Genomic DNA, 1153433 nt, shown 5'->3' with positions numbered 1-1153433 from the left:
TCAGACACACACATAACTTTTAACAATTAATTAATTAAAGAATATATATGATCAACCCTATCTGCAAGTTCTACGCCCTTACATCTAATCAACTTTGGATCAAATTTGTTTGCATATGTACAGAACACAAACAGACTCTTCGTTCTTGTCATTCCTAGACAGTGCAGTATTGACGCTGTGTGACACAAGTGACCTACAGATGCTGTGTGTACATGGTTTCTATGCAAGGGACTTGAGCATCTACAGATGTTGGTGTCCATTTGGTATAAGGAACTGACTCTTAGCCCGCTGGTCCCATACACAAATTTAAAACCCACTACTCTGTAGTTTGGTTGTAGCTAAATTGATACATTTATTGCATAGAGAAATTAATTATGTTTATGTCCTGAGTGTAGACTGTTAGTGAGACTTGTCACTGTGCCAAATACAAATACTGTGAGAAACCACGTAAAGAAAAGGGCTGTTCTTTCGTTGTTGTTGTTTGTTTTGTTTTGTTTTGATTCTACTGTACTTGTTGATATTATTGTTTGCTGTTTTGCTAATAGCACCAGGGGTTTCGATCTGTGGTTTATTGGCTCTATTACTTTGGCCTCAATATAGGATAAAATATAGCAGCAGGAGCTGTTCAGAACAGAAGGTTCAGCCTCAGTTCTAGCAGGCATCCCTTTCCCCCTTTTATTTCAAAGTCATTCCTGTTCATTGGATTGTGCGTCCCACCTTAAAGGTGCTTCTTCCACCCGTTAGGCGATTGTCTCTGGTAAGTCTTCACTGAGTTCTCAGACCTTGCGAATGGTCAACCCAACCATCCTGGACCATTTGCTAAAACAATGGACAACAGCAGGATCGTACGTCTGCCATGTTCAGTCCACAGGCATCGGGGTCACGGCAGAGTGGAAGGTGAAGCTAAATGTCTCACCCTCTGTCTCAGTCAATGGCTCAAGGGTTCATCCCTTCTCAAGCACCCAAAACAAGCAGAAAACCTCACATCCTCCATTAAACATTCATGAACCTTCTTTAGAATGTCTGTGTTGTACATTTCTTTTTCTGTAATCTTTTAAGTGATTGCCCTTGAGGAATAAAAAGGTTTTCTGGGTGTGGTGGTACATGCCTTTAATCTGCACTTGGGGGACAGAGACAAGTGTGTGTCTGTGGGTTTGAGGCCAGCCTGGTCTACATTGTGAGTTCTGAAATAGCCAGGGCTACATAAAGAGACCTGTCTCAAAAACAGTAAAGAAGAGGGAGAGGGAAGTGAAAAAAAAAAAAAAAGAGTTTGTCCTGATTCACATCTAGTACCCAATGCAACATCTGACCCTCATTTGCTGCTTCCCACAGAACATCCGTGGAACATGTCTATTGTCATACAGTTGTTCTGCTGACTGCCCTCCAGGAATGAAAAGTGCGTATCTGCGTGAAGCCAAAGAAGCCTTTGAGATTGGCCTCCTCACCAAGAAAGACGGCGAGCTGGTTAGTGGAAAGCAGGAGCTACACAGCTTCATCAAAGCTGCCTTTGGCCTCGCCACGGTGCACTGCAGGCTCCATGGGGAGACAGATGCAGTCCGTGCAGCAAAGCAGCAGTGCAGCGCAGCTATGGGCAAGCTCTACACCTTCAGCACTTCCCTCTCGAGCCAGGACAGAGAAGTCCTGTCTCGGGAAATCATGTCCCTCATCAGCCAGGTGAAGGGACATCTACACGTTCAAAGCTTCCCAAATGCAGATGATAGATCTTATGTCCCAGAGAGTTTCACGTGTGGTTTAGATAGGCCCATCTTGCATGGGCACGTGGATTTCCAACAGCTTCTCGAAACCTACTCCCAGCACCATACTTCAGTGTGCGAGGTATTTGAAAGCACGTGTAGGAACAGCAGAGGCCACCAGAGAGACGCAAAGGCAGAGGTCTGTATCACCACTCTGAAGACGGAAACAAGCACTATAGATACTGTGGGGGTTACTCTAGAGAAAGTGTGCTCCCAAGACAGCGGGAGTACAGCTTATTCCAAGATGTCTGAGAAAGATTGGGAGAAGCTCCAAAGAGTAAGGAGGAGAAACTGGACCCATTCCGAGGCGTTTCGAGTCTCCCTGGATCAAGATACGGGGACGGAGACTGAGCTACCAAACCACAGCAATGGCAGGGCAGATGTCTCCAGCAAGCCTCTGAGAGACAGCTCTAGCTCGAGTTCTTGGAGCAGACTGTCAGGGCTCAGCTCTTCCGCAAGCTGGGAGGAAGTGAACGGTGCTGTTCAGGATACAGAAAGGAAAGAGTCTAGCCAAGAGGAACATCTTGTGGACACTCAATGCTCCACAGCAGTGTCTGAGGAACCCGAGGGGGACAGACGTATATGTAGAGAGACGTATTTGCTGTTTTCCAAGCTCCACGGTGTCTCTCTTCAGACGACCGAAGATCACAATGCAGAGTCTTCACAAAGTCAGTTACACACACCCGCCCTTCCTCTCAACTCGACGACCACTTGTTTGGCCTCAGATGCAGGGCTCTTAGAACCCCCTGAAGGATCCAACACTACTTCTCTTCAGTCCAGTCCTTCATGTGGTTCTGATGCCTGGTCCTTGGCTAGTTTGGGCAGGTTCACAGCTGTGACCACATATCCTTCAGTTCAGGAAGAAGAAACTTCTGGAATAATTGGTGATTTCCCAGAATCCAAGTATGACTTCAAAGACTGGAGTGGAGAAAAGAATGAGGGAAAACTCACTGAAATATGCACGGGGCCTGAATTAACGTTTGCCTCCTCCTCGGTAGACCCAGAAGGAGACACGGCAGAAAGCACAGATGATGGCCCATCACACTCTCTGGTAGTCCCAGGAGGTTTACAAGGCAGCCATTCAATGTCTACGCATCGGACTTCCTTTTCAGATTGGTCTGTTCAAAATGCTGACTCAGCAAAGATTGGCTGCTCCGTCAAAGACGAAGCTGTGGACCCTGATGCTTCTACGGTGGATGAGGAGGGCCAAATGCTTGACAGCACAGAGGTCTACTCCATTGGCCAAGATGGCGCTCACAGACCACGTGCTTTAAGGTCCGGTCAGAGTGATGAGAGTCCAAAGTCCTTTGTAAATGGCCACGGTCCCTCCCCTATCTTCGATGAGGACTTCAGCACCACAGAGGAAGGAGAGGAACTTGGGAGCATGCTGAAGAGTAGCCAGAACTCCAGCTCATGCTCGCCGTGGTGGCTAAAATCACCCGCCTTTTCCCGCAGTTCGTCTGAGGGGGAAAGCTCCTGGTCTCTGCTGAACTCTAGCCGAAGTTCCTTTGGCTCACTGACAGGACAGACCAGCCAAGAGATCCTTGAGGCTCGCACCCTGCAGCCTGATGACCTTGAAAAGCTTCTAGCAGGGGTGAGGCATGATTGGCTGCTTCAGAGACTGGAGAATACAGGAGTTTTGAAGTCCAATCAACTCCAACAAGCACACAGTGAGTACAACCCTCTTAGTCTCTAGCTCCAGGCCTTAGGAGGTATCTGCCAGAAGCCTTGGGAAGAGCTTGCTGGGTACTGATCGTAAAGGATGAACTTTGTGAATTGCTGGGAAAATTACTTTTCTTGTCATGGAATTTCCTGCCCGTGAGAGGCGAGATTTCAGGACCACATTTTTTAAGAGATAGGCTATTTCCCAGTTGTCATTTTTTTTTTACTAATTTGAATAAAAAGTCAAGGGATGGAATTGGATCAAAGTTTCAGAATATGTTCTTCTTCCAATCTCTCTTGATTCATCACCTCTGATCCTTCCGTCACTGAATGTGAACAGATAGTTCACCTTCTCTTTTAGCCCAGTCATCCAACTCCACTAGCCGGAAGTCACTCCTTCCCCACACTTCTGTGCATACCCCAACACTGCACACCCCAGCACTGCACACCCCAGCACTGCACACCCCAGCGCTGCACACCCCAGCACTGCATACCCCAGCACTGCACACCCCAGCACTGCACACCCCAACACTGCATACCTCAGCACTGCATACCCCAACACTGCACACCCCAGCACTGCACACCCCAGCACTGCATACCCCAGCACTGCACACCCCAACACTGCATACCCCAGCACTGCACACCCCAGCACTGCACACCCCAGCACTGCACACCCCAACACTGCATACCCCAGCACTGCACACCCCAGCGCTGCATACCCCAGCACTGCATACCCCAGCGCTGCATACCCCAGCGCTGCATACCCCAGCGCTGCATACCCCAGCACTGCATACCCCAGCACTGCACACCCCAGCACTGCACACCCCAGCGCTGCATACCCCAGCGCTGCACACCCCAGCGCTGCATACCCCAGCACTGCATACCCCAACACTGCATACCCCAGCACTGCATATCCCAACACTGCATACCCCAGCACTGCATACCCCAACACTGCACACCCCAGCACTGCATACCCCAACACTGCATACCCCAGCACTGCATACCCCAACACTGCATACCCCAACACTGCATACCCCAGCACTGCATACCCCAGCACTGCATACCCCAGCGCTGCATACCCCAGCGCTGCATATCCCAGCGCTGCATACCCCAGCACTGCATACCCCAACACTGCATACCCCAACACTGCATATCCCAGCACTGCATACCCCAGCACTGCATACCCCAGGACTGCATACCCCAGCACTGCACACCCCAGCACTGCACACCCCAGCACTGCATACCCCAGCACTGCATACCCCAGCACTGCACACCCCAGCACTGCACACCCCAGCACTGCACACCCCAGCACTGCACACCCCAGCACTGCACACCCCAGCACTGCACACCCCAGCACTGCACACCCCAGCACTGCATACCCCAGCACTGCATACCCCAACACTGCACACCCCAGCGCTGCACACCCCAGCGCTGCACACCCCAGCGCTGCACACCCCAGCGCTGCACACCCCAGCGCTGCATACCCCAGCGCTGCACACCCCAGCACTGCACACCCCAGCACTGCATACCCCAGCACTGCACACCCCAGCACTGCATACCCCAGCACTGCATATCCCAGCACTGCATATCCCAACACTGCATACCCCAGCACTGCATACCCCAGCGCTGCATATCCCAGCGCTGCATACCCCAGCACTGCATACCCCAACACTGCATACCCCAACACTGCATACCCCAGCACTGCATATCCCAGCACTGCATATCCCAACACTGCATACCCCAGCACTGCATATCCCAGCGCTGTCTGCGGAGCATCTAGAAGCCTTCGTTTTCTATCTACTTTCATGCAGAAGCTTGTCTTAACTTCATCTCTTGCCATATTTAACCAAACAAGAATCAAAAGCAATTCTTTATGGACACTTATAAAGTGTCACATTTTCATTGAATTGCTTTAATGGGAGTTATTTAAATATGAGGGAATATAATAAGCGGGACATTTCCGATGGGGCAGTTATGACTTTTGTTCATTCAGAATTACCCACGATACTGGTTTGAATTCCTGGAGTTGCCAGGACCCTACAGTGAGTGTGCAAAGTGTGCTTCCTGGTTGCCAAACCCTGTTCAAAATCCATTAAAGAAGTCTTACCTTTTGTTTTCCCCCCAGGTGCCCTCCTGCTAAAATATTCCAAAAAGTCTGAGTTGTGGACGGCCCAGGAAACGGTGGTATATCTGGGAGACTACCTGAAAGTGAAGAAGAAGGGCAAGCAGAGAAATGCATTCTGGGTCCACTATCTCCATCAAGAGGAAACCCTGGGGAGGTATTACTGGAAAGCATGTGTGTCGTCAGCATAAGTCAAGCTAATTTTTTTTCAATGAAGTAGTCACTCATGAGATTTTTGAAAGGGTTGAAATGTGGCCCAATGTATGACTTTAGATATTGACTTCTCTTCCCCATCATTAGTCAATTGACAACAGTTCCTACACATCACAGAATTATCCCAGATGGTGTATATACATGAACTCAGGCCCACCAGGGTAACATTTTTAAACCCATTGGATAGACAAGAAATTGAGATACCTCAGCCATGTGGTTGATTGCCATACTATTTGTGTCTTTTGAAACCCATGAAATGGCTCCAGCTGCATATGTAGCAGAGGATGGCCTTGCTGGGCATCAATGGGAGGAGAAGCCCTTGGTCCTGCCAAGGCTGGACCCCTCCAGTGTAGGGGGATGTCAGGGGGAAGTGGGAAGGGGATGTTTGGGGAGGGGAAACACCCTTATAGAAGAAGGGGAGGGGGATGGGATAGGGGGCTTATGGCCAGGAAACCGGGAAAGGGAATAACATTTGAAATATAAATAAAAATATCCAATAATAAAAAAATAAATAAAATAAAAAGTAGAGATCTGAAAAGTGGAAAAGAGGGAATAAAATTATCATGATTTAAAAAAAAGGTGGTTTACAAAAAAAAAGAAAGAAAGAAAGAAAAGAAATCCATGAAAAATAATGGATATGCCCAAACTTTTAAAGTTAACCCTGTTCGCCATCTAAAGCCTAATGATGTATGAAATCAGGAGAAAAAAATAGAGAAATTGGGTAAATCCAAGTAGTTCTTAAACAGTTGAAGGTTACACTAATATACCTCAGGCTCTGTTTGAAACGGTTTATACTAATTCAGCCAATCCTCAAACACCCTGTAAAGTAGGTGTTCCTGTTTGTCTTGAGTTTTACAGAGATGGAAATTAAGCCACAGTCTGTTAAGAGCTTGCCCAGAGTCATACATAAACGGTAGAATGAGATGTTCCGAATAGAATTGTGTCACCTCAAATCCCTATGTGGGTGCTTCAGTATTCATATTGGGGTAATGAGAGCCGCTCCAACTGTAGTTATGACAAATTCATACTGGAGTAAGGTGAACCACATCCCGGTACAGCCAGGTCTTAGTCACTGTTCATCGGTGTGATGTCAACTATAACCAGGGCAACTTACACAAAAGAAAACATTTCATTGAGGGTTTGCTTATAGTTTCAGAGCGTTAGTCTGTTATAGCAGGAAGCATGGCAGCCTGCAGGTAGGCATGGTCCTGGAGCTGAGAGCTCTACACCCTGATTCACAAGCAGAGGGTGTGTGTGACTAGCATAGGCTCTTGAAAATTCAAAGCCTACCCACAGTGACATACTCTACACTCCATAATCCTTCTAATTCTCTCAAATAGCTCTACTCCCCTACAACTACGAATTCAAGTATATGAGCTTACGAAGGTCATTCTTATTCAAGGGTCATTGTTGCCCTTTAGAAAAAAGAAACTTGGAGGCAGGCCTGCACACAGTGAGAACAGTGAGAACGCATGTGAAGATTACAGGTATGCTGAAGCAAGGCTAGGAAATCCCACAAAGCAGAAGCAAGGCCTGGGGCAGGTCTTTCCTTGCTGCATTTAGAGAAAACAGCGCCCCGTTGACTTTTGAGTTGGGACATCCAGGCTTCAGAACTGTGAGAGACTCTGATTCCCATGTGAGCTTCTTTGTGGAGGCTAATGCCCCACGGTATCTCAGGATGTTCTAAGATGAGACATATGGGATTTAAGAAACATACAGACTGGAATGAGGGTGTCTAAGACACATCTGATTGGAGGAATACAACGGAGAAGAGAGAGCAGTTATTTTCCGGAATTGCCAAAAACAAAAATCAGATTGGATTCAAATGGGCTATAAAGGGAAAAAAAAGAAACAGAAAGGAAGGAAGCAAAAGGGAAGGGAGAGACTTCAGACTTCCTGAAACAACAATCTTAAGTCTTACAGGCAATCAAAACAGCAAAGCAAAACTATCCCCATATAAAGAAATGTCACTTAGATGGATTTCCCAGTAGCGGAAATAACGATGATACACAATGAAAGTATCTAATAGAAGACACGATGAAGACATTTGCCTATTAACATAAAGGTGGCCACAGGGACCGATGCTCCATAATCTAAGGCTAAGGAAAAGGGGCATAAAATGAAAGAAGATGTGTCTTCTTAGTCACAGGATGACAGTCCATTATTCCAGAAGAATGTTCCAGAAATGCTTCAGCCCTGGCACCCTACATGGGTAACCAACCCTTTCGTGCACACTTCTGGCCTCAGTCGATAAATGAAAAAGCTTTAGATCAGTTTGAGCCCTCTGCAAACCTGCGCTCCGTGTGTACTGAGATGTCACTCTCCTTCTCTCTGGGATGCTCTCTGATAGCACAGAGGCTCCGCCTTGTGTGCCCCTCTCACTGTCCTTGCTCTCTTCCTCGGGAGTCTGAATGGCCAGATCTGTAGCCTTCTTGAGAATATTAGATTCAGAGATTTCTGATGCGGGTCTATGATGCTGACCCCTCCCACTGATTTTGTAGGCCCCTTCAAGCACATGTGGCACTACTAATAAATTCATACTAACTCACAGCACGTATAAAATACTACAGTGACATGTAGTACTGGAATTATGTGTTATTCGATTACTTACTGCCTTGTATAGTCTCTGTCCAATTATCCTGTGAGCCCTTGAAAGTTATGTATCTAATAGCTCACACTTTCCTTAACAGCCTCAGAACTGGCACGTTAGTGTGCCCATAGTAGGTCTTGGTAAAGTCGGTACTCACAGAATGAATTAGTCACACAAGGGAGGAATAGAGGAGACTCCGTACTGACTAATTGACACATTTAAGGCCATACTGCAGATGAGAACGTCAGGCTTCAAGAGTCCGGCCACACTCCAGTACACCGTGATGACCCATGGTTTGCACACAGGTGTGAAGAGCTACCACATTGTCTGGACAGTTTCCCTCCACACTCCATGTCATTTCAGGCCAGCTAGCACGAGCCGTGCTCTGTTGTAGACGTGGCTGTTATAAAATTGTTTAGATCTGAAGTTAACACAATTGATAATGATTAGATAAGGATTAGAAATTATCTTTTTTTTTTTTGAAAAAAAGATTTATTTATTTTATTTTTGTGAGTACACTGTCGCGGTCTTCAGACACAGCAGGAGAGGGTTTCGGATCCCATTCCAGACGGCTGTGAGGCACCATGTGGTTATGGGGAATTGAGCTCAGGACCTCTGGAAGAGCAGTCAGTGATCTTAACCGCTGAGCCATCTCACCAGTCCCTGGAATTACCTTTTAAACTGCATATTTCTCCCTTTTTTCCATTAATTTATTTATTTACTTTACATGCTGATTGCAGACTCCCTCTCCTCCTGGTCCCCCATGCACACACAGTTTCTCCCCCATCCTTCCTCCCTGTCTCCTCTGAGAAGAGGGAGCCCCACCCGCCATCCCGCATAGCAACCCACCATGGCACATCAAGTCACTGCAGGACTAGGAGAATCCTCTCCCACTGAGGCCAGACAAGGCAGTCAGTTAGGAGAAGAGGACCCACAGGCAGGCTGCAGACTCAGGGACGGATCCTGCTCCAGTTGTGGGGGACCCACACGAAGAACAAGCTGAACATCTGCTACATATGTGTGGGGTCCTAGGTTCCAGGCTTGCTCTTTGTTTGGTGGTTCAGTCTCTGGGAGCCCCCCCAAGGTCCAGGCTAGTTGATTCTGTTGGTCTTCCTGTGGGTCCCCCATCCTTATTTAGCCAATAGGAAAGAGCGGCTTCCCGTGTTGCTATGTGGGTTCTGTCCATCTGCAGATACGTTGGGAAAGAATATAAAGAGCGGAAGGGGCTCCGGTACCACCTCACAGATGTGGAGCGGCAGATGACAGCGCAGCACTACGTGACAGAGTTTAACAAGAGACTCTACGAGCAAAAGATCCCAACGCAGATATTCTACATCCCGTCCACAATATTGCTGGTAAAGCATGAGTTTGGGTAATTAAACAAGCCTGCACCTAGATATTAGTTTAGATTTCTGTTTCAAGTCTACTTCTAACATGGTCCGGAAAGATCTCACACACGGAGTTCCTAGGCTCCTTCCTCTGCGTCATCAACTTCATCCTATTAAAAAAAAAAAAACACATGGAAAGATTGACCGTCTGCCCCATCCGGCACATTCATTGGGGCTGCCTGGGTGACGTCAGAGTGACTGTTGATCCTAGCATCCGGTTAAGTCAGCCTTCTTATTGGATGTTTCTCTGTGTCTTGTCTCTCTACAAAAGGGCCTTCAAGTTTGTATTTTGTACAAATTATTCCCTCAGCATGAAACGTAAAGCCCTCGTTTTGCATTTCCTTCTCTCCATGTTTGCAACCAAGCGATAAGAAGCTGTACCTTAAACGTGTTTATCATGGAACAACCATAAGTAACTTCACTTCCAAAGAATTGTAGTAGTCAGGCCCCAGTTTGTCTTCTTAGATTCAGCCCAACCTGCCTTCTTCCATCGTGGATGTCAGAGACATTGAAACCAATCTCTCTTCACTAAACATCAAGTTAGAGAGAGAAAGGCAAACCTCTCTCCTGTTCTCTCTTTTTTGGATCAAGAGTACCCTGTTTCCCCAGATAGGTTGGATCCTCCCTGCATTTATATCTGCAATTTTTTATTGACTAGAGATATTCTGACTCATTTTTAAGGTATTCATATTATAGGTATCATCCAGTTTGTATCTTCATGTCAGAAAGTAGGCAAGCACCTTACAGGCACTGATACTAACCTCTAAGTCAACGTCACCATACAGAAATGCATGAGTTAATAATCAGCCTCTAGTCCCAAGGCATGATCCATTCACACGCTCTGGCAAACCAGCCTGAGACCAGGTCATTGTGCTCTAATTTTTTTATGTGCATTAATATTTTGTCTGCATTGTTTGTCTGTGCACCACTATGTGCTTTGCGCCTGCAGAAGCCAGAAGAGGGTGTTGGATCACTTGGGACTGAATCTATAGATGTGAGCCAATGAATGAGTGTTGGGAATTGAACTCTGGCCCTCTAGAAGAGCAGCAGCAAGTGCTCTTAACCACCAAGCCATCTGTCTAGCCCTTGTGACCTAATTTTTTTGAGCGAGCAGATTAGTCTAGAAACATTAATTACTGTAGATTCTGTTTTACACTATGGGTAACACTAGGTGCTTTGTATTTGTCTTATCATTTAAACCTTTTGACAAAAGTAAAGAGCAGTTATTATTCCTCTTAGACCTAGCTCTGAGAAAATTAAGTCTAGAGTAGCAAATCTCCACGGCAGAACCTCAGTGCACACAGAGATCTACCCCTCTGCAGAGACCGTGGTGCTCACCGTCGTGAATACTACCTCCCATCTCTGTTACAGATTTTGGAAGGCAGGACTATAAAGGGGTGCATCAGTGTGGAGCCTTACATCCTGGGAGAATTCGTCAAGTTATCAAATAACACCAAAGTCGTCAAGACCGAGTACAAAGCTACAGAATACGGCTTGGCCTACGGCCATTTTTCTTACGAGTTTTCTAACCACAGACATGTTGTGGTTGATTTACAAGGTAGGTAAAACAAGGGGTCATTTTTTAACTCTCACTATTCCAACTGATTTCACTAATCATGAGTCATATATCATAGGCCATGCTATGTGCAGGTTACTGTTTAGAATTTAGGTCATTGATTTCGCTGCATACAGCAAATGGTTTCCCAAGAAGTGACTTAGGCACCTCCTTATCCATGAGCCTGTGGTTTCTTGGGCTCAGTTGCAGAGCGGTCCCTACAATCTTCCGCTCACTTGAGTGGATGAGAGTGGAATAAGTTTCTTACTACTGAATTTCACTTCAAAATTCTCTTAATTTCTTCCACAGGGCTGGAGGATGGCTCAGTGGTTAAGAGCCCTCGCTGTCCTTATATAAGACCCAGGTTCAATCCCAGTGCCCACGTGGCTCACTGCTCACAACTGTGACTCTAGTTCTAAGTTATCCAACACTCCTTCTGGCCTCCACAGGCAAATTAATAATAATTAATTAATTGAATTTAAAATCATCCCTGCTTTTTCTTTAGCCCTTTTTGCATCTTGAAAGCTGAAAATTGAGTTTCATATTTAGAATCATGAAACAGGAAGTTGTGTGTACTTAAATTTGAGGTTTCTTAAAATCCACATTAATATTAGTGATCTTTTTTCAGTTTGTTTTGTTATTGTAGTTGTGATAATTCATGTCAGAGACTATTCTAGCAAGAGACCCTCAATCCTCAGTCTCTCTTCCACGGCAGTTATAGCTGTCATAGTGTCTTTTACATGTCCATTGTTTATTATCTGTCTCTCTCCATGAGAATGTTTGCTCAATTGGAACAAGGATCTTTGTTTCTCTCACTCACTACTGTGCACTCAGTATCTAAAAATGTACAGTTCCTGAACTCAATACCTAAATGTGGGGTAGGCCGGCAAATACAGGACTAAGTGAATAAGGCATAAAGAAACCTCAAAATCAAGACAAGTGTTCAAAATTGAGATTTTAGCAATTCTAAAGAACGTTATGCTTTACAAATCTGTGATTATTCAGTATCTCAGAATGTCATACTTATGTTACAACGTAGTATTCAGTTCTCTTTCTTAAATTAGTAATTAGGATATGCATCTCAAATGCCTTGGCAGAAAAATATACTAAACGTAAATCACGGTTTGATCAAGTTTTAAACATATCTCTTTAAGCGTGCATGTGTGTATGTGTGTTTATGTGTGTGTATGCATGTATGAACATGCATGTGTGTGCATGTGCTTGTGCATATGTGTGAGTATGTGCATGTGAGCATGTTTGCACATGTTTGTGTGTATGCCTATGTGTGCATGCATGTGCGTGTGCATGAGTGTTGAAGTATATGGTGCTCAGATGTATTTGTTCTCTTTCAGGTTGGGTGACTGGTAATGGAAAAGGCCTCATCTATCTCACAGATCCTCAGATTCACTCTGTAGATCAGAGAGACGTCACTACAAACTTTGGAAAGCGGGGCATATTTTACTTCTTTAATAACCAACATGCAAGCTGTAATGAAATATGCCATCGTCTTTCTCTGACGAGACCTTCACTAGAGCAAACAAGTAAGATATAGGCAGTGGGTTGGGAGCCTAGCATCAAATCTGCCTCCTTCCAGGAATACAAAGCGAGGCAAGTGTTGACGTATTGATCAGTTGGGCCAATGGATGATTCCAGCTATTGACTTATGAGAGGAATACACAAGTGTTGATTTCAGGCCTACACTTGCTTGCCAGGACAAGATCCTGTAGACCTGTTCCCTCTGACACAGGGGCATGTCTGGAGGCTGTCCTAGGCCTCACAGTTGTATATGATGTTCAGGGTCCTGAGTTGCATGAGGACAACATGGAAAAGGTCTCCAACCAACCCACAATGGATGCAAACTTGAGCTGGAAACAAACTGCTGTCATTAAGCCATTGTGATTTCTGTTTGTTTTGTTGTTGCTTTGTGGGTTGGTTCTGGTTGGGTTGGGTTTTTGGTCTGTTTGGAGAGTTTTGTTTTTTTTTTTTAATCTGTTAAAACTGATACTGTTGCTGCTTTCTTATTAACCAAAGAGTTCTTTGTAAATTTAAAACATCCAGGCTCCTGAAAAGATTTCAATTGTCGTTTCCCTTTTAATATTTGCCATTTTGTAAAACTGTTGTCCATACAGACTGTTCTTTTGACTGAGATGACTTCTTCACCTTTATTTCATGCTTGTGTGTGATACCAGATATTTCTGTGTTCTGGGTTTCTTTCTGGTTCTCCCATGTTTTCTTCTAGTATTTCTATCTATGAAAGGTGCGATGGAAGAGTGGTCACATACCACAGGGTCACCACAGCCTATTGCTTTCCCCATACATCTTCTTCACACAAGATTGGTAATTCCTTCTGCTGAAAGAATTGTATTAATGCTCAGTGGTACCACCACATTTAAGGTGTGTCGCCTCACCTGGGTTAACACAATGTAGGAATTCCCTCATATACAGGCTTGGAGCTTTGTCTCCTAGATATTTCTATGTCTTGTCAAACTGACTATCAATACCCACCATCACGTACTGTGCTAAGGAAGTCCAGGATAAGGGGTGGTCATCAAGGGTTGCAATGGAGTTTGTGTAGAAGGATGGACAGAGAATTGTATATCCTAGAATGAAGACGAAGCAGAGGAAGCAAGAGTGACAGACTGGAGGGATGTGACAGCCAAAAATGCCGAGGAAGGGAGAGTGAACAAGTGGAAAAAGGAAAATGGACAGCCACTAAGAAAAGAGAAGCATTGGATGACATCACAGGGCAGGGAGGGTGAGAAGGTCGCACACCAAAACTACAACCCTTATTGGAACAGAAAAACAGCTGCCAGCAGAATGGGCAGGGCCCCAGGGCTGGAAGTGCTCCCAAGGGCTCTGAGTATATCACTTTCTAGGATCCCGGGGCCCCACTCCTTCCTCACTGGGCCTGGGCCAGGTTATCTTCCCTTGCATGAGAAGACTTTGCATCAGCTGCAACGCCTTGGGTCCTGAGGGGTGTACATGTGGAGAGCAGCTCTGGGAGCACCAAGCAGCCCCTTTCAATTTACAATTGAATTCCTCTAAGCCCTTTCTCAAGAGCAACCTCCCATCCCATCCATTTTATTGCTGGATAATATTCCAAACTTCTAAAATCAATGTCTTCACTAAAAGTGTGACTATAACTCCGGCCTGAAATAGCATTCTGAGGACATTTAGGACCTTTGAATACAGACTGAGCTTTAGATGAAGTCACCAAGTCATGAAGTCCAAGCCAAGGAGAGCGAAACAGTGAGGGAGGGCACAGAGCATCATCTTTCCCTTGCATCTGCGCGGAGCCGGATGAGGGCACATGGGTTAGATTATAACACTCCGTGTACTTCCTCACAGATTCCTAATTTCCATACTTTTTCATAAATGTGAGGTAATTGAAAGGAGTGCCAAATCAAATGAAGAGCGAACAGAGAGAGATGAGGGTGATCAAGATTTTTGGCAAACTAATCAAAAAGAAGTACAAGAAAGAGTAGCCAACGGCGTAAAATCCTACAGAAAAAAAAATCAAGAAAAAATACAATATGTACTTACTTAATGAGGGAGTGGGGACAGTACGAAGTGATTGTGACAACAAGAAAGGCCATTAACTGACAGAGAGGTGTTAAATATCATAGAACTGAGGTCAGTAATCCTGAGTCCATGCCCATGAGTCAAACCTACTGTGAAAGTCATTGGTCGTTAGAACAGTTTTTTTCAATGCTATTCTCTCTGAAGAGGTGGAGAAGAACTGCTGACCTGTGAACTCAGATTCACCCTCAAACCCCCCAAATCAGGGGAAAGTGTAGGCCAAGGAAATCTACTTACCCTGCCTGTGGGATCTGGGCCTGGTTAAAAGTGTACTTGACTTAGCAAACCTCCATATGAACAGCTCCTTCTAGAATAAAATGTGCTACTTTCTCCTCTGGTTTCCAAATCCCTTGTCTGTAGGCCAGCAGAGCCATCAGATGATGGTGGTACCCAGAAATCCCTCAATCAGCATCCTGGGGACTCATTCTGGGAAGCAGGTGGATCCTCTGTTCAGGGTGCATAGCCAGGGACCATGCTGATGTGGGCCAGTCCTATCCCAATCCACTGCAGCTCCACTTCCTGTTCCCCTCTTGCTGGGACCAGCATGGGTGTTTGTTGTACTCAAGCTATGCCCTTCTCTGAGTCACTCCATATTTTGTAAAACCATGATTTTTCATTTTTCAGGCTTGCTCAGATAGATTCTGTCTTAGAAACAACCTTTGGCTCCAGGTCAAGGTAGGGGGATGACCACGTCCCTGGGCAGATAAGTAAACACCATCTGTCTGGCACCACCCACACAGCACAGGCTAATAAATGGCATTCCTTGGAGTAGACAGGGTGAATTTACTGGGATGAATTGAGGCTGTACGGGCACACAGGTGTAATTAAAATCATACCAGGAAAACAAAATGTTCTAGGCACTTCTCTGTTGCTGTGTTAAAACACCACAGCCGAGGCAACTTAGAGAAGTTTATTTGGGCTTATGGTTGTGGAAGGATAAGAGTCTATGATGGTGGAATATGTCAAAAAGCAGCCAAGCATGAAGCAGACAACTGAGAACTCCAACTGGGTAGTGGTGGTGCAAAGCTTTGATCCCTGAACTCAGGAGGCAGAGGCCAGTGGATCTCTGTGAGTTTGAGGCAAGCCTGGTCCACAGAGCAAGTTTCATGATAGTCTATACAAAGAATCTCTTGTCTCAAAACAACAAGAAAGGAAGAAGGAGAGAGAGAGAGGTAGAGAGAGAGAGAGAGAAGAGAGAAGAAAGAGAAGGAAAGTAACTCACATTTTGAACCTCAAAACTGAATCAAAGAAAATATACTAGAAATGACATGAGGAATTTAATCTCAATACCAAACCTCCAGCAATATACTCCCTCCAAAACGTTCGCATCACCTGACCACCTCCACCTCCACCGCCAAACAGCACCATTAACTACACCAAGTGTTCAAATACCCAAACTATAGGAATAGTCCCATTTCAGCCACCACATCATACTCAGTGTCCCCGTAGGCTCCTGGTCATATAATACAAAATGCATTTCACCAAGCCTCAAAGGTCCTCACAGTCTTTCACAGTGTCTACTGTTTCAAAGTCCAAAGTCGCTTCTAAGACTCAATAAAAAGCTAATTACATACTTCTAATACATGATGGCACAGAATATTCATTACCTTCTCCAAAGAGAGGAATTGGGGTAGAGTAAGGAAATACCTAGACCAAAACAAGACAGAAACCAGTAGGGGCAAGCATTGGATTCTATAGTTCCAGATCTCGTGTCTGAACATTCATTTCACAGGGCTTAGATGTCTCAACCCCTGCAGCTTTGCTGACTTCATCACTCATCTCTCTCTTGGGCTGGTTCCACTTCCAGTAAGCTGCCCTCCTTGTCAGATACCTCACAGCTCTGCCATCGTCAACACCTTGTGGTCCTTTAGTAGTTTGAATGAGGATCGTCTACCATAGTCTTGAGCAGTTGTACACTGGGTCCCCTGTTGGTGGTACTGTTTGGGAAGGATTATGAGGTGTGGCTTTGTTGGGGGAAAGTGTTGTTGGAAGTGGACATTGAGAGTTTTTAAAATCTCATGCCATTTCAAGTTTTCTGTCTCTGCTTTCAACTTTGTGTTTGAAGATGTGAGTTCCCACCTTCTGTTCCAGGCATCGTACCTGCTGTTTGCTACATGTCTTCCTGCCATGGCGGAATCATCCCTCTGGAACTATAAGCCCAAATAAACTGTCTCTTCTATTAATAGTGTTGGTCTTGATGTTTATCACAATAATAAAAAAGTAACCAATACAGGTCTCCATTGCAGCCTTCTTTCACTTTCACACTGCCATACAACAGCCTCTGGGGACTTTCAGGCAGGGACTCCCCTGCCATGCACTGCCTGCCCTCAGCAGCTCTCTGAAACCAGAGAAGGAATTCACAATCCCTTTCCACCTGCATCCTTCATGATTCTATAGCCAATAGCACTCGGACCACACTGCCAAGGTCCGTGGCCGCTTTGGAATGAGCTCTGACCCCTTGAGCCCACTGCTAGAGATGAGGTGCAAATTTCTGGTTTCTTTAACAACTGGGTTCTGTCACATGATGTTTTCCTGGAAGCTGTCTTGTAAGAGGGCGTGTGATGTTTTGCTGAGAGAGGGCACACGATGTTTAGAAAGAACATAAATAGAACCCTACAAGCAGTGAGAGGACACTCTTGTATCGCTATGCCCTGTAAGGCTGGGCTGGTCTTCGCTGGGCTGGCTTCTTTGCCGGTTTTTGCTGGTCTCCCCTGGTCTTCACTTCATAGAGAGAAACTTGCCAAAGAACTTCTCATGGCTGTTTTCTGGCTGCTTCGAGCTGCTTTTGCTGACTCATGCCGATTTGGTGGAGCCTTGCTGTTTCTGTAGGCTCATGCCCCTGGCATTGCTTCACTGGTATTGATTCGGGTTTAGTGTCTGTTATTGAACGGACTGTTGGTTTCCTGACAATGAAGAGTGGAATCACCCAAGGAACTCCCTTAACGTTCTTTTTCTTCTGCCTCCCGTCAGTAGGCTAAAAGGGAGGTTGAAGTGTCTAAGAACCCTAAACGATGCAGATTTTTAAAGGCCAAACCTACGTAGCAGCTCTTGTTTGAAATTGCCCTCCAGCAGCAGAAAAGCCCTTAAGCTGGAAGCTCACCTGGGTGGGTCCTGCCCTGAGAGCATCCATGTCTTTATTCCAAGGCCGAGAGGGGAGGCCTCTCCTAGCAGCAGTAACGGTCTATCTCTCTCAACAGCCTTTAAGTTCAGTAATGTTCTTTTTGTCTTCAAACTATACATTTTGTGTTCCCGCCTCACCTGCCCTTTTTCATTATAGATCTGCATAACGTTCATTAGTAATAACTATGCCGGGGGGACTGGAAAGATGGCTCAGCAATTAAGAACACTGGCTGCTTTTCCAGAGGACCCAGGTTCTAATTCCCCGAACCCACGAGGCAGCCCACAACCACCTGTATCTCCAGTCCCAAGGGACTGATTCAATTCCTTCTTCTGGCCACTGAGAACACCAAATATGTATGTGGTAGACACACATACCTGTAGACAAAATACTTATACACATAGACTTAATTAAAATAATAATAATAGTAATAACAATAATAATAATACCCATGGCATAGATTTGTTATGCTGCCCTGAAATAATAAAGCAATAGTAACAATAACAACAACAACAACAATAATAATGATGATGGTAATAACCATGCCATAGATTTAATGTTATGTTGCCTCCACCAAATAAATTAGTCGATTAGTTTTTAATTTCGCCTCACACAAGTTCTTAGGAAAGGGGAAGAAAGCAGTCAGGTTCTTTGACAACATATCTCAGGAACAGTTTCCAGAGAAGTTGCTAATACCGTTTTATGCTGAAACTTCATGAGCTGGCCTTCCACAGTCTACAGTGCTCTCAGCACTGCTGCCTTCCAAGCCCCTACTAGAATGGCCTGTCCACTCATGGACAAGGACACAGAACTGACGCTTCTTTTGTCCTTTCGTCATGGCCCCTAGGAAAGTCTTGGGTCAACCTGTCTCCAAGCACACCCTGCCCCCAGTTTCCCAAGTGGTAGGATAATCCACCATGTCCACCTTCAGATCACTTCATATTATTTTGGGCTAGGACGTTTACATGCTTATTGCAGAACTTTTTTAAAACTATGACTCTTAAAGTATCCTCAGCAATCCAATGGAAGAAAATACTATTGGACTCCAATATGCTATTTATTATGCTCTCTACTTTGAGGAATTTGAGGAGAAACTGACAAGCTTAGAAATGGATTCTCCCCTGGTTATGCTGCAGATAGGCGAGAACCCAGTCTGGTCACTTCCTTGAGCCCTGTGAGACACTGAGCTAAGGACAAGCCACCCTGTGTCCAGTATGCTGCCCTACAAGAACCATGAGACAACCAGCCCATGGTATTTCAAGCTGCCACATCTGGGAGATGGAGCAATGGCATGAAGGGGTTGGGGAGTTAGGACTCTTCCGAGATCAGACGAGATCGAGCTCGTTCAGGGTGGTATGGCCGTAGACTGGAGTTAGGACTCTTTAAGGTTTTCTCAGAGGCCCTGATGCAAGGACAAAGGGAATATCAGTGCTGTGTCCTTGCCCAGGCACAGACTTGGCAAGGTTCAGTCTAGGGCCAAGACTAGGATATTAACAGAGTCAAGGCTGTGGCTTCTGGGAACCCAAGTGTCCCCACTGATGTGGTCATCAAACTTAAGTCAACTATGTCTAAGGAATCATGTATTCTCCTTGCCAACACTTCGTAGTTCGCTTTCTGCTGACTCTGTCCCATTTTCCCCGACAAACAGTATCTATATTAGGGGCTGCCCTTCTTAATGAGCTCGCTTAGCACAACCACCAGCTTTTGAAAAATCTCCTAGCCCCAGATTTCTGTCTCCTTCTATTTTCTCATCCCTAGTCCTCTTCCTCAAACCTCTTATTCTTGCAGGTTCAGGTCACTCATCAGCCAGTCAGCTCTAACCATATCGATAAGGTCAAGGTTCAGTGTGAGACTCTGTATAAAAAAATAATAAAACATGGGGAAGCCTAACGTGGTTGTGCAACGCCTTTAACCCCAGTACTCAGGAGGCAGAGGCAGGAGGGTCTCGGATTTGGTGGCCAGCCTGTTCTACAAATCAAGTCCAGGACAGTCAGGGCTATCACAGAGAAACCCTGTCTCAAAAACAAACAAACATTCCAAAAACAAAAAACAAAACAAAAAGGATGAGGTATGAGAAGAAGATTCATGATTAAACCTCTGGCCTTCATACATATAAAAACATGAACACACACAGGTGCACGCACATACACACACATGCACATACATACATACACTCATGCACACATACACATGCACACATACACACACATGCACATACACACACATGCACATACATACACACATGCACACATGCACACACCTGCACATACATACACACATGCACATATTTACATACATACACAATGTAAGTATGTCATTGCAGGAAATTTAAGCAAAATAAGCTGACTCAGACAAATTTGTCATGCCGTCTCCATATGCAAGGCTCGGAAGGTAAACAAACTTACAGTGTTTGGAAGTTTTAAAACTTAAATATTCACCAGGTCTCCTTCCCAGGGTTACAGAAGCATTTAAAATTGCTGGAGATCTCTGACCAGACTGAAAGAGCTTTCAGAGAGCTAGCTCTAAGGGTACAGCCATCACTCATGACAAGGTAGGCTTTTTGGTAGCTGGCTTGAGTTAGCCGTGTTCCCAGTAAACTCACATAAAGCTGGATTTGAGTGGGGTAATGGCTTTGCTTAGTAGATGGTGCTATGTCTGGGGGTGAATAGACATCTGTTTACATCTCCCTGGGAAAGTCACAATGAAGTGACTAAGGTAACCCCATCTTGTTCTGACTTGGTTTCATGTTTGCTTAGCCCTCTCCTTAGCTCTCTGCCTCAGACAGTCGTATCTGCCTTGGCAACACATTTGAGATTCCCGTCACGTTGGCCATGGTCCCGATGTACTAACCAAACTAATTAATTCAAACTAACTGAAGAAGGTATGGGTAAAAGTAATAGTCATGGAATGCCTGAAGTAATTACTATGTCCTAGCAGAACCAAGACCCTCATCCAACTTTGCTGTGAGCTATGATGTTTGTGAGTTTGGCTTTAAAACACTGTATCTCTGAGCTTCAACCGCAGGAGACTTCGATGCATGAGCCCATCTTGGTCACCAGCTAGGAAAGGACTCATACTCTTTTTTTTTTAAGATTTATTTATTTATATTATTTATGTAAGTACACTGTCCCTCTCTTCAGACATACCAGAAGAGGGCACCGGATCCCATTATAGATGGTTGTGAGCCACCATGTGGTTGCTGGGAATTGAACTCAGGACCTCTGGAAGAGCAGTCAGTGTCCTTAACCACTGAGCCATCTCTCCAGCCCAGGACTCATACTCTTAATTGGCTAAATTAGCACGTCTATCTGTTTCTTTCTGTTGTGCATTCTTACAACACAAAAGTAATGAAGGGGAGAAGAACAAAGCTTCTGGAGGAAACCGCCTTCCCTAAGAGCCTTGGTTCTCCCAGGCCCAAGCACAGCCTACAGAAGCCTCTTTAAGCTCCAAAACTAACCGCACAGCCACCGCTGTTCAGCCAACATCAATGCTAATCTAAGATTGGACCAAATTATCCGTACTGCATCTGATTTCTAAATGCCTTTCTGTTATCTGATGCTATGACTAACACAAATAATATTTTCAAATTACAAAGGCCACCAAACTACCTTGCTGTTTGCAGAGATCGGAAACTGGGATTGGCTTAGGAGGTAGTTCTGACTTAGGGGGTCTGCTAGGTGACACTCAGGATGTCAGTGGGACTGTAGTCATCAGAGAGCTTGGAAAACTGGCGTCTACTGTCTCACACAACCGTTGGTAGTAGGATTCTCTCTTGCTGGCAGAGTGGATCAGAACTCTTGGTTCCTCCTCCTCCATAGGACCTGACAGTTTGCTTCAGGCTGAGTGAGAAATCCCAGGCCAGATAGACAGAAACTATAGCATGTAACACCCCTAGAACATCCTAGCGCATGTAACATCCTAGAAGTTACACCATCACCCCCACATTGTGCTGTTCATACAGACACAACCTGGACCAGTATGGGAAGGGGAAAGGGATGGGATGGGACCATTGGGGGCCTTAGGGACATGGCTGAACGTCTCGCCAGGCTATACTGGGCCTAAATATGAGGATGAAAAACTCAAGAAAGGAGGAGCCTGGTGGCATTTCGAGGCGGCTCTCCTGTTCATTGAGTGCCCACTGCTCCGTCCTCTTGCTACAAAGGCAAGAAGCAATCAGAAAGGAAGCCAGTGGCGTTGAGAAAATTACTCTGCAGCCAGGTGGTGGAACGAAGTGAAACTTCAGAATGTCCTCAATCCAACCTTTAGTTTCTACCGGAAACTTCGTTTGCCAGAGTATTAGAAGCTTTCGAACCTCCTTCCCCGTCCTTTACCATGAGACAGACATTGAGAACCCAGGGAAGTCTTCAGGACACTCCACTGTCATTTTCTCCAATGTGAACTAACTTCGACTTTACTCTCTCACTTTTTTTGCATATGTAGAATTTCCTTTTACAAAGCTGAGTCCCGGGAGTTAAGTTCAACTTAAGAAGATCTCATCTTTACTGCTTCTGAGATCAGAAACACCAGGCTAGCATCACTGACTTTAGCATTACTGACTTTAACGGGGCTATTGTTCCGAGAACGTGTCCATTCTGTATTGTCTGGATATACAGGCGTCCCCAGCCTGAACCGTTCCGTAGAAACTAGGTGTAACACGTAAGAAACGAGAGAATGAGAGAGAAAAGAAATCTCTTTATTATGGTGCATAAGCCTTCAGTGTGCTGGAGCTCTGCAGCTGCATGGGAGAAAAAATGCATTCAGAAATATAATGCGAGTGTGAATAATCCTCTCCCGGACTGCGGCCTGCAGACCGCCCCGGCTTTGTCAGGTGAACTTGAACCGGGCCGTCGGCTTTGCACTGGTTCCCACTGCACCCTCTTGTCTATCACCCCAGGGCATTCACCATCTTGACTGTTGTTTAAAAGGAACAAGCAATTCATCATTGAGCCAGGGAGTCACTTTCTCATAGAAAAGTAAAATCAGCATGTGACACTACTCAGCCCTAGTGTTTTACAGATTAAAATGATACATGGCGACTCACGTGTTACTAGGAAGATTAAGTCGGTTATCTTGTTCCAAAGCCCAGACAAAAGAAACCCCCCCCCCCCCCCCCCGCCTCAAGCAGTTAAGTGGCAGTTTCATAGAAGCTGGAAACCCTCGGCTCGACTAGGTGGTAAGGCCGGGAATGTGCGAAGGAAACAGAAAAAAGAACATTATTTCACAGCGAAGCGCCACTTTTATTCCCCCGCACGGGCTAGCACAAAGAGAAGCCCGGCTTGAAAGGGGAGCTGTGAAATCTTTGTACAAGTCTCTGCTGTTGAAGATGCCAACTTGATTACCAGAGATGGGCGCACGATTTATGGTCAGATCGCCTCCACGATTGATTTAAATTTGCTGAGATAAATGAGCAGCCGTTGGCCCCCAGGCACTGGGCTTCATCTGAGGAAGTTGCAGATCTGTCAGGCACACAGGGTCCAGTTATCAAGGCTGCTGTTCTATTGTCCTAGTCGCACACTAATCACATTTTCTATAAATCTCCTATAGACGTGAGCTCGCAGTGAGACACACGCTGTAGCCTTTATTTCCCGAGGCAGAGGCAAATAACCAAGTTACACCAAGTATTACTTTTACGTAATCAAATATGTAACAGCTACTCTTGCTCTTAGGAGGAATGTCCAAAAGCCAGAAGACAAGTTAAATATCAGAGTGTTCCCTGTCAAAGAAATAATTATATCAGTTAAATAATTATAGCAGTTAAAGTTTACAATGCAAGAAGAGGCCTTTGCTTTCTGATGAATTTTTTTTTAACTAAAAAGATTTCCTGGGTTTAATTTGAATCTTACATGTAAACCTTACCAGAAATAACACTGATTAAAAATAATTCTGTGTCTTCTTTAGATTCCGTTATATTAGGCAACACCACTAAAAAATTTTTTTCATTATGTTTTTAAAGTAGTTTTTATTTTCGTAGGGATTTTAAGTCAAAGAATATCCTAATTTGTGATTTTTTTGAGTAATTTTTATTCTCTATAATGTAAAACATGTACAGGCTATACAAACATACAACATATTTTATATGACCCCGTGTTTAAGTACACAGTATCATTAAGAGTCAGCCTTGGACTTCATAGGTTTTTCTCTGTTAAAGACAGTCATAAGATTTAAACTCTTCCCCTACACAAATCACCAAAAATGAAAGGGGCTGTTTAAAGACTTTTGTTAGACATTCGCCATGGTCTTTTCCACATAACAGAGGAACACACAGCGACTGGCTTTGAGAGGCCATGTTCCCAACATGATTTCAATAGGGGACATTCTCTCTGGACTGAGCACCTGGATCGTGGGCTGTGTTCCCTTGGGCTGGGCAGCAGTCACTGAGCCACCTGCAGCAGAGAGAGTGGAAGAGGAGGGCCAGGAGCCTCTGGCCAGCTGTACCCTTCCCCAGCCTCCAGGGCACATCCATGCAAAAAGCTAGGCTGGACCCACACACCAGCATCGACGTGCCAGCCTCAGATTCAACCTAGACAAGTTAACCAGACCTGACAATGGGGATGCATAAAAGTTCAGAACGGTAAAGCCTTGGAGGTTTTTGAAAGACTCGAAACTACAATTGTCCTGACCAAAGCAGTTGCAAATGCTTAGAACTTACAGACAAGTACCACTGAGGATAAACTAAGATAGTGTCGGACAGTCAAAACTACACACTTCAGCTCATTGGCAACATGGGCTCTGAGAGAGACCTGAGCCCATGCCCCGCCTTCTGTCTTCTCTCCACACCAAAGTGCCCTTCATCTCTGGCTGAGCTGGGATACATGGAATCAACAAAGAGTCCTTCCTGAGCATCTTTCCACATAACTATGTACGAGGACAAATTACTCTACAGTCTGCAGGAGGAACTTTTCCTGTACTGCACTCTTGGTTCATGAACGGAGAGGAAATAGGCAGGTGACCAGAAAGACTGTCGTTTAAGATCCAACTTATTTAGGTCTACAACTGTTTTAACTAGAGTGGCTAAATTATAGTTGATGACCAGGGACAGACAATTCTAAATTGTCCAAGACATCAAAAGACTGTCATTCATGTTTTTAAAAGTTTGATTAAAGCTGGGCCCACACCTTTGACACCAGCACTCAGGAGGCAGGGGAATGTGTGTGTGTGTGTGTGTGTGTGTGTGTGTGTGTGTGTACATATATGTGTGTGTATACATATATATACATATATGATTAAAATGAAACTTGGAATGAAGTCATTGGTCTTTTTGGTATGTATTAACCTTTATCTATTTGATCGTCTTTTGAAGATTTGTCCAAAAGGATCCAATTACAAACATTTTCTAACCAGCATGCATCTTAACTGTTTGAAAGACGAAATTGAAAAATACGTAAAAGGAAAGTTAATGTCTTTACAGTCACTGATCTTAATAGACATTTCAGGATTCAAGAAAATGATGCTTTCTGGAAATATTATTCTGGCTTGGTCATGCAATTGCCAAAAGGGAGATGGACTGCTTATTTATTGTGGTGTCTTCTATTGGAAAGACGAATTACATACTCCTCCCTGCTGGAGCATTTCTCTTATGCCCCTGCAAAATCTTGTGCTCCTTAGCCACATCATGCCAAAACCGTATTTACCAAAAGCACTGTCTCAGAGAACCAGAGAAGCCCAAGTCTAGGTTCAAACTGATAAGAATTGTTTTGAATGTTGGTTATTTCTCATTTAATGATGCATGTGTTGGGAGGTGAGTATGGGCAGGTGAATTCAAGTGCCCAGTGAGTTCAGAAGAGAATGTCAGATACCCGGGAGCTGGAGTCACAGGTGGTTGTAAACCACCCAACGTGGGTGCTCAGACTCAAACTCCAAAGCTGTAATTGCTTTTGCCTAAACTTTTTGTTTTGTTTTGTTTTTCAGTCTGTTTTAAAATGCTGACTGTGGATAGGTGCTTCTCAGTTAGGGGCGTTTCTCTTAAGTGCATTTTCTTCAGTGTTAAGGAGAGGTGAGCCTTGCCATCGATCTCAGCAGATGGGATTTAAAAAATAAAGCAAAAAGCCACACCCAAAAGATGGTTTCTAGAATGGACTGCTAGGATAACCGAGGAGATACTGAGCTCACGGCCTTCCCAGAACTCCTGACGCATTGCTCTTAATGGGTGCTGTAACACTTGTCAGGCTGGGTTGGGGATTTAGCTCAGTGGTAGAGCGCTTGCCTAGCAATCGCAAGGCCCTGGGTTCGGTCCCCAGCTCGGAAAAATAGAAAAGAAAAAAAAAAACACTTGTCAGGCTTAGCAACTGCAGGGTCTCAACCTCTCTAAAGGAATGGCAGCATCTCCTCAACATAGGAAGCCTAGGAAAACGCTCTTACTGACTTGTTTCAAATTTCCACAGATTAAACTCTAGACTACATATTCCTTGCTGTGTATGTTTTCTAAGGGAGTAAATTGATGAAGATATGATGACCACAGAACTCTCCCTCTTGATACACACCCAGCTGACAGAGACATCACTAAGCACAATGTTTTGCTCCTGTCACAATAAAAAAAGGGCTTAACTAGAGAGGCAGCTGGTTCCTCTGCATGGGAGCTATGGAACAGCACCCTCACCTCACAATTTCAGCTCCATGTCCAGCTTCTATAATTTATCTTCTTTCTCCTTCTCCAAGTCTAAAAATTTAAAAAGAAATTGGTAAACAAACACTTGCTCTCTGAAATGATTCCTGGAATTTCGTGTCCTTTCTAGTCCTTCCCCATTTGGGCCGTGGCCAGTAAACTTCAGTTGGTGATCAGGTACATTTTTACTGCTTACACACACTTTCAGACCTCTGTGTCTAGGAAATTAGACAGAAATGCATCTAAATCTGCCACTCTCTAGCAAACTGGTCCCAGTTAAGTCCTCTTGGCCACTTGGAGCCTTGGCATTTCCACAAATAAAAAGTTAAGAAGCAAAAAAAAAAAAAAAACAAAACAAAAAAAAAACAAAAAGACTCACCATACAATTTAAAAATAATGTCTGTGAAGGACTTTACACAGTTTTGGTAGGTGTTCGAAAAAGATTTGGTGCAACTTCTTTTGGACATGAACTTAGAACTTGGCATATGCCAAGCAAACACTCTACCACTGACTTACACCCTAAGCCTTAAGAGTAGCATTCTGTTGCATTACTCTACCTCCTTTCCCAATGTAGTTTTGTTAAGTTCACTTCCCCAAGCCCACACTCCCAAGATTAGACAACTCTTTAGGGATGATACTGCACAGCTGGAGTCGCAGATACTCTGGACTGAGGCAGGAGAATCAAAATACGAAGAACAGCTACAACAGTTCTGAACAACAAAAGAACTGGTGGGCATATCTGCATTCCAGAGAGTTTAGGTTATATTACAGAGCTGTAGTAATGAAAACGGCATAGCAGATGCATTTATGAGGGGAAAAAAGACACTGATTATTATTGGAAAAGAATTGAGGGTCAGGCCATAAATCTATGCACCTACAGATATCTGATGCTTGACCAAGAGACCAAAATTAAACACTGGAGAAAAGATGGCCTCTTCAACAAATGGTACTGATAGAACTTTAGAGCAACATGTAAAAGACAAAGAAACTAGATCCCTGTCTTTCATTATGTATAAAACTCAGTTGCAAATGGATTAAGGACCTCAATTAACACCCAATGTCCGGACTCTGAAAGAAGAGAAATTAGGGAATAAGCTTGAACTCTTTGACACAGGAAAGGCCTTTCTGAACAAAACCCGGTAGCCCATGAAGGCCAAAAATTGACAAATGAGACTACATCAAACTCAAAATATTTAGTTCAGCAAAGGACACCATAAGTCAAATGTAGAGACAGCCTATAGAATGGAGGGACAATCTTTACCAGCTATACATCTAACTGAGTTAGTATCCTGAATACACAAAGAACTCTAGAAAGTCAAGATCAAAAACAAACAAACAACCCAAATGCCCCACTGAAAAATAGGACTTGGGATTGCTGGAGAGATATCTCAGCGATTCAGAGAGCACTGGTTACTCTGCAGAAACCAGATTTGATTTCTACCCCAACATGGAGGCTCTCAACTACCTGTAACTCCTGTTCCATTGGTACATGGTTCATACACATACTGGCAGGCAAAACATAAGATAAAATAAACATTTTTTTTAAAAAAGCACAAGGCATGGAATTAAGCAGATGTTTCTCAGAAGAGGAAACACAAATGACTGGGAAACACTTTCAATATTTTTCAATATCCTTACTCATCGGAGGAATCTAAATTAAAGCTTCTTTGACATTTCTTACCCAAACAGAACGGCCAAAATAAAAACAAAACAAAACAACAACAACAATAGATAGCAGAGGCTGTCAGTGCTTCGGAGGAAAAGCAACACTTATTCACACTACTGGTGGGAGTGCAAACTGGAGCAGCCCCTATGGAAATCAATGTGGGAGCTCCTGCAAAAATCTGAAAACAGATCTTCTACCGTAGAATCCAGCTACAGCACGCTGGGGCACATTCTCAAATGACTCTATATCTTATTACAGAGGTACCTACCCATTCATGTTTGTTGCTGGTCCATTCACATTAGCCAGGAAATGCAAATGTCCTAAATTTTTATCAACAGATAAATGGATAATGAAAAACAATGTCACACTTAAACAATGGAATATTATTTATACAACTGCTATGCAAAACTAAAATTTGAAAGTAAATGCATGGAACCAGAAATAATCATCCCAACTGAGATAAGCCAGATTCAAAAACAGGCAAACATCATACATTTTCTCTTATGTGGATGTTAGCATTTTTAGCTCTAGATGTGTGCATTTCCTTTGAAATAGCCACAGAAGTTAGGCAACTACTAAGTGACCAAGAGATATGAAGGATCTTTCAAGGAATGAGAAATAGAATAACATGTTTAAAAAATGAGTAGGAAAGAATTAAGTTGTTTGTGGGGGTGGAAGGGAAGGGAAGAAGAAGAAATATGGAGAAGAATAACATGCTAAAGGCCTTTTGGAAAACAGCATGGAAACCTACTACTATTGAAGCTTATGTATACAACATCATATATATATATATATGTGTGTGTGTGTGTGTGTGTGTGTGTGTGTGTGTGTGTGTGTATAATATTATATACAAAATATAAACACTATATATTGTATATAATATATCATATGCATATGTATGTATATATGTTTAAGTGTGGTTATCCTATAATAGAGGACAATACCCCAACTAGACATCACATAATCACAACTAAATAAAAACCCCAGTACCAGGTGTCTTAGGGTTTCATTGCTGTAAAGAGACACCATGACCAAGGCAACTCTTATAAGGCACAGCATTTAACTGGGGCTGGCTTACAGTTTCAGAGGTTTAGTCCATTAGCGTCGAGGCAGGAAGCATGGCAGTGACCAGACAGACATGGTGCTGGAGAAGTTGCTGAGAGATCCACATCTTGATCTGACTGCAGCCAGAAGACGGGCTCCCATGTGGCTAGGAGGAGTCTAGAAGCCCACCCCAACAGTGACACACTTCCTCCAACAAGGTCACACTTCCTCCAACAAGGCAACACCTCATAACAGTGCCACTCCCTAGGCCAAACATATAAAACTACGACATCAGGAATGGGTTACTTTTGCTTGAGTTTCTGATAAGTAGGGTTCCATAGACCCACAAACATTGCAGTCCATTGCCAATGGCCTTGATTACCTTTTAAAACTTAACAGTAAGATCTTATTTCTGAACAAACCACATAGTTAAATGTAGTGAAAATTTTGCAATTTGGAATTTTTAAAAATAACACAGAAATATTATAAGAATATGTCTTCATTTTAATTCCAGATATGTGACTGCTTCAGACTGTCTACATCAGCTGACTATGATTTGCCTCATGCTCTAGCAGGGGTGTAACTTTGCCAGGTGGAGATAGTGTCTGCAACTGTATAACATTTGTAATTCTAAGGACTTTTCTGAGCATATAAAAATGCTAGAGCCTAGGACTGGAGAGATGGCTCATTGGTTAAGAGCGTTGGCTGCTCTTCCAGAGGTCCTGAGTTCAATTCCCAGCAATCACATTGTGGCTTACAACCATCTGTAATGGAATCTGACTCACTGTTTTGTGTGTCTGAGGAGAGCAACAGTGTACTCATACATAAAATAAGTAAATCTTTTTTTTTTTAATGCTAGAGTACCAAGAGGTGTGTTGTTTGTTGGTTGTCATTGGTCTTGGTTTGTTAAGTAGTTATATGCAAAAAAGAAATTAGATATCTGTCCCACGCGCGACCTCACCAGCAAGAAAACATGCGGGGACATACGAATCCTTGTGGCAGCCAAAACCTTTTATTAAAATCTTATGGAGAGCCCCACGCGCCCGCATGACGCAGCTTATATACACCCTAGCGCGGCGCATCCACACCTGATTGGTCGCTTACCCATGATCTCATTAGGCACGCCCCGGAGTGGGCAAAGACCTGGCACGAAGGCACTCTTGCACATGCACACACAGTTAACTTCCTGAAAGGAAGTCGGCTGGCGCGGCGGAGGCCAGCACCATCTTGTAATGGCGGAAGCTATCCTGGCCTTCCACGTGGGGCGCAGTGGAAGCCAGCGCCATCTTGTGGTGGCGAATGTTAAAGCGGCCCTCTACAGATATCCTAACAATGAAGATCAACTTGCCCAAAGGAACTTGATGTCCCTAATCAGAAGACAGTTGTCTAATGATAACATTACCCTCTTTCTGGCTCCTGACTTTATTCAGGGATCTCTTTCCTTTCCCCTCTATCCTTTTTCCTCTTCTACCTAGTATTAGGGGATTGAAAGGGTAGGAAAGGGGTAAAGAAGGATTGAAGAAAGAAGAACCCACAAAGTAGCAAAGATCAGATACACGTGAGTCATAGAACATGGAGAAATCAAGCTAGACCTTACTTGACAGCTTCATCCCACTGGCTAATGGTCACAATACTAGGAGGTGGAATGCATGATGACAGAGAAAATCCATCAATATCACCCAACTATGACTTCTTGGAGCTATAATAGCAACCAGCATGGCAGAATAGCCTCATGGATGCAGTAGTGGCCCAGTTATGGAGTAACCAATCACTTTTTAAAATTGGACTGAAGGCTCACTCCACAAGATGAAACCAATAATTGACACCGTCAATTAAACCAAGAACCTGAGGCTAGATAGGGTATGGGCCCTATGGGAAAAACCAATAATATTATTCTGCTAAACGACTCCTCATGACTAATTATTATACATATAGAACAGTGCATCTTCAAACGCTCATCAGAGAAGCTTCTTCATGCAGTAGATAGTAATGAACACAGAGGCCCACAACTGGACAACATGCAGAGAGTAAGAATCGTAGAAATGCCCAGGTTGATACTACACCCCTATCCTCAAGGCTCAGGAACCCATGAAATGACTTCAAGGAAATGGTGTCTTCCAGACACAACAGGGAAGATGCTAATATGAACTCATGGTGATTGTGACTGCATGCATCAGACCTGTGCAAACTCAAGCCAGACAGAATCCCTGCATGGAAGAGGAAAGCAGATAGGAACTCCCACCCCTAGCTGAGGAGCAGTTAGCATTTTAAAGCTGCTGGGAGAGTCATTTTTCCTTAGTGATCTGACTATACTCCAAGTCAGTCCCCATGTCCCAGAGTAGTCAGACAACACAAGCTGGATAGGATGGGACTTACTGGTTTTGTTTTGTTTTTCTTAAAGTGACAGAAAAGAGAGTAAAGAATGAACCTGGGTGGGTATGGACATAAGGAAGGACCTGGGAAGAGTTAGGAGAGGGGAATGAATACAGCTAAAATACATTGTATGAAACCCTCACAGAATTAGTAAGAGCATTCTTTAAAGCTATTCTAATATCAGGAGGTACACATGGATCTCAAACATGATTCTGTCTTTCCATGGCTCTCCAGCTTGAACTCCAGGAAGAATCCCGTCCTCCCAGCTCCCAGGCAAGCAGATCTGCTCTCTCAGAACTGTTTCCCTGTGTCTCCCTGTGCTTGGAAAAGGGTCTTGGAAAAGCCACCTTTTGTGGCTCCCCTAGGCACAATTTTCCCTAGTAAATCTCTTCTCTCTCTCTCTCTCTCTCTCTCTCTCTCTCTCTCTCTCTCTCTCTCTCTCTCAGTCTGTCTTTTTGTCTCCCTCCTTCCTCCTCTTCCTCCTTTTCTCCCTCCTTTAAGCCACTGCAGACCTTTCTGATGGGACTTAAATTGCACAATAATTAGTCACTTGTCTCCATCCCCCTGCCCCCAACACACACATACAACCTTAGATTATGAGCACATGAAACCAAAGGCCATGAGTTCATTTTGGCAACCCCTGTGCCTACTCTGGCACTTCCTCATTAATAAAGCCTCACTGAAGGAAAGAATTAAATCGTTAAAAATCACAAGATTAATTAAGAGTATGAGTTTATGATTGGTCCATTGTGGGCCAACTCTCAGTGTAGCCAGTATTTAGCATTGTGCCCGGAACACAGCACGTGCTTCAAGAATGTTTGTGAGATGAATGCATAAAAGATGACAGGTGAAAATCTCTTAATTAGATCCAGAGGGCCCTCTTTATTTGTAAATCCGAATAAGAAAGGCATTCTCAGAGCCTGCAAAAGCAATGTCCAAGCCCACATCTTTGTTTTAGAAAGGACTCATCTGAATGATAATGAGTGTGGAAAAGGGATTGGCTCCTGGGGAGACAGGGGCTTTTTTGTTTGTTTGTTTGTTGGGTTTTGCCTGGGCTTTTTAAAAGGAAAAAAAAAACTTGTGCCCATGGGCCGTAGCTTGCCGAGACTTGTCTCCCTCTTGGGGTCTGTGGGAGTTTCTAGTGCTTATTTCACTGAAATTAAGTCATCCCTGGCACCTATATCAAAACTGGGGAAGTAACGATTGCTAGTGTTGTGCCTCTGTGGGTTTATGTCATTGTTTATATATCTGCAAGCCACTCACCCAGGAGACTTGAGGACCATCTGTTCTGCCGCTGTGAAGATGTGACGTCATTGTTTCTAGGAGTACTCTACTGCTGTGTAGCCAAAATGTACTAAGCTCCAATTTTCTAGGACAATTAACCTGGTCTGCTAAACTGTATTCTATGTATTCTTATGTGCCATGCTGCCAATCACACACACACACACACACACACACACACACACACACACACACACACACACTGGCAAGGGAGAGACAGGTTCTCATTGTATATCCTGGCTGGACTGAAACTTTCCATGTATACAAGGCTGGTCTTGAATTCATAGAGATTCACCTGCCTCAGCCTCCTGAGTGCTGAGATTAATAACACCCTAGTAGTGTTTTTTATTCATTCTATGTGTATATGCACTTGTGGCATGTGTCTATGTACCTGTCTTTAAATGCATAAGTGCACACATATGTATTGTACACATGCCTTGTGTTGGCATGTAAGTGTGCATGTGTACAGGTGCATGTGCATGTGTGTGGAAGGGCATATGGAAGCCAATGCTCACACTAGATGTACCAGAACTCATTGATTCAGCAAGTCCAGCAAACCAGCTTACCATAGCAATCTCCTGTCTCTGTCTGTGTGCTAGGACTATAGACAGGTCAGTAAGCCTGCTCCGGATCAAACCCAGGTCCCCGTATTTGCAAAGCACGTGTCCAAGCATGGATAATTTTTAAAATATTTAGTGACCATCAAGTCTAGCTTTCTTCAGGCTTCATGAGTTAAAGAATGTAACTCCCCCTTAATATGCAAAGCATCTAAAGACCAAGAATTCATAATGAAGCTGAAAAGGGTGCTCAAACTTTCTATGCCAAAATGGTGTTCTTATCTCGTCTATCTTTCCTGATTAGCTCGGGATTATTCTTCACGCCCAGTGCCCATTGGCTAAGGAGATCAAGTGTAAGAATCAGAAAAAGCACATAGAAGTTGCTAGAATACTGCCTAGACCAGAATGTGGTCTGGAGAACAATTTACAATGACTGTGTTTGAATGATTGAGTTTGTTAAACACACAGCAAACCAAAAGAATCAGTGTGTGTGTGTGTGTGTGTGTGTGTGTGTGTGTGTGTGTGTGTACAGGGATGTATCATAGCATGCAAGTGGAGGTCAGAAGGTTCCAGGGATCAACCTCAGGAAGTCAAGTTTGGAGGCAGACACCTTTACCAACTGAGTCATCTCACTGGTGAATAATCTTGAAAATATTAACTAAGTGAAAGAAGCAGGACACACACATACAAAGCAGGATACAATTTCCACTCCTGTAAGCTCCCTAAAGTGGGCAACTTTGTGGAGAAAGCAGGTGTTTGTTTCCAGGAGGCAGCAGTGGTGTGGGACTGTTGCTTGGTGGGCACAAACTCTCTGAGATGCTAAACAAGTTTGGGACTGTGCAGCAGTGCGGACTGCTCTGCCTCATGAATGCAGCTAATTCTGCTTAACTGCTATTAAAAACACTCAAAATAGGAGGCTAGAGAGTTGGCTCCGTGGTTAAGAACACTGTCTGCTCTTTCAGAGGACCCGGGTTCAATTCCCAGCACCCACACTGTGGCTTACAGTTATCTGTAACCTCAGTTCTAGGAGATCTGATACTATCTTCTGGTCCCAAATGTCACCAGTCATACATGGGGTACATAGGCATACACCCATACACATAAAATAATAAAATAATAACTTAAAATACTTACAATAAACTTTGTGTTAAGTTTATTTCATCACAACACAAGAGCAGTCTGTGTTTAGAGCTGCAAAGTACCAATCGATAGCTACTAATTTTAAAACAGCTATGGTCCAGCCCCTATAATGACTACTATTACTATTTAAAGGTCAGTGCCTTCCTCTAAGAAAATGTCTATATCTGAGGATTGGCATGAGGCTTTTTAATTAACAAAAAGCATGTACATGAAGTATCATTGACTTTAAGTAGCTATCGTTAGGACGTAGGGAGTTTTCAGGTGTTATACACACCTTGAGACAGGATCTGACTATGTAGTTCTGGGTAACTTGGAACTCACTCTGTAGACCAGGCTGGCCTTGAACTCACAGGGATCCCCCTGCCTCTGTTTCCCAAGCACTGAGATTTGAAGGTGTGAACCACCAAAGCCAGGTCCTCTATTACAATCCTATGGAACTACTGTCATAAGTATGGTCTATGTTTGGTCCAATAATGCTATACAATGTAGGGTTATTCTCCATAGCAAATCCAACTGTGATCATGGTCCAATTCACCTCAGGAAAAAATGACAGCAGAGAAACAAAAGGAACAAAATGCTTGTCAAGAAAGTGGCCATGGTGGGGTTCATTTAGGGAAGTAGATACAGGTAAAATGCAAGTAGAGAAGGGGATTCTTAAGTGGGGAGGAACATGGGAAGTTGGGGGTGGGGTAGGGGAGGAAAGTCATATGGAAACCACCATTTCACAACCCAACTAAAAAATATAATCGGAGACCTCCCAAAGTCACAGGCTAAATTGTGTTCTTGGTCGCCAACGTAAGACGGTACTACATAGACACTACTACAGAACGTAATCAACCTGTCTCAAACCACCAGGAAACCTCTTTCTCGCTGACTAGCTTTTACAGTTCTGGAAGGTATCATGCAGGCTGCTGGAGGGGAAGACATCACTGATCTTACCAAAGAGCTGGACACTGCACACTAACCTGCCGGGGAAGATGGGCCCTCCGATGCAATAGCTCGAATGACTATGATAGGGTAACAATCACTTTCTGATTGCATCTGAGACCTGTTTCACCGAGGAAACTCATTCTTAGTACTGCAAAGCTAGTCAAAAGCCCATGGCTGGAAAGGCCCTAGGGTAGAAGTTACTGGTACTATTTTTCTAAATATTGATGTTTTCAAACTACCTTCTAAGTATTGATGCTTATACCCATAGACGTGGGGGGCTGCTAACCTGTACCAGAAAAGCTTCTTTTTGGCAGTGGGCAGTAGCCAATGGAGAGATTCCTAACTGGTCACAGTGCTGAGAGTGGCTTTAAATGCTCAGCTTTAAGTGGGACATCTCTCTCTCTCTCTCTCTCTCTCTCTCTCTCTCTCTCTCTCTCTCTGTGTGTCTCTCTTTCTCTCTCTCTCTCTCTCTCTCTCTCTCTCTCTCTCACACACACACACACACACACACACACACACACAGCTGAGGCTCAGGGAACGGCAAGGAAGAACAAGTGGAAAGTGTAAACGCTGAAAAGGGGGGAGGGGTGCTGAAATGCATTCCTTGACATGGCACTGCTATTGCGTTAGTGAATGCTTGCACAAGTGGGTGCTTGCACAAGGCCTGCACGAGATCAAGAAGGCCAAATTTCCAGCATCAACAGGGGAGGTGCTCCTCAGACCTCATCATCACTGAAGAGTTACTGGTGATTGACAGCTAGTAGGGAGGAGAGAATTTTTTTTTTTTTTGAGGCATAGACACTGGAAAGTTGCCCATACTCCTATGGGCGGCCCCATACCCATACATGTGGGCAGCACTAATTGAACCTAGTGTCTGAGTAGATTATTTGAAAGAAGAAAAGTCAAAGGAGCAAGAGGAGAGAAGAGGACGGGAAGTTGGACAGGGAAGGCTGTTGGCTGATACCCAGAAGGAGAAATTCAAGTTGGGTATGATCATATTTTATGTTGTGTGAGATTTATATATTGTACAAATTTCAAGGAATAAACTTTTTGAAAAGAGAAGAAGTAAACAAGTAAGATTAGTTTGTTTGTTTGGTTGGTTGGTTCGTTGGTTTGTTGGTTGGTTGGTTTTTATTGAGACAGGATTTCTCTGCCTAAGAGTCCTGGCTGTCCTGGACTCACTTTGTAGACCAGGCTGAATTGAACTCAGAGATCTGCCTGCCTCTGCCTCCTGAGTGCTGAAATTAAGTAAAACCATGGAATTAACACACGTGAGATGGGAACCTGAGCTGATAGACTAAGCTTGGACACTTCAGAGTACTGAAATGCCACTTGTCTGTTTGATCATGATAGCACAATGCAGCCCAGGCTCAAATATATTGCAGTGAAGACCAGAGGACATTCCAATTTCCCCTTAGCCCTTAGTACTCAAGCAATTGTGTTTGTATATGCTATACTCTGAACTCCGAATTGGTTACCTTACAGAATTACTGAGAGGCTTCTCAACCTCTGAGGGTGGGTGAGGTTTTCACCTTGGAAAGGTGAACTGCTATGTAAGTCAGGGAAAATAAAGGCTTCGGTAGATGTACTACGATGCCTTCCTGTATTACAAACTGAATGAAGGCAATGCTTGAGTTATGTGCTTCATAGAAAAAAAGCAAAGTCCACTGATAGCTCAACTCTTATGTGTACAGATAGGGAAGTAAAACTAAATTCTCGGTGAAATGTTTCTTCGTTTGTCGACATTAACTCAAATCTGAGTTCTTTTCGTTTTAAAACACCTTTAGTGTTTTTGTCTATTTTGAGTTAGTTTCCAACGTGTGGCCTCCGATCATCTTCACACTTCAGCCTCCAGTGTAGCTGGGACTTCAGGGAAGAGTCACCATGACCAGCTCTAACACAGGTTTCTTGAACCCCTACTCTATGGGGATGCTTACGTCCATGCTGGACTAGCACCTTTAAACAATGCACACGTGGGTAAACACAAACTTGTCCTCCTGAAGACTTTACATTTAATGAGGGAAGGTAATGCAAACTAAGTAAGAGAGCATGCCTGCTGCTAATAATATATGGGGAAGAAAGGTAACCAGTTATGGCAGAAACCTCAGATGTGGGGGCAGGATAAAAACTGAATATACTCTATACATTGCCTCTCACTAAATTAACGTCTTTTAGGAGAACCGTGAAAAAGGCAAGCTTCCCTAATGGAAGGCTAATATTTTCACAATGTATAGTGTAGTTGGGTGGAAGGTGGCACACTTTGTCGGCTCCTAAGTCTAAGGCACCTCGGTGAAGGAAAAGGCTGGGTCTTACAGATTTCATGGCCTCTCCCCTGCTCTCCACCCTCGGCTCAGAGGCCACCCTTTCCCCTCTTCAGCATAGCAGCCTGTCATGTTAATAAGAGCTGATCTGTAAATAGCGTCCCCTCACCCCATCTCCGCCCCACCCCCGCTTGGCCGGGCTCCTACTTTTGGGCTCAATGGCACAGATGCGGCTTTGAGATGACGGGGACCAGGCAGCTATTAGCGACAAATCCAGTGAGGGAAATTAATGAAGGGGCTAACTAATAAAAGACAGCTCAGGACAGCCAGACTAACTTGCTCGGAGCAGTAATTAACTTTCTTTCCCCTTTTAGCTCATGAAGGTAAATACGCCGTCGGCACTTGTCCAGTCTAGCTCTTCCTTATTAAAAAAGAGCAGAGCTATTCATGAAGAGACTTAATCTGCGCGCACCCCACCCCACCCCAAGAAGAGCAATTTTATATGACTGTGTGATGGGCTTCCAGATCCACGCTGCCTAAATCAAGAAACACCTGTGAAGATCAGGGAGCCAGGGAGTGAGGCAGCAGGCTGAGGGAGGTAAGTCTCTGAGGGAGGAAAGAAACCGTCAACCTGGACCTGAATCAGCTTAAAGAGACACCTCCCCTCCCCAGCCCGCAACCACAATAAAAATATTTGGCTTCTCTTCAGAGATAAGTGGTACACAGCAAGTTGGTGACAAAGCTTCACACATCTTGAAGGACACTTGCGGTTGCCTTCCTCCAGCTTTTATCTTCCCTTTTTGTGACATTTGTATTTATTGTTATTATTAGCACTCCGAAGCATGTGTGTACAGAAACTTTGTAGCAAAACCTTCTCTCTTTCTAGCTTTCTGTGGATTCCAGGGATTGAACTCAGTCTCCAGGCTAGAGCCTTGGCCTGCTAAGCCATCTCTCCAGTCCCTAGCTTTCACTGGGTTAAGCCATAAAAAGTTTAAGGAGGTAATGTAAGGTGGTACACGTTTTTAATCCCAGCACTCCAGGAGAAACAGTTATATCTAAGCTTTTGAGGCCAGCCTGTTCACCAGCATGGGTTCTTTGAAAACTAAAAGCTTTCTGAAAATAGAGGCTGGGGTTGTAGCTCAGTGGTACAGCCTTGTGCTTAGCATGTACTTAGCATGTGCTTAGCATGTACTTGGCATATGCTTAGCATGGCTTAGCATGGGCTTAGCATGTGCAGGTGGCTGAGTTCAATCTGCAAACATGCACACACACTCAAATCTTTCTGAAAATAAATTAAAACGTTGGGGTTTTGTTCAGCAAAACTTCTCTGATTTGTGAAAACATTGACAAGTTCCTGGATTAAATCTTTGGAAACTTTATTCCCATCGTAAATATTTACTGCAATCTTGGATCTAGCAGCCACATGGCTACTCAGTAACAGGAAAGACTGTGAAGTGGGCCTCTTGAGTTCATGAACTCTGGCTTCCCAAAAATGGAAAACAAAACAAACAGCTGAAACAAAAGAAAGGAAAAAAAAAAGAAAAGAACGAAAGAAAAGAAAGCCTTATCAGATACTCTAAGCTTCTGAACCCCCATTATAATGCTTCAGTTTAATGTGTGAGTTAAGCACACTGCCCACCCCAATTATCTCAGTGAATTTATACATGGGTCCCAGGGAGCAATCTATTTACTTCATACTGCCCTCCAGCCCTATAGAACTGCCTTGGGCCCGTCCTAAAGCAAGTTAGACAAAGCCATAACTACCTACTCTCTTTCAGGAGTAGATGCTGTCATTAAGAAGGGACAAGGGCTCGGACAATGGGAGAACTTTTCCAAAGTTGCCCTTGGTGCACCACTGTGCAAAGGGGAGAATGTCTCCATGCTATCGATCAGAAGAACTGGACATGGGGAGGGGTCGGGGAGGGGTGGGATCGTATGTGTACCTCCTCATTGGTGTTGTGAAAATGTAAAGTTTAGTAAAACGAGCAAGAGATTGGGAGCAGAACCTTTCATGCTTGGAAAATAAAATCGATTTCGTTATATGAAAGATGTTACCTCATCAAACTCATAGGGGCATAAAGCAGAGTAACAGTTGCCAGGAGCTGGGTGGGAGGGAGAAACGGGGAGTTACCATTCAGTGGGTATAGAGTTCCAGACATCTGTTATGCAAAAATGCAATGCGGGTAGCAGTAGTGAAATACACTGTGGGCTCAGAAATCATTGATTTGTTTTTTGTTCTTTGGGGTTTTTTTTTGTTTGTTTGTTTGTTTTATTGTCTGGGTATGAGTGCTTGTCTACAAGTGTGTGTGTGTGTGTGTGTGTGTGTGTGTGTGTGTGTGTGTGTGTGTTCTACATTAGTGCCTAGTCCTCACAGAAGCCAGAAGAGGGAGTTAGAAGCCCTGGGGCTGGAGTTACAAACCGCCAGGAACAGAATCTGGGTCTTCTGCAAAAGCAGCATGTACTCTTAACCACTGACCCAAATCTCCAGCCCAGTAGATCAATGGGCCAGCAAGAGGGCTCAGTGGGTAAAGGGTGCTTGCCACACAAACCTGATGACCTGAGTTTGAACCCCTGGTACCCACCCAGGAGTAGAAAGTAAAAAACAAATCCAAAAGTTGGCCACCACACATGCACTGTGGTACATGTGCCACACATACACAAGGATGTCTACAGACGCACGACCATGGTAATAATCATAATTTTTGACTACATGGAAGGAAACTAGGTGAGTCTTTGTACGCTAAAGATTCTATGAGGCTCGGAAACATCTGAGGAGAATACACCACTTGTTTAATGATACTTCATCTTGTTGGGGCATAGTTCTTCTAAGATAGGTCCTCACCCAAGCCCAGGCTGGCCTTGAAAGCAATATTTTTCTGCCCATGTTGGGATTATAGCTGTGTACCATGCCACCAGACAGAAAGAAAATGCTCCTAACCTCCCATCACCACCTTCACCCTTGGATTTGAGAAAAAAAAACTCTCTAGAATTTGAAGGTGCATTCCAAATAAAAGAGTGTGAAGCTCAAGAAACAGACATTCACCGAAGACTTGGAAGCATCGAGGTTGAAATGTCCCTGGGCAGGGTTTCACTCATTTGGCTGAGATAAGAAAAGGACGTGTTCAGGAAGGAAGAAATTGGAGGTATATAGGAGCTAAGGAAGAAAGAAAGGAAAAAAGAAAGAAAGAAAGAAAGAAAGAAAGAAAGAAAGAAAGAAAGAAAGAAAGGGAGAAAGGGAGAAAGAAAGAAAGAAAGAAAGAAAGAAAGAAAGAAAGGAAGGAAGGAAGGAAGGAAGGAAGAAAGAAAGAAAGAAAGAGAGGAAAGAGAGAGAGAAAGAAAGAAAGAAAGAAAGGAGAGAGAGAAAGAAAGAAAGAAAGAAGAAAGAAAGGAAGAAAGAAAGGAGAAAGAAAGGAAGAAGGAGAAAGAAAGAAAGAAAGAAAGAAAGAAGAAAGAAAGGAAGAAGAAGAAAGGAAGGAAGGAAGGAAGGGACACATTTGACAGAAGAAACTATTATGATGTCTATTTGGAAAGATAAAAACTGACATGTACCTAACAGACTATGACTAGCAGTTTTGCACCAGCAGGCTTCTCCAGGTCTGTGGTCATTGCCTTCTTAACGGGCAATATCCACAAAAGGCTGTGGACCGTGCCGACCAGCAGTCACTACTGCCAGGTGCCCTGTGCAGCCCAGCTGCTCTTGCTGTAGCACAACACAATTGTACCCTGAAAAAAATAAATTGGATCCTGGGCATCTAGAAAAGAATTCCTCCACAACGCTGCAGAGCATGGGAGTCTAAAGTAACCGAGAATGCAGCCAACCAACACCAAAAACCCTTTTCAAGTTATCTTTGTACAAAATAATCAAAGTAGGTTTTCTGGTAGCCAAAGATGCCTGTCTGGTGAAGCATTCTACTTCCATTGAAAATGTTGACTCTGCATTGCAGATCCTGTCAAGGGCTCCACTGGACATCCTTGCCGGTGCACGTGCCCATTGTTACCCAGACATAGTCTAAAGTCACCCCCTCCTAAATCAAGAGACACTGGTTTTGAAGGGAGGATCTTGTAGGAGCATTACGGTTTCATCAATACAATGTTTCTTTCTTATTTGTCCCTTGTAATGTGCAGAGTAGGAAGAATAGGAGTAATTTAGATCAGTCTGATTTTAAAAACACATTTGTGGACATGTTCTAGGTACTTTGGCACAGGAAAAGCACAAACGAATTAATGCAGCGTTCCTCTCAACTTAGTGCTTAGCCACCGGCTACAAAGCTTCCTAGGCATGTTTAAAACTTTACCACACTTGATGTTTTTTTCCAAAATGATTAGTAAAGTAAAGCAAGAAGTAAATGAGTTGTTACCCTTCCATTTTGTCCGTCTTTGTGTATTTGTTTGCATGGGTGCTTCTGTAAATGCAATAGGCTGTAGAAAACACAAAAAATAATTCCTTATTTCTTAAATTGCTTTAATGCATAGTGAGACTTATGTATTATAGGGGGAAAACAATGTCAAGCTATAGGGTCCCTCCTTTGTCACCGTGGCACTGGTTTGTCTTCTTTCTGCTATTCTTATACCAAGGAGGCAATAAACCCCCTGAGAGTCACAGAGACGCCTGCAGAGCCCCTGTCAGGGCACACAAGCTTTTATGCCAAAATACAATACACAAAAGGATCATAAACACGTTTGAAAAGGAAGATGACCTCTTTGTCACATGGAATTAAGCTTTACCGCAAGCTGCTGCCATGGAAACCAGCTCTCCCTTCTCCCTTTTAGGACTCCCGCTTCCATTTCCTAGGGGTTTCACTCTTTCGTTTGTTTCTACATCAAATGCAATCGAGAGATCGGGGCTCTTTACTGTTTAACGTCTCCAGGCATGCTTCCAGGTAGGGGACAAAGGGAACTGAAATGGAAAGGACTAGGTGTGCCTGCAAAGTTGCAAGAGGGAGGGGCAAATGGGAGGTGTTAGCTTCATTAGAAACGGAGGGGAGTTGTGGACTACTGGGTGATTGAATCCATCAGATATCTCCTTTCAGATGCCACCTACAGTTGGAACAGCTTCCTTCCAGAAGTGTCTTCAGGAATAGTTTTAACTCTTTGGTCTTCATTTCTAGAGTTGGTGAATTGTGTGCGGTGTGTACCAGCATCCTCAATACCCTAGGTCCGACCTTGAGGATAAGCGTCCACCCAGAACTGAGGAGCCCTGTCTTTCTCTGATGACATGTATTGACTTTGTTCTCTTTCTGTCTTCCTTTCTGTCTCTGTGTACCTCTGGCTATCCTGGAACTTAGCAGATTAGGCTGGCTTCGAACTCAGAGCTCCACCTGCCTCTGTCCCCCACCCCGTCCGTCCCTCCCCTCCCAGTGCCGGGATTAAAAGCTTGTGCCACATTAGAAAGAAATCCGAAGCTGTTGGGCCACCTGAAGAATGATGACCCAGGCGGTGAGAAAAGGGCTGGGAGCAACACAGCCCTGGCGTAAGTGGTCCCAGCGTCTGGCTGCTTCCCGGCATCCATTTGCGCTCGGTGAGAGCCAGTGGTCATACGAAGGCCGAGCTGGGCTGGGCCTAGGAGCGCCCCATTAGTGATCCAAGCCATCATTCTCCCCCCTCTTGCTCTGAGGAACTGGATACACCGAGAAAGTAAGAGCAGGCAGATCGGTCCCTACCTCCCCAGCCCCGGACCTTGGTAGCTGGAGCAGGAAAAGTCATTTATTACAGCGCATGCACCATCAGGAAACTTTCCCACACGGCCTTCCAACTCCACGCCACCTTGCAGTGAGAATGACAAGAGCTCGACACACCGGTTTGGGCGCTCTGCTTCCCGGATAACTGAGTCTCTCCTGTCCCAGGAAGGGCACCCTCTAAAACTGCCCCCAAGCTAAGTCTTCAGGGAACTCCGCGCCCCCCCCCCCGTCCCCCAGACTGCACCCTGGAACTGAATCTTTACTCTGATCAGGATCCTCCATTAAATCAGTCCTTGGCTGCATAAACCAAATTGGATAAACAAAACGTGGGGGAGAGGGGAATAAGAAAGATTCACTACCGTAGACCTTGTTTCTTCTGGTCCCTGTGGGGACCCTCTCCAAGCCACGTGGGGCGCCTTGAATCCAGGAGCACCCCGCCCCCACTTCAAGAGCCTTGGAAAACAAACTCCCGAGGACAATGAACTCCATAGGGAGAAGGCTCCGTAGAGGAGTGAGAACGTTCATCTCTCGCACACGCACACACTTTGGACATTCCTTAAGTTTAATCATTAAAGTAGATCCTTTTAAAAGAGAGGCAGAGGCTTAACGTTGCTGTTAGTGACGGTCTACCCCACACACTCTCAGAGAAGTAAAGAAAGATCTGGGTCTAGCTTTGTTGCTTCATTCCCAATAGCGGACTGGGGGGGGACACCAAACCTCTGTTTTCTGGCCACATCAAAGCGCTGATTATGCAAATACCCATTTTTAGTAAGAATAAAAGAAAACGGAGGGGGAATTATTTATCACACAATGAACCCCCTGCCAGGGCTGGAAACAATAGCTCAGACCAGATAGCCCTTCTAGCCCCAGGCTTGGGGAGCGGGAAGGGAGGGGTGTTGCAGCCCTCACGTTTTATTGGCCTAACCTAATTTCACTAATTCTCTTTTCACACATTTCTTTTGCTGATTCGCAGGCCAGGACTTTCACGCTCCTGGGAGCTCTCACCACTGGCCCGATTCAAGGGCAGGCTGCTTTATTTAATTAATACATTCAAAGCTTGCCTGGGAGCCCTAGGCGGGTTGGGGGGAGGCCCTGGACCAGCGTGAGAAGGAGCTTTTAACGGGTTCCAGGTGTCGGTGCCCAGAAGTCACCACCCGCCTAGGGCTGTGGGATGCAGGAGATGCTCCCGGACTGAGGGGCGCCACAGCTCTTAGCCAGGCCCTTCCGCAGCCCCAACACCTGCGACCGCCCGGTGGCGCTGCGGGGACCGGCGTGGGCATGAAGGCCTCCAAGCTATCCCGCCGACCAAGCCCTAGAGGCCAAGGCCACCGACGACCCTATCCTCCAGAGCCTAGAACCTCCCAGAAGCTCTGACCTCTCCTCTGAAATCAGGCTCACTTCTGGACCAGGACCTGCTCTTTCTAACCCTTCTCAGCCTCAGATAGTTTTATACTTTAGACAAATATTGCATCCAGTGTCGGGCCCCCTGCTGTCCCGCGACGAGGGCTCCAATCTAAGCTAAGCCTCTTTGCTAGAAAGATCTAGCAACAGCGGTGCAGTGTACTGTCTATTGAAGAGCATATTCCTAGCGCTATTTGATATCTGACTTCATTAGAGCCTGCCGAGATAAAATAGCATGCTCCCAGATCAGTGAGAACACTGCAGTGAGCTCACCCGGACCTCACTGAGCGACAGAGTAAGCGAGCCTCTTTCGTGCCAACAGCAGATGCCTCAGTGACTTCAATCCTGCGCCTATGTTCATTCTTACAAAGATCTGGGAGGACTGAGCCTGAGCCCACTCGCTTAGGCAGTGACAGTGACTTGTGAACTCCCGGGGCTAAGTGAGCCAGGAAGAATAGCAGTTTGCGTGTGTGCATGCATGGTATGTAAGTGTGTGTGTGAGATCGTGTGTGTGTGTGGTGTGTGTGTGTGTGTGTGTGTGTGTGTGTGTGTAGGACAGAAATCAACATTAAGACTCTTCCTCCTCACTTCTTGCCTACTGTTGCTTTGTTTCAAATTGAGGCTGTGGGTAGCGTTGAGGCCTCATTTGCTGTTCTCCATCCAGTCTGGTATGTTCAACGACGTCATATTTGTTCGGCTGGAATCTGGGCGATCATGTTGGTGACACTTTATGGGTGTAGAGAGCACACCAATCAGTTGTGCAGTGCCAAGTTGTCAGCACTGGAAACATACATACATACATACATACATACATACATACATACATACATACATACATACACACACACATACACACACAGGAAGCATCATACAGACTGAACAGGTTATACTTAGGAATATATGTGTGTTGAATATATACACATGTGTGCAACAACAATTAGTCTTTTGAAGAGACCGTGAATTTGGAGGAGAACAGGGAAGAGTATGTGGGAGGGTTTGGGGAGAGGCAAAGGAAGGGAGATACGTTGTAATTAAATTATGATCTCGAGGCCTTGTAGTGGTGGTATACACCTTTAATCCCAGCATGCAGGAGGCAGAGACAGGAGGATCTCTGTGAGTTCAAAGCTAGCCTAATCTCAAAGCGCTCTCTCTCTCTCTCTCTCTCTCTCTCTCTCTCTCTCTCTCTCTCTCTCTGTGTGTGTGTGTGTGTGTGTGTGTGTGTGTGTGTGTGTGTGTGTGTGTGCTCAAAAGAAAAACAAGGCTGAACCTGAGCTCACAGATTGGATTTTGCTGGTCAGCCAGTAAAGCCCTGGAATCTGCTTTTCTCTGCCTCTCCCGCACTGAGATTGCAGCAGGACTGCCAGCCACACTTGGCTTTTTTAAACTTGGGTGCTAGGGATCATATGCAGGTCCTACTATACAGCAAGCATGTTCTGTCCTGAGCCATCAGCACTGCCTGAGATAGCATTTTTTTCACTATTAAAGATGAATTGACACCACAAAAACAACAGCACCCAATTCGGTGTATGATAATCTGGAATGAAATGGGAGGGGAGCGCTAGAAGAGGGTTCCAGGTGTTAAGCAAAAATGCCAGGCGTGGCATTATGTGTGGACAACATAAGCTTGCACCTTCAGATAGTGGGCGAACCTCTGGGGCTGGAGAACTGGTAGAGATGAGACTGCCTGGGGTTGCCATTACTCCAAGCTTTAGTGGCTGAACCTAAGCCTTTAGGACTATGGCATCCTCTTAACTGCTATTTCTTCAGGCAGTTTCCAAAGAAAGCTTATGGCTATAACCACCATCAACAGACCTGCACATTTGTTTTCAAACTTTCACACTACCACTCCTCTGCTTGCTGATTAGATTTTCAATTGCTCAAAGCACAGACAGGAACAAGAAAACTATCCACTTTGTATCCATCACATATCAACACAGCCTGAAGAGAAGGAGCTGGTTTTGAGGGGTAAAGCACTCACTGGTAGAGCGCTTGCCTGGCATCTATGACACACTGGGTTCAGTTCCTAGCATCTCACAAGAAGGGGGTGGGTCAAACAGGCCCTCTTTTGTCCCGGATGGAACAATATCTTTGGGTTGAACCTTCCTTTGATTGAGGAAAATGTAGTTATTAAGATATTAAATACTGGAGTTGGAAAGATGACTTTTAAGAGCACTGGTTGTTCTTCCAGATGATATAGATTCGATTTCCCGCAACCACGTGGTGGTAACTCTCTCTTCTGGCACTGCACACACCTGGCGCACAGATGCACATGCAGGCACAACACCATATTATAAAATAAATATTTAACAAATTAAAGGTATTAAATGTTTAAAAAAATCCCTATGAGTGTGGGGCGTTTCAGACCTTGAAAGAAGCAGTAATTTCTCTATGCAAAGAAACAGCGCATTTGGCTCAAGGCAAAAACAGATATGACATCTGTAGGAAAAAAATACATCGATCAGCTAACTTTCTTAATTGCTTGATTTTCTTTTTGCATCTGTTCACCTAGGGCTTAATTCTTGAATGTGGTCAAATTTTACTCAGTCACTTTTCAACCACTGAAGTGTTTGGAGAATGGGGTGTCACAGTGATTTTTTGCCTTCAAAAACTTTAACAAAGTTTAGAAAACAGAGCTATTTCTTTCGGTGTGTTCTTTGAATTTGAACCGACTCTGAGTGTCTCCTTCTCTCTAGACCTTTGCCCTTTGAATTCAACTAGCTTTTTAAAGTGCCCGACACAAAAAAGTAACCACCCATAATAAACTAAACAGGAAAAAAATGTTTTATTACACAAGTTAGAGCTGGAAGAGGGTGTCCTTAGAGATCAATATAAAATTCCTTCCATTTAAAAATGGTCATAAAGGCAAACCAGGCATTCAGGAGGCAGAAGCAGGCAGATCTCTGTGAGTTCCAGGACAGCTCGCTCTACAAATTGAGTTCCAGGACAGCCAGGACAGAAAGTCTCTCAAAAAACAAAACAACAAAAGAAAGGTGAAGCCAAAAGAAGTTAACTGCAAGAAACAAACTTGCACACACTATCAAGAAATTTCCTCTCTCTCTCTCTCTCTCTCTCTCTCTCTCTCTCTCTCTCCCTACCTCCCTCCATCCCCCTCCCCCTCTCCCCATCTCCCTCCCCCTCTCTCTTTCTCTCTCAACAGATATGCAGCATCTGTCTCTCTACATAACTCTGGTTGGGTCCAGGAATTCACTGTGTAGACCAGGCTAGCCTCCAACTCATAAAGATTCACCTGCCTCTGCCTCCCAAGTGCTGGCATTAAAGGCTTGCACCACTACAGCCGGCCCAGCCAACCACTATTCAAATCAAGACTTTTCTGAACCCTGGAGCCTGTTGTGACATAATTATTATTTAAGATCCCCACTTTTGCTCTTCTTCATTGCCTAGGCATGTATGTATGTATGTATGTATGTATGTATGTATGTATGTATGTATACTTATTTAAACACCCAGAGCTTTGGTATTCTGAGCAAGTTCTCTACCACTGAACTTTGTCCCCAACTCAGTAAGTCTATTTATTTATTTAGAGACAAAGTCTCACTGTATAGCCCCGACTGGCCTGGAATTCACTACGTAGACTAGGCCTGAACTCATGGAGAGCTGCTTGCCTTTAAGAAGTGATTTCTTAAGAGTGCAGTGTGGGTTTGTGATGGATTTGAGTATTGGTGTTTCAGATATGATCCCATTTTTTTGTAATTTCTTAGTGAAATTGCATACCAAACATTACCCAAAAATACAAATATACTCAATTCGACATGCGAGGACTTTAGTAAAATACCAACCATCCTGCATTAAAAGCCAAACCTCAATACAAACTTAGGAAAATTAGATACTTTATTTATAGCTTAATCACAGAACAATTTCCTTGTTCTTTGAGATGTCAATACATACTAGAATAAACTCTGTAGAATATACAAAAAAATACATACTTTTCCCATGAAATTTTTCTTCAAAATAAATAGAAGGAAACACGTGTGTGGCTGATCCTGGTAATGCCCCGTGTCTGCTTAGGTTTTCAGACTGTTGATTTATTTTTAATCTCTTGAAAGGATGGGGGAGTTCCTTCTCCCCCAAAAGGTCGAGATAAATAATGCATGAAGCGATCCTCCCTCCTGATTTTTCCCTTTCCCTTCACATTTTTTCTTTTGATAGAGAATTCAGCCTAAATTTCCACGCTTGCATTCAATCCTTACAAAAGCCTACAAATTATACAATGACTTCTAACCTGGCCCTCTAACAAAACAAGTTTTTCCCCTTATAAATCATAAGAGACAGATGGCAAAATGGAGAGAAAAGGAAAGAGAAGGGCGGGACAATAGGCATTGTGACGAATCTGGGAAAAAAAACAAAGTGCACATCAGAGAGGGAAAGTTTGGTTTGACAGGTGAAATTCCCACAGCCTGCGAACAGCAATGGGAATAGAGCAGATGCCAGCCATTGCAAATGTGTGGATAATATTATTACGGGTAAATTCATTCAGATGCTAAGATACATTTCTTTCGATTGACATTAACATCTCTATATAAAAATGAAGGTGAAAAGATCACAGGGACCAGTTGCATTCCCTCTGAGAGATTCACACGAACTGCTGGCCGGAGCTCTCCAGCAGCAGCTTCCAGAGAGGGGAAGATCGTCAGTCTGCTCTGCACACTCGTTAGTTATGGTACTTTTCCTCAGTCTCTTTATAGTCTCACGAAGTCCACCCCCCTCCCAGCCCCAACTCCCACCGCAACCCCGCACGCCATAATCCTTTGACCATAAATCCTCACATCTTCAATAAATCAAAGCGGGTCTCCACACCCGAATGCACCAGCAGCCGAGGGGATAGCAAAGGCCACCTCTGCTCTGTGAAGTGGAGTGCGGGGCACGGAGGCTGGGGGACAGGAGAAAGGTGGGAAGAGGGCCAGGTAGAGGACGAAAGAGGGAGACCCGGCTGCTCTAGATACAGTCCCTGGCGAGGGGCAGGTGAGGTGCATAACGGTGCTTCTCCGGAGGTGGGGGCTGCCAGTAGTCCACGTCTGACCCGGGGCTAGCGGGTGATAAAGTGCAGCTGTATGGGGACGTGGAGTTGGAGGAGGACGCGGGGCTGTTGGTGCAGCTCCAGGAGGAGGATGGCGAAGGGCTGTCCCCGCTGGCGCCGAGCGCCGCTCCGGGGCTCAGCAGCACCGCCTCGGAGAAGAGCGCCCCCTGGAGGCTGCCACCGCCCGCGCAGTGGTCCGCCAGGCGGAGGGTCTCGGTGAGCGCCCAGATGTAATTGTGGGCGAAGCGGAGCGTCTCGATCTTCGTGAGCTTGGCGTCCTCGGGGAAGGTGGGCAGCACCTCGCGCAGCGCGTCCAGCGCGGCGTTCAGGTTGTGCATGCGGTTGCGCTCGCGGTTGTTGGCTTTGAGCCTGCGGGTCTTCTTGATGCGCTGCACCGTCTCCGCAGTCTTGGCGCCTCGGGAGACGGCCCGTGCGCGCGACGGGCGACGCTTGCACTCGTGCACCAGGCCCAGCAGCCTCCCTGGCCGGCAACCCCCGGCACCCGACGCCGAACTGCCCTGCACCCCCTGCCCGGCTTCCGCCCCGCGCTGCCCACGCGCGGCGCCTGGCCGGCGCAGCTCCTCGTCCTCCTCCTCGTCCGCGCTGGAGGACATCGGAGTCAGGGTCGCCGAGGCTGGGGAAGCCGAACCCAGCAGCATCAGTACCTCCTCTTCCTCCTTCAACTCCAGAGTCTCGGACTTGACGAACATCCTGCGAAAGAAGAGGGGGCAGATAAAATTTACTACAGGAACTGGGCGAAGTGTCGCCCCAACAACTCCCTTCCCCCAAGGTGCATCCACGAAGGTGGGGAAAGAAGAGCTGGAGAGGAGCGCCCCTGGCTCGAGCCACCTTCTGAACGGTCACTTTGGGTCACAGAAGCCACTGCGTCCAGAGCGATGGAGTTAGCATGGGCGGCGTGGGCCTGCGTGGGGACACTGCCTGCGAAGTTGAGAGCCGCGGCGTGCACACTTACCTACCCGGCTCCAGATGTGTCGCGGTGCAGCTGCTGCTCTGGTGTGTGTGGGGTGTGTGTGTGTGTGTGTGTGTGTGTGTGTGTGTGTGTGCGCGCGCGCGCGCGTGTGTGTGTGTGTGTGTCTGGGAATGTCCCCGCAGCCCGGAACGGAGCACGGTGTCCTCCGCGCCGCCGGCTTGGCGCTTCCTCGGCGCACCTCTGCGGGGGGCCTTTCTGCTGGGCGACTTTGCCAAGAGCCCGGGCGACCGCGGCAGCCCGCCTGGGTCTCGTGTGTTGTGCTCGTGCGTGTCCGTCTGTCAGTCAGTCCCTGGCCGTGCGGCTGCTGGCACGCGACTCCCAAGCACTCCAGTTAAAGCCGAGCTGCTTGTGGTTCAGTGGCTGCGTGTCTGGCACACGACTCTCCTTAAAACCCCTTATATACCACCAAGAAAACAATCAGATCTGCCCCGGGGCCCCCTCCTCACCTACCCTCCCCCCGCCCTCTCCTCCTCCGCCTGTCCTGCACCTCCTCCAGTCCCCCGCTCTCCCCCTCCAGCTTATTCTTTTCATCGTATTATCATCATTCATTTCTTTCCCTTTCTTTAGTCCCTCTCCCCCTCCCTTGGCCCGGCCATCCATCCTCCTCCTCCATCACCCCCGCCCCTCCGTCCCCCCTTTATCTAATCAGCATAAAATGGTTCTAAAGCTCCTGTTGGCGCTCCAGGCTGCAGCCCAAGCTACCGGAGCCGCGGCGGCGGCGGCGGCGGCGGCGGCAGTGGCTCAAGCTGCGGCTGTTGTCGCCGCCGCTGTCTATTGTGATTGGTGGCTCGCGCTCGGCTGGAGCGTGCCGCTAATTTATTAATGAAAGGAGGTCGCGAGGCGCAGCTGGCCAATCAGTGTTCCCGAGACTCCGGGAGGCCTGCGAGCCACGCGCACCGGAGCCCGCTCCCTTTCAGCAGCTCATTAGGGGCCCGAGCGCTGGGGGCCCATGGCGGGGGAGGGGGCACCCCAACTACTGCTCCCGCCCTGGTCTTCGAGGCAGCAGGGGCTGCCCCTGCCCGGATGCTAGCATACAAGTCCCACCGGTCTCAGCCCGGCCTCACCCACGACCCGAGCCTCCTCGGAATTAGTGAGAGTCAGAATCCCGGAGAAGGCAGCCGGGTGGTGTTGCCAGCCATCTCTAGGCAAAGTCTCTTTGGGGCTGTATTAAATAGAAAATGGTTTTTAAAACGCCTGAGTCTGATTAGGAAAGGGAAGGGATATGTTCATGAGCCAGGCAGTAGACACTTGAGAGTGCTTGAGTTCCAGAGAAACTAGTGTATGCCTGGCTGGGGAACCTTAGGAGTTCACAGAGACGTCCCCTAAAAGGGGAAATCGGTCGGAGAGCAATAGATGGGCATTAAAAATAATAATAAACACACTCACATGACACACCCATTTTACCTGAGACACAGCGAGGCTTCACGCATTGATGTAATTTGGGGGGCTTCTGGTGCGGAAGGAGTTGGGTATCAACAACAGGTTAATACAGCCAAATGATATTTTGAGGTGGCTTCCTGTGGGGGTGGCAAATTCAAGAGGGCTGCTGCTCCTAGGAGCGAGTGGGCCACACTGACACTTGACCTTTGCTCCGCTCTGGGGGGCGTTGTTGAGACATGGGGCCGGTCCTCCAATTCTGCTTTTTCAGTGAGGAAAACAAAACAAAACAAAACAAAACAAAACAAAACCGAGCGGTAGCTCCCTGCTGGAGTTGAGAGGAAACTTGTTCTGATTTGTTCCTCCCCCTTAGCACCCTTTCCACTGAACCAGAGTCCCAGAAGTGAGTCCTGGGCCGAGTGTCATCTGGGACTGGGACCGGTCGCTCGACTCCATCCCTTAGGATCTTTTTTTTTTTTTTGAGGATGAAAGGAGAGTCTTGGGAGGGGCTTCAGCAGTGCACCAGAGCCAAAGAAAGAGATTATCCGCGGGTCTCTGTCTCCTTAGTTTGTAAGGACTGAAAATAAGTTGAATCTCAGACAAGAGTTCAGCCAGTTGGCAAGGTTTGCGTGCGTTTAGTTCCCCCCAGAGCGCTACCGAGCAGGACGGGAGAGTGCGGCGTGAAGAAAAGCAAGTTCAGCATTCAGGGGAATGAGCTGCATCTTTGCAGCGCCCCAAACAACCTCCAGTGTTTTCTGTCAAATTGAAATGATTTTCAATTTGCTTTTTGACACCTGTTTTCGTTTCTTCCCCCTTTAAAAGCCAATTTGCTAACTTTAAAGGCATGATTTCGTCTAATTCCCGCTAGATCCTCTCGGAGCAGTTTGACTGAAATAATGGAAAGACAGAGGAGACACACTGCATGCCCTCAACACTATAGCGTCTGGCCCTCTCAGAGACTCTTCTTTTGAGTCTCTAGCTCTGTCTGGAAACTCGAGGGAAGCAGAACATTCTGGAAGGCAAAATGTAGATTTGGAGTGAGCACTGTAGGATAGCCCACATGGTTGCAGGTACACCCGACCGACCGTATTTTATAAGTAGTTACCATTGAGACCAAACACTTAACCACTCTTCAAATTCCTCCTAAATGAAACCCCACTAAGGGTCTGTTTGGCCTTGGCTGGACGGGTGGGGATTGAAGGAACATGTGGGAGTGGATGCGAGTTTGTGTTTGTTCGTAAACTTGAATAGAATAAAGGATGGGAACAGTAGGGTCTGATGAAATGATCAAAGACCATTAAAAACAAATACCAGAATGATGAGAGGAACCTGCTGGGTCAGCCTCGGGGATAGCTCCACCTCTCCACAGGGGCTGCCTGCAAGGGAAGACAAACCGGTAAATTAATGCAATCGAAAACAAAGGACGGCTTATTTGGGTATCAGTAGAACTCTATCTCTTTGGGCAAGTTGCTTTTTTCTTTTTTTCTTTTTTTGCTTAGCCAGGCAGTACTGGGTGACTTAATGGCAAAATATTGGCAGAGGAACATAATCATAATTCAGTTAGAGCTTTAAAGGGAACTTACAGGAGCCCGTGTAGCCTCAGCTAACAATGATGTCAAGTCGAGTCTAACACTTAGTGCCATTGAAGCACACACAATCGAATCCTTTCATTGCTCCTTAGCAGTACCGAGGTGTCTCAGTCCCCACTTTTTCCTGTCCCCCTGGCATTTTACGGTGTTATGATCCCCTGAGCATGCATATGGCTTCCTTTGACAAACCCACACCTAAAGGGCTGGAGAGATGGCTCAGCATTTCACAGTACTTGTTGCTCTTTCGGAGGACCTGGGTTCAAGTCCCAGCACGACATGGTGGCCCACGACCATCCAGAACACCAGTTCAGGGGTTCTGACACATTCTTCTGGCCTTTCCCCTTCACTTCTGGCCTCCATAAACATCAGCACATATGTAGCAGATACGCATACATGCAGGCAACACACTCAAACATATAAAATAGAACAAATAGATTTTTTTAAAGGACAAATCCACCCTTGTCTGTGGTTTATGGAAATAATGTAAACAGAATTGACTGAGCAGATGCTGACAAATGGCGAGATAGCGTTAGGATTAGCTGCCCATTTCTTTGTGTGGATTTTGTTTTGTTTTGTTTTGGAGAGTCACAATGCATTCCCAAGCTATTGAGAAACTTAGCATTGTGTACATGTTCAGATACTGGTATTATCAGTCTCTATATCATTTAAATATCAAGATGTCATGGGCTCATAGTTTTCCGATTTTTGAGTAAGAACCTCCTTGTTTGCTTTAGGCAATGAGTTTGTGTGAGGTCACTGTGTGAAGGAACAGTAACTGCTCTCTCTGTGTCTCTGTCCAAGACTCTCTTTCTAACTTTGAGACAGGGTCTCCCCCACATAACTTTGACTGGTCTAGAACCCACTTTGTAGACCAGGCCAGCTTTAAACGCTCAAAGATCCACCTGCCTCTGCCTGCTGGATTCTGGGATTAAAGTCCTGGGTTACAAACTCCAGCCCTCTGCTATCTCTTAATACCAGAACACTTTTATACAGGTTTCTTACTATAAGAGTATTATTCAAAAGAAGAAGAAAGAAAGAAGTCCAAAGACGGGGCGGAGAGATGGCTCAATGGTTAAGAGCACTGACTGCTCTTCCAGAGGTCCTGAGTTCAATTCCCAGCAACCACCTGGTGGCTCACAACCATCTGTAATGGGATCCGATGACCTCTTCTGGTGTGTCTGAAGACAGCTACAGTGTACTCATATACATTAAATAAATAAATCTTTAAAAAAGAAAAGAAAAGAAAAGAAAGGAAAAGGAAAAGAAGTCCAAAGACAGGCTAACAATATTGTGCAACCCAGAGCCAACCAACCGGTCATGCTCTGATTGGATAGCGGAATTGTTCAACATTCTGCTGTTTTGCTGCAAAAACGAAGAGGCAATTTCGGTTTGTAGTCAGCTTTGTGAAAACGTGACCGACGCCAAACATCTGAGCTAGACCTTTCCAGCACTCTTTTAACTTAAATAAATTCAAGAGGCACTTGTGTGGTCTGAAAGTTTGTGTAGATGAAACCTGGCTGAAATGCTATGCGAAGGGGGTGGGGAGCGCGTGAATAGACCCGGCGAGAATGGCGACCCAGGGCCGCGCCTGTCCAGAGCGTGAACTGTCCTAAAGGGTCAAACTGTTCATCTTCAGTCCCTCTTTCAGTGGGCAATCCTACTTTAAGAGAACAAAAGCTCAAAGCGGGCTGTTATCAAGAAATGGGAGCCTAGTGATTTAAAATCATCCCCAAGTCTTAGAAAGAAAGGAGGCCTAGTGCGTGTAGCTAGAGAAAAAGTTGAAGTAAGGGGAGGGGTGAAGGGGTGGAGACCTTTAGAAAACCTTTGTTCCTTCTAAGAAGCTTGAACTTTGTGATGGCCCAAAGCCCTAAAGTTTAGGGTAGGTGTCTCTGTGGGGAGGTCAGCACTTCGACCTCACAAGTGGCGACAGAGGACAAATGGTCCAGACTTTCGACAGATGACTACCGGGGCGTGAAGAAGGGAGCCCTTCCTCCAGGGTACTCGTGGCTATTCCGCGACGACGCCAGGAGGGCGCGTGTCTACACTCTGAAGAAACAAACTGCCAAGCTAGCTGCGCAGCCTGAATCCTAACCCTCCGTCCGAGTGAGCTGTCCCAAAGGAGGAAAGATGGCGAGAAAGTCAAGTTAGCAAACCCAGAGTATCTTTTATCTGGAGGGCGTCTTAGGCTTCCCTGAGGGTTAGAGATACAGTTTCCAGAGTTGGAGACACTAGCCTGGGAACAATTAGTTTTTTCTGTAAAATAATCCTGCGACTTGAGGTTAGTTATGCCGGTGGAGGCAGGAGAGAGTTCATAATAGAGAGTAGCATAAACTCAAACCCTCTGTGTCCTGGTCCCCCACCATCGCTCCTGCTTGGGATTCTCTTCCTACGTAAGCTCCGGTGAGGGGAGGGTGCGGCTTCCATCGAGTCCTGGAGGGACCCCCACTGAATGGCTGCGCTAACTCATCCCAGTGCCAGCCCCTCTTTCTGTGTCGGAGGTAAGACAACCGAGGTCAGAGGAGACTTTCTCCCAGGCCTGAGACCACTGCCCCAAGCCTCGCAGTGTACTCCGGGTGCCCCCACATTTACACGGGTGACCCGGTTCGCCTTACCAGGCTGGTAAATGCGGGGAAGCCCCAGTCTAGGTCCTCCGCTCACCTTCCCCCAGTAGGCCCTGGGAAAAGCAGAGCCTGAAGTCTCATCCCTTATCCCCCCCCCCAACCCCCTCTCGCTCTGTTCCCTGAGGGAGATGCTGCCAGTTCTGACTAACTCCATGATTGTTTTACTCAGGTAAAGGGAAAAGAACAGCCTGAATGTGAAGTTGGGGGACCTTCCAGGGAGAGAAGGCCTCCTCAAGCCTGTGTGCCTGCAAAAGGGACATTGGCTATCCAGAGAAAGTGCAAGAAAGAGCACTAATCGCTGAACCAGGAGACAAACGCGATTACCAGCCCCGAGCCCTGAGTCAGAAAGTCTCATAGACTTTAAGATGTTAATCCCCGGCATAATCCTTCCTTTGGCGTGTAGGAATAGTGCAGCCACAAGAGTTGTTTTGTTATTTATATTGGCGTTTAATAAAACTCAGCCAGTGCTGAATGGGCTGCCCACTCTCCAATGGTAATTAATTCCCTATTTCAGTGACCCAATTGTCCTGGGACAGAGCAGTGGGCCCGTCCTGGTGCCCCGTCCCCCTTTGTGCGGATACACTGCCCTCGCGCTTCAACAGCTATGGAAACTCATTCTTTTGATGTCATTCAAGGACTTTCCTTGGGCATCTTCTAAACTTCAAGGACCCTTTTCTTTCTCCGTTTCATGAAAAGCAGAGCTAGCTTGACCACCTCTGTAGAATGCAGTGATTTGGTGAAAGGGCCCTTTCGGTTTGTGTTAGGAGATAGAGAGAAAGGAAATTTGGCAGCCTGCTGCCTTCAGGAACTGTCCCCAACCTGGGAAACACAAAACATACTCAGAGATGTGGATGAAGATCTTGAAAGCCGATTCTCCTCCATCATTTTCCCACCAAGAAAAACAAAAACCTAAAAACTTTCGTAAAAATAGTGTTATTCCTTGCTGGTATCTGTTACAGTGAGGCTGGGGTAAGTGAGTTTGGGTTTCAGCAGACAAGGTTTCTTAAACTACACTCTGGGGAAATAAGATGCGCATTTAATTTATTCATTGCCTCCTCCCCACTTCCTACATTCAAGGATACACTAAAGAGCGCCTGAGACAAGCCAAGGACTAGGCCAGCCTAGGGAACCCCGGGGGTGTACAACATGGGCACCGTTCCATAGCTTACGTTCAAACAAACGATTTTGTTTAAACTATAGATGCCTGGAATTAGTATCTACTATGAAGACAGTGCAAACGAATAATGGAATACATTTGTCAAGAGGAAGGGGGATAATTAATTTTCAGATAGCCAAAGAGATATTTACACCCCCATCAATTCTATATATATATATATAGAATTGAATATATATATATATGACTTGTTCATTCGTTCATTCTCTTTAGTGTTACTCCTGCACGTTCTGTGTGCCAAGTCAAGAGAGAGGCGCCAGGTCTGCACCTGCAGCGAACCACGCTGCTGCCCGCTCTGCAGTTGGTCACAATATTGAGATAATGCTTCTGTTGGTGCAGGCCTGGGCGGAGCTGGCTCTCCCGGCCGGGAGGGGGCGGCCGCGGCGCGCCGGGCAGCGCTCCCCGCACAAGTAGCTCTCCTACCTCTTTATATGCACTTCCAAAAAAACTTCGCAAGTCACAGAAACAATTCAGAATTCAACTAAGAAAATACAGAGTGAACCATATGGCCTGGGTGGCTCGAGTCGGCTGCATTTTCCTCCAGACAAAGAGGGGATTGAGAGTTGAAGGAAAGGAGAAAAAAAACCAACTTTCCGGCTGATGAAGCTGTTGTCTGGAGGCAATGATCCCAAATCTGAAGGCTTTATTCCGGCTCCGACGGAGACGTGATATGTCATATGATTAGCATCTCTCATATTTACAAGAGAGGTATGGGCTGCCAGTCTTGAGAAAAAGGCGAGAGAAAGAAGGGGCATATGCTGAAATGGATTTAGCATTTGAAAGAGAGAAAGGAGATCGGATAAATACACTTAAACGAGGATTTAGTTTTACTCCTGTTGAGTTCTAATGGATTGTTGATTGAGATTTTAGGGGCCTGGAACCGAGGTGTCAGCAGTAATTTAAAGGAGGTATTCAGTCCGCCAGCGCCTCTTTTCTCCGGCTCCCCCGCGCGCCCCTCCCACCCCTCACTCATTCACGCCTAGGAGCAGTGCCGGGCGGAGAAGGCTTTTACAACACAACACCCGGCCTTCCTCCAGCGCCCAGCGGTGGGGAAGGGGCTCCTGCAGCCCGGGGCGATGGCACTGGCGCGGCCTTCGGGCCACACCTGAGCCTCGACAGCTCGCGACCGCAGCAGGAGCGCGCGGCAGGCAGGCGAGATCACGGCTCCCCCTGGCGGCACTTGGCAGTACGACGGCGCCCAGGGCCTCCGGGGAAACTTGAGGTCCAGCAGCTCCACCCAGATCCACGGCGACCTCCCCCCAGGTCCCTCATCTCCCGTCCTTTCAGTCTCCACCTGCTGCTTCCGGCGTGTGCTTCAGGCATCATCCCTTGGGTCCAGATACTCAGATTCCTATTTCGGCCCCCCATTTCAGCTCTTTTCCAATTAAAATTACCTGTCCTTAATGTTAACAGACATTATTACAAAAAAACTACAAATTATTGTGTTTTCTCAGAGGTCAAAGACAACGTTAAAACCTGTTTTACGTCTCTCACCTGTGGATTGGAATGGTAAAGTTTAAGAAGTTTGATCGGCGGTAGAGACAGACCAATAGGAAGAGAGACAGGAGCAATTGTTAGCAAATCTACTTTAGCATAATTAACACAATAACAAAATATCAGAGTTTAAAATCAAGTTTTGATAAACACTTATTTTTTAAAAATTTCAGAATGTCTCCAACGACTGCAGGTGGCATCTCTATTTGGACAATGGCCCAGGCCATAAGCACATAAACAGTAGAGGAAAAGTCATTGCATGTGTCTTTTGCCACTGAGTGACTTAGAATTTAACTTTCCAATTTTCTAAGCCAACACTGGGACCATTATAATCAGAAATGATGGTCTTATGGAACTGTGGGAGAGGCTTGTTTGGGTTTTGTTTCCTTTGAATACTTATCAAAAACAACAGAAGGAACATTCAGGTCCTTGGGGTGAGTTGCAACAGAACTCACCCACAGTTAAACTCGAGGCCTTGGCATCTGGACCGCTGTGGAACACTCCTGACGACTCTGGGACATCCTGCCTTGGCTATATCGACTTCTGTGTCACTTCACTGTTCTGGTTAGGTTTTGGTTCTCATGTTATCTACGTAATCAGTTCTTAAAGTTCTCTTACTGGATTTCTTAGCTCGGGCTATAAATTCCTAATCAGAACTGGTGGATTTGGTTTGAATTAGGCAGCTTTACTTGGTTCTGATATAAATCGTTTTGTGGCATTTGATCTTAAGAGTATCCACGCTCAGTGAGCGAAGGGTGCTTTGTCTGTGTAACCAATACAAACAGCCGTTTCTCATTCAGGGTTGTAGGACAAAGCAAAGGCAGTCATGAACTGAAAGTGAGGCCCACAGATAGCCTATTTCCCCCACCACATGTCCTCCCCCAAGTCAGCTGTTCCCAGTCGACTCTTAGTATCTTCCTCCTGGTTTTGAAAGCACGGCTTTGGTCCTAGCAGGAGAATTCAAGGGCAGCTGAGACCATATAACAAGATCCTGTCTCAAAACCAAGCAAACGACATATAGAGAAGAAAATGTAATAAAGTGGGTGGCTTTTTTTTTTTTTAAAGCAAACAATCTGTCCGGTCAGCAATGAGAATTGAACCCAAAGCCTTGGACATGTGGATAAGTGCTCTACTACAGAACCCTGGCCCTGCCCTTAACACTACTTGGAGGATAGGATTTACTGCTCACCCATTAAATTACAAATGTGAAGCACAGTCTGAAAGCCATTGGCATTGAAGCTGTTTGCATCAGTTCCCTGTCCACTCAGTCTGTTTCATCCTTGGTACGTAATTCAGTTGGCTTCTTATTCCACACACATAAGAGCAAGTACCATCTCCAACAATTGCTGAGATCAGCTCCCTAGCCTGCTTGCTGTACCTTACAGTTTTGCTTATGCCCTGATTCTGTAACTATTCCATGCCACCATGCCGCTGCTTAGAAAGATTTGTTATCACTCATTCAAAATACCAGATGGGTCCTATAATACGTAAAAGGAGGCACATACTGAGAGAGGCCATTCAATCCCACTCTCACACACAGACACACTTTCAAAAGACAATGATTTTACTATATATGGGTGTTTTGCCTGCCTGTATGTCTGTGCCCCATGCACACATGTGCTAACCACGAAGACCAGAAGAGGGTGTCAGAAACTTTAGAACTGGAGTTATAAAAGGTTGCAAGCTGCCATATGAGTGCTGGGAATTGAGCCCAGGTCCTCTGGAAAAGCAGCCAGTGCTCTTAACTTCTGAGTCATCTCTCCAGGCCCCAGGCGGTATATATTAAAGGAAGAGGAGGAGTAACGGCAGCAGCAGCAGCAGGAGGAGGAGGAGGAGGAAGAGAGGAGGAAGAGGAAGAAGAGGAGGAAGAGGAGGAAGAGGAGGAAGAGGAGGAAGAGGAGGAGGAGAGAAGGGGAAGGAGGCAGAGGAGGAGGAAGAGGAAAGAAGGGCACATTGCAAGAGAGTGGACAGAGCCCAGTGTTTGTGCCTCCAGAATGCTCATAAATTTCTCTGTAAGGGAGAGTATTGTCTTTCCCTGAGGAACTGAGGTTTGAGTGGTATGTCACTAGTCCTTCATTCCTTGCCAAGGCTGACCCATAAAACAAGCTGCACACATGTGTCGTGGAGGTTTGAAGTAAACTATTCTATTGCTCAACTTCCTAATTTTTTTGACACATGTGCAACACACACAGCCAAACTCATACACTCATTTATCCCCATTCAGATTTGTCTAATTAAAGAGTAGAAAATTAAGGAAAACCAATAGCTTACAAACTAATAGGAAAGGTTTAGTTTTTGGGGTTTTTGTTTGTTTGTTTTTAATTTTATCAAAGTAACTTTTGTCTCTGGGTAGAAAGGAGGGAGGCTTAGGGAGAGCTGGTCAGTAGTTTTCCTTGACTGTATAATCAAGTCATGTTAATGCAACTTGGACCAAACTCACTCTCTGTTCATGAACAATCACAAAGCAGGCATTTCAAATCAGTACAGAGCTAACATTTTTAGAGCAATTATTTAATTTTCAAAGCCCAATTATCTGTCAAGTAAATCACCAATTTCCAGTTCATTCTTATTTAATATAAAAAAATCTAATTAGTGTAAAGCTCCTTCACAGCTGCCTTGAAATTAAACCGTAGTGGAGAGCACGCAGCCTCGGAGGCTTGCCCTGACATTCTCAAACCAAACGTGTTTGCTTAAATGTGAGATGCCGAAAGTAACTTTTTATTTTGAAGTTTAAAGTCAGGCTTCCTAGCTTCAGAAGTTAACTTGCAATATATGCCTCCAAAGACGGGACTGGCTGTGGAGGAGATTATCAAACAACATACATGTTGTCTTTAAGACACTTTTGATTATCAAATCATGAGAACTGTAAGGATTGACAGCTTGGCTACCAATGCGTCTCAGTTAAGCATCATTCTTTCTTGCTTTAAGTAGTACGGAAGGCCTTTTTTCTTTTCAGACTTTTTTTAAAACAGACTTCCTTTTATCCTATTACGTTTTCTCTATTAATTTCTGTTTGTATACAAAGTACAGGGCTTTTCTTAGGACATCTTCATACATACTTATCACTGTACTCAGATTCACTTTGCCCATTACCCCTTTGCTTCTGTGGTCCCTTCTCCCCAAATGAACTCCCTTCTGCTTCCTTACCAGACAGATAGAGCTCTGCTTCAAATAAAATGTGCATTATTTCTCTTTCCTCATTACCCTTAATTGTTCCCCCTCCTGTCTCCCCTTAGAAGCCTTCTCTTACCTACATAGACCCCTTCGACTCTCATGAAATACACTTTAAAATCTGTATTTTGCAGATAGTAGAAAAATGGTTGTCTTTCTGGGTCTGGCTTATTTCGTTTAACATGGTGATCTCCAGTCTTCTCATTTTTCTGGGAATGTCATAATTTTACTTTCTTTTTTTTTTTTTACTGTTGAATAAAGTGTGTGTGTGTGTGTGTGTGTGTGTGTGTGTGTGTGTGTGTGTGTTTATCCATTGACACATTGATTGGCATCTAGGCTGACTCCGTATTTTGTTCACTGTGAATTATGATGCAATAAACACAAGTTCCCAAGTATCCCTGCCGTGTTGACTGCTCAGGATGGCTGCAGCTGGATCCTGTCATAGATCAGCTAATCTGGCTGTATTTGTTTACAGTATCACCAGAAGTGTACAGGGGCTCTACTGGGGAGTTGTGGCGCACTCCTTTAATCCCAGCATTAGGGAGGCAGAGGCAAGCAGATCTTTGTGAGTTCAAGGCCAGCTTGGTCTACAGAGAACAAGTTCCAGGACAGCCAGTGCTACATAAAGAAACCCATCCCACCTCAAAAAAGAAAAAAAAGCAAAGAATACTACACAGGCTCTTTCTCTTCAGCACTTGTTATGAGGTTTTGTTTGTTTTGTTTTTTTGTTTTTTTGGGTTTTTTTTTTTGGTTTGGTTTTGCTTTTTGATGATAGACAATAACTGGAGGAAGTTAAACTCTAAATGTTATTTTATTCTGCATTTTTCTCATGTCTAAGGATTCTGAACATTTTGAAATTTATTTACTGGTCACTTATTCTTCCTTTGAAGAATAAATAATTTTCCAATTTATTTGTTCATTTAGTGAGCTGGACATTTGTGAGTGCTATTAGGTTGCATTTGTTTTGGGAGGGGAATGGGTGCCTGGCGTGCATGTAGAGGTCAGAGGTCAGTTTGTGAGAGTTGGTTCGCTCCCTTCTCCTGGTGGGTCCCAGAGGCTGAACTTATGTTTGAAGCTAGATGGCAGGCACCTTACCCACTGAGTCACTTTGCTGGCTTGTCTTTTATATATAGATTCTGCATATTAACCTCCTACCAGAGGAGAGGCTGGCGGGTTTTCTCCTACTCTGTGGGCTGTCTCTTCACTCTGTTAATTGTTTTCTTTGCCATGAGTAAGCATTTTAATTTCAGAACTCACATTGCCAGTTCTTGTAATTATCTCTATGTAAATTGGGGTCATTTTCAGAGAGTCCTTCCTATATTATGACTTTCTGATATTTCCCTTAAGTGGTTTCAGGTCTTACACATACATATTTGATCCATTAAAATGATTTGTTTGTTTGTTTATTATATATAAGTACACCGTAGCTGTCTTCAGACACACCAGAAAAGGGCATCTGATCAAATTATAGATGATTGAGAGCCACCATGTGGTTGCTGGGAATTGAACTTGGGACGTCTGAAAGAACAGTCAGAGATCTTAACCGCTGAGCCATCTCTCCAACCCAGATCCATTTTTTATTGAGTATAGGGTGAGAGATATGAATCTAGTTTTATTCTTCTACAGATCAATATCCACTTTTCCCTGAACATTAAATGAGCAAACTCTTTCTGCTGATTATATTTTTGACACCTTTGTTATTTCTGGGTCCTCTACAGAAATCCACTGATTTCCATGTCTGGCTCTTTGCTCTATACTGCTGTTACTGTGGTCTTTGGTACTTTAAAATCAGACACCACAGTACAAAAGACGGTTTTGACTTTTTGTCGTTGTTACTGCTGTGGTTGTTGTCTTTCTTGTGGTCTTACTTTGATTCTAGGATTGCTTTTCCAGGTTCTCTGAGGAATGTCACTGGAATTTTTATGAGGATCGCATTGACAGGCCTTTTCATAATGTTGACTCTGCCACCCCATCAGCATAGGGTCATCCTCCCATCTTCTTGAGTCTTCACATTCTTTCCTCCGTGTTGTAAAGTTTTCATTGCAATGTTATACCCTTAAGTTTATTTCTAGAAACTTTATGGTTTACTTTTTTAAGATTTATGTGCGACTGCTTTGTCTGTGCACCACAGGCATGCCTGATGCCCGAGGTGGTGATGAGCCTCCACGTGGGCGATAGGAACTCGAACCCTAGGGACTTGGCAGGAACAAGTGCTCTTAAGAACTGAAACAACACTCTAGCCCGATATTTTATGTTTTCGAAGCTATTGTGAATGTGATTAAAAAAAAAAAAACAAACCCTGACTTCTTTCTCATCAAGTTTTTTTTTAAAAGATTTATTTTATTTATATGAATACACTGTAGCTGTCTTCAGACAAACCGGAAGAAGGATGGTTGTGAGTCACCATGTGGTTGCTGGGAATTGAACTCAGGACCTCTGGAAGAGCAGTCAGTGCTCTTAACCTCTGAGCCACCTCTCCAGCCCTCTCATCAAGTTTTATTGTTGATATAGAAAAATTAGTACGCTTTCAGCATTGACTTGTATTCTGCTACTTTGCTGAAAGCATTGTTCAGATCAAAGTGTTTTCTGGTGGAGTTTTTAGTTGTTTTAAGTTTAGTATTGTATTGGCTGCAAAAAGGAAAAATTGTCTTCTTTTATGGTTTTTATCTTTCATGTCCTTTTCTTGGATTACTGTTCAACTAAAACTTCAAGCATTATAGTGGATCAGAGTGGGAAAAAGTAGACATCTTTATCTCCTGGTTTTAGTGGAAAGGCTCTCAGTTTTTTCTCCTATTTACTATAATGTAACTCCTCCGTATGTAGGTTAGGCTGGGTTTGAATTTACAGAGATCTGCTCATCTTGGTCTTCAGGGTGTTAACTAGAATTAAAGGCATATGTGGCACCACAACTGGCTGATAGAACCTTTTGCAGATCAGATTAAATTTGACAATTACACACACACACACACACACACACACACACACACACACACACCTACCTTCTGATTGCTGTTACCACCTTATCTCCACCCCATCCCTAGTTCCTACCTGCCTTTTCTCTTTTCCCTACAAGTCTTTTTATTGAAGTATCTCCCTCCTGTTCTCACTTATGTTTATCACACAGGGATATTGAATTTTTTCAAAGTCCCTGTCTCTATTGACATGATCATGTGGTTTCTGTCAGTGAGTGAGTTCTATGTATTGATTTGTGTTGAATCATCCTTACATTTTGAGGATGAAACAAATTGATGTATGATGCTTTTTTCTTTTTATGAGTACCCTTTAGCTGTCTTCAGACACACCAGAAGAGGGCATCCCATTACAGATGGTTGTGAGCCACCATGTGGTTGCTGGGAATTGAACTCAGGACCTCTGGAAGAGCAGTCAGTGCTCCTAACCGCTGAGCCATCTCTCCAGCCCTTGTATAATGTTCTTAAGCACAATTTACAAAAACTGTATTGGGAATTTATGTCCATGCTTATTAGGAAAAATGTGGATTTCTTTGGTTTTCATGTTATGTCTATAATGGGGGTAGTAAAGTTGCCTGTTCTTACTGCATCTGGACAGATCGCCTTTTTAGATCCAGTAGTTGTTAAAATTTTGTGAAATTGAGTACGCCAAAACATGGTGCACATAAGATTGTTATATCTTCATAATGAATTGCTCCTGTCAGTAAAATGTAGTAACATTGTTTTTTATTATGAATTTTGGTTAAGGTCTACCTTACCAAAGTTACATACAGCTTTGACTTGTTGTATGTGGTGGTTTGAATAAGTTTGACCCCCATAGAACCATGTGTTTGAATGCTTGGCCATAGGGAGTGGTACTATTAGGAGATGTGGCCTTATTGAAGGAGGGATGGCTTTGTTGGAGGAAGTGTGTCACTGTGTAGGTGGGCTTTGAGGTCCTAAGCTCAGGTTCTGCCCAGTGCAGAAGACAGTAGATCAAGATGTAAAGCTTTTGGCTCCAAAAGCACTGTCTACTTGCAGGATGCCCTGCTTCTCACCATAATGGACTGAACCTCTGAAACTGTAAGCCAGTCCCAGTTAAACGTTTGCTTTATAAAACCCAAACTAAAACAATGGAGTAGCTCCTATCATTTGAGGTGTCTTTCTTACAGACAACAAAATATCTTGTTTAGCAATAGTTTTCTTAATGATAGTTTACCGTTTGAGTTATTACGAGATTTGCTTGTTTTTATAATTTTGTGGGTTTCTCCCTGTTTGGTTCAATTATTGTTGTCCTTTTATTGTCTCTTCCTGTTTGAGCCACAGTTTTCTGAGTTGAACACAGCTGATTCATCTTGAGTTCTTTGGTTCATCTGTCTACACTCTCATGACTAAGACTTTCTTCCTCTGTGTAGGATCCCTTTAATACCTTCTGCAATGCCAACTGGGCATGTTTGTGTCTATCTTGAAATGCTTTCTAATATGTCCCCTTTAGAGATAAATTTTGCTAGCTACTTGACTGGCAATTATTTTCATTCAGAGCTCATCCCATTCTTTCTCATTCTTCAGTCTCTACAAAAGGTCTTGTATTGATGGGCTACCCTCTGTGAGTTAGTGCTTTTCCTACAGCTTTCAATATTGTTTGTCTTATAGTCTTGATTTTAGTGGTATTCAGACATACATGAAAGCAAGAAAATCATGTACATAATAAACAATTCTGGAAAACTAAGAGACAGGTAGATCTCTTGAGTTTGATGCTAGCCTGGTCTATAGAGTGAATTCTAGGACAGCCAAGGCTACAAAGAAACTCTGTCTCAAAAAAACCAAAACAAAACCAAAAAAAAAAAAAAAGAAAAAAAGAAAAGAGGTACGCTAGGCTCCTGCCTGCAAGCGTAACAGGGTATTACTAATAGTGTCAGGGGTTGGTGCTTGCCCATGGGATGGGTTTCAAGTTGGGCCGGCCGCTGGTTGGCCACCCCTCCGTCTGCTCCGTCTTTGTCCCTCTACTTCTTGTAGGCAGGGCACATTTTGAGTTGAAGATTGCGTGTGTGTGTGTGTGTGTGTGTGTGTGTGTGTGTGTGTGTGTGTGTCCTTACCCCTCCACTGGGGGTCCTGCCTGACTACAGGTTCCATACCACCCACGCACTGTCAGGAGTCTGTTAGAGTCACTCCCATAGACTCCTGGATCTCAGGTCTCTGGTATGTCCTAGAGATGCCCCAACCCCAGCCCTGGGCTGTCAATTTCCATTTATTCTCCTGGTCCTCTCTCCTCATCTCTCCCCACACCTGATCCTCTGAGGCTCCACCTAGCATCTAAATGAAACAGATGCGGAGACCCACAGTCAAACATTGGACAGAGCTCATGGAGTCTTAGGAAAAGTTAGGGAAAGGATTGAGGGGGCTGGAGGGGGTAGGAACTCCACAGAAAGACCAACAGTCATCCAACCCAAATCCTGGGGCCTCCCAGAGACTGACCACGAACCAGAGCAGACATGGTCTTTACTCCCTCCAGGCATACAGCAGATGTGCAGCTTGGTCTTCACACAGATCCCCCACACCTGAGCAGGACTCTCATTGAAGCTGTTGCCTGCCCGTGGGTCCCATTCCCCTGACCGAGCCACCGTGTTTGGCCTTGGCAGGAGAGGACGCAGCTAGTCCTACAGTGACTTGATGTGCTACAGTTGGGTGATACCAGGGTGCCCCTTCCCCTTCTCAGAGGAGGTAGGGGAAGGGGATGTGAAGGGGGGATCGAGAGGAGGGCGCTGAGATTGGGATGTAAAGTGAATAAATAAATTAATGAAGAATCACTTGAAATTTGCTCTAGCTAGGCAAGAAAAGATCCAAATTAAGAAATAAAGAACATGGACGGTTTGTTCAGCAAGGCCTGGAGCCCAGTTTAGATATTTGTTGCTGTTATATTACACTGCACACAGGCAAAGCACAGCTCTACAGCACTTGCTGTCACCTGCCCCACTCACACAAGTACACACACACACACACACACACACACACACACACACACACCACACACACACACACAACCACTGCTCTACAAGTGTGGTTGGATTTACCTTTTCTTTCACACAGGAATTCCACAGGGACAGTTGTCATATGTTTTAATATAATAAATAACCATTATAACCACAGATAACATCAATAAATCATCATTTAGATACTAACTTAGCGTGTGTGAGGGGTGGCCCATGAGCCACAGAATGGACGTGCTCTGAGGAGAACCTGCGAGAATCTCCCTGCTGTGGACCATGTGGGGGATCCAGGACTGAGCTCAGGCTGTCAGGCTTGGTAGCAAAGTAACTGTGTTTACCTCACCATCCTGACAGTCAGAGACTGGGAAGTTTTTATTACAAGGAAATTTAAGGAAACAATTTTCCATACTCTTAAAATAAATCTAAAATATTCTCAGAATAAATACTTAATGACTTGGGTTGTCCCTACATGTTTTCCTTGCTAAAAATCATACCAAATTATGATTAAGACTGACATTTTCCCACCTGGATATAAATATATTCCTTTATTAACAATACCTAAGAATCATGTAGACTCGAGTGGCTCAAAACTTACATTTATAGAGAGAACACACAAAAAAAGAGTGAATATGTTAATAATTATCTCAATAGTGGATTTCTAAGTAATTTTGGTTTCTTTTATATAGTTTCTGTATTTTGTACATTTTTCTATAAGAACATGTTAACTTTAAAATAAAAAAGGCTTTACCCGGGGCTGGGGATTTAGCTCAGTGGTAGAGCGCTTACCTAGGAAGCGCAAGGCCCTGGGTTCGGTCCCCAGCTCCGAAAAAAAGAACCAAAAAAAAAAAAAAAAAAAAAAAAGGCTTTACCCATTTATTATACATATGTACTGGTAAGTTCTGTACGGGGGAAAAGAGGTGAAGAAAACCTGACTTATGGAGCACCAGTGTGAAGGACACTGCGGTGTTCTGCCTTTCCTTTTGTACCTTTTTATTTAAGTTCTTACTGTGAATAGTTTTATGTAACTGGTGGGGAATGCATGTGTCCCACCGTGTCCAGCTCAGAAGACTACACTCGTGGGCCTGCCTGGCACTGTATTTAAGCACACAGGCTTTGAGACAGTTGTGTGTTTTTGTGCATACGGATATTCTCAGGAATGGTTTCCTGCCTCATGTAAAAACTGTTCCTTTCACAAACAAGACACCTGCCTGTCTAATATATACACACCTTAAAAAGCAAATTTTCAGCACATTATTTTAAGTGATGGAACTTGTCTGCATCAGGGGTTTTAGAATAAAGAAAGACATTAAAAATGTAGGTGTAAAAAGATTCTGAATTTACATCAAACGCCCTTGCCCAGGTTCCTTTTTGTTGTTGTTAATGAGATTTATCCTTTAATTTCTCTTTCTCTGTTTTCTTCTGCTTTTCTTCTGCTTGTTTTTCTAAATACTCTTTCAGAAGACGGTCCAGCTGTGGTTCACACTGGCTTGCATGCTGCAGTCCGTCTTCCCTTCCTGAGAGAGACAGAAAATAGGAATCATTCTTTACCTTTCGGGGCTTTCCACATTACTGTCCCTTCTGGCGTCTCCCAAGGGGCCATGGGCCCAGCTATTCCTCACAAACCACCCAGGATTAGCCCCACAGAACCAGTTTTAATTTAAAATGCTTGAAATAGGTTCGTTTTTCTTTTACCTTTACAGTGTTGGATCACGCGCCCCCATAGTTGATTTTTCCTCAAACAAGACAAACTTCCTATAATCAACAAATGTCTCCTTCCTCTGGTCAATGCAACGTTCATTCGTTTTTCTGAATCAATGAACCCTACTTGTCTTGTCCTCACGCAGGACAGAATAATGATTTCCTTTTCTGCACCCTGAAAGGCGTCCACTGTGGACACCTCCACAGCTTTAACATCTGGATGGTCAACGTCCACAGCACTGAGTAAACTGCAAATCTGTAGATAAAGAAATAGGCTCATAACACAGAAACTAGACGAACTCGCTCTCTAAACTGGTCAGTTCAACCATTTGGTAGTAAATACAGGAATAGTTTTTTCTTTCTTCCTTATGACTCACATGAATTTAGGTAGAAAGTATCTAAAATTGAAAATGACAATATTATTTGTGAATAATTAAAAGTGATTAACCCATTGCAGGGATTTTATTATACATGCTAATTTGAGCAGATAAGTATCTAACAATGAAAAATAAAAACTACTAAGAAAGTCTGTAAGGACGACTGAGCACAGCTGGCTTTCTGCACATGGATCCCTGTCGTCCATCCTTCACACTCACTGGTGAGATGTGATCACACAGAACATTCTGAGAAACGGTCTCAATCCCATCTGTCCCCGGACACAAAGCATACACCACATTTCCTCCTCTAATCTGTTTATTTGCATTCTTCCCAAAAGCTGTATACTGAATTTAATTAAACCTTGTTAGGTCTGCATTGAGTTATGCAGAAAAAATCCAGGCCAGAAAAATACATCAGAATGTCCCTTTGTGAGTAAGTACGGGGATGAAGTCTCAAAGATTTCTGCACCAAGTGAAGTACTGCCAGTGTAAAACCAGATATTATAACATAGAACATGATGTTTAATATGCGATAAACATCATCATATACTGCACACACCTTATACATCTGCGATTTGTATAATGTTATCACCCCAATCATGGAGCCCTCTAGTCCACTTGCAATCAGTGATCGGATTAGCTTGAGGGTAAAAGCAGCTTCTGCCACATTCACAAAGCTGTTCTCTCTTTCAACCTGGAGCAAGAAACAGATCCAAAATTATCTTCCCAGAAAGGCTATGGGAAGACTGAATGAGACCATATAAACAACAACAATAAAATTAAACCAAGAAATTAAGTAGTGATTCCCATCAACACTGATGTCACTCACCTGCTCTGTTCCTGTGACGTTATAGAAACACAGCGTGGGCAGCCACTCCAGTACAGGACTTCTCTCTCTCTCTGAAATGCCGTTCACCAGGTTTCCTTCATAAAACAGATCATTAGCTATGGCACTGATCACAGGGTGACAACGGTATTGGGTTCTCAACTGAATGGGTTTGTGACCCTAAGAGATTTAAATGGAGAAAAACAAAAAATTAAAACAGCTTTCTCTTTTATTCCTAGAGAAAGAGAAAGTCTATTTAAAATGTTTCAGTGTTACATTATGTTCTTAGATAAATTACAAGAGAAAAAAACTGCAGATAAATATTTTAAAAGAAATTATAAAGCTGGGTGGCAGTGCACACATACCTTTAATCTCAGAACTCTGGAGACAGAGGCAAGGGGATCTCTGAGCTTGAGGCCAGTCTGGTCTACAGAGAAAGTTCCAGGACAGCCAGAGCTATAGAGAAACCCTATCTCAAACCAAACAGAACAAAACAAAACAGCAGGGAAAAAAACCCTAAATATGTGTTCATAAACTATAAAACCACAAAATAGAGAGTAAGCCAAATCTTAATGTTCAGCGCTCCCCCACATTATGCTTTTATAATCTATGTGGAGTTAGGCCTAAGAATTAAGGTCTCTGGACATTAGGCTGGCTGGATGTACCTGCCCGTGAGCCCAGCTCTGGTGAGGCTCAGGCAGGCAGATCCCAAGGGAAGCTTGTTCTGGACTAGTCAAGAAGCTCAAGGTCAACTTAGTGAGACACTGTCTCAAGGTTCCAAGTGACAAGAAAGCCATGCTTGCTGTGTAGCACACCAGGCCCTAGTCCAACGCCTGCCACTATAGTTTATTTAGCTTCTTCCTCAGAAAAAGTCACCATTTCTTTCAGAACCTTCAAAGCAGCCCCAGCTCTCACAACTGCACCCTAGCATCCAGGTCTCACCATTCCAGTGGATAGAAAAGTCACACTCAAACTATTTTTTTTCATGTTAACAAAAAATAAATAAAAATTATAGAAAAAAAATTTTTTTTTTAATTTGGGGGTGGGGAGGGGAAAACCCTTAGAAATACGTAGTGGTTGCTAGGTACCTGACTGTATAAAATGCCACATCACTGTCCACCTTGGACACTCCTGGATAACAGAGGGTGACGTACACAGAGACACAATGAGAAACAGTTTTAAGGCGTATTAGAACAGAGAGATTCCATTCGTCTTTAAGAAGAGTACTTTCTAAAGAACTCCCATTATAAACTACTTAAGAACAAGGATAAGGTACCATATCTTTATCCTTTATGCACCCACACAGTATACACTTAGTGGTAACTCAAAGTATTTAGAAGCACGTGCCATTAAGCAAAGTCGGTCAAAAAGAGTTTGTTCCAGTCCATTTCCATGAGCTGCATCAGAACCCTGAATTGTAGGGGGCAGCTGTTTGGGGTCTCCAACAAGAATTAGCTTTTCACACTCAAACCTACAAAGAAACAATTCAGAAAATTAATCTAAGCGAAGAGAAAAGATATACAGATACCACTCATTGTACTTTCCAAAATGTATTCTTAGAATTCCAAGACAGGAAACATTGTTAAGACCTAGCAATCTCAGTGGGGCTCAGTAGCATGTTGAAGGCTTTGAAATGTTACCTCCAAGAGTCTTTGGGTTAGGAAGATGGCTCAGTGATTAAAGTACCTTGAAGAGCTGAGCTCAAATCCCTCACACTCACACAGAAGCCAGGCACAGTGGCGGCAGCACAAATCCCTAATTCCAGTGCTAGGAGCTTAGAGACAGGAGGACTACAGAGGCTCGCTGGCCAGTCTGGCAGAGACAGTGAGCTCTAGACTGACTCAGTGAGACCCATCTCCATCCATAAGGTGAAGACAGCTGGAAAGAGGGCTCCGTGGTTAAAGCACTTGTTCTTGCAAAGGACCCAGGTTCAATGCCAGGAGGGCAACTCACAGTAGTCCATAACTCCACTCCAACTCTAGGGTGCACATGACACAGACACGAGCAAAATATTCAAACACAGAAAAAAAATCAACACATTTTAAAAATAAAAAAATAAGAAAGAAAAGAATGTGAAGCGGCCAGAAGGAATGCACTGGACGTTTCCCTGTGTCCCGCACATGCACACCCAGCTATGAGCACACGTGGGTGAGCACTGGCACATACATGCCCATGAGGTCGCGCATGCTTTCACTTAACTTAGTTTTCCACGTAAAATATATTAGGCATCCCTTGCCTCTGTGTAGAGTCAGTGCTTCCCAGAACACATTTGAGAAACAGTGATCTTAAGACCTCAGAAACTCTGAAGCTGTCTTGGAATTCCTTGGCTTAAAGTCTGTTTTAGGGATTGAGATAAGAAAGGCCTTCGGGATGAGCTGTCTTTCTAAATAGCAATAAGACAGTGTGGGGAAGTCTTAGTTTCACAGACAAATCTATCCCCAGATCTCAAAATCTATCCTGTCTGTGGCTCTCCTGCTCCTCACTCTTTCAGTAACCTAGAGGCAGTGACTCTGTGCATGGCTGTCATGAGGATCAAATGAAGGCCAGTGTGCTCAGAACACAGCAGAACTGCATTACCCCTGTACTGCACCCAGGGCCTCAGTGCTCCTGCAAACCTGGCTGCTGGGAAGTTACCAGGTCGCCCTGACTGCCCAGCATCGTTTCAGTAAAAGCTGAACCAGGGTCCCAGGCAAACCCTGACAACTGGCGCCCTATGGACACATGGGCGGCGGATGAGCAAGGCCTCCTGAATCTCACTGTGGTGGATGGACTCTTCCTTAACACATGCTTTATTTTATTTTCCATGGTACTGGGGATTAAACTCAGATAACACACATTAAACATGTTTTATCCACTGAACTACATCTCAGCCCTCACAGATGCTTTGAAAGCACAATTCTCTAATGGCTGTTATCAGCTTAGGTTTCCCTCTCCAGTTTCTGGGGACAAATTTTCATTGTCAACTTGGTTTTTAATATATAACCTCATAAACTAAAAAAAAATATTTTCAGAAGCTAAACCACTCAAATCATACAAAAGAAAGGACACTGAATGACATTACCCAGTGGAGTTCGGAACCATTAATGCAGCTGACAAATAAGGGAAGTCCTATAATGTCCCAGCAGTAGTGCTCTAAGGACTATGTCGTAAAGACTGTGAGGTTAAGTCCAATGGCTAAACTATACAAAACTTTGATATATTCACTTCAAAAAGCTTCTATTATTTATAAAATTAATGTTAGTAACTGAATTGCTAAAAATTCCGACAAGTGTTTGTGGAGTCTGACCTCAGGAAATGTTTGAAATAATTGACTCATGAGTACTCTTGGGAAGGGAGTCGTTCAGGTTACCTTGCGATAGGAAGGAGTGAGGCTGGCTCTGTCATTTGACTGCACTCATCCAGCACAACCACAGGGAACTTAAGGTCATTCATACACGGGAATGGGCAGGCCGCACAGGTGATGCCAACAACGCGAGCCTTCATTAGAAAGAAGAAAGGGTTCTGAGACAATATCCCACTCTGTACCCGTGCTTAGCCTCACTCTCCCCGCTGAGCTTGGGGATTATAGCTGTGGGTCACCTTGCCCGGCCAAGCAAAAATATCACTAACCAACGACTATTAAAAGAAAGTCAAGAATTTAACAGAGAACATGAAGGCTAAACCAAATGTATCTTGGCTCCTGCTACTCATAAGTCGACTGTTGGCTTATGGCTACCTTTTCCTCACTCCCACATGTACAGCGGATGCTGCAAACACGAGCTGCTCGGAGGTCACTAGCAAGAGCCTGTCACTGCGGTATTACAGCAGAAGGGACGTACTAGTGCACTAGTACAGAAAGCGTCAAGGGTGACGTGTCTTCCTTTCTCCTCTACAGGTGAGCCTGAATGAACGGAACCGTTTTATCAACACTGACCTAAGTTTCCCAGGAAGAACATGCTAAGAAGCCATCTTTTGCTTAACCCCTGAACACTGTGGCTCTGTGATTGCTTAAGAACCTGTCCAAAGTAGGGCATGTCTATAACTCCAGGACTTGGGAGCTTGAGGCAAGAGGATCAGGAATTCCAGGGCAATGTGAGCTACACAGTGAGTCCCTAATGCCAATAAAATAGAATTTCAAATGTACTTTTATGCTTTAGTGTATTTGAATTGTTCAAACCTTAAGTAATATATTAAAATATCATTGTGTTCAAGGCATAAAGCTTGAAAGGCCAATGTTTAATTATTATATAAATATACATAATAGAAAAATCTATGAATTTTAAGGCTTAGGTATGGTGACTGGTCTAGTATCTTGAGCTACACACATGTATACCATATCAATGATATGTTTATATATATATAGTCATGTCCCTTCCTAACCTGCAGCATAATGACACCTGACAGTAAGACCATATGAACAGATGGTCTCTCTTTTTTTAAAGATTATTTCTATTAAGGCTAGAGAGGTGGCTCAGCAGTTAGGAGCACTGGCTGTTTGTTCTTCTGGAGATTCAATTCCCAACACATACATGGTAATTCACAACCATCTATAACTATAGTCCCATGGGATCCTATGTCCTCTTCTGGTGTCCAGACATACATGCAGACAAAACACCCATATACATGAAATATATAAATAAATCTTTTTTTTTCTTTTTTTTTCTTTTTTTTTCGGAGCTGGGGACCGAACCCAGGGCCTTGCGATTGCTAGGCAAGCGCTCTACCGCTGAGCTAAATCCCCAACCGCATAAATAAATCTTTAAAAGAATTTTTTTATATAATTACATCATTACCCCTCCTGTTCCTTCTTCCAAGCCTGTCATGTCATGTACCTGTCCTTGTTCTCTTTCAACTTCACAGCCTTCTTTTCCATTCACTGTTATTGCTTTGTTGTTGCTGATAGTGGTGGGGTATGTGTGTGTGCATGTGTGTGTGTGTATGTGTGTATGCATGTATGTGTGTATTCTTTTTTTTTTTTTTTTCGGAGCTGGGGACCGAACCCAGGACCTTGCGCTTCCTAGGTAAGCGCTCTACCACTGAGCTAAATCCCCAGCTCGTATGTGTGTATTCTTAAATACACAAGGACAACCTGCTCAGTATGTATGTTATTGTATGCATGCGTTCAGAATATTCAACACCAAATGATTTTTTCAACAAGCCCAAATGACAAAACCAGGACTCTCGACTGTCTCTTTCACCACAGAGCCCAAGGAAATTATAAGCATTATTTTCTTAACATTCATCATGTACAGTGGCTCTCTGTCAGTTAGGCTTCCATTCTTTTATTAAACTATCACCGGAGTGTACTCACAACCAACATGGAGGAAGGAGAGAGCCACTGCAAGCTGTCTTCTGACCTCTACACACACACACACACACACGCACACACACACACACGCACACACACACACGCACGCACACACACGCACACACACGCACACAACACACACATGCACACACACACGCACACACACGCGCGCGCGCGCACACACACACACGCACACACACACACACACGCACACACACGCGCGCACACACACACACGCACGCGCACACACACACACACGCACACAACACACACACATGCACACACACGCACGCACACACACGCACGCACACACGCACACAGACACACACACGACTTTAAAAAAGACCAGATGTGTTAGCACGCCTTTAATCCCTTCACTTAGGCAAAAGCGGGTGAATCTCTGTGAATTTGAGGCCAACCTGGTCTACACAGCAAGTTCCAGGGTTACATAGAGAAAGCCTGTCTATAAAATGAAAAAAAAAAAAAAGGAAAAAATGTGACTTTAAAAGAGAGATCCGGGAGCTGGAATGGCTCTAGGCACCTGCAGTTTCTCCTGAGGACCTGAGCTCAGTTCCCTGACCCACACTGGGGGCTAACAAACTCCTGGGCCTCCAGCTCCGAGGGTCAACTCTCCTCTGTTCTCTGCAGGCATCCACATATCCACAGTCACCACCCACACATAGAAACTGAAAAAGAAAATTGTTTTAGCTGAAAGCCACTTACTTTGTCTTGAAAATCCCAAAAAGGGTTGAACTTTTGGGGGTTGAACTTGAAGCATTTAGTTATTTAAAAGTAGATCCTAATCCTTATAGCTTATCTCTTAGTTCATATCTCTTAGTACAACTCTTAAATAGCATTTATTCTTTTATTTCTGGAAACTATATCTGATAAAAGCAATTTTAGAAGGAAAATCTTAAATTTATAAATCAATAAGCATTTTTTAAAAATTAAAGGATAAAGTTTTTCCATTAAAGAATTATATTAGTTTTAGCTTTTTATTGTTGTTTGGGACACAGTCTGTCTGCCTCAATTGGATATTTTCTTTTTTATTTATTTATTTATTTATTTATTTATTTATTTATTTATTTATTATATATAAGTCACTGTCTTCGGACACACCAGAAGAGGGCATCCGATCTCATTACAGATGGTTGTGAGCCACCATGTGGTTGCTGGGATTTGAACTCGGGACCCCTAGAAGAGCAGTCAGTGCTCGTAACCGCTGAGCCATCTCTCCAGCCCATAGAGCCATCTCTCCAGCCCGGATATTTTCTTTACTTACATTTCCTGCTTTCCCCTCTGGAGTTTCCCATCTCTTTCTCCCTCCCCTTGCCTCTATGAGAGTATTCCCACCGACTCCCCCCCATCTTCCTGCCCTGGCATTCCCCTACACTGGGGCATCCAGCATTCACAGGGCCAAGGGCCTCTCCTCTCATTGACACCTGACAAGGCCATCCTCTGCTACATATGTAGATGGAGCCATGGGTCTGTCCATGTGTATTCTTTGGTTGGTGGTTTAGTCTCTGGGAGCTCTGCTTGATTGATATTACTGTTCTTCCTATGGGGTTGCAAACCCTTCAGTTCCTTTAGTCCTTTCTCTAACTCCTCCATTGGGGACCCCGTTCTTAGTCCGATGGTTGGCTGTGAGCATCCACATCTGTATTTGTAAGGCTTTGGCAGAGCCTCTCAGGAGACTCTCTATGTAGCTCTGACTGTACTAGTCTCAGTCTGTTGACCAGGCTGGGCTTGAAATTACAGAGATTCACCAGACTCTGCCTCCCATGTAAGGCATTGCTAACATGACCAACTATTTTTACCTTTTAATTCTTTATTATACTGCTGAGAGTCAAATAATAGAAGATATTTTATTATTTATTGACTAGGAAGCAGTAACTATAAACCATTTTTAAAAGTTTATTGTAAAGTCTGGACACTGAGGAAAATTTAAAAAGTATTATTAAAAGTAAATTTAAAAATTTTTAAAAGTATTTTTTTCCTGTTAATATATTTTTATTTGTTGATAGGTAATGTTTATTGGAACTGGGTTCTGATTAAAAATAGTCAAAAATATCAGCAGCTATTCTTATATATTATTATAGCAGGTTGAGTAGTTTACATAAATGGCATTGGTATTTGTTGAAAACAACCGAATTCGGCCCTTAGTTGAGGAGGGGCAGCCCAGAGCAAGCTTTACAACTCTGATCCTAGAAAGTTAGTCTCAAGGGCTCTGAGGACTTCTAGCTGAGCATTTTTAACCAATGTCATTCAACCCAGCACTATGGAAGCAGAGAGACAAGTGATTTCTGTGAGTTCCAGGTCAGCCAGGGCGACAAAGTAAGACTCTATAACAAAACAAAAACAGTATCTCGAGGTCTTCTAGAATGTAAATCATCACATACTCGTCATTAGGTTTCCTTTCCCTGTAAAGTTTGTCTGACTATCCACCCGACTTGCAACGTGACTTTACAGTGCTTACCACCAGAGGCAGGTGGAGAATGTCTCCTTGCCTCATGAATGTGGGCTTGGCCACATACCTGATGAGTCAGAGCAAAGGGAATCTTAGGGGGCAGAGCATGAACTTTAAAGGTCTAGCCTGCCCTCCTGTGTTCAAGTATTCTGAGTATGTGGTGGGTGGGTGCCCTGAGACCAGACTGGCTTACAGTCTACGCTGAGCAACAGCTGCTGACAGTCAGAGGCTGCCCTGAGCGTCTGTACTCAGTAGCCTCATTTCAGCAACAGCTGACCAGGACAAGGTCTCACGCAAGCCGGCTTCCCAAAATACCTGCAGAAACTGACCAGTGTCCGTGCAGTCCAAGGGAGCCCGTGACTCTTCTTCCTTCACTACTGTTCCTTTGCATAAGACAAAGCTTCTGAATTGTCCCCTTCACCAAGGGACAGTACTTCCTATTACCATCTGGGCACCTAGCACCCAGTGCCAGGAGGGAGTGGAGCGCTGCCTGTATTCTTGGGCGCAGACAGACGCTGAGACACCTGGCTTTCTACAGCAGCACCAAAGACAAATTTTCACTCTGATATTTCACCCAAAATAAAAACTTTTTCTCTTTCTTTCTCTTAGAATCCAACTAATTTTACGGGTTTTACCAAGAATCTATTCAAAGTTCTCCATTTTCTTCTTCGAGCCTCTATGTAAAGGGAGAAGAAAGAAGGCTGCAGGCATGGTAATAAAATGTGTCCATCACTGTCGGGACACAGTCAAAAGAATGACCATGGTGAGCAATGCCTTGGGGAACAGTGACAGAGGTTCCAGGAAAAAAAAGAGAGGGTCTTTTACCTCAGGTGCATTGTTCCCAGAATTGTTCTTGGATGTAATTTCATGCCTCCTGTGACACTTACATTCAATTTATAAGATATGTTTACTATTGGATGTCAGAATACAGCTATAGAACTCAGTCTGATACCCACACCCTCACTCTAGATAAGGCTTCTGCCTTGCTTACATGTTTTTCCACATAGAATCTACAGTTCATGTCAGGCAGTTGTGTTTAAATTTGTCTGTCCTAAGAACGTTCTGGTAAAGGGCTGCTCTGTTAATTTTATATGTGTTTACTGGTGTTTGTGTACATGTTTTTCTAATCATGCTTTTTCTGAACTCAAACAGCCTTCCTTGGATCACCGCTTTCGTTCGTAAATACAGGTACACTGAGACTGAAGCAAGACTATTAGACTCTAGTCCGCCCATTCTCTCAGGTCCTCAGATCCCAGGTCCTGCAAACAAGATCTGCACAGGCTGATGAAAGCCAACAGCCACAACTTGAAGAATGTTTGCAGCAAATATAATACGCAGTGGGTAGAGTTGGTAAGGATGCACGTTGAAGTCTCAGCTCATCCATCACCACAGACGAAGAGCATCTGAACAGAACATACACACCGGGAAGGAACTGGTGTGATTTCACCTCACCTGCTTTAGCAGGACTCTGTTGGTCCCCAGTTTATGCTGCTCAATACTTTTCCTGACATAAACTCTTTCTATTGGAGTCAGTTCTTCCCTCATCAGTGCGTGGAGTTCCTTTAATTGTTCGCTTTCATTGTCTGAGCTAGCATGTAAGCTGAAATTGAGCAACAAGAAAGAATATTCCTTGTTAATTTCATATGCACAACGAACAAAATGGATTAGACTTTTGTTGTTGTTTGCTTGTTTTTCTTTTTCTAAGTCAAGGTCTCACTGTCTCATCCTGGCTCTCCTGGAATTAGCCATGGAAATGAGTCTGGCCTTAAACTCAGAGACCTACTTGCTCCTGCCTCCCAAGGACCAGGGTTAAAGACCTGGGCCATTACATGTGCTTTGGATTACTCGTTCTAAGATAGAATTTCTATATAGGTTTCCTAATTTAACTAAAAACTAAGGCTATCTCTTTCTCAAAGGCCAAATTTAAGATAAAACCCATAAAACGTTGATACTTCTCAGACTCTTGTGTAACTGTTAGGATTTAGCAGTCTTACCTGTAAGGTAAAACTGGCTTGGCAATCTTCCTAACACTCCCGACTCGGATGAACTTTTCAAATCCAAGACTGAGAAGCCTTTAAAAAAACAAGAGAAATCAGATTGTCCTTACTTACAAACAGTATAAAACACAGTTTCACGTATTATTACATTAATGTGAGCTTTTCTTTAAAGACAGTGTGCAGTCTGTAGCCCAGACTTTCCTTAAACTCCCAATGCTCTTCCTCGGCCTACTGATGCTCGACACACATGTATGCACATACATGTTTAGGGCATATTATTATCATAATTATTTTGCATAGGACTGTACTGTAGAGTTATATGATTTGATATGAACTATTTAAACTCAAAGTAAAAGCAAGGAAGTTGAAAATTTCCCCCTGGAACATACTGAGAAAGGAAGATTATCTTCCTTTCTTGGTAGGAGCTTAAAGCCAAGACTGTATGTGCGCTGTACAGTCATTCTACTACTGAGCTACCTTCTCAGCACTCTGCAGAAAACTCAGGTAGATTTATTTTATATAAGTTACTTTTCTATTGCTGTGATAAAACATTGTGACTAAAACAACCTACAGAAAAGGGGTTTATTTGGGGTGGAGTGGAGAGGACAGGCAGCTGAGAGCTCACATCTCAATTCCCAACCACAAGCAGAGAAGGCTCCTGAAACCTCAAGGCCTCGACACACCTCCAGTGACATACTTCCTCCAGCAAGGATACACCTCCTAATCCTCCTCAAATAGCCACCAACTAGGAACTAAGCATTCAAATCTGTACAGTACTTATAAAATGCCAGTGTTGAGAATGATTAGAAATAAAATGCCCTAAAAACATAATACGGAAAGCAATAAATACTATATATTTTCCATTAAGAGCCTTTTCAGGATGTTACTATAATGATGCACACTAGCCCATCAAAGAGGAGGACACTGAAGCTCAGGTGAGATAACTTAGTTAAGCCTACATCATTAACGAGTTGATGGGGCTGGAGAGATGGGTCAGAGGTTAGGAGCACTGGCTGCTCTTACACAGGACCCAGGCTCAATTCCCAGCACCCACACAGGCTTACAACAATCTGTTAACTCCAGTTCCGAGGGACCCAATGTCTTCTGGCCTGTGTGGACACTGCACACTCATGGTGCACAGACATAAATGCAGGCACAATACCCATACATATAACATTAAACAAACAAACAACAAACGAACAAGCAGAGCCAGTCAAGCCTAGAACTCAGGCTACATTGCTGACTTGCAGAGACGAGATACAGAGAACTCTACAGACAGTTCCTAAGCCCTGGGAATAGGGACTTGAGCAGAAGGAGGAACTGTTCCCCTCCCTCTTGTATCCTACACTCTAGCTTTATACTCGCTCAGAGGTGCAGCTCAATGAGCCACAGGTCCTCTAAACACCTGCACCACCTTGGAAACAGGGATTTAAAGAGAACTAAAGCAAACTCAGTTTCCCAGATCGATGACGGAAACCCACTGTTAGAACATAAAATGATTCCTGTTTTAAATCTTCCAGTCTGACAAGACCTAGAATCAGGCTGGAGGTAAGCTCTGGTAAGTTACAACGGTAAAGGGTTTCTAGACTGAAAGGGTAAGTCCCAACAGTGGGTGGCGGGAAGCCATAGGTCCCACATTAAGTGAATGCAGACAGACAGAAAGGCACCAGCACCTGTCTCATCTGCTTCCTGAGAGTGGATGGACCAGCTACCTCATGCTTCAGCCACCATGGCTTCCACAGCATGAGGCCTTGTACTGCGGATATGAAGCGTGATGACATTTCCCACCTTCAGTTATTTTGTCAGGCTGAGATGAGAAGTAACCAATGAACTTCAATTTAGAGAAAAGTGAGATACTTCTCCATCGGAAATAGCTAGTGCTTGTTTTTCAGTGCAAGTTTATATTACATCAGTAACACGGTAGGGGCAGTATTCTCAGAGCACTGATGCTATAGGGGTCTGGGTATTATTTGTATCCCATTTTTTTCATTTTTTTTCCCTAAAAAAAATTGTCTTATTCTGTCTTAGGGTTTCATTTCCTACATAAACATCATGACCAAGAAGCAAGTTGGGGAGGAAAGGGTTTATTCAGCTTACACTTCCACATTGCTGTTCATCACCAAAGGAAGTCAGGACTGAACTCAAGCAGGTCAGGGAGCAGGAGCTGATGCAGAGGCCATGGAGGGATGATACTTACTGGCTTGCTTCCCCTGACTTGCTCAGCAGCCTCTCTTATAAAACCCAAGACCACTAGACCAGGGATGGCACCACCCACAATGGGCTGGGTCCTCTCTCCTTGATCACTGAGAAAAATGCCTTACAGCTGGATCTCATGGAGGCATTTCCTCTAGGGAGGCTCCTTTCTCTGTGATAGCTCCAGATTGTGTCAAGTTGATACACAAAACTAGACAGTACCTACTCTGAGCATCACAACAGACATTGTCTATTCCGATGCACAAGAAGGTATTCTACTCTGAAGAAAGGGAAAATGCAGTCTATCTGCAGTCGAAGCATCTATCTTACTTACAGATTCATACTTCTCAGGTCCTTTTCAGAGAGTCAAGCATTAAACAGCCTTCTAAAACAGCTGTGGGTAGATCCTAGTGGTAGAACACCGGTTTAGCACGCACAAAATCCCAGGTTCAATCCCTAGCCCTACTCACTCACACTCTCTCTCTCTCTCTCTCTCTCTCTCTCTCTCTCTCTCTCTCATACATGCATACATCTGTTCCAGGACATTTGATCATACTGTGAACCCCAAGATTGTACATTTACTGAAAATACCTATTTCTAGCTGTGGTGTGGCCCAGCCCTTAGCACACACCTTTAATCCCAAACAATGAAGGTAAACTTGATTTGTAGAAGGAAGCACTCATATTTGAAAGTGATGTCTTATCACTTTCTTCACAAACTGACAAAATCAGAAAAAGATTTGACAGAATAGAATATGCCCAACTCTCATGAAGATAGAGAAAAGAGAAGCTATTAAGGAGGGAGAGAGAGAGAGAGAGAGCGAGCAATTTTACTAGGACAGTTGTACAGAGACAGGTTGCAGAGAAAGAACAAGCTAGACACAGGTGAAGACAAAACAAGCCAGGGAACAAGGAGACAGAGGATTAAAACAGATTGTCAGAGTTAGTTTGAGGCCAAGCAGAGCAAAAAGTCAGAAGCCAAGAGACAAGCAAGATTGAATCAGTCAGCTTGGAGAAGAGCTTGAGTCAGAACAGCTGAGTTGAAGCAGCCAGCCAGAGTTCAGAAAGAACCAGAAAAGGTGAGCTTATTCAGCAGTAAGTCTCAAAGGCTGAAAACATTCTAGGCCTAGATAAGATTGTGTGAAGGCTGCAAGCTTCCAGGACTAGGTCTCAGTTAGCAGACTGAGGCAGTGAGCCTCAGAGATGACAGTTACTACAGGAAAATAAAAGCTACTTTTATACAATGCGCGCGTGCACACACACACACACACACACACACAGAGAGAGAGAGAGAGAGAGAGAGAGAGAGAGAGAGAGAGAGAGAGAGAGACTAGACTTATAAATCATGGATTTTTAAAAATAAAGCTGTTACTTAGGTGGAAATTCAGATAAATACTGAATTATTGGTAAATATTCAGTATTTTCTTGTCATTTAAAAAATATACTTACACCAATTTGGGCACACATGAGCCTCCATTCCCCAGGCTTGGCAGCAAATGCCTTTACCTGTTGATCCATGTCAGTAGTCTTTATTTGCAATTAAAAAAGAAAAAGACCTATACAGTCAAAAAAAACCTGGTGCTAGAGATGGATCAGTAAGAGCACTTGCAATTCAAGCACAAGTCCAGAGTTCAAATCCCTAGCACCTACATTAGAAAACAAAAAACTACTAGTCATGCAGTCATCTGTAATCTAGCACTGAGGGACAGAGGCTAGATCCAGGGTCAGAGGGAGACTGTGTCTCCAAGTAAAAGGCAGACTGATAATGTAGCACATGATATTCTTCTCTGACCTCTACACATGTAAAGGCGTGCACTTCTGCCATACACACATACATACACAGAGTAAATTAAAATTTCTTTTTGTATTTACTTAGAATTGATTGCTCTTGTCTTCTTTGTATCCTCTTATTAAACACAGACATGACTTACATTGTTCAGCTGTGTTGTTTACACAGGGCATGAGCAAGGGGATGGCATATAGTTGCCATTCTGAGTGACAATTTCTGGTATTTGTGTTTAGCCTACTGCTATGATAATAAATTCAAACCTCGGAGTCAGAGGCATAGGATCACTACCTGTGAGAAGAAATAGCCTAAGGCCCACGGTGCATGAGTCCTCTGCAGAGCCCCTGAGCTGCACCCTGGACGAGCAGCAGTCCCAACTGTATGTATAGCAAGGAGCGATGAGGTTGGAAGTCTACTACTTTCGATGGCAAGCAGCAGGCAAGCCTCCTTTCCGTTCCCAAGGAAGATGGTATCCCCTCAGTCTAAGCTGCAACCCCGAGAAATGCCTTTCAAAGGAATGCTCAGAGCTCCCAGATTCCCCACTCCCTGCAGGAACACACTGCCGGTCCCAACATGTTCTTGGCCAAACTTGTATTTTACAGGGTTATTCTATCGTTATCCAAACTGTCAGATAGGTGAACAGTCACGAGTTAAAAAGTCAGACTGACTACATCGTAGCTCTTGGGTCAGAAATGACAGCTTTGCACTCTCTCCAGGCAGCAAGCTTATGAGACAGGGTTATTTACGTCCACTTGTCACACTTACCCAAGAAGCACTCTGTCAACAGCTACGTTAGTGGAAGAAGAAATGAGGAGTTTCCATGGCCTTGCCCTGCCAACTGCTTCAGAATCACACTTTTCAAACAGCTCTACCAAGAACAGAATCACCACAGCCAGCAAGTAGCTTTTGCCTGCTCCAAAAACACCTAAGACACCATAAAAACTTTTATGAATATACAAGCAATATTTTCTCTATCTCACCCACCTTTAATTAGTTAATATACTCAAAAATAAGAGTGTCCATCCACTATGTTCAGCACAAGAGAATAAACAGACAACACTACAGTCAACAGGATAAATCATAGGTAAAGAGATAAGGTAACAGGGTAGCACTGCTATGAGAGCAGAGAAGACTATTGTGGCCTTGGTAGATGGGAAGGCTTTCTGTAAAGAAAGAAGTAGCAAGCTGGGTGGGAGTGGTACATGCATTTAATCCTAGCAGTCAGGAGGCAGAGGCAGGCAGATCTCTAAGAGTTCAAGGCCAGCCTACCAAGGCTGCACAGAGAACCGGTCTCAAAAAATCAACACAAACCCTACACATATAAAGTAGATATGCAGTTTGCTCTTCATGTGAGTCTGCTAACAACTGGAGCAGGGGCTGTCCCTCACTCAGCCTTTGGATCCCTTTCCCCTAGTTAGGCTGCCCTGTCTGGCCTCAGTGGAGGATGATGGACTTAGTCCTGATTCAACTTAATACATCAGGGCAGGTTGGGGTGGGAGTAGTGGGGGAAGAGAAGAGAGATGGGAAGGTGGGACTGAGAGGGCAGAAGGGAGGGGGGTTTTCATCAGGATGTAAAGTGAACAAATAAATTATTAAACCCTCCCGAAAGAAAGAAAGGAGAGAGGGAAGGAAGGAAGGGAAGAAGGAAGGAAGGAAGTAGCAGAACTAAGTCTCCCAGAATCACATACCCAACGATCTAGAGAAAGTCAGCTAAGCGTGTTGAAAGCACTTTCAGAACTTTCCACAAGTATACAGCCGGAAGGCAAAAAGGGAGGCTCCGGGGAGGCAAAGGGGCAAATCACAAGAGGACAAACCAGCCTTCAGGAGGCAGAGGTATGTGGATTTTTGGAAGTTCAAGACCAATATGGTCTACAAAGTGAGTTCCAGGACAGCCAGGCTTACACTGTCTCAAAAAAGGATAAATCGGACCTCTACTATAGCTAAAATTTTTTATTTCTCCTGAAGTTGGCAAGCAGACACTGAAGGATTTTAAGCACCTGGACTGACTTGTCAGAGTATGTCTTAGAAAATGACATGGTCTATATGAGAAAGGTGAAGGGAAGACAGAGCACCTAGCATAATCAACTCACACATTCCTGAGGTATGTGCTGTGCGCTCCTCTAAGCATTCTACTTACTCTGAATCATTTACACATCCAACCACATGAGGTGTATGCTTCTTTTAATGCACATTTTACAGAAGTCAAAGCTATGAAGTAAGCCACCTACCAAGATCACACAGCTAGTGAGTGATGGAACCAGGATGTGACAGCAGAGTTCTGATTCAGGATGCTACCTCCTGACCTCTAGAAAACCTGCCGAAGAGCAGAGTAACGTATAAACACTCACATCCTCTACAACGTCTCTCACCATGAATGACTGTGATAGGCAGGGAATGGCTGAAGGGCTCCAGTGCATCTTCATCGCTGCCTCGGGATGCCATCATCTGAGCTATCTGCATTAGTGCTGAAGCTTGGTCGTTGTTCAACCGGTGCACGTTAATCAACTCTCTGGCCAACTGCAAGGTTGCTCCCAAGTGGAGGAGTTCAAATTTTGTTTTAATGCTTGTAATGGCTGGTGGGATAAATTTTCTTTTACTGACATTTTTACTGCTAACTGTAGCTGACTGAGACCTAGTAAAAAGAACATTAGAAACAGTTAGGACTTTTGAAATGTGTGAGTGGTCTTATTTATAACTTAGCTCTCATTTCACAATCCTCAGAAAACAAAATTGGAGGTAACAAATGGATAGGCTTTACTCTGGAGGGTGCAAGTGAACTAATATTTACAAAATACCCACTGTCTGCTGCCATGAGTTTAAGTAGTTTACACATTAATTTATATACTCTTTACACCAAAAAAGAGTTACCCCAAATAGAGATATATAAATATTGAAATGTGCCCACAAATTCATGGTACTAATAGGTAGTAATCTTTAGATAATTAACATAGCTTATACTTCAGGCAAACCTACAATAGGCAAATGGATTTTATTGTTATTTAAAATATATAAAAATGAAGCTACAAGGCTTAAAAAACCCCTAGGGTTTTGTTGTGGCAAAGAAAAGGGTAATGCTGCAAGATAGAGATCCAAAGTGGAAGGGAGGAGCCGGGAAGATAGCTCAGTGGTGGAACACTTGTTTAGCATGAATGGAGTTCAATGTCCAGTGCAAGGAAGCATGCTTTTCTCATTTTAATATATTAAGTATAAATTCACTTCCCAGTTATTTTAATTCATTCATTCAGACAACATGTCTCATGTATGCCAGGTTAACCTGGAACTTTCTAAGTAGCTGAAGATGAATTAAAAGTCATGATTCTCGGGGTTGGGGATTTAGCTCAGTGATAGAGCGCAAGGCCCTGGGTTCAGTCCCCAGCTCCAAAAAAAAAAGAAAAAAAAAAAAGAAAAAAGAAAAGAAGTCATGATTCTCCTCTCCATCTCTGAAGTGTTGAGACTACAGGTGTATATTACCACAGGAGGTTAGTGTGGTAATGGAGATGTAATCTAGGGCCTCGTGGATGTGACAGAATGAGCTGTAGCCTAGCCCCATTTCTCACTTTTTTAAAAAGAGCTTTGGTGTTAGAAAAATTTAAAAATGAGATATAGGTAATAAGAATAAATATAGTGTCAACATGGACATCATAAAATCATTCTTTTGAATGTTAAGTGATGTGCAGCATTAAGATACAGATAAGGGGCTAGAGAGAAGGCAGGTAAAAGTACTGGCTGTTCTTCCGAAGCACCCAGACTCTATTCCCAGAGCCCACATAGCAGCTCACAACTGACTGCAGCAACACTTCCAGAGATCCAGTATCCTTGCTGGCCTCCCCAGATGCCAGACACACAAATGACGAACAGTCATACATGCAGGCTGAACACCCACACAGGAAAAAACATACAGATGAATGAAATGTTGCACAATGAGGCTGGAGAGATGGCTCAGCAATTAAGAGCACTGGCTGCTCTTCCAGAGGTCTTGAGTTCAATTCCCAGTAATTACAGAGTGGTTCATGATCATCTATAGAGGAATCTGATGCCCTCTTCTGGCATGCAGTAGCACATGCAGACAGAGCACTTACACATTAAAAAACAACAATGACAAAAGATTTAAAAAAAGGTACTATAATGATCTTTTAAAAGTCCTCAATAAAAGGAATTAATTTCAGAACTGGCCTGAATGGTAACAAATAAACCGATGAAAAGGAAGTAATGCATATATATTTTTTCTTTCCTTTTATAAATGTCATTTATTTATTTATCTTTGGTGCTGGAGATCAAACCAGAGCCTCACACATGCTCACAGCATTCTACCATTGAGCCACATCTGTTTTATGCTTAACTTCTAATATACAAATATAATCTCCAAATGTAAAAGATAATTAAAATTTTGTTGGTAAAAATATATTTAATATTCTGTTATTGCACTTTCAGTTAACATTTGAGCTGATAAATTTTTTGTTAGCTTGATACAAGTTAGCATCTGAGAAGAGGGAACCTCAATTAAGAAAATGTCTTGGGGGCTGGAGAGAGAGCTCAGTGGTTAAGAGCACTGACTGCTCTTGGGGTTGGGGATTTAGCTCAGTGGTAGAGCGCTTGCCTAGGAAGCGCAAGGCCCTGGGTTCGGTCCCCAGCTCCCAAAAAAAAGAACCAAAAAAAAAAAAAAAAAAAAAGAGCACTGACTGCTCTTCCAGAGGTCCTGAGTTCAATTCCTGGCAACCACATGGTGGCTCACAACCATCTGTAATGAGATCTGATGCCCTCTTCTGGTGTGTCTGAAGACAGCTACAGTGTACTTATATATAATAAATAAATGAATCTTTAAAAAAAAATGTCTCTATCACATTGGTCCATAGAAAGTCTATGGGGCACTTTCTTGATTAATTATTGATATGGGAGGGTCCAGCCTACTGTAGGTGGTACAAACCCTAGGCAAGGGGTTCTAGTTTGCATAAAGAAGCAGACTGAGCAAGCCAGTAAGCAGTGTTCCTCCATGGTCTGTGCTTCAGTTCTTACCTCCAAGTTTCTGTACCAAGTTCCCTTTGAGATAAGACTCTATCTAAGCTGTAAGGTGAAACAAACCTTTTCCTCCCAAGTTGTTTCTGATTATAGTCTTTATCAAACAATAGAAAGGAACTAGGCCGCCATAATATCAATACTGCAAAGGTAAAAGACTTACATTGCTAACAGGTATGGCATTAGTGGAAGAGTCGCTGGGTTAAAGTAGTCCTGAATGTTTTGCAGCATTGTCAGCTCTGTGCTGACATTACAAACCAATAATGCATGGACCGTTACTACAGAGACAAGGCAGAAAGTGAATATTAGATGTAAGTAAAACCAACACAAACTGATCAAACGTCCTTATAACTCAGGTTACCGTCTGAACTAGTCAGATGACAGAAAACAATTTGTTAGGACATGCAAGGTCTTTAAACATCTCTCTGTTTATATTGCTATGCTCTCTACTCCTTCATTTTGTGTGTGAACTGCATACCCTAAGTCACCCTTGAACTCTGCAGTGAGTACAGAACAGTGCCAGTGCAGGGCACTGCTTGGCAGCAGCAATTCTCCTTAATCAGCATAGAGCTTGTGCTGTAGAGAGAGGCGCTTATGTAGTTAAACTTTCTTGTATTTCTTCCCTCAATATTTATTAAAACATGGAAAATAGAAAACTAGAATGCTAACATTGCTAAGAAAGCATCTGTAACAAACACAAAAATGTCCATATGAAAAATGGCTGTCAATTGGTCTCTAGTCAGATTCATACTGATTGACTAAGCTCATTCATTGAAAAAATCAAAAGATCAGTTGAGCATAGTGGACACACCTCTAATCCTAGCACTCGGTAGACAAAGGCAGATGGATCTCTGTGAGTAGGCGGCCAGCCAGGCTCACCAAACAAATAAAGAAAAATAAAGAAAAAAAAAAAAAAAAAAGAGCAAGCCATGCATGCCTACAATCCTAGCACTCCAGAAGTGGAGGCAGGGACATTTCTGTGGGTTTGTGATTAGCCTGGTCTCCACAGCAAGACTGCCTCTCAACAAAAACAAACAAGGCTGGAGGGAATGGGAGAGTAAAGGAGACTAAAACCACGAAATTCTAAAAACTAGGGTCATTAAATTCTGTATCTTTAGTTCATGATGGATCAAATTCAACCATCAGAAATAGAGACTGGGTACTGGAGAGATGGGTCAGTGGTTAAGAGCACTGGCTGTTCTTCCAGAGGTCCTGAGTTCAAGTCCCAGTAACTATATGGTGTCTCACAACCATCTGTAATGGGATCTGATACTCTCTTCTTTCATACAGGCATGCATGCAAATAGAGCTCTCATACACATAAAATACATAAATAAGTAAATCTTAGGAAGAAAGAAAGAGACTGACATGTATGGCGAAGTCTCCAGATATCTCAAGATTCATAGAAATAGATGGAAGTAAATTTACTAAAGTTTCTCAGAACCTTAAATGTCAGCAAAATTTGTAACTTTCTGTTAGAGACAAGTCTTACATATTCCAGGCTGGCTAAAATTTCTTTACTAAAAAACATAAGGTGGTTAATCTGTCTTCATAAAAATTTCTCAAGAGAGGCTGGAGGGCAGCTCAGTTGAGTATTTGTTTCTTTTCCAGAGAGCCAAGGCTGGGTTCCCAGCACCCACCACCATCTGTGAACTCTAGTCTCAGGGCTCCTGATGCCCTGTTCTTACCTCTGTGGACCGGGCATTCATGTGTGGCGCAGAAATACATGCAGGTAAAAACACTCAGACACATAAAAATACATATATCTAAAAAGAGAACTCAAAAGAGTTTGGGTACTCTCAAAATAAAAATCATATTCTTCTGAATCTCAAGTCTCTAAGGACTTCACAATGTAATGACAAACTGTTTACTAAATATACTTTCAAAGACCAAAAAAATTAGAATTCATGAAAAATAGAACATTATGAAAAATTCAATTTTAACCAAATACTAAATGATAGTTCAAGATTTCTTTTTTGGTAAAGATTTAGTTTTTTATGTGTAAGTGTTTTTTTCTGCATGCATGTATATGTATACTACATGTGTGCCAAGTATCCTTGAAGATCAGAAGAGGGCTAGATCCTCATAGCTGCTATTACTGTGAGCCATCATGTGGGTGCTGGGACTAAACTTGGGCCTCTGCAAGAGCAACAACTGATCCATCTCTCCAGCCCCTTAAGATTTCATTATATTGTTAGTCCCATAGGACTTGAACTGTAGAAATATTTACAAATTCAATCTTCATACATGTGTTAGTTTTATGACAACTTGACACAAGCTAGAAAGAGGGAACTTCAAATAAGAGAATGTTAATACTGCCATTGGAATATACTGTAGGCTGTGGGGGCATTTCTTGGATTTATGTGAAGTGGAAGGGCCCAGCCCATTAGGGCAATGCTACCTCTGGGCAAGCAATCCTGGTTGTATAGCAAAGCAGGCTGAACAAGCCATGGACAGCAAGCCAGGAAACAGTGTACCTCCATGACTTCTGCTTTACTTCCTGCCTCCATGTTCCTGTTGTGAACACCTGCCATGGCTTCCCTGGACGATGGTCTAAAACTAGTAAGCCAAACTAGACCCTTTTCTCCCCCCGCATTGCTTTTGGTCAATGGTCTGTCACAGCAACAGAGAAACAATACATATTTTCAGGTCACACTGCACACAACATTAGAAACTGGAGATGGGTGCTTTTCATTGGCTTTAGTAAACAATTCCACACACATCGTTCTTACTCTTACTGCCTCCTGCGTCTGTTGTTCTGTTTAAATAGAAATGAGGGTGGGCGTGGTGGTACTTACTGTTGGTGGGCCAGTTAGAAGGGAAGTAGCCTTTCAAAGGCAGCAGTTCTACTTCGTTGACAGAAGATGGCCCAAAGAAGGCACTGCATGCAATGAAAGTATCTAGTTCAAAGTCTAGGGTTTTTGAAATAACCCAGAGATCACCTGGAAGGACAAACACTTTTAAATTCCAGCTTTCCTGAGGAAAGCTTGAGCAAAACAAACAACTCTAGTCAGGATGTTTAACATGGCACTTGGGATGGTAGCAGAAATTGAACCTAGTGCCTTGTGCATGTTATGTACCCATCCTACCACTGTACGACAATTCCAGCCACAACGAATTTGACCTATCTTGTATGATGATATCCACAACCAAGCTGATTAATATCCATCTCCTGACATGGTTACTTCTATATGTGTGGTAGGAACCCTTAAAGAGCTCCGTCTTTTGCAGACTCCAAGTACACAGACTATTAGACCACTAAAACAGAATGCCCATATTCTCATACAGTTACTCACATAGAATAAAAATACATCCTACAATATGTGTAGATTGTGTACATGCTCATTTATATATGTGAAGCCAAGTGAGTGTGCATACACTGTATGTATGGAAGTCAGGGAACCAGGTGAGTGTGCACACACTTTATGTGTGGAAGTCAGGAATGACCCTGGGTGCTGGTCTTGCTTTCCACCATGTTTGAGACAGAATCTCCTTAGTATTTTCCCACCAGGTTATCTGGCCTAAGCTTCTGGCAATTCTCCTGTCTCTATCTTCCATCTCCTCATGGTGGCCATCCAGACCTTATGTAATACTTTTAATAATTACAAAATAAATAAACACAAAGTACTTCCTCTGATCTGTAACAGACTACTGGTGGTCTCATGTCAGCAACTCAAAAAGTAGCTTTTGCAGCATTTTTAAATCCAGCTTTTCAGACAATAGACCTTCAACCTATTCTTTCAACCTGTCAACATAATGTTCCTTCATTCAGAAAGTCTTGCAACAACTAAAACTACCAATAACTCAAGGTCAGTTCAATGACACTGCAACAACAGCAACACCTCGCTTGTCTTTGAGCATGACTTTCCTGAACACTGTACCTTAAGTATATTGATGGAGGCAGTTAGGAGACAGTGAGGAACAGAGTCTGGGCAAGTGGGTAAGGCATATGTTTGCTTTCTAATTATTTCAATTACCCATTTTTAGAGGTAGAACAGAATTTAAAAGAGCATAGAAAGGAGACAAGGGGACGAAGAGATGGTTCAGGAGGTAAAAGTGGTTACAAAGCAAACTCTTGCTGGGCACGGTGGCATACACCTTCTTCCCAGCAGCCCTCGGGAAACAAGGCAGCAGGACCTCTGGGTCCAAGACCAGTCTACTCTATAGAGCTGGTTCCAAAACACCCAGAGTTACACAAAGAAGCCCCATGGCCTGAGTATGTCATTAGAGCTCACCCACTTAAAAAAGCTAGATGAGGTGGATTGTCTGTAATCCTAGAATTCCTAAGGGGTAAGATTCTGGGTAGCAGGGACAGGAGAATAGGTTAAAAGCTCACATATACAGCACAGCAGCAGAAACAAAAGACTCCTCAAAAGAAGGTGGGGGGGACTTAAAAGTTGTCCCCTGATGTTCATAAAGGTACCACAGCATGTGTGTGCCTGCCTCATATACACACAAAAATAAATTAGTCAAATCATTTTATTAAAAAGGGTGGGATGAAGAGATGGCTAAGACGTTAAGAGCACTGGCCACTCACCCAGGTGGCCCAGTTCAATCTCCAGCATCCACATATTAAAACAACCCCAAACAAAAAAAGTTTTAACTGTTATAATTAAAGAGAGGGAGGGGCATAGGAAAGCATGGCAGTGCACACCTTGAATACCAGTACTCCAGAGACAGAGCCCAGTGGATCTGTAGATCAACATCAGCTTGGTTTACATAGCAAGTTCTAGGCTAACCAAGAGTATATAGTAAAACCCTGTCTCAAAAGCAAATAAAATAGAAAAAGCATAAGAAAAAGTAAAATAAAAATACAAGTTTATCAATCATAATAAATCTAATTATTGAGCTTAATTTATTTTTTTTTCCAGAGCTGGGGACCGAACCCAGGGCCTTAAGCGCTCTACCACTGAGCCAAATCCCCAACCCGAGCTTAACCTATTTATAAGTAACATTTTTACAACAGAAGAAACAAAGTTATAAAAACAAATAGAACATGTTGAAAAGTAAGTTATCAAGTAAATATTTGTAACAATAAACCTGATACATCTATATTGATAATACATTTTAAGTAAAGGGTATTATAGTTGGAGAATCTCTATATAATAAAAATGTTTTAATTTACCAAGAAGATAATAACTTAAAACATGTTTTTATTTGATGAAACTGCCTTAATCTGTAAAATTCAGCAAATGAGAAAAAAAAGTGTGCCATAATAAAAGAACTCAACTCATATTCCTTGATTGCCCACAGCTAACTAACGTCTAGGCAGACAATACTAGATGTGATCTAGTGTTTAAAGAACTCTGCAACCAACAGCTAGAACAATAGATATTTCTCATGCACTAAACCATTAAGAGAATCTTGAATGTCTGGATGGGGTGGTGCAGGCCTGTAATCCCAGGACTAGAAGGCTAAACAAGGAACACTGTGTGCTCAATGTATAGCAAGATCCTGTCTTAAAACAAAAACAAGGGGCTGGGGATTTAGCTCAGTGGTAGAGCGCTTACCTAGGAAGCGCAAGGCCCTGGGTTCGGTCCCCAGCTCCGAAAAAAAGAACCAAAAAAAAAAAACCAAAACAAAACAAAAAAAAAAAAAAAAAAAAACAAGAACAAGGGCTGGAGAGATGGCTCAGCGGTTAAGAGCACTGACTGCTCTTCCAGAAGTCATGAATTCAATTCCCAGCAACCATATGGTGGCTCACAACCATCTGTAATGAGATCTGGTATCCTCTTCTGGCCTGCAGTCACATATGCAGGCAGAATGCTATATATAAAATAAATAAGTGAATCTTTAAAACAAAAACAAAGACTCTTACTCAAACTATAATCTTTGCCATAAAACAACAAAGCCAGCAATTAGTAGTAAAAGTGTAAAACGTAAGTTCCTAAATGTTTGAATACCAAAGCATGTAATAACTACAGGTTGAAGATGAAATCCAATCGATGTTTAAAACAATTATGTGGGGATAATCTCTTGGGTACTATGTGGGAGCATCAATTGTCAATAAAAAGCTGAGGCAGGATTGGAAGGTGGGACATTTTGCAGAGAGAAAGGAACTCTAGGGAAGAGAGGCAGAAAGATTCACCCCCCGACTTGAAAGAAGTTGGACATATGAAACTGAGGAGAGGTAACCAAATACACAGCAGGCATAGAATAGTATAAACGGATTGAGTTACACACTAGTTAGGAACAAGCATAGCTTAAGGCTAGGAATTTCTTAATAAAGTATAAGCCTTCTAGCTGTTATTTGGGAACTGGAGTACAGGTACAAAATCCCAAATTATAATGAAAAAAAGTTATTCAATGAAAGTAGGCTGATACTTGAAGAAGGTTTAGACCCTAATAAGAATAGTAAAGGAAAAACTGAAAAATCTTCAAGCCAAATATCTGCCTCAAGATATGTGAAAAGGAATGGTGTAATATATCCTGCAGAAGCAAAGAGATCCAAAGAAAACACATCAGTAACAACAAAAGTAAACAGAAACAAACATAAAACAAAATGCAACCTTCAATCCTAAAGCAGTCATCACATCATATCAAAGGTGTGCTCTCTTCAGAGGTGCGAAGACTCTGAGAGCTCACAGCAGCCTCAAGGGAGAGCAAGTGAGTGGCCTTCCCAACCTGGGTCTCCATTGTGAAACTGACAGATGTAGTCAATTTCTTTTTTTAAAAAATTAAGTAAAAAAAAAAAAATCAAAGACAATTTGCTGATATTTGGATCAATGAAGATAAGAGATGATTCACAAAACTAACAAAAGAGACAACCTTCAGGCAAAACAGATCAAGAGAACAAAAAATACAAACCACATATGTTTTAGAAAATGTAAAGTATGAAGACACTGAACAAGTGATTTCTACAGGGATTTGCAACACTTCATTATAGATCCTGTCCCCCCCCCCAAAAAATGAAAGTCTTTAGTAAGGTTTATTTATGGAGCTCAGAGATAACAAAACAGTATTTAAAAGATGCCATTCTCTGAGGCTGGCAAGGTGGCTGAGTAGATAAAGGCACTTGCTATCCTGGAGCCCACACGGTGAAAGGAGAAAGCCACCTCATTTAGCTATCCCCATTTCCACGTGCATACTGAGACCAGTGTGAACTTGATTAAGAGATACAACTTCCATCAAAAATCCAATAGGTTATCTAAAACAAAAAAGCTTTATCAGATGTCTTGAAAATGAACATGGAAATACAAAGTGTCAATAATAACTTCTGGAAGTGAAAGAAACTCTGTCTAGTCTGATTATTTGGCCTTAGGACGCTGCAGTAATTTAAGCAGTAGGTGTGGAGTTAGAACAAACATACATAACTGACTCACAGAAGCCCATCCCGGAAGTTCCCGCCATTAACCCCAGCACCTGTGGGTGGCTGAGGCAGGAGTAACTGTGAGTTTAAAACACAAGGACACTGTCTCAAAAAACCAAAAATTAAAAAAGGAAAGAAAGAAGCTTGGTGGTAGAGTGCATTCCTAACACATGCAAGATCTTGGGTTTGATTTCTCCCACTTAACTATAAAAGAAGTCTAGAAAAGTCTTTGAATAAAAATATTTGCTACATAAGCAGATAGTCACAGTATAAATGATCAATGAAGGGATAACATGAATACATGAGCATCTTTGTAAAAAGGATTGCTAAAAACCTACTAAACAGTATAGTAGGCGAGGAACACAGCTAACAAACACATGGAGCACTCATTCTGACATCACAGAAGACTACAACTACACCCACTTGTTCTAGGACTAAACACGATGAAACCAGTATGGACATCAATTCAGAACTCTAAGATAAAGATGTATGTAACATTTTCATGGCCTATTATGTAACATTTCTGCTATAAGAATTATATCCAGAAGGAACTCTTACGTCTATGTACAAGAAAATACAAAGATCCTTACAGTATACCAAGTCACATGAGGACTAGAGATAAAACTAGGTCACGGAAACAAGGACAATGTCTAATCTACTTCACTCACCTAAAGGCCTTTTAGAAATGTATTTTTAAAAGGAGTTTACTTCAAACTATAAAAGTTGGGATCCAGTGCTGGACAGACAATAAAAGAAGCAATGACAAACTCATCACATTTTCAATTTATTTTCAATATTAGGTCAAAGTAGAGTTAAATATGATATACGATACCAAGAGTTTAGTGTAACTTTTTCAATAAAGTGGCTTCTGGAATAATTTTTTTAAACTTTAAATTTTTAAGTATGATTTTTAGAGACAATCTATAACACTACAACTTTCATGGTATAACACTATTAAATGATACTCTGGAACTCTTCTTAATATGAGATTTGTAGAGCTACATCTTAACCATACAGAACTTAATTGTGAACTTGGTCTAAGCTACCAACCTTTACTATAAACCGAAGAGCTCTCCTTCCGACTCAGCTTAAGATAAAGTTTACTTTTTGTTTCACTGTAAAATTCAGGATTTACAGTTGCAAGTTTTTTTAGTTTACCATGCTGTTTTTTCTGAAAATCAAATCCTTTCCTGAAAAATTAAAAAAAGAACAAAAAATAAAAATGAATTTGAGGGCCTAAGAGACTAAGAGACTGTTCTTCAGGTTAAGAACACTTCCTGCTCTTTCAGAGGACCAAAGTTCAGTTCCCACAACCAAGCTGGCAGTTCACAAATCCAATGGATGAATAACCTCTTCTGGCCTCTACAAGTACAACGTGTACATACATACACACTGACATACACCATATGCATAAATAATTTTTAAAAATATTTTAAAAAATGAATTTGAATGTTAAGGACAAAAATTTAACATTTAACACACATGTAAAGGAAAAAATTGTTGTGTGCATGTTTATTTACTTTCATAGATGTTGTAAACCATAAACATTTTCTATCAAAGGAAGAGAATAATTCACAGATCTGTCACCAGCTTTAACAATAATCAAAACATAAAAACTATTTAGAAGCTAGACTATGTAAATTTATATGGCCATATAGAGAGGAATTTTAATCCAGCAACATGGCCGCTCTGATCATATCCAAAGACCTTCTAGATCTGTTTGATAGGGCTGGAAATAGACATACCCTTAGTACATATCTTTAATGCCTCTGGCTGGAATCCTTTGGTACATACCTTTAGTCCTAAACAAGGACATTTAGTTGAGGGGCAGACAAGGTGACGAATCAGAGAAAGATTTGACAGAATAAGTCAGAAATAGGATACGCCCAACTCTCAGAAGAAAAGCTAGCTATACAAGAGCAGGGCAGGGAGAGTCAGCTGTCTGTGAGTTAGGGCCGAGTCAGGTGGGAGTCAGGGCAGGGAGTAGAGTTCAATCCTGAGTTCATGCAGTTCAGTTCCATTCAGCAGTGAAGCCAGAGAATAAGAAGGAGCCAGAAGATTAGAAGCCAAACTGAATCAGTCAGGGTGGGAAGGAGTTTGAGGCAGAACAGCTGAGTTGAACCAGCCAGCCAGTTTAGAAAGAGCTAGAAAGAGTGAGCATATTCAGCAGTAAGCCTCCAAGATGATGATTACATCAGGCAAAGAAAGTTACATTTACAGCTGTAAAATTAGAATAATAATCTTAGTTTTTTTCTATATATTATTGTTATGAGGAAATAATATACACAAGTCTTTAGAATGACCCTGGCATCTATATGCTTTCAGTAAGTTATTAAATGCCTATGCAAACTATCACTATTTCTTTAATGAGCCCATTTTCATAAAGTTTGGCTTCTAAAACATGGCACTCTATTATCCTATCAACTCTTAATTTAAGCCTGGGAATGACTTTTCCTGCACTGCTAAAGAGTTGTTACTGTACCTGCATTTGTGAATGGGGTTCCCTTAGGTTTGTGAAAGAGAGGGAGGGAGGGAGGAAGGGAGGACAAAAGAAACCAAAACAAACCACCTTTTGTCAGCTGTCCGAACATTGTTGATAGCACTTCATGTTTAGAGAGGATCAAAGAAACTTTAAAGCTTTACTTTCATTTAAAATCATAGGACTGGAAGTTGTCTCCTTGATGCTTTCTTCATCTCAATTTCTTTCAAAACCACCGTCAGCAGGTGCAAGACTCTGGGATTGACCCCAGGGTTGTTGTTCTCTGATATAACTACAGGAAATGTTATGATACCATAAAACATACCTCAGCAAAAGCTGGCATTCTTCATAGACTGCTATCTTCTGACTTCTTAAATACGAGCCAATACTCTTAATATCATTAAAAATCATGTTGGGCTGAGACTCATTCTGTGATAACTGTTCTGGAGTCACATCCTCAAGCCATTTGAAAAATTTACATTGATTACCTTTTGGCTTATCACATGTGTAAAATAGACGGCCCTAAGCAGGAAGAGGGTATAAAGAATTAAGGGTTCAGTAGTATAGTGCTTGCCTAGTATGCATGTTAAAACTTAGTAGAAAAAAACCTATTTCTATTTGTTACTGTTTTCTGCACTACATTTGTAAAGCATTTTATAAAGTCTGCCTGCCTGCTATTAATATATTCTAAGAAATAAACCTTCTTATTAATTTAAACATGTATAAAAATTATAAACTATTACTTTCCTATCTATTTTTTCTTCATCAAGAGCATATTATTCTGAGACCAAAACTTATTCAACACGTTAGGGAGCTGGCTCAGCACTAAGAGTACTTGCTGCTTCTGCAGAGGATTCAGATTCAGTGTCCAGAAACCACGAGGCAGCTCATAATCACCTGTAATTCCAGTTCTAGAGGATCCAGCACTCTCTCCTGGCCTCTAGGGGCTCCAGGCATGCATGAGGTGAACACATATATATGCAGACATTCATACATATACATTAAATAAAATAAAAAATTACTTTTAAAATATATTGAAGAGGCTAGAAAGATGGCTCAGTGATTAAGAGAACCTGGATTCAATTCCCAGCATCCACATGGCAACTCATAACTGTCTGGAACGTCAGTTCCAGTGGATTTGCCACCCTCACACAGACACACATGCAGACAAAACACTAGTGTGCGGTTTTAAAAAAATGTATTTGAAAATTAGCAATAAATTGTAATTTATTGTTTCCTATTTAAGTGTTCACTAGACAACTTGAAATCTACCAGAAACTACTAGCAATATCTGTATATTTCTTTCTACATAATCATACACACACATAGACACACAGACACAGACACATACACACACAGAGGTTTTCTTAAAACAAAGCTCACCAGCTGATGTATTTTATACTCTGTGACCTAACCCTTTTAACAAACAGCATAGCATGAACATGCAAACATGCCATCAAATGATCTTGAAAACAACAAGAGATGGTGTGGCCACTTCCTTCCATCTATGGCCATGCTATTATTTATGAATACTTGCTTTTGACTTTTTAAGGTCAAATTTATATATTCAACTAATGATGCATACAAATAGTGAATTATTTTATTGCTATTATAGGCAAGAGCAGTTGTGCAAATGAGTCAAAGCTACCGACATATTACTAACCCTCTTTGTGATACTAGATACACATTAGGTCCGCATGATTTTCTATGTGCGTGGCTTTGTCTAGTGCTGGTACAGGAGCTTTCAACCTTTAGTTCTTTCGGTCTCATTTCAGCATTTTCTAGACCCTCCCGCAGAAGACCCCATTTCTCAGTGCTGACACTGTAGCTCAAACACGTCCTTCCTACTGTATATATGTAATTTTCTTCACTATCTGTTTCCGTCAACTACTGTGCTGTAAGTTCCTAAAAAGTTTGAAGGCTAACTTTAATTCATATTTTTGCATCCTGGAACACAGATCATTTATTTCATTAAAAAGTACTGATTACTGTGTTTACGATTATTATGTTTATGTTATTATTATGATCATTATGTTTATGATTATTAACACCACAAAGAAAATTCGCGTGTCAGTGTCCAAGTACCTAAACTGTGTATAAGGTAGTGTGGGAGGGGCAGAAGCAGTACCTTATTTGGTCCTTCTTTTTTAACCATGACAAGTTTGGCAGGTTGATTATGGTGGCAGGATGGTGAATTATTTTTTCCACTTTTCATCATCTCTCCTTTTGACGATGTATAAAAGGATATGTCAACTTTGGAAAGTGCTTTGTACAGCCTTTGTGCCAATCCAAACAACAATATATTCAGATGCTCTACAAAAAAAAAAAAAAAAAAAAAGCTGAAAATTCAAGACAAAATCATTTTAATTTGTATCAAAAGCTGTTTATTAGCCAATTAGAAAATAGCCATTTAGCAGTCAACTGTAACATAATACTATAACATCCATTAATTTAAAGATTGATTTTACTTTATGCTTGTGAGTGCCTGCATGTATGTAAGCACACTGAATATGTGCAGTGGCACTGAGATCAAAGCCATTCACTGGATCCCCTGGAGCCGGAGCTACAGATGGTTGTGAATCCATGTGGGTGTCAGTAATTGAACCTGGGCCCTCTTAACTACTGAGTCAGCACTCCAACTCCCTAACCTCCCTTCTGTACCTTAACATTGTCTCAATTTTGCCAATTGGAACAAAAATAAGACAAAACAAAACAAGCCAGCTTCACAGCCATCCAAATAATGCATCCAAGGCATTAAGTCCCTATCTACCAGACTCTGTTATACTCCCTCAAAGTCATCCACGCTTTTTATTATTATTGAGTTTCAACTATATGCATTTTTTTATTTTTAATTATGTTCATATATGTGTATCCATGTGTAGATTTGTGCACATGATTGCACAAGGAGGTCAAAAGAGTGTTGGGTCCCCTAGAGTCAAAGTTACTGGTAGATGTAAGCCATTTGATTGTAGGTGTGTGGAATGGAAGTCAGATCCTCTGGAAGAGCGTGAAGCACATCCGATAGCTAAGCCATCTCTGTAGCCCCTCACTGCAGTATTTCAATACATGCAAATATTATGCCTTTAACAACCACAGCATGTATTCATTTACCACATTTTATTCTAGTTTGGAGACAGGTTTACTATGTCTTAAACTCTTAATCTCCTGCAGCCTCCAATGAGCTAGGGTAACAGGCAGGCAACACCACAACTTATAACAATGTTTGGCAAGCTTTGTTCTTACCCTCAGAACATTCATTCAGACCTAATCATGCATCATATTTAAAGTTTCCATTTAAGTGTAATGGGCTCATTTGCTTCTATTTTAATAAATAAAAGTCAGAATTTAAAAAATTTTCCATTTTCCTTCTTTTAAAGCTCAATTTGATATGACCTTAGAATAAAGTTACTGGTACGTCCTTGAGTGAACATATGCTACATAAATCGAGGTGACTTTACTATGAAAATCCACAATGCATTATGCATTTTTGTAGTTCTAATATCACACAGGTAGTCTCAGAATAAAGTCATAATAGTCATACCGATGATGGAAGACGTAAAGATCTGCCGATAGTGAGCAGGAGACTGGAAAACAGCTGGTATGTGAACTTGCCTTTGAGGAAGGTAAGCCGATAGTATTTTCTGCCCATTTGGGAAGCATAGATCAGAATTATTTATTTCCTGAAATAGAATGGTTTGACCTATTATAACTCAAAGGAAAAAAAAATCACTGTTTAACCAATAAATTGTTTTTCAAATACATTGAAAAAATACTAATTACTTTTGATTTTTAGAATCCACTATCTAGAATAAAAAACCAAATAGAGTCTGAATGACAAGCCTGAATGACAAGCTTGAATGACAAGCTTGAATGACATGACACGGCACTTTTAACTCTTTTCATCGGCCTCTTAATATGATTTTAAATATGTTTTACTCTAAGTGGATCACATTATAGTTCTATTTCTGTCACTAATATAATAATGATTCATGGCAAATTGATGTATGTGCCTTCTCCTTAATAATTCAATCAGCAGGACTGATTTGATAGTCAACAGTGAAAACAATCACAGTGAGATCAGAGAAATAAGAGCCAACATGTATTAAGTACTTTTTATATGGCAGTACTGCCCTAGAGACTTTCAAATACACAAGTCAGTCTTCATAACTCCTGGGAAAGGTGTGAAAACAACTGTCCAATCAGAAAGTCAGCTGTTTCCAAGCTATCCTGCTAGCCTTTGTTGGCACCCACAGGGCCTCAGGGTGAAAATGCACCATGAGAAAACCTCACCTGTCCATCCCTGACTCTGCAATTACTGCTGGCAGAGCTTCCTAACGCAGTCCGAAGTTCCCCAGTCCTGGAGGTCTGATTTAAATTCAGAGAGAGAGCTTTCTGTCTGGAAACCAAATCTTGACTGGTAAAATCCTGCTGCTGTTGATAGAGCATGCCTTTTATCATCTGCAAGTGCACAGGGTCTACAGAACTCTCACTCTCACTTGTGTGGCTAAAATGCAAGCCAGAGACAGCCTCAGCAGAGAGATCCTCTGTCACTTCACTGGCAATTCTGTTCAGAGCAGCTGAGTTGCAGTGGGATGGGTTTTGATATTTCAGCCACTTGCTTTGAGTAGAACTCTTAGGAAGCAGTAAGACATCTCGTGGAATCCCATCCTGGTCCTCAAGTCCAAGGTCAAATGAAAGACCTGATTCTTCACACAGGTTCAACCTGGAAGAACCAGAAGGCTCTCGTGTGTCATCATCGATCATAAATGAACAAGAATCTAAGACTGCTGGTCCATCATCTGGTGGCAAAGTGACAAAGGGAACTGAGGCTCCACTTAAAAATGGAAACCTTTGGAAGTTCTTATTGTCCTGAAAACCAATGTTTTTCAATCCTGAAAGAAAACATAATGCTGATTTACTACAAATGTTCAACCAATCATCACCAGACTCTAGAAAACAGTGGGTACAGGCAAGAGCAGAAGATTCTGACTTTCTGTGTAAGACAGAAAATAATGTAAGTCTCGTGCTCCCTCATGAACTAAATGCTTTAATATCAAGATCTAAAGATTCAAAATGTAATTTACAAAATTGAAGACTTGCAAATCTAACAAATATATGTCCTTCTCTTTCCTTCTACTGCGCTAAGCATCTTTAATTTAACTACTCATTATATTTATAGAGCATCTAAGTTTTCAAGGCGTTTAAATCTGAGGAAAGCTATAGCATCCTTATCTTATAGATGAGGTAACCAAGATCCAAGTGCAGTATGTACCAAGTGGCAGTCAAAGAAAACACGGAGTGAGTTCATATCTATTCTCATGCCTTCTGCAAAGTTCATAGTTCACTTAATACCATGTGATTGCAACTATCTTTATTATGTATTTATGCATTATACCTTTCACAACAAAAAGATCTTTAGCTTTATTTGTAAAATTAGCACATAGATAGGATAGTGAGCTTTTGTCTAAATAAGTTTTATAATTCCTTCTTTCTATCAGCAACTATTGGAACAGAGAAATTGCTGAAAAAGTAAAAAGCAGTAAGTATTTATTGAATATATTAATGAATCGGCAAAACTGCCTAGGAATTATATATTATTAAATTATTATGTTTTATCTAAAAAAATTATAGATTTTTTACTTATTTGACTTAGTCTATTTTATGGAAATAAATTTTGATAATCATCTGGAGAGTATAGCAGTGAGCGAAAGAATATTTTTTGGTGAAGTGTTCAGTTAGAATCCAAAACTGAATCAAGAAACAGTGACAGAAATAAAACTATTACAGAGCTAAGACTCAGAGCTGTGGAAGCCCCCTCCACTCCACTGCCACCTGACTATGTTCAGAGGAGGCGATTCTCCCATGCACTCCCCTCCTTTGCCCCAAGTAGTCCAGGCCTTCAAGTACTGATCCTCCTGCCTTGTCTCTTGAGTGCTGGGATTACAAGAATATCACCTCATGCCCACCCTGTTCACATCTCCTCCTACCCCGACCTTTTTCTTTTTTTGCCTTCAACCAGACACAACCACGAATCCATCCCTAGCTCAACTACTGATTCACATTAAATTATCTTTTTTTTTTATTAATCATACACTCACAAGCAAGAAAACATCAACCACCAAACCTAACTTCAGATTAAGAAAAAATACACATTAATGAAATTTTCAGAAAACAGAAGTTAGTGGGAAGAGCTCCTATTGAATAAAATACTTTTCAAGAAGCAGAAAAGTCAAACTGGCCTGAGCGCAGTGCTGGAAGAGAACAGTCACTGAGGAGGTCCTGACACTGACAGCAGCCCAAAGCAGAGAGGAAGAGGCTATGCTGAGGTCACAAGTGGCGCTGATGAGACATCTGCTATGGGTCACTTCACTGCAGGACAGAAAGGGGAGCCAAGTGTTGACATTTCAGCTGCAAGAAGTGCTAACAGTGCATGGTGGGTAGGGACACTTTGAGAGGGAGTGAAGAGACAGCGGAGAAGGAAGCAAGAGCTAGAGAGGGAGTGCACTTGGAACAGCATCCACGACAGAACAAGTGCAGGGGAAGAGACTTGGTTCCCTGACATTCATAGCCCAGTACACTCTCACAGATAATGGCTGAGAAAATGAAGGTCACCAGGGAAAGTTCTTGTTTTCAGAGACTCTTCAGAGAATTCAAGCTCAGAGTCTTCACTTCTTGTGTTGAAAGAAAAAGTAGGTGCAGGGCTGAATGCAGAGATCTTTTCTGGAGAAATCACCTGTCCAGAAAAAAGAAAATCACTAACTAAAATGTTCTTATGCTTCTTTTTCTATTAGTTTGAATTCTAGTAACCTCCAGAGGTAACTATCTAAACACACTGGGAGCAAAGAACTGTAAAATTTTCACAGAAAAGGAGAGGAAGGAAAAAACTTACTAAAATAAACAACACTTTTATGTACAGAAGATAAAAACAGGGATCTATTGTGAAATGGAGGGTATTCTGATTTGCACTGATTCCATTACAAGAATTTAGTTCTCAAGGTAAATTTCCATTCTAAGGGGTTCAATCCAAGTCCCATCTCATGTGGAACCTGTGCAAACTATATCCCAGCATACTCAAGGTCTCAACAGTCTCCTCTTACGCTTTGGACTCAGGGTTACTCATAGCTGACATACACATTTCACAAGATGTTTCTTCCAAGTCCAGGACTTTTAACATTTACTCAGATCTGAACAACCACATAGTTAATTCTCACTACAACAGTATTTAAGTCATGCTGCAGCTTTCCCCCGAAATCCAAACCTGGTGACAGTCACACTCAATACTGTTCTAATTTGCCTTTTGTTGCTAAACACCATGACCAAAGGCAACTTAGGAGAGGAAATGATTTATTTCAGCTTACACTTCCAGATCACAGTTCATTCCTGATAGAATTTGGGTCAGGAACTCAAAGAACAGGACCAGAAACCATGAAGGAACAATCCTTACTGGCTTCCTGGCCCTTACACACGTTAGGGTGGCTTGCTCAGGGATGGCACCACCCATATCAATCAACAATCTCATCTGAGTAATTTCTCAATTGAGTTCCCTCTTTCCAGATGACTCTAGGTTTTGTCAAGTCCACAATAAAGAAATCAGGTGTGGTGTCACATGCCCTTAATCTTAGCATTCTGGAGACAGAGGTAGGCAGATCTCTGTGACTTCATGTCAACCTGGTCAACACAGTAAGTACCAGGCCAGACAGCTACACAGAGACCCTGATTCAAAAAACAAAACAAGGGGCTGGAGGTAGCTTTGCAACTAAAAGCTGTGTCTTCTTCAGCTCCTAGCATTGAGGTGGCAGCTCACGTCTGTACCTCTGGTTTCAGGGGATCCAATGCTCTCTTCTAGCTTCCCTGGGCACCAGACATGCAAGTAATGCAGACATACATGCAGACAAATACCCATACACATGAAATTAAAAACTAAGGAAGAAGAAGAAATACTTAACTATTGTACCCATTCTTCTAGTACATTCTCCACAACTGGCCAACGTTGTTTCACTGATCCAAACCCTCTAACCACCCGTTTTTTTTTCCATGACAGCTGTGTGATATTGTACATGGCCCTGCCTGCCCAGGCCTCTTGTCTGCTCTCTGACCTCACTGCTGTCACTTCCCTTGGACCTCACTCACTACAAACCGGCCAATGGTCTCTTGCCACAAACTCCTTTCCCCTAGGTACTGGCATGGCATTTTCATCTCTACTCAAGTGTCACATTATCAGAGAAGGCTGACTTCACCGATACAGAACTTGTAGACTAGCCCACTGCACTGCCACCTCACATAGCTATATGCTTACTGAGGCCACCTGAGCCTTCTGAGTACTATGTATTAATGTGTTTGTTGTGTCTCACTTCATTAGCGTATAAGTTCTGTAAGGTCAAGAATTTGCCTCTTTTATTCAGTCCTATTTTGATATACAATAGGCAGTAGGTTGTTGCTAGTGAAAAGTCTCTTAGTGGGGAAAAGAGAAAAGAAGAGTATCTGTTTACAGCCTGGGGATACAACTCAGTGGTAGGGCACTTGCCCAGTGTGAAGTCCTGATTTGATTAACATCCCTGTGTGGAGGTTGGCATGGGGCAGGGGTAGATAATTCAAAGGACACTTTTAGGAGTGTTTAATCAAATACATACTTTCTAGGAGTTAGTTATAGATCTACTTTCCTACCTCTCATTCGTTATTTAATTCACTCTGAACTGGCTCCTACACATACTATTCCATTGCAACTGCTCTTGCCAAGGTCACCAGTGATCTCCAAGTAACTGATGAAATAGGATATATTTTCATATTCCTTTTATTGGGGGGCTGAGTAATAACTGAGTCCATTCTGGAGAAGATATGACATAAAAGCAAGGGGCAATAAAAAATTAGTAAAAGGCGTTCTAAGAAACTAAGAACTTTCTGCATAGAAAAAGAAACCAACAGAGACCACAGACAGACTAGGCAAAGTATTCATCTGACAAGAGACAGTAAGATAAAAGTTAGACAGTCCAGCACCCAAATGATTGGATTGTCAAGCAACAACTGGGGCTGGGGGTACAACTTGGTGTTAGGGAGTTTGCCTAGCGCGTGCAAAGCAAGGGTTCAATTTCAACACCACAACTGAAACAACATAAACGGTAAATGGTCACGTGGGCCTGCTTCCCTGCCTTTGTTCCTTCTCTCCCTACCTCTCTTCCTCCGAGAATCTGTTCCCCATGAACACTGCCATGCAAATCCCAATTTTGTCTTTTGTATGATAATGTCTCTCTCTGGCCTGAAACTTATTTAGCCAGACTAGCCTTAAACTCTAAACATAGATTTCTATAAATAATATACAAATGTTGTATATTGAATAACAAATGGCTAACAGATATAGAAAATGAGATTCACCATCACTTGTCAACAGAAAACATAAATCAAACCATAATGAAAAATTATCCTACTCCAATAAGAATAGCCTGCCTGTAAAATATCTTTAAATTACAGTTAGAAATTAGAGCTGTGCATGTTAGTTCAGTCATGCCTGTAATCCCAGCAGTCTGCAGAATGAAGCAAGAGAATTAATTATTAAATGTTTCAGGCCAGCTTGGACTATATGTAAATTCCAGGCCAACCTGGTTACTACTACACTGCCTCAAAAATCAAAAAACAAGCTGAAGAGATGGCTCAATGGTTAAGAGTACTTGCTCTATAAGGGTGTGGACCAAAGTTCAGATTTCAGGATCCATGTAATTAGAACAACCTACAAACAACTATAACTACAGCTTTGAAAAACCTAAAGCCTGCTTCTTGCCTCTCTACAAGCACCAGCATACTTACACACATGTAAATATACACATGTGCACACACACAACCTTAGAAAACAAAACAACCCAAAGATAAGAAGACAGAACAGGGATTATGAGAGCATGGGAAGGGTATTGGGAGGTATGCAGATAGGCACAAAAGATAACATCTAATGTTCTGTGGCAATTCAGACAACTATGATTAACAACATTTAATTTAATATTTCAAGACATCTAGCAAAATGTCAGGTGTGGGAATGCACACCTTAATTCCAGTCCTCAAGAAGTTTAGGTAGACAGGTCTCTGTGAGTTTAAGACCAGCCCTGTCTATATAGTTTCAGTCCAGCCAATCCATGCCTCAAAAATGAATGAATGAATGAAGATAATGAAAGAATGGATACTGGATGCTCCCAACAGAAATAACTGCAAATGTCTGAGGTGATTGCTGATCTCATCAGGATATACTACACACATGTAATGAAATGTCACACTGATCCTCACAGTATATACACTCATTACGCCAATTAAGAATAAGACAGAAGCTTACTCTAGTAACAGTGACACATGCCTTTAATCCCAGCACTCAGGAGGCAAAGGCAGGTGGATCTCTGAAACATGATTTTTAATGATGATGGTGATGACACAGGGGCTGGAGAGATAACTTAGTGAAGAGCAGAGGCTGCCCTTGCAGAGGACCTGTTTCAATTTCTTTGCACACACATGGTGGGGGACAAACATTTGTGACTTCAGATCCAAGGGATCTGTCACCTTTTTCTAGCCTGCTTTGGCACTGTGTGCATGTGATGCACAGAAATACATACACACAAGCAAACAAGCGCACACGCGCATGCACACACACACACACACACACAAACTAAAAGATACATTTTAAAAAGATACATTTTAAAATGAAAGTACATTTTAAAAAATAAATTATATCTGGGCCTGGAAACGCAGGTCTCTAATCTCAGAACTCAGGAGGCTAAGACAGAGCAGAACGTGAGGGCCTCTGTGAAGCAGAATGAGTTCAAGTCAGCTAGGCAACTTACAAAGGAAGCCCTGTCTCAAAATAAGAACTAAACAGGGACAGGATTCAGCTCTGAGTAGAGATCTTGCCTAAGCCCTATAAGGCTCTAGGTTCAGTCCCCAGTACCACCAGAGAGAAAATTAAGAAAAAGTTCAAATGAAGTTAAAACAGCTTGGGCAGACTGTTTCAAAGCACTGCAGATGCAATCAGTGCTGTAGGTCATATAATTAAAAAAGGTAAATATTGGGGCTGGAGAGATGGCTCAGCGGTTAAGTGCACTGACTGCTCTTCCAGAGGTCCCAAGTTCAATTCCCAACAACCACATGATGGTCCACAACCATGTGTAATGGGATCTGATGCCCTCTTCTGGTGTGTCTGAAGACAGCTGCAGTGTACTCATATATATATATAACAAATTTTTTTAAATGTAATGATATACTATGTTTGCCTCAATTTTTTTAAAGATCTTTATTTTGTGTTTTGTCTGCATGCATACATGCATGCCTGGTAACCACAGAGATTAGAAAAGGGCATCAGATTCAATGAAACTCGAGCTCTGGATGTTAAGCCACCATGTAAGCTCTGAGGAACAGGTCCAGGTCCTCTACAAGAGCAACCAGTGCTCTTAATTGCTGAGCTGTCTCTCTCGCTCCCACAATAAAAGTTTTAATCTTTCTCCAGTTTAACTGATTAAGGGTTGTGTAATGTTTTATTCACTGTTTTCCTTTCTGGTATCAACAAAATAATGCTTCTTACATCCTAGAACTTGATGAAATACAGAACACACATTAAAGTTCAGAGAACATCATGTATTAGGAATACTGTACATTTATGGGAGACATTTTCTATCTTTGGAGGCCTAGTCATGTCATCTATACCCTATGATCATAACTAACATAGAACAATGATTAGAGATACAACAATGAACGTGAGAACATGAATCTCTTCTCCATTTCCCCCTCCTCTTTTCCTTAACTGCCTAGAACTCTGTACACAGCCCAAGGAGGCCTCAATCTTAAGTGTTACTACTTCAACTTCTGAAGTGCTGGGATTGAGAGCCAGCACACAACAGCAAGATTCTTTTTCAATAAATCAAACAGTGGCGGCCATAATTTACAATATAATGTTATGAAGAGTAGGAAGTAGCATAGACTTGGCAACGCAGAGGAAATGCAAGCTACAGTACCTACTAGAGGAAAGACCAATAATACGTAAGCTGATTTAAGCCTCAAGACAACTTGCATGCACTGGAAAGCAGCTGGCCTTGAGTAGTCTGAGTACAGCTACGATGGTTCCTGCTGATCTACCCTTGGCTGCTCTTGTACAAGGATTTAGGACTGACCTAAGAAAATGACTTGGGATTTTTCCAGCCCACAACTCTGCCTGCCTTCCTGGAGGCCATATGGGCAGTAGGGATCCTAGACAGGAGCCTAGAACTGTTATCAGAGGTTTCCCTCAGCAGCTGATGGAAACAGATACAGAGACCCACAGTCAAACATTAGGCAGAGCTTGGGTAATCCTGTGGAAGGGAAGGGTTTTTAAGAGCCAGAGGGGTCAAAGACACCACAAGAAAAACCTATAGAATCAACTAACGACCTCAGAGGGGTCCAGAGACTGAACCACCACTAGGGAGCATGCGTGGGACTGACCTAGATCCTCTACACATAGCTAACAGCTGTCTGTTACACATGAACAGGCCTTCATGTGGGACTCCTGACGGCGGGAGCAGGGACTGTCTTTCACTCTGTTGCTTGCCTTTGTACTCTCCCTACTGGGCTGCCTCTTCTAACCTCAGTAGAAGATGCACCCGGACTTACTGCAACTTGATGCCAAGGCTGGGTGATACCCATGGGAGAGGAGAGGAGAGGATGAAAACTATAGTAAGGATAGGAGGTTAATTAACTAATTAATTTTAAAAAAGGGAAAAAGAAAATGACTTGGAAGGACTGGAGAGATGGCTCAGTGGTTAAGAGCACTGGCTGCAGCTGGCTGGTGGTGGCACACACCTTTAATTCCAGCACTAGGGAGGCAGAAGCAGGTGGATCTCTGAGTTCAAGGACAGAATGGTCTACAGAGAGAGTTCCAGGACAGCCATGCCTCCGTAGAGAAACCCTCTCTCTAAAAACAAAACAAAACAAAAAACAACAAATAACAAAAAAAGCATGGCTGCTCTTCCAGAGGTCCAGAGTTTAATTCCTAGCAAATACATGGTGGCTCACAACCATTTGTAATGGGATCCAATACCCTCTTCTAGTGTGCATAAAGAGAGGGCACTCATAAACATAAAATACATGAATAAAAAAAAAAGAACTGACTTCTGATCTCTATATGTGTGACGAACATGGCACATATGTACACATACACACCACATAAATGTACATAAAAATAAACAAACACAGAAAAGTTTAAAAAAAAAAAGAAAAATAAAAAAAGAAAGAAATGACCTAGTGAAATGCAAGTATAAAAATGACTTTTACCTGCAAGAAGTCTGACTGCACACAAGTGCTAGGCAACTCTGGTGTCCAAACACAAGGATCGGTCAGGAAGCTGTCATATTCAATGCTATCTGGAAACTGACTGCATCCTAGCTGTAAGCTGTGTCCTCTGACCATTACACCACTAGTAGCAGATCCTTTCACCTGATGTCCTTGAAACTCAACAGGCTATAGGTAAATTGTTAAAAATTAGAACATTATAAGTATATGACATATATATCATAATGTATATGTAGAAAACTTTTACTTATTGTATACTAATGTATTGTAAGCCCCTGGAGTGCACAGACCTTTTCACTGCATCTAAGCATCACCAACATTTAATACTGTCACACAGAAAGCAATGAATAAACACAAAATGAAACCGCGAGAAGAGAAGAAATGAAGCAGGACTTTGCCTGAGGTCTGCATTCAGACCTCATTCACTGTGGTGTAGAGTGTGAGGTCTCTGCAGCACTGTCCCCAGGTCCCCTGCTCTGCAGAGTCTGACGGCTACTCTCCTTCTCCCTCCCTGGTCTGCTTTCAGGTTTCAAATGGCTTTCTCTGCTGCCCCCTTGAGGATCTTAGCATTTTTTAAAAGACATTTATTTTATACATGTGAATACACGGTTGCTGTCTTCAGACACCAGAAGAGGGCATCGGATCCCATTACAGATGGCTGTGAGCCACCATGTGGTTGCTGGGATTTGAACTCAGGACCTCTGGAAGAGCAGCCAGTGCTCTTAACTGCTGAGCCATCTCTCCAGCCCGGATTTTAGCATTTTTACTCCACACAGGGCAACAATGCCCACCCAAGATACAGAAAAAAATAGTTGATAGCCAAGGGAAACTCATGAAGGATTGACTGCTAACGGATGAACTGACAAAGGACAACTATCCATACTCTCTATCTTGTTACTGATCATAAAGTTCATCTGAAAAGAAAATTAAACTTAAGTGCTTTTTTATACACAATTTCAATTGAAACAAATATTTTGTATTGCTGGGGACAGAAACCAGATATTTATACAAGCAAGGAAAGTTCTCTGCCACTTAGCCATGACCCCAGCCTGAAATTGTTCTTCTAAATTTGAAAACATGCATTTCAATAAAAATAAACCTTGACTGTAGTATATTCCCTACATTTGCTTTACTGAAGGGACCTTCGAACGTGCCTTAGTCTGTGCTAACACGCAGTTCTCTCCCAGTGGGAGAGTGGGGATTTCAGGAACACAACGACTATTTACAAACTCAATCATATACGTGCTGTAAGTTTTTTTCAAACGTTATTTTGTATATGATGTTCACCTGCATGCATGTCTGTGTACTACATGTGTACAAGGCCCTTAGAAGCCAGAAGACAGTCAGATCTCCTGGAACGAGAACTACAGGTGACTTTTAGCGACTAGCACTCCAACCTGGGTCCTCTGAAAGCACAGCCCATGCTCTAAACTGCTGAGCCTCCCTCAGCCCCTTGTCGGCCATCTTGGTGTAGAGTAGGAAGCACTACTTGAGTATTTCTATATATTTAGTCAGAAACAGAGCAGTGTAGAAGTGGCAGAGCAAAACACGTGGTGAAGCCATGACGTGAACTCAAGTGAACTCGTTTGTTCACTACAGAGCATGTGTTTCCTATACTCTCTCTGGCTTTGTGGCTGGCCTCTAGAGTCTATTTACATATTATTAAAGTGGACCAGTAACATGGGAAATAAGATGAAACGGGGACAAATGAAGCATTCTTTTCTCTCAAAGTTATGTGCTAGAAAGGAAGTGCCGTGAGAACTGTCCCACTGACAAGGCTAAGAGTCTCCACTGACAAACACTAATCTGATGATTTAGTTAAGAACTTCAACTCAAGTGTTGTTACATCTGCAGCTGGCTTGTTCATCTGACTCAGGACTGCAACCAGCAACAAGAACAGAATGCTACACTTGTGGTCAATTTGGGCACATCCAGAAAGACTGTACCCAAATGAAGTGCTACAGTTGTGGTGAGAATGGCCACATGGCAGTGAACTGCAGCAAGGTAAGCAGCGGTGAGTCTGGACATCTAGCCCAGGAATGCCCCATCAAGGCTACCGCTTTTTTCTTTCTTTCTTTTTTTTTTTTTAATAATGTAACACCTTTATTTGTTTAATGTTTCTTTTTTGAGACAGGGTTTCTCTCTTTTTTAAAATTTATTTATTTATTTATTTTTCATGTATAAGAGTACACTGTAGCTGTCTTCAGACACACCAGAAGAGGGCATCAGATCTCACTCTAGATGGTTGTGAGCCACCATGTAGTTGCTGGGATTTGAACTCAGGACCTTTGGAAGAGCAGTCAGTGCTCTTAACCACTGAGCCATCTCTCCAGCCCCGAGGCTACCGCTTAAAACAACCCTCCCCTAAACCGTCTCCTTTACTACTTAGCTACGCTGTTTATAACATCTCTGTACTAACCAAAAGGGAGACAGATGGAAGCTATACCTATACCACCATAATAACTATCTTAAAACAGGAAAAGACTTTGGGGAGGGCATCAAAAATATTATAATTGATGTGCTGTTCGGTTGCCAAGAGGAAATTCAGATAGGGCACAGCCATTTTGAATGGGACACAACTGGTAGGTCCTTTGACTATGTTTCGTTTTGACACATTAAATTAGAAATTGATAGTGAAAAATCAGAACAAGTTTGGAATATCACCTTTGAATTCACTAACAAATAATATATAATGTGTGTGTCAGATAGAGATAAACTGCCTTGAAGCAAAAGAATACCGACTAAAATGATAAGAAGAGAAACTACTTCCTTGGTGGTGGGGGCAAGAGCATTTTGAGAAAATAACATTTCTTCAAAGACTTTTAGAGCAGATAAAAGTATTTCTGAAAATATTGATGACTTTGATAAGTTTTTATATTTAATTTTATTATATTGATAACTTTTAGAATATTTGATTGTCAGCTTTTGGGTTGGTTGGTTTTATTTTAAGGGATGTTTTGGTGTTTTGTTTTTGTTTTTTAATCAGGAGCTCATGCTATCTCAGATTTGACTCCCAAATATACATCTCTCCTTCTGCCTTAGTGCTGAGATTACAGGTGTGAACCACCACCCCAGCTCTGATCTTGTTAACTTTAAACAATATTGAAAGACATTTTAGGCCAGTGAAATGAAACTGGCGCACTCAGCAGGTAAAGGTGCTGCTACATGGTGTACATGGTGATGCAAGCTTGACCACTTGTTTGGTTCCTGAAACCTACATGAATTCCACAAAATTATCTTCTTACAGGCATGTGCACGCACCACACACATACAAGCTATTGGTAATAGAAATGAAAATTATACTACTACTAAGAACTTCATCTCATCTTAATTAGTACAATTATTTCTGAAATTGCTATCATTGTTCCCAAAGTGACAAAGTTCTCTAGAATGCTGTGGTAAAGTTACAGAAGGCTCCACAGAACAAAACAGCAGCACACAACATCTCTGGATACCGAAGTAACTCAGGGGCAATTTCAACATCTGACCCATTATCTTCTTTCAATGACATCATGCCTCTCATTGTTTTGAGATTTTTAATTTTTAAAAACTATATAATTTCATGTATATAGGTGCTTTGTCTGCATGTATGTCTATATGGCACATGTGTGCCTGATCCCTTTGGAGGCCAGGAGAGAGCATGGGCTCCTCCTGGAACTGGAGTTACATCCAGCTGTGAGACACATGGGGACTCTGAAGAACCACTGTTCTGAGCCATCTCTTCAGCCTACTTTTAAAGTTTTGGGACCCAGCAATGGCTGCCCTAACTCACTATGTAGATAATAAATTGCTAAGTTACTAGGACACACATATTTACTATCACTCAATGCTAGTATTTGACAAATGGAATATTATACATTTCTTTGGGCCAAGAAATGAAATTAAAAAAAAAAATAACTCAGCCTGGTCTACAGCGTTCCAGGAAAGCCAAGGCTACACACAGAAATACCTATCTTGACAAACAAAAAACAAAAAACAAAAAACAAAAAAAACAACAACAACAAAAAAAAATATATATATATATCACCCCAAAACAAAACCAACCATGCTGAGTATGCTATGAGGAACAAGCCAGTAAGCATCTCTCCTCCGTGGTCTCTGCATCAGCTCCTGCTTCCAGGTTCCTGCCCTGTTCCAGTTCTAATCCTGACTTCCTTCAATGATTGACTATGATATCGAAGGGGAAAAGAGATCTGGCTGTAATGGGGGAGGACTGTGGGTGGCACCACCCAGGTCTGGTAGTCCTGGGATCTATAAGAAAGCAGACTGAGCAAGTTGTGAGGAGCAAGTCAGTAAGCAGCACCCTCCCTCCATGGTCTCTGCATCAGCTTCTGCTTCTAGGTTCCTGCTCTATTGCCTGATGTGAGCTCCTGCCTTGACTTCCCCAGTAACAGATTGTTACCTGGAAATGTAAGCTAAAATAAGCACTTTCATCTGAAGTTGCTTTTGGTCATGGTGTTTCATCGTTGCAATAGTAACCCTAAGACTTACCAAGTAAGTTGGTAACTCTTATCAACTATATGACATGAATGATGCCTACATGAATAAATACCAGAATGGGGGCAGAAGAGGAGATAGTAGTGAGAAAGTATAATCAAAGTATATGCTATACACATATAAAACTCATCTTCTCCACAAGAAAACCACAGCAGTTAGAGATGGATACGTATGTACCTGCTGAGATGCCCGATGCTCGTGAGGACAGTCTAGCAGGGCATGTGACACTACTGTGGCAGGTGATCTCCTGGCTGCAATGAAAGAACAAACAGCCTTACTTATCATATGCATCATAGTATTTTGCAATAATACATTTCCTTCTAAAACTGAAGTAATATACTTTAAAAAGTAATGTCTTATAATCATTTAATCTGGAGCAGGAGTAAAGCTTTGGTGTACTATTCTGTATAGACACGTACATTCTTAAGGCAAAAATTCAATATATTTAAAATTTAAAAATTACTGGTTTCTTTTTTAAAATAACATTAAGACCATGTTTGGGTGCATGCCTTTAATCCCAGTACTCAGAAATCGGAGGTAGATTATAGATTCAAGGCCAGCCTAGTTAACAGTGAGTTCCACAACAGCCAGGGCTACATGGTGAGACCCTGTCTCAAGTAGACACACTAGACAGATTTATTTTTCATGAATATTTGTCTACACACACATATATGCACTATGTGTATGTTGGGCGCCTACAAAGGCAAGAAGGGGATTCTTGGACCCAAATCTGGATCCTCTGCATAAGCAGTAAGTTCAGTTCCCTCACTGGTCACTATGCCTTAATTGGGATATGTTTTTGGATTTTTTAGCAAGCTATTTTTAAAAATATATATTTTAAACCAATAATCACCTATAATACAAATGTCAAAAATGAAGCACTGCCCAATGGTTGAGAACAAGAAAGCTAATAAAACTATTACACTATCGCCATACACCACAGCGGGGGGGGGGGGGGGGGGGGGGGGGAGTAAGGGGAGTACGAGGAGCCAGAGTCTATCCAAACCTATCTTAAATCCATCTGACCTACAACACACTATGTAAACCAAAGATGTCCTGCCCAGAGTATTGGAATTAATCACTGGGGACAGAGCAGTGAAAAGGGAGAGACAAAGAAGACAACCACACAATTACACCAGATAAACTCAGAGTACATTAGGAAAAGGTATCGTACAGGAAGGTGATGAAATGCAATACAGGAGTTCTAGAAAGGTCACTCGTAGGAAGTAACCCTGAACTGAGACCTAATGCATAACTAAAAGCAAGCAGGGTATGAGGCTGACAAGATGGCAGACCAGCAGCGGAGCACATTCCCAACAAGACAGACAACACTCGGCCTTACTGCATGCTGTACATAGTCATACCTTTTCAATTTAGTACCAAAATGTTCGTATTTTGATTTTAATGATGATTTCACTATTTAAAGTCCCCTAGCGTTAGTGCTATCTTGTATTCTTAAGTGTGAGAGTTGTGATGTCTGCTACAGAGAAAACACATAGGGATCGTTTTCATCAGCACCATTGACTGTGAGCTCAATGTTAATAGACTAAAAAATTTGAAGGGCATAATTATGTGCTGCTGCGCAAATGAAAATGTGCAAGAAGTCAGTGTTGCATGTCTCATGTGACCCATGATTCTACAGTTGGTGCTGAGCTCATCACAGAACATAAAGATCTCAGCACTGTGCAGCTACTGTACTTTCCCCTCCAATTTGATGAATCATTTTCTCAAAACAAAATGCTGTATTTTCCAAATCTTCATATTATAATTTTATGTACTTATTTTGGTTTATGAACCAGTTACATCCATTCATTTTTATTATTAGGATTTTCATTTCATTTTTTTAGAAAACAAACTCCTGGGCTGGAGAGATGGCTCAGTGGTTAAGAGCACCAGCTACTCTTCCAGAGGTCCCGAGTTCAACTCCCAGCAACCACATGGTGGCTCACAACCATCTATGAGATCTGATGCCCTCTTCTGGTGTACAAGTGTACACACAGATATATACTAAATAAATAAATCTTTAAAAAAACTTAATCACATTTCAAAGAATTTTAGAATGTATAGGAATTTACTCATACTTTTAGCAAAAATGACTTGAGATATTCAAGTAAGAATTTAATCCTAACAATGGATTATCACAGTGTTGTTCATTTACTTTCATATACTACAGATCAGTAGGAACCATGCTATAGGGTACACAGCCATAGAGTAAGATGCTGCCTCAACAGACACACACACACACACACACACACACACACACACACACACACCAGGCAGAGGTACATAACTTTTTTATTATTTTATGTATATGAGTGTTTTGCCTTGTGTGTCTGTGCACCAAACATGCTGGTGCGACAGGAGGTGATGAGCCCCTCTCTATGTGTGCTAAGAATTGAACCCAGGTCCTTTGCAACAACAAATGCTCTGACCAACTGAGCCAACTCTCCAGGCTGTGGCACACACACACACCTTTAATCCCAGTACGTAGGAGGCAGAGGCAGTCAGATCTCTGATTTTAAGCCAGCCTGGTCTACAGAGCAAGTTCTAGAATAGCCCAGGCTACACAGAGAAAACTTATGTTAAAAAATAAACAGACATATGCAGCAGATATCATAAAGGATTAATATTATCAATACATAAGAAAATGATTATAAGTCAAGAATAAAAAGACCAACACCCATTTTAAAAATAGAGAAACAGGGGTTGGGGATTTAGCTCAGTGGTAGAGTGCTTGCCTAGAAAGCGCAAGGCCCTGGGTTTGGTCCTCAGCTCCGAAAAAAAGAAAGAAAAAAAAATAGAGAAATAGTTGACGAGTTCATGAAATCATGGAAATGGCAGAGTTATAAAATCTAAGAGAGGCTCAATTTCATTTACTAAAGTGACTTAGGAAGGACTTGGGAACTTTACAAAGTTGATAAATCTTGGTGGGCAGTAGCATTGCTGTGATAATTTGGCAATGATCTGTTATGCACTGTGAGATTTTAGGAGTAAAATATACTGACATGTTGAGTCAGGGCCCTTTCACACTGAGAATAAAGAAATATTACAGAATGGAGCAGAAGGCACTCTTGTACCACTCAGGATGGAGATGTAGTCATGTGAAGGGAAAGCACTACAGTTTTGATTAGTATGCTTAAACTGAACATATCCTTGCTTATACCTGTCAATCTGTGTTCTGCACATGCACAGGGCATTTCAGGAAAGATGCTGTAGAGACTGGTTAATGTTAAGTAGACTGAGGAATGATGATAGGAAGACTTAATTAGTCTTCACTCTATAATCCTCTATTAGAGTTGTCATTACACCATGTAATCTCCAGCCCCATTTATTGAAGGGAGGGTCTCACATACCCAGGTTGGACTGAAACTAAGGAGAGGTGCAGTTAATTTTGAATTCTAATACTTCCAAAGTGCTGAGGTCACAGGCATAACCCACCACATATGTAAATCTCTGTACAGCAGACAGCAGGAGTCTTCCCTTCCTTTGAGCTACAAAGGGAACAACCAAGTGACTCTAACCTTTAGGACTGACATCTGGGCCTCGACTGTGCTGAACTTCATGCGGAAAGACATGCTTTTCTTTCACTACTGCCAAGTTTTCTAAAGCTGTGCCATGCTCAGGCCGTGACTTTAAAAAGGATATGTTATTTATTACTTCTAAAAGTTCTGAAGAATTTTTATAAGTAGCCCAGGATTGCTCATTTCTCTGTGTAGTTTCCACTTTAAAATGATTGCACGACAAACTTCTAATCCTTCCTAATTCTTTGGACTCAGAAATATCTTCTTCACTGTCTCTGTAAATAGGATGTTTTATTCCCACAGGGTAAAATAAAGAACTAGAAACTTGAGTGTTGAATTCATCTAGTTCATGATGCTCAGAGTGATCCTGAGTGGTACTCAAGAGCTGGCCACTAATGTCACTGCTAGAGATTGGTGATAAGACCCACTCGTCATTTCTGTCTATGTGACTTTGCAAAACAGAAGGAGGAGTACCTTCTGAGATCAGGTCGCTGTTTTCAGGAGTTGGATTAGCAATTGTGTTTAAAAGGTAAGGAATATGTAAGCTTGTATTTATACCTTCCAGTTTATTTGAGGGTGAAACACTACCATAATTAATTGCATTTCCTTGGATAGATTCACTAGCATCTTCTTTGCTGTCCCCTGGCACTTCCTCACTCCACCCCAGAGACGAGTCCAAACTGCTCCCTGTGTCTCCGTAGCACTGCCCCTCTAGTGCTTTGCCAGTGTTTGCATCTTCATGGGGTCCTGAATTAAAACCTACACAGGTTCTATCACAGAATTCTGACAACAGAGTCACAGTAGCAGTGAGGGCCTCTTTAGGCTTGCCATCGGCAGACGACAGGAGTGGCAAGTGCTTTCCTGCAATTTCTCGGCAGCCTATATCCCCAGAGCTCTTCTGAACACAGGAATCATCTATAAGCACAACCTCCTTCTCCCACCTCTCTGAATCCTGGGAAAGTCTGCTGTCTTCTTGTGACATCTCATCAGTGTCACTGGCCTCAAAGTTGCTCAGATTAAAAGAAACTTCCAAGAATGGCTGTGCAGCTTTCTGAACAGTATCCAGATTTTCTCTCTCAGCACTGCTTTTAGAAACCATGTCTACAATGTCATCAGAGATTCTAGAGCTGGTACTTAGAGAAGACTCAACTTCAATTTGTTTATGTTCTATTTCTGACAGTGGTGACAGTGGTCTATACTCCGGTTCCAATGTATCTGCATCTGCCCCCTGAATACCTTGAGTGGAAAGTGACCCTTGTATACACACCTTCTCATTTTGATTAAAAGGCACTTTGCTACTGTACTGAGTGTCAGATTCTGACAATAAGTCGACACTTTCTTTACTGCTGCAGCTAACCCATACGCTGCTGTTCTTACAGAATGAAGGTGCTAAGCTTTCTTCCGGACTCCAGGACTGGCAATCATCTATCGGTTTGTCCTCACTGTATAATTCTCCCTTTTCAATACATGTTTCAAAGAGCTCTGACTTTTGTTGTACCAAAAGTTCAGACAAGTTAAAAATGTTCACATCTTCTTGGGCTTCCGGTTTGTCCTGTGTATCATTTTCATCTCTAGCAGAACAGGGAGATGACCTCTGGGAGGGTAAATACCTGGCCCACCGGCTTGTACTTCTTGTAGGATTTTCTGACTGCTGCTCACAGTGTAAATTCCCTGTGCTCTGTGTTTCAGCACAGTCTTCCTTTGGCTTAGAAGTAATCTTCAAACAGCCATGTGGTTGTATCTTAGGAACGTGTCCTGTACTCTCATCAGGCAGATCCTTCCTGGTAGTTGAGCTGGACTTCAGAAGAGCTAATATCTGGGCTTTGCTTCTGATGGTTTGTGAAACTCCAGGACAGAAAGAGTCCAAGCCATTTCTTCTCATGGGTTCACTGGCCAATAAAGAGTCTGAATATTTGGTTTCAGAACTTACAGGAAAGCAAAGTTTGTCCTCTTTACCTAGTGTGTCTGTGTTAATCGTGAAGGATGAAGAAAGAGATGATAGAGACATGTCACTTCTCTCTGTGTTCCTGAACGTGACAGGACTCTCGTTGTCTGCTGACGTAGTCGTCACATCTTTATGACCAACAGTGGAAAACAAAGGAAGTGTGTTGGAGAACGTGGGAAGAAATCTTGGGCCAGGCAAGCCAGAGTTCCCATCGCCAAGCGAGGCAGCTGGTCCACTGTTTTCAGTAACAGCCACTTTCTTTGGCATCTTATATGGTCTTTGAAAACCCTAAATAGATTAAAACAATTATCAGCTATACCATTATTTCTAAGGAAAATGTGAAATTCATTTGCTAAAAAGAATAACAAAGAACATGTATGTTTTGCCTAAGGTAAATAATATTTTAAATACGCTAAATTAAAATATAAACATGTATTAGTAAGACTTTTCTAACGTGGATTTACTTTTGTGTTAACCTAAGTAAACAATGGAGCACCATTTTAACAGCAACCTATGATAAAAAATGTACTAGTTTTAAAAATACCTTTTAATTATACATTGACATATTAGTTCCCACATAGAAACGTACAGTAGCCTTCCTTTTTAAGCCAGATGGCTGACACCCAAGAGACCGGCTGGAGGATACAAGGGTCCTTGGGCCTGACTCCAGGGCTTCTCTAGGGCCATCCGGTTCAACAGCTCTGCTTCCAGCAGCCTTAGCCTCCTCAACTGTGATTAAATACCGGTCAGTTTCCAAGTCATCTCCAGGTTTCACCTACGTTTTAAAAAATAAACATCCAAATTGCATAATTGGGTAATTTTATATATACCAGCAGGTTCCCCAGCAATGAACAAGATGCAGTGAACATTCAAGTACGTTGCTAAAGTAATCAATCAGCAAATCCTTCAACTATTGATTATCATGCACAAGTTATAATCAAAAACATATACAAGGAAATAAAACGATGAAAATGTCACTAATTGTTCATTCAGCAGTGCACACTGTGGGCTCCTGAGGTCCTTTGACACATGCTAAGAACAAAGACAAGCAGAAAGCTTCCTTTCACTTAGAACCCATACAACTAGTCAAAGCCATTAGTCATCAACTCTGTATTTTTATAAATGTTTATAGATTAGAACTTTATAATTATCCCAAATACTAAGTTCAGTTACATACATGTAATCACATTCCTAACAGAGCATTATTTAGTCATTTTATTAATTGCTTCCAATTCTAGAGTAAAACACTAAGATTATCAACTTAGAAAATACATCTTTATCATATTAAATGTTTACTAATGAAACTACTTAGGATAAAATAACGTTAGCTGCATTAATTAAACATCTACTAAGAAAATGCCTCTCCTAGTCTCTCGTCATAAATCTTAAAGAACAGCCACTATTAATGATACAAGATCTCATGACTCAGCATCCACATAGTAATAGTATAGTATTGGAATGGATTTTAGCACATGCTGTTATTAGAGAATTTCTAATTTTCAGAACAACACTGATCTGTTCTAGTTGAAGTGTGGACACAGGTCATGGGCTGCATAGGAAGTGTTTCAGGGTCTTAAAGGAGCCAGAGCATTTCTAATGCCTTCAGTCCTTTCCTTCTTCAAACACAAGAAAAACGCAGAATGTGTATTTGAGGAAATATTTAAATGGGAATAATTCCACAAAGACTATCAAACCACTGTATGAAGGCTGAGAGAGAATTCAGCAGTGGAGCATACACCTTACAGGAATGAAGCTGTCAGTTCCATCCCCAGCACAACAAAATCTCACCTAATAGAGGCCGATTCTAGAGTCACATCCTGGGTTTGATTATGAACTGCAACCACCATTCTATGTGCACAAACACACTACTAAACCTTTCTGTGCTGCACTCCTAATGTAAAAACATTATAGCACTGTCATAAAAATTAAAATGAAATGACTAAAGGCTGACAGCATAAGGTACAGCTATAATAAACAAAATATCAGCTATACCTATCAGCATCAGTACTCCGACTACACTATTAAGAATATTCACACAGGAGTATCTATTTAAGGTTTTAAATTTCAAGGAAGTGAGGTGAAGACATTAAAATACCTCAAGGCACTTAAGAAACAGGCTTTCCAAACATGTTCCTTTGTCATCATATAAAATTGCCTGTTAGAAAACAAGAGAGAAAAGTTAAAAAATTTTCAAAAGGGAAATCAAAATTTGTCATATAAGGAAATCATAACTATATATGCTCTGTAACTTGCATTTGAAAGTACATCTACTTCAAATGTTACTGCATCCACTGAGCATGGGAGCTGAGGTACAGTGTAGGAAATGCAAGGACTCAGGTGCTAAAGAGATGGCTGTGAGCAAAGCATCTATGGACAAGCAAAAGGACCTGGAGTCAGTTCCCAACACCAACGTAAAATCTCAGTATGAGCCTATGTCCACAGCAGAAGTGAGGGAGACGGAGCTAGGAGAGGCCAGTCTAGCACACTGCTGAGCTCTGGGGTCAGTGAAAGACCCAGTCTCAAATAATCAGAAGACATACGATGTGGACCTCTTAAATAGGCAAAAAATAAATAATAAAGTTACATAAATTGAACTTACAGACCTAAGGCAAAACTAGTTTTTATTTTAACAAACTAAATATTCTTTAAAACTAAAGTAAATAGGGCTGTGAGATGGCTCAGTGGCTAAGAACACTGGCTACTCTTCCAGAGGTCCTGAGTTCAATTCCCAGCCTCCACATGGAGACTCACAACCATGTGTACAGGGATCTGTTGCCCTCTCCTGGCACACAGGTGTACATGCAGAGCACTCCTACATTTAAACAACTAGAGACATCATTTTCAAAAGTACAGTAAATAATCACTTCCCTACTGAAAAGCCTCCCTCAGTGATAGGTTTACAATAGTGAGTCTCAATCTGTGGGTCATGACCCCACTGGCAAACTTCTATTATAACAGTAGCAAATGTTATAAAGTAGCAATGAAATAACTTTATGGCTGGGGGGTCACACAACATGAGCTACATTAAAAGGTCATAGCATTAGGAAGGTGGAGAACCACTGCTTTACAATGACAAAGAAACAGAATAAAAACAGAATGTGAAGAGACTTAATACCTTCACTTAAGAGCACGTATTTGATCTGAAGGACATGACAGTCATTAGTACGTGCATGATATCAACTCACAGCCTAGTTTCTGTAGTAAATGCTCAAAAAGATTTAGTGGCTGGAGAGATGGCTCAGAGGTTAAGAGCACTGGATGGTCTCCCAGAGGTCCTGAGTTCAATTCCCAGCAACCACATAGTGGCTCACAACATGAGAACTGGTGCCCTCTTCTGGTGTGCAAGTATACATGCAGGCAGAACATAGTGTTCATAATAAATAAATAAATCTTAAAAAAAAAAAAAGATTTAGCTAGAGCTGGGTGATTGGGGCACACACCTTTAATCCCAGCTCTTGGGAGGCAGAGGCAGGGGGATCTCTGAATTTAGGTCAGTCTGATCTACACAGTTCCAGGACAACCAAGGCTACACAAAGACCATGTCTCAAAAAACTTAGCTAGAAAATGGGTCCTGGAGTCAAGTCTAAGCTCATGAATGACTCCAGCACTTTCATCTGGGAACGAGAGTGGGTAAGATACTTCATCTGTACCCTCAGTAAAATAAAGACAAAATGCTTACCCTGTAGGAGAGTCGTGCAAATGAAATTAACATGCTGAAAGCATCACGACCAGCTCATAGTAAAATTTTTAACTCAAAACAAATTGAAAAATGTTTACTTACTGAACTTTCACAATGTGCAAAAACACATTATGAAAATGTCTTTTTCACATCATGGTAATGTGTGGCCATAACTGACACTTTATTATCAACAGAGTTTTCTTAATGCTCGATCAAAAGGCAAGAAGACATCTGTTACAGGTCGTAGTCAGCTGCTTGGCACTTACCTTGCTGCCTAACTGAGTGGTCTTCAAAACTCCATCTTGCCACACTTTGGACTTCTTCATCTTTTGATGAGTATATAGGACCTTATTTCCAAAAGTAAGGAGACATCATTGCCACTTGCACACATTTAATATCATATAGCTTACAGGGCATATAAAAATAAACATGCTCTTAATCAAAATAATAGGACATGTATCATCACAATAACAATATCAGTGAAGAGCTGTGGCTCAACTATAAACTGCAGGCTTAGCATCATGAGACCCTGAGTTTAACACCCAGCATAAAAAAATGGGGGGAAAACAATTTTAAGGACAGGAAGACAACTGACTAGCTGGGTAGTACTAAAAGGTAAGAAAAAATGGCAAGTAGAAGTCTTTAAGTTAAGCGAGCATCAAAAATCATTTTAAACTGCCACATCGTCAGTGGGAAGGAACCACAGCTACAGGTTACCTACACGTCTTATTCAGAGCTCTCTGAGTACAGCCCAAAGCTCACAGCTTCCTCAACTGTCACAGCTTGTGAGGTCAGAACAACTTCACACTGCTCTTAACTTTAGATTCCGCCTCCATCAGTGGAAGAACGGAGTTCCCAACCGTTACATATGGTGCTAGATTCAATGACAGATTGAATCCAGAAACAAGTGTGAAAATCCAGCTATTACTGCATCAAATGCTAAAAAAATGTAAGGGAAAAAATTGTCTAGCAATGCATGGGCTGGAGAATTAAATTAGCTCAGCTGGAAATTGTCTTCCTCACAGGCATGAGGACCTGACTTTGAGCCCCAGAATCTGCATAAAAGGCCAGACATGGTAATGCATCCTAAGTGGATACAGGGTGCCTAGGATCTGCAGTCAATCTAACCTCACTGGTAAGCTCCAGGCCAAAGAGAGACCTTGTCTCAAAGGAGCTGGATGGCATTTCTGAGGATGGCACATACACACACATACATACACACACATTAGTAATCTTCAGAAAATATCTAACAATGTTACTCTGGCAAATGTTTTCTCCTAGTGTAGTTATTACTTGGAAATTTTATTTACTTATCATTAAAAATGCAATTTACATTAAAATGTACTTTTTTTTAGTATTTTTAAATGTTTTATGTCTAGTATAAATAATAAGATAGAAGCTCTACACACCAATGTTATTTAGGGTCTTTGATATTTTTTTTTTCTTTTTTTCGGATCTGAGGACCGAACCCAGGGCCTTGCGCTTGCTAGGCAAGCACTCTACCACTGAGCTAAATCCCCAATCCCGATATTTTTTTATTGTACAAAAAAGTCTTAAGACCAAATAATGTGTTGCTATAGACGGAAGTGCCATTGACAGGTCTTGAAGTGAAAAAGATTGTTTCCAATGAAGTTTTAACAAATGACTTCTATAGAATATACAGATAATAAGTAGGAATTAGGTTTCCCAGATAAACCTCAGTACCATATCTGGGACACAATTATACTAGAAAACTAATCATTATCTGATGTTCGAACTTAATTTTATACCCTGTTTTTTCTTGTTTTGAAGATTCTGGTAATGCTAACAAGATACTTGAAAGGGACAGGAAGAAATAAAAGGAGAGGAAGGAAAAAAATTTTAAAAATTAGTCAGACTTAGGGGCTGGGGATGCAGCTCAATTAGTACGGTGTTTGACCAATTGTGTCTTCACGAGACTGGTTTTGGTCTCTAGCACCACATACACAGGATGTGGTGGTTTAAGCCTGTGATCCCAGCACTTGGGAGAAAAAGGCATGAGGATCTGAAATTCAAGGTAATCCTCAACTTCATTTAAGGCCAGTATGAGATACATAAAATCCTGTCTCTTATCCCTCTCCCACAAAAAGGAAAATTATTAAGACTTACAATAAATTCTTGACATTCCATTGTTTCTTCTGAGATTATAAAATAGTCAGGTCCAGAAAATAATCAGTTTTTATTCAACATTTATAGCTTCTAAAATGAAAAACAGCAGAGAATTATCAATCAACCCTGATAAAAAGAATAAGTATCAAATACAAAGTTCTTCAATAAATCTTGACTAGAAACAGAAACCAAAGAATTCCAAGACTATCAAGCCATCAAGAGAAACAAAAGTGTATCGGTCATGGAGGACACAACTTTGAGACACCACACAATGGAAAATATAGGTAAAACTAAGTAAAATTGACAAAGTTACTAATATTCTGTACACACCTCTCCAGGTGCCTTTGCTATATATCAGAAAATGGATTGTTTTTTCCTTCAATATGTATTGCTCCTTAGAACCCAATTTCAATTTATTTTCCTAAATCATACTTACCACAAGATGGCCCCCTTGTGTTTTAAATTTTTTCTGTTAGAGTAATCCTTATGTATACAAGAACTGGTTTCAGGACCACAAATATCAACATCTGGAACCTTCCACTTGCATTCACACATAAAATGTCAGGTTTTTTTAGCATATAATATAGGAGCGTGTACACATTCTCTAACATAAATTAAGTCATCTCTAGATTATTTATACCTAGTGAGTTGTAAATGATATGCGAATAGTGATTAAACTGTATTATTTAAGTAGGCATGGTGGCATGCCTGACTTAGTGGAACACACCTTTGATTCCAGTACACAGGAGGCATAGTCAAGTGGATCTCTGTGACTTCAAGGTCAGCCTGGTTGCCTGGTCTATCTACCTACAGGGCTCCAGGATAGTCAGGGATAACTACAGAAGAAACGAAGAAGAAAAAAATGATAACTAAAAAAAAAAATCTGGGGCTGGTAAGATCCTGAGTTCAATTCCCAGCAACCACATGGTGATTCACAACCATCTGTAATAGGATCTGATGCCCTCTTCTGGTGTGTCTGAAGACAGCTACCATGTACTTATATATAATAAATAAATCTTTTAAAAAAATCTGTATGCACAGTACTAACAGGTTTTTTTTTCTATTTTCCATCTGAACACAGATACAGAAATTACAGATATAGAGGGCTAACTATACCTTAGTCAGTACAGCAAAGTATCCTAGGACCAAATATACATACGATTCCTCTGCAAGGAATTTTTCTTTCGTTTACCCAGTGCTAAGGGCTGACGACAAGGCCTTACGTAAATTAGGTAATAGTGCTTACACGTGTCCAGTCTTTGTGTGTGTTTAAAATAGGATCTGGCCAAGTTGCACAGTCCTGCTCTGGCCTCTGGAATAGCTGGACTATTACAAGCAATACTCCAGCACACCCAGGAAGAGAAATCTCTTAGACAGTGGTGCTGCACCTACTTTAACTATCCTGATAACTGGTTAAAAATATAAGGTCAAATTTTGAAATCTTGAAATCATCGATGGTGAACTGAAAATCGATGCCAAAGCAACACACACATGAGCACACATATCTACAAGTGGTTCCAGGGACATGACGTGACAACTAGCTATTACTAACTGGTAACATTTCAGGTCCAATTCTTAATCTATTACATTAGAAAGTCTGGCTCTGGAGCCCAACACACTGTTCTCACAAGTACTCACCAGTGAAGGGTGGCTCCCAACCCGGAAACAGTATGCGCAGAGGCCTGATCCTTAAGCAGCATAGAAAAGGGAAAGCACTAGAGAATGAGGATGAGGCAGGAGTCATCAGTAATCGGATGTATATGATCTTCTGTTATGCTGAGGAGAGCTTTCCATGAAAACAGCAGGAAGCCGTGGCATAACCTTGCTTTTAAAGAAAAGCTGACACAGTAGCTCAGAACAGCACGGCCCAAACCAGTAAAATTTCCAAACCACAAATAACAGTACAACTACCTAAAAGAAACATAGCTTTACTTGCCAGGACTTGACAAATCAAGGTTTTGTGTCACTAAATAATAATGGACCCTTGGTCCTTTATCAGCCCCAAAAACAACCACAACCGGGATGGGCCTCGACAGTGACCGCCTCACCCTGCATTCTAACGGCGTCTCGTGGGCGGTTTCTGTGGAGGCGAAGTCAGCGTCCAGTGCTCTCCCAACCGCGCCAAGTCGCCCAGTCTATTAACCCTTCATTGCCTAGAACACCAGAAAGTATCCATTTCACCTGCTCGATGACATGAACTCCACTTTCGAATTTCTCCCGCGAACTTGAGAGACGTCATCAAGCAGGGACGTTGCGGCTGAGGCCCCACCGCCACCGTTCGCAAACTACCAATGGAATTCCGCATCCGAGCGCAGTCAACGCGCTTCCCACACCCCCCCAGGTCCCGCCCCCGAGATGCGTCGCCTGTGACGTCAGTGACGGACACAGAGCCTCGGACCCGGCCTTCTGTAGTGGGCTGAGAGAAGCGCGTCGCTGGTCGGATGACGCAAATTTCCGCCGCCTGCTAGGGTCGGGAGACGGAAAGCGTGGAAGAACGCAATCGCTGACCGTGGATCTGAGGACGTGCACGGAGTAAGTCACAAGTGGCCTGTAGATCCTCTCAGACCGGGTGAGGTGGAAGCTCCTCTCAGTCTGGTATCCTGAGGTCCATCCTACATCTGTGGTCGGGTTCACCCCGCCCCCCTCGCCACTGTTCCGTTGGTTCGGCTACGTACTCTGTGCGCACGCGCAGTTCCCTGGCGGCCCTTGCAATTCGGATTGTAGTACGGAGGGGGCGGGCCGATCTTGGTGTTGGGGTGTTTGGGGCACGCCCGGCTTCTGGAAGAGTCTGCGGAAGTAGGGTTGCTCAGGGGATCTGTGGGTGGTAGACAGGTTGTCTGCCCAAGGACATCAGCTGTGAGAACTTGCATTTTAGAATTAAGTCTTTTGCTAGTCTTTCACCCTGTCGGCCCTCTACAGAAAATGCCTGAGGATAAATGATGAATTAAAGTTCTGAGTACATTTATGAGAAACTAAGGGAAAATATGAGTGGAGATTTCATTGAAAATGGAAGTCCTCAGGAAGTAAGACTACCTTTTATTAGTCTTTAGAAGCTGGGCGGTGGTGGGAAATCGAATGGCTTGCTAAAACATTCACACTAAAAGATTCATTTGAAGCAAAGTTGCAGGCCACTAAGGGGTTTGCTGTGACTACAACTTTGGCTCTCAATCTTTTGGGTACACTTCTTTTTCTTCATATCCTGAAAAATGTTATCGTCGAGTTCCTTTGGAAATTTTACATGTATTAATGGAAAGATTTTGTTTGTGACTTTACAAGCAAAACCTATGATTTTAAAATTTTTTGAATTTTTTATTACATGTAGCATAGCTTACATCCAGATTATGACATTCACTGTCTTTGAGCAATGTTACAACTTTTAACTTGTTGAAAACATAAAGATGAAAAACCATGTTTGCCCAAGTATGTCATTCCCTGACCAGTATATATTAACATTCATTTCAACTTTCTATTGTATATTGATCTGGTCTTTCTCCTTTAAACGGATTTGTCCTACTTAAGTTCATTCGCCATAGTCATTTATATTTGTGAAAGCATGGTTTTTGCCTTTTCTTTAAAAATCTGTCTTATAACATTTCATGGATTCCTAAGGTTTCTTTAAACTCCCAGAAGTGTCAGGGATTTCAGATTAAGAATTCCTGGGTCAGAATATACTGTGGATGGTGACAAGGTGGGGAAGCTTCTACTAAAAGGTAGACAGTGTAAGAGAAACATCAATGCTTGCTTACCTACCTAGCTTTCACTAAAGTATATAACCTTTCAGGCTCCCTTAAAAAGTTGAAAGAAGGGCTGGACAGATGGCTCAGTGGTTAAGAGCCCCAACTGCTCTTCCAGACGTCCTGAATTCAATTCCCAGCAACCACATGGTGGCTCACAACCATCTGTTACGGGATCTGATCCCCTATTCTGGTGTGTCTGAAGACAGCTACAGTGCATTTATATTTAATAATAAATCTTTTTTTTAAAAAAAAAAAAGTTGAAAGAAACTACCAAGTAATCAAGATTTAAACCATGTATGTGAATAGCTGGCATTGCTACACAGTAAGTTCCTTGTTCCGAGACCGTGGGTTTTGTGGATGGATTTTGCTTGTTTGTTTGATTGTTTGGAGGCAGGGTTTCTCTAGCTCTGGCTCTCCTGAGCTCTGTAACTCACTCTGTAGACCAGGCCAGCCTCAGACTCAAAGATCCACCTGCCTCTGCCTCCCGAGTGCTGCTGGTATTAAAGTTGTGTGACATCACACCCATTTAACAGTATATTATACACCAGACCCCCCCCCCTAAAAAAAAAGATAAGGAATTACTAATGTTGCAAATTAAGGAATAACCTTCACGGGCTGGAAAGATGGCTTAGCCATTAAAAGCTAGGCTCATTACCAAAAATAAGAAATAACCTTCACAAACCACATCAGTGTTATGGACAGGTAACACCTGTATCCTTCTGGAAAGGATAGGTGACTTCTGGTGCATATTATAAACTCATTATGTTGTAATAGCAGTTGTAGAAAACATTAAATGTGGATAAGAACCATTTTGAAGATCAGATTGATAGGATTTAGTGACTGGTGAAAAAATAACACAGCATCATGCTTTCCACAGCAAGCCCCCCCCCCCCCTTTTTTTAAGATTTATTTATTTTGTTTATGAGTACATTGCAGCTGTCTTCTGATACCAGAAGAGGGCATCAGAGATCCCATTACAGATGCTTGTAAGCCAGCCTGTAGTTGCTGGGAATTAAACTCAGGACCTGTGGAAGAGCATCAGTGCTCTTAACTGCTGAGCCGTCTCTCCAGCCTGAGAGTCTTTTTTTTTTTTTTTTAACTTATGTAATATATGTGTGTATGTCTGTCTGTGCACCATATGCCCACAGAAGTCAGAAGAATGCTTTGGACCCCCCCCCTTGGACCCAGAGTTACAGGAGGTTGTGAGCTTTGACGTCAGTGCTAGGAACTGAACGTGTGTCCAGGGCAAGAGCAATAAGTGTTCTTAACCGCATCTCTGCAGACTTCTCCACAGCTGCATTTTCTAAAGTGCTTAAATTACATTTTTTTATTTCATCTTCACAGCAACTATTATATAGATAAGATTTGTGTCTACATTTTCTGGAACACAATAATGAGAAAACTTGGTCCAAATACATACAGACATGGCTTGTGGTCAACTTGGTTGATCATAGTGTTAGCATTAGTGATGATAAATAGTTTTTGGTCGCAAAGAATACATTTCCTTTGTAATGTGTGGGATGGCAATATAATTATTCATTACTACAGGACCTTGGGAAAGTACAAACAGGGTTGGGAATATAGCAAGGGCTGAGGAATAGTTCAGTGGTAGGATACTTGCCTAGGATGTGGAAAGCCATGGGTCTAATCCCTGTTCCCAGCATCAAGGAGAAAGACAGACAGACAGACAGATAGAAAGGTTAAAGATGAGGGAGCTCTGTAACCAAAGTATAGCCATGTAAGTAACTGGTTTTCTTTAGGCCTGGAGTAGGGAAGCTGAATTGTTCCATCGTTTGTGTGACTTTGTTTGGTCTATAACTTTTTCTAAATTGAATGTGTATTTAACCATCCTGAACTGGAATATGCTAAGCTACAAAAGTAATCCTTAAGAGAAACAGGAAGGATGGCCTCTGGGTTAAGATAGTGGAGTGATAACTTGAATGTCTTTGTTTTTGCAGTTCTGTCTGCACTGCTTTAGATCTGGTAGCTGAAGAGGCGTGTACTGTAGATTCCACTATGCCTTAGATCAGAGGCTCTCAGCCTTCCTAACGCTGTGACCCTTTAATACAATTCCTCATGTAGTACTGACCCCCAAGCATAAAATCATCCTGTTGCTGCTTCCTGACTGTAATTTTGTTGTTATAAATAGTAATGTAAATATCTGATATGCAGCATATCTGATATGTATGCCCCAAAGGTATCTGACCTACAGGTTGAGAACCACTGCCTTAGATGGTGGGCTTTGACTGGGAAAAGAACTCGAAAACTGGAGGTCTGCCCTTTATAGTTAACAGCTAGCAGTGGAGCCTGCTCTGATCATTGTAGTTTGTATTTATATTTGTTTATACTTTACCACGTTAGAAAAGAAGTGAAATGCTTCGTACCGACATTCAGAGTACTGCCATTGAGTGCCTCATGAGTGCTAGGGTTTAGGTGCGTGCCACCATGCCTCGCTACAGGTACTTTTAAATATGTGTAACTACCTCACAAATATGTACTGATCTGCCTCTGCCTCTATATATTTGTATTATAGTGAGGTAGATAGATAACAAAACTCTTAATTCTAGATAGCGGTGAGCATAGAACGAAAAGTTTGGAGATAGTTCAGATTAGGATCAATGGGACTGTTTTAGCTTGGATGAAAGAAAAGGCCTCTCTTACACAGTACATTCATTCACAGACATTCACAGACATTTCACAGACATTCACAGATCTGGGTAAATAACTAAAGCATACAGGAGTATTAGGGGAAGACACAGCAGGAAATGGATTGTAAGAAAATAGAGTAAAAGCAAGCTTACTATTAGGGAAGGTCTTGGAATAGTTCAAGTGAGACGTGATAATAACTTGGACCAAGTAAGTTTTTAGAAATAAGTGTTAATGTTCAGGATGTATTTAAAGCCAGTGCTAGTCTGACTGCTGGTGAATTAACTGTAGAGTATGAGGGAAGGAGCTGAGACTGCTTTCTGATCTCAGGGTTTTATAGTTGGTATTATTTTGCAAAGGGTAAAAATCTTCAATTTCTGGTGGATCCAGGAAAAGAAAACTTAAAGCCGGATGAAGAGGTTAGGTAGTAAGCGTTGGGATTAGGCAGACACAGAGCTCGTTGATAGGAATAAAAGCCTGACAGGATAGAATGAGGCCTCTGGTTATACAGCATTCACCTTTCTTTTAAAGTACTTATCAGGTACTTGTATACTTTCAAAATTTGCACTTGCCGTACCAGCTTTGACTCGATAAAAACTAGCATGTAGTTATGAGACTTGAGATGCATCACAAGGACTTAATGATCTCCTCTGCAGCACGAAGGCTCAGGTGACAGGGGCGTAGTTACAATAAGCTGCTGCAGAAACCTCATCTGATTGTTTTACTCTTTCAGAATGGAAACTGAAAACCAAAAAACCATGGAAGAAAGCACTGAGAAGAGAAAAGAAGAAAAAAAGAAGCGATCACGGGTTAAGCAGGTGCTTGCAGATATCGCTAAGCAGGTGGACTTCTGGTTTGGAGATGCAAACCTTCACAAGGACAGGTTTCTGCGAGAGCAAATTGAAAAATCTAGAGATGGATGTAAGTTTCTAATTTAAGTCCCTGTAATCTTATTGTCCTAATTCATATAAAAATTTCCAACTCAGGTTTGCATGGGGCTGGGGCATGTATGTCTATATATAAGATGCATACACAAAGAGAACCTGTGTATGCACTTACATGCACACATACTCTATTACCTTTTTTTTTGCATAAACTAGATGTGGACATTTCCCTTCTGGTGTCTTTTAACAAAATGAAGAAGCTGACAACTGATGGGAAGCTAATAGCCAGAGCACTGAAGAGCTCATCTGTTGTAGAGGTAAGTAAGCCCCATTTCATTACACACCAACCACATCCAACTGACTACCAACTTTATTCAGCTTTTTCCTTTTTTATAAAGTTGGACTTAGAAGGGACCAGAATCAGGAGGAAAAAACCCCTAGGAGAGAGACCAAAGGACGAGGAAGAACGCACGGTATATGTGGTAAGAAACGACACAGACACAAGTTTTAATTCTAGTTTTCCACTTTATTGGTAAAATGTAGGAACTTTATTCATAGGATGTCTGATTTATTATAGGAGTTGCTCCCAAAAAACGTTACTCACAGTTGGATTGAGAGAGTATTTGGGAAATGTGGCAATGTTGTTTACATAAGTATTCCACATTACAAGTCTACTGGGGATCCTAAGGGATTTGCCTTTGTGGAGTTTGAAACAAAAGAGCAAGCAGCAAAAGCCATTGAGGTATGTACTTCTCTCTGTGGGACCTGAAAAGTAAGAAAGACACAAGATTAGCAAGAATAACTTAAAATTTTTGCAATTGTTCTCAGTTTCTGAACAACCCACCAGAAGAAGCACCCAGAAAGCCTGGCATATTCCCCAAGACGGTGAAAAACAAGCCCATCCCTTCCTTACGAGTAGCTGGTGAGTGCTTACTTGGCCAAAATAAGTAAATAGTAAATAAGTAATAAATAATAAACTATGGCTGTAAATAGAAATGACGTTGTTGCAGAAGAGAAGAAAAAGAAGAAAAAGAAAAAAGGCAGAATAAAGAAGGAAGAGAGTGTGCAGGCTAAGGAGCTGGTTGTGGACAGCAGCAGCTCGGGTGTGAGTAAAGCCACGAAGAGACCTAGGACAGCCTCTGAGGGCTCTGAGGCGGAAACCCCAGAAGCTCCAAAGCAACCTGCAAAGAAGAAGAAGAAGCGGGACAAGGTGGAAACCGGCGGCTTACCTGAGTCAAAGGCAGGGAAGCGGGAGAGAAGCAGTGCTGAGGACGAAGACTGCCTCCCACCAAGGCCAAAGCTAAAGAAGAGGGCTCAGAAGGATGGGGGTGGCCCAGCTGCTTCTGAGGTCTCCAAGGAGCACAGAGGTAGGTACCCTCCCTCACTGGACTACACAAATGCTTCAGCTGCTTCACAACAGCGGTCTTACGGAAATCTTTCTTTTTAGACTTGGAATTCTGCTCTACGGAAGAAGAGAAGGAGCCGGGAGACAGGAAAGGCGACTCGCTCTCCAAGGGGAAGAGGAAGCATAAGAAGAAGCATAAGGAGAGGCATAAGATGGGCGAGGAGGTGATACCGCTGCGAGTGCTGTCCAAGTAAGTGCCCGTTCCTTCTCCGTGCCACCGACACACTCCATCACCATTGCTAAAGTGCAATTCCAGTGTGTGCTCAACAGAGTTGCAGATTAGCAGCAGTGACGGCCTTGGTCCTCATGCCGCCCAGGGAGTAAGCAGGAGCCACCACACTCAAACCTGGAAGCACTTATTTTAAAGGCACAGCGAGGGCCTCCATGTTAAAGTGAAGGAGGCCCCTTACGCAGACTCCAGTGAGGTTCTTAAAGGCGTGAGGATAAAGGAAAACTTACCATCACCCAAACATGGAAGCACTTACTTTCTTCGTTCCAAAGCAAGGACAACCACGTTTAAGTGGTGGGAAGCCCAGTCTTTATACTTACGAAGTTGCCAGGCTCTTGACTGCAGCATTTTAAAGAGAATGGTGAAGAGTTTGAAGACACCCCCACTGAAACATGGAGGCAGGTAATCCCATGTTAAAGCAGAGGGGACTCCCACCAGACGCCAAGGTGTTCACTCCTCCAGGGAACCTTGAGTTCACTTCTACTAAAACATGGCAGCACTTACTCTTCAATGTGACAGAAAGCATTCCCATGTTAAAGTGGAAGGGAGCCCGCCCGCCCGGCAGCTTCTTAGAGGAGCGCTGGCTCGGAGCCGTGAAGGGACCAGGCTGCAGACTCACCTTACCTTGGTGACCTGCTTCCTCGCTCTCCTCGGAGGGTGGAAGACGGCGACTTTAGACCTGGTATTTATACGACTCCCAGCTCCTGCAGTCCTTGGGCTTTCTATGTGGAGAATCGGTTCAGGGCCTTTGTTATTTTAATGTATCAGCTCCCAGGGAAAGTAGATCCTGGGGCTCCAGGGTAGGTCTGGGTTTTTTTTCTTCCCCTTTTTTGAAGTAAACAGATGTCAATGTTAACTGTTAAAACCATTACCACAAGATATCCTCCTCTTTAAAAAAAATCCCCTATCTGCCTGTTTGATGGCACAGATTAGGGTAACAATGAGCACCCCCACAGAGCCCGGGAGGCTTTGTGCTTCTCTGGGGGAGCCCTGGCTGCCTGAAGACACATCTACATGTTAAATGTATGTAAATAAATAAACTGCTGTCACGGGCTGTTTTTTTCTTCTCAGAAATTCCTTTTGAATTAAGTAAATCCTAAGGAATGTTATCTCTCAAATTGGAAGCAATTTGAGAAATCTTTGAATCTCAGTCTCTTACCTTTTCCGCAAGTTGCCTGATTTAGTAATTGTTACTTCAGGGAAGTGACTCAAAAGTGATTTTACAATTGAATATTAGAAACAACTAGGAAACTCCTCAAGCATTTTCCTTGAGTATTAAGGAAGAGAAACTTCCTTTGTGTGTTTGCAAGATAGATTTATGGCTTAACAAATGATGTAAATGTGTGCCTTAAAAAAGGAAAGTGGGAAAGACTTGGAGTTACTGTGAGCATTATGTCTAGTCAACCTCAGGTTTCTGACTGGGTCGTCTTGTCACTATAGTAGTTCAATTTTTGTTTTACAGGACTGAATGGATGGATTTGAAAAAAGAGTATTTGGCACTGCAAAAAGCTAGCATGGCTTCTCTAAAAAAAACAATATCTCAAATAAAATTGGAGTCGGAAATGGAGACAGAGTCCAAAGCGCCTCGTAAGTCTGCAGTGGGGACTGAAAGGGTGAAGCTCATGCAGTGTCATTTGGCTATTTACACCAAAGAGCAGGCTTTAGTCTATAAATGTTTTCAAGGGTGGCTTCATAGCAGTGATAGAGTGCTTCCCCAGTTTAAGCTGAACCATTACCAAAGAAATTTTTTAAGAAAAGACAAAAATGTGAAGGTTTATATTACCGAGTAAGTTTTAACAGCCTGCCTACTCTTTCCCTACATCCCCTGTGAGCTCACTCCAGAGTGCCTAGAGGGAGGAAGAGCGACTGCAGGTCTACTGGGCGATGTGCACCAAGTGGGAACATATTAAAGCATATTCTCACTTGCTGTAGTATTGGTAAAGATGTTAAGTTCTTATAAATTATACAAATACAAATTCTCGCATTTGAGTAGTGTGCTTTGATTATTCTTATGTTTATATTGGCATATATCTATTCAACTTTTAGTCTTTGGTTTAGATGTATAATGCGTTTTATTCCATATTGATTCCAATGAGCAATGTGATTCCTTAATACTAATTTCCAGTTGCACGAGTTCTCAGTTCCTTAAGTTAGCCTGAGAAGTCTCTGCTGTTGGAGGATGGTGCTTCTCATGTGAAATGTGAGGGGTGAGGAAGTTACCTGTGCCTCTTTCCTCTCACAGCAGCAGGCAGTGGTCAGCAGTGCTCCACCCAGGAGAAGGTCAGTGCACAGGGCCCGCAGTTCGTGACTGGAGTGATCGTGAAGATCCTGAGCGAAGACCCTCTCCCAGGCAGGAAACAAGTCAAGGTAATACTTATGAACCCCATGTGACATGTTTTCAAAATAGTATGGAAACAAAACAACTCTAGTCAGAATTTGTACCTCTCTGTAAACTGCTAAGAGAGTCCAGGGTAACTCTGACAACTCTTAGCTTTACTCTGAATACCAAAATTCCTCAGGATAGAAGCCTGAACGCCTGCCTTTCTTGTTTCCCTAATGGTTGGTGACTGTACTTCCGTGGAAAATGATAGTGATTTGACCTTGGAGTTGTTGAGATATGTATTCAGTGTTAAGCCTTGAAGAGCTTTTCATCGATAAAGATATTTGATGGCATGTTTTGTTTGTTGGTTGGCAGGATTTTTCAAGACAGGCTTTCTCTGTATTCCTGGCTGTCCTTGCACTCACTCTGTAGACCAAGCTGTATTTGCCAACCCCAGGTTCTATTAGCTTACATCTGAAAACATGGTAACAATACAGAATGTAGCTTAATAACCTGACAGTAAGCAAATGCTGTGCAAGCATGGAGGCCTGGACTCAGTCCCAAGCACACAAAGGAGAATTTGGTAATGCAACAGTTGAAAGTCCTGTTGTAATTACTTAGTTGTTCTGAAACAAAAACTGAGCTCTGTTGCTGTCACTGATTACCAGATTAATTTGTCATTATATGGGTTTTTAATTAGGATATTAGCCTGACTTTATAATGGATAAATTGTAAATGCCTTTTGAACTGTGGTACTCTAAACTATCTGAAAAACTGATTATAAAACTCTCACCACGAATAGGAAACCCATTACAGTTTCATCAACTCAGTGCAGACTGGTCTCTTGCTGTGTCTTACGTAGTAATGATTAACTGGGTAACAACATTGGAAGGCTCTCAGGTCTCATTCTCTCTCTCTCTCTCTCTCTTTTTTTTTTTCCTTGATTGATGAAGGAAACATTTTTCAGTATGGAAGTTCCTGTCTTACAGAGCATGTGTTAAGGGTGAGCTTCTGTCTTCTAGGCCTGCAGTTCTCTTGTCCGTCACAGTTAAAGGATACACTCTTTTATCCTACAATAGCTAAAGTCTCAATTTTTTTTCTAAAACATTTTAAAAGAATTTGAGTTATTGTGCCTAGAAAATTCTATTCTATACTAAACAGTTTCTTTATTTCTTTAGTTTTAATGAGTGACATTTAACAATAAGATTACTGTAACATTCCTGCATAAATGCAGTGTGTTCTGTGGAGAACCTGGTGTGAGGAAAAAAACTTGATTAAGAATGCAGGAATCTCCTTAATTAGAGCTCACAGCAGGTGTTATAGGTAAAACTCTTCCTTGCTGGGTGACCTCAGCTTGCTTAGAAAAGGTTACTAAGGTATTTTATCTAAAACTGAGAGCTGTTGGGCTGTGTTCCAGTAAACCTCCCCAAGAGCCTTCAGTTTCTGTCCGTTATTGTACAATGTTGAGAGCTGGTTCTCTGTGTTCATTCACACGTGGTGTTGTGTAGGTGAGTGCGACTCAGCTTCTCCAAGCCTCTCCTCCTTGTATTTTCCTCTTCTTCGTACTAACCTCCTTCCAGCTTGCTGAGCGATGGGCCATTTCTGTTCAACTGTACAAGAGTTCCCTCAGCTGATCCCCTTGTCAGTTCATATTTTAAAGTCACATTCAAGAGGATGAGCTACAGTAATTTGCCATACGTTGTTAAATTGCTTCTCATTTATGTGTAAATGTATTTGAAGAGTAGTTCTGTATATTTTAGAAATATTTTATATATTTACCCATCAACTAGAGAGTAGCTTGATAGAATGCATTTTGTAACCTCTGGTTACATTCGTTTATTGTCAGACATTGTTAAGGTGATTTTTAAGTTTTCATGTTTCTTTCCTGTATAGGATATTTTGGCCACAATCTCAGAAGTTGTTTACATTGATTTGCTAGAAGGAGATACTGAATGCCATGCCCGATTCAAAACCCCAGAGGATGCTCAGGCAGTAATGAATGCACAGACTGAAATTAAAAAGAAGCACAGTTGGAACCTCGAGATCCTTTCTGGTAAAACCCAATTGTGTTTCTGGTGAACACTTATTATTGTAGGGGATTCTTTTACTTGTTCTGCACTGGGCTAATGAACCTCTTCCCCCAAACACTCGAGCTGGTGGTCAGAGCTTTTGCTTCTTTTTAAGGTGATCATGAGCAGAGGTACTGGCAGAAGATTTTGGTAGATAGACAAGCCAAACTTAATCAACCTCGGGAAAAGAAAAGAGGCACAGAAAAGGTAAGGAGTCGTATGCATCTTCTGATGGTAATAAATGAGGATGAGTTCACTTGTATTTCCTCTTAGAGAGTACTGCTTCAGACTGAAAAAGAATGCAGATTTCTCCTGCTTTTGGAGTAGATGGAGTTAAGATGCTTTCTCACAAGGATCCATAACTGTGATTGCATTTTAAGTGGACCCAGTCCTGATTCAGAGCTGCTAGGCTTTGTAGGTTGCGGATAAGTGCCTGTAGAAAGATTTTCTTCTGTACAGGCTTGACACATGTGAAGTTTCTGATGGCCACGTTTTTTATGATAAGTGGCACCAGCAAACTGAAATAATTAAAACAAACTGATTCATTCAACAGTTTTATTTCTATGATAATTAATGTAATATGTTGCTCACTGAGAATGACATTTATTCTATGAAAGCAGATGATTGTTCTTTTAAATATTGTTGTAGTAGAAGGGCTTAGAATAGACTGTTAAGAACTTTGAAAGCCATGGTGCAGATTTCCTATGCATATTGGCTTGGTGTGTTTTTTCATTTTCCTCCTTTGGCATTGATGATGATTGACAGGACACTTGCCACTGTTAGGTTTTGTCAAGTTTTTTTCTTGAGTGGAGACAGGGAGGCCTCCTTCCTTGAGGCTCTTTCTTCTTGAAGGTGTGAATTTCAAAACTAGTTCAGATGGCAATGTAGTAATCCAGAACAGATAGGTAATATTTATTCTGCTAATTAGTGTGAGGGTTTGTTTGAATTGGCTATATTTTTTTGAACTAGTCATTAAAACATTTTATTTTTAATCTTAAAACCTTTTTATTTTATGTATATGTGTACACTGTCACTGTTCTGGTGTGTCCAGAAGAGGGCATCAGATCCCATTACAAATGAGCCACCATGTGGTTGCAAGGAGTTGAACTCAGGACCTCTGGAAGAACAGTCAGTGCTCTTAACCATTTCTCCAGCCCTATTTTTAATTTTTAAATTCTTTATTAATCACTTTAGTCTCAAGCAAAGAAGTGCTTTACCTAGCATTTTGTAAAGTTAAACTGGGATAACAACAAAGCAGTTACTCTTTATGAGTTAACATGCTTCATTATCAGGGATGTTGGCGTGATCTAGATAGGAACAACTGAAGCTAGCTGCCTTCACAGTTTGAAATTCAATGGAGCTGCCACCCAGCTAGAAGAAAGGGAACCACAGCTAACCATTTGCTAATCTCACTTGTTTTCTGGTGCTGGAGATTGAACTCAGCTCCCTGAGGGTGTTAAGGAGTGCTTCCTCTACCTCTGGACTACCTGCCACAGCTGATGCTCTCTGTGCTCCTGCAAACAGAGCAGTAGGCGTGGATAACGCATTCCTGTTCTCCCTTAGCTTGCTTCTAAGCAGTGCCAGTGTGGCACAGAAGATTAAACCAGGCCGCTGTCAGATCCACTTAAAAATTCAGAAGTGCAACATTTTAGGCTAAAGTAATGGGAATTATTAAGTACATAGAGAACAATGACAAAATTTCAGTGATTATGACATAATTCCTTCCTTATATGACAGCTCATTGATTCCATGAGTTAAGGACAAAAAAAAAAAGAAAACAAACAAACAAAAAAACGCAAGCAGATCAACAGAAAGTGTGTTTACTCTCTGCACAGATGTTTGCATATGGCAATCAGGCAAATGTAAATGAACTCAGGATTACGAACATAGGAAACTATGACTTGATTTTCTGCCCCAGGTCTTGGTGGGATGTGCTTTAATTTTCACTTCTTGGAAGCCAGGAATCAGCCAAGGCTCAAGGCTTTGCGGTGCTGGGTGAGGGTTTTTTTATTTCTTCACTTCAGCTGTTTAAATATTCTTTAATACTTTTAATTAATTATTTTTACATTTCATGTAGATGTGCCTGTGCCACAGCATGGAAGTTAAAGGGCAGCTTCTCCTCTTGTCATGTGGGTCCCAAGGATGGAACTCCTGTTGTCAGGCTTTGAAGGAAGTGCCCTATCCCAGAGGCATCTCCCACATTTTTTAGATGTTTGACTTTGTTTTTAATCAAAATGGACTTTTATTGGAATTACTGCTGGATATTACCCAGCTAAAGACAGAATTCCTGTTTGGAAACACATCATTAGTGTGTTAGGCTAGCCAGAATTTTTATTCTTGCCATTTGTAAACAGTGTTTTAATTGAATCCTGTTATGGCCTCCTATCAACAGGTATGACATTAGATTTGATTAATGGATTGAGTGATTGAGACAGGGTTCCTGGCATCACACACTGACCTCAAGCTCACTCAAGCCGAGAAAAGCCTTGCACTTCTGATCCCCTAAAACTAAGCTATAACTTTTTTCTGCTAAGGAAACATTTTGCTGACTGTCTACACCTACAGTCCCAGCTACTCAGGTTTTAGAAGGTGTAATTGGCACAAAAGAATTGTAAAATTAGGTAGGTGTCTTAAGGTCAGCCTGATCTCCATTGTGAGTTCCAGAACAGCCAAGGCTACAGGGAGAAATCCTGTTTGAACAAAACAAAACAGCAAAGAATCACATCATATAAGAGGTAGAGTGAAAGAAAACAAGCCTGGTATGATGGTACCCACCTTTAAAGTAGACAGATACGTGGTATCACATACTTTCTATCCTAGTACTCTAGACACAGAGGCAGGCAGATCTCTTAAGTTCAAGGCCATTGTCTGCAGAGCAAGTTCCAGAACAGCCAGGGATATACAAAGAAACCCTATCTCAAAAAAACCAAAATAGGAACTGGAGAAATGGCTCAGTGATTAAGAGCACTGACTGCTCTTCCAGGGGTCCTAAGTTCAGTTCCCAGCAACCACATGGTGGCTTACAACCATCTGTAATGGGGTCCGGTGCCCTCTCCTGTTGTGTCTGAAGACAGCCGCAGTGTACTCTTATACATAAAATAAACAAATCTTCTCTTTCTCTCTCTTCCTCTCTCTCTCTCTCTCTCTCTCTCTCTTCCTCTCTTCCTCTTCTGCCTTGACACGATAAAAAAAAAATAAATAAATAAATAAACAAATCTTTTAATAATCATAATAAAGTGTACATAATTGTTGAGCACTATAGTCCGTCCCACACTGAATTATCCTTCCAGTAAACGGTTTGTTGTTTGGGTTTTTTGGGGTGGTTTTTTTTGTTTGTTTTTTTTGTTTGTTTGGTTTTCTTTCTGAGAACTGTGTGGCTTAGGCCAGCCTTGAACTCAAAGGGATCCTTCTGCCACTGGAGTGCTGGGATTAAAGATATGTCAGTCACCATGCCTTGCCAATAAACAGTTTGTAAAGCAAACTTGAGAAGTATACAGCCTAGAATCATGACATCCCATTCAAATAATGTATAAATCTTTAATCACAGTGTAATTAAGGGTCTCATAGCATTTAGTCATAGCAATTACTATCCAGGGGGCGGGGGAGGGGGATTCAAAATAATGCTAAGTTGTGGCTCATCATGAGAAGGTAAACGACAGTGAGGAGTGAGTGACGTTCTGTGGAAGCTTTTGAGTAATGAACCGGAATTGGAGGTTTCTAAAAGTTAAGGTCTATTTCATAAAATTCTCCCAGTTCTCTGTAAATTGATTTGATCAAAACGTAATGATCTCATTCGTCTTTGCACCCCAGCTTTTAAAAGTGTTCCTCAGCCTGATAGTTGTAAGGCTTCCAGAGTGATGCTTGTTTGATTTTGGAATTCCCAAGACGTTCTCATTTCTCCCTTCTCTCTAGCTAATCACCAAAGCTGAGAAGATTAGACTGGCTAAGACCCAGCAAGCCAGTCAGCACATTCGATTCTCCGAGTATGACTGAGAAGACTATGACTTTTGGGCTCCCTTGCTGAAGTATTCTTAGTGCTGGGGCTGCTTGATGGATGTTGTGCCGAGATCTGCATTAGAAAAGACAAGGAAAGACCTTGGCTCCTCAGTGTGTCAATAAGACTTTTCTAATGACAGGTGCATTGTGTGTCAGAATTTTTTCAATGAATGCCCTTACTTGTTGAAATTATGTAAGTCAACTTCAAATGATTTCATAAATAAATGTGTTTTGAATATAATTTTGTTTTTATTTACAAAATAATTGCAAAAATAAAAATGCATGTTTGTCAGATGCAAACTAACTGTAACATGCTCTTCTATTTTTTCTCATATTTCCTTCCTTCCTTTAAGCAGCAGACTGCACCAAATGTTGCTTATTAAGATGTTGAATTTTGAAAGCATTGAGTTTGTTTTTCATAAATAGACATTTTAATCTGATGATGTGCCTTCTGTGAGCTTCCAGGGAGTCTGAGAATCGACCTTAGAGAAAACTGAATTCTTTTTTTTTTTTTAAGATTTATTCATTTATTATATATAAGTACACTGTAGCTGTCTTCATACACACCAGAAGAGGGCATCAGATCTCTTTACAGATGGCTGTGAGCCACCATGTGGTTGCTGGGAATTGAACTCAGGGCCTCTGGATGAGCAGTTGGGGCTTTTAACCGCTGAGCCATCTCTCCAGCCCCTGAATTCTTATTTTTAATTAGCAAAACTCAAGTAATTAAGTTGTTTCCCGAAGCATATGTACAGAAACTATGAAGAACTGACATCCTGGACTTCATCAGAATCTCCTGAAGTGTTCTATGGTTGTCTCTGAAGCAGTGTACTATTACTGCTTCCACTGGCTTTGTCCCGTTGCCTGCAGGAGTGGCAATTTCTGTGCACTGTGTTAGACCTGTGGTCAGGCATCTTCTATGACTGACGCACAAGGAGGGTCACTGGCTAGGGAACAACGACTCATCACTTCCAAATATAGTACCCTGGCAAGTTGCCAATCCCCTCTCTTTCCTCCATGGGGTGATTTTATTTATATATAGATATAGATATATAACAGTTGTTTCTAGGTTATACTCTCAGGCTTATAACTGAAGCTCCAATAAATAAAGGATTGACCACTTAGGGCTGGAGGTTACAGAAGCAGAGGCTAGTGGATCTCTGTAGGTTCAAGGCCAGCCTAGTCAGAGATCTAGGACAGCTGGGGTTACATAGAGACTGTCTCAAAAGAGAATTGAACATTTACTGTGGAGTATCTTTAGATGTTGCTATAGCACTTGGGAAACACTAACAGAGCAAGGTTTTTTATTTCTCATGAAACCTGTATTATATATAAAGACAAAGTTTTCAAAATGAAAGCTTGCTAGAAAGTATCTTTCTGGGAACTTGGCAGGCTGGTTCAGTGGGTTAAAAAAAAAAAAAAAAAACCAACACAACAAAAAAACTTGTTGCAGGGCCTGATCTTAGTTCAGTCCCTGAAACCCATATGATGGAGAGCCCCATTCCTACATACATGTACTTCCCCTACCACATACAAAAAATACTTTCAAGGGGGCTGGAGAGATGGCTCAGCGGTTAAGAGCACTGACTGCTCTTCCAGAGGTCCTGAGTTCAATTCCCAGCAACCACATGGTGGCTCACAACCATCTGTAATGAGATCTGATTCCCTCTTCTGGTGTGTCTGAAGACAGCTACACTGTACTCATATAAATAAAAAAAATAATAAAAAATTAAAATAAAAAACTTTCAAAAAGGAACCAGTCACACATAGGCATGCAAAACATGCGCATAAAAATAAGCTGTATACTATGTCCAGAAATCTTTTTAGATGTCATTTTAAGAGAGCTGGGCTTGGTGTTAACACACCTTTAATCTCAACTCTCAGGGAGCAGAGACAAGTGCATTTCTGTGAGTTAGAGTAGCCTCCTCTCCATAGCAAGTTCTAGGCCAACCGAGCTTACACAGTGAGACCCTGTCTAAACCCGTCTAGTGTGCCAATAGATCAGGCAGAGGTTTAATTAAATGATATTTTATTTTTAATTATGTATGTACATTTCTTTGACTTTTTCTTGCTATAGACCCCTGGTGGACCTTGAGATTGCAGTGATCCGTCTGCCCCTGCCTCTGCCTCCCAAGTGCTAGAATGACACTTATATGCTCCCATGCCCAACTTCATATTAGATTATGATTGGGTAACATTGATTCAGAGGAAATGTGTGTGTGTCACACACACACACACACACACACACACAACTGGAATTGATATCAGTATTGACTTTATCTGATTATATTGACAATTACTGAATCAAATGAGAATATCTAAAACTAAAAGGCTTCATGGAGTTGCAGGGAGCTATTTTGTGCTGAGATTCCATTGATTACCTTCCTTCATTTGTTCTGTCGTTAGCATGTACATCTGAATGCACACACATGAGCTTGTGAAGATCAGAGGACAACTTTTCAGCATCTGTTCTCTTACCTACCATGGTTTTGGGGGTCAGGCTTGAACAGCAAGTACTCCTGCTAAGCCAGCTTACCAGCCCTTAGGGTTTTGACACTATCTTTTGACCTGCAGTTGATTTGGGCATGAATGTCCATACACCTTGACTACAGAAGTCATCTTGATACATGGCTGGGATGGAGCTCTGTCAGAGAGTGCTTACTTGATGTGGACCAGGCTGATTTCTAAAAATACAAAGATTTGAGTAATTTATTGTGCAGAGTAACTTAGAAATAAGCATGGGGGCCCTAAAGAGATGACTGCAGTGTTTAAGAGTTCCTACTGATCTCTCAAAAGACCTGAGTGGGGTTTCCAGCACCCAGATTGGGCAGCTGAGAAGCTGTTCCTCCAGCTTCAAGAAAACCCCATGCCTCTGGTTTCCAAGGGTACCTGGACTCTCATGAGCACACACACACACACACACACACACACACACACACACACACACACACACATGAACAAACAGAATTAAATATTGACTTATATTCCTATCTAATCCTTATTTTAATATAAAAAAGATATGTAATAAAATTGGATGAGCATTTCAAACTTAATCATCAAAGTAGATGAGCCAGCCAAAGAAGTCAGGATGTAGTCACTTAATGAGATTTTAAATGTAAATGTGAATGACTGGTCAAATAATTTTCATTTTATTGATCTTTACCTAAAGTATTAAAAAATCTTAACTTTCTTCTCCATTCAAATCTCAGATTACAAAATAAAATATAAAAGTACTATAACTTAACCCAACAATCTTTCTTGCACTGGAGAAGCAAAGACAGGAAAATTAGTCCTAGATATCCAGCAGGCTGAGACACCATAAAGTATACAAAATTCTATCTCAAAGGAAACAACAAAACAAATCGGAAGATAAGGAAAAGAGGAGAAAAAGGAGGAGAACGAGAAGATATAAGCTTATATACAATTTTATTTTCAAGTCAGATGTGGTAAAATGCCTTTTATCCCAGCATTATGGAGGGAGAAGCGGGTGATCTATATGAGTTCTAGACTAGTCTGTTCTATACAGTAAGTTCTAGGGTAGTCAGGGATATATATGAGACCCTGTCTCAAAAATGTTTCTTTTATAATTCAACTTTATTTTCTATAATGCTAATTAACTACTTCCATTAAACCCACAAAGATTTATAATGTCACACTGATTTTAAATCTCATTAATCTGAGAGTAAAGTAAAACATTTAAAATTAGAGGCTTATTTAATAACACATTGGGGACCTTGAGTCAACTGTCTGAGAAGTCCGTTCTTCAGCTTTGCCCCAAATCTAAATCCATCCCAGTTGCTCTGCACCAAAGTTCTCAAAACCATTTCTGAAACATGCTCAGAGCACAAAAGAATGGGAGTAACACTGCTCTGTCCAGCTTCCGAAGTCGACCTTGGAAGGTTCTTGGCTCCATTCTTTTCACCCTGCCAAGTCAAAGCAGAGAAAGATTAATGTGGGACACAGCCATTTACAAAATTGAGTATGCAAGAACAGACCGGCAAAATGGCTTAGTAGACAAAGATGCCTCCAGATAAACCAGAGGACCTGTGTTCAATCTCTCCGGGACCTCCCTGCTAGGAGAGAACCAACTCCCCTCTAAGTTGTCTTTAGACTTTCTCATGTGCGCCCTGGCACGGGAACACCCCCTCTACCCACACACACATGTTCATTCACACACACACACACACACACACACACACACACACACACAGAGAGAGAGAGAGAGAGAGAGAGAGAGAGAGAGAGAGAGAGAGAAATAAAGGTTAAATTGCTCTCTAAATATCTAAGAGCGGGTAAAACTAAATTGTATTATTTATGGTATCTTTGACTACAAGAAGCAGAAAGAACACTACACCAAAGGGGGGAAAAAGATTATCATGCGAATTCACAGTAGACGTTATGTAATCGAAGGAAAACCAGATCAAGGATTTAATGCTGTGTTCCCTAGGGAAGCGCAGGAGCCTCGACCACTGGAGATGGCTCAATGGTACCAGCTGCTCCAGGACCCAGAAAACAGTGTGTGCTCACACTCAAAAATTGGGTTCCCAGGTCCCGGAGTGGCAATGACACAGTTCCGTATTCCACAGTAGAGCAATTACACATCACACAGGCTGTGTGACACTCGGGGTTTGATCATGAACCATTCTGAATAGCCTAAATTCATCCAGTCTTGTCTTCGCCTAACAAGGCAGTTGGTTTCAAAGCACAAAACAAATAGTTAAAAGAACAAAACGTCAGTAGAACTGTCTCATGGAAACCTAAGGAAGTCGTTGGACATTGCAAAAAAAAATCCTAACCAAAAAAAAAAAAAAATCCTGATACTTTCATTGGCTTGGAACATGGCAATGGATAATTAACAGAATGTTTGTGGTCCTTAAGGATGTTATAGAGTAGACAGTGGTGGGGGTGATGCACACCTTTAATCCCAGCACTTGGGAGTTAAAGGCAGGCATATCTCTTGAGTGCAAGGCGAGGCAGGTCTACAAAGTGAACTCCAGGACAGCCAGGGCTACACATGGAAACCTTGTCTCGACAAAATGATGATGATGGTGGTGATGGTGATGGTGGTGATGGTGATAATGGTGATGGTGATGATGGTGATGATGGTGGTGATGATGGTGATGATGATGGTGATGGTGATGATGGTGGTGATGATGGTGACGACGATGGAGTATGATGATGATGATAATGGAGTATGATGATGATGATGATGACGGGGTATTATGATGAGAGTTGATTAATAGTGCCAGATAATCAGACATGATGGTACAATCTGTTATCTTGGCACACAGGAAGAAGCCCAAGGCATGAGGAGAACCTCAAGTTGGAGGCCAATGTATGCCTCAATTAACACAACACACACAACACAACATAACACAAACCACAAAAGGCAACTCATAGTCCCAATTACACTCGTAGATTCACTTACAAAATTTTTGCTTTATTTTATTTGGATAGTCTCATGTATCCCAGGCTGTCCTGGAACTTGTTAGGAAGCCAAGGCCAACCTTGAACTTCTGATCTTCCTGCCTCCACTTCCTGAGCACTAGGATTGCAGGTGTGCACATCTGCACCTGGTTTTAAATGTTACTCGGGGTCAACACAGGGCTTTATCCATGCTAAGCCAGTGCTCAACTAACTGGGCTAATTTCAGCCATTACTTTAGAAAATTTTAATATGTATAAGTTCATGATATTAAATATCTTTCATATTTTAAACTTCCTTTTGTGTTTTTTTATTTTTTTATTTTTTTTCTGATCCAATTGATAAGATATAATTTGCCCACCTAAACATACAAAGCCCTGTACACATCCACCCCTTAAGAATATTCATAACAACCTGTAAATATACAGAGTGGAATCTTTTTTTTTTTTTGCTTTTTTTTTTTTACTTTTTTTTTTTTATTAACTTGAGTATTTCTTATATACATTTCGAGTATTATTCCCTTTCCCGGTTTCTGGGCAAACATCCCCCTCCCCCCTCCCCTTCCTTATGGGTGTTCCCCTCCCCACCCTCCCCCCATTGCCGCCCTCCACCCCACAGTCTAGGTCACTGGGGGTTCAGTCTTAGCAGGACCCAGGGCTTCCCCTTCCACTGGTGCTCTTACTAGGATATTCATTGCTACCTATGAGGTCAGAGTCCAAGGTCAGTCCATGTATAGTCTTTAGGTAGTGGCTTAGTCCCTAGAAGCTCTGGTTGCTTGGTATTGTTGTACATATGGGGTCTCGAGCCCCTTCAAGCTCTTCCAGTTCTTTCTCTGATTCCTTCAACAGGGGTCCTATTCTCAGTTCAGTGGTTTGCTGCCTCTGTATTTGCTGTATTCTGGATGTGTCTCTCAGGACCGATCTACATCCGGCTCCTGTCAGCCTGCACTTCTTTGCTTCATCCATCTTGTCTATTTGGGTGGCTGTATATGTATGGGCCATATGTGGGGCAGGCTCTGAAGGTGTTCCTTCAGTCTCTGTTTTAATCTTTGCCTCTCTATTCCCTGCCAAGGATATTGTTGTTCCCCTTTTAAAGAAGGAGTGAAGCATTCACATTTTGATCATCCGTCTTGAGTTTCATTTGTTCTAGGCATCTAGGGTAATTTAAGCACTTGGGCTAATAGCCACTTATCAATGAGTGCATACCATGTTTGTCTTTCTGTGATTGGGTTAGCTCACTCAGGATGATATTTTCCAGTTCCAACCATTTGCCTACGAATTTCATAAAGTCATTGTTTTTGATAGCTGAGTAATATTCCATTGTGTAGATGTACCACATTTTCTGTATCCATTCCTCTGTTGAAGGGCATCTGGGTTCTTTCCAGCTTCTGGCTATTATAAATAAGGCTGCGATGAACATAGTGGAGCACGTGTCTTTTTTATATGTTGGGGCATCTTTTGGGTATATGCCCAAGAGAGGTATAGCTGGATCCTCAGGCAGTTCAATGTCCAATTTTCTGAGGAACCTCCAGACTGATTTCCAGAATGGTTGTATCAGTCTGCAACCCCACCAACAATGAAGGAGTGTTCCTCTTTCTCCACATCCTCGCCAGCATCTGCTGTCACCTGAGTTTTTGATCTTAGCCATTCTCACTGGTGTGAGGTGAAATCTCAGGGTTGTTTTGATTTGCATTTCCCTTATGACTAAAGATGTTGAACATTTCTTTAGGTGTTTCTCAGCCATTCGGCATTCCTCAGCTGTGAATTCTTTGTTTAGCTCTGAACCCCATTTTTTAAAGGGTTATTTGTCTCCCTGCGGTCTAACTTCTTGAGTTCTTTGTATATTTTGGATATAAGGCCTCTATCTGTTGTAGGATTGGTAAAGATCTTTTCCCAATCTGTTGGTTCCCGTTTTGTCCTAACCACAGTGTCCTTTGCCTTACAGAAGCTTTGCAGTTTTATGAGATCCCATTTGTCAATTCTTGATCTTAGAGCACAAGCCATTGGTGTTTTGTTCAGGAAATTTTTTCCAGTGCCCATGTGTTCCAGATGCTTCCCTAGTTTTTCTTCTATTAGTTTGAGTGTGTCTGGTTTGATGTGGAGGCCCTTGATCCACTTGGACTTAAGCTTTGTACAGGGTGATAAGCATGGATCGATCTGTATTCTTCTACATGTTGACCTCCAGTTGAACCAGCACCATTTGCTGAAAATGCTATCTTTTTTCCATTGTATGGTTTTGGCTCCTTTGTCAAAAATCAAGTGACCATAGGTGTGTGGGTTCATTTCTTGGTCTTCAATTCTATTCCATTGGTCTATCTGTCTGTCTCTGTACCAATACTATGCAGTTTTTATCACTATTGCTCTGTAATACTGCTTGAGTTCAGGGATAGTGATTCCCCCAGAAGTCCTTTTATTGTTGAGGATAGTTTTAGCTATCCTGGGTTTTTTGTTATTCCAGATGAATTTGCAAATTGTTCTGTCTAACTCTTTGAAGAATTGGATTGGTATTTTAATGGGGATTGCATTGAATCTGTAGATCGCTTTTGGTAAAATGGCCATTTTTACCATATTAATCCTGCCAATCCATGAGCATGGGAGATCTTTCCATCTTCTGAGGTCTTCTTCAATTTCTTTCTTCAGTGTCTTGAAGTTCTTATTGTACAAATCTTTTACTTGCTTGGTTAAAGTCACACCGAGGTACTTTATATTATTTGGGTCTATTATGAAGGGTGTCGTTTCCCTAATTTCTTTCTCGGCTTGTTTCTCTTTTGTGTAGAGGAAGGCTACTGATTTATTTGAGTTAATTTTATACCCAGCCACTTTGCTGAAGTTGTTTATCAGCTTTAGTAGTTCTCTGGTAGAACTTTTGGGATCACTTAAATATACTATCATATCATCTGCAAATAGTGATATTTTGACTTCTTCTTTTCCGATCTGTATCCCCTTGACCTCCTTTTGTTGTCTGATTGCTCTGGCTAGAACTTCAAGAACTATATTGAATAAGTAGGGAGAGAGTGGGCAGCCTTGTCTAGTCCCTGATTTTAGTGGGATTGCTTCAAGTTTCTCTCCATTTAGTTTAATGTTAGCAACTGGTTTGCTGTATATGGCTTTTACTATGTTTAGGTATGGGCCTTGAATTCCTATTCTTTCCAGCACTTTTATCATGAAGGGGTGTTCAATTTTGTCCAATGCTTTCTCAGCATCTAATGAAATGATCATGTGGTTTTGTTCTTTCAGTTTGTTTATATAATGGATCACCTTGATGGTTTTCCGTATATTAAACCATCCCTGCATGCCTGGGATGAAGCCTACTTGATCATGGTGGATGATTGTTTTGATGTGCTCTTGGATTCGGTTTGCCAGAATTTTATTGAGTATTTTTGCGTCGATATTCATAAGGGAAATTGGTCTGAAGTTCTCTTTCTTTGTTGGGTCTTTGTGTGGTTTAGGTATAAGAGTAATTGTGGCTTCATAGAAGGAATTCGGTAGTGATCCATCTGTTTCAATTTTGTGGAATAGTTTGGATAGTATTGGTATGAGGTCTTCTATGAAGGTTTGATAGAATTCTGCACTAAACCCATCTGGACCTGGGCTCTTTTTGGTTGGGAGACCTTTAATGACTGCTTCTATTTCCTTAGGAGTTATGGGGTTGTTTAACTGGTTTATCTGTTCCTGATTTAACTTCGGTACCTGGTATCTGTCTAGGAAATTGTCCATTTCCTGTAGATTTTCAAGTTTTGTTGAATATAGGCTTTTATAGTAAGTTCTGATGATTTTTTGAATTTCCTCTGAATCTGTAGTTATGTCTCCCTTTTCATTTCTGATTTTGTTAATTTGGACACACTCTCTGGGTCCTCTCGTTAGTCTGGCTAAGGGTTTATCTATCTTGTTGATTTTCTCAAAGAACCAACTTTTGGTTCTGTTGATTCTTTCTGTGGTCCTTTTTGTTTCTACTTGGTTGATTTCAGCTCTGAGTTTGATTATTTCCTGCCTTCTACTCCTCCTGAGTGTATTTGCTTCTTTTTGTTCTAGAGCTTTTAGGTGTGCTGTCAAGCTGCTGACATATGCTCTTTCCTGTTTCTTTCTGCAGGCACTCAGCGCTATGAGTTTTCCTCTTAGCACAGCTTTCATTGTGTCCCATAAGTTTGGGTATGTTGTACCTTCATTTTCATTAAATTCTAAAAAGTTTTTAATTTCTTTCTTTTTTTCTTCCTTGACCAGGTTATCATTGAGTAGAGCATTGTTCAATTTCCACGTGTATGTTGGCATTCTTCCCTTATTGTTATTGAAGACCAGTTTTAGGCCGTGGTGGTCCGATAGCACGCATGGGATTATTTCTATCTTTCTGTACCTGTTGAGGCCCGTTTTTTGACCAATTATATGGTCAATTTTGGAGAAAGTACCATGAGGAGCTGAGAAGAAGGTATATCCTTTTGCTTTAGGATAGAATGTTCTATAAATATCCGTTAAGTCCATTTGGCTCATGACTTCTCTTAGTCTGTCTACGTCTCTGTTTAATTTCTGTTTCCATGATCTGTCCATTGATGAGAGTGGGGTGTTGAAATCTCCTACTATTATTGTGTGAGGGGCAATGTGTGTTTTGAGCTTTAGTAAGGTTTCTTTTATGTATGTAGGTGCCCTTGTATTTGGGGCATAGATATTTAGGACTGAGAGTTCATCTTGGTGGATTTTTCCTTTGATGAATATGAAGTGTCCTTCCTTATCTTTTTTGATGACTTTTAGTTGAAAATTGATTTTATTTGATATTAGAATGGCTACTCCAGCTTGCTTCTTCCAACCATTTGCTTGGAAAGTTGTTTTCCAGCCTTTCACTCTGAGGTAGTGTCTGTCTTTGTCTCTGAGGTGTGTTTCCTGTAGGCAGCAGAATGCAGGGTCCTCGTTGCGTATCCAGTTTGTTAATCTATGTCTTTTTATTGGGGAGTTGAGGCCATTGATGTTGAGAGATATTAAGGAATAGTGATTATTGCTTCCTGTTATATTCATATTTGGATGTGAGGTTATGTTTGTGTGCTTTTCTTCTCTTTGTTTTGTTGCCAAGACGATTAGTTTCTTGCTTCTTCTAGGGTATAGCTTGTCTCCTTATGTTGGGCTTTACCATTTATTATCCTTTGTAGTGCTGGATTTGTAGAAAGATATTGTGTAAATTTGGTTTTGTCATGGAATATCTTGGTTTCTCCATCTATGTTAATTGAGAGTTTTGCAGGATACAGTAACCTGGGCTGGCATTTGTGTTCTCTTAGGGTCTGTATGACATCAGTCCAGGATCTTCTGGCCTTCATAGTTTCTGGCGAAAAGTCTGGTGTGATTCTGATAGGTCTGCCTTTATATGTTACTTGACCTTTTTGCCTTACTGCTTTTAATATTCTTTCTTTATTTTGTGCGTTTGGTGTTTTGACTATTATGTGACGGGAGGTGTTTCTTTTCTGGTCCAATCTATTTGGAGTTCTGTAGGCTTCTTGTATGCCTATGGGTACCTCTTTTTTTAGGTTAGGGAAGTTTTCTTCTATGATTTTGTTGAAGATATTTACTGGTCCTTTGAGCTGGGAGTCTTCACTCTCTTCTATACCTATTATCCTTAGGTTTGATCTTCTCATTGAGTCCTGGATTTCCTGTATGTTTTGGACCAGTAGCCTTTTCTGCTTTACATTATCTTGACAGTTGAGTTAATGATTTCTATGGAATCTTCTGCTCCTGAGATTCTCTCTTCCATCTCTTGTATTCTGTTGGTGAAGCTCGTGTCTACAGCTCCTTGTCTCTTCTTTTGGTTTTCTATATCCAGGGTTGTTTCCATGTGTTCTTTCTTGATTGCTTCTATTTCCATTTTTAATTCCTTCAACTGTTTGATTGTGTTTTCCTGGAATTCTTTCAGGGATTTTTGTGTCTCCTCTCTATGGGCTTCTACTTGTTTATTTATGTTTTCCTGGAATTCTTTCAGGGATTTTTGTGTCTTCTCTCTATGGGCTTCTACTTGTTTATTTATGTTTTCCTGGAATTCTTTCAGGCATTTTTGCGATTCCTCTCTGTAGGCTTCTACTTGTTCTCTAAGGGAGTTCTTCACGTCTTTCTTGAAGTCCTCCAGCATCATGATCAAATATGATTTTGAAACTAGATCTTGCTTTTCTGGTGTGTTTGGATATTCCATGTTTGTTTTGGTGGGAGAATTGGGCTCCGATGGTGCCATGAAGTCTTGGTTTCTGTTGCTTGGGTTCCTGCGCTTGCCTCTCGCCATCAGATTATCTCTAGTGTTACTTTGTTCTGCTATTTCTGACAGTGGCTAGACTGCCCTATAAGCCTGTGTGTCAGGAGTGCTGTAGACCTGTTTTCCTGTTTTCTTTCAGCCCTTTATGGGGACAGAGTGTTCTGCTTTCGGGCGTGTAGTTTTTCCTCTCTACAGGTCTTCAGCTGTTCCTGTGGGCCTGTGTCTTGAGTTCACCAGGCAGGTCACTTGCAGCAGAAAAGTTGGTCTTACCTGTGTTCCCGAGGCTCAAGTTCACTCGCGGGGTGCTGCCCATGAGCTCTCTGCGGCGGCAGCAACCAGGGAGATCTGCGCCGCCGTTTCCGCGAGCTTCAGTGCACCAGGGTTCCAGATGGCGTTTGGTGTTTTCCTCTGGCGTCCGAGATGTGTGTGCAGAGTGCAGTCTCTTCTGGTTTCCCAGGCGTGTCTGCTTCTCTGAAGGTTTAGCTCTCCCTCCCACGGGATTTGGGTGCAGAGAGCCAGAGTGGAATCTTAACATTAGTGTTCATGTTCTCTCCGAGGCTTCTTCCTTTTGTGTTTTAAATAACAAATTAAAAGTAGGCTAAATGGGCTTAATCTGTCTCTCTGTCTCTGTCTCTCGCTGTCTCTGTTTGTCTCTCTGCCTCTGTCTCTGTCTCTGGCACAGAGTCTTGCTAGCCAGGCTGACTCTGAACATGAAAATTTCCTGCTCCGGCCTCCCACCACACAGACATGAGACCCACCATACCAGCTGAAAAGATTAATTCTTTAAGTCCAACAGAGACGATTTCTCACCATTATTAGAAACACAATTTTCTGTTCCTAAAGCTGGACACCAATGTATAAAAGGTCAAGTCATGAAAAATGTGTATATTCAAATCCACAGTTTCACTCCGGAGGACCTCGATGTTCACACTCGGAGATGATGCCGGAAATGAAAAAAAAAAAAAAAGAGCGTTTTCACTTCTCCACCAGGTAGACTATTTCTGATGCCAACTAAACTGTGAGCCTTTTCCTCATCCCTCCTGTGTCTCCACTGTCCTCCCTTCTGCTCTGCCTTTGTGAGCACCGTGATGCTTGTCAGTTAAAGTCAGTGTGTACGCTCTGGGACTCCATCGTAGTGTTTGGTCCACTTGGCCACAGGAGTCTGGCATTGGTGAGAACAGAGATGAAATGCAGACAAGTAAGTGTCCCTAGGGAAGAAACTAAGTCACTGTCTTTGGCTTTATCTAAACTTTATACTTCTCTCTCCGTTTCAGTCACTCGCTCTCCAGCCTTATCTCAGTGCTTAGCACTTTGTCCCCAGAACGACAGGCAGGTTGCACTGAACACATGGACTCTGCATTTTAGGACCTTGCTGTCTCCAGCTCTGGTCCATGGCAGGTTTAGTACTCACTCCCTGGGCTGTCAGGACAGCGCAGAATTCCTTCAGGGATTTGCTATCCATCAGCTTTGTCCTTGGTTTCAATTCCCTCTTGGATTCCTGGGCTACTTGGCCCTGTAATTAATTATAGGTCATTATAACGGCTTCTTACAGTTGTCAATTTTTTTCTTTGCTTGTTTCTCAACTTGGGAAATGTTAAAAATGAAAAAGAAAAGATAAAGAGTACAGGGTTGGCACCTCACAGCATGTCACCTCATTTCCTCTGGTGCGTATCAAGATCTTTAGAGCTGTTTCGGCTTGGTCATGCTGTAGGTAAAGATCATGCAGCTTAGGAGCTGGAGGGAGAGTTCCGTAGTCCAGAGCGACTGTGCTCCTGCGGGTGGATCCCAGCACTTACATCAGGCTGCCCACAGCCACCCGTACCCTACGTCTGTAAGGTGTGACACCCCCTTCTGACCTCTGTGGGGTGGGCATCCACGTGTGTGTGTGTGTGTGTGTGTGTGTGTGTAGATGTATATATATATGTATATATATATATGTGTGTGTGTGTGTGTATAGATGTATGTGTGTGGACATGTACATATGTGTGTTTATGTATATATATATTGTGTTTATGTATATATTGTGTTTATCTTTGAGTATATATATTCATATCTTATGAGAATATATAATATATTTTATATATATAGTACTCAAGCATAAACACACACATACATAATTTTTAAGAACGAGAATGCCATGTGATTGTAGATGCAGTTGTCATCTTGCAGCTCAGGGACCATGAGAAAAGCTGTAAGAGGCCCAGGCTTCTCCAGTTGGACGGAGCCTGAGAGAAACAGTTTACATCTCAGTACAAACTGAACAGGAAGTTACTTCCCATCAACATAAGAGTCTTTTCAAGAAAGGCTAAGCTAACTCTATGGCAAGAGTTACTTTCTAGCATAAATAATTTACATTAGAACCATTTCCCACTGTGATGTTGAGGTAAATAGGGCAGAGCTATGGCAGCGCACTGAGTAGAAAACACAGCAGAAGAAGGACATAATAGTACAAAAAAATTGCATCTTTTTCATTAAAAAAGAAAAGTTGGCCAGGTTTGGTGGTGCATGCCTTTATTCCCAGCCCTTGGGAGGCAGACCCAAGTGGACTTCTGTGAATTTGAGGCCAGCCTGGTTTACATATCAAGTTCCAGGCCAGCCTTGGCTACATAGAGAAAGACCCCATCTCAAAACAAACAAATAAATACAAAATGAGATATTTACTTTTATCCAATGTGTCTCTGTGTGTGAACATGTCCACCATGTACATTGGGTATGCAAGTGCCCACAACAGAGGCTAGAATAGTGTTGGATCCCCAGAATTACAGGAGATTTGTGAGCCTCTATGTATGTGTGTGTGTGTGTGTGTGTGTGTGTGTGTGTGTGTGTGTGTGTGGTGGGAACAGAACCCAGCTTCTCTGCAAAAACAGCTCTCACTCTGATTTGCTGAACAATCTCTTCAGCTCCTATATATTTGTTCATAAAAATTTTGCTTCAGGCTTGAGCACAGTGGTTCACACCTCCAGTCCCAGCACTTTAGAGGCAGAGGCAATTGGATCTGCGTTCCAGGTCAGCCTGGTCTAAAGAGTGAGTTCGAGGACAGCCAGGGATACACAGAGAAAACCTGTTTGTCTCAAACAGCAAAACAAAAGCTCATGGTGATGATGGTGGTGGTGGTGATAACAATGATAATTATTAATAATCAATAATGTTGATTTATGTAAATATTAATTAAAAATATTTAATCCTATTAATAAATAATCCTGTTTCAAATGGTTTGTTTCACCAATTACCCAGTAACAGTATTTACTTGGTGTCAACTGGTTTTACAGGAGACTGTGGTTTGCAGGATCCCATTGCTCCTTTGTGAATGCACTGAGATCCCTTGTTTACTAGTGGCTGTATTTCTGGGTTTAGCGTTCTGGGCTTGCTGTCAACCTCATTTTTGTTATGCCCTAACATGACCTTCTTCTCCGGCCAAGTTAATTGGCAGATAGCACCCAGCACATGACTTGCTAGTTCCTCTCCTTGGAGCTTAGAAAGGCCATTCTCTAAACCTGGAATGCCTTCTCCACTCTTTGCCAGAGTGTCCTCAGCCATTGCTTGGCCTGTGTTGATCAAAACTTCCTTTTCTTCTGAGAGCCTTCCCTTTGTCTTCCACTCCATCATTTCCCATCCCCTCACCACCAAAGCTCTGCCTAGCTTCTCACAGTGGGCCTTGGGAGTTTCCTAAGTAACCTCTGAGTGACTATCGTCCCTGCAGAACCGAGCATCAATCCTTTGTTTCTTTCTTATTGGAGCTGAATTTCCTGAATTTCTCTCGATGAGGCCTTTAAGAACAGTTTCAAACATTATTATCTGTGCTTGTCTTATAAAGTCATAATTTAGTCATTTTATTAAAAAAGACACTAGGAAATTATAAACCAGAAAAATAACAAAAATATGGACTAAATTAATACATGCAATACATGAAATAACCTTAAATATTATAGATAAAAGACAAGCAGAAGATTCTACATACATGTGTGACATACACAAACACACGAGTGTGTGACTTATACACACACAGATATACACCCACAGACACACACATACAGACACACACATCAGTCAGTGGTAGAATATGTTCTTAATAGCCACAAGGCCTTAGGTTTAATTCCTATCAACACAGAATTTAAAAATATCACGCCACATATCCAGGAACAATACATAACAGTACATTCATCTTAAACCTGAGAAATGTCTAGTAGGCACAACTATTTGATGCAATGTAAATGGTGCTATAATTGCAATTTTTTACTGTGAATTTTCTGTATTATACAAACGGGTACATAATAGTTGACGGGCCATGATGTCTGGCTTTCTTTTTTTTTTAAGATTTATTTATTTATTATATAAGTACACTGTAGCTGTCTTCAGACACACCAGAAGAGGGTATCCGATCCCATTACAGATGGTTGTGAACCACCATGTGGTTGCTGGGAATTGAACTCATGACCTCTGGAAGAGCAGTCAGTGCTCTTAACCACTGAGCCATCTCTCCAGCCCGATGTCTGGCTTTCTATGTCTGCTCCTACTTCCTGTCCACAGGAACTAGTGCTGCATCCATTCCATACAGGGCATCAGAGGGGGGCTCTGGTACCAGGTGAGTCCCTTTTGATAGTGTCTTTAGTTCTGGATATTGAATCCAGGACCCTTTGCATACAAGGCAAGTGTTAGATCGCGAGCCCTGCTGAATTCTGCCCACATAGCGGTGTGGTCCACCAGGTCTGCAGTGGACCTGAGACTTCCTCTCTTCAATAAGATCTCAGATCCTGGCACCGCGCTGTGACCATCGGTTTTCTAATGTTAACTATGGAGAATGTTTATTTAAAAAAACATAAACAAAAACAAAAACACCACTTGCGGCCCTGTCATGTCCTAACGGTGCAGGCCTGTCGTAGAACAAGTTATTCCATATCATTTGGCCTCTTCTGCTTGTGTTAGCTCTGCGTCATATTCACTGGCGAACAAACCTGTTCTCTTCTTCCAATGCGCTCCTCGCTGCGTGCAGTTTCCCGTCTCCTACAGCATCTATGCCAAAAAGGTACCTCCGGTCCTCTAAGACAGGACCTCTCCCCTCATTCCTTCCTGGCCAAGAGCAAGAGAAAAAGCTGTATACTCAAACAAAGCCGCTCTGCTTTGATGTGGCTACAACTGTTTCACTTGTTATAAAGATGGTGGGCAAGCTTGGAGTTGGGAGTCCCTGCGTCTGCCTGAAGAAGTGTTTGGTTTTGCCATCCTTCTGGCCTCACACCACATAGTATTGACCTTCCATCTCTACTGATTACATACTTCGGAACGATCGGAAACAGTACAGTTAAGCTTGTCTTCGTGCTCTGCTTCCAACGTGCGCTTGAAAACGCTGCTCTGAGATCCAGCTATCAGCAGCAAGGCAGATTCCATTAGCGCACAAGTGTCCCAGCAGCAGCTGGGAAGGAAGGTGGCGGCTTCCAGGCTGATACAGTGTATTTTTGTCTGCAGTCACATAGTTCCTGCCTTTAAATATCCAGGTTGCACTTTGAAAGGACAGTCCGAATGCCAGGACATTTGAAATCCTGGAGCCGGAGTGTGGCTCAGCAGCTGAGAAGCTTGTCCAACATGCACGAGACCCTGAACCCAATCCTGCAAAATTCTAATTATTATATAAAACAGAGGTAGAGGGCTGAAACTACTAATTTTTAGCCTTTCTTGCATCAAGGTTGAAGCGAAGAACAACAGAATGTGTTCCTTGTTGATGGGCACCAGCCTTGGCAGGCTTTACATAGTTGGTGCTTTTTACAGTACCACGTGGCTATATTTAGCTACTTGTTCTCTTTGAGGCCCTTGAAATGATTTCCTTTGGCTCTACTGCCCTGAGAGGAAAAGGAGAGCTCTACTAACATGAATGAGAAATGATTGTGACAGGGTTTTTGGGAAGGCAATAGAATTTCTGAGGTTTAAGTTTTCCTGAATTACCGGGATCTGAGATTTATTGTTGGTGAATACACTGAAAAGGGCTAACCTGCAGCAAAATTAATAGCAGGAATTATTCGGCCTTCAGATACCCTCAGGAGTCCTCTTTCCTCCTAGAGATATCCTCTACCTGTTTCTCATGCTCTGTGAGTGACTGTACTTCCATTAAAGTATTTTCCTAAATCACCATTGACGAATAAGGTGATGGGCTAGCATGGGGCTCGGCAGTGCTTGCCTAGCATGCAGGACGACCTAGCATACAGGAAGCCCCAGGCATCCCTAGCATTGGAGTCACCGGGTGTGGTGGCACAGGCCTGTCACCTCAGCACTTTGAGATGGAACCAGAAGTTTAAGGTCATCTTTGGCTGCAAGAGTGCATTTGGGATCGACTTGGGATACATGAGACCTTGTCTCCAAATCCAAAAAAACAAAACAAAACAAAAAAACCCAACAACAACAAAAAACAAAAACAACAACAAAAAAAACCCAACCAAGAACAGCAGCAACAACAAAACAAAAACAAACAAAAACAAAAAACAGGGGCAGACAATGAAGGCTCAGCGAGTAAAGGCACTTGCTTCTAGCCGGACAACCAGAGTTCATTCCTCAAGACCCACATGGTGGAAGGGGAGATTTGGAGCCCGCAGGCTAATCTTCTGACTTCCCATACACATACACATTCATAGAAATAAATAAATAAATCTAATTTAAAAAACCAATAACCTGAAACTAACAACTAACCAGCAAACAAAGCCCCACAGTAGTTGCGCCATTCACTCATTCTCCTTAATTACTTCGCATTAGTCCTGCAGCTACCAAGGGCTAAACATCAGTAACAAAATAACAAATCTTCTCCGGTCATTGAGGCTGTACTGCAGTGTAAGCTGATAGCACCACATAGGAGGCTATTTGCATATTCTCGGTGCGATGATGACACACACTACAAAGGCAGGAAGAATAATGGGGAGCCCAAGGAAGCCGCGGGGAGGGATGCTGAAACTTTGTTTTCTCTGTTTCCTTTTAGACAGTCTCTGTGTTGCTCAGGCTGCCTGGATCTTCCTCTTGGGCAAGAGATGTTCTTCTTTGAGTGTCTTTGGAGCTATAGGACAGGGGCCGGCTGAGATGTCCCAGTTTTCACAAGGCTAGGTTCCCTGAGAGAGCAGAAACTTTTCAGCAAGAAATCAGAAGGTGAGAAGTTGAGGCTAGAGGAGAATCGGTCATGCCCAATGACTCAAGCGTGAGGGCCCTTAGTTTGGGAGCATGCCTCTGGTACTGAGGTGAAGTTCAAATGCCAGTTTGGCTGGTACTGGACGAACAAGGGCATGTGTAGCAGGAGACAGGCCAGAAAGCTGCAAGCCAGAAGCACAAGGTCTTGTGAGGCAGAAGTAAAAATGTTACATCTTCATTCTGAAGCAGTGGAGAGACCTTTGGAAACTGCTGTTTGCTTTTTTTGGGGGGGGTGTTTTGTTTTGTTTTATTGAGACAAGGTCTCCTTACTTAACCCAGATAACCTCAAACTCACAGACCTCCTGCCTCAGCCATTTAAGTGATAGGATTTTAGGCCAGTACCACCATGATTGGGGAAAACAATTTAAACAGAGCCATATGGTTTTAAAAAGCCTAGAAATGGGGTTGGGGATTTAGCTCAGTGGTAGAGCGCTTGCCTAGGAAGCGCAAGGCCCTGGGTTTGGTTCCCAGCTCCAAAAAAAAGAACCAAAAAAAAAAAAAAAAAGGCCTAGAAATACTGTCCCTTTCTGACTTGCACATTTGTAAAGAGAAAATAAACGAATGATTATCTGTAATATTGAACGTGATAGGGTGGCAACTCCAAGCCATTGTGTTTAGAAGAGGTGCTGTGCACGAGCACCATCACAAGCATTTTACAGAGGGATTCTGTCCCAGTTTCAGGAAAAGATGGATCTTTTTATGCAGGGAACCTATTATCCTGAAATCACCCCATTCTCACTTCACTTACACGTGGGCAAGACAGGCTGGGTGCTACTCTTAATTTTGTGGGTGATGTGAGAATGAGATTAGTTTTCAAAGAAAAGAAGTGAAATAAGAAACATGGAGAGATGTTTCAGCTCACATTGTCATCCTTACCGGGAAGGGATATATGCACATATAACCACGACAGGCTACGGATGAACTTCATTAGGGTGTGTGTGTGTGTGTGTGTGTGTGTGTGTGTGTATTGGCACATATATGTGCTTATGTGTATGATTGTAGAATGCAGCCCAGGAGTTTTTGAATGCTAAACCAATGATCAATTACTTAGCTGTCATGTAACCCCAGTGACATGACATTTTAATTGTGTCCTAGCACATTAGGTCAAGTGTGGAATTTCTACCTTTGGCATGATGTAAGAGAACGCCCCAAAAGTTCGTGATCTGGGGCATTTCAAACTTTCAAGGTTTGGATTCAAGATACCTTTGATATTAGTTCAACAGTGTTGGCTCTGTGACGTCATTTTGCAAATGTGTACGGTCTGAGTACTGTTGACTGCTCTCATCCCTCTTGTGACATTCACTGACTGAGATTCTATAACCCAGGCTATGCTCAAGTAAATGGCAGCCTGGAGTCATATTGTGCTGTACTGAAGGGGCCCCAAGTCAGCGAGAGGGTGGTGGTGCACTCTTTTTAATCTCAGTACTAGGGAGGTGAAGTAAATTTCTGAGTTTGAGGCAAGCCTGGCTATAAAAGGAGTTCCAGGACAGCCAGGGCTAAATAGAGAAACCTTGCATCAAAAAGTTAAAAGTAACAGAGGGGTTGGAGGGAGGAAGGAAGGAAGGGGGAAGGGGAAGGGGAAAAAGAAAGAAAGAAAAGAAAAGAAAGAGTCACCAAGCTTTTTCTCTTCTTTGCAAAAGTTCTCAGATGCATGTGGTGACACGGAATTGGAGTCGTGTTTATATTGAGCTCATTTATTTAGTTCACTAGCCACAGACATGGAACAGGTATCATTTGAGAACTGATAAGAAAATATTTCTAAAAATTTACCTAGTTTTGCATAATTTTTCAATGCATTTTATATTTACATTGCAGTCAGACAATGTGAGCCCCATTCTGCCTAAGGAACGAGAAGCAGAGAAATAAAAACAGTTGGCGTTCCTAACACCAGTGAGTGACCAAGCCAGGCAGAAGAGTTCAAGTTCATCTGACAGGAAAGGCCAGCACAGATGGAAATGTGTTTTCGAAACAAGGCGTAATCATCCAGAATATTTTGTAGTTTCATTATTCTCTGAGATATTGCACATAGAATATCCTCAGTGTGTATTCTTGGGGTGAGCAATGCTTTTGATCTTACATTCAGATGAAAATGTTGCCCACACACAAGGCATTCCCCTGAGACGATGTTGGCTGTGGGAACCACAGGCATTACTTTGCCTAACCAGAGTATCCTGAGACTTCTGTTGTAGGGAGAGGACTGAACAGTAAGAACAGGGCCTGCGTGTGTGTCCACGGCAGGATACAGGCGGGAGGTAAGGAGGAGGCTCTTGGCGTTGGGCTACAGGCCAAGTGCAAACTGAGAAGCCACAGCTGTTGAGGACCCAGCAGAAGGAGTGGTGGGTCCTCCCCACACCGCCCTTCTTCCTCCCTCTCTGACCTTGACTCATTAGTTCCACATTACTCTGCTTCCAACGTCAAGGCCTCTCTCTGTGTGTCACTTCCCAGAATAGGTAAACCTTCCTGTGTCCTTGAGAAAAACATTAAATTAAGAAACTTTGGTCAAAAGATGCTACAGATTTTTTTTCAAGATGGAGAGGTAGATTTTTCTCTATCATTGAAGATTTTTAAAAGAATTATGGGAAACAGGGCAGTGATAACACAGGCCTTTAATCCCAGCTAATCCCAGCCCTCAAGAGGCGGAGGCAGGGGGATCTCTGAGTTAAAGACCAGCCTGGAGAGCAAATTCCAGGACAGGAAAAAAAAAAAAGAAAAAAAATGGAAGAAAGAAGACAAGTTCAAGTGAAATTTAATTCGAATTCATTTATTTATTTTTAGTTAAGACACAGGGTCTTGCTATGTTATCCAGGTCAGCCTTGAACTCCTGGATGCAAATGGTCCTCTTGCCTCAGACTCCCAAGTAGCTGAGACACATTATGAAACTTGATTCAATCTTTTTCCAAATGCTCAGGGTTAGACTGCTATAACAGGTTAAGGAACTTGCCAAGAATCCTGGCAACCTAAATTCAATCCTCAGGACCCAGATTAAGTTAGAAGGAGAGGACCAACACCCCAATGTTGCCCACTAACCCCACAACATAAATAAATATATGTTTTAAAAGAAACTTACAACTTAATAGTCTCTGTGATGTATATCAGTAATCTTATCACTGGCTAAGAAAAAGCAAATGAGTCAATGGTAAGACACTGTCTCAAAGAAGACAAAACAGAAACAATTCCTGAGGCAAGAGGAATCACTCTAAGAACAAGTTTGGGTACTGGAGGGATGACTGAGGTTAAGAGCACTGGATATTCTAGAGGACTCAGGTTAAATTCCGAACACCCACAGGAGAGCTCACAACAGTCTCTAACTCCAGGTCCAGGAGACTCAATGCCCTCACATAGACATACATACAGGAAAAACACCAGTCCAGACAAGTCATTACAGAGAAGAAAAAAAAAAAAAAGGAACAAGTTTTAAGGACAGTAGTGGAGTCGGCCAGTGTTGGCACACACCTCTCATCCCAGCACGTGGAAGCAGATGGATCTCCATGAGTCTGAGGCCAGCCTGGTCTACAGAGTGAGTCTGAGGCTATCTTGGTTTACAGAATGAGTTCTAGAACAGCCAGGGTTATACAGAGAATTATTGTCTTGAAAAGCAACAAAACAAAACAATAAAAACCAACAACAAACAAAAACCCAATCTGAGAATAGAGCTCTATCTCAGTTGGGAGGGTGTTTGCCTGGCACGCTTAAAGTCCTGGGTTCAGATCCCTAGTAGGGCATTAAACTGGACATAACACCGCAGACTGTAATCCCAGCACTCAGAAAACAGAAGATCAGGGTCATCCTCAACTACTAGCAAGTCTGGGGCAGCCTAGACAACATGTGATCCTGTCTCAACAAACAAGCTGTGACCAGTAGCAAATGACGGGGGTGAGAAGCCCGCTCTGCTATGTAAGACTGTGCATTCCTCGTCACCTTCAGGTCCTGGTGTCTCATCTGCCAAAAGAAGTGATGGCAACAGCAAAAACAGTGTTCTACAGGTAGCTAACTTGGCAATGGAGCTGGGCAGTGGTGGTGTCCACCTTTGATGCCAGCATTTAGGAAGGAGACTGCAGTCAGATCTCTGAGTTGGAGGCCAGCCTGGTCTGCGGACCAAGTTCTAGGATATCCAGAGCTACTCAAAGAAGCTCTGTCTAAAAACAAAACAAAACAAAACAAAAACCAAACAAACAAACAAACAAAAACCAAAAAGCAAAACAACAGCAAAAACCTTCTTTTCTTTGTTTTCTTGCCACTGTGCAGAGATGGGATAAAGCCACAGCCCTTGGACCACCATGACTGCTGCATCCCCCTTTGTCATATTTCTAGTCCATCCTCAGAGTTTTGTCTGCCTTAGTGACATAACAAACACAAAGAACTTTCGTCATTTCCTGCACTGACACCATCAGGTCAATAGGCGTTCATATCCCAACCGGCCCATTTCCATAGCATCTTTCCCAGTCCCTTCTTGGATCTTACACCCTATCCTCCATAAAGCCAGCCTTGATTCTGAAGTTGACCTTCAATCAATGTGAAGTGTGAAGCCCAGGAGCTGTGCTGTTACTCCGCCTTGTGTGAACACCTCCCCCTCCCCCCACAACCCCCCACCGCCGCCTCCCTCTGGCTCCATGTCTTACCCTTCTCCACTCCACTCTGCCTTAGGTCCTTTGCACCTGCTTGCCTTTGCCTGGAATGCTCGTCCCCAAAATAACTTCATGTCTGGCTCAACTGCCTCATTTATATCGCCGTACAAATGTCAGCGTATCCGAGAAGCCGGCTCAGATCCTACTATTAGAAATTCCAGCTTCTGCCTCCATCACCATCTTGTGATTTCCCCCTCTCACTCTATGTTCATTTCCCCATGGAATCTCTTACTTCAACAGGATAGATTTGATGGATGTCTGTCTACCCTCCCAAACCTGTGACTGGATGTCAGTTCCACGGGAGTGAGCATTTTTCCTATCCCCCAACCCCTCCTGATGTACACAAAATTAACTCCTCACAAAACTAAATTTTGTTATTGTTTCGAGGAAAGGTATCATATAGCCCAGCTGGCTTTGAACTTGCTTTGTAGCTAAGGCTGGCCTTGGACTCTGGATCTTTCTACCTCCACGACCCAAGTTCCAAGGCGTGAACCACCTAAACTTGCTTTCATGTTGCGGTGAACAAATCCAGGAGCCAGGGCCTTGTGTGTGTTAGACAGGCTAGCTATGTCTCTTAATCCTAAAACTGGCTTTGTTTTAATGAAAACACGAGCACTGTCAAAGATTATAATGTTTTTAAAAATGTTTATAAGGGGGCTGGGGATTTAGCTCAGTGGTAGAGCGCTTACCTAGGAAGCGCAAAGCCCTGGGTTCGGTCCCCAGCTCAAAAAAAAAAAATGTTTATAAGGCCCAGTCAATAGGAAGGAAATCATTCCTGATACCTAGCCAAATACTACAGAACAAAACAAACCAACCAAACAAACAAACAAAAAAGTCAAAACACCAATGGACACAATGCAGAGATGGAAGGGTTGTGAGGAGTCTAGCTCTGATAGATTTATCTACAGCACAGCTCCTGCATCCCGAGCTCTGGGAACACTGAGGAAGCACAGGCAGAAAGACCGCAAGAGGTAGAATATCAGGCAGCCTGCTGTGTGATAGCCTCTCTTAGAAAGGGCTGTGTAAAGACCCGGACAATGGCAATATTGATAGGCAAGCTATCAAGAAAGGCGAAAAATACCCTTGGGTCCTACCCTAGAGAACTAAAAAGAGAAAAAAGGGGGGGGCGTGGAGTTAAGTGGGGGGAAAGGTGGGGGGGGGAGAGTTGAGAGAGAAAAAAGAATGATCAGAATATATTGTACAAAATTTCATTTCAATAAAAAAGCCATAAGGGAAAAAAAAAGCAGTAAGTCCAGAAAAGAAAAAAGAAAAAGAAGCTACCCAATTTGAGAAGTGGGGGATATTCGGGAGGGGTTGAAGGAAGGAAAGGCAAGAGGAGAAGTGATATAATTATATTTTAATTTAAAATGTAAAATAATTAATAAAAAGATGTCTAATGCTTATTTATGAGGTGAGCGGAGGCACGCACGGGATGGTTGGGGCATAGCTTGTTGGGAATTGGTTCTTTCCTTCTGTGTAGGCCCTGGGAACAGAACCAAGGCTATCAGCCTGGGTGGCAAGCACCTTTACCCACTGAGCCATCTTGCTGGCACAATGGCGTACTCATCAATCTGAAGCATCTCAGATACTTAGAGTAGGGATACACTACATTCATTTCCTTTTAAACCTCGCCTTTAAACCCACAGTTTCCAAGTAATACAATGTGGTAAGCTTGGCTGTGCTACAGGAATCACCGTCACGTTCAGATGCTCTAAGAGACGTCTCAGTGCACACGACGAGACAAATTATGGAGATGTTGGTTGATTGTGTTTTGGTTGGTTGCGTTGTTAAGATCTCTTAATTACTAGCTAGCATTAATTTGTGATACAGATATTCGGTGGCCACTTGGCTTTCATCCTGCTTCTGACACTAGTCAGGTGACCTGAAGCACCTTGATAAACAAATTCCTCCAACCCACAGAAGCATAGTATGGGACATAGTTCATTGGCTAGGAGTGTTTGGGTCCCTAGACCCCTGACTTGGGCCAGCAAAGGAAAGAAGAAAGCTACCATAAGGAAGGCAGGCGTGAAGCAATCAGGAGCCTCGGCACATTCACTATGTACAGCCGGGGTGGGGGTGGGGGTTAGCCAGACTCAGTTGGAGGTGTCTGCAGATAGCGAGCGGTTTCAGGCTGTGAACGCCTGGGTGGGAAAACTGTACTTGCTGGGTTTTGCACAATGCACTGGCTGCTTTTATGCTAACTTGACACAAGCTAGAGTCATGAAGATGGGGCCTCAATTGAATGAGATCCTTTTCCTTATCAGTGATAATTGCTGGAGGGCCCAGTCCACTGTGGGTTGAGGTCTGGCCTTGGATCCTATAAGAAAGCAGACTGAGTAATATGAAGTAAGTTACTGTTGTCTTTTTTGTTTGTTTGTTTGGTTGGTTGGTTTTTTTTCTTCTTCTTTTTTTTCAGAGCTGGGGACTGAACCCAGGGCCTTGCGCTTGCTAGGCAAGTGCTCTACCACTGAGCTAAATCCCCAACCCCAAGTTACTGTTGTTAACACCCCTCTATGGCCTCCACATCAGCTCCTGCCTCCAGAACCCTGGCCTGCCTTTGTCTTGACTTCCTTTGGTGAACTGCAATGTGGAAGTGTAAGCTGAGCAAACCCTTTCCTCCCCAACTTGCTTTTGGGTCGTGGTGTTTTCGTTGTAGCAGTAGGAACCCTGACTGAGACACAAACCAGGAAAACATTCCCACGTGGATCAGAGAAAGGATTTGCCGTGCCCCTGAGCCTCACTCTAGGCTTAGTCATTCCTGTGGGTCTTAGGGATGAGTCCTTGATGTGGCCATGCCCAAGTCAGTTTTACACATTCACTAGGGAGTTTCTTGACTCCCTACACATATAGGAGTTTAAATTCTCGAGTAGTCAGGTTAAAGAACACTAAAGCAAACCGGTGAGGTTTGAGGTGTAGGTCAGAAGCACAACCCTTGTCGGCACCGGAAAAAGCAAAGGGAGGAAACAGGAGGCTGCATTGCAGTTAGGTCGATATATCAAAAATATTCCAAATATATATAAGAAATACTCAAGTTAATTAAAAAAAAAAAGAAAAAAAATATTCCGACATGTAATTAATGTAAGCCAATACTAATGAGGTCATTTATCCTCTTCTTTGTACCGTCTTATGGTGAGTTTTACACTGTGGTCTCAACTTGGATTCATTTCAGGCACTCAGTTGCCACATGTGCTGTTGTTGCCCAAGATATTGCACAGTGCAGACTTCAACTTTCACTCCGGTTTTCGCCGTCAAGTGTGCTTGATGCGAACCAATATCTATCTCATCTGATTAAGTTCAGGAGCATAGACGCACAGTCTAAGCTGCAAAACTGGGTTAAGGCACTGAATAAAATGAGCTCACTGGTCAAAGGCTGGGGCTCCCTTCACACACACACACACACACACACACACACACACACACACACACACACACACACACAAACTTTCTCAATCCATAATGTTACTGATATACACAAGACTTCAGGGTAGACCCATTAGCGGTGGACATTGGGGGTTGGGGGGTTTCCCCAGGGAAGCCTATTTCTCTTTTTCTCTCGCTATTACCTGCAGTTCTTAGCCTAGAACTACGGTTGAAGCTTGAGAGTTTCTGTGTTAGTATGTCCTTTGGTTGTTCAGGTTTTGTTTTGGCAGCCCTGTTGATGAGGTACCATGGGTATAGCCTCTCTCAAGTTTCTAGGAGACAGTCTTATACCAAACCCCCTGTTCCTCTCAATCTTTCTGCTCCCTCTTCTGTCATGATCCTGAGTTTTAGGTTGCAGGAGTTGTACTGTAGATGTATCTGGTGGGACTAGGGATCACAGGACCTCTTGTCCTCTGAATTTTGATTGGTTGTGATTTCTTTAATGGTCTCCCATCTGTGGCAAAGAAAAGTTCCCTTGACGAGTGGTTATGTATTTATTTATGTATTTATTTATTTACTTTCATGTGAGTCTATTTGTGTGGTCATATGCACGCCCTGGTGGGAGTGTGGAAGTCAGAGATAACTTTCAGGGGCTTCTCCATTCATCATGTGAGCCTCAAGGATAAAACTTAGATGGTCGTCTGTCTTAGAAGCAAGCACCTTCTCTAGATGAGTCATTTGTATAAAATATTCATTCTAGAGAACCCTGAATAATACAAGGTTGCAATTACTCTATATTTAAAGAATATTCCAAGCCCAGCAATATTTACTAAAAGCCTTCCATGTCCCCAGAATTACACTCTACTAACCCTACTGTATCTGGGCATGTACTCCCCACTAGAACTTAAGCTCTTAGATATTGGATTTAATTTAAATGTAGTAGATGAGTGAATTACCAACTGGTTGGGGATAATATCTAACTTTGTACTGTAGAAGTTCCAAAATATTTTAAGATTAATCTTTTTGTGTAAAAAAAAAAGCTAAGATATGCAATAGCTTTTCTGCCTTATATAAAGTATTAAGACTATGTGACCCTCTTAAGTGACTATTGTTTGTGTCTGTATCTAGGGCCAAGTTTATGCAAGAACACTGAACTATATACCCTCGACCTCTTTCCCTTTCTTTACTTTGGAGTGATTCAGTATTCCTTCTGATCCTTTCTGTGCCCTTCTTATTTGCTGGAAGTCACTTGTCACTCTCTGTTGTTAGTCTGCCACCTGGAAGTGCTGACATTGCTTTAACATTATTTGGTCTGCTTCAAGTCTGGAAGTCGCATGCTGACATCTGCTGAAATTATATTGAAAACAGGAGCACACCAATTCTCAGTGAAGTCATGGAGTTTGTCTGTGGCTTTGAGCTCAGTGGTTACTAACGGTCCTGTTCTCTAGGATCCTGTACTTTCTGACAATTATTTTCCTATTCGGAATACTTCTGTACTGCATGATTTTGTTTGGGACAGGGCTCAAGACAAGTGTGTTCCTATGTATAGAATACTTACTATCATTGCAAAGCTGAGATCTACAAAAATTAGGGTCAGAGGACTAACTCCCTGGTAGATTGCTTGACCGGAATGAACAAGGCTCTTGGTTTAGTGCTGGCACCATAAAATAAATAAAATTTGCAACACCACCCCCCATTGTATACATTATGTAGTCCCAGCTAGCCTTGAACTCACTATAAAGACCATCTGGATTTGAACTCAGAAAGAGCTGCCTGCCTCTGCCTCTGCCTCTGCCTCTGCCTCTGCCTCTGCCTCTGCCTCTGCCTCTGCCTCTGCCTCTGCCTCTGCCTCTGCCTCTGCCTCTGCCTCTGCCTCTGCCTCTGTAGAAGTAGGATTATAATGTAAGCATGTACCAGTGTACCAGACCCTGTACATGACTCTTTCCTCTCATTTTGCTCTCTTAGCATTACTGTTCTTTACGTTCTCCTTTTCAGATGAGAGAGAAAAGAAGAAAGAAACTCAGGGACACAAGCTGATAGTTTGTCTGTGTTCAATGGAAGAAAACATTGAGGTAATTATCTTTAAAGTAAACATGTAAGGCATTTCTTAGCAAAAAATAAAATCTTTGTTTCCCTTCTGAGGTCTAGATATTTTTTCTTTGTCTCCGAAATGCATTTCTGTCACTTCTCCCCTTGTTCCCTGTAGTCTATTTTTGCAAAGTCGTATTTACGCACCATCTGCAAACCGACGATTTGCTATTCAAATTTTTCCTAGTTGTATCTGAATATTCTGCTTCTATTTACAGACCCTTGGTTCCCGTTTTAATTGATTAAAACCCACACAGGGTCAAGTGTATGTTTTCCCACCTATACATTCTGTACATCCAGAACTCCTTTGCCGTGCTCCCCCCATGACTTCGCCAGGGGAAACCTCATCACTTGGCAGAACTCTTTCAGAAGCACGCCTCCTGCAGAGTACTACGCATTTTCCGAAGGACTTTATGGTGTCCCCTGGGCAGTGGTGAGGCCCAACGCCATCTGAACTGATAGTGTTCCTCAACCTTCTTTTCCTTCACCGCTTCTTAGAGGCTCCTCAGGAGTGGAACTTTCTGGTCCTCAGTATGAAGCTGCCTAAACAGCAGCTCGGGCTCCTACAGTGCCACTTCATCCTGCTCTTGTTTTCACCTCGGCTGCTCCTCCACCAGGCATGCTGCCCTGTGAGCCCTGGAAGGCATCCCAGTGGAGAAGAAGGTTAGAAGCTACTGCTGGAGGCTTCACTTAGTCTAAGATTACTACCCTCCGCCCTCAAGGTCAAAGCAAATCATTCCGACCAACGTGAAGCCTGTACTGACTTCATGACACCCCTTCACCGGGCGGAGGCGAGGGGATATCACATGTGTTTAGGTTCTTAAAATGGATTGCAGAGGAACACGCTCTGTGGTCTGGTATTAAGACCACAACTTTCACTTGTCCACCACAACAACATCGACAAAAAGAGTGAAGTTTTAATGCGTGCGTCAATGTGGATGAATCTTCAGAGAATTTCACTGAGCAAAAGAAGCTAGCCCCAAAAGATTATATAGACTAATATCCCATTCACAGACACTTTTAGAAATGGGTAGCATTTTAGAAATGGAGGACAAACTGGAGTTAAGGAAGAGGTGTTTATAAAATGGACAGGTCAAAGAGACTGTTGAAAGTCCTATTTGTGGTTGTAGATACGTGAGTCTATGAAGATTTGAGAGGCTCTTGCCTTACCTTCCCAAGTAGCTAGGCCTACAGGTACCTGTCACCATGCTTCTCTGCACACACACATACACACACACACACACACACACACACACACACACACACACACACACACGGGGGGGTGGGGAGTCTAACAACAAGGGGACATTTGGAAAAGTGGATTGTAACATGTCTTATATATTATGGTTACATTATACTTTATCTTTTTTTAAATATTATAATAGGAGAAGTTGGGGATACACACAAGAACTCTGTAGTTTTTTACAACTATGTGACAATCTACAATGATCTTAATTTAAAAATTTTAATTTAAACCTAAAAGGTAACATTAAGAATTTTATGATCATTACTGGAAAGATGGCCCAGCAGCTAAGAATACTGACTATTTTAGAGGATGCGGGTTCAATTTCCAGGACCCACATGGCAGCTGACAACTGTTTGTATCTCTAGTTCTAGGGGGAATCGAACACCCTCACGGAGACAAATGTGCAGGCTAGATACATACAGTAAAAAAGAGAGAGGATTTATGAAGGTTGGGGGAGATAGCTCAGTCACTTGTAGAATATGAGGACTTATGTTTGGTCTGGAGCACCACTGCACAAGCTTGGCTCGGTTAAAGTCTCTAAGCCATGCTGGGGAGCCAGAAACAGGAGGGTCCCTAGGGCTTAATGGGCAGCCAGTGTAGCTACAACAGTGAGCTCCAGGTTCAGAGAGAGACCCGGCCTCCAAAGAGAAGGTGGACAGACCAACATTAGACATCGTCTCTGACTCCTATGTAGATTACGCCACAAGCATGGCACCTGTGCACACACATGCACACACATGAATAGACTCACCTTTCAAATAATCCGGGTGTGGCGGTTCAAGTGTGTCACATGGCTCTTGAGTGTCAGAGGTGGATGTGTGAGGCCAGTTTGTGTGTGACAATAGCAAGCTCTTGTCACAAATCCGGAAACGACACTAAAAGAATGTATACTTTCTTTCTTTTTTTTTTTTCTTTTCTTTTTTTCGGAGCTGGGGACCGACCCAGGGCCTTGTGCTTGCTAGGCCAGCGCTCTACCACTGAGCTAAATCCCCAACCCCGAATGTATACTTTCATACTGTCCACATAAGCAGTGGTGTGACACACCTCTAGCCCCAGCACTCAGGAGGTAGAGGCAGGAGGATCTCAGAGTTCGAGGCCAGCCTGGTCTCCAGAGTGAGTTCCAGCACAGACAGGGATACAGAGAAACCCTGTCTTAAAAACTCAAATAACGACAACAACATAATACTTTATAGTTTTAATCTTTAATTTTTGCAAGATTTATCTAATTACTATTTACATGCATATGCATATGACTTTGTAAGTTTGTGTACACCACGGGCTTGCAAGTAGGCTTGTGAGCTGCCTGATGTGGGGCATGAAAACTCAATTCAGGCTTCTGGAACAGCAATAAGTGTTTTTAACCATGAATCATCTCGACAGATCCCAATCTTCTCTTCTCTTCTCTTCTCTTCTCTTCTCTTCTCTTCTCTTCTCTTCTCTTCTCTCCTCTCCTCTCCTCTCCTCCTCTCCTCTTCCCTTCCCTTCCCTTCCTTCCCCTTCCCTTCCCTTCCCCCCACCTCTCTCTCTCTCTCTGACTCTGTCTCTGTCTCTCTGTCCCTCTGTCCCTGTCTCTGTCTCTCTGTCTCTCTCTCTCTGACTCTGTCTCTGTCTCTGTCTCTCTGTCCCTCTGTCCCTGTCTCTGTCTCTCTGTCTCTGTCTCTCTGTCTCTGTCTCTCTCTCTGTCTCTGTCTCTCTCTCTGTCTCTCTGTCTCTCTCTCTCTCTCTCTCTCTCTCTCTCTCTCTCTCTCTCTCTCTCTCTCTCTCTCCAGGCCCTGGCTGTCCTGGTCCTTGGGCTACTTGGTATGTAGACCAGACTAGCATAGAACTCACAGAGATCCATCTGCATCAGCCTTCTGAGTTCTGACTACACAGTATTAATTTTTTAAAAAGAGGCAATGGAGATTAGAAGATTGGGATTTTTTAAAAATAAATAGTGTACCTGCATATCTGTATGTGTATATCTACTGTTTAAGGTATGTCATAGCATATATGTTAAGGTCAGAGGACAACCTTTGGGAATTGGTTCCCTCCTCCCACCTTGGGCACTGGGGTCTGAACTGAGGTCATTGGACTCAGGCAACGAGAATCATCTTTAACCCTCTGAACCGCTTCACCAGTTGTCATGAATGCCAGATGTCATGAAGACACTACATCCGAAACATAGACCAATATGCTTGTGTCTTTCACAGTGTCAAAATTTATCGACTAATTGTAAATTTACATGGTCTAGTGGCCTCGATGACAGCAACTATTGTTAAACTCCTCCTATTTTGGTAGCCTGGTCAAAGTGAATGCAGGTTCATTTATTTTGATTTTAATTACTAGTACTAACTCTCATGTCTCACATAGTAAATATACCTATCTATCTCTTATCTCTCTATCTATCTATCTATCTATCTATCTATCTATCATCTATCTCATCCATTTATCTATCATTTATCTTATCCATCTATCTATCATCTATCTATCTCTTATCTATCTATCTATCATCTGTCTATCTTCTATCTATCATCCATCCATTTATCTATTTATTATCTATCTATCTATCTATCTATCTATCTATCTATCTAATTATTGATTACTGGATGCTGCAGCAGAGTTCTAAAGGGGTTAGAAGTGGGCTGAGAAGAGCTGTATTAACACGTTAATAAGCCAGACCAATGCCTTGATGGAGCAGCTACGGCAGCTGCTGGAGTCAGCTGTGAGGTTAAAGGCTGGACTGGGGGCTGAGGGCAGGAAACAGGCCAGGAACTGGGGACTAACAGCTCATGTCCAAATGGGCAAAAGGGGTGGGTGAGCAGGTCATCAAATAGGTAGTCAACATAGGTACACCAAGCTGAGGTCAAGCTCCAGGGCAGGTTGGGGGAGTGCTTGATCCTTGAAGCACATACTGGGTATCAGATGATAGGCTGAAACAGCACCATGCCTCCACAATGTCAGCTGTCTATCATCTGAGGGAATCCAGGCAAAGGAGCTATAACTTTTCCTTGGTCGGGCATGTCTGATAGATTCTTGGGCCTGTTTTTCCCTGATATGATTTTAATTGGGCACATGTGTGATACAGTTGCACCACAATAAACTTGTAGGGCATCTCCCTTTGTCTTCCCTGGAGTGACTCATCTATCAGCTTGCATTTGATGAGAGGTACCAGGCAGATGGTGCAGTGTCTAAGCCCACTCAGGGGCTACAGTCATTTTTCTCCCTCAGAACAGACTCAAAAGCTGTTTGTAAAATGGAGTCTCCTAGGGCAATGTACAGCCGGAAAAGCCACCGTTTTATACACTATGGAGGGACTCCGATTAGAAGAGAGCCTGATTTCAGCACAGGTCCTCGAATTCTTGCAGGGTTGAACTGATCGGTTTCCTGGCTGCATTTCCAGGCCCCACTCCCTGGACCCATTCCCTGACCCCATTTCTCTGGGACCCTTTCTCATCTTTCTCCTAGAATTGGAACATTTTCAAAGAACATTTTCATATGAGTTACACTTGCAAACATGAAGGGTGGTAGATACATTTCTAAAGATTTATTTTTACTTATTTATTTTGTCTGCGCACGTATTCGCAGGTACCTGCTTCCCTCAAGACCTGAGAGGGCTTTGGATGCCCTGGAGCTGGAGTTAGGGTAGTTGTGAGCTGTCCAACACAGGAGCTGGGAATAAAACTCAGGTCTTCTGTAAATGCTGAGCTGTCTCTCCTCTCCCCTCCCCACCACGAGGAGTCAATACTAATATTTAATATCAATTTCTACAATATGGTGTCAGTAATCCATCCCTCAAATAACTAGTGATTGTTATTTGTATTTTAATAGGATCTTGCTGTGTATCCCAGGCTACTCAAACCTGTGATCCTCCTGTCTCAGTTCACCTAATTCTGGAATTATGGGCATGTACTTCCATGCCCTACATTTTCTTTTAAAAGTTCTTCTGAACAAAATGCCCATTCCTAGTGATTTTTCCATTTCTGACGAGTTCCTCTAATAATCAAGTCATCTTATCTTATTTATACTATTTGTAGAACACATGCTGAGGGAATAACTCTATGATACAATCCTTGTCTTTAAAAAGTCAATAACGCAGCTATTGAGAAATAGGACGTGAAGAGAAAAATAAGTAACCATATGATACAGGATAATATTATGTGGATTGTGTTAGTCACATATAAATTCTAACTTAGCATATGATCACTATTGCAGACAGTAAAGACTAAGAATAATCAGAGGACAAGGTAATTCCAGAAGTCTAGGGAAATCCAATAATGCCTTTGCTTAGAGAAATAAGTTCGGTATTCTATTTAAGACTGAGTAGACTGATTTAGCTGCATAAAAGGTTTCTGTAAAGAAAAAATAAAAATATTGGAGGGGAATGAAATAAGTTTTAATGTGATGTCTCTTAATTTCAGTCTCCTGATGTTCAGTCTATATTCAAAAGTGAACAAAACTTGGCTGGAGATCCAGGTAAGCCAGAATACTGCATTTCAAGCTATTGGCTCAGTAGATGTGGCTGCAAAGCCCCTGGATTGATGAGTTTTCAGATTGCTTTGGGCCTGATGCGTTTGGGCACATGCCCACGTCTCCGTGGGGATTGATTACCCCTCTCACTTTTGTCTGGAAGCTGTAGTGTGCAGCATGTATTAAATCTTAGTTAGGATGTAAGATAGAACAAGGGCTACGGCCTGTAGACTACAACTCCCACCTGAAATGGTAACTCCATGGAGACCGTCTTGGGATAAGAAGGGTCTTTAGCCTATCTCCTGGCTAAGGAGGTAGAGGAGATAGCACCCACAAGGTAAGTTCCAGCGATGACGTCAGGCCACACGCCAAAGGTAATGAAACTTGGCAGCTGTGTGCTAGGGCCACTTAGCATTTCCAGTGTGCTGTCACTATGCTCTCTCTATTCAAGTGCAAACACTAGGGGTTCGAGGGATGCATCTTAGTGGTAGATCTCCAGCTTTCTCCAAGTAAATTCTGCAGTTTATGCTTCTGCTGCTGTAACAAATTGAAATGTTCGTGTTTTTCATGGTCGTTGATGCGTATTTGGGTCTAAATGAATAGCTGTAGGTTCCAGTAGTCATGGGGAAGAGTCTCTGGTATTACAGACCAAAACCTATCTGTCTGCAGAAACTGGGGCCTTGGTCTCTTTGAAGCTTGGCTGAAATGTCATTCAATATATTAAACACACACACACACACACACACACACACACACACACAGAGACACACACACAAACATACTGGCTTTGGGTTTTTTTCCACAGGGTCTAACCATATAGCCCTGGCTAACCTGGAACTCATTATGTAAAGCAGGCTGGCCTCAAATGCAAAGAGCCGTCTGTCTCTGCCTTCCAATCTCTGGAATTAAAGACATGCACCACCACTCCTGGCACACCATACATATATTAAGTCATATCCATAACACAAATTCATCATGGTTTATACAAATATTTGATGAATGTGGTATATTTAAGAACATATTAAGAACATATACAGTATATCTGTTACTCTAAAAATCTTAGAATCTTTTTTGATCAATGCTCTGAGAAGCATTGACTGAATTTTATTTTATTTTATTTATTTTTTAAATATTTATTTTATTTATACTGTACCTCTATTCAGACACACCAGAAAAGGGCATCAGATCCATTTACAGATGGTTGTGAGCCACCATGTGGTTGCTGGGAATTGAAGTTAGGACCTCTGGAAGACCAGCCAGTGCTCTTAATCGCTGAGCCATCTCTCTGGCCCTATTTTGTTTATTTTTAAGATTTATTTTTTATTTGTATGTATGTGTATGAGACTGCATGAGCTTATGCTAACCATATACATGCAAGAGTGTATACAGAGCACAGAAGAGTGTGTTGGATCTACTGGAACTGGAGTTACAAGCAGCTGTGAGCACATGGGTGCTGGGAACCAAATTCAAGTCCTCTGCAAGAACAATGAATGCTCTTAATAACTGAGACTGCTGTTTTAGTTGCTGTTGTACTGTTTTAGAGGGACACCAAGGCCAAGGCAACTCATGAAAATAAATTAATTGGAGGCCTGCTTACAGTTTTAGAGGGCCAAAGCATGATCATCATGGTGCAAATCAGAAAGTTACTGGAGCAGTAACTGAGAGCTTTACATCCTGATCTGGAGAGAGAGAGAGAGAGAGAGAGAGAGAGAGAGAGAGAGAGAGAGAGATTGGGCTTGATGTGAGCTTTTGAAATCTAAAAACCCACCCCCAGTTACACACCATAACTCCAAAATAACTCCAAAACCTTCGCAAACAGGTATACTAACTAGAGTCCGAAACTTAAAATATGAGTCGACAGAGGCCATTTTCATTCAAATTATCACACCATCTATTCTGTCCCTTGACTGAATTTGAGAATTCTCTGAAACGTGTGTTACGTTTCTTTGCTCCAAAGTTCGGACAATGGCCTCTACAAATTGTGTATACACTCACACACATTCATATGTTTTTTTAACCTACACACTGTGGTGGAAGCTTGATGCTGGCAACTAGTTGAGGGTCCGTATTACTCCAAGTTGTACTTCTTCATTTGTTAAATGTCAAGAACTGTCACACACCTTTGGAAGTCACTAAATAATTGCTCCCAATCAGGTTGGGGAAGTCGTGTGGTCTGATGGGTGTGGCTCAGTTGGTAGACTGATTGCATAGCCCCATGGCATTCCTGGATTTGATTCTCAATATCACATAAACCAAGCACGATGGTAAATGCTCGGGATCCAAACACTGGAAGACAGGAACTTCAGCAACGTAGTGAGTCTGAGGTCAGCCTAGGCTACATGAGACGCTCTCTCAAAAACCAACAAGATAGCAGGCAGAATGGGTCAGTCAGTTTAATGTGCCTGTCACCATGCCTGATGACATAGTTTGATCCCAGAGATCTACATGGTCAAACTAGAGAACAATGGAATCAACTCCCTTCTGATTTCCATACAGCCTCTGGGGCATGAGTGTAGGATGTGTATACATACATACACGTACACACACACACACACACACACACACACACACACACACACACACACACACACGTGCATACATACAAATATAGTAAATAAAGAAAATAAAACATACACAAATGAGTGGAAGGTTTGTGACTGCCTTGGTAACCCATTCCCTCCACTTGAGGCCTTCCTGGTTACAGAAATTGGTCCTGTCTGCAGGGTGGCTGCATAATCATCGTCAAAGAGAACAGAGAGACTTCATCCGGCAAGTGATGGGAGCAGATGCAGAGTCCCACAGCCAAACATTAGGTGGACCTTGGGGAGTCATATATGGAGGAGGAAGGAGCAGAGGAATGAGGGGGTTCAAGGATACCACAAGAACAGGGCCCACAGAATCAACCGAGCTATAGAGGTCTTCTGCATATACATTTTAGTTATAGCTTGCTGTTCTTGTGGGACTCCTAACAGTGACTATGGGGTCTGTCTCTGCCTCTTTTGCCTGCTGTGGAACTCTTTTCCTCGTACTTTGCTGCCTTGTCTAGCCTTGATGTGAGGGTATGTGCTGGGTCTTATTGTAGTTTGTTGAATTTGGTTGGGAGACCTGTTCTCAGTTGAGGTGGAGGGGCAGGGTGGACCTGGGGGAGAGGAGAGGTGTTGGAGGGAAACTAGGGAACAAGAAGGAGGAGGGGAAACTACAATTGGGTTGCAAATATATGAGAACAGAATAAATTTTTTAAAATTAAATGAAAAAAAAAATAAATGGGGTCGGGCTGGAGAGATGGCTCGGTGGTTAAGAGCACTGGTTGCTCTTCCAGAGGTCCTGAGTTCAATTCCCAGCAGCCACATGGTGGCTCACAACCATTTGTAGTATGATCTGATGCCCTCTTCTGGTGTGTCTGAAGACAGCTACAGTGTACTTACATATAATAAATAAATAAATCTTTTTTAAAAAGAAAAAAAATGGATAAGTAAATAAAATAGGAAAATAAAATGGAATAAGAAAAAATTGGCCTATGGCCAAAGAAGACAAACCAGGGCTTATGAAGCCCTGTTCTCTGTCAACTGGGCTACATCGCTGGTCTTAGGGTAAATGCTAATCTGTAGGCGGTTTACTTTTTATTCTAAAATAATATTTTTTCTATCATTTCTTTAGAGATGTTAGTCTTGTAATAATATCCCTTAGTTCCCTTAACACCAAAACCATATAACTACTGAGAAGGGCTTTTATTTCAAAGCACAGAGGTGCAGTGTGAAGACACCGAAGCTTTTTAAGTGGGAGTTTATTTATTTATTTTGTGGAAGGTACTCTGGATAAATTATGCAGGATGTTCCAGGATTGGAAGTGCTTCGGAGGGAAATCGGAGTATACGGAGAGTAGCTGAAAGCCTCGATGAGAGCTTTCAACATCAAGAAGAGATACCGAGAGAGCAGATACCAGGCTCACAGTTTCAGGGGACTCTGCCGGGTCCGCCCGAGGGCAGGGAGGGTGTGACAGAGTCATGGCAGCTGACGTCATGGCAGCTGGGAACTAAGAGAGAGAGAACGCTGGGCTGGTGAGCTTTGTCACTGTCTCCCTTTATTCCATTATAGCAATCACCAAGGTAGGATGGAGACCTGGAAGTCAAGTGAGGAGAAACAGACAGCTGACCAAATTCACCAAACGACAGGAGCCCACGGCAGTGAGTGGCCACCATGACAGTATTAGGGAAATGTTAAGAAAAAAACCCTAAGATGGTGGCTTACAGAGATTTCAGGGGCCAGGGATTGAAGGTGGCAAGTACAGTGTGGACAGCTTTCCAGAGGAGGTTTTCTGCTAGTATATCATGGGAGTATACTGGGTGTGGGATGACTGAGGAAAGAGGGTAAGTGCATGGGGCTGGGGGTACAAAATGAAGAGGGCGGGGGAAGGAGTTTTCCACAAGAAGGATGTCTGAAGTATACGATCATGTATTCTCAAACGCCCAAATGGAGGGCTTGACATTACATGAGAACATGCTTAATTCATCAGCATAAGGGGATAAGAGATGCCATTCAACATCTTGGAGGTCTGATAGAAATGATGGGGGTTGGGGATTTAGCTCAGTGGTAGAGCGCTTGCCTAGGAAGCGCAAGGCCCTGGGTTCGGTCCCCAGCTCCGAAAAAAAGGAAAAAAAAGAAAAAAGAAAAAAAAAGAAATGATGATGGGGCTTTTTTGTTCCTTGTGAGATCAGGGAAATAAGGCCAATAGTTGAGAATGAAAAAGCTGAGGACAGAGAAGCTGCTAACGATCGCCTTGGCACGTGGGAGAATGAGTTTGAGTCATGAGCATAACAGGATTGCCGTACTCTACCAAGGATGTTCTTGAAAAGAATGACCACCATGAGTGGAGATCTCCATGAATGACCACCGAGAGCAGAGATCTCATTTTCCTCCTGGCACACAGGGCATGCGTGGTTACGGTCTTAGAGTAGACAGAACTTTCCATTTAGTTAAGATGCGTGCCAACTGCTGAGGGTGCTGGGAGTTGAACTGGACTCTTCTGTAAGAGCAGTGTGTGCTCATAACCAGCCCCTCAATTAAGATACATTGCTGCCATGTGATTATGATATAGGCTGACAGGGGCAAGGTGAAGTTTATACCCAGTGGTGACTACAACAGTGTAACAGTACAGGGAATCACATTGACTTAGGAAGAAATGGAGGACACGCAACAGAGACAGCATGAAGGAAGTAGGACCTAGAAGAGGTTTCAGTAGGACTGAGGAAGTGAAGCTGGGTATAGTGCTGCACACGTAATCCCAGCACTCTCAGGCAGAGTTAGGCAGAGCTCTGTGAGTTCGAGGCCAACCTGGTCTACTGAGTGAATTCTGAGACAACCAGGGCTACACAGAGAAACCCTGTCTTTAGTCCCCCACCTCCTAAAAATTAATTCTTGGTGGTAGGGCCTTGGTGGTAGGCAAGGCCAGCTAGAAAGCTGGTAAATAATAGTAGAGAATGGAATGCTTAAATGCTGAGGTCAGAGACGGTGAGAATGTAGTCATCAGTAGACCTCGGCTAACATCACAGAAGAGGATAATGGCTGTCGAGGGTGGGCTGGAGGCCAAGACCACTGGGCCTCATAATGCTTATAGAGATTTTACTTCTCTCTTTGAGATAGAGTTTCCTGTCTCCCAGGCTGACCTCGGACATTGGGGGTGACCTTGATTTGCCTCTACTTCTTGAGTGTGTTTGTGTACGCGGAGGGGGTGATTTAAATGTGTATGCCACCAACCCTAGGTGAGGGCTTGAGCTTATTTTAATGGAGAGGGAGACAGAAGCAGTCCTAAGGACAAACCTGAGCTACATCCTAGCACTGTGTCCATTAACATTTCTTTTTTTTTTTTCTTTTTTCTTTTTCCGGAGCTGAGGACCGAACCCAGGGCCTTGCCCTTCTCTACCACTGAACTAAATCCCCAACCCCCTTCATTAACATTTCTAATGTCATAGTTGAACGGGATAAGGCATACAAACTGCTTCAAATGGAACACTGGTCCGTGGTCTCTGTGAGTCCACGCACACTACACAGCGTTGGGGGCTGGAGAAGAACTCTGAGAGCTCACCCCATTCCCTTAATTCTCTCATGGAATAAATGGCACCCATCTTTCCATCCATCCATTCATCCATCCATCCATCCATCCATCCATCCATTCATCCATCCATCTGTCCATCCATCCGTCCATCCATCTGTCCATCTATCTATCTATTTTAGAGAAATGTCATTAATGGTAATCTCAGCACGCTCCAGCACCAACATTGTCATGGAGCCAAAGCGTGTGACGGCTGGGTGACCCCATAGACCCTCACATGCACAGAGGATGAGGAAGGTGACCATCAAACATGGGTCCCATGACCTCAGATGGGCCAAACCCAGAATGGCATGGGAGAAGACCTGCTGCTTGAGAGATGGGCTCCTGGCATAGCCAATAAGCAAGTTACCAAACACTGTGCCAATGCCAGACCCTGATCCAGCCACACCAACTGCTGTGTCCAAGAAAACACCACCAGTCTGGAGTCCTCAGCTGGCCACCTGGGGGCTGCTAGAGGAAGGCTGTTTAGATGGGACCTCTGGTCTACTCAGGAGGGAGGCAGACACAGGCCTGATTAGAGCCCCGGTACAGTAGCAGATCAGAACTAGAAAAATGAGAGTGACTTGGTGGTCTGCATTTTTCTTTTTTTATTTATTATTATTTTTAAAATTTTCTATGCACTGTTGTTTGGTCTGCATGTATGTCTGTATGAGGGTGTCCAATACTCTGGAACTGGAGATACGGAAGGTTGAGAGCTGCCATGTGGGCGCTGGGAATTGATGCCAGGTCCTTTGGAAGAACAGCCAGTGCTCATACTTGCTGAGCCATCTTTCCCGCTCCAAGTGGTCTGCATTTTTTCAACCTCCCAGCTTTAGCCCTTGGACTTGGTGTTCCACTGTTATTTATTTATTTATTTATTTATTTATTTATTTATTTATTTTTAAGCACCTTTATCTCTGGTCTCTTATTTTCAGGTGAATGCTATCCCATAAACAGTAATGCCTCCTTTCTTGAGTATTGACACAGAAGGCTGAAAGTGTTTATGTGCACATTTCATTTACTAATCATAGCAACTTTGTATAAAGTACGTGCTATTGTTACTTCTATTTTGCAAACAAGGAAAAAATAGAGAGCTGTAAAGTATGGGGATCTCAGAGTTAGGGGCTGACCTCAGTTTGTGGTACTAACCATTTAACCTTGCAAATGAATGCTCACACTGGGGCTGGGTGTGGCTCAGTTGGTAGAGCTTCAGGGGACCCTCAGTTGGGTCTCCAGTACCACGTAAACAGGACAAAACACTTGGGAGAAGTGCAAGGTTGTTTTCAGCTACATACTACAGCAGAGGTTAGCCCAGGCCAGCCTGGGCTATGTGTGTTGCAAAACAACACACACATACAAGCAAGCAAGTCAGTCCTGTTGGGCGAGATGAAGATTGATTTGGGATAATAAAACCAGTTTTTATGATGCAGCGCCATGATTTTTTTCATGCTTAAACATGAATATACCTTATTCTTTAGAATGAATGTATTTTTTTAAATATCTGTGATTCTTTTATTCAAATCTTGGGCCTACACATTCTAGGCAAGCACAATTGAGCTCTGCCCCTAACCCCAGATATGTATAATTTCTAATGGGCACTTGAGAAACTGTAACATGCAGAAAAAAGTTTGTTTTTTAAAGTTATCATCTAGAAGTAAAAGCATGGCTTTCAACCTTCCAAATAACCGTCAAAAGGATTCTGGATACTATTATTATTATTATTATTATTATTATTATTATTATTATTATTATAGATATGGATATTCAAGGTACTTGGCCATATTCTCATAGACTCCACCTTCAAGTGCTAGATGGGCCTCAAAGAATAATCAAGCAAATCAATATCCCATCGGCTGGGGCAGGGTCTACAGAATGCAATAAGGAAGCAGGAAGGGGCGGATAGGCTGTCGTGTCCTGGAGTGAGTTTGTCTTTCTAGATCTGTTTCAAGGTGTGTGGAGCACAGGCACGATCACATTTTTGTACTGTGGCTATTAGAACATTGAGCCACGATGGTGGTTTGAATGAGAAGAAAATTCCGATGTGACTGAACTGTAAAATCAATAAGGTCTATAGATGATCAAGTTTGAGAGCTTGAGAGCATCAAAAGTTAATGACATTTCTGAGGATTTGTCCATCCTCGTGGCAGGACCATTTCTGTCTTCTCCTGGTAACCAGCCTGTCCCTTAATTCCTGTGTGCAAGGATGCTCTTGGCTCAGTCTACCAGTGTGGGACTCCAGGCATGGGCCACGGAGCTTGGCTCTGTTTTGTTGTAGTTGAAGATATATTTGTGTGGAAATTCATAGGAAAAGGAGTCAGGAGAGAGGACAACCAGTTTCCTACAAGCCATTTTGCTTGACTGTATTTATTTGTTTGTTTGTTCATAGATGATCTCATGTGCCAGAAGCTGGCCTCGAACTCACTGTAGAGTCAAAGGTGACCTTGAACTCCTGACTCCTCTGTCTCTACCTGCCGAGTACTGGGATTCCAGACACAGCCACGCCTGGTTTATCCATTGCTGGGGATCACACCCAAGGCTTCATTCATAGCAGGCAAATAGGTAATCTACTGAGCTACATTCCAGCTCTCCCTGCTATTAAAAACAAACAAGGGGTTGGGGATTTAGCTCAGCGGTAGAGCGCTTGCCTAAGAAGCGCAAGGCCCTGGGTTCGGTCCCCAGCTCCGAAAAAAAGAACCAAAAAAAAAAAAAAAACAAAAACAAAACAAACAAACAAACAAACAAAAAAACCAACCAAACAAACAAAATTTCCACCTCAGTGGGACATCACTAAAGAGAGATGATCCGGTCTTGGATGGTTTATTTTCCTACTAGTGGTAGTTCCAGCTTTACTCCAGGGACTCAGCAATGCAAACTAGGCCAGCCATCCTGCAGTATGCGTGACTGTGCCCCTGCTTAAGCTCTCCCAAGATCTATGAAAGTGCTCAGGGTACCTTGGAGAAGATGCGGCCAAGTCATCACCTAGAAGGGTAGCTGGAAGGCTCTTTCTCACAGAGGAAAAGGTGGAAAAGAGGAAACGCCCAAAGCGTAAAAGATACACAGGGTGTGACATTTCACCATCCTCAGTCTGCATTTGACAGGAGCTAAGGTCACAGTGGTATTCCCCATTCTGGTCACTTCAAATAAATGACTTGTTCCTCATCAAGAGGGAGTGGTTGGAAGGACAAAGAATGCGTGCGCTAGAGGTGGGTGGGTGGCTCGCCCACGCGGACAGGAGATCTGGCGTGAAGCGGGCGTGAGAGTGAATGGGAGCCGAACGGGCCCGCGCGGGGCAGGGAGGAGCAGCAGCCGGGCCTCCCGGGGGACGTCTCCCGGGCTGCGGGAGAGCCGCCGAGCTTCTTATCCCCACCCACCTCTCTAGCTCCAGCAGGCAGTGGTGCATATAGACATATTTCTGGGAGCTGTCCATGAGCTCATCGCTCTCCCGGCGCGCGGCGAGGGAAGGAGCCCTCCTCTTTCTCCCCGCGCCACCAGCAGCAGTCGCTTAGCGCGTGTCGCCGGCCCAGCCCGCAGCCTACCCGGGGTGCCATGGCCCTGCGGCACCCCGCGCGAAGGTAGGTGGGCTTGGGCAGCAGTCCCCCACAGGCGACCGCAATCACGGTCCACCTTCTGCGGTCGCCTAGGAGCACCGGGGTCCCTGGCTGAGCCCGAACGCCGCAGGCCCGGAGCGGAAGAGACGAGGACACGCGGGACGGCTGGACTTGACCGAGGGAAGGAATTCTGAGACCGTGGACATGGCTTCTCCCACCTCCCCTGGCCCGGAGGGAGGGGCTTGCACCCAGCAGAACCCACCGCGGATCCGTCAGGTGGGTACTGGGTACAGGGGGTGCGCCACCCACGTCCTCGCCTCCCCAACCTCCCCCAAGGACTGGGACATCGACTCAGGGGACAGGGGCTGACCCCACTAGGGACCCATTCACATGAGCCTGGGCACTTCGCCTAGCCCAGGAGTATTCTTGAGACCTCTTTTTCACGGTCCACTTTGCACTCACGCCCCCTCACCCCTCCCCTCTACGCGCGCGCCTTTCTAAGCCAGGCGTGTAACTTCTGTCCGTACACACTCGGGCACACCCGCAAACTGATCTCTCTGCGCAGCACGGAGGCACACACCCAGTTGTCACATGACCCACTGCAGAGCTATACCGTTAGAAGCCACCTAGGGTGCTAGCTAGGATGGGGCTGTACCCCTGAATGGAGCTCCCTTAGGACTTTTGCCAGGCATGGCTGCAAACGTTGGCTTCTCACCCACAAGAGAGAAGGGACTTCAACTTTCAACACGGCTACCCCAACAATTGCAGCCATGTAGTTCATGCTCGCCCTACATCTATACTCACGCGGTTTGCCAGCACTCTAGCACCACAAGAAGGGCTTGCTTACTTGTCTGGCTGATTGAATAAGTCCTATTTTCTGTCTCTGTTATGTATATGTTAATAATTTTAAAAGGGAGTAGTGGTCCCGCGTGGCGGCCCACGGACTCCAGGGGATGAGGCTGGAGAATGCATTTGAGTTCGAGTTCAGCCTGGTCTACAAAGCAAATTCCAGGACAACTGGGGCTCCAGTCTCTAAAAATAAGGTGTGGTGGGGGCTGACGGGGGTGGGAGTGGGGTGGGAACATAGTACCCCATTCACTACTAATCTGATATTTCATAGTAGGCTTTTTCTCTGCACCTGCTGCCACAGGCAGGACCTCCACCCTTACTTAACCCTTAGATCCTCACAATGGTAGATTGGCCTCCTGCCTGTTCAGATGTGACGAATTGTTCTGAGATGTGATTTGCTAATGGCCAGGAAGGAACTTCTTTACCTAAGAGAACTGGATTCTTATGTAGGAACAGAGTACATCTATGGTTACTCTTTGGGCAGAAAGGCGATTCCCAGCAGAAGGGAATGGTGTCTTTCCTTGCAGAGTGAACTTTTTGAAGATCACTCAGAACTCCATAATTTATGAATGGATGATAGTAAATTTTGGTTAACAATTAACAAGGTCTTTGTCTCTTTTGACCCCTAACATCTCTAGGTAGATGTATTGTGGTATGTTCTTTTAATGGGGATTTTTTAATACAATACCTAAAAATTAATGAGAATTTCCTTTTCTGGCAGTCTGTTTCCAAAGGAATTGCTAGGGTTTGAAATCTTTATGGGGCCAGGATTCCAGTTTTATGACAGTATTTTTTTTTTTTTTGGTTCTTTTTTTCGGAGCTGGGGACCGAACCCAGGGCCTTGCGCTTCCTAGGTAAGCTCTCTACCACTGAGCTAAATCCCCAGCCCCATGACAGTATATTTTTAATTGCAGTTGAAGTTTTTTTTTTTCCTTCAGAATTGTGAGAACAAGTATTAAATCTGGGTTAGAAATATTTATGCATGTAAGGATGAATAGGATGCTACTGTCTGCCGTGTAAGAGAAATTGAACGCTAAGCAAAAAATCATTTTTATAACTGTATTGGCTAAATTTGTTACTATGTGTGTGTAGCACTTGGACACAAATATTTAGGAGGCAAAAATCTTAAATGTGCTAATTTAAATACGATATAAGCATACACAGACATTTCTGTGAAGCCTAATTCTATATTTAGAACACTTTTACTGACCTTCGATATACTAGGGATGAAAATAGTTACTTGGAAAAATTTGCCAGAAAGGTCATTGCTGTTTCGTAAAGGGGATACTTTACTGGGAAGACCTCATTAGGAGCTACAGATGACAGAATGCTGTAACATCGAAATTACCAACTGATGTCCTCTGTGCAGGGTTTCATTTTTTTTTTTTTTTTGACCTTCCAGTACTCTTCTTCGGTGATTGGTGCATTAATTTGCATAGGATGTAGCAATGGGTTGCCCAGACTGGTCATTGTCCTCTATCTGACTTATCAGTGAGGTAGTACAGAAATACTGAAACCTCTGGTTGCAGAGTGGAATCTCCTCTCTGTCTGCAAGCGATATTAAACAAATTAGAAATAGCAAACCGGAAGCTACAACATGATGATCCAGCTACATGGCGAGCTGAGCTGTCATACACCCCTGTCACGCTGTGTTGTAACTGTGTCACGGTCTCCAGGACATATTTTATGTCCTTTATTCTTTTTCCTGTGGATTCTGGGTTTAATTGGCTCAAAATATGAACCTTCTCCCTCTTTCTGAACTATGTTGGGGGAAAAGTATAATTAAAAACACAGAAGTCCAAAGGAGTGAGAATTGTAATTGAGCACATTAAATGGCTTTTAGCAATAAACTCAATAATCATAATCTTAATATGTAATGAAAATTCAGAAATAAAAATATTTTAGAAACGATCTGATGAGTATATATTAAATGTAATTGGTAAATTAGTATATCTCATCAGTAATTTGAGTGAATCTATGCTGCGTTGCCCAACAATGGTGCTTGCCTTTAATCCCAGCTCTCGGGAGGCAGAGGCAGGTAGATCTCTTGAGTTTAAGGGCCTACAAATCAAATTCCAGAATAGCCAGAAAGGTTTTCTACACAAAGAATAACTGCACAAAACAAACAAATAAAAAAAGGGGAAGAAAGAAAGAAACAAAGAAGATGTGCTACATTAAAATTCACTTACTATATACTCATTCATAAGTTTTCCTCAATTTTTAAGATAGATAAATTCTTATGCTGTCTTTTGAGCATATTCCCCAGGCTCCATTCTATTCTCTTTGGTTTTGTTAAGGATAGCATTTCAGAGCCCAGGTGGCCTCCAACTTGCTATATAATGGAGGATGAACTTGAACTCCAGATGCTCCTGATTCCAGGGGTGAGTTACCAAGCAGGATGCAAAATAATGTTTGCATCCTAAGCTAGGCGGACAGGAAAAAGAGTGGGGATGGGTACACACCTGGAATCCTATCCCCTAGAGGACTAGTCAAGAAGGTCTCCTTGAGTTCAAGGTCAACCGTGGGAGAGAGCAAGGCCTTACCCAAAAAGAAAAAGACAAAAGAAAGAAAGCAGAGAAGACAAAACCATTTCTTATAAGTAAATACAGATTTTAAAATTTTAGGGGTTGGAGATTTAGCTCAGTGGTAGAGCGCTTGCCTAGGAAGCGCAAGGCCCTGGGTTCGGTCCCCAGCTCCGAAAAAAAGAACCAAAAAAAAAAAAAAATTTACAATGAAAGCATCCTCACTGGAACATTGAACTGTCTATGGAGTCCTCTTCAAATTTCGACAACATGGATATTTTTCAGTATTTTGTTTTGATCCTTTCTCTAGTAATGAGCTTAAATAATACCTATGTTTGCATAGGTATAAATGCCAGTGTATGACTGAATTCACTTTTTTATCACTTGCTATATTTATGCTCTTGTTTAACTATTCGATATATGGTTGGACTTTTTAGCAAATGCTATTTTTACAACTTGACCTTTGGAGTAAGAGATCACATTATTATTGATGTGTGGTGTGTGTGTGTGTGTGTGTGTGTGTGTGTGTGTGTTTGTGTGGTATGTGTGTGTATGTGTGTGTTTATGCCTGTGCATATACACATAGTGTAAGTGTGGGCACACATGTCATGGTGTACATGTGTAGAGTCAGTTGCGAGGATTGAACTCAGGTCACCAGGATTACAAAGCGAGTGCGTATGCTAGCATAAGCTGAACAACTGCACAGCTTTGGACCGAAGTGTTTTTTGTTTTGTTCTTTAGAACTTTTAGAACATGATACAACATGTTCATGATGCAGCCAAGTATCTTTATATGAAGTGGTTAAAAATGAGAGTCAAGGAAAGGTGGCCTTTGACTTCATTTTTGTCCTTACTGAATGCCCCTTAGAAGAGAGAAAACCAAAACCAAAAAAACATATCAATATGCTGTATTATCCTGCCAGTAAGAAAGTAGATGTAACAGTAACAAAAGGAGGAGGGTACTTAAGGTATAACCAGTGAGGATACCTTCTGGCTTCCAAGTTTAGACTTTCCATTTAAACACACGCACACACACACACACACACACACACACACACACACACACACAAACAAGCAAAAAAATGCTCACATTTTATTTTCATAATAAAGTTCAGAAGTATTCTTTGCTCCTTTGAAATTCATAAGTCAAACCAGGAAGACATATATCCTCCGTGTCAGCTTGTGTTCCCTTGTGAGTTTCTTTGTGTGTGTTCATTTCCTTATGGTACGGAGGACGGACACCATGGCCTGGCCCTGCTAAGCCACACTGTACCAGTGAGCTACACTCCCACCCCTACCCCATGCTTTTTGTTCAGACAGGGTCTGGTGTATCCCAGGCCAGCTTTACACTCGCTTTCCAGCTGAAAATGATCTTGAGTTTCTCTTCTTGCTGTCTCTACTCCCAGGGCTGGGATTCTAGGGATGTGTCACCATGTCATCGAGTTACCATGTCACCACACCTGATTTTATGAGATGAACAAACCCAAAACTCTGTGTTTGTGGTAGGCAAGCATTTTATTAACCTCTAAGCACCCCCACCCCCACCCCCATGATTTTAAGATAGGATCTGGTTGTCTAGGCTGGCTTTGAACTTGCAATCCTTCTGCTTCAGCCTCCTAAAGACTTGGTACAAGGAACACATTATGAGCCTTGCATTTTATTTTTCATCCATTTTCTAACCTCATAAAAGAATGGGTTAAGAAATGGTAGTTTAGGTTAGGCCTTTAATTCCAGCATTTGGGAAGCAGAGGCAGGCAGATCTCTTAGTTTGAGGCCAGCCTGGTCTATAGAATGAGTTTCAGAATAGCCAGGGCTGCACAGAGAAACAAAAACAAACAAACAAACAAAAGATAGTTTTACAACTGAATTATCTTTACACACCATATATGCTAAGAGACCCTACGGGCTGATGGTTCTTTTTTTTTTTCTTTTTTTGGTTCTTTTCTTTCGGAGCTGGGGACCGAACCTAGGGCTTTGCGCTTCCTAGGCAAGCGCTCTACCACTGAGCTAAATCCCCAGCCCTGCTGATGGTTCTTTTATGGTACTGAGGCTGCAAGTCTTTGAGGCCCAATGGGATGATCTTATTCTTTGAGCCAAAAATGTAATGACACTGCTTCCTTGGTGATCAGTAGTTTTCCAGGGCCTCTGGGTATAGCTGTCATTTCATTCATGGAAACAAAAGTGTTCTTTTTGTGTGTCCTGTGGTAATTTAGAGACCTCTCATGTGGCAGTAATAAAACGTTTACGAGAAGCCAGCCATGGTACTCAGCTTCGTGGTACTCCCAGAAATCCTGGGAGGAGATATCCTTATTCCCATTTCGAGGTGACACCGTACGAATTTAGGAAGACTACTGTGGTTGAAGTTCACAGACAGAGTTTCAACCTGGGGATCTAAAATGGGTCTTGGTGGCTCCGGTCACAGTCGCTGTTCACCGTCTTGCTCGTCTGAGCTGAGGATCATGACTACTGTGGAGCTCCTCCAAGCCCTCTGGTGCGCCTAGCTTACTGCAATTATTCTCGTGGAATTCTCTTTTGAGCTGCCTTAACTTGACTGTGGGTTTTAAGCAGAAGTGAAATTACTCGAGTCCGTCAAGTGAGAATAAGCTGAATTCTCTCTCCATGTCCATGATCTCTAAAAGAGAATTTTGCCAGCATCCAGGTTGCTGAAAGCAGAGACTGACTCACTTAGATTTTGTTTCTTCTGGGGGCTACACAATTATTTCCTGCTATCTGTTCACACTCCTGAAAAATGTCAGGTTTTGAATAATTCGAGCTAATGGGGAATCTCCCTGAACAGGTCCTCCCTGTACCCTAAAATATTTCCAATGTCAAAAATTTCTATTTCTGGGGTTGGGGATTTAGCTCAGTGGTAGAGCGCTTGCCTAGCAAGCACAAGGCCCTGGGTTCGGTCCCCAGCTCCGAAAAAAAGAAAAAAAGAAAAAAAATTTTCTATTTCTTGTATCAATTCTATTCTTTGTATAGACATGTCAAGTTGTTAGGGATACACTTTATGGATGTGTATATATCTCTCTGCACACACACACACACACACACACACACTTATATATAATTACATCTTATATAAAGTCCTGTGTTTGGTCCCATCACTGAACAAAAAAATGCTATTTTAAATTTTCATGCCGTATAAAGTGTTGGGGTCTTGGGAGAGTACAGTTGAATTTGGACAGTGAAAGGATGGGAGAAAGAGGCAGTAAATTAATATGGCAGTGTATGACCATTTAAATTTATGTTTCAAATGTAAACTTTTGTTTGTATTTATTGTTTTTTAGATACAGGGCCTCCTTTAGCCCAGGGTGGTCTAGAACTTGCTTTGTAGATTAGGATGGTCATGGATTACTGATCTTCCTGCCTCTCCTTTCATATTGCTGGAATCACAGGCCTGTGTTTCCATGCCAGGCTTTACATTTTGCTTTTAATTTGTGTACAGTAAAATTCTCTTTTATATAGTTTAACAAGTTTTGATAAATGTTCAAGGTATAATGGTCACCATCCAGCTACAGTATAGTTTTACTACTTTGTAACATTCTATCTGCCAATCCTGTGGTCCAGCATTCACCTGCATGTGACGCCTGCTAGCCAGGGTTCTATTCTCTGTCTCTATTTCTGTGTGTGTGTGTGTGTGTGTGTGTGTGTGTGTGTGTGTGTGTGTGTGTGTGTGGTGTGTGTGTGTGTGTATGGTGTGTGTGTGTGGTGTGTGTGTGTGGTGTGTGATGTGTGTGTGTGGTGTGTGTGTATGTGGTGTGTGATGTGTGTGTGTGTGGTATGTGGTGAGTGTATATGGTGTGTGATGTGTGTATGGTATGTGTGTGGTGTGTGGTGTGTGACGTGTGTATGGTGTGTGATGTGTGTATGGTATGTGTGGTGTGTGTGTGTGTGTGGTGTGTGGTGTGTGTGTATGTGTGCTGTGTGCTGTGTGTGTGTGTGGTGTGTGATGTGTGTATGGTGTGTGTGTTGTGTGTAGTGTGTGTGTATGTGGTGTGTGTGTATGTGTGCTGTGTGGTGTGTGTGTGTGGTGTGTGATGTGTGTATGGTGTGTGTGTTGTGTGTAGTGTGTGTGTATGTGGTGTGTGATGTGTGTGTGTGCGGTGTGTGGTGTGTGTATATGGTGTGTGATGTGTGTGTGTGTGGTGTGTGGTGTGTGTATATGGTGTGTGATGTGTGTGTGTGTGGTGTGTGATGTGTGTATGGTATGTGTGTGGTGTGTGGTGTGTGATGTGTGTATGGTGTGTGTGTTGTGTGTAGTGTGTGTGTGTGTATGGTGCGTGTGTGGTGTGTGTGTGTGGTGTGTGGTGTGTGTGTATGTGTGTGGTGTGTGTGTATGTGTGGTGTGTGTGTGTGTAGTGTGTGTGGTCAGTGTGTAGTGTGGTGTGTGTGTGTAGTGTGTGTGGTGTGTGTATGTGTGGTGTGTGGTGTGTGTGTGTGGTGTGTGTGGTGTGTGTGGTGTGTGTATGTGTGGTGTGTGGTGTGTGTGTGTGGTGTGTGTGGTGTGTGGTGTGTGTGTATGTGTGGTGTATGTGTGTGGTATGTGTGTGTGTGTGGTATGTGTGTGTGTGGTGTGTGCGGTATGTGTGTGTGGTGTGGTGTGTGTGTGGTGTGGTGTGTGTGTGGTGTGGTGTGTGTGTGGTGTGTGTGTGTGTGTGGTGTGTGTGTGGTGTGTGTGGTGTGTGTGTAGTGTGTGTGGTGTGTGTATGTGTGGTGTGTGGTGTGTGTGTAGTGTGTGTGGTGTGTGGTGTGTGTGTGTATGTGTGGTGTATGTGTGTGGTATGTGTGTGTGTGTGGTATGTGTGTGTGTGGTGTGTGCGGTGTGTGTGTGTGGTGTGTGCGGTATGTGTGTGTGGTGTGGTGTGTGTGGTGTGGTGTGTGTGGTGTGGTGTGTGTGTGGTATATATGTGTGTGTGTGTGTGGTATGTGTGTGTGTGGTGTGTGGTGTGTGTGTATGTGTGGTGTGTGTGTATGTGTGGTGTGTGGTGTGTGTGTATGTGTGGTGTGTGTGTATGTGTGGTGTGTGTATGTGTGGTTGTGTGTGTGTGTGTGTGTGTGTGTGTGTGTGTGTATGTGTGTGTATTTACTAGTGCTGGATATTGAACACAGGATCTGATATATGCTAGGCAAGGGCTCAGCCACTGAGCTATATGCCAAGCCCCAGTCCCGGACCTTTTCGCCTTTCTCAGAATGTCAGATAAATAGCATTACCTGGAATACATCCAGTTGAAATCGATTTTTCTTCCACTCAGCCTGCAAAGCCCATCTAAGTTATTGCGTGTGTCAACATTTTATTCCTTGCTGTTGCTGAGTTGTATCTATTGTGTGGTCTAACGTGCCTGGCCATTCACTAGATGAATATTTTGGGTTGTGTCCAGGTTAGGGTAATTATGAATGAAGTTGCTATTAAATATTTGTATATAGGTTTTTGTGTGAGTATAAGATTGTGTTTCTCTTGGATATGTTTCTGTCTAGGAATAGGATTGCTGGATCATATGTGTGCTGGATAGTTTTATGTCAACTAAAGTTATTTGAGAAGAGGAAACTTCAATTAAGAAAACCCCTCCATGGGGTTGGGGACTTAGCTCAGTGGTAGAGTGGGGCCCTGGGTTTGGTCCTGAGGATCATGGGGGTGGGATGGGGGACAAAACAACAAAAAGAAAATGCCTCCATAAGATTGGGCTTTAGGCAAGCCTGTAGGGCATTTTCTTAATTAGTGATTGGTAAGGAAGGCTCAGTCCATAGTGGGTGGGAGGCTGGTATTCTGGGTTCTATAAGAAAGTAAGCTGAACAAACCACAAGGAGCAAGCCAGTAAGCAGCACTCCTCCATGACCACTACATCAGCTCCTGTGTACAGGCTCCCTCCCTGTGTGAGTTCCTGCCCTGACTTCCCACAGTGTCGGACTAAGATGTGGAAGTATAAGCCAGATAATCCCTCCAACCAGCACCCCCCCCCCCACACACACACACTTGATTTTGGTCATGGTGTTTCATCACAGCAATAGTAACCCTCAGTACAAGATTGTGGGTGCATGTTTAGATTAATAAGGAGCTTCAAACCAGGCAGCGGTGAAGCCTGCCTTTAATGCCAGCACTTGGGAGACAGAGGCAGGCAGATCTCTGTGTTTGAGGCCAGCCTGGTCTGCAGAGCAAGTTCCAGGATAGATAGAGCGACACAGAGAAACCCTGTGTTGGAAACAAAAACAAACACAAACCACAAAACCAACAAGCCAAAACAGGGATTAGTTTTGTTCTATACAAGACTAAATCAACACGATGCATACATAGTACTAAATGTCCTAAGATGTTAAGAAGTAATGGGAAAAATTATAGGCATTTTATACAATGTAAAAATGCTAGCCTAGCACGTTGGGAGCTTGGGAGAGAAAAATAAACATCCAAGTCAGTTTTGCCAAATATTAATGCGAAATAAGGAGGGGCTTCAGTCTTCATTCGCTGTGAACTATAAAGATTAGTGGTTTATGTTTTTATAAGTAGTTATCATATGACCAGATTATGCTATATCGAGGAACTAATTACCTACGTCCAGTGATCTGTAGCGGCCTCCAGTTCAGTAGTCTGTTGTGGTAACTTTTAAAGTAGTTTTCTCGATCAATTCCTGAGTGACAAATCACTGAGAACACGGGAGCATCACAGAGCAGCAGTCATGAGTTTTGCTCATGGACCTGCAGTTTGGTTAGACTGAGGGGGAATCAGCTAGATGACTCCTCAGGCGGGGCAGGAACCGTCTAAGCTGAGAGCTGCTAACATATCCGGTGCTGAATGGGGTGCACAGCCAAGCCTGTGCATAGACACTGCAGGAAGGGAAGGATGACCATTACCACAATGGCGCTGATCCTGACTGGGCACCAGCTACACAGTAGCACTGCTCTGAGCACTTCCTGTTTAACCACCTCATCGGATGGAAACGGCAGGTACAATTACAGTCCCCGTTACTGACGGGAGGAAGGAGACACAAGCAGATTAAACAGTCGGCTTATGTCATGCAAGCAAATGACAAGAGCCAAGCACTCAGACCCAGGCAGCCGGGTGGCAGGAGCCTCCTCTCCTATCTCCAAGAGCAACAGGATGTCGACTGGTCGTGCCAGGTCCAGGGACAAAACAAGTAAGTAACTGAGGTACATAGTACCATAGTGTCTAAGTAAAAATGAGTTTTTACACACCTACAGTGAGCAAAATAATTGTCTTTTAAATACAGACTGTAGCCCCAGACTTGTTCATTCCGGTTTTATTCAGTCTTCCATACCATGACCAGGAGTCAGACCAACTCCCGCCCAGCTCCTCACTGCATGCACTGGATGAATCTTCTCTACATTGGCACGTAGCTCCCAGAGCACGGCGGCAGAGGAAGTGTAGAAGTGAAAGGTCTCTTCACGATGTAGTTCTGGAACCTCCCGAGGTCCCTTCGCTGAATTCTATTGGTCAAGGTGGTCCAGGTTCACCCGAATCCAAGGAGGAGAAGCCAGAGATGAGCTTTTGAGACACACCAGGGTTGGAGAGTAGCACCACATCAGAAGAACAGCGTGCGGGATGGTGTGTGAGCCTTCTCTGGAAGTACGCCCTGCTACAGAGAGCGGGTGCTAAGCTGACAGGAAGTAAGCCGGTGTCAAACCAGACTGAGCCTGGTATTTGCCGTCGTGATAAGAACTAGTCGAAAATTATTTTATGGGAGGTAATTTGTCACAGCTTCATGAATCACTGTATCGAGCACTACACTTGATTTGTACCGTCTCCTTAATAGGCCAGAGAACCTAGATGTGGGTCTGCTTGTAAGTTTCTGACAGTGTTAGGCTGCACCACCCTTAAAGCCAATAGACATCCGTACCTACAGCCATTCACTGTGGGGTGTGTGTGTGTGTGTGTGTGTGTGTGTGTGTGTGTGTCTGACCACTCCCTTTCCTACTGAGTGAGGAGTGCCTGGAGACGGGAGACTCAGACACAAATCATCTACTCTCAACTGTTTCCTGGAAGTCAGGACATGGGATTCTTGTCACACTGATCTCAAAGGGCTGCTAATTCGCACCTGTTTGTAGTGGGCAGCCTATAAGGCCAGTATGCACACCCTGAAACCCATTGATGTCCATTTATTTGCTGGGTTTAGAGGCTGAGAGTAAAGGCTGTGGTATACTTCACTTTGGAAGTAGAGGTCAAACTGTTACCCACTGGATACAATTTGTTTAAGGTTTAAATAATATACTTTTCATATGCATTTAGCTTAATACCTGTTCCTTGTAAATACTCTTTTTTATTGTTATATAATGAATGCTCAATAAATATCCACTTCCTCACTTTCCCAAGGACCACAGGAGGAGAGACAGATGTTCTCCTGCATGGTAGACACATCTGGCATTAGGTTGTAAGATTCCCCTGTCGCTGCCTGAGTTAGTCTCAGTAGATCATAAGCATTCATTTTGTAATCTAATAATTAATCTTAGGGATCAATTGTTAAACCAAATAGAATTAAGCTTGTAGCTCAGTTGTGGACTGCTTACCAATCCCTATCATATGGTACATACAGCCGTGGCTTTATGTACCCCCAGCACTGCCAAAAAAATTCTACCAAAAATTCAAAACAAAGCATGAAAGCAAACACATAAAAATTTGGGTGATACAGAATTGTATAAAGACGTAGCAATTGTAAAACATGACAGGCTGGAAATGGAGCTCAATAAGTAGACTGCTTGCCTGTTATGACTGGAGCCCTGGCTTCCGTCTCTAGCACTTAAATCAGGAATGGTAGAACATGTCTGTAACACCAGCACTTTCAACGTGGAGGCAGAAGGGTCAAAAGCTTAAAGTCAAGGCTGGAGAGCCCCCTTGGTGGTTAAGAGCACTGGATGCTCTTCCAGAGGACCTGGGTTCAATTCCCAGCACCCCACTGGCAGTTTACTGCTCTCTTTAACTCCAGTTCTAGGGATCCCACACCCTCACACAGACACCAGTGCAGACAAAACACCAAATCACATGTAATATAAATAAATATCTAAAATAATTTAAAGTCATCCTTCGGAGCATAGAGTTGAATACCAGCCTGGAATACATGAGAACTTATCTTCAGAATAAAAGATAGATAGATAGATAGATAGATAGATAGATAGATAGATAGATAGATAGATAGATAGATAGATACACACACATGTTTATGTTGTGAAAAAAAAACATAATTTTAACTTGAATCTCCCGATTCCTACATTTCGGTTAGCCAATTGTCATTCACTATACTACAAGTTTTAAAACAACGTTATCATGCTTTCTTTTTTGTTTATTTTGGTGTTTTGAGACAAGGATTTTCTGTATAGCCCTGGCTATCCTAGAACTCATTCTGTAGACCAGGTTGGACTTGAACTCAGGGATCTGCCTGCCTCTGCCTCCCACGTCCTGGGGCTGAGGTGTACATTTCCACACCCACCTTATTGTGCTTTTTTTTAAGTTGAAGGAGTTATTGAAGGATGTTCACAAATGTTTGCATAGGAAGAGCAAATGACTCCAATTTAGCCTCTACAATCCTCTAAGTCAGTGGTTCTCACCTTTTCTAATTCTGCAACCCTTTGATGCAGTTTCTCATGTTGTGGTAGCCGCCCCCCCCCCAACTATAAGAATTATTTCATTGCTACCTCATAACTGTAATTTTGCTACTGTTATGAATCACAACATAATATCTGATATTTCCAGCAGTCTTAGGCGACCCCTGTGACAGGGGCAATCAATCCCTAAGGTTGAGAACCACCTTAGACTGTGCTTTTGAAATAAAAAATGTATTCTAAAGCTGTGTGTGATGGTGCATAGCTTAAATCCCAGCACTCAGGAGGCAGAGCAGGTAGATCTGCCTGAGTTCAGGACCAGCCTGGTGTACAAAGTGAGATCTTGTCTCAAAACAAAACAGTGAAGTAAAAGAAAAGCAAAAAGAACAGTGTGTGTGTATAGAGTATAGATAACTCTTTCAAAGAGTCACGAGGTAGATAATTCTTGGGAGTACCATTGTTCCATCAAAGGCTGCTTTTTACTCATTCCTATCTGAGTTCCGCAATGTGGAAAACTCAAGGTGATAAAAGCAATAATGACTTTTGACCTTTGGTATGCAATTTCCAGTAAAGCTTTTTTATTATTATATTCTGCTAATTCTTTGTTTCCTTTTTAATGTTGCCTGCTTGTCTGGGGGACTATAACAGAGTGATAATCCCCGAGTTCAGTTTCTAAAACTAAAATTAGGTCAGAAGATGACTTAGTGGAGTGGTTGTTCTCTCTTCTGCCCTGTTCTCAGGAATGAACTCAGATGGCCAGCTTGCACGGTGAGGCCCTGTGGGCATCCACTGAGTGTCCACGGAGCCATCTCATTGGCCCCAGGTAGTTTTGATTTGTTTAGTTTTTTCTTGGAAAAGCTGGAACTGGATTTACAAATGGTTGTGAGTGCCATGCGGATGCTGGGAAAGGAACGGGGGTCCACTGGTTGAGTGGTTGAGGCTCTTAACCTTGGCGTCATCTCTCCAGCCCCCCAGATATCTTTTTATAACAATGCTAAGGAAGATGTTTTCCATTCAAAACTTTTACCATGCTAATAAGAGAATTAATAGGGAATGGCACAGCCATAGTAGAATGGGTTTGGTCACTAAGTTCTGAGCCATTCATTAGCGAGACTCAAATCCCATATTGTTATTTCTCAGCAGTGCCTTTGCTGAGGTTTGTAAACTCCCTTGTCTTAGGACCGTTATCGTCTACTATTATCTTTATGTCAGCCATTTTTATCTTTTTCTTTTCTCAGTGCTGGGAATTGAACCCATAGCAAACGATGTCAATCATCACTTGACTACATCATCGGCCGTATTCGTTAATCCTATTCGTGTTCTCGAGGTTACGTTATCCTTTGATTCCTGAGGTGTTTTCCTTCTGTCAATTTCCTAGGAAAATCTTCTGTTATATATCTGCTTGACAAGCTGACAGTAATGTGAGTCTAACCAGCCTCTTCATATTTTTTTTTCTATTTATTATTTGTAATGCTGAGGATTGAACTTGGGGCTTCTTGTATTCTTTTGTCTTGAACTTAGATGTACTTGGTCTTGGTGGTTGGTAAGCTATGGCTGGGGTCGACAGTATATAGATTCTTTTGTTTGTTTCTTTTGGGTTTTTTGAGACACAGTTTCTCTGTGTAGCCCTGTCTGTCTTGGAACTCACTCTGGGCCTGGAACCCAGAAATGTTCTTGCCTTTACCTCCTGAGTGCTGGGGTCAAAGGTGTGGATCACCACTGCCCGGCTTAGATGTTCTAAACGATATCTTTGAGGATGGTCTCTGGATCCTTTTCAGGCTGCAAACACAACTGTCTGGGTTGGGGTTCAGACTAGTTGCTCTTCTGTGAGAGAGAACTAGAAGCAGCTTGAGGATGTGCCCCAGTTCAGGGCTGGAGGGACAGAAGAGTGTCCCAGTCAGGGCTTGTCATAATCCAGTGCATGGTATCTCACAGCCGGAAGAAGTTGGAAGCGGTTTCCTGACCTACATTACTGGAATTTACTTTTCCTTTTAATGAACTTAAGCAAGCATTTTTGTTTTGTTTTGTTTTGTTTTGTTTTATTTGAGCAGGATTGAACAGTTTAAATTCTTCCTAGTTTTTTTTTTTTTATTTTTAATTAGCATAGAAAGTAATGCACTTTCTTTTGGCATTTTCCAGTTACTTTGTTTTTCTTGATTGTCCTTGAAAAGGTTTTTGTTTGTTTGGTTGGTTGGTTGGTTGGATTTTTTTACTTTTTTCCTTCAATGAGATACTGAGAATTGAATACCTGTCCCCATGGTGCTATGCAGATTCTCCCCTCACCCTCGAGCTATATCTCTAGTTGTTCCTTGAATCTCTATTTTGAGACATTGTTTTACAAATGTGCCCAGGCTTGAACTAACTCCATAGCTCTGGAACCTTCTTTGCTCTCCACCCCTGACTTCTGTCTCCTGGGCTCAGGGATAGAGAGGTCTGAGGAATGCTGAGGGCAGTAGAGTGTAAGGCAGTGGGGAGGGAAAATGTGTGAAATACCCACCCTCACAAAGCCTTACCTAAAGGTGTCCTAATCTTTTTAAAAAGCCATTAAAAGATTTTTTTTTAAAAAATCATCTATTTCACTAAAGAAGAAGTGAATCTCTGGGAATCTTCCACAGCATCTTCCCCACAAGCTGTTTGTTCACCTCCGTTTTTCCTATATAATGCATGGCTCGTTGCCAGGCACTTGGCATTAAAAGCCAGACTCCTGGAAATGCAATTTTTCAAACCCATTAACCTTTATTAAACTCTTATGAAGAAGAATCGCCATTTTCTCCTGCAGCGTATGATCCGGTATGAGTTGGATTTGACTGACATTTGACCCCCAAGTCTGTCCGAAGACGGGCTCATAAAACTCAGATCTTTTTAGAGGCTTTTATGGAAACTGAGTTTCTCTTCTGCTGTTCATATCATCAGGCAACTTCTCCCTCGTTCTGGAAATGGCTTCTCGGTAAGAGCAGCCATGACGTGAGGGAAGATGATAAATGCATGGTTTCATGCTATCACCTCCCATTGTGAACGTGATCCAGGCCCAGGGACTGGCTTGTAGTTGCCAGCACTCTACAAGTAAAGTGAGAGGATGCTGGGAATCTGCCTGGGTAACACTGCAGGAAGACGACTTCTCAAACCTAAATCAGTGATGGAACTGGAGAGCTGACTCAGCAGTTAGGAACACTTGCTGTTTGGTTTCCAAAGCCCATGTCTGTCTCACATAGCTTCTTATTCTAGCCCCAGGGTGATGTGACACCCCTTTCTAGCATCTGACGCAACCCCATACACATGCCACACACGTACAGGCACGCCGAGAAATACAAGTAGAGTAAATCTTTTGAGAGCTGAGTACACGCACGTACATTTCTAACGTCATGAGCACTAATCGCTGTCACAATGCTAACTGTGCTGCGCGCTCTCCTCCTTCACATGCTGGGACTTTGCTCAGCAGCGGCCTTTTCCTTTCTACCCCCATCCATTGCGCTTCTCTGCTTGTAGAGACTGGACCAAAGCTGTACCTGACAGCAAGGTGAAACCAACTAACTCACCCATTGTGGCCAGAGGGATGCTTTTGCTCGAACGTTTTGCAAATGTCCTGAATCTTACAAGGCTTTTTACCAACCAGTTTTGACTTTTCGAGCCCTTTTGACTTCCGGAAGTTGTTCTCAATGAGGCTGAAGAGCAGATATTCAGATACTCAGATAAGGCCAATGTGAGTTTGGGATGTGAGTTTCGGCTGTAGATACCATTCATCATCCAGCAAGTATATCCGCTTCCTCTGAAGTCCGGATGCTCGGACTTCCTTAGAGGGCGGGTATCTGAGCCTCTGTGGCTAACACTTCAAGTGTTCTATCTCCTCACTCTCGAATCTGATAGTGATCACAGGTGAGAGATAAAGAGGTCATGGGTGGTGGAGCATGCTTGGAATGCCAGCACTTAGGAGGCTGATCCACTCGGGTTGCCAGCAGTTCAAGTCCTGTCTGAACAAGAGCCTGTCTTGAGCAGAGCGAGAACTGGGTGGGCCTGGTGGCATACACTTTTAATCTCAGCACTCTGGAGGCAGAGACATGTGGATCTTTGAGTTCAAGGCCAGCCCGGTCTACAGAGCAAGTTTTGGGACAGCCAGGACTACTTGCATCAGTAACAAAACAAAACAAACAAAAACCAACCAACCAACCAACCAACCCAATCGACAAATATATGGAAACCAATATAAAACAACCTAGAACTAGGAAAGCCAGGACTGTCTTTTCATACCTGTCATTCCAGCTCTTAAGAGAGAGGCAGATTGATCTTACATTTGAGGACAGCCTAGGCTACATAGTAAGATCCTAATTCAAAAAAGTAATAAGGCCTGGTGATGTCGCTCACCCGTTAGAACACTTGTTTATGCATGGCCCTGGGTTTGAGCCCCAGCGATGGAGAAAAAAAAGAGAGAAAAAAAAAAGAAAGAAAAAAGAGACTCAGACTTAGCAGATTTCTCAAGATCAAAGACAAGTAAAAGACAGAATAAGGGATCCAAGCCCACATTCGTGAGACACGGAAGCCTGCAGCCTTAAATAGCACACGGAATGCCACCGCCTTATGGCAGCTGTCAGGCTGGAGCCTGGAAACACGGACGCAAATACTCTCAACAGGGGGACAACCAACCAAAGAATACACTGTGATCATCTCAGCGGTTGGAGTTTCACGTTCCCATGCAACAAGGACCTTTGTTCGCTTGGTGAATTCAGAAGTCACAGAGAGGCTGGAGCTTAAGGATTACTAAGGGCTTGAAGCATGGTGAAGACCAGGAGGGACCTTGTCAAGGAACGGCTGTAGGAGAGGGGACAGAGCATAAGGAGTGTGTTTGTCACCGTGACTGGTTCGTGGTTCTCCTAGCACATAGTCACTTTTCCTCATGCCAGTCACTCATCCCTGCAGCGTCTATTATCACGACAGGCTTCTGTCGCTTCAGTGGCACACCTCTTATTATTCCAGGTTTTTATCTGCCCGATTACCCATCAGCTCCTGCAGAGTGGACTGGGCTCCTCCATAGCTCTTGCTCTCTGTGATCTACTCCAGCTGCCCTCTTTGCCCCCTATCGTGGGTGGGACCCTCCCGGCAGTCCTGTTTCTGAGCTGGAACCCTTGAACTACCTTTGATTTCTCTCTTCCTTCCTCTCACTTTCACTGACCAGGTTCAGGCCTACACGGTGCCCTTTCCAGCCAGATTGTGACATTTCCCAGTTGACTTCACTCTGCTCTGCCTTCTTCTATACGTCGGGTTCTGCAGTCACACCATTTGAGCCTTTCAAATTTGAGCTTCAGGCTTTGGCATTCTAAATTGCCTCCAGGCTAACAGGGTCGGCTCTGGCAAAGGCCACAATATAGTTGTGGTTTACTCTTTGATGGTGTGTCTTCATTTCTCTTCTGGCATATCCTTGCTTCTGCCTCCAAACTGTATGACAGCTACTCATTTCTCTGTTAATTTTTCCAAAACACAGATTTGCAGGTCTGCACACACAAGTGCCCAGTGTATACTTGTATACACACATACACACAGTAGTTAAGGTTTCCATAAACTGGCCTTAAATTTTAGGACTTTCCTGACTATGCCTGGGAGAGTTGATTCAGTAGCTCTCCCAGGTCCTCAGTGGTGCAAACATCTCTAACCCTTCTACACTGCAACCCTTAGCTGACAGCTAAGTCACAAGAAGGCTGCCTCCCTTCCAAGTATCTTGTTTTCTTGCAATGACTCCCAAAGAAGCAAGGACTAGGGGTCCAAAGCTCTTTCTCACAAGTTTGGGATGCAGTCCAGTGCCAGAGGATGCTACCCTTCCCTCTAGCTTTGGAAATGGTATCTCTTGTCGCTCAGGATGGCTTCAAACTTCCTATGTAGCTGAGAATGCCCTTGACCTCCAGGTCTCTAGAGTGCTGGGATTCCAGGCAGGAGCTACTGTTTCCGGTTTACGTGTTGCTGGAGACTAACTCTGCAGATTCTTGTGTGCTAGGTGGACGCTGCTAATTGAGTTGCGTTCAGCAGATGCTTTCCTATGTGTGAAACCCCGGGTTCACTCTTCCTCCAAGGTCTTTCTCTGGGGCAGAGAGATGGCTTAGAGTGTTAAAGTGCTTTTGCACAAGGCCGGCAAACCGAGTTAAATCTCTGGAGCCTACAGAAAAATGGAAAAAGCAGCCAGGTGGTGGTGGTGCACACCTTTGCTCCCAGCACTTTGGAGGCAGAGACAGGTGAATCTCTGTGAGTTCAAGGACAGCCTGCTCTATAGGATGAGTTCCAGGACAGCCAGGGCTACATGGCGAAACTGCCTCAACTCCAACTTTCCCAAAAAAAGTGGAAAAGCAAACCAGCTCTACAGTCTTGTCCTCTGACCTCTATACATACATGTGGGACATGAACACCACACGGTCATGCACATACACACACACAGATAAATAAAGTCTTCCATGTTCACATCTCCGCCCAGGGAGTAAGTTTGCCTAGAAGTCATCTTGCAAATGCCTTCTGCTACGTTGGTGGTAGAATTGGATCCTGTGCCCCTCCACTTCTAAAAAATCCGAAACTGAATTTTGTTGGGGAACATTAGAGAAAGGATTAGTGACCCAACCCACAACAGCTGCTGTTACCTACAGAAAGCACTATTTAATACGAAGACTTGTAACCCTGGAATCAACTTACTGTAACTATGCCTCTCGCCCCTGTTATGTTGAAGGATGGAGTCCTCTATATTCAGTTTACCTAGCTCAATGGAAGGAAAAGCAATTTTCCGTTTCTGTTAGCTGTTGCTACAAGGGTTTGATAGAAACATCCTGGTTAATGTTGCCATGGTGATCAAAGCTGTACCACCTAAAAGATTGCTTTGAGCATTTCTTTAGAGCATCTGACAGTGAGGGACACAGGTGACCTTAGAAACAAACACAACATCGTCCTTGACTGCTGCTTTGAATGTGCTTGAAAGGCATTTATTTATTCTTCAGACTTCATTAAATATGAAATAATTCAGAGACTAGCTATGGTATACAATTCATATAATGATTAAGATATGTGATGGGCTGGAGAGATGGCTCAATGGTTAAGAACACTGAGTGCTCTTTCAGAGGTCCCAAGTTCAAATCCCAGCAACCACATGGTGGCTCACAACCATCTGTAATGACATCTGATGCCCTCTTCTGGTGGGTCTGAAGACAGTTACAGTGTATTCATATAAAATAAATAAATCTTTAAAAAAAGAAAGATAGTGTGATGATTTGTATATGCTTGGTCCAGGAAGTGGCACTAGTAGGAGGTGTGGCCTTGTTGGAGTAGGTGTGTCACTAGGGTGTGGGTTTTGAGACCCTCATCCTAGCTGCCTGGAAGCCAGTCTTTTCCTAGCCTTCAGAACAAGATGTGGAACTCTCTGCTCCTCCAGGCCCGTGTCTGCCTGGATGCTGCTCAAGTCACAGGTTAGACACACCTGAAGAGTCTTTCCTTCTACAATCTTTGAAGTGACTGGTAGTTGGAGGAAGTTGCTGAGGAAGTGAAGAACTGAGTTAAGGGCATGTAAAGGCAATTGAAGACAAGTTAGCACCCTCAGACACTTGTATTCCCAACTCTTCTTCATAGCAGACATGGGCCTCTCACCATTTTTTAGGGTCTTTTTAAATAAAAGATAGTATGTATAAATGTACTGTAACTGTCTTCAGAGGGCATCATATCCCATTATAGATGGTTGTGAGCCACCAGGTGGTTGCTGGGAACTGAACTCAGGACTTCTGGAAGAGCAGTCAGTGCTCTTAACCACTGAGCCATCTCTCCAGCCCTAGGGTCTTAAAAAATAGTTTTCTTGTGCAGTGTCACTGATAATAGTTGTAATTTGTTTTATGTTTTCACATTATTAAATTATTTATATACAATATTTTGCCTGCATATAGATTTGCACACCATATATGTGCCTCAGGCAATGAGAAGAGGACATCTGAACTAGAACTGGAGTTACAGACAGATGTGAGCTGCCTTGTGGGTACTGGGAACTTGGATCCTCTGGAAGAGCAGCCAGTGAGCCATTTCTCCAGCTCCCTATTCTAATTTTAAAAACAGAAATAAACAGTGATACAATGTGAGAAAGCCTCCTATTGTTTTACACCCCTCTCCTTAATTGTAAGACAGTCGCTTCCATAGTTACAGTACTTTGTTGGAGTGTGTGGGAAATCATCTGGGCAGTGTGCCCAGCTTGTTTAATTTGTGTTTATTTCTGAAGTGTCGTCGATTTTGTTACATTTATTAGATTATTACTGTTATTAGTGGTTACTAATGATATATCATAATGTCTTCTTATCTATCTAGCACTGAAGTAACAGTATTCTCTCCAGAGAGCAATCTCATACACTGCTTCAGTCTGAAGAAAGGATCACTTGTGGTGGGATTCTACAAAGAATCCATTCCCTGACCCGTGTCTTTAAGCATTTTTTTCTTTGCGTATTCTGCTTGTCGCAGAGACAGTATCCCTCCCTCTTCCCGGACACTGTGGCCTTTTCTACCTCTGCAGCTTTGCTCATTTCGTCCTTTCTCAGCTGTCTGTCAAAACTCCGGTCATCTTCGAGACTTGACACTGGTATTTTTGTGTATGGACGCTTTCCTAGTCACATAGACCTCATTCACAGTGGATAGTAGTGGGTCTCCCATCAAGTCCCTGAGTCACTGACCTAAGTACAGGCTGTATCATTGACACCATATTTATTTCTGTTTATTTATTGTGGAAGTGTTACAGGTGTGTGTGTGTGTGTGTGTGTGTGTGTGTGTGTGTGAGTGTGTGTGTGTGTGTGTGTGTGTGTCTATGTGTGTGCATGTGTAGATGCCAGAGGTCAACTTTAGGTTCTGTTTGCCAGAAGCCATTTGCTTTATTTTGAAACACTGTCTCTGAGTAGCTAAGGGTTACTGATAAGGTTAGTGAGCAACAGGAATCTACCCGTCCCGTCCTTGCCAGCACTGGGATTATAAGTGTGCACCACCATGCCTGGCTCTTTTGTCTCCCCTGGGTATCGAACTTGGGTCTTCATGCTTGCACAGCAAACATTTTAGTCACTGAGTTATCTTCTCGGCCACTCTGTTTTCTTCAACTGTGACAAAAATACATAAAGGAAGCAAAATTGACCAACTCGGTCACTTCTAAGTGTCTGAGTATCTGATGTTAGTATAAACTCACCAGTATGCCACGATCTTACAAACATCTTCATCCTGTAAAACTGAAACTTGGGCCAGTGAGATGGCTCAGCAGGTAAAGGTACTTGCTACCAAGCCTGGTGGCCCAAGTCCCATATGGCGGAAAGAGAGAGAACTAACTTCCACAATTTGTCCTCTGGTGACTGAATTATCCCACCCCTGCATGCTGACAAGGCCCCCTTGCACTCATCTCACCAGTAGACTCCCTAAGCCTGGGGCCGGCGCCGCTCGAAGTGGAAAGAAAACATGTAACAATGAAAGAAGAGTAATAGCAGCTCTCTCATGTTTTTCTTTCAACTAGTTTCTGACCTTTACTTTTATTTTAGGTGTATAGGTGTCTATGTCATATGCGTGTAGTACCCATAGAGGCCAGAAATGGTGTTGGGGCCCCTAGGGCAGGAGTTAGAGACCATTATAAGCTACCATGTGGGTGCTGGGAATTGAACCCAGGTTCTCTTGAGGTCCAACCGATGCTCTTATAGCTCTAGGCATCCCTTCCTTAAGAAACTCTAGCCTGTAGCATTGGTGGTCACTGGGGCTTCTTTCTTTAGAAAGTCACTCTGCTTCTCAAAACCCTGGCTTGGGCTGGGGTGTGCCTCCATGCTGCTGTGTTTGTTTAGCATGTATGACTCCCAGTTCTGTATAAACCGGGTGTGCTGGCCCAGGGCTATCATCCCCAGCCCTTGGGAGGTAGAGGCAGGACGATCTGAAAAGTCCAAAACCGTTCTCAAGCTACCTGATGAGTTCAAGACCAGCCAGCTTGGGATATATGAATAAATGAGACTGACTAAATAATAAACAAATAAATAAAAGATTCTGTTTTCTGAGGATTAATGGTCTGGGTTTAGTCCCCTGCATTTTGCTCGGCCTCTGACGTCATTGGTCACCGTGTTCCGAATTCTGCTTCCTTGTTTGTAAGTTAAAAAGGGTCCTGTGTAAACACAGAAGCCTTGTGAAAACATTGTATTTTTTTTTTTTTTACATTTTTTTATAGTGTCTGTGTATGGGTATACAGACACGGGGCACATGCTTGTCACAGGACATGAATGGAAGTCAGAGGACAGCCTCCACGAGACAGTTCTCTCCTGTTCTGTGGGTCCTGGGGCTTGACCTCGGATCACCAGGTTCGACAGAAGGCTCCTTCCCTGGCTAAGCCAGCTCTTTGGTCCTATTGTAAGAATTCTATGATGCTGCAAAATCAGTGCTACAGGGTAGGCAGTTCATACGGGGGCTGAGGGATGGCTCAGTTGGTGAAGGCCTGAGGATCTGAGTGTGTCACTTAACATGAGTGAAAAATGCCAGGATCTGTGATTCCAGTAGTGGAGAGGAGGATACCAGAGGTTCCTTGCAGCTCACTGGTCAGTCAACCTACCTGAACCAGTGAGCTTGGACTCGCTGAGAGACTCTGGCTCCAAAACTAGATGCAATAGTGATCGACAAAGACATTAGGTATCAGTCTTCAGTCTCCATTCGTGTATGCACACACACATATGTCATACTGATACATACTGATATAGTACAAAATGTTTCATCATTATTAGCTTATATTTGTTTGTTTGTTTAGTTGGTTGGTTTTCTCCAAGACAGGGTTTCTCTGTGTAGCCTTGGCTGTCCTGGAACTCACTCTGTAGACCAGGCTGGCCCCAAACACACAAAGATCCCCCTACCTCTGCTCCTGAATGTTAGAATTAAAGGCATATGTGAACACCAACCAGCCATTAGTTCATTTTTCATAGCAAGGAGAAAAAATGGATGGCTGTAAGTTCAAGGCCAGCCTGGTCTACAAAATGAGATTCTGTCCTGGGTAGGGGGAGAGACAGAGGGTGTCAGAGAGAGAGAGAGAGAGAGAGAGAGAGAGAGAGAGAGAGAGAATAGAACTTGAGCTCTGGTTGTGATGCACATGGCTTTGATCTCAGCACTGAGTTCCAGGCAAATCAGGACTACACAGCAAGACCCTTCCTCAAAAATCCCAAAGAACAAGCAAACAAGAGAACAAAACCGAACAAAACCAAAACAAACTGAGAGAGGTGGTGGAAGGCAAACCCTTCATAATGCTTAATCAAACAAAATCAAACTACGTTTCATAAAATATGCACACTGTCTCGTGTTCATTACACTGATGTTTTTGAGCATAGAACTGTCCTCCTGTATCTGAAGATCCAAACAACAAAGGATGAAGGAAGGGATGGGGGTAGGGAGGCTGCTGAGATGGCTCTGAAGTTAAGAGCACTTGCTGCTCTTGCAGAGTTTAGTACCCACACGAAGGCCCTCAACTATCTGTAACCCTGGATACAGGGATCTGACACTCTCTTCATGCCTCTGGCAGCGGCGGCAGCAGCTCATGTGTGATATACGCACAAACGTGCAGGCAGAACACTCACGCTTATAAACCAATGAAAAACTAGTGAAGTTTGGTTTAAATTACAGCTGTATTAAAGTGATTTTTCTTGCCACTGTTCTGAAAACTATACAGTATATAGCACTTGCTTATTTTTGTACAAAGAATACTCAATCTGGAGATGATTTAAAGCTTATATGGGGGTTCTGCACAACAGAGTGCTTGACTGTCATGCATGGGGTCTGAGCTTGGTCCCTGGCACTGCAGAATAAGTAAGTCGGTGCATGCATATGTGAGGGGGTGTGGATAGGCTCAGGGGCCTGAGCGTCAGCAGATTTGAGTATCTTTGGGGTATTTTGGGACCAATCTTCTATAGATGTTAAGAAGCAATTGTTTACCCAAAGATTTCCTGCAAAATAAAAATTTAAAAATATCAACAAATTTACAGAGATGCCATCTACTTCTCTCTCCTCTCCCTCTGTAAGCAAGTGCTGCTTAGCGAACCATTTAAATAGTTATGGTTTGGGCTGGAGAGATGGCTCAGTGGTTAAGAGCATTGTCTGCTCTTCCAGAGGTCCTGAGTTCAAATCCCAGCAACCACATGGTGGCTCACAACCACCTGTAATGGGATCTGATGTTCTCTACTGGTGTGTCTGAGGACAGCAACAGTGTGCTTACATATAAATAAATAAATCTTTTAAAAAATAGTTATGGTTTAAAATAATAGTAACCATTAGTAACTGTTCTATATGTCATGCAAGGGTGCAGCTTACCTCATCTGGACTCCACACTGCAGCAGCTGAGGCAGCTGGAGTGGCCACTTCCAAGGGTGGCCCCTTCTCATTGCCGTCACGTTGGCACCAGCTCCTAACCGCTAGTTTGATCCAGGTGTCCATTCAGTTCCTGCTCAGCTGACTTCCTCTGCTTTTGCTGTCAGCTCGGCTCTCTGTTATCTCCCACGTGGTCTTACAGTAGTGATAACTCGGGCTTTCTCCTAGCCTGGTGACTCCCAGGTAGATAACCTAAATGACTACAGCTAGGAAATGCTATTTCCAAAGGTCATTAAACATAAATCCATTGCCAGGTCTGAAGTAGTTCCTGATGAGTTGCTAGTCAGGGAAAAAAACCAAACAATGCAGGCACCAGCCATTCCTCTTGACTGCTCAACAGAACCAGTGCATAAGATCCCATCCCGTTGCTGAAGATACCACACACCTTCACTACTAGATGTAGAGAATTCAAGCTGGAACTGACCTGGGAGTCTCCTCCCTGCTGGTCAGCTATCTGACTGGAAGGTGCTGTGCACACTCCTGGCTTTAATGCTCCCTGAACCATCTCTCCCAGCTGTAATGCACCCTACCAGGAAAGATGCGGTATAATAGTGGCATGACTCCTGTGCGCATAACTGTCGGTCTCTGACTGCATTTGGGTCTTGCATCACAGAAGGAAATCCATACTTGTTACCATAAACCCAATCAAAAAAGCCCATAGCCAAGTATGTTGGTCATCACGGGGACACTTAACTGCTGTGTAACTAAACTGGCATGGCTCCAAACTTCTTTCTAACTAATTATGTTTGTACCTACAGAAAAAGGCTACTCCCAGTCCTGATCAGAGCAGTTTTTCTTTGCAATGAACCCTGGTGGATGCAGGTATTCATGGCTGCTCTGGGTGTTGTAATAACAACTGAGTGAATGCATGGTACTACACAGGGCATTGATACCCTGCCATCTAAGGATCAGGGATATCATAGAAGAGGTGATGGAAAGAGTGTAAAAACCATCCATCAGGGGCTGGAGAGATGGCTCAGTGGTTAAGAGCACTGACTGCTCTTCCAGAGGTCCTGAGTTCAAATCCCAGCAACCACATGGTGGCTTGCAACCATCTATAAATAAAATAAATAAATCTTAAAAAAAAAAAACCATCCATCAGGTAGTCTGAGAAATGTCTTCTGCGCCTGACGGAGCCATTAAAGGGATGAGCTCATAGTAGCCGAGGTTTACCCGCACCAACTAGACCTGTCATAAATCAGCGATGAACTGGGGAGAGGCTCTCGAGATCCAACCCTTTTCTGCTAAACTACCAGCCATTGGTGGATTCTGGGAGAGGAGCTGTCGTTGTTTTTAGTTATGTACCTGACAGGCGAGCCCAACAGCCTCCAGTGCACAGTTCCACACCCATCCAAGGTCACAAATCCAGTGAGTCACGAAACAAAACACAAGGAGGTGGATGTGAGAAACGAACTTGTAGAGAAGCCTCTGCTTCTCCAGTGCTGGGATTGCATGTGCGCAGTACAGCATCCATCTTTAAACTCACTTCTTTCATATGTGTGTTTTTATTCTATATATTTATATATAAAATTCTATATTTATATTACTATAATAAGCAATTGCTCCATTATTTATAAAGAGCCATTTTTAGTAGCAAGCATTGTACCTACAGCCTTGTCCATGCCAGGAAAAGTGGCAGGTGGGAGGGATATAGGAGACGCTAAGGGTGAGAGTAATCACTAGGAATATGTGTGTGTGTGTGTGTGTGTGTGTGTGTGTGCAAATATAATAAAAATACTTAAAAAAAAGACTTCCATCCTTGAAAAAACAAAATGAAACAAATAAAAGCCCCTTAAGCTACCACCCCATAGAATCATAGCATCTAAGAATACGGGTCTGGACGTCATAGAACATGCTCAGATCACCTTCGATATTGGTTTCCTGTCTGATTATCATTTGGAGAAAGCGCCTCATTGCCAGAAACAAAGTCAAAAAGGCACTGGAGTTTATGACCCGTGAAGACTCCTGGAGGTCAAATCCTTCTCAGATCTGTTGTAAAGTAAGGTACTGGGATGAAGACAGAACTGAGACAGGAAAACAGGAAGGGAAGGGCACGCACTCTCACGGGAAGGCAACTGCGCCTCCACAGCGTTATCCTGATGAACAAAGGGACTCTGTCAAGATGGAGAAATTCGGAAGAGTTGGTTGCTAGCTGTCAGCCATCGTGTTAATAGATAGGACACACAAAGTGATGTCATCGGCATTATGTTCTTAAAAATGAGTAAGGCGCTGGCTGATGTCTAGGGATGAGATGCAAATGAACAGAGTGCTGGCAAGAATTCTCTCCCTCAGACACAGTGGGGACTTACGGCACCATCAGTGGAGAGGGAGGAACGTGGTTTTGTACAGAGGGAATTGAGGTGTCATTGACCTGGTTAGGTATGGTGAGAAGCTAAGGACGGTTAAAAAGTTATGCTTGTTATATTTCCCCCAATACTTTCTGTGTTTCCTGAAAGGTCACCATGCCTTAATAATAGACAATGTGGACCAATATAAATACTTCATTCTTTGGTGGCATGCTCCTATAATCTTAGCATGCTGTGGGCAGAGGCCGGAGGATCTCTATTTAGTTCCTGGCTAGCCTGGGCTATTTTGGAGATCAGGAGTGTTTGCATGAGGTCCTTAGTTGAATTCATAGTTTGTGGATAGGGAGGGAAGGAAGGAGGAAGGGATTGAGAGAAGAGAGAGAAAGAGAGAGAGGGAAAGAGAGACAGAGAAAGAGACAGAGAGAGACAGAGAGGCAGAGACAGAGAGACAGAATTCAGTTTATACGTTTAGAAGTATGTAAATGTCTGTACAGTTAGACATTATACTGGGGCCCAGGAGATGGCTCAGCATGGAAAGGTCTTTTCACCACAAGTCGTATAGCCTGAGTTTTATCCCTGGAACTGACACAGAAATGGAAGGAGAAGACTGACTCTACCAAGCTGTCACCCTGCACACCTTGGCACGAAAACAAAAAAATAATATCAAATAGAATACGTTTACACTGCAGCCAGGCATGGTAGAACACTGGAGGCCGAGGCAGAAAGATCTTGCGTTCCAGCCCAGCATGGCCTACCTAGGGACACCTTGTCTTAACAAACAAACAAAAACAAAACAAAACCACCCAAACAAGAGCTGGTACAGGACTGAGTGGCATAGCACACAAGTGGAGTGAAGTCCTGAGTTTAATTCCCAGGTACCAGAGCAAAACAACAACAAACATCCCAAAGTCTTCAAACAAGAAAAGCTGTATCAATGAGGGATACATTAAAATGATTTATTTATGGGAGGTTGGATTGGAACCTTCCACCTTTGAAATCCAGTCATTTTCCACAGTATGAATAGTATGAAGGACGTCATCTTAGATGAAATATTCCAGGCACACAAAGACACGTGACTCTGGGAAAAAAAAAACAAAACAAAACCGAAAAGGCAGATCATAGACAAGGAGAGAGCAGAATGGAGTTTGTATGAGGCTGGGAAGCCGCTGGAGAGGAAGGGACAGAGGCCGATAGGATGAGGGCTCCCCAAATAAGGTTTGACAGAATAAATTAGTTTTGGGGTGCAACAGCATCCTAAGGTGGCTTTTACATTTTGTAAAGGACTGGAAGAGAAGAGACAGCTCTGGTTTCCCTCAGTGTGGACGCAAGCAAGCAAACAGGGACGGGAAGATTGGTGCCTGACAGTTCTCCACGCAGATAAATGCGATTGTTCTTCTCAATGCATCTCAGGACCCACCCTTCTGTGGAGCTTTTCCTGAATCTCACAGCTTGGATCCATGTGCTATGCTGCCTCTGCCTTTAGAGATGTTTTTCACTAAGGGCAACCGCTTGACGGCTTCTGCTTCTCTAGTGCCGGGTTACACATGTGTAGCACAGCATCGGTCTGTAAGCTCACTTTTAAAATATCTATATTGCTTATTTATGTTGCTAATGGAATAAGCAATTGCTTCATTACTTACAAAATGCCATTTTCAGTAGCAAGCGTTGCACCTACAACCTTGTCCACGCCAGGAAAACGTTCTGCTATATCCCCAGCTTACCTGTAACATTTTGTAGGACATGGGTCACATTCTATTCTATTCTTCTTATCTACAGTGTCTAACACAGTACCTGGTACGTAGAAGGCATAAGATGCATTATCTAAATTGTTAAATGAATGAGGTGTGGTGTGTGTGTGTGTGTGTGTGTGTGTGTGTGTGTGTGTGTAACACTTTCAAACACATAAAAATCTTGGTTACACGCTGGTTCTTTTAGTATATTTTTATTTCTCAAATTCTTACCACCAACCTGCTGCTTTTAAATGTGTTTAGCCGTCAGTGTTTGTAGTCAGGGCTCTGTTCTGGTGAAAAGAAAAAAAAAGCAAAAGAACAAAAGCAAAACCCAGAGACAAACAGCTATCATCAAAGCGTAAAATCATTATTCTCTTAAGGTGTCTACGTGTGACTAAGACTTTCTTCCTAGCAACTACCATTTGTCACGTGCCTCTGTTTCTAGAGATTCGGCTCTGGCTTACCCATCCTGTCAAAATGCAGGGAACGAGCTACACGTTCCTTCAGTGAGTCACTATTTCTCCCATGTTTTTCTCCAGCTAGCAGGCTTTCTTTTCAGCAACCCTGTCATCTACACACTCAGACCTTCTCAGTGAGCTTCTTCTTGGCCATCTTGACAAAATCTGAAAGGTGCATAATCTCTCTTGGACCTGGAACTGGGCAGTGTGCCTAGGATGTGTAGGATTCATTTCAGCCCTCAGGAGGCACATCTGTTTGTCACATCCAGCATACCACTGCTGGCTCTCTCTCGGCTGAATCATTTAAATACGTGGTAAAAGCAGTCAGCCTAGTTTTGTTATATAATGTGATCATTATATGCCACTCAGTCTATATTATCCTTCCTTTGACATATGTTGTAAGATGTTCAGATTGGCATTTAAGTTACGAGTGGTGGCAAACACCTGTAATCCCAGCACTTGGGTGGTAACAGGATCAGTTCAAGGTTGCCCTGGGCTACATAGTGATTTAAGAAGCATCAAAAACCAATCAGTGTTGTTTTTAAAATCCTTCTGAAGCATTCTGGTTTGCTGTTAGCTATGATCTAGTATCACTTCAAATCTAGATGTTGAATACATAGCTATTTTACATAGGTTGTGGTCAGAGCCCAGAATATGTGCTTATAAGATAAATGCTACACATTTATGTGTGTGTGTGTGTGTGTGTGTGTGTGTGTGTCGTATTGGTGTTGTGTGGTATGTGGTCCGGTGTGTATTTAGAATGGAATGAAGGAGACCCTTGATAAGGCTGGTTTAGGTTGGTTGGGGGCCAGAGTGTTAAGGGCCTTCTTTGCCTTGATAAGCAGGAGTTTGGTCATTATCCCTGAGACAATAGTTACTTATGGCGGATTTGCAAGAGGAAGGAGGCTCTTGTTTACTCTTAGGATTAAGCTAAAAGTGAAGAACAAACTCTCCAAGTAGACTGCCAAAGCCAAACTCCACAGGTAGGTTCTGGAAGGTTTCTATGACAACCGCTCTCATGCAGAGTTGGACAGGTTATTATACTGTGTACCTCAGAGATCAGTGTAAGCCACCGCATCAGGTTAAAGCCACGTGCTTACCTTGCTCCTTGGCATAAAAAAAATAAATGGGATTCTATCTTCTAAGTTAGAAAGGCAAATCTGTCTCATATCAGCTTGTTCATGGTGGAGTCGATGACATTGTTAAACTAGGGAAATGGCTCCTTTCTTTTTTTTTTTTTTTTTTTTGGTTCTTTTTTTTTTGGAGCTGGGGACCGAACCCAGGGCCTTGTGCTTCCTAGGCAAGTGCTCTACCACTGAGCTAAATCCCCAACCCCAAGTCTCAGTATTCTAAAGGGGTTTTATGACCTTTGCTTTCTACCTGGGACAATAGTATGAAAGTGTGAACATTTCCCTTGACTGGCAAAAACCATTACGGTAGAACTCTGTATAAGTAGTTTAATTATTATTTATTCCGTGTAAGAAACTATTATTATTTACATATTTTCTTTCAATTTTACATATTTTTTGTTGTTTGGGGTTTTGAGATGGTGTCTTATGTAATCTGGCCTTGAACCTCTAATTTTCCTGACTGTTTCTCAGGTGCTGGGATTCTAGGCATATACCACCACATTTGGCTTACATTTGGTCTTTTATTTTTTAAAAATGCATATTTTCTGGGGCTAAAGATGTAGCTTAGTAGCAGAGTGAGTGTTTACCAAAACACGTGTGTGTCCCTGGATTTGATTCTCTGTTCCAAGAGGAAAGGAGAGGGTTTGGTTTACTTGTTTGTTTTGTCTTACCTTGTGGCCCTGGCTGATAGGGAGCTCACTGTATAAACCAGGACAGCTTTGAACTCACAGACATCTGCCTGCCTCTACCTAGCCAGGGCTGTTATTAAAAGCCTACACTGGGAAAGCAATTTTACATAAACATTGAGCACTGGAAATGTATTAAGAGAACAACGTGCAGCCCTAGATGTGACTCAGCAGTTCAGAGCACTGGCTGCCCTTCTAGAGGAGCCAGAAAAGAAAAGGAAAAGTGCAAGACTCCCATTTCTCTTCTCTAGCTCCCTTGCTATGACCTGTTCAGCTTTTTGAAACCAAGTAACCTATTGAGTAACCAAGACCTGTGGTCTCGTATTAATTAAGACAGCAAAGAGAGATTTACCTAAGGGCCACAGAGTATTCTTTTGTTCTATTCTTTTTTTGTTTGTTTTGCTTCTGTTTGGTTTTTCGAGATGGGGTTTCTCTGTGTAGCCCTGTCTGTCCTGGAATTTGCTCAGAAGTCCAGGCAGGTCTCAAATTGAACTCAGAGATGTGAATATCTCAGTCTTCCAAGTCCTGGGATTAAAGGATGTGCCAAAACTGTTTGGCTAATATTTCTATTCTTTAAGATGTTTGCAGGGTTTTTAGTCTTCCATGTTCTCTGTAGTATTTACTTTTTTAATACTTTAAAACATGTTGTTTTATTTTTAATTATAGGTGTGTATACATATGTGTGTCGGTGTGTGGGTCTATATGTACATGTTGAGTACAGGAGTCCAAATAAAGGTATCAGACCACTGAAGCAGTTGTGAGCCGCCCAAGGAAACTCTGCTCTCAGCCATGGCTTCAGCACTCACAGGCATTGGTGTGTTGTTTTAGTTTGGTTTTTTGAAACGGAGTCTCCTGGAGCCCAGGCTGGCCTCTGACCAGCTGTGTAGTCAAGACTGACTGATCTAATCCCCCTGCCTCATCTCCCATGTGGCTGGCTTGCAAGCCTTTGCCAATGTGTACCTACATATATACAGTTAGCCAGCTTGTTCTTCGTTGGATAAAATCCTGTAGGAATAATTTCTGGATCAGATTATGAGAGTTTTGGTTTTCCGTGTATACTCCCAAATTACCTTTTGCCCAAATTAATTCTGACCCAGATTTAGACTTCTTTTTTTTTATAAGATGTATTTATTTTATGCATGTGAGTACACTGTCACTCTCTTCAGACACACCAGAAGAGGGCATCAGATCCCATCACAGATGGTTGTGAGCCACCATGTGGTTGCTGGGAATTGAACTCAGGACCTCTGGAAGAGCAGCCAGTGCTCTTAACCACTGAGCCATCTCTCCAGCCCCCAAGATTTAGACTTCTTTTTTTTTTTTTTTGGTTCTTTTTTCCGGAGCTGGGGACCGAACCCAGGGCCTTGTGCTTCCTAGGCAAGCGCTCTACCACTGAGCTAAATCCCCAACCCCAGATTTAGACTTCTTAAAGAGCACGCACACCTGTTTCTACAAATGCTTGCTAAATGTTATATATATATATATATATATATATATATATATATATATATATATATATTTTCTTTTCTGTTTTATATTTGTCAATCTGACATTCGAATACCTTTCAGGGTTAGAGATGTGTTTCCATCATGAAAAGGTGGCTTAGAATGCAAAGGCCCTGGACTGGAGTCTCAATATTGCCCACAACAACAAGAACTACTACAAAAAAAATGAGTACATTAAATTAAATTGAGAAAAAGGAGAAGAACCCTCTAATTCCAGCACTGGGGAGGCTGAGGCATAGTTTTTGAAGCTCAAGGCCAGCTTGGACTTCACAATAATAAAGTCTCAAATTCAAAGCAAAGATAAAGGAGAAGACAGGATCCTTTCCCTGGGTGACCGTGCAGCGCCTGGCTTAGCTGGTTAAACGCTTGTGTAAGTTTAGCCATCCTCGCTGTTTGGATATTTCTGAGCCTCATGTCTCAGCCTTTGCCATTCCCTTTGTGTTTTGTCGTTATTGACATGAGAAATTTTTTCCCCCTCACACAGGGTTGAACGGTTTTTCTCAGCTGCAACCCATGGTTTCTGCAGTCATATTTTCTTTTTTATTAGATGAGTAAACACAGGATCACTTCATTGTTTTTTTCTGTATCATTAACTTCTACCCTGTTTAATTCTTTCTTTGAAATACCGTATTTTATCATGTAATTTTTCATGTATGCGTGTTTTGTCTAAATGTATGTCTATGCACATGTGTGTCTGGTGCCTTAGAAGTCAGAAGAGGATGTCAGATCCCCTAGAACTGGAGTTACAGATGGCTGGGAGCCTCCATGTGGGTATGGGAACCATACCTGCGTCATCTGCAAGAGAAGCCAGTGCTCTTAATCACTGGGCCATCTCTCCAGCACCTTTTACCCCTGCCTTTCTTTTAATTAAATATTTTTTGTGGGGACAAGGTTTTGTTGTGTGGCAAAGGCTGGCCTGGACTTTGTGAGCCTCTTGCCTCAGGCTTTCCATTTGAGGAGTGAAAGGCCTACTTATTGCAAGGGTGCAATCCACACACATCAAACTCCACCTTACACACAGAAATTGTGATTATTTTCAAAATGGTTAAAATAGGATTTGTAGTTATGTGTATGTCCGTACATCAATTTCTGGCTATATACATAGCCAGGTACCAGGCAGGCCAGAGCACAAGATTCCCTTAGAGCTGGAATTACAGACTCCACCAAGAGTGCATCCAGGAAACAAGACCTGGGTCTTCTGTAAGAGCAGACTACACTCCAAGCTGCTGAGTCATCTCTCCAGGCCTCTGAATTTCTTCCTTCCCTTCCCTTCCCTTCCCTTCCCTTCCCTTCCCTTCCCTTCCCCTCCCTTTCCTTCCCCTCCCCTCCCTTCCCTTCCCTTTCCATTCCTTTACCTATCATCTCCTCCCCTCTTCTCCCTCCCTCTTCTCTCTCTCTCTTCTTTCTTTCCTTTCTACCTTCCTTTTTTCCTTCCTTCTTCCTTTCTTTCTTTTGTATAGTTTTAATTCTGCCCTGTCAACCGCCTAGCACAGCTCATACCTCACGTTAGCCTTTTCAAGGAATCCACTGTGTTTTCAATGTATATACTAATTCTTAAACAGAGATTTACAGATTCTTCTCATTACACCTATGTTTAATGACAAGGTTGCCTAGATGTATGCCTGGCTTTAAGAATTAGAACAATTGTATAATTGTTGGGAATTGCGGGGTTTAAGGTATAGCGTGTAGTGCTGGCAAAGTAGATAGAGCCCAGTCTTCAGTATCAAAAAGAGGAGGCAACAAAATTAAGGCTGCTTTTTAAAGCCATCACCTACAGAAGTCAAGCAAGCTACAGAAGTCTCTAGGTTGTTTGAGGTGGTGGGGACAGAGGGTGCCATGGGGCATAGAAAATGCCTTTCTGACATTCTCCATGCTGAGGGCAACACAGAAGGCATGTGGCTCGCTCCTAGTACACAAGCTTTAATGTCCAATAATATTTAACATCACTCGGAGGTTTGTAAAAAAGGACGGATACCTCAAATATTAATCCGAGGAAGATTTCTGGTATTTAGTAATAATTATTATTTAATTTAAACGTGCTAGTTTAAATTTTAATTATACGTAACCATGAAAACAATAGGGAGCTTCACTAAATGACTCTTTGACTTAATTCTTGGGAAAAGTGACATTCTTTTTTTTATTTCCTATAAATACTTTCAATAAACACAGATGTTGAACTTTGAGCAGACTTGAAGGCTAAGGCTGTAGCGTACCTTTGCACAATCTCTAAAACAATTGCAGGTTGTATTGTTTGAGGAGCTGAGGCCGGTTGACAATGGTCCGAGATTCCCAGCAGCGGACCATCTTCACATTCCCCAGGAGAAGGGGAGCAGGCCTGGCGCAGCTTTGAAGGCTGAGGAATTCCCAACAGGCTAAATTATGGAAGCGCATCAACACCCGAGGCGGCACATTCTTCACCCCCAAACTCCATGGGGATTTTGCAAAGTGAGAAATTCTTTTGTATCTTTGAAACCAGGCAAATCAAAGGAATCTCCTTTAATCTGATTTAGGGCCAAGCCAGTGAGTGGTACTCATAAGGAACAAACACATTAGCGCCAAAAGGAAATTATAATTAGAAACGAAATCTTAATCCGAAGCCCACTGGCTGAGATCCCTAAAGCTTAGCCACTGGATTTTAAATGTAAAAATCATTCAAATGTGCCGGGGGCTAACTCGAGGTGTATTTGCATGTGAAAATGGGTGGTGTGCGTGCATAATTGGTGAGCTGAATACCTTTTGTTGGGGGGTGGGGTGGGGTTCTTGGGGACTGTTGCTTTGGGGAGGGAAGCAAACTTTCAGGCAAAAGCACTAAAACTGATGTGCAGATTTATTTCCAAATTGAACGTTAAGTGTTAGCAGTCTGTAACTAAGCCCAGTGCTTCTGATGAGGAAGGATTTGTTTAAATGGTGGTCCGTAAATGTCTGCGTCTATTTCTTGGAATCTAACTTCCTTCTTGATGCTGAGAATTAAGAATAAAGTACGGAAGAAGCAGAAGAGGTTAAATCAGGCTTTAACCCTCTGGTGTCCTTTGGGTGGAAAGTTAGAAATGGAGCCCAAAGCTTCCGAGGAGTTCCTTCGGTTGGCATAATCAGAAATTTCTGTGCACAGCTGCTTAACAAGCTATCTTATGGACAGTTACTCTTTTAATTTCACTGAAAAGATCTGGCAAACCTACAAAGTTGGGTTCTACGTCCCCTGTTGATGTAGGCAAGTCTCCTTCCTACATCTGCGTTTCTTACATACGTGTTTCTTACATGATTCTTTAATACGTGTTTGTGAGCCGTCCTCTGCCTGACTCAACAAGGCTGGTAGCAATCAAGAACATACCATGCTGTGTAATGTACACTACTGAAAATCCCACTTTAAATCCAAACTATTTTAATCTTCTCAAACTTGTATCCAGGACTGACTTCAGTTAACAAGCTGGTTTTCTTGGGTGTGGGATGACACTAGGGTTCCCCTAAGAACTGTTTTTGCTGTCTTTCCTCCGAGTTTCTACAATTTACAAGGTGTATGTACCCTAGGAAAACACCAGGGTTTTCATCTGAAGGGAAACACCACCAAATTTGTCTCCTAAAGAAGCATTCTGAACACATAATTACCATTACACAGCAGATTTAAATTGTCATTGGGGTGTAAACTCTAGCTCCAGAAGTTCTGACACCCACAGATGTGAAACACACAGACATATACATAAATAAAAAAGTATACATTTAAAACAACAACAACGCAGCCTGGGAGGGGTGATGCGAAGCTTTAATCCCAATATTCTGGAGGCAGAGGCAGGAGATTCTCTGTGTTTGAGGCCAGCCTGGTCTATAGAACAAGTTCCAGGACAGCCAGGACTATATAGAAACCTTGTCCTGAAAAAAACAAAACAAAAATCCAAAACAGAACAAAACCCAAACCCTTAGAGATTAAAATTTTCTTTTAAATAAATCTCATCATGAATTTTAGAGTGGCACAAATTAGAAAACAAATTCAAGGTTGTTTAGCAGTGCTGGATCTAATTCAGACTTGGTATACTTGGCCATGCTAAGGAGATGGGAAAACGCTCTCCTGACAAGCATGGTGTATTGCCCTTCCCCCATAGCTGTAGCTAGTGCCCAGGGCCTTGTAAATGCTAGGCCATGCTCTACCACCTCAGCACTCCCAAGCCCAACATATTTCTTCTCAGAATGAGTCCTCAGTCCCTGAAGAGGGGTCCCTCACACTGTAAAATCCTCTTTGCTGAAATCACTTACCTCAGAACTTGCTTCACGTTTGTCTTAATAACACCATGTTAATTTGATGTATAGATAATTTTTATATATTTATTCTTTATTTTTACACTCCAGATTTTCAACTGTTCCACATACCATGCCTCCCCCCTGCCTCCCCCGTCTCCACGAGGAGGATGTCCCCACCCCACCCACCCTAGATAATATTTTTATTTTACCTCATTTCCCATCTCCTGCAGATGGTACAACTTAAGTTTCTTGCAACATACTTTTGTTCCGGATATTTTCTGAGAATTGATGAGCCCACTTAAAATATATTTTATTGTGTGACAAACAATAAAACCTCTCAAAGGCTCACAGACTTTTGAAATGTTCTGTTCTTTAAAAATGTTTTTTAAAAATTAAAAAAAAATTTTGTGTGTGTATTTTGAGTCTTTTTGTATGTTGCCTAAACTGAATTCTATTTTGGGATCCTCCGGAGAAGCTTGGATTATTAGCGTGCATCACCACAACAAGTTTAAGTACTTTCCTTGCTGGTAATTAATTGATTGAATATCCAGTGGCTGAAGACACAGGCGGTCATTTAAAATGACGTGATTGTGGCTGCTGTGTGGTTCCTTGGTGTAGGAACCTGCCTAGCATTCTCAAGGCCCTGGGTTTAAATTACAGACCACAAGAACCAAAACGACTCTTTCTGTTTCTTTGCTTTAGAAATTAAGGAGAAATCTCCCAAAATCCAAATTTAAAGTTACTCAGTGTTTAGGAATGAGCAAAGTTCAGTAGGATGGGGGGGGGGCGTTTAAAAAGCAAGCAGGCGAGCAAACAAAAGCCTTAAACCCTTGTTTGTTTCCGAAGTTGGGATTTGTTTCATTAGTAGCTCTTAAAGGAAGCAAGTCTCAGGTAAACTGAAGAATCTTCTTAGGATGGATCAGGTCCTGGAGGAAGTTGTAGACCCCCTGCCTTTCTCCATTGTGTTTTTGACTGAGCGCAGCAAAAGTTAAAAAACAAAACAAAACAAAAGCCCTGGAACATCTTAAGCAGATTCTCTCTAAGTAAGAAATACCCACTAGCCACCTTTCAGATATCATGCCCTCAAACCTGATGGATTAATCTCAGCATGTGCATTTGACCAGATTCCTTATTTATTACACTTTAGATGCATATGCTTACACACACACACACACACACACACACACACACACACACATACACACACACACACACACACACACACACACACACACACCGGATCCATGCTGCCCAACTCTGTTATCCACAGCTCTGTGTACACCGGTTGGCACACCCCTTTCACATCAGCACAGGAAGCAAGTTCTTCTCTGTATCCAGGCAAAGCAGCTTGGTGAGCCGTGGCTTTGAAAGGGACTGATGCGTTCTAAGCAGTAGGCTTAAAGCTGGAGAAAGGCCAGTTAGGATAGAGACCTTCAAGAGCAGGAGGCAGCTTGCTATGAGATTTCCTGCAATAGAACTGGCATTCAATCTTTGAAGGGCAACAATGGAGATAAATTGTAACCAGGCTTGAAGAGTGGATGAGAAAGGTCCTGTCTCTGTGTTCTCTAACATCTAACATCCGGGCTCAAAGAAAAAGCCCTCATTGCTTACTGTTTGATGACATAGAAAGCACGTGTTGTCCCCTTTCCCCCTCTTCTCATTCCTATCTAGACCTAATGTTTTGGAATAAATTAGTACTTGCTGGGTGAACGTGTCCTTGCACATCTTCTCGGGGAGGTTGGTGAGGTGACTACAGAGTGACCTGAAGACAAGGAACAGAAAGAGGGTCCTGACACATTTTGCCATGTATAGAATAAAAGCTCAGAGGACTGACTGGTGGTCAAAATGCTGGCTTCTTCTTTCCTCTTAGAAATTTCTAATTTGCCAGGCAGTGGGGGTGCGTGCTTTAATCACAGTATTTGGGAGGTAGAGGCAGATGGATCTTTGGGTTTGAGGGCAGCCTGATCTACATAGTGAGTTCCAGGACAGCCAGCCGGACTACACAGAGAAACCCTATTATTGGAAAAACAAAGAAACTTCAATCCCTTGGAAGGGGATCAGGGGGACCAGGGAACCTGATGTGCCCTGTATTACTCTGGTTTGACTCTTTGACTCTCTCTCTCTCTATGTATGTATGTATGTATGTATGTATGTATGTATGTATGTATGTATGTATGTATGTATTTGTTTAGCTAAATGTTGGAATCTAGAAGGCCATGGATTCTATCCCCAGTTCTTGAAAGAAGATAGAGGAAGAGAGAGACAGAGAGACACACACAGAGAGAATGTCTCTGGCTTTAGTGGCATTTATCTTTCATCCCAAGAAGTAACAAAAACTTTGTATTATACTAAATATATTAAAACTAACTAAAGTTGCAGTCTGTCTCATGTGGGCTTCCCAACCTTTTTGTAACACTCGGCAGGAGTCATTCCACATCCCCCATTAGCAAAGACTCCCCCAGCTCCCAACACCTCTGCTAAGACTCCTTATGCAGATGGCCTTGACTTCCTACCTTAAAGATAAGATCGCAGCCATCTGGTGTGAACCCCCTCCACCCTTAGCATATCTCTGGGTGCATTCTTGTCCCTTGGGAGTCTGTTCCTTTTACCCCCCACTACTTAATCCTTCCCATCCTTTGGTGCCTGACTTAATCCTGGCCCCACAGACTTTTCACTAACAGTTCCTGGCCATACTGTGCTATCTTCCGTCTTTGTGATTAGTGAGGCCAGCCCTAAAGAGTCCTAGAATCACCAAGCTGGCAGCACCATTAGCCCTTTCTAGTCTGAGCTTTTCCGTTTGCATAAGGAGCTCATGTTTTAACTCATATCTCTGATTCAGGACCAGGAAACAATGTTTTGCATTCTTATGACAAAGGGCTTGGTCTGGTGGCCAGCTCAGAGGTAGAGTGATTTATAGCCAGGGCCTGGTTTTAGTCACAAATGTCAGCCTTTCTTCATTCATTGCCAGATGTTAGAATATGCCTTCCTCGGTGCTTACTGGTTGCCTTCCAGTGGTTTTTTTGCTGTTTGTTTTGTTTTGTTTTTTTTTTTTGTTTTGTTATTGTTTTGTGGTTTTTGCTGTTGTCCAGTCCAGGTTTCTTTGTGTAGCCCTGGAAGTCCTGGAACTTGCTTTGTAGATCAGTCTGGCCTTGAACTCACAGAGATCCTCTTGCCTCTGTCTCCTGAGTGTTGGGACTAAAGGTGTGAGCCACCAACACCTGTCCAAGACTTTATCTAATTTATTTACATGTTATTATTTTATTTGTGTAGTTACTACAGTGCTGGGAATTGTACTCAGCGCCTCCCAATTGCTTTTTTTTTTTTTTTTTTTTCTTTTCAGAGCTGGGGACCGAACCCAGGGCCTTGCGCTTGCTAGGCAAGTGCTCTACCACTGAGCTAAATCCCCAACCCCTCACAGTTGCTTTTTATCAGTGAGCTAAACTCCACTCTTTGTCCATATTTCAAGCCTTTGTACTTACTGTGGCCACAGTTCCAGAAGGAGGGGCTGGCCTTGTCCCAGGTAGTAGGGACAGAATCCAGGCAGTGCAGTACAGCACTTTGAACTCAGGGATGGAGAACAGGAGACCCATGTTATGATGAAAGACCTATAGGGCTGCCCGGGTATTGCCGGCTGTCTTCCTCGTTCTATTTCTGCCCTCAGTCCAGTCTTCATTCTTGTGTGGGTGTAGTTCAGAGTGCATGTGCAATGGTCACCGGTTCTCTGTTCCCTTAAAAGCGACCCACCTCTGCCTGGAACAGTAACTACACCCTACTTAGCATGGTTTCCTTGCCCCACAGCCTCAGTCTCTCTGTGGCCCATTTATTCGTTACCGTAAAATAATTGCGTCTGAGGTTGGGGATTTAGCTCAGTGGTTAGAGCGCTTGCCTAGGAATCGCAAGGCCCTGGGTTCGATCCCCAGCTCAGAAAGAAAGAACCAAAAAAAAAAAATTGCGTCTGATAATTACTAAAACCTTGCCTGGTTCAAAATTTCTCCAGCCTGTGTAAAACTTCTTGCAAGTCAAGAGCAGAAACAGATGACGTACAGTCAGTCGGCAGATCCAGGTCTTTTTTTCTTGTTTTGGGGCATTCTTTATTTGGAGGGAGAAGCATGGCGTTAGTTTTATGTAAAAGTATGAATTTCTAGCTTCAGCCAGGAAAAAAAAAATGCTACTCTGCGAGCCCACTTTCTTTGGAGAAACTTCCCTCCACTCACCTATTCATTGTTGCCCTTCAAGGGTCACAAGACCTATTCACTTCAGCTCCTTCGCCCCAGGTCTTGTGACCCTTGCCACAGTGCACTGAGTTTACAACCCTTGCCCTGAAGGTACCCGGCTCCCTAACTGGCTAGAGGGGGACCTGGTATAAGAGAGAGATAACCGGAGAGATGAAATAGATACAGTGATAAATCAGTGGCGCCAAGAAACAGAGCCAAGAAGCAGGAAGGAGGAAGACTCTCGGAATTTATAATCTGGAAAGAGAGAAAAAGCAGTCCCCTTTTCTTATCCAGCACATCATAAAAGAGCCAATATATTCAGCCACAGTTTAACGCCATGCCAGAGACTTCAGGAATGAAGGTTCAAAGACCGGGGGAAGCCCTTTTATTTTTTGCACTTCGCATGGTGAGGAAGAATGACACAGGGGTAGGAAGACGGTTGGAAGAGGTGGGAATCTGGCCCCATGGCCTTAAGTGGTGGTAATGCAGTAAGACCTGTCTGTTTAGATTCTTTTCCTCTTTGACTCATTCCTCCCCTGGGAAATCGGCAGCCACATTTCTCAAGAGGATTTTCTTTAGAGAAAGCCACTTCTTTTTCTTTTTTCGCTCTGCTGTAGTTTTTATTGTGCTTCAGTTCAAAACACTCAAGGTGCCAAGACTTAGGCGAGCATGTCCTGTGCACCATCAAATGAATACTGAAGATGAGCTGGGCATTGGGGTAATCCTAGTTTTTGGAAGGCCAAGGCAGGAAGAGTGCCATGGATTTGAGGCCAGATGTGCTACAACGTAATTCCCAGCCAAGTCTGGGTTACAGAGTGAGTCTCTGTCTCCTCCAGCAAAACAAAGCACAACAGAACAGAAAAGAACAAAACAAAACAAAACAAAATAAGCTAAATCCACCAAGCACCTAATAAACGACAGTGCTGTGCACTCCACAGGGTAGAATTGGAAAGTTTCTTTCTCACGTCAATCCTATGCAGGATACAGAATTATTGTCCCCATTCCACACGGATGAAAATAGAACGAGGGTGGAAAGACGCTAAAGCGTTTGACAAAGGGCCTTGTAGTAAAAAAAGAACGGGGACTTTTACTTGAGCACTCTGACTCCAAAGCCCGTTATTTAATAGACTAACTTACTTTGTGAATGGAAAAGCTGAGGATTAGAGGTGAGGACTGGTTCACTCAAGATCACCACTGGGGATCAGAGGGGCGGGGTCAGGCCCAGGCCTGCCTGATAGGAAAGCCTAGTGGGGAGTACATGGCGATCCAGCGAGAACACCGCAGGACGCAAAATGCTACTCAATTAATTCATTTATTTTCAGAAACGTCTGTGTATTATTGCGTGTGTGCTCTCGTCACGGGCACGTGTGGGGGTCAGCACACAACTCTGTGTAACCCTTTCCTTCTGTGTTCATGTGAGTTGTGGGTTTGTACTGCAGGTTTCTTTACCGCTGAGACAGCCAATCGGCCCTACTTATGCTCTTAAAAACAGATTTATTGGGGTTGGGGATTTAGCTCAGTGGTAGAGCGCTTGCCTAGGAAGCGCAAGGCCCTGGGTTCGGTCCCCAGCTCCGAAAGAAAAACAAAAAAAAAAAAAAACAAAAAAAAAAAAGCTTGAAAAAAAAAACAGATTTATTTTTGAACTTTGTGTTATGTGTGTACATGGGAGCCCATGGAACCGGAAACCCTGGGGCTGGAGTTGAAGGCAGTCGTGAACTGAGTGTTGGGGCAGACGCTTAAGCCCTGTGCAAGGGCAGTACATACTCTTGGCTGCAGAGCCATATCTCTCTAGCCCCCATACTTATGTTTTTGATACAAGTTTTTTTGGTTGGTTGTTTGTTTTTAGGATTTATTTATTTTATGTATCTGAGCGCTCTATCTGTATGTACACCTACAGGCCAGAAGAGGGCATCAGATCCCATTATAGATGGTTGCGAGCCATCAGGTAGAATTGAACTCAGAACCTCTGGAAGAGCAGCCAGTGCTCTTAACCACTGAGCCATCTCTTCAGCCCAGGATACGAGGTTTTATGTAGCCCAGGATGTCCTTGACTTCTCTATAGAGCTGAGGAGGCCTGAGGTGGTGGGCTTATAAGAATGTCAACTGCGGGGGCTGGAGAGATGGCTCAGTGGTTAAGAGCACCAACTGCTCTTCCTGAGGTCCTGAGTTCAGATCCCAGCAACCACATGGTGGCTCACAACCATCTGTAATGAGATCTGATGCCCTCTTCTGGTGTGTCTGAGGGCAGCTACAGTGTACTCATACAATAAAATAAAATCTTAAAAAATAAATTTATAAAAAAAATAAAAAGAATGTCAACTGCGATGGAGACCAGTTTGTTTGTTTGTTTTCTATCTGAACCACATCCCTAACCACAGGAGGTGGCATGTGTATAGGAAAAACAGGGACCGGGAAGGGAGGCAAACATCTTTCATTTCAGCACTTGGACAGGATGCAGAGACAAGTGGATCTCTGTGAGTTTGAGGTCAACCTGGTCTACACAGTAACCTCTAGGACAGTCATAACTACGTTGTGACACTCTATCCTTTTACACTGTAATCTTTCCAAGGACACATTATTTTAAGTATATGGTTCAATGTAAATTTGCGCTCACATGTAAATATTATCATTATGTTAGAAATACAGTGTTTTTCTCTAGTTAAAGTCAAAAGCAGGACATGTGACACAGTGTGCAAACATCTAGAAGTCAATGTGTTCTGTAAATAATATGGAGCAGTTAATGCCAGAGATGGACCTTTGTTGTCCTATCAAGTTTTATTTGTAGGACATATGAGTGTCAGGCATCCCCCAGCCCCATCTCCGGTCTGGTCCAGTTCCTTAGCCAGTCTGTCACAGCAGCAAGCCAGCACACAGGCGAGCGTGCTCCATGAGCACAATTCTAGTGAGAATTTCAAACTGCAGCTGTATATGTATGGGCCATATGTGGGGCAGGTTCTGAATGGGTGTTCCTTCTGCCTCTGTTCTAAACTTTGCCTCCCTATCCCCTCCTATAGGTATTTTTGTTCCTCTTTTAAAGAAGGAGTGAAGCATCTGCATTTTGGTCATCCTTCTTGAGTTTCATGTGTTCTGTGCATCTAGGGTAATTCGAGCACTTGGGCTAATATCCACTTATCAATGAGTGCATACCATGTGTGTTTTTCTGTGATTGGGTTATCTAACTCGGGATGATATTTTCTAGTTCCATACATTTGCCTACGAATTTCATGAAGTCATTGTTTTTGATAGCCGAGTAGTACTCCACTGTGTAGATGTACCACATTTTCTGTATCCATTCCTCTGTTGAAGGGCATCTGGGATCTTTTCAGCTTCTGGCTATTATAAATAAGGCTGCTATGAACATAGTGGAACATGTGCCCTTGTTGTATGTTGGAGCATCTTTTGGGTATATGCCCAAGAGAGGTATAGCTGGATCCTCAGGTAGTGCAATGTCCAATTTTCTGAGGAACCTCCAGACTGATTTCCAGAATGGTTGTACCATCAGACTAAGATATTAAAGGAAGAAGTCAGACCACTTCTTTGGCTACCAATCCCTCTTCACAATCTGGAGACTGGGGTGCGTGCGTGTGTGTGTGTGTGTGTGTGTGTATTAGTTTGTGAAAGGCAGTCCACTTTCTTCTCTTCCCAGATTTTCCTCTTGATCTGACACTCCTCTGCCATCTGGAACTCTATTTCATCACTGATGATTACAAGCTTGATACACTACACACAGAAGAATTTATGCTATTCAAAGGACTTCCGTATCCATGATATTTTTTCTTATGCATTTTTTCTTCTTTTTAAAGGCAGTACTGGGATTCAAACCCAGGACCTTCTTATGCCCTGTACCAGTGCTCTGTCACTGACCTCCACCCCCAGTGTCCCTGCCTTTTTGCCATCATGTTCAATTTCCTACCAGCTCTGTATTTTATAGTCACTTGCTTTTTTCACAGCAAGGAGCAGGACTGAAAGATCCTTAGGTACCGCTTAACGTAAGATCCCCACCTCATAATCGAGGAGACTGAGGTCTGGGGAGGTTTGCTAAGATTATAGATTTCCACTCCACCGTGGTGGCTCCCCTACCATCACTGCTTCCCAACCTACAAATCAACCTTGGATAGCTAAGAGCTACATTTCCTCACCTTAACTTTATTTTATCCAGTGTAGGCTTGAGAACAAACCATGTTCCTGAACCCTTTGGGCTGGGGTTGAGGGTGGAATATTTGCTGAGCTTATGTAAGGCCTTGGTGTTGATCCCTACAAACAAACAAACAAACAAACAAACAAACAAAACCAGGTTCTCTTCTCTAGGGTCACATCTTATTCTAGGATGCCTTAAACCAAAGTGTTTTCGGTGGGTTTCTTATGTAGACTCTTTCCCTCTTCGGTCAAGCTGGAGAGCCAATGGAGGGCCGCACATGCTGGGTAAGCATCCACCACTGAGCTGCCACACACCCCAGCCCACAGCCTCTCCGGTCCAAAGTACTTTCAAAAAGGTGTATTTATTCTTATGTATGTGAGTACACTGTCACTGTCTTCAGACACAGCAGAAGAGGGCATCAGATCCCATTACAGATGGTTGTGAGCCACCATGTGGTTGCTGGGATTTGAACTCAGGACCTCTGGAAGAGCAGTCAGTGCTCTTAACTGCTGAGCCATCTCTCCAGACCCCAGTGTACTTTTTAAATGAACTAAATGCATTCTTTGGTATTGTTATTTTTCCTCCCCTCTCCTCTCCTTTCCTCTCCTCCGTTCTTTCCTTTAAAAACATTGTCTCACTATTTAAAATAGCCTGGTTAGTGTGGAACTCCAATTGTAAAAAGACCTTGAACTCAGACATCCTCCTGCTTCCACCTAACTATGCATCTCAGGGTGACTTATAATAGCCTGTTTCTTTAGAGTTCAATTTATTACTTACATAAATCTGTTCTCTTCTCTTCCTCCGCTACTTCTTCCTCTGCACACAGCAGCGGGTATGTGTCAAATCCAGTTTTCCATGCCCCAAACTCCACTACTGAGCTATACCCAGCTTAAAAGATATTTATCCTATCAGTGCAAAGAAGTATGTTGTACACATTTGCACAAGTTTTTGACAGTGGTAAAGTTTGCAAATAAGTTTATAAAAACATTTATTGGAAAAGAAATTAGGTAGCATGAAAGCAGTTCTTAATTTTCATCATCATCATCATCATCACCATCACCACCACCACCATCATCACCACCACCACTACTAGCATCATCATCATCATCACCACCACCACTACTACCAGCAGCAGCAGCAGCAGCAGCAGCAGCAGCAGCAGCAGCAGCAGCAGCAGCAGCATTTGACACAGGGTCTCAAAGCAACCCAGGCTAGCCTCAAAATCAGTATGTAGCTGAGGTTAACTTGAATTGCTGACCCTCCTGTCCCCACCTCCCCAGTGGACACTGTGATTACAGGAACGCTGCACCATACCCAGCCCAGTTCTAAATATCTTTTGACATTAACTTGCACTTAAGATTTTGTAAAAATTAGTTTTTTTTTTCTTTTTCTTTTTTTCGGAGCTGGGGACCGAACCCAGGACCTTGCGCTTGCTAGGCAAGCGCTCTACCACTGAGCTAAATCCCCAACCCCAAAAATTAGTTTTTAAACAAAATGCTTTTGACTTTCTAGTGCCATCTTGTGGCCGGAATTTGCTGTTAAAACTGAAGTTTGTTTTGCAAATGCTTAATTGCTTGATAGTTTAAGTCTATGCATATTCAATGTCTCATTAGAGGGAATTAACCTTGCAAATTATAGAAAGGAAGTGCTAAATCGGCCTTGAATAATGACTTGTGGAATCATTTTGTAACGTCGATGACTGTCAGTCCACTTAAGAAAACGCATTAAAAAGGAAAGACTACTGGAGAAGTATCATCCAGCTGAACGTGTTTAAAGGCTAGACTCTATCTAGCTCAAGGTCAGTCTGTGAATTTGTCAGGAAGAATTCTATCTGGCTGTGGCTCTATGCAGGCCATACTCATTCCTACTGTGGCAAATGTCTAGTTAAAACACTTGCTAAATGCACTGGAACTCTCTCTGTAGACCAGACTTGGCGACTGGCTTTGAACTCACAGAATTCCTCCTCCTTTTGCATCTGGAGTTCTGGGATTGAAGGTGGGCATTACCATGCCCAGGAGTTGCTAATTTTAGAGGTTGAAAGCAATTTACAGTGGCTGTTTAAACTGAATTTTGGGCAACTGCTTAGCTGTTTCAGAAGTTTAACTGGCCGGGACTATGCATTATGTGAGGAGGCAGTAGACTGGTCCACAGTCCAATTTCTCAAAGCAAAGGGGCTTCCCAGCCCCTCTGTCCATGGTTGTCTCTTCAGTAGTCTCCTTTTGACTCTCACGGGGCCATAGAACACTTCTATTTACCTCTGTGAATCGTTGCCAAAGCACAGTTTACAGAGATCGTCTCGTTCCCCAAGTTTATACAGGATCTGACTTCCTACCTAGCTGGACTCCTGGGAGGAAACACAGTCGGTAGCTTATAGTCCTCCAGGCCCTCAGAGCACAGGTCGGCACACATTTGAGCTGAGCCTACAACTTCACCCAGATTTATCTCCCGACAAACAGGAGATTCTTCTGCGAAGAAATCATTCCCTCCAGGCTCACAGACTTAATCTCGAGGGATTTCCTGTATTTCTCCTTCAATCTTCCTGACTCCCATCTCCTTGGCTCCCTTTAATGCCACTTATAGAAAACCTGTGCACGGCAGTGGCAGAGGCTCAGCTGGGGCTCAGAAGCCAGTACAGGATCTGCTGTGTCTCAATATTAAGGGAACTGGGGCTGGAAAGATGGCTCAGGGGTTAAGAACATTTACCACTCTGAGGATTTGAGTTCAGTATCTAGCAACACATAGTAGCAGGTCACAACCACTCCAGTTCCAGGGGATGCGATGCCCTCTTCTGGTCTTTGAGAGTATTTGGCATCCACATACCCATCCACACGCATCTGAACATGCGTGTACACATGAATAAAAAGGAAAGTATTCTTAAAGGGAAAACATCTCATTTAGCTCATGGCAGTTGTAACCACACGGGGGGGGGGGCAAGGCTGAAATTTAAATACACTGTTGCTTCTTATTTTGTTGGACATTATGTTTCTTTTGACTCCTGGTATTTCATAGCCAGTCTCTACACTGGAAATGCCGGAGACTCGGTTCTGCTTTCTTATTTGGGACAGAGTTCCCATTTCAGCTCTAAATTAAAGAAGTGACTAGAGACCAGGCTGTAGAAACCGGGTGTAGTGTCCACATCTGGGCAGTGTGTGCTCTTCTGATAGCACTTGGGTAGTGAGGGACCAGGATGGAGACCCAGGATTCAGAGTCATAGTGCCTCTGAGGCCAGGCTGCATTACACAAGACCCCATCTCTACTCAACCCTCCCCAACAAGTTTTATCAATAAAACATTTAAAGAATGTGTGAGTGGGGCTGGAGAGATGGCTCAGTGAGAAGTGCTCGCCGGGCACACACAGCACACTGAGTTTCTCCCCCAGCATTGCAAAAACAGACTGGCACACAAGTTAGGTGTACTGAGGACCGTAGGTTCGTGCTGGGGGAAGACAGCCAGCCCGCTGTAGTGCAGTCTGATTGCGTTAGGTGGATGCTCACAGGAGTTAGAACACCTCTGGTCCTGAACTTACAAAGTAACAGTGAAGACTAAGGAAGGGAGGCCAGCTTAACAAAGCCAAGAAACTGAAACGGTGAATTAGACTTGGTATGTACACCTTTTATTACAGCATATAAAGCATATTTAGAGCCGTGGGTCCTGCCTGGGAGGTAGCAGACAGTCCTCATAGGCCATGATAGAGTGACTTCTGGCATGGTCTGTTGGACACTACCTAGGGTGTATCAGATTCTTGGAATTCCATATTTTCTTCCTCTACATTTTGCCAAAAGCCAGGACATCAAATTCCCTTCTTCTTGAAGAGTTAGATCTCCTAGGATAATTCCCAAAGCGGGTTTGGAGGGTAGTGTTTATTAGGGCTTCGTGGATCCTGGGAATTTGTAGTGTGGAATGAAGACTCTCTACTTGATCTCACTTTCAGGTGCATAGAGCTTCAGGCAGCAGGAGCAGGGGTGGTGCTGCCTCCTAGAGGAAGTCATGGAAATGAGTGACACTTCGAGTTGTCCTGTCTCTGGATTTGGGTTAGAACGTACACTTTTGGCTTTCCTGGATTTCCAGCTTGCCAATGAAAATTTCTGAGGCATAGGCTTCATGGTCCCACCATCCCATTCCTGTTTCTTCACATGTACAGCCATGTATGCATTTCCTGTTCCTGGATGGCTACAGCAGTGTTTATACCTGGTCTTTCTTCTCCTTTTCTGTCAGTGCTGTATGAAGTAACAACAGGTAGTCCCTCCCTCCCTCCCTCCCCCTCTCCCTCCCCCTCCCTCTCCCTCCTCCTCTCCCTCCCTCCCTCCCTCCCCCTCTCCCTCCCTCTCCTCCCCCTCTCCCTTCCTCCCTCTCCTCCTCCTCTCCCTCTCTCCCTCTCTCCCCTTCCTTCTTTTCTCTCTGTCTCTTTGCCTTCCCACCACCCCCAATCTGATTCAGCCCCTCCGACTCGTGCAGACAGAAGGTTGGGTGTGTGCTCTTTGTCCCTTTACCAATGGGAAGAGAATTAGAAATCACTCAAACTGCCTTCACTCCATTCTCCATATCCCTGGTGAGTAGGTGATACTGAGGGGGAGTCCCAGGGAATAGTGGGGTCACCGATCTGGAGGTCTGGAGGGTCCAGGACTGGGAGCAGATGGTGGAGAGCTATCCTGGGTTATTGAAATGTCACTGGAGAGAGATTGTCTCATGTCTTGTGCTTGCTTTGGAGTTTCTCTTTGCTGATGCCACACGAAGCTTCCTGTAGGACAGCAGCATGTGGCATGAACCTTGGGTAGCCTATTGTTCTCGCTCCATTTTGGTGGTGTTAGTCCAAGGCTCATCGTGGTAGAGAGAGCAGGTGACTCATCCAATTGCAGACTCATCCAATCTTCTCCTAGCAATTATCTTTTTATGAGTGCATTTTAATTGCGTGGAAAATGAGCTTTCTGCCCATTGCTTTCTTTTGTCTGTGGCTCTGAGATACAGGGATGCATGTCAATGTGTCCTCTTAGACATTACAGGGCAGGATGATTGGAAAGTGGTTTGTGCCAGCAGAGGGCTAAGCTGAGAGGAACATGGAGGGGGGACACTGAGAGCAGAGACTGCCTCACTGGCATTGTGTTCTGGAAGGCTATATATACCCACAACAAGCCAGGGGCTCGATACATTGCGGGTGCCCATAACTGTTTGATTTCGTTTTATTCTCTGGCGTTTGATTTATACTCTTGGAGCTATTTTCTAGACCACAGGTCTCTCTGGTTAGCCCTGGCTGTCCCAGAATGCACTGTGTAGACCAGGTTGGCTTTGAATCACAGAGATCCACCTGCCTCTGCATCCGGAGTCCCCGGATTAAAGCTGTGCACCACCACAGCTGGCCACAGAACACAGTTTCACATGTCGCCTCAAGAAGCCACCTTTCATTACCTTTACTGTTGTCTTTCAAACTGTTGGGTGACTTTTCCTGGAAAGATTTAAAGAAATGTCTGTTCCTCCGAGGCAGAGAGGACACTGACAGAACTGACAGACAAAGAAAGGATTCTAGGGGCTGGAGAGATGGCTCAGCGGTTAAGAGCACTGACTGCTCTTCCAGAAGTCCTGAGTTCAAATCCCAGCAACCACACGGTGGCTCACAACCATCTGTAATGAGATCTGATGCCCTCTTCTGGTGTGTCTGACAACAGCGACAGGGTACTTATAATAAATAAGTAAATAAGTAAATAAATAAATAAATAAATCTAGAAAGAAAGGAAGGAAGGAAGGGAGGAAAGAAGGAGGGAAGGAAGGAAGGATTCTGTCCAGGGCCAGCCGAGCGGAGCAATGAGTTGAGTGGAGTTACTCACAGAGCACGGGTGACTCAGACAAGCTCCACCTCACCACCTCAGCTGCTGCTTTTCTCTTATTTGGTGGCCTTTGAAACCTTGAATCTGGGATCTCGATAAGCATCTCATTGTCCTGTGAGCCTTGAGTCTTGTGACTCACCCATCTCTCCCTACCAGGAAGTACGGAAAGCCCTGACCTCCTGAGCATCTTGTATGGGTCATCACAGCAGCTCTCTTTCAAGATGGTAATGATCATGTGCAACTCAAAGAAGTGGCTACAGCTTGTCGTGCATTGGAATCACCCGGAGGGGTTGATAAAACAGACTCCCGAGCCCCCCACCCCCTCCATGATCTCTCTTTGAGACGGCGTTTCTTCACGTAGCCCTGGCTGTTTGGAAATTCATCAGTAATGGCAAAACCTTCACACGAGCTGAGATGTCACCATGTGTGAGGGTGCATGCATGGAGGCCAGAGAGGACATTGAGCATTCTGCTTTTTCATGGTTCTTTTTTTTTAAATTAAGATTTATTATATATGAATACACTGTAACTGTCTTCAGCCACACCAGGAGAGGGCATCAGATCCCATTACAGATGGTTGTGAGCCACCATGTGGTTGCTGGGAATTGAACTCAGGACCTCTGGAAGAGCAGTCAGTGCTCTTAACCACTGAGCCATCTCTTCAGCCCTTTTTTCGTGGTTCTTATTACTGTGAGGCAGGGACTCTCACAAATCCTGGTGCTAAGCTGACGGCCAGCAAGTCTCAGTAATCTGCTTGTCTCTTTCCCAAGTGCCAAGGCCAGTAGGCGCTTCTGCTTATGTGTGTGGGTTCGGGGATACAAACCCGGATCATCACACTTGTGTACCAAGTACTCTTACTAGGGGGCATCTCTCCAACCCTTGCGCTGAGATTTTAAAAGACTATTATCTTATGTATAGGGTACTTTGCCCGCACATGTGTCTGTGTACTATGCGAGTGTCTGCTGTCCTTAGAGGTCGGAAGAGTCAGATCTCTGGAACTGGAGTAATAGCTGGTTGTGATCCACCACGTGGTACTAGAAATCAAACCCAGGTTCCCTGGGAGAACAGCCAGTGCCCTTAACCGCTGAGCTAACACTCTGTGCCTGTAAATGAAGTGCTATCCCTCTAGCCCCTCACACGGAGGGTTGGAGGAGCCATTCAAGTCGGCAGACACTAGCTACCCTCTTTTCTGCAGTTGCAGAAATTTGAAAGGTCAACCCAAATATGGTATGGGGGAAAGCTCAATACATGGAGTGTTCCACAATTTGAGACGTTCGTTTGCAACCTACTTCAATGTCTTTAATAAAGTTTCCTGGGCTAGAGAGATGGCTCAGTGGTTAAGAACACTGACTGCTCTTCCTGAGGTCCTGAGTTCAACTCCCAGTAACCACACGGTGGCTCACAACCATCTGTAATGGGATCCGATGCCCTCTTCTGGTGTGTCTGAAGACAGCTACAGTGTACTCATATACATAAAATAAATCTTAAAAAAAAGAATTTCCTGGTTTGTTTTTGTAAGTCAGACTAATAACAACCCTTCTAGCACTCAAGATATGGTTACAAAAAGAATTAGCTGTGTGTAAGAAAAGGAAAATACGGGGCTGGGGATTTAGCTCAGTGGTAGAGCGCTTACCTAGGAAGCGCAAGGCCCTGGGTTCGGTCCCCAGCTCCGAAAAAAAAAGAACCAAAAAAAAAAAAAAAAGAAAAAAAAAGAAAAGGAAAATACAATACATGGTTCCATAAATGTTCATTAGACTGTGCCAGCTAGCACCCGGGTACTGCAGCAGCTAGCTCCATAAAACTACTGAAGTAGAACTCACAATCCTCAGTGACAGACGTCTGTGGATGACACAAGATCACATACACTGAAGTCTGGAAGGCAGCACACTGATTATTTCCTTATAAAGTATGCCATGCCTGGCTCCCCTGAAGCAGGTAGACAGACATTGGTGCTTTGACTTTCTTCTTGGAATAAGTGCCAGGGAACCTTTGTTTGTTCATTTGTTTTTTTCAAGACAGTGTTTCTCTGTGTAGCTGGCTGTCCTGGAACTCACTCTGTACACAGGGCTGGCCTTCAACTCACAGAGATCCATCCTCCTGCTTCTGCCTCCCGAGTGCTGGTATTAAAGGCATACACCACCACAGTAGCAAACCAATTCTTTAAAAAAAAATATCTTGGGCTGGAGAGATGGCTTAGTGGTTAAGAGCACTGACTGCTCTTCCAGAGGTCATGAGTTCAAATCCCAGCAACCACATGGTGGCTCACAACCATTTGTAAAGAGATCCGGTGCCCTCTTCTGGTGTGTCTGAAGATAGTGACAGTGTACTTGTCATATATAAAATGAATAAATAAAATCTTTTAAAAAATTAAAAAAAATATCTTTGATCATTTTTTTACAGTTCAGGTGGTGTCCCCTCTAGATCTGCTCTCTAAAAAAAGTTCTTCATCCCATTCCTTCCTTCCCTGTCTCTAAGAGGATCCCCTTCCCCGCCTCTCACTACCTTCCCCACTCCCTGGAGCCTCAGGTCTCTGGAGGGTTAGGTCATCTTCTCTCACTGAGGCCAGGCCCAGCAGTCCTCTGCCGTGTATGTGTTGGGGGCCTCAGACCAGCTGGTGTATGCTGCCTGGTTGGTGGCTCAGTGTCTGAGAGAGCTCAGGGGGTCGAGGTAGGAAACCGACGTTTAATAGATAAAAGTGTGTCAGCTAGGTTATTTGTATGCCTGTTTAGGGGCTAGTGTGCCATGCAGGGGTGCCTCTCAAATAGCCACCCAGTGCGTTGTGGCCTGGGATTATACTGGTTTGGGGTGTGTGTGTGTGCATGTGTGCATGTGTGTGTGTGCATGTGTGCATGTGTGCATGTGTGTGTGAGTGTGTGCATGTGTGTGTGTGTGTGTGTGTGTGAAATTGGGTGCATGATATCTTCTCATAATAATATCTACTTATCATTTGCAGAAATTCTGGCACTTACTGCTTTCTGGCCTGCTTGGGAAGCGCCAAAGCAATCAACTTTGTACCGAAGTATTCAGAACTCAGAGTCCGCTCCTAGGGGTGCTTATTCCAGTGCCAACAGCCCAGGGGATGTCCAGTCCCCACTCATCAACACTGCAGTTAGACTGTGGGGAGCCTCCTCATGAGCCGGAGTGTCCACAGCTATGCATGCCTCACAATACCAATAAGAAACAAGTGATTTGGTGGACAGATGTTTTAAAAAATTATTTGTTCATTTTTTTTAAAGAATTATTTATTTATTTTATGTATGTGAGTACACTGTCACTGTCTTCAGACACACCAGAAGAGGGCATCAGATCCCATTACAGATGATTGTGAGCCACCATGTGGTTGCTGGGAATTGAACTCAGGACCTCTAGGAAGAACACTCAGTGCTCTTAACCACTGAGCCATCTCTCCAGCCCCTTATTTGTTCATTTTATGTATATGAGCACTCTATCTGCATGCACACCTGCGTGCCAGATTAGAGCATCAGATCCCATTACAGATGGTTGTAAGCCACCAGGTGGCTGCTGGGATTGAACTCAGGACCTCGGGAAGAGCAGCCAGTGCTCTTAACCACTAAGCCATCTCTCCAGCTGGATGGATAGATATTTTTTTAAGATCAATTTTTATTATATTTTTGTACATGTTTTGTGCCTATGCATCTGCCATGTGTGTACAGGTGCCCACTGAGGCTAGAGTAGGTGTCCAATTCCCTGGAGCCGCAGTTTGCAGGTTCTCTGATATGGGTGCTTGGGAACTGAACTCTGGTCCTTTGATTCTCTGGACGAGCAGTCACTGTACTTAACTGGTGGGCTGTTTCTTTTTCCTGATAGTTTTCATATGTGTTTATTTGTGTTTTTTTGAGACAGGGTTTCTCTGTGTGGCCTTGACTGTCCTAGAACCCACTCTGTAAACCAGGCTGGCCTCCTACTCAAATATTCACTCGCCTCGACTTCCTGAGTGCTGGGATTAAAGGTGTGCCCTACCACGTGTTGTTTAAAAGTGCTTGTTGCTCTTCTAAAGGACCTGGTTCAACTCCTAGCACCCACATGGTGGCTGACAACTGCCTGTGATTCCCGTCCAGAAGACCTATTTCCTTTTCTGGCGTTTGTGGTTGGTTACCAGGTACATACCTGGTTCACAGACATACATGCAGGCACAACATCATATACATAAAGTAAAATGTACATAAATAAACAAACAAAAAAACAAAATTAAAACAATTTTGTTGACAGTGAAGTTTAATAATATGCAGATTTTTCATTTACTTACAGAATCAATCCAACTTTAGAAATGTAAGAGAGATCCTTTGATTCATTTTTATTTTATATGTATGAGTGTTTTGCTTGTGTATACGTATGCACACCGTGTGTATGTCTGGTGCCTACAGAGGCCAAAGGGTGTCAGGTTCCTAGGAACTGGAGTTACGGCTGGAGTTGTGGATGCGGGGGACAGAGCCTGAGGCAGCTGCAGCAAGTTCTGTCAACCCCTGAGTCATCTCCCTGCCTCTGAGACTCACAGAACTTGAACTGGGATTTAGCGTTCTCTTCCTAGTTCTGGAATGTGAGGAATTTCCAATTGTTTATTACATACATTTTTATTTTAGATCAGTTTCCAACGATCAGGTCTTTTACTTGCCTTCAGATGAGCAACCCAATTCTAAAACAGGAGGGAAACGAGAGTCACATCTCAGGGTGGTTTTCCCAGAACCAGATCACTGCAGTGGTCTTTCAATGTTTCCTTCCTCCCAGGAACTCTGCCAGAAGATGGCGTTGTGCTCTCAGAGCACACCCTCTGCAGTGGAGTCCTTAGACGTCGATGGTAACTGCAGGCAGAAGTGCATTAGCAGGGGATACTGACAGGAAATGAGTTTGCTTGGGCATCCACTCAAGGGCAGGCCATTACGGTCTGCAAAATTGCAATATCACAGACTAAAGACTTTTAAATCCCACTGCTGGCACACCAGTACAACTCTTTCATTTCAGTTTAGACTCAAGGCTGGGAAACCTAAGTAACGCAGGCACTGTAGTTAAGGGAGAAGAGAGTTATAATTATGAACGAAGCAGGGGAATTCTAAGAGGAATCAATATGTTGGGTTTGCTGTTCAGTGGCTGAATACAAAGGGTGACGATAGTATTGGGTATTCACAGAATTCAAAGAACACACACTTACATAACTAGCATACTTCAATGATCAATTCAACCCATTTTCAGCATTCAATGTTTTTCCTTTTTTTAAAAAAAGACTTATTTGTTCTATTTATGTGATTGGGCATTTCCCCTGCTTATATGTCTGTGAAACAGGCATGCAATGTCCAAGGAGAACAGAATAGTATGACAGATCCCCCTGGGCCTGGGTGTGCCTAGTGTAGTTGGAGGCCAGAAGAAAGTGCTAGATTGTCTGGCACTGCAGTTAACAGATAGTTGAGAGCTACCATGTGGATGCTGGGAAATGAACTCCAGAACAAGTGCTATTAACCACGGAGCCCATCCCTCTGCTCTGAAAGGAGATGAATTTATTAACAGCTCCCGCTGATGGTCACATGTGCCCTTTGCAATCTTCTGTTATGACAGACAGTGCTCCTATGTACACGGCATGCCTCTGTGAGTGTGTTGACAGCACACTGTCTTATCGAGACAGCAACTTAGGAATGAAAATGTGTCCTAGTCACTCTTCTATTGCTGTGAAGAGACACCATGACCTTAGCAACTCTTAAAAAAGAAAACTTTTAATGGGGTCTTGTTTGCGGTTTCAGAGGGTCAGCCCGTAATTATGGTAGGGAGTATGACAGCATGCATGGCAATGGAATAGGAGGGTGGAGAGGAAGGGAGGGAGGGAGAGACAGACAGAGACAGAGACAGAGAGGCACAGAGATTGGTCCTGGCATGGGCTTTTGAAACATTAAAGCCTACTCCCAGGGACACACTTTCTCCAACAAGGAACCACATCTCTAAAATGGTTCTCATCCTTCTCAAATATATGATCCTAGGGGAGCCATTCTTACTCAAAGCCCCACAAAGTGAATGGCTAAAAGACTGAAACAACCTTATTTTCCTTTTAGAATATATCAGATTGGTTTTCATTTGATAGCCCTGCCCTGCCTCCCGACAAATATTCAAGTAATTCTCATTGATTCTTATGACAGTCTCTAGTTCACGTTGTCTTTCTGGAAAAGCTAGCTCCCCTCAGGACAACTGGAAAGATACAGAGTGTAGGCAGACAGTGAGCTGAGAAGCGTTTCCTCCATTTGACATTGGAGCCAGCAAAGTCAAACAAGAGAAAACCAACCAGAAGGGTAGGAAGGGAGGGACTCTTGAAACTTACAAGCTCTCTCATAAAGTGAATGATTTCAATGTAACTGGTGAAACAGATGGACATTTTATGGGCCAAGGATGTGAATGACAGGAGGGTTTGTGCATGGGCACTGCTGGAAATATTTAGACCTATTTTTTTTTAATGTTCACCCATTGCTATCGATATTTTCTCTTTCTTTCTCTCTCTCTGATCTCTGGAGCCCTGTCTTGCTTTTATGATGAACCCCCAGTCCTCCTGGCTTTATTCTTTTTCTTTTCTTTTATATTAGCATACCAAAGTTAAGTTTTGATAGGACATTTTTTTCAAAAACTGTTTTTTTTTGGTACCTTCTTACACCATCAGCCCTCTCTCCACTATCTTGATACATTGGTCTATGGCACCCTCCTACCCCCTGCCTTTCTCGGCATCTCTATTCTCTTCTCATAGTCTCCTCCCTCATCTCAGAGAGTCTCATCTCTCATCTCACAGCCTGTCACATACAAACATATATTACAAGCTAGGATCTATATACCAGCAAGAGCACATTGTTTCTATTTTTCTGAGACTAGGCCAATTTGTTTAATATAATACTTTCCAGAGCTACCTGTTTTTCACCAATTTCTACAATTTCAACTTTGTTCAGAGCTGGGTAAAGTTCTATTGTGTGTGTGTGGTGTGTATATGTGTGCGCGTGCACATGCGTGTGTGACACATACATGTATGCACGCACACACATATGCTATATTTTGTCACCTACTCTTCTCCAGATGGGCATCTAGGTTAGTTCAATTCCTATGCTACTGTGAGTACTCTAAAGGAACGTGGATGTGCAGGTATCTCTATTATGTGACTCTGGCTGTCCTGAAGCTCTCTCAGTGGACCAGGTTGATCTTGAATTCACAGAGATCCACCTGCTTCTGCCTCCTGAGTGTTGGATTAAAGTTGTTTGCCACCATGCCCTGAATATATTAATTTATTGATAATCACACACGAATATAATAAATTCTGGTCATTTTCACACTGTATTTTTGCTTGTATTCCCTCCCATTTCTGCTGGAACCCCCCCCCCCTCTGGTGACCATTTGAGCTCATTGTGGATTCCTTGAGTGAGCACGGATGAGAGAGTATGTACTGGGATGTAGGCAACTTGTCAGTGGCTCCCCCAGTGTAGGAAACAGCAACTTCCCCCAGCAATAATTAACTGACAACTGTTCTTTAGAGAAGTGGGGCCTCTTGAGCCCCTCATGACAAAACGTTGACTGGTGTGTGTGTGTGTGTGTGTGTGTGTGTGTGTGTGTGTGTGTGTGTGTGTGTTATGTTTTGAGACAGGGTCTCTGTATATAACACTGGTTCTTTTGGAATTCACTGTGTAGACCAAGCTGGTTTCAGACTCACAGAGATCCATTTGCCTTGGCTGCTTGGGTGCTGGAGTTAGAGGAGTGGGCCACCATGACTGGCCTTGACTGCATATCTTGTGCAGGTAACTGGAGCTGTGGTGAGGTCTTAGATGCAGAGTCCGGTCATGCCCAGAAGACACTGTTTTTAGGACTTCTACTGTCCTCCATCTCTTACGTTCTATTTCCTCTTCTATGAGCCATTGAGGGGGTGATGTTTCCTTTAGGGCTGAACACTCAACAGTCATTTACTTCAGCACCCCTTGTCAGTCTCTGTATTGACTCTGTTCACTGGGGGGTGAGAAAAGCTTCTCCAATGGAGACTGAGAGCAGCATCAATCTACGGATGTAATCATGACTATTTAAAGGCAGCTTGACATCATATTCATTTAACAGAACAATAGTTAGTTTTCCTCTGTGGCCTATCTTCTCTCTAACCATATGGTCTAGACTAGGGTTTATAGTGCCAGATATGAATTCCTTCCTATGGAGTGGGCCTCAAATCCAATCAGAAAGTGGTGGGTTGGCCCCATAAAAGTCTTGCCACCAGTACACAGTAGGGGCATTTTGCCTGGCATTGTTCTTGTAGCGCACAGGGTCCACAGCAAGGTAAGCTGCAGATGGCTTTTCTCTCTCAGTGGCTTGAATGGCATCTCAGGAACTATGAAAGCTAGCCAATAGACCAAGAGAGCCTCGGTTCAGTTCAGTTCTCTACATCCTGTGAGCACAGTGGGCAGTGTTGTCAGCACTAGGGTCTTGCCATCCATCCTATTCTGGGGGGCAGTAAAAAGTAGTGGCAATATCCTGAATCACTTGGGGTTGGGCTCCAAAGCTTCCTTAACTGAGAGCTCACACGGGAAGATCTCATGCCTGTTGTTGGGATTTTGATTCAATAACCCCTGTCTTCTGGGGGAGTCTTATTCATGGTAGGTCCGTTCAAACTCTTTTTTTTTTTTTTTTGAGCTGAGGACCGAACCCAGGGCCTTGCGATTACTAGGCAAGCGCTCTACCACTGAGCTAAATCCCCAACCCCCGTTCAAACTCTTAAACAATTATTAGTGAGGTTCTGAAACAGTAGCTTTCTATATGGTTTTCCCCATATATTCTTAGTTTTATAGCCCAACCCCTTCCCTCTTTATCACATTGATCTATGCTTCTGCCTCCTGAGTGCTGGGATTAAAGGCCTGTTCTACTCTGTCTCATTCATTTTCTTAATTATAGCCCTTTAGACTGAGGTGAGGTGGATCTTTTCCCTTCTCTCCCCTCCTCCCTTGCCTACTTAAAAGAGACACTAAATCTCTTTTAAAAGAGTCTAACTATTCTGTGTGTGTGTGTGTGTGTGTGTGTGTGTGTGTGTGTGTGTGTGTGTGTGTGTGTATCCACAGTGTCAGGGAGACATCATAGATTCCCTTAAGCTGGAGTTATAGGCAATTGTGAGTCACCTGATGCAGGTCCCTCTCCTTCCCTTTTCTTTCCTCAAGGACTTCTCTCGCCTCCACCCTCCTCCTCCTCTTTTTTTTTATATGGGGACCCCTCCATATAGCTCAGGCTAGCCACACATTCATGATCCGCACTCCTGCTTCAGTCCCTCAAGGAGCTAATCCTATCACACGCCACTGTGCCTGACTCATTGCGATTCCTAATGTCTTTCCCTTAGCCTGGGCTGTCAGCAACTTTTCCTTCAATTCCAGTGGTCTTCAGTGGTTGATGTGAGCTCCAGGTTCAGTGAGAGACCCTGTCTCAAAATACGATGGCATCAGGTGCTGCGGCACACATCTTTAATGTCAGCATTTGGAGGACAGAGGCTGATGGATCTCTGTGAGTTTAAGGCCAGTGTGGTCTATATAATAAGTTCCAGGCTAGCTAAGACGACGTAGTCTGACTCTGTCTCAAAAACAGCAGAATAAAACAAAAGACAGACAGATAGACAGACAAAGAAACAAAAAACCCAAAATATACAATGTTTGAAGATACTAAATCTCTTTTAAAAGATTCTTCTGGGTTGGAGAGAGTGGTTAAGAGCACTGACTGATCTTCCAGAGGTCCTGAGTTTAATTCCCAGCAACCACATGGTGGCTCACAACCATCTGTAATGAGATCCAATGCCCTCTTCTTTTTTTTTCTCTCCATCTTCATTAAATTGGGTATTTCTTATTCACATTTCAATTGTTATTACCTTTCCTGGTTTCCAGGCCAACATCCCCCTAACTCCTCCCCCTCCCCTTCTACATGGGTGTTCCCCTCCCCATCCTCCCCTCATTACCGCCCTCCCCCCAACAATCACGTTCACTGGGAGTTCAGTGCTGGCATTCGCCTATGTATTTGCCATATTCTGGCTGTGTCTCTCAGGAGAGATTTACATCCGGTTCCTTTTAAAAAAGATCTCTCTCTCTCTCTCTCTCTCTCTCTCTCTCTCTCTCTCTCTCTCTCTGTGTGTGTGTGTGTGTGTGTGTGTGTGTGCTGTGTTCACAGTGTCAGGGAGACATCATAGATTCCCTTAGTCTGGAGTTATTGGCAGCTATGAGCCACCTGATGCAGGTCCTGGAAAGCAAATCCCAGAACTCTGGGAGAGCAAGCAGCAAGCACTCTTAACCACTGGGCCATCTCCTCAGTCCCCTGCTACAAGCCAACCAAAAAGACAAACAGGACCTGGTGAGGTGGCTCATTGCAGCACAGCACTTAACCCACAAATCTAACAACTTAAGTTCAGTCTACACGACCCATGTGAAGGAGGAAGGAGAGGACCAACTCAAAAACGTTTGCTTCTGACCTCTACGCACATACCAGGGCACGCGCCTTACCCACTGTAGCAACAGATAAATTAATGAAATAAAGTCCAGACAAATACGGCCTGACTTCACTTACATTTGACTAAAGCAGTCAAATTTGTCTTATTTTATGTGTATGAATATTTAGCTTGCATGTATGTACACACACCACACGCATGTCTGTTGCCCATGGAAGTCAGATGTGGGCATACCGTTCTCTAGAACTGGAGTTATAGATGTCTTGAGCCACCGTGTAGTGCTGAGAACAGACCCAAACTGGCCCTCTGCAAGAGCAGCTGGTGCTTTTAACCACTGACCCATCTTCCTAGTCCCCAGAGAAGTCAACTTGAAGACATAGGAAGCATGCAGGGCACCCAGAGCTACATTTAACAAAATGTGCATAAACCAGAGACTAACAGAAAGTAGATAAGAAGTAGATTGTCATTATGGTGAGAGGTGGGATTGAATTCTGTTTCATAAAGAGGGTGAGATTGGACACTGCTGAACTGTGCACAGTTGATGCTTTTCTTTCTATAGTGTCATGATGGTGTGCGTGAATGTCCTGGAGAGAGAGAGAAAGAGAGAGAGAGAGAGAGAGAGAGAGAGAGAGAGAGAGAGAGAGAGAGGAAGGAGGAGGAGGAGGAAGGGGAGGAGGAGGAAGAGGAGGAGGAAGAGGAGGAGGAAGAAGAGGAGGAGGAGGAGGGAGACAGGAGGAGAGACAGAAAGACAGAGACAGAGAGCCATTTAGACATTTTGAAGAGATGAGGAAAATTATAAAATACTGAATTAGCTTTTTACTCCCAAGAAGAAGTTGTTGGACTCTTCATTAACAGTGACACCAGTGTTTCCCTGGTGGTCTCCATGCAGTGTCAGGTTTCCACCTGGGTCTCAGGTCATCTGTGGAGACTTCTGAGTCACACAACTAGGTTTCCAGTGGACCGAGCACCGGGAAGTTCTTTTGTGAAGACAAATGGTGCCAATTAGCTGTCTCTTCCTGAAGGGTTTCAAGGATGGGCTCAGCATGTCTGTTTTAATCGATGCACTGGTTTAAATCAGGGTCGAGTGCATAGGGTGGGGGGATACAATTTTCTGGCACACGGGCAGCTAACACATGGCTTACACCAGTGAAGAACATGGCATCCCCTCTTCTGGTAGCCAGCAACTATCAGTGGCTTCTTAGGGAGGGCTCAGGCCTCCCAAGCTTACCCACACTAGGGGTTGGCATCTCTGGGGGGTAGACATTTGTGAAGAAGGATTTGACCTTATTTTGGAAGTTTTTTTGGGACAAGTGCATGGATGCACGGATGATGGAAAATCACAATCCAATCGTGAGGAGGGGAAACCAGCCTTTAGTTCCCCAAGACATCTACCCTTGTTTAGATCTGAGAGTAATGGGTTGAAATCTACTGAGGAGGGGTTTCCAAATGACCTCCATGAGTAACAGAAATGACAAGAACACACACACACACACACACACACACACACACACACACACACACACACACACTCGGCTCTTTAAAAGGTGGACCTGGGATCGTGTTACAGGCGTGCAGTGTAATGAATACACACCGATAAGTGCTTTTAGGAAGCATGGACTCTTCTTCCTGAAAAAGTTGGCAGTGACAAAAAAGTTTTGCATTAGGCAGGATATCAGAACTGGACGGAAGTACAACCAAACATTTGAAAGATGGAAAGTACCCTTAATAATATACAGGTTAGGATCACTACAAGGTTTACCATTTCCTATTAATGAGGACCGAGAGCTTAGAACGACCAGCGTTGTGGGCCGCTGACAGCAGTCGATGGCGGTAGGTTTGGCGTAGAACCCTGAGTCCCACTGAAACCCAGACCTGTGGCTGCTTGTCTGCAGTGTTTCTCGTTTATCATGCAGCAGCTCTGGGTTCAATCTCTGTGCACCACACACAAGACAAACGAACACATACATGTGTGGTGGTGACTACGGCAGGACAGATGCTTTGCCAAAGTGTGTAAGGAGGTGATTTGGTATCTGGAGCAACACGCCAGACTTTCCTCTCTGCTTTTGCTGCTTAGTTGGTCTGCACACTGTAGCTTTTCTACGTTTCTGCTTAGTTCGGTTGTTTCTACTTCATCTTATTATTTCTTTTAAAAAGATATTTACCTTTTAATTTTTAATACTTTTAGGTTTGTTTTATTTTACTACTTTATGTACTTGAGCATTTTGCCTGCATGGATGTCTGTTGCCCCACATGCATGCCTCTTGCTTATTGAGGTCAGAAGAGAGCATCAGATCCCTGGGAATTAGAGTTAGGAACGATCACGGGTTCTGGGAATTGAACCGGAATCTTTGCACGAGTACCGAACCTCTGAACCGTCTCTCCAGCCCCTTGTTTCTCTTTTAGACAGACGGAAAAACACAGAGCAGGAGTGAGCAGAGAAGTGGAGGAGTTTTCCCTTCATAGGAAGGAGGACAGGGATTTAATTAGCACCGCTTTCTATTGCTTCTATTGCTCCATTATAAAACTGATACATGCTTATTATAGAGTGTTTCAAATCACTACCTTATTTTTAAGCTCCCATCTGTTACTTCTTAACTAGATTTCTTTGTTCTCTTTGGGATAATAGCAGCTCATGATTCCTTTTGAACCACAATTTAAAACAGGACAACTTCACTTTGGCTTTTAAAAACTTGGAAGCGGTGGCACACACCTTTCATCTCAGCACTCGGGAGGTGGAATCAGGTGAATTTCTGTGAGTTTGAGGCCAACCTAGTCTACATAGCAAGTTCTAGAACAGCCAGAGCTAGGAGAGCCCTCACCCCTCCATATATATATATATATATATATATACACATACATATATATATCACACATATATATATACATGTGTATATATATATAGATCAAAGTGTTAAGATTTCAAAAATTAAACTTACATGTATTTTTTAAAGATTTATTCGTTTATTATAATAAGTACACTGTAGCTGTCTTCAGACACACCAGAAGAGGGCATCGGATCTCTTTACAGATGGTTATGAGCCACCATGTGGTTGCTGGGAATTGAACTCAGGACCTCTGGAAGAGCAGACAGTGCTCTTAACCACCGAGTCATCTCTCTATCTCATGTTTTTATTTGTTAAACTTTCTTTTGCCCTATCAATTAAAAAAAGTGGTGAGTAAAAATTAAACTTGAAAAGAAAGGCAGCCTAGCACCATGAAATGCTGGGATAATAATAATCACTTATTCAAATAACTCAATTATATTAAAGGCATATTAGTTATTAAGTAATAATTCAGGAAAGTAATCTGAGAGGGCTGACACATGCCTGAAGTTCCAGGACTCTGGATCAGAGGATTTTGAAGTCAGCCTGGGCTACATGAGATCCTACCTTAGCTTACCCCTGATAAAAAATTTTCTTTTTTAAAATCAAAGTACTTTTGCCATTTTATCATTTTATTTATCTTGAAAATACCATAAGATATCTCTCTCTCTCTCTCTCTCTCTCTCTCTCTCTCATTATATCATTACTTGTTAAACTTAGAAACTATTTTATTCTATTCTATTTTGTTTTGAGGTAGACTTTTTAAAACTAGTTTAAATTTTAAAAAAGGTTTATTTGTTCATTCATCAGTTTTTTATTTTATGAGCATTGGTGTTTTGTTTGTACGTGTGTCTGTATGAGGGTGTTGGATCCCTTGGAACTGGAGTTCCAGACAGTTGTGAGCTGCCATGTGGGTTCTGAGATTTGAACTCAGGACCTATGGAAGAACAGCCAATGCTCTTAACAGCTGAATCATCTCTCCAGCTTGAGGCAGACTTTTTGAAAGTTATTTTTTAAAAGATCTGTCTGTCTGTCTATCTATCTATCTATCTATCTATCTATCTATCTATCTATCTATCTATCTATCGTATATGAGTGCTGTATCTGCATGTATACCTGCTTGCCAGAAGAGGGCATCAGAACTTATTACAGATGGTTGTGAATCACCAGGTGGTTGCTGGGAATTGAACTTAGGACCTCTGGAAGAGCACCTCTGCTGTGCCATCTCAAAGTCTCCTATGAGGTAGACTTTTTGTTAGTGAGAGAATTTTATCTCAAAAGTGTCCCCTTGAGCTGAAAAGATGTCTGTTAAACATAATTATATGTCCCAAAGGATGGGGGATGGAGGGTTACTGTATTGTGTCAAAAGAGAAGCCTTGTTGAGACAGAATCTTAGGCAGCCCAGGCTGGTCTTACCCTCCTTGTGTAGTAGAAGATGGCCATGGACTTCTGATCTCCCTGCTTCCGTCTTCCCACTGCTGAGGTTACGGTGGTGAGCCTCCTTACCTGGTTTTCTGGCCCATTGGAAATCAAATCCAGGGCCTTGTGGAACCCTGTGCTGTGGGAACCCTGTGCCAGCTAAGCTATAACCCTTTAGCTACATTCCCAGCCACCTTTCTTTTTTTTCTAATTTTTTTTGTTAATCATTCTAGTCATTACATCTCAAATGATAGCCCACTTCCTGGTTACCTCTCCACAACCCCCCCCCCCCATCCCACATCTGCCCTCTCCTCCCCCTTTGTCTCTATGAGGGTTCTCTTCTGCCCACCCATCGTCTCCCACCCCACCGCTCCAGCATCCCTCTACACTGGGGCATCAAACTTCCACAGGATCAAGGGCCTCCCCTCCTACTGATGTCAGACAAGGCCATCCTCTGCTACAGATGTACCTGGAGGCATGTATTTCTCCTTGTACACTCCTCGGTTAGTGGTTTAGTTCCTGGGAGCACTGGGTGGACTGGCCAACCAATGTTGTTCTTCCTATGAGCCACCTTCCCCTCTCTCTCTCTCTCTCTCTCTCTCTCTCTCTCTCTCTCTCGCTCGCTCTCTCCCTCTCCCCCTTTCTCTCTTTCTCTTGTTCTTTTTTCTTGTTCTCTCTCTCTCTCTCTCTCTCTCTCTCTCTCTCTCTCTGTGTGTGTGTGTGTGTGTGTGTGTGTGTGTGCGTGTGGGTGTGTACATGCTGTAGCACACATGTGGAGGCCAGAGGACACATTTATCTTGCAGGGTCTCTGTCAGTGTGTGTACATCCTCCAGACTACCTGGCTAGTGAGCTTCTGGAAGGCTTAGTTCTTTTTGCCTCCCATCTCACAGTGGAGTGCTAGGACGTCAGACGCACACCACCTGTTTAGCTTTCCATGTGTGTTCTGGGGGTCGAACCAACTGACGTCATCAGGATTACGTGGGTACTATTTATCCATTTAGCCATCTTTTAGTCTCATTCATTTATATACTTTTGAGGCATGGGTCTCATGTAGTCCAGGCTGGCCTGGAATTCATCATGTTTTCAAGGTTGGCCTTAAACTTGTAATCTTCCTGTCTCTTCCTCCCAAGTCTGGGGTTACTGATACTTTTCCCTAGGTCCATCTTAGAAATGAATTCATATTTTGAGGAAAAACAAGCCAGAAGCTCAAAGACTGAAATATATTAGAAATTTTTCTCTTAGAGATTCATCTATCTAAGAAGCCCAGGATGAAAGAGAAATGAAATCATTTCTTGTGCTGAACAGTAGCATCCTCTATCCCCTGCCTCATTACACTTCATTTGTACAGCTTGAAGTAACTAATTTCTGAACATTCCTCCCTTCTATTGTGTTGAAAGATACATGTAACAATGCAAACACAGTCTAGTTTGCATTAATAGTCAACTTTACTCACACTACAACCACTTGGGATAACAAGAGAGAATCATTGTCTTTATCTTGGGTCTGTCGGGGCATTGTGTTGATTATTAATTGATGTAGAAGGGCCCAGTCCACTGTGGGTGGCACCATCCCCAGGCAGGTGCTGGAGTCCTCCATAGTTCCTGCCTGGAGTTCCTGCCCTGGCTTCCCAGTGATGAGGTGTAGCCTGTAAAATAATGAATAAACCCTTTCTTTCTCTCAGTTGATTTGGTCAGGGCTATTTTATTACAGCCACGAAAAGAAAACCAGAAAAAGGGCAAATGTGAACTCTTTCTGAGACAGGCTATTCAATGTGAAAATGCTTTTAAGTGGTTCTATTCAAGCAATAGTTTATTTGATTTCTAATTAGAGTACCTTCTTGTCTCATCTCTTTTGTTTTGTTTCTTTTCTTTTCTTTCTTTCTTTCTTTCTTCTTTTTTTTTTGTGGTGCTGAAGATGAAATTCAGGGCCTTGCATATGAAAGGCAAAACCAGGACCACTGAGTTCTAACCCCAGCCCTTTCATTTAAGAATCGTATAAAATAAGTTGATTATCTATTATGATTTTTATATGTAAGAATATTATGTACTTAATAGAGTATTTTGTTAGAAAAGTCTCCTTGGTGTCTGGAAGAACTGGGTCCTTTTTGTTAGAAGAGATCTCACTGATTGGATGATTTATAGGCGGAGACCATATAGTTACCTTTTGTCTATTGTCTATTTGTCTGCTCCTAGACAAAAGAGTCAAATGAATCCTATAACAAACACTCCTGGGAAGAAGTATCACTAAGTTTGCTGTACACTGAGTGCTGCCATCCCTAGGTTTCATCCCTTTCGTGTTTCTGTCTGAGCCACGGAGGTGCTGAGTGGAGAGGAGATGCGCACTTTCCTTCCTTCCGGTCCTCCACGTCCTTCCACTTTAAAGTGCTTTCATCCAGTAATCAGTTTGCTGCCAAGCGTCTCGTTTGTCTGCCAAGACAGGAGTCTGGGCATAGATTTTTAATTTCAGGGCAACAGCTCTTTCCAAGGAGGAGGGGGGACGGACATCAAGTCTACAGGCAACCGTGAGATGTACCAGAACAGTAGGGTGAGACTGGGTTACACAGTACAAAAAAAGTAGGTTTGAATCCTAGCCCCAGTCCTCGCAAGCCATATGGATTTGGGAAGTACTATTGCTCCGAGCCTTAGCTCGACTCCCTGTGAAATGAAGGTAATGCATGTTCATTAAGAGAAGCAGAGGGGTTGGGTTTTAGCTCAGTGGTTAGAGCGCTTGCCTAGCAAGCACAAGGCCCTGGGTTCGGTCCTCAGCTCCGAAAAGAAACAAACAAACAAAAAAACCAAAATAAGAGAAGCCGATGAGAGCTTGGTAGGATGAGCATACGGTGTGTTTCAAATCCCCCTTCTGTGTTTTACGAGTCTACGTTTTCTCCCTTTGGAGACTAACAGTCAGACAGTGGGAGCATGGGGCTCCTTCAGAAGCCATCTGGTCTTTACCCTCCAATGAGTATGGGGGAGGAGCGAGATTTCTGTTTTCCACGGTGGCCCAGCTGCAATCGCCTCTCCTTCACTCTATCCATCCTCTCTCTCCTTCCCACCTCCTCTCTTTCCCCCCTCCCTTCCTTCTTCCCTTCACAGAGCTGTATGAGCCCCAAACTACACGACAGCTAGGCAGTTGCTCTGTCCCCGACCTCCATCCACTTCACATCCTTCTCCACTCCCTGAGCATCTCTGCTCTAGCTATCTCCATACCGGTTTCATGCTTTGCTGAATGGCTTAATCAGCACATGCCTTTAAGTCTCATCCGTATGTAGCTTTTGTGAGAACTTCTTTTTCCCGGCTAACTAATATTCCGGCATGTATATTTAAAAGTTCTTTCTGATTTATCTATTTTTTAAGTGCATATACGTGTTTTGCCTGTATGTAAGCACACCATGTGAATTCGGTGCCTGTGGAGGGGCTCAGATCCCTGGATCTGGACCGACAGAAGGTCGTGTGTCATTATGTGGGTGGTGGGATCTGAACTGGAGTCCTCTGCAAGAGCAGCAAGTGCTCCTTAGCCACCGAGCTTCCTCTCCAGCCCCAGCACGTGAAATTTTCATCTGTGCAATAGCAGTTGAATTGCTTCGTTCATAGCTTGTTTTGCATAATGCCACTGTGGGCATGGGAGGATGTGTGCGTTTGGATCCCTACCTACAGTTCTTTAGAGTGTATACCTAGTGAACTGTTAGGTCATATGACATGGTCACTTTTAATTGTATGAGTGCTCTACCTACATGTACACCAAAATGCCAGAAGAGGGCGTCAGATCACGCTATAGATGGTTGTGAGCCACCATGTGGTTGCTGGGAATTGAACTCAGGACCTCTGGAAGAGCAGCCAGTGCTCTTAACCGCTGAGCCATCTCTCTCCAGCCCCTGATTTTAGTTTTCAGACTAGGACCGTCTATACCCCAGCTTGGAACTCACTACAGTGTCCAGCTTGACCTCAGTCTCATGACAATCTACCGGCCTCTGGTGTGTACCTGAAGACTGTGTGAGCCACTGCTCCTCACTCACTGCTCCTCACTCACTGCTCCTCACTTTAGGGTTTTTTTTTTCTGAACATAATTCTTTTTTGAAATCTTGGAAATTGAGTCCAAGTTGCAGTTTCTTTCCGCCCTCCTCACTAACAGTGGTCATTTTGCTGTGTGAGACTTCCTTTCCACAGTGCCTACCCTAATGTGTTAAAGCTGTGAATAATTCTAAAGAACACATAATGTGGCATCTGGCAGAGCCCTGTCTCAGCGGCTGGACTAGCACATATAGTGGTTGGTTCCTGTCTAATGAGTGGATGATGTACTCTGTAGGACAAGTCCAGTGGTTTGAGCTCCTAGTGTTCTTGTAGAGGCCCTGAGTTCAGTTTCTAGCACCAATAGTGCCCACAAGCATATGTAACCCCAGTGTCAGGGGATCACAGCATATGTATCCCCAGTGTCAGGGGATCACACCACATGTAACCCCAGTGTCAGGCCTTGTGCTGGCTAGTTTTATACCACCTTAACACAAGTTAGAGTCATTAAAGAGGAAGAAGCTTCTATTGAAAAAAAAAATCCTCCATCAGCTCAGGTGCAGGCAAGAGTACTGGAGATTTTCTTGATTAGTGGTTGGTCGGGGAAGGCCTGGCCCAATGTGAGTGGAGCTGTCTCTGGTGTGGTAGTCCTGGGTTCTATAAAAAAGCAGACAGAACAAGCCAGTAAGCAGCACCGCTCCATGATCTCTGGATCAGCTCTCGTATCCAGGTTCCTGCCCGGGTTGAGTTCCAGTCCTGGTGGACTGTGATGTGGAAGTGTAAACCAAATAAACCCTTTCCTCCTTACCTTGTTTTTGGTCATGGTGTCTCATCACAGCCATAGTAACCCTAGATCGGACAGGCCCTTTCTGCCTGTTGTGAGTACTAGGTACTCCTGAAGTGCACACATACACATGCAGACAAAACCCTCATAGATATAAAATTATATATCTATCTATCTATCTATCTATCTATCTATCTATCTATCTATCTATCTAAATTCATGGGTTGGGTGGTGGTGGCTCATGCCTTTAAAACCACCACTCTAAAGCCAGAGGCAGGCAGATCTCTGAGTTCTAGGCCACCTGGTCTATAGAGCTAGTTCCAAGACAGTCAGGGGTACACAAAGAAACCCTGTCTTGAAACACCATCTCTCACAAGCAAGCAAGCAAGCAAGCAAGCAAGCAAGCAAGCAAGCAAGCAAGCAAGCAAGCAAGCAAGCAAGCAAACAACCCCATGTACCAATGTCCTTAATTCCAAAGCTCTTGGGAGGCAGAGGCAGGGGAATGTCTGTGAAGTCAAGGCCACATTGATCCATATATTGAGTTCCAGGTTAGCCAGGGTTATACAGTGAAATCACATCTCTTTCTCACACAAACACACATATGTATTTATGTATATTCTCTCTCTCTCTCTCTCTCTCTCTCTCTCTCTCTCTGTCTCTCTCTCTCTCTCTCTGTTTCTCTCTCTCTCTCTCTCTCTCTCTCACACACACACACACACACACACATACATGTTCAAAAAGAGAAAGGTGCTGGAGAGATGACTCGGTAATGAAGAGCACTGGATACTCTTCTAGAGGATCTGATTTCAATTGCTAGCACCCACATGGCAACTTAGAACTGTTTGTAATTTCAGCCCCAGGGGATCTGATGCCCTCTTCTGGCCTCCTTTGGCATCAGGCATGCATATGGTGCATAGACATACATGTAGGCAAAACACCCACAAGCTTATAAATAAATAAAACTTAAAAAAGAAAGGAATAAGCCATCACATTTTGCAATTATCAAAAAGAAAGGAACTGGCTGAAGAGATGGCTTAAAGGTTAAAAGCACTGTCTGCTCATCCGGAGGTCCTAAGTTCAATTCCAGCAACCACATGGTGGCTCCCAGCCATCTGTAATGAGATTTGATGCCCTCTTCTGGCCTGCAGGCATACATTCAGACAGAATACTCTGTGTGTGTGTGTGTGTGTGTGTGTGTGTGTGTGTGTGTGTGTGTGTGTGTGTAATTCTTGCTAAATAAGTAAATACATCTTATTTACTTGATAAATAAGTAAATCTTGAGAGAGCGAGAGAGAGAGAGAGAGAGAGAGAGAGAGAGAGAAAGTGAAAATAACAGGCTAGAACTAACTAATGCATTTCCTCTGTCAATCTGTGGTGAATTGGAGCATGTGCCAGGGGTGAGGTTAATTATTAGGAGTCAAGCTAAACATAGTCTGTTCTGCCAGTCAGTTCAGTCCGAGCTCAAAAGAGGAAGTCTGGACCAGGAGGATATGGTAGCTCAGGTCAAGTGTCCTTTAAATCTGTGAAGCTCACAGTTTTTAATGCGGGCGACAGGTTGCAGTGAGGAGGGGTTCTGGTTTTACTGGTGTTTGTGTGGGTGGCCACATGTTCTAGAGAGGGCATGTGTGTGTCTCACAGGAGTTTACTGATGGTCTGGGGGTGGAGTAGCCCCATGGCTCTAATGCATGTACTGTCAGTAACGAAATGGTGTTAGTTACCTGGCGTCCTGGGGGAACTGAGAAATGCTCGCTTAAATTTTTTCTTTTTCTTTTTCTTTTCTTTTCTTTTCTTTTTTGTATTCTGTGACCAGATGACAGACTGCCATAGAGAATAGAGAGTCAGTATTGCTAACTTCTCACCTTTGAACAAAATAATAAAACCGAGTGCTTTGAACTTGCAAAGCTGAGGACCATTTTGGCAGAGGTCTTGACAGAAACACGTAGGACAGGTACAGTGACCTTACTGCTTTGTGTACAGATTTAGAATGAGGGCCACATACACTTACCACTGAACCATAACCTGGTCTTTCCTTGTAGAATCTGTGCATATTTTTCTATGGGATTCCTGCGTTTAAAATGCAGATCAGTCTTTAATGGTCAGCAAGTGCTTCAGATAATGATGCTGTTGTGCTGTTCACGACATTTAAACCCTATACTGAACCTTGCTCTCGAGCATAAATGTATACTACCATGTTACTCAGATCTACGTTAAACAAGACTGAGTTAGCAATTATTTATCGGGATCCTATGATGTCTCCAGGACTCTACTGGGTCCAGATAGTGAGATGGTGAATGGATCCTGAGTTAGCCCCTCACCCTTGCCCCTGAGGCATCTAGCATCTCGCTAAGTATTATAACAACAGAAGAAACAGAAGGCTGTGTTGGTCTGTAGAAGAGACCATTCACACTAGGAGGATAAGGGGAGGCATTGCAAAAGAACTGGTAAGTTAAGTCTTAGAGTTGAGGACTGATGGAAGAAAGGAAACCCATTCTCAGTAGGAGGCGAGTTCTGACACAGGATGCAGTGTTCAGGGAATCAAAAATACCTGTGATATGAGGTTGGAAAGGCTGGAGGGGGAGGGGAGAGGTGGCCGGAGAGAGAGACAGCAGGAGCTCTCTGTGGCATATTCTAGGCCTTCCTTGGGTTGTGTGAGACTAATGGAGACTCCGTAAAGAGTTTGGATAAAGGGTATATGTATCGTGATGAAGCTGGAGCTCTGTAAGGATAAATGTGGAAGCAGAGTGGGGTGGGGTGGCTTCAAGGCAGAAGCCCAGAAGATCACATCCTAGTTCTTCTAGGAACCGGGAGACGTTTGTATGTATTTTAGATCATTAAAACTCAGGGTCCTGGGTGACCAATGTGTGAACCAAGGAAGCTGATGGGGTGGAGACTTAAGGAGAGCTTAGAGGAAGTTGTGGATGTACTGTCTTAGTGTTCTATTGCTGTGAAGAGACACCATGACCATGGCAAATCTTTTTTTATTTTTATTTTTTTTTATGTATGTGAGTACACTGTCACTGTCTTCAGACACACCAGAAGAGGGCATCCGACCCTATTCCAGATGGTTGTGAGCCACCATGTGCTGCTGGGTCTTGAACTCAGGTTCTCTGGAAGAGCAGCTAGTGCTCTTAACCTCTGACAGGTGGGCGTCTCAAATTCATAGAGATCCACCTGCCTCTGCACCCACAATGGCGGGATTAAAGAAATTCTCTACTTTTTGTTTTATTTTTTTTGAGAATATTTTAGTGATTTATGTGCATCTGTGTTTTACCCGCGTGTATGTCTGTGTAAGGGTGTCAGGGGACTGGAGTTACAGTCAGGTGTGAGCTGCTATGTGGTTGCTGGGAATTGAACCCAGGACCTCTGGAAGAGCAGCCAGTGTTCTCAACCACTGAGCCACCTTTCCAGCTCCGAGGATGGCTTAATTGCCACTCATTTTGTCTTCATCTTCAGGTTCTGGTATATACCACCATACCTGGTCCAGTAAGGAAATAAATAAAGAATAATAAAAAAAACCCAAAAAAGTTTAGCGTACAAAGGGGGGTTCAGACATTTCCTATGTATGTCTTTGTGCTCTGCTCTTTACTCCCTTTTCTGCCACACTGTCCCCTCACACGGTCACTTCCTCCCAGCAAATAAACTTCTTTAGGCAGTTGGGAACCGGAAGGGCAGTGCAGCCCATGTGGAACCGCAAGCAGGCTCAGGGTCAAGGGTCCGTGACTGCCGCAGTAGTCCCCAGTCCTCAGTGGCGTAGGGGAGTCACATGCCTGTACTTTCCTCCATCCTGTAGCTGCCTCTTGTTTGTCTCAGCGAGTCCCTGAGGTTACACAGCCAGTCCCTGAGGTTAAACCGGTTCTCTTTGGTGTGGGCTGGAGGGGTTGTTAGAGCGGCATCTTCCCGTGCTCTGCTCTCCGACTTCCTGTGTCTCTGTTCTGTCAGTGCGGGGTGTAAGCTCCTGACCACGGATCTAGGAGCCCTTTCTTGACACCTGCCCTCCTGTTACTTCCTGTCCAGCTGCACGCCAGCTCCAACTTTGCTTCTCTCAAACTTTCTAGTACATTTTTTTTTTCTAGCACCACAGCAGGCTTAAAAATGTCCACAATGCTTTCAGACCCTAATTCCTGGGAATACATAGTGACTTTGTAAAAGGGGTCTTTGTAGATGAGTTAAGGATCTTAGGATGGGGAAATTATATTAGATTATGGTGGGCTCTTAAGAGACAAATGCCTTATAAAATCGGTGAGAGGGAGATCTGACTTAAACAGGAGGGAAAGATATAAATAAGGATTGATTAATGCAGACTTGAAGATACTGTCTTCATTTTTGTTGTTGTTTTGTTCTATTTCGTTTGGTTTCGTTTTTAGACTAAAATGATGTGGTTAAAAGCTTTAGAATGCTGGCTGCTCCTGGAGGAACTGCAGGTGTTATGGTGCTTTCCATCCAGTGAAACTCTTGCCGTTCCTCTGCCCTGCTTAAATGTATGAGAGTAAATACCTTAAGCATTATATTCCTTGATGAAGATGTAGTATCTGATATTTATCTGAAAATCAAACTTAATAGGGCAAGGCTCTTAGAGAGCAGCTTCTAACCATCTCTGTATTATTATTTAGCATGGTGTTTAGTAATGAATACTGGTGTTTTAGTTAGGGTTTCCATTACTGTAAAGAGACACCATGACCAAGGCAACTCTTATAAAGAACATCATTTAATTGGGGCTGGATTATAAGTTTAAAGGTTCAGTCCATTATCATCAGGGCAGGACGCATGGCAGTGTCCAGAAAGGTATGGCGCTGGAGAAGGAGCTGAGAGTTCTACATCTTGTTCTAAAGGCCAACAGGAGAAAACTGCTTTCTTCCAGGCAGCTAGGGGAAGGGTCTCAAAGCCCACCCCCACAGTGACACACTTTCTCCAACAAGGCCACACCTACTCCAACAAGGCCACACCTACTCCAACAAGGCCACACCTACTCCAACAAGGCCCCACCTACTCCAACAAGGCCACACCTACTCCAACAAGGCCACACCCACTCCAACAAGGCCACACCTCCTAATGGTGCCAGTCCCTGGGCCAACCATATTCAAACCATTACACTTGGTGAATAAATAAGTTACATGATATTTTCTTTATTATTTTTATGTAATATGTGTGTGAGCTTGTGTGTGCTTGTGTGTGTTTCTGTGCACCTGGTGGCATTCAAGAGCCTGAAGAAGCCAGAAGGTGGTTTAGGATCCCTTGGAACTGAAGTTGCAGTTGGTTTGTGAGCTGCTCTGTGGGTGCTGAGAACCAAACCCAGGTCCTCTGCGAGAGCAACAAGTGGTTTTTAACTGCTGAGTCATGCCTTCAGCTTTAATCTTTTTTAAATTTATTTTTTTTCAGAATATCGTGTGTAAACATTGCAACTACAACACTAGCATACCTCCCCTCCCTTATACTTCTTCTGTGTCCTCCTTTCCAAATTCATGGTCGCCTTATTAGTGCTACTTTTTTCATTAATTGTTGTTGTTGTTTTGTTGTTGTTGTTGTTGGTGTGTGTGTGTGTGTGTGTGTGTGTGTGTGTGTGTGTTCATGCATGCATCACACTGGATCCATTTAAAACATTGCTTGTATATTGTCCAGGACTGACCACCCAGGATTAGAAGAAATTAATTCTTCCATTTGCGGTATCCATTGACCACCTGTAGCTCTTCATGTAGGGTGGGTCCGTGTGCAATGTCCCCTGCCCGCAGCAAATGCCAGCCTTGTTTAGGTAGCCGCATTGTTGAGATTTCGTAGCTGCTTTTTCACTGTCGAGTCTAAGGGACATGATGTAGAGGCAGGTGTCCTGGTCTCTTACAATCTTTCTGTCCCATCATCCATGATTTTTCTCCCTGACACATGGATGTAAGCATTGTGTTACCGATGTAGTAGTTGGAGTTGGGCAACATATAGTCCCCTGTTCCCTGAGTGTTAACCAGTTGTGGATTTCTGTAATAATCTCCATCTGTTGCAAGAGGGGTCTTCTTTGCTAAGTGGTGAGACCCACACTTACCTGTGGGTAGAAAGATAAGTTTTAATAAATACTAAGGATACAGTTAGACACTATATTGGCTTAGGGAGATGACAGAATCTCATGGTAAGTTTATAAACCCTGATACCCCCAACTGTATTCAGCAGTTGAGAATTGAGCACAGTGCCCATGTATTCATCTCCTATGCCCATCTTGTAGCTCCTACAGCTACAGTTTTAAAACAGCGCTCTGCTTAAGAGTCCACCTTTGGTGGTACTGTCCTGGGATCTGTTGCCGACGCCTGGGATGTGTGTGCAGAGTGTCAGAGTGCTGTCCTTCGAGATGCTACATCTTTCCACAGGAGTCGAGGGACTGAAGAGAGATGGGACAGTTCCACGTGGATTAAAGCAGAGGCAAACAAGACTCGCATCCAGGGAGCCTGGTGAAGACCTGGAGTGACAGAGGACCTCAAGGATGACGCTTACAGAATTCGTATTTTCCCCATGGAAGATGAAGTGTAAATTCTCACTGTCCCGTTTGATGAAAACGGAGAGTTCCCATGAGCTCTGGACAGGGTTTGCTGCCAGTTTCTGCTCTCGGAATCACGACGAGGCCATCAGAAGAACACCCCGTAGAAGGCAGCATTCAATCTCACCGCTAAGGTGACGTTTGATCTCACATCACAGAGATTGGCCCTTTACTCTGTGTCCATTCTTATGGGTGAGGCCCAAGAGGGATGCGATTATTAAATGTGTGGATGACTACGTTTTAATTGCCCTTGGAATAGAATTGGAGTAAGAATCAGACAAGCCTTTCATGAGGATCCGGAGAGCCAAACATGTATGTGGAAGAGATAAGGTTCAGCACTTAAATGCCCATTTTTTCCCTTGAGAAATCAAAGGACTGTTTAAGAGTGAACCTGGTGATTTCGGTGACTGCAGATTCGGAGTGACCAGAGGCGCTGAGTGCTGCCAAGGCAAGCGGAGACGGACGTAGACTGCAGTAGCAGGAACTGAGCATCCAGAAGAAGGAAATAATAATTTGAGGGATTTTTTTTTCTTGTTATTTTTTTGGGTCTGGGACCACACACACACACATCCATTTGAAAAGTAAATGGAGAAAATGGAGCCCATTTGGAAGTGGTGAATGGGATAATAAAGGGAGGCCCGGTCAGTGGGAAGTACCAGCAGGAACCCTGGCCGTGAAATTGCTCCCTTCTGTCTTGTGTAGGAGAAGGAGTACACAACTTCTTGTCACATAGGACAGCAGGAAGAACACCAGTGGGACTGGGGGATTTGAAAGGACCAAACTGCAACCCACGATAAAGAGAAAATAAAGACCAGGCTTTCAGGATCGCAGAGACGATGCTCCCCCAATTTTGTTTTAACAACAACAGCTAAAAACAAGGAAGGAAGGAAGGGCTATGTGATTTTGAGGGGACATCGGGGAGGCTCCAAATATTACTTAGGAAATAAATAGCTAATGATGGCTTTGAAAACTGAAGTGGACTCTGACACATGAATAATTTAAGAAGGGCTAGCAAGGGGAAAACAGAGGGATTATTTAATAAATTGCCTAGACAACTGGTGAGAGGGAAAATAACTTCAGAACTATTCCAAGTCACTAAATCATCATCATCATCATCATCATCATCATCATCATCATCATCATCATCTTCTTCTTCTTCTTCTTCTTCTTCTTCTTCTTCTTCTTCTTCTTCTTCTTCTTCTTCTTCTTCCTCTTCTCTTTCTCCTCCTCCTCTCCCTCCTCCTCCTCCTCTCCCTCCTCCTCTTCATCCTCCTCGTCCTCTTCCTTCTTCCTTTTTTTTTTTTTGAGATAGGATTTCTCTGTGTAGCCCTGGCTGTCCTGGAACTCTATTTGTAGACTAGGCTGTCCTCAAACTCTTGAGATCCACCTGCCTTTGCCTCCCAAATGCTAGAATTAAAGGTCTTGCCCTTAATATTTATTTTTATTTTATGTAAATTGTTGTTTTACCTGCATGTATGTCTATATGAAGGTGTTGGATCTTCTAGGGTGGGAATGATAGTTGTGAGTTGTCCCGTGGATGCTGGGAATTGAACCTGGTCCTTTTAATTATTAAGCCATTGCTTCAAATTTTATTTTAAAGTTAAGCCATAATAATTAGAAAGAAAATTAGGAGTGCATATTTAGGGAAATATAAATTTGGGGATAATGTTTTGTTCATTGTATAGAACATTCAGCTATGAAAACAGCTTAATATTCAGGTGCCTATAGAGTCTATATGTAGTTTGGCAATTATTAGCATATTGCCATATTCCCTTTCTCCTTCAATCCCTTTCTTTCTCTTGGTTTGCTTTTTGGGAAAGGATTTACTAATTATGTATCCCAGGGTAGACTTGAACTTAAACTCATGATGTAGCCCATGCTAGCACTTTCCCACCTCACCTGGGTAAGCATCACTGTATTGACTGGTTTTGTGTGTTAGCCATCAGAGAGGAAGGAGCCTCAGTTGAGAAAATGCCTCCTTGAGAGCCAGCTGTAGGGCATTTTCCCAATTAGTGATCGATGTGGGAGGTCTCAGTCCATGCTTGGGTGGTGTCATCCCAGGGCTGGTGGTCCTGGGTTCTATAGGAAGACAGGCTGAGCAAATCATGAGGAACAAGCCAGCGAGTAGCACCCCTCCATGGCCTCTGCATCAGATCCTGCCTCTGGGTTCCTGCCCTGTGTGAGTTTCTGTCCTGACTTCCTTCAGTGATGTGCAGCAGTACAGAAATGTAAGATGAATAAACCCTTTCCTCCCCAGCTTACTTTTTGGTCATCACAGTGATAGAAATCCTAACTAGGACAATCTCTCTGCCCAACTTCCTATTTTCTTTTGAAGGTATCTTGGGAGTAAATTACAGTCATGCTATTCTTCCTGCATTCTTTACCTCTTCCCTTGAATCTCTACAATGAGGCTGTTTCTCTCATTAAGCTTACCACTGTTATCATTATTCCCTCAGACAATTGCACATCTCTGATACCTTCTAATATGCAGCAGACATTCAGATTTTCTCAGCTGTTTTCAAATTGTGGTTTTTAAACAAAGTTGCTCAAACTAGGATCCGTTAAGTGACTCCTATTCCCAAACTTCATCTCACTGAGAAACTTTGGTTTTTGATGTTCCCCCTTCCTTCCCTCCCTCTCCCCCTCCTTCCCATGTTTCCTCTCCCTCCTTCCTTCTTTCTCTCCCACCCTCCCTCCCTCCCTCCTACCATCTCCCACTCTCCCTCCTTCCCTCTCTCCCTCCCTTCCTCCCACTCTTCCTCCCACCCACTGTCTCTCTCCTCCACTCTTTCTTTCCCACCCCTCCCTCTCTCCCTCCCATTGTCCCTCTATCCTTACCACTGTCCCTCCCTCCCACTCTCCCTCCCTCCCATTCACTATCCCTCCCTCCATCCCACTTTCTCTTTTTTTCTTCCCTCCTTTTGTCTATCCTAATTTTTGTTGAAGAGACTGGGCCCGTTTTCTGGTAGACTTCTGCCTTCTAGATTTATGATTGATTGCTGCTTCTGGCTGTCATTTAAATTTAGTTAACTTCATACCATATTTCTTGTAGAATAGAATTTTTTTTAAAGATTTATTCATTTATTATATATAAGTACACTGTAGCTGTCTTCAGATACACCAGAAGAGGGCACCAGATCTCTTTACAGATGGTTGTGAGCCACCATGTGGTTGCTGGGAATTGAACTCAGGACCTCTGGAAGAGCAGTCAGAGCTCTTAACCACTGAGCCATCTCTCCAGCCCAGAATAGAATTTTTGATCCAAAATTATGACCAAATCATGTCAAAATATTCTCCTTAAGAATGTCATAGGTGGGACTGAAGAGAAAGCTTAGCCATTAAGAGCCCTGGCTGCTCTTCAAGAAGACTTGGGTTTGGTTATATTATCCACATGGTGGCTCACAAACACCTATAACTTCAGTTCCAGTGAATCCAGTGCTCTCTTCTGGCCCCTGAGATCATTCTACACATGTGGTGCACATACATACACAGAAGCAAAACACATAAAGTCAAAATAAATAATCTTTAAAAAAAGGAAAGTCATGGGTGAAGCTATATGTGGTGGTGCATACTTACAATTCCACACATGGAGTTAGGCATGGCATTGCATGCCTTTAATACCAGCACTCAGGAGGCAGAGGTAGGTGGCTATCTGAGAGTTGGAGGTCAATCTGGTCTGTGTACTGAGTTCTAGGACAGCCAGCACCACACAGTTAATCCCTGTCTCAAAATCCCTGCTTTGAAACAAACAATCGCACATATGGGAGGTAGAGGCAGAAGGACCAGGAGTTCAAGGTTATCTTCAGTTGTATAGTGAGTTTGAGGTCATCCTGAGCTAAATAAGACTCTGTCTCAAAGAACCAGAATCAAGGGAAAACTGCACAGATGCAATCGTGAGGACTCACGTTTGGGTTTCCAGTGCTCATGTAGAAGATATGTGTGGCAGCACATACCTATAATCCTAGTGCTTAGGGATGGGAGAGACAGGAGGATTTCTGGGGATTCTTGCCAGCCCAGCTAGTGGGAGCAATGACCTCCAGGTTAAATGTTTCCAAAAAAAAAGAGGGGGGGTAGACTGATGTTGACCTATGACCTCCCAGACATGCACAGACGCATTCCCTACAGATGTGCATACACATGAATATGTATATACACAGACCATTCCCCTTCCCCAAAGGAATTTGCAAACAGTGCTGTGACTATCATGTTCTAGCATATAAGGAGGTGTGCAATATGAGTTGTGGTATTTTTATAATATAATACTGAGGCTGGCCCTTGGAATGGCGATAGCTGTCTATTATAAAGTTATGACGTTTCTTCTTTATTCAGATCAGTCTTCTCTTGACTTACTAACCTTCCGTTCTATTCTTTTGTTACTATGCTGATTCTTTTTTAAAAAAATATTTATTTATTTTATGTATATGAGTACATTGTAGCTGTCTTCAGACACACTGGAAGAGGGCATCAGGTCCTATTACAATCCCCATGTGGTTGCTGAGGATTGAACTTGGGACCTCTGGAAGAGCAGTCAGTGCTCTTAACCACTGAGCCATCTCTCCAGCCCACCATTGCTGACTCTTATCTGTAGTAATTCTTTCATGATGAGTTGTAGTTGTTGATTGTTTTCCTTGATTTTTCCGGACATTTTGCTTTCATTGGCTAGGATTCCCTGCTAGAATTCCCCTCATAACCTGGAGTTATTTGCTGCTCTGAAATGGCGTTCTCAGGAGACAACTAGACTAAATACTAATCTCTTTCTTTTACTAGTTTTTTTGAGTAAAGAGTTGGTATGATAGTCACCTGCGTTAGTGGGCTCTATGGGTTTTGTTCCCTCTGTATTGATTATCATTAAAATTCTTCTGTACTTTAGCAAGACAATCAGTTATAATTTCTTTGTGCTGCTGTGACAGATTGCATTTGGCAAAGCAGACTGCATCAATATGTATGTCCCATATGTTCCTATGCTGTAACATCGACACTTTCCCCATCCCTTCTTACAGACGCCCTCTTGGGAGCAGGCTTTTTGTGAAACCCAACCACTAACGCCATTGTGGTGGAAGAGAGTATATGGAGCCAGCACTGATCTTCAGAGAAATGGCTATGTATCATCCTCTACATCTTCTAGCCTCTGCTAGGGCTGGGGAGATGGTGTAGTTGGTAAGGTGCAAGGGGTGAAAGCTTGGTGACCTGAGTTTGATTTCCAGCACATGGAAATGTCAGCCCAGCAGCTCGCCATCTGGCTGGCTCAGGGCTGAGGAGGCTGAGACTGGAGGTTGCTTGAGCTTGAAGTAGCTGAATTAGAAAACTCTAGGTTCAGGGAGATACTGTCTCAAAAAACAAAAAGAGTGACCGAGGAAGACATCTAATGTTGCCTTCTGTATAGGTGCACACACATAGCTCTACGCCTACATAGGCACATGTGTTTGTGAACGCACATACATGTACACCTGCTCTGAGGTACCTAATTGATAGCCAGTTGAAATCAGCTTACCTTCTGAGCCATGCTCTGACTACAGGCCTGGCAGAGAAGAAAATGCTATTTTAATTTGTTTTGTGTGGCCTTTTGAAGGACTTCACAGTACCTGCATCAGATGCTGTGATAAAGCTGACTTTGGGGACCTTTCTAAGGTGATACTTTTGACCTTTGCCCTCCCCTCAGTGCTCTGGATGATTTCCTTGCTTTTTGGTAGAAAACATCAGCTAAGCTTGTCTTATAGAGACTGTGTCTTGGATCTGAAGCCAGCCTTTCCCTAAAGAGCCCTAGTTATTTTTAGTAAAGAGTGGTATTTTGAGTTTAAAATCTGAGCTCCCGGACAGTTTTTAGTAGAAGAACTTACACTGTAAAGATTACAGCTGATAATAATAAGATATTTCAACACTCTTTTCTAAAAGGAAAGATTGACAGATTCAACAGACTAGACAAGAAATGTGTTAAAAATCCAATAAAAATAAAAATATAAACAATTGTCATAGGATGGCCTATCATTTGTGATGGTTTGTATATGCTCGGCCCAGGGAGTGTGTGGCCTTTTTTGAGTAGATGTGTCACAGTGGGCATGGGCTATAATAGCCTAGACCCAGCTGCCTGGAAATCAGTATTCTGCTAGCAGCCTTCAGATGAAGATGTAGAATTCTCACCTCCTCCTGCACCGTGCCTGCCTGGATGATAATGGACTGAACCTCTGAACCTGTAAGGCAGCCCCCATTAAATGTTGTCCTTGCAAGAGTTGCCTTAGTCAACTTAGCAGTAAAACCCTAACTAAGACACCAATCAATAAGAAGAATGACAAGAAAATGGAACTATCTTTCCTTTATGAAGTTAGATTTTCTTTGAAAGCAAAGAAGCATGCCTCAGCACTAAGAAGAGGCAGTGAATTGATCGCACATACACAGGTCCCAATGCCTCTTAGAGATGGCTGCCCACTGCTGAGAGAACAGATCTCATACACACAGGTACCTAATGATGCTTGATGCCCAGGGCTGACAGAATGGGCCAATCCTCTCTTGCACCCATTAAAGCAAGAGCTACTCTATGATATTTCTCTTTCTTGGATCCGATGAAGTTAGGGGGCACAAGCTCAAGGCTCTAGTACTGGGTGACACGGAGCACGAACAAAACACTAACAAAGGCGTTCTGAAATAGTGTCGTTAAAAGCCCCCCAGTTATATGTTCCTGATGCAGCAGTCTGAGGCAGGGGTTCATGTTGGAAGGGTGACTCTGCTTTGTTGTCCGTTCGGGGTGCAGTACTAAATGTAGGTGATTGGAACTTGTCTCAGGCAAGTCTGTGATGTAGCTTGTATGCAGGAAAAGAAAGACACCTAAAGCAATGTGGTGGCTTGAATGAGAATGGCTTATTAATATATTCAAATATTCGAATGCTTAGTTATCAGGGAGTGGCACTCCTTGAGAAGAACTAGGGGGTGTGGCCTTGTTGGAGGAAGTGTGTCACTGGGGGTGGGCTTCGAGGTTTCAAAAGGCCCAGTCTCTCTTCCTGCTGCCTGAGGACCCAGTAGAACTCTCAGAAGTTTCTTCAGCACCATGTCTGCCTGTGTGCCGTGTGTTCCCCATCACGATGATAATGGACTAAACCTTGAAACTGTAAGCCAGCCCTCAATAAAATGCTTTCTCTCGTAAGAATTACCTTGGCGTCTGTTCACAGCAGTAGAACGCTGACTAGGACAGACAAGCTTCTATTAGGTAAAAGAGAATTCTGCTCACAAGGCCATACCTTTCAAGGAAGGCTGGGAGGGTAAGTCCCAGGCAGTTCTGTCACCTTCCCCGACACTAATTTATTTGAATAAGATTTTTTCTTTGATTACACAACTCAAATTTCTGATAATCTATCCCAATGAACTGTATTCTAATTAACTAATTATAACAAAATCAAGTATCAGGGGCTGGCTCAGAAGATAAGAGAGCTTACTGCTACTGCAGAAGATGGGAGTTGGGTTCCTAGCACCCAAGTGGGTCAGCTTACCATCTCCTGTAATTCCAGCCTCAAGAGATCCAGCGCCCTCTTCTGGACACCTCTGGTACACACACACACACACACACACACACACACACACACACACACACACACACACACACACACCTGCCCCAATACATATTTTTTAACAAATGACTTAGTCACTAAATGGGGATAACTCAGGCTGATGGGACGAGCCAGCAGGTGAAGCAGTTGCCATGCTAACCTGATGACCTAAGTTTGATTCCGGGAATCCACAGTGGGAAGAAGCCACTGCAGAAAGTTGTCTTCTGACCTCCACATGTGCACTGCTGCTCACCCACGCACGCGAGCATGCACGAGCTTGCGCTCCCTTGCTCACTAGCTCGTAAACGCACGTGTGCGCGTGCATAGACAGACAGAGACAGACAGACAGACACACCTCGACAACAACCAACCAGTAACTCAGTAAAGAGAATAAGGTTAAGCCCATTGCTTTCTGAAGAAGGAAGCTCCCTGGGAAACAACTGCACAGGGTTAACTGACAGAGTTTAAGCACCTCAGCAGGGGATTAAATGAGAAAGGAAACCTTAGCAGGATCTCAGGAGGGAGAGCCTACATTTTGTTGCTGTATGGAGAGCAAGAGGAAGCAGTCACCGGAGGCCAGATGACAGTGGTCACAGCATGAATTAGGGCTATTGAGTAGCAATAATAATTAGGCTTTTGAGTATTAAACATTTGTAAACTCTACTTTTTAAAAACCTTTTTATTGATTCTTTGTGAATTTCATATCATGCGCTCCAATAGTGTTCTGGATGAGCGTTCTGTGTGTGTGGAACTAATTTCCCACGTGACTTAGCTCATTTGAAGTATGTCAAAAGATCACTGAATCAGGATGATACCTAAAAAAGATTGTTTTTAAACATCCAAAATTAACTAAATTTATAAGATTAACGTTTATCAAAATCCCAAGAAATTCAAACCAAAGACACTTCTCATGCACAAATATGCAGTTTAAATGGTTTTAAATATTAGCTCAATAATTAGCCTTTCTCCAGAACAATTATGAATATGCAAACCCTTGGTTTTTTATTACTCTGTCTTTGTTCATTGCAGTTAAAGTGAGGGGGTGAGGCTGGAGAGATGGTTCAGTGAGCTAGAGCACTGACTGCATTTACCGAAGTCCCAGGTTTGATTCCCAGCACCCACACAGCCTCCAATAACTGTCTATAACTCCAGTTCTAGGTGGTCCAATGGGATCTTCTGGTGTTCTCAGACACTGTATACATTTGATGCACATGCAGATGTGAAGACAAAACACTATATACATAAAATAAAAGTGGATAAAAAAATCAAGCTAAAGGGCAGCTGAGCTATGTGTAACTCAGTGACGAAGTTTTGCCGAGCACACATGAGACACCTTCAGTCCCCAATACCACAAAAGAGTGAAGTGTGGTATAATATATCGAGTCAAAGTTATGATATACATATTTAAATAACATTTATTCATATGACTTATATAATAGAAGTAGAAATTTAAATGTAATTATCAGCATAATTGATTTCTTATCATATTTAATTTATATATATATAAATATTACATACATGTAATATTTTGGCATATTGTATATATGTAATACTTAAGCCATTGATTTGGATGGTACCAAGCATGTAGTATTTTCTCCTAAGAAGATAATAAGATGCCTTTGACTGTGGAATTCACCATAAGGTTCCTTGGGACACCTAATTTCCATCCGATCGGTACTGGAGATTAGCCGCATAGAGAAGAAACTGTGTGAGCCTCCTACAGCTGTGATTGATTTCTGTCCACACAGCACCTCTGGGCTTTCCATACCAAGAACGTCTCCATCTCTCTGCAGGTTCCCACTGGCTGTCTGAATGTTTAATTCAGCTATAACACTAACTATGCACAGTTAATGCCGGCACCAGAGGTTAAGAGCTCAGCCCTTCAAAGTTGCCCTCAATTCCATAAGCCAGTCACAAGTAATGGGTCTCCAGGCTACCCACACTTCTGTGCAGTTTGGCTCTAAACTGGGGTTCCCTTCATTTGCTAATTTGTTGCAGCAGCTCTCAGAGCCCAAGGAAGTACTTTAGCCACCATTACTGGCCTGTTATAAAGAGTATTAGGGGAGCTGGGGCGCTGGCTCAGTCGGTCACGTGCTCGCCTGTAAAACCTGAGGACCGGAGCTCAGATCCAGAGGGCCCAGGTGGAAGCCAGGTTTTGGGACATACCTGTAACCCCAAATCTGGGGAAGCAGAGTGAAGAGGCTTTTTGGGGCTTGTTGTTCAGCGACTTTAGCTGACCTGGCAAAGTTTGCGATAGGCTGGCTCTGTCTCAAACTATAAAGCCGAGTGGGGCTGGTGAGATGGCTCGGTGGGTAAGGGTGCGGGCCGCAAGCCGGACAACCGGAGTTTGATCTCTGGAACCCACGTGATAGAAGGAGAGAACCAACTCCGGTTCTCTTTGACCCCCCCCCCCCAACACATGCTATGGCAAGTATTCAGGAGCAGTCACATACCACACCACACCCAAACAAATAAAGTAAAAACATAAGCAAGTAGAAAACTAATGGGCAAGATATCAATGTTCACACATACACACACACACACACACACACACACACACACACACACGCACACACACACACACACAGAGAGAGAGAGAGAGAGAGAGAGAGAGAGAGAGAGAGAGAGAGAGAGAGAGAGAGAGAGAAAGATCACAAATAAAACCTAAATGGAGAGTTTGTAATTTGAGGTAAGGAAGAATCTTTAGTCCAGGGCTTCCCTCTTGTGGAATATGAATATTTCTGTCAGCTCAGAAGCCCCTGATTGTGCACTTTACAGTTATTTGGTTTTTGTTTTTGTTTGGTTTGGTTTTTGTTTTGAGAAAGGGTCTCTGTAGCCCAGGGCCCCTTTCAGTTTACTATTTAGCCTATGGTGGCTTCAAATTGCAGAAAGCCTCCTGCTTTAGCCTTCCATGGCTGGGATTATGGGTATGAGCCACTGGGACCATCTCCTTGAGGTTTTCAGGAGACTTGTAACATCGAGTGACTGACGAAACCACCGGTCATCTGTGGGTTAGTCAGGCTCCAGCTCCTCTCGACTCCCAGGAGACGAGAGGAGTCCAGCGTCAATCATGTGTCCTTGCCTCTCAACCTGCAGCTGTGTGTGGTTGTCTCTCGCCTTCCAGTCAGCCCGTTAGCATGAACTCAGGGTTGTGTGAAAGGGCCTTATGAGGAGGAACAGAATGCTGGCTTCACTTCATCACCTGGGAAACTGCAAGACTTGGAGGCACTCTGTGCTGGAGGTGAGGTCTAGACTATGGCCGCACAGTTCTTTTTCAATTTAAAGGTATTTTTAAAAAATTTAAAATCAGCATATGTGGCATTAGACATCATTATGGAATTTTCTGTCAAAGACTCTTCCCGCCTCACCTCACTCAGCCCCGACTGGTCCTCACTGGTGACCTTTGCCCAATGTCTTCCTTCCTTTCTTGCCCCCTTCCTCTGTTTCTATGTCCCATGTGTTTTTTTTTGCTCACTTCTCATCTCCATCACCCATTTTTACCTTCTCTTGGTCTCCTTTCCTTACACCTCCCCACCCCCACTCCTACACACACACACACACACACACACACACACACACACACACACACACACACACACAGAGTACAGGCTAAGATTTGCATATGAGAGAGGACACACTGTATTTGTTTTTCGAGAGTTTCTGAATCTGGGTCTCCTTGCTTAATACTGTATTTCAAGTCCGTTCTCTTTCCGAAACATTTTAGTTTTCTTCACAGCTGAGTAAAATTTCCTTGTGCATACATCTTACTTTTTCATTATCCACTCATCTCTGTTAAATATCTAGGCTGGTCCAACTTCCTTGATGTTATGCACAAAGTATCAAAAACTATGTAGCGCCTCTGAGGGTGTGGGGTTTAAGTCAGTAAAAATGATACCAGGGTGCTTGGTATTCAAATGCTTTTGAACGGTTTCCACCTATAGGCCTGAACTGCATTAGGAGACCTAATGCATAGGAAGTTACAATAAAGAGGGCAATTTTTTTCTGCTAGGATTTTTTTCCTGGCCTCCAGCAGCCATGACAGATGAGGCTTGGCCACCCATCCCCATATTTCATTTAAAGAGAGGAACAGCATAATGGTGGTGAAAAGCAGACGAAGGGAGATTTACCTGATGCAGCCACATTGGGGAGAGGAAGACGTAAAGACATCTAGGGACCCCCCCCAATTCTAAGTTTAGGGTGCTGATGTGAGGATTAGGTTTTTAAAGACAGCTATGCTTACTGAAGCAGTCCTGGGCGGTGTGTGGTCCCCCACGTCACTGCAGCACTGGTCCAGCAGGTGTTCTGAAGAAATCTCTACCTGAGGGGGCAGGTGGCTCTCAGGGGATGGCCACCTTTGCTGCAGGTGTGGCCTCACCAGGATATCTGCCCCCACGTGGAGGGTACGTGTCTTGTCAGGTTTTGTCCGAGAATCCAACAGCAATGATGGCCTTAGGATGACGAGTTAATCTGTGTCTTCAGCTAAATGAGAGGGAATAGAAATAAAATGAAGGCTTGCCGTTATTACCTGTGGCCCCAAATGGTCTTTAACAGAAGCAGTTTCGAAGTATCTGCTGCAGATCCATTTTTGATTACTTCTGCCTGTTTGCTTTATGATTTTTGCTTTATTAAAACCTTAATGATGGCTTGGTGGTTGTGGCACACTCGGGAGGTAGAGGCAGGTAGATCTCTGTGAGTTTGAGGCCAGCCTCATATACAGAGTGAGTTCCAAGACAACCAAGGCTACACAGAGAGACCCTGTCTTGCAAACAAACAAACAAACAAACAAACAACAACAAAAAGCCCTTAGTGACTTTGAATTTTCTTACCTTAAATTTTGTATTCATTTCAATGTGCCGTAATGAAATCAGGATAAAGCACTGTTTGGTTAATAGCCTTCCACTTGAAACCCCGGTAAAACGAAGATCGAGGCACAGAGGTTGCTGTGAGTTGAGGACCTGCCCGGGCTACATGGTAAAACCTTGTCTCAAAGAAACTAAGATTAGAAGGAACTGAGGAGATGGCTCCGTGGGAAGGCTTTTGCTGTGCAAGACGAATGCCTTAGTTCTGGTCTCCAGCACCCATATCAAATGTGGGTGTGGCAGCCTGTCTCTGTGACCTCAGCGCAGGGGCAGGGAGAGGAAGAGCCTTGAAAACCCCATTACCTTCTTTTCTTATCACAGGAGTAGAAACAGAAGCATCCATGCCCCCTTCCTGTTCTGATGGGCTCCTTTTCTGTCCGGTGATGTATAAGGCGATAAGTAAATGGTTCTGCACGAATGCATTCATCGCAAATAGGCTTTCTTGTTTTCCCCCATGACCATTTGTCTGTGTGGGTCTGTAAGTGTATTTTGCTTGGACGAGAGATGAGGTCTCTCAGGATGAGAACTTCACCCTGCACCAAGTCTAATGGTTATGTCCCTAAGGCCTTCCATGACCCATACTGCATACTGTGATGACTAGCTCAAAGCACGCATTGCACATGCGCGTGTGCACACATGCACGCACACACACACACACACACACACACACACACACACACACACACCCCTCTCCAGATCTTGTGCATAAACTTCTTTACAGAAGATGGATGATGTGTTGCAAGGTGGTTTGGGCAGTGGCGGTGGCTTTTGCAGATGAGGTCACTCCCACAGCACTGGCATCCTGACTCATTACGGCCCTTCTCTGAGCCCTGAGTGTGGGCCTCCAGTTACTGGCATGCTTCTACATACGGATTGTGAACAAATCCAAAAGCAGTGTATGCTGCTTTCCCCCTTCTGTTAGAAACAGAAAGAACCAGACCACCAAAAAAATATTTTCTAAGAAAACAACAGTTCTGACTCCGTACCACCTGCTTCAATGCAATCCAGGGCTCCGGAGTGATGCAACCCACAAGCGTGGAAGGGGCTGGCGGATGGGCTGGGCTGTCTCGGGTTGATCTGATGTCAGAGCAGATCATGTGGTGCTCTGTAGGCAGCTGGGACTGGCCCGCGGGAAGCACATGGATTACAGTCTGAGGCTGTGATGGGAAAGTCGGTCCCTGGGCTGCTGTCTCATACACATCAGCAGGCAGGGAAGCTGGGGACTCGGAATCGCCCTGCTCCGGGCCCCTCCTGCTGCGTGGTCACAGGCAATCGCAGAGAGAAGCTGCTGCTCCAGTAAGTGCTTCAAGAAGGTCTTTGTTCCGAGCGTTTGGGAAGCGGGGAGGAAGTGTTGGTGTGGAAGAGGGGGATGTTGGAAGCCCTTTGTAAATCGCTCTGGGGATCTGGGTTGGGCAGCATGGCTTTACATCGGGAGGTCAAAAAGCAGCGTCCGACGTTCAGAGGGTCCCCAGCCCCGATTTCGGTTTGTTCTTCATGTGATGTGTTTTTCTGATGTGCAGTTTCGGGTTTCTTTTTTCTTTTTCTTTTGGTAGTCGCAGGCAGATTTTTCTTTAAGACCCCATTAAAGTGAATTGATTTCAGATTCTCTAACCCAGTGTGGACTTGTTTTCTCTGTGGCAAGCGAGGGGCGCAGAGAGGGTGGGAACTCCTTCGCTCAACATCACTGCTTCTTCAGATTCAGATTGTGTCTGTGCCAAAGGACCACCCTTCCCTGCTCTGGGGCGGAGTAGGTGATAAGAGGAGAAGCAGGGTGAAGCGATAGATTGCCCCCCACCCCCTGTAATGGTTAAATTTTGCACTAGGTACCGTCAGCTGGCAGAACATAGACAGCGGAGGAAAAATGATGGAGTTCTCACTCTTTTTCCCAGCAAGCGAATTATCTGTTCTGCGTCCAAAGCCCAACCAAGGTGCAGCAGAGTGAGAAGATTTCTAAGCACCGCTGTTTTGCTGTTTTGTTTTAAGGATGACAGGAGTGCAGAGCTCCACTCATGCCTCAGGCGTGAGCCTCAGCTCTCCCGCATCTTAGGTGTGGCCTTTTTGGAGCACAAGAACAGAGATGGAATGCCATCTTACTGTTCCTCCCCACGTATTATACCCTGCCTCTTTGGGAGGCTGGAAATAAATATGTGTGCTTGGAAGGCAATGGTAGGGAGATTTAGGAGAACAGATTTGTTTATTTTATCTTCCCTGTGAACTCTCTATAGAGTTTTAGGTCCAGGTGTGTGATATTGACTTGAAAGACACTACGCCCATAATTATGCCCTGTTTTTAAGCAATGATGCCCCCTCCCCCTTTTAGAAAAATAATGAGATAACCTGTGATAAGCAATAGACATTGAGGCTTTGGGGCCAAAGACTGATTCCAGAAGTATTTAGGCATCGAAGAAACTTTTAGGGTGGGAAAAATGTTGGAATGGAAGCAAAGGTCTGCTTAGATGTGGTCTGTTCTCCTCTACGGCTTTTCTCAATCCATGGTTTAAGTCACGGAACACCAAACAACAGGCAGGAGATTGCCCCACCCATCGAGCTGTGAACATGGATTCCTCACTTCCCATTTCGTCCCCCCTGAATTGCATAAGCTAACGCAGAAACAGGGCTAGGATTCCTTTTCTCCATCCTGTGTGCTACAGGTATAAGCCGTGTGAAACAAATCAAGACTAAAAGGAAGATTTTCCCTGCTTCCAAGCAATGGAGGGATGGTGGACTCACTCTGGAAAGGTCTGGTCCTTGTGAACCACTTCACTTAGGGGAGCCCAATATGAAGACTGCTTTTGGGGGAGGTCTTCTAAGCCAGCTTTTCCTGCCTCCTCAGGCTGCATGGAACAACCCTCCTCTTTTTTGATCCCATGCCAAGACAGCCTCTCCAAATGTGGGGGACCTGATAACATGATGCCCACACTTGAACACGTTAATGCCCTATATGTGAGGCTGAGGAGCTCTTCTTTGACAACACTACTGGTTTCTCAGGGTTGAAGCTCACTTATGGGCGTTTTAGATATTCAGATCTCTTTAAGAATTGTTAGCTGGGTGTGGTATGAGAGTGCATAGCTTCGATCTCAGGATTTGGGAGGCAAGGGCAGCCCACTCAACTGTGAGTCTGAAGCCAGCTTGATCTTCCCAGTAAATTTCAGACCAGCCAGGGTTACTTAGTGAGAGCCTGTCTCAAAATTTAAAAAAAATTATATTAATATGTAAAAAATGGGAGAAAGTTACCAATTTTTCCAGTCCCCATAAGGTTTGGTTAACAGCTATCTTACTTATGAAATTCATCAGAGTATAATTGAGAGGGAGGGGCCAGGGACACTACACTCTACTTTTCAGGGAAGGCACTTGGACTGGACGAGCGTTCAGCTCCCTATTTATAGGGAGGAAGATTGACTAGTGAACTGAAGAAGAGCGTAATTCAGGTTTGGCACCCAGAACACGTGACTCCAGCTTAGGGCAGCTTCTGTATAACCTCAGCCCAAGGGGAGAGTGTGTCCCTAAAAACAAGTGGTTTTTCTATTTTAGATTATTTTCCAGTTTACTGAAGTATCCTATTACTGGGATAGTAAAATCATCATAGATTCATCTTTCTTCCCAAATGTCTTAGAAAGGATCACAAAAGTGCTATAAAGAAAATCAGGTGGCCAGGCATAGTAATGCACACCTTTAATCCCAGTTCTGGGGAAGCAGCAGATATCTGTGAGTTCATCTACAAAGTGAGTGCAGGACAGCCAGGACGATCACAAAGAGAAACCTGTCTAATAAAACCAAAAACCAACCGGACCAACAAAAAGGAAAACAAGAAGAAGAGAAGAAAGAAGAAAGAAAACGGGACTCTGCTTTTCCTTAGGTGTCTCTCCTGGTCTGGTGGTGAGATTATAAGGACCTGTCCTTAGGGTTTTCTGATCCTGTCTCTGTGGGATTATGACTGCCCTTATTTATTAAGGAGCTAATATACCTTTGCTCAGTTACTGCAAATGCCACACCCACCAACATTCAAGGCCTCCCATCTGGATAGCTTCCTGAGTTGTACAGCATTCTTTGTTTAATACAGGTCTGTCAAGATGACTATTTAAAACTGTTTAAATGATGTTTAATTTACTATGAAGTTTCAGACTAATTTTTCTCTTTTTAAACTCATGCTAGGCATAAACGGGGTTGAAAACGTACTTGTTGATTGACTAAGGAAACAAATGCATACAGTGTTGCAATGCCTGCTTTGTGTGCCGTTTATGTTTCTCTGATTCACTTGGATGCTGGGGATTGAACCCAGGGGCTTGTGTATGCTCTGGGGAACTCTACCACTGAGCCAGGTGCTCATCTCTACTGATATTTTAAAGGTAAACCAACTGGCCATGTGTGGAGGCACAGGCCTTTACAGGCTGATCTTTGTGAATTTGAGGACAGCCTGCTCTACGAAGTCAGTTCCTGGCCAGCCAGCGCTACATAGTGAGACTCTGGCTCTCAGGGGGAAAAAAAAGTAATCCAATTAAATGTTGTTCCATGATGCTATTAGACTGCCCATCTGTTAAATATGCAGTCTAATTTTAGCCAGAGTGAAATTCATTTATTGACGTGCAATCAGTATAAATATGAATCAGTGTCACATGTAATCCATCTATGTGCACATAAAACAACAAAAAGCAAAATTAAGTTATACGTTATTCAATTACCCTTTTTAGGAACCTCAATTTCAATACAGAGGTCCTCTGATGATCTGTTTGTTGTGTAAATACCAACTTTTACTGCTTCGGTGAGGGACTCCTTTCCGTTCTAGACATTAAGCTAAGCGATATGTTGGGAGAAATTTCATTCTCCTGGCTTTGAGTAGTCCTAACAAGAATAATTGGCACACTGTTCTAAACAGTCTGCACGCTCTAGCTCAGAAACAAAGGGCTGGATGTGTGACATTTCTAAATGGTGACATCGTTAAGGACCAAATGATAACATATAGCAAGCCTTGGATTACAGCAGAGGGGAGCCGGGGAAGAGAACGCACGAGTCCCACAGTGTGGACAGAGATATCCCAGAAGAAGACCACTTATTTCAAGGAGGGATAGCTAAGGGGAAATCCACCCTCGCCTCCCCCAGAAAGTTCATTTGGGGCCCAAAGCTGTGACTAGCAGCCGTACCAGTTGCGAGTTCCATTGTTGGAGGTCTTAGGTTCTTTATCCGATCCATTTAGGCAGAAAGTGCAAGCAAATATCTCTTGTTACTAACAAAGAAACAGCTTTAAGTTCATGCTAATGTGTTCACAGCCAGAGCCAAAAGCTTTTCGGGGTTATTACAGCTCCCTGGGCTCTGAGCCCATCCATCCAAGGGTCTGAAGTAGACTGAAGTTATGGACCAGCCCATTGTCTCAGCATCCCACGTGAGAGCCTGATGCTCCTGTTCCCTGTGCCGTGACTTCCCCAGATTCAACCCGAAACCTGAGATTAACATCTGGGATCAGCGCGACTTACAGTTGACTTTTCTTCTCTTTCTTTAAAAAAAAAAGATTAATTCTGGCTTTGCTTTTTTTACAGTTTCTTAAATTTCATGTCCACCCAACTGTCTAAATTGTTTAAGTGGAGACCTTCCCTGTAAAACTGTCAACTGTGTTTTGAACTTTAGGTGTCACATAAGTCTTCAGCCTACTTTTTGCCCCTTTGTCTTGAGTATGGAGAAGCAGGCATAGGAACCTTTTGAGAATGTAGATACAGCACAGCCTTTGAGATGACTGTGTGGAAAAACATTTCCGTGCATATGACTTAGAGAAATAGCCACTGTCCTCCGCTGGAAAGAAAATTCCATCCTTGGAGACCCGGTACTGAACGTGTTGACATTATTTAGATTCCCTCTTCCTACATTCTAGTCAATCAACTTACACCATGTGTATCAGACTGAGCCGTCGTTCATGGAAGCATCATGGGCGTGGCTTCCTCTACTTGTCACTAAGCTCATAGACCAACAAGGGAACTGCTTAAACCCAATTTATAATTTATATAGTGATCAAGGAGTGCTCGAAATAATGTAACATGTTGATCAAATACTTATTTCTGTAGATCTAGAGAAGTGCAATGTAGTACTTATTATATGTCCCTTCTTCACATTTTGCCCGTGTCCCTGAGCTCCAGTACTTTCTTGCCCACTTGCCCTTGGCGTCTCTAAGCCTCTGGAGAGAAGGACCAAATGTTATCCTTTTCCCAGAGTATTTGGGCCAGGATGTTGGTTGTTTGCAAAGCCAGCACCACCGAGACTCCAGCGTAGGAGTCCTCCCCATGTTAAAATAGACTATAAAACTTGAGTGATTTGAACCATACTGCTTGTGTTTTATTTTTTTTTTTACCAAGTCTGTTTTTGAAGTCCATTGCTCACTTTGTTGGGGTCTTGTTTTAAAGACTCTTGGAGCCGGGCATGGTGGTGCACACATTTAATCCCAGCCCTTGGGAGGCATAGGCAGGGGGATCCCAGAGTCGAGGCCAGCTTGGTTTAAATAGTAAGTTCCAGGACAGCCAGCACTACACAGAGAAACTGTGTCTTAAAACAAAACAAAACAAAACAAAACAGCTAACAAACAAACATACTGCAAAAAGTACTCTTGGCATTAGGTCTGGGACATGAGAGAGGAAGGAGAACCTTGATTTCAAGTCTAGCCGTGTGTGTGTGTGTGTGTGTGTGTGTGTGTGTGTGTGTAAGTGTAACTACGGGACTCAAGTGCTAAGGAGAAAAGTAGGCTGTAGAAATTGGACACCAGTGTCCGTCCCCACTTGGTGCTGGAGCGCTGATGCTGTAGTTGGTGCTTTTCCCTTTGGGGCTTGACATATTGGCTTTCCATAACAAATGGGACGTTAAACCCTCCATACTAGAACTGTGAACTAGGGAAACATCAAACCATCCCCGACAGAGAACAAGCGGACTTGAAACATAGATTTCCCACCTTTTATTAGTGACGAACTATTTTACTTTGCTCAGAGAAAGACCATAAGTGTTCCACATTCTGTCCTCACTGAAACTTAGTTGACAAGTATGATAGTATATTAATTCTAATTCTAGAGGTATTTGCAGACTAGGACTGCGGTTTTTGTGTGTTTCATCCTGGTATTGCATAGTATCCAATTTCAGAACAAACCAAGTCCAGCGAGAACATTTGGCCCAGATGTTACTAAAAATAATTGTTGCTGTAAAATTTCACACAGAGAATAACATTCCAGCCCTTGTGTTTGTTATGCAGGCTTGCTTCATTTTCCATTTGGGATTGAAAAGAAAAATTTCAGACAAAAATATTGTTAAAGGATGGGTATTGTATAACCACCATTATGTTGCTTCAGTTCTATCTATTTTTTTAAATATATAAGTAGATGGTGTATGTTTTCATGTACTTTAGGTGTTCAAAATTTAAGTTGGATAAAGGGTAATATCTCCTTCAAGTCAGCGAGCAGCGACTGCAGGCTCCTCTGTCCTTTGCTGAGTACAAGTAGGCTGTAGGGACACAAAGTGATCCCTAGTGTCTAGGTCGGTGAGACAAGCCGCATTTAGATGTAGGCCTTTGAAGGTGGTCTTAGTTTCTGTTCAAGACACTAGGAAAACAAACAGAGAGTGGCTTTGCCGTTCCCACCGATGAAAGTTCCCTGCAGTTTTTCTAAGGAGAGTCTTGGGGGTCTAGAAATATAAAAAGTTTAAATCAGAATAAATGAGACATGAGGCAGAGGGTGGGGTAAGGGGAAAACACAGGTACCCCAAATGTCAGTCTTTAGGCCCTGATCCTTTGAAAAGCTGGCACACTAGAATACAGGCCAGGACAGATGGCTGGGGGTTTCTGCTTTATCGATGCCAGAGCAATTTGTAATGTAAGTAGAACAAGACACCAAAGGAGCTTCGTGTAAGAAGTGAGTAGTGATCAATTACTGCTGCTCAATTAGTTAATGATCAGTTCTGATGATGCCTGATGCTCCCGGGTGGCTGGATTCCATGCCTGTTATGAATAATTTATGTTTTAGAACACATAAGAGAGTGTCTCAAATGCAAGATTATTAAGTTTTGTTTCTTCCTCAGATGATGGCTGCTCCCAGTGCTATGTTGCTGTGTCCCACTTCCACACATATGCATAACCATCATCGTCTGTGTGTTTGATTTTCAAGAAGTTTCTATATATTTATTTCTGTATTTCTGTATTTCTGTATTTCTGTATGTATGTATGTATTTCTGTATGTATGTATGTATGTATGTATGTATGTATGTGTGTGTGTTTGTGTATGTGCGTGTGTATAAGTGTGTGTGTGTGTGTGTGTGCGCGCGCGCGCGCGCGCGCGTCACTGTTGGCATAGTAGAGGTCAGAGGGCAAGTTTGGAAATTTGTTCTTTCCTTCCTCCATACGGGTTCTGAGTATTGAACTCAAGTCACCAGGCTTTTGTGGCGATTACCTTTACCTGATGAGCCATCTTGCTGGCCCTAATTTTGATTTTTTTTTTTTTTTGAGACTGAGACTCATGTAGCCTAGCACATGTTATCGTTGACAGCGATTGTTGTAGGGTTTCCATCTCTATGAAGAGACTCCATGACCAAAGCAACTCCTATAAAAGACAACATTTAATTGGGGCTGGCTTAATAATTTCAGAGGTTCAGTCCACTATCATGGCAGGGAGCATGGGAGCCTGTAGGCAGACATGGTTCAGGAGCAGACGAGAATTTTACATCTGAATCAGAAGGCAGCCAAAAGGAGACTCCCTTCTGCAGGCAGCCAGAAGGAGGGTCTCATCCCACACCGAGAAGAGTTTGAGTCTAGGAAGAGACCTCAAAACCTATCCCCACAGTGACATGGTGACTATTTCTAACAAGGCCATACCTCCTAACAGTGCCAGTTCCCATGGCCCAAGCGTATTCAAAGCCCTGCAGTGTTCTGGCTGGTTATCCCGCCTCTACCACTGAAGTACTGAGGCTATTGGTGTGCGCCCCCACACTTGGGTTACAGCTGCCTTTTTATGTAGACATTTTCTATTTATATTTAAAAGCTTTATTAATTTATTTACTGAGATACGGTCTCGCTATGTACCTGTGGGTGGCCTGGAGTTTACAAGGTAGACCAGGCTGGCCTAGGATTAGCAAGAGAGATCCACTTGCCTCTGCCTCTCCCAAGTACTGGGATTAAAGGTGAGTGCTTCCAAACCTGGCTTTTATTTATTAGAATTTTTAATTTGTGTGTGTGTGTGTGTGTGTGTGTGTGTGTGTGTGTGTGTGCATTACAGTAGACGTAGAGTCCAGATGAAAACACTCAGGTGTCAGTTCCCTCCTTCCACCATGTGAGTCTTGGGAGTGGAACTCAGGTTGTGATGAGCAGCAGCCGGTACTGTTATTTGGGGACGTTTTCCTGGAGTATTTAAGAATGAATACTATTGAAGGCCAGGATTGGCTCCTTAGCATAAAGACAACAAAAGCTTCAAGCATCTCAGATGTGCGAGTAATTCTATCTATAAAATTCAGCATGGACTTTTGAGGAAGGAGGATTTAAAAAAGAAATTACTATGTTGCCATCATAACCGAGAAAGTCAGCACTCACTCTTAACACAGCTCAACGTCGCTTCAGTTTTTCAACTCCCCAACTTTCTCAGAATATCTGTGGCTTGACTTAGCCATTGGATCGGATCGGCACAGGACATCTGTTGGTCTCTTTTTTTTTTTAATTTATTTATTTATTATATATAAGTACACACTGTAGCTGTCTTCAGATACACCAGAAGAGGGCATCGGATCTCTTTACAGATGGTTGTGAGCCACCATGTGGTTGCTGGGAATTGAACTCATAACCTCTGGAAGAGCAGTCGGGTGCTCTTAACCGCTGAGCCATCTCTCCAGCCCCTGTTGGTCTCTTTTTATCTTTAATTCTTTCCCTTTAGGAAGGAGCCATCCAGTTGCTTGAGGAACTATGATGCTTGCCTTGTAAAAGCCTCTCTTTTTGAGTTTGGCAATTGTTCCCCAGGGGTACATGTGGTTCCCCTGGCCCTTGCTTTTGCGGCTTGGTCAGACCCAGGGTCGATATTTTTGGCCAGTGTCCTCCATAGGTGGTCCTCACTGTGTTCTTGGCACTGAGGGCATCAGGTTTGGGTGCTGTTGGCCTGGTTGCCCATCAAGAAGTTCCCATCAGTATTTTCACAATGGTTTTGGCACCCAGTGATGGTCATGGTTCTAAGTGCAGCTTTCCTGTAAGTCCTAAGTAATTATTTTCTTATGTTCCTTTTTCTTCCATTTCCTGACACTGCTTGATAAGTTGCTTGTAACAATTGCTATTTTCTTTTAAAGATTTATTTATCGTATGCATGTGAGTACACTATTGCTGTCTTTAGACACACTAGAGGAGGGAATTGGATCCCATTACAGATGGTTGTGAGCCACCATGTGGTTGCTGGGAATTGAACTCAGGACCTCTGGGAGAGCAGTCAGTGCTCTTAACCACTGAGCCACCTCTCCAGCCCTCTTAACAATTATTTGGTTCATCTGAGTAGTTAATGTCTTAAAATAGTGTACCATGTTTTCCAGACTTATTGAAAAGTTCTTTACCTCTGGGCACTGGCAATGTTGTTGTCATTGTTGTTTTTCCTTTTGGTTACTTTTTAGTTTATTTAAATATTCTCCATACTGCATTTCCTTGTATATTTAAGTACTCACAATGAATAGTAAACTATGAGATTTAAATAGTTATATTTAGGTAGAGAACAATTATCAGATTTCTCTTACTCTGTGGATGTGAATTTGGTATAATCATCAGTGTTAGAATGATACCTATACTTAACCTCTTATTAGTTACTATTAATCCTATGACTTTAGGCAAATTATTCATCCTTTTGTTTTTTAATACATTCTTTCTGTCTTTATTTATACAATGGGAATAATGATGTTTCTGGGATTATGTTAATGAATAAATTAAATTCCCCACCAGAATGCTCCATTGTAGGGTACTCTTAGCACACGTAGGCCCATTCCTTAGTTCCCAGCATCCTCACTGACCATTGCAATCTGTGTTAACTGCCAATATTAGAGTAAGTATTCAGTGGATTATATTTTGATATCATTTGAGAACTAATCAACTATCACAGAAGAAGCAGAGAGAGCATTGTTACTATTCTTGCAGAAGACCCAGGATCAAATCCCAGCACTACAACATGTGGCTTACAGCTACCAGGAACTCCAGTCCCAGAGGATCTGATACCCTCTGGCCTTGATGGTATATGCATGCATATGGTACGTATAAACACACTAAGGCATACACACATATACATAGAAAAACCACTTACAATAGCAAAAGTCCACTGTACTGGACTTTGCCATATTGCATAATGGCCCCATCCACCTCTTTCCTTTCTCTTTCAAAATTTTATTTTTAACCATGTGTATGTAACGTGGGCTTGTGTGTGTGTGAGTGCAGTTGCCTGATGAGGTCAGGAGAGGGCATGGGATCCTCCAAAGCTGGAGGGACAAGCAGTTGTGAGCAGTCTAAGGTGGGTGCTGGGAACTGAACTGGGTACTCTGTCAGAGCGGTTAAGTGTTCTTAACCACTGAGCCATTTCTCCAGCCCCTTCTGTATTTGTCCAGGAAGCGGCAGGAAGTTCTGCCCTCCTCTTTGGAGAACGTTGCCTATGCTAGCGATAAAGCCGGCCCTTTGCAGTTTTACTTCATTTCTTTGCCCCAGGTGCCTAGTTAATAGACGAGAAGCACTGGGCTTCCATTCCAAGATGGCGGGGTTGCAGATACAAAGCATTCAGAAAGATTAAGGGATTGAAAAGGACGTGATGAAGATAACCTAGAGTTGGCCCTGGGGACTGGGAGAGAGGAGGTGGCTCCTGCCACCCAAGATCAAGCTGGGCTTCGAGTTGCCTGCTTCAGGATCACACGCACATATTTTAGGAACAGCCTGGAAGACAAGTGCTCTGGTTGGATCACTCCGGCATGTGCCTTCTGTGTGTTTTGACGTGAGGTTATCTTAGATGAGTGCTGACACTTTAACGGGTGGTTGGTGCTAAATATTTTGACAAATGTGAATGCTGTCCTGCAGTACTGAAGTGTGGCTTGGTAAAGATGAATGCCAGGCAGCATATTGGTGGAGACATGGGACACCACAAACTCACCGAATGGCACCGCTTCTTAATAGAAATTAAATTGTAGATGACAGAGTGCCAAGGGTACGGCTGAATGGCAGAGAGGCTTGCTTAGCATGCTCAACGTCCTAGGTTCAATCTCCAGTACTGCAGAAGAAAGAGGAAAGATCCAAGGACAAAGAGGTAGTTTGTTTATTTATTTATTTCTTCATTTATTTTTTTTTCAAGACAGGGTATCCGTATGTGGGTGCTGGGAACTGAACTTGCATCCTCCGTAAGAGCAGTAAGTGTTCTCAACACCTGAGCCATCTCTCCAGTCCCTTCATTATTTGTTCCCAGTCTGAGTATGGATAAAAATCATCATGACACTTTGGAGGCTGAGGCGGGAAGATACCATAAGTTCAAGGCCAGCCTGAGCCGTTAGCGAGGGACCATATTCCAAAAACCTTCCAACTAAGACAAGAGCCCTAACTAATAAAGGCTGTGTTTGTGACTGTTTCTGCTAAGGTTCTACTTCTTCATATGTGAAACAATGGATCAGTGTTCCCACCTGTGGAGAACAAATGTTTTCCCTTCACTCAACAATAGTTGATTTATTTTTAACTAAAACACAATGAATACAAATGAATAAAAGCATAAACACAATGTGTTGAATCTGTTCAGTGTTACTCGTGTGTATGTTTTTAATGCTGACCACTTGGTCCTGGACAACCATTTTGGGGGCTTGTTCCTAAGGGAGACTGACGCTCCCTTTCTTACCTAGCAACCACTGTGCTTTGTGCTGTAGGGACATGGTCCTGGTCCTTGTCTGTCCGCTGTCAGCTGGCACTAGGGTGAATATCTACCAGGATGGGCAGGGTTCCCTGGGTGCAGTTTCTAAACCAGCTGCAGGGAATCTCCACGAGTCCAATTAGCACTGAGATCTGAGTTGGGCTCCGGGGTTTCCCAGTTCATGTGGTGATTTCTGTACATGGGCCAACAACGTGGCGAAGTGAAGTAGGTATCAGAGAGTTGTGGACGAACATTCGGCGTGCATAGGACAATCCTTAAGGGCAGTGGCTGTCAATTATCCTGATGCTGTGACCCTTTAATACAGTTACTCTCAAACACAAAATGATTTTCCTTGCTACTTCGTAACCATGATTTTGCTACAGCTATGAATCCGATAATGTAAATATCAGATATGCAGGACGGTCTTAGGCGACCCACAGTTTGAGAACCACTGACTCACAGGGGGCTCTCATGCAGCTTTATTTCTTCCAGGCTCCTGAGGATAGGAACTCTTGGCTCAGCTCGGTGGGGGAAGGTGGGGGTGTTGTGTGGATCAGGAGATGGTGTGAGTGCTGGATGAGGACGGGTTCTGGGTTAATGGAGAGTAGTAGGTAGAGCAGTAAAAGCCCACCAGTGTTTGTGTCTGTGTCTCTAGAAACTTTATAACATAATTCTGGGGCGTTCGAATACAGCTGAAACGGAATATTTTCAGAATACATTTAGGAAGGGAAAAAATGCACAGTTAAAACAGGGGCTAACAAGCACGTATATGATGTGTGGTGATGCTGAGCGGAGCAGTTAAGGGTTCTGCGTCATCCTTCTTTAAGGATTAGGAAACAGGGAGGTAAAGAATTTGCTTAAAGTCAGCGAGCAGAGCTAGATTCCAGCCAGGTTGTGTGGTGCTGTGTAAAGTCATCACACCATCTCTGTATTCAACCACCTATCAGAAAAACAACATTTAAAGGCGTAGGAGCAGAAGTTCAGTGGGATTTTAAGCTCATGCGTTTCCTGATGGTGCATTGAATACAGATTTCTTTTTAACTTTGGTCAGCATGGTGTCCTCTCTCCTCTATGGATATATAAAAAACAGGTCTGGAAGCCCCAAAAATTGCCCTTGTAAATTCCCTTAGGGCTTGTTTCTTCTGTTTCAGAGAAGAAATTATATATCTCCCTTTGCTCTTACCTTATAATCTAGACAGCAGGCAAACACTCACTGTTGCAGATCTGGTCCTTTGTTGACTGACGTGAAGACGGGATACACCATATTTAGCAAGTGCACACACTACAAAGAAACCAGTGCACAGTTACAGAGCTAAACAATTTTTCAATTGTTTTAAAAACGTTAGTTTCACATTAGGCGTCTAAAGACATCGATATGGTGTAGTCAGTAAGTGTGAGTCACTAACAGCATATGTGCAAAGACTAGCAAAGAGAGATGTATATCAGAGCAGAATCTAATTCCTGGTGTGAAGTTATTTGACTTGAGTTCTCTTTCGGGTTCTGTGTAATCTTTTCACGTATGATCCCAGATGGCAGACACTTGGCTTGAAGGAGATCTCAGTGTGCCCTGAGATGTGGGTGAGTTCTGCGAGTGCTATTTATATTAGGTAGGATTCGCTAGGGGGAACAGATTAGATAGAATTTATATATGTCATTTTAAAGGGTATTCCTGGGATGGCTTAAACAACAGTTGCTGGGGTAATTCAACTGTGGCTGTCTGCCTTCCGGAGAAGCAGCAAACTGGGTGACTGCTCAGTACAGGAAGCTGGATTCTCAGCAGTTTCAATGCTGTGTTGTGGGCCAGAAGCTTCCTCGAGAAAATCACTGCTGTTCAGCAGACATCGTAAAGCAGAAGAAGGTGGATCGATGTCAGAAAAGGGTGTCGTGACGGCGGCCGGCATGAACTCAGGAGGAAGCAGAGGCAGACAGGCAGTTCTGCATTTTTTTTCCCCTCAGAAAGCTTTTTAAATCAATTTTTACCTTTAACTATTTAAGATTTGGAGTAGGCATGTCACTGCGAGCATGGGCTTAAGACCCTCACCCTAGCTGTCTGGAAGTCAGTCCTCCACTAGCAGCCTTCAGATGAAGATGTAGAACTCTCAGCTCCTCCTGCACCATGCCTGCCTGGATGCTGCCATGTTCCCACCCTGATGACAATGAACTGAACCTCTGAACCTGTAAGCCAGTCCCAATTAAACGTTGTTCTTATAAGAGTTGCCTTGGTCACGGTGTCTGTTCACAGCAATAAAACCCTAACTAAGACTATAGCACTGGGGGTTGGGGATTTGGCTCAGTGGTAGAGCGGTTGCCTAGCAAGCGCAAGGCCCTGAGTTCGGTCCTCAGTTCTGGGGGAAAAAATCTAGAAAGACAATAGCATTGGCTAGGCTGAAACTTGTTATGTAGATTAGGCTGTCCTCAGACTCAGAGGTCCACAAGTTCTGCCTTCTGGACATTGAGATTAAAGGCTTGTACCACCATTCCCAGACCAAGAAGTTGATTTTTCAGTATGCATAAAATTATGATTCCACTTGATTATATGAAATAGTTGCTTCTAGAATCGGGAACATGAATTCACCTTATAGGACAGCAGAAGGAATTTACTATGTAATATAAGGACAAATATATCTAACTCTTCTTTACACGGAACACAATCATGTGTTTTAGAAAGGCCTTTTGCCAGTTCCTGTCCCCACGATCCTGATATATATACCCAAATAAGAACTGCTGCTGTAGGAAGAGGTAAGGTGACTCATCAAATCCCATCATGCTAACAAAATAACAAAAGAGCTACCAAACATTCTGGCAAGATGTTCACTTGACAAAGAAACGGAGAAATGCATTTCCAGTAATAGATTAGTAATGCAACATGTGTTGCCAAATTAGATTAAATGATGGTCTATGATAATTTATTTTCTGAAAGTTGGACTCAAAAACTAACATTATTTACTTAGGTGCATTTCTGCCTATTCTCTGTAAATATCATTACAGGACGCAGCAAGTAACACTAGGTAGTAAATGGCAGGAATGAAGTTAGTTAAACAGAGAATATAATTGCTCCTTTGGTTTGCAACATAAGCACCTTTTCAATGAAAGGAAACTGACTCTAGCAAGAATTTATAGGTACCAATTACCTCAGAAAATGATGACTTAAGAGGAAGGTGTGGGCATAGAAACCAATTAGAGAAAGGTCTGCACCTGGAGCCCTCCCTTGGGGCTGGGCAAGTTGGATAGGAGTGCTGTAACTCAGGGATATGATCGATGGAGTCTGTTTGTCATCTGGGAAATTAGTCACCTCTCCCTTTTGTCCCAGTCTTGAATTTTATGTTGCCAGTGTGTACGAGAGTTATCACTAATGCCAGTGTGGGAATGTCTGTCGAAAGTTTACTGGGGGAGTATAAAAATGCGGATTTATAAAAATTACTTTTAAGTGTTGGGGCTTTTTTTTGCGGGGCGGGGGTGGTTGTTGTCTCAGGGTTGGAGGTTTTGGGCTTGGAATCAAAGCTGCAGTGGAGGGTGGTGAATAGAGGTGAGGTAGAGGGCTTCCCTAGCTGTGAATGTCCCTAGGTGAATTCTCCAGCAGGGCTAACTACACAAAAACAAAAGCAAGAACAGACAGTGTGCCTCTGTGCTTTGGGGTGCCCGGCCAGACCCAGGCAGGAAACAGCCCCTTAGACTGGTTTATCCTTTATCCTTTGATCCATTTGACTTTCCTTCACGTTTAGGACTTAGGATGCATTGAACCTATTTCTTCTCCAGCTATTTCCTCTTTACTTCTTGAAATGGCAGGATTCCCCAAAGGAAAATACTATATTTGGTATTTTCCTTCAGAGTTAAAAGCAGAAAAACTTTTCGGACCAGACTCTTGCTGTACTGGCTGGTTTTGTGTGTCAACTTGACACAAGCTAGAGTCACCACAGAGAAAGGAGCCTCAGCTGAGGAAATGCCTCCGTGAGATCCAGCTGCAGGGCATTTTCTCAACTGTGGGTGATGGAGTCCCTGGGCGGTTGGCCCTGGGTTCCATAAGAGAGCAAGCTGATCGAACCAGGGGAAGCAAGTTGGTAAGTAACATCCCTCCACGCCTCTGCATCAGCTGCTGCCTCCAGGTTCCTGCCCTGCTTGAGTTCCTGCCCTGTCCTGTTCCTCCAATGATGGCTTGTGATGTGGAAGTGTAAGCCAAATAAACCCTTTCTCTCCAACCTGCTTTTTGGTCATGGTGCTTCATCGTAGTAATAAAACCCTGACTAAGACACTTGTTATGTAGCCCAGGCTGCCCTCAACCTCCCGAGCGCTAGAATATGTGCCACCATACTTGTCCAGCTCCAAATGCACTGTGTTTCGGCCTTATTATTATGGCAACGTTGCCGTGGAAAAAGTCATCGAGCTCATAACTATTGTTCATTCTCTTGTTCATTCTCTCTCTCCATACTGTGGATGGAACATCCGGGACTGTGTGCACGTCGTCTGTCTACCAGTCTTCCCCTAAATTTTCTTCCCTTATTATTGCCCTCGTGTTTCCATTCTAGACCGATGACCTGTGTATTGGTCAGACTCAGGTTAAGCTGAACAAAGAGATCAGTTAATAGGTCATTTGTATGGTGAGGTCATCAAAGAATCCTCACCTCTCCCAAAACCCCTGTCTAATTCCCCAAGGTGTTGTCCTTTGTTTGTCTTTTTCAAATGCAGGTTCTTGATACATAACTCAGGCTCCTGATCCTCTTGCTTCTGCACATTGAATGCTAGGATTCTGGGCATGCGCCACCAAGTAAGGCTCTAAGGTGTGTGCTTTCTGTTTTTGAGGCAGAGTCTCACATAACCCAAGCTCATTTCAAACTCACTAGCTAAGGGTAGCCTTGAACTAATCCTTCTGCTTGTACCTTTAGTATTGCAGGCATGTACTACCATGGACGGTTCTAAAAGTTCCTAAACTCTGTGTGTGTGTGTGTGTGGGGGGGGTATTGGGGATTGGACCTAGAATCTCGCATATGCTAAGCACGTCCTCTACAATTGAGCTACCACTCTGGAGGTATTCCTGTGTGCACATCCCAAAGTCAGTCTACAGCACTGTGCCTGTGCCTTAAAGACGTGTCCTAGGAAGTAAAACGTCAAGGCCTCCCATCCAAGGAGTAGTAAAGAAGTTGTGGAGAGGCATTCTGTTCACACCGCAGAGGAAGATGTGGACAGAGACGGAGTCTCCAGGTGGCTGGGAAGAAGTGACACTGTGCAGAAACTGATGTTACTAACGGAAAGGAAGACAGAAACGGACACAGCGACTGACTCTCTGATGCTCCACACCCATGCATCTGGCTGCTTTGCGAGGCCTTGTTCCGTGGATCCTGCAGACACCACCCCCATTCAGTGTCAGGACACATGAAAATGGAACTGATCGTCACCTGTTCGCTCTTCCTACACGGTGCATGTGTAGGTCAGAGGACAGCTTCGTGGAGTTGGGCCTCTCCTTCACCTTTACATGGATTCTGAGAGCTCAACTCAGAGGGCCACTCTTGCCTAGTGAGTGCTTTTACCCACAGAACCTTCTGGCTGGTCCTTGCTTTTATTTATTTATTTTCCTAGGCCCCAGAATATGGTAGGTGATTGTTCCCCTGGGGGGGCCTCACATCCCATGGCTCTGTGGTGGTACACCTACGTCTCTTGGCTCTAACAAGTGTTGCCTTGTGCCATTTCAGAGGCCACCTATCTGCTCTGCACCAAGCTGTCTCCTTTCATAGCTTATCTTTTACACAGTGGCTGTGTGTAATCTATCTATCTATCTATCTATATCTATCTATCTATCTATCTATCTATTATCGTGTATACATTATACAGCTTTCTGCCTGCGTGTATGCCTGAAGGCCAGAAGAGGGCATCGGATCTCAATACAGATGGTTGTGAGCCACCATGTGGTTGCTGAGATTTGAACTCAGGACCTCTTAACCACTGAGCCTTAACCTGCCTTGAGCTCCTGGAGTGTCATCAAGACATGTAAATCACAAACTTCCCCAAGTTCCTTTCGGTGTATCCATCACAGCAATGGAGAAGAAATTAAGGCATTATTGTTATTACTGGCATGCCGTTAGGATTATTATATTTTATTTGTTGAATGAATGAATGAATGAATGAATGAATGAATGCTGCTTTATTTCAAATACTTACTCTTGTTCCATCTTGTAGCCATTATTATCAATGGCAGCTTCCAATCCCAAAGCTTGGAATCTTATGAATTAAGAAATAGTATCACTAGATGTGGTAACACACACCTTTATCCCATCACTCAAGGAGGCAGAGGTGAATTTTTATGAGTTCAAGGCTAGCCTAGTCTAGTGAGATCCTGTCTCAAAAGACTGGTTGAAAAAAAAAAGAAAGGAAGGAAGAAGGGACGGAGGAGTAGGGTGGAGAGGGAGAAGGAGGAACAAGGGAGGGAGGGAGAGAGGGAGAGAGAGAGAGAGAGAGAGAGAGAGAAAGATTGATTGATTTACCCAGTTTCTCCTAGATATTTCCTTATTCTAAAACATCTAAACTACTAATAAAGATGAGGCAGTCTATTGATTATTTGACTTGTAATGACTAATTTTTAAGTACTGAAGTTAAAGAACAATCATGGGTAGGAAGCCAAGTACTTTCAAGTTGTTATGTTTTATAAAGAGAAAACTGTCATGTAGGTGTGGGTAATATTAAAGGCTTCTTATTTAAAGACAAATTTTGAAGAGAAGTTTGTAGGGTTTTGTTAGTTTCATTCTTAGAAAACTAAAGTGTTCTAGTTATTTCTAGATTTCTGAGGACTTTTTCTTTCTATGCTTTACACACAATCATTTCAAATTTGTATATATGTGTCATATATATATATATATATATATATATATGACAAATTGAGGTATTCTAAATAAATAACTTATTTCCTAAGATGAGGGTCCATCCACAAAATGGCTTTAAATATTACAAATGTTTTGCTTTTAAAAATCAATGAACCCAGATGACAATCTGTCTGTTTTCCGAATTCCTGCCTAATTTCTCCCAATGCTTTTTTGATGAAGTCCATGTGTTATCTTGAGAGCATTTTCTTTTCTGTCAACATTCCACTCTAATTTTCTCTATTGGGATTTAACAAAGAAAAGGTTCTTATTATCCAACAGAAATGCATTAGGATTTTTAAATAGGACACATGTAAACATCTACTCATTTCTAGAAATTCCAAACTAAAAAATATGGGGAAAATTTTTGTTATTGTCTTTTCTAAAAACATTCATATCTTAGTCTAGAAGTTTAACTTGGAGCATATTAAATTACTCACATTGTTCTAATGTTCTCTGATAACCAATTCATAGTCTATTTACTTAGCCTACATCAAACACGTTAGGGAAAAGAGGACAGATGTATAAAGACTAAAATTCCTCCTGGATTTAATATATTAGTTGGAAATATTTTTAAACATGGATGATGTGGTAAAAAAATAAGTTCTGTTCTGGTTTTTGTTATTGTTGTTTCGTTTTGTTTTTTGAGATGGGGTCTCTCTATGTCTCCCTGACTATCCTGGAATTCACTGTGTAGACCACTCTGGCCTCAAACTCACAGAGATCTGTCTGCTTCTGCCCTCCAAGTGTTGAAATTAAAGGCATGGACTACTACATTCAGCCTAAAAACTAAGATCTTAAATTTAAACAATGATTTTTCTTTTTAATGTAATCACAGAAATGTGAACAGGGGGCTCATCCATCTCTGGGAAGACATAACCATAAAATAGGAAATAGAACATGAAGGGCCACAGTTTGTTTTTCTGGTAAAACAAGGGCAACAACAACACACCTAGGGGCATGTAACACACACACAATTACACCTCCATTATGTCCTCCAAGTGATGACATCACACAGAGATGCTGATTTAGTAAGCAGCACCAGAGTTGAAGGCAAATTCCCTTTAGTGAACATGGGGAACAGAATGCTGACAGCGGGCAGTGGCTCTCAACCTTCCTAACGCTGCGACCCGTAGTTCCTTACGTTGTGGTGACCCCAACCAATAACATTGTTTTTGTTGCTACTTCACAACTGGAATTTTGTGCTGTTATGCATCATAATGTAAACATCTGATATGCAGGACATCTGATTTGCAACTCCCAAAGGAGTTGTGACCCATAAGTTGAGAACCACTGCACTAATGCTTTCCAGTGGATCTCAGGGGAACAGACCCACAAGCAGAAGCCAAAGACAGAAAACTGGGGGAGACCCCAGGGGAAAAACCACCTCTTCATTGGTCAAGGTTCTCCAGAGAAACAGAGTCACAGGATAGACATATGGACAGAGGACCTGTATGAGGAGAAATGTATTATGGGAAATGACTCACAGGTTTCTGACAGAGTCCCATGCTGATGTCATCTGCATGCATGAAGTTGGAAAGCTATCAGTCTAGAAGCTAGACAACCCAGAATGTTGATAGGTTGGTTCCCAATATGGAGTCAAACAGCTTAAGAATGGGAATGAGAGGGTGCTGTCATCTTAACCTTGGACACCAAAGCCTCAATAACAAGGGGCTTTAAGGCCCAAGAGCAGAAAAAATATGGATGGCCAGCTCAAGGGGAGCGAATCCTTCCTTCTCTTGTTTGCCCCACCCAGCTCTGAGCAGTTAGCCATTGACCAACATACTGATCAAAGCAAATGCTCTTCATTCACTCAGACGGCTCAAACCCTTTCTTCTTCCAGAAATTGCTCTTTGCCAGCAGTTTGGATGTCCCTGAGTCTGTTCAAGTGGGAATGTAGAATTATCACTCACAACCCTATCGGATCAAGTTTGTGTAGGGGGGGGGGGGATTTAAGGGATAAAGGAAGAGGGTGCAACTGGAAGCAAGTGTGGGTCTCAGAGGAACTTGGACATTTCTAATTGACAACAGAGAACTTCTATTCTGAGCAGACCAGTGAGTGAGCATACACAGAAAGCACAAACTAGAGGCAACATATTACCCCAGTCTCAGAGCAGCATATGACCCAATCTAGAGGTAGCATATTACCTAGTCTGAAAGAGCACTAGATATCAAATAAGGAAATGCAGAAATCCAGCCACATTAGCAGAGAGAGAGGGGAGGAGAGAGGGAGAAGGAAGGGGAGGGGAGGGGACGGAGAGGGAGAGATGGGGAGATTTGAGAATTAGTTGGGTTTAGGCAATTTCAAGGAAGAAGCAAAGTGAAAAGCCCAATTTCAAGGTCTTGAATTTGGATAAGACAAGAACGGTGATGTCATGAAAAAGAATAAAGAAGTTACTTGGAGGATTTTGTTGGGGACAGGGAGTTGGTGTCGAGCCTGGTTTTGTCACACGGATACATACTCTGTGCTGGGTGCCAAAAAGGTCCTCTCTAAAAACAGCAGATTGTGCTGTTGACTCTGAGAGCTTGAATACATCAATTTGTCTTACATGTCATGTTTTTGGGACAGTGCCCCACTTTAGCTTTGGCGTCCACGCAGATGCTCCTGGAAATCCCTCCCATGGTTCAGTAAACACGGACTATGAAATGACATTCTATCCCACTGATGCCAACACAAAGCACCTCAGGGAAAAAAAACGCCGTTTTGCAGATTATTTCACAGGCCAGCAGTTGCCATCTCATGCTCAGAATCAGGAGACTGCTCCTTTTATTACAGAGCACCCCATGCACAACCATCAAACGCTCATTCCACTCTTGATACGGAGGGCAAGGGGCGAGGCAGAGCCAAGGAAAGTGGCTGGCCTTTATTGTTTCAAGTTTAAATCTATTTCATTTTAATTCCGTTTGATACATCAGACCTCAAAAATAATTTTGTTGTGTTCCTATGTTGTTTTTTTTTTTTTTTTGGTCAGGCACTGAAAACCCAAGGTGAGTTAAGTCAAAAAGTCTTCCTTCACAGAGGCTCAAAGTCTTCGAGGCGAGACAATCACCTTATATACATGAATAGAACATTAAAACTGATAGCTCAGATTGTAGCTTAGTGGTAGAGCACTTACCATAATGGGTGTGGTCCCCAGCACTACCAGAAACAAAATAAAATGACATAATAGTACATTATAAAATCCCAGACTTGGGGGGGCAGGGAGTCAAGTACTTCCTGCAGTACTCAAAAAAAAAAAATAAATAAATGTACAAGAACAGGCCTAGTGATGAGTAATCTCAGCCTTTAAGAGGTACAAGCAGGTGGGTCTCTATGAAAACCAGCCTGGTCTACAGAGTAAGTTCTAAGATAGCCAGAGATGCATGGAAAGGCCCAGGTTCAAAAAAAACCAAACCAAAACAAAACAAAAAAAAATGTTACAGACTAGAGTAACCTTTGAGAACAGGGAAAGGTCTCCCATTCTGAGGTTCAGCCCTGACCAGGGTCCTTTATGAAGATCCTCTTCCAAATTCCAAACTCTTTCCTTTTTAGACCAGGTTTCACTCTGTACCCAAGGCTGGCCGTGAACTTACAATCAATCTTCTGGCTTTAACCTTCTTCACATTTATTACTTGTGAATAATGTCTTTGTTCACTTACTTACTTTGTGTATGCCTGTGTGGGAAAGTGTGGGAGCACACACGGTGACATACCAAAGGACAATTTGCAGGAGTTCAGTCCTCCCTTCTAGCATGGGGAGTTTGGAGACTGAACTAGGGTGGTCAGACTTGACAGTAAGCACCTTTAGCTTCTGAGCTATCTCGCTGGTCCTGGCTTGCTGTTTTGCCGAGGAAACTAAGTCTCAGATGAGCTCCTATCAGATCTTCCAAGCTCCAGACCCCATGTGCTTTTATCCTTGTAATCATAAGCCCAGTGGACAGTAGACAGTCACCAGCTGTGGTTGAGGGGACAGGAACAAACACAGACCCATGCCTGGCTAGAACAGAGAAAGCATGGGATGCTAGTGATTCTGTTTGGAGCAGTTAGCAAAGACCAGGTTGGAATGGCTATTTAAGCACAGTGGGCAGTCTGACTTAAAATCCCAGAGGCCGGTGATTTTAAAGCCATGCTAAGAGGACAATGACCACCCAAGCAAAGCTGCATTTATTTAACTTTTAGAGACTGCAAGGATTTGAGTAGGATTTATTTTAGTAATAAAAATGTCCCACTTCCAAAAATAATATCTAAAAAATATCTACAGTAACAAAGGAGAGGTTGTTACAGATTCATGTGAATGAAATATGAAGCCCAGGGCTCTCACTCAGTGGTGGAGCATTTGCCTACCAAGAGAGAAAGACTTGAATAGAGGACTGGATGGCAGCATTGCATAGGTACCTTAGGAAGACACACATTTTATGGAGTTATTTTCCCAGCTGAGTTCCCTAGTCCCAGGTATGTCTAGGTTTGCATCAACTTGACAAAAAGCTAACCAACATGGCTGGGCACAAGAGATACTGAAGTGATTTTAGACAGAGGCTGGACCCCGGAGAGGTGGCTGTATGTGTAAATGTAGCTGAGTGTGAGGGTTCACACCTTCAATTCCAGCACCCAGGAGGCAGAGGCAAGCGCATCTCACTTTGAGGCCAGCCTGGTCTACAAAGTGAGTTTGAGGTCAGCCAGGGCTACACCGAGAAATCCTATCTTGAAAAACCAAAAGAGAAAAGAAAGAAAAGAACAATGAAACAAAACAAACCTTGGAACAAGCAAGCGATGTAGCAGCATCTGTATTAGAAATCTATGATGAACTGGGTCTCGAAGGAAGTAATGGATACTTCTACAGAGGAACTGGGTGGGTTAGAAAAGCACCACGGAGGAGGAGTGGCCTTCCAAACAGACTCTTGTACGTAGGTGCACAGTAGGAAGTAGGTAAGTGGAAGGGTAATGCGCATGAGGAGATAAAAGTTATGGAAGGCATCTCTGGCAACAGTAGACACGGTGTAGGGAGGCACAGAAACAAGCTAGGAGGTGATGGTGGCCTCCAGGGAAGAAATGACAAGGCTCAGTTTTGTGAGAATTGGAAGATGTTAGGTCCACAGGATTCAGTGATTAAGTGAGGGGGCTGAATGAAGGAGAAAAGTGTTTGGTAGTATAAACATGTCATCTCAGCATATGTCAGGCTAAGCTGGAGGCTCTCAACCTCAAGGCAAGCCTTACAGTCGGAGGGACGGGAAAGTAGGGGAAGAAGAAGGAGAAGGAAAATATCTTAGTCCAGTGACTGACAGGTAATTAATATATCAGTTCAGAAATGACAAGTGATTGATGTTGGTGCTATGGAAGAGAGATTGATGTTTGGCGCAAAGTATTATGGTAAATTCCCAATGGGCATGTGCTTGTGCATTTGACTGAGAGATACCAGTCCATCCATGGGAGCCGTGGGGTTGGGAAAAGGAATAGGGGGACCACTGTCTGTCCTAGGCAAAGGACTCAACACAGGAGACAGAAGATGCAATAGAGACATAGTGGTATAATTTAATTTTGGTTATTTATTATGTTTTTCTGTTTGGGGCTAAGAAAACTAGACACATAGTTAGACCATAAAAATAACCTTAGTGTTTTCAAATCTTAAATTCTTTTTTTTTCTTTTCTTTTCTTTTTTTTGGAGCTGGGGACCGAACCCAGGGCCTTGTGCTTGTTAGGCAAACGCTCTACCACTGAGCTAAATCCCCAACCCCCAAATCTTAAATTCTTAATGACACGACTATTAAGACTTTTTTTAGTTTCTTTCTTTTTCTTTTTTTTTCAAGAGTTGGGAATTCAGACTCAGAACATCCCACACACCAGGCAAGTGCTGGCTCCACTTTACTTTCTTTGTCCTTCAAGTGGATTGATTGACAGGCCGTTAACTCTGGGCAAGAGCCATGAACTTGAACTCTGCCTGGATATATAATGTTGGGCAAGTCTGTTGTTTTTTTTCCTTAGTGCCATCCTTTTTAAATGGAAGACTAATATATTTGCCTTTTCCTCATGAATCATGTCTTAATTACCATTGATATGGGACTAAGGCAGATAGATGCTAAAATACTGACTGTGACCCTAGATGAGAGGAGGTGCTTTGGACATGTGGAAACAAGTTCCTGAATTTTGTTTTGCCAATGTAAAAAGCATCTAGATCAGTGATCTCAACCTGTGGGTCGCAAAACCTTTGTGGGGGTCACATATCAGATATCCTGCATATCAGACATTTACGTTACGATCCACGACATTAGCAAAGTCACTACTGTGGAGTAGCAACAGAAATAATGTTATGGTTGGGGTCACCACAACATAGGGAACTAAATTAAACAACTAAATTAAACTAACATGGAGTCCCAGCATTAGGAAGGTTGAGAATCACTAATCTAGTAGATAAATTACACTGCAGAAACACACCTCTTTATTCTTCTTCTGTTCTATTTTTTTTTTTTTTTGAGACATGGTCTTGCCAGTCTGGAGCTTACTTTGTTGCTCAGGATGACCTAGAAATTCCCATGCCCATTCCTTAGCCTACTCAGTGCTGGCATTACAGATGTGTGTCACCGTACCTAGCTTACAAAATCCTTTTTGTTAGGGTTTCATTGCAGTGAAGTGACACCACGGCCAAGGTAACTTTTGTAAAGGACAACATTTAATTGGGGCTGGCTTACAGTGTCAGAGGATCAGCCCATTGTCATCATGAAAGGAAGCATGGCAGTGTGCAGGCAGGCATGGTGCTGGAGGAGCGGAGAGTTCTACATGCCGATCCGAAGGCGGCCAGGCAGAGACTGGCTTCTGCAGGCAGCCATGAGGAGGGTCTCTCCTATACGGGGTAGAGCTTGAGCACTAAGGCCTCAAAGTTCTCCTTCACAGTAACACACTTCCTTCAACAAGGCCAAACCTAATCCAGCAAGGCCATACCACCGAATAGTGCCACTTCCCAGGGGCCAAGCATATTCAAACCACCATAGTGTTATTTTATGGAAAAGATGTAACAGGACCAATACCTGGAGCCACATTCCTTGGTAGGCCAATCAGGAACTCGGACAGTGTAGCATCTTGTAAGGTGTCTTTGCCTCCTGGGGTCACCTTAAAATAGCCCATTGTGCTCTGAACACCCACTAGTCTGCTTATCCTGGAGGATTACCAATTCCCACTCTGTTGCCTTCATTAATTTCAAATGTGCTGAGGTAGCTTATTGGTGGTAAATTACCTTCTGGCAGTCTTTTTCGGAGCTGGGGACCGAACCCAGGGCCTTGCGCTTCCTAGGCAAGCGCTCTACCACTGAGCTAAATCCCCAACCGACCTTCTGGCAGTCTTAACCTATACCATGTATATAGACTTTCGGAGTGCATGGGCCACAGACTGCATAGGATTTGAGAGACACTTCTCTTCCTCTTCCTCTCTCATTCCTCTTTTGGATGTGTGTGTGTGTGTGTGTGTGTGTGTGTGTGTGTGTGTGTGTGTGTTTATGTGTATGCGTATATATGCTTATGTATAATCAAATATATTTAAATTTATTGTGTATATGTCTTATGAGCGTGTGCACATGAGTACAGGTGCTCTTGGAAGAAGAAAAGACCCCTAAAACTGGAGTTACAGCAGACAAGCTGCCATGTAAGTGCTGGGAACTGAACCTAGGTTCTCTTTAAGAGCATTATGTACTCTTAACCTCTGAAGTCTGTAGAATTCTTCTCTCAGAAGGTATCTATCATAGTGGAATACATACCTTTGAAGATTAGTAATGTTTTTCTAATAGTCACGATATGTAAGGTGCTGTCACAAATGGGTTATACATGGTAATTCACAACATAATGACATCAGAGAGAAGGGACATTATAGTTAAGAAGAGGAGAGATACAGCATGATTGAAGAAGCTACCGAAGGTTCAAAGAGTGACAGATCCGGGTCTCTGGCCCTGGAGTCCTTAAAGTTAACCACGGTGTCACCTACCTCTTCAATGAAAGAGCAGTTGGAGAGCAACAGTGGGAAAGATGAAGGTCACCGGAAGGTCCCTTCTTCACAATCCACCTTCGCCACGTTGACTGAAACACAGGGGAAGTAAGGAGCGGAGCTCGCTGGCCACGGCTCTGAGCAGCACCTTTGAGGACACGGGTCACCTAGAGATCATTCCACTTTCCTCGTCCGTTTTTCTCTTGACACCCTTCACATTGTAGGCAGGTAATCCTCTTTTCCCCTCTCCCATGTTAGAAAGTTCAGGAGCAGTGTGGTCATTAACAACCGTCAGATTTTTTGGATATCGGCTTAGTTTCTCATGGCCTTGACCTAGAGGCCATGGCCCTTTCCATAAGGGCCCAACAGAACGATGAAGGTAAAGTCCCAGGCCAAGTTCTGCTGTATTGACAAATACACGTCACAGCTTGTTCTTCCAGACTTACTACAGTATGTGAGAAGAACCGAGACACCAGACAATAGAACACTAATAGGTGGTTTAAGGCTAGTGAGATACTTAGTGGGTAGGGTAGGTTGGATCCCTGGAACCCATGAAGTAGAAGGAGGACCAATTCCTATGAGCTGATCTCTGACCTCTTTATGTGAAACCTGATATTCACCTCCCAACACACACACACACACACACACACACACACACACACACACATACACACACAGACACAGACACACACACACACAGACACAGACACACACACACACAGACACAGACACACACACACACACACTCAGACACAGACACACACACACACACACACACACACACAAATGTAATTTTTTTTTGAGACAGGGTTTCTCTGTGTAGCCTTGTCCTAGAACTTGCTTTGTGGATTAGGCTGGCCTCAAACTCATAGTGATCTGCCTGCCTCTGTCTCCCAGGTGCTGGGATTAAAGGTGTGTGACACCACTTCCTAGCTCTAAATATGATTTTAAAATGTGGTTCAACTTCCCTCAGGGGTAGATTACAGACAGCATGTAACCCCTGATGATGCTAACACCTTTTGAAGTCCATTGACTTCTTGAGCCACATGTTAGGGGTGGGTTGTAGGCAATAGGCAGCCCCCAATAATGCTAACATCTGGTGAAGACGACAGGCAGCATATCCAGTCAAAGTTTACGCAGTCTTTCCTTGACAGACAATAATGCACTACAGGGAAAGAAAGAGCAGTTAGCTTTTTTTCTTAGTTGTACACCCTTAAAGAATTACGGTTTCACACAATATATCAATCTCAATTTTTGAATGCTAAAATGCCACATCCCAATGTCCTTATTTGATGCTTCTTTCCACAGCTGGGATGGGATGAGCAGAGTTATGTCCACTGAGCCATGGTGGCCTGGCCTCTGTAGGCCAGCACACTCTGCAGAGCTGACTACCCCTAAGCTCTTCCTGTCACTGGAAGGCAGAAGAACACACTCTACTGCCTAAAGTGTCTAAGAAAGTCTTTGTTTCAGTCTGGAGAGATGGCTCAGTGGTTAAGAGCACTGACTGCTCTTCCAGAGGTCCCTGAGTTCAATTCCCAGCAACCACATGGTGGCTCACAACCATCTGTAATGGGACCTGATGTCCTCTTCTAGTGTGTGTCTGAAGATGAAGTGTATTCATATAAATAAAAATAAATACATCTTTTAAAAAAAAGTCTACATTTCAGGAGTAAGTCGGTGCCATCTGTGTGGGTCCAGGATGCATGTTAACTTTCCTGAGCCAGTGCCGAGTCCCTTCCCAAGGCTTTCTCGTGTTATCTGATTTGGCATTGGATTGAGAGGACTGGATCATTGAGATTAACTTCCTGATTTGATGACCTTGCTACCCAGGAGACATGAATAAAAAGACGAAGTTTCATTTGCTGGCTAAATTTATCTTGGTCTGCGTGATGTTTGTTGGCAGTCTGGTGGACGCAAACACACAGTCATCGCTCATCTGTCAACAGCACTGGGATGCGATCCGTGCTAACAGAACGATGGATGCCATTTTGTGGGCGGAGAAAAATGGCTCCACTCTGTGTGGAAAACAGCTCTGGTGGACTATGGCTGTGCTGTGCCACTCAGGGAACGAAACGTGTTTGGTTAAGAGTTATTCCTTCCTTAGGCACGTTCTCATCCACACAGCCACTTTGAGGCAGAATTTCCATTTAATGGGACTCAAGTCGTCCCCCCAAACCCCCCAATCCTCTCCTTTTAAAACAGTTTTTACTTGAACACTAGGAAATAACTAAGAGGATTGTTTAGCTGGACCCACCCTGCTGCTAAGTGGAAAAAGACACTTGAACCCTCTGGGCCTTAAATTAAGTATCTGGAAAAATGAAGTGGTCGGAAAAATGATGTCTAATATCTATCCTTAGATCTAAAAACTGTGTCACCTTATATTGTAGAAGAGACAGTCACTGCTCAATGTGACTGCCGTGAGTTTGACGTGCGCCAGGAGCGTACAGAGAAAGCTAACATTTAACGTGGAAAGATATTGATAGTCGAGGGCCTCAGTCTTGCTCTTCAAGGTTGGGTGACTGGGGCTATTGTGACTTGGAGTCCTTAACCATGAGGGCTGCCAAACGGCACAAAAGAATGCTTCACTGTTAATTTCACTGGACGTTTCTAAGGGCAAACAAGTTTCCTTTCCCAAGTTTCCAAAGCTGTGCTTTTCTCAGGGAAGGTAGCTGAAGCTAAAAGGAGCAGAGCTTTGGATTTGATTCAGTGGGTGAACATGAAAGCCAGGCATAAATCTTACAAGAACTATGTTTTGCTGGGAGGCAGAGAATCGTGGCTCCCCTCTATGTAGGGGTATGCAAGGGGAGCCAGGAGCTCCCTACTAGGGTACAAACCAATTAAGGGAAAGTCTTGAACTGAAACAGCTTTTTATCATCTGGGTGAGAAGCCACAGGCTTGAGAAAAGGGCTATTGTATAGCAAAGAGCTAATTAGCTGGGCTGTACTGAAGCCGCTCCTGCTTGTGTCTTATGGAGAAAGGGAAAGTCGAAGTTGCCCATGGACCACTTTTGTGTTGGAATTCCAAGAAACTGGGCTCATCTCATTTCATTTCTGGTGAATAGGAAATTCTCTTGAAAGCTAGGTAAATCTAATTGGGACTTAAATGGAACATTGCTTCCTCTGACATACCGAAGGGTTTCCACGATGCCATCTTTGATACTGGTTTGTTAGCATGTTTTCATGCTGTTGTGGAAAACAGATTCCGGAGTAAATCATCTGTGTGTTTTTAACTCAGCTGTATCAAAGCTCAGATGTGTACTGAGTGGATATTTATTCTGAGGCAAGTTCTTTGAGTTTGTGAATAAGAGGAAATATGTGTGGGATGTTGAGGACTAGATTAAATTTACTGATATTGTTAATGCCACAGAGAACTGAAGGGCTCCTAACCTGAACATGACACAGTTTACTGCTTTAAACCATGGCTCTTACAGCAGGGTAGCATTTTATGATAAACATGAACTGAGTTAATTCTTTGTTAAAAGCAAACATGCGAGCAAATTGAAAATTGGTTAGGTGGGTGGTCTATGCCCAGCGCAAGGGAATTAGGACTATGATTCATATGGGAAAACATGACTAAGAATTTTACATATATATATAAATTTTACATATATATATATATATATATATATATATAATTTTTTTAAGGGCCTCAAGAGTTGGCACCATTTCCAAGGCTCACTGATTGACTGCTGGAGAGTGTGTCACTTTCTGAGTGATGGGTACCTTCAGAAGTTTGTGGTTTTCATCTAAAAATTCTTCAGATGATAAAGCTCTGAGGTGGTTGTGAACATGGAAGGAAAGAAAGATGTTAAAATAGTTTAAGTAGCATGTATGCAGTGTCTGGAAAAGGTTACGACTTTCAGTGCCTCCTGTCCTACTGTTAGAGCACACACACACACACACACACACACACACACACACACACACACACAGAGAGAGAGAGAGAGAGAGACAGAGACAGAGAGACAGAGACAGAGACAGACAGAGACAGAGACACAGAGAAAGGGAGACACACAGAGAGAGACACAGAGAGAGACACAGAGAGAGGGAGACACACAGAGAGAGAGACACAGAGAGAGACACACAGAGAGAGACAGAGAGACACAGAGAGAGAGAGACACACACAGAGAGAGACACAGAGAGAGAGAGACACACAGAGACACACACACACATACACACAGAGAGAGAGAGAGAGAACATTATATGTTGTTCTTCAGATGCTGTCCAGCTTTTAAATGTTTAAATAGAACATTTTTAATTTTCTCTTTATTTTTTGAAAAATTCTTGTATCTATACAATGTATCTTGGTCATTTTCACTTTTTTTTTTTTTTTTTGAGACAGGGTTTCTGTCTATGTGAAGCCTTGGCTGCCCTGGAACTGGCTCTGTAGACCAGGCTGGCCTCAAACTCACAGAGATCGACTTGCCTCTGCTTCCGGAGAGCCAAGATTAAAGTCGTACGCCACCATCTGGCTGTTCTTTCTCTTACTGAGTTCAATTAATGCTACTGACATGCTAATGGGTGTGGGGCTATCCCCTGGGGCATTGGCACCTACCAATGGCCGCTTGACCGTCCCTCCCTCAGCAGCTGCTAGCTGCCCAGCTAGGGGGTGGAGCATCAGGAACCCATCCCCCTGCGCGATGGAATTACTAACTAGGTTGATTTGTGCAGCTAACCCCAGCTGTAAATTCATGTGTGTGATGGTCACGGCGTGTTCAGAGGCCAGTATTTCTCCCCATCCTCTGACCTTGACATTCTCTATGACATCTCCTCTGAGGTATTTTCTGAACCTTGGAGGCGTGAGTATTGTTGGTACGTGTTCCATCTGTAGATGAGTGCCCACAATCCCTTGTTTTCAATACCGAGAGTTACGAGTCTGTATTAACTACGACCCTGTATTAACTATTAACCCTGACCAAGGCTGACGTCAGCAGACATCTTTGGACCTAATAATATATTGTTAGAATGCAGTTTGGAGATGTGACTATTTAGCAAAACAACACCAATAGATTCTTCCCTAGGGTCTACGACTCCCCTAGGCATGCATTTTGACCATGGTAATAGCACCAGTCATGAATTCCCTCCTGGGGAGCAGGACTCTAATCAAGACAGAGATTGTTAACCCATAACTAGCCTTGACACTACTGTCCATCAGGTTAATACTCTAGCATGCAGGGTCCAGTGTTGAGTCAGGCCACTGATGCACATTATCACTGAGCATTCTGGGTAGCACCTTCCAGCACTTTGAAAGCTAGTTATCAGTGTGGGAGTTCCCTGGTTAGTGCAGGATTGCTTTCTGAGTGTTCTGTACCCAAAAGGAGTAGAGTTTGCATCCACAGGGTCTACATTGCCTATAGTCTAAAGTCGGAGTGGGCAACCAAGAATGATAGCGTGTGTGTGTGTGTGTGTGTGTGTGTGTGTGTGTGTGTGACATTATGACACTTGTTTGTGTGGTTCTGGGCACCTCGGGGCCTCCTTGACCAGTAGTTGTAGGAAGGCAAACTGAGCCTGGCACTGGGATTCTCATTAAATCACGGGTGCCTTCTGAGAACAACATTGTTCATCCATGTACTTTTATCTTACAAACTAGTTCGGTCACCTGCCTTCCCTGTTCCCACCCTGTTCTTTCACAGTACATACAATTACTGTTTATATCCACCTCATGGTTGCGAAAGTTCTTAATGATAATGTTTACAGTCTAATTCAGGTTAAAATGCATTTTGGGGGTGGGGGAGTTGAGGCAGGGTTTCATTGGGTAGCCCTGGCTGAGCTGTAACCCACTACAAGGACAGGGCGGGCCTCAAACACACAGAGATCCACCTGCGTTTGCTTCTCAAGTGCTAGGATCAAAGTCATGCATTACCATGGCCAATTTTAAAAAGTATTTAAAAAAAGAAGACCACCACGTCCTGGCTAGCTGTGGTAGCACATGCCCACCATCCCAGCATTGGGTGATGGAGGAGGCAGGGGTATCAGGGGTTCAAGGTCATCCTTGGCTAAGTAAGGAACATTTGGCCTAGCCCGAGTTACTTGGGGCCCTATCACCAAACCAAGATACAACTAGAAAGATTTCTAGCTGCCTGCAAAGCTCTGCACGATCCTACGAGATGGCTACATTTTGATTCAGGATTTTTACTCTACTTGTTACCAGTTTATGCATGGAAAGAAAGGAACAAATTACTCACAAAATAGAGTCAAGCCAGACACCGTGTGGAGGCGTCAGACCCATTTTTTTTTTTTTTTTTGCTGCAGTTGGAGTTTGTAATGGGCCCTCCACATAGTAATCTTAGAATAATAACCCGAGAGGGCATTTGGGTAAAACTACACAATGACAGTAAAAGGCTGAGGGACCGAAAACATTTGTAACAAAATGCCATTAATATGAGCATTCTCCAGGCACCTCATACGGTCATATTTACACTCCCCCCCCCCCCCCTCCTCCTCCTCCTCCTCCTCCTCCTCCTCCTCTTCCTCCTCTTCCTCTTCTTCCTCTTCTTCCTCCTCCTCTTTTATTGGATATTTTTCTTTAAATGTTATTGCCTTTCCTGGTTTCCCTCCAATCCCCTTCTCTGAGCTTCTATGAGGGTGTTCCCCCACCCACCCACCCAATTCCCTCCTGCCTCCCCGCCCTGATATTCCCCTACCCTGAGGCATCAAGCCTTGACAGGACCAAGGGCCTCTCCTCCCATTGGTTCGCATCAAGGTCATCCTCTGCTACATATGCGGTTGGGGCCGTGATGCTTGGTTATCATAGAAAAGCAATAAAACATTAACAGAACAAAGAAAATGAAGATAAGAAAGTTGACTTATTAGTTAACCACTCAGAAATTAATTTAGGGTTAATAATTTATCAATTAACATAGCTTTTTGTAATCCTTCCTTCCTTCCTTCCTTCCTTCCTTTCTTTTTTGAGGGTGGTGGTAATGTTTTGCTGAGGTCTTAATGCTAAATTTTAGCTGTTTTCTTTTTAAAGAGTTAGTGAGTGTGTGTTTGTGTATCTGTGTGTTTGTGTAGGGACACACAGAGACCACAGAGGAGCTGAAGTTACGGTTAGTTGTGAGCTGGCTGATGTCAGTTCTAGCACTTGAGCTCAGGTCTCTATAAGAGCTGCTAGTGCTCTTGGCCATGGAGCCATCACTCCATCTCCCTCTCATATCCGTTGAAAGCATTTCTTTATCTTAAGCATTTGTATATATTCCTTGTTATTTTATAAAGACAACAGCTTAAATTATTTTTTCAGTGTTTCATATATCACTAAAGAAGTGCTCTACCACTTAATTATATTCCCTGATCTTCATCTAAAAAGAGAAAAGAAAAGAGGAAATTGTAGGTGGGATCTATCTCCCTCTTCTGGCCTCTGTGAGCACAGTACTCACATGCACATATACACTCAAATATGCAGTTACGATAAATTTGAACACATTACATGAAGATATTTTTTCAGAACTGGATAGTTGTGAGAGTGGGCTTTTTGAGTTTATCTCTGTTTTTAATTTTAAGATTTATTTATTTATTTAGTATGTATATGGTGTTCTGCCTACATGCATGCCTGCACACCAGAAGAGAGCACCAAATCCCATTATAGATGGTTGTGAGCCACCATGTGATTGCTGGGAATTGAACTCAGGACCTCTGGAAGAGCAGCCAGTGAGCCACCTCTCCAGCTTTCAAGTTCATTTTTAAACATTACATTTATTTATTTATTTATTCATTCATTGATTCAAAAAATTATTTTTAATTATATATATAAATAATTAAAAATAACTATATAATGCCTGTGTGCATGCGTGTGTAGGTGTGTGTGTGTAGGTGTGTGTGTGTAGGGGTGTGTGTGTAGGTGTGTGTGTGTGTGTAGGGGTGTGTGTGTAGGTGTGTGTGTGTAGGTGTGTGTGTGTAGGGGTGTGTGTGTAGGGGTGTGTGTGTAGGTGTGTGTGTGTGTGTGTGTGTGTGTGTGTGTGTATGTGTGTGTATAGGTGCTGGTGGAGCTAAGAAACAGCTTCCTGGTGTCTCACACCTGTCTATAGCCCTAGTTCCAGAGGCTCTGTCATCCCTTCTGAGTTCTGAGGGTACTGCATGCGTGTGAGGTGCAGACATACACGTAGACCAAATGCCCATACACAAAAACATTACAAAAAGGTTTTGTAGTTTTTTCTTACATAAGATTTATTTCAATTTAATAAATAATTCTGGTGGTTTTTAAGCTGCTAAGTGAAGTAATATTCATTTGGATTTTTCGTGGCTTGTGGGTGGAACTGTGACTGATACTCTGTAATGAATAATCTTGTACCCTGAAACCTGGCTGCAGCCATTAACTTTAATGGTTTTTATTTCATTTAAAGCAGATTCTTTAGTACAACAGCCAAAGGTACACGGAGGAACCTGTCTCGCAAAGTAAAATAAAAACCAAAAAGTACACTCTAGGAATTTTTATCTGTGAGATTTGTCAGTTGTCAGGTGTGGTGGAGCATACGTGCAGTCCCGGAGCTTAGGACGTGGAGACAGAAGGATTGCTTTGAGTTTTCAGCTAGCCCAGGCTACAGAGCGGGGTTGTCTCAAACAAGCAGGCAAACGAGAAAAGTAAAGCACAGGAGGCAGAGGCAAGCGGATCTCTGTGAGTTTGAGGTCAGCCCAGTCTATAGAGTGAGTTCTAGGACAGCCAGGGATACAGAGAAAAACCATGTGGTTATTTATGTCCAAAAAAAAAAAAAAAAAATCAAACCCCCCAAACCAGACCAGACCAGACCAGACCAGACCAGACCAAACCAACCGACCAAACAAAGCAAAAACAACCCAAACCCAAACCAAACCAAACCAAATCAAAACAATAAACCAAAACAAAAACACCCCAAAAGATGGTTTTTATTTTCTCCCAATCCGGATACTTTTTCTTTCTGTATCTGTCCAAATTGCTCTTGCTAGGCCTACAGTATAATATTATAAAAGAGTTATAACTCTTTTCACCTCTGCCTTTGATATCAGTTCTGGGTTTTTCATAGAGTCTGTTCATCAAGCTTAGAAGCTTCCTATCCATATCTGTATTTTTTTATTATGAAAAGTATAAAATTTTTATGAAAGGTATACAATTTTAAGTAATTTCTATGTATTAAGATGGTTGTGTAGTTTATTCTTTAAATATCGATATGACATTATTTTGATTGATTTCTAGATCGAAAGCTCTATTTACATTCCAGGGATAAGTTCCACATAGTCACAGTGTACAATTTTTTATGACTTGGGGACCAGTGTAGTTAGTTGTGAACATGTGATAGTTTTTCTATTTTATAATGATATGAAAACAGTATACATTCATTAGAAATACACTTTTTTTTTTGAGCCAGAAATGTCTGTTCTCTCTTGGTCAGCCACGTGATTATGAAGGCAAGCCACAAATCGTCTATGATGTCCCATGTTGCTAGACTCTGAGGTTTGGAAGGTTATATGAATTAATATATTTTTGCCTTGCAATATTCTGAACTGTGATAAATTTGTTGGCTACAACCATACTTCTGAGGAGTCGTGAGTCTGTGTCCTTCTCAGGTTTGGCTCTTTTTCCTGTACTCTTTATTCTAGCTTTGCGCTCAAGGACATGCAGAACTCACAGAGCAGACTTGGTGATGTTTCTTTCCTCTTCTATTTGTTGGAAGAGTTTCTGAAGATTTGTTTTTATGTCCTCAGTAAACATTTGGCAGAACTAACCAGGGAAGCCATCTGGCTGCACTGTCATGGGGTGAAGTTTTCGATACCATCATTTGTTTCTTTAGTTGTTTCTATTTCTTCTGGAGTCGTTTTTATAGTTGCTGTCTTTCTCAGGACTTTCCTATTTTTAACTAGGTTGCTTCAGTTCTTAGAATAATGAAACTTTTCACTGTGTTCCTTCATAGTCCATTTTTATTCTGAGAGATGACAGCAATCTCTCCTTTTAAATTTGTTTTAAGTACTGGGACTTTTCTGTTTTGTTTTTATTTTTCCAAGCAACAAACTTTTGTTGATTTTAAAAATTCTGGTTTTTTGAATTTCTGCCTCAATTTTTATGGTTTACTGACCTTTGTTTTAAGCTAAGGTTTTTCATGGTTCTTTTTCTTTTCATTCTCTCTCTCTCTCTCTCTCTCTCTCTCTCTCTCTCTCTCTCTCTCCCCCTCTCTCTCCCTTTCTGTGAAACTTTTGATTTTAGTGTACTTTCAGTTACTATAACAAAATGGGACCATCAACTCATTAACTCAAGAAAAAGCAAAGGTTTTAGAGGTTTCCAGACATGCTTGGTTGACTCCACTGTTTTTGCATCTGTGGAAACATATTCATAATGGGGATACATCATGCTTGGAGTTGATCATGCTAGGACTTAAGAAATAACATCTTTTAAAGTTCCCAGTTTTAATATTGAATAGTTGAACAGTGTGAGGTATGGTCCACTGAGCAGAAACTTGGGCACGGTGGGCTCCGTGAGGCTTAGGAGTGTGGATAGGACATGAACGTGGTCACATATAACTAAGATCTGAGCCAAGTAGGGTCAGGAAAATCATACGTTTAAAGCAGCCTAGGCTCCATAGTGAGAACTGTGTCCCAAACAAAATAGGTACTAAGACGAAAATTTTGTTTTGTTTTGAGACAACCTCATGATATAGCTCTGCCTAGCCTGAAGCTCTCTGTGTAGACCAGGCTGGTCTAAAATTCAGAGACCCGCTTGCCTCTGCCTCCGGAGTGCTAGGATTAAAGGCAAGTGCTAACTCAGCCAGATAACATGGAGATATTTGGTTGAAATTCTGCTTAGGCACCTGACTCAGATAATGACCCGTAATGGTTGCTTTGACCGTGCCTATGGAGTGTAACTAATCAGCAAGAAGACTGGAAGTTTTAGGAGAAATAGCTAATTATATTATCTGCTGCATTTACAGGGGACAGAGCAATTATTATACTTAATAATTCAACAGACACTTATTTGCTGGAAGCCACCCTAGAGTGGGATAGAAGGGCTGAAAGAAGCAGAGAGACCGGTTTGATTTAGACTCCAAGGTTGACCGTGACCTTACTATGTAGATGAAGGTGACATTCAACTCCTTACTTCCCTGCCTCCACACCCCAAGGGCTGGCTACAGACCTTACTGCACACCTGGCTCTAGAACTTTCTGTGCCTCACGGCAGTTTACTTCCTTGAATACGTGTAATTAGGAGTGTTTTGCAGATAAGATTGTAGTTTGAAAAAACTAAAAGGCGGTTTATACACTAAGCACCGAGCAGCTTCCTGGGACTTACCGCGGAGATAATCACTGTGTCTCTTCCGTGAAATTGGGAGTCCTGCTTGGGATTTCTATGAGCTTTGAAACATGTTAATTTAGAACAGTGTGAGATTGTGGCTATCCTGGGGGGCCATTATGAGACTATACAATGTTTCAATCAAGACTCTAACAGGAAGTTGCTGGCAGACTCAACGTACATTAGGAAGGCTCAATTTCATTTTTATTTTTTTTTTAAGGTTTATTTGGGTCCCCGTGTGTGAGTGTGTGTGGGTGCACGTGCCCGAGTGTATACATACCATGTTTATCTTGGTGTCCATCGGTCCCCTGGAGCTGGAGTTACAGAAGGTTTTGAGCTCTGAAAACACAACTCAGGTCTCCTAGAAGAGCAGCGAATGTTCTTACCCACCGAGCTCTTTTTCCAGCCTTCTATTTTTTTTAAAAGAAACTTTCCCTTATTTATTTTATTATTTCACATGCATGCACCCTTTTCCCACTATTCTCCCCCTTCCTTCCTCCAGCTCCTCTTGTGCCCCTCCCACCCCTCGAGTTCTTGGCCTCTTGTTCTTTAGTTCTAATTGTTACATATATCATATAGTTTATAATACAACCTGCTGAGATCGCTTGGTATTGCTCATGTGTATTTGGGGCTGCCCTCTTGGGACTGGCTAACCTCTCAGGGGACTTATCTCTGGATGCTCATCTCCCTCTCTTGGCAACCATTTTTAGTTTTAAAATATAATTTTGATTTAATGTGATCCTGTGTGACATTATAATGTGGCATTTCTACACATGCATACCACATGCAGTTATTAGATTAGGATAATTGGCATAGTCAACATCTCAGACACTTTGTTGTTGTTGTTAATTACTATTACTACTACTACTACTACTACTACTACTACTATCATTATTTATTTTGTGTTGAGAATATTCATGAAGCACACTGTTGCCCAGGCTGGCCCGGAACTCATACCTAGCCCATGCTGACCTAAAATTCACAACTGTCTTTCCACTTCATTCTCTTGAATGTTAGGATTACAGGTATGAGCCACAATGCTGGGTCTGATATTGACATTCTTGGTGGTTCTCCTATCCCTCCTCTCCTCTAATGGGGCTGACTGGCTTGTGGAATCTCCAGACATCACAGAAATAAAGCAGTTTGATTTCTAATGTTAGTCACAAAGGTCACCTTGGACTTCTCCCCCAGGCAAGCCTTTGGGTATTGTAGTCCCAGCCTCTTTCATGATTACGAGTTCCTCAGAGACTCCACTGTGCCAAGCCAGGCTCGAACTCTTGCTTCATAGGGAATGGGGAAAAAAATCAAACCGAAAAACCCGAATGGCGTTCTAAGCCGTTAAATCTGTGGCTCCTGCTCATGCAGCAGCAACAACTAACTAACGCAGAGAGAGCCTTCTATGTGTTTGAATTTTTGAGCCATAAGAGCTTTAGGTACAACAAAGAAAACTCTGAAAATAGAATCTTTGCCTGAATTTCCCAATGGCTTCTCATTACACTCTTGTATTTGTTGAGTAGAAATTCCTGACTCTTACACTTGCCTCCTCCTTCTGTCTCCAGTCAGGAGACATTCAGTACTGCTGTATCCTGACTGCCATCTTGTTGCGACACTTCTAAGTTCCAGAGTAGATAAAGGTTCAGTAAAACTCCAGTCTCCATAGCGTCTATCTCCTATAGTTTAAGCATGAGGCCCTCGCTGTGCACACATGCATACATATATGCACACACACAGCTTTATAGACTACGATTAATGTAAAGTAAACAGCACATAGTTAAAAACATGCACTCCAAAAAATTAAAAATAAACCTTGCCACCATCAATGTGTTCAACATATCTTTTATCCCCGAAAGTTCTCTCTTATAATCTCTCCTCTTTCACCTCCTGCCTCTCACCTCAGAGCACTTATCTAGAGCAATTGCGGAACAATTTCCATCATAACGGACGGACGCTCTTGTTGGAAAGGGCTTGAATCATTACTGTGAAGAATTCCCCATTTTGTTTCATTGTGGTTAATATACCAGTATTTCACAAAGTCAAGAAGCACCAGGGCTTCATAGGACAGGGAAACAACTCTTTTTATTGGTTATCATGAATTAAGTAGCTCTTGGGTTTTTCAGAGACCTTTCTGGTGGGTCAGCCAGAAGTATCTCTTCTTGACAGTCAAATTTTAGCAGACTGCAAGGTAAAGTTCCTGGTGTTGTATAGGGTGTGATGTACAAATAGAAAACCAGGTCTTTCTCCAGGAAACTAGCTCCCCTAGTTTAATTAGAGAAACTAGTTAATGTAGGTCGAGGGAGGGACTTGTCTCTGGTTGAGAGAGCAGGGGTTAGGGGCTGGAGGGGGTGGGGAGAAACAAGGCAAAGAGGACTTTTTTCCCATGGAATCAGCAGATACCAGTTAGCCAAGGCCACACTTGATCAGAATCCTCTAACCCTTTTTAGTTTCCCCCTTCCCAGTTATTCAGACCAGGAACTGGTGACTTCGTTGTAAGTATCTAAGAACTTAACGGGTCTACAGAGGTTCCTTCAGATCCCTTAGTGTCATGGTCAGGTACAGTGGGGCAACCGGTATTCTTTTTCCTAGAGGACACTTCCAACTCCTGTTTTCCGATTTCAGGAGTTTATTGATTAAAAACCGAGGCACAGATACAATCAAGGTAAACAAAACTTTCTATTTTAGTATACTGCATTTACTTTTCTACTTAATAAAAACGGAATCAAGGTCTGGCGAGATGGCTCAGTGGCCAGGAGCGAGCAGTTGCTGTGCTTGCAGAGGGGCAGGCTAATTTCCTAGCAGCCACGTGGCAGCTCACAGCTGCCTGTCACTCCAACCCAGAAGAACCAGACTCCCTCTTCTGATGTCCCCATGTTCATGCATTCATGTGGTATATGTGCACACACTCGGGCACACACTTACACACATAGAATAAATGCAAAACTTGGTTTAAAAAGGAAATAATCCATGTTTTAGGTTGCATGTAGGTAAGGGACAGCTTACACTGTGTGTGAACATATTAAATGTCTGTCATTTTAAACATGTGGTGGACTGTTTACTGTTGTCAATGAGTATTTATCTATGTCAGGAGCTGTGAGAAGAACATTTCTTTCCCAATTTTCTCACTCATGAATTTCTTTTTTTCCCCCAGAGATAGTTCCAGGAGAGCCTGGAACTCACTCAGTACATCAGGCTGGCCTCAAGCTGCATGTGTTACAGTGCCTGGCTTCACTTTCTCATCATTTTCTTTAGATAGGATCTTTTTTGTCTTTAAAAGTTTTATATATATTTGTATATCTATATATAGATATACATATGTGTATATATATATAGTTGGTGCATGTGTGTGTTGGTGCACATGTATCATGGTAAGCTTGTGGTAGTCAGAAGACAACTTTTGGGAGTCAGTTCTCACTTTCAGTCATGGGATTTGGAAATTAGTCTCGGGTCACTGGAACTATGTAGCAAGCACACTTGTGAACTGAGTCACCCGGCAGGCCTGAGAACATGTTAATATGATGACATTAAACATGTCATCATACTCCACAGCTAGATGAATCCTCGAGATCATCTAATGACCAGAAGTGGTGTAAACACACTGCAGAAACTTAAAGGGAGTGATTAAAACTCAGAATATCCTGATTTTTTTTATACTAATGAAGATGTACTTTTCATGCAAATAATATAATGAAACTTTTAGAATCTGAAAACAGAGTTTGTATTTTAACATAATAGTCAACATCAAAATATCTCTCCTGGACAGTCAGGTTTTAACAGACTGAATAGCTTAAAACCGCTCTCAACTATTTTAGATTTTTTCTTTTAGCTTCACACACACGGAAGCCGTATCCATCCTCTAGTTTTCTCTTTCCCTTTCTGTTCCCAACGAAATGAGCCAGCTTGTGATGAGAGGAAAGCCAGCTTTTGTTTCACTAAGTCCTGTCCAGCTTGTGCTGGCACCACCACGGTCTGGGCTGATTTTAGTCAATCCAATGCCCACATTATGCCAAATTTTTGGTCCAAGTTGAATGGCAAAGTCTTTTCAAAACAAGAAGAGGCATAACGGTCTGTCTCTGTGGTACTGACGTGTACCATGTGAGGACAGCCAAGGAAGACCAAGGGTGACCCAGAGCAATGACCCCGAGGACTGTGGTGCGTCAACTCTGGTGGGGGTTCCAGAAGGTTTACTAAGGTGATGGAAAAGAAGTCAGAGCCTAAGCCACACACAAATTTGTCACTTTTATCCTATGTCTCATAAAACCGTGAGTTACAGTCTCAGGCTTCCGTGTAGAGAATCCTTTCCATTACAAATTTCAATTTGTGAGGGTTTCTTTAAAACAAGTTTACAGTCAGATTTTAAAGCTAATTTGAGAGAAACTAGACCACTTATAATTCCCAGATTCTGTGAGGCTCTTGCTTTTGAAGTTACTCATTAAAAAATATGAGTCTTAAATTCCCACGAGCACAGTGCTTACGATTAGTCATCACCCGAGGGAAACGCTACACTGTATCCTCTTTTGGGATAGGGACGCTGTTTCCCCTTTCGCTTTTGTTTGTTTTTTTACAGTCAGTGCAATGAATTTTAGCTATTTTCCCTTTGTTACCCTGTCTTATCCCTCTCCTCTCCCACTGACGCTGCTCTTTGACTCTCCTGTCTTTTTGTGGGACCCACTAAGTGGGATTGCAGTTGCTTGCATGACAATGGGTGGGCAGGTTATTTACTGGAGTGTAGGCAACTTCGCAGTGGCTATACCACTGGAAAAAAAAGACCCGTTCTCCCAGCAACCATTCACTGCCTATAGACCCTCAGAGTAAGATGGGGCCTCATAAGCTCCTCCCCTCATCCATGATGAGATAGATATTGACAGGCACAATCTTGTTCAGGGCTTGTGCACATGACAACAGCTGCAGTGACTTTATGAGTGTGTGTGGTGTCCAGCAGATGTCTGTGTGCAGTCTTCCCATCCCCTGGCTCTAACATTCTTTCCACCCCCTTCTTCCATGATTTCTCTGTGTCTTGGGGAAGGGGATGATATAGATGTCCTATTAAAAACTGAGTACTGTACTAGTACTTATACACTGCTTCATTCAGTGGGAGTTTCTAAACCTATAAGAAACTCCTCTGATGCTCACTTTCAGTTGCCTTGTTGTCTGTTCTACTTCTTGCAGACTTCTTTTTGAAACAGGGTTTCTCTGTGAAGCCCAGGCTGCCCTGGAATTCACTCTGTAGCCCTGACTGGTCTCAAACTCACAGAGATCCATCTGCCTCTGCCTCCCGAGTGCTGGGGTTAAAGACATGATTCTCCCGTCTCAGCTCGCAAGTTTAGATTACAGGTATGCAACTTTATGCCCGTCCACAGTTTCCTTTTTGTCTTCTCACCCAGAATCTCTTTCTCCTCTAATTTTCTGATTTTTTCTAAGTTTAAAAAGGTGACTATCTTTACTTTACAAAACTATATGAGAAGTGAAAGCAAAACTCGATGCTGTCTTCTCAGTAGAGCATGTCATGATCCGATAGGCTCGTGTTTTAGTTTATCCTTGGAAAGAACTGAGTTTATGGCCTTCCTTTTGCGTCCCAGCTGTTTGGGAATTGCTAAATCCATGGGGAGTTGTGTAAGTTATGTAATTGGCAGGGATTCTTTGAGTTTGAGGAAGCACACTTACCCCGTATGTTAGCCAGAGCTGAATGGAGCCTCCTTCTTCAAGGATGGAGGGTTGCAGACCCCGTGTGAAACTGTGGTTTAGCTGAGTGCAGATGTAAACTTATTTATCCCTTGTGCAGTTTTTGAGAAAGAATACATTGCTCTTCAGTGATTGCCTCATTACTGCCTCACCGAGATACTGGAGGAAGAGATTAACAATAGATGAAACCAACACTCCAATGGGCTTAGCAAATATTAAAGTAATACTGCTTATGGTTTGTAATTCCTTCAACCCCCATTCATTCTCTTTCACCTCCTTTTCGTCCTTCAAACGCAAGACTTACAAACTCCAAACTGTTTTGTTCTTTCACAGCGGGAGAGAGGGAAAATGCTTCCTTTATGGTGCCTCATTGATCTGGGATTTCCTTCCTATTCCCTCAAGATGAATCATGAAACTTGACTCCTCAGTCTTTGAAGTTCCGGATTCTGGAATGAAAATAAATATCGAAGGCTGTGTTGACTTTCTACTATGTGAGCCAATGTGTGAGGCCACCTACGGTCTGCATGGGCTATAGAATCTTGCAAGGGGATTGTGAGATGGATTTATATTATGTATAGTCCCCCTTGGTGTGGCACTAAAGAATAACACTGTGGCAGGAACTGATACACATTTCCATTGACTCTGTAATATCGTATGACTATTGAAATGATGCTTAAGCCCCCAAGAGTTTATGTTCACTAAAACAGAAAGTGGCAGAGAGGTACAAGAAACCTGTGCTCCAACTAATAATAAGCAGCGATCTTTTGACAATTCATCATGTTCCAGATACAAAGGTGCTGCTTGAGGCATGGTTCTTGGGTTGTACCTGGAGCTCCCAGCAGGACAGCTAGATGGGAAGTGAGGGCTCCAGACAGCCCAGGGGTAGTGAAACTTAACCTTTGAGGTGGAACTGGAGGAAGCCACTGACCTAATGCTGTTTTCACAAAGCTACCAGGGTACTGCACACTAGAAGAGGGGCCTCACTAGCCGTGACATGAGAGGAAAGCTTGGTCTTTGGAGTTAGACAACTTTTATTAATCATGGTAAACCTGTTGAATAAGTGGCTTTAGTTGCTTCCTTGGTGACCTAGAATGGGTTCTTTCTTTCTTTTCCTTTCCCTGTCTCTGTCTCTCTCTCCCCCCTTTCTTTCCCTCCTCCTCTGGTGCTGCTATTGGCAGAACCTGTGGCCATGTGTATGATAGTCCAGTGCTTGACTTCTGAACTGTTTCCCCATTCTGTCTATAGTTAGCTTTAAGGCTGGTCTAGTGGTTAGAATGAAACATGTATGGACATGTGTGTATACATGTATATTAATTCCTTACTTTAGAAACAACAAACGGTAACTCATAATTATTGAGGATCTAGCCAGGCATGGTGTTGCACGCTTTTATTTATTTATTTTTAAAGATTTATTTATTATATATAAGCACACTGTAGCTGTCTTCAGACACACCAGAAGAGGACATCCGATCCCATTACAGATGGTTGTGAGCCACCATGTGGTTGCTGGGAATTGAACTAAGGGACCTCTGGAAGAGCAGTCAGTGCTCTTAACTGCTGAGCCATCCCTCCAGCTTGGTACATGCTTTTAATCCCAGGACTTGGGAGGCAGAGACAGGTAGATGCAGACATAGGTGGATCTCTATGAGTTCAAGGTGAGGCTATGTCTACATGGTGAGTTTCAAGACAGCCAGAGATACATAAGGAGACCTTGCCTTTAAAAAAAAAGGATCTAGCCATACTGGACTCAGAACCTTGTGAAAGGTTGGGTTTGGATGCTCCCAGTGCTCTGGCTACATGCCCAGACCTCGAGTGTACTGAGGCTAGAAAACAGCAGTGGTCTCTTGTTCCAGCTAGTGTGGCTAAGACGCAGAGACAAGGTCGTCGCCGACATGCTGTGCTAAGAGAGTATTGAAGTTAATTCGCAAAGCATAATTCTTCTCTTTCTGCTTATGTTGGTTTATCCTTTTGAGTCCTGGACTCATAGCATAGGGGATAGTTCAATAGTTTTACCAATAACAATGATTTCCACAAAGCCGACCCAACTCCATATAGTTCTCTAATATTAGTTGCTGCACAAGTGTTGTTTAGACTGGGGATATTTGCAAATCTTCATACATTTACACATTAAAAAGATACCTTCCGTAATGTGTATAAAAACACCATAACGAAACCCATCACTCCGTAAGTAATTAATAATTAATAAAACTTTAAAATGTTATCTATATTCTAGTGAACTTATTATTATAAATAAGATTATCCTAACTAGCCCTGCCCCGTGCCTCCGGGCTCCTTTCACTGAGTTCGTCACTCCTAGCGGAAGTGCCGCCAGCATGTCCGATAAACTGCCTTACAGAGTCTCGGACTTCGGACTGGCTGCCTGGGAACAAAAGGCCCTGGAGGTAGCTGAGAATGAGATGCCAGGTTTGATGTGCATGCGGGAGATGAACTCAGTCTCCAAGCCACTGAAGGGCGCTCACATTGCCAGCTGCCTGCACGTGACTGTGGAGACTGCTGTCCTCATTGAGACTCTCGTGGCCCTGGGTGCTGAGGTGCGGTGCTCCAGCTGCAACATCTTCTCCACTCAGGACCATGCAGTGGCTGCCATTGCCAAGGCTGGTGTTCCAGTGTTTGCCTGAAAGGGCGAGACAGATCAGTAGTACTTGGGGTGCACTGTGCAGATGTTGCACTTTGAGGATGTTCAACATGATTCTGGATGATGGTGGTGACCTTACTAACCTCATTTACACCAAATACCCACAACTTCTGTCAGGCACCCGAGGTATCTCTGAGGAGACCATGAGTGGGGCCCACAACCTCTACAAGATGATGGCCAATGAGATACTGAAGGTGCCTGCCATCAATGTCAATGATTCTGTCGCCAAGAACAAGTTTGACAACCTCTATGGCTGCCGGGAGTCCCTCGTAGATGGCATCAAACAAGCCACAGATGTGATGGTCTCGGGTAAGGTGGCAGCGTTAGCAGGCTATGGTGATGTGGGCAAGGTTGTGCCCAGGCCCTGAGGGGTTTCGGCGCCCGAGTCATCATCGCTGAGACCATTACCCCATCAATGCACTGCAAACTTCCAAGGTAACCACCATGGGCGATGCCTGTAAGGAGGGCAACATCTTTGTCACCACCACAGGCTGTGTTGATATCGTCTTTGGCCTGCACTTTGAACAGATGAAGGATGATGCCATTGTCTGTGGCTCAATGAGAACGCTGTGCATATGGTGAACATCAAGTCCCAGGTGGGCCACTATTGGCTAAAGAGTAGACACTGTATCATCTTGCTGGCTGAAGGCCATCTGGTCAACCTGCCCTCCCCCGCAGCTTCATGATGAGCAACTCCTTCACAAGCCAGGTGGTGGCACAGATTGAGCTGTGGACCCACCCAGATAAATATCCGGTTGGGGTTCACTCCCCAAGAAGCTGGATGAGGCAGTGGCTGAAGCTCACCTGGGCAAGCAGAATGTGAAGCTGACCAAGTTAACTGAGAAGCAGGCCCAGTACCTGGGCATGCCCGTTAACAGTCCCTTCAAGCCTGAACACTACCGTTACTGAGACTACCCTTCACCTTCCAGCTGCCATCCATGTTCTGGGCCCCACCTCTCATTCCCAAGAGCAAATGTTACCAACTTTGCAGTTGCTTCGCCAGTATTCCACCCCTCTCCTGGCCCTCACCCCAACTGTGGCTACTCTTTCTGTGTTTGGCTTCTGCTGTACCCCTCATACTGTTCCCTGTGTGGCAGGGGGAACAGAGAGGTACCCGGGAGGCATCCGCAGGGGACGTGAGCTCAAGTCTTGGAAGTCCCGAGGCTGGATGTTACTGGTGGTCACAAACCCATGCACCTTACTATCCAGACTCTCACTTGGTCTTTAGATCTGTGTGCTTGGTTTACAGACCCGATGGTTTCTCAGCCCAGGACCTGAGAAGGAGCTCTACCACAGGGTAGGAAGGACCAGAGTTTGAAGGTTCCTGAGAGTTTGGCCTTTTTACTGTTGGGACGTCTCTTAAACCTCCTAATACTGAGTTGGTACTTTTGGCTCCTATTTCACAAGGGTTAGGACAGATTAACCAAGAAAGGACAGATGACAGAGACTGAAAGGGGCTAGAAAAACAAATAGGAAAAGGCCTGTCACTGCTGTATAACTGATGGTTCCTATCACAAACCTGGGTCACAAACAGATCAATCTGTTCTATAATGTTTATATATTGTTTAGAATGTTAACACAGGTAGGTGGATAAAATACAGTTTCTAGTGCCTAAAGAATTTTGGCCCTTTATTAAATTTTGAGTGTATGGGAAAAAAAGATGATCCTAACTATATATTTGGCTTTCTTAAAAAAATCAATTGCTTTTATATTCTCATAAAAACCCATTGTGATATCTTAACTTTATCTTGGGCCTGTGAACTGAAGCTCAGGGGTCCTTGCCTTGCCCTTGGCAGGGTATGAAGTGGCAGGGCTCAATTTTCTAGGGCTGTAAAATGAAACAAAAGGTATACCGATTTTTAACTATAATCTTAGAAGCAGCTATAAGAATGCTGACTTCAGCTTTCTCGTGTATAACGGAGATGTTCCTTCTTCTTATGGCTGACTGACAGGATTAATATGATAAAGTTGACAGACCACTGAGCAAAGCCCACTACACCAATGGGTCTGAGTGTCCTTATGATCATAAGTGCATAGCATCCAATTTTTCCACAGAGACTCTCAAGGGCAGGAATGTAGCTCAGTGAGCAGAGTGACTGCTTAGTGGGCATGCAGTGAGATGCTGCCTCATAGCAACAGGCTCAGAGTGATGAGGATGCTCAGTGAGGTCCCGCCTCATAGCAACAGGCTCAGAGTGATGAGGATGCTCAGTGAGGTCCCGCCTCATAGCAACAGGCTCAGAGTGATGAGGATGCTCAGTGAGGTCCCGCCTCATAGCAACAGGCTCAGAGTGATGAGGATACTTGGTGTCATTTTCTGGCCTCTGTATGTGCACACACTCTCTCACACAGACACATACAAACACAAATAAATACATACATATTTAAATATTTATGAATGTAAACAAATGTTTAAAACCAAATACAAACAATTTAAGTGGTCAATAACTTTAATCTTCCTAAAAAGAGAAGTCAGAGTGGTACCTTCCATATTTATGAATACACGGAGTCCCCGTCCCCAACAGAAATTGTAATTCTTTTTTTTTCTTTTACTTTTCTAATACTTTTAAAATCCTGTCACATAGTAAATGCTCAAGAAACAATGAAGTATCAAGAAAGAATATTCTTGGAAGTGGTAAACTAGAGCATACAGCGTAGGCTATCACAGAGCTCAGAGACAGGCGTGACCATGGTATGGTGGAACGCGCACAAGGTTGGAGGTCAGTAACTCTTGCATTCTGATCTTGTCATTTTATGTGTATGTGACACTAAGCTAGCAAGAGACTCTTGCAATGTCGTCACAGAGCATGGTCGTGAAGTCGAGTTCAGTAGACTAGGCTCTTTCTGCTTTGTGTTCAAGACGGGTTTTTATGCATTCTAGACCAGTCCCAACTCATTATTTACCCACGAGTGATCTTAAACTTCTCATTCTCTTCTTGCTTCCCCCTCTTCCCCAGTGCTGAGATTTATAATCAGTGCTACCATGTCCAATATAATAGATGGTCAAGTTCAAAGCCAGAACGCCCTGAACCTGGGAACCTTCTTCTCAGCTAGGATAAGAGCTAGCAGGTTCCAGAGATCATCTTGTTTAGGATCCCTTGGAGCTGAGGTTACGGGCATGTGCCAGACACAAAGGTTGAGATCTGACATCCAGTCCCCATGATTGATCAGCACAGGGTCTTCACCACCGAATCACTTCTCTAACACTTGTGGTCTTTTTTTTTTAAATGTATATTCATGTATTCCATTAGTAAGTGTGATTATCCTGTACTTTCAAAGAACTGCCTACTTTGAGGAAGCTATATAATTGGCAATACCTTGAGGAGTTGAACATTTTGTAGGGTGCATACTATAGAACGTTCCATCATTTCCCAATAGAGGGGTGTGGAAAACACAGTAAAATTCAAGGATTCTTAAGGCATGATATCCCTTTGGATTAAGTCACTCCTGGATTTTCTACCGTCCTCAGTTCTTCCGGCTCGATTCCACAGGACCGGAGCAACGATGGAAGGTTTATGCTCGCATTTCAGCTATTCTTTCTTTGAAGCACATCAAGGGAGTGCCGTGAAACAGCAGCCCTCATAGACATAATGCGGCTGCAAGATCAGAGAGCCAAGCCTGGGTCCTGTGTCCCTTTGGTCACCAACAAGAATTTCCATTAATTCCCTGAGTGCCCAGGAGGGTCAATGAACAAAGATCATTGATGACATCAGGACGCTGGTGCATTTTGTGCTGGGGCTTTGTGCGTCCTGTCCCAAAGGAGACCCTTAGACATAACGCATGAACACCCCAGCTAATGATCTAAGTGTAGTTTTGCTATCCTTAATGCTCTTAAACATATTTTCCTAGTGGAGATTTTTATCAAAACAAGCACCGAAGCACTTAGCACTGTTTCCCATATTCCATTTGTTTGAGTAAAATACAGATAGCACGAAAGCAGGCATCTTGAGCTAATACCACCGGATGACGTCAATAGAGTACTTAGCGAGAACTTGATACACTCTCCATAAAGCCTTTTAGTTGTCTTCCACAGACTCTGGAGCAGACAAATCAATTTTCAAATTATATGAAAAAAAGTCACTCAAAGTGGGATTTTCAGAACTTTCATTTATTACTGACAATCGGTGTTAACACTCCCCACAAAGTTTACGATCTGTTAGGAATAGAGTGCTCTCTCCCTCTCTGGAGAGAGGTAGAAGACTGTGGCTGTCGACTCTCTGGAGTTACAGAGCTAGTTTTCCCCGCTCTCGCAAGGTCCCAGATTTCTGTGATGCTCATGTCAGCAGTCAGCTCCCAGGCGCTGACACATCTGTATCATCTCTGGCAAAGCACACATCAACGCAGACTCCGAAGGAACCTTTCTAACGCCCAGACACCTCGGTTCCCTAGCTTGCTTACTTTGACATTCTAGCCACGGTCCTGCAAAGCCTGTCCCTAAACCGATGAGCTTGTTCACTCTCCTGAGCCATTTATAATCTCCAAAATCAAGATATAAACAAAAGCAGCTTCTGAGGGCCAGCGAGATGGCTCAGCTTGGATTGTCTCCAAGCCTGGCAATTCAAGTTCCAACTCTGGAACCCACAAGGTAGAGGTGAGAACCGACTTCACAAGCTGTCCTGTGGTCTCTGCACTTATCAAGGCACATATGCCCACCCGCATGAATGAATGAATGAATGAATGAATGAAGAAACTGTTAATAAGAAAAAATAAGTAATATCCTTGGCTGAAGGTAATTTGAGAAAAACCATTCAACTCCGAGAGCATATATAAAAGAGAAAGTGTTCAAACTGTCCGTGGTTCAGTGACTGCACACGGGACCCTCGCAGCCTTGCAAATGTGTTGCATTAGTGAATCAAACTCATTTTGTTTCAGAAAGCTCCACAAAGGAAGTATTTGTTCTCAGTGTCTCATCACCCATCATCCGTCACCCCACTGTCTGTCTCACTTGCAAGCCTCTCTGTCCAACCTCCTCCAGGAGAAAGGAACCCACCCTGGAGTGCCTGGATGGATTAGCAGTCTGGCTGGACCCAGAACACAGCTCATTTAACTCATTGAATTTATGTCCTTTGGCTCTTCAGAGTGCTGTTCCTGTGTTTCAGGCCATGAAGGAGGAGCTGCAATTCAATGTCAAATTTTGTCTGTTTGTTTGTTTTACTGGTTATGATGTAGGTTGTGGATTGCTGTAGGTTTTGTTGAGAGCAAAGCCATTTATTCTCTAGCGGCCCATGCTCAATTGTGAACACAAATTTCTGCTACATTGAGCCTGTTGTTTAGGCCTTTTCTTTGTTAAAGCGAGTCAGAAGTCCAAGAGATATTGGGAAAAAAGCGCAAACCATTTTCAGCAGAACTAAACACGGAGAGGAGTAGAGGCAAGGAGCAGAGGCTTAAAACTTTGCAGTGCATCGAGAGCTCTCACTGAGGGAAAGATAATGGAAGTCTTGATGCAGGGACAGCTTTTCTCCAAGTGGAGAAAGGTATGCTTCTGAGGTTGTACTTACAACTTCTCAGACGTAGAGAAAGGGGGTTCAAGAGCTTTTGACCAAGACTCTCAGAGTCTCCCAAGTTTTCAGTTATTTCTGGGTTCACTAATCCAAGGCACTTCTTTGTTCAGCCTTGGTCTTGTGGTCATGGTCACTCATGCTCCAAGCACAGCCTCTCCCTTGTCTGTCAGACTGCTCTTCACCCAGAACAGACTACTTCTTCACTCCTGAGAGAGAAAGCACAGTGTAACTTACTAACCACACCCAGATGTGCAAGTAAGACTGCACATACAAGTCAGACTGCATTACAGGGGAAAGCTCTTTCTCAGCCACACCTCTGGTTCACACTAGAAATAGATTAACACGGAAAGCTGTGTGTGCACTATCCAAAGACTGCCGAGCGAGTCTTCTTTGACTTACAGTGAGCCTATAGTGCTCTTCCCAAGTTCTCAGACCTGACACTGAGGAAATGGCTGATTTTATAAACGCACATCTAAGCAAAACTAAAACTCTGTTTCCAAAATCCCTATATGGCCTTCGCTCTTGGTCTCGGGGATAATCCTCCCCGTTTCTGGCTTTATTGTGTGCATATGCGCATTGCCCACATCCACCATTTCTGTCTTTCTTTATTCAATGTTAATGGTTTGGACCTTTGCCCCTGTTAATTTTGTCTTTCCACCTCTCTCCTTGTCCATAATAAGAATTTGTACTGGCTGGTTTCATGGTCAACTTGATGCAAGATAAAGTCATCTGAGAGGAGGGAACCTCAGTTAACAAGACTGGGTTGTAGGCAAGCCTGTATAGCACATTTTCTTAATTAGTTATTGCTGTGGGAGGGACCAGTCCACAGCTGGTGATGCCACCCCTGAGCTGGTGGTCCTGGGTGCTCTAAGAGAGCAGGCTGAGCCAGCCAGAGTGAGATGGCTAATAAGCAGTACTCCTCCGTTGTCTCCACATCAGCCCCTGCCTCCAGGTTTCTGCCCAGTTCCTGTCCTGACTTGCTGTGAGTCACTGTGTTTCACTACAGCAGTAGTAACACTAACTCAAGGAGAATTTAAATGGACGGGATAATCTCTCTCCAGCAAACAGTTTGGATAATGTGATTTTAAAAAGAACCTGGCTTTCTAATATCTCAAGATACCGTATCTTGTATTTTTACACATTATCAACATGGTTAGATGCTTTTCAGGGATGCAAGTGCTACTAAAATTCCCTTCTCTCAGGAAACAAAGGAATTGAAGCAATGACCTCTGTGGGGTTTCTCTAGCACTATAAATGTGCACACATGGATGACCTTTTCTTTCCTTGGACAAGGGGAGGCCAGATGGAAGCCTGTCTTGCCACAGTGTGCATTTTCTTAGTCAGTGGTTGAACATCTGCTTGGGGTCTCTGAGAACAATGCACCACAATTCCCAGAGCACCCTCTTTTAGCTAGGAGCAGCAAAACGTCTCCCTAGCAGGTATCCCAGCTCAGGTCTCGGCATTAGTTTAGGATTCCCTTCATGTCTTAGAGCAATCTATCAGCTAATTTCTTCTGCATTTTCTTTTGGAAGCTGGGAAGTGTATTTAGGGGTGATGGAGAGAGTATGTGTATTCCTCTCAAGTGTCATGAATGAATGGAAATTCAATACCTAATCATAGTATTAATTTGCTATATGTCAATATGCAAATTTAAAAGCTGAGAAGTACTTTTATTTATTTCATGGAGGGAGAGGCCAACTATTTTTCTTTTATTCTGTTCTGTTTCAAAACAGTTGAGTGTTTATGGAAAGGTTGAGCAGGCAGGAAGAGTATTTTCGAGTGCTGGTTAGTTTTTGTCACTTGACATAAACTATAGTCACCTAGGAGGAGGGGACCAGCAACTGAGGAATGGCTTTCATCAGACTGGCTTGTGGGCATGTTAGAGGGGCCTTGTCTTGATCGATCATTGTGTAGGAGGGTCCAGTCCACTGTGAGCGGTGTCACCCTTACACAGGTGGTTCCAGATTGTATAGAAAGCTGGCTGAGTAGGAGGGGAAGCAAGCTGGAAAGCAAGCCAGGAAACAGCCTTCCTCTCTTGTCTCTGCTTCAGTTCTCCGGACTTCCCTGATGATGGACCCTGATCTGGAAGCATAAGCCAAATAAACCCTTTTCTCCCCAAGTTGCTGTTGGTCAGTGTCGAATCATAACAACAGAGAAACAAACTTGAGCATCTATCATTACCTCTTCTGTCAGTTGCTTCAATCAATAACGTCTCACATTAATCTGGTACATATATTATAGCTGGTATACACTATTATTAATTATATTTATTAGTTTTATTGGGATGATTAAGGTGCCTAGTTAATTGAGGTTATTATTTTTAAAATTTTTTTTAAAAAATACTTGTTACTATGTAGGTATGTGTACATGATTTGTGGTGCACATGCCATGACCCTAGTCTTCTCGCTAGCCTCCTTTTTTTTTTTTTTTTTGGTTCTTTTTTTCGGAGCTGGGGACCGAACCCAGGGCCTTGCGCTTCCTAGGTAAGCGCTCTACCACTGAGCTAAATCCCCAGCCCCACTAGCCTCCATTTTTATGTGGGTTCTGAGGATAAAACTCAGGTTGTCAAGCTTACCTGTCCCTGGGGGTTGATCCAAAAGTCTCTCTCTTCTGTCCGGATGCTTCGGTGCTATTTTCTCAGCATCTTCTGTGTTGGGACAGTGTACTTCTTTCCCTAGCTTCAGTGACTTCAACAGTTTGAGGAGGGCTGAGGCGCTGAGGTCATTACGGGATACCCGCTGCTGGAATCTGTGGAGTGCATTTTCTTCTCATATAATTAGACTGCACTATGCTTTGGGGAAAATGATCCCAGAGTAAAGAGCCATGTCCATCACGTCTCATTAGAGATAACTTCACTGATCTGACTCATCCCTGTGGACGGGAGCCTGGCTGTTTGGCTGACATACTGTCTGTGAGGGTTTTCCAGTGGACTCAACCATTCTGAAACTGTTATTGACTATTCTTCCAAACAAAGATGCTAGATTCCAGAGGTAGAAGTTAATTTGGAAATTTATGCATAAATCATCTTGATAATAAGGAAGATGAAGGAAGTACTACTGTCTCATCCCGTTTTCTGGATGAAGAACACAGGCCTCCATTAGTCAAGCTCCTGACTCCCCTCCCACTACTCTCCAAGGAGGTCAGCTTCCCTGGTCACAGTCAGCACAGCAGGAAGCTGAAGGGGAGGTGACATTTTCCTATGGGATGTGTCAGCTCCATGAGGGATTGGCTGCCCTGTGGACACTGACCTAGGTCTGTCAGTTCAAATATTTCATTCTGGGCTGAGATATCTGATGTAGCACGATGGATGGGCATTTTCAGCCTTTCTAATGCCTTGCTCAGAAAGGAAAAGGCGTTTCCTAACTCCTGTTGGCCTCTTTCTAGTTAGACTCAACCCAGGCTCATGAGGCTGTGAAGCGTGGCCAGTGGGCACAGTGTCATTATTTTTATTTAAAACAAAGGAACAACCCTAGGATGTGCACAGTGGTGGGATGCTGGCATAGGGCATGCAAAAGCCTGGGCTCTTTCTCTAGCAATGCAAACCCAAACCAAAACAACCAAAATGAGTGAAAGAACATGGAAAAGTACATTTTTAAAGAACGGGGGCAGGGGGATAGCTCAGGGGTTAAAGCACTTGACAGCACTGTGGTCTTTGGTGTTCTGTCTCCGTAAAACTGTCCCAGTAAAACAGTCCTACACAAACACTACCCACCACACCTCCACACCTTTTCTCTCTCACTGTTTTTTAATGGCCTCTCTTCCTCTGCTCTTCTCCTGGGAGTTGGGAGTATCCTATCTTTGATTCCTCTGACAAATCTTTCTCTTATTTATTACTTTGTCTGCCTCTCAATTTCAATTAGACATCACTCTTAAACATGGTTGCTTCCTTTTATAAACCAACCTTACCTTCATTTTTATGGATTAAAGGTATGTGCTAAGTGTGTGTCTGTAGTCCAGCCAGATCATACTGTAATCCAGGGCGAGTCTGCATTCTGGCTGGATTATATCTATGGATGTTGATCCCTTGCCAGAACAGTTATGTTGTTGGAATAAAATTCCTCTACATATTGTTATTAATAACTATACTTTTATTGAGTTGTGAAATTTCTATCTATTCTGAAACACAAAGAAAACCTATACGTTATTAATACCGTATGCCTTTTTGATGGGAATCAAGGAAGGGAGAGAGCTAAGATGTTGCTTTTATCTCCTGTGGTCCCTAAAAGTCATCTAAATGTTCATCCATTTGGTCAGATATGAGGTGGTTGTTGACCCCGGGGTCATGAACCTACTAGGTAAGCACTTACCCACTGAGTTACATCCTTAGCTCTTAGATGTGGTTTTTAACAGTTGTGGCTGGACTACCATAAGGTGTGAGTGGAAGCCAGGGAAAGAGGGTCAGCAACTGTGCCTGTTGTTACTATTTGGATTTCTGCTAAGAGTAATGGGGATGGGGAAAGCTAGATTAAAATAGTGATTCTTCATTTTTCAGTGGGAGGTGGGCTCATTTGTTTTTTTTTTCTAAGTTTTTTTATTGCTGTTGTTTGTTTTGTTTTGCTAAGGGTGAGAGGAGATACTGAGAAAACTGATGCTGATAGCGAAAGGGTTTGTCTAGTTAATATTTCGTCGGTGGCAAGCGGTTTTCAGTGTCTCATCTTGGCCAAATTCATAGCAAAACCTCTGGTGAGGAAGAATGAAAAGGAAGAGGCACGAAATAGTTTACTATGGAATCCTAATTCCCAGTGAGAGGCTGGGAGAATGGAGCTGAATAGTGAATCTGAAAGAGGTGAAGGAAGCTTTTTAAGTGGAGCTAAATGGAAGCCATCATTAACAGGGAGAGAGCTACAGCCTCACCGCAGAGAGGGAAGCGGTCAACTGCTGAGTCTCTCTTCTCCCTCAGAGAAGAGGGAACCTGCATGAAAGGCCAGGACCGAGTTTTTCAGTTGCAGAAGGAATAATGCTCATTCTGTCAGTGGCAACGGAGTCTTCAAAGGCTCCACAGAGTGGCTCAATGGAGCCAAAGGCAAGAGTTTCGGGCAGTGGCTCTGTGTCTTTGTCAGTCTCTGGAAACTGGGGCTAAAATTAAAAGTAGTTCAAGAGCTCTAAATGTCAGACGGAATGCTTTGCTCAGCACACAGCATACAGTGCTGACTTTCCTCTTGTGCTCTGGGCTATTGTGTGAGATGTTGGATCCAGCCCCGTTAGCACTTCACTGATATAAGAGTCCAGAGAACAACTTGGTCCACAATTACTGTTCTGCCATGTGACGTCATTAACCCTATGCCTGGGACTTTAATTAAGCAAGTTTTTTTTTTTTTTTTTTTTGTGAACTTGTTTTATTCCTCTGTCGTTACCTCCCCCTCCCGTGGAAAGTTCTTGTGAATGCCTAAGTATTAGATTTCCTAAATTGGTACTAGAACACACAGAGGGTTATTGACCACACATGAAGTGAACTATGGAAAGATTTTGTAGAAAAAAACATTAGAATAGCCATCTGAGATTCATGGTCACACACACAATTCCAGGAAATTCATTAACAGTGGTTGTGATCGAAGTCTCTGAATACTTGTTTGTAATTTTGATGACTCCTAGTGAGGCTTTGTGAATATGGTCATTACATCTGTTGAGATAGTGATCTTAATTTAGATAAAACAGACCAAGAAAGAGAAGTGGTGGGCATGCTTGTTGGTGCTCAGAGAGAAGCCACGGAGACTGGAGAGTGACCAGGCCTTGACTCCATGACAGCTTTTGATGGTCTTTATGGAAGTGAATAGGACAAAGAATTGGGAAAGTGCTTTGTGGAATGTTCCAGAATTTCATTGGATGGCTCATTAAGACATGGAGCACTGGATTCAATTTGAGAATTTCTAATTCAAGAGGTGGAGCTGGGCCAAGAACTCGCACGTCTAAGTTCCTAGGTGATATTGCTGCTAATCTTGCAGGCTCAGAGACCCTTGGAATAAGAATTATTCTCATGATTCATTATGAAGAACAATCATCGTGGATAGCCCAGAAAATCTCCAAGGACAGCATATGATGGGACTTAAGAAACAGCGATCTAAATTTTTTAAAATTTTTATTTTTGAGATTATAATATAATTACATGGTTTTTCCTTCCTTTTCCTCTCTCTAAACCCTCCCATCTTGGTTTCTTTAAAATTCATGACCCCTTTCCATGAATTGTTATTACATGCATATACGCATATATATATGTATTCCTAAATGTACCCTGCTTAGCCGTGTAAAGTTGCTTGGATATATGTTTTCAGGGCTGATCATATGGTACTGGATAATTAATTAGTTGGCATTTTCCCCACTCTCAGCATTCCTTAGTTGCCTGTGTTTCTCTATGTAGTTTCTTTATTTTAAGGGCCTCATGGGCTCTCGTCCACTTTGGCATGTTTACTAGAAAGCCCTGTGGTGATTCTAGTACTTCAGGTTCCAGAACACTGATCCGAAGACTAAGTCACAGGCACTTCTTCATCTCGTTGGATTTTTGACTTCTTCATTTTTTCATAGTTATCATGGTAGGGTTCTAACCTTCTGGTTTTTTGTTTGTTTTTTTGTTTTTGTTTTTGTTTTTAGATTTATTTATTTATTTATAAGTACATTGTAGCTGTCTTCAGACACACCAGAAGACAGCATCAGATTCCATTATAGATGGTTGTGAGCCACCATGTGGTTGCTGGGATTTGAACTCAGGACCTCTGGAAGAGCAGTTGGTGCTCTTAACCACTGAGCCATCTCTCCAGCCTTCTAACATTCTTTAAAAATAAGTGAGAATCAAGTGGAAATATTATAATAATTTAATGGTTTAATCATAATTATACCATAGGCTAAATTACATCTCATGTAATGTGATGTACTCTGATATAATATGATGAATAGTTAGCAGAATCTGAGATCACCTGCTCTCAAGTAAACCAAATCCTTTTAAAGGAGACAGTAAAATACAATGGGGAAAAGAACAGACTTGAGATTGATAGATTCTGACTTTCCTACTTAGACTGTTTGGGCAAGTTGTGATGATTGTTTTTTGTTTTTTGTTTTTTTTTCTTGTGAAAAAAATAGCAATTCTTGAGGCATATTGGAAAGATTATATATAATAGGTATCAGATGTATATTATAGTTTCTGATGTATTGTAAATAAATGGCAGTCATTAAAAAAAAGAAGAGGAGTGTAAAGTGAATAGGTTCAAATACATTGTATGCATGTATGAAGTTCTCAAAGAATTTATAAAACCATTGTTTTAGTCACTTTCATATTGCTGTGATAAAATACCATTACCAAGGCAACTTGTAAAAATAACATTTAATCGGGCCTATGGTTTTAAAGGCCCGATTAAATGAAGCAGAGAGCAGGCACACTGGGAATAGTATCGGTCTTTTGAAACCTCAAAGCCATCCTCAGTGTTACACCTCTTAAACAACGTCATACTTCCTAATCCTTTCCAAACAGTTCCTCTAACTGGGAACCACAATTCAAAGACGTACACCTATGGGGCCAATCTCATCCAAGCCATCACAAATATTATGGTAAAGGATGCAATGGTGACCACATGTGTCTCTCTTTTCTTAGTTTATCCCACCGGCTATCAGGTGAAGACGGCTGTCCAACTTCAGTCTCCTCAGCTAGTAATTTCAGCACAAGCTTTTGAATGGATTTAGATTGAGTCTAAAAGTAAACATCATTGCTTGAGAGTCTTTCATGTAAGATTTATGAGTTCTTCTGAAGATAATACATTAAAGAAAATTTAAAACAAACTTTTTGATGTCGTGCAGTGGGAAGTATTTATTTGCTGTGATTAAATGGGAATGAATAAATTTCTGGAGTGCTAATGAGATATTTGAAAAAAATGAGTTGTGTTTGTATATTGGCTTGACCTATCTCTTCAAGAATGATAAAAACCAGTTCTAAATATATATGTTGTTTTAAAGATGATAATTATATGAATGTATGATTTCTTGTCAAGCTTGATAACTCCAAGGAGTATCTTCATACACCCCTCCACCCCCTTTCCCCTTACTGAAGAAGAACAGATAGACACATTCAGGATTGCTGAAGAAACTTCAATGAACACACGAGTCAGCCAAATTATAGAAACCCATAAGGTGTGTCCTCCGTTACCATAGGATAGCTATCACCTCTCCTAGGCAAGACATGGAGGACCACAGTAAAGGGAAGTGTGCTACTGGAGAATGGATGGGGGAGGGGGATGGTGATCAGATAGAAGCTGTGGTGAGAGCTGTTGCTATTGTCATGGTCATGTTAGAGCAGAAGGGAACAGATGAATGAATATCTTCTTGTCCCTCCTCTTCCATCTAGGATTATGCTGTCTAGTCATCCCACTGGAGAAACCCAATGGAGTCCAGTGGGTAGGGAACTCGTGTGATAATGTTTGTAGGGGTGCCATCACAGTACGAAAAACGGGTCAGACGAGGAAAAGTCCACAGATGTGAAGGTTGTGTGTTTGGGTGGGAACCAGGATGCAAGCAATATGTGCTATGATTTCTCTTGTCAGAAAGAAGTTGTTTTGAGATGAATCAAGAGCACAGAAAAATAAAAATAGGATTAGCTGTCTGCTTGTATAGAAAGATCTTATGTCTGGGTGTACGATGAATGAAATTATGTTGGAAAGATGTTCAGATGCATGGTTTCCAGAGGCAGTTTTAAGATAATAGATGTGGTAGGTTGAATAGCTTGGCCTAGAGAGTGGCCCTTATTAGGAGGTGTGGTCTTGTTGGAGTAGGTGTGGTTTTGTTGAAGGAAGTATGTCATTGTGGGTGTGGCTTTCAGACCCTCATCCTACCTGCCGGGAAGTCAGTCTGCTCCTGGCTTCCTTCGGATGAAATGAAGAATGCTCAGCTCCTCCTGTGCCTTGTCTGCCTGGAATTTGCCATGCCCCACCTTGATGATAATGGACTGAACCTCTGAACCTGTAAGCCATGTTGTCCTTTGTAAGAGTTGCCTTGGACATGGTATCTGTTCACAGCAGTAAAACCCCTAACCAAGACAGATATTGTTCACTAGATCTAAAAGTGAATGGAAAGAGTCTTTTCTAGCCACATTGAATGACAAGAAAATCTTAACGTGAAAGGCTGAATCTTACTGGGGAAAAGGGATGGAGACCAGAGACAAGAAGTAACCATGAGAGAACACTGGCTTAGAATTGTAGAAGCGGCTGTCGTCTGGGCCTGCGTTCTCAGTGTGGTAGAAGCTGAGTCGCCCCCCATCAATGAGATGTGTGCCATTCCACATGGCCATTGTGAGATTAAAGTAGTTGATGTATGTAAAAGGCTTTGGATTGGGTCTAGACACAGCCTGTTGTCAATCAATCTAACAATCTTGTAATAAATAACTGAAGCCAAATTTATGCCAGGCATGTCTGTAATATTAACATCTGTAATTCTTTAAGTAGACTCATCTCAGGGAGACATTGGAGGCTCTGAACTCAGCAATTTGTACAAGGCCCACAGTTAGCAAGAGGCCATGCCAGTCCTGAAGCCAGGCCAATTATATCCCAATGCCAGCCTCTTCCTGGTAAACCTCAGCCCACAGTCTTTGTCCCTTTTCTCTCACAAGGCAACTGCTTTTGAAATCCCTTTCTCTGAAGTTAAATGATACTGTGTAGTGAGTTTTCTTGGAAATTCAGTCCAGGAAAAGCACTGAAGTTGATAAATACAAGCTCCTATAAAACATTTGAATATAATGGGCCATGCAGCACAATTTCCAAATGGATGCACACACTGAAACCCAAGCTTGCTTCTGTATTGTCCTCAGTGAGTCATCTGCACTCCTCACTGCTGTCAGCATCAGAACGATCCGGTTTGGTCCTTCTTCATATCCTAGTCTGCCCGCCTCATTATGAGAACTCACATAGAGGAATCCCACGAAGAATTTTTGCATTTTTAAAGATTGTTTTTTAAATTAATTACTCAATAAAATGACAAAATATAAAAGAATCTATGAACATTCTAAAGAAAATAAACCCAAAGTAAAGAGGCAGCGCCTAATGTATCGGTTTATGTAATCAGAATAATGAGAAAGTTTACTGGCAATTGAAGAGGAGTTAAATACTTAATAAGCTATAGAGCAGAGCCTCGGTATGGATTATAGATGATGTTTTGGAAAGCGGAAGATGAAGAGCCCAGTAAAAAAATGGGGTGGGTGGACATACACGCAGATAAAGCACCCATACATATAAAACAAAACTTCAAAAATTAAAAAAAGGAATAAGGGCATATATTTGGCCAGACAAAGGAACATACTTTAATCAGCATGTAAATCAGTGGTTCTCAACTTGTGGGTCACAACCCCCTGGGAGTTTCAAATAATCCTTTCACAGGGGCCACCAAAGACTTTGTAAAAGACAGACATTTACATTATAATTCCTAAGAGTAGCAAAGTTACAGCTCAGTGTAGCAATGGAAGTAATTGTATGGTCGGGGAGGGGAGAGTCTGTGCAACACGTGGAACCATATTAATTTGCATCGGGAAGGTTGAGACGCTGATCTAAATGATCACTAGGAAGATAGTGGCTAAATAAATTCTTCAGTAGCGGCTTAGTATACAGATTTACGTCCATTAAAATGGGATGCATGTGGTGGAGGAGATGCTCAGTAAGTAAGGGCGTTTGCTCTGTAAGCGTGTGGACCTGGCGTGAGAATCCTTAGCGTTCAGTATAGCCAGATGTGGCTGTCGGTGCTTGAAGCTCAGAACTGGGTGACGGTTCGTGATTCCTTGTGCTCCAGGGCATGGCCTCCAAACCATGCACACATTTGCAGCACTAAGTGGATTATCAAGAATAAAATAAAATAAAACGAAAAAGGAAAGGCGTGAAGTTAAAGAGGGGAGGTGTCGGATGATTTAAGGGAGACTGAGAGGGGGCAAGTGGGATGGGTGGTATATCTGATCATATTCCATTGTGTATACGTGTGGGATTCTCAAGGAATGAAAAGCTCGAGGGATAAGGTAGTTTACCCGAGGCTCCCGGGCAGCAAGCCTCTCCGAAGTGGAGACTTATCTCAAGGCACTAAGACAAGAGAAGAGTAGGGGAAGGTACCTAGTGTTCTACTCTGGCCACCGCATGAGCCTGCAAGGGCGTGTGCACACACATATATGTACACACGCCTTTATGTGCACACACATTTATGTGCATGCACCACCCATATGTACCATATGCCACGCAATACACACATGCAAATAACAATGTGACATGGAGGTATGTGGAGTATGGGATGGTGTTGACAGCCTGCTGTGTGTAGGATTGTGTGCTGTGTACATAAATGAACACGGAACGAGCATGAGCGAGAGAAAGCAGTGTTGGATTTCATAGTGGACTAAGAGACGTTAATTGCTCTAAAATTCACTTTTTTGGGTGTTTCAATGATAGATTTTTTTGTGGTTTTTTTTTTTTTGTCTTGTTTTTTGTTTTTTTGTACTACACTCTAAAATGGGCCAGGAGCATGGCGGTAACAGAAGTGCCTACCTAATAGCTTCTATATAAGCTGTACTAATATAACTTTTGGTGTACAGAAGTCATCAAAATGTCAATCAAAGTACATAGCTCCATATTGCTTGCTACACTAAATTTGAACCAAGAAAACAATCTGTGCGAGTGAACACAAATATTCCACAGTTCGGAGTCCCCCAAACGTCCTCCTAATGATTTCCATGATATTGGAAATCCTTGTAAGATCTGACCCGTGCCTCCTGCACATTATATGCTGTTTTTATATTCTGCTTTGTCTGCTTTTCGAGCACTCAAAATAATGTTTTTGTTTTACTCTTTTGCATTAAAAAGCGTTGTGTCAGAGTGCACTACAAACTTACTTTTCGTTCAAATCTAACTGGTGTCAACTACATTACGATTACAAACACTTAATGCTTTCTGTCTCTCTCTTTTTCCCCTTTAGGTAAGTAACTGATCAGGGACATGAAGAGCTGCTATTTCAAATGACAACCATGTTGCAAAAGGTACTTTTGGTATTTTAATGCTATTTTGAAAAAATTTTATCAAAAACAGGGGGTAGAATGTAGCTGATTACTACTTTGCTTAAAAACCTTGCTTAAAAACTCGGATATGAAGGCATCGTAGCATTAACATTTTAAATTATGAAGAAAGTATAATGACCCTTTTCTCTGTGTCTAAGCAGTTATTAACAGTATGATTGTAGTATTGTGTGGGAATGGAAAGAGAAATCGTCTTCTCCTCAGGTTCATTTCTGGAAGAAGAATAATGGGGGAAGCCGTTTGACTGTAATAGGTAGAAGAGACATCCTGGGATTCATTCAGCTTCCAGTTTTGTTCTTAGAGTTTATTTTCTGGGGCCACACTATCCTCAGAAGTACTTATAATATTCCCTGATTTAAGCTTGCTGACAAGAGTATTTGATTCTGGGTAATTAAATTAGACTGCATCCATGTGCAGAATTTTCTGGGAAAAAGAAATACATCTGTAGGAATTGTTTTTTGATGAAGAATAATAGAAGAAATCAGGGAAATTATTATACAGAATTATATAGAGGAATAGCAGAGGGTATAGAATTATATAGAGGAATAGCAGAGGATGCAGAATTATATAGAGGAATAGCAGAGGGTACAGAACTACATAGAGGAATAGCAGAGGGTGCAGAATTATATAGAGGGATAGCAGAGGGTACAGAATTATATAGAGGAATAGCAGAGGGTACAGAATTATATAGAGGAATAGCAAAGGGTGCAGAACTATATAGAGGAATAGCAGAGGGTGCAGAATTATATAGAGGAATAGCAGAGGGTACAGAATTATATAGAGGAATAGCAGAGGGTGCAGAACTATATAGAGGAATAGCAGAGGGTACAGAATTATATAGAGGAATAACAGAGGGTGCAACTCCTTAGTGTGGTGCATCACACTTGATGTTTGGAATTTTGTTCATTTTTTTTAAAAAATAGTTCTTCTCTCTAGAATTAATCTCCAAAATATTATGGGAACCACCCCAATCTCATTACAGAGAACATATATTAGGCCAGCTGTGTGTGTGATGTCACAGCATTTTTTTTTACCTTACTATTAACTTTTTTTCATCTTTATTAAATTGGGTATTTCTTATTTACATTTCAAATGTTATTCCCTTTTCCGGTTTCAAGGCCAACATCCCCCTAGCCCCTCCCCCTCCCCTTCTCTATGGGTGTTCCCCTCCCCATCCTCCCCCCATTACCGCCCTCCCCCAACAATCACGTTCACTGGGGGTCCAGCCTTGGCAGGACCAAGGGCTTCCCCTTCCACTGGTGCTCTTACCAGGCTATTCATTGCTACCTATGAGGTTGGAGCCCAGGGTCAGTTCATGTATAGTCATTGGGTAGTGGCTTAGTCCCTGGAAGCTCTGGTTGGTTGGCATTGTTGTACATATGGGGTCTCAAGCCCCTTCAAGCTCTTCCAGTCCTTTCTCTGATTCCTTCAACGGGGGTCCTATTCTCAGTTCAGCGGATTGCTGCTTGCATTCACCTTTGTATTTGCTGTATTCTGGCTGTGTCTCTCAGGAGACATCTATATCCGGTTCCTGTCGGCCTGCACTTCTTTGCTTCATCCATCTTATCTAGTTTGGTGGCTGTATATGTATGGGCCACATGTGGGGCAGGCTCTGAATGGGTGTTCCTTCAGCCTCTGTTCTAAATTTTGCTTCCCTATCCCCTCCTAAGGGTATTCTTGTTCCCCTTTTAAAGAAGGAGAGAAGCATCCACATTTTGGTCATCCTTCTTGAGTTTCATGTGTTCTGACGTCACAGCATTTGTAACGGCGCAAAATACCACTGTGTTTTGGATGTCATGAGTCATGTGCTGTCCCGTCACACAGGATGACTAGCTAAGGACAGATGATTTGGAGATGTAGGGGAATACAGAAGAGGAGAAATGATCCGTTTTCTTATAGAAATATCATTTAAAAAAACTCCCAGTTTTGCTGAAAAATTTCCTTGTAAAACTTTGGGCAGGTGCCACTAGGGAGGTTTTATTTGAGGAGATGTTTAAAAAGTGTTTAGGAAACAACTTCACTCTAAAACATGTGGGCTCTTTGAATGACGAATATTTAACTAGAATAAATTCCTAGACTTTATGGGCATTGCTTTATTAACATCGTTCTCGAGAAGTTTATGATTGTTGCTTAATAAGAGAGCACTACTCCACCTGGGCTATTTTAAGGGCAGGTAGCTATTCACTCTGTCTTGTCTTATGATTAATATTATCTGCATAATCATGTAATGATACTGTTTGATCCACCTGAAGTGCCAGAGAGGTTTCCAGTGCGAATGGCAGGTTGGACCTGGAGAGCATCCCAGCTGGGCAGTGGAGAGATGTGTGGTAGATCTGGGAATGACTGTCTCATAACTGCCTGATAATTTTTTTTCATGACAAATTCTCGAGCAGAGAAACAGCTTTAGAAGGCCGACCTGCTGATTAGGGGGGCTTAATCCTTCCCCGCTATGATTCCCTCTCCAGAGAAGTCTCTCAGTTCTGGTTTGCTTCCTTACCTCAGTTTAGGGGCATGCCCCTGATTTTCACTTTAGAATCTCTGTTTAGCGGTGTGTGTAGTCTTAACTAGATATGCAGAAGTAGGTAGCAAAAGGAACCGAGAATAGTTTAAAAGGTTCTGTGTGAAACCGTATGGTCTAGATATAACATCTGTGGACTTTAGGTGTCTTGTTTTCAAGGCCTGTTCATCATGCAAGAACTAGAAGAAAATATCAAAGACTAAGTTTTCCTGGTACTAGGGAGTTAGTATATTCTGCATTGACATGGTCACTGATATACATATTTTCATTTGCATGACATAACCAACAAACTCATGTACAAGTAGAGATGCCTGTTTATATTTTTGCCTGCAAATTAGATATAATCCTTGGGCCATTTCCTGAAGCAATGGGACATTGACCTTTCATTCTACCCATTAATAATCTAATTGAAACTTAGGCACCTATGTTTTGCAAATTGTGCATTTTATATCATTATTTTTCTCCCGAAGTACATACACCATTGCTAACAATGACAGAATTAGATTTGTCTGTCTTGATTGATTTAAGTGTCTCTAACCAACACATCCAATTGGAGCTTTCTAGTTTCTCCACTCAATATAATTAGATGTGGCATCTCTAGGTCACTGCAATTGTATTTAAGTGCAGTTTTTGTGACTAGAGAAAATAATACTTTTGTTTTGTACTTTTTTCCTGCTGTTTGGGGTTAAAGACATTCACAGTCTTCATTAAAACCCATTCTTTTTTGTGAAAAAGAAAGGTAAATTGGTAAGGTAAAGGTTACTACTACTTTTTTTTAACAAGTGGGAAAAGAATAGGATCTTTTGAGAAAGGTGTTAATTCTAGGATGAGTTTTTGTGTGTTGGATCTGGGACCCCAACTCTTTGTTATCAGCCTGTGTTTTATGGAGAATTCGGGGAGAACAGGGACTGGCATGGGAACTCGGTCGGCAGAGTGGCTGTCTGTCGTGCATGCATGAAGACATCATCATCGCCACCACCAGCAGGACAACAACCAACAAAAGAAGATATCAGAGTCTGACAAAGGAAACAAGGTTTTGATGCGTTAATCAATTACTTTTCCCAAAGCAGAGGTCATTTCTGTGGCCCACATCTTTTTTAACTCCTGTCTGTTAGGTAGTCTGACAGGAACTAGTAATGAGTTCCTAGGTTGGTCTTACGGTCAAGCAAGGCACAATGGCGAGATTTGTGTCACTCGCCAACCAAATTCTTCACTGACTCTGCAAACAAATAGTCAAATATGCTAGTTTTTGGGGGGCACCTTAGAAGCACTCCCCCTACCCCCAGACATATACGAATCACAGCGGTCTCCGAGACCTGAGGTCACACACTTAGGGCAAAACATGGGAAGAAAGTGTGACCTAAACCTGATCAGAGGATGGAAAGCGGAAGTGCAGCTCTCACCAAGAGACCACACCCTCCTCGGCGGGCGAGCATCTTGGTTTTGCCTTTTCAGTTTGCTCCCACCAATGGTGTAACAAAAACATTAGCAAATGCTAACGGCTTCCAGCAGTTTTAAGCCCCTCAAATGATGGTGAGGGTTGCAAATCTTATAGAAAGGGCTCAGCTCAGGAAAGCTTTATCCAGCTCCACTTCACAGGGTGAACTCCAGTTCCCAAGAACATCTCTCATGTGAGACTCTAAAGGAGGGGATACTCATTGTGGTCAGGGGACAAGTGCATGTTTCAGGGGTCTGTGGGAGTCAGCAGAGGAAGAGTGGAATTTTGCAGACTGATAAAAAGGAACTTTAAATAATCTGACTTAGCTTTCTGGCAAGGATCCAGTACACATGGGATTCTCCAGCGAAATAGGTTGAACTTCCCATATTAGTAAATGCATACATTTCTGTCCAGTACATAGCCAAATACTGACGCTTGAGAGGGAACCAATTACCTTTTGTCTTCCTCACCTCGGGAAGGGAATAATGTATGACGGACAATATTCTCCTGAAAGATCTTAGAGGCAATGTTTGAAAGCTGCTTAAAGACAAACCTACTGTGCCTCCCTTTAAAGAGAGTTGTAAACACTGTTTGCACTCCTAAGATAATTTATCATAACTTACAGATACCCAAGCCAAATTCTTTGTAATTTGACGAGCTTGGCTTATTACTTACCGTTGGCTTTTTAAGTATAAATACCTAGAGGGTAATTTACACAACTTTTTTTTTTCGCCAATTTTGTGCACAAAATGAAGCTTCATGATGCAGAATTTCCCACTTGTGCCATCAAACCAGAACTAACTGCAAACCTTGGATTTTGGGGCACTTCCAAATCATAGGTTTGGGGGCCAAAGGTGATTGATCAAGGAGCCCTTAATGCTCAGGATGAACTCACAGTCCTCCCGAGAGTCTCGGGCTCCACCCTGACCACTGTGCTCTCTGCTCGCCAGTGCTTTGACTGTCCTCTCGCTCATATTTTATTTCTATTTCTGCTGGGCCAAATCTACAAAGAAAAAAAAATCAAACTAGCTGAGTTATACTTCATCAATGAGGTGGAAATGTCAAACAAATAAAATTTTATTAGCAGAAGATAAAATACTATTGATTTTATTAATATAGTACAACATAGTTTTAAATTTTCATACTCAGTGTTTTGTATGTGTGTGGAGAGTAAGGGTATATGCATCAGATATGTGGGGAACTGAGAAGCAGGGGTAAGATTCTTACTTTAGTCCACAGACTAAGATTGTATTGATTACACAGGCTAAATTACTCAGGTTTCGAGATCCGTTACAGTCTGTGTGGTTCTAGATGTGTCCCCTTTCCTCAATGGATACTTGTATGACATATATTTGGGGCCAGATTTGAGTGATTAATGTTAAGCGTCTTTTCAATAAGTCAAATGTGAACAGCTTCTTCCTTATAGTCTTTTCAGTTAAAGAACTGTACAAAATACCCAGACCTGAGAGGACATAGATCACCACACACACGGAAGACATGCTATGTTTATCATAAATCCTTATCATATGACTTCTGCACATAAAGTCAATGTTTTCAGACAGGGTCTCTCTGTATAACTTAGGCTGGCTTTGACCTCTACCACCAGCCTCTTAGGTGCTGTGCTGGGATTCAATGTTGTACTATCATGTTGGCTCAGTTCCATGTGTGTACCACCATGCTGGATCAATATAGCTTTTTATTGTGATAAAACATGTTATATAGTCAATATGCTTCAAAAGTGTCACAATGTCATTTTTCCATTATGCGGCCAGTGGCACCAGGTTGAAGCTCTAGGTGGCTCTGCCAGCTCATTCAGGTTAAAATTCAGGAAAAATGGTACAAGAGCCAAACCCCTAGGGGACTATTTAAAACAGGAAAGTAGTTTAAGCTTCTGAAGCGAGTGAGCTAACCGTGCTTCTGTTTAGTTGGCTATTGTGTGAATCACTGTATCCTTGATTGGGAAGCATGGGTATGACACCTGAGGGATTGAAAACAGAAAACGCTTTTAGTTCAAATTACTTTTCTCCTTGTTGATGAATACCTTTTTCGAAAACCGGGAAACCCACAATGGGGCTCCTTCAAACATAATTGCTTTTGGTAAACAGGTAAGTCAAGCCTCGAATGGCTGAACACAGGCTTGCTTTAGGAGTCCTTCATTTCCGCCGAAGAGATCTCAAAAAGAGTCTACTCCTGCATCGCTCCCACGGAGAGACAGTCTGGAGGGATGCACACAGCCCACATGACATTAATATCAGCCCAGTCTCACCTGCCTTTACCTGAGTCAGTTACAGTTACAGGCAGGACCAGAGGCAGCAAGTGGATATTTCATGATTGGGGCTTAACAATTTAATTGCTGGCACATGACTTTGCTTAGTGTCACTACTAAGACTAAATCTACTTGGTGTAATGTCTGCCTATCATCACGACGAAATTTTATGCCTACAGCATAAAAAGTAAATATGACTTTTTTTCTTTCTTTCCTGTACCCATTTCAGTGTTGTCTAAAATTCTATGAAGAAGGAAGGCAGTAAATACGTTTCAGTAAGATAGAAAGTTAGTACTAAACTACCTGGTAAATAGATTTATTGTAGAGGTCAAATAGCGCTTTTCTTTTCTTTTTTTTTTTGGAGCTGGGGACCGAACCCAGGGCCTTGCGCTTTCTACCACTGAGCTAAATCCCCAACCCCCAAATAGCGCTTTTCGACTCTGGTTCCAAACGCTGGGATTCCTCGGCAACCTAATCGCACAAATCACATCTGTTTTGATGTGGCTTGAGAGAGAAAATGAGCTACTGGGAGGGAGATGATCCAACCTTTCTGTCAGGTACGAACAAACACTAGTGCTATATGACACCTTAATTGCCCACCAGCTCTGTGAACCCAGTGAGAGCAAACAGTGGAATGTAGTGTTGTCAGTCAAAATCGTCGGCGATGCTCATCATGGCTCTACACCTGCAAGTGTTCCGAAGCAGAGGAGAATGCCCAACGGAGCTCCCCTGTGGAACAGAAATACAGCTTTGCGGAGACCCAAGGGATCTAGATACAGAAGACTCCATAATGACCAGCCTCATTTACTTAATTAAAAACTTATTTTTAAAGTAGCCAGAAATTACAAGCGCACACTTGTAATCCCAGCAGTCAGGAAGCTGAGGCAAGTAGATTTTAAATTCAAAGCCGGATGGGACTACATAGAGAGACTGTGACTCAAAAAATTAATTAAATTAAAAAAGCATGCAAGCCACTATCATTAGGAACGTAATATTTTAAAATACAGTTATTTTTTTAAAATACTCTTAGGGTGAGCGCCAGATTTTACATTGCCCTTGGTGTGTTAACTGCTACCCTGGGTTTTCTTTTTCTTTTTCTTTTTCTTTTTCTTTTTCACTGCCTCATAATTTCGCACTGTAATCCTCTCATGACTCAACCTTCTCTGTGCTGGAATTATAAGTGTGAGCCACCACTGTTTCTCTACCCTTCATTTCTAGTGTTAAGGGACTCAGGCCAATTTTCTTCTTAGCAATTGTCTTAGTTAGGGTTTTATTGCTGTGACGAGACACCGTGGCCAAGGCAACTCTTAATAAAGGCAAACATTGAATTGGGACTGGCTTATAGGTTCGGAGGTTCAGTCCATTATCATCATGTCAGGAAGCACGGCAGCTGTGCGGCAGAAGAAGCTGAGAGAGTTCCACATCTTGGTTGGAAGGCAGGCAGGAGACTGTCTCCCACAGGCAGCCGGGAGGGGACTCTCAGGCCTATAAAGAGGAGCGTGAGCATAGGAGGAGACCTCCAAGCCCGCCCACACAATGACGCACTTCCTCTAACGAGGCCACACCTCCTCCAATAAGGCCACATCTACTAATAGTGCTACTGCCCGTGGGCCATGCGTATTCAAACCAGCACATCAATGTTGATAAGGGCATAATGCTTTACCCACAACTACCAGGATGGTGTCAGCCACAGCTGTGATCACAGGACGTTTGAATAGGAAATGTCAACCTAATAGTACAGCCTTCTCATAGCCAAGTACGGCAGGTTCTCTATTGAAAGCGCTTCGTTAAAATACTAATGTTTCCAAATTACACACACAACAGAAAGGGAGCGGAGTGCTAAAGAACAATATGCATTTCGTTTTGATAAAGAGCTCTCCTTTTAAAACCAAGCTATGACAAGTTTAAATGGATCCTTAATAGCACCAAGCATCCTTATTCTCGGCCGTACAAAAAGAACTTGAACATCACTGTGTAAAAACCCCCTGGATTTCTAAAGACGTTTCTGTAGGACTTACGAGCAATGTGTAGATTAGCACAAAGCTCATTAGCTTATTCCCCCTGCAGTGGGGGCGTCTTGCCCAGGTGCATTGCTGTGGCCTTTCTGCAGGTCTTTAGTTCCTGTTGCACACACATCTCTGAGTATCAAGGATGCTCTCTTCTGCCCCACCTCCCACCTCCTGTTTAATATTATGTTAAATTTCAAGTATTAAATAATTAAAATTCATATATAAAAATCAGGGATTTCTGGGAAGTAATTATTCTGAGAATAATAGTTATTTACACATATGCTATCAGCATGAGGTTTTATTGGTTATTAAACCCAAGTGAATTCTGTATATAATCATCCTATGGAACATTTTTTTCAGCAGTAAGTTCTCTCTCTCTCTCTCTCTCTATATATATATATATATATATATATTTATAGTTATGTAACCTGTTATTGTAGAGAGGTCATTTTGCAGTTTATGAGACAAGGGCTTGTTAGTATAGCGTGGCCTTGAACTCACTACGTACTGGCAGAGGCTGGCCTTGACATCTAATCTTCCTTACTCAATGGCTGGGTTCATGAGTGCTTCGCTTCAGCCATCTCAGTGCTTACACATTTTGAAAAGATTGTAAACCGCAGTTCTTTCTTATTTCCACATCCTCTATTTGTACCTATGCTTAAATGTTTGTTACCATGACAGCAAAGAAAAAGGTATCTGCTTTTCATTGCTAAAGGTCACATAGCATGATCTTCTACACATAGCACTTAGAATTTGCAGCAATCCAGCCACAGCGTATTTGTCCTTGGATGTATTCGCCTGGGAACTATTGTCTGACTGGCAGCAGAGCAGGGGGAACTGTCTAGAAATCACAAGTTGGCTACCCCCATCAGCTCCAGTGCTGGTTGGTTCTGTGGTCTTGGACAATCACAAGCAGCCTGGACTCAGTTTCTTGAATTGATAAATAAAGAAGCAGGAACCGATGGCTTTGAAGGTTCTAAAGTTCCTTTTAATTAAATACTGCAGGTGATGAAATTGCAGGATTTCTCTGACTGACCTTGGTTCTGTACCTGCCCTGAGGACTTCTACTCCCCTTAAATGGAAGCTTCAAGGACAAGCTGGTTCTTTGTCTGGGAGGGTTTGAGGAAGGCAGTGATGTTTGAGTAGACCTATATACCAACACACTTGTACCAGCTCCTGCAATGCTCATACACGATTGGTCAGCTCTCTTTTTAAGTAGCTTGATGTCTATTCATGATGCCTTCCTTGGTTAGGGTTACTATTGCTGTGTCAACCAAAGCCACGTGGAAAGGAAAGGGTTTATTTGGCTTTCACTTCCATGTCACTGTTCATCATCATGGGAGGAAGTTAGGGCAGGAACTCAAACAGGGCAGTGATGCTGGCTGAGACTTTGGAGGGATGCTGCTTACTGGCTTGCCCCCTCTGGCTTGCTTTGCTAACTTTCTTATAAAACCCAGGACTAGTAGCCTAGGATGACCTCATCCACAATGGGCTGGGCCTTCTCACATCAATCACTAATTAAGAAAATTCCATTCAGATAGGGAGGCAAAGTTTAGAGCAGAGACTGAAGGAACAGCCATTCAGAGCCTGCCCCACATGTGGCATATATATATATATATATATATATATATATATATATATATATGTACATACAGCCACCAAAACCAGAAAAGATTGATGAAGCTAAGAAGTGCAGGCTGACAGGAACTGGATATAGATCTCTCCTGAGAGACACAGCCAGATCATGTCAAATACAGAGGCGAACGCTTGCAGCAAACCACTGAAGAGAACGGGACCCCTGTTGGAGGAATTAGAGAAAGGATTGAAAGAGCTGAAGAGACTTGCAACCCCATATGAACAACAATGCCAACCAACCAGAGCTTCCAGGGACTAAACCATTACCCAAAGAATATATGGACTGACCCATGTTTCCAGTTGCATATGTAGCAGAGGATGGCCTTGTTGGGCATCAGTGGAAGGAGAAGCCCTTGGTCCTGCCAAAGTTGGACCCCCAGTGCAGGGGAATGTTGGGGTGGTGGTGGTAAGTGGGGTGGATAGGGGAGGAATACTCTTATGGGGGAAGGGGAAGGGGAGGGGGAATGGGATAGGGGGCTTATGGACAGGAAACCAGGAAAGGGAATAATATTTGAAATGTAAATAAATATATAAAAAACTTAAAAAAATTCCATTCAGGCTTGGGTGGTTTCCCAACTGGGGTTCCCTCCTCTCAGTGTGCAACCTGGTCACTTACTTCCTGCATGAACTCTGCTTAACATACTATGAGAAGGACTGAAAAGGGTTATGTGAGTTAGCCCAGCTAGGCAGTAAATTGGACGACTTTCACCAGTGCGCTTAGTACTCTCTAGTAAAGTTGGACTTTAAAATACATTTCATTGCTAGTTCCTCTGTTTGTGCCTATGCTTAAATGTTTACCATGGCAGCTAAGAAAAATGTAGAGCCTTTTCATTGCCAACAGCTAAATGGCATTATTATTTGTTATCTTTTGTTCAAGTCAAGATTTAAAAGTACCAGTGTGCAAATCAAATAATTAGGTTTTTCTGAGTAATGTTTGAGGAAGTTACAAAATTATTGGTAGTGGCATGACAGCTAGAAACAGGATAAGTTAGATATTTAAAATTATCTCTATCTATCTATCTATCTATCTATCTATCTATCTATCTATCATCTATCTATCTATCTATCTATCAATTTACTATCTGTATATGGTATATATGTATTAGGCTGCTGAACATATATGCTTTGGAGGTCAGAGCACAACTTCGTTGAATTGGCTTTTTCCTTCCACCTTTATCTGGGTTCTGTGGATTGATCTCAGATTGTCAGGCTTGTGTGTCTAGTGGCTTTATCCCCTGAGTCTTCTCACCAGCCTAAGTATGTTGTTTGGAGTAAAAGTTCTGTGAAGAGCCTACTTGATTATGAAAAGGAAGTCCGAGGTTGACCTACTTCTCTGTGAATCAGGTCAGACTGTTCAATATCCATGTTGACGGTAAGTATTAACGAAACTGTAAAAATGGTTGAAGACGGGACAGACCAGTGGATAAGCATACGCTTGCCATGCATGAAGGCCTGTGTTCATTCTCAGCACCTCCCAAAGGTCAAATTCACCCCAGAAAAACATCAGCAATTTAGAATGACCGACACCAACGTAGCCAAACCTGAAATGGAGCAGGAAGAGAGAATACGTTCTAATTTTAGGTTGTAGCTTGTTTTTGTTTCCCTGGTATTATAAAAGCCAAGTCGTTTTTTAGTAATCTTTAAAAAGAAAAAAAAACAACAAAACAAACAAACAACGACAACAACAAAAAAATCCAGGGTGTAGAGATAAGGCTTAGATAGTAAGAGCCTGGTGTTTCTCTGTAGGACCTAACTTGTGCTCTCAGCATCTACACTGGGCAACTCATTACTGCTTATGACTCAAGCTCTTGGGGCTCTAATGCCTTCTTCTGGTTTCCATGGTTCTGGTTACACACACAACAACAACAACAAATATTATTATTAATATAAACGATGGCGACAGAATTAGTTGTTTTTATTTTGTTTTGTTTTTAAGAGTCCTCTTTGTATGTCAGGCTGGCCTATGTCCAATTCGAGGCAATCCTCCTGTCTCAGACATTCAAGTGTTGGGATTACAGGTGTGTGTTTGCCATAGTTGTTCTGTGAAATATTTTACATACTATAGAGACAGTTTTTCTTAACTACAAGGAAAACAGGGTCCATATTTATTATCAGAGTATGTAGTTAAGCATCACACGAGGTTGCCTTTCAAGCCTGAGGTGCTGTTTGGCCAGTCAACTCGCTATAGTAAGCCTATCATCTCCCTTCTACCATATGTGTTTGATTTTAGCATTTTAGGGCAATAGATTCAAAGCCAATCCCATTCAACGTGGAGCAATTTTAAAAGTAATCATTTGGGGCTGGAGAGATGGCTCAGTGGTTAAGAGCACTGACTGCTCTTCTCAAGGTCCTGAGTTCAAATCCCAGCAACCACATGGTGGCTCACAACCATCTGTGATGGGATCTGATGCCCTCTTCTGGTGTGTCTGAACAGCTACAGTGTAGTTACATATAATAAATATTAAAAAAAATAAATAAAAGTAATCATTTTTACTTTTTTGAGTAAGTGTGTGTGTTTATTCATGTGTGTGGTGCGTGTCTCTCAGTGGCCTGAGAAGGCATTACACACCTAGAGCTGGAGTTTTTCTGCTCATCTGACACAGTTGTTGGGCATCCAACTTGGGTCTCCTAGATGAGCAACGCATGTTCTTAACTGCTGTGCTACCATTTCCAACCCAACACATAGAATTTAACTAGCTGTCAGTCAACTAAAACACGTTTATATTACAATACTGTCCTCAGTGCTCCAAGGATAATATTAAAGCTATTAGGAAAATGTCTTCCATTTTGGTGCTTTACTTTTTTTCTGAGAAAATGCTAAATAATCAAACAAACAGACAAATAAAATTGCACTATGCTATGATACCCAATCTGCTATCTTTTTATTTGTTTACGTTTGAGACAGGGTCCTCACTGTCCAGGCTAGCCTTTGACCTTTTTGTCACAATCTGCTGAGTATTGGGATGACAGATGTGGGCCACCAACCAACCATGTCTAGATTATGGAGTAGTTTCCTAGATGAAACTGGCAATAAAGCTACCCACCCGCAGGGGCTGGGCTTACGGTCAGTTGGAGAAATGGCTGCCCAACGCTCACAAAGCTGTAGATTCACATAAGCCAGGCATAGGGGCTCAGGCTATAATCCTTATACTCTGGGCTAGAGGCAGCAGGATCTGAAGTCCAACGACATCCTCCTTGGCCACATAGCAAGTTTGGGGAGAGCCTGGGATACGTGAGACCCTTTCTTCGTAAATAAAGGCTCGTTTTAATATTCCGCAGCTGAGCACCTGCCTAAGGAAATGCCACTACCTACAAAGGTTGAGTAATAATTTAGAGGGCTAGGGTGAGGTTGGCGTGGGTTGCTTGGCTACCCTGTTCAATTCATAGCACCTGGGAGGAGGAGGAGGGTCATTAACCTGGGTAAAAATAACATGTTATAGACACTGACTTTTGCAAATCAGAAGTTAGAGCTTCACAAACACTTTAATATTAGACTGTCCATTTTTAGATACCCCCACAGAGCCATGTGCTAGAATTTGAACAGTAAAGCGAATAGAATAGGAACTAAAATATGAGCATTAATTAATGTCATGAGTAAAGCTGTAGGAAGAGTATTATTGGTCACTTCTCGCAGTTTGGTTAAGTTTTAGATAGTGAAATAAGAAAGGACGAGGAATTTGGAAAGCAAGGCAGTGAAACACCCACGCTCTTGGAAATTGATTCAAGCCAGCAGGATCTCTATGACAGTCGGCATAGGTTTCAGATTGATCCTTCCCACCGAGAAGTCTTTTAATCACATCCCTGCTTTACGGGTTCAAAAGATAGTACTACTCTCGAGAGTTGGTGTGAAAAGTGAAACGGTGATGTGTGAAATGAATTTTTAAATCAAGTTTTAAAAAGTGGTGTTACTTTTGTGTAACAGCATTTTAGAGCTTCTGAAACATCGAAATATTTGAGTTGCGCATCTGTGGCTAACATTTCACGTTAGATAACTCGTGCACATTCCAGCTATTCCTCGGTGAGGAAACAGGCTTGCAGAAGCTGACTGACGAATGAAAAGCACCTGCCAGGAAAGCCTGACCTCAGTCCTGGGAATTCATGGTGGCTGGAGAGACTGACTCGATACAGCTGGGCCTGACCTCCATGTGTACCCTCCGTGTTCTCCAGAGCAGGGCCAGGTCTTGTTAGTACATCTATGAGAGGATAACGGATTTCCCTTATCACCGAAGCACAGCAATCAGTATCTCAGAGAACAGCAGCCGTCCATTTCCCGCCTAACCATGATAAGCGGTGTTGCGTCTTCAAGAGTATATAGCTTTGTTTTAGTATTAAGACAGAAGGTACATCTGCCACCTGCCTTCTGTAGATCCCATTAACTGTGAGTTATGTTCTAGAGGGAAAAATCACTTAAAGAAAATAATTAACTAGCTTGGCAGGTTTCTGATAATATGAAACTCAGTGTTCTGGTCAGCTTTAACTGTCAACTTGATGCATCCTAAAGTCATCTGAGGAGGGAGTCTTAATTGAGAGGTTATCTAGATCAAATTGGCCTGTGGGCTTGTCTGTAGGGGATTTTCTTGATTCTTTATTGATGCAGACAGACAGCGCCGTGCCCGGGGCAGACAGCACAAAGAAGCTGGCCTTTGCATTGTTCTATGGTTTCTGCTTCAAGTTCTTGCCCTGACCTTTCTTGGTGATGGTCTGTAAGTTGGAAGCTGAAACAAAACCCTTTATTCCTCTAAGTAGCCTACACGGTACTTGTAACAGTAACAGAGCAAGACTAAAACACATGGACTAGTTCTGTGGGGGACAGAAGCAAGTCCCTCAATGGAATTTCTAGTTAGAAAAATCAGGAGTATTTGAGTGAAGCAAACTTGAAGAGTCAGAGAGATTGACTGGAAGAGTTGGCTGGCACAGAGCATAATGAGCAATTTAATTAAAATTCTAGAGTAAGAAATCAGTCTCCTTCCTGGCTCATGACAAACCCACTCATCCATGTTTTGATGGAGCTTTGGTCAGCTAAGGGAGAAAGGGTGGAGTTATCATAAAAAGAAAAGGGAATGATATTTTGCTTTAAATATTGTACAAAATCGATCACTAGAGTATGTTTTGAGCCACTCCCCAGGTGCAAACTTTGGAAATAACTTCCTTGGATCCTTTCTCTTCAGTCCACAGTGTGTGTCCCCTTAGGCTCAGCATGGGTCAGCATCATTATAAAAGCTCAGAGCTTTGGCTGCTGCTCCCCGGAGACAGTGAGGTAGGAGTTTCCCGTGCTGTCAGAATGACAATAGTTAAAGAACCCAAGGCAAAGCAAGTCAGATCCCCTCCCTGGTCGTGTTGATGTGCAGCCCAAGTTGAGGATGACTGAGGCTGCTTTCTGACCACCAAGGATACAAAGAAATAGTGTAATAGGTCAGCCCTTAAATTCTTCACTTTAGAAGGATGAAGAGTGTATATTCTTTAAATTAGAAATACTAATTTCTTAGAATACAAAGTATCTTTGTTCGTCTTCATACCTCCTGACGATTTTATATCTGTCCGGTGAGGCTGAGCTATGTCAAGAATATATGGAGAAGGAACAGGCTGATGGATTGATTTCATTCTTCCAGGATACGCTGACATGGCAGACGCTGTTACAAGCTATCTGTGCACTAATAACAGGCCTCCAGCAGTTATTTGAGTCTCTTTCTGGGTTGTATTTGGACCACCTAGATGGAGATGCTCCTTGATAGAGAACTGGTGGTGAGAAAGGCACACATTTCCTCAGAAGCGCTAATAAATGTTTCCTAATAATTGATGCAGCTAATAAATGTTTCCTAATAATTGATGCAGCTAATAAATGTTTCCTAATAATTGATGCACAGTTAGCGTCTGCCCTGAGAGAAGGAAAAACCTAAACACTTCATTGGCTTACCAAACTCAGTATCAAACTGTTTTGCTTATATTAGCAAAATCAGTCTGGAACTTGGCCCTGATGGTCATTTGTATTTAAACCGACTCTTCACACCATCTTTTGAGTCAGTTTCCCTCCTGCAGGAAACGGAGCCCAGAACAGCACACAGTACGAGGCCAATGCTCTACCACTGAGCTCCATTCCTAGCCTCCCTTTGAGTGAATTTTCACATTTTATTGATCCTCTCATTAGTCAGTTAGCTACTTGAAATCTTGGACTTGTCTTATGCTGGTGCGATAGTCATGGATTTTCTATTTTGGGATGATGCTTTGATTTATACATTCAAGGCTTTGGCTTGCTCTGGGGATAGGTTTCTTTTTTACAGGAGGACTCTTTCTGTGCCTGCTGTTCTTTAAGACGGGGATCGGGGGATCGCTTTTCACTCATTACCACATGCGGCTGGACCTGGAGGTGTGATTCCTGTATGCTTTCCAGCTTAAGCCAAGGTTGCATTCCAATAAAGCAGTGGTTCTCAGCCTTCCTAATGCTGCGACCTTTTATTTATTTATTTATTTATTTATTTATTTATTTTTAAATTAATTTATTTATTTTCTGTATACGAGTACACTGTAGCTGTCTTCAGACACACCAGATCCCATTACAGATGGTTATGAGCCACCATGTGGTTGCTGGGAGTTGAACTCAGGACCTCTGGAAGAGCAGTCGGTGCTCTAAACCGCTGAGCCATCTCTCCAGCCCAAAATGTATTCCCCCCCAACCCCCCCAACTGGGGACCAAACCAAGGGCCTTGAGCTTGCTAGGCAAGCGCTCTACCACTGAACTAAATCCCCAACCCCGCTTCGACCTTTTAATAGATAAGTAATATATTGTTGCTGTAAAATTATAAAAAAAAATGCTGTCTTTTGCCCCACACTAGGTCCAGCACCACAGTGCCCCAAGATATCTGATGGATATCTTCATCTCAGTCAGCAAAGCCTCTCACCCGCTTTGCTCTACCGCATATAACACTGCTGATGGCATCTCTCTGAGCCTGGCAACAATCCCACCCAGTTCCCAAAGCAGGCTGCCACCATGCCAGAAATATACATCTCAATTCTGTGTCGGCCCAGTGTCTCCACCACCACAAACTCTCTTAAACTTAAATCACCACATGAAAGAACACACAACACAATTACCTCTGATCCAATTGATAAGATATAATTGCCCTCCTAAACATACAAAACCCTGTACACATCCATCCCTTAAGAACATTTGTAACAACCTGTAATGGTGTAGAGTGAAGTCTTAACATCAGCCTCCATGTTCTCTCTGCGACTTCCCTTCTCCTGTCTCCTTCCTGTCTCCTCCTCTTCGTTCAAACTTTTCTCCGGCCCATCCTTCCTTCTCATCCAATGACAGACCTCGTTCTATCTCGTACCTGCCTTCACCCGTATGACATCCCATAATATATAAATGTGGATGGTGCTGACCCCCAACCATAAAATTATTTTCCTTGAAGCTTCGTAACTGCGACTTTGCTACTGCATCATAATGTAAAATATTTGTATTGTCTATGATCTTAGGTGACAAAGGGGTCGTTACACCCCCAAAAGGGGTCGCAGCCCCACAGGTTGAGAACCACTGCAATAAACTCATCACATGGCAGAAAAGGAGAAAAAGTCCTAAGGGTGTTTGTCAGCCGCACTATATGTTGCTGTCACAAAATACCTGATGGAGGCTGTTTAAGGAAGGAAACGCTTATTTGGGCTCAGAGTTTCAGAGAAACTCAGTCCTTGTGGGAAAAGAAGGGCGGAGTTCATGGCTGTAGGAGCTGTGTCCAGAAGTCCTCCAGTCTAGACTGAGAAGGAAGCAAACAGAGCAGAGGCAGAGCAGAGACATTCAGATGTTCAACCCTCGTGAGCCACTTCTGCTCGCAAGCCCCTCCTCCCGCAAGGCTCCACTGCTTTCAAACTCATGCTGTGAACCAGGGCCTGAGGTTCAAAGCATGAGTCTATGGGAAACAGTTTAGATTCAGGCCATAACTGTTGGAAACACATTTGATACATTTTAAAGCATTTACTTACACTTTTCAAACACTATAGCCTAGCAAGCCTACCTTTATAAACAGAACACTCACATTAGCTTAGAGTTGAGTGAAATCACCTAATTTTAATAAAGTGGTTTTCTAAATACTATACAGAAAATGAGAAACACACTGGCTAAATAATTACAATGTCACACTGTTGCAGAGTCCAACCATCACTTACAGGAAGTCATGCCGTGCTGGGCACTTTTGACAGAGCCTCCTTGACCAGCCTGCTTCTTTCAGAAACTGAGGATGCTCTGCGAGGTCAATCTGTTATCACATCATGGAAAACCAGAACAAAATTGTAAATTACACACCATGTCTATTGAAGATTTGTTGACAAAAGTCAAGTATATTTCAGATATGGACTGTGTCAGTCATGCTGCTTTTGATTGTATCGGAGTCACCCTGCTATCTATTGATCCCATCATAGCTATGCTGACAGGGATCTATGGCAATATAGTTACACTGACACCTTTTGCTCAGCTACAGTCAGAAGCCCCATTGCATTCTTTCTAGAAACATCCCTCTCCACAATGGCAGACTCTGTCACACTTATGTGTAACTTGTGATGATGATGATGATGGTGGTGGTGGTGGTGGTGGTTGTGATGATGATGGTGGTGGTGGTGGAGGTGGTGGTGATGGTGGTGATGATGATGGTGGTGGTGGTGGTGGAGGTGGTGGTGATGGTGGTGATAATGATGGTGATGGTGGTGATGATGATGGTGGTGGTGGTGGTGGTAGAGGTGGTGGTGATGGTGGTGATAATGATGGTGATGGTGGTGATGATGATGGTGGTGGTGGTGGAGGTGGTGGTGATGGTGGTGATAATGATGGTGATGGTGGTGATGATGATGGTGGTGGTGGTGGAGGTGGTGGTAGTGGTAATGAAGGTTATGATGATGATGGTGGTGGTGGTGGTGAGTGGTGATGATGATGATGATGATGATGATGATGATGATGATGATGATGATGATTTACTGGCTGTGTAAGTGTATGGCTTTTTTCTTGAGGTCATTCAAACACATCCTCACTTGTTTTCCAGGCCAAAAAACTTTCTCATAGCAAAGAACCAGAGCAAGACAAGGCTGTCTCCAGACACTCTTTCATTTAATTAAGAAGGTCCCTGCTGAGCCATTACCCTATAAAGTTTATTGGCATTCTCTGATTTTTCCAATGGCCCATTATGCTTACCTTGTTTTAAAAATGTGAAAAAGAAGAAAATGACATGTATCTTTTTTGAAAGCATTGGGAAAAAATAGAACATTTTCAATGAGTGGAATCATCTGCGTTCACTTATTTATGGTGGTTTGAAACACTGATTATGGGTTGGTAAGATGGCTCAGCCAGGAAAAGTGCTTGACACACATGCACAGCCACCTGAGATTGACCCCAGAACCCACAGTGGAAGGAGAGAACAGATCCCTTTTCTTCCGGAATTTTCTGATTTCCACACAAGTACATCTACAGTTACACATACATGAAACACACATCCATATACACACAAACGTACTACTACTACTACTACTACTACTAATAATAATTATAATAGCTAAAATATTCAAAGGTCTCCCCCAAATAATGATTGCAATAACATTTTAAAAAAATACCGTAAATAGAGAGAAAAAGAGTATTACTTTGTATGAAACCTTATAACAGTTGTTTCTTTTTATATATGTATTTAAACTTTATCTTATGGTTTTGAGAATTGGACATGTAAGTTTCTTCTTTTTAAATTATGATTTAAAGTAATCATGAATTTTGCAAAATCTTCTTGTTCCAGATCTTTGTTTTTGCCTTTTGTTTTCTTGAGACAAGGTCTCACATAGCATAGACTGGCTGTGAGTTTACTATGTGGCTGAGGCTGGCCGTGAACTTCTGATCCTCTATCTTTCCAGTGCTTTATTTGTAAGTGTTATCACACCCAGATGAAGTACTAATTGCTCAAACAAGCCCCTTTTATTTTCTTGTTGATTCAATTAGGAAATTCTGTAAATACAAAAACAGTATGTTCTTATTTCATTAGCACTAGTTATTAAATGAACACACACAGAGATAGCTATAAATTTCCATTTCTCATGCATAAATGCACATTTGTCTTGAGAGATGGAACTTTCTAGACATAGCAATTGTTAGGGGTTGTATCGGTTTCTTCCTGAGATTAATATGTTTGAGTCTTAGTTGCTGGTGTGTCAGAGGGCAAGAGTACTTAGGGATGGCTCTTTTAGAAGGTATTAAATAAACAAGATCTTCAGGGTCAGCCCTGATCCCGTATGATTGGTGTCTTTATATGAAGTAGACTTGGGACTCAGATACTGGAAGACAGAGACATGCACAAACATGGAGGAGAGGGGAGGGGAGGGGAGGGGAGGGGAGGAGAGGGGAGGGGAAGGGAGGAGAGGAGAGGAGAGGGGAGGAGAAGAGAGGAGAGGAAAGAGAGGAGAGGAGAGGGGAGGGGAAGGGAGGAGAGGAGAGGGGAGGGGAGGAGAAGAGAGGAGAGGAGAGGAGAGGAAAGAGAGGAGAGGAGAGGGGAGGGGAGGGGAGGGGAGGTGAGAAGAGGAGAGGGGAGGGGAAGAGAAGAGAGGAGCGGAGAGGAAAGAGAGGAGAGGGGAGGAGAAGAGAGGAGAGGAAAGAGAGGAGAGGAGAGGGAGGGGAGGGGGAAGGGAGGAGAGGAGAGGGGAGGGGAGGAGAAGAGAGGAGAGGAGAGGAGAGGGGAGGAGAAGAGAGGAGAGGAAAGAGAGGAGAGGAGAGGGGAGGGGAAGGGAGGAGAGGAGAGGGGAGGGGAGGAGAAGAGAGGAGAGGAGAGGAGAAGGGAGGGGAGGAGAGGAAAGAGAGGAGAGGAGAGGGGAGGAGAAGAGAGGAGAGGAGAGGAGAGGGGAGGGGAGGGGAGGGGAGGAGGGAGAGAAGAGAAGACCACATGGGTAGGGAGACAACAGGTAAGCCAAAGGGAGAGGCCTTGGTAGAAGCCAATCTCACCAGCATCGATCGTGCTCCTCAACTTTGAGCCTCCAGGATAGCGAGAAAACAAATGTCTGTTGTTTAAAGCATCTAGCTTTAGCGTTTCTTTCTTTCTAAGGACATGAATGATAGGACAAGCACATAGGCTGACATCTATAAATAGGTTAATTTTTTTCATCCTGGCCAAATTTACTTGGCCCCCTCCTTCAAAGTCCTCTGTTTCCAGGAAGTCTCTAATTTGTGCTATTATGGCCAGTTTAAGGCTGACTCACGTCGCATTTGCTACTTATCCACAAATGTATTCTGTGCAGGCTTGCTAAGGAGAGCATACGAGGCCTTCAAGACTGTGAAAAGGGGAGGAACAGAAAGAGTGGCAGGGATACTCCTGAGCTGTAACAAATGTTCGCCCTCTTCTGGGGATCCATTTTGCTGTCTTGTTCACGTGCCATCAGGACATTAGTCTTTCCTTGGCGTCTGTCATGGCCAATATGGGCTCTAGCCAGCCACCCGTGCTAATTGTTTCCTAAGAAGTTGTCTCTCTCTTGACCTCAAGCGACTGGTCTTCAGGTGAATGCAGAGACAAGAGCAGTCTGGATTACAGCGGGCAACTGTTCTCGCTGTCCTTGTTAGAGCTTTCTGTGGTTGTTCTAGACCAAACAGTCCTGTCTCTTTGAGGAGCATAGACTGAACCATATTCCTCTATGAGGTGTGTGTGGGCTGTTCTGGTAGCCTTGCTCGCACTAAGTGGTGAGCTTTCCAAATGCTCGGATGTCATTTCTGTGCCAAGTGCACGGCAAGTAGTGGTTGCCCAGTGAGGAAACAGGTGGGTCCCTGACTTTTAGACTTTGAAGGACCATCTTGGTTTTTGATTAGTTATCGCTAGTCTCATGTAAAAGAGTTGGTGAGTCGGACTTGGTAAAGTGCAGAGGATTTAGAAAGGTGTAAGGTTCTGTTAGAAATGAGAGATCCTTCCTTACAGTCCCCCTCCTGCTTGCTGAAAAACACAGCGTACTGTCTGGGAGTAATTGCAGATAGGTGAGTCAGAGCATCACTGAAAGGAATAGCCCGGAGACCGAGGATGCAATCAAGCCTGAGTGGCAAGATAAAGTAAAATAAAAGAAAAAGAAAACCAATGAAATAATTCATAATATTATTCTGCTATACTCATAGGTTTGTGCCTAGCCCAGTCAGCACTGGAGAAGCTTCATCCATTAACAGATTGAAACAGATGCAGAGACCCCCAGCCAAGCATTATTGGAGCTCATGCATTCCTGTGGAAGAGTGGGAGGGAAGACTGTAGGAGGCAGAGGGGTCAAAGACACAGCAGGAACACCCACAGAATCAACTAAGCAGTGCTCATGGGGGCTCCCAGCGACTGAACTGACAACCAGGGAGCACGCGTGGGACTGACCCAGGCCCCAGGCATGAATGTTACAGTTGTGTGGCTTGGTCTTCTTGGGAGAATCCTAATGGTGGAAGCAGGGGCTCTCTGACTCTTTGGGCCAGCTTTTGGGATCCCTTTCCTCATACTGAGTTGTCATGCGTCCAGCTTTAATACAGGGGGAGGTGCCTAGTCTTACTGTACCTTGATCAGTCGTGTTGGGCTGATATCCATGTGAGGCCTGCCCTTTTTTGAAGAGAAGGTGGGAGGGGAGGGTTGGAGGGGAGAGGGACTAGGAGGAGAGGAGGAAGGGAAAATTTCAGTCAAGATCATATACATATACATCATATACATATGCATATACACACGCACATGTGCACACACACGTACACATATATAAAAGGTCAGGGAGAGATAATCAGTTTGGACTACAATCGTGTGTGTGTGTGTGTGTGTGTGTGCATGTGCAAGAATATATGTAAGGACAGCAGACAGGAGTAACAAAACAGCCAAGGACTGAGAAAGCTACCAAGATTTGACCAACCTTACATGGAAGAGGACACAGCTGTCTCAAGGCTTCCAAGGTGTAGGCTACAGGAAACCTGCTCTGTGTAGCAGAGCTTCTCCTCCTTTAGAAGTGATTTAAAAACCAGGTAAATTGTTCACTCCTCCTGCCCTTAATCCTGGTGCTGACCAGGCAGAGGTAGCCAGGTCTTTGTGAGGTCAATGCCAGCCTGGTCTACAAATGGAGTTCAGAGAACGCTTGTCTCAAACCACTCCCTACCTCCACAAAAAAAAAAAAAAAAAAAAAAAAAAAAAAAAAAAAAAAAAAAAAAAAATCGAATCTGAAGGCTAGTTCCCGTGGAAACAAAGACGTTACTTTTATTCTAAGTGGTGAAATAGTGCCCCCTAGTGGATTTCCTCCAGATAGCAGTGATAATAAAAATCGGGTGGCATAAAATGAAAGGGAATGCAGGCTGCTCTTGGGTGAACTGTCACAGGAGGGGACGGTTCTGTTTGCTGCTGATTTCTAGGAACTCATTAGTTTATGAATGAATTAACCATTAAACTGATTACTAATTTCTTCTTTCTGGAGAATATTCTATAGTTCACATATGAGAAAATGTTCTCAAATCTAGGCATTTTAGAGTTTTGCACCTAGCTCCTGTTGTAAAGTGAGTGAGCTCAGACTTCTTGGGAATAAAAGTATTAAAAATCCCATTCTGATGGTTGGTGGAATCAGTTTCATGGCCATTTTGCTAACTCTACTTTTCTGAATTGAGAAGTTGGACCTACAGGGTGAGGCCCATCTGTAGTCCCAGCCTTGGGAACACGAGCTCCTGCTTCAAAGAAAGAAAGGAAAGAAAAACAAAAAAAAATTCATAAGAGACCACAGATTTTTTTAATCACCAGGGAAGAATCCATTTAACAAAATTAAAGTTCTAATTTTAAATAATTCATTAAAACTCTAAAGGTACAAAAAGATCCTCTCTGAGAATTCTCCCTGCCTGTTTTGTTCCCCTCCAGGTTACCCATGCACTGATGTTGTATCCCCATTTGCCCCTCTGGGAACTTCTTAGGTGTTTTCTTTTCTTTGAATAGAAGGAATTCTACACGTTTTACCTATCATTTTATGAATAGATTCTGATGGAAAACGTAGTTATTTTAAATATCATAATATACTTTTAGTTCATAGCAGAAATGGCAACACTTTCCCATGGTGGGTGGATCTCTTTGGCATGTTGAAATGGTAGTTTTTATTGGAGCTCTGTCAGTTCTAATGGACTGATTGATTTACTTGTGTATTTTGTGGCACAGGACTTTGCCTTTGTCTGTGGCCCAGGCCCGTCTCTATAATTACTCTGCCTCAGCCTTTCCCCTGCTTGGATTATGGCCACATGATGTACTTGGCTGTCAACTTCTTCTCTCTTTAAAAAAGTGACTTAAACTTTTGTTTTTATATTTATGCAGTGTGTATGTGTGTGTTTTATATGTTTTCAGTGTATATGTGTGTTCACATGTGTGTGCACACGTGATTAGTGTGTGTGTTTATGCTGCTGTGCACTTGTGGGGGTCAGAGGACTACGTGTGGAAGTTGGTTCTCGTCTTCCACTATGTGGTTTCTGGCGATTGACCTCAGGTCATCAAGTTTGGCAGGCAGCAAAACCCTTACCCACTGAGCCATCCTGCTGGCCTGTGGCTGTCAACTTCCAATTAAACAATGCATTTATGTTTGCACGGTAAGTTATTACCGCACGTTCCCATTTTGTGGTCTGTTGGTTTTATGAGGCTGTAACCTTCCTGGTCTTGTTTCCAGTGCCTTAGTAACTGCCACCGCCATAGCAGCAAACACAGGACACAGTTACAGGCATCTGACATGTGCAACAAATGTTTATTGGAGAACAGAACAGTCTTCGGCACAGGAGATATTTTGCGTGTTCTTTTACATTAAAAAAAGACCCAAATGTTTATCTGCCCATTACTGAGATCATTTTTGATTAATTTCTTTATTTTCCTTTTGGGAAAATGATAAATTGGAGCAATATAGTTAGTAACTCATAGGTTATTTAACAAGACTCTTATGAAGCAGAAACAGTGGTGGGGATGAGAGAGAACAGCCAATTGCCTAGAACGCTGGTGGCACAAAGTCTACCGAGGAGTTGGTGACCTTTCAAGGTTGATTCTACCAGAACATATACTAGGGAGATAAAATTATTTTCCAAATATTTCTAGCATAGACTCCTTTTAGCATTGTTTATAATGCAATTTGATTAGGTTTCCGAGGCTTTCCAGATGCCCGAAGCTCCACTCGGTAAGTCAGGTCTCCACATGGACTGAGAGGTGGAACAACATTTGACATAAGGACTTCTAGACCACAACTAAGAAACCTACTCAGGATTTACCTTTCAACGAGAAGAACCCCAAAGAGAAAGCTCCTATTGCAGTCTTTGAACACATTCTCTTCATGGACAAACAATATTTTTGTGGTCAGACATCATAAAGTGTATTGCTTTGTCTTCGAGACGCAATTCAGTCTTGGGGCTTAGTCAAGCAGGGACTGGCTCACCCGGGTATGATTTACTCACGTGTGGAGCAGTTGCTGCTGTATTTCCATTAAGACTCTAAGATCCAGGGGAGGAAGAAATAGAGAACCCCTCGTGTCGGCAGTACGATTTTGGCAATATTTTAAAGGTTGGGAAAGCACTCTGCGACTGGTAGAAGAGTTTGGCTACTTCGGCATAAAGGTTGTTAAATGTGTCTTTAAGATGTTTAAGTTTTTCACTGGTGGTCGCACGTGCCTTTAAATCTCAGCACTTAGGAGGCAGAGGCATGCAGCTCTCTGTAAATGTAAGGCCAGCCTGGTCTATAGGTTAAGTTCCAGGACAACCAGGGCTACACAGGAAAAACCTTGTCTCAAAACAAAACAAAGCGGTGTCTAAGTGTTTCATTCATACTATTCTAAAGTCACGTGATAGGAAATAGGATGCGACCGACAGCCTCAATAGACACCGAGGGGAGAAATTTCACAGAGCCCCATTACTGGGCAAAGATATAGACCAGTAAGGGCTGACGAGAGTGGGACAGTCAGTCTTCTTCAGGGCTGGGCCCCCTAAGTGGTTATCCAGTGTCAAGTGCTGAGCTCTGAAACCACATACACACAAGCAGCACTACACAAACATCAGGTTGTGTGTGTGCATGTGTGTGTGTGCATGTGTGTATGTTCATGTGTGTGCATGTGTATGTGTGTGTATGCATACACATATGTATGTAACAGTAACAACTAAAAAGTGGCTCTGAATTTGAGAGGGAGTGAAGGGAACACGGGAGAGGTTGGAGGAAGAAAAGGAAAGGGAGAAATGATGTAATGGAGCTTTAATTAAAAATAAATTAATTAGGGGCTGGAGAGATGGCTCAACTGCTAAGAGCAATGACTGCGATTCCAGGCATCCTAAGTTCAAGTCCCAGCAACCACATGGTGGCTCACAACCATGTGTAATGGGATCTGATGCCCTCTTCTGGTGGGTCTGAAGGCAGCTATAGTGTACTCGCATAAATACATGAATAAATAAATAAATAAATAAATAAGTCTTTAAAAATAAATTAATTAAAAAATTATATGGCTGAAGAAGATTTTGTAAAATGGAGAAATGTTTGTATTTTATGAACCCAACTAATTGAAAAGAAAGAGCAGATAATTAAATTACGTAGGAAAAGTTGGAAAGTTAGACATGTTTTTTGTTTGACACGGGGTTTCTGCGTATAGCCCTGGCTGTCCTGGAAGTAGGTTGGTAGACCAGGCTGGCCTGGAACTCACTGATATACATACACCAGCCTCTGCTATTAAAGTGTTGGGATTAAAGGTATATACCACCACCACCTGGCTTAGACATACATTATTTTTTTAGGCTTCTCTAAGTATCAACTCTTACATTTAAAAAAAATGAGAGGAAGGACTATGTTTTCCTTTTAAACTTTTAAAAAGATTTATTTATTTGTTTGTTTATTTATTTATTTTGAGTGCTCTATCTTCATGTACACCTACGGGCCAAAAGAGGGCATCAGATCCCATTATAGATGGTTGTGAGACACCATGTGGCTGCTGGGAATTGGACTCAGGACCTCTGGGAGTGCAGCCAGTGCTATTAACCACTGAGCCACCTCTCCAGTCTCCAGAACCTACTTTTTAGGCATATTTTTAAAAAAGTAAATAAAGTCAGATGCAGTGACCGATGCCTTTAATCACAGCACTTGGGAGGCAAAGGCAGTTGTATCTATGAGTTCGAGTCTAGCCTGGTCTACATAGTGAGTTCCAGGATAGCCAGAGCTACATTGTGGGATCCTGTCTCAACATCCCCAAAGTAAACAAAACATTTAGGCATGGTGGTTTAAACAGGTAACCCCAGCACTTGAGAAGTGGAAGCAGGAGGATTCTAAGTTTGAGGCCCATCTGGTCTACACAGCAAGATTGTCTCTAAGAACAACAAACAATAATATTAATAAAATGTTTAGAAGAGTGGCTGGCACAAATGGCCACTTGTTTGGGGGGGGAGGTTGTTTATGGTTTTTGGTTTTGTTTTGTTTTTGTTGTTTTGAGACAGGGTCTCTCTTTGTGTAACAGTCCTGACTGTCCTGGAACTTCCTTATGTAGAATAGACTGGTTTCCAACTCAGAGATCTGCCTGCCTGGACTTCAGTGCTGGGATTAAAGCTGTGGGCCACCACTCATGGCTAATAGCTCTTCAATGACTAGCATAATATTTCAAAGATAATTTGTTTCTTTTGAGGCCAAGTTTTGTGTAGCCCAGGTCCAACCTAGGCTACTTAGTGGCCAAAGATGACTTTAAACCCCTGATCTTTTGCTTCTCACCCCCACTGTGCGGCCGTCACAGGCGCACTGCTATGTCTGGTTTTATCCACTCCTGGATTCCATTTCTGTGGAATCCTGGCTGCTCATAGGCAAACCCAGGGTTGTAGGTATTCTAAGGTGCTCTCAGCATTAAATTCTTCTAGATGTCTTCTGTATCTTGGGGCTTGGGTGTGTTGCGTAGACGAGTGACAATTGTGATTAATGAAATTCCACAAAACGGAGTGAAAACGGAGTCCATGCTTTTCCCTTCTTTCTCCTATACCCCGTTTTATTATAAACATGTAGACGATGGGGTATGGGTGGTGGGGAGGAGATGGCCGAGGGAATATAATTTAATTTCTCTTCTGGCACTCTCGGGCAATGGGCTTTAATTAGGAGCTCAGATTGGTATTTAGTTACAAGGCTTATGGATCAAAGCTAATTTGTATGTCAGATGTAATTTAGATGACTTCAGACTGTGCACGGGAAACAAGGATAGAGTCTAGTGGCCTTGATTAGAGACGCCTGTGGTTATTTTCTGGTCCATTGCACCATAATACTTATATCTAACGGGAGCCAAGGATCACATATGTAAGGGTTATCTCTACAGAAATCAGTTGTCTCTTCTGGCCAGATAAGTCTTCCCACCAGTTGTTCTGGAAAGGCCTAGGACTCATCTCTCTATTTTCCTAATTAATGGGAGATGATATATTGAATTAGCCGGTTTCTCCATTCTCGTGTGTCTTTATTCACCATGATCTCACCCACAGACTACTGCCCAATTATTTTATTTGCAGTTAATAGACCAAGGAAATGATTTTTGGGAGCTGATAGGTCTGTCAGACAATATTTTTCTTTAGCTTGGGTTAATTCAACTCTCTATTCATCAGGAATTTTTTAAAAAGTCCATCAGCTGGGTCTGGTGATACATATCTTTAACCCCAGAGGTTGAGGAAGGAGGATCAAGGGTTCGAGATCATTTTGGGGTTTATGTCATATTTGAGGTCAGTTAGGGCTACCCATGACCTCGTCTCATAAATATCATTTCTCCGTGATAAGGTAAGGATAATAGGAAGTGGTTATTGATAAGGAGTGTGTTTAGAGAATGTTTGGTAAAAGGCACCCACAGTCAGGAGTCTCTGAACTACAAGCCTGAATGGATAAGTCCCCAAGGAGGGTAGTTACTTTTTACACAACAGCTCCAAGGTTAGAGATTTAGCATAGAAAAAAGAGAGAGAGAGAGATTTAAAAGCTTCGCTAGTCTGTGGACAGCTGAGACCGAGAGTGTCAACATAGAAGACATAAGATCGACAGGTGGGGTGACGCAGCTGTCCTTGGCCTGGAGAGGAGGACCTCTCACATGTGAGGGAAACTGTAAGACTTATAGCAACAGCTGCCACGGCTGATTACCCCTCCCCCAGGAGCACGCTAATTAAAATGTATACCGGCTATTACACACTGTTGAAGCAGCTGAGAGAGAGTCAGATGAGCAGTGAGAACGAGTCAGATGCTGCTGCTCTAACAACCACAAACTTACCAGCTTCAAGTTCTCCAATGGGTGCACCTTGGACTGGCAGGCTCTAGTTTATACTGCCATCTGGTATGTTACGCCATACTGGCACAGCCCCCACATCTGAAGTGCTGAAACTCCTCGCTGCGGTGGGGAGGAGCATGGGGCAAGTGTTTAATCTGAAAGTCTTCTCTCAGGGAGTGACCAACGTTTCCTTCTTCACATTTCATTCGCCAAGGCAAGTGTAGGAGAGGGCGGTCCAAGTTATACCAAGACAGAAAACTCCATCAGTGACAACCAAAAAGTAAATTCTATTTCCAACCACTAGTTAATGTCAGGGTCTTAACAAATCAAGAGGTCAAGTGAGGGAGCATCGACAGTTAATAACCACAGAAAGTGGTTGTTATGCATGCTGGCGTGGCCTTCCTTTCTGAGGAAGTCTATTTAAGGAGTTATCCATGAGCGTCTGATGCCCTAGAACCCAAAATGGACATTTCCTGAAAATATCTATAAATTGTATATTATCACTAGAAAGGGAAAATTATTTCCTTTGCAAGTGAGTTAATGTATTCAGAGTGAGTATATACAATGCAGACATATGAACCACTTCCCTAAGAACTTAGTCTGACCCCAGTTTAAGAAACACAGTCCTGGGCTGGCAAGATGGTTCAGTCGTTAAGAGCACTGATTATTCTTCCAGAGGTCCTGAGTTCAGTTCCCAGCAACCACATGGTGGCTCACAACCATCTGTAATGGGATCCGATGCCCTCTTCTGGTGTGTCTGAAGACAGCTACAGTGTACTCATATAAATTAAATTTTAAAAAAAGTTAAAAAAAAAAAAGAAAAAGAAACACAGTCCTTACGATGCCTGCTAGACATGTTATGATGCTGTTTTACAGAGAGGCAGCTAAAGTTGGTAGGTCCCTATTCTCACTGCATGAGTCAGAAGCAGCCGAGATTTGCCCAGAAGCCCCATGGGCATGCTGTTATCCCCTCTCTGTTCCCTGATAACAGCATGGGACATGTGGAGAGACTGCACCCTATGTGGTTCAGGAGACAACTGGGAGAAAGTGAAGCAGCTCGCCAGCTAGACTAGGGAAGGAGTCTCAGACCTGGCATCTGTCGTAATCTTGAGTATAGTCGTAGCAGAGGGAGCAAATGCGTTGTTAATGGCTTTCTGAACTTTGGCTTTCGAAGCCCAGAGATCCTTGTTTTTCCTGGCTTTGTCAAAAGCAGGAGCTGAGAGTTATCCAGAAGACACCCGAGACCTTCTGGGTAGGTCCCAGCAGAGCTGTCTTTGCCTGGATGTAGAGTGTGCATCAGCTTTTATAAGTCCAAGCCCTGGGGAAGCTCACAGGCCCGTGGTGTTAGCCTGCATTGCCCTAAGTGCTAATGGGCCCTAAAGGAGTTCTTAAGCCGATGACAGTTGGAGGGTGGGACTTCAGACAAACAGAAGGCAGACTTTCACTCAGAGATGAAGCTGCTTTTATTCACTGTTTTTAAGTTATAAATAAATGAGGTCCATCTAGCCCACTAGGAATAGTATCGGGTCAACTAATTTTGGGGCACATGACAGTAAAACTCTAAATTTCTTTAAAAATGACTACTAAACCACGCCAGACACCTCGCTGAGCACTCCTCCAGACTGTGACATCAAGTGCTCTCTGCTGCGTTGGGGGCTGAGTGTCATTATCCCAATTAGAGGTAGGCAGACTGAACTCCAGGGAGATTACCTCTTTTCCCTAAATGATGGAGCTGGAAGACAGCAGTGTTCTGTGTTGGACGTCTGTTTCCTTTTGAAATACTCTTCATGAGTGATTTACTCAGTCGATAGGCTCGTTGCAAGTCAAGAAGCAACAACCTTAAGTCTCCACTCAGTGCTCCCTCTTCAGGCCACCTTTCCAGTTAGTACTGGTTTGATTTGGTGCAGAAAGAACCCAACACTCCTTCTCCTCCTCTGCATTCTATCTGTTTTTTTTCAAGACCACGTTTCTCTGTGTAGTCCTAGTTGTCCTGGAATTCCCTCTGTAGTCCAGGCTGGCCTCTAACTCAGAAATCTGCCTGCCTCTGCCCCCCAAGTGCTGGGACTAAAGGTGTGCATTGCCCTACCTGGCCATCATTATTCTTTTTATGAGTGGCTATAGGCTCGTCAAGCATATAATGCTGTCACATAATATTTTAATGCTCTGTGAGGGTAGAGACCATAACTAAACCTTTGCCTACCACCTATCATTCCTGATGTGTCACCTTTCAATTAAGGACTGATTTTATGGAGTGTACCTATTTTATGGTTAGCTATTTTATTTTGCTCATTATGAGATGACGTATGCTTTAAATTTTAATGGAAATCTTTGTTTCACAAGCATGTTATCACATAAGGTGCTTACAGTTCACTCTGAGTCATGCCACAAAATGTCTAGAGTTATTTAACTATATTTTCATACCCTTAAAATATGGGAAGATGAAGCCTGCAGACAACAGGAACAAAGAGCTACCACCAACTAGAACCTGTGATATTAGATGCTTGAAATTTAGCTATTTCCAGATAGCTAGAAGTCGCATGTTATAAAATGAAGACGTTTTTATAAAATGAAAATGAGTAGGTGCAACGTATAGTGACCACAGAGTCAACAAGGGGAAAGTGATGAGGCACATGGGACGGAGTTGTCAAGTAGACATGGTCCTCACGCAGGATATCTCACAGGTAACTACATTCAGCACCTCACGTCATCATTTAGAAACATCCAAATAGTGCATGAAGTTTGTACTTCCTAGTTTGTAATGTCTCATCTTCTCAGGATGAAATGTATGCTAATAGTGAGACCTAGTGCAGTAGGGATTGCTATTCTCATCATGACCAATGCCCTTGAACTAGACCTGAGGTCTTCTTAAGTCAGGAGACTTACTTCAGACTGGAGGCATGGCTGAATGTGGAGGGTTGGCCTGGCATGTGATATTCTGGTTAAATCTTCAGGATTTCAAAAAGCCAAACCTAACACAGATGTTATATTTTCCTTATTTCTGCAAAACATACTGTGACAAGTATAAGAAGTAAAATTCCACAAAACATATTGTGATGAATACTGGAAGTACAATTAACAAGTGTTAGGAAGTTCCCGAAGTGTACAAGATTTACATGGCTCCTCCAACTATATAAAAAGAGTAACACTGTGTGAGGAAAGGAGATTCCTCAGTAGAGCTGTCCCAAAACTGTGCATGAAGCTCCAGGGACGCAACTTTCAAGAGTTATCACCCTTGGTGAGGTGAGCTTTTTCGGTGATGTAACTTCCTGCTCCTGTAATCCCTAGCGGTTCACTAAATCAGATCCAGGCCCACTGTGGTTCCCTGTCTAGAATAAGTAGAGGCTTGTTCACATGGTCCCAGGAAAAGTCACAGAACATGGTTTTTGAACCTGGGGCCGAATGCATGCAAGGCAAGTATTCTACTTATAAGAGCCATCCCCAGCCCAACCCTTATAATTTATAACACATATTCCTAATATATACATGCATATACATACTGAACACTTTTGTCTTCACATCTAAGGTTAGGGAAGATAGGCAATGGAAGATGGAAACAAACTACTTTTAGGTTGAGGCCATTGGAATAGCTAGTCATGTAAGAGCACACACATGTAATATGTGGCTATGGGTGGTTTAGACGACTGTTTAGGATAGCTGCTCTTGCTTATCTTCAAACTAGCATCTTGAAAAACCATATATAGGGCTGGAGAGATGGCTCAGCGGTTAAGAGCACCCGACTGCTCTTCCAGAGGTCATGAGTTCAATTCCCAGCAACCACATGGTGGCTCACAACCATCTGTAAAGAGATCTGATGCCCTCTTCTGGTGTATCTGAAGACAGCTACAGTGTACTTATATATAATAAATAAATAAATCTTAAAAAAAAGAAAAACCATATATATATATATATGTATATATATATAATGTACGTATATAGTGCATATATAAATATATCTTGAAAATTTGAACATATCTATGATCCATCTTCCTACTTTAAAATTAATGACACCACACAAAAACTTAGTTTGGGTTAAAGTTTACCATTTTATTTCTTTTTGTCTTTGAACAATGAAACCTTAGCAGTGATTTTTAATTAATACTGTGTGGGCCTGGTGAAGGAAGAGGCAGATTTATAAACCAGAATAGAATTCAGAAAGAAATCAAATTATCTGATAAATGAGTAACCGTCTGGATTTAATGAAGAGATGAAACACAGGAAACAGCTTTGATTACCTCTCAATATTTAATTAAAATAAATTCTGTCATCTCTCTTTGCTTGCCTTGGATATTTTCTCAAGTAATCTTCTACCTATCTGGTCACTTGAATGGGCTGGCATGGTCTCATTTATAAATGTCAGAAGTCTTGACCAAGTATGGAAAGCCTTTATGGTAATATCTAATTTAAAAGCTCTGTCTTTCCCTACTTCAGAACTGACCTGTAGTTGACCGCGGCATCATTCAGACTGAGAAGAGCTTCGGTTACATTTTCTTTCATTTTTCTTGCCCATCCTCTTGCTTTAAGGTCTTTTTTTGGGCTCAGAAAGATCGTGAATAGAGAAACAGAGCTAGCTAAAGCATCTTTTCCTGTCCGTTTTCTGAGGCTGCTAGACTCGAGCGAAGGTGTTTCTGGGACTTTTCAGAGTCACGAGTCCTGGTATCCTTTTCCCCTCTGCTGCGATGCTACGCTTGCCCTTGAGCAGGTAACGGCTTCTGAGACCGGAGCATCAAGCTCATGTGACCTGTGTCCAGCTAACTAATCAAAGCTTTGTTGGTTTCGTCTTAAAAGAAATTAGATTATTCCCAGCTGGGAAAACCTACAGACATCTCCAAAGGCATTCTCTTAGTCCTCTTTGTCCCACATGGCTTGCTTTGTGAAGAGTACCCCACGGCATCCTCTACCTAAAATGCAATTCAGAAGAAACAGTCTCTGTAGAGATTCAGTAAGCTAGTTCTTACAACTCCTCACACGATGGGTTTCTACTCTGATCACTGGCTGAGGCCATGGCTTAAATCCCAAACGAACAGAATTCTATTCTACATTCTTATTCAAATGTAATAACCAGACAGATTGGAAAAAGCTTTTTGAAAATTGTATTTTGATATTAGGCTAAACATATGGAAAAAAAGAATTTACCTCTACTGTGATAGCATATTCAAAAACATACCTGAGATGGGTTAAAGGTTAAAATGCAAAAGAAAATGGACAGAAATGCAAGAAAGCCACAATGCTGTCAGCTTTCTTCCAATCAAGCCTTTCTAATACGATGCGGATGCTAAGAAACTATCAAGGGAAAGGAACCATCAGCTGGGGTCTGTAAAAATGAAATAATTCCACATGACAGGCATTGTTAACTTTGAAGATGAATCACACATTGTGAAAGTAATGGACAGAAAGGACTTAATAGCATTCAGTATATAACGAGATCATTAAGCAGGATGTGGATATGGCAGAGATGAGCAAGGGATAGAAATAGACATCTCAAAAAAGAAGATACACACACACACACACACACACGCACGCACGCACGCACGCACGCACGCACGAACGCACGCACGCACGCACGCACGCACGCACCTGTAATTGAGAGTTCTACCACACAAAATAACCTGAGTGTGTATGACCTGTTCTCCCTCCCCCCTCAGTCTTAAGCTCTGTCACTCTCTGGCTCGTTTTGGACTTCCTCCCTGGGGTCTAATCTCTGTTTTGTTCCCTGATGTTTATACAATGTAAGATGGTCCACAATGGGTGTTCATGTGTTTGTGGGATGATTGTATAAACGAATGAAAGAATTCACAGAAAGTAAATTGAAATATTTACAGGAAAATTCACCTTCCATGCTGAATATTAAAAACAGCAAATACCAACATGGGTGAAGCAGTGTATTCTCATTCTTGAAGGGTGAAGGCACACCATCTTGGTTAAATGATTTCATGTTTAGAAATGTATCCTGAGACAGGCGAGAGAGTTGGCTCATGGTTAACAGCACTGATCGCTCCTGCAGAGGACTACGGTTCAATTTTCAGCACACACGTGATTGTGCACAACTGTCTGTTATAGTTCCAGGGATCTGATACCCTTTTCTGGCCTCCTGGGCATTGTGTGAACATTGTACTCAGACATATGCAGACAAAATAAAGTAAAATATTAAAAAATAAATTTATCCTAAGAAAATTATTATACAAGTGTACAAAGACACATTTGACCATTTAATACTATATTTTTAAGGGAAAATTATTATTCAGTGAAATACCTGTTAATAAATTAGAAATCGACAGTTATGACAATCAAACAAGCAAGCATTACTTAATCATTAAAAATGACTTTACAGACCTGTATTTATTGACTCTGTGTTTACATCAAAGATATTTGCATAGTCAGATATAGTGGCACCTGTCTATAACCCCAGCATGTGGAAAGTAGTGGCAGGAGTTCTAGGAGTTCAAGGTCATCCTCAGTTAATTTGAAAGCAACATGGGCTACATGAGACCAGGTCTCAAAACTCAGTATATAGTTTAATTCTGCTTTTGCAAGATGCTTGCAAGGTTGGCTGCCAAAATGTTGGACACAGTTTACTTGAGTCATTTGAGTGGTCATGGATAATAGGCCCATTTTCACAGCCTGGGCATTTTCTAGGAGGCGTAGAAATGGAATAAACAGCTAGTGTGAATAGATCTTTTAAAAAGTGATTTAATTCAGTGTGTGTGTGTGTGTGTGTGTGTGTGTGTGTGTGTGTGTGCGTGCGCGCGCGCGCACACACACACACTGCATACACATGGAGTCCCGAGGACAACTTTCGGTTGTCAGTTTTCTTCTCCTGTACATTCTAGGGATCAAACTCCACTCATCAGTCTTGGGCAGCCAGCGCCTGTACTCCCTGAGCTGTCTCACTGGCCCCTCAACAGAGTTTTCTTTAAAGGTCATTATCTCCTTTTAAAGAATTTCTTAATTAATTAAAAAAAAAGAATACGGATGTATCAATTGATTTTTTTTGTTGTTGTTGTTGTGTTTTGGTTTTTTTTCCCCTTCTAGTTTGTGATGATTTTCTTATTTATTGTTACTGCCACCTAGTGGGCGAAGATTCATTTACTATTTTATTATTTGAGATGATAGCTTGTTTTTTTTTCCCTTTCTACACATGGCTCTTTCAGAGGTGAAAAAAACAAAACAAAACAAAACAGCAAAACAAAGCAAGCAAACAGACAAGCCTGGTTTGTTTACATTATTAGACACCTAACAGTCATTATCCAAAAGAAATAATTCCAAAATTTATTCGTAAATTCGTAAAAGTTCCCTTTAGAAACATACTCAATTTATAAGTGATGAAATAACACTGTGCCTTAAAATTGCATGTGGTTAATTTTTCCCAAGGTGTTTTCATCTTTTTTAGTTTGTTTTTGTAGACAGGGTTTCTTTGCGTAGCCCCTGCTGTCCTGGAATTGGCTCTGTTGATTAGGCGGGCCTCAAACTCAGGGAGATGGGCGTGGCTCTGCCTCCTGCGTGCTGGCGTTCAAAGGCATGTGCTGCCGCCACCCAGTGCTTTCATAGATTTTATGAACTTTGGTGACTGTTAGCAAGCTGTGCTCAATTGTGACTGACAGTCATTACATCCAGGACACTAAACATCCTTTCCCTATTACGGCGATTGTCTTTAGGTCTGATATGTCAGTATTTGATTGTTTCTCATCATTCTACAAGTTTTATGTTACCCACAAGTTGCATTCAGCGTTAGCACTAAGTGAAGCTGCTGTGAGTAGCCATTAGAAGCCTTGACGCCATGGGTGACTCAGGCTCGCTGGCCAGGGCTTGCTCTGAGCTGCACACCAGATCAGTAAGTTTCTATTACATGGATGGTCCCGCCATGGTTGCTTCTGGCTTCACTGTAAAAGCGGAAAGCTGGGTTTGGGCCCGCGGGCATCCGGCACGACATTGTGCAGTATTTTAGATCTGTGCCGGAGATCGCTGATAACCTCGAAAGCAGAGATTGTAGTAAAATACAGCAGACACAGCAAAACCAATAGGGAGTGGGGTATCTGAAAGATATATTAATTTGTTTGAGATATAATTTAATTATAACTCTATATATCTTAATTATCAAACAACAGCACTGTAGTATCCTTCGAAATTTAACACACTGCTTTCCCAAACTTTCCTGAGCAAAACCCATAACCTGAACATGGTTTCAGCCTTTGCTTTCAGATTTGTCTCTATTTTTCCGGAACAACTGCAGAACCATGAAAGAGAGCTAGTCTCTGAGTTTCTAGCCTGTACCTAAGAAGGATATGCTTTGTTGTTACCTACGAAGATGCAGGTTAAGGGTGTGAAAAGGCTTTCAATGTTCTGTTCTGTTTGTTTGTTTTGAAAGGAGAAAGTATAAAAGGTACACTTAAAACTCTAAACTATGGAATAAAATTATCACTATCTAGTCATTAGAACAGAATCAGTCCCTGGATCTGGATGTGGCTCAGTGATCTAGAACGTACCCATCACACACAAGGCCCTGGGTGTGACCCCAGCACTACAAACCAATCAATGAATGAAGAAAGAAAGAACCCAATCAGCTCCAGCCTTTGAGGAGGCCATGATCGCCCAAAGTAGGTTGAATTCAATTGAAATCTAGGTTTAAATAAATTCAATAATAAACAAACACCATTTCCTTACATTTAAAAAGTTTGCTTTTTTTTATAAAACAGTCTCTCATGACGCAGCCTCAAACTTGCTCTGTCAGAGGAGGACCTTGAACTCCTGACTCCCCTGACTCTATTTCTGAGTGAGGGCCTGACAGACAAGACACAGAGCCTTGTACATGCTAAATAAACACTCTATCAATCAAACTGCACCCCCAGCCCATACCTTGTGAAGATTTATTCTTTAAATAATAAAATAGTGTTAATTTTAAACTCAAACATCTCATTTGTTATTGTTTGCTATTGTTTCAGAGTAACAAAACAGTTGATTTTGATACTGGTTCGCCACATTTGTTTCCCTACATGCCTTGCACCTTTCAACCTCCACAATGTCCCCGGGAGGGTGTTTAGTTCATCATCTTACTCCTCCACAAAAGGACTTCTAGATTGTGTGTGCTCCCTGCCACACACAATGCTCGTGCAAATAACACTACGTGTAAGGACTGTGTACTACTCTGCTTCTGGTCAGTCTCGCATTACCTTGTTGTCTTCTAAGGCCTGTCATAATTATGCCCATAAAACTCTTATTTTTAATAGGGAGCCTAATGGCGATGAATGAGCTGCAGACAAGATCCCATTACAAGAATCCCTCTGCAAAGGAAAGCTCTGGATGGAAGCTAGTTCCTTCTTGGGCAGAGAGCCTGGGGCAAGTGTTTGTCTTGTGTAGTGACAGGGGATTCTGTGTGAAGAGAATCAAGGGCTTCCCCGGATGACACAAGTCAACTCGACAATAACAACTGGGCAGTGGGCACCAGTTCATCTTACGTAGGAGGATTAGAACTCACCTGAGGTGTGGTTCTTCAGGGGGAACAGAGTAATAGACATTGCGAGCTTCCTTGCTTCAGATTCATCAGAACTAAACTATGAATGCCCAGATTCTGGAGCCCTTAGGAAGGTAAGAAACAGCATGGTTCCAGTTCATTTCAGTTCACTCACAGCAGGTCTCGTGGGCCAGGGGTTGAGACTCCCAATGGCTCTTCAGCACTCCGTGGTCAGTCGCAACCGGATGGAACAGCTGAGTCTTCGTGTTTCAGACCGTCCCACCCTGTGTCTAGGGTCAAGTTTCCTGAATAATTTTCTCTCCCTTTAGTTTACTGTAATGGATCATGCAACTCATCTAAAATTGCTAGGATAATTATAATATCCAAACCTCACTGGGTAGACTTCGAAAAGTCAGAATAAGCCGTGGTTTGCAATCAAGTCTGCCTGTTAAATAATGAGGCTCTTTTAAATAGAATAACACTCGAACCCCACACCCCAAAGATCCTAATTGAATTTGTACAATATGGGGACTGGGCCCATATATTATTTCTTTCTAGAGCTTCTAATGTATTTACAGTGTGCATCCAGCATTAAGAACCCCAAATCTACAACACCCAGTACCAGAAAACACATGACTTGTTGTAGCTTCTAGGTGGGGAATGACATGGGCAGTGGTGTTTTGTTTTGTTTTGAGACAGGGTTTCATGTAGCCCAGATTGGCCTCAACCTCACTATGGAGGTGAGGATGACCTTGAACTCCCAACTCACCTGCCTCTACCTCCCAAGTGCTGAGATGACAGGTGTGCACCACCAAGTCCAGTTTATGTGCTGTGGGAATTGAATCCAGGACTGTATGCTAAGCTAACACTCTGCCATCTGAGCCAATCCCCAGCCCCACCAAGTTTTCTTATGGAATAGATTTTCGTATGGGGTCACTGAGGGATAGAGAAGCAGATTATTTCCTACAGGATTCTCTGGTTAGTTCTTGCTAATCATTTTGATGATAAAGTATTCATTCAACATCCTATGTTTTACACTAATAGGTGAATATTTTCTCATTATCTCCTTGCCTCTCATTACTAAGTCAGCAGTGCGCTAGCAGAAACGTTCTGTGTGCTGGTGTGTTTGCAGAGTTTGCTAGCTCTGCCTCTGTTCTCTTGGACTGACTCACATTTCCCCGGGAAGCCCTTCCCGAAGGCTCCTGGAGAATGCTTTGAGACTTCATCTTTTCTCTTTCAAAGACATGTGTGTGTTTCAAATAGACAGTACTGTGTTCATTGTTTTATTTGGTTGTTTGTTTTTGAGGCTGAGTCTTGTGTAGGACAGAGTGACCTTGCCTAGATCTCCTACTGTCGCCTCATGCTCCCCAGGGCTACCATGCCCGGCAATGTTTAACAATCTCGATGTACTAAATCCACTTCTACTATTATAGCTGTGCTTGTGTAAGGCAAACAGGTTCTTCTTACGAGAGCGTAGATCTGTTTCGTGTATCTGTTATCACCTGCTGACTTTGACTGTTCGTAATGTCACAGGACCAAAGGTCGTCAGTACTGTCAGGGTGAGTGGGCCATTGTGAGATCTCAAGTCATATTCTGAATGACTGCGGTATTGCTGCTATGTATACGGGGAACTCTGGTGAGATGGTTCAGTGGGTAAAGAGCTTGCAACAAAAACCTGCTGACCTAAATCCAATCCTCAGAATTTACATAAAAGGGAGTAAGAGAGCAAGCTCCACAAAGTTGTCTTTTGACCTCCATATATACACCCTGAAACACTACCCCCAACTGATAAATAAAACTTAAAAGCATATATCTCTCTATCTTTATCTCTATTTATTTATATCTATCTATCTATCTATCTATCCATCTATCTATCTATCTATCTATCTATCTATCTATCTATCTATCTCTCCAGTTCAGAGGGACTAGAATTCTGTTTTGCTGTGTTTTAGGGAGACATGACATTCATAACGCGTACCAGCCATGACTTTAGCCATGTAGATATTCTACCAAATGTGGCACACCAGCCTCATGACGCCATTTTATAAATATTTAATACCGCTCAGCCTGTGGTATTTGAGGCGTAAATCCTGGCAAACATTTATTGGATGAAGTGTTCCTCCTGACCCTGTGCTCCTGGGCTGCCACATTTCATTTGCAGCCTGACTGAGCACAGCTGATACGTGAAAGGACCCTTAGTGGGGACCTTGAGGCAGGGGGCCAGACCAAACTGCTGGCTTTCTGGTGTACGAGCCATTTGGGAGGCCATTAAAATATATTAAATAATTCTAAGAGGTAGGAGGAAATAGACTCTCCAAAGAGAATTCAGAAGCCTCTTAATTGAATCCCTCATGAAATAAGTGCCTATTGATGTTAAATACTGGCAAGGACTGGTACTGTCCTGAGGTCCAATCGAGGGAGTTAATGTAGTGGATTGCTTTCCAAGGAAGAGGCTAATATGTGAGTTGGAGTTATGGCCCTGGTTCTTTCTGGTGAAATCAGGACTTCTTTCCTGATTTCCATCTTTCTTCTTCTAAGTGAGTAGTGAGAACCTAAAGACTTGAAGTAATTTCCTCACATTGCCAAGATGCTAGAGCTGAACTATTTGGACATTCGGTAATAAGGACTCTGAGGGCCCCTCCTTTGATGCACAAGTAGGATCCAAGATGACCAAAGTTTCCCATTAACATCACGTCCTTTGTTATCTGTGGAGAAGCCTATGCTTCCAAAGGCATGGGACACTGTAGTAAGTACAAAAATGTTAAGTGATTTAATCTCTCTCTCTCTCTCTCTCTCTCTCTCTCTCTCTCTCTCTCCCAAGAAAATCTGTCAAATCTGTATATCTTTTGATTTTAAAATTTTTAACATCAGTACCGGTGTTATTTTAGTTACAACCTTCACTTTTATCTCTAACAGATATTATATCCAAAATCTTGGAGTGAGTGGCAGAAGCAGCATCTTGCTTATTTTAATATTCAATCATTTCCCCTGTCAGCTTGAAGCGAACAGACAAAGGAGCTTGTGATGATAGCCAGGAAATTGTGGAATCCGCTCTTGTTTTGATGTTAGGGGGATATGCCTGTGGAATGTGCAAATTGAAAAGCATCAACCATTCTATCAGAGATGATCCTTTGAGGAACTTCCTTACGAACCATTAGCTCTTGAACTGAGATGTGCATCACGGGACGGGCTCAAAGACATAGTGAGGCAGCTGAACACCAGAACACCAAGGCTCCCGGCCACAGGCTGCTTTCAGAGTGATCTGATTGCAGGTTCTGTCAGCTCATCCCGGACAAGGTTCCTTAGATTAGGCTGGTGATGAGCCGCAGTGAGAGCTTGTTCTTCCACATCTGTGACTGACAAGGGAGGCCATCAGTGAGGAAAGAGGGGCTTTGGTTGAAGAACCGTGATCTTCGGTGCACATGAAGTCCTGGGCCAGATTTTTTTCCTCTACGTATTTTTGGCAAAATTATCCCAACACCCCAATTAAGAAAGGGGTGGGAGTATGGAAAAATTTGCAACAACAAATTCCCCAGTAGAGTCATCACATGTGACTGTGGTTGCTATAACAACCACCATTATAAGTCACAGCAGTATTACTACAGAGTAAGGGGACCTAAAGTTAGAAAGTATGTGTCTTTTCTATACAGTAACACAACCCTCCATGATTTAATTAGCTTAGCATAGGATTAAAGCCTTAAACACTCTGTTCTAGAGTGTATAATTGTGTGTGTGTGTGTGTGTGTGTGTGTGTGTGTGTACCTGTATGTGCATGTGTTCACGCTAGTACATGTATGTAAGCTGATGCATGTGGCCTGTGTGCAAGTACATGTGAAGGCCAAAGGTCACCTCACATGTAGTTCTTCAGGATCCACCTACCTGTTTATTTGAGTCAGGATCTCAGTGACCTGGAGCTAAGTAGTCTGGGCTGACTAGATAGTGAGCCCCAGAATCTGTTTGTCTCCACCTCTCCAGTTGTGGAATGGCACTTTGCCATGAAGTAGAGTTGCCTGGGAGGAAGGAACCCCGGTTGAAGAACCGCCTTGATCAGGTTGGTCTGTGAGTCTGTCTGTGGGAAATTTTCTTTTTTTTTCTTTTCTTTCTTTTTTTTCTTTTTTTCGGAGCTGGGGACCCAACCCAGGGCCTTGCGGTTGCTAGGCAAGCGCTCTACCACTGAGCTAAATCCCCAACCCCGGGAAATTTTCTTGATGGCGAGTTGAGCCCCCTGTGGCTCATGCATCCCTTGGCAGTGGGCCTGGGCTAGGGAAGAAAGCTAGCTACTTTAAGTTCTGCTCAAACTCCAGTTATGACTTCCCTCAGGGGTGAGCTGTGACCTCAAGGGGAAGGTGAAATACATCTTTTCCTGCCCACCTTGCTTTTGGTCAAGTAGTTTCTCACAGCGACAGAAAAGCAAACGTGGATTCTGGGGGGTCAGAAACAGGTCACCAGGCTTGTGCAGTGAGCACTTTACTGACCAAGCCACCTCCCCATTCCTTTAATGGCTTGGTTTATAACAAATTTTAGGGCAAAACCCTGGACTCCAGCAGTCCCAGAGAGCCAGGCTTCGCTGCCCATCCCATGAGTTAAAGATTTGTGAAAAAGAGCAAAGCAGAGTGAGACTTGGTCCCTGTGGCTGCTTTAGGAAGCAGAGCAGATTAAAGGGTCCAGTGACCCCCACCCCATCACTGGGTACCGACCTGAACTTTAGGTTCAAGGACAAGAAGTGGACCAAAGGGCAAGTAGTATGTGTATTCAATCGGTCTGGGTCAAGGTGTGGTCCCACGCACCATTGTCTCAGGTTGGATTCTGCCAGGGAGTTAGAAGAAGTTCTTTCCAGGCGTTCTCATGGCCTGGTTGTCTCCATTAGGGCGCAGCCTCACCACCACAGACAACTGTTTCATCTGAGTGCCTGAAGGGGCAAGGTATCAAAGGAAATGGAAGGCCTATTGCTCTGCCCCCACCCAAGTAGGAGACCCACGGAGACGCTAGGCTTTTGCTCGGATTTTAGGTTGCCTTGGTCCTAAGTGAGGACCGAGTGGACTTCTACAAAAGTTGTTTCTAAGCTGTTCTCCATGAGCATCCATCTCTCCTGACTGCTGCGGCCACTCTAACCTGCTCACAGGGTCACTGGAACAGCAGAGCTCACTGCGCCTGTCACTGCGAAGGTCAAAGGGTAGAGACAGGAAGTGAAAGGGTAGAGACAGGAAGTGAATCTGTATGTTGCACTGGACTTGGGGAGTCCGTGATCTGAGAAGGCAGCGGGTTAGCCAGACACGTGAGCAACATCTCTCCAACCAGCACTTCACAAAGGGGTGGGAGGAGGGAGCAGAGGCTCACTCCAGAGCTCAGCTGTCTCTCTGGTCAGGGGGCCAGCCACATTTCTGAGCTTCTCTCGTTATCATTCCTGCCGCTCTCCTATTCTGTGGACGTCTGAAGTCAGGAGGAACAGGCACAGAGCAAGCACCTGCAAAGACGTCCTCTAATGCCTCTTAAAGGGTCCAGGTTCCTGTGTCCCACCACAAAGAACAGGAGCAGGAACTCATGGTAGAAGTATAGACGGTTCGTTAAGAAAGAGAAAGCAACCCCGAGAATGGGAGCGGGTTAGTGAGCCTCTGAGGGTAAAGCCCCCAAAATATTAGGCGTGACCCTTTATAGACCATTTACAGAGCACCTGCCTTTCCCACGATTACACAGCACAGGCCTTTACTCTGCCAACTGGCTTCTTTCATATGTTAATTTGGTGCCCTCCCCCCACCATCCCCATCCCCCAGTCTTTACTCTTCCACTATGCAGTCACTTCTTGAAATGCCCAGGCTAGTTTGCATCTGATGGTATCGACCTTTTACACCAGGGGTATTTGAGGTACAGGGCTTGCGGATTAACTCAGAACAAACCAACCATTAATGGTATGAACATCCATTAATGGTGTGAACATGTTAAGCTAATAACAGCATGCATTGGAAATTCCTTTTTTTTTTTTTTTTTTTTTACAATATGGAATACAAAAGTGTTGGTTACGAATAAAGACTAAGAAAGTTTTTGATTCATCCCTTTTCCCCTGGGGAAGAGGTTGTTCATTCCTGAGTAGCCCTGAATAGACATTGGTCTAGGTGGGCTATATCCCAATTCTTCCAAATCTGTCTTGTAAGAAAAATCTTTACCTTTTCAAACTTAAAAAAGACGTGTTCATTGACGGTTTGGTCAACTGCCTCAGAGTCTAGCTATGTAGCCCAGGCTAGCTTCTTAAATGGGTTGGATTTGTGCAGGACTTCGATATTTACCCATTATCCTGTTCTAAGTCAGAGGCTTCAGGGAAAGTTTGAAGTTAAAGGAGACACAAGGAAGGAGCTAGAGGGGGAAGAAAAGAGGAAGGAGCGGGCTGTGTTCTCCAAGTCAATGCTTTGAACAGCAGAATTTCAACTGACGAGGAAAACTTGGGCAGGTCTAATCTGACTGGCTTTTCAAAAGCAGCATAGCTTGCTTGAGAGTGCTGTTGTTACATGCGACCCAAGTTTGCCTTTAAAAGGAGATAATACTCTCTCTCTCTCTCTCTCTCTCTCTCTCTCTCTCTCTCTCTCTTTTTGCTCCTGGTACATAGGACAGCTAGAACAGCTGTTCCTTCAGTAAGCTCTCCTTTCCTTAACCACAGGGCTGGGATTAAACCCAGGGCACCGGCAAGCATCCATCGCTGCGCTGCATCCTCAGCCCATGAGCTCCCTTTTATATTTGATGGATATTATGTTTCTTATATCGAATATATCTTATATATTGTTGTGCTTCAGACACCACACTTGAACACAGCTAAAAGGCAGAGGAGTGACTTGTAGCATGTCTGCAGAGCCTCTCAAGTTATGAGCGGGTTGTCTCCCAATTCTAATACTGGTTGATGCAAGCCCCGCTATAGTGTTTAACTACGTTGCTAAACTATAGGACGTAAACGAGAGCAGCATATCTGTATGATACTATTAAAAATACAGAGATTCACCTGCCCATATACAGATTTCATCTCATTTTAATTTATTATCATTTGACTTCTTTCCACAAACGATTCGGGACAACTTTTAAGAAACACACGTAAGTTGCATATAATACAGGCATTGAAAGTCAGGCATAGCAGTGCACACCTTTAATTCCGGCATTTGGGAGGCAGAGACAAGTGGATCTCTATGAGTGAGAGGCCAGACAGGTCTACCTAGAGAGTTTCTGGACAGCCAGGACTATGTAGAGACAAAAACAGACAAGCAAGCAAACAAACAAAAAAGCAGACTTTGGGGAGATTTTGTTGAAAGGTACAAAATTACAACTAAAAGAAACAAGTTCAAGAGAATATTCAGGCTGGAGGGACGGATGATCCAGGGATTAGGAGCTCTGCCTGCTCTTTCTTCTAGGGAACCTGGGTTCAAGCCTCAGAACCTACCAGGCGGCTCACAGCCATCAGTCACGACAGTTCTACGCATCCAGCATCCTCTTCTGGCACTGCACACACATGGCACAAAGACATATATTCAGGCAAAGCATCCATACACACAAAATAAAAAAATAAAAATCTCAAAAAGAGACATTGCATATAACTTGGTAACTGCAGTTCAAACAATGCTTTTTACATCTGAGGGTGACTGAGGAGGTATGCCTTGAGTTTTCTCACTCCAAAGGAAACAAAAAGAGCTTGAGATAATATATTTGTTAGTATGTTGTTAACATATATTAATAAATTTTTCTCAATGGATAACATGTCAAAAATCTATGTACAACAACCCCTATATGTTCCGGACCGCGGGAACATCAACAGAAACCCTGGAGAGGGGAGTGGGGTGGATGGGACAAGAGGCCCAAGAAATGGAGACAAGACAGTATTCTGATCAAGTCTCATTTAATCAAGCAAAAAGCACTTGCTTATAAGCAGAAAAAGAATCACACAACACAAACTGGTAGTCAGGGTAACGATAAACATACATCACACCAGAAACCAATGGCATTAAGTTTTGATTTCCCAGAAACTTCTTACCTACAATAAGTTTCAATATCCTGAAATCTCTAACTAACAACAGAGTGAAACTCGTTCTTGTGTAGAAGTAAGCTAGCAGAAAGTCTCCTGTAGTCTTGACCGTTGGTAACCCCCATGTATGCTACCTGGAAACAAGGGTCCATGAAGTGGAAAACACCTAGCTCAGTCAAAGAAAGGCATAAGCAGGCTGGGTGGCCTCTGACACACATGTACAGCTTTTGTCAACTTAAATATAAAGTATTATATGACAATTAAACAATACAGAGTATTACCAAATAAGAACATAAAAGTTAAACATACAGTTTAAAGCGTAATGTTAAGAGTGAAAAATTTCACCTCATGACGATTTCAAATGAACAAACGCGAGGAATTTCTTCTACTTGATTAATTGATGAAGAGACCAATAAAATGTTAACATCTGATCCTAAGGGTATTAACTTATTTTTAATTGGCACATACTATTTAGATGTGTTTATACGAGCTATGTCATATTTTGACACCTGCACACAATTTGTAACCATTACATTTGGATAATTAGCAAATCCATCACCTCAAACATATATCATTTTTTAATGTGAAAAAGATGCAAAAATCTTTGTTTCCAGCTATTTTGAAATATGCAGTGTGTTATATTATGGGCACCCTACTGGGCTATGAAACACGGTAATTTGTTTCTCCTGTCTGGGTTTTTATTCTCAACAACTGATCTCCCTGAGTCTTCCTTTCCAATGCTTCTGTTTTAGTTAAGGTTATCATGACTAAGGCCACTTGGAAAGGAGAGAGTTTATTTTGTTTACAGTTCCACATCCCTGTTAATCATTGAAAGAAGTCAGGACAGGAACCTGGAGGCAGGGGCTGATGCAGAGCCCATGGAAGATTGCTGCTTACTGTGTTGCTCTTCAAGACTTGCCCAGCCTGCTTTCTTATAGAACCTAGGACCACCAGCCTAGGGATGGTACCACCCACAGTGGGCTGGGCCATCTTATATCAACGACTAATTAAGAAAATGTAGGGAGATAGTAGCAAAAAGATCTAGTTCAATTCCCAGAACCCATGTATGGCCCATAAGTAGTTGACCAACAGAAAAAGAACTCAATGGTATTTTGAGGCTGCATGGTGGAGTGGGCATTTAATTCAAACTCAGGAGGCAGAGGCAGGTGGATTTATGCCCTCTACAGGCCAATATTAGGCTATACAGAGAAAGACTGTCTTGAATAACCCCCAAAAGAAAGAGGAAAGACAGACAGACAGACGGACAGATGGATAGACAGACAGTGCTCTACAGGCTTGTCTCCAGCACCAATCTTAGGGAGGCATTTTGTTCCTTGAGATTCCTTCCCATCTTGCACCAAGTTGATTAGAATCGTGCAGGAAAATAGGGGGAAAAAAAGAACGTATTTATAATTGTTAGTAAAAACTGGCAAGAAGTGGGCAGAAACTCTGAGCTTGTCTCTGTCAAGCTCACAGCAGAATCACGACTTAGAAAGACATAGAAACAAAAGCCAGGGATTACACTTATAGAGACAGTCTCCTGGTGGCCAGGTGACCAAAGGTTTTAGGATAAACTGAGGCAGGCTTGCTTTGGATACCCATTCACAGTACATCCAGTCCATAAGAGGAGCGATGGAGAAAGCAAGGCGGGTGTTTACTCAGTGTGGTCACATTTGAGAAAACAGACACGGATGTCTAGCGACACCAGGTCCACCAATGTGGTGCTGACATGAGCTTTAGGCTTAAACAGAGGAAGGACTGAGGCGGAGACATGGGGTCTTTCTGCGTAGTTCATTGGCCCAGATGTGGGGTATCTCAGTTCTCATTCTGGAAGATAGCCCCAAAGTCCCGCTAACCCGACTCTTACAAGATGCTCACCTCTGTGTTCAGGCGCAGTCCCAGCCACTGTAGATAACGGCCTTTGTCTGGGTATGTGTGGGAGGGCTGTGCAATAAGGTGTCTGTCCTGCTGCTCTGGGAATCTAAGGTGACTAGAGAAAGGTTAAGGACAAGGGCTTGTCTCTGTGCCTGTAGCCTAAGAAAAGAAGATGGAGCAAAGGCGGAAACAGTGTTTTATTCACGGGAGTCCATGCATTTTAGCAAAAGGAACCTTTTATCTGGGTACCTGTTTCAATGGAGGTCTTGTGGGGTGGTTCATCTTCGTATCCCTCATAGGGTTTTACTGGAGGCATTCGAGTTCTCAAGACCTGTTACACTCCAGAAACGACAAAATGCTCTCTCCCTTCCTCACCCTCTTCCTCCCCCTCCCTCCCTCTTTCTTTCCCTCTTTTCCTCCCCCTTTTCTTTTCTTGACAAAGAACATTTGAATCTTATTATTTTTACTGCAACTTAATGCTGCCCATTTAGAACAAAAGTGGCCATCTTAGTGCCATAAACCACAAGCTTTGGGTCCCTTGGGTGGGCTTCATTTGCACACCAAGTCTACCAGCCAAGTCTAAGAGTCACCCCCTTTCGGAGTGACTGAGTTTTCAGTATCTCTGAGACAGACAGCTGAGTGCAGCCCCCGCTCCTCACAGAAAGCACGCCTACTCAGCACGTTTGTCGTCTCTGGAGCTTCAGCTCATTCTGTTGTCTAAGGAATAACAGAAAAGTGGTTCCAGAAACGAAGATCAAGGTCAGGGATGTAAAGGGAATGGTCAACGTGTGACCATTGCTGTAAGACACCGCAAGAAGAGCGAGTGTGCGTTCGTGTGTATCTGTATGAAACAGCTTTGCTGTAAGACACTACAAGAAAATTGTGTGTTAAGTATGTGTGTGTGTCTGTCTGTATATAAGAAAAAATTGCTGTAAGGTACTGCAATAGTGTGTGTGTGTGTGTGTGTGTGTGTGTGTGTGTCTGTATACAAGAAACAGTATTCTACAAATATAATTTCTCCACAAGACTTCTCAAAAAGTAACTTCAACCACAGACAGTTTCTCTGGATTTTACACAGTTGGTGATTTTATTTTTAAAACGAGGGTAGAGGATCTGGGGAGATGGATGTCAGCAAAGTGCTTGCTGTGTCAACATGAGACCCTGAATTCAGACTCCCAACACCTGCGTAAAGGTAGGGTGTGCACATCTGTATCACCAGCCCTGAAGGCAGGGCACAGAGAAAGGAACATAACTGGAACTCGTTGGCCAGCTATGTCTAGACAATAGATGAGCTCTAGGGTCAGTGAGGGACCCTGCCTTCAGGAGCTATTATTGAGAGAAACTATTGGAGAAAATTTCTTTAACTCACCTAAAGCACTTCTCCATGTGATCATAAATTTGGTTTATTGTGATTAGAAAAAAATAATAAGAAGAGAAATAGAGGACATCTAATGTTGATTCCATGTGCACGAATGGGGACACACACAATGCCACAAAGATGAATGCAGTTTGATTTTTACCGGACTCTAGTCAGTGATTGGGGCTGGGCGTGAGCACTGTCTTCACAGCCGGAAAACTAAGATGTCCTGAGACATAAAAGCAAAGTGATGTGTTTTGTGCAGAGGGCAGTGGGTACAGCTAAGCCTTGGTCTTGGAGCTCCTGACTGGTTCAGTTCTTTTCCAAGGCATCTTCCCTTTCTTGTGATGCTGGCTTTGTTGGCTTCATTGCTTTTGACAAAGGATCCATCTGGATGTGGCCACAGTGGGTTGATTCCTGTTTTTTCCGAGCTGTCCTTGCTCCCTCCAGACAGCTTCTCATGTAAACTTAATGAGTGTGCTCCATGTGGCATCCCCAAGGACGCTGATTAAAACGTTCAATAGTGCAGAACCAGGGCCACTGATGACCATTGTCCCTTCAGTCCAAATAGTTATGGCTTGGGTGATGAGTTGTGTAATGGTGGTTAGTTCTCCGTTAAGGAACTGGATTGAAAGTAGAACCTTATTTCTTTCGGGCCACTGCACTATTGTTAGGGGTCAGCCACGGTCCCTCTGACTACAGGGAGAAGTGAAGTGAGAAGAAACTCCCCTGTAGGCCTAGGAACCCCCAAACAGCTCACACCACCAGCCACTGTACTCTGACGGTCCGTTAAGAGGCAGAATAACACGTGTCTTGCCTTATCCCAACATGTCACTTGAATCTCTGGGACAGAAAAAAAATTATTTGCAGGTTTCAGTCAGCCTCTGATTAGTGATGTCTGAAAAACAATTCAAATCACGTACTGGAAAGAGGCCAGGAGCCCCATCTGCCAAGAGTTTGTCTTTCTAAATTGGGTGCAGTGGGTAGCTCAGAAGGAGAATGACACACCTCTCATGAATATTTTCATGAACCCTCTCAGTCTCGGGAGAATCCGCCCATGCACTGTTAAATTGTGTCATTTGTGGGAACACAATGGCAAGGGCTTAAATTGGAAAGCAATACAAATTTAGCAAGAAAAACGTTTTCCATTAAAAGGTGGCCTGCTGCTTTCCTGTGTCCAATTTAAAGACCTGGAGGGACGTGAGAAACAGCCACATCAAATGCTAGTCTAAACTTGGCATGCTACTTCAGTGTGCAGTGGAATTGCAGAATGTCTGGGAGCGAGGGAAACACATAAGGCAAGGAGGAGAGGACTCAGAGGGCTCTGGACATATCCCTCTCTCAGCTCTGCCTAGGATGCTCATCAGTAGAGCTGATTGGAGCTTTGCAGAGGTATCAGGAACTGTAGGCACATCCTCCTCCTGGACCTTAGGAAAGTCTTATTTTCAATTTTGAGGTGAAGGCTGTGGGGTACAGAGTGATTAATAAGTTGATTTGTTATCTAATGGAGAACTCATTCTCTGTATAAATCATTTCTTTCATTTCTCTTACATTTCAGTTTGGCTCCCATTATAGCCTTGAGGAAAGTAGAGACAGGAAAAGGGAAGTTAAGAGGAGGTGTGCCTTTGCGTGTTCTGAGGAACAGAAACAATTATTGAAAGACAGAGGAGAATACCATGAGGAGGATCAATAATTTATATTTGGCTAGAATAACTGTAGTTTCAGTGCTAAGTGTGGTGGCCCACATTGTAATCCCAGCACTTGGCATGCTAAGGCAAGAGGAGTACCATGCATTACGTGCCAGTTTGGGGGTACAGAGTGAATTCTTAGGGCCTGAGGGTACCTAATAAGTTCAGGGATACGTGGTAGCCCTGGCTTTAAAATCAACCAACAACAAACAACCAACAACCAACCAACCAACCAACCAACCAAAGAACTAATCAACTACACACCCACCCAAGCAACTAATTAACCAATCAAGCAACCAACCAACCAACCAACCAACCAATTAACCAGCCAACCAAGCAACCAATTAACCAACCAACCAACCAACCAAACAACCAACCAACCAACCAACCAGCCAATCAAAGAACTAATCAACTACACACCCACCCAAGCAACTAATTAAGCAACCAACCAACCAATTAACCAACCAACCAACCAACCAAAGAACTAATTAACCACACCCACCCAAGCAACTAATTAAGCAACCAACCAACCAATTAACCAACCAACCAACCAAACAACCAACCAAAGAAATAATCAACCACACACCCGTCCAAGCAACTAATTAAGCAAGCAAGCAACCAACCAACTAACCAACCAGCAAACCAGCCAGCCAAATAATAGTTTGAAGATAATCAAGTAAGACATTTAGGTAGAGGGGTACTTGAACCAGAAACTAGTATCCGTTACTTTTTCTTTCATGTACACCACCCTTCTTCATCTCCAGCCAAGATGGTGTCCTATTCCCAGCTAAGGAAAGCCTGTTTGTCTGAGGTTCTTGCCCATATGGCATCATCTTTTGTAAAGGCAGGCAGATCTGGCTAGGGTCTGTGCGCCATGAGCATAGACTGCTGGTGCATGTGTACACTCAGCAGAGTTCATGGTGTCTCTGAGTTCATGGTTCTTTGTTTCTTCGCTTCTTTCTTTTTTTAATTGGATATTTTATGTATTTACAATTTCAAATGTTATCCCCCTTTCCCAGCTCCTCCCTCTCCCATCGCCCTCTCCCTGCTTCTATGAGGATGCTCCTACTCCTACCCGCCCATTTCCACCTTAACACCCTGGCATTCCACTATACTGGGGAAACAAGCCTTCATAGGACCAAGGGCTTCTTCTCCTATTGATGCCAGACAATGCCATCCTCTGCTACATATGCGGCTGGAGCCATGGGTCCCTCCATGTGTATTTTAATGCACTTTACATCCCTCTCACTGCCCCCTCCTGCTCACCTCTTCCCTCAATCCCTCCTCCTCTTCTACTCTGGGTGGGTGGCCCCCTTGGTTATCCCCTGACCCTGGCACATGAAGTCTCTGTGAGATTAAGTGCCCCCTCTTCAACTGAGATCAGACAAGGCAGCCCAGCTAGAAGGACACATCCCATGGAGAGGCAACGGCTTTTGGGACAGCTCCTACTACAGTTGTTTGGAACCCACATGAAGACCAAGCTGCACATCTGCTGCATATGTGCAGGGAAGTCTAGGTCCAGCCCATGTATGTTCTTTGATTGGCAGTTCAGTCTCTGAGAGCCCCAGTGGTTCAGGTTAGTTGAGTCTGTTTTTCTTCCTATGGAGTTCCTATCCTGTTCTGGGGATAGTCTTTTCTTATAACTTTGTTTGTTTTGCAAGAGTGAACTGGAAAATGCCATTGCTCCTTCAAAGAAATGATAAGAGTAATGATTTTCAGATCTTTAAGCAGAACTGAGGCAAATATATACTTGAAATTAAAAAAAAATACTAGATTTGGAAAATGTTATATAAAACTTTAAATGATGCATTGATTGTTACATTTAATGTAACAGAAAAGGTTTTAATTAAATTGGAGGAAGTGAGGAGAGACCTGGGGATCTTATTCCATGTACTGTGATTTATAAAGGAATCAGCATCCTCCACTCTGTCATAGTCCCTCTGTGAATCAGATGTAACACAGTGGAAACAAACAGGTCCATCTCTATTGGTAATTGTCAAGTGGCCAGAGACTGCCTCTGTCTGCACCCCAATTGTGAGGTGTCATAGCCCAGGGACTGTCTTTGTCTGTATCCCAATTGTGAGGTGTCATAGCCCAGGGACTGCCTCTGTCTGCACTCCAATTGTGAGGTGTCATAGCCCAGGGACTGCCTCTGTCTGCACCCCAATTGTGAGGTGTCATAGCCCAGGGACTGCCTCTGTCTGCACCCCAACCGCTGGGTATTTCATTACAAACACCTGCCTATTAGATCTGAGTGTCAATTATTTACCTTCCAGTGAATTCTCCCAGAGGAAGATCGCTACCCTGGCTGATGACAAGACTGTATGTGACTTCACTTAACTCGCAGTTTAACTTAACTGCAGCTGTAAATATTTTTCAATCTGAAAAGTTGATATTCAACATTTTCTTCCCCTCACATGCTTAATATTTTGGTAATTATTTATTTACTTGATGTGGGTTCCAAGGACTGAACTCATGTTAAGCTTGGCAGCAAGGGCCTTTACCCACTGGGCTGTTTTCCCCATGGCTTCTCCTTCCCCACCCTGCAATCCACTTCTTCCTTTCTCCCTCCTTCTCCCTTTTATTTTTGTCTTGACACAAGGTCTCACTATGTAGCCTTGACTCGTTATGTAGGCTAGTGCCTCCTGTCTGTGAGGTTGATATGAAGGAGCTTCAGATTAAGTTTATAAATGAGCCTAAGAATTAAGCAATTGTACTGTAACCTGCCTTGGGAGTTACTGCATTGTTTTGAGACATCCGAGGGATGTGTCCCTCATCTTCAGTAAGTAAGTTAAGGAAGAAAGGATTTATTTTGGCTCACAGTCCCAGAGGGATACAGACCATTAGGGCGGGGGCAGAGGGGGACATACACAGCAGTGGGAAGGTGAGGCCTGCATGGCGGTCAAAACGCAGAACACAGAGCAATTACATTAGACACAGGAAGCAGAGAGAAAGACCAGGGGTTGGGGACAGGCTACAAACCCCAAAGTACACCCCCTGGTGACAAACTTCTTCCACCAAAGCTGTACCCCCTAAAGATTCCAGAACCTTCCCAGACAGCATGGCCAGCTGGGAATCAAGTGTTCAAGCTCATGAGCCTATGTATGAAATTTCACACTGAAACCATAATAGCCATGGAAACCAGCCAGCAAGGTAGGGAGAGAAGAGGAGGGAGAGGGAGGGAGAGGCAGAATGTCTCCACCCATCCTTGTCAACCTTGCCTTTTGAGAATATGTGTCTCTCTCTTTCAAGCTGAGCTTGCCAGCTTGACTGGACTGGCTGGAGAGTGAGTCCTGGGACCTTTGTGTCCCTGCTGTCTGCAGTCTTAAGGCTAAAAGATAAACCATCTCACCAGGCTTTTTGCTTGCATGGTAGGGACCTGGAAATACCGGTTTCATTTTTTATAACTAGTATGCAATCCACTGTGATATCTCCCGTCCTCTCTGTCCCCATAGCAACCATTTATCCCCCACCTCTGCAGAGAAGCAAGCACCCCCTTGGACTAAACCTTTGAACTATATTATTAGCAGACCACTCCCTTCCACAAATCCCAAAGTGCAGAAAGTTATCACATGGCCTCTGAAACCTAAAGTGGAATTATGCCCCATTTTCCCGTAAGCCAGTCAGCTACGGTTCCCACCAATATATTTGGGAAATGCATTATTTATGACGGCTCCTTTGTTCTGTGATTATAAAAATTCATATGGCTACTTCCTTAGTGAAGCATGTCACGTGGGAGCAACCTGAATTAACATTTCTGGGACATGGTGACTCAATTTTGGCTCACGATAAACTACCTCTTGTTCCCTTTGGAGCGAGAGCTGTGTTTTGGGTCAACAGCTTCATTGTGACATTACTGTTCTTTTTAATCTGTTTTTGTTGTTAAATCTACCTCTAAGAGTCTGTCCATAGCGCAGAGACAAATCTAGATACAGCGGCCCTTTCCCCTGTACTCGGTTTCTTGAAAGTGGAGGAGAAAGGAGAGGGAGAGGGAGGTGGGAGAGGGAAAGGGAGGGAGGGAAGAAGGGAGCGAGCGAGCGAGCGAGCGAGCGAGAGAGAGAGAGAGAGAGAGAGAGAGAGTCTGTCTTAGACATCTTCTATCATTAGAGTAGTGGTACTCAACCTACCTAATATTGTGACCTTTTAATACAATTCTTTATGTTGTGGTGACCCCCAGCCATAAAATTATTTTCATTGCTACTTCATAACTGTAATTTTTCTACTGTAATGAGTTGTAATGTAAATATCTGCTATGTAGATGGTCTTGGACCACTCCCATGTAAAGATCATTTTGCCCGCAAAGGGTTTAAAGCTTCAGGTTGAGCACAGCTACCTTGGGGCTTGTGTTGGGCATGGTCACACACATGCTCCTGCGAGTTCTTGTTGAATTGTGTTTAATTCAGAAGAGCAGGAAGCAGGCATTTCATTTCTTTTCAAGCAGTTGGTCTTCCTACCTTAAATAGTCCGTAGAGCCACCCTTTTTAAAGAATAGTTCATGGTCGGCAAAATAGTTTCTGACTTTTAAGAAAGGAATAAGTAACAGGAATTAAATAAAAATATACCTTTCTTTCATCTTTATTAAAATATTTGAAGAGTCAACCAGCCAATAATATAATACTTTACATTTCTTAGCACAGAACATATTTTTCAATTATTTATCATGAACAATTTTTCTATCTTCTTAAAGGATGGTGTTGGAAACAGTAACAGCAAAGTTCAGCCAAGTACGAAACAGACAACATGTTGAGAAATTCAGCTAAAAAAGTTTAACTGTAATTTTGAAATAGAATTTGAAATATGAATTTGAGGGCTGGGGAGGGGAGCCTATTGGTTGAGTGAGTGCTTGTCTGGTGTGCGCGCATGTGTGTGTGTGTGTGTGTGTGTGTGTGTGCGCGCGTGTCTGGGTTCTATGGGAAAGAAAGAGTTAAGTTTGACTCATGGAGTACAGTGTGATTATCTACAGCATCTGTGTTTAGATTCTGTTCCTCTTTAAATAGTTAATAAACACAGGTGCATTGATTTTATTCATAAGATTGTCAAACAAGGTAGAAAATGAGAGTCAACTCATCAAAGTTGTCCTGACCTCCACACATGCACCTGTGTGCACATGGAAACACACACACACAGACACACACAGACACACACACACACAGAGACACACACACACACAGACACACACACAGACACACAGACACACACACACAGAGACACACACACACAGAGACACACACACACAAACTGTTCTAAGGGTTATAAAAATCTACTGAGTATGTTATTTAGTATTTACACGAATTATATGAAATCGCAATGACGGTCTTGGTTTTCTCCTCTCTGGAAGACTGATCGAGAGGCTTGACGAGTGTGTAAGCTAAATGCAGCAAAGATCTGAGTCAGGATTCATAGCCCAAGCCATCCTTACTCAGCCCCTGACTCTCTTTGTAAAGAATAAAGAAGATTGGGTGTGGAGTGTCAGACATTCAGTCAGGAAATTACATATTGATTTCATTCATTGGTTTGTTTTGTTTGTTTGCTTGTTTGCTTGTTTTTAGTGCAGGAAATTCACTCCAGAACCCCACATGTGCAAAGTACATTCTACCACTGGATTCACCGTCAGTCTTGTTAATTTTATTTTGTTTATAGATATTTAGGGGCACCTCGTGATCATTTAATATGTGTATGTGGCACGCAATGATCAAATCAAGGTCGTTTGTGTAATTAGACTAGTAATTGCGTGCGTTTGGGAGACGCAGCGTGTTGTCTTGACATGCACGTTCTTTCTGCGCTGATCAAAGCTGAGTAACTCGCATTCCCATCTTCTTGTCTTTGCTCCGGGTCAGGGCTCTAGCGTTCCCTTTTAGCTCTTCACAGACTACACACATACATTCTTATGAACCGCAGGTCGTCTCCGTCCCTCCCACATTTTGTAGAGTACTGCAGCTTCCTACTTCTGTCACCTGCGTGTGGGTTACGTGATGTTTGCGGATAATGTGAGCTGCGGCCTCCAGCCTGAGTAGAACATGTGGGCCACCTGAATCTGGGCTCAGCGCTGCCGCTAGTGTGAGGCGTAGATGTATGTAGATGATAAACTGAGCTCAGTGACTCACCCTGCTATACAGCCTGAGCTTCCTTCTCTTCAGCCCCGCAACAATTCTGTTGTGAATGTCAATATGGAAAAGCAAAAACAATCGTGCAGGGAGTATTCAAATATCCACCACCCAGGATTTGGAATTAAACTGTAAAAAAAAAAAACCCTTTGTTTTGATTTCACTAGTATCCATAGACAACGGTTCTGCTTCTAATATCTGTATGTGTACCATGTGTGTCCCCAGTGCTTGTAGAAGCCAGAAGAGAGTTTCAGATCCCCTGGACTTAGAGTTACAGGTGGCAGTGAGTCACCATGTGGGTACTGGGGACAGAACCCAGGTCCCCTGTTAGAGCAGCCAGTGCTTTTACCTGTGGAGCCATTTCTCCAGCCCCTAGAAGTATGCTGCCATGTGGCTTGCTTATAGAAATAATAATGATGTCACTGGCCAAACCAGATTGTGTTGCAGTAACCACTGCTATGGAGATGGCAGCACCTGTATTCTAGCCTATCTACTATACTATTTAAGGTCGTCTTTAAAGTGTACCTTAAAAAGGTTTTTCCCTCCTTAAACCACTCTAGCTGAAACACTCTTTTAGGTATTAATCATTTGAATGCGTCAGCAAACGTGTGTTTGATTCTAACAGATCGGATATTCGCGTTTCAATCGTATTACCCCACAGCACCCACGCCCGCCATCGTATTAAATATGGTCCCCCAGTGTGTTTTCTCTTCCCTGTTTCTCTCAAGTCAATATCCGGTGGGAGAAAAATAGATTCTAAGAGCAGGAAGACTCCCAGGCAATTTGCTTTCGCAGGACTGGTTCACTTCCTTGTCTTTCCAGAAAGGTGGGGCCTTAAGTTTTGATTGGACAGAGTCTTTATTAGGTGTATCCATGAAGTGGTTCTCATCTGAAGACCTACGAGGTCAGGGGCCATTGTTACACCACAGGGACCTGGCTGCTTTAGAAGCATTTCCTTGATGGTAATGGTTTCAAAGGACAATATCCATATTTTAATTTGGCCGTCTGGGTGTCGACCTTAGCATCAGCATCTCAGAGACTGTCAGGTCAAGCACCACATTGAAAATCAGGGAGAAGAGGCTCTGACTACAGAAATGCCCACTGGTCCAGGATGATAGGAGCAGAAGGGGTCAAGATTCGTGAGAGGTCTGCCCCAATCCTACCTTCTCTGAATGACTGAACTGAATGCTACGTTTAGAAAAATGTGACTTACAGTCAGTTGTTGCAGTGGGGAATGTCATTTCTGTATAGATAATTTCAGTGCATGTGAGGGTGTAAAACATGCAGCATTCATTTGCAAAAATGGAAATGTTCAGAACCTGAAGGGGATGAAATAGTTTCTGTAAAGACTCCCCCCGCCCCACCCCACCTCTGACACACAGTTATGAGACTGGTCAATTGCACACAGTCCGCAGAATGGTGGCAAACTGAGGCTTTCCCTTCAAGTTTCCCCAGAGAGGGATCTTGGTTGAGGGACGAGGTGCCCGGAAGTGACTTGACTCTGGCGAAGCACTCTCTTGTCGCTTCCGTTCAGAGAGCCATCAGCGCATCTCAGGTGGCCTTCGTTCCGTGTGATGGAAGGCAGATGGGTTGCTGGAGACTTTTTTTGTGGAAGACACCGTCAGAGTTTTGGAGGAGTTTCACTGCGGCACATTACCTGCATTTCAGATTTTTGAAGTATCAAAGAGAAAAAAAAATCACTAGAATAGGGTACGGGGTGGGAATCACAGGTTTGAGTGATAGTTGCTTATGGAGAAGACTGTGTTGCATTCGGCCTTCTAAGTTTGCTCTTCCCTTGACCTGTCCTGTGGCACACTGCAGGACTCTGGTACACACAGTCTCACCACTTCCACCCCTGTTAGCAACAGCAAGGTTTCTAGGTGCGGCAGTCCATGGCCGGATCCTGGTTTTGATAACACTAGGCTGGCATTTGGGGCAGGCTTCAGATTTTCTGGCTGAAACTTCCTCTATCTCAGAACTTCCTCAGTGGGAGTAGGCAGGGAGTAGGGACAGACTGAGGGTACTGAGCTGTGCTCTGCCTGGCTGAGAGGCGAGGGGAAGGTCAACAGTAGCCCTTTGGCTTTGGGTACAGCGAGATCCAGGCTAGAAGCTGACTTTCCTACTATAGGTACTTGGGGGCAGCAGGGCACTGGGAAGAGGGGGTGCTTGGTCACTCCCATGGAGTCACTGTGATGGCACAAGGAAAGGACTTAGTGAGCCCTACGTTGTAATCTCTAGGTGCCAGGGAGGAGTGGCACCCATCAGCAGGCTTGCATGGTTCTGAGGACAGTCCAGAAAGAATATTAATTCAGGAGATTTATTTTTTTCTTGTTTAAAATTGAAAATAGAGTTTTGAAAATATAATATATTCTGAGAACAGTTTCTCCTCCCTGAACTCTTCTCGGATCCTTTTCAACACCCCTCAACCAAATCCACATGCTTTCTTTCTCTCATTAGAATACCAACGGGCATCTAAAAATTAATTATGCAATAAAATAAAACAAGACAAAATAAAAACAAGTAAAACAGAATAGGAGGACATAGCATAGAAATCTATAGGAGAAAAGAGCTAAAGGGAAAAAAAAGTAAGAAACATATAAACAGAAATACACACTTCCACACTCAAAAATCCCATAAAAACACACCAGAACCATTGTGTGTGTGTGTGTGTGTGTGTGTGTGTATGTGTGTTTGTGTGTGTGTGCGCACATGTGCATGTATGTGTACAGGAGACCTTTAAGAAAAAATTAAAAAATAAAAATGGTGTCACATATTATGAGACAATAACCCTCTAAAAATGGCTTTAAGTTCATTTTGTGTTGGCCATGTGCTGCTGGGAAATGTGTCTGTCCTTAAGTTGATTATTATACCCAGTGAGACTCCCTAGACAAGGACTAATTTTTCCTTTGTTATCAACTGGAGATAGCTTCTGTGCTAGGGATGGGAGGGGTCTTTCACCCACTTCCTGCCTCAGTGCTGGGACCCCATCTGGTCTAGAACTATGTAGGCTCTGTACTTTTATGTGTATGAGGGTTTTGTCTGTGTGCATATATGTGGCCCACATCTGTGCCTAGTAGCCATGGAGTCTCGAAGAGGACATTGGATCCCCCAAAGTTACAGATGGGTGAGCTGCCATGTGGGTGCTGAGAACTACACCCAGGTCCTTTGCAAGAGCGACCAGAGATGCTTAACCCAGAGACATCTCTCCGGGCCCAGATCAAAATAATTTTCATTTATCTTAAGCAATTATAATATGGTTGTCTATTGTCCAACTTTTAAGCATGAAGCATTTTACCATGTTTTCAGAAATGTATTATGTTCCAAATAGGTTATTTACTATAATTTGCTCCAACACCAGGAAGTGAGAGTATTTATAAATGAAACTGGAGGTGCCTCAGATTCCAGATCAGAGCTAGAATATGAAGGAAGAGGCTCAATTCCAGGATAAAGTTTGGGTCATGGCCCTACCCTTTTCCGAGACCTTAGTGAAACCAACTGGCCACTAACAGCTGCAAGAACGAGGGTGTTCTGTGAAAATAAAAAACCCTTAGTGATTGAACTCTTAAAACAGTGTAGCTCACAGATCCTCTCACTGTTCAACAACTATCACATCTGTGCTGGGCACAGTCTCAACAACGGGGGCTTAAACAAAGCAGGAAAGCCCTTTGCTTTATCCACACCAAGACCGTGGGATCAGGTGGCCTCCTCTGACCTTTGAGCTTCTTCTGGTGATCCTGTGGATCTCTTATGGATGATGGCAGATTCACGTCTTACTTACGCAGGTTGGCATCCCATGTTCTGCTCAGCCTTTGCTCACGTAGATTCTGAGACAGGAGCAAGGGTCTAAGAAGTTGGTGGGAAGAGGAAAGGACTGGGTTGAGAGTTCTGGCCTACCTGGATTTATAACACTTTCTAACTGGATCATTCAGATTGTTGCTATCTCTAGTTTCCAAACTAAAGGGTGGAAATAGGTCAAAAGTACCTGAATATACAGTATTTGACTGACCGGGGCTTTGTCTTCCTGTGGGGAAGCAGCAGCTAACATTGTAACACGTGCCTTGTAATAATGTAATAACGTAACAAGTACCTTGCCTCGTGACTCAGTCTTCTTTCATATGTCTTAATTTATTGGAATCTCATTAGGATCTGTCTTAGTTTGTTTTGTGTTCTGACAAGAACCCCAGGGACCCAGTGATTTATAATGAACAAGAATTTATTGGCTTATGTCTCTGGAGGGCCGGAAGCTTGAGTTCAATTGAATTTCAGCATGAGTTTAAAAGGGGACATTCAATACACAGCACAATTATTTAGGTAAACAGGAGCAGTGCTATTTGCACAAGTGTGTGTGTGTGTGTGTGTGTGTGTGTGTGTGCGCGCGCGCGCGCACGTGCATACGTGTGTGCTAAGGTTAGATTTTGTACAAGCAATGGTTTTTCACCAGAAATTAGCACAAAAATTTGCTGAGTAAGCAAAAATGAAAAATGAAACAATTCTGATGGGAGAGAAAAGGTTTGGTTTCACAATAGCTGGAAGGGAAGGATGAGTTTTCCAAGTTTCCCAAGCTAACAAGTATGACTGTGCTCTCTCTATGAGGAGACAAACAATATTTTATGTATACATGTATTTATAATGTCTTCCTTTTTGAGACGAATTAAAGATGATTCCAAACTTACTCATATCCATAGATAACCATGAACCTTGGATCCTCCTGTCTCCACCTCCTAAGGGCTGGGATTCCAGGAGTGTGCCACTATATCTGGTTTTTGCAGCACTGGAGAAGGAGCCCAAGGCTTAGTGAATGTTAGACAAACACTCTACGAACTGAGCCATATTCCCAGCTCTAACCCATACTTCTCTGGAGGCAGACGGAAACCAGCACTATGGGTATAGGTAACCAAACTTAAGGCATGGCGGTGGCTACCTAAGTTAGAAAGTCCTATAGTTTTAGTAGAAATGCCTAAAGAAACTTTACTGTGACACTTTAGGTTACAGAGTTGATGAAAATAAGGCCCGTAGAAAGAAGCATATGACAAATCTTGTGGTCTAACCGATTCATTGACTCCTCGGAGCCGTAATAGTTATGTATCCAATCTCCTTTTATTTGTATCAATGTTTCCTATTAGTTTCATACTTAACTGATGCTGGGGATAAAGGCAGGCCCCCAGCAGCCTTGTGCAGTATTTTCACTTTATAGTTATAGAAGGTAAGTGTCGGGAAATGGAGCAGATTTTACATGACAATTAACAATTTCTGAAAATATCCTCAAGTCTTTACTGCAGTCAACTCCCTAAGGTGGTAGAAACACATGAGTGGTCTTATAAGGAATCCAGTTCAAAGATTTATTTTTAATCATTTTCCCCAAATTATTATTCAGAAAATAATTTTTATTTCCAAAAATATTATTTTCTTATTAATTCCCAAATATATGTGTATCTGTGTAGGGCTAGGCACAAGTGAGTGCACTTCCCTGTGGAGGCCAGAAGAGGGCAGTAGAGTGATGACCTTCTAAAAGTCCTGGAGCCAGAGGTTCAAGTTTTGAACCACTAAAACCACTTGCTGCTATGGGAGCTAAGAATCAAATTCAAGTCTTCTGCAAGTGCAGTGTACTCTTCCAATCACTGAGTCATCTCTCTAGCCTCAGACTATAATTTAGAAAGGAGTTATGTTCCTCTAATTCCATTGCTCTGGAGGCTGAGGCAGGAGGAGCATATTGCTTTTGAGGGCTGTACAGTGAGTTCAAGGTCAGCCAGACTGAGTGACTGGGTAAGACCTTGTTTTCAGAGAAATAACCAAACAATGATAATAAATAAAACAGAAGGTTATGGTGGGAGGGTGGGCATTCTGAGGGAAGATAAATGACAAGTTAGCATTTAGCTTGGTTTTTCTCTGGGGAAGCAAGGGCATTTAAACTGACAGATCATAAAGAGAAATGCACTTTGATTTAGGCTAATTCATTACAATAACAGCTCAGTAACAGGGTCTTACTGGCAAGTTCTAGTGAGCATCCAGGAGGAAAGGCAGTATCCTGTACTCTTGTTGGAATTTCCAGAACAACCTGCCCAGTAACTTAGGGGAGGGGAGGCACTGGGCTTTTGATTTGACAACCTATGACTTCTGGAAACCTTTGCCTGGTATCCATATATATGGGTATTTATATATAAATGTTACGGAATAATTCCCATAACATCCTTAGTGTTAGTTATCCCTCCTCATTTTCTCCTCTGTCTTAGACACACTTAAACCCTCAAACCTTTGTTTCCCTTTCCTTGTCATGTCACCTATGTTCTACCATCCCACCTTCCCTTAAGATCTTTCTTCCCACCAGTTATGACAGCACATGCCTTTAATCCCAGCACTCTGGAGGTAGAGGCAGGTGGATTACTGTGAGTCTGAGGCCAGCTTGATGTACAAAGTGACAAGACAGTCAGGACTGTCACTCAAAGAAACCCTATCTTGAAACACCACACACACACACACACACACACACACACACACACACACACACACACACACACACTTCCCTGCCTCAATGCCCCTCTTCTAGTCCTGGCTTCTACAGGTACTCCAAGTTAAACACACAGACTTAAAGTTTTGTTGCCGGGATCCATGTATGCATGGGAACATGTAGCATTTGTCTTCTTGGGTCCGGACAACCTCACTCCTCAGTCTAACTGGTTCCAGGTCTGTCTGTCCACTTACCTACAGATGTCTTCATTTATTTAAAGCTGAAAGCTGTTCCTTGTGTATATGTGCTAGATCTTTCTGATGCCCTCATCAGTTGGTAGAGGTCTAGGCTGACGCCACTTCCTGGCTATTGTGAATAGAGCAGCAGTGGACAAGGCCGGGCACACATCTCTGCAGTAGGAAACAGAATCCTTTGGATCCATTTCCAGGGCGCTATAGGAGGTCATGTGGTAGACTTATTTGTAGCTTTTGAAAGAACCTATTTCCATGAAAGTTGTACCAGTTTGCACATCAGTGAATGGCACCTCGATTTCATAGGGCCTCAGCAGTATCTGCTGTCACATATTTTCTTAATCATAGCGATTTTGACTTGAGTAAGGTGAAATTTCAGTGTAGATTTTGCATTTCCAAGATGGCTAAGGGTGTTGAACGTTTCTCAAAATGTTCATCCGCCTTTTGAGTTTCCCCTTCTGAGAACTCTGCCCTCTTTCATAGACCATTTTAAAGTTGTGTTGCTTGTTTTCTTGTTGTTTAGGTCTTTTAGTTCTTTATATATTCAAGATACTTTTTCTCTGTCCGACGTACTGCAGGCAAAGACTTTGTCCTTTGTGTGGGCTGACACTTGAGTCAATTAACAGTTTCCTTTGCTGTGCAGAAGCTTTAAATTTCATGAAGCCTGGTCTGTTGACTGTTGGCGCTCATTCCTTTGCAACCAGGGTCCTATTCAGAAGTTCCTTATCTGGGCCTGTACCCTGAAGCGAGTTCCCTACTCCCTCCTCTGAAGTTTCAGAGTTTCAGTTTTAACACTGGTTTTCCGTCTAACCAGAATGGAGTTTTGTGTAGTGTGAGGTGTAAGGATAAAGTTTTTCTTCTTTTGTAGATACTGAGTTGAGGAAGAGGGGTTGCAAAGATTGTAAGGACCAGAGATTGATGGAGACTGAGGTAAAACAGTATCTTCTGGGCATAACAGGAGCTGCACTCTCGATCTTACAGCAGCTGTGTTAGCCTGTGTAAGACCAGTGCAAGGTCAAGGCAGTCAACCTTCCAACCTGGGTGTGGAGGAGCTCACCATCCTCCTTCCCTCACTGAGAAGTTATTAACAGTTTGTGGTTGTTGGAATATGCTTGGCCCAGGGATGGCATTATTAGGAGATGTGGCCTTGTTGGAGGAAGTGTGTCACTGTGAAGGTGGGCAATGAGACCCTCCTGCTGACCACATGGGAGTCAGTCTTCTGCTAGCAGCCTTCAGATGAAGATGTGGAACTCTCAGCTCCTCCTGTACCATGCCTGCCTGGATGCTGCCATGCTCCCACCTTGATGATAATGGACTGAACCTCTGAACCTGTAAGCCAGCCCCAATTAAATGTCCTTATAGGAGTTGCCTTGGTCATGGTGCCTGTTCACATCAGGAAACCTTAATTAATTAAGACACATTTGATGGCTACTTGGGGAAGGAGAGTCGATTTTCTTCAAAAGGGTGGTCCCTGGTGGGTTGACCATGCTCTGCTCTAGGTCCTAAACCCATGAGAATGTGAGCAACACAAATCAGACTCAGTGCTCATTTAAAAAAAAAACAAACAAGTTCTTAGGAGGAGGTTGAAGAGGGTGGTGGTGTGAATCCAGGAGGAGTTGGGGGAGGAATGGGAATGTGTGAGACTATGATCAAAATATATTGTATGCATGCACGAAATTCTCAAGAGCATTAATAAAATTTGTATACTAAAGATAAAATTGAAAATCCAGTAGCTCAATCAGTGTTACTAAAGTCATATCACAGCAAGCTCTATCATTTTCTAAAATACTACAGGTGTGAAACCAAAACTGAAGTTTTAAGCCCACTAGTGTGATTGACATGATGTAATCCTCTCACTTACAGAGCTTAAAAGTCCCTCTCTCAGGTGATTAAGGCCAGAGGTATCTTTATTCTCTTATGTCATGATGCTTGAGTGATTGTGCATTTAAGAATTATTTGTGTTCGGTCCCCAGCTCCGAAAAAAAGAAAAAGAAAAAAAAAAAGAATTATTTGTGTATAGGTTTGCTTCAGAAGCAGACATTCTTTCCTCTCCCTCTCTCTTTCCTTCCCTCCCTCCCTCTCACATCCCCCTCCCTCCCTCTCACCCTCCCCTCCTTCCCTCTCACCCTCTCCTCCCTCCCTCTCACCCTCCCCTCCCTCCCTCTCACCCTCCTCTCCCTCTTTTAATCCTTCTTCTCCCACCCTTCCCTTTTCATTCTTTATTAACTCTTTTCCTCTCTCTGTCTCTGTCTCTGTCTCTGTCTCTGTCTCTGTTTCTCTCTCTCTCTCTCTCTCTCTCTCATTTTTTTTTTAAATTTTTGGTTCTTTTTTTTTTTTTCCCCTTCGGAGCTGGGGACCGAACCCAGGGCCTTGCGCTTCCTAGGCAAGCGCTCTACCACTGAGCTAAATCCCCAACCCCTCTCTCATTTTTTTTAACCAAAGAAAAGTTCTCACATAACTCAGCCTGACCTCAAACCTACTTGATCCCCAAGTCTTCCTCTGTGTTCATAAATGCTGGGTTTCAGGCATGTGCCTCTCCCACCTCTAACCAGAGAGAGGAGCTTTGATTGTCATCTCTAATCCGCCCCCGCCTGGAGATCAGCATTGCATGCCTCCAATGATAGAAACCTACAAGAGAGACCCCACTCTGAGGTGGGCATGGTAGATACAGAAGGGATTTCTCTGCTCATCCCAGGGCAGAACGCACTTGGGGCAGCAGCTTCCCCTCCCAGTGTGTGGCCGGGACAGTTGATGATGTGTACCTCATCCAGTCAAACTTTCAGCACTTGGTAGGTGGCATAAAGACCAGAATCTACTTTAGTAAGAGACATTATCTGATATAGTGTAGGGCGGCCCAATATCACCAGTGGATGGGCTGAGGGTCCCGATGGCAGCAGCTTCTCCAGCCTCTATCCCAAGCCTTTCAGCCGCCTTTCTTGGTCGGTGGCCATGGGCTTGAGTGTCCACAGAACTCTATCCATTACTAGTCTGACCAAGATCTCTTACTGTAACCCATGCCCAGCTGCTAACCCTGTCTGGAGTGCTCTTGTTTAGGGAATACCAGAGGGATTGGTGGGTTTGGGGAATGCCAATTTAACAGGATAGAAGTTTCAGGCTTCCTCGTACCTGAATTCAACTAATTTAGCTTTATTCCCTTTTATATCTTCTGTTCCCCTCCCCTTCCCTCCCCTCCCTTCTCCTCCCCTCTTTGCCCTACTCGTTTGAAATAAGAACTTTCTCAGCTGCTCAAGCTGGCCTTGAACTTATGATCCCTCTACCTTGGCCTCCTAGTGCTGGTATTATTACAGAATGCCTCCCCTCCCATGCCTGGGTACATCTATTCTCACCACAGTTAATTTTCCCTAGATTATTGACTATTAACCATTGCTCAGAAGAACAGAAATTCCAACTGTTTTACCCTGCTTTGCACCACAGTGTCTGCCTAGGATTAAGGATGAAACTGTATTTTATTGACCAGATGTGAGTCAATATGAACTCAAGGTTTCTGCATTTGTTCTCTAACCATATCATTGTCTTAAACTATACACACTCCATAACCCTAAATGTATTGAATGTAAGTGGTTTTCTTTGCTTCTCAAATGTGAGGATATATACTATTAGTTTAAATATTCCTCTTAGATGCTTATAATATTCTCCTCTTAGGTACAGTGGTCACATGAAAGACCGACCCCTGTTTCCTTGTAAATTTTTCATTATTTCTTGTTCTTTTAATTTTTCATGTAGCCTGGTCCCTCTGTCTAGCGATTGAATTCAGGTCATCAGGTTTGTCACTGACTGAGCCATCTCACCAGCCCCCCTTTAAGTTTGTTTCTTTGGTTTTATGAGACAAGGTCTTGCCCTTTTGTGTCGGCTGGCTTTGAACTTAAAGTAGTCCTCCTGTCTCAGCCAGTCTAGGATTGTAGCGGTGTGCCATCATACATGCATGTTTCTTTATTTTCCCTATGCTTTTTAATGGATGCCTAGCAACAAGTTAAGGACGTGTGACTCAATGTCCTCTGTCTTTTGCTATGTCTTTCCTTGTTCACTTGGTTACCCGGGAGCGAACCTGCTGACAGACTAGCAGAAGCCTTGTGAGCGCTTGAATAGATGTTCCTGTGGCCCAGCAAGGTTTCTAAGTGATTTCTGTACCATCTCTGCAGGAAGAGAGAGAGACAACTTTGTCCATTTGCTGCAATCCTCCTGCTTCAGCCTATCATGTGCTGGACTTGGAAGTGAATGCTATGCTCTACCTGGTTTGCCCAGAGTACTGCTTCTGGGCATTTGAGGACAGTTGCATGGCGGCTCTAGCCTGCCTCCAGAGACGATGATCTAGGTGTATTCTGCGGTACTCCACCTCCCATTGTTTGGATTCAGGGCTCAGTGCCACTATTTGTCTGTAATTTGTTCTTTCTCTTTTCTTTCCTTCTTTTTCTAAAACCAAGTTGGACATACACTTACCCTAACCAGTCATCCCTTTATAAAGAAATGAAAGTATGAATCTAGATGTGCAAATGTCTTCCAGCTGGTGAATGGATAGACGGGAAAGGGTAAATTATTGATGTATACAGGAATATATATATATATATATATATATATATATATATATATATCCGGAAACACTTAAGGCTACGTGAAAATAGAGAATGATCATAAACTTATAGAACGTGCACACCTATGCATAGTGACAGGAAGCAGGTCTCTGAGTGTCTGTGGACAGGGAGAGGATTAGACAGGGGCAGGTTACAAAGGGGGTTTGGGAAACTTGGGATCATGATGGATGTGATCGTTATCCTCACTGTGGTGAAGGCTTCTGAGCATATACAGATATTAAGACTCATCATATTGGGCTGGAGAGATGGCTCAGTGGTTAAGAGCACCCGACTACTCTTCCAGAGGTCATGAGTTCAATTCCCAGCAACCACATGGTGGCTCACAACCATCAGTAGGGGGATCTGGTGCCTTCTTCTGGTGTGTCTGAAGACAGCTACAGTGTACTTATATATAATAAATGAATAAATCTTTAAAAAAAGACTCATCATATTATACACTGAGTACACTCGAGTTATTGCATATCAATTGTATTTCAATAAAGTTACAGAAAGAAAAGAGTGACATATATATTAATTTTGCATATGAAATCCTAAGACTTGAAGTAGCATTCGTCCTGTGTCTCTCAAAGCCATGATTCCAGGGGTTTCGTCTATTGCTTTCCCATACTCTGAGTCTTTCTCAGTCATGATTATGTTGAAATTAGTTTCCCTGCAGTCAGACTATACAAAAATGTTCAAACTTAATTCACATGTTTTTGGAGACTTTCGCTGTCTCTATTTTTTTTTTAAATTAACAAGTGAAAATTCTGCTTATGGCACAAATCATGGTATTTTGGAGTGGTCTGCACTATGGTACAACCAAATACCTATTTGATGCCCAGACTGCTTCATGTTCTTCTACTTTATGGCATGAGCACCCAAGTCTACTCTCAGCTCTCAAGTCTATCTTTTTATCTTTGTTCTTGCTGTTGCTTTAAGGGAGGAAACCCAGGGCTTCCCACTTGCTAGTGGATTGCTTTGCACCATGCCACACCTTTAGTCCCTACCCTACAGCAATTGTTCCTACCCTACAGCAATTGTCCCTACCCTACAGCAATTGTCCTCAGCACCTTATAGAATACATTTCTTGAATCTGTGGAATTTCTCTTTCCTTTCTTTCTTCCCTTGACTTTCTACAACATTCTGCTGGGTGTGAAACTGCAGGTCTGCAGGTGTGCTGGGCGAGGGCTCTACCCTCCAGCAGTGTCTTGTCCGGCATTTGTGGACTTTCCAACTGACAAATCTATGTACTTCACGTTCCTTCCCCTTTTCAATCTTCCTTCTCTCTCACTTGGAGGTCCTGGCACATGGTTTAGGTCTCCTTTGGCTCCAGTCATTTTGCATGTAGATGTCATACCTGCATTACATCTCAGGGCTTTGCACCGTGGGAACCTTGTTTCAGGTCAAATACTTTAAAAGACTGGACCGAACTCTTCTGGCATTGGAGAAATGAACATTGAGTCTTTTCTCACAAAAGTTTTGGCCATATTTTATTCACTTAGCTTAAATGGTCAAGTGAAACCATGCTTTGACAATAAGATTCTCTGACACATGGACACATAACGACTTCTGACTCTTATTTTTAGATGGTGGAGTTAGTTTCCACAAAATTTTCACATCACTGGCAATTTTTTTATAATTTCACAGGCATAGGGAACACTGTAACATAGTCAAATGTCATCTTTTGAGTATGTCTTCTTTGATAAGATGGACTTAATTCCTCACAGTTTTTGTCCTCAAAAGCCACCGAAATAATAAAACACGCATAATAATAAAGTTTAATTTTTATACGGAATACAACACACTACGTTTTTAATGAATTGTAGATAATCCAATGCCAATAAATAATTGCCATTTTCAAGGGACATTTGGCTGTTTTGCCAAAGGCAAGCCGGCTCTCACACCGATGTCAATTATGCCTGCCTCTTGTCAACGTGATTTTTCCCCTACACTGACTGGGCCCTTAGGGTGCAATCCAAAAGAGATTTCATGTCTAAAATGAGTGATGGTCTTTGTGACTGCAATCACTCCATGCCATTTGCCAGATATGTCCCTGCCCTCTCACTCAACCTCAGGCACACATCAACATTGATTCCGCTGAGTTTGCCAGAGTTTCCAGGAGAACCATTGGGTAGGAAAATTGGGTAGTGAGGCAAAACACGAGCAGAAAGGTAGTTTACAGTCAGCTCTGGTATCTCACCTTCTAAGAACTGCTGCATTTTTAACCCATCAGTCGCATTTCCCTCAAACTGTTATGCAGACACCAGTGGTTCATGAGATATTCAAAGATGGGCCATCCAACCTTGGACTGCCAGGCTTAAATAAGTCTGGAGAGCAGTGTGCTACAGGGCAGTGGGCTGCTTTGCTTCTGGGTATCTCAGAACCTTTCAAATACTGTGATTTTTTTCTTGATTATCCAAGATACACATAATACATGGTATTATGTAAAGATATGTCATCGTGGCACTTTGGTTTCTTAGTTTAAAAAAATGCCCAATTTTTACTTTTTTTTAGAAATGGAAAATAGTCCTAAATAAATTTGGAGAATTTTTGCTACGTGCTCTTTTTGTATATATTTTAGTTACAAGTTAAAATGGGAAATATCCAAACATTAATTATAAAGTTAGTTAGATTATTCCCATCTTCATTCATATATATATATATATATGTATATATAAATGGGTAAAGAACATACATTATGGAATATAGCAATGCATGTATTACACAAAGTGCTATCTGTGTATAATGCATGCCCCTTTAATCATTAGACACTCAGTGTCTGATCATACTTCATTCTTCTCCCAACTTCCTCTATGATGCAACTGGCTGCAGAGAATTCATTGATGTGACAGTTATTTGAAGACCAGACAGGCCCTTCATGATCTCTTTTCTCGTTGAAGAATGGGGCACAGAGTGACTGAAGGACTCTGAAGATCACACAGCTTTACAGTCACTAGTGAGCCAGGTCTGCTATTCTGACTATCATCCGACAACAGGGAAGGGACAAATGTATGTTTAAAATCTTTTTTTTTCTTTTTTTTTTTTTTTTTCGGAGCTGGGGACCGAACCCAGGGCCTTGTGCTTGCTAGGCAAGCGCTCTACCACTGAGCTAAATCCCCAACCCCGTTTAAAATCTTTATAGGGCTGAATGCTGGAGGTTGAGGCAGGAAGATCACGAGTCCCAAAATATCCCTTGCTGATAGAGTGAGTTGGAAATCAGCCTTGGCTACAGGAAACCCTGTCTCTCAACCAAGAAACCAAACAACAAATATAAACAAAACAAAACACAGACAAACAGCCAGTACCTTCCGTATTCAGAATGCCACCTTCAGAACCTCTTGGAAATTCTCTCTGATTTGACAGCATCTTGGCCCAGAGAAATGAAGGAAGGTATTCAATGACAGACTGACCTTTGGGGAATTGTGAGTGGCAGGGAGAAAGTGTCCCCCCTACCCTCTTGGGTTCATTGGTTAGGAACCTGCAGACCTAACTGACAAGAGTCAGCAGAAGAAAAGATACATTTCTTTTTATGAGCTTAAGAAAGTCTAGGCCAAAGAGGTTAAACTCAGGAATGGATGTAGTCACTAACAAACTAATGGGGTGGCTTTGAGTGATGTTACAGTGGGAGAGAGGAAATAAAGTCCGGAAGGGAAGTGGAAAGATTTTAGCGAAGGTTATATATGCATACATCTCTGGGTGACTCTTTTTCTTGTGATAAGAGTCTCTGTCCTCTTCTGGGAAACCTGCGTAAACTTCACAGAAGTGTACTTACGTTCTGTCTATGGTGGGATGATAGGACCAAGAATTCTTCCTGCATCCATTGCTTTCCAGCAGCCTCCAGCTCAAGGTAATTCACAGGATAGTGAATAAGGGCTGTGTCCCGATCTCTAGTGTAGAATTCTGTGTGTCTCAATTCACTGGCCAATATTTTTCTCATCCTCAGAAATATATATACTGGACAAGGTTTATTAGATAATCTAATAAGTGAGGTGTGAGGTTTCCAGGGACATAGACTATTATGAAAAAAGTCATGAAAACAGAAGTTGGGAACAGCTGACGATAGTGGCTAGAACCGTCCCGAGCACACCAGGAATACTGGATCTGAGGACCGTACAGGGAAAGGCGCGAAGGTTTTTACCAGAAACTCTATGTGCCTTGATGTGGCTCCTTATCACAGTTTCACCACTGACAATGACATTAAGGTTGCTGATGTCTTCTTCCTACTCAAGTCATTGTCCCTGAACATGAGAAGATAACACTTTATAGGTTTGTTAACAGAGGGCGTGGCGATGGTTTGTCTGGAATTCTGAATTAGTGTCCGAAATAGTCAAGATATCAGACATATCACGGAATACTGTCTTCTCATTGTATTTCATCACTTCCCCCTTTTCTTTGCCCTTAAAAGCATCGAACTTTTATATTAACAAGAATATCTTTATCAGGAAGAAAGACAAAAAAATATGAAGGAAAACCATCTCACGGGGTAAATGCAACCTAAAGGTTATATCCTCAACATTCTGCAAATGCTTTAGATTAGCAACCAGTTCCAGCTGGGACTTACTGTCCCACACTTCCAAGTGGAGAGCACTCCAGTGTCCTCCTGCTTCAGATTATGTGACAAAACAATCACTTGAATCTCATTTCACCTTTATCTCTGGTCACCATTCGTTCTGTGTGAAGGTGGCCCTCTACCTGGGATACAGAATAAATTCCACTTCCGGCCATCAGCCTAGCAAGGCAAGTGGAGGCAAGGATAAACACCAGTGGTACTGAGGCAGAACGAGGATGGCTCCCATCTTGGGGAAGACATACGTGCATGCTTCCCTAAATACCATCTAGCAAGCCTGGTTTGTATAGACTGAAACCGGGAGAGAAATAGTGCAAGCAAGCCAGATGCTGCTGTCGCGTTGGCTGACCAAGGCAGCAGGAGACCGTCACTGGTGGCCCTTAGGTCACTTACATTTGAGCTAAGGGGGAAGATGATAAGTAAAGGCTTTTTACTAAGGTTACTACCTGTGTGGCGTCAGGGAGTCTGCAGAAGCCTGCCCTGACAGGTCCAAAGGGTGAGGCCTTCTCATGCTTGATGTCTCCCTTCACTAAATCATTTTGTGACCTTTTTTGTCTTCATGGCTTTAGTGACCTCAGTCCTTCTTAGGTTCCTTTCCATCTGACCCTGAGAGTTTGAGGAGCCCCAGATTTGTGTTCTCAGGTTTCTCTCCTGTCAGTCATGTCCTGGAATGAATGAGATAAACCACACCTCCGCCCGAGTGTCAGGCTTGGCTGTTACACTGTGTCTTAACTCCCTGCAAATGTATGTCTCCATGTTGTGACGTCTCCAGTTGCAGCCGATCATATGCTCAAGTCAAAAAGCTGCGGCCCTCCCTCTTGGCTGGTAAATCTGAAAGATTCAAATTTCTGAGAACTCTGTCCTTTTCATCCATACTGCAGACTGAAGCAACTTCCTACCTGTTAGTTGAAAGGCGACTTGTTCCCTGAACTGAACCAGCATGGTTCCCACCAAAGAGGTCCTTTACTGAAGGGTGGTGAAGAAGTGAGGAAGTGAGAGAGAGAGATGGGTTCGGGTCTCTGTCTTTTATCCGGGCCCTGACGTAGGTTACCCAGGTAATGACCTGCACAGGTGATGAAAGAAGTACGTTCAGGGAATGTGAGGTGGTTGCCATGGCAACGGATGCAGGAGGAGCCTTCTCACCTAGGGATGACATCATCGCTGGATTCGGAGGCTAACTGTAAATCGCTTCTGATGCTAATACTACCTTGAAAATTAATCTAATCTCCCATTTTTTATTTTCAAAGACCCTCTCTGTATGTGGGAGGCATTTAGAACTTACCTTTTTGTAATCTTTCAATACTTACAAAGTACAAGGTCTTGATGGGGCCTGTGACTGGGACCTTGCTATCGTTAATCTTTACTGGCATCTTGGCCAGATTTAGAATCACCATTGAAAATCACCTCTGAGGAGTGTCTATAAGGTGTTTCCACCTGGAAGTCACAAGCCCATGCTTCTGGATTGTGTGGTCGACTTCCGTGGTACACAGATGACACATATCACATATTCTAATTGTTTTGTTAAGGATGTTTGAACTCTGTGCTTGTAATTCACAATTTTAAGGGCAACACAAAGCACTCAAGTATAACAAAACAGAACAAAGTGAATACTTGAACCTCACTTCTGACGACCGTGGAAGGACTATGCCGTAATGATTACTGACTGTGCCCCCAGTGATGTACCCACAGATCTTTGTGTAAGAAATGGGAATCATGTTGTAGACCTGAGGTAGCTGAATAGCTCATAGAAGAGGGAGCTTGTAAATAAGCATCCGGCCTCATTTTAAAATTCACCGAGGGTTAGAGATGTAGCTCAGTGGTAGAGCGCTTGCTTAGCATGCTTGAGGCCCTGGGATTGGTCCCCAGTATTGCATAGAGAGGAAGAAGTAGCTAGTTAGATAAAAATCACTGTCAGTATACATGGCTTTGTCCAGCCAGGAAGCTGATTCGGGACCTAGAGACTCACCATTAGGCAAATGCCTGAATGGTGGGCAGCCACAAGAGCTGTGTACCACAGGAAGGCTCCAGAGTTCTTACGTTCTTATGTGTGGTTTGAGATGCAGTTCCCAGTAACCAGGGGACAGACCAAGTTGAGATCATTGATTTGCTATCTTGGACAAACTCCTCCAGGCAATGGGGGCCAGACTGCTGGGCGCAGAGGGCGCAGAGGGCGCTGAAGAGGTAGTGACGGTTACAGGGCTGAATCAAGAAGCCTAGCTTTCTTCTGTTTTGATCATCTGTACAATGCTGTGAGGCTAAAATAAAATAAAATGAAAACTTGTGATGATTCACTTTAAAATGCACGTTTTAGGAAAAAATTATCTTTAATATTTTTTAAAGTTCAGTCTTTAATCCACCCCACCCCTCAACCCAGGTCTGCCTTCTGATAGTTCTTCATCCCATTCCTCCTCCCCAACCCCTAGTCTCCAAAAGGATTTCCCCACCCCCACCCTGTCAGGCCTCTCCACTCCCTGGGGCCTCAACTCTCTGGAGGTTAGGGGCAACCTGGCATCCTCTGTTGTATATGTGTTGGGGCCTCATATCAGCTGGTTGGCCAACACTTATAGTTGGGGGGGTGTGTGGAACCCCCACGTGACTACAATCCGTTTACTTCTTGCAAGGGTTGCTTTAAGATGTAGTTCTGGCATTCAGATATTCCAATAGCAATATTATTTTAGAGGCTGGTGAGATGGCCTAGCAGGTTAAGGTAGTCATTTGCACAAGCCCATGGAACTGAGTTCAGTGCCCCCAGAAGCCTTAAAGATGTTAGGAGAGAATTCATATCACACAGTTATTTTCTGACACACACACACACACACACACACACACACACACACACACACACACACACAGTGATAATAAATGAGAAAATAATATAGTTTTAGATTAGTAAATTACATATTGAATTACATATTAAGAGTATTTGTGACTCCCAGACTATAGGCTACTTATTAGACTGAAGTTCTGAAATTTACCTATTTCAAATTAAAGTTGGGTAAGTGGAAACAAATGTTTCAGTTTAATTTATGCCTTGCTTAGCCTCGGTGGCCGTTGCTGAAACACACCTTTGACATTTCAGCGTGAATGAAAAGAAAGGAGGTGTTTGCTTTGCAGAAACCTAGAGCATGTACACATCCAGATTCGAAGATCACAGCCAGGTGCACATTTCAATCTGATCGCGGCAGTGGGCTTCATTAGAACGCAACATCGCAGACGCTGCATCTCCCAAAGCCCGGTTCTTGCTGACTGGGGGCCCTCAGCGACTGGGCCGTTCTGCTGTCAGTGTCTTGGAGGTGACTGGGGATGGTTCTGTGCAGCTGCCCCACAGATGCAGGCTGTTCATTAGGGAAAGGCCTCAGTGACTAGAGCTAACAAAAGGCAAGCTGGGGACAGAAATCCCCAGAGTCTGCAGCTGCTGATCTGCAGAAGCCTCACTCCCGGCTAAGCAGGGTGGTTCGAATGACAAAGCCACACACCAGCTCAGGGAAGTGAAATGGAAAGGCTTTCTGGAAGTGGCTCTCTGCCGCTCCTAAACCAAGAGCATTCTTTTGTTCGTTAGACTTTTTCTTCTTGAAGTAAATTTGTTCTTTCACAGTTTCATAATGTACACTAAAGTATTTTGTCTCTTTCCCCCACCGGATCCTGTTTTCTCCCATCTCTTATCCCTCCCACCCTCTACTTCATCCCTAAGAATCTCTTTTCCCTAGTTTTCTATTTGGGGTTTTGTTTAGTGTCCCACAGAATTTCATCAGGACTGTGTGTGTGATCCTGAGTTTGGGACTAACCAACAGAGCCTGGTAGGCTCTCCGATGATGAGTAGGTAGATAGCTTGCCTCCTGGACTGTCAGCTGCCAACATCAGTGCCACAGAACCAAGAGTTTTTTGTTTTCGATTTAGCTTTTGAGACAAGGTTTCTCTCTGTAGTCCTGACTGGTCTGCAATATTCTATGTAGACCAGGCTAGCCCTTCTGAGTGTTCTGACTGAAGGCTCAGCATAAGCAATTAGGCTGGTGAGTTTAAGTTACAAGCAAACAGATAAAGGGGAACAATATTTTCTTTAATTTTTTTCTTGATTATTTTCGAGATGCTTCTGGAGTTACAGAATGGACTGTGTAGGATGGGTGTGGTGCCAAGCAGGTTCCTCAAAATTGCATCCCTGCTATCCTTTGGTTTAAGTACGGAGTGCCTAAAACACCTAAAAAACTGTTGATTTTATGTTGCAGATATTTTTTGCCCTTTATATTTTTAATTAATTAATTAATTCACTTTACATCTTGATCACAGCCCATCTCTTAGTCCTCTTCTCCTCTCCCATCACCCCACCCTAGCACATCAAGTCACTGCAGGACTAAGCAGGACCTCTCTCACTGAGGCCACACAAGGCAGCCCAGTCAGGGGAAGGGGATCCAGAGGCAGGCAACGGATTCAGGGACAGTGGTTGGGGGACCCCCATGAAGATCAAGTTGCACATCTGCTGTATTGCACTTGCGTATGTGGGCAGGCATAGGTCCAGCCCATGTTTGCTGTTGATGATGCTGAAGCTTCAGGTCTGAGATGGTCTGAGAGAAGGCTTCTTAACCCCGTGAGCGCTAACTGCTCCCAAGAGGTGGCCTGGGGTGGTGGTGGTGCATTTATTTGCTTGTTTTTTGTTTGTTTGTTTGTTTGACTGTGTGTTTTGGAGGTGTGAGAAATAAATTTTACAAATTGTATACTTTAAAATGTTTGATCTTCGAGAAGGAGATATGTTCTTTTAGCCCTCTCCCCCAACCTCACACAACTGAGCTCAGGGTTATATGTGTTTGCTAATTTATTATTGCTCCATTTGTTTATTTATCGGAGGGTCTCTCGGATTCACGTTTAGTCTCGAACTTGCTATGTAAGGGAAGATGACTTTGCCTTGATGATGCTTGGATGACAGCTGTACACCACACCTGGTTATCCTGCTGGGGAGTGAGAGCAGGGCTTCTCAAATGCTAGGCACGCATGATGCCAACTACAGCCATGATCCTTCAAAGTTGGTAGACTGTTTTCCAGTACCCCAAGACACACCACCTTGCTTTCTTTCAGATTTATTCATTTTTTTATTTTTATGTGTATTAGTGCTCTGCCTGCCATGTATATATGTGCACACATGCATGCCTGGTGCCCATGGATGTCAGAAGAGGTCACAGGTCCCGTAGAACTGGAGTTACAGACACCTATAAACTGCCATGTGGATGCTGGGAATGAACGGAGGTCCTCTGGAAGGGCTGTCAGAACCTTCAACCAATCTCTCCATCACCTGGTTTCTTTTTTAATGGAACTGAACTTGAAGGCTGTATTTTTGTAATATGTCTCTGAGGGAAAGGAAGTATATGCTGTCCCATGAATCAACTTAATTATGTGTGCAGCCTACTTAACATTGATCAACTACAAAACTGATTTATTTCCCCCAAACTTCCATTCTCCAGTGACTACTATTATTTTTCCATTCATTTTGGAGATACGTGATAGCTATGTAGCCCAGGATAGCCTCAGTTGTCCCAGCACAGGGATTACAGGTGTGCTGTATCTCTCCCTGCCCCTTTCACCAATGTTTCAGCAGTGGCTTTAAAACTTGCTTAAAGTCGGTAAGATTGCAAAATTTGCCTTCTCACTTGGTCATTTATTCATGCCAAACTATGTACCTGGGCTTCTGTTAAATGCTGAGAACTTGACTGAGCAAGAAAAGTAAGGCCCGTGCCCCTCCCAGAGCTGGGGAAGACGATTGCTAGATACGCAAAGAACTTAAGAGGTTGAGGACCGTCCATGAGTTCAAGGCCAACTTGGGCTACAGTAGTAGTCTCAATCTCAAAAATCAAACCAAACCAAAGAATTTATCAGAGTCTGAAAACAGGACAAAGGGCTCAGTCTATGGTAGTTTATCATGGAGTGGAAGTTAAAGGTGTAGTTTAGTGAGCATTGTTTGTAGAAATTTAGGGGGTAGGGACACTGACTTCCTGTCCATAAGAAATCTACTATGCTTCTGGTATGGAAAGGGTACCATCTGGGGGATGGTGATGCCCTATTAATATGAATTTAAAATGGAGTTTAGAAAGCCCTGCTATTTTTAAAAGCTTATTTAATTGTCTAGATTATTATTATTATTATTATTATTATTATTATTATTATTATTGTTGTTGTTGTTGTTGTTGTTGTTTTGATTAGGGTCTAACTATGCTGGCCCTGCTGGCCCTAGAACTCCTGGGGACTCTCGGGGTATCCTAGCCCCTGGAGTAGCCTAGATTACTGGTGTGTACCACTAAACCTTGTTCACCTATGAGTTTTAAGTGCCTTTAGCTCAAAATGATGTTTATACCTTTTTGTTTATTTGTTTGTTTGAAACTGGGTCTTATTACGTAGCTCTGGCTGTTGTGGAAATTGCTATGTAGACCAGGCTGACCTTGAACTCACAGAGTTTGGATTAAAGGTGTGCGTCACCATGCCCAGCTAAGGTGACCTGTTTTGTGGTATCATATTCTTTCGTCCCTCACAGTCGATTTTTACAATGTTTTTTAAAAGTATTTATATTAATTTTCAATTATGCATGTCTGGGCATGTGAGTGCAGTACCCACAGAGGCCAGAAGAGTGTGCCAGATCCCCTGGAACTGGAGTTCTAGGAGGTTTGCGAGCCACCATGTGGTTCCTGGGACCTGAACTTGGGTGTACTATAAGAGCTCCTCTCTACTCCCTCAAGAGACAGTTTTTATTTAAGGGATGTGCACACATTTTTGTTGAGGATTCCTTAAATGGAATTTGGTAGTTTAGAGTAATTTATTACAAATGGAAACATTTCAAAGGGCTTACTAAATCTTTAGTTTAGCTGAAGGTAGTTATTTTCATGGTATTGTATTCGTAGCTCAAAATATATAAGCCTTAAAAACAACAAAATATAACCTTTGGTTCTTATTTTCCGTTTTAGTCCTTTCTTACTTCTCTCTTCTACTTCTAACAGAGGCTTCCCCTACAAAGAAATTGGATTTCCTTTTCCATCAAAGCATAATGATTTTGGGATCTAAATTTGCAGAAAACATCTTTTATTTAATGATGGAATGGAGTCACACTGACCTATTGCTGGGTATCTCTTCTCACACTTTGGAGGTTTGACCTTGCCTTTGACCTTCCTGATGGAGGTCTCTGGCCAGTTCCCGAATCTAATCTTCAAAGCTCATTTTGTTTATAATATAATGTGTCTGCCCTGGCATCAGCTACCTTAAACATGTTTGAGGCCATATTTCTCTTTTACATCCTCATTGAACACAACATGCACCTTCGCTTGTGGTTAGCACCTTTGGGATCCCAAGGGAGATGACGGTTTTGATCCAAGTGTTACCATCGGAAAGTCAAATCATTGTTCGTGACTAATGCAATTTTCCCCCTCCACTGTTTCTGGGAGATCAGTAGACAAGAATATGTAGTTTGTTTGAGAAGCATGCAAAACTGTTTTGCATGCAATCGGAAATCAAAGATTCTGGCGTTATTTACATATACCTCAAGAGCCACATGGAAACCTTCACTTTCTAGCTGTAAAAGTATGCTTTTGCTTGTGTTTATTGGATGTGTATACATGACAGAGTCAGGGCCAGGAGGCAATGTTTGCTGCCACATCGTTCCACTGGCTCTCTCAGGCCTCTCGTCTGTGGATGTCTATCACTGAGATCTGTGTATTTTAGAAATTGGAATGTCAACATTATTCTTCTTGGAATAAATGAAGGAACTCTGTGGGCGTGAGTTGTGGCTGGTTGCTAAGAATATCTAATCAGGTTGCATTGCTATAGCAACAGTGTTGCTAGGACCTTAAAGCTTCCCGGCAATCAGTTAGAATTCATAAGTGAGAGACACTGTTTATCTGGATGGTATTTTTAACGTGATTCTCTCTAGCACAAGGCAGGACTCTTATACTTTGAAGAGGATCCGAGAACCACTAATTAAGTACTCATTTTGTTTAGAATGCGATATAAATTAAATACCTTAGTTTACCATTACTTAAGTACTTATTATCTACAGTATCAGTGTCTTGATTTTCTAGGCTTCACTTAGTTCAGTGTTATTTCCAAGGCTCTCCAAGGGCTTATAAAATTGTGAGATGGTCAGTTACCAGTTATCAATTATTTAAGAGAAAGTACAATTTCATATGTATGTCACAGAGCAGAAAACTTGGGGAACCAAAACTCTTTATTTGTGTTGGTATTTATTCCTTTTATGAAATAAAATTGCTTCACCTTTCTACTTCTAGATGTCAGGTCTCAAACTCAGGACAAATGGCTAATTCGGGTGCCTATTTAATGTGACGAAGTGAATGCAGGCAGACAGTCTCTCTCAGCACTTCTCACCCCTCTCCGACTGATCTTCCAGCTACTGGGCTTTGCTTCTCTTCTCTTCTCTTCTCTTCTCTTCTCTTCTCTTCTCTTCTCTTCTCTTCTCTTCTCTTCTCTTCTCTTCTCTTCTCTTCTCTCCTCTCCTCTCCTCTCCTCTCCTCTCCTCTCCTCTCCTCCCCTCCCCTCCCCTCCTCCCCTCCCCTCCCCTCCCCTCCTCTCCTCCCCTCCCCTCCCCCCCTTTTCTTCCCTTCCCTTCCATTCCCTTCCCTTCTCTACTTTTTTCTTCTCTCCTTTTCTCTTGGTTTCTTGGGCTCTGGCTTCCCAGGCACTCCCTCTGAGCCCTCTCACTTCTCTTCCTCTCTTGCTCCTAAGATATCCGCTAATGGAGGTTCAATCTGGAACATTCCATGCTTCTGGCTGTACTCTCCCTCATATCTACAGTAAAATGCTCTCCTCCACTACACCTAGGAGCAGCCATGTCCTCATTTTCCCCCATTCAATAGTACTATTTCATACTCACCCAGAATCCAGCCATTTAGAAAGCATGGAGCAGATAGTTAAAAAAAAAACAACTCTTGAGTTACTACTTTTAACATTTTGTAAAACTATATATGTCTATAGTTTCTAAATACACACACTGCCATTTTACAGAGACATCAGATATCATAAAATCTAGACTGCTCCATTGTGCGAATTTTCTATGAACATTGTGTTCACGTATTCCTTTTATTCAGGGGCCCAACTCAGGTCCTGTGCCAAGTGGTCTAGCCAGCTGAGGTACATCCCTGCCCTGAACATGCTTAAGACAGGATCTCACTATATAGCGTAGGCTGGCTTGAACTTGAATCCTCCTGCCACAGCCTACTGAGTGCTGGGATCACAGGGAGGCACCCATATACCTACTCATTTCATGATGTGTCCTCATTCATGTCCTAGATGCTTTTAGGCAATTCAGTATAAAGGGTCTTTGACGAACAGCATCTAGCACACATGGCCACACAAGGATGAAGGGAGATTGTCTTTAGACGTCAATACCGTCTCAGCCACAGCCGCACGATGTTTCTCAGAACAAAAAAGAAGCAAGAACTTTCAAGAGACTCAGAGAAATTGCCCATTGCACCCCAACCCCCAATCCTATTACAGGGCAAGTTTCCTGTGTGTCATTGGAAGTAAATGGGCAGAGGCTTGGAGACCTTAGAGAACTGGTGGCTCATCTGAACTGCTGAAGAAGTGTGTGTGTGTGTGTGTGTGTGTGTGTGTGTGTGTGTGTGTGTGTGTGTAAAAGTATGTATGTCTGTGTGTGCAGGCCTTGGGTGTTGCTCCTATGGACCTATCCACACACACACCCCTTTTTTGAGGCGAAGTCTGTCACTGGGACCAAGGCTCACTGATTGTGCTAGGCTGTGTGGCCAGCAATCTCCAGTGATCTGTTTGTCTCTACTTCCTTCATGCTGGGATTACAAGGGCACCTTACCAAGTCCAGCGTTTGATGTAGCTGCTGGGTAACCAGTTCACATCCTCAAGATAGTGTGGCAAGGAGGTCACCTTTCTTTCCTCCTTTCTTTCCTCTTCTTCCTTATTCCTTTCCTCCCTCCCTCCATCCCACCATCCTGGTTTTCTTTCTCTCTCCTCTCCTCTCCTCTCCTCTCCTCTCCTCTTCTCTTCTCTTCTCTCTCTCTCTCTCTCTCTCTCTCTCTCTCTCTCTCTCTTTCCTGTAAGTCCTAGAAATTGGACTTAGGTCCTCAGGGTTGGCAGCAAGCACCTTTAAGTATTGAGCCATCTGGCCTTCCCAGTGATAAAAATCTTCTCTCATCTATCTCAGATATTTCTACCTCTACCGTCAAGTGCTAGGATTACAGGAAGGCCTCACTACCCCCAGCTTGCAAACATTCTTTACTGAAAAATAGGGTTCAGTCTTGGCAGGACCAAGGGCTTCCCCTTCCACTCGTGCCCTTACTAGACTATTCATTGCTATCTATGAGGGGAACACCCATGTAGGAGGGGAGGGGGAGGGGTTAGAGGGATGTTGGCCTGGAAACAGGGAAAGATAATAACAATCGAAATGTAAATAAGAAACACCCAATTTAATAAAGATGGAGAAAAAAAGAAATAGTAATAATAATATAAATTCAAACAAATAAACAACAGCAACAACAAAAGGCGAATCTCAGAATAATGCACACATAGTTTCGTGACCTTTGGTGAACAAATTCTGTCAGGTGAAGGGATAACCTACGCTGTCGTAAGAAGAGAAGACTAAAGCAACATTGAGAAATTCGGGTTGGAATTCTTTTTTTCCAGTCTGTAACTGAGTTAACCCGCTCTTCTGATACATGCAGCGTGTGTGAATCTCTGGAGACCGAAGCTATTTGGTTTCCATCCAAATGTTGGATTTGCACCTCTCATTAACATGCAGGCTTTCATATGGTTTTTAATGCACCACTTGTCCCAAGCGCACTGGAAGGTGCATGGGGCGAACTTGGCTCGCGAAGGGGGAGCGTTCACCGCAGCCTTCCATTTTCATGGCTTTTGATGGCCACCTTGAAGCTGATGGTGTGTGATGTCGTGGGACCCCCTCCCAGTTGCTCTGAGCTTTTTCCTCCGCTGTTATCTTAGTGTCAGGTGACCCATCAGACCCGATCCTCTGGTATTGAGGACACTCATTCTCTGAATAATTGGATGTGGTGGGTGGAAGAGCAAAGGGCTGCCGAGACGTTCTTTCTCCTGTGGATGTAAGGGGATGGAAAAAAAAAAAAAAGGAAAGTTCTGCGTTTGGTGTGAGAACAATGGGAATTGGTCACAATTCGCAATTATTTCTCCCTCGAAAGAAACAAGCTGAAATGTTCAAGGCATTCGATTTTTTTAAGGAGCTGTGGGTGCCAGTCACACTGGACGCCCTGTTCAGACTGACAAGACCAATGTGCTGTAGCCTAAGGCAAGTGGCTGAAATTAATGATAAAAAACCCTGGCTGCTTGACAGAAAGTCATTTCCTGGATCTAGTGGTCGTGACTAGGAGGAAATTTGAAATGAAGTCTCTTTTAGAGTGAGGACCATACGTGAAAGATATCACTGGCTGAGCGTGAATCAAAACATCAGCTTACAATTAAAATGCCTAGTTTTACTCAGAAGAAAGATCTCTAAGGGACCATTATGTTAGAAATCAATGTCATAGGAGTTGGGCATGCTCTTTTAAGAGAAGAGCGATGTAAAGGGAAGATATTAAGTCACTCTTTACTATTTGACAGCTTGTCAGTCCAGAAATTTTGACTTCAGACTTGAACCTTTTTCCTTTTCTAAGACTCAGGTGTAAGGTGATTTTCGGGGTCATGGCCAGAACTAACTCAAACCAAAGCTCTAACAATCATGGTTCAAGGTACCCACATAGTCCCCTGCCTGACATTCTGAGAGGCAGAGGACCTTGAGAGGCATCGAAGATGTTTCTCCAGTCATCCCTCACAGGGTTTCAGCTAAGGGTTGCAATTATATTTCCATCCCTGCTCCTGATGGACAGACTCATGGAGGGCACCATTCTTTCATATTCTCCAGGTCACTGGGTAGAAATACATGGACTAGGATAACTGATTTTGAAAGGCTGTTGGTTTTTACAACAATTTCATTCATTATTTCTTTGCTCTTCTGCAACCCTCCATTATAGTTATAATTCTAAGTTTTTCATCTAAGGTTATACTTTTGACACATGTATAAAGTGAAGCTGGATCTTACGTTATGAGAACCAGGCTCAAATTAAGTCACGGAAGAGGACAACTGTGCATTATATTTCCCTTCAGCATTTAAGATAAGACTTCAGAGCTTTTAAATTTAATATTTAAGGCCTTTGCATATTCTTACATTTAAAGATCTATCTATAGACAAGTTCTATATTTGGAGGAACTGACTAGCATCTACTTCAAGCCTTTTCTTATTTTAACATATTATATGAACATAGTATTTCTCAAAAACACTAGATCAAAACTTCTTATAATTCTCCATTACTATATTACAGAGTGAAATAGATACACAGAAAACACTTGAAATAAAACAACACATGTAAATGAAGTTGGTAATATATCTCTTTTTTCATTTAAAATTAGCCTACAGATATAAAAGTCGGTTTTTCCAAACAACAATATTTTCAGTTAATAGCACTATTTACGTTTTCCATTAAGTGATATCTTTTATCTTTCAAAGATAAATAAATCAGACAACACATTAGGCAAATATAGTCAGTTTTTTGTTTTTTTTTTTGCTCATATCAGTTTTAAAATTGGTTTGAAAGAATAAATTCACTCTCAAAAATGAACTAGGAGGTAAGTTATTTATGAACACAGATCAAAGATTATTTTGAGCATAAAAGGCCATCTGTGCATGGAAAAATTTTAATGGTATTCAACACGATGTCAGTGCCTGCTAGGATTTGACACCGGGTCTTCCTTATGTCAGAGAGAGAAGAAGAGGGAGAGGGAGAGGGAGAGGGAGAGGGAGAGGGAGAGGGAGAGGGAGAGGGAGAGGGAGAGGGAGAGGGAGAGGGAGAGGGAGAGGGAGAGGGAGAGGGAGAGGGAGAGGGAGAGGGAGAGGGAGAGGGAGAGGGAGAGGAGGGAGAGAGAGGGAGAGGGAGAGGGAGAGGAGGGAGAGGGAGAGGGAGAGGGAGAGGGAGAGGAGGGAGAGAGAGGGAGAGGGAGAGGGAGAGGAGGGAGAGAGAGAGAGAGAGAGACTCGCTCTTTCTTTTTTTTCTTTTTCTTTTTCTTTTTCTTTTTTACCTCTATTAGATCTAAAATATTCTATGGTTCAACCAGTAAAGGCCCTTGCACCTAGACCAACAACCTGAATTTGATCCCCAGTACCAACCTTGTGGAAAGAGAGAATTCCCGTGAGTTGTCTCCTGGCTGGCACGTGAATTGATTGCGCATGCGCACGCGCATTCTTAAACCAAAAGCCATACATAAATCATTAGCTTATAACATTTGTGATTCTATGTTTCTAGTGAGAATTTGTAAGTATGCCTGAATGTGTGTGTTGGTGGGTTTGCCTCTGATTCGTCATAGACTACTGAGGTGTTCCTTACTCTGGAGTCCGTGTATTGACACCGGATGCTGCCCAGCAAGGGAAAGGTGCTAGCCTTGAGGTTCAGAAATGCGAGTACGATTTGGTGTTTGGAATGACACACGCGGCGCAGAAATAGCTTTGAGTGTGTATGACTTTGAATTCCATATTAAGAGACATCCTATATTTAGCATTTTATAATGTAAAAAATAATGTTTTTATCTGAGAATGTCATCCGAAGTACTTGCTTCTCTTAACTCCTCGCAGCTTCACTCGCCCGTTTTGTACTTTTTTGTTTATATATTTTAATTAACTTGAGTCAAAGAAGATGGTTCATTTTTAGTAGTTCTTAAATTATTTCATTTTAATTTAATTTTTCTCAGCACTGGGAATTTAGTTGATCTCCACTTCCCCTCCATCTCCCTCCCCCATTTTGTGTGTGTGTGTGTGTGTGTGTGTGTGTGTGTGTGTGTGTGCCTGTGCGTGCATATGCTCGTGTGACCGCCTGTGCATGTACAGAGGTCAGAGGACTTGTGTAGTCTTTTCTCTTGCTCTACCTTTACATAGGATGTGGGGATCCAACTCAGGTCAATAGGTGTGTGCCGGTAGTGCAGAGCCATCTAGTCAGCACTGAGAGGAGTTTTAATGGCTAAATTTGTATGGACTATGTTCCATTAGAACAAGCAAGACTCTTAATGGATTCCTTTGAAGAATGAGGGGAATGAGGAAAAGTTCACTTGCCGGGCAGGAATACAAAACCAGGATGTTGTATGGGGAAATTAGAAATTCTTCTTCCTTTTACCCCTGTTTTATTTTTTGGGGTTTTGTTTTTTGCAAGTTTTTATTGGAAGGTGGAGCTCCAGCACAGGCCGATAGTTCACAGTGGTGGGCAGCATTTTCTCTGGAATGCAGAGGGGCCCAGGGTAGAGCAGCTGTTTCTGCTGAACGCTTGGAATGTGAGAGGCTATGATGTAAGGAGAGCAGAGGCTTGCGTTGTTTCCTTTCTCTAAGCCTGGATGAAAAGAGTCCTTTGTAGGCAGGAGCCATTCAGAGTGGCTCTGCATTTCTTCCCCTGGGCGGCTTTCATTCCTGGGTCCTTAGTGTGAGTAGTTTCACAGCTTTCTGATAGCACATGGCTATTTAATCTGTTACTCCACAAACCACTCGGAACCAGAGCCCTCTAAGGTCAAATAGGGTGAAGGTCCTGTTTCCAGTGTCTCTTCAGGGGAGAGGATGGAGAGCAATGCGATGTGGAGAAAATTTGGGCATAGCTAGTGGGGAGCGGACTCTAGGGCTTTAAGAGTCTTCCTGAAACTCTCAGCTCTGACCCTGGCCAAGCTACGTAGCATCTCTATAGCTCAGACTTTATTGATGGCATATGAACAATGGAACTGGCTTCATAGCATCACTAATATATTGTAGCAAAAGGATTTATTGGGGCGAAAAGTGTTTGGTCTTTGGTAAGCACTGGACATGTGGTAGTTATTTTTATGTTTTGTTCTAATACACTCTGTAAAAGGTTGGTGTGCAGAATGAGACATGCTATTAAATAGTTTTTGTTTAAAAAATGGACTAGGATGGGGTTAAAGATCTAACTCTGGTGCAGGCATGGCAGCCCTTTCTGTAATCCCAGCAGTTGGGAGGTGGAGCATTGAAGGCCAGGAGTTCAAGCTCATCCTCAACTACAAAACCACTATGAGGCAAACCCCAAATTACACGAAATTCGATGTATCATTCCTTAAGTGCCAGAATCCAAGTCTGACTAGATGCTGGCCAGCTCTTACCAAACACTTGTGGTGTGACTTAGTTAATTTTTAGTTAACTTCCCTTGTTTTCATGTGGTGAATGGGCCAATGGTGGCATTGATTCCCCACTAGCTGTGTGCCTGGAGCTGCAGGCTGGACATTGGTCTCAGGGCTTCTTGTGCCTCAGTTGCTCAAACTCTCCGGCCTTAATGAGAGGAACTATTATATCTTACAGTGTAGGAAACAAGCACAGAGAAGAATCGGGTCCTGTTCATTTAAAACGTACCCACTGAGTGCCTTGTACACTGAGGTAGAGCTTGAACCGCACCGAATTCCTGTCTTTCTGGCTCTCTGTGGTGATAGGGAACAGGAATGAACAGAAATGATTAAAAATAAAATACATTGTATAGTGCCATGGCAAATCCTAAGAAGGACAAGAAAAATAACACCGCAGAGCGCATGGAATAATTTTCCACACAGTCACCGGGTGACAATTTCAGAAATAACTGTAAAAGACATCAGTGTCCCAGGAGAAGAGCAAGGTGTTTGTGGCTTTCGGTCCAACTCTATGCTGGGGCTGTCACTTGCTTACCTCGTGGGACTCTTGAGAGAAGCTAGTGAAGTGGTTTCAATAAACCTTGTTTGTCAGAGGAGGGAGACACTTAAGAAAATTTAGTCTCTGGTCTGCTAGGTGTCTCCTGCTTCTGCTTTCTGCTTCTTTTGTTCTCCAAAGCTACAATTAAAACATGTTCTAGTATAAAATACTTGAAGCCATTCCTCCAAGGTAACTCCCAATGGAAAAGATGTCTCACTGTGCAGTTCCTGCTGGTATATGTTCATCATGGGATTTGATAGCTCCTGGAACTATGGCTGATCAGCTACCGGGCTAACATGGAGACCAGATGTACCTTATGAAACACCTATTGATTTCTCAACTGAAGGCCATTTGTTTTTGTTTTTTGTTTTTTGTTTTTATCCTGAAACTCTTGCTAATACTGACATCAAATCATGCAGCTCTTTGAAAGTTAATTTCACTTCTTCTTTAACCAAATCACAGGTTACTAGGCTGCCCATAGAATTCAGGCTCAATACATCCTGAAATGGTTGCAGGTTACAGTCAACAACTTTTCCTGCTGCTGAGATCAGGTGCTCCATGGGACCGACCCCTCCCTCTAGTGACGGAGTCCTGTAGATATGTCTGTTCAGTTTCTATTTCCATGTCAAGACAACGTGGCTTTGAAGACGATTTTTACTGATGTGTTAATGTAAGTCAAAGACTTTTCAAAACAAAGAGACCCATGGATGAAGTCAAAGGACCAAAGGTTTTGTTTGTTTGTTGTTTATTTTTTTCCAGCAGAGGTGCAAGTCGATTGTGGAGTTTACAAGGATTACTAGGTCTTGATTCTAATCTCCATTAAGTGACAACTGATAGCCAGGCAGTCACCTTTAATCTCAGCACTCAGGAGGCAGAAGCAGGCAGATATCTTGAGTTCGAGGCCAGTTTAGTCTACAGAATGAATTCCAGGACAGCTAGGATAGAGAAACCCTGTTTCGGTTGTGTGTGCATGTCTGTGTGTGTGTGTGTGTGAGACAAATGGCAACATGTACCACCCCGTGTGCGTCTTTATGCCTCATTTCTTTTGGCTCCTCCCCTCCCCCTCCAGACAGGGTGTCCTGCAGTCTAGATTAGCCTTGAACTCTCTATGTTGCCGAAGATGACTTTCAGCTCCTCCTTCTCTGCCCTCAACCCCTGCATGCTAGCATGCTGCTATTATAGATTAGTCACCATGCCTGGATTAAACAAGTATCTAAAACGAAAAATAAACCCAACTTTGTGAAACTTGTACCCACTCCGAGTGAAATATTTCCTTACTTACAATAGAGGGGATAATCCCGTGTCTCTGTGATGGCCCCTGGTTGTAAAAGTGAACTCCTGGCAACTATTCTGGTGCTGCAGGCTGTCACCTACCTGGAAGGCTGAGGCAGGAGGATGGACAGTTCAAGGTTAATCTTAGCTGAGTGAGATCCGTCTCAAAATACAAACAGTAAAGAGGAGGTTTTAGGGATGTAGGTGGATGGCAGTTAGTGGTTGACTAGCAACTGTGGGCCCCAGGGCCACCACTCACTACCAGACGAACCACTAGCGTGTCATGGCAAAGGTGCAGGGGTAATGCAGGTGGTGGGTGCCCCAGGGTGGGGGGAGGCACAAATGCCTTGTCATTTTTTACTTAGACGTTGTATCACGTCTAATTTTCTTCTTCATATATACCCCATGTAAGGTGGTTGAATAAAAATGGTGCCCACGGGACTGTGTTTGAATGCTTGGTCATTAGGGAATGGTGCTACTTGAGAGGGATTAGGAGGTGTGGCCTTGTTGGAGTGGGTGTGGCCTTGTTGGAGGAAGTGTGTAATTGGGGATGGGCTTTAAGGTTTCCCAATCCAGGCCCAGTCTCAGTCTCTGTCTCTGTCTCTGTCTCTCTGTCTCTCTCTGTCTCTCTCTCCTGGCTGCCTTCAGACCTGGATGTAGATCTCTCAGCTACCATATCTTTCTGCTTGCTGTCATGCATGCCACCATGAGGATAGTAGACTATAACCCTCTGAAACTGTAAGCCAGCCCCAATTAAATGCTTTCTTTTTGTAAGAGTTTCCATGGTCATGGTGTCTCTTCATAGCAATAGAACGTGGAGTAACCATGCTACAACAGAAAGCTAGGCACACACACACACACACACACACACACACACACACACACACACGCCAGACTGCCATTAAGCCATAGCCCCAGCTCTGTTTTTGTGTGTGTTAATTTTTACAGATACCAAGAAAATCATCTCAGAAAACATCTTTGCTCTTATGGTGATGACAACAGCCTTTCTTACCTTCACAGCCAATATCCTGTAACAATAGGGACCAGTGTAAAAAATTTACTTACTCCACATTTTATATGCTGTGGGGCTTTCAGAAATGAAGACCCAAGGGCTGGGAAAGAGCTGTGTGCTTTTGTGATTTGGTTCCAAAGTCAGCTCTGTAAAAATGAGATGAATGGAGTCTCTGACAGAGATGGGAAACCCATAGGGCCTGGGTGTCAGATGCTCTGTGATCTCTAGACTCTCTCTAGAATGGATCTCCAGGAACCCAGAAAGGACTGCTCTAGAACCTACAGTTTGCATTAAGTAGTTCTGGCTTTTACAGAAGAAGAAATCTGGATTTGTCATGTATTTTATCGGAGTAGGGGGCAGGATATTGAGAAGAAGCCAGGAAGACCATTCTGCATGCCTTCCAATCTCCTTTTGTGCAAAATCATCAGCTTAAAACATTAGCCATGCTCCAGGGCATCAAGGGTTAATTCAGTCTGAAGTTGTATAAGGGCAGGACTTCATGGAATATACATAAAATATTTGTAATTCACTGAGTGAGACCACTTATTCTGTATTAATAAATTCTTTGCTGGCCGTGGTTGTTTCTACAAGTGTGTGTGTGTGTGTGTGTGTGTGTGTGTGTGTGTGTTTTCCCCAAGAAAGGAAAAGAAGATAAACATATCTTATTTATCAGCACAATGTTACTGGTTATGCATTTTTAAAATACAAACATGTTTATAAATTTGCAGTTTTTTCAAATTCTGCAACATTCTTTCTACTATGTTTGAAATGTATGTTTTACCAGATTGCAAAGGAAGAGCTAAAGAATACTTTCTCTTTAAGCCTGTTGTTTGCCATTGCTAGTCTGTACAATTTTTGCGATGTGTGATAGCTTCAGGGTAATAGTGCTTGCTACCTGTTAGGGACTTTAGTTCAAAGGCTTCACTATGCACAGCGTAGCCACCCTCACCCAGAACATTGATTTCAGTGCCTCACTGGTAGAGGGCCTGGAGTCTGGGTCACCTCCTGCAGACATCTGGCATTGCCTGCAGCCAGCACTGAGTGTATATAGAAATTTAGGGCATGTTTTGTTCTTTGGAATGAGCAATCATAGAGAAATTTAAAACTCAAGATAAAGTTTCTAACTCACCGGTCTGGTCCCTCTGGATGATACTCTAATTCTCTTAACCTTGAGATATTAGAGAGTAGATTTGGTGTAATAAAAATCATGCCTATTTTGGGGAGATATCATATCACTTTCATTTGGCTGACCGATGCAAGGCTGCTTCCGGAGAATTTAGGCAGGATCTCATTGTAGTATTTTTCCATCCTGTGGGAGTGTGTTGCTGCAGGACTAGAGACTATCCCAATCAACACTATGAAACTACAGTGAGAGGGAAGGCTTCTCCTTCTGTTACGTCAACTTTAATATAAGTAATAAATGTTAGGATTGAAATTTTCAAAGTATACACCTGTGTTTCTAGGAATGTCCATCTAACTTACTGTTCTATTGCTCGGAAGAGAGACTATGGCCGAGGCAACTCTTATAAAAGAAAGCATATAATTGGGGGTTTGCTTACAGTTTCGGAGGGTTATTCATGATCGCCATGGAGGGAAGAAGACAGACATGACCCTAGAGCAGTAGCTGAGAGCTTTACGTCCTGATCCACAGTCAGCATGTGGTGGTGGGGGTGAGACAGACAGACACACACCTACGGAGAGACAGACAGACAGACAAAGACAGACAGAGAGACAGAGATAGACTGACATACACTGGGCCTGGTGTGGTCTTTTGAAACCTCAAAGCTCACTGCCAATGACATGCCATCCCTTCTCCAACAAAGCCATACCTCGTAATCCTTTCCAAATAGTCAACTGAGGACAACATATATGCAAATATAGAAGCCTGTGGAGGCCACTGTTATTCAAATAATCATAATATCTGTTATTAAAAATATTTAGAACATGACCAGAAAGGTGAAGAGGAGCTAGCAGCTTCATAAATATAAACAAAATATTAATAGGCCATCATGGAGAAATCAGGCCAGTTCTTAAATTTCACTGCTTTTATTTATGCTTAAACATGAAATCTCTGCCTCCATTCATGATCTCCCTAAACATAATCCAATCCAGCAGGGTGAGCTGGTCCTGCACAGGCAATCCCAGCTCTGTTGGTTATGGTCACTGTCAGTGTCCATACTCCAGCCTATTTGTCTAAGCCTCCTCCCGGATGATGCTCAAGGGTCTTACACATGCGCACAGTACCATAGAGAGGCCCTGACATACAAGTCTCTCTTGCATATGTGGAACATTCCCCTTTGCCTAGAAACTCTCTACGAATATGCTGGTGATTGACTCAACTCCTTTCAGGTCCCTGAACAAACACAACTTCTCAGGTATGTGTCTGAGCGTTACGTCTGAAATAACATGGCCACCTCATCTTGTGGTGTTGTATCACCAGCAGGCATATTCCACCTTCTTTTATTTAACTGAGGTTTCTGTCTCCGTGTCCCTGCAAATGCCAGACACAACATTGAAAGGGTCTTTGTTCATTGCTACAGCTCAAGCTCCTGGATCAGTTTCTGGCACTCCAGCTGGTGGTCAGAATCAATCAGAAAAAGTTCAGTGGCCTGCGTTCGTGAGAAGGAATTTGGGACTGGAGCAGTTAATGAAGCAGAAGAAGCCCCCTTTTCCATGGGACTGAAATTTGTTTGTTTGTTTTTATCAAGTTCAGTTCGAATCTCCCATTGTACTGACGTCATGCATGCTCTAGTTCATTACCTCAGAGTGGCTCCTCAAAGCATCCAGTACAGCATCCTCCTCCATTGCAGAGACAGGAATTAGTTCCAAACAGTGTCGTCAATCAGGTTTTTTCTTATTAAAAATGATTAACATAATAGATACTCTCTCAGATAGGCACAGTGAGGCACTTCATTGAATTTGAGCATATTAGATTTCCCTCATTAAAGTTTTCCAACGTGCCCCATAGCGAAGAAGCTCAACAGGACATTCAACTTTTCCTTGATCTACAAAAAGCGAAACACTGAGAGGGGGAAAACCCCAAGGCTCCAGGACTTAGTTAACACAACCAAACTACTGTTGCTCTTTCCATAACTAAGCTACGGCCATGTGGCTTGTGGTCATCCTGATAATCCTGAACTGACTGAAGACAACCTCTTCTCTCCTGTCTTTGAAGGACCTTGTAGCTTGTTTCTTTCCTTCCTTCCTCCCTTTCTTTTTTCCTTCCTTTCTTTTTTCCTTCCTTCCTTCCTTTTTCCTTCCTTCCTTCCTTCCTTCCTTTCTTTCTTTCTTTCTTTCTTTCTTTCTTTCTTTCTTTCTTTCTTTCTTTCTTTCCTTCTTTCTCTTTTTGTGAACAGGAAGTGAGGTCAAGCCTCAAGCCTGCCACACTTCTTTTTTAATTGAATATTTTCTTGATTTACATTTCAAATGTCATCCCCTTTCCTGATTTCCCCTCTAGAAACCCCCTATCCCATTTCCCCCGCTGCTTCTATGAAGGTGTTCCCCCACTTACCCATCCATTCCCTCCAGCCTTCCCACCTCCCTGCCCTGGCATTCCCCTACACTGGGACATCCAGCCTTCACAGGACCAAGGGCTTCTCCCATTGATGCCCAACAAGGCCATCCTCTGCTACATATGCAGCTGGAGTCATGGGTCCCACCATGTGTACTCTTTCGTTGGTGGTTTAGTCCCTGGGAGCTCTTGGGGGATCTGGTTGGTTGATAATGTTGTTCTTCCTATGGGGTTGCAAACCCCTTCAGTTCCTTCAGTCCTTTCTCTACCTCCTCCATTGGGGACGCTGTTCTCAGTCCAGTGGTTGGCTTCAAGAGAGTCTGAGTTGTTTTAATGAGAAATGTCTCCGTAGACTCCTTCATTTGGATACTTGGTCCCTGGTGATGTTTTGGGTGGTTATGTGGAAGTCTTTGCTTGCTGGAGAATTATGTCACTAGGGGCAGACTTTGAGACTCTCTAGTCTTGCCCCATTTCCAGTTCTCCCTCTCTGCTTAGTGTTTGTGGTTGAGGATGTGATAACTCATCTTCTTGCTTTCACCACCTGCTCCATGCTGCCCTCTCCCGCTCCTCACCACGGAGGGCTCACCCTCTGGAACTGTAAGCTAAAATAAAATCTCTCTGCTCTAAGATGTCTTGGTCATGGTATTTTATCACAGCAACAGTAAAGTTATCAATACAGACTTCAGTCACGTTATCAGATTTACATGCAGCTTTGCCACTCAGCATTGCCAGCATCCAGTGGCTAAGAAGACAGCATAATTTGTTATTTGTTCTAAGTGTTCGTTAGCCACACAATCTCAGGCATGGCGACAGTGCCGGAAACTGTCTGGGGGTGGGGTGGGGTGGTGCTTTCTTTACAGTGTCACAGATTTATCTTTTTCAAAAGTCTGGGTTTTAAAAAATGTTTTGAACTAAAAAAAACTATGTTAACATTAAATTGTCTGTTGGAGAATTTGAAATACATTACATTTGATTTAGATATAATTTCTGGAGCATACAACAGATTTTTAAAAATACTATCATCATATAAAACCCCAAATTCTTTAATCTTTCCACCCTAATTCTTAAATTGATAATCCTTATGCAAAGTAGTTGTATTAATCTTTCCTGTGCTGCTTGCCTTGATTTATCTTAATCACAAAGGGAACGAGTGTTTGACTGTTACTTTAATCACGTTTCTCTCCCCTTTCATTTCTTTTTTTCCCAGCAAGCTAACGAAGTGGCCGACTCTGCCAACTGTCCCACCCCTCCCCTCTTGTCATAGCTGTAAGATTCCTCCTGGGAGGAAGGTCTGCATATGTGAATATTAGGGATCTCCCTGGTCACACATTTGTTTTTTTCTCTTTTGTTTGTTCCTTGACTTTGTACAGAGACACACGTGTAGCCCAGGTTAGCCTAACACTTGCTGGGTAGTGGAGGATGACCTTGAACTTCTGATTCACCTGATTCGCCTCCAGACTGAGGGCACCACAGTGATAAGACACCACTTCATCTTCTCGAGCACCCTTAACTACTGTTTCACTCCTACACTGGCTAAGCACCCTTTTCTTAACTGTGTTTTACTCTTTGTGCTTTATGCACATAACATTCTTCTATTCAAAACCTTGCTGGAAATTAATCTCTGCGATGCTTTCTAAGGCTTCCCCTTCCATCACGTCGTTAGTCTTTCAAAGCGAATGCAGCTACATACTCTGCTGCAGTGGTTGGCTCTGCATATTATGTTTCTTGGCTTCTTGTGAATAGTTGTGAATACCTTTGGCTTTCTCCATGGAACTTATAATTATAAATTGTCATGGAGATCCAAGGGCTGGAGGGAAGGGCTACTACTCTTACATCAGGCACCGTTAGGTACAAGAGCAGCATTTAGCCAGACAGGGTGGCTTATCTGTAATTGCAGTAGCTGGGAGAGAGAGGCAGGGGAATTGGGAGTTGGAGACCAGCCTGGCTACATAATGAATTCTAGGCCAATCTGGAGTATATAGAAAGACTCCCCCAAGCCCAAGATATGAGCTTCCAAAAAAAGAAAAGGAAGGAAAGAAAGAGAGCAGCTTTTGAAATATGTGGAGTTGTAGAGGGATGGATGTTACAACTGCTGTGGGGTCACAGGGGCCCTTCCTGAGAGCTAGGTGGCTTTGAGGAAGAGACATGATGAGTAATATACAGGAGTTTACCTTTACATGTGCTAATTTCCTAAAATGTAAACTTGAAAACAGATATATTTGGTTCAGTTAAATAAGTGAAGCTCCCTTTGGATTTAGAAGAATCACTGTCTTCTTTGTTATTTTGGACTTCACATGTGATAGAGTTCCTCTACTTGTTAACTCTGTCATAAAAAAAAACACAAATAAAACAAAAAACCAAAACCCAAGAGCTTGAATGCCAGGATGAATGGCCACTGACTTCAGGGACCTGATATGGAAGCAACTGCCCCATCTAAAGGGGCCTCTATAGCTCTGTGGCTCCTATTGCCTAGACTAAATCTTTAGAAGCAGTAAAACACCTGAAATAAAATCTCATTTTTAATGTAAATTCTAACAGAACCAAAACAAGTGTGAGAATCAGACTACATGCAATGAAGCCACACAGTCAAGCTGCAGCCAACTCAAGGACCCCTACGACGTGCATCCTGGTGACCAGGTCAGTTAAAGACCCTCTCGCATTGGGGAGCTATGCTTTGAAGTTGTCAGACAGCAGGAGCCATGCGTTAACTTCCCTCCCTTGTTATTGTAGATTATCAACGGATGGACATTTTTAACCACATCAGCACTTTGATTGGACTGCCCTACTGCAGGAAATTTTCAGTTACAATAGTTTCAGTGGGTAGAGAGACTATGAGGATGGTCATTTATAAGGGAGGCTAAAGTATTAAGCTGTGGAAAGAGTAAGTCAGGCCAGTAACAACTTAACTGCATGCGACAGGAAACAGCCATGAAGGGCAGGCTTCTGTCTGGAAATATAGGCTGATGAAGAACCAGGGAGGAGGAACTATTCCCAATCCGGGCTGTGCTGAATGGCTTTCTGAAGGGAAGAGGTACAACTGCTAGTTCAGGGAAGACATGGTCTGATTTAGCTGAGTGCTGGTTATTGGAAACCTTGGACAGGGTGGCTCTTTGCCATGGTTGGGATACAGCCAGATTGGAGAAGATGAGTTAGAGGTGAGAAAGTGAACATCTCAGAGCTACGCTACTTTCCCAAGGCCCTGCACAGGAAGCAAAGGCAGCCAGGGTGAGATGGGAGGAGCCATCTGTTTTAGGGAGGGAAAGGAATGGTGTGCTGATATGGGGAGCATTTGTACCTGTTTGAAGTGGGGTGGTGATGTGACATCCTCGTGGTCACTGCTTCCTTGGAAAGTAAGTGATTCTTGCCTTTTGACTGGACTCTCTGGCGATGTATGTGAACCCTTTTGTGGTTGGAATAGCTGGAGCACAGCCCTTCTTGGGAGCGTCTCTGTGGGGTAATTAGTAAAGCTATGGAGTTTTATCTCTGGGTGCTTGGAGTTCAGTGCTATCATTACCTCAGCAGTTACAGGAAAATATGATGCCTGCATCTGAAAGTCACTCCTGTCTGTAACTCTCTCCAGGGCCATGGAACTTCCTTAAAGGTGGCCTATCCTTGAATAATACCGTGGGTTCAGTCTGTGCCCTCAGCAGAGGCTGTGGCTTTCGCTGATTTTGCAGAACTTGATCTCTATCAGCTTGCATGCCCTTCTGCTTAACTCGCTGGTGCCTGTCCGCTTCTTGGGGCTACCATTACCAGTGCAAAACAGCAGGCTCCTGCCTCTGGACCTCCAGAATGATATCAGGTTTCCTAGAACTAAAGACGAGCCCCTCTTCCCTGGGTCTGACAGCTGTTTTCTTTCCTCTCTGTCGAATGGCATGAAACATTTCTACTTTAAAAAAACTTAAAAATTCCACTAAGTCTCTGGAAAATGACATTGAGTACCTGGTGAAACATGTATAGAGACTGAATAGAAGTCTTTTTGTTGAAATCTCCTTAAAAAGGACACAGAAATATCTCATAGGGGAATTAAATAGATTACAGGACCCACTTGGAAGTGGATGAAATAGTTGATATCTTTGTTTGCCATGTAACAATCGTATCATTTGTGGTATCCAAATTTGGTTGAAGTTAAACATGAAACTATGAAGCTGTATGATGTATGTTCCCTGACTTGTGTCCGTTTGCTTATGTCTGTCGTTCTTCTATACTACCAATGCAGTGACTGATGGCCATCCATTAACACATTTTTATTTAGCTCTTTCTATAGATATTCTTACTTCCTGTTAATGGCTGGCAGTTTGCTTAGACCCAGCAGGGTACAAGGCAACCTAGCAATTGCAATAGAATGAGATAAGGGTCATACTAGAGGAATGCAAAATACTCTGCTAGTAGGTAAATGACTATCTTAACAGGACAGAGGTTTCTTAAAGGACATGTCTTGAAGGTTAAGACTTGAAGGAGGCCTGGAAAGCAGCTGAACGATGAGGAGGAAGGACAGAAGGGAAGGCAAGGGGACATCCCAGAAACCAGTCAGGGCCTAACAAGTTCAGCGAGCAGGCAGAACATTTGTTAACCTGTATTCATCCAGCAGACATATGTATCAAACACCTATTTTGTATAAGGTACTGAGTGTGGTGATAGACATTGGGAGCTATAAAATGGAGAGGGATTTTAGCATGATACTTACTACTAAGGAACAAGAAGTTGACACAATAATATAGGAAGGTGTATACATATTATTATATCAATTATATTATATTAATTATAGATATTATATTTATTATATATTTAAGTATATTTAAACAATGAAATAGGAAGAAGCAGGAGGATATTGAGTTCAAGGTCAGCCTGAGCTACAAAGTGAATTCTAGGCCAACTGGGCTACCTAGAGAGACCTTGTCTCAAATACAGCAAAACAGACAGAACTGAACCAAAACACATATTCAAATGAGCACACCGGTCTGGTTCAGTTTTTTAGCGGACCTGTGGTGCTTAAAAGACCACAGTGTTCAGCTGGTCTGAAGCTCACTGACCTCTGATTGGTTGGAGTAGCTTTCTTAGTCACAGACAAAGCCTGGCCACGCCCTTCTCCTATATTATTTTCTCTGAATGTCAGCAATGAAGAATGACCTGTTTAACTGGACAACAAAGACAGACAGACAGACAAAAAGCATTGTCTAAAATATCCTGGTAGGCTAAGAAGTATAGATATATCTGTTCACTTGTCCTCAAATTACAAGTGAGAAACAGTAGCACATTTGAGCCTTCCTACTTGACACGCACACGTTTACATGTTCTTCTCACTCGTCTATTTGGAGTTGAAATGTATACTCTGACTTACTTTCTGGAATGCCTGCTATCAGGGCAGAGCTTTTCATGCGAGAAGTTAACACTTAATATTTATTATCTAAAATAAAATACAAACCAAGAAGTGTACAGTACTACATGATTTATAAATATCATCAAAAGACAATAGGTAATATTGAACATAGACTATGTATCTCAGATTAAAATAAAGCTGAAAGGGAGCACATCTTTTATACAACAGTAACAAGAATCGCATGAAGAAAGGGATGCTTAGCCATCCAGTCTTCTATTTTGTTTACTTGCTATTTCCCAGTGAATTTGTCGCTTCCGGCTTGACTGAACTGCTTAGAGAAGAGTTTGTTGAAGCATGAAATGAATGGATGAAGTAGGTCTAGTCCCTCCTTGTGGGACACCGAACACAGCACCTGCTTTGGGTCCACCCAGTTTAATAGCATTCTGGTAAAAACCTATCTAGCACATGTCTGTCAGATTTTTACTTGATGTTCCAATTAGGCAAGACTCCAAGAACACAAATTGGGCCTGGTAGGTCCATAAAGGGAGCAAATGCAGGATTAGACTTGGTACAATAAACAGGGAAAGCACAAGAAAAAGTCTATTACAAGCAATATATGAATCAACAATTCACTGCCACTGTTTGAAAAGTGCCTGTACCAGACTGAGTGTGGCTTCTATTGTTTACGTGTGGGTCTCAATGGTCTGTGAATGTTAAGAACCATAAAGAAAAACTGGAGAGCCTTCGATGGTAATCCAAATGACAATAAAGAAGAGATTAGGGGCTGGGGTGATGCTCACTGGATGAAGGACTTGGTATGTAAACATGAGGAACGGTGTTTGGATACCTATCGTTCACTTGAAGGCATGGTGAGCTTGACTACCTATAATCTACCGGCTCAACAAGAGGCCTGCTTCAGTGAATAAAGTGGAAGGCGTATGGGGAATAGCCAACCTCAATCTATGGCTTTCATGTGCCTGTGTATGTGTGCTCACACAAGAGAGTACACACACACACACACACACACACACACACACACACAGAGATACACAAACAAACACACACAAACACATACACACACAGATACACACAAACACACACACAAACACATACAAACAGACAGATACACACAAACACACACACAGAGACAGATACACACAAACACACACACACACACACACACACACACACACACACACACACACATCTGCGAACCCATGCATACACATTCTAAAAAAAGAAGAAAGCATTCAGGTTTGAAAATTTAGGGTGGATCAAGCAGAAAAACCTAAGTTGAAAGGTGGCAAGTATAAATGTTTCTAAGCACAGAAAGAGATTTTGTAATGAGATGGATCTTAGTCTTTTCTGTATAGAGACAGGAGGGAAGTGGGTCTGTGAGAACAGACATTTTTAGTGGACTGTAAGGGCGATAAATATTAGGAAAGCCAAAGACAATAGTGGAAAACTTGACAGAGACACTCTTATTTTCTCCTTATGACTCAGGAGATCCATTTGCTTGAAAAATAATTAGTTGATGGCTCATGTTGTCTGCCATCTTTGTGACTATAATTCAAAATTTAGCCAAAAAGGCTTCGAAATTTCATTTGGAATAATTGCAAAGAAGAGCTATACAACGTTATTATTTATGAGACATGTACAAGAGATGTAGTAGAAAAATTAATTTTATTATTGCTTCATTAATAGGCCCAAAGTTTCTTTGTAGTTAGTTCCTCGCTTTCCGTGATATTCATCATTCATCTTGCCTGGGGTTTAGTCAGGGTAAGAGATGCCTTGGGGACTGTTGCAGGATAATGGGCAGACGGGCTGATCGCTTGCTTATTGGTTAGCCGTGACAATGTGACTTTAAAGTTCATCCTAAGGGACTGCAGCCACATCTAATGAGGTTTACTTGGTCACCAAAATGTAATTAAAAAATAAAGATATTCTTTCACCTTCCATTCTCCTGTAGTATTTCCATTTTATTTGTATTCCAGTTACGTATTCTGACTGTTATGCCTGATGTAACCTTAAGGAGATGGGGGTTTGCTCTTTTGTTCTTTTGTTATCAGTATGGGACAGATGTAACTGCAGCTTTGAGCAGGAGGCAGCTAGGGGAAGCCTCTCATTACAGAAGAGCAGGAAATCCCACTGGAGCAGCCCTCTGCTCTCACTCAGCAAATGTGAGACACAGGATGAACAAGCAGTGTGTTGTAACATCAAATGCAGGGCTTGGTGGGTCCTACCATCGAATGCAGGGCTCTGCAAACAGCGTGTCTTTTTGTGCTTCTTTCTTTCTTCTCTAAGACAGTATATTTGTATTTATTCAAGCTAAGTCAAGTGTGTTTTGAGGCAGTGACAATGACATGGAATGGCCAAGTTGTAGCTTAACACCTCTACGAACTCAGTAACGTACCTTACAACTGAGACCTCCTGAAGCCAAAGCAACCCCAAATCCGCTGCAGGAATGCTAACGCTGGGCGCTGCAGGGGAAAGCATTAGCAGGACTCCATTGAATAGCTCTGCTTAGCGAACTTCAGCTACACACACTGCCAGATGTACAATGTGAATCATGTTTATTTTTTAGAGGGAGAAAAACCTGAAGTACTTTTTTTTAGGTGTTTTAAATCGTTCCTACATATAGAAAATATCTTGCCAGATAGGTTTGGTCTAGGCACGGGGACAAAGTGTACTAAAAGTCAAGGGTATGCGTTGAACACAGGAAATTCGAAACGAGTGTGGGAGTGGGACATGTGGTTGCAGACCATTCTGTTGCTTGCTCACTGAGGCCTTGGCTAGTTGTTTGTGAGCAAGATGCCACAGATGACTTTCTATAGAGGGCTATGGTGAGAGTTGAGGTCAATGACCTAGATAAAGACGTCTGTGAATGTCAAGTGTACGACCCAATATAGTACCAGTTTGTCTCCTCATTGGGAAATTGAATTCTGGTTTCCCAGAGGGTTTAAAATGGATTCTAGAGTAATGAAATATCAATTCTCTTTGTCTCTTGAGTCCTTTTCCGTAGTCTTCATTCTCACATTTGCTCCTTTAAGTGTTAGTCTGAAGGAACTCCATGCCCACAGTGTAGACTCTTAAATTCTCCATTAATGGTATTGGGCTCTCAAAATAGTCTGTACGGTATTTGTCTAGGCCCCAGATTTCTCAGGCAGGCTGTAATATGTCTAGCAAATATTGCTCCGAAGTGGCTCCTTTTGGGTCAGTGTTACCAGTGGAAGATTTAAAATTCTTTGAAGGAGAAGGAAGGTACTCTTTTCCAGTTAAATGGTTCTTATTTGTTTATATTACCCAAGCATCTCACAGGGTGTTTTCTTCAGCTGTTACAGTCTCAAATCCATACAAACAAACAGTTATCGTCTGAAACTATCTGTTAACATCTTTCATTCGAAACATTCTCACAGTTCTGTCAGAGGAATTGAAGTTTGGAGGTACTGAGGTTTTGAAGAGCCTTCCCGTTGACATTTGATACCTCACAAAACAATTTCTAGTCACATGGAAAGCATTGTCTCATTCCCAGGATCATTATGTCTCGGTGGACAGGAGCTCAGACTGCTGGTGGAGAGGATCTGAGACCAGTTTTCAGCATCCATATCTGACGGTTCATAACCCTCTTTAATTCCAGCTCTAGGGGATCTGACACCCTTGGTCTCTATGGGGAGCTCCACATGTCTCCCCCACATACACGAACTATAAGACAAGTCTTTAGAAAAACAGATCACTAATGTGTTAGTGATAAACAGGGGCTCAAGGAACGCCCTGAAGCCCCTAGTAAGACAGGATTCATCTAGTCTTGAATTATGTGAGGAAATGTGTGCTCTGCTAGGCTGAGCATATGTTTGGGCCAGAACCCTAGAAAGCACAGGTAGAGTTTAAACAATTTTCTTAGAAAGAAGACACTGATTTGGCCATGGTCACTATCTCAGTTAGTGATGCATCTAGGAAAGGCGTTGTTGTGTGCTTAGTAATGCATCCTGTGGAGCAAACCCTGAGCTTGGGGTCTCTAGTGGCATAGCAAGGAAAAAGAGCTCTCCAAGGTATGAGATAAGAGACATCTAGGACTTACAATGAAGCTTCTCATTTACCATCGGATGCTAACAGTGCTATCATCACGTGCCTCCTCATTATTCTGAAGAAGGGAGCTTTCTTTCATAATAATGGCCGACAGCCTAAGACAGAAGTTTCTGTGTCCAGTTTCACATCTGGTAAGATAGAAGTCATCCTCATTAGGACCCTTACTGAACATTATCAATAATTCCGCCAAACGATGCAACAGGGACTGTTAAAAATCCAATCGATGTAGGTTTTGTTGTTGGGGGGTGGTTTCTCAGAGAGTTAAAGAGTCTCTCACTACTCCTTTGATACTAGCTTGCTATCGACAGCCTCCTGCTGTCATTGGCCTGATTTTCTCTTCTCTCTTTCCTTGCCACTGCTCCAGGGATACTCTGGGTTCCAAATGACACAGTCCTTGTCAGGGTTCCCTGGCTTGCTGGATGAGTGTCTGCAGTGTCTGCCAGGGCTATGGTTAAAGTGAGTGGATCTGGTACTGTCCACTTATCTTTATGTCCCATTCATTTCATTTTCATGTGACTAGTCAAGCTTCATTAGCTAACAGAATGGAATGAATAATTTGCTGTGAATATTTTTTTAATGAGAGGGGGGAGTGCTCTAACTCAAACAGAAGACTCAGCTTGTGTGCCAGAATAGGAAGACCCTGAAAGTGGGTTGAATTTGAGGATGAAAATTACAGGAAGAGACAGGGAAATCTAGGCAAAGGTTCTTGTATCTTAAATGTCCCTTGGTCTAGCCAAGAAGAAGAACCTGCTGTTTGCATCTCTCAGAGGTAGTAGCCAGTTGGACTTTACCAATTAAACAAATAGTAGCCAAGTAAGTTTGATTTGTCTGCAATCTACTCAACTGGTCAGGAAACACACATCGCTTGCCATTTGGCCAGAGTTGTCATTAAGAAAAATATCAATGAGGAAAGCTTGGCCAATAGAAATGACCCTCTCTAGAGGCCGCTTTAACTGTCCTAGGTTAAAGTGAAATAGGAATGGAAATTTTCAATGAGAAGAGGTTATCTCTTCCTATAAGTCCTTGAAGGCAAGTATTGAATTTTCATTATCTTTGTATCTCCAGAGTGGAGAACAGAGCCTGGTTCTCAGCATTGCACAGAGGTATTTGCTGAAGGTACATCAACCTGTTTCTAAGCACATGTTGGAAAATGAGAATGTTACTTGATTCATTTTGCCCACTGACATCCGTTTTCTTTTTTCTTTTAGCCCAGTTCTGACTTAAGATGGTATATTAGAGAAGTTGTTTGGGCATCTCTCCTGGATTATGAAGTTCACTTTCTTACATAAATATTTAAAATGTTAACAACATCTCTGAGAGTCATGCGGAGAGGTGCAAAGGTTTTCTGTGGGTTATCCAAGAACTAATATGAAATATCTCACAGACTAAATGTTCCAAGCTTTCAAAACTCAACCTAAATTCTAAGTTAGGTTGATATTAATTTTTAAAAAACAGACTTTTTTTTTCTATCATTGTAGAGGCTATAAGTTAGTGGAAGGGGAAAAAAGAAACCAAAAACCAGGCTCAGATGTGTGGGCACTACTGAGACTGCAGGGCAGGAGAGACCACCAATTCTGCCCATTTTTGCCCACAACCCTGGCCCAAGAGGAAACTGTTTAGGACCTCTGGGAACAGGAAGATAGGGGCATTCAAGCTGCAGGAGCCCTGTGGTCCAGACTGGGCCCGGATCTGAAGGGACCCGGTCAAACAGCTCCCCGCACCCAAATCCCGTGGGAGGGAGAGCTAGACCTTCAGAGGGACAGCCATACACACCTGGGAAACCAGAGGAGACTACTCTCTGCCCACATTTCTGACTCTAGAGGAAAACACCTAGCGCGATCAGGGCCCCCTGTACACAAGGACCCAGAAGTAGGGGCAGGCCCTTATGGTTGCTCACCTCACGGAGAGCTGAAACCCAGGCCTGAGAAGCGACTTCAGGCCTGAGATCAGAGGTAAGACCAACTTTTCTGCTCCAAGCGACCTGCCTGGTGGACTCAGGACACACACCCACAGGAACAACTGAATACCAGTAGACAGGAATGACTACATGCCTGAAAGCAGAACACTGCTGAAAGAAAACAGGAAAACAGGTCTACAACATTCCTAACAGACAGGCCTATAGGATGGTCAAGCCACTGCCAGAAATAGCAGAACAAAGGAACAACAGAGACAAACTGATGGCAAGAGGCAAGCACAGGAACCCAAGCAACAGAAACCAAGACTACATGGCATCATCGGAGCCCAATTCTCCCACCAAAGCAAACACTGAATATGCAAACACACCAGAAAAGCAGGATCTAGATTTAAAATCACATTTGATCATGATGATGGAGGACTTTAAGAAAGACATAAAGAACTCCTTTAGAGAAATGCAGGAAAACACAAGTAAACAAGTAGAAGCCCTTAGAGAGGAAACACAAAAATCCCTGAAAGAATTACAGGAAAACACAATCAAACAGGTGAAGGAATTGAAAATGGAAATAGAAACAATAAAGAAAGCACAAAGGAAGACAACCCTGGATATAGAAAGCCAAAGGAAGAGACAAGGAGCCATAGATACAAGCATCAAAAACAGAATACAAGAGATAGAAGAGAGAATCTCAGGAGCAGAAGATTCCATAGAAATGATTGACACCTGTCAAAGATAATGGAAAATGGAAAAAGCTACTGGCTCAAAACATACAAGAAATCCAGGACACAATGAGAAGAGCAAACATAAGGACAATAGGTATAGAAGAGAGTGAAGACTCCCAACTCAAAGGACCAGTAAATATCTTCAACACAATCATAGAAGAAAACTTCCCTAACCTAAAGAAAGAGATGCCCATAAACATACAAGAAGCCTACAAAACTCCAAATAGATTGGACCAGAAAAGAAACTCCTCCCGTCACATAATAGTCAAAACACCAAATGCACAAAACAAAAAAAGAATATTAAAAGCAGTAAGGGGGAAAAGGTCAAGTAACATATAAAGGCAGACCTATCAGAATTACACCAGACTTCTCACCAGAGACTATGAAAGTCAGAAGATCCTGGACAGATGTCATACAGACCCTAAGAGAACACAAATGCCAGCCCAGGTTACTGTATCCATCGAAACTCTCAATTAACATAGATGGAGAAACCAAGATATTCCATCACAAAACCAAATTTACACAATATCTTTCTACAAATCCAGCCCTACAAAGGATAATAAATGGTAAAGCCCAACACAAGGAGGCAAGCTACACCCTAGAAAAAGCAAGAAACTAATCATCTTGGCAACAAAACAAAGAGAAGACAAGCACACAAACATAATCTCACCTCCAAATACGAAGAAAACAGGAAGCAATAATCACTATTCCTTAATATCTCTCAACATCAATGGACTCAATTCCCCAATAAAAAGACACAGATTAACAAACTGAATACATAATGAGGACCCAGCATTTTGTTGCCTACACAAAACACACCTCAGAGACAAAAATAGACACTACCTCAGAATAAAAGGCTGGAAAACAACTTTCCAAGCAAATGGTCAGAAGAAGCAAGCTGGAGTAGCCATTCCAATATCTAATAAAATCGATTTTCAACCAAAAGTCATCAAAAAAGATAATGAAGGACACTTCATATTCATCAAGGGAAAAATCCACCAAGATGAACTCTCAATCCCAAATATCTATGCTCCAAATACAAGTGCACCTAAATACATAAAAGAAACCTGACTAAAGCTCAAAGCACACATTGCACCTCACACAATAAGAGTAGGAGATTTCAATACCCCACTCTCAACAATGGAGAGATCATGGAAACAGAAATTAAACAGACACATAGACAGACTAACAGAAGTCATGAACCAAATAGACTTAACAGATATTTATAGAACATTCAATCCTAAAACAAAAGGATATACCTTCTTCTCACCACCTCATGGTACTTTCTCCAAAATTGACCATATAATGGGGCACAAAACAGGCCTCAACAGGTACAGAAAGATAGAAATAATCCCATGCATCCTATCAGACCATTACGGGCTAAAGCTGGTCTTCAATAACAATAAGGAAAGAACGCCCACATATACATGGAAGTTGAACAATGCTCTACTCAGTGATAACCGGGCCAAGGATGAAATAAAGAAAGAAATTAAAGACTTCTTAGAATTTATTGAAAACGAAGGTACAACATATCCAAACTTATGGGACACAATGAAAGCTGTGCTAAGAGGAAAACTCATAGCTCTGAGTGCCTACAGAAAGAAACAGGAGACAGCATATATCAGCAGCTTGACAGCACACCTAAAAGCTCTAGAACAAAAAGAAGCAAATACACCCAGGAGGAGTAGAAGGCAGGAAATAATCAAACTCAGAGCTGAAATCAACCAAGTAGAAACAAAAAGGACTATACAAAGAATCAACAGAACCAAAAGTTGGCTCTTTGAGAAAATCAACAAGATAGATAAACCCTTAGCCAGACTTACTAGAGGACACAGAGAGTGTGTCCAAATTAACAAAATCAGAAATGAAAAGGGAGACATAACAACAGAATCAGAGGAGATTCAAAAAATCATCAGATCCCAATACAAAAGCCTATATTCAACAAAACTTGAAAATCTGGAGGAAATGGACAATTTCCTAGACAGATACTAGGTACTGAAGTTAAATCAGGAACAGATAAACCATTTTAACAACCCCATAACTCCTAAAGAAATAGAAGCAGTCATTAAAAGTCTCTCAACCAAAAAGAGCCCAGGTCCAGATGGGTTCAGTGCAGAATTCTATCAGACCTTAATAGAAGACCTAATACCAATACTATGCAAACTATTCCACAAAATTGAAACAGACGGAGCACTATCGAATTCCTTCTATGAAGCCACAATTACTCTTATACCTAAGCCACACAAAGATCCAACAAAGAAAGAGAACTTCAGACCAATTTCCCTTATGAATATCGACGCAAAAATACTCAATAAAATTCTTGCAAACCGAATCCAAGAACACATCAAAACAATCATCCATCATGATCAAGTAGGCTTCATCCCAGGTATGCAGGGATGGTTTAATATAAGGATAACCATCAATGTAATCCACTATATAAACAAACTGAAAGATTAAAAACCACATGATCATTTCATTAGATGTTGAGAAAACATTTGATAGAATTCAACACCCCTTAGTGATAAAAGTCCTGGAAAGAACAGGAATTCAAGGCCCATACCTAAACATAGTAAAAGTCATATATAGCAAACCAGTAGCTAACATTAAACTAAATGGAGAGAAACTTGAAGTAATCTCACTAAAATCAAGGACTAGACAAGTCTGCCCACTCTCTCCCTACTTATTCAATACAGTTCTCAAAGTCCTAGCCAGAGCAATCAGACAAGAAGAGATCAAAGGGATACAGATTGCAAAGGAAGAAGTCAAAATATCACTATTTGCAGATGATATGATAATATATTTAAGTGATCCCAAAAGTTCCACCAGAGAACTACTAAACCTGATAAACACCTTCAGCAAAGTGGCTGGGTATAAAATTAACTCAACTAAATCAGTAGCCTTCCTCTACACAAAAGAGAAACAAGCAGAGAAAGAAATTAGGGAAGCAACACCCTTCAGTGTAGTCCCAAATAATATAAAATACCTCGGTGTGACTTTAACCAAGCAAGTGAAAGATCTGTGTAATAAGAACTTCAAGCCCCTGAAGAAAGAAATTGAAGAAGATCTCAGAAGAGGGAAAGATCTCCCATGCTCATGGATTGCCAGGATTAATATTGTAAAAATGGTTATTTTACCAAAAGCGATCTACAGATTCAGTGCAATCCCCATTAAAATTCCAATCCAATTCTTCATAGAGTTAGACAGAACAATTTGCAAATTCATCTGGAATAACAAAAAACCCAGGATAGCTAAAACTATCCTCAACAATAAAAGGACTTCTGGGAGAATCACCATCCCTGACCTCAAGCAGTATTACAGAGCAATAGTGATAAAAACTGCATGTATTGCTACAGAGACAGGCGGATAGACCTGTGGAATAGAAATGAAGACCCAGGAATGAACCTACATACCTATGGTCACTTGATTTTTGACAAAGGAGCCAAAACCATTCAATGGAAAAAAGACAGCATTTTCAGCAAATGGTGCTGGTTCAACTGGAGGTCAGCATGTAGAAGAATGCAGATCAATCCATTCTTATCACACTATACAAAGCTTAAGTCCAAGTGGATCAAGGACCTCCGCATCAAACCAGATACACTCCAACTAATAGAAGAAAAAGTGGGTAATAATCTCAAACACATGGGCACTGGAGAAAATTTCCTGAACAAAACACCAACGGCTTGTGCTCTAAGATCAAGAATTGACAAATGGGATCTCATAAAACTACAAAGCTTCTGTAAGGCAAAGGACACTGTTATTAGGACAAAATGGCAACCAACAGATTGGGAAAAGATCTTTACCAACCCTACAACAGATAGAGGCCTTATATCCAAAATATACAAAGAACACACGAAGTTAGACTGCAGGGAGACAAATAACCCTATTAAAAAATGGAGTTCAGAGCTAAACAAAGAATTCACAGCTGAAGAGTGCTGAATGGCTGAGAAGCACCTAAAGAAATGTTTGACATCTTTAGTCATCAGGGAAGTGCAAATCAAAACAACCCTGAGATTTCACTTCACACCAGTCAGAATGGCTAAGATCAAAAACTTCGGTGACAGCAGATGCTGGCTAGGATGTGGAGAAAGAGGAACACTCCTATATTGTTGGTGGGACTGCAGACTGGTGCAACCATTATGGAAATCAGTCTGGAGGTTCCTCAGAAAATTGGGCATTGCACTGAGGACCCAGCTATACCTCTCTTGGGCATATACCCAAAAGATTCTCCAACATATAACAAAGATACATGCTCCACTATGTTCATAGCATTTTTATTTATAATAACCAGAAGCTGGAAAGAACCCAGATGCCCTTCAACAGAGGAATGGATACAGAAAATGTGGTACATCTACACAATGGAATATTACTCAGCTATCAAAAACAATGACTTCATGAAATTCGTAGGCAAATGGATGGAACTGGAAAATATCATCCTGAGTGAGGTAACCCAATCACAGAAAAACACACATGGCATGCAGTCATTAATAAGTGGATATTAACCCAAATGCTCGAATTACCCTAGATCCACAGACCACATGAAACTCAAAAGGGAGGACCAAAATCCAGATGCTTCACTCCTTCTTTAAAAGTGGAACCAGAATACTCTTTGGAGGGGATATTGAGGCAAAGTTTAGAACAGAGGCTGAAGGAACACCCATTCTGAGCCTGCCCCACATGTGGTCCATACATGTACAGCCACCAAACTAGATAAGATGGATGAAGCAAAGAAGTGCGGGCCGACAGGTACCGGATGTAGATCTTTCCTGAGAGACACAGCCAGAATATGGCAAATACATAGGTGATTGCTAGCAGCAAACCACTGAACTGAGAATGGGACCCACGTTGAAGGAATCAGAGAAAGGACTGAAAGAGCTGAAGGGACTTGAGATCCCATATGAACAACAATGCTAACCAACCAGAGCTTCCAGGGACTAAGCCACTACCCAAAGACTGTACATGGACTGACCCTGGGCTCCAACCTCATAGGTAGCAATGAATAGCCTAGTAAGAGCTCCAGTGGAAGGGGAAGCCCTTGGTCCTGACAAGACTGAATCCCCAGTGAACGTGATTGTTGGGGGGCGGGCGGAAATGGGGAGAGGATGGGGAGGGGAACACCTATATAGAATGGGAAAGGGAGAGATTAGGGGGATGTTGGCATGGAAATCGGAAAATGGAATAACATTTGAAATGTAAATAAGAAATACCCAATTTGGGGTTGGGGATTTAGCTCAGTGGTAGAGCGCTTGCCTAGCAAGCACAAGGCCCTGGGTTCGGTCCCCAGTTCCGGAAAAAAAAAATACCCAATTTAATAAAGATGGAAAAAAAGAAACCAAAAACCAACCAAGAAAAAAACCAAAACCTAAAACACCCCAAAACCAAAAAAAAAAAAAAGGTAGAAAAGATAGTTATTAGAGTTAGGGGTTAACAAGGGGTATAATACTTGCGTAACATAGAAGAAGTCTTGATTTTGATCTTATTTTTGAAGAAAACAAAACTTATTACCAAAGGGGCAGATTTTCTTCGGTGTCTTTCTGGAGAATATGTTATCCTAAATTTATCTAAAAGGAAAGAAAAGATAGATATATATTAGGTAAGTACTAACTTGTCCTTTGACCTTTATATACACTCCATAGCATTGTGCCAGGTAATATTAAATACATTTAAACATTAGGAAAGAAAAATCTTCACTCATACTTAAAAGGATCAGGTCAGTTTAAAGACCCAAGGGTGGTAGATTGTAGGGAGAATAAAGAGAAGAGGAAGTGATTGTTTATATCTTGGGAGTTTTCTCTGGCCTACTGAATTAGGATGTGACACTTCTCCTAGAAGCTCTGGTGTCCTTTTTCTCTTAACAGAAATGTAATCTTATGTATTTTGAAGCCAGCTGTCACAGAGGCATGCAATTACCATGGAGTCACTAAACAGAGAGAAGCACAGGCCATGTGGAGAAGGACTGAGGAGTGATCTGACATTCAAGGAAAGGGTAATGAGGAATCAGGGAGTTGATAAAGATCCACGGTAGAGGCAGGCCCAACCTGCATGTGAATCACAAGGACCGAGACAGTAGATCCAGGCCTGAATCCCTGACCCACTAACTTGTGTGCAAAATGAAAGCGTTAATTAAGCCAGTAAGTTTATGACATAGTGTGTAACAGTAGTGGCTAAATGCATTAGTGTCAGTCTTGACTGATGGGAGGTAGAAATTAGATAGTAAACTAACTTCATTTTGACCAAATCTTAAACAGGAATGAGAGTAGTGGCCCATCATTAGTGTGGTAAGCTTGAATGAAAATGGCCCCCATGGGCTCACTGGGAGTGGCATTATTTGAAAGGATCAGGGGGTGTGGCCTTATTGGAGGAAGTGTGGATGTTAAGGTTTCAGAAACTCAAACCAGGTTCAAGTGTCACTCTCTCTTCCTGCTGCCTGTGGATCCAGATGTAGGACTCTCAGCTCCTTCTCTAGCACCATGTCTGCCTACATGCCACCATGTTTCCTACCATGATGATAATGAACTAAACCTCTGAACTGTAAGCCAGCCTCAATTAAATGCTTTCTAAGAGTTGTGGTGGTCATGGCATCTCTTCACAGTAAAAAAGAATCTTAAGTAAGACAGTTAGTTATTCATTCAGAGGGGTAAACATCGCCAACTGATTTTCTTTACTACCCGATGTTTGTTTTATTTGAACTATTTGTTTAAAGACTGAGGCTGTATGTTTATCATGGAAAGGATAATAATGTAAAAATAGTAGCTTACCTCCACATCAATTCCCTTTGACATCGTCTGCTCTGGATCACCACTTCAGTAATCTCTTACCTAAGCTTCCAGTATTTTGCAGCTTTGGAGGGAACATTGTCCTACTAGCTTCCTGTTTCTGTCTTCTTTTTAATTTTTATTTGCATCTATTCACTTATTTATTTTTGAAGAAAGAACTCTTGTAGCCCAGGCTAGCCTAGAACCCACTGTGTAGATGAGCACGACCTTGAATGTCTGATAGTTTCTTTCTCAGCCTCTGGAGTGCTTGGATTATGGGCAGGAACCACCATGCATACTCAGGATGGAAGCCAGAGCTTTGTGCCTGCTTGGGAAGTACTGTCCCAGCTGAGCCACACTCCTAGCCTTCTACTCAGTGTTTCTAATGTCCACAGCATCCTTCCTTGGCCTTTTGCTTAAGGTCAAGTGAAATTTCTAAAACATTTCTACCCGGGTCTTAGTGACTTACACATTTTTTTTCTTAGCCTGAACATATCTGAACAATTTCAGGGCTTCAGTGTGCTGCATTCAGAGAATTCCAAAGCCCATTTTAACACCATGATACCTACCAGAGGACATGGACACTGGAGTCACACGAGAAAACTAATGATGTGCAACCTTGAATCAGTAACCTTACCCAGTGGATTCCATTTTACTGCATGTTGAACAGGGAATAGTTATTGGGCTTGACGGTCTGCACTGGGTTTTTCTTGTTTGTTCGTTTGATGTCACGCTTGCTGTGTTCTCATGCATCTATTAAAATATGATTTGTGCTTATATAGGAATTAAATGTGGAGGCTATCGGCTGTGTGGGTGTGCATCAACGGACACTGTGTCTCTCTTGATAGGTTAGAGGAAAAAGATTTCCATCACATAGCAAAACCCGCTTAAGATTACAAATATTTACAGGGATAGTTAAGTCACCCTGGAATAATGTCTGTCAAGGACACAGCCTGCTTTGGAGTCCCACTCCTTTGCACCTACAGGGAAACCCAATTAGAGCATCTATTTTCAAGGATTCATATCACCAGAGACTGAAGAGACACTGGAGTAGGCAGGTAACAGCACGCCCTAAAAAACTGACCTAGCCAGGAAAGTGCACATGGAGAGCTCACCCACATTCTGCTCCTCTGTGAGCGTCTACATCTGACCTAAAGCAGTCTGGCTAATATTTACATAAAGGGAGACTCAACTGACTTCAGTAATTATGGTCTTGCAGGCGAGCTGGCATGCTCAGATTCTATGGCGTGGGCCCCAAAGGCTTTCTTTTTAGATCTAAAAGGTTCAGATTTGAAGTCAAATACCTGTTTGGTAAATCTTCTGTCTAAGTGGAATAACATGAAAACAAGCTCCTAACTGTTACTGATACCGCTTTAAATCCATATTGCTAGACTTGGTGATTCACGCCTGTCATGCCAGTATGGTGGACATATTGTGGCAGGAAGATCAAAACTCTGAGGCTCACTGGTTTTGTTATCTTGGGAGTAGCAAATGTTTCAGAGTCCCGTTCTCTCCTTTCTTTTCTTTTCTTTTCTTTCTTTTTTTTTTTTTTTGGTTCTTTTTTTCGGAGCTGGGGACCGAACCCAGGGCCTTGTGCTTCCTAGGTAAGCGCTCTACCACTGAGCTAAATCCCCAGCCCCCGTTCTCTCCTTTCTTAAATGAAATGGATTTCAAAGATGTCCCCTTGAAGGTCTCTCTTGTTCTCCAGGCAGCAGATAAGATATTCTCTCTCTCTCTCTCTCTCTCTCTCTCTCTCTCTCTCTCTCTCTCTCCTCTTTTGAATGGAGACTGACTGTGTAGCACCTTTAATGGTGACAGAGTAATGAATGCAACCGTCCACTCCATCACTGTGTTTTAGTGAGCGTGTGTCTAGGAAAGCAACAGCATCAGCATCAATCTACCCAGTGACCCAGTTTCTGACCCTGCTCCCATCAGCGTAGGGCACACTTCATAAGTGTATCAGAAGCAAAGGTTTATATTCTTTCCATTATCCAAGAGGAGTTGGTCATTCCCTCTACTCACTTAAGAAAGAATAAAAGGCTCCTTGATTTCCAAATAGTCATGAGTAAAGATAGACTCAGCCTTTATCCATATGAAGATGGCCATGATCAGGCTCCTCTGGCAGCAGTGTGAGTCTCTGACTTAGTTTTTCAACTGCTCATTGGTTTTGGTATCTAGAGAGTAGCAAACGTTTCGGAGTCCCGTTCTCTCCTTTCTTAAATGAAATGGATTTCAAAGACGTCCCTTTGGAGGCCTCTCTTGTTCTCCAGGCGCATTGCCTCTCTCTCTTGCTTCTCACTTCCTTTCGAATGGTGACGGTGACTATAGCACCTTTAATGGTGACAGACTAATGAATGCATCTGTCCACTCCATCACTGTCATCTCTCCCAGGGTGCTGTTATAGACTCAGGCACAGCTATTCACACCCTTCAGCTCAGCTCACATTCAGTAGCTACCGCTACACACAATTTCCACACACAATTCGTTTCTTCCCTAGACCGTTAAAGAGCTGCACGTGGCTTTTCTGGCTATTTTCTTGTTACTGTGAGCAAATGCCTGTTAAGAAGTAACTTAAGGAAGGAAATGACTTATTATGGGTCCAGGTTCAAGAAGACAAAGGTCATCATGGTGGTAGGGAATGCATAATGGCAGAAGTGGCCCTAGGCTGACATTGTAACTTCCTCACACCTGAGGATCAGAAATTAGAGAGTCCTGGGCCAAGGTGTAAAGTTTGAGACCCACTTTCTCCTTTGAGTCTCTACATCCTAAAGATTCCAGAATATTCCAACCTCCATAAGCTAACAAGGCTGTGCTGCCTCCTGGGTCACAAGGTGTAAACTTTAAGGTATCGTGTGTGGACATTGTGTTAGTTTGGGCTACTATGAAAAAGTGTCACAGACAGGATAGTGTACATAAGTTATATAAGATATATACCCTAATATATATCTCCAAAGGCATTAGATCTCACCGCACTGATGTTTCCAATGTTTCAAGTCGGAGGATCTCCAACATTCAGGCATAAGAGATAGCTACATTGGCCAGCAGTGGGAAGGAGACAGTCGATATGTAGTCACATATAGTGATGACTGAAGGCCAAGGATTTGGTCATTAGAGGTCACACACCCAAACTGCTCATCTGAGACGATCACTCTTCCCAACGTCCATCACTCACATTGTTCTTCATGTGGAGATGCCAGGACTTTTGATTCAGTTGTCAGGAGTTCTTCTAGGGAAAAGATGGTTTAATTCATGCCAGGACCCTAACACTGTACAGATCTCAGCATTTGATACCCTTCCCACAGCAAGTACCTGTTGAATAGCTAAAGGAGTAAGTAAAGGGTGTTGAGTGTCAGACACGGGTGAGAGGAATTAATCAAGGGAGAGAGAGGGGAACTACCTCATACTGGTGTTGATGGTGAAACTGCAATGAGTCAAAAAATCACAGAAACTCTCCTGCCTGGTCCATCAGCTTCCAGGTAGATAGGCTAGTGTGTAGAGTTCAGATCATCTCTAAAAGAGGAACAGTACAGAACAGGGTGAAGTAAGAGCAGCAGGAAATTCAGGAAAAGCCCTGGAGGTGGGCAGCTCTGGGGCTAGAAGCACTGCAGACACCAGGGGCTTTGTCAGTGTGAATTTTGAGAAGGTGAAGTTTCTCTTCATTCACTGTGGTTCCTTTTGCTAACTTTCTCCCATTGAAAACAAAACCTCAAACCATAAGTCTTAGCACCTTGAAAAAGACATGCCTTAGAAGCAAATTAGTGACTTCTCTTGTGAAAAACTACCAGAGAAGCAACCTGAGGAGTGAAGGGTTTCTTGGGGGCTCACAGCTTGAGGACACGGCTCATGATGGCAGGGAGGATGCTGCGCTGAGGGTAGATGTAGCTGTGGCAGCAGGGATGTGAGGCAGCTGCTTACATTGTCCACTAGTCAGGAAGCAGAAAGAGATCAAGATTCCAGACCATAGATGGCGCCACTCACATTCAGGGTAAGTGTTTCTACGTCAAGCAATATGCTCTAGAAACACCTTCATAGACTTGTCCAGAAGTTTGACTCAGGTTAATTCTAACTCCTGTCAAGGGACTGGGGTGATGATCAGTGAGTAAGAATGCTTGCTCTAGAAGCGTGAGGACCTGAGTTCAAACCCCCAGTACTGAGGCCAGATAGGCTTGTGCGTGCCTCGCACTGAGGGAGTAAATCCTGAGAGTTCACGGGTCAGCCGGCCTAGTCAAAGTGATGACCCTCTAGCTCACTGAGACCCCTTCTCAAGACGGTAAGGCAGAGAATGAGAGGAAGCCACTCCACAAATTCCTCTGGCCTTTGCATACTCACGGATGGCCACCCTTGCCTTGGAATTTTTCACATGGAAACACACTGTACTCTCTCTCTCTCTCTCTCTCTCTCTCTCTCTCTCTCTCTCTCTCTCTCACACACACACACACACACACACACACACACACACACAAACATACACAACATGCACACATACCATCAAACTGACAATCAAGATAAAACATCAGAGATATGCATTCTAAATTTGTCTTCTCTGTATGCCAAGAAGAGTTCACAACAATCAGTCCATCGACTTCCAGCAGCAGAAAGAAAAATGGCCAAGAATTTATCCAGGAAGAGGGCCAGGAGGAAAAGGAGCATGGACAGGAGTTGATCTGAGAACATGATGCCATAAATGTACGAGGCCCCTTCCTCATACCTCTAGTCAGCGGTGTTTCTCTCTGTGCCTCCTCCGACTGTCCTTTAATTCCTCTCTTTCTAATCAGGCCAATGGCCTAAGTCCAGGAAATAAGATCCACTTCTCACTGCTCCGAACTTGGATGTAAACTGAGAGTGTCATTCGCGTAACGTTCTAAAGAGAACAGATGCGGTTGGCTGCCATTGACTGGCTTTGGTTAAAGGCGGCTTCACAATTTCCATGCCTAACACTCTGGAGAAATAGTTTTCCATGCCACGTGATATCAGCAATGGAAGATTTGGCTCCAACCTGCCTGTGCCTTTTTCAGTCTCTGGCTCATAGGTGAGCGCTTCCTCTGTGTTCAGCAGCAAATGGGTAATGGGAACAGAAAACCATTATGGGTGGGCTTTGCTAGCAAGCCCTGAAGTGACAAGCAAGTCTCCTTGCACTGTACAGGGTTGAGTCAAATCTCACAACTGCAGCCAGTCCCAGTGAGACAGGAGACTGTGGTTGCAGTGGCTATGTAGGGTGGTCACAGCAAAGCAGACAAAACTGTATGACACAGAGTAGTAGGACCTTATAATAACTCTTCTCACAGCTATAAAAGCTGGAGTCCAAAATCAAGGAGTCATCCGGGAGGGGTGGGGTCTGAGGACATAGCAGTGCTAGAGTCCTGGCCTAGCCCTGCATAAGACTGGGTGTTTTAATCCTAGCACTCAAGATATAGAGGCAAAAGGATCAGCAAGAAACTCGAGGTAATTCTTGGTTAGAAATCGAATTTGGAGGCATTCTGAGCTGAGAGAGAGAGAGAGAGAGAGAGAGAGAGAGAGAGAGAGAGAGAGAGAGAGACAGAGACAGACAGGGAGAGACAGAGACAGAGACACAAAGACAGACAGACAGAGACAGCCAGACAGACAGACAGAGAGACAGAGAGACAGAGAGACAGAGAAGAGACTGGGATGGAGGGGAGGAAGGAAGGAGGGAGGGAGGGAAAGACAGAGTGGGAAGGATAATAATTAAGTCATCTTCCTGAAGCTTTGAAGGACACTCTCCACCTGCTCCGAGTTCTGTGGCTGCTGACATTTCTTGACATTCCTTTCCTTGCAGCTGAGTTCCTTCTGCCTCTGTCCCTACATGCCTCCTTACCCACGTGTCTCTGTGTCTCTGTGTAGTTCTCTCTTCTTCAAGGACACAGTCTTCACGGTAACCTGTAATAGGTTAGGACTCACTCTGAATCGTTATGGACTCATCTAAGGGTGACTGGAACTGTAAAGACCCAGTTTCCAAATCCAGTCACATCCACACATATGTCGATTGAGGGACTGAAGACATTGATTGAGGGACAGCTTCATTCAAGTAGTGGTGACCTGCATGGCACGACGCCGCAGAAGAGAAATGGGCTGGTGAACTCCTCCCAATTTTTGCTAAGTTGTTAAGATTTTTAGGCCCCGCCCACTCCACCCCAGGGCAAAGTGTACTGAGAACTTCACAGGACTGAACCTTTTGAACGTTGTTTCTGTAAAAATGCATTTGTAACCTCAGACAGCTGTGGCTCACAAATGAACTTTGGAAGCTGATCTGTCTCAGAGGTATAACTGCTTGCTCTCCAAAGGGCTTTGCTCCACTCAGGAAAAAAAAATCAGAGTTAGATTTTTAAAATACCGTTATTACTAAGGGTTTAATAAAACAGAGCAGGCATAACTAAAATTAAAATAAGCACCTATAACTCTCCGTGCCTTTGAAAGTGAACGTGGCATAAAACCAATCAAGACCTCATCCTTTCCCTGTATGGGTTGCTGACATGTGACTGGCGTCTGCTCCTGGCGTTTTCTATCTTAGCCTCTGCCTGCCTCCTTCACCGTATAAAGTGACTGCTTTTCATTGAAGGCAGACATAATTTAATAAAAGCATAGTGGATTTGGACCAGAGGAATGTCATCTTTACATTGTATTGACTTTGTTACCTTGGGCAAATCACCCCGACTGCTTGTGCCCTGGTTTTCTTATCATATTGGAATTAAAATGAGTCTTCTCCCTTTGTGGTTCTAAGAGTCCCATAAAAATCACAGAACAGTTATTGTGTGCATGGCTATGGAGTCTTAGGTGCAGAAAAGGAAGAATAGAGAACCCTGTGCTCCTGGAGCTTCTATTGGAAGAAAAAAAAAAAGGAATCAGTAAATTATAAACTGTTATAGATTTAAGGTGTTATCACCTTTGCTATTCCGAATTCACGAGCTCCAACTTACAAATATGCTTTAAAATTTTATTTGAAAAGTTTTACAGCTTCTAGATAACAAGAACATGAATGAAAGACACGCAAAAACCCCTAAGATTTGAAAACATCTACCCTGTAGCAATTTTGCTATGAGCTAAAACTCCTAGTAAATATTGAAAATGTCTTTTTCTCCTTTTTCTTTTCTTTCTTTTTCAGGTAGAGTTTCACTGTATAGCCTTGGCTGTCCTAGAACTCATTTTGTAGCCCAGGCTAGCCTGGCAGCATACACTGCTACCACCACGGGTCTCTCTCTCTTCCTCTCTCTCTCTCTCTCTTTCTCACTCTCACTCTCGCTCTCTCCCCCCTCCCTGTGTGTGTGTGTGTGTACGTGTGTCTGTCTGTCTGTCTGTCTGTCTGTCTCATAGCTCAGGCTGCCCTTGAACTCCTGATCCTTCTACCTCCACTTTCCAACTGCTCTGAATATAGGAATATACCCTCATACCCCTTCCTTACCCTTTTGAAGGCAGGTCTCACACTGTAGCCCAGGCTGACCCTGATACTGGACCGATCCTTCGTTCCAGCTATCTGCTCACTGCAACTACATTCGTACCACCACATTTGGCTCAGTACTGAGCATATCTCTCTATTGTATTTAAAAATCATTCCGACCTCTACAAGATACTGAACACTGTTCGTGTGGCATGTCAAGCTAGAGATAAACCCTGTCTTCAAGGAGTTAGAGTCCATTCAGACTGCATGCTCACCTCATATAATTAGGACAGAAATGCAAGACTTCCCCGAAGAGAAGTCACAGGCTGAAATCCCCAGAGGTTGAAAGAACAGCTACTTAGACATTTGGACGATCTCCTTTGGGGAAGATATTTATTATAGGTTAATATAGATGTTTACCTTTGTAGGGAGCTGGCATTGGATTAGTGTAGTTCTTTCATTCTGAAAAACAGGCATGTGTAAGATTTTTCTGTTTTAGAACAACACTGTTATGCATTGGATTTCTGTGCCTTCTCCAGAATTCATGCTGAAATGTCATGCCCTGTGTGGTCACCTTGTGGGAGGAAGGTCTTGATGAGGTAATTGAATCACGAGGGTGGAGTTTTGAATAGGGTCAGGGACCTTACAAAGGGGCCCCAGATGGACCTTCTCAGTTTGCCCTTCTCTTTGTTCCATAATGTGTGCTCAGTAGAAAACATGCAGGGACTGTCTTGGAAGGGAACACCAGGCCCTCACCTGAGACAAACGTGCTGTGACATGATCTTGTATTTCATCGTCTCTAGAGCTGTGAGGTGTTCATTTGTATTATTTGTGAATTATCTAGTCTCAGACATTTAACGGTAGGAGGATTAGGACTCCAGCAGTTTTCACAGATTATCCAAGGTAGAGAGGCCTGAACTACCTCAACAGCTATTTAATGCTGTGCCTCACCTATGTGGAAAGCTTGCCGCAGGAGATTGGTGGAAGAGAATGGAAAGTTACCAGTTCATAAAGTGTTCTCAGGTGAAGTAGGTTTGTTTCCAGTTTTTAAAGAGACAAACAATTACTATTCTAATTGTCTACCAGCTCTACTGATTGAAAAGCTGATTCTGACTTCCAAGAACGATCCTTATACATAATGTCTCTCTGGTAGATCTAATTACTATAAACAACCTCCTCTTCTTCCTGCTCCTCCTCCTCTTCTTCCTCCTCTTCCTCCTCCTGCTGGTCCCATTTTTTTTTTTTACTGTGATTGATAAGAGACTTGTTTCTGAAGACCTTTCAGTAGCCATTGACAGTCTCCTTGACTGTCATATTTTCCCTTCAGATTTCTGGGAGCATGCCCACGTGCCCAGACACCTTATATAAAACCTCATCTGTCTCTCATCACTCTGTGTCCTACTTTCTCACATATTGTCTACAACTAATAGTTTTGTTCCTCATCTGATTCCCCTGTTAGAATATAAACACTCTAGCGACAAACATTTTTCCTGTTTCCTTCCTTCCCCATGGGTCTGGCGGAATCACACAAGTGTTCCTGATTCTTAGTTCTTGTATGTGTTAGACATTTGATACATATATATCGAGTCGTGGTTCATATTTCCAGGCTAAGATTGCTTGAGAAAAGTCAAGTAGGGAAATTTTTCTAGAGAAGGGGAGGGGATAAAGAGAGATGGGAGAGGGGCTGGGGGAGAGGCATGGGACATCACAGGAATTTTGGGGTGCACTCTGATAACAATGGATGTTACTTCTGGGAGCTTCTTATAGATGTTCTTGTAGGGCTTTGTAACAGAACAAAGGAAGCCCAGAGTCTTTGCCCTGTCTGTGGGACCCGGGTGTCAGCAAGGCATAGTATTCGTGGGATGGATTTGCTGTAACAGAAGCAAGGGGAGAGAGGGAGGCAGCAAGGTGGGGTTGACCCGGATGTGCCGGCATCTCTGGACAGTGGAGCAGAGAGAAAGGACAGTGAGAAAATAACGAGGTGCTTGTGGGAAGGCGAGTTCGTTTCCATCTTTAAGGAAGACATTTCTGAGTTGGAAACATCACCTTTGTCATGAGGGTGGGATTCCTAGTACCTAGTAGAAATGCAGGGACGCTTCCCGTCTTCTAAGCATACTCACACACATTGTCTCTCTGTTTTAATTCTCGCTCCGTTTTTACACTTCAGTGTTCTGCATGTTGAACTTTGAGTTTTCTAGGAATAAAGATGAGTAGTTAGCATGTGTGCTTGCACAAAATATATCTGGCTCTGCCTGCACCCACAGTCTAACATTAAATATAGAAATAGCCACCTTGATCCAACAGATGAAATTAGGCTTCTTGTTATATAAGCAAACCACATAGTCTTATCAAGATTTATTCTGGAAAAAAAAATCATCTGAAACGGTCCCTGAGATTAGAGCTTATGTTTTATTCATCAGTAGACAGCCTTGTGCTCAGAAATCTTCTGTAATAGGTGTAACATGTTTTGCCTCTGTGACAGATTTGCCTTACATATTTAACAGACCTGGGTTAACTGCCGTTAAGGAAAACCATTGTGTTGGTACTGAGAAAAATCGGTGCTCTCCCTTCCTTCCTATTATCTCTGGGCTGTCACGTGGTAAGTGGGTGGAGCAGCGGTGTGGTGTTACAGGTGCTGTCAGAGCTTGCCTGGCAGGGAGGCCCAGGAGGGAGTGGTCAGGTTGCCTGATGGCTGTTCTGAAGCTTTAGGACAGAAGTCATCCTTAAGCTGGATTTTAAAAGGCTATAGCCTTGAATCAGGTTAATAGCATGGTAAAAATATAACTTTCTTATAATTAATTACTCTAGGATCTTAATAGCCTCCGTTTTCCTCATCCGGACCCTCTACGATGCACCCTTTCGGGTTCAGACAGTCAAATGTCATCATTTCCTTGGTGCGCATTGTATCCGTTCCACCGAAGTACCTAGAGGAAGAAAATGAAGCGTAGGTCTTATGCGTGACAGGCATAGATGCAGTAATGGGTGTGTCAAAAGCCAAGCAGCAGGGCTCCCCAAATTGCGCCTGTCCCAGGCATTCTTTTTTTCCGCGGTGTTCTTCATTGTAGCCTATTCCTGGATGGTAATTGGTTGAATCTGATTTAACAATGCAGTCAGATAAACAGTTGTGGCAGCTGCTGCCATGGCAACGTCACCATCCTCTCCCTCCCAGCGCGCGCCCCTTCCCCACCCCTCCTTCTGCTCCCGCCTGCCTCCTGCAAGTGCACGCTCGTTAGTGGTCTGCTCCTGCGGCCGGGGTTTGATGGCACAGCTATTTTCTTCCCCAACTGTTCAAAATGATGAACGAAGATGCAGCTCAGAAAAGCGACAGTGGAGAGAAGTTTAACGGCAGTAGTCAAAGAAGAAAAAGACCCAAGAAGGTGCATTGGAGGCTCCAGAACGTCTGTATATAAATGTGTGTGTGTGTGTGTGTGTGTGTGTGTGTGTACACGCGCGCGCGTGTGCATGTATGTGGGGTGTGGGGGTGTGTGATTGTGTATGTGCATGCCACTACAAGGGTGGGGACACCGTGGGGGCTTTGGAGTAACTAGCTATAGACAGTGGCCGTGCCAAGCCTTGCTTTGGAGAGGCAGGTGCAAACGCCCGCTTTCTGGGATTCGGAATGCAGCCTAGGGTTCAGTATGGACCCGTGATTGGAGCACGGAGAAGTGAGCAGGAATAAGGTGTGATTATTCCTCTGATAGATGTGTTGGGTGTTCACCGGCTACAAGTCGTCTATTTAATTTTTTATTTGAATGACTGACTTTAAAATCCAGAGTGTGTAGGTAGCAAGGCGGCTTGGGAAGCACAGGGCAGATTTTTGGCCAGCTGTGTTTGCTGGCTGAGGATCTTGAGATGGCTAGACAGGGGATGTCTTTTTGGTCCCACCCTTAGTGTGTTCTTCCTAATGAAAAGACTGTTGTGACAGGAATCGTAGCATTCCCGGCCTGCTATTTCTTTGCTCTCTTAGATCTTCTACAGATTCCTCTGTCATTAGCTTGATAGCTCTTTTAAAGATTAAGATAAACAGCTATAGATATTACTGGCTGGGGGGAGGGGTTGGGCACACAAAGCAGTGGGTAGGTTTTCTTACCCTGATACATCCCCACAGCCTTGATTTTCGTGGAGAAGACACCGGTGTGGTGTGTGTGTGTGTGTGTGTTTGGGGGGTGGTTGTTGCAAACTAAGCAGCCCCACCCAAAGTCAGCACTTCTTTATGGCCTGACTCCCTGTGAACTGTATCCTTGCAGGGCTCTTGAGCCTCACCTCTAAAAGAGATGCTTTCCAGAGTAAATTCTCCTAAGATCCCTTCATGTCCTGGATAGAAAATATGGGCGGGGTATCCCATCAGATTTTCACGGAAATGGTTCTCCTTGATGCCTTTGGATCTTGAATGAGTAGATTACGAAAACAGCAGTCGTAAACACATGAATGTTTCTTATTTGGCTAATGTTGGAGGTGCATGGAGTTTCCAAACTGCCACTCTGTAGTATAATAAATGTTTCCCAACAAAAGTCTAAATAATTTGAAATCTCTGATGTTTAAAAGATACAGCTAACAAGAGAGTGGTGCATTTGTTGTATAGTGTCATGTGGTCATGTAATCCCCACAGAAACAAGCGTGCTCACACATGACAATCTTTTAATAATAGCATGAAGACAGTGATGGCTGATAAGAGGCAAATAGATAACTCAGGGAGACGTGAGCGCAGAATCCATAAGCAGCTGAGGGTTCTGGATATCCCACCACTGCAGGGTGTTTTTTATGAAGTCTTAGCTAATTGAGGTGGGGAGGGGTACGGATCTGCTGTACCTCATAGAGCCCTTTCAAAATTCCCCCAGGCCCCAGGCTTTCTCTGAAGTCTCTGTGCTATGCTGTGAGCAGTGTCCTCAGGATTGCTAAAGGTGTGGGAAATGTATCTCAGGGAGATTATAAGCTTTCAAAGATGACAGTAAATCCATGGGACCAAAGCTCTCTCAAAGTATTACAGGGCACTGAGACACTAAAACCTCCGTGTGAAAACATAATGAATAAAAATGTTTAATACAAATCTATTTACATAATTATACTTTTAATTATATATTTATAGTATACATATTTATATATAGGTTTCATTTTTCTCAGTTGATTTTAAGACCTTCGTTTTGCCAAATTTATAGCTAAAACAGTAATTAGTAGCAAGTTTTGTATATATATGTTTGTGCATGCACTGGAACATTGAATTATTGAATGTTGAAGGCCATCTCACCTAAAAAGAATCACTCTTGAAAACACAGTACATGATGGAGAGGACATGTGTGCACACACCCTGATGAAAGTGGGTTGAATCCCAGTGCCTATCACCCGTGCCATTTGGAGCATACATCAGTACTCATCTGTGAAAAGAGAGTAATTGTACACATGCTTGGGTATCTTGTGAGGATTCGGGAATAACAGATACAAAACAGTTTGCACACTATGGAACACAAAGTTGATAACAGTTCGTGTTAGTCCTGTTTTCTTAATGGGTGTTTATTGTAGTAAGCCTTTCAGAAGGAATGTCTGTTATGCTTTTGAAAGAAGTAGAAATGACAGAATGTAACATTAGGGCTTAAAGGTTTCCCAGTCTTCAAACAGCTGAAAGTTATATAGTCCAATTTGAAATTATTTAAAAAGTGTACAAACCGGGACTGGGGATTTAGCTCAGTGGTAGAGCACTTACCTAGGAAGCGCAAGGCCCTGGGTTTGGTCCCCAGCTCCGAAAAAAAGAACCAAAAAAAAGTGTACAAACCTCTGAGGCGTGTGTAAATGCACGATGGGGCTGGTTATTAGTTCATGTCATTTTGCACTGCAGGTTACAAGTGTCTCCATCCCTTACTCCCCCTCCTCTTTCTCTGTTTTATTTTTTTAATTTACTTATTCACTTTACAACCCAATATCAGCCCTTCCTCTCCTCCCAGTACCCCTCACGCAAGTCCTGCCCCCATTCCACCTTCCCCTTTTCTTTTGAGAAGGGAAGCTCCCCTGTGGGTGTCTCCCTCCTCCTCCCCCTCCCCCTCCCCCTCCCTCGACACACACACACACACACACACACACACACACACACACACACACACACAGAGTCTCTAAGGGACTAGGTGTAAGCTAGACCCAGACCAAGCTGCTCCTCTGCTACATATGTGCAGGTGACCTAGGTCCAGCCTGTGCTTGCCCTTTGGTTGGTGGTTCAGTCTCTGGGCCAAGGGCCGGTTAGTTGGTCTTTCTGTGGAGTCCCTGTCTCTTTGGTTCCTCAATCCCTTTCCAAACTTTTCCCTTAAGTCTTTTTTTTTAATTGTGTGTGTGTGTGTGTGTGTGTGTGTGTGTGTGCGTGTGTGCGCACGCACGCGCATGTGCACGCATACATGTGCACATAGGGAGTCTAGAGATGAGTCTGTGATATGCTTAGGAAGACTATCTATTTATTTTAAAGGATATTTCATTAACCTGGTGCTTCTAAATTAGGCTAGACTTACTGATCAGTAATTCCCAGGAGTACTCCTATCCCTGCCTCCCCAGTTCTGGGATTACAATTACACGCCCACAATTGTAAAAGTCTGTGTCATTTTCATGTGAGGATTCAATGCAGGTCCTTACGTATTCAGGGAGCACTTATTGACTGAGTCATCCCCACCTCCCCAGCCTGTCTTTGTTGCTGTGGCAGTGGTAGCAAGTGGGCCTTGTCTGTTGTAGGAAAGCTCTCCATGGCTAGATAGCAACCTTTTAAATTTTCCTATATAAAAACTAGACCATTAGATGGCCTTTGGGTGGGAAATACCAAGCAAGAGGTAAGCATCTGGCAAGGACATTGAGGCTGAGAAAAGCAAGAGTTGAAGCCAAGGTTGTCTTCTTTGACTGTGGGTTTCTGTTAGAGGTTCCCGGTGACCTGGTGGGGAATTCTGAGTATCCAGGATGATCAGCCACCAGCCTGCCTTGGCGTGGGTGGAGAACCATCTCCCCATCAAGTTCTTTGCAAACAAGCCTCTGCTCCAGTAAATGGAGAACAGATGGGCCATGACTTCTTTATATGTCATGAAAGTGGTTCTGAGGGAAAGGGATGGAGAGCCTTTGGCCTGTGTTAGAAAACAGGTTTAAAGCCTTTTTGCTTGTTTTGTTTTTATTTTCATTTCTTTGACTAGCAGATTTCCGGTGAGTACTTTAAGGACAAGAGATTTCTTCAGGGAATAACCTGTTGAGCTTCATTAATTGAGTTTGTTTGTCTTCCCCACGCATTAACCACTAGGAATTCACAAAACTGCTGTGGTTTTGACACACTGCAGTGAGCAGGAAGATGCAGAAGACAGGCCCAGTGGACCACTGCAGTAAGAGGTACCCAGGGGCTCATAGGATATGGATGGATCCTGTTGGCAGGATTTGAAGTGAAAAAGGGATTCCCAGGGAGTAGGGGATCAACCTCTGGATGGCAGGCATCCTGTCAGAAAGCAGGTACAATTCAGAGTTACTAAAGCCGTGATTGGCAAAGACAGCGGGTCTCCCATTTATCAAAAGAGGGGCGTGTTCGGTGTTTGCGGCTTGGACTATGTCTGTGCTTTGTCTGTGTTTGGATGTGATAAGGGTAAGGTGCTGTTTCTGTCTCTCTCCCGCTGGTCACGGAGTGACCTTGGGAGATGTTGATGCTGCTGGAATTGCGCTCGCTCGTTCAGTAGGATGCCAAGGCCAGCAGCTGGAAGTTAGTGGCTTCTAGTTTCATTTTCAAGCTTCAGCACAAAGACTTTTGCTAAGAGACGAATACATTTATAGTTCCATGCTCTTTAGGTGCAAGTAAAACAAGTCGTGGCTAGTAATGTTGATAACATTTCAAGGAACAGTTTTCTTAAGACACGATGAATTCACACAAAATAAGTATTAACAAAGGCACAGAATTGAGGTTGATGTAATATGGGGAGAAAAGGCAGGTGCTTATGCCAACTCTGAACTAGATTCTGGGGCAAGGAAGAAACATTAGGAGATATGGAAATGAAGAGTAGGGAAAGTTTTAAGCCCAGTCTGAATCCTGTGTGAGTCCAGAGAAACTTCCTGTCCCACATAGTTATCTTGGCTGATTGCATTAGAACAACCTAGAAGCATGTTACTATTCAGCTCGAAGTGCTTTCCAACTTTATGCCAATAAGATGGCAGTAACTTTGCCCTAGAATAGACTGAAGCAGGGTTACATAATTTACGAGTGAAATGGGAGGGGCCAAGCATCAGTCACATGTGACAGTCACTTAGGACCTCTAGACTCGGTGAGTTGTTCTAAGACAAGAAAACATATAAGGGACTTCATAACTACTTTTGCCATCTGGAAAAATGTCTGTGTACAGATTAAAAAGTAAAGGGCTGGAGAGATGGCTCAGCGGTTGAGAGCGCTGGCTGCTCTTCCAGAGGACCCGAGTTCAATTCCCAGCGCCCACACGGCGGCTCACACCTGTCTGCAGCTCCAATTCCAGAGGATCTGGCACTTTCACAGACATACATGCAGGCAAACCACCAGCACACATAGAAACAAAGCAAATAAATCTTAAAAAACAAAATACAATGACGGCATTGTCATTTTTAATAGGGTAGTGGGATGAAATATCTTTGTAAGATACCCTATATTCATTTAAGATGAATATTGGACTACTCACAATCTTGCGACCCTCTTCATCATGCATGTGTTTAAAATAATTTTAGCACTTATTTATTTTCTGTGTTTGTATAGAGGCACCCACGGTGCAGGGAACACATGAAGGTCAGAGGTTACATAGTGAGAGCCATTCATTTGTATGGATTTGAGGATGAAATTCAGGTCACCAGGCAGACCTGGGTATTTTTATTTCTCTTTACTTGCTATTGCCTAACTAGAGAGGTGACACATGTCACCAGATGCGTGACTAAACTGTTGAAATCTAGACATGTGAGTGAGGGGCACAGCAAAGGCCTCGTTTTTACAGCAGCCTCGCAGAGCCTATCTCGATGACCCGGCGTTTGAACGTTCACAGGCTCCTGTGGTCAAATCGGTTCTGAATTAAAGTTGGTGTCTTACGAGTTCAATCAGATGTGGAGGGGTGTTCATGCATAATTTGTCCTGAGTAATATCTCCATTTCTTCGGTTTTCCAAATAACTTATAAATTGACCTTTCATTAGAACATCAATTTATAAGACAGAATGGTCTATGTTGCCCAAAGACAGCAATTCTCTTTACTGAAGGTATTTAAAATGACCATCTGTCAGGGATGATGGAGTTTTTATTGGATGGGAAAATTCCTCCTAGCTTGTCTTCTGTGGATTTTTTTGTATCTTTCTTTTATCTACTCATCTTTATGATTCTTTGCATTGGCGATTTCATGATTTGGTAATAATTTACCTTATAATATCCTGATGAGAGTTGTAGGTTTCAAAGTCGTTTTTGCTTACCAGAACTATCTGGTCACTGGCAGAAGAGTTTGTTTCTTTGAACCCACTTTAAACCTGCTATATCCGAACGTCTGGGGATATTTAGCAGGACCCTATCTCTTATCTCATTCAAGTTTAGTCGTTACCTTAGAGTGGTCAGTGGCGACTGTGCTCTATCATAATAAGAAGAATCCTTTAACTGGGCATGGTGGTGCATGTCTGCAACAGAGACATGAGTATTCACAGTTCAAGGTCAGCCTTGGCTAGCCTAGCAATGAAGGTCAACTGTGTCAGGACAATCAGAACAAAACAAAATCAATTAGTTAACATTCAGAAAGTAAAGGAAGGCTTAATCTCTGGTTAGAATTGATACATTGCGATTCCTTGGCTCTCACAGTTAGCCTTTCATTGGCACAAGGAAATGGAAAACATTTTTGTAACATTTCCTCTTTTGTCTGAATCCTAGGATGGCGCTACATTTGTCTCGTTCAACCATTGGCATGGTTTCTCCCATGGAAATCAGGCTGAGTTAAACTGCTGTTCTCCCTCCCTCTTCCTCCCACTCTCTCTCCCTCTACACACACACACACACACACACACACACACACACACACACACACACACACACTCCTAAATCTGAGGGGTGAAGTATTAATCATGAGGTATAATTTTTTTTTGTTTCAGTACTGGGGTTCAAACCCAGGTCTTGTATACACAAGACAAGTTATTTACTAGTAATCTGCAAACCAGATCTGGGTGTTTTTTAATTTTACCTTTTAATTTTAAGCAGTGTCTCACTAGATATCTTTGACTGGCTTGAATTTGCTGTGTAGACTAACCTGGCATTGAACTCACAGAAAACTGTCTACCCTTGCCTCACAAGTGATGGAATTTACAGGCCTATGCTAGCAAGGCCAGCTTTCCAGACCTGATGTTGTTGTTGTTTTTCTTCATTTGTGTTGTTGTTCATTCATTTTGGATTTTTAAGATAGGGTTTTTCTATGTATTCCTGGCTGTCTTGGAATTTGCACCATAAGTCAGGCTGACCTTGAACTTAGAGATCTGCCTGCCTCTGCCTCCTGAGTGCCTAGATTAAAGGCATGCACCTTTACCCCTGACTCAGATCTGTTTTTTAAAATTCGTGTTCTTCTTTGAGCTCACATACCATTATTGACTTCTACGTATTAATTTGTGTTTATAGCTATTAAGATGAAGACGTTGATTTCTTGCATTTTCTTAATGAGCTCCAGCTTCTAAGAATCAGCCTGTTCTAACCAGTTTAATGAAGGTGTTTCGTCCTCCTGAGTTAGGAAGCTGCCTTGATGTAATAATTTGATATTGTCTTGCTGGGTGTACCTCACTATGATAGGTGCCGGGGAAGTCAATGACCAGGTAGGCACCTTGGAATCTACCATCCAAGTGGACATTACTATCCAAGGATAATGTCTTGAGCAATCCAGAGAAATATTGTAGTGCCACGTCATATCACAAGGGCTATGGCTGACAGGATAAGTGTTTGGTGGTGCAGTGTCAACCTACAGAATTCTTCCAAACTCTGTGGAATTCTGTAGGACAAGAGGTCAGTGTGAGGTTGTTAAAATGGTAACCCCATGGAAGGGGCTGCAGCTCTGAGCCCTAGGTTTTGCAAACACTTAAGTTTGAAGAACTCGAACATGCAGGTACTTTCAGCCATGTGATTCCCAGACCACTGTAGAAGTTAGGAAACTGTGAAGAGGGATGACATGGTATAGAGACATAAACACTGGAGGATGAACTCTCACATGGGTGGGTGTGCTCCCACTTAGGTGTCTGTGTGCTTTGAGCTCTCTTCAGCTCCAGGGTTCCAAATCAGAATCCCATTTGTTCAGGGAACTTCCTCTGTGCCCTTCTCCTCAAGTCATCACTCATTTTACTTATGGTATTTTTCCTTTTATATGTGTATGCTTGTAAACTACTTGGGCAATTAGTGGTAAGTTCCAGCTAATAAATCTTCAGATGAACCAGGCTTTATGGATGCTTTTAAAAGTTATTCTCACTTCAAGTAGCCTGCTGCTTAGCAAAAGGGGTGTGGTAATCCAGGAGGCAGTCATCTGGAACACTCATGTAAGACTTTGATTGCCATTAGCATGTGCTACCGTGATGCATTATTTAAACATTAGTGGTAGCAATGTAGCTTCGTGGCATAAAATTGAGTTCTTCCTGAGTCTCCTGTTGGATTTTTCTTATCTCTGAGTGAGACATTCATGATGCTCTTCTCTTCTTTAGTTCCCGATCCAGCCTGCAGCCCTCACATTCCTCTTTGCCCATTGCTGATGGAAGTCAGAGGGGCTCCTATCCAATCATCGCACCCCTTTTTGCTCTAAACTTCTAAAGAGGAGCAATCATCTCCATTCCCTTTTGAGAAAGGGAGAAGAAAGAGAGAGAGAGAGAGATATTTTGGAAGTTGAAAGACCAAGAGCCAAGGGGTAGGGTCTGTGTCGGTATTGAGAGTTTGAAGAAATCCAACATAATTTGTGTATCGTCCTGGGATGCTTTGGCCAGTGCTGTGGGCAGTCGTGTAACCATTTACCGTAATGTTCATCTTTTGCTCAGTTAGCTTTGATAAGTAGTTCCACGTGGCAGTTTGAGCCTGTTGAGATGGTAGTGTTCCAAGTATTTTTATTAAATTAATTTTAATGGACGCATGAAAAAAAGTACACATATTAGTGACAGATACTGTGTCACACATATTGTATGGTGTCCAGGTGTTTGTCTCATTAAGCATCATTTTTTGTCTCATCAAACATTTATCATTTTCATTTTTTATTATCTTTGACAAAGGGTTTCATTTAGCCCAGACTTTCCTCACACTTGCTATGTAGCTGACAATGCCCTAAACTTTAATGTTCCTGTGTCTACTTCCTGAGTGCTGGCAGTGTAGACATTTGTCACTATGCCTGCTCTTACCCTGTGTTGGGGATCAAGGTTATCTTCTAACATAACACTATTAGAGGCAAATATTCAGAGCCTAATTTAATTTTTTTATGTTTAATTATCATATTAGATTGTGTAGAACTTAATAAGATTGTATAGTTTTTCTCCCTCCTCTCTTTATATATAACTTTTTCTTAAATCAGTGACAGCCTATATACATACATATATATATATATACATCTATCTATCTATCATATATATATGATATGAGATACACAAATATATATGTCTCAAATGTCCTATATATTAGACGGGGTATAGCCATTTAGCCCAGGCAGCTCTCAAACTGAAATCCTTACGGTATCTACCTCTCTATATATTCATATATATGAATGATTACCTACAAATATAAAACTGTAAATGACTGTATATAATTTATATCATATGCATTGTTTGTGCTCTTAAATCAGTGAGAGTCTAGAGGTGAGGTATACATATGAATTTGATCTATATGCTTCTAGTTACTATAAAGTACAGCAAATTTAATTGATATGTTTGTGTATAACATCATAATGTACCATATATTGCCATGTATACAAAAGGTATCTAAAACTGATTCCACAAATAGCCTATACGCCTTGGCTGAGCAACACAGCACAGCAGGCGAAGGAAGCATGATGTCACGAAGCAGGATGATTTGAGTTTTATCTCCAAAATCCAAATGGTAGGAGAGAACTGACTCCCAGAAATTGTTCTCTGACCTCTACATGTGCAGAAACACACACACACACACACACACACACACACACACACACACACACACACAACTTCAAGTATATACATAGTAAGTAAATGTAAAACATTATTTGAAAGAGAATCAGTTCTGTTGCACATAAAAAGGGAATTTCCACAATGGTACAGACTGCAAATGTAGGTGATTCTTGTCGAAATACTCTGTCCTTCAAGTACAGAGATTAAAACTTGCGGAACTTGTTGGCTGATAGCAGTAGTATGGAGACTCTTAATGCCAATTTGTTTTCATGGTTTTTGAGACTACTCTGAAAACCTCACTTGAATACTATTGATAACATGTTAATAAATAACACAGAACTAGACCCTGACACTCAGAACGACTCCACATTATGAGGTTTTGGGATGAGTGGGCCTGGATTTTTATTTCAATTGTTCAGCTATCCAAAATGTAGCACCAGTCTTTCTACTACAATTCCAATAGAATCTCATTGCTTTTGCTGTCATTGTTTAAGGCAGGGTCTAACTATGTCACCCAGATTGGCCTGGAATTCACTACGTGCATCAGGCTGGCCTTGAAGCAGAAATTGAGGTTAGAAGTAGGAGTCACCATGTCTCCCTGTCAGCTGCAGAGAGCAGCTTGCCAAAATGAGAAAACACAGAGAAGCGCTAGGCAGAGGCAGACCTGACTTCAGCATCAAAACAAACATCCTACAACAGTTGTTTTAGTGACACAGCCTCACTTATTAAGATTATGCCCCCAACCACTTGTTTCCTAAATTTCAGAAAGAATTCTGGTATTTTTGGAAGGTACCCAGAAACAATCGAAAGATTGATGTAATTAAAGAAACATGGTGGTCCCTCGTTGCTTTATTCTTGAATAAATTATGTTTGGCTCGGCAAACCGAGCCACTTAATGATAAAAATTATTGGAACAGTATCCCACAATAACAATAGACAATAAACATGGATGTATACGCTGAGTTCAACAAAGACTAATTTGGCCTAGTATTATCTTCACAATATTCTCATTAAGGGTAGTATATTATCTCTGTCATATTTTATCAGGAAGGAGGGTTACTTGCTTTTCTTCGGTTGAGGAAGAATCCCGTCACTTACCTAGCCGGGTCTCAGATTGCAATCCCTGGGCTCCATCATGCACAGCCATTTTTCTCATACAGAGAGGAGACCGGCGCGGAGATGGAGTAAAAACAACATTTCTTGTTTGACTCCACAAATATACCAAATGGGAAGCGATGCTGCGAGCCCTGGCCAAACTCACTACTCCGCAGTCTCCCGCCCTGTTTATACAACTGAAATCAAATAAAGTGTGCCACAGGGGCTTTCCTTCATCTCGGCAACTCGCCTCATGAATGTTACCGTGGTTTGGATGAGCTAAATGTCCCTGTTATTCTCGGGCACGTGGACTCTCGGTGTGAGTAAGTTCAGGAGGTGTGGCCTTGCTGGAGGAAGAATGTCCCTCTGTGGGCTTTGAGGTTTCAAAAGTCACGCACTCTTTTCAGTTGGTCTCTCTGCTTCCGGATTGCTGGTCAAGGGGTGAGTCTTCTGTCCTTGAGCTTCCAGCTGCTGCCACATGTGCCCACTTGGGGCCATAAGCCTAAATAAACCCGTCTTTTTATACACTGCTTGGGTCATGGTGTTTTATCACAGCAATGGGAGAGTAAGTAAGACATGCCTTCTCTGATTGGCCAGTGAATTTAAAAAGCTATTAAAAACAAAACAAAACAAAACAAAAAATGATGCAGGAAAAAAAAACAGCTAGCTGACCCCCTTTTCCCCTTTTTTTAGTGGATATTTTCTTATTTACATTTTAAATGTTGTCCCTTTTCTCCCACCCAACCAACCACCCCTTCCTGTATACGGGGAGGAGGGGGGAAGTCCAGCTTTGGCAGGACCAAAGGCTTCTCCTCCTATTGGTGCCCAACAAGGCCATCCTCTGCTATATATGCAGCTGGTGGCTAAAACATTTTTTTTTTTTGGTTCTTTTTTTCGGAGCTGGGGACCGAACCCAGGGCCTTGTGCTTCCTAGGCAAGCGCTCTACCACTGAGCTACTACCCCAGCCCCGGCTAAAACATTTTTATCCCATGCTTCTGCTGGTACCTGTGGGGCCGCATGGCACTGTGGGGTATCTTTATCTCCACGTTGCCCCCAAGTACTCTCAGACCCAGGCTGTTCTTAGGCTGTTGCAGCCTGGGACCTTGCTAGTCTGGCCCTGGGGTTAATTTCAGCACCCGTGGGGCCATATGGAACCAACCATAATTTATCTCTCTCTAGTATCTCTCCTGGCAGCTCTTTGTTAGCCTCGAACTCTCTGGTTCCAGCTACCCGATAAAATCCAGGCTCTGGAAGTCCAGCATGGGCTGGCCTATCATGGCTCCCTGCCACGGATGTTATTCACACTCCCAACAACCCAGTGAAATCATGACTCAATAACCTGTAACTTATCAATCAGATTTATATGCTAAATTCTCAATCCACAATACATCCACATAATAAACTCACAACGAATTGATAAGGATATAAACCACCCGCCTGGATAAGATAAATTTGCCGACAGAAATCCACCCCTTAAGAAATCTACATAACCACCTTGGCAATTCAATGACCTGGATCTGGGTCATCCTTCTCTGTCTCCACCTTGATTCTCCCCCTCCTTCCCCTTCTCTCCCACCTTATAAAAGCTTTGTCCCCGCCTTATTTTTTTACTGTCCAATCATAACCTTGACCTAACTTGTGCCAGCCCTCACCTTCATATAGACATCAACCTACCAAAAAACCCCTTTCCAGATACCATTCAAAGCGAAAGAATAAATGGAAGTGGGGAAATACTTTTTATGTAATCAATGACTGCGACCAGGACGCTCTTTAGAATATGGAAGCCACAGCTGAGTTCCCACTTTCTGAAGCGGGACACTGGAGAATGAAGTTTTATAATTCGATATTTCCCTCTGCATTTCAACTATCTCCGAGAAATGCCTGGCACTCTTAACACAGCCTGGCCAGTATAAGGGTGAATTTGTTAGTGAGTCCCAGTTGCTCGCCCTAATCCAAAAGGTCAGCGATCTATCACGTGCTCTGTAACCTCATTGCACACCAGGGATCTCTTCCCAGTTGTTACGAAATCAGTGGGACTGGCTTATCGCGTGGGTATTCAGCCATCTGTACGCGGGCCTAGAGAGGAGCCAAGATTCTAAATTTTTCTGAGCGGGTTGGAGGCCTTTGTGACCTTAAATGCTTTCCGCACTTGACTTCTGAGGGCATTTCCTGACCGCGGTGACAGGTTGTGGGTGGTTTCTCAGAGTACCTTGATCAGATTGAGAAGTACTAGATCATGGGCCGCCACACACGCAACAGTAAAGCTTCTCCCTTTATTGCTTCTTCCAGATCATAACTTTAAGATAATTTTGGTTGTTTCTGTTTTATGAGACAAGCTATCACCATAACCCTGGATGGCCTGAGGCTTACCATGTAGTACAGGGAATTCTCTTGCTTCTACCTCTCCCGTGCTTAGGCAACAACTGTATACTACTACTGTAGGTTTTCGTGGCGGTGGGGATTGAGCCTAGGGCTTCAAGTGTGCTGGATAAATATTTCACCAGGTGAGCTGTGTTCTCACATGTCTCAGGTGAGCCCTTCATATGTCTTTTGTCTTTTCTGACTGCCCAACTTTGTCTATTGCTGTATGGTATATTTTTGGAAGGGATTTTCTGTGACATATAGAAGAACCACGTCTAGGTAGATATTCTATACTTCATAAATTGAAGAAATGAATGATTCGATAAGCTAAGGATATACGATTTGACATGGCCCTTTTAGAACTCTCTCTCTCTCTCTCTCTCTGTGTGTGTGTGTGTGTGTGTGTGTGTGTGTGTGTGTTAGCAAGTGCATGTGTGTTGTAGATTAAGCTGAGGGTCTTGCATATGCTAGGCAATTGTGAGATTTTTTTGATAGGAACATTTATATCACGAGGGTGATCGATACTGAAGCACTCACGGCTAACTATCCCGATACACACTTAGTATTTCCTAGGTGTGAGAGCGAGCCCACGCATCTGCTCAACAGCAGTTGTCCAGCAAACGCTCATTTGTTTTCTGTCCAACAATAATTAGAAGTCTGTGTGACTGTGACATTTAATAATTGGATGAATATTTTGCCTTTTCTGTCTACAAATTTGATTATTTACTCCAGCTTACTCTTGTATCTGTTGACCCTCAAATGACCTGGAGGAATTACTGCACTAAAATCATTTCAGAGACAGGAGGAAGTGCCTGGGCAGTTCCTGACCCAAAGTTCTGGGTCTCTTCTCTCCTTCTAATCCAATACTGTGCTTGGATGTTACCAAACTAACCAAGGGACAATCGGTTTTGTAGTGTGTCCAGAGTGAAAGCATTTGGTTATCACTTAGTAAACCTCTAATACCTCCAGCCAACGCTGTCCATAAAAACATTGATAACAATCATTATTAAGATGAGATTCTGGAAAAGGCCGAGTTCGGCATTTGCTTTCTCAGAGAACGAGTGATGTTTATTGAGTTTGCCTTCATTTGTCCACCAAAGTTGTATTTCTTTAAGGATGCTTTGAAACGTGTTTCCTGTCTTAAATACAACTGCTTTCTGTCCAAGTCCTAGGAGATTTCCTGTATCTGTGTAGCCACACTCTTAGTTTGGAAACCAAATAAATGAGTAAACAGTATGGACCCACAACATTAACAACAGGTTGTTCTCACTGGCTAGAAGTTGTGGTTGTTTTTGTTTGTTTGTTTGTTTTGTTTTGTTTTATACTTAATTTTAAAAATACTTGATAATTAACAGTGATTATAGCACCTGAGGAGCTGACTTGTGGAGAACGGCATTTTGTCTCATTCCAATATATTTTTAATAAGGAAACTAAATTTGGTATGAATGGAGAACCAAGGTAATTTCATTCGAAGGTATGGAAGTTTTTACTGTGTTTATTTACCCCGGGGTTGCTTCAGATTAACTCTGTAGCCTAGGCTGTCCTTGAGCTCCAAGCATGGGGGACTATAGACTATAGGTCTGCCACATGGTGTGTTCTTGATTATTTTGACTCAATATATTTTGATTTGTTTAGATAACAGTGGGAAATGAGCTAAAGTTTTATTTCATCTGGTGGCTTAAATGTCATGAAAAAAATCACCATTCAGCTGACTTTACAGTATTGGTGTTTTACTTGAGAATAAATTAAAACATCAGACTTGTGTATGATTTTTTTTCTATAAAAACAAAAGGGCCACTTTCTTCTGTCACAGATACAAAGACTTTCCTCCCCACTGAAAGTCAGTTTTGAAGATTTCAGTGGTAGGGTCTAGTTTGAATGCTGAACTGGTCACAGATTTAAAAGATATAGATTGCCTTATAGGGAAAGTTCGTTTCCATAATTTTAAAGATTTTGTCATAGTCTAAGTACATTTTTGCCTGGAGTCTAAAAAGGCCCTTTCCTCCCAGACCTCATGGTCTCTTTGGGTCCCCAAGGAGTATTCTTTGTGATTTGTCACGGAGTGGGCTTTTGTCTCTACTGTAATCCCATTTCCCATAGGCAGCTGCAGATTAACGGGGCACACAGCAGGTGGTGCCGGTTGGGGCTCAGCCAGTTTAAGGAAGAGGAGCAGGCAGTGCAGGCCACCGCGCCTAAAACCACCTCCTTCTTTTAAACTTGACAGAAATGCTTCTCCTTTCCACATGCCAGTTTATCCACCTCACTGTAAACTCAGTCTATGGTGTCTCTGCTCCTTAGGGAAAGTCTGAACCATTGTAAACACAACTGCTTCACCTGGCTTTTTGAGAAGTGGATTGGAATGGCTGTTATTTCTTGTGCATACATAGAGCCTCTCACACATAACAATTTTGTTGCTGAAGTTGCTCAAATTCTTGGGGAACACATATCACCCATCTCATGTACGTAATAAAGAAAATGGTATTTGTCTTCGACATGTTTGTATAAAGATAAACAGAGAGGGGATTATGTTTTGGTGGATGTGTGGTGAGGTGTGGGGGAAGGACATACCTCCACGGGGCCCACACTGAGGCATCCCTCCCCACTGAGGGACCAGCCACGTGAAGGTATAGTACAGAATAGAGTGTATTCAGGACATGGGGAGGGGAGCTGAGAGGGTAATAGAGGCAGAGAGAGAGAGGGAGGGGGGGAGAGAGAGAAGTAGAGGTAGGTCAAGAGCATGGTGAGAGAGGTGGAGGGAAGGGAAGGAGGAGAGAGGAATGGGGAGAGTACAGGAGCAAGAAAGCAAGAGCAAGAGAGAGAGGAGGGGGCAAGCAGCCCCTTTTATGTCGAGTCAGGCACATTTGGCCTGTGTGGTGGAGCTTAGAAAAAATGCTAACAGCCTTATTACAAAATCAATGTACATGTGAATGCGATGTGTGTGTGTGTGTGTGTGTGTGTGTGTGTGGTGTGTACAAGTGTGTACACAGCCTTATTACAAAATCAATGTACATGTGAATGCGATGTGTGTGTGTTTGTGTGTGTGTGTGTGTGTGTGTGTGTGTGGTGTGTACAAGTGTATACATAGCCTTATTACAAAATCAATGTACATGTGAACGATGTGTGTGTGTTTGTGTGTGTGTGTGTGTGTGTGTGTGTGTGTGTGTGTGGTGTGTGGTATGTACAAGTGTGTACACAAACGTGGTTGTACTGTTTGATTCATGCTGGTTCTTTCAGAGAACATGCACCTTCTGAGCTGGATGTAGTCTGGAGTTGTGAGATTCAGTTACCCTATTTTACGCCAGGAAACTGAGGTCCAGAAACATCAAGCACCTAGGCTCAAATGATATAAATGGGCGGCAGCAGTCATGGGCTGGCTGCTCTCGGGCATCGGATCCCTAGACCCAACTGTAACCTTATTGCTTAGCGATCATATGGAAGGGCCATCAAAGCTCAGCAGTGAAAAAGAAGAAAGTGACAGTTTCCAGAAACTCACAGCTTCAGAAATGCTCGAGTCAGGGCAGGGGGAACATGACAGAGGTCACTGTGAGAGGACAAGCCATTTTTCTAGCACATAGGCGTCACTGAGCTTTCCTGGGTGAGGCCACACCACTAAACCTCATTCCCTGATGTTTCCTCTTTGATTTTTTTTCTGAAGACCTTGTCATACAGATGCTTGCCCAAACCAGAGGTCTCCATTCAGCTGTCACATGTGAGGGGACTGCTTTGCCAGACCATTGTCCAGGTGTATATTTTGTACCTTAAGACTTTCTCTATAAAGAACTATACAATAAACTAGAAATGCAGTTGAAGCAAAGGTATTTTGATGTAGTGTTTTGATACAGCTTATTCTGAACGATTAATACCTAAGTCGTTATAGGTGCTCAATTTTAATTTCACTGTGTGAAGTTGCGTTTTCAGCGCCTCTCTACCTCCATTGAGATGTCTTGGGAACACCACACACACCTATGCCTCCTCCAGGCTTTCCAACTTCAGCCGCTGTCGAACTGGTTGTGAGCCCTTGAAGTCAGTCACTATGATTCTATTATTAGGAAAGGTTTGTGGTTACTAGCAAGGTGTCTGTTATCCTCTCTACGTCCACGGGCTCTTCTCTGAGCATGGTTTTAGACTCCATTTCAAGGGCTGGGTATTTTCATGTCTGGCCAAATGTAAACCATCAAAAGGAGAGAGGTCTATTTGCGGCTTCAGGAAGTTTCTGGAGGAGGCAAACATATCAGTAGATGATTGTTGAATGGGATGGCGACTACAGCAATGGAAGCACACAGAGATCATTACCACAGCATCAGAGGAGGACTTTGAGAAGGGGAGAGGTAGCAACAGCTCAAGCTGTTGATGTGATGGGTGTGAGAGAAGCCTTTTTGGGCAGAGGGCTGAGTATGATCTGTATTCCAGGAAGAGAGAGGAGATCACACTGAACAAAGAAGGGCGTACCTGGTAGAACTCGGACTCGGTATCATGCGTGACATTTGGAACTTTGGACAACTAGCCAAGCTTCTGTGCCTCAGTTTCCCCATCTATAAAAATGGAGAGCATTATATGACCCCCGAGATGAATTCTGTGAGAACTAAGTCAACGAGTGTCAGATGCTTAGAATAGGCTTCACCATAGTGTGCCCTAGGTAAATGCTCCATTGTTAGATTACAAGTAGGAAGTGAACAGGACCCATGAGAAGTGAGGCTAGGGACAGGAGTAAGCTCCTTCTATCTCACATCTGTGTGCTTGGACTTTATGTTGTGTGGCTGAAGAAGGGACTTCCAAAGAAATGGAGTGACATGACTGGATTTATTTCTCTTGAGAGACTTCAGAGAACAGGAAAGTCTTGAGGCAGATTTTCTTAGAGACTCTCAGTGTTGGGAGACATGTAAGGGAATGAACCATGACTAGGGGTAGGTGTGGAGTGGAAAGGGCCAAGGTTAAATCTTCTAATCATATCACTGAGCAGGAGTGAGAGGAAGAGTAGGAAAGGCAAGAGTCAAAGAAGACCCCTAGGTGTCAGCCTCAGTAGACTGGTGGGTGGTGGGTGGTGGGTGGGGGATGGTGGGTGGGGGGTGGTGGTACTAGTAATAGCCATTACTCATGATAAAGCAGGAACAGAAAATCAGTTCAATTCTTATGCTTGAGGCTCCCCCAAAGGAGCAACAGGCGTTTTAAGTATGACACAAGGAGAAAAGGTCATGACAGACATGGTGAGAAGTCATCTGCTTTATGGGCTTGGAACCATGAAAAATAATGAACTCTCCTTCCCCCTCATGGAGGGCAGAGTCTTAGTATGACATCTAAAATCCCAGGAAAGCAAGAAAATGCACTGTGAGTAAGAAGATAGTAGGGTCCCGGAAAAATCAGTAAGCGTGCCTGCCATGGTTCAGCCCTGATATGGTCTCCCTGGAGATGTCTCAAGCCCAGCCTTAGAATCTAAGTGCTCCTCCTAAGGTGCACTTATTTAATGATGGTCACCCCGAGAGTGAACCTGAAGTTGTCTGGCCTCCTGAGACTCACCTGGATGGCGTGGCCAGTGTGAAAAGAACCAGGGATGTTTCTCTCTGCCTTCGAAAACAACACTAGCTCTCTTGTCTGTTCTGGTGGTGCAACTCCTACTGCTGGAGCCGTTTGTTAATTCCAGCGATGCTCTACACAGACTAACATGAATCTAGTCCTATGGTTCCTGGGATGGTTTGGGCACCCATCAAAGAAAACCAATCACCTCACCAACTAACATCCTGAGTATTGGAAAGATGGGGGACCCAGACACATCTTAGGACCAAATCACTATCGCCTTGAGTAGCGAATAGAAGTCTTGAAATTTGCTCTCCCTGTAATAATGTGTAGGTGTCCAACATGAAAAATTGCAAAGAAACACAAAATTGAGGTGATTTGCTTTGTTTATATTGGATGTATTATTTTTACATGATTATGACAATTATGAGAATATTGATTTTAAAAAGTAATTTTTAGGGGCTAGAGAGATGACTCAGTGTTTAAGAGCACTGTCTACTCTTCCAGAGGACCCAAGTTCAACCTCTAGTAATTACATGGTAACTCACAACCATCTATAAAGGGATATGATGCCCCCTTCTGGCACATAGCATACGTAAGCAGAGCATGCGGGCGTAAAATAAATAAATAAGTATTTTTCTTTTTTTTAAAAGATTTATTTATTTATTATATATAAGTACACTGTAGCTGTCTTCAGACACACCAGAAGAGGGCATCGGATCTCTTTACAGATGGTTGTGAGCCACCATGTGGTTGCTGGGAATTGAACTCATGACCTCTGGAAGAGCAGTCGGGTGCTCTTAACCGCTGAGCCATCTCTCCAGCCCATAAGTATTTTTCATATCAAAGATTTCTAGAGATCTTTAAGTGCATGCTAACCTTGTTTTCTACTACCTAGTAGGTTTTGGATGTTATACAAACTCACAACCCATTAAAAACTTGGAAACTATGTTAGGCATATGGTACATACCTGGAATGCCAGAACTTGCAAGACTGAGGCAGAAGGATTGCTGACAGTTTAAGGCCAGCCTTGGTTACATAGTGTTCTAGGCCAGCCTGGGCTACAGTATGAGACCTGGTCTCAAAAACAAACAAGTAACTCAAACAATGAAAGACATAAAAAAAATGAAAATTAGTGACAATATATAAAATCATTTTAGTAGGTTCTTGGCAAGTTGTCTAGTGGAGCACTGTGATGTATTATCTAGATTTCATGTAGAAGTTGTTTGTTTGTTTGTTTTTGCTTTTGTTTTTTAAGACAATGTTTGTGTAGTTTAGGCTGTCCTAGAACTCGCTTTACAGACCAAGCTGGCCTTAAACTCACAGAGATCTGCCAGTCTTTGCCTCCTGAGTTCTGGTTTAAAGGAGTCTGCCACTACAGTCAGGCTCAGCTCCAGGTAGAATTTTATATCACATGAAGAACATGATTAGAAATAACTTATGAAATTGTATATTTATATATAGCTAAATTGCATATTTATACAACTGCATATTTATATAATTGCATATTTATATATATCTAAAAGCAAGGGAAGTTATAGACGGTAAGATAATAGGTTGGCATTTTATTACGTTTTTTCCATTATCGTGCGGAAGGGTCAGGAAGAGGCAGACAGACGCGTACCACAGTGTGCCTGTGGAGGAGAGGACAGTTGTGTGAAGTCATCTCTCTCCTTCCATCGTAATCTGTGGGCTTGAGCACAGATTGTCAGACTGGGCAACAATCGCCTTTACCCACTGAGCCATCTCTCCAGCTCAGGGTACCGCGTTAGCATCAGAGAAACATAAAAGTAAAGCCAGGCAAGAGACACCGGAGCCAATAGCTGCAGAGAGCTGGAAAAGGGGTTAAAAACCCTGGGAGTAAGGAGCCAAGCGAAGAGCAAAGGAGACTGAAGAAGAAGGGAAAGGCGGTGGCTGGAGCAGGGAAGCTCTGAGGAGGGACCGGGGAAGGTCAAGGAGAAATAAAGGAACATTTATGCCCCAATTAGCCAGCAATTTGTTATAAAACAGCCTTGCCACCTGGAGAGCAGAATTTAACAATTTCTTTTTGGCATAAACCATCAAGTCAGCCAAATTAGAGCAGGCTGCCAGCCAGGTCTCCAGCGCAGGCTGCAGCGGCCATTAGGCGTTAGAGCCAGAGGAGAACACGTTCTCAGAAAGAAGGGCATAGCAAGCGGAGTACCCACTGTAAGTTTGTGATGGCTAGATATTGTGAGCTTTCTTTCGTTCGTTTGTTTGAGACAGGTCTCTATGTAGCCTAGGCTGGCCTCAAACTCTGGTGTCACCCTCCTGAGGGCTGAGGTCACAGGCAATTGTCATCGTGCCTGATACAAAACAAGAAGGAAGAAAAAATTATTTTGAGACGAGGTCTCTTGTAGTTCAGGCCGGCCTCAAACTCACTGTGTAGCCAGAGATGGCCTTGAATTTCGGCTCTGCCTGCTTCTACTTCCTGATGACGGGGATTATATGCCACTGGGTCCAGTCGGTGTGCTGTTAAGGCGGGACCCTATGGTGTTATCCGTGCTAGGGAAGCTCTCTGAAACTGCTGAGTCTTTTAAAAGTCTCAAATCCCATTGGCCTTTGGCTTAGCCGTGTAGCATCTTAACCTGAGTACTCCATTGCCACTGGAAACTTCCACGGGAAGTCCTGCTTCCTTTTAACTGTGCGATTCACGAGAGTCACTGCTGTTCTGGTCCCGAATCTCCAGTGGTGTATCTGTGTATCTGAGTTATCACTTATGCCTTCTGCACAATTCCTGTTCAGACTTGCTCTCTGGCCTTTCCAAAGGACAATGCCCTGGGACAGTGTAGTTAGCTCATAGCCTGCTGCTGCTGCTGCTGTTGCTGTTGAAGGTGTCTTTAGCGCTCTCCCTCTCCCTCTCCCTCTCCCTCTCCCTCTCCCTCTCCCTCTCCCTCTCCCTCTCCCTCTCCCTCTCCCTCTCCCTCTCCCCTCTCCCTCTCCCCTCTCCCCTCTCCCCTCTCCCCTCTCCCCTCCCCTCTCCTCCCCTCTCCTCTCCTCTCCTCCTCCTCTTTTTCCTCTCTCTCTCTCTCTCTCTCTGAATTTCCAGGCTTAGGTTGAGATCATGTTAGTTGATATTACCCGTGTTCCTGTTAACCCTTGACCAGAACAAGGCTAATCCTCACCCCTGCAGGTTGTCCTGTTCAATCTGCCTTTTGTACCCTGCACTGAAGCCTGGTCCACACTGCGGTCTTTGCACCATTTGTAGATCTTTTCCCGTTCACTGGGTGAACGTTATAGGAGGCTGGCATGTTAGCTGTTCTCTGTGCCTCTCTGCTCTGAAAGACTACATCATGTGTTTCTCCAGTTGACATGTTGCTTTTTGGGTGTTGGGTTCTCTTAATCCTCAATGTGCTCTGTCTCTGCCAGAAAAAGCCGATGTGTTTTCCCTTGAACCCTGCTGACATCTAGTCTTATAGTCCCCAGCATGGCAGTTCACTAACCTGTAGGCCCTCCTTAAACAGGTCTGAGTGATGCTCTAAGCGCAGGATTTCTTGGCCTCCTTTAGTCAAGGTCTAGTCACAGAAATGCGCTATTTCACCTTAGAATTCTTCCTGCCAGTTTTGACTGAATGGGAGGAGTCTTAGTTTCAATCTAGATAAAAACATACTTTAGTCTGGTTGTGGCTCAACTTGGAAGCAACACATTGGGCGGGAGAAGGTCTATTTGTTTTCCCCGTTAGTCTTATCAGTTTTGAAGTCAATCAGAGAAGCATGGTTTCGACTCCCACACCCCGGACTATACTACAACCCTGTCCAGCAACTCTATCCCTTGTGCAGCCTTCCTGACTGCACTTGATGCTTGCCGTTGAGCATACCGGCCTTTGAAAACCCCTAGGCCCTAATTTACAGTCTGTGCCAGTCTGGCCCATTGGCCTGGTCTTTTCAGCCCCAAGAGATAAGCCCTTTGAAACATTTTCTTAGTGTCTGGGTGAATCCCTACTACTGGCTGTCACATTTACATTTGGATGACAGTTACAGCAAGGAATCAAGGGGACTCTCGTACCCCAGAGAGGTGATAAGCCCGGGATGTCAAGTTAGATTTAGGTAGACTGAAGTTAACAGTGTAGGTCCTAAGAACAAGCCAGGCTCGCTTTAACATGAGATGATGACTAACCTCCAGTGTTAAGCAAACCCTCTTCTCCCATGCTCTTGCCCAGGATTTTGACTGTCTTAACCCAATCAGAGTGGACAGGAACTCAAGGGCAATGCCTGTTCAGTCAGAGGTGAGATAACAACTCAAGGTGAGAAAGGCACGGTCTGTGGTTTTTGAGAATGAAATAGAAATGGACAGGGCCCCTGAACTCATCTCTACACAGCTCGTGGCTGTGTATTACCTAGACTGTAGCATGCTGTTACCTCCTCCCCAAACCAACTCAAAATTCCTTTTTTCCCCTTCAGTCAAACTTCTTTCTTTTAACAATCGGCATGGCCACTCTTTCTTTTGCCGTAGTTAGCATTAGCTGTCAACTTGATGCAGACTGGAATCATCTAAAAAAGAGTCTTAATGGGATATCTGTCTTTATCAGGTAGGTCTGTGGGCATGTCTCTGAGGGATTGTTTTGATTGTTTTAATTGATGTAGGAGTGCCCAGCCTTTCCTGGGTAGGGTGTCCTGGGCTGTGTACAAATGTTAGATAAGCATGAGCCTAAGCATCAGCAAACAGCATTCCCCCATGGTTGAGTCTCCAGTTCCTACCTCGGTTTCCCGCTCTGACTTTTCTCTATGACAGATGGTAATCTGGAAACTTAAGATAAATAAATCCTTTTCTGCCCTGATTGCTTTTGACCAGAGTGTTTCCTCACAGCAACAGAATGAAACAAAAATTCCTACTCACCACACTCGATCCTATCAGAGCCCATTGACTCCTGTTATTTGCTTGTTAATAATTAGGTGCTTACTGCTTTGACTTAGATAGTAGGTGCCCGTCTTTTCCCCATGTTGAAGAAGAGCATCGTTCTAAGGCCAGAGAGAGAGAGAGAGAGAGAGAGAGAGAGAGAGAGAGAGGCATCTGAAGTGGGCCTTTCAGAGTACTGACTCCCCACAGTTGTTTGTTTCCATTCCTGATCTTTGCTAATACAAGAAAACAGGAGCTCTGGCTTCATGAGAACTCAAGGGTGACCTGGGGATGAGGAGGAGTTGGCGAAACATGGCATTTGTGACAGTCCTTGCATGCAGCGATGCACAGTGCCTACTGTCCACCTGGCAGAACCTAGAATCACCTCGGGAGATGAGCTCCTGGATCTGCCTGTAGGGGATTATGTTAATAGATGTGAGAAGACCCATCTTAATTGTGGGCAGAGCCATCTCCTTGGTCCCAGACTCTGAGTGGTATAGAGCAGAGAAAGCGATCTCAGGGCGAGCAGGTGTTCTTACTTGTTTTCTGAATGTGCTGGAGTTGTGACTTGCTGCTTCAAGCTCCTGTTGCTATGAAGTCACTGTCATGACGTGTTCTGAGATGAGAGGTAAGATAAATCCTTCCCTAGGTTTCATCTGTCAGGGTATTTCATCACCACAAGAAAAGAAGCTAGGACGAGCGTTCAAGCCAGATTCCTTCCCAGGGTATCTCCAGGACAGAGGGATGAGTCAGAGACCCATACCAAGGAAACAGATGTAGCATTGGCGCTGAGTTTCTGTGGCAAGACTCTTCCAAATGAACTGGAGCGAGTTCTGATGCCAATCTGCTCTCTTCCTGGCAGGGTGGTCTTTGTGATCTCTAGATAAAGTGCGTGTTAGTCTCAAAGTTGGAGGGACGCTGAGAGTCTTTCCTTAGGGGTGAGGGTGGGGTCCGGATGTGGATGGCAGAGGGAGGCGATAGGGCTCTTGGGCTCTAGCAGTACCCATGATGCTCAGCCAGAGTGATGACATTACCATAGTGACTATTCTAGTGTCCTCTTCACTCACCTGTACAGAGCAGTTATGGTGCTATTGTAACGTCATATTAAGGTCTCCATACTCAACACCTTTTTTTAATCACATGATATGACCATTTTATTGTTCTGCTTGCGGGCCCTGCCTCTGTATTACTGAAGGGGGGAATCTCTAAATTCTTGGACTTGTTTGCAGTGCTTCCTGACCAAATGTCACTCGGTTAATTTTTCTGTGAATTCATGAATCAAGAAACTCTTACGGGGGATGGGGGCTCGTCAGTCAGGAGCACTTGCTGCCCTCTCAGAGGACCCGGATTTGCTTCTTAGCGCCCACTGGCAGGCTCGCCACTGTCCCTCACTCCGGTTGAAGGTGGTCCAATGCCCTTTTCTGGTTTCTTCAGGCTGCATCCACTCAGAGCACATACATGTGGACATACAAAATACTCAATACACATAAAATAAGGGGAAAAAACTGACATCTACACGTTGGATTTCTGCTGAAGCATAGGGAAATAGACATATGTAGTGTAGCCAGATAGCATGTTGTATACCTGGGTTATCCGGGCAGTTCAGACGGAGTCTGGCTTTAGATGGAATCATGCAAAGGCTTCCCCGGTCCCTTTGAGGAAGACTTGCCACCAGAGATGGGCCACAGCAGGGAGGATGGGGTTCTCCCTGTGCTTACATTTTAGAGCCCCGCACTCTTTTGGTTGTTGTTTCTCTGTGTAGCCCTGGCGATTCTGTCACTCACTCTGAGGACCAGGCTGGCCTTGAACTCAGAGACCTACCTGCTTCTGCCTCCTTACTGCTTGAATCAAAGGCATATACCACCATTGCCCCAGTTCCCGCTTTTTCCCCAGCAAGGCAAGATCTGGCTATATATATTGTTAGGAAGCCTTCTCCTAGAAACGGATAGGAATTGAGGCAATGAGGGGAAGGGGCGGTATGCAGCCGAGCCTTTCCTATGATAGCACATGGAAACCCCTTTCCTGTTGCCCAGGCCTCCCATGCTCTGTATGCTGGAAACTGGGACTAATTTTGTTTCTCAGTGGCAGGAAGTAGGCCCTGCCTCAGATGCCTGCTGGTTATTTCCAGTACTTTAAAAATTCCACGAGTGGCTTGTGGTATCTGTTCAGCTTGAGAAGAGAAGAGAGAGTAGATTGACGGTCATTATGGAAAGTCACAATGACCAAGGTCAGTTGACAGCATAAGAAGAGGTGGAACAGAAGCAGTTAACAGTCTGTGATCTGCCGCATGGCGTCAGGGATGTGAGGAACGAGGTACCTGGCCTTTCACCCCAAGTTGTCTCACTGTAAAACTTCAACAGGACTCCATGTCGTCCACACCAGCAACCTTTTTGCTTGGGAAATGCAGTAAGTCTTTGGGTTCGGTTTATTACTGGCATTTGCAACTGCGGCTTATGACGTGAATTCCCCACTACGTAATGGAGCTGAGAGAACGTCTATGCACATGTATACATAGGTAACTGTGAAATTTAATACTCAATTTGAAAAAGTTAGAAGGGGGCTGGAGAGATGGCTCAGCGGTTAAGAGCACTGACTGCTCTTACAGAGGTCCTAAGTTCAATTCCCAGCAACCACATGGTGGCTCACAACCATCTGTAATGGGATGTGATGCCTTCTTCTGGTGTGTCTGAGGACAGCTACAGTGTACTTATATACATTAAAAAAATACAACTTTTTTAAAAATGAAAAATTTGGAATTTATTTTTGATACATGAGGGAGAAAATACACTTAGTTATGGAAGACCGAATCTTCTGTTTGAGGGTTTACGATGGGACCAAATGATGCCTTAATTACTTTCATGTCCTATATCTCGTTACCTTTTGTTCTTAAATTTTCATCAGATGGTGAGTGTTTTAATATTTTAGTCCTTGTTGTATTCCAGTTACAATCAATCATACAGCGATTTCTCAAGGGACAATGACAATCACATTTCATTGTCTGAATGTCTTTAAAAACAAAGTGTTTCCAAATATTTAAGCATTTTTGAATTGGCAATCTAAAAATATAATATTCAATATATAGAGAATACATAGTATTTTAGTAAAAGTAAAATAGTATTTTAGTAAAAGCCAGAGCATCTACACACTGTTACTCAGTCGCTAGACATTTGTCTTAGGAAAATAATAAAACTTGAATAGGGATGTGGTTCAGTAAATGATCCCTGCTTTGTTTTTATCAAGCAGCTTGGCTCTGCGAACAGAAGGGTCTGTTATGTGATTCATTGTTTTTCTCTTTCCTTTCTCATTCTTTCTCATTGTATTTTTCTATTGGTTCTTTGTCAAAAATCTCAATTTCTTCACAGGATTATGGGCAAACATGTATTTTGGGATATCTACAGGAGAGGAAAATGAAGCCAGTTAAGATAAGAAAGTTTACACAGGCAAACTTTTCCCATAAGAGAAACTAGGATGTTAAAAAGTGAACTCTGACAACAATGACAACAGCTATATGAGTACTATATAGAAATATAAAAAAAAAAAAACAGTGGCTCCTGCCTCTGATCTAAACACTTGAAGGCTGAGACAGGAGAGTTACCACGAGTTTAATGCCAGCCTAAGCTGGAGAGTGAGATCCTGTCTCCAGGGCTGATTTACAGTTTTTTTCTTTATGGCTTTCTAAAGAGCTCAAAATATTTTCTTTTCCTTTTTTTTTTTTTTTTTTTTAATATACGGAGCTGGAGACCAAACCCAGGGCCTTGTGCTTGCTAGGCAAGCGCTCTACCACTGAGCTAAATCCCCAACCCGCTCAAAATATTTTCAGTGAGTATATGCTAGTTTTATAATTATGTAAAAAATTTAAAGGAGCATTCTTAAAAATCTTATTTAAGAAGAGTCAGTCACAGAGCAAGAGGATAGAGGAAATGACGCTAATGGCCCTTCAGTTTTAAGGACCATCTGCCTGCTGACCAGAATCTACCAGAAGAACTTAGGTCCAATTAGCAAGGTCAGGAAGAGAAAGTGCCTTTGCGAGTTCTCTGTATCTCCACGCACATTTGCTCCTTAAACTAATAGAGCTGGTGGTTGAGTTCAAGCTGTCACCCAGGAAAACCCCACTCTACTTTGCTTCTGTGAAACCGTCATTCCCGTTTTACAACTGACTAATGCGTCCAAGCCAGCAGCTGGTCACCATGCTATTACACGGGATGATGGGCTGAGTCCAGTTTTCGAAGAGTCGGTCTTCTGGAATGCATTGAGAATTATGAAGGCAAATGTGTGAAAGGCCACGTCATATTGGCCAGCACTTGGAAAACTCAACCGATCAGTATAGACCTTTACAATAGGAATCCTAAAGACTTCAGCCAGTTCTCTCCTGCAAAGAAGGCAAGGGCGTGGTTTGCAAACTAACGTTGAAAAAATATTTATTGCTAGTGGGTTATGCCCACATCTCTCGTGTGATTCCTCTTCAAGTGCATCGTGGTTGATGTAAATAGGACTGGAACTGGATGGCTCCGTGTTGTCTATTATCACCATCAAATTGAGCCCGTGTGCAGGTGGCATATTGAGCTAACAAGCTGGGGTGCCATTGGCAGGAGCAACACCTCCAGAAGGCGAAGCTGCCAGGGACTGTTCTCTTGGCAGATTTGGTGCTTCTGGTCAGTAGTGCCCCTGGGGTAACCTGGGGTAACAGGCCAGGCAAGCAGCACATCCTGTCAGAGGCATACACAGATAATGGTTTTCCAATTATGAAGCCTAACCCTCACGGTTAGCCCTACTGATGTTTGTTTTATATATCTATATCTATATCCATATCTATATCTATATCCATATCTATATATCTATATAAATATATATGTGTATGTATATAATCATAATCTTAAAAAGTTGATTAACTCTCTAGAGGATAAACTTTCTGATATATTTATTCTGGTCCACACAGAGAAATATTCAAGTGTGAGACCATGTTGCCATACTTTCTTGAACGGTTTTATTACTGAGTCTCTGACCAGCATTACTCTGTGGGAGAAGGAAGTACATTACATTTGGTTTTACTTTGGTTTTCATGCTACCTCACCCATTAAACCTTTCCTGCTTCTCTGTATGAGGAGAGTCTATGAGTTTTGTTTTTCTGAAGCTTAATCAGCAAAGAAAAGTTGGTGGGCATCATGAGTTTTGAAAGCCTTAGGAACTGGGCTACAATGTTCTGCCGGGAGTGGAATTTTGATCAAGAGAATGAGAGTGATGGAGAAATGATGGGGAGATGGAGAGAGGGCTGAGAGATTAAGAACCAGTACTGTTCATTTAGAGGACTCAAGTTTGGGTCCTAGCGCCCACATCAAACTGTTTGTAACACTCAGCAAGATTGTACACTCTTCTAGTGTGCTCTGGTACTCGTGTGTGTGTGTGTGTGTGTGTGTGTGTGTGTGTGTTCTTCTAGTGTGCTCTGGTGCTCGTGTGTGTGTGTGTGTGTGTGTTCTTCTAGTGTGCTCTGGTGCTCGTGTGTGTGTGTGTGTGTGTGTGTGTGTTCTTCTAGTCTGCTCTGGTGCTTGTGGTGTGTGTGTGTGTGTATATGTGTGTGTGTGTTCTTCTAGTCTGCTCTGGTGCTCGTGTGTGTGTGTGTGTATGTGTGTGTGTATGTGTGTGTGTATATGTGTATGTGTGTTCTTCTAGTCTGCTCTGGTGCTTGTGGTGTGTGTGTGTGTGTGTTCTTCTAGTCTGCTCTGGTGCTCGTGTGTGTGTGTGTGTATGTGTGTGTGTATGTGTGTGTGTATATGTGTATGTGTGTTCTTCTAGTCTGCTCTGGTGCTTGTGGTGTGTGTGTGTGTGTTCTTCTAGTCTGCTCTGGTGCTCGTGTGTGTGCGGGCGCACGCGTGGGTGCCATCATGCCTAGCTCTGTTTCAGAGTTAGACTGACACAAACTATAGTGTCCACTTCAGAGAGTCTTGCAAGACTGTCCCAAATTGTGCAGTTTCAGGCCATGCCATTTAACCCTTTGTCCAAGGGAAGGAAGACTGTGCCAACAGGAACACAGAGAAGTTGCCTTGCTCCCGACTTTTCATAGTGAACATGAGGAAATGGAATATGTACTCAGTGGCCTTGCCTGTTACCTTTGGGCTCTTCGAGTTTCCTGTTCCACATACTTAAGTGGAGAGGAAGGGGTTTCTTCTCACCTACCTCACCATCTGCTAATCTGCTAAGTCTGCACGCACTCCCATGGCAGATCCACTCTGCTAGCCTAGATGTTTACTGTCTGAGTCATGGCTTGGTGGTTGTTTCTGTTCCCTCTCCAGTGCTCACTCAGTCTGTGAAGCCTTGGACTGTGAGCTTGCAGTGCTTTTACACTTCCGTGTTTTTGCTTGTGTTCTAGCAAGCTGCCCAACAGCTGGTCACTCACAATTAGTTTCCCACTGGTTTTGAACGGTTAATTTCAGCATCCTTAAATTGTACCTAGGCTTATACATGTGCGCGACCATTCTCAGCTCTGCATTCCTTCTTTCTTTGACCCTGTTTTTCTTCCTCATTCGTCTGAAGTCGTGGGTCATTGTTAAAAAGTAATCCGGTCAGGACTATTTCTTTTGCATTCAGCACTCCTGCTTGTATAGTTTCTCATTTGCATGTCGCAAATATGCAAATTCATTAAAACAAAAACAACCAGACCCAAGCAAAGATGAAATTGTGAAACTGTTTATTAAATTAAATGAGAGGAACCAGTGGCCAGTCTGATGCTGTGAATGCTTGACTCTGGCCCAAGCAGTTCTAACTAACCACGATGAAATTTTAAGGACTTATTAACATGCTACCTGTCTGTATGTCCTCTGAGACTACATTGTGATAATGGATTCAGTCCTGTAGAAGTCACTTTAATCGATTCCTGAGATCACAGCTCTCGTGGCCCAGTCACCTCCCATTAGGCCCTGCTTCCCACCAGGGCTGCACCGAGGGTTACATTTATAACACATTGAACACACACAGGCGAGGAGCCAGCCTCCTGTGAAGGAATTACTTTCTTACACGTGGAGAGTATGTAATAGCTGCCGATTCAGGCTTTGAACTCTTTTATATAAGTGATAAGTGTTTTAACTGTGATGAAAATCACACTTTTTATTAACAAGCAAAACTGGCCACGTACGCCAAGTCTCAGGTTAGATATTAGTCATGAGGAAAACATTTCTGTTTATAATCAAGTAAACTAAATCATTGCATTCGGTACTCGTTTTTTATAAAGTAAGGTAGACCTGCACTTTCCCCCTGTTTGACTTAACTGAATATATTACCGGCTGCAGCCAGTGCATATTCTATCATCGAAGTCAGTCAGGACAGCAGCCTGGCGGTGGGAACTGAAGCGGAATGTGTAGAAGAGTACCAACTACTGACTTGCTCCTCTTGGCTTGCCGGGCCTGCTTTCTAATGGCGCCCAGGACCACCAGCCCGGCGACGGCACCGCCCACAGTGAGTTGGCTCCTCCCACATCATTCACCAATCAAGAAAATGCATCCCAGGCGTTGCCATACGCCAATCTAGTTGGGGCGTTTTCTCATCTGACATTCTCTTTTCCAAATGACTCTAGCTTGTAGCAAATTGACATAAAACTAGGCTTCACCAGAAGTCAACCAGCCATTCGCATTTACAGTACTTTATTTTATATATCTGGTATTTTAAGTCATTTACTCCCCCCCACCACGCCCCTTCCCCGAGAATGTCTATCTAACAAACACTGAGGGTGTTTTATTTGGTTTGGTTTTGGTTGGCAAGGTTTAGGTGATATAAGAGTTGTTTATATCTTCCGTAACTCATAGACTTGAAACTTCATGGCTTAGCACAAAAGATGGTTAATTTTGTTGATGTGGCGGGGGGAGATGGACAAGTCTTGAGTATTCTTTTGCAGGCGATCGTCTGCGGAGTCATTTACATTGGTTTGTTTAGAGATGGGCTGATAGGGCACTGCTTCCACAAACACTCGTCTTCTGCCATCTTCCTAGCAGTTGGCCTCCAGGAGGACATCTGGGGACGTCAGAATACATAGACGGTGCAGGACGCTTCTACAGACCATGCCTGAAGGAGATGTGGCTTCTGCTCATGTCCTGAACCTCATTGTGTGGTCAAGGTCAATGCACGAGGGCAGAAAATGAAACTTTCATAGGAAACAGCACAAACAGTTCTTCCCTGTGAAAGGCGGCGTGGATTCTGGGGGGTGGGGGTGGGGTATCTGACTTCCTTCACCATGGCAGGAGAGTTACTGTGACTATTATATTCATATAAAAAAAGAAAATTATCCTCAGGCGATGGTGTTGGAAATGAGGTCATTTTAAAAAAATGGAACTGAAAGGTATTAAAGCGAGAATTGAATACATTCAGAAACATTGCTTTGTAAGCAGAGATGTTTGGTTGAAGTAGAATCGAATTTTGATAATTAAGGAGATGCTTCGGGTTTTCTGAAAATTTAAAACAGTTGTTTCTCTGCTCCTCCCCACCCTTAGGGATGCTTTTTTCAGGAAAGAGCTAAAAATCTTTTTCTGTAGTTGCCCAAAATGTCTGCTAAATGAGATGATCATTCTTCCTAGAGCATATATTTGTAACACACCACCTCATAATGTGTGTGTGTGTATGTGTGTGTTACATATACACACACATACGCACACACACATGCATTGTGATGCTAATTTACATTCCTGGGCTTAAGAAAAACCATGGGTCTGTGAGGACACTTAGTAAGTAACAGTGCTTGTCTTCGTGCCTGACTTCTTGAAATGGATCCCTAGAACCCAAGTGGGAGTCAAGTCCTGTAACTTCCCTCTTTTACACTCAAGTGCACGTGTGTGTTCTTGCTTGCACACCCATGTACTTACACTATATGCTTTCACCGTATTTTACAAGTACTTCCAAGCCCAATGGCACTTGACTCCCAGTGGCCCTTTGACAACATTAGAATAGGTTATTTTAGCCATCTAATTTGCATGAGGAATATGAGCCTCCTTCTTTACATCACTAGCCTAAAATTCTTTGAACGGTCAAAGGGAGGTATAATGTTCTTTTCATTATCCACAATGATGAATGGTACCCATCCGGACTCTGATAAGGATCATTGGTTTACGTTTTTTCCATTTACACGATCTATAAAAATGAACACTGGTACAAGTGATGTGAGAGTCACCAAGGTGACTGAAGTAACAGATCAGCCTTTCTGGTTGTTTACTTTGCTGGGCCAGCCATGTCTTTAGTATTGGGGTTTAAAGATTAATAGAGTACAGTGAAAGTAGCGGACAGATATTAAGATGCATAAACCATCAAACCAGAAGCTCCTATCTACTCTTGGGTGAGCCCACAGCTTTACTAATGCATTTGTAGATGAATCTAGAAAAAAAAGGATTATTCAAAGATGCCTTTATTTCGTTGTTGTCAGGTGTGTGTGTGTGTGTGTGTGTGTGTGTGTGTGTGTGTGTGTGTGTAGAAAATAAAGGACAAAAGAGAGGGAGAAAACTTAGGATGGTCAGGAAAGCCTCCTCTAGCAGATATTTGAGTAGAGGCTGGGGAAACAGGAGAGAGTCGCCCCTGTGATGTCATAGTCAGTGGATTCCCGTTGGAGGACTGGCAGAGAGCAGCAGGAAGGCCTGCCATTTTGGAGTCTGGGGAGCATGATGGCCAGGGCCGAAGCCCAAGGAATGCTGTTGAGAGTAGAAACACAGAGGAGACTGAGCCAGATGTAACCCTCAACTCGAAGAACTTTGTGTTAAGCTGGGTGTATAGGTAGATGAATGTCTGTGATTCAGCGCTTATAAGGGGGAGGCAGGAAGACTGTATATTTGAGGCTAGGGAGAATCTAGTAAGAGCATAAGGAGGGGGAAGTATGGAGTGGAGGGAGAAGGGAAGAGGAGGAGGAGGCAGAAGAGGAGGAGGAAGAGGAAGAGGAGGAGGAGACAGCTGTTTTGAAACATGCACAGATACATGTGCTGTAAGTCACAACTAACTGTGATAGGCGCTGTTCTTAGGAGTTGAAGCTCAAAAGACAGTGTAAGTAACTGCAATTAAAAGTTGACTCTATGGAATAGGAGGGAAAGGATTGGGGTGTGGATTCAGGAAAAGCAGTGAGGAGGAAAGGCCACTCTTAATAGAGAACAGCGCATGACAAGGGGAAGTTCTGAGAAGTTTGAGGGTATGTAGTGTGGAGCAGAATGTTTCATGCATCAGCAGCAGCAGCAGCAGCAGCAGCAGCGGCAACAACAACAACAACAACACAACAACAACAACAACACAACAACAACAACAGAACAACAAGCACCCTAAGACGCAGAACAAGCATAGGGAGTCAGAGTGGGAAGTAAACTGGAACCAAAGGGTAAAGTTCAAAGAGAAGGAAACTGTAAAATGCATCATTTCTCTTTTCAGTTGAGTTGTTTTATTCCCCAGAAGTTGGAGATTTTGACCCAGGATAGTAAATGATTGTTTCCTTCTATCTGTTGTGGCCACTTTAAGAAGGGATCACTAATGACGAAAGGAATGGCTCTCAGAGCTTGTGAAGAGAATTTGCAGGGCTGTTTAATTTTTAGTTTTTTGAGATAAAAATCACGATCTCCACGTTTTGCAGATGTCGTTTGATAATTATTTACTCTTTGAAGATGTTTAGGAAGTGGTCAGGGTTTCCTGCATCCCTGGGTTCCAGAGTTCTAGAATAATGAAATTTAGTGACCATTTCACACTCCAATCGCCTTCAACTTCATGCACCTTATATAGCTTTTATTACTGCTTAAAATTTACTCATTTTGTTGCCTTGCATTATGACTGGACCTTTTAAAATGAGTCATATATAAATCATATTTTTATTTATACATTCACTTTATTTATTGTGTGTAGGGGGAGAGGTGCAGTATCATTTGTATTGAGGTCCAAGGACAACTTGAAGGAGTTATTTCTCCCTTATGGGTCCAGGGATAGAATTTAGGTAGTCAGGTTGGGGTGCAAGTGCCTGTCTGTACCTCCTGAGCCCTAAACCCAAGCTTGTGTTTGGATATTTTTTTTTCTTTTTTTTCGGAGCCGGGGACCGAATCCAGGGCCTTGCGCTTGGTAGGCAAGCGCTCTAAACCCGAGCTTGTAAATGTCTCCCTAACTCATTGTGTTAACCTCAGATCTCGGAAGACAGATGTCATACTGATTCCATTCTTTCTCCTTTTGTTTCTATGTATTTTTTTTTTTTTTGGTTCTTTTTTTTTCGGAGCTGGGGACCGAACCCAGGGCCTTGCGCTTCCTAGGTAAGCGCTCTCCACTGAGCTAAATCCCCAGCCCCATTCTTTCTCCTTTTGAAGACTCCATGTTTCTAAGTGTCCCAGAAGCGTGTGGCATGCCGTCTGTTAGACACCTGAAGCAGACTCCAGAGCGCGCTCACTAATAGTTGTGTGGTGATGATGCTCCCTCGATTAGAATGGGGAGCCAGTGCCATGGGAACTGCAGACTCTGGGGCTCTGAGGGAGCCGGAGAGGCACCACCGAACCCCTGGGAATTTTCACAGGTGCCATTCTGGCTGTGCCGAAGGCATTTCCTTAGAGGCTGGCTGCTGTCACAATTTATTTAGGAGTTTTAAAAATGGATAGCTGGGGTGGTTGTACAAACCTTCTAGAAAATGCATGTTCGTGCGAATGAAACGTTGCTTCCACTCTGATTCTTCAGGCATAATTTTATTTGGGTATTTTTATTTAAAAATAGATGAATGCAGGTGTTTTGTCTGTACATCATGTATGTGTCCGATGCCTTCAGGGTCCAGAGGAGGTTATCAGATCCTTCAGAACCAGAGTTACAAATGATTGTGAGTCCCCAGGTGGGTGCTTGGAATGGAACTGGGTCCTCTGAGAGAGTAGCCAGCGCTTTTAATTGCCGAGCAATCTGCCCAGCCCCTTAAGCGTAATTTAAAAGAGGAAGTAGCAACTTTTATAAAGCGGAGATTTGGGCAGGGTTCTACATTAATGCCTCCGAAGGTAACGCTGGATTGCATCTGTACATTGGTAGTCTCATGTGAAGCTTGCATATTTTGAGATATTAATAATGCCATCAAATGTTATTAGGAAAAGAACCTTGTGAATTTTTGCAGCTAGGGAAGGGCAAAGTCCAGTGATGGTGGAGGAAGCAGCCACTGATCGATCGGTGGTTGTAGCCCCGGTATCAGTTCTGCATGTGCCGCATTTGACACACAGACGCATGCGCACCACGCCTTAGGGAACGAGTAAGGAAGGTTCAGGGAAGCTGGGCGAGCCGCTAAGCCTGTTTTGGTGACTTTCCCCTGTGACTAGGCTGAACTCGGCTTAAACACTGACTTTGCTCTTTCTGAGCCAGGAGCTCTGCTCCCCTTAATTCCCGAAGCACAACAAACACCTCAGTGGCTTCAAACAACATCAGCTCACTGTCTCTCTCTCCTGTTAGCTCACCAGGCTTTGCTGTAGGCTGGGCTCAGGGTAGCATTCTCAGATGCAGATGCGAGGAATCCCACTGTTCTGCTCCTGAACAGAAGCCACAGGCCCACCTCAATGGCATCTGCTGGAAAATGCTTCTTCCTTGATGGGAAGACTGTAAATGTTTCATGATCTTATAAAATCTGTCAGGGCCCCGTAACGGCTTTAATTTTTAATATGGTGTGCCACCTCGTATTATTCCAAAACTTTAAAATGTTATAAAATAAAACTTTAGACTCTTGGAGAAGCAAGATGGCTCGGCAAGTAAAGGAACTTCCAGCCACACCGGGATTTGAACCCCCAGGATGGAGGGAGAGAACCAGCTCCCACAAGCTGCCCCCGGACTTCCACAAATGTGTTCAATGAATGAATGAATGAACGAATGAGTTAATGAGTTATAATAAAAATCTTGTGTGAAACAATCTTGACACTCTTGATCCATGCAATGTGGCTCCTAGTGTTAACCCGATTTACTATTATGAAGATAACGCTTCGAAAAGAATCGGTAAGCGTGAAGATGCCTTAAAATCTATCAACGGAGCCTTCTGTAGCCTAAGGCGTTATTACAAAAAAGGTACTAGGTTTCGTGGTTGAAAAGAGAACTCGGCTGATACTGAAAAGTAGACGAGAAAGTGATTCGGACATTATCTTCAATCCACTGGGCATACTGTTTTGTCTTCGAGATGAAGAAAAGCACTAATGTTTTTATGAGATGCCCTGTGACGTGATCATTTTTTATTTGGTGTCCTGTCAACTGTGTGTGTAGACTCAAGCAATGAGTAGCATTTGTATGGGGAGTCTCCATCCCTTGGGTAGTTAATAGTATTAGAACCGGGTGCACTCATACAAGAAGTCCGTGGAGCCATCCAGGGGGAAGAGAGTGGCTTTGACCGATGGATATGCAGTGCGACCTCAGAAAGCTTTGCCCCCATGAGGCTGCTTAGCTTATAACTTTCCTTCCTACAGATTGCTGAAGCCTTGAATATAGTTTTTATAAAGATCTAATCTCTCTGGTGAGCAGCCTTTTTATAGCCTATACTATTACTCTTACCTTTCCCTCTTTCTAAAGTCGAATTGCCCTTGGCATCTCAAAATACTATTGAAGTATGCTATGATGAGTTAGAAAATCTTAAAGGCCTGCAATGAAATGGGCATTCTCCTAAGATCTCTCTTTTTGAAGGGATAGGGAAAGATTTCAGGGCCTTATTGGAAGAGACTGTTGTTGTTGCTGCTGCTGCTGCTGCTGTTGTTGTTGTTATTTGCTTTTTTTTCTCCTGCCCCACCTGGAGCTGAGGACCAAACCCAGGACCTTGTACTTGATAGACAAGCGCGCCACACTGAGCTAACTCGCTAACCCTGGATGAACTTCTTGACCCTTAACCCCAAGAAACCTGTAACTGACATAAAGGTGAAAAGCTCGCTTTTAGTGGTTTGTTTTTACTGAGTCGTTTTGATGCATTCACGTCTGCTCAGATTGAAGCCGGGGACGTAGAAGACATTCAGACCAAACCACAAACACATTCCGGTTTTCTCGCTGTATTTTAAAATTACAGTTTGCTACCAATTTACTATCCAAAGACTTTCTACAAAAATTCTGAAACTCTAGTTTCTCTAGCAAAATTCTGTAACCTCAAGCCAGCCTTATGGCTTGAACACAATGATTTGAAGCTGATTCAGATGGGATGTGTGCGACCCAGTCACCATCACCCACATCCCACACTTAGGTAGGCTGCTTGGCTGTGATCGGTGCTTGAGTTTAAGCCAATGCTACAAGAATGGCCAGAGTGATCCAAACACCCCTTTGATGCTTAATGATCAAGGTTAATTTAGGACGTGCTATGAGGGAGGTTGATTTTTGTATCATTGCTAGGAATGGAGACTCTTAGGTAGATGAATAGAAAAAAATAAAAAGAATTGCCTCTCAGAATCCCTTCTGCTTCCTCATTAAGCTCTGAATAACAGCGTAGATTGCTTGTCTCTGACTCTTACCATGAAGTCTATCTTGGCAGTGGACACTTTAGCAGATTGCACCCGCTGCTTTAACAAATCCTACCCATCAGTCATCTTCACCAGCACATTGAAATCCAGGCCAAACCAACCTGAAATGTTTGACCTCCACTAACGCCCTTGTAAAGCTATTAAAAAACAAACAAAACAAAACAAAAAACCAGAAAAAAAAACCCAAAACAGGAGGTGATGTTAATTGTAAGTCCAAATTACCTTCAACTCTGAACTTAAAAATTTAGACAAATTAAACCAAACTTAGTCAAATCTTTTGATCAAATGTTAGGTTCACAGTATCTTTAGGAGTTTTGATGTATAGTCTGCTTCTTAAAATATAATTTACTTTTATGTGTGCATGTCAATGTTTTGACTGCATGAATGTTGTGTGTACTGTGTAAATGCCTGGTGCCTGCATAGGCCAGAAGAGGGTGTTGGATCCACTGGAACTGGACTCCTGAGTCACCATGTAAATTCTGGGAAGCAACCCCTCAGGCCTCTGCAAGGACAAGTGCTCTTAACCACGTTGAGCCATACTCCCTGACTTGTATGTTTAAAATTGTGTGTTCCACAATTTTATTATTATTAAAATTACCCAAAAATCTAGTTATTGTCATATACATTGAATTTTTTTATCTTTTATTTATTTATTTATTTTATTTTATTTTATTTTTTACTTTCTAAAATCTCAAGCAAGGTCTCACTATGCAGGTCAGGCTGACCTTAGATTCATGGTCCCACCCCCTCAGCCTCCCAAACGTTGACACACCTGGTAAAAATCTTTGTGTTTTTTTTATAATGAATTGAAATTCTTAATGCCAACTTAAAGGCTTCTGCTTTTGAAATCAGAGAGATGGAATGGATCAATTGCCATAGAAAAATTACCCAAATTGTTTTTTTAACCATGGTAACTGTCAGTGGATACCTGTGTTGTGCCTACTCCTGAGATAGTGGTCCCTAGATTAGACCACTGGAGCTCACACAAAGACCTTGGGTGACTTGGAAAGGACAGGAGTTTGTTTACAATGGCCTTCTTTCCAGATCTCTTCCCCAATCTCTCAAACCCATGTCTTAGCTGCCACCAATGGTCTATTTTTTTAAAGCCATTTTAAGCAAGTTTTGTGACAGTCTAAATGAGGCTTAAGGATTTATAATCATGGATATCATAGTGAGTGACAGGTAACGAAGTTAGCCAGAGTGAAGATGGATGGAAACAAATTTCCTTATAAAATAAAAACATATGTTGCTGTTGTCATGGCCTCTGTCATCCCAGGCTGTCTGAATGTGTCAGTGTACTTCAAAGCTATTTTTAAGGTGTGGAAATGTGTGAAGATGAAAATCGGGGTGAGAATATCTGAGTTTATTTAGAATGACATCTGGCCACAAAATACGAGCCTCATTATGCAAAACAGCAAACACATTATAACATTTCATGTGTGGGGCTGACTGTAAGTCTGTGTGCGCATGTGCGTACAGTTGAGCATTACTGTTGAGAAGAAGTGTCATGGCCACTCTGGAGGTCACAATGATCTGAGTCTTCACTAGTTCAAATGTCCTCACCCCAGCAGGCTGACAGCACCCAGGGACCTGGGGACCTGACGTTTCAGACCCCAAGGCTACAGAGGTGGAATTTGTGTTTATACCTGTGGCTGATCCTATAACCACTGAAGCTGGAGAAGCTCCAGGCAAGAGAAACCGGATTATGCCTCAAATTAACTTGTAACCTCTAATACGTTACTCACTACAAGTACGTATTTTACTTCCCTTCATCCTTTGCCAGTAACTAAAGTTTAATTCTGGGCAAATTAATTTGATATCATTTAGTTGCATATGAAAGAGAGGTAATAGTGTCTACTTCATATTATTGCAAGAAAGTAAATCTGAAGTGTGTGAAATACTAAAGACTGAAGGATAATGGCTCTGGGCAGTGGTTATGTTGATTAGGGTTTCTCTGGGTATGGGGTTATACTATAGATTGCATGACAGATGGGCTAAAACATTGCCCCTGGGCTGGAGAGATGGCTCAGAGATTAAGACCACTGTATGCTCTTCCAGAGGTCCCGAGTTCAATTCCAAGCCACCACACGGTGGCTCTTAACCTTCTAGAACGAGATCTAGTGCCCTCTTGTGGCCAGCAGGCATACATGCAGGCAGAACACTATACATAATAAATCTTTTTTATTTAAAAAAAGGGAAATTGCTCTCAAAACTTTATGTACAGATATATGCATTTGGCTTTTAAAACTTGAGAAAACAAGATTTCTAAGATGACTTAAAGAGTCCAACAGGACAGACACTGCAGCTGGATTAACCCAGCCACATTCCTTCCCAGTTCTTTGGACCGTGTTGCTCGTGCTTGACATTTTGTGGCTGCTCTCTGACACATAAGATGTTTGGGCTTGCTTTAGTACTGTTTTATAGATTTCTGGATAAGTAATGGTGCTGTGCACAATATCTGAATGTGTGAGAACCGGGAGACAGGCTAGGTTGCTTGAGGTTTCACAGTTCTAGAGTCGATACATTTAGAAATTCAGAAAAATAGTTCAGATTACTATCTTTCCGTTTTAGCCACAGAAATGTGCCCAGATAGCCCTAAATAGTTTTAATCCAGGCCTCGTTTTCCTACAGGAAGCACGTGCTTATTTGAAGACCTGCTCAGTGTCTAACAAATCTAGCAATGTATTAAAGCCCCAGATAAGGACCGGCTGTTGTGGGACGAACCTGTAATCATTGCATTCAGGAGGCTGAGGCAGGAGCATTTTGAGTTCAGGGGCACCCTGGGCAACTTGTGGAGTTCAATGCAGCCTAGCATAAGATTTTGAGACCTTATCTCAAGAAATAATAATAATAATAAATTGTTCGAGAAGGCTCTGCTATTGGTTTCTCTGGTAAGCCACCTTTCTGTTTGGTACAGAGGCACCCTTTATGAATTACTGCAGACAAACAACAGCTCCTTACAGGGTGAGAGAAAGGGACCTCACTCTCTCCTCTTCATTTAAAACTTCATTGAGGGAACCTCTGAGAATGGACCTCCCAGGGTCAGGCTCTTCCAGCAAGCATGAAGCCTCCTTCCTCAGCACCACATGAAAGGGGTGTGATGGTGCATGCCTGTAATCCCAGCACTAGGGAGGTAGAGGTAGGAGGATTAGAACTTCAGGGTCACCCTTAGCCATGTAGTAATATTGAGGCCAACCAAGGATACATTAAGAGTGGGTCTCAAAAAGCATCCAACAAACAACCTAAAAACAGCCATAAAATGAAAATTCACTGAAATTTGATTTTTTTTTTCTCTTTTTTGGTAGTAGGGTGCAAAGTGTTGACTCTAGGATAACCAAGATCCTGATAATTCTTGGTCTGAAAACCTGCCCCAATTTCCAGTTACCTTGAACTTGATTGAGATAGGATGCTTTTAAAAATAGTAAACCTCCTTGGGCCTTTCTCCACTTCTGTGTTTTATTTCGCATTATTGGTGATGATAAATTTCCTTAGTGAGCACGCAGCCCACACATTGAATAAATATTTAAATTGAGTTGCATATTGAAGTGGATGTAAATTAAGTTAGGCAACCCCCCCCCCCCCCCCGTCTGAAAAGCACATCCCACTGAGGAAGCTAGTCGTTTTAAAATGAAGGGAGAAAGAGAGAAAAGAAGAGAGCAGTTTCATAAAAGCTGCAGAGCACTATTTTGCTTAAGCATTGTTTCATAAGTAGATAACGACCTTTCTTATCAACATGTTGCTGAAACAAAGACTCAAAGTCATTAGGAAAGAGACCGTCTCCAGAGAACCAAGCCCACATAATAAGGATTATGAATGTGGTCATGGATCTAAAGGGAGAGCTTTGGTTACAGATTCAAAACAATTATTTCCAGCGTTAAGAGGACCAGAAGGAATTTACTGCAATTAGGAGGAGCCTATAGCTATCGTAAAGTTAAAGCCAGTGTGGGTTTCATTTACCCTTTATATTTACATGTTTTATAAGATGTAGCTGATATACATATTCACAGTACACCATGTCAAAGATAATGTACAACTTGATAAGTTTTGACATAGGCATAGACCATAAGTCCATCACGATATTCAAGATAAGAACCATAGTTACCTTGGAATGGATAGGTGTGTTTAATCAGAAGGAAGTGTCAGAATTAGATGCCGTCTTTTCCCAGCCAAACTCTGCCCTTATGCTGAACTTTAAGAGGTTGGGTAGACTTGTGAATATTTATTTATGCTTATTCAAAAAGTGTTTTGTTGCTGTAGTTCGGAGTGGGGGAGTTGTTTTTGTTTTAAAATTTAGGGTGTGGCCAGGATGCTTACTGCAGTGTGACTGCCCTCCAGTGGCGACTTTGAGGAATAGCAACTCCCTGCTTTTCCCAGAGCTACAGTTGAAAAGGAAAAGCAGAAGCCACACATTTAATTAGTGGGGGTTGATGGAATGGACCGTTAGATCTTCCATAAAGGGACGTGGGATCTGCCTCACTTGTCCTGGGTTGCCCTAGATGGGAGGAGCATTCTGAGGCTGATGGTGCTTTAATGCACGCCTTGCTCAGGATTTTCCTCGCAGGAAACACACAGGTTGATACTGGTTTTCATTTTTTAGTTTATAAAATTTAATGGTGGAGAACTTAAAAAGGAAGACTGTGTGGTGGTATTTGCCAGACTCAACATCCATACTGGATTTTAGACTTTATCATCAATAATTTTATGCACATATTCAATTTTCTATGAAAAGAGATTGATTTCTCTCTGTTGTTCCTTCAGTATTGATATGCCAAAATATTTTGCTATCGTTTCTGATTTGTGCCTTTTTTTTTTCTTATAGCTTTGACTAAATATTCCAGGAACTCTTACATTATACAAATGCAAATTGTATCAGAGAATTGTCCATTAAATGAGATTTCCAATTTTCTTGAATTTTAATATAAAGCTATCCTAATACGAGGCTGGGGGGGGGTGTGTGAGAGAGTTACCCGTGATTAGCATCAGACAGAAAAGCAGGAAGTACCTCTTAGTGATTGAGCACAGTGTTATCCTCATAGGGGAAGGAGAATGCTTCAGGGTCATGAGACCCAGGCAGAGTGACATAGACACATGCCTTCAGTTTATTATACTTATCAAGATGCTCAGCTGTAGAAATTCTCCCGCACACAAACAGAAAGGCTTCAAACACTTGCATTTTCCAGGACCAATTCTGAGGCAGACATAACAGATTTTAGCACTAAATTTTCTTAAACCTCTAGCCTACCTCTTTACTAGCCTGCTCCTCCCTCTGCCTTCTGTCCTGTGCCAGGAACGGTCTAATCTTTACTTTTTGCCTCAGTTTCTGGTATAAATATGTTTGTCATACTTCTCACTGTCTATGCATGGTTCTCCTATATTCTCCTATAGGTTTTGTACGTGCTGGCTAATAACACGGTGATTCAGGCAATGAAAGATGGATAGAGAGTAGATAGTTAAAGGAAAGAAGTTCTATTAGCTCACTGTTCTGGAAGGCTAAGAGCATGGTACAGGATCTGCTGGTTCCTGGTGATATCTGAATGCCCCTGCATGGCGACAGAGAAGTAGGAACATGTAGAAGAGATCATGTATGAATAGTGAAACCAGAGAGCCAGCGAAGGAATCTCACTCACGTTGACTCACTAATACAGTCCCCTTGACATCAAAAATTTGTTACTAGAAGGGTGTCAACCCTTTTGTGACCCTGTTGTCTCCTCAAGTTCCAAGACTCTCCAGCACCGTTATGTGTATGAGCAATATTCAATATATATTTTTGTAGACTCTGGAATATTCGAAACAGCCAGAGGTCCAAATTTTCTCAGTCTTCGCTTGCCATAGGTATAAACAAAATGGATTTAATAAATAGAAACATTCTTCTGGAGGAGAACTTGCTTTGGGAAAGATTCTGTTTACCACCCTGGTATTTTAGGAAGCCCTTCAGTCTCCCGTGTGTCCATGTCTTAGACTGGATAGGAACCTCATCAGCTCTGTACTGTGTCTGAGGACTCTTTCCTTTTTCTTCTACTGCCTACTACCCCACCACCAGGAGCAACTGTGATCTCAGAACCTATGGCAGACTCTGTTGTCTGACCAGAACCCACCTTCCCCATGGCACTATGCTGACAGGCTGAGAGAACTGTCTAACAGTCTATCTGAGCATCTTAGGGCATTTATCTCATTTATGAAGTTCACCAACTTTGAACAGGAGTTAAATGCCCGTTGTAGCAGCCAGCCTTTCCTGTATTATGAAGCAGTCTGTGATGGCATGCTCCTCAGGACTTCATATGATGTGGTCATCACAGAGGGATTCAGAAGGGCTGAAGACAGGGGTCAGTGGGAACAGAGCACTGGCAAGCATGGGAGAGGTCCTGCGTTCAGATCTAAAAAAAAAAAGCAGTAAGCAAAATAAAAGATCAGCAATGGCCCCTCAACCCCCAAAGGGCTTCCAGTGTCCTCATCCGTTCTGAATTGATTAGATGGATTAATAACTGGTTAATGGAATTAATGAGCACCAAAGCAGCAATAGTTCTCTCTTACATGAAGTAAATGCAGACAGAGAACATCTGGGGCTGTCAGGTGTCCGTAGAAACAGGTACCCAACAATCCTTCTAGCATTCATGGGGGCAGGTACCCAATGGTTCTATCTTCTTTCTCTGCATCATCGCCATGAAATTTGCATATCACAGCTTGCCAAAGCCAAAGCTCTAACCATTACGTCAGCTGGAGTGGAGCAAATGAGTATGGAGTGGTATTCATGTGCTGTTTTTAAAGACAATCCCCAAGTTTACAAACCTTAAAATTTCCCTTTTCTGGTCATCTCATAATTATGTGATATTTGTCTTCTGATGGTGTTGGGCATGGCAATTTTCAGAGGTCCTCGTGCAATTGTTGTTGAGTTTTGATTTCCCAATGCTTTGGTGTGGAACTTGTGGAAATGTGTTTTCAGAAAACCTGGACATAGGTGACTCGATTCAATGCAGGGCTCTACTGCCTGCTAGTTCGTTCCTGATACAATAGCTCATGTCATGGGTCAAACCAAGTTTGTTTACAAAGTCTTGATGGATGATTACTTGGCCTTTTTTAGGCAAACACTATTATTCTTTGTATTCTGCATACAGATAAGATTCTCAGTTATTTCCTTTCCCCCCACTTCATTGGATTTTTTCTCAAAGTAAGCCTTTCACTTTCCTCTATTGGGATTGTGTGTGTGTGTGTGTGTGTGTGTGTGTGTGTGTGTGTGTGTGCAGTGACTCTTGTTTAATTTTGCCAGGTCATGTGATTTGACTACAAGTATTCTCCTAAATTCTACCTACAGAGGATAGGAGCTTATGTTTATTCTAACAGAGCTTTCTCTGCTGAAGCTAAGTTAATAGGACTCGTGTAGGCTGGTTAGGGTCCTTGTTAGGACACTTGACAATTTAATTTCTGTTTTTTGGAGTCCCAGCATGGGTAGGTGTGGCTGCTTTGAAGTAGTGTGTAAAAGTAATAGAGTTTTGGTGTGTAAATGATATGTGACTTATACAGTTTATTACTATAATGCTTTCTATTTTCTTAAACAAAAGGAAAATGAATATGGAACCGATTAGTGAGAGCTCATGCTTAGAGCTACCTAATTTTCATAGAAGCTCCTTTCCAGAAGTGGTATGTAGGTGAGAAGCTTTCTGTGTTTTGCAGAGGGAAATTAACTCTGTTGGAGGGAATATTGGTTTGTTTGTTTATTTATTAATTAATTTATTCATTTATATGTTTTTGAAATGGGGTCTTGAATGTAGTCTGTGTTGACGTTGAGCCTGAGACCCTCCTGCTGCTGATTCCTAAGTGCTGGGGTCACTGTACCATACCCAGCTCTGATTGATATTAATTTTATATATAATGAAGAGAAAAATGTGAAAGCATTCAGAAAAAAAGAATCAAAGCCAAAACAAAGACAAACAGAAAACTTCTGCAGCTATTGGAGCACCATTGATTATTAGACTTTCTATGAAGTTAACTTTGCAGTCATGGTAATTGTTTAAAGGAAAATTACCTACTGATGCTTTTTCTTTTTTTGCTTAAGCATATAAGTATGTACAGGTGTGGATTTGAGCAAAATGATGACTGAAGCACCATATATCTTGTCAGTCAATAAATGTTCATAAGATGCTAGGCAGGCTCTTTTGGACTTACAGTTTCTTGCTATCGCTCCCTATCAAGGGAATTTTATACTAATGAGTGTATTTTTAGAAAAAAGATCCAAAATCCAATAACTCAGGTTCTATAGTAGAAAATCAGAAGAGGGAGATCAGTATAAAATTTATGAAACAAAAGGAGAAAACAACCAATTTAGAATAGATATTAATGTGATTGAGAAAAGGAAAACAGAAAAGAATAGTCAATGAGACAAAAATTTGGTTATTTGAAAAGATTAATAAAAAATACTGTGACTCTACATAGAATAACCAAGAAGAGGAAATGCACATTGCTAATATCGGAGATGAGGGAAGAGTCATCATCATTGATCTAATAAATAAATATTATAGGCAGACAGAGGAAATGCACCAATTCTTTGTAGTCATTACCTACCAACATCCATAGGAAGAGAAATAGTTAATCAGTAAGCTTGTACTTAGGAAAGAAGTTGAATCAGTAATTAATCCCCCAATAGCAAAAGCATGGGGCCCAGGTGTATCTCTCTATCATTTATATCTTTATGTTTTTCAGTGAGGAGGATGGGATGGAAGGCTGGTGGAGTAGAAGTTGGAGAGCTGACAGGAAGTTCGTGTTTTAGATGGAGTGAGAAGCAGCAATGGGTAGTGGCTGAGGGGATAGAGAGACAGTATAAACGGAAGACAGATTAGTAGCAAAATTTACAGTATTCAGGAAAATCATGGAATATGGCTAACTCTGAGGTTTTTTGCCTGGGTTCTCATTACTGAGATGTGAAGGCTGGAGGACAAACACCCGCAGGCACCCAAGGCTGTCTAAATGGGTGCGTGGAGCTGGTAGCTGAGGAGAGAAGTGAGAGCAGAGCCATTGGGCACAGCTATGAGATTTAAAGTTGTGGAAAAATACTACAGCTGGAAAGAACAGAACGTACAGCATGAGGAGAGATTCTCGGTGTCCACCGTGGGCAGGAGACACAGCCTAGCCATCAGCAGTCTTGTTGGTCTCTCTTGTAGGATCCACCACTCAGGCAAAATTCAGTTCTTCACTGGGCTGGTGAAGAGAATTTTAGGATGAGTCACAGAGAGGCAGAGTTAGTAACTTTAGACAGATGCATAAGGAACACTGATTCACTCAAGTGACAGTATCGGCTTCTCGACAGGGTCCTGCTTAGATATCTTGGCTGTGGTGTGTATGGCTCTGGGTGTTTCTAAGGCTACAATGCTCACAAGATCTGAATTTACAACAAGCTTGAACATAAAGACATCGACTTAAAATTAGGAAGAGGCTAAAATTTCAGTTTAACGTATGTCTCTTAGAGAGGTTCTGCCATGAACAACATTGTAAGGTGTTTTTACGAGGTGTATTGTTTAGCTCTGGGGATGGGAGGAAAGCTAGAAGCGTTAAGTTCAAAACCACAAATGTTCAGCCCAAAGGACACCCTTTCTTGATATTTGTTCCTAGGACAAGCAATGATTCTTTAGCAGTTTCAGTTCAATAGTTGTGTTGACATTTCTGACTCGAGCCACAGTGAATGGTTTCTCTCCCTTCCCATGTCCCTCTAATGTTCCTTCTCTCTCCAGCATCATCAGGACAGTGCTGCCCATTTGAGATTTGATGAAAAAGAATTTAGCTACAAAGATAAAGTCAGAAGATGGGAATTTTGAGTATCAGAGCTAAGTGAAAGAGTTTCACGAAAGGCAGAAGTTCCAACTGTGAAGTGGTTTTGAGACTACCAGCTCTATTGTAGCTGGTAGCTAGTCATTTTGTCATGGTGTTTCTAGGGTCTTGGTCCACGAAACTGGGCTTGCTGGGTTTCTAGGACATCCCCTCCTATTCTCCTTGTTTTCCTTGTCTCTGGGTTTCATGGCCTCTTCTGTTTCAGCTGCTCCTTTAAGGTTTGGTTTTATTATTGCTCCATCTGGGTAGTTCTCTCTTCTCTTGAGCTGTGATGAAAAATTATGTAGGAGTGGGAGAAAACTGGGGGGGGGGTGTAGAAAATAGGAGGGAGGAAAAAGTCACCAAAGGCTGGTGTTGAATTTTGTAGTATTCTACGCAATTGCCTTTTGTCCTTATTGTATTTATATATTTACTTTTACCGCCTTATAAAATCAATATGTATGTATCTAGCTATACATCTATCTATCTATCTATCTATCTATCTATCTATCTATCTATCTATCTATCTACTATCTATCTATCTATCTACTATCTATCTATCTATCTATCTATCTATCTATTCATCCATCCACCTATTCATTCATTCATTTGTTCATTCATTCATTCATTCATTCATTAATTGTGTTTTGAAAACATGGTTTCACTCTGTAAACCAGGCTAGACTGGAACTCTCGATCCCCTGTGCTGTGGTCATAGATGGGATTTCCCCCATGGTGGCTTCTTAAGACAGGTTCTTGCTCTGCAGCCCTAGCTGTTTAGGAGCTCTCTGTGTAGAACATGTTTATTTTTGATGCTGTTACTATTATTTGCCGAGTTGGACATTGAGCATGGTGTACATTCAGTCTACCAATGAACCGTATTGCAACCCCCTACAATAAATATATATTTTTATTATGTTGCCTGTTTCACCAAGTTCCCACAGATAACACTCCTTGTTTTGGCTACTCCTGAAGGGGTTCAATCCCAAAGCAGAGCTTTTGCTCAGTGCACAGCATTTGTGTGGAAAGCAAACATTGTGTATTGGCTTAATTCAAGATGCCTGGGAACTTTCCATCCTTCTTCATTTATTTTATTTTAAAATAAATAACAGTCATGGAAGAAAGGGCCTGGCATGCGATACTAAGAAACAGAGGCTTTGATTGACGGCCAGGAACTGAGAGTGATAGGCTTCTTGATACAGAAACATCAACTGTTTTAAAAAATAGATTGCAGATTTCTTTTAAGTGGAAACTGTATTTGGAAATAAGAGAAGGGAATGCTAGCGATGTTTTAATGGCAATCTTTCAAAGTAGTCAAAAACACTCTGGTGTATGTCACTGTGGATTTATTTTAAATGATTAAAGTCATTTAGCATCCTGCTTAGCACTAAGCAAAATTGAGTTAAATATTGCCTTAGAACTTTTGAGGGAGGTAGAACCCCGAAAATGCATCCCTGAGCACCATTGTCTTTGCCACCGATGATGTATCAGTTTAAACGGAGGCTTTTACCGTCAGTATTTTAAAGGTCAGCTGTCTAGAGTTGATAGTGTTGTCCATATCGGACATTCCCATTAGTCATTGTTCACTGCGAAGCGAGAATATGCATCTAAATGTTTATTAAGGTATAAAACAGGCACTGGATGCTTCTATCTACATTTATATTAAATACATTTAATTTATAATTTTAATTTATTAAAATTTATATTTAAACATTTTGGGCCTTAACAGCCTAACTTTGTCCCCCTTTTCTTCACGTCTCTCATTTAAATGCTGGCATTTTAAAGTAGGAATAATCTCTAGAAACTTGGCATTAAGTATGTACTAGTTAACCCCAGGGACAGGTCATCGTTCACCGGCCTGGCCCTTGTTTTAGTAGTAAGCTAAGAGATGTGTTAGTCAGGTTTCTTGTCTATCCCAAGGTAAGGTATGAGGAAGAAAGCTTTATCTGGACTCGAGATACTCGAGGGTTCAGTCTGTGAAGTTGGCTGTGTTGCTTTAGGTCTCTGGTGAGGTGACCCATCGTGATCTCCTGCGACAAAATCAAGCTGTTCACTTCGTGGCTGGGAAGCACAAAAGACAGAGGAGTGAGTGTTGTCCCGGTAGCCCCTTCAAGGGCATCCTCGTGTGTCTTGGCTTGCTTTAGAATATTCCAGCATCTCTCCACAGCACAAGCTGTAACACAAGCTGGAGATGGAGCGCTCAGCAGATAGAATGCAGCGTTCACGACACTAACTGTAGCCCACAATGCTTACTTCATGCTCTCGGTGTTAAATGATGTATACAGCCTTTTACTAGGTGGGGTGTGTGTGTGTGTGTGTGTGTGTGTGTGTGTGGACATGTAAGATTCTTGGACTGAGAAATAAGGAGAAAATACAACCCAAAAAAAAAAAAAAACCACATCAGACAGAAATCTCACATTCCTTTAATAAAGAGAAAAGAAAATTGTAAAAATTCAAGTTTGAGTGTAAGTCGAAAGAGAGGCAAAGAGAAGAAAACAGAGCAAGTAAACTATGACTTACGATGAATGAAGGATAAGGGCACGGAGCATAACTTTGTGCCAACAAGTGCAGCGTCTTGGGGCCCCTCTTGGCAGCAACTATTTACAATGAACAGCGGAAATGGCGCTAGACAGGATAGGCGAACTCAGTGTCTGGGGGGCCATGGCTCCAAGAAAGAGATGTCAGGTGGAGAAGCTCTAATGTTCAGGGCAAGGTTGTCCAGCTGACATGCCTAGAAACCCCAGGGGAGGGTATCTTGTGTTCAGTACAGGTACTGGCTGCTGGCCACAGACAAATCTACCCACTGAGGGGACGCTAGGGGTGGGAATTCCCAGGGTGGGAATTAAGTCTGAACCACAAAGCATAACCCAGTTATTTGAACAGGTTCCACTGTGGCTTGGTCCTGCATTTTAGAAAGTAGAAAACAGTTCCCTACACACTTAGCAGATTTCCTGAGTGAGTTCCCTGTAGGCTCTGCTTTGAGAACTGGGTAGTTGAGAGGACCAAACCAGGCAAACCGTATTTGTTGGCTTGCGAAAGAAATTGAAGGTAAAAGTTGAAATACCCAAGAAAATAGGGTTTTGGGACAAATATGTATAACAAACTTCCCCCCAAATTGATCATATCACTGGGGACTGTGTCTGTGTCTGATATAAGCACCAAGACTCAGATGTGAGACGATTTCTTTGTAGAGAATATTTTTCAAGATGTTACAACTTCAGAAATTGTATCTATGCATTAAAACTAGGCATTAACTATTTTAGGGTAACTCTCCCATGATGTTTAAGCATTTTCACTCTAAAGAACTCTGATCATATTATATTGTATATACATTTTAATGCACTTGAAGCTCAATACTATATAGATTAGGGTACAGTCTAAGGTTGCATAAACAAGCTCTTTTAAAAATTAGTTGTAAATATTTTGATGTAACCAAAAATGAGGTCAAAGAAATCGTAAGTGGAGATATGAAACCCCAAGATTCTGTAACTACATGGCTATGTTTCACTCTGTTTCAAGTTCTATTATATATATATATATATATATATATACATATATATATATATATATATATATTCCTTTAAATCTTATGACATGCCCAATTTCTCAAGTAACATTTTCGAGCAATTGGATGTTAATATCTTGCATCCAGTAGAGGGCTATCAACCTCCGTTAATTTCTAAGAACTCAGGGATAGTCAAGCTACAGAGTGAATTCACCGACTTTCAGATTTGTTTTCATGCAAGCCTTTCTTTAAAGTTGCACGATCTGTAACTAGGATGCAGTACCTTTAAGTGGGAAGGAGTCCCAAATCCACCTCTCCAGAAAGTTTCACAAGGCATGCAGGGTAACAGGAACCATCTGTTCTGATTATCTAAAAGAGCCCTTCCAGATTTCATGTGAGCTCTTCTTGGACCAAGCAGTGAACATTTTTCCTCCAGTCAAAGTCCTAATGCTGACGGTGAAGACAGGTACATAAATAGAGTGGTTTCTGGGGCTGGATTTTGATTTCAGCTATCTTCGTGGTTCCAACCATTTTGTGCTTATGTTGTGATTTAGAGAAAAGTAGAACTTTATTTCTAGTGTTATGAGGGGGCAAACATTTGAACAAATGCTCTTCACACTGCTTCATAGGTGTGCACATGAAGCCTAGGTGAAGGGGCCAGCTTGTGGTTGTTACTAAAACTGGAGTTTCTAGGGACCAAATATAGGAACGAAAAGGAGTGCCAATGCCCGATTCCTTGCCACTGTTTGTAAAAGACCTTGTTCCAGAACCTTCCGCTTGGAATTGTGCCTACTTGGTTGTCAAACGGCAATTGTTCTTTGCTTTGTTTTGGGCTCCAAACAAAGCTTTGTGATGCCACCCTTTATTGTGATTGAGGCCGGCTCCAAATCTCTGGTTCTGGAAACACTGATGTCCTTCCTGTGTATCTAGGGGCTCTGCTTTATCAGGGCTGGTTAGTGTGCCTTCTCCTTTATGTTCCCCTGCTGTAAGATTCCTTTCACCATACTATGAGGACAAGGTTATGTTGGTTTTACTCATTACCCAATAGTTTAAAGCAGCTGACTAACAGAATAATGATGGCTAGAGATCAGCAGTTTCTATACAGATTATTTTGGGCTCTGATTCTATCGTATACCTGGTCTAGTCATGGAGGGCTTTCTTCTCTTTTACATGTCTATACATGTCTCTCTATATGTATATGTGTGGGTATACACACACATACATAGATATTTTTCCCTCAAGCAATATTTGCTGTAGTTTCTGCTCACTGAGTACTTATCACATATACAAAACGTCTTACTTTCGTTCGACGTTATCACCATTAATGGTAAAGAAATTGAAGCTCACAATGAACAGGAAATACACCCAACATAGGGCTCAAGTTGAGATGCAAACCTCAAACTCAAGTCATTGTATGAAGAACCTCTAACTTTATACTGGAATCAAAACTGTCATGATCAATTAGTTAAAAGGATGGTGAAAAGGGCAAATTATATAAAAAAGATACATGTGCCTATTTTATTTCGGGCCTAGGGATGTAGTTCAGTTGGTAGAGTGCTTACTTAGCATATGGGAAGTCCCAGGTTCAATACCCAGCAACGTAAACTTAGGCAGAGCTGTGCATCTTCATAGTGTACTCAGGGGCTAGAGACAGGGGGAACAAAAGGTTGAGATCATCCTAGGCTACGTTGTGAGTTCCAGACCAGCCTGGGGAAACTCTGTCTCAAAACAAAATACAACATCTTGGTTCATCTAATACACGTCCCTAGATGATCTTGCAGTGATGACTGAGATCAAGATCCTGGTAGAAATGCCTGATGTCTGAGGGTTTTCTACTGTTTAGGGGTGTACCACTGTCTTCTTTTTAGATGACGACAAACCTTAACCCTCTCTCTGGTTCAGTGCCTATTTAGTTCAGCAAAAGTATTAAGCTATTTGGGTAATAGTCTTATTGTAGAATTTCTAGATGTTTCTTATGGTTCTGCCTTAGTGTTTCACAGTTGCTTTATGTATACCCAGATTTCAAAAGCGTTATTAGGGAACTACATTTAGTAAGTCCATTATTTTTCATGATAACTTTAAAAAACATTTTATTAATCTATATATTTACATATGTGCATGACTACATGTATGCCATGGCCTCGGTATGGAGGTCAGGGGACAGCCTGAGGAATTTGGTTCTCTCCTTTTATAGTTTGGGTCCCAGGGGTTGAACTGAGGTCAACAGGTTTGACTGCAAGCACCTTTACTCGCTGAGCCATCTTGAGAGCCCTTGAAAACAAGAACATTTTTACAGCTCGTATTTCATTAGATAATCGGAAACTTACGTCATTGAAATAAAAAGTGCAATGGAGGTGAAAAGATTTTAAATAAACATTCCATACTCATGGTAAAGTATAACTTAAAAGTGGGAGAAAAACGTGCACTTAATATATAGTATTACCAAGTGTTAAGCTTTTACTGTTGTGGACATTAGGAAAACGGGGACATGTTAGTCTGTTGACAAAGCTTTTGTTCTGTTTTCCTGTAAATCAGGGGGAAGAGCCAAGTCATTTTCTGTGAAGCCAGAATTGAAAGCTATCTTTATCAAAGTAGCTGCAACAGAAAAAGACTCCACTGATATTTTTTGTTTGTTTGTTTTTAAATTTAGAAGGCTAGTTGGGTTAAACACTGATTAGAGTTTCTACTTAGGGCCATCAAGTTTACTTTTCTTTTTCATATAAAATTTACAATTCTTGAAAAAAATTACATTTTATTTCTTACGTTTAGCTATTGGGTCTCAGTTAATTTTGAATTTCTGAAAGGTTTAATGTTTCAGTTTTCTATGAAATTCATTGTGTACTCATTTTATACCATAGTTAGCTATACCTAACTATGAAGGTGCATAGTTATAAGTTAATTAAATAACAAAAATAAACGAAAGGCATCTCTTTATATGTCAGATGTAATTCCTGTTTCTCCATTGGTTTTGTATTTACCTTTGGATAAGCTCGAACTCATTACAGTGCTGGGAACCTATCATAATTCATTTTAAGATATCTGGGAGGGTCAGATGCAGGCTGTCTGGATAAGCAGATTGGTTCATAGATAATTCTGGAGCAAGGCACAGCAAGCTGCCAGTCAAGAGTTGACCTTGGTCCTATTCAACTGTCTACCTTCCTGACAGGACTTTGCTGTCCCTGGGAGAGAAAAAGCTTCCTGGTCAGGGCGGGGCGATGTTCTACCTTTGTTGGCTTTCTTTTATCTGTTGCTGATTGACCGCAAGTGATGGCAGGTCCATAGTAGGCATTTGGGCCTCCATGAAAGAAAATTGCCACTAACCTGGATGTACGTGTTGGACTACCACAGCATAATGGTAGCCAAAAGTTAAGGCTTGTTCTTATGCGCAGCTTTGGAATCTGGTGAACTGAGAGACTCTGCCCTATGTGACCTGATCTGAAGTTCTGTGCACTCTACTCCAGAGAACCCAGTGTCCCATTTAAGTGTCTTTCATATCTGAGCCACCAGCCCCAGTTCCCATTCATCCCCCTATAGTGGGGCCCAGCACCCTGCCCACCGACAGTATTATTTAGCAAAGAGGTGATGTCCTCCTCCGCCCGGCACTGCAAAGTCTTACTCCCATAGCTGGTCCTGTTATTCTCTAGATTAACCGGAGTGGCTTTGGGCTACCCGTCATTCGCTTTTCCCAGAGCAGTGAGCTTGTGGCAGATGAGCAGCCATCAATAGAAAAGACTCATTGTATCCTTATTAAAGCTTTGATTAAGAGAAACGCCTTGTGGAACATGCATACTGCTTCCACTGTTCACTTTGCTACTCTTGCTGCTTACTCGTTTAATAATACCATTCTCTGTTCCTTTGGAGAGTACAGTGGTTGACTAGAAATAGTGAAGGGAATGATACACTAAATCAGTCTCCACTCCGAGAGTTGAGGTGAACATTCTCCGTGACTGACACTACCCTGGGAGTCCGAACTTTGTTCCCTGTGTGATGGTGTCTTGTCCACATTCAAACCCTTGAAGTCTCTGCAGGCCTGCCATCCTGCCCTGCCCTGCGGTTTCTGATGCACACCCGGTAGTTGTGCACACTGATCACCGTACTTGAGATGTCACTTGAACTGATAACTTCAGGGAATGGATGATAATAGCACCTTCAGAGCAGATGTGCAGTGACTTGGGTAGGCTTTGTGGTCGTTGACCTGCTGGAGGGACAGCCAGCCTGGATATGTCCCTTCATGGTCTCAGATGGTTGTAGTCAGGCCTTGTCACTTGATTCTGCACTTTGACATTGGCTGTCGGCTTCTGCCCTTTTGGCCAGATTTGCTAGGGAAACACACTCAGGAAACACCATGCTTGCTCATTTCTTCCTGTCTTCATTTCCTTTCAGTCTTGCTTAGAAATCCCTAACCATCATGTTAGCTATGTATTGCTTTTAAGAAGCTGTCTATAGTTTAAGGGACTAGAGAGATGATTTAGAGGTTAAGAGACAACTAGTTGCTCTTCCAGAGGACCCAAGTTCAAATCCCAGCACCCACACATCAGGTGGTTAATGAACACCTGTAGTTCCTGCTCAAGGGGAATCTTTTGCCCTCTTTTGGCCCCTGCGGGCACACGTATGTGGCATACACATAAAGTTAAAACAGATTAAAGACATTATATTTTCGTCTGTATTTCTAGCTCGTTTAAGTAGTAGTAATAGCTTATCACTGAGTAGCTGGACACACACGTGCATGTTAGTGCCTGTGTTTTGATTATTGATCAGAAAGACTCAAAGATGCCTTTCTCAGAAGATGTGATTTCCAAAACAGGCATGAGTTTCATATCCACAGGATATAAGTTCACAAAAAATAAATACAAAAATGATTGTCATATTTAGAAATAGAAATAATAATAAATTATTTTATTTCTAGCAGTGTATTTTATCTATAAGTTAAAAATGGTTGCAAGAAAATATCTTCTATCTGAATGAAGAAATTAAAATGGATCTGGAAGCACTTTATGGGGAGGGGTTGTGAAGAACGCAGAAGCAGTTATGATTGAGATGTTCATAAATCTCATTACCAAAGCCTTTTGGAAATGACAGTCATTTACACCAGGGAAAACGTGGCCAGGTGATAGCATGCCAGTTTTCTGTTATCAACAACAGAGCAATCCCCCTTGTCATTATTTCTTAGGAGTATTGTGTAATTAAGACATGTTTTATAAATCTTTTACATTTATTGGCGTTTGTAATATACAGAGAGTCTACTTGATATAGTGTTGTTTTCCTAGAATTGCTGAAAATATTTATGTCCGTATTTAATGAATTGAGGTTTGGATTAAAACAGCAGAGGTTGGAGACATCCACTACTTGGTGATAAACTCAGGAGATTCGGACATACCCTAAAATTACATATTTTGCATTCCTATTGTTAATTTGAATAGGATAGGAATATTTCTATTAGTTGTATATTAACAGAATTTTGTATTAGAGGTTATAAGTTATGCTCCATAAAGCAGCACAGTAACTCAGTTATTCTAATCTATATGTAGTAGATTTTAAATGTTACTATTTTACACCTCATAAAAATATAAGACTTGCATGAGTTAAATTTATCACAACATAAGTAATAATAATAATTAAAAAAAGATTTGTCCCATGTGATCTTTTTGAGTTTTCTAGCAAGCTATTTATCTGAATACTTAAAATTGACTTATAAATGTGAGAAAGTATCAATCACATTTTCTTTCCTTTACCAAGAGCTTCGCTTGAGTTATTAACATTTCTTTTCTTTTCTGTGATGTGTGTATATGGGGGTGAGCACATATGTGTGATCCAGAGATCTATTTACAGTGCCATTCCTCAAAGATTCGTGTTTTGAGACAGTCCCTCACTGGCCTTGGGCTAGTTTTGAGACAGTCCCTCACTGGCCTTAGGCTAGCCCAGTCAGCTAGGGTTGCAGGCTAGTGAGTCCTGCATCCACTGTCTTCCCTTCCAGTACTGGGACCACAGACGTGTGCCCGGGTTTTTACATGGGATCATGGGATGTGGAGGTCAGAAGGTGACTCTCAGGAGTCCGTTCTCCTTCCACTGTGCATCTCTGGGATTGAACTAAGGTCACCAGGCTTTTGTGGCAAGAGCTTTTACCTGCTGAGCCATCTCACCAGCCCTGGTGAATTTTTATTTGGTCAAACAAAAGGATTAAGACGTAAACCCCAGAGCCTTTAGAAAAATCTCTTACAAACCAAAAGCAGGTGCACAGTGAATCTCCAACAGGAGTTAAAGTCCATGTCAAAGACTCTAGCCTTTAATAATCCCAGTCACGTTCTTATTCAAAATCAACATATCCTTTTATATTTACATATGGGTACGTATTTGTCTGTGAGTGATAGAATAAGATGTCAGTATTCAGAAGAGAGAAGTCCTGAGAACATTTGAAGATATTTATAAGTAATTTGAAACGAGTCCAGATGCTTAAAAACTCTGAAACAGCATTCTGTCCACGGTCTGCATATGCTTTCTGCTCACGCTTGATGCAGAGGCTCTGTCCCAGCAAGGCAAGGTGCTCATCCTGAGACCAATGAGGATGCCTCGGTGTGGACTTCCTGGAATGGTGTTTTATTAAAGACAGCACCGTAGCCAGAAACAGTACAGCAATGAGATGGGGACAGTGTGAAAGCTTTGATTTTAAACAAAGAATGTCCCTGTAAAAGAAAAATTACAAGAATTTTATAATAAAAAAATTTTTAAAAGATTGTAATTATAAAAGTTTAAGATTACACATAAGTAGGCTGCTCTTCCTGTTAAATAGCATGTTTTCTGTCTCTCTGTCTCTGTCTGTCTGTCTGTCTATCTGTCTGTCTGTCTCTCCCTCTCTCTCTGAATTGATAAAGAGGTGTTTTTCTGTCAGAAGTTGTTCACCATGAGCAGACCCAGCCCATTTCCACAGCTGGGTTGGAGCTTACCCATCGGAGCCGCAGCAAGCTCGTTGTCCACGGAGGCTCACACGTTGTGGCTGAAGGGATACACTGGACGTGGGCTTGAGAAACACGCAGGAAGGGATGTTGTGCTTATCAATCTTTTTTCATCGGAGCTGTGGTGTTTTTAGCTGCTACAGACTTAACCCTAGCCTTTAACTGAGACCATTGTCAGGGTCTGAGCAGGGAGAGGACTGTGGTAACAAGAGTAACTATGACCCATATGTGTGGCTTATGACACTTGCTAGAAATGTTCTGCGTCATTTGGGGGCATGGTTCTGGGGCAGGATGGTAAAGGGCCTGCGTCAGCTGCTTTTCTCTTCTAGACTTAGACTGGGGTTCTAGCTTTCTTCCTAGGGAAGACATAGAAGAAAATAGTAGCCCCCTGAGCATTGTGATCTTAAAGAAATCATCTCTTAGAGGAGCATAGGTATCCAAAGTAGGACCCATCATATTATTAGCAGACACTGCCTTAGTAATTTTACAGCATCAAATTGGCTTTTGATTTTGGCTTCAGGTAAAACCAATTGAAGGTGGTAGAACCCTGCAGTCACTCAGTCAGTTTGCTTTCTCTTATTGTAACCACCATCACCTTCAGAAAACACAGAGAATTTCAAAAAAGGACTAACACCATGAATTTGCTAAGAATCAGCTCTTGTTTCACAGTCTAAGTAGGCCCATCATCATCATCATTGTCGTCGTCATCATCGCCACCATCACCACCACCATCATCATCATCATCTGACTTGCTGTCCCAGTCCCTCCCACTATCCACACTTGGACTGTATAGAGTGATTATTGCTGTTCAGTTGCATTGCTGCTCCTCCTGGGTGGAGCTATGGAGGGAGGAGGGACCCGAGGGATTACATTACATATGTCCAGCTCAGTTGATATTGAACACCGCCCTTACTGATGCCTGATGTCGCAGAGGATTTTCTTTGGATTCTGATCAATGGGTCGCTGCACAGTGAGGACAGCAAATGGCTGGCTTTCTCCTGTCTTTCAAACGAAGCATGTCCTCCCCGAAGGGCAATCTCTCAATTCTGCTTCTCAAAGGTAAATGACGGGGTGACTGCGTGTTCCTCACCTTTGAAGACAAGACACTGGCTTTTCTCGTCACCGGTCGAGATGCTTTGTAGAAGGAAGAGGCTTTTGGTACAAATTCAAACAGCAGCTGGTGCCCTATCTCTGCTGGAGGCTTGAGGGGAAGATCCCATTAATGGTGTGTGTGCATCCTTTAAATGGCTGTGAGCTCCTGGGACTGGAACCTGGTGCCTTGTCTGTGCAGAGGTCAGCTGGTGAGTGTGCGGTACTCCTTACTCTAGGAGAGTTAATGAATCCTCCCACCCACCCACACATAATCATAGACAAGGTTGGAAAATACCAAGTCAACAAGAAGGGATGTCTTTAAGGAGTCACTTCTTCAACAGCTCACTGCTGAGTAAGTCAGCTGTACGTAGTTCGCACTGTAGCGGAATATCTACTGTGGGCAACTTTCTTTAAAGGACTGCCTTCTGCATTCCTTTCATAGAGGATCAATGCATTTCTTAACTGAGAGAAAGGTAAATGAACACAGCACACACTAAAAGGACTTGGGGTCAATCTTGTTTTAAAACGTGCTTGCCAGTTGTCTGAGATTTCTGGTTTTGTGATTGGAATGTGCTAGAAGCCACAGCGGTGGCTCCCTCCCTGGTTTCTTTCCTTGAGGTCACCTGGCTGTCAAGAGCACCCAAGCTTTGCTGCTGTTATTACATGATGCCTGGAGGAAAGCCATTCAGACGCATCCGCACAGTCTCTTGGCTGCTTTGTGTCACATGCAAAGACACCATGACACACATTAGCAAAGTCACGGCGCTATTGGTCGTAAAGACATGGCCAATGCAGCTTCCTCTGTAATGTCTCTGTCAGTCAAACTGAAGTCTGTCTGGTGTCTGATTATGCTCTTTCAGGATGAGACAAAGAAAGCATAAAAGCCGAAAGAGTTCTGCAAACTAAACTGTTGACTACCTCTCAGAGTTGCTTTTAGCTACCGAATTGATGTTCAAAAATGTGAGCATTTCTTGGTATAGGAGAAGAGCACAGTGAAGCCGAAAGTGGCTAATTTTCCAAGGGGGTCTGTAGTGAGCTTAGGAAGAACTAATGGAAGAAGCAAGTGTTTGTGACAACAGGCGCTGTTCACCTTCTGCTGTAGCATGTGGTTTTTACTTTCCCACTGAGAAGTCTGAAAAGGGAGAGGTATTATAGCATTGACAGAAGCACATCCTACTGAGGCAGTGGGAAAGGTCTACCCTAGAAGAACCCCCAGTCACCCTCACTAACAGAAAGACCATGGTAGGAGGCTCAGCCACATTAGGATTACTAAGTTAAAAGAACATCCACAAATCAGGTGTGGCTTGCTTGCTCTAAGCTTTTTTTTTTTTTTTTTTTTTAATTTTTAAATAAGGATTTAGAAGGAGAGGGGAAGCCAGATGGCACCAGGAACAGGCAGTGCTGTGTTCTTGCTGTTTCCCACAAGCACCCTTGGCTAACGATGGCTTTGATTTCAGGACAGACTAGAGGACACTTGTGAAGTGGGGTATAACTAGGGGACAACCATGGCTACTCTCGCCAAGGAGATAAACGAATTGTCCCCAAATCCATGCTAACTTCCCAAGAAGCTGGGACGGACACATGTGTGTTTCTCCACACATAGGTAAGAGACTTCCCAGGGAAGGGTCAGGAGGGCTGAAGGCAAGATGACGTGGATGAGGTTTTCTGTGTTTTGTGGATCTGACTCTCGACTGTGTGTGCAAAAGGACGAGAGCCCTTCTTACATAGGAGACGTAATCTGTTCTAAGCCAGCTGACCGGGAACTGCCACGTCACTAATAACTAATAACATAGGGCCTCATGCTCGGGTAGCTCTTCTCTGCTTCGAACCAAAATTTGAGTCAGATGAAGAACTAACGTGTCTACATGGCCACAGAACGTCTGCCTTCCACGTAGCTAAAATGAAAAAAAGAAAGAAATGAAAAAAGAAAGATTGTAAATTATATAAGCTAAAACATGCAAGACCGACGTACAAAACCTAGCATCAAACCGAACCGAACCAAACCGAACCAAACCAAACCAAACCAAACCAAATCAAAGCCCTAACTAGTGTACTCTCTTCACACATTGGGGAAAACGAGGCCTTGTAGTCTTCATTCATAAACACAGCGTTTGTTATTACAATGTTAGGTTGGCATAGCGATGAGTTTGTTATAAAGGTTTTCTAAGAGCGCTTTCAGCATTTTTCTCTACTTACAGGGTTTATGTGGAATCAGATTATACGGTTTTCCTCTCACGTGCTATAGCGGTCATGATTGTCCCTCTAAAATATGAAGGTTGTAGAGAAAAGGCCTTCACAATCCACCTCGATAAACAGTGTTTAGACTCTGTCCAGCTAGAAAACGAGACACCGAGAATATCCAGTCAGCCCTTGATGCAATTTTTAGCAAATTTCTGAAAATTGGGTAGTATCTGTGATTGGAGAATTCCATCCTGAGCTTACAGGTGATTTTCCCCGTCTCCCTGCTGGGTATAACGGGAACATCTACATTTTATACACTGTGTTCTTCCACCGTATTTCCCTACTGAGTACGTAAGAGAACGTGTAGAAATTCCAATTTTACTTGTCTTCATTCCATTGCTGTTCACGTTAACGTGTTAGGTTAAAACATCTTTGCGAATTTCAAAGACGCCTAACTGGGTGCCTGGGTGTCCCTGTTAGAGTGATGGAGGACGGGTTTCGGGGACGCCTGCTTTCCTCTTTGAGGTCCTCTACTTCTGCTTCCCCAGGACACCTCGCCAAAGCCGGCGGCTTATACAGTGCTCACTGACATACAGCCCTGTTTGATTCCCAGCCAAAGCAAGCTGCTAGGGCGGCCTCACGTGGCTCTGTAAAACCGCACCGGGGAGCCCGGGCAACTCCCAGTCCTTCCCAGACCCGCTCTCCCCTCTCCGCCTTGCAAGGGACAAGTCACTCCAGTTCTGCATCCCTCCTCCCGGCCCCGCGGCATAGATTCTTTTCTCCAAATGTACCTTGGAGAAGGGAAGGGCTGAGGGATTTAAGACGCAGGGATCTATGTCACGTGCTGCCCGTAGCAACCGCGGCGGCGGCGCCGGGTCCTTAGCGAGACTGCACCATTTTCTCTCGCCCTGCATAGAGGTGTGGTTGCAAGCGGCAGAGAACTCCCCACCCCCTAGGACTTTCACCGAGGTGGCCTCTTCCTGGCTCGGGTCTGAAGACAGACTGTCTGGAGGAGTCCCCCAAGACCGTTCCAACCGGTGATGAGCGCCTGAGGAAGGCTTCTGCAACTATTAGGATGCTTGTCCGCACTCGGGGCCACCCAACTGCTGAGGAGCTCGGGGTCCAGAGCTCCGCCCTCCCCCGGGACCATTGCTGAGCGTGGGCGCTCACCTGGGCACGCCTGTGTGCAAGTGTGGGCTGCTGAGGGGCTCGGCTCGCAACCTGGGGGACACTCGAGTGAATTATGGGTGCTGCAGAGGCTGGAGCAAGATTATGACCTAGCTCGGGGGCGGAGTGGATTATTTTGTGAGTGTTCTGGCTGCCAGCCATTGCTCTGCTGGGGGAAAAGACAAATCACATCTCCACATAGCAGTAAAATCACCTGTATTGCTGGGGAGTGGAAAGTTATCCTCTGCCGAGATTTCCTCTGCAAAAAATGGCTCACGCTGCTGCTTCTATCAAAAAAGTTAGAGAGGCCGAACTGGATGAGAAGGAAAAAAATCTGGAGAGAGAGAGAAAAAAACAACGGAAAATCCCCAGGGATCGAATGGAACGGAAAAGAAAGGTATGGAGAACCTCATGGGCACCCCCACCCCCACCCCGCACCCTTTTGTAGTGCTGCCGTGTAGAATCATCAGCCTTTAGAACTGGCAACTTCATCCTCCCTTTTCCATCACTCCCCTGCACCATTTCCAAGCACACTTTGCAGCTCGGAGGAGCTCTCTCCTGAATTTGCTGCATTGGGAGGAGATGCCTGAGTAGGATGGATTTATTTCCTTTGCCCCGATCAAGCAGAGCAGAACCCATCGCTTCATTTTCTCTCTTCTACCTCCGTTACATTATTCCGTCTTAAAACCGGGCTCTCTAGTCTTCCGGATTACTCTCCCAGCAGAAGGAAGGGTTGCCATATGGCCAGAGGGCTGTCCTCTTACTGCCTGTGTCTACTACTGGACCGCGGGCACTTCGACACTGATGGTATTTTCAGTAAAGGTCTCTGATTGCGACTAAGCCACAGGATCTTGCTTCCTGAGGGTTGGCATTATTCTACACTAGAATAGACTAAAAATATTGATGCAGTGATCTGGGCTCCTGCATTTTTAGAATTCTTATTTTCTATTATTAATTCTGCAATTTACTTTTGTAATGTGGCAATTAAGTGAAAATAGCTAGCTCACCAAGGCAGTGAATCATCGAATTTCCTAACAGTAAACCAACCACAGATTGGCTGTCTTTCCCTGAAACATGGTTTTTTTTAAAATATTAAATTTCCCTAAAAATATAAATCTTACAGCTGACAGTAATGAGATACTCAATCAGCCAGCGGTCTGAATCTGTAAAGAAGTTGTATCTAAACACTTTAATTAACAAAGTAGGTCACTGAATAATTTCAGATGATAAACGGTATATTACATTAGCAGAATGGAAAAATAGTGCTTTGTACACAAACTCTTTTTAAACAGATCAGGGATTAAGAGATGCACGGGGACTCACACGTTTACTAATGCACGTGCTCTATGACCTCCCCCCCTTCCACCACAGTAGCCACATTCACCTTTGCATTTGAGAAGCATTGTCTTTGCCCCCTCCCCCCTTTTTGAAAGACACCCAAGGAGCCATAGTGAGTTGAGATCCTCCTTCATTCTGATTCTGTTCTACTTCTCCACTAGTTAGATCAAATGATTAGTATCTGGAAACAAAATTAGTGTATTTAATGGCTTCTCTTCTGGAGAAAATTTAATACTGTTTATTGACCATTAAAATGGCTTGTTTCAAGCGTGCTTTGATTCTTTTACAGTATCCACGTCTTACTGGCCATCTTTGTTGGGGTTGACTTCCTGCTCTATAGCTCCTGTAGCTTTGTTTTTAATCCTCTAAATAGAACATTACTGCCTAAAGCATTTTCTTCATGTATTTATATCCTTTTAAATCTTTGTTCCCTCAATTACAGTGTATTGTTTCTTGGCCAGGAGTGCTTGAACACCATCCAGTTAAGACCCAGTAACATTCTTAGCTCAAAGCGCCTTGCATCCATCCTCTGGGACCTTTCAACTTTGCTTTACTTGGTTTCCACATGGAGTCCACCGCTATTCTTTCCCTAAACCTCATTACTCCGAAAAGAAGTCGAGTCGTTAAAATAGCAAGTGGCAGTACTTTTTTGGGAATCTCGGTTGCTTGGATGCTGTCTTGCTTTAGCTTGAATCTGGCACTGTCAGCAAGATCATTGGTTAGTGGTGTAATAGGACAAGACCATCTGGGCACATAGATATCATTGCCCTAGAACCAGAGTAATTGACAGTATTTATCTTCGTTCCTCTGTTTTCATGTATACTTCTTCTATGGCAGATGCTTGCGGGATTACACAGCCCAATAAATGTTTGCCAAATGGTAGGGTGTGTTTCCGAGCCATATCAAGTTTCTTTCCTAGATAGACAACCTCCCCTTCCCCCACATTCCAACCCAACCCGGTTTTCAAATATGATTTGAAAGGAAAAAAAGGCCCTAGTTCAGTATTATTTCTAAGGGTGAAGAAAATGGCAGCTCCTGGAGAGCTGAAAATGCCTAGAACATCATCTTTAGAAAATGATTCTAGAATGATCATGTTTTCTGCTGATGTCATTTCTTAATTGTATGGGGGTACAACTGCTGTAGGACCAATAGAGTATAGGGGGTATCGTTTTCACATCTATGAAAGGCTTCTTACCCATAAACCTCTTTGTGCAAAGGATTCAGAAAAGACCCACCCCCAGTGCAGATAAAACTACAGAGCTTGGGGAAAACACATTGATTTTAAAAGGAAAATTTACCAAGATACAACTATTGATTTTTAAAACAACTCAATTCTGGTGGCCTTATATTTGGACTTTATTTTGATATGCCTTTATAAACTTGATTAAAGGAATACTTATTTTGCTTTGTGTTATTATATAAAACTTTTGAAATACATTTTAACTCTTTGCAAACTTCAGTCCTACCCTGTCCTTGATGATAACCTGTAATGCTAACTTTACCATTTGTGTGTTTTTAAAAAGACAATGATTTTCATATTATGGCATTTCATTTCAGCCTCATTGTAAGCAAAATGTTCAGGCTTCCTTGACTGGATAACTGACATTTAAACGGAGTATATGACATGTCCATTGTGTTAGTGAAATATGAATGAATTTAAGCTTTAAGCAAATGAAACAAACTAATTTGAACTTGTTTGCTCAAAAGGAGTACACTGATTTATGGGGTAAGAGGCTATTCTCTTCTAATTTGCCCCTTAGTATTAACTAAATAATCTTCTTGTATATAAAGTCTGGTTCCTGTACTAGAAGTCTAGTATTTGAGACCTGAATTGCTAGATGGAATAGCTGAGTATCAGGATTCTTATGCTGCCAAGACAACCCTAGTCCTAAGAGTAATTCCATATATATATATATATATATATATATATATATATATATATATATATGTATATATATATATATATTCTACAGCTGCCTATTTCCCATCTGTACTTTTCAAACCTTGGAAAGTGTAAGAGTGAGAGCACAGTTGCATTTCTAAAAGCAAGGTATATACTTAAGTGTCCTTTCCCCTTTAACCTTAAGTTCACCATGAGCTGTCAAAGAAGACTCTGTGTCTCTCATCTCTCAGCACGAACCAATCATTCTTGAGTCCACCATGTCTACACTGTTCACCAGAATCATAAAGTATGACATTTTCATACATGTTCAGCATTGACTTTGGTCATATTTACTTTCTCCCCTTTCCTCTCTCCTGTACCAACTGGTTTCTTCCTCTTGCCTCATAATCTCCCATCTACTGCCTGTTTTTTTTTAAACTTTCACATAAAAAATTATTTGTCTTATCTGGTCTAGTTTATTGATGATGATCAATACACATATAATTTATAAATGATGATCTCTCCATCCATATTCTTGGCACAACTTGTTCTTTATGGTTGGATAAAATTCCACTGTAGGGGCTGGAGAGATGGCTTAGAAGATAAGAACCTCTTGCTGTCCAAGCATGAGGACATAGGTTCTGATTTTGTTGTTCGTGTAAAAGGTCAGGCTTGGCTTGGCCATGTGTTCACATGTAAGCCCAGTACAGTTGCGGGCAGAGACATGGAGATCCCCGAGGGTTGCTGATCAGCCTAGCTCTGGGTTTAGTAGAGACTCTGTCTCAAGAAATACTGTAGAAAGTGACGGCAAAAGATCCTGTTCTCTGGCCTCTGCAAGCCTAATGGGCACCTTCCCCCACATGACCATAAGTCAACACACACATGTACATGAACACACTCATACAAGCACAGGCTAAGCTCAGTTGTGTATATGTACAGCATTCTCTCTATCAATTTCTCTCTTTTTTGCTTCTTTTTTGGTAAAGTCTTATCAGGTAGCTCTGACTTTTGTGGAACACACTGTGGAAAAAAGCTGGCCTTGTACTTATAAAAATCCACCTGCCTTTGCCTCCTGAGTGCTAGTATTGAAAGCATACATTACCACACCCAGATATCTATTTATTTTAATGAATAGTTTATTGATTAATATTGTTAAACCAGATAGACCTTATAGAACCTTTAAAACATAACTTACTAAGTACTGGTGGACCTTATATTGGATACATATATATTGGGCCATTTAACTGCAATAGTAACAACTGTATACATTAGACATCTTCTTGATTTCACAGACAAGGAAACCAAGGCACAGAAATGGAACTTCCCTAGTCATAGACAGCTATTAAGAGGCATACTTGGGATTTGAACTTAAGATCTATCTGGATCCAAATTTCACTGAGGAAGAAAACATAGCATGATTGTGCCAACAATAAAAATTCTAAGTAAGCCATTTAGTCTAATGTTGTACCTTTCTTACCTCCACAATGACATTCCACAACAGGAAGAAATTTAAGCACTGTAAGGATTTGATTAAACAATGCGTTTGAGAGAAAATACATAAATTTAAGGTTGTGATTTTACTATAATTACTCCAAAATTTTCATAAGTTTCTTGGGTAGTGAACTTTTTGGAGTCAAGATTTGCATCTTAAATCCTGGCTAGTTGCTGCTCATGTTAGACTATTGAAGTCACTTTTTTAAAAAAATTATTTATTTATTTAATGTTTATGTAGCTGTCTTCAGACACACCAGAAAAGGGCATCAGATTTCATTACAGATGGTTGTGAGCCATCATGTGGTTTCTGGGAATTGAACTCATGACCTCTGGAAGAGTAGTCAGTGCTCTTAACCACTGAGCAGTCTCTCCAGTCCTATTGAAATCACTTTTGCTATTTTATTTATTTATTTATTTGTTTATTTATTTATTTATTTATTTAATCAAGATTTCTAAAATGCACTTGCGTATTTATATTTATTAAACTTCAAGGTGGTGCTGTGTGGGACACAATAGAAAATGAAATCAGTCTTTTCTAAGTCCTTTTCAAACAATTCTGCAGAAAAATCAAAGCTTCTGGTCATTCCATCGCTTTATTTTACTATCCCTACTGTCTTGGAGGAATAAGACCGGTGGTTTACAGCTTTGCCTCAGTGAGATACCCTGGCCAGTGTGTTTATTCTCTGTATTTTCTATTTGGATATACACTTGACAACAATGAGAACACTTAATGGGTGTATGCAACGGACCAGGAAGACTTCTGACAGAAGCATTGGGACTTCTAAAATAGAAGTAGGTTTTATTTATTTGTACGACGAGGGGAATATTTGCTAGAACTTTGAGTTGTGTTATATGAACATGGCTGTAACTGACCAGTCCCACAGTTACCCAGCTTGGTTTTTCATGGTCTCAGTGACCAGGGGACAAAAGAGATTTGAAAACATTCCAGAAGCAAATAACTCATTTGTAAGTTATTCTGATTAATGTGGTAAAATCGTCCAGAATCCTGCCCTGCCCTGACTGGGATGAGAGTGTTGTTATCTGACACCAGCCTACAAACTACCTGATAGTCCTCTTGGCTCTCAGATGGCTGTATCATACATCTCTGTTATGATTTCTTACTTATTAATGACCCCAAAGGAAGCAGTAGTGATGCTGATGTTCAGATATGCTGTGTTTCCTCTAAGAAAATGGGGAAGGTACTTTCATTGAAATACATTGTTACAACGTTTCTGTTTTATCATTAGTTGTTATTCGTTTCCTACTGGACCTGCTTTATAAATCCTTTGCCCTAGCTCTACATTTACAGGAAATAGTCAGTGTGCATAGTGTTTAGTACTATCCCTAGTGTCCTCTGGGGTCTCAGAATGTGTCCCCTGTAGATAAGGGGAGGCCACAGACATATAAACTATAGTGACATGCAGTGCTGGCTTTTCTGTAGAGTGTGGGTGAGAGCTGCTGTGTGGGAACAGAGTGGAGAAGCTCGCCGTCATCCCTGTCCTTGAGCCTTCTGCTCATGCACAAGGCAGCCAGATTCCAAAGGCTAGCTGCGTTCTGGAAACAGTGACGCTTACTTAATTTAGAACTGTAAGTGCACAGAGATTTCTGGACACCAAACTAAACACAGCTTTAAAGGTTTGAACTGCAACAGAATAACATGCAACCAGCGCCCCCCCCCCATTTTTTATGCAAGATAGAGTTTCTCTGTGTAGCTCTGGCTCTCCCAGAGCTAGGACCAGGTTTGCCTTGACCTCCCGGAGATCCGCTTGCCTCTGACCCCAAGTGTTGGGATTAAAGGTGTGCACCACCATGCCCAGCTTCAATAATCGTTTTAAAAGAGCCACCTCTAGTCATCTTTCTGTATTTTCTACACTGCCTTCAGAACGTGGGTATTTCTATTAACTATACTAACACAAGGTGATTGCGATTGGAGATGCCTCTCAAGGCTAGGGTTCGCTTATAAATAAATGTTGGATGGTTTTGCTACAGTTACTTTCTGTTTCCCATCCAACTAGAATTAAACGTGAAAGCTTCCATCCATCCATGCTTTTTAAAAACTACGTTTTCTTCTTTGACATTCTTCCTATGCCTTTCTCTTTGCTTAATTGGCTTTACGTAGGAGTGGTGCCCTTCACGGACACTGTGAATCCTAAGTTTTTTATTAGTTTTAATTATGAAGACCCTCCTTCAATCACTGAGTGAGTGAAGAGTTTAGGATTACAGCTCTCAAATTCATGGGATTATGAATAGTCTCAATTTATGGCTTGAGGTAAAATGTCAAGACTTGAAGGAAAATAAAATCTTAATCTAGAAAGTTATTTTGTCATCAAACAGGATATTGAACATATTCTGTACAGGTGTTGAGTTAGTGGAAATACCTGGAGTTAAGACCTCTATTCACATCATCTTTGATAACCACTTTGTGATAATTATTTTTCTTTTGAGTCATTCCTTTTTTATCTGTTTTTTTCTCAAAATTAATTCTGTGCAAAAATACTTAGCTTTATTCTGAGTGAGGGAGCGTATGTCGTGAAATAAGTAACAACTAAGAAGGCTTTTCTTCAGATTCTAGAAGCTCATGTATGTTGTTAGTGGAATCATCTTCCTGCCTGTGACTCTTTTTTGTCTGTTGCAGAGACAAATATGACTTTAAATGTTTACTGTGAGCATTTACTCTTACTCCTCTGGTTTGATCTCATAAATAACTCAGAATTCTGAGGGGGTGTGTGAGGGAAGACAGAACATAATCTACATTAAAAACGATTTATTTTATGTACGTAAGTTTTGCTCAAGTGTAATTTTGGGTGTCATGTGTGTATTTGGTACTTGAGGAGCCCTGAAGAGGGCATCGGATCCCCTGGAACTGGAGTTTTGCATGGTTGTGAGCCACTATGTGGGTGCTGAGAACCAAACCTGGGTCTCTCCAAGAGCAACACATAACTCTTTTTTTTTTTCCGGAGCTGGGGACCGAATCCAGGGCCTTGCGCTTGCTAGGCTAAATCCCCAACCCAACACATAACTCTTAATGTTGAACCATCATTCCAGCTCTACAATCTACATGGTTTTGCAGTTCCTTCGTGATAGCAAACCGAGGCTAAAACAACTAGAATCAACATTTCCATTTCTCCACCAGCCTATGGTCTTCTTTGTCTTGAAAGCTAGATCCATTATATGTGTGAGTCCAAATTGCCATTGAGAAAAAATTTTCCATGTGTAATAGGAAAGATTCTGAAAGTTTAATAAGGCTAATTAGTGTATGTAGCAACCAATTAACTCTGAGCACAGAGAGGAGGAAACAAGTGCTTAAGAGTTAAGTCCGAAGGCCTCATGGCCCACAGTTTACCTGCCTTTGCAACAACGGGATTGTCTTTAGGACCAGAATATGTGTGTGTGTGTGTGTGTGTGTGTGTGTGTGTGTGTGTGTGTGTGTGTGAGAGAGAGAGAGAGAGAGAGAGAGAGAGAGAGAGAGAGGAGAAAGAGAGACAGAGACAGAGAGTTATATAACTCAATAGAAAAATTTTGAAGGAATGCTCTGCGTGGTGATTTAAATGTTCTGTGTTTAACAGTTGGCGCTGCTGTTTTGAAGGAACTCAGCCCAATGTCCTAGGGATTTAATCATTAACTTAGCAGCCAGGGAGGACTCAAATATCTAGAGGAGCTGATGCTCTTCTGACTCCTAACAGAAGTCAGAAGCTGCCTTTTGTTTCATACGCTTGGCTTGAACTGATCCTTGGGACACAGGAAGTGGCATGAAAGGAGCTGGGGAGAGATGGGGCATCTCCAAGGAAGGCCCTCCTTCATCTCCATCCTCTGCTTCTCATAGTGCCAGGGGCTCTGTTTCCTTGTTGGTTTAGTGTTCTCCATGAATATTTTTCTCAACTGCTTTCTCATTCTCTTACGGGCTATGACAGCTTCCAGGGTAGCCAGAAAGGGATTCCATAATTAGTTGTACAGGCTTCTGCTAGAGGAAAGAAGTCTTCTACCTTACCCACTGTGGCCCTTTCGTAGATATGTCCTCCTATTGTTTGCCATTGATGTGCTGTTCTGTCAGGGGGAACACTTCAACAGAAGTGGCGTCAAGGAGGAGAATCATCAGGGAACAACAATTACCATCAAACTACCAAACTTATTTGGTTATGAATGCAGTGTTCTTTCACATTTCTATGTATTTCTTGGCTATATAGATGTATATTTGCAAAACAGACTTGTTAACTGTTAATCTAACTCACTTATCATTCGTATCTGTTAGGAAGTTGAAATTAAAAATAACATTTGTGTGTATGTGTGTGTGTATCATTTATCTTTTTCTTCCCCATATTGGTAATTGAATCTGAGGGTCTCGTGTTTGCTAAACAAGGACTTCTGTCACTTAGATATCTCTAGCCTTCTTTTTATTTTTTATTTTGAGACAGGATCTTACCAAATTGCCCTGGCTGACTTTGAACTCCTTCTATAGGTCAGAATGAACGTACTGTTTTCTTTCCCTAGTCTCCCAAGCAGGTGGGCTTGCAGGACAGTGTCTTTGGGGCTGGCCTTTTTCCTAAAGTTCCATTGATCAAGGAGGTTGTTTTCCAAAATTTCTGGTTGTCATGGGCAATGGTAATTTGTATCAATGCCTCAGAAAGGATGACTGAGAATCAATCTGTTTTGATTATTAATGTAAAGCCGTTACCCCTTCTGAAGCACCACTCGAAGTGAGAGATGGAAATGGGATTTGAAACGATAAAGAACAGGCAACAGGGGCTCGGTTGCCAAGTACTTGCTGTGCAAGCATGAAGAGCGGAATCTGAATTTCCAAGAGCCGTACCCAAGGCTGGGCACGGCAGTCATGGCTGTAATCCCAGCACAAGGGAGGCAGAGAGGAGCATCCCAGGAGCAAGCACACTGTCCAACCCGGGTGGTAGAACTTTGACCTCCAGGTTCGTGAGTGACTCTGTCTCAAAAAATAAGGTAGTGAGCCACTAAATAAGACACGTGTCATTGACCTTTGACCTTCATACTCACACGCATACGTGTGCACACCTCACACACTCACATGCATATATGTGCGGACAGATGCAATTCCTGAACACACATACATACATACATACTAGACCGTTCTTTACTAATTTTATAATTGACCTTCATGCAAAGTGTCTAAAAGGCTCCAGAGAAGCAAAACTGGGGAGCCTGCATTCAGTTCTTTTTACCAGTAGTGACCTTTGGTTCATCCTTGGTGACCTTGGTTCAAATTGACTTGATCTCAGTTTAAACAGTGGTACGGTGGGGACCTGAGATCTGTTAGTATTACTGATGGTTCCCAGTGGCTCTGGGCCGTATTTGATGATGTCTTAATCTCCTCTCATTATTGTAAGTGGGATAGTTTGGTGATATTTCAAAGCTTTTCTTCATTTAATATGCCTTAAGCCAACTTTCTGCCCCAGACACAGTATTGCCCTTGGAGGATCCCACAGACCACCGGTGGTGATGGGATGGTCCACAGTTACAGAGAGAATCTTTAGGCCCATTAAGCTGGGTATGTGATTGTCTATTTTTGTATGTATGAGGCAGACTTCCTTTAAAAGGTCTTAACCTGGCAGTAGGAGTGGTGGTAAGAGAGGGTTCCCGCCGTGGTGTTTGACGGTCTCTGAAAAGTGTTTTAGGCCTCATTTAGAACGTGAGGTCACCTGTGGAGTGTGTGGTGGTTGTTTTGTGTCTCCTGTGTTGATTTGAGTCATTTAAAGGAAGTCTATTGTGGTTCTTTTATTTTCTATTCAGGGTTCTGTGAGCTGAGAATGCCAGGTTAAAAAACCCACAGAGAAACATTAGTGTGGCAGGGTTAATCATTTCCCAACCATCTCCATCAGGAATGACGGCTGCCTTTGACTTTGTAGGATGCCAAGCTCACAAGCACCTAAAGTGAACTCCAGAAGAGAAATACAGGCTTGCACGACCATTCAGCTACACGCTGGGTGAGAATAGCAACTCTCCACTTCTTCTAGGGTGTGACTCCCTCTTTCCTTATGGCTCCCAAATCGCCCTGGGCTGCAGTCCTTAATTAAAGTATGTCATACCCTAATGTGACTCTAATCAGGAGACCTGGCAGCTGTGACTCTTTTGGGATAGAAATCATTTGGGACAGGAGGAGCTTTTCTTTGAGGAGGTCACCTACTAATCACAGGCTTTAGTGTGGGCTCCAAGGGGGTAGGCATCAAAGCCTAGGTGTGGAGGAGAGAGGAAAAAGTGCGCATTACTGTGATCAGAACGAAGGTAGGCGGCTGTGGATCAGCAAACCTGCACGGCAGCACGGCAGTGTTGGGGCTTTGTACAGGACACAGAATGACATGGACATCCCTTCATTCCCCACCAGAGGCCCCAGTCCCTAACCGGGAGCTCTCACACCAAGAAGCAGCTTTGAAAGGAAGGAGAAGCTGTAGAAAGTTAAGAACTTTTTCCAGTGAAAGAAAAAAATTGCTAAGATGGACGCTTCATAATTGTGTTATGTGCTTCATAGTTAATTGTGGAAGAGATTATGGGACAGTTTGGCTACCAGAGTGCTTCAGTATTCAATCAAATTAGGTATTTAAATTTTAATCATGTTTCACTTCAAGACAACCAGAAGTTCTGGTCTCTCTCTCTCTCTCTCTCTCTCTCTCTCTCTCTCTCTCTCTCTCTGTTTTTCAAGACAGCCCTGTCCCCTGTCTGTCCTTCCTGGAATTGCTTTTGTAGACCAGGCTGGCCTCACGTACATAGAGATCTGCCTGCCTCTGCCTACCAAGTGTTGAGATTAAAGACATGCACCACCATGCTTGGTCAAAAATTGTTTTAGGTTTTATTTGTTTTATTTCTCTTCATTCTTATCTTAGGTAAAAATGTCCCATGCATCCTTCTTCAAGTCTCCTTTCTCCATCCAAGGTGGCTTCAGATGTATGTAATTCAAAAACTCCAGATTTAGCTGTCCCTTGAATCAGAAAAATATTAATGAATAACCACTGTGCACCAAATATTACACTGAAGATGACAAAGGTTATTGCCTGAGAGAGAAGATGTTCTCTCTCTTGAGTAACTTTGCTTTTAGGAAACTATTTAGGGTTAATATTAGCAGAAGCAGAAAAGACAGTGCTAGGTTAGCTCTAATAATTTGTTACTCTTTTTGCAGTTCTGAGGACTGAACCTTGCACATGCTGGGCAAACACTCTACCACAAGGCTACATCCACAGCGAGTAGCTAGTTACTTTTCTCAAAGAAGAAGTATGGCTCGGGTTTGTTCAGGTGAAGTGTTTCTTCTCTGAGAGCCTTAAAGGCAATAAAGTCATCGGAGTAGAAAGGAGACACAACTACAGGACACAACTACAAGACAAAAGAAAGCTAGAAAATCCAGCCAGGAAAGTCCTAGACTAATCCAAGTGGTGGGCAGAGCTGGGTTTTAATGGTTACACAGAAGATCAGCGAGGAGGGAAGCATGGTGGCCGTAGACACAACCTGGAAGGAGAAAAAATAGGTGGATGAATAAAAATGATTGTGAGATAACTGGACAATGTGTAGAGGGTAGGAAAGCACTCAGTCCTGCTCCAGAGAGTAGGAGAGAACTCAGCCCTGCATCAGATGTCTTTGTCACACCTCTCCTCTCAAGGCTCAGGGATCTGTACAGAGGACGAGGCAGGAAGGCGAAAGCCAGAACAGATGGATGAATCCAAGGAAACTGTGCTCTCTGGACACAGTAGGACCCGTGCTATGTGAACTCACAGAGACTGTAGCAGCACAGTCTGCATGGGTTCAAACCAGACAATGCCAGCACTGAGAAGGGGAGGTAGACACAAAGTCACATCTCTACCCAATAAGATATTCGAGGCTGATGCTTTTAGGATAGAGAAAATCAATTTTCTCCAATGGATATGATATATCAACCACACTCCAGGGCAGGCCTGTGTCCAGGAGTAATTGCCCAATATAAAACAGACTCCATGTTTTTGTCCTTGTTGTTATTTGATTTTATTTTGGTGTGTACATTTGTGTGTGTGGTTTTGTTGTTGTTTTGACTTATTGGACTTTTTGTTTTGTTTTGATTTTAGGTTTTGTTTTGTGTTTGTTTTTGTTTTGAGAGAGAGAAAGAGCATGGACGTTGGATGGATAGAGAGACAGAAAAGATCTGGGGGGAGGGGAAAGGCTATAATCAAAGTATATTATATTGTGTGAAAAAAAGTGAATAAAAATGTGATTTTGAGGCACCGCATTTCAGTGATATTAGATTAGTGGTAATCAGGTACCCAAACAAATCTCAAAAAGATGCCGAGGGAAAAATAAAAATTACATTGCTTTATATAGAGAGAGTGTGAATGGGTGGCAGGTGGCAAGGATTACATGGCAGAGGCTTTGCATATAAATGACTAACATAAAAATATTTTATCCTTTCTGCTTGGCATCGTAGAAATAGTATAGAGTTGGAAGTCCTTACATTCTAGATGTGTGATTGTTGGCCACAATTTTGTTGTCAATATATATATATATATATACACACATATATATACATACATATGTATATATGTATATATATGTATATATATTTTGTTGTGTGTGTGTGTGTGTGTGTGTGTGTGTGTGTGTGTGTATGTGTGTGTGTGTGTGTCTTAGGGTTTTATTGCTGTGAAGAGATACCATGACCAAGGGAACTCTTGTAAAGGAAAGAAAGCATTTAGTTGGGGCTGGCTTACAGTTTCCGGGTGGGAAGCGTGGCATCATGCAGTCAGACTTAGTGCTGGAGAAGGAGCAGAGCTGTTTAACATCTTGATGTGAAGGCATCTAAGAGGAGACTCTATTTGATTCACACTGAGCATAGCTTGAGCATTTAAGACCTCAAAGCCCCATTTCCATAGTGACAAACTTTCTTTAACATGGCCATAACTATTCAAAGCACCACGATATGTATACATGTATATGAAATATATATGAAAAGTGCAGTTGTAGGAACCAAAATGAAACAATGTTGCCAAGAGCACTGTTTGGAACATACTTATACATTATGCATAATAATTATTATACATTACTTATTATGTCAACAGATTCTTTCCCCCTTTGGTATGTGAGAAAAGGAATAGGAATTGTTATTCAAAAGATTAAAAATGTCTACAGGAGAAGACCTTTTGTTAATTTAAACTTATTATTTTAAAACTTTACCCAGATAATTGTAAAGGAAGCATGTAGGTGTGTGTGTGTGTGTGTGTGTGTGTGTGTGTGTGTGTGTGTATGTTTCCCCTAGCCGTATACACTCAGAGATCCAGATGTATTGGCTCAATGGCAGTCGTGAGCATCCCTAGCCCCAGTCTTGGTTTCTATTTCCAGCAGAAGGAGCCAGAACTGGAAATACATGGTTCTAGTAACTATGTACAGAGGCGCATCAGCCTGAGAGTCTCTCAGGATGCTGTGTAAACTTGAGCAAATAGGCAAAAAAGAAAATTATGGGTCATACTTTTAAAAAGAGTGTTTCCTAATATAAGTAAATGAACAAACGAAGAAAGTAAGTCAACAAGAAGGAAAATAGTCTCTATGAACAGATCTTGAAAAAACACAAACTGTAACTGACAAAGATTATTAAGTGCTAAAGTATAAGCTAATATTTCACCTGTCCATCTCCCTATGCTCTTGATAAAATATTTAGGTATCCACCCCGAGTTGTAACTAAATGCACATTGATATTAGAAGCTGGGCATATGCTGTTAAGTAGTTTGTACGCCACTCTGGCATGCACTGGACAACAGGTCAGTATCTATAATAAGAGTCCATCTGTCTTCCTTACATAAATGACTGATGGTGCTGTGACAGCTAATGCGTCTACTTTAGAATCTTGAGGCATTCGCTCTAAGCCTCTGAGCTCCAAAGGGTCCATTCACCAGAGGAAGCTCCTCACCGGTAGCAGTGTGCGTGTGCGGCTGCGGCTTTGCTGTGCTGAGATCCGATCATGCAAAGACCATTGATATCCCCCATATCCTGTCAATGTTGCCTAATACGTGACAGATGCCCTGCTGACTCTATACACCTACTTTCCCTCCTCTAAATGCCAGCTCGTGGGCTAATCTTTGGAATCAAACCTAGAAAGAAGAGCCTCCCCTAGGCAACCTATAGATTATAATAAGCATAAACAATTGGTTCATAAGCAAGCCAAATCAAGTTGTTTATATAGAGCTGTTCTTGACACTATACATTAGCAAGAGATTAAAGACGTTTTGAAGGCAGGAACAAAACCTTTCTAGAGACATGTTTTTGTCTTCTATTGTAACACTTTAAATCTAATGCCCTGCTTGTAGTTACTCACCCGATGTGTAAAACAAACTAATGTTTTTATTCCTTTCATAAATTGTCTTTAATTTTACATAAAAATTCCCACTCTGTAGTTCACGACCCTCCTCAGGGATGCATAGACTGTTCTGCTGTGTGTTGGTGGTCTCTCTCTCAGCGCTCACACTTACCTTACTCTCCTGTCTCACGGAGCCTTGATTATTTGCCATGCTGCCTAGTCACGTTAAAGCGTTCTAAAGCTTGCGTAAGCTCTGGAGTTTTTCTCTTGACTCTGACTTGACAAATGTCACTTTTCTCTCATGAAACAATGGGTGCATATACTTGACCCAGGCCTGCAGATTATCTGAGCGTAGGCTGCGAAGCTGAGGTTTAAACTCTATTCCTTGAGGAACGTATCAGTGTTCCAGATGCCAAAACTTTCAAGTCCTGGATGGCTGCAAATGTCTCTCATTTGAAAGTTGCTACAGAGCATGCTCACCATTGGATCGCACCAGTGGATTAAGCTCAGCACTACCGAGCTCACCAAGGCTTTAGCGGCTGTGGCAAGCCTGTGTTCTAACAGACTCTTAAGTGAAGATAGACCTGTAAATCAGAGCACCCGAGGAACACTTGTGTTGCAACAAGCAGTGTATTGTGCCTGGATTTTCTACGCCCCGGCATTCCTGGACGCAAGAGCACAGTGGATTTCAATGGGAGCTTTGTAAGTCCAAGCATCCTAAAGGAGCAGTTTCTCTCTGTGTGAAACTGCATGCATTTTCATAGAAGATGGAGAGATAAAAACACATCTGGCAAGATATTAAAGTGATATATATAGAGAGAGACAAAAGGCTTAAGGGTTCAAAGGCTTTTTCTTTGCTTCCCCCCTTTCTCTTTGAGCTCAATTACCATTTAATACCTTGGCTCCTAGAGGCCAAGAATTTGACCAAGCAGAGTAATAAAGCTGACTAGGAAAAAAACCTTCAGTATGTAAAAGAGAAAGCAGAAAACTGTTCCTAGCTGTTTAAACTATCCCCTGTTAGTACTTGGAGTAACTTGATTACACGTTTCCTTTCTTTTCATGAATTAGTTCTTATCAGAGCAGATTCTTGAAAAAAAAAAGCCCTTTGTGATTCTGTTTACAAGGTATGATACAGATATATGTATCCAGATATACATATATATTTGTACTCTATATTTTAAATGTATTTTATCTTGTTTTATTTATTTACAGTTTGCATATATGAGGGTTTTGCTTGCATTTAATGTGTGCACCATAAGTGTGTGGTGCCCCAGGAGACCAGAAGTTGTCAGAGTCCCCCGGGACTGGACTTACAGATGGTTCTGTGTTGCTTTGTGGGTGCTGAGAACTGAACCCAGGTCCTTTGCAGGATCGGCCATTGCTTTTTACTGCTGAGCTGTCACTCCAGTCCTATATTTATTTTTAATAGATGTTTAAATTCAGTTTCTCCTTTCAGTTTGTTTTCTAAGTTTTCAACATATTCACGTTGCAATATTGCATCTTCACTGCGGTCTGTACACGTGTGTGTGTCAGTATGATCATCTTGATAAGACTTTTTTTTTTTTTACCATCGAGGATGATTCTTCTGATAAATATGTGTAATCCAAGGAAACTTTTTTTTTCCAGTTAAAAAGTATTGCAATTGAAAGTATGGGAAGAGCACTAATTCCTGTGTTGTGGACAGGGACATTTGGGACCTGGCATTAAACCTGTGGACAGGGTGAAGGAACCGACCTAGAGGAGATCGTTGTCCTGGCAGGTTGTTCATCATAAGTGTCACACTTTTGCCTTGTCCTTGTCGGAAATCATCAACACTGGTGTTTCCTTCAGGCAGGGGTCTGCTACAGCCAGGGGAATTCCAGCAACATTTGGAGATCATCAAGAAGGGACTGAATACCTGTGCTTGGTCAGTCACTCCCAGCTCATTTTATAAGACAAGACTCAGTACTGGGAAAGAAAACACTGCTGAATTATCCTGAGGGTCGTAATCCCCAGAGCCCTCATGATGGCAGCCCTCCAGCAGGGTAGGGCTGAATTTAGAAACAAGTTAATCTTCCTTAGCACCCAAGGAAAAAGAAACAACAACTTAATTACGGGTTGTCCCTCGATATAGAGGAAGAAACAATGACTTGATTCTTAGTGGGATAGAGAAGCAGGGGGCCTGGTTCCCAAGAGGAGTCCACTGTGAGTCACCACCAGCCGGAAGCCTGAAGAGGTTTGACCCATTTATTCTGAAATCAGGATGAGTGGTGTGTGGGTAGGGATGGGACAGGAGACCCAGAGAGAGAGAGAAAGACTGGATGCAGATGTTGCTGCTGTACGCCGTAGTGTATCAGGAAGTTCTCATGTGAAGCAGATATTTTTAACTTCTCTTCTGGAGGGGAAGGAAAATGGATCTGAAAATGATTCCGTTTCCCCCAAATCTCAATTAAATATTTTAAAGGACAGACCACCGGTATTGGATGCAAAGTCTGTGACTTTTCTCTGGACTATGTCAGTACTGGAAGACAGAACTTAAGGTGTTTTATATTTTTAAATTATTACCTGCAGAGAAGATAACAACATTTTAGAGTCACCTGATTCAAGAGAGAAGGAAGAACAAAGCAGAGGGGTAATGATCCCAGTTAACGTTCTGGGAAGTGCTGTGGACCAGGCCCTGCTCCAAGGAGGTCTAACGGGATTTATTTCTTCTTCTCAGTGATACTTATGTAGCAAGACTTCCGTGAGAGGCAGAAAGAGAGATTTAATAAGGAAAGTTCTAAGACTCAGGATAGCTTGCCTCTCTGCTTCTCCAGTTGGCTTGCTAATGCTCGAGGAAAGACAACTCAACCGGGAAGGTTTTATCAGCAAACGCAAAGGTGTTGTCACCGTTTCCAGGAGCAGAATAAGCGCAATATCAGATAGTCTCATAACTTGTAGTTTTATTCTACATCAAGGCCTCCAGTAATAAGGTCATAGGGAAAATTATAGAACACTCTGAATTATCAACTCTAGAGCCATCCACATTACCCACACCCCTGGCAACCCAAACAGCTTCCATGCTGGTATGTAAACCCTAGAAATCTTCAACAGGAATCTTAGAAGGGATGGAGAGAGGTGAAGAGGTCCTCCAGTCACAAAGGAGAAAGTGGTTAGTCAAGAGACACTTCATCAAACGGCAGACAGACCCAGGGCTAAACTTTCTTGTGAGTTGTTTTACTGTTAATGTTGTTTGTTGCCGGAAACAGAGACAACCAAGGGACGAGTGAACAGAAAAGGGAAGGCTACTGGGTATAATATAAAATGTTGGGCTATGGATCTAAATGGCTCTGCTCTGTCCAGCAGAGAGATCAGGGATCTATCCGCTTCTTGCCACCACAGAAAGATCAATCTTCCTGCATCATAAATAAGATAATAGACGAAGCCCAATCAGGTTCCAGAAGAAGCAGAAGGAAGCATCTTATCAGAAATGGATTTCAGTGTTCAATACCCCACCGGCACAACTCAATGCTATTAAAATAGAATGTTTCAGCAAATTTGGCATTTTAAAATGGCAGTGGTTAATGGAAGCTATATTCACTCTTACAGATGGTTCATTTTAGAGAGGAATTTGGCATAAAATTAAACGGTCATGACATTCTTAGTCACTAGATAAAGAACGCACTGTGTGTTTAGTAAAATTGGACAAAATCTTATTAGAGCAACTAGATTATCAAATATGAATTCAAAGAGCCAGTAATGGTGACTCATGCCTGTAATCCCAGCTAGTTTGAGAGGTAGACAAGGTAGTGTGAATCCAAGACCAGCCTGGGCTGCATAATGAGACCCTGCTGACCCCTTAGGAAGAATATATATTGAGAAGGTAAATTTTATAAACATACGGATTTCAAAATTGGAAACTGCAATTTGAAACTATATATCATCACAGAAAGGAAGCAAGGCTGGAGTTTTCTAGCATTCATTGTTTCAGAGGGATGGTTACTGCCGGTACATATCTAAATGACATTCAGTATTCAGATGAAGAGAAGACTGTCGCTGAGTAATTAATTGGTCACTGTCCACGAGAAAAGGAAGAAGGTCCTTATTTTCTATAGGCACTTGCAGCAATTGCATGACTAAAATGCATTTTGCATTTATGCATCTCCGAAATTATTGATGGTGGCTGTGTTTAAGCCATTAAGTTTTCATGGAAAGTAAAACACAGTAGAAAAACAGAAATGAACGAGATAAATAAGAAGTGGTGGAAAGAAGATGGGGTCAGATATTGGAGATATATCAGAGAAGTGGTGACCGTAGAGAGCATGGCTGTGATGAGGGCTGGGATGACAGAGGTGGTGGCCATGATGAGGGCTGGGTGATGTGAGGAAGGACCTGTCAATCTATTGTGTATGTGTGTGTGTTGGGGGTGGGAAGCCGGCAGTGAAAGAACACAGAACAGCTCTACAGGTAGGAAAGGATGGAGTGAAACAGAGTTTTGACTGTACATAATGTCTTTATAGATTCATGATGGCCAATCCTCAGGAGTGTGTGTGTGTGCATACATATGCATGTGTGTGTGTGCGTGTGCATGCATGTGTGTACCCTTATTGTAGGAGCAATCCATAAACCTTTATAGAGCAAACCCTGTATTTTCAGGGTCAGCAACAATGATTATATTCTGTTCCTGTGCATATCCAAGGCTATCCTGTTAGTTCCTCTGTACTTTGCAACTCCATCCTTATCTCATGAACCACCTAACACTGGCTACTATCGCTCGTGTGATCATTTGCATGTTGGTTCCTTTCATTATTCCTCATATTCAGATGATGACTAATAGATTCAGTGCCCGGACCATTTCATAACAAAATAACAATCTCAAGAACTGGCAGAATGGGAATGAGAACAAAACAAAGGGACATTTAATGGTAATTGGATAAATGACTGCAGATTGCTATTCCGAGAGATTCCACTGAAGCGCTTCTGTGTGCACATCATTAATATCATGTTTGCATCTTCTTATTTAGATGATGGGTTTGGGCCTAGCATGTGGTGCTGAATAAATATTTATGGGATAAATGAGGTAGATGTTTGTAGAAATCAATCATTTTAAAACACACAAAGGAAGATTTTTACTGTTCAATTTTTTTTTCTCCAGTAATTGTCTGTGCATACCTGCGATATAAAGGCATTGTCACAAGTACTAGGGACAAACAGACCTGATCAAATAGGATGTCTGCATGTCATGAGTCCATATGGGTTAACCGTCACCATGATGTCCCTTTGCTAACCTCTGTCCCCTAACCTTGGCTAGGAAGGGCTTCAAAGTGATGTCTTATGACTACTGACAGAGAAAGGGAAGGGAGCAGATGGAGGATTGACTTAATAAACCTCCAATAAGCAATTGCCTGGTGGAAAAGGCAGAGGTTATGAAAACAAATGTGTTTATTGGGAATCAGATCTATACTATATTAGTTAGTTCTTTTTTTTTTTCATGAGGGTTTAGGAGTGTCCTGCATGCTGCTGAGACTTAGAAAGGTCTCTATGGATACTGTGTAGAGGAATGGATTGAAATATAGCAAGACTACAGCAGGGAATGGTCTAGTTGGTGGCCTCAGCAATTCTGTAAGGAGGTTTACTGACCTAAAATAGTAGCAAAGGGCTAAGAGTGAGAACACTCTGTGGGAATATATATGGGGAAAGGAGCGGCCAAACATCAGTACACCCAGTTCAGAGAGCAGATGCCGTGCTACCTTTCCAGCTGGAGAAGGCTGTGTCAGGAGTGGGTATATACAGGACAGTGGCTATCTTAGTTAGGGTTTTACTGTTGGGAATAGATACCATGACCAAGGCAAGTCTTATAAGGACAATATTTAATTGGGGCTGGCTTACATGTTGAGAGGTGTCCATTACCATTGAGGTGGAAACATGGAGGCATCCAGGCAGGCATGGTGCAGGAGGAGCTGAGAGTTCTACATCTTCATCTGAAGGCTGCTAGCAGAAGACTGGCTTCAAGGTAGCTAGAATGAGGGTCTTAAAGCTCACACCCACGGCGACACACCCACTTCAACAAGGCTGCACCTACTCCAAAAGGGCCACACCTTCTAATAGTGCCACTCTAATAGTGCTTAGCATATACAAACCATCACACTGGCTTAGGGGAAAGGCTCTCTGCTGATGTAAGAAAGCACAGAGCATGTTTAAACACTCCTCTAAAAACTCAGTAGAAGGGGAAAGCGTTGGAAGTAATCCTTAATGCTCTCAAATGGCAAACACCCTACTTTTCAGGACTAGCTCTTCATTTTCTTATATCCTTTTTACTCCTTCAGTCTCTCCTCTCCTCCCCTTCTCCTTTCTTCCTCTTCCTGCACAGAAGATATCTATAAGCTGACCTAATAGCTTGATTTATAAATGTCTGACTCTCAAGATTAAACACTTACAAACATTAGCGTAAGTCTTTTTATTACAGCTCATTATTATACAGAAGGGGATACTAAAGTTCAAAATAGATCCCCTCGCAGCATATACCCAGCAACATCTTAGCTCAGAGGCCAGAAGACCTCACTGGCAATAATTTTAGAAGAATAAATTGACGGTATTGATTTTATAATATTTTATGTCTTGTACTTATATTCCCAGAGTTTCTGATTGCCTGTAAAGTGATTCTATCTCAAAAGTAATTGAAAACTTAAAATAATTCTGCGCCTCTCCAGGGAGAACAAACAATATGTAATCAGGATATTTATACCACAATGAATAATACATAAGGACTAGAAATACTTCTTTATACCTTAAGAGTCACAAATGCACTTGTTTTAAGAGACCTTGAAACACTGGCTAAATGAGTTATTGGTTGGACTATGAAGTTTAGTTTCTTCGTGGTACTCTATGTTTAAAATAAATTGAGTTTAGTATACCAGTCCATTGTCTTTATGCTATGGCTTCTTATTAAGTGCATGCTCAACTCACAATTTAAAATAGAGGACCCCACATTTACAACCATTTGCTGAAGTAAGTGGGCATTTGCAGGGGTCACTTATTTGACACAGTGTTTTACACAGAACAAAGGAAATGGTGATATCATCACAGTAAACCAGAGTGTCCTGTGGATACTCCTGTAGTATCCAGTGTACACAGGTTGGACCTTTATCTTGAACTTGAATTTTTCTTGATTGGCTAATGCCTGGGAGCTGTGTGTAGTATTTTTTGATTTCTTGTTTACTTTATTGTACTAGGGTTTGAGCCAGGACCTTGTACACGGTAGAGAAACACTTGCATGCCCCTGGTCTGGCATATTGTATTTTTCAAATGTTTGTATTTTCTGTTTGATTTCAAATGTCTGTTTGTGTGTATTTCATTGGGAAATTATTATCTTAACATATGTGGAAAGGAAGGCTGAGGTGACAGTTTCAGTTGGTAAAGTGCTTGCTGTACAAGCATGGAGACCCAAGTTTGGACTCCCAATTCCCATGTAAAGATTTGGGGAAGCTGGGGACCTATGAGAGTTGGTTGGCCAGCCAATCTAGTTAACCAGTGAGGTCTAGGTTCAGTGAGAAACACTGTTTAAACAAAAACAAATCCCCAACCAATTAGCTTTATCCAGATAATTGTTTTTATAGTTTTAACTCTACCATGGATTTTCCTTTTGTTTAATTTTTGTTTTGTTTGTTTGTTTTAGTAGTGGATAGGTACATCAAAATATATTCAACAGGGAAAGTGCAGTCTAGTGTGAAACTCCATGGTTTGTGATTATTAGTCAAATTATAAAAGTTCATTGAGATGTATATACTTTGGATCTGATTAATTTCAGTGTGTGAACTTTGTTTATATGTAGCATTTGAATTATATTTTTATTATTTAATACCATTTTCGACTTAAATATATTTTGATCATATTCTTCCTCTTCCCCAAGTCCTTCCAGATCTTTCCCACTCCATATCCACCGAATCTTAGGTTCTTTCCGAACATACAAAAACCCAAATACAACAAGAAAATTCCCCAAACCAATAAAGTAACACTCAAATAGAAAATAACAAAACAAACAAAACCCCATCTCACACACCACGCACGCACGCACATCAAGTGGAATCCATTATGTGTTGGTCAACTACTAGTCCTGAGCCCGAGGCCTGCCCTGCTGTAAATATTTTATAATAAATTTTAATATTCAAAAGGTGGAGGAAAGTTGAGGAATATACATGATACTGACCTCTGACTTCCGCATGCATATGTGCATGCACATGCACAGATACAACTACACACATACAAAATTTCAAGCATTCTTTGAGATCATTAGATGAAAATAGTTGTATGTATAATTGCATGGAATTTATAGTTAAAAGGACATTTTGATAATGCCAAATGGATCGAAATAATAAAAAAACTTTTTGTGACATAGGTCAAAATGTGTACCAGAAATGAGCTCTCTCAACTATCTGGATACACGTACAAACAACATTTAAATGTGTATAGCTCAATGCTAGGAACCTTCGAAGGAAATCAAATCCTGATTTGAGAATGGATAGCACGGAAGGCAAGCAAGTTTTCATTTGTTGGTCTTGGTGATGGGTCATTCAGTTAAGCTCAGAGCAAGAGAGCTTTGCTGTATATATAACAGTAATATGTTGATGTGCTACATTTCAGGTTCACGTACAAATCCTCACGGTACAGAATTGTTACCTATCCTGTCTAGATGTTCAAATGCCATATTTAACTGCTTGGCGTGTGTTTTTCTAGTTTCCTTTTTGATGGAAAAGACTAGACAGCTGTGGCATGTAGCATACAGACCTCAACTGGGCAGCTCTGTCCCAGACTCTCGCTAACAGTCTCCTTGTTAAGAATGTCAGTCCTCAGGGCATTAAGCATTAACCAAGAACAATGCCACGTACTATTCCTGTTAAATGCACCTTAATTGAATAGAGTTCTGGTTATTCCTTTCAGCTGTCTTGCTTAGTTCAGAAAGGTTAATAAAGTGAAAAATAAAAAAGCTGGATTGGGTTTTAAAAATAACTTTTATGGGTTGGGGATTTAGCTCAGTGGTAGAGCGCTTGCCTAGCAAGTGCAAGGCCCTGGATTCGGTCCCCAGCTCCGAAAAATTAAAAAAAAATAACTTTTATAACTGTACTGTGACCTAGTCCTGATTTTGCATTTAGGTTATAATCCCTTGCTCAGTTCTTCCCATGTCAGACTAGTTTTAAATGTGTGTACATATCTTTTCTTCAGATCACATAGGACCGAACAATGGTTATACTGCCTTTTAAACTCCCCTTCACAGAACTTAGAATTATTCAAATGGTCTTCTCTGGAGGTTCTACCTTTCTTCACGGGCTCCTTAATGTCAGCAAGTGACATTTGCTGGGTGGCCACTTTGTACTGGACACAGAGCGATGTGGCCTTTGGAAAACTTCACAAGTTGTTAGACTCTCATACATTGTCCTTGGTATGCCACATGCCAGAGGCAACAGTCTGGAATGAAATAATAGCTGGAAGGGTTGTAAAAGTAAATTGGCTCATTGATGTTGTGGGCCCATGAATAGCTTGGTGAATGTGTGTAAAGCACAAACAGCAGAATTCATTTACACTGACCTCAATTAGAGAGGCAAAGCCGCCCACCGATACAGGGACTCTAGTGGAAATCCATACGCTATGCACTTTTCCCTGTTGATCAATTACATAACAGATTCAGCCGACAAAAAAAATCATTACGAGTTTCATTTTTAGCCAAATAAATTATATTGAGCGGGCAGAAACATGGGAGAACACAGCATGCCAACTGGGCTCCTCACAGAATGTGCTAGCTTTGCTTCCATAGCTCAGTGATTCAGAAAGTTGGATTAACTTGTCCTTGGTTTCACGTGATGGTGTTTGGGAGAATTTGCATGCAATGGAATAACAGTATTAGTTTAATCAGACGGATACATTTGAGTAAACAGCTTTGCGTTATACTGAAAGGAACGTCAAGACGACTGTAAACTAAGCAGATTTCTAAAAGATTTAGATTTTAAAAAGATGTATGTGCTTTATGTGTATAAGCATTTTGCCTGTATGTATGCATGTGTGCATACTGTGTGCATGTCTGGTACACGAGGACGCTGTAAGAGAGTACTAAATTGGGGTTGGAGAGATGGCTCGGTGGTTAAGAGCCTTGGCTGCTCTTCCAGAGGTCCTGAGTTCAATTCCCAGCAACCACATGGTGGCTCACAACCATCTGTAATGAGATCTGATGCCCTCTTCTGGTATGTCTGAAGATAGCAACTGTATTCACATAAAATAAATCTTTAAAAGAAAAGTATTAACTCTTCTGGAGCTAGAGATGCAGAGGGTTCTAAACCATCATGTGTGAATAAGGAATACAACACAGGTGAAACAGCAAATGCTCTGAGTTGCCCAGCCATCTCTGCAGCCCCTTCTAATTACTGAGTGCGTAATCCATTCATGTGTGTGAGAAGTTGTGTGTGTGTGTGTGTGTGTGTGTGTGTGTGTGTGTGAGATATCCAGAGGTCAACTTCAAGTGTCACACCTCAGGAGCCCTTTCTTGGTTTTTTGTTTGTTCGTTTTCTTTTAAGACAGGCTCTCTCCCTGGCCTGGAAGTCACCTACGGCTGGCCAGTGAGACTCAGGAACCACTTGTCTCATGCCTTTACGGTATTGGGATTGCAAGTGTGTGCGCTTGACATTTTATATAATTTTTAAATGTTTGTATATGTATGTATTTATTTATGTGTGGGGGCTGTGTGTAGGAGACAGATGGATCAAACTTAGAAAATCATGCTTGCGAGTCAAGAACTTTATTGACTGATCTATATCTCCCTAGCTTTACCAAAGAATTTTAAACTCAGCAAAAGTAACGTAAAACTAATATATGAACACTGAACTATAAAATGCAGAATGTTGAATAACTTCTTAGGATAGTTGTTTTGTAAACTAGAGTTTAAATGGAGAAACTCAACATTGCCTTTTTCATTTGTGTGATAACTTTACAATTTTGAGGTAAAAGAAAACGTTACTTTTTTAAAATTAGTTATTTTTATTTGTGTGTATGCCTTATGACAAGGGGCAGGATTGTGCATTTGAGTTTAGTACCCAAAGAGGAAGGCAACTGATCTCCCAGTTGGAGTTACAGTTGTGAACTGTCCAGTGTGGAAACCAAACTGAGGTCCTCTAAAGGAGCATAAGTTGACGTTAACTGTTTAATCATCTCTCCGGGACCAAAGAAGAAAAATTAACTTCCATAATTCTGAGGGAAATTTTCTTTCTCTTTTGCTCCTTACCAGACTTGTGGTAATTGAAAAGAAAAATGATGTGATAGCTCTCACACTATGAACAACTTAATCAAAGTCTTTGGGGAACACTATGTTCGGGCCCCTCTTAGTCTGTTAGCTTTTGTAGAGGTGTCTAACTGGGTCCTGCATCATCTTTCAGTAAGTCTGGAAGAGGAGGTCTTCTGCCAGGCCAGTGTTATCATTATTTTACACTGGTGGACTCTGAGATCTATAGCAAAATTGTCAATCCAGTTAATGTTAGAGGACGTCAGGGCATGGAGCACTCTCCTTGAGACGAGTCTCCTGGGTATCCAGAAAATTCCATCGTATTCCAGCATGGTCCTTTGATAATATGCAGGAGTCCTCTAGGGAAAACAGAGTGAACAAAGACAACACAGCAAGAAGTTCTTCTCCCCCTACCCGTAAGATGATCGGAATAGACAGAGAGAGAGAGAGTCAGTCAGGTTCAACTACCACTGAGTGTTAGACAGTACTTCAAGTATCAACACATTTTTGTGTCTTAGAAGACAAAAACCTCAGGAGCTTAGAGGGAGCTAGCGATCTAACTGAAGAACTTCCCAAAGCAGAAGACTGAAGCGCAGATTTGATAATATCTTATAAGCTCGCATGGGTCAGCTAGTGGTCAAGCCAGGACTTCCAATGAACAATGCCTGCCAAGAGCTTTTCAAAACTCCCCTGCAGAAGGCTTTAAGTCAAATGACACAACCCAGGTGGAGCTTTCTTCTCCAAGTGTGACTTTCCCGATGGTTCTGTAACCTTGACTCCTCGTTTAATAGGTGAAATTGAAAACAGCAACAGCCATTTTCCTAGATTTGCTGTTTTAGGAACTTGAGCAAAGACTTTCACAGGGAAGAAGACAGCCTTTGTTCTCAGTCCCTAATTGTTTTCCTCTTGTGATGGATCAAAAGACCAATACAGATGAAATAATAACAGTCAAGTGTCCGGGAACTTGAGAAGATACTGCAAATGTCACATCACGAGTGGTTTCAATTTCACCTTTGAAATCGTGGATCAAGTTCATGTATCCTGCTCCGAGCGTGGTCAAACATGCAAATATTTGCTTTCTGAGTAATTTGCCCTAATGACTTTGAAGCATTTTTAAAGAACAGTAGTGACATTGTTCTTCCCCGGCAGCAAGCACATCCTTTGTCACATGTCCTGAGAGATCGAGTCAACCAGAATGTTTTTAAGTCAACGTGACAAAATGTTGGGTGTATAGATTATCACCTACGCTTTGGAGACACGCCCACCTTGCTTTTAGCTATTTTAACTTCTGTTTTCACTTTTCTGCAGACCCTTCACGTTTATTGTCATTTAGAAAGCACTGATTTTTTTTTTTTTTTGGAAAAGTTTTAAGTGACTGCGAATAGGAAGTCGCTTGTTGGCAATTAAAGTTTCACAGATACTGAGAACTTCTGGGTTGATGATCATTTCAACTTGGTCAGTAGAAACTGGGAAATTTCAGCCATCACGGGATAAGAAGGGTTTCCATTTATCTCCCCTCTACCTGCTCTTATTCAGCAGTGGGATTGGAGCACTAGCACCTGTCTTCTGGGCAGCCCAGTGATGGGAATATTACTAGGAACAGAAAGTTTGAGGGGAAATGTTTCCACAGGGAAAGAATCTGAGAGTTGCCAACATGCTACCTTACAATTTGTTCATTAATATCCCCCCTGCCCTTTTTTTTTAAACTCACCAGTGTACTCCCATTTCTTTTCTAGTAAAATTCACCTCCATACAGTATAAATAGTTTTTTTTTAAATACTGAAAGGGTTGTTGTTAAGTCAGAGAATGAACTGAAAGTTTTGTCACAGTGAAAGTTATTCTGTCCATTGACTGTTCTAACATCTAACAGGCAGTCTGTTCTAACATATAGAAAAGAGAAATTAAGGTCAGTGGAGCTTAGTTAAAGATAGAAATGATGACTGTGTTTTTTGTTCGTTTGCCTCACGTTTAGCGTTAAATGTATTCCATTAGATCGGAAAAAGTCTGAGGGAGAGCAGGCCCTTGGGGAAAAGAATAAAAGCTGATACTGGTTCCAACCTTATTCAGGGAGATAGTAGAGTAAATCGGTGAGCTATCAGATGCAAAGGACTTAGGCGTGGCACCGAACTTCAGGCAAATATGAATTGAAAGGTGAGAAAGACAGAGTAGTGAGTGAGGAGTGGGGGTGGAGAGAGTATGCGCTTGATGAAGCAAAGGCCAAGGCACCAAGTAGATTGGGCAACATCGGTGAGACAGAGAGATGCTAGGGGACAAACTCATGAGACAGAGAGATGCTAGGGAACAAACTCATGAGACAGAGAGATGCTAGGGAACAAACTCATGAGACAGAGAGATGCTAGGGGACAAACTCATGAGACAGAGAGATGCTAGGGGACAAACTCATGAGACAGAGAGATGCTAGGGAACAAACTCATGCTGGCAAAGCACAGCTGGAGTAGCTAATTGTCCCATTAGTTTATATTTAGAAGTACACTTCCAGATCTCAGCTCCAGAATGAAACGGGGAACCTAGAGATGGTTTGTAAATTGCATAATTCTGTATTAAACATTAGGTCAATTGTTGAATTTTTATATTTCAAGAATGTTAAGTGAATTATAAAGTGTGGGGGAGTACATCTCTTTTAGCAGCCAGAAATCCTGGCGTATATTCTGAATATCTCATGTATATTTAAGAAATGTGCCTTGCAAGTCTTTGTGGACTGTAGATGTCCCCCAGGCTCTGAGAACCTGAGAGAAAAAGACAAGTTAAAGCTTTAATTTTGGTGAGGAGATTCTTAAACACATAATTAAACAGCATAGCTCACCCGATTCCTGTAGCCCGTGCCTCAAGTGTGTGGAACATTTGTTGAGAAATCATGGTGTTGTGAGGAGTCGGCTGTTTCCACTGTATAAAACAATCCAGCCAAGCTGACAGCCTTTGTCCCCGTCACCTCATGCCCCATCTAACCTTGTTACTAAAATCAAGGTACAGTCTTCAGGTACGCGTTCTCATAACCCCTTAGCATTGGAAGTGTTTAAGTATATGCTCCTCTTTAATGGAGTGGAGAATGTGTCCATGTATTTTGGAGTATTTTTGTATCAGTAGATTAAAATAATCTGGTTTTTAAAGATGCCTTCTTCTATAGTTGGAAAGTAATTTCATTGAACGGTGATGCCCTTGAGTAACTGGAGTGTAGGGATAAGGGTAAGGATAAAATGTAATGTAATTTAGTACCATAGCCTCTAGAATGAGGTGGCTTGGGGTCCTGTGCAAAACAGTAACTCTCAGTTGCCATAGTTTGAACGTATTTGAAGAAGATGATTTTCATGCACACATATGCACAGGCACCTAGAAGGTGCCCCCTAATGAAGGCCGTGGTGCTAAATCCATCGTAACATAAGTCACATCCTCGCATTCTATCACAGCTGGCTTCCTGAATTGTCTGTTTGCAGAATTTTTTTTTGTGAGAAACAAAATAAATATTTCAAAAACCTATACTATGATTTTAAAGATCGTGTTGTGTTGAAAGCCAGGTTGAACATTTTCTTATGCAATATCTGAAGGTATTTTCAGGTATTAAAAAATTGATGAGAATTAAAAATAAATCAAAGTGTTTGCTCTTATGCAGACACTAACGGGGTATGACCCATTGTGCCTAAATAAAAACTTCTGCACGGGGTTCAAAGGAACCTTTTGACTGATATGTTCTTTACAATATGAATATTCTTTCCTGTGCTTGGCCATGGAAGGTAGAGGATGTCAACCACTTTGGATGCCACTTGGTTTAAGCAATTACAAAATGTCAGTTGCGTGTTATGTCGGTGGTGGAGCAGAGTTATTAAGAGAGGAGTTTGTATTTTGTGTGAGGACAAGAACGGAGAAGGGGGTGGAGAAAAAAAAATCAAAGGATTACCAGGAATTTATGGAGGAATGCAGAACTTCTCTTATGGAGAGACATTTTACACAGCGGGAATTTCAGTCCATGAGGGAGGCAGACTGCTTGCATGGAGAAAAACAAAACAATACCACCCCCTCCCCTGCTCCCCGTCTGCCTCTCCCCCCTCACTCTATTGACATGCATAGCTGGCCTGGTAGGTGTAAAAATAGACTGGCAGTCCCTGAACTGGAAATGGTCACTGAATGCAGGCTACAGTTGCTGGGGTTTTGAGTTCTCTCTGACACTAGCAAGCCGGGCAGCAAGCAGATGGGGAAAACTGGTGAGGGCCATCAGGTCGGAGCACTGAGGACTGGAGCCAAGGATCATGGATGGTCTCTGCTAGTGGATCCCTGGGAGCCCAGGCCAGGACAAGGGCAGGCTCTTTGACAGCAGGAACTGTGAGCTGAGATGGGGAACGCTGCTCTCTGCTCGTCTTGCCACGCGAACAAGAGTGTCAGAGCGCAGGGAAACATGCTGGAACTGGATACCACCCCAGACTACTATGGCTGTAACAGTGATGATGTCAAAGAGCCTGACTTACCGGTAAGTGTTAGGCCATAAGGGAGGAAGATGGGAGGACACTGGTCTAAGAATCAACAGCGATGCTCATTGGTCAAATCCCTCAACTTCCTGGAAGGAAGCTGACGTAAAATCAATGTGATTTCACCACCTGATTGTCTAGCATTCAGTGGCCTGCTGCTGTTTGATCTGAATGCTACAGTACGCATGTGTGGGTCTCTTTTTTCTTCTCTTGTAGTTACTAACTGGACATGTGAAGAGGAGTGTTGCACTGTCTCTTTGGTTTGGACTTTTGGCAAAGTTGAATATGCGTGTATGTGTGTGCGCACACACCCACACGCCATTATAGAGCGATTTTTGGTAGTATTGAGGAGATTTAGGTTCAGGCTGCCAAATTCTTTTCCCTATTTAAATATTCTTATACAGTTCTTTCTTTCCTGAGGCCAGAGGGCATTTTGCATTTATGTGTTAACTTACAATCGCTGTGAAGGCATTGTTCATGCCATTGGTGAATAACTTCAGTGAGGCCTTTAGACACAGGCCTAGTGACCAACACGCTAGTTGGTGAAAGGGCTTAAGTGTGGAGAACTCAGATATTTAAGTTGGCCTTCAGATTCTAATCGTTCCATGACACGGTGTGTAAAGACTCACCCTGCCTGAAAAGGAAGTGGTGCTGGCCCAGGTTCATAGGTTCTGGGAGAGTCAGAAGTTGACCAGAGTTTCATCCTGAAGGGTTGTGAGTGAGGACCATCGAGGGTTTTGCTTTTCTGTGCTCCCCATGGTTCCCAGGGCTGATCAGCAATTATGAGGCAGGTCCTCTTTGGCTTTTACCCTGACCCGATCTTTGCAGTTGTTAGATCGTAGTGAAACTGAAACCTGGACTTAGAGCTGTCAATTAAAAACGATTTGCAGAGTAGTGCCTTAGCTGTCAGAGGCGAGCAACAGAGGAGGAGTGCTTCCCAGTGGGAGTGAAAGGAAGCCAGTCCCTCCTCCAAGGAAAATACTGGCCTGAGGTCACCCAGGCAGGGGGAGCTAGGAGCAGGCAGTTTCTCTTTCTGGGTCAGAGTTTAAATTAGCCATATCCACGGGTCTCCCAGTGAGCCAAGCTGAGGGCAAAAAGTAAGGTGGGTAACAAGGAACCTGGTGCTTGGCTATTGGGGGTTTAAAATACACCTTGTTTAAAGTCTGCATGTTTCTGAGCTTTAAAAATACTTAGGGCATTCAAAACTATTAGCTAATAATGACCTTGGGGTCTTTAAGTTGTACATGTGTTTCCCATTTATCTTTTATGTATCAAAAGGGCTGGAGATGCAACTCAGTGGTAGGGCCCCTACCAGCACAGGTTAGGCTCTGGGTTCCATAACTCAGCACTGGGAAATATTATTCAGGTACAATAATGCATGGAAGGAAATGAGAAATACCTTAAGAATGAAATACAAGAGCAAAATGAAGATAAGCTTTAAAAAAAAAAACAAAAAACAAAAAACGAAAATCCTTGCAAGAGGGTTTTTCTGTGTAGCTCTGACTGCCCTGGAGCTCACTCTATAGACAAGGCTGGCCTTGAACTCACAGAGCTCTGCCTGCCTCTGGCTGGCCCAAGGATAAGCTTTCAAATGTAGAGGACAAAGAAGGGTAATTTCTTGGGTTTGAGGTAAAGGAGACGGAACAAGGTGATCTTGAAACCCCAGGGCTAGAATGAGCAATTCATTCGGAGGTTCACAATTCAAAAAGTTGCTGCCAGCATCAGTTGATTGGTTGGTTCCTAAGTGGCATTGGCTCTCAGTATTCAGAATGTCACTCCAGCTAATGGAGAAGGTGGGATCTGAAGCAGATCTTGGAAGCTGTTTGAGACTAGAGTTTGGATCGCTGTGTGGAAGAAACTGTATCCATCCTTTCAGTAAGCGTGCGTGAGCCAGGCCTTGGTCTGAAGGAGAGTCCAGTGACTGACAGGGCGAAGTTCTGTTATGGTTCTCAAGGTGTTGTGGATCATGCGAAGCTGGCAAGCCAGTTGTCATAAGGTCTGTAAAAACATCAAGCTTATGTAACTCATGTGAAGAGTAGCCGGTTAATCTTGAAGCCAGTGGTGTGACCTTAGAGAGGGCTAGAAATGCCATGTACTCTCTTTCCGGCTACAGCAGCTGTTAGTCACAGAAACAATAAAATTTGGGCAAAAAGCATAGGATTGGATTATTATTTTTTTTTCGGAGTTGAGGACCCAACCCAGGGCCTTGCGCTTGCTAGGCAAGCGCTCTACCACTGAGCTAAATCCCCAACTCCATAGGATTGGATTATTAAGACATACATAAGCCAAGATTTCAGACAGGCCGCATACTAGAGGGAGACCGTGGACCAAAGGCATCTTTGGAGAATTGGTTTAGGTCGTGTTCACATGGCACACTTGTCTTTGACATGACCACCAAAGTGCCCACCACCTACCCAATAGGGGCTTAGGGAATGTTTGTGGAAAAGATGACTGAATTAATTAAGAAGTCACCCAAGGAAGCAGATCTTGTTGTGGACATTTTGTAGATACAGGTACTGTGCCCTCAGATCTCATAGAGGTGGTAAAATGGTGGAGTTACAAGATGTATGTTTAGAGGAAGTTCTTGTCATCAACTTCTATTCAAGAAGCGAATGAACTTTAAATATTGTTTTGTGAAGTAATAGATCTTTCCTTAAGTGGTTATTCTCTCGTGTACCACATTGTACACAAAGAACAATAGCTGCATTTTCAAGACACATAGTAAAAGACTGCATTATTATAAGAGGAATAATTTAATGTAAACAGTAATCTCTAACTCAGCATCTGGAACATTCCTCCATATCAGTCTTAACGATGAGTACATCCAAGCCAAACATTTGTCTTTATTTGAACTATGTGTTGATTTTAAAGTCCCATTTCTTCTTCCACATTTCCTAAGACTAACTCCACTATACGCACGGTGTCTTTTCAAGGTCGCATGTCTGGGGTGGAGCTGAGAATTCATGGGAGAGAAAGCTCTTTTATTTTTCGACCGTATTTTGCTTCCTTCCCAAGCAGACATCTGCTGTGTCTCTTACTCATTTCCAGATCCGGATTTCAGTCCTCAGTTAAATTTATTAAAGCCACAGGAAACATCCACTTGCTTTGTGATTCCTTTATTTTCACTTGAGTCTCTTTGAAATTTATGCTATTTTATCACAGTTGACTATAAAAATCTTAGGGGTTTGGCTTTTCAATACTTCAGTCATATTTGTGTGGGCTTATGTAAGTGCAGGAAGGCTTTCTTTTTTTTGTACCTTTCTGTAATCTTTTCCTATACGAGCTCAACCATCAGAATGTCTATGTCACAGACAATGTTACAGTGGCATTATCAAGCAAGTCAGTTATATATGGAAACCCGGTGAAAGCAGGGAGTTTAGTAATAGGCCCTGTTTGTCGAAATCGGTTTTTGAGGAATTATGAATGTTGCTGGCATAGAGTTTATTTAAAATCTTAATTTTCTTTCCCTCCCTCTCTGCCTACTGATATCACTGAGTGATGAAGGAAGGATTTGAAATAATCTTTGACTTTGCTTTGCCTGATACTGTAGCATTCTCCACAGTTTCTAGATAACTACATTTATTAAATAACGACATAGTGGACTAAACTTAAATGTTGGGATTGGTCAATTATCCATGGAAGAATTCTCACTTTGTCATGGAAAAATAAATTAGAATTCTCCCACGATAGAAGTAATCTGCTTTTATTTCTTTCATTCTGCTACTTTAGTATCTTACCTTTCTAGATCGTTCACCTCCTCAGGAAAGCAGGAAGTACCCACTGAGACACCTAGGAAAGCAGTGATACGCAAGAGAATCTGTAAGACATTGTGAAAACTCCTGGTTATTAAATACAGCCCTGAGCAGAGAAGGAAAAGGCATGTGTACTCGTTACATTTTTATTGTTGTGAGAAAATACCATGACCAAGGCAACTTATGGGAGAAAGGATTCACTCAGCCTCACAGTTCCAGAGGGTAAGCATCCATCATGGCTACACTTGGCAGGCACTAAATGCAGAGAGCTCACATCCTGGACTGCATGAAGGAGAAATGAGCAAAGTAGAAGGATCTCAAGTCACCAGAGTCTCAAAGCCCAACAAGAATGCTTGCTCAAGCAAGGCCATACCCCCTGAGCCTTCCCAAGGCCACAACAACTGGGGACCAAGTGTTCAAATACGTGAACCTATTGGGAGCATTTTCACTCAACCCAACATAGCCTGTTAAGGGATAAACTATGATCAATTATTTTCTACTAATAAGGTGGAATTTTGCAAATTTGTCCATTCAACTATTCTGTGTGATTGTTTCTTTTCAAAAAATGGTGTATGGGGGCTAAGTGTACCTTTAATCCTAGCACTTGAGAGGTAGAGACATGTGGATCTCTGAGAGTGAGACAAACATGGTTCACAGAGTGAGTTCCAAGGTAGCCAGGGTTACATAGGGATACTGTGCTTCAGTCAACAGAAACAAAATAGCACACTGGCCTATGGTGTTAAACTCCCTCTGCTTCATTTCACGATAATATTTGATGGTTGATGATGGCTTAGTTGAAAAAGCATATTTGACATTGTGTTATAAATACATAGCATGAAAGGTCTAGTTAGTCTTTTAATGATAGCACTTCTCAAACTGTATTCTGTGAATATCTTATCTGAAAGATCACCTGTGGTGTTGTAGAATTGCAGAACCTCTTGGGACCTCTGAACCTGAATCTCTGATGGTAGCCAGGAATATGTGTTTAGCAAGATTAAGCATGATTTCTGAGTAGCTCGTAAGTGAATTCAGGTAGGATAACTACTACTTTGTGTTGAAAGTGGCGGGTTGACTTCTCTGAAGAGACAGGGCTGGCTGTGTACTGTCAGCACACAAGGACACAAGAATGTTAATAAGCCTTTCTTGTCCAATGTGTTGGCAACACTTGATAGGTAATTAAAGAAGCACACACCACGCGGGGCATGTGGGAACAGAGAATGCTCTGCCAGCAAACTCGACCCCTGCAGGTTTGTGCATCACCTTAGAAAGGCTCTGTTCTATGCTGCAGGGAAGTTTTAAGCCACAGCGCTTAGAACACGCTTAAAGCAAGTCATTCCTGTGCACTTACAGAGAGTATTTTTTTATTTATTGTCTGACCTTGTTAGCTCTCATCAGAAGTCCAGGCACAGAGGCACTAAAGACGTTATGAATATGTGTTCCCAAAGTTTTAAAAATTTGAATTTTGCTTCAACGTTGAGCCCTTTGAATAACAATGTTGTTCAGAATGATCTGTTACTCCCTTGGAATTGAAGTCCATGCTTCCCTTCAAAGCATTACACACACACACACACACACACACACACACACACATGCATGTACCCATGCACACATGCACACACGCACGTGTGTGCACAGCACATGAGACATGATTAACCGATATCTCTGGCCTCATTAAAAGTCCTCAGCACATCAACTATTAAAAGCAAAAGCTTGGGCATATTAGAGTTCATTTGTTTCAGCAAAGGGCACCTGATGAATCAACCCAGAGCCAGGGCTGGGCTCAGCGGCAGGCAGGTAGGAAGCATGGATAGAAAAAAGAAGTCCTGTGCGGAATCCGCTACATCTTTGTGCATCCCTTATTTGAGTCTGGTGTGAGAAGCTATTTGCCTCCTCTGGCCATTGTCTGATCAGCTAGTGGCTGGAGACTGCGTAAAGCTCAGCTGCGCTTTGGCCTGGACTCAGCACCTTATTCTAAGAGAGTACTGTTCGCTGCATTAGGTCATAGTTTGCTACCGAGGGACTCATGGTACAGAGGACCCAGACAGCTGCCCGGCAAATTTGTACTTGATTTAATAGAAATATATGCAAATAGAAAAAATCGAGTAACACTAGATTATCTAGTAATCTAGTGTTGAAAATAGGGGCTTGTTTTTGTACAATGTACCAATGGGGTTTCTTCTCTCTCGACTCTTCCCAGATCTTCCCACGTCCCCATCTTTCCGGATCTGCACCCTTTCTTCTTCTCTCTCTCATTAGAAAACAAGCAGACATCTAAAAAATAATAATAACAGAATAAAAACACTAACAAACCTGTGTAAGGCCAAACAAACAAAAAGCAGAAAGGAAATCAAAGAAAAAGCACAGGGAACACATACAGATACAGAGAAACACACATCTGTCCACACAGAAATCTCATAAAAAGACACAACCAGAAATAGAACAGAGGACATATTGGGGGGTGGAGGGGGAGCCTGAGCAAAGCATTCTGAGACAAAATTCCTCCAAAACTACCATTTGGTTTGCGTTGTATTGGCTGGTTTACTGCTGGGCAAGTGGACTGGCCTTAAGAGTGGTTTGTATACCCCGTGAAATTCCATTGGAAAAAACTAATTTTTCCTTTGGGGACTTTTGTGGCTCTGTGTGCTGCCACGGTCTCTGTGAGTTCATGTGTGCACCCGTCTTGTTGTTTCTAGAGGGACTTTGTTTCCTTGGTGTCTTCTATCCCTATCAGCTCTTACAGATTTTCTGTCTCCTCTTCTGCAGAGTTCCCTGAGCCTCGAGGGGAAGGATTCGATGGTGACATCCTATTTAGGACTGAGCGTTCAAAGACCTCTCACTGTCTGTGCATTGCTCAGTTGCAGGTGTCTGTATTCATTCCCATCCACTGCAGGAGGGGTTGTCTCTGATGATAGCTAAGGAAGACACCAACCCATGACTATAGCAGAATGTCATTAGCAGTCATTTATTGCTATGTTCCTACTAGCAGAACAGTATTTGGGTTTCCCCTGGGCCCATGATCTATTTACTCTTAGGTTCTTGGCCACCCTGTCAGGTTTGGCCAGCTCATCAGATAGTGTTTGCTTACTCCACAACTTGTTGCCATTATTTCTGTAGTGTATCTTGCAGGCAAGTAACCATTGTCGATAAGAGGGCTGCTATGCTGGCCCTCTGGAAAAGAGTTTGTGTTTACCTTTCTCCTCTGGTAGTATACAGAATACCTTACAGTAATAGGAACACCAGTCAGTAAGGGGGAGGGCTCTATATAGGTGTCAGCTCAACGTTTCTGTGCTCAGTGAATTATACAGGTATTATCTTCAGCAATAGGGCCATACTCAAAGTTTGTGGCGAGCAGCCCATAGCTTTGTGGGTAGCCTAGGTTGAGGGTTTCCAGGGCATCTTTGTCCATTGCTGGTACTGGAGGTTTCATTTGGTGTCAAGAGATGCTCAGTTGGGGTACCATTGTCCCCAGTAGTTGGCAATTATATGTAAACCACTTTCATACACATATACATTTTAAGAAGCTTCTGGTTTCCAATCGGACACTTCAAATGGCTGTTAGTTTTAGCTGTCTCTCCCAAGTTCCTTCTCTTACCCCTTCTCTTTCCCTCTCCCTTTTGTCCTCCATTCCATATACTTTTAATTGGCTACTATAAAATTAGATATTGAGTCAATGCATTACAAGAGAGTAAATATTAAATCTCATTGAGTCTCCTCCCCCTCCTCTTCTTCCCTTCCTTCCATTCTTCCTTTTCTTTCTCTCTCTCTCTCTTTTTATAATTTGAACATTTTATTATAGTTTATTTGAAATGGCTTAGAGGTCAGTGAGGAGTGCCCACTTCCATCACTCATGTTAAATCTCACTAACATTAACTTTCACGGACTATTGAGAATCACGAGTGCAATTGTTTCCTAAAATAAGTTAACAAAAATTGACCATTTTCTCCAATTTCACATGTAGAGTTTTTGTTCATTTGTTTGAGATTATGTCACATCCTCTCTATAGCAGAGGCAGGCCAGCCTTAAACTTATAGAGCTCTACTTTGTTTCTATGTTTTTATCTTTCTGCTTTTAATAATCTCCCATATCTCAAAAAGGATGGAAACTTATAAACATATATAACACATATCGATAGGTTCATAGTAGAACATTTGAAAACTGAATTTAAAAAAAATTGTTGAAGTCATAATAGTCCATTACTTTAATTGAACAATTTATATTTTCATGTCTCACACATATTCTTTTACAATATCCCTTTACGTATTTCTTCATGTTTGTAACAAGCCATTTCATTTAATGTCACATTTATTTAGATTTGAAAATCACGTTGGAGGAGAGTCGTATTATAAATACATTTTCACCATTTACTTTTTAACAAGAAAAGGAAATTTGCTACTGTGATTTCCTGAAAGTGTGATCAACCCTTGAGCAGCAGGCGGAGTTAATTAAGAACAGCTGAGAGAGGTTCTGGAAGCTTCTGGAAGCGATCCCACAAGAGGGAAGCACTCTTGTGTGCATGTTAGAAATTTTCATGCTGCCTAGGAAACAGAGGACTAAATGGCTGTCTTTGAAGCCACCCATGCGAGGTGGCTTGGAAGGCCTTTTCCTTTCTTGCTAATAGTGACAGCTTTGACGGCAGCATTATTCTAGTCTTATGTGTTGAGTTCAACATGCAGTAGTATCTTGAAGTAATGCAATTGAGTCCTTAGGATTTACAACTATCATGTTAGCTCCATCGGGGAAAAAGAGAAATCTTTCTTTTCATTTTGAATGCAGTTCAAAACGCTGGCTCTGCCTTAAGACAAGAGAGGGTATTGGGCACCGGAGGGTCGGAATGAACGCTGAGCCAGGAGTGTAGAGGCTCAGTATCCACCTGTTCCCCAGTCAATGGAAGACTAATATTCATTTCCGATGACAGGATCTGGTGAGGTGTAATGAATGGGGGTCTCTCTAGCAAGACGGGCCTCACTCTCAGCTCTGCTTTTTAACCCCAAGTCCACAGGCAAGCGTCAAAGTCTCGTTGAGCCCAGGTTTCCTCACTTGAGAAGCTTATGAGGATTAAGAAAGACTGTGAATGTGTTTGACATTTAGTGAGGCCACTGTTTATATATTATAGTACAACATATAGGAAAGAACTAACCTAAGGGCTCATTGCTTGTTCCTTCAAGGTGCTCAGGGTCTAGTGGGACAGCCAAAGCCAGCCCACAAAAGCAGATTGAGTTCTTAGTCTTATAAATGGTGAGAGTAGAGGGAAGGTAGAGTTCTCTCCGGGTGCTGCTTGCTAAGAAAATATTTATCATTAACAAATCACTAAAGGTGCATCCCTGCCTTTATATCTATATTTATACATACATACACACTCACTCACATGAGTTATGAAAAATTACTAAACATGATTGCTCAATGTGCTGTTTGGCCAGCGCCACCTTAAAACGAGGGCAGTCCATAAAATGCATGATGATTAATTCTCTTGCTTAAAATCACAACCACAGAAAGAAGGCATGGGTCAGGGCGAGCCTTCCTGATGCTGGTGCTGGACACGTTTGGTGCTAACTTAATAGCTGCACTGGTGAGGAATCTCAGTTATATAAACATTGCATCCCGTTGGTGAGGAAACTTGGAAAATAAAAGCGGTTCACACCTAGGGCACAGGGCCGAGTGTGGCCCTGGGTACTCACCAGGTTGTGCTTCCCAGGGTGGCTTCCCGTCTTACACAAGGCCAGCCGGAAATGGCAGGGTTGTACATCCTCTCTGTGTGCTTCTCAGTACCTCTTACTTTTACAAAGGTCATGACCAGGACAAAGGGGATCTGCTTTGTTGACTGTTTTCCATCAACGATCAATAATGAAAAACGGGATATCCTAACTAATTTCCTTGCAATGCAACAATAACTTTAGGGAGTTCTATTGAGTCCTAACAGAACTAACTGCAGTCCGTAAGCTAAACTGTTAAAAGGAAAAGCTGAACGCTCTGTGAACTTAGGATACTTGGTTCTCGGAGCCTTTGCCCAGCTGCTGTGTTACATATTGCCATTTACCACACGCATTCTTCTCTAAGCCAACTTCCCATCTTATCTCTGAGTGGAAGGTTGCATACCCCTCCCCCACACCCCCAAAGAACTGCATTGAGTTAAAATGAAATTGTGCAAGCCCCCCCTGACGATTGAAATTTATGGCACAAGGGTTAAATTTGGAAGTCAGCAGGTTCCACCCTGGGAGGAGGAAGTGGTTTCTCAGTTGTACCTTGGCTGCATGGGGAAATGACAGCTGTGGCAACTACCCGTGAGTTCGGCTCACAGAAGCCGTTTTCAGTTTCACTAGTACACGTACACACAGACACACAGAAAATTTCTGTCCTGTCAATTAGCACATTCTGCATATCCTATAGGTATGGGCAGATCATCCGAGGTCCCTTCTAAAGGCAGAGCGATGAGTCTGTCCTTATTCCTCTGACAGTGAACCTGCCGGGTCTGTGCTAGCCGTGATTTCGCCCGCCATCTTCAGAAACCCGAATGGAACATGTCGATTATCTTAGTTTTTCTTCGTTTAGCTTTTAATATGTAACCATGTGGCACAGAGTAAGTACTTCAACATAAGCAGCCGTCCACAAAATAACTTGTTCTTACTGATGAGTTATTTTTAACCATTTTGTTTCTCAAAATACTTACTTTCTAACTTAAGTCCTCTATTTCTAAATGCAAAGCTATTGCTTTCCAACATGTGTACATTTAGATCCGTACGGCCATGGGTTCTGTCAGGAACTTTAGGCACATTAATTTAGTGAGTCACGCTGGGGAGTAATTTCCTTTTCAGATGGTTCACATAATATAGGTGTTTTCTTCTTTCGTCGTTTTACATTTAACATTAGATTTCTCGATACTGGACTGACATGATTAAGGCAAAGAAAGAATTTAATGTGTTTAATTTAGCATAATTCTGGCATACTAGAACTATGCTTTTCCCTTTTAGAGTTCATTGCTTATATTCTCCATTCGTGTGGGCCGTAACAATTATATGAAGGCATCTGAGAGCTGTTCATTCCCCGGTAAAACCTACAAACTTCTGAAAATGGGATAAATGAATATGTTTTCTACAATAAAAGGGGCATTAAAAAGATGGGCTCTTGACATCCATAGAAATAATGAGCTTATTAACAGATCCACGAATGGGATTAGAGACAAACAAATTATTTCTAATAAAAAGCACAATTATCACACTGAAATTTCAGACACCTTATAATTAGAAAGATGTAAAAGAAAATAAGCCAGGAACTCCAAGGATTGCATAAACAATATGTGGGCTCATTATTCACAGAAAATGAAATTGTTGCTATGGGACAAGACATGATACTACAAAAATAATGAATTTGAATTTTTATGCTAGTCCAGTGTAGATATTAATATTGTCAAAATTAAAATTTGAATTCAGAATTTTTTTTGAGTCCTGATATGAAGATGTGTGGTTGTTGACCTGTAATTATGTGATACCCTCTAGGAAAGGCCATCTCACTGGTAATTAGAGGCAGATTCCGGAGTATTGTAAACAAAAGGCCTTAACTTGGTATATTTCCTTGCCCATCTCAACGGGGCCACAAAATCACCAGCCTAAGGAACTGTATCACAACGAAAGAAAATACATGCAGCTTCTTTTAAAATAGTGGTTAGAATGTCAGGGAAGTCACGGGGGCGGGGCTTACTTCAAGACTTGATACTTGGTTTAACCTTGAATAATTCAATGTGAAAAAAGCAATCTAGGTTAGACAGTGCTGTCTGTGGGGCGGTCTGCCCTGTGTCATGAAGCCGCTTCTGACTGATGGATGTCTGCTTTCAAGCAAATGGTCTCTGAAGCCAGAGAGTAATCAGACCTACGGGGATAAAAATCGCATTGCCTATCTCAGGGGACAGTAGGGAATGAACACTGCAGGACACCTAGCATGATAAAACATCGATGAAGGACATTTTCACTTGATTGGGTCTGCTTTTGGTTTCCATATTACGAGAGTTGTACAAGACATAAAGGGAGATAAGCTTAATTTAAGTCCATTTATCCTCATCCTGAAGTATTTCCTTGGGGTACACCTTAATGTCCTTCCTGGAAAATATGCTGTAATATCTAAACACACTGATTAGTCTGGGAACAAAAAGCATTTCCTTCCGATATATTTTAAAGTGTCAGTCAAACTGTTGTAATATGGCTTTCTCTCTCTATCCATGACCAAAGTTGATTATTACTCATTTATAAAACAAACTCTTCCTGATTAGTAAAGATCCAACAGGGGAGTCCTTTGAGTTTGTGTACGTCACGGAAGTTTGCTGGATACCTTTGTGTGTTCATTCTGATGCTGAGTTGATGCAGGTAGAATGTTAGCAGAGCTGCCCAGATAGAAATTAGGAAGACAATGAGGTATAGGATTTGTATTAAGATGGTTTTAAGGGCTGGTGAGGTAGCTCCTTGCCTAACAGGCATGGAGCAATGCAATTATTCTCAGAATCACATAAGCCCAGTGAAGTAGCCCATGGCTACAATCGCAGCCCTCCTGGCATGAAGGCAAAATCGTTCTTGGTTACATAGTAGTTTCAAAAGGATACAAATAACTTTTGTTTTTGTTATTATCTTATTTTATTATTATCTAAATAATATCAGTTGGAGATCCTCAATTGATGTCTGAGGAATGTTTAGACAGCAACAGAATGTAGATGTGTTAATGAACGCTCAGTGTAGGAGCAGGAGAGACTTCTCCTCCTGAGACAGGGTCTTACTATGCAGCCATGGCTGACCTGGAGCTCGCTATGTAAACCAGGCTAATATCAAACTCACAGAGGTGTACCCATCTGTGTCTCCTGAGTGCTGGGACTAAAGGCGTCCCCACACACGGCTACTTGCTCTTGCACAGAACCTGTGTTCAGTTCCTACCACCCACACAGCAACTCAAAATTGTTGGAAACTCCACTTCTAGGGGGCTCTAATGCCATTTCTGCTCTCTGTGGGCACCAGACCCACATGTGTTAGCAATACATAGCTATAGGCAAATACTCACAGACATAAAATGAAAAGAAATCTAAGAAACCCTTCCAGTCGTACATTTCCGCGTTTGTTGAATGAATGAATGAGGGCTTTGGCTTACCCTGTAAGCCAGCGATCTGAGAAGTTGCAATGAGAGCACCAGGCATACTTCCCCAGGGTTTACAGGGGGATACCCTCACTCACCTGATATGTCACTAAGTTCTCTTGGCTTTGCATTACTGTCGGCCACAGGGTTGGCAGGTGAATGACTGCGTTTCTACTAAGCAACAAAGGCTTCCCAAATCAGTAAGCAAAATTCCACGGGCCACAAGTCCCTTCCTTAGTCATCCTAGACTCCGGGAGGGGGCGTCCCTAAGGGAGATGGGAGTGGACGCTCTTGTCCTTCAGGTGAGCCTCAGGGTGACCAGCTGAGTCACGCTTTTATCCCAGCGCTTTTCAATCTTAAAGAATGGATTTATTCCTTTGAAAATATACGGCACCATTTATGCCCCCACCCAGTGTTCTTTCAGTGCTAATTAGAATTCTAAAACCACAAAACTCCTTTGAGTCTGATGGTGTCTTGAGTTTAGGGCAAACGCTGGACTCCTGCCTGTGATACACTTACTACTATGCTAGACTTAGGCACCTGACTCTATATGATAATTAAACGAGTGAGAGTGGAAAGGAAAAAAATGATCTTAAGTTCATCTCCACGATAGTAATACAAGTTTAAATAGGGGTCAGATTTGGGCAAGAGGTTCACATAATTAAGCAGTGCAGATCAAGGCATGGTCTCATTGATTGTTTTCTTAGTTGTAGTTCTGTAATATGACCCAAAACTGCCATTGCTGTTGCTTGAGGAGACCCATTTGGTCCCCCCAGAATGACTGATTCAGCTCTGGGTACTCCCTTGTCTTATCAGATAATTGTCCTTTTCTGGAGGTTTGCATCCAGGGAGGCTTGGCTGGTCCTGAGACTTGAGGTATCTGCAGGTTTAGAATGCTGGCTTAAAGCTGTCTAGCTTTAGGCTTGATGTGGGTAAGATAGGTTGAACGAGTCTTACACCTAGGCAGAGTCAAGCCTCAGTATCACCCAAAGATCTCCAGCAAAAGCAGTTTCTGTGTGCCTATTGTGTTATTCTTTTGTCAGAAGAAACGTCTTACTAGAAACAGTGTTTTTAATAACATTCAAACACATGACATTAATTTAGTAGAATGAATCAAAATATCTAAAACTAAGCACAAATATTCAGATTAGGAGTTACAAGAAATGGCCTCAGAATCCAACATTTAGCTTACTATATTTATGAAATCAGCATCAGTAAAAACAGTACACAGAGCACCCTTTTATCACCCTGGAAACAATAGTATTAAATTAAAGCACACTTCCCTCTTCACATTCACTCTGGGCGCAAGGAAAGTCTTACTTTGCTGATGTTCAGATACTGAAATGGAACTGTGTCAAGACAAATTGAAGAGGAAGCGTTTTGTTTTCGCTTGGAGATGTCACATGAAGGTTATAAAGCGGCCACGCTTAATGACAACCATATGTGGCATATTAAAATAGGCGGGACTAAACATTTGACTTCCTTCCGGAGAATGAAGCTTTATAGAATGAAGTACAGTTGGTTATAGGGCTTGAGGGTCCGGGTCCTCGGGACAGACGCAAATTAGCAAGACAGAGAGAGGGGTTAGTCTCTGGTTTATCTAGACCTTCTCCTTGAGGAGTTATTATTGTTACTTTTTACTTCACTGAGCTTTGATGTGAGAACTTCTCTGACTGAAAAGAGAAAACTCTTTGGAAAGTTCACTTTCCTGCTGCTAATCCTTGCATTAAATCTCTTTTTATTTTTTTCATAATTGGAGGGAAGGCAGATTGGCAAAAATCTCTCCCCTATTCTCCCATCCCCTCCTCTTACCCTTGGTGCGTGCGTGCGTGCGTGCGTGCGTGTGTGTGTGTGTGTGTGTGTGTGTGTGTGTGTGTGTGTGTTTGGATCCTCTTTTATCTCCTTATTGATTAAAAGCCACTAGGCTCCTGTTGTCTAAAGCTGGTTAGCCCAGAGCTGTAATCACAGATTGACCCCATTGTAGAACACAGTATTCCGACATGTGCATTTTGTTGACGTGTGTATGCAAGAAAGAGAAGTGTATGCTTTTGAACCTCAGTATACTTCATTCTTTCTAAATACAAGTTTTGGAAGTTTATTTTAACTCTGTCCTAGAAATTCATGTTTTTGCCACACGATAGTAACAGTTTTATTTACTTCATTTCCTCACTTTGGGAAAACTGAGTCCTTTTATGGGGTTGAAGAATTTTTTATGTATTAAAGTGCTTAAGGGGTTCCTGGCAGCTTGGCAAAATGAGACATTTACTATAACGCTAGGAATTTTATTTGTTTATTTGCAGATGATTGCTCTAAGCCTTAAACTTGTATCTTATTTTTTAAAAAATAAACTCAGAAAGAAGGCACCCAGTTATGAAAATACTCTGTAACAACAAAAACACCTGCCACCTTCCCATTCCTCAGAGAAGCTTGGCAGATGTTCTTATGGACATCCTGGTGCTTCCATAGATTGTCTCCTAAAAATAACAGATTAATTTGCATTTATGTATATGTGTGTGTTTGTGTGAGTGTATGCTATATATATGTGGGTGCATACAAAGGCCAGAATAGAGTATGGTGTGCTCTGGTTATACGCTGCCCCATGTGGATGCTGGGAACCAGTTATGGACCTTTGGGAGAAACAGCAAGTGCCTGTTAACCAGAGAGCTACCTCTCCAGCCTTTTGGAGTGGCTTTTTAATAATGTGGATACGATACCAACTTTTTCCTCATTCACAATTGAACAACCTTCTGGATTTTTCTCACTCAGATCTTATAGCAGGAGATAGAAGCAGACATAACAGGCAAGAACTCCCTGTGTAGTGCTGATGTCATAAGTGCCTTGACTTACAGAGAACACGTAGACGAAGGGCATAAGTGTGGTCATGCCAAAGGACCCAGTTTATGAGTGAGGAAGCTGCCGTGTTTTCTACTTTGATAATCAGCACAGCTGGAATAGCAGAGGAGGTTTCTCACTCTGAGTCTGATAAATGTGAAATAAATTGTGAATCTTCCCTGTCCCTGAGTCATCATGTGACGGGAGAAACTTCTAGGCATCTTTTCTCATAGTGATATATCATTTTTGAATAGTTCTACTATGGATATTGATTATCTTATACATAATGGCTCCTTTAGCTCTTTTCTTGGTACACAGTAAACAATAAATATTAGCTACATTTAACTGCGTTCTGTATGAATTGGAAGCATTTCGTTGACTCAGTTTTTAACGAAGTTTATTTTGGAAAAACTATGTTTACATAGTATCTTTATATTTTATATGTGGGACTTCACATTCTATTTTTCCATGATTTATAGTAAAAAAAAATGAGATTTTTTTTGTGAGCTTTTCATAGTGCCTTGTGGGACACCGAGCTATACTTAAGTGACGTAGCAAGAACCCTGGAGGGGAAAATCCCACTGGAGTTTACTGTTAGCTGAAAACAGCAAGAAAATTTCATAGGGGAAGCATTTTACAGTGAGTCACAGCTCAACCCCTGCAGCATTGCAGATGGACTCGGGGCGCTCTGCCACGGCCATGGCTTTTAGGAAGAATGTAGCACGAGGCATCTTGGGAAGGAGAACGTCTCAACACTGTCCACACCTTGAGGCATTTCCAAAGGAGCAGAGCATGGATTTTGGATGTCTAGATTTTAGCCACACCTTAAGCATCTGTGTGACTTGGAAACCTGTAACCCATGCGGCCCTCGGACTGACGTGAGATAACTCATTTCTTGGCTTTTCAGGGTTCCTGTGTGTAAATCACTTAACGATGTGCAAGCAATCATATATTTGGAACTCCCTGAGAAAATATTCCCAATTCTATTACCTGCCCATCATCACAACCGTTAAAAACAGTTTTGACAGAGTGTGCCAAGAACCCTTGCCAAGTGCAGTTTTCTTCCAGGGAAGGGGACTGTGCAGTCTATTAAGGAGAATGTCATCAAACCTGAACGAAAACAGAAGTCATCAAACTCAGCTCTCACATCCAAATAGGAGAATTCCATTTCTCTTCAGACCCTTTTCCTCTTTGGCCAGATATTATATGATGAGAAAAATTTACAGTAGTTATGTAAGAGTCTTGAACCCTAACAAAAGGTTATTGTTATTATTTTATTAAGGTTTAAAAGTCAGAATATTTATCCAAGCCTGGGGCGATGGTATAACTCTGCCCTTGGAACAGTCGTTTACTCATTCACTTTTCCTCTCGCTCACTGCCCACCTCCTGGTCACCCACCCCGACATCCTTCTCCCATCCCAGCTCCCCTTCTCCTCTGAGCAGGTGGGGGCTCCCCTGGGTATCACCCCCAATCCTGGCACGTTTCACGAGGCAAATGAGATCATTTTCCCAGGACCAGACTTGTAGAGATGGTGGGAAGATGAAAAACTTAAAACGACGTCTCCATCCAGAGAGCTATCCTCTTTACCAAGACGTTTCGGTCTGGTATTATGTCAGCTGGTTCACATTTAATAATGTTTTCCCCAAACCACTAGGAGTGCAAAATTTGCATTAGCCTCGTCCACACACCTGCCAGCTAGTGCTTTCTCCTCTCTTCAAAGCATCTTATTCTCTCCACATGAGGCTGGACAACTGTAGTGACCCCAACTCAGTGTTCTTCCACTGAGTCGACAGAAAACTGACAGGAAAGGGGGAGGAGGAGGAACCCAAGCAGCTTTAGTTTCACCGAGTTTTAAAATTCTTTTATTTTGACTTGACTTTAGGGTCTGTGTCAGTTCACTTAAAACACAATGTGAAAGCAAGTGGATAGGGCTGTGGGGGATGGCCCAGTGTGTGACACACTTGCTGTGCAAGCGGAGGACCAGAACCAGGATCCCCAGAACCCACATAAAAAAACAGAACCAGGATCCCCAGAACCCACATAAAATCTTGGAAGGCAGCCCCATTTATTGAAGATGCTTTCTTTTTTCCATTGTATGGTTTTGGCTTCTTTATCAAAAAGCAAGTGGCTGTGGGTGTGTACGTTTACTTCTTAGCCTTCGATTTGATTTCATTGATCAGTGTCTGTTTCTGTACCAATGTCACAGTTTTATTGTTTGGTTTTTGATGACTTTTTAATCACTATTGTGTAGGTCAGGGATGGTGATGCCTCTAGTTCTTTGCCTCAGTGGGAGAGGAAGTGCCTAGCCCAACAGAGACTTGAAGTGTCACGCTAGGGGTATACCCAGGGAAGCCCCCACCCACTCAGAGAAGAAGGGGAGGGTGTAGGGGGAAGGACTGTGGGAGGGATATTCAGGAGGTAGGTAGTGAGCAGAATGTAAAGTGAATAAGTAAAAGTAAATAAAAAAAACTCTTAGCAGTCGTGATGGCCCCTGTAATCTCTTAGCAGTCGTGATGGCCCCTGTAATCTGGGTGGGTGCTAAGGCGGCAGAGACACAGCAGCCCAAGGGAAGGCAGACTAAGTAGATTAACCACTGGAAAGCTTTCAGTTCTTCAAGGGACAGACACCACCACTATAAATCAAGTAGAAAGAAAAGTGGCCATAGAGCAAGACACCTTACATCAACCCCAGGGCTTTGAGATCAGGTGTTCATGCACGCCCCTCATGTGTCCACCCCACACATGTGAACACCTTTGCACACAACACTCAAGCATGGAAAAATGTCTAGAGCGGATGACAGTTGAATTTTGCATAGTGTAATTTCATCATTGAATTGGCTGAAGATTAGGAATAAAGCAGTAATGGTCGTAATTATTTTAATGGTTCCTTTGCACTCTTGTATGGACAGAGTGTGTTTCTCCTCAACGCCAACATCCTTACACTGCCATGTGGTTGCCGCCTTATGAGATAGGTGATGAGTGTTCCAGTGTTTTAAAGCTAGCACTGGAACATTTCTCAGCCGAGCTTGTCTAATGTGCACGGTTAACACCTTTGTCTTCTTGTTTTTGGTGTATTTCATGTTCTGTGTGATTCACCAAAAGTCTTTTCTTTCTCTTACAGTCTGACAGCAATGCCAGCTTCCTCCGCGCTGCCAGAGCAGGCAACCTGGACAAAGTTGTGGAGTATCTGAAAGGAGGCATTGACATCAACACTTGCAATCAGGTAATTTGGGCCATAAATTGAGATGCTCCCAATATCTAGAGTCTCAGATGCTATTTTCTGTTTATATTGATTTACTGATGTATCAGAAAGTCGATCTTAGACAACCCAATTTTTACCACCTTAATGACTTTTGAAGTGTTGATGTTTACTTTTAGAAGTACTATTGCTGGTGAATTATAGAAAAAAGAGCAACAGATAGTATAATGAAAAGCAAATAATTGTGGCTAATGTCATGTTCCTCAGAGATAAATTTCATTATTTGATTCCAACTAGGAGTGCTTGGCTGCTGGTTTGCCTCCTTCTATGAATTCAGCCCAGTGTTATTAACTCTCTAGTGCTTTTTAAGTTGCAGTTTGTGACCCATAAGGGGTTAGAGAACACAACGTGGGCATCACAAAAAAAATTAATGACAAGAGAAGCTTTTAAAATGTGCAGTAAGCAAAATTGTTTTGAAATCAAATTGCGATGAATCCAAGGCGTTTCTCTCTGTGCTTGTCCTGTCACATAGTAGGGCTTCATTTTTGTCTATAAACACAGAATGAGCTCTGTGGCTTATGGAACTGTCCCAGCATTTAGCATCATTGAACATAGAAGAAAAGTTTTTAAATGTTTTATGAAGAAATATAATAATTTAATTATGAATATCAAAGACTATTAAAATAATTCCTGACAATCATCTCTCTACATGCAAGTACCAAATTAGTATGTCTTTGGATTATATTGCATTAGAATAATTAATTTAAAAAATTACTGTATGAATTCCTGATCTTAGTTTCATTATTAAAAACCATTAAATGAATTTTGGCTTAGGATGCGGGACGGAATTTCCAATGATTTCAGAAATGACATTAAACATATTTCTACTCTTTCCTAATATTTACTCATGTGAAATGACATTGTTAGAGTTGAAGAGTCTAAAATCAATGTACCAGTCAGGTGACAGTGGTGGCTTATGCCTTTGATCCCAGATCTCTGGAGGCAGAGGAAGGTGGATCTCTTATTTTGAGGTTACCCTGGTCTACAAAGTGAGGTCCAGGACATTTACGCCCAGAGAAACCCTGTTTCAAACGAACAGATCAACCAGAATGCCCATCAACTCCACAGATGTCTATCAACACTGTCATCAAATATTTGGCCGACATTTAAGTTTTGTGTAAAACTAAACAAGCGTACCCATCTCAGTAGTACACAAATTCACTTTCATCTTTAGCAAACGTAAAATACAAAACTGCTTTAAAATAAGTTTTCTTATGTTGTATTATCAGGAAATGCTTGATTTATGTACCTATTTTATATTTTTATATATACCCAGAGTTCCATAGAATTACTTGAGTAGAAGGGGTCATAAGTAGAAAGGGGTTTAAGAAGCCTTGCTTAACGCCACTGAAATTGGTTACTCTCTCAAACACTTTTAAAAACTGCAGTCAGGTTATTTATTACCCCCCAATGATCATCTTCCTGGATTCCTATTTATTTAATTTTCCCACTTTTCTTACTAAGCACTTTGGAATGTCACCACATGCTACCAAGGAATCCAGGTCTCCTCTACTGGGTCTTCATCTTGTTAATAAAATAACTTAAGAACAAATTCAAACAATAGCTCCAGGACAAGTTTATTCAGGTTTAAAAGCAAACCTCAGGGAGGCGAGCTGCTGGGAGGAAGCTCTTCAGAGAAAGAGAAAAGGTCATGCTTTTTGAGTTAAGCTGGTATGGAGGTCAGCCCATGGCAAGGAGGGGAAATTTGGAAAGAGAGAGAGAGAGAGAGAGAGAGAGAGAGAGAGAGAGAGAGAGAGAGAGAGAGAGAGAGAGAGAGAGAGAGAAACCCAAAACATCCTTAAGAAAAAGAGAAACCAAAAGGGGTCAAGTCACACTTTTTTGAGTAATTCAGAAAGATGGGCAGACTTCCAAGGTTCTGTAGGTGGGAATTTTGGGAAGGAATAGCACAGTATTTTACTGGAGAGATCATTATTCCTTCTGTCACCATAGCCTGGATCAAGGTGATTCTGTCCTCCCGAGGGTTGGCCCCTTAGCAAGGAGAATGGCCTGCCCAACTTGATTAATACTTGAGGAGCAAGACAACTCCATATCCCCACACAGAGGTAGAACCCAATCTGAACTATACCACTGTGTCAACTCCAAGCCAGCCGTTCATGTCAGTCAGCGCTGGTCAGTGGCTAGTATGCATCTTTAGAGTAGACCACTGTGGACCTTCTGTATCCAGATTCACATTCACTCCCGTGTCTTCACTTAGCAGAGCGATCAGAAAACCCTTGTGCATTCAGCTGGGTCATTTCTATTCTGGTCACTTTATGTTTCTTTCTGTTGCCATTCTAAAATAAAAACATATTCATGGCACTTCTAACATTCACAAGTTCCCTGTGGCTGAGAATCCCTGTAAGAGTAGAGCCATGGTGTCACAGATGGCTGGACATGGCTTCTCTATTTTCATTTGAGAATCACGGGAGGGAGAAGCATTGTCATTGATGACAGGGTTGCTCTTCATTTAGGGGAGTGTGTCTCTCATCATACAGAAATACAGAGACTTAATTGCTTTTGCAGCTAGTGTGAGGCATAACAGGAATAGAAAGCCCTTGGATTGCAGGATCCTGGGCCGTTTGCTGGGGTATTGTTTGCAGTGAGGAGTCTTGAAGGACTAGGACTTGGCAATACCAACTCTGAGGCCAAAAGCAGGCTGATGTGAACTCCCCAAGGCCTACACAAACAGGCTTCAGGCGTTCCACCTTTGTGTCCACTGGCGATGAGAGGATCCAGCACCAGCAGCATAGGACGCTCAACTGCTGCTTTTGCTGTGGATTACAAAGTCCTTGCTCAAATCCAGGAGGCTTGGCTCCTCCGTTAACATTGTGATGTAGTTACAGGGTAGTTCTAAGATTTGTAGGTGGGAATGTTGATACTGAACCATACTATGAGACCACATAACTTCCTCTCCATGTGCAGATAGAATGAGACCATTTCAGATGAATGGCCCCCTTTAATCTTATTTTCCATCAGGAATACTTTTTATCTGATATTCTTCTATTACTCTTTTTTCTTGGATATTTTATGTATTTACATTTCAAACATTACCCCCTTTCCAGGTTGAACAAGTAATTTGAACATAAAGTATATTAATTATATTAAGAAAGAAAATCCAAGCTCCTACATGTATATAAGTGTTCATATATATATTTCCTCAATAAAGTGCCTTAAAGTTTAAATTGGAAATGTTTTATATTTTTGACATACTACCTTAGGTTCATTAAGTAAATTAAATACACTCCCCAATTTTAATATAAGCTAATTACATGTCTAAGTTGGCAGTATATTAATAAACGGGATATGTGTTTATTGCTTCATTTACATAAATATTAAATAAACATTTCATGATTAATGCTAAAAGTAGAATTAATTAAAATGAAACTAACCTATTTCAAACGTAGTTCAGTTCATCTTAAAGTAATTTGTGACACGTCAAAGTTATTAATTTATTTTTTGATGCTATTTTAAGAAGAGTTCTCTCTCAATAGTAAATACTCTGTTCATCACTGATTGACACTAAGTCCACCTTCTTGAGCTGGCTTGAAAGTTTTCATCTGTCTTGCACGTTTCTTCTCGCAGCCTTCTATTCCCTAATGTCTCACCTAAACAAAAGACTATTCTCGGAGACATGGACTCCGAGAATAAGCCATAGACTCAAAGCCAAGTTCTACCACTTTGGGGATGTTATTTCAGTTCAGAAAGTGGCCGTTCTGTAATCTCTGAACAGGATGAAAGCATGCTCAATGCCTCTTTCCCAGGATGCAATGACATTTGAACTATGAATCAGGAAGCTTAAAACATGATTTTCTACTGTTCCTGCAGTCTAATTAAAACTACTTTGTATATTCAATGAAGAATAAAAATTATAATTTCTTTCCACAAAACTGTGAGATTGTCGCAAATTGCTCAGACTTAACTAGCTGTAAAGCAGATGTTTTCTTCTTCTTCTTCTTCTTCTTCTTCTTCTTCTTCTTCTTCTTCTTCTTCTTCTTCTTCTTCTTCTTCTTCTTCTTCTTCTTCTTCTTCTTCTCCTTCTTCTTCTTCTTCTTCTTCTTCTTCTTATTATTATTATTATTATTATTATTATTAAAAGTGCATTAATTAGGAGTTAAAGTGAATAATATCAAGTAGGATTTATGCATCAAGCTTTGTGCCATGAGTTTTACATGTGATGTTTTATCTTTAGCTGAGACAAAATCCTGCAAGATGTGGGGTGAGCCTCAGTTAATTGATGCAGAAATTGAGTCTGTGTCTGTGTGTCACGTCCTACGTTTCTCTGCCACAGGACGTCCTGAAAAGATATTTGAGCTGCCTTTAGCTATACATACATGGTAGTGTCCTTCATTCTGAAGTTTGGACCATATTAATAACTTTCCATTATTAATAGAAAAGAGTATTTATTCATCCTCAGATTAGTGTAATAAAGAAATTCCTAAATCAGAGGAATCCACCACCAGAAACTCTACTGTTTTACCAAGCATTCTATTGGAATTTGAATAAAGTATAGAACTGAATATAATTTCCAGGAGATAGGATAACGGAGCCGGCATCAATCAAAGCCAAAGGTTACCTCTTTCTAATTATGTGACAATCAAACACTGTGGTGTAGGAACAAAGAGAAGAAAGACTATCCTCGGCTTTTCTTCTAAGCTGGGGTTTCCAGGGAACATTATGACACACCATATAAAAACCAGGACTCTCTGTACCCGTTATATTTCTCAATGGAAGACAATTTGGGCTTTATCGGCTTTCCAAAAATATCACAAGTGTTGGTGTGGTAAAAGAGAACTAAGACTGAAATTAGGATCAGATTTTTTTTCAAACAGTAAAATGGGTTTTATATATTATCATGTGAAGTTTGAAATTTAATAAAAAGTACACCTTGGTTTGTAGTAATCTTAAAGAAAATATGGGCCTGGGAAGCAGGACTTTATGATGAAGAATGTCCTTAAAGGAAATGGGTGAAATTGGTAAATCTGGCACAAGAAAATACCCTAAAAACTTCAAGTCTTCATTTTCCTTTTCCCAATGTTTGTAGATATGGCCATTAGTTTGTTTTCTTTAAAACATTAGGCTAGAATTTATTAGTCTTGTTAGTTTTTCTCTGCTAAAAAGACAGTTAACCTTAACATTCACTCTATTATTGAAATTCATAAATATATTTCCTATAAAATATTTATTTAGTAATTGTGTCAGAATTGATATTATAGTGTTATAAACAAGGCTAATACCTAGGTAATAAAAATAAACTCTACAATGTTTCCATAAACATTTATAGCCATATTAATAAAAGTCCAGGAGGGTTGAGATATTAATAAAAACCCAGAATGGTTTGTTTCACTACAGTGACTTAAAAATAAAGGCCTCTTGCTTGGCAAGGGCCAACAGTTTTTTTTTTTTTTTGGTTCTTTTTTTTTTTTTTTGGAGCTGGGGACCGAACCCAGGGCCTTGCGCTTCCTAGGTAAGCGCTCTACCACTGAGCTAAATGGGGCTGGGCCAACAGTTTTTAAAATGCCCTCGTTTGGGGTTTTGAGTCACTGCCACCAAATGGTAGAAATAAAGATGCAAACTTATCACTTTAAACCCATGTTTTTTTTTCCCCCAAAGCAAACAGTCATGTGGTTTTTGTTTTGTTTTGGTTCTTTTGTTTGTCTGTTTTCTCCGAGTAACAGAGCCCTGGGTATTCCTGGACTTATTTTGTATACTAGGCTGGCCTCAAACTCATGGAGATCCTCCTGCTTCTACATTCTGAGTGCTGAGAGCAAAGGCATGCATCATCTATCCATCTCAGAGGCCAATCTTAAAACATAATTTTAAAGCAATATTAATGTTTCTAGAACAGCAAGCCTTCTGTAACAAGACAATACATTCAGCAATCAATTTAGAAGATGTCCTCTTAGTGTGACTCAGACAAATTTTGGAAGTTATGTTAAAAATGTAGATGCCAGAGTCCATTTTCTTTCAGCTAAGGGACCCTGAGCAATCTACCTCCTCCTGCCTGAATTTACTCAACCACAGTGATCATAACAACCTGAAGTTGGAGTTGTAGGTGACTGGAGGGAATGTTGAGAAATTCCTAGTAAAACAAGTACTCCATGGATATTTTTAAACATGACAATCCACATTAGAATAGTACAGTCCTCTCATATTGACTCAACCTGCCTGTTAGCAGAAGCAGTCATATTTTTTTCATAGGCAGGGCAAACTATTAAATGGCATATCTGTAGCCTGTGTTATCAGAGAGGAAACATTACACTTAATTTCAATTTGGTTATAGATGGTTATCAATTTGGTTATCAATTTATCTAGATGGTGTTAAACTAAAATGTTTTTCGGCAACTAAAATCTTTCTCACAAATGTCATTTGGATCCATCTGGCTTGGACCAGCCTTTAAAAATGCCAAGAACAGTACTAGTCCGGGACTTAAAAAGAAAAATAAAATTGAAATGAAAATAGTTGAATTCATGGAATTATCGAACCATGGAAAAGACTATAGTTCTCTACCTAGTTAGATTAGACGCATATGTTTATACAGTGTAGCTAACCTCAGTATGATTGTCATCGTTTGCTTTCTATTCCTGCGATAAAACACCATGACCAAAAGTAACCAAAAGGGTTTACTAGGTTTGCACATCTGGATCACAGTACATTATGAAGGGAAGCCAGGGCAAGGACTCAAGGCAGGATAACCTGGAGACAGGAAGTGAAGCAGAGGACCTGAAAGAAGACTGCTTACTGGCTTGCTCCACAGGGCTCACTCACATCCTCTTCTCATGTAATCAAAACCCACATGCCCAGAAATGGCACTGCCCACAGTGGGCTGAGCTCTCACACATCCATCATTAATCAAGGAAATGCCCTACAGACTTGCCAACCGATCAATATGAGGGGGCATTTTCTTAATGGAAATTCCTTCTTCCTACATAGCCCTAACTTGTGTCAAGTTAAACAAAAACTAACCGGGGCACTGTTTATTGCTGATGCCTCTTTTAATGAAGCAAAGGCTTCCTTCCTTATGGTAGGTAATGTTAATTCAAGTTTGAAATAAATGTGGCCTGTCCAATCTTTTGAATTTCAGCATTGAGAGTCACTCAGTAGTAAGCAATTCTAGCAGACATTCATTAAGTACTCATCCAAAGCACTAAAACGTTTTGATTGTATTTGCGCCTACTGGAACTGAGAAGTTTGAAATATAATGACGTGTTCATTTTGGAAATGAAGGGTGATATTATTCAAATTATTTCTGAGGCTGTGCTCTTAAGGACTGTCTGCATGATTTAGATTGCAACAGAACACTTTATATTCTGGGAATTCTCTTGAGTCTCTCTTCCTGTGACCAAGGACATAGATTGTAATTCTTGACTTCCCGGCAGCCTCCCATCTTCCAACCTTGCTTCAGCTATCATAACCACAGCATTCTTTTCTTCCAATCTGATCTCAGGCACAGCACTTGTTCATCTGTTCATTCAAACAGTTTTGGTGCTGAGAATGCAGTAGGTCAGAAAATAGCATGACCTCTGCCCTAACTGAGAATGGCTTCCAGAGACTCAACGATTTGACTCTGCAGCTCCCAGTTGGTAGAAGTGATTGGGAAGGATTAGGAGGTATGGCCTTATCACAGGAGGTGTGCCATTAGGAATGGGATAGCAAAAGACTTCCTCCATTTTTAGTGTGCCCTCTCTTCGATTTCTCTTTATGGGTAGTGAAGTGAGCTCCTAGCTCTTCCTGGCAATGTACCTTCACTTTACTTTACCGTCATTGACTCTTACCCTCTGAAACCATAAGCCTAAATGAATGCTTTCCTTTTGAAGTTGTCTTGGTCATAGGGTTTTTTCATCACAATCGAAAAATAACCAATCCATGTGTACTGAGGAAAAGGAATAAATCAGTTGGGCATGGTGGCGTATGCCTTTAATCTCAGCATTTGGGAGACAGAAGCAAAGCAGAGCCAGCTAGCAATCCATAATAAGACCCATATAAAAAAAGGGGAATAATTAAAAGGAAAAACAAAAGCAGTAAAAGACATGGAAAAGAAACATACAGCAAGAGAGGGGAGAATTGAACCAGAGTGGTGTATCATGGCTGACAAGATGGCCAGTGAGGAAGCAACAGAGTTGAGCATGAAGCCATGCACTATTTTCAATGAGTATATTTTATACGTCTCGATGAGAGAGCTCCACAGAACATGGTGATATGTCCAAGGACTACCAGGGAAGTCAGCCTGCCTGAAATAAAATGAAAGAGAAGACAGGAAGAGGTTCGGGAAGAACAGGTGTGTTAGAGTTTGTAGGTTATTTTAAGAAAAAAAAAAAACCCTAAAACTTTGGCTTTGATTCTAAATAAAAAGAAAGGTAATTAGAGAAATTTAAAGAAAGAAGTGATAGAAACTGGATTGACTACGGCTCAGTAGTGGCACCCAGACAGAAGAGAGCAAGGACAGCCTAAGAATAGATCTTTAATTATTTTAGGTGAGAAATGACTTGTTTTATTCTAGGGCAACCGGCAGAAGCCATGAGCCCTGTTTAGCTTCCAGGTAGAATTCAAAGATAGAGCTGTTGGTTGATGGTTGTGGGGGATTCTGCAAACGCCACAACATGGAGATTGTGGCCACGTGAGCAAGATTGAAGTTATTCAACACTATTCTGTAGCTGGTGTTGGTTCAAACTTTGGGAGTCCGACACGGGAAGTTTATTTTGGGGCACATTTAAGTACAGCTTTCCCAGCCTTCTGAGCAGAAACCAGATTATACATCTCTTCCTGGTTTCCCTAGTGTTTTTCTGTGAGCACAGGACCTTTGCTCCCACTGCAGATGGATTCAGCATAGGATGATGGCAAAAGGGAGGGAGAATAATGAAGTTTGGGGTTGCCATGGGAGAAGTGGCTGTTGAATTTCATGAACTGTAGTGGAGAGTTCTGTGTGATGAGCAGGCTTGGAGGAATAATCTGGCCAATGTTGAAAATTTTAAGCTTGCTATGTGGTATCCAAGATAAGGGAGTTGGACACATGAAGTTCAAAACAGAAGCTTTGACCAGATAGAAACTTCCGTTCAGTCGGTGTATAGACAATATTTAATCCATAGAACTGGACGGGATTATCAAAGTATTTATGAGTATCTATGAATAATAAAAGGTGTTTAATAGCTGAACCTTAGGGCACTCAGGGGCTTGAGAATGGGCAAGAGTGCTCAAAGATGTAGGGGGGAAACCCGGAGAGAGTTGTGTCATGGAAGCCAAATGAAAAAGTTATTTTTGGATCTAGGAAATGGTCAACTTTGTAAAATACTGTTGGCCAAATAATCTGAAGGACTGAATAATATTTGGGGCTTGTGGTAATAGAGATGATTCCATTAGGGTAATTTCAGCGGAGGGTGGAGTGGAGTCAGATAGAGTTCATTCACTGGACAATGGACAGACAAAATATTCCTCCAAGGATCTGTTTTATAAAGCATAGAGGAAACCAGAGAGTACCCGGAAGAAGAAACAGGATCAAGAAAGGCATTTCTGTTTAAGTGAAGGAGCAACAACATTTCTGTTTCGTGATTGGAGAATATCAGCAGGGAAAGAAATACATGATTTAAGGAAGAGACTGGTGGAAACTGAAGAGACTGGAGAATGACCAAGGGCTCCTTGGTCAGCTGGCAAAGTGATCAGGCCTGTACACAGTGGAGAGTTGTCCTTTCCTAAGGGTGTGGATAATTAAAGAGAGAAAGGTCATATGGATATATCAGGAAGTAGAATGGGTAAGGGGCTGGAAGCTGGGTGTGTGGTGGGAGCTTTTAACTGCCTTCTTTTTTTCAGTGAAATGAGTCAAAGTTACTAGTTGAGTTATAGGAGAAACGTGAAAGAGGTTGTGGAGAGAGAAGGTGTGAAATGATTGATTCAGAGAATAGGAGAGAATATACTCCTAAAACTGATGCTTGTGGTTGCCTAGCAATGTTAAGGACCTGCTTGAGGTTATGAGCACGAATTTGTCGTGAATCTACGTAGTGTGTGTGTGTGTGTGTGTGTGTGTGTGTGTGTGTGTGTGTGTGCATGCGTGTGTGTTTCTGAAGTCTGGTTCAGGCAGAAAATGGCATTGCTTGTGATTGGGAATGCAGTTTAAGCAAGCATTATGGCTGAGCTAGAGAAATGCAAGCAAACTTAGGATACATGGAAGGAAACATACACTTCGTTACAGAGGGCATGCTCAGAATATGTGCCAAATAGAAAAACACTAGGGTAAAAGAATTGATTCTAGATATCATTGGTGGAAGGATTACTGGCATTGGATGAGTGGTGGTGAAGGAATTGAGTGGCAAAACAGATCTTGGAAGAAATTTCTCATCTTTTGAAACGACAAGGGCTAGGGTGCGATTTTGGAGTTAGTATAACGAGGTAAAGGAAAAATGTATCATTGACAGAGAAGAATGCTGGAATCTTAAATTAGTTTGGTAAGTCCATGAGTGAGTGAGTGGGAGAGTGAAGATATCGTCTTCAGAGGAGGAGGAATGAGAGCTAGAGAATACAGGAAGAACACACAAGGAGACTTACGAAGGAGAAGGAAGAGTTTGGAAGAGGGACAGAGTGGTGAGCACCCACAGTGGGTAGGATGGCGGTGCATGAATATTCATAGCTCTGGTAGCATCAAGGAAGCTGTATGGTCAGGATTCAGCTAGAGTAAGGTTTAGAGGAATATTCTGGGAGGACATTTAACACAGAGAGATGCTACCAGTCAGGCCAGTTGTGATTAAAGGGCTTGAGGTGAAATTTCAGGAGTGGGAAAAGTTAAGAGAGAGAATCTGAAAAAGATTATCCAGAGGTATTCAGGAGTTAGGTTTGGATACATGAAGGCCAACCTAATAACTGGCTTTAGTGAAGGAAACTGGCATGACCAGGCGGTCCCGGGTAAGGAGCCATTGAGAGCTTAAAGGAAGAGTACAGGGAGCGAATCTAACCAGGGTCTGCTTGTAGAGCTCTATGGAGTTCCACCTTGATCTTCGCTGTTGGAAGCCTTGATCAAACACATTCTCAACATGACTCTTGTGGGAACGACAACCAGATGCAGGTGGGGTATGAGTAGGTATATATGAGGGGTAAAGCTGTCACTCCTGCTTGTCACCCTTTCTCCTTGGTTACTTTCTTTGTGCCATTGGAAGCCACCTCTTCTGACAACTTTCAAGAATCTTTTCTCTCTTCTGAAGAAGTTTTTTCTCTCCTCCCTCTCTCTACTTCATTCTTCTCCAAAGGCTAAATGGAGTACCCCAATTCTATCCTTTTTGTCTCTTGGAATAAGAAACAGAACAGAAAAAAGATAATCTTGTTTTTAATGCTATTTCAAATTGTGGGGAGACAGTTCCTAGAGATTAAAGAAATGCATATATTAAAGATAATTTGGCAGTTCCATATTAAGAAACAGCCATCATACTGATAATGAGCATGATTCAGTGCTAAAGCCCTCTCTCTTTTTCTCTCTCCGTGTTGTGTGGTGTTGTGATAAGGACGACAAAGATACTTGTCTTTTGTCCCATACTCTATTCGTTCTCAGCCTTCTCCACCAGAAATGAAAGGTCTATAAGGGCGGGTGAGAATCCAAAATTTAGAGAAGTGGGAGGTCATAGGGTACGCACATACCTGTGTTTGTGAGCACATACCCTAAGGAAGTCCTTTGTTCAGGGTGCTGCCTGTTAGTTGGTCTGAAATGAGTCCTTGTATCTTGGTGGATGTGCAGAGTCTTTGGGGGGCTGAGCAAAGGGTGTCTCTGCCCCTGGGGAAAAGGCTTCTTGGAGAATTCATTGAGAAATAAGGGAAATATATAATTGGGCCAATGGAGGCTGAGGAGGAAAGTAGAGAGCAAAAGAACCATCTTATCAGGGAAATGGGAATGAAGTCTCTCATCCAAGACAGCAAGGAGTTTGTCAAAAGATGTTATTCAAGTTCCTCAGAGTTAGCCATTTGAATACTAACCACATAACTTTTTTTTTCAAACAGTTGTACTTTTAGTGAGATTTCCACGTCTAAAGAAAAGGCGCTAGAGCCTTATTAACAAATTTCATTCACTGCTAAAATTTTCTATTTTATTATTGTTGTTATTATTTTTATCTTATGTGTATATATATTTGCTTGCATGTATGTCTATGTATATGCCTTGTATGTATGTTTGTATATGCCTTGTGCTTGTGAAGTCCAGAAGAGGGTATCAGAGTCTTCGAAACTGGAGCTACAAAAGGTTGTGAGCCACTGTGCAGTTGCTGGGAATTGAACCAGGGTCCTGTGGAAGAGCAGTCAGTGTTCTTAACCACTGAGCCATCTTTTCAATGCCCACTGCTAAAGCTTAGCAATATGCAGGAAAGCAAGCAAGCACCTCATGTTGGGAACAGAAAACATTAGCAACATAAGAAGGTGAAGGGATCAATCAGGAGAAGTTCTAGAACATACCAATATAAATGTGGGTGAAGTTAAACTTGGGGTGAAAGGCTAGCACCAACTTGCATGCATCAACTTGCAATGACTTATAATTAAAATGCATCCACTAGAAGCTACTGCTAGTAAGAAGAGTATACTGCTGGCTGACCTAGTTAATGTATCCAATTAACATTCAGTAAATACATAATCGAACATGGATATTGGACCAATCGCTTCACTCATTCTGAATAGTAACTTAGATATTCATGGAGTGGGAATCAATAGCATCCACGGTGTCAAATGCTATTGACCTTTACTGCATACCTGCTACATGTTTGTTACGGTTCTGTAGGCAACGTATGCTGTTCACAACGTGCTGTTCTACCTTAAAGGGAGAGTGTCGGGCCTCTAATGAATTACAAAACAACCCATCACATCGTAGTTACTTTCACTTGCGAGAAAAAGTCCTGACTCTCCAATGGTTGACGTTAGACAGCATTTTATTAACCAAAGAGGTGCCAGCTGCAAGCAAGGGCTGAACTGATTCTAGAGTTAGTGATGTACAGATTCAGATCAGCCCTCAGACACTTACCTCAGAAGTTTGCATTCTACTGAACATGGTAAAAAGTTTCATCCATAGGAAGGATCTGGGTCGACACATTCACTGTTATTATCAGTCTTGATAAATCCTGTAAAAGGGAGAAAACCCAGGTTTTCAACTCCCTTTCACAAAACACTTTACTTGAGATTTTAAAACAACAGTTAGTGACACATACAGATGACTGCGTCTAATGGATTGTGTCTATAAAAAGGTACAATGCGACATGTAGAAAAAGAACAAGAGAGGCTAAATATTAGGGGACGAGGAAGGACCAATTGCAGGTAATGCGCATGAGTTATGAAGGGTTACAAAGAGCTGATTGTATCAGTTCTGTCGTGGATTGTTCATTTTTGGTGGAGAACAAGTGGATAAAATATATTCAAGAGTGAAAGCGTGAAACTGAAGTGAAGCTCCCCGGCTTCCGTTCTGGACCCTTATTCTAATTGTGCAGAAATGTGTTGAATTGTATAGGCTGATTCTGCTTAGATTTGGTGTGTGATCTTTTTACTTACTTTCATATTTTTTATATTTTATTTTTTATTGGATTTTTTTATTTATATTTCAAATGTTATCCCCTTTCCCAGGTTCCCTTCCATAACACCCCTATCCTATCCCATCCCCTCTCCCCCTTCTTCTATGAGGGTGTTCCCCTACCTATCCACCCAACTCTTACTGCCTCCCTGACTTGACATTTCCCTACACTGGGGGGTCCAGCCTTGGCAGGACCAAGAGCTTCTCTTCCCACTGATACCTAACAGGGCCATCTCTGTTACATATGCAGCTGGAGCCATGGGTCTGTCCATGTGTACTTTTTGGATGGTGGTTTAGTTCTTGGTTGCTCTAGTTGTTTGGTGGTGTTGTTCTTATGGGGTTGCAAATCCCTATTTTCACATTTTTTTAAATAATGAAGTTTATAAAATTGAAAAACAGTGGGGCAGCATTGTGTCATTAATTGCCACCTTACCTTTGACCCATACTTCATTACTGGGAGAAACCAAGAGATCAGCCACAACACCTCCACCCTTCATTTTTACTTTTAAGTGAAAACTAGCTAAGTTTAGTGTTCGTTTAATACCACAGAGTTCTCTAATTCACTTTAATATTCTTTTTATCACTTTGGCTCGTTTGAGCCTTGTAATTCCAAAAAGCTTAAGAAATAATTTTCAGAGTCTGAGCTATTTCTCACTAGTTGGAATTGCAAATAAGGGCCTTAAGAAGCTTCATTCTAAAGAGTAAAATGGGATTATATCGGGGAATGGCAGCCCGGTTTGGTTTCTCACCTCAAGTCACTGTTAGTTCATCTTTTATACATTTAATTTCAAGATTAGAGGAATTGATACAATTGTGAGCTTACTATAGGGCTTAAATAATAAGAATATAGTAAGTTTTAGTTATTATTCAAATAGCGTGCTCCCTTTAAGTCGAACATTTAAATCTCAGTAAAACATGGCAGTAATAAGTAGATAAAATAGTTTTTTCCTTTGATATTAGTGTGAATATTTTACTTTAATGAATATTAAGTTAGTCATTAAAGAAACTGTCTGTAAAAGAGTAAGTTAACCACAGATGTAAGACTATGTGGAAATAGTGCAGAAAGGAAGAGAGCTCAGATTTTCAATGTCAAATATCAGGTCTGAATTATTGACTTGGTGGCTACTTGTGGAACCGGGATTCTCTCATTCCTCATTCATTTCTCCCACGGTTCCATTGGAATTCAAAACACTTAAAAAATTACTTTGTATAAATTAAAACTTTTTTTTTTTTTTTTTTTTTGGAGCTGGGGACCGAACCCAGGGTCTTGTGCTTGCTAGGCAAGTGCTCTACCACTGAGCTAAATCCCCAGCCAATTAAAACTTTTGTTAGTAAACATATTCTTGAATAAAACATGCCCAGCTCAACTTGCCACTATGGAAACAAGCCCTGTAACTCTGAACGAGCTTAGTCAGCATGTGCGAGGCACCTTTCCAATAGTGGGAGGGATGAAAGCCAGTTCACTGTCCTTTAACGTGGCCATTTCCTCTGAACTTCCCCTTGAACTCATATATTTTTACCTGCTTCCCTTTAAACATTTGCATCTTACTATAGTTAAAGAACTTACGTATGTTTAGTTGGGTGTTTTCTGCTGTGTAAATGCCAGAGTAGAGCTCGTGTAGGATTTACAAAGCAGATTATCCAGATACATGAGCAGGAAATTATTGACATGTCTATGTAGTTGCTAGTTGATTCCTTTTTAGTTATCCAGCTCATTCATAGGCCACCCGGGGTTAGAAACCATGCTTTTACCTTCTTACTTAGAACTCCCATCGAATAACGATTAAACAGTATGTAGCAGTTCGCTTGCTATTGGGTGTTCATTGTGCCCCATTCACTATTTCTTCATGACCTATTTGCCCATTGACCTCTTTTCTATGCTCTTATGAAACTTCAAGAAGAATAGGTAATAGTAAAATATTTTACAGAGCCATTGAGTGTTAGTTACATTCTGACATATACACAAAAGCAATCTACTAGTCCATTTGGAAATGACAGATCCATGAAGATGGATTATAGATGTAATTTATACTGTTATTGCTTGTTAGAGAAACAGAGCAATGGGTACATGGCTTTTTCAGAGAAGCAGAATGTTCTTATTGTTTACCTTCTTGGTATGGGTATATTTAGGCATCTTAAATGGCATAGAGAAATAACATTACTCTAAAACGGTAGTATAAAAGGGACAGCTCTCTTGGTGATCAAAGGGCCACAGACCCCAATGACTTAATACAAGAACCTCAGTGAATATTTGCTGACTGTGTAAGAAACCTGGTTTGTTTTATTGTGTCAACATTGACATGCATGAAACCATTCATCAAACATTTATGCTCAGAACACCCCTTAGTGGTGCCCGATCAATATCATTGGCAGATGTTCAAACTATTGCTAGAAACAAATCTGCATTTGATGCAGTAAAGACTGACGGGTAAATACATAACTGCTGAAGTGGATCTAAACCTCAAGGTGGTATGTTCATGCTGTGTGATGCATCTCCCCTTATAAGCATTAATTCAATAGGAGTTTCATACATATTCATATTGTCACTGAATCTATGCAAATGATCAGACTACCAGCAGAGCCTCAGTCAGTCTCTCTCTCTCTCTCTCTCTCTCTCTCTCTCTCTCTCTCTCTCTCTCCCACCCTCTCTCTCTCCATCTAAACTATTAAGATTATTATGCTTATGCTTCTGTCTCCAGCATCCTTAGACTCTTGTCTGGTGGACTATGCTATCTGGAATTAAGAATGGGCTATTATTGCCCTTCTTGGGGTTTTTTAATGCTACAGTATCTCTTAACACTTTTATATTTAGAGCCATTATTTTTGTATATTTAGTATACCACTCAATCATTTTTAGATGAATATTCTGTATAATAAAGTATATAGCAGCTGAAGAAATGACTCAGTGGTTAAGAACACTTGATGTTCTTATGGAGGGCAAGTGTTCAGCTTCTAGTACCCATGTCAGGCAGCTCACAACTGCCTGTAACCCCAGTTCCAGAATATCTGAACTCTGATCTCTGCCATCTTCTGGTCTCTGAGGCCACACATGGTCCACACACATAGTCAGACATACAACATACATATAAAATTTTAAAAAAATCTTTAAAATAGAATTTATAAAACAAGGACTTCTTGAACACAGTTTTTTTTTTGTATTCTATTTCCAAAACTAATTATTCCAGGCTTCAGAATATTATGAAATAACATAACAGAGCACTGAAATGTGTGGACAACACATTAAGGAATAAAAATAAGGCAACTTCCTCTTGGAATTAGTTTAAACACGAGAAAGCCCTTGTTTGAATTCTCCGTTTGCTCCCTTGTCTTCTGTTTCTCTGCAGTTTCAGTTACTGGCATTTCTGTTGTGTTTTTCTAATCAGTCTGTCTCTCTTCCCTGATTTATATGTCTGAAATCTGCCATGCCTGTCCCCGACAAAAGGCTTTGTTCTGTATTTATTGAATAGCACAGAAAACATGTTGTTAGAAAAGGATAGGGTTCTTTACAGAAGTCTTTAACAGGGCTTTACAAGGGAAGCAGTGATTTTGCTGACCCCAGCTGACCCTGAATGGCACTCACCACTGAGAACAGAAGTTCTTAATCTAGATCCACATGTCATCAGCAAATGATTACCACACCACATCACACCACTACCAACACACACACACACACACACACACAGACACACACACACACACACTACACTGGGTCTGAGGCATAGAAGAAATGAAAGCTATACTGTGGTTGTGAAAGCTGCTTGCATAGGAACTGCACGGCACAGTAATGCTAGTTACATTATTCCCTTAACAGCCAGTTAAATGTAAGCAAGCTGACTGTAGCTGTATACAGTCTAAACTGATCTCTAAACTTCTTATTAGCTTAGCTGCAAAGTCCAGCAAAAGTTGAGACTTTCGGAGGTCAAGAGATATTTTTATAAGAATGTATCACTGCAGTGATAATACAATATTATTTTTATAAGGCAAGTGGGATATAGGCACTAATAATTGACCTGCCCAGCTGTTACTGTCCCTCAGATTTTCTGGCTAAGCTGCACTACAGTATCCAGTGAAGACCATAATGTAGCTTTGAGGATGCAGGAACTGATGTTTGTCCAGCAGGGTATGGATCAACAGGCAGCTCCAGATACCCTAATTTCTGCATCCTTCCCTAACCAAAACAGTGAATGGGAAGCATGCAAGTGGTGGTCTTACATTCTTATGTTTGTCATCTTGCCATCCAAAAGGGCATCTCTTATGTTGTCATCCTGTTGTTCAAAAGGGCATCTCTTATGCTTCCGTTGTCGTCGTTTACAAATGTCACAGCAGACATTACCAGTGAGTGGTCCTAAGCCCCAATGCTAGTATCTAGACTCAGGGACAGACTTTCTTTTAACTCTAGCAACATCTTACTACTTCTGAAATTAATTATGACATTTAAAAAGAAAATAAATATAAGGATAGATAGAAAAGGCAGAACTCTTAATAATTACATTCAAGTGAAAAACACTGTCCTTTTAAACATGGAGACAGAAAGACTTCTCTAACCCCACCCCTGAGTTATGAACTCAGTAACAGCTGGGACTGTCAATCATTGTTTGGAAATTCATTTTTACCATGTATTCATCTATTTTCTTTCACATGCTGCACTTTATTACAGTTTCCTTTCACCCCAACCCACTTTGGTGTACGAAGCATATCAGCTCATTGCTTAGCCCACATTTTCAGGCTTAAATAGTTCTTAGATTTTGTTTTAAATTCTCGATATTAAATTTAAATTGTATGACCACCATTTGTTAGCATTTTGAGGCATTAGTATCTGACTAGAATGAACTGTTGTACCCAATAAAATGTAATTACTACCTATTCATCAACGCTAGGAAGCAGGGCTTATGACAAAACCATTGGGAATGTTCTCAGCACGGTGCTGTGCTGAGATGGACAAGGACCATGAAGTGTCCTCAATAAACCATTGGCGTGTTTACAGCACGTGCACACACGTTCTCAGGTATTGTGATTATGCTGTCATTAAAGATGAAACTCCCAAAAACAAAGTAAGCAGCAAGAGATAGACAGTGGAGTTCCTTGATTCAGACAGATGTTGAATCTATTCGATGTTTCCCGGTAACTAGCAGAAAAGACAAACATTGAACTATGCTTCCTTCTAAAAATGAAAGGACAATAAGAGGAATAGATAACAGAGAGAATAGACTATGCACACAGAGACACGGATGCTGCTTGGATGGTCGTCCCATATCCTCCTCATGTAAAAACCAAATGTGTAGTGAGTGAAATCCATAATGCACAAGGCCCTTTCTGGGGAACAGTGATAACATGTTCCAGACGTGAGGCTTTCTAACGACCTCACCACATGTCTATTCTGATATCTAGGGAATGGATGTTTAATGTCTCAGGTGAATAAATCGTTCCAGAAAGTTCTTTGTTTCGGCCAAACTCAATAAGCTTGTGCTGAGTGTTCTAATGAATACAGAAACTAACCTTTTATGTTTTGATATGGGAAGAACAATTGGTCCTCAAACATATGTGTGAGGATCCCTGTTGGGAAAGTTCTGGAACCTGCCTTGTGTTTCCATCCAAACATGAAGGCTGCCTGCTCTCTGTACTTGTCTCCTTCCTGTCCCTGAGCAGTGCGAGACAAACTTATCAATGGTGGGATGTCCTGTGACATGTGGCCTCTCTGCCAGGTTCCAGTGTCACTAGGGCTCCTGTGGGAAGTGCCCCTGCAGGGGTCTTCAGGAGAAGTACCCACAGGACTTATCAGAATGGTTAACTGCAGTGAACTTACTCTCAGGAGGTGAACTGAGCTGTACAGTAACACAGAACTGTCCGTCACTGGGCACTCTCATAATAGCATCAGTGCTACTTCATGTTCATAAGATAGAACAGCTTAAAGTCAATGAATGCTAAGTTGTCATTTGTTGTGTTTGATTAGTGTGTGTGTGCATGTGTGTGTGTGCATGTGTGTGTTTGTGTGTGTGCATGTGAGTGTGTGTTTGTGTGTGTATGTGTGTGTGCATGTGTGTTTGTGTGTGCATGTGTGTGTATGCATGTGTTTGTGTGTGTGTTTGTGTGTGTGCATGTGTGTTTGTGTGTGCATGTGTGTATATGCATGTGTTTGTGTGTGTGTTTGTGTGTATGTATGTGTGTGTGCATGTGTGTATATGCATGTGTGTGTATGTGTGTGCATGTGTGTATATGCATGTGTGTATGTGTATGTGTGCATGTGTGTGTATGCATGTGTGTATGTGTGTGTGTTTGTATACAAGCATAAGCATGTCACAGCAGACCCGAGGAGGTCAGAGCTCAGTTTTTAGGAGTCTCTACTTGTACCGTGTGAAACCTAGGGTTTAAACTCAGGTGTAAGGCTTGGTGGCAGTCACCTTATCTCACTGAGCCTTGTCCACATGCTAAGCTCCTATCTGTGACCATATGTATCAAACAAGTTCTGTTTCCAATTAATTCTGTTTTTAATTCAAAGTTCCAAAGCCAAGACATCAGTGTTAGGCTTCTTAGCATCTACCTGCTATGGTTAAAAACTTTAAGAACGTGCAGTGGGAAAGCCTCCCCCATCTTATCCCAGCTAGCAATGCCATTTTTAAAAGTTTAAATTTGTTTTAACATGTAATAGGGATAGGCATCAGGTTTTTTTTTTTAAAGAAAACATTTACAAAGTTAAAGTATTTAAATAGAAAATTCTAGTGACATAAAAGTGACCAAATAAAAGGATCATGTGTGTGTGTGTGTGTGTGTGTGTGTATGTTCATGGTAATACATGTTTTCTTCTTTTTAGGTAATTTATTTTATCCTTAATTGGCACATTATAATTGTAGATATTTATGGGATGCAGGATGAAGTTTCAACATGTGTTTAGTTGGGTTAATGATTGATGAAGCTAATTATCTTATCTATCACCTCAACAATGATTATTTATCTGTTGAGAATGTTCACAATCCTTCTGCAAATTTAAAAGTAATCCCTGCCCCCCTCATTGCTACATTGCCCAGTGTCTTCCCATCCAACCCTCTCCTCTATTCTCCCCAAGCTCGGGGAACCAGCATTCTACTCACGGTTTGTTAAGTCAGTCTTCACATTCCACACAGGAGGGACGTGTTCAGCCAATAGAGTGCTCTGCAGCTTTGCTCGTGTCACAAATTTTAATTACTCTTGTCGGAATGAACAATATTTTACTGTGGACCTTTAAAAATCCATTCTTCCACTGTGACCACCTGAGAGAGCTTTACTTCTTAGCTACTGTGAGTGATGTTGTTCTGAACACAGGGGTGCAGGACCTTTCAGCATAGGATTGCATTTCCTCTGGCATCCCCAGTAGTGAGACCGTTGGGTTATACAATAGTTCTGTTCTTAAGCTTTTGAAGACTCTGTACCATTTTCTACACCGCTGGACTATTTTTTTCTCTAATAATAATGCATAAAGGTTCATTTTTTTCTGCACATATTTACCAACACTTGACATTTTTGTCTGCTTGATAAAGGCCATTGGTTGTTCTAATAGGAATGCTTTAGTATCTTATGATTTTCATTTACATTTCCCTAATAATTAGTGATGTTTTCACATACCTTTTCCCCATTGTCTATCTTGAGAAATGTCTATTCCGATGGCCGGTTCATTTTTATTATTTTCATTCTCTTTCTTTCTTTCTTTCTTTCTTTCTTTCTTTCTTTCTTTCTTTCTTTCTTTCTTTCTTTCTTTCTTTCTTTCTGTTTGCTTGTCTTATTATTGAGTTCGTTAAATTCCTTGTGCATTTGGAGACAGCCCCTGACAATTGTGGTTTGCAAACATTTCCTCTCATTATCTAGGCTGTTTTCACTTTGTTGGTTGTTTTCTTTGCTGTGTGGAAGCTTCTCTGTGTGACCTGCTTGCACTCTTCTATTTTTTTTTTATTTTATTGCTTATGCTTTTGAGATTCAATCCTAAAAACCTCTGTACAGTCCAATGTCATGAAACGTCTCCCCACACTTTTCCTAATAGGTTTGTAGTTTCGGGTTCTACATTTAAGTCTTCAATTCATTTCCTTTTTTTTTTTTTTTTTTTTTTTTTTTTTTGGTAACTGGTGAGGTACTGAGATTTGCTTCATGCCTTTGTAGATTATTCAAACAAAGGGATCATTGTTACCTTTCTTGAAAAGGCTATCTTTTCCCAAATGGGTGTTCTTGATAAACTCGTCAAAAATTAATCAACCGTAGTACAATGATTCATTCCTGGGCTGTCTATTCAGTCCTGTAAGCCCATGTCCTTCTACGTCTGTGCTATGCTGCGTGGGTTGCTCCAACGTTGTTGTATATTTTGAGGTCAGTTTTGGCTATTTGGAAGTCTTTTGTGATTTCTTGAATTTTAGGAGAGGATTTGTACAAGTGTACTTTCTATGAAGAGTGTCATTGGTATTTTAACAAATATCACATTGAATTTATAAGTCACATTTAGATATAGATAACTTTTTTCAATGCTGTGGTAAATAGATTTTAGGGATTTAGGTAGGTAGAAACTGGATTTGACTGTATTATTAGAGATTCTAAGATAAATTTATTTTTTTTTTTTAAAGAAAAGGCTCTTGGGATCTAAATTCATCTGAAGCATAATATTATCATTGGAGAATTGTGTAACCTTAAACATAGTCTTTTGGCTTTTAGATCACTTTGTAAACGAGATTTTCTATCATTTATTTAAAAATACGATTTATTAAAAAACTGTATATTTGAAATTGGACAGAGTTTTGACTTTAGCCATCACAGTAAATAATTCAGAATTACTGCTTTTATTATCTCATTAGAAAACACTTATAAGTTTTGCATATATGTATGTGTGTGTGTGCTTGGTGTGTGTGTGTGTGTGTGTGTGTGTGTGTGCATTTGTATATATGTGTGTGAATGTGTCTTGGACATGCTTGTGCATATGCAGAGGCCAAAGAAGAACATCCAGCCTTTTCTGCACCACTCTCCGTCTTCTTCCTCTGAGACAGTCTACCACGAGAGCTAGACTACTGATCAGCTGGCTCAGGCATCCTCTTGTTCTGTCCTTACTGAGCACCGAATTCCAGATGGTGTGTAGCAATGCCAAGCTATTTAAATATAATGTTTAAATTATTATTTTAATCCTTTAGGCATGTGGGTATTTTGCCTGTATGTATATCTGCGCACCACATGTATGATTGAGCCCACAAAAGGACATGGGAAATCCTGGAACTGCAGTAACCATCAGTAGTTAGCTGCCTTGTGTGTGCTGGGAGTTGAACCTAAGTCCTTTGAAAGAGCAGCCAGTGTTCTTAACCATGGACCCATATCTCTAGCCCTGACACCAGCTTTTCATGTGGGCTGTAGAAATGTTGGGTCTGATCTTAGACCCTTACCTCTAAACATGGAGGGCTTTTTCTAATCTCATGTTTCTACACTTCTTAATTAAAGAAGTAGAAGGTTGGTAACACGAAGTTCTCCAAACCTTGTTTCTAGTGTGCAATTACCATGGTGCCTCTATCTCTGGAGATTCACCTTTCTCAACTGAAATAGCCTCCAGCAAAGTAAATAAAATAAAATAAAATAGAGAAAGATAAGAAAACTAGAGGCCCCTACTCCCATTGATGCCCGACACGGCCCATCCTCTGGTACATGTGCAGCTGGAACCATGGGTTGCACCATGTGTACTCTGGTTGGTGGTTTAGTCCCTGGGAGCCCTGGGGGAGGGTCTGGTTGGTTGATATTGTTGTTCTTCCTATGGGGTTACAGCCCCCGTCAGCTACCTCAGTCCTTTCTCTAACTTGTCCATTGGGGATCCTGTTCTCAATCCAATGGAGAGTGACTGTGAGTGAAGACTTGATACCCCAGTGTAGGGGGATGGCAGGGTTGGGAGAGACTGAGTGCGTGAGTGAGTGGGTGGGTGGGTGAGTGGGTGGGTGGATGGGTGAAGGAACAGCCTCATGGAGGGGGACGGGGGATGTGATGAAGGCTTTCTGGAGGGGAAACAGGGAAAGGGGATAACATTTGAAATGTAAATAAAGAAAATATCCAATAAAAGAAAAGAGAAAACAAAGAAAACAAGACCAGTGTGTCTGCAGTGGGTTGCGTTTGAGTAAGGCTCGCACACTGTCTTCGCACAATTTCTCTGCTTCTAAGCCTGACTTCTTCTTCTCTCAGAATGGACTCAACGCGCTCCATCTGGCAGCCAAGGAAGGCCACGTGGGCCTCGTGCAGGAGCTGCTGGGAAGAGGGTCCTCCGTGGATTCTGCCACCAAGGTACTGTTCCTGTTTCTGAACAATGAGGAAGAGAGGGGTTTTCGTTTGTTTTGTTCCATTTTTTTTAATTATAGTAATTTGTTTAGTTTTTGAAGAGGTTTAAAACTTTTTCCAGTTACTTAGAAGTCTGCTAGGGATCACTGATCACTCGGGAATAAAGCTGAAACCTTCTTCCTTATTCTGCAGCAATGTGGTCACTTCATTTTAGGACTCAAATGTGAGGCTCCAGAAGTCTGGAAGCCCCGATCTTGTTCCTAATCTACTATCGTTCTTCCTTTGGTTCACAAAAAAGCCTAGATCCACGCGATCCTCTGCAGACGCTTGCTCGGTTTCCTTACAGTCAGTTAAGAACAAATGACCAAATGAACAAACATACAAACATCAGTGCTAATCCAACTCAGTTGACATGGCGTCTTCTCGGTGGACACGAGCAATCTTCCTTATGCTTTGGTTAGATTGGGTCTTTCTCTGTATTCATTCAGTTTGCTATGAGTATCCCAGATCCTTTGTGCTGTACTGGGAGAGAACTTTCGGGTCATGGATTCAATTGCTAAAATTATTAAAATATTGATTCTAATGTAGTTCCCAGTATTTCCCTCCGTTGAATTGTGCATAGTAGCACAAATATTCATTACACCCACCATGTTTTGGTTGCTTAAATGATGCTTGCTTTTTATTTTATTTTCCTTCCAAATTCTACTGATGTTTTTCTCTTTTCAACTCTCGTCCACTACCTTTATTTCCCCGCCCCATCCCCTCTTGATTGGGAATGGGGATCAAACCCAGGGCCTTGTGCATGCCAGGAAGATGTGCTATAATCATTCTGCAATTCTGGTCTTCTTGAAGAAGGATCTCAATTGTGGATCCCAGGGGTCTGGGGCTCAAAGTGTCCCTTACTGAAGGGATTTCAGATGTGTTCCACCACGCCTGGTTTTGATTAACTTCTAATCCTAGATTAGAGTTGTAGATTCTTCAAGACTAAAATGAGATGTGAAATAGTCGGAGGGTAGATCAGGAGGAGAATAAAATCTGAAGTGTAAAAATAAATAAATTATTAACAAGGAAAAAAGAAGAAAGGGTCCCACAAATTCCAAGTGGATCCTCTACAGTGAGCTGCTAGCTGAAAGACAAGGAGAATAAACTTTATGGTTTGGAATCTATGTTTTCATTTTTTAAAATTTTCATTTCTCTTAATCACATCTTCATTTTCTTCTGTCAGTGTTGATTTGTATCATAAATTCTGATGTAGCAAGTGGAAGAAATCATAAGTAATTTTATGGTTGGTCCAGAATTGTCATTTTAATTTGTAAAATATTTTGAGCAGAACCACACGTCCTCGCAGGTAGGAACATAACTGTGAGCAAAGTTTTGTTGCCACGGTGAGTCCCTGGGTGCTTTACTGAAAGACTTATTTTATTAATGTGTGTGTGCGTGTGTGTATGCACGCATACACATGTGTACATATATGTGCAGGTACCCAAGGACGCCAGAACAGGACATCCAGTGTCCTGGAACTGGTGTCCTTGTAAGCCACCTAATGTAGGGGGGGTGTCCGTGTGCTCTTAACTACTGAGCCATGTCTCCAATCTCCCTACTTATTTTGGCACAGTTAAGGAGCAAGGACTCAATGAACGCTTTTAAATTGGCATTTTCTTACAATCAGGTGGCTTGGTGTTTTGTTTTATTAAAATCCCTTCAACCCTACAGGACACTGTCATATGCACTCATAGCCCAAACTGTGGTTTTGTTAACATCCGGTCCTCTTATGGTCCCAACATTACACTAACATTACAAAAGAAAATAAAGGGAGATGCTAGGAGAGATTCCCAACTTCTTATTTAAAAGAAAAACCTTTGCAAGGTTGACTTGGGAAAAATGAGTGGTTTACCACGACAAAGTGCAGATTTTAATAATTTAAAATATGAATAAGCTTGAAAAGGCTTGTATGTCTTTATTTCTATGCAGTTTGGAGACCTGTAACATTTTCTATTCTGTTTCAACAGAAGGGAAACACCGCTCTTCACATTGCATCACTGGCCGGACAAGCGGAAGTTGTCAAAGTTCTAGTTAAGGAGGGAGCCAACATCAACGCCCAGTCGCAGGTACGCCTCACAGTTGGATTTCCTGTGCTCTGAATGCATAGCACGGCTTTGTGGTACTGAGTTCACGTTCTTGGGTTTTGTTTTATCTTGTTTTGTTCTGCAAATTATTCTCTTACGCCTTCTAACCAAAATATTCTATAACATTATGGAGTTAAATTTATTTCTAAACACTCGGTAAATGCTTTACGTACCTCAAAAACAAAAGGATCTGATGGCAGTGACCTCTGTGAAATGCAGTTCATGAAAGTCCTGTGCCACTTCATGATGCTGTTTTTCCCTGTAGTCATAAAACGTCATCTGAAATCCAGCACTCTGCGGGAAAGCCTGCTACGATGCAGGACTCGCCATACTTCATCTCATACAGGACTTCATAAGACACTGAGGAGAACGGGCAGAGTGCAACCCTGAAGCTTTGTGATATCCATAACCATAAAAGCAAACTCACGATCCCATTGAAATTAAGAAAAAAGAAATAATAAGATAAATCACACTGTAAACCCGATCCCTTATTTTGTTGGTAGAAACTATGTGTGTATGATATTTTTCCCCGTCATTTTACTCTCGGTATCTATGATGTCTGTGGATAGGAATGGAACTATGTATCTTTTTAATAAAATCCATTCCCTTCCAATCTGGGAAGCCCCGTGGTTGATGCCATATTAAAGAACAAACAACAAACAAAAAAATCCCCAAGTATATTTCTATTTGGTCTCTTTGGTTCTATTTCTTTTCAGAGCGCTAATCACACACTATTGCCACACGAGATACTGGCAGCTCATTTTTATTCGTTCTCTGGGACATCCCCTCGTTTGTCTCTGTGTAGCAGTATCTACTCCCCGCCCTGTTCATTCCTCAGTCTGTGTAACAGAGATATAATTGCAGGGATGACACACATTCCACACCAGGAAATGCTAAAGACAAGTGCTGTCGTCAGCTTAGTTATTCTTCATTTTGATTCCAGGGATTAATAAATCTATGACGTATACATCTTTCACTTTCGCCTGTGTAATGTTATGATGTTAATCACTTTTATTTTTGTTTGTGACTCAGACTTTCAGCAAAATTTACACCAATGACTTACTAGGAATTGAAAACAAACTTTAGTGTAAACCTTTAATAAAAGTACTTGCAGATCGGTACCACTGTAAAAAAAATTGTTAATTTCCCTGCTCTAATAACTACCCTTTGGGTGTAAGCCAGAATTGTCAGTTTAGTGGCAGGACAGTTGTCCAGCAGGCAGGCAGCTCTGGGCGCTTTCCCAAGCCTGCAACACAGACATTTCTGGATATAGCAAAATAACATTCTTTTACTCTGTGGCAGGAGGTCTCAAACACTCACCTGCAGTGTACTCGCCTGCAGAGCTTGCTAAAACAGTGTTCTGGGTCTCACTTCAGTTCTGGATGCTCTGGAAGAGTTAACGCTCAGATGTGGGCGCTACCAGCCTGGGACCCACACTTGCTTCAGAGGACACGAGAGATGCCTGGCCTGTCGCATACCACAGAGCGTGTCTCAGTGAATTGTGAACTTACAAAGCATGAAGCTGCGAGCACATTATGTTCAGATGAACCAAGGTTGTCCTTAGGATGCCGGGACACTAACTCGCAGTGCTGAGGTTTCTGTCTGTAAAAAGAACATAGTTGTGTTCCTCCAAATGTCTCGTTGGACCCAGTGATGCGATAGAAGTTGACATATGGCAAACGTTGCCGAGTAAACGCCTGTTAGAAGCTATGATATTAGTCATTACATGGTGGTTTATATGCTTTGGGGACAACTTGAGGATAATTAGCTAAAGCCATCTTAACACTTTCCTTACTCACTGAAGCTTTTCCTTGTGGTCCTAATCGTATGAGCTTTTAACGGACCTTGAAAGAAGGCTGATGTCATCACTATGAGATTAAAATAATCCTTGTTCGTGCAGCACATTGCCAGCTCAACCTAGGATTCACATGGCAGGGAATCCCTACAAAAAGCTTCAATTGGGTTTTTCGTTATAGTGTGAGAAAATTTATGAGAGAAAAATTAATCAGATTTTAAGATTTCTTTTTCTAAATGCCTAACTCATTTGGTGTGGCTAATGGCTTTATTGAATTATGTTATGGTTGATTTTTAAAGAGATGTTTAAACAGGCAAGTCAACTATCTTGCCAATGCATCTTAGCTCATTTGAACAGGCCTGGATTTATGGCTGTGGATGCTGGCATGAGTCTTCCCTCATTTTTTATTTCTGTCATTCCTATCTAACTCAGGGCCTAGATTTATGCATCCAACCTTTGGTATTAGATGAATGGGTGAGGACATACTCATGGAAATATAACAGCCATAAAATGGATGTTGGAATCCTAGACTCACAGCACAAATCCTAAATTATATATGCAAGTGTATATATGCATGTATATATCCATTCATCTATCTATCTATCTATCTATCTATCTATCTATCTATCTATCTACCTACCTACCTACCTACCTATCATCTATTTATCTTTTTATCTATCTTCTATCTATCTATCTATCTATCTATCTATCTATCTATCATTTAACTATCTAAAAGCAGAAAAACAACAGAAGGTTAACAGGAACCATCATGTGGCATTGCCCATCTGCTTTACATAAAGCACTGTGTAGCGTTTTTGTAACTCTGGCTAACTGTAGCAAGGGACACCTTGATAACTCTTTTAACCAGGAAAAAGGACTCTTAGGTTATAGATTCTCTCCATTCTGAAGTAGCATTTGTTTCTTTATGTCCTTTTTTTAAAAAAAAACCAGGAGTCTCCCCTTTTAACTAAGGTATGTCTTCATGGCTTCCCGCGAAGTCAACTGAATCTGAACTTTCCACTTACCCTTCACCAGTGGGGTGTCCTCAGTCTGGCACTAGAAGTTTAGGAATGCCATGACTTGTCTCCCTGGGGACTAGTTGTTTTACATATGATTTGGATAGAAAGTTAATTCGCAACTTGTGAGTATCAATAGCAGGAGACAGCAGAGCCAAGCTCACTGGGTGATGGGCAGGAGCCACGATGTTCCCAGAGCCTTTAATTTCTTGTATCAACAGAGTAATCCGACTGGCTGTACCCAAACAGAATTCCTTTCTCTTTATTAGCAGGAAGAAGTTTTATTGTTTTGGGCAGCAGGAATTTGAATTTTTAAACAGAGGTACTCCTTTTTTTTTTTTTTGAAGATTTAAAGTAGGCTTTAAAATGGATTCTTTTCTTCCAAAGAATACAGAATGATGAGAAAACACTTTTATGAAAATAATGAAAAATTTAAATAGTTTAAAAGGTAAAGCCTTGGTTTGAGTGAAGTAGGGTGCCTGGGTAAGCAGCCACCATATTGTGTTGCTCAGTGGGAGGGCACCAGGCTAGCGGTTGTGAGCCATCCTGGTTCTCTCTCTAGCACAGCAAAAGATAACAACATTGAGGGGGACACCTTCTCAGAGAGGAGCAAAGTGGCAGCATCACCGAGGGGGAGAGAAGCTCAGGGGCAAAGTAAGTTTCACAACCCAGGAGTGCAACACTAGAAATGGAGACTGTGCACTTGCCTGTGGTCCAGCAGCCGAGAACCGCTGTTTCCCTCTGCTTCTGTTCCAGGAGGTTGAAGATGTTAATTAACCTCTCAGTGGCCCTGTGTCTCACCTCTAAGCTAGCGGTAGTAACACTTGTTTTGTAGAGCTGCTACAAATGTGAGATAGATGCAAAGTCCTAGCCAGCACTGAATACAGAATGAATGTCATCTGTGGTTCTAATTATTAGGCATATCATGTTAGTTATCTCCATTACTGTAAAGTGATAGTCAGGGGGTTGAGGTTGCAAAAATGCCATCTATAACTTTTTTTTTACTAATTGTCCCTTGGAGTTGAAAGATTATTTTTCTCTGGGTTAGGATAGAGAGGGGTATATAGTTTATCTTTAGTAGTAGGAGTGTGGAATTTGCCTTGCCTTAAGAGCTTTGAAATGTAGGACATTGTCTTAAGTTAGGGTTTAATTGCTGTGAACAGACACCATGATCTATGTAAGTTTTATAAAGGACAACATTTAGCTGGGACTGGCTTACAGGTTCAGAGATTCAGTTCATTATCATCAAGGTGGGAGCCTGGCAGCATCCAGGCAGGCATGGTACAGGAGGAGTTGAGTTCTACATCTTCACCCAAAGGAAGCCAGGAACAGACTGAGAATCCTCAGGCAGCTAGGAGGAGGGTCTCCAAGCCCACCCCCACAGTGACACACTTCCTCCAACAAGGCCACATTTTCTAATAGTGCCATTCCCTGGGCCAAGCATATGCGAATCATCACAGGTATTAGGCTGAATGTTCAGAAAGGGTATTTGATACAAACAGGTAGAGAAAAATTTGAACATGGTCAGTGTGTGTACCAGGTCCCCATGTCTTCAGTCTCTTTATTAAGTCTTGGTAATTAAACCAACAGATGCAAAAAAAAAAGAAGTTCACTTTTTATTTTGTTATCTCTAATAACTAGTTGTAAATTTTTCTATCACTTTGTCAAAAACTTCTATTTTTATTTGTTAACTACTATTATGATCTCAAAATTTGTCATACGGAATTATGGGGTTCACTATGACACCCTGACACACACATTGGACTCTGCTCATAGCTACCCCATTGTCTTTTTGTGTCTCTCATTGTTGCCCTCCTTTGTGTCCCCTCTCCTGCTGTTCCCTTTCTCCCCTCTGTGGCCCCCTCCTATTTTGATGTCATATGTATTTGCTTTATGATCTGATCACATGGAGTTTTTAAACCTCATATATAGAGTCAATCTGCTTATTTCTGACAATGGGAGCCAAGACACATCTTGTTTCTTCTGCATGAGTACACGTTTTAAATGTAAATGAGGGTCTCTTACGGAAGCAAGTCCCTGTTGTTTTTCTTTATTTATCTCTCTCAACTATTAGCCCAGATTACTCTCCTGAGAGTGTTCTAGATTTTTTTCCTAGATATACTTCAATTCTTAATCCCCATTACCACACCTCATGTGACAAGGAAACAAATTCTGATAAAACTGTTTGATTACTGATCTATTCATAACCTTTCAGTTGATTGAGAAAATGACTCAAAAGGTGTGCAACTCTGAGTGTCACTGAGTCGTTCGTTTTCTACCCCCTGGTCCTGTAGTAGACTCTGTTTGTGGCCCTGCTGCAGGATTCTAACAATTAATTCATTTTCCAAAAGTGTACGTGCCATTGGGACGGGGAGGTGCTATTTATTGATAGGTCAAATTCCAGTTATAGACTTTGTAAAAGTACTTACCCGAAACAGATTCATCCCTTAAGAGAAACGATGTGTATGGTGTTCACGTAGCCCACGATAAAAATCCTGATGGACAGCAATGGCAATCAATTCCTTATGAACAGCTGGCCCTATGTAGACATCATTATGGGAAAGCATCATCATCATCATCATCATCATCATCATCATCACATTAGCTTCGACAACTATTGTTTTACATAATCGTGTTCCAGAAGTATACCTAAGTAGATTAAGTGTGTGTGTGTGTGTGTGTGTGTGTGTGTGTGTGTGTGTCTGTGTGTCTGTGTCTGTGTGTGTCTTTGTGTATTGGGGGCAGGAATATTTTGGAATTAATGCATCCAAGCAGTGTTATAGATGGTCACTAGTTTCTTCTGGTTTTCACCTCAAGAGCATTCTTTTTATTCTGCTCCTCAAAAGAATCCAAGAACACTCTCCACAAAGAGTGGGCCTAGCCTAGCAGCAGCAGCAGCAGCCAGATTCCACCAGGCAGGGGGCCAACTCTTCTCCCCATTATCCCTTCCATCCTGTCTCTTTCAGCAATGAGGCAATCTTTTCTTGGAAGCCCATTTTACCTTGAATTCAGTCTTTTATAATTAGATGTATGAAATGCAAGAATATGTATAGGAGTTTAAGGACTTTAAAGTTAAAAATGTTCTCTAGGAGAAAGAGTAACAACACACTGTTCTCCTGGCAGGAAGTCCAGAAGTTTCTTTGACACAGCTAGAGTTGACTAACAGTGTTCTTGGAGCCATGATCTGGCCCTGACTGCTATGGTCTGAATTTACCACTATCAGTTCTTTCTTTTTTTAAGATTTTGTAAATTGTTTTATTGTTATTATTTTTAATGGGATGTATATAGGGAGTGTATGAACGTGAGTGTGAGTGGCCATAGAGTACCCACAGGGAAATGTTAGATCTCCTGGAACTGGAGATCCAGGGAGTTTGAGCCAACCAATGTGGATGCTGAGAATTGAATTCAGATTCCTAGCAAAAGCATACCTGCTCTTGGTGGCTGAACCATCTCTCCAACTCCAACGAGATTTTTAACATGAGCAAATGAAAGGCTAGAACTGTGTCTATTCAGCGTGTGATGTAGCTATTTTCTCCAGGATGAGCTTGACTTCTGTGGTCCTGAATCAGTGCACTTTGATCATCCACACAATGTTAGGCCTATTTACCTCCCCTTCTGGTGGGAGAGGGCAGGCTTATGAGGCTCCTGGGGCTCATGAGCATTCAGGAGATGCTCACAAGGCCCTCTACTGCCCATGCTTATTTAAGAAGTAAACAGTTTACTAGTGTAAGACACTTCAATAGTATGGCTGCTCATAAGTTACATGGCTTTCTTTTTTTTCTTCCTTCTTTTATTGGATATTTTAAGTATTTGCATTTCAAATGTTATCCCCTTTCCCACTTGCCCCTCTCCCTCCCACTCCCACCTCATTGCCCTGGCATTCCCCTACACTGGGTTATTGAGCCTTCACAGGACCAAGGGCTTCTCCTATTGATGCCAGACAATGCCATCCTCTGCTACATATGTGGCTGGAGCCATGGGTCCCTCTGTGTGTACTCTTTTGTTAGTGGTTTAGTTCCTGGGAGCTCTGGGAGGTCTGGTTGGTTGATGTACTTCCTATAGGGTTGCAAACCCCTACAGCTCCTTCAGTCCTTTCTCTAACTCCTCCATTGGGGTCCTCATGCTCAGTCCCACGGTTAGCTGCAAGCATCCTCATCTGTATCAGTAGGGCTCTGTCGGAGCCTCTCAAGAGGCATCCACATCAACACTTGGCATCAGCAATAGTGACTGGGTTTAGTGGCTGTATATGGAATGGATCCCCACATGGGGCAGTCTCTGGATGGCCTTTCTTTCAGTTTCTGCTTCACTCTTTTTCCTTGCATTTCCTTTAGTCAGGAGACCTTCTGAATTAAAATTTTGAGAAGGGGGTTGGCCCCATCCCCCAACTGGGGGCCTTGCCTCAGCTCTGGATATGGTCTCTATAGGTTTTTCCTCCCCTTTGTTGGGCATTTTAGCTAATCTCATCCCTGTTGGGTCCTGGGAACCTCTTGCTTTCCTGGCATCTGGGATTTGCTGGTGGCTACTCCCAGTTCTCCATCCCCCATTGCTACTTCTGTTCAATTTCCCAACCCTCTGGATATCATCCCCATCTCCTCTCATACCTGATTCTTTCCCCCCCCTTTCCCCTCCTCCTCCTCTCTTCCTCCCAAGTCCCTCCCACCCTCTACCTCCCTTGAGTATTTTGTTCCCCTTCTAAGAAGGACTGAAATATCCATATTTTGGTCTACCTTCTTCTTGAGTTTCATATGGTCTGTGAATTGTATCTTGGGTATTCTGAGCTGTTGAACTAATATCCACTTACCATGTGTGTTCTTTTGTGACTGGGTACCTCACTCAGGATGATATTTTCTAGTTCCATCCATTTGCCTGTGAATTTCATGAAGTCATTGTATTTAATAGCTGTGTAGTACTCCATTGTGTAGATGTACCACATTTTCTGTATCCATTCCTCTGTTGAAGGGCATCTGGGTTCTTTCCAGCTTCTGGCTATTACAAATAAGGCTGCTATGAACATAGTGGAGCATGCGTCCTTGGTATATGTTGGAGCATCTTTTGAGGATAAGCACAGGAGTGGTATAGCTGGGTTCTCAGGTAGTACTATGTCCTATTTTTTTTCCCGAGGAACCTCCAGACTGATTTCCAGAGCCAGCTTGCAATCTCACCAACAATGGAAGAGTGTTCTTCTTTCTCCACATCCTTGACAGCATCTGCTGTCACCTGAGTTTTTGATTTCAGCCGTTGTGACTGGTGTGAGGTAGAATCTCAGAGTTGTTTTGATTTGCATTTCCTTGATGACTAAGGATGTTGAACATTTCTTTAGTTGTTTCTCGGCCATTTGAGTTTCTTCAGTTGAGAATTCTTTGTTTAGCTCTGTACCCTATTTTTATTAGGTTTATTTGGTTCTCTGGACTCTAACTTCTTGAATTCTTTGTATGTATTAGATATTAGCCCTCTATTGGATGTAGGGTTGGTAAAGATTTTTTTCCAAGTCTGTTGGTTGTTGTTTTGTTCTATTGACAGTGACTTTTGCCTTACAGAAGCTTTGCAATTTTATGAGGTCCCATTTGTCTATTATGAATATGGGTGCCCTTGCATTTGGATCGATCATAGATGTTCAGAATTAAGAGTTCATCTTGGTAGATTTTTCCTTGTTGAGTCTGAAGTGTCCTTCTTTGTTTGATAACTTTTGGTTGAAAGTCGATTTTATTCAATATTAGAATGGCTACTCCAGCTTGTTTCTTGGAGCCATTTGCTTGGAATTTTATTTTCCAGTTTTTTACTCTGATGTAGTGCCTGTCTTTGTCACTGAGGTGCATTTCCTGTATGCAGCAAAATGCTGCTTCCTGTTTATGCATCCAGCCTGTTAGTTTATGTCTTTTTTATTGGGGAATTGATGTTAAGAGATATTAAGGAAAAGTGATTGGCTCCTGTTATTTTTGTTGTTAGAGGTGGAATTATGTTTGTGTGGGTATCTTCTTTTGGATTTCTTAAAAGAATATTACTTTCTTGCTTTTTCTAGGGTGTAGTTTCCCTCCTTGTGGGATTTTTCCATCTATTATCCTTTGTAGGGCTGGATTTGTGAAAAGATACTGTGTAAATTTGGTTTTGTCATGGAATATCTTGGTTTCTCCATTTATGGTAATTGAGAATTTGCTGGATACAGTAGCCTGGGCTGGCATTTGTGTTCTCTTAGGGTCTGTATGACATCTGCCCAGGATCTTCTGGTTTTCATAGTCTCTGCTGAGAAGTCTGGTGTAATTCTTGAATGTCTGCCTTTATATGTTACTTGATCTTTCCCCCTTACTTTCTTTTAATATTCTTTCTTTGTTTTGTGCATTTGGTGTTTTGACTATTATGTGACGGGAAGAATTTCTTTTCTGTTCCAATCTATTTGGAGTTCTGTAGGCCTCTTGTACATTCATGGGCATCTCTTTCTTTAGGTTAGAGAAGTTTACTTCTATAATTTTGTTTAAAATGTTTAATGGCTCATTAAGTTGGAAATCTTCGTTCTCTTCTATACCTATTATCCTTAGGTTTGATCATCTCATCGTGTCCTTGATTTCTTGAATGTTTTGGGATAGGAGCTTTTTGCATTTTGCATTTTCTTTGGCTATTGTATCAATGTTTTCTATGGTATCTCCTGCCCCTAAGATTTTCTCTTCTATTTCTTGTATTCTGCTGGTGATGTTTGCATCTATGACTCCTGATCTCTCTTTTAGGTTTTCTATCTCCAAGGTTGTCTCCCTTTGTCATTTCTTTATTGTTTCTATTTTCATTTTTAGGTACTGGATAGTTTTATTCAATTCCTTCACCCGTTTGGTTGTGTTTTCCTATAATTCATTAAGGGATTTTTATATTTCCTCTTTAAGGGCTTCTTTTTTTAACTTGTGTTCTCCTGTATTTCTTTAAGGGAGTGATTTATGTTCTTCTTAAAATCCTCTGTCATCGTCATGAGATGTGATTTTAAATCCAGGTTATGCTTTTCCAGTGTCTTGGGGTATTCAGGACTTGGTGTGGTGGTAGCCTTGGCTTCTGTTGCTTAGTTTCTTCCTCTTGCTTCTCCCCATCTGGTTATCTCTGGTGTTAGTTGGGCTTATTGTCTCTGACTGGAACTTGTCCCTCCTGTAATCCTGTGAGCCTGTGATCTTAGGGGTGAGAACACTCCTGCAAGACCAGCTCTCTCCAGGCAGGTTTTGGGTCGGGAGGGCTTAGGAGTGCGAGCACCTTTGGGAGACCAGCTCTCTCCAAGCAGGATTTAGTTTCGGAGGACTGAAGGACAGCCTTAGCTCTGAGGGCAGATCCCACTATCCGTTCTTTTTCTTTACAGCCTGAGAATATTGGGAGTCCTCTTGAACCTCTTTGGTTAGAAGCAGGGCAATGCAAATAGATTTCTGTTAGACTTAAAAATCTGACTTTGAACGAAATGCTAGGAAGTGAGTTAGGTATAAGTATGTTTTGCTATGGGTGAACTTTAGAGGTGAACACAATTTATTAGACTTTGGGACCCACGCTATAACTTTTATATGGGATCAATGATTTTATACATCCAGATTTTTTAAGTACATAAAAGTTATTTTAAGTACCTCCATTTTGGAATGAGACAGCCTGTCTTAGGAAGCCTAGAACACATTCTACAGTAATCATAAATACCGTGGATCAACCTTGTTCTCTCACATACTATTCTGAGCTCTTTGTCTTGGAAGGAAACTCAGCTTCCTGTCAGCTAGGATTCTTCTCTTCATGTGGGTACTTAAGGGTATTCTTCCAGGAAGTAACATTTGGCACTTAAGACAGCAGCTGCTTCTGTCTGTTCTCTGTCCTTTGCATGAAATCAACATTCTAGACAGGAAACAAAATAGGTTCTTTTTTCCTCAATAATAAGGCAACTTACCCATCAATCAAAATTCTTATCTTTTTGTGATTGACCAGTTCCAGTTGATCAGTTATTGTATTTATATCATACTGGCTTGTTTTATCAGTTTAATAGATTTAAAACTAAATTTATTCACATAAACCATCATGACCATATTTTAAGTGTGTGTGTGTGTGTATGCATGCATACATGTGCATATTCTATGTGTATATGTAAAATAATTTAATGAGCATTAACTCCCTTATGAATAGATGTCAAGTTGGAAATTATAAATAAATAAACCAAAGGCTATGAAATATGTTTACATGACTGGATGCTTATGTTCTCTATTTTATTTCTTTTTGGACTTTTAAAAAATATTTTAGATATTATATTACTGGGTGTTTTGCCTGCATGCATGTGTATGTATCATATGAGTAAGGGTCCCTGTAGGCCAAAAGAGGGCATCAGATCCCCTGGAACTGTTGTTGAGGAAGGCTGTGGGGCTTTCATGTGGGTGCTGGAAATCGAAGGCAGATCTTGTGAAGACTAGCCAGTGCTCTTAATCATTGAATCATTTCTCCAGCCCCAGTTGTTGTTGTTGTTATTGTTATTATTATTATTGTTGTTGTTGTTGTTGTTGAATATATCTATTATATGAAGCATCTGTCTGTGGCAAGCAGTAAACTAGAACGGGATAAACAGGCTGTTATCCATGGGAGTTCATGCACCTTCTTGATCTCAGAGCTTCTGAGTGCCACCTGCTCTAGTGGGTAAATCAGTACAGTCCCAATACTTACTTGGGAAGACTTTTATACCAAGGTTCTTGTTGCTTCAAACTATGGTGTTTCTCAAACATTACTGAATCTATTCATGTTATTCATATCCTCAGATATTGTAACATGTGAAAAATGACTTAAAATGGGACCTTAGTAATATCCAACACTGGTTGTTTTTGTTTGCTTGTCCTTTTGCTCAATACAGAGATGAACCTAGGGCCTCACACATATCAGGCAAGTCCTTCTACAGTGTACCACAATCCTCTCCTGCCAAGCTGTTTAATATCAGACATGGGATAAGAATAGCTCTATAGTACTGCCAACTGTTATGTGACTCTCAGAAAATAAATGTACCACAAATATCATACAAACAAAATGAAATTTTTATTTTGGAAAAATTCAAAGAGATTTTTGAATCCCCATGAAATCTGTCAGTATATTTGTGTCTCTGCCTGCGTTAGACCACATATTGTGATTTTTGATTTGCAAGTACTCTCTCGGGCTGACTAGTAATTATTAGGTGACAACATGACTGACAGCATTGAAGGAAGCAGTAATTTTATTTGATTGAATATTCAGGCTTTCTGGGTACGTCTGGGGGCGGAGCTACACTGTTATCCTCAATCTTTGCTAGGGAAGCCAAAGCTACTCTGTGCACTTGGTAACATGACAAGAAGGGAGGCTTCCTGTGAGCTGTTCTCATGAATCCTGCAGTGGTTTTAGATTGCAATTGCCTTTGGAGACTTGGACCAGTTCTTTCGTTTCTCAAAGGTAGCTAAAATACGACACATGTTTAGTAATTACTCATTAAGCAATTGTGTGTGCTTGTGTGAGCATGTGCCTCTGTGTGTGTGTGTGTGTGTGTGTGTGTGTGTGTGTGTGTGTGTGTGTGTTGTATGAGAGAAGCAAAGGGGCCCTAGCTTCTTCTGAGGATTTTAATCTTTGAAGTTAAAATTTTTGATGTCCATTTAGTCAACTTCAAAATAATAGAGGGATAATTGATTAAATTAGTACAGTGTTTTGATTCAAGAAAAGGACTTCAGGCCAATGGGCTTTTGCTCTGGTGGGGGAAGTCAAAGAACTGCACAGAGGTTGTTGTTGATTTAAATTTCTTATCGTGTGTGTATTTTCTTGTGTCACTTATGATGTTGCTCAAAAACAGATATTTTAAAGCTCTTGCTATAATGTAGGACTGAACACACTGCATACTAAATGAACAAAAAAAAAAAAAAACAAACAAAAAGCAAAACACCTCACCCCCAAACCTGGCTCTTATAATCTATACTGCTCGAAAAGAAATACAGAAAATGTGCCAGGGAGTAAATGACCATTCAGTTTCAATATTCAAATATTTAATGACCATTATTATTTTTTTTTTTTTGGTTCTTTTTTTCGGAGCTGGGGACCGAACCCAGGGTCTTGCGCTTCCTAGGCAAGCGCTCTACTACTGAGCTAAATCCCCAACCCCGACCATTATTTTTTTATTCCTCATGTTCAAACATTTTCATTCTGCATGTAATCAGAATGATATGATTTTATTTTATATCTTCATAGCTATTTATTCTATACACATTGTAAAGGAATTTTTCCATGTGATTATAAAATTCATTTTACTATTTCGAGTTTTGTGTACAGTTGAGGCCTTATGAGCTTTCTCCCTTCCACACTAGCATGTCTGTTGGTGTAGTCCTTGTTTATCTCATGTCTGGGTAGCAGCCATGTTGTTGAGCTTTTATGATTGTGGCTTCTGACATTCATAAGAGACACAATTTCCCAGCCAATCGCCTGATCTTCTTTCTCTTACAGTCTTTCCACCCCCTCTTCCACAATGATCCCTGAGCCGTAGGTGCAGGAACTGTGTTGTGGACGTATCCTCTGGGACTGGGCTCTATAATTCTACATTTTGATTGGTAATTGGTTGTCTATTGCTCAGTCATCACTCTTGCACATATGTGTTCAAGTGACAATGTACATTATCCTGAGCAGGTTGTCACTTCGTATTTAAGAACTATGTATGTGTATATACATATACACATGCATATTTATAAATGTACACACACATATGTAAAACAACAATAAATGAAAAGTGCTATGAATTTGAAGAACAAAGAGGAGTATAGGGGAAGAAAAGAAAGGGATAACTCTCAAAAAGTAAAAGACATTATGCAATGTCATTGCTTGCACCAGTTGGTTTATTGCCCTTTATGTATTCTTCAGTTTTCCTGGATAAAGTGCTTTATTTTAATTTTTTAAGAATGAAGATCAATTAATTTTAATTGTGTGTATATAGGTATTTTGCCTGTATGTCTGTCTGTATGTATGTATGCACACCTTTTGTATTTCTGGTGGCCTCAGAGTCTAGAAAAGGTTACTGGGTGCCCTGGAACTAGAGGTTATATACAGGTGGCTGGGTGCTACCATGTGGGTCCTGAGAATGAAACGTGGATCCTCTCGAATAGCAGTAAGTGCTCCTAACTGCTAAGCCAAGTCTCTTTCCCAGAGTGCTTTATTTTAAACTAATGGCAATACTGAAAACTGAGTTTTGGTTTAGACAACATATGAATTATGATGTCTCCAACTTCAGATAGGAAAATGGCTCACCTTATACTTTAATTTAAAAAAATATTTCTTTCCTTTATGGTATAAAATTCAGACGAGTCAGTGAGCTCCAGGATCCCTCCAGCTCTGAATGCTTCCTCCATATCCAAGGCTCAGAGTCTTTCTCTGTCACTCTTGTGATTCATGTATCATCTGATTTATTCTAAACTGTGCTGTGTACCGTTGTGGACCTACAATGGTGGCTATACTCTCTTGTCTGTAGTTCTAAGAAATCATGTCTGTTCCTCTGTCCTAATTTTCTAAAAAAAGAAACAAAAATTCTGACTTTGGCTGAAAGGAGCAGCTCAAATGCACACATGTGAAGCCACTGTATGCTAGAGAATGCCCTGTGTTGACTGGTGTCTGATAGAGAATGTCCTGCGTTGACTAGCTTCAGTTAGCTGAAGATCTTTGAATGTAGAAGGTAAGGAGAGCAGTTGATCTTTCCTATCAAATACTGTGCAGTCCTATGTTTCCTTTGTGTTCCCTAAGCTCACCCCAGAGTACCCAAAGCTATCTTTGTCTTCACGACTACAATTAGTCCAGATTGGTTTCCTGCATCCTTCACAGCTGGGCGTTCTTGGTGTATTTAGGGACATGATTTGAATCATCCTGACCTTCAAGCTTGCTGATAATTTTAGGATTCTTCTTAACCTCATCTCTAGTGATCTGCTCCAAGAGGAGAGGAGTACTGAGAGTGAGGAGCACAGTAGTACCCACCAGCCAGCCCCAATGATAATGTGTGTCTAGAGGATAGAGCATCGGGCTGCCAAAGACTTCTGCTCCATTCAAAAAGTAAAACCAAACCCTCACCTTGGTGTCTGCCTGCTAACAAAAGACAGAAGACTTCTCCCAATGGCACATTTGACTTTTATCAACCCCAGAACATCTGTACCCATTCTCAATTGTCTTACTTTTTACTGTTAATAGTTATACGATTTATTCTTTCCATAAGAACAGAGAGTAAACCCAAAGAACTCGGTGGAAGTTAGCCCACTATGAACTTTGAAAACTGTAGGTTTTTTTTTCTAGTACTGACTCAGACCTAGACAAATAGACCCTAGCTATCTATTTCATACATTCATTCTTCTCAGTCCAGAGGGCTAATCTTTTCTGGCTTCAAAGCACTCTATAGATGGTAACAGGATGCAGTGGCTGCTGGGTCATAGTGCTTCCACTTATAGCTAAATCAAATCCCAGGATTCTGCAGGAAGCATGCCTCATACGTCATTTTGAAACTCAGCACAGTTAAATATTGTTGTCCTGCTAGTTTAGGGATTGGGAGACATTGAGGGCCGCTTATACCCCCTGTTAACCTCGAGAAGAGAATGTGTTTAGATTTTTATTTTAAGCATTTTTATGAGCTCTACGTCTGGAATATTTGAAGGTAGCTGTTTAAGGTAATTTCCTTCCTCAAGAGAAAGGAAGGGATGTGAAGTAAGGAGAGCAAGATATGAGGTTGGCAAGGGAGACACGGGCATGTGGGACATCTCTTCTTGTGTATTGTGCTTACTAACTATTGCCACTAAACAATTCTCTGACCAACTTAGCAACTTCAAACACCACACATATATGATCACCACAGTTTCTGAGCAGGAGCTTAGCTTGTGTAATTGTGGTTGAGAGTTATTGTGAAGACACCCAGAGCTACAGTTACTGAAGGCATTTCTGGGCTGAAGCACTTAATCTCCAGCTATTTTTCAAGCCATAAGCAAGATAGCCCTGGTGGATAATCTGAGTTCTTCTCCTGTGAGTCTCTCCTTGGCTGCTTGAATGCCATCATAACAAAGACCCATGCTCCCTGGAAAAGGCAACCTGAGAAAGGGTACAAGACTGAAAAGCAATCTCGACCTTGAAGCCGTTCACTATCAACGCCTCCACAATCAAGGCAAACTATTAAGACATTATTCATTTAAATGGAAGGGACCAGACTTACATGTTTGAGAATAATGTAGACATGAGTTAAAAATGTCACAGATATAAGAAGAAATTTGGATCCTGTTTATCTTATCTGTTTATCTATGTAAGGAATATTGATTGAGCACCTGCAGTGGGCTAACCATTGTGTATAGAAGTATGTGCATATGGGGGCCAGGAGTGGACACTGGGTGTCTTCATCTATCAATCTCCAAATTATCATCATCATCATCTTCTTCTTCTTCTTCTTCTTCTTCTTCTTCTTCTTCTTCTTCTTCTTCTTCTTCTTCTTCTTCTTCTTCTTCTTCTTCTTCTTCTTCTTCTTCTTCTTCCCCTTCCTCTTCCTCTTCCTCTTCCTCTCCTCCTCCATCGTCATTGTCATTGCTATCCTCCTCCTCCTCCTCCTCCTCTTCCCTCTTTTGAGTTTCTTACCAAATCCAGAGCTCACCAATTGTCTAAACTGACTGACTAGTGATCTTCTGTTTCTGCCCAATCCTAGAGATGGGGTCACAGAGGCATACAGTTGAACCCCACTTTTATAACACTGCTGAGGATCTGAACTCAGGTCCTCGTGTTTACCCAGGAAGCACTTTACCCATTGGGCCCTCTCCCAGCTCTGTGGAAGATATGCTATAAGCACAAAAATAAAGATTCGTGATGTGAGTTCTACTTGGTGCTTGAATTTTCCAAGCTCAGCCTAATTTCTGGACCTGAAAAAAGAGTTATAATCAATCTGACAACTATAACAGTGATTAATAAATAATACATACTGAAAGCACTTGTGTTCCTTCTAATCATGGAGTGAAGTATAAATACCAGAATACTAGCTTATCTTGGAATGAACCAACATTATCTCAACTTTCCCTTCTCAACACTTCCTCACATTCTTACAAAAACCTTCCTTTCATTTCCAGGAACATAGTCGGGGTGTTTTCTATTCCCTCCTCTATTCTTAGCATGTAATCTCCTAAAATGCAGATAGGTTCATGTCAAATTCCTGTTCAAAAAAATCCTAGTGACTCTTACATCATTTTAAAACCAAGTGTAGAACCCTTAGTGATGTAGGTAGGGCCAAGTCCTGCCAAACCCAGTTCCCTCGACATCTGGCATTGAGTCATGTGTAAGGCCCTTTTTCTCTATTTTTCTTCCTCTCTATCTCAAAAGCTGTTTCTGCCTCTGTACTTCCCCAGTTCCCCTACTCTTTACACTGAGTCACTTCTGTGATATCTTGATGATTGAATTTCCTCACCCAATTAAGAGCTGTGTCCTTCATCTGTGCTCTCCTTATGGAAAAAGTAATTTAAAAAAGCAGAGTAGTTAATGTGTCCCTCAATCTCTGTAAAGTAGTTTAAGCAAAGTTATTTCAGCTTTGGACTGGGGCTCTCATGGGAAGAGGTGTGGACAACAGAAGAAGCTTTGAACGAAGGTGTCAGGAGCGAATGTAATCTTCAGCGAATGTGTACTCTTATGAAGGACCAGTACAATGACTCAGACCCATAGTGTTGGCAGAAACTTCTTTAGGCCAGGCTTCAGTTGATAATCCATTCTTCCTCTGGACTGTGTCTGGCTATCGACCGTGTATCATTAACCCACTGAGGCTCTGGATTCTTGTGTTGTTGGTGTTGCTCCATCACAGCAAGCATGGCTCACCTGATTGCAGCTCTTCTGTAAGTGTGTCTGTGTGTCTGTCTTTCCTTCAGTCTCTCTTTGCCTCAGTCTATTTTCCAGGATCAACCTATCTATGCTGGATGTAGAAAAGACGTTTTGTGTTTATTTCTGAGTCACTGTCTGAGTATAATGCTGCTCAGTAAGTAGCCACCAAACCTTTTTGGTGGAATAAATATAAATGAATGATGAATAGTTGATGTTTTCTTATGGACAGAGGTACTGTTCGTGGTACTTAGGAAGGAGGCACACAGGTGAACCCACATTTTTATCACTGCTGGGGATTTGAACTCAGGTCCTTATATTCACAGGGTGTGGGCTTTACCCTCTGAGCCATCTACCCAACCCTGTGTGAAGCAATTTAAAAGTGTGAAATAAACCTTCTGCATGAGAGTCCTACTTGGTGTTCGATTTTTCCAAAATTCAGCATGATTTCTGGATCTGGAAAGAGTTCAGACTTCTAACTATCTGGGAACTATTGACAAGGATTCATAAATGGTATGGGTTGAAATTACATTCTAGGAGTATGAAGCTATCATTCCAGAACTACCATATATGACTCTCCTGGCTCGTACCTAGGATAAGCCAAGATGTGGGTATCTAACTTTCTATATCGGCGATGAGAAATTATATATGCTTTCATGTCTATTTCCACTTAAACTCTTTTAGAAAACCAAGCAGGCATGACACATTGAATGGCACCTACATGTATACATAAGGAGACCAGGAATGCTGTGTTAGCAGTGTTTGAGCAAAGATGAAGAGTCTCCTATACAGTTTACAATGGTTCAGTATGCTGCCTCGCTCTGTCCAAATTACTCAAAGGAGTAGTTCTTATGGCCAAGTGAGCTGTTTCTTGCAAAATATTGTAAGGACAGAAAGGATACTTTCCATACTCTGGATCTGTAGGAAATTCATATTTCCTATTAATCATGGTTTCTAAGAAGAAGCACTCTATCTCTTAACCATGGTAGCATCATGACTCCAGTTCTCTATCTCTTAACCATGGCTTCAGTTCTGCATCTCATTCCTGTGGTGGCGACATCGTGGCTCCAGTTCTCCATCTTTAATGTACTCTATTCTAGATGCTGTACAAAGCTGCCTGAAGGACAGCATCAGCCTACAACCCCAAGCCAAGACATTTGATTCTTGTTGCTACTGTGACAAAGCATTTAACAGACAACAAAATCAGTAGCTTGTGACAACACAAAATTATTCCCCACTACTTTTTTTTAAATGAACAATCCAGGGTTAAAACCATTGTGTTGACTTGGCTGTTTTCTTCTGAAGGCTTTAGCTGGTAATCCACCTCTTGCCTGCCTCCATGTTCTAAAGGTGCATTCCTTGGATCATCTTCCATTGCTCCATCACTATAGCCCAGAGAGAGAATTGACTCTTCTCTACCTTCCCTTGGTTTCTCTCTTGTAAGTCTTACAGAGATCTTCATTAGTGAGCCCACTGGATCACAATCTCTACAGCTTAAGATCTTTCATCTAATCATATCTAAGAAGATCTTTTTGCAATATAAGGAAGATTCTAATGACTAGGATGATGTCTGCAGTATTCCCAAAAGGCTCCTTGGTGCTTGGTCTGAAACTATTGTGCAGATTCTTTAGGAGGAGCCATCTGTGTGAAAGAAGTAGGTTTCTAGTGGGAGATCTTCGAAGCTATCTCTGCCTCTGTTTCTGAATCAGCTCTCTCTCTCTTTCTTGGTCTTCATCCATGCCAATACCCAGGGTCCCATGCTTCCACTACCCTGCCCGTGACTGCCCCTGATTCCCTGTCTTTTCTATTATGGTGGGCTGAAATTCCCCAGGAATCCTGAACCAAAGCAACCCTTTTCCCATTACATTATTCTGTCATATATTTGGCCAGCAAAAAAAAATTAGTAATACAGATGGATATGGATACATGTAAAGCCATCACTCAGATAACCAAAGGATATCTGATTGCACAACAGAAAGTCTAAGCAAGGACTGGGACCATACTTAGTATGATGGTTTGCATATGTCTAGCCCAGGGAGTGGCACTATTAGAAGGTGTGTCCTTGTTGGAGGAAGTGTGTCACTGTGGGGTGGGCTTGGAGACCCTCCTCTTACTTCCTCCTAGGAGGCTCAGACTGTTTCTGGCTTCCTTCGGGTGAAGATTTAGAACTCAGCTCCTCCTGCACTATGAATGCCTAGATGTGGCGATCTGCTGTGCTCCCGCCTAGCTGATAATGGACTTAACTTCTGAACCTCTGAACCTGTAAGCTAGCCCCAATTAAATGCTGTCCTTATAAAACTTACATTGGTCATGGTGTCTGTTCACAGCAATAAGACCCTTCCTAAGAAACTTGGGTAGAGAGTCTGGTAGTCAGGTAGTCTTCTCCACAGTCTGGACACCAAGGAGACATGGGGATCCTCATTCTGTTGAACCTTTTTTTTTCAGACATGTGCCTAATGCCCCCAAACCTATTCTGTTATATATAGTAATCTGAAACACTAAGAGTTATGTAAGTTATGTACATTCAAGCTAATGAAATGGTCTGTGAATGGATAAATACAGTAGACATTATGCAGATATTCTTTTATGCAGGTCTTATATAAAACGAGACTCTATATAATCTATGGAGTTAATATTTATCTATCCTAAGTAGTTTCAACAGTTCAAATGGTTCAGCAGGGAACATATTCCCATGAGAAACTCATGACCTCTTCCTGTTTCCTTTTCTCTTGTTCTACTTAGAAGATTCTATCAAAGAAGAACTGTTAGCAATGGCTGTGTTCTATTAAAGCTCCTTTGCTCTCTGCTTCCCTGTCTCTCATTACGAAAGATCTTCATTCCACACCTACTCATTGTTTTGAACAGTCTTTCCTGGCTTTCCCTTCCTTAGAATCTCTAATTCCATCCTTCCGCCACCTCTTCAGTGTTCTTAAAATATATCAGATTTCACCTGCTCGATATGCCTTGGAAAATATACTCTCCAGCTAGTGGAAGTTATTCACAAATTACAACACTATTGTTCATTTACTCTTCTTAAATTATTTCTATTTCAGATTTAAAATTACTTTCACCATTTGTACCCTGGATATATTCTTTCACAAACAAAAGTTAAATGTCTTTACCTATTGTACTTGTAGAATTTATATTTATAGTTTGCTGGTTATTGACCACTCTGGATAGTGTTTCCATTTCTAAAATGCATGCAAAAGAATTTTGTTTCAACAAAGTAGTTTAAAACCTGTCTTTGCTACTTTCAATGCGTAGTTAAAAATCTCAAGAGTTCATCTCACTTTTACTCATTCTTATTAATATAGGTGATGAGTAAACATCCATGTTTAATAATCTGACATAAGAATTGCCCAATTGTTTTGAAAAACCATTAGATGGAGCTTTGGAAGTCCTGTGGAAGAATTGGGAGGACTGAGGAACCCAGAGGGCAAAGGGACTCCACAAGAAGACCAATAGAGTCAACTAACCTGGACACGTGGGGGTTCCCAAAGACTGAACCATCAACCAAACAGCATACATGGGCTGACCGTAGGCCTCCCTGCACATACGTAGCAGATATGCAGCTTTGTCTTCATGTAAATAAGCAAAATGGGGTCTGTCCCTAAAGCTGAACCCTGTTCCACTAACTGGGCTGCCTTGTCTGGCCTCACTGGGAGAGGATGTGCCTAGTCCTGCAATGACTTGAAGTGCCAGGGCAGGATGATGCACAGAGGGATCCTCTGCCTTCCCAGAGGAGAAGGGGAAGGGATTAAGGAAGGGGTTATGTAAGGGTGGAACTGGGAGGAGGACTGTGATCAGGATATGAAGTGAATGAATGAATGAATGAATGAACAAATAGAAAAAGTAAAACTACAATAGAAATGTGTTTCCTCTCCTCAACAAAGTTGGCATAGTTTTTTTTCACTGTTCAAGGTTTATTTGGTGTTCTCATCGGCACGACACTTGAGTGGTTGGTTCCATCATCCATATGCAGATTTTCACATAATATCGCAGTGTACACTGCAGACACATATAATACATAAAACATCCTGTAGAACATTTATGCACAAGATATGTAGAATGGGCTTACACACTGGAGCCAGGTTATGACTGACTGGGAACTCATTGGCCTAGGCATGCTTGGTGAGGGTGTGCAGTGCAGCAATGCAGCAGGCTCCCAGGATAATCAAAGCCTGCACGCAGTTGGCAGCATCTTGGAGACAGTGGGACAGTCACACTAACCAGGTTACCACTACACAAGTACCACTTAACACAGGGTAGAACTGTGGAAACCGAGATTTTCCCCAGACCACCTCAACACAACTAGACTAACCACAGCTCAATTGAGAATTGTGTGGTCTCCATAGAAACCCTGCTGCAGCCTGGAGAGTGAAGTGCAAGGACACTGGGAAGACTTTACAACTGCAGCTCCTTCTGGATTCCTCAGAGGATATCTGCACTCTTCATGCGGGCTTCCTCCTCAGGAGTCAGTGTCTCCTTCACAGTATCTGAGATTCCATTTTGTCCCAGGATACATGGGACATTGAGGAAGACATCATCATTGATTCCATAGAGACCCTTAATCATGGTGCAAACAGGATGTACCTGCCTAAGGTTCTTCACTATGCCCTTGGCCAAGTCTGCCACAGAGAGGCCAATGGCCCAGGATGTGTAACCTTTCAGCTTGATCACCTCATATGCACTGTCAGCCACCTGCTTGGGAACATCCTCCTCCTGCTCTGTATCTGCATCAATGCCCAGTTCTGGGTTCAGAGTCTTTAGGGAGACGTGGGCAACATTTAAGCATAAAGAAATCAAAAGGAAATGTGACAATTAAACGTAATTTGAAACTCACGGTATAATGTTTCTCTGGATTCTTTTTCTATAAGTACATGTTAATGAATATTACTGTGGTATGTTCTCTATGACAGTACACAGGTTTGTCCTGTTTGTCACTATATCTTAGGGATGGCTCAGCTACTGGTGGCTGCACTTCAACAAACAGTTGAGCAAATGAATGTGAAAATGAATGCTAGATTTTCAGAGTAGCTTTTAAAATAATGTATAAGTATTCAGAATAAACAATGCTATTGTGATCAGAAATATAGAGTTTCTCAATTTCAGTCAAGCTCATAATCTCTTCTAGAATAATCTGTTATGAATAATAACTAGTAGCACTAAGAATCTATCAGTATTTATATATGTATGTATATATATGTAAAATGAGATACTACATAGATACTGCTTTATTCAAGAAAATGATAATGTGTTTCAAATTCAGTAGAACCCCACTTCTTAATGCTGCAACCCTTTAATATAGTTCCTCATGGTGTGGTGACCCCCTAGCCATAAAATTATTTTGTTGCTACTCCATAATTGCAATTTTGCTATTGTTATAAGTCATAACATAAATATCTGATAGTTAGGATATCTGATATGCAATGCTCAAAGGGGTCACAAAACACAGTTTGAGAACTGCTTGTTTAAATGATTTGTGGATCGGTAAATACAGATGATATTACATATATACTATTATATATATGTACATATATATATATATAAAATGAGAATCTGTTACAGAAGTATATTCTGCGGTTTTCATGCTTTAAATATTTTATGCATTTTGAATAGTTTATATCATTTACTTCATTTAAAATTGACATAAATACAGAAGATATTACAGAGACATTATTTCATGTAGTGTGAATTTTTTTCCTTATGGTGTAACTTTGGTTGTGTTTAAACTTTCCAAATGATTGAGACTTCTGTTTTTGCTGTCTGTCCTCAGAATGGCTTCACTCCTTTGTATATGGCTGCCCAGGAGAATCACATTGATGTTGTAAAATATTTGCTAGAAAATGGAGCTAACCAGAGTACTGCTACAGAGGTAGGTCTGCTATTGGGTTATTTAAGGTCTATAGTCTTTATACCAGCTGCAAAGGAACTCCACTATTCTGTCTAAAGCATATTCCTATTACTAGTGTCATCCAAAATAATGGCCAGCGAGTGACTTGGGTTTGTGTACATCGAATGAGTTCATACCTTCATATTAGATTTTGATCATGCATTATTATTCCCTTCATCATTAAGCTTGGAGTTGTGGGTGAAATATGGTTCTCACTTTGTAGTACAAGTCAGCCTTGAATTGGGATCTTTATAACATTCTAAATTTAGATTCCAATAAATCATCCCCATTCCTTTCTGTCAATATTTTATCTTCAGATATAATGCAATTCCTTCAAGGAACAATTTCTAACCATTAGAAATAATGTATAACTATTTGTGTTAGTGTAATTTTCTAAGGACTATATCACAACAATGTTATTTATGACAAAACACAAATCATGACATAGGTGTGTGTCTACAGTTATGACCATCTCTGAATAGAATCTTTGACAGTGGCTCAGTTTCTGAGGGTTCAGCACATCTGGACATATGTAGGAGTTAGAGGGAAGGGACCCAGAGCATCTCTCTCCTTTCCACTGCACATCTCCCTCAGATTCCTATCTCATGGCCCATAACCAACCAAACGTGACTGGTACCCAGAAGCCATCTTGGTATTTCTTGAGGTCCAGTAAGTCTTCCTTTCAGACAATTAAAACTTCAGGCAAAGTGAACACAAACTTCATTCCATACCGTGAGGGACAGGAAAGTCACTTCTGATTACTTGTGTAGGGTGTAACTCTTATGGAACTATTCACTCTGTAAACCTCTGATGGTTTACTCTCATCAGAGAGGAAGTCACTATCAGTGCTAACCAAATTATGTAAGTTATGTGTCTTGATTTTACTTGGAAAACACACCTGCCCATCATGATGTGCTTCTGTGTTCTGTATTCAGCAACAGACACAGATTATGCACCTGCAATATGGATATATAGTTTATTTTTTTTAAAACCTGGAGCCTTTTTGTCCCTTGAGACACTAATTTTGTCTGTGTGTAGACTGTGAATATCTTAAAGTAATGCTCAGAAAACAAATGACTGTGTCTCAAAGATTTGTCCCAGCATAAGGGAATCCATCTGTTTTCTTTTCCTTGAAGGCTGAATCTTTAATCAGATGAAAGCTTCACATCAGAATTCTCTCACCCACCCTGGAGACTTAGGGTGGCTAGTGTGGGTTTTCGGTGAACTCGGTTCATGATGTTCTCAGCAGATGGGCAACTTTTGGGGTCTAGCTGATCATAGCAGCATCGCAGTGTGACTCCAGAAATAGCCCTTAGTAATCATGGCACCAACAGAGGCCATGGTATACGGTGAGCTGCATAAGCTTCAAGCTTCTGGTTGTTTACAGCACTTACAAAGGAATCAAAAGGGAGTGGGGTGAAGTTTAGCCATCGCAAGTTTGTCTTATGTTTTCTTTTTAATAATATCATTGAATAACTAAGTCATCTTCTTACAATGATTGGAAACTTATAAATTTAATATACTATACCCTACCACCGACCCTTATGATTAACCAAGAGTCACATGGACAAACCTGTGCACATTTCCTTTCAATAATACCATTCTGCAATGAATCATACTATTACAGGGATGAACAGTCAATGCTCTAATGTTCTGTCATGAAATATCTCCTTTGGTTTCATTGAAGTAACTATGATAGGCAGAAGGAACAATATTTCTGTGTTAGTGAGTAACAATGGTGTGTAAAAGTCTATTACCAACCTGACACTACACCCACTTAAAAACTAGATAATTATGCAATCCTTTCAAATGGCATTGAGATACACACATACATACACACACACACACACACACACACACACACACACACACAGAGAGAGAGAGAGAAATATTTTGCTTTAAAATTTCTTTTAAATAGGATTAGTAAATTAAGGATGCAATCAAAGCTGACTAACTTAGCTTGGTTTCTTTCCCCAGAGTTCCTTGAGTGAGGTATTTTAAGAGATCATAACACATGGTTTGCTTTCTTCCCCAAAATGCACATCAGAATGAATTCCGCATGGTTGGAATCCAGCTTTTGTCCTCCAAAGGGAGTTCCCTGTCCAGCCAGCGCCATTTTCATAGGTCTCTTTTCCCTTCCTTCCTCCTGAATTCTGCCAAAGTTTCAGGCTAGAATCTTTTTACTGAGGTTCCATTCTGTGGGCTGTGTCTCTAAGGAAACACACAACAGAACAAAAACAAAGTCCACATGCTATTAATACAGACTGCTGGAGAGTGCTAGGGGAAATAATTGAAATACGCAAATGACGATGGGCGTGTCCTTCATTCACAAAGTACACAGTTCATGGCACACCTTGTCACTGCAGCTGCTTACTGTTCTTTACCTGATGACACTCTTCCCCTCCACTGTAAGAGCTAGTGTGCTGCGTCTAAAATTCAAGCTCACTCAAATGAATTAGCAACATATGACTGCTGTATATGTGGTTCACGCTGCATATATGTTCACGCTATCCACATATTACTCTAATTCATGTTGCATATATGGCTCATGCTGCATAGGTAATATGATACACTTGAAAAAACTGTTTTCCCTAAAGTCCCACAGTTACTACTTAAATGATTTATACTGAAAACACATTAAGTAGTCAGATCTGGGTGAAATACTCCTAACCCTAATCCTGGAATGACATCTTCCAGTCTACAACCTGCTGCCCTCTTGCTGTTTGAATGGGACCTCTGACATTTGCTTGCAAACTTAGATAATTAAGGAGGGAAACACTTGACATCCTTTCCAAGAGCTAGACACTCGCTTCTGAAGATGCAAAAACGGCTTTCCAAGTTTTGTAGCAAGGTTTTTCTATCTCATCCTGGAGAGGGTTCTAACTTCTCCACTGTTTGTGCCGTCCTCTGTTGAGCTCTCTTTTTAGGTTGACAGTTGAGAAGTTGGTTTTAAATGCTCTCTGACAAATGCCACTTTATTCTGGAATCATCTTCTCAATCTGAAATGCAAGTGGTTGCCAAATTAATGGCTTGTCTAACTTACCAAACAGCTCTAGGTCACATTAAATCTCCGACATCCAACATAAATTATATCGATTACTCGATCCACAGTAGTTATCTCCTTTCCTGAAACAATGCAGAAAGCCCTGCCCATCCTGTATTCTGCATTGCACACTAATCTTTCCATATAGAGGATAATTTTCACTTCCGGTTGGATTTTCTTTCCATTCGTTCTCTTTCCATAAGTAGACATAGCTAAGTGTTCTAATTTTTATTTTCCTCTTACAAACACACATCTGACCCACTCCTTCTGTAATATGACCACATCCCATCCTCAGCAGGGTTTGTTATGATGCAGATGGTGTCGAGCATAAAGAATGAAAACCAGGAACACAGTCTGATGAGGCTACCGACGAACGACAGTCCACCCTGCTTCTGCTGTTCACAGTGACGCTCTGCCGTGCTGGCCAGTCTCACTCACTCACTCACGTTTGTTATATTCCAGGACGGTTTTACTCCTCTAGCCGTGGCACTCCAGCAGGGACACAACCAGGCGGTGGCCATTCTCTTGGAGAATGACACCAAAGGAAAGGTGAGGCTGCCGGCTTTGCACATTGCGGCTCGAAAAGACGATACCAAGTCCGCCGCCCTCCTGCTTCAGAACGATCACAATGCTGATGTGCAATCCAAGGTGAGAGCTGAGGTGTTCGTCTGTGGAGAGGTCTGCTCTGCCTGCCAGCCAGCATCTCCTGGGCAATGACAAAGAACAGTCACTGCTGATGATGCAGCACTCTGGTCAGGAAAACACAGGAGTCATTTCCTTGTGTGCTTAGATAGAAGGGGACTCTCTGTTAGGAGACAGCAACGAAAAGAAAAAAAAATAGGCTAAATGGTTTTTTAGAAGGCCGGATTCCATCTTTGAGATATTTGGATCGGAATTCTGTCTACACCATTTATTATAGGGAGAGTCAGAAAGAATGGCTATTATGTAATGGAGTGGCCGTTTCCCACTCTGTCTTATTGGGATAGAATACTCTGTTGCTGTGAGCAGGTCTGCTGTTCCTTTAACTCTGCATTGTGTAACATCTTCCCTCTTTTCCCCACAAAACAATGCTTCAGATGATGGTGAACAGAACAACCGAGGTACAGTATCGCCATTATACCAACATTTCCCTTCTTTTTATTTATTCTCAGTTTTTGCCCAGTCGGAATAAAAGCTCACTAATTCATACTAATGATTAAAGTTCTACTCCTGGGAAACTGTATAGAGAAAAATGCTGTAATTGGGAAAGAATGGTAATTTGAATGTATTTCATACTACTTATATTTGAAGCCTCACTAAACCAACTATTTTCATAGTTTATGAGTTCAGCATGAAACAAAACACTACCGTTGTATACATTTTAGAGAGTGGGCCTTATTCTGAAACTTTTGCAAAGAGGTTAATTTTTTTTCTTTTAATGAAAACGTGCAGACTAGACTTTAGGGAAGTAAAATTTGGGAGGCTTTTTTCGGTTATTTAATTGCAAATGTCCTTTTTCCAGCAGTCTTTTTCTTTACCACATTGTTTATAATCAATAATGGCTCTGCACATTCTGAGCAAAGCAATTGCTTTTTTCCCTGTAAATCTTAAAATACACACTGTTAAATCATTTCCTTCGTATAAATTAGGTCATTAGAGACAAGGACATCAAGTTCATAAGTTCTAGTGTGTGTTTTCTCCTTTTTTGTCACAACATAAACATTGAAAGTATGTTATAAAAATTAATCTACACTCAAAGGTAAAGTTATGAAGGGTAACTTTTTGTTTTGACAGCATGATTATCTTGAATATTTTTGTTGTTGTTAACACTGAGCTGGGGACTTGGAGAAGTTGTAGAGATTTGGGAATTCCTTTAGCGTTCACAGAAAGCGACATCGTTCTCAAATCTTTATTAACACATTCATACATACACACATACTGAGCTGCAATTTACATGAATTACTGTCACTGCTTCTTTTGTTTGTTCCTTTTGGATGCATGACATTGGGGGTGGGGGAACTTCAACTCAGCTGCTTGGTAAAACTGCTCAGGACTGGAAGCAGACAAATTGATCTCAGCTACTAATTTCAGTTAACTTTAATTTCTCAGGTATTCCCTGGGGATTATTGTTATACACTGTAGAGGGTGCAAACCAACATACAGTTGAACAACAGTTATCAGCCTAGGGTATTATTATCATTAGGGCCAATGAGAAAACATCAATTAACTAATTAATTAATTAGAAATGATAGAATATTATTACTGTACTTTGATAATTGAGAAATCATTTTCCATCAACCAAAATACTATTTTGAAATTAAACTCTAATTTTAAATAATTGTCATGTGACAAAACTCTTCCAGGAGAGACATAGGACAAACGTCTACTCACTCCAGACAGGGAGCCCACAACAATGCTAAGTCCACATACCACCAAATCCAAGTTGGTGAACCAATGAGTTTTATTGGGGGTTACTTACAATAATATAGGTGAGGGGTTACTTGCAGGAGCAGAAATTTTTCAATGACAGCTGCATCACCAAAGCCCACTCCAGCATGGGTAACAACTCACAAGGCCTGGAAACCTGGAGCTCACTACATGGTCTGAAGGTAGCTTAATAGATGCTTAATAGGTTGGAGAGCATTCTTTCCAGGTGTCACTTGGCTTTGGCTTCTTTCATGCAGGTTGGCTCTACTACTACTACTGCAACTACTACTACTACTACTACTACTACTACTACTACTACTACTACTACTACTACTACTACTACTATTTCTTCCTTCTCCTCCTCCTCTCTTCCTCCTCCTCCTCTTCCTCATCCTCCTTCTCTTCTTTTTCTTCTTCCTCTTCCTCTCCTCCTTCTCCTTCTTCCTCCTCCTCTTATTCCTTTTTAATTATTAATTTTTAATAAATTATTTTATTTATATCCCTAATGTTGCCCTCCTCCAGGTGCCCCCTCCAAGAATTCTTCAGGCCCCTTTGCCTCTGAGAGTGTGCTCCCCTTCCCCTTTCCCCCTCCCCCCTTCCCCCTTCCCTGGCGCATTAAGTCTATAGGATTAGACATATCCTCTCCCACTTAGAGGAACTCAGCTTTTATTGCTTACTCTGGCTGGAAGGGGTCAAGTAGATCTAGTCAGTTTCAGGAACTTCTTGAAACTATTTTGTGTTGCTTATCTTCGTACTCTTAATGAGCTTCCCTGAGGTTGAAATGTTTCAATCTCTGAGGAAACTGTTACAACAATAATAGACATATTTAGAATATGTCTGGGTGATAGGAAATATAAAGATAAAAATAGAAAAAAAGATTTGACATTTTATAAAATAATTTATGAGTTGTATAATGATTTTCCTGTTAGTTTTGGCATGACTACATCACTTACATGCCAAATAAAATAATCTGGATCATGTTTGAGGGACTGAATTCACAATTAATATTCTTATTTCTACATCTTGCTTCTGCACAGTTAAAACTTACTTACAACTAATATTACTGAATGCATAGGCAGACTTCTGTTATGTAAGCAAGCTAAATGTTTAGCTTAAAGTTTAAAAACAGTATCACTAAATTCTGTTCATAAAGTCAGTAAAAGGTGGTGTGGCTTTTAGAATATTTCTGAGAAGCAATAAAGTGCATATTACAATCCATTTCAAAGTAAAAGAGAATAGGAAGTGACCCACAGACCATAGGAGATCAGCCAGTGAATGTGGTTTGTTTCTCCATTGTTTTTATTAAGTAGTGAAAAATGTAGAGTAAGGAAAATTTTTAGCTCTTTGATCATTTTGATAAGAAAAAAAACTGATGTACATCTATTGTGAAGAACAGCCACAATATCTAACTACATCATCAGAAAAAGAAATGATTTCTTCATTTGATTTTTATAATTTGTTTTTGAAGCATTTGGGAAATAATATATCTCTACTCATATCGTTCCTTCAATGTGATTATTTCAATCATATTTTAGTGAATATTATATTTAATTTGTGTCCAAAATTGTATTGAACTGAACCATTTTCTCTGTTTCATTTTCATATTGATTCCAAGCTTTTTTAAAAAATTAAAAATAGATTCTTCTCTCACATAATACATCCCAATCCCAGTTTCTCCTTTGTCTACTCCTCCCAGTCCTGAGGTCTAGACCCCCTCTGTTTCTCTTCAGAAACAGTCCTCCAAGAGACAGCAAATAAACAGGATAAAATAAGATTCAAAGCCCTCATACCAAGGCTGGACAAGGCAACTTAATAAGAGAAAAGGTTGTTTAATATGGGTTTTTTAATTCCTTGTCACTATAAACTACAGTCTGCCTAAGCAGTTGTGAAAGGGATGAAAAATCAGTGTAGGTGCTGTAGAATGAACTGGACATTTTCTCCTGAGAAAATTTCAGACTCCTGAAAAGAAAATGCTAACCAGTGCATGCATATATATATATATATATGATCAATGGGTTTGAAAGATGCCTCTGTGGGTAAAGGCACTTGCTGTATGAACATGAGGACTCCCAGTTCCAGTTTCCTGAACCCATGTAAAAAGCTGGTGCGTCCATATGCAATCATGTAACCCAGTGCAAAGAGGGTAGAAATGGAGGATTCCTCATGCTTACTGGTTGCCAGCGAGCTCCAGGTTTTGTAAAAGACTGTGTCCTAAGAGAAAAAGGTGAAACAGCTTAGAACAGAAGACCTAGCTAACCCCCTCATACACACACATATAACTGTGCACGACCCCATCCCACCCACCCCCACACATGAAAATATAAAACAAAATCACAACAAAACTGCTGCTTTTATCTTTGATTAAAACATTTATTAATAACTGTTAATCTTGAAAAATTTATTTGGCTTCATCATAGTCTGTTTTTCCCTAATAAGCTAAACATACTCAGGAAACACAGTTTTGTGTAGACAGCTAGCCTCATAAATTAAAAATTAACTTGCTGGTAAGTATAGAGTGTTTATTTCTCTCTTATAGCACTAAACTGTAGAGTCAGATTAAAATGTTTATTACATGACTTTTATTACATGCTCGTGTGTTTGGCAGGCAGTCACCCTGTAGGTTTTCTGGGTAACCAGTGGTTGCTCTCTGCAGTGTGAAGCATGGCCCTACCCACCCTCTTTCTCTTTCCCTAGAGTGGCTTCACCCCTTTGCACATAGCTGCACACTACGGGAATGTAAACGTGGCGACTCTTCTTCTAAACCGGGGAGCTGCTGTAGACTTCACCGCCAGGGTATGTGGTGTCAGTACACGTGTATTTTAGGAGAGTAAATAAAATGGCTTCTAATGAGGCTTTAGATTCTACACACTTCTTCCATTCTAAAGATTCTGAAGTTTTCACTGTGTTAATCATGGGATGAAATCGTAACCCAGTAAATTCAACATAAGAGTCTGGGAGGTGCAGAGATGGTTCACGTGTGCACTTATTGCCTTTCCAGAGGCCAAGAGTTTGATTCCCACCCACGTTAAGCTGCACTGAACCTCAGTTCCAGCTCCAGGGGACCCAAAGCCCTCTTTGGGCCTCTGAAGGAAGAATAGCCAAACACATAGAAAATGAAAATAAAAGGCAAATGTGTCAGTAGTCGAGGAGGCTAATTTTGATATGACTTTCAACTGTTATAAAACAATGAAAACAAACAAAACCAAACCATGAATTATCAGCTTCCAGCCCATAGAGGACAGTGTTAGAATATTACGCAGGAAATATACAGGGACAAGCGAATACACAATTGGATGAGACCCTTTTTCCCTCTGTTGGCTTATAAATTGAAATTTTACTCTTGTGCTTTCCTAACATACCCAGGAAGATAGCACATGGAGTTGGGCATCTACTGGTCTACTTCTGTTACAAACTTCATTTACATGACAGTATAAAGTTCATGTATTGGATGGTATTTATCTCAATTCAGTTGGTACAGTATTTAAATGTTTGGAAAATTATGACATAAAGCAGACACCTATCCCTTCCCATAATGGTGACATCTGATATTTCATAAAACACATTCAAGTTTTGTGTGCACTATTGTCATCCTTGGAAAGTCTTCTGCACGAGCCGTGTATGGTGGCAAATATCTGTAATCCTAGCCATATGGAGGCTCAGGCAGGAGAATTTCCAGCCTAATTTCTAGCCTTATACAGCAAGTTCTAGGCTAGCCTGAGCTACATAGTGAAATCCTGCTTGGGAAAACATTCTTTTGTGCTATATTTCTTTTGTTTTTCTCTATGAATTATTCTGAAGGGTTTTTAAAGAATAATTACCAGTGAATATTAACATACATGTTGTATCCTATTCCTAACTGTATAAAACTTTGAGATTTCAGTCTCTGCAATGCATGAGAGACGTTTTCGTGGGCTCTCCTTCTACTACACAGATGTCTTCCTTCTGTGTCTTAACTGTGGCTTTACAGTCAGTGTGTGAATTGTAGTTCTTGACTAACAGGCATTTTGTTTGATTTTTTTTTAAATTTTCTAACACTTATCTTTCATGGTTAATGGTCTTATTTGCTCCTTATGATCAAGCCTATTGAACCACAGATACTATGGATCAAATTACCACGCGGGTCACAACCCCTTATACTCTTTGCTAGAGAGGCATGCCTTGCCCTGCTCTGCCCTGTCCAACCTGTTCTGTTTGGTCTTTCCGTGGAATAGAATGGAATCACTCCCCTGCATGTGGCTTCCAAACGGGGAAATACCAACATGGTGAAGCTCCTACTGGATCGAGGTGGTCAGATCGATGCCAAAACTAGGGTGAGTGTCTCTTGACTTTCCTGCTATTCTTAAGCCCTGCAGCCTTCCATGCCTCCCTTGGAGCACTTCTCAGCAAACACAAGCAGTGTGTTTTCAAGGGAATTGGTCTTGGGTTTGATTTCAATCTTATAGAACATTTCAAGATTCCAACTTGAAATGTAAGTAAGATGAAATTAATGTTTGCCCATCAATGCCTAGAAAAGCTGACAACAACTAGCCCCTTAGTGGAATAGTTTTTCTTGATCAGTTTCTGGGAGGAAAGATCAAAGATGGCACTTATTTGGCTCTCCTTTGGGTAGTCATCGGGAAGGCAAATCAACTGGTTCACTCAAGCTGGGAGCCTGGCTTTTACACAAAGTGCTTTTGCGCATTTTGACAACTTTTGTGCATCTAAGTGTTGAACCCGTCAGTCATTTGCTTCAGTAGTTGTGGGACAGCTATTAGAGCAAGAGATTTGCTGTTGTGCGGACAGAAGGACAGCAGACAGTAGGCAAGGTATACCTTAATCTCAGTAGAAGTGGAGTCCTTCATTCGTTTCTGACCTCTGAGGTAAAATGACATCCTAGCACCTTAAATACACACATAGCAAATGAACTAATATGTTAAAAACAGATTCTGAAGGCACGCTGCCCTATTTCAAATCCTACCTGTGCCAATCATGAAGCTAGGTAGTCTTGACATTTTTCTGACTTTGAAGTGTACCTGATGTCCCTGATGTCAGAAGGTTGTGTGAGGATTAACTCGTAGCTGTGCTATTTTCCTTAATAAAGTGGAGATGTACTTCAGGTAGTACAATGTGTGCCTACTCTTCATAAAGCCCTGGATTAGATGCCCAGGACCATGTAAACTGAGTGTGGTAGAACATACCTATAACACACTTAAGTACCAAACTTCAGAAGGAATAGGCAGGAGGGTTGAATGTTCAATTTTACTCTTGGCTAGCCTGAGCTACATGCTTGCCAAAAAAAGACAAAAAGGAAAACATGGCAAATCAATTATTTAGCTACTCGTATATATTTTTTATAATAGTGCTGATATTATATGCATTTTTGCCTAAATATACCACACACATATAAAATTTTGATATCAGTTTTCTTGAATAGAGTTGGCTAATAAGAGATTTCACAAAAAATGTATTTTTGAAACATAAAATTGAAGCAGACCTAGTGCTTTACACATGGAATCTCAGTATGATGATGTACACATGTAGACCTAGTCAGTCAGAGTACGTCTGAGGCCAACCTGGGCTACGTAGAGAGACCCTGTCTTAACCACAAACAGAAGAAACAATCTACCCAAATACTACTTTACTATATCTCCCATACACACACATATCCTTTATATATGAGAGGGAAACTGCACCCATGAAATCTAAAAAACATGGTCACCTAAACAAAAACTTTGTAACAACATCAGTTGACATGCCAGCCCAGATGGGGGAAGTTTTAAAGGGCCTTATGTAGAGATGACACATTATAGGCAAATGAATGCTGCCAAGAGAGGGAAAATCTGTCCTCCCCAGACACAAGCCCCTGATACATTATCCAATCCCAAGAGGCCAACCCTCAAGGCATGTGCATATGAGCTACTCAAAGGGATTCGTGTGTGTGTGTGTGTGTGTGTGTGTGTGTGTGTGTGTGTGTGTGTGTGTGTGTGACAATAATAAAGAAGAGGTCATGAGTTTGAGTCCCAGGAGTGGTCACAGGAGGAGTTGTGGTGGGAAAGCCATGGGTGGAAATACAGAAGGCATTTAGGACATTCTCAAAAAAGTTTTAAGTTAAAAAGTGTTTCCAGGGGGCTGGAGAGATGACTCAGTGGTTAAGAGCACTGACTGCTCTTTCAGAGGTCCTGAGTTCAATTCCTAGCAACCACATGGTGGCTCACAACCATCTGTAAGGGGATCTGATGCCCCCTTCTGGCATGTCTGATGACAGCTAAAGTGTATTCATGTATATATAATAATCAATAAAAAAAAAGTGTTTCCAGAGCCTGACAAATACTGAGGCAGATGCTTGCAACCAATCATTGGACTGAGAATGGGTTCACCAATGGAGGAGTTAGAGAAAGGACTGAGGTAACTTAGGGGGTTTACAAAGCCATAGGAAGAACAACAATATCAACCAACCACACACCCCAGAGCTCCCAGGGACCAAACCACCAACCAAAAAGTACACCTGGAGCAACCCATGGCTCCAGCCACATACGTGGCAGAGAATGGCCTTGTCTTGCATCAATAGGAGGAAAAGCCCTTGGGCCTGTGAATGCTCGATGCCTCAGTGTAGGGGAATGCCAGGTCAGGGAGGTTGGAGGTGGACGGGTGGAGGGAACACCCTCATGGAGGCAGAGGGTCGGGGGGATAGGATGGGAGGTTTCTGGAGGAGAAACCTGGAAAGGAGAAGACATTTGAAATGTAAATAAAGAAAATGTCCAACAAAAGAAAAGAAAAGAGAAAAAACTAAACCACTCAACCAAATAAGAAAGCCGAAGAGAAAACAAAAATACTCCCCAAACAAACAACAAACAAAAAAACCACAACTCCTCTCCAGAAAAGAACAAACAAAACCAAAAGCCCTCCTAAATTGTGTGATGAACGAAGTATACTGAAGACCACCATAGCTACAACATGTATTTTTCTCTAGACATTTTTACATTCTGGGACTTCATATTCTCACAGCCCTAAAAATCGGGGTCAAATCCAACTCATTCATCGATCTCGAAGCGGGTAATTGTTTAGCTTCTACAAACTCTACCTAGACAACTAATTCTGTTTTCTCATTACCTCACTGAAGGTCCCCCAGGGGGAACAGAAAAGAAAAAAAAATCAATCAATCAAACAAAAACCAACCCCTCATTTCTCTTAAGACCTTTGTTCCAGGGTAGCAGTGTTATGCCCTGTGGGAGCTTGGGAGTTGCTTTCTCTGCCCAGAGTGTGGTGCCCTGTCCTTGCTTGGGAGTTTCCCCTGCTCCCAACTTTGCTTTGTAACCACAGCCCTTCCGTGGATGTATGGTGGATGGCAACGTGGGTGCAATCTGACAATTTGAGGCTGGTAGGGCTTTGTCTGCTTCCTACTTCTGCCATTGCTGTCATTTTTCTTGGCTTAGGTCACCTTTTAGTTTTAGACCTTAGTGCCTTTTTTTTTTTTCAAATCTTGGCCAGAATCTTAAGAAATTCACTGTTTTTGTTAATGCTATTCAGCAGGAGGTACTCACTAGGTAACAGTTGACTTTGTTTTTGTTTGCCATTATAGTACTTCTTTAGTTCTTCAGAGACGTTCTTGTTTTCATGCTTCTCATGCAGTGGATATACAACTAAGAATTCTAACATCAATAGTGTGGTATTTCTAAAAATCAAAGCTTATGCAGAAATAGAGAGACATGGACTTTTATGCTTGTCTTGCGTGTGACTGATTGTGCTTAGGAAAGTTATCAAGTAGAATCACTGGGAAGGGAATTTGGGATCACATTTTGTACTCTGTAGCCTTTGGATAGAGCAAATACATTATATTTAGAATTTAGTCAAGAATTAAGAAGACTTAAGTTCTGCTTAGAGTGTGGACCAATGGCTTTCTGAGCAGTTTCTGAGTTCCTACTTGTGTCATGGGTTCCGGAGACCCCACACTGAACAAGCCAGACTAGGTCTCTATATTCCCAGAGCAAATCATGAACTGGTGGCATTGCTCAGTAAAAGAGTGCTTGCCTTGCCTAATATATGTGAGGCCACATTTGGTGCCTAGTACTATGGAGGGGGAGGAGGAAAGAGCTCTCATGGGAAATAGACATAGACAGACAGATGTACAGAGATAGATAGATAGATAGATAGATAGATAGATAGATAGATAGATAGACAGACTGACTGACTGACGGACAGATGGACGGATGGACAGAGAAAGAGGCAGAGACAAACAGAGACAGAGAGACAGAGACAGATACAGAGACAGGGGCTGACCACTAGTCTCAAGGGATTCTGTATGCTGGTGAATAACAATAGGTTCTTAAAAGAACAAGGTAAAATGAAATGGCCTGGGTTTTTAGGCTTTTCTCTTGCTGATTTCTATGGAATAAATATCCTGTCCATTATCCACTAAAGCTACTTACATGGCGCTCCAATAAGCAGAATTTGCATGGGATATAAAAATGATATTTCTGTGTTTTCCAGTGAGCTAGCTTCATTCAGCTCCCGTGGGATGGTGTACAATATTGGGTGGTAAGCTTTCAACCCATGAACTAAACACTCATATGTAAGTCACAGTGATTTACAGCACTGACAGAGTGTTATACCCTGGCCACAGCTAACAGGGTCATGCACCTCTTTCCAAATCTGCAGTGATACCTGAACTCAAGAACCTGGGATTGAGAGGCCCGTTCTGGAACTACAATACGTGATTATGTAGATAATGGAAGATAATGGAATTGAGTTTGCTTTCTGGTCTCTTAAAGTATATTTGAAATAGGAAATGCTTAATTTTTTGACTGTCATTATAAAAGGGTTCTTATACCCATAATTTAAAAATATTTACTATCATAGTTTTAAGTTATTTCTAGCAATCAAATTACCTACAGATGACCAGAATATAGTGTCCTCCGTCTCATTCCGTTCCACATGCTTGGGTTTTCCATTATGGGGAAGAAAACAAAATTTATAGAGGTTTTGTTTGAATAAAAATAAAACATCCCCCTGCCTCCTCCCGACTCTCACTACTTTTTTGACAGCCATTGAGGCATTTGGCATCTTGGAAGACTCATTGTTGACAGACTTTAGTGTGAAATTCTGAGACATTTAAACGAGAGTCCTTTGTTAATGTCTAAGACGCCATTCTTTAATGTTAAACCATAAATGTTATAGCTAGCTAAAATGAGACTATTAATTTGGCTTTATTAAGGTCATTATTCTTTTCCGTTTTAAAACTTATTCATTATTCAAATATAGAGCTACCCCATAGGAGGATTCTATTTAAAATGTATTTCAGTGCCAACAATAAAAGTACACAAAACACTAAATGATATTGAACAAAACACATCAGAAAACTGGAACCTCTCTCCTTATTAGAAGAGATAAATGGAGAAGAGGTAATGGTTACTGTCCTGTGTGCATGATGCGTGTGCATGTGTGTAGGATATAATATCCTAAATATATTAGAAATATCGTCTTATTCCCCCTTCCCAACAACTTAGAAGACATATAATATTTTCTTGAGAAATGTGAAGGCCTTATTTTGAGAAATGAGATTGCTAAAAGGATGAAATGGATTTTGGCACGATTATGTAACACGAGCTAGGAAACAACATGTTTATAATAATGATCCGATTTCAGCATCCATTACCGGAAAAATAGCACAGTTGGAGGGTGAAGACAGGGAAGATAAGGAAAGAAAGGATTATGCAAAGCAATTCTGAGCTACCAGCTAGATAGGTGATTCTCCTCTAACATTAACTGACCAGTCTTTGCCAAAGCGTTCACAGCAGAGAGGCCAGCATGTGTGTCTGTGTGTCTGATTTTACTGAGGCAGTAAGCAAGCATGGCGAAGGCACCTTTAGGGGACTCTCAAATTTAATAAACTAATTAGAACCTATTTATGGGGGCTGGGTAAAGTGCTCCTTTGGTAAAGTGCTTGACACAAAACCCAGAGACCTGGGTTCAATTGTCGGAACCCATGTGACAGTGTCAGGCATGGTGGTAGATACTCATAATCCCAGTTCTGGGAGGTAGGGACAGGTTGAGTCCCTGGGGATTCCAGCTAGCAGGTCTAGTTCATGAGCTTTGGGTCAAGCAAGAGATTTAGTCTCAAAACCAAGCCGTTTGGCTCCTGATGAAGGATAATTGAGGCTTACCATTAGTTTTCATACAGACATATATGCAAGGCCACACACTCACAAACCCATGTGTATGCTCACACATAAAACCAAAAAGAGTTTTGTGGTATATTGGGCAGCATATTGGGCAGGCTTAATGACCAGTGCAGTGTTCCAGGGGCCAAGAACATTGCAGTCGGAGCCCTGACAGGTGGGAGCAGAAGCTTCTGTGACTTGAAGAAATGTTATTTAGAGATGGCATTTTCAGGAATACTCAGCAAAAGCCCCCAGTCAGGATTGAGAGACTCTTTAGCTTTCCTCCCATGTCCCCTTGCCTATCCCCTGGGTCAAACCCAGTCAGCAGCCCAAGGGTAAGGTTAGGTCCTGTAGAGAGGTAACGTGGGATAGTGAGTCTGGAGGTCAGACTGAAGAGATCTAGCATAGGAGTGCAGAGTAGCCATCCCCGGGAACTGCTGTTCTCATAAGGAAGATAGAGCTGGCAGGATGACTCTGGGGATGGAGACACGGAAGACTGGCCATCAGCGTTCTGGACAAATCAAAGCTGAAACCGTCTCAACTCTTCTCTTTTTTTCAATTTACCTGTTTGGTATCCTCTTGTGTGTATCTGTCCTTGGACAATCTTGATCGTTTCCCTGAAGTGTCCCATCAGCAGGCTGATTTATTCATGCTGGGTTCCTTTCTCTTTCACTATTTCCTGGTAGTCTATAATGTGATTTTGCCTAGTAGTTTTCATTTTCCACCCACCCTTCCTTTCACCCCTGCTACCCTGGATCCCTCCTGGTAAGATAAGAAATACAGAGGGCATCCAGAGGGTTATCAAGAGTCAGAAGTTACCCCCCAAAATATTCAGCTAAGCAGGAATATAAACAACACATAGGCCAGTTTGAGATCGATCTATTAGTTAATATATTTTCATTCCATGCATTAATAATAGGATTCTTCTTTGAAAGAGATATATAATTCTTTTTTTGTTGTTGTTGTTAAATGTTGAAAATCTTAAGAGATTATGAAAAAAGATATCAGGGCATCACAAAATACTTTTGGAAAATTTAAGAAAGTAGTTACAGTTCAAAGGACAATAAAAATGGACAAATTAGAGCAAGAAGAATTTTTAAATAAAAGAGACACACAGAAAACCAAAATCAAAGATATGACAGTGCAATCCCCAACTGTGGTTCCATGTAGAATCTTAAAGTCCCATAAATGTTGCATCCTGTTCCTTTCATCTCCCAGGGTATGCAAATCCTTGACCGGAAGTCAGCCCATTCCAATGAAGCCCACGTGTATTGGAACATAGGGGGGTGGCACTGTTTTCACTTTCTAATTCTGTATGTCATGATCTTTTTCTCTGTTTTCTATTTTACTTCTCTCTCTGTCTCTGTCTGTCTGTCTCTCTTTGTCTCTGCCTGCCTGTCTGGTCTGTCTGTCTGTCTGTCTGTCTGTCTGTCTGTTTCTGTCTCTGTTAGCTAAGTAACCACCATTTTGTTGGGTTTTTATCGGGTCACTAGAATCGCATTTCAGAGCCTCTCTCATCAGTTGTAATAGACAGTCTTGGTTTTTTGCTCATTTGTAAGCGTGAACTCAGGCTTAATTTCTTGCCTCTCTCGTCAGGACGGGCTGACACCACTTCACTGTGCTGCACGAAGTGGGCATGACCAAGTGGTGGAACTGCTGTTGGAACGGGGTGCTCCCTTGCTGGCGAGGACTAAGGTGAGTCAGCGTGAGTGAGATGACATCTGAGGAGGCTGTGAGGCGCTTTGAGTTGTCACTCTTTAAAACTACAGCACCAGTAATTTTACCTTACTCAATGTGGTAGGAGATTCCAAACTTGCCAAATTATTAAAATGAGCAAATACAAGCATCAAGACATGCCAAATGCATACCACAACATTCCTCTTGTTTTTCTAACATTTTGTTACTGTAGATGAAAATTTGACAAACCATATACCTTAAAATAACAATATTAAATGTAGAAACATATGAGGGTCTTACATTGCATGAGCTAAAGATCTTTTATGATGTTCTAAAATAACTATATAATATATATGGAATTACCTGTCAAGGTAATATCATTAATGTCAGAAGATAAAGCTTTGAGAAAACAAAAGTCATTTTTCTTTTGGGTAATACTAATTAGAAAAATGCTTAATAATAGAGTTAGCTGGTTACATTAGGGATTAATAAATGTAATAGGAAAACCATACCTTTAGGTAAGCTACCTACAAAGAACCATAAAGCAAATGTTCTGTTCTTTATAGCATAACACAGTAAGCATTTTTTGCTTCATTTTATTAATGTGTTCAATAAAGAAAACCCATTTCCAAGTAAGTAAGAATCACATAGTAAATAAATTGTTTGGAAGTTTTTATTATCGATATTTGTAAATTACTTTTTATTGTTACATGTTTTCTCCAGTATTTATCAGAAAATACTGAGACATAAATTGACACTAAGAAATTACCCAGAGTAATTTATTGGGAAATAGTTTCTTGTTTCCTAAATATTATAAAATATTTGACAATGTGGACCTCTTATATTTTCTCCTGGTTCCTCCCTTTCCCCATCCTTAATAATATCCACTGATGCTAGCAATATGGCAAGGTGAAGAAAGCAAGACAGTGACCCCACATGAACCATCTTCACTACACATACGTACATGCACACACACACACGATATATGTATGTAACATGTGCAGTATTCCAATGATAGTGGAAATAATGCAGACAACCAATGTAGTCAACTAACTGTACTATTAAGTAATTATTCTAATTACCAGAAGAAAACTGTTAAATGAACTCAAAGCTTTATCTTCTAGCGTTAATGATATTTCCTTGACAAATAATTGCATATATGTGTATAATATATATGTTTATTACATATTATATATTATTTTATATACAAATATTAGGTAGATAGATATTTAGTTTTTTGAGACAGGGTTTCTGTGTGTAGTCCTGGAATTCATTCTGTAGACCAGACAGGCCTCAAATTCAGTCAGCCTCTGCCTCTGCCTCCCAAGTGCCACCACAGACAGCTCAATTTATATTTTAAGTAACAATTTCATTGCTATCGTTTGCATCAAACCAGAGTATACACTTTACATAGAGAGAATGCAGTCATTCTCTAGAAGATGTGTTGTACCAGCCATTTAAACAAACAAACAAACAACAACAAAAACTGACTATGTACCAAAAATATATAAAGTGAAATAAGTTATCTGCATTGTTTTTATTATCATTCTATAATGTGAATGTTGCAAATATTTTAAAATATGCAACACTTTAGACTAGGTTGTGAAGAGATAATTGTCAAAAGATTTTTGAAGAAATAAACTGCGATTTAAATCAAAATAAAATCTCAGTCCAATCATGGTACACCCAAATTTTTAAAACACTTATAAAACTGAGGCATGCATGGTTTTCCAAGGAATTTCCAAATAACCCTGTTTACAGTTTGCCTGTAATTGACACATAATCAGGAGGAGCATGGATTACCTTAGTGTGATTTTTTTTTAAAGTGATCTTCCTATCCAATCAAGAGTCATTCAAGTCTAAGGGTCCAGTATAGAGTATTGTTGACCCCATGGTTATACCCAAACTCTCCCACATCTATATGTCATGGATGGAGAAGATACAATATGCCAGGGACTGTTCCAGCTACCAAGGAACAAGCAAGATGAATGCTAATCAAAAGGTATCTTTAAGATGCTTAGAGTCTTCTAGGCAGGAGAGAGGAGAAGACCAGGAAGAAGCAGAGTTCTGTGAGGTTTAAAGGGTTTGGGGCAGACGAACAGATTAGGTTGGAGTAGGACTATGCTGCTAGCTTGTGTGTGTGTGTGTGTGTGTGTGTGTGTGTGTGTGTGTAGGCACAGTGTCTTCCCTCTCTCTATCGAGGCTCTCAGTTTTGAGTCACCCCATCTCCTTCCTTGAAGCAACTTCCGCTCATCCTTTGAAAGTTTCAGCTCTCAGCTCCCTTGTCCTTGAGAAACTCCCCATGTGCTGACTAATGCCTCTGCAGTGCCATGCCTAACCTCTTACCTCTGCAGAGCCCAAGTTCCCTTTTTGTCACTCCCCTTAACACGCATACTCACTCCCTGTGGCCTCTGCTGACTAAGTCCATGTCACAGTCCTGATTCCGAGGGTGGCAGCTGTGATAGGGTTGCCATGGTCACGAAATGTAACCGAATGTGTTGCCTGACAAATCGCACTGCCATTCTGTAGTAATTCGTTTGCTCCCTCCTGGTGGCGTAGACCACTTTTTCTTTAAATCGCCTAGACATCTTTTATCCTCCTTCATACACCGCTGAGAAAAACTGAAGCAACCGGGAGGCCATCCACAAACTCCCACTCTCTCGGCTATCTGGTTCCGTGAATCAGAGCCCATGGAGTTCGTGTTCTATCATTTCCGTGTCACCTGGCACAGCTTCCTACACCTCCCTTTTCTAAACACGTCCCTTAACTCACCTTCTAGGACATGATACTTCTTTGGATTCCTTCTGCATCGCCAGCATCCTCTTCCTTGTCTCCGTGACCATTTCCTCTTTACCTCACAGCTCTCTGTTCACCATTCTGGAGGCCACGCTCTGCCTCTCCCCACTCACCTTCTCCAACGTTTCCTGCAGTTCATCTTTAAACTGTACCTATGTTTGACGGCACACACATGCAAATTCCGAGAATCCTGTGTTCATGGCAGCTCCCTGTGACTGCTTGGATATTGACTGGGCAGCGCCAATTAAGTTAAAAAAGCAGGCTCATGGTATTTGCCCACTCCTGAACGTAACCTCTTTACATCTTGTATCGTCTTCATTCATGGGCATCTCATTCTTTCGGTTTCTCATACAGAATACCCTCCTGTCACGCAGGGCTCTTTTTTCTCTTGCTCTGCATCCTGTCACCTTTTTTCCATATGTATCCTTAAACCCAAAGCCTCATAGTTACCACACATCCCCCTTGAGTCATTGCCGAAGGCTCCCAACTGCCTTCTGTTCTTTCTGCAACCCAGCTGTTCTAAACACATTGCACACACCCAAGGCAATCCTCTTAACCCCAGCCCTTCTAACAATGCCTGATCTCTCTCATGAAGTTTCTTATTCCCTTGAGTCCCTTTCCTTATTCACCCTCCTAATTCATGACCTTAAGACATATTTATCTTCCTACTGTCTGTTGAGGTCTTCCATGTGTGTCTCCAACACAGAGGGCTTTATATTTGTTTATCTTCTGTCTGATAGACTCAAGTCATCAGGTAGAGTAGTCTGGGATGGTATTTGTTGTCTCTTGGAGATGGTATAACATACCTCCTTACCATTCAGGCTTGCGTGCTCTCCATTGGGAAGTCATGTGTTATTCTAATGAGTCTGCCTCTATGTGACTTGGTCTTTCTCTCACAAAGCTTTTCACATCCTTTCTTTGTTCTGAACATTTGGTGCCTTGGTTATTATTTATCATGGAGAGTTTCTTTTCTTGTTCTGTCTGTTTGGTGTTCTATATGCTTTGTATACCTTGGTAGGCATATCTTTCTTTAGACTGGAGAATATTTTTTCCTTATGGTCTTATTAAAAATATTTTCTGTGCTTTTGACCTGAATTTCTTCTTATTCTTCTATGCCTCTTATTTATAGATTTAGTCTTTTCATAGTGTCCCAGATTTCTTAGAATTTTTTTTTTGATTTAACATCTTGGACTGAGCTATTCATTTTTTCTTCCTTGTCTTCAGGATCTGAAATTCTCTTTCCCATGTCTTGTAATCCCTGGTGGGGCTTACTTCTGAGGTTTTCGTTTGATATCCTAAGTTTTTTATTTCCAGTTTTATTACAATTTGGGTTTTCTTTAATGATAATATTTCTACTTTCGTGTCTTGAAATATTTTCATATTATTTAAATGTTTGTGTTTTCATGGTCTTCATTAAAACATTCATACATATTCTAAGATCTCTGAATATATTAATAATTATTATTTTGAAGTCCTTGTCTTCTGTTTCACCTAAATTACATTTCTTGGGGGCCATTGCTATATAGGGTTTCTGGAGGATGCATATAGCCTTTGCTCTTGCCTTGGGACCTAGGTTCTGGTGTAATGATGTTTAAAGGATTTCACAGTGTAGATATATGGCCTTGTATTTGTGCCTGGACGTTCTGTTCAGTGGTTTCTGTTACAAACTCTGGCAAATGTGGCTGTGGGGTCCCTGTGGCCTCTGCTGACTAAGTCCATGTCACATTCCTGTATCCGAAGGTGGCAGCTGTGATAGGGTTGCCATGGTCACGAAACGTAACCGAAGTCCCTGGTAAAGACTGTGCAAGTCTGTGAGTGACACAAAGGAGTCACTAGAGATACAGCTAGAAGGAAATGGGCTGGAAGAAAAGGCTGAGAAGGAAATGTTAGGCAATGTGGGTCTACACCAAGAAACAGAGTCTCTGGGGAGTATAGGTAGGGTGGGAGGAGGGTCTTCTGCAGGCAGGCTGCTGCAGTACTAAGAATAATTCTGAAGCAACTTGAAATGGAGGACAGGAAGGATGTGGAAGATGTGGTGATCAGTTTGACACATAACTTCAAGTGGATTAAACAGCATTAGCAAATGACAAGACTTTCTGATGAGCACTCTACACATTGTCCAAACCTTGACGAGTGCCGTGTTTGTTGTATCTGAACTTCGACATTATCTTCCCCTCCACTATGAACTACCTGCTCCTCTTTTCAACATCTGTTTAATGGATTTCAAAATATCAAAACAATGATTCATAATGCAGTTCATTTCAGAAACAAATCCTGTACCCACAGACAACCACAGTTAAGATTTTCATACATTGATTGTGGCTGTTTCTCACTCTTGCTGTCTTTCTTGTTAATATCAGTGTGTTGGCCTTTCCTGTCATATTACACATGCATAGTTCCCACTTCTTTGTGCTGATATCATGGTTACTAAAATGGTTGTTTGATCAACAAATTCTATTCAATGGTGCCTGTGTGGTTATTAAGCGCAAACAATAGTATAGTCTCTTGAATGAACAATGCCCTTCTAATTTTTCCTAATTGTGTAAATGTGTCCTTGATGTTTATGTACATAACTTTTAAAAATAAGGGAGGGTGGGGGGACAAATGAATCAGCCCAGTAAAAAGCACTTGTCCATCAAGCCTCCCAGAACCCATGTAAAGGTGGAAGGGGAGAGCCAGCTCCACAAAATAAGAAGCCGTTTTTACTTAGATTGAGCATGAAGAATGGCTTACCCTGGTCTCTTAAGTTTTATTATTGACTGTCTTTATAACTAATGCCAAAGTTGTTTGAGACTATATTAATAATCACACATCTAGACTACCCTCAGATTCGAGAGCCACGAGGTCATTGATATAAGGTTTACCTTGACTTCTTGGCCTTCTAGCATGTTCCTGTCTTTTCCTTCCTTCTTTAAAGTAATTCTCAGTCAATTATTGGATCTTGGAATTTTCCTGAAGCCTAAACCTAAGATATGGTAAATTTTTTCCCACTGCTTTGACGTATGCATACACTTTTCTCTCCTTAACTGACTCCTCTGTGTTTATGTAAAGAAATAAAAGCAGAAAGATAACGAATGTGTGCTACTATACATAGTATTAGATATGAATGATTTATGCATGAGCAGTCATTTTATATATCTAATACTATTCTCATAATTTGTAAAATCAAGTGGAATATTATGGAAAAACACTGCTGAGTATTATTGGAAAAAAATTAAACAAATTTTTCCTTCTTCCTTTATCTAAGATAATCCATTCTACATTCAGATATGCAGGAAGTTATTTCCCCTGCCTTCAGCTCTGTTACAGATCAAAATTGACTTTGTCAGGTCTCCAAACACAAGAGTCATAACAACAAAACATGGACTTGGTTTTTCTTTGTTTCAATGTGCAGAATGGGCTGTCTCCCCTTCACATGGCTGCGCAGGGGGACCACGTGGAATGTGTGAAGCACCTGCTACAGCACAAGGCACCTGTTGATGACGTCACCCTGGACTACCTGACGGCTCTTCATGTTGCTGCACACTGTGGGCACTACCGTGTAACCAAACTCCTGCTGGACAAGAGAGCCAACCCGAACGCAAGAGCCCTGGTAAACCTGGCCCAATCCACATTCGCCAACTATCACAAAACCACATTGCTTGGCCAATGGCACCTACACCAAAGCAAGAGTATAGATTCACAGTCGATAATGCCAAGTTTCCACCTCCTTTAAACCACTGGCCTACTTTATGCCTTCGTAGTTCCCTACGTGGTAGTGAGCCCTGGCGGATTTAGGAGAACACAAGATTATTGTGTTGAGAACAGTATGAAACTCTGGGATCATGCGTGTTTTAAAATAAAAGCTAGACGATAAAAAAAATAAGAAACAGTCGAGTGTAGTGGCCCACGCCTTTAATCCAGTACTCAGGAGGCAGAGGCCGGTGGATCTCTGAGCTCAAGCCTAACCTGGTCTACAGAGTGAGTATTAGGAGAGCCAACAGTAGACAGGAATAGCCCCATCTTGGGGGAAAACCAAACAAAAAACCAAAAAAGCAAACTTAGTTCTAGGTACCTGTGAATGTTAGATAGAGTTAGGATACAGATATGAAAAATTTAATCTTTATTAATCTTTTAAGAAAAAAAAAAGAATGGAAATGGTGAATGTGTTTGACTCTCTGAAAAGTCCGTGATATAAGTTGGTGGCACGTTCACTTGGACATTTTCCTTGTGGACTGACTGCTCAGCCACATTCTGGGTGGCGCCCCGTGTGTTACTGCTTCACAGAACATTTGAAAGCATTGCAGGACCTGCTCAAAGGGAGCAGCAGGAGGCCATCCCAGCCCCAGAGCAGCCTTACGTCTCCCACAGTCTAACATGGAATAAATCTTCTTGCTTCACGTATAGCCTCACTAATGGTTACATTAAGCAGGTACTAATTTACACCAGCTGTTTCCTAATCTCACTCTGAGAGCACATTGTTCTGTTTCCCTGTGTGTTTACATGGTCTGTGTCAATTAAAATCCCCCTCCAACCATTTTGAGAGCCTCTTGTTAGAGGGGTTCACTGTTGGCCTGCGGTGGTCAGTGAGCATGAAGGACACTTGTGTGGCAAGCACGAAACCCTAGGTTTGATCCCAAGCAACTCCTAAGCCACGATGGCACATGCTATAGTCTAGAGCAGGAGAGGGGAAGTTCAAAATTGTTCTTGGCTACGTAGCAAATTTATCCTAGGCTGGGATAAATTAGACCATCCAGTTTCAAAAGTCAGTCAAACATTTGATCAATAAGTAAACTAATAAATCAATTAAATCATCAATTGAACGTATTGGATTATGTGAAATTTTTTTAGTGAAATCCACTTATTGTTAACTAGACAGTTATTTTACTTCCAAGGTCATGTTCAAATGTATGAAGACATTGATTTTCTCACAAGTTGAAAATACTTTTTATGTATTTTAAGTATCATGAATACTTTTTATTATGTGATTAATAATTTTCAAGTGAGGAAGAAGCTTACCGATTATCACGGGTGATTATTTGTCCACATTTTAATACCACATGTACATGTTGCTACTTATCTCTGGCTTATGATGTAGTTTATAAACAGGAGACATGATAAATTATGTTGATCGCTCCACTGTAAAGAATACAAAATCACCATCTTGAGTGAGACCATATGTTTTCCTGAGAGCTGGTAACATATAAAAATATCAAATGATACTCAGTCCCCATTGGGACATTTAAAACTGTTAATGGCAAGATAGGTACCAGTCTATAAAAGATCATTGTTCAAATAAAAAGACAACAGATAAAATACCTAACAGCTTAGCATGGGACTTGGTAAATTTTCATGTGATTTCTCCAACTCCTGAATGGTAACCTAGTTTACACCTGCAAGTACCTTGCAGAAGTCCCACTTAACTTTATCCCTCAGAGATGTCATCTGGTAGCCATCCCAGAAATTCACCATCCTGTCCTTGAGAATATTCAGGAATGTAATCACTTCCCCTTAAAATAAAATATATCTGGGAACTTAATCGTTTCTTTATAAAATCAAACATGTATGATTGGTATACGTGTTATAATATAAATTTTAACTTCTCATATGAATATTATCAGCGTAATGATGTCTGCTAATTTGAAACTCTCCCTAAGAAAGCGACAGCAAAGCCGAAACACTTTTTATAAAGCCATTCATATTGTTAGCTTAGATGAACAATTCTTGTGCTTTGAGAAACTGGCCCTTCATCATCAAAATTACTTCTACTCAGTCCAATCTTTTCCCCCATCACCTGCCCAGTCAAGACAGCCTACAACACCTTAGGCCACCTAGACCATAATTACTCTCTGTTTTTCCTTCTCTGAAAAGTAGGCTCACACACCTTTCTCTGCTCCTGCTTCCTCCATAGGCACTCAGAATGCCAGAAACCAGCTTCCATACTCAACACAAACACACCGCCCCCTTCTCTTCCCAAATCCCACCACCTGTATAGGGTTTGAAGAGACGGTGACATTATGTGACATGACGTAACATGACCGCCTGCGATGTGCCAGCATGGAGTTGTGTGAGAACTGTTTCTGCATGTTTTCAACTAACTCGATTGTCTTTTGCACAGAATGGTTTTACTCCACTGCACATTGCCTGCAAGAAAAACCGCATCAAAGTCATGGAACTGCTGGTGAAATATGGGGCTTCAATCCAAGCTATAACAGAGGTAGAAAAGTGTTTCAGCTTCTCACCAAACGTTTCCTCTCTTATGCCTTCCTCTTCCTCTCACCCATCTTCTGTCCTCTTCACTCGTTTTATTTATCTGAAGAAGCCCCAAAGCCCACGGTGCAGAGGAGTAAAGCTACTGTCGCTTTGTTTCGCAGTCTGGCCTCACACCAATACATGTGGCTGCCTTCATGGGCCACTTGAACATTGTCCTCCTTCTGCTGCAGAACGGAGCCTCTCCAGATGTCACTAACATTGTGAGTATGGCTTGGGTCAGAATAACCACAGGGAGAACGAGCGAGAGGATCAGAGTGGGCGTGTGTGTGTGTGTGTGTGTGTGTGTGTGTGTGTGTGTGTGTGGGCTTGCGTCTTGTTATCAGAGCTCAGAGGCAGCCTCTGAAACATTTCGTAAAAATAACATTTGAAGCTTTACTGAATGCAGAGGCCACCATGTCAGGAGACAAAATGGAAGCTGGGCAATGACACAGCTTAGACTTCCTGGTGCAGATGGGCTTAACGCTCATCTAATGCATCGAGTAAAACAAGATATGGTTTTTAAAGCTCCTCTAAGGCTGAGTGTGGTCATTAACAGCTGCAGTTCTGAGCTGTTTTGAAGCTGAGGCAGGTGGTTTATGAGTCTGAGTCAGCCTTGACAGCCTTCCTCAAACACACACACATGCACACACACACACACACACACACACACACACACACAACCACACACACATGCAAACACGCACACACACAGATGCAAACATGAACACATACACATGCAAACACGCATACACATACACCACACACACACACCACACACACATGCAAACACGCACACACACACACACACACACACACACGCACACATACACCTTTGAATATGAATGAATGATGGGTTACAAAACATACCCTAGTTTGCTTGAATGCATTGTATTCCAGGTAATTTTAATTAAATAAAGCTCCATGCTCTACCTTAGCAAAGACTAGCCCGATACAGGTCAGCGATGAAGATTGAGGATGTCAAAGCAGCCCCTATTCTGCTTGCATTTGCGGTCTCCGACTGAGTTTTAACTTTGGCCTCATCCCTATGTGCACAGGAGATTTCTCACCCCTGAAATAGTTATCCACAATATTCTGGTATGAATGCTGACCTCAGCACGTTTCTTCCTGCCAATAAGTACTGGGCGTTCCAGCATTCTCTCTGGTCTAATTTAGGATTTTCACTTGATATATGTACTTCTCTCCCTGTTTTGAACCGCCCTTTAAAATCTCTCTCTGTTTGCCGTCTTATGGCAAATTGCCTGGAAGAAATTTTCCCGGGGGAAGGAGAGAACCCATTGTGCATGTTCACTCAGATAATAGACAGTCCCAGGACCACAGAGGGTTAAGTGTTTTAAAAGCATACACAACAGAATAATTCTCCCTACATGAATGCCAGCGGCCATTATTACAGTGGTCATACTTGTAGCCGTTGTCTGCAGCATATGCTAATCGGGGGTTAGCTTCCCCCACTTAAGTTATATAACGATGCCCAGGCTCCTCTTACCTGCACTTTCCCCCACATTCTCATTTCTCTGTATTTTATATAGTTTTTTTTTGAAGGCTCTGGTGTTCAGACAGAGTCCACTGGAGAAGTCAGTTTATTTGATATATCCTTTGTGTTATTCAAAAGTGGGAGCCTAAAAGAATTTCAGTTCTGTATTTATGTGCCATTAGTCATAGCATATTGGCCCCAATGCAATGTCACATAGCAATCCTTAATCACATCAATTCCTAATGTGCCAACTTAAATAGAACTTTTTTTTTCAATGTTTAAAGAACTCACGGGGCTGGCGATATGGTTCGGTGATTAACGTGCTCCCCTTCTAAGTTCGAAGACCTGAGCTCCATTCCTGTCACTCAATATTCTAAGTCCTGTGTGTTTCTGCAAACCCAGTGCTGGCCTTGGAGACCGATAAGAGGAGCTCCCAGGACTCGTGACCAGCTAGTCTAGCCAAATGTTTGAGCTCCAGGTTCAGTAAGAGACCCTACCTCAAAAAAAATAAGGTAGAGAGTAATTGAGGAAGCCACGGGGAAATCTGAATCCCTGGCTTACACACACACACACACACACACACACACACACACACACACACACACACACACACCACACACGAAGGAGATTCATCTTTTCTGCCTTTCATTATTTTACTTAATATCAAATTCCCCCCTTTAAAATACTACGATATTAAATATTGTCATTTCCTACAATTTTTACTTTTTTATTTCATTTCTTTTTTTAGAAATTGAACCTGCCTTGCACACAGACCACTAACTTTCGGGAAAAGCCCTACTGTGTGCTCACAGGCTTTTGTCATTTTGTTTTTCTTCTTTTTATTCCCATTTTCCCGTGTTTCTTATTTGCATTCCAATGTCTACAGAGTCAAAAGAGCAATGGTGATATTCTGTTAAAATAGATCATCACATTACCACAATAATGTGTGTGATTGTATTAAACAGGGAACTTGGATGAAATTCCTTTCTTTCTTTTTTAGTTTTTCATGACAGGGTCTCTCAACGTAGCCCTGGCTGTCTTGGAACTCAGTCTGTAGACCAGACTAGCCTTGAACTTGGAGATCCTTCTTCCTCTGTCTCTTTAGTACTGGGTCACAGGCAGGCTCCACCACACTGAGTAAACATTCTTTTAGAAGAGATTTTTGAAAATTCTTAAAATAAAACCACAGCCACTTAAGTGACCAATTCCAAATAGTTTCTTGATACCTTAACTGTTTGTGTCATCTCCTCAGGGCATAGAGAGAATTAGACTGCAGGTACATTTCTAGTATTTCCTTCCTCTCAGGCTTTGAAAGAATCTTAGATTTGGCAGTTAACATTCAGCTCTTAATTCTTTCATTGGTTTGAGCTATTTATCCTGACATTGCTTACCTTCAAGAATTACCTTTACCAAACAAACACCTGGGAAACATGCACTCACCCTTTCAAAAGATCCCTGGTTGATTTTTGGGTGTTCATTTTATTTTTCTAAAGGCTAGATCCTTCACAAAGGAGATAGCATAAAACTGCTGGTTAAGATATAAGACTCCCTCTCCCATTTTAATTCCAGAGAACACTGAATTCCTTCCAGTGTGAGTAGATGGCAACAGTAAGGCTGTTGAAACACGGTAAAAATAATTTTGATTTTTCTGGAATTAAAACTAAAACGGATACCTGACCCTCCTATTTACTAAATCAGGCAACCCTAATTTAGAGGAATACAGCTTTCTCTAGCAGTGTGGTGCCTGTGACCTTGTGTGTTCTCAAGACCCTGGGACATGGCTCCTGGATCCAGAGCTCTGTGAGTTGGTGACAAAGCTGTGTGGACATAGACGGCCTGCTTGCTGTGACAGTGTCAGTCATGTCCTGACCCCCGGTGCACCCACCCTTGGCACCTCTGTGTGTGGCTGGTGTCGTGTTGCCTTCTGAATGCAGTTTTGTCTCTTGTGCTTCGATGCTTTCCAAGGAGATGCCGCCCGAGTGGGAGTCAATGTAGCTGTCTGCTGAGCTGATTTCAAAGCTGAGACAGAGGCATGACTCTTGGTATTTGCTTTGGACATGAGCATCCGCATCCTCCTGCTGGTTTTGTTCTGTCTGAAAAGTCACACAGAGCGGAAGAGGCACCAAGAACTCAGACATTTGCAGATACATTTTCTCCCCCTGACAACTTCCATTCCCAGAAAACCTATATGTAAACGTTAACTGGCGACTTGTATCATGCACCGTAAAGCATCCATTGGTGACTGCAAGAGTAGAACAGCAAGCGGTCAAGAGCTCTTAAGAGTCCAATGCAGGGCGTTAAGATTGTCTATCTTCTTGTAACCAATTAGCGGATTTATGGTTAAGTTCCCACTTTATATTGTATTTAAAAGTTTTTACCAGTCTCTAAAGTTACGTGGTTTAAAAGGAGGAGATCAGGCTATGCCTAACAGTCAGGAGATGGAAGGTTCTGAGTAAGGCCATGTTTGCTGACACTCTTTCCTGATACTTCTGCATAAACAAGGGGACTATAAATAGTAAAAAGTATGCATGACTTACAGTAATTGCCCTTCATCCCAAAATCAGTAAATAAGACTTAAACAAGACAGTCCTTGGTGACATATATATATATTCACCTTTAAATGTGCAGAAGCCAGAAGATAACTTAATATAGTTATAAAAAAAAGGTTTTAAAATATTTAAAAGACTAGTATTTGAAATATTTTTATATTTTGAAAACTTACAATAAAATGTGGCGTAAACATAAACATGTCAATTCAACATTACACAGGAATTCCTTGGGGGCATATTTGACCTACTTTCTGGAAAGAATTATTCTTGTCTTTATTTCTACAAAACAAAATACTGAAATAGCTAACCTTATCAGACCTAGAAACAAAACATTGAGTTGTTCTCTTTTTGTAGTTCTAAGACACCCGTCTCATTTATTTAGACACTTGTGAGCAACAGCAGTGAAAAGGGTAAAATCCTGCCCAGAGAGGAAAACTCTCCATGCACCAGGAGAGTTACGGGCAAGCTTGACTCCTGTTATTTTATAAAACATCACATTTCGTATACAACTGGCTTTACAAAATCAAAATTCACCATCAGGAAACAAGGCCAGAAGAAGACACAGGAGCTATTAGCCCAGAAGACAATATTCACATCAGTATCTAGGTTAATGCTTTCTAATCATATCACTTGACACACATTCCTTGTAACTGCAAAAGCCATGTGTCTCATCATGGTGAGAAAAGTGAACCATGAGCCGTGACCCCCACTCGTTTAATAGATATGAGAGTGTTTCATGGAAAGAATCAAGGCACCATTCACAGGAGTTCTTCAGAAGCACGCCATCCCAACGCAGGCAAGTTCAAAGTCAACCTAGTTCACGTGAATTGTACTCCTCTGCTGTGCTACTGTCAGCTCACCTTCTAGAACAACTGTGCTGAGTCAGCTTGTTTCATTCTAATGTCGTGCTCTAACCCTGAGATTATTGGAAGGACCAAATCCTGCCCGCTTCAGTGAGAACAGGTTTCCCTCTAAGAATAATATCTCGTCTCTAACCCCTTCTTCACCATCTCCTGAGGAGTACGTAAGACCTGGGTATTGCATAGATACCTGAGGACTGACATAAGGCCCATGCAGCAACTGAAAAATGTAAACAGCAACACCATTTACCTCTCAGTAGCCTTCTGTGTGACCATCTATAGTCAAATATGATCACTAAGATAAGCAGGGAAAATTTTCTTCCTTGAAAAATTAGATTTCTCATATGAGTAGTCACAGTTTAATTTCACAACAAAAAAAGACAAACCAGACAAATGATTGTGTTTAGCAGTACAGTTTGAAATTTGAAAAGAAATTATCTATGTATGGCATAAATGATGTAATATATATATATATATGTACCTATACATGTATATATATATACACATATATATATATTTGTAATGTGTTGATCTGTGGCACCTGGAGTTTCTCATTGAACGGGATGGATGACAGATTTAGGTTTATAGGATGAAAGATCGTATCTTCACCTAAACCCATGGGAGTTACGCAGTTGTGAAGCAAAATCCCAGGGTACCCTGGACATTTGGGTAAGTTCAATAGTTTGTCATCGATGGAAAGCATTTCCGAACATTTGTCCTTCTAAAGACAGAGAAGACGCAAAACTATGCCTTTCTAAACTGGACAACTATGCCTTCTTATAGATCACCTACACACTTGGATAGCTTGCTGAATTTCACCAAAGGGACAACTTGACTCTTTGCTGTCCAGGGCAGTGGGTTATTTATGGTTGCACAATCTTTGTTTTCCTGGCAGCGTGGTGAGACGGCGCTTCACATGGCGGCCCGGGCTGGGCAGGTGGAAGTGGTTCGATGTCTCCTGAGGAACGGCGCTCTTGTGGATGCCAGAGCCAGGGTAGGTGCGGCTCACCCAGTATTCTCCTGCAGCATATGCACCCCCTCTTTAAGTTGGGATGTCTTCTGTAGTTCCTGGATTTTTGCATTCCAAATTATACATATCAGTCATCTTTTCATTACTGCGATACGTATCTGAGAAAGTAACTTAGAGGGAGGGGAGAATAATCTGGGCTCTCTGATTGGATGGATCTACATTTCTGGGAATAAAATGACGCCTAAATGGCATAACAGTGAAAAGCTGCAGAGTTCACGGAGGCTGGGAAGCAAACAGGGTGCAAACCTTTCTTAGTGTACTTTATCCAGGGACCCGAGTCTCTTGGATGGTGATGCTCACAATTAGGGTCAATGTACCTCCCACCCCTCAGTTATCCCAGGGAGTGAGTGCCCTCACAAACACCTCAGAAGTGCGCCCTTCCAATCTCCTAGGCATTCCTCAATCTATCAAGCTGATAGCAGGAGTTACCACAGGTTGTTAAGGGGAGAGCATCCAGTCAGTAACACAGCATAATAAAGGAAAGCTATATAAGAGTGAGCCATGAAAACACACCCAAGTTGAAGGAACATTTGAATAGAGTGTAGCTACATTTAGGAAATTTGGTATACAATAAAAATAGAATTGACTTCCACTTTTAAAAAAGGCATGCTCACATTTATCTGTTCTTGCCGCTATTGTATAACACTATCTATCCTAAACATATATTCACATACTGATTCTTTTCAAGTTACCTGAAAACAAAAAGTCTTCAAAGTTCTGATGCTTTTCTTTTACCGGTTTTGTTTTACCCATTTTGTCATGCTGTCTTGTTTCCTCTCTACTCCGGTGTTTATAGAGTTGCGTATTCTGCATACTCATGTGCCAGCATAACAGGCATGAGAGGGTAGGTACCTGATCACACTTGTCTATTCCCAGTCAGGTCTAACTCCCTCACAGGTTGGGTTTTTTCTTCTTCTTTAAATTTTTTCCCTCATTGTATTGCATTCTTTCTTTCTTAAATGCAGCCGAACTCCTTTACTCTATCTTCTTTACTCCTTTACTCTATCTTCTCCTTCCTTTTGCACACTGTTCTGTTAACACTTGCAGGCACAGCACCGGGATTCTAACAGACTACTTAGACATGTTCGCTCTTCCTCCATTTCGATAAGCCCGTTAGAACTCAGTTCGTCTTGAGACCTACCATGATGACTTCATGGGGAAAATAGCTCTCTTGGAGTGAAAATGTCTTAATTGTTAAGATTGCAAGTGATCTAATACAGGATGCTCCTCCTCTGCGTCTTTATCCTTGAAGATGAGATTTGGACTCAGAAACCCCCAAAGCCTTCTGCAGGCATTCATAGTATTCTCTGACTCTGCGGCGTTACCCAAGACCTTTGATTGGTGATCTCCACAGTCGTGGAGGAATCTGTAGTATACGGGCATGACTTTTGTTTTGGATCTCATCTGCCCTTCTATCCTCCTCAGAAGCCAGGCAATTTACTTCTTTAAAAGTCACCATTGCAGGTGTGGCTTATCATACTTGTTGCCCTTCTGGAGGACCCAAGTTCAATTCCCAGCACCCACATGTTGACTCACATCCACCTGTAACTCCATTTCTCCTTCTGACTTCCAGAGACACATATAAGCTACCCATCCATACATGCAGACAGTGCATTTTTACATGTAAAATAAACAAATCTTTAAAAAGTATCATACATATACCACGTTTTTCCTTGTTTAGAGATTTTGTTATTGAACCATATTTTTTTTCTGTGATGTGACATTTTCTTGTTTCCATTTAAGTGTGCATATATATCACTATTGAAGAAATAGCCCTATACAGCTCAGTGAGAGTACAGCCAAGTGGCAAAGTCCTTTTCCCAGCGTGCTTAAAGCCCTGGTTCAAACTCCAGCCCTGAAAGAAACAGTTCCACGGTCAACCAATTCATGTCGAATGTCACAAACTTGTCTAATTATACTAGAAATTGTGGTAACGTTCCTGGTAAACATTTTATAATACACATTTAATAATAGACTTTTTCCATTTATTTATTTTCAAATAAGTCCTATTAATATTCTTAATTAAATTTTATCAAATTAAAATTCACCGTGGTTTGAAAAGATGCTCACTTCTCGGTCTCTAAGGCAGTTTTGTGTGCTGATTTGATCCATTGTTACAGTCACCCTGCTTTATATAGTTTGTTGTCGATTGCTGTGACTAAAAGCTTGGGGAGAAAGGAGTTTACTTCAGCTTAAAAGTTTAGGTCATGATCACTGAGTGAAGAAGACAGGTAGGAGCTCACGCCACAGACCTAGAGGCAGGAATTCATACAGACCATGGAGAAAATCTGCTTCTTGGCAAACTCCCTCTGACTTGTGCTCAGCCTTTCTTAAACCACCCAGGACCTAGGGATGGCACTGCCCACAGTAGTCTGGGCCCTCCCACATCAGTCCACAATCAAGAAAACACCCCATAGACATGCCCACAGGTCAGTCTGATCCAGGCCGTCCTCCAGCTGAGACTCCCTCAGATAACTCTGGTCTGTGTCGGATTGACAGCTGAAGCTGACTAGATAAGAGGTCTTTGAACATTGTCTGGAACTCCTTCCTTACACGACTATTTGGAGCCTCTTTCCTTTGTAGTACTATGCTGTCCACTCATGGTTTAGCATGGAGTCTCTGTTTTTTCCTTTGCACTCACACGTACTCTTCTTCACAAAGAAACATCTACTTCTCTCTGCTTTTCAATATAAGTTTCACATGCTATGATGTCTTTTCAGCTTCACCATTTATATTCCCAGACGCACATGACACCCCTTAGGCCAGGTCCCCTCTATTAGGGACAAGGCCCATCCACACTTTGCAGAGCAGTGCTCTCCACCTGTCATTCTGTGTGCCAGCCACCCAGGTACCCTCTTCACTGCAGGCTGGGGCATTTTTCTGCATTTCTAACAAGTATCCAGGCAATGTCAATGACCCCCATCCCAGGATAGACTTCTGTGATTTTGATAGCAATTTAGACCCAGGATTTCCTGTGTTTTTTAAGGTACACTTGGGGCATGCAATTTTGGCTTTTCTTTAACTGAATCCTTTAATGTTTTCCTAGAACTTTGTGTTTTCACTAACATTAGTTTGATGCTATGTAATTCATAAAACATTTTCACGCAAGTTATTTTATGGCAGTGCAGCCTTGTGTGGATCGGTGGCTTAGGGTCCAAAAATTCAAGTTTTCACTGATGGACTGTGGTCACAGATTCGAGTAAAAAGGACTTCTCCCATGGCCCTGAGCTTTTTTTCCCCCCTTCTTCTAACTGGCTCTGCTGGAAGACAATAATCCCTCCCCAGTAATGTCCCTCTGGCTGGGATGTGGCTTGTGGAGGAAGTCATCAAACTGTCATTATGTTAGGCTCTTATTTTTAAGTGTAAAGCTATTCCTGTTTTCAGGCTTTCCTGGAAAACGAGTGGTTTCTAGTCATATTCTCCTCCAGAGACTGGGTTCAACCATGGGCCCTATTCATGATGCAGCCTGGTTAGGTGCTGGGATGCAGTGAATGACATCTCATCTAGAGTGACAAGGACTATGAACTGTCTACTTCCTCCCAAGGTTAAAGGACAGCCCCAGAAGAGAATGAGCAGACATTGGGCGGGAAAATAGCAAGTTTCGCCTTTCTACTTCCTAGACGCACACACACTTAGGAAAATTTCTTTTCTTAATCTAATACCACTATTCTGATACTTATCCCCTCACGAAGAGGAAATAGCTTAAAATTCTGCTATTCGTTTATTACCCAGGGCTCATGTTCCAGAACCCCGGTAGTCTGCATTTTACCTCATACATTTTTGAAGTAATGTGTCATCATCATATAACCTGGGGCTTAGTCATGCCTACTCTATTTCCCATGTATAAAAGAAGAAATGGATATAACCACAACAATTTACTCATTTTAAAAGCACACACTCGTGCTGAAGTTGGAGCTCACTGCTAGAGCACCCACGCAGAGCACCCATGTTAGTACACAGCACCAACCACCCCAAAAGAACAGAAGTACAGTTAGCACACTCCAGTCAGTCCAGGGCATGAGGCATAGTTTTCCAGACAGATTGGAAAGCAGGGCTATGGAGTCACTGCATTTGTTCCTTGGTGAGTCAATGAGTTGGCTTTGGCCCTTCCCCTCAGGAAGTCCCTATTTGTCCATTGTCCTCAGTGGATTTAAGTCAGGAGCTCACCAAGGTCTTCCCTCTGGGATGCTTTTTGTTCAGAGGTTTGTTCTGTTGGCACAGTCGTGGGCCTGGCCTTTGCTTCAGGTTTGAGCAATGGCAGGATCCCTGGGCTTAAGCTAATTTGACACTTAACTGCTAAAATTTTCTCAGCTGCCAGCAGACATGGTTTTTTTGGGAACATTAGTAGCAGGAGTCACATCAAACTTTTCAACCTTGGCCCAGCTGCTGTTCTTTCTGTCTTTTCGTAAAATGTTTGGGCTCAGCAAGTCTTTTTAAATTTTGGTTGCCTAGGAACAAAAGAAACAGTAGGCTTCTTTAGTGAGGCAGAGAGCACCTGCTTCCTGTCTAGGCTGTGGCCCAGTCACTTGCACTTTGTGAGAAGGTCTTGTATTGGAAAGGGTCAGGGGATCTGGACTCCTCCGTCACTTGGCCCATTCTTTTGAATCCTCTTCAAGTTCCCATGTTTTGGTTTTTTTTTGCCTTGGTTTCAGTTAACTTTATCCTGGGGCAACAGACACAAGTTTTTCAGTTCCACAAAGAAATAATTGCTCAAACTGAAAAAAAGACCTTACACCTTATGTACCTGTTCAAAGGTTGACGGATTTTATTAGCAATATTTGTTATTTCTTTTTTATTTTCAGATGAAAATATATCAAAATATTTTAAATGTAGGTAAGACATTTACTAACTTGTATTCAAACAAATGAAGTACCTTACTGCTCTGGGCTCTGACAACCAGGAACCTATCATTAAGAACTTATCCAATTCCCAATAACTTCTACCAGTTAAAGATTGTCAGTTGACTAGAAATCCAAAGATCGGCATTTCTGCAATCTCCTTCCTACTCTATAAAATCCATGATTGACTCACACGCATAAAATAAAATTGATAATCTAAAAAAGTTTTTAATCTCCATTTGAGCGCACTGATTTCTGTACCCTCCCCACTGGGCTCTGCTGGCGAAGTCTAGAGGAGAAGCCAGCAGAAGTCAGTCATGGAAGCTCTTCTTCAATCTTGAGTGCGTACCAATTGCTTTGCTCAGCACTTTCTCTCGTTCTGATCCTTCCTGTCAAAAACCATCTTGTGCCGATCATGTTCTTCATGGCCATCTTACCGTATCTATCTTTAGTGTCTGAGTAGCTTAAATGACCTTGGGCAGTCTTTGAGACCTCACTGCACTTTTAGTAACTTGATCTGGAAAAAAAATCATTCAGTAATACATTTTACGCTTTCTTTTGGTGTCTATTATAGGACAAGTCATATATGCATCATGCATGAAAGAAATTTGTAAGTTGTAGATTTTTTATATGATTCCAATTCTATTGGTAAAATAATATTGCTACTTATCCATTTCCTCCTACTTTGAAATGCATATGATGCTATTTCACCTCTTCCTATAGGTTTTCTAAAAAAATAATGTTCAAGTATTATATTTATTTGGACAGATCTATTATCTTTTTGTCTTCATTTCCCTTTATCCCCGGCAGTGTCCTCAGCTTTTTATTCCTCTTTTATGGTGACTCACCCTTTTTATAAGAGGCAGAGCTTTTTTTTTTACAATGTGTTAGAGTCAGGTGATCTCATGAACTCTGTCGAATATGTCCTTCCTGCCTATTCTCCTCAGCCCCAGCTTCTCTGGTCTTAAAGCAAAAACACTCGGCAGAGAGTTTACGCCATTTTTTTTTTCTTGCCAGAGTTCCATTTCATCTTTGAAGTCCTAGATGTGCCTTGCAAGTGCATCTGCAATGCTTCCTGGAACAGCATCTCTTTAAATCATTTTACAATGTCGTCTTTATCTGCAGTTCTCCTAGAACAAAATGGCCATCATTTGTGTCCTTGGCTCGGGAGTGAAGTAGAAATAGCATTTTTTTCCAGCTTCCTTGGGTCTTTTCTCTTGATTCAGTTCCCAGAATAAATCCTGCCTCTTGTTGAAAGCTCTTGGAGGAGAATCTAGGTCTTAGGATTTCTGGCCTTGATTTTTTTTTTCTCCTTCAAAACCATGAGTTTGCCTGTAAGTAAGCATAGAGAGGGTTGAAGTCTGAAAGAGTTAAGAGATGGTTTTGGGGTCTTCATTAAACAGTTACCAAGTTTATGAATATACATACATACTTTTAAAAAACTTAAGGGAGGGGCTTAGTGGTTAAGAGCACCTTCTGCTTTTGCAGAAGACTGGGGTTTGAGGTCCATACCTTTATAATGGCTCACAGACTGTCTATAACTCTAGTTCCAGGGGATCTGATGCCTCTTCTGAATTCCATGGGAACTATACATTCTTGGTGCATGTCCATACATATAACCAAACACATAAAATATTTTTAAAATTTTAAAAGAGACATTTTTGTGGTCAAACAGATCACTTCTATAACCTATACAAGGGAGGCCATGGCCGGGTAGTAACAGTTTTTGAGTAGAGATTTCTAGAGACGAGACTCTCCCTAGAGGAAGGCACCATGAAGCATTTGATGCGTTGTTCATGAGGTTGGGTTTGCAGGGGACCTAACTGATGACTTGCCTTGAGTTGTAGGAGGAGCAGACGCCTTTACATATTGCCTCCAGACTGGGTAAGACAGAAATCGTCCAGCTGCTGTTACAACACATGGCTCATCCAGACGCAGCCACCACAAATGGGTACACACCACTACACATTTCTGCTCGGGAAGGACAGGTAGATGTGGCCTCTGTCCTGCTGGAAGCTGGAGCTGCACACTCATTAGCTACCAAGGTAAGGGTGATGACTAAGAGGAGCCGAGGCTTCATTCAGCTGCAGAAGAGTTTCAGGAAGGGGAAATAAATCTCTGCCGGGTCTCTGACTCGTTTCTGTCTCTGAGTAGTTTAGGTTACAATCTAAATGATGAGAGGAGGTTGCAACATTTTAGGTAGTGTCTTCAAGGAAAATTCTTGCGTTCCTGTCTTCTATCTAATGTGCTAGTTCTGAGTGGTGTAGGTATCCAGAAACGTAATTATGATTTCATTACTACAAACCAAAGTTTACATTTTCTCCTTTTTAGTATAATACATATTCTCTAGAGAAAATAAAGGGGGGATTCTTAAGTACATTGAATTGTCATCACTAGTGAGGTAGAGAATCCTGCATTAGAGTAGTAGAGCTGTTTGCTGGGTGACAGAGCCGAGGGAAGGATATCTCACTTGCCTCCATCTTGCCCTTCCCAATGCTAACCCCATCGCCTCTCATTTGGTATCTCATTTCCTTTGTTCAACTCTGTCGGGCCCTTTTGGTTGTTAAGATAAAACATCATGACCCAAAGCAGCTCATATCAGAGGGAGATTATTGGGACTTACAAGTCCTGAAAGTAGGTGCTCAGAACATCAGGGATGGCATGGCAATAGGTGGCTGGAGAAAGAACCTGGGTGACCACTTTTCATCAGCACACTGGGAGGCAGAGAAAGAATGGGACATAAGGCAAGGCTATACCTACTAAGGTTCCACAACTCCCCAGAGAGTGCCAACAACTGGAGGTCAAGCATTCAGATTCTTGAGTCAATGGGGACTCTTATTCCTCTTATTCAAACCACTACCTCAACGTCTACCAGGTTAACTTTCTCTGTAGTTACTTACAGTGTCTAAACAGAGCAGGTTTGCAGAGCAGTTCCCGAGTTGTACTAACACCAAACAGAGACTAAAATATCCCAAGCCTGTGTTCAAGACTCCATGGTGGTACAGGACAGCTTTTCCTTCTGTCCACTAGAGAGTCACCACATGGAGGTGAGTTACAATAAAGCATGAACATGCCCGAAGAGCTAGAGCAAATTAGCCTGAGCTAGTGTTTAGAGCACAGAAGCAAGGCGAAGAGAACCCTAGAATATATGACCTTGTCAGAGGGCAAAGTACTTTCGACACATACAGTTGCGGTTCAGATGAATTAAAATGCTATTTCAGCCAGTCTTCAATAAATTGGAGTAACTTCCATGCCCAAGGCTGAGGAAGTTATCAAGTACGGACTGGAGTATTACTGTCATCTCTGAGCCCTTAGGGAGAGCAGTCTACTAGTTACTGTCAGCACCAGGCTAGTCAGAAAAACAGATGTTCTGATGTGGAACTGGCGCTGTAGCTCAGTAGTTAAGGGTGCTTTCGGCTCTGACAGAGGACCCGGCACTCACAAAGCAATATTCAGCCACCTGTGACTCAAATTCCAGGGAACGTGACACCCTCTACTGGCTCCCGAAGTGAGATGTGATTCACAGTCATACAGTCAGGCATGATGTACATTCCTGTACATAAAATACAAATAAATGTATTTTCAAATGTTCTGACCTAAGGAATTGATAAATCCTCAAATTACTCCATCTTAAAAGGTGAATGCATTCTAAAAGTTCTTAAAAAAAAACTAACTCAGAACTTAGACATGAAGCAACCAATGTACAATGATTATGGTAACCCCAGAGACTTGGCAGCCATCTTTTTTTTTTTTTTTGGTTCTTTTTTTTTTTCGGAGCTGGGGACCGAACCCAGGGCCTTGCGCTTCCTAGGCAAGTGCTCCACCACTGAGCTAAATCCCCAACCCCTTGGCAGCCATCTTAATAGATGAGGAATAGGATGAGTAGATATAAAAGTAAAGGCATGGGAAATAGTCTCCTGTCTTTCAAAGATTTTTTAGGATCGAAAAAACATGCAATTCCACAGTGCAGTAAAATGGACATAATTGTTACACCGAACAGTTTAGCACTGAGGTGAGCTGAATCCTGAGTGAGTCGCCATCGTTGATGCCTCTTGAGTGTTTATAAATACCAGAGGGAGACGAAGCCCTGGTGACATTCACATGGAGAGAAGTGGCCTGTGACTCAAGAGACGCCTTCTAGCCAGGCTCCTGTCATTTTGCAAAAACTAAGCAGTTTGGTTTGATAAGGGTTTCCAAATGTACAAAGGGTCAGCACAACTTCAACGGGACTGTAAGGATAGGCATGTATTTTCTTCCTCCCTACAATGTTGTACCACAGAAATCTACTTTATCCAAGCTAGCACAGCCCAACCCTGGTGTGCATGGACTGCTGGGAGCAGAGCCTCAATAGCAGGTGAACTTCTGTGGAAGGCTGCTAAAGGAAGCCATCCTCTAGTCATCCCTACATTTGTCCCCTACAGGGCAAAAAGCCAGAGGATTCATTCTCATCCAAGAACTTTTTAAGACCAAATGCTTATTTCTTTTTCTAAAAGAAATTAAATGTCATTTTAATTAAAAATAATTGATCTGGTGACTCTATGGAAGGGCAGTATTGGTTCTTGGGAAATATTCAGTGCTTTTGATGGGGTCTTAAATAGCACCCAGTACAGAAGTATTTGCTGGGTTTGTTTTCTGGGCCCCGGCGAGTGTTAGAGTTCTCCAACTCCTACTATTGTTCCAGAAAAGCTTTTGTCTGAGGCATCTGTCCAGGAGGGTAGGTGACATCATAGGGCAGGAGCTGTGCCACCTGGAGGTTTCAGGACTGGGATTCATGCTATTTATAGCATGCTGCTCTCTGAAGTACTGCTGTTAGGTCCATAGGACATTGAAGGTATGCATACAAAATGTGTAGGCCAAGCACTTTTTAAAAGCACATAGCTAAAGCTTCAGTTTGTGGTTAACTATTTAGTGTTAATCAGCCAATGGCGTGCCAGGACAACAGATTTGACTAGAGAAATTGATCTTCCGGGAAAGAGAACAAATGTTGGTATGTTAAAAAAAAAAGCAATGTTTTTATGTAGATCATCTATCTGGCCAGTTTACAGAAAATATGTCAGCTGAATCAAATCATTGTTTCCTTTTGCAACCAAAGCTTCACAAAATATTCTAAAACTTAAATAAATAAATTTGGAATTAAAAAATATCAACAGGATGATAAGAAATCGAAGACAGCCGTTCATTTTAGATTGGGCAAGACCAAAGATGGGCCTCTGGTCCTCCACTTTCCACTCATAAATCAAAGCAGTTTGCTGACACCAGAGGAGATTACGAATCTCAACTCTACTAATGTCAAGATCCAGTCTCCAAGAGTTCAGGCACATTGGTTGTTATTGTTGTTAACTCCATCAAGCCTAACAAAGCTCCTACCAGTTCTGGGTAAACTTTATTCCTAACTCTTAGACTAATCCAGGACTGGCAGATTTCACGCCATCATTTTTTTTTAAAAGCTGGGCATTGTTTTGTTTTCCTTTACAATTTAATAAACTTCTTAACAACTGCACACGGGGTAAGGCTGCTTGGTAGTTCAGAAAGATCAAAAGATCACAGCGATGGTGTTTTCCTGACAGTATGTAGTCTTCGGTAGTGAGTGGAATGGGTCGTTTGACGTCACTGTCAAACCAGCAAGACTGCATTTATGCTCCTGTTGTTTCCAGGATTGTTGGTAACACTTTCCCCAAGCGAGTTGGGCCTTGTGACATGCCATCATTTTTTACAAGCAGGGACTCAACGGAGTTTGCTTAATGGGCTAACAAAAATTTTGTAAGGAATTGAGAAAAGGAATACCCTAATTGTTACATTTCTTTGTCGCACTATAGAAGGGCTTCACTCCCTTGCACGTAGCAGCCAAGTATGGAAGCCTGGATGTGGCAAAACTTCTCTTGCAACGCCGCGCAGCCGCAGATTCAGCAGGGAAGGTAAGCCGGTTCCCGTGGTATGGTTTTCGTCATCGGATTCTGTTGACTCATTTTATTTATTTATTTATTTATTTATTTATTTATTTATTTATTTATTTATTTTTTATTTATTTTTTATTTTTTTTATTTTTTTACCACTCATCAGAAATCAAGATTAATGCGCCAGGCAAAATTATACCAACTACCCAAGTTGGGAATATATACCTCCAACCTTTGTTGTAGACTGCAATTTAGAAGCAGTTTTTTTTTAAATTTTTTGCTGTACCTTATCCCGAAGGGCCCACAGCTTCTCTATATTAAGAATCCTGGTGTACATAGGAATTTGGATTTTTGTTTGCTGTGAACAGAAAACTGCCCTTTGCTAATTTTCGGCGCAAACATTCTCGATTTTAGTTATGTTTCTAATACGAAAACTATCTTTCCATTGACCATATTAATTGATTAACGTGTAATTAATCGATCGCACCGTCCGTGTATCCTGATAGCTCCAGAGCAGCTAACGCTAATGTATTAATGCTGAGACTCAAATACCACCTTTACAGAATGGCCTTACCCCGCTCCATGTTGCTGCTCATTATGACAACCAGAAGGTGGCGCTGTTGCTGCTGGAGAAGGGTGCTTCCCCTCATGCCACTGCCAAGGTGAGGACCAGAGCCTAGGGTTTCCAGGTGCCATGTATCTATAATCCGAGTATACATGGGCCTTGTTTTTAAATAATAGCCATGAAACAGTGATAATAGCGTCCGCTATTGGCAACTTAGAAAGAAAAACTGTTTCTTACCTATTGCTCTGTCTAAAACCTTTTATTTTATTTACTTACTTTTGCAATTTTCTGAGCCAGCAGTTTTCAATAGGAGTGCATATCAGCTTCTGGAGATTAATCTTATTTCTAGCTGTCCGTGTTTTAGATACTGAGACATATAACCTGACAAAGGCATTATAGATTTTTTTCCTCCTTGCCTATAAAACATAACCTTTCATACCTCATTTCTTCTAACATCAAACTTTTTACTCTGTTCTTATAAGGAGTCTCTTGTTTCATGGTCTTTCAAATGTTTATCTCTGTCAGCTTCATTGTGGAGAGTTTTAAGTGGGTCTGTAGACTACAACTATCTTCATGTTGTGTATCTGTCATCTGCATGTAAGCCTGGTTACCTAGCAACAGATTATCTACTGTCCTCTCAGTTTATGCTGTTTGCACATACATTTTTATTCAACTGTCACATCTTTCAGCCACTTAGTTGAACAATATATTTTAACATTGCATGTTAAACTTTTTATCATGATTGGAAAATAGTCAGATTACATTCGATCCCTAAGGATGCAAATCTTATCTGCTTCATGTTCCTTCACCCGCCACAGAGCCTGGCTTATTCTAGGACTTAAATAGCATTTGCTCAGGGAATGGAAAGAACACTCCAGTTAGGACCATTTGGGGAAAAGTATCATAACAATACCATAGAAGTTACTCAATTTGATTCTGTTTGATTAAAATAGTATCTGACATATAGAATTCAGCGATGGGAAACTGTACAATCCGGGAATATGATGGGTAGATCATAGTACAGAACAGGACATCTTCCAGGGAGAGAGGACTGGAAATGACCAAAGGGTCAGAACACTTGAAGGAATGGGATACTTAGCCTGGGCGAGAGAAGCTTCTAGAGAAGTTTCTAGACAGAGAAGCAAGCCACCACCAAGCACCTAAGGACTGTCGTGTAAAAGTGCCTGCCGTACTTCCTATTGTGTTTGGGGAAGAATCCAGTTATGAAGAGACGTTTAATTTAGATTTGGTGCTTTTACATCTGTATCTGTTCTAGGGTATAACAAGTGATCCTTTTCTGGTTGCAAAGATTTGGGTATGGTTAGATAGAAATACATTATAGCTAGGCATCCAAGTTAGCTGTCATCTACATTTATCGTTTCTGGCTGAACTATACCTCATTATTCCCACTGGAGGTACATATTTGAGCACTTACTAAATGTTCTCTCTGTGTGTGATGTGTGTGCACGCATGTGTTTATGTGTGATGTGATGTGTATGTGTATCGTGTGTGTATGTGTGTGTGCGTGTGTGACGTCCTTCTTTTTTGTTTCTGCTGTAGAATGGCTATACTCCTTTACACATTGCTGCCAAGAAGAACCAGATGCAGATAGCTTCCACACTGCTGAACTATGGAGCTGAGACGAACACTGTGACGAAGCAAGGGGTCACTCCACTGCATCTGGCCTCACAAGAGGGGCACACAGACATGGTCACCTTGCTTCTGGAGAAAGGAGCCAACATCCACATGTCAACTAAGGTATTCTCTTCTAGACTCTGGCATCCATCAAGTACCACATAAACTCCAATAGAAACCAAGCAGAGAATATTTCAAACAAAAATGTGTGTGTGTGTGTGTGTGTGTGTGTGTGTGTGTGTTTGAATCCTCTTTTGTGCAAGTGTGCAAAGGAAAGGAAACCTGGCTGTGTTTAGAGCCCCAAGATAACAAGGAAGGCAAGGCAAGCTTGTGAGAGCTAGAAAACCAGGGGATGCTGCCAATTGCCCCCACAGGTTTGCTTCCCAGAACTCTGCAGTCTTTTCTTTTCTTCACAAGCCAGTCCAGTTACCTCTCAGTACAGCCCTGCTTTCTCAGTGTCTCCTTGTGGTGTGAGCATTACAGGAGGCTAGCCCATACTCCCCAGGAGTTAAGACCATTTCCAGCAGCCACACAGTGCCCTACGTACTGCTGGCTGTGATTGCAAATTGCAGTAAGAAAGTGGCTAGGGGAGCAAGTGACAGAGTGATTCCAACTACAGGTTGGCTTCAACAGGTGAGTCTGAGTTGTGGCTTAAGAACTTAATGGAATACAGATTTTTAAGCCACTTTCCACCTATTGTAGGGGGTGGCTCTGGTTAGAACATCTTTTTCAGAGAAAGCCCTGCAGTAAGATGTTTTTTTCCTTCCAGTGAATAGCCGTTTTAGATGACCATATTAATTGTACTAGTCAAGGAAGGTATATACCTACTATAGATTTACTTATGTATATCAACCAGGAGCAGCTGCTGAACAACTGAAAATTATAATCTGTGCTTATTAACTGACCATTCTATTAACCGACCATTCTATTAACCGACCATTCTATTAACTGACCATTCTATTAACTGACCATTCTATTAACTGATCATTCTATTAACTGACCATTCTATTAACTGACCATTCGAATCTCTTGGTGCTCTTTGTGCTGTGTCATTGGGTAAGGTAAAAAGTAAGGTTTCTGGGATTTCCCACAACTACCACACTTTCCAGTGTGGTTGGTGATTTAACCAGTACTTTTGGAATACCAAGTGCAGGTTGGCTTACCCACATTTACAGGGGTTTTATATAACATGAAGTCTTTAGAAGAACTATGATACAAGTAGACTGTCCCCAGTGCAGCGAGAACTCTGGTCCCTGTCTGTATCACTCAGAAGGTTCTCAATGCATCCTTCATTTTTTTTTTTTTTTGTCTCCAAAGCCCTTTTTACCAAAAGTCTTCCTAGATCCTTGAAATGTATGGTTTCAGTCTGTGGCTATGACAAAATACTTGAGACTGGGAACTTTTTAGAGAACAAGAGTTCGGATGGGTTTATGGCTTTTAGGCTGAGAAGTCCAACAGGATGGTATCAGTGCCTCTTCGGAGTCTGGTGAGGGGTCTCTTGTTACATAGTGACACAGGGAGAACATCACAAATGGAGCTCCACCCTTGTTGACGCTCAGAATTCTAAGTCCACCCAGAGACCCCCAACTTTAAGTAGCACCAATCCGTGAATTTGGAGACCTGGTTTTGCCTTGAAATTTTGGCAGGCGCATTTAAATCACAGCATGGAGTTTATAATAGTCTTCCCAGACTTGCATTTTAATGAGAATAAACATAAGACCTAACAATGAAAGTATCATCCAGACAGTAAGGAAAGCTGGAACTCATTTCAGTCCTGCCATTGGGGTGATCATTTGCCCAGATGAGGCGGTCCTGACACCAAGATACAAAATATTTTTATTTAATATCTGTTTACAAAGGAGGAGGGCACACAACTATTTATTGTCTGCTGGAAACATATTCTTTGAAAATAATCAGGAGAAACTTACTTAAACATTAAGAACCACTTTCAGTGGATTAAAATCTATTTTATATATAATATTTTATTAATTCTTTGAGAATATTATACAATGTATTTTGGCCATATTTGTTCCTCACTCCTCATCCATCTATCCTCATCCATCTAATCCCCCTTCTTCCTACCCCTCTTAATCTCATGTGTTTAAAAGACCAAACCAAACCAAACCAAAAACTAACAAAACATGGAGTCCAGTTTGTTCTGCCCTCATCCTCATGGGCGTGGAGCCATCCACCGTGGCTGTTGATCCACCAGTGGTCAGACCCAGAGAAGGAAACTGATTCACTCACCCACAGAACCTGTCAACTGTCTGTATCGCCTCAGTTAGGGGACGAAGAGCCCCTCGCCTCATTCCGTGCTAGCATATGGACCAGCTACACCTTGTGTGGGACCTGTGCTGGCAGCCACAACTGCTCTGAGGTGACGAGTGCAGCCATCTGTAACCTCCAGGAGATACTGTTTGGCTCTGGTCCTGTCCAACCTCTGGCTCTTACAATCTTTTTGTCCCTTCTTCCACAATGGTCCCTCAGTTTTGGAGATGGGGTGATTTCGATGTACTGTGTGTGGCTGAGCAATCCACAGATACTTATTTTCTTCATTTTCATCAGTTGTAAGTTTCTCTGTTAGCAGCTGCCTACTGCATGAAGAAACTTCTCTGATGTGGTCTGAAAGCTGCACTAATAACATAGGCAGACATTTGATATTGTGTTTGTTTAGCAGAATAGTTCTAATAGATTCACTCCTGGGGCCTGTACGCTAACCCCACCAAGCCACAGGTTTTAATTTGAGCCAGATTTTCAATACCAAACATGCATGTTTTATCCTGTGAAATGGGCCTTATATCCATTCATAAAGCAGTGGTTACCCTCGTAACACCTGTGCCACTCTTACACCCGTGGGCGTGTTCAGGCAGGCCACTCTTTACTGATGATTGACAGGTGAGATTGCTGATGACCTCCCTGACCCCCAGTAGCCTGCATCACACCTTTCAGTACTATGAAAACTAGTTATCAAGAAGGAGGCTTCCTGGCTGGGAGAAACTTGGTCTTTCTCTGTGGGTAGTGTCTTCAGTGATAAGGTCTTATCCTCTGATTCTGAGGGTCAATCAAGGTAAATAGCTTGTATTGTTTAGGGTGTCTCCTGGTCAACTCTGTTCAACACCTCAGAGAAAAACATTCTGGACAGTACGTGAAACTGATCAAGCAATGCTTCTGACAGTATACTTTTTAACTTTCAAAATATAGAGAGTAGATTTACTTTGCCCTCCTTGAAGGTGTCCTTTGTAATATATTACCTGCTTTCAAAGAAGTTAAGCAGTCAGATAGGACATATTTAAGGAGCTTCTTGAAGAAAATTATTTCATTTTGGAGGTTCCTCACTTTGAGATCAGCTTGGGCTGCGTGGTGACACCCTGCCTCAAGAAATCACAAGAAAAGAAAAATCAATTTGAAGAGAAAAATTTTCTGTTTCATGCTAATATTCAGATTCTTAAGCATCTTCTGCTTTGTCTTAATATTAAGACTTTTATGCTCTAGGATTAAATAATATTTGTTTATAAGTGACAGAATTTTGATGCAAACAAGATTTCTCTTCTTCAGGCTGATGTTTTATGAAACTCGAAGTTGAGCTAAGCTGTTCAAGGATTAGCAAGTATCAACCCCTAAAAAGAAAGTCCCCTGCGAAGTTATAAAACATTCTATCTGCATGGGCCACCCATCTTTTCTTTTCTTAAATCTGTTTCCAGTTTTTATTGGTTCTCTGTGAATTTCACATCAGGCACCACAGTCCCACGCTCTTCATCCCCACCTTCTACACTTGTTCCACACCTCCCCAACAGAGAAAGGAGATCTCATTGTGGAAGCCTTAGTGTACACAGTATGTCCAGAGGACACCCTTTTGTCCACACTGTTTGCTTGCAAATGTTCATTGAAATGACTTGTTCATCTGGTACAAGGCCTCTGGTTTCTGCTACACTATCAATACTGGAAACTCAATGGGACTCCTCTTGGATATCCTGTTGTTGCCCTGTGTCATGGAGATCCTGTAGTTTTGGATCGCTAGGATGGCCTCTTCATATACTCCAGCAGTTCGTTGGTGGGGTAGATGTTGGGGTGGGCCAATTCAAAGTCAGTTCTACTGCGCTGCCCAGGTGAAGTTCTGGTCCACTCTCCTGAGTGCTGCAGCTGGTGAGGGGCAGGGACGGCTCTCCTGTTCTCATGACACCAGAGCCAGGTCTACTGCCTGCTGCAGGAGGCTATGGCTGAGAGGGTGAGAAGGTATCTCTTCTTTATCCTCACCACCACATGAGAGACAAGTGGTAGGGCCAGCTCTCCCAGGCTGGAATTCTTGGAATTCCTCATTTGCAACTCCAGCTATGTTGGGGGCTCTCAAGTGCAGCAACTGGCTAGGGTCAACTCTCCTGTTGTCCACAGGGCCAGCTCTACCCAGGTGAGAGATGGGATCCCTGCACAGTCCTCATACAGTGGTAACAAACCCCTGCTGCTATGAAGCCATAGACTCTGAGAGTTGCACAGACTACCCCACCCTGGTCCTAGGTGGAATCACAAGCTACACACATCAGGCTGTTCCTCACTAACCTTGAGTCTCCTGTTCTGCCTCTCTTCTTTGTGCCCATGTCCTTCTGTTCCTTTTCTATTCCATTTCTCCACCATTTCCTTGCTCCTCTTAGTGTTGCCCTAAGTCTCTATATGTCTGGGGTTGATCTCAGGAGTGCTATGTCCTGTTTGTGCATTATGGCAGTAGAGAAGGGTCATCTTGGGCATGTCCACTCCCTTAAGTCTGCACAGACTGGTGACCATCTCAGGCTAACTCCCTTTCTGGGTCTCATAGCCCTGGTCTGGTGGTTGTTTTGGGCTCGCTCCTCACCTGGCTTGCCCAAGTGACCCTTATGAGGGTTAACTGTCTTGTGATCATGCCCATCTGGGGTCTGTGGGGTTCTTCTAGTCTTCAGATTTATCCCTGTTCTGGGAACCTTTCTGGACCTTCCTGTGGCCAGTCGGATGTTCGTCTCATCATAGCTCCCTATTTAGTCACTAGGATACCAGATTGGTGATCCTCTCAGGCTCTCTTTTTTCAGGGAATGTTAAGCTACTAATCATTCAGATGTTCCTAGGTCAGAACACTGAGCACAGACATAGCCTCTCTCCTCACTGCCACCTACTACTGATGTATATATGACACAGCAACCACACCTGAAAAGCCTCAAGCATGTTTTCAATGATTAGAGTATCTGTTAATTTTTAGGGATAGCACCGTGATGGAAGCCATGGGGTTTGAAAGCCATACTCATTTCTCTCAGCCTCAATGCTAGGGGAGATGAGCCTCCCAGCAGTGGTCAGGGGCAGGCCAATTAACCAGGTTGTCAACTAACCTTGAGCAAGGTACCTACCTCAGTTTACGGGTCCAACGTTGTTAGCCATGTTTGATGGCACAGCCTTATTTTTCCCAGCTAGAGAGGCTGAAGCAGGAGACTCATAAACGCAAAACCTGTCTAAGCTGTTAAGTCCGTGACTAGCCCGGGTCCTTTAGTGAGTCCTTGTTTTATAAGAAAAGGTAGTAAGAGAGCTGGGGTTGTGACTCAATGGTGAAGGCGTTTGTGGGGTTTGCCTGAGGTCCTACAGCCAATCACCGGTACCCACTGAAAATCTCAAAGGAAAGGTAAATACAAAGGATATGGGAGTTCTAGTCGGAGGAGTGGAACCCAGCTTGGGTATCCTCTAAGCTGGGCTATGGACTCTAGAGGCAGGAACTTGGCTCATGGCTAAGTCCAACTTCTGTGAGTTCTTCCTAGTATGAAAAGTACTCAAAATTTACCTGCTGCAATTATATCTGATACCCTTAATCTCAGTTGTGTTTGAGAAAAGCTATTCGTACATAGTGGGAGTGCCAGGGCGTGACATCTATCACCTGGATAAGTTGCTGCTTCTCCCCTCTCTAGTCCTTGATGTTTTTATTCAATTAATTCTTGACTGCACTTTATTCATGTATGCAAATCAACATGCTGATTAGCGAATACTCAAAGAATAAACTTGTTTATATATAAATTGCCAAGTTTTAGGTTGTTATATAAATGATAGTGTTACTTTAAAAAAATATTACCATCTTGAAGACAACTCCTTCCCTCTAGAGTAAACTGGAAAAAAACATTTTGAGCTTACTTCCAGTAACTCAATATATTTTTTAACATTACTATGACACTTTATTGATGAAAATATTGATTATTGCTGAGGTTATAAAGTTTCAGCAATATTTTTGGTCCATTATTTAAGTAAACAAGATTCATGAGGAGGTGTAAGTAGACTTGAAATGAATATTGTTTGGAAGTTCAACTGAATTATTTTAAAGACTCACATCATAAATACCAAGAACAGAAAGTATAATTTGCACAGAGAGTAGGTCTTGGCTAAAAACTATATTTACTCCAACCGTTTGTCTAAAATGTGAGGTGAGATGTTTGGAGAGCAGCCATGTGTGTTCCAGCTCCTTCCAAGATGTGATGTGTGGGTGACCGAGTGTTTCCCCGCTCTGATGGGTTCCTTTGCTTCCGTTCTTGCTACAGAGTGGACTCACCTCTTTACACCTCGCAGCCCAAGAAGATAAAGTGAACGTTGCCGACATTCTCACCAAACACGGGGCTGATCAGGATGCCTACACAAAGGTACAGCAGATCCCTTGGCAACGTTGCCTCCCATTCTGGCTTGGATGATTCTTGGTTGGTCTCATCCAGGTCAGCTCAGGCCCAAGGTCCTTCTTCTTAAAAGTTCATTCTAAGGTGTAAGCCTTTCTACGGTTCCCTGGGTCTGCAATGAGTCAGATGGGAGTGGCCCCAGGAGCCATCTTAAGATTCCAGTTCTGCAGGGTGCTGCCTACATTCTCACTTTGGCTTTATCTCATGCATACAGGTCCCTGGCTTGGCCTGTACTTGCTCTACTCCATGCCCTTGGTCTTGAGGTGGTTGGGCCTCTCTGTGCTATTGTTTACTTACCCATTCTCTTTGTAATTGTCTTAGTTTCACTTATTTGTATATATAACATATATACAAATTTATATTATATATTTATTTATATGTGCATATTTATGCTTGTATATAATATATTATACATTTGTATATAACATGTTATATTATATTATATTATATTATATATATTTGTATATGTGATATAATAAATTATAGCCATCTTCACTCCTTCCCCTCCCTCTCCTACCGACACCCTTCTTCTCAACCTCCCTCCTCCTTTCCTGCCTCCTTTGTGCCTGAACCACTGAGTTTAATTAGACATACTTGTATGAACATCAGTGGGAAGTTACTCCATAGAGCGAGGGCATTTTATCTATAGCTACACTACTGAAGACAGTGACACTCTGTCCGTAAACAAGTGTTAGTTGCTGATAGTCCCTCTGGATGGGTGGTCCTCATGGGTCCCCACGCTCATTCAGGATGAAATATGGATGACCTCAATCTCACACGAGTTTTATGCAGATAGCACCAGAGAGTGAGTTTACGAGTGTCATGGGTATGTCATGTCAGAAGACATTCTTTGTTGTAACATCTCCCCGTCTTAACCTCTTACACTCTTCCCACCACCTTTTGCCATCTCCATGTATTTGTTCTACCAACGTCTTCCTCCTCCCACTGACATAGCCTATCGTTTTGCACTCCTCAGTTCTTCTTGGTAAGTGAAGTCACCCAAGTGTCTGATCTCCCTTGCTGAAGTAAAGTTCTGTGTGGTTAGGGACTGCTCACCCTGTATTTGCACTCAAAGGATACCGTGGTACAACAACTGAAGCTTCACCTTTGGTTATTAACCGCTAGAAGTTTAACACTTACACTTTGGGATTTGTCATTCACAGCTTGGTTACACACCTTTAATCGTTGCCTGTCACTACGGGAATGTGAAAATGGTCAACTTCCTTCTAAAACAGGGAGCAAACGTCAATGCAAAAACCAAGGTAAAATATACACTCAGTTTCCTTCTTGATAATCAAGCTTATTCTACCGTGGGTGCTACTAGGACCCTCTAATCATAGCTAAGTTGATGTTTATTTTAAATTTAATTTTGGTTTTTGGTTCTTCCAAAGTAATTTTGAAGAAGCAGTATAGGTATAGGGTTTATTATTATTATTATTATTATTATTATTATTATTATTATTGTTGTTGTTGTTGTTGTTGTTGTTGTTGTTGTTTAGGGCTTTTCATTCTGATAACCTTTGATGGAGATGAGCTTCAGAACTGCTCGTGTTACAAAGTTAAAACAGCTTTGACTTAGCGGTTCACCGTATGGCACATTTGCTCCTCACGGAATCAATAGATGACAAAGCACCCCAGTGCCCTGCCAGACTTCCCCTGCTGTGTGTCAGGTCCTTGGCCCTGTCTCCTAGCCTGGCTTCTCTTCTGTGGAGACACAGCCCACACTGCATATATCCGAGTTTAAACAAGCTGCCTCTTTGGGAATCTTAGTGGACTTCATCATGTGGAATTCTTAGTGACCTGAGTGTGAAAGGCCTGGGCTGAGAGTTCTGAGGGACAAGTCAGAGATGACACGTCCGTCCCTCACAGTAAAAGGACCGACTGAGCTGAGCGGCTAAGAGCATCAGCTCACATTTCAGGGCACACAGGGTGGCTCGAGTTAGAGGAAAGCGTGATGTCCCTGCAGCTCTTGGCTGGTGTGACTTTGCACGGAGGAGTGTTCACATGGTGTGTTTGAATCCACAGAGCAGGAAGGCCTGCCCGCACCTCAGGTCCGCCAGCCTGAGCACATTTGGAGTTTCAGAGCCACCTTTTCAAGATGGCACTAATTAGAACACTCACGGTTTTGTGAAGCAGTGCTTCTTTGTCCTCTTAGAATCAGAGACAATTTGTTTTGTGCAAAAGCATATTCGTAATCTAAGCTCATTTTGTATACTACGAACAGCACTACAACACTTGAGGTTCAAACTTTTGGTCTTGCCCTACGATGGCCATTGTGGTCAGAAACTTCTGATCCGTACAATGCCATGACACTTTAGTTTGATGCTTATTTAAAAGCTTACATATGGCTTCTTAGGCTTTAGTTCCTAACACCATCATTATTGAGCGAGCTCATACACACAAGTCTCAGCAGGCTAAAATATACAAGTGTACCATGCAGTGCGACATTGGCGGTACCACCAACGGTTTACGTGGTCTCAGTGAGCGTTTGCCCACTGAGATGATTTTAATATTTAGATGTCAAGCATTGTACTGGGCCTCTGTGGAATTAGATCTGTGTCAAACAGACATTTCATGAAGAGGGAAAAATTCATTTTAATATTTTAGGTGAACTATATAACATTTGCTGTGACCTTTGGGGCTATATATTTCAGTGGAGTGGATTGTTGAATGCCTCAACAGACAATCTGTTAAGTTTTCCAGAATTTTTCCTCATGGAGTGATACCTTTGCAGAAGGAATTCTATTTTCTTCCTGGTGTTTTATGTGTAACCATAGTTACCAAAGCGATTGTTTAATTGCTTTTCAAATGCAAACATATGTACTGCCTTTAGTCCCCAGCTGCTTGTAAAACTTGGCATAAAGACTGAGAAATGTAAACCTTTAAAAATGAAATCATTATTTGCTTAGAATTCTAATGAAACCCTGTCACATTAGATTGAAACAAACTGGGGAGCTATAGGGAATTAACTTGAGAAAGGGGTTTAAAGTGTAGTTCAAAATGGCAAGTTACTTCATCAGACATACTGCAAGGTGCGACGATTGGAAACGAGGGGACAGCACAGTGTGCTAGCATTTTCATGTAACTCTTACAAGCCGCCCAGATCTTCGCAGAAAATTAGTCCAGTCCTTCTTGACGGATGAAACGTCAGCCACTTCTGTATCACAAGTGAGAGAACAGAAGTGTAAGAGATTTGAAGCTTTGCTCATCCTTAGTAGAGGAACTAGGTCTGAGACCATTGCGCTGATGAGTTGGTGAGACACGTAAGTGTCAAACCAATGTTCATGTAAAATTCTAGCCCTGCTCAAACTTCTGGCAAATACTCCCAGTCACCCCAGCTTCAGGTAAAGGTTAGATTAAATCACACGCAGGGATCACTTTCCAGATCACAGGTATTCTGAGGGGCCAGACTGTTATTTTGCCATGACTACTTATATTTAGCATTATTTATGTATTTGTAGGTAATCTATCTAAGTATACCAGTATATATTGGTTTAGCATATAGACTGTCTTTTATATGCCAAAGTATTTAGCATGTAGAGCATGGTTATTAAATGCTCGGTAACTGAACTAACTTGGGTGATAATGAAGAAGTATGCTTAATTTATTATATAGAACATTATACATAAAATAGGAAGAACTCTTAGGAAAATAAATATCACTTTATCCTTTTCAGGCATCCATGGGTTGCCTGATCTCAGAGCGGGGTCTCTGTAATGACTGCTGGGTACCACGAGGCTCTGCAAATGAACTGTATTCTCAGGGATTTGGAGTTACTTTATTGTAGGGCTCTATAGCCAGAGTCAGACTCCTAATGTGACAGAGTTTCCAATGCCTGACTAGGAAGACACTCACACGTGATTGTGTAACCACACACAGAAAAGCCACTGTGACTGTATAGATGGGGTCTCACAGCACTCATAAATACAATCGGATATTTCATGTTGTCAGAATGATCAAATAAACATGTTGGCCATGAGTTGGCTCTGACACTGGATGAAATGCACACACACGTGCATATTCTTTTAAACAGAATGTAAACAAATGGGTTATTCAGAAGTTACAGCTTTTTACCACAGTGGGCTCTGATACAAATAATTGTCTTCCCCCGGGAACTGTCAAGTAGCCACTGGTTTCCACATAGGATCTGAACCTTCAGGGATTGTGGGGAAATTGGTTAACTCTGTTAACCAATTCAGTTTCAGTTTCACCATCTCATAACGGGGATAAAAATATTTATTTCTGAATCATTTGTTCACCATTCATTTAGTCAACGGCTATATACAAAATACCTTTTACACACCGAGCCCTGCTAGTCATTTCAGAGTGATGAGGAGGATGAGGTCCAGTAGCTGGCACAGATAGAACGCCCAGGAAGCGGCTCCCATCCCACCTTCAGGGATTCTAGTGAGAGTTAATATGAATCCATAACTGACTTGTGCCGCCCGCCAACTGTTAGAGGTCCCTACAAGACTGGTTCACAGTAATCCTAAGAGCACTTCCTTCTAAGTCAGGGCCTTTCATCTCCATGAAATGTTTAGATCGCAGTCAACATTCATTTTGGCTTGTTTTTGGTTTTGTTTTGGCGACAGGGTTTCTCTGTAAACCAGGCTGAGCTGAATCTGACAGGAGATCTGCCTGTCTCTGCCTCCTGAGTGCTGGGATTAAGGATGTGTACCACCACACCCAGCTCATTATTCTGGTTTTTAAAGACACATTTTATTGGGGCAGGGCATCGGGGATTCCAATCAAGTTTTCAACTCTAAAGTTTACACATATAGGCTTTTATCACTGAAGCCCGCTCCTGAGTTGAGCACGAGACTTGATTCTCTTTCCCTGTTGTAGATAAGGAACAGCAGCCTGTGTGAACCTCGGCAGCCTTCAGCTCCACAGCACCTCAGTCTTCCTCTTTCCTAAGGGATTATATCATGGCTGCATTGTTCTTCCTCGTTTTAAATCTTCCCTCGGCATGAGCATTTTAAATGCCAATAAGTTAAAATATAATAAGAGTTACAATTTGGAGCCTGTTTATCTCGTGTTTCACAGTCCGACATAAGGTGCGAGGGGGTGTTGGCTGCTGACAAATGGGTTGCTGGGAAAATTGTGCTCTAAATAAACAATGAGGTCCTTGATGGGTTTGCTGTAAATAAGACAGGAGAGCTAAAACTGAAGGCTAACCTAATTTTCTTCTCCTTCTGCAAATCGGTGCCGTCGTTGTGATCCACAGAATGGCTATACACCTTTGCACCAAGCTGCCCAGCAGGGACACACACACATCATTAATGTGCTGCTCCAGCATGGGGCCAAACCTAATGCTACCACTGCGGTAAGGAGCTCATGTGGCTCTTCCTTCTGCTCCCCTCCTCTTCCTCCTCCTTCTCCTCCCCCCTACTCCTCGCCTCCTCTTCCTTCTCTTCTTTCTCTTCCTCTTCCTCCTCCTCCCCCTCTCCTCCTCCTCTTCCTCCTCCTCTTCCTCTTCCTCCTCCTCCCCCTACTCCTCCTCCTCCCCCTACTCCTCCTCCTCCCCCCTACTCCTCCTCTCCTCCTCTTCCTTCTCTTCTTTCTCTTCCTCTTCCTCCTCCCCCTCTCCTCCCCCTCCTTCTCCTCCTCCTCCTCCTCCTCCCCTCCTCCTCCTCCTCTCTTGCCCTGGTGTTTTATGGGCAGAGATTAAATGTGGCACACTCGCCTTGAACGAACTCTTGGACTATGGAAAGCCCCAGATTTTGGGGGGAAAACTCCTTTCTAGAAGTCCGTGATTTCTGGAGTGCTTGCTGGGAAGGAACTCAGTTGGCTCCCCCTGGGAATGGGGCCCTCCTCTCAGGCTGCTGGAAAGGTTTTGCTTACAGCTGGCTCTCAGATGTGAGAGCATTTCCACCCCTCCCTCCTTGCCTTCTTAAGGGAGCCCAGTTTCTGAGCCGCTGGCTTGGAACTGCCTCTTTGGGACTTGGAGCCATTGAAATGTAAACTAAGCGGTGTAATTAAACAAACGGGGTCCCCAGTGGCCTGGGCTGGCTGCAGCCAGAATGGCTAGCTTGCACAGTTTTTGCAGCACCGGAGCTCCTGCAGCGCAGAGACTAACTCTGTCACTGGGTCCCCATGGTAACATCTTACCTGCAGCAGATGGCCTGACTCTCCTTGGTGAGTGAATGTACCAGGTCCTCCCTACCAGTTTTGGCAGATGCCACCCTCAGTTTGAAAGGTGGCTTTGGAAGGCTAGGGTAGCATTTAGAGCTGCTCAACAACCCCAGAGTTAAAGCATCAAGTGCTTCTTATTAGAAAGGGCAGGCAGATGCAAGCTTGTTGTGTTACCATGGTGACCCGGGCTATAGTCTAAAGAAGCTACAAAGAGAGATTTAGATGTAACAGTAAAAACTAGTGATTTTCCCGAGCTGCGCCTTGTTTTGGAAGGAAGTGCTGGCTCATGCAACGCCGCGGGTGAGCTCACTGGTCCCGCCTAGCCTTTCTCACTCTCTTCCCGCTCTCCTCTCTCTCTCTCTCTCTTCAGAATGGTAACACAGCCCTGGCGATTGCTAAGCGGCTGGGCTACATCTCCGTGGTTGACACCCTGAAGGTTGTGACTGAAGAGGTCACCACCACTACCACGGTGAGTACCGAGACAGCTGATCTGCTTGGTCCCGTCCTCTTGGTTTTCCCGCCACATACTTTGCGGCTTCACTGTGGAACTTCCTTTGCTGGATGCGTTGTGGAGCAGACTCAGGAATGTGCAGCTGCACCTGCATTCGTTGTGAGGTGTGAGGTGTGAGGGCTCTGTCTCTTACTCACTATAATTTCAAACAAAATGTATGAGTGTAGCTTTATAACTGTAGAAAAGTACTCTCTCCCTGGCGGCTTTTTCTCCCCCATCTCGTTCCTCTAACTGTGTGTGACACCTACCGTTGGCAGAGAGGTACCACACTCTGCAGCCAACCTGAACTTGGCCCAGAGGTGAGGTGGCATCTGAAAAGACGCCCTGACTAGTCGAACGCACTTCTGCACACAACGAGGCGTCCTTAGATTGCTTCTTCTCCTCCTTATGCATGATGATTCTTTTGGAATACGAAAAGAAAATTGCAGACGTCTAGTGTACGCCTGAAATCCTCTATCTCCACGGCTTTCAGCTGCCTATTGATCTTTGAGGAGGCAGTGTTCATGATCATTGGCCTTTGCCAGAAAGTGTCCCAAGAGCCAACCCGAGGCGTTCTAATCTTTGCATAGGCTCCAGGGAGAATTTTTATTTTTTTTAACTTTAGCTTAAGCATGGATTCTATGGACAATGGCTTTTAAAATTTATCTCTGTAGAGAAACAACAAAACACGAGATGTTCTGTGGAAACAATAAAACCGTAAATCAACAACGAAGTATTCAGAATAAGGTTCTAGTAAATGGTCCCAGCTAGGACTGCTGCACGCAGTGTTTGGGAACACTTGATTCTTTCAGTCGATGGGAGGGAAAGGAGAGGAATTTTGTGTCATAGGCTAACGGAGAGTCCCTGCTGACAGCCATTGAAGCAGACGGAATACAGTTGATATGACATGCAGTTTTAAATAGTGTGGAGTATGAATAATGAATGAGCTACACAATATTGACTGGACTTCTGGAGGGAGGCAGCTGACTGCTCATTTCCCAAGCAGTCCCGTCGCCTTTAGCCAGCACACACAGTAGGCTTAAAGATCTGAAGTATAGATTTGGTAAATTATATACAAGAAAAGTATCGTCGATGTTCATCACCCTACTTTTGGGGTCATTATATACGGCCGGAGATTTTTTAAATTGAAATTATATTCTGTTTAAACATTTTAAATCCATTCAGGAAAAAAGCTCAGGCTTCTGCAATGTCATGCAGTGCTATGGTATACGTTTCTGTTATGTGTCGCTTAAATGGAGATAAATGTGTCCCATCTCCTCAAACCTTCATTTTCTTGTGGTAAGAATATTCCACATCTTCCCGTATGGCTGAGTCTTGCTTTAAAAATAGGTTTTGTTTTTGTTTTTTGTTTTGTTTTGTAAGAGGAATGTCTTCATACGAAGACCTACCTGGCTACATCACCTCAGAATAACATGTACAGCACAAAGAAAACAAGGCTTTAGTGGCAAGCTTGGCTGGGCATTTGTATTGTCAGAAATCTTGGGTCCTTTGTTTTTGTTTTTTGTGTCTTTTTTTTGATCTACTTTATTACTTTTTCCACACTGGGAATCATGGGCCTGTGTTTTTACTGAACTGCGGCTAGATGGCAGCCTGCGCCTCTTTCCCTCTCTTGGCCTTATTCTCCTCATTCATTTTGCTAAGTAACATTTCTTCTTTACTGGAGGAAGGGTGTGAGAGTCGTCTGTGTTACATGCTGAAAAGCATCAGTAGTTCTAACATAGCTCCTCTCCACAAGTGAAAGTGGGGGGAGTGGGGGGGAAGACACCGAGGAAAAATATATTCTTTTTTGTTTAAGCATCAACATCATGCGAAACTTCACATCTTATTTCCAAGATTTGAGGTGCATGAGTATGAATCAGAACAAATGATCTTAGACATAAAGACACGTGTTTCAAAACAGAAGCAGCTAGTGCTTCATTTAAACATTCTAATTACAAGGCTGGGAGATGGCTCGGTGGCTAGTGCACTTGCCTTACAAGTGTGAGAACTAAATTTGGACCCCCCAGAACTCATATAATGCTAATACATTATACGTCTGGTGCTCCTCTGATAGGATTGGAGGTGGAGGCAGGAGGATTTCTGGAAGCTGGAGGGCCGGCTAACATGGGGTTCACAGCAGCAAACAATGAGGTTCTATCTCAAACAAGGTGGGAAGTTAAGACCGATAACCCCAGAATATCCTCTAGGTACCTTGGTGTGTATTGTGCAATTACACAGGTGAAATGCATCCCCTAACACACACGCATGATGATTGTTTTTTGAAAAAAATGAGCAAGCTATCTGGTGGCTTGTCAGAAATTAACTACACAGGACTGGCATGGAAGGTTCTGTCTCCAATGGTTAGCTCAAATACAAGACAACTGCTTTTAGAACATCTTAAGAGCTCTCGCGTTTTAGTTATTTATATTTCATTACATTTTATTCTTTACTACATTATTGTTTATGATCATTTTAATGCTGAGCATTATTTGGAAATAAAACCCACTATTCTTAGAATTTATATTTCTAGGCGAAAAAGCCAGTAAGCCATAAATAACAGACAGAATATCAGCTTTCAGCTAAGGTGTATCACTTACATCGACTAAACCATCTTCCCCACAATCTGCTTCATATAAAAGGCTTGCCTTAGCGGTGCCATGGGCTCTTGCTGTTGTTGTATGCATATGAGTATTTTGCTTGCATGTATGACTATGTGTGCAGGCCAGGTACCCACAGGAGGAACTAAACCCTCTGGAACTGGAATGTTGTGAGCCATCATGCGGGTGCTGGGAATTGAACCCAGGTCCTCGGGAATAGCAGCCAGTGCTCTGACCTACGGGGCCATCTTGCCATCCCAATGGCTAACTGTTTTGATCCTGCTCTATCTTTCTTTCCTGGTTCCCTTATTGGGCTCCTGATAGAATCGCAGGTTTGGTTCGAGATGTGGAATTTAAAGCTGGAAAGCATGGATGGGTCCTCTTCCTACAGCGCACTTCCCTTTGGGGTGTGTGTGCACTCTTGTTTTTTTCTCCATAGTTTCTTCTCTCCGAAGGGTGCTATCCGTGATACCCAGATGATTAATATGGAAGATTAGTAGTGCGCTGGATGTAGGAGACACATCTGGAATTCAGTTCAGGCTTCTGGATCACAAAGGCTAACCGTGCCCATATAATTAATCTTGATTTTGCTGAAAAGCTGCTTAGTCGAAATTTTGTGAAAGAAATGATTCCTACCCTGTTTTCAACCAAACACCACCCAAGAAGTATACTTTCTTGGTTTCAGCTGGTATGTCATATTTAAGGTCATTTTCTAAAGTTTACCGATTTACAGGGAAACAACAAACGCCAGCGCCATAAGATAGCGAGCGTTGCAAGGATTTCATAATGAAGTCTAGAGAATCAAATGGTCCATGGTGAGGTTACCATTAAACAGAGTCGTTAAATTATAGCCGCATAAGCGATGGACACAGCTCCTGTCGCTGGCATTTAGAGGGAGTGCCACTTGTGCAGCCACATGAGTTCCCTTGAAGAAAAGAAACTTCTCTCCCAAGTTCTTTACCCCAGAGTATGAATGCAGGCTTTGTGTGAGGGCAGAGCGAGGCAGTGGATTGTAAGGGAGAACTGGTGCGGCCCAGATTGCCCAGGCTCTGTGGAATCGTGGCTTGTTTCCTTAACCTTGGCTTTTCTAAATTTACACTGAGAGACACAGCAGGGGAGGCGAGGCAGTCCAGCATTGTCTTCAGATGAATCCCTGTAAGTTTGCCAGAATGGGGGCACATTCCCAGCAGCAATCGCCAACAACCACGGTCTACTAAGATTGGAAAAATGACTTGTACTTCCCTGTAATCCACTATCATCAACTACTTTTTATTGTTTATGTAGTTTTAAAATAATTTATTATGTGACAAATAATTATTGCTAAGTAGAACACAACTTATTCAGTAAGTTACCCAAAGTTACCACACATAAACCATAGTAAATATACAACCCTTTAATCATTAGGGAAGGTTTTCTTAAATCAATAAAGAACATGTAAATTCCACTTTCTAATTTGATTTGATACTATGTCTGTTCAAGGAGTCATCAGAATAAATGTGCAATGAATTCGGGTGATGTCATTTGACATCGTTCCATTGCCATTCTTTTTTTCGTGAATGTAGTTCCTTGTTCAGGTGGCTAAATTGTGATCTTTGTGCAAACACCATCAACATTCCCTGTATGTGTGTATATAGTTTATAACACGTAGGTAACTTATCGGGGCTGAAGAGATAGCCCAGTGGCTATCACTTGCTATCCTTGGAAAGGACCCCAAATTCTGTCCCCAGTACCCACACGGCAGTTGACAACTGCCTATAGCCCAGGTCCAGTGGAGCTGAAGCCCTCTGTGGCATCCTTAGGTTCCACACATGCATGTAATGTATTTGCATACACGAATGCAAACATTCATACACATCAAAAACCTTTAAAAGTGTTTTATACATTCATACATTCTGTATGTTTTTGTAAAGAAACACAACTCTTACATTTTTCTGATGTATTTTGTTTCCAAATCGTAATTGTCTCACCCACAACTAAATGGGTAACAGTTTTTTGGGGAGACACATCTATGTTGAAACTTTTTAGAGTATTTAGTTTTTATAGAAAGCCACTTATGCACATGCTATTTTATCTATTTAGAAAAGTTGTATTAACAAATGTGACTGACATTAAAGTAAAGGTGTGTAGCCTGCAGGTGACCTGATGACAGCTAAAGGGTGAGGGTTTGGAAAGGTCACATGGTGGCTTGGGAAATTTGTGAATAAAACTAATTGGCAGGTTGGGGATGGGCTGGGGTGGGGTGGTGGCTGACTAAGTCCAGTCAGTTAAGCAGACAGTTTTCCACACACACAGGGAAAACCAGATATTATCCTGTATTTATAAAATGCCATGATAACAGTTTATATTTTATATGCTTTCTCATATCATGATGAGTAAGTCATTGTCTGACTTAATTTTAGCTCATTAATCTTGTGATAGCATATGCCCTGTTTTTAACTTTTAAAGTAGTTTCCTATCTTGACCCTAATGTCTTGGATTCTGCAGCAAGGAGAAGTGCATGATCCTGGAATTATAGCTTTGTTCTCTATATACTGTTCAAGTGCAAATGTTTAAAATAATATGTATATTTCAGGATATTTTCTTTCAAAAAAATTGTATATTACATCTAATTACATTACTCACGAGTAGGAAGATTTATTTATGCAGTCCAGGAGGCTTTGCTGTTGCCCTGTGAAGTTTGGAAGCACTTCAACTTCAAACGCATGCTGCAGATTGCATTTTACATCAAGGGGCACTGCGAATGTTCAAAAAAATATCTGTGAGCAAAATGGTTCCTGTGTGCTGCTTTCGATCTTGTCATATACATTTTCTTATATGAAGGATAGCATATAAGAAAATCCTGCAAGAACAAAGCGAGTATACTCACAGGCTACCGGCATCTGAAAAGGGACAATAGGCTGTTACACAGATATTTACTCTCAAATGGAGACGCATCTTCTTGTGGAAATAGTTTGCCTTGCAAGTTGCAGTTAATTATTCTAGAACATTTTCACAGAACAACTGAGTCCCTGTTTAGTCAAATACAATAGACATAGTCACATTATTAAATCATTTTATTTACATTTAGATAAAGTGTTTCAGAAAAGTATAATAGGATGTGTTACAGTGTGGCAGTCTCCTTAAGGCTAAAACTATGAGCCTCCAATTGAGTTGCATAATGTAACTAAGTGAGATGTTTTCTCCCTGAGATTAGATCTAACTCTATAACTCTGGCTGTCCTAGAACTCACTTTCTAGACCAGGCTAGTCTTGAACTAAATAGGATTTTTTTTAAAGTACTCTTAGCTGGATCCTAGACTCATAATACAGACTTATTAGTATAAGACTCTAGCAGCAGAATTTTGTAAGTGTGTTTGTGTGTGTGTGTGTGTGTGTGTGTGTGTGTGTGTGTGTGTGTGTGTGTGTACAATGGAAGGTCAGAGGTCCATATGTGCAGTGTCTTCCTCAGTCACTATCTGTCTTAGGTTTTCAGGCAGGAATTCCTTGAACCTGAGCTTTTGGGATCTGCCTGTGTTCCCAGCTCTGGCATTTCAAGTGTGTACTCTGCACTGGGTTTTACTGGGTACCAGAGATCTGAACTCAGATCCTCATGGTTCCGCAGCAGGCATTTTACCGAGTCGTGTTTTCTGCGCCAAGCAGTAATATTTTAAAAATGCTTTTCATAATTCTAATGTATGGCTAGAGATGAATCTATGATATATAGTTTATAATTTAACTGAGTTAAAATTATGACTCAAACTGGAAATGCTCAACTAATAATAGAATCCTGTATTGTAAAAGTCCTTTAAATTTGTTCATTTCACAGATACTTAGCTGCTATCTAATCTTGGTGAGATCATTGGATCTTGGCTTTCTCTTTCTTGCAGCATTTATTTAGTTTTCTTTCATTAAATCAATATCTGTGGTCTTACGTAAACATCCCAAGAGTCATATAGGCAGGCTAGACTTATTAATTTGAGCTTCAATTGTGCCTTTACGTATACACTATGAGATTCTCTGGTGGCCTTTTACTTTCTACATTGTCTTTAAATGAACATTCCACTCAAAACCTGCTTTGTCACTTGGTGAATTTTAAGTGGATTTTAACATAATCTTATTACATATATACATATATATATGTACATATACACATACACATACACATACACATACACATACATATACATATACACATACTTATACATATACATATATATGCATGTCCTGGGCTTGATCACCAGTACCTCTTATACAAACTATTCTGGTGCACATGTGGAATCTAGGCCCTTGGAGGATAAAGATAGAATGGTCAGAGTTACAGGGTTGTCCATAGCAAGTTTATGGATTTGAGGCCAGTCTGAGATACATGATACTCTCAGAATAATAATGGAGAAAAGGCCTGTTCAAGTGTACAAAACACTGTGGTGTTGTATGATCAGCATGGCATGTCATGCAGATCTTACACTTTTTCCCCATTTGACTGACATTTTGTATCCACTGAGCAGGAGCCCACATCTCTCTTACCTGTGCTCAACCTCTGGTAACCATGATTCTACTTTCTGTTTCACGATTTGGACTTTTAAACAATTTCTCCAATTAGTGAAGTCACATGACAGTCGTCTCTCTGTGCCAAGCTTTTCTTCTTCTCTCCCCCCCCTCTCTCCCTCTCTCTCTCTCTCTCTCTCTCTCTCTCTCTCTCTCTCTCTCTCTGACATCACTGTGGTATGTTTGGAGTTCCTTTCTGCACAAGTGACTAACAACTTCTGGGGCCTTTCATTGCTAAGGTGAATGTAATTTTCAACTACAATAACCAGCTTTTCAAGATGATGCTTATTGACTTCTAGCCTGTTCTGAGGACTGCTCTCCATGCTCCTGTATGAGCATTTGTAACAGTTTTATGGAGCATTAGTCAGTTTCAACAAGGAAACTGAGGCATAGCCAATTTAACGGTCTCATCGAGGCCTTGCAGCTCATGAGATGAGGGTACAAATGGAAGCCAGGTAGCCAGAGGAGCCTGGTGCCTCAACTTCTTACCCCACATCAGGGATGGAATGCTTTGCAGTTGGCCACTCAGGAGAGCACTGTAGAAAACCAGTAAGCAGTAAACTGCAACTGTAGGCTGTGGACACTACAAAGAAGACTTACTCTCTACTGCTGGTCCTGTAAGCCCTGCAGACACGCGTCCCATATAGTTCCCATAGCCTACCTTGTTTATAGCATCTTTCTGATGGCTTTGCTTTTAATATGTTGCATGTTTATTGACTCATTGTAAAGTTTTTCTGGAAACGTCATTTAGTTCATCTTAGGGAAGTCTTGAAGTCATTAGTTCGGTTTCCTAGTATGCCTAATTACTAGCGCTGTTACTAAAGACTTGATTTTCCAAATGGGAACTAACAGTAATGAATCTGCTCTTGTACGATGTTCCTGGAGCCATCGGTCATTTATCTTCAGGAAGAACAAAGGAGTTTTCATGAAAGAGAGTAAGTTTCCAACGTCCGTGTGGACGAGATGGGGTGGTTGAGGTCTGAAGACTGGCTCCTGCTATAGACAGGGGTCGCCTCTGCTCATCTTCTGTCTGGTTTTATTTTTAACTTTGCAATGAATGATTTTTGTCTTCCTAGACTATCACGGAAAAACATAAGCTAAATGTTCCTGAGACAATGACGGAAGTTCTGGATGTTTCTGATGAAGAGGGTGAGTGAGTCTTTCCCCTGATCTTTTTGTGACAGCAGCTGCCATCTTGTTACACAAGGGAACTAAAATTTCTTTAGGGACAAAGCTGGTGGTATGGATGGCAGCGTCTTAACATTTAAAACCCAGTTGCGATCTTTACTCCACTAAATTTACTTTTGTCATTGAAAGAATAGGCAAGTCAGCTCTCTGGGTCTCTGCCATTATTACCTTTAATCTCTAATAACTAGTAAGATGGGGAACAAAGAAAGAAACTTGAAATCAGCCCTGTGCTAAAAGGAGCTGGCTGATATTTTAGTCATTATTAATACATATACTAATTATACCAAAACATTTCATACTCGTGTGCCTTGAAAACATTTAAAACATTCTTCACTGACGGTGTATTAAGACGTCTCTGCTTGGTACAAATGTCAGAATATATATTAAACCCAGAAAGGACTTAGAAGGCATTAAAGGACCTCAGCACCAAACAGTGCAACGACAGCATGGCTAAGCCATCCTTTGTGCCCGGAAAGATCTGCACTTTCATGATGGTGCGAAAGTTGATAAAAATTACCCAAGCTAGTGGATCTAAACCTTCCTAATGCTAAGACCCTTTAATACAGTTCCTCGTGTGGAGGTGACGCCCAACCATAAAATTATTTTTATTGCTACTTTCTAACTGCAATTTTGCTACTGTCATGAACCATAATATAAATATCTTATATGCAGGATATCTGATATGAGACCACCAAAGGAGTTGTGTCCCACAGGTTGAGAACTGCTCATCTAGACAGTTGATTTCAAAGCCCTGAGAAAGTTTGTTTTTCCAAAACATGTGGGGGGGGGGATGGCTGGGGTAGGATAAGAATCCATGCTTGGCACAGAAAGGTTCTTTTCTACCTCTTTCAGTGACTTTTCTTTGTTCTATATTTTTGAATTTTCCTGTGTTATTTTCCTTGAAAACAAAGAGGAACAACATCACCAACAAAAGTCACCTTCCCTAAGTTTACAGAGGCACCACATAGAGTATGCAAGCTTCTGTAGCAAAGCCAGTGTGTGGGGATCGGAAAACCATTGCACGGGGACATGCAAAACACATGCATACCTTTGCAAAATCATTGCCACGACGGTGTCCTTGGGCCTGATAGTAAGAGACTCCATAGAAAATATTAAATTAACTTTAGATTCTTTGACGTGAAATCTTATTCTTAGTCTTACTTGGAATCAGTTGGAACCAGTCTGTCTTTTTATTGGCCATACGCACTGAGCTGTGTCAGTGTGCATAAGAATTATGACAAGAGTAAACCAATGTTGGATCGGTGTGTTATGATGAGTAATCTTTAAAAGTCCTGCCAAAGGCTGCTATTCTGAGTATTTATTATGAGTGTGCATTGTGTGCATCGTGTTCTAGTATTTGCTAGCCCAGTTCCAATATCCACACTACAATGTGCACACCTCGGCTTTGGTGGGCTTGTCTTTCTGACTCTCATCCATGTGTTGTATAGCTCTTAAGCAGTTCGGCGACCACTTTATTGATGGGGAAGCGCTTAGTGACTCAGGTACCATTAGAAGGACGCGGAGTGATCGCTTTTCTCTGCTTTAGCTTTCCTTAGCTTAATAGACGCCGCTTGTAGAAGTCTTCCATCTTTTTGCTTGATACTAACATTTCTTTGGAAATAGCTTGTGCAATGTGGGTGGAATTGTGCGTGTGTGCATTTGATTATTTGATGTGTGCATTTTATTAACTTGTAAGTTTAGAGCCATGATTTGCTTATTCTGGCAACAATTTAGCAGTGGTTGTGGAAACCTACTAAACAAAATTGTTATTTCCTTCTAGGAATATTGTAAAAATGTTTGTTTCCTTAGAGGATTTTATTTGTTTGTTTGTTTTAGAATAGGGACTTTGGGGAAAAGCAGTTCTTTAATGCTGAAATGGATTTAATTAGTTACTATCTACACTTTCAGCTAAGACTACTTGAAGTGAATGCTTACACTACCCTTCTTAAATTAGAAGCCAGGTATGGAAGCATGTATCTGTAGTCACGATTACTTAGGAGGTAGAGGCAGGAGGATAAGTCAGAACAGACAATGAAGGTCACCCTGGGCAGGGCATGGGGGTACATGCCTTTACTCCCAGTACTCAGGAATACTTGCAGGTAGGTGGATCTTTGCTAGTTTGAGGCCAGCCTGGTCTATGTAGTTTGTTCCAGGACAGCCAGATTCATGCTATGTAGATAGAATCTGTCTCAAAAGAAAAATAAAATAAGTAAGGTCAGCCTCAGCAAATAATAATTAGAAGTGGTAATGTAATTATGTTCTAAAAGATAGTCAAGAATAGAAGTAAGTTAACCACTAAATACCTTTTAAAAATTATCCAGGGAGGAAAGCACTGGGTGTGAGGAGATGGCCTGGTGTGTAATAATGTACCCCTTTAAATGGTTTGCCTATGTGTGTCTGTTGAGTCTGTGTGCAACACTTGCATGCAGTACCTACAGAGGCCAGAAGAGGGCATCAGGTCTCCCCATTTTTCAATAGCAAGGGCAAGGAAGGGCTCAGTGACATTTCAGAGAGTCTCTATCCAAGCATCATAGAGGTTAGTAAGACAGATAACCCTTGTGACCACACTATTTGATCTTAACTTATCCCCATATTTTTGATATCTGTGTTCCACAGAGTCCTGGCATGGCTTATATAACAGTCATGTCATGTAGAATTTTGTAGTTTTAGATTACCAAAATCAATTTTTCTTAAAACAAGAACAAACTGTAGTATGCTGATGACTTACAGTCCCTTGGAAGGAGCTGCCCAGAAATGTCGAGAAAAACTGGAAATACAACAAAAAATGTACTCATCTGAGAGTCATCTATTAAATGAATACATCTGTAATATAGGAAGGCATTGTTCCAAGTACAGGAAACAACAAGGAAACTCACATTAAGATTTTTATACAATATAGGAAAAAAGTTGTGTCTGACTGCTTTATACCAGATAAGTTAATAACAGAGTGTATGTCAGTGAACAATTATTATGTAACAGCAAAGTTCTTCCCAAGTTGAACAGAATTCTGTGCATGCGAATAAGAGCTAATGACCGAGCCAGCTCAGTCAGTCAGGTTCTCCACAGCAGGAGAGAAGAGTAAAAAGAAAAATGACAATTAGACAACACTGTAATGTGACCAGTTCTGAGGCTGAAGCGGGTTTATTATTTTCTCTCCAGGCTGCTTTATACCACTTTAATTACATGTAAAATAATAAGATCACTTCTCAGTTAAGGAACAAGGAAGGCAATAAACAAAATCCTGTAAGCACCTTTCTAGGGGCTGGTCAGGTTGACCAAGACAGAAGGATGCCTCACCTGAGCCTGCTCTGAGCTTTGCATTAACTCAAATGTAAATGTTCTTGATCTGAGCCTATTTCCTGAGTACTGGCCCCAAGTCAGATTCCCTGCCTTGAGCTTACTTCTTTGTCCTGGCCCCATGTCAAATTTCCACAAAGTTTCTGGAAGTGGCTCCCAAAAGCTCTCCACAAGCTAATGTTCTTAATTCAGGATGTTATTTTAAAACAGACTGCTGAGCAAGTAAGAGTGCTTAACCGCTAGCAGTGGACCTGGGTTTGATTCCCAGAACCCACATGGTGGCACACAACTATTATAAACCTAGTTCTAGGGCATCTGGCAGTCACACACAGTGATCCAACAGGCATACATGCATGCAGGCAAAACATTCATACAGATGATAGATAGATAGATAGATAGATAGATAGATAGATAGATAGATAGATAGATAGATAGATAGGCAGGCAGACAGACAGACAGACAGGTAGATAGATAGATAGATAGATAGATAGATTGATTGAAAGATAGGAAAAGAAACCCCTCATCTCTCCCATCCCCCTCTCTAAAAGCATGGAGACAATTATCTATACAAGTGGCTCATGCAGAAAGTTTGTCAAGAAGCATATTGGGAGATGCAGTGAACAAATAAGAAACATGGTATTTTCTCATGCTAAATGTGAGGTACTTATCGAAAATCCAGGTGCAGAATTCTGGAGGAGGCTGAAAAATGTATTTGGAATGGATCCAGCTTTGGACACAGTATATTATATGAGGTCCTTGGAGTTTTAATAATGTGTGGGAAATGGGACATAGCAGGAGTCATATAGGAATACCACCATTTCAGACAAAGGAACCTGAAAAGACTCAAAGTAATAGGGAAAAGACTAGGAGAGATTCTGTCAGATGTCAAGGAGGCTGTTTATCAAAGAAGTCACCTCTTGGTCATCGTTTAATTACTAAAAATAAACCAACAATATCAAGGGTCTGGTTATGACAGGAAGTTTGATTATAAAATGAAGAGAAGACCGAGAATTTACATTTAAAAATGCCTAAGACTGACTAAAGAAAGGTTAGGGATTTACTGTAGGGAGGGAGAGTCCTTCATGGGGCTGATGGCAGAGGAGCTAAAGACAAGACTCTAGACCATGTTTTCAAGAAGATGGGAGGCATAAGCTTCTAGGAATAGACGTAGATAACTATAAACCTCCTCTAACCCTTCTCATACATACTTTCCATCACTCACTGTTGACACACAGTCCTGAACAATGGTATTTTTATGTACAACTAACTTGGAGAGAAATTATATTCAGTATCAAGAGGATTTGGCCTGAGACAAGTGTCACTCCTATTAATAACAGACTAGGTTCTGGACACTGTTACTCGTTTTGCAGACTTGAATTCTTTGGGTCATAATCATGACATCATGATCTAGTACATCATGGATGTCTCCAAAACTCTGAAGCCTCACTTGTAATAAGCCAAACATAGCAGCTGTTCTCAGAAAAAAAGATCAAAAGAGACAGAGAATGGGGGAGAATCTTAAGGATAGCCACCTCCTCGTGAGCTCAGTGTGATTAGAGGGTTTTAAATGCTGAATTGGCTTGCTAGTCTTTTAAAAAGGATATATTTCATTTTAAAAATATTGCTCAGATGGCTCTCTCTCTCCCTCTTTGTGACACAAATCCATGAACAGCAGAGAGGAAGTCTGGGACTGTGTTCACTCCCAGGTTATGCTGCTGGATCCAGCTATGTCCACTTTTATGGGTCTTTTTCTCCCCACCAAGACATGACAAGAAAGAGGCTGAATAAGAAAATCTAAAATATGGATCATGTTTTATTAAGGAGTGTTGAGACACTCTAACACATAAGGAATAGAAACCTATTTTGAGTTAGTTTTGTTCTCTGTGACCACCTTGGCTTACTGAAGAGACTGGAGTCAGGAATGGAAACTCAGGAGAATCAGGTTGGTGTCTAGAAACTAACCCAGAGGAGGCACAGGATACCCTAACTTGTGTTAAGGATTCAAGCCACATTCGATTGGTTGGATCCTTGGGGTAGGGTAAGGGAGGAGGGAAAAGAGGAAAAATGCAAGCCAACTTTTGAGTATTAGGTAATGTTTGGGTTCTTAAGGGATATGTAATGCACAGCCTCTTGTACATGACAGATCTAGCATTTCACCATTCCCATCACCTTTTCACACAAGCAAAAGGGTCACAGGGTGTCTTCCCAAATGTTAACAAAACTCTCTAAAAATGATTAGACTTCTCCCCAAGTCAAACCATGTCTAGATTTTAGTAGTCTGGTTTTTAGAACTTATTTCTTTCTACTTTAGTGCCCTTTTGTATCTTTAATCTTACAAAATATTATAAATCTTATAAAATACTATTATCAAATTTATGAGCATCAATGTGGTTTTCAGCAGGTAAGTTCTTGCTGCCAAGCCTAACAAACTGAAACTGAATCGACCTCCAGGTCTTACACAGTGGAAGAGACTGTGTTTCTCTGACTTTCACATGTATGTGTATACTGAAACATCACACACACACACAGAGAGACATATATAGAGAGGGACACAGAAACAAACACAGATACACACAGAGAGATAGACACACACACACACACAGAACACAGAAACAAACACAAATACACACAAAGAGACAGACACACACACACACAGAGAGAGAGAGAGAGAGAGAGAGAGAGAGAGAGAGAGAGAGAGAGAGAGAGAGAAACATAGAAGCACACGCAGATCCACACAGAGAGCTAGACACACACACATGGACATGGACACATACAGAGACATACACACTGACACAGAGACACAAAAAAGTACAGATATAGGCACACATATACACAAATAATCTACCATTATAGAACTGTCTCATATATCTTAGCACATAGTCAATGAAGAGACTATTAATACTGGATTATGCACAGAATTATTGTATAAGCTTCTGAGAAAATCCCAGTAAACTACACATTAGGTTAATCTTTAAGCTCCATTGGTCATCGTGATAACAGAATGAATAAAGCCAGTTGAAAAATAGTGAAAGCATTACAATTCGGTTAATTATTTTTTTCTTCATGCCTTTTGGGGAAATTAATCAACTATTCTCTCTAGAGGCTTTATCCATCTGTAGACACGCGCATGGAATCTGTGTCTTCCTGATGTGCAGTGTTTTGCTGTTGTGTGAATGCACCTCGTAACTGTGGGCATATTTTGTTGCTGGTACTAAAGTCAACAAGTGTCTTCCTTCACTGTCGCCTGATTACCTCCAGGTGATGACACAGTGACAGGTGATGGGGGAGAATATCTCAGGCCAGAAGATCTCAAGGAGCTTGGTGATGACTCGCTACCCAGCAGTCAGTTCCTGGATGGCATGAACTACCTTCGGTACAGTCTGGAGGGCGGAAGATCTGACAGGTATTCACCAAACGTACATTAAGTTTCATAAGTACGCACAACACATCTTTTAAACATTTTCTTCTTCCTCTTTTTCTCTTTTTCTTTTGGTTTTTTTAGAGATAAGGTCTCACTATGTAGCTCAGAATGGCAGGGAACTTTCTCAGATGAGCCTAGAACCCTCCACCCTTCCACCCCCCCCACTCAGCCACCTCAGTATTGGGCGTGCATTGTAGGCTCATATCACTCTGCCTGGCTCACCACATATTTTCTTGTGGTGATAGAGAATGTAGACACCAGTTAGTAAGCACCTGGGTGGATAGTTCACTCGCTTGACTGTGCATCATCTCATTGATTTCTGTGACACCTTTTGAAGAACGGGAAACAAGTTCAAAGATATCAAACAATATAGCATAATCATGTTGGCTACTACAAAGAGAGAGTGAGCAAAGATCAAAAAGGCGTCCCTGCCTTTCAAGGCGATGTATTTAATCAGCGCTGCCACTTTTCTCTCTAGGCAAATCCCAAGGACGGTTTTGCCTGGCAACTATGGTTAGCCTCTCCAGATGCCTCTGATTCTTACTTAACTCTTGGTGTTGTAATCTCTGTGCACACAAAAATGTGCTATGGAGAATAATAGGAAACAAGTGCAATGGGAAACTGCCCTGGAATTAACTTTTTTCATTTAAGGGAGGTGGGGGAAGGAGAGGACAGGATCTAAAGAGGGGACCTGAGTCCTTAAGGGTCTCACTTTTGGAGACAAGTCTGAGGAGCCTTGCTAGCATTCTGAACTGAGTCAACGCTTTTTTGTTTATTCCTAACTGATACACCTGGCGCTTGCTACTCTCAGCCGCAAGATGACTAAGAACATTCTGGGCGCTTCTTCAGAAGTATGGCTGCTAAGCTGGGTCACGTGTGTGCTTGTCCATGTTACTGTAGTGTCTTCCCATCGACAGTCCCATGTTCATAGTGCAGAACTGACACTTTTGTCAGCCACTTTACGAGTTTCCCACGTATTTATCATTTAAGAAGGAGTCATCGATTCTGCACAAATAATGTCTGAAGGCAACTCGTTTGGGGGATCCCTTGAGATCCCAGATTCTGTTTCTCGTTCTTTTTTTCCTCTTCTTTTGCCCCTTTCTTTACTTTTTTTTCCTGTCTACTATGTAAGTTCATTCTTGATCTGGGCATACCAACATGATTAAAATATATTCGCTAAACTCAGAGCCTAATGGAGCCCTTGAAAGGGGAAGGCAGAAGGGCTCCCAACACCTCTGCAGGACAGAGACTCAAGCTTCCCGACAGGCAGTGTCTCCAAGCCAGGTGGACTGTTGAGCAGTGCTTCTGGGAAAGGCAGAAGGCACGGAAGCCTTCACCGCAAGGTTAGCTGAGGCTTGAGTTAGCCTGACCACACAGTGGTGCAGCAGGCTCGACCGGGACAGGAAGGGAGGCACACCTGCCTGTTGCCAGCATCCCTCTTCTGTGACACGGACATTCTGGTGGAGAGTGGCCGATGGGGTAGAGAGCTCAGTGGCAACATGCTGTTTGCTGGTGGTGATGACAATATCAAACTCTGACCCCCGGCTCAGCTGTAGAAAGAATTCCACAGTGACAATTTTGAGATGTGGGTGGTAAAATCGGTTGGGGCAGTTGAAGAAGAGGGGTTGTGACTCCTTGGTGTTGGGCGCTTACACAGAGGGTAGCCCCTCGGGATCAAGGCAAGGAAGGGGAAGCCCTTGGGAGGTAGAAGAGGTGACAGAACCCATGGACCATACATTAAGTTCTCATCCATCGACAGATTGGGATTTGTAGCTTGAGCTTCTTTTTTCTACTATAAATAATCTTTATTAATTTATTTATTCACTTTACAGCTTGATCACAACCCCCCTACATCCCCCTAGCATGGACCCCTTCCCTGTACCTCCTCCTTTTCTTCTCTGAGAAGGGGGAGGGTCCCCGGGTATCACCTCACCCTGGCTCCTCTAAGTACTGGAGGACTAGCTGCATCCTCTCCCACTGAGGCCAGACAAGACAGCTCAGTTAGGGGAATGGGATCTACAGGCAGGCCTCAGATCCAGGGACAGCCCCCACTCTATGTTTCAGCACAAGAAATTATTTATAGCTTTGTGTGGATTCACAATAATCTATGAATAGCCTGATTAAGCTCAGCCAGAGAACAATTCATTTCATCAGTTTCTAATTATTTCTTAAAAATGCCCGATTCGCTCGTATTTTCCATTTTCAATCTAAAGTTGAGATTTATAACTTTCCATCGAGTGGGGAGGGAGGTTGAATGGCTTGAGACTTATCAGCATACAAAGACAGAGGCACGGAACGAACACTGCATGCTCTGTCCTTGGATTCCCATGTGCCCTTCTGGACCACCACATGTATGTACAAGCCCCCAAGTAGGTCTGCAGGCCGCATCTCATCTTCGTGTTTTATTAATTCCTATTTCACTTTTGCTCGAGCAGTTCGGTACATCACCTTTTTGGTAACCGTTCTCCTTTTTCATTATTCCTTTATTTGGTATGCTCGCCATAGTACCATTCCCAGGTAGGTATTACAGGCATGGAACCATGACCGTCCTGGACACATTCGCATTTCCCTGCTCTCTGCTCCCTGCTCCCTGCTCACTGCTCACTGTGTGCGTGTGTGTGTGTGTGTGTGTGTGTGTGTGTGTGTGTGTGTGTACACGTGCGCACGCATTGGCAAATGCTGCTTATATACTAGAATTATAGATTTTCCCCTCAAATTAGCACCCCCCACACACCCTGTGTGCTAAATGAGTAACTGCTAGAGTTAGGAGAGGTGACAGTGTCACAAGAACCTGCCCTACTCTCTCACAGTGCCACCTTGTGGCTGACAACACAGGATCAAGGCCTTCCTATAACAAACTAAGCAGCCTATCTATTTAGACTAGGAAAAGACATCCAACCACATCCCAGTGCCTAAAATAATCATAAATACAGAAGGATGAAAATGCATACATTTTAATGCATTTGGAGCAAAACCACAACCAAATACTGTCAGTTGGATTTTAATCCATGTATTATTGCTTACAACTGTCCAAATTCAAACAGGAAAGCTCCAAGTAACAAATTGCAGATGCTTCTTCAACCACACTGAAAAGTTTGTATCCTTACTTGTTCACTGGGGCTTCGAACTCTACAGGTTGAATGTCTAACAAGTATTATAGTTTCTTGAACTAGTAATTGTTACATTTACTCAACCCTACAAAGCAGTCTTGGGATAGAAGGAAAGTGTGCATGGAATCCCTCTTTGTATCCAGAGCTGTGGATCCTCCAAGTGAACAAATACATTTTAGTTTCTTTGAGCATGGTATTCTCAATGCATTAACTGAACAAGAGTTCTCCCTGAAGGAATGTCTTATAAATAAATGGTAACCCTGTTGTAACATATTTAAAATTGTTTGTCATGTTTCCCACCAAATGTGTGCAATTTATGACGCAGAGATTCAAACCTTTTCAAAAGTTTATTATTTCATCAGAGACAATTATGTCTCTGCTGTTAGAATATGCCGGCCATATTTACTTCATTTAAGTATATTCTGGTGACATCATTAGGGGAGAAAAGAACAATTAGGACACATGAGCTTCACTCACTGATCAATTAGCATTTCAGACAGCAGGCAGCAGAGAAAGATCTATAAAGAAGTGAATGCTCAGACCATGGTCTTGTCCCGTTTCCTCCCTCTGTTTACATACTCTAATATCTACCCTTCGCTTTTGTGGCTGTATGCTGCTTTGTTTCTTTCTCCCTGTTAGTCTTTTAGGCAAGATAAAAATTAACTCCTTCTACTTCCTATACATCAAAACCAGTTGAGAAAGACCCCAGAAGATGGAGGCAGGACAATCAAGTGTTCAAGGCTAGCCTGGGCTACATAGTGAATTCCAGACCAGCCTAGGTAATAGCTTAAGAGTCTGTCCCGGGAAAATGAAACTAATTATACCAACATAATGTCATTTTACTGTACAGATTGACTTGAAGGAATGGGTTATGCAAAGGATGATTGTTTTGCATTTGAGTCTATTATTTGGGATAACAAAAAATCAGATTTATCAAAAATATGAAACACCGAACAGCAAGGCCTTAATTGCACTTTGAAGCCCCACATCGCTTTTGGTCAGCGCCCGTTGGCGAATTGCTCTTGTGTTGGTGCGTGTCTGTCCTGCTCTTGCCTCTCATTCCCATAGCAACTGACACTCTTTAGGGATTCCTACAGGACACACAGGGCATGCAAAGGGGACACTGCTCTCCTCTGAGATAATAGCACTGTTGAGCTCACCCGAGGTAAACAGGAGGAACTCCACTTCCACAGGAAGCACGCATTTGGCCACAGTTCATGTCACTCTGTACCTTCCAGGGGAGGACACTGACATTCAGCTACTCGCAATTCAGAGAGGAAGAGAAAGTGCAAGGGAAGAGAATAGAACAATAAAGAGATTAAAAAAAAAACCCTGTCTTTTCATTAGCTTTTGCTAATGAAGTCTCGTGGCTGCAGGGATGTTATTTAACACAGATTTAAGAACTATTACCTGCATAAAATTTCCCCCCACTGGCAAATAAGTGACAGTTGCCGGTTCCAAACACTTCTGGAAAGAAAACGAATCAGATTAGGAGTATCGAATGTAACTTGTGGATTCCCTGGTGCCCTTGCCGTTGAGTGTTAGGCACAGTCTGAGGATGTATTTCAGCTGCTGGGCAGAGACCTGGGTAAGGCCACTCTGAGACCTGTGTCCCCTGGAACTTGCACTGTTAGCTAATAGCGGGCTTTTTTCATTCTCCTGCTCGGCTCATATCACCTTCCCAACCCTCCACCGCTGTGGGTACATGACCATGACCTCCTGCCAACCTACCAGCCTCCGGTCCTTCAGTTCCGACAGGTCTCACACTCTGAGCCACGCATCGTACCTGAGGGACAGTGCCATGATCGACGACACGGTTGTGATCCCCAGCCACCAGGTACATGACTTTCTGCCTCTGCGTCTGCTTTCTGAACAACTTTTTCTGTATGTCCTAACACCACAGATGTGCAGTGGAGACCAGTTGGGGGTGGAGGTAGAGAGGAGAAAGCTAGAGGAAAGAACAACAACGACCTAAACCGACAAACCCAGGGTGAGAGATTTGAGGGTGTCCTGCAGCCTGAGAAATGTCTGCCAAATTTTCACTGAGCTTTTTTTTTTCTCTATGAAATAATAATATAGTGTTTCTTCTTTCAGCCATATGGAGTTCCTCTCTGTAGATTTTATGTAAAGATCCGTGCTCTGTAAATAATATCTCCATTATGAGAAAAATTAAAGCAGGACATGTTTGTAAAATGAATGGTGCCTTGTAAAGTATCTTTTCGTGGCAATATTGAAGGCAGCTGTGAGAAAGGGCTTAAAGTTTAACTCTGGAACCTTTTAATTTTAAGTATAATTTGATGGATTAGATATGGGAAAATAGACAAACAGTAGCTTTCAAATACTCCACTATCTTATGAGTTAAAAGGGAGTGCACTAGAAGTGGTTCATTTCAGATTTGTTTCTTCTTCTTCTTCTTCTTCTTCTTCTTCTTCTTCTTCTTCTTCTTCTTCTTCTTCTTCTTCTTCTTCTTCTTCTTCTTCTTCTTCTTCTTTTTCTTTTTGATTGAAAATCTTCTAGGTCACAGTCCCTTTTGTTTTATGCTTTTTCAGGATTCCTTGTATTTTACTTGAATTTTGGAGTGTCGTTTTGTTCATTAAAGCCACTGTTCTTTGTGTGTAGGTGTCAGCCCTAGCCAAGGAGGCAGAAAGGAATTCTTATCGTCTGAGCTGGGGCACCGAGAACTTAGACAACGTGGCTCTTTCTTCCAGTCCTATTCATTCAGGGTGAGTGAGTCAATATTATGTATCCAGATCAAGAGGTAAAAAGAGACGTGAAAAGTCACAGCTTTGTTCAGTTGCTTTAGTGGGTGCTTAGCTTACAGAGGAGGTGCCCTTTGTTTGAACTTGTGAATAGCATTGCTTTTTCCAGTGTGGTTCCAGCTACGCCAATGAGACAGGGAAATGGGGCTGAACTCAGCATAGAAAGCCACTGTTGTAAAACAATGGGCAGCAACCGTTTGCTAACTAACTAACTGCTGGCCACTTCCTTACTGACCGCACGCAGTCTTTAGAGCCATCTTTTAAAAAGAGGCAAGGCCAGCTGCCTATTTGAACGTTTCAGTCTGCGAAGGTTAACTGTCTGTCCTTTGACATACACGTCTTTCCTTCCATATTAATGCACTGAAGGTCATGGCTGTGGAAGTGCAAGTCACACACATACACGATCGCACACGTACACTGACGTCGCGATGTAAAAGTTCGCAGCCACAGTGTCCTCTCGGCTGCACTTCCGGTGTCCTCTGTAGAGTGCAGTCTTGTCACTACTCAAACGTGAGAAGCAGACTTTGAGCAGTGCTCTGCAGCAGTCCCAAGGTCCTCCTTGGGATGTAGAAATTTAATACAGTACAGATTTCTTAAAGAATTTAAAATGCAATAGTTTATGAATTTTTTTTTGCCCTCCTGTTTTAGCAATAGTATGGTAATAATTTGGTTATATTCATACTATATATTATATTCATGTATATCTTGTGTGTTTTCTTTTAAGTGAAATTTCTACCCATATTTTACCAAAAAATGGGATACGTTGGTTTAAATTATTATCCCAAACTCCTTATTTGTGATCCCCATAACTGTTTTGAGCAGTAGGCCCTTTCTTCTTCCTAATGATTTAAAATAGCCCCCTTCCAGGGAAGTAGTCCATGACATTGTAAACATTTTGAACTTTTTAGTGTAACAGTCTACTAAACGCCACAGAGTATAAAATGAGACAGCTATTGAGAATAAACACCTTGCTTTCCTTGTTAAATACAATAGCTAGTTCTTGGTCTACCAAGAATTGCTTAGAAGAATTAAAAAGATTAAACTCCATTCAAACTTAATTACTTTAAGTGTGAAGTGAAGTAATTAAAGTCTCTGTTATAATTGGTCACAAAACCTAACATTGCCTTCTCTTTCTGAACGCTCCCCCCATGTAAGTAAGAGAGAAAAGAGGTCTGGGCTTCAACAGTCGAGGATAATAGATAAGAATCCAGACTCCGTGCCACCAAATTAAAACATTATTTTAGGTACAGTGTAACCAACTACCTACCGGTAGCTGATTTTTTAAAAAGTGAATGTTACAGTAATAGTTTAGCTTCCAAATTAATTATTACTCTTAAAAAGGAAATTCTTAAACTTCAGTGTCCACCAATATCCAATTTATTTTACCAATCTAAATAATACCTATGAGCTATAATGATTAGATAATGATTACTTATTGTGGTTGATTACTGGTAATGAACCATCAGCATAGAAAAACAAAAGAAAGAAAGAAAGAAAGAGGGAGAAAGGGAGAAAGAAAGAAAGAAAGAAAGCTATAAAAATTGGTCTTCAGCAAACCAGCTCTTCTGAATTTCAAATGTTTATTTGAGTGACTCTCAGTCAGTCAAATCAGTGTGGGGGCTTAAAAGTCATCAGTGTCCAGGGCTGGAGAACTATCTTAGCTGCCAAGAGCACTGTCTTGTCTTCCAGAGGATCCAGCTTCAATTCCCAGTACCCACATAGCAGTTCACAAATGTCTATAATTCCAGTTCTAGGGGACCTGGGACCCTCACACAAGAAAAACACCAATGCACATCAAATAAAAATAAATCATTAAAACATCAATGTGCAAGCTGCATCCCAGTCCCGTTACACTAGAACCTCTGTTCTCAGGTTCCTGGGCATTGCTACCTCTGAGTTCAGGTTACTGAAATTGTTAGAAAGGGAAAACTTCTGCTCAGTCAATCAAGCAGAGTACATGTCTGGTTCTCCAGAATGTTCTTACCCACTTTAATTCTTCATACATTTGCCAGCTCTGCATAGCACTGGACTCGGCTGTTCAGGACAGTAGGTAGTGTTCTTTGAAGTCAAAAGACAGGGTGACAGAGAGGATGATTAAGACTGTGCCTTGACTTCAGACTGATCTAAATTCAGACCCTGATACTGACTATATGTGGCAGTGGGTACATTGTAAAAAAAAATTCTGATGTCCATTTACTTATTTCTAAAGTAAGTGTTACAAATTTATTCTGCTGGGGAGATTTTAAACAGTAAATGCTTATAACATCATTAGATTTTACCTAGAAACAGGGAGTACTCGACAGAATAGCTTTTACTTTTTCTGTGTTCTCCTCAGACACTTTCCACACTTCTCATAAACTACAAATTAGTTAAATAAAATGTGCCCTGAGTCTTCTAATGACAGAATAATGTCTTACATATTCAGTTCATGATGGAGATATGGGCTTGTTTCTACCAGGTAGCATCATCTACTTATGTCTCTACTGTAGTGGTAAATGTCATGGTGCTACAAGTGACTTTAAGGGAAGGGAAATTATGCTTGAAAACCCAGAGGTTCTCAGGGCTGTGATGTTTGAAAGTGATATTTCCATCAATGTATATAACATTCATCATATTCTTGTAACATTGACTTTTTATTATCATATGCTAGGTTCCTAAGCAGTAGCTGCTAGATATTGCTCACGGATCTGAGTTTTAATCTATCTAAAATGTAAGGAAAGGTGACTTTTTGGTAAGGGGATAGTGCAGAGAACTTGTGATTATATCCAATGTGTCCTTGAGGATGCTGCTGCATTAAATCCAATAGCTGTTTTACCTTCAAGCTGCAGCTTCTCCCGCTGATGAGGAATTGGTAGTTTATCTCCACTTCATGGTTGCCCCTAGCAGAGAAGGCCTGGGTCAATGATTAAGGTGCACGCCTATAATCCAAGTATTTGGGAAGCAGAGGCAGGCCAATTGTTGTGAGTTTGAGACCAGCCTGATCTAAAGAGCAAGTTCCAGGACAAACAGTGTTACACAGGTGAATCCTGTGGCAAAAAAGCAAAACCAACTAAACAAACAAAACCAAAACAAAAACCCACCAAATAAAAGAAAGAAAAATAAAAAAGAAGAATTAACTTCACAATTCTTAATTGCATGTCTGCATAGTGCATTGACTGGTGTGAGGCAGTTTCTACCAATATCTAGCTTTGTAACTCACTTTTAATGTTTTTCTGAAAGTCTCTGTAATGTTTTAATGACAGCCAAATGCTGAGAATTAAATATCAACTTACTGGGTGTTAGGACATGCCACAGTAAATTAAAACTCTAAGTAAGGGAGCTTTTAAATCATGCTGAAGACGTTTTGTTGTAACCCTTGAACACACACACACACACACACAACACTCACACACACACACACATACACACACACATAACACACTCACACACATGCACACACCCAAAGAGTCACAAAAATGTATTTAAATGCAAATCACAGAACGTTTAAGGCAACCAAATCTCTTCTGCACGAGACAACATAGCATAAACGCTCCCAGAAGCACCCCCAGCGTTTAATTGTTCCCATTTCTTAAAATATCTTGGGAGTTCTTTTTGACCCATGAAGGCTAATTCTTTCAGATGGAGAAAATCGTTTTATAAAGTGGCAAGTCAACTCTTCTAGAAGACTGTATTTCTGGTTCATTGAAGAATTATGTTTGCGTATGTCATCCAACATTGGAATGTTGTGAAACTCCGTGGGTTAGGAGTAGGGATGAGACATTAGGTTCAGGGACCACAATGCTCAAAGCAGTCAATGAAGCCTTGGGGAGAAGCACTAAGATTATGTTTGCATAGATCTTTACTACCCAATGGTAGGTGGTTAATGTTACCTACTCTGCACAGACTAGGCTGTGTCTGTCACAGAAGGTATCCTTTAAGTTATATCTTTCCTGTTTCTTCTGCTATAGCCCAACAGGGAATTACCTTTTCTGAAAAGTATTCAAGAATTTCCAATGAACAGCGATGGAATCAAAACGAGATCCATGGAATCCAAGACTTTATACTGTCTTTATAATGTCACTTGGTGCTTTTTGGCTTCTTGAGCACGTAGTCTTTACCGAGTGTCCCCAGGAGCCAATGCTAACTAAGGCTTCACTTCCGTATCCAGTGATTATGTAACTTCCTCAGCTTCCTAAACTGGGATGAGCCACAGAGGCCCCGAAGCTTTTCCTTCCCTAAGCGTGTGGAGAGTGACATCTCTGTTATATTTATGTAGAGTGATATCTTACTTGTATTTCCATCTTTTTTCCCCCAGTGAATACTGTGTTTGTATATGAGTTAATATTTCAATCAAAGTCACATCTGATTTCATTCTTTATATTTCCCTTATTACCTCTTTCTCTGTGCTAAAGTATCTATTCTGTTGCAGCCGCGCCTCTCCATGTCTTGACCGTGACAACAGCAGGTGAACCTCTGCGTAATTCCTTCTCTGAACATGTGGCCCCTCCGGTCCCCTCCCTTTGCCATCTCCTTCTGCATATGCTCCACCTCAGGATGCTTTAGTGTTGACGATGTCTAGCGGAAGAGATGTAGGGGTTTAAGTTCTCCAAATTGAGCCCGTTGCTCTCTTTCCCAAAGGGAAAGTGGGTATATTTAACGCCAACAGTTATTAGGTTAGCTAGACCAACATTAAAAAGGACTCCTACGTTGGTCATGGCCTCCACATCCCAGCTGCTTTTGTGAGGAAAAATGCTACATCCCAACGGAAAGCTTGTTTTCCCATGACTATGCAGATCGGTGGAGCTCTTTCAAAGTTTTATTAAAGGTTGTTGATTTTTTTAGTAGCCCTCAGACATTTTCTTCTTGGTTTTGCTTTTATCTTGCCATATTCTGTGTGAGCCTTATTAATGGTACTTTTCAGTTCTGTTTTAAGCTCAACCTTATTGAACTTTTGGGATTTTTGGAACTCGTGATATGGAATGACATCCCCAACATTGTAAATAAAGCAAATATCCTATGTAATTTAGATGAAGCTATTTTTAAATTTTCTTTTGGGCTGGTAATTAAAGGATTTTTTTATTCTGTGGCCATCTGTTACGATAATCTGGGCTATCCCTCTGTAAATAAGACAATTTTATATTTTCATTCTAAAAGTTCAATTAATCTTTTCATCTTTTCTCGAACATGGGGATTGGTAAATAATTATTGAACGATTTAAACAAATTTGAACTACTATTTTCAGTGTCATTTTTCATCTACTTTTTGGCTCGTGGAATTTGGAGAACTAGGGAGTGATGGAGGAGGAGGACCCTGGTGTGGTTCCGAATGGTACCACCGAGTCAGAATTGATGCCAGGCCCTTTGCTGTGAACATGGCATCACTGAAGCACCCTGATGAATCTTTTCTCTTGTCTTTCACCCAGTGACTAACTCCGAATGCTGCAGTCTCCTCCCTGTTCCCAGCCCATGGTGCTAGATGAATTAAATGGAAATTTGAAGGACCAGTAACTTTGGGGTGGACAGGACAATCCTTAAAAGTCCGACTCCTTGTTTTCTCCTGCCTCCTCTGAAGCATGTACTGGTTTAGCTAATGAAATTGCATATTTATCAGCAAGTCCCCTGTCTAATAAAAGTGAATTGCATTTGCTTTTATTCCTTTTTAAATTGTGACAACATTGTATCTCACAATTTAGAAAACTTCAGAGTTTCTACTTTGCATGACTGCTGTCATTTGAAGAGTCAGAACCATCAGAGCCAATGTCCCCTTGCTATTTTTTTCCCTGTGTAACAGTTTTAAGTCAATGTCTAATGAAATATGCCTACACATTTTTAGCGAAGAATCTAAATAACTATAGGTCAAAAACTATATTGACCGGAGCTGAGAACAGTTTGCTTTCCAATTAGGAAATCTTCCAGAGCATCCAAAATCAAACATTTAAGTAGATTGTCTGATCTAGTCAGCAATTAACTGAATCTAATTTGCAGCATTAGGCAGTAAGTTAAGAGAATGTATTCGTCCAAATCCAATAATTCATGCTTAAGGAAACAAGAGTTAACAAAGTTGTCAAGTTTCTTGACTGTGGTTACAAAAATAGTTCAAAACAGAGATAAGTCTGGGCTGGAAAAGAACATGGAGCCATAGCAGCCCGTGCTGCTATAACAGAATCCTCATAATTTGATAATGTAGCCAAATTCTATTGACGACATTAAACTCCTTAGCACAGATGTACTTTGAATGTTCTTAATAAGTTTTTTTCCAAAATGTTTTTAGATGACTTATGACATATATTTTAATTATCATGAGATTTAAAAGATAAAACAAGCAAAATAGAAGAAGAAGATGGGGGCAGTCATTTATTGAATTTGTACTCTTTACCCACACACGACTTACTTGTCCCCATAGCTGTGGGTGGTGATAGGGTCAGGGACCAGGGACCAGGAGGCTTCCGTGACATACTCCAGACTACAGAGCTGAGCTTTCAGTCCACAACCTATCTCCTTTACACATAGATGCCTTGTTAGGCTTCCTCCAGTTCCTTTCATCGGTAAATATTTGCAAGAATCAGATCGTCTCATTTCTAATGTCCCCCAAATGTGAGAGTCATATTCATTCGGTTCACTCTAGCAAGCGAGCGGACCTATCTCATGAGTCACCCCTTTCATCCTCTCTCCTTACCCCACAGTCCTTACAGAAAAAAGTTCCTGCCGTGTTGTCCCTGCTTCATATACTGCAGAACTGGCTTCTAGTTCCCTCAGCCATCCAGGTAGTGCTGCCTTCTGGTATTCTGCCATTTTGGATGAAAATCTTCAAACGCTTACCCAGTTTTGTGCTAGAAACTACTGGAATCTATATGTTAGTTTGCTGGCTTTCCCAGTAAACTTCTATGGCATCAGGAAATGAAGTCCAGTCTGTTTCTCCTACTCTTCCTACATAAAAAAGAGGTCTTGGGAGTACACAGTTAAGTTCTGTCTTAATTAATCATTTGATAATTACATTATGAGTTAAATTTGGACAGAGCATTTTACAGCTGGGCTAAGCGTTAACACCCTCTGTTCCTTGACAGTTAGTGGTCGTGTCTTCCAGCCATCTCTCCTTCTTGGCATCTTTCTGTTTTACTTTTGTTCTCTTTTCTCTCCATTTCTAAGGGAAATATCTCCACTGGAGTTTGTGTTTGTCTGGCAGCCTGTGTCATTTCTTCTCTTACTTGGCAAAATAGTAGGCTTACACTCTTCGGAAGTCTGCCGTTACCCCTGAATTACGCAGACTGCACACTTGATTCTACCAATTGGCTTTGCATCTGACTCAGTGCCTAGGATGGTTTCTGGGATCGCTAATGACACAGGCATGATTCCTGGGAGGTGTATCTGAGCGCTACATCAGCCCTCAAGTTCTGTGATTTTAATTTCTCCCTTCTCAGTCTTTCTTCATACAATCTTGTAATTATTTTTTAAACTATCTTACGAGATTCAAACTATTAGTTTTCACAGTCTGCCATTTTTTTTAAACAAGTTTCTACCCAGGGAATACGTCAGATCTCTCAGTTCAGCAGAAATCTATGAGGTGGATGGTTTTAAAATCACACATAGTACTTTCCAGTCGCTTTGCTGTGTCTGAACGTAGAGATTTGAGTGAATCCTGATTGTAATAACAGGCCAGACACCAAACTGTTCACTTACCTCATGCTTCAGCCTTCTCTCTGTCCCATGTGCGTACACACCATTTGTCACAGCCTGCCTCTTCATTCTTACATTCATTCATCTATTCAAAAATTATTCTTAACTCCCTACTGTGTGTTGTCCCCATAATGTACTGAATACTCGGGGGCGGAGACTGTGTTCTCTGTTGTTACAGCCCTTAGATGCCACCTTGATGGACTGATCGGTCTTGTCTTATTGACCAAAGCAATTAGCAAGCAGGTCCAAGCAAGAATGAAATCAGAGAGTGACATCTTGGCTTTGAGTGTGACTTTCTTGGCACAGCTCTTGACATTTAGGGGAGATCACACAAAAGGATCATGGAAGCAGAAACCAGGGAGGAAGGAAGAGGGCTTCTGTGGCATCACACCAGGGAAATTAATAGAACATGTCAAGGGCATGGCTGCTGATTCGCTGTCTCGAAGACAGACCACCATAGTAGCCTGCACGTCCTTTTGGGTAGAAAATTGATATCCTGCAGACCAGAATTCCATCCCTAGAATAATACCATGGAAATAAAAGGGCCTGGGACATGAATGTATAAACCTTGTAACTTCCTTCAAAACACATAGATGCTATGAGGGTCCTTGACACATAATAGTTCTCATTTCAGCACCTATATTCCTGGCTCACAGTAATCAAGATTTGAAAAATTCACTAGGTGTGATGATGCATTTATAATCATAGAACTTTGGAAGTGAAGGCAAGGAGTTCAGGAGTACAGGGTTAAGCTCGCCGATGTAGAAAGGTTCAAGTTAGCCTGTGCTACCTGAGACCCTATCTCGAAAAAAATAGAGGAGGGAGGAAAATCAAAGGAAGTATTAATGTCAATTATCAGTGAGTCAGAAATATTGCAGTGAGGTTAGATATCCTGCTAGCTGAAACTGCGGCATTGTAAGACATCCACCTTTAAATGAAAATCATTATAAACGTATTCAAATAAAAAATAATAATAAAGGCAAATCTGCATGTTCACCTGGAAGTATTTCCCATTCTTCTTTTGAGCAAATGTGTATTTTTAAAAGTATTTCAGAAAGAAAATACTTAGGAATTCATATAGTCAGAAAAGCTGCAACCTGTTTCCCACTGTGTTTTGATAATATCCAGAACACCAACAGTTGACGTACGGTGAACTGTTGCTTGTGCATAACAACAGCTCTCACCCCTCCTGAAAGCTTAGCAACCAGGGGAGAATGGTAGGCCTAGGCTGGCTCCTGCATGCGGTTTCATGCTGCATGCCGTGCTTCAGAGGGTACTCCGGGCTTCCCCGCACCCATTTCTCTTACTAGCAACAGGTTTTCTGTTCAATGGCGTGTCTAATGCATTCTGTGTTCTGCTGCAAAGAGGATGCTATGATATTTCACTCTCCTAAAAATAACATCAATGTACTGCGTTTCTATCCCACCACTTACTTCGATGGAATACCTTTCAGATGTTTTCAGTGTTGTCGTGGAAGCAATATCTAGGCGTGTTGTCTGGCTTGGTGGGGCTCTCCGTATCTCAGGAGACCTATAAAACGCCTATATGTTGCTTTCATTCTGTCGTGATTGTGTAAACTTCGCAAACGCATCGGAAGTGGGAGAACACTGAAGTGCTTGTGGATGAGCCTGCGTAGTGTTCATACACATCCTCGTGTACATGTACACAGCAACTAGATTATTGTGCTATTTAATTTTTTTGCTCCTATAGGAGGTGCCTGCCCAAGAGGCCTTGGTGAGTGTCATGATGACGACAAGCATTCTAGCTAAGCTGCTCACAGATTTGTGACCACCCCCTACCCCAAAGAAACTTAAGAGTTTAGATCCTCACTCAACAGCCTGAGCCACCTGAGATTGCCATTCCTTTTGCCATGACCAATGAGCAGTAGAGGAAGCAAAAGTCACAGAGATGCTCTTGCAAGCTTAAATGAGTTTCCACTCCAGCTCATTATTATTTGAGGGAAATCATGGTACACAAGCACCTCTGTCAGTATGAGCGCAGGCTGCCCATGCTGGATTTACCAGACAGATACATAGCCAAGGGGGCTCTGCTTGTTTCTGCCATTCGCCTTCTGTTTCAATTAGAATGGGTTAGCACAGAGGCCTCTTAAAGGTGCCAATGCAATTTTAACCAGAAAACTGGTTGGTTCTGTTTAAGGCAGGTTTTAATATCTCATAACCAGTTAAAGATCTGCATCCTGAGAAGGACGGTTTGCGGGCAGGACACAGTGGCAGTCTGGATTTGACCTTGCAATGTGGCCTTTAGGTTGTTCTTTCAATTGTGACGTTACACTGAAATAAGCTAAACAGGTGTAAAGTTGAATAAGCTTTAAAAAAGTACAATTTGGTCTTTATTTGAACATGTGGATTCCCTAGGACAGATAAAAAGACAGAAGGCTTGCCCATGTTCTGAGCAATTCCCTTCCAGTTACCAACAAAAATTGGAATAATCCTTTGGTAGCATATGAAGATTATACACAAATTTTAAAAAAAATAGAAATATGGATATTAGGATATTAGTATAAACTTAAAAAATGCCTTTCCAAAAAAATGCTTTTCCACATGGCATTTACATTTGAAAGAATTGTTCTGAGAAAATAAACAGTATGGAGAAAGCTAACCTCACAGAGCGTGTTTATCTCCTGTGCTGCTTTGAAGTACGTTTAATATTCCATTTCGGTTTTCAGTTTCCTAGTCAGTTTTATGGTGGATGCCCGTGGTGGTGCCATGCGAGGGTGCAGACACAATGGGCTCAGAATCATTATCCCACCTCGGAAATGCACAGCCCCGACTCGAGTCACCTGCCGCCTTGTGAAACGCCACAGACTGGCGACGATGCCACCCATGGTGGAAGGAGAAGGCCTGGCCAGCCGCCTGATTGAAGTCGGACCTTCCGGAGCTCAGTTCCTTGGGTAAGGGTTTCCCATAAGCCTCCTACTTAGTCTCCGATGGGCTTGTGCCCTCTACCCAAGATCAATGGGATGCAACACGAAAGGTATGTCAAGCCGTGTTGAAAAAAAAATCGGCTGTAGCGACTTTTTCTTTTTGAAAATTGGAAGCAGTGCCTTGATCCTTGACTTCACTTCCATGCCTCCACGGTCAGGGGCCAGTGAGTTAAACATGCACATTGCTGGTACTTTTTCTTGTACGTGGGAATAGCTACCAGAATTGCCAGTGGGGTAACTATGTGGTTTAGGCATTGGTAGGTATTGCTGCTTCTTGTCTGCGGCTCAGAGGCAAAATGTAAAGAAACGAATGTGCTTCGTTTGAAATCGCTTGCTATGAATCCAACTGCCACCGTCTCTTTGGACAGCAGCCTTCCGCTCAATGCAGTAGGCACGTCAGTCATGGACTATCGAAAATTCAGCCTAAGTGATTTTTTTTTTCTTGTTCTCAAAATTGCTACCCTGAGCTATTACGTCGCCATGTTAAATGAAAATATAAGATCCACCTTTGCCATTGCTCATTTTGGCAATTTTGAGCAGAAATGGTCATTTCTCCTTTCTTCTGTCTGTCTGTAAGGCTGCTGTCATACAGAGTGGCACCTCAATGTGTCAAGAGGTGTGGGCTGCCACCAAACGGTGACCAAAGAAGGAAGCTCGGGAGTGGGGACAAGTTTCAAATAATCCTGAAACATACTAGTTTTGTTTAAGTCTTGGTGCTTAAGACTGAGGGAAATTTCTTACTAATTAGGATGCCTTCCGATGGGAGAGTTGCCTGCTTTAGAACTCTGGGAATGTTCTAAAGCCTGTAATTTGGGGCAAATCGTTAACAGGTTGCTCCAAATTACATTTACACCCGAAAGGGGATGTGTTGCTAGTTCCCCCTTGTAGAACCCACCTCTCCCAGCTTTGATCAGGCAGAGCCTTGGAAGGAGCCAGTGAAGTTCTGGGTCGCATCGGAAAATGTCTCAGTGGTTGGAGTCTTTGGGTGCTCAGTACGGAGCCTGACCGCCCGCCCCCGCCCCCCTCAGGTAGTTGTCGGCCTTCTGACAGCCTTCAGGGCTGTTGAGGAACATCTCTGAAAACGTCTTGCTGCTCTACAGAGTTTTTATTGTATTCCCAACAGTTTCGACTTTCCTGAAGGACAATTTTTCCCCTCCATTTTTGGCTAGCGCCCTGGCAGTGAAACTCACCAGGAGCAGACTTGTCAGCCATGCGCCCTCCTGGCACAGAAGCGCCTCCGTTGTACACTCTGGGTGTCGGTTCTCTTGCTCTTTGTGACCAATGGAGGGGGCAGAACCAAGCGCAGTGTGAAACCAAACTTCACCCTGCGCTGCTGGGGTTCTGTGGACACGGTCCCTGAAGCTCACTTCTGTTCTTTCTTTCATTGCTGCTTCGGATGTACTCAGTAAACTTCACCTGCCAACGGCTCCTCCCCCACTTAATGAGGGAGAAAGTTTGGTCAGCCGCATCCTTCAGCTGGGGCCTCCTGGAACCAAATTCCTTGGGTAGGAGCGACTTAAAAGAAATTGATGGCTGCTGGCCCCCATTCTTCTCCTTCTTCTGCGATATGATTTCTCTTTTCGTCATTGTGCCCATGACATGTCCCTCTCTATTATTTAAACTCTGTATAACCTATCTTTAGTGGACCATTTCTGACCCTTGTGGTATGTGACTTTTATTTTTTGAGTGACGTTCTTTATATCTTCTCCCTTAAAGTGCTGTGACCTTCATTTTCGTTCAAGCATGAGATTTGCCTAGTTGTACTCTCTGTGCTAGTGATGATGTCGTTATGATGAGTTTGGAATCTGTCTCAAAGCAACCTGGACTCAAGAATGGAAGGCCTCTGTCTATGTTGAATGTGACCTAAAGATCATAGGACAGTGCATGGTCCGGATCCCGAATGTAATAGGCATTGGACACCTCTGGGCTATTGACTGAGTGGCTCATTAGAGCCACCGGGTGTGCACATGCCTATTGATTTCTTGAATGAAGACAGTGTGAGCAAAAGCCACAAGTGCATGGCTCATTAGCACAAGTAGTCTACCGTTCTGACATCTCATTTATAACACATTGGATTATGCAATGTCTGAGCCATTGTCTCTCTTAGCTCATGTTGTCATTTTGCACCTGTAGAACATGTTTTTAGGAGATTGGCATACATTGTAGACATGCATGTACATTTCTTTTGGTTAAATGTGCAACACCTACATTTATCAAAGGAGACGTTCCAGAATGCCACATGCACCCACAGGGAAATATCATTTGGCTTAACGTAGAAGCATGTACTTGAGGACCAATGCCCCTGAGGTGGAGTGTCACAGTGCCACCATCTGTTAGTCGTTGGGCTCTGGAGGAGCGCCCACTGTGTCCCTGCCCCTAGAATGAGCAGAATTCCAGGTCACTTTGCAACAGAACGTGTTGAGCTGCTTGTCCTGGGGTTGGTTATCCTGTCTACACTGAGTGTTCTGCATTGCTATATCAGGCCCGTGATTGTGGAGATCCCTCACTTCGCCGCTCTTCGAGGAAAGGAGAGGGAGCTGGTGGTCCTGCGCAGTGAAAATGGAGACAGCTGGAAAGAGCATTTCTGTGAATACACTGAAGATGAGCTGAACGAAATCCTTAATGGCATGGATGAAGGTACTTTTGGGTTAGGGGGTCTAAAGGAAATCTAAGGTGGAGGCATGAAGATTACACGCTGCTTTAAGATCATCTAGCTGTCCGTGTGCTTGTGTGCACGCGTGTGCCTCCTAAGGTATTTTATTTACTCCATTGTCTGCTGTGTTCCAACTGCAGCGAATCTTAATAGACAATCAATCCCTTTTCTTAACTGTGCTTATGTTAAATGCAAGAAAGTAAAGCCTTTTAAGGTATCAAATGTCTCATTTTAGCAAATATTTGCAGTATGCTTCTATCTTTTAGTGAAAACTTTGTTGAACCTAAAACTAACAGTAGAGTGGATGTTGTTTCATGACAAACGGTACACAACTCGGTATGCTCTTGGCAGTGAGGGGATGGGTTTGCATGGCTTTGTGGTTACTTGTGGTGCCATGAACTTATTATTAGGGTTAGCATTTTTCCTCTATGCAATTTACTAAGGGGTCTTGAGAATGAGCCCCTCCCTCCTGCTAAATAAATATTTCCATTTGTGGCTGAAGAAATTGAACAATACTGGGTATGATGTATGGTCTAGATCCTGAGTATAATTGGCATTGAATACAATAACAATTGAGTTATTGGTTGAATGGTTCACCGGAGTCGTGTGACATTTTAAATACCAAGTTAGAAAAACTAGATGTTTAAGAAACTAACTTTTTAAAAGTTCTAAGTATTCTGTTGAGATACTTAGTCTACCTATGACTACTATCTTATACAATAATGTAATTTCCTTTAAGCTTTCTACTATTAAAGAGACAGGAACATTAGGCTTATTCAGTCATTCTTATGGAGACTTATGGAAGACCGGCTTGCACACAGATATATCATATACATATCTTCATACAGATGTATCATATACACATCTTCACGCAGATATATCATATACATATCTTCACACAGATGTATCATATACACATCTTCACGCAGATTTATCATACACATATCTTCTTGTGGAACTTTGCCTTCAAACGAGAACTCCAAACTGTAATCCCCAAATCTCTTCAAACCATTTAGGCACTGATTGGAATACCTGTTTGACTGGAGGGAGGGGCTCATCCTTAGACTCCATAAATTGCAGAGAGGAGAGGTGCCAGCCCCAATGCATGGTGCATGCCACTTCAAGTAACTACAGAACAGAAAAAGGCCCTTGCCTCACTGCCAGGAGCATGCCATGTTTGTAGAGGGCTAGACACAAGGGGCAAAGGGCAGCCCTCTGTCAAGTTTATCTGTGAGGAGCAGCCTGCCTGCAGCTCCTTCTTTATCTCTTTCTGCTCCTGTTGGGGTTGAATAAGAATAAAGGATTGGATGTCAGGAAGTGCATTGTCTGGTATGTAGGTCAGTTTCTTCAAAGCGAAGTGAAAGGATCAGAGTTCTTGTCAGTGAAGGTGACAACATTCAGCTCCTTCCATTTCTTGGAGCCTTCTTACTTGCTAGCATTATAGTGGTTTTGGGCATTTTCTTCTGAGTGGTCACCTATCATTGATGCCACCATGCACATTAATGTCGTGTCCTTGGATAAACAATTGTAATGATTGGCACATAGAGGGAATTCACTTTAAAGCCAAAGAATCGGTTTGATATGTTCACATTTAGAAATATGTTCTTTTATAGGTTTCGGCTATAATATTGACTACTCTCCTACTGCTTGTGATCAGACCCTAGGACTACCACTATTTAATATCTACTCATGCCAAGTAGTCAGTGAACAGTTACTACTTTATAGTGAATTTTAAACAAATTCTAAGACTAAGCAACTATTTCTACAGTTTTTTAAATTTACTGATACATTTAGTACAGTTTTTCCTCTATTTCAAATCAAATTTTTTGTATTGCCCTAATTACCTACACTAAAGTAATTTATAGATTCCGTCCTCTGCCATTAGGTTAACATATTTGGAAAGTCATTAGGTAATGTAATTGGTAAGTCATTAGGTAATGTAATTGGTAAGTCATTAGCACCAGAGGAATGTTGAAACCCTGATATTGAGCCCAGACACATTCCATGCCACAGGACAGAATATATAAAGAGAAACATTACCTATTCGCTGCAGAGTTTATTATCGGAGTACTCTCCCACAACCCAAAGGACAATATAATTTCTTAAAACCACAATAGCTGGTCTTTGAGCTAACACTGAGATTTGTAAAGGAAAGGAGTTCAAATGCAACTTCCTCTCCATCACACGAACCAAGAATAGCACATTTTCATTCCCACTATAGGTTTGCCCTCAAATGCTCTTACAGAGACAGCATGGCATGATGCTTCTGGCCCAAAGTGCATTTCTTTTACAGTGTTCTGGAAAGGCCTGGTTTCCCTGAAGTGTGCTAACTGCTGACAGCTGATAAATTACCCCCCGATATTTATCTGTGGTGTCAGGATAGCCTTGTGTTTTAACCTTAGTTAAAGGGAGCCTTGCTGCTTCCCCTGTTCACGATTAACTGCACCTATGAGTCTGCTAGGATGTTCTTGGGAGTCACGTGCTCTATGAAGATGGATCATTTCTTGTCTCAGTGCTGGACAGTCCGGAAGACCTGGAAAAGAAACGCATCTGCCGCATCATCACCCGTGACTTCCCACAGTACTTTGCAGTAGTGTCTCGCATCAAACAGGACAGCAATCTGATTGGCCCCGAGGGTGGAGTGCTGAGCAGCACAGTGGTATCACAGGTGCAAGCTGTCTTCCCAGAGGGCGCGCTCACCAAGCGCATCCGTGTAGGCTTACAGGTATGTCCGGGAAGGATGCGGATGATCCTGTAGGGGTTTACTACCATTGTGAGAATCAGCTTTTCAAATGAGAGTTGAAATGTCACCTAAACAAAGTTATCCCGAGTGAGCAAAGGCTAACGGATGAGACAACTAAGCTGGTGCAGGAGCTTGTTCCGAAGTCTGACTACTTGAGTTTGATTCCGGAAACCCGTATGATGGAAGATGAGAACTTCCTCAAGTTGTCGTCTGACCTGCATACATATACTGTAGCGTGAATGAATCTATACACACATCTATTACAATAGATAGATATGTATATGTGTGTGTATGTATGTATGTGTGTGTATGTATGTGTGTATATATACATATATAAGTAATATATACACACATATGTGTGTATGTGTGTATATGTATGTATGTGTGTATGTATGTGTATGTATGTATGTGTGTATATATATGCAATATATTCACACACATACGTGTGTGTATGTGTGTGTATGTCTGTGTATGCATGTATGTATGTGTGTATGTATGTATATGTATGTGTATGTATATATGTGTGTGTGTATATATATATATATATATGCAATATATTAACACACATACATGTGTGTGTGTATGTATGTGTATGTGGGTGTGTGTATTGCTTAATAGTACCAAACTTAGAACTTCCACATTTAAATCCACCAAACTCATTTGTGAGGTAAAAAGCGATGTTCGTCTGGATATGATGTGTGTTTGACATTAAGTGTAGTACTATATATAGCTAATGTTTTTTCCTACCTCGAAAGGCTCAGCCTATGCACAGTGAGCTGGTGAAGAAGATCCTAGGCAACAAAGCAACCTTCAGCCCAATAGTCACTTTGGAACCCAGGAGAAGGAAATTCCACAAGCCAATCACTATGACTATTCCTGTCCCCAAGGCTTCAAGCGACGTCATGCTAAATGGTTTTGGGGGAGATGCTCCAACCTTAAGATTACTGTGCAGCATAACAGGTAAGCCATGTATAACTGTATCGTAGAAAGTTCTAGAAGGTACTTAACAGAGTAAAAAACTGAGTGACTTTTACCACAGATAGCTGTGGAAGTTGAGAAATAGGTGAATGTCTGTAATCCCAGTATTTGGAAGGCGGAGGCAGAAGGATTATGAGTTCAAGAACTGTGTGCCCGATATGAAAAGGCCCTGTATCAAAAAGCTGTGGTGTTAAATGCACCAATTTAGGAAAAGCATCTTTTAATTACCTATGTGGACAAAAGGTGAAAAAATGAGTTACCCACCAAACAATGTTCTCTATCACACTATTACATATTTACATATGGAGTCATTTTTAAAGTAAATGTTTTTAGTTTTACTTTTTAAGCCACTGAGTGCTGCTCATATGCATTGTATGATGCCATCCACTGGCTCCCCCCTGTCTATTGTCCTGGGCTGATCTTGTGCAGGCAACCCAGTCTTGTGAGTTGACCCATCTAACAGCCCACGTGCAGCTGCAGCGTCTCACAGCACCCCTCCTCATACTGCGGCTCTTACTTGGCTTCCTCTCTCTCCCTCAATGTTCCCTGAGCCCCACGGCAGGGCAGGATGAGAGAGGCCCCACCTGTTGTTGGCGGGAATAACAGAACAATTGCTTATACTCGGCACATGAGCAGTTGTGCTTCTCTGTATTAACCACTACCTACATCTACAAGGAGCTTCTCTGACCAAGGCTCACATCTATGGATATAAAGATAAATATTTACAAGGCAGCCCAACAGTATGACCATTTAGCAAAACAACAATAGTTTTCCCTAGCCATAGATTTTGGCTGTGTTCAGGGTACTTACTATACCCGAGTTTCCTCCTGTGGACCAGGCCTCAGAGCTAACCAAGTGAGCAGGGGGTCACCCCCCTACACAGTCCTGCTGCTGATGCACTAATGGGAACATCTTGTAGCCTGCAGAGTTCAACATTGGATCAAACCATTGATTTGTATTTTTTCTCCCAGAAGGCTATGTAGGAGGCCAAGGACGGAATGCCAAGACAGATAGATATTCCCTTAAATTTAGTTTACCTTGTGGTGGTGTCTGCTTTTTTTTAAGTGTCACTCCTTAGTATGGAGTTTTGATTTATGATTTTTGGTATTCAATTTATGATATTTTGTACCCTCTCATTTTAATTTAATTAAAATTTTTAATTAATTTAATGTCACTAATTAATTAGTTAATTAATGTATTTGGTGCTGGCCACCGAACCTAGGACATATTATTTGCTAGGTAAGGCAAGTAGTGTACTCCCGAGCTACATATCCTCAGCCCTGAAAGTTGTTTTGTTTAGGTTTGGTTTGGTTTTGTACTGAGAATAGAACATGGGGCTGTGTACACTCTAAGCAAACGCTCTACCCCTAACCTGTGTCCCAGCTCATTTTACTTTCCTCGTGTCCTTTTGTGGGATGGAGGGGTTACACAGGTCAATTGTCAGAAGCACAAAGATTTACAACCCCGTGTCTCTAATTTTGCCCAATTATCCTCCACAATTGCGCTCTCTCAGGTGGAACTACGCCTGCCCAGTGGGAAGACATCACAGGAACTACACCCCTAACGTTTGTCAATGAGTGTGTTTCCTTTACAACCAACGTGTCTGCCAGGTATGTGTGTGCGCGGCAGAGAAAAGCTCACTCACTGTATTTCTTTTTCTTTCTTCTCAAAATCATCTTTTCTTTTTGCTATTTGATATTGTTTCTTAATTCTCTCAAAGGGATTTTTATTGTTGTTTAACATTAAGTAAAGTCTACATCTAAGTTGACATGAACAGTAATAGCACAGTGGCCAAATCCTGCCAGTCAGGATAGAATCTATGGAAAATAAGTGTCCATCTGCTTTGGTTCTATGATTCTGATGTTAGCTTTGGCAGGCACAGCTGATGTTTCCAGTTCCCAAGGAATGAGAAATTTCCTGTTATCAACCAAGCAGCACGAAGAGTTGCCTTTTCAATAACCAAACAGTTATTGTTACCAAAGCACACAGTTCAGTCAGTGTATCTTGCTTAGTGGCTGAAGAATCAGTGTGTTATTCACCCAAACATATTTGCATGTTACACTTCTTTAAGAGGCTGGAGGGATCTTCTGGTTATTTCTTTTACATGCCACAATTGAAATTTAATATTAGTTCCCATTCATATGGTCTTCAGGTAAAAAAACACTTTCACATTTCTGGTTGGTTTGATTTAGTCTCAGTGGTTGGTGAACCCCTTAGAGAATGAAGCGATGAGGACATGATGTTGAAACCTTCAGAAGGTTAAATGAATAGGAGAGGAATCAAGGAAAGCAGGAACTCATTCAAAAATATCAACTTCGTAGTGTCTGATACTGAACTTTTAATTACCGAAGAGTTATATTACTTTTTATTTTAGTTATTTATTTTATTACCAAGGAACTCAAAAGCAATGGGTATGTCGAGAGACTGGTTAGGAAGCAGAGTTTCCAAAAGGAGAAACACAACTAGAATAATTAATCCAATCTTTTTGTTTTGTTTTTCTTTGCTTCGGGAGGGGTATAATCTTTGTTGAATGTGTTTATTATGCGTGGTAGTATGTTACATACGAACTTCTTGTAAGTGTGTATTGTACATGGAGTATAGTCACAGTTGATCTTAGAACATACCTCATGTATCTCTCTTTGCTAACACCTCTAGACCTCCTGTCTTTCCTGTTGCCTTCCTTGCTATTTCTGCCTCTGTTTCCCTTACCTCAGCCTCCTCTAGTCATTTCCCCCTCCCATGTCTTTCCTTTCCAAGAAACATTTGATGACTCTATTGATTGTATTGAAGGAATCGATCTGTTTTCAAGTGACACTGTAAACTCGAGGTAACTGGTTTTCTTTCCTTTTGTAGGTTCTGGCTGATAGACTGTCGACAGATTCAGGAGTCTGTGGCCTTTGCATCACAAGTGTATAGAGAAATTATCTGTGTACCATATATGGCCAAATTTGTAGTGTTTGCCAAGTCACATGACCCCATTGAAGCCAGGTTGCGGTGTTTCTGTATGACAGATGACAAAGTAGATAAGACCCTTGAACAACAAGAAAACTTCTCTGAGGTGGCCAGGAGCAGAGATGTGGAGGTAGGAATGCTGTACTGTGTAGCTTCACTATCAGGTCATTTGTTATCCAGTTATCATAGGAAGAAGGTTTGCTCAACAAAAGGAAGGCCAATCTAAATCTACATTTCTATTGGTTGAAGGCCAGTGTTCAAAATATGAATTTTTTTCTAACAATTTGGATCATAAATGGATGGTCTCTACATATGTAGATGAATTCCTATAAAATGTATTTTTATTTAAAATTTATTTTTATCGAAATAAAACTGTTAGTTATTGATAATCTCAGAGTACGTAGGTGTCTAAGAGTTTGTCATAACGATAGCAGCTTAGATGTTTTATCTTCATGGATTTTCTTTTAAAGTACTTCCTTTTGTTTAAGTGTTAGTCCAGATAAGTACGTTTTTACATTGATTTCTTTTTTAATAATTTCTCATCATTATAGATGTTTAGATACTGACATCCTGTGTTCTGCCTCATTGTGATGTCAAAAGTCACGTAATGCAAAGTTTACATTTAGGTACAGATATATATAGGTCTTTGTGGGTATCATGATATAACATTAAAAATGAGAAAGTTGAATGTTACCATGCAATTGAAGATACTCAGTAGCAGGAAGAAAAGTTGGTGCATGTTTTGTCATGTATGTGATATATGTCAATCAGCTGTGTGAGCACTGTCACATATGATCGACAGATGTCAATCAGCTGTATGAACATTGTCTGTATGTGTATTTTCAGAACTGAAGTTTCCAAAAACCCTCCTACTTTGCTTGTATAAGTGACATAAAAGTGATTCTTATTATCTCATTGCATGCTGGCCTCTGTTTTCTCTTAGGTTTTAGAAGGAAAACCTATTTATGTTGACTGCTTTGGCAACCTGGTACCACTAACCAAGAGTGGTCAACATCATATATTCAGTTTTTTTGCCTTCAAAGAAAACAGACTTCCTCTCTTTGTCAAGGTAATGCATACATAAAACTCTGGATTACTTAGACAGCTATTTAAGTACGAGTGCTGTTTTCAGTTACTTTCATAGCAAGAATATGTGATTTTCAAACATTTCCAGTGATTTTAAAGCATATTTAGAAGCGTTTGCAAAACACATTTTATTTTTGAAGTTCAAATTCAATCATAATCTTTAATGAGAGAATACATTTATGATGGGAACGAGGATAAACTAGGATCAATGTATTAAGTAGAACATTATCTGCTGCTTCCCAGATTAGAAAGCAAGTCATCTTGTGTGTGTGTGAGTATGTATGTGTATGAGTGTGTGTGTGTGTGTGTGTGTCTGTATGTGAGTGTGTATGTATGTGATTGTATGTGTGTGTATGTGCCTTTGAGTGTGTATGTATATGTGTGAGTTTGTATATGTATGTGTGTGGGTGTGTTGATGAGAATGAACTTAGATTCTCACACCTAGTTACTAATAAGCAATGACTGTACTGGTGACTTAAGCTTCCAGCCCTCCTATTTCTTCGTTACTGTTATTTTCAGATGGCCATGCTGAGATTTTTAAAGTGTATGTGAATGTAACTAATGTAGCGACCAGAGGAACACTGACAACTTTTTGTAATAATGTCTCAAAAGACCCAGAATATCATAGTGCAATAAGAAATTGTTTCTAGTTAGAGCTATAGATTTACTTTTATCAATTCAGCTTTATAGAAAAATCAATATGAATGGCTCCATTTAGCATAGAATACCCAGGAGCATAAAAGATAGAAAGTAAAAGGGTGGCTATCATGAGAAAGGGGGTGGGGGAAGAGAGTGATTGCTTAATACATGGAAGCAATTATGCATGAGAATGGATGGTGGTGATACTTAGATAACAAAGCACATGTGTTTGTGCCACAGAATACACCTAAAGTGGTTATAATGGTGTTTTCTATTACGAATACCACAGTTAAAATGAAATGAAGTTCTGATGATGCAATGAACTTGGATGTGTTGTGCTAAGTCAATAAAACACAAGGAAAATACTATGTGACTCCATTTTACAAATCCATGGGAACACAAACAAGCATGGAGATGGTCAGGGACAGGGCATGGGAAAGAAATGTGTACTGGGAACACTTTCTGTCTGGGTGGATTGAAAGCTCTGAGAAGTGGTGGTGATTGTACAACTTCATGAACGTGCTTCACAGCACTTAAAAATAGTAGAAATGAACAGTTTTGTAGAAGGAATATTTTACCACAGTTTTTAAAAAGGTGAATTAGTTCTTGAGACCTAATGCATAGAAATGGAACTACATTTAATTATTATTTTATAGTTGAAATTTGCTGTGAGATCTGAAAGTATCTAGTGTCCTCACCCCAAACAAATGGAGACTTTCATGTGAAGCAGCACCTGTAGATTAGCATGACTGTTGGCTTCAGTTTACACTGGGTGCATATCAGACCATCCTGTTGTCTACCTTAAAAAACATACAGTCTTTTCATTCATACTTCAGAAAGCAAACATGCTGGGAAGACGTTTTCAAAGTGTTATAAATGACAGCAGAATAGAAAAGGGAAGAGCTTTGGGTCCTTGTGGATTTTATGTCCCTCCGTTAAGTGTTACCCAGTTGAAATTATTTCCCCTCTAAACCACCCCGGCTGTCAGATGTAGATGAAGAACATATGTCTTTCTCGTTCAAGGTACGTGACACAACCCAGGAACCTTGCGGGCGACTCTCATTTATGAAGGAACCCAAATCCACAAGAGGACTGGTGCATCAAGCTATTTGCAACTTAAACATCACCCTGCCAATTTATGCCAAGGTATCGTGATGTCCGCTGCCGTGTTCTCAGACAGCATAGAGCTGGACGTTCAGCTTCTTTATCAGACACAGAACACAAGCACCTGTGCTAATCACTTTGGCATTTCATGCACTTTGATGGATGCTTTTATTGCTATAGATCAGATATGGCAGAGAAAAATATGAGTCTAAGGTTTAATGGGGTTTTTGTACTAAATTTGAAAGAAAAAAAAACCTGTCTTTGTCCCCATTCTTGTTTCTGTGAGCCTTCCTGGGGTCACATGATGCACTGCCTCCCACCAGGATGTTAGTGTCTTAGCTTCTGCTCGCTACCCACTCTGAGTGGGGTCAACTTAAAGGTTCAAAGCAAAAGCCTTGTATTTTATCTTCTACGGAAGTAGTTACCTGCTCATCTCCTAGCCTGTCCCGATTTAATAATTGAATTTTAAACTGACTTTCCAGTTCATTTAACATGATCGGTACAAACATATCCTCCTGATGGAAGGAGTACGTTTGAGGCACCACTGTGAAGTTTTGTTAATTCCTAACCCAAGTGTGCCTAGTATTACTTTCTCCCCAAATCTTTCCCATGACATAATTGTTTTACTGCTATGGTTGTGTCAAAGAAGGCAACTCAATCAGTTAAGTGAGTGGGCAACGTTATTTTGAAAGTGTTTGTTTTTCTTTAAACTAATACCATCTTATATAGCCAGCCGCCGACGGTAGTCGGTGCATAGCTACTGCAAGTGTTCAGTTCGTTCTGCACTTGACGAAGGGGCAAACAGAGGTGCTGAGACCTGGAAGGGAAGTAGGGAGATACTTAAAACTTTTGATCTTGAGTCGACAGAACCAAGAACTCTCTATATTACTTTTACCCCATCATAGTTGCTGCAGTGTATACTGGTTTAAATACTCATTTTTGGAAATAGCCACCAGCTAGGCGGGATCCTAGCATATGTTTACTGTTGACAGTTCTTAATAATTAAAAAGGCAATTGGATATCTATTTTCATGTATTATATGCATGGTATGCCACAACGGGAATGTAGCGATAGATAGACCAACCAAGGAAATACGATGTAATTGTAATCTCATGACACAAACGCACTTGGGCATTGTCATCTCCAGAGGCAGAGTGGCAACTCACAGGAGAAGTACACAGGCCACCAATATCAGTGTGACTGTGGTTTGACTGGTCGCAGTGAGCTGCTATCCATGTTCTGTGGAGAAAAAAAAAACATTTATTTTATATTTTTTGAGGCAAGTTATAGCACATAGAGTTATTAATTTTGGGTGTTCAGGGATGACTTTCTATTTAGTAACTTAAGAGTAGATGCCTAATATTGCATATCTAAGATATGCTTGAGACTTTGCTAACTTTCTATTATAATAATGTCATCCCTGAGTATTAAAATGTTTCCAACATAATCTTACTAATGATGGTCGACATTTTCAGTCAGTATCCATAGTAACTGGGATAGCATCACCATCATTTCTGTAGACCAATTCCACCAGACAAATTAAATATCAAGCTTTGAGACTGACGGTGACCTTGGGTCAGAAATTAGCATATCCATCATTTGGTCCTTTTGTATCTTTAGATATATAAACTTTGATTAGTCTTCTTTAACTGTTTGTCTTCTATAAACTATTTAAGAAAGCAGTCTGAGTTTACCCTGTGCCTGCTTGACGCTTATAGGTGGGATATTTTTACTTGTTTCTTCTAAACGTTTTCTTCTTTCTCTCTTCTTTCCCATCTTGCACGACATCTTGGGGCATCAAGGAATCGGAGTCCGATCAAGAGCAGGAGGAAGAGGTAATTTTACAACAGCAACACTGTTCCCGCTGTGTCATTGCTGGTACCACTAAAGAGAACATGTGGTTGACCTCTGACTTTAAAGAAATAGACAGCGAGTCTTAGGAAATAGATGAGCAGAACCTTAGTCAACCTCTCTGATCCTATGTTTTTGTATCTGGTGAACGGTGTTCGGAAAATCACAGTTTCCTTATTTATTTTTGCCTGTTATACAATAGTTGGTATCTCTCCACAACTCCTAATGGCCGTCATCTGAGAGACACTCAAAGGCTAGTCTGAGGATGTCTGAAGATAATGGTGATTACGCACAGTGGTTTGCTTTATAGATCTCATAGCCTCATAGCACATCACAGGTTGTGCCTGTGATGACGTCATCACACTGGCGATTGTTAGGGTGTGTGCTGGGGCATTTCTGGGTTCTTGAATCATCTTAGCTCCAATATGCAACGTGCAGATTTGTTTATGCGTAGCTTATATAAGTGAAAGTTAGTAACTTTTAGGAATATAATGTGGTCCTAACACCAAGATTGAGAATCACTATGGAAATGGTTAACTTTTAGGAGAACATAGTCCAATTGTTAGGGTCCAAGATTAAAATATAAATATATAGTAATAATGAACATTCTTCATAAAATATATTTGCAAAGCATAGTGTTCCACACACCTCACTAGCGTGGGTTTCTCTCCTATCTTCTGTGAGAAATTACATACATATACAGGAAACAAATTCTAAAGAGGGTGCCTTGGACAAAGTAGATATCTGGTCATATGCACTCCAATTTTTAAAACCAATGTGTGTTTATCTCCTTTTAAAGGTCTGAAAACACCCAATATCATAACAAAAATGAAAGAACTCATTGGAGACCTCTTTATATTTACCCATTATTATAGGCACTTAAGTTTCCAAAACTAATTATCATTAGTGCATACATTTTTAATATACTATCATTTTTAAATGTTATGCTAATGCATCTGAATTATAAAAGTGCAAGGAAAAGTATAATAACCATTCTGTGTCCACCAGCCTCAGATGTACGGCCTTAGTTCAGAGGACTGCCCCATATCCCCCATTTCTGTCATAGGAAGCTACAAAACAGATGTGAGATGTCCATCTCTCACACACACCGACAAAGGATGCTTGACTGGTCACTCATTCTCCTGTGTGCGTCACTGTGACACATTCGGTTTCCTTCCTGAGCTCTGTGATTCTGTCACCCTAGCCCTTAAACTAGGAAACCAACTTTGTTGTGTTCATAAACAAACTAATTCCATCAGATACATACCCTGCACACACCCCCACTCCCCATGAAATACTTCCAGGAGGTCTCTAGTCTTCCTAGTCTTCCTAAAGTACAGCGGTTAGAGCTCTGGCTCACTATTGCTACAAGATGGCGTCTATAGCGTCTGTAGAATGCACCTCCCAGCATGCTTTGCCGTTCTCTTGTTCTTTCCTCCATTAATTTGGCACTTATAGCTTAATATTGACTTCACCTTCTTCATGGCCTTTCCCTACTGTGAATTTCTTACATCAGACACCGATGGGGTCATCTCTTCTCAGGAATACAATATAGTTTATATATTATCTATATATTTCTATAGTATCTAGAAGCGATATATGAATGTGTTTATATATACAAGCCTTAGCTGATGTCACTCTCAGGTATACAATTACAAATAGATTCTTGCTGTGCACGTAAGAGACTCTGAGCCGAGAGCTCTTTTGTAACCACTGAATTTGTGTATGTTTTCTTTCAGATCTGTATGACATCAGAAAAAAGTAAGACTTTAAATAAAAATTGAGTTTGTTTGAAAGCTGGCTATATTGAAGAGAAGCATGAATTAAGATGCAAGCTAGTTGCCATTACTAACCACTATAATAATTACATTTGTCTATAATTCTTATTAATCATTAATAGACATTGATGAAAGCAGCTTGGCCAGTTAAATCATAGTAGACCTAATCTGTGATCTAACGAGCAATAATAATGCAGTGATTATTCATTTAAGCATTCACTTTCTTTTGACATCCCTGTCACTCCTGGCATTGCTGTCCAGCCTGTTTAGAAAGCTACCCTACCGTTTTGTCCTTTTGTTAGCATAACACTGTCACCTCATTATTTTTTAAGCACTGACATGACAGTATTACTTTTACATCTATCTACGGTGACCACTATAGAGAGCCTTTCCTTCGGAAGGGCATGCCAGACAAAAGTAATACTGTCTAATAGTTCTTAGCCGAAGCTCACCCCTTGACACACCCTACCACCCCTTCCTCTCTTACTGTGGTGAAGCGCATCTGAACCCTTTAGGTGAGACCTAACAGAATTCTGTGAAAAATTCAAAGAAAATAAAATAAAAAGACAAGAATGCAAAAATTAAAGTATCCCAGATAAAGCTGCTGACCACAGTGTGTCCTCATGTGGCTATGTTTAAAGAACAACTTGAAATCCTCAACAGAATACAGTGTCAGCCTATTTCCTGATCCTCTGGCTTCTTGTACAGAAACCCAAGTTGAATTTTATAGATTTTTCCTTTGTATTATGCCTTGAACCCTTGAGAAAAAACATTGTAACTTTAATGATTAAGATTTATAGTGATTCATCTTATCTGAGGGCAACATCCTGAATGGAAAGGCCACAGAGATATGTGTGGGTCATCATCTTTCTGCCCCAATTGTATTAGTTACTGTTCCGTTGCTGTGATAAAACACCATGATCAAAGCAACTTACAGAAGGAAGATTTTATCTGGGGCTTGAGGTTCCAGATGATTGGAGTTCCAGTTGGCAGAGCAAAGGTAGTAAGGTGGCAGACTGCTGGAGTCTGGAAACTTCAAAGTCTGTCTACCCCTAGTGACCTCTTCTTCCAGCGATGCTACACCTCCTAAGTCTCAGAAGAGAGCCACCAACTAGGGACCAAGTATTAAAATACCCAAGATTTGTGGGGGGTAGATCTCATTTAAACACCATGCTGATGACATGTTCTTTTGAAGTCTTAGCATATTGTAGCTTACTGCTGTCCTATTGGGATGGCTTTAACTGAGGCTTACCCTTACGTTCAATCCGCATTCAAAATGAAACTATCTGAGGTGCTGATATCTTCAATAATTTATATGACTAAACAAATCAGTATTAATATAAATTTATTTAATATATATTTTTCTATTCTTTTTTTTTGGAGCTGGGGACTGAACCCAGGGCCTTGCGCTTGCTAGGCAAGCACTCTACCACTGAGCCAAATCCCCAACCCCTTAATATATTTTATATATAAATTACACATACATACACACACATACACACACACACACACACACACACACACACACACACACACACACACTCACATACACACATGCTATCCTCTGAACAAATACAAATTCTGTCCAGAGGAGGCATTCTATTTATGACACATACTACTGTTGCTTTCACTGATTTTTTTTAAGTGATATTTTTCTCTTCCTCTTTCTTCTTTAGGGCTATTATGTAGACTTAAATGATCCCTTCCTTTACTCCTTTGTACAAGCTAGTAGGAATTAAAAATTACTGGTCTGAGTCAGTTAAAAAATTAGTAATATCACCCATATTGCTATAATGTCATGGATTCTCTTGAACGACACCTGGATACTTTGAATATCTTCCAGATTTCAAATGTAGATTCTTATTTGTCTGTGGTTTTCAGTTTAAGGCAACCCTTATATAATTTCCATATAGATAAGTCTTTGGATAAGCCAACCCTGAGGGTTTCTTCCTCTCTGTTGGTGGTTAAAAGGCCTCCTGACCCGTGACTTCAGTGTACTTTTCAAACCAACTTAGGCATAGGGAGGTAAGCACGCTTCACCACAGTAACCTTTTACATTTTTGTTCTAATTTCTTACCACCCTCCTGCCCGTGCTTTTCTGCAAGGCTGCCCCTGCCCAGCGGTTTTACCCCACCTTTGCTTTGCATGGAAATAACTTGGCTTACATCAACTGTGCGTGTGTCCTGTGTGACTGTCTCTAATTTGGGTTGCCATGCGTCACATTGAAACTCTGAATTCACATACACGTTCAGTCACCACTGCTGTTTCCGTTGTTTGTCTTCCCTTTCCTTTATCCTCCTCCTTGATCCGTCTAGTACATTTCTAAGCAAGGAGGTTCCTCCAAGGAAAGGGTCATGCCTCCCAGCATGAGACACGTGTCATTGTTAGGTGTGGATTTCCCTTAGACGAAATGCCAGTCTGCAGCTGATTCAGATATGTTTTCAGCCATTGCTGCAAGGTGACAGAACTGTTCTGACTGAATTCCAGACCTATGGGATTTACAATGTAGGAACATCACTGGGTACGAGTCTGAATTTGCTCCTACTGGCTTTCTCGGGGAGGAAATCAAAATTCCGCTATTTCTAATGCTTTTTTTTCCTTATGTTTTCCCCATGGTTTTTGTTTTGTTTTGTTTTCTGACATTGATCTGTAATATCTGGACAATCTTGAGATGCCTCTGTGTAATTTCACTGCGCTCTTTCTTTTTGATTTGTGATTTTTTTATGTATGTCGTGAGTATTTGTGATAGCTTTGTTGTATGTATGAATGTGCTACAGTGAGAAAATTAAGCAAGTTATTTCCTGCTCATTTTCCTTTTCAGTTATTTTTTCCGTTAGCCTTGCTTTGCTCTTGTTCCTTGAGACCTTGTGGATCCACCATTCCCAGCCCATTCTGTTGCCCCTCCCACCACCAGGAAAAGACGCTGTGTTGTTTTGGTCCTGATTACATTTGCCACTATCTTTTTTGATTTCCATTTTACTTTCAATGTTTTTCATTCACATCAAAGATGATGAGACAGAGTCGACAGAAACATCTGTCCTGAAAAGCCATCTGGTTAATGAAGTTCCTGTCTTAGCAAGTCCGGACTTGCTCTCTGAAGTTTCTGAGATGAAACAAGATTTGATCAAAATGACGGCCATCTTGACCACAGATGTGTCTGATAAGGCAGGTTCCATCAAAGTGAAGGAGCTGGCAAAGGCTGGTGAAGAAGAGCCAGGCGAGCCCTTTGAAATTGTAGAGAGAGTCAAAGAGGACTTAGAGAAGGTGAATGCGATCCTGAGAAGTGGAACGTACATGAGAGACGAAGGCAGTGTGCGGAGTTCTCAGTCTGAGCGGGAGCTAGAGGAGGAATGGGTTATTGTCAGCGATGAGGAAATCGAAGAGGCCAAGCAGCATGCCCCGGTAGAAATCGCTGAACACCCATGTGTAGAGGTCAGAGTAGACAGAGAGACCAAGACCAAAGTAGAGAAGGACTCCACTGGGTTAGTGAACTACCTCACAGATGACCTAAATTCATACACGGGTACTCATGAAAAGAAGCCACAAACAGCTCCAGAAAAGTCAGGGGAGACAAGCCAGGCTTCAGCCATTGTCAAGAGTTCTGAGAGTAATAAAGGCAAGACCTCCCCAGCAGAGGAGAAACAGAGCGCTCAGAAGCAGGTTAAACCGAGCCTAGTGATAAAGAAGCCAGTGCGGCGGAAACTAAAAGAGAAACAGAAACAGAAAGAGGAAAGCCCACAAGGCAGCGAAGAAAAGACTGAACTTAAGAAAGGTAGCTCAGAGGAGTCAGTAGATGAAGACCGGGGCCTGGCCCCTGAACCCCTTCCCACTGCCAAGGCCACCTCTCCTCTGATAGAAGAAACTCCTATTGGTTCCATAAAGGACAAAGTGAAGGCTCTTCAGAAGCGAGTGGAGGATGAGCAGAAAGGTCGAAGCAAGTTGCCAGTCAGAGTCAAAGGCAAAGAGGATGTGCCCAAAAAGACCACTCCCAGGACACACCCAGTTGTGTCGCCCTCTTCAAAGTCCTCTCCTTCCTCTAAAATGGAAAGGCACTCTTCCCTTACTTCCTCTGCAAAAACTGAAAGGCACTCACCAGTGTCACCATCAAGCAAAAATGAGAAACACTCCCCTGTGTCGCCCTCAGCAAAAGCCGAACGACATTCACCAGTATTTTCTGGTAAACCCGAGAAACATTCACCTGGTTCCCCCTCAACCAAAAATGAAAGACATTCCCCTGTGTCATCTATAAAAACAGAACGACACACACCTGTGTCACCTTCAGGCAAAACAGATAAACGTCCACCTGTGCCATCATCTGGAAGAACAGAGAAACATCCTCCAGTGTCACCTGGCAAAACAGAAAAGCGCTCTCCCGGTGCACCTTCTATAAGAACCCCGGAGAAGCAGGCACCTGGGTCTGCCACTGGGAAACATGAAAAGCACCTACCTGTGTCTCCAGGAAAGACAGAAAAACAGCCACCCATATCGCCCACCTCCAAAACTGAACGAATTGAGGAGACAATGTCTGTCCGGGAGCTCATGAAAGCTTTCCAGTCAGGTCAGGACCCATCTAAACACAAAACAGGACTCTTTGAGCACAAATCAGCAAAACAAAAACAGTCACAAGACAAAAGTAAAAGTCGGGTAGAAAAAGAAAAAGGCCACTCTGTAACCCAGAGAGAAACCCAGAGAATAGAAAATCAGACAGCCAAACGTGGCCAGAGATTCCAGGTGACGGGAGCCATGGAATCCAGACGGTTCCGTTCTACCACCATCACCGTTGGGCTCAGGACAGAAGATCCGGTTAGAGAAAGGTTTGAGAGAACCCCCGTTATTAAAACACCCGAGGCAGTTCCACCGGTGGCGGCGGCAGTGGCGGCGGCAGCAGCAGAAGAAAGCCATCGTGGGGCTGAGACCCTTCAAGAGAAGACTGTGGATGAGCAGGAAGACATGGACCTCCAGATCAGCCCAGACAGGAAAACCTCCACTGACTTTTCTGACGTCATCAAGCAAGAGTTAGAAGACAATGACAAATACCAACAATTCCGCCTCACTGAGAACACAGAAAAGGCTCAGATTCATTTAGACCAAGTAATCACGAGTCCCTTCAACACGACATTTCCACTAGATTACATGAAAGATGAGTTCCTCCCAGCTCTGTCTTTACAGAGTGGGGCTTTGGGTGGCAGTTCGGAAAGCCTGAAGCAGGAAGTGATAGCGGGCTCACCTTGTGGCAGCTTGATGGAAGGCACACCTCAGATCAGTTCAGAAGAGAGCTACAAACATGAGGGCCTAGCGGAAACTCCTGAGACAAGTCCAGAGAGTCTTTCTTTCTCACCAAAGAAAAGTAAGGAACAAATTGGAGAGGCCAAGGAAACTATCAAGGTAGAAACGCCCACAGACATTCATTCAGAAAAAGAGCTTCCTATAACCAATGACATTGCTGATAGTTCTGAAAAACAAGGTGCTGGGGTCCCTGGGGATTCAGAGCATGTTCTGAAGGAGGTTACCCAAGTCCCTCCCAAAGATGTGTGCTCCAAACAAGAGGACTGCCCTGGCAGCCACAGTGTATCATTAGCAAATGAGACATGCCAGGCACTTACTGAGGAAGGGTCCTGCAGGGACAGTCAGCTCCCACTTGTTAGTTCAGCTTGTAAGACACAAGCAGTAAGTGAAACTCAGGAATCCTTAGCTACCTCAGAGGTGACAAAGGCCTTCCCACCATCTGATGCTACTGTCAAGACAGTTGAGGGAACAGAACCAAAACCCCAGGGAGTCATTAGAAGTCCCCAAGGGCTAGAACTCCCTCTCCATAACCGGGATAGTGAGGTCCTCAGCCCAATGGCTGATGAATCATTAGCAGTCAGCCACAAAGACTCTCTGGAAGCCAGCCCTGTGCTAGAAGATAACTCCTCACACAAAACTCCCGATTCTCTGGAACCAAGTCCCCTGAAAGAGTCCCCTTGCAGGGACTCCCTGGAAAGCAGCCCAGTTGAGCCTAAAATGAAGGCAGGAATTCTCCCAAGTCACTTTCCTCTCCCTGCAGCTATTGCCAAAACAGATCTTGTTGCTGAAGTGGCTTCCATGCGTTCTCGGCTGCTTCGAGATCCCGATGGCAGTGCTGAGGATGACAGTCTAGAGCAGACATCACTCATGGAGAGCTCAGGGAAAAGCCCCCTCTCCCCTGACACCCCCAGCTCTGAAGAAGTTAGTTATGAGGTCACACCCAAACCTTCAGATTCAAGTACACCCAAACCTGCTGTGATTCATGAATGTGCAGAGGAGGATGACTCTGAAAACGGGGAGAAAAAAAGGTTCACACCAGAAGAGGAAATGTTCAAAATGGTAACGAAAATTAAAACGTTTGATGAACTTGAGCAAGAAGCAAAGCAAAAAAGGGACTACAAAAGAGAGCCCAGGCAAGATGAATCCTCCTCATCCTCGGACCCCGATGCTGACTGTTCAGCAGAAGTGGACGAACAGAAACAGATGGGGAGCACAGAGGGTGAGAGTGACGTCCCTGTCTTGGTGACTTCAGAGAGCAGAAAGGCTTCTTCCTCCTCAGAGAGTGAACCTGAGCTGACACAGCTGAGTAAAGGTGCGGACTCAGGTCTTCTGACAGAGCCAGTTATTCGAGTGCAACCTCCATCTCCCCTCCCATCCAGCATAGACTCTAATTCCAGCCCGGAAGAAGCACAGTTCCAGCCCATAGTTCCCAAGCAATATACTTTCAAGATGAACGAGGAGGTTAAAGAAGACCCGGGTAACCCAGAAGAAGACAAAGATTGCAAATCACACTTAGCTGAAGACAGTCAGACTCATTCTGCTGATGGTGCCGATGGGTCTCATGCTGACCTGAACAGAGAGACTCCTCAGTTAGAAGCCTGTGATGGCCATGGTTGTAAGGCTGTGAGTCCTAGCAACTCAGCCACTCCTGTCTCCCTAGGAGTTCAGAGTCCAGAGTGTCATGATGTTGATAAGCCCCTGGCCATTGATAACGATTCACTAGCTCTCCAGGATACTCATGGAAGTGACCTTGAAGAAAGAGAGTTTGATCCTTCCAGAGTGGAGTCTACACAAGCAAGTCTTCCCAGTGAACACTCGTCCTTGTCTTCTTCGTCTCATTGTGCGGTACCTGAAGAAAATGAATCAGCTAAAGAAATATCTTCTCCATCTTCCCCTGTAAAAGTAGAGGTCACAGTAACTGACCCAGTTTTGGAGAGCATGTCAGAGGACTGTCCTACTCAAGAGGCATCTACTACAACTCACACAGAAAGGTTTGCCATGGACGGTCCAGTGTCTGATATAGCCGAGACTGATGAAAATTCTCATCCTCAAATCACCAGCCCTTATGAAAATGTTGCTTCCTCATCCTTTTTCTCTGGTGAACCCAGCAATTTCCAAACAGATACCTGTCATCCTACAGTTGTTCATTCACCTGAAGTGTATTCTGTTATTATCAGATCCTCTCCTGAGGATGTCATAATGACCAGCTCCTCTAGTAGAACGGACTCAGGTGAAGCATCTAATTGTGAGGGCCATGACCTAGACACTGAATGTGAGCAAAAAAGTGCTCTGTGGCCAATGCAGTCTGATGAGCCCCCCTTGTCTGTAGCACCCACGACACCAAACGCACCAGTAGTGACTGGTGAACAAGTAAGCAAAGTCATCATCACCAAAACGGATGTGGATGCTGACTCTTGGAGCGAGATACGTGAAGATGACGCAGCCTTTGAAGCTCGAGTGAAAGAGGAAGAGCAGAAGATATTTGGTTTGATGGTAGACAGACAGTCACAGGGCACCACCCCTGATACCACCCCTGCTAGAACTCCAACTGAAGAGGGGACCCCGACAAGTGAACAAAATCCATTCCTCTTTCAGGAAGGAAAGCTGTTTGAGATGACCCGAAGTGGTGCTATTGATATGACCAAAAGGTCCTATGCGGATGAAAGTTTGCACTTCTTCCAAATCGGCCAAGACTCCAATGAAGAGACTATCTCTGAAGACTTGAAGGAAGGGGCCACTGGGGCTGAGCCTCCACAGACGGAGACTACTAGTGAGTCACTGGAACTCTCAGGACCCAAAGAAGCAATGGATGACGAAGGAGAATTAGTTCCTGATGATGTAAGTGAGGAAATAGAGGATTTACCCGCCTCGGATGCTGACCTTGACTCCAAAGTGGTAATTTCAGCTTCCACAGAAACACCCACCAAAGAGGCTGTATCCACAGTGGCCGAGGAGCCCGCCACCATGCAGTGGAGTGATTCTCTAAGCACTGTGAAGCAGACATCTTGCCCTACTTTCCCCGAACCTGTTGGTCAGCTGGACTTCTCCACTGTCACTAGGTCTGTTTATTCGGATCGGGATGATGAGTCCCCAGATTCTTCTCCCGAGGAACAGAAGTCTGTGATTGAGATCCCTACTGCACCCATGGAAAACGTGCCTTCTGCTGAAATCAAACCCCAGATTCCTATCAGGACTCTCCCCACTTCAGTGTCAGCCCCTCCATCTGCAGAGGATGAGAGTGCATTTTCTGATGATTTCCCATCTGGTCTGGATGGGGAGAGTGAGGAGGATGGGGCAAAACCAAAGTCCAAAATCCCCATCAAAGCACCCCCCCAAAGAACTGAGTGGCACCCCTCCCATCCAGACATATCTCTCCAGAAGTCAGGTGTCCCCCAGGGACAAGACGTGTTAAGCCGAGGACCAGATGGTAGAAGCAAGTCAGAATCAGACGCTAGCTCCTTGGATGCTAAGACCAAATGCCCAGTGAAAGCCAGAAGTTACATTGAGACAGAAACAGAGAGCAGGGAGAGGGCAGAGGGGTTTGAGTCAGAATCAGAAGAAGGGGCCACAAAACCAAAGCTCTTTGCATCCCGACTGCCGGTGAAGAGCAGAAGCACCTCATCTTCCAGCAGGACAGGCACGAGCCCCACAAGAGAGAGTAGGGAGCACTTCTTTGACCTTTACCGGAACTCCATAGAATTCTTTGAGGAGATTAGTGATGAGGCTTCCAAATTAGTAGACAGGCTTACACAGTCAGAAAGGGAGCAAGAGCCACCCTCAGACGACGAAAGTAGCAGTGCCCTGGAAGTGTCAGTCATTGAGAATCTGCCACCTGTTGACACTGAGCACTCAGCTCCTGAGGACATCTTTGACACAAGGCCCATTTGGGATGAGTCCATTGAGACTATGATTGAACGCATCCCTGATGAAAATGGCCATGACCGAGCTGAAGGTATTTGCCAGCCACTGGGAATCCCTGTGCTACGCATGTCATAAATTTGATATAGATTTTTTTTGGTAATGTTTGTTTTATTTCGTGATTTATGTCTCATTTTCTTTAAGCTTTCTGTAGTGGTTAATGTGTTTGTGTAAGCCCTTTGTGTTTTGTGCTTTTTCTGTATATTCTTGTCTATGAAACAATCTCAAGATTGAGTAATGAGAATGCTTATCCAAACCAGAAACGTAACCAAGCAACGGGGGCCCTCGCTTTTCTTTGGCTGCTGCACGTAAAGCCATACAAGCGTTGAGTTTTGTTGTTCTGATGTTCCAGGCTTAGCCTCCAGTTAAATACATTTGCTTTTACACACAAGAATGTGGATTTCACAGCACAAGGCCAATTGGCTCTAATTTTTAATTTTTTTGTGTGTACTTTAATCGGTACATCCAACTTTGTCATGATTAGGAGGCCCTTTACTCAAAACAATTTCTCACATCCAGACATTCTAATTATTGTGGGTCTGTTTTTCAATTCGAAGAGGTCAGCTTTCCGATATCCATGAGAACCAAATTAGTCCAACAAACCTGAGGTAAAAATGAACAGCGAAATACTCAGGTGAGATTCAGCAGACAACAAAATCTCAAACTCTGCATGATGTGAGGGAATGATGGCTCTTGGGATTGAATTTTTTTTTTTAAACAAGGAAACCATGGGTGGCTTTGAGAGGTAACCTTCAGGCTTCCATTGTCTCTAAATGAAGACTTATCCCTATGTGGGTGGCAGAATTTCACATGCTACCCAGCAGTCCACAGCAGTTAAAAGGGAATTGGATAAATTCTAGTTTGTGAGAGTGTGTACTCCATGACTTTGTTTAGAAACAGACAGCCAGAACCTTTGCCTCAGAAGCAAATGTCCCACTGGCAAGGATCTACAAAGCTCATGTGCCTTTGCCCTGCCTTCTTCCAAAGGTCAATAGGACATTGTTGTTCCTGGCCTCAGATTAAGTCCAGGTATAAGATAATTCTTAGTGCATTCCTTCAGGTAGGACGTGGTGGTGATGGTCACCTCCATAGACATGAGTACTACAGTCCAACCAGTTACTCTACTTCTGTATCCCATCTGTGGTTTCTCTGGTGTTTCATATGTCAAGTGAGTGTGCTTTGGTGGACTTTCTCCTCCTCCTCCTCCTCCTCCTCTTCCTCCTCCTCCTCCTCTTCTTCTCTTCTTCTTCTTCCTCTTCCTCTTCTTCTTCTTCTTCTTCTTCTTCTTCTTCTTCTTCTTCTTCTTCTTCTTCTTCTTCTTCTTCTTCTTCTTCTTCTTCTTCTTCTTTTCCTCCTCCTCCTCTTCCTTTTCCTCCTTCTCCTTGTCTTCCTCCTCCTCTTCTCCTTCACAATCACAAAAGGAAAGTCCTGAGATAACTAGACACTCTGTTCAGTTACAAGTCTTCATTAAAGGGATATGGAAGCAGATGGTTTCAACAAATCACCACATGGGATTCATTCCCTTTTTATCCCAGAATCAGAAAACACACCACTTCATATGACCTAAGCCATGATAGCTGATTTGTGTGACTATCAGATATTTGACCGAGTGACTTCCTTTCTTGGATGATCAGTACTATGGTTCCCCTTCTGTCCCAGACACTCTTTGGCCATTCTATTTTTAACCTTCTATAGATCCCCAGGATGAGCAGGAGCGGATGGAAGAGAGGCTGGCTTACATTGCAGATCACCTTGGCTTCAGCTGGACAGGTAATTGGTGTGACCCAGGCTTTCTACAGAGACAACCATTTAAAGATCTTTCCTTTCTCTCCTTTGTTTTTCTTGAGGAAGATTGTACGGAGTCGTGCAAAGAAAAATCTGACTGCAACAGCTAATAGCACAGCCTGAGCAGATGGTTCTCAGCAGGTTCTGAGGTTCAGAACTTGAGATCTGAAGAGGGAATAAACTCATCTACCCAGCCCCTTTTATATAGTTAGCTTAGTTTGGGGGAAATGGCTAGGCTTCAAACATTCTTAGATTCAATTTTATAGTATTTCGTTTGTGTTTTACTGAGACAGGTTCTCACTCTGTATCCCTGGCCAACCTGGAACTTTCTATGTCACTTAAGCATATCTAAATTCATGTTAATCTCCTTCTTGCTCCAGTCCTGGGAACACAGATATAAGTTACCATGCCCAGCAATTTCCATAGCATTCAAGATTTCACCAGAGGGGCTTCTTTTCGATGCTTGACATCAGGTGTCTTTCACAGTAAATAGTTACTAACATATGCTCTGGGTGAATGGTAAAATATATATGAGGGAGATGGTTCACTGACCTTTTTTTTTTTTTTGAGGTAGGGGTGTTGAAGCATAGAGTATATGTTCGGTGAGCTATTAAAAGGTGAATTCTAAATCAGTACTGTTATGTACAAATACTGATTTACAAATTTAAAATGTATTTCTCATCTGCCCATGACTTAATAGTAGGCAACATTGTAGCCTTGCTTACTTTCCTATTTACCATTTTTAACTCTGATGTGTTTCTTTATGAATCACTTGATATGTTTCACTGAGACAAAGGGTATAAAGTTACTACTATCCCATGTTTCTTAAATATTTGGTAATAAATAAGCATTTGTTCTCGAAGATGATTGATAATTTTGAATAAATGACTGGAAGCAGTAGGAATAGCTATTTTCTAACTTTTAGTAATTTTAGAATAATATTGAAATACTCACCAGATGTTTACCTGGAGGATTTAGAGGAAAGACTGATACCAAAATATCTCCAGTTGGCATATCAGAAATTCATTATTTTCCTTGAATATGTGTGCTTCCATACACATACTAAATGTGGGAGGTATAGAAAAATTGGTGAAAATGTAAACCTTATAACCAAACATAACAAAAGAACAAAAATGAAATAATCTCTAAAACAGAATTACTAGATCAAGAATATTTTTAATATTGAAAGATATCAGTTAATAGAAGTGATTGCTTTATATACAATGGTATATACACATTAGAATAGCATGCACAAGCATCAAGTATTCATATAGAATTTTAATAGTAGAATAAAAAATCTTTAGTAAGCAAAACATTTGAGACAGGGTTTCTCTATGAAGTTCTGGTCGTACTGGAACTCACTATGTAGACTAGGCTGACCTCGAGCTCACACCTGCCTCTGCCTCCTAAGTGCTAGGATGGACATCGCTATGTCCAAATGAAGAAATTGTTTGGCTTCTACCCTACACAAGTTTAATGCTTCCAAGGCCTTTCCTTTATGCACATCAAATCAAGAAAAAAGTTACTATAAGTTACCTACAACAAGTGTTTGTATTCATTTCCAGAAATGGGATTTATAGGAGTTAAAAATTCATAAAAGTTAAAAATGCTCTGTTTCTCCTGTTTTTCAGTCATTTATTTTTCATTATCTTGGTTAAAAATATCAACAAGTGATGATGGTCTGATCTTCATTCACATTTTTTCCCTTTACCCTTACTACTTCTGCAATGACACTAATCAATTTTATATCCACTTTTAAGGGAGAGTGAGACTGAGCGAAAGTGAGAATTAGTTAGTTAGTTAGTTAGTTAGTTAGTTAGTTAGTGTTAGTTTATCAAATTTGTATGTGAGTCACTGCTAATTCAAATTGCTCATAGCAGAAGGCCATATATTACTTACACATCAAGAAACAAGATATTGAGACTGAAACCTGAACTCATTGTGTTGATAATGCAGGCTTTTGTTATTGTTCTAGAATTAGCAAGGGAACTGGATTTCACTGAGGAGCAAATTCACCAAATTCGAATTGAGAACCCCAACTCCCTTCAAGATCAGAGTCATGCACTGCTCAAGTACTGGCTGGAGAGAGATGGGAAGCATGCCACAGGTAGGTGGGAGACTCAGGTAGAAGTGGGTCACCCAGTGATCCCACTCTTAGAAAATCAGCAAGAGAAATTGTCAACAGTCACCAATTTTAAGAACCATGTCAGCGAAGGAGAGCAAGCTGCTATCAGTTTTATCTTGATCCCTGAAAAATCTTGCATTACCGTATGTTTGTGAGCAATATAAACTACTTGGAAAGGATATCAGCTGCCAACAGAAAGTTCACTGAGACCTAACAGTTTCAAAGTATTGGTTAGCGGGCACAGTGTGTAGTTACTTATGATAACGTCACATTCCTGTTCACATTCCTCTCTAGTAATTTAGGTGTGTGGGGGAGGGGAACCAAATGGATACTCTATATGATGACTGATATTATGATCTCATGTGGACAAAAATAAGAAATGAGATGGACCACAGCGGCTGCAACGTTCAGTACTTTCTTTCACCTCTCCATGAAGATCTTCATAGCCAATCCTGGGTTTTTGTTGTTGTTTGTTTGTTTTTGTGTTTTTTGTTCTTTTGTTTGTTTAGAAACAGAAGGATACTTGAATAAACTTGAAAACAGATAATCAATAAATACCTTTTACATAAATATTTTTCACACTGTATTTGAGATATACTTGAAGTCTTTATGTTTACCTAGATTCCAGTTTGGGCTGTGTTGTGGTCCTGTCTGGCAACTCTGCCTTGAGGGTCTGTAGGGTACAGGCTGTGTGTGTCATTGTTTGCCTGTTTACAAAGGTCCTAGCTAGACTTTGCCAGGTTCTTATTTGAATACCAAGAATGTAGTAAAGCAAAGAAAGAAATCCTAAAAAGAGCACCTCTGAGATGTAAGGACTGCCTCTTCTCCAATGTCTTAGATACTGTCCTCATCGAATGCCTCACCAAGATCAACAGGATGGACATTGTACATCTCCTGGAGACCAACACGGAGCCCCTCCAGGAGCGCATGGGCCGCACTTATGCAGAAATGGAGCAAACCATTACTCTGGACCACAGTGAAGGTCAGGTGATGTTTCTTGGTGATAGGGGTTAAAACGAGAGCTGGACCTACTGCCTTCATATTTTTTAGGCAACAAACTACAGCCTTTGGCGATGATGTGTTTGTTTACATGCCACCTCAGTTCTCTCTCAGCCCATGGTGGCCCCCTGTTCATTCTTCATTGTCTCCTTGCCATAGGTGGCCATCCAGTTCTTTTTTTCCTCACTTCCTTAGGGAACACTTTTCATACTGACACTTTTAAAATCTACTTTAACCACCAAGTTTTATATTTTGAACAAACACATCATAACCAGTAGCTATGCAGTTTCTAAGCATCACAATATTTAAGCATCCTGCTTCCTTCTTCATTTCTGAACCAATAATTCTTCATATGCACTGGAGCCTGTGTCCCTGTCAACTATAAGTATTCATTTATACTGAATTTATTCTCACTTGTTCTTGGTCTCTCCCTCCTTCTCCACCCTCTCACGACTCTTCCTTTCCCTTTCCTCTTGGATTTGTACTTTCAGTTCTTCCTTCAAATCCTCACCATTTCTCTTCCCCTTATTTATTCTTACATGATGAGTTTTAACTTCAGATTTGCTAGAAACATGGGATTATAAGTAAATCTCCACATTTTCTACCAGAAGCTCTTCTAAGAATGTATCTGAGTAAACACTCCACATTCCTTCCTGTCACAGTATACTACCTTCCCTTCTTGGCTAAAGCTATTACGTCTTTTCTGCTGATTCTCATCCTCTGTTAATCAAGGCCTTCCCTTCTGCAAGTATCCATTTGGCTCTTATCACTGGAACCATGTCTAAAGCCATTGAGACACACTCTTAAAAGTTCTGTCCTTGAAAGAAAACTAAAGCGAATAGCTCTTCTGACTCTAAGTTGCTCCTTCCCTGTGTCTGCTCTGTTTCTCTGTCCATTTTGTCTCTCTCTTCAAGAGAGAGACTGAGATGTCCTGCTTCGTCCCTTTCTCCCTAGATCTCTGGATACTACACCAATCCATCCAGTAATGCTTTCCCTATGACCAAATCCCCAGTGTTCAAGTTCCTTCACACCTGATAGCGCTTGATGAAAATACTTAATTTCTCTTTTTTCAACCCCATCTTCTTGCTTTCTTCATCTCCTCTCCATAACTTACCCACTGCTAGACCTCTCAGTGACTCATCATTGCTCTTGATGTAATGAGATTCCTTAGCCCTGCATACGAATGTCTACGTAAAAAGAGTACTGAACCCCAGTAGTCAGGATTCCTCTTACCATTTGAAATCTGTCACAGGAGATGCCTGCTCATCCTTAGGCTGACACTTTCTGAGGAAGTGCTCCCACAATTCTCTGGCACCTATGGCCCCATCACGATGCATCTTTCTCTGACTTCCTTAGGCTCCTCTGTAATGAGCATGGTGAAGTCAGGCACCGACTCTTGCTCGTCTTTCTAATAATGGTCCCATAGCAGGGTGTGGAACATAATGGTCCTTACCCAGCATAAGTGAGACTCATGGATATTTTCTCCCCTGCAGGGTTTTCGGTACTTCCAGAGGAGCTCTGTGCTGTCAAGGAGAAGAAGGAGCAGGAGGCTTCCAAAGAAAGCGAGTCTAGTGACCACCCACCCATGGTCTCTGAAGAAGACATATCTGTTGGTTATTCCACATTTCAGGATTGCATCCCCAAAACTGAGGGGGACAGCCCAGCAGCAGCACTGTCTCCCCAAATGCACCAGGAGTCAGTTCAACAAGATTTCTCAGGGAAAATGCAAGACCAGCAGGAATACTAGTGAGTTTCAGCAAAAAAAGTCTGTTAAATGCAGCTGCAGAGAAGTAGCCGCTGTGACAGCTGTGACAGGGGGCAAGGCCTACAAGGGAAAGTTCCAGTCGTCTCACAGGGCTGTGTTGTAGAAAAACTAACAGTACAGATACATAGTTGTGACAGCGTTGTGTGACACTATTCTACCTGAGCTAACTTCTAGTTCTGTGACCTTGACCGATCCAAAAATGCCACAGATCTCCATTTCCACATCTAGATATCATGATAACTACACACGTGTGACTTGTTTAATAGAATCAGAGGCCAAAGATAGTCCTGTGACTCACCTTTGCAGCGTACTCCTTCCAGAACACAACCATCACTTGTGGGACTCTTAGCTCGTCAGAATGCTTCCACATGGTGCCTCAGGAAAGCTACATAGTATCTAAGCATTAAAACATCAGTGCAATGTAGATTGTGTACACAGAATGCAAGCCCATTAGTATGAGGTGGGATGGAGTAAAAAGTGCGGATAGAGAGGCATTGTTTACTTCCAAGGACCCTAGAGCATCATTCAGCTCAGATCTTTACCAGGTAAATGAATGAGCTGCCAGAGAAGCATGGCTATCCAGGAAGACGGGAGCTCAGAAGAAGCAATGTTAGGTGCGTCAAGAGTTCAGAACCCAGTATTTCCATCGCTATTGAGTGAGATCTGTTGTCTGGTCACTGAAACACGAGGAGAAGCAGACTTGAAATGATTTCTTCCTCTGTAGGTACCATCCTCTGTTACCTGCCCATAGACTTCAAGGGAGAACAGACAGGAAAGGTTAAAAAATAGAGAGACATGAAAAAGAAAATGGGGGAAGGCCAGGACCACCAGAGAGACATTCGGGGAATTTGTTTTCGGTGACAGGATAAAATACTGCTGGATAAAAGCAAGGAGCAGAAAAGGCTACGATGTTCTTCTTTAGAAACTGAGGTTTTAAAAGACTGTGTGGGAATTGCTCAAAACTGCTAGAAAGTGTCAGTGTCAACAGGTCCTTCCATCAAATAATAGACCTGCAATTTCACATCTTTCTATTTGTAATTACACTAACTACACTAACAAAGGTTTATTCCATTCTGATAACTTCTTGCTTGCTTCGAAAGCATCATTTATAAACCTTTGTTACATAAACCTCTATTTTTCACATTTATACATTTGTGTGTGTGTTTGTGTGCACTATGTGTGCATACACACATAGGATCTTGGCTAACACAAAGAGAAATTTCATTTTCCTTTCCAATGTTCTTTCGTCATAAATTGGCCTTTTTGTTGCAGTGTGACCACACCAGGGGCAGAAGTAGAAGACACTCAGAAGGCCACAGTCATTCCTGACTCTCTTTGTAAGACTCCTGAGGACATCAGCACCCCTCCTGAGGAAGCAAAGCCTTGTCTCCAGACTCCAGTGGCTATCGAACATGCTTCTCCAATTGTCCAAGAACCTGAGGAGGCTTCTGAGCCCAAAGAGGAAAGTTCTCCAAGGAAAACCAGCCTGGTCATAGTGGAGTCAACAGACGACCAGCCTCAGGTCTTTGAAAAATTGGATGGTGACGCTGCTTTTCAAAAGGTTAGGCCTTCCTTCCTGGGTGAGCCCTTCCTTACCTATGACAAAGTTACACAGCTTCCTGGTTTCTCTTTCTATTGTTTCTTTTTTGTTACATTTTGTATTGTTTTTTTGTTGTTGTTGTTGTCTTTTTTTTGTTTTTTATTAACTTGAGTATTTCTTATATACATTTCGAGTGTTATTCCCTTTCCCGGTTTCTGGGCAAACATTCCCCTCCCCCCGGTTTTTAAGTTCTAAACTATAATGGTTTATCACATAACTTAAACTGGACATGGAAAACCCCTGAGAGCTAATAAGTCTAGGGAAAATGGTATACAGTTCCAATGTTAGCTGTTGTACTGGGAGCATCATGGGAAATTTTGAAAATTTACTGGAGTCATGTGAGACAGTGGTGATGGCGATGAGCAAATCTGCTGAAAGAGTGCCAGCGTGATTCTGGGCCTGCAGGCTGTGAGCAAAATGAGTGTTTGCATTGACACATCTGGGGTGGTTAGTACCCAAATGCTCTTCAGTGCAAATGGACAATTGTGTTAAAAAAAGAAATTAGTGTGTGGGGGGTTAGGTTTGTGTGTTTATATACGGTGTACACAGCACAATGATGTGTGGAGGTCAAAACTAGTCCTTTCCTGCCCCCTTGTGGGGTGTGGAGACCCAGGTCAAGTCTGTCCAGAAGTGCCTCTGCTGGAGAAATGAACCATCTTGCCAGTGCACTTTGCCAGTTAGGGTTCCTCAGATTGGTCTTAGTAATAACTTAGAAAAAAAACACTGTCCCTAAACCTGTTGTCATCTTTTGTTGTCCAAATGCCTGCCAGTGGCCTGAGAGTGCACTATGACACGTAGTTTGTCATAAGAGAATTTTAAAGTTGTAAGCAGAGGTGCAGGCCATCTTAAGAAATGCTTTGAATCCAGAATTCCCCAAATGTGGTCTAGATGTCCACAGACCTCAGCACTGGCTGAGGAGCTTGCTCCTCCTCACAACTCCTCTCCCCGGAGAAGCCTGGAGAGCAGACTGAGCAAATCCTAATGTGTTTCTCATTAAGTTAGAAATTGCTTTCCTTTGAAGAGTGAGAGTTTTAGACATTTTGTGTTGCGAGATATTTTTTTAAAGACATTATTATAAGGCATCTAAGCATATTGCCGGGCGGTAGGTTCCTGAATGTATTTAATGTATAATCTGGTTTTTAACTTGGATGTTTTCCTTTCAAAGAGAAGGTGGCAGAGCTATAACTTGGGTATTTTGAAATGTATTAAGCTAGTCGAATGTATTCCTTTCTTTCGAAAACAAAACCAATGTCACTTCAGGCTGAGCATAGGAGTCCGTGCCTGTCATCCCAGGACCCTGAAGTCCCAGGCAGAAGGGTCATGATTTTAAAACCACCCTGGCGTAGACCATAGCAAGATGCTGTCAAAACACTTGGAAGGGAAGAAGGGGAGAGAGCAGAAAGAGGAGGGGAAGAGAGGGGAAAGGATGGAGGAATAAGAGTGGAAGGAGGGAGGAAGTCATGGTCCATCGGGAAGAACTGAAAGTTATGACTCCGAAGACATAGTTTCTGATCTAAAATTGTGTTCCTAGCCTCGTCTCCAGCTTTGGATCAAACTCTTAAATCAGAGTATTATCTGAATTTCTTTGAAAAACTAATCTAATATAATTCAAGGCCTACAAATTTTTTTTTAAAGATTTATTTATTTATTATATATAAGTACACTGTAGCTGTCTTCAGATACACCAGAAGAGGGCATCAGATCTCTTTACAGATGGTTGTGAGCCACCATGTGGTTGCTGGGAATTGAACTCATGACCTCTGGAAGAGCAGTCGGGCGCTCTTAACCGCTGAGCCATCTCTCCAGCCCCAAATAGTGGAGGTTGCTTTTTTTTTTTTGGTTCTTTTTTTCGGAGCTGGGGACCGAACCCAGGGCCTTGCGCTTCCTAGGTAAGCGCTCTACCACTGAGCTAAGTCCCCAGCCCCAAGGCCTACAAATTTTGATGCCAGGAAAATGTACCATTAGCTAATATCTCCAGGAAATTCGTCTTACCTTCAGAAAGCTCAGGTACAAGTATGTACTGCTCCATGTGTGGGATAAGAGCTCTATTCTGGACCTCTCAGGACTGGCCCACAGATCCAAAGTGTCTACTGTGTGACTTAGGCCCTGTGTTTGCACCTGGCTATTTCCCAAGAACAAAGACTCATGTGGGAAGCATGTATCCTTAGGACCAACTTTGACAGTCAGCTTTTCCAACAGCTCTCAGGTTGCAGAATTTCACTCTGATTCTGGAAGCAATGAAACTGCATACTTGTTGAGGCTTGAGATCAACACACACGCCTTTTTTCCCCCAGCATAAAATTTCAGAATACGATATGGACGAACACGGAAACTAATAGTAAAGACATTCGATAGCAAATTAGGCGAAACAATGCAGCCACACGTGGTGACTCAGGTCTGTAAACCTGTCATTTGGGGAGTCTGGGACAGGATGAAGGAAAGTTCAAGGTCAGGGTGGTCTCCCAAGTCAGATCCTATCTCTCGAAAAGTTTTGGTTAAATATTTTTAAGAGCAAAGCAAAACAACAAAAAACAATGACTCTTACATGCTTCCACCAGGAGCTAACAGAGGAATTAGGGGAGCTGGAGGCCAGCTCTGATGAGGAGGCCATGGTAACTACCAGGGTGGTCCGACGGAGAGTGATCATTCAGGTATCCACTCTTACGTTACTGCACGTCATCGGGACAGCTCTGTCCTTCACTAAGTGACCCAGAACAACAGAGGCTGAGCATGCTCTGTAGGTAGTGCATGCGTGGAAGGTGGCTCCTATCTTTCTGCCACGTATATAAGGGAACGCAGAGCCAACGATGTTTGCAGCCTTCCTCCTAGAGAGCCGGCGCGCAGAAGAAAGATTCGGCTTTTTGGCTTTCACCTGTCTCTCCTCCTGCTTATTCATTTTTGTTGGTTGATTAACATTTACCTAACTTTGCTCAGATCCTCCTACGCATGACGTTTTTGTAATTTTTTTTTAATCCACCTGCTTAATTGTTTTAATTTTTATTAATCAAACTGACAGGATTTTGCATCTCAGCAATACTCGACATGACGTCTGTCTGGTTTTTCTAACATTTCTCACATTAAAACCACTTGGCTGCAGCTCTTCGGGACAGCGCCAGAGACTTGAGTAACACTTTTCTCCTACTGTTTAGGGAGACGATATGCCTGACATTCCCCCAGAGACAGTCACAGAGGAAGAATACGTCGACGAGAACGGGCACACTGTGGTGAAGAAGGTACTGGCCAGGGGCTCTCTGTAAAGGGCTGACCCCACTCTTCCTTTTCAAATGCTATCCCTAGTGTGGAACCATAACTCAAAATTGAGATAGACTCATGAAATGTCTTTCAGGTTACCCGGAAAATTATCAGGCGGTACGTATCCTCTGATGGCACAGAGAAGGAGGAGATTACCATGCAGGGAATGCCACAGGAGCCAGTCAACATTGAGGATGGGGACAGCTATTCCAAAGTGATAAAGCGTGTGGTATTGAAGAGTGACACCCAGCTGTCAGAGGTGAGGCCACCCAGCCCCACAGGGTTTATTTCATAGAGAAAGACAAAACATAGGGGAAAAAAAGAGTGTTCATTCCTCCTGAATCTCAATTTTACGTGGCCATTATTCTCATTGCCTTTGTTCGATTATTTTCATCTCTATGCTGTGAATGCTTCATAGTTGATAAAAAATCTGAAGTCAAATTTTAGGATTTTTTTTTCTGGCCAGATGTGTGTCATAAAGAAATGGTGTCTAAGTGAATTACAGTGCTTGGGCCCTGTTGGCACACCAGCCTTCCAAAGGTCGTGTATTAGATACGTTTGATACTCAAACTTCTGCATTTTGGGGTCATCAACATTATATATATAAAGCATGGTCTGAAACTCCATGCTTTATAATTTATCACTTTCTGTTTCACTTCCTGTTGGAAGGCTTCAGACCACCACACACACACACACACACACACACACACACACACACACACACACTGCTTCTCTTAGACACACAATTTGAAAGTCTTACTGTCCTACATCCATTCATATCTTCAGAATTGTATGACTATAGACCTGAGGCCATCTAGCCATCCCCTTTGTCTCTCATAACTTTTCAAGCTCTCCCTTCAGGGGTCGAGTTTATCTTGCAAAAGAAATAATTGTGGGAAAGAGATCAAGCCTAGGCTGCCAGTCTACACTGCACCTATTAGCTTTTTAGAAATTGGCTGGTAAGTTTTTACTCATGTGGCCCATTAACTAGCTCCGTGCCATGGCTGTGCATACTCAAAGGGATCAATTGATCTCTTCTTCCCAAGTGCCACTTTTTAGAAAGCCAGTATTGTAAACATTTTATTTCACAGCACAGAAAATGTCATCATTTGTTCCATTTTATCCACTGGGAACTGTCTGTCACATGTCCTTCAATCATTAGGTGACTTTGTCCGAACCCAGCATTGTGTCTGGTACCTCACAGTTTCAGGCGGAACCAGTAGAAGGCCGTAGAGTCAGCAAAGTTGTTAAAACAACAATGGTTCATGGAGAACGGATGGAGAAGAGCCTGGGGGATTCTAGCTTAGCCACTGACCTTCCTTCAGCCAAAGAGGACTTTGAAGAGGTACAGAAAGAAGCATTGGTTCATTTTGTGTTTGTTTTCCTTTCGTGTCTCCTTTGTGTATGTTTCATGTGCATTTCATGGTTGCTTTGGGTTCAAAAAGAAAATCATTTGTCACTGCTTCATTTCATGCACAGATCCATGGACGGTGTTAGGGTAACACAAAAGACCAGGTTTCCTTCTTGAACAATTTGTGTGATGGAGTAATATTTCCTCATGCCAGTGGTATTCATTCGTGCCACCCCAAAGGGCTCTTTGAAACACAGACTGCTAAGAATCATTCCTGCTGAGGTGGGGTCAGAGTCTCCCGAGTTGGGGCAAGATTCTCTATGTCTGTCAAATTATAAAGCCAGCTGTTATGGCATAGGCTTGGACACTGGCACTGATGTGGCTAAGGCAGGGTGTCAGAAGTTCAAAGGTAGTGTATTCTACTAAATGAGTTCAGGCCAGTCTGGACCTTTTAATGGTAGTCTATAAATAAATAAATAAATAAATAAATAAATAAATAAATAAATAAATAAGGAAATATATACTAGTGCAGAATGGGTTCCCCTGTTAGAACTTATCCTTATTAACTAATATCCTCAATGATGAGCATTAAAGAAAAATTAAGACACAGCCAGAACATGTCAAATACAGAGGCTAATGCAGTAAACCACTGAACTGAGAATGGGATCCCCATTGAAGGAATTAGAGAAAGGACTGAAAGAGCTGAAGGGGCTCGAGACCCCATATGAACAACAATGCCAACCAACCAGAGCTTCCAGGGACTAAATCACTACCCAAAGACTATACATGGACTGACCCTGGGCTCCAACTACATAGGTAGCAGTGAATAGCCTTGTTGGGGCACCAGTGGAAGGGGAAGCCATTGGTCCTGTCAAGGTTGGACCCCCAGTGTAGGGGATTGTTGGGGGGGTGGTAATGGGGCGTGGATGGGGAGGGGAACACCCATATCGAAAGGGAGGGGGAGGGGTTAAGGGGCTGATGGACAGGAAACTGGGAAAGGGAATAACATTTGAAACGTAAATAAGAAATACCCAATTTAATAAAAATAGAAGTAAAAAAGAAAAAAGAAAAATTATATTTATTTTAATTTTAAGAGCGTTTGTTGTTTAAATTCTGATCCTTAATAGTTAGGAAAAAGCTCTTTAGTGGCAGAACCACAGACTTTCAATATGATTACAAACTCCAGGAATTCTGGAAAACAAAACAAAGCCAATGTTTTGATTAATGGCAAGCTAATTTGACTCTGCATAATCTGGCTTAGATTTAGAAAGCAAAGGGCAGGAGCTGCCACAAATCTGGTAGAGCATGAAGGCTTCTTATGCACTTATAAAATATTCATTCTCCGTGAATGAAATACACTGGGCCTGATTATAGGATGCAGCCTTTGGTTTCTCTGAGGCATTAATGAAATGCAGTGAATATCAGTAAATACTAAACTATCTCAATCCCAAAACACATCTGCTCTGAGGGTTGAAGAAAGGATGACGGACAGACAGACATATACAAATGTCTACATTTAAAAAGATTCAAGTTAAATGCTGTAGTCTGTGGCCTCACAGTAGCCCAGTGATTCAGTTGTATTTTAGGGCACCCTCCTGGCCCTCACAAAGCACTGGGATTGATCTGCAGGTACTAGACCAACAATATAAGAAGGATGATCGTATTAACAGCCTTACTGAAGTAGGATAGTATATTTGCTTATTAAAAGCCAGTTTTCTTTAAATACTTTCAGTTCTGCACATCTGACTTGTTGGATGTTCAAAAAGTAAATTCTCCAGTCATACACAGTAGAATGTTTTTGGTTTTGTCTCTGATCATGTCCTTTATCATTCAGCTCTCCACAATCAGAAGGGGTGTGGTAAAACAAGGAAGTCATTTAAAGTCAGTCGGCATAGATGTTAGTTAAAAGCTTTTGATGAGTAGTATAAAACTATTTGTGACACCAGTGGAATTTTAAGGGGATTGTTAAATAAAACTCAATACCGATATGAGCCCATAGGAGTTGTCATTTGTCCCATCAGATACCTCTTTCTGTATCACCACAGTTAGTCAAGAAGTAAACTGTTTTACAGTTTCTGGTCTAAGAGTCAAGTCTTGTTTTTTCTTTTTCTTACCTCAGGCTTTGGGTTACACAGGTAGCCACATGAAAGTCCACTTGCCCAGTTTAGTAGAGAATGAAATCCTGAAGGAGGATGGATCAATAATTAAGAGGTTTGGGTTAGCATGGGGTGACGCTTTGCCAACTAACACGATACAAACGGTTTCTAATGTTAGAAAAGGGCAGAGCCCTTCTGAGCTGCTGACTGTCATATCTGACAAGGCACAGATCAGGCATGAGTGTGTTGCTCCCACAATGTCCACTGATGCCTTCAAATTAATACTGAGACATAACAACATACAGTTTGACTTTCTGGATTCAAGCAAATTGCCCGTATAGTCAAGAAGGTGGGGTGTACCACTGGCTTCGTAGATTTGGAGATTATGTGAAGAGAAATCTAATCAATGGCGCACTGATTAGCTTGGCAACTAACTAAAACCAGCTCTGTCTTCATCGACTGTGGCTCTGGATAGTGCCTGCTTTTCACTAGTAACAAATTTCATTACTCTGCATGTGAGTGGCAAGAAATTAGAACGTACGCGTGATGCCCTAGATCCTGATCGTACTGAGTGCTGTGGAAAGCAACTTTGGTAAGAGTTGTGCAAGTACTGAGCAGCCTCTCCCACGTGTGTGTGTGAAAGGGAGCTAGCTGTTAGGCATGGTGACCTGACCGCTGCATCTCAAGTTCAATGCCTGAACTGGGCTTTACTTCTCTGTTTGTTCTCACTTCTTTAGTTCTCTGGCACCATTGTAAGCATCAGGACTCACACAGATCTCTCAGCCTCTCAGTAAAAGATACAATGGGAACCCAAGTTATTACTGTGCTTCTCATCTCATTGAAAAGAGCAGAAAGATCATCATTTATAGTACTCTAGGGGGCTATTTTAGGTTTCTGGAACATAATAATTAGAAGAACAAAATTAAAGGTTCTGTCATATGCTAACCCTCTGCTCAAAAGGGAGAAACAGTAGCAGCTATGAATTTGGAAGAATGTAATTGCTCTCCTAGAACTTTTAAATGCCGTATGAATTAAGGATGAAATTGTCTCTGCTGTTCTGAACATTTGACTCTTTTGTCCAATTGTTCAGACTAAACTATAAAGTCCTCCCAAACCCTGGCATTCCAGGATCTGTGAACCAGAATAGATTTGGGGAGCAGTTGACTCCCTGTGTCTTTACAGTAGTAGACACAAAGCCAACGATAGAGACAGACACCTTGCGTTCACCCTGCTAGAGAGTGTGGAATTCTATGGTGTATAACACTTCAGTTATCATATGATATACATCTGTAGAAAACTAAAAAAGGAGAGAGAGAGAGAGAGAGAGAGAGAGAGAGAGAGAGAGAGGGAGACGGAGACGGAGACAGAGACAGAGACAGAGACAGAGACAGAGAGACACACAAGCAGACAGGCAGACAGACTAGGCTATAGGCCTGCCCTGCAAACCAGAGCTATGAGGCTTCTCCTAACCTCTACAGAAAGAGGCCGGTATTTGCCTTTTGTGGAGTAAAAGAAGCAGCCATGATGGTGACCACCAGAAATACACAAGCTGATTGCATCCACAGCAATCAAGTTTGAACATTCCATCAAGAGGAACAAATGTAGATATGCCATCAAATGAAAAAACACAAATTACATGTTATCTACTAGAGTGCGAGATTTGGAGAAAGGGAGAAGGAAGCAAGGAGTAAGTTTTTAGAATCCAGGATCATCCCAGTGAGTGTTTCCAGGTTTGACCATGGTCAGAACTCTAGCTTCTAAACACTGGGAATTCATAAGGAAAATGCTGGTCCTTCTCTATTGATGGATTTGAAGATCCTCTCTGCTTCTCAGTAAAAGATACAGATATGGACCCAGGATCAGGAATCCCAGTCCCTTATCTAATGCTTTTAAAAAAAAGTGAGATGTCACTAAAATCCTCTAAAGTCAATTTTTCTTTTTTTTTTTATAACTATGATAGTACATAAAATATATTCAACACATATTTGTGGTTGAAGCATTATTCTCACAGATAGAAAGCAAGAAGAACACAGAAGGAACAAATTGTAGTATCATTTTCAAGTGGGGAATCTAAGAAAAGAACTGTATGTAATAAAACAGTAAGTTACAGCATCTTTTCTCAAGAAGCTCCTTTCAAGGAGACAGGGAAGGGAACACTGCTCACTGGCATGCAGGGATGCACAGGAGTTAAGCACATGGAGGTCCTGAGGATACACAGGAAGTGTCAGCTCTCAAGTCATATCCATTTTCTTTCCCTCCCTTGTCAACTCCTGGGGAAGCTTCAGAGGCCTTCTTGTTGGTAGATAGAATATTGTATATTGGTAGAATATTCCAGTTTTTAAAGATCTGGATCTCTTGGGAAGGTTCTAGTAAAACAAAATTTGGGCAAAGTTCAGGTGGGAAGTGAGTAGATTTTAAGTAGTTTTTCTGATCATGCCAGTGGTGCCTGTGGGATCGTTATTTCAGAGTAGACAAGAATCTTCCAGATCCATGCAGCTCAACCAAAATATGAGTCATGGCCTGGCTTCTCTCTGAGAAAATAAAACGAAGGCACAGAGTCTTTCACCCAAAGTTTTTCTACAAGATGAAAAAATAATCAGTATTTGTTCCAAAATATAATTTTTAGGGTTTTGTGAGTCCTTTCTGATGGGAGAGGCTCATTTATGAGAAATGTGAGAAACATATCTGTCCTTAACAATAGAAGGAGATGTAGAGGTGAGACAGGAAGTACATGGGGAAGAAAGAGCCTAATAATCTTGTCTGCTTCCTGTAGGACAACAATGAGTAAAGCCAGGACACAGAGGAGGGCTGTGGTGAAGGACCAGCAGGGGAAATGCATCAACTTGGAGCACCTGGAGGATGTTCCCGGAGCACTGGACCAAGACGACCTCCAGCGAGATCTCCAGCAACTCCTTCGGCATTTCTGCAAAGAGAACACAAAGCAAGAGGCCAAATGAGGAGCTGCCCAGGTCTCACCAGAAACCACAAACCCACTCAATATGCAACTTCCCGTTTCCACACAGGAGTGACTGAAGTGGCCTAATTACTGGGATCCCTGGACATTTCCACTCTGTGCAAACACACAGCATCTACTTTTCCTCCTTTCTCCCTGCCCCTCTCTAACTATAAGCTAATTTGTGACCAAAGATAGCATCCTTCATTCCGGATGCTGTATCCGCTATTTTGAGCATCCGTGCTAACCTGGGAACTGGCACCTCCATTGTATGCTTCTGCTCAAGCTCCATGAAAATCCATTAATCAGAAGAACTTCACCTGCAGACTTCTTCAAGTGACAGGGGAATCCTTCCAAGGATATCTATGTATAATGTATATAGCTGAAATTCTCAGACGAACAACAGAGTAAAATTCAAACCACTGCCTGTCATAATTACACTGGGCACCATGGAATAAAAGCCTCTAGATATTGCTGAATGATGGTTAATTATGAGATTGCTAACACAATCGGACGGTAATCCAGTTCTACGGAAGGAACACTTCAGACCTAGACACGTCCTTAGGACTTCCAGAGTAGCCATTGCTCCAAAAGCCGTTGGGATCATAATCTTGAAGAAGGATCCCAAGGAGCGGTCTCTAGTACTGGTTGGCCATAGCCGTTGGCTCTCGGACTGCGACCCTGAGGGAGGGGGAGAAGGGCTCACAGGCAAGCAGATGGAAACGGTGAGGTATTCTGGTGCTAGAAGCCTCAGGGGTGGTGTTCTAGCACCTTCATGTGTCTTTGACTTTGGACATGTTGGCAGGGTATTTTAAAAGCTATAACTACTGTAGTTTTCCAGTGTTCATTGCTGCTTTAGCAAACCATGCTGTCTTACTGGTGGTACTTTCTTCTGGCCACTGCACTGTAGATAATTCATTGGAAACAAGATTTATGCACCACACAAAAGGTTAAATGCTGTCACCATGTTGGAGTGGTTTCTTTTCTCTTTTTTTTCCCCCCACCTCCAGGTTTATCTTTCCTCTAATAACCTGCATGTAGCATTAAACACACACACACACACACACACACACACACACACACACACACACACACACACAGCCCTTCTTATCACACTAATGGTTTTCACTCTGAGTTTTCACCTTCTAGCCACGTCTGCCCTTCAGCTTGCAGACGAGATTGAGAAATCCTTGGAAAATTTGGTTCTGATTTTCTTTTTCTTTTTGGTTTATTTATTTGAAACCCAGACACCCTTGGAAACTGAAGTGCGTTTGTGTGACTTTCTGTTTGTTTCCGAGAAGGGCCAATGACAGTCTGAGTGATCCCCATGCCCTGTGTCTAATCCCTCTAGTGATTGAAGCTGTGTAGCATTTTAACATATATATATAAATATATTCACAAATATATTCATATAAACAGTATACGTTTTGAACCAGTTATTTGTTAAAGAAAGTTTATTCAATGAAGATGAAATTAAAAAAGAAAGAAAGAAAACAGTCTACCCCAGAGATTGAAAATTTTCCAGTCCTAGCTGGTTTTTTCCTGTGTGCAGAACTGACTCATTGCTTGGAATGTCAGACACAAACATGACAAATAACAGCACTTCATCTTTTTAAGTAACATTGCCAAGAGAAGAATTTTCCTGGGAGAGTGCTTTCCCATCAGCCAAATCTCCTGAGCAGTCCTCAGCACTAGCACTTTCTGGGGGTTGAGTAGAAACAAAGTATTCTTTGGCATCCAAACTGAGAGAGAGAGAGAGAGAGAGAGAGGCGGGTGGCAGCCCTTTGTGAGATACATGGTGGCCATCTTGTCAGACCTTCACCCGGAGCTCATGAAAAGCTTTTCTGTTGTGTTATTTGCAGTGCAGATGATGTCTGTGTGACAACATAATGGTTCTTCACTTTTTTTCCTTCAATTTTGATTTTTTTTTTTGCTGTGTTATCAAAAACTTGAATACTGTGAGAAGAAGTGAATTTTCAGTTGATGAATCAGCATCTTGTTCCCATGGTGATAACACTAACTGAATATATCTATGAGGGCATGTATTAGTTATTGGAAAACCATACAACACTAACAGTACATAGCTGCAATGTTGTACAATGGCTGATTTAACTAAATAAAATGTATAAGTGTTAAGTGTGGCAGTGGTGGTTTGTCCTTCTTTATGACCAGTCTATTTTAGGAGAATCAGAGATTGTTAGATGAGGTCAATATGAAGCCAACAGAAATATATGAATTGCCTTTTTTCCCCTTAGTGTTTTTATTTAGTAATATTTGGGGGGAGGGCAGATGGTAGCATGCACTGGATTAGCTCACCACAGCCCCAAGGAACTTTTATTCTTACTGTTACTCAACTGGGCAACAAGGCAAATTTAAAAAAAAAAAAGATTCGCGGCTATCTAGCAAATGAAAAGTAGGAGCTTTTAAGGATGGGGGGAAGGGAAATGGGTAATCTGATCAGTAACGCGGAGGGTAAGGCCACAGGGATTTGGTCCATTTATATATAGTGACAGTAGTATAAGACAGACTTTGGGGATGACAGTTAACCCTGGGGTTTTCTTTCTTGTTTAGCAGGCAGAGAACAGGAAATTAAATGAATATATTCATTTGAAGGCAAGGCAGGAATATGTCAAGCTGTAATCTTTTGGAATGTTTGGGTTTTAAAAAGCAAAACAACAAAATTGCTTCATCAATCAGTGTGCGTGTGTGTGTGTGTGTGTGTGTGTGTATAAGTATGTATGACTATGTTTGTCTTGTTTGTCTGTATGTAAATAGTGTAAGGAAATGCTTAAAACTGAGTGAGTTTGTTTAAATCTCACTACAACATTAACAGGCCGGCTAGATCTGCGTTGTCTCTTGTCCATTAACAAGATCTTCTGGGATCACCATAACAGCTATGCCAAAAAAAGCAGAGTATTAAAGTTTGTGTGCCCTCACCCCGAGTAACAGTAATGTGTCCCTGTCAGTCACTTACTGTGCTTTCTACTTGCTGCAACTGGGTTTGCCTGGCACTGGACGTAGTACATTAAATAGCAAGAGAAAACACAGTGTAGTCTCACACTTATTGATCTCCTGTGCAAACCCCAATTTTAAAAGTGAGCTTTTGTGACTCACATGCAGCTACAAGAATATGTTTAGAAGTGGGGTGGAGCGAGCCTCTAATCTATGGGAAGATAATAGATAGCTTGTCAATGGCCTGCATTAGTCACACAGAGGTGTGAACTCGCACACATACTTAGACACTAGGCAACAGTTGGAAATGAGACTGCTTGTGGGAGCCATTCAACTGATGTCAGGATGGAGAGTCTGGTTGTGGGTAAACGCCAGGCATGAGAATAGGTCAGATGGGAAGAAACTAAAGAAATATTTAATGAAAACCAAAATCAATACCAGTTTTTCTTAAATGTTAGAATAAAGATAATCTGCCTACTTTCATTAGTATAAAATCATACCGTGTAGGTTTACATGAACTGGTCATCCCTGCTTAAAAACAATACTTTCTTTCCCTTGGGTAAGCTGCCATTTCTGTGTCATATTTAGTCACATCAGAATCCAATGACATCTTGCAATGTACCACATGAATAGATATGTAATACAACTTCAACTCAGGGTAAAAACAATACTTAGGAAAATCTTTTAAATAGCTAAGAAGAAAAAAAACTGTTTCCCAAGGTTTTTCTTGTGTACAAAGTAAGTTCCTGTTTATACTCAGATTTTCTGGGATATTAAATGGTCCCTGTCACTTTTTGTTAGTGCCACAGGATGGAGCAAACAGCATATTAAGGTGTGCTTAAGCTCTAAAGGTGCTTTTGGGATACAATGGTTCTGTGCTGTACACACACAACAACAGCGATATTTCTCCTAATTCAATAGAGTTAACAGATTCAGACAATTTCCTCACCAGGAAGATAAGACAATTCTTCCCCATGGACATCATTCTGCAGATGCAGGCAAGAGCTACAAGCTATGACCCGATACCACAGAAGCCGTGTACCACAGGATCCGTTGAATTCATACCCACATATGTTATCATTCACACTTGGGATTGAGCAAGCTCAGAGCCAGTGTTGAAGACCTTAACATAACTGCTCTAGGTTAGAATGCCAAACCACTTCCTGGGACAGAATCACTGGTCCACTGTCAGGCTTATGCTGTTCCTCAGGGAGGGACTCCAAGAGTTCTTTCTCAATCAGGCTGCATAACAGCTCTTGTTTCCATTCCTTTCTCAAGCTGTACCCACACTCATTTTTAAAAAATGTTGTCTCTCTGAAACTTGACTACAGAATTGGACAAAGTTGCCAAGTCCCTGCCTGCATGGCTGCTCTCTGTAAGCAACATGCCTGCCAAAGGAGCCCCAGGGAGGAACTGCTGGGTATATTAGCAGTGAGTGGGTATTCACACAAGAGTCCAATAGTTATGGGAACAAAGTGTGTCCTGTGCCCTTTCCCTGGGCTGTACAGGAGACTCTAGTCTCACCTAGACCATAATGGAGATTTTGTGTGTATGTGTATGTGTATGTGTATGTGTATGTGTATGTGTATGTGTATGTGTATGTGTATGTGTATGTGTATGTGTATGTGTGCACACACTCATGCATGCTTCAGTACCTGTGAGTGCATGCATGTGTGTGTGTGTGTGTGTGTGTGTGTGTGTGTGTGTGTAGGCCCGAGGTTGACCTCACATATCTTTGATTGACCTCTCTTTTATTTGGTTTGGCTTTCTTGCAGAAGATCGAGCTAGCTGCTCAGGAAATGTACTTCATAACTCAACCCAGGGATCCCATCCCTACTTCTAAAGGCCGGGGTTACCGGCACGGCCACCACATCCATGCAGCTTTTCCCATGAGTCCTGGGAGTCCCATATCTTGTCCTCACAATTGTACACCAGTGCTTTGCTCACAGTGTCCCCTCTCAGACCTTTGAGGCTGGAGATTCATACAGTGCTGTAGACCTACAACTTTGGGATAAGAAGGGTTTTATGTGACCGTTTCAAGTGACTTGAAAATAGGTGGGACCTTCAAGAACTGCCTCCTCACAGTCTGAGTTGGAGGACCATTAGAGGAAGTGCAATTCTAGTAAGACCGAGTGTTTAGAAAAAAATTGCCATTTCAATTTTTTCTTTTTTTCTTTTCTTCCTTCTTTCCTTCCTTCCTTTTTTTTTAAAGACATGGTTTCTCTGTGTAGCCCTTGCTCTCTTAGAATTCATTCTCTACACCAGGCTGGCCTCAAACTTAAAAATCTGCCTGCCTCTGCCTCCTGAATGCTGGGATTAAAGGCTGTGTCACCTCCACCAGGCCTGTAATTTATACATCCGAAGGTTAAAACTCTAAGGTCAGGGTATTAACACTGTTGGATTCTTCTACAGCCTGCCTCTGCCACGCAGCTAGCTGCTTCCGTGGGTCTCGTGTTCTTTCTTCTGTGTGTGCGAATCCCAGGGACTCTGGGGATCCAGAGCCAATTGTGAGGTCAGTTTGATGCTCTCACTTTTTTTTTTGCCAAGAAAAAAGTCCATTTTAATGTTTCATTTCTCCCAGGAACTATACCCATAAGCACCTATTTTCTGGGCATGAAATAAAATAAGTTTCCATACAAATTCTCTATGTGTAATGATATTTTATATATTCTTTTTCACTTTAGCAGCCATTCAAATTGACTAAATAATTTCTAATTAAATTGTTTCACTGAATTAAATTCATTTCAAAGTGAATTCTTATATCACACATTGTAAAAACATATCTCTACATACATTCACATATTATAAAAACATATCTCTACCTAGTTAGAGGAGAAGGGGACGGGGAGTGGGAGAAGGATTGTGTGTGGGGGCGTGACTGTGAGGGGGGCAGTGAGTGGGATGTAAAGTGAATAAGTAAAAGTAAATAAGTAAATAACATATCTTAAAGTAATTATCATCTAATCATCTAATTTCTGCATAAATTATAATTTGAACATATTTTAAAAGTTAATGTGTAATTTTAATGTGTATATTTTCATAACAGCAAATAATTTACTATTTTAATTAGAGTTGGTGATGATCTTATTTTTCATTATTTCAGTAATGATTTTACAGCAAAGACCCAGAAGAGTCGAGAGCAAGAATGGAATTACTAATCACCAAAATAAAATTGCATATGTCTGAAAACTTTCATGAGTATAATGTAATTAGTACAAATAATTAAATACACAATGCTCTAACAGTGATTCATATTACTTCATGCAAAAATACTATTGTGAACAACACTGAGTTTCCCCAAAGTGATAGCACTTAGAGATCTGACATCTAATGTTTAATTAAGTTAAATGAACCACAGTGGAGGTACTGATTTCATAAGACTAGATATGAAGAAAGGAAGTGGTCCCAGGGTCCTAGAAAGTGTGCATACAGAGACGTGTGGAGATTCCAGATGAGAGAGGACAGCTGACCCTCAGGGAAGACGACCTCTCTAAATGCAGGCACATCCTGGGGCAGTGGTGATTAGGCCTTCAATACATGAATGGGAGGGACCAATTCAGCCTATAGCTATTGGAATTTACCCCGAGTGCAGAGGTCTGTTGCCATTTTACACAGGAAGGATGTAATCACAGAATTATAAATTTGCACAAAATGTTAGAAAATTCCAAAGAAAAAAGCCAGCGAAGCTGCTCTGGGAAAGTCTACCTAAACTGCAAATGGAAGTCCAGGCTGCTAGGATGTGCTTAGCTATGAGCAGTAGCAAAACAATGTACTTCATTAGGGAAAGCCCACCTGGAGCACTCATGTGTCTTCCGCCAAGACACATGGCATTCACACCCCATCTCCAGCTGCCCCTGACTGATATTTTTCCCCCTTCTCTTCCCTTTGTGATCTTTGGCAAATACCTTCCAATGAAGAAATAATTGAATTCACACTACCACTGGGAAGGAGTTCAACACTGAGAATTTTCCCATAGCATGCAACGGAGTGGAGAGGTGGGGGCAGGGAGATTTGGCTAGAAATGCCTGGATGGGAGGGCAACAATTAAGCAGGAACTGGGTGGGAACAGCTGTGTGACTCATAAGTTATCATGGCCCCACCCTTTGCTCTGAATGCTCAGGTAAGCAGTCAGGATCTTCTTGGTAAGTCACAATCACTGTAGGCTTGCTACTGCAAAGTAGCTGGGAAACTTCTATCAAGTCCACCACAATATCATCAGGCAGCTACAGAAGAGATGCAGCTGCAAAGAAATTGAGTGATTTAATTTACACAAGATCATATAGCTGGAAATGACAACGCTGGTTTAAGAATCCTAACTATTTTTCCCCAACGGCACCCTCCCTCTATGAAAGACACAAGCCCTATCCCTTACCTTTGTAATACTGTCAAAAAAACTCAATCATTTCACAAACATAAAAAGTAACTTTGCTTCAGAAGAATTATATTTGTATAAGAAAACAGGCCCAGTTCAGTAGCTCTACATTTTCTTCTAAAACAAAACAAAACAAAACAAATTCCAAGAAGCAAAGAAAACCCTTCTTTGTTCTCAAACTGCCCCCATCTTCCTCACCTCCATCATTGTCTTAGTTTGTATTTCTGGGATAAAACACTGATCAAAAATAGTTTAGGGAGGAAACAATTTTTGTCACCTCAAACTTTAGAGTCCAGCATCAAAATGAGCCAAGTCAGAAAGCAAAGCAGAGGTTGCAGAAGGACATTGTGTACATACTTGCTCTCCATGGCTTACCCAGCTTGCTTTTCTATAGAACCAATGACTTTCTGTCCCTGGGGTGGCACTACCTACAGTGGGGTAGGCTCTCCCATCTCAGTCATTAATGAAGAATATACTCCACAGACTTACCTACAAGCAATCTGATACAGGCATTTTCTCAACTAAGTTTCCCTTTCCCTAAATGACTCTACCTCAGCTGTTCTCAACCTGTGGGGCATGACCACTTTGGGGGTTGAACAACCCTTTGATTGGGGATTGCATATTTTTATCCTGTACATCAGATATTTACCTCATGATTCAAAACAAAATTACAGTTATGAAGTAGCAATGAAAATAATTTTATAGTGAGGGGTCATCACAACATGAGGAACGGTCTCAAAGAGTCACAGCATTTGGAAGGTTGAGAACCACTGCTCTAGATCTTGCCAAACTGATGACTTAAACACAAACAAACAAACAGAAACAAAACAAAACTAAGCATCAGACTTATACTCCAAGAAAGTAAATGTCAGTAGGCATCAATTGTGTCAAAGAAACAGAACCAGTCAGTACACATAGACATAGATATCAAGAGGATTTTGGGGTTTTGGTTTCTTTTGCTTTGGTTTGAGTAAATAATTGGCTCATATGATTATGGAGACTGAAAAACCCTAAATCCATACTCAGCAAACTGGAGATCAAGGTGAGCTGATGACCTTGGCCCATACTCAAACTGTGTTGGTCAGTCCAACAGGAAAGTTGAAGTCCCCGCTCAAAGGCCTTGAGGAAGGTAGAGTCTTTCTCAGTTTCTATCCTGTGTGTTGGCCCATACTGATGTGTAAGAATGAATCCCACAAGGCTCAGCACTTTGCCTTCCTCCTTAGACCCATTCAATGTGATGAGAGCATGAGAAATAGTCTTGTCCAACAAATGTATGGTTATGCATATAACAATAAATGAAAAAGGAGGCTATAAACCCTTCCAATCTCCATCTGCACCCAGAGCTAAGGCTGTTCCACAGACCTCTGAACCCAAAACCTACCCAGAGACAGCTAGTTTCCCAGAAGCACTCTCACTCCTAAGCCCACAGGTGAGATCCCACATTTACTCCACTAACTGTTCAAAGAAGGACCCACCAGAAACCCACAGAGCACAGGAAGCACAGAGCAGTCTGGAATAGGACGTTTTCTGGTCACCCTCTGCGCCCAGTGCTAAGGCTACCCCACAGCTCGCAGGACCCAAAACCTGCTTGGAGAAGGATGGTCTCCCAGTAGTGCTGACACACAGTCTTACAGGAGGGTCAGGCCTCTGTCAGACACATTAAGACCAGCTAACACCAGAGATAAGCAGATGGCAAGAGGCAAGGACAAGAACCTAAGCAACAGAAATGAAAGTCACTTGGCATCATCAGAACCCAGTTCCCCCACCACAGCAAACCCCAGATACCCCAACATACCAGAAAAGCAAGAGTTTTATTTAAAATCACAATTCATGATGATGTTAGAGGACTTTAAGAAGGACATAACTCCCTTAAAGAAATACAGAACAACACAGGTAAACAGGTAGAAGCCCTTAAAGAATAAACACAAAGATCCCTTAAAGAATAACAGGAAAACAACCAAACAGGTGAAGGAATTGAACAAAACCATCTAGGATCTAAAAATGGAAATAGAAACAATAAAGAAACCACAAAGGGAGACAACCCTGGACATAGAAAACCTAGGAAAGAGATTGGGAGTCATAGATGCAAGCATTACCAATAGAATACAAGAGATAGAAGAGAGAATCTCAGGGGCAGAAGATACCTAAGAAAACATTGACACAACCAACCATCAAAGAAAATGCAAAATGCAAAAAGCTCCTAGCCCAAAACATCCAGGAAATTCAGGACACCCTGAGAAGATCAAACCTAAGGGTAATAGGTATAGAAGAGAGCAAAGATTCCCAACTTAAAGGGCCACTAAATATCTTCAACAAAATTATAGGAGGAAACTTCCCTAACCTAAAGAAAGAGATGCCCATAAACATACAAAAAGCCTACAGAACTCCAAATAGATTGGACCAGAAAAGAAATTCCTCCCATCACATAATAGTCAAAACATCAAACGCACAAAACAAAGAAAGAATATTAAAAGCAGTAAGGGGCAAAAGTCAAGTAACATATGAAGGCAGACCTCTCAGAATTACACCAAACTTCTCACCAGAGACTATGAAAGCCAGAAGATCCTTGACAGATGTCATACAGACCCTAAGAGAACACGAATGCCAGTCCAGGCTACTATATCCAGAAAAACTCTCAATTAACATAGATGGAGAAACCAAGATATTTTATGACAAAAACCAAATTTACATAATATCTTTCCACAAATCCAGACCTATAAAGGATAATAGATGGAAAACTCCAACACGAGGAGGGAAACTACACCCAAGAAAAAGCAAGAAATTCATGTTCTTTCAACAAATCCAAAAGAAAATAGCCACAAATTATGATTCCCACCTTCAACAACAAAAATAACAAGAAACAACAATCACTATTCCTTAATATTTCTTAACATCAACGAACTCAATTCCCCAATAAAAAGACAGACTGGATACATAAACAGGACCAACCAGCATTTTTCTGCATATAGGAAATGAACCTCACTGACAAAGATAGACACTACCTCAGAGTAAAAGGCTGGAGAAAAAATTTCCAAGCTCAGAAACAAGCTGGAGTAACCATTCAAATATTGAATAAAATCGAGTTCCAACCAAAAGTTATCAAAAAAGATAAAGAAGGACACTTCATACTCATCAAAGGAAAAATCTACCAAGATGAACTATCAATTCTAAACATCTATGCTCTAAGTACAAGGGCACTCACATTCATAAAAGAAATTTTACTAAAGCTCAAAACATACATTGCACTACACACAATAAAAGTCAGAGACTTCAACACTCCACTCTTAGCAATGGACATATGGAAACAGAAACTAAACAGAGACACAGTAACACTAACAGAAGTTATGAACCAAATGGATTTAACATTTATTTATATAAATATTTTTATAGATATTTATAGAACATTTCATCCTAAAACAAAAGAATATACTTTCTTTTCAGCACCTTATGGTACCTTCTCCAAAATTGACCACCTAATCAGTTCCAAAACAGGTTCAACAGATAGAAGAAGATTGAAATAATTCCATGAAACCTAACAGATCACCATGGACTAAAGATGGTCTTCAATAGCAACAAAAGCAACAGAAAGCCCAAATACACATGGAAGTTGAACAACACTCTATTCAATGAAAACTTGGTCAAGGAAGAAAGAAAGAAAGAAATTAAAGACTTTTTAGAATTTAATGAAAATGAAAGCACAACATACCTAAACTTATGGGATACAATGAAGGAAGTGCTAAGAGGAAAACTCAGCTCTGAGTGCCTCCAAAAAGAAACTGTATACAGTATACACTAAGAGCATGACAGCACATCTTAGAGCTCTAGAACAAAAAGAAAGCAAGTAAACCCAAGAAGAGTAGATGGCAGGAAATAATCAAACTCAGGGCTGAAATCAACCAAATAGAAACAAAAAGAACTATAAAAAGAATCAACAAAGCCAGGTGCTGGTTCTTTGAGAAAAACAATAAGATAGATAAATCCTTAGCCAGACTAACCAGGGAACAGAGACAGTACTCAAATTAACAAAAATAGAAATGAAAAGGGAGATACAGCAACAGAAACTGAAGAAATTAAAAAATTATCAGATCCAACTACAAAAGTCCATACTCAACAAAACTTGAAAATCTGAACGAAATGGACCATTTTCTAGACAGATACTAGATACCAAAGCTAAATCAGGGTCAGATAAACCATCTAAACAGTCCCATAACCTCTAAATAAATAGAATCAGACATTAAAAGTTTCCCAACCAAAAAAAGCCCAGGACCAGATGGGTTTAGTGCAGAATTCTATCAGACCTTCAAAGAAGACCTATTACCAATATTCTTCAAACTATTCCACAAAATAGAAACAGAAGGAACACTACCCAATTCGTCCTTTGAAGCCACAATTACACTTAGACCTAAACCACACAAAGACCCTACAAAGAAAGAGAACTTCAGGCCAATTTCCCTAATGAATATCAATGCAAAATACTCAATAAAATTCTTGCAAACCAAATCCAAAAACATTTCAAAATCATCATTCACCATGATCAAGTAGGCATCATCTTAGGGATGGTTCAATATATGGAAATCCACCAACGTAATCCACTATATAAACAAACTCAAAGAAAAAAAAAACGCGACAGGATCATCTCATTAGATTCTGAGAAAGCATGTGACAAAATTCAATATTCCTTCATGATAAAAGTTTGGGAAAGATCAGGAATTCAAAGCCCATACCTAAATACAGTAAAAGCAATATGCAGCAAACCAGTAGCCAACATCAAACTAAATGGAGAAAAACTTGAAGCAATCTAACTAAAATCAGGAACTAGACAAGGCTGCCCACTCTCTCCCTACCTATTCAATATAGTACTCAAAGTCCTAGAGCAATCAGACAATGAAAGGAGGTCAAGGGGATACAAATTGGAGAGGAAGAAGTCAAAATATCACTATTTGCAGATGGTATGATAGTATACTTAAGTGAACCCAAAAATTCTTCCGGAGAATGCCTAAACTTGATAAACAACTTTAGGAAAGTGGCTGAATATAAAATTAACTTTAACAAATCAGTAGCTTTTCTCTACTCAAAGGATAAACAGGCTGAGAAAGAAATTAGGGAAATCACACCCTTCACAATAGTCACAAATACTATAAAATACCTTGGTGTGACTCTAACCAAGGAAGTGAAAGATCTGTAGGACAAGAACTTCAAGTGTCTGAATAAAGAAATTGAAGAAGACCTCAGAGGATGGAAAGATCTCACATGCTCATGGATTGGCAGGATTAATATAGTAAAACTTGGCATCTTGCTGAAAGCAATCTATAGATTCAATGCAATCTCCATCAAAATTCCAATTCAATTCTTCATAGAGTTAGAAAGAGCAATTTGCAAATTCATTTGCAATAACAAAAAAAAACAGGCTAGTGAAAACTATTCTCAACAATAAAAGAATTTCTGGGGAAATCACCATCACTGACCTCAAGCAGTATTACAGAGCAATCATGATAAAAACAAAACAAAACAAAACAAAACAAAACAAAAACCTGCAGGTAATGATACAGATACAGGCAAGTAGATCAACAGAATAGAATTGAAGTCCCAGAAAGGAGCCTATACACCTATGGTCACTTGATATTTGACAAAGGAGCTCAAACCAAGCAATGGAAAAAAAGACAGTATTTTCATCAAATGGTGCTAATTCAACTGGCAGTCAGCATGTAGAAGAGTGCAAATCAATTCATTCTCATTTCCTTGTACAAAACTCAAGTCCAAGGGAATCAAAGACCTTCACATAAAACCAGATACACTTAAACTAACAGAAGAGAAAGCAAGGAAGAACCTCAAACACATAGGCACAGGGGAAAATGCCCAAAGGCCTGAAGAGAATTCCAATGGCTTATGGTCTAAGATGAAGAATTGACAAATGGTACCTCAAATGGTATATATATATATAAAGAATTCAAGAAATTAGACTCCAGAGAACCCTATTAAAAATGGGATATAGAGCTAAACAAAGAATTCTCAACTGAGGAACATCAAATGGCCAAGAAGTACCTAAAGAAATGTTCAACATCCTTAGTCATCAGGGAAATGCCAATTCAAACGACCCAGAGATCCCACCTATTAGTCAGAATGGCTAAGATCAAAAACTCAGGTGACAGCAGATGTTGTCAAGGATGTGGAGAAAGAGAAACACTCCTTCATTGTTTGGTGGAATTGAAAACTGGTCAACCACTCTGGAAATCAGTCTACAAGTTCCTCAGAAAATTGGACAGAGTACTATCTGAGTACCCACTTTTATCACTCCTGAGCATATACCCAAAAATGCCCCCAATGTATCCCAAGGACGCATGCTCCACTGTGTTCATAGTAGTCTTGTTTATAATAACCAGAAGCTGGAAATAACCCAGATGTTTTTCAACAGAGGAATGGATACAGAAGTTGTGGTACATTTACACAATGGAGTACTACTATGCTATTAAAAATAATGACTACATGAAGTTTATAGGCAAAGGATGGAGAAAATATCATCCTGAGTGAGGTAACCAAACCACAAAAGAACACACATGGTATGCACTCACTGATAAGTGGATATTAGCCCAAAAGCTCAGAATACCCAAGAAACGATTCACAGACCACATAAAGCTCAAGAAGAAGGAAGACCCAAATTGGTTCAGTTCTTCTTAGAAGGGTGAACAAAAGACTCATGGGAGGAAATACAGGGACAAAGAATAGAGCAGAGACTGAAGGAAAAGCTGCCCCACCTGGGAATCCAGCCCATATGTAACCAACAAACCCAGTCACTATTGCTGATGCCAAGAAGTGCTTGCTGACAGCCTGATATGGATGTCTCCTGAGAGGCTCTGCCAGAGCCTTACTGGAACAAATGAGGATTCTTTCAGTTAACCATCGGACTGAGCATGGGGACCTCAATGGAGGTTTTAGAGAAAGGATTGAAGGAGTTGAAATTGTTTGCCATCCAATAGGAAGTCCTGGGGACTAAACCAGCAACCAAAGAGTACACATGAAGGGACCCATGGTTCCACCTGCATATTTATCAGAGGACGGTCTTGTCCACTGTCAATAGGAGAAGCCCTTGGTCCTATGAAATCTCATTTCCGCAGTGTACAAGAATGTCAGGGCATTGAGGTGGGAGTGGGAGCATCTTCATAGAAGAAGGGCAGGGAGGAGGGGGGATGGGAGTGAGGGAAAAGGGGATAACATTTGAAATGTAAAAACATAAAATATCCAATAAAAAACTGCTTAAGAGTGAAAAAAGAGAGGCTATGAATTTGAAATAGAAGGAGGGGTAAATGCGGAAGGGCTTGGAGGGAAGAAATGGAAGGGAGAAATGATGCAATTATAATCTCAAAAAAATTTGTTGGAAGAAATTTGTATTGATTTAATATTTTGAGTACATGCCAAACTCCCTAGATTAATGAGTTGTGTTTGTATTTCTGAATAAGAATTGTTCATCAAAGAATAACAAAAGCAAAAAACCCTAAACACAATATAAGAGCAAATATATTTGAAAATGCTGATAAAGCCCATTGCTATGTGGGCCTTACTTTAAAGTTAATTTTAAAATATTTTTAAAACTAAAAAGGAGTAAATTTGAAGAAGGCTTATGTGTTAAAGTGCTTGCTTTATAAGCATGAGGACTTTGAGGTCACATTCCCAGAACCTGTGTAACAGTTGGGTACAGCAGTTGTATCGCCAGCACTGGGTAAAGTGGCATATCACTTGTAGAGGAAATAAAAGTAAATTTCCATTTGTTCCCCACACCAAAGTAAATTCTAGATAATTAAATTCTGGAAACCACGCATAAACTAAAGAAACCACTAATGTACAAACCATTATAATCTTTCACATGAAAGACTTTTTGTGGATAAGGAAAGAAACCTAGAAATTTGGGTAGGCATAAAATCTTATGTTTGAGATGCAAATATTTAAATTCCCATGTAGTAGGACAATTTGAAAACTATTATTTAAGAGTTACATTCAAAAGTCCAGTCTTTTTGTATATGGCAACTCAGGATAAAATATTTTATTTATCCTATCTCAGTGAGTTTCTAATTCTGTATCTGAACCATTTTCTACCCTAACTTATATTACCATCCTAAAAACATCGTTTTAGATCTAAAAACCTCTTCTCTAGTCCTAAACAACTTAAGCTTAATTGTGAAACTATAACTACCTAGTCTTTTATCTCATTAGAGACCTGAGAAGGAAATAAATATTATCTGAGCATGCAGGATGTACAGGCAAACACTTCCAAAATTATAGAAACGACAGGACATTGGCTGCCTGGACAGCTATCCAGTACTCTCTACAATGTTGGAGCATCTATCTTCAGCCTTCTGGCCCAGAATATCTGACAGACCTCTGTGAAGTAGGAACTATTAAGGACTTGCTTACTCTGTCTTGGCGGAGCTTGGCAGTCAACTTCCCTGTGTCTGTCCTTTCTGGATAGCATTCTGTGTGAAGATGAACTTAGGGCATTTTCTGTGCTTAGTGAATAGCTTGCCACAAATGAAGCCATCTCCAGATGGAGGTCCTTTGATGCTCATCATCTTCCAAGTCTAAAGGGATGTTGCCAGGAAATGACATGTCTCAAGGTAAAAAAAAAGCCTTAAATTAATTTTTTAAAAAAAATTAAATTTCATATTCTGTAAGTCTCTGAGGTTATTGAAGACCATCTTTTTATCATAGCCTATCTAAATAAGCAACATTGCCTGCCTCCAGTTACCAATTATCTGTTTAGTCCAGGATGCATATTCCTGTGACGATCTAGACTACCATCTTGTTGCTTTATGCCCTGGACACAGCAGCCCAACCTTACTCACCCTTTGCGGCTTTGGGGTAACATAGCATGGGATCAAAGACTCAGACTCTGGAAACAGGTGAGAATGCAGCAGGAAGCTCAGCCATTAATACGCAGGAGCAGCCTTTATACCCTCCACCTGTGGGTCCCAAGCAAACAAGCAAGCATGTCCTCTAGTTGGCAGTTCCTGATTGGCTGTCATCTGCATCACCAATTAATCTCTCAGGAAGTCTTCAATTTGGTCCTCATGCAGAAGTTGCCTCCAAGACTGTGCGACTCTCAACATTTACATGGAGGCAGCCACTGCTTCATCAGTCAGGTCTGCCATTACTCCTACAATATCTGACCTGGCCATGAATTTGACTCTCTGACTGTTAACCTGTATTTCCTAACCATCCATAATAATTTGCCATAGCAGCAATTAAAACAGTGGGATTAACAGAAATGAACCCACACACCTAGGGCCACTTGATTTTTGACAAAGGAGCCAAAACCATCCAATGGAAAAAAGATAGCATTTTCAGTAAATGGTGCTGGTTCAACTGGAGGTCAGCATGTAGAAGAATGCAGATCGATCCATGCTTATCACCCTGTACAAAGCTTAAGTCCAAGTGGATCAAGGACCTCCACATCAAATCAGATACACTCAAACTAATAGAACAAAAAGTAGGGAAGCATCTCGAACACATGGGCACTGGAGAAAATTTCCTGAACAAAACACCAATGCTTTAAGCTCTAAGATCAAGAATCAACAAATGGGATCTCATAAAACTGCAAAGCTTCTGTAAGGCAAAGGACACTGTTGTTAGGACAAAACGGCAACCAACAGATTGGGAAAAGATCTTTACCAATCCTACAACAGATAGAGGCCTTATATCCAAAATATACAAAGAACTCAAGAAGTTAGACCTCAGGGAGACAAATAACCCTATTAAAAAATGGGGCTCAGAGCTAAACAAAGAATTCACAGCTGAAGAATGCCGAATGGCTGAGAAACACCTAAAGAAATGTTCAACATCTTTAGTCATAAGGGAAATGCAAATCAAAACAACCCTGAGATTTCACCTCACACCAGTGAGAATGGCTGAGATCAAAAACTCAGGTAACAGCAAATGCTGGCGAGGATGTGGAGAAAGAGGAACACTCCTCCATTGTTGGTGGGATTGCAGACTGTTACAACCATTCTGGAAATCAGTCTGGAGGTTCCTCAGAAAATTGGACATTGAACTACCTGAGGATCCAGCTATACCTCTCTTGGGCATATACCCAAAAGATGCCCCAACATATATCAAAGACATGTGCTCCACTATGCTCATAGTAGCCTTATTTATAATAGCCAGAAGCTGGAAAGAACCCAGATGCCCTTCAACAGAGGAATGGATACAGAAAATGTGGTACATCTACACAATGGAATATTACCCAGCTATCAAAAACAATGACTTCATGAAATTCATAGGCAAATGGATGAAACTGGAAAATATCATCCTGAGTGAGGTAACCCAATCACAGAAAAACACACATGGTATGCACTCATTGATAAGTGGATATTAGCCCAAATGATTGAATTACCCTAGATGCACAGAACACATGAAACTCAAGAAGGATGATCAAAATGTGAATGCTTCACTCCTTCTTTAAAAGGGGAACAAGAATACCCTTGGCAGGGAATAGGGAGGCAAAGTTTAGAACAGAGGCAGAAGGAACATCCATTCAGAGCCTGTGCCACATGTGGCCTATACATATACAGTCACTAAACTAGATAAGATGGATGAAGCAAAGAAGTGCAGGCCGACAGGAATGGGATGTAGATCTCTCCTGAGAGACACAGCCAGAATACAACAAATACATAGGCGAACACCACTGAACTGAGGACGGGACCCCCGTTGAAGGAATCTTAGAAAGGACTAAAAGAGCTTGAAGGGGCTTGAGACCCCATATGAACAACAATGTCAATCAACCAGAGTTTCCAGGGACTAAGCCACTATCCAAAGACTATACACGGACTGACTCTGGACTCTAACCTCATACATAGCAATAAATATCCTAGTAAGAGCACCAGTGGAAGGGGAAGCCCTTGGTCCTGCCAAGACTGAACTCCCAGTGAACGTGATTGTTGGGAGGAGGGCCGTAATGGGGGGAGGATGGGGAGGGGAACGCCCATAGAGAAGGGGACGGGGATGGATTAGGGGGATGTTGGCCCTGAAACCGGGAAAAGGAATAACAGTCGAAATGTAAATAAGAAATACCCAAGTTAATAAAGATGAAAAAAAAGTAGGATTAAATTTTTTATTTTTATTATATTATATTTATTTATTGGATATATTTCTATTTACATTTCAAATGTTATTCCCTTTCCCGATTTCCTGTCCATAATCCTCCTTTCCCCTTTCCCTCCCCCATGAGGGTGTTCCCTCTCATTCATCCTCCCTTACTAACTCCCGATATTCCCATGCACTATGGGTCTAACCTTGGCAGAACCAAGGGCTTCCCCTTCCACTGGTGCCCCAACAAGGCTATTCACTGCTACATATGCAGTTGGAGCCCAGGATCGGTCCATGTATAGTCTTTCGGTAGTGGTTTAGTCCCTGGAAGCTCTAGTTGGTTTGCATTATTGTTCTTATGGGTTTGCAAGCCCCTTCAGCTCTTTCAATTCTTCTTTTAATTCCCCCAAAGGGGGTCCCATTCTCAGTTCAGTGGTTTGCTGCTAGCATTCACCTCTGTATTTGACATGCTCTGGTTGTGTCTCTCAGGAGACATTTATATCGGGTCCCTTTCAGCATGCACTTCTTAGCTTCATCAGTCTTATCTAGTTGCCACATGTGGAGCAGGCTCTGAATGGCCTTTCCTGCAGTCTCTGCTCTAAACTTTGCCTCCCTATCACCTCCTGTGGATATTTTTGTTCCCCTTTTAAAGAAGGAGTGAAGCATCTGCATTTTGGTCATCCTTCTTCTTGAGCTTCCTGTGGTCTGTGGATTGCATCTAGGGTAATTCAATCATTTGGGCTAATATCCACTTATCAATGAGTGCATACCATGTGTGTTTTTCTGTGATTGGGTTACCTCACTCAGGATGATATTCTCTATTTCATTCCATTTGCCTATGAATTTCATGAAGTCATTGTTTTTGATAGTTGAGTAGTACTCCATTGTGTAGATGTACCACATTTTCTGTATCCATTCCTCTGTTGAAGGTATCTGGGTTCTTTCCAGCTTTTGTCTATTATAAAGAAGGATGCTATGAACAAAGTAGAGCATGTGTCTTTGTTGTATGTTGGAGCATCTTTTGGGTATACACCCAGGGGAGGTATAGCTGGGTCCTCAGGTAGTTGAATGTCCAATTTTCTGAGGAACCTCCAGACTGATTTCCAGAGTGGTTGTATAAGTTTGCAGTCCCACCAACAATGGAGGAGTGTTCCTCTTTCTCTACATCCACACCAGAATCTGTTGTCACCTGTCAGCATCATAGCACCATTCTGACTGCTATGAGGTGGAATGCCAGGGTTGTTTTGATTTCCATTTCCCTGATGACTAAGGATGTTGAATATTTCTTTAGGTGATTCTTGGCCATTTGATATTCCTCAGCTGAGAATTTTTTGATTATCTCTGTATCCCATTTTCAATAGGGTTATTTGGCTCTCTGGAGTCTAACTTCTTGAGTTCTTTGTATATTTTGGATATTAGCCCTCTCTAAGATGTTGGAGTGATAAAGATCTTTTCTCAATCTGTTGGTTGCCATTTTGTCCTAATGGCAGTGTCCTTTGCCTTACAGAAGCTTTGCAATTTTATGAGATCCCATTTCTCAATTCTTGATCTTAGAGCATAAGCCATTGGTGTTTTGTCCATGAAATTTTCCCTAGTGCCCATGTGTTTGAGACTCTTCCCCACTTTTTTCCCATTAGTTTGAGTGTATCTGATTTGATGTGGAGGTCCTTGATCCACTGGGACTTTGGCTTTGTACAGGGTGATAAGAATGGATTGATTTGCATTCTTCTACATGCTGACCCCCAGTTGAACCAGCACCATTTGTTGAAAATGATATCTTTTTTCCATTGGATGGTTTTGGCTCCTTTGTCAAGTGCCCATAGGTATATGGCTTCATTTCTGGGTCTTCAATTCTATTCCACTGGTCTATCTGCCTGTCTCTGTGCCAATACCATGCAGTTTTTATGACTATTGCTCTGTAATACTGCTTGAGGTCAGGGATGGTGATTCTCCCAGAAGTTCTTTTATTGTTGAGTATAGTTTGCACTACCCTGGGTTTTTTGTTATCCCAAATGAATTTGTAAATTGTTCTTTCTATCTCTATAAAGAAACAAGTAGGAATTTTGACAGGGATTGCATTGAATCTGCAGATTGCTTTTAGCAAAATGGCCACTTTTACTATAATAATCCTTGCAATCTATGAGCATGGGAGGTCTTTCCATCTTCTGAGATCTTCAATTTCTTTCTTCAGAGACTTGAAGTTCTTGTCATACAGATCTTTTAATTGCTTGGTTAAAGTCACACCAAGACATTTTATATCATTTGGGACTATTGTGAAACGTGTCCTTTCCCTTTCTCAGCCTGTTTATCCTTAGAGTAGAAGAAGGCTACTGATTTGTTTGAGATAATTTTATACCCAGACAATTTACTGAAGTTGTTTATCAGGTTTAGTAGTTCTATGGTGGAACTTTTGGGGTCACTTAAGTATACTATCATACCATCTGCAAATAGTGATATTTTGACTTCTTCCCTTCCAATTTGTATCTGTTTGACCTCCTCTCATTGTCTGATTGCTCTGGCTAGGACTTCAAGAACTATATTGAATAAGTAGGGAGAGAGTGGGCAGCCTTGTCTAGTCCCTGATTTTAGTGGGATTGCTTCAAGTTTCTCTCCATTTAGTTTGATGTTAGCTACTGGTTTGCTGTATATTGCTTTTACTCTTTTGAGGTATGGGCCTTGAATTACTGATCTTTCCAGGACTTTTATTATGAAGGGGTGTTGAATTTTGTCAAATGGGTTCTCAGCATCTAGGGAAATGATCATGTGTTTTTTATCTGTGAGTTTGTTTATATAGTGGATTCCATGGATGGATTTCCATATATTGAACCATCCCTGCATCCCTGGGATGAAGCCTAGTTGGTCATGATGTGTTCTTGGATTTGGTTTCCAAGAATTTTATTGAGTATTTTTGCATCGATGTTCATAAGGGAAATTGGTTGGAAGTTCCCTTTCTTTGTTGGGTCTTTGTGTGGTTTAGGTATAAGAGTAAATTTGGCTTCATAGAAGGAATTTGGTAGTGCTTGGTCCGTTTTTATTTTGTGGAATAGTTTGGACAGTATTGGTATGAGGTCTTCTATGAAGGTCTGATAGAATAGTGCACTAATCCTATCTGGTCTTTTTGGTTGGGACGCTTTTTTTTTTTTTTTTATTAACTTGAGTATTTCTTATTTACATTTCGAATGTTATTCCCTTTCCCAGTTTCCAGGCAAACATCCCCTTAATCCCTCCCCCTCCCCTTCTTTATGGGTGTTCCCCTCCCCACCCTCCCCCCCCTTGCCACCCTCCCCCCAACAATCACCTTCACTGGGGATTCAGTCTTAGCAGGACCAAGGGCTTCCCCTTCCACTGGTGCTCTTACTAGGATATTCATTGCTACCTGTGAGGTCAGAGTCCAGGGTCAGTCCATGTATAGTCTTTAGGTAGTGGCTTAATCCCTGGAAGCTCTAGTTGCTTGGCATTGTTGTTCATAAGGGGTCTCGAGCCCCTTCAAGCTCTTCCAGTTCTTTATCTGAATCCTTCAATGGGGATCCTGTTCTCAGTTCAGTGGTTTGCTGCTGGCATTCGCCTCTGTATTTGCTGTATTCTGGCTGTGTCTCTCAAGACAGATATATATCCGGCTCCTGTCGGCCTGCACTTCTTTGTTTCATCCATCTTGTCTAATTGGGTGGCTGTATATGTATGGGCCACATGTGGGGCAGTCTCTGAATGGGTGTTCCTTCTATCTCTGTTTTAATCTTTGCCTCTCTCTTCCCTGCCAAGGGTATTCTTGGTCCCCTTTTAAAGAAGGAGTGAAGCATTCACATTTTGATCAACCATCTTGAGTTTCATGTGTTCTATGCATCTAGGGTAATTCAAGCATTTGGGCTAATAGCCACTTATCAATGAGTGCATACCATGTGTGTTTTTCTGTGATTGGGTTACCTCACTCAGGATGATATTTTCCAGTTCCAAACATTTGTCTATGAATTTCATAAAGGCACTGTTTTTGATAGCTGGGTAATATTCCATTGTGTAGATGTACCACATTTTCTGTATCCATTCCTCTGTTGAAGGGCATCTGAGTTCTTTCCAGCTTCTGGCTATTATAAATAAGGCTGCGATGAACATAGTGGAGCACGTGTCTTTTTTATATGTTGGGGAATCTTTTGGGTATATGCCCAAGAGAGGTATAGCTGGATCCTCAGGTAGTTCAATGTCCAATTTTCTGAGGAACCTCCAGACTGATTTCCAGAATGGTTGTACCAGTCTGCAATCCCACCAACAATGGAGGAGTGTTCCTCTTTCTCCACATCCTCGCCAGCATTTGTTGTCACCTGAGTTTTTGATCTTAGCCATTCTCACTGGTGTGAGGTGAAATCTCAGGGTTGTTTTGATTTGCATTTCCCTTATGACTAAAGATGTTGAACATTTCTTTAGGTGTTTCTCATCCATTTGACATTCCTCAGCTGTGAACTCTCTGTTTAGCTCTGAACTCCATTTTTTAATAGGGTTATTTGTTTCCCTGCGGTCTAACTTCTTGAGTTCTTTGTATATTTTGGATATAAGGCCTCTATCTGTTGTAGGATTGGTAAAGATCTTTTCCCAATCTGTTGGTTGCCATTTTGTCCTAACCACAGTGTCCTTTGCCTTACAGAAGCTTTGCAGTTTTATGAGATCCCATTTGTCGATTCTTGATCTTAGAGCATAAGCTATTGGTGTTTTGTTCAGGAAATTTTTTCCAGTGCCCATGTGTTCGAGATGCTGCCCTAGTTTTTTTCTATTAGTTTGAGTGTATCTGATTTGATGTGGAGGTCCTTGATCCACTTGGACTTAAGCTTTGTACAGGGTGATAAGCTTAGATCGATTTGCATTCTTCTACATGTTGACCTCCAGTTGAACTAGCACCATTTGCTGAAAATGCTATCTTTTTTCCATTGGATGGTTTTGGCTCCTTTGTCAAAAATCAGGTACCCATAGGCGCGTGGGTTCATTTCTGGGTCTTCAATTCTATTCCATTGGTCTATCTGTCTGTCTCTGTACCAATACCATGCAGTTTTTATCACTATTGCTCTGTAATACTGCTTGAGTTCAGAGATAGTGATTCCCCCTGAAGTCCTTTTATTGTTGAGGATAGTTTTAGCTATCCTGGGTTTTTTGTTTTTCCAGATGAATTTGGAAATTGTTCTGTCTAACTCTTTGAAGAATTGGATTGGTATTTTGATGGGTATAAGAGTAATTGTGGGGGTTGGGAATTTAGCTCAGTGATAGAGCGCTTGCCTAGCAAACGCAAGACCCTGGGTTTGGTCCCCAACTCCGAAAAAAAGAAAAAGAAAAAAAAAGAGTAATTGTGACTTCATAGAAGTAATTCGGTAGTGCTCCGTCTGTTTCAACTTTGTGGAATAGTTTGGACAGTATTAGTATGAGGTCTTCTATGAAGGTCTGATAGAATTCTGCATTGAACCCATCTGGACCTGGGCTCTTTTTGGTTGGGAGACTTTTAATAACTGCTTCTATTTCTTTAGGAGTTATGCGGTTGTTTGGATGGTTTATTTCTTCCTGATTTAACTTTGGTACCTGGTATCTGTCTAGAAAATTGTCCATTTCCTGTAGATTTTCCAGTTTTGTTGAATATAAGCTATTATAGTAGGATCTGATGATTTTTTAAATTTCCTCAGATTCTGTTGTTATGTCTCCCTTTTCATTTCTGATTTTGTTAATTTGGATAAACTCTCTGTGACCTCTGGTTAGTCTGGCTAAGGGTTTATCTATCTTGTTGATTTTTCTCAAAGAACCAGCTTCTGGTTTTGTTGATTCTTTGTATAGTCCTTTTTGTTTCTACATAGTTGATTTCAGCCCTGGGTTTGATTATTTCCTGCCTTCTACTCCTCTTGGGTGTATTTGCTTCTTTCTGTTCTAGAGCTTTTAGGTGTGCTGTCAAGCTGCTGATGTATGCTGTTCCCTGTTTCTTTTTTGCAGACACTCGGAGCTATGAGTTTTCCTCTTAGCACAGCTTTCATTGTGTCCCATAAGTTTGGGTATGTTGTATCTTCATTTTCATTAAATTCTAAGAAGTCTAATTTCTTTATTTCTTCCTTGACTAAGTTGCCATTAAGTAGAATGTTGTTCAACTTCCATTTATATGTGTCTTTCTGTAGTTATTGTTGTTACTGAAGACCAGCCTTAGTCTGTGGTGATCTGATAGGATGCATGAGATTATTTCTATCTTCCTGTATCTCTGAAGGCCTGTTTTGTGACTGATTATATGGTCAATTTTGGAGAAGGTACCCTGAGGTGCTGAAAAGAAGGTATATCTGTTTGTTTTTGGATGGAATGTTCTATAAGTAACTGTTAAATCCATTAGGTCCATAACTTCTGTTAGTTTCTCTATGTCTCTGTTTAATTTCTGTTTCCTTGATCTGTCCATTGATGAGAGTAGAGTGTTGAAATTTCCTACTATTATTGTGTGAGGTGTAATGTGTAATTTGAGCTTCAGTAAGGTTTCTTTTATGAATGTAGCTGCCATTGCATTTGGAGCATAGACATTTAAGATTGAGAGTTCATCTTGGTGATTTTTTCTTTGATAAATATGAAGTGTCCTCCCTTACTTTTTTTTGATGACTTTTGTTTGAAAGTCAATTTTATTCAACATTAGAATGGCAACTCCAGTTTGTTTCTTTGGACCATTTGCTTGGAAAGTTGTTTTCTAGACTTTTACTCTGAGGTAGTATCTGTCTTTGTCTCCGAGATGTGTTTCCTGTATGCAGCAAAATGCTGTGTCCTCTTTATGTATCCAGTCTGTTAGTCCATGTCTTTTTATTAGGGAATTGAGTTCATTGATGTTTAGAGATATTAAGGAATAGTGATTGTAGCTTCCTGTTATTTTCGTTGTTAGGGGTGGAATTATGTTTGTCTGTCTTCTTTTGGTTTCATTGCAAGGAGATTACATTCTTGCATTTTGTATGGCATAGTTTCTCTCCTTGTGTTGGAGTTTTACATCTATTATCATTTGTAGGGTTGGATTTGTAGAAAGATATTGTGTAAATTTGGTTTTGTCATGGAATATCTTGGTTTGTCCATCTATGTTAATTGAGAGTTTTGCTAGATATAGTAGTCTGGACTGGCATTTGTGTTCTCTTAGGGTCTGTATGACATCTGTCCAGGATCTTCTGTCTTTCATGGTCTCTGGTGAGAATTCTGGCATTATTCTTATAGGTTTGCCTTTATATGTCACTTGACCTTTTCCCCTTTACTGCTTTTAATGTTCTTTTATTGTTTTGTGCATTTGGTGTTTTGACTATTATGTGACAGGAGGAATTTCTCTTGTGGTCCAATCTATTTGGAGTTCTGTAGGCTTCTTGTATGTTTCTGGGCATCTCTTTTTTTAGGTTAGAGAAGTTTTCTTTTATAATTTTGTTGAATATATTTACTGCCCCTTTAAGTTGGGAGTCTTCACTCTCTACCTATTATTCTTAGGTTTGATCTTCTCATTGTGTCCTGGATTTCCTGGATGTTTTGGGCTAGGTGTTTTTTGCATTTTACATTATCTTTGATGGTTCTTTTGATGTTTTCTATGGTATCTTCTGCTCCTGAGGTTCTCTCTTGTATTTCTTGTAGTCTGTTGGTGATGCTTGCATCTATGACTCCTGATCTCTTCCTTAGGATTTCTTTCTACAGGGTTCTCTCCCTTTGTGCTTTCTTTATTTTTTCTATTTTCATTTTTAAATCCTGGACAGTTTTGTTCAATTCCTTCACCTGTTTGTGTTTTCCTGTAATTCTTTCAGATATTTGTTTCCTCTTTAAGGGCTTCTACTTGTTTACTTATGTTGTCCTGGATTTCTTTAAGGGAGTCATTTATGTCCTTGTTAAAGTCCTCCATCATTATCTTAAAATGTGATTTTAAATCTAAATCTTGTTTTTTTGGTGTTTTTGGATATGCACTGTTTTCTTTGGTGGGAGAACTGGGCTCTGATGATGCCAAATAGTCTTGGTTTCTGTTGCTTAGGTTCCTGTGCTTGCCTCTTGCCATCGGGTTGTTTCTGGTGTTAGCTTGTCTTTCTATTTCTGACAGTGGCTTGACCCTTCTCTAGGCCTCTGTGTCAGCACTCCTGTAGAACTGTTTTCCTTCAGCCATTGCTGGGAACCGGTGCTCTGCTCTCAGGTGTGTATGTGATCCTGGTGACTGTCTTTCAGCTCTCCGAGCAGGCAGGAATCAGAAGGGTCCTGCCCCTGACTGCTCTTAGGTCCTTGTGTCCAGGGGCACAGCTGTCACTAGGTAATTCCCTCTTGGGTTGGGAATATGGGCAGAGGGTAGTCTCCTCTGATTTCTCAGGAGTGTCTGTACTTCTGAGGTCCACCTCTCTCTCCCCTACGGGATTTGGGTGCAGGGAACTGTTTAACCGGTCCGGTTCTGTTCCAGGCACAGGTCTTGACAGCAGGGCTCCTGCAACTGACTGCTCCTATATTCCTGTGTCCAGAGGCACTATGCCAGGGATGTGGGCAAAGGTGGGCAGAATTGGCAGTCTGTCCTGCCCTGTAGTCTCAGAATTGCCCACACTTCTGGGTGATCAGCTCTCTCCTCCATGGGATTTGGGTGCAGGAAGCTGTTTAATTGGTTCAATTCAGTTCCAGGCGCAGACTGGAACCACAAGTACCTGGTACTGACTGCTCCTATATTCCTGTGTCCAGAGGCACATTATGCAGTTTCCTCTTGGGCCAGGGATGTTGGCAAAGGTGGACAGAAGTGGCAATCTGTCCTGCCATCTCAGGATGGTCCACACTTCTGGGTATTCAGCTCTCTTCCTCGTGGGATTTGTATGCAGGGAGCTGTGGGATGGGCTCAGTTCAGTTCCGGGCACAGTCAGAAACTAGAAGTGCCCTGTCCCAGAGGTCTTCTGCCTCTGTGTGTCCTGAGTCCACCAAGCAGGTCACTTGGAGCAGAACAGTTGGTCTTACCTTTGCTCTCAGGTGTATAGGCCCTCCTGGTGACTGTCTTTCAGCTCTCGGTGTGGGCAGGAATCAGAAGGGTCCTACCCTGATTGTTCTTAGGTTCTTGTGCCCAGGGGGCACAGCTGGCACTAGGCGATTCCCTCTTGGGTCAGGAATGTGGGCAGAGGGTAGTCTCCTCTGATTTCTCAGGAGTGTATGCACTTCTGAGGGTCCAGTTCTCTCCCCCACAGGCATCTTTTATTTTTAAATGAGTTGCGTATCACAATCTCTATATAAGTATTGAAGCATACACACATTATGTTATAACAAAATTAACCTTAAATTTTGTGTCATATACGAAGATTTATACCAATGAAAACCTTAAGCCTGTATCAATATACAATAATCCATAGCTATGTAAATAAAAATAGCCTTATTTAAGAATATCAATAGCTCTAAGTTAAAGGGTAGATTTAGTAATCTATAGTTTTATTCTATTACTTCTGTATGATAATTTTTATAAGTAAACAATCACTGACTGTATGAAAAGATCTTGAAAAGTAACAACTAAGAGTGAAAACACAAATGTTTTGCTTTCCTGGGAAAGCGGGCGATTCCATCTATAACTAAAGAAAACCAACTTTAAAATTTTAAGGTGGTCTTCAACCTGTCAATATGAAAACAATTACAAATTTCATAAGTTCTAGTATGTGAGAGTGGGGTGCTCAAGTTCCTGTGGGGACACAGTACAAAAACAGTGCCCTTTATACTTAAATACATATAAAACCCCCTTGATTCAACAGCTCCTTCCTTAGAAATTCACTAATGTTTCTATGTGAAATATTCTATAGTATCTTTAAAATAATAGTGTTAAAGCCCCTGTGATAGTTTATATCTTTAATAGGATATGGAATTGTATGTAGCTTTAACTAGAAAATATGTATAGTAAGAGCTAGGGCAAAGGGTAGACAGTGTTTCCCTGTTTTAAAATATAACTTACATTTGTCATTGTGATTGATTGGTAAATCTGTTACCATTTTTTCCCCATAGCACTGTGGAAGGGGAAACACTCCAGGTTACAAGTAACCTCTGGTTAGATTTAATTCCATTCTCCTGGCTGGCCGGCCTTCCTTCCTTCCTTCCTTCCTTCCTTCCTTCCTTCCTTCCTTCCTTCCTTCTTTCCTTCTCCTCCATTCTCCCTCCCTCTCATTCCCTCCCTTCCCTCTTTCTCCTTCCTTCTGCTCATCCCTCTCGCATGCTGTATAATGAATGAATATGCTCCATTTATTATATGGATAAGTGAGCCTAAGTATATGAGCACTGTTGATAAGGTATTGTAAACCCATAACTAATATTTTAGTTTTAGACCAATATAGAGATTAATTAAAAACAGAAAAACTTTGTAAATCCTTTTCCCCCAAAAGAGGAACATGTGCTATGTGAGTTTTATGAAAAGAACTTAAGCTAAAGCAAACCTAGATAACAAGTACAGGGAGGAGTTTTAACTTCGGAGAGACCAACAAGACTGATGGAGGTCAGCTTTGCCTCTGAAAATCGTTTTTTACTGTATACATGGGCTTTTCTCTGTCACTGCCACTAGAGGACAGCAGGCGATTGGACTTCTGTAGAAGGTGTATGACTGCTGGTGTGAGCTAATGGCCCACCACACTGACTAGTGAAATGTGGCTGAACTTTTCTAGTTCACAGTTCTCTCTGTAAAATGTGGAGTGGTTTGCTGACCTAGGAGCTCTAACATCTTTGCCTAAACACACACAATGCACTCACATATTAACTATTAAAGTTCAATCAGTAAACCAACAAAAGCTATTTAAACTCAATCTATAGAGATGAGCTATTCTCTTTTTAATAAAAAATGTATTGCTAGGAATGAAAAGAGGGCTGAATAAGTAAGAGCATTTGCTGCCGTCTGACAAGGATACATTTTCCTGCCTCACATGATGGCAGGAGGGAACCAACTCCTTAAACATGTCTTCTGGCCTCCACATGCAACACACACACACACACACACACACACACACACACACACACACACACACAGAGAGAGAGAGAGAGAGAGAGAGAGAGACAGAGACAGAGACAGAGACAGAGACAGACAGAGAGAGAGACAGAGACAGAGACAGAGAGAGACAGAGAGACAGAAAGACAGAGAGACAGAGAGAGCAGTTATTGAGACCTTCCTGTCAGCCAGCTACTGGTTCAAGCACTGTGGTTATGTTGTTATTTGCACAGCAAGCAGGCAGTGTCTCATTCTAGAGGTAATAAGGTAAGAGGGGTAGGGTCAGAATAGCAGTGCCACATTGCCAGGGCTCTAGTCTTCTAGAAACTCTCTCTCCAACGATAAAAAGCCAACCCAAGTGTCTAACAAATGGTACTAACTATTTCTGTCTGTTGATTCCCTACTTTTGTATTTATAGAAAATTATTTTCTTGGGCACTTTTCAAGGAAGTACAGTCACTCTACATGCTGTATCTTCAGCAGTGCATTTTTTATTAGAAAGGGAAAACAGCTCATCTCAACAGATGTGAGTGTGTTACATATGTAACATACTTTGCTACACATGCAATATATTCTTGACATAATAACACTGTGCATTCATGAGATAACTATTGATCCCTACTAATCACCCTCCTACTCTTCACATACACATGGGCTATGTGCCCCTTCTCTCTCCCCACTTCCCTCACCCCATCTCTTGCATTAGCGCGCGCACACACACACACACACACACACACACACACACACACACACACAAATGCAAAAATACACACAACACACATACACAACACACGGGGAGGCCTGGGAGTGTCCCCACTGATATCTCCCCACCCCCCAGCCTTGCTTCCTCATGCCTCATTGCAGTTCATAGGCAAGTTGCTCTGGGGCATATTTCTCCATACTGATAGAAAAGCAACAGTATAACTACGAACCTGCAGTTATTTATTGCATCTGATTTAATGTTGGTAGGGTCATCTCATTGACTGACTCTTCATATTGTTGGGGACCGTAAGGGAGGTGTATGGGGGTAACACTCGTGTGGGGGAGGGGGTGAGGATGCGGGCTTATGGACAGGAAACCGGGAAAGGGAATACCATTTGAAATGTAAGTAAAGAAATATATCTAATAAAAAATTTTTTTAAAAATTACCATTTCATTAATTTCTACCTGATCTTTATTTATTGCTATGGGTTTGGGCTGTTCTTGTTTTTCTAGGAATTCAAGTTGTATGACCGATTGCCTACTGGAGATCTCTGATAGTTTAGTTCCTAAGATCAGAAAAATCTTAAATTTTCTTCTTGGGGATGCTTTAGTTGTGCCTCACAGTTCTGATAAATTGAGTCTTAATTTTCATTTGATTCTAGAACTTTATTTCCTTAATGATCACTAATTATTCAAGAATGCTTTTTTGTTTAATCTCAATTATTTGTGATGTTTCCATAGTTTTGGATTTTTAGCTTACTATGGTCAGATATTAATAAATCTTTCAATTTCTTTGTGTTATGTAAGGCTAGCTTTGGGCCTAGAATTTGGTCTGCATTTAAAAAGGTTAGATGGGCTGCTAAGAAGAATGTGTATTTAATATCTGTTGGCTGAATGGAATATTCTGTATAGACCTAATTGAGTTCACTTGATCTGTAGTATAACTCGGGAATCTCTCTATTAACTTTTAGTTTAGAGGACGAGTTTAAGGATGAATAGATCCTGAAATCACACACTTTTGTTAGGGATTGGTTCTAATGCTTTCTCTTAATTCAGCTCCCAAAACCAGTGCTTCCAGACTCTGAGGGCTGGGCCCCCAGCTAGCTTTGATTGGTAACAAGGAATGCCTTACACCTGGGCAGGGGGATGGAGGCGGGACTTTTAGAGGGGACAAAGGGGGAAGAACAGAGAAAATCACCATGACTTGATCAAAGAACAGAGAGGTCAAACTTAAGGTCCCATCCACGTGTAATAGGATAAATGGCCACAGGGACCACTCCCCTGACTGGGTCTAGGGCAGCAAAGATAAAATACAGATTTACAAAATGCTAACCAGGGGTTACCAGAGGGGAGTGTGTGCTAGCCACAGGGAGGTTCAGGAAGTGCTCAGCCACTGAGCTAGTAAGACATATTAAAATATTGCTGCATGTGTGTTTTCTTTCAGGAAACCAGAGCTCTGGAGGGTGGCTAGAAGCATGTTCGACCCACTGAGAATTCAATGTGGATTAGCTATTCACCACGACACACTTTTACTGTTATTAGGATGTGTCTGACCTTCTTTGTCTGTTAATCTTTATCTGATGAAAGTGGGTGCCCCAGAATTCAGCACATACACATAAGTAATTGCTCCATCTCTGTGATGAATTGTTCCTTTGAGTTATCTGTTCTGTCGTCTATCAGAATAGCCAAACCAGTTGTTTGTTTATGTTGTTGTTGTTTTTAACAGCTTCAATTCACTTCATAGATTGTGTCCTTCCTTTGACTCACAATCTGTGGGTGTGTTTGCCAGTGAGTGAGTTTCTTGGCGACCACAGATAAGTGAATCAATCTAGTTTTTAAGCCAGTCTGTATCTCTCTATTGGTGAACCAAACCAAGGCCATTTAAATTATTACTGAGGAATTGTTAATTCCTCTAATTTTGTTGATTGTTTGCGTAGATGGTTGGATGATTGTGCTTTCTCTTTCTCTCCAATCAGCTTAGTATGCTACCTCCTGCGCTGGATTTGACCGGTTTCTAGCTTTCTTTTATTCGTGTATTTTTTCATGCTGTTCAATCTTTACTTATTCTTCCTGTGGTCTTCCGTTGAGGCTCTCTTTCCTCCTCAGCTCACAGCATCTCCTTAAGTTTCCTCTCAGTGCTATTTTCATGACCATGAACTGCCTGATTTTGTGCATGTCTCAAAACACATAAATATCTCCATTTGTTTTCAGATAGCTGGGCTGGACATAGCCATCTCGCTTTGACAAGACAGACAGACAGAAGTCCTTTCAGAGCTTAAAGTATATCATCATGTGGTTTCCTGGGGCTTAGTATTGCTGAATGGAGGTTTGATGTCAACCTGGGGTGTTTGCCTTTGTAGATGGGTGGGCCTTCTTCCCTTTACAACTGCTGCTTCCCTGGCTTTCTGGTTTTGTCCTCGACTATCATTGTGAAGTCTTTTTGGCAAGAGTCCATGTATTTGCTGTGTACCATAACCTTAGCTTTGGGAAATCTGCTATAAGCTCAATGGATAGGCTTTCCATGCCTTTGTTTCCACCCCATCAATCTTGATGGCTTGGTTGCATTTAAGAGGTCTTGGATGTAGTGCTCCTGCTTCCTTTTTCATTTTTATTAATGTTTCCACCAGTACTTCCTCAGTGCTAACTTCCAATCCAGATATTCTCTCATCTCGACAGTTGAGTCTCTTGGTAAAGCTTCCTACTGTGGTTTGGTTTTTTGTTTGTTTGTTTGTTTGTTTTTATTGTTGTTCTAGTTTGTTTTACTTTGGTTCATTGGGGTTTTTTCCTTTCTAAGGTTTTTGTTTTCCCCGAATCTCATTTTTATTTTGCTAAAATTTCTTTCCAAGTTGCTTGTTTGTCATTCATTTGGAAACCCTGTTCTTTATGTTCTTAGCTGTCCTCTTGGGTCCTATATTGAAAGTAGGTGTTTACTTATGGTCTCTTTGAGGTTCTCCATTGTTTTTACTACTAGACTTTTAAAATCTTCACCTAGCACTTCATCCATTTGTGTCTTTGCATTAAGTGACTGAGAAGTTAAGAATTTTCCTACCCTAAATGAACACTATCTTTAGAAGAACCCTCTAGTTTCACAAAATAGCTTTTCTCTATCTCTACATTCATGCCAAAAGTTTCAACTAACATTCATACATAATCAGGCAGAGCTGGAATGGTGATAAATCACAGGAAGAGAACACCTGGAGGGATGACCGTTTTCTCTGGTGGGGAAGGTTAATTTAGCAGTATGATGGGCACACATAAATATGGGATTTTTTTTAAATTAAATAATGAGAACTATTTCCTTATTTACTTTTTTGGTCTCTCAGTGTGTGTGTGTGTGTGTGTGTGTGTGTGTGTGTGTGTGTGTGTGTGTGTGTATACATTTGTTGCAGGATCTCTCACTGACACTAGAGGTAAGTACGACTGGTTCAACCAAGCTATTCTGGGTCAAACTCCTCTTCAAGCTGACTGATTTAATCTAGTCTCCCCTACCCCCTGAATTGCTCTTCTTGGCCTCAAACTAACTCTAGCAATCTATTCTAATCTTCTGGCTGCTTCTCATTCTCTAGCTTGTTCTGTATCTGTGTCTAGCTTGTTTTTCCTTCAACACATCTCTATTAAACTCTCCCAGTAAAGATCTTTTCCCAATCTGTTGGTTGCCGTTTTGTCCTAACCACAGTGTCCTTTGCCTTACAGAAGCTTTGCAGTTTTATGAGATCCCATTTGTCGATTCTTGATCTTAGAGCATAAGCCATTGGTGTTTTGGAGGGCTTATATCCAAAATATACAAAGAACTCAAGAAGTTAGACCACAGGGAGACAAATAACCCTATTAAAAAATGGGGTTCAGAGCTAAACAAAGAATTCACAGCTGAGGAATGCCGAATGGCTGAGAAACACCGAAAGTAATGTTCAACATCTTTAGTCATAAGGGAAATGCAAATCAAAACAACCCTGAGATTTCGCCTCACACCAGTGAGAATGGCTAAGATCAAAAACTCAGGTGACAGCAGATGCTGGCGAGGATGCGGAGAAAGAGGAACACTCCTCCATTGTTGGTGGGATTGCAGACTGGTACAACCATTCTGGAAATCAGTCTGGAGGTTCCTCAGAAAATTGGACATTGAACTGCCTGAGGATCCAGCTATACCTCTCTTGGGCATATACCCAAAAGATGCCCCAACATATAAAAAAGACACGTGCTCCACTATGTTCATAGCAGCCTTATTTATAATAGCCAGAAGCTGGAAAGAACCCAGATGCCCTTCAACAGAGGAATGGATACAGAAAATGTGGTACATCTACACAATGGAATATTACTCAGCTATCAAAAACAATGACTTTATGAAATTCGTAGGCAAATGGTTGGAACTGGAAAATATCATCCTGAGTGAGGTAACCCAATCACAGAAAAACACACATGGTATGCACTCATTGATAAGTGGCTATTAGCCCAAATGCTTGAATTACCCTAGATGCCTAGAACAAATGAAACTCAAGACGGATGATCAAAATGTGAATGCTTCACTCCTTCTTTAAAAGGGGACCAAGAATACCCTTGGCAGGGAAGAGAGAGGCAAAGATTAAAACAGAGACTGAAGGAACACCCATTCAGAGCCTGCCCCACATGTGGCCCATACATATACAGCCATCCAATTAGAGAAGATGGATGAAGCAAAGACGTGCAGGCAGACAGGAGCCGGATGTAGATCGCTCCTGAGAGACACAGCCAGAATACAGCAAATACAGAGGCGAATGCCAGCAGCAAACCACTGAACTGAGAACAGGACCCCCGTTGAAGGAATCAGAGAAAGAACTGGAAGAGCTTGAAGGGGCTCGAGACCCCATATGTACAACAATGGCAAGCAACCAGAGCTTCCAGGGACTAAGCCACTACCTAAAGACTATACATGGACTGACCCTGGACTCTGACCTCATAGGTAGCAATGAATATCCTAGTAAGAGCACCAGTGTAAGGGGAAGCCCTGGGTCCTGCTAAGACTGAACCCCCAGTGAACTAGATTGTTGGGGGGAGGGCAGCAATGGGGGGATGATGGGGAGGGGAGCATCCATAAAGAAGGGGAGGGGAGAGGGGGATGTTTGCCTGGAAACTGGGAAAGGGAATAACACTGGAAATGTATACAAGAAATACTCAAGTTAATAAAAAACAAAACAAAACAAAACAAAAAAAACAAAACAAAAAAAAAAACTCTCCCAGTAAAACTGTCTCCTCCCACCTCCTCCTCTCCTCATTTCTCTTGGTGCTGCCCTCTTTTAAGTACCTTCTTTTTCCTCTCTTTTCTCACATTTGTCACTTTGTCTGCCACTCAGACACAGCACTTTCAAACATTGCTGTGACCTTCTGCAAACTAACTTTACCTACACTGTTTGGGATTAAAGTTATGTACTAAGGATGTGTCTATATTCCAGTCAGAGGGATTAAATGTGTGATAATTGTGTGAGAACAGCTACACCACAACTAGAAACAGGCTTTTGGTTTGTTTGTTTGTTTGTTTGTTTTGTAAATAACACAATCTCAGGGTTCACAGTGTGATCAAATATCCTACAACAGTGAATTCTTGAGTGGCAAGCTCCACAGTTTTCATGTTATGTGATTGTCCATGTGTGTGCTCAGAAAAGTGCAGAGAGAGATAAAGAGACCAGACAGTGATAGGAAGCGGAATTTCAGTCTAGCAGTTGGCCTTCACAGACACTACCATGAGCTAGGCCTGGTGGCATAGGCCTGTGATTTCAGCTACATGAGGATGGATACAAGAAGATTGTGAGGTAAAGTCTAGCCTGGTTCTGTTTTTGTGTGTTTTGATTTTCATATAATTGATGAAATTTTTACATTTTTCTTGATTTCCTCTTTGACCCATTCATCATTCAGTAATGAATTATTTAATCTCTATGAATTTATGTATTTACTAGAAGTTTTCTTGCTGTCCATTTTAAGTTTTATGCATTTCTGTCAGGAAGGATACATGGAATTATTTCACTCTTTCTGAATTTGTAAAGATTTATTTGAGTCTCAGGATATGGTCTGTTTTAGAGAGTGAACATTTTCTAAATGTACTGATGAATAGAATGTATATTCTCTGATGTTTCAGTGAAATATTCTATAGATATCTGTTAAGTCATTGATATATAATATCATTTGATTCTGCTGGTTCTTTATTCTTTTTGTCAGTATGATTTGCATAAAGAAGTGGAGTATTGAGAACACCTATTAGTAATGTGTGGATGTCAATCTGTGTCTTTGAATTCAGTAGTACCATTTTTAAAAATGAAATGTCTTCTTTGTTAATATTTTATATTATTGTTGTTTCCATGTCTTCTTTGTTAATAATTCTCTGAATTGGAATGAATTGCTCTTTTTATCTCTCTGTCATAGTTTTACTTTGAACCCTCTTTTGTCAGAAATTAGGGTAACGATTCCTATTTGCTTCCCTCATCCAGTTGTATTGGAGCACTTCTCTCTACTGTGATGTGGTGCTTGTCGTTAAAGCTGTGTTTCTTGTGCATAGAAGATAGATGGGCTCTGTTTCTTGATCCATTCACCTACCCTGAGTCTATTGATTAGAGAACTGAGGTCACTGATATTTAAAGTTCTTACTGTGTGTACACTATGGCCATTGTCTTATGGAATTTTGACAGTGGTATTTGTATTCTACAATCTCTTAGCAATGCTCATACCTCTCTTTACCCTGAAATATTGTTTTCTCTATTTTCTTTAAGTTTGGTTTGTTGATTGTAATTTGTTCAGATCATGGGCAGCTTTCCTTTCTCCTTCAGTTGGACTTCACGTGCATTGCCAGAGGCCCTTTTGGGTTTCAAGGTTTCCATTGAGAAATCAGCTCAATGTTTGGTTTTTTTTTTTTTTTTTGGTTTGTTTGCTTTTTAATGTGACTTGTGGTTTTTCTCTTGAAGCTTTCAATACTTCTTCTTTGTTCTGTATATTTAATGCCATGGCTATGATATGCTATAGGGATTTTCTTCTCTGGTCTTGTCTATTTGGTGTTTGTGTATACATTTACATTCTTAGTTTGGATGAGTTTTCTCCTATGGTCTCATTGAAGCTCTGGTTTATACTGTTGACTTGAAAACCTTCTCCATTTATGCCCATGATTTGAACATTTGGCCTTTTTTACAGTGTCCAATACTTTCTGTATATTCCTTTCCTACATTTTTTAATGTTTCATATTCATGGCTTATTTCATTTGGGTCCTCTACTTTATCTACAAATCCTGATATTCTATCTTCTGAGACTCACAAGGCAGACTCACAGAGGCAGATCCTAGAGAATGATAATTTTTTTCAAATCCTGGATTGCTTTATTTCTATCTGTCGTATGTTTGTGTTTTCTTGGGCATCACTTGGGCATTTATTTTCTTTAAGTTCTTTCTAAGTTCATTGAGCTATTCCTTTGTATTTTCTTTAAATTCCATTGAATCTTTGATTATGTTCATTATAAACTGTTCTTTTAAATTATATGTCCTGGGCTTCATCCAGATAATTCTCATTGATATATATTTGTACAGGACTAGTAGGACTTGGATACTAGCTTAATCTTTCATATTGTTTGTATTGATGAAATCTTGACATGTGGACTTCTTTTGTTAGTTTTGTATCAAATATGGACAGAACAGGTTGGGCCAGAAGAGAGGATTGTGGGTAAAGTTGGACCTATGGGCTGCATATGACTTAAAAGGGATAAAGTTAGGTAGACATAGGGACATAGGGGACTAGGGTGGTGTAAACAGTATTCTTCTTGGTCAACATCAGGAGTTTGGGGATATTTGGGGGCTTGTTGTGGATTCATGGAGGGAATGATCAGGCAGACTCACTGAGGCAGATCCTAGAAAAAGCTGTTCAGGATCTTGTTTTGGGGGAGGATAAATATGATATGGATAGGGCCTGGGGGACAGTAACAGGCAGGGGAGGTTATAGTAGAAGCCTAGAGATTTAATATGGACCATACAAGGGTGATCATTGTATTAGTTAGAGTTTCTATTGCTGTGACAAAATACTATGAGCAAAAAGCAAGGGAAGGAAAGGGTTTATTGGCTTATACATCCACATTTCTGTTCATCGCTGAAGGAAGTCAGAACAGGAACACAAACCGGGTAGGATCCTGGAGGCAAGAACTGATAAAGAGGCCATGGAGGGGTGTTGCTTATTGACTTGCTCAGCTTACTTTCTTGTAGAGCCTATGACTACCACCCCATGGATGGCACCACTTACCATGTGCTAGGTATGCTGTCTCCTACTGATCACTAATTGAGAAAAGGCCTTACAGCTAGATTTCATAGAGGCATTTTCTTAAGTGAGGCTTTCTCCTCTCTGATGGCTCTAGCTTGCATCAACTGACACACAAAAGCCACAGTATAGTCAGATGAGTCCATAACACTGGATGTTGAACCCTTGCTAGTTCTGGGAGTTGGTGAGCATGTGTGAAACAAAGATCAGAAGAATTCACCCAGACAGACCTTAAAGAAAAAGTTTTTGGTATCTGAGTAACCTGGCTGGATGTCAGATGCTTAATTTTAAACAAATATTTCTAGGATGTGAAAAAAAATTACATAGTCTAAGAAGACACTGGAAAAGTGTCATTGAGCATTGTACATAATGTAGATGCACATATGCAAGAAGGGATAAATGGATGGGATTCTATCCCTTGAATACAAGAATTCTTCATCTTTATGTGCCTTCCAAAGTTCATTGCTTTAAATATGTTGCTTTTATATAGAACACAATAATAAATATTGCAGACTAAGCTGTAAGCAAAATAAACTGTATAATCCTTATGCTGCAATCTAATAAAACTTCTCAGAGAAAGTGTATTTCCTCTTTAAATGGCCCATTAGATTCCCTACTAGTCATGATGATTTATAGTTTTATTCCTTACCTTGCATAAATACTGTTTCTATATTAAAGTCGGTGTATCTTCAAAATGATACCATGCAAGGATGCAATTTACCTTTGCTTGAAGTTCAGTTTGGAGCATTATCTCACATTAGAGGTGGTTTGGGTTCATAAATATTTATTTAGGAATCTGATTAATACTGAATGCTTTTCTTTTCTCTCTGAATAATCACAAAATATGCTTTGATTCCCACATCTGTCAACAAAGTATACGAATCACACACCAATAAAACCTTCCCATCACAAGGCTAGGGCTCTGCATTTAATCTTAGTTTGGGCCTGAGCTGTTAGCTATCCACTCTGTCACTAAGTGCAGAACACACAAGTGCTCCTGAACTTGAAAAACAATAACAAATGTAATAGGTCATTCCGTGGAGAGGTCTTGAGGCAGGGTATCCCTTTGTAGCCTGGCCTCTAGCTCTCAAGCCTCTTGCCTGAGCTTCTTGAATTACAGGCAAGTGTCACCGTGCCAAGCTCAAAACAAACTTTATACACTAAATCTAAACCTGAACGTATACACAGGATGTTGCAATTCTTCTTCCAATTGTTCTTTTTGTCTCTTAAAATACCATGTGGTTTGAAGATGATCAGAAATGCATCCTCCCTGTGAGTTCTGATTATGTAAGACGTCTAGGGGGAAGTTTTAAAGGAAAAAGTTTTGAGCCAAGTAGAGAAAACTTGAGTGAATCTCAGGCTCATTGTGGTGAACAAAGAAAATAACAGACTTACACATGGATTAGGAGATAAAGCCGAATCCTTTTCCATTCTCGTGTCCTAATTATACCAAGAGCCAGAGGGTAATTGTTTTACTTACTGTTTTATTGCTACAAAGAGACCCCATGACCAAGGCAATGCTTATAAAAGAAGAAAATATTCAATTAAAGGCATGTGTGGTGCTTTGAATATGCTCGGCCTGTTAGAAGTGGCGCTATTGGGAGGTGTGGCCTTATTTGAGGAGGTAACGCCTTGTTAGAGAAAAGTATGTCATTATGGCGATGGGGTTTGAGGTCTCTTCCTATGCTCAAGCCTTACCCTGTGTGGAAGAGGGGCTCCTCCTGGCTGCCTTTGGATCAAGATGTAGAACTCTCAGTTCCTCCACCACCATGTCTGCCTGTAGGCTGCTATGCTTTCTTTCCATCAGGATGATAATGTAATGAATCTCTAAAACAGTAAGCCAGCTCCAATTAAATGTTTAATTAAGTGGTGTCTCTTGATAGCATTAAAACTCTAACAAGGAAGCATGCTTTTGGTTTTAGAGAGTTAATCCACTATCATTGTGGTGGGGAGCATAGCATTAGGCAAGCACGGTGCTAGAGAAGTAGCCGACACCTTTTTTTTTTAATTTATTTTATTTATTTTTATTTTTTTTATTGACTTGAGTATTTCTTTATACATTTCGAGTGTTATTCCCTTTCCCGGTTTCCGGGCAAACATCCCCCTCCCCCCTCCCATTCCTTATGGGTGTTCCCCTCCCCACCCTCCCCCCATTGCCGCCCTCCCCCCCCCAACAGTCTAGTTCACTGGGGGGTCAGTCTTAGCAGGACCCAGGGCTTCCCCTTACACTGGTGCTCTTACTAGGATATTCATTGCTACCTATGAGGTCAGAGTCCAGGGTCAGTCCATGTATAGTCTTTAGGTAGTGGCTTAGTCCCTGGAAGCTCTGGTTGCTTGCCATTGTTGTACATATGGGGTCTCGAGCCCCTTCAAGCTCTTCCAGTTCTTTCTCTGATTCCTTCAACGGGGGTCCTGTTCTCAGTTCAGTGGTTTGCTGCTGGCATTCGCCACTGTATTTGCTGTATTCTGGCTGTGTCTCTCAGGAACGATCTACATCCGGCTCCTGTCAGTCTGCACTTCTTTGCTTCATCCATCTTGTCTAATTGGGTGGCTGTATATGTATGGGCCACATGTGGGGCAGGCTCTGAATGGGTGTTCCTTCAGTCTCTGTTTTAATCTTTGCCTCTCTCTTCCCTGCCAAGGGTATTCTTGGTCCCCTTTTAAAGAAGGAGTGAAGCATTCACATTTTGATCATCCGTCTTGAGTTTCATTTGTTCTAGGCATCTAGGGTAATTCAAGCATTTGGGCTAATAGCCACTTATCAATGAGTGCATACCATGTATGTCTTTCTGTGATTGGGTTACCTCACTCAGGATGATATTTTCCAGTACCATCCATTTGTCTATGAATTTCATAAAGTCATTGTTTTTGATAGCTGAGTAATATTCCATTGTGTAGATGTACCACATTTTCTGTATCCATTCCTCTGTTGAAGGGCATCTGGGTTCTTTCCAGCTTCTGGCTATAATAAATAAGGCTACTATGAACATAGTGGAGCACGTGTCTTTTTTATATGTTGGGGCATCTTTTGGGTATATGCCCAAGAGAGGTATAGCTGGATCCTCAGACAGTTCAATGTCCCATTTTCTGAGGAACCTCCAGACTGATTTCCAGAATGATTGTACCAGTCTGCAACCCCACCAACAATGGAGGAGTGTTCCTCTTTCTCCGCATCCTCGCCAGCATCTGCTGTCACCTGAGTTTTTGATCTTAGCCATTCTCACTGGTGTGAGGTGAAATCTCAGGGTTGTTTTGATGTGCATTTCCCTTATGACTAAAGATGTTGAACATTTCTTTAGGTGTTTCTCAGCCATTCGGGATTCCTCAGTTGTGAATTGTTTGTTTAGCTCTGAACCCCATTTTTTAATAGGGTTATTTGTCTCCCTGCGGTCTAACTTCTTGAGTTCTTTGTATATTTTGGATATAAGGCCTCTATCTGTTGTAGGATTGGTAAAGATCTTTTCCCAATCTGTTGGTTGCTGTTTTGTCCTAACCACAGTGTCCTTTGCCTTACAGAAGCTTTGCAGTTTTATGAGATCCCATTTGTTGATTCTTGATCTTAGAGCATAAGCTATTGGTGTTTTGTTCAGGAAATTTTCTCCAGTGCCCATGTGTTCCAGATGCTTCCCTAGTTTTTCTTCTATTAGTTTGAGTGTGTCTGGTTTGATGTGGAGGTCCTTGATCCACTTGGACTTAAGCTTTGTACAGGGTGATAAGCACGGATCGATCTGCATTCTTCTAAATGTTGACCTCCAGTTGAACCAGCACCATTTGCTGAAAATGCTATCTTTTTTCCATTGGATGGTTTTGGCTCCTTTGTCAAAAATCAAGTGACCATAGGTGTGTGGGTTCATTTCTGGGTCTTCAATTCTATTCCATTGGTCTATCTGTCTGTCTCTGTACCAATACCATGCAGTTTTTATCACTATTGCTCTGTAATACTGCTTGAGTTCAGGGATAGTGATTCCCCCTGAAGTCCTTTTATTGTTGAGGATAGTTTTAGCTATCCTGGGTTTTTTGTTATTCCAGATGAATTTGCAAATTGTTCTGTCTAACTCTTTGAAGAATTGGATTGGTGTTTTGATGGGGATTGCATTGAATCTGTAGATTGCTTTTGGTAAAATGGCCATTTTTACTAAATTAATCCTGCCAATCCATGAGCATGGGAGATCTTTCCATCTTCTGAGGTCTTCTTCAATTTCTTTCTTCAGTGTCTTGAAGTTCTTATTGTACAAATCTTTTACTTGCTTGGTTAAAGTCACACCGAGGTACTTTATATTATTTGGGTCTATTATGAAGGGTGTCGTTTCCCTAATTTCTTTCTCGGCTTGTTTCTCTTTTGTGTAGAGGAAGGCTACTGATTTATTTGAGTTAATTTTATACCCAGCCACTTTGCTGAAGTTGTTTATCAAATTTAGTAGTTCTCTGGTGGAACTTTTGGGATCACTTAAATATACTATCATATCATCTGCAAATAGTGATATTTTGACTTCTCCTTTTCCGATCTGTTTCCCCTTGACCTCCTTTTGTTGTCTGATTGCTCTGGCTAGAACTTCAAGAACTATATTGAATAAGTAGGGAGAGAGTGGGCAGCCTTGTCTAGTCCCTGATTTTAGTGGGATTGCTTCAAGTTTCTCTCCATTTAGTTTAATGTTAGCAAATGGTTTGCTGTATATGGCTTTTACTATGTTCAGGTATGGGCCTTGAATTCCTATTCTTTCCAGGACTTTTATCATGAAGGGGTGTTGAATTTTGTCAAATGCTTTCTCAGCATCTAATGAAATGATCAGGTGGTTTTGTTCTTTCAGTTTGTTTATATGATGGATCACGTTGATGGTTTTCCGTATATTAAACCATCCCTGCATGCCTGGGATGAAGCCTACTTGATCATGGTGGATGATTGTTTTGATGTGCTCTTGGATTCGGTTTGCCAGAATTTTATTGAGTATTTTTGCATCGATATTCATAAGGGAAATTGGTCTGAAGTTCTCTTTCTTTGTTGGGTCTTTGTGTGGTTTAGGTATAAGAGTAATTGTGGCTTCATAGAAGGAATTCGGTAGTGCTCCATCTGTTTCAATTTTGTGGAATAGTTTGGATAATATTGGTATGAGGTCTTCTATGAAGGTCTGATAGAATTCTGCACTAAACCCGTCTGGACCTGGGCTCTTTTTGGTTGGGAGACCTTTAATGACTGCTTCTATTTCCTCAGGAGTTATGGGGTTGTTTAACTGGTTTATCTGTTCCTTATTTAACTTCGGTACCTGGTATCTGTCTAGGAAATTGTCCATTTCCTGCAGATTTTCAAGTTTTGTTGAATGTAGGCCTTTATAGTAAGATCTGACGATTTTTTGAATTTCCTCTGAATCTGTAGATATGTCTCCCTTTTCATTTCTGATTTTGTTAATTTGGACACACTCTCTGTGTCCTCTCATCAGTCTGGCTAAGGGTTTATCTATCTTGTTGATTTTCTCAAAGAACCAACTTTTGGTTCTGTTGATTCTTTCTATGGTCCTTTTTGTTTCTACTTGGTTGATTTCAGCTCTGAGTTTGATTATTTCCTGCCTTCTACTCCTCCTGGGTGTATTTGCTTCTTTTTGTTCTAGAGCTTTTAGGTGTGCTGTCAAGCTGCTGACATATGCTCTTTCCTGTTTCTTTCTGCAGGCACTCAGCACTATGAGTTTTCCTCTTAGCACAGCTTTCATTTTGTCCCATAAGTTTGGGTATGTTGTACCTTCATTTTCATTAAATTCTAAAAAGTTTTTAATTTCTTTCTTTATTTCTTCCTTGACCAGGTTATCATTGAGTAGAGCATTGTTCAATTTCCACGTATATGTGGGCATTCTTCCCTTATTGTTATTGAAGACCAGTTTTAGGCCGTGGTGGTCCGATAGCATTCATGGGATTATTTCTATCTTTCTGTACCTGTTGAGGCCCGTTTTTTGACCAATTATATGGTCAATTTTGGAGAAAGTACCATGCGGAGCTGAGAAGAAGGTATATCCTTTTGCTTTAGGATAGAATGTTCTATAAATATCTGTTAAGTCCATTTGGCTCATGACTTCTCTTAGTGTGTTTACGTCTCTGTTTAATTTCTGTTTCCATGATCTGTCCATTGATGAGAGTGGGGTGTTGAAATCTCCTACTATTATTTTGTGAGGTGCAATGTGTGTTTTGAGCTTTAGTAAGGTTTCTTTTACGTATGTAGGTGCCCTTGTATTTGGGGCATAGATATTTAGGATTGAGAGTTCATCTTGGTGGATTTTTCCTTTGGTGAATATGAAGTGTCCTTCCTTATCTTTTTTTGATGATTTTTAGTTGAAAATTGATTTTATTTGATATTAGAATGGCTACTCCAACAGTTCTCTGCACCCAAATCCCGTGGGAGGGAGAGCTAAACCTTCAGAGAGGCAGACAAGCCTGGGAAACCAGAAGTGACTGCTCCCTGCACACACATCTCGGACGCCAGAGGAAAAAGCCAAAGACCATCTGGAACCCTGGTGCACTGAAGCTCCCGGAAGGGGCGGCACAGGTCTTCCTGGTTGCTGCTGCTGCAGAGAGCCCGTGGGGAGCACCCCACGAGCAAACCTGAGCCTCGGGACCACAGGTAAGACCAAATTTTCTGCTGCAAGAAAGCTGCCTGGTGAGCTTGGGATACAGGAAAGCAGAATTTCTCTAGGACCGGGCACGTTCTGTGTTTACCGGAAGTCCCACACCCGCGGATCCCGGCCCGCAGCAGCTCTCTGCTCCCAGACCCGGTGAGAGAGAGACCCAACCGCCTGGTCAGGTGGGCACTCCTGAGGCTGCAGAGCGGAAGAGACCACCAACTCTGCTCACCCCTGCCCACATCCCTGGCCCAAGAGGAAACTGTATAAGGCCTCTGGGCTCCCGTGGGGAAGGGCCCAGGAGCGGCAGGACCCCTGTGCCTGAGACACCGCCGGAACCTGAAAGAAACAGACCGGATAAACAGTTCTCTGCACCCAAATCCCGTGGGAGGGAGAGCTAAACCTTCAGAGAGGCAGACAAGCCTGGGAAACCAGAAGTGACTGCTCCCTGCACACACATCTCGGACGCCAGAGGAAAAAGCCAAAGACCATCTGGAACCCTGGTGCACTGAAGTTCCCGGAAGGGGCGGCACAGGTCTTCCTGGTTGCTGCCCCTGCAGAGAGCCCGTGGGCAGCACCCCACGAGCGAACCTGAGCCTCGGGACCACAGGTAAGACCAAATTTTCTGCTGCAAGAAAGCTGCCTGGTGAACTCAAGACACAGGCCCACAGGAACAGCTGAAGACCTGTAGAGAGGAAAAACTACACGCCAGAAAGCAGAACACTCTGTCCCCATAACTGACTGAAAGAGAGGAAAACAGGTCTACAGCACTCCTGTCACACAGGCTTATAGGACAGTCTAGCCACTGTCAGAAATAGCAGAACAAAGTAACACTAGAGATAATCTGATGGCGAGAGGCAAGCACAGGAACCCAAGCAACAGAAACCAAGACTACATGCCATCATCGGAGCCCAATTCTCCCACCAAAACAAACATGGAATATCCAAACACACCAGAAAAGCAAGATCTAGTTACAAAATCATATTTGATCATGATGCTGGAGGACTTCAAGAAAGACATGAACACACTTAGGGAAGCACAGGAAAACATTAATAAACAAGTAAAAGCCTACAGAGAGGAATCGCAAAAATCCCTGAAAGAATTCCAGGAAAACACAATCAAACAGTTGAAGGAATTAAAAATGGAAATAGAAGCAATCAAGAAAGAACACATGGAAACAACCCTGGATATAGAAAACCAAAAGAAGAGACAAGGAGCTGTAGATACAAGCCTCACCACCAGAATTCAAGAGATGGAAGAGAGAATCTCAGGAGCAGAAGATTCCATAGAAATCATTGACTCAACTGTCAAAGATAATGTAAAGCGGAAAAAGCTACTGGTCCAAAACATACAGGAAATCCAGGACTCAATGAGAAGATCAAACCTAAGGATAATAGGTATAGAAGAGAGTGAAGACTCCCAGCTCAAAGGACCAGTAAATATCTTCAACAAAATCATAGAAGAAAACTTCCCTAACCTAAAAAAAGAGATACCCATAGACATACAAGAAGCCTACAGAACTCCAAATAGATTGGACCAGAAAAGAAACACCTCCCGTCACATAATTGTCAAAACACCAAACGCACAAAATAAAGAAAGAATATTAAAAGCAGTAAGGGAAAAAGGTCAAGTAACATATAAAGGGAGACCTATCAGAATCACACCAGACTTCTCGCCAGAAACTATGAAGGCCAGAAGATCCTGGACTGATGTCATACAGACCCTAAGAGAACACAAATGCCAGCCCAGGTTACTGTATCCAGCAAAACTCTCAATTAACATTGATGGAGAAACCAAGATATTCCATGACAAAACCAAATTTACACAATATCTTTCTACAAATCCAGCACTACAAAGGATAATAAATGGTAAAGCCCAACATAAGGAGGCAAGCTATACCCTAGAAGAAGCAAGAAACTAATCGTCTTGGCAACAAAACAAAGAGAATGAAAGCACACAAACATAACCTCACATCCAAATATGAATATAACGGGAAGCAATAATCACTATTCCTTAATATCTCTCAATATCAATGGCCTCAACTCCCCAATAAAAAGACATAGGTTAACAAACTGGATACGCAATGAGGACCCTGCATTCTGCTGCCTACAGGAAACACACCTCAGAGACAAAGACAGACACTACCTCAGAGTGAAAGGCTGGAAAACAACTTTCCAAGCAAATGGTCAGAAGAAGCAAGCTGGAGTAGCCATTCTAATATCAAATAAAATCAATTTCCAACTAAAAGTCATCAAAAAAGATAAGGAAGGACACTTCATATTCATCAAAGGAAAAATCCACCAAGATGAACTCTCAATCCTAAATATCTATGCCCCAAATACAAGGGCACCTACATACGTAAAAGAAACCTTACTAAAGCTCAAAACACACATTGCACCTCACACAATAATAGTGGGAGACTTCAACACCCCACTCTCCTCCATGGACAGATCATGGAAACAGAAATTAAACAGTGATGTCGACAGACTAAGAGAAGTCATGAGCCAAATGGACGTAACGGATATTTATAGAACATTCTATCCTAAAGCAAAAGGATATACCTTCTTCTCAGCTCCTCATGGTACTTTCTCCAAAATTGACCATATAATTGGTCAAAAAACGGGCCTCAACAGGTACAGAAAGATAGAGATAATCCCATGCATGCTATCGGACCACCACGGCCTAAAACTGGTCTTCAATAACAATAAGGGAAGAATGCCCACATATACGTGGAAATTGAACAATGCTCTACTCAATGATAACCTGGTCAAGGAAGAAATAAAGAAAGAAATTAAAAACTTTTTAGAATTTAATGAAAATGAAGATACAACATACCCAAACTTATGGGACACAATGAAAGCTGTGCTAAGAGGAAAACTCATAGCGCTGAGTGCCTGCAGAAAGAAACAGGAAAGAGCATATGTCAGCAGCTTGACAGCACACCTAAAAGCTCTAGAACAAAAAGAAGCAAATACACCCAGGAGGAGTAGAAGGCAGGAAATAATCAAACTCAGAGCTGAAATCAACCAAGTAGAAACAAAAAGGACCATAGAAAGAATCAACAGAACCAAAAGTTGGTTCTTTGAGAAAATCAACAAGATAGATAAACCCTTAGCCAGACTAACGAGAGGACACAGAGAGTGCGTCCAAATTAACAAAATTAGAAATGAAAAGGGAGACATAACTACAGATTCAGAGGAAATTCAAAAAATCATCAGATCTTACTATAAAAACCTATATTCAACAAAATTTGAAAATCTTCAGGAAATGGACAATTTCCTAGACAGATACCAGGTATCGAAGTTAAATCAGGAACAGATAAACCAGTTAAACAACCCCATAACTCCTAAGGAAATAGAAGCAGTCATTAAAGGTCTTCCAACCAAAAAGAGCCCAGGTCCAGACGGGTTTAGTGCAGAATTCTATCAAACCTTCATAGAAGACCTCATACCAATATTATCCAAACTATTCCACAAAATTGAAACAGATGGAGCACTACCGAATTCCTTCTACGAAGCCACAATTACTCTTATACCTAAACCACACAAAGACACAACAAAGAAAGAGAACTTCAGACCAATTTCCCTTATGAATATCGACGCAAAAATACTCAATAAAATTCTGGCAAACCGAATTCAAGAGCACATCAAAACAATCATCCACCATGATCAAGTAGGCTTCATCCCAGGCATGCAGGGATGGTTTAATATACGGAAAACCATCAACGTGATCCATCATATAAACAAACTGAAAGAACAAAACCACATGATCATTTCATTAGATGCTGAGAAAGCATTTGACAAAATTCAACACCCCTTCATGATAAAAGTCCTGGAAAGAATAGGAATTCAAGGCCCATACCTAAACATAGTAAAAGCCATATACAGCAAACCAGTTGCTAACATTAAACTAAATGGAGAGAAACTCGAAGCAATCCCACTAAAATCAGGGACTAGACAAGGCTGCCCACTCTCTCCCTACTTATTCAATATAGTTCTTGAAGTTCTAGCCAGAGCAATCAGACAACAAAAGGAGGTCAAGGGGAAACAGATCGGAAAAGGAGAAGTCAAAATATCACTATTTGCAGATGATATGATAGTATATTTAAGTGATCCCAAAAGTTCCACCAGAGAACTACTAAAGCTGATGAACAACTTCAGCGAAGTGGCTGGGTATAAAATTAACTCAAATAAATCAGTAGCCTTCCTCTACACAAAAGAGAAACAAGCCGAGAAAGAAATTAGGGAAACGACACCCTTCATAATAGACCCAAATAATATAAAGTACCTCGGTGTGACTTTAACCAAGCAAGTAAAAGATCTGTACAATAAGAACTTCAAGACACTGAGGAAAGAAATTGAAGAAGACCTCAGAAGATGGAAAGATCTCCCATGCTCATGGATTGGCAGGATTAATATAGTAAAAATGGCCATTTTACCAAAAGCAATCTACAGATTCAATGCAATCCCCATCAAAATACCAATCCAATTCTTCAAAGAGTTAGACAGAACAATTTGCAAATTCATCTGGAATAACAAAAAACCCAGGATAGCTAAAGCTATCCTCAACAATAAAAGGACTTCAGGGGGAATCACTATCCCTGAACTCAAGCAGTATTACAGAGCAATAGTGATAAAAACTGCATGGTATTGGTACAGAGACAGACAGATAGACCAATGGAATAGAATTGAAGACCCAGAAATGAACCCACACACCTATGGTCACTTGATTTTTGACAAAGGAGCCAAAACCATCCAATGGAAAAAAGATAGCATTTTCAGCAAATGGTGCTGGTTCAACTGGAGGGCAACATGTAGAAGAATGCAGATCGATCCATGCTTATCACCCTGTACAAAGCTTAAGTCCAAGTGGATCAAGGACCTCCACATCAAACCAGACACACTCAAACTAATAGAAGAAAAACTAGGGAAGCATCTGGAACACATGGGCACTGGAAAAAATTTCCTGAACAAAACACCAATGGCTTATGCTCTAAGATCAAGAATCGACATATGGGATCTCATAAAACTGCAAAGCTTCTGTAAGGCAAAGGACACGGTGGTTAGGACAAAACGGCCACCAACAGATTGGGAAAAGATCTTTACCAATCCTACAACAGATAGAGGCCTTATATCCAAAATATACAAAGAACTCAAGAAGTTAGACCACAGGGAAACAAATAACCCTATTAAAAAATGGGGTTCAGAGCTAAACAAAGAATTCACAGCTGAGGAATGCCGAATGGCTGAGAAACACCTAAAGAAATGTTCAACATCTTTAGTCATAAGGGAAATGCAAATCAAAACAACCCTGAGATTTCACCTCACACCAGTGAGAATGGCTAAGATCAAAAACTCAGGTGACAGCAGATGCTGGCGAGGATGTGGAGAAAGAGGAACACTCCTCCATTGTTGGTGGGATTGCAGACTGGTAAAACCATTCTGGAAATCAGTCTGGAGGTTCCTCAGAAAATTGGACATTGAACTGTCTGAGGATCCAGCTATACCTCTCTTGGGCATATACCCAAAAGATGCCTCAACATATAAAAGAGACACATGCTCCACTATGTTCATCGCAGCCTTATTTATAATAGCCAGAAGCTGGAAAGAACCGAGATGCCCTTCAACAGAGGAATGGATACAGAAAATGTGGTACATCTACACAATGGAATATTACTCAGCTATCAAAAACAACGAGTCTATGAAATTCGTAGGCAAATGGTTGGAACTGGAAAATATCATCCTGAGTGAGCTAACCCAATCACAGAAAGACATACATGGTATGCACTCATTGATAAGTGGCTATTAGCCCAAATGCTTGAATTACCCTAGATCCCTAGAACAAACGAAACTCAAGACGGATGATCAAAATGTGAATGCTTCACTCCTTCTTTAAATGAGGAAAAAGAATACCCTTGGCTGGGAAGGGAGAGGCAAAGATTAAAACAGAGACTGAAGGAACACCCATTCAGAGCCTGCCCCACAGGTGGCCCATACATATACAGCCACCCAATTGGACAAGATGGATGAAGCAAAGAAGTGCAGACCGACAGGAGCCGGATGTAGATCGCTCCTGAGAGACACAGCCAGAATACAGCAAATACAGAGGCGAATGCCAGCAGCAAACCACTGAGCTGAGAATAAGTCCCCCGTTGAAGGAATCAGAGAAAGAACTGGAAGAGCTTGAAGGGGCTCGAGACCCCAAAAGTACAACAATGTCAAGCAACCAGAGCTTCCAGGGACTAAGCCACTACCTAAAGACTATATATGGACTGACCCTGGACTCTGACCCCATATGTAGCAATGAATATCCTAGTAAGAGCACCAGTGGAAGGGGAAGCCCTGGGTCCTGCTAAGACTGAACCCCCAGTGAACTAGACTATGGGGGGAGGGCGGCAATGGGGGGAGGGTTGGGAGGGGAACACCCATAAGGAAGGGGAGGGGGGAGGGGGATTTTGCCCGGAAACCGGGAAAGGGAATAACACTTGAAATGTATATAAGAAATACTCAAGTTAATAAAAAAAAAATAAAAAATAAAAAAAAAATTAAAAAAAAAAAAAAAAAGAATGGCTACTCCAGCTTGCTTCTTCAGACCATTTGCTTGGAAAGTTGTTTTCCAGCCTTTCACTCTGAGGTAGTGTCTGTCTTTGTCTCTGAGGTGTGTTTCTTGTAGGCAGCAGAATGTACGGTCCTCGTTGTGTATCCAGTTTGTTAATCTATGTCTTTTTATTGGGGAGTTGAGGCCATTGATATTGAGAGATATTAAGGAATTGTGATTATTGCTTCCCGTTATATTCATATTTGGATGTGAGGTTATGTTTGTGTGCTTTCATTCTCTTTGTTTTGTTGCCAAGACGATTAGTTTCTTGCTTCTTCTAGGGTATAGCTTGTCTCCTTATGTTGGGCTTTACCATTTATTATCCTTTGTAGTGCTGGATTTGTAGAAAGATATTGTGTAAATTTGGTTTTGTCATGGAATATCTTGGTTTCTCCATCTATGTTAATTGAGAGTTTTGCAGGATACAGTAACCTGGGCTGGCATTTGTGTTCTCTTAGGGTCTGTATGACATCAGTCCAGGATCTTCTGGCCTTCATAGTTTCTGGCGAAAAGTCTGGTGTGATTCTGATAGGTCTGCCTTTATATGTTACTTGACCTTTTTCCCTTACTGCTTTTAATATTCTTTCTTTATTTTGTGCGTTTGGTGTTTTGACTATTATGTGACGGGAGATGTTTCTATTCTGGTCCTATCTATTTGGAGTTCTGTAGGCTTCTTGTATGCCTATGGGTATCTCTTTTTTTAGGTTAGGGACGTTTTCTTCTATGATTTCGTTGAAGATATTTACTGGTCCTTTGAGCTGGGAGTCTTCACTCTCTTCTATACCTATTATCCTTAGGTTTGATCTTCTCATTGAGTCCTGGATTTCCTGTATGTTTTGGACCAGTAGCTTTTTCCGCTTTACATTATCTTTGACAGTTGAGTCAATGATTTCTATGGAATCTTCTGCTCCTGAGATTCTCTCTTCCATCTCTTGTATTCTGTTGGTGAAGCTTGTATCTACAGCTCCTTGTCTCTTCTTTTGGTTTTCTATATCGAGGGTTGTTTCCATGTGTTCTTTCTTGATTGCTTCTATTTCCATTTTTAATTCCTTCAACTGTTTGGTTGTGTTTTCCTGGAATTCTTCCAGGGATTTTTGTTTCTCCTATGTATGGGCTTCTACTTGTTTATTTATTTTTTCCTGGAATTCTTTCAGGCATTTTTGCGATTCCTCTCTGTAGGCTTCTACTTGTTCTCTAAGGGAGTTCTTCACGTCTTTCTTGAAGTCCTCCAGCATCATGATCAAATATGATTTTGAAACTAGATCTTGCTTTTCTGGTGTGTTTGGATATTCTGTGTTTGTTTTGGTGGGAGAATTGGGCTCCGATGATGCCATGTAGTCTTGGTTTCTGTTGCTTGGGTTCCTGTGCTTGCCTCTCGCCATCAGATTATCTCTAGTGTTACTTTGTTCTGCTATTTCTGACAGTGGCTAGACTGTCCTATAAGCCTGTGTGTCAGGAGTGCTGTAGACCTGTTTTCTTGTTTTCTTTCAGCCTGTTATGGAGACAGAGTGTCTGCTTTCGGGTGTGTAGTTTTTCCTCTCTACAGGCCTTCAGCTGTTCCTGTGGGCCTGTGTCTTGAGTTCACCAGGCAGGTCACTTGCAGCAGAAAAGTTGGTCTTACCTGTGGTCCCGAGGCTCAAGTTTGCTCGTGGGGTGCTGCCCATGAGCTCTCTGCGGCGGCAGCAACCAGGAAGATCTGTGCCGCTGTTTCAGGGAGCTTCAGTGCACCAGGGTTCCAGATGGCGTTTGGTGTTTTCCTCTGGAATCAGTAATGTGTGCAGAGTGCAGTCTCTTCTGGTTTCCCAGGCGTGTTTGCCTCTCTGAAGGTTTAGCTCTCCCTCCCACGGGATTTGGGTGCAGAGAACTGTTTATCCGGTCTGTTCCTTCAGGTTCCGGCAGTGTCTCAGGTGCAGGGGTCCTGCTGCTCCTGGGCCATCCCCCACGGGAACCCAGAGGCCTTATACAGTTTCCTCTTGGGCCAGGGATGTGGGCAGGGGTGGGCAGTGTTGGTGGTCTCTTCTGCTCTGCAGCCTCCGGAGTGCCCCCCTGACCAGGCTGTGAGGTCTCTCTCCCACGCGGTCTGGGATCAGAGAGCTGTTGTGGGCCAGGATCTGTGTGTGTGGGACTCCCGTTAAACACAGGAAGTGCCCGGTCCTAGAGGAATTCTGCCTCTGTGTGTCCCAAGTTCACCAGGCAGGTCTCTTGCAGCAGAAAAGTTGGTCTTACCTGTGATCCTGATAGCCGACACCTTTATATCCTGATCCTCGAGTAATAGGCACATAGAGACCGTGGGCAAGGTGTGGGCTTCTGAAACCTCAAAGCTCCCCCAAGTGACATACTTCCTTCAACAAGGTCATAACTCCTAAACCTTCTAATCCTTCTCAAACAGTTATACTGCCTGATGACTAAGCGTTCAAATATGTGAACTTATGGAGGCCTTTTTCATTCAAACTACCACAGAAATAAATGTCATGTTTACTGATAAACATCCCTTACCTACTCTTCAGATAAAATGAAATGGTTTGTGGATCATGTCTCTCAGTGGTTCACTTGTTTTGTTTTTAGAGACCTGGCTTCACTATGCAGTACAATCCTACACAAGTGTTCCTTTTCCCTCAGCCTCCCAAGCACGCTAATTACCAGCATGTCTGTTTGATGGTAGTTCTTTTAATAGTATTTTGCTGAAGAATTAATGTTTTCTTGCTTTGAATTAAAAAGTACAGTTAATAAGGATCAACATGAAAAGAGGAGATTATGAGAATTTTAAAAATAAAGACTCAGCTTGAAAAAGACTGCACAAATATGTTTAGTATTCTTCCTTTTTGACTCAGGAATCTATGTCTTAAACAGACCCTATGGTGCCATCTGCTTCTCTATTGAAGGAAGATCTGATCACTGAGTTCTCCTTGAGTGAAATAAATGTTAGTCCTGCAGCACAGAAAAGAGGATGTCCAGTGACATTGCTTGTCTCTGGACTGGAATCCTCAGTAATTGCCCAAACTTCTGTGTAAGGAGCCAAGATTTAGTGTTTATCAAGGCGTTTCTCTGAGAAGATAATCTGAGTAAAGGCCAAAGCGCTTTAGTGAGGCTGATGTCTTGTTAGTGATAGATTTAAAAAAGATAGAGGGGGAAAGTCTCCTCCATACTACCTTTCCAAAGTGTTCAAAGTCTCATTCAGCCTCAGCTCTTGCAACAATTAAGATCTTTCCTGACCTTCTGAACCTAAATCTCTCAGAGTATGGTTGACCCTGGAGAAGTACGTGGAAACAAAGTTCTTCATCTCAAAGGGGGGAAAATAATCATTTGGAATACCTAGTGTCTGTACTACAGAAGATAATTAACACATGTTGCTCTACTAAATTAAATGTCTTAAGAATAGCTGTTTGAGTCTGGTGAAACAAGCACCAGAACATTAGAATGAGCTTTGAGATTCTATTTGAACCTCTTGAGGAAATGGTAATAAATGCTGGCAAAAATGTGGGGGAAGAAAAATCTCTTACACTGAGGGTGAGAGTGTAAGATATGCATCCCCTCTAGAAAAGAGTATGTTAAGTTCCCCAGAAACCTAAAACGGAACTAGATGATTTTACTATACCATCCGGGGTCATATCTGTGTTTATTGCTGCACGATAGCCAAGAAAAGCAATTGGCCATAAATGGATAAACAAATCAAGGAAACAGTGGGAATACAGAGGTCTGAAAAACAGCCAAGAAGGTTCATTGAGCCTGGCATGCTCTACAAACACTTACTATGCTAAATGGAATTGCACTAACCAATGGCCAACAATGATACAGCTAAGTGGAATGGCTGGTTAATTCTGAAAGGCAGCCACCTTCACACAGGAAAGAATAGAGGCCATTAAATAGAACACCAACTGAATGCCTAGTCAAGCCAAACAAAAACAAAACCACATGGGAAGTGTTGCACGCCAGCCAGTGGTTTTAATACAAACATCACTAAGGAGCATGGATAAAGAACACTGCAGAATGTAAGTGCAGCTCTTAATGAACTTTTCAAAATGTGAATGAACCTGAACCAGTATATGGCCAAGAAACAGAGTCATAAAGCGTCCCCTCCTTTCCTCTACTCCCCCATGAGAGAAGCAGCCCCCGATTCCTAACACCATCAGTGTGTTATGCTGCCTGTTAGATCTGGCTGTCTTCTTATCCCTCCATCTACATAGGATTTCCTTGTGTTCTATTCTGTCATGCTAGCTTATCCATCCCACTGTGCATGGATGTTTGGGTTGTTTTCAGGATGCAACTATTATGGTTGGTGCTGCCATGAATATTCTTGAATATATCTGCTCGACAAGAGGGAAATCATGTTTGGTATTGGAAACCTAGCCAACAGTCAAGGGCTAGAGAAATCATGACCTTGGAAGAGAATTTGCAACTGCCACTTTACCTAGCCACCATAAACTATAACTACATTCTAAATATTTATTCTTATACCTAAAGATATACCACTCATCAACTGAATCTTTCCTTTGCATGTAACAGAGACTATTACAGAAAACCACAATCAAAATGCAGAGTTGTCAAGTCCCAACTTCTACATCTAAGATTTAACTCCTATGCCTAAGGTTCACAGATCATTGCAGAAGAGAGGTTAGGAAGATATATATATATATATATATATATATATATATATAATTGTATATGAAATATATGTCAAATATACATACATACATACATACATACATACATACATACATACATACATACATACACAAAGAATTGGAGGGAGAAATGGAAAGGGGTATCCATGAGAGGGACTTTTGGGAAGAAAAAGAAAGAGAAATGATGTAATTATATTATGCTCTCCAAATCATTTTTATGGAAACAGTAGTTGTAACTGTAAATACTTGTTGCAGGATACTTGATTACACCGAGGAACCCCAGATTGTGTTGTTTACTGGAAACACATTCTAGTTGTGGTATTGCTCAGCCTTAGAACGCACCTTTAATCCAAAAGCTTTCTGCTTATCATAAACAGGATTAAATAAAATCTACCATAGGTCAAGAGGCAAATCAAGCAACTAGTAAATGGGGAATGAACATAGGAAAAAAAACCATAGAGAGTAAGAGGAGGTCAGGAAGATGGATAGAGAGTTACACAGGAAGTAGAAGAGAGGGGCATTCAGTTTGAAGGATTTTTGAGATGGCTGGAGAAGGAGAATTTCCTTTAGGGACATCGGCTGAGGAGGAAGGACACCTGGGTGTTTTCTCCGCCTCTCTGAGCTAGCTGGCTTTCACCCCAGCATCTGGCTCCCAAGTCCTTATTGATAAAATCAAACTTTTGAGATTTTGTTAAAAACAACAAATCCTTGCTGATTTTGTGGAACCCTCAGCTTTTTAATTCTTTATATGCTTGATTTAACTTAATTCCCACTACAACCCTTGGCCATAAATGCTTTACCACCCTGAAATCCAGCTTTGGGGTTTCTTAACTCACCCCCCCCACACAAATAATAGGTGACTAAGGCGGTGTTCAGAGAAGAGTTGACTGAGTCCATTAGGTGTTCGTCAAAAGCCTTCTTCCATTAAGAAAAGTGTGCCAAATTGATGACCATACTATCATAAATGCACCTGATCTCACCTCAATGCCATATGTATAAATTTTTATTTTGGTCTTTTCTGGAGCAGTTCTTGTACCTCTGTCTCCCCAGGGTTAGGATTTCAGGTGTGTCCCTCTACACCTACCTGATATGCTCAAGAAAAGTAGAGCAAGCAATTTTTGTTTGCAAAGGTGATGTCATACACAACATTCTTCTTCCTTCCATAGTATCAGAATGGAGTGAAACTACTAACTGGAGAGGGAGCCCACTCCCATTCTATGTAAATCACTCAGCTGTTGAAGCAACACACCCTGCATTGCCACCATCAATAACTAGACAATAAAATGTCATAGCATTTAGAGAGACAAGTAAGGCTTGGCCTACTCTAAAGGGTGGAAGAAAACTAAGAACAAAGAGAAAGGAAGGCAGGGTGAGGGAGCCATATTGTTTGTCCACCTCTTAATCTGATATAGAAGAGACATTGTATGTTCACTTTGTGACTCCATGCATGAAGAAAATGTCCTGGATGGGTATAGAGCAACTGGTATCCTATTCTGCACTAAATTCTTTTGGCTGGCACTAAATGATATACTCAGTTGATGAAGGAACACACACCAGGATGTCACTTTACCCAGGAACACATCCAGTTGTGCCTCAGGACAATGTTAGAAAGCTCCCTTAGGCCCCAGAATGCTTCCCTGAGCAAGCCTTGATTGTTCATGGAAAGGAAGTACTTTACATGGTTGATGCCACATCACCCTTTAAGGGATCAGACATTCTTGGCAATAGTGCCCCGCCTGCAACACATCAACTGTCACTGGGTCTGCAGTTCACAAGACTTTGCAATCTCTGGCCTTACCAGTGAAGGGACTGAAAACCCCTGTCAAGCACAGTCAGTGCTCATTCAGAACAGTTCCGGCCTCACACTTACATGTGTTTATAATGGCTGAGCACTGCAGGGCAACTTGGTCAGTTTGCCCTTCCAGAGAATGTCTGCCTCTGCCCCAGGGAATGCATTTTCTTGTTTTGTGGGCTAATGTCCCAAACTAACAGATCTCACTCACAGTCACGATTCATTTCAGTGCATTTGATTCCTCCTGAAGAGGACCGTAATGATGTAATTTCCCAGAGATAAAACAATTCCATTCAAATATTTTCAGAGATACCTGTAAAGCAAACTTTGGAGCATAATTCCTCCATTTTTTTTGCAAGATGCTATTTACCACTTACCATTAGCCTGGCAATTTTAATTCATATAGATACAGCAACAAAGAGACAAAAGTCTCTTCCTTATGGAGATACCTTCAAAAATACAATGAATGATATAATTGGGATGGGTAGACTGAGAAAGCCCAGTAGGACCCTGAATTCATAGATTAAGTATTTTACAGAGACTTTGTGGAGTTGGGGGTCTGGGAAGCAAAATAGTATCTTGGGAGTCAATCTGAGCAGATTAAATGCTAGTGTGGCGATGTACAGCCAGCTGATTCTGGTACGTCCTTGTCTTGTACAGACAGTAGTTGTGTAGTGACTACTCATGTTTATGATTAAAATCTGGACATTTACTTATACTAATTGGTTTTGCAGAAAAAATATATTTCTTTTATTTATTTTTCTATAGATACATTGCAGAATACAATATATTTATATAAAATAATTATATTTATGAAGACCGCTCGAGACCTTTTGTCTAAATGATTTTGTTCATATTAAAAAAAAATGGCTTTACTGCAAAGTGTTACTGCATTGAGATCAAACCAAACCAGAAAAAAAATTATATTTTAACTAATACCTGATTTAATTTATGAGTCCTTGTTTTTGTTGTAAGAGGAAAGGTTCTGTGAGCAGAGAAAATGTTGAGAAGATATGAATCTTTCTGTCAGCAGTGTATTCAGACAGAAGCCTTTTTGTCAATGGCAAATTCACACACCCTTTGCTTACCTAGCTTTAGTTTATTAAGGTAATCAAACCTAAGAAGTCAGGAGAATTTCAGTCTGCAAGTCAGAAATGATCCAACACTTTGATTAATCTATTACTAAGAAAATGCTCTGAGTGAATTTTAATGTGGATAAGAAAAACTAGTAAACCCCTTCATGGCTTGAAAAATCCCTTGGGAAATCCTTCACCACCTTGGCAATTATCGTCCTGTGCTCAGATGGGCTGAAAGGCAGGAAGGGAGTGAGCTGTAATGTGGGTGCTGTTTTTACTCTCTCTGTAGCCCAGAAAGAGAGGCATGTCCCTTGGATTTATCAGAAGTCTTCCAGGATGTGCTCTAACTTTTTCTGGTTTGTCCTGGGCACACCGCACCCACAAGTTGCTTGAAATTCAGTTCATGTTCTGTATTCAGCAAGAGTTCAAAAACCTCTTCCGGGTGGACACACTGATTAATTACTTGGAGTTCAGGAGTTTGCCCAGTGATGTTAAGTGGACAACTCAAAGCAAGCCTTGGCAATGCATAGAAAGTTCCAGAGAGAAAGCACTCATCTCTTTATCTCTTAATGAGACTCTGCTTCTGCAGGAAGAAGCACCATCTAATGTAGGCCATGGTATGGAGAGCTACCCGACACTATCAAACTCTGCTTTAGACAATGCCACATTCTAGCTGAGAGCTTGTGGTCTCTCCATGTCCCCCTTTGACACACCGAGCACATGTCACTGTTGGAGCAAGAACCCAGGAACAGCCTCTCTGGAGAACCTGTCAGGACTAAGATATCATTCATGAGCTTCAGCAGTGACTTCAAGGTTTGGCTGTTCCCGTGTTTGTTCACTTTTAATCTAAACTTGTCACTAACCGGGTGATCTCTCTCTAGTGTGTCCTTAAGAATTCTTAGCAGCCTGCTTTCTATTTCTCACTCCCTCATCACCAGAAGCTGCAACAGGAGGATACTAAACAAATGAGCTGCTCTTTCCAAGGGGCCATTCCTGCCGCCATTAGATTACACTCATATTGTATGGGATTGCTGCCTGGGAGGGTTTTACTTTCTGTCATCTTCTCTGCAGTTCCTTGATCTCATAGATGATAAAACAAAATAAGTCTTCTGGGACTCTATATAGAAGAAGTGTTGTTACAAACCCTAGTTACCTAGCACACAATTTCCAATAACACTTTTATGGAACACAAACGAGTCATTTGATGATATTAATCATGGGAGCTTTAACTTGAAAATTATACTAAAGAGGGCTTTTTATATTTGTTTTTGTTGTCTATAAATGAGTGAAATGCCATATTTCAGAGATCATTTACACTTAGTAGGTGATGTAACCATAATGATACGATTTCACTTTGCTGAAAATGATTTCCCCAGCCAGTTTATTTGCTTGGATAAAAACATCTCAAAAATGGATCGTGAATTTCACCCAACATAGTGGTATTTGGTTAGACCCTATAAAATATACTTGCTTATCAAAAGTGAAGGAGTACTAAGCAATTTTTATAAGGTTTGACTCAAAGTGGAAGACTGAATATATTAGAAGAAATCCAAAAGAATGTTAACTCAATGGCCTGAATCCTTACCTTGACCTGGGGAAGCAGAAGGGAAGGGATCTGTAAAATGAAATAAGGCTGGAGTCAGAAGGTGGCTCAACAGGTTAAGTGCTGCCCCAGAAGCCTGACGACCTGGGTCCAATCTCTAAGACCCACAGAAAAAGCTGCATGTGCTGGTACATATCTGTAACCCCTGCACTTTTCTAGCAAGATGGGAAGCAGAGGCAAGAGAATCGCCAGGAAGCTCATAGCCAGCTAGCCAGAAGTACACATCACAATAGTAGAAACAACAGGAGAGACTCAGCCCCCAGCTGAAGAGCAAGCACTTGTAAGGGTCCATGATTCCCCAAAGAATGATACCCCAGATCCAAATAGTATGTAAAAGCAAAGATCATTTTATTCTGTAAAAGTTTTCCATGTTGGGGGTCTGCCATTTACCAGGATGGAGCCCCCATGTAAGCTTGCAGGCCTAATTTAAAGCACATTAGAGGAATTTCAGGTAGGAGTGAGTGACTTTTATCTTAATTGGTTGGCTCTATATCTAGTGACATTTCAGAACCATTGCTGGGAGTGTGGGGGACTGGAAACCGTTGCTGGGGAAGCCTGGAAACTGTTGCTGACCCATTGCCCTTGCCTCAGGCCAGGTGGTGGGGCAGCTACAGATGGTGAGGCAGTTTCTGATCGACTGCCTGAGGCCTGAGGTTTTTCCACTAACTGATTTGCTTGGACTTGACCAGTTCTTGGAAACAGAGATCTAGGCCTAGTCTCTTGAACTGCCAACTTGAAGCCTGTCAGAGAGTCAGCTTACCTCAGTCCTCTCCTCCTGACTCCAAAAAGTTATATTCTGATCTCCATGCACTGGACATGCATGTGTACACACACACACACACACACACACACACACACACACACACACACACACACACACGTACACACACACGTACACACACACAGTCACAGTCACAGGCATCTATTCTGGGTCTTTTGCATTTGTTCAAAATATAATGACATCTGAGGAATGATTTCTATTAACACTGTACAGTTGATCTATCTAAACAGCCTCTTGGTCTATGATTATCATACAAGGATATGGATTCTTCCTGTCGAAATCTGAGAGGTGTTTTTAACTTATGAGAAATTTTAGTCTACATTTTCCTGAGTAAATAAAATAGATATTCCAAGAGCTGACTAGTTTTTCAGGACACTAGAGGCTCCTCTCAGAATTACCAGGCTGTTTCCTTTTGAGATCACCATGTATAAGAAGACCTAGCCTCTGGGAATACAGCCTCTGGGCTACGCTAATACCAAGAGGAAATCCATAACAAAGAACACACTTTAGATAATTTTCTGAATTCTCCAAGGTTTTGCCTGTTCTTTCCCCCCTTATGTACCAGAGCTTTAAAAGACCAGTTGTTAGAGTCAGATTTTTCAAGGCAATCATTTTATTTCCTGCCATATCCATGCTATTCATATTTATAGCCAGAAGTTTCATCTTCTTTTTTTCTACTACTAAGTATGTATCGAAGAGTCATGATAGAGAGGAATGAGAGTGCTGTGTGGTGATAGGTCCTTGTCCCCTTTGCTGGTGGGGATGGGGACTGTAAATGTGTCCTTTCACTGTGATGGTACTTTAAGCAACGTTAAAACCAGAGCATAAATGGTCCAATTCCAACTAGCCATCCCTAATCACATATTCATATGAGCAACACTAAATGAATCCAGCAGGGTGTGTTTTAAATTTATCTGTAAATAAGCATGCATGGGTGTGTGTGTGTGTGTGTGTGTGTGTGTGTGTGTGTAAGCATATATATGTATGTAAGTAAACATATGTATGAATATAAATAATAAATAATAAGTCAAAAATGTAAGGAGTGTTAGGGGTGGAGAAGCAATCAGAGACAGAAAGGGAATGATATAAATAAGATGCTCATGTATGAAATTCTCAAAAACTACATTAAAGAATATCTCTCTTGCAACTCATCTTTTATTTCAAATTTGGTGAGGCAAACACAAAACAGGCTGAGCTACCAAGGCCACTGGGCTTCAGGATGTAGCCTCAGTGTGGCTCTAATGTTGTCACATGTTCTAGAAGTTTCACCAGAAGCTTGTAGGAAAAAAAGAAATGCTCTTAAATAGCTTCTCTTTCCAGAGCTGCTCTCCTGAAAGTTGGGAGTCTCCTGTCTCTGACTCATTCTGTCAGATCTTTCTCTGAGTCATCATTTTGTCTGCACCTCAATTAGATGTCACTTTCAAACATAGCTGCCTTCCTCTATAAACTAATTTTACCTTAAGTTGCATACCAAGGGTGTGTCTCTATTCCAGCCAGAGTAATTAAAAGTGTGCCATTCTAGCCAGATCACGCAGACGTAGAACGTTTTTGGATATGATTCCTTGCCAGAGCAGCCATGTTGATGGATTAAAATTTCTCTATATGGAACATTTCTAGATCTACTGATTTAGAATGTGGGAATAGAATAGCCTTTAACTATCCATAAAAAGAAAAAAATAGTAAATTTCCCAGTGATTTCCACACTTACCATATTGGGAAGCATTGCTAAAGAAGTTCAGTGTTACAAACCAAGGTGAACTGGGCATGCCATAATTTTGTAACTCGGGGGTTGAAGGAAGAGGATTGTCATGGGTTCAAAGCCTGTTTGAACTGTATGATGAGTTCCAGAACAGTCTGAACTACCCTGTGGAAAGAAAGGAAAAAGTAGGGAAGGAAGGAAAGAAGGAAGAAAGGAAAGAAGGGAGGGAGGGAGGGAGGGAGGAAGGAAGGAAGGAAGGAAGAAAGGAAGGAAGGAAGGAAAAAAGAAAGACGAAATATCTTGCTTGAAATAGGCAGAATACGAGGGAGGCAAGAACTAAATTCATGTTCAGAATGTGAATAGCAACCCTGATACTTCTATCTTGTAAATCACTGAAATTCAGCCAGACTGTTCTTTGCTGAAAATCACCAACTACAACCAACTGCAGAGAAGCTGATCGATGTGGGATTCAAATTTTTAGGTAGATTATTCCCTCCCTCTCCTTGTCTCCTTTCTTCTTTCCTTTCCCTTATTAAGTCATGTTATGATTTGAATGGGAAATGCCGTCTGCTGGCCCTTGTGTTAAAGTTTGCTTACCAGCTGATAGAGCTTTTGGGGAATGAATAAGAGAGCATAAGAACCCTGATGTTATCTGTGTGCTGCTCCATTTACGGTGTCATAAGTTGATGACATTACTATGAAGAGGAAGAAGAGAGTCACCAGATGATAGTGTTTAAAGATTATATCTTTTTCTTGACCTTCACTGCCACTCTCCCTGCTCACTGGCTGCTACATTGCTACCATCACTGTATTCTGCTTCTCTTCAGGCTTGGAAGAAAGGGGACTTGCCCACCTTGGGCTACACACTCTAAAATGAATGTCAAAATAGACCTTTCCTCCCATGAGCTCTTTTTCTGTCAGTGACGAACAGCTAAATAAAGGGGTACGGCTTAAGATTATAACAATGTTAAACTCTTTTATGACAGATAGGCTATTTCATTATATGCAACTATGTATTTCTCAAAAATTAAGAAAAAAGTAAAAGAATCATTCAAAATCTTGGACTAGATTGCTGTTTTCTATAGCAATGTAAAACAAAGTTTTTGATGCCTTCACAGGAAGTGTGCCTCATTTAGTGATGCTTCTATGTTAGGGAAAGTTTGTTGGATATGGGTCCAGTGTACAAGAATCTCTTAATATAGCTTTGTATCAGAACTGAAGATCAGCTACTCACGAACTGTGCAACTACACAAATGGAATGTTTTATTTTTTTGATCTATAAAGAGAAACTGCCAAATGTCACCTTGACTTGACTTAATTTTTAGGAGCTAAGATGTAAAATATGTGATTTTGGCTTGGCCATCTACTCCCTTAGAAAAGAAATACAGAAAAAACTAGGAACGATCACATAGCAATGGCATTATTACCTCAGAGCAGGAGGAGAAAGCAAGATAGGAAGGAGAAGGATAACAGGGTAGAATAACTTAGAAATTAAAAGGGAACTTAAAAGTTAAGAAGAACTTTAGAAGGACTTTTTGGAGAAGAACTTAGAAGTAAAGATTAAAATCACTTTTCAAAGTGTCTCCTTTTCTTCTTATAAATGCCAGAGACTGCAGTTTCTGGCCTCAGAGGAACTCAAACAAGCAGGCCAGCTATTGCTGAAAAGTATCTTATACTTATGATAGGTAAACATTATGATTATAACAAAAGCAACCCTAAGTATCTCTCAAGCCCAAGTCTTAGCCCCACTCATCCTGTCCCCCCACCCCCAGCTATCTACAAGAGAGAACCAGAACTGCTGGAACAGGCCTCAGACAGAGCGCACTGTAATGTATAAAGTCAGCTTCTATTTTCTGAAATAAATTATGAAAAAGTATGTTATTTTGTAACCGTTTGTGCTGGCTAGTTTTTATGTCAACTTGACACAAACTAAGGTCATGAGAAGAAGGAATCTTAATAGAGGAAATGTTTTCATAGGATTGGCTCACAGGCTAGTCTGTAGGGTGGTATCTTGATTGGTGATTGATGTGAGTGAGTCCATCTCACAGGGAATGATCCCCCCCCACCAATCCTGGGCGTGTGGTCCTGGATGGTATACAAAGCAGGCTAAGCAAGTCAATAGCAAGTATTCAAGTAAGTAGTGTTTGTCTATGGCCTCTGGATCAGTTTCTGGCTCTAGGCTCCTACCTTGAGTTCCTACCTTTACTCATATGGATGATGGATTACAAGCTGTAATTGAAATAAACCCTTTCCTCCCCAAGTTGACTTTAATCATAGTGTTTTACTTCAGTAACAGTAACACTAAAACTCTGTCTAGCACTATTCACCAGTGAAATATTTTCATCCAAATACTTTATTATAAAAAGGTTTCTTTGAGTGTGTGTGTGTGTGTGTGTGTGTGTGTGTGTATGTGTGTGTGTGTGTGTGTTCACGCAGGTGCCTGTAGACACCAGAGGTGCTAGATTCCTCTGCAGTTGGAGTTATGGACAGTTGAAAGCTGCCTCACATAAGTGCTAGCAGTCAACCTTGGGTACCTCAGTATGCACTTTGAACTTTTGAGCCATTTCTCCAGCTCCAATAACATTTTAAAAATCCAAAAGTTATTTATATCAACCAGTTTTTTTAAAGGTTTATTTATTTGTTTATATATATATTTTATATATATATATATATTTTATATATATATATATATATATATATATATATATATATATATATATATATATATATATATATACTCTTGCATGTCTTCTTGCTGACACGCTAGAAGAGAGCATTGGATACCATTACAGATGGTTGTGAGCCACCATGTGGTTGCTGGGAATTGAACTCAGGACCTCTGGAACAGCAATCGGTGCTCTTAACCACTGAGCCATTTCTTTAGTCCACGATTTCTTAATACATTTGAAATTATTCACATTATCTGAGTCTCATTATTGAAGTTCTGGTAATCTGTTCTCTTTTTTAATTGGTTGGTCTATTCTATCCGAGCTCTCAATCAAGCAGGCAAAGTTGCTTGTAGGTTTCTTTTATCGGGCTATTGATATCCAGGGCATTAGTGATACTGACCATCTTTATAACATTGGACTATGGCTATCCAGGGCATCTGTGATGATGGCCATTGTTGTAACATTGACAGTGTGCCTTTTCTTCCTTCTGGAAAGCAGTAGCGTTAACTCCGAGAGTTCAGAACATTTTCGTTTTATCCAAACAGAATCTTTTCCTTTATTGTTCAAAATTCTTTTGTTTTTAAAAGAAATCTGTTTGGAGTAAGCATTGGGATGCCACTCAGTGGATATGATTTTTATTCAGATTCTTACTAGATCAAATTTTGCTCCTGGGTAAGAAGCATTTGGCAGACACAGATTCTGAACTAACCTTTCTCAGTATCCATCCATCCACAGGTTAAAACATTTGCGTTTTTTAACTGTCTTTAAAAATACCCCCCCCAACTACTGATCTATAGGCTTGGCAAAAATCCAACGCATTCTTTGCCATCACTCCATGTTCATTGTCCAGATCCCCACTGCAGTCAGTCATATCAGAATGCAGGGAAAAATCAGCATCTTTCAGCAGAAAGCACTCTGTGATTCTGACTATCCTCAGATTGCTCTGTGAGAAGTCATCTTCTGGGGACAGGGTTGTTAAGCAGCTTCCATAAATATTAAAGCTTAACCGTCCAAATTAAAGTCAAATGACTAATTAAAGGTGGTTTAAACTCTTTTCGGCTTCATAGAGCACAGGGCACGTAAATGTATAATCATCACATCACTTCATGTGATTAATATACGGCAGCACCTCTAAACCAACATAATTTTTTATTGGCAGCGTAAGGGAGTGCAGGTCTATAATCTCGGTACTCTGAATGCTGAGCCAGGAGCATTATGAGTTTCAAGCCAGCCTGGCCTAAACAGTAAGTTCCAGGACAGCGTGAGCTACATAGCAAGCCCCTACCTAAAAATAGTCAATGAAAGTAGAATTCAGACAATTACATTATGAGGCAAGTTTGTAATTAGAGAGATTGTGTCATAGTTATGATATCATTAATTCTGTAGTCTTAGGCATATTATTCAGTCCTTTTTAAGCCGTCAGATAGTCTGGTATAAACAGAATGGGAATAACAATAGTGTGCTGTAGGATGAGACAATGGATGCAAAGCATTTAAATAAGTATCCTATACAAGTGTCTAGTGAATATTAATGATAACAGTATCGACAATGACAATGGTGATTGGCTACACATATTCAGGGGACAGTAGCAAGTCCTTTTCCTACCTACCTTTAAAAAGAGCGCCTTTCTTGAGAATTGTTTTATATACCAGAAACTTCACCCACTTTGTTCCATAATTTTATTATGTCTGGAGTTAGGTGTCAGCATGACTCATCCCTCAAAGTAACCCCATCTCCACCAGCAGTCACACTGCTACCCTAACCTTCCCAAGAAACCACCTGTTCTCTATCTCCCTAGTCTCAATTTTGGACTAATGGAATCTTAGAGTGCACGTTCTTTTGCATCACCCATGATCCTCTGTCAGGACTTCATTTTATCTCCACATGTTCTTTCAGGGTATGTGCACATGGTATTTTATTTAGCAGATAATGGGCACTTGAATTGACCTCAAGTAGGGGCTGCAATAAACACTGTTTTAAGTATTCATATACAAGTTTTTCTGTGAACACATGAGAAGGAATCATGTTTAAGACAAAGAGAGGAATTAAGAGAGACAAAGATGCTAATCAATTTTCTCCATTCATTTCCTAGGGAAAGTTGATTTCTCAAAGAAATCAGAGAAAGGTTAGCCAACAGCCTTTATCACACAATGGGAAAGAGGCTATTAGGTCTTTGTATCACACAATTTTAAAGACACTTTTATAGGCCTCAGGGGTTTAGACAAGTCTCACTTTGTTTCTATGAGCTCTGTTCACAATGGGTATGCTCCTTTAGGGGAAACATCATGCACCCTCGTAAGCCAAGGAAACAGGCCCGTTGGAGGGACTGTGGAATTCACTTGACTAGTGCATTTCAAACCAAATTCTCTCTTTATTTCCCACATTTGTTTAGCAGACAATTCACAATTGGGTGTCTCTTCCTTAGCAACGTGGTTGGGTTAGGTCTCTGGAGTTCAAGTCTACCTTGTTTACTCCATTTGAAGGCTTCAAGTGCGTTGTTTTGGGGACCTAAGATGGCTCTTGCTCAGAGAAAGCCAGGACTCAATTGCTGTCATTCATCTTTGGCCATGTATCCACCCTCAGTTGGCCAGAGGTTGCAAGTGGAGTTATGCTTTTCAGGTTTTGATTCTGTCCTGTATGAATCTCTTTCCTTCAGTATTGCTGTTTCAGTAACAAGCTTGCTGCATGTTCTAACGTGTTTTCAACAAAACCAGTCATATTCATAGAATGTATTAGTGCTCAATGCTTTCATGTGTGTCTTATACATGTGTGTACAGATAAGAATGTGTACAAGGGCCTGCCTGTGCACTGTCTTCTGTTGCTCTTCAACCTTAGTTTTTTTACAAACAAGTTTTCTCACGTACCTGAAGCTTTCAGAAAGCCACCAGGATCAGCCTGTCTCTGCCTCCCTCCTCAGGTACTGCAGTTACAGATGTGGTTGCTGTGCCCAGATTTTGCATATGTGCTGAGAGTTCAGACATAGGTCTTCATGTTTAAACAGCAAACACTTTACTACGAGAGCCATCCCCACATCTACAGCTCTTCCAAATGTCTACTGACAAAGCAGTGCCCTTGCCTTCCATTCAACAATGTAGTACTATTGCACACCATATTCCAAATAGACTCTTTGGAATGAGGATTTTCATCAAGACTCTTCACATCCATCAGCGGACTTGATCTCTTAAAGATTGTGAAATTGTAGAGGGTCACTTAAAAATGATGCTTCAAGTGGTTGTACTGAAGGTTGTACACATGGGAAGAGAGGAAAGAACTCTAGTTTGGAGGATATATTTTTCTGTGTTCTCTCTCATCTCTGTCTCTGTGTCAGTCTGTCTGCCTGTCTTTATTTCTGTCTGTGTCTGTGTCTCTGTGTCTCTGTCTCTGCCTCTTCCTCTCTCTCTCTCTCTCTCTCTCTCTCTCTCTCTCTGTCTCTCTCTCTCTCTCTCTGTGTGTGTGTGTGTGTGTGTGTGTGTGTGTGTTTGTGTGTGTATGACTATGGGAAAATCTGACCCTGAATTCTTGACAGTCAAATGTTAGACTTACTGTTCCATTTAATTTCTTTTGCCTTCTAGTAAAACATGGCTACAGTTTCAAAAACCACATAGTTGCTGTAGAAAACCCCCAAATGTTGACTTTGCTCTTTTTTCCACACATAAGTAGGCACTGGGTCTTTTTCTTCCTGTCCACTCAGCTCTCTGTCTCAGCAGGGAGAGGACACACCCTCTCCTCTGGCTTTAAGGCCCTTCAATATTGGCCACAAGCAATCATTAGCAATTCTTTGTCTCAGAAACCTTGTCTGTTCTCCAGGATTAAGTGAAATTCTGCGTTTATGTGCACCACACGTTAACAGGTTAACTGATGTTATTTTCCCACAACTAGATGGTTCCGGCTCTCAGACAATGCATGCATATTTGAAGGGTTAATGTCACTTTCCCTAGCTTTTTGTTTGCTCTGCTTTGCTCTTTACTTTACTGCCTCCATTTCCAAAGCTAAGTTTGGATGTGGCATTGCTTACTGGGATCTTTGCTGCTTGACTGCATCGTTTTAATCATCAGTTTAAATGGCTTTTGTTAGCAGACAGAAGGGCTATAGAATTTTAACGAGGCCAAAGCAGTGACTCATTTGGTATCTGGAAGAGCTGATTTCACTCTTGTGGGACTGGGAGCAGAAACCTGTTTAATAATGACATCAGTCTTGTTGCCATGGCTACAAAAAAGCATGTTTGCACAGGTAGTCAGGGCTGGGTGGCACTTCAGTTTTCCTCTGGGGAAGAGACACTACTGCCCGCAATGCCATGCTGATCCCGAGTGGAACAATTTTTACTTTAATTAGACAGTTCTTAATTATGAATCATAGCAGTAGGTCAGTCATGTCTGCGAGGCTGCTATTACAGCCCACATACTTAACTTGCTTTAGAAACTTTGTAATGATGAGACATTATCATTTCTTTAAAAAATGACATTAATAAAACCTTCTGCTTCTATGACATTCTCAACCCAGAGAAACTAAAGGAAAATACAGTATATTAGAGTTATGTTATTGTTATTTTGAATGAGTTAGTAATTTTTCTTCCATTTATTTATTGGTGAGGAAGGAGCGCATGTCTCGGTAACTGTTCTATTGTTGTCAGGAGACACTATGACCAAGGCAACTTATATAAGAAATTATTTAACTGGGGCTTGCTTACCTTTTCAGCGGGTAAGTTCATGACCATCATGCTAGGGAGAATGATGGCAGGTGTAGACAGGCATGGTGTTGAAACAGTAGCTGAGAGCTCACTCCTGACTCACAAGTTGTAGGTTGGGGAGAAGGAATTGGGACCTGGGCATAGTATGGACTTTTGAAAGCTCAAATCCTACATCTAGTTACACAGTTCCTCCAGCAAGGCCATATCTCCCAATCCTTCCTGAACAGTTCCACTAGCTATAGACCAGCCATTCAAATATGTGAGCCTTTGGGGGCCATTCTCATTCAAATCACAACTGGGCACAAATATTATAGTGTTCTTGTGAGGTCAAAGGACAGTTTTGGAGTCAGTTCTTTTCACCATGAGGACATCAAGTTATGAACACAAGTCTTGAGGTCTGACTGCAAGGACCCTTACTTGCTGAGCCATCTTGTTGGCCATGTTTTTATTATTATTATTATTATTATTATTATTATTATTATTATTATCATCATCATCATCATCATCATCATCATCATTATTAATTATTTTTTTAAATGTGTTAGAGCCCCATGATCTCCTTCAGATGTCTAATTGCTATAGCTAAGATTCCAATTACTATCTAGAATAGGTATGGAAAGAGTGGATACCTCTGTCTTATTCCTTAATTGGGTGGAAATGCTTTGATTTTTTTTCTCCATTTATGATGATGTTGTTTGTGGGCTTGCTATAAATTGTCTTTATTCTGTTGAGGTACATCCCATGTATCCCTACTCTCTCTAAGACTTTTATCATGAAGGGATGTTGGATTTTGTTAAAAGCCTTTTCTCCATCTCATAAAATGATCATAATTTTTTGTTTTTCAGTGTGCTTTTCAGACTGTTTAGTCAATTAGTTGATTATTGCATCATTATTTTACAGAAATTGAACCAGTCCTGCATCTCTGAGTTGAAACCAGCTTGATCACTGTGGACAATCTTTTAGAAAATATTCCTGCTGTTTCTGTTCTATTGAATAATTTGAGGAGTGTTTGCTTTAGTTCTTCTTTGACTGTCTGGTAGTATACTGCCCTGACTCCACCTGGCCCTGGGCTTTTTTGGTGGGGAGGTTTTTCATGACTGATTCTTCTATTTCACCAGGGGCTATAGCTATGTTTACATTGTTTATTTCTCCCTGATTTAACTTTGGTAGATCATATATATCCAGACATTTATCAGCCGGTTTCAGGTTTTCCAGTTTGATGGAGCACTGATTTTTAGGGTGCATCCTTACGATTTTCTGTAAGGAGCTTCTTGGCCTGAAGCTGGATGAACTGAGACACAGAGTGGGACTCTGGTGTGGCTTTAAAGACCGAGGGCCTTCAGAAGGTCTAGCTCTCTAACTGTACTGAAATGCTGATAATTCCTAAAAAGCCCTAAAAAATTTCTGGCTCATTCTGAGGGTTAAAAGCCACTTGTTTAGGTGATTAACACCTGTAGCCGAACAGCAGGGGATTCTGTAGCTTTTGTTCTCTTTCTGCAGGAACTGCACTGCTCTAATTTTCATCCCTCTAGTTGTAGTTGAATCAAGAAAAATAAACACTTTGAAAGGTGAATTTAGGTTTTATTTCTAAGTTGTAAAAAGTTTCCCAGGAAAGCTCTCTAAGAAAAAGGAAGAAAACTGAAAGATTCTAAGTAGAACAAGGGAAATTTGCTCTCCTCTTTTTGTCCTCAACACTTATACATCTTTCAGAATGTGTGATCACATGGTAAAAGGTTCAGCACAAATTTACACATAAATTCAAATAATAAATCGAATAAGAAGTTTATGACAATGAATGTTTACACCCATATCCATTAGGAATATTTATCTGGCTAAACAGTCATCACTTGTCACAGCTCCACAGGTTTATGGAGAGTTAAAAAATATTACTAAGTTATTAGTGAAGTTTTGTGTAGATAAAGCCAGTCAATATTTTGTCTTCTGTCCTAGCACCTATAATAAATTATAGTTTTCTTTTTATGATCATTGGCTAATGGTTTTACATCTTTTGGAATGTGCTCTGAGTAGTAGAATCAATTAACTGGTGACAGAGACTGGCTGAGTTCTCATTGCAGTTTTGACAATCAGAAAGGACCTAAAAGCACTCCCAACATCAAAGAGTTTAGTAAATACTGATATAACATTAGTAATTCTTATAGGATCATCATCAAGTGGAAGGATAGGGTTGCCATACCAAAGTCAAAAATTCTGACCCAGAATTGTTCCTGTCTGAAAGAATTGCAGGCTCAAAAATGGAGAAGAGCCTGAGGAAAAGGTCCAGTGACAGGAACAAATTTGGATCCAGCTTAAAAGAAGTCCCCAAGGCCTGACACTATTACTGATACTATGGTGTGCTTACAAACATGAACCTAGCATGTCTGCTCTTTGAAAGGCCTGACAAGCAGCTGAAAGAGTCAGATGCAGATATACACCCAACCATGAACAGAAGCTAGTGACCCCTGTGGTTGAATTGGGGAAAAGCTGGAAGAAGCTGAGGAGGAGGGCAACCCCACGGGAAGACCAGCAGTCTCAACTAACCTGGACCCCTAAGAACTCTCAGATACTGAGCCACCAATCAGGTAGCATACACCAGCTGATATGAGGCCCACAGCACATATACAACAGATGACTGCCAGGTCTTGACTCAGTGAGACAAGATGCACCTAACCCTAAAGAGACTTGAGGCCCCATGGACTAGGGAGATCTGGTGTGATGGGGATATCCTCTTGGAGACAAGGGGAAGAGGTATGGTATGTGGAACAGTCAGAGGGTGGACTAGGGGAGGAATAAAGACTGGACTTTTAAAAAAAATTAAAGAAAAAAAAAGAAGTCATCTATTGGCCTATATTGCATCACTATAAGACAGTACATATTCATAGAACTGTAGAAATCTGCTCAAAACTGTGGGCTAATACTACTGGTTGTCATATATGTTTAATAATAACAGAAAAAGCATATTAACAGCGGTGATCTTTCCTATAATGACTTTCTCCTGGGCCTTGCCAATTGGAGCAAATATGCCGTGGTTTATTTTAATCCGAGGCAGATCATCTCAGGAAGATCACCTGCTATTTATTAGCTTGTCCTATGATGGCTCCTGACAGTTTTCTGGATTTCTTCACTGTCTGTTGTAGTGTTTCTGTTTCATCCCTAATTTTATCAATTTTGATTTTTCTTTCTCAGTCTTTTTGTTTATTTGATAAAATGCCAAATAAACAATCTTGCCAATCTTGTTTTTCTCGAAGAACTATCTCTTTGTTTTATTGATTTTTGTAATTTTTTGTTTGTTTCTATTTCAATAATTTTAGCTCTATTTTTCCCATCAATTCTTTTTGTGTAATATTGGTTTTGCTCTTCTAGAACCTTCAAGTGTGTTGTAAAGTTATCAATATGAAGTCTTTCCAGCTTTTTTGATGTAAGCATTTAGTGTTATGAACTTGATTTATTATAACTCAGAACTGCTTTCATTGTATCCTACTTGTTTGGGTAGGATGTGTTTTTATTTTCATTCAGCTCAATTTTTATAAAAATTTAAAAATCTTTCTTGATTTCTGTCTTGACCCAATTTTCATTCAGTAGTGACTTGTCTAGCTTCCATAAATTTGTCTCCTTTAGGCAATTTCTATTATTGTTGGCATGCAGTATTAATCCATATTATCAGGTAGGATGCAGGGTATTATTTATTTTGTATCTGTTGAGACTTGATTTGTGTCTTAGGGTTTTATTACTGTGAACAGACACCATGACCACAGCAACTCATAGGAAAATATTTAATTGGGGCTGGTTTACATTTCAGAGATTCAGTCCATTATCATCATGGTAGGAAGCATGGTGGTGGAATGCATGCAGAAATGGTACTGGAGGAGGAGCTAAGAGTTCTACATCTTGATCCACAGGGAATAGGAAGAAATACTGTGAGGCACTAGGACTGGATTTGATTTCCTGGGCCCTCCAAGCCTACTCCCTAGTGATGATTTCTTACAACAAAGTCACACCTCTTTCAACAAGGCCACAGCTTCTAATAAAGCAACTTCTCGATCCAAGAATTAAAACACACGAGTCTATGGGTCCATTTCTATTCAAACCATCACACTTGATATGGTTAATTTTGGGTAAATTTCCATGAGCTGCTGAGAAGAGAGCATATTCCTTAGTGTTTGAGTGGAACCTTCTTTAGACATCTATTTGGCTCATTTGATTTATGGTATTATTTAACTCCAGCATTTCTCTGTTTATTTTTTGTCTGGATATCTTGTCCATTGGTGAGGGTGGGATGCTGAAGTCACACACCATCATTGTGTGAGGGTCAATTTGTGACTTTTACTGTAGTAGTGTTTCTTTTAACTTTGGTGACCTTATATTTGGTACATAAATTTTTAGAATTATAATATCCTTTTCTGAATTTTCCTTTAATTTAATGAGTTTATATTATCCTTTCCTATCTCTTCTGCTTAGTTTTTTTGAAGACTGCTTTCTCAGATATTAAAATCTCTTTTTTTGAAATATATTTTTCTTTCCTTTTACCCCAATGTGATATCCATCTTTGGGGTGTATTTTCTTGGATGAACAGATCCTGTTTCCATCCAATCTGTTAGTCTATGCCTTTTTATTGGGGAATTTAACCTTTAATATTGAAAGTTATTAATGAGCAGTGTTTATTCATTTCTATTATTTTGTCATTGTTATGTGGTTTTTCTCCCCTCTTTTAATTAACCCTTTTGGGATTGTTCATCCCATATGTCCCCTTGGGTATAGTTATCATTCTCTTCAGAGTGATATTTTCCTTCTAATACCTTCTGTAGAACTGGATTTGTATATAGAAATTGCTTAAATTTGGTTTTATTATAGAATAGGTTTCTTTCTCAGTTGGTAGTTTTGCTGGTTATAGTAGTCTGGACTGGCATCTGTAGACTCTCATAGTTTGTATAACATTCCTCCAGGCCCTTCTAGCCCTCAACACCTCATTAAATGAAGGTGTTATTCTAATTAGCCTGCCTTGATATGTGACATGATCCTTTTCCCTTGCAACTTTTAATGTCTTTTTTTTTGTTCCGTAGATTTGGTGTTTTGATTTTTATGTGTCATATGAGTTTCTTTTCTGAACCTATTTCATTTTGTATGTTACTTGATGGTCTTTCTTTAGAGTGAAGAAATTGTGTATGATTTTGTTAAAAATATTTTCTGTGCCTTTGATCTATTTTCTCTATACCTATATTTTATAGGGTTCATCTTTTCATAATGTCCAAGATTTCCTGAAATGTTTTGTGCCTGAATTTTTTTTTAGATTTAATAATTTCGTTGGCTTAGTTACCCATTTCTTCTACTGTTCATTCAAGATTTGAAATTCTATCATTCTTGTAATCTGTAAGTGATTCTTACCTTGACATAATTAGTTTTCCATTTCCAGTTTCATTTCAGTTTGTTTTTTCTTTAGTGATTCTATTTCTTTGGTAAATTCTACTTTCATGTGTTGAATTGGTCTTATCATTCATTCAAGTTGTTTGTGTTTTTATAATTTTTTATAGTCATTAAGACATTTAATCATATTCTCTTTAATGTCCTTGGACATAATCTTCATTGCTCTTTTGAAATATATGTCTTGTTCTTCAGTTGAATTGTTTTGATAATCTGACTCAAGGAGGGCCTGTTACTATGCTTCTTCATGTATATGTTTTTGTACTGGAATCTGGGCACTTTGAGTGTGATATCTGAACTGTCTCACCTTTGAAATTTTGTCTCACCTTTGTTGAGTAGATGCTAAATTTCTTGGTTGCTATTGCCCACTCTGAGTCCTAACCAAGATTGTTGACTATGGGGTTCCTGAGTCCCAGCCAATTGTGATTGTGGTGTCTCTGGTAGAAACTGGTTCTGTATTCCAACCAACTGTAGTGTCTATGAGATTCCTGGTAGAGAACTTTTCTGCATATCATCTGAGTGTCACAAAGGAATGGGGATGGAAAGAAAAAAATCTGTATAGAGCCTTCAGGAAGAACTACGGGGACTTTGTATCTGTATCAAGAGGTTGGATCTCTAGTGAATAGAGGTGGACTGGATGACATATTCGTTATTACTCCCATTTGTATCTTTTTTTAATCAAAATACTATGACTTTGTAATGTCTTTATATTGCATTTCAATTAATGCATCAACTGTCAGTCTATGTGACTAGTATATATATATATATATATATATATATATATATATATGTCTGTGTCTGAGAAAGACAATCATACATGTCATCAAAAATTCAAGATGAGGTTTTATGACTGTAGTATCCAACCATTTCATACCCAGATACTTACCTCTAAGTGCTGAAATAAAATGTATATCTTATACAACTCTTCGCAAGTGATATTCTTAACAGAAAAGGTATAGAATCAAAATGATGAAAAGATGAAAATAGTGTGGCATAATAAGATAAAGGAATATTATTCAACCATAAAACATTTTATTAGTATTCTATTAGTGATAAAAGATATCATGAGCAAAACAACTCAAAAGAAAGTGTTTATTTGGGAATTAATTTCAGAGGGTGAGTCCATAAACCATTATGGCAGGGAGCATGGCAGTACACAAACAAGCAGTCATGGCACTGGAGCATTAACTGAGTGCTTGCATCTGATTCACAAGCACCAGGCAGAGAGGGAGCTAATTTTTGGATGACATGGACATTTGAAACCTCAAAAAGAGCACAGATCTTCCAAAAGGGCTACATCTCCTAATTTTCCCCAAACACCTATTGGGAACCAAGCATTCAAATATATAAGCCTGTGGGGGACATTATTATTCCAATCACCACAGAACCAGAAGATCAAGAAGTCTAATGTGAGATTGTAGCCTTCTTCAAGCCCCCATTACTCTTGAGGGAATATTTTCTCTCTAGCACAGTGGTTCTCAACCTCTCTAATGTTGCAATTCTTAAATACAGTTCCTTATGCGGAGGGGACCCCCAATCATAAAATCACTTCATTGCTACTTCATAACTGTAATTTTCTGTTATTAATTGTAATGTCAATATCTAATATTCAGGATACCTGATAGATTAGTCCATGAAGGGGTTGAGAACTACTGTTCTATGCATTGTGCTATCCTCCTACCCAATACCTTGACTTTCCTCTTCTCCGTATGGGAGAGACAGGAGGCTCTCTTCAGGCAATTTATGGGCTCTCTAGGCTCTGCTTTGCCTCTTGGTGAGCACAGGGCACCTGTGCTTGGTATTCAATTTCCAACACTCACAACTTCAAATGTTATCTTTTCCTTTTAAGTTCTTTTTGGCTAGAAGTTCAGCTCAGCCTCTGTTTTTTTTCACCTTGAGAAACTTCAAATTAACTGTGGATGCTTGGTTTCTTTGTCTCCTTTTCCCCATTTTCTAAATGTCAAGTTTACACAGTCAATTACTGTTTTTTCCTCCCTGTTTCTTTCCAGATCTATTTTAATCCCACTCATCATTGGTGGCCTGTAGTTTGTTCTCCTCTTACATTTAATCATCTATTTAATATCAAAACACTATTTATAGTCTCTCATTCCAAATGTGGGGGAAGTAGGTGGATTCCTTATAGCCTTTTTGGTTGTTAAGTCTTCAACAACACTATTGCCCTTCTGGTTATATGTATTACATAAGCCTTCAGCAACACTTTTGCTTATGTGCACCATACTTTTTCTTATAACATTTCTATTAGAAGTTCTCAAAATGTGACCTAAGAATACCTCAGTGGGTCCTGAAATGTAAACAAGGACTGCATGAAACAAAATCCACTTTCATTATAATATTTCCACCAGTCAGTGTCTCATCATTATTATTAAAAATCTGAGAAAATTAAATAGAGAAATGATTTAATTTAGCTCAGAGTTTTCAGGTTCAAGTCCTCAGCTTTGGGAGCAAAACCCTTTACCTCAGTTAAGAATCAACAAGGAAGAAGAGGCCAGGGTACCACTATTCTCTTTTAGGGTCATATTCACAATGTCCTTTTTTTTCTTTTTTCTTTTTTTATTAACTTGAGTATTTCTTATATACATTTCGAGTGTTATTCCCTTTCCCGGTTTCTGGGCAAACATCCCCCTAATCCCTCCCCCTCCCCTTCCTTATGGGTGTTCCCCTCCCCACCCTCCCCCCATTGCCGCCCTCCCTCCAACAATCTAGTTCACTGGGGGTTCAGTCTTAGCAGGACCCAGGGCTTCCCCTTCCACTGGTGCTCTTACTAGGATATTCATTGCTACCTATGTGGTCAGAGTCCAGGGTCAGTCCATGTATAGTCTTTAGGTAGTGGCTTAGTCCCTGGAAGCTCTGGTTGCTTGCCATTGTTGTACATATGGGGTCTCGAGCCCCTTCAAGCTCTTCCAGTTCTTTCTCTGATTCCTTCAACGGGGGTCCTGTTCTCAGTTCAGTGGTTTGCTGCTGGCATTCGCCTCTGTATTTGCTGTATTCTGGATGTGTCTCTCAGGAGCGATCTACATCCCATTCCTGTCGGTCTGCACTTCTTTGCTTCATCCATCTTGTCTAATTGGATGGCTGTATATGTGTGGGCCACATGTGGGGCAGGCTCTGAATGGGTGTTCCTTCTGTGTCTGTTTTAATCTTTGCCTCTCTATTCCCTGCCACGGGTATTCTTATTCCCCTTTTAAAGGAGTGAAGCATTCACATTTTGATCATCTGTCTTGAGTTTCATTTGTTCTAGGCATCTAGGGTAATTCAAGCATTTGGGCTAATAGCCACTTATCAATGAGTGCATACCATGTGTGTTTTTCTGTGATTGGGTTACCTCACTCAGGATGATATTTTCCAGTTCCAACCATTTGCCTACGAATTTCATAAAGTCATTGTTTTTGGTAGCTGAGTAATATTCCATTGTGTAGATGTACCACATTTTCTGTATCCATTCCTCTGTTGAAGGGCATCTGGGTTCTTTCCAGCTTCTGGCTATTATAAATAAGCCTGCGATGAACATAGTGGAGCACGTGTCTTTTTTATATGTTGGGGCATCTTGTGGGTATATGCCCAAGAGAGGTATAGCTGGATCCTCAAGCAGTTCAATGTCCAATTTTCTGAGGAACCTCCAGACTGATTTCCAGAATGGTTGTACCAGTCTGCAATCCCACCAACAATGGAGGAGTGTTCCTCTTTCTCCGGATCCTTGCTAGCATCTGCTGTCATCTGAGTTTTTGATCTTAGCTATTCTCACTGGTGTGAGGTGAAATCTCAGGGTTGTTTTGATTTGCATTTCCCTTATGACTAAAGATGTTGAACATTTCTTTAGGTGTTTCTCAGCCATTTGGCATTCTTCAGCTGTGAATTCTTTGTTTTGCTCTGAACCCCAATTTTTAATAGGATTATTTGTCTCCCTGTGGTCTAACTTCTTGAGTTCTTTGTATATTTTGGATATAAGGTCTCTATCTGTTGTAGGATTGGTAAAGATCTTTTCCCAATCTGTTGGTTGCCGATTTGTCCTAACCACAGTGTCCTTTGCCTTACAGAAGCTTTGCAGTTTTATGAGATCCCATTTGTCGATTCTTGATCTTAGAGCATAAGCCATTGGCATTTTGTTCAGGAAATTTTTTCCAGTGCCCATGTGTTCCAGATGCTTGCCTAGTTTTTCTTCTATTAGTTTGAGTGTATCTGGTTTGATGTGGAGGTCCTTGATCCACTTGGACCTAAGTTTTGTACAGGGTGATAAGCATGGATCGATCTGCATTCTTCTACATGTTGAACTCCAGTTGAACCAGCACCATTTGCTGAAAATGGGATCTTTTTTCCATTGGATGGTTTTGGCTCCTTTGTCAAAAATCAAGTGACCATACGTGTGTGGGTTCATTCCTGGGTCTTCAATTCTGTTCCATTGGTCTATCTGTCTGTCTCTGTACCAATACCACGCAGATTTTATCACTATTGCTCGGTAATACTGCTTGAGTTCAGGGATAGTGATCCCCCCTAAAGTCCTTTTATTGTTGAGGATAGTTTTAGCTATCCTGGGTTTTTTGTTATTCCAGATGAATTTGCAAATTGTTTTGTCTAGCTCTTTGAAGAATTGGATTGGTGTTTTGATGGGGATTGCATTGAATCTGTAGATCGCTTTTGGTAAAATGGCCATTTTTACTAAATTAATCCTGCCAATCCATGAGCATGGGAGATCTTTCCATCTTCTGAGGTCTTCTTCAATTTCTTTCTTCAGAGTCTTGAACTTCTTATTGTACAAATCTTTTACTTGCTTGGTTAAAGTCACACCGAGGTACTTTATATTATTTGGGTCTATTATGAAGGGCGTCGTTTCCCTAATTTCTTTCTCGGTTTCTTTTTCTTTTGTGTAGAGGAAGGCTACTGATTTATTTGAGTTAATTTTATACCCAGCCACTTTGCTGAAGTTGTTTATCAGCTTTAGTAGTACTCTGGTGGAACTTTTGGGATCACTTAAATATACTATCATATCATCTGCAAATAGTGATATTTTGATTTCTTCTTTTCCGATCTGTATCCCCTTGACCTCCTTTTGTTGTCAGATTTCTCTGGCTAGAACTTCAAGAACTATATTGAATAAGTAGGGAGAGAGTGGGCAGCCTTGTCTAGTCCCTGATTTTAGTGGGATTGCTTCAAGTTTCTCTCCATTTAGTTTAATGTTAGCAACTGGTTTGCTATATATGGCTTTTACTATGTTTAGGTATGGGCCTTGAATTCCAATTCTTTCCAGGACTTTTATCATGAAGGGGTATTGAATTTTGTCAAATGCTTTCTCAGCATCTAATGAAATGATCAGGTGGTTTTGTTCTTTCAGTTTGCTTATATAATGGATCACGTTGATGGTTTTCCGTATATTAAACCATCCCTGCATGCCTGGGATGAAGCCTACTTGATCATGGTGGATGATTGTTTTGATATGTTCTTGGATTCAGTTTGCCAGAATTTTATTGAGTATTTTTGCATCGATAGTCATAAGGGAAATTGGTCTGAAGTTCGCTTTCTTTGTTGTGTCTTTGTGTGGTTTAGGTATAAGAGTAATTGTGGCTTCGTAGAAGGAATTCGGTAGTGATCCATCTGTTTCAATTTTGTGGAATAGTTTGGATAATATTGGTATGAGGTCTTCTATGAAGGTCTGATAGAATTCTGCACTAAACCCGTCTGGACCTGGGCTCTTTTTGGTTGGGAGACCTTTAATGACTGCTTCTATTTCCTTAGGAGTTATGGGGTTGTTTAACTGGTTTATCTGTTCCTGATTTAACTTCGGTGCCTGGTATCTGTCTAGGAAATTGTCCATTTCCTGAAGATTTTCAAGTTTTGTTGAATATAGGCTTTTATAGTAAGATCTGATGATTTTTTGAATTTCCTCTGAATCTGTAGTTATGTCTCCCTTTTCATTTCTGATTTTGTTAATTTGGACACACTCTCTGTGTCCTCTCATCAGTCTGGCTAAGGGTTTATCTATCTTGTTGATTTTCTCAAAGAACCAACTTTTGGTTCTGTTGATTCTTTCTATGGTCCTTTTTGTTTCTACTTGGTTGATTTCAGCTCTGAGTTTGATTATTTCCTGCCTTCTACTCCTCCTGGGTGTGTTTGCTTCTTTTTGTTCTAGAGCTTTTAGGTGTGCTGTCAAGCTGCTGATATATGTATGCTCTTTCCTGTTTCTTTGTGTAGGCACTCAGCGATCTGAGTTTTCCTCTTAGCACAGCTTTCATTGTGTCCCATAAGTTTGGGTATGTTGTACCTTCATTTTCACTAAATTCTAAAAAGTCTTTAATTTCTTTCTTTATTTCTTCCTTGACCAGGTTATCATTGAGTAGAGCATTGTTCAATTTCCACATATATGTGAGCATTCTTCCCTTATTATTATTGAAGACCAGTTTTAGGCCGTGGTGGTCTGATAGCACACATGGGATTATTTCTATCTTTCTGTACCTGTTGAGGCCCGTTTTTTGACCAATTATATGGTCAATTTTGGAGAAAGTACCATGCGGAGCTGAGAAGAAGGTATATCCTTTTGCTTTAGGATAGAATGTTCTATAAATATCTGTTAAGTCCATTTGGCTCATGACTTCTCTTAGTCTGTCTACGTCTTTGTTTAATTTCTGTTTCCATGATCTGTCCATTGATGAGAGTGGGGTGTTGAAGTCTCCTACTATTATTGTGTGAGGTGCAATGTGTGTTTTGAGCTTTAGTAAGGTTTCTTTTACGTATGTAGGTGCCCTTGTATTTGGGGCATAGATATTTAGCATTGAGAGTTCATCTTGGTGGATTTTTCCTTTGATGAATATGAAGTGTCCTTCCTCATCTTTTTTGATGAATTTTAGTTGAAAATTGATTTTATTTGATATTAGAATGGCTACTCCAGCTTGCTTCTTCAGACCATTTGCTTGGAAAGTTGTTTTCCAGCCTTTCACTCTGAGGTAGTGTCTTTCTTTGTCTCTGAGGTGTGTTTCTTGTATGCAGCAGAATGTATGGTCCTCGTTGTGTATCCAGTTTTTTAATCTATATCTTTTTATTGGGGAGTTGAGGCCATTGATGTTGAGAGATATTAAGAAATAGTGATTATTGCTTCCTGTTATATTCATATTTAGATATGAGGTTATGTTTGTGTGCTTTTCTTCTCTTTGTTTTGTTGCCAAGACGATTAGTTTCTTGCTTCTTCTAGGTTATAGCTTGCCTCCTTATGTTGGGCTTGACCATTTATTATCCTTTGTAGTGCTGGATTTGTAGAAAGATATTGTGTAAATTTGGTTTTGTCATGGAATATCTTGGTTTCTCCATCTATGTTAATTGAGAGTTTTGCAGGATACAGTAACCTGGGCTGGCATTTGTGTTCTCTTCGTGTCTGTATGACATCTGTCCAGGATCTTCTGGCTTTCATAGTTTCTGGCGAAAAGTCTGGTGTGATTCTGATAGGTCTGCCTTTATATGTTACTTGACCTTTTTCCCTTACTGCTTTTAATATTCTTTCTTTATTTTGTGCGTTTGGTGTTTTGACTATTATGTGACGGGAGGTGTTTCTTTTCTGGTTCAATCTATTTGGAGTTCTGTAGGCTTCTTGTATGCCTATGGGTATCTCTTTTTTTAGGTTAGGGAAGTTTTCTTCTATGATTTTGTTGAAGATATTTACTGGTCCTTTGAGCTGGGAGTCTTCACTCTCTTCTATACCTATTATCCTTAGGTTTGATCTTCTCATTGAGTCCTGGATTTCCTGTATGTTTTGGACCAGTAAGTTTTTCCGCTTTACATTATCTTTGACAGTTGAGTCAATGATTTCTATGGAATCTTCTGCTCCTGAGATTCTCTCTTCCATCTCTTGTATTTTGTTGTTGAAGCTCATATCTACAGCTTCTTGTCTCTTCTTTTGGTTATCTATATCCAGGGTTGTTTCCATGTGTTCTTTCTTGTTTGCTTCTATTTCCATTTTTAATTCCTTCAACTGTTTGGTTGTGTTTTCCTGGAATTCTTCAGGGATTTTTGTGACTCCTCTCTATGGGCTTCTACTTGTTTATTTATGTTTTCCTGGAATTCTTTCAGGGATTTTTGTGACTCCTCTCTATGGGCTTCTACTTGTTTATTTATGTTGTCCTGGAATTCTTTCAGGGATTTTTGCGATTCCTCTCTGTAGGCTTCTACTTGTTCTCTAAGAGAGTTCTTCACGTCTTTCTTGAAGTCCTCCAGCATCATGATCAAATATGATTTTGAAACTAGATCTTGCTTTTCTGGTGTGTTTGAATATTCTGTGTTTGCTTTGGTGGGAGAATTGGGCTCCGATGATGCCATGTAGTCTTGGTTTCTCTTGGTTGGGTTCCTGCGCTTGCCTCTCGCCATCAGATTATCTCTAGTGTTACGTTGTTCTGCTATTTCTGACAGTGGCTAGACTGTCCTAAAAGCCTGTGTGTCAGGAATGCTGTAGACCTGTTTTCTTGTTTTCTTCAGCCAGTTATGGGGACAGAGTGTTCTGCTTTCGGGCGTGTAGTTTTTCCTCTCTACAGGTCTTCAGCTGTTCCTTTGGGCCTGTGACTTGAGTTCACCAGGCAGGTCACTTGCAGCAGAAAAGTTGGTCTTACCTGTGGTTCCGAGGCTCAAGTTTGCTCGTGGGGTGCTGCCTACGAGCTCTCTGCGGCAGCAGCACCCAGGGAGATACTCGCTGCCCTTTCCGGGAGCCTCCGTGCACCAGGGTTCCAGCTGGCGTTTGGTGTTTTCCTCTGGCGTCAGAGATGTGTGCAGAGTGCAGTCTCTTCTGGTTTCCCAGGCTTGTCTGCCTCTCTGAAGGTTTAGCTCTCCCTCCCACGGGATTTGTGTGTAGACAACTGTTTATCTGTCCCTTCAGGTTCCGGCGGTGTCTCAGATGCAGTGGTCCTGCTGCTCTTGGGCCCTCCTCTACGGGAACCCAGAGGGCGTATAGTTTCCTCTTGGGCCAGGGATGTGTGCAGGGGTGGGCAGTGTTGATGGTCTCTTCCACTCTGCAGCCTCAGGAGTGCCCACCTGACCAGGCGGTGAGGTCTCTCTCCCATGGGGTTTGGGAGCATAGAGCTGCTGTGGGCCGGGATCCGCGGGTTTGGGACCCCCACTAAATACCGGAAGTGCCCGGTCCTAGTGGAATTTTGCCTCTGCGTGTCCTGAGTTCACCAGGCAGGTCACTTGCAGCAGAAAAGTTGGTCTTACCTGTGGTCCCGAGGCTCAAGTTTGCTCGTGGGGTGCTGCCTACGAGCTCTCTGTGGCGGCAGCAACCAGGAAGATCTGCACCGCCCTTTCCGGGACATTCACAATGTCCTAAAGAACTTCCATAATACCTCTTCTAAATGTTCAAGCTTCTCCCAATAGTAAAACTCTGGAGACCACGCCTTAACACAGAGGCTCAGGGCAGGTGACAGCAAAGGCATGGAAACACCTTTGGCATTCTCCTGTTTTGTTGTTTGTTTTGTCTTCTCCTTTGTTTTGTCTGGATACATAGGGAATATTTCGTCTCAGCTATTCCTCTCTGAATACAAACTCACTGACATACTTAGTGATGAGCTTCAAATTTCTTGATTGGTTCTTTGTTTTGTTTTATAAGACAAGGTCTCACTATATAGTCATGGCTGATCTGAAACTTGCTACATAGACCAGGCTGGTAGTATAGAGATCTACCTGCTTCTACATCCTGAGTGCTGTGCTTGAAGGTGTGAGCCATCACTGTCTGACCTCCTGGTTGATTCTTAACCCAGTTGGCAATGAAGATTAACCATCTCAGAATGGAATTGCTTCAGTGTGGTCCTTGTGCTTGACTATGTCAAACATGTAGCTTAAAGTGGCTATAAATGACCAAACTGTGGGAAAAAAAATACTGGACATTGGATTTGAGACCACTTTAGAAACTAATGTTTGAGATAGAAATTTACGAGTGAGTGAGCTAGGGTATCTAATCTAATCTATTCTATGATAATTTCTGCCTGATAACAACAATTTAGAGAGGTTAAACTTTCATGGATCACTCAGGGCTTCCTTTGGTAATATCCTCCAGGGAACAACTCATGAGCTTATGCCAAGAAACAAACAAAATGACTCCCCCCCTCCAAAAAAACAAAAGAAAACAAAAACCCCAAAACAAAAACACAGAGAGAATGTTCAGTGTCTGAAGAAAAGAAGAAAACATACATGATTTGCAGCAGGTGGTTGAAACCTAGACACTATGGTACATACCTCTAATGCCAGCTATTCAGGAGGAACTCAAGTTGGACCCTGTTTAGACTGTATAGATTATATATGTGAGTTCAAGGTTAGCCTATGGGGTTCAACAAGAGTATGTTTTCAAATGAAAGGTGAAATGAAGGCTGAGGATGTACCTCAGCCAAACATGTTTAGGGTTCCAAATTACAAGTTTACCATCAACAAACCCCAAAATCGAGACTCCAAATCCCCAAACCAAACACAAGAATGCCAAAGACCAAAAAATAAAAACAAAAGTTGAGCAAATGAGAATAAATGTTAGTGTAGAACCACTGAGCTTGGAGAAGTCAATTTTTTGAACTGTATTTTATTGTATAGTTAGTGAAAAAGAACCCACAAAATATATAAGAAAATACACATAGTATGAGCTTGTGAGAGACTATATAGAGGAAACCTATTCTTATGACTGTTGTATAATTTAAAGAGTAGAGTAGTCCTCTGTCTCTTTTGATCTTTTGATGATGAGAAATCACATTTTAAATTACAAAATCTGAGAAATAAATAATAAAAGTAAGACTTTAAGTATTCTTTCCTCCTTCTTTGCTTCTTTCCTTCCTCCCTACCTTCCTTCGTGCCTTCCTTCCTTCCTACCTTTCTTTCTTTCTTTTTTTCTTTCTCTTTCTTTCTTTCTTTCTTTCTTTCTTTCTTTCTTTCTTTCTTTCTTTCTTTCTTTCTTTCTGGTAAACTTAGAGTTAATAGGAAAGAAGCCAGATGCATAGAAATGAGAGAGGGCAGTGACATAACAACCCAGAATAGCATTTTGTTGTTTTGTTTGTTTGTTTTCTGTGAGCTGGAAGTGTCCAAATTTGCTTTCCAGATCATGAAGATATTTTCCCTTACAACAGAAAATGATATTTTGTCAAGAACCTCAATAATATGATTAATCTGTTCCTGTCTAAAAGAACTGCAGGGACAAAAATGGAGAAGAGCCTGAGGGAAAGAAGGCCCAGTGACAGGCCCAAGTTGGGATCCAGCTCAAGAGTCAGATGCAGATACTTACATCCAACCAATGGACAGAAGCTGGTGATCCCTGTGGTTGAATTATGGAAAAGCTGGAAGAAACTGAGGAGGAGGAGGACAGCCCCATAAGAAGACAAGCAATCTCAACTAACCTGGACTCCTGATATCTCTCAGGCACTGAGCCACAAAGCAGATAGCATATACCAGTTGGCCCCAACACATCGACAGCAGAGCACTGCCTAGTCTGGCCCCATGGAGAGAAGAAGCACCTAGTCCTCAAGAGACTTGAGGCCTCAGTGAGGAGGTTGGGTGGGATGGGAATGGGGGTGGTGTAGGCAAGAGGGAAGTGGGGTGGTGGTGGTAAGGAGGTATGGGATGAGGAACAGTCAGGACAGACCAGGAAGGGGATAATGACTTAAAGATTTAAGAAAAAGATTAATCTTTGGAGACCCTCAGTGCAATTTTTTCCTGGTAAACCTGGGACTTTGGAACTCACTCTCTGGTCCCTCTTCTCATTCTCTTTGGTCACTCTCTGCAAACAGGACAGGACAGAATAGGCATGAGCCCATACAATACATTTTCACCAGGGTACCTGTCAAGTAGGTGCTTGGCCAATGTCTCCTGTTTTTTTTGTCCCTACATTAAGGACTCATTTTTTTATGTTATGTTATCTTCCCTACTCCTCATCTCCAAATATCAGCCAGGTGCCTGTGCTATACCCTGAAGCACCCAGCTTCCTGCAGCATTTTGGATCATGTATGGCTCTACATTAATTCATCCTTTCAAAGTGTGGATTGATTTGCAGAGAGGGAATGTAGGAGAGTAAACTTAGTGTCAGTTTTGAAGATCAGTACTTCAAACCTGTGGCCCACAGGGAGTTTTTCTCACGGGTATACACAGGAGAGTGCCTGATCCTTTGTGGGGGTGGGGTGGGGGTCGAAAAGGCTGCTAAGTGATAATATTGAAGGAACCCAGATGAGTGGAAAGTAAATCATGAGGATGACTGTTGCTTTTCCCAGACTGTGATGACTAAGCAACTCGTGTGGAAGCCTCTGAGTCACCTGTGAGGAGCAGTGGGAGAGAAGACAGAAAGTACTGCTGGGAACTCACATACACCTTCAAGCACCACTCCTTCACCACGGCAAACTTCTTCAGATGAACCAACTGTCAATTCTTTGCTTTGCGCCTGTGGAATCAGTAGGTAGGAAGTGAATGAAAGCCTTGGTGTTTGTGGGTTGTGATTCCCTTACCTCCCAGAGGAGGGGGACTTAAAAATTTATTTGATTAAAATGAAAAAGAAATAGGGAAAGAAATAAAGGAAGAAAGAAAAGCAGACTGGAAGAACCTCAATCAAAGTGTATTTTCAGGTCTTTGTTAAATACCTTCTTCTGAAGTGACTGCAGAACAGAGGCCACCAAAGGACACTGTGATTCCAGGCAACTTGCTTGAGATGGGTTCTGAGAATGACTTTAAACTAAGCAAAACGTCTCAGGTTCCTAGACCTGAGCTTGTGGGATGAGTGCATTTCCCAGCACTGACCAGCACATGGGGCCCAAGTGGCAGGAATCAAAACTGAGTTAGCACATATTATACTGGACATTTCCTAAGTACTTATTAATAAGGAGCAGTACACCTATTCTCTAACTAAATGACCCCGGAACCCTTTCCCCTGAACAGTTTTGACTCAAGGGAGTATCCTAACTAGCTCATGGCAGATCTTTATCAGTCTAAAGATAAATAGGACACAAGCTGCAACCCAGCTCTGGACTGTGAGAAATGTCTCCTCACTAAAGGAGAAGTATGTGGAAGGAAGACCAAGAAGGCCTATCTTTTCTAGCTGAGTGAGTCCTATCTGAATACCACACTAGGAACCAAGCAATCCATTCCAGACTCATGATGACTCTTCACTTGAAGGATATAGTTCACACTCTACAGGTGGCTCCTGCTGAGACAGGACCTTTCTGGAATGTTGACAGAAAAGTGAAGTGAAGCAGGCAATGGTGGTCCATGCTAAGTAGAGGCCACTCTAAGAGATTACTCTTGAGTGAGAGTGTAAACCACCACATGCGTTTGTATGGAGCAGTAACACATCTTGACTTCTATTTTAAGATGGCTACTCTGTGTACTGCATTGGGAAGCAATGAGTCCAGCTTATAGATAAAGGAAGCTGAGAGACTCGTGAGGATGACATTCCAGGAATATAAACAAGATGAGGGTGATTGGAGTCAACGGTAGCAGAGAGCAGATGGGAATGCTCACAAAATGGCTTTATTTGAAAAGTGATAGGTTTTAAGTTAAAAAAGAATTAAAACTGAGAGCATGTTTTCTGTTCAATAAGAACTAAGTTGTCAATTCTTGAGATGTAGAATAAGGGATAAGAGAAGTTTTGGGCACAGACTAATGGGGCTAAGTAGTGGACCTGTTGACCTGAGATGTCTATTGGATCTATACTGTTGATTTCATATAGGAAGCCAGGTAAATGCTTACGTTTGGAGTAAGAAAATGTGATCTAGGGGAGGAGGTATGTTTGAGGATCATTAAAGTAATTTACAATAATGGAGATTAGATCCAATAATTTTTGGGATGAATGAAGAGGATTAGGAGGATGAGGAGGAGAAGGAGGAGAAAGAAGAGGACGAGGAGAACTGAATGAGATGCTGCTGAGACAGTGTAAAACAAAGACCAAAAATGTATTTTCACTTTAACAACATAACGGTCACTGAAAAAAAAAAGTATGAGGTGGGAATTGGAATGTTGAAGAGAGAAAGAGTGGCAGTAGACCTGGAAGGTGGGGCTCAAGCATGTAATCCAAGAAAAAGATTAAAAGTTGGGCTGAAGACATGGCTGTCAGTAAGATTTTTGCTGTGAAACATGGAAACCTGACTTTGGGTCCATAGCACCCACATCAAAATCCTGTTGCGATGGCATAGGCTTTTGATACTAAGGCTGGGGTGGGGGAGAGAGGCAGATCCTTGAGGTTCACTGGCCAGCCAGTCTAGCTGAAGCAGAAAGTCCCAATTCTCCACAATAGCCTCTCTCTTGAAAAATAAGGGGGGTTGCGGATTTAGCTCAGTGGTAGAGCATTTGCCTAGCAAGTGCAAGGCCCTGGGTTCGGTCCCCAGCTCCGAAAAAAAAAAGAAAAAAAAAAAAGAAAAATAAGGGGAACAGCTCTTGGCACAATACAGCAGAGACTGGCCACTCGCCTCATGGTACACATGAGAATCATATGAGTGTGTGCATCCCCTCCCCCCCTTGTGAACATGCACACACACAAGTGATGTCTAAGGAACAATACCCAAGGCGGTTGTCTGGACTCCATTTCTACAGGTTATTCAGGTGTTAAGAGTGCATCTCTCCCCAATGTTCTCCACTACACAAAGAAGTAAATGCTTCTGAACACTTAACTGCAGGGTTCTAGCAGGGATCAACTGTACAAACTCTATAGTATGAGGCCGCTGAGCAAACGTTCTCCCAACCAACAGGCCTATACCTGTCACTGGAGCATTAGGTGTCAGCAGGAATGCTCCTTGATTTTATGAAAAGGGTTGAACTTTCTAGTGCTCATGGAGTTGGCAGAAAAGTTCAAGAGGTGTAACATATTTATACGAGCGTGGGTGGGGCCAACCTGCTACCATTTTACTGGCAATAACAACAGCTTCCATGAGGATGCTAGGCTAAGCATTGGATCATTAGCCCGGATTTTGTAACTTTTGAAAATAATAAAGGCCCAAATCAAACCTTCGTAGGAAGTGTCCAATTTGAAAATGTTGGCAGGTCATTGACAAAAGGTAAAACAGGGTCTGGAGAGACAGCTCAGTGAGAAAAGTGCTAAGTTTACAGTAATAAGGGCCCAAGCATGTAAGTCCAGAACTAACAGGGAGGAGCCAGGAGATCTTGGGGTCCTGATGGCCAGTCAGTCTAGCTAAAACAGTGAGCTGCATATTCATTGAGAGATCCTGCCAGAGAGAGAGTGGGAAGGGAGTGGGGAGGGGGAGTGGAGGGAGAGAGGGAGACAGTGAGTGCAATGAACACACATGCACACAAACATCAAAAATTAAAATTCTTGTGTGAAAAAAAAACTAACAAAGGAGACCACAAAAGACACGACAGTCTTAAAGTCAGTAAGATTTTATTTAATGAAATGACTCAAAGGTTGTGTCTTCTACATTTATCCTCACATTATATAGAATTCTTTGATTTACATAGAAATTCAAAGTTTTAGCTACTCAAACTTGACATTTTTGAAAATTTCCCCAGAATGTACCCAGAATGTACTCCATCTTCTTTTGCATTTTCAGGGACACGGCCACCTCCTTCTGGCTCCCAACTTCTTGCTGAGACAGTGGAATGCAATACATCCTTTGCAATGAAGAGAGCAACCCCTGGTAAAGCAAAGGTTGCACACCCTCCTGATCTTAAACAGGGAACGATACAAGAATAGTAGGGCTCCATGAGTAGCAGGAGTTTATTTATGCATTTGTTGAGATGGGGTCTTCTATCTAGTTCACATTAGCCTGCCGAGATCATAGCCATATACCAACATGCCCAATGATGTCCACTTAATACCAAAAATGGTATTCCAGGGATTTTATGCCTGTTTTTCTAATCCTTAGGATATTATAATTTAATTTACATACTTATACTCATTTTATAATCTTGGAAAGTGAAGTTCAAGGGAAATGACTTATTTAGAACATCAAAATAATGATGACAGAGCCCAACATTCAACCCAGGACTGTGTGATCTCACCTAGAGGTTGCCTTGGACAATATGGTTCAAAACCAGTTTATTCACTACCAAAAGATTATACATGGACTGACCCAGGGCTCTAACCATATATGTAGCAGAGAATAGCCTTGTTGGGGCACCAGTGGAAGGGGAAGCCCTTGGTTTTGCCAAGGTTGGACCCCTAGGGCAGGGGAATGGGGGGGAAATACGGAGGATGTATAGGGGGAATACCTGCATGGGGAGGGGAAGGGAGGGAATGGGGGCTTATGGACAGGAAACTAGGAAGGGGAATAACATTTGAAATGTAAGTAAAGAAATATATCTAATAAAAAATTTAAAAAAGCAGTTTATTAACAGCCTCTTTCTTGTTCTGGTTTGGTGGTAAGGGTACAACCATGAATGTGCAGTTCTTATCTCTACAGACTTTCCTACTACAGTAAAGATAATACAAAAATATATTGTCAAAATAATGTGGATAGCAGCAGGAACAGAGAATACAGACTACCATGCAAGTCATGACAGAGCAAATAAAACCTAGAAGCTGCAGAGGAAATTCGCTGGAGGAGGTGCAACACTACTTTGGACCCCAGTGAATGAGTCAAAGACTGGTTTAATCCAACAAAGGAAGACCGTTCCAGGTAAGAAAGTAAGTCACATGAATGGATATAAGAAATAGTAGGTGGTGCTTTAACTCATGGACACCTTAGCAATCTGTAGTTCTGGGGTCATAGCAGCTAGGGTGACTGCTAGATACTGGAGATGACTGACAGATTTGTATTAGGAGTGAGTGGGACATTTTAGCAGTCCTGTAAGAGATGGACAGAAGCAGCATGTCTAAAATCTTTTAGGATAGTCAGCTGCTAACTACTTTCCTTTTAGCTAATTTTTTTTTGTGAAAAGACAGCACTGTTATGTGCAGAGAGAACAAATTGCTTGCCATGATCACAGACTGCAAGATGTTTATTGAAGGAGACCAGGGCAGGACATAATGTCCTCGGCTGTGGCCGGCACCACACATAGGGTATTTGAGAAATAAAGAAGGACACACTGTCAGCAGAAATCACAAATTTATTAACTCTTAAATATATCAATTTGTCATTTACCATTACGGCAAGAATTATATACAGTGTCCCATGGTAAACTGCAGTGTTTTCAAAACAATAGAAGATGATGAAGGTGTAATTCCACTGTGCTGGAGAGAACAAATCACGATTTCCTCACATCTTAGTGCAGAAGACAAACTGGATCTATGGTAATACTTCAACACCACATGCTAAGTTAAAAGTGTAAAAAAAAAACCCATTCTACCACTATTTGTGTTTTTAAATACATGTATGCCACGCAGAGCTGCTTCACAGAAAGGTAAAAGAAATTCAAAGGGAAAAGTGAGGCCATTACGTTTTTCACAGATCTCATTGGCAGGTTAACACGGCTCAATACATGTACTGTATATATTTGTTTTAAATATATATTGTTTTAAATCATGTGCTAATTATCAGAAAAGCTTCAACCCATCTATCATACATTCACTAGCAACAATATATCTAAAGTGATTAGCAATCAACACCAAAAGGTGAAATGAGGAAAAAGAGGGGAAGGGAGTGTTTTACTTTTGCTTCCTTGCTTCTGCTTTAAAAATCAGCTTCTAAGGAGTGTGAGTGGCTAGGGTAGAAGTACGCTGATGGAGATTCCATGCACCATAAAGCAGTTCAGCGCGGAGAAACAGTCTCCCAGGGACCGAATCGACAAAGAAGAAATGGGAAACGGAAAGAAAACTGGGGCATTTCCTTTTCCTCGTTGTTTTAATCTGGACAAAAGCCTAACTCCTGGCATCAGGATGCTACTGTGACTCAAGAGAGAAGCTAGAACTGCACTAGTCACGAAGGTCAAGTTCAACCTCTAGGAGGATGGAGAACACTCTTCCTGTGGCTAGCTAGTGAAAGTGAGGCAGTAAATGCCTCCTAGTCTGGAAGGTCCAAAACAAGTGCTCTGCATGCAACCCTGGTCAGGCTCCACTTGGTCTTCAATATCTAGTTGGGGAGAACCAGGACTGTGTAAGCAGGCTCTTACTGCTGTTAGCTTAAGTCTCAACAATTCCAACACTTTCAACAGAGCAAGGATACCTATGCACAAGTGGTAACCTAAGCTGAATTCATTCCTCTCTTATTTAAGTATTTATTTAAATCTTCTAACAACTCCACAGCCCCGTGAGAGACCGGAAGTGCTAGTTTTAGCTTCTAGAAGACCTTGATTTTTATTTTAACTTCATATGCAAATGTTACTGTTTTTACACACTATCAGCTATAGAAAGGAAAACATAAAAAAGAAAGAAAGTGGGAGAGAGAAAGATAAAGAAAAGAGTGGGAAAAGAAAACAAATACAAAGGAAAGGAGCAAATAGTATATAATGAAAACAGAACACAGATTTAGGAAAGAAAAACCAAGATCAGTGCCAAGCATTCACCAGAACTGTGCCTATCTGAAAGCAATCAAACTAGAAAATGATGTGAATTTTTCCAGTATACAGAGCTCGACCCAAATCAACATGGCTTTGATGGTAGAACAGCAAACGATTCTTGCTCCTACAATCACCCAGGACTTGGCTCACATAGCCATCCATTTATCCAACACCAACACTTTCAGAGAAAAGGCATCCATTCATTTCTACCAGGAACTGAAGGCATATATATATATATATATATATATATATATATATATATATATATATATATATTTGCCTTAAAAAATGAAAAAAAAATCAACCCCAAAATCCCAATGAGAAGCCCAAATAGATTAATGGCAGCATTCTTGAAAGATTTCCTTTCCTCTTACACACTGTCATTCATTGAACAGTAATTTTATGAAGTCTTTTGAATCTTGGCATCCACAGAGAAACCTGATGGATCAGCTGAACTTGGAGTATTGCGGAGTTTTCTTGTCGGAGCTCCCTCTTTAGTTTGCCAGCAGTAACTGACGTTTGCATGGAACATCCGTCCAGTAGCTGGAGTGTAAACAATGTACAGGAAGGAATACATGGTAAGATGGCGTGTCACATGGTAAGATGACGTGTCACATATGCATTACACGTAGAACCTTCACAACTTCATGCACTCAGAAACATGCATGAAGAGGAGAGGATGTCCCAGGATCACCCCGCCAGGTGCCTTGAGGACAGAATGAAGACGTGGCACTGTTGACAATTAGCTGAAAGGGAGAACGGGAGGAAGAAATAAATTACACCATTTTTTTTAATACCAACCTTTTCTGTTACTAGGATATGGTTTCGTAAGTTAGCTGAAGTGCAGATTGGAAATACCTTGTATGAGATCTTTGCCTGTGAGCCTTCCAAGATAAATACACATATTTAACAACGACTAAACTATGGCAATCAATACTATCTATTTGTTCTAACACAGTGAAGCTGGAAAAAAAAACAAAAGAAGGGGTCGCAGGATTCAACCGCATTATTAAATCTAAATATACATTTTAAGCATTCATATTTACTAGACAGATTTAATGAGTTCATATCAATATTTGGTTGAAGCAGAATCAAAGTTCAAATTCACCCTATGGTTTTGTTCATTGTGCTTAAATTCCTTGGGAAATCAAAATCAAAAGTCAGTTCAGGAAGGAATACGGTCTCACCATCAGAGAGACGAGAATTATTCTTACGTATTTCTCTACAGCAATAGCTAAAAGCACCATTTCTCGAAATCTCTGTTCCAACTTGGTGTGGGGAAAATATAAACAGTGACACTTAGTCATGCCTGTACCCTAATTAATCCCAGCTTAAGACACAAATCTTTAGGAACCACAGTGCAGGAATGAGTTTCACTGTGGTCAACTGTCAATGATCATGAATGATCTCATTTGTGATGTCTAAAGTTAAGTTGGACTTTCTGATGTGGTCCAGCCTCTTGGGCTAGCGCCATTACACTCAGTCAGACCCACTGAGCTCACAGACATGTTAGCCCAAGCTGATGGCTAACAGAAACTGCAACTTCCCAAAGACAGGGAGACACCAAAGGATTTCCAAGCTTAATAGAAATTGCCCTGAATAATTGAGAGTTATTCTTGTTGACCAGATAGAAGTCTCTTTCTACGTGAAACTCCAGGATGCCAAAGTGATACAGTCCAGGTATTGGGAAAAAACCCACGTTCCTCTTGGTGTTTAGTAGCTCTCAAACCGTGGTGATGCTGTAAAGTGAACACTAGAATCGAGGGCTCAGGCGAAGCCACCATGGATTTCCAAAGCCCTCGCACGTGTTTCTCCGAGCAGACTGCTGAGCGAATGCCTACAGAGGGAAGAGCGCCAGCCATGCAGTTTCCAGCATTAGCCCCCATCACACAGAACCGTGGGGCGGGATGCTACTTACAAGACCCAAATGTGAATGGTTTTCAGATGTTTTGCCACAAAGAGGTGCCTCCTGAGAAGTTTTCTTTCCCATTTGGAATACAGGGTGGCCTATTAAGAGAAGCCCCATTTAAGCCACCTGGCATAAAAGGAAGTTTTCTTAAGTAGGCTTTATCCCTTAACACTTAAGAGAAATGCAGAGAAAACTAGCCCCTGGCCCAATACATCTGTACCCATCCCTCTACATTAGCTGGCCATTTGTGGTGTACCTCTTTGGGGTAAAAACCACAGAAGCACTAACAAACTATTTTTTTTCTCCACTCCTTTTGTGTCTTCCTCTTGATTACATAGCTGGTTCTTTTTTTTTTTTTTTTTTTTTTGGAATGTGTTTAACCTTTTGCTGTTGTTATTGTAACTTATTTTTGTCTGGGTTGATTCGTTTTATCTCCGTTTGAATATCCAACAGTGCTATATGGTGGCTGAAATGACAGAGAAGGATTTTGAAATTCACTGTGAATAAACTACCACCAAACTGAGAAATTGTAATGGCTTTGCTGGAGTGTGTTGAGTGGCTGTAAGAACTAGGTCCCTCGCCCAACATCTTCCAATATTAACAGGAGATCCTGGGAAGAGATGCTCAATGGACCAGACTTCAGCCAACTGTGTTACTAGCTCCTTGCTCTCAGCTCATCTCATTTTTCTGATACAAATGATTTCCCATTAGTCCCCTTTCCTGCAGTGAGTCAGCCTTCAGTGTTCTGCCTTCTTTTCTAATGTTTCTAAAGTGCCAGCTTTGTAACTCCTCAGTATTCCCTGGGATTGGACTCTCTCCCCCCTTGTTCTCTTTCCATTTCTGTTTCTCCAAATTCTATTCCTCCTGTAACATCTTGCTCAGCATTAAGTCTTTCATATAAAGTATGGATGCTTTGGTATACTGGTTGTACATTGCAACCAACTCCAAAGTTAAGAATGTTGCTTAGTTTTTCTTCCCATGGTGTTAGTGATTAATTGGTGTCTAAATCAGAATATGCATTTCCTGTGGGAGAGACCTTTTCATCTCTGTCTGCATCTAGCACAGAAGTGACACCTAGGAGATGTATTGAGAGCATCTGCTTGATTATTGCCTGGAAATAGAACATGTCATCTGAGAAAGGATATTGAGATGAGAACATGCTACCACACCCGATATTTGTTCTGTAAATGCGGCTTTCTAAATTTGCCTACCGTCAAGGGCATAATTAAAAAGGATGACAGCCTAGGAATATTTACTTGATGGGGACTGTTGGGGACCCCGAACGATGAAAGTGAATATTCTGCCACTTCCCATCACGGCGGTGCCACACTCGAGTCTCTTCTGACTGCATTGTCTTTGGCATTCCATTTCCATCCATGTACTGTGTGAGCCGAATGTATGCTATGCAGGCTGCATCATCCCCTACCAGGTGTACGTGAGGGTTCAGGATGATAGTGTGGATTGGTTTATTGATTTTGGGCAAAGCTGAAAGAGAACAATATAAGGACATAAATTAAGTTTGCACATAAAGTAAACTAACATCAAGATTAACTTCAGTTGGGGTTAATGAGGAATGGTAGTCATGCATGCCTTAACTCATTAATCTATTTGTACTAACTGAGTGCTGGGTATGCTATAAAGTATAACCAATGAAACAAATGTAGATACTCTTTATCTTCCTTGAGTTCTTTTAGAGGCAATTTGTGTTACTCTGGACTTCTGAATGATTAGGTAGAAAAGCTACAGAGAGACATCATATTTACTTCTAATGGGAAAGGGCTGGAAACAGAAGCCGTGCTATGAAGAAAGGTAGAGAAGCCCTGGCCCAGGTGCACTTCGGTCTTTGAAGGGCTCACTGGGACGCTTGGCCGATGACTTGGGCTGGTATTTCTGTAGTTAGGATGTAGAATGAGGGAAATATCCCTGTTCCCCTGCATGGATTTGTGTCTTCATTGCATCCCGTGACTCTTCAGTTTGGTCCTAATCTATGTGTGATCAGCTGGTCCAAATTCACAATCCACTGTGCGATCAGCTGGCTCTGACCAGCCAGTTATTAAAATATGTTCCTTATAGGCTCAGTCATACCCGCTCTAATAACTCGATCGAGAGGTTTACGGATTTATGACACAATTCTTATTGATAGCATTTTGTAGATTAGAGTAGGCTGAGTTACTTTAGCTGTTACCCAAACATGTGTCTTATTCACAGACAACAACTACCTAAATTACTCGAAATGTTATTTACATAAAAAGAATATCTCATTAGGGAGAGTGTACTTACAGAAAATATCAGTGCACAGTGTTTGTAATGTTTAAATGGGAATATTAATGGATTAGTAAACTATTTTACTAGAAGTAAAATGGTATTGATTGACAGATGGAGGAGAGAGTATGAGGTGCCGCCATCAAAATGCTGGAATATACAGAATATGGGCTGGAGAGATGACTCAGTGGTTAAGAGCACGGACTGTCCTCTCAGAGGTCCTAAGTTCAATTCCCAGTAACAACATGGTGGCTCACAATCCCATCTGTAATGGGATCCGACGCCCTCTTCTGGTGTGTCTGAAGAGAGTGGCAGTGTACTTGAATACATAAAATAAATAAATAACTAAATCTTAAAAAAAAGAAAATATTGAACCCAGCTTTGTTAACACAAACTTACCATTAACTATTGTTGCTTGTTTGTTTGCAAACAGTTAACACATACAAACAAACGAGAAACTCATCCACTAAAAACACATGCAAGGCAGGCTTGCTTTTAATCACTACAAGTAAACCCAATTACCCTAATTATAATTCTTCCTTAATTCAACAGGATCTCATGGCAAAAGACTAAATTCTCATCACTGCCCATGATAATATAAAGGAAAGTTTAGGCTGTAGAGAATTTCTGGTTAATGAGGATTCCTTTGGCTAGGTTTTACCTTTATCATTAATTTATTTTTCTAATATACAGAAACTGCTTTGGAAATATGCATGTTTTCTGAAAGTTATATGTTTCCTTTGAGCTACTGAAACATTAAGAAAGACCTTTGCAATCTGAGTGGGAGCCCTCGCTGGTTGCGCATCTGCCTTCCTGCCATATTTTGAAACTAGACCTTTATCAGAGCTCATCCACTGTGAATATCAAGGATGTGGTTTCTCTTCGTCCCATATCAAGAATTTTACAAATATTTCAAGTAATACATGCTCACAACATTATATAACAAATACTGTTCTTCACTGGGTCTTAATGGCTGTTTTCATATATTTTTTAAACACAATGGACTGTTAGGTCTGAAGTACATATGTCTCAGTTCCAAACCAGAACTGTTTTCCAGGTGGACATACTGTTAGTAGAATTACCCAGTGAAAGAAAGAGCCAAAGAGTCTGCAAATTGGGAGAAATTCAAGGAAAAGTTGGCAAGAAGATTGGAGTGGATACCATTTTCAAAGTAGAATCTGTGAAAGTCCATCCCTTCCACTAAGTTGCCCAATGCTTCGGGTTCAAAGGCAGTGAGGCCTGGATCACAGATTTTCCTGCAGTTAAAAAAAAAAAAACAACAACAACAAAAAAACCAAAACACATAAGGAAATGGGCTCACAGTAAAAGCACTAAGTGTACTTATTTACACTGAGTGTCTTAAAAACACCCCAAATAGGAAATTTCTACAGCAGACCTTGAAAAGGTAGGTCAAAGAGCAGAGTCCAAAAGATCATTTTGTAGAAAACTCACAGAGACACACAACTAAGTTAATTGGTTCAAGCACAATTGGCTCCTGGGTAAGATGCTGCTCTTTAACTTCCAGAGTTTATTCTTTAGTTTTCTAATTTTGGACTTATGTTTCCTATGTTTCAAATCTTCTCAAAGTTGAAGACATATTCTAACTCCTTGGAAATAAGAATTTTGGGGGGGACAATCTTGGAGAGACCCACTTTCTCCACCCTCCTCAAACACCTGTATTGTAACTGACATGAAGGATAGGAAACCTGTCTGAATTTCCCAGGGATGTCCATAGGATTACATTGAGTGTATATTTAGAACTTATTTTACATTCAAAAGAAATAGGTCATTCAAATGGACGAAATAGTTTTCTTTTTAATCCTAGAAGCAGAATTTAGCAAAGGAGTCTACAACTCTAAGCTATTCCCAAGAAACCAATTAGCTTTCTTTGGAGAGATTTACTTATTCAATAGAGAACTATTAAACATAAACTACGTAAGCAAGTAACTTTAACTCATTGATACTAAAATAGAAGCTAATGCAAAGCGCTTTAAAGGTAGGTTACAGTGGACAGGAATGATATAGGAAGGAAGGGAAGAAAATTGATGCTGGGCTTTTAAGAATGAGCAAGAGCTTTGCAGGTATATGAAAGGAGCCATGTAGGAGATGGGACGGCAAGGACCCTGGGTCTAAATCAAAGGATTTTTGGCCTATTTATTAATTTACCCCAAAGGAGAAATATAGGCAATGGACATTTCAATATAGGAGAGAACTTTATTAACTGTCCATTAGAAGAACAAGCCTAACATCCTATGGTTCTTCAAAGTGTAGCACATTAGTTCATGGAAAATGGTAAACAAGGAATGGTGTTCCATATACAGCAGGAGTTTCAGGGTAGCCTGGAAACACAGGTCCCTGCTTCAGAAAACCCAAACCAAACACAAGCAAGAAACGCAGAGACAGCAGCCTAGGAAGGAACACTTTACAGTCACAAATCAGAGCAATTATCCTTTGTGGTGATGACGGTGGTAGAGGAGAATAATGAACTTTGTCTCAGGCTGCCGGCTGGGCAGGCATTTTAAAGCAGAAGTCAAATATATAATCTCTTCCTAAGGAGTGAAGCAGGGAGAACAGTGTTCCTATGGCAACAGAAATTTATTCTGCCAGGTGCTATTATTTCTTCTATAAATGTGGTTTAGTCATCAGTTTGTGAATCCAAATTTTATGCTACCTCACATTGGCTCTGAGGTCTTATAATGTATTAGAATGAAACTTTTAACCCACCTTGCAAAGAGACAATATTTTGGAAACTATTCTCATTTTCTTTCATCTGTCTGTCTGTCTGTCTGTCTGTCTGTCTGTCTGTCTCTGTCTATCTATCTATGATCATCTATCTTCTATCTGTCATCTATATCTTTTGTCTACCTACCTATCATCTCTAGCTATCATTTATCTACCCATATATCTATCATCCATTCGCTGCACAGGATTTATGTTGGTAAAGAGTGACAGTATACTGGACATATTGGTTGGGGGGTGGTGCTATGAGCAAAGCTGACAGAGCCTCATCAACACATTCTTCAACTTAAAAAGCTTTAGAGTGGAAGTAATATTGCATCATCCCTGGGTCTGGAAGTAAATTCTCAGCCAAATGACAGACCTCTCTAGGCAGAGGTCAGGTGATGCTCTCTGAAGACATTGAGTCATTTAAATATTCCACTTGAAACTGTGTGAGAGCAGGAAATACCTCTCCTCTCCTGGCTACAATTACAATCTGTCCGTGAAAGAAAAACAAAACACAACTTTTCTCTTCCACTAGAGACAGCTATCACCAAAGGGGCTTTTTAAGAGTTCTTTTACTCTTTAGAGACCCACAGAGGTCTAACAGGGCTATAATGGGCCAACAAATAAAAAGAACAATCCCTATGGCACAGACTTATTACCAGCCACAGTGTAAGAGAGCTGGGGAGCTGCCTATGACCATGGGGCTCCCAATGCCAACGGTCACTGTCTCTGTTATCAAGTATACTTTATTAGGGGACAGTGAAGAGCTGATGTCCACATGTGTTCTGGTGCACGTGTGGTTGTATGTACACACACTTAATCAACTTAGTCCCCATATTTAATGACTCTCTTCTCCAGTTTACATTGCCCATTATTGTGTGTTTGGGTAGTGAACCTCCCTCTATTAGTAATTTTGCCACATTTTTAAGGGGGAAAGATGGATTTGAGTGCTTGGTTTTGAAGGGTTTCAGTTTATCACAGGCTTTGCTTATGCACAACAAGGGACAAGGCTATACTCTCTTCATTTTACTTGCGATTTTTTTTCTGCTAATAGTAAGTTCATATCCTTTGTTCATTTTCTGTCTTTCTACTCTTACCCACTCAGCATAAAAAATAACTATGGACAACATTTTGCAAACACTTTTTAAAGTCGATTGATTCTCTGTTTTGTTTTGGGCTTTCAAAATTAGTGGTATAAACCAATGTATACCAATTTTATCAGCCAGGAAATTAATTTATCTCTTATTTATGATCATTTTTCCTGCTTTTAAACTTAGAAACATTTTTCTAACTCAGGATTAGAATCAATTCCTTTTTCTTTTCTTCTTTTCTCTTTCTTTTTCTCCCATATTTAACACTTTCACATGGTAGAATTATGTAGTAAAGAAAACAAAATAAAACAAACAAAAAAACCAAACAACACCACCAAAAACCCCACAAGGATTTAGATCCCTAAATAGCTTTGCAATGACCCTTCATATCTTATTTAAATGTTTTATTTTTCTCAAGCAAAGTGAATTCTTTACACAAAATGTAATTTAGAAATTTATAAATATTTAAATTAAGCATAAAATCCTATATTCCAGTCAAAACTTCTCTTAATATAACACCACACTCAAAATCTCAGGGGCAGAAGATACCACAGAAAACATTGACATAACCATCAAAGAAAATGTAAAATGCAAAAAGCTCCTAGCCCAAAACATCCAGGAAATCCAGGACACAATGCAAAGATCAAATCTAAGGATAATAGGTATAGAAGAGAGTGAAGACTCCCAACTTAAAGAGCCAGTAAATATTTTCAACAAAATTATAAAAGAAAACTTCCTTAACCTAAAGAAAGAGATGCCCATAAACATACAAGAAGCACACAGAACTCCAAATAGATTGGACCAGAAAAGAAATTCCTCTCATCACATAATAGTCAAAACACCAAATACATAAAACAAAGAAAGAATATTAAAAGCAGTTAGGGAAAAAGATCAAGTAACATAAAGGCAGACTTATCAGAATTACACCAGACTTCTCATCAGACTATGAAAGCCAGAAGATCCTGGGCAAATGCATACAGACTCTAAGAGAACACAAATGCCAGTCCAGGCTACTATATTCAGCAAAACTCTCAATTAACATAGATGGAGAAACCAAGATATTCCATGACAAAACCAAATTTACCAAATATCTTTCCACAATGCAGTCCTATAAAGGATAATAGATAGAAAACTCCAACACAAGGAAGGAAACTACACCCTAGAAAAAGCAAGAAATTAATTTTCTTTCAATAAACCCAAAAGAACAGAGACACACAAACATGTTAGACATGCCTCTAACAACAAAAATGACAGGAAACAGCAGTCACTATTTGTAATCTCTCTTAACATCTATGGACTCAAGTCCCCAATAAAAAGACATAGACTAGCAGACTGGATACGTAAAGAGGACCCAGCATTTTGCAGCCTACAGGAAACACATCTCAGTGACACAGACAGACACTACCTCAGAGTAAAATGCTAGAAAACAATTTTCCAAGCAAATGGTCCCAAGAAATAAGCTGGACTAGCCATTCTAATATCAAATAAAATAGAATTTTAAGCAAAAGTTATCAAAAAATATAAGGAAGGACACTTCATATTCACCACAGGAAAAATCCACCTAGATGAACTCTCAATCCTGAATATCGATGCTCCAAATGCAAGGGCCCCTACATTCATAAAAGAAACCTTATTAAAGCTCAAAGCATACATTATACCTCACACAATAATAGTAGGAGACTTTAACACCTCACTCTCATCAACTGGCAGATCTTGGAAACAGAAACTAAATAGAGACATAGAGAAAATGAACAGAAGTTATGAACCAAATGGATTTAACCGGTATTTATACAACATTTCATCTTAAAACAAAAGAATATACCTTCTTCTCAGCACCTCATGGCCTCTTCTACAAAACCATATAGTCGGTCACAAAACAAGCCTCAACAGATACAAGAAGATAAAAATAATCCCATGCATACTATCAGATCACCATGGACTAACTCTGGTCTTCAATAACAACAAAAACAATGGAAGTCGAAGAACACTCTATTCAATGATAACTTGGTCAAGGAAGAGATGAAAAAGGAAATTAAAGCCTTTTTAGAATTTCATGAAAATGAAGGCACAACATACCCAAACTTATGAGACACAAGGAAAGCAGTGCTAAGAGGAAAACTCATAGCTCTGAGTGCCTCCAAAAAGAAACAAGAGAGAGTGTATACTAGCAGCTTGAGAGCACACCTGAAAGCTCTAGAACAAAAAGAAGCAAATACACCCAAGAGGAGAAGATCAAATGCAGGGCTGAAATCAACCAAGTAGAAACAAAAGAACTGTAAAAAGAACCAACAAAACCAGGAGTTGGTTGGTTGAGAAAATCAAAAAGATAAATAAACCCTTAATCAGAATAACCAGAGGGCACAGAAACAGTATCCAAATTAACAAAATAAGAAATGGAAAGGGAGACGTAAAACAGAATCCGAGGAAATAAAAAAAAAATTGATCCTATTACAAAAGTCTATATTCAACAAAGCTGGAAAATCTGGATGAAATAGACAATTTTCTAGATAGATACCAGGTACCAAAGTTAAATCAGGACCAGATAAATCATCTAAACAGTCCCATAACTCCTAAAGAAATAGAAGCAGTTATTAAAATTCTCCCGACCAAAAAAAAAAAAAAAAAAAAAAAAAAAAAGCCCAGGATTGGATGGGTTTAGTGGAGAATTCTATCAGACCTTCATCAAAGACCTAATACCAATACTGTCCAAACTATTCCACAAAATTGAAACAGAAGGAAGACTACCCAATTCCTTCGATCAAGCTACAATTACTCTTATACCTAAACCACACAAAGATCCAACAAAGGAAGAGGACTTCAGACCAATTTCCCCTATTAATATTAATGCAAAAATACTCAATAAAATTCTTGCAAACTGAACCCAAGAACACATCAAAATGGTCATCCATCATGATCAAGTAGGCTTCATCACAGGGATGCAGTAATGATTCAATATAAGTCCATCAACGTAATCCACTATATAAACAAACTCAAAGGGGAAAAAAAAACACATGATCATCTCATTAGATGCTGAGAAAGCATTTGACAAAATTCAACACCCCTTCATCTTAAGAGTCTTGGAAAGATCAGGAGTTCAAGGCCCATATATAGTAAAACATAGTAAAAGCAATATACAGCAAACCAGTAGCCAACATCAAACTAAATGAAGAGAAATCCCACTAAAATCAGGGACTAGACAAGGCTGCCCACTCTCTCCCTACTTAATCAATATAGTGCTCAAAGTCCTAGCTAGAGCAATCAGACACCAAAAGGAGGACAAAGGGATACAGACTGGAAAGGAAGAAGTCAAAATATCACTATTTGCAGATGATATGATAGTTTACTTAAGTGACCCCAAAAGTTCCACCAGAGAACTACTTAACCTGATAAACAACTTCAGCAAAGTGTCGGGTATAAAATTAACTCAAACAAATCAGTAGCCTTCCTCTACTGAAAGGATAAACAGGCTGAGAAAGAAATTAGGGAAATGTCACCCTTCACAATAGTAACAAATAATATAAAATACCTTGGTGTGACTCTAACTAAGCAAATGAAAGATGTATATGACAAGAACTTCAAGTCTCTGAAGAAAGAAATTGAAGAAGACCTCAGAAGATGGAAAGATCTCCCATGCTCATGGATTGGCAGGATTAATATAGCAAAAGTGGCCATTTTGCCAAAAGCAATGTACAGATTCAATGCAATCCCTATCAAAATTCCAACTCAATTCTTCATAGAGTTAGAAATAGATGAATGGGACCTCATAAAAGTACAAAACTTCTGTAAGGCAAAGGACACTATTATTAGGAGTAAACGGCAACCAAAAGATTGGGAAAAGATCTTTACCAATCCAACATACAATAGAGGGTTAATATCCAATATATACAAAGAATTCATGAAGGTATACTCCAGAGAGTCAAGTAACCCTACTAAAAACTGGGGTACAGAGCTAAACAAAGAATTCTCAGCTGAGGAATATTGAATAGCCAGGAAGTACCTAAAGAAATGTTCAACATCCTTAGTCATCAGGGAAATGCAAATCCAAACAATCTTGAGATTCAACTTATTAATCAGAATGGCTAAGATCAAAAACTCAGGTGACAACAGATGCTGGCGAGGATGTGGAGAAAGAGGAACACTCCTCCATTATTGGTGGGACTGCAAGCTGGTACAACCACTCTGGAAATCAGTCTGGAGGTTCCTCAGAAAATCCGACATAGTACTACCTGAGGACCCAGCTATACCACTCCTGGGCATATGCCCAAAAGATGCTCCAACATATAACAAGGACACATGTTTCATGTTCACAGCAGCCTTGTTTATAATAGCTAGAAGTTGGAAAGAACCCAGATGTACTTCAACAGAGAAAATGTGGTATATCTACACAGTGGAGTACTACTCAGCTATCAAAAACAATGAGTTCATGAAATTTATAGGCAAATGAATGGAACTAGAAAATATCCTGAGTGAGATAACCCAATTACAAAAGAACACACATGATATGCACTCACTGATAAGTGGATATTAGTCTAAAAGCTTGAATTACCAAGATACAATCCACAGACCACATGAAGCTCAAGAAGGAGAACCAAAGTGAGGATGTGTCAGTCCTTCTTAAGAGGGGGAACAAAAATTTTCATAGGAGGAGATGTGCAGACAAAGTTTGGAGTAGAGACTGAAGGTATGTCCATTCAGAGCCTGCCCCTCATTGAGACCCAGCCCAAATACATACAGCCACCAAACCCAGACAATATTTCTAAAGCCAAGAAGTGCATGCTGACAGGAGACTGATATAGTTGTCTCCTGAGAGACTCTGCCAGAGCATTACAAATACAGAGGCGAATGCTAGCAGCCAACCATTGAACTGAGAACGGGGTCCCCATTGGAGGAATTAGAGAACGGATTGATGGAGCTGAAGGGGCTTGCATCCTCATAAAAATAACAATGCCAACCAACCAGAGTCCCAGGGACTAAACCACTACCCAAAGAGTACATGGACAGAACCATGGCTCCAGCAGCATATGTAACAGAGGATGGCCTTGTTGGGCACCAATGGGAGGAGAAGCCCTTGGTCCTGCCCAGGCTGGACCCACCAGTATAGGGGAAATGTCAGGGCAGGGAGGTGGGAAGGGGTGGGTAGTTGGGCAGGGGGAAGACCCTTACAGAGAAAGGGGGAGGGGGATGGGATAGGAAGATTATGGACAGGAATCTGGGGAATGGAATAACATTTGAAATGTAAATAAAAAATATCCAATACAAAAAACTGTCAATAAGTAAGTGGAAGCAGAGAGCTGTGTTCTCAATATGGGGAACACCTGGAGGTCTATTTTTCCAGCAATAATCACAACAGGAATTAATAAGAAGCTCACATATAACCTGCTTTTAGATCTCATATCTACCTAAAATTGTGTCTTTTCCATTGAAATAAAAGAAGTAAAACTATGATTATTTAAAAAGTAAAACCACACTCGACAGATGCAGGTGAGGTTGAGCGCCGCTGGTTGATGGGGAGCAATTCTTGGCATTACCATCTCTCATCTTTCTCTGTTCCAACTCCACTTCTCTGCTTTCTTTCCTTTTAACCTTTGCCTATATGAATTTCTCTGACACCTTACTTTTGCTCAGAAATATCATTCATAAAAGCCATTCCCAGTCCTTAGAAGCTGTCATCTCTCTGAAATCATAAACAAGTTGCTTCTCCTGAGAGCCCCTTGTCATTTAGGACACATCAGTATTGTCAACATGGTAAAGGAAGGGTTTAATATGCAGGACTTCAATCACACTGAGAAATACAATGGCATTGGAAATACAGTTGCCCAGTTTGTGGAAGTGATCCAAGCCTGTCTGTCACTACTCCCATGTAAGTCTGTCACTACTCACGTGTAAGCCTCGAAGTCCCCATTGTTGATAGCTTCAATCAGCTGCTCAGTGACTTTGATGATCTCTTGCTTTCGTGCTAAAAGCAAAGATAGAGTCAGGTGAGAACAAAGGCGAAAGGCCACATAGGACACTAGTCAACAATACAGCTGCTTTGTCTAAGGAGCCATTTCTCCTGGACAAAGTGGTTATTCCTTTTTGCCTAGTCTTATTGCTCAATATGGGAGACCAACAACACCTACGACTCCTAGGACCACTTAGAAGCACAGATATCCAGGTCCCATCCTGGACCAGGAGATTCAGAATTTGAATTTCAACAGAGCCCTCAGGTTCCTGCAGGAGGCACCCCTCCATCTTCTTTTGCTCACACACAGCAGGCCCCTGGAAGTTTGAATTCACCCTGGCTACCCTCATCACCCTGGCTTTGTGAACACTTTTCTGTTCTCTATTAGCAAATGTGTTACTTAGGTTTTAGAAAGTACCAGAGAACAAACACCTAGCTTTAGAGTAACGATATTCAACACCAGGTGATTACTGTCTTCTTATGTTTTGAGTCAACTTGCCTGGCCCTGCCACTAGAGGACATCCACACGATGTTAGGTCATTTTGCTTTATATGATCAGCCTTTAGTTAAACTCCTTAAATTGAGGCAGAAACATATGAGTTGGTGCTACAAAGGTGGGCAACAAGCAGATGGCACCCCCTGCAAAACTATCAAACCCAGCGAACATCAAACATAATTAGTCTTTTCCTATCTAACCATTGGTAAAATTATTAATAGCTGGTCTGGTCCAAATATAACCCCTTCATCAAATTTCTTTCCAGTTGCAACTGTTTCCAGTGTCTTTCCCTCTTCTTAAATACCTGCAGTCCCTGCGCTGCACCTTAGAATACAGCACATGGCTTGTTTGACTTTGTAGACTGTGTCAACCACGCTCTCCTATTTAAACAGAAAGGTCTTTGCTGTTCCCTGGTGTTGCCTAAGACACCTTTGTTCGATAAAATAGATGTTAAATACAATTCTGAGTTTGACCAGTTTAGACTACAGATAATTTCAGAATGTCGATTGTTTCAGTCATGAAATTATGTCTAAATATTAATATTTATTATATTTAAATACAAATTATGTTTAAATATTATGTTGACTAGGCTTTCAGACTGGGGGTCACAACATTATTTGCAATTATTCTGTGCAAGGCGTTCTGACATGTTGCTCATCATGAAGATGCTAACTTTTGCTTTTAATTCTTTATTGATTGGAGGAGCCACTTTGCATTATTCAAGACTTATCTGATCTTCAGGTTTTAACAGAAACTTAAAGTTTGCATTTACTTTCAAGATCCCATTTATCTAAATGAAGTTATTTCTTATTAAAAAATAAATCTGTAAAACTAATTTGACTCCATTAAGACTGCATGACACTATCTAATAACAAATATAATAGTCAGGGACCTCATAAAATGATTATAAGATTTGTCTATATAATGGCTTCTAACTATGTAAATGTTTATAATGTAAAAGCACTCCAGTAACAGTTCACAGTAGTTGTATAAGTTCTCACTTGTATGAAAGTGTAGAACATGGGCTTCCCTAGCTCATCTACACACATATAATATCTGGCTTTTCTTTTCACTTGATTGACCCCTATGAATAATATAGCCATCCTCAGGACATACTAATGGAGTGGTAGCAGCTGATAATTCTGTGGCAGGGATGCTGCCAACCACACATTCAATTTATTTAGGCAACAGGTGATTCATCCGTCTGTCCTTGGCAGTGTGAAGCTTTGGCACAGGCCCAGTAGAGCTAACCTGATTCTGGAAATTATGAAGGACAACTGTAAGAAGCTGTTCAGAAGCGAGAGTGTAAGGGGTGTGATTTCCAAGGCTCCCTCTTCACATGAGACCCTCATTTAGAACTAGCAATGCTTTCTGTGAGCGATAGGCTGACAACTATAACTTGAAAACAACACCAATCTTTAAAAACTAATGAAGAAGGAGAATGAGGAAAAGGAGGAGGAGGAGGAGGAGGGAGAGGAGGAAGAAGAGGAGGAAGAGGAGGAGGGGGAGGACATGGAGGAGAAGGAGGGGAGGAGGGGAGGAGGAGGAGGAGATAAAGATGACTGCCATGTGTTGGTTATGTGACTTCAGTAGACAGTTCACAAAGGGTAGAAATTTTTTGCAACAGTTCCCGAGGTCCAGAGAATCCACATTGTGTCCCAAGTACACTATGGAGTCAGGAGCAGCAGTAGAGACCAGATGTCTTTCACTCAATACCACGATTGCCCAAACACCCCGCTTTCTGATGTTTGGCTCCAGTGGCTTTTTAGTTTGCTGACACATGCTCGGAGCCACACAGACCACCTTCTATTTTAGTTCTCCTGCTGTTTGAGCTGACCTAGCTGAGCAGCACACGGAGAAGGCTCAAGCAGGATGCTTCTGTGCTGTATCACCCTGGAGGCAGTGTGAGCCTTGGCTTAGGAGGGGCTTGGAACTCAGGAATTTCTGGAGTGTTCATTTCCCCCAGGCAAAGGCGTGTGAGTGACTCACAGTTGGTCTTGGCGCTTGACAGCTGACTCTTGGAAGGAAAGGAGAGGCTGCAAATGAATCACTTGTGTACAGTGCTCTGAGGTAAGAAGTTGGAGCTGCTGCCACAAGCTCAACCTCTGATCAACCTAGAGTGTGAGGGTGGGGTGAGTCCCGTCTAGCTCTCCCTCAGCAGCAGTCACAGTCCTGGCTACTTGTTCTCTATGAAGGTGGGTCTGCTCTTTTTCTCCCTCTGTCCTTAAGACTGTGATGGTACCAAGAAGGAGGGAGAGTGCATTATGGCATTCCCTCCTTGTAAAATGCCCCCAAATCAATCTCAGGAAGAAGACTGTCAGCAGGACCCAAAGTAGTTTTTGGGGATTTCCAGCTTGGGAAAAGAGGAGGAGGCAGGTACATGGAAATGACGGTCCACATCCACAGTGGACTTCCCATGCAGGCATGCAAACATGTTTGTTGTGTTTCCCTAGCCCAATTCAGTTATTTTGACACTTTTTTATCGATCGAAAGATCAAAAAATCTTTGGCCCCTAGGCCAAAGAAAGTTGATACAAGGAGTAGACTGGCCATTTCAAAGTTGCTTTCTTTTCTGCTGAGGACAAAGTAAATACTGGGAAAAAAATGACTGGAAAGCATCAGGTTACTTCTGGGTACCCTCTTCTGTGCAAGAATTACAGCAGAGCAAATTTCATTATTGTCTGATAAAGAACCAACAGCCTGAAGATACCCTAAGACACCAGATGTAGAGGTCTGTGAGAAATCAGGCCAGGCCCCTAGTCTGGCTCCTAAAAAAGCAAACAAAAACACAAACAGCCCTGACTGTGAGGGTCAGAGCACACAGATGCAGGGCGGCTTAAAAGCCAGCTCCCCTTCCCCATTGTAACTACAGGGTAAGTCTATGGTCCTTCTAGCACCCACCTTCTCTGTGCCACTTAGCACCCAGAGCAGGCTAGAATAAATTAGGTGGGGTGGAATTACCTTCCATCTGACCCCAGGAAAGCTCACAGGAGTAAAAGCTCTCGTTTCCCCAGTTTTCTTAGGGTAGCTGACATATCTGCACCTTGTTTTAGATGCTGAGTTGTACAGTACCTGGAGGCCGTCTCTCCCACTCCTCCACTTTAAGCTATAACCAGGGTTTTGAAAGGAAAGTCTTTTCTTCTCTAACGCTGCTGCTCTGGTATGATGGCGCCATGTGTCTCTGAATGCTCCCCTAAGGATCCTGTACCCACTCCCAGTGGCTGAAAGGCTTGTCCTGTGTGAAAGGCTCCATTCTGCTTTTCAACCCTGTCCGTTAGGGTCTAGTGTAGTCATCATCACAGGTACTCAGCTATCTGAAGCTCTTTCCTTTAGATCTCCACCTTAAAGCCTATTTTAAAATCTCCACTTGAATATTCCATTCACTTCAAATCCAACCACCTGAGGTTAAGCTTGTCAAGATCTATGACCGCCAATGAGAAGAGACAGGTGGGATGGATAGAGGCTAGAGTGTTTTTTTTTTTAATTGGATTTTTTTTAAATTCACATTTCAAATGTTATCTCTTTTCCCTGTTTCCCCCCCAGAAACCCACTATCTCCCCTGCTTCTGTGAGGGAGCTCCCCTACCCATCCACCTACTCCCTCCCTCCTCCCCGCCCTGACATTCCCCTACACTCGGATATCGAGCCTCGACAGGACCAAGAGCTTCTCCTGTCACTGATGCCTCACAAGGCCATCCTCTGCTACATATGCATTGGAGCCATAAGTCCATGAGATCACATTTGCACTTCATACTGGGGATAGAAACTCATACATGAACATTGTAAACATCATCTCAGCACCTCCACACTGTCGATGGAGTGTTTTAGTCTATGTTGTCTTCTAACCGGCCAATGCCCCAGACAGAATGCAAGGTCTCAAGAGAGAATACAAACCCAAGTGCACAGAGCTGCTAGGGAGGGAGGGAAGGCACAAGGGGGCCCTGCAGGAGACAGAGATGAGAAGTCAAACCAATGCTGTGAATCTCAAAGACAAAGCTGGCTATGTGGCTAGAGGGACAAGCCTGCAGTTTCACTTCCTTGTTTCTCAGCTCTTCCTTCTCTACATCGGCTGCTGGTTGGAGAGAGTGGCAGGTCTAGTTGTCCCTGTAATCCTGATCTGCTGCCTCTTCGGGTCACTGACAATGAAGAAAGTGGAACTTATAGAATTAATTCTTGCCTGTTCATTAGCTTGTCATCTGGGGCCACATATTCCTGTTACAAAGACCTAAGTGCTTTTCCATGGATATCTCTCCAAGTGCAAAAACAAGAATGAGCGGAGAACCAAAGGGATAGCCTATCCTCCCTAGTCCATCACATTCTGTTTCTTTCATTTGTACATCTTCCACACCGGCCCATTTCTTCTACTCTCTCCTGTCCAGACTCCCTAGCAAGCTTCCTACCTGAGTTTCTGTGAATAACTCAGATCTTCCCTTCCTCCTCATAAGACATTCATCTTACACATGTACCTCTCATCAGATTACATTCCCTCGAAGGCTTCTAGAAGGTTCCCATTGTTGTTAACATTCAAAAAGACATCACAAAACATTTCATAGTCTAGATCCTGCTCAGGTCTCATCAGACCTAGTCAAAGGCTGTTTTAGTTTCATGATGCTCCCAGTAGTTCAAGATACCCCTGCCTCCTCCTACTCTGAGCCCTGCTTTCCTGTCTGAATAAACTTCCCACACCCGTGTTTCTACATGTGTTAAAAAAAAAACAAAAAACAAAAAAAACCAAACCAAACCAAAACAAAACAAAAAAACAAAAGCAGATCTCAACTAATTTTAAAAGGCCTGAATAGTGCAGCAGAAGGGAGAAACATCATTGGTTACAAATAATTAAGGAAGGCTGAGAGTGAGAGAATAGTCATCTCCATCCCCCGGGAGGAGTTCCCCAACTGGTTATCTTATACCAAGTGGTGGGCCATGAAATCATGTACAGAAAAGTAATACTAAATTGACTGAGCAGGGTGAAGATACACACACACACACACACACACACACACACACACACACACCACACACATACATACCACACACACACACATACATACCACACACACACACGTACACACATACACACATACCACACACACACACATACATACCACACACACACACACATACATACCACACACACATACCACACACACATACCACACACACACATACATACCACACACACACACATACACACATACACACATACCACACACACATACATACCACACACACATACACACATACACACATACCACACACACACACATACATACCACACACACACACATACACACACACACATACACACATACACACATACCCCCCCACACCACACAAACACATACACACACAAATATATATACATATATATATATTTGTGTGTGTGTACCTATACAAAACAGTAATGAAGAGGAAAGAGACTTTGAATTTGAGAGGAAGCAAGGTGTGGATAGGAGGGGTTGAAAGGAGGAGGTACAAAGAGGAAAATGATGTAATTTTATTTTAGTTAACAAAGCCTCGGTTTTCATGTTAGGTCAGGTTCAAAAGATATCATAAATCTATGCATACTTTATTTTAAAAAATCAATCAGTGTCCTTGTCTTTATATGCTCAGTCATTTGTCAGTTTCCTCTATTTCTTTGTAAGTGAACGAACCATTGCTGTACCAGCATCTAGCATAGTTCCAAGCTTAGAGGAAGTGGCCACCAAGTATTCAAATGAACCAACTGCGTTTATAATTCCCAGTCCAGTGGTCTTTCCAATGCACAGCACTGCTTTATTTGGGGTCAGATGGAACCTTCAAGCAATATGAAACGGGGCTGAGGATGTAGCTCAGTAACAGAGCATGTGCTTGGCAGGCAAGAGTCTCCACGTTCAGTCCACAGCACCTAAATAAATCTGTCATGTAAGAACCTAGTAAAGATACATTTAGATGGACCCACCTGTTTTGTTTGATTAAAGAAGCAACTTCCCCATCTGACTCATCTGGAGCTAACCATCATCCTCCTTTCCGTTCCCATATTTCCTCCTTTTTACTAATGGAACCACAATTTACCAGGGCTCCCACTAAGACTCCACTGTTCCCTTGTCCCCACATTTAATCACCCATGAGTCATTACTTTTCTTTGGTACTTGTGATGTTTCCCAGGGCACATTCTCAGCCTTCATAGTTCATGGCAAGCTCACTCACTCTGGCTTTAACCACATGCTGAGCATTTCCCAATCTCTGCCACGGAGCCCTCAGCCCTCGTCTTTCCAGTCTCTGGGAGCCTGTTTCCTCCAGCTTACCGTATCTTAACCACCACTAGGCATAGGGCCTCTCAGACTTAGTTCTGTTTCCAGTGCAACCTGCCGTGTCTCTGCACTCTTCACCTTGACCAGTGAGCGCACACTATTGAGCTTCTCTAGACAGAGGCCTTGGTGCTTCCTTTTGGTTCAGTCCCTCCTAAAATGGACCAAGGAGGTCTTCTCACTGCCAAATGTTCCTCACTGTCCTTTCTCTCAGAGCCCACTGAGATAGATCTAATCTTGGCTCTCACAAGTTCCTGCCCAGGATCATCTCCCCCACTCGGCCATTCTGTCCCTCACTATAGTGGAACCATCAATGCCCTGGCTTTAGGCTTTTGGGTCCTCTACTGCTCAGAAGTCCAAGATCATCCTTCCCTGTGCATTTTAGGACATTTCCAACTTTGCCTTCAACCTTCTGTCCCATGTAGCACCTATTTGTCAGCCAACTCAGGCAATGTTCTTTGCCTAGTCCTTAATCTTGGATGGCACTGTGTCTTTTACATCCCCTTCTTCTGACATCCAGTTTTGCCTGGATATCTCCTACGCCATGTCCTGTTCATAGGTTAACTCCTTGCTGCTGTTCCTGGGGGCTTCGCACCCAGCCATGTTTACCTCGCTGTGATCGGACTTCACTGCCCAATGAGTGTGTGACCACTTGGTACTCTGAACACTTGGACCTAAGCCAGTATTTCTAAATACTCATATGTAGGAACAATACCCAGGCAATCTATATAAAATACAGTGTGCATTTTAAATCATTAAATACATGCCGGCTACTGGGAAGATGCCCAGCTGTTGTTCTGATGGCTGTCTGGATGTGGACGTCAGCTTAAGGACCACAGAGATCACTCTGCAGACATTCCATGACAGAGTCAGGGAAGATACAATACACATAGTGGGAAAATACGCATAGTGGGAAAACCTAGGGATTTCCAGGAAATGTTGAAAGGTGGTATTTCATTTCAAGAAAACAAAGGGGGCAAACAAAGGGAACATCCCAACTAGATGAGCTTGAGGATTTTTATTTGCTTATACTTGTGATCAATAAACTCACTGAGGTAACCAACCCAGGCATCTAACTGGCTGCAATGTGGCTTTTCACTAGGTTGTTTGCAGAAGGCTACACGTTGAAGTGTTTCATTGGGCTGCTGTGTCTAAAGACTGCTTATTCGCTAATTAAAAGCTGCACACCGGAAACATCGATCTGCTCTGTGGAGCTGTCTGCTGGTTCTTGCTCTCTGATGACAGTATGCAAGTCTACTCGGTCTTCCATACTGCAGCTCAGGCTAACTCCTGGCTCCATCTCTCACAGGGAATCCACTGGGCTCTTCGACACGTGAGGGACAGGGAGATGGAATGACTTGCTAAGCCAACTGACAAATTTGGACTGGGCTGGAACTTGAGCTTCATGTGGCTCAGGCCCCCAACTTGCTGTTCAAATGATTAACCTCTGTTCCTTTATAGCCCAGAGTGTTTCAGTGTTTTGAAATCATAAACCTAAATGAGCCACCTAAATGCCTTTGAACTCACTCTGCCAAGGTGACTGGGCCAGGTCTGCAATTAATTACTGCGTCCGTTGCACACATCTGGGAGCCCCATGGCTTTATTGTGTTTTTCCAGGCTGCCATTAACAAAAATAACCCTTGGGAGCAGTTCCATTAGGGAAGCGTACACATTAGGATCATTTCCATGCTGTCCGTTAACACTGCAGAGAATTCCTTCTGTTATTTTATCATTTAAAATAGCATCCATCAAAGAGTGGGGGTTATTGGTTTAGCAATCTATAAGACTTCATTCAAATACAAGACTAGAGACCCAACGCTAAATTTATTTATAGGGATGTTTCCAAAAGTTACTATGTTTTTTTAATGTAGAAGCCATTTTTTCTAACGTACCCACTTCTTGGGCCTGGAAAGATGGCTTCGTCTTTAAGAACAGTGACAACTCTTCCAGAGAACCCAGGTTTAATTCCCAGCACCCATAAGTCAGATCATAATCTTCTATAACTCCAGTTCCAGGGCATCTGACTGCCTCTTCTGGCCTCTGAGGGTACCAGACATATACATGGTGCACAGACATATATGTGGGCAAAACATTCATACACATTAATGATGGTGATAAACTTTTAAAACTTCTAAGTGCTTTAGCTTCCCAAAATTAAAAAAAAATCATTCAAACTATCTTTATATTTTCTCTAGAATATTCAGTAGCTTCAGAGTTTTCATGTTAGTTTTCTGGGGTCAAGTACCAGCAGCCTTGTCCCTGTTAGCTTTTGATAGTCTAACAATTAATGAATTACACACATTGAAGCAGAAAAACCCAACATTGGAACTGTTTGCTTCACACGTTCACAGGCCTAGATTTTTCAAATTCCTAAAGTTATCTTAGAGCTGAAAATGAAATAAAATATAGACTATTTTAAAAAAGTAACCATGTGTAGCTAGGTGTGGCGGTGCATGCCTTTAACTCCAGCACTTGGGGGAAGGGGCAGGTGGATTTTTGTGAGTTCAAGGCCAGACTGTTCTATGTAATAAATTTCAGGAGAACAAAGGGCTACATGGTGAGACTGTCTCCGGGCCAGGGAGGTATGGGGGAAGGGTGTAGAAAGTAGTGATAGAGAATTTCATAGAAAAAAAAAAAAAGACAAACGAAAGCTAGTATAAAGAAACTGTGTGGTTACTCAAAACATTCACATAAAAAAAGAATTCAGATGAACCACATAAAAGCAACGGGGTAACGGCTCTGCTACCCCAAGCTACTGCCCGGAAATAGCTTAACATTGTGTGTTCCATCAAGTGTGTCGACTACTTGTATGATCCATGAATCAGTTAGATGCGATACCACTTTCAGTTAAGGACCTAAAAGAAGGAGGACAAGGAGGAGGAGGAAAGAAAGGGCAAGAAAAAGTTCATCCTTAGCCAGTGTATAACTTCCAGAGTCTACGGAGGAGAATCTGTGAGGGCAAATCATGCCAAGGCAGGAGGAAGCAGTAAGGCCAGTTCACAGAACATGGGGTAGAATCCACCCTCCCTCCGACCCCACACTGTGGGAGGTTCTGGAGCACTGTGTCCTCAACAATTAGTGGGGAGCCAGTGGAGAGGATTATAAGACGAAGGAGATGATTAAGGAGTATATCTTAAGGCAGCAATGCTAGGAAGACATCATGGACCTTCTCGACCAGAGAATAGCATAGAACGTCTGTCTGCGGCACTGTGATCAATGGAGCGACCTCAGTGTAGTTAGTTGATGTGTCTATCCACCAACACTGATGCTACTGGACTAATCTGGGTTAAACAGATAAGGCAGCAATCAGCTTAGAGTGGTCTATCACAGCTTCTAAAAGTTCCTTAGATTAGAGGGTAATTACTTGTGCTTTTCATGTTCACTAGAGACATGCTCACATAGGCATGTGGATTTTCTACCCTTCTTTCTATATCCCTATGCATGTGAGAAACTGCAGCAATAAGACTCCCTCAGACTAGAGCACTTTCTTTGATTAGCTACTATATTTTTCAAAGCTTAATTTGGAAAGAGGGAAAATGCTGGAACAGACTCCAATGTTTTATTAACATGATACTCCACAGTAGCACAGCCTCGCCAATTTAGCTGTGGGATAGTCTCCTCTAAATTCATCTTAGAAAATTAATTTAGAAATGCTGGCTTTGCAGGCATATAGTCTTAGCTGCTTGGGAGACTGTAGCAGGAGACTGGCTCAGATGGGTTACAAAGTTCAAAGCTAGCTTGTGAACTTTAGTGAGACTATTCCAAACAACAACGACTACTGTTACCACCACCACTACCAGCATAAAAAGAAGGCTAGGACTGCAGGTCAGTGGTAGATCACTTACCAAGCTTGTGTCATATGTGTGATTCCCATGTAACCCACGTAACCCTTAGTAACACACATATTTGCAAAAGTGCTTGTTGGAGTATCTTAGCCAAATTTCATAGGCTTAATATGAAGCCTATGAAACCTATGCAGTATTGCCTTAACTCATGTGACTATAGCCAAAATTAAATTAGTTAATTATGTATTCTGGAGTTAACAAAAGGAAGAGGCACCAGGAAGCTTATTCCACATATTCCATGCGTTATGTGCATTTTCATGACCTGTCAAATTTCCAGGAAATGTAACCTACACATTCGTGGTGTGGGTCACCCCCCCCCCCCACTCATGTCTTGAATTTAAAAGATGAGCCTAAGGGCTGGAACGAAGGCCCAGCAGGTAAAGTCCTTGTCACCCACCTTGCTGACCTGACTTGGATCTGTGGAACCTGTGTCATAAAACGGGAGCAAGGACTCCTGAAGGTTGTCCTCTGACTTCTACATGTAGGACAGAGCTCTACAACTACACACACACACACACACACACACACACACACAGAAGAAAGAATGAATAAATAAGTAAATAAATGTAATAAAAATTTTAAAGTAGATAAACTTCATCAGACATCACTGGAGTTGTTGGTAAATAATTAATACCTCACACAGGAAATTCATGTCCACCTGACATTAACTAAGAGTAAGGTAATTATGCATTTTGGAGACTCAGCCACAGAAAAGAACTTTGGGAAAACATGGTGAGACTGATTTGGAATTTCAGAGGAGAAGCTGTGGGAACAGCCTCTGAGTTTGTCTCTCAGAAGGGCCAGGCTGAGTACAAGCATATCTGACAATGAAATATGAGGCCTGAAGTCTAGGACATGTCAGGAATTCTTGTATACATCCTGCCTGTCTCAGGGGCTTCATCTCCACTCGCTTGCCTCTGTTAATGACTCCATCCGGTCTGTTGTCCTGTTCATTCATCTGGATGAACCATCCGTCTATCTGTTGGTCTCTCTGATCTGTCCTGTTTCTCCTTTTCAGTTGATCTCGACTCTGAAGCTCCAGTCTACCCTGTGGGACTGTACAGTCAACACTGCAGCAAGATATCCACCAGATTGGTTTGGTTTGCCACTGGATCAATATCCACATGAGCTAGTAACTCTATTAGTTTTCCAGCTTTTATTTCTCTGGCTTCTTGGAGACTCCTTGAAACTTTTTGCCTCTTAACCCTTGCATTGTTAACCTACTGTGGTGGACTGAATATGCCTGGGCCAGGGAATGGCACTAGTAGGAGGTGTGGCCTTGTTGGAGTGGGTGTGCCACTATGAGCGTGGGCTTTGAGACATTCCATCTAGCTGCCTGGAAGCCAGTCTTCTCCTGTTTGTCTTCAGATCAAGCTGTAGAGCTCTCAGCTCCTCCTGTGTCACACTTGCCTGGATGCTGCCATGCTTCCTACCATGATGATAATGGACTGAACCTCAGAACCTGTAAGCCAGCCCCAATTAAATGTTGTCCTTATAAGAGTTGCTTTGATCATTGTGCCTCTTCACAGCAATGGGAACCCTAAGACACCTATACATATACAGATATGCAAACATCACAGTGTGATGTATAACATGTGGTCTGTGAGTTACTGTTAAGACTAAAATACAATACCCTGCGCTTGCCCTCTGGGGTATCAAGGAAAATGGGAGTACATGGCAAATATTGCTGTCACTAAAATTTCTTGTGAATTAATTTCCTATATAAATTCTGACACTGTTAAATGTACATATGAATATCTATATTACTGACATAGCACACTCACAACAGATACCATATGCCTTATCTTAAGGCAAAAGGTCTTATTTTATTTTTATTCTCTTCGTTGTATATTTGAGAGGGACTCCTGCATGCTAAGCAGGTACTCTGCCACTGAGTTTTATCTCAACATCCTCTCTGTCCTCATAAGATTGTGAGGGATAGTGCCATGTATACATAACCTATTGTTATGTGTGGTTTAACAGTTAAAAGGTTCTGGATATTTCCATGGCCCCTAGGACATGACTTGGTTGATATACAATATGCTTCCATCGTTTATCAGTTCAGTAACTATTCTGGTTACTTCTAAACCCTATGGTAGATCCTATGAAAACAAACACAAACACTAAACAAACAAACATCTACCCTAAGGAAACTTACATTCCAATATGGGGAAAGGAGTCAGTGAACAAGTAAGTAAGCTCGTTCTCTGACAAACACAGATAAGGGAGGAGAGGAGGAAGGATCCTGGGTTTCCAGAGGGATGCACCTGTAAGCAGAGTTTCTGTGGAAGATTCCCTGACACAGGGCAACATCTGATGAAAGGCTAGAAAGGAAGAGGCACCAGGCCACATGGTAATGCATGTCGGGACACAGCAGGAAGAAATAACAAGAACAGAGGTACCAAGGCAGAAACTGGCTTCACACCACAGGAAGAGTGTTCTTAAGTGCATGTCATAGAGAAGAGGTCAGGTGGTGAGCGGAGGGCTGTCAGAGGCTCTTAATGGATTCTAGTGGACTTCACAAAGCACTGGAGAATTCTAAGCTGAACACTGTTATAGTTTAACAGTGGTACTCCAAGTTTTGTGTCAAGGATAGACTACAAACAGAAAATGCAGAGAAGAAGCTATGTTGCTCTGCCAGAGCCCGACCAATGCAGACAGATGTGGATGCTCACAGCCAACTATCTGTTGAAGTATGGGGACCGCAATGGAGGAGCTAGAGAAAGGACTGAAGGAGCTGAAGGGGTTTGCAGCCCCATAGGAAGAACAACAACATCAACCAACCAGACACCCCAGAGCTCCAGGGACTAAACCACCAACCAAAGAGAACTCATGGAGGGACCCATGACTCCAGTCACATATGTAGCTGAGGGTGGGCCTTATCTTGTCAGGCATCAATGGGAGAAGAGGCCCTTGGTCCTGTGGAGACTTGATGCCCCAACGTAGGGGAATACTAGGGCAGTGAGGCAGGAGTGGGTGAATGGGTGGGTGGGGGAGCTTCCTCATGGAAGCGGTGGGGGGGATGTGGAGGGAAAACTGGGAAGGGGATGACATTTGAAGTACAAATAAAAAATAACAAACAAAAAAAAAAAAGGAGCTATGCCCCCAAGTAGGTAAAAGATGCTGTTGTCTTGGGCCAAAGCAATAGAGAAGGAGTCAGCAAACAAAAGCCAATTCAAACTAACAAAAGGAGAGTACCACAGTTCTTATCCTAAGGAGGAAACAGCGACTCTGTTGGGATGTGGAGCATAAGATAGACTGATGACTCGGGTATACTGAAGGAGTCAGGATGCGACACAGTTATGTCAAGTTCAATCTGTAACTTATAGATGCACTTGGACACACATATATAGAAAGAGGTTGGAGACTTACTATCTTAGAGTAATGCAATTTGATCAAAGCCCTGCAGCCTGCCATGGAAGCCCATAGATACGGAGGAATGGAGAGTGTTTGTGGGGGTGCCAGTGGGTGCCGACAATTTAAAAATGTGTTGTGTATGGGGTATGTGGTGCCAAACACATCCCTTATAGACTATTTGCATCTATATATCTATGGAAATAAAAAAATCTGAGTGATGGCAGGACAGACTTTAAAGTCTAGGATACAGGAAGCAGAGGCAGGTGGATCTCTGAGTTCAAGGCCAGCCTGGTCTAGAGAGCAAGTCCCAGGACAGCCAGGGATACACAGAGAAACCTTGTCACAGGAAAATAAAAAGGAAAAAAAGGAAGAAGGAAGAAAGGAAGGAAGAAAAGAAGGAAGGAAGGAAGGAAAAGAATAAACTCTGACCCTTAATTCTTTCTGCCTGAAAGAACTGCAGGATGGAAATGGAGAAGAGCCTGAGGGAAAGAAGGTCCAGTGACAGGCCCAAAGTGGGATCCAGCTCAAGGGGAGGCCCCAAGGCCTGACATCATTACTGAGGCTATGGCGTGCTCACAAAAAGGGACCTATCATTATTGCCCTCTGAAAGACACAACAAGCAGATAAAAGGATAAGATGTAGATATTTGCACCCAACCAATCAACAGAAGGTGCTGACCCCTCTGGTTGGATTAGGGAAAAACTGGAGGAAGCTAAGGAGGAGGGCAACCCTGTAGGAGGACCAGCAGTCTCCATTAACCTGGACCCTGGAGATCTCTCAGACATTGACTGGATCACCAACCAGGAAGCACACACCAGCTGATATGAGGCCCCCAACACATATACAGCAGAGGCCTCCCGGGTCTGAGTTCAGCCAGAGAAGACGCACCTAACCCTCAAGAGACTGGAGGCCCTGGGGAAGTTTAGAGGTCTGGTGGGGAGGGGGTTGCGGGAGGAGAAATGGGATGTGGAACAGTCAGAGGGTGGACTAGGAGGGGAATAAAATCTTGAGTGTGAAAATAAAGAAAAAAAGAATGAAGAGTTCAGGAATGATCAAATTTCAATATGGTTTTAAATTTTTCTGTCCTAATCAAGAGATTAAACAGGTGATAAAAGGAGATGGCACATGGCCAACTGTGACTTTTGGGTGCAGATCTCATCACATTCGTGCGCTCTGCGGACAGTGCAGCTCTGGCAGAGGCGTTAATTCTACCACAGCAAAGTCACTCACAGCACCCATCACCGAGCCAGTCCTTCTGTACCAGAGGCCTTTCTCCATTTCTTCAGCAATCTGGCAAATTTTGCTCCACAAAGGCTAACAGAATATATTGAATATTTCAAAACTATTTCAGGAATATTTCCACAGAAATAAAGATGACCTGCATAACTCACTCAGGGAGAAAAGATTTATTTGTGCCCCAGGGTGAGCAGTTAATCTTTAACACTGACTAAAGTATTAATGCAGAATTGGGTTTCATCAGAAGCCTGGGCTAACCAGAAGAGCTCGGGTTTCTACCTCTGATGCCTCTGGTGCCTCCAGGGTTTTTGGCCATTTACTTTTTACAATACATAAATTCAAGCAGTTTAAATACAGGCCCCCCTTTGGGGGGAATCACATGTTATAAACATCGAAAAATTTCACGTATGATGGTAGTTATGCCCCATGTGAGCTTTTTTTTTTCTGTTCGATATGATACAGTTTCTCTATATCTTTAAGATTAGCTTCAAACTCCCAGACTCCTTGCTTCGGTCTCTACAGTTCTGTGATTTTAGGGATCACCACCACATCTGACTTTTTTAGGTTAAACTTTCAATGCCTATATTATTCCTTGTTTTAGAACTATCTCAGCACCATCCAGAAACCGAGAGCCAGAAACAAAAGATAGGCTGTAGCTACAGACGGGGGGAATTTCACTGCCCTATCCCAGGATACATCACTTTCAGAAAAGCGAGAAGACCAAAAATGGTTGAGGGCAGTTCCATCTTCCATGACTCCAAGGTCTAATATTAGGTCAGGTCCTTCAAGGCCAAGCTCTGTGCCAGAATAAGCCTTAAAAGGCAAACAGCAAAATGCCAAAAGCAAAGGCAGAAATACACCAGGGATCCAAGAGAAGCAAAACCCCACAGGATCTGAACTGTGTGGGCTTCTTACTAAAACAGGTGAGTGAGTTCTGTTGTGTGTTCCTTCTGCTCAAGCTTCCCTCCTCTTCCATTCCAACCATGACAGGGTTCTAATGTGACATTCAAACGTCACTTCCTCCACTGGCCAAACAGTACTAAACCTGGCAGATTTCTAATAGACGTCTTCTTATCTATGCCCCATGCCTGTCATACACTACTGTCCCATGAATAATTTTATCACTTTAACATTTCTCTTTTTACCTTTAAAAGCTTAGATTCCTAAAGCCTGACTCAGGACTTGCTCTTATAAATCTTATGCTTGCTAGCACCAATTTAATGGAAGAGTTTCATTTATTATTATGAATAAACGGTATCGGATTAGGCTCACAAAATCTAGATGTCCCCATGAGGTTTAGGACAGTGGCTGGCAGTGAGGCAGCAGCTCCATAGCTGTGTGACTAACTTCTCTAAGCTCTCAGGTGTCCTGAAAGACTGCATTAATAACATCTATTTAACTTGGCATTTTTCACCAAGATAAAGTCATCAGGGATCCTGAGTTCATGTTTATGACAAGGCTGTGTCTGATACAAAACAGAACCAGCTGCATGGTGTTGGCACCCACCTTTACACACCAGCTGGTGAGAGGTAGAGTCAGGCAGATCTCTCTGAGCTTGAGGCCCGCCTGGTCTACAGAGCTAGTTCAAGGATAGCCAGGGCTACACAGAGAAACCCTGTCCTGAAAAAAACAAACCAAACGAATAAAATCGAACAACCTAACATCACCAACAACAAAATACCTCAACCCCTTCCGCCCCGCCCTCCTTATTTTATTTACTTCTCCGTAGTAAAGTGTAATTTTCATACAAATGCATCTCCTACTTTTACGCACTTTGAAATATAGTACCCACTTCTTCTAAGAGCGCTTGGGCTCCCAGAACCCTTCAGTGCACACTAGCTGAAAGATGAGCTGAGAAAGGACCAGGAAGTGCCTGCTCCTGCTCTCACCATCCTACGTTTGGTACGGCCGCCCTCATCCTGCAACGAAAACAAACCAAGTCTGCCTTGACCACCTTGACCCTGTGCTCCCCCCACCCACCGTTTCCTACCCCTTGCATGCACACCACACAGCTGTGTAATGGACACCTCTGGACACAAGTCCACACTACTGACCTGAGGGAGCCTTCTGATACGTCCCAGGTGCTTGGTGCATCTTCATGGGGTGTCACTGTCATTCCCTAGCGCGTCTCGGTGCTCCTGTGACTACAGTTTCTGTCATCTCACGTTTCACCTACCATAGTTTGGGTTTGAATTTCACTCCCCAGCGATAGCCTAAGAAGCCTTAGTGGTTTGGACATGTAGTGCTACTCTGTTTCTATGCCTTCTGCATGGGATGTATTCTCCTTTTCTCACCTCTTCTGCTTCTTTTTTTTTTTTTTTTTTTATTAACTTGAGTATTTCTTATATACATTTCGAGTGTTATTCCCTTTCCCGGTTTCCGGGCAAACATCCCCCTCCCCCCTCCCCTTCCTTATGGGTGTTCCCCTCCCAACCCTCCCCCCATTGCCGCCCTCCCCCCATAGACTAGTTCACTGTGGGTTCAGTCTTAGCAGGACCCAGGGCTTCCCCTTCCACTGGTGCTCTTACTAGGATATTCATTGCTACCTATGGGGTCAGAGTCCAGGGTCAGTCCATGTATAGTCTTTAGGTAGTGGCTTAGTCCCTGGAAGCTCTGGTTGCTTGGCATTGTTGTACTTTTGGGGTCTCGAGCCCCTTCAAGCTCTTCCAGTTCTTTCTCTGATTCCTTCAATAGGGGACCTATTCTCAGTTCAGTGGTTTGCTGCTGGCATTCGCCTCTATATTTGCTGTATTCTGGCTGTGTCTCTCAGGAGCGATCTACATCCGGCTCCTGTCGGTCTGCACTTCTTTGCTTCATCCATCTTGTCTAATTGGGTGGCTGTATATGTATGGGCCACATGTGGGGCAGGCTCTGAATGGGTGTTCCTTCAGTCTCTGTTTTAATCTTTGCCTCTCCCTTCCCTGCCAAGGGTATTCTTTTTCCTCATTTAAAGAAGGAGTGAAGCATTCACATTTTGATCATCCGTCTTGAGTTTCGTTTGTTCTAGGGATCTAGGGTAATTCAAGCATTTGGGCTAATAGCCACTTATCAATGAGTGCATACCATGTATGTCTTTCTGTGATTGGGTTAGCTCACTCAGGATGATATTTTCCAGTTCCAACCATTTGCCTACGAATTTCATAAACTCGTTGTTTTTGATAGCTGAGTAATATTCCATTGTGTAGATGTACCACATTTTCTGTATCCATTCCTCTGTTGAAGGGCATCTGGGTTCTTTCCAGCTTCTGGCTATTATAAATAAGGCTGCGATGAACATAGTGGAGCACGTGTCTCTTTTATATGTTGAGGCATCTTTTGGGTATATGCCCAAGAGAGGTATAGCTGGATCCTCAGGCAGTTCAATGTCCAATTTTCTGAGGAACCTCCAGACTGATTTCCAGAATGGTTTTACCAGTCTGCAATCCCACCAACAATGGAGGAGTGTTCCTCTTTCTCCACATCCTCGCCAGCATCTGCTGTCACCTGAGTTTTTGATCTTAGCCATTCTCACTGGTGTGAGGTGAAATCTCAGGGTTGTTTTGATTTGCATTTCCCTTATGACTAAAGATGTTGAACATTTCTTTAGGTGTTTCTCAGCCATTCGGCATTCCTCAGCTGTGAATTCTTTGTTTAGCTCTGAACCCCATTTTTTAATAGGGTTATTTGTTTCCCTGCGGTCTAACTTCTTGAGTTCTTTGTATATTTTGGAAATAAGGCCTCTATCTGTTGTAGGATTGGTAAAGATCTTTTCCCAATCTGTTGGTTGCCGATTTGTCCTAACCACGGTGTCCTTTGCCTTACAGAAGCTTTGCAGTTTTATGAGATCCCATTTGTCGATTCTTGATCTTAGAGCATGAGCCATTGGTGTTTTGTTCAGGAAATTTTTTCCAGTGCCCATGTGTTCCAGATGCTTCCCTAGTTTTTCTTCTATTAGTTTGAGTGTGTCTGGTTTGATGTGGAGGTCCTTGATCCACTTGGACTTAAGCTTTGTACAGGGTGATAAGGATGGATCGATCTGCATTCTTCTACATGTTGCCCTCCAGTTGAACCAGCACCATTTGCTGAAAATACTATCTTTTTTCCATTGGATGGTTTTGGCTCCTTTGTCAAAAATCAAGTGACCATAGGTGTGTGGGTTCATTTCTGGGTCTTCAATTCTATTCCATTGGTCTATCTGTCTGTCTCTGTACCAATACCATGCAGTTTTTATCACTATTGCTCTGTAATACTGCTTGAGTTCAGGGATAGTGATTCCCCCTGAAGTCCTTTTATTGTTGAGGATAGCTTTAGCTATCCTAGGTTTTTTGTTATTCCAGATGAATTTGCAAATTGTTCTGTCTAACTCTTTGAAGAATTGGATTGGTATTTTGATGGGGATTGCATTGAATCTGTAGATTGCTTTTGGTAAAATGGCCATTTTTACCATATTAATCCTGCCAATCCATGAGCATGGGAGATCTTTCCATCTTCTGAGGTCTTCTTCAATTTCTTTCCTCAGTGTCTTGAAGTTCTTATTGTACAGATCTTTTACTTGCTTGGTTAAAGTCACACCGAGGTACTTTATATTATTTGGGTCTATTATGAAGGGTGTCGTTTCCCTAATTTCTTTCTCGGCTTGTTTCTCTTTTGTATAGAGGAAGGCAACTGATTTATTTGAGTTAATTTTATACCCAGCCACTTTGCTGAAGTTGTTTATCAGCTTTAGTAGTTCTCTGGTGGAACTTTTGGGATCACTTAAATATACTATCATGTCATCTGCAAATAGTGATATTTTGACCTCTTCTTTTCCGATCTGTATCCCTTTGATCTCCTTTTGTTGTCTGATTGCTCTGGCTAGAACTTCAAGAACTATATTGAATAAGTAGGGAGAGAGTGGGCAGCCTTGTCTAGTCCCTGATTTTAGTGGGATTGCTTCAAGTTTCTCTCCATTTAGTTTAATGTTAGCAACTGGTTTGCTGTATATGGCTTTTACTATGTTTAGGTATGGGCCTTGAATTCCTATTCTTTCCAGGACTTTTATCATGAAGGGGTGTTGAATTTTGTCAAATGCTTTCTCAGCATCTAATGAAATGATCATGTGGTTCTGTTCTTTCAGTTTGTTTATATAATGGATCACGTTGATGGTTTTCCGTATATTAAACCATCCCTGCATGCCTGGGATGAAGCCTACTTGATCATGGTGGATGATTGTTTTGATGTGCTCTTGAATTCGGTTTGCCAGAATTTTATTGAGTATTTTTGCGTCGATATTCATAAGGGAAATTGGTCTGAAGTTCTCTTTCTTTGTTGTGTCTTTGTGTGGTTTAGGTATAAGAGTAATTGTGGCTTCATAGAAGGAATTCGGTAGGGCTCCATCTGTTTCAATTTTGTGGAATAGTTTGGATAATATTGGTATGAGGTCTTCTATGAAGGTTTGATAGAATTCTGCACTAAACCCGTCTGGACCTGGGCTCTTTTTGGTTGGGAGACCTTTAATGACTGCTTCTATTTCCTTAGGAGTTATGGGGTTGTTTAACTGGTTTATCTGTTCCTGATTTAACTTCGATACCTGGTATCTGTCTAGGAAATTGTCCATTTCCTGAAGATTTTCAAATTTTGTTGAATATAGGTTTTTATAGTAAGATCTGATGATTCTTTGAATTTCCTCCGAATCTGTCTCTTCTGCTTCTTAATGCAATTCTTCACCTTTTAAAACTAAGTCCAGTCGTCAGATCTTCAAGGAGCTTGCTCAGGAGGACTGCAGTCTGAACTAGAGTCTGGGTTTTATGTTTGTACAAAAAAGGCACTGACTGTAAGAGTGTGCCATCAGCCCTTTGTGAAGACCTGAGGCCTAGTGGCACGGCTGCATCCCTACCTGTATACTTGGAAACCCATGAGACCTCATGCTCAGAATTCAGGTGAGCTCTTTATAATGCTGCTGTGTGCTTAGTGCCGTGGAAACCCTTTAGGTGCAGAAGATCTGATTTTCAACAATTTCTTTGGAGATGTTTGTTTTTAATTTATGTGTAAGAACGTTTTGCCTGTGTCCATGGATGTACACCACATGTGAGCCTGGTGCTGGATTAAAGAGAGACAAGTGCATCAGGTGCCCTGAGACTGGAGTGAGATAGTTCTAAGTGTCCACTTGGGTATCGAGAACCAAACCTGGGTCCTCTGAAAGAACAGCAAGCACTTTTCATCTAACATTTAGCATCTGAAAATGATGCCACTGTCTCCTTTTGACAGATGAAAATGGAGCTTTGGTGAATTTAGTTCTGCCTGGGCTCTTGTAGTCAGTAGGTGGCAGAGCCATGATTAAAACTGGAAACACTTAACCTTGGCTCCCTTACTATAAAAACAATGAGGATTAAGTGGTTCTGAATGTCATTCATGGACAGTAGTTTTCTACAGACTCAATTTTCAGAAGAACATTACAAAAAAGAAAATAAGCAGTTTCTTTTTAGCTGATTCATAAACTGAACCTTACCTCAGTAATACTCTTATGAAATTTCTGTACTTCAGTGATAGACTAGACAATTATGCGAAGGAAAAATCAAAGCCCAATAAACACAGACTTCGTGCTTCTAAAGCCACGAAACCCATGCTTTACATAGTCACGTTAACTTTTGCATTAATGTACGAGAATCTTGAGACTGAATCTACAACATCTCTCCTACTTCTTTTCATGTACTTCCAAATGCTTAACTCACTTCCAATGGATGCTCTAAAGCATGAAGATGTATAGAAAGTTGTTTCCTATACTCCTGTCCTTCAGTTAAGTGCTCTGATCACACTTCACTCTCTGGTGACTGACTCTAGAAGATGGTCTCCAGAACGCATTCCAAATCAGCCCAATCCACATACAAACCCAGCCAACCACACATGGATCTGAGAGGAGAAGCTACCAACACCACTTTCCTTTGTATTTATACTGTTCAGCAGTCGGAATTTCAAAGATCTTGCTCAGGAAGAGAGCGCAGCTCTCACCGTTCAGGAAAGCAACTCCTTCGTTTTTTGCAGCAGGAGCAGGAGGAGGCCATTACTGAAAACTACAATAATCAAAATGCAGAGACCATCTAACTGAAAGCGGAGGTGACGGAGACAAACTAAAACACCAAGGTCACCACTCTGGCGCTTAAGGCTCAGTGAACATCTTAGAAAGGGCTGAAAGGCTGTAAGAACCATATGCAGAGATTGTGAAATCCACTGTAAGATTGTGCCTTCTAGCCATGACAGGGAAGCCGCGACCATGAAATCTTAGCAAAATGGCTGTCTAAACCAGACCTGATTAATTCCAACAACAGTTGACATCCCAACACAGATAGGGGAAGTCTTATGGAATGCCACTCCTAGCTGAAGAGCTACAGCAAGTAATAACTTCCTAGAGTGGGAGAATCAGTCTTCCCAAGGAATGAGTTTCCTGATTGGTTAGCTAACACAGAGTGGTTGGCCCTAGAAATAAACACATGCAGGACATACTTATATGTTGACTCATTGATAAGTACGTGTAAAGACAATGGTTAAAGAAGTGAAGACTGTGAATTTGAGAGGGAAGAAGGAGAGAATGGACCTGGGAGAGGTGGAGCAAGAACAGGGGGAAAATTATGTAATTATATTTTAATAAATTGAAAAAAGAATTTTCTAAAAATTCATTGCAGAAGATATATTGGGGTTATTTCACTTACAGGAAGAATCACAATATAATCATATAGCTTTACAGAATTTTTAGATGTATTTATTAGCAGGAAACAGTACACAGTCAGAAGGAGATAGACTTTCAAGTAACTAAAGAATTATACAAAATCCATAGTAAGGAAACCAGTAACTAATTGAGATTTAACTTTTACACAGAAACAAAGAGTTCAACTATTGACTATTAGATAGGAAGTTTAAAAGTTGCCTTATTCATAGGATGGGTACATGTAGGGTCAATGGATAATCTCAGGCTTTCTTTCTCACTTTTACCTGGGTCAAGACAGATTTTATTTGTTAATCTTTAGCTTTGCACAGCAGGTTGGTAGGTCTGAGAGCTTCTAAGGGTTCTCCTGTCTCCAATTCCCATCTCCCCGTTAGGATGACAGGTATGTGTAATCGGCTTTTATGTGGGTTCTGGGGATGCAAACTTACGTCCTCACATTTATGCAGTTGTACCCACAAATCCCAATCTCCAGCCCCTAGAACTTACCATAAGTTTGCACGGATGATAATTTCAGAAAATGAACTGTGCCCCCATGGAGTTTGTACGAGAATGTGTTTAAACTGCTCAGTTTATAGTGCGACCGACACACAGGTATGCATGTTAGCGCAGGCTTCTGATTATAAACATATTCTCCGCAATGCGCCAATTTGTCTAACTGTTTTGTGTTTTTTCAGCTTGGAATTAAATGCATTTTTATGATCATTTTGGGTAGCTTACATAGCTAACATCGATAATGTTTTATATTATCACATATGCTTCAAACATTAGAACTTGTGACACACACTCTGTTAATAGCGTTACATCGCTGTAGTGTAGGGAGAAGCTTAAAAGGCTATGGTAGTGATTTCGGGATCTGAATTGTGCTATTAGAGGTCAATTGGAAGCACAGAGAAGTCCTAACCTAATCAGGGTTTAGAAGCCGACAGACAGGATCTTAAGACGTACCCACAGAGAATAGATGCCTGAAGACAACAAGATCTAAGGAGGCTCAGGTCCTTTGTATAAAATGGGACGCTTTGAATGGATCTGCCTATCCCTCTCTGTACTTGTCACCTCCACTGCCTTATAATACCTAACATTAGGGAAACTGACACAAACACTTGTCCTGCCTGGGCTGGAAGGATGATGATGTCCTGCATGTTCAACATTGTTTTGCTTGACTTTTCTTGACATCATTTATTTGGGGACAGAGCCCCCACCAAATTTGGATCCTTGGTTAATGTTGCAGATGAGAACACGTAGGTGTGGGGCTTGGCTGTATATGTGTTTAGTATCCATGGAACATTTTATAAAATAGTGCTATGTTATTTTACACACACACACACACACACACACACACACACACACACACACACACACACACACACATTTTTTCCCCTGGGGGTTAAACCCAGGGTCTCATAAAGGTTTGTAAAATAATTAGGTTTTATAAAACTTCAAAAAAAATGCTATTCATAGAACCTCTAAGCCCACAGTTTACTAAAGCACAGAGAGTTTGTTTTTCTATTATAGAGATGTAGTTCTCCCCGGCTCTCTCTTTGTCTTAACTGGGCCGGCATCGGTTTGGCCCTGACTTTCGTCAGGAGGGCTGCTGGCACAAGTGTGAAGTGCACGGGCACTGATCGCTGCACGGTTCAAGCTCGACAGGAGGCAGCTGGTACCGAGAAAAAGAGCGAGTCTATACTGTTTTAGGTAAACTAGAGGAATGGCTAGAAAGAAGAAAAATTTAAGGAGAATGAAAATGTTTATGCATTACAGGTTAGAATGGAGTAAATTCTGCATGAATTCTCTATTTCTGATCCTTTAGAATTCTAAATATTAGCAAGTAAGACATGCAAGTGGACAAATTATTTTCTTTAAAGACATCAAAAGCCAAATTTTGGAATTAGGAATCTAAAAGCAATGATCATATTGTACTAACTTGCAGATTCCCAGGACGCGTACACAAAGCTCATTCACCAAGAGATTGATAGGTTAGCTCAGGAGCTGACAGTGGGTGTTACCAGACACCAGATCCCATGCAGGTCATAAGGCTCCAGCATCTTTGTCTGTAACAGGGCCTTCTGGAAGCATCCTATACAGCTTCTTGACCATCGCCCCAGGAAATAGAGAAAGCGTTGAGCAAGGATGCAGTCCCTGTCAGTTAACCTCAGAGGTACCGATTTCTGCTTGTTGTGCTGAGCTGCACTGGGCTAGATCTGCAAGGTGGAGGGCATGCAGCAAATATCCAAGTGAGTGGCTGCTGGGTGGTGAGCTGAAGTGGCATGCTGGAAGCAGGATGAGTGACAGATGATAAGGACATACAGAAGCCCAACTTCCACAGGTGGCACCCACTCTGGCATGCCGGGAAAGAACATCAGGTGGAGCAAACAGACGTGTGCTCATCAGGAAGGAGCTGACGTCACGCAATGATGCTGGGTGTGTTAGGAGGTGGAGAGGCAATGTGGCATACAGCGACAGGGCCTGCAAACTGTGGCTACAGCCACAAACCAAAGGTCAGTCTTCAAATGCAGACAGTGTGGAAACGCGCCCCTATACCTACAGAAAGGAGCACTGTTAGATGTGACAGTCACTATGAAAGGCTGATGGGGGCACTAGTTAATAAAACTAGAAGTTAATATAAAGTTAGAGATGCAGCCAAAATGCAGAACAACGATTTTGGCTTAGTATTAAAAAATTTGAGAACAGTTAGTTTTAGCATGGGAACTTTTATTTTGTACCATGGTGATGACTGCTTTGTGTCTATGGCCATAACTACCCTTTGCTAAGACACCATTAACTTTCAAACTATTACTAACTCTCCATGACACTGAAGAGCTGCTGGGCCTCCTGCCACGGCATCAGAAATGGTATCCAGCTTCTAAATACAAGACAATATTGGGAAGTTGTGTGAAACGTTGGCAGTAAGTTGTGAGGATGTGAGCACTTTGCCTTTGAATAAAGAGAACAGGAACTATGGGAGATTTTCAAGATCATTAAACACGGCAAGTCCTCTGGATGACTGGATGCTGGGGAATGAACAGGTGGCTGCGATGTGAAACTTTAGTTTTGTTCCGTTATTCATGTTTGCTTTATTTTCTGACAGGCTCTTTCTACATAGCTGAGGTTAGCCCTCAACTAGGAATCCTGCAGCTTCCGTCCCCTGGGTTGGGATTATAGGAAGGCACCATCATATTCAGATTCTTAAGTAGCTTTAAACAAAACAAAACAAATCAAAATAAACAAAAACTCCACACAAACCAAGCCAAAGCATTCTTGGCTACATCATAGGGTCTCACTTTCTCCATGTTTCTTTGCTATTTATTGAGTTAGGAGAAATGGGTCTATCGCCTAAGAAAGGAGCTCCACGCACAACACACATAGGCATGTTCCAGCTCGACATCTTTGAAATCTTTTGACCCACTCAGCACTCGGTTGAAAAGTATGTACTCAGTGAGTATTTGTTGAATGAATGAACAGACTGAGATACACGTAGGTAGTTTAAAAGTAACATGAGTCCTGGATCCTTGGGGACTGTGAAGCCACTGTGAAGGGAAACTTAACAAGTAGACCTAAATGAAAACAGGCCTCTTTCCAACCTGGCATCCAGAGGGATCCATAATTCCCTGCCTAGAAAGCCCCACTCATCTGCTTACTACTCCAGTTTCCTTATGCAACGGTTGGCCTCATGGGTAATCCTGCTACCATCAAGAAGTTGATGTACTTAATTTTTTTCTTTGATTAGGTCACCTTACGTGGGAGCCACCCATGCTCTCTGCAGTAGAGAGAAGACAGAAACATTCATTTCCCGTGTGGCTGATGAGAACTAGGCATTGGTATAGGAAGCTTGTGATATCCAGTCCAGGACCATGTGCCTCCAGGAAGCGACGTAAGTATAGGTGCTGCTGCTACATGTGTTTCATGGGAGAAAGCCACACAGGACCATGCTACATCAACTTGTCTAGATGAGTCTGTTGTCGCGGTGGAGCTTCACCTGAGTAACAACACTGCGTACAATCTTGCTCAGAGAGCATGGGCAGAAAGAAATCACCAATAAAATAAACTCATTAAAATCATTTCCAGTTGTTCACTTTCTACCTCCTTATCTCTAGAATGGTGCCTGTGTGATCTTCTGAGACAACGTCTTGTCCTAAAGGTGTCTAGAATCTATCAACATTAAAAGGATCAGCTATCAAAAGGCTGCATATGTTTTAGAGGGAAGACAGCTGAGGCCTATGTGGTCTATACTAGCATGATCGAGCTCATTAGGTTCCCGAAAACAAATGAAGCACCCTATGCTCAATTATTAGCTAGATATTTCCTTTAATCTTATATTACTCTTTTTAATCTTGATGTTATTCTTAATTTCGCCACTTATATCACGCCACTCACAGGCAGAGTGCTACGGGTTCTTTATAATATGGAATTAATGAAGCCATATGTGGAACTGCAATATTTCGTGTGTATAAATTCAATATAACCCTAAAAACAAATACTGCCTCAATTTTTCAAATTCTCAAGAGAAACTTTGATTCATTTTATTTTGAGACAGGCCTCATGATGTCTACTGGGCAGGTCGAGACCTCATTTTATATCACTCTTATCCTAGAACTCTGTATCCTTTTGCCCCAGTGTCTTGAGTGCTGAGATTACTGGTGTGTGCTCTCATGTTCAACAGAGAGACTCATAATAGACACAGATATTTCTATAAATGGAAGAAAGTTATCCTGAGCAAGTGTTTTGATTTTCAAATCAAATCAAATTCAGATGAGATACATTGCAAATTAAAGCCATTCTCATAATTACCAAGGTGTGAAAATGTCCAAGGTGGTTGAACTACATACACTGAGGTGTTGGTATTCCCTTTGCTATACTCTGTTATTTAAGGATCCAGTTCCTCTGGTGGATAGCGGATAGGTTTAAACATTGATTAAAAATTGAGACCAGGAAGCAGGGCAGAGACTAGGACCTGTAGACCTCAGCAAAGACTGAAAACAAGTGAATGTATGAGAAAAACAGCAGCTGGAAAAGAGAAAGGCAGGGTACCCTTAGCTGAGGCCAGCAGAATCACGCCACTCACAGGCAGAGTGCTACGGTGTTCTTTATAATATGGAATTAATGAAGCCATATGTGGAACTGCATGTAACAGAGCACGTGTGAAAAAAAATTAGGCTATGAAAAAGCCAGAAAGCTCACATTGTGTGACATATGAAATTCCCACCCTCCATGAAGCAGGGCTATTCCAGCTCTGAGATCTCTCTCCTCTGCTGAAAGTCTAATTTTTTTTAAATAAATGGTCTTTACTTCAGCTGCATCAGACTTTGCTCAGTTCTTTGTTCTGGTGCACAGTAACCTAGACTCTCTCTGGGAGAGTCCACCAAACACTTACATAAGCTGGTATCAAAATCATGCAACATTTTATTTAATTGAAAAGCAAATGTTAGAACACAAGATGATCCGTCCTGAGTCACTGGCAAAGCTAAATGGTGCATCTGTTTATTTGGGTAACACATATGTTTTTATGTAATATCAATGATTCATAACATTACGTCAGCTCAACAGCAACAGTGGGAAAAGCAGACTTCATCGTATCCTCAACACGGATACCTACTTTTGCACTCTAAGAAACAATGAGTGGCTTCCTTTAAGAGAGGTAGGGCAGTGCTCTAGTAATACACAGGGAATAGTGTCAGTCAGTGTTCCACTAAACCAAGAAACGAGCTGCCAACTGTGGTCTGCAAGCCACTTTCATTTCCTGAATTGTCCATCTTTCTTCTTGACCTGAGAACTCCTGGGTATTTATTCTATAACACAAGTACATATATTTTCAAGACTGTTTTATTAATGCCACCTAAAAAAAATTACAGCTTTTAGTGACATTTGTACACAAGGTATTTCCCAGTTAAGATCTAGCTAATTGATGAATTGCAGTTTTCAAGTCTTTGAAATATTTTTTATCCTCCTTTAAGTGCTTATTTTAAAGGTCTTTATTATCATAATTTCTTTTCGGAACGCTTTCTAGGCAAGCGAACTTCTGAAAAGGAAGGGATACTACACACTGAGCTACAATGAGAACACAAAGCTGCACAAGGAAATGGAGCCAATGAACACTCTAAAACCAGTCATGTGGTCAACGGAAGTACAGTCAACTAGAACCGTGTGTTGAGCATGTTTGTGTGGTGGTTCTGAGATTTTAATAGCTGGATATCTTTGACAAATAACATGAAATGGATGTCAAGACTATATTGAGAAAGTATATGAAACGTAAGCCAAAAAGGCTTCCAAAATCCCAAAGCTCCATTGGCGTTCAATGGAGACCATTAAAAAATTATTAGAATATTTTCATCCACCTCTTCAGAACATTATCTTGAACACAGTTTTCTGTACAGGTTTTAAGGACACACATAAAGTACATATGTATTTTATGCTATTTTTGACTGACGTGTTTAAAGTCAGTCGTTGGCCGTCATGTCAACAATGCGCTTGTGCAGAATACATGCTTAAATTTAAAACCCATAAAATGTGGAAAAGCTGACATATTCATAGAGTGATTCATTATTCAGAGTAGTGTTCATACTCATTTCATTTGGGATAAGCCTTCTTCCTAGTCTAAACTGAGTAAGCTTTGCTATGGAACAAGCTTCGCTATGACGGACGTGGCCCTCTGAATTAGGGCTTCCCCACCTTTTGGCTCAGGCCTACCTTTCACGTCTTCATCCTCAATGGTGGTATTTGAGCTCTCAGTTGACTCCTGTGCAGAGGAAAACACAGTTTTAAGCTTTGTACGACAGAGAGCTAGTTCTTATGACAAACTTGGCTGGTGATAACATACATATCATGCAAACTTCTCCAGCAGGCTGTGTGCATATGCCGACATGCAAATGGACACATATATCAAGTGACTTTCAACAGAAACGAGATGTCATATGCTGTATGCTGCAAACATTTCAAAGGGAGTACTCTGGTTGCCTAGTCATGGATGCAGGATAAATCCAGGTGATTTGTACAAGCAGGAGAAGTATGCAGTTTAAGAGTTGCATGAGTTCACATCACAGTGCCTCACACAGTGTGTGTTTAGAAGAAGTGGAATATTATTGCAGAATAAATTTGAAGTTTAAAATACATGGTTTTATCCCTAATGAACCTCAGTAAGTAGCAAGTTCTTGCACCGAGCAGTGTGTTAGGTAGAGAAATTGCTATTTGTCTGCCCTCCACCTGAGTGGAGCAGTTTATTCCATCATCTGATTCAGAAGCTCGGACTATCAAGCTGAGCCGGGCTGAACGTAGCTGTCAGAGTTTCAGGTTTATCTTTAGGACACTGTAATCATAAGGAATAATTTATTTTCAAGGTCAGTTAGACTTATTTTCATTCTTTCCTAACTCAGAAAGTGTGGTCGTTATAAAAGAAACCTCTTCCCACAATGAAGAGACAAACGTCTTGGTAAAAGTGCAAAGGAAGAGAAAGAGGAGCAGACACACTTACAAGTGCACTGCAGCTGCTGGAGGAGGGATGATTCTTAAAGGAGCTTCATCCATGTTTTTATTGCACTTTAGTAATAAAATGTTTTCTAGTAAAGAAATATTGTAGTATTCACAAGTAATCATTATTTAATGAGTAAAGGCCAGAGCTGAAAATAACTGGGACCGAAATTCCAGTTAATAGCTATATGTTCAGTGAATGGAAAACAGGGTTTGGAGGACAGTAAAAAAATCCTAGTCAGTGTCCATTTATAGATTCGGTATTTTTAGAAAGCCATTTATTTATATAAGTACCATATATAATATTTAAACCAAAGAGATAAACTAAGTAATGTCCAGAGACTCCACACATATAAAACCAAAGAAAAGCACCCATGCATTTCCTTAATGTGATGTAGCATTCAGACTTAATCTCAAAAATGAAGGTTAATCCCATGCACTTAAAGAAAATGAATTCATGTAAGCAATGAATGGCATGCAGCAACTCTTACAAATTACAGAGCTAGAATTATGGCAGTGTCCACTCCAGCTGCTATGCCTGGTCTTTCCTTTGGTAGTGCCAATAAGGCATTATTCTCATATGTGCTGGTCCTGACTACCTCAAATCTTTTGGGGACTTAGAACATCTCCAGAGTCATGACACTAATGTACATGTCAGATGAAGACATAAAACACTTGATGGTTTCAACATGGGTCAACTAAATATTGAACCAGAGATGAAATATATTTCCTTATCCTTCGATCCTTAATGATTAGAGTAAGGAAAAGACCCATGACTTATGCAGTATCTTAGAAAAGTCTGATGCATTTTCCTCCCTTAGATATAATAATGTATAACAAGTTATAAGTGGAAACAGAATACATTTAGAACATATCTCATTTTATCTCTCAAACATGTATGTGAGTGTTGGTATGAACGCAGTATACACATAGCTTACAACAGGTGGAACACGTTAGTCTTCATTCAGCATATTGCTTAAATGTATGTTACTATAATTCATATATACCGACAACAAACATATTTAACAAAAAGTGGAACTCCCCGATTCTCTTCAAATTCACAGTAAACAGTAACACCACCAGTGATGTCATCAACAACAGGGAATTGAAAAACAAGCAACCAGAAACAACAAAACCACTGTGACAACAGAAGACAACGGAAAAGCTCAAAAGCAACATGGTGTTTTAGAAAAAAAAAACCTATAAACTCATTATGCTTGAAGACAATGGGGATGATAGCAAGAAATTCTGAAATTTCAAGCTGTGTTTATTGTACAATGCACAAACAGACATGGAGAAATAAAAGGACCACACAGAATAGCTTAAGATACACAGTCATCTCGACACAAAGACTTTGCAAGTGTTTAGCCTGACCCTTACTCCATTTTCCATTTTCTAATTGACTAAGGGATCATTGATCTCTCTCTCTCTCTCTCTCCCTTCCTCTCTCTCTCTCTCTCTCTCTCTCTCTCTCTCTCTCTCTCTCTCTCTCTCTCTCATACTGTCATTCATTTTGATCTGAAGGAAGTCTATGGATAATTCCAGAAGAATTAAATTAGGCCTGAAAGAGCATGTGGTGAAAAGATGGCCAATAATTTTTTTCTTTCCCACTTGAGATAATGACTGGGTTTTGCACAGGGCATTTGATGAGATGTGTAATCTTATCAGAGCAAATGGGGTTGATTCTCTCTGAATACCTTGTTTCCATCAGGGTTGTGGATTACAGTAGTTTGGGGCTCCTGAGCGAGAACAAAATAGAGAAAGAAACAGTTTGTTTTGGTAAGTACATTCTTACTGGTCTGTGGGACAGAGCAGAGAGGGCCAACAGACAAGACTAAATAGTGACAGAGCTAAAGCCAGATAAGGGATTGTCAGCAGCTGACAGGATCTCTGTGGAAGCCTCTCTGGTGAGCCCATGAGATCACACACCTCCCTAGAAGCAGCATGCAAAAGACCTTATTCTTGATAGGTGATTGAGCAGGCTTTGCAGTTTGGAGACCTAAAGAGGCAGTCACTGTTTCACCAGCCCTCACCCGGGCAGTACTTCCTTTCTTCTCCTCTGAAAACTATTTCTGTCTGTCTCACAGGCCAAGAGTGCCACACATAGAAATATCTGAGAAGATATCAAAAAACTTTGTGAAGATAATTTTTCCCAGCTGTATTGCCTTGGGACTCAACTCTGATGTTATTATAACCAGCACACAGCTGAATACCCTTGAAACACTGGACCACATTTAAAAACATCAACAATAACAACCCCTCTCCCCCACAAAACTGTTCAAAAGAACACACATAAAGCACATGAACAATTTCTAAAAAATACTTTTAAAAAGTTTGCTTAAATGTTTTAGAACTAATAATAAAATGCAATCATTGGAAACACTGTTGATACATCCTATACTAATCACATAAAAATAAAATTTCTGCTTTATAAACTTCATATCTATACTATTAAGCTTTCCTTTCTTCTCTACTGAATACTCTATGTCTGTCTGTCTCACAGAAAGTGGCCAAGAACACCATAGATAGAAATATCGAGAAAACATCAAATTCTTTGTGAAGACACATTTTATATAAAATTTATTATTTAGTATTTATAGCAATGTTTTTCCATAAAGAAACTATTAATTTCACCTACTTTTTGTAAGAAAATTCTTAAGCAGAAAATTATATTCAAATATTAATTTAAAAAAGACACAGTGTTCACACAACAATAGCATGCTTACTGCATCCACTAACGGCTACCATGGCACCTGTGAGTTACTATAACCATGGCCAGTCTTCCCCACCACAGGCATTTCCCCAAGGGAAAGCCTGTACAGCACCCTTAGAAAAATCCAACCATTGCTTCTTTCCTTTTCAGCTGCGAAACTGACTTTACTATTTATAATGTGCTAACTTTTTGGCCTTTTTTTGTTTTTTTTTAACCCATTTTTAAGAAAATATGTTTTTCTCTAGGGATTGAACACTGAGGTCTCTTCTAGGATACAAAAATGTTCTCCCACTGAGCTATGCTTTCAGTCCTGATAACCCTCTATCTCTACATGTCTTTTCCTTCAAATGTTCTTAAATTGAGCCTACTGGTCAACCCAATTAAAGTAATGCCTAACATTTGTAAGTCAATGGCAATAACAGTCTGGTGACAGTAATGAATAAAAGTAAGTTCTAGGAATCATAAGTCAAATTATAAAACCCATGTATTAAATGTCAGTATTCAGATTTTGAATTTTAATACACTATTCCAATGTGTGGAAGGAACTAAGTTATTACTTCTGTACATTTAATTAAAATGAACCAAACTGTCTCTGATAGCTTAACCTTCTGAGGTATACACTTCCATTCTGTGGAAGAAAGTGAAACAGTGACAACTTAATTTGAAACACAACAGACAAAGAGCATTGATGTAGGCAGTGCCTCTTTATCTCAGAAAGTGAAGTCTTGCAAAGCCAAGGTTGTCTTTCAATGGGAGAGAAATGGGAACTCTGAATAAGGTCTACTTTTCATGTCATCTTGCAAGAATCCTGTTAGCTCTCCTTGATGTCAACACGTACTTTGCAGAAAGAGAAACCATTGCACGATCAGTAGCAATCAACACCAGAAAGAGCTAAGAGTAACCAAAGCACATTCTACTGTGATTCCAAGCCGACATGCAAGAATTCCAACTGCGGACGGAGAGAAGCATGATGTTGCACAATGAAATGAGAAGCCTCATGTTAGAAGCACACTGCTTGACAATGATCTCACGAAAAGAAAACAACAACAAAACAATATAAAGTTCTCTTCCTCTATCTTTTGAAAGCAAAACAAACAAACAAACAAACAAACAAAACCAACAACAAATGAAGTATTGATACATAGATATTGATTTAGTGAAAGAGAGAAACAACAACAAACAATGCAGGATTTAAGAAGGGTACAAGAGTCCAGGTATACCAGCGCCGGGGTAGGAATATTTTCTTTGGGGCTGGTTACCACGTTGGCTTTGTTGTTTATCTGTGGATATGCAGAAAATAGAAACAGAGATGCCTTAGTCTTCTTGGTAGCCAATGTCTACAGGTAGCGTGTTTACACAGAAATACAGACACGAGAGTAAAAAGCCCCTGGGGATGGATGAGAAAGACTATAATGGCTGACACAAATGAAGAGCATGTTTAGTCACTGAAGGTCACACACAGACTGGGACCCTGTCTGTGATGGAAGAATGCCATCATCTGTGGCTGCTTTGGGTGTTCTGCCTTCCCTGAGTGGCTTCATTGAACTCAAACCAGGCTTCAGAGTATGATGAGGCTGTAGCCGGTTTCATACTCTTGAAAGCAGATTCTGTTCCAGGCTGGCAATTATTCACTGCTATGAACATATACCTTTATCATTTCTCCCTTCTCATAGATCACTTTTCCCTGGGGAGCGCTCAATACTTTGTTTACTACTCATCCAATTAAAATCCTGCCTCTTCTGACAAAATGCAAACATTAAAGTGTTCTACTGAAAATGATAAGTTTGGGTCTCCTTTAGGAATCTTCAGTAGTAAGTGGGAGAAATCAAACTCCATTCTGTAGCCTCTATGTTAAAGGACTTTTTTGTTCACAGTTGCTTGGAGACACCTCAGTAGCTTGTGATCGTTCTGTTATTCTTGCCGAGTACATCCAGTGGGACCAAGCCCTTATATTAACACAAGTGAGTTTGTCCTTAATAGGGGATGTAATTACTACAATTGGAGCCATATTTTCAAAGATGCTCTTAGGGCCAATAAATATGGCAATGTCTCACAGAAAAAGGTTCTTTGTTGACACATGAGAGCTTGGAACTTTATTGAGTTTGGGACAACAGAGTAAAATACTGAAATGTAATAATCAACATCAGTTTGAACCCATGCATAACATATTACATTATGGCTATTAAACAGAAACTTAAATTTGCATTCATTTTTACAGTCAAATTATGTAGTCATTTATATTATTTTCTAAAGGGATATACTCCAAGTTTTAATATAAATATAAATATACCTGTGGACTTAAAGAGGAACAGGGATTGCATATCAAATGGCTATTTACAAGTGACTACACAAGTCATTATTATTGGGCTTCCTGGGTCATTTAACCTTATGCCTCTAGGCTGTTTGGGGGCTTTCATTGAGAAGACGGCAAAAGGAAACAATTAATTGCGGTATATAATATTTCACTCTTCTTTTCATTCTTCTTTGTGTGGTATTGGTATGACCATTATTTAATAAGCTTATGTCAGTCACACAATTAGCCGATAGCATTGTTATTCAATGCTCTGTGGCATCCAGAAAGAGAGAAAATTTTCTTTACCTAAAACTTATTGAAGATTAAACCACCAACCTGCAGTTTGAAAATAGGTTTGGAATTTTTGCTTTAGGTCAATTGAACACAAGAGGTTTGCTACAGCCAAAAATGGACAGAGGTAAAGGTTTAAGGGTGTCTGTTGAAGAGGGATCAGAATGTGCTTGTTATTTCAAGCTACATTACACAAAAAAGAGGGATGCCCAAGGTAACGTTCTATTGGGAAAGAGTGCTTGATGAAACACAGTAACTTCCTGTCCAGTCATCAGGACCTCGTGATTAAATGCATTTAGTGTTCATCAAATGGAAGGGAAATAATCTGGATTATTCTTCCTGTTTTGAGGGGAAAGATGCCTTCCCTGGAGGATGTAGTTCCTGAAAACTGCTTTGTTTTAGTGAAAATGTGTACACTTTTATCTAAATGCACCCAAACTTATGGGCTGAAGTATACAACCACCCGGACCCTTATCCACATTCACACATGAACGACACACACAGCATCCTTTTTTGGAAGTATTTATGACGTTAGTCTTTTACACAACAGGGAAACTTCTAAGTAAAAACCAGAAGAACTAACTTTTAAAGAGTCAGTTATCAAGTACCACGTTCAACCATAGTTGTCACTAAAATGTACATGTGAATGTATGTACTGTACATTATGGAAGCAATGTATGTTTCTTGCTTGAAACCTGAATGCAATCAGCAGTACAGTATTAGTCTCAGAAAACATGAATAAGGAATTGTATTTACTCAGGTAAGGTTAATACATACTTCTTTTACAGAAGCTTAGCTAGAATGGGCTGAAGCCGAAATCACTTTCACATTATTTGTAAACCCAAGGCAACTGTATTAAGTTGTGTCAGAATCAATTTAGTAATTATGACGATTGATTTAAAAAAAACAACCCCAACCCTACAGCATTGTTTTTTTCTGGTGCTAGCAAGCATTCATTATGTCCTGGCTTCTTTCTTTTCAAATAGAAAACCCGGTTTTGCTCACACAGATGGGCAAACGCATTACGGGCATGTGGACAAGGGTTCAAGTTCTTGTCTACTGAAAACCTTTATCAGAGAAAAACCAAGCAATGTGAACGTGGAGTAGCGTGTTATGAGTGCAGATTAGCGCTGACCTATGATGCTCTTTTTCTATTCCCACTAACTCAGGTATATGAGACTCTTTCACTTCTAAGTGTGCATTTTCCAGGTAGGAGAAATCTGGCAGACACAGGTTCTCACCATCATCTGAACACTCGAACTGGACTTCCTTTTCTGAATTGACCAGTCAAAGAGAAAGGAAGAGGGGAAAAGAAAAAAAAAACCAAAAAACAAAAATAGAAACAAAAAAACAGGACCTGTTGAATGTTAAAGCATCAAAGCATGGGATACATAGTCATTTTGTTCTTGAAGAGGTGTTTATAGGTTGGATGGAGGGAAATGGTGCTTTTGTACCAGGATACCAGTGAGAATAACTGTCCATTGGACCTGGGAGCTCTCCAGCACCGAGCAGTACAGAAAACCCAGAAGGAAACATTTGGACATGTAAAACTCCTCGCATTTTCATCATTGTTATACCAGGGAAAAGGCAGACATCCACTGTCATTATTGCAATCTAACGAGGGAAATCAGCAGAAGACACATTTAGCTTGAGGAACAACGGGAAGCGGCAGTCTAGTGAGTTCAGTCACCCCAAAGATAAAAATTCTTAAGTCACACTCAGACAGGTGGTGAGGTAAGGAATTTAGGACCCAGCAAATGATTTCCTATGTTCCATGTCTCAATAAGAACTGACCACCTGGGTGGGTGGGTCAAGTTCAAAGGTTAGAATATTAATTAATTCCCAAGAGTGTTGACCTGTTGAGGAATGTACACGTCTGTCATTGGAAGAGAAAGAAAATGATTAACAAGACATTTAGGTGATTTCTAGAAGATAACAAATATTATGCAAATATAAGGTTACATTATTAAAAATAAGCTCACTGTAAACAAGATATTATTGGTAGGAATAAGTTGTATTATATTAGTTCCATAACCAAGAAAGTAAATATATATATTTATTTTATATATGTGAGTATACTACCACTTCAGACACACCCAAAGAGGGTATCAGATCCCATTACAAATAATTGTGAGCCACCATGTGGATGCTGGGAATTGAACTCAGGACTTTTGGAAGAGCAGTCAGTGCTCTTATCCGCCGAGCCATCTCTCCAGGCCTAGTAAAAATATTTTGTTGTCTTCCTTGGAAGATTTTCCTAGTGTCTGATCAAGATAGCACCAAGAGCACATCTTTAATGCTTAGGGTCAAAATTCAAGGAACTCATGGGTTTTAGAGAAGCTGCCCAAGCACGTACACTTTGTCAGTGAAGCCTGGATTTTTCAGATAAACTTTTCCCAGATTTTTGTGGGCTTCAAGTACACATCATAATCACTTGAAAAAGCATTTGGGTTTTGCAGGTTCGTCGGTCAGCAGAGTGGTTTGTGAATGTGGAGAAGCAGAGATGATTGAAACATTCACTTTATATAATAACTATATCTAAAATATTGGTTTTCGTGGTTAATACATAATCAAGTAAAAAGAATATCATACATGATAATCATGTCTGTGTATTAAAGTCTCTCATGCTTCAGCCTGCACTCTCTTTTTGAGGACTGTAGAGTACATAAACTATGCAGGCTTGGGATTTGCAGGTAATGTTTAAACTATGAAGCATCTGAAAGTCAGAGAGAGTTTAAGAGAGCCGCTTAACTTACCTTTACCCCATCCGGTTTCTTCAACAAACTCTTGGCTGCTGCAAAATGAGAGTGAAGTTGCTTTAGAGAGTTATCCACAAACCCCCCCATGAGAGGACAAACCACGAGATCTTATCCTGCGCCCTTGCCGAGTTATGGGCAACACACGCTTAACCGTCAAGGTCACACAGATGAGCGAGAGCTTACGGGACACTGAAATACAGTATCGCTTTTCTGATTCTGACCCAGCAAATTTAGAACTAAATTCTTATAGAGCTCGTGACATGGAGTTGAGCACTTTGCCAGCTGTGGATTGAACTTTATTTCACTGTTGGTTCTGAAAAGGATACTGGAACTTTCGCTGGACTATCCTTCATAATCCAGAAAGTTGGTTTCAGTCTCGAGACACCAGCTGACAGACCGATTTCACGTTCATTCACCGTGTCTCGTGACCATGTCAGTTCTGCCATTGAAGCTCCTCTTTCCAGAGGTTGAAATTTCATTCGCAAAAATTTGCTCTGGCTAACCAGTGTCTTCTCTGTATTTTTTTTAAAAAATCAAATAACTTCAGTTGGACTGAAGACACAAATATCTATATAAAATCAGATGGTACCTTATTGGCCAGGAGCAAATTTTTTAAATGCTCAGCATATGGTAATAAAAATGCATTCCGTGTTCTTTTAGACGTCAATATCAGAATACAAAAGCTTCTTAAAGCCCTTTGAAATGAAAAGTTAAACACCATAATATCTGGAACCAGATCTAAATGAAATGGAATCTTAAAAGATTGGTTCTTATAGGAAATGTCCTTTTTGTATGGGCATTTAAGCAATTGCTTGTATTTTTTCCAAATTTCTTCAGCCTGTGAAAACTAGAAAGCATCCTTTTAAATATGAGTGCATATACAGTGAACAGCCAGCATAACTATAATTTCTAGAACACTGGTGTATAACACTCACAGTATGGAGGACAAGCACATAGGCCCACTGAATGTTAATATACACAGTCATTTAAGCACACCGAGTATGACATTTGAAATGAAACACCTCGCTGCAACAAAACCACAGGGACATTTCATTTATCGCTATTTCCCTGGTTTGGGGCGTTATTTTGGTTTTCAGTTTCAAGTCCACCTAAAAGACACAAATATTAATTTTACCTCGCTTTTAGCGACAAAGCTATTAAAGTTTATCAATGGAGACTGTTATTCAATATTTACGGTACTCTCTGCCTGTGGTTAAAAGGGGACACGTGGGGACTCTTGTGGCAGTTATCAGGCTGGAGAGCAAACAGGGTAATTTGGATTGCAATAGCAAGCAAAGAGAAGACAATGGTTTGAGGGAAGCAGCAATCTGGCCTGGGAGATGCAGAGCCGTCTTGTGTGATACCGCCTTACCTCACAAGAAACACATTCCACATTCAGGGAGAAAAGAAGAAATAAAAACAACTTTATAATCACATACGTATGGGCGTTTACTTTAAAGAGTATATCTGGTAATGAATAGAATGAATGAAATACTCGAAATGAAAACGGAACCACACGAAGGAACTACAGGATATAACTGAGTCTCATGGTGTTAAGTCGACACAGAGGGGGTGGGTCCAAAAGTTGGTTTTTCATGCAAAAACATTCAGAGGTAACACAAAAATCCACATATTAGTCATGGCTTTTAGTTTGCAGAGCGGTGAAAAGGAACACGACATAAATTAAAGCATCGATAAGTGGGTATTAACATTATTAATAAAGACCCTTTTTACATTTAAGGGTATATTTAAAATTTCAACAAAACGTATGATTTTAATTCCGGAGAATCTTTGAAAAGGAAGTTCTTCAGTAACAACATATACTATGTAAATCCCTCTATTTCTAGTGATTCACTTGCTCATGGGTTGTGGTGAAATAAATATCTATTTAGTCTAAGGTCATATACATTGGTTAATGCTTCGTGACCTGACATTAAGCTCACGCACATAAACATCAATCACATTTACTAGAAACCAGCTCGACAAAGGCAGCAGCATGGTTTAACACATCGGACAGAACACATAACAGCTGGGCAGTACAGGCCCTGGATGCGTAGCACTGGTCACTGTGCGGGACCTGTATGCCTGGTGCTCACCGGCCCATGCTTCATGGTGTTTCTAAGTGGGAAGGAGGGCTGTCCCGTAAACACTGGTCTGAACAGTAACTAGGAACTGACTGAAGCCTGTCTGATACTCATATAATGGTGCCCAGCTGATTATCACTTTAAGATCCTGACTGGGCAAAACAAAGTCAGAGCACTGACTGCTGTACAATCCCACCCCAAAACAAAAGTAACGCTATTTTTGACAAGTGTTTGAAGAATAAACATCTAAACTTTAAGCCAGCCTTCCTTCCTTCCTTTCTTTCATTCTTTCAACAGGGTCTCACTCTGTGCCTTGAATGGCCTAAAACTCTCCACATAGAGTAGGCTGGTCTTGAACTCACAGAGTTCGACTTTCCTCTGCCTCCTGAATGCTGGGATTAAAGACATGCCCCCCCTGAAGACTTTCCCCTAAAGTATGAGTTTATTTAATGTAACTTAGTTGCTGCCTCAGCCCAGTCCATACATGTCTGGTTAGCACTTGCCAACATCTGACTTTTGAATGCCTTGTTGTTGTTGTTTTTAACATAATCTACCCAAGAGGACTCCAAGACAAAAATACTTTCCTGGAAGTAATACACGCTTTACATCCATCGTGGAAAATCACTTTTAGAGAAAAGAAACTTCGTGGCTGAATTTAGCTCATATGCAAGTTTTTTTCTTTTTTTCTTTTCCTATCCCCCACGCAATCATTTTGAGGAATACTATTATCGGATGACATCCCCATGTACCCATTTGGCCATCTCTTTGTAATTTCTCATTAGACAGCCTTAGTCCTTGTAATTAGTCTTAACGAATGTGAAGTCACTACCTTAGTTGAAAAGAAATTAGGCTTGTAAGAATTGGGTTCCACAGAATTACTCATTTTAAAGTCTTTCTTATCGCAGTTCCCTATAGTAATTAGACAAAAAAGCATCCTCATGGTTCTTTGTGAAATATCAATAAAAATGAGACACACGTATCATACTTGTGTGACCGCCACAACATATGAGACCTAGGTGTCCAGAATGAGTGGAGTCCTACAGAGAACTGCAGGAGTATGAGGAGTCTCCCCGTGTGTGTGTGTGTGTGTGTGTGTGTGTGTGTGTGTGTGTGTGTTAACCATTTGTAGTTATTAGACTTTCTTAACTCTCTTAAGGACACACACACACACACACACACACACACACACACACACTCAATTAGAGAAGGTCAGAGGACAAAGAGCAAAGTTCAAACATGTATACCTGAAAAATTTCTCGTAGCCAGCATAGTTGTCAAGATGGCACCCTATCAAAGAAATAAGAGAAATTGATCATAGTTGCCCCTAACAAATCTCTGACCTAAAACATGTAGTTAGGGCCCACAAAGCTCTGGGTTTTATTTTTAGTTGCAGACTTCAAGTTGTCTCTCTCTTTTTTTTTTTTTTTTTTTTTTTTTTGCTTTGTTTTATTTATTTGTTTCCTGAAAGCCCTACCCTGTGGTTCTCAGGATGTTTGGATAGCTTTAATTTTCTGAGCCATGTTTAGATTATCAAACTGAACAATTGCTTTCTCTAAGGAAAGCAACCACAGCACACACTGCCCCATCCAGCTGACTTGCATCCCAGGCTTGATTATGGAACACGCTCCATTTCCCTTCGATCCAGGAGGACTGACTATTGAGATCTATAGTGCTAAAAGCTTGGCTAAGACTTCAGCTAACCATTGGACTGAGCATGGGGACCCCAATGGAGGAATTAGAGAAAGGACTGAAGGAGCTGAAGGGGTTTGCAACCTCATTGGAAGAACAACAATATCACCATCCCCCCCATTCCCTGCACCCCCAGAGCTCCCAGGGACTAAGGCTCCAGCTGAACGTGTAGCGGAGGATGGCATTGTCTGGCATCAATAGGAGGAGAAGCCCTTGGTCCTGTGAAGGCTCGTTTCCCCAGTGTAGTGTATGGGAATGCCAGGGTGGTGAGGTGGGAGTGGGTGGATGGGAGTGAGCTGGACCATACTCATAGAAGCAGGGGGAGGGTGGAGAGGGGATGGAGGGGGCGGTAAAGGGGATTACATTTGAAATGTAGATACATAAAATATCCAATAAAAAATGCAAGAAAGATTTCTGCTTTCAGTAGTTTTCAGCTCACCAAATCAAACCCCTCACCCCTCCCACAACAAAGTCGAATTTCTTACCTTCAATTTCCGTCGAGCATTAAATTTCTTCAAGCAGTCTACAGTCTCCTGCCTGTGCATCATGGAGGCAACAGTAGAACGTTGCTAAAGGAAGAGGAGAAAGAGGGACTTGATATTTACAATGTACCAGGGACAGTAAAGAGTCTCAGTTTCATCCAATCTTTACTAATGGTGCCTACACGAGTACTGTCAACTTGCAAATATTTGATTGCCAGAGTGTCCTTCAAAAACCCCTGGTTTCATCAAGACTAACAGTGACTGAGCTCACACGCTGATGAACAGAAGGTACAGAGATGAAGATCATTAACCTCTCAGATCATCATTTAGCAAGCATCTCCTCACATTCTACTAGAATAACTTCCCCTTACTTAGCAGTCTGTCCTAACCCTAGACATTTACAGAAGTTTTCAGATTCCCTTACAATTTCCTTGGTTTTCCCTTAGGGCTTCTACAAGACAGTCAAACAATCCTGTACCATGTAAAACTATCTCTAGCTTCTAAACCTCACATGTTTCTAAGGCTGCTTAGTGATAGAGAATTAGACTTTGTAAAATTTTCCCTTCTGGGATGCAGGAAGTCTTCATGTCATTTCCTTAGTCCCTGCTCATAAGTCTTTTCAATAATTGGTATGGGAGCTACTCATTCCGCTTACTGCAGACAATATTACTTAGCAATTTGTGCAGTTTAATGTTTGCTACCGGCAATGGTGGTTTTCGCTATTACAAATTCATTTCTTAAATACCTCAAGTCAAAAATGCATTAAGGTTTATCTTTTTCTGTAAGATTATTTTAAGCCCATGAAAAATGACTTAGAAGTTTATTCTTTGATTTTGCTCCTGGGGTGTATGGGAAAGTGACTTACACAGATCCATGGGTGTTTCAGGGCCTCAGAGGCTGTGATGCGTTTGGCAGGGTTGATGGTCAGCATTTTGTTGATGAGGTCTTTGGCTTCAGGTGTCACTGTGTCCCATTCTGGTGATGGAAACTTCAAAGATAGAAATTAGTAAAGGTTTTAAAAATAGAGACACTAAGCCAGACGTGTTCATACATGCCTCTAATCCCAACATTGGGGAGGCAGAGGCAGAAAGATCAGGATTTTTAGGCAAGCCTCAGACATAAGAAAATGGTCACCTAGTATACGTGAGATCCTGTCTTAAAACACACACACACACACACACACACACACACACACACACACACACTCAGAGAGAGAGAGTCAAGTAGAGAAAAGGCAAACATATTCCTCATTTTTATAAAGAGTGCATTGCTTCATAAAATTTCCCATTATAAAAGTTAAATTATATAAAAATAGATTAATTCATACTACTGTCTACTGCAACCAAGAAAATAACTAACAAGATAAAGTTGGTCATGTTTATTTTCAATTTGACCCACTGGATTTGGTGTGAACATGTCTGAAATATTAATGTGTAAATTCCTAAAACACTTAACTAGAAGTAATGCTTGCAAGATAGCCATGGTTTTGCAAGTGGGCGTCCCATGAGCTGACTGGAGAAAGAAATCATCTTGGATTGTCATGATCTCTCATTCTACCCAACAAGACATCATTTCCCCTTCACACTCATTTGAAGAAGGGTGGACAGTACATAGCAACTGAATGGACAGTGGCTGGACCAAGAAGCAGATTCAGACCACTCCCCAAAGCCAAATTTGCACTCACAAAAGACTATGGCCATGGTTTGGTGATCTGTTGCTAATCAGATCCACCACAGCTTCCTGACTCCCATTACATCTGAGAAGTGTGCTCAGAAAATTGACCGGCTATAACAAAAACTGCAGTGCCTACAACTTTATGACAACACCCCTGCATATGACACAATACTCCAAACATTGAATGAATTGGGCAATGAAGTGTTAATTCATCTGTTACAGCCACCTGGCCTCTCCCCAGATGGCCAAACATCTTTAAGCATTTAGATAACACTTTCACAACTAACAGAATCTAGAAATGCTTTCTAAAACTTCATGAATTTTTATGCAACAGAAATAAACATATTTCTCACAGTCAAAAATATATTGATTGCGATGGTTCCTGTTTTGATTAATAAAGATGTGTTTGGGTCTAGCTATAACGACTTGAAATTTGTGGTCTGACACTGAAACCTTTTCCCTCTACCCAATGCCTATGCTAACTACTTTTGATAATTAACTGTCTTTTCATTTGATAAGTATATTTTGTACCAGATAAAACTTTCTTCATAGGCTAAGACAAATTTACCCCACACTAGTTGATAAATGACAGATTATCAAATTATTAAATAAATAGCGACAATAACCCTTGCTCTTGGCAGTAAACCAATCAACCCTCACCCAAGCCATATGGGTACTTAATACATACATCGTATGCTCCAGCCTTGATCTGCTGATACAGTCTATGCTGATCTTCATCCCAGAAGGGTGGGTATCCCACCAGCAAGATGTAGAGGATGACGCCTGAGGAGATCGTAACAGACAATGAGTTATGTGTCTGACCAATACGGTATGAAGACAGAGGTTAGCAATGGGGATGACTTCGGCGAGACACACTGTGTCCTGTTCTAAAGCCTTCCTCTCTGGAGGGTGATAGCTCTTCCTTTCTCTCCTGTGCTCCACACTGACATCTTGTCAGTCCACCCTGTGGAGCAAATATTGTAAAGAGGCAAGTAGGGCAACGCCTGAAGATGAAACGCTCCTTCATTTCAGAGGTCGGTTTAGCTTTCCATCTTTCTGTATAAGATTCTACACGGGTCGATGCTTTACTTTACTTTTTGCTATCTACTTCCTTATCTACTGACAGTGAGGACCTTTGCTGACTCTAGTGCCCTGGTTGCAAATTTGTGCTCTAAATACACCAGTGTCTCTTGAGATGCTGCTAGCATATAAAAAGACATAACCATTTTCTCTTCAATAATGCATTTTCAAAACTAAAAGCTTTTCTATCAAATAGACCTCACCAAAGAACCATACATTACAGGAAAGTAAGAGGAGGGAGAAACTGCCTGCAACATCCAAAGTCATAAGCACAGAGTCAGAATGCAATTTGAGATTTATTGCAAAAATACATAACTAAAGGCATGGTTGGTACACAGAGGGGCCAGGACCCAGGATCCCTTCACAGATATCAGCATCTGTGCATGCTTACATCACGTTGATAGAATTGTGGAAATCATTAAGTGATGCAGTTCTCTGTATTTGAGATACTGTTCAGATTACTTAACCTAAAACAGCCATACGATGCTGTAAAGGATGTGCAGTGCTGTGTTGTTTAGAGAAGGAAAAAGTCTGCATACACTCAATGATATAATTGTGTTTTCTTCCCCCAAGTATCTGATTTATGACGGTTCAGTCTGTAGATTTGGATGCTGCCCACCCAAGAGTAATTGCACTTATAAGTTAGTCAACGTGCAATTCAATATTTAAATAAAAACTATACTCATAGACTGTGAATTTTACCTGAAGCCTTCTATGTATATATTCCAGAAATAAAATTATGGTTTTGTTTGACTTAAAATATCCTCTAGTTGCTTTTCACATACTACTAACCTGCCAAGGTCTTTGTTTCTTTTGTAGATTTTGCTAGAGGAAGGACTCAGGTTCCTACAGCCTCACCTGTAAGCTTCACCCTTGTTGCTTCCTTAAACTCGGAAAGGCCAAGGCAGAAGAGTGAGGCAGGTGGAACTCTGTCCAGATGCCTTGGGCCTGTTTCTCCCCTGAGAGCTGGGGTCCCTTGGCTCTTGGAGCTCCCTGGTGAGGGAGACCTAATGCAGCTCTTGTCTATTAGTCTGAAATTATTCACGCGAAAGTCACTATTGAATTAAAATGGCTTTGAAGAAAATTGTCTAATCTCCTCCATATTTTATTGTCTACTTCCAGAACACAGTTTGATATAGCTTCTTAGAATCTAGCCCGTAGCTAGACAATCTGAAGCTGAATGCTTGCCTAGGATGCCCAGATCCCTGGCTGGGTCTGATCATTGTAACTGAGGAGCAAGCAGACAAAACCACCCAGCAAAGCTGACCCAGCAACGACCATGTGGTGGGATGATACTTTATCTTGGATGTTGCCACGTGCCCATACATTAGTGTTTTGGTTCCCTGAGGAGCTGCTAGTTTTTTTTTTAATTTTTATTAGATACATTTCTTTACCTACATTTCAAATGTTATTCCCCTTTCCTCTCCATAAGACCCCATTCCCTCCTCTCCCCCTCCCCCATATGGTATTCCCCTATACATCCCCCTTACTGTCCCCCTATATTCCCCTGTACTGGGGGTACTGTATTGGCAGGGTCAAGGGCTTCCCCTTGCACTGGTGCCCCAACAAGGCTGTTCTCTGCTACATATGCAGTTGGAGCCCTGGGTTAGTCCATGATAGTCTTCCGGTAGTGATTTAGTCCCTGGAAGCTCTGGTTGGTTGTCATTGTTGTTTTTATGGGGTTGCAAGCTTCTTCAACTCTTTCAATCCTTCCTCTAATTCCCCCCAAGGGGGTCCTGTTCTCAGTTCAGTGGTTTGCTGCTAGCATTGACCTCTGTATTGGACAGGCTCTGGATGTGTCTCTCAGGAGAGATCTATATCCGGTCCCTTTCAGTATGCGTTTTTTAGCTTCATCAATCTTATCTAGTTTTGGTGGCTGCATATATATGGGCCACATGTGGGGCAGGCTCTGAATGGCCATTCCTTAAGTCACTGCTCTAAACTTTGCTTCCATATCCCCTTCTATGGATATTTTTCCCCTTTTAAGAAGGAGTGGGAGCATCCACATTTTGGTCATCCTTCTTCTTGAGCTTCCTGTGGTCTGTGGAGTGCATCTTGGGTAATTCGAGCTTTCAGGCTAATATCTACTTATCAATGAGTGCATACAAAGTGTGTTTTTCTGTGATTGATAATATTCAGGATAATATTTTCTAGTTCATTCCATTTGCCTATGAATTTCATGAAGTCATTGTTAGCTCAGTAGTAGAGGAGCTGCTATTAAGAGGTGAGGCCTACAGCTATCTCTAACTACTGGAATATGTTGAACTCCGGTTGCTTCTTCTTCTTTTGCTCCCTGGTCATTAGGTAAGTGGTTTTGTTCTGCCATGTGTTCTGTAAATTCTCTACAAGGTCACCACAGGTCAAAATGATTCAGAGGCCAATATATCGTGGGCTGTAACTTGTACAACTTCAAGCCACAATCAACCTGTCATTATCTATGACAATTTGTCATAAAATGGAAAAGTGATTAACATGGAATAAAATATTTAAAATAATAGTCATCTAAAAAAACTGTCATAGCTTATATACCAAAGGTGAAAATGTATTTTATAAATTGCACTGTTGTAGACTAATGTGCATTAATTTAATTTTCATATATTTTTATTGTCTGATGGAACAGATGATTCTAAACAAACTTACTTTTCCACAATGAGAGAAAAGAAATTCATTTTAAATACTGTTAGTTCTCACCTATGGTGCAAGGAGAAAAAACCATTTGTTTTATAATCCCAACATTGTCTGGTGACTCTAGACATTTTCCTAATAAACACGGAATTAGGTTGTTAAAAATGATGGCCTTGCAACTGAGGCATTTCCCGCTTTGACTTAGGCCTTTCTTTCCTGAGGCTTTTGTAAGCAATTGACATCTAACATTACTTCTCTGGGAAGTGGAAGTCATGGAGTCCTTTTGTCCAAGGGAAAGCTAACAATGCACAGTACACATGGACTGCACAGCAATGTCCTCAAGACTGAAATCCTTCACACTGCAGGAAAGCTTGCTAAGCCCCAGGAAGGTCCATATCAAAACTTTCCATCCTGAAAGGAGGCTCTTTAAGATAGAGGAAGAAAGCAACTCACAAACCTTATCTCAGGAAGTCCCTAAAACTTAACAGATCCATAAGGCCTTCTTTGACCAGAGTTATATGCACAGTAAGCACTGGTATGGAGAGGAGACTCTCCCACTGGCCAAGCTGCCTTCACACTGCTGAAAGTTCCAGGATTGCAGCTTTTGTGAGTTGCCACCCATAGTAGGGTGGTTCTTTGGTCACTCAGATGCTTTTGAGTTATCCATGTTCATGTAAGTAACACCCATAAACTCACTGGCTCACCAATTTGGACTGCAGTGTAATCTTCCTTGATCTCTCACTGCTGCCAAATTTGGGGTGAGCAGAAATTTGTTCAGAAACCTCACCAGGAAAAGTCACACGCCATCTCATGATTTCGTCATTTGATAAATGACAATGCAGTTTCTATAGAATATATACTTTTGGTAGCATAAATATTAGAAATAAAAAAATACTTTAGACTCAAAGACTTAGACAAAAGAAGAGTACTATTGGGTAACTGAGGTAATATTGTCAAGGCTTCTTTGAAGTATTTTGTTAAGTTTCTTTGGATTTTTTCACTAGAATCCAAGGGCTTCTGAATTATGCTTCCTTATAGTTCTATTCTCTGGAAATAAAGAATGGCTGGCCGAGTTGTATAATCTTGCATCAAAGCTTCTTCAGAAGTAATGTTCTTTGCATGTGTTTTTAAATCATCACTTCATTTAATCCTATATAGTGGCATATATGCAGCTAATAGCATTTTGTAACAAGCAGTTAAGGTACTGGCAGGCTTGTTGATTGGTAACACTTTCAAAGTTCTCTGCAGCTACTTTTCTTCCATGGTAGGTCTTCTCCATTAAATTACCTAATTGAAATGATCCCTTACATGTGCATCTGGGGGTTACCCTAGACAATGGCTCACAGGGGTGTCCAACAGTCAACCTAACCTAGATGAAATCTCACAGGGGTGTCCAAAGGGTTAAACTACCTTAAATGATCGCTCATGGGGATATCAAAGGCACTGCTGGAGGTTTGTCTCCTTGGTGATTCTAGATCTTGTCAAGTTGACAATTAGCATTAACACCTCAATGAACATTTCAGGAGTGCTGGTGTGACCTCCACACACTGGTCTGTTACGACCTGACCTAACTGGCTTTTGCTAATCACTGCCTGAACGTTTTTTTTTTACAAGTTGGTATTCCAATCCTATCTCACCTTTTTAAAAATAGAGGAAAACTTTTTCCATTACCTAATTACTCTAAGGTGCAGCCATACGGGAAAGACCAAGTGATGGTCCATTTCTTTTGATTTTTATTAACCTGTTTTTAAAATCACTCATTTACCTTATGAGTCTTCCAAACTTCAGAACACCTCTTAGATTTTACTATCATAAATAAATAGAGGTGTGTGTGTGTGTGTGTGTGTGTGTGTGTGTGTGTGTGTGTTTTAACCTAGTGTGCTATTCTTCTTAGTAACCTTGTAACAGCTCCATCTCTGGTAGGTGGAAATGAGCTTCACGTGAACAGAAACTCAGTGTTATTTAGCTTCTTTCCCCTTCTGGAATGACAGGGTACTCCTATACTCTCCAGGACAAGATATCAGAGAGAGTAGCGCACCAGCTAGTACTACAAATGACAGGAGGGACACATACAGCAAGACTAAGCGTGACCACATACGTGTGTTCTGTGGAGACACATACACTGAAAATGAGTAGACGGAGACACAGTGATGAAACCTACGTATCAAAACAGATTTAAGAGAGAAAGGATAACAAATTAATAACAAACTTGTGAAACAAGAAAGAGGCCAGGGAAAATGTGAAGACAACGCGTGACAGTGGCCATTGCTGTGCCGTTTTAGTCAGCTGTATTATTGACCTACACATGGAGCCTGGTCTTTGTACAGATATACTGACATGACATTTAGATTTTGAATAAAACACAAAGATAGGGGAATACGTGGGGGAAAGATGAAGAAACCTTAGCCATCTACTCATTATGGTACTCTCTCCTTCTGTATATTTCAACATTCCTAAAATCAACAGCATGAAATTTTTTTTGACACAATTGGTTACACATAACATTGTTAAATGGTGCTGTCTTGTTTTCTTTGGTTCATGTATTAATTTGCGCTTGGAAGATATGAGAGATGTTTGATTAATCAGAGTTTTGAGAAGCACTGATTACTGATTAGGAAGAAAGCCTACCTTATCAAAAACATTCCAAAGTTATTTTAACGAAAGCTAATATTAGAAAAAAATGATTAAGCCTAAAATCACATGAATGATCAAACATTTTAACGCTGTTCTCATGGAAGAAGAAACGATGGACAGCTGAGAAACTGTGGTAAAGTTAAAGGAGAAATCACACAAGACATTTAGTTCACCTTGCTAAGTGGAGCACACTATACTATGTGCCTACAGGGGGACCTGGAAATGCACAGTTAGCCAGAGAGAACTGTGATAAGATGAGCATGGCTCACCCATGTCTTCTAATGCTCTTAGGCTGGAAAGATAAAGAACAATCATGGGTTAAACAGGAACTAGAAACATCAAGGCTATCAGGATAAAAGTCATTTCTCAGAGGATAAAACTGTCTATACCGTGGAATAGTGTTGCCAAAGATAAATTATAAATGTTGATATTGCCCCAAATAGAAGGTCTGGGTAGATAGCCAAGATGCCTAAGGAGCGTCCACAGTGAACTGAATGTATGAGTTGTCTCAAGAAATTTGTATGTTGAAACCCTAAACCTCTTATGATGCTTTGTGGGAGTGGAAGGTAGCTAGTTCACAAGGGTGGAGCCCTCAGGTATCCTGTAGAGGTCACACTAGCTGAAGAGTAAGAGTGGGATGTTGCCAGTGTGTAGCTTTGAAAAGCGTCCTCACTAGAAGCACCGCTGGTTTTGCTGTCTTAGTGTCCTGTTCTCCAGAACGATGTGTCATCCATCTGTGCGGTTCACATGCTGCTCTGGGCTGCTTTGTTACAGCAGCCTGGTTGACACTCATATGCAACCTTTGCTGTATTGTGTAGATCCTAAAATCTGCTGCCTCACAGGAGACTCTGGGTGGCTTGGGCACTGGTGTGCAGTGTGATGTGTGTCAGACTCACACGCAAGCTTGGAAAGAAAGGAAGACCCTGAGCCTCGCCTGACAGACTTTGTCTATTGCAGTTGCCTTTTTTTTTTTTAAAGGAAAGCATTATGTGTAAACACAGAACATCATGTAGTGCAGGAAACAGATGCATGGTTTTTCAAGGGTGCAGTTCAGTGGTGTCAAGTAGATTCACAGTGTTAAGAGCAGCTCTCCCGAAGGCTTGTGTCTCACAACACTGAAACCTCTCCTCTTTTTGACTTTGTGAATTAAATTACTTCTGTTACCTTAACACGTTCGTGCAGGGTGTTTTCATGCTATTCTTCTATTTCACTAATGCAATGCCTTTATGTTCACCCATCTGGTAGTGCATGTTGAGAACATTTTCTGTCTTTTAAAGGCAATATAATATACTATTATATGTGGCATAATGCTTAATAGATAAACCTGTCAATAGGTATGTTTACCTTCTTGTGAATGATGCTGTTATGAACACAGGCATACACAATATCTTCAAGACTCTGCTTTCAAGTCTTTTAAATACACCCCCAGGAGTGGGGTTCCTGGGTCATGTGACCTCAGAGAGTTTTATCTAATACTTCTGGGGCATGTCCCAGAAAACTGAACTTTTGATAAGACTTCAGAACATATTGAAATATAATCTGTAGTTCACACTCTGAAAAGCACCAAATTTGGGAAATGTATGTATTGCACGTACATATAAGAGGCATTCTTAAAGGTCTTCACTGAGACATTTAAGAAAATGTCATTCATTCTAAGGAGGAGGGCACTGGTAAAGACTATATTTGAGCACAAGGCCCTCTGGGTGGTGACTGTTGAAGCTGGTGATAAACTGGTGGCCCAGTGTCAGGAAGCTACAGCACTGACTGTAGCAGCTCACTGTCAACTGGGCTGGGATTTCAGAGTAACAAAACATGCAGTGTTGACTTATTCCAGCTAAAGTATGAAAAGGCTGGTTCCCTGGAGTTATGTGGCTACGAACACACAGTTCACTGTGCAAGAAAAGCAGAAACATGCTCTATAGTAGTCCAAAGGTTTGGCCAAAGTCATGGTGCATTCTGTGACCACTAGCAATATACTCTCACTCATGATCCTTCAGAGCGACATCTAATAAGACAAATAAAGTCCTAAGAAGCATGACTATATTTTGAGAGGCGAGTCTATGCTTACTGGATCCCTCCTCCTCCTCCTTTCTTTTATTTTTAAGGAATTTTTATGGGAGAAATTCTATTAAAAGCCAGCAATCTAGTGACATCTATAAACATTAGTCCAGTAGGGACTTTATATATAAGAAAACCATTGAAACCAATTTACTACTGGTAATGGCAGAACACAGGGTTATGTTCTGGCTTCCTTTGTGTTAACTATTTACATTTCACTAATGGGCTGGTTGCTTTCAAAGGTCAGGTAGCAGTCAGGCCATACTCTGAGATCATAAAAGCAAGGCAAGGGTGCTGCCGAGACTTCCCATGTTTCTAATAGTGTACACTGTAGAGAGAATGTCTTCTGTCTGTATGGATGTGGCACCTGTCAGTAATAAATCTGAATGCCTATGGCTTAGGCAGGAAATAGGAGGTGGGACATCTGGAGGCAGAAAGGATTCTGGGATAGAGCCAGGCACAGGAGATTTGCCTGAGAAAATGTGGTAAGATAGGTGTATGGTACTCAACAGGTGGTTAGCCATGTGGCAGAATGTACATTAGAATATATGGGCTAATTTAAATTATGATCTAATAAGAGAAAAGCCTAGTTAGATGGCCAAGGTATTTGTAAATATATTTTGAGTCTAAGTCATACTTTTGGGAGCATGGGACTGGGAGGAAGGGACAGACCTAAGTTTTACAGTACAGCCTTCCTTTAGTCTCTAATGGCTGTGTTTGCTGCACTGTTCTGTGTCAACTACTAGTATGACAAAGACTCTGTCATGGTGAATGCTTACAGCCCAAATCACATTAAATAATAGCTCTTTCTCTGGAATTCTTTCGTTAAAAAATTACCTAACATCATTTCTTACTATACAATCCAGTATCTATTTAAAACAGATAAACAAAAAGCAAAACAAAACGGAAAACCAATAAAAAACCTAATTGGACAGACATAGAAGAGCTGATGAATGAAGAAGTTTACCCTCAAAGCAAGCCATATGCTAAAATAAAAAAAAATGTTAAGCAAGAAGATGCCATTTTATAACTAAATTTAATATTCCTTCACGTCAGCTGAGAGGACATAACAAAAACGTCAAACAGTGAGTTGAAACAAATAACAATGAGGAAGAGGTGAAAAAAAGAAAAATCCTAGTAAATGGTGCCCAGTGGTGGTCATTTCCCTAAATATGTGCTATGAGAGGTTTTAGTTGAATATAGCAATGGGTCATGTGGCCTCTGGAGAATTTCTAGACATGTGACTAAAAGATGTCTATAGTCTCTGCATTTCTTCCCTTCTGTTCTATCTGCTTTCTTCACTTTGGGTCAGACTCCTGTTTAATTCTTGGGAATGGTAATCCTAGTCATTCAAGCAGTATGTATGGAAAAACCTGTAGCACTCATCTGGTTCCTCCTCAAGGCTGAAGACACACAAATACAAGGCACTGTCTTCAACCTCCGGATACTTTGGATTCCAGTTACAACGACATCTGGTAGGACAGCCCACTCTTAAGGGGAGGCAATTATCTATGATGGCCAGACTGCATCCTGGAGCAGTACACAAACACCAACTTGCCCCCCTCACAAATAGAGTTCTTCAATCATCACTGAACTGGAACTGAGACAGTAAACAAGCCACACTTTGATGGAGGCTTCTTAGCAATGTCTACCACTTGCTCCCCGTTACATTTACTCCATGACCAACACCCCAAACACGGATTTGGGTTCACTGCCTCTCTTCATTCATACTGACCAGTGTGGTCCCATTGATTACATTTTCTGTCTCTGCTTTTCCATCTAGAGTCTCTTTAGCATTTAAAGTGGGTGACCAAGTCTAGCTTTTTAGGAGTCCCAGAGCTAGGACACTGGTCTGAATACTTCAGGAACTCTCCTCTTGTTCCAAACCAGTAACTTCCCATGTGCCTCCTCTAGAGTTTAAGGTCTAAACATAGCATTCTATCTGCACACTCGCACACTTCACAGAACATGGCTCTACTACATTTCAAAATATTTTCAAGACTATGACAATACTCCGTAAGATCTGCTATTGTCAGTCAGCCTGAGCTGTGGTCCAATCTGCATGCTCTAAGTTCATTAGCAAAAACACATCTGGGCTGGGAGCTAAAATAAGGGAAACTTTTTGAGCTACAAACCTTGTCAGTATCAAGACATGGAAAAGAAGAGTTTGCACCAGCTCTCGCTCACAGGTACCTTGGAGTTCATCTTAAAAAAACAGCTTCAGGAAGGCAGAGGGAAGAGAGCGCTTGAGACACATCTAAGACCTCAGCCTTTGACTTAAGTGTCACTTCCAATCTTTCAGTGTAATGATGACTTTGCATTTTACATACTGTAAAATGCTTTCCCTAAATATGTGCCTCGCATGACCCTCCCAGAACTCCTCGAGGGTTTAATATTCTTATTTTAGTTAAAAGGAAAAACAATCACAGATATTAAGAGTCAGTGGAAACCAAAGACTGGCAGCCAGATATGTTTACAATTACAGCCCCTTCTCATAACCACCTTTTTCTTTTTTTTCCGGAGCTGGGGACCGAACCCAGGGCCTTGCGCTTGCTAGGCAAGTGCTCTACCACTGAGCTAAATCCCCAACCCTGCATAACCACCTTTTAAGATATGGAGGGAACTCAGAACACACTGGATTCTCTCAGTTTGCCATTAAATATCAGGTTGCTGCTAGGAACATAAAGCAGACAAGTAAGGGAGTGTGGGATAGTATATCATTCTGACAGAGATATTTCTTTTAAACTAAGACTGAATCTAAGAAGTTATTTCCAGAACCTATAAATCAATTTTAAAATCATCTTCTAGGTTTGCCGATAACACAGCACTGAAACATGCCTACAGAACACCACAGTCAGACTTTGTAAGTCACACCTGGTTTGAAACAGGAGTAAGGGGGCTGTGTAAGACTTAGAACACTAGGTTGTGCTGAGAACCTTAGTAGAAAAATATTTGGAGCAATTCGTAGGATTCCCTTATTTCAGTCCTCCAACTATTTGAAGAATATGTCAACATGCAAAAATGTTATTATGAGAAATGATGCTGCAATTCTCCCCTTTGCATGGCTAGGTCTGCACAGGATATTTTTTTATTAGGTTTGGCAGAATAAGGCTGGAGTCAGACTTCACTCATTATTTCAAGATTTACTCTCATTCTTGGAATTCTTGTCAGGCGTCCTAGGCAAACAGTTTTTGTTAGAAGAACTGGTTGGCTCAGTAGTGTGAGTGCATAACCACGAGAAGGCTGTCCATATCTGTTCTCATTATTCTAGAACAAAGCACTGGTTTCAGCAGAACACTTCTGGAAACGTCAACTTGCCCACTCCAGCCCTAATCAAAACCATGAGACACATACTTTGCCCACGTCTTCATGAATCTTTTAGGAGGCTAAAGTTTGAAGGTTCCGAGTTGCTAATTTGTGCCCTTTCCCCACTTCACATGGTGACATCATTAACCTTACTGTGGCAAAATTAGAAGTGAAGCCTTCAGGAGGAAAAAAATTTCATGACTCAGATTTTGATGCCCTTATGATAAAGACTCTTTATCATGTGTGAACTCAAAAAGAAAATGGGCATGTACGACTCCAGAGGTATATTCTGTTTGGACAGTAAATCTATAGGCACCATGACTTTGGGCTTTCCAGCCTCTAGGATCATTAAAATACTTTTTAGTGATTTAGGCCAGTCAGTCTCTGGTGTTTTGTTACTGCAGTCCAAATTGATCAAGACACTGGTCTATTACAAAATTTGCTTGAAAATATGATTTCTTACCACATGCCCACATGTCCACTGGTTTTCCATAAGGATCTTTACGTAGGACTTCTGGAGAAAGATACCCAGGTGTGCCAGCAAAACCTAGGGAAAACAGATGCTCCTGAACCAGGGTTGGCATGACAACATCAGTAGAAAATGATCAACTAAGACAGGATGCTTTAGAGGACTTCTTTAACTGAAGATAAGCTCTGTTTCTCCTCCATGCAGCTTATTTAAAAATGTGTGTTTTTGTGAGTGTTTGAGTGTGTGCGCATTATTTTGCGTGTTTGAAACATTGCTTACATGGAAGTTCAAACTAAGTCTGTAAAAAAATAATAATGAGAAAACTGGGGGTAGATAAAACTAATCTTCTGCAAAAGGTGACCCCTAAAGCCCATGAAAGTCACCTACAAAAGAGGAGGAAATAAATCTGTAAAAAAAAAAAAAAGGAGAAAACAGAGTAGATTAGTTCTTTGCAAAAGGTGACATCTAAGTGCTTATGAAAGTCACCTATAAAGAGGAGGGCTGGACAACTACATGCTAGGACAAATGTAAAGCAAATATTCAGATATATGTTTTAAAACAATTATCATTTGGGCACAGGGTCACAAGGGTAGGGACAGGACTACCAGTAACTGAAGAACTCATTCTGAGAAGAAATAAGCCCAGAAAAATATCAGTTCAATGTGTACTAATAAATATCCAGGGTGTATTCACAGTTGCCAACCAAGTGGAGACCAGGGACGTTCGGATGAATCACCACTGAATGCTGACCAACAAGACCTCCAACTTCAGAAGACTGGAGTGAGGGCGTAGATGGCAAAGAAACTTTGTGTTATACAAAGTGGTTTAGAATCCAATAAGGAAAGCTTAAGCAGTAATGAAGTTTGTAACTAGACTCCAGTGGAAAATATTTTCTACTTCTGAAAACGAGTTTTCAAATAAAGAGTATTTAAAAATAACAAAGGTGACCATTTTCATTTGAGACTGATCCTTTAAAAGGCAAAAATGGAAAGTCTCTTTAAAAGAGCACTCAATCAGAGGTTCCTCTAACCATAAACCAGTAACTGAGGCTGAATTACCACGTTTGTTTATTGGGAGGTTGAGCATCCAAGGAACGACTCATTCCTCACATGACATGCAATGAGCTTATACTTACTCTCGGAAAAAAAAAAAAACCCAACAAAACAAAGACATACAAGAGAGAAGATATATGACCGAGTTACTTCTCTAGAAAAATTAGATTAAATAAAAGCCAATGATTTCATTTTATTTTTATCTAATCCTCATTCATTGTATTACTCTTTTTCTCCTCTGTTTGGAAGGACATGGTGAAGCATGAGAAAGGACGCCAGGGCAGTGCCCCTCTGCACAGCTTAAGTTTTACAAGGCTTATCATTAAATCCACTCAGGTTCCACTGCTTGAAGGTCAAGGATTACCTGAGGGCATAATGTGGTGTCATTGAGAAGTAGGGTGGGTACAATTGCTGCTAGAGGCCCCTCGATGCTCCTGGAATACTGTAGACCTCATAACCCTTTCTGCTGTGATCACCCCCTCCCAAGTCTTCAGGAATGACACAGAGAATACAATAAAAACTCATCTAAAGTTCGAAGGAAGACCCTTGTGCTTTCAGATTCCTCTCACACATCCAATGTGCTTTTGTTCTGAGCACTTGACCTGGCAAGCCCCTTTAAGGTCTCTCAGAAGTGACTGTCTCATTCCTGTAATGATGCTAATATTTGAGTCTTGGTTTTGTTTCATCATCATTCTCATTAGATGCATTAGATGTCTATATTTATCTCGGCCAGTTTCACTCTTTCATATGCGATCCATGTAGTCCATGATTAAAAAGTAGTAAACTTCCATTTGTCTTAAGTAACCAAGCCATATTAAACGGCCAAGAACAGCAGAGTTAATGACTTTCTCTTTGGATAAGACAAATTACTACATTACAATAAGAAACGAAGATCAAGCTAAGGATGGTAGCACACAATGTATAAAAATCTCAGTATTTGGAGCACTGAAGTCATAGGATTGTGAGTTCAAGACCAGCCCAGTCTATATAATGAGAGTTTGAATAAACAAATAAATACAAATATAAAATATATGAACCTTCACTCTGAGACTAAAATGTCAAGAAAATGTTATCATTCTTATTATTACTTAGAACCCCATCGCCTGAACTGTCAGTTGACTAGTCTAAATATTCTGAATCGTACATCCAAGCGCATGAATTTCAGGAAACCGTACATTGTACAATGACCTTGTGAATATAGCTTGCTGGAGCACAGTAGGCAAGGAGGCAAGGTCTTCTTCATCAGGAGATTTAGCTCCTAAGAATGTAGGACTGGTGTGTGTATGTGTGTGTGTGTGTGTGTGTGTGTGTGTATGTGTACATATATATATATATATATATATATGTACACATACACACTATCAACGTTAATAAGAATGTACTGTCTCCAGGGATAGCATGGCATTTACTGCAAAGAACGAATAGGAATATTAAAACAGACAACAAAGAAATAGAAATACCAACTGTTGGAAATATAGCTAATAGATTCTCTCCCCCACTTAATATTTAAAGTGAGAAGCATAATGGCCACTAAGTGAAGTAATTCTTCCATGAGGCAAGATCATGGTAGTAAGCCTCTGTTGCCCCAGCAGCACCAAAATGTTAAAAATCTATAAAACATACCATTTCCATCCAGTTAGGAGAAATGGGATATATGTATATGCTTCTGTGGTCATCTGTCTCATTTTAATTTTTATAATATCACCAAATGTACTCCATAGGATGTCAATTCTCACTGTTTTGGCCAGTATTCAAAGATATCTGGATTGGAGAGTGAAAAATGAATGAGAGAACCAAATACACGGAAGTAAAAGGGAGCAGGAAGTACACTAGTCTGCGTGTTCCGGGGGACAACCTCTGGTGCAGTTTCTCAGGTACCATCCATCTTACTCTGTGAGACAGCGTCTCTCAATGGTCTGGAGTTCACTCAGCAGTCATGGTGACAAGCCAGTGAGCCCATGATCCTGCTGTCTGCCTTTCTCCCTAGTTGTGGAGGTTATAAACATATCATCTCCGGATTAAACTTTAAAATATTATTTATTATTGCTATGAGGAGAGAGAGTACGTGCATCCACTACACACGTATGGAGACCATACTGCACACTTAAGCCCTGCTGTTAGTTCTCAGAATGGAATCCATTTTACCACAAACTATTTTTTCAAGTTTGAAAGACCCTTGTTTTCTCAATGTTTTTTCTTAAGTTACTTTCTCATTATAGAGCAATTTAGCATCAAGTCCAATGTCTTAAACTTAGTGAAGACACTGCTAAAGGACCTTCCTCCTATGGCTAGAGAATGGTTATAAGGAACTGGGAGTTCCAGTCTGGGACAGCACATTAGCAGGAAAGAGAGTAGCCCCACTTACCAAACCACGCCTGCTGGTCGCCTTGAACTTCTATGGCTAAGCCGAAGTCTGCCAGTTTCACAGCTGCTCCTTTGGATTTGCTAGCTAAAAGCAAATTCTCAGGCTTTATTTAGAAAGGGGGGGTGGAGACAGAGAGAGAGAGAGAGAGAGAGAGAGAGAGAGAGAGAGACTAAAGTGAGAATCTATTTTAAGTGACTACTTAAAATTGTCAACATTTGTACAAGATTAAACAGGGCGGGGCAGGGGGAGAGGGAAGGGGAGGGGATTGGGAAGCAAACTCATGCACTGTTGTCTCTCCTGGAGATTTCCATTCCTAAATCCCAGGGAAAGGATGGTTAGAGAATGGTAGAAAGCAATCCTGTCTGCAGGCTTCAGACAGACTCACTGGGCACTGCAAAGGCAACAGGGAAGGGTGCAGTTAGTAGGGCTGCTGTCTTCACCTGCTCACATGCCTTCAAGGACCACTCAAGGTGCACACTTGGCCAATGACAAGGACTTAGAAGCCAAACAGAGCACAGACAGTTTCAGCAGGAGAAAACCTGGCAAAATGATACCCAAAGTTGGACCAACCTACAGACATTTGGCAAAAGAAACTGCAAATTAAATCCCACTTGATTTTAAAGAGTTTGGATTCAAATGTCGTGATTTTGATTCCTCAATGTTTCCAAACAATTTCTGCACAGATTTTGGAGGCTGACTCTGAATTGTGTGTCAAAATGGCTGTCTTTAAGAATCTGTTTGTTCTTAAAGGCAGAAAGAGTATATTGTTTGCCAAATGTTATAGCTAGCTTTAAACAAAAATTTATAAGCCACTTTTTTACTATGTAATTTACATTTCTTTAAAGTGTGACTTAGACGTTATGCAGATATTTATTCTCCCACATAAAATACGGTGAGTTAGACACACTTTGCTTTGGTATCAATCATTGCTCAAGGACTGATAAATCAGTCTTTGGAATGAGGCTGTGTCTACACCATTGCTTCCCAACCAACATTTGAATTTTGAAGAAAAGCACCGAGTAAGAGCCTTCAATTTCCCTGGACTTCCTCATGGATTTTAATAAATAGAGTGGTTAGGAAAAGAGTATTGAGGATTATGTATGATGAAGCCTAGTCCACCCAGAGACGTCTGGATTGGACTGGGCTGGCATACACTCAGAAGACTGGTTCAAAGTCTTCCTGCTTTGTGGGGAAAAAGTGAATTTGGAGCCTATGTCTTGACCCACATGGTTGGGAAACAATGGCCGTCCCAAGCGCCAAAACTGTTCTCTGCAAATATAAATACTTTAGCAGCTAAATGATTTTGTTTGTCAGCTGACAGACAAGAAAAAGCTCACAGTTTTCATCAAGCTGACCACTTGTTAGAGTTGGCAATTTCGTGGGTTGTTTTGGACTTGAGTAAACACAGCCTAAACCAGTATTTATTAATTAAGCCAGCCATGCAAAACAGCAAAACCCATAAGCGGCACTTAGAGGAAATTAGGTTACATCTCTAAGAAATTAGAGTGTGAGCAAGCAAGTTTTAATTAAATACCAGAGGTCTTCAGGCCACTGCTGTTCACTGCCATCAGAGTCACTAATACTATGACCACGGAAAATGTAAAAGGACCTTTGGAGCGTCTCAGGGCTCAAGTGTGGTTTGGAAGCACCTTTACGTCAAACACAGCATTTAATTTGGAGTTTGAGACGAAGATGTTTGAAGGATGTAAAAGTGCCCTATGCTGATGATGTAACTTTTATTAGGAGCTAATGTTTGAAACTAGAACTCTGATGTTTATCAGTGTGCTAATGTCCTTAATCAGGATACATTTGTTCACTTCTGAAATTTGAATTTCACAACCAATATTTGTGATCTACTCGCTTTCTATTATCTGATTTAATCGATATAATTATCCATAATTGCATAAATAAGTAACTTGGACCAAGTACATTGAACTGTAGGCAAGAGTTGATTCTCCTCCTTTGGAAATTTTACATTCCAGAGAACTGAGATATCAGAAATGTCTGCTATGATGCATCTAATTTAATTTGCCAACCACAGACTCATTCGCAGAATGGGTTTCAATCACTTAAGGAATCATGATCATTTTTAGGACCTTTGAGTCTAATGGAATAGAAGTTACTTGAACAAATGCCACTGTTATTAGTGAGTAAGCTCTTTTAAATTTTAATGTGCTTTTACTCTTATAGATAGACTGAAAAGCTTCTGCACAGGGCTTTATGCACAAGACCCATAAAAACCAAGTCTTAGGTATTCAGGGGAAAAAAAGAGATGCCTTAGAGTTTAATTACTCATGGCCTTTGAATGACTAGGGCAGTATTCATAGCTAGAAATGACCTAGAAGGTCTTACTCCAGGATCTGTGAGCCATCCAAAAAAAATTATAGGAATCCATTGAGACGTGAGTTTCACCTGACGCCCATGAAGACTGTTCAGCAGAGGCTACGCATGGGAGAAGGTGGGCCTACCTCTAAAGGATGGGATACATTTTAAAATTAAGAGCATTGTGAAAACATTGTATCTGTGAATATCATGTAGGCAAACATAACATAAAGAATATGGGATGGAAGCTGAAAAGTTATAACAGCTGTTAATTTTATTAAAGGAATCTGCTTTTTAATATTTCATACTAAGATGGCTTCAAGTGGCTACCTCTAATAAAACCCTTAATATATATCACACACACTTTACTTCTGTAGAGTTTCTTTCTACTCTAGAGAAAGGCCAGTTGGAATAATTTTTCTATCATGGTCTGTTAGGTTGCGGAAGGCTAACTCACTAATAGTTTCTAAGGAAACATTTAGTCGGCACTGGCACATATGTTTTGGATATCTACCACTCCTAATCTTCAACATGAAACTATATTATTGTACCATATATGTCCATTGCTGAGTGGTTCAAACTTTGAATGCCCAAGAAAGAAATGTATTTGTGACTAGGTTACACCAAGTCAGAACAAATCGACTACTGATGACTGCATGGTTGCCTCCTTGAAAAGGATCGCCACCATGTGCCATTTGATACTATCCCATTGTTTTGACAGTCTGTCATATTCTAGGATGGATGTGACAGGCAGAATCAGAAGCACAGACCTTCCGACCCACCTGCATGGGAACACAGACTGAGTAACATGAGAGAACTGTGCAGAATGATGATGCAGAAGAGAAATGTGAACTCAAGGTTCATGTGCTGAGTCTCTCTCTGATCGCACCCTGTTCATTGCCTGTTCATTTCCCTCATCTCTCCAACAGTATTATGAGGCTACACATTATGTCTCCTGACAATCTCTAGTTGATTTGTATCATAAGAACACCATATTTTGTAGGGATGCTATATAAATAATGATTAGGTATTACATTCCCCTATCATTTCAACGTGCAGAAACATTTTCAATCCTGGATGCATGTTCAAAACTGAAGAAATGTTTAGATTAATTCCGATGTTAGACTGCAGATTGTGCAGTGATCTCTACCCTCTAACAATGCAGCCAGTTTTTAGGTTGGTTTTTAAATAGATTCTCCTGACAGTCTCATACACAGGTTCCTTCCCCACCCCATTGCTTCTTAATGGTGCAGGATTTTCCATGACATCTGGTCTTGGTGTCAACAACCATTTATAGCACATCAGCTGCAAAGAGCAGCAACTGTACAAGTTTGTTCTATGTTTCATATGGAGATAAAAGCAATAGCTTTCAGGATGATATAAAGATGTTAAGATTGTTAAAATACCTTAAAGGACTATAGCAAGTTATGGAGCCACCCTTAGAACTGGTGGAAATTTGGAATAGAATAAAAAGTCTCAAGTCCCAGTTTATAAAGGTAGATGTTATCCCAGAAGAAAAGTCCAGTACATGTTGCCATGTTGCTGGATTTCTTAATTTCTCCATCTTTTGGAGCACATAGGTGTGTGTGTGTGTGTGTGTGTGTGTGTGTGTGTGTGTGTTTGTGTGTGTGTGTGTGTGTGTGTGTGTGTGTGTGTGTTTATTCACCTGTACACAAAGAGGACAATATGGAGTACTTTGTTCTATTATGTTCCACTTTTGTGATGGAGTCTACCACTGAGCACAGAGTGAGTCCTTGAGATCCTCCCGTTCCTGCCTCCCCATGTATGATCCCAGGAATGCTGTTCCAGGCTTTTATTTGGGCCTTTGGGATCCAGAATCAGTTCTTCATGTTCTGGCAGCAAGCACTGTACCCACTGAGACATTTCCTCAGCCCCATGACTCTTTTTTTATATATTGGTTCCTATGGTGGCTTGAATGAGAGTAGCTCCCCCTCCCCAGACTTGTAGATTTGAATATCTGATCAACAAGAAGTGACACCATTTGAAAGGATTAGGAGGTGTGGCATTATGGGAGAAAGTGTGTCACGGAGTGGGCTTTGAGGTTTCAAAACGCCCATTCCAAGTGCAGAGTCTCTCTTTTCTTGATGCCTACGGATTTGGGTGTAAAACTCTCAGCTCCGTGTCCAGCCCCATGTCTGACTGAATGCCACAATGCTCCCCACCATGATAACAATGGACTACACCTTTGTGAAGTAAGCCAGCCCTAATTAAATGCTTCCCTTTATAAGAATTCCTGTAGTCATGCTATCTCTTTCCAGCAATAGAACACTGAGTAAGACAGTACTCACATTCCACTCTGATGGTATAAAATGGTTTGTTTTCATAAAATAGTCTATTTAGTAGGTACTTTAAGAAACTCTTGAAATAATCAAAAATGATTGCCACCTACATCTAAATAAAATAAGGGAGAATTTAGGAAACATAATCTTAATCTCAAGTGTTTAATTAGCATTGTCTTTATTATGGAGTTAATCTGGAAAAATGCAATGTGCACATGAGCACAAGTCACAAGGATGGTTTGGTACACATGAAATCATTGTTTATATGCTAAAACTCAATCACTAATAACATATGTGTCAAATGAGCGATTTACTGTTAACATTTTTATTATAATAATATCAACTGATTTCATTGTGACAGATTATTTGATTGTTAAATTCCCCTAGATACTATTTATAGTAAATTTAAAAGTCTTTCAAAAATTCTTTTTCCTTTATTTTAAAATCTCAGTAATCCAAACAGAAGCTAACTATTCTCTGCTTTGAGATGTCTTATGCCACATTTTCTTTTGCAGGGAAGATGTGAGCAAAGGTCCTAGGAATGAACTAAATAGAATTTTGCACAAGCCGAAAGCTTAAAGGCCATGTTCCATTCCTGCACTGGTCAGGCAGTTTTAGCTCCCATTCCTTCATTTGTTTTATATGAGAGGATTCCTGCTTGTTTGTTTGTTCGTCTGTCTTATAGGAATGAATTCCTGAGTTCATGTACTGAGATCAGGGAACTTCTGGGTGACATATACACTTGAGTTTTCGATCAGGAAACCATATTTCTGATATCATGCACAGGCAGGCAGATTCATTAGAGCGCCACACCCCACTCCTGTCTCTTAATGTCTATTGTGAGCACACCTTGCTGAGTTGAGTGAAAGATGCAGACTGTAACTGGAGTGACTGTGCCTACAGCCACTGCTTCTCAGCAGCCTCACACACCCTAGACACACAGTAAATGATAGAATGGCCCTAATGGATTGGCTTTTCACATACAGTCCTTCTAAGATAGCTTGAAAAATGTTCTGCAGAAATGGTTGTCCTTTAAGCTCTTATCCAAAGACAATTCTGAGGAACACAGGACAAACAACTTTGTAACTATTAAAAATTAGAATTCACAATGTAATATGTCTACTACGCAGAGCTAACAAAAAAATTATTGAGTGCTTTCATCACTCCTGCTCTCTGAAAATTACTTTCTTTCTACTCCAATCATAAGTTTTAATGAGGTAGTCATAAACATCTCCAAAATTAAAGTATCTGTTTATTATCTATCTATCTATCTATCTATCTATCTATCTATCTATCTATCTATCATCCATCTATCCATCAATCCAACCTATCTGATATCCTTCTATCTAGTCACCCATTTGCCCTTCATGCATCTGTTTACCTCGCTACATGATGATTTTTCTATTCCTTACTACTCAGAAAAGAGGCCATTATGAGAGCAGCTCTACTGAGGGATACACAGGGCTTTACTTTTCATTCAATTGTGTCATGACACTTTCTACTTACCCAACCACACTATCATCTAATCATTACTGTTAGAATCTCTAATCCTATCTAGATATCAATCAATGGCCCCACTACTGGATACATAAAATACTGTTGGACGGAAAACACATGTCCAGTGAGAACGACCAGGTGGTATCTATCTCCTCTCTCAATCTGGAGCCGTCTCCTGGTTCTTTTCCCCAGTTTGCCTGCTGTGCCTTAGTTTTTGATTCTGCATACTTATTATAATTTTGTATCTTATAGATTCTAGAGGTTGGCAGTTAACCAAGTATTTGAAATAGTGAGTGTTATTGTATTGTTCTTTTAAGGTATAGTTATCCTTTTTATGGGTAATCTATTAAAATTGATTTTAATTATAAATGTGTTTTATATACATTTATTCTTTTGTTCTCGCTTTATCTAAGTTGAAGAAGTATGTTTCAAGCCTTGGTTAGGTTACGCTTCTCTGCTAGACGCTGTGGAGCCAGTCACATAGCTGTTGGTATAGGAGTACCCGAAAATGAACAGCAGCCCTAAGTGACAGTGATAATAAACATATTCCTGCCTATGCTTTTGTTAAATGAACTAAACTACATGCACTCAGTGTCTGAATTCTATGTGCACTAACGTATGAGTCAGGATAAAGAAATACAAACAGAAGGTGTAGGAACTGTAAGGGAAGCTTGCTTTGAAGTCTGGTGATGAAGGCCTTTAGATTTAGTACAATGGTAAATGCGGAACTTCTAGCATGCATTCATTTTGTAAAAAAGCCACACAATGATGCCAGGGGTTTAACACCTACACATGCATACAGTGCCTTTATTGGACAAGTTGTAATCTATTGTGAAGTCTATTAGTACGATTAGGAAGTGGTCTACAGACAAGCACTGAGAAGCAGACTCTGTAAGTCTGTCCAAGTTATCAACTTGATAAAACTGGTAGGCGGTTCCAGAGACTACAGTAAGTGCTCCCAAAAGTCTGTCTCCAGCCTTCCTGAAGATCAGACAGATAGGAGGAGAAACCAGGGTACATGGCACCCCAGTTCTCATAGTAAAACTTGCCTGGATTTTTCATTACTGAGCATAGACTTTATGTCAGAAAACTCTTTCTTTCACGGTCAGTGTTCCAGGCCACTGACTTTGATTTTCAAGTTCTAGTTTAGGTAGGGCTTAGCTAAGGCTGTTCACATAACAGGAAACCCATGTCCGGATCCCGTAACATATGCCATAAAATCAAGGGAAGAGAACTCCTACTTGCTATGTTTGGCTTCAGAACACACATATGGTCACATCAGTGCAGTCAAATGCTTCATGTGTGTGTTAGAGTTTCTGATGAAACAGCATGAACAGCATGCCTGCCCAAGCCACCAGATGAGTAAGAAGTCCAGTGGGTGCTGACCGGTAACAGGGCTTCTGACTGCTCACTCTCATGGCCGCTAATGAAGTTTTGACCTGGTTGGCCGGATAGGACTTTTCAAAGGCACATACATTGCTTTTCTTTACCCTAATAGGTATATGTTGTCAGTGTTAGAAAGTGTGTGATACTCTATCTGACTCACCCAAAGAAAATGCCCTCAACCATAGCTTTGCTCGTTACACCGCAAAATCCCAAAATCAACTGAAATTAAAAAAGATTCTGGAAAACCAAGTCGATGTTCTGGTAAAAATCACACCTTCGCATAATAACACGAGATATGTTGATGCATATTCTCATTGAATATGAAGTAAAATTACAGATTTGCAACTTATGACAGTGTCAGAAGTGTGTGTGTGTGTGTGTGTGTGTGTGTGTGTGTGTGTCTGTGTCTGTGTCTGTGTCTGTGTCCATGTGTGTGAGGGGTGGGGGACGGTGTTCCAGGTCCTTTTGCTGAACACTAAGCCTGTGTCCTGGTGCCAGGACAGGCTGGCCTTGCAAACAAAGAACCCAAACTACAACACCCTGTGCAGTGCATCAGCTTCCCTCCTGCACCCTGTGGCTTTATTTCATTTACTGTCTTAGGCGTCATTATTTCTCAAAAATATCAGAAGTAAACCTAAAATGTGAGCAGATTGGAAGAGAAAATTAGTGGAAGTCTCCCCGAGCCTGTCTCATTCCAAATGACCTAAAGCCTTCTTGTTCTCAGTGGTAACTGAGTAAACTCCTAACAAGTTAGTGGGCTCCCACTGAAAAAATATAGACCTGTGTTTTATATGCTTGATCCGATACAATCTTTTTCCTTCTTTATTTTTAGGAGATCTTAGTATCTTGGCCCTTAGAAATGCAAATAAAAGAATCAAGAAGCCTACATCCCTAGAATTCCAAGAATCAATGGCAGGGGATGGACTTCAGAATTCAAAATGGCACTTAATCACGGAACCTAAGCTATGTTTATAGTTTTCAAAATTATTTATATAATGGTAGGTGTACAGAATAAATGTAAAATATCATGTTTGATCAACGTGTAGAGGAAATCATAAATCTTAAATTCTATGCCCATTCCATGGGGGTATGGAAATAAAGCAAGTTATTTGTTGTTAAGGTTAGGGAACTATTTCTTTCCAAAAGGCAGGGATTTATCAGTCTTGAGGATATGTTAGGAGGTGAACTGAGGCTGTGGTGCGGGGGAGCACTTGGATTCATGTGTTGGACCACATCCACACAACTGTGTTGCTTGAATGATTGCCTTCCTGGGCATAACTGCGACTGAACAGTCATTAGAAACTGTGTGACTCTTTCTTCATCCTCTCCAATAGCTTTACTCACCTTCAGGTCCCGATGGACTACGCCCATCTGATGGCAGTGTAGCACAGCCTCCAGGATCTGCTGAATGCAATGACTGCATGCAAACACCAGGGGGCGTGTGTTAGTTCCCAAGCTTACACTCACTGTCTGTATACCCTCAGAGAGACCGGGTTAAAGAGCAAAGCTAGTGGACAACTAGTGCTGTGTTTTAGCTCCTTCAGTCATAGAAACACATTGCTCAAGGAGAGTGACTACTACCTCAGAACAGTGAGGATATGACTGGCTGTGAGCCACGATGTGGACAATATCATTTTGTTCTGGAGCTCATTTCCTGGTTATAAATTCTTCCAGGAAGTGAACAGGAACAGGAATGTTATCTCTGTAGTTGTGGTCTGTTATCACTTCATACACATAAACTCTTTGCCAATCCTTTCCCATTTTTCAAGTATGGTTCTAAAATTCCCGTTAGCACACAAGGCACCATTAGGTTTAAATGAGGATGCATAATGATTTTGTTTTTGACCATCGTGACCTTCTTGTGCTGTGTGTAGTCTGGCAGGCAGTCGTTACCCTTTGCCTAGGGTTCGTCAGGCTCAAGTGAGCAATGTGCAGCCAGTCGTCCTGCTTCAGCAACCCATGGTCTCAGAACAGAAGTGGTGTTTAAATCTACAGGCGGACATACATCACAGGCCAAGTTCATTCCAGACCAATGCTGGACAGTTCAGGAAAGCCTGCCCTCAAACCGACTGTGGTAATTTATTGCTTGGAAACGTAGCGTGTTGGACTGACGTGGTTCTTCCCTTCCTGCTATGATGTATATGTAGCCTGTAGACGAGCAAACTGAAGAGGCATCATGCATTGTTCATTAGTCATGTCAAGAGGGAGTTGGAAAGGCATTTTAAACACCATTTTAAATACCCCCCCGACCTCTGCCCTCTCCCCAGAAGAATAAAACCAAAGAAACTTCTTTGATTCACACTTATGGACTCCATATACTGACCTTCAGGTCCCTGTGAACTATGCCATTTAGGTGACAATGATTTACACTCTCTAGAATCTGTTGTATACAATGACTGCAAAGATACAAGGGCAGAATGGAAGGGAGAACATTTTAAAGGCACATAATCACATCGGATACAAAATAAAACGAAGGTTCCAACAAAACGAAACAAAACAAACGAACAAAATTATATTCATTCACACTTTTCTTAGCTTTACGCCAGCATTAAATAACGTTGAATAAAGCTAATTCTGATTTTTTACTAAAATGACATCCAACACAGAATTTGTGACATATTCAGACAAAACAATTTAAGCTGTGCTTCCTCTTGTGGGTCTACAAATTCAATCATATGTGAGAGAAGTTCAGGTTCATATTCGGAAAGAAAATTTGATGGCTTAGTTCCCAAAATGGTCTGGGAAGGTTATCTGGAGACGTCAAATTTCCATGTTTGTCATACACAATCTAAACTGTTTAAGATCTGAGGTCACAAGTAAATAGGTTTAAATGAGAGGGTAAACACAGATGAAGTGGTGGGTGGAACAGGGATTTAAAAAAAAAAGAGGAAGGACACACGTACCAGGGATTTAGAAGGGGCGCTTCCTGCACAACACGGGGATGAGAAAATGAATGCGAGCTCCAAGAGGAGGCAGGGGGTCAAGAGTTGACCCAGGACATAAAGTAACGCCTCTCACTGTAAGAAGACTCTGGGGAGGCTCCAAGGAGCTTGCAAGTAAGTTTAAGGTCCTCTGGGGACTGGTAATTGTTAAATCGATTTCCCCATACTTTAGTGAAAGACTTATTTTACTTATTACCATGTTAAAAGGCACCACCGATGCTATTCTTATTAGAAGCTTCTGATATCAACTCTGATAATTAAATTAGAGGAAAACTTTTGCCTGGCAGTCACAAGTCCCCAATAAAGCTGTCACCTGACACACAATAGTGCAGAACACACCACACTGACAACTTTTTGTACACATTGACTGTGTGGTTCAAACCCAAGTACAAGCAAAGAAGCATTTGCGAAAAGCTCACAACCTGATAACATTTTCAGCTCGTTGTTTGTAACATGATGACATTCTACAGGAAACTACTGAACTGGATAAAAGCAATCACGGTCTCACTTTTAACAATACAAAGATCAAAACACCCATGATGATTGTGATTCTTTGGCTCCAAATTGGTTGGTAGGGCCACTAAAGCAGCCCCACTGGAGTGTGTCAAAGTGCATAGATTATTTAATTATTACCTGTTATTTTTAACGGTGTGGTTCTTTTATCTCAATGGGAACACCACACGCTGTCTTTAAAATATCTCTGTTTAATTTAACCTTAAAATCAACATACTTGGCCTATGACAAAAATTAAAAAATTAATATTAAATTAACCATACCATTCTTTATTAGCAAGGAGAGGTTTCATGCCTAAGTTCTTGAGGGTTAAAGTAAACAAAGCTTTTAAAGATTGTGAGGAGACAGCCTCTTCATGGTCATATCTGGCAGTAGAATTATTCTTCATTTCATGTGGGATACTTACCCTAATTTTTTTTCTAGAATGAGTTTCCCAACTATTACTGGCATACATATGAAGTGGCAAAATCTGTGGGATTTGTTCTGTTTTCTACACTGTGTGCCAGCATTTAAAATAGTCTCCGATTCATTTCAACCACAAGTTTTCAAAAAACATGTTTATCAAAACTTAAAAAGGTAAAATAGATTAAATTTCCTCTCCATGTCCTTTTACTTTTTAGACTTACTTACTTTATTTTATGTGGTTGAGTGTCTGTGTGCATGTGGGTATGTGTGCATGAGGACTTGGTGCTCACAGAAGTCAGAAGACAGCATCTGATCTCCTGTAACTGCAGTCACAGATAGCTGTGAGCCACTATGTGGGTTGTGGGAAATAAGCCTGGGTCATATACAAGAGCAACCAGTTCTCTTAACTCTACAACTGTCTCTCCAGCCCCTAACTTACCGTCTTCACTGATATTGTGATTAAAATCATTGCCCACCCTTAACAAATGGGCAAACAGCTGTTTCAAAACTGTTCTAGGTCCCTTTCCTGGGAGCAAATGTGATGATTTTAAAAGTAAGGATTTACTCATCGTAGCACAGGCCAGACAGAATTTGCCTCTAACAACAAAATGTCCATTACAGATTACACTGTAGTCAGATACAGTCAAATGTACAGAACACCATAAACACTAGTATCAGGCCAAGAAAATGTAGTGGCATAAAGCCAAGAAAAGATAGAAACTGAAAGCTGGGCTCTTTGAAAAGTAATTTTTTTACTCCTCCCCCCCCCTTTTTTTATTAATTTCAGGCAGTGTTTCAACTCTATAGCACAGCCTGGAATTCTTGCCCTTCTGGCCTCCACCTCTAAGAGGCTGGATGTATAGGCGGGCACCACACTTAGGTCAAAGGTGAGCTTTTACACAGCCTGTGTTACTCTGGAGGAACTTCAACATCAGCTGAGTGCCACTGAGGGTCGCTATAGGCTACACCTTTGAGCAGCCTGGAGAGGGGTAGAGATGGGGGCAGATGGCCAATGATTTAACTTTCAAACAATTATGTTGAGTTCATTGCTCCTCATTAGATTTTTCACCACAAGTGAAAATTATAGAATATAGAAGCAGAATGAACACTATCAAGTCTAAGTAGGTCAAGGTAAGTAGATTAATAACCCCCTTTTTTTTTCCTCCAAAAGGATCTTTGAGTTGCCTAGGAAATCTAAAATTAGATAAAATGCTAGCCCTCTGTGAAATTTCCACGAGCCTCTTGCTAACTAACAAAACTGGCAAGTTACTTGTGAACCCTCAGAAATAGTAAGGTAAATGCTTTTCACATCTGCCTTTCATCAGTTATAATGAGATGTCCAAAGTGCTACATGCCAATAGTAACACTATAATGGGGCCATTGAGGCCTTCTGCGGTCTAGTCCTCCTTGCTGACTAGACACATGTGGTCCTGCAGCAGAGCCTCCTGTCATGAGAGCAGTGCTCTGCTCCACTGGTACAACAGCCATGGTGGCGAGTAAGCCTTCAACATGGCTCACTCGGGTGGAAATCTACTGAAAGTAAGACAGTTTTTCTTTTCTCTAAAAGTTATTCTGGAGCTCTGTGAAGAGAGAAACTTCCCTGATGAAAAACTTATCGTAAAGAGAAGTTCAAGAGGGTAGTGTGAGACTCGCAAACACTGGGCCATGATGTACTGAAACTAACACATATGTCCATAGAGTAAGTGTCACCGGTGAGAAGGATGAGTCTCCGTCTTGCTCAGGGCAAGTCACTTACCTGGCATCAGCCTCACTGTAATATTCTCTTGCCACTATGTCTTCAAAGAGTTCGCCACCAGTAACTCTGTGAATAAAAGAGGGACACATTTAAAAACGACAGAAATGAATTAGGTATCAGTAAGTTTGATGTGTTCATATGGACTTCTTTTCCTCATTCTGTTTCTCAATAATAAGTTAAACATAACTGTTTTGAGACATTATGACGTTTAGTTTCTTAGCACTCAGATTTATATTATCAATAGATCCAAAGGTCACAAATTTTCCATATATAATAAATACACACAGCAAAACCTTCTACATGAAATGGTTTCTAAGGAAGTCATCATTTTAGTTTTATAGATATTGATTGAGGTCTGACAAAATATATGGCATAGATTAGCAACATTTTATAAACAAAGATATGCACATAGACGCTAACTAGGTAGGTTAAAAGTAGTTCGGAAGTCTGTTATGTTTCTGTGTATCTCTTCAATTTCGTGTGTCTATCCTTAACATGTAATGTTTTTCCTTTGGAAAGAAGCACAAAGATATAATTTTCTAAAAAGTGTGAGGTCATATAACATTGATAAATAAACCATATTTTTCATATTAAATCAAGGCCATTTCTTAATACTGGAAATATTTCTTCCTCTTTAATACAGCTAACAGTTATTATATTTTTGTATGGATACACACACATTTGTATGTTGTAGGTTAATTCTAGAAGAAAAATCCTTACTAGTAAATTGCCAGGTTAAGGATCCATGCTTATCACCCTGTACAAAGCTTAAGTCCAAGTGGATCAAGGACCTCCACATCAAACCAGACACACTCAAACTAATAGAAGAAAAACTAGGGAAGCATCTGGAACACATGGGCACTGGAAAAAATTTCCTGAATAAAACACCAATGGCTTATGCTCTAAGATCAAGAATCGACAAATGGGATCTCATAAAACTGCAAAGCTTCTGTAAGGCAAAGGACACTGTGGTTAGGACAAAACGGCAACCAACAGATTGGGAAAAGATCTTTACCAATCCTACAACAGATAGAGGCCTTATATCCAAAATATACAAAGAACTCAAGAAGCTAGACCACAGGGAGACAAATAACGCTATTAAAAAATGGGGTTCAGAGCTAAACAAAGAATTCACAGCTGAGGAATGCCGAATGGCTGAGAAACACCTAAAGAAATGTTCAACATCTTTAGTCATAAGGGAAATGCAAATCAAAACAACCCTGAGATTTCACCTCACACCAGTGAGAATGGCTAAGATCAAAAACTCAGGTGACAGCAGATGCTGGAGAGGATGCGGAGAAAGAGGAACACTCCTCCCTTATTGGTGGGGTTGCAGACTGGTACAACCATTCTGGAAATCAGTCTGGAGGTTCCTCAGAAAATTGGACATTGAACTGCCTGAGGATCCAGCTATACCTCTCTTGGGCATATACCCAAAAGATGCCCCAACATATAAAAAAGACACATGCTCCACTATGTTCATCACAGCCTTATTTATAATAGCCAGAAGCTGGAAAGAACCCAGATGCCCTTCAACAGAGGAATGGATACAGAAAATGTGGTACATCTACACAATGGAATATTACTCAGCTATCAAAAACAACGACTTTATGAAATTCGTAGGCAAATGGTTGGAACTGGAAAATATCATCCTGAGTGAGCTAACCCAATCACAGAAAGACATACATGGTATGCACTCATTGATAAGTGGCTATTAGCCCAAATGCTTGAATTACCCTAGATGCCTAGAACAAATGAAACTCAAGACGGATGATCAAAATGTGAATGCTTCACTCCTTCTTTAAAAGGGGAACAAGAATACCCTTGGCAGGGAAGAGAGAGGCAAAGATTAAAACAAAGACTGAAGGAACACCCATTCAGAGCCTGCCCCACATGTGGTCCATACATATATAGCCACCCAATTAGACAAGATGGATGAAGCAAAGAAGTGCAGACCGACAGGAGCTGGATGTAGATCGCTCCTGAGAGACACAGCCAGAATACAGCAAATACAGAGGCGAATGCCAGCAGCAAACCACTGAACTGAGAATAGGTCCCCTATTGAAGGAATCAGAGAAAGAACTGGAAGAGCTTGAAGGGGCTCGAGACCCCATATGTACAACAATGCCAACCAACCAGAGCTTCCAGGTACTAAGCCACTACCTATAGACTATACATGGACTGACCCTGGACTCTGACCCCATAGGTAGCAATGAATATCCTAGTAAGAGCACCAGTGGAAGGGGAAGCCCTGGGTCCTGCTAAGACTGAACCCCCAGTGAACTAGACTGGTGGGGGGAGGGTTGGGAGGGGAACACCCATAAGGAAGGGGAGGGGGGAGGGGGATGTTTGCCGGGAAACCGGGAAAGGGAATAACACTTGAAATGTATATAAGAAATACTCAAGTTAATAAAAAAAAAAAAGAAAAGAAAAAAAGGATCACCTATTAAAATTGTGGGGACAAGGGAAGGCGAGCTGCCTTCCAAAATGGTTTACCGCCAGATTGGGAAGATGCCCAGAGGCTACATCATTCCTAGTATTTGTTATCAACAAGTGAACATGTCTATCTAGTGCAAAAATGGTATCTCATATACGTATGAATGCTTTTACTCTTGGTGGGGTGGGTCTCATATTAGTATTTATGTGTGACCCCTTCCTCCGTTACACGGTGTCTGGGTTGTAAGAGAATGTTTCGATTTGGGGGTGCTTTGTTGGAACTGAGATCTTTTCACAGTATGTTGCCCAGCATAGGAAACTAGCTGACAGAGCTTCACAACTGAGGTGGACAGGGTTATTCTTGACCAAGTGGACAGCAATGACTTAGCACAGAACGGATGACACGCTGCCCAGCCCAGCTAGCAGCCACTGCCAGCACAGCCTTTGCAGTAAAGACGCTGCCAATCACAGGCCTTCAACCTTTAGAAAGGTATCAATTGATGGTGTAGAGTCTGGTTGGCGATCTTAGACCATGATTATACACTTCTTTTCGTTCCCTCTATTGCCTGCTTGACTTCTCATGTTCTGGAGCGTCATGGAAGGACTGCATTCCCCCAGACAGAGACACACTCTAAACATTGGAGAGTGAAACCTCTATGCTTATTGAGACACTTGGGTAAGTAACTTCCTCTCCTCTCCACTGCATTCTGATTTCCTCAAGATACTACAATGTGAGTGCCATTACTTCCAGTCAATAATTTCAAAAATGATACTGACAACGGCCATATGAATTTCTGTTTTGTCCCCATTAAAAACCACAGTACATGTAATTCACTAGTTTGCCTATTTTTTCTTTCAGACTCTATAATAATGAAATTACAATGTACCCTCGATAAATTAATCTTTCTTTACTCATTCCTTTTTCTACTTAAAATATCGTTTTCTCTAAATGAAGCCATATTACCCTTTCAGTGCTATACATGACAAATGTGTACCAAAAGAAAGACTGGAAGCTAGAGTAAAATTTGCTATCTTAAAGGGAATCTGTTCCCATACTCACATTATTGTTTAATAGAGTACAAAATTAAGCTATTGCATTTTTGAAAATTTTTAGTTAGCTATGTAAAATTTCATAATGCCACAAATTAAATCAGTTCCATGAATAAACTGTTAGATTAATTAAACAATTTAGACGTTTGTGAATAAAATGGTGCCAGGGTTCTGCTATGATCTGAAGCATATCAATTATAGATTTGAATCATTAATTACTGTTTATGAAGCTCAGAAATATTACAACTTTCAGGGAAAAGAATAATTTACTGCTCAAAATAGGATGCCCCGTGCATAAAAATGACAGATATTTGCTTCTTGTATTATTTAGGGTGATTGATTCATGCTCTACTCCTCCTCAGAATTAATTATCCTTTTGTTTCTAGTTTATATGAGTTTACACATATAATGATCACAAGTAATTCCATTTTGAGTGAAATATTTGTAAACTTTCATGAATAATACTGCCCTGATTCAAGGTTAGGGAGCTGATACAGTTCAGGATGGGGTTCCAGAAGGTAAAATACAGCCACAGTGGTCCTAAGAGACAACTTGGGAGATCAGAATTGGTTCCCCATGTGGTAGAGGAAAGACCGGAGTCTTGGGCTGATGTTGAAAAAGAGGAAGCAACATCAGGACCCAGCTGCACGCAGGAAAGAGGCAATCTTCTTAAAGCAGGACCAGAATCCTCCCCACTAGTAAGAAGTTAAGTCCCCTTCATGTGTTAAGTGTAAAGCTGAAAGGTGAATCCCATGGGCTCACCACAACAAACGTGAAATAATTACCACAAATCAAGCTTCTGTTCACTGGGTTTGATTTGTCCCCTTGTGTCTGGTGTTCTTTCATGTAGTGACCAGAGCAGAAGTCTGAGGGCGGCAGCTGTGAGTAGGACACATCCATCCGCATGGCACCCAGCACACTGCCTTCCACACTGCTCAGCTGTGAACGCAGACATTCACTACCACTTCTGTGTGTGCGGCGGATTAAAATGTCTTTTCCCTTTCACACAGAGAGATCCAATGTGACCACATTTAGAGGTGGGGACCTGTGAAGTGGCATGAGGGCAGGGCCCTTTAAATGAAGTCACAGAGTTCTCTCTCCCCCTTTCCCTGCCTATGAAGTTGTAATAAAAGTCAACCCTGTGCAATCCGAAGGGGAGCCAGGATCAGAGCCGGTCCAGGGTAGCCCCTGATCTCAGACTCTCAAAATGACATTTGTGTGACATTGTTTATACTTTAAGAAGGGGGAAAAAGCCAAGTAATGAAGACTAAGGCTTTTTCTAAAGAAACTCCTAAAGGAAAAGGTCACCTACTTTCTTTCGTTTGTTTCTCCTTTGTGTAGGACTTGGAAAGAACATGTCTCTGGAAGTCACAGGATCCTCTGAGTGGCTGGGAAGAATATTTATGGTTAAGGAGCCCACTCGGTGTCCTTTAATCTCCTGATTAAGGTTTGACCATTGGACTGTGAGTAATGGATGGAGAACAGTCACTGGACAGACTGAAGCTCCAGAGAGTGGCGGCAGTACCTTCTGTGTCCATGTGGTAACCAGTGTGGCAATCCATCTAACCCCAGTTACCTCAACAACGCCCCAGAACACTCCGAAGAACCACTGAGCAAAAGGGGAAAAATGTGAAGGGACTCAATCTCAAAGGTAAGATAACACGATCGTGACTACACTGGCATGAGAATCTTTTAGGCAGAGTGCGGAGAGGAGGGAGACTCTGTATTTTCAGTACAGTATATGGTGCCTGGCTAGCCCTCAAAGGGAGCTTAATAACCATTTACTGTAAGTTACAGAATACACAGATCAATGGGCAGAAATCAGTACCTTTTTCGTGTAGCAGCAATGAATATGGAAGAATGAAATCAGGAAAACAATCCCAGCCGGAGGAGCCTTACTCTCTGAAAAGTCTATTCAATCAACAAAGAACAAAAACTACGGACAACCATTCCCAACTTCCTAGGCAGAGAGATTAAAGGTTTCTATATTGAAAACTACAAAGCACTTAAGAAAGCAATTGATGAGGACACTAAAAGATGGAAAGACATCCCATGTGTGTGGGTTGGAGGAATTAACATTGTGAAGACAGTTATGATACCCAAAGTTACCTATGGATTAAGTGAAATCCCCATCGGAATTGCAGTAAAACTCCCCATAGCAAGAGATAAAACAACCCTACCACTCACGAGGAACCTCAAAAAAACCTCAAATACAAAACAATAAATGTGAGTGACAAAGCAATGTAAGATGTATCACAACATCCAATTTCAAATTATACAACAAAACCACAGTGACAAAAATATCAGGAGACTGGCATAAATAAAAACATGCAGATCAAAGAATGAAATAGAATGCTTGGACATAAGCTCACATATCTGCAGTCTGCTAACTGTTGGTGAAAGGACCAAACCATACCTTAGACCAGAGAGAGCCCTTCACTAGATTAGAAAGTTGAGATCTTCACCTCTTTATTGGCATAAAAATAAACGCAAACAAAATGGAAAAAAAGATCTAATGTTAGACCTGAAACTTTGAATCTGGTAGGAGAAGCACTTTCAACTTTCACCATAAGAGGCTAGACGCTAACATAATAATAGCAGGAATTGACAAATGGAATTGTTATCAAATTAAAAAGCTTCCACACGGCAAAAGTACTATAATGAAGAGGTAGCCTACCACATGGGAGAAAACTAGCCATCTGACCAGGAATCAATATCCAGAATATATAAAATTAAACACCCAAAGCACAAATAATCCAATCAATAAATGAACAAATGAATTGAACAAGGACATCTCAAAAGAAGTAGAAGGGCCAATAAATACATTTTATATACTTTACACATTTAAATACATTTATATACATTTATCAGTTTAAGTACCATTGGCCATGAAGGAAATATGCATAAAGTTACACTGCGGACCGTGGAGCTGTTTCAGGGCTCAGTTGAGACAGTGTCTCCCTTGCAAGCATGCGGAAAAGATTTCCATCCCCAGAATCCATTTGTATTGTCAGGGCTTGGGAGATACAGTCAGGCAAGTGAAGGATGGGCTTGAATGGCAGTGGATTAATTAAACAGTGAATTAATTAAACTGCGTTGGCCCCTGGCGGGTCACATGCATACTGAACCTGCCCAAGAGTTCTCTGGATTCGAGAAGAAAAGACTAATTTTGATGTGCCTTGACTAGCTCAATGTCTGGACACATTTTAAACCATCCCATGACTACTGCATTCTTTCCTCATGTATTCCTGGCTTAACACCTTCGAAATCTGTATTTTATCTTTGCTGCCCTTTTACCTTCTGGACAGCTCCCCCAGAGGGCAGCATTCCCTTTCCACCTACCTTGTTGGATGCTTTCTGTCCTGTAGCTCTTAAATCTGATCCTTCTCCCTCCAAGTCATAAGAGCTTCTCCTTCTCCCTCTCTCTCTCCTGTCAACACAATTTAAAAGTCCCACGCCATCTTTGTGCCCAGCCATTGGCTGCGTGGCAACTCTTTAGTATTAATCAAAGGCAGCTGAGGCCAAGGACCCTCGGGGTGTGGAAGTGCGGCTTTTGGGAGCCAATATAAGACAAAGCATTAGAACCAAGTCCCAACACTGGCCTATTTTCTGAGCCCTGAGCCACTTGAGTTTGACTTCTATAAGCATTCAGGCCTGCACTGCACATGTGTGCACATATACATACACACCTACATTAAAATTCCTTCTCATTCTGGTCAGAATGGTTAGCATTAAAAAAGGAAAATCAGTCTAGCTACTATGGAAATCAGTATAAAAAGCTCCTCAGAATGTGAAAAACAGAACTATCGGATAATCTAGCTAGGTCACTCTTGGATATATACACGAAAGAATAAAACCCACCTGCTTTTGGTGCTACCATGCTCACATTAGAGAAGATAGGGAAAAAGCATAAATGTTCATCAAGAGATGAAAAACAACAAGAACAAAAAGCCACAAGCATGCATGTACACACACATGTACACATACACATGCACACACACCCACATGCACACACACATACACATACACACCTGCATGCACACACATACACATAAACACTTGCATGCACACTCAAACACACACACATATATTTGAAAACACATATAAACATGATCAAGTATTATTCAGCCACAAAGAAAAAACCAGAATTATGTGATTTGAAGGAAAATGGATAGGAGTGGAGATCATCTTAAGCAAAAAAAGGCAAGTACCAGGCAAGTATTTCATGTTTTCTTTCAAAGTTCAGCGATGAATAAGTCATTTCTGAATATAAATGCAAAAATTACTCATTCTATTCAATACGGGATACATTTTCAGATTAGAGATTGAGATGAGAAAAACATGTGTTATGATGCTGGAAAGAAAATCAGTTGCTTATATTTCATTTCTTAATGAAAGGAACACATGCCTCTTTTAACATAACCAAACACAAATAGAATATTTTTATGTTCAGTGACTCTTTGAAACCTGGCCTACTTTGTGTGTTTACAAAGTCTCAAAGTTCTCAGTCAGCATTCAGAATTTCCGCCCATATCTTGTTATGTCTCTGAGACAGAACCAGGTGTGTCACCTGTACTGTACCAGCTGCAGTAGCAGGTATAGAGTCCCACACAAGCCAAGTGGGAAGGAATTGAACACATAGTTCCAGCTTCTCCACCAATACTTTTTCCAAGTAAGATCATCTATGCGCATATGCTATTTAATAACTGAATGGCTAGGATTGTGTGGTGCTTCAGAATAGCAGATAACCCGAGCTTGTCCAGATAAGCTGCTCTTCATGGATGCCATGTAAAGTGATGGAAATAAGAAAGGTTCCAGAGACAGGGATAGGGGCACACGCCACCCTGGCGGAGGATCTGAGTTCAGTTTCCAGAGCTTATGTCAGTGAATTCATGGCCACTTAGAAGTCTATCTCCAGGGAAATCGATGTCTCCAGCCATTGAGGGCACTAGCATTCTGGTATATGGCCACACACAGATGCACATATGCATCATTAAAACTAATAAAATACACTTTTCTAAGGGCCACAGGTTTTCTTTAATAGATGGTCCAAGGGCTCTCTTTTACTGATCTTTGTATGGGGCCGTGTGCCGAGTCACGCTAAGAATTACAGTGGACACGATCTAATTAAGAGACAAGCTATTAGAGTTGTTCTATTCAAACATCCAGAATAGTCCAGGAAAGAGTCTACAAGATGAGGGGCTAGATGATGGGAAATTACAATGAAACTATACTCGTGGGCAACATTCCTCTTGAGGTTGTTGATTAAGAAGGGATGTTAAATGGGAAGGATACTTAATACTGCTTTCCCGCCTGATGTTACTCAAGGACTCTCCTGTCACTGCTTCCCAGTGCTCTGATTACAAGCATGCACACAGGTGTGCACAGGCACAAGCTATGCACACAGGTGTACACAGGCATACCCACAGCTATGCACACAGTTGTGCACACAGCCATGCACATAGGTGTACACACAGCCATGCACCCAGGTATGCACAGGTGTGCACACAGTCATGCACAGAGTTGTGCAACACAGCCATACACACAGGTGTGCATACAGTCACGCACACAGGTGTGCAAACAGCCATGCACACGTATTCCTAATCCACACTTTTTCATTTCATTCTGATTTATTTCTGATCACTTTTGCATCCTCCTTCAGATCTAAAACCCATGCCAATTCTTTTTTTTTATTTCAAGTTCTTTCATAAACATATGGAAAATTACCACCAAGAGTTCACTTTCTTTTTTTTTTTTTTTTCCGGAGCTGGGGACCGAACCCAGGGCCTTGTGCTTGCTAGGCAAGCGCTCTACCACTGAGCTAAATCCCCAACCCTAAGAGTTCACTTTCTTAAAGTTGTTTTCCTGACTCTGCCAAATAAACAGATGGAAACTGTGACTGTTCCCCACAATTGAGCGTGCACGGAGTAAAACAAAAGAGAAATTGCTTATTTTTCTATTAATAAGACTGACCTTTTATAAAGCTCATTTACTATTTATTATGTGTGTATTTCTGTATATATGTGCATGTGCATGAAGGTGCCCAAGGAGCCCAGAAGAGGAAATCACATTCCCTAGAGCTGGAGTTGCATGCAGTTGTGGGCAATTTAATGCGGATATTGGGATTTGAACAGCAGTTACCTGAAGGAGCAAGTGCTCATAACTGTTGAGCCATTTTTACACTCCCATGACTGAGCTTCCCATAAATCAGCACATTTGCCAATTCATTCATTCATTCATTCATTCATTCATTCATTCATTCATTCTGTCTAGCTGTCTTTCATCTATCATCTATGCATGATATGAGAGGTTTAATAAAATACTTTCCTAAAAGACTGAATGTCTAATTAAGTGCTCAGACAATGTTATTGAAGGATACGTGTTAATGCTTGCTTCTATAGCTGGGGTATAGCTCACGGTAGAGCACTGGCCTGTGTACCTGAGGTCCTGGATTCCATCTGCAGCATTGTAAAACAGCAAAAGCAAACAAATAAAAAAACTAAAGGAACATTTCCTGAAGGCACTCGATAGACTAGAGTGAGGGCATTTAAAACAAATGTGATACAAATCAAAATCACAGTGAGATAGGGTGGCTATCATTAATTAAACTAGTTACAAGGCTATCAAAGATGTTAAATCCACATCTTGTACATTGTTAGTGAGAATGAAAGATCATACAACCAATGTAGAAAGCAGTAGTGGCAGTGATTAAAGTGATTTAAGTAATTTTACCACATGATCTAGTTTAGACCCCCGAAAGGACTGATAATAGGGTCTTAAGGAAATACATATAAACCTAATCCCATAGCAACAACACTGGTAATGCTAGAACAACGCAAGTGCCCATTAGCAAATGAAGAGGCAAACAAAATGTGTTAAATGCATCCAAAGGAATATTATTCAACCTTAAAAAGAAATTCTGACACATGCTACAACACATATAAACCCGAGACCTTGATAAGTGAAACAACCTTTTAAGGAAAAAACAAAACACATACTCTATGAGGAACTTACACGAAGTACCCGTAATAATAACATCATAAAGACAAAAAAAATTAATAGTGACTGGTTGGTTGGAGGAGAAGGTAAGGAGTCATGAAGTTGTGGATAAGCAGTTTCAGTTGTTAAGATAGAAAGAGTTCTGCAGTGCTGATGTTCATAGAACGCCAGGTGAACCGTAGACGTCAAAGTGATTACAATGATAAATGTTACGTCACATGTATTTTACTCTATGAAAACAAAATTGAGTGAAGACACAGCCAGTGTTTGAGGACAGCATGGACGATGGACACTGGAGTGGAAAACTATAGCACACTGTGCAACTGACAGCAAATAGAACATGTCATTCCTGTTTCACTTTGGGGTTCCACAGGTGTTTAGAAAACTATCCATTCGATAATCTAGAAGGATAACTATTAGTTATACATCAACCAGTTGTTAAGGCAGATTTTCTTTTCATTTTATCTTTCTTCTCACTCTTAGGCATTATGGTCCAGTAGAAAATGAAATGGAATGTGAATCCCCTAAGAATTAGAGCAGGGGCTGACTGTGTGCCTCCCTTCGGATCATTTTCCACAGCTGGGCTGCCTTGTTTGTCCACAGTAGGAGATGCACCCAGTCCTGCTGTGACTTGATATGCCAGGGAAGGTTGCTATGGAGAGGGCTTGCCGTTCAGAGTAAAAGCAGAAGGTGGCATGGGGAAGGGTCTATGAGGGTGGGACTGGGAGAGGAGGAGGGAGCAGGATGCAATCAGGATGTAAAAATAAATAAATAAATTAAGGGATAAAAGAAAGAAAATGAAATGGAATGAACATCCCGGATTACTGTGTGGTGTCACGTGAGGTTATAATTTTACTAGGCTATGTTTGACTTGCTCCTAAATGAAAGGAGAATAGATATAAATTCTACTCATTTACAGCCACTAGGAAATGGTTGCCAATTTGTGTTCTAAAACAGAGGGCTCTCACTGAACTGGTTATACCTTTTACACCAAGCTATACTAAAAACCATTTAAGGTACAGAAACACCAACAGGCTAACACAGGACTCCATCCATTTTAAATATTGTTCCACTAGTAGAGATGGCACAGTTGATAAAGGCGTTTGTTATCAAATCTGATGGTCTGAGTTCAGTCACTGGAACACACATGCCAGGAGAGGACCATCCTTCACAAGTTGTCCTCCGACTTCCACGAGTGTCATGACATGCATGGTACACATACATTTAAAAAAGTAGAGTTCCATGAATAATTTAGTTCTCAGTGTTCCCAACTCATCGAGACATAACTAACCTGACACCAGAATTCCTCGATGTTCCCAAAGATTCTCATTGAAGCAGCCAAAGTGTTCTCTCTCTGGGAACACTGAATTTGAAAACCAATGGTGTTAATTTAGGGGAGTTGGGTCAGTCAATAACATGCATGGCACAGGAGCATGAGGACAAGGGATCAATCCCCAACCCTCATGTGGAAACATAACGGAAAAGGAAGAGCAGGGGAGGCTTTCCTGTGCTGTATGTGACACATCTGTGGCCTGTGAGCCATTCATAGACTCCTTCATGGAAATCTTAAGAACTGAAGTTAGGACTCTTACAAGCATTGACCACCAGGGAGCCCATCTCTTCCCAAAGTATATCTCAAGATGTATCACTTTTGGACAACCTTTTTAACAATGTACCCAGAGATCACCTCCTAGGCTCCCTGTGAATAACTGTATAACCTCCTCTTAGCTCAACTTACACAAATCCTGCTGGGCACATGAACAGGGATGAAATAATTCAGAAATGCACACCATTTTGAAAGAAGACCAAGCAGCTGAGAGAGAAGCGACTGTATGTTATTCGGTAAAATTTAAGTTTCTTTTTTTTTTTTTTTTTTTTTTTTTTTTTATTAACTTGAGTATTTCTTATATACATTTCGAGTGTTATTCCCTTTCCCGGTTTCCGGGCTCGGTAAAATTTAAAACCACATCAATAAACACTGACAATCCGTCCAAGGCGCCATGCTCCCTTTGGTCTCTTAGATATTGAGCCCCTGAAATGGAAGCTGTTCTCCCACTCAAATGAGGGAGGCACTCCTGTCGAGACAAGTGATCTGGTGAGGAGTCTGGTACAGTCTCGGCTCTGAATTGGGCTACAATAATCTTCCATTAAAAAGGCGAGGCAACAGGAGATCGAATGGAGCTGGGCAGTTGGCTCTTTGGAAAAGGACTTGCTTAGCAAGGACGAGGACATGAGTGTGAATCTCCAGCACCCACAAAAAATATGACTAGAAGTATGTATGTGTAACCCCAGAACTGTGGGGTGGAGGCAGGAGGATCTCTGGGACTTGTAGGCTGGTCAGTATAAACAAAATAGTGAACTCCCAGCTCTAAGTCCATTGAGAAGGCTTGTCTCAAGAAGTAAGGTGAATATATTGAAGAAAAATCCCAACATCAACATTTGGCCTTCAAACAACAGCGTAAGTGCACACACACACACACACACACACACACACACACACACACACACACACACACAGCATGCATGCACAAAACACTTATCACAAAAATAAGAAGGAAGGGTAGAAGGATGAGATGGAGACTTCACCAGTTCGTAACATACAGAATCGATATATTTAGTGTTTATAGTAATAACTTTGTACTTGATCTATCTAAGCTGACCGCACAGTTTGCTAATCTTTATAATTTCATAATACATTGTTATATTTAGAGCCACTAATATATTCTTTATTCATATAAACATTTTGGTAGTTCTCTCTCTCTCTCTCTCTCTTTCACACACACACACACACACACACACACACACACACACACACACACACACACACTCCTAAATCTTACTTGTAAAGTAATTCTAATCCTATTATGGTCAAAGCTCCTAAATCCTATCTGTTTATGAGTTTGGCCATGCTAACAGATGGGCTTAAAGAACTGAATTATAAATTCTGTATGAAACATAGGGTGGCCGAGAAAATAACAAACGCAAATGTTTCTGAGGAACATAATTTAAAGCCCAGATCTGTTTCTGATATCAGAATCCTGAAGGACCTAGCAACTCTGAGATTAGACATTCATCCTGTTTATGAGGAAGCGCACACAAATATAAGCAAATGTGTCACAACCAACATTCATCCTTTTGACATGAAGGATAAGAAATGAGCACCATTGCCTGGAAAGGTTGATGAACAATTGATACACTGTCTTGCAAAGCAGTGAGCCAGCCAGCAAGGCTACCAACGTTTGTCCTGTTTGGTCACTTACTACAGATTAGGAAGAATACTTGTTACTCCTGCCATTTTGAGTATCTCACAGAAGGTTCTAGAACACAGCACTGCCAACGTTATGCTGTACAAGGAATAATCCAAAACAAACAACCTGGGAATGTGTGGGTAAATTCACAAAGACTAAGGGAAGGTGTGAGAAACAAGGAATTACTTCTCAGAGGGTCAGAGTCTCTGTCAAGGAGAAGGTGCTATTCCAGGATAGCTCCTCAGAAGGGAACGGCTGGCTGTGCAGAAACAGCTGGGGGAACATGGGCAAAGGGGAACAAAATGATTGAAATTGGAGTCTTCAAGGTCTTATGACTACAGAGCGTTCTAGAAGCTACTTTCTCCCAACCGCTTTCAGCTTCCTACTTTCTACCAACAATCTGGGGTGTGTAGGCAGCTCACTTTCAGTATCGCGTTTCCTCATTTATGTGAATGAAGGCTTAAGTCGATCAAGACATTGACCGGTTATTTCTCACACAGAAGTTCAGACAATGCTTCCTGAAGAGATGCCTGCAGGGCAATTTCATTTTAAAATATCAATCAAGAGGAGCACTTGTTTTATTCCCAAGCTTTTGATTCAGTCAATAACAAATTAGTGATTTAGTAACTGTTTCTAGAATTGACATTGAAATATCCCCAAGTTTTCCCTGCTGCAGTCTGAGTCTGCTGCTGTCCTTTGACAGTGTACAGGACAGAAAGGCATCAGTTGTTTTCAGTGACATTCCCATTGTCTCTCTGGAATACTATTGTCTATTGCATGGGTGTTTGCATGCATGTGCAAACACACAACACACACCTCCTTAATAAGGGTAAAAAGTCGTATTTTCTTTGGTATTTCATGACTTTTACTGATGATGAAAGGTTCAATGAATTCCAAACCGAAAAATAAGCACCCCAATAATGCTACAGCAATTCAAGGTTAATTGGAAAAGAGAAGGTTGTTTTGAATGTCTATATTTCTGAATTATGGATTTTCAAGAAAACGAAGCATGACTTCTCTCAAGTTAAAGGTAATAGAGAGCTTCGTCTCCATTAGAAATTAAAATGTATATCAGTGATTTATCAAGAAACAGCCGAGTATCATCAAGCCACATGCAAATTACTATTAAGGATTTATTTCAAACCTTACATACACCCAAGTAGTTACTATTTCTCCTGTCTATATTGGAAAGATTTACCTAATCCTAAATCATTTTAATTATCACTTTAAAAGTTATTAGTTTTGCTTGTTTGTTGGGAAGAAGGGAAAGGGAGAACATACTAAACTGGGTGGGTAGAGAGGTGAGGAAGACTTGGGAGGAGCTGAAGGGAGGGAAAATATTGATCAAGATATACTGCATACGTACAATTTTATGTTCCCTAGAAGGGATCGGAAACAGTTTATTCTCTTCAAATTATCAAATTTTCTCACCTGAATCCACCATACATTTGTATACATATGTGGAGGCCAGAGGTTGGCACAGGGTGTCTTCCTCAACTGCTCTCAAAATTATTTTCAGAGATAGGTAAGTCTGTTGTGGAAGCCAGAGTTCACCTCTTCCGCTAGAGCAGCGTCTGGAGAGCATGGCGATCCTCCTCTCTCTGCCTGCTCGTGCTGGGCTCACCAACTGTACCCAGCTTTCCACACTCACTGTACTAATGGGACTATCCTCCCCAGACCCCCAAGCATACATTCTTATACACCAACAAAAGAGCTAACCGTTTTTATACTCAAGTGCTACTTACAAAGGTCTACATGACTGCACACTGCTCTCAGTTCTTAAAATTATAATGGATCAGTAACAGGAAATGTCTCTGATTTTAATAATGAATTTAATAATGAAGTTGTTTTGTGTGTGAAAATGCTTGCCACTTACGCACAAGCCTCTCTATTAGGAAATAAAACTTTTTACAAGCCAGACTGTGTTCTTAACTTATTGCTATAAATTCTTAATCTACTCAGCACAGAATTGCTGGTTTTGACACAATTCAACTGTAAGAAAAGATTACCTTCCTTGATGAGTTTTAAGATGAAATGCATTCATCATGGCGACCATGGTACTCTAGGTATCATTACTGGGGATTACAGCTAATCCCCAGAGGGCGGACATTAAGTTACTACAGTTCAAATCAGACTTCTTAATGACAAAGGGCAGGGTGAGCGCGGCATTGGGATATGCATGTCGGAGAGATCCTGTGTGGGCTTCAGTCCCGGCTCACCCCATCCCCATCCCTGTAAGAAGAGGATGTGGCAGTTCCACTGGGCTGACAGACGCCAGGATGATAATGACATCCACAGACCTTAGTACCACACGTGGGAAGATGAGTCCTCAGAGGGGGAAACGGTAGCAGAATTCTTCCCCACTTGACAGCCTACAAGCTGTGTGTGTGGCTACGATGTTTGAATCTGGACTGTGTCTGTACTGACCTATTGTCCCGTGCCGCACGGTGAGGACAAGGAAAGTTTATTCACACAGTACCATGTGCCCAGAATCAAGACTCAAGTTTTGCATAAGGAAAATTTAGCGTTAGTAACTCTTGAAAAAAAAAAAAAAAAGAGGGCTGGTAGGACATACTCCAGATTCTGTCACTAGGATGGAGGACCCTAAACTACTATTTAATAATTCTCTCAAGAATCTCTGAAGCAGGATTAATAGATGTGACCTCACAAAGCCAAAATGCTTCTGTAAAGAACATCGTTACTGGAGTGAAGTGGCATCCTACAGAATAGGAAAAAAAAACATCATCCATATTAGAAATAGAACAGAACTAAGCTAAACAACGACCGTTACGAACTGATTTAGATCACTCTCAGCCTTTTGGCTAAGATCAAATATACAAACTGATTTAGTTATTATGATATGGCACGAAGAGACATTATACTGACACCGACAGGATTATGAGCCCCATTTAGAGCCATGAAAGATATGCTTACAATAGAAGTGCATGTGTTCCAATATAAGTTAGCGCATGTATGTGGCTGCGAATGTAAGTAAGCATGCATTTTCTATAATTCGTAAAACACCTTTCTCCTCCCTTGTCTATGCTGTTTGCCGTGCTATCATTGATAAAAGGCAAACTTACTGTGTCATGGCCCTCACTGAAAGGCTCACATGAATACCAATTCCCACGTCAGCGATAGTACGAGGTGTATGCGCACACATGCGCTTCAAGTGCGATTTCCAGGCGTCAGTGCCTCCCCTCTCCACGGTGAGACCTGCCAATAGTCTATCATTTTATCTTGTCTCTGCAACATACTACATCTTTGTGACCTGGCTCAGTTGCTTTGTCTTTTGGACAAGGTCTGGTTCTGTGGATCAGGCTGCCTTGCAATTGTAACAGAATGTGTGTGTCAGCCACCCGCCGCCATGCTCAGCCATATGGATTGCTTTGTGATGCAATTCCCTGCTAGCAATGCTAAAGCAATCTTGACCTCATTACACATCCTCTAAGGCAGAGACTGGGGTTTTCCAGAAGGGCTGGGGAACTTCCTTTCCTAGGTGCTCACAGCCTTTTGTGCTCCCTTGATTTATTTTTGATGGGACACTGAGACCATGAGTTTATATACCTCTTCCCACAACTCGGCTTGCAGACCTGAACAGGCTAGACACGTCTTTCTCGACACTTGTTCCCTCCATGGCTAACAAACTGCCTGAGACACAGGAGCTCTTTGGGAAGCAGTGGCTGATTTTTAACAGTGTGTGGGGTTAGATGTGAATGCAAAATTAGGTAAAATGGGAAGTGAAACTATGGGGGGAACTTTTCGGTTTTAACATTTTCCTTTAAGAGGGGATTTTTAACCTTTATATATATCCACGACTTTATTCTTTCAACACATAAAGCATGAGTGTGTGACATACCTTTCTGTTACATAAGGAATGTTACAGTTTCTAACTTTAAAAATGACTAGGAAATACATGGTGTAATAGGATATTATAAAAAGGGTCTCTATTCAGACTTCAAAAGACAAAGCTTTGGTCATTAGAACAAAGGTCAGTTCAAACCTCTACAGAAGCAACTGAGACAGAGTCTTCAAAGGCAGGGCTGGGGTGGCTTATGGGAGAAGAGCAGCGACTGTTCTTCCATAGGTCCTGAGATGGACTCCCAGGACCCACATGGCCACTCATAATCTTCTAGAACTCCAGGGGATCTGATGCTCTCTCCTGCCCTCCACAGGTACCAGACATGCACAGGATGCATACACACACTTCATGCGCATAAAATGAAGTCAAAATTATAAAACAAGAGTCTTCCAAAGTCTTCTTTTAACCTAAAGAATGTGGTGAGTCCTTACTCAGACAGTACAAACATTTTTACGAGCTCTCTGACTAGAAACAGGCTTTGCCCATGTGAACAGTGTACAGGTTTGCAAAAGCAAGCAAGCGCATTGGTCATGGGACTGGAGGCTGGGCTCGAACTGCAGCCATTCTATGAACGTCCCGCAGATGTTTAAGAGCTCGTTCAGGAGGCTGTGCAATGCCTTTATTTTTTTCGTTCTCAAAATCAGAAATGCTTTGCACTCAGAAGTTACACAATAGAATGACGGTAAGCAAGATAAGAATGCTATCAGATGAGAGAGTCACCTTAATTTGAGGTCTGTGTCACTTCCTGGGGACAGGGGAGGACAGGGAAGAGACATGATAGCTGCCCTACACTCAAGAAAAGATTGTTTTATAAAAGTGTGATTTCCGAGTGGCTTCCTGCCGGACAGTGACCAGTTCATGAGAGGATGCATTGAACCTGTGCAGTCTTTAGGACACACGTGCTATTTGACACCCTGAAATGGCCATCAGAAATTCAACCTGTTGTCCTTGTTGTAAGTGTGTTTTAATTTCTCTTTGTTATGCAGAGAAGGTAAGAAGTTTTTTTTTTCCTTCCCATATTAACCTCAGTTCCTACTCAGAAGAGAACAGACCCAAGCTGAAGCAAGTAGCCACTCCTGACATCTCTGGCATCGGCTGTGGTAATTCTGCTCCAGGAGTGGGATAGCCATATTGCTCCAGAGCTCTCAGTGTACTATGTCTGTAGTATGTCTGTGTTATACACAAAAAGTGTGCATTTTTGAAAGTCCAGTTTGCACCGTTAAGATAAAAACCTAAGTTTTTGTCTTTCCGGTTCCTCTTTTCATGCCTACATAGCTATCCTTTTAAATTTTTGTTTGTTTTGACTTTTGCGATGCTTCTCATTCTATTCTGGGCTGCTTTAATCCCTATGCCACACCACCACAAGAAAGAGCTTTGCAAAATGAAATCGGATTATTTCCTTTCCCGTTTTTAAAGCCTGCCCATGGCTTCCTGCAGGACATGGAATAACCTTAAAGTGACTTTCCTGGCCACTGAGGCTTTTTGTTCTCTGACCCGGGCCTACTTCACACAGTTTTATATCTTGGCCCCCTGCCATGGCCTTCCTGTTGCCCCTCACTGAGGCTAAGCTTAGGCCTGCACCTGTTGCTCACCTCTGCTCCCGTGCTCATTCCTTTAAGTCATCCACCCGCACCTTGTCACTTCCTGAACCTCACGGGTCTCGTCATAGTCACAGAACCAAAATTATTTCTGTGGATTGGCTTGGCTATTTCCTAATTACTTATCTCCTTCTCCCTGGGCTCAGACACAGTTCTGTCCTCCAACACTGGGTCTCCGGGGGTTGGCAGAGAATAAACATTAGCAGCATCTCTTTGTATCTCTTAGCTGATAACAGATAACCAGAAACACTGACATTCGGATCAGACTACGAAGAAGGCAGGACACAGCCGAGGGATATCTAACTCTCACGTTGACTTTCTTGTTACTGAGGGAAACATCTCAGATGTCCACCTGTTAATTTTATCATTCTCACAACACTTAAAAAACAAAAAAAAAGTCAGTGGCCTTTGGTATGTCTCAAAACAAAATTCTGAGTACAATTTGGAATTGGTTAAAATTGGACCAATGGGATGGTTCGGTGGGTAAAGGTGCTTGCTGTCAAGCCTCAGGAACTGAGTTCGATTCCTGGAACTCACATAGTGAAATGAGGGAGAACTGGTTTCAGTAAGGTGTCCTGTAACTGGCTCACTTATCACGCCCCACCTCTCTTCCCCTCTCAGTCTTACACGTACTCTAATATTTTTAATTTTCTGATTTAATTCTGATTGGTGGATTCCAACCCTATTACTAGACATCACTGTATTGACTCCCGGGCTCATGTAGTTCAGAAACGCAAGGGACTGGTAACAAACTGCTTACTTTAACATATGATTGTAAGTAGAGTCCATTCTATGTGAAAACAGCTGGGAAAATTAGCTTAGAATTCTGGGAAAGTTTATTCTTTCCATTGCTGGAGCCGTGGAGTTTAGGAAGAAAGGCGGGCGTTAACAACAGAAACCCTGGCCTATGCAGTAGTTGTCCCCTGTAGTCCTGGGCATTAGAATACTCGGTCCCTGGTTGAGGTGATGGTGACCTTTGGGAGATTTAAGCGGTGTAGCCCTCCTGCACTGGAGGTAGGCGCTGAAAGTTTAAAGACTGCAACACTGAGATAGCTCTCTGCTCGTGTTTCTGGTTTAAGAAGTGAGCTTGTTTCTCTAGCAGCCAATGCCTTTCCCTGCCCTAGCTTCCCTGCCTTGATGATGGGCTCCTGTCCCTACGGAGTGTTAAGTCCAAACACAGGCTTCTGTAAGTGACGAAGCTATGCTGGTTGATCAGAACAACAGACAAATAACTAGTATAGACCAAGAAGTTTGATTGACAATATCAAATGTTAATTCTTTCTCTTAGAAATTAACTTTCAGGAAAAAAATATAAAAGGCATATTTTTTTCCTGTTCTTTACTTACTCCTGTCAGGTATACAAAGTAGCAAAAGTGGATTCATAAGGACAAGTCAGAGAGTCCAGACCCAAGTTTAGCTCAAGTTCTGAGAACTCTGGAGTTGACCGGAGCACAAGGCTCCCTTGTTTTTACATGAAAATGCAGGGCTGGGCTGTCCTGAATGCCTGCCTGGTTCTCCTCCCTTCCTTATGACTTGGCTCTTTTGCGTAACACTTTTCTGTAACTTCCATTTCAGCATTACAACATGGATACGCATGCATTTGTCTTGCTGTTCCTAAGTCCATAAGCTCTTAACATACTTGTCCTTGTCTTGGTTCTAATTCAGGCTAGCCAGGCCCCCATTTGATCCAATCAGTTGTGTCCAGCATTCAGAGTCCCATGGTGTTCAGAGTGGCCCGTTCTGGGATATGAGTGAGATTTATTCTCCATGAGTTGGCAAGGGGCAGCAAGGACATTTGCTTATGAAGCATTAAGTAAGTAAAAGCATTTAAATCTAAGGCACACGCTTCTGTCTCCTATTGACTTTCCTTCAACAGCCATCTTCCCACCTTCATTTATTGAGGAAAAATTTGCATAGTCTTGTCATGATTCCCGTGGATTTTGAATAATATCTTGTGTGGTTATGACAGGTGATGAAGACAGAAAATTCATAACGAAACGTTCTTCAAGGGACATATTTTAAATATCCCTCCTTGTACTTTTAAGACAGAAGCCAATACTCTAGTACTTTAGTTTTTTATATTACCTTAAACAAAAACAAAACAGTCTGGGATGGTGAGAGGGCTCAGCCAGTAGAGGTGCTTGGTGCTAAGCATTCCAAACTGAGTTCTGTATCTCCATCCCTGGGCAACATGGTAGAAGGAAAGAATCAACTCCCGTATATACATGCCCTTTGCCCTCCACCTATAAACACAAGCCCACAGTCAGTCACACGCAAGCACCTGGATAAATAAATAAAATAGTTAAAAAATGAAAAACCTTCCTTTAAGAGGCGGCATGAATCTTACAAACATGGCTTTACTATCATGTAAGTAAACCCGGAAGGGACTAACTTAGGCACGGACTTCAAGAAACAGGTAACGTGTGAGAGTGCTGGTGCACGGGAATTGTAGTGATTTCTCTTATCTGTCACACAGGTCAAATGCCTCCTTTACTGTATGTATAGTATACGCAGTAAGCACTGTTAGAGGCTCAGACGTCTCTGAATCTAGACCCCACTGCTTGACAAATATTCACGACGCCGTGGCACTCGGCCAGTGGAAATACCCGGGTGATAATCAGAGGTCACAGCTTTATTTAACACCATCCTACACCGAACGGAGGACACACACTGTCCCCCACGTGACTGCTCAGCGGTCCTCTGGAGTCAAACCTTGCCTTTAAAAGGTGGAGTTCACCAAGTGGCTTAAAAACAGGGCTCATCTTTCATCGAGAGCTTCTAATTTTAAATTGCTGCATGCTAAATTTTCTCTGAAGTGTCACCCTGAAGCTCCACCCACTTTGTTCAGATGAACCATTGGCTTTAAATGAGAATTCCCCAGGGCCATTACTCCCCGTGTATGCCCTGTGGTGTATGTGGCCCGCATGGGGTGCAACGCAATGAGAACTGACGCATCATCTGAATAAAAGCTTCTATTACCAAGCTTTGATGTTTCACGTAAGAAAATAATCTAAAATATTCTGATATAACTGATACTGCTCTTGGTGATCAAAAGGTTTCCCTTAGAAAAATTAAAATGTAAACCAATTATTTCCTGGAATAACAAGCTAGAATTCTTTAAATGTCACTGACAAATGCCCTGTAGTGGCATCATGATGAGACCTGACCACAAAAATGGGTGACATCACACCCATTTAACATCTGTAAAGGAAACTCAACTCCTTTGCAGAGTGAGGCAGTAGGATTCTTCCAGATAACTTTTCCCAGATCCAACATTCTCTCAGAACATGGCCAGCAGGAAAACCCAACCTATTAATTGCTGTTTAAAGTGCTCTCAGATTGAAACGGTACGACTTGGGGATAAAGAATATAATTTTCATTTTTGTTACTACCGTTAAAGGCACATAAAACAAGGGTGCAGACAAAATGTACTAACGAAAGCAGTTATTTAACTTGCTTCTTGCTATTTACGTCACCTGGATGTGTCCCTTATTCCTACCATGTGCTAATACACGTGGACGAAAGACGGACATCACAAACTGAGTCAGGTGGCCCACACATGGCGACTGCGCAAGCTGGAGGTCTGGAGAGGACAGAAGTTGTCCTGGGCTTCTTCCTTTGTCCTGATGATCAGGACAGGAAATTCTAGACAGGCATGTGCTTCTTTATCAAGCTTCCTAACTCTGATGAAGAGCTTATTTATTATCATCTAATGGAAGCAAACCCTGACCCTGACCGTCACTGTTGTTCTGCTCATAAAAATTCATGCATATGTCAAGACCAGTCATGAGCACTGTAGTTTGTTCTGTAGTTTGTTCGGTACCAGTTGGGAAGATGTTTTTCCTCCTCTGGACTCCTTTCAGTGTGGTAGGAGGGAAGTGGATGCAATGCAAAACTTTTTTGTTTGTTTGTCTGTTTCCATAGAACTCAGGCTTTTTAACTACAGTGATATCTATTAAGTGGTTATTCTCTTTCAAACACTTCTTTCCTAAATTTTACATCATCGGAGATATTTAATTCTTCTGGACAATATGTGATATTGTTATTTTGGTCAAAACGATCAACAACATTATGTCTCTAAGAAGCAAAGCAGATTGCTCAAAATTAGCGGTAATTGGCAGAAGGGTAGGTCACATTTACCCAAGTGTCTTCAGAGCTGCGGCTCCTGCTTAACAATCACACCCCTGACCCCATATGAATATCAACGGTAGAGGTAAAAGCCACACTAGCGCACACAAAACAAAAGCTGATTGTCAGCCCAGAACACACCTCATATCCTTTCTATTCTACGCTGGCCTGATTTTTCCTCCTAATGTTTCCATTCTATTCCCCCATATTTTTCTTGCTTTTGCTTCTGTTTTAACTAAGGATTTGGAACAAAAGGGACTGTGTGTGGCTTATGGAGTAAAGCAAGGGAATCCTTGGCAAGACACTGGTCGTCTCAGAGAAACACACCCCACAGGGGTCTTCCTGTCCCAGGGGCAACACAGGTGTCTCTTTCAGGTAACCCTTCTGAGAGTCCTCTCACCACAATCTCAAGTCTCTGAGTTACTTGGTTCAGGTGCCAACACAGAATAGGGGAGCACCTAAATCTGGTCTTGCAATCGGGGAGGACAAGATCCACCTGGGTAGAGCCCCAAAGTATACTGGGAAATGGCTACTCCTAGTTAAATTGCACAATTGTTTTCCAAACAACAGAACAGAGGCTGAGCAAGACCGGAAAGTACTCCCAATGCCTTTCTTCTATCTAGAAAGGGACGTTCTCTAGTTCCTTATGACTTTTGTGTAATAGTCCTCCAAAAGTAATGATGGACTCAATCACTGTCTCCAGAGCCTGATGAAGCTGGACTCATAGGTGAATCTTTCCCTTTCCTTGTTAACTCAGCAGATTGCTGTCCTTTCTTAGATCTCACTTTGGCCAGTGGTATAGCTCTGGACTGCACAGCTTATTTTGAGCAACTCCCAGCTACAAATGATGAGTTCATTTGCTAATCTCCCTGGCAACTTTCTATTCCAAGGCAAAATAAGACAAATTAAATAGTTTGCTTGTTTGTTATCTATGGATAGACACCAAACACTGTTAGAATTAAAAAAAAATCAAAAACTGAGTAATACATAGACAATAATAAGGATTATATTTTGTTATAATTAAACAGGTGACTTAAGGCTTGAAGAGGCACCTCTAAAGTGATTTTTTTCCTCTTAAACATCACTCTCTGTTCTACTCAATCTTATTGGCGTATTCATTTGTATACACACACACACAAAACTTACATTTACAAACATACATACTATGGGATGCATATGTAAATCATATGTAGACTTTGCATATGACAAAACATACCTGTTTTTAATAGTAGAATTCATAGATGTAATCTAATTTCATAATTTTTTATATTACTGTATGTATCTATGGTGGTTTGAATAGGAATGCTCCCTCCCCATAGTCTCATATATTTGATTGATTGGTCATTATGGGGTGGTGCTACTTGAGAGGAATTAGGAGGTATGGCTTTGCTGGAGTGGGTGTGGCCTTGTTGGAGGAAATGTGTCACTGGAGGGTGGGTTTTGGGATTTCCAAAGCTCAAGCCAGGCCTACTGTTTCTCTCCTTTTCCTACTGCCTGCAGGTTACAAACAGAACCCTCAATGTCTCCAGAACCATGTCTGTCTATATGTTGCCATGCTCCTGGCCATAATGCCAATGAAGGAAACCACTAAAACTATAAGGCAGCCATAATTAAATGTTTTCCTTTACAAGAGTTGCTAATGGTCCTGGTATCTCTTCAAAGCAAAAGAACAGTGACAACATCTTTAGTCCTTTCAAACCTCAGCATCGGAAACCATGAATGGCCTGCAAAGCAGGCCAGTGGGTAATAGCTGTGGTGTCCAAGCTTGGTGAGCTAAGTTTGGTTCTTGGGACAGAAGGAGAGGACCAGTTCCTCCAAGTAGTCCTCTAACCAGCACACATGAGCTCCCGGCCACTCTGTCACACAGAAATGACTGAATGAATAAACGAATGAATGTAGTAGTTTAAAGGCAGTAAGGAGAATAAAATCTATCCATCAGAAGTCCATGGAACTATTGAGTTCCAATGATAATGGCTGAACTCTATCCATCAGAAGTCCATGGGACTATGTGAGTTCCTATGATAATGGCTGAACTGAAACCATTAAGCTTTGCCTTTATGATATACTTCAGCATAAAAACCTTCACTCGTGAAAAACAGAAACTTACAAATTTTGACAGGTAAAGATAATTTTTAAATGTTGTTCCTCGCATTAGGACTGAAGGTAATTACATTTTGATCAAGTCTGCTAGTCTACACTCACTGTTCCCTACTCTTATTCTCCATTTTGGCAATTCCATTTTCTTCCCTTCCATGGTAGTTCTGCTCTTGACTTGCTTTGTGGCAGCCTCTCATCTTCTGTATGGATTTGGGTGTTTTGCCTGTTTGGATTTCACTTCTCCTGAGTTAACGGCTCCCCACTTCTCCATGGCAAGTCATTTCCCCCAACTCTTGTCCCCTGTGGCCTACCCTGCTTAACTAGCACACTTCTAGCTAATGGGCTGACTGTTAATTCCTTTGGTCACTTTAACTGGTTCAAAGAGGGAAAACACAATCAGGTTTGATATGACTGTTGGTAGTCCCTGCACATAGATTCTGTATAGAGTGAAACTGACTGCTGTGTGGTAAGGATCTTTGAAAAACTGGGGAAGGGGAAACCATGATCAGAATATATTATGTGAAAAATGCATTTCCAAAGAAAAAGACCTGTAATCCCTAAACTGCAGGGGGTATGTGATGAACAGCTATGCTGACAAACAGAGAAAGCATATGGGGCCAGCCAAACTTCAGTAGCCTATAACTGACTATTGACAGCAAATATATTTATGAGTATTTCAATCATTTAAGAGAAGAAGCTAACTTTTGTGTGTACCAATTCTGGGTGGCTGTCCTTGTTCTATAAGCAGTCCTGGAAAAGCCACCAATTTTAACCACTTTCCATCAAAATGTACCCAACGTCTGTCCACGACATGACTCCAACTCCTATCTGTTTCTCCTATCTTTTAATTGTGTTTTTATATCTTAAAACAGCAGCCTAGATTGTGTAGCTCAGTTTATTTCTCCTTTATCCAAGATTAAGGAGAGCTATTTGGATTTTGATTGAATAAATTACCACCCCACCATTCAGTAAATAAGCTTTCTCTAATACTAATGACTGAAGGTCTGTAACCTAAGATCGAGAGGTTACAGAAAACTTCCTTGAACGTTTGCTTGTGAACGAAACAAAAGGATGAAACTGAACGGATAAATGTTCATTGGCTCCATTTGGGGGTAGGGAGGGATGTGAAAGGTGGAAGGAATTTAAAAATAATGGGTTTCAGAAAAAATGATAAAAAATAAAATCACTCAAAACCAAATGCAAGTATCTAATGTTGCCCATCTAGAGTTTGGTAAAACAAAACAAAACAAAAACAAACAAACAAACAAACAAACAAAAAGAAGAAAAGCAGTACTTCTGAGGTCCACAGCACATGTCAGGCAAACCCAAGGAAATCTAACTACTTCCACAGTGACCTCTGACACACGAGCCACTTCTGCCTCAGTTCTCTGGTACAGATCAGAACGACACTAACAGTGTATTATAGAGTTACTCTAAATAACAAAATTGGCAATAATAACAGTTTGGGAAAAGGGTAGTCATGGTTAATTATGAAACAAATGCTAACTTTTATTAAGGCCAGAAATTCCATTACGAAAACTAAATAAATTTCCACAAAAAAAAAAAGAAAAAAAGAAAAAAAAAGTATCTCGCCAGGGGCTGTCCAATGGTACTCAAGCACTCACACTTTCATTCGAGGAAACAGCATTGAATTCTTAGGAATCGTTTACATAGTTTGGGTCTGCATGTATCAGAGGCCAACTGTATAGCACAGTCTTTAAAATTCTCTTTTGCAAAGAGGAAAGGGCTGGAGAGATGGCTCAGAGGTTAAGAGCACTGACTGCTCTTCCAGAGGTCCTGAGTTCAAATCCCAGCAACCACATGGTGGCTCACAACCATCTCTAATGGGATCTGGTGCCCTCTTCTGGTGTGCAGGAACATATGTAGACAAAACACTACACATAGTAAATAAATAAATCTTTACAAAGGAAAAAGAAAAAGAAAAGGAGGGAGGTGAGGGTTAGGGAAGGAAGTTGGGTCGCTGGCATGAGCCTTTAGAGGGATCCCTGGCCTCCTGGCCTCTCTCTTCCTTTTGTGTTGACTGATGGATTTGAGGTCAGCTAGCCTCCTACTGAATTGTGCTACCATGATATTACCCATCTGTTACATAAATGAACTCTGTGAAGTATAACAGTAGAGTCAACTGTCCAAGGATTTGACACCTATGAATAATGAAAACCCCTTTTCCTCTTAAAAGTTAATTATCTCAGTTGGGCATATTGTCACAAAAAAATGGCTAGCTGACACACAGGGCATGAACTTTTTCTTTCTTTCTTTTTTCAATTTATTCACCTTACAACATGCTCACTGCCCACTCCTAGTCACCCCTTCCAAAACACTTCTACCCTCTACCCTTCTCCTCTGGGGGGAGGGTTCTCTTAATATCTCGTCCACCTAGTGCATCGAGTCTCTGCAGGGCTGAGTGCTTCCTCTCCCACTGAGACCAAACAGAGCAGCCCAGCCAGAAGAACATATCCCACATACAGGCGACATCTGTTGGAATAGCCCCGCTCTAGTTGTTCACTCAGGACCTACCCACATGAAGACCAAGCTGCACACCTGCTATGTATGTGGGGGGAGGTCTAGCCAGCCTGTGTATGTTCTTTGGTTGGTGGTTCAGTCTGAGAGCCCAAGCGTCCAGGTTAGTTGACTGTTGGTCTTCCTGTGGAGTTCCTATCCCCTCTTAGGGCTTCCTCCTGTTCTTCCATAAGAGTCCCTAAGTTTCGTCCACTGTTTGGATGTGGGCATCTGCATCTGTCTGAGTCAGTTGCTGGGTAGAGCCTCTCAGAGGATAACACAGAGCATGATTTTGAGGGTCTGGATATTTAATTGCTACAGTATTCTACTTTAATTCACCACAGTATTTCAGGTTACAGTTCTCATGGGTTTTGTGACTAATAGTGAGTTTCAGAAGAAGACTGTATCATGAGTCATTAAGTATCCAACGATAGGGCAGGAACCAAAGTCTAATGGTAAAAGTCATGGCTTTTTCGTTCAAGCAAGAGCAGGCAACGAAATACATCCAACTGACCATGAAATGAAAATGACTAATTCGGGGCAATATTTTTGGAAAGACTTGAATAGGTTCCAAAATCTAAAATAGACAGTTGCCAAAAATAGACACACAGACAGACAGACAAAACCTCAAATGCCCTTCGTTCCACAATTTCCAATTACAAATGCAACACAAGAAGGAAGAATCCCAGGCCTTGTTCACGCGTGTGTTTCAAACATCCGGGGAGTTTGTGGGTCTGACAACCAGAGCGGCAACTTGCATTGCTTAAATAATTATAGTTATTAATATCAGGATCGCAGGGTAATTAAATACCTCGTTTAGCTTGCTTACAAAACACACATAATCAAGCTATACAAAAACCAGACAGGATGCTTGAGCACCTTAAAAATCAGGAAGAATCAATATCTGAATTTAAATGCACAGTTTAATTGGTTAGGAAGGAAGCATCAGGTTAATTAATATAAAAGTACTAAGGATGGATAAAAATAGGATGTTCTTTTGGGGGAAATAGCTTTCTTCTTAAATATCATTTGCTAAGATCTGCTTCTCCACCTTCTCATTTAACAATATAAAATAATACAATGGTGTGTGTGTGTGTGTGTGTGTGTGTGTGTGTGTGAGAGAGAGAGAGAGAGAGAGAGAGAGAGAGAGAGAGAGAGAGAGAGGGAGAGAGAGAGAGAGAGAGTGGGGGAGGGAGATGTACATGTGCTGGGGATAGAATTCAGGACATTGTGCAGATTAAGCAAGTGTTCTACTACTGCAACATGGATCCCAGCCCAATAAATCCACATCACATAAAACTTTACATGACTACACTATTATACAGTAATGTTACAGAAGAAAAATTATGACTTTCCATTAAAATTCTATTTTGAGAGCACTATTTCTTTAGCATTTATTAGCTGTATAAAAGAATAGATCTTCATTGTGACATTTTCATACATGTACTTTACCTGGAATACACAATTTGAACACACTCACCTGTCATTTTTTTTCATGTTTTTTTTTTTTAATTAACTTGAGTATTTCTTATATGCATTTCGAGTGTTATTCCCTTTCCCGGTATCCGGGCAAACATCCCCCTCCCCCCCTCCCCTTCCTTATGGGTGTTCCCCTCCCAACCCTCCCCCCATTGCCGCCCTCCCCCCAACAGTCTAGTTCACTGGGGGTTCAGTCTTAGCAGGACCCAGGGCTTCTCCTTCCACTGGTGCTCTTACTAGGATATTCATTGCTACCTATGAGGTCAGAGTCCAGGGTCAGTCCATGTATAGTCTTTAGGTAGTGGCTTAGTCCCTGGAAGCTCTGGTTGCTTAGCATTGTTGTACATATGGGGTCTCGAGCCCCTTCAAGATCTTCCAGTTCTTTCTCTGATTCCTTCAACGGGGGTCCTATTCTCAGTTCAGTGGTTTGCTGCTGGCATTCGCCTCTGTATTTGCTGTATTCTGGCTGTGTCTCTCAGGAGAGATCTACATCCGGCTCCTGTCGGTCTGCACTTCTTTGCTTCATCCATCTTGTCTAATTGGGTTGCTGTATATGTATGAGCCACATGTGGGGCAGGCTCTGAATGGGTGTTCCTTCAGTCTCTATTTTAATCTTTGCCTCTCCCTTCCCTGCCAAGGGTATTCTTGTTCCCCTTTTAAAGAAGGAGTGAAGCATGCACATTTTGATCATCCGTCTTGAGTTTCATTTGTTCTAGGCATCTAGGGTAATTCAAGCATTTGGGCTAATAGCCACTTATCAATGAGTGCATACCATGTATGTCTTTCTGTGATTGGGTTAGCTCACTCAGGATGATATTTTCCAGTTCCAACCATTTGCCTACGAATTTCATAAAGTCGTTTTTGATAGCTGAGTAATATTCCATTGTGTAGATGTACCACATTTTCTGTATCCATTCCTCTGTTGAAGGGCATCTGGGTTCTTTCCAGCTTCTGGCTATTATAAATAAGGCTGCAATGAACATAGTGGAGCACGTGTCTTTTTTATATGTTGGGGCATCTTTTGGGTATATGCCCAAGAGAGGTATAGCTGGATCCTCAGGCAGTTCAATGTCCAATTTTCTGAGGATCCTCCAGACTGATTTCCAGAATGGTTGTACCAGTTTGCAATCCCACCAACAATGGAGGAGTGTTCCTCTTTCTCCACATCCTCGCCAGCATCTGTTGTCCCCTGAGTTTTTGATCATAGCCATTCTCACTGGTGTGAGGTGAAATCTCAGGGTTGTTTTGATTTGCATTTCCCTTATGACTAAAGATGTTGAACATTTCTTTAGGTGTTTCTCAGCCATTTGGCATTCCTCAGCTGTGAATTCTTTGTTTAGCTCTGAACCCCATTTTTTAATAGGGTTATTTGTTTCCCTGTGGTCTAACTTCTTGAGTTCTTTGTATATTTTGGATATAAGGCCTCTATCTGTTGTAGGATTGGTAAAGATCTTTTCCCAATCTGTTGGTTGCCGTTTTGTCCTAACCACAGTGTCCTTTGCCTTACAGAAGCTTTGCAGTTTTATGAGATCCCATTTGTCGATTCTTGATCTTAGAGCGTAAGCCATTGGTGTTTTGTTCAGGAAATTTTTTCCAGTGCCCATGTGTTCCAGATGCTTCCCTAGTTTTTCTTCTATTAGTTTGAGTGTGTCTGGTTTGATGTGGAGGTCCTTGATCCACTTGGACTTAAGCTTTGTACAGTCACCTGTCATTTTTTATCTGGTTCCACTCCTCACTTTCTGAAAGCTTTATTTTTTTCAAGGCTCAGTGAAAGTCCTAAATAATGCTGCCTTATTAATTTAGAATTCGAAATTTATAAGATTCAAAAACATGTATGAAAAATCAAATTAGCATTTCTCTTTCAAGTACCCTTTGAAAGGAAGGAAATATCTTAAAATAACTGAAATAACCTTACCAATTGATACATTAAACTTTAAGAACACAAACACATACCAACAAAAGGCCACACACACACACACACACACACACACACACACACACACACACACACAGTGTTACTACATGGCTAGAGAGACTGGGATTAATTAATTTAGCAAGTTGTCCAAAAGACTGATACGCAAGCCTATGAGAAGGACCTGAAGACATAAATATTTATACTAAAATTGTATTATTCGTCAAGCACTCACCACGCAGATATTTATAAACCAACAGGAACCACTTTTCTTCTTTTACATATTTTGGTTCTATCTTTGGAAGGGAATAGACTGAGAAGGGTATTATTTGTCTAGGGTTTGGCAAGAGTACATAGAAAGACTAACTTGGCTAAGTTAGATGCTGGGCATGTCAGCACCTCACAGAGCTGTCACACGTTGCACCACGAGAATACATGTGATGTCAGGATAGGGCACCAACCATCAGCTAATACATACGGTTTCACATGAAGCACTCCTTGTAACTTTTTCTCATTTCTTCTGACTTATTTGAAATGTCAAGACATTTATCCAGGAGAGCCTTACTGACTGCTTGGTGTGCTTTAGTGCTCTCTATAGAGCCTTTCCTGAAGTCTGATTGTTAGATGGATATGGTGCATTCCTTGTCCTTAAATGTGATGTGTTATTTTATTCGCATGCACACAATTCCAAAATCATCCATAAATATGGACTAATAAAGTACGACTGTTCTCAATCACAGAGTCATTAAGGAGTTGGTCGAAGCTCTGTGAGAGATAAACTGTTCTTTTCTCTAATCAGAGTTCTGAAACTACCTTAAGAATAGAATATTTTCAAGAGGTTTCAACAAAAGAATTAGTGTCTCTGTATTTCTCTTGATTTCTTTTGCCTTTTCTTGGGCTCGTTGCCTTCTGTTTGTTTTGTCATATTCTGATTTATTAGTTTTTTGATCTTATTTATTTTATGATTATCCCTTAGATGCCTGTTTGCTTTCTAATGAGAGACAGAATGGGGGTAAATTCAGATGGGAATAAAGTGGTGTGTGTATGGGAGAGCATAATTAGACTGTATTGTATTAAAATATATTTTCAATAAAAGAAAAAAGAAATTTTAGCTCCAATTAATCACTCTATCTATATTTTACCACTTTACTACAAACTGTTCTGCTTGCCTTTATTCTCCTCTGGTATTGTGACCCCATAATCTAGAAACTTGCATCAGACTATCCTCCCTGGATGTTAGCATTTTTTCCTCTACATATATGCATTATTACCCTGAATTGCCTTTTGTTCAAAGTCAGGATCAAATTTTAGTGCAAGAATTGGTAAATCTGACATGATCATAGAGAACTGCTTACAGCCTGAGCTCCCTTTACTCTCAAAGCCTTATTGGTGCCCTTTCCACCTACCTTCAGACGTAAAGGTTCATCCACCTTGAGCTACCCACTTCCACAATCTCCCAGCCTTGTTTGGACCTTTCCACAAGCTGCTTATCTTAGCATACTTGCCACCAGGCGCTGCCCATGCAGCACCTTGTCGGGGGCTCACAACAGCCTCTAGTCTCTCCTGCTTAGCTCTAAACACATCCTGGTCAGGGGCTGTGTCTTCTTCACCTGTTTTATCTCTAGTATTTAGCAAAGTGCTTCACATGCAATTAGCACTCAATCAGTATCCACTGAATGATTGTGGTATAATAGCAGATCTATTTGTGGAGGACATCTAAAGCAGCAAGTATGGGTGAGGAGCGGGGAGGGGTCCAACCATGAGCCAAGAACAGAACCTGCCAAGCCTGAGTGGCTCAAGAAGTGAGAACCAGGCAGGGATCAGGTGGGAGCCGGGCTTCCTGCCACAGAGTCCAGGCTGGAAGATGAAATGGATGGGCACAGAGCAGAAAATATCCCACACTGAAGAAGCTGTCTGCTAAACTTAGTGCCACATCATTGAAACTGTAACTTTTCCAAATTCTCTACATAGCAACATATCACCGATGGTCCTTGGACACTGTCCCCACGACTGACAATCACACCCATGATAGCAATTCCAGACTGTTTTCAAGGCAAAACTTCAGACAGAGAAGCTGCAGTGAAATCACTTAATAGGGGAGAATTAATTTCATGATTTCATATTTAATTATTTTTTTTCGAGAACAGGGTGCTTTTAAAATCTGAACAAAACGAGTAAACCTCTTTAATGAATCTGGACATCAAATTCCAGTGTTGGTATGTTTTAAAATATGATTAGTTTCAGCAATTTGCCAAGGATCAGTGTTGGTTACTTTCAGAATATGAGAAAAATATAGGCCAGGCTTCTATATCCTAAGGTATGTTGTAAAACTTCAAAGTCTTGGTCTTGATTTCTTATCTCTGGCTAATAAGTAATGATGTCTCACTTTGATTTTTGAATCAGAACAATTTATAAATTTTGAAGAAGTTATGAAATAGATTTAGCCAAGTAGAACAAAACTGTGAAATCCTCTACTATCTGGGCCAGCATTTAAAGATCTTAGAAACCAACACTTTGCAATAACAGGCAAAGAGCTGCACAGACTGAGAAATGAATGTGAGGTTACAATGTAAACCCATGTCTTCTGTATGGAAAGCAGGGCAAATGGCTATAGTACATCATAGCTTGCCAGAGCGGAAGTTGATGGCCAATACCTCCTTGGACCCAGTGTGTGTTAGGAAATCATAAAGTGCATAAAATCATTAGTAAAGACAGTGGGAGACAATCTTAATAGATTAAAATCTTCATGGGACCAATGGGAGGAGAAGCCCTTGGTCCTGCCAAGGCTGGACCTCCAGGTATAGGGGAATGTCAGGGTGGGGAGGCGGGAAGGGGTGGGTGATTGGAGAGGGCGAACACCCTCATAGAAGAAGGGGGAAGAGGGATGGCATAGGGGGTTTATAGATGGGAAACTGAAAGGGGACAACATTTGAAATGTAAATTAAAAAATCCAATAAAAAATAAAATCTTCATGGGAACATCATCTTTAGAGTTTCTTATACCTTGATGAGTTTAACCTTATCCCCGATCCATTTATTTATTATTATAAACAAAATAATGGAATCTGAGTAACTTTAGAAAGATGTCTATTTAGCTTATAATTCTGTAGGTTCAAAGGCTCCGACCTGCTGATGGCCCTCTGGTTCAGAGAGCACAGATGTCTGTTCTTATAAACATTAAATCACTGGGCTCCACCCTGACAAACCCATCTGATGCGAAGTGACACCCAAAGCCCTCAACTCTGTGGCTAGATTAAGTTTCTGCCTTCTTCGCACTTCAAAATGTCGGTGAAATTTCAACACATGAATCCACTGGGCTCACAAACCATAGCAAGGTCCAAGAGCTCTGTCAGGTGGTAACAGTGGACACTGGAGGAGAAACCACGCCCTGCCTCTCTGAGCAGGAGAGGAAAGAGCATGGTTAAACATGGCAAGGCCTTCTGAGCTTAGAATGCTCTACCCACAGGACAAAGTAACCCGAACTGCTGAGGTTTTTCCCGAAGCCTAAGTAGTTGGGAGGGGTGAAGATTCCAAACTACCCTGCTCCATTCTCAGCAGGGAGAAGACCACAGAGACGAAAGCCACACAGGGCAATGGGATCTCATCGCAGGCCACAGAAGCTGCCTCTCACAGCCTTCTCTGACATCACTACAGACCTATTTGCGACTGTTCCTTTAACCCGGCACGGCACACATCTTCCTTTCAAAATGACTATGAGGAAACACAAGCAAAGCCCTGAACCACAGGCATGTCAGGAATGTTGGGACTGTCAGGCCAGGAATTAAAAGAAGGAAGGAAGAAAGAAGACAGGAAGGAGGGAAGGAAGACAGACAGGGAGAAAAGAACTGTAGTGGAAAAACTGACACCACGCAAGAAAAATGAGTGTTGTAAACAGGGAGCTTGAAATTCCAAGAAGGCCGCGAGGGAATGCCAGCTATCACAGGCCTTGAGAACTCCCCATGAAGGGAGCCCTATATTGGCTCCATGGGAGACTGGGCACTGCTGAGAATCGTGGAGTTTGTGGATATGACAGCTGCAGTTCACAAAGACAGAAGAGAGAAAAATGACAAAGAAAGTCAGAACACAATATCCAACAAATTTTTCACTAGCCATGAAATGCAGAATGTCCAGATGGGAGGTGGCAGGTGGCCTCGGGAGCACAGGAGGTAAGGACGGGCAATCTGAAGCAGCAAAGACTGAGGGGGTCCCAAAACAATCCGTCAAATGTGGCGGCTCACGAAAATAAAAAAAAATGCCCGAAGGAAGCCTTACCTCCACCCCAGCCCTGTGGGCACCTTGGCTGAGAGGCATAAAGATTAAGTAAGAACTATTCTAACTTCTAAGCAAAGCCAGTGAGTGGAGAACATGATGAAGAAACTGAAGTATCAATAAATAAAAGGACAGAGTTCCATACCCTGTCAGGATATCCTTCAAGGTGAAGTAGAAATTAAGTTAGATAGACAAAAATATGATGGGAGTTTGCAGCAAGGTTTGAGGATGGTCAGAAAACTCTTCAGGGAGAGAGAAAATAGTAACTGCCAGAAACACAGCCAGGCAAAGAAAGGAACAGCTCCTTCAGTGAAGAAACAGGGAAAGGTGAGGAGGAGAGATTCATTTCAACAGATCTGAAATATGTTTGTTCAAAATAATAGGGAGAATTTATTCAACCATGCACGTGCTTGTGTATGTGTCCTTGTGTGTGTATAAGTGCTTGTGTACACACATGCACACATGTATGCCTGAGGAACTGTAATGCACAAAAAGCAAGAAGAAGAGGCAGGAATGTGACTCATAAAGCTTAGCTAAGCAGCTTCTGCTTTTCAGCCTGTATGGAAAGGAGAGAGAGATTAGACTTTAAACCGGTGGTTCTCAACCCATGTGTCATGACCCCCCAGAGACCATTGGAAAACACAGATATTTATATCATGATTCAGAACAGTAGCAAAATTGCAGTAATGAAGTAGCAGTGAAAATAATTTTATGGTTGTCGGTTACCACAATATGAGGGACTGTATTAAAGGGTCACAGCGTTAGGAAAGCTGAGAACCAGTGTTTTAAACAATCCATAGCATAGAAAGTATACTAAGTATAGTGCAAATGTAGCATTGTTTTATTTCAAAAGGACCATCAATTAAATGTAAATGTATATTACACACTGTTTGAAACCATTCAAAACACCTTTTCAGGAAGTACAATTGGTACTCTAAGAGAAAAAATAAAATTACATAAGTTGATACCAAAAAGGGCCCAAGCAAAGAAAAAAGAGGGAAAGGAAGGAAGGAAGGAAGGAAGGAAGGAAGGAAGGAAGGAAGGAAGAAAGAGAAAACTCAACAAAACGATAACTAAACATAACAGGGACAAAGAACAGAAGAAACAGAAAACACCTACTGGTCTATCCAAATTAATAACCACATTAATGCCAACGAACATTTTATCAAAGTAAAAATTATAGAGTAGATAAAAAAATCTATGCAATCATATTTAGCAAAATGTTAACATGGACCTCCCACCCCCGCCCTGAATATCTAAGAACATGGGCTAAGACCTTGCTAGTCCGCTGTCTCTGTGTGCTCTGGAAATAGGGTCAGCATGACAGTCATGTGACATAGTCCAGAAACAGTGAAGTAAGGAGAGTGAGGTTGCAGGTAAAAAGTAAAAACCTTTAAAAGACATCGTGCTCATCTTCCCTTCAGCCACTTACGTGGAATGCTTTGTGCAAGAGATGCTTCGAACATGCATGTTTGTTGAATGGAGAAATATTCCCAAGGCCATGAGTGTGTTCACCTCAATGTCAGCTCCTTCTGTTGTCCCTAAGGCTCTGCCTGGATGAATGGTGGCTCTCATTTCCAGACACTCTCAAAGCTTTTACCACATTAAGCCTGTGCTACGGGCTTTTAGAAGTCCAAATATGCAGTCTGAAAACCAGGATACTTAACAGATCAATTATTTCTGACATCGTCAGTAAATAAAATATCTCACATGTCTCACTGAGTTCCACAGGTGCATGTTATATAAAAGAGAAGGGACTTGGAGAGATGATAATGCAGAATTGTCAGTGGTGGGCATCTCAGAATGAAAACTAAAGTTTCCATTGTCGACTCTTTCTCACAAACCCATTTAATTCTCTCTACTTAGGTTCCTAAGAAGATCACAAATATTCAATCCAAGTGTTCTCCTACCTGTGTACCTATATGGCTTACATTGCTGTGACAGATGTATATTCCAATATATACATACACAGCGTATCTATCTGTGTACATGCAACTCCTGACAGTTCCTGGTGCACATATGTCACAAATAAAGAACAGCAAAATATAACACCCAACACATGCCACTCTGTCATAATATGGATTTTAAATTTTTTGAGAATGTCATACACGTGTATTCACATTACTTCATCCCTCTCCTATTTCTCTTATATCCCCATTCTCCTTCTCACATTCATGATCTCTTCTTTAATTATTACAGCTACACATACATATGTATGTATGTGATATATATATATATATATATGTATATATATATATATATATACATGCATACAAACTACTAAGTCCATTTAATATTGGTCATATATAGATGTTTTTAGGGTGATCATTTGGAACCGGATAACCCATAGTCAATCTTGTCCCTGAAGAAACCCAGTTCTCCTTTTCCCAGAAGCCACTGATTGTTTATAGCACTTCATCGAGGGGTGTGGCCTGGTGAGACATCCCTTGCTCCTTTAGCATGACAGTTTTCTCTGATCCTTAGGTGTGATTATGGGATAGATGGTAGAAAGAGGAGCAAGCAGGCAGTGGAGAAATGGAAGGAAAAGAAACAGAAGGATGTGTGCACAATGAAGAGACTCCAGGGCACTGAGGGACAGCCTGATGTGAATAGCCAGTGATGTCACCTGAAACCATGGTGGGGCCCTGGCCTGTGCTGCCACTGGGAACCATGTCTGGGTCCATGGCCCTCCAGCAAGGGTCTGCTATCACCAAAGATCAGACAGACATCCTTGGTCTGGTCTGCTACCTGGAAACATGTTGATGCCTGAGAGCTGGGAAGAAGTAGCTCTACTCCTCACCTGGGCATCATGGGAGGGCTGGGCCTGGAGACATGAGTGTAGGAGAGCTGAGCCCACTCCTAGCCAGCTGCATATGTGGGAGAGCAGGACGTGCACATTGCAGGAGTTGTAAGTGAGCCTTCTGGAGAACATGAGCATGGGAGAGCTGCTCCTACTGCACATCTCCCATGCAGTGGCATGGATGAGGAAACAATATTCTCCCTTTCCCTCCTGTCTCACCGCCTGCAGCAAGCAGGAGACCTGGCACTGGGGTCATCAGAGCAGGAGAGCTGGCCCTGCATCTTGCCTGTGCAGCACAGCAGAGCTGACCCTGATGGTGGGGGTGGGGCTGAGCTGATCCCACAATTTGCCAGCCATGAAGCAGTGTAGACAGGGGGTATGCACTCCCCAACCTTCAACCCTTGCCGCCTATGGCAGGAGCGAAGCTGGCTCTGTCCCTCGCCTGCAACAGCACTCAGGAGAATAGGCCCTTCACCTCAACTGGGCAACAAGGTAGAGTTGGACCTGGTTTTCTGTGGTGTTAGTGAGCTGGCACGGGGTGTATGAGAGCTGGAGGGCTGACCAGCTCAGATAACTCTCAGGCCCAGATCCAGGGCTTTGAATTGACCCACCCCAACATCTACCTCATGGACAAACTCCTAGAGTGCATGAAGAGGCTGTTCCTACAGATCCAAGACTATAGGATGTCCATGACACAGAGGAACAACGGGGTATCAAAGAGGAGTTCCAATAAGTTTCTAGAATTGATAGAGTAGCAGAAGCTGGAGGCTTCATACCAGCCTAAGGAGTCATTGCAATAAATATTTGCAGGCAAAGACATATAGACAAAGCATATATACTATGGGACACACTGCGACACACTCCAGCCTCCACAATGAGATTTTTTTTCTCTGTGGTGGGGGAGGTTTCAAGGGTAGAGGGTAAGTACAAGGGGAGGGGGAGATGAGTGGGGTTGGGGTAAATGATGTAAAATTCACAAATATCCAAGTTAATAAAATAGCGGGAAGAAACTCTCCCCCCTCATAGAACTCCCCCAGCCTTTCCTTTTTATAATGTGAAATCTTCCATGAAAAAAATACACCTACAAACCCAGAACTCCCTCTTTGAGTCTGGTGTCTGTCAATGCACAGAAAGCAAGCACAAGAACCACACACTGTCAAAATAGGCCTCAAACGGTGGAAAGGAACACATGACACATCTCTTCAAGGGGAAAGCAGAAATTTATCCTGCAAATGACTGTGTGACCTTAAATATTCCCAACATGAGTATTTCACTGATGGCTTTTAGACCATACTTTTAAACTATATTGAAATTGCATACTTTTCTAAAGTCACTCCTCTTTTCTTCTTTTTGATTTGGATAGCAATTACATAATTTCATATTTATATTTGGTTATGTTTTCATTTCAGCCAGTTGGGAAAAAAATCTATACCTTTTAGCTATTCCTTCTAAAACTGGGTATTTGATTGAACTGTATTTAGGCTGCCTTGTAAATCTCATTTACTGACAAAACATTTTGATTGGAACTAGTGATAACTCGTCACATGCTTTAAACACTGAGGAGTGATTTTTAAGCACCTGAGCTCAGAGGCTGAGTTGCCTGATTACTCGTATTCTAAGCTCTTAGACTCCATACCTAAATGTTCACCTTCAGGTCTCTTCACTTTGATTTGCAGCAGAAACAACCCAGGCAATCATCACAGCTACACAACTAATAGGGCTCACCTGACTAATAACTTAGGCAAAGGGAAAAGAGTTTTCAATGATAGCATTTAGCTGTAAACCATATTTTGTCTTAATGTGAACTGTTTTTATATGTTCTTCATTGGTTATTTTTCTGAATTATAAAAATGAATTATGAGAAAATAATTGAATCTCATCATTTCTAATTTAATAAGGAATGCAAAAGCCTATAAAATATATAGATATGGGGTAAGTGGATGAGTACAGGAGAACCACATGGCAGGGGATCTGATCCAACACTGACATGTCATCCAATACCCAGAAGGCACGGACGGCAAAATCTACATTATCTACACCTCTCATAAGAGAAACAACTGAATCACTTAAGAAAGTTCAGGAAAGAAAACAATACAAGAAGGGCTTCAGGCCCACGAGGAAGCAAGAAGCTGGAATGAAGAACTGCATGGGTAAGGACAGGCACTGGGAGAAGTCACAGATGATAAAGTATAACCCAGGCAGCACGAGGACACAGGGACACACTGCACCTGTGAGGGCAAACCTGTGCCCTAGGGCTGTGCTCAATCAGGGCTTTGGGTATTGTTTCCCAGCATACACATGGGCTACAGGATGACGGATGGCCATGCATGGCTGCTTGGCTATGGTCAAGTTTTCTGTTTTATCAAGATAATAATATAACACTAATAAATTGGGCTTTTGTGCTAGCCCGTATCATAAGATTCGGGGAGCCAGATCTCTTCCTGTGAAAACTTTACTCAATGGATAAAGTACTTTCAAAAGTGTCATTGTTCCCTTTTTCTTCTGTTGGAAGTCAGTCTGATAACTGAAAAGAAAGCAATTCATTTTAGAAGACTGGAAGAGCTTAAGATTAAGACAAACCCACGTTACAGAAAGCAGACAGAGGAATGGTTTCATAACATTGCTAAAATCCGACGTAATTAAACCTATTACTAACCACTTTTGGATTCATGTGAATTTTTTGGTGTGTACTTTCAAATGCACTGTCGCAAACACCCTCAGTAAACGTGTGTACTATAATTATAAAATTCTCTCTTATTGTTGCCCCAACACAAAGACACACATAAGCATGACCCATTGAATATCTCTGGGCAGAAAACTTTACCTGGATTTAGGATAAAGTTTCTGTGGACTTGTTCTCAGTATTAAAATTGTCAAATGATACCGCCAGTTTTTAATATCTCAAATAAGTAGAATCAAACTACTTATCTCAAGTATGTCTGTCTTTATTAAGCGCTAGGCAGTCATGCCCGCGGGCTATTTTGCTATATACCTTCTAGGATTGAATATTTCCCCTTCAATCTTGTCGGCAGAACCTTAATTTAAGTTCTGATTAGCTTAAATGAACCGTGAAGACCAGGGTTATTTTCTTTGATTCTTCTGTTTATAGAAGATAAACTTTAGAAGCGCCTAGAAAATTCAATAGTAAACTTTGCTCATGTCAGCCATTTCTGTAAAACATTTCCACAAGCCGTGCAAGGAGGAACACACTCAAACCAATTCCAAATGTGGACATTACACTGCTGTGAAGCTGTCTCTCTTTAAAAGAATTGAAGTGGATAGTCACTTGCAAATCATTTTACAGTATTAGAGCGATCCTTAATTGGGACTATGGCATGAGTGAAATCATGTTTAAATCAAAATAGTTTTCAACTATACGACAAAAATAAATGAACATAAGGGATGTACTTACAAGTCAAACACCAAGTAATGGAAGCCCTCTTCGGATATGCTGTCATGAAGTCTCACTGAAGAAAAGAGAAGAAAGTTTTCAGTGTTTTATTAAATGGTCTATAGAAAATGAGTTCTATGATTGACACTGCTTCTTACGTTAAACTTGGGATATATCAGTGTCATTTATAGAAAGGCATGGGTGGAGGAAATAACCCAAGATCTGGGCCTTGGTTCTGACAATTATTAACTAAATGAGCTTGAAAATTATTTAGGTTGTAATGACATTAGTATATGTATTAAAATGCTGGAAAATAGAAGAAAACTATTCCACACATTCCCAGATAAATGCTATAGAAATTTTACTATACATTTACATGTATACATCCAAAGTTTTCAGGTTCAGACAATTCTTACACTTCCCTGTCATTCCCGTTGACCAGTGGTTCTCAACCTTCCTAATGCTACAACTCTTTAAAACAGCTCCTCAACTATGGATGTCCCCAACCATAAAATTATTGCTGTTACTATGTCATAACTGTAATTTTCCTACTCTTGTGAATCATAAGGTAAATCCCTGTGTTTTCCAGTGGTCTTAGGCAACCCCTGTGAAAGGGTCACGTAACCCTCAAAGAGGTCACAACCCACAGGTTGAGAACTGCTGCTTTTCATGTTGCCCTTATCCTAGTCTTCATCAACCAGTGCGATGATCACCACAGCACAGACAGCAAGCCAAGCATGAGTCTAGAAAAAGGTCTCCCTGCCCCGTCTCTTCCATTTGTCCTTGAGTTCCAACATGACACTGCCTAGCCAGCCTGTCTTCTTTACTTAAGTCACCAAAAGTAGGTAAAAGCGTGCTTGAGAATTTGCTGGTGAAATAATAAACCAGTTCCTTCGACCTATGCCAACTTCCCAATGGAGTAAGCTTGTAGGTGACACTGACAGAAACTCATATATGAATCCTATGAATTGAAAACACTACACCAAGCCACATGCAAACTTACTCTTTTATCTATCTACTGTTTGGTTTTCCAAGGTTGTCTCTCTTTCAGCCGTTCATCTCTCACTGGTGATAACTTTTATTGAAGGCAAGAGGTGACAGAAAACAACCAACTTGAAGGATACTCTGTTTTTACAAAAGTCATGAGAGAACATAAGGTTCTACTGTAGCATGCTGGTTGATTTTTGTCAACTTGAGACATAAACCTAGACCTATCTAGAGAGAGGGAATCTTCATTGAGAAAGCGGCTCCATAAGACTGGCCTGTAGGCAAGTTTGTAGGTTTTGACGAACGTTTGGTATGAGAGAGCTCAGCTTACTGTGGGTGGTGGTACCCCTGGGCAGGTGGTCCTGGATGCTCTAAGAAGGCGTACCTGGGAAGCCATTAGGAAGAAACCAGTAAGCAGCGCTCCTCCACAGCTGCTCCACTGCCTGCCTCCAGAATCCTGCATTACGTTCCTATCCTTTCCTTTGTGATGGAATGCAGACCTCAGAGTAAAAGTTGTAATAAGTCCTTTCCTCTCCAGGTTGCTTTTGGTTACGGTGTAAACTTCACAACAATAAAAACCCTAACTAGGACATTTAGCACAGGCCTCTTTGACGATGGTCGCCACATGGAAAAGGTATGCCCAGAAGAATATTTAAGTGGGCTCAAACTACAACTATCTAGAGAGAGTCTACACTACAGATGCAATTCCAAACCCACATTCCACAGTGGCCACTCTTTATCTCACGGTTCCATCCACCAGGCTTCATAACACTGCAGCTTTGTACTTTGCTCTCTAGAAATCCCTTGGAGTTAGAGAAAGAGGGACTTTGGATCACTCTTAAATTACAGATGATTATTTATAAAAATGTGGACTTCCCAAGTCATTAATGCGATGATGAGGCCTGAATAGGAGGCAACGGGACATGGCCCAGGAATTCAGTCCCAGACCTCAGTATATTCACTCCCTAGTCATAAGAAGGTAAGGGACACTGTGGGGTCTCCCCATCTCTGTGTTTTGACATCACTCCTGAATTCTGAGATGCAACTAAATCAACCCCCTTTCAGAATTACACGGAATTGTTGCGATTTTTCCTTCTAAACAGAACTGTATGATTGTCCTCCTGTGTGTTCACGTGTCCACACCCATGGGAAAGGGTCAGCCTTCTTCTCTGGTTTTTAACTCTTTGACTTCCTGTTAAAATCGATCTGCCTCCACGGTTAGCAGGATGGCTTCCTAGTCAGAAATATACTGCTTTACACAAGCTTCTGCTGACAGCTGAGAGTACTCCTCATCTTCCATAACAGCTTCTCAAGAACTGAAAAATGTGTTTACCCTTATAAAATGCTACATTAATTATTCCCTATAAATAACAGTTAATTCCTTTTCAGACCGAAGGAACGGCATAGCATTCTGTTCACACAGCTGTCAGCCCGAGCCTGACTGCGAGGCAGCCTCACAAAGCAGGCTGGCTGCTGGGTGCTGAAGCAGACGGTGCCACACTCTGCCTCAGCTGCTCGGCAACTGCCATACGCTACACATACGGGTGCACACGATTACGATAATTGCATGTTTTTAAGAGGGGAATTTTAAAGATAATGAAAAAACCATATAAGGAAACAGGTTAAAATACATCTTGGTAGTCACTGCCTTCTGACATTTTAATATAACTGGATGCCACTCAACAGTAACAAGTGTAAGAGTAAACAGATGAGATTTCATAAGCCAGAACAATATCACGATTGGTGGGAATAAAGTTTAAAACTCTGTAACTTTAAGTCAAGACTTGAAGAAAATGCTACTGAAGCTAAAATACTTTTCATGACCTAATTTTCCTCCTTTCTCTACTGCATAAATTTGTTGATTTATATTCAGAGCACAGTTATTATTTCCTTTTCCTGCCCTATGGTATTGTATAATTTCAATACAATTCCAGCTGATTAACAGAAGGTGCCATATCAGACCGTGGCCTTGTGTGATGTGAGAATAAAAAGAAATTTTAATTTGGCATTTCCTACTTGTTTTGACATTTAATTTTGTTTAACGAATAGAAGATAAAATATGATTTTAATTCTTATATCAGGCACAGTTCAAAAGATTGTTGTAAGAGTTATTTTAGTTATTATATACAAGAATCATGATTGTGAATGTGATGGAGACCTTGAGAAAATATCCAGTTACAGTTACCACATGGCCAAGCTAGGCCCAAAGGGCATACTGTGTGGTCTCCCTCAAATACACACAGATAACAGAACAAGAAATGATGTATGTAGGGAGGACTGAGCCTGTGTGTCAATATGTCTGTTTGTATGCCTGTCTGTCTGTATGTATGTATATATGCATATTTGTATGCATTAGTGTGTATGCTTGTGTTTCTATATATGTGGGGTATATGTATGCATGCATTCCTGTATATATACATATAGATATGTATATGTGTATGTACGTATATATGTATATATGTACAAACCTATATGTATTTAGAAATGTATTTGTGTGTATATGATGTCCATGTGCATATGTGTGTGCATTTATGTATTTTTGCACTTATGTATAGTGTGTGTTTGTGCAGATACGCATGTTTTGTGTGTATCAGCAAATTCCTCAAATTAATGAGTCAGTGTGAAAGTACAAAAAAAAAATAGAGAGGGAGAAATGGTACAATGACTAGGAAAAGAAAAGTTTTGCTTGATGAACAATTTCCACAAAAGGAGACGGCCACTGTGCACTTCAGTTAAAACTATAGTTATAGGATATTTGACAATGTAGAAAAAGCATGTGAGACACAGGGAGAGAGAAACCATATTTGTCTTTTGTATATCATTTGAAATCCTTTAAAACATGTTATTTTTTACTTCAGAATAAGTAGTTAATAATGTTCAGTGATTCAGCTATGTTTTCTGATAGAAAGGAAGCAGAAAGGGGGAGAATTAAACTCTACTTCTAAGGCGCGCCACCATTAACTGTTAGATGCATCATACTAAAAGCCCACGTTTCGTAGGTTTTGTGGATGGTACCACGGCATGTACTTCAACAGCGTACAGCATACTGTGCACGTGCAACACTCCGCGCCATATCTCCACCAAACCCAAGAAGAAGCTACCGCGTTATTTATGGAGACATGTTTTCCTTAGTAAACCCTTGACAGAATATGAAGTCCCCGTTCCCACTAAAGTACTACTTTCTTATGCCTTCATTTCACACCCTCTATCAGATGAAATCAAGGTCGTTAATTATGATGACTTTGTGAAATTACTTGTGCGACTTTGGCGCAATTTATAATGGTTATAATTTAATATTATTATTATAATTCTTCCACACAACTCAAATTCAGGACCCACTTTGCCCCCACTACATTTCATTTTGGAGCTGAGCACTCAATCTGGTGGACTGCCATGAATTCCTCAGTATTCCTGTCCTTTGGCGTTTGGAGTAGTATCCTGCACCCCGTAGAGCTGGTAGTTAGCTCTAAATGATTAGCAGGCAGGAAGCAAGTGGAGCCTTGATAAGCTATGGCAGCTGACCTCTGGGAAAGCACCTGCTGTGCTCAAAGAAAGGTGTGGTTGGACGACTGAAAGACTAGAGCCCAAGTGGAGAGATACCCTGGAGAAAGAGGGGTCACCCTAACATTACATCCCTAGCAGAGCTCAGAGCTAAATGTAACCGCCTGAGTGACCTCACCTCCAACTGAACAGAAAAGCCATCTGATGGAGCAGTGAGCTCACAGAACCATGGCAAATATCAAGAGAATATGATTTCATACCACTGAGTCTGGGATGCAGATGGCCAGGCAACAACAGACGAATAGATAAGGAAGGGTTAATCTGAACGGTGTGACTGTCCTCAAATAATTTTTTCCCCCACATCACAAGCAATGTCTAGTGAACAATAATAAGATTGGCCCAGAAAACCGGCATGAATTAGTGGGACTCTGACGTTAAGCATGGCAGGGTGACATGCTGCCAATGTTATCACAATACTAATAAAGTATTTCACAGCGAACAGATTGTATGGCATTCTCATGTGCAATGTTTGTCAGCTCTGAGTCACAGTTCTGATTATAAATGAGGAAGATTTTATGTGTTCAGCTTTGCTGTGGTGAGAGGATGAGGTGGTTGGACTCAGTTCGCACACTGGGATGTAAAAATGGCAGCTTGTAAGTCAGAGCCTCCTTACATTCTCCTCAGTGGTTAATTATAATTCACAGCTAGAGCCAGTCCCAGCCAAGTTAGGTCATGCAACATGCCAAGCCTTCCCCAAAGAGGGATGCCAACACTGGGTTCATTTGTGAATTTTTAAAATTGTGCTAGTATGAGAACAGTTTTAACAGTCAAAAGGCAGAAGTCTAGAAAAACTGCAGCTCAGTCATGCCTACCAGGTCTTCTAACAAAGCTGTTCATTTTAGAGAGAAGATTTTCAAACAGAAAACGGGAACACTGAAAAATAAATTCAAAGTCTAGCGTCTGTCCATAAAACTGAGGGCATGTTTGCAAATGTATCTTGTTTCACCTAATCTCTGTCTTTCTATAATACAAGGCAATACAAAATGGGATCACTTTTAAAAAATATTTTTAATTAAAATATTTTAATTAAAATACATTTAAAAAGCAGATGATCTATTTCTTGGATATATAGATCCAAGGTCATGGCTTATCTTATTTTTAGTTAGTAAAATATAGCTAGGTGTAGTTCTACACACATATGCACACACACACACACACACATGCACATACACATGCCCACATATGCATACACAGGCATACACATGTACAGATGGTCACTATTTTCTTGCACTGTGGTTTAAGGCATGGACATCTATACATTAACTTCTTTTATTTGTCTTAATATCACATCTATAATGTGGGAGTCTGACTGGTATGGTTAAGGTTACATATAAAATCCACAGTCTATGCTAAATTTAGGTGTCTGAACACATGAATTTCTTCTTTTCTCTTCAGCCTACAAGTTTTCGGTTTGTTTGTTTGTTTATATATTTATTTATATTTAAGACAAGAGCTAATTATGAACATCAGGCTAGCCTAAACACTATGAGATATTTTTCTGTGTTCATTGTCCAAAAGCTTGAGATTATGGACAAAAGGAGAATTCTATGTTTCTAAAGTTACAAAAGATATATGAATTTTGGCAAAATATCTATCATGTAATTAAAATGCCAATAAACATTACTCAAGAATTAATATTACTTCTATATCCAAAAAAATCATTTAGTAAAATTTCAAATTTTTTTCTTGTAATCACAGGAAAAAATGTATACTTCCAACTTAATATTAACCAATATTTAATTATATTTAAAATCAGTTTTTGGTCTTTAGAACAAAGACCAAAAATTAATTGAGCACTTTGACGTAATCAATTCAATTATTCCAAACAAACTTGGTAGAAATTTCATCCCCGTTAATTTACAAACATTTTAGAAGTATACAAAAAGGATGGAGCTTAAAATGAGTCCTGGAGTGGCCTTGTTGGGGGCATAAAGAGCCTTATACTCAGAGAGAAGCACTAAGAGAAGGAGGAATGTTAATCACACAGTGGTGTCTCCTGGATGGGGGAGTTAAAATCAAGTACCTGCATTCCATTCAGAAAGCTGAGAGTGGTTTTGTTAAGGACCAGTGACTTTTTGCTATAGGTAGAGGGAGACCTCACCCAAATCTCCCAGAATAGTTATCCCAGACGCTTCCCTCCACAGACCACTATCCGTCCTTAGGGGAGATGTCACACATACTTTATTGCCTGCTGACCTCTATGCTATCAGTCAGTGACCACACTAGATTCTAGGACTTTGCTATAGATCAGACCCTCGTGGTCACATGGACTTTGTAAAAGAGTTTCTGTGTAGTCCCACCTTAAGGTCTATTGTGCACCTGGAACTGGACTGATTCTTGCCCAGAAACCTTTCCCCAAATTGAAGCCTGTTTTAAACATGTTGACAATGAACTGCATTGGCATTAAACTCTTGATGTCTGGTCCAGGTGGACCAGTCAATTTGCAATGGATTTTCATCTTTGCGTGGTTTGATTCCCTGCCATGACAACTGCAGGGCGCCCCTCAGTGTCTAACATCAATTTTACTGAATATGGCCTTCCAATTCAGTAAAATTTCCAACCCTATTCTAGATTTAAAGTTAACAGTAAAGTTAGACTAGGCAAAGATATGTTAATACCCTTCAGGGTCACCTAGGAGAAACAGTGGTGTGTTCTCATAGCTTAGACAAAAACCAGCTTAGTCTCTAGGACTTCTAGGTGGTCAAAAGGTCTGTCACTAGGGAGAATTTCAACTCAGGAAAAGGAAAGAAAGTAGAGAGAATAGAGAGAGGCCATCAGTGGCCATCAGTGGCTATCTACTCTATGATTATCAAAAGATATACATATGTACATATCCAAAGATAAAAAGGGAGAAATTTGTGTATGTGCATTTGTATGTGTGTGTGTGTGTGTGCATGTGTGTGTGTGCATGTGTGTGTGTATATGGCAAACTTTGCATTAAGATAACCATAGAGGATAGCCCCAATAAAGAATTCACAAAGAAAGGCAGCTAGCTGTGCTCTAATGACATCTCGGCTATGACGCACTTGCCTTGCATGTACAAGTCTCTGGGTATCAACCCTAGCTTCACAGCCAGAAAGACAAACAGTTACTATCAATATTTAGCAGACTACAACCCTTTAAGTATGAGGTCTTTCTCTTCCGGACATTCTGACAATTTAAAAACATACCTCACTTCATTTGGGAATCGTGTTTAGTGAATAAGCAGAGATAAAGCCTACAGCAGGCATCTTGCCTGAACCTTTACCTCACTAACTGAGCAGATGAGTTACATTTCTGACAACTGCTCCGGTGAGCAGAGAATGGAGAACTCATTAGCTCAGCCTTTCCCTGAAACTGACACTCTCAACTCAAATTCCCTGGTGATTCGCCAGGCCACATCTTCTCGTCTGTCAAATCTTCCTTTCTGAAATTCATTCTTCATATAAAATAATGTCCAAACTCAGTTTTCTCTGTGAACCAGAAATATGTGAATTCAAAAATCTTCTAAATTAGTAGGTGCAAAGTAAACCTGTAGCAGGTAACCATGGTATACTAAATTATAATACATTTTTACTACACTAACATCTTTCTCTCAGCAAATGTTTTTACACCAAAAATACTTGCAGGACTTTTTTTTTTTGGGGGGGGGGGTCTGTGTTTTTCCTGTAAGCAGGAGCTTGATCCCTAGAAACCACAAAAAAGAAATGCCCGGAGCAGTGCCATACGGTGGTAATCCCAGTGTGGAGTGGTCAGAGAAAGTGAGGTTTGTGGTTGCTTTGCAGGTCAGCCTGGTAAGTACCAAGTCAATCACAGAGCCTGACTGAAAAGAGATGAATGGCTTTTCTACAGATGACACCTAAGGTTGTCCTCTAGCCACCACATGTGTGCAAAACCACACCTGCACATGCACACAAGTATAAATACATGCTCATACAAATGTACACATGCATACATTAAAAATTGAAAACATTACCTTATTCTTCTGAGTTATAAACAAGAATGAGACATACTAAATAATTCTATAATTGAGGGAAAACATCAACGTTACTTATATATTTATTGATGAATGTGATATGGAATGATATGCCAGTGGAATGATAAACTCTACTGATACACAAACCTGTACGTGATGTTTACCAGTCTGTATCTGTCAGGAATATAGTAGTTAGTTCTGTCTAGTCCATGATGTTTTATAAGTTTTTTAAAAAATACATTGTACAGTGTCTTGGGATTTCTATTGCTGCAACGAAACATCATGACTAAAAAGGAAACTGGGGAGAAAGGGGTTTATGTGGCTTAGACCTCCATATTGCTTGTTCATTACTGAAGTCAGGACAGGAATTCAAACAGGCAGGATCCTGAAGGCAGGAGCTGGTGCAGAGGCCATGGAAGAGAGATGCTTTCCGGCCTGCTTCACATGGCTTGCTCAGCCTGCTCTCTCATAGAACCCAGGACCATCAGCCCAGGGATGGCACCACCCACCGTGATCTAGACCATCCCTGTTGATTACTAATTGGGAAAATGTTTTACAGCTGGGTCTCCATGGAGTCATTTTGTCAACTGAAGTTCCTTCCTCTCCAGTGACTCTAGCACATGTCAAGGTCACACACACACACACACACACACACACACACACACACACTCACACACACACAGGCAGTACATACATTTACCAAGAAATTAAATTATCATCTATAATCAATGTCTAGCATTCCAAACATTTCCACGTTGGCTTACCTCATGGGCATCTTGAACTACACAACACACGAGAATTTGTGATCTTTCTACTAAAATCTGATCTATCCATGGTAATTCCTTTTCCATTTCTTTGAGGAAAAAGTGAATCATGTGTAAGTTTTGCCTCCTCCCTATGAACAATATCCAAAATCAAAGACAATCCTTCCTAATACACAGTCATGATAATATTCACAAGGATATATATATATATATATATATATATATATATATATATATATATATATATATATATATATATAACACAACGCCATCACTTTTGCCTCCTCCACTGTTGCTAGCAAACACTCTTTACCTCCTATGATGTTAGCAGCCTGCTCTCTGGCGTATTTCAGAAGCATCTGACATCATTCCTGTTTTTCTATCCTGACCTCTCTCTTCATCAGAATCCGGACAACCTAAAGTCTGATTATTGTCTGGCAGCTTGAAACCCTCTAATGATTCTGCTCTGCCTTTGCAGAAGAACCCAAATCTATTCATGGACTAAATGTTACATTGCTTTACTACTGTCCCTACCCCTCTTACTGGTTCTCCTTACACTAGTATGCTGGTGGTCTCCTGGGTATCTCTGGAGAACTCCAAGCAAGCATTTGCTTCTTCTTTAAACTTCCTGCTTCCTTCTTCGTAAAATTTTTCTTCCTGGTAGATCCCCAGGACTTACAGTCTCATGTCCTTCCAGCCCCCACTCAGCTTTGGAGAAGATCTGCTTTGGTATAACTTCATTGGAACCCTGTTGTGTTTATTTATATGCATTTTATACATAACTTCTTTCAAGTTAGGATTTCAAATATTTGGTATATACAACAAGAACTTATGGGCAGGAAGCAAGCCTCTGATTATTTAGCCCTTTACATAAGTGTGTTGATCCCTGAAGAGCGGACAAGAGTGATTAAAAGAGACAGGAAGCATGTGAGAGGCCATGATGAGACAGACATGCTTATCTGTATGGCTAATGATGGTGGAGAGACAGAAGACAGTGAGGTTCCATCCAGCAATGGTTAGCACACTGAACGAGAGATAGGAGAAGAAGGTAAGCTAGCTACTATCCAATGAAACAGCAAAGAATGGTGGGAAACTGTCAGAGTAAGAAACTTACAGTGTGATAAAGGCACAAACGTGCCCCAAAGCTGAGGGGTCCAAGGATGGCCATGCAGGAGTGAGGGAGGAGGTACTAACAGTAATTTGACAAAAGCAATGAAGTGCGAGGTAACAGCCACTCGGCCCTGGACAGACAAGACAGCGCCCATTGTTTAGGCAGCGCAGACATAGCATCCCTGTCAAGGTAAAGGCAGACCCAGTCACCACAATGGAAGATATGGGCATTAAGAACTGTGCCCCCTCAATGGATTGAAACTCAGCTTCAATGCAACAGTGCTGGGCGTGGGGCCTAATGAGAGATGAGAAGGCCAGAAGGGCGGAGAGAATGGATTCACGTTATTATTACAAGACAATAATCATCCTTTTAAAAATGGAGCTTAATGTCACTGTTCTCCTACACTGTCCCTTTGTCTTTCTGTGATGTGATCTGTGGATACCCCAACCGCCATCCTTATGAACTAGTAACTTTCTGATTAGTAGAAACCCCCCAGACTCCTATATTTTATCATAGCAGCTTAAGTCAAAGACTCTCAGTGCATTTTGAATGTGAAGTGTACCCCAAAGTGTCCTGTGTCTGGACTCTTGGTTCACAGCCGGGGCCACTGCTTGGGAAGTCCAGGGAACCATCAGGTGGGAGGCTGCCGGATGGGGTTCAGTACAGGCTGGACTTGAGGGTTAGAACTGGCCTCTGCTGGATCCAGGCATTCTCCACTGGGGTGTGGCAGGTGTCACAGAAGAGAGCAAGTCTGCACTAGCCTCTGTGACTTCCTCCATGAAGGAGATTATCCCCTAACTGGGCAGTTCTCAATCTTCCTAACGGTGCAACCCTTTTATACAGTTCCTCACATTGTGGGAACCCCCTACCGTAAAATCATTTTTTGTTGCTACTTCATAACTATAATTTTGCTACTATTGTGAATCAAAATGTATAAATATCTGTGCTTTCCAATGATCTTAGGTGACACCTATGAAGTGGTCAGTCCCCTAAGCAGTCATAACCCACAGGCTGAGAATCTCTGCCCTACACTATGGGCCAAGGAAAGCCTCCCCCCTGGAGGTGATTTTGTTAGCTATTCTGCCACAGAAAAGTAGCTGCTTCAGTTATAAAGCCAGGCTAAGTGAAAATTAAAGAGAGGTGAGTCACTAAAACTTGGCAAATTTCTCAGAGGCTAAAAAAAGTTACTAAAGATTCCTTCATAGCTGGTAAATTTTCAAAATTATTTCCTCTTTGTAGAAGATACACGCTTTAAATATTCGCTTTTAAACATCAAATCAGAGGACTAGGATTTTTCTGTTACTTGATTTCTGTAACACCTTTGGGTGAATTCCAAGTCTCCCTAATGTAATATAAATTTTAACCCTTTGTGCGCATGTCTACTATTCACAGCTTCAAACTACTCACACGATATCCACTCTGCTTTTTTAATCATGCTCTAAAGATGCTAATGTCTCGTTACTTTCTACATGCTCTTTCTAATCAGTTGTTGTTCTTTCTGGTTCATATTTGCTGGAAAAAAAAACCTCTTCATTTGTTCTCAATGAAACAACTCATATGACCTTAATTTTTTTTTCCGGCCTGCACTTCTTTGTTTCATCCATCTTATCTAGTTTTGTGGCTGTATATGTTTGGGTCACATGTGGGGCAGGCTCTGAATGGGTGTTCCTTCAGTTTCTGTTCTAAACTTTGCCTCCTATTCCATGCCAAGGGTATTCTTGTTCCTCTTTTAAAGAAGGAGTGAAGCATTCACATTTTGATCATCCGTCTTGAGTTTAATTTGTTCTAGGCATCTAGGGTAATTCAAACATTTGGGCTAATATCTACTTATCAATGCGTGCATACCATGTGTGTTTTTCTGTGATTGGGTTACCTCACTCAGGATATTATATTCCAGTTCCATCCATTTGCTTATGAATTTCATGAAGTCATTGTTTTTGATAGCTGAGTAATATTCCATTGTGTAGATGTACCACATTTTCTGTATCCATTCCTCTGTTGAAGGGCATCTGGGTTCTTTCCACCTTCTGGCTATTGTAAATAAGGCTGCTATGAACATAGTGGAGCATGTGTCTTTGTTATATGTTGGGGCATCTTTTGGGTACATGCCCAAGAGAGGTATAGCTGGGTTCTCAGGCAGTTCAATGTCCAATTTTCTGAGGAACCTCCAGACTGATTTCTAGAATGGTTGTACCAGTCTGCAATCCCACCAACAATGGAGGAGTGTTTCTCTTTCTCCACATCCTCTCCAGCATCTGCTGTCACCTGAGTTTTTGATTTTAGCCATTCTCACTGGTGTGAGGTGAAATCTCAGGGTTGTTTTGATTTGCATTTCCCTTATGACTAAAGATGTTGAACATTTCTTTAGGTGTTTCTCAGCCATTCGGCATTCCTCAGCTGTGAATTCTTTGTTTAGCTCTGAGCCCCATTTTTTAATAGGGTTATATGTCTCCCTGCGGTCTAACTTCTTGAGTTCTGTGTATATTTTGGATATAAGGCCTCTATCTGTTGTAGGATTGGTAAAGATCTTTTCCCAATCTGTTGGTTGCCATTTTGTCCTAACCACAGTGTCCTTTGCCTTACAGAAGCTTTGCAATTTAATGGAGATTTGTTTTGCCTCTGGGCATGGTGGCACAAGCCTGTACACAGGCACTCTAAAGGAAGAGGGTACCTGAGCTCAAGAGAGAAACTGTTCCAAGACAACAGCAACAAAAGGGAAATTTATATTTTTACTTTTAAGAAAATACTTTGTCAATGATTCTAAAGAAACAACATTAGTAGGAATGTTAAATACTGTAGGTCATTACTTTAGCTCTGTAGTCTTGAGAAGATTCTCCACTTAGCAACCGTAAGGCAATGAGATCAATTGTTTAAGGAGCTAGAAAAATGGCTGTGGCTTAGATTTTTAAAGAGAAGACAGTATAGCATCCATTAGAAATACAATTCTTGAGTAACACATTTCTTCAGTCATTCAGAAAATTTACTTGAGAATTATGTTCTGGTTTGCATGGGGATCTGAAACCCCATGGGCCCTAGAACAAAACTCTTGATAATTTTGATTCTGTATTCTAGATTATTCGATGTGCAGCTAACTTTGTGAGGTTTCCTTTTGCTGTTGCTGTTGTTGTTTTGTCTTTCTAGAGTACCGGTGTTGCCTAGCAAACAGTCTAAAAATGTTGCAGGCTATAACCAAAGAACTAGAAAAGTCTGTTTACTTGTAGCTACTCACTCAAATATCTTTACCCAAAGATAAAGACTTTTCAGCCAAATGATTTTGTAGCTTTTCAATGTTGTTGTAATTGCTCCCAAATTAGTCTGCCATTTAGAAAAGTTGGTAAATTGTTTAGCTTCAATGATAACAGTAAGCAGCTGCTTCGTGTCCTCAGTAACCTGCCTCAAATTCACTGCAGGTAAAGAAACTGTCATTCTCTCCAAGAGCAAGCTGGATTCTTCACGTGCAGGTCTCAGTTCTTCCTTGTTTCCTATTGTCTTAAGGCAGGGAATGAACTCCTTAACATGGCCCAATTAAGCTACAATTTATCACCCAAACTAGGACAGTTGTGAGAGGGAAAGAGAATGACTAATTTTACATCAGTAAAGCAGGACGGTCCCTGGGAGAGTGGCTAACGTGTCACCCAGCTAACGTGTCACCCAGGGTTGCCTTTTTTCCTTTTGTCTCATCCATTCAAGTTCCCTCCAATATCAGGAGCCCTCTTCAGACAGGTTCTCACCATCCTTCTAGCTTGAAGCCACACTTGCCTGCTAGTTCTCTGGCTTGGTGTTCTGTCTTCTTCCTCAGGCTAACCTATCTGTCCTTTAGAACTCATTTTCCACAAACTGTTGCTTTAGGAAGTCTCCTTGTTCTTCCAATACAACTCCATTGCCCTGACATCTTTTATAGACCGAATACCCTGAAATACTTTTGATTCTGCAGCAATTTAACCAATATTGTCTTCCTCACTTAATGCCTTGACAAGACTTATGCAACCCCTGTGAATACTGTCAGACACTTCTGTTAATAAAAAATATAATAAAATATAAATATAAAATAATATATCTTCAAAAATCTGTAGCAGAAGAAACATGTTTTCAGAATGTCATAGAAGAACGCTGACTGGCTAGCTCATCCAAGGGCTATTTCATTCTCTAGAGCAGTAGTTCTCAACCTTCCTAGTGCTGTGACCCTTTAATAGAGTTCTTTATATTGAGGTGACCCCCCAACCATAAAATTATCTTCATTATTCATAATTATATTCAAATTATATTCATAACTGTAATATTTTTACTGTTATGGACCTTAATGTTAATTTATGATATGCAGGATATCTGATGTGTGACCCCTGTGAGTCTTTATCAAGAACAAGAATCTGGTTTTAGCTATAGTTTCATAATTTAATCATTAATTAAGCTCTAATCAGAAGTCTATAACCAAGACCTATATCCTTAGCAGCCTACTTTTGTACAACCCTTGAGCAAATGATAATTTTTCCACGTTTATGGATTTTTAAAAATCAGAAAAAAAGCAAAATATAAAGGATATACGAGATGTTCATGGCCTAAAATATATACCACTTAAAAAAAGAGTCTGTATTATGGTATTTTACAAGAGGAAAATCAATGATAAAGCAAACATCTCCTCAGGATTATAGCTCTACTATGCACAAAGCTGTCATCAGTGTATTTTGCAATCCTGCTCTAGTCTCTCTAGTATACTGAGCCTTTTGTATTTATCTAACTACACCTGCATACATGCAGGTTCAATTGTTCTAACTGGGAACTGTATTACATTATAGGGAGGTACTATGGTCCACTTAGCTAGTCACCCATGGAAAGAGATCAGAATTGTTTAGTGCTAAGGACCTTGCTTATGCTAATGACACATGTTAACTGCACAGACTATCTCTGGGCTACACCCCAGACTGTTTTAGCCCAGGAGGGTCCCTACCTCTAGAACTCTACTATTCCAATTTGCTTTCTTTTGGGTTTATTTTGCTTATACATCCTTATTTATCCATCATGAAGGAAATCAGGATAGAAACTGAAGGCCAGATCCTGGAGACAAAATGTGAAGGTGAGACGTGGGAAGAACGCTGCTCACTGACAAGGTTTGCCTTAGAAACTCCTACCCACGGGTGGCATTTTACACGATGAGTTTGACCTATCAACAACAAATACTAATCAAGAAAATGCCCCAGACTCGTCTATAGGGAATCTGATGGAGGCATTTTCTCAATTGAGAGTCTCTCTTCTCAGATGATTGTAGCTCTGTCAAGCTGACAAAACAGTCAGCTACCTTCTTGAAACTCAATAGCCAGCCATTCAATAATCCACAGGGAGGAAGTCTTATTCCCTTGTTCCTAGGCCTACTGCCCATTTGGCCTCAATTCAGACAAAATGAAGGAAGGAGAGTAGACAAACTTATTAAATGAGGTAAAATCATTTATCCTGAGCAAGGAAACTATTTTGTAGGGAACGAATCCTGTAGGCCTAGTACATAACCAGTTTTAAAACTCAGCATATGGTTACTCATGGTGGCACAAGACTTTAATCCCAGAACTCAGGAGGCAGAAGCTGATGAATCTCTGTGAGTTTGAGAACAGCCTGGTTTACAAAGAGTTCTAGGTCAGCCAAGGCTATATAATGAAAGCCTATCTTAGAAAGAAAGAGGATGGGAAGGAAAGAAGAAAAGAAATTTAGAAATGATATCAAATCCCGGTTAAAATGTGCCATTAAAACAATGAGTTGAGGGGTTGGGGATTTAGCTCAGTGGTAGAGCGCTTGCCTAGCAATCGCAAGGCCCTGGGTTCGGTCCCCAGCTCCGAAAAAAAGAAAACAAAACAAACAAACAAACAAACAAACAAGAAACCCAATGAGTTGAATATAAAACATATAAAAACATAACCTAAATCTTACAATTTCATTGATGAGAAAATATTTTTGTAAATAACCAAAAGTCCAAAATAAAACAAAAAAAAACAAGAGAGAGAAAAAGAAAATACTAATTTGTTCTCACTCTTATTGTGTCTTAATCAATTAAAATGAACATTTATGTTCACTTGGTAGAAACACTGGTAGACACCTTTCTTTACTCTTTTATGTTTACATATTAATATACATACTAAGCATCTTTCTATTTCTTTGGCCCAGCACACATAAGAGAACTCACTGAGCAGCCAGGACGGAACTCAAAGTCACCAGCCCTGAAATCTGGTACAGACCTTCTGGTGCCGGTGTTCTTTGTGAGGAGTATATTTTGGTATATGTAACTATTTAGGTAAACACACTATGAAAGAAGATATAGATCTACCATTGGCCCATTAGTGGGCTATTCCCACTTAGTATCCATTACCAAATTTTATATTAATATACAATAAGTTTCAACTTCAATAGTTGCAAAAAATAAAAATAAAAAATACAAATTCAAACCCAGGCTGACCTACACATTGGCAAGCTAAGAATCCCTGAGAAAACTTCTAAGTTCTTATAAACATTGTTAACATCCTACTATCTACAAAAATACTCCATCAAACCTTGCCTTATCTAGGAATCTTCCATGTGTCCTTGACAGAAGCAAAGTCCTCTCTCCTGGCCAAGTAGGTGGAGTAACAAGGAAGGGACCAGCTGCTTGCACTGCCAGATATCTGATGATCAATGGAGCGGACACAGGAGTCTGCAGCAGAATCAGCCTTGTCTTCTAATTCTTTGAACTTCCCTTCTTTAATGTGAAATAAGTAGTCTAAATTAATGAAGACAGTGGGCAGAAACTCAGTAAAGAGCTGTTGGCGATTGTCGTGGGGTCTGCTTAAATCTAACATAAACCCAACATAATTCAAACACTAGGTCATTGCAGATGGCAAAAGATCATTGTAATCAAGCCTCTACTTGATCGATCAGGGGTATAGATCAGACTTGGGACCTGAACTGTGACCCTGAGGTAAAGCTGCACAGTGTATTAAAGGTTGAAATCAAAGTGAGAGGGAACGAGGTGTAACAATTTCCAATCATGTTTTGACATAAGAGGTTGAGCAAGGGAGTTTTCACCAAGAAGGTTAGGGCTAGATTCTTGGGCCTGAGAACATGGACTTCATTTTACTCTGCCAGCAAGATGGAGAAGTTGTCTTTGAGATGTCTCTGAACTCAGACAACTGTTCCCATATAAGTTGTCCCTTATGTGTCTGGACTCAGGCAACGGTTATGTTCCAATAGAAGTGGTTTGGCTATTGGAAAGTCCCCAGATCCCCTAGGGCCTGGGACCTTGAATTTAGTTTCTATGATTAAATGGAGTCTGAAAATGAAATGGTAGTACTTAGAACAAATTTCTTTCTCTTGTACCCAACAGTGATGGACACATTAATTTTCGATATATATATTTTTTCCTGAGTCCATACATTGTGCAAAATACTATACATTGTAGGGAGCAAAATAATGACTGAAGCTGATGTTCAAATGGGGGAAGACTGACAAAAGTAAACTTAGAGATAAGAGTGGTAATTGCTCTGGTCACCAATACAGCAAGAGGTAGGAGGGTACTGGGAGGAAGCAGAGAGGAGTGTTGAGAAAACACATCATTGATAAGGTGGATTCAAAGAGGGAGACCAGGAGGAAATGCAGAGATCAAGCTGCGAGGTGTCTCTGAGAAAACGAGACATGAGTGAGGTGGAAGATACAGGTAAAGGTGCGAGCCACAACTGGGTGTGGCTAGCCTAAACAGAAAGCAAGCGCCCTACAGCAGAGGCTGCAGCAGATGAGCGCAGAGGCATGCTTTTGTTAAGGAAGTCCATAAGGCTTTTGTGGGGGCCATTGTTAGGGGTTTGGGCTTCTTCCTGGAGTAAATGGGAATTCACTACAGGGTTATACTGAGGAGATGATGTATTTTACTTCTTTAAAAAAACAAAGACGGTAGAAGTGTTGAAGGTACATTGTTAAGAAGCCAAGGCACCTGCAAATTTCGAGTGACTGTACGTTTCAAGAAAGGTAGAAACCCTGAGGGTGGTGTCCACACACCTTGGACCTGACAAGCAGTATGATGTGAGGGAATGAAGAGAGACAACCACAGACAGAAGCTGCTGGGGTTAGGTAGTCTGGGCTCTCAGCTGGAGAAAACCCAGCAGCCCAGCAGCTCAGCGTATTTACTATGTAGAGCTGAACAGACAGATGAGTTATTGGATACAGCTAGACAAGGCAGCAGATAAATAAGGGGGCATGGTTTATGGCACAGAGCTCAGGGAAGCAGTTTTAGCTACTCTGTAGAAGCAGAAGTCTTAAGGCTGTAAACACCCACAGGGCGAGAAAGCTATGGAAGACATACTATTAATATACTGTCAACACTAGCACTTGGTCCATAGGAAGGTCTTACTATGCCTCTGACGCTCAACCAAAGGAAATGGCTCCACAGGTCTGAGGCTCCAAGCCTTCAACATGGCTGTGCCTATGTCAACAGTACACATTCAGTTCTCTCCCTCTCCTCTCCCTACAATTAAGGGTGCGGGTTTGATTAGCTGATGGGACCTTCTGACAGACTAGAGGTAGGGTATGAAGTAACAGGGCTTCAGGAGTTTTAACTTGTGTTACCCGGAAAGATGTGAAGTCTCAGATACAGAATCAGATAGCATTCATTTAGACCCTTATTTGGTCCCTAACCTTGGGACAACATACATAGATCTCTCCGTTTTCCCCATAAGAATTAGGACAACAAAGTCAGATGGCTCAGCTCTAAGCAGAAATAACCCACTAGTATCTAACTTAAGCAGCGAAGTCAGAGTTAACACAGAATTAGCATCGTGAAAACTACTGTTTCCTTTAAAAAAAAAATCCCATAAGGTTAGTATCCTACACACCTAGAATCATAATTTTTAGGCTAATCAATATATAGACTTGCTTTATTTGTATTTCTGTATAAAGGCAGCTCATTTAATACAAATTATTGACATACTGACACTGAGCCCTGAACCAAGAGCACCATAAATCACACACGAATGATGCTTAGCTGGCACATTGTAGCTGTTTTCTCCATAAGGCACATAACGGCCTTCTTGAACTTCAAAATATCATGCATGGAGAGACCCCTTCAAAAGAGAGAGAGAAGGATATCAACCAAACACTGCATCCCACAGCTAGTGAAGAGAGCATGTATTTAAAAGTTAGCACAAAAATGGATCCTTAAGCACTTCACAACTCCTGCCTGTGACTGTCCACGAGTGCCCACCAAAATCCTCTCATGTATGAGCCCAGCTGTCAATAGGTCCAAGGCAGGAGAACCTGCAGATGTTGAACCCAGTAACAAGGTTTAATTGTGCTTTCTGTTCAACCCAAAATGATCCTTGTTTTTAAGCTCTTTATATTTATCTGCTTTAGAGCACAATGATCAGCATACTATTTATTAATAAGCACAAGAGTTGTGGTTGAGGAAATTAAACACAGCTGATGAACTACTCATAATTTAAATTTTTATAAACCGATTACTGCATAACCTATGTACTTTGTAAACTTGTATTTTTAGATTCAAACTTCTAAATAGTTAATATTTCATGCCTAATTATAAACATTATGAAAAAGTCCTAATTTATTAGCAAATTGAGCCACAGGTTAAAACCAACTGTAAGATATAGTTTCTATTCGGGAAACGGCATATAAAAATAGAACAAGATATATCCTTGATAGTATTAGAAGGTCATACTGAATAGAATATGAATTAACTTTAACATTAATATGAAAATTATGATTAAAAATGAGCAAAAAATATCCTAAGGTCTAGGTGACCTTCCTTTTGGATTGACGCCTCAGGCTAGTGGGGTCTGACATGAGTTTGGTATCTGTCACCCCCTCTCATCCTCTCAGAGGACTTATCTGCCTTGCTACAAAGATTCTACATGTTTGAATCATTCATCAATTTGTGACAGATTTGGGGCTCCCTGGAAAAAGCACCTCTCTAAAGATGATGCACGCAGACTGGGCTGGAAAAAAAAGATAAATCACAGAATGAGAGTGAAGGCCACGCTCTTTCTGGCAAAGGTGAATCTCTCTTTTTTCTTTTTCTTTTTAAAGGATAATACAATCTTAGGAAATGAAATGTTAGTCCAGCGTCATTTTGGAAAAATATTCCATTAAAAATGTCTCCTGGGGCTGGGGATTTAGCTCAGTGGTAGAGCGCTTACCTAGGAAGCGCAAGGCCCTGGGTTCGGTCCCCAGCTCCGAAAAAAAGAACCAAAAAAAAAAAAAAAAAAAAGAAACCGAAGCCCACCCATGGGGTTGGGGATTTAGTTCAGTGGTAGAGCGCTTGCCTAGGAAGCGCAAGGCCCTGGGTTCAATCCCCAGCTCCGAAAAAAAGAACCAAAAAAAAAAAAAATAGTAAAAAAAAAAAAAATGTCTCCTAAGCAGCAAAGCTTCTGAACTAGTATGTGGCAGTCTGAGTCCCAGTTACCCTTGGTAACAGCACAATCCGTTGGAATGACTTTCCACTAGCCTACACGTCTTCATTTCTACAACTGGATAAAACGGGTAAACAGTGGAAGAGTATTTATAACCATAAGAGACCAAGACTTTTTTATTGGGAGCATATTATTCCCCAATGGTATCATTCATTACACACACACACACACACACACACACACACACACACATACACACACACATACACACACACACACACACACACGAGAGAAGGGGGGGAGAGAGAGAGACAGAGAGAGACATAGAGACAGAGAGATAGAGACAGCGACAGAGACAGAGAAACAGACAGAGATAGAGACAAGGACAGAGACAGACTAAAGAGATGACTTTCAGCACAACCTATATTATATACAATCACTCCAAGTTAGGGCCCTCATACTAGCATTATTGAACTGACTCAATATGACAAAAAATGACATCTCTCAAGTTCATTAGATGATAATCATGTCATATTCTCTGTTGTCAAATAGATTATGTTCTTAGGGAAAATAAAACAGATGAGAGAGAGAGAGAGAGAGAGAGAGAGAGAGAGAGAGAGAGAGAGAGGAAGAGGAGGAGGAGGAGGAGGGGAAGAGAAGAAGGAGGGAGGGAGTGAGGGAGGGAGGGAGAGAGAGAGAGAGAGAGAGAGAGAGAGAGAGGAAGAGGAGGAGGAGGAGGAGGGGAAGAGAAGAAGGAGGGAGGGAGTGAGGGAGGGAGGGAGAGAGAGAGAGAGAGAGAGAGAGAGAGAGAGAGAGAGAGAGAGAACCAAATTCGCTATGTGATGTTTTATTTTGATAGCGCTCAAATTCAACTTTGCTCTGGAAGAGTTTCAGGCAGGAGATGATGAACACTCATGACATCTATAAAGCACCTCAGTGAACACTGCAGTGTTGACTAATGGGGGAGACTTAATTTAGCATCACGATGAATCACTTCTAAATTATCCGAAAGCCAGGCAATGAAGACATATAATCCTACCTAGGTTAATCATCTTCTTCCCTGATCACACAATTTAATCACAACATGACATACTCATTTGTAGGCAGCAAACATGACTGCTTAGTTATTTTCCATGAAATGTTCTATCTATTCTTTATCTGGAAGAAGAGTGAAGACAAAGTGGGAATAGAAGGTTTTTAAACAATCCTGAGAAACAGACATTTTACGATTCTATCAATAAGAAACTGCAGACATGCATTATCCATTGCAAATTTTTAATTTGTCATTAATTCATTCTACTTAGAATTAACAACATATAGTTTTAGAGAAAATAACTTAGACATTAGCTTAACTGGGTCTCCATATGACTATAGTGAAGGCAAAGTTTTGATATAAATCCAACTAGTCTAACATTTCCTAAATTAATATAAAATATCTTTCTGCATCATAGAGCCAGGTCAATATGGGTCCAGGAAAAGCTATAAAAAGAGAGCTATCACAGGACCACCACCATTAACACCACTGATGACCCCACTATCAGATTCACCAGAACAAAAGCCATCGGGAAATCTAGATGGAGAGCTTGGAGCTTTGATGTCTCAAACCTGCTTTGCACCATCACACTCATGGACAGGAAAGACAATCTATGCAAAACCTTCCCCAGCAGGAACTAAGCCTCAGACTGTGTAGGGCAACTGTTAGTCAGATTAGATAGGACTTCAGTCTGAAGATATGCCTAACACAGGGAAACTGATTGCTACTATCTAAGATAACAGATCTGGAGTTGAAATGCTTGACTTTGATAAATTTAGAAAGCCTACTCAGAATAAATAGACATGGTAATTACCTACCACACTCGTACCTCGTGTATCATATCATACACACACACATATTTTCTTTTTATAAATCATGTCTTATCAAATAAAATTTGGCATGAACCTTACTAAATAATTACAACCCATCTAGTCTAGAAGAGTTATTAATTTAAAGCAAGGAGCAAGTTGATGTATTCTTTTTTCTATCTTTCTTTTTTATTTTAGAACAGGGATTTTATTTAGTGTGTATATGTGTGACCATGAGAGTGTCTTAGTGGCTGGAAGGATATATGTGTGCACAGGTCTGTGTTTTGCACAAGGAGCAAAATGGGTTCTGGCAGCAGAGCTCAACCTCAGTTGTCACTCTTCATGAACCATTTATCTTATTGACTGGTTCTCTCACTGGGACACAGGCCTCCCTGGCTAGGCTACTGGTCAGTGATTCCAAGGGATCCTTCTGGCTTAGCTTCCCCAATAGTGAATGCCTCCATACCCAACTTTGGGTTCAAGGGATTAAATTTGCACCATCATGATTGTTAAGCAAGCACTTGGCTACCTCCAGCTTAAGTTGTTATTTTAAAAACTATAGTATATTTATTGGCTTAGTTAAAAAAAATAAAATGAAGTTTCCCATATCCTATCACGAGTATTATTTATCAACAAAGAATGGCTGTGTTGAAAAAGCATGGAACTATATCATTGATTGTACATTTGGGGTATGCGTGTGCATATAGGTGTATGTATGCACTCACACATGCCCTCTACCTCTGTTACGGTGCTGGCCATTTGATGATTTTAAACAGTATCCAGAACTACTGCTGCCAATATATTGACCAGTGGCTAACATTCTCTCACCTCTAAGAATTTGTTAGCTTGGGATTTTGTAGGCCATCTATAACATAACAACCTTCCGGAATATGTCTACTCATTTCCATCAACCTAAATACATGAGAATAAGTTTAATGTCCTAGAGTTATCCCAAAATCAAAAATTTGCTGGGTACATGCTGCTTTGTTTTTCCTTGGAGCTACAGCATCTGAGAGATGAGTTGAGCACAGAGGACCGTGTTAAAGTGTGGACGTTGGACTTGTCGGTGCTTATCAAGAGATTCTGAAAAGTAGTTGGCAAGTTCAACACTGAGTGAGGAGACGCGAATCTTGGCTGACAGCAGCTTCTCTACAACAATGCTGAGAACAAAGGTTCTTTAGAGTTCAATTTTACTGGTTTCTTTGAAGAAAAATATATAGAAGAAATGGACCCCTCCGTGGTGGGCTTGCAAATACATGTCTACTTAGGTAATTCAAACAGTATTCTTTAGAGTTAAGAGTGTAACAGCAGGCCTGTTTCTGGCCTCTGTCTGGAGCTCTGTGTCACAGGAGTACATTTACAGCATAATAGCGATCATCTTTTTTTTTCTCCAACAGAGTTTAAATAATTTTTTTGGAAAGTTACACAGAAAGGTATCTTCAGTATAGGTACCACAATTACTTGGCTGTCTTCAGAAGGTTATTTTTAAAGTATATGATAGAAAACAAGAACAAAAACAAACTAAGAAAAATTGGTGATGCTTGGAGGCCAACATCAGTAACACAGAGTACAACATTGAGCACCAAGTCAAATACAGCAGCCATGGCTCCAAGTAACGTCATTTGTAAATCAATTAAAACCAGCGTCCAGAGGTACCACACATTCATTAGGTTAGCCAAACATAATCAAATTACACTTCCAAGGGGAATTAATGTCACAGTATATTTGGCCATTACTGTAATTGTCATTCTAATAAGACAAACAAAACAATCCCCGATTTCCCCAGCTGTCACTGAAAGCCAGAGTGCAGAAGTGTGTGCGCCTCTGACAGCAGAAAGCCTGACCTGTGACCCCAGCTTGATGGTGTGGAGAGTACTGGCAGGCAAAGTACTTAGTATGTCTGCCCTCCTTGCTGTACTTGGGCAGATGAACGTAATAGAAAGTCCCTGCTCAGGCAGTTTTTAAAATAAGAAAAATTCAAGAATACCATAAAACACTCAACATTGGCGGCGGCAGTGGTGGTGCTGGTGGTGGTGGTGGTGGTGTGTGTGTGTGTGTGTGTGTGTGTGTGTGTGTGTGTGTGTGTGTGTGTATGTGTGTGTGTCTCTGTGTGTGTCTGTGTGTGTGTGTGTGTGTGTGTGTGTGTGTGTGTCTGTGTGTCTGTATTACTTGCTACTAGGTTCAAAATGCAGTATAACAAAAGTTTAAAAGAATGACTGGGAAAATTACTTTAAAATATGTGAGGGGCTGGAGAGATGACTCAGTAGGTGTTTTAGTTTGTTCTCTAATTCTAATGCTGGAGCAAAACACCAACCAAAAGAAACTTGGGAGTAAACTGTTTATTTCAGATTACACTTTCTAGCCTATCCCTGCAGGAGGTTACAGAAAACACCAAAGGCAGGCACTGAAGCAGGACCACAGTGGGATGCTGCTTGCTGACTAGCTCCCATGACTTGCTCCCATGGTTTTGCTCCCATGGCTTGCTCCCCACTTTCTTCTCCAGCCCAGAGGTGGTACTACTCACAGTGGGTTTGGCCCACCCACCTCAATCAGTAATCAAGAAGATGCCCTCCAGACTTGCCTATAGAAAATTTGAAGGAAGCATTTTTGTCAAATGGGGATCCTCTCCTCAAATGGCTCTAGCTTCTGTCAAGCCAAAATAAACAAACAAATAAACAAACAAACAAGCAAACTACCTAGCCAGAACAGTGGGTAAAGGTGCTTATCTTCAACCCTGACCATCTGAACTTGATTCCATGACCCAAATGATAAGAGAGAATGAACTCCTGAACTTAAGTTTTCTTCTGACCTTTATACTAAGATTCAGGCATACATAGGTGCAAATGCACGCATGCACACACACACACACACACACACACACACACACAGAGAGAGAGAGAGAGAGAGAGAGAGAGAGAGAGAGAGAGAGAGAGAGAGAGAGAAATGTAATTTTAAATATTTTAGGAGAAGAAACAAGCAGGCATTGGGTGCCTTGGAACTGGAGTTACAGAAGGTTGTGAGCCATCATAGGGGTACAGTGAATGTGACCCATCTCTTCTGGAAGAGCCATCTCTCCAGTCCCCTTTCATTCACTTTTTAAAATAAGGGGGATGCACAAATAGAAAGAATAGCCCCAACTCCACTAATAAAGTTAGAAAGAACATTGACAGTCATTCTTCAGCTCTTTATAGTTTCATTTAAAAAAAAAAAAGGTTTCATGTTTTCAGATTTTCTTTCCATCTTTGATCCTTGTGGTTGCCCACATTTTATTGTATGCCTTTCAGAACAACATCTGACTCAGGGCTTCATCCACTTCTACCTCCTGATAATTTCATTCAAGCTTGTCTGGCAGATTAAGGTCAGTATTCATAAACACTGACGGGGACTTCTGGGAAAGAACTTTTACAGAAATGTGAGAGGTGGACGATTAGTATTGATTCACTGAACGCCGGGGAGCACAGTTTCTTCTGCATCCCTTTGATATGGCGCAGAGCTGGTAAGTAAAATCCATAATTTTAACAAGGAGGGAACATGAAGAGCTATGTTGGATGTGACAGGACCCCAAACCCAATAGTGTCTGTCATAGCTTCAAGGGATGTCATTTGTAAATCAATCAAGAGCACATTCACCAGAAATGAGCTGCTCTCGTGGTATTTGTTCCCTGTAAAAATCTATAGGCGCTGTTGTTTGATTAGAGCCACGGTGCTTTGTTTCCATTTATCAGGTCAATGGATGTCCAGACTATTTATTGTGTGCTGGGAAACTTTCTAGTTACAAGGGAAATAAATAGGAAAAAGAACAGCCTTGAATAAAACCTCCTAGAATTTACAGTCGTACTTATCTGTGAAGCAAGCACCTGAGGCCTCCTCCATTCTGTCTAGAACAAGAAGCATCAATTCCTCAGACTGCCAGGTCTTCCGAAGCCTGGGAGGCCAAGGCTCTCCTTGCCCCAGTATACACATTTGCTTATAATTTTTACTTAGTAGTTATTTATTCTCTTGCAATCACCCTTACACAAGAGCACAAATTCTGTGTTTTAGAAAATCAGAAGGAAGAGATGGAGTCTTCGCTTTGTAGGAGCACGTCAAAAGAAGGGAGAGGTGGCAATCCGCTGGAGAAAGTGTTATGAACAAATGATAAAATCATATAACCGATATGCCACATGGCAGGAGAAAACACTTTGTGCTGGATTAATCCATATGACTTTTAAGAAATGTAAGTTTAAGCCTAAACATTTCTGTCTGAACACACATCAACTGGAATCTGAATCCAACATAGATGATGTTGGTTGGTGTAAGACAAACTTTGGGGTTTTTTGTTTGTCTTGTTATTTGTTTTAATTTCTGTACTGCTAGGATGAACCCAGGACCTCATGTACGCTGGGCAAGTGCTTTACCACAGAGCCACTGAAACATAACCTCAGCTCTGGCATCGGCATCAACACTGTTAAGATAACTGGAATATTTACTATTAAAATGCAAGTTGAATAACAGTTGAAACTCTAAAAGCACATGATTGAGGTAGGAGGTTATTCATAGATGGTAGGCGCCTTGGTAAATCCTTCACGTATGTTAGGAATCCTGACAAAGTGACGTAGAGTGGCTGTACAGACATGGTTTTCAGAGCTAGGGAAGGAAAAAAAAATCTCATTTCTGTAAAACCGGGTAGAAAATGGAAGGGCCAGGACTCAAAGTGATGAAGTACTTGAAAGTCAGCAATTTCAAAATGGGCCTTGGCTTCAAAATTATGATAATACGCCATATTTAAACTCTTCCTAAAAAAAAAAAAAAAAAAAAAAAAAAAAACAGTGTATAATCAGAAAGTGGAGAAAAGTCAAATGCCTTTGGATTTAGTGAGGAACTCAAATTTTTGGTTTCGACCCTATATTTGTAATCTCCCTGTAAGCACTGAGAGTAGCCAAGGTAAGAACAGAATTCGCAGCCAACGCCAGCGTGCGGGACCAGCACCATGCCTACAGAGACCTGTCCTGCCGTGCCTCTGGCATTTGCCCTGTTTGATTCACACTCAGAGCGCACCATTAGTTCAATATTTTAAATAGCACTTCTCTTTGCACATTTTCAACGTCTGCTTCCACATTTCCAGCTCTGCCCTCCCCTGAACCTCATCCTCGTATCCAGTATCTCTGGTGTCTCAACCTGGAGATCTGACAATGTTTAGAGATTAATGGACCAGCAGCTCATCCTCTTCTCTGCCCTTCACCACGTGCCCTGGGGAAAGTCCACTCGTCTAGTTTCCCAGACCTTCTCCCTGACTTCCCCGGGACAAGTCCTGGTCACTGTACCCGTGTATTCACCTCTACCTTCAAAACACACCCTGCGTCTGAGGCCAGGGCCATCTCCACTGCTGCTGCTTCAGCCTGACTCGCTGATTACAGCAGCTGCCTTCTGAGGAGTTTTCCAGCCTCTGCTTTGGCCCTTCTCAGTCAAAGGAAGCTCAACCAAGAAACCAGAGCAGCTCCCTTCTCCCCTCACGCTATCCAAAGCCTCCCCAGCTGTATAAATCAGTTTTGGCTGCTGGAGAAAAGAGCCTGGGTGGTTTAAACAGCACACACTTAGTCCTCAGTGCCTGAAGCTCAGAAGTCCAGGTCTTAAAGGAAAGGCGTCCTTTCTGGAAGGCTGCTGCTGGTTCTTGTAACCTCAGACCAAAGAAAAGGCACTCTGGTCTCTTCTCACTAAGTTCTTTCATCATCAGAATAGTCCACCCTACCGACACATCATTCAATCACCCTCCTAAGACCCATAGGTCTCAGCCCCAAATACCTTCACATCAGAGACAGGTCTTCAACCTATGTGCAGGGTCAAGCCAATATTTACTCTGAATGCTATCTCCTAAAGAAGGAAAGGTCCTCTTACAGAGTGTAGCGCTCCTTTTCCCTTTCTGGTAACATTACTAAGACTTCTGGTCTCTTTGCTCCACATAGTGCTGTCTGGCCGGGGTGTGTCTACCCTCATCCAGGTCCTCCGGGCTCCATATTGCCTGTCCTTCAAGGCTTGCAAAGCTTCTTCCACTCCTTCTTAGAATATAGCTCATAATAGCAACAGAACCAAGGGCTGGCTTCCTCATGTGTTAATTTGCCCTTTTGTTCACTATTGTGGTGAAGGTGTCTGGAAGACAGAGTTTTAAAAACTGGTTGATGAGTGGATTAAAGAATGAGGTTGCTTTTGACTCAAGCTTTAAATCCACCATGCTCTCTCTATATTTCGGTAAATAGGTCTATATCCAAAATAGAGCATGCCCTAATACTTCATTTTACAAAATACCAGAAGCAACAACAAGATAATATATCAAGCATCAAGCAACAGGATGAGCACCTTTCTTCTCAGCACTTGGGAGGCCTAGGCAGATGGATCTTTGTGATTAAGAGGTTGACCTGGACTACACAGAGAGACCCTGTCTTAAAAAATAAAATAAAAAAGATAACAAGGCCAGTTGCGGGGAGAAGGGGAGGGCAGGCGCAAGAGACCACAGGGGAGTTATTTAAAGTACCATTAGCTAGTTTGATAAACTTGCAGGCCCTTATCTCTCTTCCCGTGGTTTCATTTGTGTTTGGTTTCACAAGTCCTCACTGAGGGAAGCTTAAATGCATTCTTTTGTTTCAGTTTGGGCACAGAACCAACAACTCCAGCAGGCAGCACACAACAATCCAGCCCTTCCGGAGACTGAAATCCGTCATCTTGAGATTTACCATGGCGTGGACTGGGCTGCCAACCAAATACTCACGAAGGAAGAAACCACCTGAATCCCCTTTCACAAAAATTATAAAACCATAAAAAAGAGAGCTTGGTTTTGGTCTCTAGGTCGGTTGGTTCCTAAGCCCTTACTGAGTGGGCTATGACAGGCTACCTAGGCAAACCAGAGCCCGATGCTTTGGAAGCTGTGATAAATATGCAAATCTCGACACAGAATTCAAGCCCTCAGAACTGGTTAGTGGAGCAAAAACAAAAGGATTAATAGTCCTGTCCTTGTCCACTATATCACACACAGAGGACCCTCTGCCCTCCCTTCCCTACCACCCGTCTAGCATTGATCCTCTCCTCTTTTCTCCTTCCCTTCCCATCCCCTCCCCTCCCCTCCCCTCCCTCCACTTCTCCTTTTAAGTCAGCAGAAGAACTGTTGTGTGCACTCCCTTCTGTGGAATCCCTTATGTGCAGCACCCGTGTCTGCCTCAGTAGATAAGGCCAAATTTCCAAGTCCTCAGACTGTAAACAACGCGCCGTGATTATGAACATTGGTCTAAGTGATATGAAAACACAAGTTCACTTGAGAAAAGGGATGCCTGGAAAAGATGGATCTTGAGGAGAACCAGAAAAAGTTCTGCTTAGAGCAACAAAAGTCACAGGCTGCCACCAGGGGTTGGAAGGGTGGTGGGGGAAGTCGTGAGAGAACCACAGTGTGTGAGAGGGGTATGAGTTAGGGGTTCTAGGACAAGGGGAACAAGTGAATAAAGAGAACCAGGCAGGAAGCCCTGTGTTGTCTTTTCTGAGGTGTGACTCTCACAGAGGGTAACTTCCAAAAGAGAAGGTTGGGTATTTACAAGATACAGGATGTGCTCTTCTTTCTGCCAACAGCACTTTCAAAACAACAGCTTTGAATTAGAGGCAGGACCCAATGGCTAGTTCATGACAAAGGGAGGATTTGCAAAGTGAGGTTTAGGAAAGAGTAAAAGAATTTCTCCAGCTTGGCAAGAAGCTATGGCCCTTATACCCCTTAAGGCTTTGTTCCTATGCTGATTTTTACAGGAAACTCTAAAGAAAGTACTACCCAAATATCCTCCAAATTCGTTCCTTTACTAGCCGCATTCACTAGAAAAATAAAACTTAGATAAATACAGAGAGATTCCAAGGATGCAAAGCTGTGTTATGGGTAAGATGTTGGGGAAATGTTGGCAGAGCTTCCAGAGTGACTTAAAAGGTGACACTTAATCTATTTTCTTCGCTGTCCCCAGACTTCTTAGTGACACTGAGGGAAAAAAAAATGAAAACACAAAATATAAAATTTGAAGCTATACTTAGGGATTCAGATGATTGGTAAGAATATTTTTTTATACCACAGTTTTAAGAGCAACTTGTGTGATAGTCTGTTTCTAAAGATAAAGCTTGAATAAAGTCCCTCGGGTCAAGGAGCTAAATTCTAGGGCAATCTCGTGTGTGAACAGAAGATAACATGGTACCTAAGCCATCCCTGACCCACACAAGGCCTCTGGACAAATAAGGAAAGGAAGCTCCTTCTCAGCTCTGAACAACCCACCCGATTAGGAATGCCACGAAAGACTGGGGCTGACATCAGAGAGGAGGCTGAAAGAGAAAGGAGGCCATAGGCTGTGGGATGCAGTGTATCCCATGGGAATAGCATGCCCCAAAGGCTCTAAAACCAGGGTCAAGTGCCTGGATTGGGAGAGGGAGGGGGAGAGAAAGAATGAATGAATATAAGTTAATTAGACAGAAGGAGAAGAGGGGGAAAGTGTATTAGCTACCCAAAAAGTACAAGCGGGGAAAAAAACTCGAGAAATACCGAGAAAATAAGAAATCGAATGGTCTGAAGATGAGTGTATGTGTTTTGAAAACATAGAGAACAATTTTAGAAACTTAAAGTGTTAGAATTTCCAATGTCAGGATTTTAGCTTGAGGAACTAAGGACCTCGCTAAGAAAAGGTATTAGGAAGGAAAGTGGTACTGAATTTGCAGTTGAGAATTCCTCACTCACTAGCCAAGGGGAATTCTAAAAAAGGCTTAGTGCAGCAGGACTGTGGAGTGTGTACCGAGGAGAAGAGACCATTTATAACTTGAGGAAGTTAGAGCCAGAGCAATTTGGTTATCTAAATCATCAAGGAAAAAGAGGTGAGCAGAAGGACACAAGGATTCTGCAGTCTAGGTAAATATCTAAGGAAAGACAGGAACTTCACAGGCTGACAGAAGCCCAGGAGCAGGTCTGGTAAGGGTGCAAACCCCTACCATTTCCAGTATAAATATAATTAAGAAGGTATCAATACAAATCCATATGAAAATTCTAGTAGGCAACAAGGAACCTACTTAGAGGAAAATGTCAAAATGAAAGGTGGAGTAAGGAAAGCCAGGACATTCATGAGAAGCTCTTGGACACAGAGGAAGGAGAATCCATGACAGAGACTAGGAACAAGAAGACAAAGGTGTAAGCCTAAAACCCCTAGTATCATACCAAAGCCTGAGGAGGTAACTCACTTATCAAATCTAGAGGGACTGAGGAAGACTAGAACCAAGAAGGCCCCAGTGGACTGGGTAGCCAGGAGGAGAGGGAGTCACCCAGAGCTTTTCACTCACCAACAGCAGAGTGGGGGCCTGAGCTGAACACAGACATTTTAGACAGGAAAGGCTGTGATAGGCTACAGGACCAGAAAGTCCTGTTCAAAAACTGGTCAGCAATCTGTTTAATGCAAACATGATCATTCTCTGGTAATGGCCACAGGCATAGTTTTGATTTAGGGGAGATACTGTTGCTTTTTCTCATCCTTAGTGATAGTCAAGCCTCTAGAAAATATTTCCCAGCTGACTCAACCCTCTCTTCTCCATAAACCTAGGGTAGGCACTTCCTTACGGCTCCCGTGAACAGCCCTAGCTTCCTTCACAGGACTGCAGCTCCTGACATGGCTGGCACCATATTTTAGTATTTTATGCAAATGAACGCTGTCACAGAGGGCCAAGGGGCTTTGTGCAGATGAGGAAGCAAACCAAGGAAGGTTTGTCAGACCGCAATGTGAACTTCGGAATCAAACAAATGTATTTGAATCTTGGTTCCACCCTCTGTAAACTAAGCAAGCTCAACCAAATTTAATTAACGTCCCTGAGACTCACAAAGTACCGATTTATATAGGCACAAGAGATCAGTTACCAACAGTGAACTGAGTTTTAAAACAAAAGTTAAAAAAAAAAAAATGGAGATTCAGTCTCCTGAGACGTAATGAGTAGTCTGGAAGTTAGTAAGATAATTATACCAAATGTTCAGAATCAGTAAATTTCAGGTTATTACTGTCTAAAAATCTACGTGTCATTCCTCAAGCTTTCTTCTTCCAAACAGAATAAAGAACTGGAAGTGTGACATTCTGCGTAATTATGACAAGGTTATCTATAAAAATAAACTACTATCAAAATATCTAATAATTAGAATACTGAATTAAATAAAATCGATAAAGCTGTTGCCACTTATTAAAATCATTACATAATCCTCACTGTGATAAACCATTAACTACTCTAAGTGACTGCTAAAGTTTTTGGTTTGCAAAATAAACCCTAGACTTGGGCTATGGAATAAAAGTGATACACTACACTTTAAAATTAAGAACAAGGAAACAAAAACACCTCAACAAAATTATAAATAACCTAAGACAGATTTCTTTTAGAGAAATGGGGGGTTGGCCTCTGGATGCTGTACAACCCAAGGACGAGGAGTTAAGCAATCAAAGAACTATGGAAATCCAGGAAAAAAAAACTAGGAAACATTATGGAAGATCAGTTGTACCACGTCTCTTCCGTTTATATTCATCCCAATTAGTAGTGAGATATGTGACATTTCAACAGGAAGAGAGGAAATCTGTCCTGGAGGATGAGACAAACAAGGCAGAAAAAGTCCAATAAGGGCAGAGGACAAAAGAACAGGGTCAGAGGATCTGTCATGGAACCAGGCCGTCCACAGAGCTGTTTGTGCAGTCGTGCATGGATGCCCAGGAGCCCAGCCCGACAGTGCATAGAATAAATTGCCCAGAGCCTCAGAAGTCCACTTCCAGCCTGAGCCGAGACAGCAGTATCAATCACTAGCAGTAGGAAAGGGACCGGAGTGGTGACAGCCTGTGAAGCCAGGGACCTCTGCAGCACTGTCTGCACAAAGCAAACCGTTCCCTTTCTGGAGGCTCCCACTGTTCCTATCCGTGCCTAAGCCAGAGCGAGCATGCGACTTAGAGGCTCTCATGCTTTCCAGTGACCCCAGCAGCCTCTCCTGCCACTGACTGTCTTGATGGCCTGCTGGGTCTGGATCAGGCCTTGGTGTGATGTGACTATTTCCTTCCTTAGGGTAATGTGTATACCGGGTAAGGGCAGGCATGCTCAGAGCTGTCTGTCTTTCTGCATTTCTATCTTTCTATCCTTCTGGCTGTGTACTCCTTCTCTCTGCCATTATACTAAACATCGTGATTAAACTGCAATGAGTTTTTAAACTGATTAAAGTCAGCTTCATAAATAATAAAAAAAAGAAGGTTCAAAGGATAATAGGAATTGCCTCATAAGAAATTTGCAAATGAAGATGGATATATTTTCTTCTCTACTAGAAAAAGCTTTTATGATGCCAGGGTATTTCACTGTGGCTTATATCCACTGCTGTCAGAATGGGTTTCTATTACATAAGGAGGAAATCTCTCAGTGAGGGCCACTCTAAAACAGTTCCACTAGAGGGACAACTGGAGAACTCAAGGGATTTGGGCAAAGGTGGGAAAGGATAGAGCCAAAAAGAAAACAAGACATCATCAACACAATCAGGGAAAATACATAAATAAGCAAATGTGTCTCCCCAGTTTCTAGGCTGAGATGGAAGTGAATCTTTCAAAGGATGACGAAGTTGGCCTTAGAAAGACACAGGCCAGAAGCTTAAAATACGAGAAGGAAGCAGAGTCAAGATTATTCTAGTGACACCACGTCTGTATAAACTTGACGATCATCTGAAACGAATAGCCCGATTATGTGAACCAAGAACAGAAGACTGGGCATGGTGGCATAAGCATTTAGTCCCCACACGTGGACGATGTAACTGATCCCTATAAGTTCCAAACCCTGGTCCACACAGCAGGTTGTAGGGCAGGTAGAGCCACATAGTGAGAAGTGAGATGCTGTCTTACAAGGAACTACAACAAAAACCAAGGAAAGCCTGGAGTAGTTTGGCTTAGGTTATAAATCAAACTCCAAAGCCGGTGACCCGGAGGCGGTAACTGGGGCATTATGAGATGGGAGACAGACATCCACAGGAATCCTGGGACAGAAAGTCTAGCGTGCAGGTAACTGGGAGCACAGGTGAGGGAAAACCAACCAGGAGACTCAAATAAAACTGAGCAATTGAGGAAAAGCCTTTCAGGGCATTTGAGACATAGAATCTGGAGCAGAACTAATGTACAAACTGGACCTGTCTTCCAGAGTAAGAAGAATCTCAAATTATAAATCCAGAGAGGTTATCCACGGAGTCATTAGTTTAGATTCTCAGAATATGTGAGGTGGCCAGCAGTTACAGAGCTGTTTCCCTGAGTCGAGAGAGACTCCAGAATTCAGTTCAGAGCCCAGATCCCAGTAACCCATGCAGAATTGTCTTCTAGACTCTCAAGCACAGATTAGCCAAACTCACTCCACTACCTGTTTGTGGAGCCCATAATGAGACCTGACAATAGTCTTGCCTTTTTCAATTGCATGAAATTAATCAAAAATCATATTTCTAAGGATTTATTTCTTTTTATAAATATGTGTATATGGCTTCTAAAGTTTATATGTTCCACATGCATGTAAGTGCCCATGGAGCCAGAAGAGGGTCTTAGTTCTACAGGTCATTGTGTGTCCCGCTTCTTGTGAACTCAACTCAGGTTCTCTGCAAGAACGGTAAGGCTTCCTCACTGCGGCGCCATCTCTTCGAACCCCTGACGAATAATGTTTTATGACATATAGAAATTAAATTCAGCTTTCAGTGACTATCAATAATTCTGCTAAAATGCCATCGCTCTTGCCTTCCTTCAGGAAATGGTGTGATTGCTTTTGAGCAATGACCATCAAGAAAGTGAAAGTGGAAAGAAAGCCCAGCCACCCAAGGCCTGACTATTTATTATATGTGTGCTTCCTGGGAAAACTTAATGATCCCCTTCCCAGCAGACTCCTAAGTCCTTGAAAGGAATCACACGAGGCGCCAGGGCAAGCCAGTGATAACAGCAGTGCGAGGTAGCCAATCCTCTTTCCTCAGTGACTGGTTTTGCGATTTCATCTGGAGAGCAGGTTTTGGCTTTAAATAACATGTCAGTCTATTAAGTGCTAAGTGTTTAAGAAATGTTCATCCAAGCATGGTGGCATGGTCTATAATCCTAACGGTCTGGAGGCCTGAGTTCAAGGACAGTCTGGGGAGGGAAAAAGAAAAAAACAAATCATAACTTTAATTCATGGTTATGCTTTCTGATGTATCATTTAATCACTCCCCTGGAGGATGAGGAAGCAGCCAGCAGCTGGAGTAGCCCATCAGATAAAAGAGAACATTTACTCTCCTGACAAGAGGACTCGAAGCTCACTCTAGAGTGTGGGAAACAGCAAGAAGCACAAAACGTACAGGATCTAGAAGCCAGCACCTTGGAATATATGGGTATATGTTGAGAGGCTGCTTATGAAGGGTAGGTATAAGGGAGTATAAGGAGGTATGCTGCCCTGCCCCCCAAACCTCTCCACGGCCGGACCAGAGAGAGTCCACACCTTTCTTCATGGGCTGCAATCTTCCATGAGGTGTGGCTCGGCCTTAGGCCCCTGGCATTCCATTTAGCCAGAAGAGAACCAGAAGGCTTTCTTGTGATTGCATAAAACAGGCCATGTCATTAGTCAAAGTTTAAGTGGCTTTCTGAATTGTAATAATAGGGCTTTTCTTACCTTTCTGAGTATCTAAACTTGAGCTTAAGAAAAATAAATAGGCCTATGTCATGACTCTACACAGGGGCTGTTTCAAATGTCAGTCTAAGGGCGAATCCTGAGGTTTACATGCTACGGGGAGGGAGGCAGTCAAGAAATAACTGTATAATATCATGGTACGTACAACACAGAAAAAGCAAGGAATTTAGTGAGGGATGCTCTGCTAGGCTAGGAGGCAAGGTGCCACTTCGAGTTGAACTAGTGGGTGCAGCCGTCATTCTTCCCCATCAGGGTGGGTTTAGCAGAGGCCTGCAGCGTGCATAGGAAGAGTGATGGGCACTGCCTCGCTGCCCCACTCAGTTAAAGCTAAAGAAACACAAGTTCTCCCAGTGACTGGAGAAGAATTCCAGAGGAGAACCAGAAGATGGGAGGACCGGAAGGGTAAGGAGAAAGGGCAGCAATTCACCGGGCTGGCCTCCCTGGTCTCTGGCTGTCCTGAGTGCGGTCAAAAGCCACAGGTACATTTCTGAGCAAAGAGAGGAAGCAGTTAAACTTTCAGAAGCCACGGCCAATTTTTAAATTAAACTGAACACTGTCACATCGCTCCTAAGAAAATAAAATCTCACCAAAAGAAAAGCAAACATCTGCGTTCAAACACCCGGCCTATGTGCTGTCTCAGAAAAAGTGATATTTATATAAATCACCATAGAGGTTGGCATTATCGTCTTGTTTTTCTTCTTTCCTGTGGTAGCGTCTCTGCTGGGTTACATATCACAGCAACATGGCACTGGCGCAGATTAATCGAGAAGGCATGTTAAAATTGGGTCAATGTTTGAACTGTTTTAACTTTATTTAAATAAGCGTTGCTACCATTTGGTGTGTGATGATCGGAATTAGGTTTATGGTTGTAGAATAAAAGTGTTTTGCAACACTGGACTGCGTCTGCTTCCCTGGCAGTTTCTATGCTGTGCATGTAAACTACAAACTAGTTCACTCTCCTCACAGGGTGTGCCTTTTACTGAAGGTGCTTTACTGACTGATTCTTCGTGCATGTAAGGAAGACGAGTGAGTATGGGTGAATAAGACTGGCTACGTGTTGCTCTGCTCTTATGGTTTCAAGCCTTTTGAAGTCCAGGTCTCACAGCCTTGGACCTCGTAGTTAATGATCACGATCATGATACACTGCCCTTTGCAGTGAAGGATGCCCCACAGCGTGCCCCAAAGATGCCATCAGGGTACTCCCAGTCGTTATACTAAAAAATTACTTCCCTGGTTTGTCAAATGTTTCAGAGAAAAAGGAGAGAGTAGAGGGGCCAAAGTCCCTGAAGGCTGAAAAACAAATTTATCTAAAAAATTAAACTAGCTATTTTATATATAAAGTTGACTTTAAGCATATCCAGAATGGAAAAAAAAATCTAAGAATCGAATTGTTACTGCTCTTTATAAAACTGTTTGTTAACCAGTTCTCCCGTCTGTCCACAGTCCTTCCTATAACCTAATTAGACTATAATGGTGGTAGGCTCGCCCACGTTCACTATCTGCTGTATGTAATGGGCTCAGAACATATTCATACCCTACATTTCCCTGCACTTTTACATCATAGAAGTAAAACGCAAATGCACACACAAATTTAAACAGCTGAGCCGATTCGGGATGGACAATAGCAAAGGCGTGGAATAGGTTAGAATACACTAAGCCACAACTGGAAAGTTCTGTTTCTGCATGCGTTATCTCTACTGAGAATCTCGCTTACAGTCTTGGCCCAGGAGGGACAATCATACCTGTCTCCACCCACTTCTATTCTGAAGAGGAGAGTACAAAAGGCGAAAGCTCACAGATAATGCCGAGAGGTCACAGATCAGAAGTTTGAACAGGCGTGTGTGTGTGTGTGTGTGTGTGTGTGTGTGTGTGTGTGTTTCTATGGTCCACTAAAAAGGGAATAAAAATTCAATTCTTCACTTACCAAACTTTCTTCTACCTCGCAACTTTGTTTCTCTCCTTTGTTCTCTACTAGACAGATGGAGGGCTGAGCAGCTCTCTAACTTCCCCAATTAGAAACTACAGGGAAATCTCCCTTCCCATTTGTCACAGTGTAACTATTGCCCAGGCCCTCCTGAAGTTACCCTATAACGATAGAGCAGCATCTCTGCTAATTTTGCCTTTGTCATCCTTGCTGTTATGCTATGATTCGGGACCCAACATGTCCCCACATCTAGAATAAACTCCAAAGGCTTTTCAAATGCTCTTTCTACACCATTTTCCCCTGATCCCAAGCACCTTTGCCTTTTACTACCAATGCATTTTTCTGAGAAATTGATACTCTCTAAATCTTTAGTAAATTCTCTAATGCCTAGAGATTAAAGATCAAATCCCTTCCCTTTGGAGGCTGAAATTCTCCACTATTACTTCCAGTCAATCTCCATAGCCTAGAGGACAATAGTTTCAGTTCTCTGTCTTCAGGAAGGATAAGGACTTTCAGAGCTTGTAATTTTAATATTCTTAGTCTGTATTTCCTGCCTCAGTGGCACCTAGTTAATAGCTTCATTATACAATGTAACTATACTCTACTGTGGCTGCATAAGTAACTATGGGCTCTCTGCTTGGGATCAAGGACCATGCCTTGGTCATCTGCATGGTCTTTCAACTCTTTAACTCTAAGTTAGTGACTTGGCTACTGAACTTAGTCAAACCTACCCTGTTCACTGAAACAGTTGACAAACTTCTAAACTGTTAATGTAGTTTTATTCATTCACCTTTTGCTGCATTTTTACCATTACTCATGCAAACATACTTTTCTCTAATTCCAAAATCAAATGTGTATGTAAAACTCATTTAATGGAATCTAATAAATTATAAACAAAATAATGAGTAGGATAAATTGTATTTTTTAGGAGCATTTAAAAACATATTCAGAACTAATCAAAATACAATGTTGCTTCACAAAGTCCAAGGCACAGAAAAATAGATATGATAAAAATTGGGCTGTTGGGTTTTTTTTTTATAAAACACAAATGCATGTAAATAAGCAAAACACTGATTCGGCAAAGATAGTAATTATGGATGTGCTTACAAAGCAATACTTATAGAATGGAAAGATAACCGTGAAAACAACAACAAATGGTCCGTTGGCTTTCGCAGAATCATAGATGAAATACAAACACTTCAAAATGATATGCTTAGGAACCTTCCAACTTCCCAGGTTTCCCAGATATCTATTCATTATTTTTAAAATATTTAGTTCATTCCTAAAAGTCTAAAGTTGGAAAAATGAATTATAGAAGTTCTTAAATGTGATTAGTATAAGCAAACTCTTACCAAATAATTTTTTTTGTCTATTCATGGGAAATAAATTTAAATTACTGCTTAAGCGAAACAGATGAAAGAATGCGTCAAGAGAGGAACTGAAGTCATTTCTCTGAATATTTCTATTTCCTTCAGTGCTGGCCTTTGGTCTTTAAGCTAAGTGCTAAATGTAACTTTATGTAAAATATTAAGACTTATCAGTTCATTGTAAGCTAATTCAACTTGAATCTGATTTTGTTCCACGATGCTCTATGAATCAAATTCAGAGGAAAAAGTGTTTACCTACAAACTATTTCTAAGAAAATAAAAGCCCATATTTAAATGTACTAGTAATAAATGTATAGAGATACTGTACAGCAACTTTTCTACCATAATAAACGACATCTAGAAAAATGTCCAAAAACAAGTGCTATTGTCATATGCTAAAGTGCATTTTCAGAAATCATCCCAACACTCTAAGATGGGCGGGGCCATGGTGGCACACACCTGTAATCCAAGCACTCAGAAGATGGGTGGCCCAAGACAACATGAGCTTCGCAAACAGTTCTAGGCAGTCTGGGCACATGGCAAGACTTTGTAAAAGGATTTAAAATTTTAAAATACCTTTAAATTAATTAATCGCTATTCTTCTGAGTCCTTTGGGTAGTTTAAAGATGCTCATGTGCTAGCGTGGTACGTGATGTCAACAGCTGTGACATACTATTCAGGGTCACACAGCAACTCCATCCTGACTTCTCCCTCACAATGTAAAACCACAGTGTTTTGTAATTAGTTTTGTAAATAAATATTATATAATATCGCATCAGTTGCTATTATTTACTCTTTTCTTAGTGTTTACTTCTTTCTGATCAGTATTTGGTCCAGTTTTCCTCATCAAAGAGGAGAAAACAAAAGACTGTCTCTCATAACATGTAAAATACAGAATATTTTGCAGGTCAAGTGTGGTCACCTAAATGACAGGGCAAGTTTGTCACCAAAATACTAATCCTTGTCACGGAAACGTACTTGGTTCTATAGAATCTGTGTCATCGTTCGTTTTTAAATTATCCAATGCTAATGCTTCCCCTCTGGTGAAAGGGTCTGAAGATAAAGACCCAAACTAGTAATTTCTCTAGGAAAGAGAACTGGTCTAAGAATGTTCATAAAATCTTAAGGTTCTTTTCTGTACATCTTGAAGATGGGGTGACTGACTCAGGCTGCAACACAGAGTGTGGGAAAACTGCGTTGTGATGCCAGAGTAGAGGTGTGGATTCCAACCCGACACCCATGATATGTTAGACAGCAATCTCTGTGGGCTTTCCTTCCTATTCCTGTCAATAAATGGGGGATGGGACTGGGGAGGCGATAAATTACATGTGTTTCCTGCAAGAATTATGAACATACAAACAGATTCCTCTTAGACCAGTTCCCAGTAACACCATTTTACTAATTCTAGTGACCAAGCTCATTGGAATTCTACCACCACACTATTTATTGCCATTAAGGCCATTTTCGAATCTTAATGCTACGGCTTGTGATGGGTAAGTCTCTATTAGCTGTCAATAATACAGAAAGAGTTGGTGGGCAGGGGCATGATAATATTAATATGAATAAGTTGTACTACTAGTTCCCAGGCTCTTGTCAGGAGCTCTTTTACCTCGGTGGTGAACGGGCATGGAGGTTGAATCATACGTAATTCAAAGCCAGACAAAGCAAATGTGAATGTGTGCATATGTGTGTGCGTATTGGGGGTTGCCCTGGAGAAAACACTGCTGCTGGGCATAGTGGCATGTCCCTGTCACCACAGCAAGCAGTAGGGCTGAGATTCTAGGCAGGTCTGGAGGTCAGACTGTCAAAGGACCAAACCAACCGAACTCAATGGGAATGGTTTCCAAACAAAACCATCTGGATTTATTTTCCTTCCAAATCTCAGTTTAACAGAATTCTCACTCAGGTCAAGTGACTATCCATGTTTCTGGTTCTCTGTGATGGGATTCCAGCTTGACTTTTAGGATAAACACATCAGAGCAGGGAGAAATGACTCAGTAAATACTGGATACTGATAGAAGTCACTACTCACTGAGTCTAAGCCACATTGTTGCTTTGTAATATAGGACATTTTTTCTCGATGACTTCACAAATAAATCAAGTGTCTCTGTTGTTTTCTGTTTTGGGGTTTTTTGGGGGGCGGGTGGCGTTGGTGGTGGTGGTGGTGGTGGTGGTGGTGGTGGTGGTGGTGGTGGTGGTGGTGGTGCTATGTCTTGTTATGTAGCCTAGGCTGGCCTCAAATGCACAATCATCCTTTGTCAGCCTCCCAAGTGCTGGGTTACAGTTAACGGCTACCATGCCTGGCTAACTCCAACCATTTCTAATGTAATTCGATAGAGCTGTCTTTTTACAAAATTACAAAAGAAAAGAATCTTTATCTACAAAGAAACAAGTAACTTCCTATTCAGATGAATAGATTACCAATTTAAAGACTTTAGAATGTCGTTGAATACATGACGTTTATATTCAGATTGCCTTTGCAGTAAATGGACTGCATAAAAACAAGGATGAATTTCACTTTCAGTCAAGAACTATAAAAGGCATAACACTGGTGTGACACCGGCTGTGTAGACAAAGAAGAGAGGGAGGAAGAGAGGGAGCAGCGAACAAAGAGGGATAGAAGAAACTAGGGAGGAAGGAGCAAGAAGAGAGGAGAAGGAGGGAGGGAAGGAGATGGGAAGGTTGGGGTGGGCAGAGCAACTGAGCAAATAAAAAGAAGTTTGGAAAACATTTCTTTGTGAGGAGAAAGTCTGTTTTTCACATTTGTTGGAAAAAGATAATCAATTACTCAGACAGTAATATATTATAGGAAACAATTTAGCCTTCACACCAAATAATCAAGATGAAAAGTGAGATTTAATCAAATAAAAGCTAAGCATAAAACAAGAACGCTTTGCTGTTTATACTAAATAATGTGATCTTTTCTCCTGCCAGAAGATGCTAGAGACAGTAGCTAAGTAGTAAAAATCATTCCCTCTGTGTAAATAAAATGTGACTATTAGTATAATCAATAATAAATGAGGAAGTCATGTGGAAAAACTGTAAAGTGTTACACTTTGGGATGCTGAATTCTCATCATCCAAAAAAAAAAAAAAGGAAAAGAAAAGGACTCCTGGGGGTTTTAGGTTTTATCCTGTTTGTTCGTTTTCTTACAGACCAATCAGGATTTGCAACTCTGTTTGCTCTCTCTGTGTCACTTGATTGGTTATTTATTCATTCATTGAGTAATGACAGTAACATTCCAGTGTGACAGTCACAGTGTCTCAATGCTCCCCTGCAGATGCTGGCAGAGTAGAATGGAAAATGGAATTTACAGGTAAAAAAAAGTGATCAGTTACAACAGCAAAAAGATAAAGAAAAAAGGCGGTAATATCGTCCTATGGGAACTCGAGGAACGGTACATTGCAAAGACCAGGAAGATGGAGAACGCAGGATCAGTTTGGGGTGGGACCCTCACACTGCAGAGGCGGGAGAGGACACCAGCATCGATTGGAAGATCGAACGGTGTGGCGTTCACATGCTACTTCACTACTGAAACCTCCGGTCTCTATTGGCAGAATCTAAGTTGGACTTAGATGATTCTTAAAGAAGCATCAAGGCTTACATAGTTCAGCAAGAAAAAATATTATGCAGATCGTAAGTGCACTTAGCGCAGCCCTAGGAAGACATCTTTGTAGAAAGCATAGCATCTCTACATGAAGTCAATACTTGTCAGCAGGTAGAAACTCATGCACTGTTGTTGAAACGTCAAACTCGTGCAGGCATAACATCCTTCCGAAACAGCTCTTCTTTTTTTCAGTACTTTACCTATTTTGCGCTATTACACTGAGATGGTGTCTAATGAGGGCACCAAACTCACTTTGTAGCTGAAGTAGACTTGAACTTCTGGCCCTCCTGCCTCAATCTCCCAAGGGTTACAGGTGGGCCTTGCTATGCCTGTCCAGTCAATGCCTATCCTACATGATCAGAGGTATGCTATGAACAAAAGAACCTTATTGTATAGAACATAATCTACGACCTGTTGTTCAGGTGCTAAAATTGTGATGCCCCAAACACTATTATCTCTTCCTCTATGCACTGCACTTGGCTATAATGTGCGTTCCATACAGAAAGGAGAGCCAATTAGACTAAAATCTTTCTACTGGCCTCCCATTGCACTTAGAAGGAGAGCCAAGCTCCCTAACCCAGTGTATGTATGCAGCTCTATGAGCCAGAGACCTTCCTACCTGTCCTGCTCTGTCATTCCTTTCCTGTCTGGAAGCGCTCTTCACTCTTCCTGAAAAGGGAAGTTCCCTCCAGCCTGAACTGCTCTCTTCCTGTGCATTCTCAGGATCGTCCATTTGTTTTCATGCTAATTTAAACATGACCTCCACGGTCATATTTTACAAGCCACGTTGTTTTACCACAGTGACAAACACATTCCCTTAATCCAACCCTAGAATCTTCTTTTACAAACAGTCCCTGCCTTGAACCCTGCACATGACCTTCCTCGGACAGTCTGTGGCTACAGAATCCTGTCAGTCATCCTATATGTTAGAATGTGATTGGCCATGAAGCTCAGTTCTTTCTCATAATGCACTAGTTCTGAGTAAAATCTATCTTCCTCTCTAACTAGCATCTAACTCCTTTTTTGTTTTGTTTGTTTTAACAGGACCTGATCAATCTCCACATACCCAATTACCCTACATCAATTACAAGAAGAGAAGGAATCGTTATGACATTATTGTTTATACGCTCAAATGCAAAGACATCATTGCTAATGACAACCCCTTCTTCACCTTTGTGACAGCCTAGTTCACTGCTAGCCCAAGCTCACTAGCCTCCAGTCACTGTGTTGAGTGGCACAATTCTAACACAATGGGTAAAGTGATTAAAAAAATGTGCACAGGAGAATGGTCAAAGTTAGCCATGCATAAGATTTGTTATAAAACGTCTCAAACATATAAAACAAAGGTTAGAGACTGCTTCCTCTGGTTTCTTACCATAATCTTTTTTCTAAAATCATTCTCAGGCATACATATTACTTTTATAATTAAAAATATGGTTTCCAAAAAAAGCACTGGAAAAAAATGTCATTTCATAAATTGTCACTGCAGGTCAGTTGAAAATGTTCCCCTTTACAGAAAAAAACACAATACTTTTAATTGTTATAAGCTCTCAAGACTTGACTCTCTGGTGGTGATGCCTTTAGTTCTAATACGAGAGGCAACAGATGAGTTCTGGGCCTTCCTGCCTACAGAGTGAAGTTCAGACCATGCACTGATTTCCTGAGGAAGTGAAAAATGAAAAATCTTCACGGGGGGAACAACTGTTAAAAATAGTGTCTGTGTGTTTGAAGTTTTAAAATATAAGAGGATTTAAATGATAAAATAAATTAGTCAGTAAAAAGGAGCAAGTAGTAAAATAGAGGTAAAGAATCTCAGAAGACATTAGGAGCTGCAGGGCAATCCAGGGCCTTCCAGACCCTGTGCAGCCTAGGGACCCAGTGAATCAGCAGCAGGAAGCTCTGCTCCCAGGCTGCCTGGCTGCTCTCTCCAGGTGGTTCAGGCTCTCTTTCATACTCTCCATCCGTCCATCTGTCCATCCATCCATCCACTCATCCATCAATCCTTCCATCCACTCACCCATCCATCCATCCATCCATCCATCCACCCACCCATCCACCCACCCATCTATCCATCCATCCATCCATCCATCATCCACCCACCCATCTATCCATCCATCCATCCATCCATCATCCACCCATCCATCCATCATCCACCCATCTATCCATCCATCCTTCTAGCCACTCACCCATCTATCCATCCATCCATCCATCCTTCCATCCATCCATTTGCTGTTTGGAGACATGTCTGACTGTGTTGCTGACTTGGAATGCAGAGAAATTTGCCTCTGACTCTCCTGAGTGCTGGGATTAAAGGCCTGTGCCACCATGATGCCCCTTTAATGTTTGAGTCATCTCTTGTTTGCTGGCTACTGACTACTGCCTGTGCTAGCTGCTAGTGCCCTTTGTAAATCCTGCTTCTCACAGAAGGAAATACAACAGAGTCAGATAAGGTAATTTAGGGACCATAACTTGAGTAAAGCAAAAACTCAATCACCCACCGCGATCTCCTCCACTTAGAAAACAAGTGTTCTCGGAATTCAGTGGGTAAATTCACCTTGGAGTTCTCCCCCTCTTCCTATGGTCTGCCTGTCTGTTTCCCCTCCCTCATTCCTCCGCCCCATTCCACCTCTTGCTTACTATAACCATCTGCTAGCCCCAGCAGGCCACATGACCAGGCCACATGACCAGGTCACATGACCAGGCCACATGACCAGCTTCTTCTCATCTCCATTCTGAACAATGTGGCCCCCACCCGTCTGTGTGCATCGCAGTCCCTCAGCGGGATGGAGTAAGAAGTGAGAGTAAGGGAGTGGATAAAAGCAGAGCTCTTCTCTCCATCCTGGACCAACAGCAGCCCACAACTCTTAATTACACACACACACACACACACACACACACACACACACACACTGCAATTCCCAACATTACCAAACATTGGTTATTTTTTTCTTTTCTTTCAAATTTCATTCAAGTTTCACGTGATGATAAATATATTTTTACACTGTCTATACAAAATTGCTACTCCTTGAAAAACTAAAGCTACAAATTTCAAAACCGCGTGCTTGTTTCATTTTCACTTTTACAACTCCTCTTCCAACTAGTCAAAAAGATGATCATCTTTATTTCAGAGGCATCCAGAAGAAAACCAATAGCTAATATATGAGACTCCAAAACGTGTAGTTACAATGAAGCAAGTAAAAAGACAATCAGAAATCGCCTAATTTTAATTTCTAAATTATACTCAGCTTGCTCATTGGCTAACGGGCAGTCAATCTTTAGCACCACAGGAAGCATGCAACATTTATTTCATTACTATATTCATTTCTACACACCGGAAAAGGTTAAGATAATTACTTGAAATTTCTAAAAATTTTCACTCTTGCTTCACAAATTGTATCAAAAAAAGGATGACTTAATAAATATGTACACATGAAAACTTCTGGATAGAATGCAAGCGTGATGAGAGACTAGAACCTATTTGTTACCAGTTGTAAACATACTGGTTACTGAAATGAGCATTTTTACTGTAGGTTCATACAGTACACATAACATATATCATTTAAGATATCTGAAAATATTTCCTCACCAATATTGGGGTGCTTCAAGAGACGGCAGATTCTAGCTTCCCTTTCCAGTTTCTGATGATCTGTTAAAAAATAAATAATAAAAATAAATTACAAGAAAGCCAAAACTAGCAAGTCATAATCAGCAGCGTAAAGGTGACAAGCTCTTGTTGTTACTTGTGCTCTGATTCCTTTTAAAAGCAGTGATCATGTGATGCTGCATTCAGGTGAAAGCCACCCAATGCACTCGTCCATATGTTTATATTGGCTTAGTGTTTGAGTTACAGAATGTGGCAGGATTCCAAAGTGGAAGGTTGGGCATGGTAGGGCTAGCACAGAACAGCAACACCCCAGGTCTCAACCTCAAGTAAAAAGCACTGAACTTAGCTTAGTATTTGTGGGGTTTTAGTAGGTTTGAGGCACATTCTCACTTGGTACTCCAGGCCGACTTAAAGCTCATGATCCTCCTGCCTCACTCAGCTTCTCGTGTGTTAGGATTTTGGATATCCATTACACCTGGAATCACTCGATATGAGTAAACCTGTACAGGATGAGCATCTGGAGGCAGGAATCCAAATGTTACCAGTGCTCACAAGGTCACTGTTGTTTACCCCTGGGAGCAAAGTGGCTCCCGTGTGGTCAAATGCTCTCTATACATTGCCAGTCCAAATCCCTATGAGAGTGTTGTTCCTCCAACAGTATCAACATTGAGAAAACTGCATATCTTCCTCAGTTCTGCCTTAGCATATTTTTCAAATGTACAAATATGTAAATACACTACATTTTCTCAGGAAAACGAAATAATGATGAAAAGAGAGAATCCATTTTACATCAGACCTTACATGTATACACAGGACATAACTTAATTGGCTCTTAAAATAACGATTAATAAGGGCTTTAATTGTTGTTTTAAGCTCAGGTGCAGCATGAAATATGGAAATCAAGTTTACGACCCCTATCAAATGAAGTATAGAAATACAAAAACAGGTTGAGCCACTGCCTTGAGACATTCAAACCTCAGGAAAGCTCCTGACTATTTCTTTTGAATTCATGACACAACACATACATACAACTGTTACTGGCTGGTTTCCAAAAGGGAAATAGGGTCTTAGCTTTATTGAAAAATACACTTGACCTTACACATCCGATGAGAGAAGTCCAGGATGTCCTCAGATCCATATTTTGAAAACTACAAGCTCATATCTGTCAACCTCTGTTGCACTCTCCTGGAGTTCTTGAAAAAATAATGTGTGTGTACACATGTATGTGCATGCACATGCGCGCTGGGAGAAAAGCAGTGTGTTCGTGAAGTGGATGCGTTGCATGGAGAGGCCACCATCAAAGGGTGTCTCTGGATTGCCAAAGAGACGTCTACACTACCTAAAACAGTATGTCTAGAAATCCTTCGAGCCTTGAACAAGTCCTAATTCTTAGCTACTTAACAATATACAAGTAAACAGAAAGATTACACCAAAATTTGGAAATGCACTTATTAACATCTTAAACAAGAAAGTGTTTCATGTGAAGCATATGGAAGACATATGCTTACAAGGTTTATAATTTCATTAGCGAGGTAAGGATATGCAAATAGACGCTAACCACGTGACACCCAGAAATGTAAAAGCTGAAATATGTTAAATTACATATTTATAAAGGAAGGAAAACGAGTAAGGACAAGACCTCTACAGACAATAACTTTTATATAGTTTTAGCCTTAGAGATAAAAATAATTACAGATTTACTCTTTTTTTTTAATTTTTGTTTCTATGGCTGGCCTGAAGTGGCTATGTAGAACAGGATGACCATGAATTTCTGGCTGACCATGAACATCCAGCAATCCTCCTGCCCCAGCCTCCTGAACACTAGGATGACAGGCATGAGCCACTACACTTATCGTAGTGATTTTTATAATGCCAACCATTATTGGCAGAGCTGCTGCATTCCAAATTTCATATCCTGAAGTCCTCATTCCCAGACCTTTGAAAGCGACTACAGTTGTAGATAGAATGTTTTAAAAGGTAATTAAAACAAGGTCAGCAGTGTGCGCTCTAATCCAGTCTGGCTTGTGTCTATGCAAAAAGTAAAAACCAGGACATTGACACACATGCAAGAAAAGCAGTGTGGAGAGAGAACAAGTTTGGTGTCTAGATGTCACAGAAAGAAGTCACAGGCAACACACGCCTCTGGAGGGGGAGGTGCTGCTTCCCTAATTGGTTCTTGATTTGGGCAAGAAAGAAGTGGAAGCTAATTTTTGGGCAAAGTGTAAAGGTGGGACTTCCGGGACCCAGGGGAAAGAAGAAAAGTAAGGAGGGAGAAAGGATTTTGTTTCTTTGTTTTGTTTTGTTTTGTCCCTGGGCCATGCTTTGGGACAAGAAGAAAGCAGCAGTCATAGAAGATCTTGGGGAAATTAGAACCAACGACGTTTAACTGGGAGGCTGGCTGATATAGACTAGCTGAACTGGCAAGGTTAGGGCAGGAGATTCTGCACCCAGCAACTGTGCTATCTGAAAAGTTCTAAATTAATCAAGTTATCTAGTGTTTTTCTTCCTTGGTGGCAAAGAAAGAGAGAAGCCAAGAGGGGCCAGTGGAGTGCAGATGGCAGCTCCTGGCTTTCCCAGATTGGGAGTTGGTTTCGATCAGACCTGAGCTAAGTGGGAGGAATGGGCAAGTTGAGAGAGGGAGCCGGGGGCAGCTGATCTTGGAGCTAAGCCAGGAGCATGTACCTGGGAAAGATGGTTTGTTTGTTTGTTTTTAATTACATAATTTAAAAAGAAACATGCCTCTGACACCTTGGTTGTAGACATCAAACTTACAGAACTGAATGAAGCAGTAAAATTGGGGTAACTGTGCACTTTGTTACAGCGGCCCAATGTACTGTACCCATGTTCCAGCGTTCTACTGCTGTGGGTCAAACATCACAGGAGTCGAAGCAGAACACTACATACACTTGTTTTTGACCCTGGAATTAACAACACCTTGTGATCAAGACATTGGTCAAGGCTTGGAACTCAAATGCTTCCAAGTTTGTGTTTTTGATTGGCACCATTCAGTTGTTGAAAAGGCTGCTAAGCTGGAGGCCTCAGTCCTTACCATGGCTGGAGCCAAGCCTCAGTTCCCATCACGTAACATTAGCTCAAAGCCACCATAGGATAGAGTCAGGGAAGGAAAGGTGAAAGCCATTCTCTGTTTAGCCTCATCATGGAAGATACAGTCCATGCCTGTCATTTCTATTGAAGGGAGGAAACTGGACTGGCTCTATTCTGATCCAGAAGGTCACGGTCACAGGCAGTGAGAGGCGAGTGTGGAGGACTCTCTCCTCTGTGCTCTGCCCGCCACAGCGCACTTTCCAGCACTGTGGTTTCGCATCTTTCGTTCTGTGAGCAGCTTCACTGACTTTTTGGCTCACACCCAGCCATGAAGCTCTGCATCTCCCGTGAATCATCAGGCATCCTGAACTCTCCTGGGTGCATGTTTTGACATTCTGAAAAAAATGATGATATGACTGAATCCTAATGTTCACTAAAATGAGGATTTTATAATAATGGATATGCGTATCACCTGGTGTGATTCACATTCAACATCAAGTTCACAACTTTACTTCTAGATGGAGTAGGTAAAGGAGGAGGAGTAGGAGGAGGAGGAGGAGGGCTTCTTCAAAAGCACGTGTCTGTATTTATCCTGCTGAAGAGATAAATTATCCATTTGGTTTCCTCTACTTTTTATCTGCAACAAAACTCCTACCTTCTACCCCACATTCCACAGCACTCACAACTACAACAGCAAAGGACAAGGGTGCTTATAAAAGGCAAGAGACATACGACACTATTTGAAAATTTTTGTTTATTAAGATACTGCCTTGTATAGCCCATGCTGGCCTTAAATTCAGTGTAGAGCTGAAGATGATCTTGAATTTCTGATCCTCCTACCACTACCCAACTGCTAGAATTACAAGTGCGTATCCCTGTACACAACTCATGTGGTTCTGGAGATAGAACTCAAGGCTGAGTGAATAACAGGCAAATAGCTGTATGTGTGTATATATATATACACACACACACACACAGATATATATATATATACATATATATATATATATCCATCCCCTGACCTGAAGATGTTAGCCACAAGCCTTGAAACTAATATAAAACCATCCTTTTTTTTTTTCATTTAATAGTTATTAAAGCACTCTAGCTATAATAGGTGGGCCTCATTTTTCTATGAAGCTAAAACTTATAATTTTGTGAATAAAAATCAAGGTTTCAGGCTATAATTTTTCCAGATTTGGTTAAAGAGTGGTGTTAGCAATGCGTGGTTTAAGAGCTGTCGTAAACAGTGCTGGAAAAACAATTCATTGGTGCATGCATTCCTTTCACTTGCTACCCAGGTCCTCGCCTTCTGAGACCCTATGCTTTAGTCTGGGATCCATCTCTTGGGTCTGTTTCAGCCCAAGTTATCACTGCTCCTCTGACTTCTGTAATTTTTTTTTCGGAGGTAGGGACCGAACCCAGGGCCTTGCGCTTGCTAGGCAAGTGCTCTACCACTGAGCTAAATCCCCAACCCCTGGCTTCTGTATTTCAGTGAGCCCAACTCCAATTCCAGTTCTGTCACACGTGTTCAGTTGCCAAGCAATCACAGGTTCAAGTGAGAAAAGACGCCCCTCACTTCCAGGAACTAAATGTGGCAAGTGGACCATTCCCAGAAGAGGAAGGGACTTAAACTACTTTAAATGCTGTACTGTTGCTAGGTCACTGCGTGTCTTCCTACCTTTAAAGTTTTGTTCTCTAACAGAGATTATTACAACCAACCAGAACGAATCAAAATAGAGACGTACAGCCCAGTCTCAACAGATACTTCTACTAAACATTCCTTTACCTAAAGCTTGAGGACCATTTAGGAAGAGAAGTCAGAAAGAAAGAACCAGAAGATCAAGAAGTTTGCTAGGAAACTGTGTCTCCTAATGCTGTCACAAGTCCAAAGTCTCACCAACATGACCTTGTGAATGAGCAAGGACAATGACAGATATGCTAACACGGAAAATGGGAGCCCAGAGGCCTCAGCAAATGGTCAGCCCTGAAAACATACACACAGGTAACATTACACAGACTGATCAGGTTGCATTTGAGGAAATATGTCTATATGCATGTATATGTGTATGTGTATGTGTATGTGTATGCACGTAACTACAATTACTTTAAGAGCATAAATTTGAAAAGAGAGAGGTAGGGTACATTGGACAGTTTAGAGGATAAAAGAAAAGAGGGGGGATCATGTAATTATTATCTCAAAAAAAAACCCCAGAAATAATAAAAATAAGTTTTGTGGTTCACTTGAATTGCTGGAACTATCTTATGGCAATTTCAGATGCATGAACTAGACATTAAATGAATATTGGTGAATTTCAAATAAAAAGAGAAAAGAAGACAGACACTCAACTGAAATCCAAGGCAACAAGGTTACAAAACTGTAAGGCTCTTAGCAGGGAATTCTATAGAGATGCTGTCTTAGAAACGGTATGATCGTACATGGTCTTACCCCTGAAGTTCCAGAATTACATTCTGAACATACTTTCCTTATGAAAAAAAAAAACACATCTCAGTAATTAAAGCAGTCCTCTGGAAAGAATGTAAATTTTGTCCATTAAAATAGGTCATGTTAAAAACACATCATTAAATATGGATTTAAAGTCATCATATTCACTCAAGTAAAGGTTTTAAAAATCCATTAATGTTTTCCATTTTATCCTTCTATTGTGAGTGTGTTACAACACAAATTTGACCTTTTAACCATCTGATCTAGATTCTTTCTGATATTAGGTATCAGCAAACCCTTGCTATTTCTGCTCTCTACTGACCATGTCAGTGATACCTTACAATGATATGGACTATATTCTAGCACTGAACATTCATTTCTCATGATTTAGAAGTGAAATCTTAATGTTTTATCTGTGTAGGAATATCATACAAAAGTTAAATTATGAGTTATGAGGTCCACCCAATGTCCAGTCCATATAGACTAAAGAGAAGCCACACAGCCCTTGTGGAGATGTCTCCCCTCCCCCATACTATTTCATAAGATTACTTTCACTTTTTTAAAAGGAGGGGCAGGATAACATAGTGGTGTTCTGCTTGATTTCACCTTACTTCTGCAGGTTCACCTCTAAATAAATGAAGGCCTATAAAGTTTCTGATGTCTTAGAAGTTCTTAGAATATGTTGTAAAAGCAACCCGGCGAGACAGGAAGATCCTTGGCTTCAGGGCGGGGTAGACAAGAGGTCCTATCCTGGTTCTAGCACTGAGTGGCAACTGGATATCCAAATTACTTGCCCTAAGTGTCCAGAACTTGATGGATATTGTACTTTCTTCTCTGTGTAGTTTTAGCGATGAGATTGGAAAGATCTGCAGATAATTTCACTTTTATAGCAGGCACCACAGACCTCAGTCGCTTGACACACAGCGTGACTTGTGAGCTGTAAGGTATCTCATTACATAGGGGGATTAACTTCCCATGCTTTAAGGCATAGCACAACTGTAGCTGACTACAGTTTAGGGAATATTCCTTATCTTGAGTAAAACAAGCCTTTCATGTTACAAATACAGAGAAATGATGAATCTTTAAGATAACAGATATGTAAATTTGACCTGATGATTACATGTTGAATATATTATCAAAATATCACTAAAACCTATAAACATGTGTTAACTAAATGCAGATTTAAAAACTTATTATTACAGGTGAAGATTAAATATTCACCTATAAAATCTACATGACACATATAGCACTAAGTAGTGCATATAGGTTGAAGTAGGTTCTCTATGAACCATCAACATGAATAAAAAACCGGCTGTGATTGATTTTAAGATAGACTATTAAAACTTCCACCAAAATCATATTCATCCCACCACATAATGAATATCATACATTTACAGGTAATCCTAATACAGTACAAGAATAAAATTTCACATAAATTATATGATTATGCTACCTAGAACGCAGCTTCTAGAGAGAGTGTGAGGACTACTGTTATCAATCAGACGAAGATCAAATCTCAGGCCATCGTTTAGTAGAGTGGACTCAAAACACCGACAGGTCAGTGGTAGTAGGACAACTGCCTCGACTTTTGCAGCTTAGATTTGTAAAATCTCATGTCAGGAACAGGACAGTGGACTTGGGTACCCCTGGATTTCTTTGTCCTACCTTCTAAAGTAATTTTCCTGTTTTTCACTATTAAAGTATGAGAGAGAAAATGAAAACATTCTAAAAAGTTATTCATGTTTACCATATTTTTTGCCTCCTAAACAAACCCCAAGCCAGGGAAATATTTAGTCTATGTGTAATGCTTTTTAAGCAAATTAGATTGACCAAGGCCATATATAAGCCCTCTATGTAATTTTTGCTAGTTTTACTTAGCTGGGAGGAGGGGAGATACACAGAATCTTACTACACAGCCTAAGCTGCCTGTGAACGCCTGATCCTGCCTCAGCCTCCTCAGTTTGTATGTCGCTGTGCCTGGCTCACTGTTAGGTTGGTCATCTACTTCACAGATTCCAACTGGACACTGTTCTGGAAATAATGTTCTACACCAAGTTATCTAGACATAAAGCAAAATCTGTATCTTGTAAGGGTCTTATTCATTGTAATCCGAGTGATAGATACAGTGTGTCTTCGGCCTTTTAATGTTCTAAATACAGTATACATCAATTAATGTAATATTTTCTGTGACTATTTATTTAATGTCTGACTATACAGAATATAGCATATCTATATACAAAGATGGAGATCCTTGCCAGGACATAACAAGATTTAGGAGCGCTCCAAGGAAGTCTGTCACTATTTCTAAGTGATGGACTCTGGATCTGACAGAGCTTTGATCCACTAGGAACAAAGAGGAAACCCGGATAAACATTTAATTGCAAACACGTGGATGCAAAGGACACTGGTACTGGACTGCATTGCTCTATAAAACCAAGAGAGCGTATGGGTGGTCAGTCCTGCTCACAGCTTATAGTCCTGCCTGAGGTTAGCCAGCTCTGATCCTGGTCCCTTCAATAGTTTTGCTACTATCCCTCAGAGGCCTTCTTGGCTCTCTGCTAACATGGCTGAACCTCTGGCAGCTCCGACACTGGGCACTTGAGGTATTAGGGTTGCCACAGACTCAGACAGGAAGTGCAAAGTGTCCTAGACAGTCCCAGAGCCAGGCACAGCCCTACAGGGTAAAGGAAAACAGTAGGGGAAGGTCAGATTAAGGCCAGTACAAGGGGTAGGAGGTTAGGGGTGGGGGTGAATTCACCAGACTGCATTCGTAGGACAAGGTGTTTATCGGAGAGTTTACCCAGAAGACGTGTATAGGATAAACTATTCTGTCAAGGAATTGTTAATATCATTTAAAAACAGGCCCTATGGACAAGGACGGGAGCAAATAAAGTAGTTTATATTTGCATAGATATTTTAACTGTGTCCACACTGTGATTCTGTAAACAGCTATGAGATGGATTCCGTGTAATATTCTACTTTGTTTCTACAGTCGCAGATTCCCCAGTGTAGTGTTACTGGGAGGGCTGGAGGGACTTTAAGATACAACTCCAGGTTGGGGATTTAGCTCAGTGGTAGAGCGCTTGCCTAGGAAGCGCAAGGCCCTGGGTTCGGTCCCCAGCTCCGAAAAAAAGAACCAAAAAAAAAAAAAATACAACTCCATTTCCATGTTAGGAACAATGGAGCTGAGTCATCTGACACAGTTTGCATGAAAATCCTTTAAACTTTGGCTGCCTAGAGATTAAAGAGGCCCAGAGTGGACACAATGCCTACTAAATATAAATATAGTCCACACTTTTCCATTCTTTACAGCAGCCCTGGCAATTCTAATAAGCAGCCGACTGATAACACAAGAGTGTATTTGCTTCTGGGGCTTTTATTGTTATTGTTTTTAAATAAAGGTGTTTTTCTCTCCTTAACAATTAAGTAATACAACTTATTCACAAAGCAAAAAGCATGGCTGTCTTTTACAGCTTTCTGAGGGGCAATTTTAATGTAGTTTAATATTATCACCTTAGAAAGAATAACTTTGAATAACAATAAAGAAGAAAGGAAAAAAACCCGCATGTAATGTGAATTTTTTATGGGGCTTGAAGTGCCTGAAGTATTCATTCCAGTAGCCAGTTTCTCTCAGAATAAACAGGAGTGGAGGTGGCTGCAGCTGCAGGGTCTCTCTCCTGTACAGAGACTCCGGAACACGCCTGTGCACTGAGTCCATAGACTGGCATGTTTTCAGGAAAGCTTCAGCACAAGGTATTCTAACAGCAATCAATCTCTCGCCTGTTCCTCTTCCCTTCCTAACACATTAGTGTCCGGTGGCACTGGAGAGGCTGGAAAGGTCTCTGAGAGCCAGTGAGGGGAGAGCCAAGCTGAAGATCTATTTAGTAGGTAAGATTCAAACAAGTGTACCTGACTTGCTTGCAGTGATGTCTGTGCAGAGCTGTGCTACTGCAAGCCATCCCAGTGTGAAATCTTTCCAGCAATGCTCAGTGCCTGGGCTTCAGCAGGAGGATGTGACACTCCATTCATGGTATCATGATCATGGACTTGTATTACAGGGTGTTCCACACATGTATGGAGAGAGAGCTAGAGACATTCGATCACTATTTTTCTGAATTTTATATATTACTTAGTACTTGTTGGCTCGATAAAACTAGGCGGAAGCGTGGTGATGCGTGAGGGTCGGGAGTTCCACGTCATCCTTGGATACACAGTGACAGTGAGGCCTGCTCACCTAGGCTTCAGAGACCTTGTGTCAAACATTGAGAAATGTAAAAAAAAAAAAAAAAAGAATAACAAAAAACCTAACAAAATAAAAATAATAAAATAAAATTGCCGTGTTCATTATAATATATATTTTGAATTTACTTTTAGAGGCTAACGTGTGTCTATAATTTTAAGAATTTTATAAACCACACTGGCTTCAGGTCCACCCAGACCTGTGTGCTCTGGATTTGCTATGTTTATGATGGAAAGTAGAAAATGACTTATTGTTCAAATACTAAAGGTAAAAGATGATATTTGTATAGTAGGATAGTTCTCAAAAGTTATAACACTTGCTTTCCTTTTAAGTGAATAGTTATTTATTTTGCCAACAACTCACCAAGAGTCTATTCCTACAGTAATGCAGCCACAAATGATCAGCCAACCGCACAGAAAAGACACCAACTGAAAACTTGAGGGAAAATTAATCCTCACAAGGCTCTCCCAGCAATAACGGCAAAGAAACAAAAAAAGCTTATGAACTCAAAACAACAAGACCAAAAGCTTGTTTTTATTCCTCTCCATCTCATTAAGACACTAAAACTTGAGATAGCATAACTGCATATCAATGAGACAATAATCCCTCTGCCATGCATTAGAATATGTAACTATTCTGTTAGATACAGGTCTAATTAACTCATAAAGGGATCAGAATTGTGAATAAATCTCTGAGAATTTGATGCTGATAGAAGGAATCCTGGGCAAAGCACTTTAAGGTCCAGGATTGGTTAGACTCTCGGAAAAATGAAAGAAAACCACAGCAGTACACAAAAGCTGTTCGCCATTCTCTAGATCACTCCCTATGAGTTGTTTGAATGAATGAGTTGTTCGTGAATGAAAGAAGAAAAGATACAGGCTTAAGTAATAGAGAAAGAAGCAGGGGGATGGGGACGGAGATGAGGGATAGGGATAAATCAGAGTAGAATGACAGACGCTTACGGAAACGGCACACTAAGCCATTACTTCCTATGCCTGCTTAGGACCATACTTTCGAAAAAATGTGTCTATTTTTATTATATAGTCTTAGTCTGTCACACTCTGTGAGTGCTTTTACTTCCTACTTTGCAATAAAGGAAGGCTAATGCAACCACTTAAACGTAAAAATTCCTACTGAGACAAGATATTTAAGTGCAACCACCTCCATTTTAGTGGAAACCCTGGCGGGTAAAAATTAAGTGCTTATCTGGTACAGGGCACCAAAATCATGCATTTGGAACCAACCAACGGGTGTTCGCATCATTTTGCAATCAGGAACCCACTGCTCACTTCCAGTTATATAAGCGCGAGGAATGAACTCATCAGAGGGCACCACTCTGGACAGAACGGTCCTGGAACCCCTCCCCTTCTCCTGGCACGGCAGGAATTTATTTGAAGTACAAGACTGTGGAAAGGTGCCTCTGAGAAGGGAGAAGCTGAAAGGATCCATCAGTGTAATTCCTGCTGTTTGAGAAAAGCCAGGTGACTCTAATTGACAGGCATGGAACTAAGGGAGGCTTTCTCTTCCTGGAACCTCTCTTGTAATGGAGCTATCCCTCCAGCAATCAGAAAAGCAAAAGCATGTTTCTTAGGACGGGGCTGTGATATACTCCAAGCCTCCTGAGGAACAGCCCTTACCTACACAGCCCACGCTCTGCAGCCTGCCTGCCTTCCCAAAGCAAGCCCCTTTTCCTCTCTTCAGAGCTCAATTCCTGACTTTAATTCCCCACCCTGGTTTAAGCTTAACTTTTATTACTTTGAGATGTACTCCTCTTAAATGATATATTTTCATAAAAAAAATCATAATATTTTTCAACTAAATGAAAAAAATATTCTCCTAAAACTTGACAATCTAAATAGACCACTGCTGACAGCTTCAAGGCAGTCCTGCCAGAGTTTTTCTACGCACACACGGCACACTGCATGGGCTTTTTGTTGTTTATAAACTGTCTCAGTCCCTCTTGACAGTTTCTTGGTACTAAGAGACTGCAGGCTGGCAGAGAACAATTCAAAGGCAGGTGAACGGAAACAGGGGTTGGAGGAGCCAAGAGAGATCCTTTCCAGACACAATGTATCATACCAAGTCAAGGCCTCCATAGTGCCACTCCATCTACAGAACTTAACTGGCTCTGTGAAATGTCTGCATAACTGGGAAAAAATGGAGTGCATTCAGAATTAATTGTTCCGACTAAAGGGGTCGTTTTAAAAAGAAATCCCAAGAAGCTCCTATGTTCATAAAGCACAGGGGAAGAATCCTGCAGTAGCAGAAATAAAATTCCAGTAAAGTTTAGGAAATTTTGTTGACTTGAGCAAAGATAAAAACAGTGTCATATTCCTTTAAAAATAACCACACTGCCTAGTACTTTCATAATTTATCACTTCACTGTGGCCATCAGTGTCTACTGCTTGGGTAGGCAGCAGAGCATGCCCTAGCGAAGAAGATACAATTCCTGTCATGTTGGAATCTCCAACCAAGATTGGGCTGCCCCTGCCTTCCAGAGTTTGATCGATCAAGATCAAACAAGCCAAAGGATGCTGAGAAATGGAGAAACAATACCACCGAGAATCCAGGGGTTGTGCTGTGCAGAGCCTCTGAGGCTTGAGGGCCACTTATTTGGCACACTGAGTGGCTCTCCATCCCCCAGCGCTCAGGCGCAGTCTACCTCATTGGTTACAGGCCTGGCATGCTACCAGCACTGCACTACCGGAGAGCCTTCCAACGCTCTGTGCCACTTCCACAAACACACAGAACTGGCCAAGTGCTCGCTCGCTCGCTCACTTGGCCTCTCAGTTCCTTGACCTCCCTGTCACCAGTGATCTGCACTCCTGCTCTATCTCTGTCATCACTTCTGCTCCCACTCCAGAACCAGGAAGTTAAAATCCCCAGGCTCTGACCACCAACTGCTCATTTTCCAATTCGTTGGCAGACCCATCTGCCCCAGGGGTAAGTGCGAATTTGTAAATTCAGCTCAACATTAAACCATAAACCATTAAACCAGTTACTTAAACCATTATGGTTGTTTTATTTTGGTGTGTGTGTGTGTGTGTGTGTGTGTGTGTGTGTGTGTGTGTGTGTGTGTGGTGTGTGTGTGTGTGTGTGTGTGTGCGAGCACGCATTCGAGTGCATGCACGTGTGCAATTACAGGGTCCTGGAGCACGAGCTTTGTAGATGGCAACACTGTGCTGCAATGTAAAAAGGGTGGACAACCTGACAAAATGACTTCCTCAAGAAGTCTACTCCTCCACTGTCCCCTTCCCTAAATTCTTCTCCATGCTTAATTTCAAATGTAAAATTTAGTAAACATATGTATAGGGCATGTGTATATGGCAAAAACATGTGTATATGGCAAATATACAATAAATATTGATTAAATTGATTCAAAAATAAGGAAAGGGGTGGGTCAGCAAGTGTAGATCACTCATGACCTTCAGGAGCCAGAGAAATAAGAACATAATCTGGTCTATTGGTTAAAGCTGCTGTGAGAGTCTCACAATACAAGGCCATTTGATAAGAATCTCAGGCCATAAAGAACATATAAATGTTGACTTAAGAAAGAGCTAAGTGGTTTCTAGAAAATTCAGTCTCACTGATGAAGGTTAAATACACATTCTTGTATACACACCTTCTAACCAAGATGTGAACAGCAATACCAGTTGACATGCCAGTGTAGCTGGAGGAAATCCTATAAGCTCCCAATTCTACATGAAGGAGGCTAGGAGGAAGAGGCTTGATGTTCTCCAGGGACAACCCTGGTAACTGGTTATTCAATAACAGTACATCACATACATACATATATGTGTAACAATAGTTGTTAAAGAATAAAGAGGTCGTGAATTTAAGAGGGAATGGGAAAGAGAATGAAATAAATTAGAAAGATGAGAAAAAAGCATGGGGAAGACAGATACTAATAGGAAATTCTCAAAAAAAATTTAAAAATACAAAGTCTCAACTATCTCTCTTGAATTAAAAAAACAAATCAGTCAAGACAAAAAGAGCCCCACATACATGAGGAAAAACGGCTTTCTAGGGCAGCAGAGCACATGCAAACCCAGACAACATATCACAGCCGCGTCACCTGACACTTGGGAGGCGGGAGGCAGGAAGACGAGGAGTTTGAGGCCAGCCTGAGTTACATAGTAAGATCTTATCTCAAGCAACAGCAAAAGCCAGTTGTTTTTTGAGTTTTGTTTTTTATTTTAATTTAGCTGTGCCATAGAAGCTACTCTCGAGAATAACGGACATGGCAGGAGTGGTTTGAAAGGCTATAGTCACAACCCAAATAGGGACCATTCCACAATTTCCTAGTTCTGCTCAACTCAAAATCAGGTTATCCCATGCATCTGAGTTGCCATTAAAAATCCTCAGAGGCTATGCTCAAGCCAAGCCTTCAGTGAGAAGAGAGGGTCTGTGCAGGAGCGACACAGCAGGGACCTCATCTGTCAGAGGCAGGGAGATCAGGGTGTTCATCATCAGCCATGGAAACATGGGTCATCTACTAAACCTCTGAGATCATCTGGTTCCTCAGCCATACATCATGAAATCATAGTACTACCATGTACCGACCAGACTCCAAAGCCTATGGGTATCTATCTGTTCCTCTTAAAGACACCAGAGGACTCAAGACCGTCTCCAATTTGGGGATCCAACACTCAATTTTGTGATTCTTAAAGTGCATTTACTTCAAGGGTATTTCCCAAGCTAGGTGTAATTTTAAATTATTTATTTAACACGTGCCTCCAATACCGGCATGTAGAAAGCTGAGGCAAGAGGATCATACGTTTAATGCCAGGTTGAGCTGCGTAGCAAGTCAGTCTCAAAAAAAAAAAAAAATCCAAGGAAGTCTTAGCTCAGCAGTAAAATGTCTGCTGAGCATATGCAGGGCTCTGGGCTTGAGATTTTACACACACACACACACACACACACACACACACACACACACACACACGGAGAGAGAAGGGGGGAGGGGGAGAGAGAGAGAAAGAGAGATAGGTGGTGTATGTATGTGGCGGGGGAGGGGGGGGAGAAAACATGCCCTAAGTATAGTACACAATGATCTTTTACAAAATGAACATTCATTTAACCAGTACGCAGATCAAGAAACACTGAGTCCCCCAAAGCTCCCAGCCCTATCTCCCACCCCACAGTCCCCACAGTGCCCAGCATTTGACTACTAATAGCAGAGGTTCAGCTTGTGGTTAGACACTACACAGAAACGCCAACACACTCTGCACTGAGCCTTAGAAGTGTGCGTTTTCTCCTTATCTCTGGAGTACATTTCGCTGACGTGATACTCCTCTGGAGGTCTGTCATAGCATTAGCGAAAAGAGCTACAGACTCCAAGGACAGAAGGACACAGTATGAATGGACCCTAATGCTACAGAGATAATTAAGCTTTCTAAACCATGGCATCAGAAACACGATTTATTCTCTGATCACAGAATAGATGAATGGAGGGTGAGGGCAAAAGAAGCTTAAGCTTACTACTCACACTAGTCAGAATTTAGTCTTGTCCAATACTGCTCGTCAAGAATAAATAAATGAAAACAGCAAGTCATGTAAAAGGAAACAGCAAAACAGTTAAGTCATATCACTGAATCAACAGATAGGGAAAAATCAAAAATCTTCAAGTTACATAACTTTATGCAATAAAATGCAGTAAATCTCACTTCAAAGAGAAACAAAAATGCAAAATGCTTAAAATGGGAAAATTACCAGCAAGGAAACACCAACCTTCCATTCCCGTGTAAAACTGAATGTCTTGAATTCAGAATCTTGAATTGTACACTCGTACAATTTTCTTTATAAGTTCAAGTTTACAGTGTCTGACAAACAGCAACTTTGTTTTTTTAAAGAAAACCAAGTCCAAACCATGTAAAACAAAAGACATAGACAGAGGAGAAGGAGAAAGAAAGCAGTCTTCGCTGCTGATCTGAGAAAGACACCATGTCTCTAATATAAACCAAAGATATCTGGCGACAGTATGTTTCTTTCCAAAATTCTCTGAACCAAGAAGGGGTTAGAGATGGGTTTGGAGATGAAGCAGGTGAGTAAAGGCTGAGTTATACTGACACTAACAGGACTGACAACCTGGACTGCCAGAGGTGTCCTGTCCTGCCTATCACACAGCCCACGGTAACAAACTCTTCCTGTCTAAGCCTCTTTTGCTTTCGGTTCAAAATGCAGTTTTCAAATGAACAAGGCATACGCTGAGAAACAATCCTTTACCCTTCAGTTTCCCTTCAGCTCGTTCATTTTACATTCTGCTTGAGGTCTTTTCACCAGGTCAGACTCTTCAGAAACAGATGCTGAAATGCCATGTGTGGTGCACGTTATTTTTAGGGGATAACCTCTAAGATCATATTGCTAGATCCAGAGAGAGTATACACCAAGCCATATAAGAAGCAAACTGAGAGGAAACCCATCAAGGTTTCTGTCTGGCCAGGAGCTTCAGAGTAAATCCGTTCCATCAGTGCGGTCCACAGTTAAGACCACAGTTCCCTTGTGGTCATGAGATGTGAGATGCCACAGGAGGGCTATGATCTCTGAGAAACAGCTGTCTCTACCTGAAACTGACTCTGTCAGTACTGGCCATGATGGGTTCTTCATCAGAAAGGGATCTGAAAATCGGCTGCAGCACTTTAATGGGACATGTGAAAAATATCGCCACAGTAGTTTAATGGGTGGGAAAGGGGAATGGAAAAAACATTGATTATGGCATGTCAGCATTAAGTTCCTCTTGGTGACTACCTAGTCATGGGCTGTTGACTTGACCGATGAGGACACTAAGGAACACAGTGGGGAAATGAGCCTTGTCAAATGGAACTAGAACAACGGAACTAGAACAGATATCCCTGGTGTCACAGGAAATTCTGCCTTTAGCCTGAATGTGGGTGGTTCCCTTTAGAACAATGAGTGAGGGTCCCATCTCATGAGGCCTGAAGAGAGAGTGGCTTCTTAAGTAATGGTCTGACTTGGGGAACACATTTCTCAGGGCTGAGCACTGGGCTGTCACCAACTAATTAATCTTCATTTTTTTCTTCATGAGAGAGGTGGGTCACCTTCCTACAGTCATCCATCAATTAAAGAATACTGGAAGACTCGGGAATTTTCAGGTCTCCATTGACTACTGAAGCAAACGCTCATTACTCCCAGTGACACCGGAGATTAAGCTATTTCTCTTTCTTCTCGTCATACGTGATACTTCAGAATACAAAATTTAAAAAATGAAAACCAGTATGTTCTTCATTTTAAATCCAAATGCAATAAATGGCTTGGTCATCACCACGTCCACTCACCATTGCGAGCCTGAGTTTCATCCCAGGTTGTACCTAGAGTTCATTCCATTTAATAAATGATAATAAAACAAGCAAAAAAAAAACCAAACAAAACACATACAGCTCATCTTAAAACCCTCGTTAAATTGCCATTTAATTAAGTGATCTGTTGAAACTTATATAATTGACATATGAATTAATATTTTACTCAACTTAAAAATTAAAAAAAAACCTTCTTGAGTTCCACTTTCACCATTGGTTGGTCTTTATCACTTCAGTGTATATGTTTCCTTAATTTAAGAAATAGTCGTACTTAAAACTTCATCTCTCAGTATTGTGACACACTCTGAGGCAGAGGCAGGAGGATCTCTGTGAGGTCAAGATGAGCCTGATCTATATATCTACAGAGTGAGTCTCAGGCCAGCCAATGTTATATACTGAGGCCATCCCTCCCCCGCCCCCAAGAAAAAAGCAAAACCAAGCACAGGATACTGAACCACATGGATTAGGTCAGCCCTTTCTTTTCCTTGTTTACAGAACAAAAGAAGATGCTTTATATGATGCTATGGCTTGGACATGGTTCATATTCCCAAAGGTTCCTGTCCTTGCACTGCAACAGCAACAATGGGTTGTGGTAGAACCCACTCTAAAGAGATGAGGCCCAGTAGGTGTTCAGTCACCAGACAGCACCTCTCACGTGAGTGACTGAAACCTCAAAGGAATAAATGGGTTAACACAAGACCAAAAGCATGTTGGACTATCTCTATTGGCCTTTTGGCTTTCTCCTATGTAAATGACTCTATCCATTGACACTAAGCAGTACCATGCTCTAACAGCCCTAGAGATGTAAAAGGAGCTAAGTAGACCTCTTTTCTTTACAGGGTGCAAGGCTCTGGTGTTTCAGTAACAAAAACTGACAACAGAAAACAGAATACACAGGGTAGAAACAAGAATTGTTACATGTTTCACACACATAAATATTCACACATACACACACACACACACACACACACAAAAACACACATAGGGAGAGTAAGATAGAACTTTGTACCACATAGAAACAAGCCAAAGGTTTCAGATGCTTGGAGTTATGAGAATAAACTATTTTATTTCAGTGTAAAGGATTTTCAAAGTCCTACAAAGATATACGAGCAAAACAGGTATTCAAAACTTTTCGAATTGATGTAAAAAGTTACATCAACTTTTTTCTAAGCTACAAAATGTTAGCATTTACCATTCCTACACATATTCCCAATCTGCCTTTCAGTTGGGTTCCCTGCTATCTTTCAGTGCCCTGCAGACATACCCTTCTAGTCAGAAAAATCGTAGTGTACTGAAGAACAAGCTTGTCCGCCTTCCTGTTTCTCTACTCCAACCCAATGTCCAGCTTTCTCAAAACAACCTCTCTCTCAGGCTCTGCTTTGCGGAAACCATGCAGAGACCTTTACTTTGGCCTTTTTATTTCATTTGAAATTAGGACTTCTACAACCTTGTACTGGTTCAATGTTCTTAACTATCACCGTGAATGAAGTTTTCATCCAAGCATTCCGCAAAACCAAGCTGAAGTGAGTCACCAGAGGTGTTGGATCAAAGAGGTGCTAAGAGCACAGGGTAACAAACAGGCCTGGATTCCCTGTTTTCCTCTTAGCTGCATGAGTCCAGTCATCAGCTAGTTCCCCTAAATACACATGAGTCAGATGATTGACAAATCCAGAAGACAGAGAAGGAGGATACAGGGGAATTAGTCAGCGTTCTTCTAGCATCTGAAAATGGCCTTTCTAAATTCAAGGCAACAGAAGTCAGAGAAAAATGTTCTAAGTGCAACCAATACATATTTTTTTTCCTTTTTGGCCCATTCACGACATTTAATTGGTGATCTCAGCTTCAAGTAATAGGCTCTGTGAACTTATTTTTCCCACCCACCTCTTATCACGCAGATGAGAGAAACTATTTCAAGTGGGTGTAATGGCTTCGTTTCAAGCATTTCAAAATCCTCTGCCACCTGCACAGGAAACTCTGACTGAAAACCAGACAGGTTCCTGTGGAGCATCGAGGATGTGGAGGGTGGGTGAGGCCAGGGTCACATCTAGTTATCAGAAGGTGGAATGGAATCAACAAGTGCGACAGATTGGTGCCCTCCTGGAGGGCATAGGACATTGTTGGCAGGACCCTTGCCATCTAAGGCCCATCACTGCTAACTGTGTGGGATGCACTGGATGGGCCGTGCCGAGGCTGTGATGACACCAAGTAGAATTCTATCCCAGAAAAGGGTGCAAGAATAGGTAAAGAGTGCAAGTCACCAAGAGTAGGCGACAGCACATGACATAAGAAACACCCGACAGGGGGACATGCTTACCACTGTGGGGACAAGTGAGAAAAAATAAAAGCAAGGAATAGGTGCGGGAGAACTCAGCCTTGTGAGTGAGTAGAGGCTTTCCACTTTGCAAGTGATGAAGTGAAATTCTGACAAAGAGCACACACAGCATGACTCACAATCAGTAAAAAACCTGCTTAGAGGGCTTGAAGAACAGCTACGTGTATGAAAGATTCGTCTGGGGACCACAACCTCAAATGTGAGCCAAAAGGAATTGAGGTAACCCCACGCAATAAACAGCCAGGGTGTACGATTGCAAAACAGGACACGTGGACATGAAATTGGAGGGGTAAGGCAGCTAGGTTTTATATACAAAACAGTGGAGCTAAGGCGGTAGCTCAGTATTCCCACCTCAGGGTAAGTTGCGTGTGCTCTCTAGTCATCTCTAGCACTTAGGAGATACGTGGCTAGGAGAAGGCCCCAACCTCACTGGGCTTGGTGCGAACATGAATAGCATCTAGTTAGAGGACTGATAAAAGATTTCCATTTTAAAAGTCTAGATGATCAAAGAAAGAAAGCAGGTGAGCGTTAGAGGCCTGCCGCACAAGCGCATGTAGACTGGAGTTGAACCCATGAAGGTGGAGAGAACCTGAAGTTGGACTTTGGACTGAGACATTGTGTCTGCACATACATCCCCAACACACACACACACACACACACACACACACACACACACACACACACACACACACACACATGTAGTAAAGAGATTAATTTTAAAAAAAAAAACGTGAAAGAAAGGTCCTGCTCTAATTTTACTTTAGGAAAACAGTAGATTGTGGAGTACCAGTGTAGAAAAAAAGACTACAGGGAAAGACTCCAATTAGGATGCTACTGAAAATTATCTATGGGAAAATTAAGTGGCTTTGAGGACATTTCTCTGTACAGATATCCGTATCGTACAATGAGTATCCATCATATTGTGTGTCTCACAAGTAACACAGAATCTACAACACACATATATGTTACTACTCTTGCATTCCAGCTTTGAGCATTTGCTAAGTCCTATGTGCAAGCAGACAGGTCATCTTACTAATCAAATGGAAATGTATTTCCTAGACATGATCTAGAAAGGGCCACACATGTATGTATAATTCGAAATGTAGTAAGTTATAAGGGAATGGCTTAAAATAATGACTTTTTTCTTCGTTGTCTAATCAGGAGACTCTTGGAATAAGTAACAGTATGATGACAATGTACCCACTAAGGGACACTGTGAGTCACAGTGCCTGACGCAGTGGCCAACAAGAACAGGGGAAGCTTCTGGTTACCCAGTCTCCTTTCTGCTCCGAAAGTCTCAATTACTGGGGAAAAAAAACCTTCAGAAATCTTTACCAAAAAGCCCATTTAAAATCCTGAAATTCTACTTCTCAAAAATAAAATAACATTACTCTCTAGTCTAGAAATAACACCCAAGGCCCAAAGTACTACACTGTCATTACATCTAAAAATAACCTGAACAAGTCATTCTTGAGGTCAGTTTCAAGTAACGTGCCATGGCAGCCATAGGAGCGGTGGCCCCACTATGTCCCACTGAGGGCAGAAGACTCCCTAGGGCAAATCTGTTTTCTCTCACTTCAGACACCTTCTGCCACGGGCCAGCCGCTGTTCTCCACACAAACCTCTCTAAAATTCCCCAGCACTCTGCCAGCGTCCCTTTAGGGAGAGCACCCTCCCAAACCCAGTAGTTTTTACAGAATCAGCTCAAGTTCTCTCCTAACACCTACCATCTGCCTAAGTCTGAAACCACCACCCCATGCACAAATTCCACCTCACAGTAACACTGCAGAGATCATCTAGCTCTTCAAGTCGGAAAGTCGAAAGTCAATGAAAGCTATTAAATTCATTTCTGGAGCTACGAAAACGTAGACAAAGCAGTCAAAATCACTACACCGTAGGGTAGAAAGCAGAGACTTTTCAACTTTATGTGAACATAGTCATAAAAAGTGTCCACTTACCAGAATACGTAATGGACAGATTTGAAAATGACTGTCCTCTTGGGGGAAATGACAGAAAATAAATCTAATGAGACAGTGAACGGCGAGTCATTAAGATGTGCTTAATTTTAAGCAACGTGTTTGCTATTAAAATATTTCCAAACCAAAAAAATAAAGCCCAATTGTTGACAATTAGTATAGCAGAAAGGTGACCCTTGGAAATTCTTGTACAAATATTTAACCGATGTCATGAAACGGAACTTTTAAACTTTCTGTTCCAAGTATTAAACCTGCCAAGATTCTAATTCAGCTCTTTTTTTCACATCTGCAGTGGTCTCTGAAAGCTAGTCTTCTTAGAAGGTCACTTTGGAACAGGTATGGCGGCAGGACTGCTGCAGCCACAGCAGTGTGGAGACTGAGGGTTCCAAGTTCAAGGCCAGCTTTGGACACACAACGTGATGCTGCTTTAAAACAGGCAGCCATTGTTGTTTCAACCACAACCTCCTTGTGTTTTCCTTTAAGTTAAAAACACAAAGCTTATTTCAGAGACACTCTCTTCCCTGAGTAATTAAGAATATTTGAAATTAAATCTACACACACACACACACACACACACACACACACACACACACACACACTTCAAACCGTATACCACAAATCTAAAGTCATGCTATGTCCTGGATATATTTTAAATATAACCACTGGGAGGGAAAAAAGAACAAAAACCTTCAGTCATTTTTTCTCAGCAATGGCAACAGAGACAGCTACTCTATGGAAACAGCTACTCTATGGTGACAGCTACTCTATGGAGACAGCTACTCTATGGAGACAGCTACTCTATTGTTTTTTCTTTCTTTTCTTTCCCCCTTTTTTTTTCCTCTTTGAGATGGGATCTTGCCTTATGGCCCAAGCTTTCTCAGAAGACCTAAGTTTGACCCACATATGACACTGACATGTGTACCTAAAGTTTCCCAGGTGTCTAGGTCTAGAGAACTTAAGTCATAACATTCTTAAGAAGAGATACAATTAATGTTGGTCAGCAACAGTTTTTTTTTGCCAAGCTCCCACATACATTAATGTGAACTCATAAGCTCCTCTCTTGTTTTCAATATAGGATTGAAAGCCATCAGATTGCTCAAATACTGATTTCTTTTCTGACTTAAAAGGATGTTGTAAAACAGAAAAAAATAGAATAGTCTAAAAATATTCAAAAAACTTCAAGAAAGGATACAAATTTCCCACAAATACAAACACTATACATATACAAAATGTTCACCAGAAAGTTAGCAGGAATGCACACATTTTCCTCATTTGTACCAGTTTTGTTCTTTCCAAATTAAAGCTCGTGGAACTATTAAACATCCTTCCCTTCTCTCCTGACCCACTGTGAGGGAAATAATTTCACTAACCCTCATATTAGGGTTTTCAGCCACATATCACTGAAGTGGAAGAAGATATACTAAGGGGTATTTGATCACTATGTTTTAAGCTCCACCGTATTCTGTTACAAACCACTAAGTTACAGTCAGCAGCACTTGTCTAAGTACAAGGCCCATATAGCATGGTTGGCTGGAAGTTTTCTACCTGACTAATACTGACTGGCTAGACACGGTAATTTGTGTGTCCTATAGTCACAAAACATCTTAAAAGCAAGTCAGGTCATCAATCAAATCTAATTCAAGGTCTAACCTACTGGGATTAAAAGGGAAGAAGCTCAAAATCCCCTTTATAGAGCAGTGATGAGTGGAGTGGACCAAGGGGCGTGTCCACACATTTGGAATTAACACAAAATCCAAATGGAGGCAGTGCCGAACAGTGCGCTTCAGTAAGTGCTGAGTTTCTATTATAGCTGAACAAGGAAACCTTTCAGCCTCAGAAACCTTTTAACTGGCATCTGCTTTATGAGAATCGAAAGCTCAAGAATTCTTTGGCTGCCCTGCTGCCAGAGGGCACAGGCAGCCTCTGCCTGCTCCCATCAGAACAGCCAAAAGCAAGCAGGAAGCGTCCATGCTCCCTCCACCCTGAGATGGAATGGTGGATCACCGGGCTCCGTTTCCTTTATCTGTTCTTATGTCACTCATCACAGAGACTGATAAGCCATTATCGGAGGCTTCTGTTACAGGATGATGTCTGACAGATATGACCAAATAATGCTGACCTTTATAAAATGAAAACCAGCACTGGTGGGAGGAGAGTTTTCTTGCAACTAAATAAGACATTCACATCTAACCAAATAAAACAACCACGGAATCAGACTCAAGGCAGAAAAAAATCTCTTAATGACCAAATAATGACTTAACAGGGTTTAATCTCAAAAGTCTTCTGGAAGATTCTACATTGTAAGGTAACCGAAACTGCTCACGTTACAAAGCTGTCAAAAAACTCTTGTGTCAGGAAAGCAGCATGAGGCAAAATGAATGACTCTCCCCATTACAACCTGGCTGTCCTTCACCAGCAGGCCAGAAAGTCTACAAAATTCCAACTGGGAGACAAGCTCTTTTAAAAATGCAAGGCTAAGGGGGTTAGGAGGGAGCCTTCTTCCTTCTAACTATGCTCATGCGGGAGTAAGATAGTTCTTTACTGCTTTCTAAATAAACTGATTTCTGTTATCTGAACTTGACATCATGAGTAACATAGTAAATTTCAAGGATTTACACAATTATTATTTCTCCATATTTCTAAATTCTGTCTGTACCCTGACTTCTGCTCTCATTCCAAGTAAACGTCATTTCCCATGGTCCCACCTTTACACAGGAGTCCTCAGGAATATCCTTCAATGGACAGGACTCATCCTCTTCTGGTTTCTGAAACCAATAAGCTTTCTGACCTCCTTTAACCTCCCACTTCCTTCATTCACGTCACTGAATTACCATCTGCCTCACCTTCCAACTTCTAAGCCTTCAGCCTTTCCCAATGAAGGGAAGTGACTGTCCTATTGACAGTTAACAGTGGACATCCAGCATTCTTCCTTTTAAAAACACACAGGTGTAACACGAGAAAACTTTATACACGCATGTAATACTGTGTGTGCACATAACATGATCTATTGTCGTTTCAGTTATTTACAAGTGTTTAAAGATAACACTCATTGTTGACTTCTTTCCCATGGTGTGACAGATTCAGGGCCATGGAAAGGATCCCCCAGCTGCTGCGGGTATGGGAGCAGCGGGCTCAACTGAGCCTTTTCCTGGGAAGGCTCTGGGCCAGAAAGACCTGCCCTAGCCAATGTTGATCTAGAGAAAATCTCCCCAATAACATTTCTTCTCACATTTCTACCCCAGGCCCTGTTGCCTGGGGAACCCTACCTAAGATGGATTCCTACATAGGTGGGCCCTTTTTAATCTCTCTGACCTTACTACGGTCTTCTCTTTCTTTCATGACTGTTTCAGTTAGATGACACAATACCCTTTCCTTCACGCCATCCTACCCTCCTTATTCTCATTCTTCATTCTGGTCTCCACATCTTTCTTTCTCTCTGGCTTACATGTGTCTCGTTGGCTTTTCCCATGTGCCAGTCAAGTGTGCTCTACTGAAATGCTAGCAACTGCCCGTCACTGCTGGTTGTCAAGCAGCTACACTCTCAACCTGTTCATCTGCATGCCTTCTTCGTGGATATCTCCTCAGAGCACTTCTCACGGTCTGAAACAATCACACTAATTTGACTAGTTGGGTAAAAGAAACCTGTAACCACCTCCAGCATTCTTACACTCCCACTAGAGTATTAACTACTCCATGGCAGAGAAAGCAGGGGAACGTGGTATCTTGTTTGCCAGTCTTTCTCCAAGGCTCACATAGTGCCAGGAACATAATGGGTGCCTAATAAGCACTGTTCCGAGAATGAAAAACTTATTATATGGGCATTAACTTTAAGTCTAACTGACATCAATATCACGTTGGAGGAGGAGGTCACAAGGAGAAACAGCGACATATGACAAAGTGAGGCCAGACCAAGAATAGCAACCTGAAGGAGAGGAACTTTAAAAATAAGAGAAAAAGCTGGATTTTGCAAGCTTCAAATTATGATGACCAAGGGGAGCACTGGATTATTGTGCAACTCATGTGACCTATGATTCATCTCCTTATGCAGCTTTACCCTGACTCCTGAGCCCAGGGTGGTGATGGTGTTGACAGATGGCAGGAGAGACCAAGACTGAAGGTCTATAACCATGCGGGCCACTGATACATCTCGCCTGTTGTACTCACAGTAAGGAGTCTGTGGGGGGAATGTCCTGAATGCCTACATGAACAACCTGTGAAATAAAGAAAAGGTGTCCCTGCCTGTAGCAGTAGAGAGCCTCCTGGACAGATCTGCCCATTTATCATCTTAACTGTTGCCTCAGAGACACTGCATTGAATTGAAAATGCCATTACTTTATACCCAAAGGTATATCGCTCAAAGTATTCACTCCATCACCTTCATATTGTTAGGAATTTCCCATCAGACAACTTATTTTTTTCATGTATGATCATGCAATTTCTCCCTCTATTTAAAACAGTAAATATTTCCTTACTAACAATGAACAATAACTATTTTAGTCCTAGACAGCCTTTAATTTACACGATTTACCCAGTATGACTTCACTTATTCCACAGTGACATATGAGTTGCTTGGAAACTAAAATTTAAGTACTGCCATTCTATATATAAATATTAATTCCCTCGTAGTCTTAAAACTGTTGTCTCCATTTTCCAAACACTTCTCTACTGGTAATAATGATAGATAGCACAGGAAATATGAAAGGAATGTTTGCAAATGCCAAGAGACCCAAATCCAAGATTAGATTAATTCAGTGCACTAAAGAAATCATTACATCAGACAGTAAGAATGGCAACAGCTTGGTATTTTCAATCAGGGAGAATATCAGCCACAGTAGTCTACATTCATAATAACCCAGATGTTTTAAGGAAATTTAGCATAATACACGCATACGCAAATGCACATGGAAAAAGAAAGAGCAATAAATATGTGCTAACAAAAGAGAAGAGGGAGGGAAGGGGGGAGGACACACAGTTGTAGTTCATGCCTTTAATATCAGTACTTGAGAGGCAGAGGTGTCTTTTAGATCCAGGCCAGTCTGATCTACAGAGCAAGTTCCAAAATAACCAAGGATATGCAGAGCAATCCTATCTCAAAAACCAGAAACCAACAAAAGTCAAAACAACAGCAAAAGAGGTTAAAGTTGGAAAACTCTATAGACAACCATGCACAGCCTAATTAAAGAGATAGGCAATACCTTCAGGCTAAGTAGAGTTTCCTGAGTTGTGTCTATACTACAAAAGATGAATAAATGTTCCAGAGCAGCTGGGGAGCTCCCAATTATATTTGCCCCACTGTTTAAGTGGGGGACAAGGCAGATGCCAAATTGTGTGAGCCATCTTCCACGGAGTGTGGCCAATAATATAGCTCTATTCTATGCCTTAGTAATATTTTCTTCGTATTCGTGAGGAAAGACAAAGAAAAACAGCAATGAGTGAGATGAATAAAGTCAACCCTGAAACAACCTCACAGGCGAGAATTCAAATGCCCCTAAGGAGACCCTGAGTAAGGGTTTTCTCACAGGGTTTCAATCTCCCATCTCTTGATCTCTAAGAAATGATTGTCTCACACTCGGGGCCTTTCTTCCTGATGTCTCAGTTTAGCATCTTCTGTTGACCACACTTATTCCATCCAGACATTAAAATACCAATCCAACCTTATCCATGAGAGAGGAAAACAAGCGCCTTTAAAAACATACTTCAAATATGTAACATCAACATGGTAATATCACACACTACACAAAAATGTCTAGAATCTTCAATGTTTGTGAACATTTGAAAAACACAGCATTTGAAGGACTTACATTTACAGAGCGTTAATTTCTGTTGCACTAGTCACAAGAAAGATAGACACACAAATTTGGAACTGTATATATATATGTTACTATATATATATGTGTGTGTGTGTGTAACTGTGTATATATATATATATATGTATACATACAATATACATACATATACACACATATATATTGAATTAAACTCTATAAGGTTTACATTATTATTTTTAATATTTTCAACTTTGTGAGGCAGGATCATATGTTCAGGTTTCTTTTGAACTTGGGTTTATTTATTTATTTATTTATTTATTTATTTTGCCAACTGTCAAAGCTAAACCTTTTCAAGTTCCTTTTCTACCGTTTGCAGAACTTCTCGCACAGGTTTTCACAGAGCCGCTTGGTTCTCAGCAGTTTTATTTCCTTAGTAAAGTTGGATCCTTGCACTTATTAAAACCTGTGTGCAGCATCTCTCCAGACATTGGCACTATGCTAACTTGGCAAAGGAGCACTATGCATGAAATGGAAACATGGGTAGGAAGTTCTGAGGGGTTGGGCTGAATAAGTCAGTCGTATACAAAACCAAGCAGCAGGAGCAGCAATGCTGCCCTGTACAGCTGCAGGACCTTGGTAAAAATCAAATGAAGAACCTGAGGTGATGACTTCATGGCGATATGTGCTTGTTGTGGAACCACGAGGACCTGAGTTCAAATCCACAGCAGTAGCATGTATCCACAATCCCAGTGCTCCCACAGAGTGACACACACACGAGAGGCGGGGACAGTCCAAATGCTCGACGCTCTCAGGCCTCCTGAGCCTGGCTCATGCAGCTTTAAACAACTAAGTAACCCTGTGAAGACAGACCCTGAGGCTGTCCTTTGACATCCACACTATGCTATAGCACAAGTGCATCCCCCCCACACACACATACACACATACACACATACACTCGTACACACACATACACACATACACATACACACATACACACATACACTCATACACACACATACACACATACACACATACACACATACACACACATACACACATACACACACATACGCTCATACACACACATACACACATATACTCATACACACATACACATACACACATACACACACATACACACTTACACTCATACACACATACACACTTACACTCATACACACTCATAAACACACACATACACTCATACACACATACACACATACACACATACACACATACACACACATACACATTCATACACACACACATACGCTCATACACACACATACACACATACACTCATACACACATACACATACACACATACACACACATACACATACACACATACACACACATACACACTTACACTCATACACACTCATAAACACACACATACACTCATACACACACATACACACATACACACATACACACACATACACACACATCACACTCACAAAAGATTTAAAAGAAAACAAGGTAAACGAATGAGTTTGAGAGTACTCTCCCTTGCTTTCCTTACTCCCTCACTTACTGGTATTAGAGGAGCCCTATCAAGTAAGAGCCAAAAGTTTCTCCTCTATGTGTTCATCTCTCCTACTTGTTGGCCTTTAAAAACCTCATACGAAAGTAAAATGGGCATTCGTGATCCACCCCTCACTAGTGTCTGTGGGAGCCAGTGGATAGATACATCAAATGTATGAGAACCAGCCCCCTATCCAGAGAAGGAAAGTGCTATGTGATACCATCTGACCTCAAACTGGGAGTTTCCTGACTTCTCAACCAATGAGAGTGGAGACACAGTAAACAGCTTCACAATGGGAGATCTAATTTCTAGCCCATGCTGAGTTATTCATGAAGCATTAATACTGACTTCCATTAATGCCTTCAGCCCTCACAAAGACGGTGCCCTCCAAGGGCCACTGGCACCCTTGTTTTGACAGTCAATAGTTAAGAAAACAGTACCTTAGGTCACTCAAATATACTTAACTTCAAGAAAAGGTGGACATTTTTTATGAATGAAACAGCCATCATCAGGGTTCCCAGAGGCTTGAACTCCAAGAATGTAGGTCACTCACTCATTAACTTTAGAGAGCTAGAGGAAGCAAGTTAGACTCCAATGCTCCCCTGTGGTATCATACAGTCCTGTGGGTACGGGACAAACAGGAAGGACAGGTCTCCTCCACTGTGTGTTCTACCTCTTACCTACATACTGAAAATTCATCACAGTATTCTCAAGAACATCACAAGGTTTTCCTTATATGCTGGGAGACTTGATGCACACTTCTGCAGCACCTAACATTGTGCTCTGGCTGGTTTAGATGTTCACCGTGAGACTGTGAATTAGTCCAGCACTGTACAGCACTGTTCTTTCTGTATAGGTTTATAGATAAACTGATGGAGTGGTGTAATTGATGCAAAAGGGAAACAATGCTAACAGTAGGAACAGAGCAATAAGTTTGCGCCTTGCAAATCAGAACATGATCTGTTCACAGCCTTCCCTCTACCAAGAACATTCTTCATTAAAAGAAGCATCTCAAGGTGAGAAATCAGCTAATTACATGTCAAGGTGAAGAAAGCAGAATGTTCTTCTACATCCTTAAGCTAGAGAATAATGCCGTTGCAATGACATTGGGAATCACAGGAATGTGAGGGTGGATAAGAAACAGAAATAGAAAATACAGGAATCAAGATGGGACTAGGATCAGAAGACTAAGAGCTTCCAAACCACTCTTTCGTTCTTTTTTTCTTTCTTTCTTTTTTTTTGATCAACACCACAATTTATTTGTAAACATGTTATTTGTGTTGATAATCAAATTGGCAATACTTTATCAAATCACTCTTTATAATCTTGGAGTTAGAGGTGTTATATATTAAAAGTTTGCAAACATAAATTTTACCTCTAGCATTCACTAACTCCTGCATTCTAAGATGCTCTTGACTCAAGAACCTTACACCTTCTGAACTCTGGTATAGGAAGTTCTTCTCCCAGACAAACCTGGGAATTCTCCTTTACCTCTTGTAGGACTTTTCAGGTAAACCACATTAAGTGAGATACTTCCTAGCCATCTCTGTGTTTAAGACTGTAATCTACAATCCATTAAACACACACACACACACACACACACACACACACACACACACCTGTGTACCATTTCCTATGGTCACTTGATCTTTGATAAAGGAGCTGAAACCATCCAGTGGGAAAAAGCATTTTCAACAAATGGTTCAACTAGAAGTCAGCATGTAGAAGAATGCAAATTGATCCATTGTTATCTTCTTGTACAAAGCTCAAGTCCAATTGGATCAAGAACCTCCACTTAAAAACAAACACACTGAAACTAATAGAAGAGAAAGTGGGGAAGAGCCTGGAATACATAGGCAAAGGGGAAAATTTCCTGAGCAGAACACCAATGGCTTATGCTCTAAAATCAAGAATCGACAAATGGGACCTCATAAAACTGCAAAGCTTCTGTAAGGCAAAGGACACTGTCATTAGGACAAAAGGGCAAGCAACAGATTGGGAAAAGATCTTTACCAATCCTACATCTGATAGATTGCTAACATCTAATATATATATACATACATATATATACATACATATATATACATATATATATATATATTAGACATCTAATGTGTACACACACACACACATACACACACACACACACACACACACACACACACACACACACACACACACACACAAATCAAGAAGTTAGATTCCAGAGAACCAAATAACCCTATTAATGGGGTAAGAGCTAACCAAAGAATTCTCAACTGAGAAATATCGAATGGCCAATAAGCAACTTAAAGAAATGTTCAACATCCTTAGTCATCAGGGAAATGAAAATCAAAACAACCCTGAGATTTTACCTCACACCAGTCAAAATGGCTAAGATCAAAAATTCAGGTGAGAGCAGATGCTGGCAAGGATATGGAGAAAGAGGAACACTCCTCCATTGTTGGTGGGATTGCAAACTGGTACAGCCACTCTGGAAATCGGTTTGGAGGTTCCTCAGAAAATTAGACATAGTACTACTTGAGGACCCAACTATACCTCTCCTGGGCATATACCCAAATGATGCTCTAAGATACAACAAAGACACATGTTCCACTATGTTCATAGCAGCCTTATTTATAATAGCCAGAAGCTGGAAAGAACCCAGATGGCCTTCAACAGAGCAATGGATACAGAAAATGTGGCACATCTGCACAATGGAATACTACTCCGCTATCGAAAACAATGACTTTATGAAATTCATAGGCAAATGGAATGAACTAGAAAATATCATCCTGAGTGAGGTAACCAGGCACAAAAGAACACACATGGTTTGCACTCACTGATAAGTGGATATTAGCGCATATGCTCAGAATACTGAAGATACAATTCAGAGACCACATGAAGCTCAAGAAGAAGGATGACCAAATTGTGGATGCTTCAGTCCTTCTTAGAAGGCAGAACAAATTACTCACTACTCTCCGAGGTAGAGGGTGGGAGGGACTTGAGAGGAAGAAAGGAGAGGGAGGGGAGAAAGAAGAGTCAGGTTCAGTTATGGGAGGAGATGGGAATGATATCCAGAGGGTCAGAATTTGAACAGAGGTGTGTAGCTATGGGGTATGGGGAACTAGGGGTAGCCACCAGGAAGTCCCAGATGCCAAGAAAGCAAGAGGTTCCCTGGACCCAACAGGGATGAGATTAGCTGAAATGCCCAAAAAATGAGAAGGAGAACTTGTAGAGATCACCTCCAGAGGTTAGGCAAGGTCCCTGGTTGGGGGATGGGGCCACCCATCCTTTTAAATAATCATTATCAGTTTAATGAATCGGTGGACTCTCTCAGAAGCGGAAGGCATTTGGAATGTACTGGCTGGTATTATTCAGTGATGGAGTGCTTAAATGGACATGGAAGATGAATCCCAGGGCCAAATAAGTGAATTAGTAAATAAAACATATCACTCATATTATGCATAAATTAATAAGAAAGCCTTCATAAGCACTCATGGTGAGCCTCCAGTCTCCCCCATCCTTGTAGAGGCTGGGATTCACTCTAGTCTGTTTAAAATAGCTATTGAGTGACTGCAATTATGGAGGTAGAAAGCACCCCTGATCTTCCCCACAAGGGAGACAGGATGCACACAAATGCAGCCTAGCACATAGCACGCTTACGAAGTACCAGGCACTGCTCTCTATGTGCTTAAAAGATTCTTCGTCCTCACGATAATTCTGCAACACGAGTTCCTAATTCATTCTTGTGAAGAGAACACCGAGGCACGGGCTTTAAGAAGCATTCACAAATTGCAACTCGAAATCGCCCCCCCTTTCCTGCAGCCACATAGTTTTCTCCAATGGAAAAATGATCTGAGGGCTAGAGGATACAAAGGCGATGACGTGTTTGTGTTTGGGGTAATGTCAGAAGCGATACCACATTTTTAAAAAGCCCACTTAGAAATTATAGTCATAATTTGATGTCAAAGGGTGGGTTGGGTACAGGAAGCAGCAATATCTCACTGTAGAGGAGGCTGGTGACACTGACTGGCGATTTCCCTTTAAATGTTGAAAAAATGAAGAATTGGAGGGTGAAATCTACATCTGGAAATGTATTCATTCACACTGTTCCTCAGCAGCCTGTCTAAGGAGAGTCCACTGGTGAAATTTTAAGTACTGGGGACTAGAATAAGGAGTAGCCCTGGACTTAAGGAGCTTATGTGCAGACACCTGTAGGTACAGGCAAAGATTAAGAAGTCAGGGCAGGTAGATGAGTGAATACATAGGGCGTTTATCGGGAAACAGCAGGCAAAGAGATTAGCGCATAAAAGGGAGGAGGGTGTGCAGGACTTTAAGTGCTGTGAGACCAAGTTTGTTTAAAAGAAGATATTAACTAAGGTGCATACGGCATGCACTGACGGAATAAACAATAATCTAAAATGCATTCAAAGCCCTGGCACTGAATCTATTTTTCTTCTTTCTGTAGTTAGGTAACCACTTCAACAGACAAAATCATTTGTTAGCTTTTTGCAATCAAACAATAATCCTGGGAAATATGAAAATTCTTTCTTGCGATCCTAAGCCAGTTCTTATGAGAAACTGCTCAGATATTTTTGTTTGGAGACACACACACACACACACACACACACACACACACAAAACACACAAAAAAACACACACACACACAAAACAAAAATAAAAAAGAAACGAGGAATCCTCAAAGTGCAAATCCTTTGTCATCTAAAATTCCATTTATTAAATAGACTACATCAAATACCCATATTTTCTTTGAATTAACATCCTAAGAACCACTGGAGACACCAGAAGATAAGGGACACATCTGTACTTTCCCCCTGGTTTATACAACTAGCCAGCCACAATCTCTGTAGTCTTCCTGGCCATGCCAAAGATATCATCTACAAATCATTAATCATCCCTAATAATACCTAGAGTCATCATTTTCATTTGAATTCTTTTCTCAAACATTGGCGTATACATATAACCAAAACTCCCCTTTTGCTTCAGGCTCATCATGTACAGAGTTCTCAGTAGATAGCTTATATGTTCCTATAGTAATTTAATGAGCTCATGACACATGTATGATGCCTCGTCAACTAACTATAAGCACTGAATAAAAACTGGCCATTATCGTTTGCTTTCTTATTTCTCGTAGTGGTTTGCATTAATTTAAAATGTTTCACAAGCACATTCATGTTGAAACAATTCAAACAGTACATAAGATAAATATTAAATATAAAAATCTCATTTTTGTCCCTAATCTTCATCTCCAATGGCATTCTCATGCATGGTCTTCCAGATAACTCTTTGTGTCGTGTAATATAGTTCCAGATCCAGTTTCTATGTTCATTGAATCATGCTATATAAACTAGCCTCTAGTGTACTTTTCCCCATCTCACATGCTTTGAATACTTTCCTTTGCCTCAGGTGTAGTCTCAGATAGACATCAGTGTTTACTACTACTAAACCACAATGAAACAACTATTATGTTAACACATATACTTTTGAATTGTATCCTGATAATAAAGTCTAGAGATAAACCTACTTGATCCAGGGCTACATTTATATTTAAGTTGGAATAATATTGTGGAATTTCCTACAAGAAGTCACACAACTTGATGGTATATTTTTACTCTTAAAAAATGTTCTTCTGGGGTGCAGAGATGGCTCAGTGGTTAAGAGAACTGTCTGCTCGTCCCGAGGTCCTGAGTTCAATTCCTAGCAACCACATGGTGGTTTACAACCATCTGTAATGGGGTCCGATGCCCTCTTCTGGTGTGTCTGAAGACAGTGACAGTGAACTCACATACATAAAATAAATTTAAAAAATGTTCTTCCAAATCAGAAAACAATAAGAACACAGAGATACGGATTCCACTAATTAAAGATGTGGACTTTGGCTTTATCTACTAGCAGAAATATATATATATATATATATATATATATATATATATATATATATATATAGAGAGAGAGAGAGAGAGAGAGAGAGAGAGAGAGAGAACACATGTTCCAAAGTATAACCATTTCTGTTCTTTCCTAAGCCAGCCTTGGGGAAAGATTGCTGAGTCCATTCTCAGAAAACTCCCAACTCGAAAATCCCGGTTCAAAGTTAAGCACTGTGCTCAGCCTCCACCAGCGGATGGCACAGGTTTAGTGATGATACAGGTTTAAGAAAATGGCAGAGAAAGAGGCACATTCCTTAGCCATTTGTTTTCTAAACCCATGTCACAGTGTTCTACTCAAGAGCCTCTCCTCTCTTCCCAGGACAGACCTTTTTGGCAGTCTTCTCGCCTATGGGTTCAAGTGAAACACTGTGTCCTGTCCAGGTAATTAAGCTCGCTAATCCCCAACAGAGCTGCTATTTATTCCCGCCCTTCCCTTGTTTGCTTAGCTCTTAAAGGCTGAGATACTGTTCCCCTACTGCAACCTGCAGTCACCAGGCAGCAGACGAGATGTGAGAAGACACTCTTGACAAAACATAAGCTGCAACTAAAAGTGTCAGAAAGGGATCATCTTCCAGCACAAACCGGACCTTTCTGTTCCCCATATAATCTGCTTCTACTGAGACTGATTCAAAAACTCCCGTTTAATTACATTACTAGATGTTGTCCTTCCATTGTGTGCTGCTGGAAGGGACCATGAGTTCCACCTTCAGAACTTCTTCAGAACAGGAGAAAGCAAAACTCGCATACTAAGGACCAGCGAGTAACCATGGAAACCCTGCACGACACATGAGGTCACTGTTACTCATATTTTTTAAAACAACCGGGCAGATGCAACCTATGCTTCATCATGTGTCAATTCTTGTTAGGGACAGCGCTGCCCAAAGGAAATTTAGTACAAACCACAGATGCGAACCACAGATTCGATTTTAGATTGTTTGCTGGCCATATGTTAAAAAACAAGAGGATATACAGGGAATCAATTTAATGATATATTTAACAAATATATTTTAAATATATTTTAAAGCTCTCATTTCAATATGGACTCCATGTAAAAATATAAATGCACTATATCATATCCTAAATTGTCAAAACGGAGCATGTATTTTATTTTTAAATCAAATCTCAGTTCAAAATAGATACATTTTAAAAGATACTAGGCTATATGGCCAGTGGTTGCCACACTGGACAGGAAGAACACAGAAATGTATTTTTCACCTATACTAGCTTCCAAGGAATCAAACTGATCTAAGCCAAATAAGAGCACATAGATCTATAGGATCCGATCTTCTTTCTGTAGCCAACCGTCTTTAGTAGTGGGTACAGGTTGGTATGTAATATCACTAGGCAGTAGTGACTCAGAGAACGTGTTACACGATGTTAAAAGAGTAAGGGGTCTTAAAAGACCACTGTGGCTGCTCATTGGCAGGGCCAATTTAATTTAGAATGCCCTAGGTGACGATCGATCTTCGGAGTGTGCCTACGTGGTGGGACCTCACCATTAGCTGGAGTAGAGACTAAATGAGAGGAAAGGGGGTAGCCAGATAGCCCAGGATGGCTCACTTTCTGCTTCTAGATCCACCCAGATGTGATCAAGCAACGGCCACCTGCTCTTACCTCCACCAAGCCTTTGCTGCCACAGTGGACTGTGTTTCCTAAAACCAGGAGCCAAAATAAACATCTCCTCCCTCACGCTGTGCCTTATCAGGAACTTTACCACACTGAAGGAAAAAGCATGCACGTACAATCCTCAAACCTGCTGGAGCTTCAGTGTTAAGGGTTGATTAAAAGTGTTTTGGAGTTCTTTTCTAAAGGCGTTGAGCTTCTAGTTGTTTTCTATACATACAGTGACATACTCAGTAAACAGTTTACTTCTCTGAAAGACTGATGTAGGTGCCAAGGGGATTGCTCCATGGCTAAGGGTGCTTGCTGCCAAGCCTTAAAACCAGAGTTCAATTTCCAGAACCAAGACGGCATAAGAAGAGAATCAGCTCCTATAAGTTGCCCTCTGCCCTCTGGCTTGCACATGTACACATACGTGCACACACACACACACACACACACACACACACAGAGACACACACAGAGAGACACACACACAGACACACACACACAGACACACACACACACACACACAGACACACACAGAGAGACACACACAGAGAGACACACAGAGACACACACAGAGACACACACACAGAGACACACACACAGAGACACACACACAGAGACACACACACAGAGAGAGACACACAGACGCACACACACACACACACACACACACACACATACAATAAGGTAGCTAATTTATTTTTTAGAAAACATTTAAAAGATTTAAGTAATACCAGTAAACTATGACTGGATATCAAAAAAGGTAAATTGTTGGCAAGAACTAGAGAAAGTAAAATGGAAGGAGGCTCTAAGTCTCAATGTGATTTTTCAAACTAAAAGGTTTTGAGGTGGGAAGAGGAGGCCACCCCAGGAAGATGTGAGTTTTAGCATGTGGATGTGTGGCTGGACCTTGACCTCCTGCTTACTAAACTTTGACATTTCCTCAGGAAGACACGTGACCCAATAGACACAGAGCTACTCGAGTTCTTTGCATGTAAGGGAAACGAAAGAAACGACTTTCCGGATTACCATAATTTCCAACCTGAGGCTAGCCTATTAGTAAGCCTATGTCTAAGTAACAAGACAGAAGATGGCTATACTACCAAGTGTTTAGACATAAATGAAGGTCTTTGAAGTCCCAGTGTATACAGACAATAAAGCATTTGTAACATGATGACTTGAGCGGATTAAAATATTACAATGGTGTTTATTTCATCACCAGACTTACTCAGGTGCTTGCCGTTCATTCAGAATTGTTTTCCCATCTAACAGAGAGCAAGCACAGGTAAGAGCTGGCTGTGGGCAATGAATGTAACACAGTAGGAAAACTATCTTGAACCGAAACACATGTGGGCGAAACATGATATCCCGCCACTGTTCTCGGGATGGAAAGTGTGGAGTCCCTTGTGCTCACACACTCAGCCTGCATTACAGTCAGCCGTGGTAGTTGAAATAGGGATCTCGCTTGTGAGCACCATCGGGGAAGCAGGGGATGGGCAGGAGAGGCGGAGGAGGGCGCATTACTGGGATCACTTAGAAAATTCACTTAGAAACTGAGCTATGCTCTTTATTTTACTCCTCCCTCCTTGACTTGTGCTAGATAGCCAGGCCTGGTTACCATCTTGACATCTGAGGGGAGTGCAGATGGGAGAAGCACACACAGGGGAGAACGGGGTTGGAAAGAAAAGATAGGTCAAAGGGCTGGGTGTATTCAGGGCGTGAGAGGAGAGCTGAGAGGGAGCCTTTCCGTGTTCCAGAACTCTATGGAGTATTGTCCTGGGAATGCTAACAGCTACCCTCGTGTCTACTGAGGACAAATCAAAGTAATGTCAAATGTAGGTCTTAAGGGAAATTGGAGGAATCTTTTCAAAACTCACTTAAAATTCGGGAGACATCTAATGCACCTATATTGGTTAAGGTGTAGAAGTGACGATGACAATCACAGGGTCCTTTTAAATTCTAATAGCTATATATTCCTTATCAAGAGGCGCATTAAAATGCACCAGGGGGCATTCGATATTACTGAACAGAATTGAGAAGAAGCATGCTTTAGAGCAAAGCACAACATGAGATGCTCATAATGTGAGACGCTTCAACCTCGGAGCTCTATTTAAAAAAATAGCTCCCTAGCGCTCATTGACAGATCTAATGCAGAAGGACCAGAATGTTCCCTAAGCAACAGATTTGCACCAAACCCCTTCCCTGTGTCGTTGCTAACAGTATTCACACAACTGAAAAACACCAAGGTGCGCATATCTATCTCGACCCTAGGAAGAGTCCTCTCTCCAGTCTGATTTCACATCCATTCAATCCCTCTCCTGGTTCCTGCCTGGTTTTCGCAGACAACAGCCTTCCTTTGATTATCACAAGGTTACTGTACCAGGCAGAGTGCAGTACAGTGTGGGCAGAGGCCAAGGGCCTCTGCATTTTCCTTTCCAGGGGGTCGGAGTCACATTTTAGGTGGTCCTCATAATGCTATAATAACCTGAAGGCTTCCAGAGCACTCGAGCAGTCAGCAAGCCAAGTTTCAGAATGAATTCCTCCAGAATCGTCTAATACTATAAATAGGTCCCGGCCATGGGCTGCATTTCTGGAGTGTCTCAAAGGAAAAGATGAAAGGGCTGGTAACCTTTGGCACAGTTCCAGACTTTTAGCTTATTTGTTGCCTAGTTACTGAGCTCCCCCCACCCCCGCCCCAGCCAGAGAGCTACAGCACTATTCTAGCATACAGGGAGGGTAAGGTTCATCCTTAGATTCTAATGGGAAAACTTAGCTATTGGAAGAGAATTGGCATATCTGGGAGGAAACCATTTAAAGAACTCGTCTTCATAGCCCACCAAGTCATAGATTGAAGGGTTTATGACAACTGAATCTCAATATATTGATAAATTAGAATACTTTGGAAAGACATATTCATATGTTTTTTTATTAAATTTCTATCATTGAAAACAAACAAAAAAGATGGTCATGGCATGACTGGGGTGGGTTACGTTTATTTCCTGGAAAGCAACAGGAAAGCTAGTAAGTCTTCGTTGACTAGAACATGTGTGCAGCTCAAGACACACACATCTGGCAGAAACTGAGGTATGGGAAGTGTTTTTCAAGGCTAAAGGAACAAAAACCAAGGAACTGGAGTTATAAATACAAAGTCATTCTATGATCCTAGGATTATTTAGTGGCCTGTATTAGTGTCCCTTACAGACAACAAACTTTCCTTTTTAGCCACCCAACTGAAGTTACACACACACACACACACACACACACACACACACACACACACACACACACACACTGTTAGTAACAGTGAGAATTTTTCCTTACCCCCACTTACTCAAGAAAGAGTGAAGGGCCAGGAGTAAGGAAATACACCAATACAGCCAAGTGCATTCTGCAACCTGTCTAGGTTAAACCTTGAACAGCTCCATTCTAGGAACTACGTCTACTGACAGGCTGCTGCTGTCTCAGTCTTACGGCCTCTACAATTTCAGCAGGGAGGAAAAAGCAATCAGAAGTAGAAAGTAAGAGTGTGTTGTGTTCAGAGAAAATACAGAATCAGGCTGCTGACTTCAGATAAATACCAGGTTGATACAGAAAAAAATGTGAAACGCCCCAGTGAACATTTAGGGAATCAGTCAAGTGTTCCACTCCTGCAGCTAGAGATGGATCATCTGTCTAGAACATGCCGTCTTTGCACAGATTCTGGAATGTGTTGTACATAACAGTGTTTCTAGCTCACCCTTTAAAACTCCAACCCTATGGAATTAAAAGGGTTGTTCCGGTAGTTTTAAAATCTAGAACCTACTTGAAATTTTACATGTCAATGGACTCACAGAGAAGACGGTAAGTATAGAAGTCACATTTATGTTTCTGACGTTTCCATGCACTACCATTTTAGCACAGACACTGAAGTTGAGAACCCATGTGTACTTACGTGTCTGAGGAGTACACACTTTAGAACACCTCAGTATATCCTCTCAGAACACTTTTAAAAGACCTAAATGCTATGGAAATTTGATTTCTACATAATCTGACCCAAAGGGAACTAGAGTAAGCTTAATAGAAAGTATTTAACACAAAAACAAATTCAATCTATTAACATAAGCATGGGCAGATTTGTACTGAGAAGTTTGTACCCGTCTGATTTAAAGGAGAACTGTAGATGAAATTCTGGCCTCAAAGCAAGAACAAAAGGAAACTGAAATGCATGACAGTATTGCTTTATGATGAAATAGTCGCCAGAGATGCACACCACCCTAAACGAGCCTTCATGTCTTCCCACGAGAAAAATTGCTCTGACAACTTTCTCACAATGATCATTGCACCAAAGCAGACTTTATCACAGGGTCCCCACTAAGTCATCACGGTTCCCTCCCCTCTTGCAATGCTTCATCCTGGGCACAATGTTTGGACACTACACATTTTCAAGGTGATGGATGCTTGTGGTTTCTAATTTATCTCCAATTTACATCTTACAAAGCAACTATCATTTGCACCAAATTAACTTTCTCTCTCGCTTATTTTCTGAGGTAAGAAGTGTTTGTTTGTTTGGAGGTATCAGATTAGTGAGGTCATAAGGTTCTTGTCATAACTAGAAGAAAAACCTTAACCTTCATTTCAGAAACTCATTATTTTAGTTTAGTAATGAGTTTACTATTTAGTTCAAGCTCTTGAAAATCCTTCAATTTTAAGCTCGTTTGGAGAGGAAATTTAACCACAGAGCCTCAGACACTTACGTGTAACTGTATAACATTTTACAGCCTATGTAAGTAGTTTCCAATAGGAGGTATGAATACACATGGAAACACCCACCTACAAGTGGTGCTCACATGCAAACCCACACATCAAATTTATTTCTTTAATTATGTGTCATCTATGTGTGAGCGTGAACCTGTGAGTGCAGTTACCACAGAACCAGAAGAGGGCGTCAGATCCCTTGGAGCTACAATTAGAAAGGGTGGTACCCTAACTGGTACCTGGTAGAAGCTAGAAACTGAACTCAGCTTCTCCTGAGAGCAGCACGTGCTATTTGAGCCATCTTTTCAGTCCCTCACCACACACACAAAATTTATAGACAACTTAAGGGAACCTTGTTCATACATTTTCATAGCATACTTATGATTAAATTCTCAAAAATATGTAAGGAACTGATACTGCCTGAAACTGGACTTACTTCAACTGACCCTGCAGCCTATGACAAGCAAAGTGCCTTGTGACAAACAAAGGGAGAAAGATCTTCATCTTCTGAGCAAGCACTGAGGTAAAGCCACAGCCTTTTCACTCTTTAAATGGCTGCACTTACTCTCATCGTTCTAGTTTTAAATTAGTTAGAAAGGGAGGAGGATGGAGTCTGTCTTCACCAAACTTTTATTATTGGCTAAAAACCTGCTCATAAGCTTAACTATGTTGTAGGTCTTCTTAAACAAATGGCTCTGTTTAATTAAGCCTTCGCTTTGTGTGTATGTAAGTATATCATACAGCTCAGTGGACGTGGTCCTGGATGGCCAGGCAGGTGTACATCGAGCTGCATCCTTCTTACCTACGCTTCTGCCATATGGCAAGCTCCCGAGAGCACATCAGCATCTCAAAACAAAGTCCAGGAGCTTTAATAAGGAGACGATTTCCACCTTAAAGCAAATCTAGCAGAATTACCTTTTAAAGCAAAATAGAATCAGAAGATGAATAAAAATACAATGTTAAACAAAAAGCACAGGGTAAAATGAAATTACTTCCTTTTTGTAGAGAGTAAACAATGGAATTAAATATTAAGAAAAGCTCAAGGAAGTCTAGATTAAAAATAAAAAAGGAACAGGTATCAATCTGTGAAAACGACAGGTTACCATCTATACTGAAACAAGAAATGGACTGACAGAAAAATACAGGCTATTCAAACGCACCCTGCTTCTGGACAATTACAATGATTACAGACTTTCACATCAGTCCTCTTGAGATTTCATCGCAAAATGTGCCTATTAATCTTGTTAAGTAGAACTTGTGGGAGGCCGTTACTTTGGACTGAGGTCTGTACACTATCTCTCAACAGAACCAACAGCATCAAAATGGAAAAATTAATGCTAAAACTGTATGACATGGAACCAAAATTAAGTTGTTATCCAAGCTTCCAAGATTCAGGAGAGGAACAACCCCTCCTGTCCTATCCCTAGCACAAGAAGGAAGGCGGCTTTACTCCCGCCCTTCACAGGAAAGCCATTGGATGAAAACCGATCTAACCGATCTACCTCTGTATTACACTGCTTGCTTTGTCCTGCTCAATCAAGCCTCTAAAGATTGATTTTAGGTGTCTCAAAGGATAAAAGAAATGAGGTGTGTGTGTGTGTGTGTGTGTGTGTGTGTGTGTGTGTGTGTGTGTGTGTATGTAGGAGGAAGGAAGAGGGGGAAGGAGGATAGAAGGAGAGAGAGAGAAAGAGGGAGGAGGAGAAGGGGCAAGCACACAGAGGAGTTTCAATCAGTTATAAATAATAAAATTATGTTGTCTATAGGTAAGTGAAACTGAAGAGCATCATACTAAGTGCAATAAACGAGTCTCCAAAGTTAGTTTCCTGTGTTTTCTCTCACCTGAACTAAACATGTAGAAGAAGGACACAGAAGTAAAGGAGGAGTGGGTATGGAGGGGAAAGAGGAGGAAGTTATAAGAAAGGGAAATGGAGCGGTGATATGTTGAAAGTGCATCATGTGCGAGTGTAGACCTGCCTCAGTGAAACTTGTTACTTTATAGACCTAACACATACCAACAATAAAAGGGGAAAGGAGAGCGAGCCCACGAACTTCACAACAGGTCTGTTTTTTAGATGAGAGTTTGACAGATGTACTGATGGCTCATAAAAGTTTAGCTGTTTAAGTAAATGTGTTGTCTCCTGACGTTCCTGAAGGCAGTGCTTTGAAGCAGGACAGGAAGTAACGTAACTGGTGACTGACTATTTACTAGTTAAATCCATGGTGCACAGAGTTTGACACACTTTACTGAAGGTATAAGAGCCCCTTGGGGTAATGTGGGAGAAAGAATTCTAGATAGCGGGTCCTGGGAAATGCTATCAGTTTAACCACTGTCTGAAAAGACTCACTTAGCTTCCCATGGAAGAACAGTTGCATACAAAAGCAAAGAATAATGATTTGGCAATGAAAAAACTATAATTTCATCAACAACATTCCACTCTCTTTTCAAGCGCCTACAAGTAATTTCATCAATTATGCTGACTTCAAAATGAGTCATATTTTCAATATATAATTCCATAAAAGAGAAATGTTCACATTTACCTGGCCCTATTTCTTCCAATCAGATATAATGCCTGATTATTATAGGTCCATATCCTATTGAATAACATTTATTGCAGCATATTAAATTTAAATGAATATTTTCAGTCTCTGGCAAGCTGGTGCAAAGCAAACCTTAAGATGCATGTGGGCTGTTTTGGATGAAGACAAACACCCACTGAGAAATACACATTCAAGGAACTGTGGAAGTAGCCCAGTGGGTAGAGTCCTTGCCTAGCACACACCAAGCCCTGTGTTCAGTCATCAGATCCTTATGAAGCCTAGAACCTGCTAACAGGTCTATAATCCTAGCAATCAGAAGCAAGAGGATCAGAAATTCAAAGCTATCCTTGGCTACATAACAACTTCTAGTCTGGCTCAGGCCACATAAAACCCTATATTTAAAAATAAATAAAGATATGCACTTATTTTAGTGACTCTTCTCTAAATATCATTACTGAGCAAGCAGGAGAAAATACATTTAAGCTACACAACTAAGAAGCTTATTGGAATAATTATCTACCGTGGGTTCTAATAGTAATAGGGGCAGCTTTCAAATTTAATTACGAATGGGACAATAGCAATGAGACCTACTGATAAAAATCCTACAGACCAAGCCAAGATGTCCACAAACCCAATGTTCAAAGACCAGAAAATGGCACTGTTCATAAGAACCTCGTGTTTAGGCTTCTAACTTGGCTTGTGAGGATCCCATGAGGAAGGGCACTGTGCACCAGTCTTATGGCTGAAAAGGTTAAAGCACTAGGAAAATCCTACTTCTGTCTGATGGCTCTTTTCTCTCTGAGGCAAGGAACTGCCTTATCTACAGCCACCGCTAGCAGAATGAAGGGGATCGGTATTAAATTCCCAATACTGAGTCAGGTTTGCAGTCCTTAGAATAACCTGATTCACATGTCCATTTATTTACAGTGCTGTATTTTTTTCCATGTGGAAAATTCATATTTCAGGAGAATTCTTTTTTTAAATGAAATTTTGAAATTCTTTCATTTCCAAGCATTGAATTATCTTATACAGATCTGTGGGTTTCAACAGCAAAATCCAAACACACTGGTTTATCATTGAATCTTCAAACTATGACTTTCTTTCATGGACTATTGGGATATTCAGTTCCACTAGCTATTGCATCATTTTTACCCTGGAAAATATGTTCATAATTAAGATATCCACATACAAACATTAATAAATATAATACTTTCTGTCATTTCTATCATATTCTCTTTTCACTTCCATTTAGAAATCCAGCATTCTATTGACAATGAGAATATGAGATATAATTAACTAGACATGGTGGTGCACGCCCTCCTTGAGTGGTAGAGGCAGGAGGGTAGGAAATTCCAAACCAGGCGTGACTGTCTCAAAAGGAAAAAAGCTCTTGTCTCAAAAAAAAAAAAAAAAAAAAAAAAAAGAAAGAAATGTAACCAAACAGTAACAGAAGAAATAATCACATATCAACAAAGACTTAAAGGTATTTACTAATCTCTAGACACTGCCTGACTCAGGGCATAAAGCACAAATAGTAGAAGTGAGTATCCCAGTTCACTGAAGCCTCTGCCCTTCCTAACTTCCCCGGCTTTGGGGTTGCCCTGTGCCCACCCCTGCCATTCCTCTCTGCCCTGCCTTTGTGTGCGTTCCTCCTCCAGCTCTCCTGGGCTGCTTTCTGTTGCTCTAAAGCCTTTCTGGAGTGTTGGGCAGCACCACAGTGTCCTTTCAAGTCGTTCAGCACAGACATTTTCAACATTATGAGAGCTTTTCTTTTTATGACACCTTTTTGTGTTTGTGACCTGAATGTACAACAGGTTTGACCAACCTCTTCTTGTTCGGGAATTGATTTTTTTTTTGTCTTGAATTTATTTTTACGTAACCATTACACTGCCCAGCGTGTCTTCTTTTTCTGACACGCTCAGTCCGCTTTCCGTCCATTTCACTCCCCTTTGCGTTTATGAAGAGAGATGAGTTCTCTGCCTAGTTTATAAATTCCCACTCAAGATTCCTTAAGTTTAGGACTCCGGATGGGGCCGGGTGCAACCAGAGCAGCCCTTGGGAGGTGGCAGCCCAAGCCTCAGGGCCTCCAAGTCACACTCTGCTCCAGGCCTGTGGTCATGGTCACCCTGAGCCACATGAAACAAACAAAGCAGACACGGAATAAACTACACCACACAAGGAAGAACAGCGCAAGGATTCGGACGCTAGAAAGGTTTCAGATTGAGAGTCAAAACCTCACAGACATCGAACCAGATGTATAGATCTTAAAACTTAATGGTGAAGAAATAAACACCCACCGAATTTCTGGAAGGATGTACAAATCAATGTTAACAGGAACAGTGGCCGTCTTTGCGGAGTGAGACAGTTTGCCAAAGAGTACTGTAAACTGTGAGTTTGACACATGAGTAGTTGACACTGAATATATATATATACATTAAATATGAGCACCTGTTACATATCATGGGCATTTCAATAAAGCCAAGTTCTAAAAAAAAAAAAATTTAAAATATCTTTAACATTGTGCAGTTTTATTCATGGAAGGTAAATCAGTCATAACAATAAAAATGCAATTTTAAAATGTGGATGAGAGTTCTCCTCTAGATTTTGTTTAAAAAGGGCAATGTAAGTAAAGCCCAAGCTCACCTCATCGGGTTCGCTCTGAATGTGGACAACGGAAGGAACGACCTACCTGTTAGCATCCTGTTACTCGTAAACTGAAACACTGAAGAAACTCCGTTTGCTTTGCAGAAATCAAGGTCTATCAAAGGTTTCCTGGCTGCCTGAACACATGAGGTGAGCTGATGTCTTAGTTAGAACGATCTGACTGTAGATTCAATGTGTGTCCTGCTGGCTGAGGGCGAGCGAGGGCTTCTACAGCTGTGTGTGTGTCCTGCAGGCTCCCATCAGTTACTGGACTCAGAACTGGTCTTGTGACATCACAACAATGCTTTGCGCCAATTTTATAAACCTTTACAGTGCAATATGTGTTACTTTCCTGAAGCAAACCAAAGGTATATTTCTCAAGGTTCTGCTGCCTTCAGCAGCATTTGATGGAGGATTTTTTTATACATTTGTAACAGATAGAGATGAAGCAGATTGCAGTTTGTTTTTTTTTTTTTATTTTTTTTTTTTAAATTGTAAACCATGTACCAAGTTTCTGGTCAAGACTGTATAGGATAAGTTGAACGTGATTGCATTCTATTAACCGATATGAGTGTGTTTCCTATGCATATAGTTACATTGAAATAAAGTTCTAAACCATCAAAAAAAGGGGGGTCAATGTATTCTCCCCACCACCACCGCCCTCCCAACTGCCCCTAACCTCCCAGTTCCCCAATACCCCCTACCCCTCCCCTGGTTTCTCTAAACCAACAAGATGAAACAAAGATCTTCCTTAAATAGTTCACAGGTAGCTTCTAATAGTTATTAATGGTGTTAATCTGCTTAGGACAAACCACTGTTAAATGTAGCATAAACATAGGCTTCTAGAACACCTGTGGAGTGCTGGGTATACCTTTTGGCACTTGCATTTCTGATAATTTAATTTTTTATAATTTATAAACATCAATGTCTTCTATTAGAGAAGATACTTTAAAATAATGTTTTAATAAAATAAAGAGTTTGAGTGGATTTAGCATCAACTCTTGCCTTTCTTCCAGAAAGATTCTCATGGATTCTGTTTTCAAAATGTATCAAAATCTAGCATTTCTCTCTCCTACCTCTTAACAAATCACTATTATCTCTTTTCTGGTTTATTTTAGTTCCTTCCTTAGTCCAACCTTATCACAGCATTAATGTGCTCTCAGGAGTCATTGTATTTTCTGGTTTATATGAACAGAATGAATCTATTGCTCTGGAAAAAAATTATAAATGAAAATTCAATGCTCTGAGCTGTTTGCATGGACACTGTTGATAGGAACAGGGTACCCTTAGATCTCCTGGGCTGTCCGCTCTTACATTTACCAAATAAAACTTAAGCAAGAAATGGACAGAACAGCAAAAACTCAACGTTCCCTAAGCACTAAAGAAATAAAAAATTCATAAAACTTACTTCTTTTCAAAGGAATGTTAGCAAAGAATTCACAGGTATCCAGTGTATATACAATGTACACACAGGCATACTGCTCCTCCCACCTCATGCAAATAAGCATCCTCTTTCTCTTTACTTCCCAGTATAGCTTTAGCTGACCACTAAGCTTAATACTCAATTTTATTTGGTAAAATTTTGCCAATCAACCTCTGAGTAGCAACCCCCTTGGGGGTCAAAGGATCCTTTCATGGGGTCGCAAATCAGATAGTGTCTATATTTGATATTTACATTAGTATTTATAACAGTAACAACATTACAGTTTTGAAGTCATTTTATGGTGGAGGTCGCCACGATATGAAGAACTGTGTTAAAGGGTTGCAGCACTGGGTGATCTGAGAACCACCAGTCTAACAAGGACTCTATAATACAAGCCTAGTCCCTTTGAATACCTGTCCCAGAAACAACTGCAGACATCACACCTGCCCTTCCCGTGCATCCCCCATCCCCACCCCCACCCCAGTGAATCTCACTTCATACGGTGTAATGAATATTCTTGGACTGATTTTTCCTAAAAAACGCTCTATACTTAAAATAATATAAAACGTTTGAGATTAGATTAAAACAGATAGCATAAACCTAGAGACAACAAAGCCACAAAACAAAGGGGGCAAACTAAACAGGCCAAGTGAGCTCCTTAAGGCGGGAGGAATGTCCTGAATAGCTCAATGGGCCGTTATGGAGGTCTGACAAAAACTCTCTCTTTAAAAGGTGGGTTTAGCTTCTGGAATTCTGTCTTCCATCCCCCACCCCTACCCTATACCCAGGAAAGCTTTGGAAATGATCAACACTTCCCTGTTACTGGCTCCCTGACCTAGATTAGACACGCCATGCCATCTGGCACACTGAAAGTCCCTTGGAAAGGACCGTGAGGGCTCTGCCGCTGCGATGCTGGCTAGAGACACTCTAACCATGAGGTTCGATTTAGAACTTGTGGCACAAATACCATCAGAATTTTTAGAAAAACATATCTTTTCTGTGTCCTGTGGTGTATTCATTTTTTAAAGGCAAATTTAAGCCTAATCTCAATATTATCAAAATGTGCACAAATATTTTAAGACATACCAGCTAAATTTGCATACATTCATATGCTACGCATAAGAAATAGTCTAATTCCATTAATAATGGATAATTTAATCAAAGTATTTGGAATTAATATTTAAAGAAACCTTTCTCTCCAGCAAGCACTTCTTGCTTAAACAAAAAGCCCAAAGCCCATGCATTCCTCCCTTCTTTGCCATAGTTCTATTCCCATTTCTGACTTATAGCAATAGGTGATACCTAGACCGAAAGTCACTTACATTATGAATGACTAATAATTCCTGTCAATTAGCCACACATTACAAACAATACACAGAACTGATGTGATAAATTACTTCATAGGGTAGAGACGCTAAAACCTAGCTCTAGTTTTACGAATTAGAAATCAAAACAATACATGTTTTAATATTAAAGTATTATCAAATGCCTTGAGTCCAAAAACATTAATTTCTGCTAGAGATTTCTTTTTTTTTCTTTTTCTTTTTCTTTTTTTTTCTTCTTTTCGGAGCTGGGACCAAACCCAGGGCCTTGAGTTTGCTAGGCAAGCGCTCTACCACTGAGCTAAATCCCCAACCCCCAGAGATTTCTTTAAAAAAAAAAAGAATTGTGGAGCTGCAGTCTGCTAAGTTAACTGTAGCTTTAATTCTAGCAAAAGGAAAAGTGAAACATTTATGTGAAACGGACATTGATTTCATGAGATACTCACAGGAGTTCACACAGGCATAGAGAACTTTTTTTTTTCTTTTCTTTTTCGGAGCTGGGGACCGAACCCAGGGCCTTGCGGTTGCTAGGCAAGCCCTCTACCACTGAGCTAAATCCCCAACCCCGAGAACTCCTTACTTGGGAAGACGGTAGTAATCAAAGTCAAACTAGTGTTTGAGAAATGGGGCACATTTGGACAGCCATGGTACACGGCGATGGGTAGTGGAAGTGAGAGCACAGATGGACTGGGAGGAGCGGTTGCAGCAGAACTCACCCTGAATCTGGATGGACAGAGACCGCTTATTGAGCATGCACCTCATGCCAAACCCTGTGCTCAGCACCCGACAAAGCTCCTGTAAGGCACACCTGTCACACCTTCAAAAAGACAAGTGTCACACTACTCAAAGACAAGTGTTCTGGATCATTATCACCACCGAAAAGCTCACCCCCTGAAAGCTGTCCTGTTCATTAGCTCCGCTGGGCACTTCCCCTATGTCAAAGAATGCAGCCTTGCTCACCATTTAACCCCAGAGCCAGGAAGCCAAATTACACTATGAGAAGTCAGGCACTATTTGTGTGTGTGTGTGTGTGTGTGTGTGTGTGTGTGTGTGTGTGTGTATTATTATTATTATATGTAATATTAGTCAAAGAGCTGTACACTTTTTAAAAGCAGTATTTCTTAGACCCAAAGGCAACATTGAAGATCTAAGTGGTCCTACTGATGCCTGGAGGCAGAGCTGGACCCGTTCTCACTGGCAGCATCCTCCGGCATCATTATGCTTGCTGAGATTCACTGTTTCAACAGACAGATTTGAAAAAGGACCAATTCCACGTCTGAGGGAGGTAACTGATAACACAAGCCAGGCTATTGGACAATGCAGTTGAAACTACATCTGTAGATGGGAAGGCCCGGTAAACACCTCAAAAACATTAACCTTTGTTATTGTAACAAGAAAGTAACAGATTGCATTCTAAAGAAATGTATAATCTGTTGTTAAAACTTCAGTGAAAATGAAAGAAGTCAGGATAGATCCTAATAGTTCTAAAAGGGGGTGGAGGAGTGGAGTGAAACCAGACAGACCATTGCCTGATTAAGGCACAGTGGACAGGACAGGGAGGGGGTGGCATAGCATGGGCCAGTGCAAAGAAGGCATTCGACACAGATGACAGAACAAGGGGACTAAAGTGAAGAAAACCTGCCTTGCCTTTACCCCCACTCACAGGCAGAAGTAAATTCTAAATGGATCAAAGGTGAAAGTATGGAGCTCAATGGAGCCTTCAAGGAAAACACAAATGAAAATCTCTGTGACTCTGAGGCAGGCCCAGGGCCCCTGAAACCCTTTCATAGCCATAGCTGTGAAGGCAGAGCTGACAAGCTAGACTTGCATTCATCTGAAACACTTCTGCTCATCAAAGCCATGCTGCTAGGGTAAAGAGAAGGCAAAGCTGGCTGAGGACTCAGTGCATCGAACAGGAAACAGTGCTGACACTGCATGAGGAAGTCTCAGAAAAAGCTAATGAAAGTCAAAGAAGCTGTAAACACCATAGGCAATTTTAAACACTTTACACACACACACACACACATACACACACACACACACACAGACACACACACACAGACACACACACAGACACACACAGAGATACACACAGACACACACAGAGATACACACACACACACAAACACACAGATACACACACACACACACACACACACACACACACACACTATACTAATGACCAATAAACAGTGAAAGGTATCCAACATCATTCTTCTTTTGGGAAAGCAGTATTAAAACCATCAACAAGAAGGGTCAAAATAAAGTGTCAATACCTAGTGTGGGTGTAGGTGTGAGTAGCTGTGGAACACACACGCTGCTGATAGGAAAGTTGGATGGTACAGTGCTCCGGAGAGTGGCTGGAAAGCTTCCAGAAAATGGGAACCATGCAGCTGGCCACAGCAATTCTGCTCCCAACTATTCCCCCGTAGAGATAAAGCACATCCGTGACCTAATGCTCACAACAACTCCATTCAGAAACCATCTAGGGTCAGGACATATCTAAGGTCTCAACATATGAACAAAAAATAAAACAAAATAAAATAAAAACACACTAGTTTCCAATTTTCTTTTGTTTTTATCCGAGTCACATGAAACCCGTGAGACAAACCAACAAATGGTGACAGAAATTGAAAGCTGTTGTCTATGGGGTAGAAGGATATGGGGAGAACTCATAGGAAATGACTCCCAGGAACACCCTCTTATGGCGGAGACAGTCTATATTTAGTTCGGGGAGGTAGCTAACAAGGATGCACAAATGCCAGAATTCATCAGATTATAGATGTAACATCTGTGCGTTTTTATATTTAAATTATATCTCAATAAAGATACGGTATGGGGTTTTTTTTTAGCATTCTGTGATAGCAGAAAGAACTAAGTACAACTTCTGATTACATAATTTCTTTTTGTGACCTTGGAAAGTTCCTCAACTTCTCTGTTACGACACTCAAGCGACAGACAGCACAGTGGTGACTAAGGACAGAAAACTCTTCAGTGCTCGGAATAGTCTGCTGAGATATTTTCACTATTATTATTAATTCGTCGCTCATCAAAGCTTTCCAAATAACTTGCCTAACACAATCGCAGCTAAGTACACGTGTAGAATTCTTCATCTAAAACTAATTTCCTGCCACAGTAAGTTACAACAAAAAGCCTCTTATGACACTATAGTTGTGATCTTTAAAACAGTAATGATTGTAAAATTGCTTTTCAGTGGACAGTGGAACAATAAAGGATTTAATTTTGAAGCCACAATAACTTTAGATTATTTTTTAAAAAGCCGTACTTTCAGCTAAGTCAGCACTGCCTCGTCTTCTAACAAGCATTTCAGAATTCTTGGGACTTTTAACACTTAACTGAGCTGGCTCTAAAGCCTTCTCCTGTCTACTGCCCTGGAGAGCCAGTGACTGTTGTATAAACATGAGTTAAGCATATCGTGCCCTGCTTAAGTTACTTCAATGCAGAATATTCTTTTTTGGCTTTTTTTCCCCCGTGACACAGGCTCTCATTAAGTTCCAGGACCCGGCTGTCCTGGAAGTCTCTGTAGATGAAGCTGGCCTTGAACTCATGGGGAGATCTGCCTGCCTCATCCTCCTTCATGCTGGGATTAAAGATGTGTGCCACAATGCCTGGCTCTGAATACTGTTCTTAAGATCCAGACTTCTTACCACGATCCCCTAGGCCTTGCTACTGTGGCTAATATATAGGTAACCTCGGTCCGTCTCCTCCGACCAGACTGGCTGTGCCTGAGTTGCACCGACCCTGTCTTCTGTTTCAGACTAAATTCTGTCCTGTCTCCCTTGAACTCGATGGTTCTCGTGTCTCGTGTTTCATGTGATTTTGCTTCTTCCTCAGAGACAACTCAAACGTCATCCTCAGGGGATCTTTTCTGACCATGCTAGCTAACTGTAAGCTTCCTATGACATGACCTGATAATGAATGCTTTGCTGTCTTCTCTAGACTGAATGTTTGCGTTTCCTCAAAGTTCCAGGTTTTAGAGCCCACAGAGATGATGTCTTCGGGGAGAGCATTTGATGGTTGATTAGGTCATAAGCACGTGGCCTTCGAGAATGAGATCACCGCTTTTAGAAAAGGGAGCACAGCAAGCTCCCGTACACTTTCTACCAAGCAAGAACATGAAGTCATCTGTAACTAGAAAGCCGGCTCACCAAACACCAGATCTGCTGACATCTTGATCTTCAATTTCCTAGACTCCAAGGCTGAGAGAGAAAGTGTATTGTTTATTAGATACCTTATGTGTGGTATTCCATTACAGTGGCCCAAAGATACATGTTTTTAATGCCTCTACACACATAATACATGTTTGCTTTCTTTAACCAGTAAATTATGGCTTCAGGGACCGCGTCTCTTATTCATCTGTAGCATTCAACTTTCCTTGAGGACAGTAAATGCTCTTATAAATGCTGTGTAATAAGGACATGTACTGTAAAAGGAAGGAAGGAAGGAGGGAAGGAAGGAAGGAAGGAAGGAAGGAAGGAAGGAAGGAAGGAAGGAAGGAAGGACTTTTTAGAATGTGACTTGTCAACTCCTTCTCTGGAATATTTGTGTAATGGCTGCTTCCTCCTGCTCCCGGCCAGTAGGGAGGGGCTGCTTCTCCTGCTCCTGGCCCTTTGGTTTGGTAGGGAGGGGCTGCTTCTAAAAGCTGTGAGTAGCCTTCTAAGATGAAAGGATTCCCCATAAATGGCAGCAAGTCTTCTCTACATCTTAAAGATGTGTTACTGAGACACTCGCAAATAGTATTAGCTATCTATCGCACATTTCATTTATTCTAGGTAAAATAACTTCTAGCAGAATGTAAACACCTATCATAAGGGGAAAATGTGCCTCCTATAGGTCCATCGATACCCCCAAACTGTATGATTCATAGAGCTAGGCTTGTGACTCAGGACCTTCCCAATACTGTCTAATATGAAATTTGAAGTCTTTATTATGAAATCATCACTGAGCCACAGTGGGAGTTGATGTCGCCTAAATTGTGTTCCAGACAGTAAATCTCTCTCCTTGCTCCTTAGTCCACCTTACCTACTTCTCTACACAGAGAACACATGACTGAAAATTTCAATTTCTTGATTTTCATTATCACTGGTACAGCCCTGTCTACCTTACCATATTTATACTTTCTTTTCCTATCTTTCATGATGCCTGTTAACACTTGATTGATAAAGACTTATAACCACAATAGAAAATCATTTATTAACAGTCCTCCTGGTATCATATAAATTGTCAAACCTATGCATGCGTCCCCCAGATTTTCTTTTAGGTCATCAATTTCAATATTTCGTCAACTGACTTGATTCTTCTCAAGAAGAATAGTCGAAAAGCCAAATAAATGACCAGCAGGTCCGATGTCTTTGAATCTGCTCTTGCAGGCGTGTCGAAGAGCTGGAACATGAAAATGTGACATAAAACTGAGAGGGTGCAGAGCCTTAGGGAGGTCTGGGACTGCAGTCTACATATTTAAATTCTCTATGTATCAGCATTCCTGGGTCTAAATGGGGAATCAATAAATCTTCTCTAAATATTTATCAGCCATTATATAGATAGAAAATTAAAATTATTTCTAGTTGCAAAAGGCTCTATAGCTGCTGCTATTATTAACCTTTATGGAGAGTAAAAAATAACACTCATATGTAATGCTATTTTCATAAGTGCTATGCAATATTATGTTCATTAATCAATTTATCCCTAGCTTGCTATTTTGGAAGGATAAAAAAAAATAGTGCTTCAGATCATGAAAATAATCTGAGTAAGGAATTCTGCTTCATCATAGAAAATCTACCCCTTGTTTTAAGTTCATAGATGCCTGGGAAAATAATGAAATTGCTGACATGAAACTTGTGCCACGCCCCTTCCCTCTGACCGCTCTGGGTGACAAGAGAGGGTTGTTCTACTCTCTAGTCTGTAGTCTAGGCACTGAGGGACAGCAGCATCCTCCTCCTCACTGTCAAAACACCCCACTGCTGGGGGATTACATTGGTGTTTCCAGTGTTACACCTTAAATTATTTCAGATTCAATAAAACTTTTTCATGAATCCGCCTTAAATTGCAACTGTATTACTTCACAGCGGTGTCGGTTACAGAGCAGTTCACAGAGTTTATTAGTATGAACTGAAGGCTGCCAGGAGTAATTAAATTGCAAAGGCCTTGCACAATTTGAGAGCTTGCTGACCAGAGTAGCTTTGGACTTTCCTAGCCTGTCCTGGCCTAGCTATCACATGATGTGAACTCACAAAATGGGCATCAGGTAAGGGATATGAAAGACGGACTCACAGTACAGATGCCAGTACAATCAGGGAGTAGGCAAACGGTTCCAGCCTAATGTGTCTTCCACTGGACTTCCCATTTAATGAAGCCATTGTAAGAATTTTAAATTGTTTGCATCCTATACTTTTTCTTAATTTTTTAATGAAGTGTGACTTTTCACACATTCAAACAAAAGAAGCTGAATTTTGAATTTTTTTTCTGCTTTTGGTGCTTCTTTAAGAAGTTCATGCCATGTATTTGGAACTATTAGTACCTCTTCTGTATCCTGCTTCATGTAAAACACACACATATATACATATATATATAGTATGTGCATATAATGTATGTATATATGTATGTATTAATAAAAAGACAGGATTGGTTACAGTTTACAAGTGAGTTCAAGTCAACAGTAAGCACAGCATAAACAAATCAAGAGTCCATGTAGGCAGTAACAAGTCACTGTGAGGAATTCTGAAGGCAGAGCGGGTCGCTGAATGGGCAGAAAGAAAACAATGAAGCCAGGGCCTAAAGGCAGCCGGTGTGGAGGGCAATCCACAGGCAGGATCAGTGCCATTGAAGAGGGCTCTGAGTGATTTCAAGTGAGCCTCAGTAGGTCTCCCTAACCCCCGGCAGCTGCATGGCGTTTAGGGAAGGAATCCTGAGTTTCCTGTGCCTTTTACACAGTGAATGTCTGGTCACAAACCACAAAGGAAGCAAGGAACAGGAACCAGACTCTGGTTTAACCTAAAAGCCCATTCTCAGCAAATGCAAATCCCTTTCAATGACTGAACTGAGCTCCTTCTCCTGACTTTTCAACTGAGTTTGTTTCCTATGTTCTGAAATTTTTCAAATGAAACTAAAAGCCAACCAGCTCCATGCATGAAATAAAACACCAGTGCTGAGACTGTTGGAAACGGCTACTCTGTCTATTGAAAGCTTAGATACAAGTCTAAAAGCAGAACTATGGGGATGGGAAATATTGCTTGGTATGTTCTCACAGGAAGAGAAAAGGCCAAATCATCTTTTTCTGAACATGGAAATATTAAAAAAGAAAGAAAAAAAAACCTTCTTAAACCTCTTAACCCCTTAAACCTGTGGCTTCTCCAGTGTGGAATTCTATCCGTGGCATTTCCTCCAGGAGTAAACGGTAAGGCACGCTCTAATTAAAACAGGCCTCTTCGGAAAGCAACCATGTGACTGACTCACTCTGTTCATGACTCAACGCTGGGAAGCCAAGGGCCAGGGCAAACATGCAAAGGAGAGCACGTATCCATCCTGTCTTTACATGAAAAGATGCTATTTGTAAGAAAACAATAACCTTCAGTTTTAAATAGGAGTCTCACCTAAGTTCTGTAACGCACAGAGAGCATCAGGGTTCTTAAAACTCCCTGCTTACTTTTTAAACAGACACTGAATATTTCAGTTTTAGGCCAGGATATAAAATAAAGTCTTTATGCACAAACTCCTAAAAAACAAAAACACAGACAACCAAGTACAACTTAAACATCTTATTGGGATATTGATGACAAGTGATTATTAATTTAATCCACTTGTTTCTAATTGTTTTTCTCTTAGCCGTGTAAATAAAACTTTAAATGGGCAGGGTAAACCCTCTGTTGACTCTTCCTTCAGAGTGATTCCTAGAGGAAAAGTTACAGAAGTGTTTATAGCACAGAATGTCTTTAAAATTTACAGAGCACTACATTATTCTCTAATGGAGCAGAACATGCTAGGCCGATTCTACTTGGGCGCAGGAATTCCACAGATTTAATCCTCAGTAACAAGTACACAGCATACACGGTCAGTCCATGAACATGCCGGGCAAACAGTGCCAGTTGTTCAGGATTCTGTGTTCATGGCAGGAGAGTGAGAACCCCAAATATAATGCAGCTTCCCGTCCTAAGAACAGCTGCAGCCCAGAAGGTTGGGCATGAAAAAAAAAAAAAAAGACACCTTCATGATCAACACCTAAGACTTAAAAAAATGTTAAGAGGTACGTGTTCCTTGTCATACATGGCGAGGTTCTCAGTTAACATTTCTAAGCACCAAATCAATAAATTGGATTTCAAAACTGATCTAGAATATCTCAGAACTGAACCACACTTGTAAAATGAAACACCACTGGGCTATCAGGAAAGTGCATTGCCCACAGCCCGCTGAGGATAACAAAGGAGGAATGTGAGGGGTAAACTCCGCCTTTAAAGGAACTGGTGTAGTGTGCAAATCCATACAGTTTACAAACTAAAGAACACCAATGTCATAAGAAACAGCCAAGAAATATTTATGTTTTCTAAATAAAGTTAAGATGAAATTAAAGGTAAAGAGACAAGACTGGGAAGACACCAGAGAAAGGGCATCTTGTGCTTTTTGCCATCTTTGAACCGCAGCCCTGTGGAAGGGAGGCAGAGGAACTGTCGTGCGATCCCGTGAGCCCATGAGAACTTAGAAACACACAAATGCAAACTAAAACAAAAACACAAAGTTTACCCCAGGGGCTTCTCACATCAGCCTCCCAACTCAAACTATAATGTGACTCTGAAACCCTGACACCAAAAGGGCTCTTACCCGACAACTTATTCCAACCCAGCCTTTAAATGCCGCTCTTCAAGGCGCCTTCAGTATAAATACAGTTTTACTGTATCAGTGTTAAGCAGTAAAGATCTCAGGAAACCTGTTTAATCCTAAGTTAATCCCCCAAAGCAAAACTACTAAATACAATTCCTTGATGTGTTCAAGCATTTTAAAGGCTTTGGGTTTAGAATGACAATCTACTGCAAAAATTAATCAGCTGGGTTCAATCCAAGTTTGTTGGCCTTATTCTTCTTAAAACAAGTGAAATTAAAGAGGAAAACAGTTATGGGAGCCCATGTATTCCATAACAAGATTTTTCTAAATTGTACTTGAAAACCTTTTAATAGTTTCAGAACTCTGGCAAGTCTGAGTGCTGATAGCATTTCCTATCAAAAGCTGACACGACTTCCACAGCAGAACACTCACTTTAGTCTTGAAAATACAACAAACGCCACCATCCCTCATGCATCATAAAAAAGGAGTGTTGAAATCAGGTAAAGTAAAAGGCAATTACGAAAACCTCAAGGGCAAAGGAAAAAAATATGCATAGTGCAATATGGCAAAGTGTTTTATAAAAGAAAAAATGCAAAATATCCCTCCAGCTCATCCAGACTAAACCACATCACCACATACTAAAGAGTCAGAATGAAAATGAGATTTTAGAGCTGGCAAACCCCAACAGATCATCAAATATGTAGATTGGGGACAACCCCACCCTCCCTGGTAGGGAACTGAAGACATCTTGATGAGGACTCTATCTCTCCTTCTACAGGACGGAATACTCAAGGTTAGCAGTGGACCGTGATGGGACTCTGAGGCTAAAATGAGCTAATAATACTTTCCTGTGTTCAAGGAATCAGAATCATACCACATAAAATTTATACCCCTTCTGTTTCCTTGATTTCATTCAGTTAGAATTTAATTTGATAATTACGGAAGAAACCAAGGCCTGCCACCAACGACCACTAGCAAGAGATTCACAGATAAACAATGTGTTTCAGAGACAGTAGCACAGCACTGTTGAGTGCTGGAAGGGGAGAAAAGCCTGGAGAAGCACTACCACATGCAGGAATCTTGATAACATTTTACTAACTAGTAGGCACCAACAGGAAAATGATGGTTCCAGCTATACAAAGTATCAAGATCTGATAATTTAATAGAGACATTGAAGAAAATAATGGCTACTAGGAACTGAAGGGAAGAAGAAGATTTAACCATGGGGGATTATGGGGGGAGCCATGGGGGAGAAAATGAATGCCCTCTGTAGATGGCCAATAATGACAACTGTCTGGCAAGGTGAGTGTACTTAATTCTACTGAACCACACATTTACAAATGGCCAAGTGGTAGGTTTTATTATAAGGTATTTACACACACACACACACACACACACACACACACACACACACACACACACACCCCGGCACTTTCCCCATGCGTTAGTAAATATTTCACAAACATAGAATTGTGTTCTTCAAGGGTAATATTTATTATAATAAGCTTAGAAACAGACCTAAAACAAAACACCAAGCCCTCTAATAAATGAGAATATACATTAGGAAACATTATAGGCACAATTCCATGCAGGACTGTGAATTTGGATTAAAGTCTAACACACAGAAAGAAGTGTACTAGCCTAAGACAGGCTACAAACCAGCAGTTTAGGAGACCAGGACTGAGTTCCTACCTCCCCAGAACTGGAACTACCGCAGGCTTATGTAAAAGGGACCCCTCCCTAGATTGTAAAAGGACAGTGTACTGACTGGTTTTGTGTGTCAACTTGACACAAGCTAAAGTTATCACAGAGAGGGAAGCCTCAGTTGAGGAAATGCCTCCATGAGAACCAGCTGTAAGGCATTTTCTCAACTAGTGGTCAAGTGGGGAGGACCCAGCCCATTGTGGGTGGTGCCATCCCTGGGCTGGTGATCTTGGGTTCTATAAGAAAGCAAGCTGAGCAAGCCAGGGGAAGCAAGCCAGTAAGTAACATCCCTCCATGGCCTCTGCATCAGCTCCTGCTTCCTGCCCTGCCCTGTGTGAGTCCCAGTCCTGACTGCCTTTGGTGATGAACAGCAGTGTGGAAGTGTGAGCTGAATAAACCCTTTCCTCCCCAACTTGCCTCTTGGTCCTGATGTTTGTGCAGGAACAGAAACTCTGACTGAGACAGACAGTTCACCAAATTTTTGGCTAATAGGTCAAGAGGTACCTTTCCCCAGCTTGTGAAAGGACATTTAGCCAAACGTATGGCCAAGAGGTCAAGAGTTCCCCCTCCTTGGCACGAAGCAAGAATGGTTAGTCAAAATCACAGCATTACCCAGATCCCCAGAGATAGACCCACCAGTCAAGATACAGATCACCTACCTTGGCCTGTTGTTCCCCTTTTGGCTTTAAAAGTGAATCTGTAAATTCAGTCAGGGCCCTTCCATCCCAATGGAATTGGGCCCCTGCATGCAGGAATTTGTTCGATGAGCACTCCTTGCTTTTTCATACTGTTTGAATGTGGGGTATGACTCTTCAGTGATTCATGGACCATAACAATACATTTCCTGTAAACCCTCTCCATCTGGGAAGTCAGCCATAAACTATATACACTAAAGACAGTAGGAGTTCATCTCATTATTTTTCACAACCATAAATTAGGTCCTTTTATTATTACTTTTTAACATTACCTTACAAAGCAACAAATTTCATTACAAAACTTCCATATATGTGTGTTATTACTGTGTTCACACACCCCCATCCCACTGTCCCATTATGCAGTGATGCCCCCCTACTCTCTCACTCTCTCTCTCTCTCTCTCTCTCTCTCTCTCTCTCTCTCTCTTTCTCTCTCTCCCCCCTCTTCTATGACCCTCCCCAGCTCTGACTGGTTTCTTTCCTTCCTCACAGGTAGTACTAATTTCTGTTTTCATCTCATGTGTATGCCATTTAACGACCCTGCTTCAAACTGCAGTCAATTAGGCAGATTACCTAAGATAATTTTGCTGATGTTAGAAATCAAAGTTTCTAATTTTCTAGGAAAGAACAAATCCCAGCATTTACCCATCAGAAGAATGAGCGAGGTAGCAAAGCATTTCCTTTGAAAATCACTCCTGTGAGGAGGAAAATCAGGCAACGTAAAACAGTAAGTTAAAGGAACATCCATAAAATCACTATAGCTGGTTGTCTATTGTTTTCCCTAAAGACCAGACAGTTATTCAAGATGTCCTATGAATGTTCCCTTCCAGTCCGTCTCCGCAAATAATAGTTTTGTGGTGCTCTTTAAAGATATCCACAGAAAAACACATGGGGGGAAAAGAATGTAAGAAGTAAGCTAGCCTCAGATTTCTAGTTGATCTAACAACCTGATTTATTTTTTAATTAAAAGGAAGTGGGGTATTACACAATGATATGACAAGATATGTTTAACTATTGTCATGTTTTCTCGTGGGTTGTGACAAAAAGTAGTTGGTTCAGGTTATGAACTGTTTGCGTCTTAGGAATCTTAGAAGTGTGCATATGGACTTTAGGATTTACATCAACCTGACAAATGTTAAGGTCTTTATGGAAAAGGGAACCTCAATTTGAGAAAAATGTTCCCATAGGCCTGTAGGCAAGCCTGTGGTAACTGATGAGGCCTGTGCATCAGTCAGTTTCTGCCCCAATTTCCCTACGTGGTGGACTAGTGGATGTAAGATACAATCAACCCTTTCCTTCCCAAGTAACTTTTAGCCACCGTGTTTTATCACAGCAATAGACACTCTAAGACAGAAATTGGTACCAGGTCATGAGATACTGCTGTGATATAACTGACAATGTGCTTTTGAACATTTGGCTGCAAAAGCTCTCGAGAACTCAGAGCTTATGGGCCCGTTCTGTAGGAACTTCAAATATAATGCTGGACGCAACGCAGACGATGAAGACCTGGCTTGTGAAGCTTCAGAGGGAAGTTTGGAAAAATCTCTCAAAGACTCTATCAGGGCTATTCATGTGATATTTTTAATGAAGAAGCACTAAAGGGAAACTTTGGCTCTGCTCAGACAATTGATACTGGCCCCTGGGGCAGAAGAATGAGTTGTGATGAGAGAGACTAGCATCATTGAGGTGAGATCTTCTGTGAAGTGTTTCCTATAGGTCAGCACACAGAAACTGTGGCCCAGAGGGGGACAAGGTTTTACCTTACACCAGCTGTCAACCTTGGTAATGAGTAAGCACTGCCCAGAAGGTACTGGTTTCTAAGACATCAAGACGTCATGGAGAACACCTAAGGCTTGGCACTGTGAGGGGCTAGAAAAGGCCATTGGTAAATATGCAACCTCTATTGCAGTACAAGTTTCAGAACTACAGAGGTCATGGAGAGAAGGTGAGGCATGGTACCTTGTGGCAGGGTCGGAGTCCTTGAAGAGCAGTCAGGAGAGGCTACTGGCGAAGGTGCAACCCAGTTGCAATGGACCTCAACATTTTGGGGATGTCAGCACCACTGGATTACAAACAGAAACAACTGCTGCTAGGGAGTGGAGTCAACTGAGTCTAGCCAAGCTATGTGTGCTGGGGCAAGCTCTCTGAAGTTTAGAAGATGGTGAGTTCCAGAAGTCTCACCCTGAGTCTTACACACTTGGTTTTCCTTTGATTTGATTACGCCTGTGCTTTTGTTTGTCTATTTTGGTATAAGAACATTTTTTTTACCTTTGTTTTCAACAAAGATGCCAAGGTTATAAGACCTTGGATAATTTAGAAAAAAAATTGTAATTTCAAAGATACTTTTGAGTTTTAGCAAAACACTGCAATTTGGAGAGCCTTTTGGATATTTTAAAGGGAATTAACTTTTTGAATGTTTGAAATTTTTAAGAAGCATGTGGTTTTTAAAGTTTTATTCTCTAATATTAATATGAGATCTTGGGGACGAATAGGGAAGGAAAGGTTACAGTTGAAGAATAATGTGTTTGTGTGTTAAGTTCACTGGGGGGGGTGTCAATTGTGCTGATCAGTTTCATGTCATAAACTAGTCATTTTAGAAGAAAGATCCTCAACTGGGAAAATGAACACACCTCATCAGCCCATGGTGCAATCTCTTGATTGGTGTAAGGCAGCCCAGCCCATTGTGAGTCTACCACCGTTGTGCTGGTGGTCCTGAATGGTGTAACAAAGCAGATTGAGCATGCTGTGGAGAACAAGCCAGTAAACAGCACTCCTCCATGTCCTCTGTATCAGTTCCTGATTCCAGGTTCCTGCTATGACTTCCATTAACGATGGACAAGCTGTAAGAGGAAATAATCCCTTTCTTCTCCAAGTCACTTTTGCTCAAGGTATTTTTGTCAAAGTTACCAACACCCTGACCAAGAAAATGGGTGTGCTTATCATCATACTACACTGTGTGCATGCATGCATGGACATGAGCACACACATACACATAGTGGCAACAATGTAATAGGGAAGAAAATTTCCTATTTCAATGTGCACACATAATGTGGAGCTGCAAATGAGAATGTTCTCCATAGGTTCAGATGTTTGAATACTTGTTCCCCAGTTGGGAAGGCTTAGGAAGTATGCGCTGGCTGGAGAAACTATGTCACTGATTCAGGCTTCAAGGTTTCAGAGACTCAGGCCATTCCCTGTTCTTTATCTCTACTTCCTGCTTGTGATTTCAGTTGACCTTTCAGTTGTTCCTGACACCATGTCTATAGCCTGCTTCCATGATTGTCTGCCACGATGGAGTCATCCGTCTGGAACCATAAGCCCAAATAAACTCTTTGTTCTGTAAATTGTCTTGGTCGTTGTGTTTTATCACAACAACAGAAAAGAACTAGAACAACATACACACACACACACACGTGTGCACACACACACACGTGTGCACACACATGTTGTGATAGGGCTCCTCACACATGCCAGGCAAATGCTGTGCCACCATCCCCACCCTTTCATAATGGCACACTTTTCCATGTGAATGTCTCCGTGTCACCCATATATTATTAAGAAGAATCAACTCTGGATTTAACTGAAAGGTCAATTAAACCTTTCTACTCTCTAAGATCTCCTGAAAGATGTGACAAGAGGAACAATACTTACTGTTTTCCTTTGGAAGCAAGCACCTAATTTCAAACGTGTATAATCTATTACAAAAATATCCTGCCGATGGTACTGAGCTTTTAATCTTGTAACAAACATTAACTGCGAATTACTTCTCCTCCTAAGTAACTTTGTGCCTTTCTGTCTTTAAACTGCCGCAGCGATCATAACCACATTACAGAGAAATGCTTTTCAGATGTGCTAATCTCACTCTGTCAGGCGGGCCATGAGAAATCAATGCTGGAAAGTAGCTGAGGCTCATCAAGAGTGAGAGAGCAGTGTCCTGCGTTACTGGCTCTTCTAGAAACCGTAGATTTACCCCTCAATTTAAAAGAATAAAATAGAAACTTTTTACAACCAACTTTCCTACAAATCCAAAGTTTTAGAAAATGAAATCTCAGCAGACTTGTAAATTGTTGACATATCACGCCCCCAAATAGCTTCTTGAGGCAAAGACAAGTTTTACAACACTATCAACATATTAGGAACCTCTTGGTACAGCCAGCAGACAAAGTGCAGAGGCACGAACTTCTCCAAAACAATAGGAAAAGGAGGGGACACCATCTGGAATGAGACTCTGAAACTTCCCATTCTGTTTAAAGAAAACTAGGTGTCTGTATCAACAGGACAACAATCCAGGACATGGGGCGCTGCCAAATTCTTTCTAGTGAGAGCAGTCAGGAAAAGAAAAGTCGATATAGTGATAGCCTAGATTGATTCATCCTTGATATGAAATAGCTGTTCTTTTACTTCTGGGCAGAGTTAGTTTAAAATAATGGTTAAATAAAGCCATTCCTAAGGGTCGTGCTCCCTCCTCCTCACAGGGACATAACCACAGGTCATTTTCTTACTCGGAAACTCATTTCTCTCTTACACGGCAAACTATCTAAACTGCAAGACTTTAACTGTATCAGAGGTGAAGTCACTAATTCCTACAGCGTCTTGTTAGAAGGCATCTAAGGGACAGATTTGACTGATTCCTGTTGCTTCTTGGTTACTGAGTTAAAAGAATAGCCCCAGATGGCCTGAAACTCGCCATACTGAGTCTGGCCTTTAATTTGCAGAGACCCTCGTGGTGCTGATTCCTAAAACTGGGATTACAGGGCTGTGTCATCAAGAAGCCCAGCTTTTGAAAGTGAATATGTAAAGTATGCCTTCCCCCCTCCCATTTTAAGTCGTATACACAAGAGAAATAAAAACCTACGCCTACACGTGCACACAAAATGCTCATGTCAGCATTATACAAATGGGGTGGGGGGGATCAATTTGGCTATGGATAAATACATGAATGAATAAACACATGGCAAAGATTAAAACATGTTTTAACAATAAAGCATGCTACCCTGGTGAGTCTTGAAGGAACTATGCTAAGAGAAAAAAGAAAGCCAACCACAGAAGACTAAGTCATGCATAACTGTACTCTGTGAAGTCAGAAGGCAGAGGAGCAGTTCCCAGATTCGAGAATGGAGAGGTAAGAATATGAAACAGCCTTTGAGAACGATGAAGTTAGCATGTCCAAACCTAAACTCCCCGTGGCCACCTCAACCTAATTCTCTTCTCGACATGTCAGTTACAGATTGTGATGGTTGTTTTAGCTTCCTAATGAAGCCTCGTGTTTCCTTTCCATCAGCAGGTCCTGCTTTCTCTGCCCCAAGCTCATGCTGTCTCCACTTGTGCTTTCACATCTCCCATGGACCACAGAGGAAAGGCTCTACCCCTCTACCCAGTGTGTCCTCTGCCCACCACGCAACATAATCCTGCTTTTCCTATTTGCTCATTACACTCCAGATATGTTCGCTTTCTTTCTAAACCTACATAAACCTCCTGTCACCTTCATCCTTGGTCCCAGAATGATCCCCCCTCCTATTTTTTTATGGTTTATGTGGTGGTTTGAATCCGCTTGGCCCATGGAAAGTGGCACTATTGGGAGGTGTGGCCTTGTGGGAGGAAGTGTGTCACTGTGTGGATGGGCTTTGAAGGTCCCTAGTGCTCACGATCTGCCCCGTCCGAAAGAGAACCTCTGCTGGGCGCTTGCAGAAAAGAGTCTCCTTCTGCTGCCTCAGGTCAAGATGCAGAACTCTGGGTTCCTTCGCCAGCGCCATGCCTGCCTGCACACTGCCATGCTTCCCTGCGTGATGATAATGGACTGAGCCTCTGAAACTGTAAGCCAGCCCCAATTAAATGTTATCATTTATAAAAGTTGCCTTGGTCATGGTGTCCCTTCACAGCAATAAAAAAAAAAAAAAAAAACCACTAAGACAGTTTATTTCCTCTCGTTATTAATGCTTCAGCTTAAATGCTGCATCCTCTAAGAGGCCAACCTAAATTAACTTCATATGAGTTACTGTGGAACTTAATATACCTGGTTGTTTATTCTTCCTGGCAACCTATAGCACACTTCTGCCCAAATGACTCAAGTTCTTCATGACTGCATCCCTACAATCAAGACCTGTACCTGCATCTAGTGCTCAATCGTTAGCTACCAAATTATAATGAGTGACAAAAAAATAAAACTCAACATCTATTAGAAAAATGAGAAAACAAAACCAGGTCCTCAAGACCAGAAGAAAGAATCAAATTCTCGGCAGATGAGCGAGGATAAGGATAAAGATGAAGTCTTCATTTCTAGCTGTCTAAAGTCATGTGCTGTTTTGGTTAATGAGAAATGGATTGTTGAATGTAGGCGTGATTAGACGTTAAACAGCAATATTAACAGTGGTGGGTAAAGAATGGGGGTTAGAATGAAAATATGTTAAAATATTTTATGTAAGAAGACAACAAAAAGACCAAACATATGCCAAACATGCCTACGACAATATGAATCTTTTGTTTGTGCCTTATAAGATAGGCCTTTGTTAAAGCTGAACTTGGAAAAGCAAAGTGAAAATGAATACAGTCTTTAAGAAGTCACTGCAGGTAATAGATGGTTGGTAAAACGGGATCAAAGGCTGATATCATCGTGACTATGAAACCAGAAAGTTAATTTAGGAAGCGGGGGAGGGCGTGTCCAGGAAACAGCCAATGTGAATGAACATATACGAATAATGAGGTTTATGTATCTGTAGTAACAGAACTGCGATGAACCAGCTTTTGTCTTTCCAATAATTAAATATTATTCCTGATGTATAGTAATTTTCCTCCAGAAACAGTGTTTTCCTCATAAGACTGTGCACAGTCCTAACCTATCAGAAGCTGCCTGCAGGGTCTCTGCTTATGGAGAGAAACTGGGTGAACTGCGGGGACTAACTAACTTAGATTGTGAATCACCGATCTCCCAGGCTTCGTTTTCAGGTTGAAGCAACTCCTGTGTTTGTTCTTGTTCTAGTTTTTAATCCAAATGGCACCATTCTAGCGGCCACTCCTGGATAATATATTTTTTTAGCTAGTGTTCTGCTTTTGATCACCTCCTTCCTGGAAATAACATAAGAAAGCATCTGTAGGTGGGTAGCAGGGTTTTTCTAGTACCTGGCTTCCGTTTAATTTCCAGCTGTTTTATTCTCACTAGCTCTCCCAATTAAGGAAAGTGATGTAAGACTGAAAAAAAAAAAGAGTTTTTTTTTTCAAAGTTAAAAAAAGCCAGATATCCCGTGGCCTTGCCAAGTCCTAAGTAGCAAGAATCCCCCGGGAAACTGATGTAAGTGCCATCCTCCTAGTATCACCGCTACCCTTTGGGCTGCTGTAACCACTGTGGTTTCTTGGTAGACTTCTTTCTGCAGTCCCAGGATGCCACCCCAAGACTGTCCCCTCCCCCAAACTCTCATCTTGGCTAATTTCAAATTCTCACCCCAGCCTCCTGGGGACTCTGTGCAAGGAATTTCTCCCCTTCCTTGTATAACATTTCTCATTCTCTTCCTTTTCCCTTTCCTACAAACAAGCTTTACCTTTATTCATCCCTGAAGTTACTTCCGTTGGCTTGGGCAATCACTGCTATTCGTGCTTCCCACTGATGGCCATCATTTTCATTAATATGCAAGCTTTTCTCAGGCTATTGCTTCATTCCCTAAGCTCAGAAAAAATATATATATTTCCTTATCTAACTGGCAGCTGTTCATTACTTTTCATGCAACATAGTAGGTTCTGAGGATGCGAAGGTGGCATTAAGCCAATGATGTAATCCACATCAGCTTGTCCAAAGAACTACCTTTGGTTCTGCTGCATGGGAATGCAAAGTCTTTTCTTGGTCTTTGATCTGCGTGTGCCCAGCCCCTTTTCTACCAATTAGTGGTCAAAAGAAAAACGCCTCCCAGACTTACCAATTTAATGGAGGCAAGTCCTTGATCCAGGTTTCCTGTTTAAGAAGTCTCTAGTCTGTGTCAAGTTGACAGAAAGTAACCAGCACACTTAACTAGACTTTGCACAAACTCCCTCCCTCAGAATTTGAAATTCACTCTTCCCATTTTTTTCTACCTTTCCAACACCTCCTTATCTTTCCTCTAAACCAGGCTGCCTTCTTTATTTCATCTACTAAACACAGCATTGCTCCATAGCAGGATCCAGGCACACACAGATCATAAATGACAGTGGCTCAAGTTCCATAGAGTAGAAGACCAAGGTTTGGGGAGGTTAGGAAGTTTTCCCAAACCCACAAGGAGGATGAAGTGGTGTTGAATCCTGGCAGTGCGATTTCAGAGGGAATGCTGTTAACCTACAGGGCGCACTGCACTGCCTCCACAGGTCTTTCCTTTAGGACCACACCCAGTGCCCAATGCTCTTTTAGGTACTTCATCCCGAATCTAGCTTTTGTATCTCCAGCACAATTCATCTTCCCTCACCAAGATCAACTGACATCTCTCAGCTTGTTGTATGAAAATGTCACCTTCCCCAGGTGCCTTGGCTGTGAAACCTCCCTCATCATTCTGAGTTCACCGTTGCTTCTCACTGAGCAAGGTATCCTGAATCTCCATGTCTCTCATTCTGTGTCAGCCGACCCTACTGACTCACTCCTGCTAAGTAACATCTGAGATGTCCCCTTTCGTGCATCATCCAGACAATTAAAACAGTTGAGGTGAATGGGATGAGGCAGACTATCATATATCTCCAGGACAGAACATTTTCACAGGATTACTGATTGGAAGACCACGGAGATTCTATTCCAGGTCATCACGTTTGCTCCCACAATCTCTCTGCTGTTGCAGCAGGTAATTGTGTCATCTGTCCCTAGACTGTGGAAGGAATGTGAAGCATGTGAGGATATGGCTGGGATGAGCCACTGAAGGGAGACAGACAAACAGCCCCAGACACAGGAATCCCTCACCGCTGTTCCGGAAGTGCTGTGGATCTTCAGATCCTTGAATGGAAGATGCTACACAAGTGTTCGTATGAGCTTTAAGGATTTCTCAAAGACTCGCTTCTCACTTCCTCCTTCCTTCCCCCTAAGCTTATTATAGACAATCTGAATAAATCATTTTCATGCTGGGGAGAAAAGAAATTGTTCTTTCAAAAGCGACATGTTATTTTTAAAGCTGACCCTGTGTGTGGTCGCTGTGTATTTCTAATAGCACCGATTCTAAACTTCGGGTTGATTTCAGTTATTCAAAACATACTTTAAAGCATTCTATCTATAATACGCTTTTTATAAAGATTACAAAAAGACAACAAATGCTAGTTCCCATTTTTTTAAAGTCACTATCATTTAAAATATAATGGATCCCTTAGCCACCCTTGCTCTTGCCATGATGCCATCTCCGTTTGCCATGGAACAATTACGGCATTTAGGATTATCACAGTGTGGGGACCACACAGACAGGAGTTGTCTGCCAATGTAAAGCATTACGAAAGTTTTTCCTTCAAACAAAATTGAGTGAGATTAAGTTAAATTTCCTTTTGCTTTTTCCTGATCAAACAAGATAGAGAGCAATGGTCAAACAAATAGAGAGCAATGGTCAAACAAATAGAGAGCAATGGTCAAAGTTAATGCTAAGAAAGTTATTTCCAAAATTTGTTTCCAAAATTAGACGCAAGTGGGTCTTGATTCTACTCAAGTTCAGAGGACAGGGTTGGGCATCAACAATCAAATGCTACTTGTGGAAATAGAATTGCTCTAATCTTCCCAGTGACTGTGTCAATGTTGAATCACTGTCCTTTAAGTTGACAGGTGGCCTTCTGCTCTGTACCCAAAGCTCTTTCCTCCTCCTGGACTGCCTCACTTGATACGAGGGTTTATGCCTAGTCTCACTGTATCTTGTTCAGCTAACAAGGAAGGCCTGCTTTGTTCTGAAGGGAAACAGAAGAAGAATGGATCTAGGAGAGGAAAGGAGGAAGAAGAGGAGGAGGAAGAAGCTCAGAGAAAGGGGGGAGGACTTCAGACGGATATATTGAAAACCAAAAAAGTAAGAAAAAGTTGAATTATTATGATTATGAATAAAACAGTGATCTTTCTTTCTCCTTTAAGTACAACTATGAAAACCTTAATATGAATAAAAGTCAGAGCTCTTACATATTAAATATTTTTATGATTTTTAAAGACAGAGGAAATTTTACAAGACTAAGTCATCCTAGGAAGATTAGATGTTTAAAATAAAGTAAATAAAATAAAATAAAGGGAATGAGTGATTATTTTTCATTATTTAAGTGATGGAAATAAAGAAGTTCTGGTTTTTCACACAGTTTGGTAAATTCAAAACTGTGGAATAAACTGTTCTCACGGTGTAACCCTTGATTTCTTAAAAAGAGAGAAGAAGGCAGCAGTTGGGTGTGGTGTATACAAATGTGAGGTTAAAGGCTCTGGGTCCCTAAACATGTGTTAGCAAGACCACAAGAGAACAGACAGGGAGGCCTTTACTCCTCTGTGCAATTGCACAGACCAGTGCGGGTCTTCTAGACACAAGAATTTTGATGTTGAATAGCATCCTTTAGGTTAGATGTCTTCACCTTTGGATTTGATTTAAAAAAAAAAATACTCTAATTATTTTCAAGTCTTCTGTTTTCTACTTAGTGGCTCTTAGGGTTACTGTATTTTGCCCCAAGGCTAAATGAAACAGAAGAGGGGTTGATAAGCAGTTGGTTGTGACTCTCTTATCAGCTGTTCATCCCTAATGACTCAAGGCTATAAAATCTCCTGATCCACCTTACTTCCTTCCCATAGAGCCTGCCACTTCAAGATTCACCCTCTGAGGGTGAAAAGAATTCTGCCTCCCTTCATCGGTCTCTGCATGCCTTCATGAACAATAAACCCTTCACTGGCACGTGCTGATTTGATTGTTCCTCATGAACATTTCCTCATAATGTCCTATCTGTTTATGTTCCTGTCTATTCAAAATTGATTATTTTTAAAAACCCAGTGCAGATGCCAGTTCCTCAAAGAAGTCTCCTGAGCTCAGAACCCAGAAAACACCTTTCTTGGACACTGTACCAGCCCCAGTGGCAAATCAGTTCACTCTGAGTATGTTCACCTTGAAAGGAAAGACTTTGTCTTTCCCACTTTAGTTATCTGGCCGAGAGAGTGGGACTTGGCAAGAACTTTTTTGTTTCATTAAGGTAAAATTGAAAGTTAGAATGTAGTTCTTCAAAATTCAATTTAGGTATCACACTGTAATTAAACGTCCTCAGAGCAAATGGATAAAACCTCCAGGAAGCAATGCCACAAAGAATTCTGAAAACACTGAACTCTGTGTCTCAGTACTTCTCCTGGTGAATCCTACCTCAAACAGAGAAGGTTGAAACATTTTACAAAGGTCTGCTTTCAGCTGTATCGTTATGTACCACAGAAAAGGACACAAGTTAACGGAAAGAAACAAGTAAGGATCTAAAATAATCAGCTGGTGTTCACATCCTCAGCCAGGCAGGGTGCAGTTAGTAAGAATTCAAAGGAATTGTCACAACACAGGGACATGTTGTAATTTTAAGTAAAAATGCAGACCAAAATGTCTAGTTTGAAAGAGAGAAAGAGGGAGGGGGCAGGGAAGGAAGTAGGTAGGTTAGGCTGTGGAAAGGTAGGGGCCAATTGAGACTGCTCAGCAGATTAATGAACTCTCATGCAAGCCTGAAGTCCTAACTCTTACCCAGAATTCCTGCAAGCTCTCCCCTCCAGATCAGGCAAAGTCATTTGCCCACACATTACACAAAATAAATAAATGAAAAGAAATTTTTATAAAAAAAACAATTATAAACTCTGAAAAGAAATAAAAAATAACAAAAATCCTATCAGTGCTTGTTCAGAAAGACATAAATATGTCCCTTTTTAGTTTTTTTTATACTTTTCTAAATTCTACATTAGTATGGGTATCTAATACTATAAGTCACTTTAAATGTATTTAGAAAAATTAATAATTTCTTTTCAGAAGTATAACCAAAGTTTATAATTACATTTTATAATTTATAGTTTATAAATTTTAAGTTTATAGACACGTTTTAAAGTAAGCATAATAATGTGAGTTTAGCAGTCCTGAAATGGGGTTAAAAGGCATGAAAATGCTACCAACACCCTGAGATTCCACCTCACTCCAGTCAGAATGGCTAAGATCAAAAACTCAGGTGATAGCAGATGCTGGTGAGGATGTGAGAAAGAGGAACACTCCTCCATTGTTGGTGGGATTGCAAGCTGATCCAGCCACTCTTGAAACCAGTTTGTAGGTTCCTCAGAAAATTGGACATAGTACTACCTGAGGACCCAGCTATACCTCTCTTGGCATATACCCAAAAGATGCTCCAACATATAACAAAGACACGTGCTCCACTATGTTCATAGCAGCCTTATTTATATTAGCCAGAAGCTGGAAAGAACCCAGATGTCCTTCAACAGAGAAATGGATACAGAAAATGTGGTGCATCTACACAATGGAGTACTACTTAGCTATTAAAAACAATGACTTCATAAAATTCTTAGGCATATGGATGGAACTGGAAAATGTCATCCTGAGTGAGGTAACCCAATTACAAAAGAACACACATGATATGTACTAACTGATAAGTGGATATTAGTCTAAAAACTCAGAACACCCAAGACACGATTACAGACCACATGAAGCTCAAGAAGTAGAAAGACAAAAGTGTGGCTGCTTCAGTACTTCTAAGGAGGGGGAACAAAATACTCACAGGAGGAAATATGGAGACAAAGTGTGGAGCAGAGATTGAAGGAAAGGCCATCCAAAGACAGCCCCACCTGGGGATCCATCCCACATGCAGTCATCAAACCCAGTCATTATTGCAGATGCCAAGAAGTGCATGCTGACAGGAGCCTGATATAGCTGTCTCTTAAGAGGCTCTGCCAGAGCCTGACAAATTCAGAGGTGGATGCTCACAGCTAACCATTGGACTGAGAACGAGGTCCCCAATGGAGGAGTTAGAGAAAGGACTGAGGTAACTGAAGGGGTCTGCAACCCCATAGGAAGAACAACATCAACCAACCAGACCGCCCAGAGCTCCCAGGGACTAAACCACCAACCAAAGAGACACTTGGAGCAACCTGTGGCTCCAGCCTTACATGTAGCAGAGGATGGCCTTGTTGGACATCAATGGGAGGAGATACCCCAGTGGAGGGAGAGGCTAGGGTGGTGGGGCAGAGTAATGGGTGGATAGGTGGAGGAACACCCTCATGGAGGCAGGGGGTTAGGGAATGGGATGGGGGGTTTCCAGAGGGGAAACCAGGAAAAGGGATAACATTTGAGATATAAATAAAATATCCAATAAAAAAATTTTTTAAGTATAGGATGTGTATCAAGGGAACTGAGGAAATAATTGGTGAATCAGCAGTTACTTTGTGAAGTCTGACATAAAGCACCAGCTCCCTGCCGCTGAGAGGCAGCCTATCATGCATTCATTCCCTCCCTCACTTCTCCACTCCGTCAACAGTGACAAGTACTTGTGATGTTATATTACAATCACCACAGCCTGCAAATTTTAAGATAAATTGAGAATCTCCACAGGGAGCCTCACAACTGCAGCATATGTAACTTTCATCGAAGGGGAAATGGATGGTAAGCAATTCAAATGAGGAAAGACTGGGGGCGACGACACCTCCCCCACCCTCCCTGCCCCCCACCCCCCCACCCCGAAATGTCATAGGGGAGGCAGCATCTGACAGCATCTGAGCTGGGTCTTAGAGGAGGAAGATTTCAACACCATTTGGAATGCTCACACTTGACATTCCGTGGTCAGGGTGGTGCCAGACCTCCCTCTCTTCACAGTAGTCTCAATTGCCTGTACAGCTATCTCTTCCTGGTCTTAAAGCGCTTCCTCAAAGGCCTTATCTCATAACAGACCTCTCACAATTCTGTACTCTTCAGGTTGCCTTCCACCCCAGTAGAGCTGGAAGTACTAGATCAGAGTCACGCCAGACCACTGGAAAACACAGACATTAGCATTGTGATTCATAATCGTAGCAAAATGACAACTAAGAAGTAGCAATGAAAATAATTTCATTGGGGAAGGGGGTCACCACAACATGAGGACCTGGATTACAGAGACCCAGCCTTAGGAAGGTTGAGGACCACCTTACTAGAGAATAGAAAGTCTCTACTCTGTAGGCAAGAAGTTATCAAGTTACTCAGAACAAAGTCACTGCTGAAAGGTCAAAGGGCAGATTGAATAAGAGTGTGTGTGTGTGTGTGTGTGTGTGTGTGTGTGTGTGTGTGTTAACAATGTAACAATTGTCAGCCAGAATGCCTGTTTGGGAAGCTATTGAAAAGGGATGTAGCAAGAGGGAAACTGAACTCCAATTGGAATGAATCGTTACAAACTAAAAAATGACACAGAATACTGACAGAGAATACCCTGACGTGAGGTAAGAAAAGGACAAGCACAGGCACTTGGAATGTGGGAGAAATCCAGACACCACTCAGGGAAGAGAGCAGTAGTAGATGACACACCTTCTAAGCACAGTCCTCTAAATATCACAAACTGTTTCCCCCATCAACCTTCAACTTAACTGCAAATAGCGTAACACGACTTAACTCAGCCATGCACAGAATGATATTTTTGATAAACTTTCTCTTGCTATATCAATTTTAAAAAAAAAGAGAGAGAGAACTGGAGTTTTATTTCCATGTTTGTGTGTGTGTGTGTGTGTGTGTGTGTGTGTGTGTGTGTGTGTGTGTGTACGCACTCGAGTACACACGCGCGCGCACGCAGATGCCATGAGTCTAGAAGAGATCCTCAAATCCCCTGAACAGGCAGGTGAGTCACCCAATGTGAGCACTGAGCCTCGAATCCCAGTCCTCCTGCCTGCTGAGATCTTCCTCCAGCCCTCGTTTCTTAGCAAGCCCACTTTATCTAAATTATCCTTAATTTCTCAGTGTGTGCACATCATATTAATAAAATTTCTTCAAAACTATAGGGGGAAAAAAACCACTTTACTATCAAGAATTCCAAATACTTTGTATCTTTTGAAGGTCTTTATGGAAAAGGTCAAATGGTATTTTTATTGCCATTGTTGTTATTGTTGTTGTTCTCTTTCTTCTTGTTATTATTAATAATAATAATAATAATAATAATAATAATAATAATAATAATGTGTATGTGGCTGTGTGAGAAGTCAAAAGACAACTTCATGCAGTTGCTTCCCTTCGTTCACTTTTACATGGAGACTAGAATCAGATCAAACCTAAGTTACCAAGCTTGTGGGATGTGCACCTGTCACCACCCAGACATCTTGCCAGGTCAAAATAATACATTAATACATAGAAAAATAATGCCTTTTAGTCTTTAATTCTATATTGTACAACATAAAATAAATTACAATTAACCTATATACTGAGTAAGTTTTCCATTACTGAAGTTCTTCCAGTTAAATTAAAAATAAGCTGAAAGGCTGATAGGGGGTTTCACTCCTAAAACCCTCAGGGACAGTATGACTCTTGGCTTGAGAAGGGATAAACTTGAGCCAGGAACTCACAGACAGCTTCAAAAGTACATGAAACAGCCTAGTCACAGAGCCAACTAGAGGATTTTTGAGCACTTGATTACTGTTTGGAAATTAAATTATACGTAACTGTGTATACCAAAATTCATGAAATAAAAAATCCAAATCCCTAAGTAATCTAAAAACAGTTAAGAGCCTTAAGTAGAAGGATTAACTGTTAACCAATATTGTCATCATGTGTCATCTGAGCACCTGTACTCTTCCTGCTACACCTATTTTTACAATGTACATTGAATATAGCTTTTTATTTCCTTTTAACTGCCGATAATGAGTCTGACACACTCAATGCTAATATTGAAGAAGAAACTATGAGCAACAAAACATCTTCCTTTCCTCCCTGGTCAAACTGAAAACTAGAACGACCTCCTGCATGCATGCCTTTCACTCTTCCTTTGGTTCAGTAGCTGTTTTCCTCTGCAGTAAGAAGTGCACCATTTGGAATCCTAAGAACTCACGGCTGAGTCTCACAGAGACTCTTCCACAGTCACTTTCCCAGCATTTGGATAGCATTTCCCAGGGTATTATTTTTCCTTCTAGAAAGTAACACAGAGTCGTCTGAAACTTTAACTTGATCTTACGTTACCATGGCAATTAAAATGCTGTCTTTTCTCACAAGTTGGAATTCTAAATGTATTTTCCAAGATGTACCACTCATGGCCCTCGAGCCCATGGAAATGTAGAAGTATAAGATGTGGGCCTTCGGATGCAGCCACATACATACAAGCAAATACAGAGGAGTTCAGTTCTGGGTGCCAGAGGCCGGTGGGGTAGAAAAATGGAGAATCAACCTTCAGAAAAAGAGACTGGCTTGAAATACTCACTCTACCACTTCGTTTTTTTAAAACGAGGTCTCATTCACGTAGCCCAAGCTGACCTCTGAACTCATACAGGGGTAAGAATGGCCTTGAACTTCGGATCCTTCTGCCCCACCTCTCAAATTCTGGGATTACAGGCCTCCGCTATCATGCCTGGCTTATCCTAGGGCTTGCTGCATAAACTACAGTCCCCCACCCCACCCCATCCCCACCTTCCTAGAGGCCTTAAGAAACTTATGCGGAGGCCACAATACCTACACAAAAGAAACCTAGCAGGGAATGGATTTGCACCTGCCTCACATACAAGGCGCTCTTTTAATAATGCTAACAGCATTTTATGTTTCTAAATCATTACTGAAGATGGCATTATTGATCAGGAAAGTAACAAAGTATCTGAGCTCTGCAACTGGATACAGCCATTGATGAGGTAGGTTCCCTACAATTGCGTACAAGAGTAACAAAGTAGCAGGAAAGCGAGCTCTGCAACTGGATACAACCACTGCTGAGGTAGCTTCCCTGAATTTGTGTGCAATCACAGAATACATCATAACAGGAATCTGAGCAGTTCTGTCAGCTCCAAACCGCCCTGCTTTGCTTAAAGTGGTTTCATCGCAAAGGGCTGAACTGCATATAGCTCAGGGGTAAAGTTCTTCTAGACTAGTGTGCTCAGGGGCCTGGGTACAATGTCCAGTAGCACAATAAAATAAACAAAATAGCTGGGTGTGGCATATACATCTTCCACCCACTGAGGAGACTAAAAGCACAGCCTTTGGTCTGAAGCTGCCCTGAGCTTCTAAGTCAGCAGGGGCTATAGAGTGAAATCCTGTCTCAAAATCCCCTAAAATGCAACAAATAAAATAAAACGAAACCAGATTGTATTTAAAAAACAAACAAACAAACAAACAAATGTCCAGTGTATATGTACAGATAATTCAATAACTCTACTGCAGAAATACAATGTCATTTTCTTTTTAATCAGATATTTCATCCATTTCCTCAAATTGCAGAGTCAGGTTTAGGGGTGGGGACTTGTGACTTTAAACCTCTTTAAACCTCCACTAAGAGAAACAACGTTCCTTCATCTCCCCAGGCAGAAATCATCTTCTCCTCTTTTAAACACTGTATTATGTCACTCCTGTTGGACCGTAGCGTACTGTATCGTCTATGACATCTATCTAAGTCATCGTTAGTTGCCTTGTACTCTGACGGCTGTAGTCACATTCAAAACGTATTGAATGCTGATTTAACTAACCCATATGTGCACATTTATGAAAGGAAGTGAACTGTAAGTTGTCAATAGATAGCTAGGTGGTAAGAATTAAAGCCTGCTAATGTTCCACTTGGTGTATCTCGGGGCATTGCATTAGATGTGCTGTAACAAACTGACACAGATCCTTATGTAAACAACTGTAAACTAATTGCCAGTGACATATAAGAACATTGTAAAGACCACTATTCCCTAACAAAATGGAGGGAAGGAAAACTGCTATAAAAAAAAAGTATTCCAATATCAATGGCCATCTGAAATGGCTCAAGGCAAAAAGTTGTAAGGAAAAGATGTCAAGAAAGCCCCAGATACACCATGACTAACATAAAAATGATTCATAACAGATTATTTACAAGATGAAAAAATGGTTTAGTAGGTAAAGGTGCTTGTCACCAAACTTCCTGATGACCTGAGTTCAACACTCAGAAACCACATATTGAAAGAAGAGAAAGAAGAGAAGCCATTCCTGAATGCTTACTTCTGATTTACAGATGTACCTGCCTGTTCCTGGATGAACTAACACTCTCTCTCTCTCTCTCTCTCTCTCTCTCTCTCTCTCTCTCTCTCTCCCTGCCCCACCTCTCTAAATAAATAAAATATACTTTCAAAGATAGCTTTAAAAAGATAACTTAGTATTAAATTTTCATTTTGATTTCATTTAATATCAATGAAAATGAAAGTGTTCACCTATATGTATAAACAAAGGTCTTTTTGTGGGTGGGCAGTCTCTCACAGTCAGGGAGATAGAGAGTATTTTTAATATTACAGAAGGGTACCTGACATCACACCGTTTATTAACAATCTGTCTTATTGTTAGAAAGCAGGAAATATTCTGATTATCTCCTGGATGCAGATTAAAATATTTTCATTTTTTAAAGTAGTTTGACTATCAGCAATAATCTAATTCACTTGATAAGGAAAATAAACGTCCACTGTTAAGGCCTGCATAAGAACACACAGATGACTATAACTGTTCTCCAGACACCATAGGAGTAACGCATATGCACGTTACTCAGAGACTGGCAGCAGGCACAGGGCCTGCACTGGTTCAAGCCAGATGGGGTCTCAGCACTGAAAGGGGATGGGGACATGGGCTCCCACCCCTAACCAAGAAGCTACCTGCAATTGACATCAGCGTGCGCGCACACGCGCACACACACACACACACACACACACACATACACACACACACACCTCAAACAAAAGTTTGTAAAAACAACAAATCAGAAGCCATAATATACAAGCAAAAACTAGAAAGACAAAGTAATCTGAGGAGAACAGTCTATGCAAACACCCTTGAGTTTGCTCTGTGCGGGCCATCTCTCCCTTGGGCCTGGGGCCTACCTTTAAGAGCGGTTCATATACCCGGTGAAACGCCACTGAAGAAAACTAATCTTTCTCTTTCAAGCTTATCTTATTGTGGTTTGTTTAGGGTTCTTGACTGTTTGTCTGTTTTCTGAGAGAAGGGAAAGGTACGATTTTGATGGATGAGGAGGTAGGGAGGATATGGTAGGAGTTAAAAACAGAAATTGTGATCAGAACATATCATACAAAAACATCCTTTTCAATGGAAAGAGAAATGTGTCTGGAGAGAGAGAGAGCTCAGCAGTGAGGACCACTGGTTGTTCACGCAGAGGACCTGGTTCAGTTCCCAGCACCCACATGCTGGCTCACAACCATCTCCAACTCAAGCCTATGTGAGAGCCTCTTGTATCAGATTTCATGTGCTGTACACTCACACCCAGGGGGAAAAAAGCTACATTAAAAGAAAACAACAACAACAACAAAAAAAAAAAAACTTCTAAAACAAAGTAAGAATAACTAAACACAGAAATAAGATACAAAGTAATTTGAATAGCACATTCTAATACAGGATAAAAGCAACTTTCAATTTTTTCCTTTAAATGTTGTTATTATTATTATTATTATTATTATTATTATTATTATTATTATTGCCATTTTGGTGTCACTGTTGTTCAATTGGTTGCAAGCAGCCAAATCAGCAAGGTAGACTTGGAACTTCATTCACTCAATCTAGTCTCAATTTTACTTCAGAGTCAAGAAAGTAGGCATAAAGTTGGGAGGCTCAGATCACTTCCTTAAGTGCTTGATCTCAAAAACAAAAGCAGCAAGCCTCAACTTTGACCTCTTTCTTAAAGCAAAACAAAAAAAAATTACTTGGAGTATATGCACAAGAGTGAACTTATATACACGGTCAGGTAGCCTTCTAAGCTTCTACCTTGTGCTCTACTAACATTATGAAATTAGGAATAAACAAAATCAGCATAATAAAATTAAAATGATTTACTGTGTTACAGGAATAATAGCTTGCTAAATTCAGCAATGAAGTAAATGTAAAAATAAACTCATATCGCATGTTTATTTCAAGCTTATAATTAATTTTTCTTCTACAAAAACAGTAACTTAGGCATGCCAGGTAGAGTAGTAATAAAGGCTTTCTAAGGATGAAAACACACAGCATAAAGAAGTCATCACCCCTACTGAGAAGTTTTAGAATGCACCATCTACCACATGAGCTGTTTCTGAGGGCCACCAGCTTACTGCTGTCTTCACATCACCTAGTGAGAGCTAACTGCTCTAACCAGGCCTAGATGATAAACAAAACATAGACCGATGCTGGAACAAGTTAGCATTTGATGGATACTGCCTAACCTAATCTTCTGAATCGAAATGATAGACTAATACCTACAATGAACACACGAGACACACTCCACCGCCCCTCCTCACTCCTTTCTAAGCATGTCTAATTAAAACAGGTTTCCAGAACTCATAATTAGATACACGATATCAAACGTTGGCCACCCTTAGGACGGTTTGCAAAAAAAAAAAAAAAATTAACAACTACTAACTTACAGGCTTAGCAACACAAATAGAGAATGTTCTGCGTGCATACGCAGATGAAGACAGCGAAATTCTTCAACAGACTCTGAGTTTCCCAGATACGGTGTGTGTGCCCACCAGTGACAGCGAACGCAGCCAAAGCTGTCTGTTCTGTGGAGAGCCTGTTACAGTCTAGGCGCAGCAAACACCCTGAGTGACAGCAGAGAGATGCAAATCTTTGCAGGAATCCAGCCAAATGTTTGCCAGTTCCCATCCTGGCCCAGGGTTCGCTAACAAATGCACTTTATCTTTTTGTCTGTTACAACTAGAGAACATTAGCTGAGGGCAGATAAGACAGTGAAAGGGTAGTGTGTTTGAGGTAGTGTGTTTAGCATGTGTGAGGTCCCAGGTTAAATTCCCAGCACAAAGAGGATTTAAAAGAAAAAATTGAGCAGTAGAAATTTCCTTGTCTTTGAAATGCATAGCCTTAAGGATTGGATTTACAAAGGTGTGTCATGTCAAATAATATAGACAAAAGTTTGCACAAAAATTTTCCACTCTCCAAAAGTGTCGTCGGAGCTCCAAAAGATTACTGGGGGGGTGGGGGTGGGGGGGGGTTAAACATACTATATTGCATTGGACTCTATATTTATCTTTGAATGTTTCTCATTATAAAATGTTCCTATAGGAGAGCTATCTCAAAAGCTGTTGCCTGTACATGGGATATGTTCTTCTAGCTGGGCTGCCTTGTCTGAGCTCAGTAGGAAAGGAAGCGCCTATCTTCCCCAAGACTTCAAGTACCAGGGTTGGGGGATACCCAGAGGGGCTCCCATCTGATTAGAGGAGAAGGGGAGGGGAAATGGGGTAAGGATTGTGGGAGGGGTGACCAGGAGGGAGCCAGTGAGTGGGGTGTAAAAAATAAAATAAAATTTAAAAGAAATACAAAAATTAAAATGTTCCTGCAAAAAAAAAACTTCAGACTAGATTATTGTAAAAGAAATGTTATTACAAGCAAACTTAAATTATATATTTTTTAGTATTTACTCATTTTTATTTCATGTGTGTATATGATTTTCTTGCATGTAAGTTTTACCACATGCATGCGATACTCATCAAGGTCAGTAGAGGGCCTCAGATCTTCTGAAACTGGAGTTGTAGACAGTTCTTAGCCACGTGAGCGCTGGGAACCAAACCCTGGGTCTTCTGCAAGATCAGCAAGTGTTCTTAACTGCTATCCCATCTCTCCAGCTTCCAAAATTTATACTTTAAAATACAGTCTCTAAATATACTTCATAAATTTCAGCATGTGCTTGTTCTCAGCAAGAAACAAAGCACGTAACTACTTTACAGGTGACCACATTTTACCCAGGCGCTCTGTCTGGAAGCCCCTCAGTGTTCTCAGTGCTGTCTACCTGTGTTACATCAAAGCTGAAAGCACAGACTTTCCTTCAGATAATTTGTAATTCAATACGGGTACAACTGAAACAAATGTATACACTACAAAATAAAGCTATTCCACAATAACCATCTCTAACTGTGTGTTGATATAAACTAACGGTGCTGAGCATTTTGTAGGAAATACCATACTCTTTGCATATAGTTGTAGTAAGTACATTTTCAGTAAGTAAAACTGGCAAGACACCTCATGAGACTCATGGCATAAGTCTTACCATTTGATTGACGAAGAATCTGAGATCTTAGGAAAGTATAAAATTGGATCGATTTTATGCACCTAGGGTCTGAACCACTATTTGAATTGGGTCACATCGGAACTGTCACTAGTCTACAATTTGCACATGCTTTCATATTAAGTAAGACCTTTTACATCAAGTAATGTGCAATTTGATTATCACCACATTCCCATCATATAATATGGAAGCTGATATTCACTATGAATACACTCTGTAGTAGGCTCTTCTCTGCACTCTACATGAAGCCAAACAGATTCATCAAACCGACACAAGGAAGGATTCTACCTCAACCCATTTTACAGATGAAAAGATTGAGGTTCAGATTAAAATGAGTACACTGCTTAAGGTCACCTAGCTAGCAGGTACAGAAATCAGGACTAAAAGCCAAAGCTTATCACTCTAGGACAGAAATATTCTATATTAGTGGGGGGGTGGATATAGAACAGAGAAAGAAGCTGGAGCCATAGCTCAACAAATCAGGGATATCCTTGCTCTTGCAGGATAGAAGAGCTCAGTTCTCACTACCCACACCTGAGGGCTTACCACTATGGGGAAATCTCTGGTCTCCAAGAGCACCTGAACACACACACACACACACACACACACACACCTAAAAATAATAATAAATAAATAAATAACCGAAAATAGCAAAGGAAGACAACCAGAATGTCCCGTGAGACAGGACGTGACCTGTAGAGGCTTAGGGAGAAGAAAGTGCTGGAAGCCAATCAGGTCAGTGTGGTCATCTCTCATGGAGGAGAAGAGAAGGAGCAGAGACAGCTACGCCCCCAGTCTGATAAAAAGAGCATGAGACGAAATGGATACAAAGTGATGACTCTCATTAAGAAAGAGTGAAGTATCCAATTCATTTGCTCTGAGAAGAAACTTAAGCCATTAAAGGACCTGAAAGGCATGGTAATACCCCTGCCCTCTCCCCAAAAAACCTGCCAGCCCACCATTGCCAATCTATCACACTGGAAGAAATAACAATCACTGGGAAAAACCTGACTCGATGTTTTCAGTCTTTCCCTTAAACTGGCATTTATGCTTCTGCCTCCCCTTGCGATTCTTAAAAAAACCCAAAACCTTCCGATGGAGTGGAGGCTCGAAAGGCAGATGTAATTAGCATAACACGCTCCTCATTCGTTTTCATGCCACGACATCGTGGGGTTCCTGGTCAGTTTACATACATAGCTCTTTCTCAGAACAACAGCAAATCAGACGAAGAAAATGACAGTGGAACTCTATCCGACTGAAGAAATAAGCTGAAACCTAGAGTCCATCTTCAAAGTAGAGTTTGAAAATCCATTTACCGGAGCGAAGGGGATGGTGCCCCGGCATCCTTAGGTGGCATGTCTTAAAAGATACATTCGGTGAGGAAAAGTAAGTCTAATGGAATTTCCTCTCGTACTTAAAATAAACCAGGTCACTGAGATGGGTCTGCACTATGGTATTCTGTTTCTTTTGATTCCAGTTTAATTCCATCAAACCATAAATTCCCTCGGAAATGCCGTAGACACCTCAGTCAGTGCAATGCCAGAATCTCGGCATATGTTATTTTGTTTGATTCTAGACAAAATAATCATAATCGCAGTCATCATAATGTGGGCACATAATGTGGGCTCCGTGTTGTTGTTGTAACTTATGTCAACAGCCTTCAGGATGAAGTATCTGTGTGGCTGTAAGCTGAAGGTTTACAATAGAGTGCATGATCTGGTGGGAAGTTGAATTCAGGAGACCAAGAAAAGGCCTAGCGTACACATAGCAAAACCAAGGTAACTTCCTAGATTACAACAACCATCTCTCCCCACTTCCCAAGGCCACTGAAGTTAAATATACCTCGATGTATTACGTTCAGCTGTAACTACACCTGTGATATACATTCAACTGAACCATGACCCATTTTTTTTTTTTTGTCTCAAAAGTGAAAGGCAATTATGACAGTTAGGAGACTTGCCTTTTTTTTTTTCAACCTAAGATCCTTCTGAAAGGATCTCAGCAAGGCCCCTCATGACATTTATTTGCTTTGCAACACATTTATTATATTACTGCATTTCGATAACTCATTGATAACAATTATATCTTTCACTTAACTCACAAAGTAAACAGACCACGAGGCCTTTGGCAAAGATGAGCATGTAATATGATGCCTAAGTCTAAAATTCAATTATAATTCCATGCTATAGTTAAAGAAAGACACCAACGACTCACACAGCAAATACGAAATTAACATATATAAATAAGTGCGGTTTAAAATACCCACCCCTAGCAGAAAGCTTTTTGGTGTTGATAATTTTGGCAGCATACTCTTGTCCAGTAGGGATTTTCATGCATCTTCTCACCACTGAGAATGCCCCCCTGGAAAGCAGTAATTAGCAATCATCAGTATAATCAGATCCAGTATCCACTTGCAAACTCACAAATCTGAGCAGTTTGATGAGTCTTTAGCGATCTGTCAAGTATCAATATAATAAAAAAGCATCATCTAGGAAATGAACGAATCTTCCCTGCCGAACCAGATCCTTTCTAATGTTGTGGAATAAAAGTAATTTTTAATTGACTGGAAACAAACAGATTATTAATCAACAAAATAGAAGGACATGCCAATTATAACCACTCTTGTTTGCACATGAAATTTGAAAACAATTTATAATTCACACTCATAAAACACCAAATGCTCATGGCAAACCCTGCAAAAAGCAGAGACCGGGAACAGAAGAAAAAAAAAACTGCTGCATGTTTATTTCGGTAGAAAACACAATTAACGTGGTTCCAAGTGAAGTAAATATGGCGATTGTTTTCATTAAAACATAAATCTCGAGCTCACTGGTGTGCTTTAACAGGTCCTGGGCTAAGGTGATTTCTCTCTGCCTGGTTTGGGCTGGGGGAGGGGAGAGATTTGAATTAAGCTGCTCTCCCGACATGTCTGCATGTTTCAACAGCTGATCATCTATAAAGATATCATTTTCGTTTGATTTAAAAAATGCTCACACTTCCTTGTATGCAACTGTACTAAAAACCTACAACACACACACACACACACACACACACACACACACACACACACACACACAAATGCATCCTTTCCCTGATAGTGGAAATTAGCGATAGAAGGACTGGTTTGGGATTTGATGCTTGTTACCAACACTCCCGACTGGGTCTCTGGTTGTCCCTGTACGATCTTCAGTAGGTACCCAGTCCCTCTTTAACATCTCAAAGTACTTCTGGCACTTCGGTGGAGGAGGTCCTTTTTCAAAGGCTAGGCTACCCTGGGGAAGCGCTCTCTCGGGCTCCAGGGCTTTTCTCTCTGCCTAGATAAATAAATCCTCTCAGAACCGAGGTACACGTAAATCCTAGAATGATGGTGAGCGAGTCACCTTAGTGCAAAGAAGGATAGCGGATACAGGGCAGGGACGTGGGTTCTGTTGGGTGGCCTTTTCCTGGACGGAACAACTACTTTGGATGCCGAACCAGACTCTCCACCAAACCAAGTTGAACTTTCGGCATCGATAAACAAGGCACCATCTCTGAGAACTAATGCTCATTAGCTCATCCTAACCTGTATCAGACCGCAGATACACCGCGGGCTGAGCAAAAGACATCTACAGAAAAGGTGATAAATGTTGCATTTTACATGCAATCTCCTTTCCTCCCCGAACACACACACACATTCACACTCGCGTGCGCGCACACTTCTCAGGATGACAGCTACAACTGCAGAGATCGTAAATTCACTAAGTCTCCAGTGGAGAGGTGGAGGACCCGAGGAGATGAGCTGGGGATTCGGGGCACCCGCCACACTAGGGCAAAGGTTTCTCCCCACTGTGCCCCACCCGCACCAAGCCATGGTCCGTCACCCCGCCTCGGCCCGCGGGCTCCCTGTCCCCACGGGGGAGACGAGGGGTCGCGGGGAGGAGGTGCCAGGCAGGGACGCTTACTTTCCGAGCTCCTCGAAGAGCTGATACTCGTCGGTGAACCGGGTGCAGGTGGTGGTCGAAGCCATGGCGGGGTCTGGACAGTGCGACGGGCGACACGCGAACAGACGCGGCTTCCCGGGACTGGCACCGCCGCGCTGTCACCCGGGGCCGCCCTCACTTTCCTTGTCCGAAAGTAGCTCGCCGGCGAGGGAGTGCGCGCAGGGGCGGGGCGCGCGGGGCGAGGTGGCCAGACCAGCCCGAGCCGCGATCCTTCTTCCTCCTCCTCCCGCCGGGCGAGCGCTCCCGAAGGGGCGGGGGGGAGGTGTCAGGAGGGGCTGCCGCGGTCACCGAGGCCGCACGGAGAGCTCAACGTAGCGCCCGGGGTGGCGGGCGGCAGTGGCCAAGAGTGAACACCCAAGGGGTCGCTCCTGCGGGCGGAGGCGGCGCTGGTGGCCTGCGCTCTCTCCCCACGGGGCCGCAAGGCTGGGAACCTGCGGGCGACAGAGTGCGCTCACTCGGCTCAGGCGAATCTGGCAGCCGCGGCTCCTCCCCGGCGCCTCCTCCCGCCTCTCCCCGCCCAGCGAAGCCCCCTCCTCGCCAGCCCCACACCTCCCTCTAGCGACTCCAGCCGCGTCCCTCCGGGCTGCTCTCCCGCAGCCGTCTAAGGAGACCGGAGGGAGGAGATGTGCAGAGCCCCGGGGAGCGCGCTTAAGGGGACGGGACAGAGATGTCGCAGTGACCCACGAAGGGACGGAAAGATGAGGGACAACTCGCAGCTCCCACACCCGGGATGTCTCTACCCCGGCAGTGATGGCCGTGATGCCGGGGAAACCGAGAGCGGGATGCAACCCTTGCATCTGGGCGCGGTTCGTGTTTACTGCTCCCAGACCCCAGCCCTACGTCTCCCGGCTCACAGTGACTACCGGGGGCTGCCAGCCCTGGCCACCTCTGCTTCGCCTGGCCGTCCCTTAGCTAGGAGCAAGGATGGTCAGGGCACCACGTTTCGATTCAGTTTTTACTTTCACCTCTTCGCCCTCCTCTCCCGTTGTTTTCCCAACTAGGGCGATCCCCAAAAGCATTTGCTTGGCCATAAAGCCTAACATAATGAAAGCAAGAAGTGCACCACGCTGCCACACCTTCCTTCCTCTCCAGAGTAACTCCCCTGTAACCTCAGCAAGTTCTGATAGTAAGAAGGGCTCTCGCGAGATGTCCCACTGTTGGTGGCAAGGGGGTGGGGCGTTAGGAAGGTTGGCTGCGGGTCACGCGACCCAGAATGGGGCTGACGTCATTAGCGTCACGTGAGCGTGTCTAGCCTGTTTCTCTTTGCAGAGGGAGAAGGAAAGGGAGAGGGAGGTCACAAGTTCTTTGCTTGCAGTCTCAAAGAGCTGGTCAGGTAGGGGCACAGGAATGTACTCCCTCAAGGGCTATCTGAAAAACCATTTAAGAGTTCAAGAGCGTGGCCTACAATTAAACATATGTGACACAGTTGCTTAAAAGTGAGCATGGAGAAAAAAATTAGCATGTAAGGTAGGTAAGTTGTAACTGGCTGCTAAGATCACTTCGGGGCCTTCTTTCCAGTTCCCAGTCTTTAATAAACGAGGCAATTGCAGATTTAGAGGACTATGGAAAATAGAAACATCATGAAGTTTTTTTTTAATTTTTTTCTTCAGATTGTTGCTTTTTGTTCTATAGCAGGAAACCATAAAATCCTTCACTTCTATTGCTTATTTGCTCATCCTTAGAAGGATCACGTCATGGACTTAAAATTCCACAGCGGGAAGATGATAGATCACTTTCAGTTAGGGGAGCTCTTACAGGCTTTTGGTTGCTTTTCCTGGGCGGCTATTAATTCATTACCTTGCCCACTGTCAGGGCTGTTCCCGGTTTTGTTTTGTTTTTTTATTTCCAATTCTAAAGAGTGCTATGAGTGCCTTTGAACTGAAGTGCTCAAGATGGTCATAAAATTTTTAAATGCTTTTTTTGTTAGAGGTTTTGCAAATATTGCTCACAATTCTAATAGCCCTCTCCCACTCAACACCACAAGAAAATACTTCTTGTATTTAGTCATCATTCAATGTCTGCATTGTTTTTACCCTGGAAAATGTCATTTACTGGTCTGTTTGACTATAATTTTCCCTTCAATTTTACATACATCGTTTGACATTCTTCCCACGCATTAGATTCCTAGTGCGGATTTTTGATGTTACCCAGCACAGGGGATCTGCCTGCACAACTGGCTTGTTGTCATGTGGTTTCTACCTGGAGACCTCTGCTGTTCAATTGTCATTGTGGAAGACCCTTGGAACCTCCTGCAAATTCTCTGTGGTTTTTATGTAGCTTCAATTCATTTTTGTTTTTAAAGCAAATATTGTCTTTTATGTCGTTAAATTTGAACGTTTTTATTTGATTGGGACAGGGTCTCAGTCTGTATCCTTAAATGGTGTGGAACTCACTATGTAAACCGGGGTGGGCCTCGAACTCAGAGATCTACTGCTTCTGCCTCCCCAGCCTGTGACTAAGGGCATGCCTGACTAAATTTGAACAATTTTAATCACAAAATTGAAATGCATTCAGGTCTTAAATCCTGGCCATAAAAGGCAAAGGTTACCGGGTATAAATCTACTGACAAAGAAAAAAGGATGATACTAAAAAGTTAAAAGGAGAAAAAAAGTAGTGTTTAAGTATTAATAACCAAGCTAAAAGTTGAAAGGAATAATTTGGTCTTGACTAAACCTTTTTAATATATAGCTTAAATATATGGCTCTCTGTTATAGTGGAGTAATTTAATATTCTTTTTTAAGTCCAAAAGCAAAAACAAAAATAAAATTTTTAAAAATGAGCATAATAATCTTTTTACAACTAGGAAGAAAAGTGTTCTTTAAATACCAATGCAATACTACATAATTACAGTATTTACCTCAGGTGTTTAAAAATAACGGTAACTGTAAATGGTTAGAATAATTTTGAGTATAATAAAAAAGTAACTGCATTTGATGTATCATTATCAAGTTAGTATTTGTAGACAATAACCTCGTAAATTGTTATGCCTTTAAACAAATAGTTTTTAATATACACTGCTCTGTTGTTTGATCTGTATTGTATTCTCAATAAACTATTTCTTTTATTTAAAAATATTCAGTTATTTCTTGATTTAAGACCTCCTTCAGATAATAATCAGATTGATTACATTTTTTTAAATTCTATTTCATCAGTCTAGGAATAGCTATGAAATAGTCAAATTTTTAAAAGGCATACTTATAAACAGAATGGCTCGAATTTAGTGTTAAAGGTTTAACCTTTAATCAAGGGTCTTTACCTGACTATTCCAGTGAACCAAGAGGAATGGAAGAGTAATAAAGAAAGGAGGGGGGGTTCTTAAAAATTATTCATGAAACTTGTTTAAAATGGTAAGACGGATTTTATTCAAACCGGACTGTGGTGATGGGGACATTTGTAACCTAATCTTCTCAACTCCGACTCAAAAGAGGGCAAGCAAAGATTTACAGTCAAGGAGCGTAGGGGTGGCCAGTGGGTGTAAGCACTGAGCGCTTTCTTCCTCTTCTCTTATTTTGCTACTTGGAGTTAAAAGTTTCAAAACTTTAGTATTCTCACTCAGAATGGACAAGAATCTAACGTACGTGGTGGTCATCCACTGATTTTTCTTCAGACAAACCTTCCAGGAAACACAGCACTTACCTCAAAAGGGTACAAGAGTTTACTCTGGAGCCAAATATGAGTGATTGTTGCCTGGGAACACTGGTTATCCTAACTTCCAGGTTCCAATGTAGTTAACAGTTTAATGAGATTGTATCTTAACAGAACGAGGTAAATCAGGAATCAAGATCCTTTCCAAAAGCATTGGTGGAAACGTTAGACGGGAGGGTGACAGAAAAGCCAGGAACGCTCAGCTCCAGGCCTCAGATGCTATCTGATATCATTCTTGGCCTTTCGGTTGACAGAAACTAAGGGTCTGCCTGGACTTTCCCAAAGATTCATCTAATCCTCACAAAGATTTTAGGGCACATACAGAGGAAGGTGATAAACGGCTGTGGAGGGCAAAGATAGACCAAGATAATTTGTAATCAGGTCCTTGATCTACACCATTCCTGTGCCCCCCAATCCCTGAAGCTCCAATCAGATCCTTGCCAGGCAAGCAAGGGTGTGACAACAGGCTGGGCCTGTCTTTCTAAGCCTGGGTCACCTCAATACACTGTTAGAGTTCCTTCCATTGAGAGTTCCTTCCATTTTCCTGAGATTTTTCCTTTTTTTTTTCCTTCTTTTTAAATGTTTTTCTTCTTTAAGAATTTTCCACCCTGTATTTTGATCACATTTACAGTCACCTTTCCATCTCCTCCCAGATCCATCTCCCCACTCCGCACCCCATAACTGTGAGTCCTCGTTATTTTTTCTCTTACATATATACAGAATTTATTTTTTGATACAAATTTAAAGTTTTTTTAAATTTTTTATTAGATATATTTCTTACTTACTTACATTTCAAATGTTATTCCCCTTCCCGGTTTCCTGTCCATAAGCCCCCATCTCCTCCCATCCCCCTCCCCCATATGGGTATTCCCCCTATACACCCCCCTTACTGCCCCCCCATATTCCCCTGCCCTGGAGGTCCAACCTTGGCAAGACCAAGGGCTTCCCCTTCCACTGGTGCCCCAACAAGGCTGTTCTCTGCTACATATGTAGTTGGAGCCCTGGGTCAGTCCATGTATAGTCTTTCGGTAGCGGTTTAGTTCCTCGAAGCTCTGGTTGGTTGGCATTGTTGTTTTTATGGGGTTGCAAGCCCCTTCAACTTTTTCAATACTTCCTCTAATTCCCCCCAAGGGGGTCCTGTTCTCAGTTCGGTGGTTTGCTGCTAGCATTGACCTCTGTATTGGACATGCTCTGGATGTGTCTCCCAGGAGAGATATATATCCGGTCCCAACCTAACATGTTCAGTCAGTGTTGTTGCCTGTCTCAGGTGTGTGGCCATCTACTGGAGTATGGACCGTACCCATAGGAAAAAATAAACTCCCCCTCTCACAGAAGCTATCAATTAGCAATATTTCCTCAATTAGGAGTGGGACTTCATGACCCCTCTGGGTAGGATTTTGTGTGGTTTGAGTTTGTACAGGTCCACCTCACACTGTTACAATTGCTGTGAATTCATATGTACAGCCGTCCTGTTGTATCCAAAAAAGAAATAAAAACCAACCATTGTCCTTAAAGTCACCCACTGCCGCTCACTCTTAGTCTTTCTGCCCCCTCATATGACACCTGGCCCTTGGGAGGACATAGGTAATATAGGCTCGCCTATTTGTGGCTCACCACTCCATGGTCACTTATTCCCTGTACCGTGAACAGTTCTGAGTTTCAGTGTTAATCCTTATCTACTCTTAAAAGGAAGTTTCTCTAGTGAGGTTTGAAAGATACACTACAGTTATCACAGTAAGTCATTGGAAGTCAATACAATACTGCATCTCTTTTTCAGAGGAATAGCAGTTGATTCTCTACCAAGGGCCTATGACTGTCCAGTCTTAGGTTCTCGGCCCCCATGATGGTACCATATTTCGAGGAGGGCTATGAATCCATTTGAGCAGAAGTTGGATACTGTACTGGTTGGTTTTTTTTGTCCACTTGACACAAAGTAGAATCACCTGGGAAGTGGGAACCTCAAGCGAGGAAATGAGCCTATCAGCTTGGCTCATGGGTATGTCTGTGGACCATCTTCTTGATTGATGACTGATGCTGGGAATACTGTGGGTGGTGTCACTCCGGGGCACCAACCCATGGGTTGTATAAGAAATTCGCTAGCTGAGCAATCCACGTAAGCAGTGTTCTTCATGGTCTCTCTTTCAGTTCCTACCTTCAGGTTCCTGTCTGAGTTTCTGCCCTAACTTCCCTCAAAGATGGACTGCAATCTGGATGTATAAGCCTCTTCTCTCAAGTATCCTCTGTATAGCAGGCTGAGTGGCCATGAATTCTCTAATCCTATCTTTATCATGGAAGCCTTTCTTCTTTCCTTCAGTTATGACAGACACCTTTACTGGAAACAAAAATCTCTGTTGGCAGTTGTCTCTCAAACTTGAAAACCATCATCCCAAGATCTCTTGGCTTCTAGTTTCTTTTGAGAAATCTGCTTCTATTCTGATGAACCTGCCTTTATGCATAATGGTACCCTGCCCCACCCCTTTCTTTCCTAACTCCGTTCTGTACGTTTAGTAGTTTAATTATAATATGGTAAGGGAGGTCCTTTTCCCCATGGTGTATCCTGATTGATATTTCTTCCCATAACTTAGAGACAGTTCCTACTATGATTTCACTGAAAATCTTCTCTATGCCTTTAGAAATGAATTCTTTCCCTTATTTTTATGCTTAAATTTGGGCTTTTTGAGAGGGACCCTGCAGGTAGTTACGGCAAAGAAGCAGACCTCATAGAGGTAAGGTTGCAAACGTTCTTCAGATTGACTTCGTCAGCCTGCTTCAAGACTTTGGAAAGTCTGATCTCAGGTAGTTTAAACACAATATAATTTGGGGCAAAGTTTCCTGGTATAATATAATCCCCAGTGCACATGAGAATGTAGTTACATTGAAACTCGACAAGGGATACATGGCATTTCTCCTAAGAATACCGGTTCTAGAGATAGACTACCTGTACTAGCCTACAGGCCCAGGGAACACTCTGGTCTGGTCTAGGTCATAGGGATAGCATAGAGGTCATTTGGGCTATTGGCTAACTCTGGTTCCAGTTGTGGAATTTGGGGGAGCCCCTGGCTGTAAGGGTCATTTAGATTACTAGTCACCTCTGGTCCTGGTTGTAGGAGCTTGATGTGGTCTGGCCCAACAGATAACCACTTTCCATTCCCAGCTTTCTGAGTGGAAGAACAGTTTTTGTACCTCTCATTAGAAAGACAATCCGGCATTCTTAGCATTCCTGGTTTCTCTGGAAATCTGTGGGCTGGGGGAGCTCCATGCTGTGCTCTCAGTACTTCTGCTAGCACTTTAAACACTTTGAAAATACTGTTCCTTCTTTCTCAGGTGTTCACCATTCTTCGGCAGAATGCTCCAACTCTTCCACCCAGTCTTGAAGCTTGGATGCTCTGTCCTCACCCTGACCCGTCCTGCTTACTCGGCCTTCCCCAGAGTCTTTGTTTGACTTCATATGTTCATTTCTAGCCTTTCAGTTTGATTCTTCCTCCCCTTCCCTCAACCCACCCTTGAAGTGTGTATCCCATGAGTGTATGCTATCTATGCACCATCGGTATGTGCTGTGCCCATCAAGGCCAGAAGAGGTCAGATCTCCTAGAACTGCAGTCATCGATGGTTGTGAGCTGTCATGTGTATGCTGGGAACCAAACCAGGATCTTTTGGAAGAACAGCCAGTGGCCTCTTCTGCTGAGCCGTCCCTCCAGCTCCCACCAGTTTTTCTCTTTATTGACTTTCTCTTCTCTACTGTGTACCGATTCCTTTATTCCATTCAGTTGTCTTGGGATTCATTCAGAAATTTCTTTTCTTTTCTTTCTTCCTTTCTTTCTTTTTTCCTTTCTTTCTTCCTTTCTTCCTTTCTTCCTATCTTTTTTAAAAATTTCTTTGAGCAAATACAAAGCTTTCCTTGAAATTTGTTTACTGGAACTTCACCCCCACTGGAGGCCATTACAGTAAAATTTGAGGGTCACTCCCACATTCCCATAGTTTATCACATAAGGAAGATTCCTGATGTGCCCCGTCTCAGTGTAGGTACCATTGTTGGCTCCTATAGGAACATAATCTATTAAGTACATTCACCCAGGCATTGAGAGGTCTGGGCCCTGCTTACTTTCATACTCACCTCGTGTCTCCAGCACATCCTGATTCCTAAAGGTTTCTAGATTATGTAGCTACCTCTCTCCGTTTCTCTGTCTGCCCAGTTTGTTGGAACGGCCTTCACGCTGCATTCATACTTGTACATTTTTCCATTTCCTGAGAGTCGTGTCTTCTGAAATATTGAAGTGGTTTATTCACTTCTTTGATGATCTTAATGTGGAAAGTAAAATCTTTCATGTTTCATGAAACCTTACGTGATCTAGTTCTGTGTCTTACGTTGTTTAAGAAGTCGTTCTAAATCCCCTGAGCCATAAAAACATTTTCCTTTAACATTGGACTGACTGTGGTTAGTATTTAAATCCGACAGAGGTTTCGTGTCTGGAGTATGTGAAGTAAGGATCTACTTTCTTTTCTCATAATGAATAAGGCTGTACACGGATTGGTCGACTTCTTGCTTTGGGTCTGTGCACAGCAGCCCTCTGCCTAGAGCTAAAGTAGGTTTCCCTTACTTATATTTTTTTTTTGAGAGGGTCATGCTGTATAGTCCAGGCTGGGCTAGACTTTGCTGCAAAGACCAGGCTGGCCTCAGCTCTGCTGTGAGTCTTAGGATTGCAGATGTCCCACCTTGCCAATTCAGGTCCTACTCTTCGTAGTACCACAGGTCAGAGGATCAAGCCTTCAACACGTGGGGTTTGTTGTCATTCGCATCACGCACAGATTACAACAATAAGCTTCACAATATTACCGATAGGTTAAGTAGTAGACCATCACTATGACTTACTAGAAAAACCCTTCCAAGAAATCATACCGTCATTTGTGCCAAAACTGCTTCATCGTTCAGTGATGTTGGGTTTTGTGACAGTGCCTTACAAGTTTGCAGAGCATGATTCTTTACATTTAAAAAATCAATTTTAAAATAACTTAAAATGTTTACTTTTATGAAAAGGTGAAAATCTGGGAGCTGGACAGATGGCTCAATGGTTAAGAGCAATTAAGTTAAGCTGCCCTTCTAGAGGATAGGATTCTCTACCCACATGGTGGCTCGCAACCAACTGTAAGCTCCAGTTAGTCAGAGGATCTAACTGCTTCTTCTTGTCACCATGGACACCGGGCCCATGTGGGATACAGAGACACACAGGCAAACAAAAATGTTTATATGCATAAAATAAAAAAGAAGTAAATTTAAAAAAATAATTAAAAGTTGAGATTTTGTTTCGTGTGTCCCTCTAACGCACAAAATGGGCCTGATTCTCTGTGCTCTTTAGTTTTAACTGTCAGCTTGAAACCACCTCGAAGGAACTCTCAAGTGAGGGGTTGCCTGGAACAGATTGACCTGTAGGCACGACCATGAGGGGGTTATCTTGATTGATAATTAATGTTGGCAGACCCATCTTATTATGGGCTGTACCATTCCCTAAGCAGGTGGTACTGGGCTGTTTGAACTAGCTATGTATGAGCCAATCAAGTCATCTAGGGGCCTTCTTCTCTTGTTTCTGCCGCTCTTCCTTGATTGTGAAGGAATTGTGCTGGTCAGAAGCAATTTTGCCTGGAGTAGAGGGCAGGCCTGCCATAAAGTTCCTGCTTGAGTTTCCACCCTACGCCTCGTGGTGGATTATTGGCTAGAAAGTATGTCAAATAAACCCCTCCTCTAAGCTCTTTAGGTCACGGAATTTGTTACAGCAACATAGTGAAACTCAAACAAGATCTATTTATTAATCTGTTCTCAGCAAACCTATATAATTATGGCATGGTTATCTTATTTGCATGTTGGGAAGTCCAACTAATTTATTACAGTTCAGTTTCTACTTATTACTTTCCAAGATGTCATCAAGGTACTGAAGTTTCTTATTCTTGGGTTTGGTGGTTTCCCAACATTGGTTATATAATTACACTTTCATTCTTTCAAAAACCAGGAAGAGATTTCAAAATCTGTTTGCCTCATCACACAACACATGTTGCTAAACCTATTCACCGAGATGTGCTCCATCCCACTCCAGAAATAGGTTAGGAGTTTTCTACAGAGCTTGAATATTTATAGCAGGCATCCCTGACTTGAGGATGTATTTTTGGCAAAGGTGTAAGAACAGAAGTAATCCTACACTTCCAGACCTGGCCCATGGAAATTCCCATTCATGGTTTTGCTGTTCCTGACAGATTCTCAATCACTGGGGTGGTAAACCCAAGGGTTGTCTTATAAGAAGCCCATTGAGGACGGAAAAGTGGCTGCCAGTCTGGGCAAAGACTTCAGAGTGCAGCTCATGCAGAAGCCTCCTCTGCGCCAAAGTCATAAAGCTGTTCTTGAAGGGACTGAAACTTGAGCGTCCTGGGCGATTTGAGGTTACCAAATCTAAAATAGCAGGAAGGGAGGATTTATGGTCGAAAGTCTGAACAAGTGTGTTATCGTTTTTAACTTGAAATGTAGAGATAAAAATTGCAGCGAATACCTGAAAGGATATGTGTTGGGTACATTTCCTTCATACATGCCTGTTTCCTTTGGCATGCTATTTGAGAGTTGTTACCCCGGTCAGAACAAACCTGCGCGCAGCTCAAGTTAAATGAAAAATATCTTTACATTTCTCACTGCCCGTGCCCCTCCCCCATTCCTGTGTAATGATTTTCATGCAGGAGTAGTAGCCGATGCTTAGAGGGTCTAGAAGCGATGACAATACCCCTGAACAGGGCCAAGTACGTTAGCTTCAAACCAGGTTCAATTGTAGTGGTTTTTCTCTCCTTCTTTCATTATATCTACAAGAAAGCAAGGGTGCTCAATTAATAGGTATTTGCGAACAACATCTCTTCTCACCAGTGTCTGACTGAAGGAGAAAGGTGCGCTCTCAGCGTATGTGTGAAAATGTGTTTTTGAATATGAAGGCAAATAATCTGGGTGGGTGGGTTGCCAAGGAGCACAACGGGTGGAAAACCAATCAAGTGCCCTGAAGTGTAAGTGTGAAAAGAGCGTCATTAATTTTGCAGTAATTTCCTAATGTTCGTGGGTATGGACATGGGTTATTGGGCTGAGCACCGTTAAGAACATATTATCTAGAAAAGTGGATAATGTGGTTTTACAAGATTTATCTTCAAGTTGGGAAAATGGCATTAAATCACTTTAAAAATAATAAATGTAAGTAATTTGGGGAAGAACCTAATAACCATAAAAATGTATGGTCTGGAGAGATGACACAATAAAGAGGAAGCTTATAGTTCTTCCAAAGAATTCGGAAGTACCCATGCTGGGTGGCTTACCATTGTCTGCAATTCTATCTCCAGGAGCTCTGATGTCTCCTTCTAGCCTTGTATGGCAACCTGCACTCATGGGGCGCACACGCACATATGCGCACACATACACACTCACACACATGCAACCACACATTTAAAGTATACATAGAATTTTCTGGGCACAGGAGGTTGCTCTGAGAGAGGATGAGCAAAATTAGATCTAGACCATAAGTAGGAACTAACTAGGTGAGGTATAAAAATATCCGTCTAGGAGGTGCAACATGTCAATTCACAAATTCAAGGAATGGAAGGATGCCCAGAGTGGCTAAGGCACAGAGAGAGCAGAGTGAGTCAGTGGGACAGTGAGACAAGTTGAGATGGTTGGATGTGATGGTTCCAAACTATAATCATTCAGGCTACTCTGAAAAAATGGAAATTTACTGATCTATGGTGATAGACTTGAAGATAAGGGACGGAGAATTATAGCTTGAATTCAGGTGTTACTGGCAAAAATAAAGATAAATGTAAAAATAATAAAGATAAACATGCTTTCTTCAAGTATATTATATATATGTATATGAAACAGAGAAATAAAAAAATGACTTGACAATTGAGATTGTATTAACAGAGATCAGCTAAACTATATAGACTACCTATATAAGCGTGACTTAGATTTTTGTTTTCTACATTTAATCTAGGAAGCACAAGACTATAAATCAATAAATATCATTTTGCTAAAACATTGCCACCTGAAAAGAATAGCTTATCCCATGTAGTTATCAAACTTTATCTCTGTGTCCCTTACTTTTAAGCCATTACATCATAAACTTATCCTTAGTTTGGTTCAGTTCATTTCCTGAAAGACTTCGTTAAGCTGGTTGAGGACAGAGTTCAAGTCTCACCTCAGGCCCTTTCTGAAACACTAATATGATCCAGATGGGGGTTTTATTGTTGGGATAAACGTCCTGTGCAATATCAGCAGGTTAACAAGTCACATATTGAATAGTTCAATAATGAAAATGCCTGGTTCTATTTTCACAAACACAGACACAACTGTACAGTGAAGTAATAGGAGTATTTGAGTGTGGCCGCATGAAGTTATGTGACGACTAGTCTGGACTCTCAACCTGCCTAGGACACTAATAAAGCACACACACCTATGGGCTGTCTATGGTGGCACTTTCAGAGAAGATTAACTGCGGGGACAGATCTGCCCTGAACGTGGGCAGAATCAGTTAAATGGAATAAAAGAATGAACAGAAAGCCCTCTACCACATGAGCGTCCTTCCCTACCCTTCTCAGCTCACCAGGATGGACTAGATTCTCTGAAAACATGAGTCAACATGAATCTTTCCTCCCTCAAGTTGATCTTCTGCGATGTTTGGTAACAGAAATGAAATACTAATATGAATCATTCTGCAAGAAAATATTTATGTAAAGAAATGGTGAGATACATTGAATAAAATTTAACATTACTGAATGATTTACATAGTTTTAACCTTTTTGTTTCTGTTTGGCTGGTTGAAAGGAGGTATAGACAGATAAAAGATATTAAATTCTCTAAGATTTTGAATCATGATTATTAATATTATGAAGCGTTCCTAGTCTTTTCTGATCTCTGCTTAATAAATACATTTTACTTGTAGAATAAAAGCAATACTGTGAATTCATTCTCAATATACTTCATTTTCTAGATAGGGGAAGTGAAAGACACATGCGCCCAAAGAAAGTAACTGACTTAAGGGATCATAGCTTGGAAGATTGAGTCCAAAGCATGTGTGTGTGTGTGTGTGTGTGTGTGTGTGTGTGCGTGTGTGTGTGTGTGTGTGTGTGTGTGTGTCTGAGTATGAGTATTGGTGTGTGTATATACATTGGTGTGTGTGTGTATGTATATTAGTGTATTTGTGTGCTTGTCTTCGTATGTATGTATATTGGTGTGTATGTATATTAGTGTATTTGTATGTGTTCATCTTCATGTGTGTATATATATATATTGAGGGGAGGTGTGTGTGTATATATATATTGAGGTGAGGTGTATGTGTATATATACATTGAGGGGAGGTGTGTGTGTGTATATATTGAGGTGAGGTGTGTGTGCATTGGCATGTATGTGTATGTATCCAGAGAACAACCACTGATGTTCTCAAGCACCACATCCTTGTTTTTGAGATGGTGTTCATTGGCCTGGAAGTTCCAGGTTGGCTGAACAAGCACTCGAGATCTACCTACCTCTGCCTTCCCACTGATGGAGCTACGAGTTCTTGCTGTCATCCCTAGATTTTTTTTTTACAGGGCAATGGAGAAGCCATCCTTTGTGTAGGACAAACACACTACAAACTGAAGTATTTTTTCCAGCTCCCAGATCCTGTATTCTCAATCACTTTACTATCTTCCATAGTCTATGCATATATTTATGCTGTCGTAGTTTGGTTTTTCTTGCTGCAACAAGGCAGGAATTTGTGGCAGGAACCTGGAGGCATGAATGGAAGTGGAGTTCATAAAGTGCTTGTTCTCATGACTTTCTCCCCATGCTATTTTATACAGCCTAGGACTGTCTGCAGAGGTGACACCATCCAGAGAGGACTGGGTCCTTTGACATTAACCATTAATCAATAAAAATATCATGCAGGATTTGACAAGTCTGCCAATCTTAGACAAGACACGCCAATCTGATAGAGGAATTTTCTCAAATAAGCTCCCGTCTTCCCAGATGACCAAGCTTGGGTCAAGTTGTCAAAAACTAATTCAGAACATATGCCAAAGCTTGATACTCACAAGTAGACCCCACTTTTCATGGGCAATGCTGACAATACTTAGCTATTAAGGGTGAGCAGTGCTTTGAGGAGGTAACAATTTGAAGTGAGAACATATAATCCTGAAGTATAATAATTTGTCTCCACGGGAGACTCCAGCTACATTTCCTTCCTCACTAATGAGCTACTCTACTCCCTCAGTGTCAAATAATATCTAGTCAACAATGTTTTTCCAGAGGGACTAGTGATGTGTTTTCTAAACAGAATACATCTGTAGCAATCACTACCTTGCTCTGAAGATTTGCAGAGCACATCTTTCATTTCTGCAGTCCAGACTTCATAGTCTTTATTCTTTATTTTTTACATTTTACTGGCTCTACTATCTCCATCCCTCGGACTCATTTTTGGTTTCACCTCAGGCTGATTTAGATTAGAGTCTTCAAATTTAGATTATGTACTAACAGGGAAAAGGTCAGAGATTCTTAAATCCTTGGCTATTGTTCCAGTGACAGAGGCAAATCCATTCTGTGTTCCCTGCCCACTTCATTCCTTTAAGTCCTACATCCTGAGGCTTAATGGAGGTTTTTCTATCCAGTTAGCAAAGCTAGAATCGAGGTGTTCTTTGGGTGGATGGGGGGGGGGGGTGGTCAGAATCTCATCTGTGTGGGTTTCATCAGTATTGATTATTATTCTGTTTACGTCTGGGCAATTCAACTCTCAGTTTCCTACCACTGTGAGGCTCATTCTAATGACCAGGCACGCCCAATAACCAAACCAAGACAACTAACGCAAGCCTCATCCTTTTGGAATATGGAAGTCTACACAACTAGTTACTGCTGATGAACTATTTTTATACATCTCAGTTCAGTTTTGATAACAACCAGAATTAGCACAGACTCCCCCGGTAAAGGGTCATCCCCATATGACTGCCTGCACTTCAGAAACCAGTCACAAATCCTCAGCTGACACCTATGACGAAGGTTTCTCATAACACTTTCTAAGGTTTGATGCTTTGTTATGCTGGCTTCCAGGACTTGGAGCAACACTTTCCACAATAGTGAACAGACAAATGAAGAGGTTAAGAAGGGTCCCAAGGTACTTCCTGTTCGGTGGGATGAGCATTAGGACCGTGCAGCTTCAGTCTATATGTCAAGAAGCAAATTTTGATCAGATCACCTGTTCTAAAAGAGCTATTAAAATAACCAAATTAATAAGAGCCAGCAGGAGAGGGAGATTTGTATACCATGGCTACATTGAGAAGGGAGATAAGCTCTGGTCAACCTCCACACTCTACTGCCCCCACCACTCCCATCCCCACCATCACCATGAATAAGGGACTCAAACGTGGCCCTGCCTACCACTGACCAATCACGGTCTGTCTCATGATGCAAGGTGGTCTCCCAAATTACTAGAACCATGTGAAATCTCTGAACCTCTCTTAAGTTCTCCCTCTGGCTGGTACCTTTTCCATTTCCCAGAATGAGATTCCAGGGAAATTTTCCCTTTCTTTGGGGTTCTGTTATTTCACTGATCTAACAGACTGAGAGACATAGACTCTTCTGAATATTTTTAATTCGGCAAGGCTGGTTGTATTAATGGGTACCACTTCCCAGGATGTGGATATATCCACTTCATGGAAAGTCTCCCAAATCTGTCACTTAGAGGTTTGTTTTTGCATAGTGAAGGTCATATTATCTAGCCCCGATGGTTAAAGCTTGACTCTGTATAGTGGACCCTTTTCCCATCCCTATAGGCTGGGAAGTATTACTGACCTGACCATGGATCCCTGGAGTACCAATAGCTACCTGGTTATGGGTGCCTGGGCTTTGCTGGTGACAAAAACTCATCTGGAAGTCATCAGGAGGCTCTCGGCTCCCAGGCACCCGCAGGTCCACTCATCCTGACTTTTTGACTCTCTCACTATTCATTTTTCTGATGTGTTCTTTTTCTTTTCTTTTACTTACAGGTAAGACTTTCTCACTATTTCATGTATAGAGCTTTTACAGAGACTATGCTCATTTTCTCATATTTCTCCTTTCCAGCAAGTAACACAGAGTCTGTATCAAAAACTTATTCATCTTCACATTATAGTGTATTTCTTCCTGCTTGGAAACTATTATCATGTACTGTCCTGGCTTGTTTTATGTCCACGTGACACAAACTAGAGTCATTTGGAAGAGGGAACCTCAGAAAAAAAATGCTTCCATAAGATTTCCATATGGATAAGTACGTAGTTCATTTCATGAATAAATAATTTGTATGGAAAGACCCATTCAACTGTGGCTAGTGCCGTTTCTGGGCAGGAAGTCCAGGGATGTATAAGAAAGGAAGTTGAGCAAGCCAAGGAGAGCAAATCAGTAAACAGCACCCTCTATGGTCTCTGCATCAGTTCCTGCCTCCAGGTTTCTGTCCTGTTTCAGTTCCTGCCCTGATTACATAAAGTACTGGACTGTGGTGTGGAACTCTAAGCTGAAATAAACCCTTTCCTCTCTAGGTTGCTTTTGCTTAAACCATTTTATTCCAGCAGCAAAGAAGCGTGCTGTGAGAACCTTACTGCTCAATGACTGCTTTTTCCTCAGTAACTGAGCTCCCTCCTCCAAGCCTCATGCCCAGCACTGTAGTCTTTTCCAAATCACATCAGTTGTCTTCCACAGAGAAAATGAGGTCAAATTAACAAACGAGGCCATGTATAACTGTCCCACTCTGGCTATCTGTTTCACATGTGTTAAACATGTTTCTAGTAATGTTCACATAAATCTCTTCCTTTTTTGTTTACTCATACATATTATTTTTCCTGGAAAAGTAAAGCTTATTATACCAATAGTACAGCTGGGCAAACCGGCTCCAATTAGTGGTATTCTTTTATTTCATATAGTCATACTAGGAGGTCAGAAACCAGCATTTGATGAAATCTCTTAATTCAAAGCCCATTCTGATATGTATCTCCAAGAAACACATGTAAGACAATTATTAACTAATTAAATTAAATCATTTGCTTTTATAATATTGCATAAGAAAAACTCAGTCTGAGATCGTTGAGGTCACCCAGATGGGGATAGAATAATCAGATACTGGGAAAGAACCCTATAGGGACCACAGACCCAGAGTACATATGCAGCCCCTTCTCCCAGTTAAAGATATAGTATCTACACAGCTACCATACATCCTACTGATGTTAGGTCCCCAAAAATCTCCAGGACAAATGGCTAACTGGAGTACCTGTTAGCACACCAAGTCAGAGCTGGACACCAGGCTCTACAGCAAGTGCCTGTTACATGGTCCTGGCTCTGCTCAGCATTTCTCCTACCTTAAACCTCTCTAGCTCTTCCCTTCCCCCAGTTTCTGATTCCTGTGTAACTCGGCCCTTTTGGTCATGGGGTCTCTTGACTTCTTGGTTCTTCTTTGCCCTCTTGGCTCACTCTTGGCTTTTGGTTCCCTCTCTAGCCTCTCTCTCTCTTGTTTTCTTGCCCAATCCACCTACCACCTCCATAACTTGGTCTACTTATCTATTGGCCAACTTCAGTCTGGACTCTTCCAGATGCCTCTGGCTGCCTCTCTCCCTCATATCTATCATTAAAACGTTCTCAATGACACCTTGGAGCAACCATGTCTTCATTTTCACCCACCCCGCACATGTTTAAACAGAGCCAGCCTCCAAAAATCTGCCTTACTCCAGATGCCAAGGTGAGTTGCCTACCTTAAAGCTCAGACACAGACTCACTGGGACCCAGCACATTATGCAAGTTTGAACCTGCTTTTGCACTGAGGACGTGACATTGGCCGCTGGTACTAGGTTCTCTTTGAAAGTCTGGATTCCATGCTTGCATGAAGGAGCAGGACGGAAACCTTAGCTGAGAACTTTTTCTGCATCACCCTCCTCTCTGCCTCTGCCCACGTGACTTGTTCATGGTCAGAACTGCGTCTTCCACCTCTTGCTGACTATCTACCATTTGTGAACGTTAAGAAGCCAGCTCCTGAAACTCAGCTAAGGAGACTAGGAAATTCACTCCCTAGGAGTTTTTTCTGCTAGAGAATGTAACTAAATGTGAATACAAGAATATTGATATTGATGTTTTAATCTAGTCTAAATCTATTAGTTCAGATTCAAAAGTGGACATTTCTGGGCCAGTCAAGTGTTTATTTTGTTGTAAATTGTGATTATAAGGAAGGAAAACATCTTAACACACTGCAAACAGTGGCATGTTGGCATCTCTGGATGTTGTCATGTGAAATGGATGCTGGCAGGCATGTGACTACAAAAGGCACCTCTAATGAACTATGTTCTCCAGTGAGTGTGCCTCTTGTGCACAGGGATAAAGAAAAGAGATGGTTTGCTGTTCCTCCTGCTGGAAGAAAAGTAAATAAAGACACAAAGATGGCTCTTCAAATACCCTAGATGCCGCCGATAAGGAAATGAAAGCTTTCCCCAGAATCACAGAGGTAAAATAAATACAATAAAGCAAAACAAACGTCCAAAATTAAAAACACAAAACCCCACCCCATTGCCCAGGGAAGGCTTTTAACATGAAGTCAGTCTGTTTCTCTACTGTTCTATCTATCCCTCAGCCTCTAGCTTTGCCTGTTTTGCTTAGGCTTGGTTGTTTTGGAAGCTTAGCGTCCATTCTTTCATACCACCTCTCTGATTCTATGTTTACAATGTGTTCCAAGAAGGAGAGAACATTTTCTACTAAATAACACAGCTCATTGTCCGTCTTGAGAAAGCCAATTCACTTCTCTCATAACACAAGAAGTGAATGGAAGTTAGATCCATTCTGTGCGCAGTAGAGGGTAATCTGTGTTCTGTTCTGTGCATTCAGGAAAGATTTGTCAGTCACTGAAACCCTTAGAGACTCAGAACCTGAACCAGATTTTGAAGAGAGCAGTGTAGAAGCAGAAAGAAGGCACTTTGGTTTATGCAAATGTCAATTCGATGTATAGGTTATAACGGAATCTTATCAGGCTTCGCCAGTGAATCCTAAGGCATTACTTTGAAGCCGGTGTTTACATAATTCCAGGAGCAATAACTTTTGTTCCAAAGAGGCTTCTAATTTAGAACTAGGAGATCATCAAAGATCTAAGAATTTGTCAGCTCGTCTCACACTTGCACTTCTTTCTACGCTTGACTTTCTATTCTGCATGTCAGCAAATGGCCAGGCTAACCCTTAAGGTTAGACAGGTGGCTTAGTCCCTACACAAAGGTGTCCAGCTGAGGGGCACCGCTTCTCCTAGCAGAGATCAGAACCCTCAAGGCTGAGCTGACCTAGAAGGAGCACCTCTCCAAGTTTCTCAAAGAAAGCATGTGGCCAGAGTCCCCATCAAATTTGTCATAGGGTTTGCATGTTTTAAATCTAAATCATGTCCTCACCCACAAGTGAATAAGGCTCAAACTTTAACAAATTCAAGTTTGCTTGGATGTGCTATTCTGTCTGTCTTAGCTCTGGTTCAGAAGGGATGGGTATGAGTTTGTGTGGTTTTGGCTACACATTGTGTAGATTTTTAAGAAAAAGGTATTATTCAGAATAGTTCTATGCCATTTTTATATTTCAGACTGTTCTCAAACATGAAAAATTTCTAACACTAAATTACTTGTGTTGTTTATTCCAGAATGGGAAATATGCCAAAAGCTGTGGAAATGATGTAGATCTGGAGGACAGACTAGGTTTGGTTTTTTCTATGTGCAGAAAAATCCTTTATAGGTGAGACAAGCGTTTTCAAAGGACTCTGAGAGCCATCTCTTTTTCAGTTAATAGTGGTATGATTGGTTTAAAAAAGTGTTTCAGATTTCTTTTCAAAATAGTTTTAAAAATTCTTTATGAAATTATCAAATTTATCTAATAAAAATTCAGAACTCCTAGTTTAAGTTGAGCTTCATATTATTAATAAGTATTATTTAATGCAAAAATGTACCTGTGATACATTGCATGAAATGCACACATGTACACACATACATACACACATATATACAGATATATGAATATATACACATATATACATACACATACGTATATGTACCACATACACACATAAACATATATGTATATAAATTGTCTGAAATTAGTATCTTACTGAAGAACATATATTTTATTTGGTAGCCCACCTCTTTTACAAGTTGAATCTTATACTATTACTGTAGGTGAGCAAAATACGTAGCCCTGAAATAAGAATTTTGCTTAGGAACAGAGATGTGGGGATGCTCTCTGGTCTTTCTTTATTTGCCCCAAAGGGCATGCATTTATAAAGCTAAAAGCCTTAGATCCTCACATCAGGAGATGGTTCCAAAGGGACCTACACTGAGTGGCTTCACTTGCCGTTCCTTGGCTTATGCCTAGGTTGTTGTTCATAGTCTCAAAGTTGTTTTCCTTTGCCTGCTTTCTTATGTTTGAAAAATGTCCCGGGGGGATGGAAAGATAGCTGATTCAGTGGTTAAGAGCACTTAAGCTCTGCCAGAGGGCAGGAGTTGGCTTCCCAGCACCTTGCTGGGCAGCTTACAACCTCCTCTATAGGTCCAGCTCTGAGTATCTAATGCCCTCTTCTGGCTCCTGAGGGCACCCTCATATGTGGTGTACATAGACACATAAAATATAAAAACAAAATGTTTAAAAAACACAACTATAATTGCTCTTTTGTTAAGATATAAACTGGAAATAAAAGCCATGTTTCTGAGACACTCGTTCTCTGGATGTCTGCTGTGCACATATGAAGTAAACATGTTAAGTTTTTTGTTTATTTTTCTCTAGTTACTCTGTCCTTAGGTACAAGGGCACAGTCTATGGGTACAGTGCCTGTAAACTTCCAATTATGCTGGAAGATGTAGTCAAGAAAATAAAAATGGACACATAAAGTCATTAATTGGTGACTTACCTTAAAATAAGATATAGAATTATTCTGGATGAATAGAAAAGGACTATGGCATTTCTTTAAATAACATGAAGAATGACAGATTACTTTGTTTTCAATGGGACTACATGTGTTTTCAAAAACAGTGAAGGTAGAATCTTTTGTTTTTAAACATAAATACACAAGCTAACTTCCTTCTCAGAGAAGACACAGGATATAGTCACCATTATTATTTTAATACTGTTTCATTGCAAATATTGTAATGCTCTTAAATCAACTCTATAGAAGTACTATAGTTATTTATATTCATTTTAAAAATAATCTGGCTTTGCCTGTTATCAAAACTAAAGACAGAGATTGGCCTCTAATTTTTTTAAAAATTGCTAAGGTGTTTAACTTAAAAATCTGAAGCATATGTAAAGTGGTGTGCAACTTAAAAATTGTTATTTAGTAATACAAAAAAATACATGTGGACTCAGAATTAATCATGTACTTCCAGTAAGGGTAGAATCTTAGTAATAAATCTTATTTTCCTTTATTACTCAAAACTAAAGCCACCATGATTATTTTTGTACAATCAAAAAGTACTTTATTGTTTCGTGAAGTATATTAGTCAGAATATATAACTTAAATTTAATTCTCTTCAACTTGGCAGTGGTGGTACATGCTTTTGATCTCAGAACTCAAGAGTCAGAGGCAGGCAGATCTCTGTGAGTTTGAGACCAGATTGGTCTGCAGAGCGAGTTCCAGGGTAGGCAGGGCCTCACAGAGCAACTCTGTTTTGGAAAAAAAAAACAAAACAGCAACAACAATAATAAAATTTAGTTGTTTCTCTAACTCCTAGCAGGTCATATTATGATGGTGTCAATCAGGGCTCTCTAGAGGAACAGAACTGAGCAGATAGGATTATGCATTAAAAGGAGACTCATTAGCTTGGCTTACTAGGTAACTAAACACTGGCTGTCTTCACCCGGGAGGGACTGGGAAGGGGCCCAGGCTATAACTGCCTCAGCAGTCATTGTTTACCCAAGAGCCTGGACCTAGAGAGCCACTGAGGCTCAGTCCATATTGCAAGGCTAAAGAAGGTGGGTCCTGATATCACTGAAGAATGGCAGCAGCTAGGACAGCACCAACAATCGTTAATAGTTATACTCACCAGTGAGACTGAAGGCAAACAGCAAAGAGGAAAAGCCTTTCCCTGGGACACACACACACACACACACACACACACACACACACACACACACACACACGGAGCTGGGAAGCCACGGAATGGTACTGCCCAAACTAATGATGGGTTTTCCCACTTCAATTAACCTAGTCCAGAAAGTTCCATCCCAAGCTGCCTGAAGGCTTGTTTCTTGGTAAATTCCAAACCTAGCCAAGCTGATAACTTCACTGTTCTAAATCAAAACACTAATACCGCTAGATGTAAAGTAAACAAGCAAATTATTAAAAAAAAAAGCACTGTTAGAAATGGGAGCTCAGGGGTTTTTATTTACCTCTTCTGAGTAACTTACATAGGGCGGTATCAGCTGTTCTTCACGACTATATGATACACGACAATATAATATAAGTGTAAATTTTCAAAACTTTTTGACACCGTTTCAAGACAGGAAGGACTAATACTCATCAGGGGTTTGTGATTCTCATCAATTTTAAGAATTAACTGGAATTGCTACTCAGCATGGTTTTGTACAATGAAGAGTTCACCGTCAACTGTGATATAATCTATACAAGGGGATGGAAAATGTCCACTTACCTTTGGGTAGAAATATTTTTTGTAATATTTTACTGTCTTTGACGAGAATTCAGCCTTGAAGAATTTCCAGCGGCGTCCACCACTGCAGGGCTAGCGAAATGTCTGATTCCTTTTAATATTGCAGGGGTTCTCACCGCCCTCTGGTGAATTTTGAAAAGAGAAATCAGGGCAGGTTGGTCCCAATTACCGTTTGATGAATTTCTTAGACAGTCACAGTGGAAGATAATGCAATTGAAGTGACACTTGGGGATAACAAATGGAGAACTTTAGAGTACTTGTGCATACGAGGTGCTAGAGTAGGAGACTGGAAGTGATTGTTTGGAAGAGAAACTGTGGCAAAGGAGAAGAAGGAGTCAGTAACAACAAACTCAGTATCCTTACCTTGGATGGATGGGCAAGCACTTGGTAATGTGAAGCCAGGGGCTGAGAATGTGCTACATAATAATTATTACAGATGTGACCTTTGGAAGATGCTTAATACATTCCAGGGGAATTACAAGGACAACTATGCAACGTGTAATGTAACAGAAACTTTTTGAAAATTCTTCAAAGGAATTGAAATTTGGAATCTCCTGGCATTACAAATATGGAAAGAGAAAAAGTCCCAGAGGAGATCGCACTATCCATAGCTTCTGGCACAACTGAGATCAGGGTACTTAACAGCTAATGGGGATTAAATGCCACTTGATAGCATCTAGCTGTTGGGCATCAGAACTTTGTCCGTGTTCTCACTTGAAAGAGTACTTAACCCCAACCACAAAACTAACAGGCAGTGTCAGCTCTCAAATTTTGAATGGGGAACCAGGGAACAATAAAATAGTTAGCAGATTACCATGTTAGATAATGAAACATGTAAAGGCTGACCCAGGCGGGTAATGTGCTATTAAAGGTTAAAGGTGGTAAAGGAAAAAAAAAAAAGCAAAACGCAATAGGGAAGATGCATGATGTATTAACGATATGTAAATGTTTGCTGTCAGCGTCCAGTGCATACATAGAATGGGGAGATGGCTCAGTGGGTAAAGGTGTGATGCCCTGTGTTCTGGTTTCATTTTGTTGCAAATAGCATGGCCAAAACAACTTGAATAGGAAAGGGTTTATTTCATTGGACACTTCCAGGTCACAATCCGTTATTAAGGGAATTCAGGGCAGATACTCAAGGAAAGAAGCTATGAAGAAACCATAGAGGAACTCTGCATGCTGGCTCGCTCACTGGATTGTGCTCAGATGGCTTTCTTATATAGCCCAGAGCTCAAGACTTCCCACCTAGGAATGGCACCATCCATGATGGGCTGGGCCCTCATACATTGATTAGCAATTAAGATCATGTCCCATGAACATGCTCACAGGCTAACCTGATCTAGAAAATTCCTCAGTTGAGGTTCACTCTTCCCAGGTGACTGTAGGTTGTGTCGTGTTGACAGTAAAGGCTACCCAGCGTGTCATGTAAGTTTAAGGACCTGATTTTGAATTCCCAGCACCTGTGTATATAAACCAGATGGTGGAGTATGAGTATCTATTCCATGGGGAGACAGAGGTAGAGACAGGATAATCTCTGGATCTGGCATGTGCAGCAAAAAATGACTAAGAGTTCCTGTCTCTAACAAGGTGATAAGTGAGAATAGACTCTCTTACCTTTACATGCATGCCATAGTACAGTGTGCCTGTACAAACAAACACCCATCATACATGTGTGCACACACTCAGAGCCACAACTTGCAATTAGAGGTAATAATCCTAGAGGAGAAAAATTCCAAAGGGAAGAAATGATGGGTGAAAGTATAAACTTAACCATTGTTTTTGACAAATTAAGCATAATTATGTAAATGATCCCAAAAGTATAAATAGTCTCTGGCAATGTTTAACCATTCGAATGCTGGGACCAGTTAAGAGTGGCTTGGATTTTTACCAGGACATATTTTTGCCATGAAATAATAATTGAGAAAGGTGAAAGGGAGTTAGAACGAGTGAGGAAAGTCAGGGTGGGTACGTTCAAAATACACTGTATATGTATGAATATTCAAATGAAAAATAAACACGTTCAAAATACACTGTATATGTAGGAATATTCAAAGGAGAAATAAACAGTACTAAAACTGTTATACAGTAGGATTATAGAGTAACCTGGGTAAGGTGATACATGAAGACATGGGGTTGGTAGGCCTAATGAGCTAGTGAACCAAATGTCACATTGGAACAAGTAGGCTGAAAGAGGAGATGATAGAACGAAATATTTGAAATCAAAATTCAGAAATGGTATAAGGTGATGTGACCTGGTCATGACCATGAGAGGAGTGTGGACAAGACCACAGATACTATGGAGACAAAGGGATTCGGAAAGTGGCATCTTAGGTCACCTGGTTGCATTTGCAAGTTGATAGACTGATGACAGGAAAGGCACAAGAGAGTGAGGGACACTGACCTGAAGATCTCCATGTGATCCAACTGAGGGAAAGGTATTGACCTGAAGATCCACATGTGGTCCAACCAAATGAAGGACATTGGCCTGAAGGTCTGAATGTGGTTCAACCAAGCACACAGATGGGGAAATGTGATAAGGAGTTTCAAAAGATGCGGACATTTTGAGAGGCGAAGAGTAATGATAGCTTGAAAATAGCAACTGGGTTCACATCTGCTTCCATTTCCAGACATACATGGACATTAGGGTATGGGAGGGAAAAAATGCTCTAATCGTCCTTCTGAATGCCTCCAAAGCAAGGAATGCTTTGATGAGCCTTTTAAAAGCAAAAGTCCCAGTGAAGAGGTTAGGAAACAGGGGCATTTTTTTAGTAGCAGGAAGCGAGCGCTGATGGTCATACATGTGGGAGGTGAGGTCACGTAGTTTGGTGGCTTGAATAGGTGTGGCTCCCATAGATACATGTATTTGAATATGTGGCCCCTGGTGAATGGCACTATTAGGAGGGTAGCCTTATTGGAGCAGGCATGGCTTTGTTGGAAGAACTGTGTCACTGTGGGGGTGGGCTTTGAGGTCTCTTGTGATCAAGCTCTACCCAGTGTGCAACCGTCTCCTTCTTGCTGCCTGCAGATCAAAATATAGATCTAGCAGCTCTTTCTCCAGCACCATGTCTGCCTGGACACTGCCATGCTTCCCACCAGGATGACAATGGGCTGACTCTCAACTCCTTCTCCGGCACCATGTCAGCTTGCCTGCTGCTGTGTTCTCTGCCGTGAGCATCATGGATTACCTTCTGAAACGTAAACAGCCCCAATTAAATGTTTTCTTTTGCAAGAGTTGCCCTGGTTATGGTGTTTCTTCACGGCAGTGGCAACCCTAACTAAGACTGAAGTAGACAGAAGGATGGGGATAAACATTTGTGAAATTGAGTTCCTTGAGAAACTAGGTTTCTGATGGTGCTGCCTGTGAGCTGGTATTGAAGCACAATGAGTTTTGCTTTGGAAATCACAGAACACTCTCATGCAGTATAGGCGATCTCTTATGCAGCTGGAACCAGAGTAGCGGGGAGGAGGTGGTCTCAACCTTGAGATGTCAGAACAAGGGATGTGTAGAAATCTCAGTCTCCGTATTAATGGCTAGAGAATGACTGCTATTCAGTAACCTTTTCTTCCTTTCAAGGGCCTTTTCAGTGACTCTGGTAACTGGAAAAGCTCCCACAGAATTGCTAAACCCCTAACTCCCTTGTTCTATGACTCCTTTGGAGAGCTGTACACGCCCATAGTCATACCCTCTACAATTCAAAGCTCTGCACATGAACAACACTCAGCTTGGCATTTATCTGATGTTTCCATTTATCTGATGTTTCCATTACATGTTGAGTCATTCAACCCAAGAATGTGGTTTAGATTTATCTGTGTCATAGAGTGCATTGTGTCTGTGAACTGGGTCACAGACTCAGGACCTACTAGGCAGTTACTTGTCTTTGAGCTGTAACTGAACAAAGACCACAACAGCTATATTAGCATTATTGCTAGCTTTTGAGAATTTCTGTTGAGTAAGCATTATTGCTTGTATGTAAAGCTGGTCACACAGTTGCCATCTTAAATCCTACTCATGTCTTCATTCTAAAAGACATGAGTGTTATTGAAATTGTAGAGCACATGGAAAAAAATGTAAGCTATTAATTCTGTTGTATTCATTATTTATTTGATATTTTATTTATTTGTTATTTTATGTATATGTGTATTTTTACTGCTTACATGTCTGTGTACCATGTGCCTGCAGTGCATGCAAAGGCCAAAACAGGATGTCAGACCCCCAGGAATTAGGGTTATAGTTGGCTGTGAAGCACCACGTTAGTGCTAGGAATTGAACCCGGTCCTCAGTAAGAGCAACAAGTTATTCCCTTCTTATTTATTAAAATAACTATTAAAACAAAGATGTCTTTCTTTAATTAAAGAGGACAAAAGGCTTAGATATGGCCAAATTGTATTTTGGTTTGTAGACAAAATATGTAAAGTATACTGTTTAACTATAAACTTGTTTATGAATAGGCAAAGGACTTATTTCCTTTATGAAAGAACCATCAAATGCTAATTCTACCCAATCGGAAAAAAATATGCAAATGTCTTTTAAGTGTCATGAAGTTTACAGAAAATTTGAAACAGCAGTAAAATTGGAAGTTCTACTCTGCATTTATGTCCTTAAAATTGTAACACATGTTTTTGATGAGGCAAACTAATTTCATGTGCTTTTAACTTCACAACACTCTCCTTATCTAGAGAAAGGTGCCATGGAATGGCTAGGGTCCGTGCTGAATTCACCGGAAGCAAAACCCTAGAGGATCACTGATCTCACCCATCCTTTCTCACCTGCAGAGGGGATCATACCATGTTCTTTCCCTATACAAAGTCTGAGTCGAGAGCTCTTTGACTTTCTGGGGGAAGAAAAACGTTGTTCATGTCTTCAAATCTTAGAAACAACAAAGAATTCTACTTGTTTATCTCCCGGAACGTTGACGGGAGTATCATGTTCAGTCTTCACAAACAAAGGCATCCTAAATAGTGATGAAAATTCTCAGTGGCTGGCATCAGTTGTGTGACAGTACGATGATTGTCCCTGGGCTACACGTAGAAATAACAGCAGCAGCAGCAGCAGCAGCAGCAGCAACAGCAGCAGCAGCAGCAGCAGCAGCATGTTTATAGAAATAAAAGTGCTTTTAGGCTTTATATTGAATAAATAAATATGTTTTTATTTAATGAACTTGATTGAAATGTCCGGCTAAGTAAAACATTTCAAGGACATGACTAAAGCCCACAAAACACAACGTTTTGAATTACATAGCTTGATGGTCAGCATTTGGATAGTCAGAAAACTGGTAAATCTTCACTCTGTTTGTTACTGCATAATCATCTTGGAGTTTGCAGAAAAACAGGGCAGTGGTAGGTTGATTATAAATTAAGTGGCTCTCGGAGAGGCCAGGCCTATCAAATTAGTATTTAACTATGCGAGTAAGAACGTCTGCAAGAACCATACTTACTGCTCATTGCCTCATCTGCCCAAACTGCTGGGCTCTCAACCTTCAGCTGTACTTAGCTTAACTGTTTGAATAGTCCATAATTGCAATGTAGAGAAATCAGATGAGGCAAACATGCAACAGAACAGCGAGACACATCTCAGTGGAATTCGTTTCGTTGAGCAGAGTGAGTTTGCCCAGAAAACAGGAAGAAGAGTTTGAGGCTATCCGCAGGTTATTATTAACCTTATCAACAACAACCTCATACATTCTTTGTCTATCTCGAATTGTTGTTGTGCAATCTATTCAAGAGAGCCTTAAATCACTTCCTAAAACCAGCTCTCCCAGTGAGAAAGTTCCTGATTATATAGGGTGTGTTGGAATAGGACAGGATTTGGGTTGACTGGATAAGAATGAAACTGGATAGTACGTAAACAGAAAATGCAACTGTTGTGTTTATGGGATCAACTTTGAATCAGAATGACGGTACAAAACATTGTCTAGAACTGTCAGGCTGTATGACTAACACATCATTCTAAGGTGTTGAGGGCAAATTGGTGAGATGTAGGAGGGATGAGAATGTAGAGGAGTTGGGTACTTTGATTCACATGTGGTAGGGGCCAGAGTCTAAAATGTAGCCTAAGTAGTTATACATCATTATCACTGGTGGTAGTTATAGCTGTCTTATTACTTTTTAATTCATTTTTATAAACCAGAGTTTTTGTTTTTGTTTTTTTTTTTTTTACCAAGACCTAACACATGCCATTGATGATATTAAAATGGGATTGAATGAATACACAGCGAGACACAGGTGGGACTTGTCTGAAGTAATGAGATGTTGGGTGCAGAGTGTCTTAGTTACTGTTCTATTGAAGAGACACCATGACCAAGGGAACATACACACACACACTCACACGCACACAAGCGCGCGCGCGCGCGCACACACACACACACACACACACACACACACACACACACACACACACTGAATTAGTGACTTGCTTAAGATCTTAAGTTTCAGAGAGTTAGTTCATGACCATCATGGTAGGAAGCATTTCAGCAGGCAGGCAGACATGGCACTGTAGCAGTAGCTAAGAGATAACACCTTGATTTGCAGGCAGAAAGAGGAAGGAGGGGATGGAAGGGAGGGGATAGGAGAGGAAGGGGGAGAAGGGGAAGGAAAGAGAGGGGAAGAGAGGAGAGGAGAGGGAGGAAAGGGAAGGAGACCAGGCTTGGCATGGGCTTTTGATATCTCAAAGTCCATCCCAAGAAACACTACTCCCTCCAAAAGGCCACACCTCCTAATCCTTCCTAAAAAGTTCCACCAACTGAGAAACAAACATTCAAATACATGAGCCTAGGCAGGACATTCCCATTCAAGCCACCAAAGAGAGTCAAACAGTCGTCCTACCGTAGGATTCCCAAAGGAACTTTTGATCTAGGTGTTGTGGCACATATGAAAAGTCCAGAAGTTCAGAGGTGGAATCAGAAAAATAGCATTTAAGATCAACTTATCAAGCTACATAGTGAGAATTGGAGGCCAGCCTGCCTCCAACATGAGACCCTGTTACACAAGGAAAAAAAATAGAATTCTAAGGTTTTCATTTTATCTCCATCACATACTATGTGAGTGATTAAGTGCATTTAGTCATCCTCATAATATTTATTATGTAGGGTTTCTGTGATAAAAATGAAATGTGTTATCCTCTACCTCAGATACACAGCAATCTCTTGCAAAAGTTATACTTTTTTTTTTAAGCAGCTAAGTATACCTCACTTTGCAGTATTAAATGCATTCTTACATTCCTCAAAGGACACAAAGCTCCTTTACTGTTTAAAGTCTGTGGGTTCTTTATTACAGCCAACAGGTGTTCCATGAGTATGCATGTGTATAACATATTCTCCTAAAGAATGCTGGGAACATACAGGGACATTCAAAATTTTATCAAGAAGTAGACACCAATAACATACACACATACATATATACATATATATCCTATCCATAAATACACACACACACACACACACACACATAGTGTGTGTGTGTTTTCCCCCCTAGGGTAAATGCCAATGTTACTGAGAAAAAACCTTTGTAGGATAGGGATCAGAAACTAGGCCAACTCTAATACCCAGATACAGACAGTTGAAATATCAGCTTCTTGCTTTTTTATTCTTTTTTACTGCTGACACAGCTTTGCTAAAAAGACATGATAGCCCCAGATGCTAGCTAGCTGAGAATTCCCTCTGGCGCAGTAGGGACATGAAGAAGTGAGCATAGCTTGGATTGGCAGTGGCCCTGAGGTATGACCTAACACTAGGGTCAGGGTGCAGAGTGTCCTCAGCATGCAGCATAATTCTGGACATTGTTCAGGCATCCTTTTGTTTTTTTACTAGCATTTCTAGAGATTCTGTCAGTCATCGTTACCTTTGAAAGATCAAATCCAACTGACAAAACAAAAAGAATGGAATTTAAATATGCTGTTGCTCAAGGCACTCGGAACGTATACTCCCATTTCGCCATGTTTCCGTGATGGTGGTGATATTTGCAGGGGGATGGAAGGCTTTGTGATATACTCAATGTCAGTTAAAAATTTACTAAGTCTCTAACAACAGTCACAAAGACAACAAATATCCACAGAAAGGAGAAAGCAGTGGGTTCTTAGAAACTCGAGTTTGATAACATGGGCGTTACATTCTGCTGCTAAGGATGAGGGAGGATTCAGGGGAAGCGTTCCAGAGTAACTAGTTACATTGGCAGGGCCTGGCCCTCACCAAGGTTGCAGACTACTCCTGAGCATACCCACCTCCACTTACTACAGCATCATACCCCTCTTGCAGCACCAAAACCCCTCTTACAGAAACACATACCCCTTCACCTTCACAGCACCACTGCCTTTCTCATGGCACCACGCCCATCCACAGTACCACGCCCCTCTCACAGCGCCCTTCTCACAGCACCACACCCTTTCACAGCATCACTGTCCTTCTCACAGCGCCACGCCCCTTCACAGCATCATTGTCCTTCTCACAACACCACATCCCTTCACAGCATTACTGTCTTTAAAGCACCACGCCCCTTTCACAGCGCCACGCCCCTTCACAGCATCACTGTCCTTCTCACAACACCACATCCCTTGACAGCATTACTGTCTTTAAAGCGCCACGCCCCTTTCACAGCGCCACGCCCTTCACAGCACCACACCCATCTCACAGTACCACTGTCCAGACAGCACAGGATTATGCAAACCGTGCTTGATAATATTACTTGCCTGAACAAACCCCTACCCTCTTTTCACCTATCTCCCGTATTTTTCTCCATTCTAAGCAATACTCCAGGAGAACTTGCTGATTTTTGTCTATTTTCAATTTTCTCTTGAAACTACTCTCCAAGCATTCCTTTTTCAGCCCAACGAAGACACTCTTTTCAAGACCACCTGACAGAGAGCCTTTCCAACAACTATCTCTTTAGTCCCCCAATAGCCTGACCGATACAATCAGAATTAGCATAAACTAACTTCTCTCGTCTCATTTCTGTACAGGGATGTTGAAAAACCTCTTTCCATCTCATTCAGTGTTTGTTTCCTGTGCCTCACACGGGTTCCTCTTCATTTTCTCAACCTTTTGTTCCGAAATTTCCTGAAACTCGCCCCGGCAACAGTCCTCTTCTCTGCCTACATTCACTTCCTTTATATAATCTCATCTGTAATTTTGTACTTTAAACCGTACAGAGTCTAAGTCTCAAAACTCAACCTTGCATTTTCCCTTTGAATTTCTGTCGTCTGTGTCTAGCTATTAGCCTGGTGCCTGCATTTGTATGTGAGACGGGCATTTGAGAAGATCCCTGACCCCATACTTACCGTTACACCCAGATCTCTCTCAAGTTCCCCTTCACACTATCTGGTGAAGTACCTTAGCTTATCGGTCATTCTTAGCAAAATTCCAGAGTCATTCTTCCTTCCTTCCTCACAACCAATCTCCCTCAGCAAATTTTATCTACCAGGTATCATGTTAGGAGCCTCCATTGCTTTCAGTCCCCGCTAAGACTTCACCAACTCCTGGATCCCTGTAAGGCTCTCCGCATTTTACCTACGTCTTTCCTAAAGAAACCTACTTCCGATGGCAGTGTGTTTCTTTCGAAACAATTCAGATTATGCCTCCTCCTCTCTGTGCCCAGCGGAGTTAAAAGCTGGGCTTCAGATCCTGAGAGTCTCCCTGCTCCAGAGCTCTGAGCTCCCAGCCCCGATGGGCTCTGCATTTCCCTCAGTGTGCTTCTGCAAGGCTGGCTTTTGCCATCTGCTTCTCACCAAGTGGTTACCTAATTACACCTATCATTTCCTCTCTCGAGAATAGAGATGGCCAGGCCACGATGTCCATCTCTGTTTCCTCCTTGTTGCTATTTAAATGTCACTTTATTGAGAAGCATCCCTGTCCTTCCTAGATCTGTATATCTGAGAAACTCTCTAAGGGACCGGACTGTGGTGACTTCTGGCTTAGGTCCCAGGCCTCAGAAGCTGGTCCAGTGCCTACGCTGTCTTCAGTGTCTTTCCTGACTCCAGACAACATCTGCGGCTAGTTGCCAGCCATGGATTTGATCCAACTTGACCTATATCCCAATTAACTGTCTGGAACTGTCCCTTACATGCACCGCTCCGTTCTCTGGCCTCTTTCCTCAGGTCGTTTTGACCGTTGCTGTTTGGTCCGATGTCGATGATGAAAAAAGAAGTCTGCTGAAGTTGTAGGACGGACAGGAGCAGATGTCCTGCCTGACTGGGTCTCACTCCATAACAGGTCCTGGACAGAGTCTAGTTGCCTAGAATTTCCCTGGCATATCAAGTGGATTATACTGTGCTCAGTAAATAAATTCTTTACTTTGGCAAAATTTGAATAATATAATTATATTTTGTGTAAATGTGACTAAGAGTCTATGATGCCAGGAGTCTACAGTGAGAATGCTGATGCCAAGACAAGAATTATATCAATTTCAATAGACACTAGATTAACACATGGTGATGCCTACTGGTATCCCCAGATAATAGAAATTTAAACATAGCACAGGCAGATGTATAAAAGTGTTGAAGGAGAGGAGAATCTACTGATGTTCATAATTACTCTAAGTTTAAACACAGAAGCCAAACGGGGATTCAAAATAATGCATGTTTAACAAAAGGTATAGGTTTCTGGTTAGCAAGAGAGGTTTTCAATAATTTCATTAAAAAAATTCAGATATATTTTTACCTAAAATAATATTACTGTTATTATTTGAATATCCATTTAATTGGCTATCTTAGTGTTTTATTGCTATGAAGAGACACAATGACAATGGCATCTGTTATAAAGGAAAACATTTTACTGGGGCTTGTTTACAGTTTCTGAGGTTTAGTCCATTCTCCTCATGGTGGGAGGCATGGTGGCTTGTAGACAGACAAGGTGCTAGAGAAGTAGCTGAGAGTCCCACATCTGGATCTGCCAGCAGCAGGAAGAGAGAAGCTTTTTAACTGTCAGAGCCCATCCCCAGTGACACATTTCCTTCAAAAACATCACACCTCCTAATTCTTTCAAATAGTGCCACTCCCTGGTGATCCCATATTCAAATCGATGAGCCTTTGGGGGCCATTCACGTTCAAACCACCATAATGATCTTTCTTGCTGTCTTTATTTTTCTCTTCCTCTTTATAAGTAGCAATTTTTTTTGAAACATGCTACTGACTTTTTGAAAAGCATCTACTGCTCTCCAGACCCTAAAGAATCAAGCCCAATAGCATGGAAGCTATTTCTTTTAAGATTCGTTCCAGTCAACATATCTTTAGCTGTAAAATAGATACTCAGCACTGAACCAAGCCTTCACTCCTCCAGGCCTTTGACTCTTGCTATTTTTCTATCTAGCAATTCCTTTCTTGGCAGATGGTACATGTTCTTTAAGGTCCGCTGAAAAGTCATCACCTTTGAAAAGCACTTATTTTTATTCAAGCAAGACTTATAAAGC

General features: G+C 41.8%; 6 protein-coding genes, 5 long non-coding RNA genes, 2 other non-coding genes and 1 pseudogene across 124 annotated transcripts in view; 5 read left to right on the top strand and 9 right to left on the bottom strand.

Moving 5' to 3' along the window:
• The window catches only part of Alpk1 (alpha-kinase 1), a 122589-nt gene extending 105496 nt beyond the window's left edge, over positions 1-17093 (top strand). For all 5 annotated transcript variants that reach the window (XM_039104062.2, XM_039104061.2, XM_017591342.3 and 2 more), the window contains 5 exons: positions 1333-3424; positions 5542-5695; positions 9534-9696; positions 11101-11287; positions 12637-17093. In XM_039104062.2, the coding sequence (XP_038959990.1) occupies positions 1333-3424; positions 5542-5695; positions 9534-9696; positions 11101-11287; positions 12637-12836 (2796 nt within the window). In that variant the 3' untranslated portion in view covers positions 12837-17093. The remainder of the gene's footprint in view (positions 1-1332; positions 3425-5541; positions 5696-9533; positions 9697-11100; positions 11288-12636) is intronic.
• Positions 17094-48745: 31652 nt separating this feature from the next.
• On the bottom strand, positions 48746-51313 carry Neurog2 (neurogenin 2). The gene is made up of 2 exons (NM_001398677.1): positions 50923-51313; positions 48746-50660 (listed from the first exon to the last, which is right to left on the bottom strand). The coding sequence occupies exon 2, from the start codon at positions 50657-50659 to the stop codon at positions 49868-49870; it is 792 nt and encodes a 263-aa protein (NP_001385606.1). The 5' UTR covers position 50660; positions 50923-51313; the 3' UTR covers positions 48746-49867.
• Positions 51314-55859: 4546 nt separating this feature from the next.
• LOC134485763 (uncharacterized) lies at positions 55860-57013 on the top strand. The gene is made up of 2 exons (XR_010064013.1): positions 55860-56404; positions 56697-57013. It is a non-coding gene; the product is annotated as an uncharacterized LOC134485763 (long non-coding RNA).
• Positions 57014-68413: 11400 nt separating this feature from the next.
• Zgrf1 (zinc finger, GRF-type containing 1) lies at positions 68414-131105 on the bottom strand. 27 transcript variants are annotated; one of them, XM_039104050.2, is made up of 28 exons: positions 130969-131105; positions 130426-130502; positions 129515-129623; positions 128788-128877; positions 126927-127007; positions 125077-125136; positions 123571-123756; positions 121037-123269; positions 117693-117766; positions 113001-113186; positions 106344-106464; positions 104022-104623; positions 103273-103411; positions 101860-102044; positions 100057-100253; positions 98303-98442; positions 92742-92885; positions 90108-90222; positions 87301-87563; positions 85697-85856; positions 80951-81028; positions 80409-80556; positions 74552-74679; positions 72550-72673; positions 71206-71382; positions 70936-71070; positions 69994-70255; positions 68416-69815 (listed from the first exon to the last, which is right to left on the bottom strand). In XM_039104050.2, the coding sequence occupies exons 4-28, from the start codon at positions 128806-128808 to the stop codon at positions 69679-69681; spliced, it is 6096 nt and encodes a 2031-aa protein (XP_038959978.1). In that variant the 5' UTR covers positions 128809-128877; positions 129515-129623; positions 130426-130502; positions 130969-131105; the 3' UTR covers positions 68416-69678.
• An 80-nt stretch (positions 131106-131185) lies between these two features.
• Larp7 (La ribonucleoprotein 7, transcriptional regulator) lies at positions 131186-146373 on the top strand. Of its 4 annotated transcripts, none has more exons than XM_039103144.2 (13): positions 131186-131319; positions 135904-136091; positions 136271-136371; positions 136453-136536; positions 136632-136796; positions 136883-136976; positions 137065-137421; positions 137502-137649; positions 139151-139275; positions 139931-140055; positions 141902-142061; positions 142193-142284; positions 145990-146373. In XM_039103144.2, the coding sequence occupies exons 2-13, from the start codon at positions 135905-135907 to the stop codon at positions 146068-146070; spliced, it is 1719 nt and encodes a 572-aa protein (XP_038959072.1). In that variant the 5' UTR covers positions 131186-131319; position 135904; the 3' UTR covers positions 146071-146373. The 4 variants fall into 4 exon arrangements, with proteins under 4 accessions (XP_038959072.1, NP_001037755.2, XP_038959071.1 ...); NM_001044290.2 differs by having other exon boundaries at positions 131210-131319; positions 139934-140055; positions 145990-146314; XM_039103143.2 differs by lacking the exon at positions 131186-131319 and adding an exon at positions 131672-131810 and having other exon boundaries at positions 139934-140055.
• Positions 146374-190103: 43730 nt separating this feature from the next.
• On the top strand, positions 190104-765963 carry Ank2 (ankyrin 2). Of its 51 annotated transcripts, XM_063282185.1 has the most exons (54): positions 281283-281417; positions 344752-344812; positions 442283-442381; positions 581435-581536; positions 605254-605352; positions 607356-607454; positions 630856-630954; positions 634478-634663; positions 635092-635115; positions 639116-639214; positions 640633-640731; positions 648154-648252; positions 654425-654622; positions 657128-657226; positions 657384-657482; positions 663058-663156; positions 669878-670075; positions 673847-673945; positions 674488-674586; positions 676050-676247; positions 682661-682759; positions 683953-684051; positions 688017-688115; positions 689295-689393; positions 697611-697683; positions 699171-699224; positions 704278-704422; positions 709285-709387; positions 710170-710273; positions 714718-714753; positions 719672-719695; positions 720648-720872; positions 722312-722410; positions 723388-723542; positions 726072-726283; positions 727057-727261; positions 728793-728889; positions 730133-730361; positions 731175-731300; positions 732980-733102; positions 734863-734895; positions 736651-736672; positions 739697-745927; positions 747589-747663; positions 749654-749785; positions 750642-750785; positions 752296-752548; positions 753840-754128; positions 756726-756818; positions 757317-757400; positions 757514-757678; positions 758582-758764; positions 760890-760981; positions 763640-765955. In XM_063282185.1, exons 2-54 carry the CDS (start codon positions 344792-344794, stop codon positions 763821-763823), a joined length of 12501 nt encoding a protein of 4166 aa, XP_063138255.1. In that variant the 5' UTR covers positions 281283-281417; positions 344752-344791; the 3' UTR covers positions 763824-765955. The 51 variants fall into 51 exon arrangements, with proteins under 51 accessions (NP_001414088.1, XP_063138275.1, XP_063138269.1 ...); XM_063282195.1 differs by lacking the exon at positions 442283-442381; XM_063282199.1 differs by lacking the exons at positions 442283-442381; positions 699171-699224 and having other exon boundaries at positions 281261-281417.
• On the bottom strand, positions 260933-280226 carry LOC120101095 (uncharacterized). The gene is made up of 3 exons (XR_005501495.2): positions 280089-280226; positions 279503-279741; positions 260933-261086 (listed from the first exon to the last, which is right to left on the bottom strand). It is a non-coding gene; the product is annotated as an uncharacterized LOC120101095 (long non-coding RNA).
• On the top strand, positions 299391-344812 carry LOC134485684 (adenosylhomocysteinase-like; annotated as a pseudogene).
• Trnav-aac18 (transfer RNA valine (anticodon AAC) 18) lies at positions 305444-305525 on the bottom strand. The gene has a single exon. It is a non-coding gene; the product is annotated as a tRNA-Val (tRNA).
• On the bottom strand, positions 386210-398036 carry LOC134485962 (uncharacterized). Its single transcript, XR_010064428.1, has 2 exons — positions 387239-398036; positions 386210-386715 (listed from the first exon to the last, which is right to left on the bottom strand). It is a non-coding gene; the product is annotated as an uncharacterized LOC134485962 (long non-coding RNA).
• Positions 402536-419340, bottom strand: LOC120101097 (uncharacterized). Its single transcript, XR_005501497.2, has 3 exons — positions 419131-419340; positions 406092-406222; positions 402536-404036 (listed from the first exon to the last, which is right to left on the bottom strand). It is a non-coding gene; the product is annotated as an uncharacterized LOC120101097 (long non-coding RNA).
• Positions 523149-532035, bottom strand: LOC120101096 (uncharacterized). 2 transcript variants are annotated; one of them, XR_010063944.1, is made up of 4 exons: positions 531945-532035; positions 530790-530927; positions 527493-530488; positions 523149-527231 (listed from the first exon to the last, which is right to left on the bottom strand). It is a non-coding gene; the product is annotated as an uncharacterized LOC120101096 (long non-coding RNA). The 2 variants fall into 2 exon arrangements; XR_010063943.1 differs by having other exon boundaries at positions 527493-530927.
• On the bottom strand, positions 681181-681312 carry LOC120101321 (small nucleolar RNA SNORA17). Its single transcript, XR_005501693.1, has one exon. It is a non-coding gene; the product is annotated as a small nucleolar RNA SNORA17 (small nucleolar RNA).
• A 90656-nt stretch (positions 765964-856619) lies between the features above and the next one.
• On the bottom strand, positions 856620-1120194 carry Camk2d (calcium/calmodulin-dependent protein kinase II delta). 28 transcript variants are annotated; one of them, XM_017590604.3, is made up of 21 exons: positions 1119681-1120194; positions 1118006-1118100; positions 1033527-1033586; positions 986813-986867; positions 945007-945072; positions 941714-941786; positions 931886-931988; positions 928463-928546; positions 916985-917079; positions 915488-915610; positions 914626-914709; positions 913696-913738; positions 910365-910402; positions 906245-906304; positions 904009-904050; positions 901535-901583; positions 871893-871968; positions 863359-863453; positions 861192-861420; positions 859945-860033; positions 856620-858569 (listed from the first exon to the last, which is right to left on the bottom strand). In XM_017590604.3, exons 1-20 carry the CDS (start codon positions 1119743-1119745, stop codon positions 859967-859969), a joined length of 1602 nt encoding a protein of 533 aa, XP_017446093.1. In that variant the 5' UTR covers positions 1119746-1120194; the 3' UTR covers positions 856620-858569; positions 859945-859966.
• Between the last annotated feature and the right edge of the window lie 33239 nt (positions 1120195-1153433).

Source organism: Rattus norvegicus, chromosome 2, assembly GCF_036323735.1.
Source record: "Rattus norvegicus strain BN/NHsdMcwi chromosome 2, GRCr8, whole genome shotgun sequence".
Lineage (NCBI taxonomy): Eukaryota > Metazoa > Chordata > Mammalia > Rodentia > Muridae > Rattus > Rattus norvegicus.
The sequence above is the reverse complement of the archived record's forward strand: the minus strand, read 5'-3'. Positions and strand labels throughout refer to the sequence as shown.

Coding starts and splice junctions, on each gene's coding strand:
- Neurog2 (NM_001398677.1), bottom strand. CDS start 50,659: ATGTTCGTCAAGTCCGAGACTCTGGAGTTGAAGGAGGAAGAGGAGGTA.
- Zgrf1 (XM_039104050.2), bottom strand. CDS start 128,808: ATGGAATGTCAAGAATTTATT. Junction 92,886..98,302: donor CTCTTCGGTTTATAGTAAAG/GTTGGTAGCTTA, acceptor TTGTCCTTCCAG/GTGATCTCTGGGTTATTTCA. Junction 69,816..69,993: donor CGTGATCCAACACTGTAAAG/GTAAAAGAAAAA, acceptor TGTCTCTCTCAG/GAAGGGAAGACGGACTGCAG.
- Larp7 (XM_039103142.2), top strand. Junction 136,092..136,270: donor TGAAAAATCTAGAGATGGAT/GTAAGTTTCTAA, acceptor TGCATAAACTAG/ATGTGGACATTTCCCTTCTG. Junction 136,977..137,064: donor CCCTTCCTTACGAGTAGCTG/GTGAGTGCTTAC, acceptor ACGTTGTTGCAG/AAGAGAAGAAAAAGAAGAAA.
- Ank2 (XM_063282183.1), top strand. CDS start 532,210: ATGGCTCACGCTGCTGCTTCTATCAAAAAAGTTAGAGAGGCCGAACTG. Junction 635,116..639,115: donor TGGTGAACAGAACAACCGAG/GTACAGTATCGC, acceptor CTCTTTCCCTAG/AGTGGCTTCACCCCTTTGCA. Junction 734,896..736,650: donor ATCAAGAGCAGGAGGAAGAG/GTAATTTTACAA, acceptor GTTTTCTTTCAG/ATCTGTATGACATCAGAAAA.
- Camk2d (XM_017590604.3), bottom strand. CDS start 1,119,745: ATGGCTTCGACCACCACCTGCACCCGGTTCACCGACGAGTATCAGCTC. Junction 945,073..986,812: donor CATTACTTGGTGTTTGACTT/GTAAGTACATCC, acceptor TTTTATTCACAG/AGTTACTGGTGGCGAACTCT. Junction 928,547..931,885: donor CGACCAGCAGGCGTGGTTTG/GTAAGTGGGGCT, acceptor TGTTTTCCCTAG/GTTTTGCTGGCACACCTGGG.